Source organism: Ambystoma mexicanum, chromosome 5q (assembly GCF_040938575.1).
Source record: "Ambystoma mexicanum isolate Mex_15411 chromosome 5q, UKY_AmexF1_1, whole genome shotgun sequence".
Classification (NCBI taxonomy): domain Eukaryota; kingdom Metazoa; phylum Chordata; class Amphibia; order Caudata; family Ambystomatidae; genus Ambystoma; species Ambystoma mexicanum.
This window is the reverse complement of record NC_090933.1, coordinates 1,306,004,732-1,307,158,164: the sequence shown is the minus strand read 5'-3', so window position 1 is coordinate 1,307,158,164 and position 1,153,433 is coordinate 1,306,004,732. Positions and strand designations below refer to the sequence as shown.

The window sequence follows — 1,153,433 nt, the reverse complement described above, 5'->3', positions numbered from 1 at the left end:
CACAGGGGAGGAAGGGTGGACGCATGTGAATCTAAGCAGGTACAAGCATCAGAAATACGATTACAGTGAGTAATGCATTCCTTCTGAGGCTTGTGGAATCTGCTTATATCACAAGCTATGCATAGACAAGCGAGCAGTGTTTGGAGAAGGTGGTGGGTTGTGAGAAGGTACGGCAGCAAATAGATGTTTCAGCACCGCTTCTGCTTTACAATGTGCGTCAATGTAGTAGTGCTGAGTGAAAGTATGGATAAAGCACCATGTAGCTGCTTTCCAAATGGCATCTAGCAGGACATTTGCGATAAAGGCCCAGGTAGCTACTGTACTCCTGGTAGAGTGAGCTCTTGGTGTGAAAGGCAGAGTTTTATTTGACAGAGTAGCAGAGCTGTATGCATCTGACTATCCATCTGGAGATGGCGTTTTTTGGAAACGTGGTCTCCTTCCCTGCACGGAGCTATGGAGGCAAACAGTTGGTCTGTTTTCCTAAGCAGTCTTGTCTTGTTTACATAGTAAAAGGACCGCCCTCCTTACATCCAGTATATGGAGTTTATTCTCAGCGGAGCTTGATGAATTTTGAAAGAAAGCTGGTAGTACGATAGACTGATGGATGACAAAGAAAGGGTATTGCACTGACAACGCTTGTAGTTCACGGACTCTTCTTATGGAAGTGATAGCCACCAGAAAAGCTGTTTTGTATGCGAGGTGTTTAACGCTGCGTTTATGCATAGGCTCAAAGGGGGGTCTTATGAGCTTAGCAAGTACTACGTTTAGGTCCCACTCTGGAGGCGGGATGGAAATGAGAGGGAGTATTTGTACTCCCTCCAAGAACACCTTAATGACCGGGATTTTCCTTAGGACACCTCATTTTGAGAAGTGGTGTACGCGGATAGAGCCGCGAGGTGAACTTTGATTTAAAAACTAGCTTGAGTCTAGTAGCACGTGATGAAGAATGTGTGATGGAGTACATTCTACAGGATTTATTTATTTTTGATGCCACCATAATACAAATCTTTTCCACTTGTTAAAGTAACAATGCCTATGTTCTGGGAGGATAGCTCAGCGGCTACGTGCTCGCCTTGGAAACAAGACACAACGAAGCAACACAGGTTCGATCCCCAGGTCCGCGCTTAGAAACCTCTGGTTAATAAGCACGTTATAAATACGCAACTAAGACATATTCCTGTCACTGCACCTCGATGCCCCCGGGCTGTGTGAGCACTTTAAAAATGCAAATAAATAAATAAAATAGTGTTTGGTTTGCATGCCTCTTTGAGAATGTCCATACATATTTGAGGTAGTTTCAAATGTCCAAATTCTACAACTTCATAAGCATGTTGTAGGGGCACGAGAGTTTGATTGGATCGCACATCGCCTGTTTGCGCAGATGTGGAGACCAAGGTTGTCTCACCCACATAGGAGCAACTAGAATTAGTGATACTTGTTCCTTGTGCATTTTGTTGACGGCTTTGCTCATTAGTGGAGTTGGGGCGGAAAGTGCAGGCAAATTTCCCTGACAAGTTCATCCATAGGGCGTTTCCCTTTGAATTGGGTTGGGGGAAACCTGGATGTGAAGTTTGGGCATTGCGTGTTTTGTCTTGTGGCAAACCAGTCTAGAAGGGGGTACCCCCATAGTGCGAAGATCTTGACTACGAAGTTCCCACTCGTGCTCTTCTGGTAGATGATCTCTGCTTAGTGAGTCTGCCAGAGAATTGAGTTCCCCTGGAACATGTTGCAATGTTAGAAACATGCCCCGCTTGAGTGCCCACTTCCACATTTTTTGTGCTAACCTGGACAGACTTGGAGAGTGTGTCCCCCCCCTGCTTGTTTATGTAAAATATGGTGGCGGTGCGGTCAGTGAGCACCTGAACCGTCTAGCTCGATGTTACGCTCACCTGGTTCCCACAGGGGCGTCGACCGGAACTGCGCCGCTGTTGTTTCCACCAGCGTCACGTGTAGCGCCGAGATGACTGACTGGACTGGCCCGCTCAGCCTAGTTTGTCTGGCTCGCAAGAATATTCTTCTGCAAAGGAGAAGAGGAATTAACCACCCGTGGAATTGAGTGTCAACCCACCTTCCCCACTCACGTGGTCTTCCCACAGATCACTCTTAATGTCCCCTCCTTAGTCTCACCTGATGGTTTGGAAGGATGAGCTCTCCATCCTGCGTCGACCGAAGGGGCGCGTTGATGACCAGTTACTTCACTGGCGTAGAGGAATTGGTGAGTTCCAGTATTGACTCTAAAGTCCAATTGTTCATAAGAGTTCAAATGTCTGATCTTCACTCTGTCCGATTCCTTGCAGGTTGCCGATTAATCCACTCGAAGATTTCCAAATGGCAATTGGTAAGATTCAGGTAAGTCTATTATGGTTTTCCCCTTAGGGGCTGGGGTACGGCGATGAAGCAGAGTTGACTGTGCCAACCCGAGATGAGGTGAGACCCCCGTGTTAAATCAGGTAAGTTTTGTGGGGGGTAACTGGTATCGTCTTTGCTTTCTCCCCTTAGGGGCCGGGGTACGGCGATGAAGCAGAGCTGACTGCGGCGACCCGAGATGAGGTGAGTACCTCCCGTGGTAAATCAGGCAAGTCCTTGGGGGTAGCTTGTATAGCCTTAGAGAGTCCCCTTGCTCACCTTGCTGTCTTTGTCTCCTTAGGTTTCGGAGGGCGGCCGCGAGATGGAGAGAGCGTGATGGAATGCTGAAGTACCGCCAAGCAGGTGAGTTCAGCGCGGCGCCGTAGGAATGCGAAGCGATGCTTCAAAGACTTCTGTCTTTCAGCTCTGTGGCAAAATGGATCAGGATTCAGGAAAGGATTAAAGTTAAAACTCCTGTTCTAACCTTTATCCTTCTTGTTTCAGTAGTCCCAGGACTGAAGCGGGCGTGGCTGAAGACTGGAGCTGCTGAAAACACAGTGAGCGTTACGCTGCAGCAAGCAGAATAACGCGAAGCACGTGTGGCTGTCCGGGCGTGGTTTAAATAGCCTTGGAAGAAGATCCAGGTAAGTATTCTTCCACAGCCTCACCCAAGTAACAAAATAGTCCCTTCAGTAAAATAGTCCCTCCTAAGCCTCATTTGGCTTGAGTCTTCATGCAGCATGGTCTGCCTCAGGTGAGTATGCAGCATGGTCTGCTTCAGGTAAGTTATCAATAATGAGCCTGGCGCCATAGGCGCCAGGACTGCACCCAAAAAGCCCCTAACTGGGGCTTTTGGGCATGCTCCAAGTGGCATGATGCCTGCTTCCGGGGCTGCTGGGCCTGGTCTGGTCTTCCGGGGGCAGGCATCATGACACCCGACAGGTGCACTTGGAAAGCTTGTAGGGCTTTGAGCACTGCCGATAGTTCCAGAAGATGTATGTGGTTCTGTGATGTGATCTGCATCCACAGGCCATGCGCTGTGTGGTGAAGGTAATGAGCTCCCCACCTGTGAGCAATGCATTTGTAGTGACAACTGCTTGCACTGAAGAATCGTTAAAAGGTTTTCCCTTAAACACATTCGCCTTTGTCCACCAGCGTAGAGCTTGTACCAGGGTTAGCAAAACTACCACTAGATCATCCCACTGACCACTTACCTGAGACCACTGTTTCGCTAACCATTCTTGTGTTGGACGCATGGGCAGTCGTGCATGTGGGACCAAGTAAATACATGATGCCATCATCCCGAGCAAGCGCATTGCTTGGCGAATGGTTATTTAGAAACCGGCTAGATACTGAGGTATTTGCAGCAGTACATTTTGCACTCTTTTGTTTGATGGAAAGACTAGACTCTTCTGTTTTTATGACCGCTTCTAAGAACCGTTTGGTCTTGTTTGGAGCGAGACTTCATTGTTTCACATTGAATTCGAATCCCAATTTGAACAAGAGATTGATAATTCTCTGGGTATTTTGCTTGCAAATTTGGGGGGATTTCCCGGTTATCAGCCAGTCGTCCAGATAAGGGTACACTGGGATTGATTCCCTGTGTAGGTGCGCTGACACTACCGCTAGTACCCTGGTAAATACCCTTGGAGCGGAGGCTATGATGAAGGTCTTGAACTGGTAGTGTTGGTTCGCAATTTTGAAATGCAAGAACCTTCTGTGCGCTGGGAACATTAAAATATGAAAGGATGCACCTTTCATATCCAAGGTTGCCCTGTAGTCTCCTTGCTTCAGCAGGGGGGGAATTACCTCCTGTAGCGTGGTCATACAGAATCTTTGTGACTTGACGTAGGTGTTCGCCGGGCGCAGGTCTAGGACAGGGCACATTGTTAGGTCTTTCTGGCACAAGGAAGTATAATTGAATATCCTCGTTTACCTGGTTTGCCGGGTCGATTTCTATGGTGTCCTTTAGAAGCAGTGCCTTCACCTCTTCCAACAGGATAGATTATTCTTCCTGGGAGGTGTGCCTTTGTCTTGGCGGATTGTTGTTGGATCAGCTCTATACAATAACCGGCCCCCATGGTGGAAAGTACCCATTTGTTCAAAGCGATCCCCTCTCATGCCTGGGTAAAGTGTGAAATACAGCCTCCAACTGGAGTGACATGGGAAGGAACCTGTAGCAGGTGGTCATTGTTGGTGGTTTGAGGGGGGGTAGTCTACCCCTACTTCGAGACCTTCTTTGGCATCTTTGAAACCCATGTTGTGAGGATTGACCCAATGACAAACCCCAGGACGAGCTTTGGTCACATTGATTATAATTTGATGCCCGTTGAGAGTTTTGACCTCTAAAACAGCAAGAGTTATAACCTCGTCTTTGCATTTGTATTTATTTATTTGTATAGCACGTCTGGCCCTGGGCCAACTGAGCGCTGTTCTTACAATTTATGCAATATTACAGTTAACAGTCAAATATATATATATATATATATATATATATATATATATATATATATATATATAACAATGAAACTACAGATTAGTAATTATAACAATGAGAACTCAGAACAAACAGTGTCACAAAAAGTACAATTTACAGTCATATATACAATAGTGGGAGAGGTGTTGTGTACCTAAAGTTAATGCGTTGGCAGGTTATGATCCTGGTCCAATAACCAGGATTTGACCTTGTTGCGGAAGACCATGAAAGATGTTTCTATTCTTATGGAGATAGGAAGCGCTTTCCATTTTTTTTGCAGCCAAGACAGGGAAGTTGACCCCACCCGCCTGTTGTTTGTTAAACCGAGGTATGATGACACAATGTGATTGGGCAGATCTAGTGGGTCGCGATGTGTGGTGTGAAAGTGTCACAGAGGTATAGAGGTGCCTGCTTATGGAGGCACTTGTGCGTTAGTGAGGGATTTGAGATCTATTCTTTGCTTAATGTTCAGCCATTTTAGGTTCTGTCTGGCTGCTGTAATATGATGTTTTCTAGGGATATTGCATGCTGATGTGACTGCATTATTTTGCATAACTTGCATTTTATTGATGTGTTGGGCCGTTCCTAGGTATAGCGCATTGCAATAGTCTAGCTTGGATAATACTAAAGCTCTTGCTACTGAGATGCAGTTAGTTGCGGATAGATAAGGACGGTAGGCTGTAATCTTACATGTATAAGATGTTTCAGACGCTAAGGCATTAGTTTGTCTCATGAGAGATAATGTGGAGTCGATATAGATGCCAGGTGTTTTCACTTCATTAGCTACTTTAATGATGTTGCCGTCAATGTTGAAGGCTATGAATGACGTTCCTAACTTGTTCAATTTAGTTGTGAAGCCAAGTAGAAGTAGTTCGGCTTTTTCATCGTTTAGACAAACCATGCTTGGCCATCCATATTTGTATGGTGCTGCATATGTCATTCAAATTTTGCTATCTACAATGTAATCACCAGTAATAGGGATGAGTATCTGAGTGTCATCCACATAGTTGGCATACGTGACACCCAGATAATCGAGTATATCAAATAGAGGCTTGGTGAAAACGTTGTAGAGCGTTGTGGGACTCTGCAGGAGACTGGCGTAGGAGAGACTGATGCCGAGGTTGCAAAGACCCTCATAGATCTGTTGCCAAGGAAGGATTTAATCCAGGAGTTAGCTTGGTCCGAAAAGCGTGCGGCCGATGACAAATGTTTACAAAGAATTTCATGGATCACTAAGTCAAATGCCGCAGATAGGTCAAGTAGTAGGAGAACGGCAGATTTTCCTTTGTCTTTTAGTGCCTGGATTTGTGTATTTAAGTCAATAAGTGCAGTTTCAGTCCCATGTCTTGGTCTGAAACCTGACGGTCTTAATCCCCACAAACTATCAGTTTCCAAGTACTGATGGATCTGGAGGTATGCTGCATGATCCAATATTTTCAGCAGGAAAGGTACCGTTGTAATAGGTCTATAGTTAGACGGGTTGTTTGGGTCCAGTGTGGGTTTCAGTAATGGGAGTACCCATGCATCTTTCAGATTAGTAGGTACAGTGCCAGTGTCAAATGATGCATTAATGAAAGTGGTGATAAAGGGAGCAAGTGCAGTGGCTCCTTCCTTGATAAGCGTAGCCGGGCAGACAGCACCCTTACCGTTGGAAGGTTTAAGTATGGTCATCTCTACTTCTTTGATAGATAGTGGTTTGAAGTTGAACTGTGGCGAGTTAGAAGTTAGTGGTGGGTTCTGTGGTGTGGTATTATCGATAACAAAACATCTATCAAGAAAAATCTTAAGTAGTAAGAGTAATTTTATCTTGCTGGGTGTTCTGTATGTTAGTGCACCACAGGAGTCAGGTATGAGAGCAGGTGATTCCAATTGTTTTAGAATGTTGAACAATTCCTTGGTGCTGGAGTTAGCTTTAGCTAGTCGGTCGTTGTAGTTCTCTTTTTTAGCCTGGACAATGGCTATTTTGTAGTAAAATGAGGCTGCAGTGAAGATATCTTTATTTTGTTTTGATGGGGAATTTTTCCAAGTAGTTTCCACTGACTGTTTCTCTTTCCTAAGAGACTTTAAGTGTGGTGTATACCATTTGTTGATTTGGGCATGGGACTTAGATTTCTGATGTTTGAGCGGTGCTATTTTATGAATGAGTAGTAGTAGTAGGATGAGTTATGGGGCGTAATAAAGGTAGCAAGTTTTCTACCATAAGATTACGTTTACTTGTCATTAATGCTGGACCTTGAGTGGGTATAGATTGCAGTATAGCTTTATCTATGGTAAAAGTGATTAGATGGTGGTCAGTCCACGCGTACGGTGTATTAGCCAATACTTTGATGTTACAGTTAAGGTCCGCTAACCAGTTGAGCGTGCAGCCTTTGTTATATATCGGACTGGTAACGCGATGAGTAAACCCCAAATCGGAGATGGTGTCCTTGAAGGTAGAGGCTTTAGAATCTTTAGGGTCATCAAGGCCCAAGTTAGTCAATAATAAATGAAAGATGTCATCTCCGAAGGTCGTGGAGTTACCAGGAGGTCGGTAGATCAAGTGCATAGTAATAGTTGATGTTACAGAGGTAGATTGTTTGACTGAACTTAATTCAGTGGATGGAAGATGTTGGCTATTGATCATTCTTAGTTCTAATATTGTTTTGTAGATAAACGCGACTTCACCTCCTTTAGCAGAGTTGGCCGCTCTGTCAGAGTGTAGAATGGAGTAGTTGACAGGTAAGGCTAATGCTAGTGAGTGACCCGAGGAAGGGTTCAACCAGGTTTCAGTGATAGCAATCATATCAAGGTAATTAATGGACAAATCGTCTTTGTCCAAATGGTTTGTTGGTGAACTACCCTAATGATTTGAGGGTGGCATATTACTTTTATGAGCGTCCTCCACCGCTTTGCCAAACAAAGCATTGGGTTCAATGGGTATGTTAAGGAGGTTTGCCTGTGTTTCAAGCTTGAAGCCCGATTGTCATAGCCACGCATGGCCATTTAATCAATGTGCCTTCTGCCACGATTCTTCCTGCATTGTCCGCTGCATCCAAGTTGTTTTTGAGGATGCAGTTGGCTACTTGTTTCCCCTCTGCGATGGTGAGGGACAGCTGTGCTTTGAGGGGCTCTGGGATCGATTCGATTTGTTTGGCGATCTCATTCCACTAGTGACAGTTGTAACTGGGCAATAGCGTTGTGTGATTAGCAGTTCTAGTTTGGTAAGCTGCCGATGAGGCACCTTTCTTCCAAAGGTGTACATTTTCTTACTCTCCTCATCAGGAAGGGCTTCGGAAGAGGCCAGAGGGATTCTTGCTCTTTTTCTTGTAGTCTTCACCACTAAAGAGTCAGGTTTCAACTGCCCTCTAATGGATAAGGGTTATGTGGGGGCCGGCTGAACATCTTCTCAATGCGAGGGTTGACTGCCCAAGTTAAGTTTGGTGTGAGCAGAGAGGGTTAAATGCATCTCTGCACCGATTGCAACAGGGGGGGATACATTTAGTTGATTTTTTTTATCCCCAAGGATGTCTTCAACAAAGTCATTGTCAACCTGTTTCTTGTGCGTTTATCTTGAAGTGCTCTGCAGCCTTCAGGAGCAGGTCATTATATTGTAATTGGTCATCTACCGGTGAGTGTGTCACTGGTGGGTCTGTGATCTGGTGACTGGATGACGTAAACATCCTCATCATAATACTGGCCCACGTCCACTGTGTCCTCTTGGTCGTCTGTATAAGTGCCAGGGTCCTGGGGGTCTTGCGTCGTATAATAGTAAGTACCCTGCCCTAGGTCCCGATGTGAGGTGGAAGCCTGTGCGGCATCTAGGCTCACTCTGAGTAGTTTGTGGTGTTCCCTGAAGGTTTTGCAGGACTTCGGAGTGGTCATCAAAGAAAATAATAAAACAGGACATCTGCCTCATAACCTTATCAAATTGCTCTGTTGTCCAAGGAGCTTGGCAGAGCAGAGGGGCCAGGAGTAGGAGTAGTGCGTGCAGATGGTGGCTCTGGGGCCTGCTTTCTGTAGCTTGGGCTTTTGTCCCCTTATGGCGTCAAACACTTATGGTCTTTAGACTTACGGCCCTTTAACAGGGTATCAGGCGCATGTTTTTTGATTAACGCGCTCAATTTCGAGCTCTGTGTGCCTTTCTTGAGGCAGTTGACGCGTCTTTCAAAGATGATTGAGGGTTTAGAGTGTGTCGGAAATTGACTTTACCGTCTGTTTCAGAGGCCTGTAGTATGGTGATTGCAACGGCCCAGCGCACAGGGACCTCCCCCTCGATGCTGTGTGGGGCCTTTTGGTCGGCAGCGCGGTCGACTTTCGGCCTTGGGGAGGTGTGCTTTGTGTGGCGAGACCTGGTTGTGCCTAGTGCCGCCAGGTGTCATCCCCGCAGCAGAACTGCCGACCTTCCTGTTGGGGACTTGCAGGGGGGTATACGATGGATCCAGATTGCCCTTTGGCGTCACTGTAGATGTTGATGCTGCCATCACTGGAGGCTGTCCTCGACATCCATGGCGGCCTCGGCCTACATGGCGTGGTGGGCCCAGTGTTTGGTTTTGCAGTCCATGAGTTTTTTTAGGCCTGAACAGTTTGCATGACTTGCACTGTCCCTCGGCGTGATCCCTGGGGTGACAGATTGCACACCTGGTGTGAGTCTTTCCAAGGGAATTTTAATAAAGAAAACAGGGGGTTGGAGGGGTGAATTCCCCCCATAAAAAAAAAAAAAAACACCTTTTTTCGGTCCTTTGACTGCCGAACAAAAGGCATTCGATCCTTTTGTTTTCGAAACTTTGACCTACAAACAAACCTTCCTCTAGTTTTGTGTTCCTCCTATACCTTTGTACTGTTGTGCTTCGCTTGTTCCTTTTCTCTTTCAATTTCCTCTAAATAGTTCTTATAGGCCTTGTTCAAAACATGGTGTTTAATGCAAGCAAAACGAGACTAAATCCGGACTGTGTTTAGAGTGATCCAGTCATGCTGTATAGAGCTAGGAATGGGTCAACTGTAAATATGTATTTATCCAGGACATTAAATGCAGGCTTAGGGCCTTATCTAGTATCACTCAAAAATCAAAAGGGCGGGTTATTGACAACAAAGGCCCCATTCAGCCAGCCTTTGACCAGCATTACACAAGCTTAGCTGTCTGGTAATCCAACCCAAGAATGATTTCGTAAATGTAATGGGATCCCTCTGTTAAAAGCCCACTTTCATCCTCTTTGATCTATGCACAGTGGCTCCCAGAGAAAATAGAGCATCCTCTCTCTGAAGAAATACGCTTTCAAACAGTGCACAGAGGAATTGACAATTTAAAAAACGGGAAAAAAGGTTCCATCGACCTGTGTGCACTTTATTGCCTTCTTAAATGATCAGGTCTCAGTTGGCAAACTTGATATCAAATAGCGATATACGTTTTACATTTCGTTGGAATAATATTTAAGGGAAGTAATCTTTGAAACTGCATAGTGTTTGAACCGAAGAAAGATTAACTAAGAATTTAGGAGTGGAAACTTGAAATACATCTGAATGAGCCGATGGATTCCTTGGGAGCCAGTCCCACGCAGCTTAAAGGGTCTCTGCTGTCTTCTGACGGAGCGGCATGACATACTGTAGAAGGGATGAGGCTGTGGAGGTAAAATAGTTAAAAACAACAAATGAAGTGGAAAATGAGTGAGGGGTGTCTTCAGTTAGCCCAGGCAAGCCTTTCAAAGTCCTTTTGAGCTTACAGCAACATGGCCCTCCAACAGGCAGCATTACCACTCTATCTGGATAATATTTAATGTCTTAACCCCAAACCCTCCAAGACTGAAGAAAAATAACCCCATCCTCTTCAGAACCTGAAGCCCTAGTCTCTGGTCACTTTATCAGGGTCCATGAATACCAGCTCAAAATCTGACTCCATGTAGCAACAGAGCAGGGATCTCCTTTCGTGTGACCCCAAAGGTTACTTGCCTCCACCGTCCTCCCCCTTCCACCCTTGCTCTTGACTCTCCATCTGTCCTTGCTAACCTGCACCTCGCCATCTCTGACATCCTTGCCCCTGCCATGAGGCAGAGCTGGTACGAATCAGATCTAGCATCTCTGAAACGCAAGTGCAGGGTTGCTGAATGGAAGTGGCAGACCTTGGGCTTATCCCCTGACAAACTGGCCTGCCGCCTGCTCCAAAGGCAATATTGCCCCTGTACCAGGTTCAAGAAGCAGGCCCACATCCAAGCCCGCATCTCTGGAGCCACTAACACAGCCAAACTTTTCAAAATCTGCAAGGAACTCGCCAATCCACTTGCAGTCTCCACCTCTCTCCTTCCCAGGTTCTCTGCACTGCCTTGGCCTCTCACTTCACATCTAAAACTCAGGACCATCCTGTCCGAACGCTTCTCCACCCAAATCTCCCCTTCCTCACCTGCTCTCCTGGCCCTCCTCTCCCCCCCTCCCCCACTTGCCCATTGCACCGAATGAGGTCTCTAAAATGGTCTGCTCTATGAAGGCCTCCTCCAAACAGGTGCTCCCCTGCTCCTCCAGAACCATTGTGGACAAGATCTCTCTCACCCCGGCTCATACGGACTTCTGTAACCACTCCTTTGCCACTGGCACCTTCCTCTATCCCTCAAGAACCCTCAAGCACTCTCTTGTACTCCCTCTCTTAAGAGCAGTCTGCTGAGCCCTCCTCACCGGCTAACTATCGCCCCATCTCTGCAACAACCTTCCTGGGTAAACCCTTGGAAAAGTTGGTCCTTTCCCCAACTGACCCTCCACACTGATCTTGATGGTTGCCTTCATGACCATCAATCTGGATTCCAAGCATCCACAGGCACATAAACTGCTTTCCTGAACACTCGTGAACCCATGCTCGCAAATCTTGACTCAACTCTCGTGCTGTTCTCATTCTGCTCAATCTCCCCTCTGCCTTTGACACGTCAACCATTCCATACTCGTGAAACTACTGTGTGGCAGCCTTAGCATCACTGATCGTGCACTGGATTGGTGGACCCCTTTCCTCACTAACTGCCCTTCCCAGCTGCAACTGGGCCCTTTCTCCTCCACCACAAGCATCTCTACCTGTGGCGTCCCCAAGGGCTCTATCCTGTTGCCATGACTCTTCTATCTATCTTGCCCATCTTGCTCACCTGATCTCCTCCTCCCATTTCCTGCGTTTACCAATGACGCAGCATTCCTTCAAACTTCCTCTCTGATCCCAGACTGTCTATCTACCATTCAGGCATTGTGTGCAACGAACGATCTCAATCTTAATGCCAGTAAGACGGAGATCCTCACCGGGACACCTTTTTTCCTCCTACCCCCTGCCCGCCCTCTACCCCTCCCCCCCCCCCACCATCATGTGAGGCCAAAAACCTCAGGGTCATCTTTGACTCTGCTCTCTCCTTCACCCCTCACATCATCTTTGACTCTGCTTTTTCCTTCACCCCTCACATCATGGCCCTTAGCAAGAAGTGCCAATTCCAGCTCCACCTTCCCCCAGAAGCTCAATGCCACCAGAGATCTGGTCCTCTCCAGGCTGGAGTACTGCAACATCCTCTTTCTCAATCTCCCCCTTTACTCCCTTCGCCCCCTGCAGCTAATACAGAATAGGGCTGCAAGACATATCCTTGGCCTCAAGCCCAGGGACTGCATCTCTCCAGCCCTAAAATCTCTCCACTGGCTCCCGGTGGTTACAAGGATCAAATTCAAGAACCTCTGCATCATCCACAAGGCCTTCTGGGGCCCGAGACCATGCCATCTCCAACTTTCTGTCACTGAATACTACCCAGCTAGAGCCATACGCTCCTCTAACGCCAACTCACTGACTGTCAAATGCTTCTCCAAGCAGAGTCTGTGGGTGCGCGGGGGGGGGGGTGGGGGGGAAGGAGGGAAGAAGATGCCTCTCCTCAGCAGGTGCCCTTCCCTCTGGAACAGCATCCCTACCCCGGATATCATGAAATTCCGGAAACTGCTCAAAACTATGCTCTTCTCTATCCCTTTCCCTTCCCAGCTAATCACCCCACTGCCAATGTGACTGGTGGAGTGATCATCATAGGATCCCAGGCCCTTCTTACCAGTCGATAGTAGCAGCCCCCCGTCCCTCACTGCACTGCCCTGCCCTTGCGGGCACCTCCATGACCCACCCTCGAGAGTCCCCTGTACTGTGCACTCCTCTGCTCCCCATCCCCTGCACGTCCGAATGCCAAACGGCCTAGTAGGACCACAACTGGATTATTGTCTTTGACATTGTTATAATTTCCCCTGTTCCCTTCCCATTAGCCTTGTGGCACTTTATGCAGCAGAATTCTGTTTATTGTGCATTTCTAAGGCACTTTGAAAGTAAATAAGAAACAATCATTTGCACATCTAGGAGTATGAATGTTGGGCACATGCTCCCCTTCAGTTCTTTTGGGGTTTTCACACAATTGTGACATAACTGCCCACTCACTGCTTTGCCCACAATTCATCAGTACCTACCCCTTGATTAAAGTACCACCCACTATGGACATCCATGCACGCTCCCTGCTAACCTCATACTCATCTGGACCTTTCAAACTATGTGAATTACAGTTTGGGCTACATGAACCAACAACGCGAAGAATGGATGCATTGCAAGGAGACCATTTGTCCCTAGGCCTGGACCTCTTTGGCTGAAAATGAATATTTCTGGCGCACACTCCAGCGTTGTGTAGAAGCCATTATATAGTGACATCAGGGGTATACTATAGAGAAACGTGTGTGCGCGCGCTGCTGCGGTTACATTAATGCTCCACTCTGTAAACAGGGCCTCCAGAATAAACACTGTACGCATCATAACACCCTTCACGCAACACAAAGTCTTTATTTGGGGAGGGGCACAGGAAGGTTAGATTCCACTGTACAGTTGAGGTGGTAACAGCATTCTCGTGTCAGAGTTCCATCCCATGCCAAGCAGCGGAGGAGGAGCACTCAAACCAATTGACATGTCCTAAACTCTAGCTTGTCAGAGAAGCCATGCTCGACTTCAGTGTCTCTTCCTAGCCCAGCAGCAACCAGGGCTGAGAAGGCGCAGTGGGAATGGAGGGCCTGGGCCAAGCTGCAACGGCAGAGCCCCACAAACCTCCATAATGTCCAGATGGGTTCCAAGGCAGGCAGGGTGTGATGGCTCAGAGGATGCAAGGCATGATACTTACAAAAAGACCAGGGGAAATCATTTATTACAAAAAAGAAAAAAGGAGAACGAAATTCCCCTTCCATAATTTATAAAAACGGAACTGCGTGAACAGCCCTTCATAACACTATCAAATATATATCATTGATGAGGCTCTGAAGTCCAGTCCAGGTGGGCCGCTTCCTCTCACTGCTACAAGAGACAAGAGAAGTAAGCTGTGTTACTGATCTCAGGAACACTGAGAAGCACATTCAGAATATTAGAGAAGTTTCAGAACGACAAGCGCTGTAAAGTGCACTTTGGGCTCAGACGTACAAATTCGCATGCATCAAGTAAAGAGATGACAGATACATTTTAGATTACAGCCCTGCTGTTTGTAATGATCTTTCCCCTTCACTTAGTACATGTTTCAAGAAGCACTGTTAATGTAAGCCTCCATGCCAGCGCGGGCCCTCACCATACCAGGATGGGCTACAGCCATGATGAAGGAGAGACTACAATGAATGAACTATAGAAACGACTCATTTCTAGGACTGCTGCCAGAGAAGCCTTAGTTCCCATGCTGGTCTCTCGAAATATATTCTCCTACCATTTACATCCATTCTTCAATCTGCGGTTAGGACTCTATACAGTCTTAAACATTCCATTCATGGTTCTCCATGTCTCACGCTCCTTCATGGCTCCCCATTCACCCCGGGTTTCAACCTCCGGTCTTATCTATTGTGTTCAAGTGAATCCATGGTCTTGTGCTGCCTTATTTATCTGAACTTCCTTCTCTGTATTCACCCCTTCGGCAGCTTCACTTTTCCTCTCAATGGCGTCTCTTCGATTGCTAACCTTCTTTTCATTGCCTACTTCTTTACTTTGGAATGCTCTCCCACTGGACCTGTGTCCCTCTTCTGCACTCTCTCATTTTTGGGAAAAGAGTAACAGATGTGCTCGATTCTGCCGCTTAGGAAATGTCCAGATACCACACCAACTCCCATGTTTTTATGATCGGTTTTCCTTAATCAACTCGTACCAGATATACATTTTGTAAAGCACTTTGGAGAAATGCACTATATAAAGAAAACTGAAATAGATGGGTGGCTGTATGGAAGGTCACATCCTTGCAAATGAGGGATTTGGAACACTAAAATAGTATTGGTCAGATAAGTCACCAGTAGCATCTGTGGCAAGTTGGTGGAAATATCCATCCTCTTGTATGAGTGGGTGGAGACACAGGAGATGGGGCAGGTCCGGCTGCCACCAGATGTGTCTCCCAGAGAATGGATGGAGCAGGATTTCCTGGGTTCACCCTCCCCGCAGAGACAAGGGGCCCTATTACGAGATTGGTGGTAGTCATGGCGCTATTTGCGTCATGACTGCCTCCAATAACGGGTCCGGCACCGGTGTTGTTCAATGGGGACTTACCGGTGTAGTCCAACCCCGGCGGGACCGGTAAGTCCCCAATGAACAAACCATTCCCCATTCCCATTTAAGCCCCCATAGGGCTCAATGGGAATGGGGAGGGCGCTAATAACGGGCTCGCGACTTGCAAGCCCATTATTAGCGCCCTGGTCCCTTAGCAGGACCCGTAAGGGACGTGTGGTCGGACCACACGATCCTTACAGTCCCCGCCAAGGGACCTTGGAATAGGGCGGTAAGGGATTACCGGCACCGGTCTCCTTACCGGTCCCGGTATCCCTTACCGCCCACCTTGTAATGACCCCCAAGGTATTAGATTACTTGAAAAGAGGATACAGTACTAGAATATCCGTGTAGAGATAATGGTTATGAAACTAAACCGCACCATGGCACTTCAGCCAGCTTAAACACTGAAAGAAATGTGAACCGGGAGAGTTTGCAGAAAACCGAAAATGGTCAGAAAGTAATCCATGACAATCCCAGTCAAACACTGTAACCCCCAAACAAGGACCAAACAGCGTGGGCCGGCTGAGCCGGCAGGCCTCGCTCACTCATTTAACAACGTAGAGCAAAGGCACATCTGCCCACATTAGCAGCGGGCCCAGGCATCATAAAATAAGGAGCAAAAGGCAAGTGAGGGGGCGAAGACTGAAGAATAGGATGCGCTTTCAACCGCGCCCTAGATCTCACTATCTGAGAAAAGGAAGTTCATCCCTTTTCAGCTGTGCAAGAGTTCTAGCATCCCCTTGCCAGAAGAGGTCCAACCATGAGAGTTAGTGGTATGTTGAACAGGACACCTAGAGACAGGTTCTACCCACCGAACTTGGTACTAGATGGAAAGCCTCAGGAAGCTTGAAAAGAACCACCCATGGCAGGAGGGAGTGCGAGAGAGCGAAAGGGGGCGAGAGAGAGGGGTGAGAGAAAGAGGGGGTGAGAGAAAGAGGGGGTGAGAGACATTGAGGGAGAGAGGGGGTATAGAGAAAGGAAGAGGGGGGTGAGAGAGAGGGGGAGAGAACCCTAGAGGAAGGATATATATATATATATATATATATATATATATATATATATATATATATATATATATATATATATATATATATGAGAATGCATTACTTACCGTAAAAGCATTTCTGATGGTTGTATCTGCTTAGATTCACATGCTGTGCATAGGTCCGACATCCAGTGGTCACTGCGGAGTATTGCATTTTGTTTTTCGTAGTCGAAAAGGGGACGTCGACCAGGCGTGTCTGAAACACTATCCCTATAGTGACGTGCGTTGTACCCACAATCCCTCACGCGTCGAGGTCCCTCTGTTTGTATTTTTTCTGCCCTGAGGGAGCCTTCTAGACGCGAGTGAGTACAGAAAGAGAGAGAGATATATAAAGGAAGTCTATGTTCCTTCCATCCGAGCGGGGAGGAAGGGTGGGCGCATGTGAATCTAAGCAGATACAACCATCAGAAATGCTTTTACGGTAAGTAATGCATTCTCTTCTGATGTTTGTTAATCTGCTTAGAATCACATGCTGTGCATAGACTAGCGAGCAGTACCCGGAGTTGGCGGTGGGTTATGAGAAGGAACAGTAGAGAAAAGGTGTCGTAATACTGCCTGTCCCACCTGGGAGTCAGATCTAGAGTGTGTATCTAGACAGTAGTGTTTTGTAAAGGTGTGCACAGAACTCCAGGTAGCCGCTTTGCAGATGGACTCAAGGGGAACATTTGCAATGAATGCTATGGATGCCCCCGTGCCTCGAGTAGAGTGTGCTCTTGGCTTAAAGGGTAGTTCTCTCTTAGCAAGAGTATAGCAGAGAGTGATGCATTGAACAATCCATCTAGAAATAGTGGATTTTGAAACCGCATCTCCTTCTCTTCCTGCTGCCACCGAGACGAAGAACTGATTAGTCTTCCTCAATGGTCTGGTTCTTTCCATGTAGAACATGACCGCCCTGCGTACATCAAGTGTGTGCAGAGTCCTTTCTCCCAAATTGGAAGGATTTTGAAAGAACGTTGGTAGTTCTATAGACTGGTTTACGTGGAATTTAGAAATAAATTTCGGAGCAAACCTAGGGTGAGTGCGTAGAACCACTTTATCTTTGTGAACTGTAACAAAGGGGTCTAGAATAGAAAGAGCCTGAAGTTCACTTACTCTCCTGATGGAGGTGATAGCTATTAAAAAAGCAGTCTTAAGAGTAAGATGTTTAAGGGATGCTTTGTGCATGGGTTCGAATGGAGAGCCCATGAGTCTGGTAAGTACCACATTAAGGTCCCATCCGGGAGCAGGGTCAGCTATCGGGGGGTGTATTCTTTTTACTCCCTCCATGAATGCCTTTATAACTGGGATCCTCCACCACGACACTTTGAGTTGGGAGGTGGTGTATGCAGAAAGTGCCGCTAGGTGGACTTTAATGGAGTTAAACACTAGGCCTGAATCCAAGAGATGGGTCAGGTATAGTACCACATGTGTGGGAGAGCAGTCAATAGGGTTGATGCTTTTACTCCTGCACCAGATGACAAATCTCTTCCACTTGCTAGAATAGCAGTGGCGAGTGTTCGGTTTTCTGGCTTCCCTGAGGATGTCCATGCATCTTTGCGGGAGTTGTAGATGTCCGAACTCTATGACCTCAGGAGCCAAGCTGCTAAATTCATGTTCTGGGGGCATGGGTGCAGAGTCCTGCCCTTGTTCTGAGATAGCATGTTGTACGGGCAGGGGAGTTTTACTGGGGGAGATAGAGACATCTCCATCAAGTGAGCGAACCATGGCTGTCGGGCCCACATTGGGGCCACCAGTATCATGGTCACTTGTTCCTGGTGCATCTTGTGCACTACCTTGTTGAGAAGGGGAGTCGGGGGAAAAGCGTAAACAAATTTCCCTGACCATTGCATCGATAGACCGTTCCCCTTGGATTGGTTCTGGGGGTACCTGGAGGCGTAACTTAGGCATTGAGAGTTCTCCAGGGTTGCGAACAGGTCTATTTCTGGGAATCCCCATTGTGTGAAGACGTCGAAGACGATGTCTTCGTGCAGACGCCATTCGTACTCTTCGGGCAGGGGGAAATCTCTGCTGAGTCTGTCTGCCAGCAGATTGAGTTCCCCGGGTACATGTAGTGATAGTAGGAACATGTCCTGTTTGAGAGCCCACTTCCATATATTCTGGGCCAGTTTGGACAAGCCTGGAGAGTGGGTGCCCCCCTGCTTGTTGATGTAGTACATGGCTGTAGTGCTGTCCGTAAGGACCATTACTGTCTTGCCTTGTAGGTGTTCTTGGAAGGCTTTTAGCGCCTTGAATACCGCTAGTAGCTCCAGTAGATTGATGTGTTTGGATGCTACGTTCGGAGTCCACACTCCGTGAGCAGTCTGATGGGATAGGTGAGCACCCCATCCTGTGAGGGATGCGTCTGTGGTTAGAGTGGCTTCCGCCGCGGGTGTGGCAAAGGGTTTTCCTTTTTCCATGTTCCCCTTTGTCCACCACTGTAGCGAGAGAACCAAGGCCTGCGAGACCACCACTAGATCGTCCCATTGTCCGCTGGCCTGACACCACTGGCTGTTGAGCCACTCTTGCATTGGGCGCATGCGCAGGCGCGCGTGAGGTACCAAATAAATACACAACGCCATCATTCCTAGCAAGCGCATTGCTTTGCGTACCGTCACCTCTCGGCCGGTCACATATTGGGGGATCTGAAACAGCATGTTTTGGACCCTCTCTTTGGAGGGGAAGACGAGGCCGTCCCTTGTTTGAATTAGAGCCCCTAGGAATTGTTTGATTTGACTGGGGTCTAGACTGGACTTCTTTTCGTTGATGGAGAAGCCCAGTTGGAACAAAAGGTCTACCGTCTTTTGGGTATTGGAGAAACATGTTTCGTAGGAGTCCCCTGTTATGAGCCAGTCGTCGAGGTAAGGGTAAACTGGGATGGACAACCTGCACAGGTGGGCCGCAGCCACTGCCAGTACCTTTGTGAATACCCTTGGTGCTGAAGCTATACCGAAGGGTAGCACCTTGAACTGGTAGTGTTTGCCCTCTATCATGAACCTTAGGTATTTTCTGTGCGCTGGCAACATTGAAATATGAAAGTATGCATCTTTCATGTCCAATGTTGTCATGTAATCTCCCTGTGAAAGCAGCGGGATCACCTCCTGTAAGGTCACCATACGAAACTTTTGGGGTTTGATAAACTTGTTCGCTGGGCGCAGATATAATACAGGGCGCATGGTTAGATCCTTTTTGGGTACAAGGAAGTACACTGAATAAATACCTTCCGTTACCTGAGATAGAGGCACGACCTCTATGGCTCCTTTTTCCAGCAGTTGTTGTACTTCTTGAAGAAGGATGGCAAGATGTTCCGGCGTCAACCGCCGTCCCCTCGGGGGTCTGTAGGATGGGGAACTGTTGAATTCGATACAGTATCCGTGGGCTACGGTGGAAAGTACCCAACGGTCTGACGTTATCTCCTCCCATGCAGGAAGAAAGGATGTTATCCGGCCCCCGACCGGTGTTGCATGGGAGGGGACGCGAATCTTCGCGTCACTTGGAGTTGTTGGGGGCTTGGGAGCCTCTGGGGGTGGATCCCCGACCTCTCCCTTTGCCCCGGCGTTGGCCTCTTTGGCTGTACTGCCCACTATTGGCTTGGTAATTGGTGGCAGGGTATTGCTGATGCTGACCTTGTTGTTGTTGTCGTTGGCCACGAAAAAAGCGCTTGTTGCCATAGCCGCGTCTGGTAGTGGGCTTAGAGATCTGGTCAAGAGTCTTGATAGTGTCGAACTCTTTTTTGGCCATCTCTAGGGCTTCATCTACCGCTTTTCCGAAGAGGTTGGCGTCCTCGACAGGTTTATTTATTAAAGACGCCTGTGTCTCCGGTTTAAAGCCTGAGTTGCGCAGCCATACATGGCGCTTTAGGAGTATTCCTTGTACCAGGGAACGTCCTGCTGTTTCTGCCGCGTCCAGAGAGTTTTTTACAATGCTCTGGTTCACTTGTGTTCCTTCGCCAATAGTCGACAGTAGGCGTGTACGTAAAGGCTCCGGTGCTTCCTCTGCGTCTTTGCGCAGTTTGGCCCACTGCGCGTCTGCGTAGCTCGCAAGCAAGGAATTGTTGTTGGCAATTCTTGCTGAGAAGGCAGCCGAGGAAGTAACTCTTTTTGCAAGGGCATATAGCCTCTTGCCCTCCTTGTCAGGGGGTGCCTCACTGGTGGAAAGTGGTACCCCTGCCCTCTTTCTAGTATTAGATACAACTAGGGAGTCCGGTATGGAATGTCCCCTAATGTAGAGCGGGTCTGAGGGTGAAGGAGCGAAAAGTTTCTCAATCCGTGGATTGACCCCTCTGATCAATGCGGGAGTGGACAGCGACGGGGTGATCCTCCTTTTAACTGAGGCGAGGAGTGGAATGGTCTGGCTGACCGGGGGTTTTTCTTTAATGACTCTTTCTACAAAGTCTAATTCTGGAGAGAGTTCTCCCGTGTCCAGTTCGAAATGCGCTGCTGCTCTGCGCAACAGTGCATTGAAAGTAGTCTGATCGTCAATTGGAGACGTGTTCCTAACTGGAGAATTATCCGGAGGAGTTAGATTTAGGGCATCAGTGTCGGAACACACTGATGGTGATTGCCAGGGGTGCGAAGGTCCTTCTCCTGGGCTAATCCCGAAGCCTTCTTCTATAATGTCTGTTCTGTCTTCTAGACATTCCTCCTGGTTCTGTCCTTCGTTGTCCATGAAATCATCTTCTTCCTCGAAGTATTGTTCCTCCCCAGTGAGGTCATATACATCTTGGAAGTCTGAGGCTGTGTCCAGCAGGGGATCGACCAGCCTCGGTTTTTTGGCTCTGGGGTCGTCTTGAGGCCCTTCTCTAGTTCTTCTGAGAGTTAGAGGGGCTTGGGTACTCATAAACTTTTCCATCCTCTCCATACAGAGGTGGAGTCTTTCCATAGTTTCATGGGGTACCCCAGAGCGGTCTAGCGGGGGAAAACTCGAGTTGTCTACCTCGAAATGGCTCGACCTCTCCCAAAGCGTCGAGGAAAGTGTCCCGTCGCCCTCCTCAAAACCCTCAGGTGTGTCGGGAGACTCCCTGACTGAAGGGGGTAGTCCCTGCTTTCCTTCGGGTGTTTTCGGCGTATCCTTTGATCTATGCGTAACGCTCGACGAAATCTTCGGCGTACGCTTTTGGGCGTCGGCTACAACGATCCTGGCTAAGCTATCGGCGACATTCTTGTCGGCGGAAGCTTGAGTTTTCGACGCTATGGGTATCGAGCGCTGTACGGCGGTCTGCGCCTTCTGTTGATGCGCACCGGCCGATGGTTTGGTGGTGGCGCCCTTGTTTGCCGAAAGCCCAGTCGCAGGTCGCGGCTGCGGTTGCGAGAGGGGCTTCGAACCCGAACGGTCCGAGGAGGCCGCCGGTGGAACCTGCGTCTCCTTGGGCGCCGAAGCTCTCTTCGACTTAGACGAAGAAGAGCCATGGGTTGTGTGCTTACCTTTATGTGAATCTTTGTGTGCGTCAGTGTCGCCGGGGTGTTCATCCCCATAAGCATGGCGTGAGCCGAGCCCGTCGGGGCCGGGGACAGACGACGAAGCGCGTAAGCGCTCCTTAGAGGGGGTTTCGACTTCCGTGGCGGAGGTCGTGTCATCGCGTTCCTCGTCACTGTCGGTGGTAGCAGCGGCGGGTGAACCTTCGGCCTTCGACATCGCGTAGGCCGCCCACCTTTTAACCCTACAGTCTTTTAGAGTTTTAGGCTTCAGAAGCCGACAAGCCGCGCACCCTTCCTCTTTGTGATCGAGGGGCAAGCAGCGGTTACACCGTGAGTGCTTGTCCTTCCAAGTGAATTTGCCTTTACAAAGTGGGCAAAACCTAAATGGTGTCCTCTCCATAGCAGAGGCAATAAATCGCGATAAACACCCCCAGGGAAAGGAAGGGGAAAGGGAAAGGCATTCTCAGAAAGACCCAGAGATGTCCCACGACCCCACTCTCCCTACTGTATGTGGCCAGCGAGGCCAGGCCACGTGTTCGGCAGCGCCGAAGATTTCCTCCGCTCGACCCTCCGTCGACGATTTTGCTCGGCGGAGAACAGCTACACTGCGTCGAGGGAGTGCTGTATTAATCTTCGTAGAAGAAACGACCAAAGGTCGAGGGTTGCAATGTCTCTCGAGGAGCTCCGCGTGAAGGCGACCAGAAGCTGGGCGGAAAAAAACAATCTGAGGGACCTCGACGCGTGAGGGATTGTGGGTACAACGCACGTCACTATAGGGATAGTGTTTCAGACACGCCTGGTCGACGTCCCCTTTTCGACTACGAAAAACAAAATGCAATACTCCGCAGTGACCACTGGATGTCGGACCTATGCACAGCATGTGATTCTAAGCAGATTAACAAACATCAGAAATATATATATTTTGAGAAGCAGAAAGGAGACAAACCAGAAGGTAGAGTGGAAAATACCAAGTGTGCAGAGAGAAACCCCCCGGAGATTAAAGGAGGAGAGGAAAAAAAACACAGGAGCTATAGAAGGCGGACAACAGAGGGAAGGTCCCGCCAGTACACCTTACATTTGGTTGAGCAGTCTGGGGACGGAGGAGTACGATTATACAGCAGAGCCTCAAGGAGGTAACAGGAAGGAGATAAAGAGCAGATCTAGGTCGGGAGAATGGCAAGGGACCCGACAAGGGTAGCCCTGATAGTCCACCCCTCAGAAACCTCAGCCAACCTAAAAACTGAGCATGGACCGACAAGACTGTCCACAACGGTCTTACCACTTTCCTCTGAGGGATACACCTGAGAGTACTCAGTGACTCCCATCATCTTGAGTCATTAAGGAAAAAGGAGGACACCAAGAGGACTGGGAAGGAGGAGTGTTAAATGAGCTCAGAATGTGCAAAGACAATCATGCCCTGTGGATTGTGGGATGTGTGGACCCAGACTTTAAGACTGTTGGGTTGTAAACATACTGACTGATCAGTCACTTGTTTCAATGGAAGGAGAAGCCACCTGAACATCTGTCCGCATGTTTATCTGTTTGTTAGGTATAGATAAATCCCCTTTAAAATCTCATTCAAATGCATGTGCCTCATTGATTCCACCTCTGCTTCTTGACGGGACAGAACACATTTGAAGAAAGGCGCATTGATCATCATGAGATTCACAAAATGCCTCAGACCACAGAGCTATAAAGTGGGAAGGTTCATTGAACTGGAGTGAGAAGCGGCTAAAAAAAAAACAAAAGGCGTACAACGTGGGGTGAACTACATCAAAAACTCACCTTTGCTTTGTTCTGCACTGGAAGATATAGCTTGAATTCTGCTGGGAGTTCATCCTCAGAGTACAGGCGGTCTGAGAAGTACACCCTTCGGATGCGACAGTTGGCATGGATCTAGGAGGGTATTCCAAGGCAAAAATGTGAGCTGTGTGGCCGACAGGACTGCTCCTTCCCCACCCCACCAGGCTTGATAAGGCAGACCATGTGCTCCCAAACGATGGGTCGTACCTGTACACGCAGGGTCTCAATGTAGTTGGTGCCGTACGCCCGTCGGGTAAAGTCAGACAGGTTGAACTGGATCTGGTTCCAGCCGTCATCCAGTCTCATGGGCATAGTGCAGATGAATGGTTTCACACGAGTCGTGCTCTGGTAGTTACTTGCACGGAACCGCCGGCGCACATTCTTATCATCCAAGACCTACATTGAAGACAAAGAACAACCTAGGTCAGAGTAGAACGTTCTTGGCCAAAGAAGTCAATACGACTTAAAAAGGTTATGAAATGTGCTTTCCCATCCCAACTGTTTGGCCGTTAAAAAAAAAAGTTTGTTTTTATGGACTTATTGGATATTGGAATATTCTCTACAATTGTTCCAGCCTCTGCATAGCTTTTCCACAATTATTCTGGTTAGACATACAAGCTATGGTGCACCCAGTATGCAGTTAGTGCACGCGGTGTAAAAACGTATTGTTAACGTAGGGTAGGTACCTTGCATGGGCTACAAGCATTAGCAACTGGAGCATTGATATTCCATGGACAGTTCGGTGAGGAAATCCGCTGCTCTGTTTAGTAGGCGATAGGAAAGAGTATTCTGGCTCCCTCGTTTCCTTGGTTACAATTCAGAGGGGGCGGGGGGCTCAGGTGCCTTGCCTTTAGGGAACTGAACCCTATGCTTAGCATGTACAGTGATCAAAGTATAAAAAAGTGTTCCCGAGATAGCAGGAAAAAAGACATGCAATTGTGCATTGCAGTTTCTTTCTGTATTTTGAAAGGAAATATAGAATAAGCCGCATGAGGCCAGATTAGCTAATAGTGGTAAAAGTTGAGCAAATACACTTATAACCAGTTTCGCAGCTTAGGGAATATGGAATGGGGAAAACAGGATTTGTCACAATCCATATTATTTAAAAACGATGGCACTAGAACAGAATTATTCGGACTGATTGTGTACAATGTTTACTGCCCAACAAATAGGTTTCCTACATTTCTTTTTGGTATGCAATTTAAAAAGTCTGCTTCATTTTTGTCCTTGTAAAAACGCTAGATAGTAGAAAGGGCAAACACTGTTTTCCTTATTATACACGTAGCACAACAGGCGCCAAGTCATAGGGTCTTTTTTTTTTTTTTTAATCATACGGGACTGGTGCAGGGATTTTAACTTGCAGCGTTTCCGCTACAGCCATGCAATTCTGTACAGTGTTCTACCAGGCAGCTGCGGAACTCATGTCTTCTCTTTACGTTCAGCGTTTTCCTCTGCCGACTTGTTCTTTCCCCTGAAGTTCTCTGCACCCTGCACTTTTCCATCCCGTAATCTGCCTCCTGATACAGTTTTAGTGCCCGCTGTCTGCCTCCTGATAGTCTTAGTCCCCGCCGTCTGCCTCCTCATACAGTCTTAGTCCCCGCCATCTGCCTCCTCATACAGTCTTAGTCCCCGCCGTCTGCCTCCTCATACAGTCTTAGTCCCCGCCGTCTGCCTCCTCATACAGTCTTAGTCCCCGCCGTCTGCCTCCTCATACACAGTCTTACTCCCTGCCGTCTGCCTCCTCATACACAGTCTTACTCCCTGCCGTCTGCCTCCTCATACAGTCTTAGTCCCTGCCGTATGCCTCCTCATACAGTCTTAGTCCCCGCCGTCTGCCTCCTCATACAGTCTTAGTCCCCGCCATCTGCCTCCTCATACAGTCTTACTCCCCACCATCTGCCTCCTCATACAGTCTTACTCCCCACCATCTGCCTCCTCATACAGTCTTACTCCCCACCATCTGCCTCCTCATACAGTCTTAGTCCCCGCCATCTGCCTCCTCATATACAGTCTTAGTCCCCGCCATCTGCCTCCTCATACAGTCTTAGTCCCCGCCATCTGCCTCCTCATACAGTCTTAGTCCCCGCCATCTGCCTCCTCATACAGTCTTAGTCTCCGCCGTCTGTCTCTCATGCAGAATTCTTCCAAGAGGTGTGCTCTTGTACAGCTTCCGATTCTTGGACTCCATATTACACACTGTGCCGTGCCACATCTAAGGCATCAACAGATAGCATTGGTGTGTGTTCAAGCGTCCTATTATATCCATCATCAACAAAACAGGATTTGGCTAAGATAGTATGATGCATGTAAAATTACCCAAACCTGTAGGCTTTCTGCCAGATCATGGCTCCCACTTCTTCCAGTCCATTGCCTTCTTTAGGATTGTGGCTCCCACATCTTCTAGTGCAGGACCAAGCTCTTTGTGGGAAAGAGTCACTCGCAATCTTTGGATTTATAGTGTCCAGTGCTTCTTTCTGGTCCCGGTAGCTTTCATGCGTTTCAGTTATCTTTTTTCCACTCCTCAAAGGGCTGGACATACACACCACCGTAGGATCCCCAAGCTAACGACATGATTCTTCAGTACAAGAACTCCTTTCTATCCCATGTCTCTCTAGGACCACTTGGTCCTGCAGCACATCTTCTGACCTGGGTATTCTCCTCCTTCCCCTCCTGTTGCACCTTGGTGCGGGATCTTCCTTTTCCTCCTTAATCTCTCACCCTCTCCTCTTGATGGGAGCCGCTGGGATGGGGGTACTAGGTCCATCGTTTCCCCTCCTAATGCTACATTTCTAGCTGTATGGATGTTAGTCTCTCTGCTTTCTGCCATCACCCCTTTTTCCCTTTGTTGGGTTTCAGACCATCCCCATCTCTAGGTACTTTTTTATTTCTTCATCTATATTTTGGAAATATTTGTATTCCATTAAAGAATAAAATTAAAATCAACCCAATACACTATAATAATTTTACATTACAGTAACCCTTCAACACCACCTAAAAATTAAAAACATTCTTAATAAAGACTAAAAAAGGTACAACTCCAATGTCATGCAGTTAAATCTATGTACTTCAAATAGAATAAATGTTATGAATAATATGAAAATGTGATCAAATTAACACTTCTAAAAAAAAAATAAAAAAAAAAAATTATATATATATATATTTTGGATCACCCAGGAATACTCCATATAAAAATAAGTAGACGGTGCAGAGTGCAAATCAGGGAAGGCTAATATTTAAAGCGCTGCACAGGCTTGCCTAACATCCCATCCTTTAAACATCGGAAAAGGGCATTTACATTTAAGATTTGAGGAAGTCAGACAAATAAAAAAAAAAGTAAATTAAATAAATTATGTACCATTCACCTGCCCCAGAAATAAATATTAAAAGTGGTCCTTTATAATGCGCTTAATACCAGCACATGGTTTCTAAGTGCGGGATCGGGATTCGAACCGGTGTTGCATTCTGGTTAAGGCCCTGCCATTACCAAATAAGGTATACCACCTGAATTATTTGGAGTTTCAGAATCCCTAGGTTGCATATCTGGTGTCTCCACTTGGCTACTTGGCCCTTAGGCAAAGCACAGTGGGCTCTGACTCATTCTCACACTAAATGGTGGATTAAAATGTTCTCTTTTTTTATCACAACCATGAACAATAAACTAAGTGGGTCATGATAAGCAGCCATGAACTATTAAATATGCTACAAACAGGTGTTCTAAAAATAAAAAAGTCTCCTACACTGCATAACATCTGCATATTAGGAGGTCTTACAGATAGATCAACAGCTGAATGATGCGTTTATTGATTATAGTTCGGCATTCGACTAAGTGGATCGTCAGACTTGGAGCAAACTCTTAAATTGGGGCATTTCCATGGTAATTTTAATCAACTATATTCTGATACTAGCATACAAATTCCATTGAACAGCTTTGGAAATATGTGAAACAAATCCCGACTAATTTCAGCTTAAAGCAGGGGCGTGCATTTGCATTGAATAAGCATTACAGCCTAGATGTAAAAATGTGCATACATTAGTATCTACAAGACATCTTTCAACAGAATGTAACAAATCGCTTGAACGTTGGTACATACTATGACAAATGTATCTGGATATGATAAAAATCCACCCACTTTTGGTTGTGATGCCTCAATGGTGAACATCTTGCCCTGACTATTGTAATAAAACTTTGAAAAGTAATTGAAGAAAAGACACATTTAAAAAAGAATTTCAACCAATATAGAAGGTGATGTGCAAATTTTTAATTTGTAATCAGATATGCAATTAATTGTCGGATGACATTTTTACTACATTTGTATATCATTTTAATTGTATAAAGTTTAAGGGCCCGATTTACAAAAATGTTGGAAACATGGGAAATGTCAATTGAAGCTCTCTGGTGACTACGCCCTAGATGCAGCAAAACGTGAAGACACCTATGACATGACTGAATCTTAGAAGAGAGAAAGGTGGATGTGCCTCAGAGGAAAAACAGAGCTCCAAATCTTCGGATCATCTCATGCAAGAACTAAAGTAAAGCCCAATTACCAATCTTTTGCCATCCGGGACTGTAGCCTCTCTGGACTAGGCGAGGTAAAAATGCTTGGGATTCATCTCGACGACTCCCCCGAGGGCAGAACCCTATACCAAAATGTTTGCAAAAAAATGGGACCTACTACCCAACACTCATCCGTCCCTTCCTCACTGAAAACAACTGCTCTACTGTAGCACGATCGGTTATACTTTCCAGGATTTACTACTGCAATGCCCCAGCGCGCTGGATCTGACAAACAGCTTGCAGAGCCTACAGATTGTCCAAAATGATGCATTACGTATCATAAAAAAGGTCCCAAAAAGGAGGAATCATATGTCTACCCTCCCACATACAGGCACCAACTGCACTGGCTCCCCCTGAAAGCTCGGATACAGTTCAAGGTAGCCACCTTGGTGCACAAATGCCTCTATGGAAAAACCCTAGCGTACTTGAAATCTTTAGTAACACACTACGAACCAACTAGATCATTGTGCTCATCTAATCCGTAATTTCAGCAAAACTCTGGAATACTCTTCCAGTCACTGTACGACTTGAAAACAATTCCAGAACCTTCAAGCAAACCCTCAAGACGCTCCTCTACGAGTGATCCACGACTATCCGATGCGGGATACCCTCCTCCTGTCCCGTGTTTATGTGGGCCATTGTGTACTCGTTATAAATGTATACATAAATTTAAAAATAAACACCTACCCACTAGGTCCCACAAGGATGACTTGAGCCCTCCCCTTTACAGCAAAACACAGATTCTGATTCCACAGAAATGTCCAAGGACTGCAACGCCAGTGTACTTTTCTGAGTGTAGGATTTAGTGAGGGGGTTTGAAAGTTAGTACCATTATGCCACAGGCAAAAAGCCTTACTCTGACTTGCATACGAAAGCACAGGAGAAGTAGTAATGGAAGGAAGAACAAAGTTCTTTGCCCAAAAAGAAATCTGGCACACAACTGTAGCGTGCAGAGGGTACAGAAAGGAAGAAAAAAAAACGTTTTAGTAGTGCACAGTTATAATTACTTCAGTATAGGTTTAGAAAGAATGAAGTTCACCTCACTTCGTAGCAATGTGCCATTTGCCGGCAGTCTTTTAGCTCCAGGGGCTCTGCAGTCACTGTGCCTCCTTTACCCCAAGCAGGCACTTAATCAGCTTTAAACAGCAGAGGGAGCCTGCCCTATGGTGTCTTCTCTCACCACTACTTAATGGTTGCGGTCTTCTCTCACCACATAGGTGCCTCAGCTATGCAGCCACTGTCACATGAATTCGTGGTTCAGAGATCCCAGTAACGGGACTGGGCAAGCAAATGGATGGACTACCTTGACAAACTGTATGGTGGACTGCTGTGGGCCTCAGTTTGAAAGTCAAGGAGAGGACTGTAGGACTGAGGAGGTTTTGCAAGGTCGCAATTCAATCCGTCAGTCATCCCTCCCTCCGCCAACATCGGTCAACACTCATGTCCTGATTTTGCGAGGAAGCTTGGAATGTCAGACTAGCAACATTGTTGGAAATACGGGTATTGATACCAATTTGTAGCTCCATTCTTATACATAGTGTGATACTTTAAAAAAGTCAAAACAGTGAAATAGAGGTTTCATATTTTAATTTTTGGAAATCCTAATACTAAGAAAACTACAAAGGTTATTTTGAGGGAGATGTGGTGGTTTGGGTATTAGCCTACATATTGTAGGATTTACATTTAAAAAAAAAGAAAATTGGTGGATTGCAGAGCTCTATCCAATAGCATCCACTTCACATCGGTTGCCTTGTGCGTGTTGCCATCCTCCCACTCCTCAATTTGGTTTCGTGACTGAGAAACCTGAAGGTGTCTCATCCGTTAGTCCCCTGGAGATCTGTCATCCAGGTGGCCAGGACACGGCCATCGCTATTGGATCCGTTCCTGGGGTTGGACCAGTGCGGGAGATCCACTTGAATGAAGGGGGGGTGGAGAGGGGTCCTCGGGGAGTGAAAGTGGGACACTGACGTGTGAGAAGCGGTACCCCCTTCCTTATAATCCCTTTTCCCCCCCTCAGGCAGAGTCAGGCAACTGACAATAACCATAAACCTGACAGCCCTTTCCCTTCCCCAGAGTGATAAAAAGGAGGAGCACGAGAGCGCATTGGGCAAAGCAGACCGCACAATGTGGCAGCTATTCCAGGACTGCAGTTCGAGAGGAGGAGACAGGCGGCGAGAACCGAAAGGGGAAGGAGGGAAGTGCCCTTGCCCTTTTCGACCCAGACCCGCAAAGCCTCTGAGAAAGGAATCACAAGGCCGGGAACAGCCAGCGTGTGGTGTAACAGGTGTCACTGGTGCAAGGAAGCCTCTTACACGGATAACCAAGTAAGGGAGAGACGCTTGCTATCATGGTACCGCCCTTGACTCCAGAGACACGAAATAACAAGCGGTTCATCACAGCCGGCGAGTTGCAGGGAGAAGGGAACTGTGTTGAGCAAAAGTTGAAAATGGCAACGTAATGTGAATCAAAGAACCGAAACTTTGCGCCTTACAGAACTATTGAAACAATCTAGGGAGGCCCCGGCTGCAGAGTGGTCCGGCACCACGCGTGCGCTCATTCGAAAGACTCCGGCCGGTCCCAGTTTGGTAGAACTACCAATACCAAAAGTCCCTAGGCGAGCCGACGCAAGAGGTCAAAGTGGTCATACAAGGGTCGAGCAAAGCCCCCTTGTACAATCGAAAGCCTTTGACCCGTAGCCAAGAAGAAAGCTAAGGGAAGTAAACCCTGCATTGTGTAAAGCAAAGTGAACTGTAACTGGCAACTGTGAACCCGGCCCGAGGGATGCATACTAAACAGGGTGAAGTACGATAACCCAGTGAATATTGTGTTGACAAAAGTGAAACCGGCCAAGGGAGGTCCACAGTGAAAGATTGTTTAAAAAAGATATTGAGACTTGTGAATGCAACAAGTGAAATATTCTGAGTTCGTAGTGAAAACCCCCGAGGTGACTTCCAGACCTTTCTGGAGAACAAGCCATGATCAACCAATCGTCCACATAGGGGGTAGATGTGAATCCCCTCCTTCCTTAGACTTGCTGCCACCACTGACATAGGCTTGGTGAATACCCACGGGGCAGAGGTGAGCCCGAATGGCAGAACACTAAACTGATCATGAGAACCGCAAACCTCAAGAACTTTCTGTACTTCTCATGGATGGGAAAATGAAAGTAAGCACCCTGAAGGTCTAATGACAGCAACCAATCCTGGAATCGAAGGGCCTGAAGGGTCTGCAAAAAGTTACCATCTAGAACTTGTCCTTCCTGGAGGTACTTGTTCAAGCATCTCAAGTCCAAGATGGGTCACACTCCTCCGTCCTCCTTGGGGATAAGGAAATAAAGAGAGTACCAACCCTGGTTCCTCTCAGCTGCAGGTGCCGGCTCCATTGCACCTTTCTACAACGGGATGAGAATCTCTCGTTGGAGGAACAGCTCTGGAACCAAGGTAGATCTGGCTCTTCAGGGGCAATCTGGGGGTTTCCTTATGAACAGGAGATATTAATCGTAGGCTACAGTTTGTAGCACCCATGCATCCCAAGTTATGCTTAACCAACTCCGGAGATGTTGCAACAGTCTGCCCCTACCACAGACCTGTGGGTGAGAGTCCTTTTGCTGCTCCAGTAGCAGGACAGGGCAATTCAGCTGGTGTTGCATGGGAGTTTTAACCCCTCTGCCTCCACGAGGAGCCCTTCTCTCACCCCTCAGAGAACTGACCTCTTCCTCTTGAGATGGAGTAGAAACAAAAAGGACATCCTCTCCACCCTTTCCATCCTGGGCCAGGTTTAAAATCCCATTCCTCTTCTCCTGGATCCGGTTTAAAAACCCATCCCTCTTCTCCTGGATCAGGTTTAAAAACCCATCCCTCCTCTCCTTCCGGTATACGTTCTGCTGCCAGGGTTGCCACTCACCAAAGGGTGTGCGCATATTTCACCAAGGCATTTGTAGCATTAGCAGACTTCAGTACTATGCTGCCTGCACTAAATATTCTCTTCCCTAATGCATCAATCTTTCCATCATCCTTGTCAGTAGGAGTGGAAGGATACGCTGACGACCTAGAAGATGCAGTCACAGCCTGAACTGCTAGGCTTTCTGGTGGTTCTCAGGTGGTTTATTTAGAGAACATACATAGAATCAGCATAATAAAAAAGGACGATTTGTGACTGCCTGTAAAACAGAAAAAAAAATAATCAAAAAATACATAAAATTCTGAAAATCTCTAAAATCCCTTATCACTCATAGGATGGGTTTTCCAATTACAAGCGCTTCAAATGGAGAGTATACTCACAGCCCCAATTATTCCATATAGCCTGACAATCATAGTGCACACAAGGGGAGAGAATACTCGCAGCCCCTCACACAGGGCCCCCACTCCTCAGCAATCTCAATCACAGCAGCCACGCACGGTGGACATACCTAGCTATGGAGTACACCACCTTCCAGTCCACCGAAAAACTATTGCATCACCAGTAGTTCTTAGATGCATCTGTAATAGGACAGCTGCAATAAAACTGGACATATTAAAATCAAATGTGTTAGGCAGAAACCTGTGCAATAGAACAAGTAAACACTGACCGGGCTTGGTGTAAAAGATATATAATTATTTATTTAAAACCACATCTAGAAAAACACACAGGCACTAATAGTAAGCAATCCAAAAACACGGTCACTAAAAGATATACACTTCCTTCAAAGAATATTAGACCAGTCTTAAGTAAAGCCCCACTTATTTTCAGACAGCGGTGAGCGCTTAACGTAGATGGCACTCTAATAATTTGTTTAAAAAGAAGGGAGAGAAAAGCAGAGAATAAATTGGAACAGATCCCAACACTTTTTCACGAACACAACAAGAGAGGAAGGTAAGTAACACTGTGAGCTTAGAGTCAGTAGGCCGGATCCACTTTAAGAGGATCAAACGAATTATGTCCAAGGTCACACAGTTGCAGTGCACAAGCGTCTTGTAAAGGTTCAAAAAAGGAGTTGGACCAAAGAAAGGTACCAGTTAGAAGGTCAAGGCGGCCAGCCCAGTCCAGAAGGTTAAGGGGTTATTATTACCTTGTAGCAATCTTTAGAAAGGGAGGCCTGGCGGGCACGGTACCTTAAAGTGGTGAGAATACTCCAGCGGGGGCAGTTGTTACTGGCAGCGGATGCAAGTCGGTGCTTCGTCCGGGGGAAGAGAGGATCCCGTCGAGAAGGAAGACAGGAGTCCGTTGCACTGCCAGGGAAGAAACCAGCCGCAGAGTTTCTCAGGTGAAAGGAGCAGTCCTTTAGTTCGCGGTCCAGTGGTACTGGCTATCCGGTTGTCGGGGTGCTTGACACCGGCAATTCGACCACTTAGCCGGTCGGGGGTGTGAAGAGAAGAAGGTAAACTGGTTGTGCCCACCAGTCAGGGGAAGAAGCCTCTCCAGCCGAGAGATCTTCTCTGTCGTCGGGAAGTGGTGAGTCGGTTCCGCAGGGCTCCACCGGTGGTGTCGTCGTGGTAGGTCGGCTCAGCTTCTCCCTCGTCAGATTCTCAGGTCCTGTGGCGACATCTGAAGTTCCAGTCCCCAAAGCCCTGCTTTTATACAGCATACCCCCATTCACTCAGCCTAGCTGTCAATCAAACATGCTAAGTGGTGAGCCGGCCAATCACACAAGAGTGCGACTTGAGTTACCAAGGTAACTCAGTCCAGGGTGCCTAAACCCCCTCCCACGCCCCCTGTGGTACCCAGACAGAGTGGCACCACTTTTGGTGGCTTCTGTGGAGAAGCCCGCCAAAAAGAGGAACAAAGGGCTCGACTTGGGTTGGAGTCACAGAAGAGAACACAAACACCATTTTAGAATCGAGTCCTGGCAAAAAATACCAACCGGCGAATTAATATTAATTAAATAAACCAGCGGTATGTTCGAGGCTATGAGAATTAAATAATTAAAGTTGGTAGCCTCGAACAATGGGAAAATCCCATAGGGATATATTCGCGGTCGAATATAAAAAGTAGTATCCACTGCCACCAGCCAAACTCGATCAGGGGGGATGGAGACGTGCCCTCTCGACTAACAGACCCCAGGGCAATCGAATTGCCCCGACCAGTACATCCACAATATGATGGTTTGTACTGGTTTCTGTTCATAATTTGGGACTAGTAAAGCCAATGGTGACTTTACATGCTCTGGGAGACCGTAGTCAGTCCCAGGGTATGGAGTCTATGGTGGGGTGTCACTATGACACCCCTGTGTCACTGCATGGAGGGTGCTGTGTAACAGACATAGTATAAACACATGAGACCCTATGGAGTAAAGGACCCCTTAGCCCATAAAACACATTAACAGTCAAAGGAACACCATAAATCATGTCCAAGAGTGGGAGAAAAAAAAGAGTCTCACTCTTGGCAGGAGAAAAAAAAACAAACTCCAGAAATCCAGCAAAGCTGCTGGTGGACTCACTAGGTTAGGAAATTCAGCCTAAAGAGAGAATTCTCCCTAACAAACTGTACCAGAGATAGGTCAGCTAAATTACAAAATGGACAAACCCCAGAATTAAGGTGAGACCCAGAGCGAGTATAACTTGCAACAGGAAAAAAGCCAAGTCTAAACAGTACGAAAAGAAAGTTTGTACGGAGGATGGATCAGATCAAAAACATTTCGGCAATTACCCAGCAAATTGATGCAGCATATGTCTGTTCCATTCTTCAGTGCAATAGTTAAAGACTCCAACTTCTCTTTGGAGGCAGCCTTGGCCAGTAATTTCAGAGCATGCTGCAAGCTCCCTTGAGGGAAGACCACATTTGTCTAGCATTCAACCTCAACAACATGGATCTACACATGCCGCACCCATCTACAGTTTCCAGCCCCAATTAATTTCTGGAATTCCACTAGAGCCTCCTTCTTATAGGGCAACAGAACATGGTATGCCCACAACCGCAGCCAATATAGAGCAGGTTTTGAGGATATTTGATCGGCCACAGGCCAGACTTGCAAATCCAAAAGAAACAAGGAGGTAGGGGCATTCTTTGGTAACAATAGATTCTTAAAAAACATGTTTTCACTCAGACAGCCCCTTGGTGGCAGCATACCCCCAAACCTCTGCACTATACACTGCGGCGGCCAGGGCCTGGCTCCTGAACAGTTCTATAGCCGGGGAAATCGCCCCACTTCCCCTACTCCAAAAGAAAGAGGAAATTCCACCCCATATTTAGATAGGGTGACGCTAGCTTTCACCGATTGGTCTGTCCAATCCAATGTGGATTTGGGAGAGGGCTTACCTGCTTCAAGCCCCCCCCACCCCCACTTACTTTCCCCCAAGACCTTGACTGTCGTGGACCATCACGAGCCATAGTCTACTTAGTGGCCTATCCCCAGACACCACAGACTGACATGTACAGGTCTATAATGGACATTTCGTTACCAAAGTCAGCACACCACTTCGGTGTCAAGGACATGTCGAGTAGATTTAGAATCAGGTTAGTTTGAGGTTGAAATGTAAATCGAAATATCGCTGAGGCAATCGCTCCGAAGCACACTAGCATGCAGAAAAACAGAACTGAGCTAACTGCGAGCGCGTTTGCGTAATTTACAAGAGTCGCATCACGGCAGGGGTCTTACAGGCCGTCGAGGGCCATGGCTCAATGCAGCACGACGCTCAACCCTATGAAAAACAAAATTACGAAGCAAGCTTTAAGCAAACTTGAATCAAAGAGAACAAATACATGGGACGACACAATCCATTTGAAATGGAGTCCAGATAACCGATTAACGTGATGATTGGGCTCAAATAATGGCTCTCAACAAGCAGAGTTACAAATGTTTCCTCATCAGCTGAATCTGTCGAGTGCCTCCCATACAATTTCTTGTCACTCTGTGGTTAGCTTGGGGACCCATCAAAAAGTAAAGATTATGCTGGGAGAAGAAAAGAAAGAAGATGTAGCATGGGCAGACCAGTGCACTGAACCTCCAAATGATGCATCGACTTGAAACGCTGAGTTAGAGGGATTGGCTCAAGCTACTCAAGGAAGAGAAAGATGGGCTGTCACATTCACGAACATGGGGTGCATGACATTGGCTGCTCTGGGTAAGGTGCTTAGTGAAAGAAAAAGGTAAAAACAGGGACATGAAAAAAAACAAATCCACAGAATGCATGTTAATGGTGAATTCTGTCCAATAAAGCCAGCATGGTCTCCTCACCTGCACCTCAAAAGTGAAATACTTTTTCAGGTTCTTGATGATCATCACAAGAAAGGGAAGTTTAATGCCCAAGGTCTTCTTTGGATCGGCTGGACACGTAATATATGTGGTGCTAAAAAAAAAAACAGAACAAAGGATGCATCTTTCCTCATGAAAACTCCCAAGAAACAACTTGCCTAGTATAGTGGAGCCCTTCAACCATGCATTTGTACACCACCTTAAAACCCAGCACAACGCTTTAAAAAAAACAGACAACAAAAAATAATGGTCAACCATTCCATCTACACCTGCATATACCAGGGTGTAAAATGTGCACTCGCCACTAGACAAACATCACTTTCAGCTTCATATGCAAGCATATGTGCAGCCCCTTCAACTTTGTATAACTAGCACTGGCAAAGCCAATAGTTTTGGCGTTTAGTGCTGTTCTTTGCATTTGGCATTTACAGGCGCCAGGGTGCAAGGAGGAGAGTGCAAAGTTTTAAAGGGGGATGCGATAAGGAGCGCAGGTGTGCCAGAGAATGAGAAGGAAGGAGAATAGAGCATGGGAAAAATGAGTGAGAAAGGTTGAGAGTAAGAAGTGAAGAAATAAAGTGGGAGTCTGAGAGAAAGGAAAAGAGGATGGGTGGGCTGGGGTACAGAGAGCGGGGATGTAGACAGGGTAGAGATTGGGTATGTGGGGGTAAAGAGGGAGTGGCTAGGGCTAGAGAGTGGGGTTGGGGTGGGTGATTGGGGCAAAAAACATTAAGAACAAAGCAGCCTCGGGAAGACTTGACAAAAGTAGCCCAAAATAGCCCCATATGAAATCACTACGCAGCTGAGAAATGGAAAGCCCAGCACCAAACTTGCTTCTTACAAAGTTGCTGATTGGAGCAAATATTGTTACAGAACTTAATTGGGTAGTACGGTGGAGGAAGTTGGTAAAAAACCATTTGTGATTTGGCAGTTCATTCCCTTTGCTATGCCAACCAGATATTCTCTGTTCGGAACCCCCATTCCCTCGCCCCCTCTTCTGCAACAATCGTTTTGGCAATTGTGTGGCACAAGCACCACAAACATTTGCCAAAACCTAAACTCATGAACCATCATAAGTGCAACCACCTTCAAATGCGCACCACATTCACATACCAATGCATGTACACCACTTCCAGATTCATATAACCATGGCGAATCATCATGTATACACATCACCATGAGTTCCATGTAGCAGTCGAAAAATTATGTGGGCACAACCTGCACCTTACTATGCCCATTCCCCTCCAGGTTTCCATTTCAACCTTGTACTTTAAAGTGTCTTATTCTGGTCTATGTAAAATCTGCTCATCAAGACCCTACAATCCCACTCCTAGATAGAAGCAATTTAAGTCATTACCCTCCCTCCCCCTGCCCCCACCTCCAATCAGCAACTTACCTGACATTGGTGCCTTCTACCTCCAGCACAAGAGACTGGATATCGTTGTCTGTTATCCGTTTGATGTGGCCGTTTCTAACCTGTGGGTGAGTGCAAAGGAAAGCAGACAGAGGTCAGTCTAACAGAGATAGACCTCTACGGTCAGTGCAGACTGTCTGCACAAGCAATCACACTTTCTAATCATAAGGCTGGCACAAATCATAGTTACACCTCTTACATTTTAACTGACCAGGAAGGACAAACCTGCCCAATGCATTGCAGGACTATCCACTGAGTGGCCAGGGCGGCCAACCTACAGACCATCCGAGAGGGGGTAAGCTTATAGAACATTCAAGTGTGCAGGTGGGGAAACCAGCAGATGAGTAACGCAGAGGTCAGGTCACAATAACCTAACATCATCTAGTCCCTGAATGGTGGCAAGTAGATCTTTTGGTTGTCAATAAGCGGGGTCCATAATGCCTTGTGGATGATGCAGAGGGTCTTGAACGTGATCCTAGCAGCAACCGAGAGCCAGTGAAGAGAGAAGTGAAATACAGAGTGTCAGGGATGCGCAGATTTTAAAGTTTGACCATGTTAGTTGTCCCAGAGATGCAGGCTTGGATACGGGCCCTCTGCTTCAAGCGGATGGAGAGCCTGCATTACCTTTGGAGCAGGTGGCAGGCCAGTCTGTCAGAGGATGTGCCTGATGCCTGCCACCTCCGCTCAGCAACCCTGCACTTGCGTTTCATAGAGGCTATGCCAGAGCCATACAAGGTGTTGTGCTCGGAGGCAGGCTTCCTTCGGATCCTCATGACAGGGGCAAGGATGTCCAGGGTGTTGGTGATAGAGAGGTGAAGATCAGCAAGGGCAGAGTCAGAGAGGGAGTACATGGCAGGGGTTGGAGGGGGAATGAAAGCGGCGGCAAAAGCTGCGACCAACACTCTTCTCCATCATTCGACCGATGAAGCAGGAGACTGGCAGTTTAGGCAGAGGCTTAGCCGGGGACCTAAAAGATCCAGGCGAGAGGAAGAGCATGGACAGACCAGGAGAGGTGTAGTGAGAGGGTTGGATATCTGCTGAGATGAGAGCATCCAAGGTATGTCTGGCTGAGTGCGTTGGACCAAAAGGATGAATGGTTACTGGAACGAAAGTCGCAGAGGCTGCAGAATAGTCCAGCGGCCATGTCAGGAGAGTCAAGGTTAGGCCTCGACTTACAGAGGATCTTGTAGCTCTGAGGGAGGAGTGTGTCAAAAGCAGTGAGAGCTGGCAGTGAACCAAGTCTCAGTGAGAGCAAGAAAGTCAAGGTCAAAGTCTTCAAGAAGGAGACATATCAGAGGAATGTTAGCAGAGCGAGAGTTGAAGGTAGCTAGTTGAAACTGGTTGCCACATTTGAAGGTCTTCCATGGAAGGGTACAGGGATGTGGTACACCAGTCGGTGGTGGTGAAGGTTAAAGAGGGGTGGCAGACAGAGGAGTGGCAGGCGAGGAAGTTGGAGAGATGGAAGATGCCCATCAAGAAGGAAGAGGTTGGGCTGAGAGTCCTGGGTCCTGACAGTGCCATTCCGATAGACTTTAATGATGCACATAGAGGATGAGAAGCATGCAAAGAGTACTTCCCATCTGATGACACCATTAATGGGTCGACGGAGAGAAAGGGGAGAGGGCAGAGACTATGTGGGGAGTCCACATTTCCAGAGCGAACGTAAAAGAGAAGGTCTGCGACAGTCTGTCTGGAAGAAGCATTGAATTAGCTTTCAGTGATGAGCAGGCCTGGATTGGAGACCAGGAGATCTTTTTTGAACTTTTTCCTTCCAGGCTTCGAGAGAGGGATCTACGATAGGGGATAGAGTAGCAGTTAGAATAGATAGGGGAGATGGAGAGCACCATGGAGGGAGAGGGCACAGAGATTGAAGTGGGAGAGGGAAGAGATGGAGAAACTGCACAATGCACTCACCAGGCGGCATAGCAGAAAGACAGGCACAGATGAACCAGGTGCATGACGTCACGCAGATCGCCGCCGGCGTAATGCACTGCTCCAGCAGAAAGGAAGTAGGAAGGAAGGGTACTCAGGTGGGATGAACCTTTCTGCAGAATGCTAGGAAAAAGACGAGTGCCAGGCAGCCTAGCACGAAGACAGGTGCAAATGAATAAGGTGCACAAAGAGGTCCACTGGAGTAGTAGGAAGGCTACAGCAGTCCGCCACACGGGACATCAGGCAACCAAAACTGTTTGTCGCCTCCTACTTGCATTGTGAATCACACTCCCTCCAATGTTACTGTGGGGTCGCACTCCTTTATCAGCACTGGGCACTCTTAATGTACCGACCAAACCTGGAGATGATAGTCAAACACTGTCAGTGCACTGAGCGCATGAGGTTTCTGCAGAAGGTAGGGTAGTGGGGGGGTGCGCTGCTGGGCATTGATATGCATAGTTGTAGTTTTATTTTGGGGTTTTTTCAGATTACCCATCAGATTAATGAGATGTCTGCCAGCCAGTGCGTTATTCCGTATGTTTTAATGAATCTTGAGGTATTTGTTAATTTTGCGTCCTCTATGCTCAGCTGGGACTTGCCCTGAAGTTGCCTTCTGGCGCGGTCATGTACATGGGCAGATGCTTATGTTCCTGCGATCCAATATGTCCACCTCCACCGATGACATGTGGCTCAATCAGGTCTGCGAGGAGCCGCTTCCTTCCGCTGGAGCACTGCACGGAAGCTCTCGTCCAGTGGCACCCGCTTTGCAATCACCCCAGCGCTTAGCTAATAGTTCTGCCACGAGGAAAGAGCTGCCTGGGATGCTTTTTAGCAATCCAAAACCCCTGGGTGACCACAAGGCTGACACCTGCAGCGGCTCACGCTCTGACCAGACACAATTTGCAGCTCCACTATTGTATGGGCCCCAGGGGAAGGCGAAGTCGGGTGCAGGCTTGCTGTTTATACGCTGTTCTGTAGTACAGTCACGAGCGGCGGCACTCACTACACCATGCATGCATCCATTAACACACTGACAATGCCATCTTCCTTCAGAGTTAGCGAGATCACCCTGCGTCCTTCCCTTCCTCACCTCTGAGCCTGGAGGTCATATTTTTATGCAATGTCACTGCAACATTGTAGGAGCCCCTCAAGCGCTGTTTGTTGAATACAAACCTGAGCATTTTGTGACCTTCAGGAGCTATTCTTGAAAAGGATATTGGTGTCCGTCACAGGAGTCGTCTTAGGAAGCGACCATCTTGAGGTATCCAAGTTTCTGTATGATACGCTGCATGAACGTATCCCTGATGACTCTCGAATCCTGCGGGAGGCTGCCGCATACCAGATACCATGCCATTGCCATTGGAGCCAGATGGATGTTTGCATGGGTCACCTGATTTCAGGGTAGCTGATAAGCCTGTTTCAAAGACTTTGGAATAGTGTGTGAGAAAGGAAACAGGACAATAGTTGGCCGAGTTCCAATGCTCGGGGAGGGATTTTTGGGATGGATAGTACTGTGGTAAAATAGAGGTGTTCAAAATCAGAAGTTAAAGGGGGGGATGGGCAGGGGGGGAGGCAGGTGCGGTATCCACAGGAGAAACAATTGGTTGGTTGCCAGGATAACTGCTGAACCCATATGCATGCATTAGTATTGGCCGAACCCCAAACCCTCTCCCGTAATGATAGGCTCACAACTTGTGTCAAGTGTTGGCAATAAAAGGCCGTAGGATTTTATTGTACAGATATGAGTTATGGCAATAACAATATCACATATCATGATGGTCTCATACTTTTGAGCACCGGGTCCCGAGGTTATCCCCTCTGACCCGTGCCGCCTTCTTGTGTCCCACGACTTCTTGTGGGCACCGTACAGTGCCTTGTACTTTTTTGTTCTTCTCCCCTTTTTGTAGGGTGGGCGGGTTATGTGGTAAAGAAGCAAGAAGATTTGGAAGACACTGAGTAAACAGTGAACCTACCGTTTGCTTGGGTCCCCGTTCAGGGTCCACAGATTGTGTTTACTCTGAGCATGCTGCTCATATTTATAGGACCCAGGGAGGCACTGGGTTTTTGTTGTGTATGTGGTGGGGGGGGGGGGCTGCTGTTGTCACAGCCCCCGGCCGGATAGCCGACTGTCTGGCCCCCTGATGGGGGCAGGTCTTTTGAACCTGGGCCCTGCCTGACGGTTGTTTTCCTTATGGCGCTTAGCACCTTGCTGTTTGGATGAAGGGTATGACTTTTCGCACCTTACCCTTCCGTGGCTTTGTACTGCCGAGACGGCGTGTCTCCGTAGCTTGGGGGTGGGGGGGGAGAGGAGCAGGCACAGGGAGGTTGGGGCTGCCCCTCTCCCAGCTGCCGATGGTAACAGCAGTTACCCTGCCTCGCTTGTGGGATGCCCATGCAGCATTGCTCATAACTGCTGAACCCATATGCATGCATTAGTATTGGCCGAACCCCAAACCCTGTCCCGTAATGATAGGCTCACAACTTGTGTCAAGTGTTGGCAATAAAAGGCCCTAGGATTTTATTGTACAGATATGAGTTATGGCAATAACAATATAGCATATCATGATGGTATCATACTTTTGGGCACCGGGTCCTGAGTTTACCCCCTCTGACCCGTGCCGCCACAAACGGGCAGGTTGCCGGCTGACCGTGTTCCCCCCAAGAGTATGCCCTAGAGACAGCCCCTGTGAGCAAGTGTTGCATTGATTTCCCGAAAGAAATGCTCCATGCCCTGGTTAGACAAATGGGTGCCGTCGTGGAGAAAGAGGTCTGGGTTGCCTAGTGTAATGGCTGGATGTTTTATGAAACCCAGTCCTCTTGTCATACAGAATCTCTCTATCGTCCTGTTCAGTTTTCTTCTGGATATGTCTATAGATTTGTAGCAGTTGGCTCCTCGCCATTTCTTTCTTGGTGGCTGAGAAGTATATTTCAGTACCCCTCCAGTTGTGCGAAATGCCTGCTAGGGAGGAGCAGATTTCTTGGCATAGGATGCGTCTAGCCATGTTGACTAGGTCGTTGCCCCCTAGATGAATGATCAGGAATTCTGGGGGGTCCCTGTATGCCATCAATTCTGCTAGTGTTTCGTGGACGTCGGCCCAACGTAGGCCTCTGTATCCCCAGCATGAAGTAATGGTGTTTCTGAAAGGTGGCCCTTCTTTAGTCTCTTCTGCCCATCTGCCTGTCCTGAAAACGAAAGAGTGGCCAACTATCCATGCTGATCAGAGTGTGGTCCTCGATTCGCCTGTTTCTGTGGTGGTGGGAGGGAGGGAAAAGAAAGAACATTTTTAGGGAGGATGGCTATATCAGTTGTGGCCCGATATATCTTTTATAACAGTCTGACTTCCATCCCCCTGTTTTTTAGATGTTGCGGTGCTAAGCCTCCCTGCCATGCTGCTGTGGCGGCACCTATCCTGAAGGAATGAGTGCCGAACTGTTTGGGATCCCACCCTGCTTTGCTGATTGCTTTTATCAGCACTCCTTCAAATTGGTAGCGGCTTAGGGCCGATGCATCCTTGTGGATTAAACCCCCCCCCCCCCCCACTTTGGGTCGTTGTGCGTAATACAGGTTGGTGATGCAAACCGGACAGTTTGTTGCTTCATCGATGCAACAAATGTTGATGGTTCTTTTTGCACCCGTTTTCGACTGTTGTATTTCTATGTTAACACTCTCCTGTCTCACCCCGATTTCCATGGCACCCAGGCCGTTTGTGGCCTTAGTGCTGGAAGAGATGAGTTCTCCTACCCGGAAAGCCCCAAAGTAGGCTAGGAAAAAGGCTGTTTTAAATAACATCTCGTATGGGTGCCAACATATGGCTTCCAGCTGGCTTGCTATCTGCACCAGTTTGCTGAAATCACGGGGTCGGAGGGTGTCCACTTGGGCACCCTCTATTCTGCCCCATCCCTTCATTGCATAGATGAGGGCGTTCTGGGTGGGGTCTGAATCGCCCCGTATTTTTGTAAAATATGAAATTGCCACCAGGTGTCTTTTAGCCCAATCCCTTTTGAAACCTTGTTCCCGGGCCCATTTTAAAAATACTTCTATATCTTTAATTGTTATTAATTCTACGTGGTTTACACCTGTAGCCTTAAATACTGTTTGCAAACACTTACTGTACTGTGTTGCAGTAGTGCTTGCCACTGCCCTCTCTGCCATCTCCGTTAGGAAACCTGTGAGGTTGTTGGCACCCGTTTTAGAGGCACCTGGTTTGCGTTGGGCATCCCGGCCTGTGCTCTCTGGCGTTGGCGTTGATGCTGTTATTTTTGTCTTCCCATTATTGCCCAGCATTCTGCTGGTATTGGCGTCATCTGTTCTTGGGCGTGCGGCGCTAGCTCCCGGAATCTTGTCCACTGGAAGCGAGATAAGGCATCAGCAATATTATTATCTGCCCCTGAAATGTGCTTCACTCTGAGTACAACGTTTACTTGTAATGGCTCGTAATACTTTCAGTATTAACACGCATTTCGTAGACTGGTTTATGGAGCCCACTACGGCCATGTTATCGCACCAGATCAAACGTTCCGTATTCGCTAGTCACCTGCCCCAGATGTGTAATGTTAGCCAGATGGGAAATATTTCTAGTAGGGGCATATTTCTTGTGCACCCTGCTGTTTGCCATGAATTGGTCCAGTGTCCTGCCACCCATTCGGAGTCTAGTATGGCTCCAAACCCCTTGCTCCCAGCTGTGTCGGTGTATAGGACCCTGTTTGACCAGGTATTCAAAGGCGTTCGCCAAAGTAAAGACCCGTTGAAATCTGACAAATTTTCCCCAGGTTTCCAGGTCTCGTTTCACCTCTCTGCCTAGCCGGATATGCAAGTGTGGTTTGGTGAGTGATTTGATTTTGAACTCTAGACTTCCGGAAAATATCCTCCCTTGAGGTATTATTCTGGATGCGAAATTGAGGCTGCCTGCTAAGGATTGTATTTCCTTTACTGTCCCCTTTTCTTTCGTTATCAGGTTTTGTATTTTAGACAGGAGTTCCGATATTTTTATTTTGGGGATTCTGCAGAGCCCCTTTGCTGTGTCTATTTCGATGCCCAGGAAAATTATGTTTGTGTCTGGTTTGGTGGGTTTTTCCTCGCTAGGGGAATTCCCCACTGTGCGGCCATGTGCTCAGGTTTTGCTAAAGCCCTGCCGCATTACCCGGAGTTTGGTGGCCCTATGACCATGAAATCGTCTAGGTAATGCACTATTTTTGTCCCTGGTCTCTACTTTAGGAAAGCCCATTGGAAAAAGGAACTGAATTGCTCAAATAGCGCACAGGATACTGCGCACCCCATGGGGAGGCATCTATCTACATAGAATGTGTTGTTAAAAGTGAAAGCTAGCCACTGCTGTGACTCTGGGTGGACTGGCAAAAGTCTGAAAGCAGATTCGATGTCCAGCTTGGCCATCAAGGCGTTTCTGACTCACTCTTGTATGAGCCTTACCGCCTCTTGGAAATGCATGTGAAATACAGCGGATTCTGGTTGTGGACTGCCGTCGTTTAAAGACTGGCCTTTAGGGTTGGGGGAGGTGATGGATTAGCCTCATTTTCCCCAGGCTCTTTTATGGGGACCAGGCCTAGTGGAGATATTAAATAGTTCTTTAAAGGCATGGCGTCCCAGGGACCTGCTACCCTGCCTAGATGCAGTTCTTTCTTGATTTTGATTTCTACTATCTGGGGGTTGTCCCTGGCTGACTTTAGGTTCATCGGGATGGTATGTGACCCAGTGCCCTTAAATGGGATGGAAAAACCTTTGGTGAAACCCTGCATAGTATCCTGCTGGTTTCCTTGTCTGGGTAGTTGTTTAGGGCGTCCCTAAAGTTGCCCGGGTTGATGGGTGTTCGTTCTGGTTCTAAAATTGGGATATCATTCTTTCTTGGCTGGTAGTCTGGTGCAGTTGCTTGCTGCATGGTCGCCGTTGCAGTTTGTGCAGGCGTTTTTGTACCAGCATTCTTTGCCCCATGTACACTGGTTTTCCCCAAACTTTCTGCATGGCATGTTGGATTTGGCAGCCTGCTGTTTGTTCTGTCTGTGGGCATTATTTTTAGCCGCCCAAGGCTGGTTCCTCCGAAAGGGCTGCTCCCCTTTTTTGGATTTATCATTGTCATGGGATTTGCTTCCTTACAAATTTTTGCTATTTTTGGAAGAAGAATGCATGGCATCTTCTTCCTCGGGAGGTTCGACGTTGAGGGTGTATAAATCGTTCTGGACTTCATCCCACTCAATGGCCGGCCTTTCTGACATGCTCCTCCTAAATCTGATGTCGTATGCTAGCCATGTCTTCCCCCTCTGTGTTACTTTTACTTCCCTTCTTTTATCAACGTATGCCCAGATCTTCCTACCATCCATGGGGAATTTTTCTTCATATATTGTTGCTAAAATGGCAAAGGCCTGTAACCAGTTGTCCCAGTTTTGTTCGACCTGGGCGTTTCTGGCAATAGCTTTTTCTTCCATCTTTTTGGGATCTCTGAAAGCGTCTTTCCCTTTGCGTTGGGCTTCTATTAGGGAAAAGATTTCTATAAATTCCTTGGCCCATATGGCTTCTTTGATTGTGGTATCAATGTTCCATGCCAGGCATCATTTGTATCTATTTAATCTCTCTGTTTGGAAAGATTTCATTTGTTGGTCTAACTGTGTTACAGATTGTTACAATGTCAGTTGTATTGCTGCCGGGTGTCCCTGTCGCTTCTGTGTTGTCTGTGCTGGGGGTTGCCCATGCTTTTAGAGCACCTGCTGAATCTGTTGCTAGAGTTGTGGCGGCTGTTGTATTTATAGCTGTGGGTGCTACTGGCAACTGCTGTACTTGTTGTGGCGGGATTGCTGTAGGAAGTGTTACGGGTGGGTTGACAACAGTTATTGTAGGTTCTACTGCGATGGTAGGGTTTGAGGCCCCAGGTTCCCTTGTGGGTGGTGTCTGTTTCCCCCTTATTTCTACCATTAGTTGCTGTAATTCCGCTACATTCTCACATAGTTTTGACAATTTGTTGGTACCTTTTTTGGTGCCTTTGGATACTTTTCTCCTTTTTAATGGTGCAGAAACCTCCTCTTGGCTAGGTGGGCTGGTAATTCCTTCCCTGGGTAGGCCGTACATGTTTTCTCTAACCCATGCCCATCCGTAGTGCTCTGCCCCTTCAATGGCTGCTAACAATTGTGGTGATTTGGGCTTCTGCACCAGTGTTGAGGGTGCCCGTGTTTTCCGTTTGGGCCCCATGGTCTTCTATGCCTGTTCTAGGAAAAGGAAAGTTTTATCAAGGAGTTAAGATGTTGCCATCGGCTAGCTCTTTGAGCCTGTTCTATTTGTTCCGCGTGCTGGGTAACTGTTGGCTGGTGCCTTCTTGACAGGGTTCAAAGAAGAATTGTCTCCTAGTGTCCACTCTGTGCGGTGTTTATTTTAAAAAATGGGCAGCCCCCAGGCTTGTTTCACTGGTATTTAACTAATTGGTTTCGCTGTGAAGGCGCCCGTGCAATATTGTAGAAATTATTTTAAATCTGCAGTATTTTGGCCCGCTGAGTTTGAAATTGTGTTTGCAAGCTCTGCATGGGCGTCAAGAAAAAACGAGCTCCCGGCTCGCCGTGCTACCAAGCTGGCCATGACTCTGCCCGAGTTTAAAACTGGCTTGTGTTATCTTGCCCTGCTTGCCATATAACGCGGGGGCTCCGGTCCACTGTAACAAATTGTATCTCTTCCGGACACAAATGTCTATTTTTCCTCCCTTGTAGCCCCAGCGTGGTGGCTCACCTGTAAGTTGTTGAATTGGCCGCCGTCCACGCTGGGCTGCTCGGGCGCCTCTCTCTCCTTCGTTCGCACTGGCTTGGGATAATTCTGCAGCACGCGTCTTTGTTTTGTTTTGGACACGCTCTCCGCTCACTTTTTCCTCTATGCCGAGATGTTTAGAACGCCGTACGCGCTGGGTTCGGTTGCCTCTTCTTCCTTCGTTAAGGCTGCAATGCAGTTGCTTTGAACAGTACAATGTTCAGGAAAGAAAAAAGACGCTGCGATGTACAGCGAACTTCAAGAATTGCTAAAGACGCAAGAAGATTTGGAAGACACTGAGTAAACAGTGAACCTCCTGTTTGCTTGAGTCCACGTTCAGGGTCCACAAACAGATTGTGTTGACTGAGCATGCTGCTCATATTTTTAGGACCCAGGGAGGCCCTGGGTCTTTGTTATGTATGTGGTGGGGTCTGCTGTTGTCGCAGCCCCCGGCCGGATAGCTGACTGTCTGGCCCCCTGGTGGGGGCAGGTCTTTTGAACCTGGGCCCTGCCTGACGGTTGTTTTCCTTATGGCGCTGAGCACCTTGCTGTTTGGAGGAAGGGTGAGATGACTGTTCGCACCTTACCCTTCCGTGGCTTTGTGCTGCCGAGACGGCGTGTCTCCGTAGCGGGGGGGAAGGGGGAAGAGGAGCAGGCACAGGGAGGTTGGGGCTGCCCCACTCCCAGCTGCCAATGGTAACAGCAGTTACCCTGCCTCGCTTGTGGGATGCCCATGCAGCATTGCCCAGAATGGGTGCAATTGCTACATGGGAGGCAAAGCAGAAGGGACCAAGAGAGGACTTGGCTTTGCTCAAGGCAGTAGATGCAGCAGAGCAGAAGACAGTGAATATCAAGATCCAAGGCTGTTGCTGAGCGATGATGGGGGTCAAATTGTGAGTCCGGTAGAGGGAGCTATTTAATGTGACAGGGTCATACGACCCTGTCAAAGGGGGAGGAGATGTGAGACTTGTGACAAATTCAGGGAATTCATCACTTCTCCCCAAGGGGGAAGCTACCCCCTTTGGGACTAGGGTGGTGAGCCCGGACTAGGGTGGTGTAGGGGAGGACGGATCCAAGAGACCCTTCTCGCCTGCGTTTCTTCCCGAGGTGAGGGCTATGGCCCTTTGGGCATTCCCTCATGCCACCCGGGCCCAGGTGGTGGAGGGCTCACCCACTGGAGACATTGCCCACACGTATCAAATGTCCACATGTATTGATTACAACACAAATTTAGCTAGGCCCAAAACCATTCTTTGCCTGGTAAAGATGGTGTGAGCTCAGCGCACTGTAGCGCGGCCCCCACCCTTGGAGAACATCCCTGTTGCCGCAGCACCCTGGCAGATCCGCTGCGAGCACGTTCCCACGAACAAGACGGACATGAGCTAGCGCAATACGCAAACATTGTAACAATTCACCTCCCGCAGTGTACCATCACTATCAGCATGACCCGGCCAGCAGGCCTGAACAATGGGAAGAACAGTAAAATGGTCCTCTAATGGCAGACAGTCTTTATATATATGTATATATATATTAGTGTCAAGACCTCTTGCCTTATTTCTTTCTTCCACAAAATACAAATGCCTGTAGAATGTATTAGAATGAGAGAGTATGCTCCCATGATATAAGCTACGGCGAGCTCGCACCATTACAGGTGGATGCCAATGATAAAGGAACGCTCCAGGGATCTGTTTGTTGCGTGCATCACTGGGCAGCCTACCTCACGTGGTTTTGCGCCATAACTAAAGCTAATGCTGCTATAGTACACGAGAAAACGAATGCAACTATACTATGAACTTATGTAAAGAATGCGCGAGGGGGCACTTATCATGTGTGAATGTCTAAGCCCCTTATGTGCCACCACTGTCACGTACATTGGCGGGTCGTTTTCTATGTACTCCACTGATCTAACCACTACCTCATTTACTACGAATGTATATGCATGTAACTAAAACACTGTAGCTGCTAGAATATGATGTACAAAAATGGTGCTCGGACTGGGTATAATCGAGACACATCCAGCAAAGTTTAAATGCATGTTTTGAAGTGATTTGAATAAGTATTATAGAAAGTGTTCAAATGTTTGTGATGTCTTTACCTAAAATCGGCAACACACGAGGGAGATACCTTTGTGAATGCGTACAAGGTCTCAATGTATCCCCTTCCCTCCCTGAGAAGGCTGCCAAGACATGAGAACAGAGCCCTGCTCTGCGTTATCACGCCTCCCCCGACCCGACTGGAGCCGCTTCAAAGACTTGTAGCCCCACTGCAGCACCCAAGGCCGCGGCCAGCCACCTGCATTATTTACAGCACAGCAGTAAACCTCTGTCTAAACTCAAGCGCCCCCTCGTAAACCCCACAACCCACCGGACTGTCTCAGATTTATGGCCCTGTGCAATCAGGACACCCAACGCTTTGACAACACACAGCGAAACATCCATAACCACTTCTAACAAGACAGAAAGACCTGTACCACCCGCCCCAGTCCCCGAAGCTTAGCCCCTCGACCTATGGTCCCGGTCAACAGATCACGAGTATCCAGGCCTCGATATATTACCTCCAGACCCCTCACAAGGTGCATTCCTCCTGTGTTGCATTAACCTATTGAAAGAGTTACTAAAGAGAATAGAACTGTAAATGACTGAATGACTGCGGTGTGCATGGCCGAGGGCAAGTAAGTCAGAAAAGGCATTCATCTCTGCCACAGGCCGCCTTGGCACACCAACACCGCCCAGATGAACTCAAGCCAACCTGCCAGGCCCAGCCCAACCCACGAGGGTGACCAGTGACGTCCTCCAGCCAAGACCAACCACGCCGCGGCAGCACCTATAGTTAGTCGTCGCCACCCAATCCCAATGAACTTGTGCCCCCTATAGTATGTAGGTTTTGATGACGTTTTTTGTAAATATATACGCCTGTCTTTGCTATTGTCAGACAGAGCGCTCTCGGAGTTTGCAGAGTTCTTTGCATGCCCAATTCTGATTGATAAACTCCCATTTACGCTCACCCGCACTCTGTCTTGGCCTTATTCCCATTTCGGGAGAGTCCTTCATTGTCTCTCATTGCGGGGAGGATCGTGCTGTTTGGGGACGCTTGCTTTCAGTGGTGACCCCGATAGCGTGATTTTTATTTCTTCCTAAAGTCCTTATAACCGTCCCCGTTTGGCACGAGAATCTCCGGTCGAAAAGGGATACGCACGGTGAGCCGGCTCCGGGAGGCTGCCCGCCAATGGCGACCGGTACACTAAGAAGTGCGCACTCAATAAAGAGGGGGTACGGGATCCCGGTTGAAAAATCCCCTTTGAGTACCGCTCGCCGGAGCCGGGGCTGACTGTTGAGCTGACGGCGACACTGCCTGGACGGACCCAGTTTCGGAGAGTATCGGTTCAAGACGGGCACGTGAGTACTGAGTGCGAGCGATCTTAAGGGGAGCGGGGAGTGAAGTGTAGGACAGGGAACGAAGAGGGGGGTACGCAGGTCTACTAAAGATCATCTTAAACTTTCTTTGCATATGGCCATTAGGATTAAGAGGTGAATAAGAGATAAAAGTGACGGGAACCTAGCTCCGAAAGGGGGTGGAAGGCGGCGCCGCATAGTGCTATCTTGACTAGTACTGGGAATATATGAAGAAGTGGAGTATAAAATAAAAGTGTTCAGCAAAAGGGGACACTGAGAGTACATTAGTGACCGCTATTACTTTTTTCCTTTTCTTAAGGGTAGGGGGGGAGAATAAAGAACTGTGATTAGCACAGACTTGGGGAGACCGTAAGAGAAACAGAGTCCTATTAGAAGGAGGGGAAAACAGGTTAATATCTATATATATATCTATATATCTATATATCTATATATCTATATATCTATATATCTATATATCTATATATCTATATATATAGGCATCTAGATATTCAAATAAGGCGATTAGGGACAGCCGGCTAGGGAGGAAAGGGAGGGCAGCTTGAATGGTGAATGGTGCCAAGAGGTGTGTGCACCTCGTATGTGCTAGAAAAGATTTTGCCGTTGTGAATGTGTGAGCGATTATAAGTGCATAATAGTTAAATGGTCATGATAAGAGTGGTCGGATAAAAGTTTTTTCTCTCTTCAGATAACGCCAATATAGTGGAGTGAGTGAGTACCTTTTTGATTTCCAGTCTGATATTGTCAAACCAAAGAATGGGTGGCTCTTGTATGTGCCCCTTAAAAAGAACATAATAGAAATTGTGTACGGCCAGGTTTGTATTGTGCAGTAAGGGAGGGGGAGAGCCCAAAGGGACTCAACATTGAATGTGAAGTAAAATATAGAGAATAATATTGATACTACATTCACATTGTAGTTGCAAACACACTAGGCACATCAGCACTAGGAGGGCACAGAGATGGGGGCTGAAACACCCTTATCACATATTTGTAAGAATCTCCCGGGATACGTGGAGCGGATTAAAAAATATCACGACCAATGGGTAACCGAGCTAAAGGGGGAGGGGTTACCTCAGATTTGGCCCGAGGGAGGGTCGTTTGATAAAAGTGTCCTGGATACAGTGGCCACATGCATTTATCTAAAATACAAAGGAAAGCAGCTGCAAAATAGGAGGGAAATATTAGATCTCTGGAGGTTATTTGAAGAGATACCACCGCCTAAGACACCAGCACTAAATCCTGATCTCCCGTCCACCACAGACAATCCACTGCTAATACAAAAAGATGTCAAAGAAGGCTCAAGTGTAGCGCCACCAGTAGAAGTAATAAGTTTGTACCCGATAATAAAGAAGCCTGTGCCCGCAGAGGGGTACAGTGATCCCACTTACATACCTCCCCCGAGAGATACCACACCCCTCCGGCCCACGGCACCTCCGCCATACGAAAGCACGAGGGAGCGAGCCCAGGCAGGCGCACAAAGGGTAGATATAGAGAAACTCACAGATGATTTAGAATCAAGACTGACGATAGCAAAGGATGAGCTCTCGAGGATAAAAGACATATGCGAACGAACGGCACTAGATGCAACTAGATCAGGACGTACGTCCAGAGCGCTAGGTGAAAATAGAAAGCCCGAAGAGGGGTGGAAAAAGGGCGAGATTTTGTTCAGAATTGAGGAAGAACCAACGCGAATAATAGAAGTAGGGCCCGGAGAGGGAGATGCTGCAAGCGAAGAGAGGCGGGGGGGAATTAGAGAAGAGTTGCTGTGTGATATAAGAGACGAGGTAGAAGAAAGCGACAGGTTGAGTATGGCGATAGGAGGGGGAAGCGAGGGGGAGGAAGGTACGTGTTCACTGAGAACTCTGGATGATGAATGGACGGGGCGACTAAGGAACAGAGTGGGAAAAATGGCATCACTGGGGACATCAACGGCCCAAACGGGTCCGGACAAAACGACGAAAGGAAGGCTACAGCTCCCGTTGATACACAGGGGAGGAGGGAGGCCTAACTATATCCCATGGGCACAGATGGATAAAGCCAATTTATTAAAGCTATTGCCCCCGTTATCAGGAGGGGCAAGTAAGTGGATATATGCCTTTGAGAAACATACTGCCGGGGTACCCCTAGCCATAGGAGATGTAAAAAGTCTACTAGTATCAGCAGTAGGTGACCAGGCTGAAAGGGTATGGGTTAAGGCCGGGTTCCCGGGAGTAACGTTAGACTGTGACCGCCATGATGGGGCATCCTTTAACACGGTGCGTGCCAGGGTGTGGGATGCCTTACGCGAAACATTCCCAGACACACCGGACTTGCAGTCAGTGATGCAGTGTACAATGAATGACGGGGAAGAGGCTATGGATTATATTTTTCGGGTCCAAGAGATGTGGAGAGCAGAAACGGGCACGCCCTGGCATCAATCGACGTCTTTATTTTATTTTATTATAAAGAGAGGGCTCCCAAAGGAAGTGCAGAAGGCGCTTGACAAGATAGCAGGTATTGAAGCAAAGGGATGGCCAGAAATTCAGAGCATAATAGTACACCATTGCAAAAGAATAAAAGAGAGGGAGAAGGAGGTGGCGCAGAAAAGATTGGCAGACGAGGCGAAGTTAGTACAGTCAAAGTTAGTGAAGGTTGCAGCAGCAGTAGCCGCGCTCCCACACAGCAGAGAGGGAGATGAGGAGGAGGAGGGGCTGATAGCGCTCCAAGGAAGGGTGGCAACTAATTGGGCAGGACCAGCACAGCGGCAGTGGACTGAGCAGGAGCAAGGTGGAAGCCCGCAGTGGCAAGAGTGGACCCCTCGAGGGGGACGAGGTGGGTACAGGGGCCGGAGAGGAGGCGGACAGGGGTATGGGGGAATGGGAGGAAATGGATGGCAGGGTCCCAGGGGCCCCCAAGGGATTTGCTGGAACTGTGGACGATGGGGTCATTACTCCAGGGAGTGCAGAAGTAGACAAAACACTGGGTTCCAGGAGGGGGAGAATTATGGTCATCCGCACCCGGGAAGCCCATATGGTCTCCCAATGGGACAGCAACAACTAAGAAACCCCGGCCAGGGTACCACGGGCCAGCAACAAGGACACCAGTATAGGACACAGAACCACCCCCAAAACAATGACAGTATGCAATACACGCCAGGTAACCCTTTCGCGACAACAGCAAACGGGGCCCCCGCGCCAGCACCCTACAGCGGCATGTCGGTAGTTTCCGGAAATGTCTTTAATGAGGGAGGGGCGACGAGATAACCCGCATAGGACAGCCCACAGAGAACACTTGCGTGTCTAGTTCTATCCACCACCTACAATGCAGCAGAGGAACCATTGGTAGGGGCGCAGATAGGAGACAAGCAGTTTATATTCATGGTTGATTCGGGAGCGGAGAAATCATGTATCAGAGAGGGCCGATTCCCGTTATCTAACAGGAAGTTAGAGACGCAGGGGTTCTCTGGGGCTGTAGTTGAAGTTCCTTACACAGAAGCTTTAGATGTAACAGTGGGGGGTAAGACTGTGAAGGCACCCTTATTGTATTACGAACATTCCCCAATTAACTTGCTAGGGAGGGATCTCCTGAGTAAACTCAACATGACCATATCATTTACCGAGAGAGGGATAGTGTGTTCCACACCCGGGATATGCCCCTTACGTGCAATGGTGGTAGTACAAGCCTACACAACCACGCAGGAAATACGAGGACTGCCGCAAAATGAGGAAATGTTTATCAAAGGGCTGAAGACTCTGGCCCTCATAATTCCCGAGCTGAGAAGCATGGACTGGAGGATCCCGGCGGAGTTCCTCTTCCGCCCCATAGTATGCCCCAACACAGCACCAGGATCAGTGGTATCGTTAGACTTGCACGCTGTGCAAGTGTCAGCAAAAAGAATAGCTGTGATCGGAGTGGACGAGGAAGGGTGTGAGTGGCGCACAGTGCTATGCACAAACGCCAACATCGCCCTGCGAGAGGTGACAGATGAGGATCTTTTTTCAGACTCAGAAGGGGATGGTGAAATAGTGATGGAAATAGCGATGCCCTGTGATATTTTAATACAAGCAAGGGAGACTCCCGTCCAATTGATGACAGTGGTAGGAGCACCGCCGTCGTTTTTTGATGACGACATGTGGCTCGTACCAAACAACTTATGGACAACAGGCCCCCATGATGTGGGACTGTTGCATGGAGTACAGCCTGTGGTAATAAAGTTAAAGCAAGGAGCAATTTTACCACGAGTTAAACAGTATCCTCTGTCTCGTGAAGCTGAAGAAGGGATAAAAGAGACAATAAATGCCCTACTAGCACAAGGGATAATAGTGCCTTCAACCTCCCCATGTAACACGTGTATTTATCCGATCAAAAAAGCAAAAGGGGGGTCTTGGAGGATGATACAGGACTTACGCCCCCTCAATGATGTAATTCAGAAGGAGTTCCCTCTAGTCCCGAACCCCGCATCAATACTATGCAGCATCCCGAAAGAGGCATCACACTTCACAGTAGTGGATTTGAAAAACGCATTTTTCTCTATACCCCTGGCTGAAGAGAGTAGATACCTCACCGCCTTCACACTGGGGGGTAAAAGGTATGAGCATTGCAGATTACCACAGGGTTACTGCGAGAGTCCGAGCATCTTCAATCGCGTATTACATGAAGACTTAGGAAACCTATCAGTTGAGAGCACCATTATTCAGTACGTAGATGATTTACTAGTCTGCGCACGAAACGAAGAGACATGCAGAACAGATTCAATAACATTATTGACTTTGCTGGCCAACAAGGGGTACAAAGTGGACAAGGGAAAGCTACAATACTGTCTGACAGAGGTCCTGTACCTAGGACAGCTGATTTCAAGAGATGGGAAAAGAATAATACCAGACAGGGTAGAAGCCATAAGATCAGTACAAGAACCCACAACAGTAAAAGACATGCAGAAATTTCTGGGAATGTGCAATTACTGCCGAGCATGGATATTAGATTATGCAGCATACACCAGGCCCTTATTACAAGCACTAAAGGTGGCCCAACGGGAGAACAGGAAGGTGGAATGGACGGAAGAGATGAGTTCCTCCTTCCAAACACTAAAGGAATTGATTTCAAGCGCCCCAGTACTCGCAAACCCTGATTATGGACGCGAGTTTTACCTATTCTCACCCTGCAAGGAAACACTAATGACAGCAGTCCTGACACAAAAAACATCCTTAGGACACAAGCCATTGGCTTACTATAGTGGCACTTTAGATGCCGTGATGCAGGGCCATTTCGCGTGCGAGCAATCACTCGCTGCAGCCGCATTCGCGATTGAGAAAAGTGCCACAATAGTAATGGGCTGCCCTGTGACATTGTTTGTGGAACATTCATTATTTGCAATACTCGAGAGATCAAAAAGCACACTGACCACACAGCGGGCGACCGCCTACGAGATTATACTGTCCAGTGCCAACATCCATATAGTGAGATGCAAGACAGTGAACCCCGCCACATTCATTACAGAAGCATGCACGCTCGAAGACATGCAGAACCACGATTGCGCAACCTACACAGGAGGAAGCGGGGAGGAGACAGTGGTGTGTGAGAACGCTCTAAGCGAAGGGGAAGTGTACTTTGTGGATGGGTCCGCATCAATTGACGCGGACACGGGAGAAAAACACGTTGGCATGGCAGTGGTGAGGTTAGAAGACGGTGAGTATGAAACACTGGTACAATACCGCCTCCCATCACATTACTCCGCGCAGGCAGCAAAACTGATTGCGCTAATAGAAGCACTACATGCGGCAAAGGGTTGTGCAGTGACGATATACACAGACTCAGCTTACATGACAACGACAGTACATGGAGGCCTAGCGAGATGGGGGCGGAGGGGCTTTAGGAGGGCAGATGGAACACCTGTACAGCATACAGAATTGTTAAAAGAGCTAATTGAGGCCCTGCAAAACCCCACTGCAGTAGCAATAGTAAAGTGCCAAGCACATACGTCCAACACAGATGTTGTGTCTTTAGGGAACGCGGCAGCGGACGCTGCCGCCAAGGAGGCTTCCTATTTTCAGAAAAATGACACAGGTGAATACATGCTCAAAGACAAAACAAACGAAGAGCCCCCAGAGGGATATAATGTCATGCCCATACCACAAATAATAGAATTGCAGGAAGGAGCCAGTGCAGAAGAAAAACTATTGTGGACAAAGCGAGGGTGCAGCAAGTCAGGAACAGACCTGCTGTGGAGGCAAAATAACTCGGGGAAGGTGGTAATGCCAATTCAGCTACTAGAGATTGCATTTCAACAGCTACACTTCCCTGCACATAACACCAAACAACACATCGCAGCAGAAATACAGGAAGAATGGTTCGTGCCCTGTCTCCAGGAGCATGTGTCTCGATTGGCAATGGAATGTACAACATGCCAAATATACAATTCAGGGATGACATTACGCACTCTCCGGGGAACAATCCCTAAACCCCTTGGCCCATTCAAGGAACTACACATAGATTACGCAGACATGGGGGAAAGGTGTAATGGCGCACGGTACATGATTGTGGTCGTGTGCCCATTTTCAAGGTGGGTGGAAGCAGGACCCTGCGCGCGCCCCGATGCTAAGAGCGCCACCAAGTTCCTAGTAAGGGAAGTATTCCCGCGCTGGGGAATTTGTGACGTGATCCGCTCAGACAATGGCACTCATTTTGTGAATGAGCTTTTTAAGGAAGTGACTACATTGTTGGGAATAAAACACAAATTATGCTCAATTTATCATCCTCAAAGTAACGGCGTAGTGGAAAAGATGAACGGACTGTTGAAGGGCAGGTTATCAAAACTATGCTTTTCATTAAAAAAGAATTGGATTTACTGCCTACCGCTTGCGCTATTTGAGTTACGAAACCAGCCAAGCAAGGACCACCATTTGTCCCCGCACGAGATCGTGACTGGGAGACGGATGAACACAGCACATTCACCACTGCGCGAACACTCAGACGCTCACAGAAGTGCCGCGATATTGGGAGATGAGTTCACAGACTATTTAAAGAAACTGACAAGGGCAGCGCGCGTGATAGCAAAGCAATTGTCCCCACCCTTCACTAGAGAAGAGGGAAACGCACCAGGCGCTGACACGGAGCCAGGGCAACAACTACAGCTAATGCCAGGCGACTGGATATATGTCAGAAGTTTTGTGCGTCGGTGGAATGCACCACGATTCCATGGCCCATATAAAGTAATATTTTGCACGCCTACAGCGGTAAAGGTCAAAGGGTTGAGGTACTGGGTGCACTTGACCGATGTACGGAAGGCATATAGCAACGTACAAGAGGAGGTAGATGGGGAGGCACAGACAACAGCAAACGCTGCAACTGAGCAGAATGACTGAATATGAACTTGCGTGTATGTGCTGGTACTGAATTTTAAGAAATGCACAACTGATAAAGATGAAAAAAAAAAAAGGGGGGAAAAATTTTGTTTTAACTTTCATCTTGTTGAGTGTGAATATATATATATATATATATATATATATATATATATATATATATATATATATATATTGAATGGAATGCCAAACTATGAGCTTGTATACACCCTTGTCTGTGAATACCCCTCCCCGTATCCCCACCCGCTTCCATTCCCCGTCATATGTATATTGGCACTGATGATGCCAACAAAATGTTTACATGTATGCACTCAATGCACTTTTATATCTTAAAACAGGAGCTTCCATGGCATCTAACGGGCGGCCTGCAACGGATAGATTTACTAGAATTAGAGAATGGTTAACTGTGAAATGTATATATTTGTATGAATGTGGACTGTCTGCGTGCATTGTATTGTTTTTTACATTATTATTTGGTCTGGTTACATACTGGTTGATAGTGTTCATCTCTATCGAGATGAACGAGGGGGGAGGGAGCAACACAACTACTGGGACCAATACAACTGCAAGTGTCAATGCAACTACAAGGGAAGGTGATTTTTTGATATGGGATGAAACTAAACTTGTGTGGGGCTACTATACTATGTCATCCAGTGTTGTCATCTCACGCGATGGAGGGCCAAAGGGTGCAAAACAAAACAACACACTGTCCCCACCTGAGATGTCTAATTACAATGCTCACAGCTTAAACGATCGAAATCCCTCTGCCATATCCTGGTTGTATAATACCCCCACCAGCCAACCTGCCCCCATGGCCATAGAGAATCAAAGAATGAGAGAAACACATGAAATATTATATGATGACTGGGTGAAGGGGGGCGGGAATGAGAAAGGGGGGTCTAGTTTGTCCCTTGCCCAGGGAATCGGGAATAATATGAGAAATAAGAACAATAGACGGAAGAGGGAAGCAGGGAGGAGGAAGTATGATGAGTACTATGGGCTAGGTCTAGATAAGATGGAAGACCCACGACACCCCCACCAAACAAATAAGTGGTATGCAGACATGAGTGCCACAGCTAAACAAACAACAAACGAGAGCTGTTATGTTTGCTCCCTCATCTCTCACGCATCAGGTACACCCAAGGTACTGTTACCCAAAGAGTTGCCGATTATAGATGCCCAATGTCTCCTTCATCTCACGTTGTGCAGAATTAAGAACACCTTCCAGGCACACGAAGTGACTTTTCAAATGCTGCAGAACGAGAAAACGTGCTACCCAAAACCGTCAGGGGTTGTATGTCTGAAAGAACCATTTTTTGCAATCGAAGGGACACTCTTTTCTGATAACAAGTGGAAGAACGAAGAAGTAATGTGTAAAGCTGAAGCACTGAGGGGTGTGGCACCGGAGAAATTGCAATGGATAGAAGAAATATGCACACCCGTATGGAGAGAACACATTTCAAAACTAACCTGGGTTACGCCCATCGAAAAGCCTTTCAAGTTGCAGAGTGAAATAGACTATGAACTATGTTTCAAAGGAGAGGGGAGAACGCCCATGGGGACGAACAAAAGGTGCAACAAAACCCTCACTATCCCAGACCTAAGAAAAGGGACTGCGGCCCTTATGGACACGTATTGGGTATGTGGCAACCAGGCATACCTACACCTCCCCCCGTCGTGGAGTGGCAGCTGCTCAATGGCCACTCTGCACTCAGCTCTAATGGTGATACCAGAAAGCCACATAGATGGAAGCAAAAGAACACAGGAACGCACACAACCGAGTGTGGCCCAACCAACTGCAGAACCACAAATGTATGTCCTGTCTTCTGGAAGCAAGGAAGAGGTGCTGACCCGCAACAGACGAGCATCAAACTATATATCGAAGGCATCATCAGAACTATTGGCCCAGATCCCAGACAAATATCGGTTATTCAGCTCAGCAGAAACATTTTTTGCCTCGCTCGTATCAAGTGTCCAAGCAAGGGCTAACGCAAAATGGCTCCAGATAACCCGCTGGGAATTAATTCAGCTGGCGAACGACACTGAAGAAGGTTTTAACATAATAAAGTTTGAACTAAGAGCTCTGCGACTGATGACCATGCAAAACAGGTATGTCCTGGACCTGTTGACGGCGATGGACGGCGGTGTTTGCCGAAAAATAGGAAGTGCCTGCTGCACTTTCGTACCTTCTGAAGACGCAGAGAACGGCTCCCTGTCCCATGTGATCGAAGCAGTTCACAACCTAGGAGAAAAAATGAAGATGGAAGGCGGAGCAGAAGATAGTACATGGTTCGATACCCTCTTCTCCTGGGTCCCCTCATGGCTTGGAACAACGATGAAATTTTTGATGCCAGCTGTGGTGTTCCTCCTTTTGATTTTCTGCCTATGCCAAGTGGGTCTTCGAGTCTGTGCCAACGCAGTACCAAATGGTGCAATGATGATGGTGACAATGGGCAACTCACACGGTACAATAAAAACGATGCAAGAAGCACGAGTGCAAACAGGGGTAGACAACACACCCAGGTACCAACTGGTGCCCATGTACCACGACAAGGATATTGTAGATAAGCTTTGGCACACCACCATCAGAGCCCCGCATACTAGAATGGTACGAGGAAGTGTGGGTAGATTTGGAGGGAGATGGTGGGTGCATTTATCTTACGTGTACTCCAGATGAATACGCCAGGAGAGGTGAGAGTTTAAGGGGGGTGTGCAGAGCATGGATGCCTATCAAAGGAACTCCTGCATGGGATGAGGCGGTGATGGACGAAGCAGAATGTAGGAGAATAGAGGAGTTAAAGAATTCATTACTTAAGTAACGAAAGGGGGGAAATGTAGGGGAGGACGGATCCAAGAGACCCTTCTCGCCTGCGTTTCTTCCCCAGGTGAGGGCTATGGCCCATTGGGCGTTCCCTCATGCCACCCGGGCCCAGGTGGTGGAGGGCTCACCCACTGGAGACATTGCCCACACGTATCAAATGTCCACATGTATTGATTACAACACAAATTTAGCTAGGCCCAAAACCATTCTTTGCCTGGTAAAGATGGTGTGAGCTCAGCGCACTGTAGCGCGGCCCCCACCCTTGGAGAACATCCCTGTTGCCGCAGCACCCTGGCAGATCCGCTGCGAGCACGTTCCCACGAACAAGACGGACATGAGCTAGCGCAATACGCAAACATTGTAACAATTCACCTCCCGCAGTGTACCATCACTATCAGCATGACCCGGCCAGCAGGCCTGAACAATGGGAAGAACAGTAAAATGGTCCTCTAATGGCAGACAGTCTTTATATATATGTATATATATATTAGTGTCAAGACCTCTTGCCTTATTTCTTTCTTCCACAAAATACAAATGCCTGTAGAATGTATTAGAATGAGAGAGTATGCTCCCATGATATAAGCTACGGCGAGCTCGCACCATTACAGGTGGATGCCAATGATAAAGGAACGCTCCAGGGATCTGTTTGTTGCGTGTATCACTGGGCAGCCTACCTCACGTGGTTTTGCGCCATAACTAAAGCTAATGCTGCTAGAGTACACGAGAAAACGAATGCAACTATACTATGAACTCATGTAAAGAATGCGCGAGGGGGCACTTATCATGTGTGAATGTCTAAGCCCCTTATGTGCCACCACCGTCACGTACAGTGGCGGGTCGTTTTCTATGTACTCCACTGATCTAACCACTACCTCATTTACTACGAATGTATATGCATGTAACTAAAACACTGTAGCTGCTAGAATATGATGTACAAAAATGGTGCTCGGACTGGGTATAATCGAGACACATCCAGCAAAGTTTAAATGCATGTTTTGAAGTGATTTGAATAAGTATTATAGAAAGTGTTCAAATGTTTGTGATGTCTTTACCTAAAATCGGCAACACACGAGGGAGATACCTTTGTGAATGCGTACAAGGTCTCGATGTATCCCCTTCCCTCCCTGAGAAGGCTGCCAAGACATGAGAACAGAGCCCTGCTCTGCGTTATCACGCCTACCCCGACCCGACTGGAGCCGCTTCAAAGACTTGTAGCCCCACTGCAGCACCCAAGGCCGCTGCCAGCCACCTGCATTATTTACAGCACAGCAGTAAACCTCTGTCTAAACTCAAGCGCCCCCTCGTAAACCCCACAACCCACCGGACTGTCTCAGATTTATGGCCCTGTGCAATCAGGACACCCAACGCTTTGACAACACACAGCGAAACATCCATAACCATGTCTAACAAGACAGAAAGACCTGTACCACCCGCCCCAGTCCCCGAAGCTTAGCCCCTCGACCTATGGTCCCGGTCAACAGATCACGAGTATCCAGGCCTCGATATATTACCTCCAGACCCCTCACAAGGTGCATTCCTCCTGTGTTGCATTAACCTATTGAAAGAGTTACTAAAGAGAATAGAACTGTAAATGACTGAATGACTGCGGTGTGCATGGCCGAGGGCAAGTAAGTCAGAAAAGGCATTCATCTCTGCCACAGGCCGCCTTGGCACACCAACACCGCCCAGATGAACTCAAGCCAACCTGCCAGGCCCAGCCCAACCCACGAGGGTGACCAGTGACGTCCTCCAGCCAAGACCAACCACGCCGCAGCAGCACCTATAGTTAGTCGTCGCCACCCAATCCCAATGAACTTGTGCCCCCTATAGTATGTAGGTTTTGATGACGTTTTTTGTAAATATATACGCCTGTCTTTGCTATTGTCAGACAGAGCGCTCTCGGAGTTTGCAGAGTTCTTTGCATGCCCAATTCTGATTGATGAACTCCCATTTACGCTCACCCGCACTCTGTCTTGGCCTTATTCCCATTTCGGGAGAGTCCTTCATTGTCTCTCATTGCGGGGAGGATCGTGCTGTTTGGGGACGCTTGCTTTCAGTGGTGAGCCCACTCAGCTTAAACCCAAGGGGGCAGGGTAAGCAGGCTTTTATGTGATACTTTTTCCCGCGTGCCCTTTGCTCGATTTTAGTCTACCAAAAGGATTCAGTCAATGAGTGGGGGTGATGGGCGGGGTCCAACCCATGAAAAAGAAATGGTCAAAATCAAAAACGAGGAAAGGTGCATGAAGAAAGTGCTCACGAGAAAGTCAAAGGGGAAAAAAATGCTCATCTTCTGTCAATTTAATCATCAAAATGTGCCCTAGCAAAGACCAACTTTCACTCTCACTGCTAATCTCTCATATATATTTGAAACACTTGCCAGTGTATAGGCGCTATATAAACAATACAATAATATATATTTAAAAAAACAGTTTCATAAAATCCATGTTCTGGTTTTTAAAAAACGTGTGCACCCCACTATTTTGACAAAATTGTTAGAGAGCTACAATTATTTTCTAACAATAAATCCCACTAGGGGTGACCTCCCCTTAGGGGGCAAAGGATACCCCAGTAGGGCATGTACTACACCTAAAGCCCATTGTTTGTTGGTTATATTGGAGGCGAACTGGGGAACTAAAGAACAAGGGCCCTTTAAGTTGGTTGGTGTGCTTTCTGACATCGGCAAGCTGGAGAAAACTATTCAATCTGGATAGCAAGAACCGCTAGTCTGCGAGCTAACTCAGAGGAGAGCTCGTTCCCCTTGGAGGTGAAGTCTCGAGACCACACCATGCTGTTCACCTCGAGGGCGGACAGGGAGAGAATCCAGCAGAACCCTTCAATGGTGGACGTGACTGGGAGACCGAGGAACTCCATCCCCCCAAAGAGTCCAGAAGGGACATGACCGCTCCAGAGCCTGTCAACCAGCGCCTTACCTGAAGGACGCTGAAGTCCTGCCGAGGACATATCAGAGGAACCGGCACACACAGTGAGGTGGACAACATCTGAGAGTAGCCAAAGTAGCATGGTTCCGCACCAGCCCGAGACACAAACTATCCCAACGAACAAGGCCGCCAAACACCAGGTTCACGTCACAAAGAGGCGAGAGGGTAAGTACAGACGATACACCTTCAGGAGTGAGAAACCCACAGGTCCGAGAAAGACCAACAAAGCTAGTCACCCAAGCCGGGCGGACAACCAAAATACCCCACAAGGGGATGAAAAACCCGAAAGTCGAGGGGGTGGGGCTGGGGAGGGGCCGACAAACTGAACTGTGCAAGTTGGACTGAGAACCAATATCCAATGTAGGGAAAAGACACTTGAGGGTCCCAAGAGGGACGACAACCCAAACTGGCCAAAAATGTTCAAATACATACGGACAAGCACCAGCTATTGAAGCCTATTGCAGCAAACCAGGCAACCAAGAGCAAAGACACTTTGCAAAGCAAAAGAGTCTACTTCTGAGACAAGCAGCAGAGTTTTGGGTGGGGGCCAGAATCATGCACCACCAAGAAACGGGGAAGACTCAAATAATTTGGAATTTTTCCAGCACATCACCTGAGGGAGACACAAGAGAATTTGTTGGGGGCAGAGGGGTTGGAGTGGGGGCGATTAGAAACCAACCACCACTACCAAACTTAAAAGGGGGATCCCTTTTACACCTTCATGGTTATTCTTTTGTTGTGTGTTTTGTATTAAGTGGCAGGGACAGACTCTACGCTAGATTAGGTTCCGGTTTGGGACAGAGGATCATGCCTGAAAAGTACGATTTTGTTATTTTTGTAACTAGGGGCAAACCATCTTCTTAGACGTAGGGTTAGGATGGTCTTCATTTACTTTAAATAAAACTTAATTGGTTGAAGCCATGACCTCTTGTCCGCTTCCTCGGTCTGACTTACCAGACTCCAGCGGTGGTCTGGGGGCCCGGCCCCTGGCCTGCATGTAGCCATGCATGTATATTCGTACTGCTTTCCAGTCCAGGTCCCCTTCAGGTGGTTCCCAAGAGGCAATGATTACCAGCATGTACCAGACTGCTCAAACCCCTAAAAGGATAATGGATCCTGGGAGGCAGCATCATCCAAACTACAAGTACCACAATGCACCTGGAACGGACTGCTTACCCGAATGGGATAGGATTCCCCATTCAGAAGCTGAAATGGAGACAAAATACCCACTATAGACTGCCCAGGCGAGCAGCAGTGGCGGTGCTGGAACAAGCAGAGAACACAGCATTAGCGGTCATTGACTCACAAGAGTGAACCAGAGAACAAAGTGAACCAGAGAACAACTAACCACAGTGATCACATGGCAGGCCTGAGGGAAAAGCAGCCGGGAGGTGGGCCATTATGGAGAATTCCCAGTTCACAAAAGAGTGGAGAGGGAGTAGCTTAATAGAGATTGGTCCAGGGAAACAGCGGATTCATCCAATCGGAGTAGAGAGAAGCTTCCAGGCAGGAAGTGAAAGGCTTTCAAAAACCAGCAGAGTCAGTCTGCAATGACGGGGGTTCGGGTGAGATAGAGGAAGACCAAGATACCGGAGAGGCTGAACAATATCTTGGAGGAGACTTTTGGAAAATTTGAAAAATGAAGGGAAGGTGTTGGGACAGACCCGGGGGGGGGGTGTAGATAATTTTGAAGGAGGAGAAAGGGCTAGTGTGGGAGCATAAGATCAGGAGTGAGGTGGAAAAGATCCGGAAGGAGGTGGAGACAGGAAAGTGAGCGAGAGAAGATCAGGAAACCGAGTGTGAAGAAAGGAAACAGGCAGAAAATGAAGAAAAGGTTGGGAGGCGGTCATCCGGAGGAAGGGTGTCATGGCCATCAGACTACCCTTCTAGGTCACATAGGAAGTCTCTGAAGTTGTAGAAGCCTACAGCCTTTAGGGCGCCCTATAGCAGGGCTAGCCTAGGCAGAAAGGGGGTCATCATGCTAAAAAGAGAACCTGTATTTTCACTAGACCTATTTGAGTATGGAGACTGGGCTAGAGAGGTGGGAGGTCCCCCCCCAACCCCCTGCAAAGTATAAGGCATAAAGTACAGGGATCATCCCTAGCCTGCAAAATCCAAGTGTCCATTTAAGAAATGTATTCTGGTTGTCTAGTGACTTATTGAAAACTTCTCAGATACTACAGGACCTGGGTGGAGAGGGAGAACTAGGAGAGAGGAACTGATCTTTGGTAGGCAATTATTCCAAGGCATCCAGTTTCAACTTGGAAGTGGAGGGGTGAAGACAAGGAGTGGAGCATCGGGGAACTCAAAAGGAGAAAGGGTGAAGGAAGGGGGCAGGCGGGCTAGTTGGTTGTTTATCTCACCCCACTCTCACGGCTCTACTGCGGTACAGAGCGGGGAAAAGTAGCATCATCAGTAATGTGGGGAGCGGCTGTGGCAAGTCATGAGGGCCGAGTTATATCTCAGCGACGTCCATGACATCAGGCTTGGGGTTATGAAAGTTGAAATGGTCAGTGAGGAATAAGGTCTTGCTTCATAGAGATTGGGCATTCCAGAGCCCAAGAGGGAGAGTAGTAGATGGGGAGGGATGATAGAGAGTGGTATAATATGCTACAGTGAGAGACAGGGCCAGGGTGCCTTCGGTGGATGGTATAGCAGAGAGCTGGAATGAGCACGAGAGGGTTGTAGGTAGGGATGCGAATGTGCAAATGCAGGATAAACGTGAGGGGTGATCGGGCAGAGCATGGACTGCAAGGGTGAGATGAGTAGCAGAAGGTAGCCCGTGCAAGAGGTTCTCTGCAGGGTAGAAGCTAGTGCATTATGGGCATTATTGCAGTCATTAGATGTGCTTGTGGCCAGTCAGCTGATAGATATCCTGAACTTGTCAAATATCGGTAGACATCACATTGGTTGACTTGTGCACCTGCATGACACTCTAGCTGTTCGCCGTTGTTATTTCGATAATACCTCCTTTTAAACAGAAATGATACCCTTCTCCCCCTTCCAAAAGTCCCGAATGCTCGTAATGCAGAGGATGAGGCATGTCTGAGGCCGGTCACCAGTGCGCACAGACGGCATTATATGCACACTGATATACCAGTTGTGGTGCAGGCAAGGCCAGGCCAGGCAGCCTTTAAGATTGGACAGGGCAAATGAGTGCATGGTGGAGTGAATGGTGCTCAGGTGGATCCCGAAAACAGAAACAAGTGTGGACATGTAGGAGGGTAGGCAGCGTAGTTTAGTGGTTCTGGGAGCATTCTTAAAAACTGAAAAAGGCATGTGCTGTAGGACTGCCTTGAAGGCAGATTGCACAGCATGAGTCACAGGAGTAAATAAGCAGAATCTTTACAACAATGCCATCTAACTTTGGGGAACAAGCGACTGTGTTCTCCAATTGGTCTCGGGTAGCAAGCATTTTTCCTCGTTTTCGCCTGTGTGTCAAGCGGTTCTTCATGCGGATCCGGTCTTGGCCATCACTAAGGATGGGGAGCTATTTCCGAAGGCCAAGAGACAGACATCTAAACTTATATGGCGGCTTTTAGAGGGGCAGCTTACCAAAAAGGGTTTACAGGTCACAGACTTGTGCACAAAGTTATCTTCATGTTATCGCCTGGACATGGGCATATCGCTGTCCAGTAAGGGTAATGAGCAGCACAGTTTTGTGTGAATGGCGATGTGAAGATGTCATTTGCGACCAGTCAACATACCTGATAAAGGCCTCCTCCTGAGGTGAGGGGATTTACATGGAAGGTTCTTTTCCTGAGCCTTTGATGAAGGAGTGGAAAGTGTGTTGATTGTAATTGGAAATTTATAAAGCGCTTAATACCCAGAGGATTGCAAGCGCAGACCTGGGGATCGTACCTGTGTTGCCCCATGTACATCTTGCTTCCAAGGCGTTGCGTTGCCCCTGAGCTATTCTCACTGCCCCCGGTAAGTAAGTCTACTTGTTGTGGCTGAGAGATTTTCTTGTGATCCTCTTTTAGGACACCTAACCAACTAGCCTCTTTTCCTTCCATTCAAGTCCAATCACTGGCGTTTCAACCGGTTTAGCATGTGGGGTACCAGTTCCTTCACCCCACTGCTGCAAAACACAGTTATGCTCCATGGCGCTGAGCGTTGTGGTTACCACAGTAAAAAAGGCACTGTGGAGTTATTTCAAGTGCACCACTAAGGAGTCGGACAGAAAGATTGATGAAGGGGGGTTCCAGCTGCACCTACAAAGTCATACAGGGATACAAACGACCCTTGTGACATCCTATAATGAACAATCGGCCACCGCCTGCATTACAATCTGGCACTCAAGGAAGAGTTGCAGAATCCTAGACAAACGGGCCCACTGCTTGAAAACCCCCCGGAGAGCCCAAGTGGAAGTTGGTACTTCCAAGAGACCACGTGGTACAGTAGGCATACCAAGTCGAAATGTGGAAAGGGCCGCCCGCGCCGGCGCGCCCTGATCAGCAATGTGACTTGCAAGAAAGTAACCCCTGCTAAAGTGCCACAAGGAGCCGCCCGATTTTTCAAAAAGAAAAAAGACTGACAAACATTTGTACCAATGTTGCTATGGAGAGAGGGAGAGAGGGAGCTGTAATTGATCCTCTTCAAGGACTCCTACCCTTGTGTAAATTGACCTGGTCTTTCGCCCGCTTACGCCAACACCAACCATCTGCCGTTTTTTTTGTGGAAAATATTTTCACAAAATGGACACTGCAGGCTTTTCTGACAGTTTATTTTGCATAGACAATCATACTGTCTTTTGGTGGCGTTCCTTCATTTGAACATGCGTTAAAAGGCTTCCAACTGCAAGAGACAGTCAAAGCAGACCTGGTAGTCTCCAAGAAAGCAGTGTAGTCCTCAGCCATTTAGATCCGCTTTTGTGTACTTTGCAATAAACCAACATCCTGTATGATTATCCATGTCCAGACATGCTGCGCAACATATAAAACATGCCCTTCAGAAAACCCTCTGCGGATGGTCTGTTCTTTTAAGCGGGATCCAACACCATATAAGACCCCAATGTCTCCAAAAAGGCATTCACTAATGAAACGAATCAATTCTAGGATGCACTGTACCACCACCCGCTTACTGTGGAGATTACAGAGAAGGCCAAACAGAAACAGACTGTTACCATGCCAGCACCATGGTACCCAGGATACTCACAGCCCTGGACGTGGCAAGACTTGGTAATCTGCTTTGTGAGCATGACCGGGCATGCTCGGACCCAAGGGCTAAACCGGCAGGAGAGAGTAGGAGCTCCCTGCACAGACAGCAAGGCAAATGCTTATGCGGCTCATTGCAGCTGATCAGGGAGAGCCCACCATTGTGGACCCACCCAGAGATGCGCAGTGAGGAAAAGGCAAACCACCCAAACAGAAGTGTTTGGGCATGAGAAAAGACAAGAGCTTTCCCCTCATGGGGGCCAAGGCAGACTGAGCTTTTCTGAACCCAGCTCATGGCTGTCCTAGCAACCCGTGTAAACAAAGGCTCACGCATATAGTCCAGGCGCATTCCTAACAGGTGTGCTCCCATAGCAGGACTAAGTGTTTGTAAATTCCTTTCACATGTCCAAGGTGTCAGAGCACGGAATCCTGACTGACCTCAACAGAGTGGCACTCTGGAAACGAAGCGGCTGCCTCTAGCCCAATGGTGGATTCTGCCCATTTCAAACTTCCCTCCTGACAAAGTGTACAATGGTGTATGGCTGGGAATCACACTCGTTTACTCGATTTAAGAAAAACGTGAACAGCAAACTGAAAAGACAACAGATTTAACTTGCGCACTTAGTGGCATTACAAATTATGTAGCTATTTTTGCATGGACATATAATGAACGACGTGTGCATTTTACGGCATTGGGCTAGGTTTATTTTTGGGGTGGGATGGAGTGGGGGGGGTCGACATTATGGGCCCAATTTACAAAAGCGTCTCGATTAACATCTCCGTGGTTGCCCAAACAAACCCAGGGCACACAAGGAAGCCAAAGCAAAGGACACCGATTAACTTCTCTCCTGAATCTGGTTCCATTTCTGGCGAGCCCAGAAAGTCGGGCACGTGACTGAGCACCCATTCCCCATTCCTCAGCCAGCGCTCCTGAAGTCCCTTTACCTGAATGGAGTGGGTTGGCAAACGGTGACCACCATCACCGGTGCGGGCGTGCCGAAAAACTGCCCCCAAATCGCACTGGGTAACATGCCCGATAATGTTGGAAAATATCAAGAATAAAAAAAGAACCAACACTTGTAACAGGATTATACGCCTTTTCTTTACAGAGCACGTCGGGTGCATTACTCAAAACTCCAACCCTCCTTTACGCTATTGTGCGTGTACCAAAGAAACACCAGAAAGCGCTAGGCACCCCCATCATTTGCATACAGGATGTACTTTGCAAGATACATTGGTCATACGCTATAGCACATGGCCGAGAGAACTGGTTAGAGTTCGCAGGAATTCGAACCCCATTAGGAGAATTAAAGACGAATGCAAAAATACAAAGGATCCCACCGACTGTGCACGAGTTGCTGTACAGTTCACATGTAACCAATGAATAAAGACTGGTTTCCACCCCATTTATTGAAAAAAGGTTATCAGATAAACCTCAACAACTTCATCACCGTCTCCCTTGGAGCAAACACTGGGTGTTCCTGCCGCCTTGGTCTCGTGGACTGCTATGGAAGCACATCACAACAGAAACCAAGCATTGGCAACGCCAAGAGTGTTGGTTGACTGCAAGCATTGTATAGGCACTGGTATCCTACCCTCACACCCCTCTGCCACGCCATTCGCCCACTATTGGTGAACTAACCTCAGAAAGTGACTTAATCTCTTCAGGACTGGCCCGATGTGCCATATTATTGCTACCCTATCAGGTAATGTCAGTATTCAAAGCAGTAAGCCAAGGTATTAGCAACATTGCCTAGTATTGCCCTCAAAACCCCAGGCACTGTGCTTTTGCTGTGACCATCCGATGCCTATGTCCTGATATCACAGTCAAGGTTATTCACAGTTCGCTTAGCAGTGCTAAATTCCACTATGGCCAATTAGCCCAAAAGTGCCAGGTTCCACTAATTCCTGGCAGCAAAGTCCCACCAGGATCCATTATGCTCAGTTGGCATAAAGGTGCAAGCCTGCATTCGCCAAATGAGAGCAGCGATGCCAGCTTCCATTAGGCCCACTTATCACAGAAGCTATGGAGTTCATCTTTCCTATTCCAGGGGGATTTCTGCTCAGGATCCAAGAACCTGATATGAGGATCATATGTTCAACTTCAACACAGAACCTGCCCCAATGTCACAGCCAAGCCAAAGCTGTGCCTGGCGATCTCAAAATGCCATTCACTATTTCATAGTGAAAATCAATCTGGAGCACCATGAACTGCACTATTAAAATACAACACACATACTAGTGGGATACAAACAATGGCAATGTACGTTCTTCCAAGACCAGTCCTATATTTTAAAAAAGGTGCATAATCTGGTTTCTGTGTGCTTTTCAAGGAGACATGGTTCTCACGTTTGTTTTTCGTGATACATTTCCTCGTGTGCACCTTTCCCCGATGTTACTTTAACATCTACCCAATGGTCAATGTGTGTGGGGCTGGGGGACCTATAGGGACGGTTTGGGAGAGGTGCACCCCATTTAAAACCACTAAAGTGCTGATTCGGCAGAGCCTACAACCAAGAAAAAGATGCTACTTATCGGCTGTCCATTTTGTTATCAAGAGGTGCCCTAGAATAGACCAACTCTGCCTCCCACTGTCCATCTCTACATAAAAGTTGAAGAATAAAATTCATAATTTGGTGTTCTGGAAAATTGTCGCTTAACTTTTACACCCGACTATTCTAAAAAAAGAAAAATGGTTCAGGAAGCGATCATTCTATTATTCCATTTCCTGGGTGTGACAGAGCCCCCGGGCCGTTTGGGAACCTTAAATCATTCTCTTCCACATTGGAGTGTTATTGTGTTGGTGGAGCAGGCCTGGAAGGAACTAGATGGAAAATGGAGGGTTGACAGTCTCCATATTTTGCAACATACCAAGCACTCACTGCATTACTACAGCCTAAACCTTGCCACAATGCCCCCGTTTTACAGACATAATGCCACGTCCACCTATCGTTCCACTTATGTTATACACACCCGCAATTTCTATAACCTACACCACTCGCTCTGAAGAGCAGTACACAATTAGACGAATGATATATCTTCAGCCCTGAAGGTCTAACAGAATCTGAGCACAGCAGAATAAAGCTTCAATGCAGGCTGAAATCTTTATTCAAAGAATAGAGAGCTCTATTTGGACCAGAAATTACTTCCAACAGCACATTCACAGATGGCAGAGGCATTACTAGCAAGGGTGCCTGTACAACGAGAACAAGTCTTGAGCCGCTTTAGGCGGGGGTTATCGGCGTACATGAGCTTCGGACGGTGCAGAACAGCAACCATCACTGTGGCAATGACGCAGGAACTACAGCCATGCGAGGGTGGATGGGGCGGAATGAATGCAGCTGTGCGAGGATGAAGGAAGCCACCATCTAAGGCACGGATACGCCTAAACGTCCCGCATTGGATCATGAAGGCAGGATGTGCTTTCTGACCTGAAATGCGAAGCCCCTTTTTGTAGCATTCAGTGCGATGCAAAGATCATGAAGAATAGGTGGTCTCTGTGATGGGGGATGGGCCGAGCAGTATTGCATCGGGCTCCGATGGCCATGTAAAGCCATGCCCACAGGACGTATAGGTAGTATATTCTTAATGTAACAGATGACTGACTTTTCTATATGAGGTTCATTGTGTAAAACCCTGCGGTTTCTGGGCCGTGGGGCGGGGGGACACATTGTTGGCACAGGGATACTATGCTCGTTTCTAGATCGATTTCTGCATAGCGGTAAGGAAATAAACCTTTGTTTCTACCCTTGCTGCCTGTCATCCTAATGGATAATTGGGTGATAGCCTGCAGGATTCTGTATGTGGTGCCATCACGCCTCCTATTCACCATGCCTAGCTGAGACAGTAACGGGAGTAGAGGACCTCTTACTTTACAAACCCATGTGTGCAGAAAAAGGATAGGTCAGAGGCTTAACTGAAACCGCAGAAAGGGTTCAGAGGAGAGCTGCCCATGAAGATTGGTGTTTCTGCTTGGGTGGCGTGAAAGCAACAATGAATCATAGAGCAACATGGGTAGACAGGGGATAGAAACCAATCTTCGAAGGGGAATAGTCATACATTGTCTCGGGAGGATAGCGCAAGGGACACGTGCTCGCCTTGGAAGCAGGACAACACAGAGCAACACAGGTTCGATCCTCAGGTCCACGCGTAGAAACCTCTGGGTATTAAGCGCGGTATAAATAACCAATTACAATTAAAGATAGCACGACAAGTAAAAACGCTGGAAATCTGAGAATGATGGAGGGAACAGAAAAATAAAGTAGGAGGGAACTGAGAGTGCACAGCGGGGAAAGCAGAGAGCCAGCAGCCAAGACACCACCATATGAGAGCAAATGGCATGGAAATAGGTAGCGATATAAAAAAACTGAATAGAAATGGGGAGAAACAAATCAAGAGAGACAGAAGCACCAGATGGAGGCACAGCAGTGCATTACATGTTGATAAGCAACCAACAAGAAATATGTAGACCAAGTTGGGAGGAAAGGAAAGTTTCAAAATGGCAATGTTCCAGAGTAATAATAGAAGGGAGAGGTTCAAACAAGTCATTATTTGTAGAACTCGTGCTCCTGTTCATCTTTCTTGATGACTGTTTTGTAGGCCTTCTCAAAATCCTTGGACAAAACGATATAACGGTTCTCTCGGACAGCCAGCATGCCACCCTCCTGACAGATAGAATTGATGTCAGCACCAGAGATCTTTTTCCTCCCAACTTGTTTCTTTGTTGAGTTGTGATTAGAACGTTTGTGATATCATTTTTGACTGATACAGCCTAGTCTAATAAAATTAGTGTGGCTGTTTTTGTCTTTTTTCATGGTTTCAATAGTTGCCTATGTAGTATGTTGTTGTTATTTTTATTTTTATTTAACTCAAATCGAAGTCCACCATAAAGGCATCGGACTGCAGTGAGTGTTAAAAGTAGGAAGAGAACACATTTAAAACTGTAGAACTTACCCAGTTAGCTGAGGAAGGAATTACTGTTGAAAGAAAGTAGGGGTTAGAAGGAAAAGCAATATGACAAACTTGATTAATAACGCAAATGGAAACTTAAAACCTGGAGAACAAAGTTGTAAGATCAATTCAATTTTGCAGGAGAATATCCTACTTTGCAGATTCTTACTTTCCCTAGTTTCCTTAAAAGCAGAGACTCTTTGAAAGAACTTCTTTTTATCTGTTTTTCATCTGTTTCTCATCTGGAGCTGCTGTTTCTGTACAGTGTTCTTTGGTGAGCCAATACTTATCCAAGTTAGCAAGCAACGTTAAGATAAGGAATGCATTTATAATATTTTGTTTACCGTGCAAACCATGTGATTGCATAGATTAACAGATGAGGAACGTTTACATTCTTGTGTATGATGGAGCTTATGAATGATGCAATCTTAAAAGAAAAAAAAAAAAAGGAATATGTAGACCTTTTGGCAATAATTGAGCATACTGACAAAGGCGAAAAACGTCGACATGTTTTGGTCGACGGGACGTTGAACATAGTGAACATTTCCTATAAGAAGCATTCAGAAATCTAAGAGCTCATCAAAATAACTGGCAGAGCGCTCTAAAGGATTAAAAGACTTGAGATCAAAGGAATTTAGAAGAGACAAACATGAAACGGTGCCATAAGGTACAAAAGCGCAACATCATAAGAAGGGACTAGCAGCAGGGGAACGACAGCTCATCTACCCCAAATTGAGATGTACTATTTACTGTACTCCAGGCTTTTCCTGTTGAACATGAAAAGGAAGCAGTAGCTATGCAGCAAGATGAACCAGAAAATAATGAAAGTCATGCGTTACTCAGGGAACACAAGAATTTAGAAGACATTCAAGCTTGGATGCCGCAAGAGATGGGGTCTCAGCATGTTAATGTTTAATTTGCAATTGTGAACCAGAGCAAATCCAGACCGGCCCAAATAAGCCCCTACACCCCAGAAACCACAATACCTGATGAAACCAGAGGATGAAGCATGGATATGAACTGCAATACATTCATTAGAACAGGAAATATCGAAGCCCAGAACCAGCCCTTGAAATACCCCAATTTTACCCATTAAAATTCCAGGAGGGATGTGTATAGATTTGTTCACGATTTACAGGTAATACATGTGTGCTGTTAGCATCATTCCCAGTAGTTCCAAATCCTGCAACCATACTACCATGTATACCATTTGCTGCCATATGGTTTAAGAGGTTGATTTATGTTCAGCATTCTTTTCCGTCCCCCTAAACCCTGATAAACAACATTTGTTTGCAATTTCCTACCAAGGATGGCAAATGACATAGACCAACCTCCCACAGGGGTTCAAAGAAAGCCTAACCCTGGTTAGTCAAGCCCTGAAGAAAGATCTAGAAGAATACATTTCCTGAGGGTCTACATTAGTCAAATATGCGGACGACTTGCTAGTGACACCTCCCACATATGAAACAAGCAAGCAGGATGCACTGAACTATTAAGAGTAAGAGTATTGACCAACAAGTAAAATATGGTATAAAAATTGAAGTTAGGTAATAGTAAGGCTTGTGTTTGGGGCATGACGTATCAGCAGGAGAACAGAATATAAACACAATCAAGAGTAGAAGCCATAAAGAAAATATCAAAGCCAACAACATTCAAAGGAGGAATGGGCTAAGCAAATACTGTGAAATCGCTGCAAGGAATTACCCACCTAAATACACCAGAATTCCACCAAAAGATAGAGGGGCAGAAAATACAAAAAGAATATCCAACACATTCCCAGCCCTTTGGCTATCAGATTAAAAGAAGCCATTTACCTTGTATTGCCACGTCAAAGTGGGCTATATACAAGCCGTGCTGACTGAGAAGCATGGTAGATAAACACCGTCCAATTGCGTACTTTAGTATGGCACTAGACCCTGTAGGGGCCAGGCTACCACTTAACTATCTGTTGCAGCAGCTGCACTGGTTGTACAAAGCGCAAAAAATATAGTTTTGGGAACGCCGCTTACACTAGTGGTCCCACTAGCAGTGACTGCTCTGTTATTTAACAACAACAACAAAATAAAAATAACATTGTCCAGATCATAACAAACAGGACATAGTATTATTGAATTCTACAAACATTACCCTCATATGTTGCCCAGTGTTAAATCCTGCATCTCTATTGCGTGTCCAAGGGATAGAGAGCAACAGAGTGCAATATTTGCACAGGCTAGAGATAATGGACTCTTGATGAGTTAGAAATGGTGTGCTGTGGGTATGTATAGAATTGTGGTGGCGAGTGACTTTTCATGCCTGCCTAGTACCTTGCAACTTGAATTGTTTTTCTCTAGGGAGGAACAGCAGTACATTATAATCTTGAATGCCTGTACGAAGCAGAGAGCAGATTTACAGGAAATCTTTGTAAATGGAAGTTGCACAAGAAATTAAAAGGAGGAATTTACTGGCACATGTGGTGGGACTGCCTCAGGGTGCAGGGGTTTTGGGCTGAGGTCCTCGGTGGATCAGCGAGGCAAGGGGGGGCGCACACTTTGGATCCTCTTCTCGTACGGTTTGGGTTAGAGAGGTGCAAATATAAGTGGGGCGCGCAAACACCTTTGGTGCATTTCCTTCTACTGGCGGCGCGAGCATGACGGGCCAGATATTGGAAAACGGGGTCCCTCCCCACGGTGCAAGAGTGGTCTAACACTGCCAAAGACATAACTTATGGAAAAGATCACGGCAGCAATCCACGGAGGTGGTTCCTCGGTGGAAACGGAATGGTTACAGTTTCACAATATGTTTCGGGGAGGGGAAGGGGGGCATGTGGTTCAGAAAGAGGGACTGACCCGGCCTGATAAGATAATAAGCGCGAAAGGTGCGCCACGAACCCGGAGGGGACAATTACCTAATTGTTATAGCCCACTCGGTCAAGGATTTACATACGGTTCAAGTATCTAACTGCCAAAAGAAGAGTTCATCTGAGAAAAAAAAGGGGGGTGGAATAATGGTGTAACATGACATTTCTACTGTATTGTCGGAGGGTATTAGCCTCTTGTTGTTTAGTTCAATGGATGTTTAACCTTGTCAAACCCAATAAAAAGAAATAAAAAACAACAACAAAAAAAGGCAGAACCTAAAAGATGTTTATGCTGTTTGTACAGACCTTGAAGTGTTAGAACGCTCACAACGAGAAGCGGTGAGCACAAAAAACTTGATTGGTTGCACTTACTCGTGCATGCAACATAGCGATGGTCAAGCGAGTCAAAATAAACACCAATTCTTGCTATGCCTTTGGATAAGTATACAATTATGGTACTATAAGGAAGGAACAAGTGTATTTGACTGCTGCAGGAACCATCAAAAATGCAAATTATGAAAAATGCACTACAATCAATAAGGCTACCTAAGGAAACAGCAGTCAAAGTGTGCTGCGCACAAGCCCTTTGGGATCTTATCAGCAAAGGCAATGTGCTCGCTGATCAAACAGCAAGGAGGGCAGCCCTTTCCACCTCGAGAACTTGGCAGAGAAAATGATGCCTCAGAGGTGAGTGCAGCCAGAAAAAACACCATATAAACACTACAATTGTCAGCTTAACAAGAGCAAGCCCCAAATATAGGAAAGAATACTTGGAAAAGACAGGATGTAATCCTCAAAGCGATAGGTTGTAGCATTCACGTGATGGGTATTTAGTGGTTACCAAGCATTGCAAGTGTACTTCACACGAATGCTACATGGCCTAGTACATGTGTCGAAAGGGGGAATGATAAACAGAATGATGTTCCCCAGTTTTTTCGCAAAATGCAGAACAGTGGCATGTCTGGAGTATGTGTTGGTCAAAGTCTATTTATTCTCCTAATGTGTGGAGGTATAACCCACTACTAATGAAGATACACACGCAATACTAAAAGCTTTAATATGAGATTGCATTCCTAGCTTTGGGGTGCTAGTGAGTATCAACACTGACAGTGGGACAGAATCACAGGAAAGTTGATTTAGGAGCTATGCAGAATACTGAATATACAACAGATGCTCCACTGTCCATATCACCCACAGTCAGCATGGTTACTGTAAGCCAAAAAATGGGTCTCAAATGTAACACAGCTAAGATCTGTGCAGAAACCAGCCTGAAGTGGTCGGACAAACTACAACTAGCTCTACTAAAAGGGTGGAACGGCCAGTAGAATAACGGTATACTTGCACTTGGACACCTGCTGTCTTCACTTACCCTTGCACCTGCAGGCCGCACTTCTCGTTATTGTTTTCCTCCCATGTACAGCACTCCCCCCCCCCTTGCGTGATCGCAATGTCAATTGGCCTAGTAATATCGCCGTCTGTTCTCCCACGGTTCCGCCTCCTTTGTCTCGTCGAACCTAGAAACACTTGTGTATAGGGGTGTTATGAATGCCATATCATGCACACTGTTAGGCTTAAACCGCTGCAGGAAAATCTGCTGATGGCTGTGAATGGGGCAGTCAGCAGATGACAGTACTTGATTAATGTAAATATCTAGTGAAAACTGTTCTATCTACTAGCAGGTACAGGAAGCCCTACCCAAGGACCCAACTACCCCCTGCTGTGCTTTCCAACCAGGGAAAGGGTGTATATAAAGAAGAGGAAGGACTGCCTGACGAATCTTGGGCAGGGTCCTATGAGATTTTGCTGATGACGGGACCCACCTAGACACAAAAGGCGTACTACCGCGCAGCAGCAAACTAACACCACCCCTTATTTGCCTGTGGTTTAGAGTGAGTTCTAATACTAGTCCTACTTATCTGGGTCTCTGGGAATGAAAATAAGACGCTGGTATCAGGAGGGGGACTATAAAGATGACAAAAAGAACAGTAAATTACAACACAAATCAAGAGATGGATGTGGAAGAAACGTAAAGCCATAGTTACCTTACAGGGCGGGACATATGGTTTTCATTTGTGGGAGGGTGGTGTATATATATTGGGTTCACCATGAGTGCAAACAAGTTCCCTCTGCATATACTGCTCCACCAGAGTCGGCCCTCGAGGACTGGAAGAGAGTTGCTGCCTAAGACAGCGCCAGATTCAAAATGGGCAAAAGTCAAGCCTACTCCAAAAATAGATTTAAAAACTTCAGACTAAGACCACACAATCAAACGAAAATTGAAAAAAGTTGAAATGCCAAGAACAGCCCAGAAAACGATTCCAACAATGTACTGTTGCTGAATATGTGCATTTTCAGGACATACCGTGACAAGTGCACAGCAGGATTGTACAGTGGATGCTAACGAAACAAGAATGATTGGCAGAGAACTGGTATGGTTGAACGAGCGACTTAGAGGTTAGCTGTATTTTAGCAGGACCCTGTCTGATAGAGTAGATACAGCAGTAGCAACTGGATTTGTTTGCTTGCTCAAATTAGCAGAGCGGAAGAAAGTCAGTGTTCGAATTTCATTCTAGAGTATCATACGCAGCTATACTTTGATAGAGATTGCTTGAAAGAAAGGCTTAGAATGTCGACATGGAGTGTCATTTAAGAAAACACCAATATGTACGGCTCTACAGATTACATGAAAGCGATCGTTACGCACCCAGAAAAGCAACGTCTACAATGGAACAGGAACGGAAAATGGGACTATTCTGAAAGCCAGGTTTGGAAAGATGCATTTCGTTTGCCTATCCTAAGCTTACAAGTGACACTTCATTTTCCCCCATTGCTGAACAGGTGCAGCAATCCGACGGAGCAGCAGATGGTCATGCCATCAAGTAAAAGACAATCAAAGAAGTCTGGAAGGCTCAAATCAAGTCAGTGGCCTCTGCATGGTACATTTGTAGAGGGGGAAAAACTGAGCAGGCTAGGGACAATGTTAGGTTTCATAACCAGATCCCAGCTTACATAGATGTAGGCGAGTAAGAGAATTGAAGATAATAGAACACCTCACAGAAATCACACAAACGTTGCCTTTTCAACATCACAGATCCAGGAAAGACGATGGAGAGGGACATCACTTGCAAGGAGCAAGACTATCCATTCGAGATTCTGCATCCATCATTTGTGTTTGAAGGTGCCGATGGAAGATGTAGGACTCCCAGCACACTGTGGCCATGGAGATTAGCCTCAAGGAAGGAGTGTACTTGTTTACCACATATACGCCGTTCGAGGTATATGGGCGCCAACATATAAGCAGAATTACTGACTTTGGGCAGGTGCAAAAAAAAAAAAAAACAAGAAATCAGGTGACTTGCAAAAGGTAAGCGATAGAAGAGGAGAGTGCAGAAAACTAAAGCGGGGTACTGTACAAATATACAAAATTACATTATTATGCAGCATTGGAGAAAGTGGTGTGTTCTGGTTGGGAGGTCTTTGGCCCGTAGGCACTGTTTAAGTTGAGCTGTGAAAATGTCCACAGTACGGCTTTGATTGCGATGGGCAGTGGGTTCCAATGGAGTGGGGCGAGTAGGGAAACTGAGTGGTAGAGAGAGGAGACGGATGCAGAGAAGGAGTGGAGGGAATGGGATATTGAGTAGACCGAGATACAGTCTGCCAGATAGTGATGGGCAAGACTGTTTGTTGATAGCTTTTAGACTAGAAAACGAAACTTGAAAAGTGAGTGGTGTGGCATGGAGAGACATTAAGCATGGTGCTAGTATGTAGAAATTATTTGATATATTTGTAATTTACATGAAGTACAGGGCAAAGTCAAATGCATCTGGGCACAGAATAATCATGTGCAGAGTAGCGAGAAGAAGCATGCATTAGTGAACGAGATCTGTTTTCAGACTCTTCCTGAAGGCAAGCAGTGATTCAGCTGACTGGCTTTCACGAAGGAGCTTGTTCCACAGATGGGGACCAAAAACAGAATAGTTTGTCCCCTCTCGTCTTACAATTAGTCGTAGGAAAGGGTAACAGGTGATGATCCAGTGGTCGCAAAGACCTGGCCAGTTGATATATTTTGTACTTATAAGTATAATATAATGTGAAGGGGGGGGGCAAACCATGAACACATTTAAAGTGAGGCAAAGTACCATAACAAAAATATGTTGCCAAAGCAACCAATGTAAAGATTGTCTAAAATTGGAAAGCAGGCTGAATTTGGGTAATCGAAAAATCAAACGAATAGCAGCATTCTGAGCCATTTGGAAGCAGGTATTAGAAAATGCCTGCATACCGTGCATTAGCATATGCAAGACAAAGTAATCAAGGCACTCGCAACTATAACTTCCTGCGGCCCTCTTGGAACAGCCCAATCTCCAGCTGAGTAGAGAGGAAGCTCGATGAGTAGACATGAGCAGTAGTTTAGTATACTGAGCATGGGGGCGGAGATTGGAATTTTTGTAGACAGCAGAGTAAGAAATTGCCAATTCCTGAATGCAGAGCACATTAACACAAGTGGCAGTGGTAGTGATGAATTGTTGCAGTCAGGGGTCGCTATCAAAGACGGGAGGGAGATGGAAGAGGGCAAGGGAGCCAGGAGAAAGAGGACTTTTTTGCTAGAATAGTACAGCATGAGGCAGCTGAGTGCCATCCAGCGACGGATCGCAGTGAGACAGCTAATCTGTTCTGAGATTACTGGGGAGAAGGAGAAAAAGATTAGAACGCTGCCAGCAAAGTGGCGGTAGTGAAAGCCAAAAGGATACATAATAAAATACGTTTATCCATTGCAGAGGTATGGAAGGTGAAAAACAGGGAGGTGCAAGGAATGATCCTTTGGGGGGGAATGCCGTCAGGGAGAGGGGTGGGGTCCGAGGTTTGTATGTTCCAGGAGATTTTAAAAGGGGCGACCTTCGAGTTGAATGGCAATACAGTCTAGATCAGATTTGCAACACACACGGTCCTGGAGAGTGAGGAGGTGAGAGGAGTGGTCCACGGTGTCAAAAGCAACAGACATGTTCAAAAGGAAAACTATAAATGAGAGTGTGGAGCAGCGAGTATCAAAGATAAAGTTGGGGACATGCATGAATGCAGTCTGTGGATTGTTTACTGTGGAAGCCAGATAGAATTGGATCTCTGTGGCCATTATCCTCAAAGCGCTTACCGATTCGATTGAAGACCACCCGCTCAAGGACCTTTCAATAATCAGGCAGGATGGAAAGTGAGCAATAGGTGGCAGGGACGTTAGGGACGGCAGAGGGTTTCTTCCGATGGGGTAGGACAGGTTCAGATTTGAATGGGACCAGCAAAGAGCTCAGAGATGAGGGCAAGTTATTGGGACTAAGGCTTTGACCGTCAGAGGAGCAAATGGGTCGATTGAAATACAAGATGGGTTGGTGCTGCGGATAAGGTGTGACAATTCTGCAGGAGAGGTAGGGGAGAAGTTGTAGAGAGTTGAAGGGGTGGGGAAAGAGGAGGTGGAAGAGAGGAGAGTTGAGAGTCACACATTTTTGGGATTTTAGAGGAAAAGTAGTGAGCTGAGGAGGAGGCATTCAATATTGGTTTGAAAGGTAGGAGTAAAGCTTGAAGGGTAGATAAATGTTTGCACGGGATAACAGCAAAGGGGTGGAAACAGAGCAGAAAGGGCATTTTTGTAGCCTAGAAGAAGGGTGGGGTCTTGGATTTGCACTAGCTTTGCAGGTAATGGCGTATGTTTGTTTTGCAGATCCGGCTCTCATAGGTGATCCAGGGCAGAGGGCAAAGCACGGGTGTAAAAAGGTGTGTACAGAATAGTGTTGATCACAGGGAATTGGAAGGACATATTGAAAGTAATAAAAAGCATGGACAAAATAGGCATGAATAAGGGCTAGAGACCAGAGAGAGGTCCTTGCATCAAGGTATGGGGCATGAGAGTTCTGCTTGAATTTCCTCTTGGTCACTGGAGAGGGAAAGAGAATTAGTAGAGGGACCACGATGTTAATGCGAGCAATGAAGTGAACAGAGAAAGTTGGGGGGCAATGGAGAGGTCAGAAGGAAAGCAAAGCTGAGAGAACGACATGGTCAAAAGGGTTACCACGAGAGTGGGTAGGCAGGTCATGGAGGGTACAGAGGGCGTGGTCAAGTTCAAGGCGAGTGACTGCGGAGGACTTTAGAAGATTAAAGATCCCCAACATGCAAATGGGGATGTCCGTGAAAAGCAACTCAAGCAGAGGGCTCAGATAAGAAGCTCACTTGACCACCCCTTCCCAACAGGTCAGGGAAAATGGGAGAAGGTACCAGAGTCAGTGAGGAGAACCACTAGTGAGGCATAGTTATGAGGGGGAGATTGAGGTTTCTGTGATAACAAGTGAAAGTTGAAGGCGGTGGCAGTCGAAGTGGTGAGTGATGTAGGTAGACTTGTTGAAGTAGTATTGTGCCAGAGGCCAAGTGAAGAGTGATAGGGGGTGGGGAGGAGGGGCAGAAGTGGTGCAATCGCCAAGGGTGATTTGATGAGGGTGGAAGTCCTCGAAGAATAGGAGCATCATGCTTGAGTGGTACTGGTGCAGAGGGATAACGAGGGAGATGGGTAAAAAGAGGTAGAGGTGTGAGCACGAGAGGAACAGAGAAGTGAAATTGCAAGATGGAGGATAACAGTAGTAGGCAAGTAAAGACTGGAAGAAGGCCACATCCCAAGAGGGAGGGTAGGTGAGAGGGTGGCTGCGAAGGAGCAGGTGAAATTTCCGACTTGGGCTAGAGAGGGATATTTAACTCCCATTTGCTAACCACAAGCTTCAAAGCATTGCCATTCCCAACTTTTAGTTATTGTTCATCATGGAAGTGTTGTGAAATGGAGTAATCAATGAATTATGAGAAGAAACGTGATTAAAGCAGTTTGCCACTAAAGCTTCTTTTTGTGATGTTTTTAATTACCAGAATGTGGCATTTAGAGCACAGCCCATCGTGTAAAATGCCCATGATATTTCATGCGAACGCATTGCGGATGTACGTTATAAAATCGATAACTAGAAGATAGAGTTACAAAATTTGATAACACCACTTGTTTGCATTTTGTAACTCGTTTTCTTTTTGCTCCCTCGCCCCACGTGTAATGTATGTGGGGGGGAACACCCCTGCTACCCCCGCAGCCCATTATACCGAATTAGGGGGGGCAGGGGAAACCCCTGCTCCCCTAGTTCAGTATTTTCAACCAGACCTGCACACTATTTGTGCATTCGCTCTTTTTTATTCAATGTTTTCGTGCAATACCACGCATTACCACTTTGGAACCCATATTAACAGCGACAGGTCACACTACCCTCATTTATTTATTTATTCAGTCATTTGTATAGCGCACCAAACCCACAGGCATCTAGGCGCTTTTGCATAAGATGGTTGGTTACAGAAATTGCTTACATAGTAGGTTACATACTTTAGTTACTGTGGTTGCATCTTACATTAGATTACGTAGTTGCACATTGCATTACGTTACTATATGCTGGAGAGGTACTATATCGAGTACATACAGGTTGGGACATAGTTCTTACAGCTCGAGGATGGTCAAGGTAAGGGGTAGGTACATGGTATAGGTGAGTATGCAGCCGAGGTACTTCTATGTATCCTGGGAAGAGAGTCCGGTTTTGAGGCCTTTGTGGAAGGCCCAAAGGGAGGGGTCTGATGTCAAGGCCAGTGGGAAGGAGTTCCATTGTTTTGCCTCAATCACAGGGAAGCTGCATCCTCCAGCTTTTTGCCGTCTAAATCTTGGGATGGCCAGGTGGCAAGAGTAGGCTGATCCGGTGGGTCTATTAGACTGGGCTTTGGAGATTTGTCTGGCGAGATAGATCGGAGCACTATTGGACAGGCATTTGTGAGTTTGTGATAAAGGTTTCAAAAAGTGATGCGAACCGGAACCGGCAGCCAATGGATATTACGTCTCGCTGAGGATGTGTGTTCTTTTTTCGAATGTTAAGTGCAGCTCTTACTGCATTGTTCTGGACTATTTGAAGTGTGTTGATGTTTTCAGCGTTGGATCCTGCAAAGAGGGAGTGACAGTAATCAATCCTTGACAGAATGGCGAGGGTGATACAGTTATTGGTGGTCAAGAAGGGTCTGTCGGCATTGATAAGTTTGGCAATGTAGGCAGCTGCCGTCTCAATTGCTTTGACACGCCTTGTTAGGGAGAGCGAAGAGTCCAGGTAGACTCCTGTTTTTACCTCTTTTGCTACCTTGATAATGTTGCTGTCAATGGTGAAGGAATTGTCGGACTGAGGTAGATTTATTTAGCCTAGGTTGACTACCAATGATGAGTAGTTCAGTTTTCTCGCTATTAAGACGGAGCTTGTGTTGCGCCATCCAGGCTTGAATGGTAAGGTACATTTTGTTAAGTACGTTGGAATTGGTGTCATGGTTGCCCAATGGGTAGGAGTATTTATGCGTCATACGCATAATTGGTGTATGTGACTTCCAATTTGTCTAGGAGGTTGAATGGTGACTTGGTGAGCACATTATAGAGCGTGTTGGCAAGACACAGGAGCCTAGGGGAACTCCACAGGTGACTGAGGCTGGGGGGATTGAGGGGGCAGCCACAGAGATGGAGAAGACTGATGGTCCGGTTGGATAGGAAGGATTCGATCCATTTTATGGCGTTGGCCGAGAAGTGAGCAGCTAGGGCAAGGTATTGGCAAAGTATATTATGGTTTACTAAGTCAGAGGCTGTGGAAAGGTTAAGTAGGAGGAGAATGGCCAGATTGCCTTTGTCCTTAATCTGGTCCATTTGAATTTTGAGATCAAAGAGGGTGGTTTCTGTTCCGTGACCAGGGCCGAAGCCTGATTGGCGGAGGCCAAGGAGGTTGTGGGTTTCCAGATATTGTTTAATTTGCACATAGGCGACTCGAGTATTTTAAGGAGGGGTTACCAGACATTTGATCGAAAAAAATTGGTCGACTGGACAAATGGTCGAACCAATTTTGTCGAAAACCAAATGGTCGAATTTTTTTTTTTTTTTTATTTTTTACCCCTTTTTTTTATTTGGGGGGTCCCCACCCCACAACCACCTTTTTTTCTAAAAAAGCCTTTTTTTCCCTAATCTACAACCTTAAAAAAATATATATATATATAAATTTGACCATTTGGTTATCGACGAAATTACGTCGACCAAATGTCCTGTCGACGAATTTTTTTCGATTAAATGTCCGGACACCTTAAGGAGGAAGGGTACTGTTGTGATAGGGCGGTAGTTGGTGGGGACGTTTGGGTCCAGTGTGGGCTTCTTGAGCAGTGGGAGTACTGAAGCTTCTTTCAGGTTTTCTGGCACATTGCTGGATGAGAAGGCATTGCTGATCAGGGTTGTGATGGACGGAGAAAACTCATCAGCACAGTCTTTGATGAGAGAAGCTGTGCATATATCTCCATGACATCTTTAGGGCTACAGGCCTTTGATGATGTTGGTAGTTTTGCGATGGTAACGGGGGCGAATTTGAATCTAGGAGTGGACATTTGTGGTTTAGGGGGCAGGTCTAGGGTGAGTTTGGATTTCTTAGCGTCAACTTTATTTTAGAGTTGGGCAATTTTGCCGATGAGGGCATTTTAGATGTTCAGGCACCAGGGTTGATCTTTGATGCAGTGGTCAGGAGACGGGGCTGGTGATTCAAGCTCCTGTAGTATAGTAAAGAGCTCTCTTGTGCCCAAGTTAGCATTTTCAATTCTCACATTGTACGAGTTGCTTTTCGATTGGATGGTGGCTTGTTTGTATTCTGCGGCTAATGTATTGAAGTGCAATTTGTTTGCACGAGTAGGTGTTATTTTCCAAGTGTTCTCAGACTTTTTTTGCGGGTCGCAGATCTTTGAGGCTAGGAGGTGTACCAAGAGTTTAGGTGGGCTATAATTAGGTTTGGATTTGCGGATGCCTAGCAGAGCAACTTCGTTAATGGCTGTCCTCCAGGGTTTGGTTGTAGAGTGTTACCATGGAGGGATCAGAGCCGGTATTTAGGTGAGTATTTAGCGGTAGTAGCCTCGGGAGCATATTGTCTGGGGTGATGTTCCTAGAGTTTATCGAGAATGCTGCTGCAGTGAATTGAGGCGGGATGTTTGAGTGGACTGCATCGCTGATGGAGAATAATAGGACGTTGTGGTCTGACCACGGGCTGTTGGTTAGTATGTTGGTGTGGCAGTTGAGGTCTGCTAACCAGTCCAATATACGTCCTTTGCCATGCGTGGGGTTAGAGATTTGTAGAATGGCAACCATGCAGAAGAATCCCATGAACCATCCAGCATACAGTTAGTTAGCAATGTGCACTCACCACTAGCTAGTGAACATTGGCTCTTGGCGAGTAGGAATTGGTGTTCTGTCTGCATGTACAGAGTTGAGGTGGCAAGCGATTTTATAAAATACAAATTTAAAAAAAATGCCCAAAAAAACCAACTAAAAATAAAAACTCAGGCTGGACTAAATATCTGAAATCCAATAATGTTCCCCACTCCCCTCATTTGATATTATGGGTTCGGGGGGACAATACGTTTATTTTTTTTTTTTAAAAGGGAAAGGAGTAGGAACCACCCACAATTGGGAGATGGAATGGACATTGCAGGTAGAAGCCCAACACAGGGAGGCGAAGGCAAGTAAGTGGGGGTATTTTGAGTTAATTTTAAGGGGTAAAGCGGTGGTGAGTTGAGGGGATAAGGGGATAAGCATATTCAACATTTTCATAATACGAACATTTGAGCTTCGTTTTTTCCGCCACAGTATAATCCGCTGTGACTTTATAACGTATATCCACATTTTTTTTATGACTGGTTAGTAGCTTGCAACTTGAAATGTGCACCCTGATGTATGGGATTCATAAAGAGCAAACCTAACTGGGAAGCACAGAGCGCGACACACCCAGGGGGTTAAGAAGAGCTTGGATGGGCAGAGGGCTCCAGAGTTGCAGAAATAGTGTTGAATGGAATGATCAGTGATTGGTGAGATATTCTTTGAAGAGTAGGGTCTTCCTTCCTTTGCATCCTGAAGTATAGGATGAAGGGGGCGGAGTCTAAGCTGTGTTGGTATCTTGTTCCAGAAACAGGTTTCATAGCGGGGAAAAGGCCAGTTCCCTGCTTTTTACCTATTGCAGTTCTTGGTTTGCAGCCTCACAATGTTGTGGCTTCTGGTGGTGTAATGGACTCCGGAGATGAGATGAGTTTCTCGCCCAGGCAGAGTGGTGCTTTGGTTGCGACTGCTTTAGACAGTCTTGACCATTTTGAGTGCTTGAAGAGGTAACCAGTGCAGCTCCTTGATGGGGGTTATGTGGTTGGATTTTCTTTGTCCTATGAGGAACGATGGGCAGCTTTCAGAGGGTCCATGGTGGCAAATAGACTCCTGTGAGAAAGGTATTGCCACCTTCTAGGTGAGAGATGGCATGGGGCTTGACAACTGCTCTGAAACTTGGGACAGGGATGAAAGGCTTGACTTTACAGGAGGAGTGCAAACTGGTACCATCATGCTTTGTTCTTGTTGGTGATGTGTATTTTGAATGTTGTCACAGTCGATCATAAAGCTTAGAGATTTTGCACTGTATGGGAGTTAAGGCGTAAATCCTTCAAGTTTCATGCTAGTCAGTCAATTCTGGACTTGGGCATGCTTGGTGCAGATTTTGACTTTTGGGGGTTGAACTTCAACTAGGTGCTCGACATCCAGGCTTGGATAAGGGGTGGACGGTGCTTGAGTAGATGGATGTTGCCTACACCTTGATTTAGAGGTGTGCTGCGTTTCCCAGGCAAAGTGCTGCGGTATTATGTTCCACCAAACATGTTTCATACAACCACAGGAGGACCTGTTTGATGATCCCATGGCAACCACAGACAGCTGACCAATCTCCAGCCATAGTGACAGCTGACCAATCTCCAGCCATAGTGACTCTTATGTCATGATCATAAGACTCAAATCTTCGGGTGAGCACACAGCAGCACATCCAATGTAATGAGACGGCAGCCTAATCTATGACATAAAACCTATCAGTGTTTTGAAAGATGACTGCGCAATTAATCAAAAAGTGTGTCTACTTGCTATAATGTACGCTGTTTCTGTAAACAGACTGTTCTGTAAACTGACTGCATGTGTGAGCTGTGAGTAGATAGTTCTTTACACCTGCTGTCTGGAATAAATCCTGAGACAGAGGGAGTACTTTTTAGTTTCTCCTAAGAGTGTTAAAAGGGCGAGGGAGACATGGGCTGCCAATGTGCGGTTTTTACACAATGGCGACAGCGAAAAGGAGGATCACAGCCTCCCATGTGCCGCTCTTTCACGCAAGATTTGCTTGTTGATGTGATTTGCTAGAGTGGATCCTGCATCCATCTTGGTATACTATATACTGCCAGTTACGTCTGGGTTTCATCTTCATGTCCAAAGAGATGTAGGATCACACACACACACTCACGAACCCTGGGATCATGCATGTGTGTAATAGTAAAATAGCCCAGATATATTATGCATCACCCATCCCTGGGGTAACCGTATATTCTGACCACAGGACCCTCGCACTTAAGTTTAGTGCAAGACCTGCAATGGTGTCACTGCACCCCAACCCCCACCCCTCCCAAACCCCCATGCAAGTCTTTAGAATTAGTCATATTTTTCTATGCAACAGACATCTTCACTCTGGGTATTAAATAAAGGCCCCAATTCTGTTACAGGATATTCAACCCTATGGCTAAATGCTGTAGGGTGCCAACTGCCTTGTATCACAGTAGATTTTGCTGTTCCAGAATCGTATGTTATCCAAGATTTGCAATGTTTAACCCCCGCCGACCACAACGCCCCCCACCCACCGCACCGCCAGTTACAGAATATCTTATCCCAAGGATTTTTTCTGTTTTTAAAAAAACGTCCATTCACCTTAATGTATTTCAGTTCTCAGGAGCATCGACTAAGCTGCCTACCTCCCACCCCCCTACCCAGGTGATATATGATATGATATTGTATTTGTATAGCGCTCATACACGCGTGTTTCATCTTGTAAAGATGAAGCGTAAAAGAGCAATGAATTTCAAACAACTTAATTTCTATATGTATATTATACAGTGAAACTGTACAACATATATGGCTAGGTTGTTCGTGTGACTTGAAGATGAATTGTTACAATTTACCATTACTGAAAAGGAAAGGCCTAAATGGGTTGCTGGATCTCCTATTGAATTGGAAGGGTTTGGAAACAGTGCTGGAGTCAGAAGGCGGCTGAAGGTAAAGTGGATGCGTTTCTGCGGATTGCTGGATAGAGCCACCCAAGTAGCAGCTCAGAAGGGCGACCCCCGAGCAGGGGTGGACTGGCCCATAGGGAAATCTGGAGATTTCCTGGTGGGCCTCTTTTGTTTGGTATTTCAACATGTTCTCATAGGAAAAGCATTGGGCTTGCTGAACGTGTGTCATATGGGGCCACTTTGAAGATTATTTCCAGGGCCTCTTTTAGTTCCTAGTCCAGCCCTGTCCCCGAGTATGGCTTCTAATAAAGAAAGTCGTGGAATACCCTGTAAGAGGTTCCGCTTGGAGATCGGACTGCCCTGGATCTGTATGCAGCATGGGAGCAGTTTAATGACTTGCCGTTTAATTCCCAGATTAGGGGCTATGATTGGGACGAGCAAGGCGTTGAGTGATGGCGAGAGATGGAACAGAACGAGGCGCGGGATGCGCCACCAGTTGGAACCGCTTGAGCATTGTCGACAGTGTGTGTGGGGGTTTCAGTACCATCACACCCCGGATCTTAATGCCGGGTCTTGCGCCTCCCCACCCTCTTCTGCTTGGGCGCACGTTCTCGTGCCACCCCTCACTCTCGGCGTCACCATGTACGCTACCGTCCCTTTCCCGCTTACCACTCTCCTGCAGGTCATCATCCTGAAGTCCTGCCCCACTCTCTCGGCACTCGCCCCAGTGTCACTGTCCGCCCAGTTCCGCCACCCCAATGGATCAGTGTCATAGTAGGTTCTGCCCCGGTCTGTGGTGTCACAATACATTCTGGCCACTGCTGCCTACGTCAGCCCACCCCTAGGGCCCCGGCTGTCACAGGAGATCCTGCTCCCCCGCCCCACGTGGAGTCTGTGCCTGCTGGGGTCCCCACTATATCCTGGGATCAGTGCTCAGGTGGACTCTGCTGTTGCACCACTCTTGATGGAGGGGCACCCTGCCCTGCGCCAAGCCACATGTGCCTTCCACAACCACCGGGTGTCTTAGTGTGTACAACCTCCCCGCACCCCCCAATCCTCTGGTGACAGGCTGGATCCAGTGCCGATGTGAAAAGTGTTCTCCCTCAAATCCAGCATTGAGGCATAGCCCCCCCCTGTATATAGCCTATTCCAATCCCTAGCATCGATTTACATATATCCCTTGCCCACTCCTGATCCAATGCCCCACCTTCTCCGTGCCATTGAGGAACACCCCCCCCCGAGCCCTTGGGAGTCCCCATATTTACTATCCATTCCTATTGTGATAGTATATACACTGCACCCCTGGACTTACGCCCACCAGCTCTATTGCCAAAGTATACATTGCCCCATGCCACCTGTGCCAACTATACCGCCCCCTGGCATAGTAATTCCTTTGTACCCCCCCCCGTAAATAGTTGCGCCCCTGGTGTGTGACCCCCCCCCCATATCACAGCATATATGGCCTATTCCCGCCTCCCCATGACTGCCCAGTGTCCTATCTGCCCCAGGTTTCTGGGCCACCGCGCATTTCCTCCGCCCCCCTCCTCGCCTCCCCCGGGTGCAGGCCAGGTTCCCCCCCCCGGCCCACCTTCTTGTCCCAGATCTGCAGGGGCTTGCTTCCGATGCTGTAGAGGATGGACAGGAAGCCGCTCTGGAAGGTGTTCTTGAACATGGTGCTGGGGCGGCGGGTCCTGGGTGGCGAGGGCCGGCTCTCGGGCCTGGTGCCGCGCTGCCTCTGCCTGGGGGCTGTAGGCGGGTGTTCTGCTGCCGGCTTTCCTCTGGTCAGGCTCGGGCTCCCTCGGTCCTGCCTCCCCCAGCCAGAGCCCGGAAGTTGTTCCTGCTGCCGCGGCGCGCGCGCTGTCTCTCGGTGGCCTGCCCTCGCGCTCTGACTCTGGACTGCAGCTCGCTCTACGCCTCGCGCCGCCCAGGTTGCTATGGTTCCGGCGCGAGTCCCTGGCTGCGGCCTTGTGTTTACACACACACACGGCCTCCCGCGCGCCGTCGCCCGGGAGACGGAACGCGGAGACCGCAGGCGGAGCTTCACTGACAGGGAAGTCACGCCATAAACACAAACGAGAGACTCGCTCAAGACATTGAGGAGGGACTAGTTCTACTCTAATGGCCGATAGAAACAAACAAGGGGCCCATCAATAAAACGCAAAGGAAGGAACACTGCTTAGTGCAGTGGTATTAAGGTTGATACTAGTTCCCATCCGAAAAACGGACCATCGGTTGTTAGGGCCATTTCTCAGATGGGAAATAGCTGCTGCTTCAGTGTGAGTGAGCTAGTTCCCATTAGAGAATAGCCCTTTTTGCCCCCTAGTGGCTAAGTCCTGCATAATAATGGGAACTAGCCCACTCACACAGAGAAGGCTAGTTCCCATTAGAGAAATGGCCCTTTTTGCTCCCCTAGTGGCCAAGTTCTGTATAATAATGGGAACTAGCCCATCACACAGAGAAGGCTAGTTCCCATGAGAGAAATGGCCCTTTTGCCCCTAGTGGCCAAGTCCTGCATAATAATGGGAACTAGCCTACCCACACAGAGAAGGCTAGTTCCCATTAGAGAAATGGCCCTTTTTGCTCCCCTAGTGGCCAAGTTCTGTATAATAATGGGAACTATCCCATCACACAGAGAAGGCTAGTTCCCATTAGAGAAATGGCCCTTTTGCCCCTAGTGGCCAAGTCCTGCATAATAATGGGAACTAGCCTACTCAAAATGAGAAGGCTAGTTCCCATTAGAGAAGTGGCCCTTTTTGCTCCCCTAGTGGCCAAGTCCTGCATAATAATGCGAACTAGCCTACTCACACTGAGAAGGCTAGTTCCCATTAGAGAAATGGCCCTTTTTGCTCCCCTAGTGGCCAAGTCCTGCATAATAATGGGAACTAGCCCACTCACACAGAGAAGGCTAGTTCCCATTAGAGAAATGGCCTTTTTTGCCCCTAGTGGCCAAGTCCTGCTATTTCCCATTAGAGAAGTGGCCCTTTTTGGCCCTAGTGGCCAAGTCCTGCATAATAATGGGAACTAGCCCACTCACACAAAGAAGGCTAGTTCCCATTAGAGAAATGGCCCTTTTTGCTCCCCTAGTGGCCAAGTCCTGCATAATAATGGGAACTAGCCCACTCACACTGAAGCAGCTATTTCCCATTAGAGAAGCTATTTCCCATTAGAGAAGCGGCCCTCCGACCTGTAAAGGCAGAAAGGCCCTCTCGTCTAATGGGAACTAGCCCACTCACACTGAAGCAGCTATTTCCCATTTGAGAAACGGCCCTCCGACCTGCAGAGGCAGAAAGGTCCTCTCGTCTAATGGGAACTAGCCCACTCAGACTGAAGCAGCTATTTCCCATTAGAGAAAGGGCCCTCCGACCTGGAAAGGCAGAAAGGTCCTCTCGGCTAATGGGAACTAGCCCACTCACAATGAAGCAGCTATTTCCCATTAGAGAAACGGCCCTCCGACCTGGAAAGGCAGAAAGGTCCTGGGAACTAGCCTTCTCTGTGTGAGTGGGCTAGTTCCCATTATTATGCAGGACTTGGCCACTAGGGGAGCAAAAAGGGCCATTTCTCTAATGGGAACTAGCCTTCTCAGTGTGGGTTGATACTAGTTCCCATCCGAAAAACGGACCATCGGTTGTTAGGGCCATTTCTCAGATGGGAAATAGCTGCTGCTTCAGTGTGAGTGAGCTAGTTCCCATTAGAGAATAGCCCTTTTTGCCCCCTAGTGGCTAAGTCCTGCATAATAATGGGAACTAGCCCACTCACACAGAGAAGGCTAGTTCCCATTAGAGAAATGGCCCTTTTTGCTCCCCTAGTGGCCAAGTTCTGTATAATAATGGGAACTAGCCCATCACACAGAGAAGGCTAGTTCCCATGAGAGAAATGGCCCTTTTGCCCCTAGTGGCCAAGTCCTGCATAATAATGGGAACTAGCCTACCCACACAGAGAAGGCTAGTTCCCATTAGAGAAATGGCCCTTTTTGCTCCCCTAGTGGCCAAGTTCTGTATAATAATGGGAACTATCCCATCACACAGAGAAGGCTAGTTCCCATTAGAGAAATGGCCCTTTTGCCCCTAGTGGCCAAGTCCTGCATAATAATGGGAACTAGCCTACTCAAAATGAGAAGGCTAGTTCCCATTAGAGAAGTGGCCCTTTTTGCTCCCCTAGTGGCCAAGTCCTGCATAATAATGCGAACTAGCCTACTCACACTGAGAAGGCTAGTTCCCATTAGAGAAATGGCCCTTTTTGCTCCCCTAGTGGCCAAGTCCTGCATAATAATGGGAACTAGCCCACTCACACAGAGAAGGCTAGTTCCCATTAGAGAAATGGCCTTTTTTGCCCCTAGTGGCCAAGTCCTGCTATTTCCCATTAGAGAAGTGGCCCTTTTTGGCCCTAGTGGCCAAGTCCTGCATAATAATGGGAACTAGCCCACTCACACAAAGAAGGCTAGTTCCCATTAGAGAAATGGCCCTTTTTGCTCCCCTAGTGGCCAAGTCCTGCATAATAATGGGAACTAGCCCACTCACACTGAAGCAGCTATTTCCCATTAGAGAAGCTATTTCCCATTAGAGAAGCGGCCCTCCGACCTGTAAAGGCAGAAAGGCCCTCTCGTCTAATGGGAACTAGCCCACTCACACTGAAGCAGCTATTTCCCATTTGAGAAACGGCCCTCCGACCTGCAGAGGCAGAAAGGTCCTCTCGTCTAATGGGAACTAGCCCACTCAGACTGAAGCAGCTATTTCCCATTAGAGAAAGGGCCCTCCGACCTGGAAAGGCAGAAAGGTCCTCTCGGCTAATGGGAACTAGCCCACTCACAATGAAGCAGCTATTTCCCATTAGAGAAACGGCCCTCCGACCTGGAAAGGCAGAAAGGTCCTCTCGGCTAATGTGAACTAGCCCACTCACACTGAAGCAGCTATTTCCCATTAGAGAAACGGCCCTCCGACCTGGAAAGGCAGAAAGGTCCTCTTGGCTAATGGGAACTAGCCCACTCACACTGAAGCAGCTATTTTCCATTAGAGAAACGGCCCTCCGACCTGGAAAGGCAGAAAGGTCCTCTCGTCTAATGGGAACTAGCCCTTCACACCGAAGCAGCTATTTCCCATTAGAGAAGCGGCCCTCCGACCTGCAGAGGCAGAAAGGTCCTCTCGTCTAATGGGAACTAGCCCACTCAGACTGAAGCAGCTATTTTCCATTAGAGAAACGGCCCTCCGACCTGGAAAGGCAAAAAGGTCCTCTTGTCTAATGGGAACTAGCCCATTCACACTGAAGCAGCTATTTCCCATTAGAGAAGCGGCCCTCCGACCTGCAGAGGCAGAAAGGTCCTCTCGTCTAATGGGAACTAGCCCACTCACACTGAAGCAGCTATTTCCCATTAGAGTAACGGCCCTCCGACCTGGAAAGGCAAAAAGATCCTCTCGTCTAATGGGAACTAGCCCATTCACACTGAAGCAGCTATTTCCCATTAGAGAAGCGGCCCTCCGACCTGCAGAGGCAGAAAGGTCCTATCGTCTAATGGGAACTAGCCCACTCAGACTGAAGCAGTTATTTCCCATTAGAGAAAGGGCCCTCCGACCTGGAAAGGCAGAAAGGTCCTCTCGGCTAATGGGAACTAGCCCACTCAGACTGAAGCAGCTATTTTCCATTAGAGAAGCGGCCCTCCGACCTGCAGAGGCAGAAAGGTCCTCTCGTATAATGGGAACTAGCCCACTCAGACTGAAGCAGCTATTTCCCATTAGAGAAAGGGCCCTCCGACCTGGAAAGGCAGAAAGGTCTTCTCGGCTAATGGGAACTAGCCCACTCAGACTGAAGCAGCTATTTTCCATTAGAGAAGCGGCCCTCCGACCTGCAGAGGCAGAAAGGTCCTCTCGTCTAATGGGAACTAGCCCATTCACACTGAAGCAGCTATTTCCCATTAGGGAAGCGGCAGCTATTTCCCATTAGAGAAGCGGCCCTCCAACCTGCAGAGGCAGAAAGGTCCTCTCGTCTAATGGGAACTAGCCCACTCACACTGAAGCAGCTATTTCCCATTAGAGAAACGGCCCTCTGACCTGGAAAGGCAGAAATGTCCTCTCGTCTAATGGGAACTAGCCCATTCACACTGAAGCAGCTATTTCCCATTAGAGAAGCGGCCCTCCGACCTGCAGAGGCAGACAGGTCCTCTCGTCTAATGGGAACTAGCCCACTCAGACTGAAGCAGATATTTCCCATTAGAGAAACAGCCCTCCGACCTGGAAAGGCAGAAAGGTCCTCTCGGCTAATGGGAACTAGCCCACTCACACTGAAGCAGCTATTTCCCATTAGAGAAACGGCCCTCCGACCTGTAGAGGCAGAAAGGTACTCTCGTCTAATGGGAACTAGCCGATTCACACTGAAGCAGCTATTTCCCATTAGAGAAGCGGCCCTCCGACCTGCAGAGGCAGAAAGGTCTTCTCTTCTAATGGGAACTAGCCCACTCACACTGAAGCAGCTATTTCCCATTAGAGAAACGGCCCTCCGACCTGCAGAGGCAGAAAGGTCCTCTCGTCTAATGGGAACTAGCCCATTCACACTGAAGCAGCTATTTCCCATTAGAGAAGCGGCCCTCCGACCTGCAGAGGCAGAAAGGTCCTCTCGTCTAATGGGAACTAGCCCACTCAGACTGAAGCAGCTATTTTCCATTAGAGAAACGGCCCTCCGACCTGGAAAGGCAAAAAGGTCCTCTCGTCTAATGGGAACTAGCCCACTCACACTGAAGCAGCTATTTCCCATTAGAGAAACGGCCCTCCGACCTGGAAAGGCAGAAAGGTCCGCTCGTCTAATGGGAACTAGCCCATTCACACTGAAGCACCTATTTCCCATTAGAGAAGCGGCCCTCCGACCTGCAGAGGCAGAAAGGTCCTCTCTCATCTAATGGGAACTAGCCCATTCACACTGAAGCAGCTATTTCCCATTAGAGAAACGGCCCTCTGACCTGGAAAGGCAGACAGGTCCTCTCGTCTAATGGGAACTAGCCCACTCAGACTGAAGCAGCTATTTCCCATTAGAGAAACGGCCCTCCGACCTCGAAAGGCAGAAAGGTCCTCTCGGCTAATGGGAACTAGCCCACTCACACTGAAGCAGCTATTTCCCATTAGAGAAACGGCCCTCCGACCCGTAGAGGCAGAAATGTCCTCTTGTCTAATGGGAACTAGCTGTAATAATTAGACAAATTACAAGAAACTTGAATAACACCAAAAGGTTACCTTAGAGAACACCGTTCTCCTTCCTAAATTGCCTTCTTCAGAAAGATTCCGACAGGGGTAGAGAATGAGTGCCTCCCTGAGACCCTTCCTCCGCCCTAAATACAAGGAGTAAGGAGGGGAAGGACCCCAGGGAAACCCTCTGGGGAAGAAAACCCTGTGTCGATGGCCTCTGGATGGATGTCGTCTGTCTGGAGAGGTTCTTGGTACCCGGACTATCCGCTGAAGGGGAGCCGTCTGAATAGAGACAGAGGAAAGTGGTAAGTTTTAAGAAGGGAAACTAGAAAGCAGAATATGGGTAGAGAAAACGAGGAGTACCTGATTGGAAAGGGGATACCACTTATCGAGCTATATTGCAGATCTTCCGATAAGACACGGATAGGAGTAACCTTGAGGACGTCCCCGGAAGAGAATGATTCTCAAATCTCAATGCTGCGGATCGGACCCCGCATATCCCTGTCTCTGCAGAGGTGAGATAATATCAGGTGTCAATTCTGGGTCTATTTCTAACCCACGGGGCTACTAGGGAATGACTATCAATTATCACGTACCGCTCGCCAGGTAGAGATTCTCACTAGCGAACCGATCAGTGAGGTTCAGCTTGTAACGAGTGAGGCTGAGAGAGTCCACTCGAGTCTCCGATATCGTGCAAGAGTTGGGAAAAGGAGTCAAGTCTGAAAATAGGTGAGTGAAAAGGGTAAATTACACAGAAGGAGTGACAAACAAACTAGTATGCAATCCTAGTATCGAACTCACAAAGCGTTGTTGTAGAAGAGTAGAAACGCGTCTGCGCGTTGTCTGCAGGAACAGATGAACCGGCTCCGGAGCCGGGGGGTGGTCCTTCCACCGCACGGTCTTGGTGCAAATCTAGACCCACACCATCCGTAGCGGCGGCCATCTTGGGAGTAAAGATGGCTGCAATCCGTCTAAGAGACCATCTATGCCACAGTGACCATGGTCTCCGCAGGGGCGTGACAGTATGCCCCCTCCGAAGGGCAGGGGCCCCCGGCTTCCCCGGATGGTTACGGAAGAATCGGCGAATAAGAGCCGGTGCATGCACTGCAGAGGCAGGTTCCCAGGAACGGTCAGCAGGAGAATAACCTTGCCAGTCAAGAAAAAACTGAAGGCGACCTCGAAAGATACGAGAGTCACAAATATCCGCCACCTCATATTCAGGACCTGACGGGGTAGACACCGGAGGAGGGTGAGTATTCCTTAATCTTGAAAATCGATCACACACATCTTTCTTCAGTTGGGACACATGAAACACGGGATGAATCCGGGACCAAGAAGGGGGAAGCCTGAGTTTGAAAGCAGAGGAACCCAACTTCTGTAGGATGGGGTAAGGTCCGAAATATTTAGGAGACAGCTTGGACGGGACCAGATGCCGTGGTAAGAAACGAGAGGCCAGCCATACCAAATCACCCGCCTTCAGGGAGGGCGCTGGAGAATGGTGCCTGTCCGCAAATCGTTTGACTCTATCCTGAGCCTCAAGTAGCGAAGATTTGGCCGCCAAATGTCCTGTCTGGATAACTTGAAGTAGGTTATCCACATCTGGAAATCGTGATGAAGAAGGAAGGCCAGTAGGAAAACAGGAAGGGTGAAATCCATATGAGCAAAAAAAGGTCTGGAACCCAGAGCGGAACGACGGGAGTTATTGTAGGCAAACTCCGCCAATGGTATTAGAGAAACCCAGTTGTCCTGTGAGGCTGAGATGTAGCAGCGCAGATAGCCCTCCAATGTCTGGTTCAGTCGTTCTGTCTGGCCGTTAGTTTGAGGATGGAAGCTAGAACTCAATGCCCGGGAGATTTTTAGGCTTTTACATATCTGTTGCCAATAACGTGAAGTATATTGGGAACCACGATCGGAGATGATGGTTTCTGGAAGCCCATGGAGCGTGAAGATCCGTGAAAGGAAAATTTACGCCATCTGAGCTGCAGTGGGAATGCATGGTAGAGGAATAAAGTGTGCCATCTTCGTAAAGTAGTCGATTGTAACCATAATTACTGTACAACCATCCGAGATAGGGAGTTCGACTATGAAATCTGTCGAAATTGTCTGCCAGGGACGATCAGGAATCGGCATCACCGATAGGAGACCCACTGGGGCCGATCGAGGGGCCTTTGTTTGTAAACATATGACACATGCTTATACATAGTCTCTGATATCTCTACTCATATTTGGCCACCAAAAATGGCGTTGAATCAGTTCCTTGGTATTAGCCATACCTCGATGCCCTGCCATCGGGGAATCATGACAGAGTTGAAGGACCACTCTTCTTAATTCTTCGGAGGGAAGGAATAACTGTTTGTCTCTATAGAAGCATCCTTGAGATGAGTTAAGCATCCAGAGAGCAGCAAATCGAGGATTGGTCTGAATAAATCGAGAGGTATCCATAGCCACCAGTTGAAGAAAGGTGGTGATTTCCTGCAAAATTCTGGCTTTGGGAAACAAGGGTTCGGAACGGAAAGGAGTGGTAGAGTTGTAATCCTTTCTGGATAATGCATCTGCCTTGAGGTTGACTCTTCCCGGTATGAAGGAGAAGACGATATCATAGGGCGAAAAAAAATGGGCCCAACGAGCTTGGCGGCTATTTCGTGTTTGAGAGTATTGTAGGGCTCGAAGATTGCTGTGATCGGTCCGTACTTCAATGGCATGTTTGACCCCTAGTAGCAGATGTCGCCACTCCTCAAAGGCTCTCTTAATAGCTAATAATTCCTTTTCGAGGACTGAGTAATTGATCTCTGAAGGTGAGAGTGTTTTAGATAGATAGGCCACAGGACACTCGTCTCCTTGTTCATTCTCTTGTAGTAGAACGGCACCTACAGCATGATGCAAGGCGTCCGATTCTACAATGAACCTCTTGTTTTGGTCAGGGGTGAGGAGTATAGGTTCCTTGGTGAAGTCTTCCTTGAGACTCTCAAAGGCTATTTGAGCCCTGTCTGACCAAAGGAACTTTGCACTCTTCTTAAGGAGAGCCGTCATAGGGAGCATCTTCTCTGAATAGTGGGGAATGAAACGCCTATAAAAGTTGGCGAATCCTAAGAATCTCTGCAGATCTTTAACACCCAGTGGAACTGGCCATTCTGTTATAGCAGAGATTTTCCTGGGATCCATGGCAACTCCCTCGGCGGATAGTATATAACCCAAATAGGCCACTCTATTCTTGTGGAATTCACACTTGTCTAACTTGCAAAAAAGATGATTCTCCTCCAGTCTCTGCAATACTTCCTTCACATGCCGGATATGGTCGGACATGGATACTGAGAAGACCAGTATGTCGTCTAAATAGACAATGACGGTATGTAGAAGAATATCCGAGAATATGTGATCCATAAAACGTTGGAAAACAGCTGGTGTATTGGAAAGTCCGAATGGCATCACTTTGTATTCATAGTGGCCCAAGGGAGTACGAAAGGCGGTTTTCCATTCATCCCCTGCGCGGATTCGGATAAGATGGTAAGCTCCGCGTAGGTCTAGCTTGGTAAATGTCTTGGCACCCTTTACTGCCTCAAGAATATCCGGGATTAAGGGCATCGGGTAGCGATCCGGAGTGGTGATCTTGTTCAAACCCCGATAGTCTACACATGGTCTGAGTTCTGTCGAATTCTTTTTAGGGATAAAGAACAGTGAGGCGCCGGCAGGAGAAGTGGATTCCTGAATGAGGCCGTTATGTAAATTCTTCTGGAGATACTCCTTTAGGACTTCCCGTTCGCGCGCTGATAGTATATACATGCGCCCAAAAGGGATTGGAACACCAGGTTCTAGTTCAAGGGCGCAATCATCTCTACGTTGGGGAGGCAATTCTGCGAACTCTGAATTGGAAAATACTACTTGAAATTCTTGGTAGTCAGGAGGAATCTCCTGGATGTTATGTAACACCGAAGTAGTGCAATTCCTTTCTTGGATGGAGGGTGTAGAACAGAACCCTAACGCTCCACCAGAAAGGCAATGAGTAAGGCAATGCTCTGATCCTAGGAATATTGTGCCGGCCTTCCAATTAATGTATGGATTATGGGCTCTAAGCCACGGTAACCCCAAAATCAAGGGATAATGTGCTGTACGAATGACATCGAATACAATAGTCTCTTGATGAGATGCAATCTTCATTTGAATCGGTCTTGTTTGTTCCCTGATAGGACCGGAAACCAATGGACTTCCGTCAACAGATTCTACTGGAACAGCAATGGTCTTAAGGGAGCATGGTATATTTTTGTCATTCTTCCAATGGGTGTCTACGAAATTTCCCGCAGCTCCGCAATCAATCAATGCGGGAACCAAAATTGGCTCGGAGGTGCCCCATTCCATTGAAACCTGAATGACAATCATGGGAGGATCGGGTGTGTCTGTGACTTGAGAAGTTAAAGACTTGGTTGAGGAACCTATTATTGGCTCCCTAGCCGTGGTTCCCCATGCGGTTGGGAGAAAGCGTTTCCCTGTCGTTTGGTAGGGGTGATGGGGCAATCCTGTACTGGGTGGTCTTTGGACCCACAATACATACACAAGCCTTTAGCTCTCCGTCGATTACGTTCTTCCAAGGTGAGTACCTCTTCCTCTTGTGATTCCTATCTGCATAGGTTCATCAATTGGGGTTTTCATGGGACTAGTAGGATGCGTAGTCAATGGTCTCACAGAACGATTTCGACGTCGTTCTCTGAGCCTTTCCTGTAGACGGTAGTCCATCTGCATCACTAATGTAACCATTTCCGCTAGGTTGGGAGGTCGAGACACTCTAGACACCTCGTCTTTAAGTTCCTCATTCAATCCCCTGCGAAATAGTGTTATAGAGCATCATCAGCCCAAGAGGTTCCAGCAGCAAGCTGTTTAAAAGAGGTGATATAAGACAGTAGATCCTGTGATCCCTGTTTGAAGTCCAATAATTGCTCTTGGGAGGAAACAGTGATCTCTTGTCTACTGAACATGGACCTAATACTGTTCAGAAAGGCGGGATAGGAGTCTAGCAGAGCGTTGTTTGTCACAACCAGTGGTGTAGCCCATGCCAATGCCGGTCCAGTCAAGTTAGCTATCATGTGTCCCACCTTGTCGCGATCATTCTGAAAGAAGGCCGTTTTAAACGAAAACTGGACAGTACATGCTTCGATAAAAGCTTTAAGTTTGTGGGGATTCCCATCATATAAACCCCCTGGAATGGGACCTGGAGGTAATTCTGAACAACTAGGTACCCTTCCAACCTTTTGTCTCAAGAAGGCATTTTCCTGCTTTAATGCCTGGACTTCCGCAGTCAAAGACTGGACTGCAGAAACCAATTGCTGCTGTTGGGCTGCGTCCATGGTATCTCCTTGAACTATTTAGTTCTTTAAGGCAACCGTTCAGCACCTGGGAAGCCCCAGTAACTTCTAATTTTTGTTGGGCGTTGCTAACTGTAATAATTAGACAAATTACAAGAAACTTGAATAACACCAAAAGGTTACCTTAGAGAACACTGTTCTCCTTCCTAAGTTGCCTTCTTCAGAAAGATTCCGACAGGGGTAGAGAATGAGTGCCTCCCTGAGACCCTTCCTCCGCCCTAAATACAAGGAGTAAGGAGGGGAAGGACCCCAGGGAAACCCTCTGGGGAAGAAAACCCTGTGTCGATGGCCTCTGGATGGATGTCGTCTGTCTGGAGAGGTTCTTGGTACCCGGACTATCCGCTGAAGGGGAGCTGTCTGAATAGAGACAGAGGAAAGTGGTAAGTTTTAAGAAGGGAAACTAGAAAGCAGAATATGGGTAGAGAAAACGAGGAGTACCTGATTGGAAAGGGGATACCACTTATCGAGCTATATTGCAGATCTTCCGATAAGACACGGATAGGAGTAACCTTGAGGACGTCCCCGGAAGAGAATGATTCTCAAATCTCAATGCTGCGGATTGGACCCCGCATATCCCTGTCTCTGCAGAGGTGAGATAATATCAGGTGTCAATTCTGGGTCTATTTCTAACCCACGGGGCTACTAGGGACTGACTATCAATTATCACGTACCGCTCGCCAGGGAGAGATTCTCACTAGCGAACCGATCAGTGAGGTTCAGCTTGTAACGAGTGAGGCTGAGAGAGTCCAATCGAGTCTCCGATATCGTGCAAGAGTTGGGAGAAGGAGTCAAGTCTGAAAATAGGTGAGTGAAAAGGGTAAATTACACAGAAGGAGTGACGAACAAACTAGTATGCAATCCTAGTATCGAACTCACGAAGCGTTGTTGTAGAAGAGTAGCAACGCGTCCGCGCGTTGTCTGCAGGAACAGATGAACCGGATCCGGAGCCGGGGGGCGGTCCTTCCACCGCACGGTCTTGGTGCAAATCTAGACCCACACCATCCGTAGCGGCGGCCATCTTGGGAGTAAAGATGGCCGCAATCCGTCTAAGAGACCATCTATGCCACAGTGACCATGGTCTCCGCAGGGGCGTGACACTAGCCCATTCACACTGAAGCAGCTATTTCCCATTAGAGAAGCGGCCCTCCGACCTGCAGAGGCAGAAAGGTCTTCTCTTCTAATGGGAACTAGCCCATTCACACTGAAGCAGCTATTTCCAATTAGAGAAACGGCCCTGCAACCTGGAAAGGCAGAAAGGTCCTCTCGGCTAATGGGAACTAGCCCACTAACACTGAAGCAGCTATTTCCCATTAGAGAAACGGCCCTCCGACCTGGAAAGGCAGAAAGGTCCTCTCGGCTAATGGGAACTAGCCCACTCACACTGAAGCAACTATTTCCCATTAGAGGATCGGCCCTCCGACCTGGAAAGGCAAAAAGGTCCTCTCGTCTAATGGGAACTAGCCCATTCACACTGAAGCAGCTATTTCCCATTAGAGAAGCGGCCCTCCGACTTGCAGAGGCAGAAAGGTCCTCTCGTCTAATGGGAACTAGCCCACTCAGACTGAAGCAGCTATTTCCCATTAGAGAAAGGGCCCTCCGACCTGGAGAGGCAGAAAGGTCCTCTCGGCTAATGGGAACTAGCCCACTCACACTGAAGCAGCTACTTCCCATTAGAGAAGCGGCCCTCTGACCTGCAGAGGCAGAAAGGTCTTCTCTTCTAATTGAAACTAGCCCACTCACACTGAAGCAGCTATTTCCCATTAGAGAAACGGCCCTCCGACCTGCAGAGGCAGAAAGGTCCTCTCGTCTAATGGGAACTAGCCCACTCAGACTGAAGCAGCTATTTCCCATTAGAGAAAGGGCCCTCCGACCTGTAAAGGCAGAAAGGTCCTCTCGGCTAATGGGAACTAGCCCATTCACACTGAAGCAGCTATTTCCCATTAGAGGAACGGCCCTCTGACCTGGAAAGGCAGAAAGGTCCTCTCGGCTAATGGGAACTAGCCCACTCACACTGAAGCAGCAATTTCCCAGTAGAGAAACGGCCCTCCGACCTGGAAAGGCAGAAAGGTCCTCTTGGCTAATGGGAACTAGCCCACTCACACTGAAGCAGCTATTTTCCATTAGAGAAACGGCCCTCCGACCTGGAAAGGCAGAAAGGTCCTCTCGTCTAATGGGAACTAGCCCATTCACACTGAAGCAGCTATTTCCCATTAGAGAAGCGGCCCTCCGACCTGCAGAGGCAGAAAGGTCCTCTCGTCTAATGGGAACTAGCCCACTCAGACTGAAGCAGCTATTTCCCATTAGAGAAAGGGCCGTCCGACCTGGAAAGGCAGAAAGGTCCTCTCGTCTAATGGGAACTAGCCCATTCACACTGAAGCAGCTATTTCCCATTAGAGAAGCGGCCCTCCGACCTGCAGAGGCAGAAAGGTCCTCTCGTCTAATGGGAACTAGCCCACTCAGACTGAAGCAGCTATTTTCCATTAGAGAAACGGCCCTCCAACCTGGAAAGGCAGAAAGGTCCTCTCGTCTAATGGGAACTAGCCCATTCACACTGAAGCAGCTATTTCCCATTAGAGAAGCGGCCCTCCGACCTGCAGAGGCAGAAATGTCCTCTCGTCTAATGGGAACTAGCCCACTCACACTGAAGCAGCTATTTCCCATTAGAGTAACGGCCCTCCGACCTGGAAAGGCAAAAAGGTCCTCTCGTCTAATGGGAACTAGCCCATTCACACTGAAGCAGCTATTTCCCATTAGAGAAGCGGCCCTCCGACCTGCAGAGGCAGACAGGTCCTCTCGTCTAATGGGAACTAGCCCACTCAGACTGAAGCAGCTATTTCCCATTAGAGAAACGGCCCTCCGTCCTGGAAAGGCAGAAAGGTCCTCTTGGCTAATGGGAACTAGCCCACTCACACTGAAGCAGATATTTCCCTTTAGAGAAACGGCCCTCCGACCTATAAAGGCAGAAAGGTACTCCCGTCTAATGGGAACTAGCCCATTCACACTGAAGCAGCTATTTCCCATTAGAGACACGGCCCTCCGACCTGCAGAGGCAGAAAGGTCCTCTCGTCTAATGGGAACTAGCCCACTCACACTGAAGCAGATATTTCCCATTAGAGTAACGGCCCTCCGACCTGGAAAGGCAAAAAGGTCCTCTCGGCTAATGGGAACTAGCCCATTCACACTGAAGCAGCTATTTCCCATTAGAGAAGCGGTCCTCCGACCTGCAGAGGCAGAAAGGTCCTCTCGTCTAATGGGAACTAGCCCACTCAGACTGAAGCAGCTATTTCCCATTAGAGAAAGGCCCTCCGACCTGGAGAGGCAGAAAGGTCCTCTCGGCTAATGGGAACTAGCCCACTCACACTGAAGCAGCTATTTCCCATTAGAGAAGCGGCCCTCCGACCTGCAGAGGCAGAAAGGTCTTCTCTTCTAATTGGAACTAGCCCACTCACACTGAAGCAGCTATTTCCCATTAGAGAAACGGCCTTCTGACCTGGAAAGGCAGAAAGGTCCTCTCGTCTAATGGGAACTAGCCCACTCAGACTGAAGCAGCTATTTTCCATTAGAGAAATGGCCCTCCGACCTGGAAAGACAAAAAGTTCCTCTCGTCTAATGGGAACTAGCCCATTCACACTGAAGCAGCTATTTCCCATTAGAGAAGCGGCCCTCCGACCTGCAGAGGCAGAAAGGTCCTCTCGTCTAAGGGGAACTAGCCCACTCACACTGAAGCAGCTATTTCCCATTAGAGTAACGGCCCTCCAACCTGGAAAGGCAAAAAGGTCCTCTCGTCTAATGGGAACTAGCCCATTCACACTGAAGCAGCTATTTCCCATTAGAGAAGCGGCCCTCCGACCTGCAGAGGCAGAAAGGTCCTCTCGTCTAATGGGAACTAGCCCACTCAGACTGAAGCAGCTATTTCCCATTAGAGAAAGGGCCCTCCGACCTGCAAAGGCAGAAAGGTCCTCTCGGATAATGGGAACTAGCCCATTCACACTGAAGCAGCTATTTCCCATTAGAGAAACGGCCCTCCGACCTGGAAAGGCAGAAAGGTCCTCTCGGCTAATGGGAACTAGCCCACTCACACTGAAGCAGCTATTTCCCATTTGAGAAACGGCCCTCCGACCTGGAAAGGCAGAAAGGTCCTCTCGGCTAATGGGAACTAGCCCACTCACACTGAAGCAGCTATTTTCCATTAGAGAAACGGTCCTCCGACCTGGAAAGGCAGAAAGGTCCTCTCGTCTAATGGGAACTAGCCCATTCACACTGAAGCAGCTATTTCCCATTAGAGAAGCGGCCCTCCGCCCTGCAGAGGCAGAAAGGTCCTCTCGTCTAATGGGAACTAGCCCACTCAGACTGAAGCAGCTATTTCCCATTAGAGAAAGGGCGTCCGACCTGGAAAGGCAGAAAGGTCCTCTCGTCTAATGGGAACTAGCCCATTCACACTGAAGCAGCTATTTCCCATTAGAGAAGCGGCCCTCCGACCTGCAGAGGCAGAAAGGTCCTCTCGTCTAATGGGAACTAGCCCACTCACACTGAAGCAGCTATTTCCCATTAGAGTAACGGCCCTCCGACCTGGAAAGGCAAAAAGGTCCTCTCGTCTAATGGGAACTAGCCCATTCACACTGAAGCAGCTATTTCCCATTAGAGAAGCGGCCCTCCGACCTGCAGAGGCAGAAAGGTCCTCTCGTCTAATGGGAACTAGCCCACTCAGACTGAAGCAGTTATTTCCCATTAGAGAAAGGGCCCTCCGACCTGGAAAGGCAGAAAGGTCCTCTCGGCTAATGGGAACTAGCCCACTCAGACTGAAGCAGCTATTTTCCATTAGAGAAGCGGCCTTCCGACCTGCAGAGGCAGAAAGGTCCTCTCGTCTAATGGGAACTAGCCCACTCAGACTGAAGCAGCTATTTCCCATTAGAGAAAGGGCCCTCCGACCTGGAAAGGCAGAAAGGTCCTCTCGGCTAATGGGAACTAGCCCACTCAGACTGAAGCAGCTATTTTCCATTAGAGAAGCGGCCCTCCGACCTGCAGAGGCAGAAAGGTCCTCTCGTCTAATGGGAACTAGCCCATTCACACTGAAGCAGCTATTTCCCATTAGAGAAGCGGCCCTCCGACCTGCAGAGACAGAAAGGTCCTCTCGTCTAATGGGAACTAGCCCACTCACACTGAAGCAGCTATTTCCCATTAGAGAAACGGCCCTCTGACCTGGAAAGGCAGAAATGTCCTCTCGTCTAATGGTAACTAGCCCATTCACACTGAAGCAGCTATTTCCCATTAGAGAAGCGGCCCTCCGACCTGCAGAGGCAGACAGGTCCTCTTGTCTAATGGGAACTAGCCCACTCAGACTGAAGCAGCTATTTCCCATTAGAGAAACGGCCCTCCGACCTGGAAAGGCAGAAAGGTCCTCTTGGCTAATGGGAACTAGCCCACTCACACTGAAGCAGCTATTTCCCTTTAGAGAAACGGCCCTCCGACCTGTAAAGGCAGAAAGGTACTCCCGTCTAATGGGAACTAGCCCATTCACACTGAAGCAGCTATTTCCCATTAGAGAAGCGGCCCTCCGACCTGCAGAGGCAGAAAGGTCTTCTCTTCTAATGGGAACTAGCCCACTCACACTGAAGCAGCTATTTCCCATTAGAGAAACGGCCCTCCGACCTGCAGAGGCAGAAAGGTCCTCCCGTCTAATGGGAACTAGCCCACTCAGACTGAAGCAGCTATTTCCCATTAGAGAAAGGGCCCTCCGACCTGGAAAGGCAGAAAGGTCCTCTCGGCTAATGGGAACTAGACCACTCACAATGAAGCAGCTATTTCCCATTAGAGAAACGGCCCTCCGACCTGGAAAGGCAGAAAGGTCCTCTCGGCTAATGGGAACTAGCCCATTCACACTGAAGCAGCTATTTCCCATTAGAGAAACGGCCCTCCGACCTGGAAAGGCAGAAAGGTCCTCTCGGCTAATGGGAACTAGCCCATTCACACTGAAGCAGCTATTTCCCATTAGAGAAGCGGCCCTCCGACCTGCAGAGGCAGAAAGGTCCTCTCGTCTAATGGGAACTAGCCCACTCAGACTGAAGCAGCTATTTCCCATTAGAGAAGCGGCCCTCCGACCTGCAGAGGCAGAAAGGTCTTCTCTTCTAATTGGAACTAGCCCACTCACACTGAAGCAGCTATTTCCCATTAGAAAAACGGCCTTCTGACCTGGAAAGGCAGAAAGGTCCTCTCGTCTAATGGGAACTAGCCCACTCAGACTGAAGCAGCTATTTTCCATTAGAGAAATGGCCCTCCGACCTGGAAAGGCAAAAAGGTCCTCTCGTCTAATGGGAACTAGCCCATTCACACTGAAGCAGCTATTTCCCAGTAGAGAAGCGGCCCTCCGACCTGCAGAGGCAGAAAGGTCCTCTCGTCTAATGGGAACTAGCCCACTCACACTGAAGCAGCTATTTCCCATTAGAGTAACGGCCCTCCAACCTGGAAAGGCAAAAAGGTCCTCTCGTCTAATGGGAACTAGCCCATTCACACTGAAGCAGCTATTTCCCATTAGAGAAGCGGCCCTCCGACCTGCAGAGGCAGAAAGGTCCTCTCGTCTAATGGGAACTAGCCCACTCAGACTGAAGCAGCTATTTCCCATTAGAGGAAGGGCCCAACCACCTGGAAAGGCAGAAAGGTCCTCTCGTCTAATGGGAACTAGCCCATTCACACTGAAGCAGCTATTTCCCATTAGAGAAGCGGCCCTCCGACCTGCAGAGGCAGAAAGGTCCTCTCTTCTAATGGGAACTAGCCCACTCACACTGAAGCAGCTATTTCCCATTAGAGAAACGGCCCTCCGACCTGCAGAGGCAGAAAGGTCCTCTCGTCTAATGGGAACTAGCCCACTCAGACTGAAGCAGCTATTTCCCATTAGAGAAAGGGCCCTCCGACCTGGAAAGGCAGAAAGGTCCTCTCGGCTAATGGGAACTAGCCCACTCACAATGAAGCAGCTATTTCCCATTAGAGAAACGGCCCTCCGACCTGGAAAGGCAGAAAGGTCCTCTCGGCTAATGTGAACTAGCCCACTCACACTGAAGCAGCTATTTCCCATTAGAGAAACGGCCCTCCGACCTGGAAAGGCAGAAAGGTCCTCTTGGCTAATGGGAACTAGCCCACTCACACTGAAGCAGCTATTTTCCATTAGAGAAACGGCCCTCCGACCTGGAAAGGCAGAAAGGTCCTCTCGGCTAATGGGAACTAGCCCACTCAGACTGAAGCAGCTATTTTCCATTAGAGAAGCGGCCCTCCGACCTGCAGAGGCAGAAAGGTCCTCTCGTATAATGGGAACTAGCCCACTCAGACTGAAGCAGCTATTTTCCATTAGCGAAGCGGCCCTCCGACCTGCAGAGGCAGAAAGGTCCTCTCGTATAATGGGAACTAGCCCACTCAGACTGAAGCAGCTATTTCCCATTAGAGAAAGGGCCCTCCGACCTGGAAAGGCAGAAAGGTCTTCTCGGCTAATGGGAACTAGCCCACTCAGACTGAAGCAGCTATTTTCCATTAGAGAAGCGGCCCTCCGACCTGCAGAGGCAGAAAGGTCCTCTCGTCTAATGGGAACTAGCCCATTCACACTGAAGCAGCTATTTCCCATTAGAGAAGCGGCCCTCCAACCTGCAGAGGCAGAAAGGTCCTCTCGTCTAATGGGAACTAGCCCACTCACACTGAAGCAGCTATTTCCCATTAGAGAAACGGCCCTCTGACCTGGAAAGGCAGAAATGTCCTCTCGTCTAATGGGAACTAGCCCATTCACACTGAAGCAGCTATTTCCCATTAGAGAAGCGGCCCTCCGACCTGCAGAGGCAGACAGGTCCTCTCGTCTAATGGGAACTAGCCCACTCAGACTGAAGCAGATATTTCCCATTAGAGAAACAGCCCTCCGACCTGGAAAGGCAGAAAGGTCCTCTCGGCTAATGGGAACTAGCCCACTCACACTGAAGCAGCTATTTCCCATTAGAGAAACGGCCCTCCGACCTGTAGAGGCAGAAGGTACTCTCGTCTAATGGGAACTAGCCCATTCACTCTGAAGCAGCTATTTCCCATTAGAGAAGCGGCCCTCCGACCTGCAGAGGCAGAAAGGTCCTCTCGTCTAATGGGAACTAGCCCACTCACACTGAAGCAGCTATTTCCCATTAGAGAAACGGCCCTCCGACCTGCAGAGGCAGAAAGGTCCTCTCGTCTAATGGGAACTAGCCCATTCACACTGAAGCAGCTATTTCCCATTAGAGAAGCGGCCCTCCGACCTGCAGAGGCAGAAAGGTCTTCTCTTCTAATGGGAACTAGCCCACTCACACTGAAGCAGCTATTTCCCATTAGAGAAACGGCCCTCCGACCTGGAAAGGCAGAAAGGTCCTCTCGTCTAATGGGAACTAGCCCATTCACTCTGAAGCAGCTATTTCCCATTAGAGAAGCGGCCCTCCGACCTGCAGAGGCAGAAAGGTCCTCTCGTCTAATGGGAACTAGCCCACTCAGACTGAAGCAGCTATTTTCCATTAGAGAAATGGCCCTCCGACCTGGAAAGGCAAAAAGGTCCTCTCGTCTAATGGGAACTAGCCCATTCACACTGAAGCAGCTATTTCCCATTAGAGAAACGGCCCTCCGACCTGGAAAGGCAGAAAGGTCCTCTCATCTAATGGGAACTAGCCCATTCACACTGAAACAGCTATTTCCCATTAGAGAAACGGCCCTCCGACCTGGAAAGGCAGAAAGGTCCTCTCGTCTAATGGGAACTAGCCCATTCACACTGACGCAGCTATTTCCCATTAGAGAAGCGGCCCTCAGACCTGCAGAGGCAGAAAGGTCCTCTCGTCTAATGGGAACTAGCCCATTCACACTGAAGCAGCTATTTCCCATTAGAGAAACGGCCCTCCGACCTGGAAAGGCAGAAAGGTACTCTCGGCTAATGGGAACTAGCCCACTCACACTGAAGCAGCTATTTCCCATTAGAGAAACGGCCCTCCGACCTGGAAAGGCAGAAAGGTCCTCTCGGCTAATGGGAACTAGCCCACTCACACTGAAGCAGCTATTTTCCATTAGAGAAACGGCCCTCCGACCTGGAAAGGCAGAAAGGTCCTCTCGTCTAATGGGAACTAGCCCATTCACACTGAAGCAGCTATTTCCCATTAGAGAAGCGGCTCTCCGACCTGCAGAGGCAGAAAGGTCCTCTCGTCTAATGGGAACTAGCCCACTCAGACTGAAGCAGCTATTTCCCATTAGAGAAAGGGCGTCCGACCTGGAAAGGCAGAAAGGTCCTCTCGTCTAATGGGAACTAGCCCATTCACACTGAAGCAGCTATTTCCCATTAGAGAAGCGGCCCTCCGACCTGCAGAGGCAGAAAGGTCCTCTTGTCTAATGGGAACTAGCCCACTCAGACTGAAGCAGCTATTTAGAGAAACGGCCCTCCGACCTGGAAAGGCAGAAAGGTCCTCTCGTCTAATGGGAACTAGCCCATTCACACTGAAGCAGCTATTTCCCATTAGAGAAGCGGCCCTCCGACCTGCAGAGGCAGAAAAGTCCTCTCGTCTAATGGGAACCAGCCCACTCACACTGAAGCAGCTATTTCCCATTAGAATAACGGCCCTCCGACCTGGAAAGGCAAAAAGGTCCTCTCGTCTAATGGGAACTAGCCCATTCACACTGAAGCAGCTATTTCCCATTAGAGAAGCGGCCCTCCGACCTGCAGAGGCAGAAAGGTCCTCTCGTCTAATGGGAACTAGCCCACTCAGACTGAAGCAGTTATTTCCCATTAGAGAAAGGGCCCTCCGACCTGGAAAGGCAGAAAGGTCCTCTCGGCTAATGGGAACTAGCCCACTCAGACTGAAGCAGCTATTTTCCATTAGAGAAGCGGCCTTCCGACCTGCAGAGGCAGAAAGGTCCTCTCGTCTAATGGGAACTAGCCCACTCAGACTGAAGCAGCTATTTCCCATTAGAGAAAGGGCCCTCCGACCTGGAAAGGCAGAAAGGTCCACTCGGCTAATGGGAACTAGCCCACTCAGACTGAAGCAGCTATTTTCCATTAGAGAAGCGGCCCTCCGACCTGCAGAGGCAGAAAGGTCCTCTCGTCTAATGGGAACTAGCCCATTCACACTGAAGCAGCTATTTCCCATTAGAGAAGCGGCCCTCCGACCTGCAGAGACAGAAAGGTCCTCTCGTCTAATGGGAACTAGCCCACTCACACTGAAGCAGCTATTTCCCATTAGAGAAACAGCCCTCTGACCTGGAAAGGCAGAAATGTCCTCTCGTCTAATGGTAACTAGCCCATTCACACTGAAGCAGCTATTTCCCATTAGAGAAGCGGCCCTCCGACCTGCAGAGGCAGACAGGTCCTCTCGTCTAATGGGAACTAGCCCACTCAGACTGAAGCAGCTATTTCCCATTAGAGAAACGGCCCTCCGACCTGGAAAGGCAGAAAGGTCCTCTTGGCTAATGGGAACTAGCCCACTCACACTGAAGCAGCTATTTCCCTTTAGAGAAACGGCCCTCCGACCTGTAAAGGCAGAAAGGTACTCCCGTCTAATGGGAACTAGCCCATTCACACTGAAGCAGCTATTTCCCATTAGAGAAGCGGCCCTCCGACCTGCAGAGGCAGAAAGGTCTTCTCTTCTAATGGGAACTAGCCCACTCACACTGAAGCAGCTATTTCCCATTAGAGAAACGGCCCTCCGACCTGCAGAGGCAGAAAGGTCCTCTCGTCTAATGGGAACTAGCCCACTCACAATGAAGCAGCTATTTCCCATTAGAGAAACGGCCCTCCGACCAGGAAAGGCAGAAAGGTCCTCTCGGCTAATGGGAACTAGCCCATTCACACTGAAGCAGCTATTTCCCATTAGAGAAACGGCCCTCCGACCTGGAAAGGCAGAAAGGTCCTCTCGGCTAATGGGAACTAGCCCATTCACACTGAAGCAGCTATTTCCCATTAGAGAAGCGGCCCTCCGACCTGCAGAGGCAGAAAGGTCCTCTCGTCTAATGGGAACTAGCCCACTCAGACTGAAGCAGCTATTTCCCATTAGAGAAAGGGCCCTCCGACCTGGAAAGGCAGAAAGGTCCTCTCGTCTAAAGTGAACTAGCCCATTCACACTGAAGCAGCTATTTCCCATTAGAGAAGCGGCCCTCCGACCTGCAGAGACAGAAAGGTCCTCTCGTCTAATGGGAACTAGCCCACTCAGACTGAAGCAGCTATTTTGCATTAGAGAAACGGTCCTCCGACCTGGAAAGGCAAAAAGGTCCTCTCGTCTAATGGGAACTAGCCCATTCACACTGAAGCAGCTATTTCCCATTAGAGAAGCGGCCCTCCGACCTGCAGAGGCAGAAAGGTCCTCCCGTCTAATGGGAACTAGCCCACTCACACTGAAGCAGCTATTTCCCATTAGAGTAAAGGCCCTCTGACCTGGAAAGGCAAAAAGGTCCTCTCGTCTAATGGGAACTGGCCCATTCACACTGAAGCAGCTATTTCCCATTAGAGAAGCGGCCCTCCGACCTGCAGAGGCAGAAAGGCCCTCTCGGCTAATGGGAACTAGCCCACTCAGACTGAAGCAGCTATTTCCCATTAGAGAAAGGCCCTCTGACCTGGAGAGGCAGAAAGGTCCTCTCGGCTAATGGGAACTAGCCCACTCACACTGAAGCAGCTATTTCCCATTAGAGAAGCGGCCCTCCGACCTGCAGAGGCAGAAAGATCTTCTCTTCTAATTGGAACTAGCCCACTCACACTGAAGCAGCTATTTCCCATTAGAGAAACGGCCTTCTGACCTGGAAAGGCAGAAAGGTCCTTTCGTCTAATGGGAACTAGCCCACTCAGACTGAAGCAGCTATTTTCCATTAGAGAAATGGCCCTCCGACCTGGAAAGGCAGAAAGGTCCTCTCGTCTAATGGGAACTAGCCCATTCACACTGAAGCAGCTATTTCCCATTAGAGTAACGGCCCTCCGACCTGGAAAGGCAAAAAGGTCCTCTCGTCTAATGGGAACTAGCCCATTCACACTGAAGCAGCTATTTCCCATTAGAGAAGCGGCCCTCCGACCTGCAGAGGCAGAAAGGTCCTCTCGTCTAATGGGAACTAGCCCACTCAGACTGAAGCAGCTATTTCCCATTAGAGAAAGGGCCCTCCGACCTGGAAAGGCAGAAAGGTCCTCTCGTCTAATGGGAACTAGCCCATTCACACTAAAGCAGCTATTTCCCATTAGAGAAGCGGCCCTCCGACCTGCAGAGGCAGAAAGGTCTTCTCTTCTAATGGGAACTAGCCCACTCACACTGAAGCAGCTATTTCCCATTAGAGAAACGGCCCTCCGACCTGCAGCGCCAGAAAGGTCCTCTCGTCTAATGGGAACTAGCCCACTCAGACTGAAGCAGCTATTTCCCATTAGAGAAAGGGCCCTCCGACCTGGAAAGGCAGAAAGTTCCTCTCGGCTAATGGGAACTAGCGCACTCACAATGAAGCAGCTATTTCCCATTAGAGAAACGGCCCTCCGACCTGGAAAGGCAGAAAGGTCCTCTCGGCTAATGTGAACTAGCCCACTCACACTGAAGCAGCTATTTCCCATTAGAGAAACGGCCCTCCGACCTGGAAAGGCAGAAAGGTCCTCTCGGCTAATGGGAACTAGCCCACTCACACTGAAGCAGCTATTTTCCATTAGAGAAACGGCCCTCCGACCTGGAAAGGCAGAAAGGTCCTCTCGTCTAATGGGAACTAGCCCTTCACACTGAAGCAGCTATTTCCCATTAGAGAAGCGGCCCTCCGACCTGCAGAGGCAGAAAGGTCCTCTCGTCTAATGGGAACTAGCCCACTCAGACTGAAGCAGCTATTTTCCATTAGAGAAACGGCCCTCCGACCTGGAAAGGCAAAAAGGTCCTCTTGTCTAATGGGAACTAGCCCATTCACACTGAAGCAGCTATTTCCCATTAGAGAAGCGGCCCTCCGACCTGCAGAGGCAGAAAGGTCCTCTCGTCTAATGGGAACTAGCCCACTCACACTGAAGTAGCTATTTCCCATTAGAGTAACGGCCCTCCGACCTGGAAAGGCAAAAAGGTCCTCTCGTCTAATGGGAACTAGCCCATTCACACTGAAGCAGCTATTTCCCATTAGAGAAGCGGCCCTCCGACCTGCAGAGGCAGAAAGGTCCTCTCGTCTAATGGGAACTAGCCCACTCAGACTGAAGCAGTTATTTCCCACTCAGACTGAAGCAGTTATTTCCCATTAGAGAAAGGGCCCTCCGACCTGGAAAGGCAGAAAGGTCCTTTCGGCTAATGGGAACTAGCCCACTCAGACTGAAGCAGCTATTTTCCATTAGAGAAGCGGCCCTCCGACCTGCAGAGGCAGAAAGGTCCTCTCGTATAATGGGAACTAGCCCACTCAGACTGAAGCAGCTATTTCCCATTAGAGAAAGGGCCCTCCGACCTGGAAAGGCAGAAAGGTCTTCTCGGCTAATGGGAACTAGCCCACTCAGACTGAAGCAGCTATTTCCCATTAGAGAAGCGTCCCTCCGACCTGCAGAGGCAGAAAGGTCCTCTCGTCTAATGGGAACTAGCCCATTCACACTGAAGCAGCTATTTCCCATTAGAGAAGCGGCCCTCCAACCTGCAGAGGCAGAAAGGTCCTCTCGTCTAATGGGAACTAGCCCACTCACACTGAAGCAGCTATTTCCCATTAGAGAAACGGCCCTCTGACCTGGAAAGGCAGAAATGTCCTCCCGTCTAATGGGAACTAGCCCATTCACACTGAAGCAGCTATTTCCCATTAGAGAAGCGGCCCTCCGACCTGCAGAGGCAGACAGGTCCTCCCGTCTAATGGGAACTAGCCCACTCAGACTGAGGCAGATATTTCCCATTAGAGAAACAGCACTCCGACCTGGAAAGGCAGAAAGGTCCTCTCGTCTAATGGGAACTAGCCCATTCACACTGAAGCAGCTATTTCCCATTAGAGAAGCGGCCCTCCGACCTGCAGAGGCAGAAAGGTCCTCTCATCTAATGGGAACTAGCCCATTCACACTGAAGCAGCTATTTCCCATTAGAGAAACGGCCCTCTGACCTGGAAAGGCAGAAAGGTCCTCTCGTCTAATGGGAACTAGCCCATTCACACTGAAGCTGCTATTTCCCATTAGAGAAGCGGCCCTCCGACCTGCAGAGGCAGACAGGTCCTCTCGTCTAATGGGAACTAGCCCACTCAGACTGAAGCAGCTATTTCCCATTAGAGAAACGGCCCTCCGACCTCGAAAGGCAGAAAGGTCCTCTCGGCTAATGGGAACTAGCCCACTCACACTGAAGCAGCTATTTCCCATTAGAGAAACGGCCCTCCGACCTGTAGAGGCAGAAAGGTCCTCTTGTCTAATGGGAACTAGCTTTAATAATTAGACAAATTACAAGAAACTTGAATAACACCAAAAGGTTACCTTAGAGAACACCGTTCTCCTTCCTAAGTTGCCTTCTTCGGAAAGATTCCGACAGGGGTAGGGAATGAGTGCCTCCCTGAGACCCTTCCTCCGCCCTAAAGACAAGGAGTAAGGAGGGGAAGGACCCCAGGGAAACCCTCTGGGGAAGAAAACCCTGTGTCGATGGCCTCTGGATGGATGTCGTCTGTCTGGAGAGGTTCTTGGTACCCGGACTATCCGCTGAAGGGGAGCCGTCTGAATAGAGACAGACGAAAGTGGTAAGTTTTAAGAAGGGAAACTAGAAAGCAGAATATGGGTAGAGAAAACGAGGAGTACCTGATTGGAAAGGGGATACCACTTATCGAGCTATATTGCAGATCTTCCGATAAGACACGGATAGGAGTAACCTTGAGGACGTCCCCGGAAGAGAATGATTCTCAAATCTCAATGCTGCGGATCGGACCCCGCATATCCCTGTCTCTGCAGAGGTGAGATAATATCAGGTGTCAATTCTGGGTCTATTTCTAACCCACGGGGCTACTAGGGAATGACTATCAATTATCACGTACCGCTCGCCAGGTAGAGATTCTCACTAGCGAACCGATCAGTGAGGTTCAGCTTGTAACGAGTGAGGCTGAGAGAGTCCACTCGAGTCTCCGATATCGTGCAAGAGTTGGGAAAAGGAGTCAAGTCTGAAAATAGGTGAGTGAAAAGGGTAAATTACACAGAAGGAGTGACAAACAAACTAGTATGCACTCCTAGTATCGAACTCACAAAGCGTTGTTGTAGAAGAGTAGAAACGCGTCTGCGCGTTGTCTGCAGGAACAGATGAACCGGCTCCGGAGCCGGGGGGCGGTCCTTCCACCGCACGGTCTTGGTGCAAATCTAGACCCACACCATCCGTAGCGGCGGCCATCTTGGGAGTAAAGATGGCTGCAATCCGTCTAAGAGACCATCTATGCCACAGTGACCATGGTCTCCGCAGGGGCGTGACAGTATGCCCCCTCCGAAGGGCAGGGGCCCCCGGCTTCCCCGGATGGTTACGGAAGAATCGGCGAATAAGAGCCGGTGCATGCACTGCAGAGGCAGGTTCCCAGGAACGGTCAGCAGGAGAATAACCTTGCCAGTCAATCAAAAACTGAAGGCGACCTCGAAAGATACGAGAGTCACAAATATCCGCCACCTCATATTCAGGACCTGACGGGGTAGACACCGGAGGAGGGTGAGTATTCCTTAATCTTGAAAATCGATCACACACATCTTTCTTCAGTTGGGACACATGAAACACGGGATGAATCCGGGACCAAGAAGGGGGAAGCCTGAGTTTGAAAGCAGAGGAACCCAACTTCTGTAGGATGGGGAAAGATGCCGTGGTAAGAAACGAGAGGCCAGCCATACCAAATCACCCGCCTTCAGGGAGGGCGCTGGAGAACGGTGCCTGTCCGCAAATCGTTTGACTCTATCCTGAGCCTCAAGTAGCGAAGATTTGGCCGCCAAATGTCCTGTCTGGATAACTTGAAGTAGGTTATCCATATCTGGAAATCGTGATGAAGGAGGAAGGCCAGTAGGAAAACAGGAAGGGTGAAATCCATATGAGCAAAAAAAAGGACTGGAACCCAGAGCGGAATGACGGGAGTTATTGTAGGCAAACTCTGCCAATGGTAATAGAGAAACCCAGTTGTCCTGTGAGGCTGAGATGTAGCAGCGCAGATAGCCCTCCAATGTCTGGTTCAGTCGTTCTGTCTGGCCGTTAGTTTGAGGATGGAAGCCAGAACTCAATGCCCGGGAGATTTTGAGGCTTTTACATATCTGTTGCCAATAACGTGAAGTATATTGGGAACCACGATCGGAGATGATGGTTTCTGGAAGCCCATGAAGCGTGAAGATCTGTGAAAGGAAAATTTACGCCATCTGAGCTGCAGTGGGAATGCATGGTAGAGGAATAAAGTGTGCCATCTTCGTAAAGTAGTCGATTGTAACCATAATTACTGTACAACCATCCGAGATAGGGAGTTCGACTATGAAATCTGTCGAAATTGTCTGCCAGGGACGATCAGGAATCGGCATCACCGATAGGAGACCCACTGGGGCCGATCGAGGGGCCTTTGTTTGTAAACATATGGCACATGCTGAAACATAGTCTCTGATATCTCTACTCATCTTTGGCCACCAAAAATGGCATTGAATCAGTTCCTTGGTATTAGCCATACCTCGATGCCCTGCCATCGGGGAATCATGACAGAGTTGAAGGACCACTCTTCTTAATTCTTCGGAGGGAAGGAATAACTGTTTGTCTCTATAGAAGCATCCTTGAGATGAGTTAAGCATCCAGAGAGCAGCAAATCGAGGATTGGTCTGAATAAATCGAGAGGTATCCATAGCCACCAGTTGAAGAAAGGTGGTGATTTCCTGCAAAAATCTGGCCTTGGGAAACAAGGGTTCGGAACGGAAAGGAGTGGTAGAGTTGTAATCCTTTCTGGATAATGCATCTGCCTTGAGGTTGACTCTTCCCGGTATGAAGGAGAAGACGATATCATAGGGCGAAAAAAAATGGGCCCAACGAGCTTGGCGGCTATTTCGTGTTTGAGAGTATTGTAGGGCTCGGAGATTGCTGTGATCGGTCCGTACTTCAATGGCATGTTTGGCCCCTAGTAGCAGATGTCGCCACTCCTCAAAGGCTCTCTTAATAGCTAATAATTCCTTTTCGAGGACTGAGTAATTGATCTCTGAAGGTGAGAGTGTTTTAGATAGATAGGCCACAGGACACTCGTCTCCTTGTTCATTCTCTTGCAGTAGAACGGCACCTACAGCATGATGCAAGGCGTCCGATTCTACAATGAACCTCTTGTTTTGGTCGGGGGTGAGGAGTATAGGTTCCTTGGTGAAGTCTTCCTTGAGACTCTCAAAGGCTATTTGAGCCCTGTCTGACCAAAGGAACTTTGCACTCTTCTTAAGGAGAGCCGTCATAAGGAGCATCTTCTCTGAATAGTGGGGAATGAAACGCCTATAAAAGTTGGCGAATCCTAAGAATCTCTGCAGATCTTTAACACCCAGTGGAACTGGCCATTCTGTTATAGCAGAGATTTTCCTGGGATCCATGGCAACTCCCTCGGCGGATAGTATATAACCCAAATAGGCCACTCTATTCTTGCGGAATTCACACTTGTCTAACTTGCAAAAAAGATGATTCTCCTCCAGTCTCTGCAATACTTCCTTCACATGCCGGATATGGTCAGACATGGATACTGAGAAGACCAGTATGTCGTCTAAATAGACAATGACGGTATGTAGAAGAATATCCGAGAATATGTGATCCATAAAACGTTGGAAAACAGCTGGTGCATTGGAAAGTCCGAATGGCATCACTTTGTATTCATAGTGGCCCAAAGGAGTACGAAAGGCGGTTTTCCATTCATCCCCTGCGCGGATTCGGATAAGATGGTAAGCTCCGCGTAGGTCTAGCTTGGTAAATGTCTTGGCACCCTTTACTGCCTCAAGAATATCCGGGATTAAGGGCATCGGGTAGCGATCCGGAGTGGTGATCTTGTTCAAACCCCGATAGTCTACACATGGTCTGAGTTCTGTCAAATTCTTTTTAGGGATAAAGAACAGTGAGGCGCCGGCAGGAGAAGTGGATTCCTGAATGAGGCCGTTATGTAAATTCTTCTGGAGATACTCCTTTAGGACTTCCCGTTCGCGCGCTGATAGTATATACATGCGCCCAAAAGGGATTGGAACACCAGGTTCTAGTTCAAGGGCGCAATCATCTCTACGATGGGGAGGCAATTCTGCGAACTCTGAATTGGAAAATACTACTTGAAATTCTTGGTAGTCAGGAGGAATCTCCTGGATGTTATGTAACACCGAAGTAGTGCAATTCCTTTCTTGGATGGAGGGTGTAGAACAGAACCCTAACGCTCCACCAGAAAGGCAATGAGTAAGGCAATGCTCTGATCCTAGGAATATTGTGCCGGCCTTCCAATTAATGTATGGATTATGGGCTCTAAGCCACGGTAACCCCAAAATCAAGGGATAATGTGCTGTACGAATGACATCGAATACAATAGTCTCTTGATGAGATGCAATCTTCATTTGAATCGGTCTTGTTTGTTCCCTGATAGGACCTGAAACCAATGGACTTCCGTCAACAGATTCTACTGGAACAGCAATGGTCTTAAGGGAGCATGGTATATTCTTGTCATTCTTCCAATGGGTGTCTACGAAATTTCCCGCAGCTCCGCAATCAATCAATGCGGGAACCAAAATTGGCTCGGAGGTGCCCCATTCCATTGAAACCTGAATGACAATCATGGGAGGATCGGGTGTGTCTGTGACTTGAGAAGTTAAAGACTTGGTTGAGGAACCTATTATTGGCTCCCTAGCCGCGGTTCTCCATGCGGTTGGGAGAAAGCGTTTCCCTGTCGTTTGGTAGGGATGATGGGGCAATCCTGTACTGGGTGGTCTTTGGACCCACAATACATACACAAGCCTTTAGCTCTCCGTCGATTACGTTCTTCCAAGGTGAGTACCTCTTCCTCTTGTGTTTCCTATCTGCATAGGTTCATCAATTGGGGTTTTCATGGGACTAGTAGGATGCGTAGTCAATGGTCTCACAGAACGATTTCGACGTCGTTCTCTGAGCCTTTCCTGTAGACGGTAGTCCATCTGCATCACTAATGTAACCATTTCCGCTAGGTTGGGAGGTCGAGACACTCTAGACACCTCGTCTTTAAGTTCCTCATTCAATCCCCTGCGAAATAGTGTTATCAGAGCATCATCAGCCCAAGAGGTTCCAGCAGCAAGCTGTTTAAAAGAGGTGATATAAGACAGTAGATCCTGTGATCCCTGTTTGAAGTCCAATAATTGCTCTTGGGAGGAAACAGTGATCTCTTGTCTACTGAAGATGGACCTAAGACTGTTCAGAAAGGCGGGATAGGAGTCTAGCAGAGCGTTGTTTGTCACAACCAGTGGTGTAGCCCATGCCAATGCCGGTCCAGTCAAGTTAGCTATCATGTGTCCCACCTTGTCGCGATCATTCTGAAAGAAGGCCGTTTTAAACGAAAACTGGACAGTACATGCTTCGATAAAAGCTTTAAGTTTGTGGGATTCCCATCATATAAACCCCCTGGAATGGGACCTGGAGGTAATTCTGAACAACTAGGTACCCTTCCAACCTTTTGTCTCAAGAAGGCATTTTCCTGCTTTAATGCCTGGACTTCCGCAGTCAAAGACTGGACTGCAGAAACCAATTGCTGCTGTTGGGCTGCGTCCATGGTATCTCCTTGAACTATTTAATTCTTTAAGGCAACCGTTCAGCGCCTGGGAAGCCCCAGTAACTTCTAATTTTTGTTGGGCGTTGCTAACTGTAATAATTAGACAAATTACAAGAAACTTGAATAACACCAAAAGGTTACCTTAGAGAACACTGTTCTCCTTCCTAAGTTGCCTTCTTCAGAAAGATTCCGACAGGGGTAGAGAATGAGTGCCTCCCTGAGACCCTTCCTCCGCCCTAAATACAAGGAGTAAGGAGGGGAAGGACCCCAGGGAAACCCTCTGGGGAAGAAAACCCTGTGTCGATGGCCTCTGGATGGATGTCGTCTGTCTGGAGAGGTTCTTGGTACCCGGACTATCCGCTGAAGGGGAGCTGTCTGAATAGAGACAGAGGAAAGTGGTAAGTTTTAAGAAGGGAAACTAGAAAGCAGAATATGGGTAGAGAAAACGAGGAGTACCTGATTGGAAAGGGGATACCACTTATCGAGCTATATTGCAGATCTTCCGATAAGACACGGATAGGAGTAACCTTGAGGACGTCCCCGGAAGAGAATGATTCTCAAATCTCAATGCTGCGGATTGGACCCCGCATATCCCTGTCTCTGCAGAGGTGAGATAATATCAGGTGTCAATTCTGGGTCTATTTCTAACCCACGGGGCTACTAGGGACTGACTATCAATTATCACGTACCGCTCGCCAGGGAGAGATTCTCACTAGCGAACCGATCAGTGAGGTTCAGCTTGTAACGAGTGAGGCTGAGAGAGTCCAATCGAGTCTCCGATATCGTGCAAGAGTTGGGAGAAGGAGTCAAGTCTGAAAATAGGTGAGTGAAAAGGGTAAATTACACAGAAGGAGTGACGAACAAACTAGTATGCAATCCTAGTATCGAACTCACGAAGCGTTGTTGTAGAAGAGTAGCAACGCGTCCGCACGTTGTCTGCAGGAGCAGATGAACCGGATCCGGAGCCGGGGGGCGGTCCTTCCACCGCACGGTCTTGGTGCAAATCTAGACCCACACCATCCGTAGCGGCGGCCATCTTGGGAGTAAAGATGGCCGCAATCCGTCTAAGAGACCATCTGTGCCACAGTGACCATGGTCTCCGCAGGGGCGTGACACTAGCCCATTCACACTGAAGCAGCTATTTCCCATTAGAGAAGCGGCCCTCCGACCTGCAGAGGCAGAAAGGTCTTCTCTTCTAATGGGAACTAGCCCATTCACACTGAAGCAGCTATTTCCCATTAGAGAAACGGCCCTGCAACCTGGAAAGGCAGAAAGGTCCTCTCGGCTAATGGGAACTAGCCCACTAACACTGAAGCAGCTATTTCCCATTAGAGAAACGGCCCTCCGACCTGGAAAGGCAGAAAGGTCCTCTCGGCTAATGGGAACTAGCCCACTCACACTGAAGCAACTATTTCCCATTAGAGGATCGGCCCTCCGACCTGGAAAGGCAAAAAGGTCCTCTCGTCTAATGGGAACTAGCCCATTCACACTGAAGCAGCTATTTCCCATTAGAGAAGCGGCCCTCCGACTTGCAGAGGCAGAAAGGTCCTCTCGTCTAATGGGAACTAGCCCACTCAGACTGAAGCAGCTATTTCCCATTAGAGAAAGGGCCCTCCGACCTGGAGAGGCAGAAAGGTCCTCTCGGCTAATGGGAACTAGCCCACTCACACTGAAGCAGCTACTTCCCATTAGAGAAGCGGCCCTCTGACCTGCAGAGGCAGAAAGGTCTTCTCTTCTAATTGAAACTAGCCCACTCACACTGAAGCAGCTATTTCCCATTAGAGAAACGGCCCTCCGACCTGCAGAGGCAGAAAGGTCCTCTCGTCTAATGGGAACTAGCCCACTCAGACTGAAGCAGCTATTTCCCATTAGAGAAAGGGCCCTCCGACCTGTAAAGGCAGAAAGGTCCTCTCGGCTAATGGGAACTAGCCCATTCACACTGAAGCAGCTATTTCCCATTAGAGGAACGGCCCTCTGACCTGGAAAGGCAGAAAGGTCCTCTCGGCTAATGGGAACTAGCCCACTCACACTGAAGCAGCAATTTCCCATTAGAGAAACGGCCCTCCGACCTGGAAAGGCAGAAAGGTCCTCTTGGCTAATGGGAACTAGCCCACTCACACTGAAGCAGCTATTTTCCATTAGAGAAACGGCCCTCCGACCTGGAAAGGCAGAAAGGTCCTCTCGTCTAATGGGAACTAGCCCATTCACACTGAAGCAGCTATTTCCCATTAGAGAAGCGGCCCTCCGACCTGCAGAGGCAGAAAGGTCCTCTCGTCTAATGGGAACTAGCCCACTCAGACTGAAGCAGCTATTTCCCATTAGAGAAAGGGCCGTCCGACCTGGAAAGGCAGAAAGGTCCTCTCGTCTAATGGGAACTAGCCCATTCACACTGAAGCAGCTATTTCCCATTAGAGAAGCGGCCCTCCGACCTGCAGAGGCAGAAAGGTCCTCTCGTCTAATGGGAACTAGCCCACTCAGACTGAAGCAGCTATTTTCCATTAGAGAAACGGCCCTCCGACCTGGAAAGGCAGAAAGGTCCTCTCGTCTAATGGGAACTAGCCCATTCACACTGAAGCAGCTATTTCCCATTAGAGAAGCGGCCCTCCGACCTGCAGAGGCAGAAATGTCCTCTCGTCTAATGGGAACTAGCCCACTCACACTGAAGCAGCTATTTCCCATTAGAGTAACGGCCCTCCGACCTGGAAAGGCAAAAAGGTCCTCTCGTCTAATGGGAACTAGCCCATTCACACTGAAGCAGCTATTTCCCATTAGAGAAGCGGCCCTCCGACCTGCAGAGGCAGACAGGTCCTCTCGTCTAATGGGAACTAGCCCACTCAGACTGAAGCAGCTATTTCCCATTAGAGAAACGGCCCTCCGTCCTGGAAAGGCAGAAAGGTCCTCTTGGCTAATGGGAACTAGCCCACTCACACTGAAGCAGCTATTTCCCTTTAGAGAAACGGCCCTCCGACCTATAAAGGCAGAAAGGTACTCCCGTCTAATGGGAACTAGCCCATTCACACTGAAGCAGCTATTTCCCATTAGAGACACGGCCCTCCGACCTGCAGAGGCAGAAAGGTCCTCTCGTCTAATGGGAACTAGCCCACTCACACTGAAGCAGCTATTTCCCATTAGAGTAACGGCCCTCCGACCTGGAAAGGCAAAAAGGTCCTCTCGGCTAATGGGAACTAGCCCATTCACACTGAAGCAGCTATTTCCCATTAGAGAAGCGGTCCTCCGACCTGCAGAGGCAGAAAGGTCCTCTCGTCTAATGGGAACTAGCCCACTCAGACTGAAGCAGCTATTTCCCATTAGAGAAAGGCCCTCCGACCTGGAGAGGCAGAAAGGTCCTCTCGGCTAATGGGAACTAGCCCACTCACACTGAAGCAGCTATTTCCCATTAGAGAAGCGGCCCTCCGACCTGCACAGGCAGAAAGGTCTTCTCTTCTAATTGGAACTAGCCCACTCACACTGAAGCAGCTATTTCCCATTAGAGAAACGGCCTTCTGACCTGGAAAGGCAGAAAGGTCCTCTCGTCTAATGGGAACTAGCCCATTCACACTGAAGCAGCTATTTCCCATTAGAGAAGCGGCCCTCCGACCTGCAGAGGCAGAAAGGTCCTCTCGTCTAAGGGGAACTAGCCCACTCACACTAAAGCAGCTATTTCCCATTAGAGTAACGGCCCTCCAACCTGGAAAGGCAAAAAGGTCCTCTCGTCTAATGGGAACTAGCCCATTCACACTGAAGCAGCTATTTCCAATTAGAGAAGCGGCCCTCCGACCTGCAGAGGCAGAAAGGTCCTCTCGTCTAATGGGAACTAGCCCACTCAGACTGAAGCAGCTATTTCCCATTAGAGAAAGGGCCCTCCGACCTGTAAAGGCAGAAAGGTCCTCTCGGATAATGGGAACTAGCCCATTCACACTGAAGCAGCTATTTCCCATTAGAGAAACGGCCCTCCGACCTGGAAAGGCAGAAAGGTCCTCTCGGCTAATGGGAACTAGCCCACTCACACTGAAGCAGCTATTTCCCATTAGAGAAACGGCCCTCCGACCTGGAAAGGCAGAAAGGTCCTCTCGGCTAATGGGAACTAGCCCACTCACACTGAAGCAGCTATTTTCCATTAGAGAAACGGTCCTCCGACCTGGAAAGGCAGAAAGGTCCTCTCGTCTAATGGGAACTAGCCCATTCACACTGAAGCAGCTATTTCCCATTAGAGAAGCGGCCCTCCGCCCTGCAGAGGCAGAAAGGTCCTCTCGTCTAATGGGAACTAGCCCACTCAGACTGAAGCAGCTATTTCCCATTAGAGAAAGGGCGTCCGACCTGGAAAGGCAGAAAGGTCCTCTCGTCTAATGGGAACTAGCCCATTCACACTGAAGCAGCTATTTCCCATTAGAGAAGCGGCCCTCCGACCTGCAGAGGCACAAAGGTCCTCTCGTCTAATGGGAACTAGCCCACTCACACTGAAGCAGCTATTTCCCATTAGAGTAACGGCCCTCCGACCTGGAAAGGCAAAAAGGTCCTCTCGTCTAATGGGAACTAGCCCATTCACACTGAAGCAGCTATTTCCCATTAGAGAAGCGGCCCTCCGACCTGCAGAGGCAGAAAGGTCCTCTCGTCTAATGGGAACTAGCCCACTCAGACTGAAGCAGTTATTTCCCATTAGAGAAAGGGCCCTCCGACCTGGAAAGGCAGAAAGGTCCTCTCGGCTAATGGGAACTAGCCCACTCAGACTGAAGCAGCTATTTCCCATTAGAGAAGCGGCCCTCCGACCTGCAGAGGCAGAAAGGTCCTCTCGTCTAATGGGAACTAGCCCACTCAGACTGAAGCAGTTATTTCCCATTAGAGAAAGGGCCCTCCGACCTGGAAAGGCAGAAAGGTCCTCTCGGCTAATGGGAACTAGCCCACTCACACTGAAGCAGCTATTTCCCATTAGAGAAACGGCCCTCCGACCTGGAAAGGCAGAAAGGTCCTCTTGGCTAATGGGAACTAGCCCACTCACACTGAAGCAGCTATTTTCCATTAGAGAAACGGTCCTCCGACCTGGAAAGGCAGAAAGGTCCTCTCGTCTAATGGGAACTAGCCCACTCAGACTGAAGCAGCTATTTCCCATTAGAGAAAGGGCGTCCGACCTGGAAAGGCAGAAAGGTCCTCTCGTCTAATGGGAACTAGCCCATTCACACTGAAGCAGCTATTTCCCATTAGAGAAGCGGCCCTCCGACCTGCAGAGGCAGAAAGGTCCTCTCGTCTAATGGGAACTAGCCCACTCACACTGAAGCAGCTATTTCCCATTAGAGTAACGGCCCTCCGACCTGGAAAGGCAAAAAGGTCCTCTCGTCTAATGGGAACTAGCCCATTCACACTGAAGCAGCTATTTCCCATTAGAGAAGCGGCCCTCCGACCTGCAGAGGCAGAAAGGTCCTCTCGTCTAATGGGAACTAGCCCACTCAGACTGAAGCAGTTATTTCCCATTAGAGAAAGGGCCCTCCGACCTGGAAAGGCAGAAAGGTCCTCTCGGCTAATGGGAACTAGCCCACTCAGACTGAAGCAGCTATTTTCCATTAGAGAAGCGGCCTTCCGACCTGCAGAGGCAGAAAGGTCCTCTCGTCTAATGGGAACTAGCCCACTCAGACTGAAGCAGCTATTTCCCATTAGAGAAAGGGCCCTCCGACCTGGAAAGGCAGAAAGGTCCTCTCGGCTAATGGGAACTAGCCCACTCAGACTGAAGCAGCTATTTTCCATTAGAGAAGCGGCCCTCCGACCTGCAGAGGCAGAAAGGTCCTCTCGTCTAATGGGAACTAGCCCATTCACACTGAAGCAGCTATTTCCCATTAGAGAAGCGGCCCTCCGACCTGCAGAGACAGAAAGGTCCTCTCGTCTAATGGGAACTAGCCCACTCACACTGAAGCAGCTATTTCCCATTAGAGAAACGGCCCTCTGACCTGGAAAGGCAGAAATGTCCTCTCGTCTAATGGTAACTAGCCCATTCACACTGAAGCAGCTATTTCCCATTAGAGAAGCGGCCCTCCGACCTGCAGAGGCAGACAGGTCCTCTTGTCTAATGGGAACTAGCCCACTCAGACTGAAGCAGCTATTTCCCATTAGAGAAACGGCCCTCCGACCTGGAAAGGCAGAAAGGTCCTCTTGGCTAATGGGAACTAGCCCACTCACACTGAAGCAGCTATTTCCCTTTAGAGAAACGGCCCTCCGACCTGTAAAGGCAGAAAGGTACTCCCGTCTAATGGGAACTAGCCCATTCACACTGAAGCAGCTATTTCCCATTAGAGAAGCGGCCCTCCGACCTGCAGAGGCAGAAAGGTCTTCTCTTCTAATGGGAACTAGCCCACTCACACTGAAGCAGCTATTTCCCATTGGAGAAACGGCCCTCCGACCTGCAGAGGCAGAAAGGTCCTCCCGTCTAATGGGAACTAGCCCACTCAGACTGAAGCAGCTATTTCCCATTAGAGAAAGGGCCCTCCGACCTGGAAAGGCAGAAAGGTCCTCTCGGCTAATGGGAACTAGCCCACTCACAATGAAGCAGCTATTTCCCATTAGAGAAACGGCCCTCGAACCTGGAAAGGCAGAAAGGTCCTCTCGGCTAATGGGAACTAGCCCATTCACACTGAAGCAGCTATTTCCCATTAGAGAAACGGCCCTCCGACCTGGAAAGGCAGAAAGGTCCTCTCGGCTAATGGGAACTAGCCCATTCACACTGAAGCAGCTATTTCCCATTAGAGAAGCGGCCCTCCGACCTGCAGAGGCAGAAAGGTCCTCTCGTCTAATGGGAACTAGCCCACTCAGACTGAAGCAGCTATTTCCCATTAGAGAAGCGGCCCTCCGACCTGCAGAGGCAGAAAGGTCTTCTCTTCTAATTGGAACTAGCCCACTCACACTGAAGCAGCTATTTCCCATTAGAAAAACGGCCTTCTGACCTGGAAAGGCAGAAAGGTCCTCTCGTCTAATGGGAACTAGCCCACTCAGACTGAAGCAGCTATTTTCCATTAGAGAAATGGCCCTCCGACCTGGAAAGGCAAAAAGGTCCTCTCGTCTAATGGGAACTAGCCCATTCACACTGAAGCAGCTATTTCCCAGTAGAGAAGCGGCCCTCCGACCTGCAGAGGCAGAAAGGTCCTCTCGTCTAATGGGAACTAGCCCACTCACACTGAAGCAGCTATTTCCCATTAGAGTAACGGCCCTCCAACCTGGAAAGGCAAAAAGGTCCTCTCGTCTAATGGGAACTAGCCCATTCACACTGAAGCAGCTATTTCCCATTAGAGAAGCGGCCCTCCGACCTGCAGAGGCAGAAAGGTCCTCTCGTCTAATGGGAACTAGCCCACTCAGACTGAAGCAGCTATTTCCCATTAGAGAAAGGGCCCAACCACCTGGAAAGGCAGAAAGGTCCTCTCGTCTAATGGGAACTAGCCCATTCACACTGAAGCAGCTATTTCCCATTAGAGAAGCGGCCCTCCGACCTGCAGAGGCAGAAAGGTCCTCTCTTCTAATGGGAACTAGCCCACTCACACTGAAGCAGCTATTTCCCATTAGAGAAACGGCCCTCCGACCTGCAGAGGCAGAAAGGTCCTCTCGTCTAATGGGAACTAGCCCACTCAGACTGAAGCAGCTATTTCCCATTAGAGAAAGGGCCCTCCGACCTGGAAAGGCAGAAAGGTCCTCTCGGCTAATGGGAACTAGCCCACTCACAATGAAGCAGCTATTTCCCATTAGAGAAACGGCCCTCCGACCTGGAAAGGCAGAAAGGTCCTCTCGGCTAATGTGAACTAGCCCACTCACACTGAAGCAGCTATTTCCCATTAGAGAAACGGCCCTCCGACCTGGAAAGGCAGAAAGGTCCTCTCGGCTAATGGGAACTAGCCCACTCACACTGAAGCAGCTATTTTCCATTAGAGAAACGGCCCTCCGACCTGGAAAGGCAGAAAGGTCCTCTCGTCTAATGGGAACTAGCCCTTCACACTGAAGCAGCTATTTCCCATTAGAGAAAGGGCCCTCCGACCTGGAAACGCAGAAAGGTCCTCTCGGCTAATGGGAACTAGCCCACTCAGACTGAAGCAGCTATTTTCCATTAGAGAAGCGGCCCTCCGACCTGCAGAGGCAGAAAGGTCCTCTCGTATAATGGGAACTAGCCCACTCAGACTGAAGCAGCTATTTTCCATTAGCGAAGCGGCCCTCCGACCTGCAGAGGCAGAAAGGTCCTCTCGTATAATGGGAACTAGCCCACTCAGACTGAAGCAGCTATTTCCCATTAGAGAAAGGGCCCTCCGACCTGGAAAGGCAGAAAGGTCTTCTCGGCTAATGGGAACTAGCCCACTCAGACTGAAGCAGCTATTTTCCATTAGAGAAGCGGCCCTCCGACCTGCAGAGGCAGAAAGGTCCTCTCGTCTAATGGGAACTAGCCCATTCACACTGAAGCAGCTATTTCCCATTAGAGAAGCGGCCCTCCAACCTGCAGAGGCAGAAAGGTCCTCTCGTCTAATGGGAACTAGCCCACTCACACTGAAGCAGCTATTTCCCATTAGAGAAACGGCCCTCTGACCTGGAAAGGCAGAAATGTCCTCTCGTCTAATGGGAACTAGCCCATTCACACTGAAGCAGCTATTTCCCATTAGAGAAGCGGCCCTCCGACCTGCAGAGGCAGACAGGTCCTCTCGTCTCATGGGAACTAGCCCACTCAGACTGAAGCAGATATTTCCCATTAGAGAAACAGCCCTCCGACCTGGAAAGGCAGAAAGGTCCTCTCGGCTAATGGGAACTAGCCCACTCACACTGAAGCAGCTATTTCCCATTAGAGAAACGGCCCTCCGACCTGTAGAGGCAGAAGGTACTCTCGTCTAATGGGAACTAGCCCATTCACTCTGAAGCAGCTATTTCCCATTAGAGAAGCGGCCCTCCGACCTGCAGAGGCAGAAAGGTCCTCTCGTCTAATGGGAACTAGCCCACTCACACTGAAGCAGCTATTTCCCATTAGAGAAACGGCCCTCCGACCTGCAGAGGCAGAAAGGTCCTCTCGTCTAATGGGAACTAGCCCATTCACACTGAAGCAGCTATTTCCCATTAGAGAAGCGGCCCTCCGACCTGCAGAGGCAGAAAGGTCTTCTCTTCTAATGGGAACTAGCCCACTCACACTGAAGCAGCTATTTCCCATTAGAGAAACGGCCCTCCGACCTGGAAAGGCAGAAAGGTCCTCTCGTCTAATGGGAACTAGCCCATTCACTCTGAAGCAGCTATTTCCCATTAGAGAAGCGGCCCTCCGACCTGCAGAGGCAGAAAGGTCCTCTCGTCTAATGGGAACTAGCCCACTCAGACTGAAGCAGCTATTTTCCATTAGAGAAATGGCCCTCCGACCTGGAAAGGCAAAAAGGTCCTCTCGTCTAATGGGAACTAGCCCATTCACACTGAAGCAGCTATTTCCCATTAGAGAAACGGCCCTCCGACCTGGAAAGGCAGAAAGGTCCTCTCGTCTAATGGGAACTAGCCCATTCACACTGAAGCAGCTATTTCCCATTAGAGAAGCGGCCCTCCGACCTGCAGAGGCAGAAAGGTCCTCTCATCTAATGGGAACTAGCCCATTCACACTGAAACAGCTATTTCCCATTAGAGAAACGGCCCTCCGACCTGGAAAGGCAGAAAGGTCCTCTCGTCTAATGGGAACTAGCCCATTCACACTGACGCAGCTATTTCCCATTAGAGAAGCGGCCCTCAGACCTGCAGAGGCAGAAAGGTCCTCTCGTCTAATGGGAACTAGCCCATTCACACTGAAGCAGCTATTTCCCATTAGAGAAACGGCCCTCCGACCTGGAAAGGCAGAAAGGTACTCTCGGCTAATGGGAACTAGCCCACTCACACTGAAGCAGCTATTTCCCATTAGAGAAACGGCCCTCCGACCTGGAAAGGCAGAAAGGTCCTCTCGGCTAATGGGAGCTAGCCCACTCACACTGAAGCAGCTATTTTCCATTAGAGAAACGGCCCTCCGACCTGGAAAGGCAGAAAGGTCCTCTCGTCTAATGGGAACTAGCCCATTCACACTGAAGCAGCTATTTCCCATTAGAGAAGCGGCTCTCCGACCTGCAGAGGCAGAAAGGTCCTCTCGTCTAATGGGAACTAGCCCACTCAGACTGAAGCAGCTATTTCCCATTAGAGAAAGGGCGTCCGACCTGGAAAGGCAGAAAGGTCCTCTCGTCTAATGGGAACTAGCCCATTCACACTGAAGCAGCTATTTCCCATTAGAGAAGCGGCCCTCCGACCTGCAGAGGCAGAAAGGTCCTCTTGTCTAATGGGAACTAGCCCACTCAGACTGAAGCAGCTATTTAGAGAAACGGCCCTCCGACCTGGAAAGGCAGAAAGGTCCTCTCGTCTAATGGGAACTAGCCCATTCACACTGAAGCAGCTATTTCCCATTAGAGAAGCGGCCCTCCGACCTGCAGAGGCAGAAAGGTCCTCTCGTCTAATGGGAACCAGCCCACTCACACTGAAGCAGCTATTTCCCATTAGAATAACGGCCCTCCGACCTGGAAAGGCAAAAAGGTCCTCTCGTCTAATGGGAACTAGCCCATTCACACTGAAGCAGCTATTTCCCATTAGAGAAGCGGCCCTCCGACCTGCAGAGGCAGAAAGGTCCTCTCGTCTAATGGGAACTAGCCCACTCAGACTGAAGCAGTTATTTCCCATTAGAGAAAGGGCCCTCCGACCTGGAAAGGCAGAAAGGTCCTCTCGGCTAATGGGAACTAGCCCACTCAGACTGAAGCAGCTATTTTCCATTAGAGAAGCGGCCTTCCGACCTGCAGAGGCAGAAAGGTCCTCTCGTCTAATGGGAACTAGCCCACTCAGACTGAAGCAGCTATTTCCCATTAGAGAAAGGGCCCTCCGACCTGGAAAGGCAGAAAGGTCCACTCGGCTAATGGGAACTAGCCCACTCAGACTGAAGCAGCTATTTTCCATTAGAGAAGCGGCCCTCCGACCTGCAGAGGCAGAAAGGTCCTCTCGTCTAATGGGAACTAGCCCATTCACACTGAAGCAGCTATTTCCCATTAGAGAAGCGGCCCTCCGACCTGCAGAGACAGAAAGGTCCTCTCGTCTAATGGGAACTAGCCCACTCACACTGAAGCAGCTATTTCCCATTAGAGAAACAGCCCTCTGACCTGGAAAGGCAGAAATGTCCTCTCGTCTAATGGTAACTAGCCCATTCACACTGAAGCAGCTATTTCCCATTAGAGAAGCGGCCCTCCGACCTGCAGAGGCAGACAGGTCCTCTCGTCTAATGGGAACTAGCCCACTCAGACTGAAGCAGCTATTTCCCATTAGAGAAACGGCCCTCCGACCTGGAAAGGCAGAAAGGTCCTCTTGGCTAATGGGAACTAGCCCACTCACACTGAAGCAGCTATTTCCCTTTAGAGAAACGGCCCTCCGACCTGTAAAGGCAGAAAGGTACTCCCGTCTAATGGGAACTAGCCCATTCACACTGAAGCAGCTATTTCCCATTAGAGAAGCGGCCCTCCGACCTGCAGAGGCAGAAAGGTCTTCTCTTCTAATGGGAACTAGCCCACTCACACTGAAGCAGCTATTTCCCATTAGAGAAACGGCCCTCCGACCTGCAGAGGCAGAAAGGTCCTCTCGTCTAATGGGAACTAGCCCACTCACAATGAAGCAGCTATTTCCCATTAGAGAAACGGCCCTCCGACCTGGAAAGGCAGAAAGGTCCTCTCGGCTAATGGGAACTAGCCCATTCACACTGAAGCAGCTATTTCCCATTAGAGAAACGGCCCTCCGACCTGGAAAGGCAGAAAGGTCCTCTCGGCTAATGGGAACTAGCCCATTCACACTGAAGCAGCTATTTCCCATTAGAGAAGCGGCCCTCCGACCTGCAGAGGCAGAAAGGTCCTCTCGTCTAATGGGAACTAGCCCACTCAGACTGAAGCAGCTATTTCCCATTAGAGAAAGGGCCCTCCGACCTGGAAAGGCAGAAAGGTCCTCTCGTCTAAAGGGAACTAGCCCATTCACACTGAAGCAGCTATTTCCCATTAGAGAAGCGGCCCTCCGACCTGCAGAGACAGAAAGGTCCTCTCGTCTAATGGGAACTAGCCCACTCAGACTGAAGCAGCTATTTTGCATTAGAGAAACGGTCCTCCGACCTGGAAAGGCAAAAAGGTCCTCTCGTCTAATGGGAACTAGCCCATTCACACTGAAGCAGCTATTTCCCATTAGAGAAGCGGCCCTCCGACCTGCAGAGGCAGAAAGGTCCTCCCGTCTAATGGGAACTAGCCCACTCACACTGAAGCAGCTATTTCCCATTAGAGTAAAGGCCCTCTGACCTGGAAAGGCAAAAAGGTCCTCTCGTCTAATGGGAACTGGCCCATTCACACTGAAGCAGCTATTTCCCATTAGAGAAGCGGCCCTCCGACCTGCAGAGGCAGAAAGGCCCTCTCGGCTAATGGGAACTAGCCCACTCAGACTGAAGCAGCTATTTCCCATTAGAGAAAGGCCCTCTGACCTGGAGAGGCAGAAAGGTCCTCTCGGCTAATGGGAACTAGCCCACTCACACTGAAGCAGCTATTTCCCATTAGAGAAGCGGCCCTCCGACCTGCAGAGGCAGAAAGATCTTCTCTTCTAATTGGAACTAGCCCACTCACACTGAAGCAGCTATTTCCCATTAGAGAAACGGCCTTCTGACCTGGAAAGGCAGAAAGGTCCTTTCGTCTAATGGGAACTAGCCCACTCAGACTGAAGCAGCTATTTTCCATTAGAGAAATGGCCCTCCGACCTGGAAAGGCAGAAAGGTCCTCTCGTCTAATGGGAACTAGCCCATTCACACTGAAGCAGCTATTTCCCATTAGAGTAACGGCCCTCCGACCTGGAAAGGCAAAAAGGTCCTCTCGTCTAATGGGAACTAGCCCATTCACACTGAAGCAGCTATTTCCCATTAGAGAAGCGGCCCTCCGACCTGCAGAGGCAGAAAGGTCCTCTCGTCTAATGGGAACTAGCCCACTCAGACTGAAGCAGCTATTTCCCATTAGAGAAAGGGCCCTCCGACCTGGAAAGGCAGAAAGGTCCTCTCGTCTAATGGGAACTAGCCCATTCACACTAAAGCAGCTATTTCCCATTAGAGAAGCGGCCCTCCGACCTGCAGAGGCAGAAAGGTCTTCTCTTCTAATGGGAACTAGCCCACTCACACTGAAGCAGCTATTTCCCATTAGAGAAACGGCCCTCCGACCTGCAGCGCCAGAAAGGTCCTCTCGTCTAATGGGAACTAGCCCACTCAGACTGAAGCAGCTATTTCCCATTAGAGAAAGGGCCCTCCGACCTGGAAAGGCAGAAAGTTCCTCTCGGCTAATGGGAACTAGCCCACTCACAATGAAGCAGCTATTTCCCATTAGAGAAACGGCCCTCCGACCTGGAAAGGCAGAAAGGTCCTCTCGGCTAATGTGAACTAGCCCACTCACACTGAAGCAGCTATTTCCCATTAGAGAAACGGCCCTCCGACCTGGAAAGGCAGAAAGGTCCTCTCGGCTAATGGGAACTAGCCCACTCACACTGAAGCAGCTATTTTCCATTAGAGAAACGGCCCTCCGACCTGGAAAGGCAGAAAGGTCCTCTCGTCTAATGGGAACTAGCCCTTCACACTGAAGCAGCTATTTCCCATTAGAGAAGCGGCCCTCCGACCTGCAGAGGCAGAAAGGTCCTCTCGTCTAATGGGAACCTGCCCACTCAGACTGAAGCAGCTATTTTCCATTAGAGAAACGGCCCTCCGACCTGGAAAGGCAAAAAGGTCCTCTTGTCTAATGGGAACTAGCCCATTCACACTGAAGCAGCTATTTCCCATTAGAGAAGCGGCCCTCCGACCTGCAGAGGCAGAAAGGTCCTCTCGTCTAATGGGAACTAGCCCACTCACACTGAAGTAGCTATTTCCCATTAGAGTAACGGCCCTCCGACCTGGAAAGGCAAAAAGGTCCTCTCGTCTAATGGGAACTAGCCCATTCACACTGAAGCAGCTATTTCCCATTAGAGAAGCGGCCCTCCGACCTGCAGAGGCAGAAAGGTCCTCTCGTCTAATGGGAACTAGCCCACTCAGACTGAAGCAGTTATTTCCCACTCAGACTGAAGCAGTTATTTCCCATTAGAGAAAGGGCCCTCCGACCTGGAAAGGCAGAAAGGTCCTCTCGGCTAATGGGAACTAGCCCACTCAGACTGAAGCAGCTATTTTCCATTAGAGAAGCGGCCCTCCGACCTGCAGAGACAGAAAGGTCCTCTCGTATAATGGGAACTAGCCCACTCAGACTGAAGCAGCTATTTCCCATTAGAGAAAGGACCCTCCGACCTGGAAAGGCAGAAAGGTCCTCTCGTCTAATGGGAACTAGCCCTTCACACTGAAGCAGCTATTTCCCATTAGAGAAGCGGCCCTCCGACCTGCAGAGGCAGAAAGGTCCTCTCGTCTAATGGGAACTAGCCCACTCAGACTGAAGCAGCTATTTTCCATTAGAGAAACGGCCCTCCGACCTGGAAAGGCAAAAAGGTCCTCTTGTCTAATGGGAACTAGCCCATTCACACTGAAGCAGCTATTTCCCATTAGAGAAGAGGCCCTCCGACCTGCAGAGGCAGAAAGGTCCTCTCGTCTAATGGGAACTAGCCCACTCACACTGAAGTAGCTATTTCCCATTAGAGTAACGGCCCTCCGACCTGGAAAGGCAAAAAGGTCCTCTCGTCTAATGGGAACTAGCCCATTCACACTGAAGCAGCTATTTCCCATTAGAGAAGCGGCCCTCCGACCTGCAGAGGCAGAAAGGTCCTCTCGTCTAATGGGAACTAGCCCACTCAGACTGAAGCAGTTATTTCCCACTCAGACTGAAGCAGTTATTTCCCATTAGAGAAAGGGCCCTCCGACCTGGAAAGGCAGAAAGGTCCTCTCGGCTAATGGGAACTAGCCCACTCAGACTGAAGCAGCTATTTTCCATTAGAGAAGCGGCCCTCCGACCTGCAGAGGCAGAAAGGACCTCTCGTATAATGGGAACTAGCCCACTCAGACTGAAGCAGCTATTTCCCATTAGAGAAAGGGCCCTCCGACCTGGAAAGGCAGAAAGGTCTTCTCGGCTAATGGGAACTAGCCCACTCAGACTGAAGCAGATATTTCCCATTAGAGAAGCGTCCCTCCGACCTGCAGAGGCAGAAAGGTCCTCTCGTCTAATGGGAACTAGCCCATTCACACTGAAGCAGCTATTTCCCATTAGAGAAGCGGCCCTCCAACCTGCAGAGGCAGAAAGGTCCTCTCGTCTAATGGGAACTAGCCCATTCACACTGAAGCAGCTATTTCCCATTAGAGAAACGGCCCTCTGACCTGGAAAGGCAGAAATGTCCTCCCGTCTAATGGGAACTAGCCCATTCACACTGAAGCAGCTATTTCCCATTAGAGAAGCGGCCCTCCGACCTGCAGAGGCAGACAGGTCCTCCCGTCTAATGGGAACTAGCCCACTCAGACTGAGGCAGATATTTCCCATTAGAGAAACAGCACTCCGACCTGGAAAGGCAGAAAGGTCCTCTCGTCTAATGGGAACTAGCCCATTCACACTGAAGCAGCTATTTCCCATTAGAGAAGCGGCCCTCCGACCTGCAGAGGCAGAAAGGTCCTCTCATCTAATGGGAACTAGCCCATTCACACTGAAGCAGCTATTTCCCATTAGAGAAACGGCCCTCTGACCTGGAAAGGCAGAAAGGTCCTCTCGTCTAATGGGAACTAGCCCATTCACACTGAAGCTGCTATTTCCCATTAGAGAAGCGGCCCTCCGACCTGCAGAGGCAGACAGATCCTCTCGTCTAATGGGAACTAGCCCACTCAGACTGAAGCAGCTATTTCCCATTAGAGAAACGGCCCTCCGACCTCGAAAGGCAGAAAGGTCCTCTCGGCTAATGGGAACTAGCCCACTCACACTGAAGCAGCTATTTCCCATTAGAGAAACGGCCCTCCGACCTGTAGAGGCAGAAAGGTCCTCTTGTCTAATGGGAACTAGCTTTAATAATTAGACAAATTACAAGAAACTTGAATAACACCAAAAGGTTACCTTAGAGAACACCGTTCTCCTTCCTAAGTTGCCTTCTTCAGAAAGATTCCGACAGGGGTAGGGAATGAGTGCCTCCCTGAGACCCTTCCTCCGCCCTAAAGACAAGGAGTAAGGAGGGGAAGGACCCCAGGGAAACCCTCTGGGGAAGAAAACCCTGTGTCGATGGCCTCTGGATGGATGTCGTCTGTCTGGAGAGGTTCTTGGTACCCGGACTATCCGCTGAAGGGGAGCCGTCTGAATAGAGACAGAGGAAAGTGGTAAGTTTTAAGAAGGGAAACTAGAAAGCAGAATATGGGTAGAGAAAACGAGGAGTACCTGATTGGAAAGGGGATACCACTTATCGAGCTATATTGCAGATCTTCCGATAAGACACGGATAGGAGTAACCTTGAGGACGTCCCCGGAAGAGAATGATTCTCAAATCTCAATGCTGCGGATCGGACCCCGCATATCCCTGTCTCTGCAGAGGTGAGATAATATCAGGTGTCAATTCTGGGTCTATTTCTAACCCACGGGGCTACTAGGGAATGACTATCAATTATCACGTACCGCTCGCCAGGTAGAGATTCTCACTAGCGAACCGATCAGTGAGGTTCAGCTTGTAACGAGTGAGGCTGAGAGAGTCCACTCGAGTCTCCGATATCGTGCAAGAGTTGGGAAAAGGAGTCAAGTCTGAAAATAGGTGAGTGAAAAGGGTAAATTACACAGAAGGAGTGACAAACAAACTAGTATGCAATCCTAGTATTGAACTCACAAAGCGTTGTTGTAGAAGAGTAGAAACGCGTCTGCGCATTGTCTGCAGGAACAGATGAACCGGCTCCGGAGCCGGGGGGCGGTCCTTCCACCGCACGGTCTTGGTGCAAATCTAGACCCACACCATCCGTAGCGGCGGCCATCTTGGGAGTAAAGATGGCTGCAATCCGTCTAAGAGACCATCTATGCCACAGTGACCATGGTCTCCGCAGGGGCGTGACAGTATGCCCCCTCCGAAGGGCAGGGGCCCCCGGCTTCCCCGGATGGTTACGGAAGAATCGGCGAATAAGAGCCGGTGCATGCACTGCAGAGGCAGGTTCCCAGGAACGGTCAGCAGGAGAATAACCTTGCCAGTCAATCAAAAACTGAAGGCGACCTCGAAAGATACGAGAGTCACAAATATCCGCCACCTCATATTCAGGACCTGACGGGGTAGACACCGGAGGAGGGTGAGTATTCCTTAATCTTGAAAATCGATCACACACATCTTTCTTCAGTTGGGACACATGAAACACGGGATGAATCCGGGACCAAGAAGGGGGAAGCCTGAGTTTGAAAGCAGAGGAACCCAACTTCTGTAGGATGGGGAAAGATGCCGTGGTAAGAAACGAGAGGCCAGCCATACCAAATCACCCGCCTTCAGGGAGGGCGCTGGAGAACGGTGCCTGTCCGCAAATCGTTTGACTCTATCCTGAGCCTCAAGTAGCGAAGATTTGGCCGCCAAATGTCCTGTCTGGATAACTTGAAGTAGGTTATCCACATCTGGAAATCGTGATGAAGAAGGAAGGCCAGTAGGAAAACAGGAAGGGTGAAATCCATATGAGCAAAAAAAAGGACTGGAACCCAGAGCGGAATGACGGGAGTTATTGTAGGCAAACTCTGCCAATGGTAATAGAGAAACCCAGTTGTCCTGTGAGGCTGAGATGTAGCAGCGCAGATAGCCCTCCAATGTCTGGTTCAGTCGTTCTGTCTGGCCGTTAGTTTGAGGATGGAAGCCAGAACTCAATGCCCGGGAGATTTTGAGGCTTTTACATATCTGTTGCCAATAACGTGAAGTATATTGGGAACCACGATCGGAGATGATGGTTTCTGGAAGCCCATGGAGCGTGAAGATCTGTGAAAGGAAAATTTACGCCATCTGAGCTGCAGTGGGAATGCATGGTAGAGGAATAAAGTGTGCCATCTTCGTAAAGTAGTCGATTGTAACCATAATTACTGTACAACCATCCGAGATAGGGAGTTCGACTATGAAATCTGTCGAAATTGTCTGCCAGGGACGATCAGGAATCGGCATCACCGATAGGAGACCCACTGGGGCCGATCGAGGGGCCTTTGTTTGTAAACATATGGCACATGCTGAAACATAGTCTCTGATATCTCTACTCATCTTTGGCCACCAAAAATGGCATTGAATCAGTTCCTTGGTATTAGCCATACCTCGATGCCCTGCCATCGGGGAATCATGACAGAGTTGAAGGACCACTCTTCTTAATTCTTCGGAGGGAAGGAATAACTGTTTGTCTCTATAGAAGCATCCTTGAGATGAGTTAAGCATCCAGAGAGCAGCAAATCGAGGATTGGTCTGAATAAATCGAGAGGTATCCATAGCCACCAGTTGAAGAAAGGTGGTGATTTCCTGCAAAAATCTGGCCTTGGGAAACAAGGGTTCGGAACGGAAAGGAGTGGTAGAGTTGTAATCCTTTCTGGATAATGCATCTGCCTTGAGGTTGACTCTTCCCGGTATGAAGGAGAAGACGATATCATAGGGCGAAAAAAAATGGGCCCAACGAGCTTGGCGGCTATTTAGTGTTTGAGAGTATTGTAGGGCTCGGAGATTGCTGTGATCGGTCCGTACTTCAATGGCATGTTTGGCCCCTAGTAGCAGATGTCGCCACTCCTCAAAGGCTCTCTTAATAGCTAATAATTCCTTTTCGAGGACTGAGTAATTGATCTCTGAAGGTGAGAGTGTTTTAGATAGATAGGCCACAGGACACTCGTCTCCTTGTTCATTCTCTTGCAGTAGAACGGCACCTACAGCATGATGCAAGGCGTCCGATTCTACAATGAACCTCTTGTTTTGGTCGGGGGTGAGGAGTATAGGTTCCTTGGTGAAGTCTTCCTTGAGACTCTCAAAGGCTATTTGAGCCCTGTCTGACCAAAGGAACTTTGCACTCTTCTTAAGGAGAGCCGTCATAGGGAGCATCTTCTCTGAATAGTGGGGAATGAAACGCCTATAAAAGTTGGCGAATCCTAAGAATCTCTGCAGATCTTTAACACCCAGTGGAACTGGCCATTCTGTTATAGTAGAGATTTTCCTGGGATCCATGGCAACTCCCTCGGCGGATAGTATATAACCCAAATAGGCCACTCTATTCTTGCGGAATTCACACTTGTCTAACTTGCAAAAAAGATGATTCTCCTCCAGTCTCTGCAATACTTCCTTCACATGCCGGATATGGTCAGACATGGATACTGAGAAGACCAGTATGTCGTCTAAATAGACAATGACGGTATGTAGAAGAATATCCGAGAATATGTGATCCATAAAACGTTGGAAAACAGCTGGTGCATTGGAAAGTCCGAATGGCATCACTTTGTATTCATAGTGGCCCAAAGGAGTACGAAAGGCGGTTTTCCATTCATCCCCTGCGCGGATTCGGATAAGATGGTAAGCTCCGCGTAGGTCTAGCTTGGTAAATGTCTTGGCACCCTTTACTGCCTCAAGAATATCCGGGATTAAGGGCATCGGGTAGCGATCCGGAGTGGTGATCTTGTTCAAACCCCGATAGTCTACACATGGTCTGAGTTCTGTCAAATTCTTTTTAGGGATAAAGAACAGTGAGGCGCCGGCAGGAGAAGTGGATTCCTGAATGAGGCCGTTATGTAAATTCTTCTGGAGATACTCCTTTAGGACTTCCCGTTCGCGCGCTGATAGTATATACATGCGCCCAAAAGGGATTGGAACACCAGGTTCTAGTTCAAGGGCGCAATCATCTCTACGATAGGGAGGCAATTCTGCAAACTCTGAATTGGAAAATACTACTTGAAATTCTTGGTAGTCAGGAGGAATCTCCTGGATGTTATGTAACACCGAAGTAGTGCAATTCCTTTCTTGGATGGAGGGTGTAGAACAGAACCCTAACGCTCCACCAGAAAGGCAATGAGTAAGGCAATGCTCTGATCCTAGGAATATTGTGCCGGCCTTCCAATTAATGTATGGATTATGGGCTCTAAGCCACGGTAACCCCAAAATCAAGGGATAATGTGCTGTACGAATGACATCGAATACAATAGTCTCTTGATGAGATGCAATCTTCATTTGAATCGGTCTTGTTTGTTCCCTGATAGGACCTGAAACCAATGGACTTCCGTCAACAGATTCTACTGGAACAGCAATGGTCTTAAGGGAGCATGGTATATTCTTGTCATTCTTCCAATGGGTGTCTACGAAATTTCCTGCAGCTCCGCAATCAATCAATGCGGGAACCAAAATTGGCTCGGAGGTGCCCCATTCCATTGAAACCTGAATGACAATCATGGGAGGATCGAGTGTGTCTGTGACTTGAGAAGTTAAAGACTTGGTTGAGGAACCTATTATTGGCTCCCTAGCCGCGGTTCTCCATGCGGTTGGGAGAAAGCGTTTCCCTGTCGTTTGGTAGGGATGATGGGGCAATCCTGTACTGGGTGGTCTTTGGACCCACAATACATACACAAGCCTTTAGCTCTCCGTCGATTACGTTCTTCCAAGGTGAGTACCTCTTCCTCTTGTGTTTCCTATCTGCATAGGTTCATCAATTGGGGTTTTCATGGGACTAGTAGGATGCGTAGTCAATGGTCTCACAGAACGATTTCGACGTCGTTCTCTGAGCCTTTCCTGTAGACGGTAGTCCATCTGCATCACTAATGTAACCATTTCCGCTAGGTTGGGAGGTCGAGACACTCTAGACACCTCGTCTTTAAGTTCCTCATTCAATCCCCTGCGAAATAGTGTTATCAGAGCATCATCAGCCCAAGAGGTTCCAGCAGCAAGCTGTTTAAAAGAGGTGATATAAGACAGTAGATCCTGTGATCCCTGTTTGAAGTCCAATAATTGCTCTTGGGAGGAAACAGTGATCTCTTGTCTACTGAACATGGACCTAAGACTGTTCAGAAAGGCGGGATAGGAGTCTAGCAGAGCGTTGTTTGTCACAACCAGTGGTGTAGCCCATGCCAATGCCGGTCCAGTCAAGTTAGCTATCATGTGTCCCACCTTGTCGCGATCATTCTGAAAGAAGGCCGTTTTAAACGAAAACTGGACAGTACATGCTTCGATAAAAGCTTTAAGTTTGTGGGATTCCCATCATATAAACCCCCTGGAATGGGACCTGGAGGTAATTCTGAACAACTAGGTACCCTTCCAACCTTTTGTCTCAAGAAGGCATTTTCCTGCTTTAATGCCTGGACTTCCGCAGTCAAAGACTGGACTGCAGAAACCAATTGCTGCTGTTGGGCTGCGTCCATGGTATCTCCTTGAACTATTTAATTCTTTAAGGCAACCGTTCAGCGCCTGGGAAGCCCCAGTAACTTCTAATTTTTGTTGGGCGTTGCTAACTGTAATAATTAGACAAATTAAAAGAAACTTGAATAACACCAAAAGGTTACCTTAGAGAACACTGTTCTCCTTCCTAAGTTGCCTTCTTCAGAAAGATTCCGACAGGGGTAGAGAATGAGTGCCTCCCTGAGACCCTTCCTCCGCCCTAAATACAAGGAGTAAGGAGGGGAAGGACCCCAGGGAAACCCTCTGGGGAAGAAAACCCTGTGTCGATGGGCTCTGGATGGATGTCGTCTGTCTGGAGAGGTTCTTGGTACCCGGACTATCCTCTGAAGGGGAGCTGTCTGAATAGAGACAGAGGAAAGTGGTAAGTTTTAAGAAGGGAAACTAGAAAGCAGAATATGGGTAGAGAAAACGAGGAGTACCTGATTGGAAAGGGGATACCACTTATCGAGCAATATTGCAGATCTTCCGATAAGACACGGATAGGAGTAACCTTGAGGACGTCCCCGGAAGAGAATGATTCTCAAATCTCAATGCTGCGGATCGGACCCCGCATATCCCTGTCTCTGCAGAGGTGAGATAATATCAGGTGTCAATTCTGGGTCTATTTCTAACCCACGGGGCTACTAGGGACTGACTATCAATTATCACGTACCGCTCGCCAGGGAGAGATTCTCACTAGCGAGCCGATCAGTGAGGTTCAGCTTGTAACGAGTGAGGCTGAGAGAGTCCAATCGAGTCTCCGATATCGTGCAAGAGTTGGGAGAAGGAGTCAAGTCTGAAAATAGGTGAGTGAAAAGGGTAGATTACACAGAAGGAGTGACGAACAAACTAGTATGCAATCCTAGTATCGAACTCACAAAGCGTTGTTGTAGAAGAGTAGCAACGCGTCCGCGCGTTGTCTGCAGGAACAGATGAACCGGATCCGGAGCCGGGGGGCGGTCCTTCCACTGCACGGTCTTGGTGCAAATCTAGACCCACACCATCCGTAGCGGCGGCCATCTTGGGAGTAAAGATGGCCGCAATCCGTCTAAGAGACCATCTATGCCACAGTGACCATGGTCTCCGCAGGGGCGTGACACTAGCCCATTCACACTGAAGCAGCTATTTCCCATTAGAGAAGCGGCCCTCTGACCTGCAGAGGCAGAAAGGTCTTCTCTTCTAATGGGAACTAGCCCATTCACACTGAAGCAGCTATTTCCCATTAGAGAAACGGCCCTGCGACCTGGAAAGGCAGAAAGGTCCTCTCGGCTAATGGGAACTAGCCCACTCACACTGAAGCAGCTATTTCCCATTAGAGAAACGGCCCTCCGACCTGGAAAGGCAAAAAGGTCCTCTCGTCTAATGGGAACTAGCCCATTCACACTGAAGCAGCTATTTCCCATTAGAGAAGCGGCCCTCCGACTTGCAGAGGCAGAAAGGTCCTCTCGTCTAATGGGAACTAGCCCACTCAGACTGAAGCAGCTATTTCCCATTAGAGAAAGGGCCCTCCGACCTGGAGAGGCAGAAAGGTCCTCTCGGCTAATGGGAACTAGCCCACTCACACTGAAGCAGCTACTTCCCATTAGAGAAGCGGCCCTCCGACCTGCAGAGGCAGAAAGGTCTTCTCTTCTAATTGAAACTAGCCCACTCACACTGAAGCAGCTATTTCCCATTAGAGAAACGGCCCTCCGACCTGCAGAGGCAGAAAGGTCCTCTCCTCTAATGGGAACTAGCCCACTCACACTGAAGCAGCTATTTCCCATTAGAGTAACGGCCCTCCCACCTGGAAAGGCAGAAAGGTCCTTTCGGCTAATGGGAACTAGCCCATTCACACTGATGCAGCTATTTACCATTAGAGAAGCGGCCCTCCGACCTGCAGAGGCAGAAAGGTCTTCTCTTCTAATGGGAACTAGCCCACTCACACTGAAGCAGCTATTTCCCATTAGAGAAACGGCCCTCCGACCTGCAGAGGCAGAAAGGTCCTCTCGTCTAATGGGAACTAGCCCACTCAGACTGAAGCAGCTATTTCCCATTAGAGAAAGGGCCCTCCGACCTGTAAAGGCAGAAAGGTCCTCTCGGATAATGGGAACTAGCCCATTCACACTGAAGCAGCTATTTCCCATTAGAGAAACGGCCCTCCGACCTGGAAAGGCAGAAAGGTCCTCTCGGCTAATGGGAACTAGCCCACTCACACTGAAGCAGCTATTTCCCATTAGAGAAACGGCCCTCCGACCTGGAAAGGCAGAAAGGTCCTCTTGGCTAATGGGAACTAGCCCACTCACACTGAAGCAGCTATTTCCCTTTAGAGAAACGGCCCTCCGACCTGTAAAGGCAGAAAGGTACTCCCGTCTAATGGGAACTAGCCCATTCACACTGAAGCAGCTATTTCCCATTAGAGAAGCGGCCCTCCAACCTGCAGAGGCAGAAAGGTCTTCTCTTCTAATGGGAACTAGCCCACTCACACTGAAGCAGCTATTTCCCATTAGAGAAACGGCCCTCCGACCTGCAGAGGCAGAAAGGTCCTCTCGTCTAATGGGAACTAGCCCACTCACAATGAAGCAGCTATTTCCCATTAGAGAAACGGCCCTCCGACCTGGAAAGGCAGAAAGGTCCTCTCGGCTAATGGGAACTAGCCCATTCACACTGAAGCAGCTATTTCCCATTAGAGAAACGGCCCTCCGACCTGGAAAGGCAGAAAGGTCCTCTCGGCTAATGGGAACTAGCCCATTCACACTGAAGCAGCTATTTCCCATTAGAGAAGCGGCCCTCCGACCTGCAGAGGCAGAAAGGTCCTCTCGTCTAATGGGAACTAGCCCACTCAGACTGAAGCAGCTATTTCCCATTAGAGAAAGGGCCCTCCGACCTGGAAAGGCAGAAAGGTCCTCTCGTCTAAAAGGAACTAGCCCATTCACACTGAAGCAGCTATTTCCCATTAGAGAAGCGGCCCTCCGACCTGCAGAGACAGAAAGGTCCTCTCGTCTAATGGGAACTAGCCCACTCAGACTGAAGCAGCTATTTTGCATTAGAGAAACGGTCCTCCGACCTGGAAAGGCAAAAAGGTCCTCTCGTCTAATGGGAACTAGCCCATTCACACTGAAGCAGCTATTTCCCATTAGAGAAGCGGCCCTCCGACCTGCAGAGGCAGAAAGGTCCTCCCGTCTAATGGGAACTAGCCCACTCACACTGAAGCAGCTATTTCCCATTAGAGTAAAGGCCCTCTGACCTGGAAAGGCAAAAAGGTCCTCTCGTCTAATGGGAACTGGCCCATTCACACTGAAGCAGCTATTTCCCATTAGAGAAGCGGCCCTCCGACCTGCAGAGGCAGAAAGGCCCTCTCGGCTAATGGGAACTAGCCCACTCAGACTGAAGCAGCTATTTCCCATTAGAGAAAGGCCCTCTGACCTGGAGAGGCAGAAAGGTCCTCTCGGCTAATGGGAACTAGCCCACTCACACTGAAGCAGCTATTTCCCATTAGAGAAGCGGCCCTCCGACCTGCAGAGGCAGAAAGATCTTCTCTTCTAATTGGAACTAGCCCACTCACACTGAAGCAGCTATTTCCCATTAGAGAAACGGCCTTCTGACCTGGAAAGGCAGAAAGGTCCTTTCGTCTAATGGGAACTAGCCCACTCAGACTGAAGCAGCTATTTTCCATTAGAGAAATGGCCCTCCGACCTGGAAAGGCAGAAAGGTCCTCTCGTCTAATGGGAACTAGCCCATTCACACTGAAGCAGCTATTTCCCATTAGAGTAACGGCCCTCCGACCTGGAAAGGCAAAAAGGTCCTCTCGTCTAATGGGAACTAGCCCATTCACACTGAAGCAGCTATTTCCCATTAGAGAAGCGGCCCTCCGACCTGCAGAGGCAGAAAGGTCCTCTCGTCTAATGGGAACTAGCCCACTCAGACTGAAGCAGCTATTTCCCATTAGAGAAAGGGCCCTCCGACCTGGAAAGGCAGAAAGGTCCTCTCGTCTAATGGGAACTAGCCCATTCACACTAAAGCAGCTATTTCCCATTAGAGAAGCGGCCCTCCGACCTGCAGAGGCAGAAAGGTCTTCTCTTCTAATGGGAACTAGCCCACTCACACTGAAGCAGCTATTTCCCATTAGAGAAACGGCCCTCCGACCTGCAGCGCCAGAAAGGTCCTCTCGTCTAATGGGAACTAGCCCACTCAGACTGAAGCAGCTATTTCCCATTAGAGAAAGGGCCCTCCGACCTGGAAAGGCAGAAAGTTCCTCTCGGCTAATGGGAACTAGCCCACTCACAATGAAGCAGCTATTTCCCATTAGAGAAACGGCCCTCCGACCTGGAAAGGCAGAAAGGTCCTCTCGGCTAATGTGAACTAGCCCACTCACACTGAAGCAGCTATTTCCCATTAGAGAAACGGCCCTCCGACCTGGAAAGGCAGAAAGGTCCTCTCGGCTAATGGGAACTAGCCCACTCACACTGAAGCAGCTATTTTCCATTAGAGAAACGGCCCTCCGACCTGGAAAGGCAGAAAGGTCCTCTCGTCTAATGGGAACTAGCCCTTCACACTGAAGCAGCTATTTCCCATTAGAGAAGCGGCCCTCCGACCTGCAGAGGCAGAAAGGTCCTCTCGTCTAATGGGAACTAGCCCACTCAGACTGAAGCAGCTATTTTCCATTAGAGAAACGGCCCTCCGACCTGGAAAGGCAAAAAGGTCCTCTTGTCTAATGGGAACTAGCCCATTCACACTGAAGCAGCTATTTCCCATTAGAGAAGCGGCCCTCCGACCTGCAGAGGCAGAAAGGTCCTCTCGTCTAATGGGAACTAGCCCACTCACACTGAAGTAGCTATTTCCCATTAGAGTAACGGCCCTCCGACCTGGAAAGGCAAAAAGGTCCTCTCGTCTAATGGGAACTAGCCCATTCACACTGAAGCAGCTATTTCCCATTAGAGAAGCGGCCCTCCGACCTGCAGAGGCAGAAAGGCCCTCTCGTCTAATGGGAACTAGCCCACTCAGACTGAAGCAGTTATTTCCCATTAGAGAAAGGGCCCTCCGACCTGGAAAGGCAGAAAGGTCCTCTCGGCTAATGGGAACTAGCCCACTCAGACTGAAGCAGCTATTTTCCATTAGAGAAGCGGCCCTCCGACCTGCAGAGACAGAAAGGTCCTCTCGTATAATGGGAACTAGCCCACTCAGACTGAAGCAGCTATTTCCCATTAGAGAAAGGGCCCTCCGACCTGGAAAGGCAGAAAGGTCTTCTCGGCTAATGGGAACTAGCCCACTCAGACTGAAGCAGCTATTTCCCATTAGAGAAGCGTCCCTCCGACCTGCAGAGGCAGAAAGGTCCTCTCGTCTAATGGGAACCAGCCCATTCACACTGAAGCAGCTATTTCCCATTAGAGAAGCGGCCCTCCGACCTGCAGAGGCAGAAAGGTCCTCTCGTCTAATGGGAACTAGCCCACTCACACTGAAGCAGCTATTTCCCATTAGAGAAACGGCCCTCTGACCTGGAAAGGCAGAAATGTCCTCCCGTCTAATGGGAACTAGCCCATTCACACTGAAGCAGCTATTTCCCATTAGAGAAGCGGCCCTCCGACCTGCAGAGGCAGACAGGTCCTCCCGTCTAATGGGAACTAGCCCACTCAGACTGAGGCAGATATTTCCCATTAGAGAAACAGCACTCCGACCTGGAAAGGCAGAAAGGTCCTCTCGTCTAATGGGAACTAGCCCATTCACACTGAAGCAGCTATTTCCCATTAGAGAAGCGGCCCTCCGACCTGCAGAGGCAGAAAGGTCCTCTCATCTAATGGGAACTAGCCCATTCACACTGAAGCAGCTATTTCCCATTAGAGAAACGGCCCTCTGACCTGGAAAGGCAGAAAGGTCCTCTCGTCTAATGGGAACTAGCCCATTCACACTGAAGCTGCTATTTCCCATTAGAGAAGCGGCCCTCCGACCTGCAGAGGCAGACAGGTCCTCTCGTCTAATGGGAACTAGCCCACTCAGACTGAAGCAGCTATTTCCCATTAGAGAAACGGCCCTCCGACCTCGAAAGGCAGAAAGGTCCTCTCGGCTAATGGGAACTAGCCCACTCACACTGAAGCAGCTATTTCCCATTAGAGAAACGGCCCTCCGACCTGTAGAGGCAGAAAGGTCCTCTTGTCTAATGGGAACTAGCTTTAATAATTAGACAAATTACAAGAAACTTGAATAACACCAAAAGGTTACCTTAGAGAACACCGTTCTCCTTCCTAAGTTGCCTTCTTCAGAAAGATTCCGACAGGGGTAGGGAATGAGTGCCTCCCTGAGACCCTTCCTCCGCCCTAAAGACAAGGAGTAAGGAGGGGAAGGACCCCAGGGAAACCCTCTGGGGAAGAAAACCCTGTGTCGATGGCCTCTGGATGGATGTCGTCTGTCTGGAGAGGTTCTTGGTACCCGGACTATCCGCTGAAGGGGAGCCGTCTGAATAGAGACAGAGGAAAGTGGTAAGTTTTAAGAAGGGAAACTAGAAAGCAGAATATGGGTAGAGAAAACGAGGAGTACCTGATTGGAAAGGGGATACCACTTATCGAGCTATATTGCAGATCTTCCGATAAGACACGGATAGGAGTAACCTTGAGGACGTCCCCGGAAGAGAATGATTCTCAAATCTCAATGCTGCGGATCGGACCCCGCATATCCCCGTCTCTGCAGAGGTGAGATAATATCAGGTGTCAATTCTGGGTCTATTTCTAACCCACGGGGCTACTAGGGAATGACTATCAATTATCACGTACCGCTCGCCAGGTAGAGATTCTCACTAGCGAACCGATCAGTGAGGTTCAGCTTGTAACGAGTGAGGCTGAGAGAGTCCACTCGAGTCTCCGATATCGTGCAAGAGTTGGGAAAAGGAGTCAAGTCTGAAAATAGGTGAGTGAAAAGGGTAAATTACACAGAAGGAGTGACAAACAAACTAGTATGCAATCCTAGTATCGAACTCACAAAGCGTTGTTGTAGAAGAGTAGAAACGCGTCTGCGCGTTGTCTGCAGGAACAGATGAACCGGCTCCGGAGCCGGGGGGCGGTCCTTCCACCGCACGGTCTTGGTGCAAATCTAGACCCACACCATCCGTAGCGGCGGCCATCTTGGGAGTAAAGATGGCTGCAATCCGTCTAAGAGACCATCTATGCCACAGTGACCATGGTCTCCGCAGGGGCGTGACAGTATGCCCCCTCCGAAGGGCAGGGGCCCCCGGCTTCCCCGGATGGTTACGGAAGAATCGGCGAATAAGAGCCGGTGCATGCACTGCAGAGGCAGGTTCCCAGGAACGGTCAGCAGGAGAATAACCTTGCCAGTCAATCAAAAACTGAAGGCGACCTCGAAAGATACGAGAGTCACAAATATCCGCCACCTCATATTCAGGACCTGACGGGGTAGACACCGGAGGAGGGTGAGTATTCCTTAATCTTGAAAATCGATCACACACATCTTTCTTCAGTTGGGACACATGAAACACGGGATGAATCCGGGACCAAGAAGGGGGAAGCCTGAGTTTGAAAGCAGAGGAACCCAACTTCTGTAGGATGGGGAAAGATGCCGTGGTAAGAAACGAGAGGCCAGCCATACCAAATCACCCGCCTTCAGGGAGGGCGCTGGAGAACGGTGCCTGTCCGCAAATCGCTTGACTCTATCCTGAGCCTCAAGTAGCGAAGATTTGGCCGCCAAATGTCCTGTCTGGATAACTTGAAGTAGGTTATCCACATCTGGAAATCGTGATGAAGAAGGAAGGCCAGTAGGAAAACAGGAAGGGTGAAATCCATATGAGCAAAAAAAAGGACTGGAACCCAGAGCGGAATGACGGGAGTTATTGTAGGCAAACTCTGCCAATGGTAATAGAGAAACCCAGTTGTCCTGTGAGGCTGAGATGTAGCAGCGCAGATAGCCCTCCAATGTCTGGTTCAGTCGTTCTGTCTGGCCGTTAGTTTGAGGATGGAAGCCAGAACTCAATGCCCGGGAGATTTTGAGGCTTTTACATATCTGTTGCCAATAACGTGAAGTATATTGGGAACCACGATCGGAGATGATGGTTTCTGGAAGCCCATGGAGCGTGAAGATCTGTGAAAGGAAAATTTACGCCATCTGAGCTGCAGTGGGAATGCATGGTAGAGGAATAAAGTGTGCCATCTTCGTAAAATAGTCGATTGTAACCATAATTACTGTACAACCATCCGAGATAGGGAGTTCGACTATGAAATCTGTCGAAATTGTCTGCCAGGGACGATCAGGAATCGGCATCACCGATAGGAGACCCACTGGGGCCGATCGAGGGGCCTTTGTTTGTAAACATATGGCACATGCTGAAACATAGTCTCTGATATCTCTACTCATCTTTGGCCACCAAAAATGGCATTGAATCAGTTCCTTGGTATTAGCCATACCTCGATGCCCTGCCATCGGGGAATCATGACAGAGTTGAAGGACCACTCTTCTTAATTCTTCGGATGGAAGGAATAACTGTTTGTCTCTATAGAAGCATCCTTGAGATGAGTTAAGCATCCAGAGAGCAGCAAATCGAGGATTGGTCTGAATAAATCGAGAGGTATCCATAGCCACCAGTTGAAGAAAGGTGGTGATTTCCTGCAAAAATCTGGCCTTGGGAAACAAGGGTTCGGAACGGAAAGGAGTGGTAGAGTTGTAATCCTTTCTGGATAATGCATCTGCCTTGAGGTTGACTCTTCCCGGTATGAAGGAGAAGACGATATCATAGGGCGAAAAAAAATGGGCCCAACGAGCTTGGCGGCTATTTCGTGTTTGAGAGTATTGTAGGGCTCGGAGATTGCTGTGATCGGTCCGTACTTCAATGGCATGTTTGGCCCCTAGTAGCAGATGTCGCCACTCCTCAAAGGCTCTCTTAATAGCTAATAATTCCTTTTCGAGGACTGAGTAATTGATCTCTGAAGGTGAGAGTGTTTTAGATAGATAGGCCACAGGACACTCGTCTCCTTGTTCATTCTCTTGCAGTAGAACGGCACCTACAGCATGATGCAAGGCGTCCGATTCTACAATGAACCTCTTGTTTTGGTCGGGGGTGAGGAGTATAGGTTCCTTGGTGAAGTCTTCCTTGAGACTCTCAAAGGCTATTTGAGCCCTGTCTGACCAAAGGAACTTTGCACTCTTCTTAAGGAGAGCCGTCATAGGGAGCATCTTCTCTGAATAGTGGGGAATGAAACGCCTATAAAAGTTGGCGAATCCTAAGAATCTCTGCAGATCTTTAACACCCAGTGGAACTGGCCATTCTGTTATAGTAGAGATTTTCCTGGGATCCATGGCAACTCCCTCGGCGGATAGTATATAACCCAAATAGGCCACTCTATTCTTGCGGAATTCACACTTGTCTAACTTGCAAAAAAGATGATTCTCCTCCAGTCTCTGCAATACTTCCTTCACATGCCGGATATGGTCAGACATGGATACTGAGAAGACCAGTATGTCGTCTAAATAGACAATGACGGTATGTAGAAGAATATCCGAGAATATGTGATCCATAAAACGTTGGAAAACAGCTGGTGCATTGGAAAGTCCGAATGGCATCACTTTGTATTCATAGTGGCCCAAAGGAGTACGAAAGGCGGTTTTCCATTCATCCCCTGCGCGGATTCGGATAAGATGGTAAGCTCCGCGTAGGTCTAGCTTGGTAAATGTCTTGGCACCCTTTACTGCCTCAAGAATATCCGGGATTAAGGGCATCGGGTAGCGATCCGGAGTGGTGATCTTGTTCAAACCCCGATAGTCTACACATGGTCTGAGTTCTGTCAAATTCTTTTTAGGGATAAAGAACAGTGAGGCGCCGGCAGGAGAAGTGGATTCCTGAATGAGGCCGTTATGTAAATTCTTCTGGAGATACTCCTTTAGGACTTCCCGTTCGCGCGCTGATAGTATATACATGCGCCCAAAAGGGATTGGAACACCAGGTTCTAGTTCAAGGGCGCAATCATCTCTACGATGGGGAGGCAATTCTGCGAACTCTGAATTGGAAAATACTACTTGAAATTCTTGGTAGTCAGGCGAATCTCCTGGATGTTATGTAACACTGAAGTAGTGCAATTCCTTTCTTGGATGGAGGGTGTAGAACAGAACCCTAACGCTCCACCAGAAAGGCAATGAGTAAGGCAATGCTCTGATCCTAGGAATATTGTGCCGGCCTTCCAATTAATGTATGGATTATGGGCTCTAAGCCACGGTAACCCCAAAATCAAGGGATAATGTGCTGTACGAATGACATCGAATACAATAGTCTCTTGATGAGATGCAATCTTCATTTGAATCGGTCTTGTTTGTTCCCTGATAGGACCTGAAACCAATGGACTTCCGTCAACAGATTCTACTGGAACAGCAATGGTCTTAAGGGAGCATGGTATATTCTTGTCATTCTTCCAATGGGTGTCTACGAAATTTCCCGCAGCTCCGCAATCAATCAATGCGGGAACCAAAATTGGCTCGGAGGTGCCCCATTCCATTGAAACCTGAATGACAATCATGGGAGGATCGGGTGTGTCTGTGACTTGAGAAGTTAAAGACTTGGTTGAGGAACCTATTATTGGCTCCCTAGCCGCGGTTCTCCATGCGGTTGGGAGAAAGCGTTTCCCTGTCGTTTGGTAGGGATGATGGGGCAATCCTGTACTGGGTGGTCTTTGGACCCACAATACATACACAAGCCTTTAGCTCTCCGTCGATTACGTTCTTCCAAGGTGAGTACCTCTTCCTCTTGTGTTTCCTATCTGCATAGGTTCATCAATTGGGGTTTTCATGGGACTAGTAGGATGCGTAGTCAATGGTCTCACAGAACGATTTCGACGTCGTTCTCTGAGCCTTTCCTGTAGACGGTAGTCCATCTGCATCACTAATGTAACCATTTCCGCTAGGTTGGGAGGTCGAGACACTCTAGACACCTCGTCTTTAAGTTCCTCATTCAATCCCCTGCGAAATAGTGTTATCAGAGCATCATCAGCCCAAGAGGTTCCAGCAGCAAGCTGTTTAAAAGAGGTGATATAAGACAGTAGATCCTGTGATCCCTGTTTGAAGTCCAATAATTGCTCTTGGGAGGAAACAGTGATCTCTTGTCTACTGAACATGGACCTAAGACTGTTCAGAAAGGCGGGATAGGAGTCTAGCAGAGCGTTGTTTGTCACAACCAGTGGTGTAGCCCATGCCAATGCCGGTCCAGTCAAGTTAGCTATCATGTGTCCCACCTTGTCGCGATCATTCTGAAAGAAGGCCATTTTAAACGAAAACTGGACAGTACATGCTTCGATAAAAGCTTTAAGTTTGTGGGATTCCCATCATATAAACCCCCTGGAATGGGACCTGGAGGTAATTCTGAACAACTAGGTACCCTTCCAACCTTTTGTCTCAAGAAGGCATTTTCCTGCTTTAATGCCTGGACTTCCGCAGTCAAAGACTGGACTGCAGAAACCAATTGCTGCTGTTGGGCTGCGTCCATGGTATCTCCTTGAACTATTTAATTCTTTAAGGCAACCGTTCAGCGCCTGGGAAGCCCCAGTAACTTCTAATTTTTGTTGGGCGTTGCTAACTGTAATAATTAGACAAATTACAAGAAACTTGAATAACACCAAAAGGTTACCTTAGAGAACACTGTTCTCCTCCCTAAGTTGCCTTCTTCAGAAAGATTCCGACAGGGGTAGAGAATGAGTGCCTCCCTGAGACCCTTCCTCCGCCCTAAATACAAGGAGTAAGGAGGGGAAGGACCCCAGGGAAACCCTCTGGGGAAGAAAACCCTGTGTCGATGGCCTCTGGATGGATGTCGTCTGTCTGGAGAGGTTCTTGGTACCCGGACTATCCTCTGAAGGGGAGCTGTCTGAATAGAGACAGAGGAAAGTGGTAAGTTTTAAGAAGGGAAACTAGAAAGCAGAATATGGGTAGAGAAAACGAGGAGTACCTGATTGGAAAGGGGATACCACTTATCGAGCAATATTGCAGATCTTCCGATAAGACACGGATAGGAGTAACCTTGAGGACGTTCCCGGAAGAGAATGATTCTCAAATCTCAATGCTGCGGATCGGACCCCGCATATCCCTGTCTCTGCAGAGGTGAGATAATATCAGGTGTCAATTCTGGGTCTATTTCTAACCCACGGGGCTACTAGGGACTGACTATCAATTATCACGTACCGCTCGCCAGGGAGAGATTCTCACTAGCGAGCCGATCAGTGAGGTTCAGCTTGTAACGAGTGAGGCTGAGAGAGTCCAATCGAGTCTCCGATATCGTGCAAGAGTTGGGAGAAGGAGTCAAGTCTGAAAATAGGTGAGTGAAAAGGGTAAATTACACAGAAGGAGTGACGAACAAACTAGTATGCAATCCTAGTATCGAACTCACAAAGCGCTGTTGTAGAAGAGTAGCAACGCGTCCGCGCGTTGTCTGCAGGAACAGATGACCCGGATCCGGAGCCGGGGGGCGGTCCTTCCACTGCACGGTCTTGGTGCAAATCTAGACCCACACCATCCGAGCGGCGGCCATCTTGGGAGTAAAGATGGCCGCAATCCGTCTAAGAGACCATCTATGCCACAGTGACCATGGTCTCGGCAGGGGCGTGACACTAGCCCATTCACACTGAAGCAGCTATTTCCCATTAGAGAAGCGGCCCTCCGACCTGCAGAGGCAGAAAGGTCTTCTCTTCTAATGGGAACTAGCCCATTCACACTGAAGCAGCTATTTCCCATTAGAGAAACGGCCCTGCGACCTGGAAAGGCAGAAAGGTCCTCTCGGCTAATGGGAACTAGCCCACTCACACTGAAGCAGCTATTTCCCATTAGAGAAACGGCCCTCCGACCTGGAAAGGCAGAAAGGTCCTCTCGGCTAATGGGAACTAGCCCACTCACACTGAAGCAGCTATTTCCCATTAGAGAAACGGCCCTCCGACCTGGAAAGGCAAAAAGGCCCTCTCGTCTAATGGGAACTAGCCCATTCACACTGAAGCAGCTATTTCCCATTAGAGAAGCGGCCCTCCGACTTGCAGAGGCAGAAAGGTCCTCTCGTCTAATGGGAACTAGCCCACTCAGACTGAAGCAGCTATTTCCCATTAGAGAAAGGGCCCTCCGACCTGGAGAGGCAGAAAGGTCCTCTCGGCTAATGGGAACTAGCCCACTCACACTGAAGCAGCTACTTCCCATTAGAGAAGCGGCCCTCCGACCTGCAGAGGCAGAAAGGTCTTCTCTTCTAATTGAAACTAGCCCACTCACACTGAAGCAGCTATTTCCCATTAGAGAAACGGCCCTCCGACCTGCAGAGGCAGAAAGGTCCTCTCGTCTAATGGGAACTAGCCCACTCACACTGAAGCAGCTATTTCCCATTAGAGTAACGGCCCTCCCACCTGGAAAGGCAGAAAGGTCCTCTCGGCTAATGGGAACTAGCCCATTCACACTGATGCAGCTATTTACCATTAGAGAAGCGGCCCTCCGACCTGCAGAGGCAGAAAGGTCTTCTCTTCTAATGGGAACTAGCCCACTCACACTGAAGCAGCTATTTCCCATTAGAGAAACGGCCCTCCGACCTGCAGAGGCAGAAAGGTCCTCTCGTCTAATGGGAACTAGCCCACTCAGACTGAAGCAGCTATTTCCCATTAGAGAAAGGGCCCTCCGACCTGTAAAGGCAGAAAGGTCCTCTCGGATAATGGGAACTAGCCCATTCACACTGAAGCAGCTATTTCCCATTAGAGAAACGGCCCTCCGACCTGGAAAGGCAGAAAGGTCCTCTCGGCTAATGGGAACTAGCCCACTCACACTGAAGCAGCTATTTCCCATTAGAGAAACGGCCCTCCGACCAGGAAAGGCAGAAAGGTCCTCTCGGCTAATGGGAACTAGCCCACTCACACTGAAGCAGCTATTTTCCATTAGAGAATCGGCCCTCCGACCTGGAAAGGCAGAAAGGTCCTCTCGTCTAATGGGAACTAGCCCATTCACACTGAAGCAGCTATTTCCCATTAGAGAAGCGGCCCTCCGACCTGCAGAGGCAGAAAGGTCCTCTCGTCTAATGGGAACTAGCCCACTCAGACTGAAGCAGCTATTTCCCATTAGGGAAAGGGCGTCCGACCTGGAAAGGCAGAAAGGTCCTCTCGTCTAATGGGAACTAGCCCATTCACACTGAAGCAGCTATTTCCCATTAGAGAAGCGGCCCTCCGACCTGCAGAGGCAGAAAGGTCCTCTCGTCTAATGGGAACTAGCCCACTCAGACTGAAGCAGCTATTTTCCATTAGAGAAACGGCCCTCCGACCTGGAAAGGCAGAAAGGTCCTCTCGTCTAATGGGAACTAGCCCATTCACACTGAAGCAGCTATTTCCCATTAGAGAAGCGGCCCTCCGACCTGCAGAGGCAGAAAGGTCCTCTCGTCTAATGGGAACTAGCCCACTCACACTGAAGCAGCTATTTCCCATTAGAGTAACGGCCCTCCGACCTGGAAAGGCAGAAAGGTCCTCTCGGCTAATGGGAACTAGCCCATTCACACTGAAGCAGCTATTTCCCATTAGAGAAACGGCCCTCCGACCTGGAAAGGCAGAAAGGTCCTCCCGGCTAATGGGAACTAGCCCATTCACACTGAAGCAGCTATTTCCCATTAGAGAAGCGGCCCTCCGACCTGCAGAGGCAGAAAGGTCCTCTCGTCTAATGGGAACTAGCCCACTCAGACTGAAGCAGCTATTTCCCATTAGAGAAAGGGCCCTCCGACCTGGAAAGGCAGAAAGGTCCTCTCGTCTAATGGGAACTAGCCCATTCACACTGAAGCAGCTATTTCCCATTAGAGAAGCGGCCCTCCGACCTGCAGAGACAGAAAGGTCCTCTCGTCTAATGGGAACTAGCCCACTCAGACTGAAGCAGCTATTTTGCATTAGAGAAACGGCCCTGGGACCTGGAAAGGCAAAAAGGTCCTCTCGTCTAATGGGAACTAGCCCATTCACACTGAAGCAGCTATTTCCCATTAGAGAAGCGGCCCTCCGACCTGCAGAGGCAGAAAGGTCCTCCCGTCTAATGGGAACTAGCCCACTCACACTGAAGCAGCTATTTCCCATTAGAGTAACGGCCCTCTGACCTGGAAAGGCAAAAAGGTCCTCTCGTCTAATGGGAACTAGCCCATTCACACTGAAGCAGCTATTTCCCATTAGAGAAGCGGCCCTCCGACCTGCAGAGGCAAAAAGGTCCTCTCGTCTAATGGGAACTAGCCCACTCAGACTGAAGCAGCTATTTCCCATTAGAGAAAGGCCCTCCGACCTGGAGAGGCAGAAAGGTCCTCTCGGCTAATGGGAACTAGCCCACTCAGACTGAAGCAGCTATTTTCCATTAGAGAAATGGCCCTCTGACCTGGAAAGGCAAAAAGGTCCTCTCGTCTAATGGGAACTAGCCCATTCACACTGAAGCAGCTATTTCCCATTAGAGAAGCGGCCCTCCGACCTGCAGAGGCAGAAAGGTCCTCTCGTCTAATGGGAACTAGCCCACTCACACTGAAGCAGCTATTTCCCATTAGAGAAACGGCCTTCTGACCTGGAAAGGCAGAAAGGTCCTCTCGTCTAATGGGAACTAGCCCACTCAGACTGAAGCAGCTATTTTCCATTAGAGAAATGGCCCTCTGACCTGGAAAGGCAAAAAGGTCCTCTCGTCTAATGGGAACTAGCCCATTCACACTGAAGCAGCTATTTCCCATTAGAGAAGCGGCCCTCCGACCTGCAGAGGCAGAAAGGTCCTCTCGTCTAATGGGAACTAGCCCACTCACACTGAAGCAGCTATTTCCCATTAGAGTAACGGCCCTCCAACCTGGAAAGGCAAAAAGGTCCTCTCGTCTAATGGGAACTAGCCCATTCACACTGAAGCAGCTATTTCCCATTAGAGAAGCACCCTCCGACCTGCAGAGGCAGAAAGGTCCTCTCGTCTAATGGGAACTAGCCCACTCAGACTGAAGCAGCTATTTCCCATTAGAGAAAGGGCCCTCCGACCTGGAAAGGCAGAAAGGTCCTCTCGTCTAATGGGAACTAGCCCATTCACACTGAAGCAGCTATTTCCCATTAGAGAAGCGGCCCTCCGACCTGCAGAGGCAGAAAGGTCTTCTCTTCTAATGGGAGCTAGCCCACTCACACTGAAGCAGCTATTTCCCATTAGAGAAACGGCCCTCCGACCTGCAGAGGCAGAAAGGTCCTCTCGTCTAATGGGAACTAGCCCACTCAGACTGAAGCAGCTATTTCCCATTAGAGAAAGGGCCCTCCGACCTGGAAAGGCAGAAAGGTCCTCTCAGCTAATGGGAACTAGCCCACTCAGACTGAAGCAGCTATTTCCCATTAGAGAAAGGGCCCTCCGACCTGGAAAGGCAGAAAGGTCCTCTCGGCTAATGGGAACTAGCCCACTCACAATGAAGCAGCTATTTCCCATTAGAGAAACGGCCCTCCGACCTGGAAAGGCAGAAAGGTCCTCTCGGCTAATGGGAACTAGCCCATTCACACTGAAGCAGCTATTTTCCATTAGAGAAACGGCCCTCCGACCTGGAAAGGCAGAAAGGTCCTCTCGGCTAATGGGAACTAGCCCATTCACACTGAAGCAGCTATTTCCCATTAGAGAAGCGGCCCTCCGACCTGCAGAGGCAGAAAGGTCCTCTCGTCTAATGGGAACTAGCCCACTCAGACTGAAGCAGCTATTTCCCATTAGAGAAAGGGCCCTCCGACCTGGAAAGGCAGAAAGGTCCTCTCGTCTAATGGGAACTAGCCCATTCACACTGAAGCAGCTATTTCCCATTAGAGAAGCGGCCCTCCGACCTGCAGAGACAGAAAGGTCCTCTCGTCTAATGGGAACTAGCCCACTCAGACTGAAGCAGCTATTTTGCATTAGAGAAACGGCCCTCCGACCTGGAAAGGCAAAAAGGTCCTCTCGTCTAATGGGAACTAGCCCATTCACACTGAAGCAGCTATTTCCCATTAGAGAAGCGGCCCTCCGACCTGCAGAGGCAGAAAGGTCCTCCCGTCGAATGGAAACTAGCCCACTCACACTGAAGCAGCTATTTCCCATTAGAGTAACGGCCCTCTGACCTGGAAAGGCAAAAAGGTCCTCTCGTCTAATGGGAACTAGCCCATTCACACTGAAGCAGCTATTTCCCATTAGAGAAGCGGCCTTCCGACCTGCAGAGGCAGAAAGGTCCTCTCGTCTAATGGGAACTAGCCCACTCAGACTGAAGCAGCTATTTCCCTTTAGAGAAAGGCCCTCCGACCTGGAGAGGCAGAAAGGTCCTCTCGGCTAACGGGAACTAGCCCACTCACACTGAAGCAGCTATTTCCCATTAGAGAAGCGGCCCTCCGACCTGCAGAGGCAGAAAGGTCTTCTCTTCTAATTGGAACTAGCCCACTCACACTGAAGCAGCGATTTCCCATTAGAGAAACGGCCTTCTGACCTGGAAAGGCAGAAAGGTCCTCTCGTCTAATGGGAACTAGCCCACTCAGACTGAAGCAGCTATTTTGCATTAGAGAAATGGCCCTCCGACCTGGAAAGGCAAAAAGGTCCTCTCGTCTAATGGGAACTAGCCCATTCACACTGAAGCAGCTATTTCCCATTAGAGAAGCGCCCTCCGACCTGCAGAGGCAGAAAGGTCCTCCCGTCTAATGGGAACTAGCCCACTCACACTGAAGCAGCTATTTCCCATTAGAGTAACGGCCCTCTGACCTGGAAAGGCAAAAAGGTCCTCTCGTCTAATGGGAACTAGCCCATTAACACTGAAGCAGCTATTTCCCATTAGAGAAGCGGCCCTCCGACCTGCAGAGGCAGAAAGGTCCTCTCGTCTAATGGGAACTAGCCCACTCAGACTGAAGCAGCTATTTCCCATTAGAGAAAGGCCCTCCGACCTGGAGAGGCAGAAAGGTCCTCTCGGCTAATGGGAACTAGCCCACTCACACTGAAGCAGCTATTTCCCATTAGAGAAGCGGCCCTCCGACCTGCAGAGGCAGAAAGGTCTTCTCTTCTAATTGGAACTAGCCCACTCACACTGAAGCAGCTATTTCCCATTAGAGAAGCGGCCTTCTGACCTGGAAAGGCAGAAAGGTCCTCTCGTCTAATAGGAACTAGCCCACTCAGACTGAAGCAGCTATTTTCCATTAGAGAAATGGCCCTCCGACCTGGAAAGGCAAAAAGGTCCTCTCGTCTAATGGGAACTAGCCCATTCACACTGAAGCAGCTATTTCCCATTAGAGAAGCGGCCCTCCGACCTGCAGAGGCAGAAAGGTCCTCTCGTCTAATGGGAACTAGCCCACTCACACTGAAGCAGCTATTTCCCATTAGAGTAACGTCCCTCCGACCTGGAAAGGCAAAAAGGTCCTCTCGTCTAATGGGAACTAGCCCATTCACACTGAAGCAGCTATTTCCCATTAGAGAAGCGGCCCTCCGACCTGCAGAGGCAGAAAGGTCCTCTCGTCTAATGGGAACTAGCCTACTCAGACTGAAGCAGCTATTTCCCATTAGAGAAAGGGCCCTCCGACCTGGAAAGGCAGAAAGGTCCTCTCGTCTAATGGGAACTAGCCCATTCACACTGAAGCAGCTATTTCCCATTAGAGAAGCGGCCCTCCGACCTGCAGAGGCAGAAAGGTCCTCTCGTCTAATGGGAACTAGCCCACTCAGACTGAAGCAGCTATTTCCCATTAGAGAAAGGGCCCTCCGACCTGGAAAGGCAGAAAGGTCCTCTCGGCTAATGGGAACTAGCCCACTCACAATGAAGCAGCTATTTCCCATTAGAGAAACGGCCCTCCGACCTGGAAAGGCAGAAAGGTCCTCTCGGCTAATGGGACCTAGCCCATTCACACTGAAGCAGCTATTTCCCATTAGAGAAACGGCCCTCCGACCTGGAAAGGCAGAAAGGTCCTCTCGGCTAATGGGACCTAGCCCATTCACACTGAAGCAGCTATTTCCCATTAGAGAAACGGCCCTCCGACCTGGAAAGGCAGAAAGGTCCTCTCGGCTAATGGGAACTAGCCCATTCACACTGAAGCAGCTATTTCCCATTAGAGAAGCGGCCCTCCGACCTGCAGAGGCAGAAAGGTCCTCTCGTCTAATGGGAACTAGCCCACTCAGACTGAAGCAGCTATTTCCCATTAGAGAAAGGGCCCTCCGACCTGGAAAGGCAGAAAGGTCCTCTCGTCTAATGGGAACTAGCCCATTCACACTGAAGCAGCTATTTCCCATTAGAGAAGCGGCCCTCCGACCTGCAGAGACAGAAAGGTACTCTCGTCTAATGGGAACTAGCCCACTCAGACTGAAGCAGCTATTTTGCATTAGAGTAACGGCCCTCCGACCTGGAAAGGCAGAAAGGTCCTCTCGTCTAATGGGAACTAGCCCACCCACACTGAAGCAGCTATTTCCCATTAGAGTAACGGCCCTCTGACCTGGAAAGGCAGAAAGGTCCTCTCGTCTAATGGGAACTAGCCCACTCAGACTGAAGCAGCTATTTTGCATTAGAGTAACGGCCCTCCGACCTGGAAAGGCAGAAAGGTCCTCTCGTCTAATGGGAACTAGCCCATTCACACTGAAGCAGCTATTTCCCATTAGAGAAGCGGCCCTCCGACCTGCAGAGGCAGAAAGGTCCTCTCGTCTAATGGGAACTAGCCCACTCAGACTGAAGCAGCTATTTCCCATTAGAGAAAGGGCCCTCCGACCTGGAAAGGCAGAAAGGTCCTCTCGGCTAATGGGAACTAGCCCACTCACAATGAAGCAGCTATTTCCCATTAGAGAAACGGCCCTCCGACCTGGAAAGGCAGAAAGGTCCTCTCGGCTAATGGGACCTAGCCCATTCACACTGAAGCAGCTATTTCCCATTAGAGAAACGGCCCTCCGACCTGGAAAGGCAGAAAGGTCCTCTCGGCTAATGGGACCTAGCCCATTCACACTGAAGCAGCTATTTCCCATTAGAGAAACGGCCCTCCGACCTGGAAAGGCAGAAAGGTCCTCTCGGCTAATGGGAACTAGCCCATTCACACTGAAGCAGCTATTTCCCATTAGAGAAGCGGCCCTCCGACCTGCAGAGGCAGAAAGGTCCTCTCGTCTAATGGGAACTAGCCCACTCAGACTGAAGCAGCTATTTCCCATTAGAGAAAGGGCCCTCCGACCTGGAAAGGCAGAAAGGTCCTCTCGTCTAATGGGAACTAGCCCATTCACACTGAAGCAGCTATTTCCCATTAGAGAAGCAGCCCTCCGACCTGCAGAGACAGAAAGGTACTCTCGTCTAATGGGAACTAGCCCACTCAGACTGAAGCAGCTATTTTGCATTAGAGTAACGGCCCTCCGACCTGGAAAGGCAGAAAGGTCCTCTCGTCTAATGGGAACTAGCCCACCCACACTGAAGCAGCTATTTCCCATTAGAGTAACGGCCCTCTGACCTGGAAAGGCAAAAAGGTCCTCTCGTCTAATGGGAACTAGCCCATTCACACTGAAGCAGCTATTTCCCATTAGAGAAGCGGCCCTCCGACCTGCAGAGGCAGAAAGGTCCTCTCGTCTAATGGGAACTAGCCCACTCAGACTGAAGCAGCTATTTCCCATTAGAGAAAGGCCCTCCGACCTGGAGAGGCAGAAAGGTCCTCTCGGCTAATGGGAACTAGCCCACTCACACTAAAGCAGCTATTTCCCATTAGAGAAGCGGCCCTCCGACCTGCAGAGGCAGAAAGGTCTTCTCTTCTAATTGGAACTAGCCCACTCACACTGAAGCAGCTATTTCCCATTAGAGAAACGGCCTTCTGACCTGGAAAGGCAGAAAGGTCCTCTCGTCTAATGGGAACTAGCCCACTCAGACTGAAGCAGCTATTTTCCATTAGAGAAATGGCCCTCCGACCTGGAAAGGCAAAAAGGTCCTCTCGTCTAATGGGAACTAGCCCATTCACACTGAAGCAGCTATTTCCCATTAGAGAAGCGGCCCTCCGACCTGCAGAGGCAGAAAGGTCCTCTCGTCTAATGGGAACTAGCCCACTCACACTGTAGCAGCTATTTCTCATTAGAGTAACGGCCCTCCAACCTGGAAAGGCAAAAAGGTCCTCTCGTCTAATGGGAACTAGCCCATTCACACTGAAGCAGCTATTTCCCATTAGAGAAGCGGCCCTCCGACCTGCAGAGGCAGAAAGGTCCTCTCGTCTAATGGGAACTAGCCCACTCAGACTGAAGCAGCTATTTCCCATTAGAGAAAGGGCCCTCCGACCTGGAAAGGCAGAAAGGTCCTCTCGTCTAATGGGAACTAGCCCATTCATACTGAAGCAGCTATTTCCCATTAGAGAAGCGGCCCTCCGACCTGCAGAGGCAGAAAGGTCCTCTCGGCTAATGGGAACTAGCCCACTCAGACTGACGCAGCTATTTCCCATTAGAGAAACGGGCCTCTGACTTTTCTGCCTCTCTAGGTCAGAGGGCCGTTTCTCTAGCTACTTCAGTGTGAGTGGGCTAGTTCCAATTAGACGAGGGGACCAATTGATCTCCTGTTGATCATCAACTTGTCCCGAATGTCCTCTTTCTGATAATGTTCAAAACAACACTTTATAGCCAACCCTCACAGTGCTGTAACAAACTCCTCAATGGTCTCACAACATTTCTGTTGTCTAATGGAAAATTGATAACAAGCCAAAATGTTATTCCCCTTCACCTCGTAATGCTTGTCCATCTTGGCTATGCATACATCAAGCTGGTTGCCCATCTTGATGAATTCAGCTAGTTTTAAAAAATTGTTGTCCAGCCCGACCTCGACAAAGAAACAGTGCCTCTTTCTTTTTACTCAAATAATTAGGACCTTATACTGCTAACATATGCTTCTGGAATCTTTCTTTCGATTTAATAACCTAGGAATAACCCAGTGCCTGGTATATTTCCCATAATCTTTGAATTCATTTCTGTTGCTTCCCTATTTTTGTGCTCTTGGTATTTGTCACCTTGTTCACAGGGACAAATGTCTGTAATCTCCCTTTTAAAGTGCAATGAAAAAACACCTCTCAGAGTAACAGCCAATTGTGCTACGGCATGCTCCCTTCTTTATGTGTGCAAGTGTTTCTTTCGGTCGCTACAGTGCACGTGGGACAGGCACAGCACGGAGCGCAGTGTCCGCAGTGAAGGGCGTCAGCTTGTTACATAGCTAAGCAACAGACATGTCAACTCCTTATCATGTCTAAAATTGCCAGGTAACAACTTGCAACACCGGACAATGCGTCCTTGGATCATGTGTTCTGTCGTCTGCATGCACGGCTATGCTGCTAGGGTGCTTCCTGTGTCCTCATAGGCTCACGCACAGGTCAGATAATCCCCAATACATGCCTGGAGAGTCCCACTGAGCCGCCTTTTTGACTGTGCAACTAACCCTGTACCTGTTCAGCCAGGGCAACCACACTCAATGGCAAGTGCAGGCTCTTTGTCATTGCCGCAACTCATCACCAGTTAAGGAAGTGAACCAGAACACAGCCAGTATGTGTGACTTAATTTCTTTTAAGTTCATTTTTATGCTGTAACAACTCTCTCTGTCCTCCCCCTTACACCAACCACCATACAACTTGCCTTCTAGTGTTCTCTGTTCACATTCCACACCCATAAGATTCCGTCTGCTGACATTCCTAACACTGTAAGGAGTCCCCCTTTCTTCTAGAGGACTTTAATCCCATGGCCACTTTCCGTACTCTAATATTACTCAACTAGAGTTGTATTGCCAAGTGGGAATGCTTCAGTTAGTCCCCCTCTAGTGCTCTATATGAGCATGGGTTGATCTTCCTCGGATTGATGACGCATTGGCCCTATTGGGCATGAAGATTTGTTTGCTCTCCTGGCCAGAAAGACCATTTGTTTGTCCCGGGCTTGAAGATGCGCTGGCACTCCTGGGCTTGAAGACAAAGATAGGCCCTTCCAGGGGCCAGAAACCGGTGATGTGATGCATCGGCAGGGCCAGAAACCGAAGACAGGCCCACTCAGCTTAATAATAATAATAAGCTTGGTGTTGAGAGTTAAACCACGGTCAAGTTGGTTTACCCAGGGTACTGCACTCCTCCTCATCTTTCCAATACCCCTCTCTACTTTTGATGGGCTAGGTATTAGGTTAAGATGTACAACCAGGCACCAGCTAACATAATACTTAACGGACACAGGCTTTCGTCCACAGCATTTACCTTATTTTCAGGGTCCACCTTCTGCACTTCTTCCTTCCTCCACCTTCCTTTTCTTCCTCAGTAGCTTTCCAAAAATGTTCCTCCATCGGTGGCCCTCTTCCTACACCGATTTTGTCTGTACCTTTTAAACTGTTCTCCAAGTAATTTCTTCCTTTCTCTTGTGTCTCACCTTGCACATCTCTGCTTTTCCCCCATTGCTAGTTTTCCCCTTTTTACGCTGCTCTCCACTTTCCCTTCTTTTGTCCCATCTTCACCTTCCTCTCCCATCCACCTCAAGTCTTACTCTCCTTCAACTCCCTTCGCCTTCCATCTTCCTCTTTTACTCTGCTCTTTACTGCAACGCTTGTTTCTAAACTCCCATACTAGGTCTTCTACCAAAGCCTCACTGTATAGTCCTGCCCCTTTTTATACTGGAAAAGGAAAGGTGTTAATTAATGTGCCCAACTCCTTGTGTGTATGTGACAAAGTGATTGGCTCTTCTGAGTAACTCGCCATCTTCAGATCTAGTGATTCTTATCAGTTATAAATTGTCAGCTGCCAACTTGAAGTCAAGCAGCGCTGTCATGGTAGCTGCCTGACCCCACCATGGTGCCTCCTGCAGGCAGCTGCGCAATAACTCTGCCAACCTTGAACCTCCTCATATGCCAACTTCATTGCATACGCAAGCTCAAGTAGATCTTTTCCACAGTCCATCCTCCAGACTGTGTATTCAAATGTACTTTTAGTGGGATCAAAGACGATACCCACAAAACATTTGACCTTCTAATGCAGAGTTGTTCATTCTTCAAAACTCTACCAGGTCTTGAATTACAGACTGAAACCTGGCAAAGGATAAAGTGTATAGGGTATACGCCTTGGGAATACCTTATATACTGGCTATTATCTTTCTGAAAGTACAGGCCCCTCCAGGGTCTCGTAGCTCCATTCCCATATGTCCACCTAGAAACATGGTCACAGTTCTCTCCTTTTTTATGCTGTCACTCAGTTCATTGTTGTACTTAATATGTAATTCTTTTCATTGACAGTTTCATATTTTAAGTCGTTTATATTCCATGAAAGTATTTATATTGTTAAAGTAGGCCTTATTTTCATTTATTTTATTACTCAAGTTATCAGTTCATGGTTCTTACATATTTATCATATTCAAGATTTATTATTACCATTTAATTGGACCAAAGTGTGAAATATCTTAGCCGTTGGCATAATTATGGATCTATTTGTTTAAATTGAACCTGAAGTAGTTGCATTTTTTCCAAATGTTTTGTACCCATTTTTTTAAATATCAGATTTTGGGGTAGGTCGCTCTCACTGCACTTGAGGATGGTGGACTCACATGGGAGACAGATGCCGAAGGCCGGGGACATCACCTCCAGCCGTCCTCGAGTTTTGTCTGGGCTACATTACAGCTTTTCCCTTCGTGGAGGTTTTGGCACACTGCCGGGGCTCCCTGGTGGGGGAAAGCTGTAACATAGGCCAGTCAGAGCTCCAAGATGGTTGCAGGTAAAGTGCCCGGCCTTGGGCGGCTGTCTCCCATGTGGGTTGACCATCCCGCAGCCCAGCAGCTGTTCCAGGAAGCACCAGAAGGGTGCCACTCCCTCAGGGTAGGTGACCCTGTCAGTGCTCCCTGGGACAGCCGCTGCACTTGGAGATGGTCACTCCATATGGGAGACAGCTGCCCAAGGCCAGGAACAAACTATCCTGGCGTTCTGGCTGGCCTGTGTTACAGCTTCTCCCTCTGGGAAAGGTCGGGGAACCTGCCGGGGCTCCCTGGGAGTCCTGCTGCACTTGGGGATGGTGGACCCACATGGTAGAGTCATCCAAGGCCGGTGACATCACCGCAGACCATCCTGGAGCTCTGGGTAGGCAGCATTACAGAATTTCCCCTCAGGGAACAAATGGAGACCCTGCTGGTGCTCCTTGGGAGTGCCGTTGGACTTGGGGATGGTTAACACTTTTTCACCCAGGTAGGTACACCCACACGAGGTACTGTTTTCATCCAGGCACCTTTGGGAAGGTAGGCCATGTGTTGGCGGTATGTTTCAGTAGTTTCCAGGTTGGAAATGTCTGAAAATTGTGTTTATTTTCCCTAAATTTCAGACTTTGCCGGGCTTTTGGGTAATAAATTCTAGGGCAATTGGCACAAGTCAGACCTCTGTGGGTTCCTACGGGAGTCTGCTCTCCTGAAACGCTTGGGTTACCAGTGGTTTAGCCCTTTCCATTTGCACCCAGGTAGTTGCTCCGACACATGAGGTACAGTTTTCGTCAGGACATGTGTGGGTATGTAGGATAGTAGGACATTTGTTGTTTTCTCTTGGTTTAACATTTTCATACATTTGCTATTGCACTTTGTTACACAACCCTTTAATCTCCCAAATGTGAACTACATGTAGTTGCCGATTTAAGCACTGTATGCTTTTGTAACCTGCTCAAGTCACCTATCCTTCAAAAGGGCTGCCTGTGCTCTTTCAAAAATGGTATGCTTGCCATTCCTCACATTTATTTTCCTTATTTACACATGCTAAGCCGTCAGCATAAAATTCCTGTGTACTATGGCTCAGTTTTTGGCTTATGGTACATGCGATTTCCTAACTGGAAAAGTCAGGGGAATGTAGCGGTGCACTGCCTTACAGGTCCAACCATGTCCAGCACATACCTTTTTTAACTGTAATTTTTCAAATCTTTCCCCAAACTATGGGCATGGACTTTGGGGGGGGAGGGGTGAACCTGCATAGCTCTCACATAGCTCTCACAAAATTGATGGTAACCTTATTTTTTTGGTTTTCACTCAACCTGTTCTTGAAAGCCTGGAAAATGGCAAATTCAGCACAGCAAATCATTTGTTCCTAGCTCTTACAAGGAAACACCCACAGGCTTCTTTGAACATAATTTTATTGGCATTGTCTGAAAAAACACGAAATGTGCTCAGTTTTCGGTTATTTTCTCTCACCCCCATACAGCAAACTAGGATTCCTAGGTGGCGTTATGATCACCTACATGTGGAAAGAAAGGGGGCCAAATTTGAGGGAGATATCACATGTAAATAAAGCATTACAAGGGATTGAATGGCAACATACCGAAACCACCAAAAAAGGGCTTGGTGCTCGGGGGGGTTGGAGGCATTGGCAGTTAAGGGGTTAAAAACAAATAACACATTAGCTTAAAGAAATAGACAATTGGGAACTGAAGTGTTTTTATTATGACAAGTGCTTACACTGTAAAGCAACAAATAATACATATACAATTGTAAACCAAAGATCAAATTGGTGGAGCCATATGGAGTGAACCTGCTTAACCTGGGGGATTGGAAGGAAAAAGAAGCCGAATAGTGAAACATTTATGGAAAAACAGTTCTCATAACTGCACATGAGTCGCTGCAAGAATTGGATAAAAGAAAAAGTAAACTTTATTATTGCAAATGTTCACAATCTTTTGTCACAATATTTCCTGTAAGGGCTCAACAGATATTACGACTTCACACCTTCAGCAGGGGAACGATGATACACAGTGCCGGAGGTTTGTGACGCAATTATCGATCTATAAATTATTTGCTTTTCATAATGGTGCTGTAGTGTGAATAAGTACAGGTAAACTATAGACAACTAAAGGTCTTAGAATATTTGCAAGTAAAAAATGTCACTCGAAATATGGATTTATAGGACAGTGGGCCTCATTACAAGGTGGGCGGAATGGGTTTAACAGCGCCGGTAAACCCAATCCACCCTATTAAGAGGTTCCCTTGCGGGACCCCCCTCGGAACGTCTGGTCAGACCAGACGTCCTTTGCGGGTCCCGCAAGGGGACCATTCCCATTGAGCCCTGTGGGGGCTCAAATGGAAATGGGGATGGGGTTTTTGAATGAGGAATTACCGGATCCTCCAAGGTTGGAATGGCCTGGTAATTCCTCATTCAAGGAACCCGGACCAGAGTTTGGAGGCAGCCATGGCTCTAATAGCACCATGGCTACCTCTAAACTCGTAATGCGGCCCAGTGAGTTAAAATAACATGAAAAGCAACTCACACTGCCTAAAATTAAAAATGCGATTAGAGTGGAAGGAACTCAGAAACACTTGACACGTTTCTCAAGCGCACCTGGCACTTTTTGAATCCGTTATACTCTTGGCACTTTAGTCAGGCATTTGCAATAGTTACGATTTGCCTTGAAGTAATATGGTTCTGCTTTGACTTTATGACGCATTTGCACACAGCACTTTTATATGGATGTATAATGGATTTATATGTACAAGGCAGTTTGTCAGTATTTAATATCAGGCATTACAAGCGGAGTGGCCGAGCAGGAATGTACAAACAGAATTTAGCCTGTAGACATTCTGCCCCAGTTCCATAAAAGGCATGATGTACTAGACATTAGCCCTTGACCTGAATGGGCTTGGCCATGGGTAGCCAATGAAGATGGTGCACACATGGAGTAATGTGAGCACAACTAGGTGTGTAAGTGGCTACTCTGGCTGCAGAGGTCTGCAGGACCTGAAGGTGCCATAAGAAGTAGCCAGTTTGTGCCAGAAATGGGGCGTTGCAGTGTTCCATGGAGGAAATAACAAGTAAGGACACCACAGGGGCACGTAACTGAGAAAGGAGTAAACAAAGAACCTTACTATGGGGTTTTCAGTTGAAGATGGCCCCTTTGACATACTAGACTTAGCTTTTCTGTCTGCGGAATCTCAGATGACATATTTACCCCTAAAGATGGCCAAAAAGAGGGGGTCCAAAAGGCAGTGGAGGAAGGAGGGCCCACCACCAACACCTCATTTTTTCCCCTTGAAGCAGCCATTACACATCCATGCACCCACAGCTTCGAGACAGGACCTAAATCTGGTCGCTGTCTCGACAAGAGAGAGATCTAAACGGACCAGGATCTGTGTGATCTGTTAAGAATAACAGTGGAAGCCGTGAGAGCAGATAAGCTTGGTAAGAGGTTACATGTACATGTTAAACAAAACCTGGAAGATGGAGGAAACCTGAGGGAATCCATATCTCAAGGCAGACGGTACAGAGTGAAAAGGGGGGGGATGGAAATTGACTGTTCGGTTAGAGGAAAGCAAAGAAAACCAGGAAAGTACGGCACCAGAAAGGCCGGCCCAGACGAGCAAGGCGGCATGGTCAACGGTATCAAAGGCGGCAGATAAGTCTAGTAATAAGCACCGACGCTGCCAGAGTTGTGCATCCAAGCCGCATCATCAGCGTTGGAGACCAGCACCCCCTCTGTGCCACATCCTGGACGAAAAATGGATTGAGAAGTGTGGAAGCAAGATTACTCAAGAAAGGGAAGACGAAGGTTCAAAAAGCTTCATAAGAAGATTCCAAAAGGGCCCCCGCGACCACCCCACCGTGAGGAGCGCGCTCCTCCCCGGCCATCCGAAAAAGGAGCAATAAGCTGCGTTACAAGACCCCACGGCAGCAAAAGCAAAGGGGACGACCCGTGAAGCGAGCAGTCCCCAAGAAAACTTCAACTGCAGCGTTTGGGGGCAGAGTTAGTGGACCTGAGACCGCCAGCAGCGATGCCTGTGTGGGGACTGTCAGTCAAGCCGGAGGAGATCAGAGAACCCACGCGGGTGGTGCAGAAGACGCAGGGTGCCCATTCAGCCAAGGCAACATAGGCGAGACTGGGGAGTGTGAGCGGACCACCGCGGATCCACTGGCAATACAGCAGAGCCGGCGCAGCCCGGACACCCAGCTACAAATGAGAGGGAGCGGGTAGTATTCCCCTGAAATCCTGCGCCTGCCTCTGCCCCATACAGCAAGCCCGGCTCCACGCAGCGCAGGGCCTCCACGAACCACGCGGCACAGGGCCCCCATGAGCTGTGATGCGCCCCAGCTGGCGCAGGGTAAATAGGCATAATTAAGGGAGTTGGCAGCCATGAAGCAGGCGCACGCAAGACGCTCCTCTCCCAAACAACGGACATGGAGGTTTATGAAAGCATCTGCCCCAGCGCACCATATCCTACACTTGGAAGGAGACCCCCCCCCTATGGCAGGAGACCCGCAGCATACCCGGACCCCAGCAAAGGCCCATGCCCATACCATTCAGCAACATGAGAGGCAAACTGCAGTAATAGAAGGGTGACAGCACTAAGTCTCCTGCAGCATCCCCCCCGCTAACGGCCAGGGAAGGAACCCAGGGCGAGGGGTGGGGACGGCACGTGTCCCCAACCCTCAGCATTTGACTCTGCAGGAGAGCGCTGCTTCGCTCCACCACCCACCCTTATGAAAACTAACCCTGCCATGCAAGATTAACCGAGAAGGAACCTCCATGGGTTCAAGAGCATACTTAGAGGCTCAGGAATGGTGGGAGCACGGGGGCCCCCCGGGAAGAAATTCAAGAAGCTCCTCGGCTCCAGGCCAGTGTGACACTGCGACCATAACCACTTTCACCTTTGAGCGTATTAGCCCCACAGCCCCCAGGGGGCAACCAATCCAGGCTCTAAAGGGGAGCTAGACCCCCGCGGCGCACAGGAGGGAGAGAAAAGCATCCCCTTCCTACAGAACAACTGGCCAATACCCCGGGGTCAAGAGGAACCTCAGAGGCCTGGGAAGAAGCCCCCTACAGTAAGATGCAGGCAGGCACTCGCCATCAGCAGGCAATGTTGCGCAACAAGGCCAAGGAGGCCAAAAGGACCAAGATCTCAAGAAAACAGAAGGGACCCTCCAAAACTATGTAGAAATGAAGGGGAAGCCCCGGAGGAAGAGGATCTATGGGTGACAGAGAGGCAGCAGTTGGAGGAGCCCCCGACGCTACCACAGGGGCAAGAGGTCACGAGCAAGGTGCTGCAACAGTGCTTTAAGGCATTCAGTGACCAAATGACTGCTACCCTTCAGACACAATTAAGCCTAATACGCACAGAACTTGCACAATCCCTGCAGGAAATCAAAGGTGACAGTTGAATTGATACAAATGAAACGCAATTCAAGAACTTGCTTAAAACACCGGAAGATAGATGTATTAGCGAAGCTGCAGGCGGCAGCGACACAACCTGGAGCTCCAAGCCAAGGACTTGGAGAACCGCTCGGGAAGGTCCAACATCAGGGTGAAGGGGCTGCCAGAACGTGTGAGCGATGCCGACCTCAGGGAAACAATGCAGCATGTGTTCAAAGATTTGCTGGGCATGGCTGGGGGAGAAATTCTCAGATAGATGGTCCGCAGCGAGAAGAACCCGGGGCCAGGCCAAGAGAAGTGGTGATGGCTTTACAGCGATACGACCGAAACAAATGGATCCTCCAAGCGGCAAGGAGAGCAACCCTGATAAAAGTGAACAGCGCCGTCAGAACATTTCCAGGACCTGGCCAAATCCATACTATCAATGAGGAGGCAAATGGGCCTGGTGACCAAAGCCCTTACCAAAGCCCAGATAAGATCCAGGTGGACATTCCCCTTTGGAATGGTCTTCAAGTGGGAAGGGTGCCAACACCACATCACTACGTTGGATGAGGGACCCAAGATCCTGAATATTGAAGAAGAAGGGGATGCAGGGGGAGGACCTAATAGGAGGCCAGAACATGAAAGCCACCAAGAGAAGCCATGGGAGTGGAGAAGAGTAGAGAGGTCAGAGCCGAGACACAAACAATTGCAGGGTCCAGGGGGGGGGATAGCAACCGAAGCCTCAGGCTGAATAGGCTGTCCACTTAACAGCAACAGGGGGGTGGGGGGAAATCACGAGACAAGGGTTAAGACCCGGTGGGGTTACACAGGGAATGTCAGCCTAAGGGTCGGCTCCGGGAGACGGGGGGTTAGGGGGTGACGGATCTTGGAAACAGGGGAGAGCAGAGGAATGGCTCTCCCCGCACAGTTATTCTCTGGGATGTGAACGAGATCAAGCAACCTAGGACGACGTTACGGCTTGGGGAAGTTGAGCCGAGTCCAGCCGGAGGGGGATCGTTTCGACATGGTTACTCTCAGAACGTAACGGGGTATGGGTAGGGATCCAAATACTAAAACTCAATGTTAGAGGACTAAACACACTGACTAAAGCGACAGAAACTGGAGAACCTCCTCCAGGATACCAAGCCCGACATTGTGACGCTCCAGGGCACCGATATCCGTAGGCAAGACAGATACAGAATGAAGTTGAGGATAACCCCAGGTTCTGTAGGCCAACGACAAGAGCAAAGTTTGAGGGGTCCTCATAGCATTTAGACACCTACCTGACATCGAAATAATAGGCACAAAAGTCGACAAGGAAGGTAGATTCCTCTTCGTCCAGCTACAATGGGGGGTGGCCTCTCGCAATCACCACAGTGTACGCCCCCAACTCAGGGCAGGAAGAATACTTGCAGGGGGTTTTGGAGAAGCTAAACCAGTTAACAACGAGCCAGCTAATACTGACGGGATTTTAACTTGGCGTGGCACCCATCCACGGACAGAAGCGCAGACAGGACACCCACATCTGAAGGCCCATCTAGTAAACTACAGGCTAGCATAACAGAATAGCATTATCAGATACATGGCATGAACTAAAAGGGGACTCCAAGGGGTATACTACTCACATGTGCACCGAACATTCTCAAGAATTGATTACATATTGAGACACTGCTCTGCCAAGTACGGATCATAGAAAGGGAAACCATAGCCCTGCCCGACCACACTCCCCTTCCTGCTAGAAATCCAATGGGAGGGGGGGGGGGCTTCTGGAAGTGGCGGTTCCCCTGACATCTGCTGATGCAGTAATTTGCAACGAGATACACAAGTCCATCCGCAACTTCTTTGGGGAAAATAAGACCCCAGAGGTGCAGGAACATGTAGTATGGGACGCCTTTAAGGCAACCATGCGGGGGGTGCTCATAGCAAACCAGGCATCTCGAGCCAAACAGGAGAAGGCCCTCCAGGTGGACCTAGAACAGGGGTTAACGGAGACAGAATGGCGGGGTAATGATGGGAGGGAGTATAGGCATATCAAAGGGCAAATCAATATCCTTCTAGCTAAACAAGCAGTAAAATCGCTCCGATTCTTGAGGCAGAAGTATTACCTCCAGCAAACAAGACAGGCCGGCTCTTAGCCAGGTAGGTTAAGCAGAAGGAGGCGGCAGGTACAATACGCCACATTCAGATGGTGGAGGGACAGGAAACCACACGTACAGAAGAGATCCTTCAGGCGTTCACAGAGTTCTATACAAGCATCTACTCTGCGGAGGCACCGGAGAGTGATCTCCAAAAGGCCTTCTTAAAATCTTGCTGGCTAAAAAGATTAGAACAGAGCCAGCGTGACGCTTTAGAATGGACGATTACCTAAGACGAGGTGCGTGCAGCGATCCAATCGCTACAACCAAATAAAGCCCTAGGCCCGACGGGTACCCCGCCACATTCTATAAAGCATTCCATACCCCATTAGCCCCGTTAATGGCATCCCTGTTCAACTCCTTCTCCGATACGGGCCACATCTCCCAGTCCATGGAGGAGGCCAAGGTAATCCTCTTCCCTAAGCCAAACAAGAAACAAACCCTCTGTAGCCTACCGCCCTACTGCCCTAATAAACCTTGATGCCAAAATCTTTACAAAAAATTCTAACATCTAGAATGGATAAAGTAATCACTGACCTGATCCACCCGGATCAAGCAGGCTTTGTCAAGGGGCGACAAACGTTTGTCAACATTAGGCGAATATCCCACCTGATAGAGAAGTCAAACAGGGCAGTCCTGAGGGCAGGGAGTGTTAGCACTAGATGCAGAGAAGGCATTTGGCCGAGTCAAATGGTCATTCTTGTTTGCTACGATGATGGTTATGGGGTTTGGCCCGGGACTTGTCCACCTGGTCAAAGTCAACTATGGAGCACCACTTATCAGGCTGGCTATCAATAGGCATGTCTCCCAGGCGATAAGGATCACTAGGGTTACTAAGCAGGGCTGCCCAGGTCACCATTCCTGTATGCAAACTTTCTCGAACCCTTCCTAGCTAGAATTAGACAGGAGAGGGGAATAAAAGAGATTACATTCGGTGGGGAAGGCCATAAGGCAATGGCCTTTGCCGACGACCTCCTAGTCGTGCTAACAGACATGGACACTTCCCTCGGGAAGTTAACAGCACTCCTAGGGGAATTTGGCAGAGTGGCAGACCTGAAGACCAACAACCAAAAACAACAGTAGATTAATGAAAACATTATTGGCTAATGCTTTCACTTTGGTTCGTCTTGCGCTGGTCCACGAATGTTACCTCTAGCAGCACAATACGAATGCCCCCGGCCGTCCCTCTTAATCACGGCCCCAGATCCGAAAAACAACAAAATAGAACCAGTGTCCTATTACATTATTCCTAGCTTAAGTATTCAGGTGACCAGCCTGCTTTGAACACTGTACTTTTTTCAAAGTAAACGCTTCGGACCCCCAGGACGCTCAGGCAGGGGCTGGGACAGGCAGTGGTAGCTCGCCTCACGGCGGACCGCCAGCTCAATCCCAAAATCCAACTACAAGCTTTTTAACTGCAGCAACTTTAATAAATGCTATTGGAGCTGGAGTTACCGTGGCTGCTGGCACCAGACTTGCCCTCCAATGGGTACTCGTTAAAGGATTTAAACATTGTACTCATTCCAATTACAGTGCCTCGAAAGAGTCCTGTACTGTTATTTTTCGTCACTAACTCCCGGAGTCGGGATTGGGTCATTTCGGCGCCTGCTGCATTCCTTGATGTGGTAGCCGTTTCTCAGGCTCCCTCTCCAGAATCAAACGCCGATTCCCCATTGCCCGTGGTCACCAAAGTACCATCGAAAGTTGATCTGAATGCATCGTCACGGTCACATGGATGTGCGATCGGCCTGAGGTTATTTAGAGTCACCAAAGCGGCCGGGCGAGCCCGGATTGGTCTTGGTCTGATAAATGCATGCATCCCAGGAGGTCCGCGCTCGTCGGCATGTATTAGCTCTAGAATTACCAGTTATCCAAGTAACAGATGGCACGATCAATGGAACCATAACTGATTTAATGAGCCATTTGCAGTTTCACTGTACCAGTCGTTTGTACTTACACGTGCATGGCTTAATCTTTCAGACACGCATATGCTACTGGCAGGATCAATGAGGTAGCCGCACCTGATGGAGGGTGGCAACGGGGGGAGCCGCGTGACTGCCTCAGAGCCAACCTGCGCACCCTCTTGGGCTGTCTGCAGGACCCAAGCGCCAAAGAGCATCCCTAGACGTGTGCGTGTCGGGTGGACAGGTTGGTCACGCAGGCGCCGGCGGCCGGGCCTGCTCAGCCATGCCACAGGGTGGGTGGGAGGGAGAGGCCAGGCACAACTTGAACCGGTAGTGGGGTTTGCCAGCACGCTGCCACTGGTATGGCGACAGAGGGGGTCAGCAGCCAACGTGTGTTCCGAACTGCTGGAGAAACGTGCTTGGTGGAGGAGAGGCCGCGTCGTGGCTTGCGAGGGGAACCCGTCTGATCTGACTACGGGGGAGCTGCCGGGCTGCTTAGCCTTCACTCTAGAGCTGCCCAAACGAGGGGGCCCTCCCAGAGGGAAGCAAACCCTTGACACGGTCCCAAGGCGGGTGGAAGCAAATTGCTTGAAACAGCCGAGGATGGCCAAGCAGTCCAACCCTAGACAGACCAAGTGCACCAAATCGATCCCATGGAGTGCTCGGAAGAGCACCCCCAGCAGGCCAGTCTCTGCTGGGGCATTGCGTGGGGCACGCCCCCCGGCTGGCCCGGGTTTTCACCATAGAGCCCGGGTTGGGCAACGAGAACCAAGAGGAGCGCAGACAGGTCCCTCTCACCCAGTCTATAGTAATCCGGAGGAAGGAGACTAAGTTTCGTCATCTGTGTACCCAGAGTGACAGAGCGGGACCTCTCGGCAAAAGCCTCGGGCTCCTTAGAGACCCAACTGGAGAAACATTTTAAACTGACGCCCATCAGAACTTCCAGAGCAGCCAAGCCGCCTGGTCCTTGCAGACATTCCTCTGGCCAATAACCAGATGGCCGGGCTCGGAGAGCGGCCATCTAGTAGGTCAAAGCATTCCAATGGGCCTGGATGGGAAGGGCCTTTGCCCCCCCCACCTGACAAAGGACAGGGCACCGGCAGGTGCCCAAAGGCATGGGCAGCACCAATCGTCATCCTCGAGCTCTGGCAAGGCCACCTTAGAGTTTTTCTCCCCCCCCCCTCCACATAAGAGGTTTTTGATCCACCCTGGAGCTTATCTCTCTGGGGAGGGACAGTCGCCCCACATGTGAGACAGGTACCCAAGGCTGGGTGCTTGGGGGGGACCAGCACCCCCCCAGCCATCCTGGAGCTTTAGCAGGGCCCATTTAGAGCTTCCCCTTCCAGGGCTCCCCACAACTACCGCAAGGCTTGGGGACTCCACCCACACGCACAAGGCTGGCACCCAAGGCCAGTGGGGGCAGCAGCCCCAGCCACTGTGGAGCTCTGGCCCGGGCCGCCTTAGAGCTTCGCCCGCCACATTAGAGCTTTACCCTCCAGAGAGGGACAGGGCTCCCCACGATCACCACCAGGCTTGCGGACAGTCAACCCAGACGTGACACAGGCACCCAAGGCCAGGACACCCCCGCCGCCAGCCACCCTGGAGCTTTAGCAGGGCCCCTTTAGAGCTTTTCCCTGTGGGGAGCGATGCGACTACCACTGGGTCCGGGGGCTTTCACCCTGGAGCTCTGGCCTGAGCTGCTCTCACAACATTAGAGCCTTTCCCTCCAGGACTAACTCACAAACACTGTGGAACTCAGGGCCGGCCACTGCGAGAGCATTTACCCCCACGCGGAGGAAAGGGACCCGCTCAGGGTGCCCCTTGACACACGCACCTCGTCTTGGACCTGACCACAACTGGTTGATACTTGCCAGAGGACCGGGAGCAACCCACGAACGCCATTGAACTAAAGCCAGTAATTGCGCCACGGCCGCCCTGAAGGCCGCAAGGTGGCACTTCCATCCCAACCGTAGACAAATGCAGGAGTCAGCCGTGGCAACCACAACTCGGGCCATCTGGGCCTACTCCCCGGGCCAGATGGCCCAGCGGCCGTACCTGCCCCCACCGCCCAGGGGCACAGGCTTAAGGTACCACCCTGCGTGCTATGGGGTGGGTGCTTAAGCTGCTGCCTCTCTTCCCCGCCCTGGGTTTAAGTCACCAACTCAGCGCTCTCGGGCCGGGGAGACACTTCCACGCCGACTATTAAGCGTACAGAACCCGACCGGAGACAAATGCAGGAGTCAGCCGCAACTCGGGCATCTGGTCCACCAGCCACAACTTGGGCCACCTGGGCCTACTACCAGGCCAGGTGGTCCAGTGGCCAGCCGGGCCTGCCCAACCCCACTTTCCAGGGGCACAGGCTTTAGCTACAACCCCGCACCCTGGGGTGGCTGCACCCTCTCTTCCCCTGCCCTGTTCGGGGGCTTAAGGCACCACCTCGAAGGCCCGGGCCCAAGGCCATCTGGTCTGCCAGGCTGACCAGGAAAGGTGAGAAGAGTGCTCCCCGCCCAGCCCGCACACCCCCGCAGGTGCGCCCCTATGGTGAGTGGTATTTTCCTGTGCACCCCGCATGCCTCAGGAGGAAGGATGGAGAACCTTGGCGGTGCTGCCGCCTCGCAACAAAAGCTTGGCTCAGAGGATGACTTCCAATAGATCGCAGCGACGTAGCTGCTCTGCTACTTACGAAACCCTGAACCAGAATCAGGTTGTCGATGAATGATTTAGCACCAGATTCCCACAAACATGCGGTGCACTATGGGTGAGAGAGGTGGCCCCCATTCTGTCCACACTCAAGTCCTGAGGCAAGCGGCTCTACACACTGGCCCCAAGGCCGGCTGTCCTAAGCTAACTGATGCTCGACAGCGCTGCAGTATCACGGTCTGGGGTGGAGGGGGGATTTTGGACGCAGAGGCGTTCAGTCATAATCCCACAGATGGTAGCTTCACCCCATTGGCTCCTCAGCCAAGCATGCACACCAAATGTCTGAACCTTCGGTTCCTCTCGTACTGAACAGGATTACTATTGCAACAACACATCATCAGTAGGGTAAAACTAACCTGTCTCACAACGGTCTAAATCCACCTCACGTTCCCTATTAGTGGGTAAACAATCCGATGCTTGGTGAAATCTGTTTCACAATGATAGGAAGAGTCGACATCGAAGGATCAAAAAGCGACGTCGCTATGAAGGCTTGGCCGCCACAAGCCAGTTATTCCTGTGGTAACTTTTCTGATACCTCCTGCTTGAAACCCAAAAAGTCAGCAGGATCGTGAAGCTCTGCTTTCACGGTCTATATTCATACTGAAAAATCGAGATCAAGCTAGCTTTTGCCCGTCTGCTCCGCGGGAGGTTTCTGTCCTCCTTGAGTTCGCCTTAGGACACCTGCGTTATCCTTTGACAGGGTGTACCACCCCAGTCAAACTCCCCACCTGCCACTGTCCCCGGAGCGGGTCGTGCCCGCAGATGCCGGGTGCTTGGAGCCAGAAGCGAGAGCCCCATGGGGCTCGCCCCCCGCCTCACTGGGTAAGTGGAAAAACAATAAGAGTAGTAGTATTTCACCAGCGGCCCGAGGGCCTCCCACTTATCCTACCTCATGTCTCTTCACAGTGCCAGACTAGAGTCAAACTCAACCGGGTCTTCTTTTCCGGACGATTCTGCCAAGCTTGTTCCCTTGGCTGTGGTTTCGCTAGATAGTAGATAGGGACAGTGGGAATCTCAGAAAGATGACGAGGCATGTGGATACCTTAAAGGTCATAGTTACCCCATCCGTTTACCTACGCTTCATTGAATTTCTTCACTTTGACATTAGGAGCACTTGGCAGAAATCACATTGCGTCAACACCCTCCACAGGCCTTCGCAATGCTTTGTTTTAATTAAACAGTCAGATTCCCCTGGTCCGCACCAGTTCCAAGTCAGCTGCTAGGTGTCGCCGAGGCAGAATGCCGGCCCTGAACCCCCAGAGGAAGAACAAGATTGGCGAACACTGCAGCTGGGGTGATCCCCAGGAAGGGACCGGCTCGCATCCAGAGGCTGACTTCCCGTACCTACATTGTTCTGACATGCCAGAGGTTGTCCGCCTGGGAGACATGCTGTGGATATGGGTACGGCCTGGCGCGAGATTTACAAAATCTCACCCAGATTTTTAAGGACCAGCGGGAGCTCACCGGACGCCGCCGGAACAGCGACGCTTTGCAAAGCTCGGGCCCCTTTCTCGGGGCAAACCCATTCCAGGGTGCCCTGCCCCTCACAACGAAAAGAAAAGAACTCTCTGTGCGGCTGGGGGCGTGGCTACAGAGCCATGTAGGAGGACGTGTTTCCAAGGAGGCTCCTGATGATCCTGAAATGATCAGAGAAAATGTGACACATTGAAACCATCCTGGTCTGAATACATCGTTTGCCCGAGTTCATGAACTGACACTGCCCAACTGGAGCTGGGGATGGCGAGGATCAGCGCTGTGATGCGAGCGAAATCAGCCGGAAGAATTTTGTGGCGGTGCGATTGTGAGGAATCTAAAATGGCGATCCGCCAACAACAAAGAGATGTGGAGGACAGCTGACTCGCGAGCAGCCCGTTGTAGGAGAGAGAGCTGCGCTCAGATCGGTCTGCCAGAAGGGGCCACGAGTAGAGCAGAGCTGTGAAGACCCCCTGTGGCCACAGCGCGGGACCCGGGGGAGAAGCCCGACGTCGGAGTAAAACGGCAAACGAACAGTGCCGTGATTGAAAAGCGCATGCCCGGTGCGCGACGAAACGGGACTGGAACCCCAAGCAGTCCGCGTGTATGCATGATAGACTACAAGGCTGCTCACCCATGAATAAGTGACAGTACAATATACACTGCAATACTCGGCAGTGTATGCGCAATACATACGAGGCACCGGCGTGCCCACAAGCAGCTGTAGCGAAGTGACGGCGTGTGAGCCGTCCAAGCATTATGGGCGGTTTCGCTTGCAGCCGCAGTGGAGACTTGGTCATTAGACAGGCCTATGACAGGGCAGCTTTTCAGGTCGCACATGGTATCCACGGCTGCAGGCTCTATGTTGCGGCCATCCGGACCGAAGGTAACGCAATAACACGGATGTACAGGGCCAGCTTAGTATACGGAGTGCCACACAGGAAGACCCTGAAACGGATGCAATCAAGTTTCACTGATAATAAAGCCGAGCACAGCCTAAGGGTTGCCTGAGATCTGACGGAGGCACACAGGGGGACCCTGATTAGATGCGATAGCAGCTCCTAGCAAAACAGATGCCAGCTTAATCATATTACCCTTTGCAACGTGTATAAGTTCACGCATCCACCGGGGACAAGGGAGTTGATCTTGCAATTGCAGCGCAGGGCACGGTCATGCAGAGCGCTGACCCTGCAAACATGGAACTATTGCATGGTGGAATGTGGAACCAGTAACTAGAATGAACCGGTGGCAACCAGAGCACTACTGACTTATATTGAACTAACTATCACGTTGCCAAGCAATTCTTTGAATGGGCTGCGATGCGGAGCTTGGATAGCGCATTCAAAATGGCGCCAATGCGCGCGTGTTTATAGACGCAGGAGGCTGCCCGGTACGCTGTGCACCAAGCGGATCGATCAGAGGGAGGCGACGCTGGGAGCATCCGTCTCCTTTAACGAGGTGATGGGAGGAGAGAAAAGAGCACTGTTGCTGCTCACAGACAGCTGATAAGATGAAATGCCCATGACACAATAAACCCAGCGCCGCACCGTGAGACGAAGAGGCGCAGGCACACATCGGCAACCCAACCTGCAACAAACTCCACTAAACCATCCTGTGGAGGCTAGTAAACACAATAGCACAACGAAGAACAAGACATGCCTATGATTGATTTACGAATGCTGATCCAGCCACCCGAGCGGCACAGACAGGCTTAGACAGAAACACAGAGACTTGCAGCCGCCTGAAGTGGGAACAAAGAGACGCAGACAACGTGCCCGAGGTGGCCGCAAGAGGTAACTGCAGATGAAGGTGTACGGGGTTGCCCCATGAAAGTGGGGACCAGCAAGAGTGGCCACCTGAGCCCGCAGTGCCACACCAGCGCCAGGCAGACAGCCCGGGGAGCTAGATCGACTGGGGCAGGGTCCTTAGTCCTGTGAAGGCTGAATGAACCCACATGGGTACATGGGAGGACACAGTCCATTCTAGAAATAGGGTAGGTCGCTGGAGGACACCCCTGAAACGATCAGGCCGGGCCTAGACATTTTGGGCAACTTAGCACGTTCTAAAAGAGGACAGCACGTTTTGGGGCCGACTCACTTTACCCTGACGCAACAAGATGTCCAACAAACCCATCAGACAGAAAGGCAAGCAGCCCACACTGGACGATTTTGCCAAAACACCACCAGGTGCAGAAGGGGCCAGGAAGAAAGACAGGACCCCCGCTGAGGGCCCAGACATTATGGGCAACCAGGAGGTACTTGCGGCGATTGCGGACCTGAAAGTGGCCTTGGAGACCAAACTGGGCCTGGCAATCAGTGAATTGAAAGCTGTACTTGAGCTCAAAGTTGGAGCGGTGCAGGAGGCCGTAAATCTTCTCCGGCAAGACGTACGATTGTTGGCTGAGCGCACGGAGGACCTGGAAAAAGAGGTGGCCCCGAACACAGCATCCTGTGCTGCCCATAAATCTGAACTTCACGCCTTGGTACAACGTGTGGGCAATCTGGAGAGCAGGTCGGAAGAGGCGGAGGGACGTGCCCGAAGGAACAATATTCCCATTGTCGGAAGGAGCTGAGGGAACTAACCCTTCAAATACATTGAGTCTATGCTATTACAGGAGATAACCGGGGGAGCTCTGTCCTAGGGGTTCGCTGTAGAGAGGGCACACAGGGCCCTGATGAGGAAGCCACCGCCGGGGAACCCTACCCCCCCCCCCCAGGCCGGTGATAGCGAAGATCCTAAACTATCGGGACCGGGAAAAAAAATCCTTGAACACTTTCGGAAGGGCGGCATGATACAAAGAGGTGCTGCGAACATAACGGCATACCCGGATTATACCTTTCAAGTACAGCGCAGCCGCATGAACTTTGGGTCAGTGAAAAGAAGATTGCGGGATGCAGGCCATAGGTACATGCTGCCTTTTCCAGCTAAACTGAAGGTTTTCTACAAGAGCAGAACCTTGTTTTTTGACACCCCAGAGGACGCCATGGGATGGTTAGATGCGCAGAGCGGTCCCCAGGAACCGGACATCCAGGGAGCAGAAGGTGGAGATAAGTAACATGCGTCGGAAAAGCGCCCTAGGTGCTGCAGCTCATGACAATGGGACTTGAATATAGCATTGCATATACCGGCAGAGGAGTGTGTTCAGAGCTACAATTATAAATATGAGACAGTGGCACTGGAAACCTTGATATAGATATAGGAGCTATATGGAGCAAGACCTCACACCCCTATAGCGAATAGTTTAGTTAGGTCACTGGTAGTTCGGTGACACCCTGCTGGGTTCTGGGCTGGGGCCTTTTAGGGCAGAACCAAACGCAGGGGGGCCCGAGATCCAGGGATGGAGCTGGGCACTTGTTGGGGTTGGGGTAGACGAAGTGGGGGAGGTGGGAGGGTGAGAGGGGTGTGCAGTGGTTTGAAGTTGGGGGATGGGGAGTTGGGAAGGGGGTTGGAGGGAAGTTTGATGGGAGGGAAAGGGTATTGAGCCAAAATGTGACCCTTAAGAGGCGGGATATCATGGTGATGGCGCCAGGGTGCCTTACAGTGGTTACCTGGAATGTCAGGGGCCTCAACAGCTATCTGAAACGTAACAAGGTGATGAAGTATCTGAAAAGGATGAGGACCGACATAGCATTATTGCAAGAGACCCACCTCACTAGGGAGAAATTGGAGGTGGTTAAGAAGAAGAGGAGGGGGTGCCTGGTGGGATCCACATACTTGGCCTACGCTAGAGGAGTTATCATCTGGGTGGCGCCGCAGGTGCCATTTCAGCTGCTTCAGGTCACGGGTGACCCAGATGGCAGATTGACTGTTGTGACGGGTATATTGGAAAACCGAGAAGTGTGTATTGTAAATTTATATGCCCCTAACCAGGACACAGTGGCTTACTTTAGGACCCTGTACGGTAGAGTCGGCCCTCTGCTGGGTGGTGGGATTATTTGGGGAAGTGATTTTAACTGTGTACTTAACCCTAATGTTGACAGATCGGATAGTAAGATAGACAAACCAACCCCAGCAGCAAAGGTGCTGCAGGCCCTCCCGAGGGACTTCGACCTAGTGGATGTCTGGAGGCAGTTGCATCCAGTGGATAGACAATACTCGCACTATACAGCACCACACGCCCTTCACACAAGATTAGATTATGTGTTCGCCTCCACAGAGTTGGCAGGAGAGATGGAAGGTGCGGAATACAAAGCTAGGGTGCTTTTGGACCACTCCCCCCTGGTCCTGGAGTGGCGGCATCAACCTCCCAGGGCACGGATTCCCACTTGGAAACTCAGAGCCGAGACTCTGCAGGACCCGGGATTCAGGGAGGATTTAAGAGAGGCGATCACTGAGTACTTTGAGATAAATACTGGTAGTGTAAGCTCTATGGGAACTGTTTGGGAGGCGTTTAAGGTGGTTTTGCAGGGGGTTGCCATTTCGAAGTCTAGGGGGCTCCAGGGGGGCATAGAGCAGAGTGGAAGGGAATTGAGGAGGAGTTGGAGGGCAGGATGCGTACGGAAGGCACCGCTGATGAGGACAGAGACAGGATAAGGCAATTACAACAGGCCAGTGGGGACTGCTGGGACAGGTTATGTAAACTAAGCTATAAGAAATACGTGGAGAGACAGCACGCAGGGGGAGATAAGCCAGCAGGTTGCTGGCCTGGGTATACAAGAGTGAGACGCAGCGAACGGTGATCAGGGAAATGAAAGGCAAGGGAGGGTGGACTCAGAATACCCAGGAGGGGGTGAATGAGGAGTTCCTGAGATTCTATAAACATCTTTATGAGGACCCAGGTGGCCCTAGAAACCATGAAATTCGGGTAAGATTGGAGGACATGGGCCTACCCACCTTAGATGAGGCAGAACGCGCAGACGTAGATGCCCCTATTACGATGGAAGAACTCGAACTAGTGGTTCGCTACTTGCCCACTTGTAAGGCCCCCGGGTCCGATGGGCTTCCAAGTGAATTTTATAAAACCTATGAACAAGAGTTGCTTCCCCCGCTGATGGCCATGCTTAACTAGTCGTATGAGCAAGGCAGGCTACCAGAGACCCTGCGAGAGGCGGTGATTATCCCGCTTCTGAAGTTCTGAAGCCAGGCAAGCCTATCACTGATTGTGGGTCGTACAGGCCCTTATCGATGCTCAATCAGGTTAGTAAAATCCTCACTGCTGTACTGGCAAATAGGCTTAAGGCTGTCATTGCTAAACTGATACACGCCGACCAAACGGGCTATGTCAGGAACATAACTGATAATCTCAGAAGACTGCATCACATCCTTGACCAGACCAAAAAATGACCCAGGTGAACTGGCAATAGTTTCACTAGACGCGGTCAAGGCCTTCGAGCCAGTGAAAAGGCCGTAGTTGATCGCGACCTTTAAGGGCTATGGATTGGGACCGGGGTACCTCAGGTGGGTGACAATGTTATACAGCTCCCCGATCGCCAGGGTCAAAACGGGTGCTATCATTTCAGACAAATGGTAACTAAGCAGAGGCACTAGACAGGGCTGCCCGTGGACCCCCATGTTATACATATGGGCACTGGAGCCATTGGCCACCTGCCTGAGACAGCAATACGAGGAGATAGGTATTCGCACTGAGGATGGCATGCAAGTTGTTTCTTTATATGCGGACGACATACTGTTATATTTACGCTACCCAGAAGAGAACATGCAATATATTCTAGACATGATGGAGCAATTTGCTGTTCTCTCTGGCATAGCGGTTAACCCCAAAAAGTCTTGCGTGTTCCCTCTGGGGAGATACAAGCTTGTCTTGCCCAGGAGTCTGCCAGTGTTGCCGATTACCCTGGCACACAAAGTCGTTCCGATATCTCGGAATTGACATATACCATATGGCAGAAGAACATGCACGCAACACGGTTAAAGCAGTAGAAGGAATTAAGAACAGCATGGGATTCTGGTCCAGGTTACCCCTGGCTATGGTGGGGAGGGCTGCTCTGCTAAAAATGGTAGTTTTGCCCAGACTGTTGCATTTCTTTGTTAACATCCCGCATGGGATCCCGAGGAGCTTTTTCGCTAGCCTCCATAGCCTGTGTAGGAGCTTCATCTGGGGCAACTCCAGGAACAGGGTGGCCCTCTGGAAACTACAGAACTCGTGTGATAGGGGAGGGATCAACCTGCCAGATTTTGAGCTATACTATCTGGCAGGGCAGCTGTAGTATGTAGCAAGATGGCTGTCTGGCGAGGAGACGGCAGAAACCAGGCTGCTGTGCAGGGAACTGCTCCCCTTCTTTCACAAAGAAGTGGTGTGGCTGTCCAAGTCGAGGGTCCCGGGGATGGCGGGGCTGCTGGTACTGGGATGGGAGATATGGCACAGAACGTGGCAGATTGCGGGACACCTGGTTCCGTACTCTATGCAGGTGCCGCTTGCAGCACTATGTGGAGAGGATCCCCAGCTGATACAAGGGGTCCGCAAGTACTGGGAACCAGTGGGCCTGGCCACCCTGGGAGACATATGGCTGGAAGGGGAGGCATTAGAGTTCCCGAACCTGATCGAAGATACTGGGGTGCATAAAGGGCAGTACATAACTTACACCAGAATTGTCAAGAGAGTACGAGTGAAGTGGACAACAGAGGTGCTCACCGGACAACCGGATGCCACCATGGAGGCTATATATGATATTTCAGAGGGTCGGCATGAGATTTCCTGCATATACGAGCTGTTGGGGTCCAAGGTGGGGAAGGACTTGACCCAACAGACAACTTTGGGAGGATGAGGTGGGAGAGCCCATGTCGGATGGGCTCTGGAAAAGAGCCCAAAGATATCATAAAAAAGTGTCCCGGAACGCAAGGCTCCAGCAGATCCAACTATATGTCACACATAGAGCATAGCTCATCCCCAGTAAGATTGCTAGGTTTGGTGGCCATACGACTCAGAAATGCCCTAGGTGTGGGGTGGAGGAGGCTGGGCTACTCCACATGTTTTGGGCCTGCCCTGAGGTGGGGACACGCTTAGCAGGAATCGGTATTACACTGGAGGTGGAGTCGGCCTGGGCATGCATGCTGGGGGGATTCCCTAGGCCACGTAACTTAAGGTACATAAGCAAAATGAAAGATCTAGCATATGTCCTGGCCAAACGAAGGATAGCAATGTGCTGGAAGGCAGCCCAGAGGCCGAGGATAGAGTTGTGGTGGGCTGACCTCTTAAAATGGGCAGAGGCAGAAACGGCTGTTTGGTGGGACACGGTTTGTAGGGGAGGGGAGGAGGAGGTAGGACCCCTAATTGAATGGAGGCAGCTGGTGGCTACCATGAGTGGCCCCCCCAGTCTGATCAGAGCGATGATAAAACGGATAAAGAGACGACGATAAACCCGCCTGAAAAATCACAGGATGATGACATGGACATATTGGCTCAAGTTAGGGGGGAGGGAGTTTCATGAGACTGGACAATGCTGATTGTAAAACTCTGACGCTGAATCTGATGATGGAAGTCCCAAGAATTGTGTGTTATATAAAATAAAAATTGTTTTTTCCAAAAAAAAAAAAAAACTCTGTGCGGCTCCCGCCGGCTTCTCTGGGATCATTTGCATTGCCGCACTGGACGCCGCAAGGGCGCTCGTCCCTGCCACTCTGGATTTGGGGATCTGAACCCGACTTCCTGTCGATCGGCTGAGGGCAATGGAGGCCATAGCCCATCCCTTCCGAACGGCGCTCGCCCATCCCTTAGGACTGACTGACCCATGTTTAACTTCTGTTCACATGGAACTCTTCTCCACTTTATTCTTCAAAGTTCTTGTTTTAATATTTGCTACTACAACCAAGATCTGCACCTGCGGCGGCTCCACTCGGGCCCTCGCCCCAGGCTTCTGTGCGTACTGCAGCAGCCCTCCTACTCGCCTGACTTAGCCCCCGCGGCTCTCAACGCCGGCCTGGTATGGGCCTGATGCTCCAGGGCCATCCATTTTCAGGGCTAGTTGATTCGACAGGTGAGTTGTTACACACTCCTTAGCGGATTCCGACTACCATGGCCACCATCCTGCTGTCTGTATCAACCAACACCGTTTCTGGGGACTGATGAGCATCTGCATCATGCGCCTTAACCCCGGGTGCGGTTCATCCCGCAGCGCCTGTTCTGCTTACCAAAAGTTGCCCACTGAGCACTTTCATACAATACCCGGCTCCACGCCAGCAAGCCAGGCTTCATACCCATTTAAAGCTTGAGAGCAGGTTGAGATAATTTTGGCCCCAAGACCTCTAATCATTCGCTTTGCTAGATAAAACTGGGGTTTCCGTGCGCCAGCTATCTTGAGTGAAACTTCGGAGAGAACCAGCTACTATATCATTCGATTAGTCTTTTGCCCCTATACCCAGGTCGGATGACCGATTTACACATCAGGACCGCTACGGACCTCCACTAGGCCGAGTTCACCATCTTTTGGGTCCTATCACAAACGCTCATGCATCATCTCTGACAGAGCGGGGGAGATGGGTCGGTGGAGAGCCCACCGCGACAGGATGCCACTGCAATCGCCGGGCACCGGCCCTCAACATCATTACATCACAGGGTTTCATTCATCCCTCTGACTCGGGCAGGCATTATATTCTTAGTCAGTGTTTCCAGACAGGTCGGGTGGTTAACCGACCCCTGGCGCCCTTCGTGGGCCTCACCGCCCGGCAGCACGACATGGTTGGGGTGTATTGAGGGCAGTCCACCACAGTCACATCGGGAGCCCCGTCTCCCGTGGCCACTCTAGCAACCCCCAAGAGGGGCCAGGACAGTTGCCGGGTAAGGGCCCGGTGGTGGTCTATCTCCCTCAGCCCCGTGGACACAGCAAAACTGCTGTCAGGGGGCTGTAACACTCTGCTGGAGCAGAGAGCCACCTGCCCCCTGGGGCCTTCCCAAATGCAACCTGCTGGGGCTGGATGTGCCCGGGCCGCAGACCCGCAAGGGCCTCCACCGCCGTTCCAGGTGACCAACCTGCCTGCCGTGTTGAATCCTGTGGGTGGACTGCACAGACCCCACCAGTTTACCGCTCAACCGTTTCACACCCTCTTGAACTCTCTTCAACTTTCCCTTACGGTACTTGTTGGTCACCAGTCTCGCGCCCGTATTTAGCCTTAGACAAAGTTTACCACACGCTTTGGGCTGCATTCCCAAGTAACCTGACTCCAAGAAGACCTAATCCCGGTGTGCAACAGGCCGCTATCGGCCTAACACCATCCGCGTGGGGAGACTCGATCAGAAGGACTTGAGCCCCCTGAGTGATGCCAGGGAGTCGGTCTTCTGTACGCCACATTTCCCACGCCTGCTGCTGAATGGGGATTCGGCGCTGGGCTCTTCCCTTTTCACTGGCTGTTACTGAGGGAATCTTGGTTAGTTCCTTTTCCTCTGCTTAGTAATATGCTTAAATTCAGCAGGTCACCATGTCTGATCTGAGGCCGTGGTCGGGGAGCACAAAGCTCAGGGCAGCTGGCCTCGGGCCCGTATGGGGGGTTGCCCCAGCCCTTGGCGCAGGCGAGTGTATTCTGTTCCAATCTGTGACCGAAGCCCACATGGTCACGAGGTCCGTGCTCCATGGTCATCCTGCGCCGGCAGCCGCGGGACACCAAAGACAGCCACACACAGCACGGCCAGGTACCCCGGGGTAGGGTGAAGGTGCGCCAGGCTTTTTTAAAGCCTGCTGCCGCCGCCACCACATCTGGGGCGCGTCGGCCACCCTTCCCTCCCGAAACCAGCATGAGGTGGGGAAACTGGGGAAACCAGGACGCGTCGGCAATGAGCTTGCGCGCCAGGTCCAAGGATCCAGCGACGGTGCTGATCGGGGTCTGACCTTAGGGGGATGAATGGAATGGGGTCCCTGCGACAGCCCCAGCCACGCCCATGGGAGTGAACCCCGGGGCGATTGATGTACAAGCGACCCTCAGACAGGCGTAGTCCCGGGAAAAACCCAGGGCCACATGGTGCGTTCGAAGTGTTGATCAATGTGTCCTGCAATTCACACTAATTCTTGCAGCAAGCTGCGTTCTTCATCGATGCACGAGTCGAGTGATCCACCGCCAAGAGCCACAGGCAACTTTTTTTGTCCTAGACGTCGGCCTGACCCTGCCGGTGCAGGAGAGGTTGGGGGAGGCAGCGCTGGCTGTGGCAGGACAGCCCAGCTCCCTGTCTACCTCGGCTGAAACCATTGTGGTTTCACAAAAATAAAAAATAATAATCCAGGTGCTCAGCCTGACCGCCAGCTGCAGCAGCACAGTGCTTCCCAGGGGGGTGGAGGTAGGCCGCTCTGCCACCTGCCCACACAGCCCGATCCACTCATCCTTCCCCGACCCCTTCCACTTCCACTTCCGTTTTGGGAGGGGGGCTGGGAGATGGACAACGAGGCAGGCCAGAGACAGCACAGACAGGGGGTCTGGTGGGACCACTAGAGTCTTCAAACCCCAGCCCGGCCGCATAGGACCCAGCTCCAGGTACCTGGGCAAGAGGGAAGGTCACCCACTGTGCCAGCGGGCCTGGCCATTGCTCACACACAGATGTGGGCGGCTGGAACCTTGACGCCCACCGTCAAGTGAGCCAGCTGCACCATGGCTCATGCCTGGCTTGCCCGGGTGCCTGTCTGCCTGGGGAGGCACCCCTCGAGAGCAGTCAGGTTTCCCTCGGCTCCCGGCTGCCCCCAGTCAGGGCTTCCCTGGTGACCGGGGTGTCCCCACCAATGCCCAGCCGCTGGCAGGTCAGAGAGAGGAGTGTGCGCCCCCCGGCCAGCGCAGATGCGGGCTCAGTGAGGAGAGGGGGCTGGTTGACCACGCGCACCGGACCGCTCTGCGAGAGGTGCCCCGGGCTGTGGGTGTGCACGTCTGGGATGCAACCGAGGTCGGGCGCAAGGCACTCCCTCCCGCTGCTCAGCTGTTAATGATCCTTTATGCCCCCACCCACAAGCAGAAACCATTCACACTCAAATGCCCCATTTCTCCTTCCAAACACGTTCCAGATTCAAATGCCACCTCCCTCCTGACCTACATGCCACCATCCCTCCATCCGAACCCACAAAGACACCAACACCCGTCCCTCCATACCTACACCAAGATGCTCCACCCCTCAGAGCCACACCCATATGCTTCATCTCTACCTCCACACTCAGATGGCGCCATTCGCCCTCTCTCTATACCCACACCCGATTACCCCATCCCTTCGACACACACATGCTCCCACCACTCCAATAAACCAACCTCCTTCTCTCCAGACAAACATACCCCATCCCTCCATTCACACCCAGATGCCCCCTTCCTTCCCACCAGAGCGCTCCAGCCCTGACCCACATGCTCCACCATTCCCTGACATGCCCCCATCATATGCCCATTCCATATCAACAATGCCCCCTCCGATCCAGACTCCACAATGCACAATCCCTTCCTCAAGGCACATACCATGATGGCCCGTGCTCCCTCCACACAGAAAGATGCCCCTATCCGTCCTCCGACCAATGAGCCCATATCCTTCCCTCCAGACCCACACCAATGTGCCCCATCCCTCCCTCCAGATGCACATCAATGTGTCCTGTGGCTCCCTTCATACCCAAAGCAATGTCCCCATCCCTCCCTACAGCCCCACACCCATGTGCACCATCCCTTCCTCTCAGAACCACACCAAGATGCCCCATCCCTCCCTCTACACCAATACCATAATGCACCATCCTCCCTCCACATAGCACGATGCCCCTTGCATCAGATGCCCATGTGCCGATCCTGAATCACATGCAGATAGCCCCAGCCAACCCCCTCTAAAACCACCCATCCTAGTATGCCCCCATCCGCCCAGACCCACACCAATGTGCCCCGTCCCCTCCTTCCAGACTCACACCAATATGCGGTCATCCCTCCCCAGACCAATGTCCCCATCCCTTCCATCAAACCCACACGAATGTGCCCCCAACACCTCCCTACAGAGCCACACCAAGATGCCCAGTCCAACTTCCCAACCCACACCTAGATGACCCATGTCACCCTCCAGACCCACTGTGCCCCATCTCTCCCTCCAGAAAAACGCCCATGTGCCCCATCCACCTCCCTCCAGAGCCATACCAATGTACCCCACCACCTCCCTCCAGAAACACACCATTGTGCCCCCCCACCTCCCTCCAGAGCCACACCAATGGGACCCGACCACCTCCCTCCAGAGCCACACCAAGATGCCCGTCCCACTTCCCAACCCACACCTAGATGACCCATGCCACCGTCCAGACCCACTGTGCCCCATCTCTCCCTCCAGAAACACACCCATGTGTACCATCCCTCCACCCAGATCCACACCAATGTGCCCCCACCACCTCCCTCCAGAGCCACACCAAGATGCCCCATCCCACTTCCCAACACACACCTAGATGACCCATGCCACCCTCCAGACCCACTGTGCCCCATCTCTCCCTCCAGAAACACGCATGTGCACCATCCCTCTGTCCAGATCCACACCAATGTGCCCCCACCACCTCCCCCCAGAGCCACACCAATGTGCCCCCACCAAATCCCTTCAGAGCCACACCAAGATGCCCCATCCAACTTCGCAACCCACACCTAGATGACCCATGCCACCCTCCAGACCCGCTGTGCCCCATCTCTCCCTCCAGAAACACACCCATGTGCCCCCACCACCCCCCTCCAGAGCCACACCAAGATGCCCCGTCCAACTTCCTAACCCACACCTAGATCACCCATGCTACCCACCAGACCCACTGTTCCCCATCTCTCCCTCCAGAAACATACCCATGTGCACAATCCTTCCGCCAAGATCCACACCAATGTGCCCCACCACCTCCCTCCAGAGCCACACCAATGTGCCCCCACCACCTCTCTCCAGAGCCACACCAAAATGCCCCGTTCCGCTTCCCAGCCCACACCTAGATGACCCATGCCACCCTCCAGACACACTGTTCCCCCATCTCTCCCTCCAGAAACACACCCATGTGCACCATCCCTCCGCCAAGATCCACACCAATGTGCCCCATCACCGATCCACACCGATGTGCCCCCACCACCTCCCTCCAGAGCCACACCAAAATGCCCCGTTCCACTTCCCAACCCACACCTAGATGACCCATGCCACCCTCCAGATCCACTGTGCCCCATCTCTCCCTCCAGAAACACGCCCATGTGCCCCATCCACCTCCCTCGAGAGCCACACCAATGTGCCCCACCACCTCCCTCCAGAGCCACACCGATGTGCCCCCACCACCTCCCTCCAGAGCCACACCAAAATGCCCTGTTCCACTTCCCAACCCACACCTAGATGACCCATGCCACCCTCCAGATCCACTGTGCCCCATCTCTCCCTCCAGAAACACGCCCATGTGCCCCATCCACCTCCCTCGAGAGCCACACCAATGTGCCCCACCACCTCCCTCCAGAGCCACACCAATTGCCCCGTCCAACTTCCTAACCCACACCTAGATGACCCATGCTACCCACCAGACCCACTGTGCCCCATCTCTCCCTCCAGAAATACACCCATTTGCACCATCCCCCACCAAGATCCACACCAATGTGCCCGACCACCTCCCTCGAGAGCCACACCAATGTGCCCCCACCACCTCCCTCCAGAGCCACACCAAAATACCCCGTCACACTTCCCAACCCACACCTAGATGACCCATGCCACCGTCCAGACCCACTGTGCCCCATCTCTCCCTCCAGAAACACGCATGTGCACCATCCCTCCGCCCAGATTCACGCCAATGTGCCCCCACCACCTCCCCCCAGAGCCACACCAAGATGCCCCATCCAACTTCACAACCCACACCTAGATGACCCATGCCACCCTCCAGACCCGCTGTGCCCCATCTCTCCCTCCAGAAACACACCCATGTGCCCCCACCACCTCCCTCCAGAGCCACACCAAGATGCCCCGTCCAACTTCCTAATCCACACCTAGATGACCCATGCTACCCACCAGACCCACTGTTCCCCATCTCTCCCTCCAGAAACATACCCATGTGCACAATCCTTCCGCCAAGATCCACACCAATGTGCCCCAACACCTCCCTCCAGAGCCACACCAATGTGCCCCCACCACCTCCCCCCAGAGCCACACCAAAATGCCCCGTTCCACTTCCCAACCCACACCTAGATGACCCATGCCACCGTCCAGACCCACTGTGCCCCATCTCTCCCTTCAGAAACACACCCATGTGTACCATCCCTCCACCCAGATCCACACCAATGTGCCCCCACCAACTCCCTCCAGATCCACACCAATGTGCCCCCACCACCTCCCTCCAGAGCCACACCAAGATGCCCCATCCCACTTCCCAACCCACACCTAGATGACCCATGCCACCCTCCAGATCCACTGTGCCCCATCTCTCCCTCCAGAAACACGCCCATGTGCCCCATCCACCTCCCTCCAGAGCCACACCAATGTGCCCCACCACCTCCCTCCAGAGCCACACCAATGTGCCCCGTCCAACTTCCTAACCCACACCTAGATGACCCATGCTACCCACCAGACCCACTGTGCCCCATCTCTCCCTCCAGAAACATACCCATGTGCACCATCCCTCTGCCAAGATCCACACCAATGTGCCCGACCACCTCCCTCGAGAGCCACACCAATGTGCCCCCACCACCTCACTCCAGAGCCACACCAAAATACCCCGTCCCACTTCCCAACCCACACCTAGATGACCCATGCCACCCTCCAGACACACTGTGCCCCATCTCTCCCTCCAGAAACAAACCCATGTGCCCCACCACCTCCTTCCAGAGCCACAACAAGATGCCCCGCCCAACATCCTAACCCACACCTAGATGATCCATGCTACCCACCAGACCCACTGTGCCCCATCTCTCCCTCCAGAAACACACCCATGTGCACCATCCTTCCGCCAAGATCCACACCAATGTGCCCCACCACCTCCCTCCAGAGCCACACCAATGTGCCCCCACCACCACCCTCCAGAGCCACACCAAAATGCCCCTTCCCACTTTCCAATCCACACCTAGATGACCCATGCCACCCTCCAGACACACTGTGCCCCATCTCTCCCTCCAGAAACACGCCCATGTGCCCCATCCACCCCCCCCAGAGCCACACCAATGTGCCCCACCACCTCCCTCCAGAGCCACACCAAGATGCCCCGTCCAACTTCCTAACCCACACCTAGATGACCCATGCTACCCACCAGACCCGCTGTGCCCCATCTCTCCCTCCAGAAACACACCCATGTGCAACATCCCTCCGCCAAGATACACACCAATGTGCCCCACCACCTCCCGCCAGAGCCACACCAATGTGCCCCCACCACCTCCCTCCAGAGCCACACCAAAATGCCCAGTCCAACTTCCCAACCCATACCTAGATGACCCATGCCACCCTCCAGACACACTGTGCCCCATCTCTCCCTTCAGAAACACACCCATGTACACCATCCCTCCACCCAGATCCACAAAAATGTGCCCCCACCACCTCCCTCCAGAGCCACACCAAGATGCCCCATCCCACTTCCCAACACACACCTAGATGACCCATGCCACCCTCCAGACCCACTGTGCCCCATCTCTCCCTCCAGAAACACGCATGTGCACCATCCCTCTGCCCATATCCACGCCAATGTGCCCCCACCACCTCCCCCCAGAGCCACACCAAGATGCCCCATCCAACTTCGCAACCCACACCTAGATTACCCATGCCACCCTCCAGACCCGCTGTGCCCCATCTCTCCCTCCAGAAACATACCCATGTGCACAATCCTTCCGCCAAGATCCACACCAATGTGCCCCCACCACCTCCCCCCAGAGCCACACCAAAATGCCCCGTTCCACTTCCCAACCCACACCTAGATGACCCATGCCACCCTCCAGACCCGCTGTGCCCCATCTCTCCCTCCAGAAACACACCCATGTGTCCCCACCACCTCCCTCCAGAGCCACACCAAGATGCCCCATCCAACTTCCTAACCCACACCTAGATCACCCATGCTACCCACCAGACCCACTGTTCCCCATCTCTCCCTCCAGAAACATACCCATGTGCACAATCCTTCCACCAAGATCCACACCAATGTGCCCCACCACCTCCATCCAGAACCACACCAATGTGCCCCCACCACCTCCCTCCAGAGCCACACCAAAATGCCCCGTTCCACTTCCCAACCCACACCTAGATGACATCATGCCATCCTCCAGACACACTGTTCCCCCATCTCTCCCTCCAGAAACACACCCATGTGCACCATCCCTCCGCCAAGATCCACACCAATGTGCCCCATCACCTCCCTCCAGAGCCACACCAAAATGCCCCGTTCCACTTCCCAACCCACACCTAGATGACCCATGCCACCTTCCAGATCCACTGTGCCCCATCTCTCCCTCCAGAAACACGCCCATGTGCCCCATCCACCTCCCTCCAGAGCCACACCAATGTGCCCCACCACCTCCCTCCAGAGCCACACCAATGTGCCCCGTCCAACTTCCTAACCCACACCTAGATGATCCATGCTACCCACCAGACCCACTGTGCCCCATCTCTCCCTCAAGAAACACACCCATGTGCACCATCCCTCCGCCAAGATCCACACCAATGTGCCCGACCACGTCCCTCGAGAGCCACACCAATGTGCCCCCACTCCCTCCCTCCAGAGCCACACCAAAATACCCCGTCCCACTTCCCAACCCACACCTAGATGACCCATGCCACCGTCCAGACCCACTGTGCCCCATCTCTCCCTCCAGAAACACACCCATGTGTACCATCCCTCCACCCAGATCCACACCAATGTGCCCCCACCACCTCCCTCCAGAACCACACCAATGTGCCCCCACCACCTCCCTCCAGAGCCACACCAAGATGCCCCATCCCACTTCCCAACATACACCTAGATGACCCATGCTACCCTCCAGACCCACTGTGCCCCATCTCTCCCTCCAGAAACACGCATGTGCACCATCCCTCCGCCCAGATCCACGCCAATGTGCCCCCACCACCTCCCCCCAGAGCCACACCAAGATGCCCCATCCAACTTCGCAACCCACACCTAGATGACCCATGCCAGCCTCCAGACCCGCTGTGCCCCATCTCTCCCTCCAGAAACACACCCATGTGCCCCACCACCTCCCTCCAGAGCCACACCAAGATGCCCCGTCCAACTTCCTAACCCACACCTAGATGACCCATGCTACCCACCAGACCCACTGTTCCCCATCTCTCCCTCCAGAAACATACCCATGTGCACAATCCTTCCGCCAAGATCCACACCAATGTGCCCCAACACCTCCCTCCAGAGCCACACCAGTGTGCCCCCACCACCTCCCCCCAGAGCCACACCAAAATGCCCCGTTCCACTTCCCAACCCACACCTAGATGACCCATGCCACCGTCTAGACCCACTGTGCCCCATCTCTCCCTCCAGAAACACACCCATGTGTACCATCCCTCCACCCAGATCCACACCAATGTGCCCCCACCACCTCCCTCCAGATCCACACCAATGTGCCCCCATCACCTCCCTCCAGAGCCACACCAAGATGCCCCATCCCACTTCCCAACACACACCTTGATGACCCATGCCACCCTCCAGACCCACTGTGCCCCATCTCTCCCTCCAGAAACACGCATGTGCACCATCCCTCCGCCCAGATCCACGCCAATGTGACCCCACCACCTCCCCCCAGAGCCACACCAAGATGCCCCATCCAACTTCGCAACCCACACCTAGATGACCCATGCCACCCTCCAGACCCGTTGTGCCCCATCTCTCCCTCCAGAAACACACCCATGTGCCCCCACCACCTCCCTCCAGAGCCACACCAAGATGCCCCGTCCAACTTCCTAACCCACTCCTAGATGACCCATGCTACCCACCAGACCCACTGTTCCCCATCTCTCCCTCCAGAAACATACCCATGTGCACAATCCTTCCGCCAAGATCCACACCAATGTGCCTCACCACCTCCCTCCAGAGCCACACCAATGTGCCCCCACCACCTCCCTCCAGAGCCACACCAAAATGCCCCGTTCCACTTCCTAACCCACACCTAGATGACCCATGCCACCCTCCAGACACACTGTTCCCCCATCTCTCCCTCCAGAAACACACCCATGTGCACCAACCCTCCGCCAAGATCCACACCAATGTGCCCCATCACCTCCCTCCAGAGCCACACCAATGTGCCCCATCACCTCCCTCCAGAGCCACACCAAAATGCCCCGTTCCACTTCCCAACCCACACCTAGATGACCCATGCCACCCTCCAGATCCACTGTGCCCCAATTCTCCCTCCAGAAACACCCATGTGCCCCATCCACCTCCCTCCAGAGCCACACCAATGTGCCCCACCACCTCCCTCCAGAGCCACACCAATGTGCCCCGTCCAACTTCCTAACCCACACCTAGATGACCCATGCTACCCACCAGACCCACTGTGCCCCATCTCTCCCTCCAGAAACACACCCATGTGCACCATCCCTCCGCCAAGATCCACACCAATGTGCCCAACCACCTCCCTTGAGAGCCACACCAATGTGCCCCCACCACCTCCCTCCAGAGCCACACCAAAATACCCCGTCCCACTTCCGAACCCACACCTAGATGACCCATGCCACCCTCCAGACACACTGTGCCCCATCTCTCCCTCCAGAAACAAACCCATGTGCCCCACCACCTCCCTCCATAGCCACGCCAAGATGCCCCGCCCAACATCCTAACCCACACCTAGATGACCCATGCTACCCACCAGACCCACTGTGCCCCATCTCTCCCTCCAGAAACACACCCATGTGCACCATCCTTCCGCCAAGATCCACACCAATGTGCCCCACCACCTCCCTCCAGAGCCACACCAATGTTCCCCCACCACCTCCCTCCAGAGCCACACCAAAATGCCCAGTCCCACTACCCAATCCACACCTAGATGACCCATGCCACCCTCCAGACACACTGTGCCCCATCTCTCCCTCCAGAAACACGCCCATGTGCCCCATCCACCTCCCCAAAGAGACACACCAATGTGCCCCACCACCTCCCTCCAGAGCCACACCAAGATGCCCCGTCCAACTTCCTAACCCACACCTAGATGACCCATGCTACCCACCAGACCCGCTGTGCTCCATCTCTCCCTCCAGAAACACACCCATGTGCAACATCCCTCTGCCAAGATCCACACCAATGTGCCCCACCACCTCCCGCCAGAGCCACACCAATGTGCCCCCACCACCTCCCTCCAGAGCCACACCAAAATGCCCCGTCCCACTTCCCAACCCATACCTAGATGACCCATGCCACCCGCCAGACACACTGTGCCTCATCTCTCCATTCAGAAACACACCCATGTGCACCATCCCTCCACCCAGATCCACACCAATGTGCCCCCACCACCTCCCTCCAGATCCACACCAATGTGCCCCCACCACCTCCCTCCAGAGCCACACCAAGATGCCCCATCCCACTTCCCAACACACACCTAGATGACCCATGCCACCTCCAGACCCACTGTGCCCCATCTCTCCCTCCAGAAACACGCATGTGCACCATCCCTCTGCCCAGATCCACGCCTATGTGCCCCCACCACCTCCCCCCAGAGCCACACCAAGATGCCCCATCCAACTTCGCAACCCACACCTAGATGACCCATGCCACCCTCCAGACCCGCTGTGCCCCATCTCTCCCTCCAGAAACACACCCATGTGCTCCCACCACCTCCCTCCAGAGCCACACCAAGATGCCCCGTCCAACCTCCTAACCCACACCTAGATCACCCATGCTACCCACCAGACCCACTGTTCCCCATCTCTCCCTCCAGAAACATACCCATGTGCACAATCCTTCCGCCAAGATCCACACCAATGTGCCCCAACACCTCCCTCCAGAGCCACACCAATGTGCCCCATCACCTCCCTCCAGAGCCACACCAAAATGCCCCGTTCCAGTTCCCAATCCACACCTAGATGACCCATGCCACCCTCCAGACACACTGTGCCCCATCTCTCCCTCCAGAAACACACCCATGTCCTCCATCCCTCCCCAGACCCACACCAATGTACCCCAACCCACACCACTGTCCCTATCCCTCACCCAGACCCACACCACTATGTCCTATCCATCCCTCCAGACCCACACCAATTTGCCCCCTTTCTCCAGAGCCACGCAAAAGTGGCTCAACCCACCAGACCTACACCAGCATGCCCCTATCCAACCATTCAGACCCCAGCAAGATGCCCAATCCCTCCCTCTAGTCAAATAACATAATGCCTGATCCTTCTTCCGAATAGCAAGATGCCCCTTCCCCCTTGCAACAGATGCCTGTGTGCCATCCCGAATCACACGCAGATAGCCCCAGCCAACCCCCTCTAAAACCACGCATCCTAATAATCACACCCTCATAAAACATTAAATCACTCTATTAACCCCCGTTGATCAGTTAAACACAGCATACACTGTCTCTCTATTCCTTTTCTTAGCCCTCCATACCTTTCATGTTGAATAGCTGAGCATGATTTTTAAAGTAAATGTAATTTCCTGCTCCCTTGTCTAAATCGGGTGTCTTGCAGGAACGTTCACGGTATCCGGAAGAAAATTCCAATTTACAGCCAGCCAAAAGCACACGGGTTGCTGCTGTTCCTGCAGCCTGGCAGCCAGAGCCTTGCCGCTCAGGACTCTCCAGGGCCTCCTAGAAATGTTCCCGGTGTTGAAATGCCAACCCCAAACGCTGCTAGCCAAAGGCTGGCAGGGTCCGGTTGCACTTGCACCGGCGGCAGCCAGAGCGTTCAAAATTCCCGCTCAGCCCCAGCCCGCTTACTGAACGTGCTCCGGAACCGCTTCTCTGCTCTGGAAAGCACACGAATGACATCAGAGGTCACGTGACAACGAGGGGGCGGGCCGTTGCTATGGTCCTTTTCTCGGATGGGAACTAGTCGCTACCGTGGTATTAACATACGGTTGATACTAGTTCCCATCCGAGAAACGGACCATCGGTTGTTAGGGTCATTTCTCAGATGGGAAATAGCTGCTTCAGTGTGAGTGGACTAGTTCCCATTAGAGAAATGGCCCTTTTCTGCCCCCTAGTGGCTAAGTCCTGCATAATAATGGGAACTAGCCCACTCACACAGAGAAGGCTAGTTCCTGTTGGCGGTGTCCGGATTCCTCCGTCCGTGAGCTCCCCACCCCCGTGACACAGAGACACCTTCATCCAAGGCATCCTCACCCTCTCGGTTGTCCGGGCTGTCCACTCTCAGGTCGCCGATTCTCCTGAAGAAGGAAGCATTCCTAGTCACGGACGACGTCCCATCAGAGGCTGTCACCATAGAGCCCTTCACCGCCACGACATCTAGGGGGGCGGGTTCATACGTGAGGGATAACTTGCCTTGTGGGTGGCGATTCCTCACCAGCACCTCATCCCCCAGAGCGATGTGTGGGGGTCTCAGGCCCCTCCGGATGTTTTCCATCTGCGTCCTTGTTCGTCTGTTCTCCTCGACCTGTTCATTGTCAATGACGGCGGGGTTCCTGTCAGCCACCTCCGGTATGACGTCTCTCGGGCATCTTTGGAAGAGAGCCTCCGCCGGTGCTACACCCGTTGAGGAGTGAGGTGTGGTCCGATATCCCCGCAGGAAGACATACAGGGCCCTCTGCAAGCACTCGCCTTTTCCGTGGGCAATCCTGAAGACTTTATTAAGGGTGCGCATCATGCGCTCTGCTTCCCTGTTGGCCCGGGGCCACAGTGGGGTTACCCGCCGGTGCTGAATGCCATACTCCCTCATGAGCTCGGCAAAACTATGGTGCCCCGTTGTCGGAGCACAGCACAGAGGGCAGGCCATGGGTGGCGAAAATCTTCTCCAGCGCCACCACCACGTTCTCAAATGCGACGGACTCTATGAACTCGACCTCCGGGTATCGAGACCACTCGTCCACCACAACTAGGAAGTGAGTGCCTCTCGACGTGGACCCGGAGTCTGCGTGCACTACTTCCCATGGCCTGGTCCCTCTTGGCATCGTTTCAATGGACGGTTCCCGCTGGGCCGGTGCCGCAGCCTGGCACCATACGCAAGACGCCACAAATGCTTCCACCTTCCGCTCGGGCTCCGGGAACCACACCTTCTGGCGGAGGCGAGCTTTTGTTTTGGGCGCCCCTTGGTGGCCCTGGTGCGCCAAGGCGATGACCTGTGCAACTTTGGCCTGGGGCACCACGATCCTCTCACCCCTTAGTAGCAGCCCCGACTCCGAGAATGTCAGTTCTTCTCTCACTCTCCATAACTGCTCGAGAGCCACTCTGGCTTCACATGTCCTGCGTTCCACCGCCTCCAGCACCGTCTTCCAGGTGCCCCTCTGCATTGGTTCCCTCAGGATGGCAAAACACTTGTCGCTCTTTGATGCGAGCTCCAGCTCCTCCACCTGCATGGAGTTTGGGGTGGCCGTTTCCACGACCAGGCGGACATGTTCGTCGGCCTCTTCAGCTGACGTAGACTCCTGCAAGTCCCTTCTTGGGTGTCGAGAGAGATAGTCCGCCGCGTTGTTAGCCCCTGGACGATATGTCAATGACACTCCATACTCGAGCAGGGCGAGCATCCAGCGCTCTATTCTCACTGGTGGACGGGATGATGAGCCCGCCATGATCGGCAACAGCGGTTTGTGGTCCGTGACCACAGTCACGGGACGCCCTAGAATGTAGAGGCGAAAATGTCTGCAACCCCTCAGCACCGCCAGGGCTTCCCTTTCAATCTGGGAGTATCTTTGCTCGGTGTCGGAGAGCGCCTTGCTGGCGTATGCTATGGGTCGAATCTCCTGGTCACTCCCCACTTGTGTAAGCACTGCCCCCAGGCCATAGGGGCTGGCATCCACTACGATCTCTGTCTGCAGGCTCAGATCGAAGAACGCCATGGTGTCGTCCGCCGCCAAGGCACCTCTGATATCATCGAATGCCGCCTGCTCAAGGGGGCCCCACTGCCAGACGGTGTCCTTCTTCGTGAGAGATCTCAACAGCTCTGAACGGGACGCCAGATTCCTGATGAAACGGCCACAGTAAGTGACCATGCCCAAAAAGCTCCTCACCTCCGCAACATTTTCTGGCGGACGCGCCTCCTTTATGTCCCTCACTTTGCAGGGGTCCGGCGACACCCCATCCGCCCTAAATACGAATCCAAAAAACTCGATCGTTGTTTTCAGGAATTCGCACTTGTCCTTGTGCAGGGTGAGTCCCAGCGAGCGAAGGTGTTCCAAGGCCTTGGCCAGGCGTGCCAGATGCTCCGTCTCCGACCTGGCATGCTCCATCCAGATCAGCCAGTGCTCCTCTTATGAACACCTCCGCCGCGGAAGACACCCCAAAACTCAACCTCTTATATCGGTAAAGACCTCGATGAGTGGTAAACGTTGTGATGTAGCGGGACTCGGGGTGCAGGACCACCTGGTGATAGCCTGCTCTCAGATCCAGTTTGGAAAAGAACCTCGCCCCTTGCAGTTCCGCTATAATATCATCGATGGTAGGGGTCAAGTGCCGTTCCCTCTTTATGGCCTTATTGGGGAGTCGCATGTCCACGCAGATCCTCGAGATGAAAAGGAACTCGCCGGTGCTTCAGCGCCACTGGTTGGATCGACTCATCGATGTGGAGCTGGACCGGCTCACCCACCAACTGTCCAATGCCTTCAAACAGGGAGCTGTGTTTGGCCAGGAGTACCTGAATGTCGTCTAGGTACACTGAATATGCAAATGTTACAATTCCCAGAGCTTCGGCCGCAGCACAGCAAAGCAGTGTTGTCACTCACCGGTGTGACATAGAACCTGGCCCGGATATGTGAGTCGCCATATTGAACATCAGCCACGAACACGCCGTCCAAGGGAAGGGGCTGGTCGCCGCCGAAAACGAAAATGCGTGCTCTCAGCGCGGTCAGCGTGGGCGGGGCCTGCATGGTATCATAGTGCTGTCTGGCCATCACATTCACGGACGCCCCGGTGGCTACTAGCATTGGTATAGAGTCTCCATTGACCAGCACATTGCACCTGGGCTGTCTCTTGGAGCGGGATTTCAGCATGCTCACACTGGACACAAAGAAAACGTTTTCATCATCCTCTTCCTCCTCCTCCCCCTCCTGAGGGGCCCCTTCGTCACCCTGGTCCACTTGAGCAATGTTGGACGCCCTTTGGGGTCGGAAGAAACCGTCTCGAACAGGCCCCCTAGGCACTACCTTGGGAGCTGCAGATCGGCACATCCTGGCGAAATGGTCCGCGCCTCCGCACCTACCACACTTCACCCCAGTCGCAGGGCATTCAGCCGGGTGCGGGAGATCGTACCCACACTTTGGGCACGAGGAGGTAGTCCCAGGCGGGCACGGGCCCTGAGTGTTCATGGGGCGCCTCGCTCCACGGCCTCTTCCGACTGCGCAGACCTCCTCCACCTTGCCTGGGCGGGGCGGGCACTAGCTTCCATTCTGGTCGCCCGCAGTTCAGACACTTTGTGGCATCTTCCCAGTTCTAAGATGCGGGGAAGGGTGATACCAGGCTCGCGCAATATCTGGCGCCGCAGTTTCCCAGAGGCGCACCCCTGAATGAGTTGATTGCGAATCATGACTTCAGGGTCGTTCCACGCACATGGCACCGCCAGTCTCCGCAGCCGCCTGTAGAATACATCTAGAGTCTCGTCATCCTTCTGTCGAGCCGTCCCCATGAGAAAATGTTCATAATCTGCATTGGCCATTGGCAGAAAATGATTATGGAGTGCATCCTTGGGCACGAGGAGGTAGTCCCAGGCGGGCGCGGGCCCTGAGTGTTCATGGGGCGCCTCGCTCTACGGCCTCTTCCGACCGCGCAGACCTCCTCCACCTTGCCTGGGCGGGCACTAGCTTCCATTCTGGTCGCCCGCAGTTCAGACACTTCGTGGCATCTTCCCAGTTCTAAGATGCGGGGAAGGGTGATACCAGGCTCGCGCAATATCTGGCGCCGCAGTTTCCCAGAGGCGCACCCCTGAATGAGTTGATTGCGAATCATGACTTCAGGGTCGTTCCACGCACATGGCGCCGCCAGTCTCCGCAGCCGCCCGTAGAATACATCTAGAGTCTCGTCATCCTTCTGTCGAGCCGTCCCCATGAGAAAACGCTCATAATCTGCATTGGCCATTGGCAGAAAATGATTATGGAGTGCATCCTTTGCCGCCGCAAACGACCCATCCGCCAGCTGCAGGGACAGAAAAATCTCATGCACTGCCGGGCCAGCAGAGTACAGGAGAGTGGCCAGCTTGCTGTCGTCGCTCGTCTCCATCGTGGCCCTGAAGTACATCTCGAGTCTATCCATCCACATCTTCCACCTCTGTCCCAGGCTTGATGGAGCGCCCGAGGTATCAAACTCAGGCATTGGCTGTAGGGACCCAGGTGGTTTCAGCGGGAGGGCGGGCGGAGGCTGAGCAGCAGGAGCAGCAGCAGCAGCTTGACTCATGGTGGATAGCGCACAGGCACCCCAGATTATATGATTAATGGGGCCGCAACTCACCACCAGCAAGCAGCCTCCTGATACGGTCTAAATTCTGCCTCTCACCAGATGCGCCCCTCGTGGATGTACCGCTCCAGCCAGCAGGCAGGACAATGAAGCGTCCAAAAATTGAGCAGGGGAGAAGACCCCGAGTGCATTCAGCAGGCTTCCAATGGAGTCTCACCCATCTACTCGGTGAAAAACAGTGAAAATGTCAATGATTCATTTTAAAATTGACACATGCTGTTTCCAGTGGCTGTCCGCCGCTGGAATGCCCAAAAATTATGTCCGGATGGCTCATCGACGCTTCGTTATGAAGCCGTGAGTATCCGAGGCCTATTCATCAAAATGGCCGCCGGCCGCGTGCGTCTCTCCCCTCTCCGCGGTCAGAATTCGCTGAAGCGCTCACGTAGGATCATCTACGCTACGAGCGAATGTCTCCGCCTGTTCCAGGAAGTGATCCCGCCACTCGTCGCCACTGTTGGCGGTGTCCGGATTCCGCTGTCCGTGAGCCCCCCCAACCCCCGTGACACAGAGACACGGAGACAACGATCTTGCTAGTGTGGGCTCCCCGGTGATTGTGATGTGCACGCCCCGTTTATTTAACTGCGCACGCGACGGAGTGAACGTCACCCCGTTGCGTGCCCTTAAAGAATCAACGCCACAGTTCCCATTAGAGAAATGGCCCTTTTTGCTCCCCTACTGGCCAGGTCCTGCATAATAATGGGGACTAGCCCACTCATACCGAGAAGGCTAGTTCCCATTAGAGAAATGGCCCTTTTTGCTCCCCTAGTAGCCAAGTCCTGCATAATAATGGGAACTAGCCTACTCAAACTGAGAAGCCTAGTTCCCATCAGAGATGTTGTATCTGCCCTGCGTCCCGCAACGCGGTGACGCCGGGCGCCCGAATAAAAGTCCCGCCCCCGAGAGTAGGAGGCAGTTCCGGGGCATTCCGACCTAACAAGCGTGTGTGTGTCGTTATTTGCTACTGCCGGAGCTGTGTAGCTGAGGCCCACCTCTGCGGCCTCACACGTTCTATCCCCGGGCCTCGCAGGGCCGCGGATCGAACACAACACTGGCGATGAGGGACGAGGAAACCGATACACTGGCACAACCAGCTGATTGCCACGATAATAATTCATCAATTTTTGGAAACCGGGGGGGGGGGGGGGGGGGTGAGGGGCTACACACAAAACCCCCCCCCCGCCCAAAAAAAAATAATTTTTTTTTCTCTTTCTCCGTTTCCTTCATCACACGCTCATCTAACACGACGGAGGTGCCGGTTCCAGTTATGGCAACCTCAAGGAACTGCCACCATGAACTCCTGACACCTTGGAGTCAGTAGATACACGCACCACGACGCAGAAAGGCCACACACGCCCCTGGCACGGAGGAGTGCAGCAGACAGGCCTGGTCAGTCAGTCAGGAGACTACAGACCCCCACGGACACGCACTGAGGTGAGGCAAAGAATCCCTTCAGGGGAAAGCATAGCCCTGTCATGGCGACCGGCACATCCACCCCCAGGCCAGGCATGCCATCTAGACTTGCTGCCAACTTATCAATGTCGACACCACAAGCCCGCCCACAGGGTGGCTCTTCGGTCATGATACAGCCATTTGACCCATTTACCGACCCATCTTCAGTTGGACCCCGGTGGCAACTTTGGATCTAAAAGTTCGAAATGGCAATGGAATGTAAGGACATCACCACCGCCCAGAAAATGAGATCACATCTGGTGTTAAATGTGGGAGATGAAGTGCTTCGTATTTTCAACTCTCTAACCATCGGTGATGGCCAGGACATTTACCAGCAAGCGAGGGACGCCTTGACAGCCCATTTCCTCCCACAACTCAATCCTGATTATGAAACGTTTATATTTTGTACCACTATTCAAGCAGAGGAGGAGACTCTAGATGCATACCACACCCGACTCAGAAAAATGGCGATATCCTGCGAGTTCACGGATGTCGAGAGAGAAATTAGGAGACAACTCATCAATGGCATCCAGTCAGAGAAACTGAGGAGGATGGTACTGAGCGAAAGAGGAATCTCGCTAACACGCATCCTTGAATTGGGTCGCCAGAGAGAGCTGGCACACGCCAGAGCAGCCCACGTAGGCACGACGCTCCAAAAAATATAGCCCGCCCTCACGACGACCATGGTTGCCCAAGTCACCAATCGACAATTAACGAGGGATGAGTATGGCGCAAACTACACGAATGCCAGATGGCAGCCACGAATCCCAGGGCCCATGGAGTGTGGATGGTGTGGTGGACCACGACATGGACGGAGAAACTGCCCGGCACAAGGGACAACATGCGGCGCATGTGGCAGGAAAGACCACTATGCCAAAGTGTGCCGTCAACTTTTGTTGGGTCATCAACTGCCCAACAAACCACACCACAGAACGCCCCAAAGAAAAGTGGGGGCAAGAATAAGAAGCAGGTTAGTTGCTGACCAGCAGACAGGCAACTCCTCGACTGAGGAAGAAGGGGATGACATAACCAAAGTCCACCGGGAGCCTGCCAAGGAACAGTGGAAAAAAGGGAGAAAACTATATCTGGTGTCAGCCCTCAACCATAGCCAAGTCACGCCCAGGAAAGGACTTAGGAGGCGCAAGTGCCAGGTCACGATCCAAAACCAGCAAATTTGGATGACCATTGACATGGGGGCATCCGTGAATGGCATGCCCATGAGCACTTTTTCCAATGCTACAGCCAAAACCGAACCTGAAGGACACAGACACTCTGCTATTCGCATACGGGTGCAAGAGTCCATTACCCGTGGTTGGCAGATTCCGCACGACCATCAGCCATGGTGAAATCGTTCTACCATCCAAGATCTACGTGGTAGACGCGGGAATCGAATGTCTCCTGAGCGGCGACGTGGCGGAAGACCTGGGCCTAGTAACCTTCATCTGTGAAATAAAGGACTTACAAGAAGTTGAAAGGCTCCTAGCCAAATATCCCAACCTACAGAGAGGCATAGGATGTTTGAAAGGCAAGTCGATCAGACTCCACATCGATGAGTCAGTCCAGCCAAAAGCTGTTAGACACAGGAGGACACCATTCCACATGAGGGAACAAGTGGAACAGGAACTCAGAGCGCTGGAGAAAGCAGGAATAATAGAAAAAGTAACAGGACCAACGCCATGGATTTCCCCGATGGTCGTCACAAAGAAACCAAAACAGCCTGGCAAAGTCCGAATCTGCATAGACATGCGTCTACCAAATACTGCCATTAAGCGGGAGCGCCACATTACACCGACACTAGACGAAATTGTGGCCAACCTAACGGGTTCAAAGATCTTCTCTAAGGTCGATCTAAAAGCAGGATACCATCAGCTGAAATTGCACAGGGAATCCCGATACATAACCACTTTTTCAACCCACATTGGCCTGCGATGGTACAAGCGCCTAAATTTTGGGATTTTGTCGGCTGCTGAGGTTTTTCAACAAACGATTCAAGAGGTCATCAGGGGCATACCAGGTGTCCTGAACGTGAGTGACGACATTCTGATCCACGCCAGCGATAGAGAAGAGCATTTGAAAACGCTGCACATGCTCCTTGGCTGACTGGAAGGCACAGGCCTAACCATTCACAGGGAGAAATGTGAATTCCTCAAAACCGAAAATATCCTTTTTTGGCTACACATTCAGCAGTACCGGCATCTCACTAGACCCCCAGAAAGTCGTGGATATTCAAGCTGCAAGTCCACCCACCACACCGACCGAGGTGCGCAGTTTTCTGGGGATGACCACATACTGTGGGAGATTTATCAGGAACTTGGCCACACTGTCGGAGCCCCTTCGTGAACTTACCAAGACTAACGCAAAGTGGGAATGGGGGGCAAATGTGTCAAGAAGCTTTTGAGAACATCAAAGAGTCGCTATCAACAGATACCAAAATGGCGTACTATGACACCACTCTCCCAACAGAGTTGTATGTGGACGCCAGCCCGGTAAGTTTGGGAGCCATCCTCACACAGGTGACGAAGGAGGGTGAGCAAAGACCTATCGCATACGCGTCCAGAGCTCTCACGATGACAACGGTACTCCCACATTGAGAAGGAGGCGATAGCCGTATTGTGTGGGTGTCGCCATTTCCATCTATACCTGTATGGCAGAAGCTTCACAACTTATACAGACCATAAACCTTTGATCCCCATCTTCATGGGCACATCCTCCCACCCGCCAGCCTGAATTGCTAAATGGCTAGTACACCTCCAGCAGTACAACTTTGAACTGGCCTATCAGCCGGGAAGTGGGAAACCGGCAGACTTCCTCTCCCGGCACCCTCGGGCGGTGACTCCGCAGGAAGTACAGGTAGCCGAGGAGACAGAGGAACATATCTGACAGGAGGTGCACACCATGAGACCTACGGCCGTCAGTATCAAGGACATCGCAGAAGAAACACACAAGGACCCGTGCTGCAACCTGATTAAGGACACTATCATATTGGGTGAACGGAGAAACTTTATGAAGAACACCCACAACAGGACAACGGAAGCAAAGACATTCCTCACAGGAATGTTCACCATACGGCAGGACCTGTCAATCACAGAACAAGGATTGCTACTGAGGGGCAATCGAATTATCATCCCACCAAGCCTCCACGATAGAATAGTGGCACTAGCTCACGGGGGCCACCAGGGAATGGCACGGACAAAAGCGCGCATCCGGCATCGAGTGTGGTTCCCACAAATTGACGAGAAAGTGGAGGAGCTGGTAAACACCTGTAATCCAGTCAGCGGCGCGAGGACTCGGGAGGTGGGATGCGATAAGCATCGATTTTTGCAAATTGCGAGAAGGCCTCTACCTCCTAGTGGCCATTGATGACCACTCACGATACCCCGAAGTTGAGGGGGTAAACTCCACGGCGGCGGAAGTTGTCATCCCTGCAATGAAGAAGATGTTTGCGACACATGGACTACCCACAAGAATCAAGAGTGACAATGGCTCACACTTCCAAGGGGAGGAGTTCAAACAGTACCTGCAAGAACTGAACATACATTACCACCACATTATGCCACGGTGGCCAAAGGCGAATGGGGACGTCGAACGTTTCATGAGGACACTCAACAAAGTCCTGAGGCTATCAAGAGCAAATGCTAGCCCGTAAGCTGTATCGATTCCTGCGTAACTTCACTCCCCACAGCACGACCGGCGTACCCCCGGCTGACTTGATGTTTGGCACAGTCATAATATCATCCATACCTCACCACCCCAGCAGAAGCCCGGACATGATCGACGACAAACGAACAAATGAGAAGAGGAGAGGAGCCAATGCGCACATGAGTGCCAAGAGAAGGGCGAAACAATCCAACCACCGGGTGGGGGACCAGGTGGTCATGCCACAGAACCCAACGAAATCCAAGCTGGATTCTCGCTATGAGGCCATCCCATGGACTGTCAGCAAAAGACAAGGAACCATGATAACTGTTCAAAGAGGGGACCGACAAGTGACACGAAATGCATCATGGTTTAAGGCTGTGCCACGAAACTTATGGACTGATGGGGAATGCCCCCAAGAAGACGCTGACCACCAATCGAACAATGAAGAACAGGAACCCCCACAAGTGTAAGAGGAAGCAGACGACCGAACGTGTGAGTCGTGGAATGAATCAGAGATGGGTGAGCCGGACATGGAAGGTGAGACACCCAATGAGACTGTGGGTCCCAGTTCCAGGGGTGGGGGATATGGTTTGAGAAGTGCCAGCTCGGCTAAGAGACTATGGGCCTCATCACGACTTGGGCGGTAACGCCGGCGCTATTAGCGCCGGCGCTATCTGCCCTACCGCCGAACTCCCCGGCGCTAATAGCGCTGGATCACGAGTTCGGCGGTAATGTTAATCCCCATTCCCCATTGAGCCCATTCAGGAATGCCCTATTCCCCATTGGGCTCAATGGGGAAATTTCGCGCTAATACCGCCGGCGGATTTCCTGCCGGCGGTATGAGCGTGAATTTTCGATGGATTTCCCCCCAGCTCAGAGCTGGGGCGAAATCTGCCGAAGTCCTGATTTGGCGGACCCTTAAATCCAGCCTGGAAAGGCAAAAAGGTCCTCTCGTCTAATGGGAACTAGCCCACTCACACTGAAGCAACTATTTCCCATTAGAGAAGCGGCCCTCCGACCTGGAGAGGCAGAAAGGTCCTCTCGTCTAATGGGAACTAGCCCATTCACACTGAAGCAGCTATTTCCCATTAGAGAAGCAGCCCTCCAACCTGGAAAGGCAAAAAGGTCCCCTCGCCTAATGGGAACTAGCCCATTCACACTGAAGCAGCTATTTCCCATTAGAGAAGCAGCCCTCCGACCTGGAAAGGCAAAAAGGTCCCCTCGCCTAATGGGAACTAGCCCATTCACACTGAAGCAGCTATTTCCCATTAGAGAAATGACCCTCCGACATGCAAAGGAAAAAAGGTCCTCTCATCTAATGGGAACTAGCCCATTCACACTAAAGCAGCTATTTCCCATTAGAGAAACGGCCCTCCGACCTGGAAAGGCAAAATGGTCCTCTCGTCTAATGGGAGCTAGCCCATTCACACTGAAGCAGCTATTTCCCATTAGAGAAATGGCCCTCCGACCTGGAAAGGCAAAAAGGTCCTCTCGTCTAATGGGAACTAGCCCATTCACACTAAAGCAGCTATTTCCCATTAGAGAAACGGCCCTCCGACCTGGAAAGGCAAAAAGGTCCTCTCGTCTAATGGGAACTAGCCCATTCACACTGAAGCAGCTATTTCCCATTAGAGAAACGGCCCTCGGACCTGGAAAGGCAAAAAGGTCCTCTCGTCTAATGGGAACTAGCCCATTCACCCTGAAGCAGCTATTTCCCATTAGAGAAACGGCCCTCCGACCTGGAAAGGAAAAAAGGTCCTCTCGTATAATGGGAACTAGCCCATTCACACTAAAGCAGCTATTTCCCATTAGAGAAACGGCCCTCCGACCTGGAGAGGCAGAAAGGTCCTCTCTTCTAATGGGAACTAGCCCATTCACACTAAAGCAGCTATTTCCCATTAGAGAAACGGCCCTCCGACCTGGAAAGGCAAAAAGGTCCTCTCGTCTAATGGGAACTAGCCCATTCACACTGAAGCAGCTATTTCCCATTAGAGAAACGGCCCTCCGACCTGGAAAGGCAAAAAGGTCCTCTCGTCTAATGGGAACTAACCCTCTCACACTGAAGCAGCTATTTCCCATTAGAGAAGCGGCCCTCCGACCTGCAGAGGCAGAAAGGTCCTCTTGTTTAATGGGAACTAGCCCATTCACACTGAAGCAGCTATTTCCCATTATAGAAACAGCCCTTCAACCTGGAAAGGCAGAAAGGTCCTCCCATCTAATGGGAACTAGCCCATTCACACTGAAGCAGCTATTTGCCATTAGAGAAGCAGCCCTCCGACCTGGAAAGGCAGAAAGGTCCTCTCGTTTAATGGGAACTAGCCCGCTCACACTGAAGCAGCTATTTTCCATTCGAGAAACTGCCCTCCGACCTGGAAAGGCAAAAAGGTCCTCTCGTCTAATGGGAACTAGCCCATTCACACTGAAGCAGCTAATTCCCATTAGAGAAGTGGCCCTCCGACCTGGAAAGGCAAAAAGGTCCTTGTCTAATGGGAACTAGCCCATTCACACTGAAGCAGCTATTTCCCATTAGAGAAGCGGCCCTCCGACCTAGAGAGGCAAAAACGTCCCCTCGTATACTGGGAACAAGCCCACTCACACTGAAGCAGCTATTTCCCATTAGAGAAACAGTCCTCCGAACTGCAGAGGCAGAAAGGTCCTCTCGTCTAATAGGAACTAGCCCACTCACACTGAAGCAGCTATTTCGCATTATAGAAACGGCCCTCCAACCTGGAAAGGCAGAAAGGTCCTCTCGTCTAATGGGAACTAGCCCACTCACACTGAAGCAGCTATTTCCCATTAGAGAAATGGCCCTCTGACCTGCAGATGCAGAAAGGTCCTCTCGTCTAATGGGAACTAGCCCATTCACACTAAAGCAGCTATTTCCCATTAGAGAAGCGGCCCACCGACCTGGAAAGGCAAAAAGGTCCTCTCGTCTAATGGGAACTAGCCCACTCACACTGAAGCAACTATTTCCCATTAGAGAAGCGGCCCTCCGACCTGGAGAGGCAGAAAGGTCCTCTCATCTAATGGGAACTAGCCCATTCACACTGAAGCAGCTATTCCCCATTAGAGAAACGGCCCACCCACCTGGAAAGGCAAAAAGGTCCTCTCGTCTAATGGGAACTAGCCCATTCACATTGAAGCAGCTATTTCCCATTAGAGAAACGGCCCTCCGACCTGCAGAGGCAGAAAGGTCCTCTCGTCTAATGGGAACTAGCCCATTCACACTGAAGCAGCTATTTCCCATTATAGAAACGGCCCTCCGACCTGGAAAGGCAGAAAGGTCCTCTCATCTAATGGGAACTAGCCCATTCACACTGAAGCAGCTATTTCCCATTAGAGAAACGGCCCTCCGACCTGCAAAGGAAAAAAGGTCCTCTCGTCTAATGGGAACTAGCCCATTCACACTAAAGCAGCTATTTCCCATTAGAGAAACGGCCCTCCGACCTGGAAAGGCAAAAAGGTCCTCTCGTCTAATGGGAACTAGCCCATTCACACTGAAGCAGCTATTTCCCATTAGAGAAACGGCCCTCCGACCTGGAAAGGCAAAAAGGTCCTCTCGTCTAATGGGAACTAGCCCATTCACCCTGAAGCAGCTATTTCCCATTAGAGAAACGGCCCTCCGACCTGGAAAGGCAAAAAGGTCCTCTCGTCTAATGGGAACTAGCCCATTCACACTGAAGCAGCTATTTCCCATTATAGAAACGGCCCTCCGACCTGGAAAGGCAGAAAGGTCCTCTCGTCTAATGGGAACTAGCCCATTCACACTGAAGCAGCTATTTCCCATTAGAGAAGCGGCCCTCCGACCTGGAAAGGCAGAAAGGTCCTCTCGTCTAATGCGAACTAGCCCATTCACACTGAAGCAGCTATTTCCCATTACAGAAACGGCCCTCCGACCTGGAAAGGCAAAAAGGTCCTCTCGTCTAATGGGAACTAGCCCATTCACACTGAAGCAGCTTTTCCCATAACAGAAACGGCCCTCCGACCTGGAAAGGCAAAAAGGTCCTCTCGTCTAATGGGAACTAGTCCATTCACACTGAAGCAGCTTTTTCCCTTTAGAAACGGCCCTCCGACCTGCAGAGGCAGAAATGTCCTCTCGTCTAATGGGAACTAGCCCATTCACACTAAAGCAGCTATTTCCCATTAGAGAAACGGCCCTCCGACCTGGAAAGGCAAAATGGTCCTCTCGTCTAATGGGAACTAGCCCATTCACACTGAAGCAGCTTTTCCCATAACAGAAACGGCCCCACGACCTGGAAAGGCAAAAAGGTCCTCTCGTCTAATGGGAACTAGTCCATTCACACTGAAGCAGCTTTTTCCCTTTAGAAACGGCCCTCCGACCTGCAGAGGCAGAAATGTCCTCTCGTCTAATGGGAACTAGCCCATTCACACTAAAGCAGCTATTTCCCATTAGAGAAACGGCCCTCCGACCTGGAAAGGCAAAATGGTCCTCTTGTCTAATGGGAACTAGCCCATTCACACTGAAGCAGCTATTTCCCATTAGAGAAACGGCCCTCCGACCTGGAAAGGCAAAAAGGTCCTCTCGTCTAATGGGAACTAACCCACTCACACTGAAGCAGCTATTTCCCATTAGAGAAGCCGCCCTCCGACCTGCAGATGCAGAAAGGTCCTCTTGTTTAATGGGAACTAGCCCATTCACATTGAAGCAGCTATTTCCCATTAGAGAAACGGCCCTCCAACCTGCAGAGGCAGAAAGGTCCTCTCGTCTAATGGGAACTAGCCCATTCACACTGAAGCAGCTATTTCCCATTATAGAAACGGCCCTCCGACCTGGAAAGGCAGAAAGGTCCTCTCATCTAATGGGAACTAGCCCATTCACACTGAAGCAGCTATTTCCCATTAGAGAAAAAGCCCTCCGACCTGGAGAGGCAGAAAGGTCCTCTCGTCTAATGGGAACTAGCCCACTCACACTGAAGCAGCTATTTCCCATTAGAGAAGCGGCCCTCCGACCTGGAAAGGCAGAAAGGTCCTCTCGTTGAATGGGAACTAGCCCATTCACACTGAAGCAGCTATTTCCCATTAGAGAAACGGCCCTCCAACCATGAAAGACAAAAAGGTCCTCTCGTCTAATGGGAACTAGCCCATTCACACTGAAGCAGCTTTTTCCCCTTAGAAACGGCCCTCCGAGCTGCAGAGGCAGAAAGGTCCTCTCGTCTAATGGGAACTATCCCATTCACACTGAAACAGCTATTTCCCATTAGAGAAGCGGCCCTCCGACCTGCAAAGGAAAAAAGGTCCTCTCGTCTAATGGGAACTAGCCCATTCACACTAAAGCAGCTATTTCCCATTAGAGAAACAGCCCTCCGACCTGGAAAGGCAAAAAGGTCCTCTTGTCTAATGGGAACTAGCCCATTCACACTGAAGCAGCTATTTCCCATTAGAGAAACGACCCTCCGACCTGGAAAGGCAAAAAGGTCCTCTCATCTAATGGGAACTAACCCACTCACACTGAAGCAGCTATTTCCCATTAGAGAAGCCGTCCTCCGACCTGCAGAGGCAGAAAGGTCCTCTTGTTTAATGGGAACTAGCCCATTCACATTGAAGCAGCTATTTCCCATTAGAGAAACGGCCCTCCAACCTGCAGAGGCAGAAAGGTCCTCTCGTCTAATGGGAACTAGCCCATTCACACTGAAGCAGCTATTTCCCATTATAGAAACGGCCCTCCGACCTGGAAAGGCAGAAAGGTCCTCTCATCTAATGGGAACTAGCCCATTCACACTGAAGCAGCTATTTCCCATTAGAGAAAAAGCCCTCCGACCTGGAGAGGCAGAAAGGTCCTCTCGTCTAATGGGAACTAGCCCACTCACACTGAAGCAGCTATTTCCCATTAGAGAAGCGGCCCACCGACCTGGAAAGGCAAAAAGGTCCTCTCGTCTAATGGAAACTAGCCCACTCACACTGAAGCAGCTATTTCCCATTAGAGAAGCGGCCCTCCGACCTGGAGAGGCAGAAAGGTCCTCTCTTCTAATGGGAACTAGCCCATTCACACTAAAGCAGCTATTTCCCATTAGAGAAACGGCCCTCCGACCTGGAAAGGCAAAAAGGTCCTCTCGTCTAATGGGAACTAGCCCATTCACACTGAAGCAGCTATTTCCCATTAGAGAAACAGCCCTCCGACCTGGAAAGGCAAAAAGGTCCTCTCGTCTAATGGGAACTAACCCACTCACACTGAAGCAGCTATTTCCCATTAGAGAAGCGGCACTCCGACCTGCAGAGGCAGAAAGGTCCTCTTGTTTAATGGGAACTAGCCCATTCACATTGAAGCAGCTATTTCCCATTAGAGAAACGGCCCTCCGACCTGCAGAGGCAGAAAGGTCCTCTCGTCTAATGGGAACTAGCCCATTCACACTGAAGCAGCTATTTCCCATTATAGAAACGGCCCTCTGACCTGGAAAGGCAGAAAGGTCCTCTCGTCTAATGGGAACTAGCCCATTCACATTGAAGCAGCTATTTCCCATTAGAGAAACGGCCCTCCAACCTGCAGAGGCAGAAAGGTCCTCTCGTCTAATGGGAACTAGCCCATTCACACTGAAGCAGCTATTTCCCATTATAGAAATGGCCCTCCGACCTGGAGAGGCAGAAAGGTCCTCTCGTCTCATGGGAACTAGCCCATTCACACTGAAGCAGCTATTTCCCATTAGAGAAGCGGCCCACCGACCTGGAAAGGCAAAAAGGTCCTCTCGTCTAATGGAAACTAGCCCACTCACACTGAAGCAGCTATTTCCCATTAGAGAAGCGGCCCTTCGACCGGCAGAGGCAGAAAGGTCCTCTGTTTAATGGGAACTAGCCCATTCACACTGAAGCAGCTATTTCCCATTAGAGAAAAAGCCCTCCGACCCGGAGAGGCAGAAAGGTCCTCTCGTCTAATGGGAACTAGCCCACTCACACTAAAGCAGCTATTTCCCATTAGAGAAGCGGCCCTCCGACCTGGAGAGGCAGAAAGGTCCTCTCTTCTAATGGGAACTAGCCCATTCACACTAAAGCAGCTATTTCCCATTAGAGAAGCGGCCCACCGACCTGGAAAGGCAAAAAGGTCCTCTCGTCTAATGGAAACTAGCCCACTCACACTGAAGCAGCTATTTCCCATTAGAGAAGCGGCCCTCCGACCTGGAGAGGCAGAAAGGTCCTCTCTTCTAATGGGAACTAGCCCATTCACACTAAAGCAGCTATTTCCCATTAGAGAAACGGCCCTCCAACCTGGAAAGGCAAAAAGGTCCTCTCGTCTAATGGGAACTAGCCCATTCACACTGAAGCAGCTATTTCCCATTAGAGAAACAGCCCTCCGACCTGGAAAGGCAAAAAGGTCCTCTCGTCTAATGGGAACTAACCCACTCACACTGAAGCAGCTATTTCCCATTAGAGAAGCGGCCCTCCGACCTGCAGAGGCAGAAAGGTCCTCTTGTTTAATGGGAACTAGCCCATTCACATTGAAGCAGCTATTTCCCATTAGAGAAACGGCCCTCCGACCTGGAAAGGCAAAAAGGTCCTCTCGTCTAATGGGAACTAACCCACTCACACTGAAGCAGCTATTTCCCATTAGAGAAGCCGCCCTCCGACCTGCAGATGCAGAAAGGTCCTCTTGTTTAATGGGAACTAGCCCATTCACATTGAAGCAGCTATTTCCCATTAGAGAAACGGCCCTCCAACCTGCAGAGGCAGAAAGGTCCTCTCGTCTAATGGGAACTAGCCCATTCACACTGAAGCAGCTATTTCCCATTATAGAAACGGCCCTCCGACCTGGAAAGGCAGAAAGGTCCTCTCATCTAATGGGAACTAGCCCATTCACACTGAAGCAGCTATTTCCCATTAGAGAAAAAGCCCTCCGACCTGGAGAGGCAGAAAGGTCCTCTCGTCTAATGGGAACTAGCCCACTCACACTGAAGCAGCTATTTCCCATTAGAGAAGCGGCCCTCCGACCTGGAAAGGCAGAAAGGTCCTCTCGTTGAATGGGAACTAGCCCATTCACACTGAAGCAGCTATTTCCCATTAGAGAAACGGCCCTCCAACCATGAAAGACAAAAAGGTCCTCTCGTCTAATGGGAACTAGCCCATTCACACTGAAGCAGCTTTTTCCCCTTAGAAACGGCCCTCCGAGCTGCAGAGGCAGAAAGGTCCTCTCGTCTAATGGGAACTATCCCATTCACACTGAAACAGCTATTTCCCATTAGAGAAGCGGCCCTCCGACCTGCAAAGGAAAAAAGGTCCTCTCGTCTAATGGGAACTAGCCCATTCACACTAAAGCAGCTATTTCCCATTAGAGAAACAGCCCTCCGACCTGGAAAGGCAAAAAGGTCCTCTTGTCTAATGGGAACTAGCCCATTCACACTGAAGCAGCTATTTCCCATTAGAGAAACGACCCTCCGACCTGGAAAGGCAAAAAGGTCCTCTCATCTAATGGGAACTAACCCACTCACACTGAAGCAGCTATTTCCCATTAGAGAAGCCGTCCTCCGACCTGCAGAGGCAGAATGGTCCTCTTGTTTAATGGGAACTAGCCCATTCACATTGAAGCAGCTATTTCCCATTAGAGAAACGGCCCTCCAACCTGCAGAGGCAGAAAGGTCCTCTCGTCTAATGGGAACTAGCCCATTCACACTGAAGCAGCTATTTCCCATTATAGAAACGGCCCTCCGACCTGGAAAGGCAGAAAGGTCCTCTCATCTAATGGGAACTAGCCCATTCACACTGAAGCAGCTATTTCCCATTAGAGAAAAAGCCCTCCGACCTGGAGAGGCAGAAAGGTCCTCTCGTCTAATGGGAACTAGCCCACTCACACTGAAGCAGCTATTTCCCATTAGAGAAGCGGCCCACCGACCTGGAAAGGCAAAAAGGTCCTCTCGTCTAATGGAAACTAGCCCACTCACACTGAAGCAGCTATTTCCCATTAGAGAAGCGGCCCTCCGACCTGGAGAGGCAGAAAGGTCCTCTCTTCTAATGGGAACTAGCCCATTCACACTAAAGCAGCTATTTCCCATTAGAGAAACGGCCCTCCGACCTGGAAAGGCAAAAAGGTCCTCTCGTCTAATGGGAACTAGCCCATTCACACTGAAGCAGCTATTTCCCATTAGAGAAACAGCCCTCCGACCTGGAAAGGCAAAAAGGTCCTCTCGTCTAATGGGAACTAACCCACTCACACTGAAGCAGCTATTTCCCATTAGAGAAGCGGCACTCCGACCTGCAGAGGCAGAAAGGTCCTCTTGTTTAATGGGAACTAGCCCATTCACATTGAAGCAGCTATTTCCCATTAGAGAAACGGCCCTCCGACCTGCAGAGGCAGAAAGGTCCTCTCGTCTAATGGGAACTAGCCCATTCACACTGAAGCAGCTATTTCCCATTATAGAAACGGCCCTCCGACCTGGAAAGGCAGAAAGGTCCTCTCGTCTAATGGGAACTAGCCCATTCACATTGAAGCAGCTATTTCCCATTAGAGAAACGGCCCTCCAACCTGCAGAGGCAGAAAGGTCCTCTCGTCTAATGGGAACTAGCCCATTCACACTGAAGCAGCTATTTCCCATTATAGAAATGGCCCTCCGACCTGGAGAGGCAGAAAGGTCCTCTCGTCTCATGGGAACTAGCCCATTCACACTGAAGCAGCTATTTCCCATTAGAGAAGCGGCCCACCGACCTGGAAAGGCAAAAAGGTCCTCTCGTCTAATGGAAACTAGCCCACTCACACTGAAGCAGCTATTTCCCATTAGAGAAGCGGCCCTTCGACCGGCAGAGGCAGAAAGGTCCTCTGTTTAATGGGAACTAGCCCATTCACACTGAAGCAGCTATTTCCCATTAGAGAAAAAGCCCTCCGACCCGGAGAGGCAGAAAGGTCCTCTCGTCTAATGGGAACTAGCCCACTCACACTGAAGCAGCTATTTCCCATTAGAGAAGCGGCCCACCGACCTGGAAAGGCAAAAAGGTCCTCTCGTCTAATGGAAACTAGCCCACTCACACTGAAGCAGCTATTTCCCATTAGAGAAGCGGCCCTCCGACCTGGAGAGGCAGAAAGGTCCTCTCTTCTAATGGGAACTAGCCCATTCACACTAAAGCAGCTATTTCCCATTAGAGAAACGGCCCTCCGACCTGGAAAGGCAAAAAGGTCCTCTCGTCTAATGGGAACTAGCCCATTCACACTGAAGCAGCTATTTCCCATTAGAGAAACAGCCCTCCGACCTGGAAAGGCAAAAAGGTCCTCTCGTCTAATGGGAACTAACCCACTCACACTGAAGCAGCTATTTCCCATTAGAGAAGCGGCCCTCCGACCTGCAGAGGCAGAAAGGTCCTCTTGTTTAATGGGAACTAGCCCATTCACATTGAAGCAGCTATTTCCCATTAGAGAAACGGCCCTCCGACCTGCAGAGGCAGAAAGGTCCTCTCGTCTAATGGGAACTAGCCCATTCACACTGAAGCAGCTATTTCCCATTATAGAAACGGCCCTCCGACCTGGAAAGGCAGAAAGGTCCTCTCGTCTAATGGGAACTAGCCCATTCACATTGAAGCAGCTATTTCCCATTAGAGAAACGGCCCTCCAACCTGCAGAGGCAGAAAGGTCCTCTCGTCTAATGGGAACTAGCCCATTCACACTGAAGCAGCTATTTCCCATTATAGAAATGGCCCTCCGACCTGGAGAGGCAGAAAGGTCCTCTCGTCTCATGGGAACTAGCCCATTCACACTGAAGCAGCTATTTCCCATTAGAGAAAAAGCCCTCCGACCTGGAGAGGCAGAAAGGTCCTCTCGTCTAATGGGAACTAGCCCACTCACACTGAAGCAGCTATTTCCCATTAGAGAAGCGGCCCACCGACCTGGAAAGGCAAAAAGGTCCTCTCGTCTAATGGAAACTAGCCCACTCACACTGAAGCAGCTATTTCCCATTAGAGAAGCGGCCCTCCGACCTGGAGAGGCAGAAAGGTCCTCTCTTCTAATGGGAACTAGCCCATTCACACTAAAGCAGCTATTTCCCATTAGAGAAACGGCCCTCCGACCTGGAAAGGCAAAAAGGTCCTCTCGTCTAATGGGAACTAGCCCATTCACACTGAAGCAGCTATTTCCCATTAGAGAAACGGCCCTCCGACCTGGAAAGGCAAAAAGGTCCTCTCGTCTAATGGGAACTAACCCACTCACACTGAAGCAGCTATTTCCCATTAGAGAAGCGGCCCTCCGACCTGCAGAGGCAGAAAGGTCCTCTTGTTTAATGGGAACTAGCCCATTCACATTGAAGCAGCTATTTCCCATTAGAGAAACGGCCCTCCGACCTGCAGAGGCAGAAAGGTCCTCTCGTCTAATGGGAACTAGCCCATTCACACTGAAGCAGCTATTTCCCATTATAGAAACGGCCCTCCGACCTGGAAAGGCAGAAAGGTCCTCTCGTCTAATGGGAACTAGCCCACTCACACTGAAGCAGCTATTTCCCATTAGAGAAGCGGCCCTCCGACCTGGAGAGGCAGAAAGGTCCTCTCGTCTAATGGGAACTAGCCCATTCACACTAAAGCAGCTATTTCCCATTAGAGAAACGGCCCTCCGACCTGGAAAGGAAAAAAGGTCCTCTCGTCTAATGGGAACTAGCCCATTCACACTGAAGCAGCTATTTCCCATTAGAGAAACAGCCCTCCGACCTGGAAAGGCAAAAAGGTCCTCTCGTCTAATGGGAACTAACCCACTCACACTGAAGCAGCTATTTCCCATTAGAGAAGCGGCCCTTCGACCGGCAGAGGCAGAAAGGTCCTCTGTTTAATGGGAACTAGCCCATTCACATTGAAGCAGCTATTTCCCATTAGAGAAACGGCCCTCCGACCTGCAGAGGCAGAAAGGTCCTCTCGTCTAATGGGAACTAGCCCATTCACACTGAAGCAGCTATTTCCCATTATAGAAACCGCCCTCCGACCTGGAAAGGCAGAAAGGTCCTCTCGTCTAATGGGAACTAGCCCATTCACACTAAAGCAGCTATTTCCCATTAGAGAAACGGCCCTCCGACCTGGAAAGGCAAAAAGGTCCTCTCGTCTAATGCGAACTAACCCACTCACACTGAAGCAGCTATTTCCCATTAGAGAAGCGGCCCTCCGACCTGGAAAGGCAAAAAGGTCCTCTCGTCTAATGGGAAATAACCCACTCACACTGAAGCAGCTATTTCCCATTAGAGAAGCGGCCCTCCGACCTGCAGAGGCAGAAAGGTCCTCTTGTTTAATGGGAACTAGCCTATTCACATTGAAGCAGCTATTTCCCATTAGAGAAACGGCCCTCCGACCTGCAGAGGCAGAAAGGTCCTCTCGTCTAATGGGAACTAGCCCATTCACACTGAAGCAGCTATTTCCCATTATAGAAACGGCCCTCCGACCTGGAAAGGCAGAAAGGTCCTCTCATCTAATGGGAACTAGCCATTTCACACTGAAGCAGCTATTTCCCATTAGAGAAGCAGCCCTCCGACCTGGAAAGGCAAAAAGGTCCCCTCGTCTAATGGGAACTAGCCCATTCACACTGAAGCAGCTATTTCCCATTATAGAAACGGCCCACCGACCTGGAAAGGCAAAAAGGTCCTCTCGTCTAATGGAAACTAGCCCACTCACACTGAAGCAGCTATTTCCCATTAGAGAAGCGGCCCTCCGACCTGGAGAGGCAGAAAGGTCCTCTCTTCTAATGGGAACTAGCCCATTCACACTAAAGCAGCTATTTCCCATTAGAGAAACGGCCCTCCGACCTGGAAAGGCAAAAAGGTCCCCTCGTCTAATGGGAACTAGCCCATTCACACTGAAGCAGCTATTTCCCATTAGAGAAACAGCCCTCCGACCTGGAAAGGCAAAAAGGTCTTCTCGTCTAATGGGAACTAACCCACTCACACTGAAGCAGCTATTTCCCATTAGAGAAGTGGCCCTCCGACCTGCAGAGGCAGAAAGGTCCTCTTGTTTAATGGGAACTAGCCCATTCACATTGAAGCAGCTATTTCCCATTAGAGAAACGGCCCTCCGACCTGCAGAGGCAGAAAGGTCCTCTCGTCTAATGGGAACTAGCCCATTCACACTGAAGCAGCTATTTCCCATTATAGAAACGGCCCTCCGACCTGGAAAGGCAGAAATGTCCTCTCGTCTAATGGGAACTAGCCCACTCACACTGAAGCAGCTATTTCCCATTAGAGAAGCGGCCCTCCGACCTGGAAAGGCAAAAAGGTCCTCTCGTCTAATGGGAACTAGCCCATTCACACTGAAGCAGCTATTTCCCATTAGAGAAACGGCCCTCCGACCTGGAAAGGCAAAAAGGTCCTCTCGTCTAATGGGAACTAGCCCATTCACACTGAAGCAGCTATTTCCCATTATAGAAACGGCCCTCCGACCTGGAAAGGCAGAACGGTCCTCTCATCTAATGGGAACTAGCCCATTCACACTAAAGCAGCTATTTCCCATTAGAGAAACGGCCCTCCGACCTGGAAAGGCAAAAAGGTCCTCTCGTCTAATGGGAACTAGCCCATTCACACTGAAGCAGCTATTTTCCCATTAGAGAAACGGCCCTCCGACCTGGAAAGGCAAAAAGGTCCTCTCGTCTAACGGGAACTAGCCCATTCACACTGAAGCAGCTATTTCCCATTATAGAAACGGCCCTCCGACCTGTAAATGGAGAAAGGTCCTCTCATCTAATGGGAACTAGCCCATTCACACTGAAGCAGCTATTTCCCACTATAGAAACGGCCCTCCGACCTGGAAAGGCAGAAAGGTCCTCTCGTCTAGTGGGAACTACCCCATTCACACTGAAGCAGCTATTTCCCATTAGAGAAACGGCCCTCCGACCTGCAGAGGCCTCTCGTATAATGGGAACTATCCCATTCACACTGAAGCAGCTATTTCCCATTAGAGAAGCAGCCCTCCGACCTGCAAAGGAAAAAAGGTCCTCTCGTCTAATGGTAACTAGCCCATTCACACTAAAGCAGCTATTTCCCATTAGAGAAACGGCCCTCCGACCTGGAAAGGCAGAAAGGTCCTCTTGTTTAATGGGAACTAGCCCATTCACATTGAAGCAGCTATTTCCCATTAGAGAAACGGCCCTCCGACCTGCAGAGGGAGAAAGGTCCTCTCATCTAATGGGAACTAGCCCATTCACACTGAAGCAGCTATTTCCCATTAGAGAAGCGGCCCACCGACCTGGAAAGGCAAAAAGGTCCTCTCGTCTAATGGGAACTAGCCCATTCACACTGAAGCAGCTATTTCCCATTACAGAAACGGCCCTCCGACCTGGAAAGGCAAAAAGGTCCTCTCGTCTAATGGGAACTAGCCCATTCACACTGAAGCAGCTTTTTCCCATAACAGAAACGGCCCTCCGACCTGGAAAGGCAAAAAGGTCCTCTCGTCTAATGGGAACTAGCCCATTCACACTGAAGCAGCTTTTTCCCTTTAGAAACGGCCCTCCGACCTGCAGAGGCAGAAAGGTCCTCTCGTCTAATGGGAACTAGCCCATTCACACTAAAGCAGCTATTTCCCATTAGAGAAACGGCCCTCCGACCTGGAAAGGCAAAAAGGTCCTCTTGTCTAATGGGAACTAGCCCATTCACACTGAAGCAGCTATTTCCCATTAGAGAAACTGCCCTCCGACCTGGAAAGGCAAAAAGGTCCTCTCGTCTAATGGGAACTAACCCACTCACACTGAAGCAGCTATTTCCCATTAGAGAAGCCGCCCTCCGACCTGCAGATGCAGAAAGGTCCTCTTGTTTAATGGGAACTAGCCCATTCACATTGAAGCAGCTATTTCCCATTAGAGAAACGGCCCTCCAACCTGCAGAGGCAGAAAGGTCCTCTCGTCTAATGGGAACTAGCCCATTCACACTGAAGCAGCTATTTCCCATTATAGAAACGGCCCTCCGACCTGGAAAGGCAGAAAGGTCCTCTCATCTAATGGGAACTAGCCCATTCACACTGAAGCAGCTATTTCCCATTAGAGAAAAAGCCCTCCGACCTGGAGAGGCAGAAAGGTCCTCTCGTCTAATGGGAACTAGCCCACTCACACTGAAGCAGCTATTTCCCATTAGAGAAACGGCCCTCCGACCTGGAAAGGCAGAAAGGTCCTCTCGTCGAATGGGAACTAGCCCATTCACACTGAAGCAGCTATTTCCCATTAGAGAAACGGCCCTCCAACCTTGAAAGACAAAAAGGTCCTCTCGTCTAATGGGAACTAGCCCATTCACACTGAAGCAGCTTTTTCCCCTTAGAAACGCCCCTCCGACCTGCAGAGGCAGAAAGGTCCTCTCGTCTAATGGGAACTATCCCATTCACACTGAAACAGCTATTTCCCATTAGAGAAGCGGCCCTCCGACCTGCAAAGGAAAAAAGGTCCTCTCGTCTAATGGGAACTAGCCCATTCACACTAAAGCAGCTATTTCCCATCAGAGAAACGGCCCTCCGACCTGGAAAGGCAAAAAGGTCCTCTTGTCTAATGGGAACTAGCCCATTCACACTGAAGCAGCTATTTCCCATTAGAGAAACGACCCTCCGCCCTGGAAAGGCTCTCGTCTAATGGGAACTAGCCCATTCACACTGAAGCAGCTATTTCCCATTATAGAAACGGCCCTCCGACCTGGAAAGGCAGAAAGGTCCTCTCATCTAATGGGAACTAGCCCATTCACACTGAAGCAGCTATTTCCCATTAGAGAAAAAGCCCTCCGACCTGGAGAGGCAGAAAGGTCCTCTCGTCTAATGGGAACTAGCCCACTCACACTGAAGCAGCTATTTCCCATTAGAGAAGCGGCCCACCGACCTGGAAAGGCAAAAAGGTCCTCTCGTCTAATGGGAACTAGCCCACTCACACTGAAGCAGCTATTTCCCATTAGAGAAGCGGCCCTCCGACCTGGAGAGGCAGAAAGGTCCTCTTGTCTAATGGGAACTAGCCCATTCACACTAAAGCAGCTATTTCCCATTAGAGAAACGGCCCTCCGACCTGCAAAGGCAAAAAGGTCCTCTCGTCTAATGGGAACTAGCCCATTCACACTGAAGCAGCTATTTCCCATTAGAGAAACGGCCCTCCGACCTGGAAAGGCAAAAAGGTCCTCTCGTCTAATGGGAACTAACCCACTCACACTGAAGCAGCTATTTCCCATTAGAGAAGCGGCCCTCCGACCTGCAGAGGCAGAAAGGTCCTCTTGTTTAATGGGAACTAGCCCATTCACATTGAAGCAGCTATTTCCCATTAGAGAAACGGCCCTCCGACCTGCAGAGGCAGAAAGGTCCTCTCGTCTAATGGGAATTAGCCCATTCACACTGAAGCAGCTATTTCCCATTATAGAAACGGCCCTCCGACCTGGAAAGGCAGAAAGGTCCTCTCGTCTAATGGGAACTAGCCCACTCACACTGAAGCAGCTATTTCCCATTAGAGAAGCGGCCCTCCGACCTGGAGAGGCAGAAAGGTCCTCTCGTCTAATGGGAACTAGCCCATTCACACTAAAGCAGCTATTTCCCATTAGAGAAACGGCCCTCCGACCTGGAAAGGAAAAAAGGTCCTCTCGTCTAATGGGAACTAGCCCATTCACACTGAAGCAGCTATTTCCCATTAGAGAAACAGCCCTCCGACCTGGAAAGGCAAAAAGGTCCTCTCGTCTAATGGGAACTAACCCACTCACACTGAAGCAGCTATTTCCCATTAGAGAAGCGGCCCTCCGACCGGCAGAGGCAGAAAGGTCCTCTGTTTAATGGGAACTAGCCCATTCACATTGAAGCAGCTATTTCCCATTAGAGAAACGGCCCTCTAACCTGCAGAGACAGAAAGGTCCTCTCGTCTAATGGGAACTAGCCCATTCACACTGAAGCAGCTATTTCCCATTATAGAAACGGCCCTCCGACCTGGAAAGGCAGAAAGGTCCTCTCGTCTAATGGGAACTAGCCCATTCACACTAAAGCAGCTATTTCCCATTAGAGAAACGGCCCTCAGACCTGGAAAGGCAAAAAGGTCCTCTCGTCTAATGCGAACTAACCCACTCACACTGAAGCAGCTATTTCCCATTATAGAAACGGCCCTCCGACCTGGAAAGGCAGAAAGGTCCTCTCGTCTAATGGGAACTAGCCCACTCACACTGAAGCAGCTATTTCCCATTAGAGAAGCGGCCCTCCGACCTGGAAAGGAAAAAAGGTCCTCTTGTCTAATGGGAACTAGCCCATTCTCACTGAAGCAGCTATTTCCCATTAGAGAAGCGGCCCTCCGACCTGCAGAGGCAGAAAGGTCCTCTCGTTTAATGGGAACTAGCCCATTCACATTGAAGCAGCTATTTCCCATTAGAGAAACGGCCCTCCGACCTGCAGAGGCAGAAAGGTCCTCTCGTCTAATGGGAACTAGCCCATTCACACTGAAGCAGCTATTTCCCATTATAGAAACGGCCCTCCGACCTGGAAAGGCAGAAAGGTCCTCTCATCTAATGGGAACTAGCCCATTCACACTGAAGCAGCTATTTCCCATTAGAGAAGCAGCCCTCCGACCTGGAAAGGCAAAAAGGTCCCCTCGTCTAATGGGAACTAGCCCATTCACACTGAAGCAGCTATTTCCCATTAGAGAAATGGCCCTCCGACCTGCAAAGGAAAAAAGGTCCTCTCGTCTAATGGGAACTAGCCCATTCACACTGAAGCAGCTATTTCCCATTAGAGAAACGGTCCTCCGACCTGGAAAGGCAAAAAGGTCCTCTCGTCTAATGGGAACTAGCCCATTCACACTGAAGCAGCTATTTCCCATTAGAGAAACGGCCCTCTGACCAGGAAAGGCAGAAAGGTCCTCTCGTCTAATGGGAACTAGCCCATTAACACTAAAGCAGCTATTTCCCATTAAAGAAATGGCCCTCCGACCTGGAAAGGCAAAAAGGTCCTCTCGTCTAATGGGAACTAGCCCATTCACACTGAAGCAGCTATTTCCCATTAGAGAAACAGCCCTCCGACCGGCAGAGGCAGAAAGGTCCTCTTGTTTAATGGGAACTAGCCCATTCACATTGAAGCAGCTATTTCCCATTAGAGAAACGGCACTCCGACCTGCAGAGGCAGAAAGGTCCTCTCGTCTAATGGGAACTAGCCCATTCACACTGAAGCAGCTATTTCCCATTATAGAAACGGCCCTCCGACCTGGAAAGGCAGAAAGGTCCTCTCGTCTAATGGGAACTAGCCCATTCACACTGAAGCAGCTATTTCCCATTATAGAAACGGCCCTCCGACCTGCAGAGGCAGAAAGGTCCTCTCGTCTAATGGGAACTAGCCCATTCACACTGAAGCAACTATTTCCCATTATAGAAACGGCCCTCCGACCTGGAAAGGCAGAAAGGTCCTCTCATCTAATGGGAACTAGCCATTTCACACTGAAGCAGCTATTTCCCATTAGAGAAGCAGCCCTCCGACCTGGAAAGGCAAAAAGGTCCCCTCGTCTAATGGGAACTAGCCCATTCACACTGAAGCAGCTATTTCCCATTATAGAAACGGCCCACCGACCTGGAAAGGCAAAAAGGTCCTCTCGTCTAATGGAAACTAGCCCACTCACACTGAAGCAGCTATTTCCCATTAGAGAAGCGGCCCTCCGACCTGGAGAGGCAGAAAGGTCCTCTCTTCTAATGGGAACTAGCCCATTCACACTAAAGCAGCTATTTCCCATTAGAGAAACGGCCCTCCGACCTGGAAAGGCAAAAAGGTCCCCTCGTCTAATGGGAACTAGCCCATTCACACTGAAGCAGCTATTTCCCATTAGAGAAACAGCCCTTCGACCTGGAAAGGCAAAAAGGTCTTCTCGTCTAATGGGAACTAACCCACTCACACTGAAGCAGCTATTTCCCATTAGAGAAGTGGCCCTCCGACCTGCAGAGGCAGAAAGGTCCTCTTGTTTAATGGGAACTAGCCCATTCACATTGAAACAGCTATTTCCCATTAGAGAAACGGCCCTCCGACCTGCAGAGGCAGAAAGGTCCTCTCGTCTAATGGGAACTAGCCCATTCACACTGCAGCAGCTATTTCCCATTATAGAAACGGCCCTCCGACCTGGAAAGGCAGAAATGTCCTCTCGTCTAATGGGAACTAGCCCACTCACACTGAAGCAGCTATTTCCCATTAGAGAAGCGGCCCTCCGACCTGGAAAGGCAAAAAGGTCCTCTCGTCTAATGGGAACTAGCCCATTCACACTGAAGCAGCTATTTCCCATTAGAGAAACGGCCCTCCGACCTGGAAAGGCAAAAAGGTCCTCTCGTCTAATGGGAACTAGCCCATTCACACTGAAGCAGCTATTTCCCATTATAGAAACGGCCCTCCGACCTGGAAAGGCAGAACGGTCCTCTCATCTAATGGGAACTAGCCCATTCACACTAAAGCAGCTATTTCCCATTAGAGAAACGGCCCTCCGACCTGGAAAGGCAAAAAGGTCCTCTCGTCTAATGGGAACTAGCCCATTCACACTGAAGCAGCTATTTTCCCATTAGAGAAACGGCCCTCCGACCTGGAAAGGCAAAAAGGTCCTCTCGTCTAACGGGAACTAGCCCATTCACACTGAAGCAGCTATTTCCCATTATAGAAACGGCCCTCCGACCTGTAAATGGAGAAAGGTCCTCTCATCTAATGGGAACTAGCCCATTCACACTGAAGCAGCTATTTCCCACTATAGAAACGGCCCTCCGACCTGGAAAGGCAGAAAGGTCCTCTCGTCTAGTGGGAACTACCCCATTCACACTGAAGCAGCTATTTCCCATTAGAGAAACGGCCCTCCGACCTGCAGAGGCCTCTCGTATAATGGGAACTATCCCATTCACACTGAAGCAGCTATTTCCCATTAGAGAAGCAGCCCTCCGACCTGCAAAGGAAAAAAGGTCCTCTCGTCTAATGGTAACTAGCCCATTCACACTAAAGCAGCTATTTCCCATTAGAGAAACGGCCCTCCGACCTGGAAAGGCAGAAAGGTCCTCTTGTTTAATGGGAACTAGCCCATTCACATTGAAGCAGCTATTTCCCATTAGAGAAACGGCCCTCCGACCTGCAGAGGGAGAAAGGTCCTCTCATCTAATGGGAACTAGCCCATTTACACTGAAGCAGCTATTTCCCATTAGAGAAGCGGCCCACCGACCTGGAAAGGCAAAAAGGTCCTCTCGTCTAATGGGAACTAGCCCATTCACACTGAAGCAGCTATTTCCCATTACAGAAACGGCCCTCCGACCTGGAAAGGCAAAAAGGTCCTCTCGTCTAATGGGAACTAGCCCATTCACACTGAAGCAGCTTTTTCCCATAACAGAAACGGCCCTCCGACCTGGAAAGGCAAAAAGGTCCTCTCGTCTAATGGGAACTAGCCCATTCACACTGAAGCAGCTTTTTCCCTTTAGAAACGGCCCTCCGACCTGCAGAGGCAGAAAGGTCCTCTCGTCTAATGGGAACTAGCCCATTCACACTAAAGCAGCTATTTCCCATTAGAGAAACGGCCCTCCGACCTGGAAAGGCAAAAAGGTCCTCTTGTCTAATGGGAACTAGCCCATTCACACTGAAGCAGCTATTTCCCATTAGAGAAACTGCCCTCCGACCTGGAAAGGCAAAAAGGTCCTCTCGTCTAATGGGAACTAACCCACTCACACTGAAGCAGCTATTTCCCATTAGAGAAGCCGCCCTCCGACCTGCAGATGCAGAAAGGTCCTCTTGTTTAATGGGAACTAGCCCATTCACATTGAAGCAGCTATTTCCCATTAGAGAAACGGCCCTCCAACCTGCAGAGGCAGAAAGGTCCTCTCGTCTAATGGGAACTAGCCCATTCACACTGAAGCAGCTATTTCCCATTATAGAAACGGCCCTCCGACCTGGAAAGGCAGAAAGGTCCTCTCATCTAATGGGAACTAGCCCATTCACACTGAAGCAGCTATTTCCCATTAGAGAAAAAGCCCTCCGACCTGGAGAGGCAGAAAGGTCCTCTCGTCTAATGGGAACTAGCCCACTCACACTGAAGCAGCTATTTCCCATTAGAGAAACGGCCCTCCGACCTGGAAAGGCAGAAAGGTCCTCTCGTCGAATGGGAACTAGCCCATTCACACTGAAGCAGCTATTTCCCATTAGAGAAACGGCCCTCCAACCTTGAAAGACAAAAAGGTCCTCTCGTCTAATGGGAACTAGCCCATTCACACTGAAGCAGCTTTTTCCCCTTAGAAACGCCCCTCCGACCTGCAGAGGCAGAAAGGTCCTCTCGTCTAATGGGAACTATCCCATTCACACTGAAACAGCTATTTCCCATTAGAGAAGCGGCCCTCCGACCTGCAAAGGAAAAAAGGTCCTCTCGTCTAATGGGAACTAGCCCATTCACACTAAAGCAGCTATTTCCCATCAGAGAAACGGCCCTCCGACCTGGAAAGGCAAAAAGGTCCTCTTGTCTAATGGGAACTAGCCCATTCACACTGAAGCAGCTATTTCCCATTAGAGAAACGACCCTCCGCCCTGGAAAGGCTCTCGTCTAATGGGAACTAGCCCATTCACACTGAAGCAGCTATTTCCCATTATAGAAACGGCCCTCCGACCTGGAAAGGCAGAAAGGTCCTCTCATCTAATGGGAACTAGCCCATTCACACTGAAGCAGCTATTTCCCATTAGAGAAAAAGCCCTCCGACCTGGAGAGGCAGAAAGGTCCTCTCGTCTAATGGGAACTAGCCCACTCACACTGAAGCAGCTATTTCCCATTAGAGAAGCGGCCCACCGACCTGGAAAGGCAAAAAGGTCCTCTCGTCTAATGGGAACTAGCCCACTCACACTGAAGCAGCTATTTCCCATTAGAGAAGCGGCCCTCCGACCTGGAGAGGCAGAAAGGTCCTCTTGTCTAATGGGAACTAGCCCATTCACACTAAAGCAGCTATTTCCCATTAGAGAAACGGCCCTCCGACCTGCAAAGGCAAAAAGGTCCTCTCGTCTAATGGGAACTAGCCCATTCACACTGAAGCAGCTATTTCCCATTAGAGAAACGGCCCTCCGACCTGGAAAGGCAAAAAGGTCCTCTCGTCTAATGGGAACTAACCCACTCACACTGAAGCAGCTATTTCCCATTAGAGAAGCGGCCCTCCGACCTGCAGAGGCAGAAAGGTCCTCTTGTTTAATGGGAACTAGCCCATTCACATTGAAGCAGCTATTTCCCATTAGAGAAACGGCCCTCCGACCTGCAGAGGCAGAAAGGTCCTCTCGTCTAATGGGAATTAGCTCATTCACACTGAAGCAGCTATTTCCCATTATAGAAACGGCCCTCCGACCTGGAAAGGCAGAAAGGTCCTCTCGTCTAATGGGAACTAGCCCACTCACACTGAAGCAGCTATTTCCCATTAGAGAAGCGGCCCTCCGACCTGGAGAGGCAGAAAGGTCCTCTCGTCTAATGGGAACTAGCCCATTCACACTAAAGCAGCTATTTCCCATTAGAGAAACGGCCCTCCGACCTGGAAAGGAAAAAAGGTCCTCTCGTCTAATGGGAACTAGCCCATTCACACTGAAGCAGCTATTTCCCATTAGAGAAACAGCCCTCCGACCTGGAAAGGCAAAAAGGTCCTCTCGTCTAATGGGAACTAACCCACTCACACTGAAGCAGCTATTTCCCATTAGAGAAGCGGCCCTCCGACCGGCAGAGGCAGAAAGGTCCTCTGTTTAATGGGAACTAGCCCATTCACATTGAAGCAGCTATTTCCCATTAGAGAAACGGCCCTCTAACCTGCAGAGACAGAAAGGTCCTCTCGTCTAATGGGAACTAGCCCATTCACACTGAAGCAGCTATTTCCCATTATAGAAACGGCCCTCCGACCTGGAAAGGCAGAAAGGTCCTCTCGTCTAATGGGAACTAGCCCATTCACACTAAAGCAGCTATTTCCCATTAGAGAAACGGCCCTCAGACCTGGAAAGGCAAAAAGGTCCTCTCGTCTAATGCGAACTAACCCACTCACACTGAAGCAGCTATTTCCCATTATAGAAACGGCCCTCCGACCTGGAAAGGCAGAAAGGTCCTCTCGTCTAATGGGAACTAGCCCACTCACACTGAAGCAGCTATTTCCCATTAGAGAAGCGGCCCTCCGACCTGGAAAGGAAAAAAGGTCCTCTTGTCTAATGGGAACTAGCCCATTCTCACTGAAGCAGCTATTTCCCATTAGAGAAGCGGCCCTCCGACCTGCAGAGGCAGAAAGGTCCTCTCGTTTAATGGGAACTAGCCCATTCACATTGAAGCAGCTATTTCCCATTAGAGAAACGGCCCTCCGACCTGCAGAGGCAGAAAGGTCCTCTCGTCTAATGGGAACTAGCCCATTCACACTGAAGCAGCTATTTCCCATTATAGAAACGGCCCTCCGACCTGGAAAGGCAGAAAGGTCCTCTCATCTAATGGGAACTAGCCCATTCACACTGAAGCAGCTATTTCCCATTAGAGAAGCAGCCCTCCGACCTGGAAAGGCAAAAAGGTCCCCTCGTCTAATGGGAACTAGCCCATTCACACTGAAGCAGCTATTTCCCATTAGAGAAATGGCCCTCCGACCTGCAAAGGAAAAAAGGTCCTCTCGTCTAATGGGAACTAGCCCATTCACACTGAAGCAGCTATTTCCCATTAGAGAAACGGTCCTCCGACCTGGAAAGGCAAAAAGGTCCTCTCGTCTAATGGGAACTAGCCCATTCACACTGAAGAAGCTATTTCCCATTAGAGAAACGGCCCTCTGACCAGGAAAGGCAGAAAGGTCCTCTCGTCTAATGGGAACTAGCCCATTAACACTAAAGCAGCTATTTCCCATTAAAGAAATGGCCCTCCGACCTGGAAAGGCAAAAAGGTCCTCTCGTCTAATGGGAACTAGCCCATTCACACTGAAGCAGCTATTTCCCATTAGAGAAACAGCCCTCCGACCGGCAGAGGCAGAAAGGTCCTCTTGTTTAATGGGAACTAGCCCATTCACATTGAAGCAGCTATTTCCCATTAGAGAAACGGCACTCCGACCTGCAGAGGCAGAAAGGTCCTCTCCTCTAATGGGAACTAGCCCATTCACACTGAAGCAGCTATTTCCCATTATAGAAACGGCCCTCCGACCTGGAAAGGCAGAAAGGTCCTCTCGTCTAATGGGAACTAGCCCACTCACACTGAAGCAGCTATTTCTCATTAGAGAAGCGGCCCTCCGACCTGGAGAGGCAGAAAGGTCCTCTCGTCTAATGGGAACTAGCCCATTCACACTAAAGCAGCTATTTCCCATTAGAGAAACGGCCCTCCGACCTGGAAAGGCAAAAAGGTCCTCTCGTCTAATGGGAACTAACCCACTCACACTGAAGCAGCTATTTCCCATTAGAGAAGCCGCCCTCCGACCTGCAGAGGCAGAAAGGTCCTCTTGTTTAATGGGAACTAGCCCATTCACATTGAAGCAGCTATTTCCCATTACAGAAACGGCCCTCCAACCTGCAGAGGCAGAAAGGTCCTCTCGTCTAATGGGAACTAGCCCATTCACACTGAAGCAGCTATTTCCCATTATAGAAACGGCCCTCCGACCTGGAAAGGCAGAAAGGTCCTCTCATCTAATGGGAACTAGCCCATTCACACTGAAGCAGCTATTTCCCATTAGAGGAAAAAGCCCTCCGACCTGGAGAGGCAGAAAGGTCCTCTCGTCTAATGGGAACTAGCCCACTCACACTGAAGCAGCTATTTCCCATTAGAGAAACGGCCCTCTGACCTGGAAAGGCAGAAAGGTCCTCTCGTCGAATGGGAAATAGAACATTCACACTGAAGCAGCTATTTCCCATTAGAGAAGCAGCCCTCGGACCTGGAAAGGCAAAAAGGTCCCCTCGTCTAATGGGAACTAGCCCATTCACACTGAAGCAGCTATTTCCCATTAGAGAAACGGCCCTCCGACCTTGAAAGACAAAAAGGTCCTCTCGTCTAATGGGAACTAGCCCATTCACACTGAAGCAGCTTTTTCCCATTAGAAACGGCCCTCCGACCTGCAGAGGCAGAAAGGTCCTCTCGTCTAATGGGAACTATCCCATTCACACTGAAACAGCTATTTCCCATTAGAGAAGCGGCCCTCCGACCTGCAAAGGAAAAAAGGTCTTCTCGTCTAATGGGAACTAGCCCATTCACACTAAAGCAGCTATTTCCCATTAGAGAAGCCGTCCTCCGACCTGCAGAGGCAGAAAGGTCCTCTTGTTTAATGGGAACTAGCCCATTCACATTGAAGCAGCTATTTCCCATTAGAGAAACGGCCCTCCGACCTGGAAAGGCAAAAAGGTCCTCTCGTCTAATGGGAACTAGCCCATTCACCCTGAAGCAGCTATTTCCCATTAGAGAAACGGCCCTCCGACCTGGAAAGGCAAAAAGGTCCTCTCGTCTAATGGGAACTAGCCCATTCACACTAAAGCAGCTATTTCCCATTAGAGAAACGGCCCTCCGACCTGAAAAGGCAGAAAGGTCCTCTCGTCTAATGGGAACTAGCCCATTCACACTGAAGCAGCTATTTCCCATTACAGAAACGGCCCTCCGACCTGGAAAGGCAAAAAGGTCCTCTCGTCTAATGGGAACTAGCCCATTCAAACTGAAGCAGCTTTTTCCCATAACAGAAACGGCCCTCCGACCTGGAAAGGCAAAAAGGTCCTCTCGTCTAATGGGAACTAGCCCATTCACACTGAAGCAGCTATTTCCCATTAGAGAAGCCGTCCTCCGACCTGCAGAGGCAGAAAGGTCCTCTTGTTTAATGGGAACTAGCCCATTCACACTGAAGCAGCTATTTCCCATTATAGAAACGGCCCTCCGACCTGGAAAGGCAGAAAGGTCCTCTCATCTAATGGGAACTAGCCCATTCACACTGAAGCAGCTATTTCCCATTAGAGAAAAAGCCCTCCGACCTGGAGCGGCAGAAAGGTCCTCTCGTCTAATGGGAACTAGCCCACTCACACTGAAGTAGCTATTTCCCATTAGAGAAACAGCCCTCCGACCTGGAAAGGCAAAAAGGTCCTCTCGTCTAATGGGAACTAACACACTCACACTGAAGCAGCTATTTCCCATTAGAGAAGCGGCCCTCCGACCTGGAGAGGCAGAAAGGTCCTCTCGTCTAATGGGAACTAGCCCATTAACACTAAAGCAGCTATTTCCCATTAAAGAAACGGCCCTCCGACCTGGAAAGGCAAAAAGGTCCTCTCGTCTAATGGGAACTAGCCCATTCACACTGAAGCAGCTATTTCCCATTAGAGAAACAGCCCTCCGACCTGGAAAGGCAAAAAGGTCCTCTCGTCTAATGGGAACTAACCCACTCACACTGAAGCAGCTATTTCCCATTAGAGAAGCGGCCCTCCGACCGGCAGAGGCAGAAAGGTCCTCTTGTTTAATGGGAACTAGCCCATTCACATTGAAGCAGCTATTTCCCATTAGAGAAACGGCCCTCCGACCTGCAGAGGCAGAAAGGTCCTCTCGTCTAATGGGAACTAGCCCATTCACACTGAAGCAGCTATTTCCCATTATGGAAACAGCCCTCCGACCTGGAAAGGCAGAAAGGTCCTCTCGTCTAATGGGAACTAGCCCACTCACACTGAAGCAGCTATTTCTCATTGGAGAAGCGGCCCTCCGACCTGGAGAGGCAGAAAGGTCCTCTTGTCTAATGGGAACTAGCCCATTCACACTAAAGCAGCTATTTCCCATTAGAGAAACGGCCCTCCGACCTAGAAAGGCAAAAAGGTCCTCTCGTCTAATGCGAACTAACCCACTCACACTGAAGCAGCTATTTCCCATTAGAGAAGCGGCCCTCCGACCGGCAGAGGCAGAAAGGTCCTCTTGTTTAATGGGAACTAGCCCATTCACACTGAAGCAGCTATTTCCCATTAGAGAAACGGCCCTCCGACCTGGAAAGGCAAAAAAGTCCTCTCGTCTAAAGGGAACTAACCCACTCACACTGAAGCAGCTATTTCCCATTAGAGAAGCGGCCCTCCGACCTGCAGAGGCAGAAAGGTCCTCTTGTTTAATGGGAACTAGCCCTTTCACATTGAAGCAGCTATTTACCATTAGAGAAACGGCCCTCCGACCTGCAGAGGCAGAAAGGTCCTCTCGTCTAATGGGAACTAGCCCATTCACACTGAAGCAGCTATTTCCCATTATAGAAACGGCCCTCCGACCTGGAAAGGCAGAAAGGTCCTCTCATCTAATGGGAACTAGCCCATTCACACTGAAGCAGCTATTTCCCATTAGAGAAGCAGCCCTCCGACCTGGAAAGGCAAAAAGGTCCCCTCGTCTAATGGGAACTAGCCCATTCACACTGAAGCAGCTATTTCCCATTAGAGAAATGGCCCTCCGACCTGCAAAGGAAAAAAGGTCCTCTCGTCTAATGGGAACTAGCCCATTCACACTAAAGCAGCTATTTCCCATTAGAGAAACGGTCCTCCGACCTGGAAAGGCAAAAAGGTCCTCTCGTCTAATGGGAACTAGCCCATTCACACTGAAGCAGCTATTTCCCATTAGAGAAACGGCCCTCCGACCTGGAAAGGCAAAAAGGTCCTCTCGTCTAATGGGAACTAGCCCATTCACACTGAAGCAGCTATTTCCCATTAGAGAAACGGCCCTCCGACCTGGAAGGGCAAAAAGGTCCTCTCGTCTAATGGGAACTAGCCCATTCACACTGAAGCAGCTATTTCCCATTATAGAAACGGCCCTCCGACCTGGAAAGGCAGAACGGTCCTCTCATCTAATGGGAACTAGCCCATTCACACTAAAGCAGCTATTTCCCATTAGAGAAACGGCCCTCCGACCTGGAAAGGCAAAAAGGTCCTCTCGTCTAATGGGAACTAGCCCATTCACACTGAAGCAGCTATTTCCCATTAGAGAAACGGCCCTCCGACCTGGAAAGGCAAAAAGGTCCTCTCGTCTAATGGGAACTAGCCCATTCACACTGAAGCAGCTATTTCCCATTATAGAAACGGCCCTCCGACCTGTAAAGGCAGAACGGTCCTCTCATCTAATGGGAACTAGCCCATTCACACTGAAGCAGCTATTTCCCATTAGAGAAGCAGCCCTCCGACCTGGAAAGGCAAAAAGGTCCCCTCGTCTAATGGGAACTAGCCCATTCACACTGAAGCAGCTATTTCCCATTAGAGAAAGGCCCTCCGACCTGGAAAGGCAAAAAGGTCCTCTCGTCTAATGGGAACTAGCCCATTCACATTGAAGCAGCTATTTCCCATTAGAGAAACGGCCCTCCGACCTGGAAAGGCAAAAAGGTCCTCTCGTCTAATGGGAACTTGCCCATTCACACTGAAGCAGCTATTTCCCATTATAGAAACGGCCCTCCGACCTGGAAAGGCAGAAAGGTCCTCTCGTCTAATGGGAACTAGCCCATTCACATTGAAGCAGCTATTTCCCATTATAGAAACGGCCCTCCGACCTGGAAAGGCAGAAAGGTCCTCTCGTCTAATGGGAACTAGCCCATTCACGCTGAAGCAGCTATTTCCCATCAGAGAAACGGCCCTCCGACCTGCAGAGGCCTCTCGTCTAATGGGAACTATCCCATTCACACTGAAGCAGCTATTTCCCATTAGAGAAGCGGCCCTCCGACCTGCAAAGGAAAAAAGGTCCTCTCGTCTAATGGGAACCAGCCCATTCACACTAAAGCAGCTATTTCCCATTAGAGAAACGGCCCTCCGACCTGGAAAGGCAGAAAGGTCCTCTTGTTTAATGGGAACTAGCCCGTTCACATTGAAGCAGTTATTTCCCATTAGAGAAACGGCCCTCCGACCTGCAGAGGCAGAAAGGTCCTCTCGTCTAACGGTAACTAGCCCATTCACACTGAAGCAGCTATTTCCCATTATAGAAACGGCCCTCCGACCTGGAAAGGCAGAAAGGTCCTCTCATCTAATGGGAACTAGCCCATTCACACTGAAGCAGCTATTTCCCATTAGAGAAGCAGCCCTCCGACCTGGAAAGGCAAAAACGTCCTCTCGTCTAATGGGAACTAGCCCACTCACACTGAAGCAGCTATTTCCCATTAGAGAAATGGCCCTCCGACCTGCAGATGCAGAAAGGTCCTCTTGTCTAATGGGAACTAGCCCATTCACACTAAAGCAGCTATTTCCCATTAGAGAAGCGGCCCACCGACCTGGAAAGGCAAAAAGGTCCTCTCGTCTAATGGGAACTAGCCCACTCACACTGAAGCAGCTATTTCCCATTAGAGAAGTGGCCCTCTGACCTGGAGAGGCAGAAAGGTCCTCTTGTCTAATGGGAACTAGCCCATTCACACTGAAGCAGCTATTCCCCATTAGAGAAGCGGCCCTCTGACCTGGAAAGGCAAAAAGGTCCTCTCGTCTAATGGGAACTAACCCACTCACACTGAAGCAGCTATTTCCCATTAGAGAAGCGGCTCTCTGACCTGGAGAGGCAGAAAGGTCCTCTTGTCTAATGGGAACTAGCCCATTCACACTGAAGCAGCTATTCCCCATTAGAGAAACGGCCCACCGACCTGGAAAGGCAAAAAGGTCCTCTCGTCTAATGGGAACTAGCCCACTCACACTGAAGCAGCTATTTCCCATTAGAGAAACAGCCCTCCGACCTGCAGAGGCAGAAAGGTCCTCTCGTCTAATGGGAACTAGCCCATTCACACTGAAGCAGCTATTTCCCATTAGAGAAGCGGCCCTCTGACCTGGAAAGGCAAAAAGGTCCTCTCGTCTAATGGGAACTAGCCCATTCACACTGAAGCAGCTATTTCCCATTAGAGAAGCGGCCCTCCGACCTGGAAAGGCAAAAAACGTCCTATCGTCTAATGCGAACTAGCCCACTCACACTAAAGCAGCTATTTCCCATTAGAGAAACAGCCCTCCGACCTGCAGAGGCAGAAACGTCCTCTCGTCTAATAGGAACTAGCCCACTCACACTGAAGCAGCTATTTCCCATTAGAGAAGCAGCCCTCCGACCTGGAAAGGCAGAAATGTCCTCTTGTCTAATGGGAACTATCCCATTCACACTGAAGCAGCTATTTCCCATTAGAGAAGCGGCCCTCCGACCTGCAAAGGCAACAAGGTCCTCTCGTCTAATGGGAACTAGCCCATTCACACTGAAGCAGCTATTTCCCATTAGAGAAATGGCCCTTCGACCTGGAAAGGCAAAAAGGTCCTCTCGTCTAATGGGAACTAGCCCACTCACACTGAAGCAGCTATTTCCCGTTAGAGAAACGGCCCTCCGACCTGGAAAGGCAGAAAGGTCCTCTCGTCTAATGGGAACTGGCCCACTCACACTGAAGCAGCTATTTTCCGTTAGAGAAACGGCCCTCCGACCTGGAAAGGCAGAAAGGTCCTCTCGTCTAATGGGAACTAGCCCATTCACACTGAAGCAGCTATTTCCCATTAGAGAAGCGGCCCTCTGACCTGGAAAGGCAAAAAGGTCCTCTCGTCTAATGGGAACTACCCCATTCACACTGAAGCAGCTATTTCCCATTAGAGAAACGGCCCTCCGACCTGGAAAGGCAAAAAGGTCCTCTCGTCTAATGGGAACTAGCGCACTCACACTGAAACAGCTATTTCCCATTAGAGAAACGGCCCTCCGACCTGCCAAGGCAGAAAGGTCCTCTCGTCTAATAGGAACTAGCCCACTCACACTGAAGCAGCTATTTCCTATTAGAGGAACGGCCCTCCGACCTGGAAAGGCAGAAAGGTCCTCTCGTCTAATGGGAAATAGAACATTCACACTGAAGCAGCTATTTCCCATTAGAGAAGTAGCCCTCCGACCTGGAAAGGCAAAAAGGTCCTCTCGTCTAATGGGAACTAGCCCATTCACACTGAAGCAGCTATTTCCCATTAGAGAAGCGGCCCTCCGACCTGGAAAGGCAAAAGGTCCTCTCGTCTAATGGGAACTACCCCATTCACACTGAAGCAGCTATTTCCCATTAGAGAAACGGCCCTCCGACCTGGAAAGGCAAAAAGGTCCTCTTGTCTAATGGGAACTAGCGCACTCACACTGAAGCAGCTATTTCCCATTAGAGAAACGGCCCTCCGACCTGCCGAGGCAGAAAGGTCCTCTCGTCTAATAGGAACTAGCCCACTCACACTGAAGCAGCTATTTCCTATTAGAGAAACGGCCCTCCGACCTGGAAAGGCAGAAAGGTCCTCTCGTCTAATGGGAAATAGAACATTCACACTGAAGCAGCTATTTCCCATTAGAGAAGTAGCCCTCTGACCTTGAAAGACAAAAAGGTCCTCTCGTCTAATGGGAACTAGCCCATTCACACTGAAGCAGCTTTTTCCCATTAGAAACGGCCCTCTGACCTGCAGAGGCAGAAAGGTCCTCTCGTCTAATGGGAACTAGCCCATTCACACTAAAGCAGCTATTTCCAATTAGAGAAACGGCCCTCCGACCTGGAAAGGTAAAAAGGTCCTCTCGTCTAATGGGAACTAGCCCATTCACACTGAAGCAGCTATTTCCAATTAGAGAAACGGCCCTCCGACCTGGAAAGGCAAAAAGGTCCTCTCGTCTAATGGGAACTAGCCCATTCACACTGAAGCAGCTATTTCCCATTAGAGAAACGGCCCTCCGACCTGGAAAGGCAAAATGGTCCTCTCGTCTAATGGGAACTAACCCACTCACACTGAAGCAGCTATTTCCCAGAAGGGTCCACCTTCTGCACTTCTTCCTTCCTCCACCTTCCTTTTCTTCCTCAGTACCTCTCCCAAAATGTTCCTCCATCAGTGGCCCTCATCTTCCTACACTGCTTTTGTCTGTACCTTTTAAACTGTTCTCCAAGTAATTTCCTCCTTTCTCGTGTCTCACCTTTCATCTCTCCTTTTCCCCCTTGCTAGTTTTCCCCCTTCGCACGGCTCTTCCCTTTCCCCTCATTTGACGCATCTTCACCATCCTCTCCCATCCACCTCAGATCTTACTCTCCTTCCACCCCCTTTGCCTTCCTTCTTCCTCTTTTACTCCGCTCTTTACTGCAACACTTGTTTGCAAACTCCCATACTAGGCCTTCTACCAAAGCCTCCTTGTATAGTCCTGCCCCTTTTGATACTGGAAAAGGAAGAGTGTTAATGAATGTGCCCAAGTGCTTGTGTGTACGTGACAAAGTGATTGTCTTTCTGAGTAACTCACCATCTTCAGATCTAGCAATTTGTATCAGTTATAAATTGTCAGCTGCCAACTTGAAGTCAAGCAGCGCGGTCATGGTAGCTGCCTGACCCCCACCATGGTGCCTCCTGCAGGCAGCTGCACAATAACTCTGCCAACCTTGAACCTCATCTGCCAACTTCATTGCATACCCAAGCTCAAGTAGGTCTTTTCCACAATCCATTTTGCAGACTGTGTATTCAAATGTACTTTTAGTGGGATCAAAGACAATACCCTCAGATCTTTTGGCCTTCTAATGCAGAGGTGTTCATTCTTCAAAACTCTACTAGGTCTTGAATTACAGACAGGTACCTGGCAAAGGATAAAGTGGATAGGGTAGACGCCTTGTATGCTGGCTAGTATCTTTCTGAAGGTACAGCCCTCCTCGCCATGGTCTCGTAGCTCCATTCCTATGTGTCCACCTAGAAACATGGTCAAAGTTCTCTCCTTTTTTTTATGCCATCATTCAGCTAATTGTTGTACTCAATATGTAATTCTTTTCATTGACAGTTTCATATTTTCAGTCATATATATTCCATGAAAGTATTTATATTGTTAAAGTAGGTCTTATTTTCATGTATTATATTACTAGAGTTATCAGTTCATGGTTTAAGATTGATTATAGCCATTTAATTGGACCAAAGTGATCATAGCCGTTAGCATAATTATGGATCTATGTGTTCAAATTGAACCTGAACTAGTTGAATTTTTTCCAAATGTTTTGGACCAAAGTCTTTTTAATGTCAGATTTTGGGGTAGGTCGCCCCGCCACCATCTTACACAATCCAATATGGCCTGACCCCAACCCACCATCTACCTTCGGTGGTTTAAAAAATGTAAAGAAAATGAGGGGAAGGGGCAGGGGATTTTCAACCAGTTGGGAGGTGGCGTGGGGGACAGTCGACCAAAATCCATAAACCTATAATTATATGGTTAAATTGTGTTATGGTCACTAATAGTCTTAATAAAAATCGGTCCCTAGGAAGGGGCAAATGTGTTTTTACTGCGGTGTGAGGGTCACTAAACCACCAGGGATGGCTTGAAAGGGGGTGGTGATCAGGGCGTGATAGTTATGATTAGTTTTTGCCGGGCTGAACATAGGTAATGAATGTTTTTTGTTTTGTTTGCAGGTTTCGTTACCCAAGGAGCTCCAACGTTATGCAAGTAGTTTTTTTATTCTACGGGATTGGGCAGTCTGGGAGGTAAGTTGGTGGGCTGGGACACAAATGCAGGGTCAGGCCACAAATTCCCCCATGCCAGCAAAACATTGGTGTTTCCCTGGGAGCGGCTGTCTCCCATGTGGGTCGACTGTCTGCAAGTCCAGGCTGCACCTCTGGCTGTGCTGCGTTACAGATTTTGCCTCCGGGGAGGAATGGAGACCCTGCCAGGGCTCCCCAGAACTATAGCTGGACTTGGGGACAGTCAACCCACACGGGAGACAGCCACCCAAGGCCAGGGGCATCACCCCCACCTTCCTGGAGCTCTGGCTGCCCTGCATTACAGCTTCCCCCTCCGGGAAAGGAAAGGGACACTTCCAGGGCTCCCTGGGACAGCCGCTGTGCTCAAGGACGGTAGACCTACATGGGAAACGAATGCCTAAGGCCAGAGACAGCACCCCCAACCGTGCTGGAGCTAGCTCTGGCTGGGTTTGGTTACAGCTTCACCCTCTAGGAAGGACGTGGACCCTGCCGAGGCTCCCTGGAACCCCTGCCGGGTTTGTGGACAGTCAAACCACAGGAGGGACAGCCACCCAAAGCCAGGGACAGCACCCCTGACCATCCTGGAGCTATGGGTTGACCTGCATAATACAATTTCAAACCGTGAAGGGGACCCTGCCGGGCCCCCTTCGGCTGCCAGTGCACTTGGGGATCGTGGACTCACATGGGAGACAGATGCCGAAGGGCGGGGACATCCCCTCCAGCCATCCTGGAGTTTTGGCTGGGCTGCATTGCAGCTTTTCCCTTCATGGAGGTATTGGCACACTGCCAGGGCTCCCTGGTGGGGGAAAGCTGTAACAGAGGCCAGCCAGAGCTCCAAGATGGTTGGAGGTGATGTCCCGGCCTTGGGCGGCTGTCTCCCATGTGGGTTGAACGTCCCACAGTTCAGCAGCGGTTCCAGGAAGAGTCCCACTCCCTTAGGGTAGGGGACCCTGCCAGGGCTCCCTGGGACAGCCGCTGCACTTTGGAGATAGTCACTCCATATAGGAGACAGCTGCCCAAGGCCAGGAACATTAACCCCAACTATCCTGGAGCTCTGGCTGGCCTGTTACAGCTTCTCCCTCCAGGAAAGGTCGGGGACCCTGCCAGGGCTCCCTGGGAGTGCAGCTGCGCTTGTGGATGGTGGACCCACATGGTGGCCAATCACCCTCGACCATCCTGGAGCTCTGGCTAGGCAGCATTACAGAATTCCCCCACAGGGAACAGATGGAGACCCTTCTGGTGCTCCTTGAGACTGCCGTTGGACTTGGGGACGGTCAACACTTTCTTTTTCACCCAGGTAAGTACACCCACACATGAGGTACTGTTTTCATCCAGACACCTGTGGGAAGGTAGGCCATGTGTTGTTGGTGGTATGTTTCAGTAGTTTCCAGGTTGGAAATGTCTGAAAATTGTATTTGCCCCCCCCCCCCCTAAATTTCAGACTTTGCCAGGCTTTTGGGAAATAAACTCTAGGGCAATTTCAGACCTCTGTGGGTTCCTACGGGAGTCTGCTCTCCTGAAACACTTGGGTTACCAGTGGTTTAGCCTTTTCCATTTGCACCCAGGCAGGTGCACTCACACATTAGGTACAGTTTTCATCGGAACACATGTGGGAATGTAGGACATTTGTTGTTTCCTCTTGGTTTTCATACCATTTTCATACATTTGCTACTGCACTTTGTTACACAACCCTTTAATTTCCCAAATGTTACCTACATGTATTTGCTGATTTAAGCACTGTATGCTTCTGTAACCTGCTCAAGTCACCTACCCTTCATAAGGTCTGCCTGTGCGCTATCAAAATGGTATGCTTGCCTTTCCTCACATTTATTTTCCTTATTTACACATGCTAAGTATGTCTGTTTACGCCGTCAGCATGCAATTCCTGTGTACCATGGCTCAGTTTGTGGCTTGTAGTATTGCTTGTTTTGTGAAACAATACAAAAAATATGCAATTTCCTAACTGGAAAAGTCAGGGGAATGTAGCAGGGCATTGCTTTCCTCAATATTCACAGAAGCCATTACCTTACAGGTCCAACCATGTCCAGCACATACCTTTTTTTAAATGTTAGTTTTTAAACCTTTCCCCAAACTATGGGCATTTTCCCTACATAGATGTAGCCTGACCTGAACAAATCAACCTTTCCTAAACTTGGAATTTGGTCTACTTTTCAGAAATGTATGCCTTGGTCTTCCCTTTGAGCTTTCCTACGCTCCTCTTCCATTCCGTCCACGCATGGACTATAGGGGGGAAAAAAGGGGTAAACTCGCATAGATCTCAGATGGTAACTTTATAAAAATGTATTTTTTTTTGGTTTCCACTCAACCTGTTCTTGAAAGCCTGGAAAATGGCAAATTCAGCACAGCAAACCATTTCTTCCTAGCTCTTACAAGGAAACAACCACAGGCTTCTTTGTACATCATTTTATTGGAATTTTCTGAAAAAACACAAAATTTGCTCCCTTTTTGGTTATTTTCTCTAAACTAGGATTCCTAGGTGGCGTCTCGACCACCTACATGTGGGAAGAAAGGGGGCCAAATGTGGGTGAGATATCACATGTAAAATAAAAAGTTACAAGGAATTGAATGGCGACATACTGAAACCACCAAAAAAGGGCTTGGCATGGGGGGCCATTGGCAGTTAAGGGGTTAAAAACAAAATACATTAGCTTAAAGAAATAAATAGACAATTGGGTAATTGAAGTGTTTTTATTATGCCAAGTGCTTACACTGTAAAGCAACAAATAATACATATACATGTGTAAACCAAAGATCAAATTTGTGAGTGAACCTGCTTTACCTGGGGGATTGGAAGAAAAAGAAGCCGAACAGTGAAACATTTATGGAAAAACAGTTCTCATGACTGCACATGCAAGAATTGGATATCAGAACAAGTAAACTTTATTATTGCAAATGTTCACAATCTTTTGTCACAATACTTCCTGACAGATATCACGACTTCACACCTTCAGCAGGGGCATGCTAATACACTGTGCCAGAGGTTTGTGACACAATTATCGATCTATACATTATTTGCTTTTCCTAATGGTGCTTTAGTGTGAACAAGTACAGGTAAACTATACATAACTAAAGATCTCAGAAAGAACATTTCCAAGCTAACAATGTCACTAAAAATATGGATTTATAAGACAGTGAGTTAAAATAACATGAAAAGCAACTTGCACTGCCTAAAATTAAAAATGCGATTAGACTGGAATGAACGCAGAAACACTTGACACTTTTCTCAAGCACACCTGCCACTTTTTGAATCCGGTATACTCTTTGCACTTTAGTCTGGCATTTCCAATAGTTATGATTTGCCTTGAAGCAATATGGTTCTGCTTTGACTTTATGATGCATTTTGCACACAACACTTTTATATGGATGTATATGTACAAGGCAGTTTTTTGTCAGTATTTAACATCAGGCATTTACCAAGCGAGTGGCCGAGCAGTAATGTACAAACAGAATTTGGCCTGTAGATATTCTGCCCCCGTTCCATAAAAGACATGATGAACTAGACATTAGGCCTTGACCTGAATGGGCTTGGCCATGGGTAGCCAATGGAGATGGTGCACAAATGGAGTAATGTGAGCACAACTAGGTGTGTAAGTGACTACTCTGGCTGCAGAGTTCTGCAGGACCTGAAGGTGCCATAAGAAGGAGACAGTTTGTGCCAGAAATAGGGCGTTGCATTGGTCCATGGAGGACATAACAAGTAAGGACACCACAGGGGGCACATAACTGAGAAAGGAGTAAACAAAGAACCTTACTATGGGGTTTTCAGTTGAAGATAGCCCCTTTGACATACTGGACTTATCAGAGATTCCGCAGACAGAAAAGACAATATATTTACCCCTAAAGATGGCCAAAAAGGAGGTCCAAAAGGCATAGGAAGGAGGGCCCAACACCAACACCTCAATTGTTTCCCCTTAAACAGCTATTACACATCCATGCACCCGCAGCTTCGAGACAGGCCCTAAACCTGGTTGCTGTCTCGACAAGAGAGATCTAAATGGACCAGGATCTGTGTCATCTGTTAAGAAAAACATTGGAAGCCGTGACAGCAGATAAGCTTGGTAAGAGGTTTCACGTACATGTTAAACAAAACCTGGAAGATGGAGGAAACCTGAGGGACTCCACATCTCAAGGCAGACCGTGCAGAGTGAAAAGGGGGGATGGCGATTCCAAGATGGCCGCCGGCACTGAGTAGACATGCAGACGGCACTCCCCGGACCCCTCTGCCAAAGGTGCCCACCACCCCAGCAGTAGCCGTGGCCCGGATGGTTTGGACCTTCGAGATAGCGGTCCATGTTGTGCTGAAATTGTGAGCCCCCATTGAGCGGTCCATCGGAGGGCCGCGACGTGTTTGGCCGCTGTGGGACGTGGTCAGCCTGGACTCCTGCCGGGGCTCGAAGGCCTTCTACAGCGAGGAGGGCGGCTGTGGGGGGCCCAGATGGCGTTCGGATGCTGTGTGAATCCCTGAGCCCGGAACGAGGCAGCCGGCGGTGGCCGCTCGAAGGCGGCGTACTCGGGGAGTTGCAGCCACGAGCGGCGAGCTGCGTGGGATGGCGGTGTGAGGAGGCGAGCAACGGCAGCGGCATCAGAGGGGCTCGTGGGCGGAGCGGCCTCCCGTAAGAGCCCCACAGCGTGTCCGTAAGGAGGAGCAGAGCGGGGGAGTGGGCACGATTAGCGGGGCAAGGCTCTCCTGGGACCCCGTGGAGGTGCAGTGGCCATCAGGAGTTCCGGAGATTGTGGCAGCGGGGCTGCGCTTGCGGCCGGAGGCTATCTCAAAGGAGTTCCGGGGGCCGCCCGGTTTGAGGAACAGCCTCGGCTGCAGCCTCCTGAGGACGGCGAGCCCGCTGACCCCCCCCCCTACGTCCTGCTGGCACTGAGACACAGAGGGGGCACTTACTTGCTGGGACACTGGGAGACGCCATAAGCCAGCGGAGGTGAAGCGGCCCACCGGAGGCCTCAGAAAAGGAGTGGTGCCCAGGCTGAGTGGAGGTGAAGAAGAAGGTAGGAGGCCATTGTGGATGGGGGAGTGCCCCCATTCGCCCACCGAGCAGTGAAATCTGATTGAGCGTGGGGGGGCCTCGGTTCCACACTCCATCGCTCAGTATGCACCTGGCCTGAGGGTCCGCAAGGAGCAGGGCCACCGCAGCAACTGACCCGGGTCTGAGGGGGGCGTTGAGTATAGCCAGAGGAACGCAGCTACAACAACGCCTGTCCCGGGCTGCGGTGGAGTTGAGGCCAATCCAGTTTATTGAGTGGTGCCGGTGGTCAAGGGACGGTGCCAGGCGGATCTCCTAGGGAGACTCCTGGGGAGAAACATTAACCAGAGCCCGCTTTTCAGAGGGGGAGGACCTGCACTACAGAGCTCTTCACCCTCCTGGCCGCGGAGGGTTCACGGCGGGGCGCAGTAGGTCGGCGCCCTCAGCGGGGGCAACATCACGGCTTCTGGGAGAGGCGAAGCGGCCGGAATGACCGCGAAGAACAAGGGAAGAGGGGGCAAGGCGCCTCAGGTCCTGGGAGATCAGCATGGCACCCTGCGCGAACTGTGGCCGGCGCAAATCTCAAAGGAAGGAAGCGGATCCCCCAGGGAGATGATGGGGGAGGGCACATCTAAGGGGAATGCAGAGGACTTGGCAATAATGCATAGGCACAAATTCTTAGGGGAGTTACAAGCTTTACAAAATAATTTAGCAAAGACTTTTCAGGAACAATTCCAGTTGATGCATGCAGATCTTAATGAAGCCCTAGGAGAAATGAAACATGAACTGCGCCAACTGGGTGAGAGGACAGATGTCCTAGAGAGGGGCCTCCAGGAGGTAGACAAGGACACCACTGCCAAAAGCGAAGCAATTGAAAGGCTGGACACCGCCACCAGAAACTTGGAAATACAGGTGGAGGATTTAGAAAACCGTTCCCGCAGAATTAACATCAGAGTGAAAATGTTGCCGGAAACGGTGCAGGATACGAACTTCTCCAAGACATCTTTGCCGAGATCCTGGGCGAGAGCGAGCCTGGAAAGATCGAGCTTGATCGGGTGCATAGAACGGGGCATCTGACCAAGGGCCAATCAGCGAGGCCGAGGGATGTTTTAGAAGCATTCGCTAGGTATGCGCAGAAAGAAGCGGTTCTTAGGGCGGCAAGATCAAAGGAACCCATTATATTTGAGGGCCAACAGATCGCACTGTTTCAGGATCTGGCAAGCACTACACTCCTGAAGAGGAGGCAGATGAGCCCATTATTGAAGATACTAAACGACAGGGCAATACGATACAAATTGACTTTTCCGTTCGGTCTGCTCTTTGAATGGGACGGTGCAGAGAGGCGGATTTCATCACTACAAGAAGGAGCTAACCTGTTACGCGTGGACCTGGAGGATGTCCCTTCGAGCTCTAGGCCTAGAAATCCGACTAGCCGAGCCAGAGTAAGGTCTTGGGAGTGGTCGACTGTAGGGGACAAACGGGGAACTGCGGCGATGGGAGGGTACAGAAGTGAACAACTCTCCATGCAGATCGGACAGTGGTAGGGTGGTGGGCCTCTAAAAGGTGAATGAAAGCGAGGGTCTGCGGGCGGAGCAGCCATTTTGGGAACGGTAAGGGCGGTATGCCCGAGTTAGGAGTTGAGGGTGTGCGGGAAGGTGTTATCCTTCAGGGGGGAGTGGGAGGTGGGAGGAATAAAGGCAATAGTTGGGAGGGGAAGGGCAGCGAACAATCGACTGGGGGGAGAGGAAGTTACTGATCCTGGCGATCATACACCACTGGGGATCCGCTGAAGTGGCTAACACATAATGTAAGGGGGTTGAATACCCCTCTGAAAAGGAAAAAGCTGGAGCTGTTTACGCAGAAGGTAAGGCCGGACATCATGGGCCTACAGGAAACGCACTTGATATACAGGGACCAGCGCAGGCTACAATTACGCGGCTTTGACCGGATCCTACCTGCCTCGGGCCCTAACAAAGCAAGGGGGGTGGCCCTGGCCATCCAGAATACGGTGGACTTTAGAGTCTGCGATGTGACTAGAGATAAAGAAGGGAGGTATATAATAGCCAGGGGGAAGTACCAAGAGGCCCTATACACAATAGCAGTAGTGTACGCCCCTAACTCGGGTCAGGAGCAATTTGTGCATCGAGTCCTGAAGGTGTTGGAGGAGGAAGCGTGGGGTCAAATCATTCTGTTGGGCGATCTCAATATTGCATGGGACAGGGGTGGAAAGCGGGTAGCTGGGGGAGGAACAGTAATGTCCGCGGAGCTAAAGGATAAGATTGAAAGGGTAGGGCTGCGCGATGTTTGGAGGGAATGTAAGGGGGATGAGGAAGGCTACACTTTTCTTTCGGGGGTGCACGGCTCGCAATCCAGAATTGATTACATTTGGGTCTCAGCAGGCCTGGTAGGTAGCATTCGTGAGGTGCATACCGGGCCATTAGGAATAGCGGATCATAAAACGGTTTCCATGGTGTTGGACATAGGTCAGAGAGTGAAGGGATTGTGGGGTTGGAAATTCTCAGAGGCTATTGTGAGGGATCCGGAGGTTAGGGAGGATATTGAGGGAAAGATTAATCTATTCTTCGAGACCAATAGAAAGGAGGATACCGGGGAGGGGATAAGGTGGGACGCGTTTAAGGCTACCCTAAGGGGGGAACTGATTGCAGCGGCAGCTCACCGTGCGAAGGTATTGAAGGTATTAGAGGCCCAGTTAGCAGATGAGGTGGAGGCTGCTAGACAAGCAGCGGGTGATACCCCCTCCCGTGCAGCTATGCGGGTTTACAGGAAAGCAGTGGGTCAGCTGGAACTCTTGCGTACTAAGAAAGCTGAGGGTGCCCTGCTGGCGGTGAGGCAAAAGTATTACATGAAAGCGAATAAGCCGGATGCCCTATTGGCCCGCCTATTAAGGGGTAAGAGGGCAAGGAATGCGATCACAGCGCTGAAGGTAGAATCAGGTGCACGGGTTACTAGGCAAGAGGACTTGCAGGAGGCCATTGCAGAGTACTACGACTCCCTATATGCCTCTCAGGTCCCCCGGAGCGAAATTCAGGAAAAATGTCTACAAAAGGTGGTTCTGAGTGACGTTAGTAGGAATAAGAGGAAAGCCCTGAATCAAGAGATTTCGGAAGAGGAAGTGAGAAGGGTGATTAGGGCTCTCCCGACGCATAAAGCTCCTGGTCCAGACGGTTATACTGCCGCGTTTTATAAGTTGTTCATTACGCAGCTAGCCCCTCAGTTGACCTCCCTGTTTAACTCTTTTAGGCAAACGGGCAGGATCTCCCCCTCTATGGAGGAGTCAAAGGTCACCCTCATCCTCAAACCTAATAAAGACCCTGAGGACAGATCCTCATATCGCCCGATTGCCTTGATTAACACCGACGCAAAGATATACACCAAGATCTTAGCGATCCGTCTCAAGTCCATCCTCCTGGGTTTGATCCACCCTGATCAGGCCGGGTTCATTAGAGGCAGGCAAAAGGCAGACAACATCAGGCGTGTGGCCCACATAGTCGAAAAAGTCCAGAAGACAAACACTCCCGCGGTCTTGGTGGCATTGGATGCGGAAAAGGCTTTTGACTGCGTGGAGTGGTCTTTTTTGTTTCGAGTAATGGAGAAAATGGGCTTTGGGGAGGACTTTATGAGGATGGTCCGAGCTAACTATCAGGACCCCAGCATCAGAGTGATGGTTAATGGTAGGGCCTCAAGGCGAATAAATTTGCGGCGAGGAACTAAGCAAGGCTGTCCGCTCTCCCCTATACTCTATGCGATTTACCTAGAACCTCTCCTTCAGGCAATTAGGGAGACTGGGGGGATTCAGGGCATCCCTTTTGGGGGGGGGAGCAGCAGAAAGTCGCGGCCTTCGCGGACGATATGTTATTGATGTTGACTGCACCGAAAGAATCGCTGCGAGCGAGTGTGACCTTATTGGAGGCCTTTGGGGAGGCATCAGGTTTAAAGATTAACACCAATAAGTCAGAAGTGCTGAACCTGACGTTAAAGGCGGAGGAACGTGAGGGTTTAAAGGAGGGACTGCAGTTTATGTGGAGCCAGGGAGGGATCAGATACCTGGGGGTAAAAATCACACCGGCTTTAGCAGGGTGGTATGCGTCTAACTTCCCCCCGCTCCTCAAAACAGTTAAAAAAGACTTCCAGAAGTGGAGGGAACTCCGTGTGGGACGAATGGCAGCGGTAAAGATGGTCACGTTGCCAAGGCTGCTTTATCTTTTCCAGGCTATTCCGCTGCCTATCCCATCAACTTTCTTTAAAGAGTTAGACTCGCTCACCAAAGGGTTTATCTGGGAAGGGAAAAGGGCTAGGGTGGCCTCTAGGCTCCTGGCGGCTGCCAAGGATGAGGGGGGGCTGGGATTACCGAATTTTCGGAGATATTACGAAGCCGCGCAGCTTCGTGTCATCAGGGAATGGCTGATGGGCGATGAGGGGGTCTCAGATAAATTATGGGTGAGAATGGATAGGGCGGTAGCACATCGTAACCTAGCAGAAATTCTATGTCTACCCAAGCAGCTCAGACCCCGGCATCTTTACGAGAGTGCCATTACTAGGCTTATGGCAGATACCTGGGATAAACTGGCGGGCGTTGGGGGCATAACTACCTTTCTGTCCCCCTTTACCCCCATCTTTGGTAATGGAGACTTCACCCCGGGAATGGAGAAAGGGGCCTTTGTTCGATGGCAGGAAGGTGGGTGTGGGAAACTGGCAGACATGTTCCGGGGAGGGGAAGTGCTGTCATTTCAAGATTGTAAGAGGGAATTTGCAATTCACGAAGGCGAGAGATTGCGGTATGCACAAATTCGGCATTGGGTTATGCAACCAGGGGTCAAAAAGGCGGCCACCCGAGACCCAACGCCATTTGAGAAACTTCTCCTCACTGACGATGGTTCGAAAGGCCTAATTTCTAACATTTATAAGATTTTGTGCAGGGCTAATAATGCGGGTACCCAGTGGCCCTATATGCGGGAATGGGAACGGATATTAGGAAGGGACATTGGTAGACCGGAGTGGGAGAGTTTATGGAGGAAAATACCTAAACTGGTTAAGGCATCTCCACTGCAGGAAGCGTGGTATAAGATACTGTATAGGTGGCATTATACTCCCGCTAGGCTCCATAGGATGTATCCAGAGATTTCGGAGAAGTGTTGAAGGGGATGTGGCCTGGTGGGTACTGCAGAGCATATTTGGTGGTCATGCCCAAAGATTGCACCATTTTGGGGGGAGGTACGGAAGGCACAAGATCTGGCCTTTGGCCCGGGAGACGATAGAATGCCGTTGCACGTGCTCTTAGGTTTCCGGGCAAAGGAGGCGGCGGGTGCACCTAGAGGGAGGGAGAAAGCAAGGGTGATATTAACATTGGCGGCTATTATGCTAATAGCGCAAAGGTGGAAGAGCACTGTGGTTCCTCTCTGCCAAGATTGGCTCCGGAAGATGTGGGAAATTGTAGCTCTGGAATGGGCGACTTATGCCATGCAAAACAAACTACAGAGCTTTGCGGCAGACTGGGGCGAATTGTTGGTTTTTCTTAAGGATGACTTTAGGGTGATGTGGTGCCCGCAGCGCCTGAGACTGTTGGACCTACAATGATCGCGATATGCTTACTTAGTGGATTGGTGAACTAGACAGTTGAAGTTCGTTGCCTGGGGGGAGGGGGGAAGTGGGGGTGGGAGGGAGGGAGGGAGGGAGGAAGGGTTCTTGTGTTTGTTGTTTCACTTGTTGCAAAATTCAATAAATAAAGTTTTTAAAAAAAAATGGGGGGATGGCAATCGACTGTTCGGTTATAGAGAGAAACAAAGAAAATCAGGAAAGAACAGCACCAGAAAGGCCGGCCCAGATGACAGTGGTCAACAGTATCAAAGGCAGCAGATAAGTCAAGTAATAAGCACCGACGCTGCCCAATTCGTGCAGCCAAGCCACATCGTCAACGTTGGAGACCAGCACCCCCTGTGTGCCATGTCCTGGATGAAAAATTGATTGAGAAGTGAGGAAGAAGAAAGATTACTCAAGAAAGGGCAGACGAAGGCTTCAAGAAGCTTCATAAGAAGATTCCAAGATGGCCCCCGTGACCACTCCACCACGAGGAGCGCGCTCCTCCCCGGCCACCTTAAAAAGGAGCAATAAGCAGCGTTAAAAACAAGACCCTAGGGCAGCAAAAGCAAAGGGGATGACCTGCGAACCGAGTGGTCCCCAAGAAAACTCCAACTGGAGCTTTTGGGGGCAGAGTGAGCGGACATGAGGCCGCCAGCAGCGATGCCTGTGTGGGGACTGGCAGTCGAGCCGGAGGAGATCAGACAGAACCTACGTGGGTAGTGCAGAAGATGCAAGGTGCCCATTCAGTCACAGCAACATAGGCGAGACTGGGAGTGTGAGCGGACCACCGCAGATCCCCAGCGGCCGACCTGGTGGAGGCAAAGCTGCCGGACCAGCGCGCCCATCGGGACGCAAAGGCGCAAGCACCGCAGTGCGGAAATACAGCAGAGCCGGCGCGGCACGGACACCCAGCTACAAATGCGAGGGAGCGGTTAGTATTCCCCTGAAATCCTGTGCCTGCCTCTGCCCCATACAGCAAGCCCGGCTCCACGTGGCACAGGGCCTCCACAAGCCACGTGGCGCAGGGCCCCCCATGAGCTGTGATGCGCCCCAGCTGGCGGAGGGTAAGCAGGCATGATTAAGGGAGTTGGCAGCCATGAAGCAGGCACACGCAAGACGCTCCCCTCCCAAACAATGGACATGGAGGTTTATGAAAGCATCTGCCCCAGCGCACCATAACCTACACTTGGAAGGAACCCCCTACGGCAGGAGACCCGCAGCATACCCGGACCCAGGTAAAGGCCCAAGCCCATACCATTCAGCAACATCAGAGGCAAACTGCAGTAATATAACAGTGACAGCACTAAGTCTCCTGCAGCACCCCCCCGCTTAGGGGCAGGGAAGGAACCCGGGGGAGGGGTGGGCGGCTCATGCTCCCAACCCCCAGCATTTGACTCTGCAGGAGAGCGCTGCTTCGCTCCACTGCCCACCCTTATGCCCACTGCGACCTTGGCCACTTTCACCTTTGAGCGTACTAGCCCCACGGCCCCCAGGCGGCAACCAACCCAGGCTCTAAAGGGGAGCTAGACCCCCACTGCACACAGGAGGGAGAGAGAAGCATCCCCTTCATACGGAACAACTGGCCAATACCCCGGGGTCAAGAGGAACCTCAGAGGCCTGGGAAGAAGCCCCCTACAGTAAGGTGCAGGCAGGCACTCGCCATCACAAGGCAATGTTGCACAATGAGACCAAAGAGGCCAAAAAGGGCCCCTCAAGGGCCAAGATCTCAAGAAAACAGGAAGGGACCCTCCAACAGCTATGGAGAAATGAGGGGGAAGCCCCGGAGGAAGAGGATCCATGGGTGACAGAGAGGCAGCAGTCGGAGGAATACCCGACGCTGCCACAGGGGCAAGAGGCCACGAGCAAGGGGCTGCAACAGTGCTTTAAGGCATTCAGTGACCAAATGACTGCTACCCTTCAGACACAATTAAGCCTAATACGCACAGAACTTGCACAATCCCTGCAGGAAATCAAAGGCGACAGTTGAATTGATACAAATGAAAACGCCATTCAAGAACTCACTGAAAACACCCGGAAGATAGGTGTATTAGCGAAGCTGCAGGCGGTAGCGACACACAACCTGGAGCTCCAAGCCAAGGACATGGAGAACCACTTGCGATGGTCCAACATCAGGGTGAAGGGGCTGCCAGAAAGTGTGAGTGATGCCGACCTCAGGGAAACAATGCAGCACATGTTCAAAGATTTGCTGCACATGGCTGGGGGAGAAATTCTCATAGATAGAATTCACTGCGTGGGTCCACAGCGAGAAGAACCCGGGGCCAGGCCAAGAGAAGTGGTGATGGCTTTACAGCAATACGACCAAGCGCTGTCATAGAACTTTTCCAGGACCTAGCCAAATCCATACTAACAATGAGGAGGCAAATGGGCCCAGTGATCAAAGCACTTACCAAAGCCCAGATAAGATCCAGGTGGACATTCCCCTTTGGAATGGTCTTGAAGTGGGAAGGGCGCCAACACCACAGTACCACGTTGGATGAGGGACCCAAGTTCCTGAATATTGAAGAAGAAGAAGGGGATGCAGGGGGAGGAAATAATAGGAGGCCAGAACATGAAGGCCACCAAGAGAAGCCATGGGAGTGGAGGAGAGTAGAGAGGTCAAAGACAAGACGCAAACAATTGCGGGGCCCAGGTGGGCAGCAACCAAAGCCCCAGGCTGAATAGACACTTAACAGCAGCGGTGGGTTAAGACCCGATGGGGTTACAAGGGAAATGTCAGCCTAAGGGTCGGCTCCGGGAGACGGATGGGTGACGGATCTTGGAAACAGGGGAGAGCAGAGGAATGGCTCTCCCTGCACAGTTATTCTCCGGGATGGGAACGAGATCCGGCAACCTAGGACGACGTTACGGCCTGGGGAAGTTGAGCCGAGTCCAGCCGAGGGTGCGATGTTACAGCCTGGTGAAGCTTCGCCGAGTCCAGTCAGAGGGGGCGAGAGGGAAGGTAGGGTGGGGTGGGGGGCTTAAATCGAGGGGATTGCTTCGACATAGTTACTCTCAGGGCATAACGAGGTATGGGTAGCGGGAAAAGGGACCCAAATACTAAAGCTCAATGTTAGAGGACTAAACACACCGACTAAAGAGACGGAAACTGGAGAACCACATCCAGGATACCAAGCCCGACATTGTGACGCTCCAGGAGACCCATATCAGTAAGCAAGACAGACACAGAATGAAGTTGAGAGGGTACACCCAGGTTCTGCAGGCCAACGACAAGAGCAAAGCTTGAGGGATCCTCATAGCATTTAGACACCTACCTGACGTCGAAATATAGGCACAAACGCCAACAAGGAAGATAGATTCCTCTTCTTTCAGCTACAATGGGGGGCTTTCACAATCACCACAGTCTACGCCCCCAACTCAGGGCAGGACAGATACTTGCAGTGGGTTTTGGAGATGCAAGACCAGTTAACAACGGGCCAGCTAATACTAACAGGGGATTTTAACTTGGCGTGGCGTCCATCCACGGACAGAAGCATGGACAGGACACCCACATCTAAAGGCCCATCTAGTAAACTACAGGCTAGCATAACAGAATGGCATTAGCAGATACATGGCATGAACTAAAAGGGGACTCTAAGGGGTATACTTATTACTCACATGTGCACCGATCATTCTCAAGAATTGATTACATATGGGCAGACATCTCGTGCCAAACAGGAGAAGGCCCTCCAGGTGGACCTAGAACAGCGCTTAAAAGGGGTAATGGAGAGAATGGAGACCGATACAGGGGTAATGATCAGGAGGGAGTATAGGCATATCAAAGGGCAAATCAATATCCTTCTAGCTAAACAAGCAGTAACAAATGTCCTATTCTGTACTGTAGTCAGAAGTATTACCTCCAGGCAAACAAGACAGGCCGCCTCTTAGCCAGGTAGGTTAAGCAGGAGGTGGTGACAGGTACAATATGCCACATTCAGATGGTGGAGGGACAGGAAACCACACGAACAGAAGAGATCCTGCAGGTGTTCACAGAGTTCTATACAAGCCTCTACTCTACGGAGGCACCAGAGAGTGACCTTCAAAAGGCCTTCTTAAAATCTTGCTGGCTAAAAAGATTAGAACAGAGCCAGCGTGACGCTTTAGGAGGGACGATTACCTAAGACGAGGTGTGCGCAGCGGTCCAATCGCTACAACCAAATAAAGCCCCAGGCCCGGACGGGTACCCCGCCACATTTTATAAAGCATTCCATACCACATTAGTCGAGTTAATGACATCCCTGTTCAACTCCTTCTCCAATACAGGCCACATCTCCCAGTCCATGGAGGAGGCCAAGGCAATCATCGTCCCTAAGCCAAACACAAAACAAACCCTTTGTAGCTCCTACCGCCCTAATAAACCTCAATGCCAAAATCTTAACAAAAATTCGAAGATCTATAATGGATAAAGTAATCCCCGACCTGAACCACCCAGATCAGGCAGGCTTTGTCAAGGGGAGACAAACGTTTGACATCGTTAGGCGAATATCCCACCTGATAGAGTAGTCAAACAAGGCAGTCCTGAGGGCGGGGTTGTTAGCGCTAGAAGGCATTCGACCAAGTCAAATGGTCATTCTTGTTTACTACCATGGAGGTTATGGGGTTTGGCCCGGGCCTTCTCCACCTGGTCAAAGCCAACTTTGGAGCACCACCTATCAGGCTAGCCATCAATGGGCATGTCTCCCAGGCGATAAGGGTCACTAGGGGTACTAAGCAGGGCTGCCCATGTCACCATTCCTGTACGCAAACGTTCCCAAACCCTTCCTAGCTAGAATTAGACAGGAGAGGGAAGAATATAAGGCAATGGCCTTTGCCGACAATCTCCTGGTCGTGCTGACAGGCATGGACACTTCCCTCCAGAGGTTAACGGCACTCATAGGGGAATTTGGCAGAGTGGCAGACCTGAAGACCAAAAACCAAAAATCTGAACTAATGGTGCTTCAAGAAGGCACGCCATCAGAAACATCAGATACAGGGCAATTTGCACAAGCAGAGGGATCCCTTCTATACCTGCGGGTGATAATAACCAGTACCTTAGAGGATATGTACCAAGCAAACTATCCCCACCTGTTGGAAACTATCAAGTCCTGGCTGGGAGAGAAGAGGCTCCTTGACATATCATGTATGGGCCGCATGTCATTAAAATTATAATTTTCCGGTATCAGGTAATATTATCCCCATATATATGGTCGCCGTAAATAATATCGCCGGGAAAAGGTTGTGACGATATTGTATGGTGACCATATATATGGGGACAGGGGCAAAAAAAAAAAAAAAATATATATATATATATATAAATATATATATATATTTAAAAAAAAAAGACAAAAAAATATTGGGGGTTGCGGGGGTATCCCCCGCATATTCCATGCAATAATGTCGCCACAAAAAACGGCAATCTTTCTGCGATATTTTTGCATGGCGAGATTTTTGTGGCGACATTATTACATGGAACCAATTTTCCCTAGAGCGCTATAGTTCACTTTCAGTTCTGGCAGTCCCCCCAAAAAAAATCTTCAAAACCCTGAATAAACTAGCACGCAACTACATCTGGCAAGATAAAAGACAGAGGGTGGCCTTGAGGGTCATGATCACTCCCACGGGGGCATGGGAAATGGGAGTTCTGAACTTTCAAATGGACCACCAATGAGCAGCTCAATTGAGGGTCAATCGAAACTGGTTCAATGGGAATCCCGACAGCATCTGGTGAAGGAGGGATAGGGCAGTGGTGGGAAAGGCCCCTAGACGAGGTCCTGTGGTGTCCAAGAGCGGACAGCCCCCCCCCCCCCCAACATGTACAGAAGGCGAATTACAGCCCTGGTGGGGATACATAGGATGTGATGGTTAAAAAAGCAAAGATCATGTCCTACCCATCTCCGTTCACTCGCCTATTCCGCAACCCACAGTTTACCCCAGGGCTAGAGAAAGGAGCATATGCTAGGTGGGGAAAAGCAGGCAGTATTCGCGCAAGGGACATGATGAAAGGACAGGAGGTTAAGTCATTCCAGCTCTGCAAACCAACCATGTGTTTGCGGGAGAATAGGGATTGCTATGCTGAACTGCGGCACTGGCTCTCTTCTCGAGATATGAAACAATCCACTACCAGAGAATTCACTCCTCTAGAAAGGTACTTGCTAACACATTTTGGTGATAGACGAATGATTAGTAAAATGTACAAATTATTCACAATGCCAGAGGCACAGGTCCAGTGGCCCTATATGAAACAATGGGCAGACACGCTGCCCCTCCCGATCTCTGAAGAACAGTGGTGGGAAGTGTGGCAGCGAATCCCCAAATTGATGAGAGGGATGCAGATCAGTGAAATGTAGACCAGGATACCGGTGCAGTGGCACCTAATACCGAAGAAGCTACATAAAATATACACCTCAGTATCACATGTGTTGGCGTGGATGCAAAGAAGTAGGTGTCCTCAGAGAGTAAGACTATTAGATATACTATAGACTACGTCCCGTTATACCCTGTACATTCGCCTCAGAAGATATGCAGTGCAGTGATCTAGAGGGAGAAGGGGGCATGGGGACAGGGGAGGTCGTCGGGAAGGGGTTTGTTAATGTTAAAAACGTTAAAATGGCAATACAAATAATGTAACAAAAAACTCATACGAAATTGATGAAGCAAAATGGAATGAAAATTTGCTAGGACAAGAGGCCAGGGAGGAAGCAGTGCCGCCTGTCCTGCCCGCGGGGAGACAGCTCAGCGCCCCGTCTAGCTTTCTCACCTGACCTGGGAGTCGTCCGAGACCCTTTCAGGGGCCGGACGGAGGGGCGGGCCAGACACAGCACATGCAGGGGAGTGGGAGTCGGGGGGAATCGCTATAGTTTTCAAACCCCAGCCCGGCCGCATGGGGCTGATCTCCAGGTACCTAGGCAACGGGGAAGGTCGCCCGCTGTGCAGGTGGCCCTGGCCATTGCTCGCCCACGGACATGGGGGCCGGAACCTCAAAGCCCACATGCACCATGGCTCAGGGCTGGGGTGGCGTCCCTTGAGGACGGCCGGGCTTCCCTCTGCTCCCGGCTGCTCCCACTTGTGACTTCGCTGCCGACCGGGATGCGCTCACCAACGCCCGCCTCCTGGCGTTTCAGGATGGAGGAGCGTGCCCCTGCGGCTCAGTGGCCAGCTCAGTGAGGAGCCGCTAAGGACTGCCTCTCTCCGGTGGGGGGACGTCCCCGGCAGGCTAACCCAACCCATACGACTTTTACTTCCTCTAGATAGTCAAATTTGATAGTCTTCTCGCCGCTGCGCCTGTTGCCGACCCCGGCGGGCCGATTCAAGGACCTCACTAAACCATCCAATCGGGCAATGTGTACAAAGGGCAGGGACTTAATCAACACAAGTTTATGACCCGCACTTACTGGAAATTCCTTGTTCATGGGAAATCATTTCAATCCCCAATCCCTATCACAAACGGGATTCAGCGGGTTAGCAGCACCTGTCTGCGAAGGGTAGACAAACGATGATCGGTTCAGTGTAGCGCGCGTGCAGCACCCCCGGACATCTAAGGCCATCACAGACCTGTTATTGATCAATCTAGTGTGAAACGCCACTAGTCCCTCTAAAAAGTTTAACGCTGACCGCTGGGGGGAAGGGAGTGGGGGGTTGCATAACTAGTTAGCATGGAGGAGTCTTGTTCGTTATCGGAATTAACCAGACAAATCGCTCCACCAGCTAAGAACGGCCATGCACCACCACCCACAGAATCGAGAAAGAACTATCAATCTGTCAATCCTTTCCATGTCCGGGCCAGGTGAGGTTTCCTAGTGGTGCCCTTTCGTCAATTCCTTTAAGTTTCAGCTTTGCAACCATACTCTCCCGGAAACCAAAGAAGCTGCTCAGCGGGTCATGGGAAAAATGCAGCCAGATCGCTAGTCTGCATAGTTTATGGGCAGAGCTAAAATGGATCTTCGAACCTCAGACTTTCGTTCTTGATTAATGAAAACATTCTTGGCTAATGCTTTCGCTTTGGTTCGTCTTGCGCCGGTCCAAGAATTCCACCTGTAGTAGCACAATACGAGTGCCCCTGGCCGTCTCACGGCCCCAGTTCTGAAAACCAACAAAATAGAACCAGAGTCCTATTCCATTATTCCTAGCTGAAGTATTCAGGTGACCAGCCTGCTTTGAACACTCACATTATTTCAAAGTAAACACTTCAGAATCCCCAGGACACTCAGGCAAGAGCTTCATGGGGGCACCAAGGGGCAGGGGCTGGAACAGGCGGTAGCTCACCTCGCCGCGGACCGCCAGCTGGATCTCAAGATCCAACTATGAGTTTTTTAACTGCAGCAACTTTAATATATGCTATTGGAGCTGGAATTACCGTGGCTGCTGGCCCTCCAATGGGTACTCGTTAAAGGATTTAAAGTGTACTCATTCCAATTACAGTGCCTTGAAAGAGCCTTGTATTATTTTTCGTCACTACCACCCGGAGTCGAGAGTGGGAAATTTGCGCGCCTGCTGCCTTCCGTTTCTAAGGCTCCCTCTCCAGAATCGAACACTGATTTCCCATTACCCGTGGTCACCATGGTAGGCACAGAATTACCATTGAAAGTTGACAGGGCACACATCCGAATGCATCGTCGTCGTCATGGGGACGTGCGATCAGCCCAAGGTTATCTAGTGTCACCAAAGGGGCTGGCGAGCTGGTCTGATAAATGCACGCATCCTGGAAGGTCTGCACTCGTCGGCATGTATTAGCTTTAGAATTACCACAGTTATCCAAGTAACAGATGGGGCGATCAAAGGAACCCTAACGATTGAATGAGCCATTCGCAGTTTCACTGTACCGGCCGTGCGTACTTACACGTGCATGGCTTAATCTTTGAGACAAGCATATGCTACTGGCAGGATCAACCAGGTAGCCGCCCCTGCTGGAGAGTGGCAATGGGGGGAGCCGCACGCCCTCCTCAGAGCCGACCTTCGCACCCTCTGTGTCTATATGCAGGACCGAGCGCCAAAGAGCATCCCCCAACGAGTGCGGGTCGGTTGGACAGGTCAGTCACACGGGCGCCGGTGGCACGGCCTGCTCTGCCACGTGGTGGGTGGGAGGGACAAGGCCAGGCTCAGGCACAACTTGAAGTGGTAGGGGGTTTGGCGACAGAGGGGGTCAGCACCCCACGGAAGGTGCGTTCCGAACTTCTGGAGAAACATGCTTGGTGGAGGAGGGGCCGCGTTGTGGCTTGCAGGGGGACCCCATCCACTCTGATCTGACCAGTTGGGAGATGTCAGGCTGCTCTGACCACTGGAGAGCTGCCGGGCTGCTCGGCCTTTGCTCTGCTCAGTGGGGAGAGCCGCCCACACGCGGGACCCCTCCCCGAAGGGAGCATACCATTGCCACGGTCCCAAGGCAGGTGGAAGCGAATTGCTTGAAACAGCCGAGGCTGGCCAAGCAGTCCAACCCTAGACGGACCAAGTGCACAAAATCGATCCCATGGAGTGCTCAGAAGAGTGCCCCCAGCAGGACAGTCTCTGCTGGAGGTGCGGTAGTTTCGCCACAGACCCCGGGTCGGGCAGCGAGAACGAAGAGGAGCACAGACAGGTCCCCCTCACCCAGTCTATTAGTAATCCGGAGGAAGGTGACTAAGCTTTCTTGTAATTTGTGTACCCAGAGTCACAGAGTGGGACCTCTCGGCAAAAGCGTCCGGGGTCCTTGTAGACCCAACTGGAGAACATTTTTAAAATGACCTTCATCAGGACTTCCAGAGCAGCCCGGCCATCTTGTCCTTGCAGTCATTTCTATTGCCAACAACCAGATGGCCGGGCTAGGAGAGCGTTCATCTGGTAGGGCAATGCATTCCAATGGGCCTGGATGGGAAGGGCCTTTGGCCCCCCGCCTGACAAAGGATCGGCAGATCCCCAAGGGCCTGGGCCAGCACCAATGGTCATCCTCGAGGTCTGGCCAAGACACCTTGGTGCGCCCCCCCCTCCACATAAGAGGTTTCTCGTCCGCCTTGGAGCTTATCCCTCCGGTGAGGGACAGTCGACCCACACGTGAGACAGGTGTCCAGGGCCGGGGGGGGCAGCATTCTCCTGGAGCTCTGGCCAGGCCCCCCCCTTTGAGCTTCTCCCACCACATTAGAGCCTTTCCCTCCGGGACTAACCCAGAAACACTTTGGAACTCAAGGCCAGCAATTGTGAGTGCATTTACCCCAACATGGAGGAAAGGGACCTGCCAAAGGCACCCCGTCTTGGACTTGACCCTTGGCTGTGGTTCCTAGGTAGGGACAGTGGGAATCTAGTTCATTCATTCATGCGCGTCACTTATTAGATGACAAGGCATTTGGCTACCTTAAGAGAGTCATAGTTACTCTCGCTTTTACCTGCGCTTCATTGAATTTCTTCACTTTGACATTCAGCGCACTGGGCAGACATCACATTGCGTCAACACCCACTTCAGGCCTTTGCAATGCTTCATGGTAAATAAACAGTCGGATTCTCCTGGTCCACACCATTTCTAAGTCAGCTGCTAGGCATCAGCCTAGGCAGAATGTCAGGCCCGAACCCTGGGAGGGGAACGGAGAGAGGCGACCACTGCAGCTGTGGTGATCCACAGGCAGGGCCTGGCTCACAACCAGAGTCGGCGCCGCCCCCGGGGGGAGGGGAATGAGACTCCTCCTCCAGCCATGGCGCACGGCCTGCCCCGCTACCCAGCCCGACCGACCCATCCCTCCGAGCCAATCCTTATCCCGAAGTTACAGATCTGATTTACCAAATTCCCTTACCTACATTGTTCCAACATGCCAGAGGCTGTTCACCTTGGAGACCTGCTGCGGATATGGGTACGGCTCAGCACGAGATTTACACCATCTCCCCCGGATTTTCAAGGACCAGCGAGAGCCCACCGCACGCCGCCGGAACCGCGATGCTTTCCAAGGCTCATGCCCCCCTCTCAGGGCGAACCCATTCCAGGGTGCCCTGCCCTTCACAAAGAAAAGAGAACCCTCCTTAGCGGATTCCTACTTCCATATATCAAACAACACCTTTACTGGGGTCTGATGAGCATCGGCATCGGGCGCCTTAACTCGGCATTCAATGCCTGGCTCCACGCCAGCGAGACGGGCTTCGTAGATATTAGGTTGAAATCATTTTTGCCCCAAGAGCTCTAATCATTCCCTTTACCAGATAAAACTGTGGTTTCCGTGTGCCAGCTATCCTGAGGGTAACTCCAGAGGGAACCAGCTACTAGATGGTTCGATTAGTCTTTTGCCTCCATTCTCAGGTCAGACTACCGATTTACACATCAGGACCGCTAGGGACCTCCACCAGGCCTAGATCACCATCTTTCGGGTCCTATCACAGACGCTCATGCTCCATCTCCTTGAGAGCGGGCGAGACGGATCAGTGGTGCGCCCACCGCGACAGGATCCCACTGCAATCGGTACGCGCTGGCCATCACCTTCTTTGCACTACAGGGTTTCATTCGGCCTTTCAACTTGTGCACATGTTAAGACTCCTTAGACCCCTGGCACCCTTTGTGGGGCTCCCCACCCAACGGCACAACGTGGTTGGGGCACACTGGGGACAGTCCACCACAGTCGCATCGGGAGCCCTGTCTCCCGTCGCCACACCAGCGACACCCAAAGGGGCCAGGACAGTTGCCGGAGAAGGGCACAGCAGCGGTCAATCTCCCTCAGCCCAGCAAAACTGCTGCCAGGGGGCTGTAACTCTCTCTGCCGGAGCAGAGAGCCACCTGCCCCCTGGGGCCTTCCCAGCCCGTCGCGGTGCACCGCCACAGAGGAAATGCGCTCTGCAGGGGCCGGGTCTGCCCGGGCCACAGTCTCGCAATGGCATCCACCGTTCCAGGCAACCGACCTGCCTGCCATGTTGAATCCTGTGGGTGGACTGCATAGACCCCACCAGCTTACACCTCTATGGTTTCACAACCTCTTCAACTCTCTCTTCAAAGTTCTTATCAACTTTCCCTTACGGTACTTGTTAACCATCTATCTCGCGCACGTGTTTAGCCTTAGATGGAGTTTACCACAGGCTTTGGGATGCATTCCCAAGCAACCTGATTCCAAAAAGACCTGATCCCGGCGTGCCAAAGTCAGCTACTGGCCTAACACCGTCTGCGGGGTGAGACTCGATCAGAAGGACTTGAGTCCCCTGAGCGATGCCGGGTAGTCGATCTTCTGTACGCCACATTTCCCACACCTGCCGTTGAACGGGGATTCGGCACTGGGCTCTTCCCTTTTCACTGGCCGTTACTGAGGGAATCCTGGTTAGTTTCTTTTCCTCCGCTTAGTAATAAATTCAGCAGGTCACCACATCTGATCTGAGGCCTTAGTCGGGGGGAGCACAAAGCTCAGGGCAGCTGGCCTCAGGCCTGTACGGGGGGAGGGGGTACTCCCCAGCCCTGTGCCTCTGGTGCAGCAGAGTGTGCGCTGTCCCAACCTGCGGCCGAAGCGTACATGGTCGCAAGGCCCATGCTCCATGGCAATCCTGCTTGGGTAGTCGCTGGACACCAAAGACAGCCACACACAGCATGGCCAGTTGCAGGAGAGGCAGTCTGTGGTGAGACAGCCCAGCGCCCTGTCCAGCTCAGCCGAGACCATTGTGGTTTAACCTCGATGCCCGTTGTGTAAACCTGCTGCGCCATGGCTTAGGGCTCGCGCCAGGCGTGCTGGGCCCCTGTCTGCCTTTGAGACAAGTCAGGTTTCCCTCGGCTCCCGGCTGCCCCCATTCGGGGCTTCCCTGCTGACCGGGGTGCGCGCACCAATGCCCACCACCCACTGGCCGGTCAGAAAGTGGAGTGCATGGCCCCGGCCAGCGCAGCGGCCTGCTTGGTGACGAGAGGGCTTCCTTTCTGGTGCATGGTTGGGGACATCCCCAGCAGGTTAACCCAACCCTGCCACATGTCCCCATCCATCTGCTGGGTTGCGGTCCCCCCAATGGTGGAAGGGAATCCCCGCTCGCCGGCGCCTGGTTGCCCACGCACCCCGGACCTCTCTGCGAGAGGTGCCCCGGGCTGTGTGAGTGCACGCCTGGGATGCAACCAAGGTCGGGCCGCGGCTCTCCCTCCGGCTGCTCCGCTGTTCATGTTCCTTCATGCCCCCACTCACAAGCAGATACCCCAGCCCTACATGTCCCAGCCCTACATGTCCCAATTCACACTCAAATGCCCCATTTCTTCTTCCAAACACATTTTCAAGATTCAAATGCCACCTCCCTCCTTACCCACATGCCACCATCCCTCCCTACGAACCCACAGACACCAACATCCGTCCCTCCATACCTACACCAAGAAGCTCCATCTCTCAGAGCCACACCCATATGCTTCACCCTATATCTCCAGACTCACACTCAGATGGCACCATCCACCCTCTCTCTATACCCACACCCGATTACCCCATCCCTTCAACATACACATGCTCCCACCCCTCCCATAAACCAACATCCTTCAATCTAGACATACATACCCCATCCCTCTATTCAAACCCAGATTCCCCCCTTCCTTCCCAACAGAGTGCTCCAGCCCTCACTCAGACCTAAATGCTCCATCATTCCCTGACATGCCCCCATCATATGCCCTGTCCCGCCATTCCAGATCAACAATGCCTCAACCTCCCTCCTCACAGCAAGATGCCCCATCCCTCCCCTGACCAATGAGCACCCATCCCTCCCTCTAGACCCACACCAATGTGTCCTATGCCGCCCGTCACACCCACAACAATGTCCTCATCCCTCACGACCCACACCCATATGCCCCATCCCTCCCTCCAGACCTGCACCACTGTGTCCCTATCCCTCCCTCCAAACACGCCCCACTACGCCCCTTCCCTCCCTCCAGACTCGCACCACTACGCCCCTTCCCTCCCTCCAGACCCACGCCACTGTGTCCCCATCGTTCCCTCCAGACCCACACCACTGTACGCTACCCTCCCTCCAGACCCACACCACAGTGTCCCTATCCCACCCTCCAGACCCACACCACTGTGTCCCTACCCCACCCTCCAGACCCACACCATTGTGTCCCTACCCCTCCCTCCAGACATGCACCACTGTGTCCCTATGCCTCCCTCCAGACATACACCACTATGTCCCTATCCCTCCCTTCAGACCCACCCCTAGACCCGCACTACTGAGGCCCAACCGTCCCTGTTCCCAGACCCGCACCACTGTGTCCCAACCCTCCCTGTCCCCAGACCTGCACCACTGTGCCCCAAGCCTTCCCGGTACCCAGACCCGCACCACTGTGCCCCAACCCTCCCTCCAGACTCGCACCATTGTACCCTAACCCTCCCTCCAGACCCACACCACTGTGTCCCCATCATTCCCTCTAGACCCACACCACTGTATGCCAACCCTCCCTCTTGACCAATACCAGTGTACACCTCCATCCAGACCCACACCACTGTGTCCCTATCCCACCCTCCAGACCCACACCACTGTGTCCCTACCCCACCCTCCAGACCCGCACCACTGTGTCCCTACCCCTCCCTCCAGACACGCACCACTGTGACTCTATCCCTCCCTCCAGACATGCACCACTGTGTCCCTATCCCTCGCTCCAGACCCACACCAGTGTCCCTATGCCTCCCTCCCTCCACACCCACACCACTATGTCCCTATCCCTCCCTTCAGACTCACCCCTAGACCCGCACTACTGCGGCCCAACCGTCCCTGTTCCCAGACCCGCACCACTGTGCCCCAACCCTCCCTGACCCCAGACCTGCACCACTGTGCCCCAAGCCTTCCCGGTACCCAGGCCTGCACCACTGTGCCCCAACCCTCCCTCCAGACCCACACCATGTCTCTATCCCCCCCTCCAGACCCACCCTATGTGCCCCAAACCTGTCTCTAGACCTGCACTACTGCACTCCAACCCTCCCTGTCCCCAGACCCACACCACTGTGCCCCAAGCCTCCCTCCAGACCCACACCAGTGTCCCCAACCCTCCTTCCAGACCCACACCATGTCTCTATCCCTCCCTCCAGACCCAACCTATGTGCCCCAAACCTGTCTCTAGACTGCACTACTGCACCCCAACCCTCCCTGTCCCCAGACCCACACCACTGTGCCCCAAGCCTCCCTGTTTCCAGATCCACACCACTGTGCCCCAACCCTCCCACTCTCCAGACCCGCACCACTGTGCCCCAACACTCCCTGTCCCCAGACCCACACCACTGTGTCCCTACCCCTCCCTCCAGACCCGCATCACTGTGTACCTATCCCTCCCTCCAGACACAAACCACTGTATCCCTATCCTTCGCTCCAGACCCACACCACTGTGTCCCTATGCCTCTCTCCAGACCCACACCACTGTGTCCCCATGCCTCCCTCCAGACATGCACCACTGTGTCCCTATCCCTCGCTCCAGACCTGCACCACTGTGTCCCGATCTCTCCCTCCAGACCCACTGTGCCCCATCCCTCTCATCAAGCCCAAACCAATATGCCCCCACCATCTCCCTCCAGAGCCACACCAATATGCCATCCCAACCCATACCTAGATAACCCATGCCACCGTCCAGTCCCACTATGCCCCATCCCTCCAATCAAACCCACACAAATGTGCCCCCGCCCCCTCCCTCCAGAACCACACCAATATGCCATCCTACCCTCCCAACCCACACCTAGATGACCCATGCCATCCTCCAGACCCACTGTGCCCATCCCTCTCCCAGACCCACACCAATGTACCCCAAACCTCCCCCCAAGCCCACACCACTGTCCCTATCCCTCCGCCCAGACCCACACCACCATGTTACTATCCCTCCCTCCAGACCCACACCAATGTGCCCCATCCAACCAGACCCACACCAATGTCCCCCTCTCCATCCATTCAGATCCCACCAAGATGCCCCATCCCTCCCTCTAGACCAATATCACAATTCTCCATCCTCCCTCCACATAGCAAGATGCCCCATCCCCTTGCAACAGATGCCCATGTGCCGATCCTGAATCACAGGCAGATAGCCCCAGCCAACCCTCTACAAAACCACCCATCCTAGTATGCCCCATCCCCCACACCCACACCAATGTGCCACATCCCCTCCGTCCAGTCCAGACCCACACCAATAAGACCAATGTCCCCATCCCTCCCATCAAACCCACACCAATGTGGTCCCGCCCCCTCCCTCCAGAGCCACACCAAGATGCCCCAACCCACCCTCCCAACCCACACCTAGATGACCCATGTCACCCTCCAGACCCACTGTGCCCCATCTCTCCTTCCAGAAACACACCCATGTGCCCCATCCCTCCAAAAAACACACTGATGTGCCCCACCACTTCCCTCCAGAGCCACACCGAGATGCCCTATCCCACAATCCCAACCCACACCTAGATGTCCCATGGCCACCCTCCAGACCCACTGTGCCCCATCTCTCCCTCAGGAAACACACCCATGTGCCACATCCCTCCCCCCAGAACCACACCAATGTGCCTCACCCCTCCCATCAAACCCACACCAATGTGCCCCGCCTGATATCAAACCACACCAATGTGCCACCAGACCAACACCAATGTGCCCCTATGCATTGCAGAACCCACCAAGATGCCACCATCCCGCCCTCCAGACCCACACCTAGATGAGCCATCCCTCCCCCAATCCCACAATGTGCCCCCATCACCTCCCTCCAAAGCCACACCAAGATGCCCCGTCCCACCCCACACCTAGATGACCCATGCCACCCTCCAGACCCACTGTGCCCCATCTCTCCCTCCGGAAACACACCCATGTGCCCCATCTCTCCCCTAGACCCACACTAATGTGGTCCCACCCTCTCCCTCCAGAGCCACACCAAGATGCCCCATCCCACCCCCCAACCCACACCTAGATGACCCATGCCACCCTCCAGATCCACTGTGCCCCATCTCTCCCTCCGGCAACACACCCATGTGCCCCATCCCTCCCCTAGACCCACACCAATGTGGTCCCACACCCTCCCTCCAGAGCCACACCAAGATGCCCCATCCCACCCCCCAACCCACACCTAGATGACCCATGCCACCCTCCAGATCCACTGTGCCCCATCTCTCCCTCCGGAAACACACCCATGTGCCACATCCCTCCCCCTAAGCCCACACCAATGTGCCCCACCCTTCTCATCAAACACACACCAATGTGCCCCCACCCCCTCCCTCCAGAGCCACACCAAGATGCCCCATCCCACCCTTCCAACCCTCACCTAGATGACCCATGCCACATCCAGACCTACTGTGCCCCATCTCTCCCTTCTGAAACCCGCCCATGTGCCCCATCCCTCACCCCAGACCCACACCAATGTGCCCCATCCCCCCATCAAACCCACACAAATGTGCCCCCACCAACTCCCTCCAGAGCCACACAAATATGCCCCATCCTACCCTCCGAACCCAAACCTAGATGACCAATGACACCCCCCAGACACACTGAGCCCCATCTCTCCCTCCAGACCAACACCCATGTCCCCCATCCCTCCCCCAGACCCACACCAATGTACCCCAAACCCACACTACTGTCCCTATGCCTCCACTCAGACCAACACCATGTTCATAATCCCTCCCTCCAGCCCTACACCAATGTGCCCCTTCAGACAGATACACAACAATGTGCGGCTTACTGCCAGACCCACACCAGCGTGCCCCTATCCATCCATTGAGACCCCACCAAGATGCCCCATCCCTCCCTCTATACCAATACCATAATGCCCCATCCTCCCTACACATAGCAAGATGCCCCCTCCCCTTGCAACAGATGCCTATGTGCCGATACTGAATCACATGCAGATAGCCCCAGCCAATCCTCTCTAAAACCACCCATCCTAGTATGCCTCAGACCCAGACCAATGTGCCCCATCCTCTCCTTCCACACGCACACAAATATGCAGCCATCCCTCCCCAGACCCATGTCCCCATCCCTCCCATCAAACCCAATCCAATGTGCCCAGCCCCTACATCAAACCCACACCAATGTGCCACAAGACCAACACCAATGTGCCCCTATGCATTGCAGACCCCACCAAGATGCCAACATCCCTCCATTCACACAGCAAGATGCCCCCATCCTGCCCTCCAGACCTACACCTAGATGAACCACCCCCAGTCCCACAATGTGCCCCCATCCAAAGCCACACCAAGATGCCCCGTCCAACCCACACCTAGATGACCCATGCCACCCTCGAGACCCACTGTGCCCCATCTCTCCCTCGGAAACATACCCACTGTGCCCCATCTCTCCCTCGGAAACATACCCATGTGCCCCATCCCTACCCCCCAGACCCACACCAATGTGCCCCATCCCTCCCATCAAACCCACACCAATGTGCCCCTACCCCCTCCCTCCAGAGCCACACCAAGATGCCCCATCAAACACCTAGATGATCCATGCCACTCTCCAGACCCACTGTGCCCCATCTCTCCCTCTGGAAACACACCCAGGTGGCCAGTTCCTACCCCCAGACCCACACCAATGTGCTCCATCCCTCCCATCAAACCCATACCAATGTGCCCCCACCCCCTCCCTCTAGAGCCACATGAAGATGTCCCATGCCACCCTCCCAACCCACACCTAGATGACCCATGCCACCCTCCAGATCCACTATGCCCCCCTCCGGAAACACACCCATGTGCCCCATCCCCACCCCCAGACCCACACCAATGTGCTCCATCCCTCCCATCAAACCCATACCAATGTGCCCCCACCCCCTGCCTCCAGAGCCACACCAAGATGCCCCATGCCACCCTCCCAACCCACACCTAGATGACCCATGCCACCCTCCAGACCCACTGAGCCCCATCTCTCCCTCCGGAAAAACACCTATGTGGCACATCCCTCCCCCTAAACCCACACCAATGTGCTCCATCCCTCCCATCAAACCCATACCAATGTGCCCCCACCCCCTGCCTCCAGAGCCACACCAAGATGCCCCATGCCACCCTCCCAACCCACACCTAGATGACCCATGCCACCCTCCAGACCAACTAAGCCCCATCTCTCCCTCCGGAAACACACCTATGTACCACATCCCTCCCCCTAAACCGACACCAATGTGCCACATCCCACCCATCAAACCCACATGAATGTGCCCCCACCACCTCACTCCAGAGCCACACCAAGATGCCCCATCTTACCCTCCCAACCCACACCTAGATGGCCCATACCACCCTCCAGACCCACACCCATGTCCCCCCCATCCCTCCCCAGACCCACACCAATGTACCTCAACCCTCCCTGCAAACCCATACCACTGTCCCTATCCATCCTCCAGATCCACACCACTATGTTCCTATCCCTCACTCCAGACACACACCAATGTGCCCGCTTCCTCCAGAACCACACCAATGTGCCCCATCCCACTAGACCTACACCAGCGTGCCCTAACCAACCATTCAGGCCCCACCAAGATGCCCCATCCCTCCCTTTAGTCTAGACCAATACCATAATGGCCCATCCTCCCTCCATAGCAAGATGCCCCTTCCACTTGCAACAGATGCTCAGCCGCAGTCGACCCCTCTAAAACCACCCACCCTAAACACACCCTCATGAAAGATTAAATTACTCTATTAGTCCCCTTTGATCAGTTAAACACCACCATCCTCTGTCTCCCTGTTCCTTTTCTTAGCCCTCCAGATCTTTCATGATGAATAGCTGAACGTGATTTTTAAAATAAATGTAATTTCCCGCTCCCCTATGGAAATCTGGTGGTTTGCAGGAACGTTCACGGTATCTCGGAAGAAAATGCTAATTGTATTCGCAGCCAGCCAAGAGCACACGGATTGCAGCTGCTCCTGCAGCATGAACCTTGCCCAGACAAGACGAAGTCCGACGCTCCAGGATCTCATAAAAACGTTCCTGGTATTCAAAATAAAATGCCCACTACAAGCCAAAGGAATTCAGTGCACTTGCACCGGCAGCCGCAGCCTGAATGCACCGGCAGCCGCAGCCTTCCCACTTCCCGAATCCTGCTGCATCCCGAACAAGAAAGTGCCCCGGAACCGCTTCATTGCTCCGACAGAAATCACAAGGATGACATCACAGACCACGTGATGAAGAGTGGGCGGGCCGTTGCTATGGTCCTTTTCTCGGATGGGAACTAGTCGCTACCATTAACATACATGCCAACCCTTCCGATTTAGGCGGGAGCCTTCCGACTTTTCAGTGAAAAATATAGCTATTTTTCATGTTCTCACGCCAATAATCATTCTAGCCCCAATGTATTACTATGGGGAAATTTACATCTTACGATTTCCATGACGAAATCTCCCTCCCAGGTGCTTCAGCATGTTGGCATGTATGTATTAAAAACCTTTTTGCGATGAGACCGCCCCCACACCCCCTTGAGATATTGTTTCGGCCACCCCCCCAGATGCCATATCTGCTTATATTTTCTATTAAACCCAAGCTACTCCTCACAGATGAGGCCCAACAAGGCCGAAACATGTTTGGGGATGCTTGTGGTCTCGTGCAGAAGGTATGTGACCTAGCAGTTCGGGCTGGACTACCCCTTTTGGGTTGGGGCCAAGCCTAATTTGCATATTGTCTTTCCTCTTCTGTAATGGCTTGGCAGGCGAAGAACGATGTTCTGGAGGGTTGCCCAGAGCAATGCCAGAGGTTAAGATTAATTCTAAACCTTCCCGCCATCACCTCTCGTTTGGAAAGCGTGTGTTTCAGGTAACCAACTGTGTTTGTTTTCTGCTATTTCTGCCAGCGCCATCTTTGACTATTGTACCTCATTTACCTACTGCTCTGTTGGTATTCCTCTCTACTGGATTTTGGGACATTCATTGAACTACAACACTCAATGAACTTATTTTCAAAGTGCATATTGACGCTCTCCTGATCCTGCACCAACCCGGCTGTAGCGCGACCCTCGTGCTGCCCGGATTTACTTCCCTGTACTAACTTACCTGTTTATTATTTTTCCCTGTCGTTTTCTCCCATCATGGAAATCGTTAACCCTTGAGAGTCCCACAATTCAGGTCTGTTGTTTTGGCTAAAAACTCTCTACAGGAAGAATCCATTAGATTAATTTACTCATTTGGGTAGACTTGGTAGAGGCTCTCCCAGGGGTTATTCACCCAAGAACAGGTCATTGGGCTGTGTTCGTACTGGTAGAGAGATTCCCAGACCCCCCTTTGTTTTGCATAAATTAACTTTGGGTCTCACCCTAAGTTAGTAGGGCGATCCAGACGTGGACCCCTTGCTCACTGTTCTTAGAGAGGCACAGTTTCACCTCACTGATGATGCCCAACAAGGCTGAAACACGTGTATGGGGGTTACTGTTGGTACTCTTGTTCAGAAGAGAATTGCCTAGCATTTCGGCGCTGGACTGCCCCTGGGCAGGACAAAGGCTGATATGCGGGGAAATGTCTTCTCTGTGAAAGGGACAGTGTGCTAAAGACTTGGTAGAGTCTCTCCCAGGGGTTATTCACCCAAGGTCATTGGGCTGTGTTCGTGCTGGTAGAGAGATTCCCAGACCACCCTTTGTTAAGTCCTAAGCCCACGTATTCTGGTGGGGAACAGCACAGCCGCTACAGCCAAAAGGACAGTCCCACTGTGACCCAACTCAGGGAGATCGCAGAGTACCCGCTGCGATCCATATGGTACTGAGACCCGCCACAGGGCGCAGCCGTCTCAGCTTTCGGGCAGCACTAGCGCATGCCCTCATTGACATCCAGTATGAATCATTCAGAGTCACCCAGGTGAAGGACTACACACCTGAGCAAGATGTGGGAGAGACAAGGAGAGCCAAAGAAAGGGCAGACCGCAAAGGAAAGGCCAAGGATCCACAACTCCTGATCAAGGAAACTGCCATAGAACACCAAAGACAATACAAAAAGAGGGATTCACAAGACGTGCAGATCCCCTCCTAGTGACAGTGGACGAAGGACAGGTGATAACTACGATGGGGGACCACAGTGAGATGCTGCCGAATGCCTCCCTCTTCTGCGAGTTATACCTGAAGGAACCAGAACCAAAGGTAGCCGAGGTAGATGAGACAGAGGGAACAGAGGACGAAGAGGCAAACAAAACACTGCAATGAGAAAATGCGGGCGAGATCCGCGAGTCACCTGGCAGTCCTCGGCGGGCCACACAGAAACCCCAGCGCCTAATCGAACAGATGTGACCAGGAACTCCTGTGCTAAGTAAAGGGGAGGTGTTACCAGGCAGAACAAGAGGGGCCCTTTAAGACAGAAGGACCCAGGACAGTGGGAGAGAACGGGAGGAAGGGGAGGGACAGCGGGAAGAAAGATCAGTTTTATGATGGAGTGAATAAAGGGAAGGTCGATTGGGAATACTGCTCCCGTGTTGTCTGTCTGGGCCACATACAGAGGCCCAGTTCAAAAGGGGGTACCAGTAAAGTACCTTCAGCACATGTTATACTGGCAGGGGACTTAAATGCCTCGTGCACAGAAGTTAGCACTGATGAAGAAATCTGGTAGGTAACATCTGGGGTGTAAAGCTCAAGCGGTGAGGAAATGGTGTGTGGCTTTAGCTTTGTTAGGACTACAGATGCTTAATGGGAAGGTGAAAAAGGGATTTCCCGCAGCAATCGACATGGCATCGTGGTTCTAGCAAATCCATTCTAGATTACATTTTTGCATACAATCTGTTAAGGATTTCAATCAGGCGACACACACTTTAGTCTCGGCCCAGTATGCAGCGCGCGATTGAAATGCTTATGTTAGATTAGATTCAATATTGAGATGATACACCACTCATATCACACCCCCTTTTCAAATACATGGTCACAATGGACCATGAACCAGGCTGGTTGATCAAATTTATTTATTTGAAAATTAAAAGAAATCATACACATTTTAATATGGGGCAGCAATCACCAATGAGGTGATAAGAACAATATGAATGTAAGCAATGCACTTAGTTTAACCTTCTATTTACATAACTACAAAACACAAGGGAATAGGAGCACTTTTTGATTTTAGGTAAGATAGCACTGGAGTTAGAATTTCCCCCTGCAATGTTCCCTCAACCCACAAATAATCAATTTTAAGTGGATAAACAGAATCAGCAAGTATTCAGGAATGACAGACAAGAAAAAGAATTTAAATCAGACCTTCCCTCCCCAAACAAGAGAGAAAAACAGATTTCAAACCCTGGCAATGCTAAACTGACACTCGGAAATGGATGAATAAATGAATGAATGGGTATACCTCTTGAAACAAAAACAATTCTTTACTGGAGCAACACTGGAAAGATACTAGCAATCACAAGCAATGGATCGAGCAAAAACATACAATTCGAACATGAATGGAAGATTTAAAACAGTTTATAATGAAAAAGACACATGGGAAATTTTGCAAAATATTTTGAATCCCGTCTGGAATTAACCAAATGGTTTTGAAGTGCAGTAGTTTAGTTGGGGTGTAGTTATGGATCTTAGGTACAATATGAAAGTGAAATGAGGTCTCCAGCTGTTAAATTGAGTGAGTTATGCAAGATCTAGTGAGGTGAATTTTTGAGAAAATGAAAGCGCGAAAAAGGCAAAGAAATCAGTTTTGGCAAGGAACAGTTTGACTCTACACTCGGGCATTCAGGCTGGACTACCAGATTGAGACACAGTAAGCTCCGGGGTTGACTCGCAATTCAACCCTAGAACCTCCGTGCCCACCCTGGCAGAACCGGTCCTATCACTCGAGAGAGAACTAGCGGCCTAGGATTTCACAAGACAAAATTATTAAAGAAATTTGCGCTAGCACAAGGAATGAAAGGCAGGGTTTCGAGAATGATTTTGACAATATTACAATGATCAGGATAACGATAGGAGGACTTAGAGAGTGGAACTAAGGACAAGGCAAGGCAAGTTAGGCTATGGTTTTCTATGGTTCCTATTAATACTCACAGTCCACTTTTAGTTTGGATTTTGGACAGTCAGCGCTCTGGATCACCACATGTATCTGGTCTAACACAGGACAGCCGGACAAAATCAGCGGGACAGGGTCAGCTGGGCAGGGACTGGACACCAAAGGATAGTTCTTCTGGACTGCCAATTCTGGTTACTGGATAAGATAGGGCATCAGGAGAGCAGGATAGCAGCATCATGCAGTGAGTGGCAGGCAAGGTTAGTTCAGGATGCTTCCCACAACATCACAGCGGTTCACTTGGTTATGAGGATTATTTTAGAATTGAGGCCTAACTGAAGCAAGATCAGCAAGGGAATCTACTAAAGGGTATATGATAACATTGAAATTCATTAAAAAGGCCATGAACAAATAACACTATTTGGATTTCTCTTTTCATTTATTGTCAACAAATCAGAGTGCTGAGGGCGCAATTAGACAGGTTTCGTCTTTTCTTTTGAAAAAGACTATCTATAGGATTGGCCTTGTGGTTGGGATCTGGAGTCTAAATGAATAAATGTAAGATGAAGACAGGAAAAGGACAAGACGCCGGCCAGGGAATCAGTAATCGGTCAGGAATCAGTGTGTGTCCAGGGTCTTGTCAGGGACCCTTATTTATAATGCAAAATGACATCATCAAGGTATATGACAGGGGCAGGCTTTAATACACACGCCCCTAACAATAGGATTGGGCAAGAGTAGTAATCTCTGCCTAGCTCTTCGCCGTTTGGATCTCAGAAAAATGATGTCATGTTTATGGGGTGATTTTTACAGTGTCCAGAAACCTCCCAGAGTTACTGGAACTAAAATCTAATTTTGCCACACACACATTTACACAATTGTAATTTAGGGAATCAGATACACAGGTTACATATTTTTTTCCTCACATTTCAATCCAAACCCCCAGTCCGTAAGGCTTTGTTACGCTCCTCTGACAGTTTTTCGCGCTTTTCCATGGGATTCATATTACTCAAAATTCTGATTGTCATGAGGAATGTATGTACAAAAATGTAGGTCTGCAATATTGATACTTTTCTTGTAATTCAACATATATCACTGTTTCTGTCCAGAGTGTGTCAATACATTCTACCACGTTTCAGAATACAGCCCACACTTTCACTTTTACACTGTAAAAATTCAAAATTTTTACCAATTTTGGCAACTGAGATATGTCTTTTTAAAGTTCTTTATAAAATAATCTTTAGAACAAATGGGAGTCACTGTTTGTAATTTGTTTTTCTTTCCAGCTGACACCACTGGCATCTCCTTTCAAGCAGGATGTGGGTTTCCTCAGCCTGATAGAAGTTATATGGGGCCTCATTACGACTCAGGCGGTAAGGGGTTTACGCCGGCGTAAACAGCGCCGACCCTTACCGCCTGAGTACGAGGTCCCTTAGCGCCATGGCGGATTTAACACCTGCTTTTAGCAGGTGTTAAAATCCATGGCGCTAAGGGACCATGGATTTAATTACGCCACCGTTAACGCCTTCCCCACTCCCATTATGCCCTATGGGGCAAAAATGGGAATGGGGAAGGGTAAATGGGGATTGGGGACTTACCGCCCCGCCAACCTCGGAATGGGGCGGTAAGTCCGCCAACCACCATGGCGTAAATGTAGTTTACGCCATGGTGGTAAAGTCACGGCCCAGGCGGTAACTTACCGCCTGGGTCGTAATGAGGCCCATGGTCTCTCACACCTTTGGCTTCCTTCCCTGGGAGCTCCATTGTTTGGGTCCCAGCAGAGACAAAAGTCTGTTCAACCCCATAATTATCAGGGGGTTGCCAGTATCTGCTGAGGGTTTTTATGATAGCCCCCATCTCCGTGGGGGAAGTTTCAGGGCAGGCAACTTGAATAACTGTTTTTTCTTGGTAGCTTGCAAACTCAGCCTATGTGTTTTAATCTTTATTTTCTCATTCTGAGTCGAATTAAAACCTGTGGAATAAAAATAACCCATGTGTGTATTTATCACTAGCCACAGACCTCTTCAACATTGCTAGGTAATGGCAGGCTTTCCTTTAACAGTTTACCTTTTAAATGGGCATTTTCCTCCTTCAGTTTTGCAAAAGCCAATTTTACACGTGTTGAAAACTGCTAGAATTTCTTTCATTAAATTCGGTTTGGCAGCCCCATCTGCCTTTGCAATACTGCCTTGCAGCCAAAGTCATTTTCCTGGAAACATAAGTTTTATCTGAACACTGATACATGAAACTGACCTGGCTCCGATAGTTGAAGTTCTTTTGAAGACAGCTGGTGTTTGATACATTGTGGAGAAAAACATGCGCTTTCCTGTGCGAGTAAAATAAAGATCCTTTTTGATTTCTTTCCAACCTAAGATGACTGGGCCTGTCATTCAGGAACTAGGCCTAGTTTTGCTAATGCACAATGACTTCTCCTGGGCATGGCAGGACCTTTTTAATTACAGCAGTTTCACAGTAAATGGATGGATTTAGGCTCAAAACAGCATTTTTAAAGGGTGAAAAAAAGGTTTCATTCTGAAAAGGAATTTTGGGGTTTTCAGCATGGCAATGCTGCCTATTTTACTTAATTCAATGTTAAATGTTGCAGAGCACACTGGCACATTCCTGCAGGGTGTACTCTGTTCCACCCTGCCTGAAATGTGTGTGGCAGGGTGATGCAGCCATTTTTTTTGATGGTTGTTGTAAAAACGCAATTTTGAGATCCTGGCATGCACAGGAGCCAGCACAGCCATTTTGCTGTTTCTTGCACAAATGCAGCAAAGTGATGGGGTAAAGCACAGCTGAGTGGGTCAATATATCCCACAAGTCACCTATTTAACTGCAGATCACTAAAAACATGTGGAGTGATCATTGAATGGTGCGTGCAGATTTCGAAAAGTTCTTCTGTTATATAAGTCAGGGAACCCTGACAAACCTGAGAGTAAACACCACTAACAATAGTATACACTGGTCACCCATAGATATTAGGTACTTAAAAAGAAGTCTTCTCGAGACTGTTAAAAGGCTGACAATTGTATGGAAACTGTCTACTTTCAATGTGGATAATATTGACAAATCACTGGAAAATCTAGTAGGTAATGTGCAGAGGAATAAGGGAAGTCAACCCAGGAGGGGGTGTAAAAGAATCAATATGCCTGGCGAAAAAGAAAAAGGAAATGCGAAGGGCAATAAGGTAAATTCAGTCCTCTAACTACCATTGTGAAAGGAAATTGCTTCAGTGTAAACAGGTAAAACAGGCACATAAGAATAAACTAAAAAGAAAAGACTACAGAGTAAAGCTGGCGCAGGGGAACGCTGAGGTAATGCTCCATATATTAATTAAAAGAGATACAGTAGCCTTTTGGGAAGTAGTTGTTGCCCAGGAAGGCACTTCGCCCACTAACGCAGTGCTCAAGTACTCTTGTGTAGAACAATTCGAAGAACTCTATGCCCCAGGGTGTGAAGTCATCCAGTGGCCGAAGCCGTAACAGATAAGCCTGATGGAGAACTTAGAATTGTTGTAGAAAATGAGTTGGTTGATGAATTAACTATGTGCTTCTGTTCGGTAGTATAATAGCGGGCAAGTGTTTTCCAGAATCCTGGCAGACAGCTTTTGTTGAGCCCATTTTTAAAAGGGGCGTGAAAACAAATCCTAAGAACTATCGTCCTATCACCTTGATTGATGTGGACAGCAAAGCCTTCGTGTCCCTTCTATCGCAGCATCTTGAGGATTAGGAATATTCCTCTGGTAGGATGAACAGGCTACAAACAGGCTTCCGTAAGTGCCACTCGACAAACATTCATGGGCTGGTGGCGATAGTTATTAAAGAGCAAGCATGGGAAAATCAGACGCGTTGCACCCATGCTGCCTCAATCGACCTTTCATCAGCCATTGGCAGGGTCGTTTGAGGGGTCAGAAATGAGAGGCAGACACAAAGTTGTAATGTTTTCAACATCAGACACTTTTATTGAAACAAAAGGGGTTAGATGAAGGCCAATGTTGGGGAGGATCTAGCGCCTTGGCTAGCGGCTTCCTGCACCCCCCCCCCCCAAGCACTTTACAATTAGGCAAGACTTCTCTAAGCATTATAGTATTGAGAAAGCTTTTTTCATGCAAAAATAATCACACACAGGCGTGGCCAGCCACTAAATGAAAATAGTATTAAATACAAGGTGCAAATAATTATTTAGCTGAATATATTTGTTAAACTGTTTAAGTGTAGTTAGCTTATCTCAAAGCACTGTAAACAGCAGAATCCTCTGTGCCAAAAAGAATGTAGCCTGTGCTAAAAATAGACTACAGTCATTGCGTGGGGCCAGGCTAGCTCTGAAAGAGCACACGAGGTAACGCAGCAGCTGTTCCCCATCCATCAAAAGCCCATGTATTCTAAATGGGGAATGTACAGATTCAATGCACGACATACAGAATTTTGAAATCAGGTTTAAAAGAGATTGTAGGACCACATAAAAATCTGAGTAAGATGAGTGGAGTATGAATGAAAATTAGATAGATTTTTAGTTTTTCCTGGAGGCTAGGCCTCAAGGGTTGTAAAAATCTGCAGGGCTGCCTAGGTGAGGTATTAATATTTTAAGTAGCATGGCTGCCAGAAATTGCTGATGATGAAGAAAGGAAGACTTTGCAGAATACCTTTTAAGGAAGAACAGTTTTGGATGAGCCATGCGAGTATCCAGTAACCAAGGTGAACAGTATATAAAGGCTTCTGCTTGCCATTAGCCTGCAGGAGCCAGCCACAGAAGACAGAATGCTGGTCCGAAGGGCGGAGTCCTCTGCTCTTCCCCTCAATCCTAATTTTTGTACAGATTAAACTTTGTTATCCTTGCAAGATAGACTCATGTCTTTAATTCTCTAGAGAGGTGCATTCATTCTGGTGTGAGCGTGATCAGGAGTACCCCAATATATGTAAGGAGTGCTCCTGTAAATTGGGGTTCACTTTCAAAGGTGACGGCCCGACGTGATACTTAGTTTCTTGCCCCCGTACTTTGCGAAGCCCCAGGCAGGTCAGCCACGCCCATCTATAGTGATCAGGCTCTTAAATCAAAAAACCCATGTATCCTGAGCGACTTTAGTAGAAGCCATTTTAAAATAAATCCTTTCTACTCACTGGAGCAGGGCATGGCTCCAGGCAGGCTAGCATGCGGACTTCCTAACGGAGGAAAAACTCAAGTGAACAACGCCCATGTGAGTATACTCTTGCAAGTGATAACAAAATGGGAACAGGTATGTATGATATGGTGATGTGAACAAAATGTTTGGTGATGTGAAAGATATTATGGTGATGTGGATTTTGTACGATGTCAATGGAATAGATGGAATAGGACTTGGTGATGGATTATGGCATAGGATGTTTGGTGATGTAGTATGAAATAGGACTTTTGGTGATAAGGAATAAGATAGGATAGATTGGATTGGATTTCAGGTGGTAAATGAGTAGATTGGAAAAAAGGTAGGTTATGTATTGAAATTGTCACGTATTTGTTTTTCTACTTTTTATAATGGAAAGGGAGCTTCAGCATATAAAAGACTGAGATGAAAGGGATCCTCAGCCTATAAGGACTGGGAGGTAAGGGATCCTCAGCCATAACAGGATTAGAAGGTATGATATGATATGATATGGCATTTATAACGCACCTATACACAAGTGTTTCAAGGCGCGACGAGGCAAGGGGGGTGGGGGATACAAAGGGAGGACAGACAACGATCCTATTAGGCCAGGTGTCATTTAGATCGCGCAAGGGGGCGTGGTTTGGTGCTCATGGAGTGAGGAGGCTGGAATCCCGAGCTCCGGCCGAGCCCGTAATCCGATCCTGACTAGCGAGTCCATCCACCAGCAAAACCGAATGCAAGCGGACTCACTTGAAGCTGGGACGATTCCCCTTCTTTCCCAGCCAAGCCCGACGAAAATCGGACGGCGGGGACGGAGTGGGAGCTCTGGCCCGGCATCCCCCCCGCCCCCGAGTGCGACGCGCAAGATGGCGGCCGCGGCGCACTGACGCTGCGGACCTGAGCGGCGAAGGCGGAGCGCCATCGGCGGCCGCTCCCTCTCCTGCCGCCTGGAGGAGTACGGCGGACCGGAGGGAGCGAGACCCGGCGAGACCCGGCGCGGAACTTCTGGACCCCCGGGCGCCGACTGAGGACCGCGGCGCTGGGCGCTGCGGACCGTGCGAACCAGCGGCCCAGCGCCCTGTAACCCGGCCCATCCGGGCCGCGTAACAACCCGTGGAGCCCCCAGCGTAGGACGGATAAAGAGGCGGCCAAGACCTGGGGCCGGCGCTGGTGAGTCGCGTCCCTGGGCCTACCTGGGTTGCTGCCTCCCCCGCCCTGGGGCTAGCACACTGAGGCCGCGGATGACGCCCTCCGCCACCAGCCTCCACCACTAACGGGGGCGACCCCGAGAGTCCTGCCTACCCGGACACACTGCGATACCGCCCCTGGCGAGACCCGGCACGGAACCTCTGGAGCTCCCGGCGCCGACTGAGGACCGCGGCGCTGGGCGCTGCGGACAGCGCGAACCAGCGGCCCAGCGCCCTACAACCTGGCCCATCCGGGCCGCGCAACAGCCCGTGGAGCCCCCAGCGGAGGACAGATGAAGAGGCGGCCAAGACTTGGGGCCAGCGCTGGTTCCCGTAGGCGGTGAGTCGCGTCCCTGGGCCTACCTGGGTTGCTGTCTCCCCCGCCCTGGGGCTAGCACACTGAGGCCGCGGATAACGCCCTCCACCACTAGCCTCCACAACTAACGGGGGTGACCCCGAGAGCCTTGCCTACCCGGACACACTGCGACGCCTCCCCCAGCCCGTCATCCTTGCGGAGAGCAGGCCCCCGGGGCCAACATCACGCCCAACACACCCAGGCAGGGCACGGCCTTGCACCTGGCGCCGCTGACTTCAAGACATCAGGGACCCTGGGGCAGTACGAATCCCCCAGATCTAGAGGAGCACACCGCAGACACTCCTTACCACGACAACTAGGAACACCGCAGGTGGGGCCACCGGCGAAACGGACTGGCGGGGCTCACGCAGCAACCCAGCCAGAAGAGGCGTATCAGCCGATCGAACAACGCCACAATGTCCACCCTGAGGAGCAAGCCCAAGGCGGCCACAATGGACCCCTTCCTCACAACCAAGGTCCACCCATCCGCCCAATCCACCCCAAAGGGGACGGCGCCGCAGGACACTCAGGGGGAGAGCCCCGCAAACAGCCAAGTACTTGAGGCAATAGCGGCCCTAAAGGAATTCATAGACACCAAGATAGGGGAGGTAAAGGCCGATATTCAGCTCATCCGTCAAGATGCTCGCAACCTGACAGAACGTGTCACTAACATCGAATCCGCCCAGAAAGACACCATGGAGGATACGAAAGATCTTAAAGCCGAGGTGGCAGATCTCAGGAGGAGGGTGGACATACTAGAGGCTAGGTCGGAGGAGGCGGAGGGACGAGCCAGGCGAAATAACATCAGGATCCTTGGCATCCCTGAGGGAACAGAGACTCCCGACCCAACCGCATATGTAGAATCCCTAATTCAGCAGGAGATCGGGGCCGAGAAGTTGTCACAGGGTTTCGCTATAGAGAGAGCCCATAGATCACTCCAGAAGAAGCCTCCCCCAGGCTCGTATCCCCGACCCATCATAGCGAAGGTTCTCAACTTCCGAGACAGGGAAGTGATCCTGAGATTCTCCAGGGAGGGCGGAGAGATCAACAGAAACAACTCCAAAATCACCATCTACCCGGACTATACACAGTCGGTGCAGAGGGCAAGGAACTCTTTTGTCCCAATCAAGGCCAGACTGAGGCAACTAAACCTGAAATACATGCTGCTGTATCCATCCAGACTAAAGGTTATCTACAAAGGGAGAGCGATTTTTCTTGAAACCCCGGACGCGGCCACCATGTGGATGGAACACAACAATCTGGCTGAGGCCCCTGAAGAGCCTATCCCTGACAACAGCGTCTCAGCCCGCAAAGCACGATAACCTGGAGCCAGCGCCTTTTCTCCTGATCCGCGCACAGAACTTCAATCTAGCACAATACAACGAGCATGCTGGACCTCAGCATGACATGAGAGTGCAACATGATTACGGGGCCGGCCGGGCCTCCCACACATGGACACGCAACGACAACCCCCGAAAGATCAGTGCTGGCCTGTTGCCAGCACGACCCTGCTCGCGCCGGAAACCCAGATGGGACCAGATTGCGCGACAGCACCTGAGCACTGCACCTCACCGGCAGGAGCTGGGTGCACCAGTTATAGTTATTTTGTATGTGTTACTGTTGAGACCGCCCCGCTACCCGAAACAACCCAAGTAACGAATGAGTACCTGACACTGAGAGAAGCACTCGGCCGATCCGCAGACACGAGATCGAGCGCAGGAGAGGCAAGGGACCGCCCAGGACAGAAACTGTACTCCAACAATGGCATCACCACTTAACATAATCACATGGAACGTCAGGGGGATGGGATCCTATGTAAGGAGAAATCGCGTCCACTCTTACCTGAGGCGCGAGAAGGTATCGATTGCATTGCTCCAAGAGACACACCTCCTGGCGGAAGCCACACACAAACTAGCAGACCACTGGGGAGGGCAGGGCAGCGGCGCATCCTACTCCAAATATGCACGGGGGGTATACACATGGATAAGCCCACACACACCATTCCACCAAATGGGAACAGAAGCAGATAAGGACGGAAGATATGTAGTGGTGTGGGGCATGTTGGAGAACACACGGATATGTATAGTAAACTCATACTTCCCCCAGCACGGGGTCCCTTCCCACCTGAAACAATTATGCACCAGAATAGTGCACCACAGAGAAGACGCCTTCCTGTGGGGAGGCGACTTCAACTGTGTCATGAATGAAGAGATGGACAGGTCCAGGACGTCACAAACCACTAACAACTCTGTCTCAAGGGCACTTCGCAACGCAGTGGAAAACCTGGACCTGGTCGACATCTGGAGAGATCTTCATCCAGCCGATAGGTCCTACTCATTCTTCTCATCCCCGCATGGCCTCCACACCAGGATAGATTACTTCTTCATCAACGGCGAACTTACCCCACAGGTGCACTCTGTGGACTACCTGGGCAGGTCGATCTCGGACCACCTTCCCCTGTTTATGTAACTACGCTTGCAGGGCCCCAGGCCCCCCATACCGATGTGGCGTATGCCCACTGAGACCCTGACGGATCCTTCCTTCAAGGACACCCTAGGAGAAAAACTGGAAGAATACGTAAGAATCAACACTGGGTCAGTTGAGAAATGGAGCACGCTCTGGGAGGCAATGAAGGTAGTAACCAGAGGCGAGGTGATAGCAGAGGCAGGCGGAATCAGGAGGCAACTGAAGAGGGAACTTGAGGCCAAGGAAGAGGAGATCAGGCGACTGGAAAACAGCCCGACCCCACCCATCGAGAGGGAACCCAAGCTGGCAGAAATCAGGAACAAATGCCGACTCGCCTGGGACAGGCTGTCCAAATTCGACTTCTCAACACGCACAGCTAAGGCACACAAGGAGGCGGACAAACCGGGCAGGATACTGGCCTGGTTGTGCAGGAAAGAGCAACCAAGACAAGCCCTCCAGGAAATCAAAGACGAACACGGAGTAACCCAGAGGACACAGCAGGCAATTAACGATGTCTTCTCAAACTTCTATGCTAAGCTCTATGCCCACGATGAACTGGTCCCAATAGAAGACATCCGAGACACCCTGGATGAAGTGGGTCTCCCCAAACTGAGCTCGGAGCAGCGAGAGATGCTGGGAGAAGCCATCACGAAGGAGGACATCTCGGAAGCAATCAGGTCCCTCTCTACATGCAAGACCCCCGGAACCGACGGCCTCACACCAGAATTCTATAAAGCCTACGAGGAGATCTTAGCCCCGGTTCTACATGGAGTATATGTAGAGGCATATGAGACCGGCATACTACCTGGCAGCATGAGAGAGACACTCATAATACCTATGCTTAAACCTGACAAGCCCATTGATGAGTGCGACTCGTACCGTCCCCTGGCAATGCTGAATTACGACAGCAAAATCCTTACAACCATACTGGCTAAGAGGCTGTCCAGGGTGATCGGGTCTATAATACACGAGGACCAAAACGGCTTTGTCCCGGGGTGCAACACCACAGCCAATCTGAGGAGGCTCCAGCATGTCATAGCACAATCCGCAGGGAGCAACGAAGACCTGGCTGTGCTCTCACTGGACGCCATAAAGGCGTTCGACTCAATATTCTGGGAATGGCTGATCGAGACTCTGAGGAAGTTCGGACTGGGCGAGCGCTTTATACGATGGATTAAGGTGCTCTACAACGCCCCAGTGACGAGGGTGAAGACAGGGGGCGTGGTGTCTGGATCCTGGGACATCCAAAGGGGAACAAGGCAAGGATGCCCACTGTCACCAATGCTGTATGTCCTTGGCCTGGAACCGGTAGCGATCTACTTCAGGAAGCAGCTCTTCGACGCAGGGATCAGAACGGGTGAGACTGATAACATCATCTCGCTGTATGCAGACGACGTCCTCCTCTATCTGCGCAACCCCCGAATGAACGCACCCACAGCGCTGGACATCCTCGACAACTTCGCAACATACTCCGGGATAAGGTTCAGCAGGCGGAAATCATGCTCCTTCCCCCTGGCCGGGCTTCAGGGGAAGGAAACAGAAGAGCTACCGGACATAGGGATCCAATGGCAGACGGCAGCATTCCGCCATCTCGGACTCACCATCATGCACACGCCTGCCTCCACACACGAAAGCAACACGGAAGCAGCAATGCGAGGGGTACGCAAATCCACCAAATTCTGGTCCCGACTCCCACTCTCCGTGATGGGCAGAGCGGCCATCGTGAAGATGATAATATTGCCGAGATTCCTGTACTACTTCACCAACATAACGCACTATATACCCCCCCCCCTTCTTCAGAAAATTGGAATCTCTCATCAGGGACTTCCTGTGGGGCCCGGCCAGACACAGGCTTTCGCTGCACACCCTCACTCTCCCACACAAAGAGGGCGGAATCCAGTTGCCTGAATTCCAAAAATACTACCTCGCAGCGCAACTGACACACGTTGTTAAGTGGCTGTCCGACGAACCAACAGCTGAGACAGGCCTCCTTCGCCAGCTGATAGCCCCAATGCACCCCAAAGAAGTAGTATGGAACTCAAAGGTTGGGCCTCCCGACCCACCCATGCTGGTGAGGCTGGGGAGACAAGTCTGGAACACGGCACGCACGTCGCTCGACCTGGGCCAACCATACATGCCTGAAATCCCCATGCTCGCTAACGTCTGTAAGACACCCACCGATTTACCAGCAATGCGGAAATGGGAGAACTCTGGCTTATACACATGGGGGGACATGTATGAGGATGGAAGCTTCAGAGAATTTGACTCACTACAGATGAAAGAAGGGCTTGCTGCTGGACAATTTCTATGGTACCAAAGGGTGAAACAGGTCGCTAGGGAGACATGGAGTACATGGCCAGAGGAACCGGAAACCCACCCCCTAGTGCAAGAGATGCACAACTTAAGCGACGGCTGGAAACCCACGGCGAGGCTGTATGCCCAACTGAATGACAGGCGCAACCCGAGGAGCGCAATCCTGAAGGAAAGGTGGGAGGCGGACCTGGGGACAGACATCACGGAGAGCGAGTGGGACAGGGCCCTGATACACCCGAAGGAAGTGTCCCGCAACGCCAGGTTCAGGCTCATCCAGCTGAACGTCCTATATAGGACCTACATGACCCCACAGAGGGTATCCACATTCAGTAGGAAAACCCCACCAGTGTGCCCATGGTGCACCAGCGAGCATGCAGACCTAATCCACATGTTCTGGACCTGTCCCAAAACCAAGAAACTCTGGTCCGCTGTCAAGAGGACCTGCAGGGGAGCCGGATTGGAAGGGTACGAGTGGACGCCCAAGGAGTGCCTCCTAGGCACATATCCCAGACTGAGCAAAATCAAGCACACGGTGAAACTAATGGACATGGCGTGCATTCTAACAAAAAGAACGATAGCAATGGCCTGGAAATCCCCAGGAGGCCCCAGATACGAACCATGGTGCAGGGAAATGGAGAGATGGACCAGCGCTGAGACCAAAGCCTGGGAGGAGGGGAACAACCGGGGAGGCGAAGACGTGAGCGCAACACTGGAGTCCTTGAAGACCCTCCTGAAGGACATGATCTACCTGACGGATTTTAAGCCCCCTTGAGTGCATCCTCAGCCACGAACTGTCGCCCTGATGCAAACTTAATAGTCACATCCACAACAACCCTAACCCTGGGACTTTAGGAGACAACCGGATGGCGCCTGGAGCGAGGCCCGAAGCGGGGCCGGCAGGTACCCACGCAGTGGAGGGAGGCGGGACGGTCAATGTTATGGTTCATTGTTTCTTTCTGGTTTCTTCTCTTTCTTTCCTCCCTTTTTTCCCTTTTCTCTTTTTTTTCTTTCTTCCTTTCTTTTGTTGCTGTTATGTAATGTTTATCGGGCGAACTCGCGACAAGCCGGATGTTGTTGTGCATCCATGTTTAACTGCTCTTTGTCAATATAAATGCCAATAAAAACATTTAAAAATAAATAAATAGATCGCGCAAGTGCATGGGAGGGGGGGGGGAAAAGTGCATGGGAAGGGGGGAAAAGGAAAAGTGCGGAGGGGAGGGGAGAGGGGAAAGTGCAGTACATGGGAAGTGGAATAAGACACATAAAACAGCCAGCTAGTGGCCTGTGCAAGGAAGTGCAGATGTAAGTGCTGGTAGGGGGACTGAAGGGATACAGAAAAACAGTCCCCAAGTGCAGGGGTTGCCAGGGAGGCAGTGCAGGTGGGTAATTGACAGGGCCTGGGCCAGAGATCAGAAGGTTGGCCAGGTAACCAGTGCAATTTCAGTCAGGAATTCAGCAAGGGAGGGGAGGAGAGAAAGCAGAAACAAAGAGGAAGGTTTTGACCGGAGATGGTTCTCCTCGAGTTTCAGGGAGGCAGGAAGGCTGTTCCAGAGAGAGGCCCCTGCCGAAGAGAATGATCTGCCACCAACTCGTTGCTTGGAGAAGCGACTGACCCTAAGGGAGTTGGAGGCAGATGAATGAAGAGCTTGAGAGGGAAGATATTTAAGAAGAGAGAGTTGAAGGTAGTGCGGCCCCAGAAGGCCTTGTGTACAATGCAGAGGGATTTGAACTTAATCCTCACAGCCACTGGGAGCCAGTGCAGAGATTTCAATCCTGGAGAGATATGATCCCTGGGCTTGAGGCCAATGACAAGTCTCGCAGTCCTGTTCTGGATAAGTTGCAGAGGGTCGGAGAGTGGAGGCAGGCAGATTTAGATAGAGGCTGTTACAGTAGTCAAGCTTGGAGAGGACCAGGGCTCTGGAGACGGTGAGCTTCTGGGGGGAAGGAGAGGAAAGGAAGAATACCTCTAAGGAGGTGCAGCTGGTAGTGTGACTTCTTAGAGACATCAGAGATTTGAGGGGAGAAGGAGAGTGCAGAGTCGAAGATGACCCCAAGGTTTTTAGATTTGCAGGTGGGAATGGGAGGAGGGCCAAGAGAGGCCGGCCAGAGAGCTGCAGGGAAGGAGGGAGTGGGTGTTCCGATGAGTAGAATCTCAGTCTTACTGGCATTAAGGCAGAGGTCGTTGGAGGCACACCATTCCTGGATGGCAGACAGACAGTCAGAGATGAGGGAAGGAGAGGAGGAGGCCGAGGGTAGCCTGAAAATGAGCTGGGTATCATCCTCATAGCACTGAAAGTTGGGACAGAGAGCGGCGATGCGGTGGGAAAGGAGTGCCAGGTATTGGTTGAACAGCCAGGGAGAGAGGTTAGACCGCTGGGGGACACCACAGGTATTGAAAAAGATGTCGGAGAGGAAGGACCCTCGTTGGACCTGGGAGGGTCGGTCAGAGAGGAAAGAAGTCAGCCACTCCAGAGCCTGACCAGTGATACCCAGGTTATCACTGAGATGGTTGAGCAGGATGGCATGGTTGACAGTGTCAAAGGCAGAAGAGAGATCAAGTAAGATAAGAATGCAAGGGGTGTTAGAGTCGAGGTTGGTGAGAAGGTCTTCACGGATGTTCAGGAGAGCAGTTTCCGTGCTTCTGGCAGCTCTGAAGCCAGACAGATGGTCATGAAGACAACCAACAGATTCAGTGTGGAGATTGAGCTGACAGATGGCCAGTTTCTCCAGGAGCTTTCCCAGGAAGGGAGTGATGGAGATTGGGCGATAGATAGGTAGTACCACACATTATTCTTTTGTAACAATAGAAGCAATAAGTGGTATTACAAAAGTGGCTCGGTATAAGGAATGGGCCTGGATTTTAGTCAATTATTTTTTGTATATTTTCTCCTGCTGTCTTTTGTGGTAAAAAAGGAAGGAAGGTGGCTGAGTCGCGGTGTGTGTGTGTGTATGTGTGAAATCAAAAGTGGGAGAAAGTGTAAAGGGGTTGGTGAAAAAAGTGGGTTGATCCGTATTTTTGAAGCTCGTGCAGCATAGTAGAAGCGCCTAAGTGAAACATTGATATGATATGGCATTTATAACACGCCTATACACAAGTGTTTCAAGGCGTGACGAGGCGGGCGGGAACAAGGGGAGACAGACAATAATCCTACTAGGCCAGGTGTCATTCAGATCGCGCAAGTGCAAGGGTAGAGGGGAAGGGAAAAGTGCAAGGGGGAAGGGAGACGGGAAAGTGCAGTACAGGGTTAGTAGAACAACAAGATAAATACTAAGGGCCAGCTGGTGGTAAGTGCAAGGTAAGTGCAGACAAGTGCAGGGAAGGGGGGCTGTAGGGATACAGAGACAGTCCCTCAGTGTAGGGGTTTGCCAGGGAGGCAGTGCAGGGGAGAGTGGCTGGGTCAAGGACCGAGATCGGTGAGTGGCCAAGTTGCAGATTCAGTGCAGTTTCAGTAATATTAGCAGGGGAGAGGGGGAGAGAAAGCGGAGGCAAAGAGGAAGGTTTTGAGGTGCTTCCGGAACCGGAGATGATTCTCCTCAAGTTTCAGGGAGGCCGGAAGGCTGTTCCAGAGGGAGGCCCCTGCTGCGGAGAGAGATCTACCCCCAACTCGTTGCTTGGAGAAGCGGCTGACCCTGAGGGAGTTGGAGGAGGATGAACGAAGAGCTCGAGAAGGAAGATATTTAGGAAGAGAGAGTTGAAGGTATTTTGGCCCAAGGCCCCAGAAGGCCTTGTGGACAATGCAGAGGGTTTTGAACTTAATCCTTGCAGCCACTGGGAGCCAGTGTAGCGATTGCAGTCCTGGAGAGATATGGTCCCTGGGCTTGAGGCCAAGGACAAGTCTCGCAGTCCTGTTCTGGATGAGTTGCAAAGGGCGGAGAGTAGAGGCAGGCAGATTTAGATAGAGGCTGTTACAGTAGTCCAGCTTCGAGAGAACCAGGGCTATAGAGACAGTGAGCTTCTGGGGGAAGGAGAGGAAAGGAAGAATACTTCTGAGGAGGTGCATCTGGTAGTGTGACTTCTCTAGAGCATTAGGGACGCATGCAACATTATGGAGGAAGAAACTCCAATAAAAAACATGCATAGGGTCCTGCCACTGTATTGTGACAGGATAGATAAATATCACAAACAATGGGTAATGGAAACAAAGGAGGGGGGGTGGCTCCTGCTCCTGGCCAGAGCAGGGCTCCCATAACAGAAACATGCTAGAAATAATGTCCAATATGAAGGGAACACGTCCAAAAAAAGAGAAGAGATTATAGATATCTGGCAATTAGTTGAGGACATGAAAGATCAGGAAGGTGAAAAAGAGGTAAGGGGATATAACCCATAACGTCTAAACCTGCACTAGGGTATAAAAACCCAGTCTATAAGCTTCCAGTGATAGAGTGTCAACAGGATTATCAGGATTAGCAACTAGCGGGGACTCAACAGCTTTTGCACCTCCATATAACCCATCCACAAGCGCTAATATGCCCGTAGCATTAGTGTACCCAGAGGGTCCACAAGTAGACATTGACAATGAGCTAAGAGCATTGCAGGAAAGGTTGGTCAGGTTACAAGTGCCTGAAGAAGTATCACCAGAAAGAAGGGTACCGGTACAGAAAATAGGGGATTGGAAGTCAGGAGATTTTGTTTGGATTCAACCCTGGGGCAATAAGAAATGTTTGTGTTGAAAAAATGGATGGGCAGAGGGTATGGACGGTCCTGGGACAAGAAGTAGAACAAACAAAGGAAAACGGTGGGGAAGATCAAGGTGGTAGATATAATGAAGAGGCAGGGCAAGAAGGAGATCAAGGAAAGGAGGTGGTGAGAAACACCGTCCCTGCCACAAGAGGCAGTGGGGAGGGACAGACCAAGAAAGACCAGATTTAATCATGGTAGTACAAGATCAGAAGAATACTAAAGGGGTAGAAAACGAAACAGATATGCAGATGCCTCTAACACACAAAGAAGTCGGGATAACACAGTATGTGCCATGGCCTCAAAAGGACAGAAATAATTTGACTAAAGCTCTCCCCCAGCTTATAGCAGGAGCTAGTAAATGGATCTATGAATTTGAAAAACAAACGGCAGCGGTAGCCTTAGCAGTAGGAGACTTTAGGAGTTTACTGGTCGCCATAGGACCAGGCTAGGGACATATGGGCAAGGGGTGGGGTACATCTTGCAGATAATGAACATGATGGAGTAGCCTTTGATGAGGTAAGGGCAAGGGTATGGGCTGCTCTACGAAGGATGTACCCAGATACCCCTGACTTACATTCTTTAACTCAGTGCACAATGGGTGATGATGAGGACCCAGTTAGGTTTATTCTTAAATTACAGGAAATGTTGAGACGGTACCATTTTTCAATTCTATTGTAAAGAGGGGACTACCAAAAGAGGTCCAGAAGGCACTAGATAACATTGTGGGAATGGAAGCCAAAGGGTGGGCAGAGATAATAGTCCACAATTGTAAGAGAATCAAGGAGCAGGACAGGGAGACAGTCCCGAAGCGGCAAATGGACGAAGCAAAACTAGTGGAAAAGAAACAAAATAAGGTTGTCGTTCAAGCACCAGTGAAGGCACCGGCTCAGGGGGAAGGACAGGACATACACAACAAATTGGGAATGCCACAACTACGGCACTATAGGGTTAAGGAGGACAGGGACTATGGGGTGGGTGTGGGACAGTATCCCAACCCACAGTGGCAGTATGAAGGAGCATCAAAGGGAAAAGGAAGATTTCGATGAGCTAGAGCAAGGGGCTTTGGGATGATAGGGTCTTGGGGAGCAGGATTGGGAACATCACAGTGCAGGTATTGCGGGGAATTGGGGCATTTCGCAAGGGACTGCAGGAACAGGCCTGGGATGAGATTTAATTATGGGCCATCACCTTCAGGGCAGGGATTCCAAGGGCCTCGAGGAAAGGACTGACAGGCAAGGCAACATGGGCAACAACTGCAGCAGGTTGAGGGAACACAGTTTAACAGAATGGCAGGAGGAACAGGCGCCCCATTCTAAGGAGTTACAATGGCAGGGGGCAGCCCTTTTTCATTCCCCAGGAAAAATACATATTCTAATTAGGACAATCCTATTGATAACGGCACACCCTGAAGAGGAGCCCTTGGTGTAGGAGGAAATAGGAAACAGGCAATTTATATTTATGGTAGAATCAGGTAACTAAATCATGCATCATGGAGGAGAACTTTCCATTATGAGGTAAAACTCTTTACATGCAGTGATTCTCTGGGGCTATTTTCTATGGTTCCATACACTGAGGAGCTGTATATAAAAGTGGGAGGGAAGGTAGTACGAGCCCCCTTGTTATATTCAGAGAGTTCCCCTGTGAACTTGGTGGGTAGGGATCTGCTCAGTACAATAAATATAACTGTATTATTCACAGATCAAGGGGTAGTGTGTTCCACTCAAGGGATGTGTGCAACTCAAGCAATGGTAATAATCAATGCAATAGCAAGGGAGTCAGAAGTACATGGGGTTCCTGTGGTCCCAGATATATTTATTTTATGGTATTAAGGTATTAGTAAATCCAGTGCCTCAAATTGTGACAAAGTGTTGGCAAGTACCTACAGATTTTATTTTCTGACCCATGGTGCCACCTGAGATGGTGGCAGGGACAATATTGTCATTAGATCTATAAGGGCTAGTAGTATCAGACAAAAGAGCAGTCCTAATTGGAACAGACCAGGACAGGTGCGAGTGGTGCACAATATTATGTACAGACCCGACAGTACAATAAAAGGAAATGACGGATAAGGAGTTATTTGAGGACAGTGAGAAAAGTGGGGAGATTATTTTGGGAATCTGCATCCCCTGTGATATCATGGTGCAGTATAGGGAGGTACAGGGCGGCCCTCCAGCCTCTTTTCCTTTGCATCTGGGGAGCAGGTGTAAGTGGATCTAGGTCACCTGGCCAAAGCCCCGCCCACCTTCTTAGCCCTGCCTCTTCCTTCCTGCTCTTAACTCCTGATCAAGGGTGTCTCTTGCCCGGGCGTCTAAAGAGAAGGGCAGTCAAAGAAAAGGGCTATTCCTGTTCAGACCAGGACCATCCAGGGTCCGACCCCCTGCTAAGACATCAGGTAAGCATGCACCAACATGTGTTTACACCCTCTGTACCCACAGGACATTCCCGCCCTCTCTGGTCCCCCTGTGTTGTTCCCTTGTGCCCCCCCTTCCGTCTTGCGGCCAATGCTGGATTTTACTTTTATGGACTTCACTGATTCACGGTGCGTCACCCTTTCTCAACTCTCATGCTGGACTTCCTTTGCATCTTGTACTCATGGTGGCCCTGAATCATGCTGTTCCCATCTTCATCTTGTATCCTGGCTTGCAACATTATGTGTTACTACTGACTTCTGCAATTGTATTTGCTCTCCCCTCTTGCTTCTCCACTCTTTTTTGACTGCTTACTCTCTGTCCTCCCCTCCCCTCCCCTCTCCCTTTTCCTATCTCCTCCCCTTACTTTCTTCTATGCTCTTACTCTATCAGAATTGTCTCTGGACCTAGTATGATAGCAACCTCATCTGTCGCTCCCCCATCCCTTTACTGCCCCCCCCCTCCCTCCCTCCAGCACTATCTGAAACGTTGTCAGGCCTAGTACGATAGTCGCTTGTTTTGTTCCTCCCCTCCCTTTCTGCACCCCTCTCCCTCACCTTTTGTTTTCCTCCGGCTCTACCAGAAATGTCGTCAGGCCTAGTACGGTAGTCGCCTGTCTGTTTCCATTTCCTTCCCACTCTCCCTCTTCCTTCCTTATCTATGTCTTAGCTCTTGCACTATCTGAAATGTCGCAGGGTCGAGTACGATAGTTAATTTCACATCCTTACTGTTCATGGCCTGTAAGAATGTTGTATTTTCCCTTGTTCCCCTCCCTTGCCTTGAAGCGCTTTTAAACACATTGTGTATAGGTGCTATATAAATAAACTATCATATCATACAGTGCCCCCTGATGGCAGTGTTGACCCAGTCGTTTTCATTTTTTAAGGAGGACGTGCAATATGTGCCAGCACACTTATGGGTTGTTAATCCACATGATGTTGGGTTACTGAGAGATGTGACCCCAGTACAGATTACATTGAAGTCAGATGCCTAGCACAACCATCCAGTATGCGTATGATCTGCTGTTATGTAGTGAAAATGAACACCAGTGCAGGAGGGATTCTGTTGCATTATTGCAATTGCTGGCTCACAAAGGGTACAAGGCAGATACAAAGAAGCTACAATACTGCCAACAGGAGGGACTATACTTGGGAGAACCTATTTTTTGCGACAGGGAAAAATGTTTACCAGATAGGGTGGCAGCAGTACGCCCCACCCCTAGGCTCATTACTGTGAAGGAAAGATAGCAGTTTTCTGGGCTTATGTAATTATTGTAGGGCATGGATCCTAGACTATGCATTCTACACAAGGCCAATGTTACAAACTGTTCAGGGAAGGACAGAGTACTTAAAAGTACATTTGAATGGACTGACAAAATGACTAGACAATTTGAGGACTTAAGCTATTTGCAGGGCCCCAGTTTTAGCAGAGTTTTATTTATTTTATGCATTGACATAAGCAGACATATTATATGTTGATGAGTCATAAATAAATGACATGGGGACAGGACGGAAGCACACAGGGGCGGTAGTGGCGTGGGGTAAGGGGGGGGAAATAGTGACCACTCCTGTAGAAAGTGAGACCATAATTCCATGCACAGCATTACCTATAGTACAACTTGACCAATATTATCTGAGGAACTGATCAGCCCCAGGTTTAAAGGTCCATATGAGGTGGTGGTGTGCACTCCTCTCGCCGTCCATATGAAGGAGTTATATATTGGGTGCATCTCTTGGATTTCCGAAGAGCACCTGAGACAAAGCAAAGTCTAGTAAGGGCATAGCCAAAGAAGAGAGACACGCCTGATTTTTCTTTTTTTCTTTCTTTTTTCATTTTAATTGTTTTTTCTTTTTTTATCTATTGTCAATTTCTTTTTTTAACGTCTAGAACCCGGTCGGTACAGGTGGAGAAAGGGTCTCTCTTTCTTTCTTTTTCTCTGTCTCTCTTTCTTTCTTTTTCTCTTTCTTGATAACCTTTTTATTCTCCTCTCCAGGAATAAGCAAAGATGGCTGACCGACCTCTCGGTTATGTCGGGATAATGATAATAAAGATATTTAGTCTAGAAATGTAGTAGTATTATGATGTTTTGTATGACACTGGTTGTGGTTGTTCGGGTGGATGAAGGTATGTTTGTTATATGGGGTGGCCATATAAAAGGGGGGGGGATTGGACAGTTGGAAAAAAATGCTAATATGTCTATAAAAAAGGAAATACAAAATGCCTCACTTTTTACCGGCCACCCCTACAAGTTTTCTTAGATGAATGAAACGGGAAGTATGAATAATGTATGATTTATATAAGGAGTTGGGCTTTGATACTATTTTTGACATCCAGCATTTAGAAACATTAAATAGCTGGTACTCTGGTATTCGCACTACAGAAAGGAAAGTAATCAGTGAAAGCTGTTACGTGTGTGCACTTATCCCGCACCCATTAGGGGCTCCTAGGGTTTTAGTTCCACATCCAGTCCCAATTACAGAGGCATACTGCCTGGTACATCTTGCACTATATGGGATAAAGGGCATATTCCAGGCACATAGTGTGCAGTTGAGGAGCATTGATCTAGACCCAGCGTTATGCAATGGCAAAGCAAAATACCGCTAGTGTCTACAAGGACCATATTTCTCCTTGGGAGGTTACTCAAATGACAATGACAAATGGCGGGGCACCACAGTGATGTGCCTGGCAGATGGGCTGATCGAGTACAGTGGAGAAGCAATACCCCAAATAGAGACTATGGGCCTCATTACAACCCTTCCGGTCCGGAAAGAACGGTGGCGGTAAAAACACTGCCACCGTTCTATCCGGACCGGCTGATTCAGAGTCCTGCCGGCGGAAGGTGTCACTCCCGCCAGGTCTGACCTGGCGGGTGTAACACCACCCGCCTGCAGGCGCAAATGGAAACACCGGCTCAGTCATAGACGGAACCAGTGTTTCCATTGTCCCCATCCTATTGGACTCAATGGGAATGTGAACTTACTGAATTCCGCCTCCGGAATTCCCGGGTCACCGGTGTCGTAATGCCCCAGTGATTCCGGGAATCACAGAGGCGGAATGGTAATACGGTTTTTCCGGCACGGTTACCACCAGACTCGTAATGATGCCCAATGTGTGCACAAACATGGTCCCAACAGATCACAAGGCTGACACAGATTGCAACAATGAAGAAGCCAGTGCAAATACATTGGGCCAACAAATTTGAACTTTGTTTTAGCTATGAAGGAACAGTTCCTGGTGGTGCAAACACAGTACAAACACACTCTTGTGATCCAAAGGTACGGCAGCAGTGATGGATTACTACTGGGTTTGTGGCCAACAAGCCTACCTGCACCTCCTACCATCTTGGAGGGCCAAGTGTTCACTGGCCACCCTGCACTCAGTGCTTCTAGTAATCCTGGAAGAACACCTGAAGGGAGAAGAAAGGCCTGTCTAGGTGCCAACAGCCACTCTAGCACCTAGAAGAAGAAGAAGCTTGCAGATCATACAAGAATTTGGTATGCTGCCAGAAAAAGGATGATTTCAACGGCGGGGCAGAAAAAAGAGATAAAACTGTCTCAAAAGACTGTTCCGCACTGCTCAGAGGAATACCCAACGAGAATCAGCTTTTTAGCTCAGCAGAGACTTTCTTTTTCATCTTTTTTGGCTCCTGGGGTACAAGCAGCTGCTGCACTTTTCTACCCCCGGAGGATACTGAGAATGGGTCACTATCGCACATCATCAAGGTGGTGCACAATCTAGTTGTTCAAATGAAGAAATAAGGTGGAGTTCTGAACACAGATTGGCTATCGCTTGCCTTTGATTGGGACTCGTCATGGCTGGGGGCATGTTAGAGTGGATGCTTGTCTGCCCTGGCTTACTGTGCATTATTATAAGGTTGTCAATTACTAGGATGTTTATTACTATGCTGTTCATGGTTGCCATCTTTGTTATTATGGTTACTGTCGTCATGTATTTACATCATAGGGTTCAGATGTGGAATGTATAATTTAGAACTGCAGAGATTCCACTGTTGGTAGTAGGTGGCTGCTTCCCTGGCCGGGGGTTGTATGCCTTTCTCTTAATAAACCAAACCTGTTTTGTTAGCCTGTCTCCTGTCTGGTTTGTGCCCATTTAACATTGGCAACAAGGATCTGGGCCAGCTGGTGAGACGACCCCCGGCGGCCCTGTTAAGGGTTGATGTGGAGTGGATCTGTCTCTGATGGAAGGGACTGGAGCCCTACAGCCTGGACTGGACGCTATGCAAGGATCTATCTGACTGCGTGGAGAGAGCAGGACAGGAGCCCTTGAGCACTGGAATTACTCCGTTTTCAACAAAGACCTGTCTGTGACACCCTGGACGCAGGACCGCTCTCAAACTGAGACTGCTGTCATGCAGCAGATTGGGTGAGGTGATCAGTGAGTACACTCGCCTTGAGTTGGTTTCGTGTGAGGAAATCTACCTTTTGGGGAACTGGCTTAGCACCATGGTGCAATTTGAGTATGGTGATTACTTTTGACTTTGGCGGCATTCGGTTGCCAAAGCAACCTGTGGGCTCGTGAACAGGCGAGGCCTTACAGTCCGGAGAGCTACTGCATCGCCTGATTGATGACACAAAGTTCACTGTGACGCGTGTGTGGCGGAGATATCCATGTTACCTTGATGACCCAGCATGCTTCAGAGGAAAGTACCCAACGACATGGCTGGACTTTAGAGGACGTGGCCATTTTGCATTTCATTTCCGTTTTTCTTCCGAATCAGCACCCGATCGCGCATTTTCATACTGGATTATGATGGTATTTTACAGATTTTGCAGGATTTGATACAATCTACAGCAGTACATAGGGTGAGTGGATAATCTCACGGGGTGCACGCTGTTCCTTCGATACTTTGGATTTTCACATGTGCATGATTTAGTGTTTATTGCCAAATTAACTTTGTGGTGATGATTACAAACATGGCAAATGCGCCTGCCCCTGTATTCTTCCTTCCCAATCCAGGGGAACCCAGATTACGATGGATAGACTGGAGCGAGGGGTTTAATATGTATGCCTTGTCCATGTTTGGGGCAAACTATTCGAATGAGCGCAAAGAGGCCCTGCTTTTCCATTGCTTCGGTCCTGCTGGGCAAGAGGTACTGAGGAAGTTGCCAGAGCTGGCAGATTTGGTGGATGCAGGTCCTTACAAAAGGACCTTAGCCAAATTAGACAATCCCTATCTGGTTGAGGAAAACATTGGGCCTCATTAGGAGTCAGCCGGTCCGGAAAGAACGGTGGTGGTAAAACCGCCACCACCGTTCTTTCCGGACCGGCTGATTCCGAGTCCTGCAGGCGGGAGGTGTCACTCCTGCCAGGTCTGACCTGGCGGGTTTAACACCACCCACCTGCAGGCGGAAATGGAAACACTGGCTCCCTCATAGACGGAACCAGTGTTTCCATTGTCTCCATCACCATGGAGTCCCATGGGACTCTGTGGGAATGGGGACTTACACAATTCTGCCTCCAGAATTCCCAGGTCACCAGGGTCGTAATGCCCGGGTAATTCCGGGAATCACAGAGGTGGAATGGTAATACGAGTCCGGCGGTAACCTGCCGGTATTTCCGGCTCGGGTTACCGCCAAACTCGTAATGAGGCCCATTATCTTGGAAAGGTACAAGTTTGCCACTAGAGAACAGAAGAGTGAAGAAAGCATTGAGGAGTTCATCACGGCGCTCAGGGGTTTGGCAGTGAAGTGCAGATTTAATCACTGCCAGGATGAACACTTGAGTGACTAGTTGATGATCAAGTGTTCCGATAACATTAAAAGGGAGTTGTGGAAAGGACAAAATCCCTCTTTGGAGATGGCCATAGAAATAGCGAAGACAGTAGAACACACTGAGAAATGCATTAAGATACTTCAGGTGGAAAGGAGCTCCGACTCGCTGCCTGATAAGTCAAACTCTGAAGAGGTTATGGTGCAAAAGGTCTCCAAGGCTTCCCAAAATGCAACTTGCAAGTGGAGCTGTGCGGCGGCCAGTCACTATGGCCACGAGGCCTGAGGATCGCCAAGAGAGCAAATCCTATAGTGGCAGAGTCTGGGGGCGGCAAGGGGCGCCTTCGAAGGACTTGAGTGGATTTATCAGAGAGGCTGTGCCCTCCAGAGAATTTAGGGCTTCAACAGGGAGGAGATGTTATAGGTGTGAGATCATGTCACATCTTGCGTTTGGCAAAGAATATCTGGCAATCCACATAGTGTGTCGTGAGTGTGGTAGGAAAGGGCATCTTGCCCGTTGCTGTAAGAATTTTAGCTTTGGTCCTGGTCAAGAGCATGAGGTCAGAGGAGTCGATGCTGATGTTGATGCTTATTGTGAAGCTGGTAGGGCGGTTGTCTATTCGGTGAATGCTGTTGCGGGAAGGGTAAGGAAGAAATAATCCTATTCCATTGTACTGATTCGTGGGGTACCTGTCTCTATGCTCGTTGACAGTGGCGCAGACTACACCTTGATCAGTGTTCAGGTGTGGAAAGAGAAATGTAATTGTTGCACGCTTTGGAAGGATGGTGTGAGAGCAAATGCATATGGGGATGTGCCTATAGACATAATAGGAAGTTTTGAAGGAGAGCTACAATTTAAGGAAAGGAAGTCCATGGGCACCATTTATGTTGTGAACAAAGGTGGAGAACTGCTTTCGTGGAGTGACCAAACAGAGTTAAAAATTAGACTTGATGCGAGTCACCCAGAACAAGTGTTATCGGTGAAGAGTGTGAGCATGGGTCAGGATGAAGTTGATACCAGGAATGGTGGTGTAGAACACGAGACCAATGAGCTAGGATGTTTGAGGGAGTTTGTGCACAAAATCAGACTAAAGGGGGGTGCTGTGCCCAGCGTAGCAAAATTACACACCATACCTTTGTCTTTATGAAACGAGGTTGAAACTGAACTGGAGAGAATGGAAAAGGATGGGGTTATTGAGAGGGTAGAGGCATCCGAATGGGTCAGCCCCATAGTGGTGGTTAGTAAGCCCAATGGGTCGATAAGATTGTGTATTGATCACAGGCATTTGAATAGCATGGTAGTGGCTGACAAATTTCCCTTGCTGAGAATAGATGATTTGTTGGTGGCGGTGTCTGGTGGAAAGGTATTTCTGATCCTTGATCTCAAATCGGCATACCATCAGGTGGAATTACATGAGGAATCCAGGGACCTCACGACTTTCATTACCCCAGTGGGACTGTTCAGATGCATACGCATGCCATTCGGCTGAGTGTCTGCGGCACGTGTGTTCCAAAGCATTATGTACAAATTGCTTGGAAGTGATAGTGCGGTCATGTGCGACCAAGATGAATTGCTTGTGTGTGGAAGTAATGAGGAAGAGCATGATGAACGACTTAAAAGGGTGATGATGATTTTGAGGGAAGCAGGACTAACCATATCTATGGAAAAATGCACATTTAAGGCCAACAGTGTGGTATTTTTAGGCCATTAAATTTCCGTGGAGGGTGTGAAACCCAAGGAAGATGTCATTGAGGCAATAACAAATATGATAGCGCCTAGTTGCATGGGTGATGTGCTTTTCTTTCTGGGTTTAGTGGAATTTTACAGAAAGTTCATTAAGAGACTTTCAGACAAAAAAAGAAACTTGAGAATTCTCACCCGCAAAGGTGTGGCCTTTAAGTGGGATGATAACTGCAAGAGAGAATTTGAGGAAATTAAGAAGGCCATAGTAAATGCGCCCATATTGAATATTTTTGAGGAGAATAAACATTGATGCCAGTGATTATGGAATTGGGGCGGTATTGATGCAAGAGGATCAAGTTGGTCTGCATACTGTGGCGTTTGCATCCAGAGCTCTGAAAGGTCCGGAAAGCAGATATTCTGTTTAAAAGGAGGCCGTAGCTTGCATGTGGGTGCTTTAAGAGATACCTGTGGGGAAGAGAATCACCATTTGTACGACCCCAAACTCTTAGTTGGTATCATCACTGGTGGTAGTTTAGAAGAAGTTTGTGGGTGAGTGCATTGCAGGGTCTACAGTTTTCTATGATGCATGTAAGTGGTGAGAGTAATGTAGTGGCTGATGTGTTGTCCAGATCGATGGAACCGGAGGGACAAGATTCGGCACAACTGATGCAGGATCCGGATGAGGCGAGTGAGATATTTCAAGTTCGCACCACTCTGAAGAAAAATGAGTGGGATGTGGCGCGTTTAGAAGATGTGGTATATCAGAGTCTTGGCAATGGTCATTAAAGGTAACATCAGAAGATGTGATGGAACCATGGAAGGTTTTGGTAGAGTTAAGGACGAATTGTGGGTTCAGAGGAATTATTTCCATAGGGGACACCAATTGGTGGTGCCATGCAACATGAGGACGTTAGTTGTGGAGTTGGCTCATGTGGGACACTTAGGTGTAGCTAGGACAACGGGGCTAGTGAGAGCTGAGCTTTGGTGGCCTGGCATGGATAAGGATATTGAGGAGCAAGTGAAAGTGTGTAGAAGGCGATAAGGGTCTCAGGGTGAAGAAGGTGCCCAGGGTGGTGAGGAAATGCCCCAAGGTGCTCTGAGATGAGGTTGCGTTATATCTTCTGGGCACGTTTAACATCGGAGGAGGAAGAGATCATTATTTGTCGATAGTGATTGATCTACTATCGAAATGGCCTGAAGTTTGTGTGCTTAAGGACATTTCAAGTGGCGGCATTATCAGGTTTTTGGAGCAATTGTTTTGGAGGAAGGGGTTTCCAAAAAGAAATTCTATCTGATAATGGCTCTCAATTAGTCTCTAAGGAATTCAGGAATTTTTTGTGTAAGTATGGTGTGGAGCAAGTCACCACCTCGCTATATCATCCCCAGACCAATGGGTGTGTGGAGAGATTCAACAGGGCCATCATGGAGGCAATCTGAATCGCTGTCCCAACTGGGGGTGACTGGATTAGACCGGTGATGGAAACAACTTTCCAGTACAGGTTGGCACCGCACAGTGTCACAGGTGTGTCACCATTTGAGGTCTTGCGTGGGAGGAGACCTAATTCGCATTTATGTCCAGGGTGGATGGATTGTTAGGCAGAAACCTGTGCAGTTCCCTCTGGGACCACTGCAAAAGATTTAAGACTACAGGTGGTTGGCAGTAAACCCAATTGGTAGCAGTCTGTACCACCCAGATTTACCTGGTAGCTGTGGCTGAGCAGTCAGACTTCTCTCAAGAAGAGTTAGGCAGTATACAGAGTTTTCACAATAGGTCAAAAGAACACAGTAGAACAAGCAAACACTGACCAGAGCTTGGTGTAAAAGAGATATCATTATTTATTTAAAAACACATCTAGTAAAATACACTGGCACTAATATCAAGCAGTTCAAAAACACGGTCACTAAAAGATATACACTCCCTTCAACGATTAGTTAGACAAGTCTTAAGTAAAGCAACACTTATTTTCAGACAGCGGTGAGCACTTAACAAAGATGGCACTCTAATCAATCGGTTTAAAAGAGAGAGAAAGGCAGAGCAAAGATAGAAACAGATCCCAACACTTTCGGAAGAACACAGTAGGAGAAGAAGGCAGGTTAAAACCGTAAAGTCAAAGTTAACAAGGCCAGACCCACTTTAAGAGGCTCTGGTCAAAATGTGTCCAAGGTCACATGGTTCAAAGTGCCCAAAAGTCTCACAATAAGTTCAGAAAGAGTTGGACCAAAAAGAAAGGGACCAGTTAGATGGTCAAGGCGGCCAGCCCAGTCCAGAAGGTTAAGGGATTATTGTTACCTTGTAGCAATCTTTAGAAAGGGAGGCCTGGCGGACACGGTACCTTAAAATTGTGAGAACGCTCCAGCGGGGGCAGTTGTTCCTGGCAGCGGGTGCAAGTCGGTGCTTCGTCCGGAGGAAGAGAGGATCTCGCCGGGGAGGGAAGCAGGAGTCCGTTGCACTGCCAGGGAAGAAACCAGCCGCGGAGTTCTCAATTAAAAGGAGCAGTCCTTTTAGTCGCGGTCCAGTGGTAAGTGGCTATCCGGTTGCCGGGGTGCTTGGCACGGGCAATTCGACCACAAGACGTCCTGGGATGTGAAAAAGGAAGGTAAACTGGTTGTGCCCACAAGTCAGGGAAAGAAGACTCTCCAGCCGGGAGATCTCCTCTGTCGTTGGGAAGTGGTGAGTCGGTTCAGCAGGGCTCCACCAGTGGTGTCGACGTAGCAGGCCGGCTCAGCTTCTCCCTCGTCGGATTTTCAGGTCATGTGGCGACTTCTGAAGTTCCAGTCCCAAAAGCCCTGCCTTAATGCAGCACACCCCCATTCACTCAGCCTAGCTGTCAATCAAACATGCTAAGTGGTGAGCCGGCCGGCTCACCACTTGGGCCAATCACAAGAGAGTGCGACTTGAGCTACCAAGGTAACTCAGTCCAGGGTGCCTAAACCCCCTCCTACACCCTCTGTGGTACCCAGACAGAGTGGCACCACTTTTGGAGGCTTCTGTGGAGAAGCCCGCCCGCCAAAAAGTGGAACAAAGGGCTCGACCTTTGCTTTGGAGTTACAGAGGCGAACACAAATGCCATTTTAAAACCGAGTTCTGGCAGAAAATACCAACCGGTGAATTAATATTAAATAAATAAACCGGCGGTATGTTAGAGGCTATGTTAAAAAGTATTAGCCTCGAACAATGGTAAAATCCCATAGAGATATATTCGCGGTAGAATATAAAAAGTAGTATCCACTGCCACCAGCCAAAACTCGACGAGGGGGGACGGGACATTGCCCCCTCGAATAACAGACCCAGGGGCAATCGAATTGCCCCTACCAGTACGTGCACAATATGATGGTTTGTCCTGGTTCTGTTAGTAATTTGGGACTAGTAAAGCCAATGGTGACTTTACATGCCCTGGGAGACCGTAGTCAGTCCCAGGGTATGGAGTCTATGGTGGGGGGTCACTATGACACCCCGGTGTTACTGCACGGAGGGTGCTGTGTAACACACATACAAAAACATATGAGACCCTATGGAGTAAAAGACCTCATAGCCCATGAAACACATTAACATTCAAAGGAACACCATAAATCATGTCCAAGAGTGGGAAAAAAAAAAAAAGAGTCTCACTCTTGGCAGGAGAAAAAAACAAACTCCAGAAATCCAGCAAAGCTGCTGGGGGACTCACTAGGTTAGGAAATGCAGCCTAAACAGAGAATTCTCCCTAACATGGATAACTCGAAGTATGTTGGTGTGGACCTGGAAAATTTGAAAGAGAAGATATCTTCGTCTGGTGTCAAGGCTACATCGCGCTATGACCAGAAGAATTATTGCAGGGAATTCACTGTGAAAGAGAGGGAGTGGATAAAGGTGAAACTGCCCACCAGGGTGCGAAAAGGTTCCTCTATTTATTCGGAGCCTAAAGAAGTTGTAAAAGATTTGGGCTCTTCTGTGATGGTTAGGGGTGGAGGAGTTTGGAACAAAGAGAGGGTGGCTGTACTTGGTATGAATGGTAGAAGGGGTGAGGTTGGCTGTTTGAATGTTAAGGAAGGGGGTGTTAGAGTGGATGCTTGTATGCCCTGGCTTACTGTGTATTATTATAAGGTTGTCAATGACTATGATGTTTATTACCGTGCTGTTCATTGTTGCCAGCTTTGTTATTATGGTTACTGTTATTTATTTACATCATAGGGTTCAGATATGGAATGTATAATTTAGAACTGCAGAGATTCCACTGTTGGTAGTTGGTGGCTGCTTCCCTGGCTGGGGGTCGTATGCCCTTCTCTTAATAAACTGAACCTGTTTTGTTAGCCTGTCTCCTGTCTGGTTCATGCCCATTTAACAGGGCAGCAGTAAAAATACTAGTGCCCGTTATCGTATTCTTCTTGGTCCTCTTCTGCACGTGCCAATTGGGTCTCTGATGGTGTGTTCATATAATCCCTAATAGTGCAAAGATGATGGTATCAATTGGGGGATATAATAAACAGCGAAACTCAAAGTAATATTTCTGGGGTTGTAGATATGTGGGGTGGGGATGAGTTTGTCACTGTAGAAGTAACGAAAGGGGGAAATGTTGGGGAGGAGGTAGCGCCTTCCTGCACCCCCAAGCGCTTTACAATTAGGCAAGACTTCTCTAAGCACTATAGCACTGAGAAAGCTTTTTTCATGCAAACATAATCACACAGAGGCGTGGCCAGCCACTAAATGAAAATAGTATTAAATATAAGGTGCAAATAATTATTTAGCTGAATATATTTGTAAAACTGTTAAAGTGTAGTTAGCTTATCTCAAAGCATGGTAAACAGCAGAATCCTCTGTACCAAAAAGAATGCAGCCTGTGCTAAAAATAGACTACAGGCATTGGTGTGGCCAGGCTAGCTGTGGCAGAGCACATGAGGTAACTCAGCAGATGTCCCCCGTCCATCAAAAGCCCATGTATTCTAAACGGGTAGTGTACAGATTCAATGCACGACATACAGAATTATGAAATCAGGTTTAAAAGAGATTGTAGGACCACATAAAAATATGAGTAATAAGAGGGGAGTATGAATGAAAAAGAGTTTTAAAAAATGTTTAGTTTTTCCTGGAGGGTAGGCCTAAAGGGTTGTAAAAATCTTCAGGGCTCCCTAGGTAAAGTATTAATATGTTAAGTAGCAAGGCTGCCAGAAATTGCTGATGATGAAGAAAGGAAGACTTTGTAGAATCCCTTTTAAGGAAGAACAGTCTTGGATGAGCCAAGCGAGTATCCAGTAACCAAGTTGAACAGTATATAAAGGTGCCAGATTTTCATTAGTCTGCAGGAGCCATCCACGGAAGACAGAATGCTGGTCAGGGTGCAGTGTTCTCTGCTCTTCCCCCAATCCTCATTTTTGTACAGATTAGAGTTTGTTATCCTTGCAAGATAGACTCATGGCCTTAATTCTCTAGAGGGGTGCATTCATTCTGGTGTGAGCGTGATCAGGATTACCACAACATATTTAAGGTGTGCTGCTGTGAATTGCGGTTCACTTTCACCTTCTGTCCCTATCCAAAAGAGTTTTTCCCTATCTAGGAAACTAAAACTAAATACAGTCTGTGACTCGTCAGAATTTTACCCGGCATCCTTGTGTCCAAAAGGTTTCTCATCCTCACACTATAGATGAACAATTAAAGGTGTGTGGTAAATGTTTCTGTTTGGACTGAGTATAATGTGCAAAAATCAAATATAAAAATTCAACAAATAGTCTCTGCATCCAGGGTCGGATTTCCGTCCCCTGCATTATTTCGAGTAGGATGGTGAGACGGTCTCTCTGAATCAATGAACCTTAAGAATAGATGAAAAGTCTTTTCCTTGATGTGTCTTTTTTCAGGATGGCAAAAAGATGTCTCAGTGAGTTTTTAAGAACAGATGAATTGTCTCTTTCTTAATCAGTCTTTCTTCAGGATGGCAAAAGGATATCTCACTGAGCTTGTGTAAAGCAGACCCAGGTACGGTGACACTTGGTGAGGGGAACCCGCGGGGAAGTGCCGTATTGACCAGGGGAAGCGCTGCGGTGACCATGATGAGGACCTGTGTGCCGACCTTTTCCGAGACGCACCCCAGACATATCAAGCATGCAGTTTGGCCGAAGCCATACTCACCACTAATAATAATAATAATAATTTGTATTTTTATATAGCGCTACGAACCCTCAGGCATCTGAGCACTGCTTGTTACCCACGGTGTGTGGTGCTCATTTATCGACCTCGGAAGGATGAAAGGCTGAGTTTGGCCCTGCCGGGATTCGAACCGGCGTGGGCAGGCTCTGTACGGATGTCAGAGCGAGCGCTCTACTCGCTGTGCTATCTGACCGACGGAGGGCCAGCCGGCCACACAGAGATTCCAATACCCAGACGTTTCAAACGCCCACGTAACGGTACGTCGACAGTCAGGAAGGCGGGTCCGGACCTCGACCGTGTCAAAAACCTGCAGAGGTCCAGTGCTGCGGATACGCCGCAGGGACAAGAAGGCACCATGCCAGGAGGAAGTGGCCGGCCAGCAGAGCATCCCCTTATCCCACACAGACCAGGGAAGAAAATCGGGAAACCATGACAATGGAGCGAAACGCCTACCATGACTACCGGAAGCCGAAAGGGAAACAGCCGGCAGCCTTTAAGGGAGGCGGTGCTAATACGCACAAGCCTATAGAAACAATGATAGAAATGAGCCCTTCTGATTGGTGGGGCACTAAGCCGGGGGCGGAACATAAAGGTCTGCGAATTTACCAGGTTTGTTGTTCGTTCTTTCACAGAACATTGGCGAGGAAAGAAAAGGAAGAAGCGAATGGTGGGCTTATCCAGCCAGTAGGTGATAGTCGAGGAGGCTTTCTCCGGCATATCCCAGGAGGATATGACAGTGAGGAAACTGCCCTGGGACGTTATAACTATCCAAGGCATACTTTGAATTAATAAAAGCTATCATTTCAGCATCAACCCACGGCTCCAGTGTTTCACTCTGTCACAAGTGGCGACGAAGGTGGGATAATTGACAACGCAATGGAAAACCTGATCAAGACTTTACCAGAGGGACAGCAGCAGCTGCAACAACTCGTACAGCTGCAAACCCAGCAAACTGTGGCAGACAGACAAGCCTTCCAGCAGGCCATCCAACTACAAAGTGCACTGCAAACAACGGCCCAAGACAAACATCATGAGTACTTTATACGCCTCACAGATATTGTTGCCAGTTCACGGAACCAGCCCTAGGTGCCATCGGCTCTGTTGCAGAAATACAAGGAGGGCGAAGACCCAGTGTTTTTTTTACCATCTTTGAAAGGATTGCAAGAAATGCTCAGTGGCCTCCTGAACGTTGGGGACAATACGTGGCACCCCTACTATCCGGGGTCATGCAAGGGGCCTACCAGGCTTTGAACCCAAATGGAAGCACACCTTACGGAGAGATAAAGGCAGCAGTGCTTGACCGATTGGGTTTGGATGAGGAGGCTTACCGAATACAACTACGTGAAACCAAGCTAAAGGAGGTAGAGAGTCCCTGACAGTTGTATTACCGTATCAAGAACCTGGTAGAAAAGTGGCTGCAAGCACCCACCCCTACCAACCAAGAACTACTAAACAAGGTCATGTTAAAACAATTTGTCGAGGCACTACCTGGGCCAATTTATTTTATTTATTTATTTATATTTATATAGCGCGCAAGCAGCCCAAGGGCATTGAGGCGCTGTTACTTGCAAAAAACTTAGTTACACAGGTACAGGCATAGTGGCGGTCGTTGATACATTGTGAATCCTACAGAACATCATACTGTTGTTACAGCCATTGCACTTGGTCATTGTGTTACAACTTATGCATTGGGTCATGTGGTGAGTATTCATGCTAGTGTGCGAGGCCTTATGTGAAGAGGATAGTTTTCATAGCTTTGCAGAAGGTGGTGAGGGAGGCCTCACCTCGGATCGTGGGGGGTAGGGCATTCCAGTGAATGTGTGCGAGATAGGGGAAACTGGATCCGCCCGCTCTGGCTTTTTTTACAAGTGGCACAGAGAGCAAGGTGGGTGCTGCAACACCACCGGCACACCCTGGCAGAAGCGGTAGACATTGCTTCTGCGTATCAGAAGGCTGGAATCAATAGGATACCCACACCCAGAGCTACTGGAAGGGTGTCTTTTACCAGTGAGAACTATATACCCGAAATGGAGACATCCAGAAGAATTACCAAGAAGTCTAGACGAGAAGAAACCCGGGGCTGACGAGAAATAAGCTAGTGCGGGATACAGACAACCCCAATGTTTCGAGTGCAGTGAGTGGGGCCACATTGCGAGGTACTGCCCTAGGAGGTAGCCCCCAGAGCCCATGGAGATCAGATACATGAAGTCCTACCCCAAGGAACGTATCCCAAGCCCATATAGCATGGATATCAGAGTTGACGGAAGACCAGCACGGGCACTACTCGACAGCGGGAGTAAGCAGACCGCCATCTCACCAACCATGAGTACATCTCCTAACCTGCCTAATGTAGTGGTACCGATCAGATGTATGCATGGGGATGAAAGAAATTCAGGTTGAAATAGATAAGGACGTGACTTCCTTAAGGGCTGCCGTCTTATCCGCTCTACCCGCCCCGGTAATTATAGGTACGGATCTTCTCCACTTTGAACAGGTAATGGAAAGGAACTCAAGACACGAGGTGCCACCCAGTAAGACTCATACCCAAAAGCCTCAAAGAACCCATCAGAAAAACCAAAAAAGGAATAGACTATCCTGCTGTCAAGCAAGCTATATGACTCGGCCAATTGATTGGAAGACTGAGGACCATGAAGATTCCATAAGGGGGGAATCCTTAACAGACCCTACACTATGACTAGCCCGAGATAGAGCTAGCAAGGTTGAAACCCAGATCTATCAAGGGGACCAGGGTTCCTGTTTCAAGGGGAGTTGCTATATGATATATTTTATTTATATCGTGCTCATACACAGGTATTTGAGCGCGACAAGGCCAGGGAGCAGAACAGGGGAGAATGAAACAACGATCTTACTAGGCCCAGTGACATTGAGAACGTGCAAGTGCATGGGAGAGGGGGGAGGGGAAAAGTGCATGGAGGGAAGGGAGAAGGTGGAATGTGCAGAGCAAAGGAGAAACAGGATAAATAATAATAAAAATAAATAAATAATAAAATCAGCACAAAGTGGTAGTGCAGCCAAGTGGCAAGTGCTAGGTTTGAGGCAGCAGATCAGGTGGGTCTGATAAGTGCAGGAGGGAAAAAAGGGGGGGCTGTATGGGTACAGACACAAACCCAGTGCAAGGGGTGGCCCGGATATAGAAGATACAAAGCTGAAGACAACACAACTAAGGACCAATTAGTGCCACCCAAAACCCAGAGACCGATTGTGATACAAGTGGCTCACAACCACCCTTGCGGAAGACATATGGCCTCCCTAAAAACACAACAGAACATCCTAAAGAGGTTCTCCTGGCCTGGAGTTTATGGGGAAATGGCCCGGATCTGCAAACAATGCCCTACGTGTCAGCTGACTAGTGGAACCATCCCGGCCAAGGCCACGCTCCAACACATGCCTCTAATATCCATACCATTCCAGAGGATAGGCATGGATATAGTAGGTCCTATGAAGCCGTCCTCTAGAGGTTACAAATACCTACTACTAATCATAGACTATGCCACACGATACCCAGAGGCATTCCCTCTGAGGGGAATCTTAGCCTGACAGCTTTGTGACCAGCTGATACCCTACTTTGCACGCGTAAGTTTCCCTTCTGAGGTCATCACTGATCAAAGCACTAACTATGTCCACGGTGTTACGTCAAGTATGTGAACGCCTACAGATCAAACAGCTAAGAACCTTGGTTTATCACCCTCAAACAGACAGACTCGTCGAAAGGTACAATAAAACAATCAAGAAGATGATAAAAAGGGTTACAGGGCTGAAGGGAAAGGACTGGGACCGAGTTGTACCTTTAGTACTGATGGTTTTGAGGGATAACCCCCAGTCCTCTACGGGCTTTTCCCCCTTTGAACTACTGTTTGGCAGACAACCACTTACCATCCTAGATCTAGTGAAAGAAGAATGGGAAGCGACAGAGGAAGTATCCTTGACAGAGTACACAGAACAATTCAAGGAACACCTAACAACCCTTTGCTCTATGGCCGAGGATAATCTTGGACAAGCCCAGTTAGTCCAAGAAAGAAACTACAATAAAGGAAGCTGTATGAGGACCTTTAAATCAGGTGACCAGATACTGGTACTCCTCCCTACAAGTCATAACAAATTGTTGGCCCAGTGGAGGGGTCCTTATGAGGTCAAGGACGCTGTGGGACCAGTAACATATAGAGTCTACCAGCACGACCGAACACCAACGGACAAGGTTCATCACATAAACTTGTTGAAAAAGTGGACAAAACCACTACCGGTGGCATTGATGGAGACATGGGAAACAGAAGATACTGAACATTCTACACCAAAAACCCATGATCGCCTAGAGGACGTTCAGTGGGGAACAGCCTTATCAGCCAACATGAAATCCGAATTAATGACCAAGCTGTCCACCCATGCAGATGCCTTCTCCTCTCTACCAGGAAGAACCAGCCTGGTGGAACATAGCACTGAAACAGTACCAGGACAAACCTTAAGGCTCAGGCCTTGCAGGATTCGATAAGCCAGACGACAAATAACCAAAAGCGAAGTGGAAGACATGTTGCGCATGGATATCATTGAACCCTCGACAAGCGCCAGATCTTCCCCAATAGTTCTTGTCCCAAAACCGGACGGATCCATCTGTTTCTGCATGGACTACTGTCAATTAAATTTGATATCAAAGTATGAATCATATCCCATGCCAAGGATGGACAAATTGCTAGAAGGACTCGGATCCGCACACTTCCTTAGCACGTTAGACCTAACCAAGGGGTATTGGCAGATCCCCTCAAGAAGCCAGGACTGGAAGAAGAGCACCTTTGCCACACCTCAAGGGCTATACCACAGTTCAAGGTTTTACCATTTGGTTTACAAGGGGAACCCATCAAGTTCCAGAAGTTGATGGATGTGGTGTTGCAACCTCACAGTCAGTATGCTGCAGCATATCTAGACGACATTGTGGTCTACAGCAAGACTTGGAACGATCACCTACAAAACTTAGAATCAGTAGTAGCAGCACTACACCAAGCTGATCTGCACATAAATCCCAAGAAGATAGTGATGGGAACCCACAAGACCAAACATTTGGGGCACCTGGTGGGGGGTTGCTCCGAACACAACTCTCCAAAGTCGAGGCTATCAACAAAATCCCGATGCCCACCACTAGGAAACAGATCAGGGTGTTTTGGGGATTCATCGGTTACTATCGGAGGTTTATGCCAGACTTCTCCACCATTGCAGCACCCCCGACATACGCACTAAAGAACGATGGAGCCTCCAACCTAGATAACAATGAGAAAGTGCTGGAAGCAATAGAAGTGCTGAAAACCAGAATCACGCGGACCCCGCCCTGAGATGCCCGGACTTCCAGAAACACTTCTACTTACAAACAGATGCCTCAGACCAGGGGTTAGGAGCTGTCCTCTCCCAGGAACAAGACGGTGGCCTTCAACCAGTTTGTTTTATAAGCAGGAAACTGATTCCACACGAGTCCTCATATTCTACTATTGAGAAGGAATGCTTAGCCATCAAGTGGGCGGTGGATACCCTAAAATACTATCTGCTGGGTCGCTGCTTTACTTTGTACACAGACCATGCCTCATTACAGTGGCTCGCCAAGCATAAGGACACCAACCAACGAGTGCTTCGATGGTTCCTATCCCTGCAACCTTTTGACTTCCTTGCATTGCACCGGCCTGCTGGGTTCCAGTTGTTGGCTGATTATCTCTTCAGATGTTCACCCTTGCCCGAGCGGCCTGGGACTGTGGTGGGGATGTGTAAAGCAGACCCAGGTATGGTGGCATTAGGTGAGAGGAACCCGCAGGGAAGCGCTGCAGTGACCATGATGAGGACCTGCGTGCCAACCTTTTCTCAGATGCACCCCAGACATATCAAGCATGCAATTTGGCCAAAGCCATACACAGAGGTTCCAACACCCAGGCATTCTAAACGGCCACGGAAGGGTATGCCGACAGTCAAGAAGATGGGTCCGGACCTCGACTGTGCCGAAAACCCGCAAAGGTCCAGTGCTGCGTATACGCCACGGGGACAAGAAGGCGCCATGCCAGGAGGAAGAGGCCGGCCAGCAGAGCATCCCCTTATCCCACACAGACCAGGGAAGAGAAGCGGGAACCCATGACAGTGGAGCGAAACGCCTACCATGACTACCAGAAGCAGAAGGGGAATCAGGCGACAGACATTAAGGGAGGTGGTGCTAATACGCACAAGCCTATAGAAACAATGATAGTCATGAGCCCTTTTGATTGGTGGGGAACTAAGCCGGGGGCGTAACATAAAAGCCTGTGAACTTAGCAGGCAGAGAAAGAGAAGCAAGAAGCGAATGATGGGCCTATCCGGCCAGTAAGGATTAGGAGGCTTTCTCCAACATATCCCAGGAGGATTTGACAGTGAGGAAACTGTCCTGGGATGCTATAACTATCTAAGGCATACTTTGAATTAATAAAAGCTATCATTTCAGCATCAACTCTGTCACAGCTTGTATGAAATGTCTCTTTCTTAATGACTCTGTCTTCAGGATGGCAAAAGGATACTTGTATAAGTTCAGTCTCTTTAATTTACTTGCTCGGTATTCAAAAGTTTCATGTGTTTGTTCATATGCCTGTCCACACGACCGGAGCCCCTAGCACCTTTGGCAAGACTCACAGGTTTTTATTGCCGTCTCTGGACTGTGGTACGCTGATGCAGCGAAGCAGCAACTTATGAAGGGCTTCCCCGGCCTCACTGAACCTTGTTCAATTCCAGTCTGCTCCACGTTTGTGCGTCGGTGAAAGTGAGGAGATGTCACCAGACTACGCTTACACAGGCGTTTCCATTGCTGTTGCACTCCAAACGGTCTCTTTGAAGTGTCGGCAGCACCTCTCCTCGTCTCACGTCTCTCCAGGTAGGTGGGCTTCCGAGTGGATGTTTGGTAGCGACTGCTTTGCCTGCACAACTCACCTCTTCATGTCTGCTTTTGCTGCCTACGTCTCTTCCCGCTCTGCTCGCTCTGCAGCCAGCTTCTCCCTTTCTCACCTGCAGGTTTAAATGTACGGCACAGATGAGTTCCTTCACAACAACTAGTCCGCACATTTGGATCAAGGTTGCCTTCATTTCTCATTAACTCTTTCTTCATCTTCCTCGTCTCAGTACTTGAGGCTTCATGGGACTTGAAGTCCCTAGTGGTTTTAGGTTCTTTATGATTGTATTGTTTCAAACAATTAAGACCATTAGAAGTAGGGGATATAAAGTGTGTTTCATGTACATATAACTGGAAGTACTTGGAGTCTTAACCAGGTTCTTAGGGCGCTTTGGTTCAAGATAATTTCGGATTTGATTCAAACAGGACAGCTGCAGAGCTCTGGACAATATAGAATAACCCTGTCTATATCCGTATGAACAAGTACACAGAATGCAGTGCCAATGTGCTTGTATCTAATCTTCAAAAGAAAACGTTGGTCAAAAAGTATTGTAGATATTTATTGTATCTTAAGTGCAACAAAAGGTAATTGTCAGCCTTTACCAACTCTTGCCTACCCACCAAAGCCAACACGTGTTTCTACCATTCTGGTCTTTATCAAGGCAAACATGTGACAATATCTCAAAGTTCCTGATAGTAACCTACATACTAAATCTCAAAAACATAAATCATCAACACCTGGCTGACTTTGCCAGTTGTCCAAAATCCATAACATAATTTAGGGCCACAGACATGTAATGCAGAGAGTAACAAAATCATTATAACATGTTGTTCGATCACACCATTAATTACATTTCATGACACTAGAGTTAAAATAAGAACTATAGACGTAATCATAATCGTCAAATAGACAAAGGAAGAGAAAAGAAAAAAGAAAAGGGTAAGGAAATAAAAAGGAGTGAACTATTAGTCATCAGGATGTAGCAGTTTGGCAATTTGATTTAACACTGTATCATGCGTCATCACACTATCAAAATGCCCATCATCATTTCTTAGGTTACATAGTTTCATTCTAGCCTATATTGTTAACAATATAAAATCTCCTTTCAACCTTCAATTTCAACCTTGAGCCCCATCATTGGTAGACAGTCGCATTACATGACATAATCCTTGTATCACAAAATATAAACCCTGTTCTACTAATGTGCCTTAGGTTTGGACATCTAACCTATCCCTAGCGGGTGCTTACTGTTCAATACTTAATCTTAATTATTTCAAAACGTAGTCATCTACATTCATACTAATTAATGTTCTAGCAGAGACCCATTCTCCGATAGATCTCGTTTTAAGAACATCTTAATGTGCAAGTGAAGCATCGTCCTCACTGTGCGGATTGCACACCGATTGAGCATTAGCCTTATTCATTTGATCCCAGTTGATTACCAACAGTCACAGTCAGCTGTACCTTATCAGTCTAGCATGCATGTCTTTAATTAACTCAACTATGGATTCATTGGATCCGATGCTTGTATGGTATACTCCAAAAGCAAATCTGATGTTCACATCATATTGGATATTCACGTATAACAGTGCCGAGGAACCAGTTACATTAAGACTATGCACTGTAAGCTCTCGCTGCAAATTGTTTACATATCTAATCAGTATTGTGTGCTTACCCTCTGATTCAGTTAAATCTGCTGATAAATAGCATAATTTCATGTGTTGGTTCAATCTTCAAGTTCTCATCTAGAATAAGTTGACCTGGTGATTAATAATTGTGTGTCCATAACCACAGATAGTATAACATGTTTCACCTAATTCAATATTACGTAGTTCCCCGTTGTTCTTATCTCAGTCATACTGGTAACATCTAAAGGGTCTTTTCTCATTCCAAGCACCATGCTTTAGTCCGGCGTCTGTGAATAATTCTCGCGGGCGTCATTTTGGCATTTTATGTAACTAGTGGGATCCCGGGTCACATGAGTCTCTACTAGTGACTCATGTGATCGCTGTACAATTTTAAAGGCACATCACGTTAATGTCCTGCATCACACTCCACATCATTACACGCAATTTTAAGGCGACAGCATGCTATTGACCCCACTATATTATATACCTTTACTCATGTAAAAGCATTTTGACAGCAAGTCATAAGAGACGGCTCCTACACAGCAGGAGGTAAAGAGACAGTGCTCGCGTTAATTTAGCACCTATACTCTGATGCCGTAAGTTTTAGATAACACATGATCCAAATTATACATCTAACCACCACATATTGTGACTCGATTTGGCTCATGTTAGAGCATTTTAAAGGCTAATCATGAGAGACGGCCCCATAACAGCGCAAATTAGAGAGTCACTGCTCGCGTCCCTTTGATACCCAAGTCATACATTGGACTAGTCATAAGCATCCAGTTTCTCAATGGTCTAAATCATATAGATTTCATCACTCCCATAAAGGGAATTATTCTCCAATATCCCACTTAATTGTGGGTTTTAATGCGAATCATGCATGCATTGATTGCATACATTGATTGATGTCCCCACACTAAGGCACATATAAGTAGAGCTAATTTATATAAAAATGAGCGCATTATGTAACTGCAGATGCATATGAGAAAAGGGTTACCCAATCCGTTCATGGTAATCGTCATATATATTTGCAAATTCTTCATTCAAAATGGTCTCTTATTTTGACACTCATACTACAAATCTATGTTATTTAGATAACAGAGTATGACATGTCATTTCTCCTTTTACTCTTGAAATAGTTTATCCAGAGATTACTGCTGCACATCTTATATTGGGCTGGTTCTATGGACAAATGGCAGTGAGAGGCTATGCAGTCTTATTATTGCAACACTGATAAGATTCTCCAAGATTAACATACTTCATGTCAGATGCCACTGCAATACGTAATCACTAGAACCAAACATGTAACCTCAGTATATTTCAAAACAGTTTTCCTAATGGCAGTAACCAGGTCTTTAACTGATGTACAGGAACACATGCATCTCATGTTCTTGTGCAGCGTGATTTACATATTGTCTTAGATTCCAGCTGTCTTCGATGTTGTTCCATGTTGCCACCTCTTTTGGTATTTGAAATTTTCTGAATCCCAGTAAATTTGATATCCGCCTTGTCATCCAAATGTTCTGCTAGCGGCAGTTTGGAATCTTGACTCCCCAGGCTGGACAAATGCTCTCTAATTCAAATGCGAAGTTCACGGATGGTGCTACAAACATACTTTTTTACAAATGCATTGAATCGCGTAAACTGTATATTTAGTTCTGCATGGCATGTAAACGTTGTAACATTGCTTGATGCATATCGACAAACAATACATACTCCACATTTATGAAACCAGTTTGGCATGCATCTTAGCCAATCACTGCCACTCTCCATTCCCACAATTGCTTTCAGGAATGAAGGACATTGTCTATTCTTTTTTTTTGTTATCAAAGATTTTATTGGTTTTCAAGGTTAAACATCATTACAAACATCTCTCAACATTACAGGGAGGGGCATGGGAGGGGGGGGAGGAGGAGGAAGGGGGAAGGAAGAGGGGGGAGAGAAGAGAAGGGGGGGGGAAGTGCCAGGGCAGGAGTGTGGCGGGGAGGGGAAGTTTTACATAGGATGATTTCATGGCACAGGGCGATCTTAACAGAGTTAGTATTTCCCTTTCAATGGGTCTCACACAGTTACAGTGGATACAGGGTCGGCCTTGGCCTTCAGCTGTCGTCCTCCCATCTTCTCCATATTTTCCCTGCTTTTTGGGGGCACCTTCTTGCTTTGTACACCCGGTGCTCCATTACCGCACATATGTCCACGTCCGTGACCCACTGGTCATAGCTGGGTGTGCGCTCCGAACCCCACAGTTGTGCAATGTTCCGCCTAAGGACTGCGAATGCGGTGGACCACAGCAGTTTCTCATAGCGAGATAAGTCAGTTTCCCCGGAGACCCCCAGAAGCAATTGTTTCGGGCACCTCTGTATCATCTTTCCCAGAACGTTAGACAGTTTATCGCAGCATTTCTGCCAGAGCAACTGAATATTGCTACACTCCCACAGAATATGAAAAAAGGTACCTTCCTCTCGCTTGCAGCGTAGGCACTTTGTATCCACGGCCCTGCCCCATCGGAAGAGTGCCACTCTCGGGTAGTAGGTGCGTTGCAGGATCTTCAGCTGGACGAGTCGGAGTCTCGAAGAGATGGTGGTTTCACGCGGGTACATCAGGGCCTCCGTCCAGTCTTCCGGAAGGAGGGGACCCACATCTCGCTCCCATTTTGTTTTCAGGTCGGATAGCTCTGATGTTGCGAAGGAGGTTATTACAGTGTACATGGTGGAGGTGACCTTCCGCTCTACCCGCTCCAGAACTATGTTTCGTTCAAGCGGGGTGCTTTCGGGCAGATCTTGTATGGTCCGTTGGTGGGCTGTCCAGGCATGATTTAGCTGCATGTGGTGGAACCTTTCCGTGTCCGGCAGGGAAAACCTTTCTTGCATCATTTCGAACGTTGCCAGGTTGTCTTCCCGTACCATATCTCCAATGGTGGAGATTCCACGCTGGGTCCATTCGGGCCATTTCGGCAGTCCGTACTTCGGGGAGGTTGCAATTGTTCCACAACGGCTGGGCCAGTGTTTTTCCGCCCCAGCCCAAGAATCGAAGCGCTTCCTTCCAAATTCTCGTTATGTGGGATGCCATGTCAGATTTCGGAGGGCGGTCCAAGTCTCTGTAGAGGTGCTCTATTGGCTTGATTGTAGTGCTGCAATGGAAGCCCTTGATAAGCGGGAGACTCCTGTCACCGTGAAGCATGTCGTTTACTACCTCCATCTAACTGGCCCATTAGTATGATTGCATCCTGAGCAGCCCGATTCCCCCCCCCCTCCCAAACAGACCTCTGAAGGGTCGCAAGAGCAATTCTCGGGTGACCACCTTTCCAGAGCAGTTTCCGGAGGGTGCATTCCATTTTGTGGAAGTCCCGGTGGTCGATATGCAATGGCGCATTTTGCAGGATGTATAGAAATTTCGGGAGGGCGATCATTTTAAATAATGCTGCCCTACCCACCAGTGTCAGCGGCAAGGAGATCTAGTGGCGAGTGTCGTCTGCAAATTTTGCCATCAAGGGGGACAGGTTCAGGGCAGTATATTCAGTAAGGTGCATTGTAATGTGTATCCCCAAGTATTTGAATTGTTCCTTCTCGATTTGGTAGGGGCCGGTCGCCAGACATGACGATGGAGTGTTCCCTATAGGAAAAAGGATGGACTTGGACCAGTTCACGCGCAGTCCACAGAATGCCTCATATTGGCCCAGCAGCTGCACGTCTCTGGGGCAGGAGGTATTTGGGTCCTTCAGGTAGATGAGTAGGTCATCTGCGTAAAGGGATATTCTGTCTTCCCAGGTACTGGACCATCGGAAACCCTCCCATGTTGGGTCGTTTCGTAACAGGATCGCCAGGGGTTCGATCGCAAAAGCAAAGATCATGGCGGGTAGTGGGCAGCCCTGCCTTGTACCCCTTCTCAGATCGAAGAGTTCTGATCGCCAACCGTTGACCCTGGTCCTAGCAACCGGGGCTTCGTATAGTAGCTTCACCCAACACATGAAGTTCTCTCCAAAGCCCATGCGGCGCATAACAGTCCAGACAGCCTCCCATCTCACTGAATCGAAGGCTTTTTCAAAGTCAATTGCCAACAGGGCCAGTGGTCCCTGTATGATAGTCTGCGGAGGTTCATGTGAGTTGATCTCTGTGGCATGAAACCGCACTGGTCCGGGTGGAGCAAGGAGGGAATTACCTCTTGTAGACGGTCCGCTAGAAGCTTTGCCAGTATTTTAGTTTCAGAGTTGATGAGTGAGATGGGCCTGTACGAGCTACATCTGTCTGGGGGCTTGTCCGGCTTAGGGATCACTACAATTGTTGCTTCTCAGAGATCTGGGGGGAGAATGCCCTTTTCGCGAGCATGGAGGTACATTTGCAGGAGCTGGGGGGCTATCACGTTAGTGACCACCCTTCGCCATAGCTCTACCGGGAAGCCGTTTGGACCAGGAGTCTTACCGGTCTGGAACCAGAAATGGCGGCTAGGATCTCATCTTCCGTGATCTCCTGCTCCAGTTGGTGCCTTTGCGCCTCATTCAGGGTAGGGGTTTCAATTCGATCCATGATCGTGGCGCCCATCGGGGTTGTGGATTCACTCTATAGCTCTGCGTAGTATTCCGCAAAGCCCTGGGTTATTTCCTGGTCCGTCACCCTTGCGTTCGAACCGTCCTCTTCAAGTCTCCGGACATGGCTATGTCCCTGCTCCTTCCTTTCCAGCCATGCCAGCATCTTACCTGCCTTGTCACCGGTTTCATAGACCCATGCTCTCATTGCAGTGTGCGCTTGGCGCGCATTGTCCATCGCTATGCTTTGTAGTCTTTTTTGTGCAAGTAGCAACGTCCGGTTAGAGGCCGGTGTATTTTCGTCTACATGCCTCTCCTCTGCCTGTTTGACTTGGAGCTCTGCTTCAAGGATCTTACGCATGTGCAGCCTCTTTTTGGCCGCCGTCCAGGATATTAGTACGCCCTTCAGCACTGTTTTATAGGCTTCCCATAGCATTTCAGGGTTTGTTGCAGTCTGTGTGTTTAACTCAAAGTATGAGGTGGTGGTCTCCTGTAGTTTATCTATCAGCTCCGGTTCTCCCAGATAGTAACTGTTCAGGCGCCAACAAGGCGTTGGGACCCTCCGGGACGTTGTAAGTAGCATTTCTAGCGGAGAGTGATCAGAGATGCCTCTAGGTAGTATGTTTATTTCCTGTGCCCTGTGTAGGTCAGTTGCGGGATTGAAGAAGTAGTCCAGTCTAGAGAGCGAGGCATGGGCCCCTGAGTGGAAAGAGTACGCTTAAGCATCTGGGTGCAGTTGCCTCCACACATCGCACAGGCCGAGTGCGTTGGCGAACGTAGCAAGCCTAGTGGGGACTTTGGTGTTCCTATTTCGTATATGGGATCTATCCAGAGTGACATTCATGACTTCATTGAAGTCACCGCCAAGTATCAAGCAGTCAGAGGTGTCATTAGCAATTAACAGGGTAATATCAGTGTGCAGTGATTCTAGAAGGGTCGGTGGTGCATAGATGGCTATCAGTGCAATGGACTGCTCCCATAGATCGCCCGTCACATATATGTATCTACCTCCTGTATCATGGGTCACTGTGTAGAGGTGGAGGGGCAAGTTTTTATGTATCAGGATCGTAACGACTCTTGAGCCCATCGTAAAGCCTGAGTGAAATATCAGCTTATAATTTTTACGCTTAAATAGGGTGCATTCTGTGCCTGCAAGATGTGTCTCGGACAGGAACACTATGTCAGCCCCCCGTCTGTTGAAAAATTGGCGCACCAGGCGGTGCTTAATTGCATTGCCTAGGCCATTGACGTTCCACGACATGAGCCTCAGTGTTCTGAGAGTGTCGACCTTATTACGATACTCTGCCATGTGAGTGTGTGTCGGTGGCTGCCCTGCTTGTCGCCGGCAGCGTTATGCGCCTGTTGGAAACATGCCAGTGGTGTACTGGCGACCTTCCTGGCCATGTTCCTCCATTAGCTTGATAGGTCCCTGATGAAGCTGTGCCTAACAAACCCAAAACACCCCACCCCATACTCCTCCCAACTAGAAGCATCGGTCGCCCAAACAGAAACTCTATGGACAAAGGATTGTTGAGGGGGTTATCACCCCCCTAGGTCTTCCGGTGGGTCCTGCGGTGGTGGTCGGTGGGGTTCTCGCCGCTGGTCTGGCGGAGGTCTTCAGTTTCTCCCGCGGGGGGCGGATCAGTCTCCTATGTTTTGCAGAGAGCCATTGTTCTAGAAAGAGTTCCATGTAGGGGCCCTCTGCCTTTTCGGGTATAACCAGGATGCATACATTATTGCGCCTGGACCTGCCCTCTCCCTCTTCAATTCTGTCTTCCAGCACCTTCAGTTTGGAAATTGTGTTATGAAGTTGTTGTTGCACGGTGTTTATTCTTTCCTCCGTATTAGAAATGCGCTGCTTGGCTTCCCCGGTGCGTGCCGACAGTTTTTGGAGGTCGTGCCTGAGGAGGGAGATATCCATGCTAATTCCGTCCATTTTCTGCTCAATGGACGTGCGGGAGTCGGTAATGGCGGCCATGATGTCTGAGCGATATTCCTTGGTCCGTCTCTATGTCGTCTGAGAGTTCAGTGGGTTGGGGAGGAGGAATGGTGTATTGGTCCATTTTGCTTTGGGCGTGAAGCTTCCTCGGTCTATCTTTTCCCATAGCGCCCGGTCCACCGTGTACGCTATGTGGGCCGATGTGGTCAGCCTCGCCTGAGCACCACGCTGCCAGGTGTGCCCCTTGTCTCTTACCTTGTCGGCAGATCGCACCTTATGTAGCTGCTGTGCTCCGGGGATATGTCCACCCTCCAGGGCCGACGGAACCGCCGCCCGGCAGTAGCGTGCCTCCTGGGGCAAGGCGTGCTCTTCGCTCACACACCGGCTCACGGGTCCACGTGTATGATACTGGGGTCGCCTCAATGCTCGGAGGGCAGGGCTCACCGGGGTGTACGGTCCTCTCTCCCCTTGCAGGCCTTCTTGACTTCCCGGCCAGTGATGGTGCTCCGGCCAGTACCCTGAGGGGGCGGGAGCCGGCGCGGGAGGCCTAGGCTCCACTCTTCAGCAGGCTCTCTCGTCTGTGCTGTCTTGCAGGGAGCGTGTCCGCCGATCGGGCCCTCCCCAGGTCCGCACCTTTCTCCCGCTGTGATCGATCAGTCCATTGCAGTTCGGCCACCGTCTCAGCGCGGCCCAGCTGGGTGTGAACAGGATGTTCAGCTGTGTGCGCCCACAGCCATTTTGAAGGCAGCCGGCTGCTGTCGCTAGAAAACTTCACACGGTTGTCTCCGGGGAGTCCGACCGTGGTTCTCTTCGATCCTCGCTCCAGGAATGCCCAAGGGTGTTCGCTATCATATTGGAGTATTTCCAGCTCTTTTTACCCCTGGAAACAGGCTTTTTTATATCAGGATGTTAGTGCGGCTGCGGGAGCCGAGCAGATGCACGTCTACTCCATCCCGCGGTTAGCCACCCCCCCCCCCACCCCAAGGACCGACATTGTCTATTCTTGATGGTTATTGAACGTGACGTGTATACATGAATCTCGGTTTCTCCCCAATGTATTTACTTAAATCCTGATCCAACAATAATAAATGGCAATTCTTTAATACCATCTGGTACATACGATCACTTTCATGTGAGTACCTGGTTACAAACGTCACTCGGGCCTTGCGTACACAAACTCTCGAGTACCCCCTAGCCTCAAAACCGCTGCTTAGCAGATTACAAGAAAGGGCGCAATGTATGTTGAGAGAAGATATGATAAAACCCAACGATAATAAAACACAGAAGCCTGATCGCTAGGCGCATGGTTCCCCAGGACAAAATATTGCCAAAGACACTAAACTAAGTGGTATACACAGTGCCGCCGATGCCCAATCAGTATCATACACCCGGTATTAAACATAGTAAAATACAAGAAAACATCTCTGGCAGATAGAGCACCATAAAGACAATTATTCACCCCGTGACCCAATTAAAAGATGCACCTACGTTGGCAGCGAGTATCGAGAAAACAGTTGCTAACTAGAATATTCTATGTTGGGGAAGCTGTCTGGGACAAATGGGGCCCTGGTATGGGAAATTAGATGGGAGTATATTTTTTTTTGTGGAAACTGGGGTTTGGTCTCTCTATTCACAGTAACAGTAAATAAAATAATAATTGGACTGTATAGGACGGTTGCAACATTGGAGGCCACCTTAAGAGGTGCCATCAAATAGCAGAACAGTATTCTTACAATTGTTAGTATGAGGTGTGCCAACCAACCATATTGTTTGATACTGATGTTATTGTAAGGCTGACTGTATTCGTGGGGTTGGAACTGGGTGGGGTTATAGCTAATAGCCCAGCCAATGGTACACTCCAATGTATAGGAATCTGTAGGGGTTTCGATTAATGAAGCCAATTATGTTAGAAAATGTCACATGTATTATTTTTTGTAACTATACAAATGTTGTGGTTTCATACCTCATAAACCGCAGCCCAACGTGGGCTAGTTGAGTTTTTTCTATTTTGGTCGACTCCCGGCCAACACTTTATTTAAAATGAATAAAGTTTTTTCTTGCACTAGCTTATTTTTTTAATGGACTGGTTTTGCATTCATTAATACATGCACCCCAGATAAACACTGGGGTGCGAATGGCTTTTGCCCCAGCGACGGCGGGTGGACTCAGTCCTCACTGAGGCCCTTGCTTCGCTCAGGCTAACCTAGGCTCGAAATGGTGAGCCATTAGAGGCCATGTCCGCCCACCGATGCAGGTTTGAAAGCCATATCATCATCAAGATATGCCATGCCGAAATCATGTAACCTATTCACGTCAATGTTTATCAACCTTTTGAAATCAGCAGGTGCATTCGTTAAGCCAAAGGAAACAGCATTGCCCGTAAATGGTGAAAATGCAGTCTTCTCCATAGCATTTTCTGTCAGCGATATTTGCCAATACTCTGTAGTAAAGTCAAAGGTGATGAGATACTTTGCAGCACCCGGTTTGCCCACTAACTGATCAGTTTATGAATGGGATGAGCAGCTGTCTTGGTGAGAACATTAAGAGCTCTATAGTCCATACAGAGTCTCCAATCTGTGGGGCCTGCCTTTCAAACCAATACTACTGTACTGGTCCGTGGGTTGTTAGGAGGCATCTATCGCCCCTAGATCCAACATTGTGTTCACCTCAGATTTTGTGTGAAATCTCACTTTGTCTGACATTCTGTAACTCCTACCTTTGGTAGGCACACTATCTGCAGTACCAATGTCATGTTGACACAATGGGTCAACCCTGGAATTGGTGAAAACATGGGGGCAAATTGCCTAAGCAAAGTCTGAACCTCACCTTGTTGTTGGATATGAAGGGCCAACCTCTTTCTAAGTTCCTAGCACCCTAGCACATAGTCCACCGTATTTGTTTATAGGAGGAGTGGGAGACTCCCATCCTTCCTTTACTATGGCTAAGGGTCCCCTGACAGGGTAACCAAACAGAAGTTCAAAGGGTTTAAAATAACCACCTTCTTAAGGTACCTCTCTGTAGGGAAAGAGTAAGCATGGTAGCAAAAGGTCCCAATTCCTTCTCTGGTGCTTCTCTAGCTTTTGGGAGTTTTGTTAAATCTCTCTACTAGACCACTAGTTTGAGGATAGTAGGAGGATGAAAAGCCACACTCCTTCCACATGACCTGCATATAATTAGACAAATTTGGTGCCTCTATCGGACAACTTCCTTAGGGAAGCCAATGCTCTAGCAACTGATTTGGCAAACACTGTTTTAAGTGGGATGGCGTCAGGATATCTGGTGGCATGATCAACAAAACCAGGATAAACGTGCTGCCAGAGGATGTAGGAGGATCAAGGGGTGCAACAATGTCAATCCCTGCCCTCTCAAAATGATATACTCACTACAGAACGTGGTACCAATAAAGTATGAATCTTTTTTCCCCTTCTGCCAGATAACTGACAAGTTGTGCAACCCTGCAGTGACCTATCTGGAACCCATCTTAGGCCAGTATAAATGCATGTGTAACCTCCCCTTACTCTTCTTGACACCAAGATGACCTTCAAGGAAAAATGTGTAGTTCTGGTTGATCATGGGTATTGAACACTTCAGATAACCCTTCTTCCTCGTCTGGTCGGTTACCTCAATCTCAGCTGAAGATAGGGGAGAAACCGTTCCCCCTTTTTTCTAGAAACATTTGACTCCTCAGCCTTGAGTTTCCCCTTGGGCTTAGGCTTCCACTTATGCATAGCTAAGGTAGCCTTGGCCGTCTGAGACCTTCTACATGGTCATTCTGCTGTATACTCACATACATTGAGATTATTTCCCAGCAGAACTCTACCTGGAACTTGCCTCTGAACATTTACAGTAATCCTAACCACTCCTCCATTTATAGCTAGTGATCGGTATTATGTAGAAGCTAAGAGGGGTACTATTAGCCACGTTGGTGGGCCTCAGAGGAGCTCTGGCCAGAGCCTCAGAGTTTACCGCTGTGGAATCCACTACAGTCATGCTGGCCTCAGTGTCCTTAATAGCAGGTATCTACACCATCTACCAGCACACTATCCTTTAAAATAAGACTTGGTATTTTCAGGGATGGAAGCATATTTTTCAGCAACTCTAGGTTATCAAGATCCCAGGGACACTAGAAGTATATCTGATCCAATGCCACGGGTCAACGCATCAGAAGAGAAGGATGATCTAGATTATCGCTCCCTCTTCACAAGGGTATGCCAGATTCACAGAATAGACCCCCAAGGTCTTACCCTTACATGTGGGGTCCCCCTTCATGTGGTCCCTTGCTCTATGGGTTATACAAGATCCTGATGACCTTTGTATGTAGGAAGGCATACTGGGGCCAGAGTCTTGCTTGGGATTTTAAGTCCCACTTCCCTTTACATTCTGATCATGTGACAAATTACCCTAATGAAACCTTTAATGGGCCATATGGGATGCATGTTTTTAAGCCCATCCTTTTTCTCTTTCTGCTCTTACTAGAATCACTCTTGTTCTTATTGAACACTCAACACTCTATGGGACACACAGAAAAGCAGCAATGGTCATTGTCTTTGGATCTTACTCCTCAGAATCTACCAAACGCAATTTCTGTTCAGATGGAAAAAGTGCAAACGTGTGTTCAAGCATAACAAGTTAATCATGCCTTCAAAAGTGGTTACTTTATGACTTTCAACCCAGCCACTCAAGTTCGTCAAAAAATCATTCATATAAGTTACCCAAGTATTCTCTTTTCTTGTGGTCTCTAAACCTCTAAGTATTGGGCAGGACGATTACCAAATCCTAAGAGCAGAGCCTGCTTTCTTTTTCAAAATTGTCTCCCTCAGGCTTTGACAACTACATAATAGCACTGAAACCATCCGGGGGAAGTCTGCAGAGCACCAAAGCAAACTTGTCAGACTAATTCACCTCTTTTACCTCACAAGCATACTCAAATGCAGTTAACCAGTCAATAATGTAATTTTCCTCATCATAAACATTCAACAGATCCTCAGGCAATCTTAGATGGGGACTCAGGAGGAGCCTGAGACCCATTAAACTAGCAAACTCCAGCTGGAATGCTCTGTGCTTCTCTTTCTCAACCTTATCTGACTGCATCTTTTCTATGTTGTATTTGATCTCCATTTACCTGACCCTCACCTCCTCCTTTCTCACATCAAAAGTTACTTCAGCTTCAGATGTGGTAGAGGATTGACAAGACCTGCCCACCCCAGCATCTTCAACACCACTCGCAACAGGTAAATCATTGTTACCAGCTTCCTCTGGACTAGCTCAGCTTTTATACCAGAAATGGGTAAACTCTTCCCTGCACACATTTATTTTAGATATTCAACTTTGTGCATTGCAAGAGTAACACTAGCGTATGTCTCCATACTGTAATATAAGTTATGTAATTTGTACAGGCCTAAAACATTTAAAACTTATTTTTTTAATTCTTTTTATTGGCATTTAACAAAAACAAAAAAAATAAAAGACTCCTCGCCCCCCAGTCCCATCCCATTTCATAGAGTCTGTACGTGGTGGCCCAGGGAATTGACATCCGTTGCATCTGTGGGTTAGTCGTTTATAGCAGGGGTTTGTGGCCTTTCCGGGCCTTGGTTCTAAGTACTTGTGCCTTATTTATTTATTTATTTTTTATATTTGTATAGCACACATACAGCCCAAAGTCTTAGTTACATAAAGGTTACATACATGTCATGGAAGCAGATTTCAAGTAATCAGGTAACGGAGCGTGGGGAATGGGGTTAGGGTACATTGAGAATTTGTTATAGAATCATTCAAATATAAATTCAGTTTAGGACACGTTGAAGCATTCCAGGTGAGAGTAGGGTATAAGCTAGGTTTAGTTGAAGAGCATGGTTTTCATCGCTTTTCGGAATGCTAGCTGAGAGACGTCTGCTTGTAGGAGTGGTGGTAGGGAATTCCAGTGTAGTGCTGCTAGGTATGGGAAAATGGCCCCACCTGCTCTGGCTCTCTTGACTCTGGGGGTCGTAAGCAAGTTGGTGTATGGGGTTCTGGTTGGTCTGGTGGATCTAGTGAGGTGAATCCTATCAGAGAGATAGGGTGGAGCAGTGAGATGGATGCCCTTGTGGGTGATGGCAAGTGCTTTAAATACGACTCTTTCTCTTACTGGGAGCCAGTGTGCCTGTTTTCTGGCTTCAGTGATATTCTCTTTCTTGGGTATTCCAGTGGCTGCTCTGAGAGCGCTGTTTGGTATTGTTTGAAGTTTAGATATGTTCTTGGAGGAGGTGCCCAGGAACAGAGCATTACAGTAGTCAAGTCTTGACCCGGTTATGGCTCTGGCAATTGTGATGCAATTATCCTTCGATAGAAAGGGTCTGGCTGCTATGAGCAGTTTGGCATGATAGGTTGCTGTTGAGGCGATGGCATTCACTTGTCTGGTCATTGTTAGATTTGAGTCTAGATAGAAATCTAGTGTCTTTACTGAGTTTGCGACTGGGATTTTAATTCTGTCAATTGTATAGTGACTGAATTGGGAGTCAATGTTCGTGAGTGTCTCTTTAGAGCCGACTATGAGAAGTTCAGTTTTGTCTGAGTTGAGGCATAGGCCATTGGCTGCCATACATGCTTGAATTGCGTTATAGATGTAGTTAAGAGTTTTTGAATCGGTGTCATAGTCTCCTGTTAGAGTTAGAGTGAGGAGGATCTGGGTATCATCAGCATAGTTCGTGTACGAGATACCCAGGGAGTTGAGGATGAGGAACAGGGGTCGAGTGAAAATGTTGTAGATGGTGGGCGAGATGCATGAGCCTTGCGGAACACTGCATAAGATAGGAGTGGGCGAGCCTGAGGCAAGGTCTGAGAAAACTTGCACTGTCCTCCCTTGTAGGAAGGAGGCGATCCATGCAGTGGCATTAGGAGAGAGGTTGGCTACGGTGGAGAGGTGGTGGCATAGAACTTGGTGGTCGATGAGATCGAAGGCCGCCGATAGATCTAAGAGGAGGAGGAGGAGAGCAGGCTTCCCCTTGTCTCTTGCATCGTCCATTTGTTTTTTTAGGTCAAGTAAGGCTGACTCAGTCCTGTGACCTTGGCGGAAGCCCGATTCCCGCAGTACAAGTTTTTCCTCAATGAATTGTTGTACCTGTAGGTATGCAGCTTTGTCCAGTATTTTAAGAAAGAAAGGGACTGTGGTAATAGGTCGGTAGTTGTTGGGTAAGCAGGGGTTGAGGGAGGGTTTCTTTATGGGAGGGTAGACCCAGGCTTCCTTTAGGCATGAGGGGACTTTGCTGGTGGCAAAGGAGGCGTTGACAAAGGCTGTGAGGAAGGGGGTGAGATGGCTGGTGCTTTCCTTAATGAGTGTGACTGGGCATATGTCTCCTTTGCAATTGGATGGTTTGATGGTTTTCATGATGGTGATTAGATCAGATTCTTTGATTTCCTTGAAGGAGAAGGAGTCTGATGCTGTTTGGGGGGGGGGGGGGGGTGGCTTTGCAACGATGGATGTCAGGATGTTGAGTGTTTATCTGGTTGTTTGAATTTTAGCTTGGAGGGTGTTAAGCTTGCCCTTCATAGCCGATTGGATATCATCACACCAGGTTTTAGCCTTGGTGAAATTCTGTGGTGTTGGTGTAGGGGTCTCTAGGTCTCTGAACATACATAGAGAGGATTTCTTTAGATTGTGATTCTTGGATTCTGGCTTCAAAGGAGATGGCTTTAGCCCCGATTATAGCTTTTTTATACTATTTTGTTTTCGATTTAAAATTCAGTTTTGCTTCATCTGTGCGTGTAGTTTGCTGTTTGCTAAAGGGTCCGTGCAGCCCGCTTCTCAGAGCGGAGTAAGAGGAGGTCTGGGGTAAACCATGCGTTGGTGTGGCTGCTGAGTTTGGCCTTGCATGGTTTAAGTGGTGCAATGGCTTTGACAGCTGCCTTAATGGCTTTATTGTAGGATCTGGCTAGGACCTCGGGATCAGCTGAGAAAGGGGGTCTGAATGCCGGTCGGGCTAGGAATGGGATAAGGTTGTCCTTGGTGAGCTGCCTAGAGCTTCTGGTGAGTGCTTTGGGCAGAGGTGGCTCATGTGTTTTGTTGTTCCTGGTAGTGGGGATGTTGAAGTGAATGGCATGGTGGTCTGACCATGGAATGGGGATGTTGGCAGTGATGGAGAGAGGACAGTTATGCTGAGCTATCCAATCTAGAGATCGACCTTGTATGTGCGTGGGTGTGGTAATGGTGTTCGTAAACCCGAGGGTTTTGAATGCTGTGTTGAGTGTTTTAGCTGCATGATCGTTGTCGTCATTGAGTCCTAGTTTGAGGTCACCTAGTAGTATAGCTTTGGTAGGGTGTTTCAGGTTATCGGAGAGAAGGTCAGTGAGGGCGGTTTGGAAATCTCCTAAGGGACCAGGCGGTCGGTAGACGAGATGCAGTGTGATGGTGCAGTGGTCTGATAGTTTAATTTTAGTGAGCAGGCAGTCACTGGTTTCAATATTACCTTGGTTTATTTTCCTGATTGCAAGGGAGCTTTTTTGCTATAATGGCTACTCCACCTCCTAGATTAGTGCAGTCCTGTCTGATGATGGTGTATCCTGGTGGTAGGGCTAGAGTGCAGGGCCTGAGGCTTCATGAAACCATGATTTGGTTATCATGAGGATGTCAAGGTCTTGGGTGGATATGAGGTCGTAGATGTCTAGGGCATGGGCGTTAATAGAGCGTGCATTGATCAGTGAGCATTTAAGGTGTGTGCTGTTGGGTGGATTCTTGGTTTTGGAGATGGCAGAGGGGACATGTGCGGCCTCAATAACATTGAAGTCATGGCGTTTGCTGGCTGCAGTACATACCACTTTGATGGGTGGGGGCATGGTATGCTTGACACAAGGAGTGTAGACAGAATGAGCAACGTTAATAGTATCATGGGGATGGCTAGGTTTTCTAGCGGTGATACAGATATCAACAGTAGGTTTGCTGGCAGTGGTACAGATATCAACAGAAGGGTAAAATGTGGCAGTATCAGTGGTGCATATACTAATATTGGGTGGCATTACGGAATGAACAAGATCAGTCGAATCATGGGGTTGACTTATTTTTGTGGGAGCGACTTCTGAGGTAGTGCTCAGCACATGGGGCAGGAGGAATGGGGCTCTAGTAGCAGCGTGACCGTTGCTGGTAGCGGGGTGGAGGGGAAGAGTGTGCATAGTATGTGGCATGGGTCTCCTTGTATGTTTTTGGCTGATAGTTTATGCTTGATATTTTGTTGGAGTGGTGGGTGGTCCTGGCGCCAACATGTCCGTTGCGGTATGCTATAGAGGCGGGGATGCTAGGTTGCAGTATGGAGTAACAGCGCGATAGTAGGCGCTTGTGTCTGGTGTTCAGAGATGGCTGGTATACGCGTGGGCGCTTACCTTGGTATTGATGCGTAGGATCAGCACCGGGTAGTAGGCTGGGGCTCGACATTTTGTTGGCACAGTGTGGTAGTCTTGCGTACTGGAGCGAACGCCTTGATTTGGTTAAGTTTCCGGAGAGAAGTAGGGTCATAGATTGTCACCTGTGTCCGACTGGCCTACTTGCTCGAGCTCTCATCTGTAAATGGATGAGTATTGTTCCACGCTTTAAGTATCTTGGTGTTCGCTGATTGGTGATTGTGTTTCACCCTCCTCATTCCCATATTGCCTGATCAAGTAGTGTGTGTACGCGTCCCACATTTGTCTGTCCCCCAAGCGAGTGCCCTGCATGTTGCCCCATCTAGTCTCCATATCGTTGCAATACAGAATGTCTGAGGACCATTGGGCAACCTTCGGATATAGCTTCCCTCCCACACCATTGCCACTCTCCGTTCAGCCAAAAGAAGGAGGAGATCCACCAATTTCCTCACCCCTTTGGGTATCATTTTGGTATAGCCTAGCAGGGCCATCATCGGGTCAGGCACCAGGGCTTGTCCGGCGATGTCCCCGATTACCTCAAAAATCGGTCCCCAGAATAGAATTGTGGATAGTATTTCTGTAGTTGGACAGGAGTGTAGTAATACTGATGTAGAAATTTAAAGTGAATGAGCTTATATCTGGTGCAAACCGCCCCTTTCCTGGTCATTGCACAGCCGTATCCCCACTCTGCCTCTGATATTTCCCTGTCTCGTGCTCTGTCCCAGGCCCCTCGTGGTGAGGCAGTGGCTGTGACCTGCTGGTTAAGGCTGCAGTATACAGCCCGGACGTCACTCTGCGCCGCAGGTGCCCCTGCATCACTTTATCCAGTGTGTTATTGATCTGGGGCTGCTCGGGGAAGGACGGAAACAGCTGCTGCAAGGTCACAGGGAGCCTGAAGTACAGGAACACATCTAATGGCGATATTGCTCCCTTCTCCCTTAGTTTTTCTAACATTATGAAAGTCACCTGGAGGAACAGATGTCCAAAGTTTGTCACCCTGAGTCTTTTCATTAGGGACACAAATTTTGGTTTGCGTGACAAGGGAATATCCGGAATGTAAATCCACTGGAGTTCGGGTGTGTTAAGTAGGGCTCCTTTGGCTTTCCATTCAATGTGGGACCATGCCTTGCATGTCAGCTCCACCATGTTATCCGTTTTGTATGTCCGCTTCGGGGCAGTGAGTATGACCGAACTTAGCATTGCGGCGGCCGCAATCGCCCTTTCAACCTCTACGTGTTGCCAGTTGTCCCGTACAATATAGAAGAAAGCCGGCTTGAGCTGCGTTATAATAAGATTCAAAATAAAGCAGTGCTAGTCCCCCCTCCCTTGCAGGCACTACCAGCCTGTCCCAGGACACCCTTGCTTGCTTGCCTGCCCATATGAACGGTGTTACTGCGGATCTCAGCTTGCAGAAGTATCCCCGGGGCACCAACGTGGGCAAGTTCAGAAATATGTAGAGGAATCTAGGGAGCAAGGTCATTTTGACCACCGATATTCTGCTGTAGAGATTAAGTGGGAGAATGTTCCATCTGGCCATCGCCGCCTTAGCAGCTTCCAGTACTCGTAGGTAGTTCCTGCGATATACCTCCCCCCGTCTCTGGCTATCGTTATCCCCAGGTAGCGTGTTTGGAGCATATCCCATGGCAACCCCCAGCTGTCCTGGAACCGCTCTACTGACTCCGTCATGGGAAATAGAATTGACTTACTAGTGTTCACTTTTAACCCTAATAAGGCCCTGAATTATTGAACTTCTAGCATAATCGGGTGCAGGTTGGCACTGGGGTTGTTTATAAATAATACCATGTCAACAGCATATAGCAATACCACTACCTTGTGGGTGTGTAGTTGAACCACTCTATGTATATGCAACTCCTGTATCCGTTCCGCCAGTGGGTCCATCGCCACGGCGAATAATAGCGGGGCCAATGGGTAGCCTTGGCGTGTCCTCCGCTCTAACTTTATAAGCCCCGTCACCTGCCTGTTTATTCTAACCTTTGCTGTAGGGTCCGTGTATAGCAGGCATATTAGGGATATGAACAGCTCCCCCAGGCCCATGCAGCGTAGGATCGTGAACAGGAATGGCCATTCGACCGAGTCGAAGGCCTTGGTGGCGTCGATTAAAGGCACCACCACTGCGTCCTCCCGAGGTAGCACTTCCACGAGACCAAACATCCTCTGAAGCCCATAGGACGTGGAGCGACCCGGGATAAAGCCCGCCTGGTCCGCTCTGACCCTGGTCGTCATCAGTGGCAATAGCTGTTAGCCAGAATTTTGGCTAAAATGTTAATGTCGATGTTGATAAACGATATCAGGCGGTAGGATGAGCAACTATTGCTCGACTTGTAGGGCTTCAGCAGCAGCACCACCACCACCACCACCACCACCACAGCCTCACTGAGGGAGCCTGGCAGCCATCCCACGCTCACTGCCTGTTGATACACCTGCAGTAGGTAGGGGGGCCAGCTTATCAGCGTAATGTTCATGAAACTCGGCAGTAAGCCCATCTGGCCAGGGGGATTTACTGGTTGGACGGCTCCGATAGCCCTGAGGAACTCCTCCAGGGCCAGTGGTCGGTTCAGCCATCCCTCTGCTCCTCCGTGCACCAGTATAGTCCAACCTGATCTAAGTACAAGTTCATTTCCGCCTGTGAGGCCTGTGTCTGGGTTGAGTACAGTTGTGTGTAGAATTTATGAAATTTGTGCATTATTTTCAGGTCCTTAAACTGATCTGCCCCATCCTCATCGGCTATCGCTGTTATCCTGCCCTCGTTGCTGCTCATCCTGGTAGCTTGGGCTAGCGAGCGACCCGGGGCTTGTCCCTCTCTGTACAGTCGGGGTGCCACCCTGTCCCACAGGTATTTGATCTCCCTCTGCGCCAGATCGTGGAATTCCTGATGTTTCTGTAATGTCTGCTTTTTGGGCAGGTGTCGGGTTGGTGTGCTATAAGAGGTGGATAGCTGCTTCTTTAGCAGCCAGTTCTCTCCTAATCTGTTTTACAATCCCTAGCTCTCTAGCAATGCATTCACCACGGATTACGCGCTTGAATCCCTCTCGCAGGGTCCCCACAGAGTCGACCGAGCTGTTAATTTCAAAGTACGATTCTATGGCTGCCGTCAATCCGTCTCTGAAAACCACATCCGCAAGTCCTTTGCTCTTGAACCTCCAGGGTGGTCTTGCCTCTCCTCGACCCACGAGGCTGATGGACAGAAAGACCGGGCATGGTCCGACAGTGTGCGGCCCAATATGTCCACTCTGATCGTCCGGCCAGAGACAGTTTGGGACGTCAGAAAGAAGTCCAGTCTGGATGCGGAGTTGTAGGGGTTCCGGATTCCTTATCCTCCAATCTCCAGACTACCAACATGCCCTGGAGTCTGCTCGATCCCCTGCTATGAGGGCGTTGGGGCCCCCTGGAGCGGTCCCGGGTCGAGCACTGCATTAAAGTCTCCAGCCCATATCAATTACCCTTCGGGTATGACTCCCAGTTGCCTCCCGATCCAGTCTAGGGACTCCGTTGTGTCCTGGTTGGGGCCGTAGTAGTTGACCAAGGTGTATGGTTTCCCCTGAATGATCCCCTGTACTATCAGTGCTCTGCCTTCCTGGTCTCTCCATGGTTTGCCTAAACACGGAACTGGGAAAATGAGGAGTACGAGGAGTAATACCTATGACAGCCCCAGCCCTTCCCGAATTTAGATTCTGCTCCCCCCGCCAGGTGGGTCTCTTGCAAGAAGGCCACCCCCACCTGGTGGCGTTGCATATATTGCAGAACTTTCTGGCATTTGGGGGGGGAATTAAGGCCCCTCACGTTCCACGTAAGAAAGTTAAGTGTGGCCATTAGAGAATAGTGCAGTATGTCCAACCCTGGGTTGTATATCTTCTTGTTGTGCTATTGCTGCAATAACACTTCGATTATGAGCTGACCTCTGCCTTCCAACCCCGCTACGTACTCTGAATGTGTCTGTGGCCCCTTCTCCTGTACGTCTTCCCTCCCCTACCGGCAACCCCAACCCACCAGTGTTAGTCCCCTCCCGGGACCCCTCCCCCTCTTTCCTCGCATCACCTGGTGATCCTCCCATCCCCTCACCCCCTGTTGAATACCCCAACTCTTCAGCTCTTAATCAACCCCAAACTCAGTGAACTTGTACTTCCGCTCAGGGGATAGTGAAGAGGCCAAGCATCCTCTGCACCTTCTATGGGCTCATGACGTTCTCGGTTCTTGATTCAGAATATAGTCATTCTGCTGCAATGGCTTTAGCTCCCTCAGTGGTCTATCGGTCGTTCCCCCGTGCACTGGGGATTCTCGGCAGTGTGTCTAGGAAGGAGACAGCTTCCTCCGTTGTCTGGAAGAAGAGAGCTTTCCCCTTGTGTGCGACACGTAGTTTCGCTGGGAAAATCATAGCATATGTGATTCCTCTGTCTCGTAGCCGCTTTTTGACTTCGATGAAGGTTCTTCTGGACGCTTGTACTTTGTCCGAGAAGTCAGGAAAAAACCTGATTGTATCACCTTTGTACGTGACCGTGCCTTTCTTCCTGGCTTTGCAGAGTGCCGTGTCTATGTCCCGAAAGTTCAATAGGCGAGCAATCAGTGGGCGAGGTGGTGCTCCTGGGACCGGTTTCTTGCCACCTGGTATTCTGTGTTCTCTTTCAACCATGCATATTGGGGAGAACCCCTCGGGACCCAGTGCCTCCTGTAGTATTCCCTCCACCAGGGCCTCCATATTCCTCTGGTCTGCCAACTCTGAGAGGCTAACAATCCTGATATTGTTTCCGTCTCGACCTGGATTCCAGGTCCACCTGCTTCTCCGTTAGTTCTCTCAGCGCTCTCTTCACACCCGACATCTCTCTGGAGGTGGAGGCCGACTCGTCTTCAACCCTCGAGACTCTCCCTTCTGCCTCATCTAATCGCTCGCTGTGATTATCCAAGCGGACCTGCATGTGGTCCACTTTGCAGGTGAGAGAGTCTAGCTTCCCATCCAGAGACTGGATACTGTTCTGTAATTGTGTGAACATCTCCTTGAGGTCTTGGAAAGATACCGTCGGGTCTTGGGCCATGGTGGTAGGATGTGTTTCAGATGTTTCTTCCATGCTCCTGACGGGTCTGTGCTGTGGGGCCGCGTCAAACTGCAGCTTTGTCTGCTGTTTGCCACCCTTACCGGATTTGGACATTACTCTTGATCTAAGTCGAGAGTGAGCGTGTGGCCCTGTGGTGGCTAGCGTTCAATATCGGTCGGGAATTTGAGTGGGTTTCCTATGTGTCCTGGGAGAAGGCTAATAGAGGTTTCAGTGTTAACCATTGCCGGGTCCTCCAGTTGGCACTCCCCTGCGTGGCACGGACCAACGTTGGTGGGCTGTTCCCGTGTGTTGATCATATCGTTGTGGTCCTTGCTCAGTTTGTTTGTGAGCCGCGGGGTGTGGACCGATCGAGCCGGTAGCTGTGATGCCCGCCTGAGCAGGCGCGGTGGATGGGCCCAAAGCGCCTCTGTTTTCCCCAGTGATCCTTGTCTGTGTTCTTAGCAGGGGTGCACCCTGGGTGAACCCTTCCATGGTTTTGTGTGTCCTTGGGCAGCCCTGCACCACTGCAGTATTGTGTGCACGCCCTGCCTTCTCGGGATTCTGCAGCGCTGTGGGGTTCTTGCTGGTTTGCACCACGAGGCTCGATGCTGATGGCGAGGCCTCACGTAAAGGCAGTGCCCGCGGGAGTGTGCCCAGGCCCACCAGTTCAGGTTGGGTCCATGACCAAGTCTCTGGTGTGTCCCCCTCTCCCACGTGGCAGAGTCTCAGGAGGTCTGTCCACCCCTCCGGCTACCGGGCCTCTCAGGCGTAGTTGGGCTACCCGCCCCTCTCCCGCTGCTTGGTCACTGTGATATTTCAAAATCATTACATGTACTCAGACTCAAATACAGGTAAACAAAACTCCTACCTCTCTCTTCTTTGGGATCGATGGTTCTGTAACCTTCTGGAGTAGTGGGAAAATACCTAGAAACCCCTCCACCATCTGACTTCGGAGAGTCAGACAGTGGTAGAGCCTCCAGGGAAAAACCCCTTACGTGGAAAAAACCCTGTGAAGGGCTGCTAGAGAGCGTAGTTTCCTGAAGACTGCTCCCTGAAGGCGTTTCTGGTGTAGAATAATCAGCTCCTTCGGTTGAACTTCCCAATCTCCTCCAAGCTCTATAAGTGCTAGGCGCAAGTAGACACAGAGGAATTAATGACACGAAGGATAGAAGTTACAGACCCAAAGAGAGGATAAAAGGCTTACCCTAGGAACACCTAAATCAGGCCCGGAAGACCGGAGGGTTAAGTTCCTGGATGGCAGTTTTTGAGAACACAGGGGGAATAGTTGCAAAGCCTAACAAAGTGTAAAGAAAATTTAGACTTAGTCTTTCCCCTCCCAATCCTGATCTTGTTAACTGCTTACCTCCTGAAGGAGAGACTGACCCCCTGCTAGTACTGGGAAGAAGTAGGCAGCGTAATGGCCCGTGTAAAGAGATGAAGGAATCCTAAAGAAAGGAGATTGTGATGAATGGAAAAATCCTGGGTAAAGCAAAGGAAATGCCACTGAAGGAAATCTGACTTCTATATCAAAGATCGTACCAAGACTTGCGTCCTAGAATCCTTGGAAGAAGGATCCTCTTGTAAAGACAGGGACTGCTCGGATTCCACGGAAAGCAGAGAAGAAGGCGGAGGATCTAAGCCGCGATCGGATGATTGCCTAAAGCGAACGGTAAGGGAGTTTCAATAATAAGTAGAAGAAGAGAAACAGACACAGGATAACCACTTAGCTGTACGAGGAAAGAAGTGGAAAGGCTGCAGGTAAGAGTGCGTACTTACGTCTGCGAAGCGCGGCTGGACTCTGGAAAGAGTAGCAACGCGCCGATGTGCAGGTGCTGGATATGGAAGTACTGCTCGCCAGTCTGGGGGCGTGGCTACAGCCTCTTCCTCATGTGGCCCATCGGCTATACCGTACCTTGCCGCAATGGGATTCTCCATGTTGGATGAGTAAAATGGATGCCGTACATCTCGTCCATTGTCCCAAGGTTTGTGTATTCCACGAACCATCACACTAACCTGGTTTGCTGTTAACTTGTATGTCAGTCGTCCTCAAGCCCCTCGCCGCCTTGAAGTGCTTTTCTTCCGGGTTTCCTTCGTCCACCCTACCCGCTTGATAGTGCGCGGGTCGTCAAGGGATCCAGTGCATAGTGCTCAAGTGGCAGCAGCGTTGGTGATGCCCTCCACGGGCCGGTGTTTTCTGGCATGTTCACAGGTCCTGTTAGCCTCAAGGGTGTTCTGATCGTTTCCCAAGGTCTGCTCCTCGCCCCCTTGATGCCGGCCCTGGGGGGTCAGGGACTACGTGGAGTATGTTTCTGCTGCCGTCCTTAGTTGGGGTCGTTAGGAGCAGGCCTCACCTCCTCCCCCACAGCCCGCGTTGCCTCCCCCTCGATGTTGCTTGCCGGGCTATGGGCCAGGTTTGAGCGGGTGCAGTGGGCCAACCCGTGGTGGGTTACCGTGGATATCACTGCCTCCGCTGCTGGGGAAGCTCCCTCACCATTCCTCTCGCTCAGTTGGACCCCCGCTCGCCCCACAGCATATGGGTGTCCCGTTAGAGTGACTCGCTCCGCCCGTTCCGTGGAGTAAGTTCAGGCGGGTGACGGCGCACCACGGCTGTCCACGCTTTTCCTCCACGTGTCTCTTCTCCGGTGGTTGGTGGTCCGGTGCCTGCTGACAGCCCCCGGTGACACTCTAGAGGGCCCTTCCAGATTGCTGCTCCTTCGGTGGGGGCATTAATGCTCACCGTAGATGGTATGTGCACAGAGGGCAGAGGTTCCGTATAAACTCTCCGAGCGGGCAAGCCATAAACCGCTGCCACGAGTCCCGGTGTTCGCTGTTCCTTCAGGGTAGCCAGGGAAGGCGACGGCCAGGTTTGTTCTCCGTTGGGCAGGTTCTGGCTTGGTGTCCAGCCGGATTGGCACCTCCCCCTTGCTCTGATTCGTAGGAGTTTCTGCCGCGCTCTGCGCCACTGTCAATATTTAGGTCTCCACAGTCCGATTCTCTTCGGGAAACACACTGTTAGATGACACGAATGTCCCCTCTGCAGTGCAGCTACTTTCTTAGGGAGGTTATATCGGGAACGTCATCGGATTTCGGGCCGGATATTTGGGTGCAGAGGAGCCTCACGGACCTGCGTCCATCTTGGTCAGACTCACTAGCGCCCACCTCCAAACATTTAAAACTTACACTTAGAGTTCTGTACCAAGCTTTACAAATAAAAAATAAAATAAAATCATTCCAGCAAATCTACACTGAGGGCCAAAGACCTTATCCCAGCAATTTAAGATGGATTTCCAAAATGAGCCCTGCAGGGAGGAGTTTGGGAGGCCACCTTATTATGGTTAACAGGGAAGACACTGGGAGGTTACCCATACCCAAAAATGTTGCTGCTTTTGCTTTGACTGTTTAAATAAACTGCCCTCTGCGGAACTGGGGAAATTAACTATTGGGAGATAGTGACCTTCTGAGCCTTTATGGTCTTGTTTGGTAGTAGAAAGTTCTTGTTTCAAAGATTGTGGTACTAAGGTTCACAGTACATCTGCATTTCACCTTCAAGTTCCTCCACCGAGTCTTTGACACTGGGGCAGTGGGACTACACCAGCTTCCATGGTATTAAGATGGTATCAGGTAATAATACCAGCACATATATGGTCGCCGTAAATAATATCGCCGGGAAAATGTAGTGGCGATATTATTTGGGTGACCATATATATGGCGACAGGGGCAAAAAAAAAAATAAACATTAAAAAAAAAAAAATTGAGGGTTGCGGGGGTGTCCCCCGCATGTTCCATGCAATAATGTCGCCACAAAAAACGACCATTTTTCGGCGATATTTTTGCATGGCGATATTTTTGTGGCGACATTATTACATGGAACCGTTAAGATGGATTTTTCAAAATGAGCCCCGGGCCAAAGATTTTGGGAGGCCAAATTTATGGTGAACAGGGAAGACAAACCCAATCAAGCTAAGACAAGTAGGTAGCAGAGCTGCAAGGCTTGGTCTGCGGATGGGTCTGAGTGACCAAAGAGCCGCCTAAATAATTCCAGTTAAACAGTCAAGTGTCAAAATATACACTAGTTTATAAGGCCATTAAAATACACACTAGCCAAGTAAAACATGTATCCAAATGTCACACCAACACTATAAAACAGATATATACATACACCCTTCTGAAAAATAGAACATTTGATTCAATGACCCGTGAAAAAAGGCAAGTACTCGGATGCCTTAAAAATGATATGATAAGTCATTTATAACTCACCTGTACACAAGTACCTTGTGCACACCAGAAGAAGTGTGAGCCATTGAAGGAGCTGGAGCTCCCTATAGCATTGCAGGAGCAGTGTTTCAACAGATGTGCCACACACCCGCTGCAAGGTAAGCCTGAGGGCTTTATTGTAGACGCAGCAGGAATCTGCTGCGACGGCTGTCTATAGCGCGGAAGACGGCGACTACATCAAGCACAAGGCCACATAATCAGATTTCATGCAGGCTACAACGCTGAAATTCATCTGATTTTCCTTACTGCACACTTGAGTGCACAGCACCTCCATAGCGATCCACAAGGCTGACCACTTCCCAAGATGGCCGCCCCACTCACCGAAGTGAGTGCTTCAGCCTAATTTCCTCATCCCCTCTGAGATCGGATTGGCCATTTATGATTTATCTGCACCAATCATGCGCCGACAGGCGTGCGCCAGCCCACAGCACGAAGGCACTAGCACAAAGGCTGGTACCTGTCCCGAGCCTCTCCAGAGAGTTTCTAGAGGCCAAGGCCGGAACCCCTGCTCATCTGTTTACACATCCTTCCTCAGGCTCACCTCCAAGTCCATGTGCATAGCCCGGAGATATGTGACAATACCCATTTTTCAGATGAACCTGTAAGCCCTGTATATATGCACTTTAGCTCCTCTTTATAATCACCGCCATACATTTTCACCCATCCAAAGACTTACAAAGCACTGCAAAGTGACGCATATCGTGTCATCTACTGCTCAAACTGTGCACAGCTTTTTATTTCCCCTCCATAATGACTATATGTTAACAAATTAGAGTTCTGCCACATACCGAATCACACAGCTAGCAGTCCCTACTACAATCATCTACCTCATGTGCTCCCTACTCTATGATTCTGCATTGTTTAAAGCTGTATGCTTTACCTAAAATACTACTTTGTGCTCGCTCTGGAGTACTCTGTATTCAAAATGTCATGCCATTCTGTCTCTTTGGTAGCATATCGCATCTAGCCTGTCTCAACATAGTGTTTGCCCAGGAGCATTTTGCTTTCAAAATGTCATGCCATTCTGTGTCTTTGGTAGCATATCGCTTCTAGCCTGTCTCAACGGTCCCATTCCTACTCAAACTTATAGATAAAATAGCCTACACACAAATACAAGTCCATCTTGAACAGAACCATCTACTCGGAACCAGACAATTGGATTTCAGGCCCAATCATAGTACGGAAACTGCCCTCTTGGATCTCAAAATCCAAATGGACACTATCAGAGATTCAGGGAAACTTTGCATCCTCATGCTATTAGACCTATTCGCCGCATTTGACCTCGTGGACCATGACAAACTGTGCAACTCGTTAGCCAAGGATTTCCATTTCTCTAACGATGCCACTATGTGGGTGAAATACTGTCTTGCCGAACGCACTTCTAGCGTTGCCATAGGTAAAGAAGCTGCCGATCCCATCCCAGTCCCCATTGGAGTACCACAAGGATCACATCTCTCTCCCACTCTTTATAACGCCTACACCAAACTCCTCTTCCTGGCACTAGACGATATAGGTGTCATCTACACTAACTTCACGGATGACACCCAGATCCTCATACCCATCTCAGGAAACTATGACCAAGACACGACGACCATTAATAAAATGTACACCATTATTCAAAACTGGATGGCGCTAAATAGGCTTTGCCTCAACAATGAGAAGACGGAAATTCTCATTGGTGGCTCCTCTTCCAAATTAGCTGCCCTCCACCCAGACTACTCTTCGATCAATATCAATTGCACTCCTATTCCAGTACTTAAGCAAGTAAAAACATTAGGGTTATACCTATACTCCAACCTCACCATGTCCAAAGATATTAGTACACTCTCATCCACCTCAGCGTACACTTCTAAACTCATAGCATCAAGTAGACAATTTCTGACTTCGACCAATTGTCTCACACTGGCCAGGGCCTTAGTACTGTCTAAGTTAGATTACTGTAATGTCTTATTGCTAGGGACTGCGAACACCAATATCAGCCAAACTGCAATTGATTCAAAACAGGGCCTTAAGAGCAGCACTAGGGATAACAAAGTTTGAACATATTACCAAGATAAGGAAGGAAGCCCACTGGCTACCTATCAAAGCCAGAATTATCTTTAAAACTCTGCATCGCACACAAATGTCTTGCTAAAAAGGCCGATGTACCTCAACAATGACTTTCAGAAAAAAGAATCCACCAGAACTCTAAAATCTAACGACAACTTACTCTTAGTGACTCCCCGATATAAAAACACCAGAGCGGGAGAAAGTAGCTTCCAGGTCTTAGCACCCAATCATTGGAACTCCCTCCCTATCATTATAAAAAAAGAGACCTCATTCCCCGGCTTTAAAAAACTGCTAAAAACCTGGTTATTCAACCAATAGTAGAACAAAGCACATCTGATCCAACTGTAATAATGTTTTGAGTGAACTGTATATTAGTTATCTTGCTGTAATAACTTTATGCACAACTGCACAATTGTATGATCAATTTCTTTCTAAGCTGTCTGTAACCACGCCGTGATACTCCAAGGTCTGGGCGTGTAACAAATGAAATAAATAAATAAAGTGTTTCTAGAAAAGACTTCAGGATAATTATATAATAGCTTCTCTAGGTCTTATAAAGTCCAAACCTAACATGGCTTGTGGCACTGACGAAAGTCAGAAAAGAGTGGTTTAGGGACAGGACTTCACGCCAATGTAACCCTAAGGATACACATGGTAGGGTGGGAGGGGGACAGAAACATGCATGTAAATCTATTCCCCCCCCGACTCAGTTTTCTGCAGAGACCACTGTTGGTGTTCCAGAATCCATTGGGGACACAAACTTGTGTGCTTAGTCCCACCGATGAAGGCCGATGGGTCACGGGTGCAGATGTCACTTTCGGATGCAGAAATTAGGTTCGGTCAGCAGCGATGCTTAGGAATCGCTACCAGACAGCTTCCAGTAGAACACCCAAAGAAGGAAAGATGAATACTTCTGTGGGGAAGACCACCACATGACAACTCCAGGGATAGGAGTGTTGCAATGTGAGTCCCAGTCAGGCGGCAACAGGCGATCGTCAATGGATGAAAAAAAGCAGGCCCAGCCCATCTTACATTCATGTAAGAAGAAGGCTGAAAATGCAGGAAGAGGTGTCTCGTTACTCATGTTGAAGATCCTCCAAGGATACACTCGGAAGTGCGACAGCTGCAGCAAGGTGCCCAGGAGAGAGCTGGTCTGTCCACTAGTTAGTTCAGAGGCACTTCCGAAGGCTGAGAAGACGTGGGTGTTCCAGCAAGGCTGAGACGGGTTCTTTCCACAGGTCCAGGGGTTGAATCACCAACAAGGATCTACTTGAGATCAGGACAGAGAAGCAAGGCCTTCCCTAGGACAGCACAAAACTGATGCTAGTCAGCTTCAGGTGTTGTCAGTGGGCTGCACTTTCGTGGAGGTCTTGGCACCAACAAGAATGTGCCGAATAATTGCAGGAGCCCTCCTTTAATCCAACATCTGGGCTGGGAGCATGCCCAAGACCAGCAATGGTGCAGATCTGCACCATTCAAACAGACAGTGGTTCCCCAATCATGGATAGTCACTGGCCACAACTTCTGCCCAGCAAAAGGCATTCAGCTACATGGGTTGTGGATGGGACTAGTCAGTCCCAGACCCCTTTAAACATACACAAACCGCCCCTTAGCCCACGAAAGCCACAGATTTCCCTGATAAAGGGCATTCCATGTAAGGCATTTCCTGACCAGAGAAGGCATGAAGAAGGCCAATGTAAGGCCAAAGAATAGGTGATTTTAGGGCACGAGCAACCTTTAATAGCCATTTGTGGTAAATGCAAAAGTGAATAAGTAAAACGTTTAAAAACTGGTAAAAATATCACTGCTGCCACCAGCTCGCCTTAGGCACATTGTAAAACAAATCAAAAAGACATTATATAAAAAGTTATACAAATGATCCTGAATGCACTTCACTGTAAGGTGATGTGTGCAATTGTAACAATACAAGAAATTCAGTGTCTCTCAGTACTGAGTGCTCCATAAAAACGAACACAAAGGCAAGTGAAGTAGAGCATAAGGCAACTTCCAAAAATTGAGAACAGGGTCCAAAACAAAGCAAAAAGAAAGGGTATCACATAGAAGCCTATGGGAAGAAAGCAGCAAAAAGGACATCTTTCCCAACACATGGCAAAGTCAAAAGGATAAGCGATGGGCTGGATCTAAGGTGCTGGCCATTATCGTCTGACATGATACACACATGAAGTTGTTGTGATACGGATACCTATTACAAAGTCAATCTTGGCCTGTTCATGGAAACAGTTTACACTCTGGGCAAAACAAAGGGCCTTTCATCCAAGACGCCACAACTTGAAAAGCCTTAAACTGTATAATCAACACATACCATTGTCGTGTCTTCTGTTCTCTGCATTGGTCCTGCATGAATGCTTCCTTGGGCGATTGCCTGATGGAATGTTATGCCTATGGAATGTTGTTGTGTGAGTGCCCCTGTAAGCTCCATGAATGTCAGTTGGAGTAAAGCAGCCTGTGAGAGAGGAGGCAGATGGATGTCTCCTGTGTACCTTCCGACTTACTTACCCTTGGATTTACCTGATGTATATGCTCTGTCACTGGAACTTAGTAAAGCAGTTCACTGCCCTTACCTGAGTATCAGACTTTCATTTCACCCCGCAACACTGGCGACGAGCTGGCTTGAGGGAAGAGCCAGGAACCTACAGCTGTCCAGAGTGAGCAACACCTAGAAGCAAGGAAGGAAGATGTTGAGACTATAGGAGGGGACATCCACCGGCCCCGCTCCCCAAAGGTGAGCTGCACCCTGTCCCATAGCCCAACAGCCGCTGCATGGCAGGAAGGGGGCAGCTGGGGATGGAAATTGACTTAAATAGCAGTTGGAGCACCAGTGGGGCCACCTTACAGTTTTGGCAGTTGGAGCATCATTGGCGCCACCCATCAGCATTTTGGCCACTGACACAGTAGTAAATATATAATTAAAGGAGTTGGAACTGTTGCAAGCGCGGCCACCTTAAGAGTATGGCCACTGGAGAAATATATACCAATGGGGACACCTTGCGTCTTATGGCCATTGAACAGCACTTAGTGGGACCACCTTGAATCATTGGCCATTGAAATAGCACTGAGCATCAGCGGGCCACCGCAAGAAATTTGGCCACTGAAGCCACTGAACTATAAGTTGAAGTGTTTCTTGGGCAGTCCCAGTGGGGCCATCCATTATTATTATGGACAGGCACAGTGTGGGCATTGAACGGAGGCGTTCATGTGGAGCTTGGGAGCTGAAGGTTGAGCATTAGGCCGGTGCACACTACCCTAAACCCTGTACTGAAACTGGCAGGTTGCAGTGAGGGGAGGCACAATGATGACTTTGTGAGCAAACGCAACGGGCGCACTACATAGTACCTGCAAGAAGGAGTTGGCAGGTTGACGTGAGGGATCGTGCAATAATTACTTCATAGACTTACCGTGCAACATTCTGGCCCTCGGAACGCTTTCTGAAGCACGCAATAGGGTGCACCATATTTACAGAGCGGGAGCTCTTTACTCAACGATGTCAGAGTTGTAGTGACGCCGTCGGCCTCACTGCTGATTGGAGGAGGACTTGGAGATATTGCAGATGTTGTGGTTCTACCCTTGAGGATCCCAAGAGCATATCTCAGTTTTGGAAGAACTTGATCTTGCATGCACTAACGCTTTCTTCCACAGGACCAACGTTTACTTCATGGCCTTTTTTTCACAAAATGTTTAGAGTTTCAGTATTTTGTATGCAATTTACCATCACACTAATTTTTCAATGTGACCTGTTAGTGTTGGAATTTTCAAATAAAAAAGCACTTGTGTCCCTCTGTTGTATCCAATGAGCTTTGGTAACGGATGTTAAATAACTTTCCTTGTTACAGAGTTGTCCCATAATATTTTCTAAACTTTTCTGTGACTGGATCAGATGGTGGAAAAACATCTTTGGGGGACGTCTACTTAAGGTGGCATTGTGGGGCGCATGCTCATCAAAGGCATCTAGTTACACATATGTCAAGAGCAAGTCGTGCTAGACCTGTGATTAGGAATGGGAGAAGGATATCCTGGAATCCATCTCAAGGCCCAAGGGAGCATCTTTATGGCTTCTAGACAGATTTTGGGGGGGACAATGCTCGTAAAGTCTACAAGTCCTAGTGATGGAACACAATGGAACTACAGATTGACAGCCCTCTTCTGAGAGTAGAACGATCGGCTTGCATATGCATGTTACTCTGGTTGGACATTTCCTACAGGGCAGTACCGGAACACTGAATCTCGCCCTGAAGGGCAGGTTCTGGTACAATACTAATGGGGTGGGGCATTAAAAGAGCAAATCTCTTTGGAGTCATGTGACTGATTCTGTAAATTAGGAATACCCCTAGGCTGTTTATGCTTGAAAGTACTGTGAGGTGGACTGGTTCGTTTTTCAGATAACATTCGAAAGGTTAGTCACACGGGTGATCAAGTGTGATGCAGTTGAATAAGAACTGTGTCGCAGAACAGCACCTGGGCAAAGCTAAGTGCACAGACGACAATTTTAACTAAACTCTGAATTACAGACTACAAAAACCTGTGGCTTAAATGTTATAAAAAAAGCATGTTAATAACCTCATGTGTAAAGTGTCTTAACCAAAGCATGTATTTGTCAATAGTGTGCAGGAATAAACATTGTTAATAGCATGAGATCTAATATAATGATACAGGACAGTGAGTGAATGTGAGTTAGCCAACCAACATGTGAACATTGGTACTATTACTGGCAAAACATTTGCTTGTATGGTGATGGACTCAAGAATTGCCTTATCATAATACCCTTTCATCCCCCATCATCCCTCCCAACTACCCATATTTACTTCAACCCTCTTTCTAGCGTTCCTAGCTGCCCATACCCATCCAACCAACGTACCAAAAACCTCTTTCTCCACCTGGACATTCATTGATCTGTGTCATCACTAGTACAGATGCCTTAAACCTTAGAGAGGATGTTGCGTTCGTCCGGATGACAGCTTAAAAACCATTTTCCCAGCACCAACATCAGATAAGACACTTAAACAGAGCCACGTAAGAAAATTAATAACCTGAACAAAGATTGCCAAGCTTAGGACCATCCGACTTCTGGCAGAACTTCCTGGATATGGTGGGCACCAAACAGGCACTTAGTGTCCCTGCAATTGAAGGTTAACTAGAGACAGGATCTCCTGAATGCTTTCCTGACCAGGTTCCCTGCAGCAAACAGGAAGCAGCCTGACACCCAGGTGTCCGTGGAGGGACATATAAAATACATTTTATTATTCATTTGAATTTCTACATTGTAGCTGCATTACCAAACACCATCATCAGGAAAAGAACGAAGATAAATCTTTTATTCCGGCACAGACAGCAGAAAACTGTTTATTTTTGAGTTTTGTCTGTATCCATATAGAGTATATATAGATATATATATTTACTATATGGGAAACAAAGGAAATGAATCTCGGGTTTTCGCTCAATGTTTTTCTTGTTCATCTTTCATCCTCAACAAAAACAAAAGTGAGTTCCCAGTGAGGGCGTGGTCTTGGTCCTTGGGCCGCGCGCCAAGAAGGTAATCTGTGGGATTAGTGGCAGCATCAGTCCTTGGGGGAGCCGTGAGAGGAGAGTCAGTCACTGTTGGAGGTTAGAGATGGATGTTCCTGGTCAGGGCTGCCCCCCTGCTGCTGCTGCCACTGGTGTACCCAAGGAGTTCGGCGAAGAGATGACCGGAGATCCAGCTATGCCGCTGATGGGCTGCGAAGCTGCCATGGAGGCAATGCCTGTGGGAAGCGGAGAAGGCAATTTAAGAACAGCAGCATCGCAGGGTCTCAGTTACAATGAATAAAGCAAATCTATGTCAAAGCATGAGAATTATACTGGCACTGGGAACAGTCAATGCTATTCTTCAGAGTTGCAGTTCAGACACTTGGTGATTTAGAAACCGTTATAAGAAGCTGCACTAGAGTTATACATCATTCATTCCAGAGTCATCCGAAAGTGAAGGTATTGACCTTTGCCCAAGGCCCCATCATCTTCCACTTTTGCATCAACCCTCGTCCGCACTTGCTCTCATATATAGAGACAGCCTGGCGCTTCCATCATGTGGCTAGCAAGGTCCATGCAGCCCTTGTTCTGAATGTGAATAGCTTTCCTCAGCAGCAAGAGCGATGGTTCACTCTATAAAAGTAGAACTCAATCAATGGCTTTGCCAACCTGCATTCGGATGCTCGCACCTTCCATGTGCATGATGTTGTGCCAGTCCACCCACTGCATATTCATGACCGCCTTCCTTTCCCTCACTTCCACTGCTTTCTTTTCCAGGTCTGCGGAGTCCAATCAATCCATAGCCACCTTTTCTCTTTATACATGGCCGTCTTCCTCACGCATCCATAGCTTTATCTCTGATCCCATCATTCCCGGGTCCTCGGATCAGTCCCCACCACCTTCATGATCCTCTTCCCAATATTCATAGCCTTCATCCCCCATGTTCTTGGCCTCTTCCTTAATGGCCATTGCCTCCACCAACCTTTCTTCATGTCAACCTTCTCTACTTCATATCGTCAGCCACATGATCGTTTCTCCCATCACTATCCCCTCCATGCTGATCGTCCCTAAACCCCCCATCAACCACCCCAACCATATACATGCTTCCCCTCCATCCTCCCTCTAGTCCTCTCACAGGTCCATAGCGTTCACCACCTTTCATTGCTGTGGTGTCTACTGCTGGCCTGTCTTAATCCCCCTCTCTTCTGAGTGCCTGTTGTTGCATCCCATCATCTTGAGCAGGGCCACCTTCCTTCACATTACCAAAACAGCTTATATATCTGGGGCAACCTTCAGTGTGCGTCCTAGGGACACCCTCTCTGTCCTGCGATGCCAGTCTGTGCGTCTGTCTTTCTCCCCCATCCCGCATGGCAGGGCTACCTACTCTGCCCCATACTCTGTGTCCAGGGTAGGCCTTCTTTGATGCAGGTGCTTGGTCTATATTCTTTCCCCTACCCACATATAGTGTGCAAGGGCACCTAATCTCTACCTCACTCACTCCCTGACCCACTCATGTCTAAGGCTTCTGTCTCCCCCTATGTTCAGAGCACCATCCACCCCATGTTCAGGAATGCCTTAAACACATCCCACCTTCTTTGCGCTCCGATGTCCAGGAATACCAACACCTTGCATTCCTCCCCAGGGCAGCCGTTTCCTCTTCCTTGACTAGGGTCTTCATCACTATTTCCATGGCCAACTCACCCATGTAGTGGCCATGCTCCCTAGTGACCCTGCCGTTGTGGCTTGTAGCCATAGGCTTGTTTAAGGTGCTTATTGGTTTGTTCCAATATTGGTCTGTGTTACTCACTCATTCTTTTAGTCTGATCATGGGACCTCTTTTTTTTTACCTCTTTTTTGTATTTCTTTGTGGAATCATGCTTTCCTCAAATGTCTTTTTTTTTTTAAACTACATTTTATTTGCATTTGTAAAGAGAACAAGAAATTTTAAGAAAGCAAAGATTACAGGTGTAAACCACCATACTGTCAAATGTCTAGCCCCCCCCAATCCAACTCTTCCCCCCCGCTCCTGCCCCTACACTACTCCCTTCCCTTCACCCTCCTCCCTCAACCCCCCTTCTCAACCCAAACCCGTTCAGAGGTGCAGTTCTCCCTCATCAATGTCTCTGAGGCTTTTTTCCTCATTATGTCTGTCTTTTACCCTCCAGTGCCTCACCCCTCTCCCTTCCGATTCAAGTTCCGCTTATTTGCTTATTTGATCCCTGTGGTTTCTTTCATCCAATGCCCATTTGAGCAACAGAGAGCACCACTCTACTTGAAACCCATCCATTTGATCAATCACTGCTGCTGCCAGCCTTTCCATTATCATGATGTTATGTACTTTTCCCTCCCAAACCTCTTTCGAGGGGAGAATTTCATTTTTCCAACACTGGGCTTTGGTCTCCATGCCCTTAACATTGCCTCCCACATCTTATGGAGTCTGTATTCTTCTCTGTCTTTTTCCGGGACCCCTTATAGAGACTGCAGCAGGTCCAGGCCCAACCCTATTCCCGTGATCTCTTCCATCCAGCTCAGGACCAAACACTTGCACCTTGGGATACCGCCACCACATGTGGGCCAGAGACCCCCGACTTCCACAACCCTTGGGGCACATGGGGAGGCTCCCACAAATATTCCGGACAATCTCAGGGGATCTCTATGCCATTCCATTAACATTTTTAAGTTGTGTTCTATCGTGGAGGTGAACAATCCGCCCTGGTAAGCAATTTTGTATATATGTGTCCAGTCCGCCTCGAAAATCTCCGCCCCCACTAAATCCATCCAGTATCTTTGGAATGTTTGTCTCCCCTGTAGACACGTTTCATTCATTGCTTTGTACAACTTGGACAATATACCCTTTCTTGTTGTGGACAAGTCAATGACTTTTTCCACTGCCGTTAACTCTCTTGCCACCAACCCACCCCACTTTGGGTCCCTCAATTTACTCTTGATGCAGATATTCAAATACTGAGATCGAGTCCCCTCCCAGTACCCCCCTTTCCGTTCCCAACTCCACAAAGACTCCCTCTTTAAACAATTGTCCCACTCGATCAAGGTACGCATTTGACCACATCTGCGATCTGGCTTGTCCCTGGTGTCCTAAGTCAAATGGGGGCACCCAAATACAGGACATAGGGGAGGGCCATGTTGTGTACCCATGCATGACCTTGGACTCACGTCAGACTGTCCAATAAACCCCAAGCGTGGGGTGGGACCTTAGCCATTCTGGGATGGACCTGGTAGGAGACCAGAAGTAGTCCCTCACCTTCAGTGGATGTGCCGCCAGGTCCTCCAAGTAGGTCCAATAGGTCCTCAGGTCGTCCCTCATGTGTTCAAGTATCACCCTAAGTTGAGCAGCCTTATATAGGTGGATGACCGGGAACCCAACACCCCCCCTTATCCCTCGGGAGCGTCAGGAGGGTTGCCATTTTTACCCATGGCGTCTTATTTTTCCTAATGAATCTACGGAGCTCTCCTGTAACTTCCAGGAAGAACTTCTCCGGGAGCTGCCTCGGGATGGCTGCAAACAGGTATAGCAGTCTGGGAAGCATGTTCACTTTTAATGAGGTCATGCTACCGTACCAGGTCAACATCAGTGGGTCCCATCTCTTTACATCAGCCGTCAGTTGGGTTTGGAAGGTATCATAGTTGGCCGCAAACCTCTCCTCCAGGTCCCTTGTGACTTGAATTCCCAGGTACTGGATGCTCTTTTGTTTACCCTCATGCCTTGGTATCTCTTTTCCGAGTATAGGAGGGGGCTCTGCTCTAGTATCACATTATTCCTGATTTCCCTACATTGATTTTAAGCCTGAGAGGCGGCCGTATTCCATTATCTGGGTCAGGAGTGCTGTGAGGGAATCTTGAACGTTAGTGAGGTAAGCCAATATGTCATCCGCAAAGAACGCGAGTTTCCACTCAATTCCCCTCCGCACACCACTATGCCCTTGATTTGGTAATTTGCCCGAATCGCAATTGCCAGAGGTTCCATATCTAGGGTGTATAATAATGGGGAGAGGGGGCATCCCTGTCTTGTAGCTTGTACATTAACGCAGACCTTTCCCCTGGGCCTGTTGTAAACCTCTGCCACCCATCTCAGGAACTTTGTTACCAGCCCCATCCTCGTCAGGACCTTCATCATGAAGGGCCATTCGACCCTGTTGAAGGCCTTCTCTGAATCTAGCGAGACCAGACAAGCTTCTTGCCCGTTCATTTGTGCCCCGTGGATCAGGTTCATGGTCTTCCGAATGTTGTCGGATCCTTGTCTTCACCTGATGAAGCACACCTGGTCTCCATGTATTAGAAGCGGTAATCCCACCTTCCAATATCGTTCCCAAGACTTTCGCCAAATCTTTCCATCCCAATTTAGGAGGGAAATAGGTTGATAGGAGGAGCACCTGGTGGGATCCTTTCCCTCCTTAGGGATCGCTGCAATCGTTGCTAACAGCATTGTGGGGGGGAAGGGCTTCCCCTCTCATGCATGCACTAAACACCTTCACCAGACATGGGGCTAGTAATGATCTGAATAATTTATAAAATGTCATCGAAAAGCTGTCCTCCCAGGCGCCTACTCTGACTTCATCCCCTTGATGGCCTACAGGACCTCCTCTACCGTTATATGGCTCTCTAGGCTCTCCACGATTTCTTTCTCAAGAATTCATCTATCTGTGCCTCTTCCCCCTTGCCCTATAGGGTATAGAGGGTACTATAGTACTTTGCAAATTCACTCCTGATGCTTTTAGTGTCATAGACAGCCATTCCCTCTGTCTGAATATCCCCTATGGTCCTCTGCTTTTTCTCCTCCCTCATTCTCCAGGCTAGGATCTTATCCGCCCTATCCCCTTTCTCATGATATTTCTTTTTCAGAAACCAGAGGTTTTTTTCCCCTGTTCTGGGTCAGGATGGCCTTTAATTGTGTTTTATAGTGTCATAGTTCCTTCGCTTCTGTGGGTGATATATACCTTCCCTGGGTACTCCCCGGCTGTATCTGCTCTATTTTCTGATGGAGCTCGCTCCCCTTCTCCACAACGTCTTTTTCTTTTCTTAGAACCTATCCCTATCTGTTGTTGCCTTGAAGCCTTCCCAGACTGATTGAATCCCCACCTCTCCAGTATCATTGAAGAGGTAATAAGAAGTAATTGCATCTCCAACTCCCCCCGGGGCCCGATGACCTCCCCATTTCCATTGAGACTCTCACCATATTGTGGTCAGACCACGGGATTGGGGCGACCTGGGATTCCAAGACCTGTGCCTTTAAGGTCGAATCTACCCGGGAGCAGGTCTATACACGAGAAGGAGTCATGAACCGCTGAGTAAAAGGTGTACGCCTATCCCCCCTCCAGCGATAGCAGAAGGGAGTCACACAAGCCCAACACATCGTTTACCTGTTTGAAGCAGTCTGAGTCACCCATATTTGCCCTGGTTATCGGTCACTCTCCCATTCTCTTACGGTCCCTTAAAGGGTCTAACACCATATTAAAGTCTCCCCCCGACCACCAGTTGCCGTTCTACAAATTCAATTTTATCCCTGACTTTCTCCCAGAATTCACATTGTCCCACATTTGGAGCATACACAGAACCCAACGTAAGCCTGGTACCATACAACTAACCTTTACCTCCCATTTCGATCGGTTAATACAGATTCTACTAAGAAGCCCAGTCGGGATGAGACCAGAATTGCAACCCCACACCTCTTCTTGACATCAGAGGCCATAATCACCTCCCCCAACCCCCGGGAGCCTAATCTAAGTTCACCACCCTTCCTGAAGGAACAACCAGTCCAGTCAGGCCCTCTTAAACTCACGGAGTACCAGTGATCGTTTGTTTGGCGAGTTAAGGCCCCAGACATTGAGGGAGCCAATGATCATTTCACCCACGGCAGACATCAACCCATTTCCGAGGCTTCACATTACCACCCCATCCTCCGCGACAGTTCCATAGTTGGGCTCTTGCTAACTGGGCCCCTGCATTGTACCAACCTTTGAGAACAGACACCCCTAGAACGTTACCAACAACAGTCCCACTTAACACCCCACCCGCTCCCCCCCCACAGCATCCAACCCCGTCCAGATACATCACCTCAGGCGGGATTAGATCACCAGAGGTCCTCCTAAACCCTGGACCAGTTTAACTAAGTTATTTTTCTTTGCCCCATATTTCAACACTTAGCAAAAACAAACCAAACTGTCCCCTCCCAAACCCCTCGTCGGACATACAAAAATTCTTATCCAGGCCACAAGCCCTGTTCATCCAGTTCATGTTGGACCAGCGAGGGGGAATTGTGTTTCATGAATTTCCTCAACCCTGGGACTTTGCACCTGTTGGGACCCTTTATGAGCCATTGCCTATCTTTGAGGCTCTTCTCATCTCCTTCCACCATTGGTGCCCCCCTCCCACCAGCTCTCCCGTGACCCTTTTATGTCGTCCTCTGTTACCAGTTTGTAGTTATAGCTGTCAACTTCAAAGGATATGGAAAAGAGGAAACCCCATCAGTATCTCACCCCCTTCTTGCTAAGCCATTTCATTAGGGGGCAGTATAGGCGCTTCTTTGTTAGCGTGAGGACAGGTTCTGATAGATCGCTATTTTCACATTTCCCTGGGCCACTGATCCCTACCCCTTTGCCTCTTCCAAGATCTTTTGCCTATCCAGATAGTTGTGGAAGCGGGCAAGCAGTGAGCGTGGACCCCTATCGGCTGTCCCGGCTCTGTGCACCCTTTTAGGTTCACCTGTCATAAAGCCCAAGCATCAGCAAGGGCAAACTGCGGCAAGCACTGTAATGGGGACTTACTCATTCAGCAGATGCCACCTTTGTTTCTCCTGTAAGTACATAAGTTGGGGAAGGATGGCATCTGCTGGGAAGAAACTTGCAGTCAGGCTAAAAAGAGGATGAAACTGCAAGTCTCAGCAGCATCAGCGCTTCCCACGTGGGACGAATAGGCACACATAGCCTATAAACTTGCTGGGCAACGCCCCGACCAACGCCCAAGTGTGTGCACATGCGCGAACACGGAACGCTTGTTCGGGCTCAGACCTTCCTCCGGGCGAACGCATCCTTGGGAGCTCTGGTTTGGCTGATACCACTGCGGGGCCAATCCTCACCAGAAAACAGATCCTTCAGGCCCCGCAGCCTTAAAGCTAAGTTCTTTATTCTATTTTGACCACCAAACGAGCAAAACATGCTCCTATACTAACAGCATGATCGCAGCATGGGGATAAGGCACAAGAGGGCACCCAGTCTCAGAAGCGCACCGGAGCATTAATCCACACGGGGAAAGCCCAGCTAATACCGCATGAAAGCAGGAAACTCACTGCATGCAATGAATTGGACTATAATGCCTGTGGCTTTTTAAATAACCTGCGCTATGCTGTAAACGCACATTAGCTATTTCTCCTCCTGACAGATGCGGCTCGCAGGCTTCAGGAGACAGGGACAGAGTACCCAAAGCTAAGTGCTGATTTGTTTTCTTTCATTTTGGGAAAAAGCATGCATGTACAAACTACGTTAAGGGGTGGACCAGTAGTGTTCTGTTGAGCGGTAAATGTTTATGCTATATAGATGGAGACCCAGCTCCTGTTTATTGTACTCACATGGCACTGTGGTAAGGTGCCCATTTGGTGCTCGTTCTGGTTCCAGTGTCAGAGGGCCGAGTGGCTACTGTTCTGTTTAACCACACACCCGGGAAATAACTCAGTGCAAAATGATTGAGTGGTCAAACCTCCCAGGTGTGGTGATGATTTAGTGCACTGATTCTATAAATGCTCAACTGTACGCCTTGGGGAGAACTCAGTGCTGATCCAACTGAGTGGTAAGCCCTAGGGTGGTTTCTGGGTGTGTATGTGCGCATGTATGAATGTGAAGGTGCAACAAGGAGCGCCAGCACAACGCCAGCAAGAGCCAAGGAACAGGGTTACCCCAACTTCCCCTGCCTATCCATAACCTCTCCCTAACCCTCTTTCCAGTGTTCCTCCAACCCTCTACCCATCCAATCCTTGGACCCTTCCCCGTGGTGCTTGCGGAGGTCTGAGTGCATAGAGCTCCAGACACCAAAACCATCAAGGAGAGGTAGGAGTTTGTGCTGCTTCTGCGCTGGACCGAAATCTGCCACAACATCACCCATGTTCTCGCCTCTGAACAATACCTTCAACGTCTCATGGATAGTCCTCCTAAGGTCTCTTTCCGATTCCCCCTCCTTCTCTGGGATGCCAAAAAATCTCAGGTGATTTCTCCTCTCACAGTTTTTCAAATCGTCCATTTTCAGGGCCACCTCCCCCACCCTTCTCTCCAACTCTGCCAACCTCATATCGATTTGAGTCTCCTTTGTCTCAAGGGAGGTCTGGTTGTTCTCGACTGCCTGAAGTCTCTCGTCCATTCTGTCAATTCTGACATTTATTCTATCCACTTTTCCTCCAATATCTGCCCTCATCCCCCTGATCTCCTCCAGGAGAGAGGCGATATCTTTCCTGGTGGACATGGTGTCTCCCCAACCGCTGACATGTTGTAGTACGCTGTGTTACACTCTGACTTTGGCCTCTGGATTTCAAATTGTCCCAGTTTCGCAGTCCATGGGTGGGTGAGGTCCTCTATTCTGGCTTCTGGATTCACCCCAACCGGGATCTCTGGAGGCCCTCCATGGTGCAGATGAGGTTCGCCTTCGTACCCAGGGCCCTACTTCATACTGCACCCTTGGGTACTCTCTGTGCCCCTTATGCCTCCTCCAAGCCTTCTCCTTTGTATGGGTGGGTCCTGTGAACTCGGACCTCCTTGCACCTGTGGTGTCTGGGAGCTCTTCCCCTGGGACCACCAAGGGTGGCCTGTTTTCTTCTGTGAACTTCAGGTCCTTCGTTTGTTTTCTTCCTCTTCCCCCAAGGTCCATCACCACGCTCTCTCTCCTCCTCAGGGCCCTCTGCCAGGCGGGCACCCGCCCTGGGTTCTACTCCGGGGGCCCACACTTAGTCACTTCCTTTGCAGTTGTCTCGTGTCCGAGACCAAGATTTTTAAATGGCAGAGGCGCTGTGGGGTGGGCACACACCCCTCCTCTCCTTCAGGGTGTTTGGATCGCTTTCAACTACTTCCCAGCCCTCGAGAGACCCCCTTCCCGGGCCCCATCTGTCAGGTCTACCGCTGGCCTCAGTGTATGCCCCTTCGTGCTTGGTGCGCACTCCACGGGTGTGTGCCCATTCCCCGACTCCACTCCCCCTCCCGGGTCTCTGGTGTCATCTTCTTGGCGGGCACGCACCACAGGTATTGACATGGGGGCCCTCACCTTATCTCCGTCCATTGCGGTTTGGTTGGGGCGCCATAGGGCGGGGGCCAAGTCCCTCACTGGGGGCTCCCCTGTGCGTGGTGTCCTCTCTCCTGTTCCACTCCCTTTCTAGGATCTCTGTTGCTGGCTGGATCCTCCTCCAGGCGGTCACACACCCCAGGCTCTTACCTGGGGCCCACACCTTCTCAGGGTCCCTCGCGGTTGACTAGTGCACCGTAGTGCAGGGAGTCAAGTCTCTCACTGTGGGCTCCCCCACTCATTGTGTCCTCTCCCCTGCTCCACTCCCCTTCTGGGCTCTCTGCTGCTGGGGGTATGAGGGGTATCCTGCTCCAGGTGGGCACACGCCCCAGGCTATTACCAGGGGGCCCACATTCTCTCAAGGTTCCACACGGTTGGCTGGTGCACCGTGGGGTCGAGTTACTCACTAATGTCTCCCCGTTGTTTCACAGACCTCTTGCCAGGGCCCTCTACTGGCAAGATATCCACCATTTTGGGCTCCCTGCACCACCAGTGCGTCCGTCTCCTTTCTCGGTTTCCTCCCACCTTCCGAAAGGAGCCGCTGCGGGGCGAGGGTGGGGAATGTATGCGTCGGCCGCAGCAGGCACTCAGGCCTGGTTCCAGGAGACTCCTCACCTATGGTCTGTAAGCATGGGCCAAATCCATGGAGGTTCTTGCCAGTGGGATCACTTTCGTTTTCCCGCGAGTGTACTCCGCACCACCATCTCGGGCACCCGGTGTCCGTTTTACACTGTTTCTGGACCGGAGTGTAGCCCAAAGTACCCGGGCTACCTGGTCTTTGTCTTTACTCTCCAGGGGTGTTGGGATCAAAAATGGGACCCAGTCCATATTTTGGCCCTTGTGGTCCGGAGAAGTGCAATCAGGCTGCGTACATAAACGCGTCTCCTGGTGGCCTCTCTTTTGCTCCAATTTTAAATGCATCTACAATTTACCAAAGCAGTATACAGCACCTTCTGTGCAGTGTTGCTGGAGGCTCCTAGCGCTTCTCTGTGATTGTTGTTTTTTTTTTAAAACAATTTTATTTTAATTCGGTTGCACAATTGGAGACAACGCATAAGTACCACACATACAAAACATCATAACCTAGAAGCTGTTCATGGTTGAGTGGTCCCTTTCCGGCCCCCTCTCTCCCCTCTTTCTCATCTCCTTCCCCCACTCCATCAGTTCGCGCATTCCTCTGGCCCAGCAGTTCGAGGTCATTCATTTCTAGTCCGGCATTGTCCAGTAGGGCCAATCGGGTGGATCGGGGTTTGTGGGTCTGTGCTGCATAATTCCGGTTGTACTCTATAATCGGGGGCCCAAATGTCTGTAAACCTATGCAGAAGGCCTGCAATGGCTGCCATGACCTTCTCTGCCACTAAAATGTCCCAGAGTTTGGTCCACCACAGAGTTATTAAGGGGCCCCCAGAGGTTTTCCAGGTGCAGGTGTAAGTAGATTGGCGGTTTCCCCCCTTGATTGTTTTTACTTTACTTGGAAACTCTCAAAGTTACCAGGGCAGGGGGATACTTTTTTATCCTACCTGTGTTTCATTTTACGAGATCAGCAAACCCCACATTATGTGGAGTGCTCAGGGGATCCAATATACCCCCTTTCTCGACTCTCTAGTAACCTTTCTATTAATGTGACAGGTTTATTTGGTTAGTCTGGTGACAGTGTACCTTTTACACAACTTTTTGTGAACTTTCATCACAGGCTGTCTTCGCACCTGCGGTATCCACGTGGTTCTTGCACATGCAGTAGTGCGTTGCTGCAGCTCCGACTCCTCTTGGAGCCTCTCTGCACTTCCCGGCACCAGTGGCAGGTGAAACCCCCCCCCCCCCCCCCCCCGACACGCTTCTGTGTTTGTTTTGTTGTATTTTCGTTTTTTTCCTCCCATTGCATCCTCGTGTTTATTTTGTTGTATTGCATCCATGTTTGTTTCGTTGTTCTTTTTCCTCCCAATACATCCTCGTCCTCCATTCCCCAGCCCCTGTTCCCCTTATACAGTACGCTGAAACCTAGGTGTGTTTTCTCCGGTATTTATAAAGAACAAGTTACTTACCAAACTTGTAACGTTCTTTCGACAGGATGTTCCTCCAATATATTCCTCATCTATGAGATGTAATGTCTACAGCTGTGTTGCTTCGGAAATATTTTCGGCAGAGGGTGCCCTTGCGTCGATGGCGTCGGGCCGATGTTCCTCGAATGGCCTCCGACAAGGGTGAAGTCATCGGATGTTATAAGCAGTACGCACGGTGCTCGTAGCCTTAGTTCATGTATTCCCCCCTCACAATGTGTGGTAGTCCAGAACACCGCAGCAACTGCACTTAGCCTTGCGGGACGTATGCTGTAATGGCATGGAAAATTCTTGAGGGGTAGGCTGGGAGGGCGATGAGAAATACGAGGAACATCTAATCAAAAGAACGTTACCAGTTTGGTAAGTAACTTGTTCTTCGAATGGATTGTGTCCGCCAACATATTCCTCATATATGACAGACTCCCAAAGCAGTAAAAATGATTGGAGGAGTGAAAATAATTTAGACATACCCAATTTAAATGGCAGAGTATAGCACTGCCTTACCAAAGGCAACATCCTGAGCATGGGAAGTACAAGTAAACCACAAGAACTCCACTGAGACGCTCCAAAATTAATAATTTTTTTTGTCAGTCAAATCCGGTAAATTGTTTTCATTGACAGGAATTTTTACATCACATCATACATTGATTTATCTCTCCATCTTTAAACAAAAAGGTGTTAGCAATTAATTTGCATTGCCATTTTGTACCATAACATTTCATTCCAATACTGTTGTGCCCTTCCTTATACCATAATTTAGCATTTCAATACTGTTGTGCCCCTCTATGCGTTTCCCCATCATGTCAGATGGTTCTTCAGGGGGGGATTTTGTTGCTATTAAGTATTGTTGAGCTGGTCAATGTTAGCAGAAGTCTTATTGTATTTGATTTCTCAATTCTGTGTTTAGGAAACAGGAAGATGTATATTAATTAGTTGCATATCCCTTATGTGTTTTGTACATTGGTATCTCTATTATACTCACTCCATAATACTTACATGAGTATTGTTAAATACACATGCTGATTTCCTTGTCATCTATGTCCCTTTGTTTGTGCAGATTACTTTTGGCTGGCTTATTGGCACAATTAGTTGGCTTTGTGGGACTGATCCCTTTTCTACACACATTATGTCCTCTTTTTTACAATATATGTTTGTTCAATTATGTGATCTGCAACATAATTATTTACAATAGGTCAGGTACCATGGGTGATGCCTCTACAAGTTAAATCACTCTTGTTAGATTATCAATCTAGTTCATGCCCGTTGGCTTACTTTTGTTTGTTGAAATCGCGGCATGTTCGTTCTTCGGTCGCTTTGAGATGCGGATTCGGATACGATTGTCCGATCCGCCTTCCAAAAAGGCTGATGTTTATTTTGCGTCATGGCGTTGTCACGTGACATGGCGTTGTCACGTCCTTGACACAATCACGTGTCCCGATCGCCATTTTGGATCAGGATACAGTCGTGAATGCTGCCAAAGGTTTGCACCATGTTAGAATGTCCTGCTTTGAATTACGGAAGAATTCTGAAGAAATAAAGGGTGTTAGCATGACAATAGGGATCTTTAATGTATAGTGCTATATGTTTTGGTAGCATATAATGGTGTGGTGCCAGGTGAGAGCGCATAGGTAAAGCTTTCCACTCTGTCCCACAATTTATATGGTCATTTCTACTGTATGTCTATATTATTTATTTGTTGTTGTTACGTCTCAATTCAATATGATAATCTACAATTAGAGTAGGGACTAAAATTTGATATAACATTTTCACATCTGTCTTATTATTTCTTATTATTTCTTGATAATGGCATTGTAATATTCCATATTTCTCAATGTACCCAATTCATGACATCACTCTTGCCTCTATTATTATGTAGGTAATTGTTAAAGAAAATGTCCCATTTCTGTATCAGAGTTGAGGCCATTGTTGCAGCAGTCCAGAATACATATCCACATCGCTTCTCTTTGTTGGAGCCTTTTTTCTATGCTGCTTCCTCTTTGTGGGTTTTTGACTATTTCTAGACCATAGTATTTGATGCCATTGGTGTTGACATGTGAATGTTCCAGTTCAAAATGTTTACCCAAAGGGTGTCTGACGTCTGTTTTTCATGGATCTTAGATGTTCTGAGAAGCTAATTTTCAGGGGTCCATGCTGCCTACATACAGATTTTTGCATATGCATGTCATGACCCTCATCCCAGATCCCCACTGGCAAGTCTATTTGCCAGATGGAATCAGGACTCGGATCCCAAATAAGACCTGGCATCCACTTCCCAGGCCCTCTAGGGAGCAGTCCTGGCGCCTTTGGCGCCAGGCTCATGCATCGTGAAAGACATATGTCCAGGAACTACTTTTTAGGCACTCAGCCAACATGGAGGCATCCACATAGCTTGGTTCTAGGAACCAAGCTATGCGGTATAGTGTTTTGGGTGTGGTGGCCTCGGGACTACTTTACCTGGACTACTTTGTGGGGCTATTTAAACCACACCCGGACAAGACCACACGCTTTGCATTACTTTGCAGTCTGCAACGGGACGCTCACCGTGTTCAGCTACCTTTCGAGCCTGGGAGAACCAGCCCCTGCAGAAAGACAAAAGAACATCGTTAGCAGTAGCATCTTACCTGCATTCTCCATCTTCATTCGCTAACATCGTTAGCAGTAGCATTTTACCTGCATTCTCCACCTTCATTTGCTCTCAGCTCCTGAACAGCTCCGTTGGATCAGCGCGCCTCCCGTACCGAAGGACCTGAAAGAAGCGAAAAGACAACATTAAAGGAGGCATTAAAGACATAGCAAGGTACGAACTTTTCGAAAGGGTTACCTGGCTGGTCGCCTTCCGATCGGCATCGCTTTGAGAATCCACACTCGTTGAGAGCATGTCGCGACCTACAAAAAAGAAGGAAAAAACAGGTCAGTGAATAAAGACATTGCGGCGCAGCGCAAATCGCTTATTTACCGCATCGTAGCGCTCATTGGGCATCATCATTACCGGCGAGTTCCAATTTAGCCAGTTCGCCCCACGGACGCTCTGCACACCTAAGGGAGCAGAAATAGACATTACCACACAGAAAAAGGCATGCAGGAATAACAACCCAAAATAGCAATAAGACCTACCTGAAAGACATTAAGCGGGTTGCTGTCAGTGAAGTAACTAGACCGCACTCGTCCACGAAAGACAACGCCCCCCCCAAGAAAGCAGGACAGAGAGCTCGCCCACTTCTACAACAAGGTGAGGAGAGGGCCCAGAGGGACTCCGATCACGCGGGAGGTGGGGGGAATACTACCTTGGTCAACCCGCCCTAAACACAGCCCTCCTGTAATTCCAGGCAGAACTTACACCGCGGACCACACCTGGGGACCATAGAGAAGGATACCAGCAACCAACTGGCTGGGTGGCATCCCCGTGGATTTCAGGTGAGCTTAACAATGCATACTATCACGTATGCTACATAGCTTGAGTTACAATTCATAAATTCCATTATTTTATGCTGTTTGCCATTTGGTAAGGCGATTTCCTTTATTTCATTTTCAGCATAAATGCAATAGTTGCATTTTCCACATTTGTAGTAACCCATGAGTTTTTCTTTAGTCCATAATTTGCTTATACCTTGAGTCATTTTTTCCTCACACAAAATGTGATGGACAGAATATTTGTTTGAAGTTTTTTTTTTTTGTGATATGTGTTATTCGGATGTTCTTCAATATACTTGGTTAAATCACTTTCCAATCTTAGCATGTACCAGTGTTTCTGTAGGGTTTCTCTTAGAACCATATTGTCTGTACTGTAGGTTGTAACAAATCTTATCGTGTCTTTTGACTGCCTGGAATTTGGATTTGTTTTGTAACAATTCACTCCATTTTAGTGACTGTGTTTTGATGTATGCTTTTCTGAGTTCTTCCTTTGCATAGCCTCTTGTTTGGAATTTCGTCATTGCTGTGTCCATGTGTTTCTTCATTTCATTTTCTTGTGTGCAATTGCTTTTTATTCTTTAGAATTCTCCGTAGGGTATATTTCTGATGATATGGTGTGGATGCTTACTGTTGGCATGTAAAATGCTATTGCCTTAAGTTGGTTTGATGTATAATGTAGATTGTACTTTATTGTTCTCAATGTAGAGTTCCAAATCTAGGCAATTGATCCGGTTTGTGCTTTCTTCCATGGTTGGTTTTAAATTGTAGTCATTTGTGTGGAGATACTTGTGATATTCTAGTAGTGACAACTTATTTCCATTCCAGATGACTAGAATGTCATCTATGTATCTGCCCCAAAATACAATGTTATTGTCATGAGCAAATGCTTTATGTTTCCACGCATGCTGCAGTTCAAAGCCGCCCATATATAGATTTGCATATGAGGGCGCAAATTTAGCCCCCCATTGCTGTTCCTTGGCATTGTTTGCAAATTGTGTTAAACAGAAATATATTATTGTTGAGTATAAAGTTCAACATTTCTAAGATCATGTTATTTTGGTCCAAAAAAGAAATTGATCTTGCCTTGAGAAAGTAGTTAGTCGTGTCCATTCCTTTGAGATTTAATATGCTTGTGTAGAGGGCAGTAACATCAAAAGTTACCAACCTAAAATTTGCTTCCCATTCAATGTGTTCCAACTGTTGTATAATGTGTTTTGTATCTTGAACATATGATGCCAAGCTGGATGCCAGAGGTTGTAGAAACCGTTCTATATATGCTGATATGGGTTCACTGGCTGAGCCAAACCCATTGATGATTGGTCTGCTGGACGGTATTGTTGTGCAGTTTTTATGTATTTTTGGTAAAAAATAGATAGTGGCTAGTACCAGATTTTTAACCTTTATGTAGTTGTATTCATCTTCTGTAAGTAGGCCATTTTCATACCCATCAGTGCTCATGATGTTCCATTCTTCCATTATGGATGTCCGGGGATTCTCCTTTACTTTTTCGTAGCATGTCTGGTCATTTAAATGGCTTTCTGCCATTGTTATGTAGTCCGTGGTATTCAACAGGACTATCTTACCTCCCTTGTCCTCCTCCAACTGTTATTTCGTCATTTCTGCTAAGATCAAAAATCACCTTTCTTTCTTGCTCACTGAGGTTGTGTTTGTTCCTTTTTTTGGACTTATTCTGTATATGGTTTCTTCTTAGTTTAGTTTATTATTTATATAGCGCGCCATACTATGAGGCATCCGGGCGCAAACAGACAAGGATATGCTCAAGTTAGTTACATGTACATGATAAGTAGGAAATAAAAAAAAAATACAGACATCAACAGTATTACAATAGGCAGGTATGTACAAGGAAATATGGACATCAACTATGTTACAGTAGGCAAGTAAGTACAAGGAGAGGTCAGGAACAAAGGGAAACAGGTGCCTGTTTCCTGCATAGTTATGGGGCAGTAATATACAATTATGTACAATGTGACATATCTGGACACCAATGTCAGAGTGATGTGCTGCACATGGAACTTCGATCGCATAGTAAGTGAGCTCCAGGAGCAGAGAGTAGCAGTCAGAGGCGGAGCAATTAAAGGGTAGTGCAGGTTACAGTAGAGTAGTTAGATGTCATTGGCTCTCAGCCACCTGGTTAGGTTCTGTCTTAAGTAAGTCTTGTTGAACAGCTAGTACAAAGATGTCTATGGCATTTTCCATTGTAGTTTGTGGTGTGAAAGTTGATTTTGATTTCAATTTTGATGATTCTGCGAGTCCCGTGTCTAGCATTTCTCCAAAATTAAGAAGATTGGCCGTATGTTCTGTATCTTGTACTGTTAGTTCTGATGCTGGAGATTGTGTTGATGATTTATTCAATTTCGTTGATGTCGCAATTTTTAAAAAAAGTTTGAAAAGATCAAGGTTCATTTGAAAGAAGTCTGATAGATTGTTGGGGCTGAAGAAAATACCTTTATTTAGTGCTGATATCAGATCCCTTGGCAAATTTGAATTTGTGAGGTTTAGAACTAGGTTCTCTTCTGGTGGGATTTATTTGATCTTGTTTGCATCCCTTTTTGTTTTTCTCCTGTTGGATCTATTTTTGCTCCTCCTTCCCCTCTTTGTTGGCCACCATTTGTGTTTCCATATTTTTGTTGTTGGTTTCTCAATTGCTGTGTGCCTTGAGATAGGAGGATAGGATCTCGCTTGCCTGTGTTTTTGGTATTCACTAAATACAACCATGTCCTTGTGGAACAAAGTAAAGGGTGGTTTAGAAGAAAGTGCCTGCAACACACTCACTCTTCTAGCAGATGTAACTGCAACTAAGAACACAGTTTTAAATGTCAACAACCTTAATGGGCAAGAGTGCAAAGGTTCAAACGGAGCACCCATCAGAAATTTCAAAACCAAATTAAGGTCCCAGACAGGTACATGAAACGGCAACGGCGGGAACACATTTGTGAGCCCTTTCAAAAATGGAGTGATCTGTGGAATTTAAAATAAGAGCATTCCTCTGAAGAGCGCTTAAAATAGACAGCTCTGCCAAATAACCTTTAATGGTGCCCACCTGAAGACCTCTGGGGGCCAAGGAAAGAAGAAAGAGAGCCTCTGGAATCTAGCACTGAAAAGGATCCACATTCTTTCCTCTGCACCACTTGCAAAACTTATGCCAACGGCAACGGTACAAGGACTTTGTTGCCCGTCGCCTAGCCGAAAGCAACACCTTCATCACGTCATCCGGAAGGTCAAAATCCCTATAGCACAACCTCTCAGAAACCATGCGTGAAGGTTGAGTCTCTTGATCTTTGGATGGAGACCCTCCACCTTCCTCTCGCGAGAGAAGATCCTCTCTTATGAGCATACACATTGGAGGACAGATGGACATGTCTAGAAGGTGCAGGTACCACGCTCTCCTGGCCCAATCGGGAGCAATGAGGATCATGCGGGTCTCAAACCGTCTCAAGCTCCTGAGAACTTGAGGGATGACGGGATTGGAGGAAACGCGTACAGTAGTGGGAAGAGCCACTCCATGATGAACATGTCTCCTATAGCTCCTCTTGGAGGAAATTCTCTGGAGTAGTACCTTTCGCACTTCCGTTTGGCACCGGTTGCAAACAGGTCCACCTGCGGGGTGCCCCAAAGGGAAAAGATCTCCTGAAAGACTCCCTGAGCTAGCTCCCAGTCATGGGAGACCGTGCTCTGTATGCTCAGAGCGTCCGCCGCCATGTTCTCTGCAGAGAGGGACATTCCCTCTTGTATCTTCCAGAACCAGAGCTGCATTGCCTCCCTGCATAGAGGTAGCAACCCTACACCTCCTCTCTTGTTGAGGTAATGCATTGCCACTGTGTTGTCCGTCATTATCAGGAAAGCCTTCAGCACCAGTCTGATGGCCCTCAGCTCCAAAAGACTGATGTGAAGTCTGGACTCCGAAGGAGACCAATGACCGCTGATGGACAGATCGTCGGCAAGCGCTCCCCACCCTGTCAGGGAAGTGTCCGTCACTACCGTGACATCCGGCTATGGCTGCCAAAAAGACTCCCCTTTCATGAGGTTTTTCTAGACCGAGAGCAGAACATGAAGGAGATCCGACATCCTGCCCGAGAACTGGGACCATTGAGTCCATAGAGCCCACTGAAGGGACCTCATTCTCAAGCAAGCCTCTGGCACCAGAAGCATGCAGGATGCCCTGAGGCCGAGAAACCTTAAGAATTCGAAAGCCAGCAGACTCTGGGCATGTTGAAATTTTGTGACCATCTGAAGAATGTGATGAGCCCTCACCTTGTTTTGGAGCACATCCCCAAGGACATGTCCAAAACTGCTCCTATGTAGTGGAGCTGTGGGAAGGTGGAAAAAATGGCAGGGTAGAGGGGCACTAGCTCATAAGATGTGTATCAGATTTTTGACAGGTATGTGTATGTATGTGTCTAGCGAATATAAGTTGAATGAATGTGTACATAGACATCGGGTGCAAAGGGACGGAAATTTGTCTCAAGGCCTCTTTTCAAATAATTATGTGAAATCGAGCAATAAAGATGCTACAGTCTTTTCAGTTTCAATTAATGATTATTTACAAACTCTAGTGAAGGGAAGCAAATATTCAAAAAGAAATTACAATTTTCACAGAAAAAGGATTCCATTCAAGGGGCCTGATGAGGAGGCTGGACATTTTGGTATGCCGTATGGGACGCCTGGTGTTCTGGAATGTCTCATTTCCGAGGAAAGTCAGATGGAGGATCTGCATAAGTCCTTGCATTATGCCAGTGACCTAGACACATCTCCTGAGATGGACTTTGGTAAGCCCGAGCCTGGTGATCATGCTGAATCTTCTTATCAGAGACTGATGCTGAAGGCTGTGGAGTACTTGGGTTGGTCCAGGCCGCCGGTGGCTATGATCAGGATGACCTTACGGACATCTTGGATCAGGGTCCATCCACTGTTGCCATTTCATGTGGCTTTGCAAAAGAGGGTGGCTGCTACCTGGAATTCCCCAAAATCTATTCCGGCAGTTAACAAGTATTTGTCAAAGAAATACCGCCCATCCAGTAGTGACCCAGGCTACCTGTCCACACACCCCACTCCCGAGAGTTTGGTGGTTCAGGCGGCTACGGCCACCTCGAAGCAGGCGGCGTACCCCACCATCCTTCCTGAAAGGGACGATAAACCCATGGATGGACGGGTTCGCAAGGTCTTTTCTGCTGGAGTATAGCGCTGAATCTAGAAGTAACACATAGAGAATATATTTTAGGGGTGATATGTCACTCTATAATAATAGCTGAATAGTTAATCCATAAATGTAAAAGGGCTAACCTTGTGTCATTTGTTAGGTATGTAGCAGCTGTATTAAATCTTCGTACAGCAGTCTAGACGTTAAGGGTGAGAGCTACTCCGTGATCTGAGACATCTGTAGGTGTGTCGGGTCCACGGCGGTCTGTGTGTTATATCTACCAGGACGAGAGGGTCCTCCCGTTAGTCATGTGTGGGACCGGTCCAAAGACAAAAAACGTTGTCCACGCCTGCCGGAGATATAATCAATTACTTTCAATAGTGGTCCAGTAATACGGTATTATGCATGCTGTTAGTGGCGTACGGAGGGAACCGTAGTGTCTCACATGGTAAAGGTACTTGAGTTGCATAGCAAAACCATGCCGTTAAAAGTTAAGCCTGAATGGATTCTAGGAGCGCTCATATCAATATCCATTAAGTGTAGTGCACCAAGCTGTAGTGTATGCCATGGTGTGAATATTAGATACAAATAGTCTGCAGTCACATGCAAGTCTAACAGCTGGGACCGCAGTAACTTCCATAATGTCTGGGAGTTGATGTCAGTGTTCGTGATATATATATAAAATTAAACGACAGATCATGTCAAGATACTGATATATATATATATATATATATATATATATATATATAGGAACCTGTAATACCCAAATGATAAGGCCTGTGGCAGAATGTCAAGGATTTGTCTCACGGCCTACATGAAAACAGCGACGCTCCCCGCCGTTCGTCCGTCTCCTCGCTAAGTGGAGCGCGACTGATTCAGTAGTGATCTGGTTGCCGGGCGACGGGAGCGCAAGCGCGTCACGTCGCTCGGGAGCCTCCTTAGTGCGAGTGTTTGGTGCGTTGCCTTCGCAACGCGTTCAGATGCCGATCCAGGATTAACGCTGTCCAAGATTATGCTGCAACCTGTGGTATAAATGCTCGGGTCTATATGTAATCGTACTCGGTATCAAATGTTGTGCAGTAGCTGAGTGTTTAATTCGTCAGAATCTGCCTAGGGTAATACAGTTACCCGTAGCGTCAATGCTTTGGTCTAGGAGCTATTGCACTTGGAGTCCTTAGTGGTGCATTGTGGAGGAGTTGACGTGTAACATTCTTTATTTGGGGTTGCTGATTGCAGGTGGGGGGGCACACTGCCGAAACTAGTCGACCCGTGTGTAACGCTCACCCGGTTCCCACGGGGGCGCTGGTCTAGTCTGGATTGCTGTGGCCTCTTCTAGCGTGATGCGCAGGACCCGGAACACTGATTGGACAGGACCTCCAAATCGTGCTTGCCTGGCCCGTAGGAATATCCTTCTGCAGATGAGAAAGGGGATTAACAGTCTGCAGAATAGTGTGCTAGCTCCCCCCTTCCCCCTTTGTTCCTCTCTAACTTCCTCCAAACCCCGGTTTAAGCTCACCTTATGGTTTGGAAGGATGAACTCTCCATCCTGCTTCTGGTGCAGGGGCGCGTGTTCGTCCAGTTACTTCACTGGTTTTCAGAATGGCGCTGGCAAAATCCACTTGACTTTCCTGAGCGATGCGCCGTAAGTATGAAAGTTCAAGTGAGGCCCCTTTTGTCTTTCTAACCTGTGATCTGTCCTTTATTTCAGGTGCAGAATGAAGGCAATGCGTCGAGGGGTTAAACTGCAGAGGTGAGTAGTGATGAGGGCGATCCCTCTAAATGTCCTTATCATTCCCCAGAAATGTCTCTTGTCCTTTCCCCATAGGGGCCGGGGTACGGTACCTGCCAACGGGGCGGCGCCGACCCGAAATGTGGAAGAAAAGCCGGTAAGTATTATGGCTGTTAATCAGGCTTTCCCTTCTGTGTTCATTCTGCTCACCTTTTGTTTCTTCCTCTCTCCCCTAGGTGCAGAGATGTGGCGTCCGATGCGGACAGCCGCGATGGAGCCGGGAGATCTTCAGGGATGCTGGCGAGAAGATTCCGGATGCAGGTAAGAAGTTTGAAATAGTCCTCGGTTTTCACCTTTCTCTTCTCTTCCTTCCTTCCTTGCAGGTCTTCCAGGTTCGAGGCGGGCGTGGCTGGAGTCCAGGAGCAGGAGCAGAAACGGTGAGCGTTAAGCTGCAGGAAGCAGAACAACGCGAAGCATGAGCTGCTGTCTGGGCGTGGCTTAAATAGCCTCCAAAGAAGTCCCAGGTATGTATCCTTCTCCAACTAGGTATGTATCCTTCCCTGGCCACGCCCGAGTGAAAAAATAGTCCCTACGAAAAAATAGTCCCATTCAGGTCTCAGGGAGGCCTGAAGCGTGCAGCATGGTCTGCATCAGGTAAGTGCACAAAACACCTCCCTTTATGAGCCTGGCACCTATGGCACCAGGACTGATGTCCAACATGAGCCTGGCGCCAAAGGCGCCAGGACTGAGTCCAAAGAGCCCCTATAAGGGGCCGCTGGGCTTTTACCTGAGGGCATGATGCCTGCTTCCGGGGGTGCTGGGCCTGGCCTGGTGCTCCGGGGATAGGCATCATGACAGCACTCCCCAGCCCCCCCCCCCCCAAAGCCCCTCCCAAGGTCGTTCCTTCTGGAGGTTTCGGTTTGTTTGGGAAATTCCGATGGAACCTCTTTACCAGCCGAGCTGCATGTACGTGATCACTGGGTTCCCAAGACCTTTCCTGAGGCCCGTACCCTTTCAAATCAATTAGATAGAAAAGTTTTGATTTTGAGATCTTAGAATCCAAAATATTCTTCACCTCGAATTCAGGCTCCCCATCTATCTGAATCGGTTCTGGTGGCTTTGTTAATCTGGTTCCTGGGTGCACTGGTTTCAAAAGTGACACGTGAAAAACGGGGTGAATCCGCATGTTAGCTGGTAGATCGAGCTTGACTGCCACTGGGTTGATTATAGCTTTGATCGAGTAAGGGCCTAAATACCTTGGATTAAAAGTTCGAGGCCCCTTGAGTGATAGGTGTTTGGTAGCCAACCATACTTGATCCCCTATTTGGTATGGAGCCGCCTCTCTTCGATGCAGATCCGCATTCTTTTTGTATTTCCCTTTCGCATGTTGCAAATGTGCAGTTGCATCCTTGAAGGCTTGAGTAATCGTAGAATGCAAATGGTCCACTGCGGGCATTTCAAGGCTCAAAGGTGAGTCCAATCTGAAGTACGAGGGTGGTGTCCATATAGGGTATAAAAGGGGCTCTGACCAGTTCCAGTGTGTATCGAGTTATTGTATGCATATTCTGCCCCCCATAAAATGTCCTTCCAATTACCCTCTGATTGGTGCAACATACATCGTAGATCTTGTTCAAGGGTCTGGTTCGTTCTCTCCGTCTGACCATCGGTCTGTGGGTGGTGGCTGGTCGAGAGTCTTACGTCGATTTGTGCCAGTTGACAACACTTTTTCCAAAAATGAGAAATAAACTGGCTTCCCCGATCAGAGACTAGTATGGACGGGAATCCATGCAAACGGATATTTTCGAGGAATTCTTTGGCAAGAACAAAGGCTGAAGGTAATCCTTTCAACTGAATAAAGTGGGCCATTTTGGAAAATAAATCCACCACGACCAGAATAGTATTGTAACCATTACAAGAGGGCAGGTCCGTGATAAAATCTAGTGACAGGGTGTGCCAAGGTGCTGGTGGAATGTCTGAGGGCAGAAGAAGACCGACGGGTCTTGTCTTTTGACCTTTGTTTTGGGCACAAACTCCACAGGACATCATGAAAGATTTAATATCCTTTCGCCAGGAAGGCCACCAGAATTGTCGTTTAACCTTTTCCTCTGTTTTGGCAATGCCAGGATATCCTTCCATCAGGGTATCATGATGACGGGAAATAACCAGTTCTTGCAATTCCTTTTCTGGCAAAAATAAGCGTCCTTGGAAGTAAGGTAAGCCATCCTTGACTGAAAAGTTAGACCCCCTTTTGATCCAATCCTGCAAGGCTGAAGAGTCCAGGAATTGTTTCACTCGTGCTTGAATGTCTTCAAGGGTTTGTAAAGTGGTTATCCCCAAAATTCTTTGTTCGGGAATTATCGGCACAGGTTCTGAGTTTGTGTCTATTTCTTCCATTCCAATTCGGGATAGAGCGTCCGCCTTACCATCCTTATAGCCGGGGCGGTAGGTGATTACAAAATCGAACTCAGCAAAGAACAAAGCCCAATCGGAGCTGTCGAGACGATTGAGCCTGGGCAGTTTTTAAATATTGTAAATTTCGGTGATCAGTGATCATGGTGATGGTATGCCGGGCGCCGAGGAGATAATGCCGCCAAGCCTTGAAGGCGGACTTAATGGCTAATAGTTCCTCATCAGTGATCGCATAATTTATCTCCGGCGGCGAGAACTCTCTGGACCAAAATGCTACGTGGTGCAGTTGGTTGGTTTCAGGGTCTCTCTGAGACAGGACAGCTCCCATGGCTAAGCTGGACGCGTCGGTTTCGACTATATATGGGAGATCGGGACGCGGGTGCTTCAAAATAGGTGCGGACGTGAACTTAGCTTTCAACTCCTGAAAGGCCTGTTTGGCTTCCTCGGTCCATTCAAAACGTTTATTTTTTCGCAAGAGTGCAGTGATGGGTTGCACCACACGTGAAAACTCTGGGATAAACCTGCGATAAAAGTTGGCAAAACCAAGCATGCTTTGGACACCTTTCACCGAACTAGGCGATGGCCATTTGAGGATGGCATCCACTTTCCGTGAATCCATTCGGACCCCTTTAGGTGTCAGGATGAATCCGAGAAACTCAACCTCGGTGGTATGGAACACACATTTTTCCAGCTTGGCAAACAGTTTGTGCTGGCGCAGTTTCTCAGGACGGCCCCAACATGCTTTCTGTGATCAGATTCCGAAGGGGAGTACACAAGAATGTCATCGATATACACGACAAACACAGACATCGATGAGTTCCCGAAGGACATCGTTCATGAAGAATTGGAAGGCTGCAGGCGCGTTGCACAACCCGAAAGGCATCACCTGGTATTCGAATAGTCCATATTTTGTACGGAAGGCCGTTTTCCATTCGTCGCCTTCTTTTACTCGTACCAGATGATAAGCCCCCAGAGATCTGACTTGGTGTATACGCAAGCGTCCTTCACCTGGTCAAGGAGTTCAGGGATCAGAGGCAGAGGGTAACGATTTTTAACAGTTATCTGGTTCAATGCGCGGTAATCGATACAAGTTCTAAGGTCGCCTTCTTTTTTAGGCACGAAGAACAAAGCTGAGGATGCCGGGGACTTTGACGGGCGAATGAAACCATTGGCGAGGTATTGATCTAAATATTGTCTCAAATGCAGATTCTCTGGTTCAGTAAGGGCGTAAATCCTGCTACAAGGGGGTTGTGCACCGGGCACCAGATCGATTTGGCAATCGTACGGTCTGTGGGGAGGTAACGTGTTGGCCTGTTCCTTTTGGAAGACGTCCTGAAAGTCTTGGTACTCTGGAGGTAGTTGCACGGGGACAGAGGTTACTGATGCTAGATTAATCTTTGGATTTTCTGGGTAGCAGGTTTGTGCACAATCCGGGAAGGTTATTCTCTTCGCTCGCCAATCAATTCGAGGATTATGTGTCTCTAACCAACGGATTCCGAGAATAAGCTGAAACTGTGGAGCCTTGATTACATCAAACACAACTGCCTCCCGATGGCCATCCGGACCTACAAGTGTCACCTCAGCTGTGGAATGTGTTACCGGTCCAGAGGCAATTTCGGTTCCATCTACTGTGGTGATGACATCTTTGTTGGTTTTAGGACGCAGAGGGAGTTTTATCCTAGAGACCAATTCTCGATCCACATAGTTTCCTATAGCCCGCTATCGATGTATGCCTTTATAGCATGCAACCGTTTAGGCTGTTCCGGATCTACGAGGACCATTGGCACAATGAAATGCGAGGTCTGAGAGTTAGTTTTCAAGCTCGGCAAGCGGACCCCACGCCTGCTGGGCGTGGTCGTTTCCCGATACATAGTTTCCATGGATTTTATCAGCGGCTCCTACCACCTTCTTGGGCGGCTTAACCGGGCAATCTCGTAGAAAGTGTCCAGAGGACCCACAATAAAGGCATAATTGCATCTGTCGTCTTCTTTCCCGTTCTTTTTGAGTTAGGGGTCCTTTAACACCTCCGATTTGCATAGGCTCCGAGGCATCAGCCCCCTTGGGGTTAGCGTGGGTCTTGGCCAACACCCGGGTTTCAAACTTGGACCGATCTGCTTTTCTGTTTTGCAGCCTGTGATCCAATTGGACCACTAAGTCTATATATTCAGTGCATTCTTGGGGCGGATTTACAACTTGTGCCAGGACATCTTTAAGTTCTCCACGTAGACCTCGATAGAATAACGTGATTCTTTTATCCTCTGGCCAACCAGTTTCCACAATTAGTCTATTGAAGGTTGCAATGTAAGATAGAAGGTCTTGATTGCCCTGTCGCAGAGATAGAAGTTTGTCATCCAGAGCCTGTCCCTGGGAGTGTTGAGCAAATAACCTTTCCATGCTTGTTTGAAATCCTTGAAAATCACAAAGAATCGGGTCATCTTGAGTTACCAGTGGGACTGACCAATCGGCAGCACAGCCGCTGAGATATGACAACACAAAGGCTACCTTGGTCTAATCATTAGGGAAGGCCCCAGGTCTGCATAGGAAGTGCAAACGACACTGATTCATGAATACGGCGAATCGTTTGGGGTCCCCAGCAAAGCGTTCAGGTGGGGCCTGTTTCCAGGTAGATTAATCTGCACCAGGTTACTGGAAACCACAGGAGCGGGGTTCCCCCCGGAACCGGGTAAAGGAGTTTGTCCAGCTTGACCTTGCAAAAGCTGTCTAGCCAGGTCATCAGCTCTATCCTTTATTACAATCACTTCCCTCCTGAGGGCACTAGTCTCTTGATGAGCGGTGTGTACTTCGGCCCGTAATTCCCCCAGTAATTGGGCCAACTGGTCAGTTTCTGAAGTTTCCATAGCGCCTGGGTGGGAATTTGTAGGAAGGCTTCGCGTTCTGTAACGCTCACCTGATTCCCACGGGGGCGCTGGTCTAGTCTGGATTGTTGTGGCCTCTTCTAGCGTGATGCGCAGGACCCGGAACACCGATTGGACAGGACCTCCAAATCGTGCTTGCCTGGCCCGTAGGAATATCCTTCTGCAGATGAGAAAGGGGATTAACAGTCTGCAGAATAGTGTGCTAGCTCCCCCCTTCCCCCTTTGTTCCTCTCTAACTTCCTCCAAACCCAGGTTTAAGCTCACCTTATGGTTTGGAAGGATGAACTCTCCATCCTGCTTCTGGTGCAGGGGCGCGTGTTCGTCCAGTTACTTCACTGGTTTTCAGAATGGCGCTGGCAAAATCCACTTGACTTTCCTGAGCGATGCGCCGTAAGTATGAAAGTTCAAAGTTCAAGTGAGGCCCCCTTTATGTTGTCTTTCTAACCTGTGATCTGTCCTTTATTTCAGGTGCAGAATGAAGGCGATGCGTCGAGGGGTTAAACTGCTGAGGTGAGTAGTGATGAGGGCGATCCCTCTAAATGTCCTTACCATTCCCCAGAAATGTCTCTTGTCCTTTTCCCATAGGGGCCGGGGTACGGTACCTGCCAACGGGGCGGCGCCGACCGGAAATGTGGAAGAAAAGCCGGTAAGTATTATGGCTGTTAATCAGGCTTTCCTTCTGTGTTCCTTCTGCTCACCTTTTGTTTCTTCCTCTCTCCCCTAGGTGCAGAGATGTGGCGTCCGATGCTTACAGCCGCGATTGAGCCGGGAGATCTTCAGGGATGCTGGCGAGAAGATTCCGGATGCAGGTAAGAAGTTTGAAATAGTCCTTGGTTTTCACCTTTCTCTTCTCTTCCTTCCTTGCAGGTCTTCCAGGTTCGAGGCGGGCGTGGCTGGAGTCCAGGAGCAGGAGCAGACACGGTGAGCGTTAAGCTGCAGGAAGCAGAACAACGCGAAGCATGAGCTGCTGTCTGGGCGTGGCTTAAATAGCCTCCAAAGAAGTCCCAGGTATGTATCCTTCCCCAACTAGGTATGTATCCTTCCCTGGCCACGCCCGAGTGAAAAAATAGTCCCTTTCAGGTCTCAGTGAGGCCTGAAGCGTGCAGCATGGTCTGCATCAGGTAAGTGCACAAAACACCTCCCTTTATGAGCCTGGCGCCTATGGCACCAGGACTGATGTCCAACATGAGCCTGGCGCCAAAGGCGCCAGGACTGAGTCCAAAGAGCCCCTATAAGGGGCCGCTGGGCTTTTACCCGAGGGCATGATGCCTGCTTCCGGGGGTGCTGGGCCTGGCCTGGTGCTCCGGGGGTAGGCATCAAGACACCGTGCCCCTCCAGCTGTCCAGATTTAAACTTCACATTATATATCGTGAAAAAAAGTGCTTCACATTAGAATTCTTAATATTCACAAGAGCAGTGGGTGCCCAAAAGGGTAATTAACTCACGGAAAGCAATAAATATCTGCAACGTTACAATCTGATACCCCATATCTAACAGCATATAAACACCCTCATCATTGGTATTCCACATTTAAAATCTGATACCACATACCTTACAACATTTTGACGCCCAAATGGTTAGTATTACATTCAAAATATTTATATTGATAGGTACTGCTCCACGCAAAGGGGGATACACCATCATGCTACATTATTACTAACAGTTTGTTGCAATCTAGTACTTCATTCCCCTTCATGACTAACGGGAGGACCCTCCCGCCCTGGTAGACCTCACACGCAGACCGCTGTGGACCCGACTGTTAGGGAGAATTCTCTGTAAAGGCTAATTTTCCAAACCTAGTGAGTCCCCCAGCAACTTTGCTGGATTTTTAGGGTTTTTTATTTTTCCTGCTAAGAGTGAGACTCTTTTCCTCCCACTCTTAGACATGATTTGAGGTGTTCCTTTGACTTTGTATGTGTTCTATGGGCTATGGGGTCCTTTTCCCCATAGGGTTTCATGTGTTTTTGATATGTGGGTTACACAGCACCCTCCGTGCAGTAACCCAGGGGTGTCGTAGCGACCCCCAAACATAGACTCCATACCCTGGGACTGACTACTATCTCCCAGGGCATGTAAAGTCACCATTGGCTTTACTAGTCTCAAATTGTGAACAGAACCAGTACAAACCATCCTACTGTGGACGTACTGGTCGGGGCAATTCGATTGCCCCGGGGTCTGTTGTTCGAGGGGGCACTGTCCTGTCCCCCCTGACCGAGTTTTGGCTGGTGGCAGTGGATACTACTTTTTATATTCGACCGCAAATATATTCCTATGGGATTTTCCCATTGTTCGAGGCTACCACTTTTTAATATAGCCTCGAACAACTGCCGGTTTATTGAATTAATATAAATTCACTGGTTGGTATTTTTTGCCGAAACCTGGTTCCAAAATGGCGTTTGTGTTCGCTTCTGTGACTCCAACCCAAGTCGAGCCCTTTGTTCCACTTTTTGGCGGGCTTCTCCACAGAAGCCTCCAAAAGTGGTGCCACTCTGTCTGGGTACCACAAGGGGTGTGGGAGGGGGTTTAGGCACCCTGGACTGAGTTGCCTCGGCAACTCAAGTCGCACTCTTGTGTGATTGGCCCAAGTGGTGAGCCGCCCGGCTCACCACTTAGCATGTTTGAGTGACAGCTAGGCTGAATGAATGGGGGTTTTCTGCATAAAAGCAGGGCTTTGGGGACTGGAACTTCAGAAGTCGCCACAGGACCTAAAGAATCCGAGGAGGGAGAAGCCGAACCGACCTGCAACGACAACACCACCGGTGGAGCCCTGCTGAACCGTCTCACCACTTTTCCCGACGACAGAGGATATCTCCAGCCCGGAGCGTCTTCTTCCTTTGACTGGTGGGGATAACCAGTTTGCCCGTCATTTCGCCTTCCTGGACCATCTCGTGGCCGCCTTGCCCATGCCAAGCACCCCGGCAACCGGAATACCACGGTTTACCACTACCGCGAAGAAAAGGGTGGTACCTTGTAACTGGGAAACTCCGCGGCTGGTTTCTTCCCTGGCAGCGCAACGACCTCCAGCTTTCCTCCACGTCGAGACCTCCTCTTCCTCTGGACGAAACACCGACTTGCACCCGCTGCCAGGAACAACTGCCCCCGCTGGAGCGTTCTTCCCACTTTCAGGTACTGTGTCCCGCCTGGCTTCCCTTGCGACAGATCGTTCGGGGTGACAGTAAATCCTCGACTTTCTAACCTGGGTTAGCCTGGGACCTGTTAACTACCTTTTCCTGACTTGATCTCAATCTTTTTGTGAACTATTTACAAAGACTCTTTGGGCATAAACCCACTGTGTGATCCTGGACACATTTTGCTTGCTCTCTCTAAGAGTGGGCCTGGCATTTGAACTTCCTTGCTCTCCAGTTGACTTTGCCTAACCTGCCTCAATGTGGTTCTTTGAAAAGTATTGAAATTTTTGTGCTTTCATAACTCTGCCTTTTCCCTCCCTTTTTAATAACTTATTAGAGTGCCATCTTATGTTAAGCGCTCACCTCTGTCTGAAAATAAGTGGTGTTTCTCATTAAGACTTGTCTAATAAGTAATTAGGGTTGTATATATATATAATAGTGACTGTGTGTTGAATTTATTTACCTCTCTTTGTGCTAGTGTAATTTACAAGTGTGTCTTTAAATAAATAATGATATACTTTTACACCAAAGCCCTGGTCAGTGTTTGCTTGTGCTACTGTATTTCTGTACCTATTGTGTATACTCTATATACTGCCTAACTCATCAGAGCAGGTGTGAGCAGCCGCGCCCAGTCTGCAGGTTTAATCCCTGCCTGGCCCCTGTGGGCCTCCAGTGAGTGTTTTTCTGGGTGCTTAATTTTATTAATGGGCCCGCGCTGCGAGCGCTGTTCTCCCTCCTCCCCCCTCCCCTTGCAGCCACTTCCTGGTCCTCCCTCCCTCCCGCCCACACCCCCCCCTGCTCCCCCTCCTATTGGGTGCCTTCTGGTTTTAATCTGACCCCTTTGGGCAGCCCACTGCCCGGCAGCCCCTCGGCTAAGGGCGGCTCCCTCCTGTGCGGCTCCCTGTGTGTCTGCAGGTGTCCGCAGGGACACCAGGCTCCATTTCGCCGCTCCATCTGTGAACTCCACCTGCTCCCCCGGCCCACCCCACCCTTACCTGTTCACCTCCTCGCAGGGTGTCTACCACAAAATCAGAACACAGAAGTGTAAACTAGGCCCCCCCCCGCAGGATTTTCAAACTTAGGTGGCCTCTCCACTGTGTACCTGATACGCATTACTGTGTTCTGATTTTGTGGTAAACTAGGGTTTTTTCTCCCCCCGCAGGATTTTCAAACTTAGGTGGCCTCTCCACTGTGTACCTGATATGTATTACTGTGTTCTGATTGCGTGGTAAAGTAGGGCTGCCGCTCTCTTCCTGTCCGCTTGCACTTGTCCTGTCTCCCCCCCCCCCCCCCACTCCCTTCTATTCCATGGTGCTCTCTATCTCACCGATCTTTTCTAACTGCTTCTCCATTGACTATCCTGCTCTCCTCACTAAATCTGGTAGGAAAAAGTTTAAAAAGGACATCCTGGTCTCCAACCCAGGCCTCCCTATCGCTGACACCTACGCTAGTTCCTCCCCCAAGGAAACTCTCACTGACCTCCTCTTTTTCGTGCCTTCACCTGACCTATGGACCCTTCATATGGTCTCTGTGCTCTCTCCTTTCTCCTCTTCTCCCATTAATGGTGGTACCCGTTGGGATGTCCTCTTGGCCTCCTTCCACTCCGCTAAGGCCATCATTAATGTCTACGCTAATGGGACCGTCTTGGTCCAAGGCCCTCAGGCCAACCTTCAACTCTTCGATAGATGCTTCCCGCGCCTCATCAACTTCCTTTCCTCTCCTGCTGTGCCCCCTCCTCTGTCCTCGACTACCTTGCCTCTACCCCCCACCCCCCAACCCCTCCCTTGCTCGTTCTTCACCTCCGCAGGGCGTACCTCTGATCTGTACCCCTCCCCGGAAGAAGTCCTTCAAAGATGGCAACCTTCTCCACATTGTCACTCTTAACTCTCGCTCTGCGAGAACATTCCTCTGATATCTGCCGCCTTCTTGAGGAACTTGACCTTGACGTACTCGGTCTCACTGAGACATGGTTCACGGCCAGCTCTGTCACCAGCTTTGACACACTACTACCTGACGGTTACAAGATCCTCTCTGTGCCCAGGCCCAACCGTGCTGGGGGGGCGGGGGTTTGGCCCTCATCTTCCCTGACTGGATTCCTGCCACTGTTACTCCCACGCAGACCTACTCCTCTTTTGAATGTCTTGTCTGCCGACTCTCTCTCTCTCCTAGCCATTCCCTTACCGTGGCTACGATCTATAGGCCACTTGGTCAAATTTCCTCCTTCCTCTCCGAGTGGGCGGACCTCTCCTCCTCACTCCTGTCCTCAACCACTCAACTCCTCTTTCTTGGTGACTTCAACATCCACCTGGATACCTCCTGTCCCCACTCTGGACTCTTTCGAGACCTCTGCAACTCGCTCTCACTCTCTATTCTCCCGTCTGGGCCGACTCATTCTGCAGGGCACACTCTTGATGCCCTGATCTCCTCTGACCTTCCCCTCTCTGACCCCCTCTCCACTCCTCCCTCCTGGAGTGATCACTTTCTCCTCTCCTCCCACCTCACCCTCCCTACCAGACAGGCAAAGCCACCCCCATCACTGCCACCTTCCTTCTCGGTCATCAGACCCATGAAGCACGTGTCAGTTGAGGCTTTCGCTGCCACCTTCTCGCCCCCTCCTCCCCCTTCGGCTGACTCCCACCCTGACACAGCCCTCTCCACTCTCCACTCTGCTATATCTGATACTCTTGATATCCTTGCCCCTGTCATGAGTATCCGCCTGAAGCCCAAAGCCAAATGTAACTCCTGGTATGACTCGGATCTCGTCACCCTCAAACGCAAGTGCAGGGTGGCAGAAAGGAAATGGCGTGCTTCATGTTCATCCTCTGACAAACTGGCCTGTCGCCTGCTCCAAAGGCAATACCAGCTCTCCGTTCTCACCAAGAAGAGAGCCCTTATCCAAGCCCGCATCTCTGCGGCATCTAACAATTCGGCCGAACTCTTTAAAATCTGCAAGGAGCTGGCCAACCCTGCTGCAGTCTCTACCTCTCCTGTCCCCTCCCAGGCCCTCTGCACGGCACTGGCCTCTCAATTTCAAAAACTCAGGACATCCTGTCCTCACTCTCCTCCTATCACCTCGCCCCCTCTATTCTCTGCCCTTCCTCTGGCCCTTCTGCAGCCACCCCTCGTCTCTCTCCTTCTCTGCCTTTCCCCTTTTTTCTGCTGACGAGGTTTCAAGACAAGTCCGATCTATGAAAGTCCCGTCAAAACAGGTCCACCCCTGTTCCTCCAAGACTATCAAGGACCACATAGACTCCCTGGCTCCTGCCCTTGTTGACTTCTGCAATCACTCCTTTGCCTCTGGAGTCTTCCCATCCCCTCTCAAGCACTCCCTTGTGCACCCCCTTCTTAAGAAACCCTCTTCCGACCCTTCCTGCCTGGCTAACTATCCCCCAATCTCTATCAACCCCTTCCTGGGCAAGCTCCTGGAGAAACTGGCCATCTCCCAGCTCAATCTCCATGCTGAATCTGTTGGTAGTCTTCATGACCATCAGTCTGGCTTCAGAGCTGCCAGAAGCACGGAAACTGCTCTCCTGAACATCCGTGAGGACCTGCTCTCGAACCTTGACTCTAACATTCCATGTGTTCTCATTTTGCTTGATCTCTCTTCTGCCTTTGATACTGTCAACCATACCATCCTGCTCAACCGTCTCCGTGATAACCTGGGTATCACTGGTCAGGCTCTGGCGTGGCTGACCTCTTTCCTCTCCAATTGACCATCCCAGGTCCAACTGGGGTCTTTCCTCTGACATCTTATTCTCTACCTGTGGTTTCCCCCAGGGATCTAACCTCTCTCCCTGGCTGTTCAACCAGTATCTGGCACTTCTCACCCACCGCATCGCTGCTCTCTGCCACAACTTTTAGTGCTATGCGGATGATACCCAGCTCATTTTCAGGCTACCCTCGACCTCCTCTTCTCCTTCCCTCATCTCCGACTGTCTTTCTGCTATCCAGGAATGGTGTGCCGCCAACGACCTCTGCCTTAATGCCAGTAAGACTGAGATTCTACTCATCGGCACACCCACTCCCTCCTTCCCTGCAGCTCTCTGGCCAGCCTCTCTTGGCCCTCTTCCTGCTCCTACCTGCAAGGCAAAAAACCATGGGGTCATCTTCGACTCCACACTCTCCTTCTCTACTCACATATCCGACGTGTCTAAGTCGTCACACTACCAGCTACACCTCTTCAGAGGTATCCTTCCTTTCCTCTCCTTCCCCCAGAAGCTCACTGTCTCTAGAGCCCTGGTTCTCTCGAAGCTGAACTACTGTAACAGCCTCTATCTAAATCTCCCCGCCTCTACTCTCCGCCCTTTGCAACTCATCCAGAACAGGACTGCGAGACTTGTCCTTGGCCTCAAGCCCAGGGACCATATCTCTCCAGGACTGAAATCACTGCACTGGCTCCCAGTGACTGCGAGGATCAAGTTCAAAACCCTCTGCATTGTCCACAAGGCTGTCTGGGGCCTTGGGCCAAAATACCTTCAACTCTCTCTTCCTAAATATCTTCCTACTCGAGCTCTTTGCTCATCCGCCTCCAACTCCCTCAGGGTCAGCCGCTTCTCCAAACGAGTTGGGGGCAGATCTCTCTCCGCTGCAGGGGCCTCCCTCTGGAACAGCCTTCCTGCCTCCCTGAAACTTGAGGAGAACCATCTCCGGTTCCGGAAGCACCTCAAAACCTTCCTCTTTGCCTCCGCTTTCTCTCCCCCTCTCCCCTGCTAATACTACTGAAACTGCTATGAATCTGCAACTGGGCCACTCACCGTTCTCTGTCCTTGGCCCAGCCACTCTACCCTGCACTGCCTCCATGGCAACCCCTGCACTACAGGACTGTGTCTGTATCCCTACAGCCCCCCTTCCCAGCACTTGTCTGCACTTACTTCGCACTTGCCACCAGCTGGCCCTTGTTATTTATCCTGTTTGCTGTATGCTATTAACCCTGTACTGCACTTTCCCCTCTCCCTTTCCCCCTTGCACTTTTCCCTTTCCCTCTACCCTTTGCACTTGCGCGATCTGAATGACACCTGGCCTAGTAGGATCGTTGTCTGTCTCCCCTTGTTCCCCCCGCCTCGTTGCGCCTTGAAACACATGTGTATAGGCGCGTTACAAAAATCATATCATGAGGGAGGTCTGATTGCTCAGCCACAGCTACCAGGTAAATCTGGGTGGTACAGACTGCTACAAATTGGGTTTACTGCCAAACACCTGTAGTCCTAAATCTTTTGCAGTGGTCTGTAAGGGAACTGCACAGGTTTCTGCCTAACACCGACACACCTACAGATGTCTCAGATCACTGAGCAGCTCCCACCCTTAACTTCTAGACTGCTATATGAAGATTTAATACAGCAACCTTGTGTCCTAACAAGAGGCTGCAAAGTGCAGCAGAATCCTTCTCATCCTTAGTTTTGTGTGCAGCACAGCTAATAGGACCGCCGCCAGTAGACCCAGGAGATGTTGGTACCACCATGCCGAGGTCACCTCTTTGCTGAGGAAGTGGGCGTTGGCCCTCTTGATGGCTGAGATTTTGTCCTCCGACGGGAAAACCCTCTCGGAGCACGTGTCCCAAATGAGTCCCAGGAATGTCAGAGTCTGCATAGGCTGCAGTTGTGACTTCTTGAGGTTGAGCGAGAAGCCCAGGTCGTGCAATTTATTCATAAGGGCATGGGAAGAGTGGCAAACCGCTTCCGGAGATGTAGCCCTGATGAGCCAGTCGTCGAGGTATGGGTAGATGTGGAGGCCCTGCGCTCTGAGGAGGGCCGCTACTGTGTTCATGAGTCTGGTAAAGACCTTGGGGCCGAGTTGAGGCCAAATGGAAGGACTTTGAGTTGGAAATGACACCCCATGATCCTAAAACGCAGGAAAGAACGATGTTACGCTCACCTGGCTCCCACAGGGGCATCGATCGGACCAGGACTGCTGTGGTCTCCTCCAACGTGAAGCGTAGTGCAGAGATGACAGACTGGACTGGCCTGCCTAATCTCGTCTGCTTGACCCGTAGAAGTATTCTCCTGCAAGTGGAGAAAGGGATTTAGCCACCCGTGGATTCTAGTAATGGCACCCCACTGTTCTCCCCACTAATCACCTCCGATATACCCTTTCAGTAATCTCACCTTTTGAATGATGAGCTCTCAATCCTGGTGGAATGCAGGGGCGCGTAGATACCAGTTATTTCATTGGTTCGAAGGCGTTGGAAGAGTTCCGGATGAATATTGATTCCGAGGTTCCTGGCGAGAACCCGTAAGTATAAAGTCCAAAAAGTTCAATATGTCCGATGTTCACTCTTGTCCCATTCCCTTCTTGTGTTGCAGCTGGGTCCAAGAGAAGATTGTCTTGTGGCAGCTGATGGCGTTCAGGTAAGAGTCTGTATTACCCAACACTGTCCGGTAAAAGATGCGTGTATTTAACTTGTTGTTTTCTCTCTCCTTACAGGTGCGGCGTAAGAAGTTGAAGATCCCAGTTAAAGAATAATGCCTCCGGTGGTAAATCAGGTAAGTCTATGGTGGTAAAAAAGAGATTGTATTTGTTGGCTCTCTCGGCTCACCTTATATTTCTTTTGTCCCATAGATGCTGGAGTTCGGCGAAGAAAATGATGGAGGCAGCGCCAAATGGAAAAATGCTGTGAGGACTGGCGAGTATGGCGCGGCACTGCAGCTGGCAATGCGACACGTGCAGAAATAATGTCCTTTCCAAGTTCGAAGACGTGATGGATCCGGAATTAGTTAAGGAATTAAAATAATGTCCGTGTTCTAACCTTTCCTTCTTCTTTCCTCTTTTTCTAGGAGCTCTGGATTCCAGGCGGGCGTGGCAGAAGACTGGATGCTGACTGCAGGCACAGTGAGCGTTACGCTGCTGGATGCAGAATAACGCGAAGCATGTGCTGCCGTTCGGGCGTGATTTAAATAGCCTTCAAAGTAGTCCCAGGTAAGAAGTTCCCCCAGAACCACACCCGAGTAAAAAAATAGTCCCTGAAGTAAAGTAGTCCCATTCAGGCCTCACGTTGGCTTGACTTCATTGCAGCATGGTCTGCATGAGGTAAGTAATGTACGTGAGCCTGGCACGTATGGCGCCAGGATTGATTTACTCTATGAGCCTGGCGCCAATGGCGCCAGGACTGTACCCAGACAGCCCCTAGCCGGGGCTGCTGGCCTTTTAGTAAGCACCTGGATGCTTGCTCCCGGGGCTGATGGGCTTGGTCCGGATGCCCGGGGGTAGGCATCTTGACAGCACCCCCCCCTCTCTGCCCCCCACCCACAAAGGCCCCTCCTAAAGGTGTTCTTCCCCATGGTCCTGGTTTGTCTGGGAAGTTCTGATGGAATCTTTTCACCAACCGAGGTGCATGAACGTGGTCACTAGGCTCCCATGACCTTTGCCGCCAGTACTGATTTCCTCTATGAGCCTGGCGCCACCAACCGAGGTGCATGAACGTGGTCACTAGGCTCCCATGACCTTTGGCGTCAGTACTGATTTCCTCTATGAGCCTGGCGCCAATGGCGCCAGGAATGTACCCAGACAGCCCCTAGCCGGGGCTGCTGGGCTTTTAGTAAGCACCTGGATGCCTGCTCCCGGGGCTGATGGGCTTGGTCCGGATGGCCGGGGTAAGCATCATGACAACGATGGGGCTGCCAAATCGGGACGTGTAGGTACGTGTCCTTCAGGTCCAGGGAACACATCTAGTCTCCCCTGTCCAATGTCTCCGCTATAAAAGCTGGCGTAACCATCTTGAATTTTTGCAGGGGCAGGGAGAGGTTGCGTGTGGAAAGGTCCAGCACAACTCTTCTTCTGAATGGCGAAAATCCTGGAATAGCCAAAGCCTCGTTGGGAGGCTGGGACTTCCTCCACTGCCTGGTCCTCTACGAGCGACCGGATCTCAACCAAAAGAGTTGCTTTCCCAACCTGTGGGAGTGGAGGGGAGGAGGGAGGAGAGGCTGGGATAGGGATAAGAAGGCACCCAGTGGATATTACAGAGAGGATCCAGGGTTCTGCGAAATTCTGGCGCCACCGGTGACACGTGGACCCGAAGGGGCGTGTCATGCCTTCTCTCCCTCAGAGGCGGACGCTGAGGAGGGGGGACTGAAAAAAGCCTGTACTCTCCCACCCGTCCCCCTTTTTGTTGTTTGCGCCGGTTGCGAGTGGTCCAGCTGTCTGGATCTGCGTTCCTGGAAGCCGCGGAACCCTCCATATGTATGACCCTTTTCCGAGCGTTACTGAGGTTGGGTGTACGATTTGGGCGTGGTCTTTGTAAGAACGGATAAAGACTTCGCCGTTTGTGAGCTGTTCTTATTGTCCAGCTCTTCATACGTAGAGGAGTGGAAGAGGTCACCCCCCCTCGAACGGTAGATCTAGAATGCGCTCCTGGACATCAGGGTTGAATTTCGTTGCCCGGAGCCAGGCTGTTCTCCTCATGTCTGTGGCAATGCAGATGGCATGGCCTGAGGTATCGATATGAGCCACTGTGGATTCCATGAGGTCATGTGCCACGAGCTTGACTTCCGCTAGCCCCGCCTTAAAGCGTGATTGGCACTGGGTGGGGTGTTTCCGGAGGAAGTCTGCAATTTCCTGCTATAACCGTTTGTTGGCGGCAGCCAGCATGGCATCTGCTTTGGCCTGCCGCAGGTACAAGGAGGCGTTGGAGTAGATCATCTTGCCGTACGCCTCCAAAATCTTCTCCTCCTTGCCTAGCAGTGCCGCAGAGGAGGAGGCTGAGGAGGACTGAGGCTTGGAGTATAGTGATGCCGCAGCGATCACCAAGGAGTGTGGCTGAGAATGGGTAGAGAGCAAGAGTGTATCCCCTCCATCTGCCTGTACTTGGAGTCCAGGCGTCGATTGACCGGCTGGACTGGGTGGGGCTTGAGCCAACCCTTCTTGGCCAGGGAGACAACATCGGTTTGCAGTGGAACCCTGTGTTGGCAGAGGGGCGTTTCGTGAGGACTTCGGCCAGAACCCCCTCGGGTTGGGGGAAGCCCAGGTATACCACCAGGCCAGCAAGATGGAAGGCTCTGCTGAGGATGGCGTGTCCGGATCCTCCTCCGTATCCTGCGGATCTGGAGGATCTTGTGGAGCAGGAGGAGTAAATGGTGCTGGAGGATGGGGTACAGGGACCGTAGCCGGAGGCGGCGGAGGTTGCAGAGTTGGCTGTGGAGCCGGAGGAGTCAGCTGCATTGGGTCTCGGGGCGTCTGTGGTGCCGTTAGCATGACGGGGAGGACTTCCCTGACTGCCTCCTTGATGATAACCCCCATCTGAGGAGACCTCATGAGGCCGAGGAATTTCTCAAAGAGCACCTCCTCACTGGCCAAAGATGTGGCAGGGGGCACCGACGGGGTAGCGGGGGATTGCTGGAGCCACTGCGTACCCTGTTCATATGGACGCAAAGGAAAGTTGCCCTGAGCAAATGAAGGGTAGACTTGTAGGCGACGTACCTGGTTGTGGCCAGCCCCACCTTGACACTCGTTCGGACGGGTGCCCCTTTCTGGCACGGTGGCCATTTTGTCAAGCTGCCTGCCATATGCCTACAACGTGTTGCTCAGCCCGCTGGGCCCGGCCTCGTCCAAGACTCTTGCGTGCAGATCACGAGGCCCGGTAGGTGTAAGACCCTCGACCCGGGGGTCTGTGGAGCTGCGTTTAGATGCCCCCTTGGACATATTGCCAGTATTAGGGCATAGCCCCTCGGGACGTATTGCTGGTGTTGGGGTAAAAGGGTATAGCCCCACGGGTGTAGACCCGGTACAAGAACCTTCCGGTCCCTCGACACCACGCCCGGGAGGATCCGAGGACCCTCATCCCAAAGGCCGGTAGCTGTAGCAGCCTCGGGGAACGTGCCGGTAGAAGGACCTGGCCGGTCCCTCCCGCACGGGAGAGTCCCTGGGAAGGAGTCTCCCTTGTGGGCTGTGCTGGAAAATATTGGCCCTACATTGGGCCTGGTTCGATGTTTCACAAAGTTCTTGAGATCCTCTGCAGGTGACCTCTGGAAGAGCTCCCTCCACCTGGCTAGTCTGTTCTTCAGCGCCTTCGAGGACAGCGAGTCACACGCTGAACATAATTGCCAACCGTGGTCTGAGCCAAGGCAACGTAGGCAGAGGGCGTGGGGGTCTGAAGTTGGGAAGAGCCCGTTGCAGGATGGACACCTGCTGAAGCCTGTAGAAGTCGACATGCGTGACGCCTGAGGACCGAGTACCTGAATGATAGATAAGACAAAAAAGACAAAGAGAAGAAGTATTCGCACGTGGAATTACATTGCCGAAGCCAAACCCAGTAGCGCTGGTGAATTCGGCCCATTCCCGTCGAAAAGGGGACAGAGGTGTGGCGCTGTAGGGCAGAGTCAGGGCAGCGCATGCTCCCTGGGTCGCGCCCCCACACGCTTCTTGATTTAAAAGGGAAGAAGGTTTTTTTCTGGTGAAAAAGGTTCCGTCACCCGTCCCTTGGAAGGGACACCCATACAGTATGGAGGAGAGGGGCGGGACGTAAGAGTAAAGGTATTTAAACCTTATGAGAAATCTAAAGGATTTCTCTGCGACACTGCACTGAAGGTGCTGTGTGTAACCATACAAAAAGTAGATGCCTATGGACGTAATCCAAATGAGGTTAAAACACATGAGGGAGTGAGAAAAAGGGCTCACTCACTCCAGGGTTAAAATTAAAAAGTCCTAAAGTCCAGCAAAAGAGCTGGGGGTCTCTAAGGTGGGAGGAATTAAGGACTAAAATGAAAATTTTCCCTAACAGGGGGTTGAGGGGAATACCGTGTCTCACCATTGGGAGTCCCAACCCCACTCCCTGAGGACCCCTCACCCAGGTGATCCTCCCGCACTGGTCAACCCCCAGGGTCTGAATCCAATGGCGATGGCCGTGTCCTGGCCGCATGAGTAAGAGATCCCTGGGGACTAGACAGTGAGACACCCTCTGGTTTCTCACATCATCGAACAGCATGTCGGACACTTTTGTTTGCAAATCCGTGCAGAGGTCGGTGTCCTTGAGCCAACCATGGCGGCGGACGGCCACACCATTGCCCTTCTGGCGAAAGCCAGAATCAGCGATGTCTAGGATGACGGTGATGTCGTGGTCGGAGGCCACCTCCCTCTCCTAGAATGAAGCCAGGGCTTCAGCTTTCTTATTCTCCGGCAGGGAGTCAAAGATGGGCCCCAACTTGTACCATAACTCCTTGTCATACCTCGAGAGAATGGAAAGGGCGTTGGCGGTCTTGATCATCGATGCAGCTATTGTGAGGATGCACTTCCCTGTTGCATCCAGCTTTTTACCCTCTTGGTCCGGAAGAACCATAGACTAGGAAGACTGGTTGGAGGACCTCTTCTTAGCAGCAGCCGAGACCAGAGTCTGGGGAGGGCTGGGACCTGCCTCACTTAGGGGCCGAGCCCAGAACCCAGTACTTCTTTGCCAAGTGGTCCCTTTTTAACAGGAGTGGTATTAGGGGTCTTCATGACTGCCAGGCCATCCTCCCAAATGTCATCCAACAGTGGAACTGAAACAATGGTCTCCTCAGAGGACTCCCATCGTTCGAAAAGGTCATCTTCCTTTTTCTTTTCCTCCGGTACTAGTTTGTACAGCCCTAGATGATATTGAGTGGACTGACACAATCTCATCCGGAGGAGAGGCCCTGGAGGGCACATCTATGTCAGGGTGTTTCTCCATCCGCAGGAACGTAATCCTCAAACTCATCCGTGCCTTGCGTACCGGTTGTGTCAGTATCTGTCTGAACTGCTGCCTCCAACACAGGGGGCAGTGCCACCAGCAATGGCCGAGGAGGTAACAGGGGCCTTATGAGACGGCAGCCGAGCTTGAGAAGGACTCAGAGGATCCTTGTTGGAACAGAAATGGACGCAGTGGGTAGTCGAGAGGTGAATGGCTAAAAGGCTGAGAAGGCTGGTGAGATGCTGCCCCTTGTCGAGGTATTGGCACAGTGGGGCCAGGCTCTCCTTGACCCTCCCTCCTGGTTAGAGTAAAAACCCTCTGGCCGGTCCTCCTCCTCTGAACTGGTGTAGTATGCTGGGGACCTCCTGGGGGATCTCAGAGGTGCCAGGGTGAAGAGTAGTGCATCCCTGTGTCTAGGTAGGAAATCCTGAGCTGGAGGCATGCCCCTCGCCAAATCTTAAGGAAAGAGGCGATGACTGAAGCCTACGGGGCAGGAAAAGATGCAGACGTTGACGGGACTGTCGTCGGAACCACTGATGGAAGTCTAGGCGGTAAGCATACTGTGATGAATCCTATGGAGTCATCACTGACCCTCCCCATTCCCCCTCAGGCTACAGTCTTCTCCCATGTGGCCAAGGAAAGGCAGCTGCTACCTGATCCTGACCCTGGGGGTGGTTTCCTGGGAGTGGATTACATGGGACGAGATGGCTGTCAGGGAAGAGTGATGACTCCAACAGGAGGGATGCAGTATTCTTCCCTTTCCTGTGGAGAAAACCAAATTACAAAGTCCCTGATGGCATGTTGTCATTATTCTGAATCCTTCAGTAGTAAAAACTGAAAACCCCTCTTGTTAAGCTTCCAAAACAGAACTCTATTTACTACACATAGCACCTCTAAAAACACATTTAACATCTAATGGTTATGATGATTGCCCAACAATGTAACTTAAAACTGTCTAAAGTTCCTTTGGACTCCAAGTCCCAGAAAACCTCAAGTACTGTGACAAAAAGAGAAGTAAGGAGTCAATGTGGAATGAAAGGAATACCAAGTAAAATGTGCAGTCTAGTTGTCAGGTTCACAATCAGCTGCGCGGGGCATTTAAACTTGAAAATCACCTATAAGTAAGGAGCAAAGGAGAGGAGAGCAGCAGAAAGAAGGGAGCGGGAAGCAAACACAGGCAGAAGCAGATTCACAGAGAGGAGCCGTGAAGGAAGAAGAGGACGCTTAAGGCAACCTCCTGAAGGCATAGAATGCCGGAGGAGAGGAACTCTGGTAAAGTTATAGCGAATGCCCTGGAGGGACTGCTAGAAGACATTTGCCGCAGGACCAGAGGAGACGCGGTCCTGTGGAGTGGCAATGGTTCCATTGGTGAAAGAGTGAAAAGCCGACATGGGAAACAAAAGAGACTCTGCCTAACAAGGGAAGCCTAACCAACAAAAACTCTTTTCCACAGCTGCATGTTACACCGGTGAGTCAACCCAGCAGAGTTTGGGGTGGGGCGGGGGCGGGACGAGCCTACAAGTTAATGGACACTTGGGAATTATTTTGAACATCGACCAAGTAGAATTGAAAGACAGAAAAGTGGTACAAATCTCAATATATGAGATGTCAATTTGGGGAAACCTGCACCAAGCATTGCCAAAAGACACTAAGAAAGAGGTTGACAGACAGAACTTGAACAGACTCCCATATGTGGGATCTCAATAAGGGGGAAGCTGGAGCAAGCAATACCTGGAGTCAACAAGGTCGAAACAGTAAAATGTGCAACTGTGTTATACTCTAAGAGAAAAGGGAACAGCGTAGAGAAGACCTGGTGAAAGATACACAACAGGCAGAGAGCCCTTTTTGGACAGATACCCGACAGGAAAGTACACCACGAGATCTGCGAGAACCATCAGGGGGCAATTCCTGCCAGGAGAGTATATCAGGATATCTAGAGATTCAGTTGAGAAATTCCTGGCAGGAGAATATACAATCATAATCTTGAGCAGTTGAATGAAGGAAACTCTATAATTTGAAGCAATTGTTGAAGTTAAACATGTTCCCATCTTATAAAGTAGAAAATACTTTATTTTGCTATACACAAAACAGTGTTGTGAAAAGACATTTGCTTTGCCACCCTGAGAAAAGTATTTTGTAAAACACATTTTCATTGACTAACAGAACATTGTTGGAACAGAAAATGTTCAACAGTTCTCCAAAACTAGTTCAGGTTAAGGGAATCAATCCTTTGACACAAGGAGTGCATTGTTGGAATTACACATTTGTATTTGTACACATTTCTGTTGAGTTGGAAACAGATATTTAGGTTGCACCTTTTGATTGTGTGTTAGTGTGAGGGTAAAATAGATTTTGACCACAAGGTCAGCTTGCTCTAGTTTTAGTTTCATAGGCAGGGGCCCTCATTAGAATAGGGACAGATAGGACTTCACCCAAACCTCTTTAGTTCAATAAAAATGGTTAATGTGGAAAACATTACAACTTTGTGCCCGCCTCTCATTTCTGACCCCTCCCAATACTCTGGGTCTGGTAACCATCGTAGTGGTAATGGTCGTGGATGAGCCCCTTGTGTGATGGAAGCCATCGATGTAAGACTAGTCTTTGTAGACGGGTTGACTATGAGGTACTAGATGGGGCGGTCAGAGACAGTCCTGATGGATGAGGTCGACAACGACAGTCGATGGTGGAGCCGGTGACAGGTCCTTGGATGACTTGACCTTTGACAAGGTCTTGTTTGGCAGCTGGCATCAGCGATTTTCTCCCAGACGGAAGTGGCCTGCCTGCCTGTAGGCTAACCGTCGACGAAGCTGCTGATGGGGACCTACCTCTCTCCCATTTGGATTGGACAGCCCCGAAAGCATCCTCAAAGGATTTAGACCTCTTCTTGTCAGAGGGAGCATGCTCTTTGGCCCTGCCAGCCCTGGAAGAGGCATGACTACGCCCTGAGGCCTCATCAGAGGACTTCCCTTCTTCGATTCACGCCACTAACCTCCTATGGCAGTCCTTCGGTGTCTTGGAGGAAAAGGATTGGTAAATCGGTCATTCGTCTGCATCGTGGGGTTTAGGGAGTAGATGCACACGAGGTGCTGATCCTCGAAGGTATTCTTCAGGCAGCAGTTCTCAAAGGACCTGAAAGGGCTTTTTTTTGTGGCATCCGCAATGGTGTCGAAGGAAAGGTCCAAGACTGGAGATCCGATGATGGATTAAGGATTTCCTCCGGCAACTGGGTCCCCGCTGCTGGTAGTCACAATGTGACTGATGAATCGACATTAATTCTGGCAAAAATAAGCAAAATGTTGTTGGATTTCGAGGAGCGAAACAGGAGGACTCCCAATAGAAGAAACGTGCAGCAACAATCTGAAGATGGCCACCAGGAGTGGAGTTTAGGAAGCAGAGTGCCACTGGCTGGGGCAGTATGACCCAAAGTGACACTGATAGGATATAGAAGCGACAGGCAGTTTTTTTGCTTAAAGCTAAACTACTTTAAATTTACAGAGGATACCTAGCCTGACGACGTGGAATATTCATGAGCATGTCAATCCATGCAAGACCCCATGCTGGATAAAAAGAAAAAAACAGTAAGCAATCGTTCAGTTCACAATCCCCAAACATGGAACCATGGCAATTAATTTCTTGAGAGGTTGAATTTTCCTTAATAAACTTTAAAGAAATGTGTTGTGTTGCGATTCCTGTTATAAAACGAGAACACTTGGAGCGTCAGTAAATAATCTTGATTTCAGTACCTCCACACGACTACCTCCCAAATTCTCCACTGTGTTCTCATTCCACGTTCTGCTCTCACATTCAACCCATGCAAAGACATACCTATCAAAATGCAGCCTGCCATAGCTTTTATTTAATATTTGTGAGTGGCAGGATCTGGGAGGAGATAATGGTTCAACAGTGCAATTTTATAATTTTTAAGATTACTTGAAAGTTGCCCGATGGCACAAGGTTCTTTACATAAATGAAAGTCAAGACTTGGATAACGTAACGCCATGCTCTTACCTGCCATCAGACTGGATGAGCTCACAGGGGTGCTACCGCCTGTAGTACATCCCATTCGAGTAACCTCCTTCACTATGGGATCTGTGAGGAAAAGAAAAGAGGTCTCTTAAATGGACATTTCTGATCACCTTTTCAGGAATGAGCTGTCCAGTATGCTTGCACCTACAGCCCATATTCTCAACTACGATTGCTCAGACCCTAGTCCCCAAATGATCACTGTATGTGCGGTTGTCCAATTGCCTAGAATTCAACTGAACAGGTATGCCCGCTATTGCTTCTCAGGAGGCCAGTATGAAGTAAGAGCACAGCGATGCCAGCATTGCCATCCTAATCACACCCAGAGTCATAGTCCTGTCAAGCTGTACAGTGGCAAGAGCATCCTGTAATCCATACCTCCCAACACCCAGTTACTAATTCATCAGCTGTGTTAATAACACCTGGTCACTCTCCTCTACATCACGTCAACAGCAGGGTTAGGGCATCATTCACTTTTTACAACTTTCGCTCCATTAACCTTCATGGGACCCAAAACAGATTGGTTATGGATTTGGAATTTGGCTATTTTTGGGGGAGGGAGAAGGGTACCCATTGCCTTGGGGTGCATAGGGCTGGCCAGTTTAAGGAGAGCCTCTCCCATTTCTTTTAACATTTGTTTTATTGTAGCACATCCCACCTGGAGTAGAGTGCTGGAAGGAAACTGTCCATTTTCCTTTTAAGTATCTTTCGTTACCCTTTCTGATGCAGAGATAAGGCTGGTGGCAATAACCCCATTTTGAATTTATTTTATGGCCCACTACATACACCAGCGATTCTTTTGTGATAATGCCTTTTTGAGTACCATATACTCATTATGGCTGGTTCTTTGAACAGAAGTCCTGTTAGCGCAATCTTGCTTTTTGACATTCCTCCTGCGCTTTCATGTCAGAAAAGGCAAGATTTGGTCATTTCGCAGAGTGATGATGCCTGCATCTAAACTTGCTGGTTCTGGTCTTGGGGCTATCTGGACACTATTCACATTCCATACAGGGGATGCAAGTCGCTTAGCAGATGTGGAGTGGCTGGCTTTCCTTGACTGGACAGCCTCTGCCTGTTTGAATGGGGCAGGTCCTCAAAATTGGAGGGCTAGGGTCTCTCCCCGTCTGGGTTTGGGATATAAGGAAACTGTCTATAGCCTCTCTGGACCTCGCTCACAGGAACTAAGAGTCCGAAGATTGAAAACACCATGCAGGGACACTAGCAGACTGCAACTGTGAACAAACATTGCCAAAGCCATCCACTGGGGAACCTCTGAACCACCTTCCAGCAACAATGGGAGAACCACACCAGGTGCTTTCCTCACTTTGACTGGTGGGCTCAACCATTCTTAAGTTCTGCACAGCTGTCCTGCTCTTTTTGGACTTCAAGCGTTGCTCGGACTCTGTAGAAGGGATACCTCGGTCAGTCAGACAGCTGCTTGCCTGGAGGCTTAACACTGTAGAGCCATCCATCATGGGACGCAAAACTGGTCACCTGATGCATTCCACCAGGAAGAGGGCCTGCCGGACCTGGTGTGGTGTCACCAAACCAACTTACCTCACTTGAAGTGTTCTGGGGCAGGGAGGTGTTTCCTCCAACGTCACGGGAGCCCAAGAAGCCCCCCCTCACAAGCCTGATCCAGCTGGTGGGTCTCTGGCACTTGGTACCATTAAGCATAATATGGCAGAATCACTGCTACCTGGACCCAAACCAGACAACAAACTGCCCACTGCATCTGCAATGACTGGACCTCCTGCAACTGGATCAAATGCATGAGCAGGTGTCCAAAAATGGCCCGAGTGTTAGGATAACTCCTCTAAAGTCCAACTAAGGTCTACATAAAACCATACAACTAAGGCAATACAGAATCTCCAACTCTTGGTAGAAGTCTGTACCCCCACCGTGACTGGGGTAGCATGGGCAGAGTAGCCAGGATTATCTTTGGAGGGAGAGAGGGCTGTATGTCATTACAAAGAAATTGTAGCATACATATGGTTCAAAGAAACACTGATACACTAGGTATTGTAAAGATATTGGTTTATTTTATATACAGTAAGCCAAGATAAATCTTGGGGAAGTAAGTACTATTCACGTAAGTTATAAACACATGTATAAAAACAAACAATACCTATGGGTGTACAAACCAAGGTATAAATGATATGTTACTCACCGTTTTGACTCCTCCATACTGGATAGGCGTCCCTTCCTAGGAACGGGAGACAGAACCTTTTTCACCAGAAAAAATCTTCTTCCCCTTTAAATTTAGAGGCGTGCAGGGGTGCGGTCCTGGGAGCATGCGCTACCCTGACTCCGTCCACCGGCGCCACACCTCAGTCCCCATTGACGTGTCGACAATATATAACATTGCCTAATGATACCTGTGTTATTAGGGGGAGGATGGTGGAACGTATGGAGTAAATGGGACTAAGGACTAAGAGTACGTTAGTCACTACAGTGAGTAACATAATTACTCTTACGTCCCGTCCCCTTTTGTCCAAACTGCATGGGTGATGACAACTGAATGTAGCCCCAGGGTGGAGAGGAGACCCTCCTTAAGCAAATAAGTTCCTTAGAACCGCCTGTCCGAAGGTCGCGTCTGACTTGAAGCCGGCTCGACATCCAGACAGTGCAAAACTCTGAGCCTCGTCCTTGGGGTCAGCGAAGAACATAGGTAAGACTATTTCCTCGTTTAGATGGAAAGGGGAGGGAACCTTAGGTAATAACGCAGAGTGAGTCCGCAGGACCACCATATACCGGTGGAAAGTGGTATAGGGTTCTGAGGCCACCATGGCCTGGATCTTGCCGACCCTGCGAGCAGAGCTGAGTCCCACTAACAGAGCTGTCTTAATGGTGACCCGCTTGGTGTCCGCAGATGCCATTGGCTCGAAGGGTTTGTGTGCCAAGTTGCCCAACACCATATTGAGGTCCCACACAGGGTGTGGCCTCTTGATGGGCCAGTGGAGCCTGGACAAGCCCGCCAGATGTTTCGAGGTGGAGGATGAGAAGATTTCCTCCTCTGAATTACTCTAGGCCCCTATGGCTGCCAGATAGGTGTGACATGTGTCCACCTGTACGCCTGAGTGCATGAGGTGCACCGAGAAGGAAAGTAAGTCGTCCAGTGTGCACGTAACAGGGTCGATCTCCTTAGAGTCTGCCCAATGACAGAACCTAGTCCATTTACTCTTGTATTGGCTCCTGGTAGCCTTGCTCCTGGTGCCCTGAATGATCTCTAAGTTAGCCTGAGAGAGGCTCGGGTGCCTGAGGGTGACCTGAGGAACCACGCTGCAAGGGCTAACTTCTGTGGTGCAGGGTGGATGACCGTGCCCCCCTGCTGGGACAAGAGATGGGCTGGACCCAGCAGAAGGTGAATAGGTGGTCTGTCCATGAGGCTGAGCAGTTTGGAGAACCACGGCCTCACCGGCCACTTCAGAGCTATCAGAAGTATGCTGAGGTGACAAGATGCCTTTATCTTGCGGATTACCCTGTGGACTAGGGGTGTGGGAGGAAAGGCATAGACTGTCAAGCCTTCCAACCGAATCTGTAATGCGTCGCCCAGGGAGCCAGGGCCCTGTCCCTGCCAAGACGCAAACTGATGGCACTTCCTGTTTTTCCAGGAGGCAAACAGATCCACTTGAGGGTGCCCTCATCTGCTGAAGACCTCCAGCAGCACCTGGTTGTTCAATTGTTATTCGTAACTGTCCGCTTCCAGTCTGCTGAGCCTGTCCGCTTCCAAGTTGCCCCTCCCCCAGGAGGTGGACAGCCGTGAGGTAGAGGTTGTTTGCACAGCGCAGGGGACCAATGAGCGGAAGGAAAGCTCTAAGAACTAGCCAGATGGCCCTGAGTTCCAGCCAGTTGATGTGCGATTCCTGCCGGGTCCAAACACGATGGACGCTGTAGCTGTCCAGAGTGGCTCCCCAACCTTCAAGGGCGGAGTCCATAGTTATGGTGACCTGCAGAAGCGGCTGCCGGAGGGGCTTGCCCATCCGCAGGTTGCAGTCCCTGAACCACCATGTGAGGTCCGAGTGGAGAGAAGTTGGTATGCGGATTAGCTCCTTTTGGGAGCCCTTCACCTGATTCCATGAGGCTGCAAAGTGCAGCTGTAACCTCCTCATCTTGAGACTCGGGTGTGGCATGGGCAGGAGGACTGCTGCCATGAGACCCAGTAAGTGTTGGTACCACCAGGCCGAGGTCACTGCTCTGGTAAGGAAGTGCGTAGAGGCCCTCTTGATGGCCGTAATCTTGTCCTCTGAGGGAAAGACCCTCTCGGAGCTTGTACCCCAGGCGAGGCCCAGGAAGGTGAGGCTCTGCATGGGCTGCAGTTGAGACTTCTTGAGGTTGATAGTAAACCCCAGTACGTGGAGAGTGTTCCTAAGTGCACAGGAGGTGTGGGTAACCCCTTCCAGAGATCTCGCCCTGATAAGCCAGTCATCCAGGTACGGGTAGACATGGTGGCCCTGGGCCCTTAGAAGGGCTGCCACCGCATTCATGAGTCTGGTAAATACCACGGGGGCTGAGTTGAGGCCAAAGTGTAGAACCTTGTATTGAAAATGGCAGCCAATCGCAGGAAGTCGTGATGTGGTTACCAAATCGGGACATGTAGATAGGTGTCCTTCAGATCCAGGGAGCACATCCAATCTCCCTTGTCTAGTGTCTCGGCTAGGAGTGCTTGCGTAACCATCTTTAATTTCTTAAGAGGGAGGGAGAGGTTGAGGGTGGATAGGCCCAACAACTCTCAGGAGTGGAGGGGGGGAGGAGGAGGAGGAGAAGGGACCGGTAGGCGGTACACTGAGGACACTACAGAGAGGAACCAGGGGTCCGCAAAGTTCTGGTGCCAAAATTGCATGTGGAAGGCAAGCCTTCCCCCCACCGGAGACACGTGGACCCCAGAAGGGATGCGTCATGCTTTCTTTACTTCTGAGGCTGCTGCTGAGGAAGGGGACTGAAAGAAGTCCTTGCCCCTCCCCCCCCCTTTTAGTTGTTTGCGCCGGTGCTGCCTGGGCGAGCAGTCAGGTTGCCTCGTCCTCTGTTCCTGGAAGCCTCGGAATCCGCCGAACGACTGCCCCCTGTCAGGCCGTTGCTGCAACTGGGTGTACACCTTTGGTGTGGCCTTCGGATAAAGACTTTGCTGTTTGCGATCTGTTCTTTTTATCCAATTCCTCGTTGGTGGTAGAGTGAAAGAGGTCGGTACCCTCGAACGGAAGGTCGAATATGCGTTCCTGGACATTGGGGTTAAATTTAGTAGGTCCAATCTGCGTTCCTGAAAATTGGGGTTAAATTTAGTAGCCCGAAGCCAGACCACCCTTCTCATGTCTGTGGCGATGCAGATGGCCAGGCCAGAGGTATCGATGTGGGCCATAGTGGACTCCATGATGTCCTGCGATACCAGCTTGGCTTCTCCTAGACCAGCTTTGAAGCGTGCATGGCTCTGCGTCGGAAACTCCGGAAGGAAGTCTGCTATTTCCCGACAAAGCCTCTGGTTAGCGGCTGCCATCATGGCATCCGCGTTGGATTGACGCAGGTGCAGTGAGGCGTTGGAGTACAGCTTATTCCCGTACGCCTCCAAGATCTTCTCCTTGCCTAGAAGCGCCAAGGACGAGGTGGCCGAGGATGACTGGGGCTTAGGATAAAGTGACGATCTACTGAAAACCAGAAAGCGAAGGTCCCCCCCACTCTGCAGACATGGTGAAGAGACTTACTGGATGTTCAGGACTGCGAAAAGAACTACATCAGGGGAGTGGGTGCTACCTGCAGACCAAAAGACATTTGGGGCCCCGGAGTGATAATGTTAAGTACGAGTAAAAGTCTTTACAACGTTGTGTACCCAGAATATGTGGTTCGAATTTAGCAAAAATGTGTTGGTTGTAATATATTTGTCAGCAACATTTTTTTTTTTTTTTTAAAAAGAGTAAAGTGACGCAGCAATCAAAGAGTGCGGTTGAGGGTGTGCAGACAGCAAGAGTGCACCCCCCCCCCATCTGTCTATACTTGGCATCGGTGCAACGGTTGACAGGTTGGGCCGAGTGTGGCTTGAGCCACCCCTTCTTGGCCAAGGCAACAACGTCCTCCTGCATCGGGATACCCGATTCGGTAGGGGGTCATAGGGTGAGGACCTCTGCCAAGACCCCTTCCTCGGGCTGCTCGACCTCTGGTTCAGGAAGTCCCAGATATTCAGCCAAACCTGCAAGACGGTCGTGGAAGGCCTTCGCTGACGACAGCATGTCCGGGTTCCTCGTCCTCGGCTGTGTCCAACTGAGTGTCCGGCTGGTCCGGAACGTGTGGACGAGTGCTGGGTGTCATGGCCTGTGGTGTGGAGACTAGAGCCAGAGACTGCAGAGGAACTGCCTGAACTGTGGGAGGCAGGGGAGCCAGAATCGAAGGTGCCAGCAGGGGCAGCAGGGGCTGCGCTGGGGCCTGTGGCACCGGAGCCATAGGAGGAATGACCACGGGCACTGGTGGAGTGACCGGAGGGAGAAAGTCCCTGACTGCATCCCGCAGAATGGCCCCCATCTGGGGGGTTCGCATCAACACCAGGAACCTTTTGAAGAACCCGTCTTCGGAGGAAGAAGAGGTGGTAGGTGATATTGACGGAGTGGCTGGGGGCTGCTGGGGCCGGAGCACACTCGGCCTAGGTCGCAGAGGAAACCTGCCTGCGCTGATGATGGATAAACTTTAGACCACGTACGTGGTTGACAACAGTCCCACCTTGTAACTCGTTCACCTGCCTGCTCTGTTCCTAGGAGTGGCATCGGATGAGCAGCCATGTTGTCTGGCATGGTGGCCATTTGGTTGAGCTGCCGGCCACGTGCCAAAGGAGTGGTGCATGGCTCCCTGGGCCTGGCCTCCTAAAACTCTTAGTGGTGGAGCATGAGGCCTACCCTGCACCTCAGGTCTAGGCCTGGAAGCCGTATTGCACTCAGAATTGTCACTGGTAGTGCTGCGTGCAGGCGCCCCCTCGGACATTGAGCCGGTACTAGGGCGTTGCCCCTCGGGTGTACACCTGGTAAAAGTACCTTGCCGTCCCTCAGCACTGATTCCGGAAGGATCGGACGACCCCTCGGCGGTGAGGCCTGTAGCTGGACTAGCCTCAGTACGTGTGCTGGTACTAGAACTCGAGAGGTTCCTCCCACTCAGGCGTTTCCTCGGGAAGGAGTTGCCCTTACGGGGTGCGATGGAAAATAGTGGCCCTCCCTTGGGCCTCGATCTCTGTCGAAGTTCTTCAAGTCCTCTGGAGGCAACCTTTCGAAGAGCTCCCTCCACCTAGCTAGCCTGTTCTTCACTGCGCTTGGAGTCAATGGTCAGGGCCAAGGCAGCAGAGGCAAAGAGCGTGGGGGTCGGATGTAGGGAAGAGCCCCTCGCAGGCTGGACACCTGCTGAAGCCCGCTGAAGTCAACATGCGCCGGGGAGGAGCGTGATGCCAGAGAACCGAGTACCTGAATGACAAAAAGAAGACAAAAAGACAGAAGAAGAATCCAGGGAAGAGCGTGTGGTATTACATGGCCAAAGCCAAACCCAGGAGCGCTTGTGAAATCAGCCCGTTACCGTAGATGCAGAAAAAGGGGACTGAGGTGTGGCACCGGTGGCCAGAGTCAGGGTACTAGATGCTCCCGGAGCCACACCCCTGCGTGCCTCTAAATTTAAAGGGGAAGAAGGTTTTGTTTGGTGAAAAAGATTGCGTCTCCCGTCTCTAGGAAAGGACGCCCATGCATTATGGAGGAAAGTAGACGGGACGTAAGAGTACCTTATTCAGAGGAGCATTAAGCAAGTCAAGGGCAGTCAAATCTAAGGTTATACATTCAGGATAGCAATATGCTATTCTTGAGGAATTTACTTTGCGATTAAAATAAGTAATTCAAGGGTAACAGACCATCTATTGGTCAGTTCAAACAGTGTTATTCAATTACAGAAATCACTTAATAAACCAACCCTGTTACAAGTAAATCTTGCAACATGTGTAACTGACTACGTATGCCACCGGGTGATTCTACCTGTCCAGTAATAACACCACATTTGCTGTCTACTATGCTATTTCGCAAAAAAAAAAAAAGTGTTGGTTGTCTATTATCCTAGCCTGCTAACAATTCTGGGCAGTATCTAGCCTTTACCTGGTATTATCCACCCTGGCTTAGTCCACCTGCTGCTCAGGTAGGTGCCTATAGCCACTCGGCTCTTGAACGTGATCGCCAGGTAGTCCAATACTACTCCTACCTGATCGCCATCCCACTCGTCTATCCATCTATCCTCAAGACGGTTGTGCTCCCATTGCACAATTGCTACTACTCACTATACTATTTGTACAACCCCTTGCGCTAAAACATGGAAACGCACCACCCTTCCACGCCCCCTTGACTCAATTCCTCCTACTCCTTTCCTGCCAGCCCTCCGCATGAATGAACCTTATGCTAGTCCACTGAAATCTCTAAACACCACCACATTCAAGCCCACACCAATAGCTCAAACATGCTCCTTCACGCCACCCGTGCATTTAAGAAACCTTAGACTAGGCTCTCGCTCCTCCAAAGCTCCCACCACATATCACAAACACTCTGCCATAACCCACCCCACACTAGCACACACAATCACTCATATTACTAACTCCCAGGAACCGATCACCATGCATCCCACTAACATTGCCAAACCGACCCTAGCATAAATAAGACCACACAAATCCAACTTGAACTCATTAATGCTAGATCAATGCAAGCCCACGCATTAGAAATCCACAACCTAATATCTGACCTGGAGTTAGAAGCTCTAGCCATCACAGAAACTTGGCTACACGAAGCCTCCGGACCAGCCATATGCCAGTCCCTACCCCCTGGGTACATCATTCTCTGTCAGGATAGACCCACACACAAAGGTGGAGGGGTTTCCCTTATATTCAAAGAAACACTTAAGGCGAGACAACTTAAATCTGCCACCTCAGAATTTTGACGCCCTCTCAGTAAAGATCTCCCTCTCGCCCAATGAAACTATGATAATGCACCTTATCTACCGTCCTCCAGGCCCTATCCTGGATTTCCAAGCCAACCTTCTACACTTCATAGGTAATGACCTTAAACCTAACACCAGAACCATACTCCTAGGAGATTTCAATCTCGGCTTCAAGGATGCAAAAGACAAACACAGCAATGCCTTTGCTAAAGCTCTCCTAGACCTCGATTTCATCCAAAAAGTCAACTCTGCCACTCACAGCAAAGGACGCATACTATATTGGTTAGCCGAACACAATTGCGGTGTAGACATCAGCTCCAATACCCGCATCCTTGGACGGTCCACCATCTCATCCATTTCTACATCCCAACCAGTACGGCATCCCTACAAACCGTCCCAGGCCAGCGGCCTTAGCTAGGTCAAAAAAACTGCTCACTAAGGAAAGAATCCTCCCTCTCCTAGAAATGTCAGCATTAGCACTACCACTCTCGAGCAATCCTACGGAATTGGTTGATCTCTACAATACCACTATCAAAGCAGTGATTGACACAATCGCCCCACTAGAGGGAAAAAAAAAAAAAAGAATCTTTCACGTTAACTTGTGATACAATCAAGAGCTACTTGATCTAAAAGTACTCAAAAGACTCGCCCTCAACAAATGGCAACCCTGCCCCTCTGCCGCCACTCGTGTCTACCTATCTATCGTTAAAGCAATACAAAAATGCCATTGCCACAGCTAAAGCCACTGCCTACAACACCAGAATCAACAATGCTGAATCCCATTCTAAAGAATTATTCGCCATCTTTAATGAGCTGGTCGTACCTCCCAAGTCCAAACATCAAACTGTTAAGGACGAGAAATGGTGTAATGACATCCAGAAGGCCACGTGGATAAAATTGACTTACTCCAAAAAAGAATCACAGCCAACTTTAACAACCTACCAAAGGTTACCCATATAACACACTCTGCATCAAATTATAAGCACTCCCATCCCTCCTGACAGCAATTCGCCACCGCCATTTTCCTTCAGAAATGTAACCACTCCTTAAGTCCTACTCATCATGAAACAAATAAAACCTTCACTATGCAAAGGTGACATCTGTCCAGCAAACATAATTAAAGACTGTTCTGAAGCACTAGCACCCTTCATTACAACTTTGCTCGACTTAAAAAACCAACTCCTAAGTAATATGGACAAAGGCAAATCTGCAATCCTCCTACTTCTCGATCTGTCGGCAGCGTTCGACCTGGTGGACCACAAAGTCCTAAAGACACACCTCACAGACACAGCCCATTTCTCCACTGAGGCCACCACCTGGATCACATCCTTTCTGAAGGGCAGAGCCATGAGGGTTTTTTCAGACCAAGCATCAGCCACTCCATCCCCCATCAGTTGTGGAGTACCGGAAGGCTCCTGTACCTCTCCCACGTTATACAATCCATTTACTCTACCACTCTTTAACGACTTAGAAGAATGTGGCATAACCTTCACCAATTATGCCGATGATACACAAATTCTTCTCCCTTTATCTGGTGATTATTAGCAAGACTTAAAAACCCTACAAGACACATATGCTATCATCCAGGCCTGGATGGCAGCCAATGGCCTATGTCTCAATGGGGACAAGACAGAGATACTACTGGTTGGCCCCAAAGATACCCTCGGAAAACTAGACAGCAAATACTGCAATTTCAAAATAGAGAACTCTGTAATCATAGTCTCCTCCTTCTGTAAAACCCCTGGGAGCATACCTAGACTCAACCCTGTCCCTGGACAGACAAGTAAGTTATATCTCCTCAGCAGCAGCACTCACAACTAAAATTATCAATGCGGTTAGACCCCACCTCTCCACTGAAAACTGCCTAAACATTGCCAGGGCCACAATAGGTGCAAAACTGGACTATTGCAACGTCCTCCTTCAGGGCACCTCTGCCAAAAACATCAACAGATTACAAATTACACAGACCAACGCACTGAGAACAGCTCTCAGTATTCCCAGGAGGGAGCACATCTCCCAAGCAAGACAAAAAAACCACTGGCTCCTGGTCAGAGAGCGCATCCTGTTCAAGATCACCCATAGATGCCTATCCCAATCTGCTCCCACCTACCTATCAGAACGAATACACCAAGTGCAGACACTCAGACCTAAACAGGCCATGTACACACATCAACTCTCAATTCCTACCTTCAACAGAACCAAAGCCGGCGGGTCGAGTTATGAAGTACCAGCACCAACATATTGGAACTCACTGCCACCTAAACTGAGATTGGAAACTTCCCTCATGGCCTATAGCAAGGCACTGAAAACCACTTTATTCAAGTAAACGTGCACTAGCCCCACTGTTGCCCTGTAACCTTGGAATACGGTCAAGGTCTAATCAATCTTGTACTGTATCCTCAATATTATACCTATGTCAAGTGAACTGTCTGTACCAGCGCAGTGATGCCTGAGGGCAGTTGTGTGCTTTAAAAATGCAAATAAATAAATGAAATACCTTTCTTCTTTCCTGAATGGATACAGTTACACCACCAGTAGTACATTGAAGAACACAGTTCAGAGCTATTTAAGTAACTCATGCTTTCTGGAGGGGCCTTATGCTACTCAATGATAAATATGACCACTCAATAACTACTTTAGAATGAAATAAAGCAATTCAGGGAAAGCAAAACTCAATTACAGTTTAAGAAATACACAATGTTTCAAGGTAAGTAATCAACCTATTGGTAAATAACTATCCGCTACCTAATAGATAGTTATACTCTGTATATCTTTCAGAAGTGTATAATACAGTTTAAGGGAAGTAAGAACTTTAGGACTAGTTTAGAAATGCTCTTAAGCAGTTCAAGGAACGCATTACCCAATAATACACTTATGAATGGCAAAACTATTCAAGGTAGGTAAAGACGCATATACTTTTAAGATGGGCTACAAGCAACTCAAAGACAGGTATTAACTCCAGAGTGTTTTAGAGATGCACTAAAGCAGATCAGGGAAAGTCAGTTACACACATTTAGAAGAGCACACAGCCAATCAAGGTTGGTAAATCCTATTGGAAGGTCTTTACACACAGTTACTTTAGAAATGATAAAACGCTACCAACTCTATTACATTTTAGAAGTGTGAACCATAATTCAAAGCTAGGAAAATAACGTCTTATACTTTTAAAGGAGCAACAAGCAACTTAAAGCCAAGTATTTATTTTTAGACACGTTGGAACCTATTCTGTTGCAGGGATGCAGTTACAACACTAATTCATTTACAAGTAAGTACTTTTACACTTGCTATAATTTCAAGACGGAAGCCTCATCTTTTAAAGTCCTTCCCTACTCTATAGCATGAGTTTTCTCAGAGACAGAAGGGACCTTAGTGGTCTAGGAGCCAGCTGTAGGCAGCTCAGGATGGGATAGGTCCAGACGCAGGAAAGTCACAATGCCAGAGGATCTCTCTTTACGCAAGTATGTATTAGCTTCAGAGTTAGTTCAAAGTGTTCAGGGACTTCACAGAAGGCTCCCTATAGGTGTTCCAGCATTAGTGCTTGGCGAATGGTATGGGCAAACTCCCAACCACACAAATCACCCGCTCAGCCTCACAGGATGCACACAAGACCTAAGGGATTGCCCAAGGAGAAAAGAAGAGCTTCTGGGTGGATGCCTTTAGGATGCAGCAGAAAAGGATCAGGTCCTTGGGTTCTTGGTCTGGAGACTGAAGAAAAACTGGCAGCAGCAGTCAACATGAGAGGCTTCCAACAAAGGATTATTCAAGGCTTCTAGCGGCACGCGGATTTGGCACCCTTTTATAGGAGTCAGATGAACAACGAGTATCGTTCTCTTCACTCTCTCAGTCCAGCACTCTGGTGAGGGAACTTCAAAGATTCGAATCATGTCTTTGGACTTCCAGCAGGAGTCCAAAGTTTCAGATGAAATCGGGGAAGACAATGAACCGCACTCCGTCTCAAGGTCCCGAGGTATTGGTGTTTTGCAGCCCAGCAAGGTCAAAGCGCGTTGAGGGGGTGGTTGATTCTGCAGTTCTTCTCAGGACTAGCGGATCCCACCAGCCTCTGGGTAGGAGTCGTTGCATTCGGGACTCGCTTGGAAGGAAGGGTTACATCAGGCTCTGGTTACACAGCAGGCTCTCCGGTTGCTGGAAATGGTTACAGCCATCGTTTCTTCCTCTTCGGATTTGGTTCCAGTGGTTGACTTGTCAGCAGCTTCCAGGTTTGGAGTATTTATCAGGAACTACAGCACAACTTCTGCAAACTCTCCCTGTAGTTTACAGAAATGGGCGGTCTGGCTGTCCAATCAGGACAGCCAGCCCCTCCAGTGGGAGCTGGCTCCTTTCAGGCAAGGTAAAAGATAAAGGGCTGTAGAGTTGTGGACTCCTCCCTCGGTTCCTGCTTTCTAGACAGTCTGCAAACTCTGCAGGGAATACAAAGGATTCCCGCCAAAGACAAAACTACAACCAAGGTCGTTCCCGCCTAGAATAAATGAGAAATTAAATGGTTAAAAAAAACGGAGCCCACCATTCTACCAAAACGGAGGCCCTCCTGTGCATTACCACAACTGATTTGTCAGCCTGCGAGTAATCATGACTAAAAGTCATAAAAGTGTTTCACTGCCACCAGCCATTCAAGTGCACTTGCAATTATAACAACATTTCTACCAGGTATGTAAGAAAGGGGATGCATTGTATCCCCCATTACTTCACATAAGGAGGGGTGTGCTGTCTCACTAAAATAAATGTAAAGGTGATGGGAATCCCCCTTTACTTCTTGGGTACAGTAGTTCACCCAAGATGAGGTAAATTACAAAGGAATGCCCAAAAAGGCAAACCCGCCTAAGCCCAAAGGTTATAGGGAACTAACCATCCAAATACACACTATGGAGAGACATAAAAAGGTCACCCATACAAAGAGTAAAAGACTAGCTGATAGAGGAAAAAGATTCCAACTGACCTAGGGACAAGGAAAATAATTACCTAGTCCAAGAAAAAGGTTCTGGGTTGACTGACACTGGTCAGGAAGATTATTCACATTTATGAAAATCTTACCTAAGAACTGTTAATGGGAGGGAGAGGGGGCAGGGAAGGTCAATGAATTCTGGAATCCTGTCGCTTTGGTAGTGATAAAACCATGAAGGAGAAATCGTTTCGACATTTGGTGTCCCAATGTCCAGTTTGACAAGGGTAGCAGTCGGTCTTTTTTTTTAAATACTTGAGCTGAAGACATCCAAATGGTATTGATGAGGAAGATAACAAGAATGGCTTACTTTAGAGTCCAGAGCACCTACAAAGACGAGTTACTTCTTATAATGTAACCCTTCGAGAGAAGAATCAGAGCAGAGCACAACATTAAAAGGTATCACGTTTGGGGGGGTGGGAACAACAGTCTCTCTACACAAACAATGTGCTCCTCTTTCTCAGAGATCCAGTAGAGTCAATGCAGGCGGTGCAGAGAGAAATATTGGAATTTTCTTAAGGCTCTTGGTTTAATGTAAACTCTTCACTACTGGGCCTGGATATGCTAGATCCAATCTGCAACATCTCTGAGGCAATGGCCTTCAGATGGGTGATAACGTTGAGGTATGCAGGGGTGAATCTCACTAGGAACGTTCCAAACCTCTATAAAGCCAATTCCCCATCCCTACTTATAATAATGAGTTTTTTATATAGCGCTTTAATCTAAAGTGCTTTTCATAGGACATACTTTACATACATTACTATTATTACCCAACCGAAATTGGTACTCTAATTATCGACCTCGAAAGGATGAACGGCTGAGTTGGCCCCGACAGGATTTGAACATGCGTCCTGCAGATAAAACACAGATCACTGCAACGAGCGGTTAACCCTCTACGGCATCTTGCTTCCTTTAGAGCGTAACTTACAAAATGGAGTAAAGTCTCGGTATCATGGTTAGCGAGGATATTATAAAAATAAAGTTTAACTGGGCAATGTTAAATTCAATTTTCACTTAACGTAAGTAAGAGAAATGTGTCTACATATATACAGTAGGACATTTGCAGGGTAACTCAATTCAATTGGTAAACCTTAAGTTGGAATGCAGGTATGTGAAAGAGTTTCTTTAGGTTAGCTACAGTATTCATCAACCAACAATCATGAAATGATAACACTGGTAAGTAAAATAACGTGTTACTGTGCAAGAGCACCTGGGGCGTTCCAAGTGCTGGATGGGATTCCCACAATACATGATCTGTGACCCAAATAACTGGTCAGACGCAAAGAATATGGCAAAATACGACTTTATTATCAGTTCAACAAAGTAGGGCAACCTAGCGAACAAAACAAATTGCAGCTCACACACTCTCACTGCATTTTGGTTACACGAAAGGCGTTATTCCTCAATATACGTCAGCTATGACGTCATCCTACGTGGCTAACAGTAAAAACCTATTGGACGGAGGGATTGGTGAAGGGAAACTTCTACATATAGTCTATATAGGGGTTAGTATCATTGTCACCCTTATCTGGTAGGCACACCTCGAACTAAGTAAAATACAGATAACCGCAGTGGGTAGGCCCATGCAACAATGTATGGTCTGCCATTACATAGGCCCTCATCATTGGTTGGCACCTCTTTACCAACCTTGGACTTTTGGCTCGTTAGCAGCACGCAAGCAAGGAAACCCGGGTGCGTGGAAACGTCAGACAACTACCTTTCTTAGCTAATTATCCAAACATCCCCCCCCCCCTCACCGAGCAGAAAACAGTGAGAGAACAAGGCTATACAGTTGGCAGAATCGTGTGCGGACCTGTGGCTGAGTCTCTCCTACTTGTCTATACAGGAGGCAGTGCTTAACTCCTAAACTCGCCTCACCCATCGCAGAGTGTTAGCAGAGTTGCAGCAGTACTTGGGGAGCTGATGGAGGCCATGCCCGAGGTCAGCTGCCACCGGAGAGCAATACGTCAAGCCTGACAGATGGCGGAGTCCAGGGACTCTTCAATCTCCTCTGCAGGGCGGGCGGCAGCTGTTGGAAACTGGTGTTCAGGATTTCCAAGGTAATCACTTTGCAGTGCCTAGTGAAGCACTCGTTCACTCTTTGACTTTGATTTACATATCTACACCTTGTGCAAAATTGCTCCCCCAAACTTCATTGCTTGTTCTAACCATCAATTAGTTCCTTCACTAAACCAATCCGCCCATGCAGACGGAAGGGCTGTACCGGAGTGTTTGGGAGAGTTCTCAGAAATGTACTAATTCCCTCTACCTTAGAGACCTCCAGTAACTTTACTGGATATTGAGAACTTGATTTTTGTAACCTGAAGAGCGCGAGACCCTTTTTTCCCCACTCTCTCGTGTATTTTAATGTGATCTTGAACACTGTTTCTTTTGGTTGTGGAGTCTGACAAACTCCATAGGCATCATCTTTTACATTGTGTCACACAGCACCTTCAGTGCAGTGGCACAGGGAAGTCTGATTGATTGTAACTTTCTAGACCCAGCACACACTATCTTACAAAAGGGTGCTAGAGGGGTTACTTCGTATCCCCTTTATCTAGCTTCTCAAGTAACATTTTTATGTTACCCTTTCCTCGATGAATGGCTGGTGGCAGTGGTTTACTTTTTACTGCCATCATGGGATTTTACCGCGGGCTGCAATCGCAGCCACGGTAAAGCACCCATGGGTGCCATTTTGACAAAAATGGTACAGTCTTCTTTTTTTGCCATTTCTTTGGGGAAAGGTCCTTCTTGAGATTTACTCTGCGCACCAAACCAGGTTTGGTCCCTTTGTTCATTTTGCCTTTGTCGAGATTCACGAGTGAAGCCCGCCTCTAGCTCCAGGGTGTCTGGCGGGGGCAGGAAGCAAGGGAGGTGCCCGGAACTCCCTGTGCTTAGTCTCCTAGGACACAGGAATGCACTCTTAGGCGATTGGCCGGCTGGCTGTCCGGCAAGGACAGCCACCCTGCTGGATGACTGACAGCCAGGCTGGAAAGAATGGGAGCAAGCTGCATAAAAGGCGAGGCTTTTTGGCTTGGAAGGCAGAGTCGACCACTGGACGAAGGAATCCGAAGAAGAACTTGAAGAGGATGCCTGCTGCAACTCCAGGACTGTTGGTTTGCCCGGTGAAGCCTTGCTGCTGTGCTGAACCCCTGCAAGGACGACTTCCCCCTTTGAGTTGGTGGGACCAATCAACCTCAAAGTAAGCCACTGGATATCCTCTCTGAGCTGGTTGAATTTCCACTGCAGTCGCTGCTGCATCCAAATAGCCAGGGAGAGGAACACCAGTTTGTGTGCATTGCTTTTAAGCTGGCCAAGAGTTCCCGGGAGATCCTCCAGACTCCCAGGAAGCAGGACTGACCGAGCCTGAGTCCCCTCAACAGAGTGCGTGACCCCAGATGCAAGAAAAGCCCACCTCGACAGCCAGGAACCACAGTGGTGCTATTGGTAGACGCGAGGAGCTGAAACACCTAAGTGCCACTTGTTTGAAGATTGTCGGTTGCGAGAGGTGACTGTCCCATTGCAGTGCAGGAGTCCCCAGACGACATCCTTCTTGTCCCCACGACTGAGGCCCAGGAACAGCAGGATTTGCAGAGCTGCACAGGAACAGAAGTCCTCTGCTGCACTTTTTCTTCAACATAAAGGTACTGTACAGTCTAAGAGAACGTACCTCTTGTTGTGTAGCCACTTGTCCTCGTTGGAGACTTGCTTGGTTGCATCTGTAGAGTTGCTATCAACTTCTTTACCTCAGAAGCCTAATCAGCTTGTGGCCCTACTTTGATTTCTTCTATTCTACCAAGACTTTTAAAACATTGTGAAAGACGTTCTACTTACCTGCAAGAAGTGCTTCAGTCCACCTTGACTTTTGCTAACTTAAATATTGGCTGGCCTGGCTCCCTGAATGACTTTTCTCTCCTCTGTTTAAGTGTTTCTTGCCTTACTTCCAGGAAAGGGTTAACTGACTTTACATTGGGGTGTTATTGAAAGTACTTACAGGCGTGAGAATCAATGTGTGAATAATTGTTCTATCCTGATCCCTCTTTTCTTTGACACTCTCCTAAGAAAGCCTAAACACAAACAGTGATTATATTAATGTCTACAGCACCCTAGCAATTGAAGTCACCTGAGGATGTAGGTAGTGTCTGTGAGCCATCCCAAATGGGTATTTGCTGATTTAGAAAACTAAGAGTGTGTATTATTTTTTAAGTGTATCTGTGTTTTGCTTAACATTGCTCCCTTCTGAAGAAGGCTTACTATAACTTACTGGTAAATAAATTAATAATTGTTTAACCAAGAAACCTTATGTGTAAGAGTTTATTCGGACACTTGTCACTGTGAATCTCTGCGTAACTTCCCTACAGCTCACATGGACCCATTTTGAGATAAGCCTGGCTACTCGACCACACTACCAACCTGTGTAGTATAGACTTATACAAAAGGTTGGGTTCCTAATGCCAGGAGGTCAGGGTTTTCGTAGTGCACCCAAAGGGTACTGCATACAAACTTGCCTAACACAGGTCATCCCTTAAATGATCAGGCCTTGGACTATGTAACTGACCATGTAACTCCCACACAGACCTTTGATGCTGTGGACCCCGTCCTTCCCAAGAACGCTGCCCCAACGGAAAACACTCCTTCACTGCTGGGACATCCTTGTGAGAATAGAGTGGCGCTGATATTCAAAAGAAGAAGTAAATCGGTGGTAGACGCGGCAAAGTTAAAATGCCACTTTAAGTGACTGGAGCCTCTGGGTGCCGTAATTGCCGTCACAAAGCCACCTAAGGCTGAGGGCTTCCTCCCTGTTGGGAGGGAGCCCAAGGCGATCACAGGGGTTAATGGACCCATTGAAAAGGATGAAAAATCAAATGTTCCCAACAATGGATGGGGCTATTTTACCGACGCCAACCTGCTGGAAAACACAGACCCATGCACAGCTCAATCTCCTCCTCTTGCCCCCCAACGTATCGTGCCCTCTAGGGATCCTCAGTTAGCTGAGGAGGCATACATGGTACAGCCTACGATTGGTGTGCAAATCTGTACAGCGGATAGTGGGAGGCTGGAGGGGTCTGCCCAAGTTAACGAGCTATTGTCTGCAACATACATTGAGGGGGACCTACCACTCGCAGAGTATCAACTGCTAAGTTTAGGCAGTACATGTCTGACAGTCTTGGTCCACCAAACAGAAGGAGAAAGCCTTCATAAGAACTTGACTGGCTGCAAGGTTAACAAAAGATATTGCAAACTTGACCTTACGTTTGAGCTTGGAAGGTGGCAGTTGTGGTGAAAAGCGCGGAAGCCCCGAAAGCAGTGACAAAAAAGTTGCAGCAAAAAAGCTCAGAAGCAAGGCGTACTCTGAGGAAGAGCACATCTTGGCCTCAGTGGCTAACTCCTCCTGTTGCGATTCCCGAAAGGCAAATTAGCTGCAGTCTGGTAGGCATGGTGATACAGGAACTGATGACCGAATTAGAACATAGCTGAGCAGGAATGAGGGTTTGAGTGATGAGTCCTAACTTGATTCTTCTTGGGACTCACTGTACCATCTGGAAGGCAGAGAATCTCAACCCCGAAAAGTGAAACAAAAGCAAAACAAAATCAAACTCAAGCAGTCATGGATGAGAGAACCTGGGGCGCTGGGATGGCTGTTAGCATCAAGCTTGCTATTTTTTTGAAGCTATATGAAAATCTTAGCGATAATTACAACGATCAAACTACCTTGATTGCAGTGATGCATATTAGACAAATGCATGTAGAATCATTCATAGAGGCAATCGAGGAAAAAAGGGCAAAGGAAAAAGAAATGGAGGGTGTGATTTTAAAATCCCCCAGATTTCACGCAAGATGCCAGGACTGACAAAAGAATGCTCCTTGAAGGAATAAGGGAGATTGTGATGCAGATCAAAGCCCAGGATCCCAGAGTGAGAAAAAAATCTATTGATGTCCAAAGACAAGCAGTCCTGGCTCCAAAGTCCAATAAGATTGTGGCCAGTACCTATCATAAGCCTCACGTGATCTGCCTAGACGGATCACCGATTGCTTTACTGATGGAAAACTGGGACCTGGCCAAAAGTGACCAAAGGGCTGAAACATCCCAGGGCTTAATAGCGGCTCTGATTAAATGCCATAGATCCATAGACGTGGAGTTGGCTCAGATGTTGGATCACAATGAGTTTACAATTTGTCCTGAGTCTGTAACTACAATCTAAGATGACGGCAACCAATAAGAGGGAGAAACCGCAAACAATTTTTAAATGTTCAATCAAAATAAAAAGAAGAAAAATATGTTGACCGAAATAAACAAACATGAGAAATGTAGGAAATCCAAAAATATGCCAAAAATGGGGTAAGCTTGTGCGTCTACGAGCTTTCTAAGAATTCTCAAAATTTTTCTCTTGGGCACACTGCCAGCTCCAGTTAACAAACAAACTTGTCTGTATTAAGAAACAGCATTTGAATGAAAATGCCATCAATAACATCAGAAATACGTCCTTGAGATTGGAAGATCCAGTTGACTTGGAAAGCTCCGAGGACCCACTGATGCAACTCTCCACTTATGAGGAGAGAGAACCGGAGGCAGAGAATCTATCAGTAAATATATCCAAAAAAACTGAATTCTCAGGAAGTGGAAAGCCAGATAGATTACACTGAAGAAAAGAATTGTAACACCACTTCTTTTTTGACTCTGGCTGAGAGACCTGCTAGAGTCGCAGGACTGCAGGCCGAACACCCAAAGCCCAATAATGTCATGGAAAAAATGATTAATACATCTAGACTAGATCGATCTCTAGGCCTGCCATCCAAGCAGCCCATGGGGGGCGTTTAGTCTCAAAGCTCTAGACAGTCCCCAAGAACACATCTCGAACAGGACCAGTAAACAGATGAGAACAAATCACACCTAACTGTAATTTTAGAGCGAGCACTAAGGGCTGATGACGGATTAATATTAAAATCGCTCAAATATTCTTTGCTTATTCCACCATGTAACCAGATTGCGGGTGATTGATTCCAAAGACATCACAATTGTTGACTTCCTAAATGTAAGAGAAAGACCGTGTATGGACTCCGCGTCTCTGATCACCCTCTTCTTGGATACCAGGGATGAGCTCAGATCCTTGGGTTTCGACCTAAAGGAGAGTGAGAAGCATGTGAGAAAAACAGCTGCGAAGGGGGTCTCTAACAAATACTTATAATGGAGGTGCCCTGAAGGAAAAGGAAGGTCCTCGCCGGGGTGGATCCCAAATACGCCCTCATGGGATAAGCTTCCCTGCTGAATGGCTTAATAAAAGTCACCATAAGCGGGGCAAACGCCTAGAACGAAAATAAGAGTGGTTTTCCAAGAACAGTCGGAGGAACCATCCTTGGGGAAGGTAACATCTTTGGAGTGGCTGGCAAAGGCTTTGTCCCCTTGGGCAAGGAATAGAGCAGGATTGATTTTTGCTCCTGGAACACCAGGGGTTTGCTAATCTTTTTCATAGCATGTACCCGTTGGTTGCTGGGTTGGATACGATATGCCTGCAAGAAACATGGCTATTGGAGACCCCACTTCTGGGTGGTTTTTCTTTGTACCTAACTTGACTATAATGAGAAATGAACTAAACTTGCAGGTGATACAAGTCATTAACCCTAACCCCTACATTCAGATCTTGATTATAAACTGATGTAGCTCCCCACAGTGGCAAGAGCGGTCTGGTTCTTTTCAATTTATATTGGAAACCCGATTCTTGGGATTCAAGCTGCTTTGTGGACACTGTGATGTCATGGATTGACAGTTTGTACCTCATTGCGGAACCTCTACTAGTAATATGTGATGATCTTAATATAGATTGCTTAAAGTTGTGGCAGGGGAATGGAAAGGGTCTGGTGGAAGGTAATGGGGCTAAGAGAGGTAGCGCCCAAGATTGGTTAGAGGCAATCGAGTGCAGGGGTATTCACATGCTAAACGGTCAGGTGCAGGGTGACATCCCGGGTGCTATGACTTGGCGCAACAGGAAATTATGCACAACGCTGGATTACTTTTCTGTTTCTGCCAATGTGCGCCGAGGGCCATATCCCCGCATGTATCTCATCCTGTACACAGTGACCTTGACCCGATTGTACTGTCTTGGTTTGCCAAGGGGGTGAACAAGGATAATTTGTGGAGCCACGGTTTTGAGGTGGCAGGTGGGAGAAATAGATTGCGTATTAGATCCCTGGAGGTGCCCCAAATGACTGAAGATCTCCCCCTTTGGCAATCATGAGTATGACAGTGTTTTGGCAATCTATTGAGAATTTCACAATAAGGGAATCGGACCGCATTTCAAACCTAAACACATCTATTATAAGGAGGTCTAAATTCAGAAAAGGCTCCTACAAAATCTTTAAAATTTGGGGGAACTTCCATTGGTCATTATAGGCGAATCGATTAGGAAAAGGAAACCATCATATAAGAACTGGATAATAAAAATGTATCAGATGGATGCTGAAGTTATGCTATAAGCCCTTAATCTGTTAAACCAGAGGGGGACTACCAACTGCCCCCTACATTTGAATACCATACCAGAAGACTGCTGTGTGTCCTACTTTGGGAGCCTGTTTGCCTCAGATGACGAATTGGGGATTGACAGCATAAATGAATGAAGGCTACAGTGGGACATCCACCTAGATGGGGATGAAGTCACATCATTGATAAGGAGGGTCAGCAGGTCGCGGCCCCCTGGGCTGGACGGCCCGACTAATTAAATGTTAAAGGCGGCTTCGCAGGCCTGGGCTGGCTTCTGTACGACTATTTCAGAGGATTATGTAGAGGGGGATAGTCCGGCTTCATGGAAGTCAACAGTGGTGGTCCCAATATTTAAGAAGGGCGATAGGTCTGATCCAAAGAACTATCAGCCTCTTGCCCTCCTAGAGGACCTGGGTAAAATATTTGCAGCACTTCTACGGAAAAGGCTGAATGATTGGGTGGTTGAATCGAAATCCTTTGACTGTCATCAATCGGGCTTCGTCAAAGGAGTGGGATGCAATCTAATCCACTGCTGATTAGCCTTTTGGAGATAAGAACTTTAAGGGGCGATGGCAAATTATACTGGCGTGTATTGTCATGGAGCATGCTTTTGACAGCATACATCGGGAGGCTCTGTGGAACAAACTAACTGCACAAAGTTGTGCTGTGGACCTGCTTCAGGCAATCAGGGACCTGTACACAGGAACTTCGATGCAGATAAGGCTTGACCGAATGGGCCATGTAGCGAGAATTAATCATACTTCTAAGGGCTTAAACCAGGGATACCCCCAGGCCCCAGCACTATTTAATATGTTTGTCACAGATCTAAAGGGTGTTCTGGACCCTCCATTGGCTAATCCTCTAAAAACAATGGTACCTCTCTAGGGTGGCTCTTATATGCCGACGACTTGGTCATTCTAGACCAAACACTGATCGGCCTACAACGAAAATTTTATATTTTGCAGGCGTATGTAAATCAAAACGGTTTCAAGATCAATGCTGCAAAAACAGAAATATTGATGTTGGAGAATTTAAGGGGCAGAAAAACAAAAGCTCCCAGTTGGGTTCTAAATGTGAATAGTTTCTGGCCTGTCTCCGCTATAAAATATTTTGGCGCGATTATAATGATGTGTTATTTATATAGCGTTTTAATCCAAAGCGCTTTACAGAGCACATATTTACATACAATATAAGCGTCAGTGCCTGTGACCCACCATGGATGAATTGCCAGAGGGGAAAAATAAAACACTTGACAGCCCAGGGAATTCTGATTGGGAGAAAGGTAAGTTCTTGCTTCTCCCGGTCCTTAACTTCTATCATTTGAAGTTGGTCCCAGCCCTTACATATGCCGGAGGCCTGCCTCAGTCGCCTTGGAAACTACTTGAGGGGTGGTTTTGGAGGAGGGGTTTGTGCCTTCCAAACGCTTTTCCAATGGCAATTCGAAGATATGAGGTCGGCCTGCTTTCTTTATATGTGAGGGTTGTGTGGAACTCTGACACTTTTCAGGAAGTTGAATCTGCTCAATTGCCCTCCTCAATATAGGGTAATCAGGGTAAAAAAGGTCGGAATGTACGACTGGCCTCTTAATAAGTGGCTGGCGCGGTGCAACAATATACTCTCAAGCCCGGGTGATCTACTGACACGCTCTGAAAAAATCCCTTATATGTAAAAAAAGATCTTATGGGCTGATGACTGGAGGGAAACCGAGCTGAAAAGATCTAGCTCCAACCTATTCACGCTCTCAAAGAACATCTTTACCTTACCCAATGTAAGCCCACAATAATATCTCAGAAGGTTCCCAAGTGCTAGGTATAGAGATCTATTCCTCAGATTTCAATTCACTATTTTGCACACAAAGTTTACCCTTCTCAGATATGGAAGGGAAGTCGCACGCCTGATATTGCTCTGTCTGAATTTGAGAACTCTGTATAAAGACATGAGTGAGAGATTTGGAATAGATGCAGAGGCAAGATGGGAAGCCTTGTATGAGGGGGGGGGGGTGTTAGATTGATTTATGTACTTGTAAAATGTTTAGAAATTACTTTTAAGAAATTCAAGGAGCTGGAAGGTGGTAAATGAATTGGCAATTAATGTACAGCTCCTGAATGATTGGAAAAGGCAGAGCACTTTAAGCCAATTTTCTGTCTTTTGGTCTATTGTTTCTTTTTAGCCCCATCCCCTTGGTTGATTTGGTTTTTATTTGATATTTTTCTCGGTTGACTGTAATAGGTTGGTAAAAGTTTGAAATAAACCAATTGCCAATAAACAAATAAATAGCCAATGAGATGTTAACTACCACAAGCATCCCAAATGGATGGGGAACAAAACAACTTTGCAGAAGACTTCCACAGTAGGCAGAAACAATTAAAACACTTCCCCCCCACCCCTTTATAAAAAAAATGATAGAACACGTAGCGTGTCAGACAGAAAATGGTCACCTCAGGACATAACCAAGTGTCTACTCATTAAAATAGACGCGCACCAACTGTCATCCCTTTCCGAGGAGGATGGATGGGAGGGGAGATGAGGAATCTGTGGGAGAAGAATCCATAGAAAGAACATTACGGTAAGTAATTTCTCCTTCAACGGACTACCTTTCTCCCATAGATTCCTCATCTGATAGACTCCCAAAGCAGTACAAAATGGAGGTGGGCAGAACGCTCACAGTAGCAGATTTTGAAGAACCGCCCTGCCAAAACGCACTTCACCCCAGGGGCAACATCCAGATTGTAATATCAGGTAAACGTATGAAAAGAGGAGCACGTTGCCGCACCACAAATATTCTTAACTGGGACCACCCTTTGTAAGGCTGTAGCTGTGGAGACCCCTCTGTCAGAATGCGCCCTGATGCCTGGAGGCAGTTCCCTGCCACCAGATTGATAACATTCCACAATGCACAATATAATCCAGCTAGATAGCATCTGCTTTGGCACGGCCATACCTTTAAAGGCTAGAGTACGCCACAAATAGCTAATCAGATTTACAGAATTTTTACGTCCTTGAGACGTAGAAACTCAAAGCCCACTTGGGGTCCAATCGATGGAAACGCTCTTCATCCTTGGAAGGGTGCAGCGGCGGGTAAAAGACCGGTAGGTCTATGGCTTGAGAGAGGTGAAACTCAGATACCAGCTTTGACAAAAAAAATCAGGCCTTTAAGTGAAACAAATACAAAATAATAAAAAACAATAGCAAAAACGGCCGTCTACAACACAGGGCCTGCAATTCTTCAAGGAGAGTAGCCGCAGAGAACAGGTGTGCATTGGCTCAAGAAAGTCACAACCAGATTTAAATCCCAATCGGGAGCAACAAATGGAGTAGGCGGAAATTTACTCACAAGGCCCTTTCAAGAAATGGGCCATAACCAGGATCGTAAACTATGAACCTTGATCCAGGGACCTCTTGAACACTGACAAGGCTGCCAAATATCCTTGGCCTGCTGAGGCCGGTGACAGAAGGAACGACATCACTGTAGTAGTGGGGCAAGAATGGGGTCAATCTCGTGTTCTAGCATTCCCTGCACAACGCCTCAAATCCTCTCCACCTCCATGCATACAGGTATCTCGTAGTTGGCCTGCGTGCAGCTAGCAACACCTTGAGTATCTCCTCAGAGAGGTCCCAGTCATATCTGATCCTCTCAAGAGCAACACATGTAGGTTGAGGGATTCCGGGTTCGTGTGAAGCACCCAACCTTCCGACTGGGTTACGAGATCCGGGAAATGAGGCAAACGTAGAGGTGGGCAGATGGCTAGATCTAGAAGGTCCGGGTACCATGTCCTCCTCGCCCAGTCCGGGGCAATCAAGATCATATTTGCACGAAACCTTTTCAACCTCCTGAGAACCCAAGGGATGACTGGGATCGGAGGGAAGGCGTAGTGGAGAGGGAAGGTCCAATCCACCAGGAAAGCATCCCCTAGTGCGCCTTTTGCTGGGAATTCCCACGAGAAAAACTCTGCACTTCCTATTGGGCTCTGTGGCAAATCGGTCCACTGCTGGGGTACCCCAGAGAGAGAAGACCTCCTCTAGGACTTCCAGGCACAATTCCCACTCATATGAAACTGTGCTCTGCCTACTCCGAGCATCCGCCAATCCATTTTCTGTCCTCGGCAGATGAACTGAAGAGACTGAGATCTGGTTCTCCAGCAAAACCAGAACCACAGCTGCATCGCTTCTCTGCAGAGGGGGAGGGAGCGCACGCCACCTTGCTTGTTCTGGTAGTGCATGGCCACCATATTGTCCGTCAGAATCAGGGCATGCTTCCCCTTCAGAGACAGGGCAAAAGCCCTCTGGGCCAACATGATAGCTCGAAACTCCAGCCTGTTGATGTGCCATGGTTTCCATTGCTGACCATAGGCCGCTCACCTGCAGATCCTTGCAGTGAGCACCCTAACCCTTCAGAGACGTATCCGTGACCACTTCGGCCTGGGGACACGGAGGCCAGAAGGGTTCCTCGTCATGAGATTGCTTCTGTTGGCCCACCAATCAAGACTGGCCACTGGCCTGGACACCCTGAGACGATCTGTGAGGGTGCTAATGTACTGGGACCACTGGCCCTGTAGGAGCCATTGAAGGGATCTCATGTGCAGCCTGGCCTCTGGCAATAGAAAAATACAGGAGGCCATGAGGCCTAAGAGGCGGAGGAAGGAAGCTGCTGGTGGTGGTGTGGTTTTGGAGCAGATTCACCATCTCCACGATGCTGTTGACTCTCTCCTCGGGAGGGAAGGCCTGCCCCATCCGGGTGTCTAGGACTGCCCCGATGAACAACAGACTTCTTCAAGTTTAGGGAGAAGCCCAGCTTGTGGAGTAGCGGGCAGGTGTCCTCTAGGTGGGACGTAACCGGCTCTGCTGACTTCCTTCGGATCAACCAGTTGCCCAGATACAAGAATACATGAACTCTGTATCTCTTCTAGGAGAGCCGCAATCATTGCCATTAGCTTGGTGAAGACCCTCGGAGCGGAGGTCACCCCTAAGGGGAGTGTTAGGGAGAATTCTCATTTTATGGCTAATTTCCCTCACCTAGTGAGTCCCCCTGCAGCTTTGCTGGATTTCTGGAGTTTATTTTTTTACTTGGTATGAGTGTGAGCTTTTCCCCCACTCTCACCCATGTTTTGCCATGTGTCCTTTACCTGTTTTTGTGATTGTGGACTCTGGAGAACACCACTTCAGTAGTACCCTTATTTTGGGTGTTACACAGCACCTTCAGTGCAGTGACACAGGGTTGTCTTTTAGACTTCCCACCGATTCCATTTCTGAGGCTGACTACTGTCCCCCAGAAAAGGGTAAAGTTGCAATTAACTTTACTTAGTCATTTAACCACAGATCCAGTACACTCCATCTTACATGGAGTACTGGAAAGGGTTACTCCGTATCCCTTTTTATCTGTACCTCCTAGAGCATTGTTTCGCTCTTTCAACATTTAGACTGGTGGCAGTGGTATCTACCCTAACTTTTCTACCGCGATTATTTTATATAAACGTGGTATTGCTATAGGCTATTATATTAGCCTCAAACTTAAACCCCGCTTGACCAAATACTTTTTCTTTTGGCTCTGGTCGGGTTCATTGGCCATTTCTTTTTGTTAAAACTCCTTCTTGTGTTTTACCTTCTTTGTTCACCGTGTTTTGGCAGGCTTCTGCTAAGAAGCACTCCTCCAGGCGTCTGGGTGTCTAGGTGGGCTGAATGTGAGGGAGGGGTGTAGTCACCCCCTGCACAGGGTTCCTAGGAAACCCAAGTCGCACTTTGCCATGATTGGCTGAGGTGGTTGTCCGGGCTGGAATCCCCCTGCTGCGTGATTGACAGCCAGGCTGTGTGAATGGGGGATTTTCGCATAAAAGGCAAGTCTCTTCGGCTAGAAGGCAGAATCGCCACTGGAACTACAAGGAACCGAAGAGAAGCTGAGAAAAAGACAGCTGCTGCAACTACCCTGTCCCGGTGAAGCCCTGATGCAGTCCTGAGCTATCTACCCTTTGACGACCAGAGAAGATCCAGTCCAGAGTCTTCTTCCCTTGAGCCTGGTGGGGATAACCAGCTCATCTTCCACAGCCAGAGGATCCTCTTCTTGGTCGAAATCGCTGCACCCTGCTGTAGTGGGCCGGATAGCCATCTGAAGAGCCTCTCCAGTTTTAAAGGAGCGCACCTTTTATTCACCGTCGCTGCTGCCGGCTTCATCCCTGTGTGGTGCAGACCCCTCCAGATGTCCTCCTTCGCACCGAAGCTCCAGGAACCGTAGGTCTGCAGGAAACCAACAGGAACAACTGCTGTGGCACCAGCTTCTTCATTGAATAAGGTACTGTGTTCTGCTTGAGGAATCAGTGTGAATCCCTTTTCTTTGCCTCCAAGGCTTGCCCTTGTTTTTCCTCCTTCTTATAACTTTTGCTTCCTCTGTTGACAATATCTAAGCACTCCTGGCAAAGTTGAATCTTGCACTGTCCAAACAGTGTTCTCCGATTCTGTCTGCCTTGACAAAAGTATTGCCTATGATTTTTGCCTCCAACTCTCTCTGGTTAACTCAGGTGCTAAGTGTGTTTTTGCCCCGATAACATTTCTTGCCGCAGATACGCGTATCTTTAGTAAGACCGATCTGTCATTACTGTGAAAAAGTGATCGCATATGTATTCCCGGTAACGTCTTTTGTTCCACAACACCGGTCCGTTAAAACATAGGATACTTAGCTTGAGTTACACTCTACCAAGTGAATTGGTTGGTTGTAGTGTAGTGTATTTTCTGTGTGGTTTTGAATTTATAGAAGTGTTGCGTTTTATAACAAATGGTTTAAAAATAAATTTTTCACCTGAAACCTTAAGTCAGTGTTTGCTTGAGTCACAATAATTGTGGTCCCTTTGTGTAATCTGTTACTGCTCATATACTCTTGAGATAAGCCTGGCTGCTCCGCTACTGCTACCACTTTAACATGGTAGTCAAGGCTTGTACCAAAGGTAAAACTTTTTTTGTATTGCCACCTGTGGTCTTAATTGTGTGTAGTGGTCCTTAGGGGCACTGCACAGGATTCTGCCTAACAGGGAGCACTTGAACTGATCGTGTTTGTCCCCTGTGAGGAACCTTAGGAACTTCCAATGCTTGTGATGTATCGACATATGGAAATATGCATCCTGTATGTCTATTGACACCAGCAAGCCCTGCAATTCGAGAGCATGGAGAATTTCTCTCAATGTCACAATCTTAAATTGGTCTTTCCTCAGGAGCTTGTTCAAGGCCCTGAGGTCCAAAATGAGACGGATACCTCTTCCCTTCTTGGGTACCAGGAAATACCAGGAATCCCAGCCCAATCCTCTCTGCTCAGGAGGAACCTCTACCACAGCACTCTTCAACAGGGCTTGCAGTTCTTCCTTGAGCTCCTGTCCCGGTTGGCTTGGAGGTTCTGGGGGTCTGTCTGGTGGTTTCCTTAAGAAGAACAGACATAATAGCCCCACTGTATGAGCTCCAGCGTCCAGGTGTTGGAGGTAACCTCCCACAACTGGGGCCCATGCTCGGACAGCCATCCACCAACCGGTAAATTGTGAGGGGGAAAATAAAAGCGGCTTAGAAGGCGTAGCCATCCCTGCCGCTGCCTGCTGGCCTCTGGAAGCCCACCTGCCCCTTCCAGAGCATGAGAAACGCTTCTACCCTTTCCAGGCCTGCGGGAGCTGTTCCTTCCTGCCGTAAGGCACATAACGCCTGTAGCCTCTACCTCTACCTCTAGAGGCGAAGCTGAAGACAGGTTTGGCCTGCTGCACAGCTAGGCCCAGTGATTGTGAGGCGATCTTTGACTCCTTAAACTTTTATAGGGAGTCGTCAGCCTTTTGACCAAAACGAAATTCGACCTCAAAGGGCATGTCCAGTAACCTGTTCTGGATGTTTGGCGAAAAGCCTGAAGATCGAAGGTAGGCCTGTCTCCTCAGCACCACAGCCAATCCCACGGAGCGGGCCACGCAGGCGGCCACGTCAAGGCCCATTTGCAGCGATTGCTTGGCCACCTCCTTCCCATCTTCCACCTGCTGCACAAAGACGTCACGCAGCTCCCCTTCGAGAATGTATTTGGTTGCGTGTTCTACTGCATTCCAGAGGTCGAAAGAATATTTTGCGAACCCAGGAACCATGTTAGTGACCTTGAAAGCCAGGCTGCCAGATGTGAAAATGTTCTTTGCCATCGCATCTATCCTCTTACCTTCACCGTCAGGAGGTAGATTGAAGTAGAGGATGGCACCCTGGTGGAAACAGTGGCTGCCTGCACAACAAGACCTTCTGGAGAAGGGTGCGAAGACAAAAATGACAGGACTCCTATTGCTGGTCTGTATTTCCCGGGCATCGTGGAACTGACCGGAGGGGCAGAGCAGGGATGCTTCCACAAGGAGGCTTCTGGATCGGCGATTGCCGGGTTTAGTGGCATATGTCTCTCTACAGACGGAGAAAATCCAAGAAGCAGAATAGAACTGGAAACCCTAGCACACGTACAATTATATTAATAAAAAATGTTCACAAGAACAGACAGAGATTTGCAGAAGCCGCAATTGTGAAGAGATATAGATAAGAAATGGGTGAATGTATCCACATAACAACCAATTAGTCCGGACCCTCAAAACATGGAAACATAAGCCTTTGAAGAAGAGCAGTGCTCGAAACACGTGTCGGCTGGTTTCAAACCAACTTACCTTGTGCAAACAGGCATTAAAGCAACCCTTTACGGACTGTGGCGCAGTGTGATTGTATCTTTGTACTAGAACTCTCTACAGATGGACCCTCGTCCAGAATGTCTGTTAGTTCATAATCCTGGACTGGTAAATCTGTAACATTCAGTCCTAAAGTGTCGACCACCCTATCCATCAGTGATCAAAATTGGGCGTGGGTGCAGGGCTGGGTTCGCTGTAGTTCCAAATCTGGTGCTGTGTCTATCCCGCTGGCATCATGAAGCCCTTGAGCTTACGCAAGGCGATCTGATTGGTCATCAAAATAGTCAGCGCCACCCGTTCCTACAAACATGGTGATCAACATCGCCTCAATTTATCTCTAACATCAGTGCTGAAGATAGCCGCCATGGAACCGAATAAATCAGTACGGGAGAGAAGGGCAAACTATCAGTCAGAGCTGAAGGTTCATCTCTCAATGTCGACGGAATAGCTGTTGGCGTCAAACGGGGCTTGGGTACCAATTGAGCACCAGAGACGCCCAAACCTTGAGGTTCTGAAGAAGGCCCCGGTATCGAAGGCTTGAGTGTCTTTTGGCAGCAAGCCCGAAGGCTTCCCGGGCTTCAGCGAAGGGGCTTGCGTGGGGTCGGGAGTACCGAGCGCTGCTGCTGACATCGGGGTCTGCTGCTTGGGGGAGCAGCCGCTCCTGCAGCTGCATGTTTCTTGAACATTGCCAGCATTTGAGTTTTGAACTCTTCCCACTCTTGTCGAGTGGTCGGGCCAGACAACCTCTTACCTTTCTCGGACAAAGAGTCGGAATCACGTTGATGCCGATGGCACAGATTTTTCGTGAGACCGCGACGAGGAGGAAGAAAGGCTCTGCTTCTTCGTTTTACGACGATGCCTCACTGTCTTTTTCGGGGGTAGGCCCCTCAGTCCAGGTCTCCGAGTACCAGGTTGACAGTGCAGGAGACTGACAGCGGTTGGCCCAATGTGAGTTTGGCTGTCTGCTCACGCACTGATTTCAGGTTCATCTTTGTGCAGAACATGCACCCCTCGATGTCATGACTTGGGCCGAGGTACCACACACAGATGTCGTGTGGGTAGGTCATCGACATCTTAGAGTTGCAGCCAGTGCAGCATTTAAAACCCAAAACCTGCATAACGGACATCTCCTGGTCGATGTAAAAGTCAAACTGACACAAATATCGGACGTAAATTTGTTGAGAAAGAGGCAAAGACACGCACTATGTTCCTCAGAGCAGCGTGTCGAGCGTGCAGAAAAAAGGAACAGAGGTATGGGGTCTAGTGACGTGGTATATATACAACGCTCAAAAGTGCAGAGCCAAGAATAGAGCAAGACGGATCAACGGCCGAGTCAAGATCCACTACACCCCCTGTCGAAGAATTTTCCGAGCAGTAGAGCTGGATGAAGATATCTATCAGATGAGGAATCTGCAGGAGAGGGAAATCCTTTGAAGAGGTTCTACAACAGACACCTAAAGCTCTGGGTTAATGAGAAGCAAATCTGGAGTAATTTTATCCAGACCACAAAGTTTTACACTTGTTCTTTAGTAGCTGTTAAAATGTCATTAATCATAAAAAGAATTGGTGTTTCAAAACTATTCTCTTGTGTCGCACAACATGGTAAATTATATGATTGACCCATCCCTTCTTCTGGATGTTGGTTAGCAGAGCACTGGGATTATTTATCTCATTCCCTGGAGCTGATCTGCAAGAAATTGTTACCAATATCTACTGCTGCCTTGAGAAGTGCCCAGTTTTTTGTTAATGCTTCCCTTTATTTAACATGGATAAGAGCTTTGCGGTCCATATTTGCTGTAGAGATACTATCCAGAGCATTTTTAGGATGGTCTTTTTAAATAGCCAAAATAATGTTTTTGCCTGCCTGCTGTTAGGGGAGTTTTCCTAAAGTCTGCTTGAGGCAAGACTACATAAAAGTCTTGGCATACAGGTCCCCAACTCTTAGTAGAAGTTTGTACTACCCAAAGGATCTTGGTAGAATGGCAGAGCAGCTAGGTTTATCGTAGGAAGAAGAAGTGAGCAGTAGGTAAGTACACTGAACTCAGTAAATACAATAGTCCAAAGAAACACTTACACTTTAAATGTTATATTAAACATATACATTTATTATTTACAGAAATAAGGTAGATAAATACTTAATTCACTAATCAACACATAGGAATTCTTAATACTTTTCAAAGGCTATTGCTTCAATGGCAGTTGCTCGCAGTTACAATTGTTACAGCGTTTGACACTAATGACAGTTCTACCGTTTTATCGGTACTACTGCATTACTTTACAAATATACGGTAATTGTATTTAGTAGGCAAAACAACATAAGATAAAGTTGCTTAAGGAAGGAAAAGGGTTGGTTAATCATACAGGAGCAGAAAGTAGAGACACTTTTTAGACTAATGCTTTTAAAGTAGTAACCCTAACTATACGAAAAAGTCAGTGTAGGAGTGGATCCAAAGTCTTAAGAAGTTGCAGAATAAGCAAACTTCTCCTGGATACTTTCAGTCTCTAGGATATTATTACTTGAAGATAATGCAACGAGGGGAGCCCTGTAAAAGAACTCCCTAAAGGGACACAGGTAGAGCTTGGGTCAGAGGTAGAGTGGACACCCTGGATACCTCTTCACGCACTCCAGTCTTGCTGGAGCTACTTCTCGATGTAAGTTAAGTTATACCTTTCACCCCACAGTACCTTAGGTTAGAAGAAATAAACAAAGCTGGATTCTCCTCTGTGCAGCAGTGACAGACCCTGTCTCCTGATTCCTTGGTCTGGTGAAAGGAAGGACTCTGAATGGGATGTCTCAGCAGGCGTCTCGAGAGAGGACCCTTGGCACCAACGGTACTCGCCTGGTCGATGATCTTCACTTCGAAAGTCCTGCACTCCGTTGAGGGGATGTAGCTGAGTCGGATCGTGTCTTTGCAGGTCCCACTGGAGCTCACCCAAGTTCTGAGTGGATTCGACCTTGCAAAAACGTTGCACTGTAAATGGGTCAGAAATCCCCTGGTACTCGCGGTCTGCAGCTCTGGGGCAGTACAGCACCTTGGGAGATGGCTCAATTTGTAGTTCGTCTGAGGGCTGGCTGGTCCCACCAGCCAAAGGGAAGGAGTCATTCACATCGGAACTCCTCCGTCTAGTAGAAAACTGGGTCAGGACAGCCGTGGCCTCTTCACAGTGATTGTAATGGTTTGCAGGCGTCTCTGGTTGGCTTCAGTTTCGGTTACTTCTGTTCCAGTGGTTGACTAGCCTTTCACCTCAGGAACCTCACCTTTTATTCAGTTTTTCCACACACTCTTCTGCAAACTCTCAGTAGTTTACAGAAAAGGGCGGGTGGCTGTTCAAATAGGACAGCCAGCCCGCCAGTGGGTACTGGTTCCATTCAGGTACACTGGCAGACAAAGGGCAGGGGAGTGAAAAACTCCTCCCCCACTTCCAGCCTGCCCAGACATACTGGAGTCTAGGCGGGGACACCAGAGGGTTCCCGCCAAAGGCAAAACACGCACACAGACCTCCCCCTCCTCCAGAATGGTAGAAGGGCTAACAAAGAACAAACACGAATGACAAAAAAAGAAAGGAGCCATCATGTTAGTACATAAGTGCTCCTATTGTGCATAACCGAGATTGTGAATACAGTCTGCAGTAAAAGAAATAGCACTATAGTTGGTAGAACATGTCCACTGCCACCGGTCATTACTATGGGGTTGTCTATGTCACTAAAAAGACAAAGGAGCAGCGAGAAGGGGGATACTAGATATCCCCTTAGCACCCCACATACGGTGGTGTGTGCTAATCTCTCATAGGATACAGTTTAGGAAGGATATACAGTATCCCTCTATGCTTAAGAACTGTAGTTACTTGAGGATAATGAAAGAATCTCAAAGGAGAACCCAAAGCGTTCCCAGCAACACTGCACATAAGGTGCTGTGTGCTGCAAAAGTTAAACACAGATGCCTTAAGAGAGATATGGAGGAACGTAGACGCCATAGTAAAGATAAAACACAGGGAACAGAGTTCCAAAAGTCAGAACAAATAAGAATGAATGAGGGGAAAACGGCTCCCCTCATTCCGGATAGAAAGGAAAAGGTCCAGAAGTCCAGCAAAATGTGTTGGTGGTCTCACTAGGAGAGGGGATGAAGCATAAAAATGATAAATCTCAGTAACACCTGCATTCTGAATCAAATCATGAGGGGCTTTTGGAACTCAGATTTCATGTTGCCCTTTGGGAGGGACACAGATGAACAGTTTTCAGGGATATAAACAACGACCACGAGTCACAACAGATGCAAACAGCACCACTGACACATCTCATAAAACGCAACACAGACAAAACAGCACCTCTTGCAGAAGATAGAAACAGCTCCTGTGGTCCAGCTTACAGCGTGAATCTAGTATACATACAAAACACTGACGGCCTCACCATCTGTGCTGTGTGTGTATACTAGAACCCCACAGCGTGGATTACAGGTTATAAACACCGCCTTCGGTCCAGCTTGCAGTGTGGATCGCAGATACAAACACCACAAATGGTCCGCTCACAGCGCAGGTCACCAATATAAACAGCACCATAGACGCATCGTAGAATGAATGTACCATAAACAGCACCGTGGGTCCAGTTTACAACACGGATGTAACACCTACATAGCACACATGGTGCAATCACAGAGTGAATTACAGCTATACACAGCACACATGATCCAGCTGACAATGAACAAACACCCTTTGTCAGGTTTACCGTGTGTATCGTGGACATACACAGCACCCTTGCTTGGTACACCTTACAGCGAGGATCACAGATTTAGCACAGCTGCCACAGGTGAGGTATAGGGTGGTGGTGGATGGACTAGGGTCCCTCTTCCCAAGGCTCATTCGCAAATACAAAGTCATGTACATGAGAAGGAACGGGGAGGCAGCGGGCACATTAAAGCTGCACAGGGAGACAGCGGGCACATTAAAGCTGCACACGGGATGCAATGCACTGCACAGCCACATATGCCCGCACAGAACGGTGGTGCCACTTACCAAGCAGCTGAAGCCCCTCCAAAGCATGGCGGTGAGAGGTGGCGGGGTCCCTTGCAGCGAGTGCCAGTGTCACCGAGTCCTCCGCGACCCCTCCCGCATCATGCGAGGCGTGGCCACCAGCTGCGCCGTGGTGCCGGACCTCTCCCTCACGCTGCCAGGGGCCATGGCTCTCCCTGGGTTGTGACTTGTGCCGTTTTATATTTTCAGCATTTTTTGTTGAAAAATGCCGAAAATATAAAACGGCACATGGAGATTCTACGGGCAGCAGCGGCACGCCTGCTTGGGCCTTGAGGTCCACGGCCCAAGGCCCTTGGACCACAGACCGGGGGTAAAGAAAGGCCCCAGGCAGCCCTGCCTTGGTGGTAGTGGGCCCGGGCCCGCTACCACCAAGGCCCCAGGGAGTGAGACAGACACTAGGCCCCACGGCAGTCAGCAACACTGAAAGACATGTAGGCCGGGCCTTCTAGGCCCTGGCCTACACATCGTTCAGTGCTGGCTGGAGCCGTGGACCACGTGTGTTACACACTTCCCCGGGCCCAAACAGAAACAAGTTGCAACATCGGTATTACCGGCGCCGGCAAGCAAGCACCTGGACCAGGCCGTCTCTGCTGTGCTGGTGGTGGTGGTCTGGAAAGGGCAGGGCAGCAAGCTCGCGTCCATGTCGTCCGTCCGTCTCAAAGAAAGTATCAGCCTCAGGCCAGGGGGAGAAAGTGTGAAGGGTGGCGCAGGCGCACACCCTGCACCAGTGATCTGCATAGATACAGTATTGTCATTGGCTGGCAAACAGCCAATAACATTACTGTATCCATGCAGGGGAGGGAATCGAGGGAGGGAATTTAATTTCTTTAGTGCGCTGTTTGCGCACATTTTATACTGGCGGGACCACCCCTGAAGCGGCCCGCCAGCCTGCTATTTGAGGGGCTTACGTAGAGTAAAACGGGACGCGCCCCGCTGTGAAAGCCGGGCCCGTCCCTAGTTATACACATACACTGTATTTTTGCCTTGCCATAGCGCCCCGGCGCTGTTGGCAAAGGAAATGCATCTTCTAGAAGCTAAAAGAGATTCAATCAGAGAACTTCTCTGATTGAATCTCTTTTAGCTTCTCCTCTTTTTTCGGGGGGGGGGAGGTGGAGCCTGGCCACCCTGTGATAGCTGATAGCAGCCACCACTGACTTTACTTCTCAGCCTAAGCTAAAAAATGAGCATTTATTAGACCCAAGTTTGAGAAGCCCTTGCAGATCCATTAGGATGACGTTTCAGTTTTGAACAACCTCATAAGAACCTTCAGTCAATCTCCCCTCAGCTCAGCTGCTAATAGTACCCGGAGCTCAGCTGTACTGTGGTCCCCTCAGCTGTACTGTGTAAACACCCACTATCCTCAACTAATTTTGACAACCACACACAATGTACTCAAACCTCAGATGAGCCAATTTAACAGCACTTAGAAGTCACCTTTCCCTCAGGTAGACTGTGCCAAGATCACCACGGCTCCTTTTTCCACAGTGCTTTTTCTGTGTATTCAACAGACAGAGCCACTCGTCCATGAACTCTTTAGTGCATTCAAATCCACTATCCTCATGGCCCGATTGTACAATAGGCTGCTCCAGACACAAAGTCATTCACAAGCTGGGGGATGGTGTTTGGGCGAGACATCTCAGTGCAAGCATAGAAACTGTGAAATGGCACAGGATAGGGGAGGTGACATTTCTGGGTTTAGTTTGAACAAACAGATTCAAGGGCAGCTCAACCTTTCTGGCATAGGTGGCAGCAGGGACATCATGGCATGCCGGGTATAGAGTATTATCATGAATGTACTACTTGTACTACTTACAAAAGTAAGGATGATCCATCGCTTCGCGGGCAGTGAGCCGTGCTTGGTGATCGTAGCGGAGTAATTTGTCAAGGAAGTCTAGTGCCTCTGTGCTCACCAGGTGCTGGTTTTCGCTGTGGACAAAGCGCTCCCACCTCTTCCGAGAATGTCTGAAAATCAAAAGACATGAACCATGTAAGCATATGGCTGGCTTATGCTGGGACGAGATCACTATGATTTAATGTAACGATGAGCTACACAGAACACAAACATTGGCAACACCGACTGTTGGCTATTGTGTAGAAATGGAATAGGCATTTGCCAGACACTGCCGCAATGGTACTACCTGTCCATAAGATGGCAACAGCTGGAAACCAGTGTGATTAATGGGCATACAATAGGAGTTTCTGCCTAAAACCCATACACTAGCAAAAAGGACTTCAGTGCAAGGAACAGATGCAAGGGCACATACTGCATAGCAATAAAGTGGCAAAAGGCACACTTGGTTCAGACATTATTGAAAGAGTAGCAAAGTTACAGCTTTAAGCCATTAACTTAAGGCGCTCTACAAATATAAGATAAGGAACAAGTTACTTACCTGTAACTGTTGTTCTCCAGCATGGGTCTGGCATGGATTCACATGCTCATGAATATTCCCCGTCGTCAGGCTGGGAATACTCAGTAAAGAAAAATCAGTATCAGTTTCGTTTCTGATCTGTCTTTCGTAGTAGTAACCAATCACTGATCTCTGCGTCATACTGACCACAGCCAATGACTGCCCTCTCCCTAAGCCTCGCCTCTGGCAGCCATCTTCAAATTTGGTAGCACGTGAAGTGGCAGTATGACCAAGTGAAGAGCCGCAGAGGGGTAGGCGGGAGGGTTCACATGTGAATCCATGCCAGACCCATGCTGGAGAACAACAGTTACAGGTAAGTAACTTGTTCCTTCTCCAGCTTGGGGTCTGGCATGGATTCACATGCTCATGAATAAAAGAATACATAGCAGTACACACATGCACAACCGCGGGAGGTGGCAAAGGCTCAACATTAAGCATTATATCCAAAACTCAATATTAAGCAATTCTTACCTCCTCACCAGGCTCAGCTTAGGCGAACAGGTTGCGCAGCACTGCTTGGCCGACCCTGGACTCCTCCCTGGAATCCCGATCGACGCAGTACAATTTCGTGAAGGTGTGCGTCGACCTTCACGTAGCAGCCCTGCAGATGTCCAGCAAGGGCACACCAGATAGGAACGCCGTGGTAGCTGCGATCGCTCTGGTGGAATGGGCTCTCGGACGGCCAGGCAGCGGTCGGTTTGCCAACCGATGACAGTACATGATACAGCCGGAGGGCCATCTGGAAATGGAGGCCTTTGAGAGAGCCTTCCCCTGATTGACAGGTCCAAAGTTCACAAAAAGTTGTGACGTCTTCCGAAAACACTTTGTGCGGTCCACATAGAACTTCAGCGCTCTAGCCACATCCAGCGAGTGCAAAGTCCTTTCAGCCGGCGACGGGAAGAAAACAGGCAACACCAAGGGTTCGTTGAGGTGGAAGTCCGACGGGACTTTGGGCATGAAGGAGGGGTGCGTCCTGAGCACTACCCTCGTGTCGTGAAAAGTCAAGTACGGGGGCTTGCAGGAAAGGGCCTGGATCTCTCCCACCCGTCGTGCGGAGGTGATGGCCACAAGAAACGCTGTTTTCCCATCAAGAACTTCAACGGAGCGAGTGCAGAGGCTCGAACGGAGGTCCCATGAGCTTGGTCAGCACCACGTTGAGCTCCCACGCCGGGGCCGGAGCCTTCACCGGCGGGAACGATCTGAACAGTCCCTTCATGAATTCTTTCACCAGACGATGAGACCACAAAGACGTCCGCCCCGTGGTTATGGTGTATCAGGAGATCGCAGCAAGATGAATCTTGATGGACGCGTGCGCCAGTCCAGCCTTGGCCAGCGTCAGTAGGTACAGCAGTACTTGGGGAGCCGTAATCCGTAGAGGGTTAATCTTCTGTGCGTGGCACTAGACAGAGAACCTCTTCCATTTGTGTCCATAGCATTTAAGAGGTGAGGACGCCCTGGCCTTTGCAAGAACCTCTCTGCAGTCGGCCGGTATGTCGTAGCCTCCAAACTCCAACGCTGCAGGAGCCAGGCCTGCAAGTTCAGCGACTTCGGGTCGTGATGGAGGATGGCGCCTCCTTCCCTGTAGAGAAGATCCGCGTCCACTGGCAGCTTGATTGACGGGGACACTGACAAGTCCAGAAGGTCCGGGAACCATATCTGCCTCGGCAACGCAGGTGCGACGAGGATCATCCTGCACCGCAACCTCTTGAGCTGGTTGATGAGCCGGATCAGCAACGGCAATGGAGGGAACGCGTATAGAAACAGGCCCTCCCAGGGGAACAAGAAAGCATCGCCCATGCTCCTCGGCTGGGGAAACCTGCTGGCGAACCTCTGGCACTTGGAGTTCGTCGCTGTCGCGAACAGATCGATCTGGGGTGTGCCCCACCGTCGGAAGAGGCGGTCCACTAGATCCTGTCGTAGTTCCCACTCGTGGCACGAGCGCAGCTCTCTGCTGAGCGAGTCGGCAATGGTGTTTTTTATTCCTGCCAGATGAAACGGCACCAGAAACATCCCTTGGGCGACGGCCCAATGCCACAGATCCTGCGCCTCCTTGGACAGGGCTGGGGATCTGGTACCGCCCTGCATCCTGATGTAGAACATGATGGTGGTGTTGTCGGTGAAGATCCTCACCACCTTGTCCTTGAGGGACGGAAGAAAGGACCGGAGGGCCCAAAACACTGCACGGAGCTCCAGGACGTTGATATGGAGGGACTTCTCCGTCGGAAGCCAAAGGTCTCTCGCGTGCAGATTTTCGGTGTGCGCTCCCCACCCTTCCAGGGAGGCATCCATTGTCACTATCTCCTGGTGGCCGGGGGTCTGGAAGTCCATGCCCGCCGTCAGATGCGCGCGGGTGCCCCACCACCGGATCGCTCGTCGGAAACTCTCGTCGAGTGTGATCCTCTCCTCGAAGCTGCCGGTCGTCTGGATCCAGCGCGCGTCCAGGAACTCCTGCAACGGGCGCATCCGGAGCCTGCACAGGCGGATGAGATAAATGCAAGAAGACATCATTCCGAGGAGGGACTTGATGGACCTCACCCTGGCCGCGTCCGCAACCAGCATCCGCTGCACCTTGCCCAAGATGGCCCTCGTCCTTTCCTCCGACGGAGAGGCCAGAAGCGACACTGTGTCGAGCTTCGCTCCCAGAAACAGTGCGTCTTGCGCGGGCACCAGGTGGGACTTGGCGTAGTTTATGGAGAATCCCAGGTCCGTGAGTAGTTGGATGGTCCTTGCCGTGTGCTCCACGGCGAGCTCCTTTGTCTTCGCTCGGATGAGCCAGTCGTCCAGGTAGGGGTAGACGTGGATCCCCTCTAGGCGCAGCCGTGCCGCCACCGGTGCGAGGCACTTGGTGAACACCCTGGGTGCCGATCTCAATCCGAAGGGAAGGGCTCTGAACTGGTAGTGACGCCCTTGGACCACGAATCTGAGAAACTTTCGGTGTCCCTTTAGGATGGGGATATGGAAGTAGGCATCCTCCAAATCCAACGACGACAGGAAATCGCCCTCCTCCAGTTGACCCAGGACGTGTTGGAGGGTGACCATCCTGAACTTCTGTGCCTTGATGAATTTGTTCAGTCGTCGTAGGTCCAGGATGGGACGCCATCCTCCCGTCTTCTTCTTCACGAGGAAGTAATCTTGAGTAAACTCAGGAGCCCCGAAGCCTCTTTGGGATGAGCTCAATGGCGCCCTTCCTGAGCATCGCCCTTACCTCCAAGAGAAGTTGAGGGACGTGATGTTCCTTCCTGGCCACAGGGGGGACGCGCGGGCCCCTCTTTAGAAACTAGAGCGCGTGACCCTGAGCCAGGGCGTCCAGCACCTAACGGTCGGTGGAGATGGACTCCCACACGCTGACGAAGCTCGCCAGCCGGCCTCCCACCGGGGTGCTTCGGTGGGGGCCCGACCCCACGGCCGGTTCAGTCCTGCTTCGACGAGGCTTTGCCGCCTTGTCCTCCTTGGCGACGACGGCGGGGTCCGCCCGACTTGCCTCGTCCCCTGTAGGCTTCCTGTGACGACGAACGGGCTGCTTGACGATAAGTGGAAAATCCGCCGCTGGAACCTTTGGAGGCACCCTGTTTGCCTCCGCCGCTCTGAAAGGGCGGCCGTCGTTGCTGGAGAACACCAAGAGCCCGGGCCGTCTCCGTGTCTGCATTGATGGCTTGTAGGGAATCGTCCACTGTTTTCCCAAACAGGTTGCTCCCGTCGAACGGCATGTCCAAGACTCTGGTCTGCACGTCCTGACGGAAGTCAGTAGCCTTGAGCCATCCACGCCGCCTAAGGCACACGCCGTTGCCCAACTGGCGAAATCCAGTGTCCGCGATGTTCGTCGCTATCGTAATGGCGTGGTCCGACGCCACTTCTCCTTCCTGCAAGATCTCTAGGGCCTCCGCCCTCTTGTCGTCTGGTAGTAAGTCCAGCAGGGGGGCGAGTTTGTACCACAACTCCCTGTCGTAGCGGGCTACGATAGCCAAGGCGTTGGCAGCCTTAATCGTTGTCGCTGCCGATGAGATGACTGCGTCCCATCGTGTCCAATTTCTTTCCCTCGCCGTCCGGCGGGGAGGTTGACGTAGAGGCCGCGCCCCCCCCCCCGCTTTCTTCCTGGCCGTTGCAGAGACGACCGAGTCCAGGGTCGGCTGTGCCCGAAGGCACAAGGGGGCAGCGTCCGGGACCCGGTACTTCTTCTCGTACCGATCCCTTCTAGCCGGCGTTGTGGATGGGTTCTTGAGGAGGGCGAGACCCTCATCCCAGATATTGTCCAGTAGAGGTACAGCAAGGACCGTCTTCCTCTTGGTCTCACGCTGTTGATAAAGGAAACCTTCCTTCTTCTCTTCCGGGCAGAGCTTGAAAAGCTCGGATGCCCTGGCGATCATGGCGTAAAACGATCCAATCTCGTCGGGCGGGGAAGCCCGGGTGGGAGGTGACGACGGGAGATCCTCGTCGTAAACCTCGTCGTCAGTACCCGTCGCGGCCGTGTCAGTCCCCATATCATCCCCACGTGTCATGGACGGGGAGGAGGGCTGAGCAGGGCGCGAAGGTTGAAAAGGAGGTGGAGGATGAATCCTTCTTCTCTTAGGAGGACGACTCCCAGAAGGGCCTGGCTCCGGGTCCCCCGTCGGGAGCGGTTCCTCCGTTGGTGGTAACGGCAGTCTCGTCCTTATCGCCGAGCATAAGGACTGTATAGCCAACAAAATGGCCGCCGAGTTGTCTTGCGGCACTGGTTGAGGGGGTTCCGACGGGCGATCAGGAGCCCCGTCGGCACCCTCGACGTTCTCGTCGTCTCCCATGTCGGGGTCCCTCCCGACAGGATGGTCTTCTTCCACGCCAGCGCCGTGGCCTAAGACTTCGATCAGCTCCTCCTCAGAGGTTGAGGCCGAATCCACGACGACCTCCTGCCCCCCCTTTTTCTTCTCCGTCGGAGGTTTCACGGGGGTCCTGTCGATGGGCATGAAAGAGGACTCCCTCCGCGGTGGCAGGGAGATTCTGGGCCCCGAGGTCGCCACCACTGGTGTAGCCTCCACAGGCTGAGCCAGGGCCGCCGCGACTGTCTCGATAGAGGCCTTGGCCGGATGGATCAAGGCTTTCACCACCTTAGGTGCGCTCACCGCCTTCTCCTTGGGGGGAGGGTCACCACCTCGCTCCCCCTCCCCTGGGGCCTTCGAGCATGACCGGGGTCTGTCCAGGAGCTTCGCCGGGTGCTCGGCCTTCCCCTTACCCGAGCCAGAGCGTTGGCTCGTGGTTGATGACGCCGGGGAGGATGCGCCCTGCCTGGTGCCCGTAGAGCCCGACCGTTCGGCGCTCCCGGTGCCAGCGGAGTCGCGGTGCTTGGCCTTCTGTTGGACCCCCGTCGCCGGGGCACCTTCAAAGGTCTTAGAAGACCGCTCGGACTTCTTCTTCTCGCCTGACGGGCTCTTTCCTTCCAGCCAGTTGGCGAGACGCTGATGGCGGTCCTTCATGGTCCGCTCCGACATATTGCCGCAAAACGCACAGTCCTTCTCCACGTGCGTCTTGTCTTCATGCAGGCAGTAAAGGGAAAGGGAGTGTTCGTCCTCCTTAAAGACATTCTGAAGCGGGCATCCAAGGCAGACCCTGAACAGCTTTCCGGGCGTCGAGCTTCCCTTCTCCTGGGCCATGCTCGAGAAGGGCCTGAGAAACTCTTGGAGTCCTCCAAAAGCGTGGCTCGATGAAATCTTCACCCTTGAGGGGCGTAGAAGAATCCGACACGGGTCCCCGTTGATCGGATAAAGAAACGGTGGAGCTTGAGGCTCTTTTGACCGGAAAAGAGAACATTTTCCTAAGAAAAAGCGCGAAAATAGCACTAACGCTCCAGAGCAATAGCACAAGGATCCCAACACTTGAACGTGCAGTAAAAATCTGAAGATGGCTGCCAGAGGCGGGGCTTAGGGAGAGGGCAGTCATTGGCTGTGGTCAGTATGACGCAGAGATCATTGATTGGTTACTACTACGAAAGACAGATCAGAAACAAAACTGATACTGATTTTTCTTTACCGAGGATTCCCAGCCTGACGACGGGGAATATTCATGAGCATGTGAATCCATGCCAGACCCCATGCTGGAGAACACAACTTTACCTCTCAGAAGATGGATTTGAGATAGCACCGACAAATCTTGTAGAGCACAAAGGGTGATGCTACTGCTTGATAGATCTAGCTCAAAGAGTTCCGAGGAGGATGTGTTTTCGGTAGGGAGAGGTAGGTAGTGAGTGGGATTGGCCATAGGGTTTAACATGGGTATTCGCAGTAAATGTGTGAGTAAATAACCAAACACCCACAAGAGATGTGTCCCTCTGCACAGCCCACCCCTATATGTACTCCAATGCAAGAGTTTGTTTATGGTGGCACCCAAGTGCGAACTAATAGCTACAACTAAAAAGAAAAGGCATGCCTGTCTCAAACTCCTGCAGAGCAACTACTACAATACACACTTGCGGGAGTGAGCCACACTGGCAAGAGAAGGAAAAGCTGTGAAAACATGTAAAAGTATGGAATCAACAGGTGTTTTCCTGGCCTCTAACCCCCTTAGCACCCAGGATACTTCATGCTTTATAGTAGACAATTTGCAGCAGGAAAGCAAGAGTGGAGGGAGGGAGCGCAGCGATTGGAAACGTGAAGGTACGTATTCATCGTACCAAGTGTATACGCCTGTGAGGAAAGATTTCTCTTTTATTTTAATTTTGTATTATTGTGCAATTAGTTTAATTCATTAAAACTTTAAGCACATTTCATATCAAAATACATCTCCAAATGATCAACGTACACATCTCTCTTAAAACATATTACAAATCAACATACATGTCCAAATTATCAAAGTACATGTCATTCTAACATTTCCTTTGCAATTAAAATTTCATTTTGTTGCATCACAATTTACACAATTAAAACCTTCTCCAACGTATAAAAAAATCAATCTAGGTATTATATATCTCAGGTATACTAATTAAAGATTAATTCCCTTTTTTCTGTATCTCCTTCCATATATCATAAACCTCTGTGCTTGCTACCACTGATGTAGCCCTGTGTAAGAATGACCAAAATTGATCACCAGCAGTATTCTCTAGTTTACCCAAGAATTTACCGTATCCTTTGCGTACCTTTTCGTCAAAGCTTTACATTGTGACAGGATATGGTGACTAGTCTCTACTTTGTTACAGCATCTACATAATCGTTCTGCATAGGGAATGCCCAACATGCTCCTGTAAATTCCCTTGTGTGCAGGATGTTCATGCACAGGTGCAATACAAAGCGCTTAAGCTCCAAACTGGTTATCTTTGTCAAATAGGGTGATGGTATGTCTCTTTTCCATCCCTGTCTGACTAAATCCTGATATTGCGTCTTTGTGTGCAAAATGTCCACATTGTTAGCCATGTCCCATTCCTTTGCTTTTTTTTTTTTTAATTTAGCTCTCAGCATTCAGATCCTGTAGTAATGTTTCTAGTTCGAGGTTCAACTGAATTATAAAACATTCTGCAGATTCTTTGAGAGATGTCAAAAAACTGTTTTTGCAGTGGTTGTCTAAGGTTTTCCCAGCAACCTACACAAGTAATTTGAATCGTCATTACTGCGTTTAAATTTTAAGTATAACAATTTTCTTTGTACTCTCCAAGTGGTTCATAATGCCATCACCCCGTACTGAGGATGTAACGCTTCCACAGGTACAGACTTAGTAACATTTATTATAGATCGCAACAGTTTACCTTCTAATTGCTCCAGACAATTTATCTGGTCGAAATCCAGTACCGACAATCCGTACATTATTGTGGGAATTATGCTAACTCTGTACATTTCTAATATACCCTCCATATTGTTTCACCCACAGTGGTTTACATAAAGCTTTATAGCAAGCCACTTCTTCCAAACTTTCTCACTCACTTTTTCATAATACATTTTTTTTTCCAGAGGTATTTGCAGTTGTGCAGAATCCCAAGTAATTGTACTCCAATACGTTTGCTTAAGGAGAATCGCTTATATGCCAGATAAAACATTTCTTATTACCGATGTTCTTTTTACTTAAACACAGTTGTTTTGTTTTTTCTATGTTAATCACCATTGCGTTCTCTGTAGCATATTGTGCCAACGCATTTAATGATCTGTAACCCAATCTGGGTGCGATCAAATATTCTAATGTTGTCCGCGTAGGCCAACATTGGAATCTCTACTCCTTTTGCTATAGGTGAGACATTTCTTACTTCCCTTTTAGCAACTTTTCCTCCATATTCTATGGACCTCGAAACCTTTTGTTTTTACATCATGTCCTGACTTTCTGCAGTGAAATGAAGCCCTCAGCTTCACACCACTGGGCTTTTGCTCATTGCTATGGGGAAGCCCACTAGTCCCTTCAGACTGTTAGTACTGCTGGGAAACTATGCTTCTCTGAGACTTAACTTTGTTGCCTGTTTGGGTACCTTCTTAACATTGCACAATTCATCTTCCATTGCAGTGCACTGGGGTTTCTTTTGTATGACCCTAGACTACACTCAAAGGGAGATTTCTTTGGTTATCTAAGATGTGCCAAACTGGTGGCAGCAGTTACTTTTTCGTACATTTTACTGTATTTTTCTTTAGCCTTACCGAGTTTGGCTATTAACACTGTCTACTGTCCCAGAATGGGCATACGACAAGGTTTTTCGTTTGTTCCTTGGCCATCTTGTCTTTTTGCCTTCTTCCTGCATTTATAGGTTGCGAAAATCCTTTTGTGTTCATGCATTGCCCAAGAAAAGCAGTGCTTTTTGCGGGCTAGTGCCTGCCTTGTGTGGTGGCTCCCAGGAAATGGGCTAGAACTGTCTGGTCCCAATCCATATACTGGTGCCTGAATGTCTAGTGTGCAGGCATGAGTCAGACCTAAAGTAGTCCCTGATTGGACCACTGCTGGTGTGCATGTGTGGGGCAAATTTTGCCATTGGAGGGCTGACTCTGATTACTCACCAGACTTTGGGATAAGATGAGGAGCCCTGCAGCCATTCCTGCAGATCTGAAGAGGAGCCAAGTATCCCGAGTAGCCGTGCAGAAGGAAGAAAGATATGTGGAAGCATCCCGAAGAGGCCTGGCGACCAACTCTTGCTGCAGTCCCGATTAAGCCCTACCTGGCTACTAATCTAAGAAGACCCTCATCGGTGCTTCAACCCTCTGGACCAGTGGGAACAAGTGGTCCCAGCGTCTTCTGGTGACCCACCAAGTTGGAGCCTTCGGAAGCACCCCTGGGCTATCTAGCAGACTGACCAGCTACAGATTGTGCTACCTTAGTAGAAGCACCATTGTTTCGCTTTTCGGCCCAGAATTCAAGGGGTCTTCAGCTTGTCCAACAAGTAGCCCTCCTGCAAAATGTCAGCATCCCATCAACCACGGGTCCCGAGATAGGAGGGTTTCTTCGACCGTGACATCTGTGGCTCCCGCTGTCGCCGTGCATCAGTGACTGCACTGAACCGGCTTCCCTGCATCTTATCAAGTGCCTAGAGGCCGGCATGGGTGTGTGCTACATGCATCCACAAGAACAGGTTGCACAAGCTCCTGGACCCGACCAGAACTCTTCTTGCACCCAGAGCTCCTGGGCTTCTTCGACTGTAAAAAACAGCAGGGAAACAGACCTCTGGTGACCCTCTATCGACCTGCCAACACTGGAAAAAAAATCAGAGTACGGGGGTAATTTACAGTGGTAATCAACTGCTTCCCCTATCTCTACGCTTTTAAAAGTTTGAGAAACGTTTAAATAGTTTGACAACTATTTGGCTTTGGCAAAACTTGCTGCAGAAAGCCCTCCAAAAACTTGGAAGTCTTACTCACCAGTATATATCATCTTCTGACTTTTGGACTCCTCTTCACATCCCCAGGGTGCAGCCACATTTAACTTAGGGTCGGACTTCATAAATTAGGGTTGCAATTCCTGTGGACAGTTGGTGCCATCACAAATTATTTCAGGTACCCGGAGGGTGGTGGGGGGTAATTTGATTATTCTGCACCAACTACAGTGACTGTAATATATGTTTTATAGTGTTTAGTACTGTGTGATATTACTGATTAATCATTTTTTATAGTGTGTTTCTGGCCCTATAATGAATATTGTTTTTTTTATACTTACTAAGTGTAATCCTTGGTGTTTCAGTGTGGACCTCTGACCACACTCACATCTCCTGAGACCCAGCCTTGTCCACTCTCCATGCTACCTTGATTGGCGTGGTTAAACTCCCAGAGGCATTCCCCGTTTTCTACAAGGGTGGGCTCCTAAACATCTGTCCACCAGGCCAGAGTTTAGAAATCCATTCTAACAGCTACCTTCCATTTCCATAGTTTGGGCACATGAACTAAGCAGACGAGTAAGCCGGGTGCTGCTAGAATAGGCCATACGCTGGAAGCATACGGACATATCTCTCCAATAGGCACATGTCTTTGAGCAGGCAAGCAAAATCATTTAGAGCATAACCTGCACCCTTAATCCACAGTTTGTGAAGTATTGCTCACTGGATAAACTTGAATAGCATGGGGTCAAGGCACCAGTCACGTTGCTACCACAAGCTGTAAAGTGGCAGTGGGTTAATTATTAGCACAATCTGTTTGGGATATGCCTTGCAATCCAGCCTGACGACAGACACTTTGCACGCAGAACTGTTTTCGGCGGCTGTGTATTTTGTGCGCGCGACAGCCGATTTCGCGCTCCATTTGCCATTTCGCCTGCCGGCATGCTTCGCACATCTTCGGCGTATTTCACAAGCGTGCCACACGGAAACATGTCAATCGGGAACAGTGTTCAGGGAGTGGTTATCCACAGTGAGTGATCTACCATGTCTATTTATTCATGCTATGAGAGTCCATGGGCTTAGTAAAACTATTCAACTGAGGCAGTACAAGACTCCACTCTTAGTATAAGGCTGTCACTCCTAGTCTAAGGCTGTGCCACCTGCATTCATGGTAGAGTAGACAGAGCAGCCAGGCTCATCTTAGTAGGGGAGAGGGCTGTAGAATCAGTACACAGAAATTGTATTACACATATGGTCCAAAGAAACACTGAAACACTATCTATTGTAAAAATAAATGGTTTAATTAAGTAAAAGTAGGCCCAGACAAATCTTGGGCGAAATAAGTACCATCACTGATCATATAAATACATTAGAAAAACACATCACTATGCAATAAAATACACAGACCAAAGCATGGCTCTTATTCAGAAAACTAACAGTATTTCTAGGGAAGTCAGTCCTTATCAAACACATTCAGTATAGAGCACACCTATTCATGGAGAGTAAAACCATTAGTTACTTCCCGATTACTTTCAGTAATTCAAGGGTAGTAGACTCTAGCAGTTGCACTGTGGCACTCAGTCAAGGAACCACTTAGTAAACCAACCTGCACAGTATATACCTTTAACTACATTCAGGATAACAGCTATACCAGGTGAGTAAGACCTTTTGGTGTAATATTCAATTACAAGGGTTTTTCTGCTTAGTGGAACACAGACTAAGGCAATCAAGACCTTATTACACTATTTTAGGATGGCTCAAGGCAGACCAAGGTTAGCAACACCTCAGAACGCTTTTTAAGAACGGCACACAGCTATTCTAGGCAGGTAAAACAAAAGGAGGTAATGTACTGTCAGTGGAACACAGACTAAGGTAAGCAATAACTAACTTATTTTAGAATGGCACACAACTAAAAAGGTAAATAAAACATATATACTTTTTACAGGAGCTATCAGCAACTGAAAGGCATGTATAAACCTAAGACTGTTTTAGCATCTGTATAAAACAGACTAGGGAAAGCAAAACCCAATTGGTGAACTAACACACTAATATTCTGAAGGAAATAGTTAAGTGAAGCCAACAGCATTACTTTTGGGAAGAGGCACAACCAACTCACGGGTGATTAAAATAACTTTTGATCTACTTTGTTAGAATGGCAAAGCAGTTTCTAAGGAAAGTAAGACTTTCAGTACACTTATTAAGACTGGCACACAGCTATTCAAAGTAGGTAACACCTAGGGCAGACCTATTCTGAACAGGCTATACAGCAAGTTATGGGAAGCAAGACCCAGTTGGGAAACTGATACACCTATTCTCAGAGAAATAGTTAGTGAAACCAACAGCATTACTTTTGGGAAAGAGGCATAACCAATTCACAGGTGAGTAAAATAACCTTGCATATACTTTTCAGAATGGCACAACACACATTCAAGGTAAGTAAGAACTTTTGTAACTGGTCATTCTCACAAGTAGTAACTTTTAAACACCCGTTATACTTTTCATGGCAGAACCCCTTTCTTATGCATTCCTTCCCTAGTCTATGGCATGAGTTCACTCAGAGGCAGAAGAGGGACCCTAGTGGTCTAGGAGCCAGCGGTAGGCAGGGTGAGACAGTGTCCAGTTGCAGAAAAAGTTCAGAGTTCCTGAGGAAGTCTCTTCAAACAAGTAAGTATTTCACTTTAAAGTTAGTTAGGATCCAGGAACTTAAGAGAAGGCAACCTAGAAGGATTCCAGCAGTGGGCCTGGGTGAACTGGATGAGTGGCCTCCCAATCACAACAAACACCCCAAAGCTACACAGGAATCACAAAGGCTTAAGGTAAATAATATACCCTAGGCAACACAGTACCTCAGCACAGAAGAAGAGTTGCAGCAGGAAGACGTCAGGATCTGCAGCCAAAAACACGGTAACTGGATTCCTTGTCGTGGACACCGAAGACAGGACCCTGGAAGGACTTTTGAAGCAAGGATCAATGGGGAAGTCTCCGGGCAAGAGTTTTTTTTGCGGCTGGATGTGGTTCTGTGCTTTGGGCACCCTTTTCATGAGCCAGAAGAAGACTGAATATCGTTGGTCGGATTCCCGTCACTTGGAAGGTTCAGCACTCTGTTGAGGGGACTTTTAGGGCTCAAATTGTGTCCATGCAGTTCCAGCTGGATGCCACCAAAGCTTCTTCGCTATTTGGAAGACTGTCCACCACACACTGGCTGGAGGACCCAGGGTACTGAGGTACTTCAGCCCAACAAGGTCTCAGTGTGGCGTGGGATGGCTAAAAATGCAGGTCTTCATGAGTCCAGTGGATCTCACCAGGCTCTGGGCGGGTCCTCGTTTTAGGAGTTCCCAGGTCGCTTGGAAGGAAGGGCTACAGCAGGCTCCGGTTACACAGCAGGCTCTCCGGTTGCTGGAAATCGTCTCAGCCGCGTTTCCTTCATCATCCTCTTTGGTTTTTGTTCCAGTGGTCGACATGTCTTCAGCTTCCAGGTTCAGAGTTTTCATCAGGAACTACAGCACAACTTCTGCATTCTCTCCCTGCATTTTACAGCAAGGGGCGGTCTGGCTGTCCAATAAGGATAACCAGCCCCCCACTGGTAGTTGGTTACTTTCAGACAAGGTGGAAGACCCAGGGCTGTGGAGTTTTGGACTCCTCCCCCGCTTCCTGCCTTTCCAGACACACTGGAGCCTGGGCAGGGAATCTAAAGGATTCCCGCCGAAGACAAAACCTCTGCGGAGGTCGTTCCTGCCTAGGATGGCAGGGGAAGACCTCAGAAACAGCAAGCACAAAAGAAATGGCGAATAAAAAGAAGGAGCCTTCTGTACATTACTGAGGCTGAATGAACAGGATACCTACATTTCACCGAATCCAATTTCACTGAATGAGAATTTTTTTTTTTTTTTTAATTCTAAGGATGGTTAAGTGGGTACATTTTGAAACACAGATGGGGTGTGGGGTAAGGGGATAGGATAAGGTGGGGGAGCTGGGGGGTCTCCCCCCGCATAATAAAAAGAAAATGGAAGACTTTCTTTTGGAGATATCCCCTTTAGGTGAAGTAAATTTGGTGAAATCACATATATCCAAATTTACAGCTTGCGAGTAATGAAGACTAAAAAGGCATGAAAGTAGTTACACTGCCACCAGCCATTCAATGAAACTTGCAATTGTAACAAAACGTTACCTGGTAAGTCAGAAAGGGGATGCATTGTATCCCCTCAACACTCCACATACGGTGGGGTGGGCTGGCTCACTCTGTAGTTCACCCAAGTACATGAAAGAGAAATTAACAGTGGAGCCCAAAGGGGCAACCCAGGCTAAGCCCAAAAGTGCTAGGGAACTACAACTTCAACCATAAGAAGAATAAAAGTCTAGGGGAGAGGGGAAACCGATTCCCCTTCACCTAGGGACAAGGTAAAATTGTTACCTAGTCAAAACAAAAGGTTCTGGGGTTGACAGGTCAGGATGATTTATCATAGATATGAAAATCTTACCCAACAAGGCACTACTACTAAGAGGTTTCACAGTGCTCGTCCCAACAGCAGCCAACAGAACCATAGCCACAACTATGAATATAGAACAGGAAGGTTTTCAATTACCTACAAAATACCATAAGATTGACAATTTCTCAGAGGTCTAATGGGAGACGATTCCACAACTTGGCAGTCAGCACAGCGGTTTAGAAGGATGTATAAACCTACGATTACAATAAGAAGAGCATTGTGGTCTGGCAGAAGACAGCCACCTATATCGTTGCTTAATATAAAGTGGAGAGGATCCATAAAGAGCTTTATGGGCTAAGGAGAGCAAGTTAAGAGACATTCTACTTCCAACTGGCAACCAATGAAGTTTCTGAAGAACAGTAAGCCGATCTGGCCCCGTTCATAACAATCCTGGCCATGGAATTCTGCAGAACCTGAAACATATGAATAGAGGACACAGGATACCCTGCATATGGAGAGTTGCAGTAGTTCTATCTGGAGTCGCTAAAGCTCCGGCCAAGATAGAACAATGATGTACCGAGAGGAGAGGCAGCATCAAGAAGTAGGTAGAATGTTTCAGACTAAGATGAGGTTCTATGGAGATAGTTAAATCAAAAGTAATTCCTAAGGATTAGACCCTGGTTTGTATTTTGATATGTTCCCCTAGTACAAAATCAAGATAGATAGGTTAGCAATAACCTAGAGAGTGCTGTAGCAGAGGACCCCAACAGAATTTCAGTCTTACGCTGATTTAGCCAACAACAGTTTTGTGCCATCTAAGGTTTGGTACATTTAGAAATGGACTGAACACGCATGCAGTTGGTTGCGGATCCTGATGCAAGCAGCGTGTCATCTGCCTTGTTCTGGAACACAGCCCCCAGGTACGCCAAAAGAGCATGCAAGAGATACATATTTTGAATAGAATCAGGGAAATATATGATCCTTGAGGGTCCCAAATTCTACTGGTTCTGAGCTCCTGTAGAAGGACCACCTAGAAGGCAGAAGTGTGATGAGTTAAGAATGACTGAAGCCACTTCACTGCGAAATCTGATACCCAGCAACCTCCCGAAAGTGCTGACAGTGTTCAGTGATCAATTGTATCTAATGCCGCAGAGAGGTTGTGTAGCATCAGGAATCCCATGAGACCATGATCCATTATTTGCAAAAGGGAATACATGATATCGAAGGGCGATTTCAGTGCCCCTGCTTGGGTGAAAGCCAGATTGATGATCCCCCAAAAAGTGGAATGATTCCAGATGAGTTTGAAGTTGAGGTGAAGCAGAACTATCTAATACCTTAAGCAAAAGTGGCGAGTTTGTGATTGGGCGGTACGTGGCACACTCTTGATTAGACATGGAAGGCAAGGTAGGTATGACCCATGCATGATTAATCTTAGTTGGTACGGAACCCTAATTAAACGATGGAGACAATACGGCAGAGTAAAGGACTAAGGGACGCTGAGCAGTCCTTGATAGTTGAGGTTGGCCAGAGGTCATCGGGACAAGTTGTAGGTTTAAGTAATGTAAGGATGTTCTCAATATTTGGCTCAGATGGGAGTGAAAATTGAAAGGAGGCAGGCCATTAATTCTTTCATCTTCTGCAGTATGAGTGGAAATATCTAATTGATTCAAAGGCTCTTACATAGTACTAGTGCTATGTGAGCAAAGTTTGATAAGATCTCTAATCTTCAAAATATTGTCTTAGAAAAATGTCTGAATTTCATCAGGCCAGGATGGAGAATTAGTTATCGGTAATGCAGTAGTCCCAGCGTTTTTCAGATTATTGAAGAGTGCATTATGACAATTAGCTGCAGATTCACTAGAATGGTCCTAAAAATATTTTTTTAGCCCCAATGATGGCCGATTTGCATGCAATTCTAGCTTGTTTGAGGTTCTGATTCTTAAGCCAGTTAGAGTCTCTTCTCCATCTGTGTTCAAAGCATCTGAAAGCCTATTTTAAATCTAGCAGTTCGGGACAGAACCATTTCATACTGAAATATTTGGCCTTGATCAGTTTAGTCTTTAAAGGAACAATGTAATCCATGATTTCTGTAAACGTGGAATTAAAATGGTCCACAATGTTATCAGTACTAGAATGATTATCCAAATTACTTGATATGGCGCAAAAAAGCTAGATCAAGTGAGTAGGTGTTGAGCTTGCTCCTATCACAATATGTTATGGCCACCCGCTGGGCACCGGTGTCCTCATTTACTGATATTTGCGGAAGAATAGGAGCATGGTCGGTACAATATAAGGGAATTAGAGAAGCACCAAATGTCCTAGTGCTCCAGGAGATTCTTCAATATAAAGTGCAGCCTCGATGTAGAAGAGGGACGCATACAGAAATAAATAGTTTTGTAAGGGTTCTGTATAACTATACTGCCCGAGGATCCTTATCATTAAATTCAAAATTGAGGGCCCCTACTGTAAGCAATGAAGAGTTTATTTTAATTAAAGACAAGATTATCTTCAAGAAAGATTGGAGAAAGGAAGAGCTGCAAGATGGCAGACAATAAGTAACTATCATATATGGTCCTTCATGGACTCAAGTTGAACATCAACACAAGTATTTCACAGCCCAGGCGCTCTAGGCATGGAACGGGGGTCAACTTAAAAATAACAGCCACTCCTCTGCTTTTCCCTAAATTCCTGTAAGAAGCTAGAATAGAATAGTCACCCGGCAGAACAGTTGTGATAGCAGGATTTCGGAAGTCTATTAAGCCACGTTTCAGATAGCTAAAATATGCTTTACGATGGAATAAAATAATGTACTTTAGAGGCATGACGAGGACTAGAACAAGCATTTCCATAGTGCCCATTGTGTAGCAGCTGCGGCCTGGCGGGGGACGTTTACCTCAAGTCCACTTTGAGGTAAGACTCTATAAAAGTATCCCTTAGTATACAGGTCCCCAACTCTTAGTAGAAGTCCGTACTACCCAAAGGATCTTGGTAGAATGGCAGAGAAGCCAGGCTTATTCTTTTTTTATTATTGGTATAGTTCACCAAGGATCCTTTCAATAATGTACTTACAAAACATACTTTCCCAATCCATTGCACCTAAGAACATGTATAACAGAAAAATCACATTTATAAATACATCAAAAATCCTAACATTAAAATACTCAATTGTAAGTACATCAGAGGTCCTTACAAGGTTAAAATACTAAAAAATCATGACACTAATGTCCCTTATTCTATTCTCTTATTTCTTCATTACCTCAAAACTCCATTAAAAAGATTTTTCCATAAAAATAACTTGCCAAATAACACCTGCATATAAAAGCTTATAATCTTCTGTCAAATGTGAAAAAAATAATCACGTTGGGGAACAAGCATTTAACATTCCAACAGTAAATGTTAAATAGTTTCCACTAAACCGCCCTTTTAACAAAACCTAAATTTGCTCAGTTTGCACTCTACACCTTCCCTTGCTCCTAAAATTGAATGTGTCGGGAAAATATTCATAAGGCGGCACAGACATTGCCTGCACCAAAACTCCCCCTGACACTTGTATAGATATTGAGGCATTATACCATACGATCTTAGGTCCACTAATAAGCCAGAGAAGAGGAGATATCCTCGACTAGTTCAATTGTGTTCATCCAGTCTCTTTCCCACAATCTAAATTCACCTTACAAGGTTGGGTAAGTAGAAAGTCAATAGTTACATCATTAGCACACAGGCGAGCCAAATAATGTTCATGCCACTTAACAAACGGTATGGACAATTTGTTTAGCATTGCGTGTCTTAGTAACCGCCAAATTGAGGAAACTTCGGCAGATAGAATTTTTCTCAAGACTTTTGGTTTTTTGTTTCCAAGGCGGTTAACCCCAGCTCGTATCTTATAGCTGGGATAGGCACGCCTTGTGGCAGCTTCAAAATCCTCCTCCAAAAAAGTCCCTCTGATTTTATCCAATGGCCAGTTAAGCCAAAAGGGTAGTCTCTGCCCCGTAGGTCGTTACTGGTAGACTTTCTTGCAGTAGAACTCCCTAACTGGAGCCAATGAAAAATACCCACATTTCGTATTAATATACCCCGCTTGCGCGGCTAGAACCATCATCCTTTGCTTCTTAAAAGAAAAAAGGTAATCCATATTTCTTTCTTAAACTAAGAAAATCCCAAATCCATACGTGTCCACCTGGTTGAAAACATTATTGCCCAACACCCAGCTGAATTTCTCAGTCACCTGACACTTATCTGGTCGAAATGAGAGCCTCTCAGATTTTACTACGCTAACATGGAGATTATTCAGCTTTGTTTATCTCTCTAGGGCAGTCAGTTGGCGCTGCAGCCCAATGGGGGTGTGGTACATAAATACCATATCATCCGAATATAATAAATAATTCACATGTGTAAGATCAACCTTTAGTGGAAAACAACAGGTGGCAGAAAAGGCATCCCCAGTATCTGAGATAAAAAGGCTAAAAGGCAGAGGGGCCATCAGACATCCTTGTTTCAAACCTCTTCCTGTTTTAACCAGGGCCGACAACCACCCCTTTCTGTCTAACCTTACCCGTAAGTAAGTGTTGGAATGCAGACCTACACATAATAAAGGCAGAATTTTAGGTTGGGCGTCAGAACTCAACTGTAATGCTACAACACATCTATAATTCCTCCACTCTGGACAGACCACTACCTCCTGTCCTTTACTTTTGCAGTTCAAATTCTCATTCCTAAAAATAACACAGTAGCTCCACATACCCTTACTAGGAACAAAAAGAACATTGCAGCGGACAAATTCATACCACTTATAATACCCATCCTTAACTCATTGCCTGATACTAAGGACCCCGCTACGCTAGTAGACAAATACAATAATACCATGACTAAAGCCTTAGACATGATCACCCCACTAAAAATGAGGAAAAGTAAACCTAGAGCTCACTTGAACTCTTGGTTCACTGCGCACCCCAAAACCTTGACAGCCGAAAAAAGAAAATGTGAAGCTATCTGGAGACACCTACTCAATGATGAAAACAAAACTAACCTTACCAATATCTCGGCCTTATAGAAGAAAGAAAAAAATACATACCAAACAGGAAACGTACAATAGGATTCTTTCGGCTGTCTTCGATTTGGTGGATCACAAAATACTTTGCAATCAACTCGACTCAGCCGCCCACTTCGCACAGGATGCCATAGTTTGGATCCAATCCTTCCTGAGCAACAGGACCATGAGAGTCTTCTTGCCATCTGCGGTGGCAGACCTCATTCCCATTACATGTGGTGTGCCGCAGGGTTCCTGCGTCTCACCTACATTGTACAACATATTTACTAAGCCCCTATTCGATGGTCTGGACCTTCTGGGTGTCACCTACATTATGCAGATGATACCCAGATCCTCATACCGCTTACTGGGGATTATGACAAGGATGTGGCCTTAGTAAATAAAATCTATCTCAACATCCAGGCATGGATGGCCCCCCACGGTCTATGCCTGAATGATGACAAAACCGAGCTCCTCATTCTAGGGACTACATTTAACCTCAACAAACACGGCCCTAAATATACCTCCTTTAACATCGACAGCAACCTTATTAATGGTGCAAAAGAGGTAAAAACCCTAGGTTTCTACTTTGATTCCACCCTCAATTTTGTTACACAGGTCAATGCCATGGTCGAGGCCTCTGCATACACCTGCAAGCTGTTCAGAGCTGGTAAACCCTTTCTATCCAAGGATAGCTGTACCATACTGGCCCGAGCACGCGCTAGCAAGCATATTATTAATAAGATACAAATTCTCCAGAATAATGCTTTCAGAACGGCAAGGAGACAGAACAAATGGTTGTCCATCAGCGATAAAATCTGGCTCAAGACTGTGTTGCTGACCCATAAATGCCTCAACAATGCAGCCCGTCGCTACCTTGTGGAAAGAATCAAAACGACTAGCCGACCCACCAGGATTTCTAATTCAGATTACCTAATCGTACCTAGATTTAAATTGACAAAAGCCGGAGGGAGTAGCTTCCGAGTCAAACCAGCCCAGCTATGGAACTCCTTCCTCCCTGATGGCGAATCAAACCTTTCTTAAATTCAGATATAATACGACTAATTGGCTCAGGGATAACGAACACTAACTAACCTTAGTGCCTGTCCCTCCCCTGCATGCATCATACTATCACCCACTGTTCTGACTGTATAAAGCCACTGCACATTTTTTAATATGCTGTATATTAACACTGTAAATTATGTAATTACTTTCTTGTATGTATAGATCTGACTTACAGATCCCTAATTTGTATTCTACTTGAGAACTGCTGTACACCTCTTTTTTCACTCTGTAACTTGTGTAACCTTAAGCTGAAAGTATTCATGCATCCTCCTGTATTCTGCGCCCTGATACCCCTGGGTCTGGTGCGCATTACAAATTAATAAACAAACCTGCAGGGATTGCCAAAAACGTTGTAGGACAAACCCATCTGTCTAACTTGGCTCAGAATTTATTCCTATGGAAAGTGTCAAACGCCATGGTGAGGTCAATGAAGGCAACATTAAGAGCCTTCACACGCACCATGGCCTCTTTTTTAAGAAGCCCAAGAATTAAACCATTGACCTCAGTACCAACACCTCTACAGAACCCAGTCTGGAAGACGTCTAACCTATTACTTTTCTTTTCCCAACTCCTTAGCTCCCATAACACCAACCCAGCAAATATCTTAGACAGAATATCTAAAAGCGATATAGGTCTATAACTGTGAGGTGACAAATGGGAGTATTTCATATATAAATTGGCACCACAATGGACGTTAGCCAGGATGCTGGGAATTCTCTCTCCCTGATCACTCCTTTAAAAATCTAGTGTAAAATCTGCACCCAAATCAGAGGATTGCTTTTAAAAACAAGGTGGCCAGACCATCCTGTTCCCTTGAATTTGTGCTTTTGTGCTTTTTACAATCAAATCCCAAAGATCGTCCATTTCCCAGTCAAACAACCAAACATCATCCCCAAATCCGACCAACACAAAAATCCTTGGAGTTTTTACAGGACAAAGTCAACATTTCACACATGTCCGCTAGCAGTAGGTGGTATTTATAATCACGTAACCAGTTTTTATAAGAATTCTTTACCCAATGTTTTTGTAGTGCATCGTCTGGGGGCAGTGATTTGAGCATTTTACGCAAGTCTCCTTTCCAGAGAATGATCACCCAGTCATATTTATGGGCATGAATAACTCTTGGTTTCTTCTCATTGGGCATTTTCTCGTACATTTTAGTCCCAAACCAGATACAGACTACATTTAAATTTTTCATAAGAATGTAGCAGGTTGCCCTGGCACCCACCAATAACGTTACCAGAAAAAGTAATCAAAAAGTAACGCATGAACTGTGCTAATAGTAGCATAGTTTAATATAGGCCATAAAACAGCTGGGAAAGCAGGATTCATACAGAATGGCAGAACAACACTGCACAACTGGCGCTGCCAAAGAAATGCCCACAATAATATGTCTTTTATACACCAAAATCAATTATCATAAAACAAAAATGCAACAGTAGAAACGTCCTCGGAGTGAACCAGATTGGCTAAATTGCGTCACTTTTAGCTTGCGACTTAGCAACTGTATGTTGAACTTCTAAGAATGAGGGGCGCCATGAGAACTATCACGTGAAGATGTATCAATGGTTATTGGAGTTATAGATCACTTTGTGATTACAGTCATCTTAATATATATGAGAGAATTGTTGCCAACGGCAGACATGTTTGGAGCGAATGTCATATTAACTGGTACTTTCATTATGTGAACATGTATTAATGGATATTGAAGTTATACATCTCTTTGTTACAAAGGTCATCTTAATGTGCATCAGAGAATAGCTGTTAACGGCAGACATGCTGGGAGCAAATGGCACATTAACTGATATTTTGGGAGACATTTCAACAGACACTCGCAGTTAGACCAAGGAGTGTAACCCCTTCAAAAATGGCGCTCAAGTTGGATGCAACATGAATAGAAAGTGTCGAGTGGTTGCTATGCAACACACCAACAGCACTGTGAATGCCACGGTGAACAGAGCAGAATTTTCTCTAGGATATCTACAGAGCGCCCCAACAGGTGAAACAGATTGTCTTCTTGAACGTTGAGTGATTACGTACTCCATACACAGGGTCTTGAGTCCAACTGGAGTAGCCGCTACAGAACAGTTCCGAGAAATGTGGCGCTGACTAGACGCCACACTGCCTCATTACTTCTTCAGCTGAAGCAGTTTACTACACTTGGACCACACTCAGGTAGGCATCACTTTACAATCTCACAACAGCGATGTATGCAGCCTCTCTTAATATACTCACGGGCAATATATTTTCATATCTATTGATGCTTAGGATAACTGAAATCGGCTCCATCCTACGAACTATGGAGACTACATATATTCCTCCTCCATGACCACAATAGATTACACAGCAGCATCGGGATGGGAGTTACCTTTAATGACACCTGTCTTGCAGTTACCTTTTGGAATTAAGATGGCGTACAGGGGGACCCAGTGCTGTTTTTAGCGCTTGGTCTCTCTGTACGCCACCACAATATTGAGCACAGCACTAAAGCTATGTTTACACATGTTTTACAGCATCCATTACGAGTCTGTCCAATAGAGGCTTTCCTTTGTGGACCCAGGACCATTCTGAAGGTTAGTAGTGGTGAGCGCACATTACTAATTAGTATTCTTTTCAGTGAGGTAGAATGTAGACTAATTTGGAATATTTATCATATCTTTTTACAGAATACCAGACCCTATCAAACCCCATACACAAACCTGAAGAGGGTCGAGAAGCCCCCGAAACACGTAGTTAAGGATAGGCTACAATATCCACAAGCAGTCACATGTGAATTGTGACAGTCACCTATCAAGTTATTGGGACATTTTCCATATAAAAATTGGAAGAATTATGGTTTATGAAAGAAATGTTTTTGTTGTAAGTAACATATACGTATTTGAATTGAGTTTTCTTGAAAAGAAATGGTGTTATTTTGTTACGTGCTTTTGAAGAATAGGTTTTCATCACTATTGAAAAAAATATATCGATGCAAAATAAGGAAATGATTGGTACTTTATTTCTTACTTAAGTGAATACTAAAGTTTGAATTAATCTAATTCAAAACGTTTGCAAAAAATGAGATTTTTTTGCTTATTGCTGTGCCCCAGTTTGTTCCCCGTTTTTTTTCCATACGTTGAACCTCTCAGTTGCATTTCTAGTCTGGTAAAGGTAGCACTTTACTAACAGGGGGAGCACCTTTAATTTAATAGTAAGTGACTTACAATTGCATTAATACGTAGAATAGTTTGACCATAATCAGAGTGCACTTCCACAACCAGCTCTCCCTTAAGTTGCGTCACTCGTCTATAGAGGAACATACATTAATCATCTCTTATTGGATCCCATAGAATTCACACCACAACACCTTATGTGCCAAGATATTGAATTATTGAGCTGACCAGTAATACTTTACTCGACTGATACCGGTCAGCTCATCGGTTTCTTGTGAGACCAGAGATACTTTAATAATCTGATACTGGCCGGCTCTTCCGAATCACATGTGACTGCATACATCAAGACACCACAAACCTCTGACTTGTGCAAATATTACTATTTCAATCACAGGCATAACTTATCAGAGGGGCATTTAGAAACTACGAAGGGGACTTTTGAAACCGTCAAGAGGACTTTTCAAACTGCCAGCTATTCTGCTTGGTAAATCAACTAACGGGTTTTTTCACAGATGGTGCATGCTTGTTCCCCAGCTGAGGCACCCAACGAGTTTAGCCTCCTAACCTTGAATATATTAGAGACAGTGCATGCCTTTCCGCACTGCCCTGAAAACGTACCCTTTGGCAGCGTTGTGTCAGCTCTTGCAGCCACTGCGCACAATGAAAATTACAAAAAGCCATGCTAACTTTATAGCTTATAAACGAAAAAAACTTAGGAGCAAAAAGCTATTTGTTATGTTTCCTAAAACCCACACACTTACCTGTTTGCTATGTTATTTATCTGGGAGTACGAACTCCACTCTGCTAATACATAATCTATTTTTATAACCTCTACCTAAATAATCATTTAAAGGCATTTTCGATTCTCACATGTTGTGCGTTATGGATGGTGAACGGCTGTGATATGGGGCCCTAGGGATTGTTGGTTGTTATCCTCGCAACTGGTACATTCGAGCCTTATTACCGCACTGAACTTCTACCCATACAACATTCCCCCCTTTTATTGATTCATCAATAACTACACTATCATCACTTTTTAGTCCCAGCTCTTCAACCCTGTTTTTGCACATCCACACCCCTGTGATGTTATTCATGCCCCTCCATCCTCCTCCCAAGAGTCCAGCCCCTTAGTTATTAGAAAACAACCTTTCCCATTCCCAGGGCAGGCAACCCAAAATTCTTAGTTTTCTATATATGCAGGAAGGTTTGTTACCCACTCATCAGTATCATACATTTTAGGCCCTTTGGCATTACACTCTATTTTTTCACTTTCCCCCATCAACACTAGGGGCATCATAAATCATCATTTCTTTTTAGTTGTGTATATTCTAAAAATAATCTTGCCGACAGAGAAGCTGATGAGCAAGAAGACCAACAAGGGGACTGTCACTTTAAAAAGTCCTGTAAGACATTCATGTGCCCATGCAAAGAATGAGTTAATCCAATTGTTCGCCTGAACTCCATTTACTTCTGTCGTCATCGTCTCATGAAGTGTCTGTATCTCGCGTATGGGCTCTCCGAGTGTTCCATTGGTGGCTTCCCCATTAGGCACTAGGGTACAGCAGCTGCTTCCTATCTTGGCACAGACCCCACCATCCATGGCAGTGAGGAGGTCCAAGATATATCTATTTTGGGGGGCCACTATGCGTAGTGACCTCAACTCTTCCTTCACAGCGTTGAGTCCTTTAGCAGTGAAATTAGCTAATCAGAGCAGCTCAAACCTGGTCAACTGCAGCCACTTTGCATTAGCTGCAGTTTGTACACCTGGAAGCAGCAAGGATGTGAAGAAGGTAGCAGCACTAACAAACAAACGGTATTCCTCTGGGATTGCTGCCAGACTTTTAGCACTCTTATCTGAAAAATAGAACCTTCTTCTGTATAATGAGCCCAGTGATCTCAGAGGCTCCTGCTCATTGCTTTGCACTGTTCCCTTCCTTTTCAGTGATGTTGCATGCTCTTCCAGAATGCGCCCCATATTACCTCAAGGCAACACTAAAACTGGGCTGTGCTGAGCGGCAAGCGAACACACTCCGCTCCAATTTGGAGGAAGCTGGGCTTAGGCCTTCGACCTGCGCACCCACCAGGTGTCCATCAGTACTGCAGTCCGCTGTGTCAGCGCTGCACTGCTCATCTTTTCACACCGATCGTTGACCCCCCCCCCCCAAATAAAGGGTACCAATGGACCTGAAACAGAGAGGGAACAATGTAAGTGCCCTTATATGTACTGGCTGATGAGACTCACTAATCCAGGTTAAAGCATGTACATATTGTCCCCAGGTTGCCCGACAGCTGTAATTGACCTTGGATACACATTTTTTTCGAATCCTACTAATCCTTCAGCTTGACACTGCATCATGCTCCCTCCCATTTTTCACCGTACCATACTGCTGCGTTAATCTTCATTAAGGGTCTTGCGTGGCACCACGAAATGCTCTGACCTTTGTGATCTGTGCAATATAATCTATTTTTGTCCACTATTGTTTGTTCCCACTTTTAATGCCTTCCGTATTATATTCTACTATTTTCAGTTTTGACTCTTCTCTTTATGCCATTATGTCTAATTGAATAGAATTGTCTGAACACACTTCTTCCCCTTCATCCACCTATTGGACAGTAACACTTTCCCTTGGAATAATCCTTGTGTCTCGTAGAGGGGAAGGTGCATTAAGCATCCTTCTTCATAGGATACTGCTCTTGGTATAAATAGCTTGGGAGCCCCTATTACATGTGGGATTAGTGATCAAAAACATGCGTTTGCCCTCCCACGTCTAACCTGTAACATTCCATCGTACCACATGTTCCCATTGGATCTAGCCGCCACGTTCCTGGTGTCATGATGAAGCTCTTGTTCACTTAATATGACTCTTTCTTCTCTTTGTACTAATGTCATAAAACACAAAAAACATAATGCCTATAAATATGAATAAAACTAAAAACATGCAAGCTAATATTATTGTACTCGTTGGGGCAGAACACTGTCATTCTTATTGCAAAGACATTATGTGCCATTTCAAACTCACTTCTTTTTGTTAGTTTACAATAAAAAAACAAAATGCTGAACAAATAGTCACTGAAAATTCAGAGATACTCCCCTTCAGGTTTTGTCATCCCTTTTTCTCCAGGGGTGTTGGTGCTATTGTCATTGCGAATGTCCATTATATGGATCCATCCTTTTCGACCCTGTTGGTGTGGCATATGTACAATATGAGGCCCATCTACCTCTCCTCTCTCCACTTCCTCACATGGTTCTTTACTAGAATCTTGTTGCCTGGGTTGCGGAAAGTATGTCTGGTTCGCCTGTTCCCTCACTTGTCTCTGTGTTTAAATATGTAGCGAAGGGCATGGGTAAGTTCAGATAAGTACATTTTGTAATCTTCCCCCAGAATGATTATAGAAGAATCAGTGTCAGAAATAGTACGTGCAGGAGATAAAAGGAGCATGCATTCTCCTACAAGTAACTATTACATGAGGTGTCAAATTATGATTTCCTCCTGGTGTATTGCGTAAAGTGAAAAGAGCAACAGGCAAAAGCAGAAAAGCCATGACTTGCCAAGCATTGCAGAAAGCTTAGCGATGTGAGATTTTAAAAGCCTGTTCATCCTTTCTACTACACCATTGGCTTATAGGTGGTAAACTGTGCATAGTTTATGCTTGATCCCTAGGAGCGTCATTAACTCCTTAATCAAGTCATTTACAAAATGCTGCCCGTTATCTGAGCAAATTATATCTGGGATTCCCCATCTTGGGAATACTTCCCCTATTAAAAATGTGGCCACTGAGCATGCATCATTACGGGCACCATTACAGGCACAGGGACCAGCCTCAAGCCAACAGGAAAATGGACAAACCACTACTAGCATGTACTGATAAGGCGTACATTTGTCTTGCATGTCAACATAGTCGACATTCAAGTCCCGGATGATCTCGACTGTCGCAACATAGCGTACACCAACTATGCTGACGACACGCAAGTACTACTCCCACTAACTGGGACCTATGAAGAAGATGCAGCCGCCCTAACCAAAATCTACACAGCCATCCAGACCTGGATGGCTGCCAATGGCCTCTGCCTAAACAGGGACAAAACAGAGATCCTCCTAGTAGGTACCAAGGAAACTCCCACCGCAATATAAAACCTTCAACATTGACAACTCCACCATCACAGTCTCTATGACTGTCAAAACAGGTGTCTACCTAGACGCCTCACTATCCATGTCCCGCCAAGTCAACGCCATAGCCTCCTCTGCCGCACAAACCACCAAGGTGATCAACGCAGTCAAGCCCTTTCTCTCCACTAAAAACTGCCTATCCATCGCCAGAGCCACAGTAGGGACCAAATTGGATAACTGCAAAGCACTATTCCTAGGCACCTTTGCAAAAAATCTAAAAAAACCTCCAAGTTACGCAAAATAATGCACTCCGGGCAGCGTTGACCATCCCCAAAAGGGAACATATCTCCCAAGCTAGGAAAGAAGCCCATTGGCTACCAGTAAAGGAACATATACTCTTTAAATCTGTGGCCATCACACATAGGTGCCTCTCCTCAGATGCCCCACCCTACCTTTCTGAAAGAATCACCCTCAATTCCTCCAATAGACCTACCAGATCCTACCTCTCCAATCAGATCTATGTACCCACTTTCAAAAGAACCAAAGCGGGAGGGTTCAGTTTCCAACACCCCGCACCTAAAAATTGGAAGGCCTTGCCACCCACACTAAGGAATGAAAAATCATACACCACCTTCCGCAAAACCCTAAAAATCCTACTGATCTGTTAAATCTACACAACTAGCCTGCATAGTCATGCTATTGCACTGTAACCATAGCAAAAGCATAATACGTGCTTCTTTTTGTGCCGTCAGTTGATTTCTGTCTTTGCTACTGTATTCAATACTGTATATACTACTTTATTTGGTTCCATGTAATAATGTCGCCACAAAAATCTCACCATACAAAAATATCGCCGAAAAACGGCCGTTTTTTGTGGCGACATTATTGCATGGAACATGTGGCGGACACCCCCGCAACCCCCAATTTTCTTTTTTTTTTTAAATTTTTGTTTTTGCCCCTGTCCCCATATATATGGTCACCCATATATCGCCACAACCTTTTCCCGGCGATATTATTTACGGTGACCATATATATGGGGATAATATTACCAGATACCCTGTATTTGACCCTATTCATACTACCTATGTAAGTCAAGCACGCTGTAACAGCGCCACGATGCCCCAGGGCCGCTTGTGCGCTTTATAAATGTAAATAAATAAATAAATGATCCTTTCACAACTTTTAAGGTATATCCTGTAATTAATTTTTGACAAATCAAGCAATTATTTACAAATTCAGATGCATACTCATTCAAGTTTGGCACAAACTTATCCCGGCTGCCCCATGGCTCCTTCGATACGTGGGCAGGATAATGGAGCTGATCCAGGGCCAGACACAAAGCTTCTTGGACATCACTATTTTGCCAGTGCTTTTTTGTCGCCAAAGCAAATATGTTGCAAACAGATGGCACTCCCTCTTCTTCCACAGTTGGTTTTCGTTCTCTGGAGCTTCTCATTGCAGTTGAATTATTTGTACTATTGGGGTTGCATTAAAGCCATCTGGTAGTTGCTCTTTGCCTTTTTCTGCATGTACATAAGTGACAGTATAGCACAACCGTCTCCGTGATAACCTGGGTATCACCAATCAGGCCCTAGCTTGGCTGACTTCTTTCCTCTCTGATCGACACTCCCAGGTCCAACTTGGGTCCTTCCTGTCTGCTATCTCTACCTGTGGTGTTCCCCAGGGGTCCAACCTCTCTCCCCGGTTGTTCAACCAATACGTGGCACTTCCTGCCCACCGCATTGTCGCTCTCTGCCCCAACTTTCAGTGTTTTGCGGAGGACACTCAGCTCATTTTCAGGGCCCCCTTCAGCCACCTCTTCTCCTCTTATCTCTGTCTGTCTGCCATCCAGGAGTGGTGTGCCGACAATGATCTCTGCCTTAATGCCAGTAAGACTGAGATTCTCCTCATCGGCACATCCGCTCCCTCCTTTCCTGTCTCTCTGTGGCCGGCCTCTCTTCCTGCTCCCACCTTTGAGGCTAAAAACATTGGGGAAATCTTCGACTCCACACTCTCCTTCTCTCCTCACATCTCCAACTTCTCTAAAAAGTCACATTACCAGCTGCACCTCCTCACAGGTATTCTTCCTTTCCTCTCCTTCCCACAGAAGCTCACTGTCTCCAGATCTCTGGTTCTCTCTAGGCTGGACTACTGCCACAGCCTCTTTCTAAATCTGCCTGCCTCTTCTCTCCGCCCTTTGCAACTCATCCAAAACAGAACTGCGAGTCTTGTCCTTGGCCTCAAGCCCAGGGATCGTATCTCTCCAGGACTGAAATCTCTGCACTGGCTCCCAGTGGCTGCGAGGATTAAGTTAACAACCCTCTGCATTATCCACAAGGCCTTCTGGGGTCTGGCGCCTCAATACCTTCAACTCTGTTTCCCTAAATATCTTCCTTCTCGAGCTCTTTGCTCATCCACCTCCAACTCCCTCAGGGTCAGTCGCTTCTCCAAGCAACAAGTTGGTGGCAGACCGCTTTCTTCGGCTGGGGCCTCCCTCTGGAACAGCCACCCTGCCTCTCTGAAAATTGAGGAGAACTACCTCTGGTTCCGGAAGCACCTCAAGACCTTCCTCTTTGCCTCTGCTTTCTCTCCTCCTCTCCCCTGCTGAACTCCTGGCTGAAACTGAAACTGCACTGGTCACCTGGCTTCCTTCTGTTCTCGGGCCAAGGTCCCCTCCACCAAGTTGCACACCTGCACTGCCCCACTGGCAACCCTTGCACTTGGGGCTGTTTCTGTATCCCTACTGCCCCCTACCAGCACTTGACACCTGATGTTTGCACTTACCCTTGCACCTGCCACCAGCTGGCTGCACTTCTCATTATTGTTCTTATTTATTGTTTTTATTTATTTACTGTTATCCTATGTACTGCACTTCCTCTCCTCCCTCCCCTCGCACTTTTCTCCTTCCCCCGTCCCCTGCACTTGCGCAATGTCACTTGGCCTAGTAAGATCGTTGTCTCTGTCTTCCCTCTGTTCCCCTCACTTGCCTTATCGCGCCTTGAAATAATGGTGTATAGGCGCATTATATATGCCAAATCCTATCATGTCATGTCATGCAATCCCTCTGGCAGATATGCAGCATCGTTCCCTCCTTTGTTTGCTCAGTCGTTGCCCAATGAGACACAATCTTGCCCTCCTGTGTGTGTTCTGAACTTTATTACTGCTACTTCTAATGGTACCGTTAACATTTCTACCAATTTACTCAGAAGTACAGCATGTTGTACTGGTGAACCGTAACTCAATTTGTATCCCATTCTCTCCTACCTAGCCAATCCCGAGTGTACTGTGGCTGCTACACAGGCAGTATCTGTGTAACTGTTCACTGCATGTCCTTCTGACATGTTTAATGCTCCAATTAATGCTACTAATTCTGCTGATTGTGCCGATTGTGCTGAGTAGTGTGCTGGAAGTCTCCTCTGGCTGGCCACTATTTGTATTTTGTTTATTTATATAGCGTGCCGGGCCCTAGGGCAACTGGGCGCATATCTTAAGGAGGCAAGGTCTTGAGTCTTAATAAGGTCTGCAATGTCCAGTGCATGAGCAGGAAGGGACCTAGCATTGATTAGAGCACCCTTAATCGTCATATCTTTAGGAGTGTGAGGTAGGATGTTAGTATTGGGATTGGGACAGGATGTGGAGGGCTCAGGGTGGCAATGACTTGGAGCAGATAATTTAGTCAAGGTTCAAGGCTTCTGCGTTCGGCTGGTAGCACATGGAGTTCTAGAACCCAGTCTGTAGTTTCTTAGGTGCAAAGCACAGGGTTGATTAGGTATAGGTTTCTTGGCGATGTGTTCTAGCCATAATGCGGGTGAATTTAAATAGGGATTAGTGGGTGAATCGCTAGGTAGTGTGTCACTTAACTGGGGCCATCCCAGAGTAGCTTTGGAGGGAAGTAGCTGTTGTAGTGGCTGATTCAGAGAGAGACTATGTAAAATGCAACTAAATTGTGTTAGCCTAGCACATTAAAGGGGCACCTCAGTGTGTGTGGGTATCCCTCTCATTGTGCTGTGTGCAAAGTATGCTTGTATTAGTACAGCCACCTAGGCAGGATACATTCTCAGTGCAGAGCACACCATCCCTTTCTCTGAAAATGAAATTGTGGCATTCAATTTACTCAATACATCTCTTCTGAGGATGTTTATAGGTGTGTCTTTTGAAAACAATAATGGTGCGACAATGTGCTGTGTTCCAATTGTCAATGGTAAAGAGGTACAGTCTGAATAGTCCCTGAACAGCCTTGTAAGTCTAATTTTTCATTTGATTTTGGGAAACTCCTTTCTTTGGTAAATGATCTGGTTGCACCAGTGTCTACTGGAAAGGAGAACTACTTCTGCCCTATTTGAACTGCCATCTCCAGTTCCTCCTCGGGGGTCTTCAGTTACTGTCAGAACTGGACAAACTCGGACTTCCTGTGGTCAACCCTATTGGGAGAACATATTGGATGAATTTGCCAATGGGCTTCCTCCCGCCATGGTTACCCCCATGTACAGAGGTACAGTGTTTTGTCCCAATATGAACGCTTTCCTGAGTGTGTGCCTGTATGGGTGCTTGTAGTATGTTAACGGTCCTCTGTGTTCCTGCTGTCCCACCCCTTGTGTGGGTACCTGTCCTTGTATACCACCGTTTGGGCTTGCTGTGGTTGTACCTGAACCTGTTGCAATTGTGGTGGCTGAGGCATTATCATCTGCAATTGCTGAGGTTGATAACCTGCTTGGTGAATTGTTGCTGTGATTGCATCGCTCCCTGAATGCATTGCTGCTGCTGTTGTTGGACAGCTGCTGCTGCACAAATGGGCAAAATGCCATAGTTACCACAGACCAAATACTGCCCTCCGAATCAACCATATATCCATATACTCTACCCCTGGATGAATACCCCCGTCCTCCCTGATATGATCCCATATTCATGAATATGGGATCCTGCTGCTGCAATTTCAACCTGCTGTGTTCCTCACTGCAGAGTATATGCTGTGTGTACCCAGTTTGCTGGGGTATTGTCGCTTGTGGGATGTTTTCACCCACGCATCCAAGCCCTACAACATCGCTGGCAGCAGAAACATTAGAGTGGCCACCGGAAATCATGCTGCTCGCCAGAAATCATCCAAAAATGCACAGTAAAAATCTGAAAGATAGGCTGCCATCTACGTTTGCCATGTCAGTGAGCACAGGAGATCACTGCCTAAAACCACCATGGGGATACCCACACAGTAGCCTGAAACCACTTGGAAAAAGCAATGTTGATTGCAAAGGAATACAGATCTGTTCAAAAATCCGTTTTATTTGGTGTCAAAAATTGCTAAAATCATGGCTCACAGAACCACCAAAAAGATCCAACCTTTTTGGGGGGTGTTCCACATTACTCTACTGCAAGAATCCACATCAGTACAATATTAGCACGAATCCTATGCCATCAAAGTAAAATCCCCTTTTAAAAAATAAACAGCTGTCAAAAATGGGTGAAGTACCGTTGCTCGCCTCCGACAGGCGCTGGCGATCTAAATTCTGACAGTAGAGCTGTATTTCAGAAGCTAAATATGCCAAGCAAGAGAATTCCATCAAAATGCCATATAGAGTGCCACCCAGTGATTTCATGTTGAAAAAGACTTTGTTTAAGGAGATATTGGTTATTTTAAAGTTTACAATGTTATATTTTGTTTTTTTTATATAAGGAACTAAGTTGCAAGTGACTAGAAGGCAGCCTGATGCAGTTCAGACTTCAAAAGGTTTGCTTTCCCATGAGAACCATTCACACCTCAGGCCTATACACCAGAAGGCAGGATATCACACGGTCCTGTTGATTAAGAGGGAGGAGATTTTCCCTGCAGCCTGGAGGAAGGAACAATGAGAGCTTTGGGACTGAATAGAATATGCTGATTTTGGGTGTGCCCGAACAACACTGCTCTGGGAGAAACAAGACATGTGACCTCTGAGGCAGCCAAGCTTCTGGGGGCGGAGACAAACCGCTGTGTGTATTCAATTGAGAGCAAATATATGTTTTATAAAATTGCAATTTACAAAGTGTTCCAAGCTGACAGAAATGTACAACTAGGAGATTCTTAATATGAAAAATGCACTCACAGTTTGAGACTAAGCTGAAATCCGTACGATGTTCTGAGACCAAACCCTGTAATCATTAATATTGTAGCTGCTATGTTTATGCTAGATACATAATAATTTACAGTAATATGCTCAGAGAGGGTGTGTAGGTCTGTGTAAAATTGGGTGCAAGTCCAATATTGCGAAACCAACCAAAATCGCGAATCAGTTGTCATTTTTGAATTAAAGCTCTTAGGAAAATCAGGGTTGGAACAGAATGTACCTTAATTAATTTGTGATGTACACATGTATTCTCAACAACTTGTGTATCTGGGAAACATGTTTTGTTATGAAAAATTGATTTCTAAGTAAAAGCAAAGGGGAGTTTCTTCACTAGATTGTAAAATGGCAGCATCACTCTGACTCATTCCGACTCACTACTCCTTTCTCCAGTCAGGGCACAGAGAATCCTCTAACCTATCAAATCCTTAGTGGGTTGGGCATAGAAAGTCAGCCTCCACACCCACTTAGAAAATACATAAAAAGAGACTGCTGAGACCCAGATAGGAACACTCACTTTCCACTTCAACCGATTTCTTGCGCAGCACTCTGCCGGACCGGATCCTGACAATATCCAGAAGAACTTAGAATCCAGATAGATCCAGAACAAAGCTTTAGAACCCAAACTCTAGAACCTTGGAGAAGCAGAGGCCTAATCCACAAGCTGAACTCTTCCCAGTAGGCTTCAGAATCTAGCAACCTGATTCTAACCCCTAAACTTCAAGAGGCTCTCACCTTCAACAGCCGGGCCCTGCTGTTTGATTCTAGCCAATAACCCTGTGCTAGAACCAGGATTCCAGACCCAGAAAGCAGAGCAGTATCCAGAACCCGCCAGATCCAGTTCAAGAGGCCGACCAGACCAGACCGCTGTGCAGTGCTGATAGCAGACCAGAGGCCATGCTGTGAGCAGAACCAGTGCCAGAGACCGTCCGGTGGCGAGTGAAGTCCAAACCTGACCAGATCGGTGACAAGGTCCATTTTCATTTCATTCAAAAACTAGGAGTGAGTATCTATTCTAGAACTGTGCATAGTCATCTCTTAGTCTAAAGTAATCTTATCCCATCCATTTCAACCTATTCAGAACTGCATTTAGAATTTTGTGTCCATCCTGCAATTTCAAATCTGTAAAAGCGCCATCTGTCTGAAAATCTACCTCCACAAAAACGTCCGTATCTTTTGAATCCTACGTCCTAGAAGCGAAGAAATGTACCTGTCATTTTAAAGCTAAGATCCTAAGCTTTCCAACAAACCCAAAGCGACATTCCAATTCCTTATAGTTTTCCCGTAATCACGATTTATGCACGCGGAAAAAGTGCCATGAATTGCAAATTAGCGCCATTTCATTTTCTGTCAAAATAGTTGTCTTTTGCTTGCAACTGCTGACTTTAGTTTTCAATCTGATAATCATTCATGAATCATTGCTAGTGTTGACCTGTATCAATCTAAAGTAACAATCAACTACCCTGAATCTCCTTTAGTGAATTAAAATCATTTTTAGCATATTTTTCACTTCATTGCAATCACATCTAAAAGGACTTTGCCTGCTTTAAATTATACCTGTTCTCTCTAAGCGTGCTGAGGGGAACTGGAATTGAACTGTATTATTAATTGTATTCTTGAAACCTGTGTGTCCTCATTTCCATCTCTTCCTATTGCATAAGGGGGGAGTGAGTTGTCACAAGGGAAAAAGTGATCATATTATCTCTTGTTGAAATCATACCAAGTTTATTTCTGTGTTGCATTCTGTCCCACCTTGCATTTCCTTGAAACCATATAAAGTATTCTCTGCTAACTTATCCTTTCTATACCAACTCCTCATTGATTAAAGAGAGTGTGCTATTGTAATATTACCCATTGTTGACCACTATTATATTCATAAGTGTGCTATCAGATATTATTTTGTATATATATATATATATATATATATATATATATATATATAGTTTAATTTTATTTCCAATAAACCTTTTAATTTGCAAAACAAACCTACTTCTTGGCTCAGTGAGGTCAGGGGGATTTAAGAACTTTAACATAAAAATATATATAAATAAGGGCTTCCATTGGGCATCCCAGACTAGGCATAGGCATTGACTTAGTTGGAGTGCTGGATTGAAGTCACTTACACGATACTGGAAGTGCCCCTCACTGTGCGGGTGGTATGGCAACGGGCCCTGTGAGTACTGCTGCTTCTGTGTTAATACGTGCTAATTATTTATGTACTCATTTATTTTCTGTTTTGGCTGCGTTTCTTCCTGTTTTCGTTTGCAATAGTGTACTATTGTTGCTTGTATGTTAGGCCACCATTTTGTCTCTATCCCCACTACTTTTACCTGTGAGGTCTGTACCTCAGAAGGAAGCCCCTTTAATAAAATGTGGTAAAACAAGGATATTCTCTCATCCCAGGAACATTTATTCTCTTTGTTAGGGAGAATTTTCATTTCTGTGCTAATTCCCTTTTACCTTAGAGACCCCCAGCTCTGTTGCTTGACTTTAGGACTTTTAATTTTTATCCTGGATTGAGACCATTTGCTCATTCTCTCATTTATTTTTTATCTGATTTGGACTCTGTTTCTCTTTTGGTTTTGGAGTCTGACAAACTCCATAGGCATCACATTTTGTATTGTGACACAGCATCTTCAGTGCAGTGTCACAGAGAAGTACTTTGGATTTCTCTTAAGGTTTAAATACCTTATCTTGGGTGAACTACTGTTCCCAGGAGTAGTAAAGTGAAATTGACTTTACTTATCAGTTTTTCCTATGTAGGTCCAGTATAACCCATCTTATATGTAAGTAGTGGGGGGTTACTTACAACCCCTTTTCCTGCATTCTCATGTAACATGTTTATGTTACCCTCACTACATTTAATGGCTGGTGGCAGTGGTTTAATTTTTCTACCATTGTGTGTTTTAACCGCAAGCTGAACCCTCAGCTGCAGTACAGCACCCATGGGTGCCCATTTGTAAAAATGGCCCCTGTCTTATTTTTTCGCCATTTCTTGCTTGTGAGTTCTTTTTTGGGTTGTACTCTGTGCGGAAAACCAGGTTTGGTCCCTTTGTTTACTTTGTCTTTGGCCGGGTACACAGCGTGTCTGGCAGTGCAGGAAGCGAGAGAGGTTCCCGAAACTCCCTGTGCTTAGTCTCCTTGGTTACATGAATGCACCCAAAGATGATTGGCTGGCTGTCCTTGGAGGACAATCGTCCTGCCGTGCGAGTGACAGCTAGGCTGCGAATGAATGGGAGAAACCTGCATAAAAGGTGAGGTCTCTTGTAGAGAAGGCAGAGTCGACCACTGGACGAAGGAACCGAAGAAAGAAACTAGAAGAGAAGCTTGCTACACCCTCTGGACCGTTGGTTTGCCCAGTGAAACCCTGCTGCAGTGCAGAAGCTCCAAATTTCGTATCGATTAGAAAAGCCCTGAACGGACAACTTCTTCCCTTGGGTTGGTGGGACCAAATGACTCCAAGACAAACTTTACTGGAGCCCCTCTCCCAGATGGCTGTACTTCCTTGCTGCTTCTGGAACTGAGTGCCAGGGGTCAGGAACACCAGGAACGGGTGCATCGTCTTGAAGCCGGACCAGACCTTCAGGAAGCGTGAAGTAGGACGACGCAAGCCTGAGCCACCTCAAGAGAGTGCTGGACCCCAGAAGCAAGGGAAGCCCATCTAGTGTCCAAGACCCGCAGTGGTGCTATTGACCGGTAGCTGAAGCCGCTGATCTGAAGTAAACCCATTGCCGCCGATGACCTTCGAACTGCAGTGTAGGAGTCCTCTAGACGTCCTCCCTCTTGTCCCCACGACTGAAGCCCAGGAACCCAGGATCTGCAGGACTGCAACCAGAACAGAAGCCATCTGGATCCTTTTCTTCAGACATAACGTACTGTGTCAACTAAGGGGTACTTACCTCTTGTTATCTGTAGTTTGCTTGTTCTCACTGGAGACTTGCAGTAGCTATTTTTCTGCAGAGTTGCTTGCAGCTTTGCTTTCACAAGCCTGTGGCCCAGCTGTAATACTGTAATACTGCTGTGATTCTTTTCTACAAACTCTCTGCATAACACTGTACAAAACCTTTGTGCTCTCTTCCAGAAGTGCCTCAGCTCACTAGACATTTTCAATTGACATTGGCTGTCCTGGTTTCCTGCAGACTCTTCTGACCCTCTGACTTTGTGTTTATCTGTCTCTCATAGGTGGTAAAGAAGTTACTGGGAAAGGGTTTACCTATACCTCATTGGGGGATAGTAAAGTACTCACCTGTGCAGAGAACTTGTAAACCTTTGTTTCCTTTCCTAACCTTTTCCTTTTTCCATAACCTCAGTACTGCCTTAAGTGTTAAAAAGTTATATATCAATGTCCACAGTGTCCTAGTAATTGAAGTCACCTCAGGGCGTAGTAAGTGTGTGTGTGTGTGTGTGACATCCAAAAAGGGTATCTACTTACTTAACTTAAAGCTGAGGAAGTGTATTTTGAAGCATACTTTATTGTTGCATATTGCCCTTTCTAAAGGAGGCTAATTTTAAACCTGACTGTTAAATTAAGAATTAATTATATCACTAGGAAACCTTGAGTAAAAGATTATTTGAATACTTATCATTGTGAATCTCCATGTTACATCTCTACAGCTCACATTTACCGCTCTTGAGATAAGTCTGGCTGCCAAGTCACTCTACCAACTTGTGTAGTACAGACCTATACCAATAGTTGGGTTTTCTATTGCCAAGAGGACAAGACTGGTCCCACAAGGTTACTACATACAATCTTGCCTAACACACTTTTATCCACATCTCCTGTATACTCCGTGTGTATTCCGCGGAATCCTCATCAGGCTTCATCTTACGAGTCAAGGTGTCTGGATACAGCTCTCTCAAAGCCTTCCAAGTGTGTGAACGATAATTATTGAATGGTACCCCATCATGTATGCTAGTACTTCATTTTAATTAGTTGCATCCTGCCCGATGCCAAATGTTGTCACTTTGTTCCCTACTAATACTGCTAGTAGGTTTTTTATGTCTCTTATGGCCAAGGGAATCCCTGCTGTTTCGTTTTCAAACATGTAGATCCATTTACTAGTGACGGGAGAATCGAAATCCAATTGTCCCTATTCATTGTCTGCCATGGTACGTACTGTACTTCTCCCTTAGCTTTATGTAATAATGGTAGCTGAGTAAGTGTTCTCTTCCTCATTGCGTCTTCTTGCTACTGATAGTCGCGTCTGCCTGCTTCAAAGCCTGTTCGTCCATTTCCCTCTCTCATCCTCTCCTTCCTCCTCGTCTCCGTCCTCCCCTTCTTGCAGGAGTTACCAAGTATGTCTCATCTCCACTCTCGATGCACCCGCTGTCAATACTGTCTTTTGCCCAATATGGTGGTTCCCTTTCTCCCAGAGTATCCTCTAGCTTCTTTCGTCTTCCTTCATTCCCCCTGTGATCTATTTTTATTTTTACACGTCCTTCAGTCCACCCCTTTTCACCCTTCTTCTCTTTCCCTATTTGTGCAATTTCTTTTTTCACCACCCTTTCTGCTTTCTTAAATAAATTGTCTCTCCACTGCTGTGTGTTTTCTTTTATCTCTGCTAAGTATGTTTGGTCCCCTTTTTCCTGTTTGCCCTTTTTCGGTTGAGTGTCATCCTCTTCTCCTGTTGTCTTTGCCTTGTCCTCATTTAATGATGTGTGTCTATGGTTTGTATATCCCACAGCTGGCTTCAGCATTGGTATAATGCATATCGAGGGGGCATGCGCCAACTCCTGCCTTTTCTCCCTCTCCCTTCTTTTCTTCCTTTGTTTTCTCTTCATAGAGTTTCGATAATCCGTAATAGCATTTCCGATGATTTTATCTGCTTAGATTCACATGCTGTGCATATAGTCCGACATATAGTGGTAATCGCGGAGCGTTGCATCTTTCTTTCGAAGATCGAAAGGGGACATCGACATGGGCATGCCTGTAACACTATCCCTAACGTGACGTGTAATGTACCCATAATCCCTCACACATCAAGGTCCCTCCGATTGTGTTTTTTCTGCCGTGAAAAAGCCTATGACCATTGTGAGTGAGTACAGAGAGAGAAGGTGTAAGATGTCTATGTTCCTTCTACTCCATGAGGGGAGGAAGGGTGGGCACATGTGAATCAAAGCAGATACAATCATCAGAAATGCTATTACGATAAGTAATGCATGTCTACTGATGCTTGTTAATCTGCTTAGAATGACATGCTGCGCATAGACTAGCGAGTAGTATCTAGAGATGGTGGTGGGATGTGTGAAGGAACAGTAGCAAAGAGATGTCTTAGCACCGCTTGTCCCACCTCAGAAATTACCTAGAGTGTGTATCTAGGCAGTAGTGTTATGTAAAGGTGTGTACAGAACTTCAGGTTGCTGCTTTACAAATGGACTCAGGAGGAACATTTGCAATGAATGCTATGCAAGCCCCCGTGTTCAGATAGAGTGCACTCTAGGCTTGAAAGGCAGATCTCTCTTGGCAAGAGTGTAGCAGTGTGATGCAGTTCACAATCCACTTTGAAATTGCTGATTTAGAGACAGGGTCTCCTTTACCAGCTGCCACGGAAATGAAAAAACTGGTTGGTTTTTCTTAGTGGTCTTGTTCTTTCCAGATAATAGATCACAGCCCTCCTCACATCAAGTGTGTGGAGGCTTCTTTCTGCCACGTTAGTGGGGTTCTGGAAAAACGTGGGTAGTTCTATTGATTGGTTCACAAGGAACTTTGAAATAAATGTAGGCGCAAATCGTGGGTGAGTGCACAGGACCACCTTGTCCTTGTGAATCGTGACAAATGGGTCTTGAACTGAAAGGGCCTGCAGTTCACTAACTCTCCTTATTGATGTGACTGCCACCAGGAAGGTGGTCTTGTGAGTGGTTTAAGGCTAGCCTTATGCATAGGTTCAAAGGGAGGACCCATTAGTCTAGTCAGTACAACGTTCAGGTCCCATGCGGGAGCTGGGTTGGAGATCGGGTGGTGAAGTATTTTAACCCCCTCCATAAAAGCCTTGATTACTGGAATTTTGCACCACAAAACCTTTTTCTGGGATGCGGTGTAACCTGAAAGTGCAGCTAAGTGGACTTTTAAGGAATTGAAAACCAGGCCTGAGTCGAATAGGTGAGTCAGGTACAGGACAATATGCATTGGTGAGCAGTCAATAGGATTGATACTCTTGGCACTGCACCAGAAGACAAAGCGTTTCCATTTGCTGGAGTAGCAATGCCTGGTGTTAGGTTTTCGTACTTCTCCAAGTATGTCCATACATCTTTGAGGGAGTTGGAGGTGTCCGAACTCTATGACCTCAGGAGCCAGGCTTCTTCGCAGGGGAGAATGACATTGCCATAAGACGAGAGAACCAAGGTTGGCGGGCCCACATCAGGGTCACCAGAATCATTGCGACTAGTTCCTCGTGCATCTTATGCACCATCTTGTTGAGCAGAGGAGTCGGGGGGTTGGGGGGGAAGCGTAGACAAATTTCCCTGACCAGGTTATCCAGAGACCGTTCCCCTTGGAACGGTTATGCAGGTACTTGGAGGCGTAATCTGGGCATTGTGGGTTCTACAGAGTCCCAAACAAGTCGATCTCTGCGAACCCCCAGTCTGCAAAGACGTGAACAATGTCTTTGTGCAATTGCCACTCGTACTCTATGGGTAGTGGGAAGGCTCTGCTGAGCATGTCAGCCAGAAGATTGAGTACCCCTGAACCATGTTGTGACAGTAGGAATATCTTGTGTTTGAGAGCCCATTTCCGTATGTTCTGAGACAGTTTGGATAGCCCAGGAGAGTGAGTGCCCCCTTGCTTGTTCAGGTAATACATGGCTGTGGTACTGCCCGTGACAACCAGGACTGTCTTTCCCTAGAGGTCTGTTAGAAAGGCCTTCAAGGCTTTGAACACTGCTAGCAGTTCCAACAGGTTTATGTGGTTGGAAGCTACTGCTGGGGACCAAACGATGTGCACGGTCTGATGAAGGAGGTGAGCCCCCCATCCCATCCCATCAGAGATGCGTCTCTGGTGAGAGTGGGTTCTAGTGTGGGGTGTTGAAGGTTGTCCCCTGCAAGAGGTTTTCCCTTGACCACCACTGCAGAGAGAGTACAAGTGCTACCGGGACAACCACTAGATCATCCCATTTTCCGCTGGCCTGACACTATTGACGCGCGAGCCACTCGCAGGAGGCCATCATCCCTAACAGTCACATGGCTTTGCGTATGGTCACCTCGCGATTGGCTACACAGTGAGGGATCTGGAACAGCATGTTTTGGACCCTCTTGATGGAGGGAAAGACGAACCCATCTTTGGTCCGTATCAGAGCCCCCAGAAATTGCTCGACTTGGCTGGGGTCTAGGCCAGACTTTTTCTCTTTGAACGAGAATCCCAGACTGAAGAGGAGATCTAATGTCTTTTGGGTATTTGGTAGGTATGTTCCGTACGAATCCTCTATTATTAGCAAGTTGACGAGGTAAGGATAGTCTGGAATGGACTGCCTGCGCAGGTGAGCAGCTACTACCGCCAGTACCTTCATAAACACCCTTGGGGCTGACGCAGTGCCGAAGGGAAGGACCTTGAACTGATAGTGCTTGTCCTCGATCATGAACCTTAGGTACTTTCTGTGCGCTGGCAGCATTAAACTATGAAAGTTTGCATTTTTCATGTCCAATGTTGCCATGTAATCCCCCTGTTGTAGCAGTGGGATGCTGAACTTTTGCAGCTTGACAAATTTGTTTGCTGGGCGCGAATCTAACACAGGGCGCATGGTGAGATCCTTTTTGGGTAGAAGGAAGTACACTGAATAAATGCCCTTGTTTACCTGATGAACGGGGGCGACTTCTATGGCGCACTTTTCCTGAAGGATCTGCACCTCTTCCAGCAGAATCTGCAGATGTACTGGCGATAGGCATCTGTTTCTTGGTGGATGGAATCGGGGCTGACTGTGGAAGGCGATACAATAACCATGGGTGACTGTCTTGAGCACACACTGGTCTGAAGTGATCCCCTTCCATGCGTGAAGAAAATATGTTAAACGTCCCCCAACCCGGAAGGCATGGGAGCGGACCTGGACTGGCAAGTCATTTCGAAGCGGAGGCCAGGGAGCCTCTTGGGGTGGAGTTTCTGCCTCTACCCTTGCCTCTTCGTTGTCCCCTCTGCTGGTATTGGATGTTGCAAGCTGAGCCTTGTCCGGAGGACCATGGGGTACCCCCTGCGCCATACTTGCTGTGTGGAGATCGGGAAAAAGACTGGCCCTGAAAAGAAACTGAGTAAGACCCTCCCCGTTGCTGAAAATGTCTAGCTGTGATTTGGTTAAGAGACTTAAGAGTCGCATGCTGTTTTTTTCACCGTCTCAAAGGCTTCGTCCACAGCCTTGCCAAACAAATTAGTTTCTTCCACAGGTTTGTTTAATAAGGAAGCCTGAGTCTCTGGCTTAAACCCAGAGTTCTTTAGCCAGGTGCGCCTTTTGTTAATGTTAAAGGATATTTGTACCGCGCACTATCACCACCGGAGTGGTCCCCTGGCGCTCTGGCGGATCTCTAACAAAGGGGGGTAGGTTAAGGTATGTTAGTAGGACAAAGTTTGGAAAAGAGCAAGGGAGCTGTGAAGTACTGTTGGCAGTCTCAGTTCGGTTAACGCCGTTCGCTGAGCAGATTGGTGTGCTATTCGGTTCTGAATCCGTTGTGTGCTGCTGTTTGGGGGTCTGTGTGGTGTGGTTGTTATTGCGGTGTGGTGAATGCCTGCGGGTTGCTGAGGCTTTAAGAGGTGTGGTTTGTGTTTGGTTAGAGTGTGAGAGTTGTGTGATGACAGGAGAGGTTTTAGTAGTTTTTGGGGTTGGTTAGTATCCTTGTTAGGCAAGATGCATATTCCTATTGCGTTTCCTTCGTGATTTCCATAAGGTTGTTTCCTTTCGGTGGTTAAGTTTCAGCGCGATAAGGCTGTCTCATCTCTTTGCCAATATGCTAAGGTAGCTACTTTCGTGTTTCCATCTTTGTATTCGGCTAGCCCTTTTATCCCAGTTTTGTCTTTGCTGTAACCTCGGTTTTGGATTTGCAAGCTACGCCCGTGCCCTACGTCCTATCCGATTGGGCAAGGATGTCAGTGGTGTTGGTCATGTGTTTTAAATGTCTGTCCTCATGGGATTGTCGCTTGTGTTCTATTCCACCTATTGTCGTTTTGAGAAGAGTACCCTGGGGCAGAGTATGCCCTGCCGTCTCAGCTGCATCGAACATATTTTTTAGGATGTTGTGGGTCACCTGTTTTCCCTTCCTGAGGCAGGTTCCACTGCACATCACTATAATTTGCAAAAAGAGCAGTATTATTCGCAATTGTTGCCCAATATGCCGCCGAAGTGGTGATACGTTTGCCAAGGGCGTACAGTTTTTTTGAAGTCTTTGTCGGGGGTACCTCTGCAGTAGACCGTGGCCCCCCCTGCACTCTTCCTGGTGGTGGTAACAACTAGTGAGTCTGGAGCGGCATGCCCTCGGATGTACAAATGGTCAGACAGAGAGGAGTGAAACAATTGCTCAACCCGAGGGTTGACAGCCCTTGTAAGGGAAGGGGACAGCAAAGAAGGTGCAAGGTGCTTTTTGATGGAATTTAGCAGGGGGATTGCTGGACTTGTTGGGGGGGGGCGGAGGGGGCGGGGTGGGGGATGCTTTCCTTCAGAATGTCCTCCTCAAAATCAGTGTCTTGAACAGCTTCCTGCGTGGCAATTTGGAAGTGGTCTGCAGCCCTTTTCAGGATTTCATTAAAAGCCATCTGATCGTCAATGGGCGAGGAGGGAGGATCCAGACAAATGACGTCTGGGTCAGGAGTTGGAGTGGGGGAAAGCCATGGTGCTTCCTCTGCAGGCTGATCCTGACCCCAATCAGGGCACTGGTCAGTTGTGCCCTGCCCACACAGGTTGTCCTCGTAACCATAGGGATTCTCGTATGTCTCTTCTGGTTCAGAAGAGACATACGAGGTACAATAGGGCAGGAAATCTACAAATTGTGACAGTTTGTCCATGTAGTTTTCAAACCTCACTCTGGTCCACAGGGATGAACCAGAGGGGTCTGGAGGTGGGAAAGGCTCTCCAAGAGGAAAAGGGTCCCTAGGAGGAAGGGACTATCGGGTAAAGCCATAGAGAGGGGCTGGGACACTTCAGAATACTCCTCTCGACGAGAGGGGGTGCTTTTCGGTCAGTTCACCGCCGAAACAATAGCTCGAAGACGCTCGCATAGCTGCGGTGGTTGAGAGAGAGAGGGATTTTGACGTGCCTGTAAGCGTCATCGTGGTCTACGGCTCCGCTGAAACCTTTGGGTGATTTGCTCTTAGATGACAGGTCAGTGCTCACATGTTTTTTTTTAGAAGAGACACCCTTATGGGTGGAATGCCCGGCTGCATGCCGAGACAATGGATGCTGGGAGGGCGGCCGATCGTGAGGATCGGTAGGTACCGCCAAAGTTTATTGGGCCCATTGGTGTCTGATGCTTCTTCAACGCATCCGTCAAAGGAGTTCGCTGAGTTGTACATTTATCCTTAGGTGGTGCAAGTGTGCTCATGTCGCCGGGGTGTGATCTCCCCATAGCAGAAATGGCGTCCTGTCTGTCGGTCCGGGAACGAGCATCAGAGCCATGGCTGCCGCTAGAGTCCTCTTCACTCGAGGCAATGGCCCCGATGGGGGAACCACTTTCGGCCTGCATCGCGTAGGCCGCCCACCTTTTCGTCTGCCTATCCTTTAACATCTTAGGACAAAAAGGTTTTCAGGACTTACAGGATGGCTCGTCGTGGTCACGAGGTAAGCACCTACTGCACTTATGATGGGTGTCCTTCCAAGGGTATTTTCTGTTACAAGACGGACAAAACTTAAATGGAGTCCTCTCCATAGCAGAGGTAAAGGGTGGCAGCCAGACCAGAAAGGGAGAGGGGGAAAAAGAAATGCATTCTCAGAGAATCAAACTCCGGGGCCCACTCTCCCTACCGGATAGGCCTGGCCGGAGGACCGATGCACCTGTCGCTGAAAGTTGTGGACGTCTTTGGCGTAGTGGTCCACGAAGTGGTCATCGAAGATGAAAGTCAAAGACTAGACGACCATCAGTTGTGAGACAAAGAAGTGTCTAAATTTGCAATATCTCTCTTTCGGGCTCTGCATAAGGCGACCAACTAGTTGGGCAGAAAAAAAACTATCTGAGGGACCTCGACACGTGAGGGATTTTGGGTACACTACACATCACATTAGGGATAGTGTTACAGGCACGCCCATGTCGACGTCCCCTTTCGATCCTCAAAAAAAAGATGCAATACTCAGCGATTACCACTAGATGTCGGACTATATGCACAGCATGCGATTCTAAGCAGTTTAACAAGCATCAGAAGCATACATACTCTCTATTATGTCCTGTTTAAAAGTTCCTTCTACTGCTCAGTCTTTCTAACATTAACCCACGGTATCGCTGGCCCATTGAAAACTATACTGAATAATCTTTTTGAAATACTTGGGAAATTTTACACACATGATGAAGGGGCAAGTGAACCCAAACGGATTTTCCCCTCTCCCTTTTCCTCAACTTTTTTTTCTATAACTCACCAAATTTCTCAAAATACACTCTCTTCTATAACAATCACATGCACTCTATTCTTTGCGTTTCTCACTCCGCCTGGCGTTCTACCCAGGCCCGACCCTTTCATTCTTTTGACATGCACGTACACTGGCTCACACAATTTATACACCAGCCCTCTCTTCGGACTCACAGTTTGATTTGTTAGTAAAAAGATGGCCTTCTCCTCAGGCCCAACTCCTTTAAGAATAATTACCCTAGGTTAGCAAGTTAGTGCAACGGAACTCCTCCCATCACAAAACACTGTCCTAACTCGTACTATAATGTCTGCTGCTATTTACAAGTTCATTTGGCCCAGATGCCTCAGCACCTATCACAGCCACAAAAACATATTTAACATGCACTAATGCACATACATTCCCAGGAGCTCCTTTTTTGCCCACAATACCTTATATCAAAAGGAATGACACAAATATACCAATTGCCTACACTATGCACAACTCCCGTCTGATGAGGTCTGCTACTTACTACGCAACCCTCTGTCCTAACACGGATATGCCACTGCCCACTCAATACCCATCGGCTTCAGTAGGTCCTAATATCTATGACTACTACGGCCAATCGCCCTTCTCACATAAGGAAGCGTCCTATACACCATAAAAAGAAATCCCTCCCACATTCGCGTTCATGCACAAGTATACTTACGTATCTACTTTGGAGATTCTCTATCCATCTCAACCTTGGATTCTCTGGTCGACAAACACCGTCCCACACCTCTCCGGGAGCATGGCTGGAATTCCCTTGTTTGGTTGAAAAAGCTGATAGTTCCCCGTACAAGCCACCAAAGAATGCAGCGGGTTGCCCTGGTACTCACCAAATACTTTACCAAAAAAAGTTATCAAAACGTAACGCATACACCGTGCAAGAAGTAGCGTAGTTTAATATAGGCCTTAAAACAGCTGCGAAAGCAGTATTCATACAAAATGGCGGTAGCAACACTGCATGAATGGCGCTGTCAAAGAAACACCTACAATAGTAAGTATTTTATACACCAAAATAAATTATCATAAAACAAAAATGCAACATTAGAACCGTCCTTTGAGTGAACCAGTTTGGCTGAGTTGCTTCACTCGCCTATAGAGGAACATACATTAATAATCTCCAATTGGACCCTGTAGAATTCACACCACTACCCACAACACCCTATCTGACGTCACAGTTCAACCCGCAATTCTCATTTGGCTATTGCCAAAATATTTGAATCATTGAGCTGACCAGTGATACTTTAATTGGCTGATACCGGTCAGCTCCTCCATTTCTCGTGAGACCGGACCAGTGATACTTTAATTATTCCGATACTGGCCGGCTCTTCCGATTCACATGCGACTGCATGCACCATGACATTTTGATTTGTGCAAATATTAATATTTGAATGTTGCTCTTCGAGAAAATGCTGGCCTCTTCGCAGGCATAACTTATCAGAAGGGACTTTTGAAACCGCCAGCCATCCTTCTTGGTAAATCAACGAATGGGTTTTTTTCAGAGATGGTGCATGTCTGTTCCCCAGATGAGGCACCCAGTGAGTTTAGATTCCTAACCTTGAATGTATCAGAGACAGTGCATGTCTTTCCGCACCGACCTGGAAACTTACCCTTTGGCAGCGCTGTGCCAGCTGTTACAGCCACTGGGCACGATAAAAAATACAAAAAGCCTTGCTAACTTAATAGCCTACAAACGAAAAAACCTTTCAAGCAAGTAGCTCTTTGTTATGTTTCCTAAATGAACACTATTACCTGTTTTCTACTCTGCTATTTCACCATCTACCTTTATAACCTCTACCTAAATAATCTTAAAGCATTCTCGATTCTCACATGTTGTGAGTTATGGATGGTGAATGGCTGTGATTTGGGGCCCTAGGAATGCTTGGTTGTTATTCTTGCCTTATTAACACGCTGAACTTGTACCTTTACAACAAGTAAGTGGCACATAGTATCTGTACCCCTTAACCCAACAATCTACATTTTTCAAACATTCACATACCCAGGTAGCCCAAGGTGTACCATTAGTCTTTTTGAGGGTCCTAAACCTCTTAAGGTACTGGGAAGGAGTTTTCCCAAACCTGGCTATTCACTGATTCATAATCCTTTCTCTCACTGTTACCCAATTCCATCACATCATCACAGCCATTCAGGGGGAGCCTAGCCATGAGCCATGGAATTACATAATTCCCACTGATTCCTTGAAGACCATAGGTGTATTCAAACATACCCAGCCAATCCAACACATCAAGTTTAGGTTCATACATTCTCACTACTTCTGTGGGCAGGCGAGGCCTCTTGGGACTAGCAGACCTAGAGGGCCCTGAAAGGGAAGCAGAATCGAGGGACATCTTTCTCATATCCATTTCATGTTGCATAACACATCATTATCATTATCTCTTTTTCTCTTAGATTCACCTCTTGATGTTTGGCTTCAGCTTGGACATTTAGTTTCTTGAATTCCAACTCTAATCTTGGTCGCTCAAGAGAAATATATTCTGGGCTTAGATTTAGACCTTGTGGGTTCCCAATGGGAAGAGACTAAGGTACAAGGGCAGGCTGTGGCAGAGGGGATCTCCCTTCTGGAGGTGCCTCTAACTCCTCTGGCTCTTCTTCCAGATTGGAGCTCGACTCTAAACTAGCATCCTCATCATCTTCCACATTACTTGGGTGTGTAGGTTTTACAGGCCTACTACCCAAACTTTGGTGATTTAACAACCTTACAATCAATTTACATTTAAGACTCCTGGTTTTGTACATATCTTTCAGTTGTTCTATTGTTAGGACAATCAGGGCTGCCTCATTAAAGTTATCCATATTTGGCATTTTACAATTGCTTCACTTTCTGGTGGAGCTTAGCCTTGTGGCTGGTTTAAATGGGCACAAGTACAGCAAATAGTCAATGTAACCACTCTAGGCCAACCCCACCGCTGCAACCAGTGTTAGGTAAGAATTGATGCAGTAACACTGTAAGAGACAACACAACACTTCTCTGCTTGGTATTAGGTAACCTACCTTTTGGCATAGGTCTGTACTACACAAGTTGGTAGTGTGACTGAGCAGCTAGGCCTATATCAAGAGGGGTAAATGTGAGCTGTAGCAATGAAATTCGCAAATACAAGTAGCCAAGTAACACTTACACTCAAGGTTTCAGTTATAAAAAGTTTTTATTTAACAATTCTTACCCAACAATAGCCTGAGACTAAGTGCATACGGTGGCGTTGCGGCAGGCTTTGCCTGTCGTGGATATCAACAGTTTTTATTATAGCGTTAAATAACACTTTTGGTGGGCAGCAGTGCCACTAAAGGCCCTGAAGCACGAGCATGGTAGGTCCAATCGCAGCATTCCAGCCCTGTGTGGCAATCAAAGCAATATTTATCGCTATTAGCACGTGGAACCACATCTGTGGTGCAGATATTTCTTGTTTTAAAGGGAACCAGACTTTGTACAATTCATGCTTTCCTTATAAAGAAATTATACATATCCGCAATGGAAAAGAACCATTTCCAGGAACTGAAGGCGAGCCGGGAGGTGCACAGGTGAGTAGGCAGAGGAGGGGCTCAAGGTGTGGCACTTCAGTGGAGATTCAGCTTGGGGCACCACTTCCAGTGACCTTTTGAAGGTTGGTTAAAGACGCAGGAAGCCGGCATGAAAGGCAGGTGGCTACTTGCAGATTCCAGATTGGCCAGCTCTCTCCCGCCGGTGCTAATATATAATGCAATCAATAGTAGAGAAAAGCAAGCTCTGGAGGACAACTACATTGTATGGTATTGCAGTAGATCTGTAGCTGGACAGACTGGATGAAAGTATTGATCACTACTTTGCGTAAATATTTAGTCGGGCTTGTGTATTCATTATTAAGAGAAAATAAATTAAGAGACTAACCAGAGTGGATGGGGTAGCAGGCAGAGAATTGGGAAAACTAGATGGAATATTGTAGTTTGCAGCCATCGCATTTTCAGGGTTGATGGTATAAAGCAACAGAGTGATAAGATAGATATGTAGGTTATTTATAACACGCTTAATACCCAGAGATTTCTAAGCGCGGACCCAAGGATCAAACCAGTGTTGCTCCATGCCGTCTTGCTTCTAAGGCGAGCACGTTGCCCCTGAGCTATCCTCCTGAGCTCCTCGAAGGACAAGGAGTTTGGGGATCAGAGTTCACTCGTCAATACGATGCATCTTCACAACAAAATTAAATGTAGTTGACACTGACCTAAACATGGAATGGAGACCATGCAGTGTTTTACAGTAGCAATACTGTAATTATGCATTATGTAAAAAAAACATACTTTTTGGGAATTGTAGGACGCACATATGCAGTTAACATATACTGGTCTTTGCCAAAAAGGATATAGTTAGCTTAGTAAAAGTATCATCCCGATTACTTGTGGTTTGCAATTTATTTAAAAAAGAAAACTTGTCTTGCCTAGCATGCTCACACAGCCATTTGGCACTTTTAAGATTGGAGGAGAATAGTACTGCTGCACTCTCTCCATTAACCCTTTTCAGACTTCCAGGGAACAGAGAAAAAGAGGGTGGAGAGAGCACTGAGGTCAAGAGAGGAATGCACAACGAGTTGTCCTTTCACTGAACAGGGTAATTTAAATAGCAGGTTGTGCTATACAAGTGTGAATTGAAGTGACAAACCTACAGAATTGCATAGCAAGATAAATGTATCAATGTACTGATGGGATACTCGCTCTGATGTTCATGTACATGTTTACTCCTCGGTATTGATTTAACGCAGTACTTTAGGGAATAGGGAGTGGTATCCTCTCACCTCGGATTCCTATCTGGGGCCGTGGGTGGACTTGCTGTTGGATGATGGGGTGTGGATCGGCACTGCAGCACATTCCAGGTGCATTCTGGTCATGGTGGTCTGATGTGTTGTGTTTGCAGTGATGTGGGTCCATCCCCAAGGGTGGGTGCAGGTGTGGCGGCTGTGTGCATGCGTCCTTGGATGCCCCGCTAATGGTGCAGGTGCTGTCAGTGTACTTCCTATTGCCATGCAATGCTTCCTGTGGCGATTCACGCCCCCACCCAGTTTTAATTCTTCTCAAACATGCATTTTTATCAGTGTTTCTACTCATTCATTATCCAGGTCCGTTGTCCCCTGTGCCTCTCCATGTAGGCCGGCAGTGTGCCGTTGCGTAGCACCATGGAGTCGTGGGTGGATCCAGGGTAGCGGGCACAGCAGTGGCTCATGTTAAGGTCAGGCCGACAGGTCATCTGCACATTCAAAGAATAGCAGTGCTTGCGGTTCCGAAAGACTGCCTCATGGGCTAGGTGCGCAACCATTAAAATATGGGTGCAGTCGATGGCTGCAATGACATTGGGCACTTGTGTAATGGCATAGAACTGTGCCTTGAGGTCATTCGCCTGGGCCTGGGTGGCGGGCAGTGCCATGTGCAGGTTCACATGGCGCAGCAGGGCATCCAGCACCTGGCCCAGGACTGCACCGAATGTCGATTGGGCCATGGTATGCATAATGGCCACAGAGTGCTGGAAGGTGCCCGTCCCCAGGAACTGCAGGACTGCCACCAGCTTGACTAGTGGGGGCACTGCTGTGCTGATGGCAATCCTGCTACTAATGTCATTTTGTAACATGGCCAGAAGCTCTGTGATGGTCACCCGATCCAGTTGGCACTCAGTTACTATCTGGAAGTCACTGAGGGCCCAGGGTGATAGCCTGACCCTGGGGATGGGTGTACGCCTTGCTGGGGCTGGTCTCCTTCTCCTCCTCATCCTCATTCTGCCCCTCCCCCTTCCTGCGCTCCCTGTGCACTTGCCCTGGTTGTCCAGCATCTGTAGCTCCAGGTGCAGCATGTGGAACTGCATGTTAAAGCTCCCAGCAGAGAATGGCAACAAGGTGTTGAAGTGTGCTTGGGGCTGGGAGTGTCTTTTCTAGCCCTCTGGTGTGCATTATATGCACCTGTATCTTTATTCCTAGCACCTGGGTTCATTTACCTCCAGCTGGAGGCAAATCCAGCTGTATTATCGCTGGTTTTTGGGCGGTAATACTGCTGGAAATGGGGTTGTGATAGGTCTGTGATAATGCACTGTATTGTCAGCGGTGTTAACGCCGACTGTAATAACGTCAGCTGTGCTACCGCTGGCTGTATTAACGCCAGTCCCTTTTTGGTCCGGTGCTAATTTTGCAGGGTCTGGACGGAGCGGTATTCCTGGCAGTAATACCGTTACTGCTGGATTTAAGGGGGATTAGTAAGGGAGTTTACTAAGTACAACATTCAAGTCCAATCCGGGGGTTGGAACTGAAAATGGGTGTTGTAATCTTGTAACCCCTACCAGGAAGGCTTTAATTATAGGAACTTTCTACCAAGATACTTTACTCTGAGAGGTGGTGTATGCCGATAGTGCTGCTAAATGAACTCCAAGGAAGGTAAAGAACTATGTGAGAAGGTGAGCAGTCAATAGGATTGATCCTGCGTGTTTTGCACCAAATGACAAAGTGTTTCCACTTGATTCGCACTTTGGAAGATGATGCTCACAGGTGGTGGAGGTACCCCGGGTATTGGGATTCTGCAGTCTTGGAGAGTCGCAGCAAATCGAAGGTTGCCCCCAAAATAAAGTTGTCCTGAGCCTAGTTGGTACCACCAGCCTAAGGGAGGAAGTCGTACTTTACGGGTCTTCCCTGTCCATTTGAAAACGGTATCAGCACAGCTGCAGGGCTTCACAGGACACTTTGTGGTCCACGAGTGTGCTGCTGGCACCTTCCCTAGTCTTCTGCTTCGGAGGATATCCTCTTGTGGTCGAGACTGCTCTTAGTCCCAACAAAAACCTCACTTTTTATGCAAGTTCCTATTTATTCACAGCCCTAGGCTGTCAATCACACTGCCGGGTGGCTGTCCTCCAGGATAGCCAGCCGGCTAATTGGAATTGGTTTCACTCAGGCACACCTAGAGACAAAGGACGGTAGTTACTTGAGGATACAGAAAAAGAATCATAAAAGGAGGACCCTAAGGGACCCAGCAACACTGCCCTTAATGAGCTGCGTTCTGCCATATATACAGATGCCTTTAAGAGGTATGGAGGCCCTAAGCTCCACCCATTCGTCGTTTCTTTTGATGGTCTGCATACCGCCCAACAAAACACAAAGCAGCTACTCCCAACAATCTTCATCACCAACGATCTTCATCACCTTGGTTTTCTGCCACAGTGTTCCGCCACTTCACAATCAACCCCCTATCAATCCAGCTTTCAAAGGGCCTTTAATCGAGGTAGAGGTTGTAGTACGGGCGCATTCGCCAAGGGCTCCGCTGCCCCAAAACAATGACATGCCCATTCAAGTTCCCTCCGGATGTCTCCCCAGTAGTGGAGCACATCTCCCAATTTGTTAAGGAGAATTTGCATTGTGACACACAGCACCTTTTGTGCAGTGCCACTGATAAGGCCCTTGGACTTCTCTTAATCTTTAACTACATTTTCTTGGGTGAACTACTGTTCCCGGGAATAGCAAGATGGCCCCCATCTTACTTATCTTTACTTTGCGGGTCCAGCACACACCACCCTATGTGGAGTACTGGGGGGTTACATAGTAACTCCTTTAACCCATTCCTCATGCTACATTTTGCTACACTAACTCATTTGAAATGCTGGTGGCAGTGGTTTCTTTTTTACTACCTGGTGATGTATCTGCATGCTGATACCTCAGCTGTAGTGCTGCACCCAAGGGTGACCATTTTCCCAAAATGGCCTGTCTCCTTTTTACGCCATTTCTTGTTAGGTAGTTTCTTCTAGGCTTTTTCTCTGCTGTTAGTATCAGGTTGGAGTCCTTTGTGTGTTTTGCCTTTGCCGGGCTTCAACCCTGAAGCTCGTCCAGGCTCCAGTGTTTCTGGAAAGGCACGAAGTGATGGATGGTCCTGAAACATCCCTGTTCTAGTATCTCTCCAAAAACATTATAGTCTGAAAGATTGGCATACACCACGTTATGTGGAGTGCCAAGGGGATCCCTACAATCCCCCCTCTCTCTGCTCTTGTGACATTTATGTCAAATAGACAGTCTCCTAGTTATGGCTGATGGTATTGGACATGTCCTACCAACTTTTGTGTGGTTTTTACCATAGCCTCGGTAGTGCACAATAAGGGCACCTGAGTACCAACTCAGGAGCCCCCTTCTTTTTTCGCCATTACTAGCATGGTTGTTCTTTGTCAGCTCTTCTTCTACCGCAATGGGGGGAGTAGGCCTCTGTGTGTGTTTCGCCTTTGGCGGGAACCCTAGGATGTCCCCGCCTAGGCTCCAAAGAGACTGGCAGGCAGGAAGTTGGGGAGGAGTCTTCCACCCCTGTCCTTTGGCTGCTAGAAAGCCTGAATAGGTCCAGCTCCCACAGGGGGTCTGGCTGTCTTGATTGGCTAGCCAAATACACCTTTCTTTAAAATGCTGAGAGAGATTGCAGAGGAGTGTGTGCTGCAACTGTCTAAAAGGTGAGGCTTCTGGAGTGTAAAGCAAGTCGACCACAGGAAACAGAAGTAACCGAAAAGGAAGACAACCAGAGACGCCTTCAGACCCTTTGCAAGACAGAGAAGCGACCACTGCTGCTCTGACCCCGTTTTCTATGTGACAGAGGAGCTCCGAAGGGGACGACTCCTTTCCTTTGGCTGGTGGGAACAACAACGGTCCCAAGACAGACTTTGAAACAGGCCATCTCCTGAGGTCTTAGGAGCTTCGAGAGCTGCGGAACCCCAATACCAGGAGCCCTGATGCCCATTTCGAGTGCCACGTCGTGGAAAGGCCGAATCCATTCAAATCTTTGCTGAAACCGTAAGGACACTCCAGAGATCTGATCCAACTGGCCCAGACGCCCTCACCAGATTGTGGGACTGCAGGAAACGACAAAGATTGACCGGGCGATAGGTGTCCTTTGTTGGTGCGTGTAAGAATTGATGCAGTCACACTGTGCGAGACTATAAAACACTTATCTGCTTTGAATTAGGTAACCCACCTTATGGTAAAAGTCGGTACTACACAAGTTGGTAGTGCGACTGAACAGCCAGGCCTATCCCAAGAGGGGTAAATGTGAGCTGTAGAGCTGTACAGATGAAATCCGTAAATACAAGTAGCCAAGTAACAGTTTATAGTTATTTATTTAACAGATATTTTCAAATAGGAATTCTTTAAAAAGGCAATTCGTATAACAATGTAAATACACTTTAAAATTACTTTTCAGAATCAGAACAAGTCAGTGGATAATCTTTGGATATGCTTCTTACACAATTCCTACCCCCTGAGGTGACTTCACTCACAAGGACAGTAACGGAATTTATAGATCACACTAGTTATACTTTGCAGATTGTGAGGTTGCAAAAAGGAAAGGTTTTAAGGAAGGAAAAGGTTAAAAAGGTTCTCAGTATATGTGAGGATACTTGAATCTTCCAATGAAATCTAGACAAGCCTTTCACAGCAGTAACAGTCTAAAACAAGTTACCACCTTTGAGGGACAAACAATATCAAAGGGTGTCCAGTCAACTCGTCGAAAAAAAACTGGTTGACTGCAATTTGGTCGACGCAATTTGGTCGAAAACCAAATGGTCGATTTTTTTTTTATTTATATATTTATTTTTCGGGTTTTCGTTTAGTTAAAAAAGGGGTGTTTAGAGAAAAAAAGGGGGTTGGGGGGACCCCCCCCCCCAAAAAAAGGGTTAAAATAAAAAAAAAAAAATCGACCATTTGGTTTTCGACCACATTGGTTCGACCATTTGTCTGGTCGACCAATTTTTTTCGACCAAATGTCTGGCAACCTATCAAAGTCAATGGGCTAGAAGAGTCTGCAGGGAGCCAGGACAGCCACAATCAATTGGAGCACAGCCTATGAAGCTGAGGCACTTCTTAGATACAAGTCTTGCAAAGTTAGAGAGTTGGTAGAAGTTTTTAGAAAAATCACTTGTAGGGTCACTAGCTGTTAAGCCTGTGAGAATCAACTTTAAAAGTACTTGGGAGGTCGTCGGCAGCTACGGGCTTCTTTTAGTTTCAGCTCTTCGGTTTTGGTTCCAGTGGTCTACTATCTCTTCCAGGTTCTGACTTTTATGCAGGGAACCAGCCAATCAAACAGCCTTGCAACATTCAAAACTTGCGGGGTTGGCAATCCTTTCAGGACAGCCAGCCTTCCAGTTTAAACTGGAATCTCGCACTCAGGCTGGAAGACAAAGGGCTTGGCTCCTCCCTCACTTTCTGCCTTCACAGACACTCTGGAGCCTGAGCATGGAGTACACAGGACTCCCACCAAAGATAAAACTCATCACACAAAGGAATGTCCTGCCCTGGAGGTCAGAGGAAGGAACAAGAAAGGACAAGGAACAATAAAATGGCAAAAACAAAATACAGTGACAATTTTGGTAAAATGAGCACCCATGGGGGCCTTTACCGCGGCTGTGCAAACAGCCCACGGTAAAGGTACACCGAATTAATAAAAAGGTATCACTGGCACCATCCATTGAAGATAAGCTTGTACCTGTAACAGAATTGTTACAGTTTTAGTGTGAAAGGGGATACATTTTTATCTCCCCAGCACTCCACATAAGGTGGAGTGCTGGTTTCACCAAATAACATGTAAACAAGATCCAAAAATCCTTTCTACCCTTGGGAACTCTACTTCTCACAAGGCTAGCCAGATAAAGTTAAAAGGGGAGTCCTTAGGGCAACCCAGTAACAATAGGCACTTCTTGGGCAAAAAGTTGTCAAAGAGGATCATTTTTAAAAGACACTATGGAGAGTCTTAAAGAAAACACCCATAAAACGAGTAAAAGATTCTGTGAGTGTAACAAAGGTGGCCACTCACAAAGGTACAAGGAAAAATAATCCACCAGTAAAATCAAAAGGTTCTGGGGTTGACACAGGTCAGGAAGATGTATCATTACTGGGAAATTCTCATCTAACAAGCAGCAAAAGTTAGTTCTGGCTTGACTAACTTTAGCCGGACCTGCTCCCCCACCCCGTCCACAGAGGGAAGTTGACTCTTCTCATGCTAACCAGGCCAAGCAGTTAAGTCCAGCGTGGTATACTCTGCCTAATACTACAGGTTGGTTTTTCTAAACCCTTGCCAGAAGATACTTGAAAAATCCCCCTAACAGAAAAGACAATGCAAAGGGGCTGACCAGAAGATTTGAACTGTGACTCCTCTAAGGGATAGGCGTCTCATGCAGATAGTATTCGGTAGACATATTTGGTAAGGGTCAACAAATTGTCCATGGTCTATGACTTTGAAGACATGTTGGTCATGACCAGTATCCCCATGCTGTAGTAGCTTAGTAAATGGAACTATTGATGGGGTGCTTGCTGCTGAGGTTTTGGCTACTGAGACTTCGCTCATGGACAGTCTTCTTCTGTTGATACGTCCCGCTATAGGACGGTTCCTAGTCAACGAATACGTACCTGCTGGCAATTGGAACACAACCTGTAGATGGTGTTTTTCATCACTAGCTTGCCCTTACCTGCTGATTAACGAGGGTCTGTTTCTGGGCGGGACCATCAACTGCTTGCGGCCAATTGTTTCTTTGCCACAGACGAATAAGAGTCGATGGGATGTGCCCAGGAGCAGAAGACTCTAGAGGTGTTTTTACCACCATGTGTTTTTTTTTGTTTTATCTGTCCTGTTAGTCAAAAGGTTCTCCACTGGTCATGACCTGTGGGTGGAGTAGCTGGTGAATCAGAGGCAGATGAACAGATGGGAAAAGGTGGCAAAAGAGGGCCTTTGTATTTCATAACATCCACATATTCAAGAAAAAGCACAGTATAAAGGGGACAGCAGTGTAGGATTCGGTCGAAGGGGATGGAACAAACATGAATGGTCAGATGGTATTGCTAAATTGCAAGGTTGAAGTCCTGGTTCCATTTCAGAATGTAAGAGTCATGCAGGGCAGTGACGGAAACCCTATACTCGAAACAGAGTAATGCAGACGCCATACAGAATGTTAAGCCAGCTGCGAGTGAATGGGCTATGCCTTTTGCACCTCATCAGTAGGGCCCCATACTCTTCATTCTATCTGCTGCACTGGCCATATCATCATTCTTCAGATCGGGTACCTGCAGGCTCCCCATTTCTACTGCATAATAGCGAATTTTGAGTTGGGTCTTATGATTGCAGTATACTCGGATAACGATCAAGTGCAAAACGCAAACAACCTTGGATGCAGTGCAGATCAATCATGACCTAAACCAACCAGGTCTCATAGGAGCTTGGGGAAACCCACATATGGTACAATCGCTGTGCCTGCCAAGGAGGACCTGGTCATAAATTAGACTAATGCCAGCCCACCCGTTACCACTATTCTGGGGCTGGCAAACCTTTTGAGCACAACTATCTTGTTGAGTTGCAATACCAATGTGTTTCCACAGTACATTTGGTGATGCTTCTTCCTATGGCGAAATCTGTTTTAACATGCAGCACTACTGACCTGCCCAAAATGTCATTAAATCGTGGATCTAGTTCAATGTTATATTTGTCGATGTAGTCGTACAAGTCTTCTGTTCCCAGGACCTTGGCAATTCGTACAAGCTGCATTGATGAGAAAAAAAGACAGTGACAAATATTACACAAGTAAATACATCTTAAAAGAAGCCCCTGTGGCATGTGGAGAATAAAGGCACAATAGGGTGAGAGTGTATCTTGTGTACTGGCAGCAGCAAATGGATCAGGCATGTCCAATATACCCTCAAATTCTAGAAATGACCAGAGTAATCTCACACAGTACATGTTACTTAACTGTAAACAGTTGTACTCCAGCGTAGGCATCTTTCATAATATCCCCGTCAGGTAAGTAAATCAATGTTTTTCTTTTTTTAAAACCCCATTTAGAAAACACAGTGTAAACCACCCCAAAGGTCATTGGCTCTCTAGGCCATTTACATCCTTTTGGGCCATTTGACCCATACCACCTTCTACCACCTCTGTGGCCATCCTTGGATTCAGGCGCCGGAGAGTGTTGTAATGAAATAGCAAACCTGGGGGGAAGGGGACAGTGCAGAAAGTAAACTAATGAATGCGATCCGTGCTCGTGAGTTATACCTACAGGTAAATAACTTATTTTCTGGCCCGGGATTTTGAGAAGATTCACACGCACATTGCACTGTATATTAACAGGCTGTCTTATCCTATCATGGAAGGGTTATACCAAGGCTGCTAATGTATACGACAGACTGTGACAAGGCAATGGTGCCTGTAAAATGTATACCTGTTCTAAATGAATTGTCAAAAATGTGGATATCACAGACGAAACCCTTCTTTACTGCACGCAAACTTTGTGGCAGATGCCAACATTAAAATATCCGCTTGGCGATTCCCTGCTGGTTCAGCGTTATTGCTACCGATTGCAGTGGCCATTTTGGCATTGGTGTAATAGAAATTGCTTTATTAAACCTCCTGCCTCTTCTATTACCACCACCCGGAAAGTGTCCAGTTTATCGATCTGAAATTAAAGGACACCCTTGGGTTTAAACAATGGGTGTGTTGCTTTTAGTGGAAGAGCAGAGAAGGTTAACGTACTTGGCAAGACCCACACGTTGGGGGGAGATTGTCAACAACTCTCTAATGAGGGGTGCAAAAGCATCTATCTTAACTGCAACATAGGGTTCTAACCACACAATACAAAAACACTATGGCGTGAGGGGTAGCAATGGCAGCGCAGTCTTGGTTTCACTTAGGCGAAGGCAGAAGGCTAATAGGCATGTACAGGTAGTCCCAACAGATAGTCCAAGAAAATACACTGTGCGGTATACTAAGCAACAGATGCATTATACAAATATATAATAAGGAATCATAAGTGCACATTAAGAGGTCAAGTACAAAAACACTAATGAAAGACTTATGCCTGAAAGCATGTGGCGGGGGAGAAAAGGGATTCCTAAACGGAGGTAAGCACATACACATATAGTCACATTTCTGGATATCACCATGCTATTATGGGATACGTGCACCTAAAAGTGGAACATTTTAGTCACACAATCAGTACAGACAGGGAGTGAAAGAAGTTAGGTAAGATTTTCATAATCATAATAAATCTTCCTGACCTGTGTCAAGCCCAGAACTTTCTGCTTGGTCTGGGTCATTATTTTACCTTGTCCCTGGGTGAAGAGGAATCTTTTTGCCCTCTCACCTAGTCTTACTCTTTTTATGGGTGACCTTTTCCATAGTGTATGATTGGTGTTTCCTATAACTTTGGGCCGACTGTAATATACCATGGCAGCACACAGCATTTTAAATGCAGTGGCTTCCTTTTAATTCTGTTATTTCTTGGGTGAACTGAGGTTCTGAAGAAGTAAAGTGGGATTCATGTCCCCTATTTTTAAAGTGAGCCAGAACACACTACCTTATGGGAAGTGCTGGGGGCTACAATGTATCCCCTTTCTTACTTACCTACAATGTCAAGTTTACTTGAATGGCTGGTGGCAGTGGTTTTACCTTAGTGACTATTGTGTCTTATTACTCACAGGCTGTTAGTCAGCCTCGGTAATGCATAGAAGGGCCACACTACTGCTAGAAGAAGACGACGACCAGACACCTGCAGACCCTTTGCAACACTGTGAAGCTACCACTACTATCCCGACACCGTTTTCTATGCGACAGGGGAGCTCCTAAGAGGACGACTCCTTCCCTTTGGCTGGTGGGATCAACCAGCCCTGAGGTGAACTACAATCTGAGCCATCTCCTGAGGTCCTGTGCCTCTCCAGAGCGGCAGACCGCAAATACCAGGAGACCTTCACGGACAAGAGGTTGTATCTTGCTTCCACTTGCACCAAGGTTATGCTGAAGGAAGGCCCCTGGCACTAGTTCAGTTGGACACTTGGTTGTCTGCCATAACAAGTTGGCCGGATGAAGGTCCCCGCACCCAGTCTCATGAGTTATTCCCAGTTCCTTCAAAGAGTGGTTTAGATCTGCCATATAATCCAGATATGTATCGCTAAGGTCCTTTCCCCCCCATTCAGAACAGGGTCTAATCTCATTCGACAGGTGTCTGTTGCAGCCACAAGTTCAGAACTCAATGTAGCGAAAAAACCTAAAGACTTTTTACAGGAGCTATAACCAACTTAAAGGCAAGTGTAAACCTAAGGCTGCTTTTGTGTCTGTCTAAAACAGACCGGGGAGAGCAAAACCCAATGTTACTCTTTATGAATGACTCAAGGTTATTCTAGGTAGGTAAAACCTAATGCAGACTCATTCTGGACAGGCTAACGGCAAATCAGGGGAAGCAAGACCCAGTTGGGGGATGCTCAAACCTTAATCCTAACAGGAATAGTGAAGTGAAACCAACAGCATTACTCTTGGGAAGAGGCACAACCAAATCACAGGTGAGTAATATACCCTTACATCTACTTTCTGTACGAATGACGAAACAATTTCTAAGGAAAAAAAGCGGTTACATATACTTTTGTGAATGGCAAAACATTTCTAAGGTAAGTAATGACTTGTGTAACTGTTCACTCTCAGTTACAGTTACCAACCAACTTCTTTTGCAACACTTATTCTCTTTTCTAGGCAAAAGGCCCAATCCTTCGAAGTCTTTCCCTTATTCTTGGAGCATGAGTGTTCTCAGTGGCAGAAGGGGGGGGTAGGAGAGTCACAAGGGTATAGGGTATTAGGCAAGATTGTATGCAGTAACCCTGTGGGAGACTACACCAGGCTTGTCCTCTTGGTATTGGTTAACCCACCTTTTGGTATAGGACTGTACTACACAAGTTGGTAGAGTGACTGAGCAGCCAGACCTATCTCAAGAGGGGTACATGTGAGCTGTAGAGATGTAACACTGAGATTCACAATTACAAGTATCCAAATAACACTTACACTCAAGGTTTTCTATTAAAATAATGATTTATTTATTTAACGGTCAGTTTTAAATAAGCCTTCTTTAAAAAGGGCAATGTGCAACAATCGAAATACACTTCACACAACTTCCTCAGATTTCAGATAAGCAAGTAGATACCCTTTTGGGATGCCTCAACACACTTCCTACACCATAAGATAACCTCAATTACTAGGACAATGTTTTCCATTGATAGATCACTGTTGGTACTTAATGCAATTCTGAGGTTGTGGAAAAGGAACAGATTGGGGAAGGAAAAAGGTTAACAGGTTCTCAGAGCATGTGAATACTTTTCAATCTCCCAATGAAGTCTAGATTAGATCTTTCCCAGCAATACAAGTTAAACCTATGCACCACCTATGACAGTTAGAATCAAAGTCAATGGGTCAGAAGAGCCTGCAGGGAGCCAGGACAGCCAAAGTCAATTTGAGCAATGCCTGTGGAGCTGAGGCACTTCTTTAGATAGCACAAAACTCTTGCACCAAGTTTTAGAGAGTTTGTAGAAAAAGAATCACTGTTGGGCCACAAGCTGTTAGGCTTGTGAAGGGCAGAGCTGGAATCAACTCTGCAAAAAGAAGATGCTGCAAGTCTCTAGTGAGAACAAGCGAACTACTGTTACGCCTCGGCAGGTACGGAGGAGGATTATAGCATGCGTCACATTGCAAATCCATTCTACGCCCACTGGCAACTGCCCTGGAAAATAGTGGCCTCGGCTCACTCCGCGGCGCCCAGCGGCAAGTTGAACTACGACTCCCAGCCTCCCGCTCTCAGCAGATGGGCGATGATGCGTGAACCTCGGTTTCGTCCGGTTCCGCCTTTCCCCTTCCCGATTTAAACCGCACAACCGGGAAAGACGCTGCTTCTGATTAAAGTTGCATCCCGGTGTTTAGAAGTTCCGTCTTCGATCCTACTATTCTTACCTGTGTACCAGACCTGTTTTCTCCTTCACGGACTGCCTCTGCCTGCCGCTTTTGGAAAACTATTCTTACCTGTGTACCAGACCTGTTTTCTCCTTCACGGACTGCCTCTGCCTGCCGCTTTTGGAAAACCACTTATCTGTGTACCAGACCTATTTACTCCATCACGGACTGCCTTTGCCTGCCACCGAAACCATCACCTACAATTCTCCAATTCCATTTGTGCCTCTTATGGTTGTTGTTCCCATCATCTCCACAAACAGACTTCCGTTGGACATCCTCCAGTAGTGCACAGGGACGCCTTGCAGAGAGTGCACCCACTCGACTCTAGCGCGGCCCTCGTTCCGCCCGGGTTTAGTTCCCTAACTAACCTACCCATTTCTTATTTTGCACTTCCGTTTTTGAACTCCTTTGGGATAACTCAGATTCAACAACACAGCCGTGGTAAGGGTTCTCTAATTTATGATTCCATACCTCGTAGCTAAGCGACCACTATCATTAGTATAGGTGACATTCTCCTTTCTTACTTATAGGTGGTTCCGGTTGCCTTAAACAAGGGGAGGGCATAGCTCAGGTACTACTAGAAAGAAGTATCAAGGGAAAGGATTCTTCTTACAGTTCCAATTGCTCACCTCTTGTTTTTTCCTTTACAGCTGGGTTCTTGGCGGCGTGTCCTCCCCGCCCTTTTGAGCGATCAGTCCATCTGCCTGGTCCTACCCAGCAGAGGGTCATATCGTTAAAAAGGTCTTGTGCCCTCACAGAGAGGAGGCTAGGTTGGAGGCCCCGACCTAGCTCTTCAATCAATAGTGCAGTCCTGTGTCTTCCGGCCACCGATTGGTTTACTTCCCGTCCGGTGAGTAACAAAATCAGAAGCCATGGAAGAAGCGGATCCGTTGGCCACTCTAGTTCATTTGGTATCCGAACTACGGGCAGACATGTCTGCCGCACATGATGCCTTACACCAACGGATTGACAACATAAGGCCCTTTCCTGCACCCCAGACACTGGGAATTGATCCGTCTGGTGCTACTGCTTCAGGTTCAGGAACGCATTCAGCCTCCGCCTCTGGGTTTACCTCGGGCCCTGTTCTGATGGCCACCCAATTCCCGTTGGCTCCTCCGGAACGCTTTACGGGTGACCCAAAGCAGTACCGGACATTTATCAATCAATGCAAATTGCATTTTCTTTGCCGCCCCTCGGCCTTTCCCAATTCCACCACAAAGGCGGCCTTTATCCTTTCGCACCTCGGAGGGACGGCGGCAGCTTGGGCTAATCCCTTGCTTGAATCCAATAGCTATGTTTTGTATGACTGTGATGCTCTTATTACAGCCATGAATAGGGTATTCGATACCCGGTACAAGTCTCAAGCCACGGATCTAGAATTCTTGAATTTACGCCAGGGTACGTCTTCCCTGTTTACATACCTCACTAGGTTCAATCAGCTGGCAGCCGAGACGGATTGGCCGGAAGAAAAGAAATCTGCGGTATTTTACAAAGGATTGTCTGAGGAGTTAAAAGACATCCTTGCTACTGTGCCGGTGATTCCTACTACATTTGGGGAGTTACTTGATTTAGTACTACAAATAGATGCTAGAAGATCTGAACGGAAGGGAGAACGGAAAAATACGACTCCAGTTCCCCTTCCCCTTGATTCTGTTAACCCTCCTTCCTCTGCTTCTTCTGAGCCTATGCAGATTGGGGCGGTACGTGGTCCGTTGTCTCCTGCACAACGTGAACACCGTCGATCCAACAATTTATGCATGTACTGTGGTTCGTCGGAGCACCACCTCAAGGATTGTCCAAAGAGACCCGTTAAGAAGGCGGGAAACGCCAGAACCCGGCGATAGCAGGAGTCCCTATGCCGGGGGTATTATCTTTGGACTCAAATATGGCAGTTACCGTACCTGTCAGTCTGCCAGTGGTATTTACCACTTCGACTGACTGTTCTTTCTCTTCTCAGGCTATAATTGATTCCGGTGCTACTGGGAATTATATGGATTATGATTATGCCCTGAGCAATAACGTTCCTGTGGTTTCTAAACCACAACCTGAAGCCGTACATGCGGTAGACGGCTCTTCTCTGGTCTCGGGTCTGGTTACTCAAAGTACGTCCCTCGTCCGTATGCAGACGAACGATGGACATACCGAAACACTCACATTCAACCTAATTAAGGCCCCCCAGCTTCGTGTAATTTTGGGCATTCCGTGGTTACAACATCACAATCCTGACATTGACTGGGCCAGGAAGGTGGTACAGTTTCCTTCCTCTGTCTGTAACGAAAGCTGTTTTCAGACTAGTAGCATTTCCGGCACTTCCTGTCAAGCCCTGGTGGCCTCGATGGCCTTGATTGGTGCCATTACTAATGCCCTTGAACCTAGCATCCCTGTGGAATACGCTTCTTTTCGGGACGTCTTCGATAAAGGTGGAGCAGAACAGTTGCCCCCACATAGGCCGTATGATTGTCCTATCGACCTGGTACCGGGGGCTAAAATACCTGCCGGCAGGGTTTATTCGCTCACACTGCCAGAAGACAAAGTGCTAAAGGAGTATATTGACAAGGCATTGGATACGGGGTTCATCAGACCATCGAGATCACCGGCAGCGTCTCCACTGTTTTTTGTTCCTAAAAAAAGAGGGTGACCTTCGCCCTTGTATTGATTATAGGGCATTAAACGCCATCACAGTCAAGAACCAGTACCCTCTTCCCCTGATCTCAGTACTCTTGGATCAGCTGGGTTCCTCCGTGATCTTTACCAAACTTGATCTGCGGGGTGCTTACAACCTAGTCCGCATAAGAGAAGGGGACGAGTGGAAAACCGCCTTCAAGACCCGCTATGGGTTATTCGAATACCTAGTGATGCCCTTCGGGTTGTGTAACGCCCCGGCCACCTTTCAAGCCTTCATGAATGATGTATTTCACGATTGTCTGGACCGGTTTGTTGTGGTCTATCTAGACGATATACTGATTTACTCCTCATCCAAGATTGAACACACTCGACATGTGAGATTCGTCTTACAAAGGCTGAGAGAGAACCATCTCTTCATCAAAGCCGAGAAGTGTATCTTCAATTCATCGGAGGTTGAGTTTCTAGGTTATGACCTTACCAACCGGGGTATCCGGATGAGCCAGTCTAAGGTCAAGGCCGTTTTGGAATGGCCTGTCCCTACTACAACCAAAGCCCTACAGTCATTCCTGGGGTTCTCGAACTTTTACAGGCGCTTTATCTTTTAATTTTCTACCATCTCAGCTCCTTTGACGGCTTTAACTAGCTCAAAAAAGCCATACCGATGGACACCAGAAGCGCAATCTGCCTTCGAGGCCTTAAAAGCGGCTTTTTCTTCAGCGCCAGTGCTGCAACATCCCGATCTGCTCCTGCCATTTTTTGTGGAAGCTGATGCCTCTGGGATGGCCATCGGGGCTATTCTGTCGCAACCCTGTCAGGATTCGGGTGAGATCCATCCGGTGGCGTTCTTTTCGAGGAAACTGACACCATACGAACGCAACTATCCTATCACGGAAAGAGAATTGCTGGCAGTCAAGGACGCTTTCGCCGAATGGCGACATCATCTATTGGGGGCCCGTCATCCGGTTACTGTCTTCTCGGACCACCGGAGTCTATTGGCATTCAAATCAATGAAGTGTCTCACTGCCCGACAGGCCCGTTGGCACCTCTTCTTTTCCCAGTTCAATTTCACCATCACATATAGGCCAGCCCGTCTCAACGTTTGTGCCGACGCCTTGTCTCGCCTGCCCTCTCACTCGGAGCAAAGCAAACCCGAATGCCCTCTTCTGCTGCCTTCTAGGGTCGTATGTGCATGTACTCCACGTCCTTTGCTCCGTTCTTTAATCGCGGACTGGGTGAATACACATAAAGAAGAATGTGTAGTCCTAAACCTTGATGTTGTACGAGGACTTCCTTATATTCAGGGCCGCCTGTTTGTGCCCCCGGGGAAAGCACGTCTCAAAGCCCTTGCTTTATCCCATGAGTCCTTGATAGCGGCTCATCCAGGCCAAAAGAAGACCCTGGACTTGCTTCGGCGTTGGGCCTGGTGGCCGTCTATGTCACAGGACGTGGTTCGCTATCTGGCCTCCTGTTCTGTGTGTGCTCAATGTAAGGTCTCCCGGTCTAAACCTATGGGTTTGCTACAGTCACTCCCGGTTCCTCACAAACCATGGTACATGGTCTCTATGCATTTCATCGTGGACCTGCCACCTGTGGACGGTTTTGATACCATCTGGGTGGTAATTGATTATTTCACAAAAATGGCACTCTTCGTTCCTTGTGTGGGTTTGCCCTCTGCTCCGACTTTGGCCTCATTGTTCCTTAGGAACGTATTTCGTTTCTTTGGTCTGCCCTCTATTGTGGTTTCGGATCGCGGACCGCAGTTTACATCACGTTTCTGGAGGGCTCTGACGGCATCCCTGGGCGTTGATGACAGGTTCAGCTCGGCCTTCCATCCACAAACTGATGGGCAGACTGAACGGCTCAACGCCACTCTCGAGCAATACCTGCGCTGCCTCACACTTCGTTTCCAGTCGTCTTGGTTGGCGTTGTTACCACCTGCTGAATTCGCCTATAACAATTCTCTGCATGCCGCTTCTGGTGTATCACCCTTTTTTGCACTATATGGACACCATCCACGGTCCTTGCCCCTGGAACCTGATCTTCCAATTGACAATCCAGCGGCTCATGCGTGTGTTCGGGACCTCAAGTCCATTCATGAGGTCGTTCGTCAACACCTGCTGCATGCTCAGGCCAAAGCTAAGAAATTCGCTGACAAGCATCGGGCACCGGCACCCGACTACCGTGTAGGTATGAAGGTTTGGCTGTCATCACGCAACCTGAGAATGCCTGGAAAACGGTTCTCTTACCCAAGTTCGTAGGACCTTTTCCTGTCACTAAGGTTTTGAATCCAGTTGCTGTACGTCTTTCATTGCCCTCGTCCTGGAAACAGCATCCTGTGTTTCATGTCAGGTTGCTGAAGCCTTGTCCGGCCAACATGCGATTACCAATACGCCCGGCCCCGGTGCGGGTGGATGGTAATGATGAGTACGAGGTGGCCGATATCCTGGATTTCCGACTTCGGAGGGGTCGTCCTTTTTACCTGGTGACTGGAAAGGTTTTGGCCCCGAGGATAGATCTTGGGAGCCTTTATCTAATATACATGCTCCGGCCCTGCTTAGCCGCTTTCATGCCCGTAGGGGGGTGGTGCCGTCTTTGGGGGTGGATGCTGTTACGCCTCGGCAGGTACGGAGGAGGATTATAGCCCTTCGAAAGGGCATGCGTCACATTGCAAATCCATTCTACGCCCACTGGCAACTGCCCTGGAAAATAGTGGCCTCGGCTCACTCCGCGGCGCCCAGCGGCAAGTTGAACTACGACTCCCAGCCTCCCGCCTCCCGCTCTCAGCAGATGGGCGATGATGCGTGAACCTCGGTTTCGTCCGGTTCCGCCTTTCCCCTTCCCGATTTAAACCGCACAACCGGGAAAGACGCTGCTTCTGATTAAAGTTGCATCCCGGTGTTTAGAAGTTCCGTCTTCGATCCTACTATTCTTACCTGTGTACCAGACCTGTTTTCTCCTTCACGGACTGCCTCTGCCTGCCGCTTTTGGAAAACTATTCTTACCTGTGTACCAGACCTGTTTTCTCCTTCACGGACTGCCTCTGCCTGCCGCTTTTGGAAAACCATTTATCTGTGTACCATACCTATTTACTCCATCACGGACTGCCTTTGCCTGCCACAGAAACCATCACCTACAATTCTCCAATTCCATTTGTGCCTCTTATGGTTGTTGTTCCCATCATCTCCACAAACAGACTTCCGTTGGACATCCTCCAGTAGTGCACAGGGATGCCTTGCAGAGAGTGCACCCACTCGACTCTAGCGCGGCCCTCGTTCCGCCCGGGTTTAGTTCCCTAACTAACCTACCCATTTCTTATTTTGCACTTCCGTTTTTGAACTCCTTTGGGATAACTCAGACTCAACAACACAGCCGTGGTAAGGGTTCTCTAATTTATGATTCCATACCTCGTAGCTAAGCGACCACTATCATTAGTATAGGTGACATTCTCCTTTCTTACTTATAGGTGGTTCCGGTTGCCTTAAACAAGGGGAGGGCATAGCTCAGGTACTACTAGAAAGAAGTATCAAGGGAAAGGATTCTTCTTACAGTTCCAATTGCTCACCTCTTGTTTTTTCCTTTACAGCTGGGTTCTTGGCGGCGTGTCCTCCCCGCCCTTTTGAGCGATCAGTCCATCTGCCTGGTCCTACACAGCAGAGGGTCATATCGTTAAAAAGGTCTTGTGCCCTCACAGAGAGGAGGCTAGGTTGGAGGCCCCGATCTAGCTCTTCAATCAATAGTGCAGTCCTATGTCTTCCGGCCACCGATTGGTTTACTTCCCGTCCGGTGAGTAACAGCTACAGACAAAAGAGCTAAGTACCCCTTAGTCAAGACAGTACCTTAGGTTTGAAGATGATGATCCAGCTGGCTTCTGTTCTGGTTGCAGTGTTGCAGATCCTGGGTTCCTGGGCCTCAGTCGTGGGGACACGAGGAGGATGTCTGGAGGACTCCTGCACTGCGGTTTGAAGGTCGGCAGTGGCTACGGGCTCTTTTCAGATCAGCGGCTCTTCGCCGATTCAGGTACCAGCAAATAGCACCACCTTGGTTCTTGGACACTTGATGGGCTTCCTTTGCTTCTGGAGTCCAGCACTCTGGTGAGGCGACGCAAGCTTGGGTTGTCCTGCTTCGGGATTGTCCTCAGGATCTTCCTGGAGCTCTGGAATGGCATAAAGATGATGCACTCGACTACAGATTTTTCAATCCCTGGCACTCGGTTCCAGCAGCAGCAAAGAAGTACAGCTATTTGGGGAAGGTCCTCCAACAAAGTTAGTCTTGGGGGTTATTTGGTCCCACCAACCCAAGGGAAGAAGTTGTCCGTTCCGGGGCTTCTCTAGTCGATTCAGAGTGGGAGCTTCAGCATTGCAGCAGGGCTTTACCGGGCAGTTCAACGGTTCAAGAGGGTGCAGCAAGCTTCTCTTCCAGTTTCCTTCGTGGGATGTTTCGTCCAGTGATCGACTATCTTTGGTTCCAGAAGCTTCGCATTTTATGCAGGTTTCTCCCATTCATGCAAAGCCTAGCTGTCACACAGCAGGACAGCCAGCCAGCCAGCCAATCACCACTGGGTGCATTCAGGCAACCAAGGAAACTAAGGACGGGGAGCTTCGGCACCTCCCTCGCTTCCTGCCTGTTAGGGAGAATTCCTAGAAATGTGCTAATTCCCTTCTACCTTAGAGACTGCCAGCTCTTTTGCTGGACTTTAACTCTTTTCATTTTTATCCTGGAGAGTGGGAGACTTTTTTCCCACTCTCTCGTGTACTTTTCTTTGATTTAAACACTGTTTCTTTTGGTTTTGGAGTCTGACAAACTCCATAGGCATCATCTTTTTACGTTGTGACACAGAGCACCTTCAGTGCAGTGGCATAAGGAAGTCCTCTAGATTTCCCAAAGGTTTAAATACCTTCTCTTCGATAAACTACTGTTTCCAAGAGAAGTAAAGTGAAATTGACTTTACTTACCTTTTACAATTTTGTAGACCCAGCACACACTATTTTCCATAGAGTGCTGGAGGAGTTACTTAGAATCCCCTCTGTCTACTTTCTCATGTAACATTTTTATGTTACCCTTTCTACAATTAATGGCTGGTGGCAGTGGTTTACTTTTCCCAACGATTGTGTGTTTTTACCGCAGACGGACTCCTCAGCTGCAGTATTGCACCCATAGGTGCCCAATTTGTCTAAATGGCCCGGTCTTTTTTTTTCCCCCGCCATTTCTTGTTGTAAAGGTCCTTCTTGAGATTTACTCTGCACGCCAAACCAGATTTGGTCTCTTTCTTCGTTTTGTCTTTGGCGGGGTTCACTGCTGAAGCTGCCTCTGGTTCCAGCGTGTCTGGCAGGGCAGAAAGCAAGGGAGGTGCCCGAAAATACCTGTGCCTAGTCTCCTTGGTTACAGGTATGCACCCAAAGGCGATTGGCCGGCTGGCTGTCCTGCCAGGACAGCCACCCTGCTGTGTGAGTGACAGATGGGCAGCAAATGAATGGGAACGACTTGCATAAAAGGTGAGGTCTTTTGCAAGGAAGGCTGAGTCGACCACTGGGCTAAGGAATCCGAAGAAGAACTTGGAAGAGAAGCTTGCTGCAACTCCTGGACCGTTGGTTTGCCCGGTGAAGCCCTGCTGTAGTGCTGAAGCTCCAAATTCGCTTTGACTAGAGAAGTCCTGCAAAGGACGACTTCTCCCCTTGAGTTGGTGGGGCGAATCGACCCCAAGATGAACTTGACTGGAAATCCTCTCTCTGCTGGTTGTTCGTCCATTGCTGTTGCAGGAACCGAGTGCCAGGGGACAGAACACCAGAATCGAGTGCATCATTTATAAGCCAGACCCGAGCTCCAGGAAGAACCTCCGGACTTCCTCGAAGCAGGGCTGACCAAGCCTGAGCCATCTCAACAGAGTGCCGGTCCCTAGAAGCAAAGAAAGTCCACAAGTTGTCCAAGAACCTCAGTGGTGCTATTCGTGAGAAGCCGAGACTGCAAAGTGCTGCTGATCTGAACTTTGCCCACTGCTGCTGCCGACCTTCGAATCGTAGTGCAGGAGTACCCAGGCGTCCTAAACCCTTGTCCCCACGACTGAGGCACAGGAACAACAGGCTCTGCCATACTACCACAGGAACAGAACCCAGCTGGAACCATTTGTTCAGATCTAAGGTACTGTGAACTAAGGGGTACTTACCTCTTGTTGTGTAGCTTGCTTGCTCTCAGCTGAGACTTGCATTTGCTGCCTTTTGCATAGTTGCTTGCAGAATTGCCCTTCACAAACTTCCCAGCTTGTAGCCCAACAGCGATTTCTTCTTCAACAAAACTAACACTGTGCAAGACTTTTACTTACCGTCAAGACGTGTCTAAACTCCCCTAGACTTTGCTCAAGTGACATTGGCTATCCTGGCTCTCTGAAGACTCTTCTAACCTCTGACTTTGTGTTGAACTATCCCTCCAAAAATGCTTAGATACTTAGATACTTGTATAGCTGGGAAAGGGTTAATCTACATTGCATTGGGGGGTTCAAAAATGCTTATCAGTTTGAGAAACTTGTTAACTATGGTTTCCTTCCCTAACCTTTTCCCTTTTGACACATCTTCAGTATTATCATTTAAGTGTGAAAAGTGATATATAAGTGTCCAGAGTGCCCTAGCAATTGAAGTTACCACCTCAGGGTGTAGGACAATCTGTGTGCCATCCCAAAAGGGTATCTACTTACTTTATTGAACTGAAGGGGTGTATTTTGAAGTATATTTTTATTGTTGCCAGTTGCTCCCTTCTAAAGAAGGCTTATTTTAAAATTGACTGTTAAATTAATAAATAACTATTTAATCAAGAAGCCTTGAGTGCAAGTGTTATTTGAATATTTGTCAATGTGAAACTCTATGTTGCAACCCTATAGCTCACATTGACCCCTCTTGAGATAAGCCTAGCTGTTCAGTCTCACTACCAACTTGTGTAGTACAGGCCTATACCAAAGGTTGGGTTCTCTATTGCCAAGAGGACAAGGTTGGTGTAGTCTCCCACAGGGTTACTACATACAATCTTGCTTAACACAGCCCTACCAGACACACTGGAGCCGGAGGCGGGTTTCAGCACTGAAGCCTGCCAAAGGCAAAACGAACAAAAGGTTTAAAACTGGTTTGGCGTGCAGAATAAACCAAGAAAGGCCTCACAAGCAAGAAATGGCAAATAAATACCAGAATTGACAAAATGGGCACCCATGGGTGCAATACTGCAGCTGAGGATTCAGCCTGCGGTAAAAACACAAAATGGTAGGAAAATTAAACCACTGCCACCAGCCATTAAATGTAGTGAGGGTAACATAAGACAATGCATTACTTACCGTAAAAGCATTTCTGATGGTTGTATCTGCTTAGATTCACATGCTGTGCATAGTCCGACATCCAGTGGTCACTGCGGAGTATTGCATTTTGTTTTTCGTAGTCGAAAAGGGGACGTCGACAAGGCGTGTCTGTAACACTATCCCTATAGTGACATGCAGTGTACCCACAATCCCTCACGTGTCGAGGTCCCTCTGTTTGTATTTTTTCTGCCCTGAGGGAGCCTTCTATACGTGAGTGAGTACAGAAAAGAGAGAGAGATGTAGAAAGATGTCTATGTTCCTTCCATCCGAGCGGGGAGGAAAGGTGGGCGCATGTGAATCTAAGCAGATACAACCACCAGAAATGCTTTTACGGTAAGTAATGCATTGTCTTCTGATGTTTGTTAATCTGCTTAGAATCACATGCTGTGCATAGACTAGCGAGCAGTACCCGGAGTTGGAGGTGGGTTGTGAGAAGGAACAGTAGAGTAAAGATGTCTTAATACTGCTTGTCCCACTTGGGAATCAGACCTAGAGTGAGCATCTAGACAGTAGTGTTTTGTAAAGGTGTGTACAGAACTCCAGGTTGCTGCTTTGCAAATGGACTCAAGGGGAACATTTGCAATGAATGCTATGGATGCCCCAGTGCCTCGAGTAGAGTGTGCTCTTGGCTTGAAGGGTAGTTCTCTCTTAGCAAGAGTGTAACAGAGAGTGATGCACTGAACAATCCATCTAGATATAGTGGACTTTGAGACTGCATCTCCTTCTCTTCCTGCTGCCACCGAGACAAAGAACTGATTAGTCTTTCTCAGTGGTCTAGTTCTTTCCATATAAAACATGACAGCTCCGCGCACATCAAGTGTATGCAGGCTTTTCTTCCCAAATTTGAAGGGTTTTGAAAGAATGTTGGTAGTTCTATTGACTGGTTGACATGGAATTTCGATATGAATTTTGGTGCAAACCTTGGGTGTGTGCGTAGAACCACCTCATCTTTGTGAACTGTTACAAAGGGGTCTAGAACAGAAAGAGCCTGTAGTTCACTTACTCTCCTAATGGAGGTGATAGCTATTAGGAAAGCAGTCTTAAGAGTGAGGTCCTTAAGAGTTGCCTTGTGCATGGGTTCAAAGGGTGAGCCCATGAGCCTGGTAAGTACCACATTAAGGTCCCAGCCGGAAGCTGGGTTTGCTATCGGAGGGTGTATTCTCTTTACCCCCTCCATGAAGGCTTTGATATCTGTGACTTTCCACCATGACACCTTAAGTTGAGAGGTGGTGTATGCAGAAAGTGCCGCTAGATGGACTTTAATAGAATTGAACACTAGACCCGAGTCCAGTAAATGGGTGAGGTAAAGGACAATTTGTGTGGGAGAGCAGTGAACTGGGTTGATGCTCTTACCTCTACACCAGATGACTAATCTCTTCCACTTGCTAGAATAGCAGTGGAGAGTGTTGGGTTTTCTTGCTTCTCTGAGAATGTCCATGCATCTCTGTGGGAGCTGTAAATGGCCAAATTCTATGACCTCAGGAGCCAGGCTGCTAAGTTCATGTTCTGTGGGCATGGGTGTAGTGTCTTGCCCTTGTCCTGTGACAGCATTTTGTACGGGCAGGGCAGTTTTACCGGTGGGGACAGGGACATCTCCATCATGTGCGCAAACCATGGTTGGCAGGCCCACATCGGGGCTATCAGTATCATGGTGACTGGTTCCTGGTGCATCTTGTGCACTATCTTGTTCAGCAGAGGAGTCGGGGGGGAAAAGTGTAAACAAATTTCCCTGACCATGGTATCCAGAGACCGTTCCCCTTGGAGCGGTTCTGTGGGTATCTGGAGGCGTAATCTAGGCATTGTGAAATCTCCAGAGTTGCGAACAGGTCTATTTCTGGGAAGCCCCATTGTGTGAAGACGATGTCTTTGTGTAACCGCCATTCGTACTCTGAGGGCAGAGGGAAGTCTCTGCCGAGTTCGTCTGCTAGCAGATTGAGTTCCCCTGGTACATGTTGTGACAATAGGAACATGTGTCTGGGAGCCCACTTCCAGATGTTCTGGGACAGCTTGGACAGTCCTGGAGAGTGAGTGCCCCCTTTCTTGTTGAGGTAGTACATGGCTGTGGTGCTGTCCGTGAGGACCATCACTGTTTTCCCTTGTAGGTGTGTCTGGAAGGCTTTCAGTGCTTTGAACACTGCTAGTAATTCCAACAGGTTTATGTGTTTGGACGCTAAACTTGGAGACCAAACTCTGTGTGCAGTCTGATGGGATAGGTGAGCTCCCCATCCTGTGAGGGATGCGTCTGTGTTTAGAGTGGCTTCCACTGCGGGGGTGGCGAATGGTTTCCCTATTACCAGGTTTTCCTTCGACCACCACCGTAGCGAGAGAACCAAGGCCTGCGAGACCACCACTAGATCGTCCCATTGTCCGCTGGCCTGACACCACTGGCTGTTGAGCCACACTTGCATTGGGCGCATGCGCAGGCACGCGCGAGGTACCAAATAAATACATGACGCCATCATTCCTAGCAAGCGCATTGCTTTGCGTACCGTCACCTCTTGACCGGCCACATATTGAGGGATCTGAAAGAGCATATTTTGGACCCTCTCGTTGGAGGGGAAGACAAGGCCGTCCTTTGTTCGAATTAGAGCCCCTAGGAAATATTTGATTTGGCTGGGGTCTAAGCTGGACTTCTTCTCGTTGATGGAGAAGCCCAGTTGGAACAAAAGGTCTACTGTCTTCTGGGTGTTTGAGAAGCATGTCTCGTAGGACTCCCCTGTTATGAGCCAATCGTCGAGGTAAGGGTATACCGGCATGGACAACCTGCGCAGGTGGGCCGCCGCCACTGCCAGTACCTTCGTGAATACCCAAGGTGCAGACGCTATGCCGAAGGGTAGCACTCTGAACTGGTAGTGTTTGCCCTCTATCATGAACCTGAGGTATTTTCTGTGAGCTGGACACATCAAAATATGAACGTATGCATCTTTCATGTCTAGTGTTGTCATGTAGTCCCCCTGAGATAGCAGGGGAATTACCTCCTGTAATGTTACCATACAAAATTTTTGTGGTTTTACAAATTTGTTCGCTGGGTGCAGATCTAGTACAGGGCGCATGGTTAAGCCCTTTTTGGGTACAAGGAAGTACACTGAATAAATACCTTCCATTACCTGAGATAGGGGCACGACCTCTATTGCTCCTTTCTGTAGCAGCTGTTCTACTTCTTGCAGGAGGATGACAAGGTGTTCTGGTGACAGGCGTCGTCCCCTTGGAGGTCTGTAGGTGGTGGGGGACCGATTGAACTCTATACAGAACCCGTTGGCTACGGTTGACAATACCCACCGGTCTGATGTTATTCCGTCCCATGCTGATAGGAACAGTGTTATCCGGCCCCCAACCGGAGACGCATGGGAGGGGACCCGAACCTTCGGGTCATTTGGTGTTACTTGCCGGGGTGCCTTTGGGGCTGGAGCCCCAGCCTCTGCCCTTGCCACGGCGTTGTCCTCTTTGGTTATACTGGTTACTGGTACCCTGATTAGAGGGCCAATTGCCCGCAGTGGCTTATAGCTTTTGGTGCTGCTGCTGTTGGCCACGAAAAAAGCGCTTGTTCCCAAATCCCCGCCTGTTTGGAGGCTTTGAGATTTGGTCTAAGGTCTTTATGGTGTCGAATTCTTTCTTCGCATTTTCCAGTGCGTCGTCCACTGCCCTTCCAAAGAGATTTGACTCTTCTATTGGCTTATTAATGAGTGACGCCTGCGTTTCTGCCTTGAAACCGGATTAGCGAAGCCAGACGTGACGCTTCAGCAGAATTCCCTGCACCAAAGAATGGCCAGCACTTTCTGCCGCATCAAGAGTGTTCTTAATGATGCTCTGGTTGACCAGAGCTCCTTCTGTAACTGTAGCCAATGAGCGAGCTCTTAGAGGTTCAGGGGCTTCTTCGATGTCATGCTTAAGCTTTCCCCATTGAGCATCAGCATAGCTTGCCAACAATGTATTATTATTGGCAATCCTAATTGAAAACGCTGCCGAAGCGGAAATTCTTTTTCCCAAGGCATAAAGCTTTTTCCCTTCTTTATCTGGGGGTGCCTCGCTGGTTGACAGTGGAACCCCACCCCTCTTCCTTGTGTTAGTCACCACTAAGGAGTCCGGGACTGAGTGACCCCCGATATATAATGAGTCTGACTGAGGGTGAGAACAATTTCTCGATTCTTGGATTGACCCCTCTTACCAGCGCAGGGGTGGACAGCGATGGGGCGAGTCGTCTCTTAACCGAGGCAAGGATAGGAATAGTTTGACTAGTGGGAGGGTTTTCTTTAATAATCCTTTCGACGAAATCAGTATCTGGGGTGACCTCCCCAGTTTCAACTTCAAAATGCGCTGCTGCCTTCCTCAGTAGCGCATTGAAGGTGGGCTGATCGTCTACTGGAGATGGGTTCCTGACCGGTGTGGTCTGAGAAGAAATGTCTATAATGTCGGGGTCTGTAGACCCTGATGGTGACTGCCACGGCTGTGAGCCACCTTCACATGGGTCCTCCTCGTAGCCCTCCTCACCTATGTTAGTGTCATCATGAAAACCTTCTTTCTCTTGTTGGTCTTCATTATTCACAAACTTATCCTCTTCCTGGAAGTGAGAGTCCTCTTCAGTGAGGTCGTAAGAGTTCATGTCTTCCTGTAGGGGGTTAAAGAGTTTCGGGTATTTAGCCCATGGGCCCTCCTGGAGTACCTCCCTTGGCCTCTTGGGTGTCGTATTTTCTGGGATGGCCATGAACCTGTCTAGCTTGTCCATACATGACTGGAACCTCTCTACAGTCCAGTAAGGTAGGCCAGAGCGGTCTGGGAGTGAAAAGGGAGTTTCCTCTCCCTGCAGTTGCTTAGTTCTGTCCCATTGCGTCGAAGATAGAGTCCCTTTGCCTTCTGAGAAACCTTCGCGCTGGCTAGGGTCTTTCGTCGACGGGAGCTGTCACAGCCTACCCTCCGGCATCCTCAGCGTTTCTTTGGCCTTGTGAGCGGTTCTCAACGTGTCACCCGCCGTCCGTCTCTGGCCGTCTTTAGAAGCTATACGCGCAAGGCTTTCGGCGATCAGCTTCTCCGGCGAGGGGTCGCTTGCCGTCGCGCTAGGCAGGGCCGAGTCTTTACTGGCAACGTATGCACTCTTGTGATGCGTGTCGCCTGCGGATTTGGGGTTAGCACCCTTATTTACAGAAAGCCCAGTCGCCGGTCGCGGAAGCAGTGCGGGGAGGGCTTGCGACCCTTACGGTCAGCGGAAGCCGCTGGTAGACCCCGACGCCTCCGTTGCCCCTATGGCTGCCTTTGACGAATGCGGGCCGTGGGGTATGTGCTTATGTGTTTTTCTGTGTTCGTCCTTGTCGCCGGGGTGTTCATCCCCATAAGCGGGGCGTGAGCCGGGCTTGTCGGGGCCGGGACGGACAACGAGGAGAGGGAACGCTCCTTCGAGAGGTCTACAACCTCCGTTGCGGAGGCCGTGTAATCACTGTCCTCATCACATTTGGCGGCAGCTGGTGAGGAGTCAGACCTAGACATCGCATAGGCTTCCCACCTTTTGACCCTGCGGTCCTTTAAAGTTTTGGGTTTAAGTAACTTACAGGCTGCACAGCCGTCCTCTTTGTGATCGAGGGGCAAGCAACGGTTACACTGTTTATGCTTGTCCTTCCAGGTAAACTTGCCCTTGCAACGCAGGCAAAACCTAAAAGGGCATCCTCTCCATAGCTGAGGGCATGAAATGTGATTACGACCTCGAAAGAGAGGGAGGGGAAAGAGAAAGGCATTCTCAGAGTGAAAACAAAGAAATGACCAACAACCACACTCTCCCTACTGTGTTAGGCTGGCGAGGCCAGGCCACGTGTTCGGCAGTGCTGAAGGATCTCCTCCGCTCGTCCCTCCGTCGAAGATCTTGCTCGGCGGAGAACAGCTTGGCAGCTACGTCGAGGGAGGGATCTATGTGATAGTTAATAATAATAAACGCCCAAGGGTCGAGGAAATGATTTCGCAATGTCTCTCGAGGAGCTCAGCATAAAGCCGACCAATAACTGGGCGGAAAAAAACAATCTGAGGGACCTCGACGCGTGAGGGATTGTGGGTACACTGCACGTCACTATAGGGATAGTGTTACAGACACGCCTTGTCGACGTCCCCTTTTCGACTACGAAAAACAAAATGCAATACTCCGCAGTGACCACTGGATGTCGGACTATGCACAGCATGTGATTCTAAGCAGATTAACAAAAATCAGAAAAAATGTTACATGACCAAGTAGGAAAATGGGCTTCTAAGTAACCCCCCCCCCCCTCCAGTACTTCCACAATCATCAGGCCACTACTCAAAGATACAGCGGGAAATGTAGAGGGCCTCTTCAACTACACACCTATCTCCAACATCCCGTATACAGCCAAGCTGCTCGAAACATACATATACAAAACGACCCAAGAGTTTATAGAAGAGCACGGCCTACTAGACCAGGCACAAGTTGGCTTCAGACCACTGAGAGGAACGGAATCAGCTCTACTCTCAATATGGGACGATCTAAAAACCAACACAGACTCGGACAACAGCACTGCCTTGATACTCCTAGACCTATCGGCAGCATTTGACACAGTCAACCATGACACCCTCATAACGAGATTGGAAGCACTTGGAATAACAGACACTGCCCTACTATGGATCAAAACTTTCCTAACAAACAGAACGGAAACTGTATGGACGAAACCCTTCAAATCCAGCCCAAGAGCTTCCACCTGGGGAGTACCACAAGGATCATCCTTCTCCCCGCTACTATTCAACATTTAACTGTATCTACTGATCAGAATCATCAAAAGCCACGGCCTCACCTGCTACAACTACGCTGACGATACACAAATAATCTTCAAAATACAAGACAACCCGGAAAGAAACTCAACGCTAGAAAACTGCCTCCGCAATGTATTCTTCTGGATGAACTCCAATTCCCTCAAAATCAACCCAGGCAAAACTGAAATAATGATTCTCACAAAAAATGGGAGGAGAAAACCAATTCATCCCTTGGCCAAGGGAACGCAGGACTACCCCAGCACCCTCTGCTATTGTAAAAAACATGGGGGTTCTGATGGACAATCTCACGCTAGAGCCACAAGTAAACACTCTCCTCAAGAAATGCTTCTTCCTCTTGCGAGCGGCAAAGAGACTCTTACTGTTCCTATCGTTCGCCAACAAAACGACCACCATCATCGCCCTCGTCATGTCCAAAGTAGACTACGCCAATAGCCTATACCTAGGCATGCCTGAATGACTCCTAAAAAAACTACAACCCATTCAAAACACGGCAGCCAGACTACTTCTGAAACTAACCCGAAGAGAACACACCGCAACAGCGCTGAAAACACTACACTGGCTACCAATAAAACAACAAATAAAATTCAAAACAATGTGCATTACGCACAAAGCAGTACACAACGAAGGCGCTGAGTTCCTAAGAGACAAACTGCGCATACATCGACCAACAAGAACGCTCAGATCGAGCCTGGACATCCGCCTGGAACCGAAGCCCTACAACAAAGAAAACTTGGAGGATCCTGCTTCTCGCACCAAGCCCCGAAAACCTGGAACGACCTTCCAAAGTACATACGTAACACTAGAAACCACCTATTGTTCAGGAAAATACTCAAAACCTGGCTCTTCATGTCATAACTAGAAAGACTGGCCACAGGGGCACCGACATACCAAAAAACACCAACGAACGTAGAGACCGCGATACGCACCGATCAATCAATGGGAAAAGCTGAGGTAAATATCCCACGGCATACTAAAGGACCAAACGGGAGACAGTCGCAATGCGACCAAAGACAGGAAACATAGCAAACTAAGACATAAAAACTAGAACAAATCATCAAGAGGACATGGACCTCACTATGACCTTCCCCATCAGCCCTTAGAACCAATCATAGAGAGGGAAAGGAAGCACTGCATCACAGGCCCAAGGAAATGGGTGAGAAACAGAATGTTTCATCACTACACACGGCCCACCAATACAAAGCAGGAAGCACAATGCCCCACCACACAAACTACAACTAAACAGTCTCAAGGATGTTCACCCCACGGAAATCAAAGAATCAGTCACGACAGAAGGATACGAACATCTGAATACACACGCTCACCAAGACGGATCCACTAGGACAACACTTCAACATGACCGCAACCCTAAACCACTCAAAGCCTTAACCGACCAGGGTCACACTAGATCACCCAAGAATAGATATCACCCACCCAGTCCCACACCTGAAGATTAGGTTCAGACGCACCCACCAATCCATACTATACTCAATAGGATACAGTTGGACCAGCGCAACACCATCAAGTCGAGTCGGCCACCAGGAACCAGCAACATCCGAACCCACAGGTATACAACTAACGGAATCGCAAGCACCTGAACCTGGATACAGACCCCACTAACCCAACCCTCAATCTTCTGCTTACTTAAACCCACACAAAACCACACAACCATCTGTCTCACAGCAATCCGCACGCACTTTACCACACTGCATCAACAACACATAAACGTCACCCACAGCAGTCGAGGCCTTCATCCGATCCAATACTAGCACCAAAGCCCAGCATTCGGTGTCAACCGAGCTGAAGCTGCCAACAGCATACCACATCTCCTACTCTCCTTCTCCCCTCCCCCCGACTAACCCTACCCCCACCCTTCCTGTTTACAGATCCGCCAGTGCGCCTGAGGACCAATTCCGTTGGTGGCGGTGCGCTATACAAGTACCGATAACATAACATAACACATAAGATGGGGTGTACTAGACCTACATAGGAAAAAGGTAAATAAAGTCAATTTCGCATTACTACTCTTGGGAACAGTAGTTGGCCCAAGAGAAGGTATTTAAACCTTAAGAGAAATCCAAAGGACTTCTCTGTGACAATGCAGTGAATGAGCTGTGTGTCACAATACAAAAGGTAGATGCCTATGGAGTTTGTCATACTCCAAAAACAACAGAAACACAGAGTCCAAATCAGATCAAAAATACATGAGAGTGAGAAAAAAGGTCTCACTCACTCTAGGATAGAAATCAAAAGTCCTAAAGTCCAGCAAAAGAGCTGGGGGTCGCCAAGGTTGAAGGGAATTAGCACATAAATTAGCATTCTCCCTAACATAGGGTCCAACAGGCAGGTCAGGATAGGTTCTTAAGTAGCAAAAGTCAGAGTTCCTAAGGAACACTGTTAAAACAAACAAGTACTTTACTTTAGACTTAGTTGAGGGTGCAGGGGCTTCACAGAAGACACCCTAGGAGGATTCCAGCAGGGACCAGGGTGCACTGGACGAGAGGACTCCCAATGACAGAAAACACCCCAAAACTACACAGGAATCACAAGAGACTTAAGGTATGTGAATACCCAAGTCAGCACAGTACCTCAGCACAGAAGAAGCAGCAGGAGGACTTCAGGATCTGCAGTCAAAAACCTGGTTGTTGAATTCCTTCATCAAGAAGACAGAATACAGGACACTGGAATTATCAAGGGTAAGGCTCTAGGCAAGGTTTTCCTCATGGCTCGATGCGGCTTTGTGGATTGGATGCCTTTTTCAGGAGCACAGAAGACAGAATATCGGCGGTCGGATTCTCGTTGGTTGCAAGGTCCAGGTGAGGGGAGTTTTCAGACTGGAATCGTACCTCTGGATTGCCAGCAGGATGCCCACGAAGTTTCAGCAAGATTCGTAATTCGGAACGCCGTACACCGCACAATGGCTCGAGGTCCCAGGGTATTGCGGTATCGCAGCCCCGCAAGGCCGCCACACGGCGTGGAATGGCTCCAAATGAAAATCTTCTTGAGTCTAGTGGGTCTCACCAGGATCTAGGTCGGGGTTGTCGATTTTAGTGTCCTCTGGTCGATTGAAAGGAACGGCTACAGCAGGCTCCGGTTACACAGCAGGCTCTCCGTTCCCTGGAAATTGTTTCAGCCGCAAATTCTAAATCTTCCTCTTCGGTTTTGGTTCCAGTGGTAGACTACCTCTTCAGCTTCCAGGTTCTGACTTTTATGCAGGCACCCAGCCAATCAAACAGCCTCACAACATTCAAACTTGAGGGGTTGGCAATCGTTTCAGGACAGCCAGCTTCCCAGTTTGAACTGGAATTTCGCACCCAGGCTGGAAGTCAAAGGGCAACAGAGTTTTGGACGCCTCCCTCGCTTCATGCCTTCAAACACTCTGGAGCCTGGGCAGGGTGCCCACAGGAAGCCGCCAAAGATAAAAATCACGCAAAGAAATGTTTTGCCCTGGAGGTCAGGTGAAGGAACAGGAATGACCACCCCTGGGTGCCTTTACCAGGGCTGTGCAAACAACCTGCGTTAAAGGAATTAATAAAAAGGTTCACTGCCACAAGCCATTAAAGGTATGTTTGTCCTTGTAACATAAATGTTACATTTAAAACGAGAAAGATGATACTCAGTATCTCCCCACCACTTCACATAAAATGGAGGGTGTTGGTCTCACTTAATAAAATGTAAAAAGGATCCCAAGATCCTTTCTACTCTTAGGAACGGTAGTTCTCACAAGGCTAGCCAGAGAAAGTTAAAAAGGGGAGCTTCTAGGGCAACCCAGCAACAATAGGCACTTAATGATAAAATGTAGTCAAAGAGGATTCCCACTCAGAGTGTGTTAGGTAGGAATTGGTGCCGTCGCACTGGGTGAGACTACAAAATACTTATTTGCTTGGTATAGGTCTGTACTACACAGGTTGGTAGTGGGACTGAGCACAGCCAGCCAGGCCTATCTCAATAGGGGTAAATGTGAGCTGTGGAGCTGTACAGATGAAATCAGTTAATTCAAGTAACCCTTATACTCAGGGTTTCAGTTATAAACATCAGTTATAATAAAGCATTCTTTAAAAAGGCAAGTGTTTGTAACAATTCAAGTAGACTTTGAAATTACTTTTCAACATCAATAAAGCTGCTGAATACGCTTTGGAGATGCCAATACATTTCTCCTACACTCTGAAGTGACTCCAATTACAAGGATAGTATTGCATTAATATTAACACCAATATACTTTTTAGATTCTGAGTTTCAGGAAGGAAGGGTTAAGGAAAAATAGAAAGGTTAGAACAGTTTCTTATAATGTGAGGACAAATGAATCCTACAATGAAATCTAGGTAAGCCTTTCCCAGCAGTAACAGTATACAACAAGCTACAACCTATGGAGCGACAAGCAATGCCAAAGACAATGGATTCGGAAGAGTGCCTTTAGGGGGCCAGGACAGCCAAAGTCTTTTGGGCAATGTCTGTAGTTATGATGCACTTCTTGAATAAAGTCTTTCACAAAGTCAGATTGTGCACACAAAAATCACTGAAGACACAGAAGCTGTTCGGCTGTGCAAAGGGGAGTTGAAATCACCTGCGAAAGTTAAGCAGGTGCAAGTCTCAAGTGAGACAGCAAGACTTAAGGCAAGAAGGTAAGAACACCCAAGCCCAAATAAGTACCTTTGGTTAGAAGAAAGATGGTCCAGCTGGATTCTGTCTTGCTACAGCCAAGCAGACCTTGGTTCCTGAGCCTCAGTTGTGGGGACAAGAGGGAGGACGTATGGAGGGCACCTGCCGCAGTACGTCGGCAGCTACAGACTCTCTTTGATTTAGAGGCACCTTGCGGTTTCATCTCTTCGCAAACAGCACTGATGCAGATCGAATATCTCCAGTTGGACTTTACTTACTCCCTTGGTCCTGGACTCTGGTGAGGGGACTGTATCAGGATTTCCTGCCTCTGGAGTGTCCTTCGGAGGCTCCTGGAGCTTTTGGGCAGATTTGTTCCACGGCAGAAGTTGCACTCTGTTATGGACACTCGACCCCTGGCATTGGGCTTCTGAAGCAACAGAGAGGCACAGCAAGTCGGGGAGTTTGTCTCAGGGTTAGTTGGTCCCACTAACCCAAGTGAAGAAGTCGTCCAGTCCGGAGCTTCTCTGCCTCTAGTGGTCGACTCTGCCTCGAATCCCAAAACCCTCACCTTTTAAGCAGGTTTTCCCATTCATGCACAGCCTAGGCTGTCAATCACACAGCTGGCCAATCAGGACCGGATTCGTTCAGGTACACCTAGAGACAAAGGACAGGGGAGTTTTGGGACTCTCCATCACATCCTGTCCTTCCAGACACACTAGAGCCAGTGGCAGGCTTCAGGGCTAAAGCCTGCACAAAGTGCTCAAATCTGTCTCAACGCACAGAATAAAAGCAGAGAAAGACCTCACAAACAGAAAATGGCAAAAAAAAGAAGACCGGGGCCATTTTGACAAAATGGTCACCTCTGGGTGCGGCCTGTTGTAAAAAAGTAGACTGGTAGTAAAAATGAAACCACTGCCACCAGCCATTTAAAGTAGTGAGGGTAACAAAAATGTTACATGAGAAAGTAGGATAAGGGGCTACTAGGTAACCCCCCCCCCTATATTCAAACCCTAAGAAATCCAAAGGATTTCGCAGTGACACTGCACTGAAGGTGCTGTGCGTCACTATACAAAATAGAAGATGCCTATGGAGACTCCAAAAACAGAAAACATCAAATCCAAATCAGGGGAAAACAAATGAGAGTGGGGAAAAAGCTCCCACTCACAAGCTAAAATTAAAAAGTCATAAATCCAGCAAAAGAGCTGGGGATCTCTAAGGTGGGAGGAATTCAGCACAGAAATAACAATTCTCCCCAACACAGAGGTATAAGGAAAAATAATCCACCAGTAAGTGCAAAACGTTCTGGGGTTGACACAGGTCAGGAAGATTCATCATTGCTAGAAAAATCTTACCCAACAGGGAAAAGTCAAGGTTATCGTATTATCGGTAATTGCGCACTCGTGCTATTTTCACCAGGTCTTACGGTAATGCATTTACTCTGCAAACCCATATAGAAAAGTCACTTAACGGGGGGAAAATAAGTGGTTGGTGCAACGCAAGCTTAATTCAAGGTTATAGAGATGGTTTCTTCGCTAAAGGCCGTTTGGAGACGGCTTGCAGTATCGACAAACAGCGAATGATGAAGAGTTCCTGAGGATTTCTTCCAGGGTCTAGAGTTATTGAAACAGCAAGTTAACAACTAACACAGGAGACCTAAAAATGGACTTGAGAAGGGGACACAAGCAGCAGCTTTGGTAAGAGGTAGGAGGGGGTTGCCCTGGACACCTTTAGGCACACGCCAACGCTCTGGAGCGACTTTTTGGAATCAAATAAGCAATACCTTTTTCCCACACAGTGCCTTGAGTTTGAAGAAATTGTTTGTGTTGGCTCCTCCGCGATGTGGCAGCTCTGGAACCGACCTCCGGATTCCTTGGTCTGGTGACGAAAGGCAGGACAATAGATGGTGTCTTCCAGCAGCAGTCTCGAGGTAGGACCTGTGGCATGACTTTTAGCAACTTCTTGGTTCACTCTGCAGTTTTGGCGCCTTTTCAGCAGCACCAACAAAGGACAAAGATCGCCTGGTTAATCTTCTTTGATTCCTGCAGTCACACACTCTGGTGAGGGTGGTCTGGGCAAGTTGGATCGGATCTCTGGAGTGTTCTTACGGGCTCAGCATAGATTTGGGCAGATTCAGCCTTTCCACAGCGATGCACTCAAAATGGGCAGCAGGTCTCCTGGTATTGGGGGTTCCACAGCTCTGGAAACTCCTAGGACTTCGGGAGAGTACTTGTTTCAAAATTTGTCTTGGGACTGGTTATTCCCACCAGCCAAAGGGAAGGAGGAGTCCTCTTTGGAGCTCCTCTGTCGCATGGAAAACGGGGTCAGGACAGCAGTGGTCGCTTCACGGTCTTGCAAAGGGTCTGCAGGCGTCTCTGGCCGTCTTCTTCTTCGTTACTTCTGTTGCCAGTGGTAAACTTGCTTTACACTCCAGAAGCCTCACCTTTTATACAGTTCCAGCACACACTCCTCTGCAATCTCTCAGCATTTTACAGAGCGGGGCATTTGGCTGTCCAATCCGGAAAGCTGTTAAGGAGAATTCTCAGAAATGTGCTAATTCCCTCCTCTTTAGAGACCCCCAGCAACTTTGCTGGATTTTGAGGGCTTGATTTTTTTAACCTGGAGAGAGTGAGACCCTTTTTCTCACTGTCATGTATTTTAATGTGATTTTGAACACTATGTTTCTTTTGGTTGTGGAGTCTGACAAACTCCATAGGCATGATCTTTTACATTGTGTCACACAGCACCTTCAGTGCAGTGGCACAGGGAAGTCTTTCAGATTTCCCAAAGTTTTAAATACCTTCTCTGGGATAAACTACTGTTTCCCAGAGCAGTAAAGTGAAATTGACTTTACTTACATTTGTAACTTTCTAGAGCCAGCACACATTATCTTACAATAGTATCCCCTTTGTCTAGCTTCTCATGTAACATTTTTATGTTACCCTTTCCTCACTGACTAGCGGCAGTGGTTTAGTTTTAACTACCTTCGTGTGCATTTACTGCGGGCTGTGTTTGCAGCTGCAGTAAAGCACCCAAGGGTGCCATTTTTGTCAAAATGGCCCTGGTCGTCTTTTTCGCCATTTCTTTGTGGAAAGGTCCATCTTGAGATTTACTCCGCGTGACAAACCAGGTTTGGTGCCATTGTTCGCTTTACCTTTGGCGGGATTCACGAGAGAAGCCCACCTCTGGCTCCAGGTTGTCTGTGGTGGGCAAGAAGTGAGTGAGGTGCCTGAAACTCCCTGTGCTTAGTCTCATAGGAGACCCAAATGCACTCTGTGATGATTGGCCGGCTGACTGTCCGTTAAGGACAGCAACCTTGCTGGGTGACTGACAGCTAGGCTGGAATTAATGGGAGAGAACTGAACAAAAGGCAAGGCTTTTGGCTTTGAAGGCAGAGTCGATCATTAGATGAAGGAACCGAAGAAGAACTTGAAGAGGACGCCTGCTGCAACCGTTGGACCGTTGGTGGCCTGGTGAAACCCTGCTGCTGTGCTGAAACTCCAAATTCTTATCGACAGAGAAGCCCCTGCAAGGACGATTTCTCCCCTTGAGTTGGTTGGACCAAACAACTCCAAAATAAGCCACCTGGTCATTCTCTCAGAGCTGGCTGCATTTCCACAGAGTTGCTGCTGGAAACCGAAACGCCAGGGAGAGGAACACCAGATTGTGTGCGTTGTTTTTAAGTTGGCCAAGAGCTCCAGTAAGATCCTCCGGACTCCCAGGAAGCAGGACTGACTGAGCTTGAGACTCCTCAACAGAGTTCGGGACCCCAGTCGCAAAGAAAGTCCATCTCGACAGCCAGAAACCGCAGTGTTGCTATTTGCGGTAGTCCCAAGGAGCTGAAACACTGAAGTGGCACTTGTTTGAAAGATTGCCGATTGCGAGCGCATGACCATCTCATTGCAGAGCAGGAGTCCCCAGAAGTCCTCCCACTTGTCCCCACAACTGAGGTCCAGGAACAGTGAGATCTGCAGAGCTGCACAGGAACAGAGGTAATCTGCTGCACTCTTTCTTTAATACAAAGGTACTGTAAAGTCGGAGAGAACTTACCTCTCATTGTAGAGTTGCTTGCATCGTCTACTACTCACAAGTCTAATCAGCTGGTGGCCCTACATTTGATTCTTCTTTTTTTCAAAGACTTCTAAAACATTGTGCAAGTACTTTTCTACTTACCTACCAGAGGTGCTTAATCCTATTTAAAACCTTTGCCCATTGATTTTGGCCTAGCCCGTTATACTGAATCTTCTTAGGGGATCTAAAAGTATTTGCCTGCTTAAGAATATTTGTGGTCTCTTGTTTGTTCCAATAACCTTTTCCTTTTACCAAGTCCCCAGCACCCTAGCTATTGAAGTCACCTGATGGTGTAGGTTGTGTCCGTGGGCCATCCCAAAAGGTACTTTACTTATTTAGAAACTAAGAGTGTATAGTATTTGTTAGGGAGAATTCTCATTCTATGGCTAATTTCCCTTACCTAGTGAGTCTCCCAGCAGCTTTGCTGGATTTGAGGGGTTTATTGTATTCTCCGGCTAAGAGTGAGACCCTTTTTCCCCACTCTTAGACAGATTGCTAGTGTGTGTGTTTAGGCCATCTTGTGTGCTTATGGTCTATGGGTTTTTTTTCACCCTCATAGGATTCATCTTTTTACCTGTGGTACACAGCACCCTCCGTGCCATACCACAGGGGTGTCGTAGCGACCCCCAAACAGACTCCATACCCTGGGACTGACTACTGTCTCCCAGGGCATGTAAAGTCCCCACTGACTTTACTAGTCAATCCTTATGAACAAAACCAGTACAACCCATCTTAATATTGAAGCACTGGAAAGGGTTAATATATTTTCCCTAGTGTTCATTTTCGAGGGGGTACCGTAAAGTTCCTCTCTCAAAAGTTTCTGTCTGGTGGCAGTGGTTTCTACTATAAATATTTGAGTGCAAATACTTTCCTATGGGATTTTCCCATTGTTCGAGGCTACCACTTTTACTGACAGCCTCCAACATACCGCCGGTTTATTTTTATACTAACTTTACTCCATTAGGTTTTTATTGCCAGAACTTTGATTTAATTTCTTTCTTGTGTCTTTCTCTATAGTCCTAACCCAGGTCGGGGATCCTTTGTTTGTCCTTTTGGCGGGCTTCTGAACAGAAGCCCTCCTCTCGGCGCCACTGAGTCTGGGGTAGACAGGATTTGTGGAAGGGGGAATAGGCACCCTGGACAGAGTTGCCTATGCAACCCAAGTCGCACTCTGCCCTGATAGGTCGGGGGGTTCTCCCGCCGGAAGAGCCACCCCACTGTGTAAGTGACAGCTAGGCTGTAAGAATTGGGGTCTTGCTGCAAAAAAGCAGGGTCCCGAGGACTGCAGGACAAGACGTCACCACTGGAACTAAGAAGTCGAAGAGGAGAGAAGCCAAAGACATCTGCAACAACTGAACCACCGGTGAAGCCCTGCTGCAGCGTCTCACCACTTTTCTCCAAACGACGAGAGAAGGTCTTCATCTGAAAGAGCCTTCTTCCCTTGAGCTGGTGGGGCCAACCAGTTTGACAATCGCCTACCAGGACCTGCCTTGGTCGAATCGCCAGTGCCCTGCATTCGGAGACCGGATAGCCAGGCGCCCGTCCACCACGACTGCAATTTAAAAGAGCATCCTTTTTTTATCCGTTTCGGCATCACCGCGGCTGACTTCTTCCCTGGGCAGTGCAGTAACTCGAACCTTCCTCCACGATGAGAGCCTCACTTCCTCAGCTGGACAACACAAACTGCAGGAACTGGCAGGAACAACTGCCACCGCAGGAGCCGCTTCCACTTTTTCAGATACATTGTTCCGCCAGGCCTCCGTTCCGCGGGGTACTGCTAAAGGTGTTTGAAATCCTTTACCTACCTCCTGGGTTGGCCGCCCCTATCGACTAATATTATCTTTTACCTTCTGCACCCTCCTTTTGAATCGTTAAACCACAGACTTGACTGCAGCTACTAGAACACTGATCCTGGGCACATTGCTCTGTACCACTAACTCTGGCACAGGCCTATTGACTTTGGCTAAATCTGTTACAGCTGCCTTCACTAGATTGCTTTTTACCCTCAACTGTGTTTGTGCACCAAGAACTCTTATAACCACTCTTCCTTCTCTCTTAAGTATTGCTGAAGTGCCATTTTGCTCGGTTTTCACCTATGTATGACTATTGCTAAAGTGTTACCTTGCCTAACTTGTTCACAATCCACTTGGGAAGTGTTGCTAGAGTGTTTAAGAGGTTAACTCTGTATAACTTGTCCTTTCCCTCCATTCTGAGAAATTACTAGAGTGCCATTTTTGCTTAGTTGACCCTGTGCCATTTTGCTCAGTTTTCACTCTTGTTCAAACTTGTCTATAATTTAAATAGGGAGTTGTGTATACTTTTCTTGACTATTTTAACTTGTTTTAATAATTGTGAATGATGTGTTGAACTAGGAGTGCGTAAAATAAATATATACATTATTTTTAATACAAAGCTTTGGTCAGTGTTTCCTTGTGCCATAGTATTGTAGTCCTATTGTGTAAACCCTGAATACTGCTCATCTCCCTCCTGAGATAAGGGACTGCTTAGCCACAGCTACCAACTAAATCTTTGTGGCACAGACTGATACCAAAGGGGATTTATTGCATATACCTGTAGTCTTAATCTTCTGTAGTGCTCCCTGAGGGAACTACACAGGATTCTGCCTAACAGAATTGAAGTGTATTTGTGTGTTGCTTTTTATATTGCTCCCTTCTGAAGAAGGCTTATTCTAACTGACTGATAAATACATTAATAATGTTTCATTCAAGAAACCTTGTGTGTAAGTGTTTATTTGAATACTTGTCACTGTGAATCTCTGTGCAACTCCCCTACAGCTCACATTGAGCCCTCTTGAGATAAAACGGGCTGCTCAACACAATACCAAACTGTGTAGTACAAGCTTATACCAAATGATGGGTTCCCTATGACTTATAGTCAGAGTTGTTGTAGTGCACCCTAAGGGTACTGCTTACAATCTTTGCCTAACAACAGCCAGACCCCCTGTGGGAGCTTATCCTATTCAGGCACCCTGGCAGACAAAGGAGAGGAGGGTTGAAGACTCCTCCCCCACTTCCTGCCTGCCCAGACACCCTGGAGCCTAGGCGGTGATACCTACTGCTTCTCGCCAAAGGCAAAATACACACACAGACCTCCCCCTCCCAGAAAGATAGAAGAAGGGCTAACAAAGAACAACCACCGTAGTAATGGTGAAAAAAGAGGGGATGCTCCATGTTTGTACTCGGGTGTCCCTATTGTGCACTACCAAGGCTATGGACATAGCCTGCAGTATAAAGAAATACACAATAGTTGGTAGAGCACGTCCACTGCCACCAGCCATAACCAGGAGATTATCTATGTGACAAACGTCATAGGAGCAGAGAGAAGGGGGATACTAAGAATCCCTTTGGCACTGCACTGAAAGTGGTGCGTGCCAATCTCTCAGATTTTACAGTTTTGAGAGAGAATACCATCCTTCAGAACAGTAGCTTACTTAAGGATATAGGAAAAGAATCTTAGAGGACGCTAGGGTTCCCCCCAGCAACACTGCCCATAAGGAGCTGTGTGCTGCAGCAGAAAACACAGATGCCTTCAAGAGCTACGGAGCAGACAGACTTCGTAGTACAGGTAGATTTACAAAGAATAAGGCATAATTGCATGTAGTGCCTTCTGGGACCACCACATACAATTAGGACTACAGGTGTAAGCCAAACCAACCTTTGGTATAAGTCTGTACTACACAGTTTGTGGTAGCGAACTGAGCAGCCAGGCTTATCTCAAGAGTGAATGTGAGCAGTACAAGAGGTTACACAAAGGTCTTACAATCACAGTGGTTCAAGTAGACACTTACACTCAAGGTTTCTTGGTAAAACACTTATTAATTTATTACACAATCATTTAGACAACATTCACTAGAAGGAGGCAACTTAATAATATATACAAACACACTTCAGTACTGAACCAATGAGTTTCTGAACAAATTAGGCTCCCCTGAAATAGGAGAAAAATAGAATTTCAGTTACTTTCAATGGGAGTAAAAGGCACAAGTTTAGCAGAATAGTTCATAAATACTTTCTTAGGCAGTGCAAATGGTTTCAGTTCACAAGAGGACTCGATTCAGTTCAATAGGCCTAGGCCAAAGTCAATGGACTAGTGTCTTGGATAGGTAAGAGCAGTTCTTGTAGTAAACGTAAAGTCTTTGCAAAAGTTCTCAGAAGTAGTTTATCTGAAAATGAATCAGATGTTGCGTCACAAGAAGATTAGGCCTGCAAGTTGGGAAAGTTTCACGAACTTTCACCGCGAGAGGTAAGTTCACTCAATCGGGTTGGCACAGTACCTTAGTATGAAGAACCAAATGCAGCTGAAGACGTTCGTTCCGGGCAGTTCCTGCAGATCTCGCTGTTCCTGAGCCCCAGTCATGGGGACAAGAGGGAGGACGTTGGGGGCCTCCTGCACTGCACAGGATTGTCGGAAAACGCTGACAAGATAGAGTCACTTCAGTTCCAGTAGCTGTAATTCAAGCACACAAGCTGGTGTCCCTCTCCCTGGTAATCCTAACCAGCCTTGAGAATGGTATCCAGGTGTCTTACGAGTTGATTGGTCCCACAAACTCCAAGGAAGAAGTCGTCCTGGAAGGGGCTTCTCTGGCGAGATGAACGTGGCAATTCAGACTTGCTGCAGGGCTTCACCGGGCAAACCAGCGGTCCAGGAGTTGCAGCAGCCGTCCTCTTCCAGCTCATCTTCGGTTCTTTCATTCCAGTGGTCTCCTCTGCTTTCCCGTCTAGGAGACTCGTTTTTTAAACAGTTTTCTCCCTTTCATTCCAGCCTAGCTGTCACTCACCCAGCAGGGGGGCTGTCCTTGCCAGACAGTCAGCCAGCCAATCACGCCAGAGTGTATTTGGGTCTCCTAGGAGACTAAGCACAAGGAATTTCAGGCACCTCCCTCACTTCCTGCCCACCCCAGACACTTGGACGCCAGAGGCACATGAACAAAGGGACCAAACCTGGTTTGGCACGCAGAGACAAACTCTGGAAGGACCTTTCCAAAAAGAAACGGCGAAAAAAGAAGACCGGGACCAGTTTAAACAAATATGCTTTAGGTGCCATTTTGAGAAACATGGCTCTTGTGATTTTCAGCTACCGGTGTTCGCGGTCAGGAAAAATCATGGTAGTTCATTGTAATACCACTGCCACCAGGCTTTTCAATAGGAAAGGGTAGCATTTGACAGCTACATGAGTATTTAGACACAGAGGATACTATGTAACCCCTCCAGCACTCCATTGTAGGATGGTGTGTGCTGGGTCGAGGAATTTGGAAAGACTAGTAAAGTCAATTTCACTTTACATTCTCTGGGAAACAGTAGTTCATCCCAGAGAAGGTATTTAAGCCTTTGGGAAGTCAAAAAGACATCCCTGTGTCACTGCACTGAGGGTGCTGTGTAACACACATGAAAAGATGATGCTTATGGAGTCATCTAAAACTCTATAATCAAAGAACACAAGTGTAAAACACACATCAAAATACACGAAAGAGTGGGAAAAAAGGCTCATACTCTTTCCAGGTGAAAAAAATGCAGTCCTCAAAATCCAGCAAAGTTGCTGGGGGTCTCGAAGGTGAGGGGAATTGGCACATTTTTGAGAATTCTCCCTAAAAAAGACACAGCCTATAAGAATGAATGAGTGGAAAAAGGCCCCACTCATTCAGGATTGAAAGAAAAAGGTCCAGAAGTCCAGCAAAACTGCTGGGGGTCTCACTAGAGGGGATGAAGCATAATAATGATATATCTCCCTAACATTATCGCTACAACTCACCCCCTACTCCGATTCTTCATAGGACTTGGCAGGTCGGTTGAAGAGCACCCAAGGTCACTTTTCCCACTGACAGCCTCAGCTCTTGATCACCAGGCTTTGCAGGTTCGAGCACATCTCTGGTTGCCGACTAATGCTGGTGCAGTTGGAAAATGCAGCAGAACTCTATGCAGGGCCCCTTTCAGGACAGGACTGGACGAAGGTATGCAGTTTCAGGTGACAGTCACTGATGCACAGTGACGTCAAGGGATCCACTTGCCGCGTTCAGAATTTGCCTCCTATCTCGGGTCCCCTTGATGCTAGGACCACGAAGTTTCGCAGTGGTAAGTTTTATGGCAAATCTGAAGATCCCCCATGTTTCAGGCCTCAACTCAGAAAGGCGACGTCTGCTGCACAGTAGCCCAAACTCAGATCTATTCAGACACTGGGTGGGTCCAGGGGCACGTCCGAAGGCTCTTCTTCGTAGGACTCTGAGCTGATGTTGAGAATGGATGCTCCCCTCCACCCCCAGGGTGCAGCTCCTTCTCAGGACTGCTGGAGATCTTCCAAATGATAGGGTTCTTCCAGGGCAGCAGGAGAAGGTGGTCACCAGACCTTGCAAGTCTTGTAGCTAAATAGGATTCTGGGCTCCTTTAGTTTCTTCCAGGATCTCTCTAGAGTAGGTGCAGAGGTCCTCTTCTTATCCTAAAAGCCAGGTAAGAGCTGAAAACCCACTAGCCAATGACAGATCTGGCCCACACATACACCCAGCAGTGGTCCAATCAGGACCACTGGCGGCAAAACTCATCCATAACACTCAGACACACTGGCACCAGTTTGTGGATTGGGACCAGACCGTCCCAGCCCACTTCCTGGCAGCAAACACGCGTAGCCCTCCAGTAGCCCGCCAAAGGCCTCCGTTTTACTTGGCTCTGGACGTTCATATAAGGATTTTCCTGTTCTCACAGACCAGGAAGAAGGCTAAAAGACAAGATGGCCAAAGGAGAAGCAAAAGAACTTATGGCATGGCATGTTTGACCACTAGTCACAGTTAGCCAAACGCGGTAAACGCGATAAGGCTAAAATGAAATGCACCACAAAGTAGTAAAAAGTCACTGCTGTCACCAGCTTGTCCATTTAGCACACCTAGAGTAACCAAAAATCCTCTGAGTGTGAGTTTAGGGCAAAACAAAAAGTATACCTCATTGTATGGCATTGTAAGATGCATTGTACAATGATAAAAGTTACCACGTAAAAAGTTACTAAACGTAGTGATAAGACTAAGGGAAACGATGTTTCCCAGTACTGACGCTTGAAGGACATTTCACGGCAAAAAGAGCAGGTCAGATACAAAAATAAAAGCAAAATGTTTGGTGGTCCATAGAAATGGAAGGAAAGGTGCTGTAAAGAGAAACCTTTCCTAACACCTTCCCCATCAAGACATGAGTGTTCTCAGAGGTAGAAGGGACAATGGTGGTACAGTGGCCACCTGTAGGCAGAACAGGAGTAGGCAAAAGTCGAGAGTTTCAGAGGATTTCTTAGTTAACAAGTAAGCACAATACTTTACAGTTCGTAAAAGGGTTCAGGGATTTCGTAGAAGGCTCCCTGAATGCACCCCAGCATTAGGCCTGGGCGAACATGTATGGGGAACTCCCAAACATACAAATTACCACCCTAGCCACAGAGGAGCAGCAGAAGGACTGTGGTTAAGTATTACCACGAGTCTCACGGTACCTCAACAGTGAAGATGATGATGCAGACAACGCCCTCAGGATACAGAGGATACAGGACCCGGTCACTGGTCTTCAGATGAAAGAAGGATACTGGAAGGGATTTTGCAGCAGTAGAGTAGAAAGGCCCCCAGCAAAGGATTCTTCGTTGCTTCTCACGGCTCTGATTTTGGCGCCTTATTGTCACGCCACTTACCTGGAGACCGGGGTCCTCTGCTCCTACTTGCTCTCCTCTCTTGGCGGATCTACCCGCGCTTCGCCTGCGGGGATCCGCCATGGGGAGAGCTTCTGGGGTTCCCGTCGGGAGTTCTCTGCGCATGAACGGGAGACCACGGTCTCGATTCCGCGCATGCGCAGTTGATTGGGCTCTCTCCACGGCGAGTACTCGCGTTCCGAGACTCGCTTTGGATGTGCCGGCACCCAGTAATGAGGCTGCTTGCGTTTCAAGCCTCTCTCGGGTGCCGGCCATCCTATAAAGCGAGCCTCGATCAGGGGCAAGTCGCGTCTCAACGCGGTTTGCCCTGATCGTGTTTTCGCTCGTTTTGCTACCTACCAGTTCCGGCCTTGCTCTGTCTCCAGCTTCTGTCTGAACCCTTCCCTGGGTTCCTGCCCCTGCAGCTTTTCTGGTCCTTCTCCCTTTGGGGTCTTGGGGATCCTTTTGGGTTCCTGAGTTCTTCCCTGGGGTACTGTTTCGTTTTCCCTGGGTTCCCCTTCTCAGTCCTTTCCAGTCCTGTGCCTGGGTTGGTTTCCCAGTCCTGTTCCTGGGTTGGTTTCCCAGTCCTGTTCCTGGGTTGGTTTCCCAGTCCTGTTCCTGGGTTGGTTTCCCAGTCCTGTTCCTGGCTTTCAAGTCCTGTTCCTGGCTTGGATTTCGAGTCCTGTTCCTGGGTTGGTTTCCCAGTCCTGTTCCTGGGTTGGTTTCCCAGTCCTGTTCCTGGGTTGGTTTCCCAGTCCTGTTCCTGGGTTGGTTTCCCAGTCCTGTTCTTGGGTCTGGTTCCCACACTCTGCCTGAGCCATCGCCTGTTTCCTTTGGGGCATTGAGTCTCCCAGCTGCTTCCAGTCGGATCTACCACCTGCCTGCCATCCTTGTTCCTCCAGTGGTTGCGGTTGTTCGGCTCTACCACCAACTTCGGACTTCACAGTCTTTGGACATTCGACATCTGCCTCTCCTGTCAGTGCTTGCACTGTCCTGACGCCACGCAAATCCGGAGAGTGCGTCCCGTGGCGTTGGGAGTCGGTCCATCTTCCACCTTGTTAAAACCTTGGGTGGCAGAGAGGCCGGTTCCTCGCGTCATACGCTCATCGTCAGTCTGGCTGCCACGTCAAGATCTTCTTCCAAGTCTTCAGGTGCGCTTCACTCACGTGATACCCAGCTTAACACTTATCTAGGACACCAGATGAAGAATGGTTGCCGTCCCATCGATGCACCTCGCTTTTTCAGTAGCGCACTCGGGTGAAGGGACTCCAAGGAGTGAAATCTTGCCCCTGGAGGTCCAGAAGGAGTCCGCCAAAGTTTCAGGAAGATTCGTTCTTTGGAAGACAATGCACATCACTCAGGCTCGAGGTCCAAGGGTATTCGCAGGTTGCAGCCCAAGAAGGTCACAGCTCATTGTGGAATGGCTTGCAAGGCAGGTCGTTTCAAGACCGATTGGTCACACCAGTCTAAGGGAAGGAGACAACCTCTTCGGAGCCCTTCCGTCGCTGGAAGTAGCTACAGGCAACTTTTCTTCCTCATCAGATTCCGTTCCAGTGGTCGACTTGTATTCAGCCACAGGATCCATGCCCTTATACATGAACCCCAGCCAATCTGCACTCCTGCAACATTCAAACTTTGGGGAGGTGGCTGTCCTTTGAGGACAGCCATCCTCCCCGTTGGGACTGGTTCCAGCAGGCATGCCAGAAGACCTTCATACTTGTCACGCCTCAGGGGACCTGGCGGCTTTGGAAGAGGTGGAAGCTGCGCCCGCCATAGCGGGTTCCATCATGTTTTTTAGGAAGCGCGCGGTGCAGGTCTAGCTGTCGTTGCGACGTCCCTGACACCGGTATTTAATCTTTTCACTTCCGGGGTCAGGTGCGTTGCAACGTACAGTGTTTTTCGCCCTGTTTCCAGCGCTGCTGTTCGTGGATTTTCCTTTTTTCTCCTAGTCCTTCTTATCCTTTTCGCCCTGTGGTTTCCCTTTCCTTGCTCTCCGTACCTTGTGCCAGTATTCTCCTCGCCTTCTTGACTCCTCCTCCCTTGTCTGTTCCGTTCCCATCTCTTATCCTTCCTCCCTCCCGTCTTGTGCTTTTCTCTCTGTACTTACTCTGTTGATTTCTGCTTCCTTCCTGTTCTGTGCTTACCTTTTGGTCCTCTCCTTAGTGGCCTCCTCTGTTCCTATTCTGATTTCATTTTCTGTGTACCAACCATTGCTTGTCTTGTGGATTGCCTCGCCCATCCCTACTGTTTATTCTGAATCGGAACTACTTCCTGTTGATTTCCCGGTGTACCGACCATAGCCTGTTTTTGTGGATTGCCTCGCCAAGTCCTCTACTGTCTATCTGTCCTGGAACTTTTCCCATTATCTGGTCTCATACCCGATCCTTGTTGGAACCTCTTCTATTTCTGGACCGTGTTCACCAGATCCCCTCCCTCTGCTGCTGCCTCCGGAGTGTGTATACCACAACCTCTCTGCATTTGAAGATCCAAATCTTCCGGGGTTTTTTGTGCCACTGGCTTTTTCCCCATTGACCAGCGACCGAGGAGGGTTGCCACAGATCACCATAAGGGTGGCACCGTGGCATCCTACCTTGGTCGTCCCTATCTTAAAAAAAAGGGGGTGAAGACTCGAACAAAGGACAATCCTAAGCTGACTCAACGCCAGAGACTTCAAGGTGAGGAGGAAGGGGAGGAAAGGGAGTCTGGAGCATCTCAGGAGGAAGAGAAGATTACAGACCATCTTGACAATACTCCTCCCTCAGTTCCGGTCTTCACAGATAATCTGGAGCCTCGGTGGGCTTCACTAAGTATTCCTGCCGGAGACAAAGGTCAAACCAAGACCCACCACCCTCCCAACTCCCCCCTCCCCGACTCCCCCACCGCATCCCCCACACAGCACGGCAGAAGGACCAAGAAAGGACAAGCACACAAGAAATGGCACAAAAAAATACAGTCAACTTTGTGGGTCAATGACCCTTCTGTGCATTACCGCGGCTGTGAACACAGTCTGCGAGTAAAAAAAATCACACAAAAGTCGGTAAAACACGTCCACTGCCACCAGCCATTCAGGTATGCATCTCACTAACATACATGTTAACCCCTCAGCACTCCACATAAGGTTGGGTGTGCTGATCTCACAATATAAAATGTATAAAGGATCAAAAGTATCCCTCTACCCTTGGGAACATGTGTTCTTATAAGGGGAATAAAGGCCTAACAGAAATGTTAAAGCAGCAGTGAGAAAGGGGATACAGAGTAACCCCTCAGCAAAGAAAAGGTAAGCATAATAAAAAGTATCCTCCCATCCTTGGGAACATTAGAAAATAAAAACATAAAAAGAGAATGCCAAGGGCCTCCCCGACAGCCCTACACAGAAAGTGCTGCGTGCTGCAACAATGAAATGTAGATGCCCGAGAAGGTTAGAGGAAAGCATGACTCAAAAAACTAGGCATGGAGGGACACAAAAATAACCCACATAGTTGGAGTACAAGAAGGGGCGAGTGGAGAAAAAGGTTTCTACTCACTGAAAAAAGCAAGACCGAGATTCCAACAATATGAAAGACCAAACTCTCTAAAGTGGTAGGTATGACAGAGCACTCAGGGAGGAGGTTGGCTGATAGTAACAGCTATTCCTACAGTTACACTAGTGAATACACCATTCTGGTATACTGAAAAATACACACTATTAAAAAAGGACACAGACAATACACAAGGTGAAACAAGTGGGTTAAATATAAGACACTTTGTATGTATAAAAACAGTAAAGGCCACAGACAGAGCCTATCCCTATCCTAAGCTAAATGCACACCCACTACCTGTGGATAGGCACAATACATATAATACTAAGGAGTGGGGAGAAAAAGCGAACACTAAACAACTCTAAAACAAATGTACTAATTCATGTTCAGGACACAAAATGCAACACGTGATTAGTGACAATCATACCAGCTCAGGGGCCATAGAGAAGTCTACACAGTGCCAGTGTTGCTCAGGAACGGTGTAAAAACATGTTACGTACATATTAGTTACAGGGTCCGGTCACCCAGAGATTTGAACTCCAGACCAACTACGACCCAAAAGAATCAAATCGGCCTTCCCAGGAGGGTGAAGAACCACCAGCCAGGAGTGAAGGCAATGATGAAGATGGCACAAAGAAAGCATATGAAACCAGCTGAGCAGATACAGAGGGTAAAACTGAGCTGCCAGCCAGCAGAAAATGGATTCCCGACAGGGGCAACAACAGTGGAGGCAAAAAAGATTGCTCAAATGAAAAGTAGAGGCTGGGGGCAGAGCTGCCCCACCAATCTTCTGGACAATGGAGGCTTCAACCAGGAAGACAAGATGGCGGAAAATCATCCCAAAACCAGTCCTAGCACAGGACACCCAGATCCATCCACTGAGGGTGACCAGTGAGGACGAAGGAGAGTCCAGCAGAAAATGTGGTACAGGATGTTGGGTACGATTTTCCTAGTAATGATACATCTTCCTGACCTGGGTCTACCCCAGAACATTTTGCTTTACTAGTGGGATATTTTTCCTTAATGCCTCAGTGAGCGGGAACCTTTTTCCACACTCACAGAATGTTTTACTCTTTTTATGGGTGTTATTTATTTATTTATTTTTTTTAAATATTTTTATTATTTTCACATATTTAACCGGTTACATGTAATCAACAGTTCCCCCCGAACGCCTCCCTCCCACCCCCATCCGGAAGAGCTTCAGAGTTCTATTGTTCTCGGGGTCGATTATGAGGCAAATATGTCCGTAATTCTGATGTTATGTGGGCACCATTGCTCCATATATTCTGATTGTAGGTACTCTACTATTCCCCCTCATTCCTTCATGAAGGAGTCTTGTGTTCCTTGAAGCCTATGAGTGATTTTTTCCATGGTCATTTGCGACCAGAACTTTTGTAGCCATGTGTATATCAGCGGTGGATCTCGTTTCTTCCAGTTCTGCGCTATTGTGGCCCAAGCTGCTATAACCAGGCCCATGAAACGTCTCCATTGCGCCCTGGTGTATTTTTTGTGAAGCTGCCCTTTCAGTCCACAGAGCCACACTCTCCTCTAGTTGGTCCACCTCTGGGAATATCTTTTTCATTTCCGAGATCACTTCGGTCCAGAAGCCTTTGACTCCTCGGCAGTCCCACCAGATGTGTCTCCATGTGCCTGAGTCTGTGCAGCCTCTCCAGCAGCTGTTTGGCATTTGTGGATACATGTTGTTGAGCCTCTCTGCTGTGCAGTGCCACTGTGTGATTATCTTAATCCACATTTCCCTGGTCTGGGCTGCTCGCGTTAGTTTGGGGATGTCCACCCATAGTGACTGCCACTGTCGGGTCGGGATGTCTTCTCCCAGTGTTCGTTCCCACTTTTTCATGTATGCCCATTTTAGTTCCTCTTCCTAAGTTTTTTGAAGTTGTATAGGGCAGAGACTAGCTTCTTGTCCACTGAGTTGGTAAGAAGGAATTTTTCAAAGGTGGTCAGTTCCCTTGTCGCCGTCTGGGTTATCTCAGGTGTTCTTAACCAGTGTCTGAGCTGTTCATATTTGTACCTGTCTGCGTTTGTGAGATTCCATAGTGTCTTGCAGTCAGCGAATGATCTTACTTCATTGTCCAGGAACATTTCCCCTATTTTCCTGCAGCCTGCCTCCTCCAATTTCTCAAAGGCACTGTGGTCTAGTCCCGGTGAAAATTGTGGGTTTCTACATATAGGGGTAAACGGGGCTGTTGCCGTGGTGAAGTTTCCTTTCCGCGTCTGCTCATCCCATGCGTTCAGTGTGGCTTTCATGATCTCGCTGATACGCAAGTTTGGGTGTCTATGATGCTTAGGTTTCCATAAGAGATCCTCCAGAGGTGTTCTTGCGACCGCCCTATCCTGAGTCACCCAGATTGTACGCTGGTTGTCCCCTAGCCATTCTTTCAAGATCCATAATTGCGCCGCTTGGTAGTAGTTCCTAAAATGCGGGAGTGCTAGTCCCCCCCTCTCTGATGTGGGATGTGAGGACTGTTCTTGCAACTCTTGGGGGTTTCCCATTCCAAATGAACGAAGAGATTGGCTTTGTCAGTGTTTTGAAGAAAGAGTTTGGGATTGTTATCGGGAGGGCCTGAAAGTAGTACAATAGTTTAGGAAGGGTGTTCATTTTCAACGATTGAATTCTTCCCCACCAAGAGATGTTTAGCGGGGACCACCTTTCTAGGTCTCTTTTTGATTTAGCTAGTAGTGGAGGGTAATTTCTTTTGTAAAGGGCGTCTATTTTATGCGTAAGTGTTATACCCAGGTATTTAATACCTTCCTCCGCTATTTGTAGGCCTGAGAGCCCTACTTCCCTGTCCAATGTTTCTCTACTTCCAGCTAAATGTAGGATTTCCGATTTTTTCTTGTTCATTTTTAGACCCGAGATGTCCCCAAAAGATTCTAGCAGCTGTATGGCGCAGGGCAGGGTGGGTGTTGGGTCCTCAAGTGCTAAAAGCATATCATCTGCGTAGGCTATCACCTTGTGTTGTCTGCCTGCCATTTCTATCCCCTTAATTTGGTTGGTTTCCCTTATTTTAATTAATAGCAGTTCCAGATAAAGTGCATAGAGGGGGGAGAGCGGGCAGCCCTGTTTCGTTCCCCTAGTGATCTTTACCCTCTCCGTGATTTCCCCATTTATTGCTATCCTTATCGAAGGGGAGGTATAGTTGGCTTTGACCATGTCAACATATAGTTTCCCAAATCCCATGTGTTCCAGGGTTTTAAAGAGTATGGATCATTCTACCCTGTCAAAAGCCTTTTCGGCATCCAGTGATTGCAGCACTGCTGGGGTATGTGAAAAGTTAATTTTTTCAATCAAATGTATTATCCTCCTTCGATTGTCATGGGTCTGCCTCCCCGGGATAAAGCCTGACTGATCCGGGTTTATTAGGGAGGGGAGCAGCGGGGAGAGTCTAGCCGCCAGGATTTTAGTATAGATCTTTGAATCTAGATTTATCAGAGCAATGGGTCTGTATGAGCCTGGGAGGGAGGGGTCCTTCCCTTGTTTGTGAAATACTAATACCTTGGCCTCGTTCATGGATGGGGTTACGTTCCCACGGTCTTTAAAGGGGTTTAGCAGTCTGGTAAGAATTGGGGTTAAAATGTCATCGTATTTTTTGTAAAATGAGGCTGTAAAGCCGTCGGGGCCAGGTGCTTTGTTAAGCGGGAGATCTTTCATAGCCTTCTTTACTTCGCTTTCCATTATCTGGGCTTCTAATGACGTTTTGGCTTCTTCTGAAATTTTTGGGATGGGGATTGACTCTAGGAATCTTTCCTGGTTTGCCTCATCTGGGTGCTCTGTTGCGTATAGTTTGATAGAATACCCTAAATGACTCTCCAATATCTTTGGTGCGTGTTAGCATATCTCCTTGTGCGTTTTTAATTTTCCGGATGGTCATAGTCTTTTGCTTCGCGGAGAGTTGTTTTGCTAGATATTGATCTGCCTTGTTGGCTTTGATGTAGTATCTCTGCTTGAGATAGAGGAGGGATCTCTCTGCCTTTTTGTTACAAAGGAGTTCAAGTTGCCCTTGCATGTGCTTCAATGCCCTTTTTAGGGTTCTAGTGGGTGTAGGGGATGTCACCAGTTCATCACGGATTTCCGTTAGTTTCTTTTCCAGTTCTCGTTCCCATTGCCGTCTTTGTTTGTCACTTGTTGCTTTCAGGGCAATCATGTGGCCCCCCGATTACTGCCTTGAACGCTTCCCACACTGTGCCCAAGGGAACGTCTCCTGTGTCGTTGTGATCGAAGAATTCCGTGATTTTATCTCTTATGGTCTCTCCCATTACCGGGTCAGATAGTAGCTCCTGCGGGAGCCTCCAACGCCAAAGGCCACCCTCTTTCCCTGGGGTCGTTAGTTCCAGCCAAAGTGGTGCGTGGTCTGGCAGTGATATGGGGCCAAGCTCTATCCTGTGGACATTACCCAGAATCCCCGCCGAGACCCAGAAATAGTCTATCCTCGACATTGTGTTGTGCACGTGCGAGTAATAAGTGTACCCCTTGTTTTGGCCTTTGTGTTCCCTCCATGCATCACAGAGTGCCATACCTTCCATCCTTTTTTGAGGCGTTCAGATGGGGCGCCCTGGTGGTGGGATCCCCCCGCACTCCTGTCTATCTCAGGGCACCAAGCCATATTAAAATCACCCCCTATTATTAGTTCGCCTTTCGCATACCCCTCCAACCTCCCCATTGTATCCCGTAGGAAGCCATCTTGGCCAGTGTTCAGTGCATAAATGGTTGCCAAGGTTAACTTGGTATTATGTAATTTAATATTGGCAAATGCGTATCTTCCTTCCTTGTCCATCTGCTTGTCAATCAGGATTGCTTCCATTCCCCCCTTTGTTGCTATCATAACCCCTGCCCGTTTCTCTATTGCGTTTGATTGTGCAATTACATTGTACCCTCTTAGACGTATTTTCCCCCTGTCCTGTGCTCTGATGTGAGTTTCCTGAAGCAGGAGCACGTCTGCCTTTTCCTTCCATAGCATATTCTCAACTTTCTTCCTTTTCACAGGGGAGTTCAGGCCCCTAACATTCAGTTAAGATTCTTATCTTCCCCATTTCAGCCGTCACCTGTGTGCTACTCTATGTGCCTGGGCGTAGAGGCCCCCATACTCTTCCGGATAGTCCCTTCCTCCCCAACCCCCCTCCAAAACACCCCAACTGTCCCCCAACTATTAACCATATTCCAACTTTGTTCCCGAGGAGGGCCTGGGTACCTATGGTAGCTCTGGCGTTCCGCCTATCGCTCCCAGCCCTCAGTTGGCTCGAGGATAATTTTGCGGGGGGTCCTAAGCCCTGCACCTTCCTCAGGCCTTGATGCGAGTCGCTCCTGATCCGCACCGGCCTACTAGGTCCAATGATTGCGATTCCCTTCATTGGGTACCGCTCCGCATACCTTTGATGAAAAGTGGAGCCCCTTCCAAATATTTCCGGGTTGGAGCCTCTATTCTAATGTGGTTGGTTTGTGGTTTCCTCTCCCATTCCGTTTCTTTTTTTGTCGGACCATTTCCCACCCCCTTGGTTTCTTTTGTTGATCCCCTTTTGTTTTTTCGACCCCCGTCGATGTCTCCTCTGTCTGGATGTCCATCATGTGTAGCCCCTCTTCCCAGGTAGTCACCCTCCTCTGCCTTCCTTTCCCGTCGAACAGCAGACCGAAGGGGAATGTCCACTTGTATTTTATTTCTTTCGCGACCAGTTCCCTTATCAGTGGGGCCATTTCTCTTCTTTTTTGGAGTGTTACAGCGGACAAGTCCTGATGAAGCTGGACGTCCACCCCATTCATCCTGATTTGATCTTGCTGCCTCGCTCTCCGTAGGATGAGTTCTCTTTGCGGGTACGAGGTGATAGCCGCCAGCACATCTCTGGGTCTTTCCCCTGGTGCCCCTGTGCGTTTAGGGCCCACTCTGGTCTATCCCAATGTCTTCCGATTCTTGTGTTTGAATAATGTCTATAAAGACTTCCTGCACCGCTCTCTTAAGGTCCTTGTCCATGACAGATTCTGGCATATTTTTAATGCGAATGTTCGATCTGCGGGACCTATTTTCTAGGTCCTCACATTGGATTTCCAGGTAATGGGTTAAACGCACCAAGTGTTCTTGTGTTTCGCTATATTGTAGGGCCTCGTCTTCTACATTTTGCACTATTTTTTCCAGGGTGCATGTCCTTTCTTCCAGGTTGGCGACATCGTGTTTTACCTCCTGGATTGCCTGTTTCATGTTGTTTTTGATTGCAGCGAATTGGTCCTGAACTGTCGACATGAGCTTGTCCTGTAGGTCTATGAACCAGGAGTGCATATCATCTTTAGACGGGGGTTGGGAGCCGGAGGTGGAATGACTGGGGTCTGTTGTATGTATTATAGAGTCTTCCTGTGATCTCCCTCTGGTTGTCACTGGGGTGTCCGCTGCCCACATCTGTAATAAGCTGGAGTCTTGTTTGGCAGACTGTAGGTGCTGCTGGGCCCCCCCACCCTTCTCTTCCGCTTTGGACATTGGTCCCTCTATATTGGTATGCCTCCTTTTCCGCAGAGACTTCCACGTTCCTATGGCGTGTCTCCGCTGCGCTCCCCACAATGGTGCCTCCGGAGTTCTCCTTCAGTGTGTTGATGAGAACCTCCAAGTTGGGATTTGCAGGGGAGGGGGGGGGTCTCAGTTTCCCGTTTATTTCTTTCCCCTTGGGCTGGGCCCCCATAGTGGGTGTCTCTCAGGTGTTCACGGCTGGAGGGGTGAGACTGTCTTTTACCCCCTCACCGTTGCTCGACGTATGGCAGTGTGCCGGATGTTAGTGGGGGTGGGGTCCTCCTTCGTTGGGGCTGATGTTGCCCAGATTTATTTGGAGCCCAGCTTCTTTTTGCTGTTTATACAAGGCTAATGGATGATTTCCCCCCCCCCCCAGCCTATGGATCACTCGGTTCCTCCACTGTCCCACTGGGGCCGCGGGGGGGAGGGGGGTGATGGGGGGGGGGCGAGGGAGCCTCTCACCTGTGTGTCTCTGCCGGACCAGCGGCTGTCGCCACAGCATGTGATCGGGTCCTTCGCTGGGTCTCCGGCTTCTCCCCCACTTCCTCCGCGCGGTCTTTAGGCACTGGTCCATTCTGTGGAACTGCCTGCGTCTTTTTCGCCCTGCAGGGCTCTGCTGCGCTGGGATCCCCGTCTTGATTCTCCCGCCACCTCCGCTCTCTCTCTTCCCGGAGCAAGCTCAGTTGATCCTCGCGGGGGGTGCGGGGGAAGCGTTGATGTCGGTGTACGGGAGCTGCACCAATCCTGCTCGTGATAGCCCGAGCCCTCCGCCGCCTCTGCCCCTGTAGGGTGCCGGCTGGGATGCTCCGCCCTGTCAGCTCAGCCCCGAAGCGCGGCAGCCCTGGAGACTGGGCCGCGTTGGGAGAGTCGTAGTCGCGGTGGGGGAGGGGCGCTATGCTCCCGCTGCGACACAGTGGGTCTGATCTCGGGGAATTGTTTCCCGGGCACGTCCGACGTCTCTGGTGTCCCTGGGGATGTACGGTTGCTCGGTAGCAGAGCGGGAACCCTCAGGATCCATGCTTTGTATGGTGCTACTGACAGGCCCGGCAGGAGCGAAACTCACAGACGTCTCCCTGCACCGGCGGCCATCTTGGAAGTCCCATGGGTGTCATTTTTAAGACTCTCCATAGTGTCTTTTAAAAGTAATCCTCTCTGACAAACTTTTGGCAATAAGTGCCTATTGTCACTGGGTTGCCCTAGGGGCTTCCCTTTTAACTTTCTCTGGCTTTCTCTCGTGGCCGTAGCTCAAATGTCCCACAGCGTCCCGCACCCACTTAAGGGACAGGCTCATTCCTATTATTTTTATTTATAGGACATTCGAACACAAGGAACATATTGGTTGTTTGAACATTGGGAATGCATCGTTCAAAAGCAGGATAACGATGGGATACGTTTGTAGCATCCCATTGTGCAAGTGAAGATAACTTTCCTATTATGTACATAGTACTTGAGAATATTTCACATGGTCAAGGTGGAAGTTTATTAGTGTATAAAACGGGTTATTCCCGTTTTCTGTGTCTTGCAGGACCAGTTTGAAGACATATCTGGGTACCAGCGAGGGATTGATTTATTGCACCTTCTACATCTCTAAAGTTTATACACGGAGGTGAGTGAGGTGCATGCGACTATGTTGAGAGTTTGCTTTTTGACACTATGAAAGTGTTTATAAAAAGGAAATGAGGATGACAACGGACCATGACAGGTTTTAATAAAAAAAAAAATGTACATTTTTTTTTATAGATGGTGTGGCTCACTCAAGTCTTTGTAAGACAAGACTTAACAAGATCCTTGCTTCACGTCATGATGAAGGTCTGAAAAATAGGAGGGTAAGAATGGTAGTGCCCAGTGTCAAGACCGAAACACCTGTCGACCAAGAAAATTGTTTGTAATTGTAACAAACGGAAAATGACACCTGTACTAAAAATAGGGTCTAAAAGTACTTGTCTGAAATACGGTGTAACATAATTTTTCGATTACACATAAAAGTGGAGAGCTGTTGCTGATGTGAGATGCTTGTGAATGAATGATGGAGATCATTCTAGTATGAGCTGAAATTTGTATTAACTTGATTTTACGGTATTTGTACGTATTGGATATTTGTAATGTTTGTAATGTTTGTAATATATATTTTTGTAATGATGAAATAAAATTATACTGAAAATAGATTGAACTAGAGAATCTTGTCATCTAGCTACTGGTCCATCCTACTATATTTTGTTGTTGATCCTAAGAGGCACACCCCTGTTCACCCTTTGTGGGCTTTCCCCAAGTCCTGTCACAGTGACTTTAGTAAAAAGAAAAACACTCTGTGATTAAGATTCCTCTTGCATTCCTTTTTTCATGATCCCAAGGAGTGGGTGTGGGGAGAAGATAAGCAGGGGCAGGCGATCAGTACCACCATTCCCCATTGTTACAGATTCCTAGAGGACAGTGGGCCATGACCTGACAGTTTTGATTCGTTTTTTGATGCACTCAGATGACAAAACCGAAACATAATAAGGGTAGGGAGAGGACGTTTGCCAATGCGCAAACAGATGAGCTGGACAGGCTTTCAGGCATCCATCTTAGCTGGGTACAAATGATCTTGCTGCAGACGAGTGCCTCAAACTGTTGTATGCATTTTAAGTATTTTTGTGGACCTCAAACCTACCTAGACAGCAATGAAGCAAATACAAGCAGGCGGTGAGACAGATTAAAAGAAGGAAAAGGAGAGTAGGGCAGCAAGAGGCCTGTCAGGGTGTTAGGGAGAATTTTCATTTCTGTGCCAAATCCCTTCAACCTTAGCGACCCCCAGGGCTTTTGCTGTACTTAGGACTTTTTAATTTTAACCCCGGAGTGAGCGAGACCTTTCCCCCACTCTCTCATGTGTTTTGACCGGATTTGGATTATGTGTTTTGCAGTCTGACAAACTCCATAGGCATATACTTTTTGTATGGGGACTTCAGTGCAGTGTCAGAGAGAAATCCTTTAGCTTTCTCATAAGGTTTAACTATCTTTTCTTGTGTGAACTACAGTTCTCAAGACTACTAAAGTAAAATTGACTTTACTTACCTTTTCTCTTTGTAGGTCCAGCACACACCATTTTATGTGGAGTCGAGTGCTGGGGGGTTACCTAGTAGCCAATTACCCTACATTCTCATGTAAAAAAAAGTATGTTACCCTCACTACTTTAAATGGCTGCCGGCAGTGGTTTAATTCTCCTACCATTGTGCTTTTCTACCGAAGGCGGAATCCTTAGCTGCAGTATAGCACCCATGGGCGACCATTTTGTCAAAATGGCCCTGGTCTTCTTTTTCTGCCATTTTCTGTTTGTGAGGTCTTTCTTAGGTTTTAGATCTTTGTTCGATTTGCCTTTGTCAGGCTTCAGCCCTAAAGCCCGTCTCGGACTCCAGTGTGTCTGGAAAGGCAGGATGTGGGGGAGGTTCCCGAAACTTTGCTGTCCTTAGACTCTAGGAATACCTGAATGCAACCAGTCTTGATTGGCTGGCTGGCTGTCCTCTCAGGACAGCCACCCTGCTGTGTGATAGACAGCCTAGGCTGTGCATGAATGGGTGAAACCTGCTTAAAAGGCGAGGGTTTTGGGATTAGAGGCAGAGTCTTCCACTGGGAGAAATATCCGATGAAGAAACCGTAAACTAAGCTTGCTGCATCCTCCTGGACCTTTGGATTGCCCGGTGAAGCCCTGCTGCTGTGATTACCTCCTTTTTCGATTGGACAGAGAAGCTCCGGAAGGGACGACCTCTTCCCTTGGGTTAGTGGGACCAACTAACCCACAGACAAACTCCACTGGACCATCCTCCCTGACTGGCTGTACTTCTTTGCAGCTGCAAGAATAGAGTGCCAGGGGTCGAGAAATCCATAGTCCAGTGCAACGTCTGAAATCCGGCCAGAAGCTCCAAGATTCTCCTAAGGACCCTCCAGAAGCTGGACAACCAGAGCTCGAGTACCCTCAACAGAGCGCAGGACCCAAGGAGTGAAGGAAGCCCAACTGGTAACTGAGATCTGCGACGGTGCTGTTTACTAAGCGCTGAAACCACGAAGTGCTGCTGTACCGAAAAGAGCCTGTAGCTGTCAACGACATCCCATGTACTGCCGCAAGAGCCCTCCAGACGTCCTCCCTCTTATCTCCAAGACTGAGGTTCAGGAACACGGGGTCTGCACCGCTGTAGCAGGACAGAAGCCAGCTGGACCACTTCTTCAAACCAGAGGTACTGTTTAGGCGTGGGGTACTTACCTCACTGTCTGTTAGCAGTGCTTTTCTCAGTTGGGAATTACAGTGGCTTACGTTTAGAGTTGTTTCCAACTCACTTTCCACAGGCTTAACAGCTTGTGACCCAACAAGTGATGTTCTAACCAGCTCTCTGCCTTTGTGCAAGACTTTGATTCTAAGAAGTGCCTCAGTTCCATAGATTGTTTCAAATTGATTGTGGCTGTCCTGGCTCCCTGCAGACTCTTCTAGCCCATTGAATTTGATAGTGTTTGTCCCTCATAGGTGGTAACTTGTTTTAGACTGTTATTGCTGGGAAAAGCTTGTCTAGATGTAATTGGAAGATTTAAGTGTCCTCATTTATATTGAGAACCTGTTTAACCTTTTTCCTTCCCTAAACCTTTCCTTTCTGCAACCTCAGAATCTGCAAAGTATATCTATTGTAATATATCTATGCCAGTACTGTCCTTGTGATTGAAGTCACCTCAGGGTGTAGGAATTGTGTAAGAAGCATATCCAAAGATTATCCACTGACTTGTTTTGATTCTGAAAAGTATTTTTAAAGTAGAGTTACACTATTACAAGAATTACATTTTTAAAGAACGCTTATTTAAAACTGGACGTTAAATAAATAACTATTTATGACAGAAACCTTGAGTTTAAGTGTAAGTTAGCTACTTGTATTTACAGATTTAATTACTACAGCTCCACAGCTCACATGTACCCCTCTTGCGATAGGCCTGGCTGCATTGTGTAGTCTCACACAGTGTGACTGCATCAATTCTTACATAACACAGGGAGTGATTAAATAGCATCCTACATGATGTTTTTTGGTAGGGTAGCGTTTCCATATCCTTCCTATATGCAGGAGAGAGGGAGCAAGCCTGACTGAAGGTGGTTATTACTTGGAGTCTTGGTGCAGTCTCCTTATTGCCCTTTTTAGTTTCCAGCCTGGTGATGACATTGCAGTGGTATCCCGAGGTGATGTGTGTGTCAATCGGGCAATTAGGGTGCCTTCATTATGGCCTTCTAGGTGATGCAGGCAGATTTGAACCCCAATGAAAACGCAAGCAAACATGGAGGTGTAGCCAAGGCAGTTGTTTGAGGGTAGGGTAAGGTGGTCCAAAATCTTGTTCTGTGATGAGGAGGCTGCAGTGTACTGGGTCAGCTTGTTTGGATATCAGGTAGGAGACTGGGGCACCAGCAAGGAGGGTGTTGCCACAGTTTAGGTAGAGGGGACTGGAGCCTGGACAACGCTTCTGGGGATGAGGCACTGGTACTGTCGCTTTCACAGATTCTGCGGTGAAGTGACAGCTGGTACCAGCATATCAGCATTGTGCTACCGACGCAAGCCTAGAAGGAGAGGTTGCATAGTCGATAGTGAATTTCAGAGATTTTGCGACAAGAATGCTGAAGATGCAGGCTTTGGTGCTGCTAGTGTTTTTGAAGGTTGGCTCAATACAGCTTTCTTTACCTAGCACTCTTTAGGATCCTGAGTGATGCCTCTCACATAACTCAGACTCTTCAGCTGCAAATAATTAGAATATGTTCTTTACCCAGTTTGCTGCCACAAGGAGAGAAATATTCCAAGCATTTCTGCTGCTTGTGGCAGCACCCTGCAGTCAGGTAGGAACTGTAACCTTTTAAAAAAGCAGTAGACTAAACTTCTACTCCGTGAAAGAAGCCAGATACCATGCAAGCTCTGTTTTGCTTGATGCAGGAGTTTAACTGTGCACATTTCCAGCTGCCCAAGATGAGGTTTGGATAAAGGAAACATCTCACAAAGGGCCTCCTGCGTCGCCATGCAGTATTTGCCAACTCCGAATAGACCATTTCCATTATGGAGCCTCAGAATTGGCCACTCTGAAGACCAAGTCACAAAGCTTTCAAGGGTCTCAGATCAGACTGTTACACTAGAATTTCAAAATGGCAATCCCATGAGCCCAGTATCTTTACCTACACAGATTTATCTCACGGTTTAAGCAGATAATGAAAACACGTCAGGCATTGTCACACCGCCAGTCAGAAAAGACTGAAACCACCCTGCGGGAGAGAGAGGGGGCTGGGGGGCGTGACTAAATTAAATGCATCGACTGAGGGGCAACAAAGCATGTCCTAGACACACGAAGGGTTTCACATGCAAAAGGTCCTAGGGTCTTTTTTTAACCGTCATTTGCAGCAATCTCAGGCACGCACCCAGTAATCTGCTGCACACTCCGCTGTTTAGATACAATTTTCATTTAGAAAAGGTGACAACATATAGCAGCATTTATAAGGAGGTCCCATGGCAAAGACAGGCAGGCAGGTCAACAGAATAACTAATCCCAAAGAGAAAGTATTGTGTGAGCAAAAGTGAACCACACCTGGAGATTTACGTGTAGCCAATTGCCTTGGTCTTACCTGGTCGTAGTTATCGTGCCCGTGGAAGAAAGGCTCTTTCCGGAAGATCATACTCGCCAACATGCAGCCTAAACTCCACATATCTAAACTGTAGTCATACATCTGCAACAAGAGAAAGAGCAGTGTCATGAAGGGGCTGGGTTGTTTTCTGCACAATGGATTCTGAATCACTGGTCAAACGTACGAGCAATGTCCCCTCAAGCGTGTGAGAAGGGGTATTCACAGTGTCTTATACATTCATCTATTAGTGCATTTAACGCAGCCCGGGCAATTATCTTTGAACACCAGACGAGGAGAATCTGCTTCATGTGGGTTCATCACTAATCAAATTTCTACTACATATCAGCAGAGGAAGGGGTACATAGGTAAGTGACCTAGCAGAGTGACAATCCTCATGAGAACAGGATACTCCGTCTCATACCGTTTGAGTGTTGTGCAGAAAGGAATGCCTAGTAGGTTATACTTTGGCATAGCTTCGAGGGTGCTGTGCAGGACCAGCTCAGTCAAGAACACAACATATTTAGGTTTTAACGTAACAAAACAAGCGCTGTGCACGGCATAACTGAAAAAGAAAAAAACTCCTGCGACTGCAGGTGCATTGCTACATACCTGGTAATCTACCAGCAGTTCAGGACCTTTGAAGTATCTTGATGCTACTCGAACGTTGTACTCCTGCCCAGGATGATAGAACTCTGCCAAGCCCCAGTCTATGAGACGAAGCTGCAAGATAAATATTACATTTGATGACAAGAAGGCAAGCAAATGACCTTAACTGCTAAACAAGGCAAATCTACACTGATCTTCCACTCCACAAATCCCACCCTGAAACCTCCAAGTGCATTACAGGAGGAGAATGGACACACCATTGTATAACAATGCTTGAAAAGTACAGAACACATGTAATCAACCAGATCAAATCAGTACGAAAATGTGCAGGTGTGCGATTCAAAGTGCAAGTACAAATACATTAAGAAACCTAAGAAAAGATGGACATTTTATTGTATGTCCTCATTGTGAAGGTCTTAAACATTCAAAAAACCTTTAGCATGGTTTATTTGCTCACAAACCAATTGTAGCCTTTCTTCACGTGCTAATAGAAATGTTAATAGCAGATATTCAATTTCATGAAATACTGACAAATATACATTTCTCCTAGTATGGTCTACACAGTAAAACAGGTAGCGAACCCTTCAATATTTTCACATATTACAACATGTTATTACATTTTAACCAAGTATAATATTCACATGTGAAAAAGTTACATTTAGTTTCAGTACCTAATGAGACCACTGTGAGCCGCAATGCCCTCCGCTAAGAATTCCCATTATACATCATGCTTATGTAGTGCAGGCGACTAAGTTATCAACGTGCTTTCCTGGCAACTAACTAAAAAACTGTGAGGAAGAGGAAACTGAAGCGTCTTAAAGAAGTTCAGGACGTCAACAGAGGAGAGCATAGATAATCTATTGAACAGTAGAAAGGTCTTCCATTTGTCTGAGCTCTTCTGGGAGACCGCAACTGACTTACTTAATGATCCAAAGCACCTATGGTGGGGGAGGAAGAGAACAGACCAGACACATTGGTAGGACTTTTTTATAAAGTCCAACTAAGGACTTACTAAAACCATTCAACTGGGACATTACAAGACTCCACTCTTAGAATAAGACTGTCCCACCTGAGTATAGGGTAGCGTAGAGAGAGCAGCCAAACATATTTTAGGAGGGAGAGAGGGCTGTAAAATATGTAAAATAACTTGTAATATACACAAGGTCCAAAGAAACACTGACACACTATGTCTTGTAAAAAATAAATGATTTAAATACAAGTAGGCTCAGATAAATCTTGGGGGGAATAAGTACTATCACAGATCATATAAACACAATGCTATGCTTGCAGGTACACAGACCAAAGCATATAACCTTATTTCGAACACCTAACGGGAGTTCTAGGGAAGTCAAAACCAATAGTTACTTTCGGATTTCTTACAGTTATACAGGGTAGTAAACCCCAACAGTTCTACCGTGAGACTACGCAAGAAATCACATAGTAAGTCAACTGGACAATATACCTTTCGGAATAGTGGAACACTTATTCTAGGAACAGTAAAAACCTGTAACTCTGATTCAGGATAACAGTTATTTTAGGGGAGTTGGACTATGGGGTGTAATATTCAATTACAGTTGCTTTTCAGTTCATAGACTAAGGGAAGCAATAACTAACTTGTTTTAGGGTGGCACACAGCTAACACAAAGTACATACAACCTATACACTTTTCAAAAGGCGCTATCAGCAACTTAGAGGCAAGTATAACCTATGGTAGACTTGTTCTGGACAGGCTAACAGCAAGTCACGGGAAGCAAGACCCAACTGGGGACACTCACACATTTATATCCTAACAGGAATAGTCAAGTGGAAGAAACAGCATTACCTCTGGGTATAGGGGGACCCAATTCACAGGTGAGTAAATTAGCCTATTATCTAATTACTTTTAGAATGAGATAAGGAAAGTAAGACTGACTATACCCATTCAGAATTCCAGGTAGGTAAAACCTATATATATATACTTTTCAGAAATGGCAAAATCTATCTAAGGTAAGTAATAACTTTACATATACTTTTACAAGTGGCAGAACACTTTCAAGATAAGTTAGACTGTTTGTAACTGTTCACTCTCAGAGTGTCAGTTACAAACCAGCTTCTTTTACAAGTTACTAAACTTTTCAAAACGTGTTTTACTTTTCAAGGGATAGTCCTTAAAGTATCCAACCCTTCACAAATCTAGGACATGAGGCAGAAGAGGGACCCTAGTGGTCTAAGAGCCAGTTGATAGCAGGGTGAGATAAGGCTCAGTTGCTGGCAAAGTCAGAGTTGCTGAGAAAGACTGTTCAAACATCTCACTTTAAAGTTAGTTGAGGGTCCAGGGACCTCAGAGAAGACACCCAAGGAGGATTCCAGCAGGGGCCTGGGTGAACTGAACAAGAGAACTCACAATCGCAGAAAACAACCCAAGGATGCACAGGAATCACACAGGCTCGGGTAAGTGAATACCCTAGCCAACACAGTACCTTATCATGGAAGAAGGGCTCCAGCAAGAAGACTTCAGGATATGAAGCCAAAACCCATTAATTGAATTCCTTTATCATGAAGATTTGAAGAGAAGACTCTGGAAGGACTTTTGCAGCAGGGATCACGGGGAAGGCTCTAAACAAGATGTTCTTCACATGATTCACTCAGCACAGAAGGGGAGGCCACAGGAGGGACTTCAGGATCTGCAGCCAAAATCCCAGGCACAGAATTCCTTGTCACGAAGACAGAAGATAGGACCCTGGATGGATTCTTTTAGCAGGGATCAATAGCGAAGGCTCTACGAAAGAGTTTCTTCGCAGCTGGATGCGACTCTGCGGTTTTGGCACCCTTTTCAGGAGCCAGAAGGAGCAAGATCGCTGGTCAGATTTTCTCCACTTACTCGGTCCAGCACTCGGATGAGGTGACTACAGGGAGCCAAATCATGCCTCTGGAGGTCCAGCAGGATGCCACCAATGTTTTGGACAAAATCGGACTTCGGTATACCATGCACCACATGATGGCTTGAGGTCCCAGGTTATTGGAGTACCACAGCCCAGCAAGGTCTTCTTGAGTCCAGTTGGTCTCACCAGGCTCTGAGTCGTCATTTTCGGAGTCCCCCAGGTCGATCGGAGTCCCCAGGTCGATTGGAAGGAAGGGTAACAGCAGGCACTGGAAATCATCTCAGCCGCGTTTTCTTCATCATCCTCTTCGGTTTCAGTTCCAGTGGTCGACTTACCCTTCAACTTCCAGGATCGGAGTCTTTATTGGGAACTACAGCACAACTTCTGCATTCTCTCCCTGCATTTTACAACCAGGGGCGGTCTGGTTGTCCACTCAGGACAGCCAGCCCCACAAAACCCCCCCGCCCCGCCCTCCCTCCCCCCCCACTGGGAGTTGTACCCTTTAAGGCAAGGTGGAAGACAAAGGGCTGCAGAGTTTTGGTAAAATGAGCACCCATGGGTGCCTTTACCGGGTCTGTGGAAACAGCCCGCAGTAAAGGTGCACTGAATTAGTTAAAAGGTTCACTGCCACCAGGCATTAAAGGTAAGCTTGTCCCTGTAACATAAATGTTACATTTAAAAGGAGAAAGGGGATACATTGCATCTCCCCAGCACTCCACATAAGCTTGGGTGTGCCGGTTACACCTAATAAAATGTAAAAGGGATCCAAAGACCTTTTCTACCCATGGGAACTGTAGTTCTCACAAGGTTAGCCAGAGAAAGTTAAAAGGGGAGCACAAAGGGCAATCCAGCAACAATAGGCAGTATGTGCCAAAAGTTGTCAAAGAGGATAACTTGACAAAGACACAATGGAGAGTGTAAATAATGACACTCATAAAAAAAAGAGTAAAGACTGTGTGGAAAAAGGTTCTTGCTCACTGAGGCATAAGGACAAATAATCCACCAGTAAAGCAAAAATGCTCTGGGGTTGACAGAGGTCAGGAATATTTATATTTATCATTGCTATGAAAATCTTACCTAACAGCGTGAAGTCAATCCTACATTTCACAGGTAACCAGTGGTGACACTTGAGAAATGTGCGCTCGCTTAGCTAGGGGTGCGCACACACATATTCTGGCCGACACATTCAAGATAGATTGAAGACACTGTAGAGATTGCCAGGAAATGTCCAGGTATAGAGAATTAGAATATTCTAGCTTAGCTTCAATAATGGAAGGAACTATGACTGCACAGCAGTGTTTAGATAGGAGTACACTTTGTACTATTCCAACCAAAGGCCTGGCTCCCCTTTTAAGGAGCCCAGCTACCAAGTATAATCCAAATAAAACCCATATAGCCCCAGGGGTAGCTAGTTCCATTAAAAATCATCAGGCAAACAATGTGAACTCATCTATCCCCACCCCACCCCACCGGCAATTCCTAATGGGGTGGGTAGAATGGACATGGTCATCCAGGCTTTCCCTTAAGCCTCTGCAAATAAAGGGAAAATGTCACCTGCCACCATGTTGGCACCCCCTCCCTGGGAGGAGGGGGCTGTTACATCCACCTTCCCTCCTTCTCTTCCTGCGTCCGTCTCTTCTGAGGCTGCTGAGATGAACTTTACTCCCGAGCCTTGGAGTATTTGCAAAGACACTCTTATAAAGGAATTAAACAACTGACACCTCAGAGGACTTTGACGCATGGCTAGTGTCTTTAGACATCTCTGCAGAGCAATATCACGCTTTTTTCTTCGAGGAAAAACGCGCCAGCAACCAACGTCTTACCTGTGAGTCTGCCTCTCATTGTGAACCAACATGTGCTAAGCACATAGCTCGTCCATCTCCACAAAAGTGTCCTTGCCCTCTTACCCTCGCCAGTTGAAACTTATTGCCATTCTAACCCTGTGTCCCTGCAAGATATTCCTTTCATGTGCCAGACCGCTGACCATGCTATGAAGCCCACCCAACAGACCCCTGACCCCTGCTGCAGCATATCGTGCCTAATACTAACAAATGCCACATACCTGAGATTCTTGTGAGACTAACCCCACAGTTCAATGAGAGTATTATGGTGGTCAAGACCCTTAAACCGGTGTCCTGTATAACCCAAAGGTTATAGATGATATAGATACCTGTGTGATTTGTATAGTGACATGATAAACTACTGAGGGTCTTTTTGATCAACCATTATTTAGTGCATGCATTATTTAGAATGTATTCATTAGCTTAGATAGATAGTGACCACTGTGTTTCACAATGACCTGACCTTCACCCCTCCGGAGCACAGAACCAACCCGGAGGAAGAGATGATGCCCACACCTAAGACACCACCCTGGCTGACCAATCCGGGTCCAACGTAGCATCATATGTTAGATATGTCAATGTGCTTATATAATGTGTTGTAACCTTGATGTGGTCAGAGCGTTCTCAGAGATCTAGATAAACTTTTCCTTGAACTCTCGCAGCCTGCTCTTTTGTGCCTTATTTCCTGTCCAGGGAGTGTCGGTTTTATTCATTCCACACGTGTAAGTCAGGGAGGGCACAAACATTTGGTGACCCCCCTGCGACGTGATCGGAGAGGTGCCTCGAGGCCGGCGCCGTGCGGCGAGATCCGGGTCACCCCCCAGCAAAACCATCGCCTCCGAGGCCGACCAGCCTGTGCGCACTACGAAGAAGGGTCAAGGGTTCCCGGTTGACGAATACCCGACTGAAAAGCTGCTCGCCGAGGCGGGCCATGGCTTGGTTGGGGTGCGGACCTAACTGGGGTCGGACTGCGAGCGGCGACCCTCGAGTCACCCGACTGAACACGTGAGTGTGGGTTGCGAACGTTACCAAGGAAAGGTAAGGGGGAAATAGGAGGGAACAGGTGGTAATGGGTTATAGGGAAGAGTAGGGCCTGTGTGAGTGATGAGGCTTTTCTGATCTGTCCTTTATATGGCCATTAGGTTTTTGTGAGAAGTAAAGAGAAGAAGAGAAGAGGTATCCTAGCCCGAACAGGGTAGAAGGCGGAGCCGTGCAGCATTGTCTCGTCTAGTGCAGAATAGATAAGTGAAGATACAGAGAAAATAGTAGGAGTCTCGTATATTGAGTAGACTCGGAGTAGTTATTTAGAACATTCTTTTTCTGGGTATGAAAGAATTCTTGGAAAAGAGTAAGAGGGTATAAGAGGTGGGGAGTGAATGAGAAGAGTAGGCGAAACGGGGAAGGGGTGATAACGAGGACAAAACGGGAAGTAAAAGCGCGTAGGTAGTGCATGTGCATGATATGTGTTATATGTCTTTTGTGTTCTGTCCATTTTTGTACAGGATATCCAAGTACTGTGATTGATTGTGGGTACAGTGGCAAAATATGCAAAAATTAACTGTTGAATTTGAACATGCAACAATCATAAGGTTAACATTGAAAATTGATTTATATATATATATGGGATACATTACTCACTGTAATCGTATTTCTGATGCTTGTATCTGCTTAGATTCACATGCTGTGCATAGGCCGACATCTAGTGGAAGCTGCGGAGTATTACAGTTTGTTTTTCGAAACTCGAAAATGGGCGTCGACACAGGCGTGCCAGTAATACTATCCCTAGTGTGACGTCCACTGTACCCAAGATCCCTCACGCGTCTAGGATCCTCAGATTGTATTTTTTCTGACATGAGGAAGCATGAGGAGTAGCGTGAGTACAGATAATCCAAGCAGATAGACAGAAAGGTAAGACTACAAGCAATCATGCGCCTTCTCTCGGAGGGGAGGAAGGGTGGGTCGCATGTGAATCTAAGCAGATACAAGCATCAGAAATACGATTACGGTGAGTAATGTATCCCTTCTGAGGCTTGTGGAATCTGCTTAGATCACATGCTGTGCATAGATTAGCGAGCAGTACCAGAAGAAGGAGGTGGGATGTGAGAAGGGTCATGAGCAAACAGGTGTCTTAGAACCGCTTGTCCCACTTGTGTATCTGTCTTGGAATGAGTGTCAATGCAGTAATGCTGAGTAAAAGTGTGAATAGAGCTCCAAGTAGCTGCTTTGCAAATGGTGTCGAGGGGAACATTTGCAATGAAAGCCAGAGTGGCCCCAATGCCTCTAGTAGAGTGGGCCCTTGGCGTAAAAGGCAGAGTTTTTTCAGAAAGAGAGTAACACAGCTGTATACAGTTGATAATCCACTTCGAGATAGCGCCTTTAGAGACGCGATCTCCCTCTCTGCCTGTAGCTACGGAGACAAACAGTTGATCTGTTTTCCTTAGCGGTCTGGTTTTATTTACATAGTAGAGGACCGCCCTACGCACATCTAGGGTGTGTAGTTTCACCTCAGCCGAGCTTTGCGGGTTCTGGAAGAAAGCCGGAAGCTCGATGGACTGGTTTACATGGAACTTTGATATAAATTTAGGTGAGAACCTAGGGTGTGTGCGTAAAACCAGTTTGTCTTTGTGGATAGTAAAGAAAGGATCCTGCACTGACAGAGCCTGAATTTCACTGACCCTTCTTATAGAGGTAATGGCTACTAAGAAGGCCGTTTTATAAGTCAGGTGTTTGAGACTACTTTTATGCATGGGTTCGAAAGGGGGGCCCATGAGCTTAGCTAGCATCACATTAAGGTCCCATCCTGGCGGTGGGTTCGAAATAGGAGGGTGAAGTCTCTTTACTCCTTCCATGAAGGCTTTAACTACTGGTACTTTCCACCACGACACCTTGTTATGGGATGTGGTGTAAGCCGAGAGGGCTGCCAGGTGTACTTTCAGAGAGTTAAAAACCAATCCTGCATCCAGCAGGTGGAGCATGTATGTCACAACGTTGGAAGGAGTGCAATCAACAGGGTTGATTTGTTTATTCTGGCACCAAATAACGAATCTCTTCCACTTGTCAAAGTAACAGTGCCTTGTGTTTGGTTTCCTGGATTCTCTTAGGATGTTCATACACCTCTGTGGTAAATTGAGATGTCCAAACTCTATGACCTCAGGAGCCATGCTGCCAGGTTCATTGAGTTGGGTTGCTGGTGCACTGTTTGACCTTGTTGCTGGGACAGTAGGTTGTACCAGGCTGGAAGTTTGATGGGCTCGCACACCGCCATCCTGCGTAGGTGTGGAAACCATGGTTGTCTCGCCCACATGGGAGCAACTAGGATGAGCGTCATCGATTCCTTGTTCATCTTGTACACCACCTTCCTGATGAGAGGAGTTGGTGGAAAAGCGTACGCAAACATCCCTGACCAGTTCATCCACAGGGCGTTCCCTTGGGAGTCTGGCTGGGGGAACCTGGATGCAAATCCTGGGCATTGTTCGTTTTCGCTTGTGGCGAATAAGTCTATAGTGGGGAAACCCCACTGAGAGAAGAGATCTTCTACGATCTCTCTGTGAAGGACCCATTCGTGTTCTTCTGGGAGGGAGTCTCTGCTTAGAGCATCCGCTAGGGAATTGAGCTCCCCTCGAACATGTTGCGATGACAGGAAGATGTTCCGTCTGAGTGCCCATATCCAGATTTTCTGGGCAAGCTTGGACAGATTTGGTGAACGAGTCCCTCCTTGCTTGTTCAGATAGAACATGGCTGTCGTGCTGTCCGTCCAGATCTGCACCGACAAGTTTAGTAGATGGGGCTCGAACGCCCGAAGCGCTCGGAATACTGCCAGAAGCTCTAGGAGGTTGATGTGGTTCTTGGCTACTGAGTGAGACCAGAGACCCTGAGCTATGTGATGGAGATGGTGAGCTCCCCACCCAGTCAGGCATGCATCTGTAGTCACCACTGCCTGTACTTCGGGATCGTAAAAGGGTTTTCCCCTTGCGAGATTCTCTCTTGTCCACCAGTGTAGGCTCTGTACAAGTGTTGGCGAAACGACCACTAGACCGTCCCACTGACCACTTGCCTGAGACCACTGTTTCGCCAACCATTCCTGCATGGGACGCATGCGCAGTCGCGCGTGGGGGACCAGGTAAATGCATGACGCCATCATGCCCAGTAACCGCATTGCTTTGCGTACCGTTATTCGTTGACCGGACTGATAATGTGGAATTTGCAGTAGTATATTACGAATTCTCTCTTCCGAAGGAAAGGTCAACCCTTTCTGAGTATCTAGAATTGCTCCTAGGAACTGTTTTGAGGTGCTTGGCACCAGGCTTGACTTCTTCTCGTTGATTGAGAAGCCTAATTCGTGGAGGAGGTCGATAGTCCTTTGAATGTTTGTCCTGCAAATTCCTGGGGTTTCCCCCGTTATGAGCCAGTCGTCCAGATAAGGGTACACTGGGATTGCCTCCCTGCGTAGGTGTGCCGCTGCCACCGCCAGTACCTTGGTGAATACCCTTGGTGCTGAAGCTATCCCGAAGGGCAGTACCTTGAATTGGTAGTGGCGACTGTCCACCTTGAAGCGCAAGTACTTTCTGTGCGCCGGGAGCATGGAAATATGAAAATAAGCATCTTTCATATCCAAGGTTGCCATGTAATCCCCCTTTTTTAGGAGGGGGATTACCTCTTGTAGCGTGGTCATACGGAATTTTTGGGGCTTGACATACCTGTTGGCAGGCCGTAGGTCCAATACTGGGCGCATTGTCAAATCTTTCTTTGGCACAAGGAAGTAAGTTGAATAGATACCCTTGTTTACCTGGTGTCCTGGGACAAGTTCTATCGCGTCCTTTTCTAGCAGAATGGCGATCTCCTCGAGAAGGATCTTCTGATGTTCTAAGGAGTGTACTTTTTGTCGTGGAGGATGGTTCCGGGGACGCTGCAGTAATTCTATACAATATCCTGTGGACACTGTTGACAGCACCCATCTGTCTGAGGTGATCCCTTCCCAAGCCTGGGTGAAGTTGGAAATGCGTCCCCCTACTGGGGTTGCGTGAGAAGGGACCCTGAACTGAGCGTCACTGCTTTGGTGGAGGCGTGCCACCTCCCTTGTTGGGGCTGCCTCTGCCTCTCCCACGACCTCTTTTGTTACCCCTGCCGTAACTTTGGGTAGACTGCTGGGTGTTGTTCCACTGTGTACCCTGTCCCTGGGCATAGTTGCCTCTTTGTGAATTTTGGCCGCGTGGGCGACGAAAATTACTGTTCCCCCTCTGGTTAGGGGGTTTGTTGGTTAGTTGGCCAAGGGATTTCAGTGTTTCGTATTCGTCCTTGGCGTTTTTCAGTGCGTCTTCGACCGCTTTCCCAAACAATAGATCGGGTTCCACCGGCTTGTCTATTAATGAAGCCTGAGTTTCTGTTTTGAACCCCGACTGCCGTAACCACGCATGTCTTTTGATAACAGTACCTTCTGCTATCAATCTCCCTGCGTTGTCCGCGGCGTCGAAAGTTGCTTTCAATATGCAACCAGATACGGCTCTCCCTTCTGCCGAGATCCGAGCCAATTGGCCCTTTAACGGTTCAGGAGCAGAGGCTATGAGTGCCGCGACCTCTTCCCATTGATGGCAGTTGTAGCTGGCCAACAGCGTGGTGGAGTTAGCAATCCTTGCTTGGTAGGCGGACGTTGAGGCTACCTTCCTGCCAAACCCGTAAAGTTTCTTGCTCTCCTTGTCGGGAGGAGCTTCTGACGAAGATAAGGGTGTTCCAGCCCTCTTCCGAGTGTTGGTAACAACTAGGGAGTCTGGTTTAAGATGTCCTCTTATATAGAGAGGGTCAGACTGGGCTGCCCGGAAAAGTTTTTCGACCCTGGGGTTGACTGCTCTGGTGAGGTTTGGGTTCACCAGGGACGGATCTATTCTTCGTTGGATGGATTTAAGGATAGGGATGGTCTGAGCGACCGGCCTCCTCTCTCCCACCAACTCTTCTGCGAAGTCCCTTTCCTCCTGTACACCGTGGGTGTCGATGTGAAAATGTTCTGCCGCGCGAGCGAGAACCTCATTAAGGAGGGGCTGGTTATCGACTGGCGAGTCGGTAACTGGGGCTTCGTTCTCTACCGGGGAATCTACTCTGTAAATTTCCTGCTCATCTTCTCCCTCCTCCTGGTCCTCATCATCCGCATAGTATTCCGTCCCGGTTTGTTCCTCCATAATTTCAAACTCCTGGTCCCCCTCAGGGAAAGGCTCTCCTTGGTACCTGGGGTGTGGAGTAGAGTATGGAGTAGAGTAAGGCTGTACCTCGAAGGGTTCAGGTCTTTCGAACCGGGCCCTTTTACTTAGGGGGATAGGATCAGTGGAACCTGAGTGTGTGGCCCCCTGAGGGTCATACGAGAGGAAATGCTCTGGATTCTTGTCGTAAAAATCAGCCAAGGAAGACATCCTTGACATAACCCTGTCTATGTCTTCGCTGGACCATTCTTTGGAACAGGGGATGACTTTAGTAGGCAATTTAGGGGACTTATCAAGGGTACCCTTGCTGGATGTTGATCTCTCAGTAGACTTGTATTTGTCTGTCTGCTTAGGGGGGGGAAGGATGGTCTTACAGGAGTGGAAGAATGTGCTTTCCGCTGTTTCCCCCCTCCCCGTGCGTGGAAAAATGTTTTCCCTGTCCCTTGGAGGCCCCGGAGACTTTCGACGCCTGGCGTCGAGGATCGGGAGAGGTATCTGTGTCTTTCGAGCGTGGGGCCTCGCTGGTGTTAACTGCGGGCTCCGTCTCTTGGAGCGCGGCCTGGGGGTGGAAGTCGTCTTCGTCCTCCGACGATCGAACTTCCATTAGTCTAGGGAGCGAGGCACTCTTGGCAAGAGTGGATGATTGCCTTGCGTCATGAGGCGATCTCGATCGAGAGCGCCCAGAGGACACCGAGTCGGACCGTTCTATCTGTGCCTCCTTCCGAGAAGTCGACGTCGTCGAGGTTCGGTTGGACTTAGTGTGCTTAGTGTGTGTAGGGTGTGTAGCGCTTACGTCGCCGGGGGTCTTCCCCATAGCCACCCTGCCGGACGACCTTCCGAGGTCGGGGACCTGCGCTCGGCTGTCTTTCGACGCCGTAATGCCCTCGCCGTCCGAAAGTACGGCGTCGCTGCCATCGCTGAAGGCGCCCTCCGCTGCCATGGCCGCCTGCCTGGCGTGGTGGGCCCAACGCTTTGTCGAACGGTCCTTAAGTGTCTTAGGTTTAAACCTACTACACGCTCTGCAGTTCGCTTCGGGGTGGTCCCTCGGCAAGCAGAGATTGCACGTGGCGTGCCTGTCGACCCAAGGGTATTTGCGGTTGCACTTGGGGCAGAATTGGAAAGGGGTACCCTCCATACGCACCTTGAGGCAGCGGGCTGATAAGTGTAGGAAATATATAAGTGTATCTATATACCAAGAGTGAAGAGTATGTACCACCCCCCACTCTCCCTACTTGCAGGGCCGAGGCCAGCGGCCTACTAGGCCCGGGCCGAGGCCAGCGGCCTTCCGAGGCCCAGATCTGTCGTGCAGCAGCCGACGGTCGATGTCTTGTCCAGCCGTCGTCGAGTGTCGAGGGTCGACGTTGGGGTGGGGAAGGATGTCAATAAAGAATTATAAATTTCAATTATTAGCAAAAGTATGGCTAAGGCCAGGGGACTCCGCAAGATGCTTCCGACCAGTATGGCGGAAAAAAACAATCTGAGGATCCTAGACGCGTGAGGGATCTTGGGTACAGTGGACGTCACACTAGGGATAGTATTACTGGCACGCCTGTGTCGACGCCCATTTTCGAGTTTCGAAAAACAAACTGTAATACTCCGCAGCTTCCACTAGATGTCGGCCTATGCACATCATGTGATCTAAGCAGATTCCACAAGCCTCAGAAATATTGATACATATATGTGCATACAAACTACAAGTACTTGAGAAGATTCGTGGTATATTGTCCAGCTAGAAGGAAAGAAAGGCAAGTGGAGAAGTGATTAGAGGGAAAGAGAGACTGAAGGGCAAGTACAGACAAAGAGGAAAATATGGTCATGGGGGGAATAACACCACTAGCTCATATTTGTCAGCACCTTCCGTTATACAGTGAGAAGATACAAAAATACCACGATCAGTGGTCGACAGAGATAAAAGGAGACAGTGTGATGCAATTTGGCCAGAAGGAGGGTCATTTGATAAAAGGGTGTTAGATTTAGTGTCCACACACTTGTTGGCAAGGTATAAGGGGAAACAGTTACAGAATAGAAGAGAAGTACTAGACCTGTGGCGAATGTTTGAAGAAGTTACACCTGCAGCAGAGGTAGGTAAAGAAAGAACGAATGAACGAAAACCAGAAAACGCAGGAAGAGGTAAGCAGAACGCCAAAGGGCGAGTGCACAACCACTACAGCTGAGGGCGATACAACGAAAATATATCCCTTAATGTCAAGGCCAGCAGTAGGATAGAGCGAGCCCCTGTACTCACCAGCATGTCCCACCCCCACACCCTCAACCGGAGCAGTCGCTACGGCACCGCTGCCCTATGATAAAGGAGGTTTGTATGGTCCGTGAATTTGGCACACTTAACCGGAGAATTAGCACATGCACAGATGGAAATAACGCGGCTAAGAGCATTGCGCGATAGAGGCCAAATGCTGCCTGGGGGAGGAGAGGTGCCACCGTTATCCATGGCAGACCTCACGCCATCATTAAGGACAGCAGGGGCAGTGGCGCCAGCACTCTCAGAGCCAGCGCAATCAATATTGCTGAAGAGTAAGCATATCAATATCATCACAAGGAACACGCATACCACAAGGGCAAGAGAAAGAGTGGCAGTCAGGGGAGTTCCTGTTTCATCTAAATGACAAACCCGTGAGGATTATACGCCCACCCACCCCAGAAAGTGAGAAAGGGGAAGGACGTGAAGAAAACAATGAGCAAGAATCAGAAATAGAAGAGGTATGGAGTGACTTAGACTAATATGAAGAGGCAGCTGCCGAGGCCGGGTCCCCACTGCCAAACCACCGTTACCCAGATACACCATCGCCACCACTATGGCAGGGTATATTAAGACATAGAGGAGGGAATATGATGGTAAGTGAAATAAAGAAAGGTTCGGTAAGTAAGGTAGGAAAGAAACACAAGTTACAAATGCCATTGATACATAAAGGAGCAGGTAGGCCACACTACATTCCATGGGCTCAAATGGATAAAAACAACCTGCTGAAGGTCCTCCCCCCCACTATCGGGAGGGGCTGGGAAATGGATACACGCCTTTGAGAAAAACACAGCAGGAGTGCCACTAGCAATAGGGGATGTGAAAAGTTTATTAGTGTCAGCAATTGGTAACCAAGCAGATACAGTGTGGGAAAAGGCTGGATTCCCCGGAGTAACAATGAGTTGTGACCGCCACGATGGGTCGGCGTTCAACAACGTTCGAGCACAAGTGTGGGATGCATTGCGGCGCACGTTTACAGATATTCCAGATTTATATTTACTGATGCAGTGTACAATGGAGGAGAACGAGGATCCTACGCAATTCATACTGCGGATGCAGGATTTGTGGAGAAGCGAAACTGGCACGGCGTGGAACCAGTCCACCGCCTTGTTCTATTTTATCATCAAAAAGGGGCTCCGGAAGGAGGTACAGAAGGCTTTGGATAAAATAGCTGGGATAGAAGCCAAGGGTTGGCCTGAAATACAGAGTATGATTGTGCACCACTGGATCAAAGAGCGGGAAAAGGAGATAGCACAAAAAAGGCTGGCAGACGAGGTGAAGATGGTACAGAACAAATTAGTGAAGGTCGCCGCCATCAACACCAGCGAAGCCAAAGATAGGGAAAACGAAGGGGGATGAAGGAGCGGGAAACAGACCAGTAACAAGAGCGGCACTGAGGGCAACAGGAGGACAAGGACCGTGGAACGGAGAAGAGCAATATGGCGGACAACAGTGGCAAGAAAGACCAGCAACAGGAAGAGGTGGTTACCGTGGCTAGAGAGGGGGATTTGGAGGTATGGGGAATAGAGGATTTGGTGGTCAAGGAATGAGAGGCGGTCCACAAGGGTCATGCTGGAATTGTGGGAGGTGGGGACACTATTAGAGAGATTGTAGAATGTGGCCTTCAGAGTATTTCCAGGGGCAAGAGGCCATAGAGAACGAACAAAGCTGTGGGTGCCCACACCCAGGTAGCCCCTATGGACTACCGATGGGAGGAGGGAGACAGCAGGACCAGTACTATAACGAACCTCAAATGCAGCAAGGACAGCAACCACCGCCACAACCTATAGCAAGACAAAATGCAGTACGAAACGCAAACAATAATTGTTTTGCAACAGTTGCAAACGGTGCGCCCGCACCATCCCGTGGCATGACAGTGGTTGGAGACAATGTCTTTTCAGTACCAGGACAAGAAAGACGTTCAGATTAGGACAGCCCACAGGGAACACTTGCATGTCCAGTCCTATCCACCACCCTACGTGCAGAAGAGGAACCACTAGTGGGGGCAGAGATAGGAAACACGCAGTTCATCTTCATGGTAGACTCAGGAGCAGAGAAGTCATGTCTTATGGAAGGGCGGTTTCCGCTCTCAGGCAGGAATTTGGAAACGCAGGGGTTCTCTGGGGCTATTTTAAAAGTTCCTTCCACTAAAGACCTTGATAGAACGGTGGGGGGGAAAAACCGTGCGCGCACCTTTACTGTACCACGAAGACACGCCAATAAATTTGCTCGGGAGAGATTTGCTAAGTAAATTAAATATGACCATCTTGTTTACAGAACGAGGAATAGTATGTTCAACCCCAGGAGTGTGCCCAGTATGAGCCATGATGATCAGCACAGTGATGAATCAAGTTGTGGTGCGAGGAATACCCATTGATATAGGCATGTTTATTTATGGCATTAAGGTATTAGCACGAGTGGTACCAGAGATAATGAGAAAAGAATGGCGAACACCATCAGATTTCATATTCTGCCCAATTGTACACACAGATGCCATGCCAGGCACGATCATGTCCGTAGACATCGAGGCAGTTCAGGTATCCAGCAAATGTATTGTGGTCATAGGACTGGACGCGCATGGGTGCGAGTGGAGAACTGTGTTATGTATAGACCCAAACGCAATGCTAAGAGACATAACAGACAAGGAATTATTCACTGATAGTGAAGATGATGGAGAAATAATAATGGAAATAAGTATACCATTTGATATTATGATCCAGTACAGAGAGGTACACAACCCACTCATGGCTAGCGTTAATGCCCCACCGACTATATTTGAGGAAGACATGGCAAAGGTAGCACCTGAAATTTGGACCACGGGGTCCCACGATGTAGGGTTACTACATGAGGTGACACCAATAAAAATAAAACTCAAGCCAGGTGCAATACCGCTGAGGGCAAAACAATATCCCATATCAAGAGAAGCAGAGGAGGGAATCAGGGAAACCATAAATGCACTCCTAAAACAAGGCATCATAGTGCCATCAAACTCCCCGTGTAATACAGCAATTTTCCCGGTCAAAAAAGCAAAAGGAGGGGCGTGGAGGATGATCCAAGATCTCCGCCCACTCAATGACGTAATTCAAAAAGAGTTTCCATTAGTGCTTAACCCGGCATCAATATTGTGCAGCATACCGAAAGAATCAACATGTTTTACTGTAATTGATTTGAAGAATGCCTTCTTCTCCATACCACTCGACCCAGGATCCCAATGCCTGACAGCGTTCACATTAGGGAACAACAGGTATGAACATCACAGACTCCCACAAGGGTATTGCGAGAGCCCCAGCCTTTTTAACAGGGTACTATGTGGAGACATTGGAAATATAGATGTAGAGAGCACTATTATTCAATACATTAACGTTTTACTCGTCTGCAGACATACAGAAGAAAAGTGCAGAGAAGACTCGATAGCACTACTGAATGTGCTAGCTACCAAGGGGTACAAGGTGGACAAAGGAAAATTGCAATACTGCCTCGCCGAGGTTGTATACCTCGGACAGGTAATATCAAAAGATGGGAAGCGGATACTCCCAGACAGAGCAGCTGCAATACGCAACATAATAATCCCAAAAACTGTGAAAGACATGCAAAAGTTTCTTGGCATTTGTAACTATTGCCGAGCCTGGATCTTTGATTACGCGGCATACACACGTCCCTTACTACAAGCGTTAAAAGAAGCACAGAAAAACAGAGCCGCAATAAAATGGACACAAGAAATGATGACAATATTTTAAATTAAAAGACCTCATTGCTGATGCCCCAGTTCTCGCGAACCCAGATTATGAAAGGGAATTTTTCTTGTTTTCACACTGTAATGGAACACTGATGACGGCAGTACTGACACAAAAAAACATCTCTAGGTCACAAACCATTGGCTTATTACAGTGGGACACTAGATCCAATAATGCAAGGCCATTTCACGTGCGAAAAGGCTCTCGCAGCTGCGCCTTCGCGATTGAAAAGAGCGCTATCATTGTCATGGGATGTTCAGTAACGCTATATGCAGAGCATTCCCTATTCGCCATTCTTGAGCGATCAAAATCAACACTAACAACACAGAGAGCAACAGCATATGAAATAATAATTTCGAGCCCCAACGTACACGTTGTCAGGTGCAAAACAGTAAACCCAGCAACATTCATCACAGAGCCATGCACGACAGAGGACATACAGGAACACGATTGTGTCACATATGAGGGGGAAGGTGATGACATCCCAAAAGCAAGTGAAAATGCCCTAAAGGAGGGAGAAATATATTTTATAGATGGGTCAGCATCAATAAACACCGAAACGGGGGAAAAACACGTAAGGATGGCGGTAGTGTGCATGGAGGAAGATGACTATGAGACGATTGTGCAAAAGTGCCTCCCATCCCATTACTCTACACAGGCAGCCAAACTAACTGCGCTGATCGAAGCAATGCACACAGCTAAGGGATGTGCAGTGACAATATACCCAGACTCAGCATATGCAACTACCACAGTCCACTCAGGGTTGTCACGGTGGCGTAGACGGGGATTCAGGAGGGCAGACGGTTCTCCAGTACAGCATGCAAAATTGTTGAATGAGTTAATAGATGCATTAGCAGTACCATCGGTAGTGGCAGTGGTGAAATGCCAAGCCCATACCAACAACACAGATGCAATCTCAATGGGAGACGCGGCAGCCGACGCAGCGGCGAAGGATGCCTTGTATTTCAATGTAACACCAACACTCAAATGCGTTGTAAAGGCAACCATTACAGAACCACTAGAAGAGGCCTACAGTAACACACCAATAGCGCAGATAATAGAGTTACAAAGAAGAGCACCACAGGAGGAACAAGAATTGTGGAACAAACGGGGATGTAAACAATCAGCCACAGACCTCATTTGGAGGCAGGAGACAACAGGAAAGGTAGTAATGCCTGTAGAACTACTAGAAATAGCGTTTCAACAACTACATTTCCCCGGCAACGTAGCAAAACAACACATTGCTGCAGACATCCAGGAACATTGGTGTGTCCCCAATCTACAGGAGCATGTGTCAAAATTCATTATAGAATGCACAACATGCCAAACATATAATTCAGGGATGACATTGAGAACACTGCGCGGTACCCTGCCCCGACCAACAGGACCATTTCGAGAAAGCTCCATATAGACTATGCTGCTATGGGAGAGCGGTGTAATGGAGCTAGATATTTGATTGTGGTGGTATGCCCCTTTTCAAGATGGGTGGAAACGAGCCCATGTCCCCACCCAGACGCAAAGTGTGCAGCAAAGTTCCTTGTTCGGGAAGTGGTTTCCCGATGGGAATATGCGATGTGATAAGATCAGACAACGGTACGCACTTCGTGAATGACCTCTTTAAGGAAGTAACGTCGCTCTTGGAGATAAAACCCAAGCTATGCTCAATTTATCATCCGATGGCGAATGGGATGGTGGAAAAGATCAACGGATTGCTGAAGAGTAAGCTATCCAAGTTGTGTAATACAATGAAGAAGAACTGGGTGTATTGCTTGCCTCTAGCACTGTTCCAACTCAGGACGCAACCATGTAAAGACCACCATCTGAGCCCCCACAAAATTGTAACAGGGAGGCGAATACACACGCCAGTATCCCCGATTAGAAGAGCATCGGATGCGCACAGGGCTGCCACAGTGCTGGGGGAAGAGTTCAAGGAATACCTAACCCAGTTGACACACGCAGTATGCAGCATAGCGCGATAAATAGCCTTTTACTGAAAATGGGGCAACTGATACCACCACACCAGCCACAGACAGCCTAAGCGGGCCACTGATGCCAGGAGCACAAGTGTACGTCCGCAGCTTTGTAAGGAGGTGGAATTCACCTAGGTTTCATGGCCCTTATGAGGTCATCTATAGTACACCCACTGCAGTGAAGGTGAAGGGATTGAAGTATTGGGTGCACTTATCAGATGTGAGGAGGGCACACGATAGTACAATCCCCCAAGATGAGGAAGATGGTGCCACTGGTACCACAAATGAGGTTGAAAAGGGATAACAAAATTGTCGGTAAACAGAACCTGCAGAGATAAAAGTCATGATATGCATCTTGTTCTGCATGACTCATCGTCTATCTTCCACTTTTCCATTCTTTCTTTTCTTGATTTTTTGATAACCTTCCTCTCTCTCGCGCTCTCTCTCTCTACCTCCTCTCGATTATTGTTTCACGCTTTTCTTCATCACTCTTTCACTCCCCTCCTCTCCATAGTAAAAGTAGATGTGTAATGTAGAGAATGAGCAAACATGAAGAAAAATGATGATTAAATATGAAGTTGAAACAGAAATGTAAATACATGTATATATTGTAGTGACTTAACGAATTTATATCGCCCCTCCAGGTGACAAATGGCCCAACGAACCACAATCGCAGAGAACAGATTAATGCTAGATAGTGATAGGGATGCCATTAGGGCTAATAGGTTCAGTAATGTTGAATGTGTTTTAAAATGTGCTGCAGTTTTGTTCTCAGTAATATTGATCTTTATGGCTTGGTATTATACCCTTCTATCTTTGGTTAATGACATGCACAAGGTGGGGAGCGGGGCCAACTTGATACGAGAAGGGTCGCACTTGATATGGACTGGGGTAAAGACAATGTGGAGAGAAACATATGACATTAATGCCAATGGTACAATTGTAATGCAACCTTCAGAACACGCCACCGCAGGCCCAACAAGTGTCTCCTTGCTACTTCCTAATATAAATATGAGTAATGATTATGAACTCAATGAATACGATGGAACAAGTTACTTACCTGTAACTGTTGTTCTCCAGCATGGGTCTGGCATGGATTCACATGCTCATGAATATTCCCCGTCGTCAGGCTGGGAATCCTCGGTAAAGAAAAAACCAGTATCAGTTTCGTTTCTGATCTGTCTTTCGTAGTAGTAACCAATCACTGGTCTCTGCGTCATACTGACCACAGCCAATGACTGCCCTCTAGCTAAGCACCGCCTCTGGCAGCCATCTTCAGATTTGGAAGCACGTGAAGTGGCAGTATGACCAAGTGAAGAGCCGCAGAGGGGTAGGCGGGAGGGTTCGCATGTGAATCCATGCCAGACGCATGCTGGAGAACAACAGTTACAGGTAAGTAACTTGTTCCTTCTCCAGCATGGGGTCTGGCATGGATTCACATGCTCATGAATAAAGTATACATAGCAGTACATACATGCACAACCACGGGAGGTGGCAAAGGCTCAACATTAAGCATTACATCAAACTCAACATTAAGCATCTTACCTCCTCACCAGGCTCACCTCAGGCGAACAGGTTGCGCAGCACTGCTTGGCCGACCCTGGACTCCTCCCTGGAATCCCGATCGACGCAGTAGAATTTCGTGAAGGTGTGCGTCGACCTCCATGTAGCAGCCCTACATATGTCCAGCAGGGGCACACCAGAAAGGAACGCCGTGGTAGCTGCGATCGCTCTGGTGGAATGGGCTCTCGGACGGCCAGGCAGCGGTCGGTTTGCCAACCGATGACAGTACATGATACAGCCGGAGAGCCATCTGGAAATGGAAGCCTTCGAGAGAGCCTTCCCCTGATTGACAGGTCCAAAGTTCACAAAGAGTTGTGACGTCTTCCGAAAACACTTTGTGCGGTCCACGTAGAACTTCAGCGCTCTAGCCACATCCAGCGAGTGCAAAGTCCTCTCAGCCGGCGACGAAGGCGACGGGAAGAACACAGGCAACACCAAGGGCTCGTTGAGATGGAAGTCCGACGGTACCTTGGGCATGAAGGAGGGGTGCGTAATGAGCACTACCCTCGTGTCGTGAAAAGTCAAGTACGGGGCCTTGCAGGAAAGGGCCTGGATCTCTCCCACCCGTCGTGCGGAGGTGATGGCCACAAGAAACACTGTTTTCCACGACAGAAACTTCAACGGGGCCGAGTGCAGAGGCTCGAACGGAGGTCCCATGAGCTTGGTCAGCACCACGTTGAGCTCCCACGCTGGGGCCGGAGCCTTCACCGGCGGGAACGATCTGAACAGTCCCTTCATGAACTCTTTCACCAGACGATGAGACCACAAGGACGTCCGCCCCGTGGTTCTGGTGTATCGGGAGATCGCAGCAAGATGAATCTTGATGGACGCGTGTGCCAGTCCAGCTTTGGCCAGCGTCAGCAGGTACGGCAGTACCTGGGGAGCCGTAATCCGTAGAGGGTTAATCTTCTGTGCGTGGCACCACCAGACAGAGAACCTCTTCCATTTGTGTCCGTAGCATTTAAGAGTCGAGGACGCCCTGGCCTTTGCAAGAACCTCTCTGCAGTCGGCCGGTATGTCGTATCCTCCAAACTCTAGCGCTGCAGGAGCCAGGCCTGCAAGTTCAGCGATTTCGGGTCGTGGTGGAGGATGGCGCCTCCTTCCCTGGAGAGTAGATCCGCGTCCACCGGCAGCTTGATTGGCGGGGACGCTGACAAGTCCAGAAGGTCCGGGAACCATATCTGCCTCGGCCACGCAGGTGCGACGAGGATCATCCTGCACCGTGACCTCTTGAGCTGGTTGACGAGCCGGATTAGCAGTGGCAAAGGAGGGAACGCGTAGAGGAACAGGCCCTCCCAGGGGAACGAGAAAGCATCGCCCATGCTCCTCGCCTGGGGAAACCTGCTGGCGAACCTCTGGCACTTGGAGTTCGTCGCCGTCGCGAACAGGTCGATCTGGGGTGTGCCCCACCGTCGGAAGAGGCGATCCACTAGATCCTGCCGTAGTTCCCACTCGTGGCACGAGCGCAGCTCCCTGCTGAGTGAGTCGGCGATGGTGTTTTTTATCCCTGCCAGATGAAACAGCACCAGAAACATCCTTTGGGCGACGGCCCAATGCCACAGGTCCTGCGCCTCCTTGGACAGTGCTGGGGACCTGGTTCCGCCCTGTTTCCTGATGTAAAACATGGTGGTGGTGTTGTCGGTGAAGATCCTCACCACCTTGCCCTTGAGGGACGGAAGGAAGGACCTGAGGGCCCAGAACACTGCACGGAGCTCCAGGACGTTGATATGGAGGGACTTCTCCGTCGGGAGCCAAAGGCCTCTCGCGTGCAGATTTTCGGTGTGCGCTCCCCACCCTTCCAGGGAGGCATCCGTGGTCACTGTCTCCTGGTGGTCTGGGGTCTGGAAGTCCATGCCCGCCGTCAGATGCGCGCGGGTGCCCCACCACCGGACCGCTCGGCGGAAACTCTCGTCGAGTGTGATCCTCTCCTCGAAGCCGCCCGTCGTTTGGATCCAGCGCGCGTCCAGGAACTCCTGTAACGGGCGCATCCGGAGCCTGCACATGGGAATGAGGTAGATGCAAGAAGACATCATTCCGAGGAGGGACTTGATGGACCTCACCGTGGCCGCGTCGGAAACCAACATCTGCTGTACCTTGCCCAGGATGGACCTGGTCCTTTCCTCCGACGGGGAGGCCAGAAGGGACACTGTGTCGAGCTTCGCTCCCAGAAACAGTGCGTTTTGCGCGGGTACCAGGTGGGACTTGGCGTAGTTCACAGAGAATCCCAGGTCCGTGAGAAGTTGGACGGTCCTTGCCGTGTGCTCCACGGCGAGCTCCCTCGTCTTGGCTCGGATGAGCCAGTCGTCCAGGTAGGGGTAGACGTGGATCCCCTCGCGGCGCAGCTGCGCCGCCACCGGTGCAAGGCACTTGGTAAATACCCTGGGTGCCGACCGTAGTCCGAAGGGGAGGGCTTTGAACTGGTAGTGACGCCCTTGGACCACAAACCTGAGGAATTTTCGGTGCCCCTTTAGGATGGGAATATGGAAGTAGGCATCCTCCAAATCCAACGACGACAGGAAGTCTCCTTCCTCCAGCTGACCCAGGACGTGCTGGAGGGTGACCATCCGGAACTTCTGCGCCTTGATGAACTTGTTCAGATGTCGCAGGCCTAGGATGGGGCGCCATCCTCCCGTCTTCTTCACGAGGAAGTATCCCGAGTAAACTCCGGAGCCCCGAAGCCTCTTTGGGACGAGTTCGATGGCGCCCTTCCTGAGCAACGCCTTTACTTCCAGGAGAAGCTGAGGGACGTGAAGCTCTTTCCTGGCCACGGGGGGGGGGACGCGCGGGCACCTTCTTTGAAACTCGAGCGCGTGGCCCCGGGCTAAGGCGTCCAGCACCCAACGGTCGGTGGAGATGGACTCCCACACGCTGACGAAGCTCGCCAGCCGGCCTCCCACCGAGGGCCGGTTCAATCCTGTTTCGACGAGGCTTTGCCGCCTTGACCTCCTTGGCGACGACGGCGGGGTCTGCCAGACTTGCCTCGTCCTCTGTAGGCCTCCTGAGACGACGAGCGGGCCGCTTGACGGTAGGTAGAGAAACCGCCGCCGGAACCTTTGGAGGCGCCCTTGCCTCCGCTGCTCCGAAAGGGCGTCCGTCGTTGCTGTAGAACCCCAAGGGCCCGGGCCGTCTCAGTTTCCGCTTTAATGGCCTGAAGGGAATCGTCCACTGTTTTCCCAAACAGGTCGTTCCCATCGAACGGCATGTCCAGGACTCTGGTCTGTACGTCTTGACGGAAGTCCGTAGCCTTGAGCCATCCACGCTGCCTAAGGCACATGCCGTTGCCCAACTGGCGAAACCCAGTGTCGGCGATGTCCGTCGCAATAGTGATGGCGTGGTCCGATGCCACCTCACCTTCCTGCAGGATCTCCAGGGCATCCGCCCTCTTGTCGTCCGGTAGGAAGTCCAGCAGGGGAGCCAGTTTGTACCATAGTTCCCTGTCGTAGCGGGCCACGATAGCCAAGGCGTTGGCCGCTTTAATCGTCGTCGCTGCAGACGAGATGACCCTGCGTCCCATAGCGTCCAATTTCTTTCCCTCGCCATCCGGTGGAAGTCGATGTGGAGGCCGCACCCCCCCCCCCGCTTTCTTCCTGGCCGCCGCGGAGACGACGGAGTCGGGGTAGGCTGCGCCCGGAGGCACAAGGGGGGCCGCGTCCGGGACCCGGTACTTCTTCTCGTACCGGTCTCTTCTAGCTGGCGTCGTGGAAGGGTTCTTGAGGAGGGCGAGGCCCTCATCCCAAATGTCGTCCAGTAGAGGCACCGCGAGGACCGTCTTCCTCTTGGCCTCGCGCCGTTGATAAAGGAATCCTTCCTTTTTCTTCTCCTCAGGGCAGAGTTGGAAAAGCTTGGATGCCCTGGCGATCATGGAGTGGAACGATCCAATCTCGTCGGGCGGAGAAGCCCTGGTGGGAGGTGACGACGGTAGATCCTCGTCGTATACCTCGTCATCCGTACCCGTCGCTGCTGTGTCAGTCCCCGTATCATCCCCTCGGGTGGACGGGGAGGAGGGCTGGACGGGTCGCGACGGCTGAAAAGGAGGTGGAGGGTGAATCCTTCTTTTCTTGGGCGGGGGAACACCAGAAGGTCCCGGTTCAGGATCCCCCGACAGGAGAGGTTCCTCCATCGGCAACGGTAGTCTCGTCCTTATCTCTGAGCATAAGGACTGTATAGCCAACAAAATGGCCGCCGAGTTGTCTTGCGGCACTGGCAGAGGGGAATCCGACGGGCGATCAGGGGCCCAGTCAGCACCCTCGACGATGTCGTCGTCACCTGCGACGGGATCCATCCCGACGGGCCGGTCTTCATCCACGCCAAGGCCGTGGCTTAAGACCTCGATCAGCTCTTCCTCCGAGGTTGAAGCCGAATCTACGACGACGCCCTGCCCCCCCTTTTTCTTCCCCGCCGGGGATTTCACGGGGGTCCTATCGATGGGCACAAAAGAGGACTCCCTCTGAGGTGGCATGGAGACTCTGAGCCCGAGGTCGCCACCACTGGTGTAGCCTCCACAGGCTGAGCCAGGGCCGCCGCGACAGTATCGATAGAGGGCTTGGCCGGATGGATTAAGGCCTTCACCACCTTAGGTGCGCTCACCGCCTTATCCTTGTGGGGGGGGACACTGCCTCGCTCCCCCTCCGATGGGGCCTTCGAGCTCGACCGGGGCCTCTCCAGGAGCTTCGCCGGGTGCTCGCCCTTCCTCTTACCCGACCCAGAGCGTTGGCTCGTGTATGAAGGTGCCGGGGAGGGTGCGCCCTGCCTGGCGCCCGTAGAGCCCGACCGTTCGGCGCTCCCGGTGCCAGCGGACTCGCGGTGCTTGGCCTTGTGTTGGACCCCCGTCGCCGGGGCGTCCTCAAAGGTCTTAGAAGACCGCTCGGATTTCTTCCTCTTCTTCTAGCCTGACGGGCTCTTACCTTCCAGCCAGTTGGCGAGGCGTTGGTGGCGGTCCTTCATGGTCCGCTCCGACATATTGCCGCAAAACGCACAGTCCTTCTCCACGTGCGTCTTGTCCTCATGTAAGCAGTAGAGACAAAAGGAGTGTTCGTCCTCCTTAAAGACGTTCTGCAGCTGGCATCCAGGGCAGACCCTGAACAGCTTTCCGGGCGTCGAGCTTCCCTTCTCCTGGGCCATGTCCGGGCCTGAGAAGCTTCTGGAGTCCTCCAAAATGTAGCTCGACGAAATCTTCACCCTTGAGGGGCGCAGACGAATCCGACACGGGTCCCCGTTGATCGGATGGAGAGTCGGTGGAGCTTGAGGCTCTTTTGACCGGAAAAAACGAAGTTTTTGAGAAAAAACGTGAAAAAATAGCACTAACGCTCGAGAGCAATAGCACGAGGATCCCAACACATGAACGTGCGGTAAAAATCTGAAGATGGCTGCCAGAGGCGGTGCTTAGGTAGAGGGCAGTCATTGGCTGTGGTCAGTATGACGCAGAGACCAGTGATTGGTTACTACTACGAAAGACAGATCAGAAACGAAACTGATACTGGTTTTTTCTTTACCGAGGATTCCCAGCCTGACGACGGGGAATATTCATGAGCATGTGAATCCATGCCAGACCCCATGCTGGAGAAGGCGATTATTACTGGCCAAACGACATAACTAACACTAGTACACGTTCACAGACAACCATACACCCTACCTCACACGACACTGCTGCTACTGATAAAGATACACATGTCATATTGAATAACAATGATACAACCTGGGCTAGAATGTTTCCAATACATTACAAAAAGGTGAAAAACAATAACAAGTAAGGGAGAAGGAGGAGAAAAAGGGGGGCGGAAGGCAAAAAATACAACATTTATCATGACTTAGGGTTAGACGAAATAGAAGACTCTGATCAATCAAATAAATGGTATTCGGACATGAGTGCCACGGCGAAGCAAGCAACAAATGAAAGCTGCTACGTCTGTTCACTCATTCCGCATGCATTAGGAACACAGAAAATGTTAATACCGCAGAAAGTGCCCTTGTCGGAGGCCCAATGTTTGATTCATCTGGTTTTGTGTAGGATAAAAAGCACGTTCCAAGCACACACCGTCACAATGGAGAAGCTGGAAAATGAGAAAACGTGCTCTTATTCTTCTGTGTGTGCCAACTGGGACTGCGATGATGATCGTAACAATGGGCCGACCGACAACAGTAGCTACCATGATAGAAGCACAAATACAAACAGGGGAGCACACTACACCGCAGTACAGCATGACAGCTATTTACAGGCAATATGGGGACAGGGTTGATCATTTACACCACACAACAATAAAGGAACCAACGGAGCTGCAATGGTACAGGGAAGTATGGGTGGACTTAAATGGAGAGATTTACTTAATGTGTACACCTGTCATGATCTCTGCTTCCAAAAGATCAGGACTTGCCCGACTCCCTTGGAAGCAGACCCATAACCCCGGTTCCGAGTGCCAGCCAGTCCCAATTGGGACCTTTTGGACCCTGTCCTGGCGCCAGTGGCACCAGGCTCATAAAGATGCCCAGTCCCAGCGCTGGAAGCGCCGGGCTCATAATGCTTGGGTGGACTTACCTGCAGCAGACCATGCTGCTTACTTACCTGCCAGTTGAACCCCTGATCCTCTTCTGTTTGGGACTACTTTTCCTGGTGGGTGGGGCAGGAGCCACTCCCTAGGTTCAGAACACTGGAACTCTTCTGGAAAGCAGGAACTCTTTTCTTACCTAGGCGTGGCTGTGGAAGGAGACACCTAAGCACTACAGGAGGCTATTTAACCCACACCCGATGGATGAATCTTGCTTTGCGTTATTCTGCATTCTCTGCAGCAGAACGCTCATCGTGTCTTCTGCTTCTGATCCTGGGCCTAAGGGAACAAAGGCTTACCATCCTGGAATCCAGTCTTCAGCAGCACCTGTAAAGACAAAGAAAGAACAGGTTAGCACTACGGTCTTCAGTGGCAGCGCATCTCTTACCTGGTCTATCGGCTGTCACCAACGCCTCGCGCTGCATTCCGGCATCTGGAAGACAAAGGCTTACCTACTCTTCGCATGCTCCGGAGGTCTTCGCACTGCATTCCGGCATCTGAAAGACAAAAGCTTACCAGCTCTTCGCACGCTCCGGAGGCCTTCGACGCTGCATCCCGCATCTGAAAGACAAAAGAAGGTGCGTTTAAAGACATTGGGCAACTTTATTACTCACGTGCCATTACTCCTTCCCATGCCGAATCCAGTGGGTATTCCAGCACCCTTCAGCTTCTCTAAAGCTCCGAACTTGTACCTGCAAGATTAAAGGGACAGTTAGTGCGCATCGTGAAGCAGGCTACAAGCGCTTACTTACGTGCTTCCAGGCGCTTCTATTCCTCACGCGGGTTCGATCCTCAACTCTCATCAGCCCGCCATCCGCCATCGCCGGAACCCTGCAAAACAAGAGATATCATTACAAAAGACTTTTAAGACATTTGAAGTGCCCAGAACTTACCGTTCGTGCAGTTAACGACGGACAGCAGTCCTCTGAGGTAAAGAGGCCTGCACCCTTATCCAGTGGAGAAACTGGTTACGGCACCCTGCCCCGAGGCAGATGGAGAGCCCGGCGTTCACTTACCTTACTTAGGTGAGGGTGTTAACCTTTGGGGTTCTACAGGAGAAGAGAAAGGGAAGAGGAGAGAGGCACCCAATAACCCCAGTTCATTAATCCCATATTTTCTATCTGCAGACATCTTACTCTTCGAGTCAGACATACAGTGCACAGAGGTCCAGCCCAAAGAGCCAACCGTGTGTTACACATCACCTTTGAAGATACAGCATTCACCCAGTCAAGACCGGCGCCTCTGCGGGAATCAGGTGAGCGTTACAACACCAGACGAATATGCCAGAAGAGGAAATAGCTGAAGAAGTGTATGCAGAGTGTGGATGCCAATAAAAGGCACCCCCGCGTGGGACGAGGCTGCGGCGGAGGCCGAGTACTACCGAAGGGAGAATGAAAAGAATAAAAAATAAAAATAGTTGTTACTTTAGATGTAACGAAGGGGGGAATGTGTGGGAGCGAGGGGCCAATAGGCCCCACTCTGCCGTCACTTCTCAGTACAAAATTCGGACCAAGTGCCTCCAGTAGTGGGTACGCCCATCGCCCATATGCAATTTTAACTTTGGGTTACATTCGCGTAGATGGGACCACTGAGCAGGACACAGGGCATCCATTTTTGTACACCCTTTCACCTCCTTCTTGGTGACCAGGCTTACTGCGATAGTACAAAATGCCTCTCTCTCTTTCCCCGCCGCAGCAGCTCGGAGCACATGGCCCCCACCCTTGTTCCCACTCTGACTGGAAAACTCTGCAGCTCCATTCTCACGCTGAAGCCGGAGATGCTTGCAACAAATAATAAATGTAACGCATCTCTTTTCCTCTGAGATCACTGTCTTGCATGTGACCCAACATGAGCTAAGCAAATAGCTCGTCCATCTCCACAAAAGTGTCCTTGCCCTCTTACCCTCGCCAGTTGAAACGTATTGCCATTCTAACCCTGTGTCCCTGCAAGATATTCCTTTCATGTGCCAGACCGTTGACCATGCTATGAAGCCCACCCAACAGACTTCCAACTAACATTAGACCCCTGCTGCAGTATATCGTGCCTAATACTAACAAATGCCACATACCTGAGATTCTTGTGAGACTAACCCCACAGTTCAATGAGAGTATTATGGTGGTCAAGACCCTTAAACCTGTGACCTGTATAACCCAAATGTTATAGATGATATCGATACCCATGTGATTTGTATAGTGACATGATAAACTACTGAGGGTCTTTTTGATCAACCATTAATTAGTGCATGCATTATTTAGAATGTATTCATCAGCTTAGATAGATAGTGACCACCGTGTTTCACAACGACCTGACCTTCACCCCTGCGGAGCACAGATGTCCGACGTCAACCCTCCCGCCAACCAAGCAACCAACCAACCCAGAGGAAGAGATGATGCCCACACCTAAGACACCACCCTGGCTGACCAATCCGGGTCCAACATAGCTTCATATGTTAGATATGTCAATGTGCTTATATAATGTGTTGTAACCTTGATGTGGTCAGAGCGTTCTCAGAGATCTAGATAAACTTTTCCTTGAACTCTCGCAGCCTGCTCTTTTGTGCCTTATTCCCTGTCCAGGGAGTGTCGGTTTTATTCATTTCACACGTGTAAATCAGGGAGGGCACAAACAAATAGACCTGGCTAATTGGTGCACCCAAGGGAACAGAGACTGTATTCTGGTGGGGTGTGGGGTGTGGAACCTGCACCCTTCTCAGGTACTTGAGACTGTGTAAATATTTACCCATGGGCTCAACGAGCCTTGGTCTTATAGTTTGATCTCATTCTTCTTAATTGTAATTTGATGAGTCTTGCAGTCTGACCCTTTTTCATATGATGTTCTAAATTGTTTGTTTGTATTGTTTGTGTGGTCTTCTCGTAGCACTTTGAGGCCTTTGGGCATAATGCACTTTACAAGAACTATAAATAAATGCATAAATAAATCCATGTTGTTTTAACCTCTTTAGTGCCAAGGACGAGCTATCTCGTCCTTGATATTCCGTTTGCAGTGCCAGATAGCCCGTCCTTTTTGGCACTTCGTTTTGTGCAATCCCTGCAAAGCAGGGATCGCACAAAACTGAAATCCAACCCCCAGGCTGCGTAATGCGCGCCGACGTGAAACTGCCATTTCGGCTGCCGCAGTGAAAATAAAAGGTGAATTTCCACCTTTCTCTCCCTCGATCTGCAGCATTATTGTGCCGTACAGATCGAGGTAGGTGTCGTTGGAAAGGGAAGACTCTCCCCTTTCCAATGACACCTTTTTTGAAGCATTGCGGATCAGGTGCAGAGCGCTCGATCCGCACCCAGCAATGCCACTAGATCACCGGCGATCTCTTTGTGATGTGGGGGTGAGAGATGGCTGCTTACTATGTAAGTATCCCTCTTCCCCCCAGCCCCCAAAGCATGGGCCACATTTATTGGCAACCCTGGGGGGGAGATGGGTGATCATCTGCCCCCAGGGAAGATGGAAAAAATAATAAATAAATGGAGAATTGGGTAGGACTGAGGGGCTACTAGCCACCAGGATTTTTTTGCACAATGAAAGGGGGTGGCCCTCTCCTCCCCACCCTAGGTGGATAGGGGGGCGCCTCATGTAGTCCACCCTGGGGACAGATTTCTGCCCCCAGGGAGGGCTACATGAGATGCCCCCCATCCATTTAGGGTGGGAGGGAGAGGCCCACCAAAAATGTTGGTGCAGGCTACCCCAAGCATGGGGCACACGTATTGCCCCTCCTGGAGGCAGATGGGCACCCACCTGTCCCCAGGAGTGAAAGGAAAAAAAAGAAAAAAGAATTTTGGTTAGGGTGGTGGTGACCGGGGGGGGGGGGGGGGGGGGGCACTAGACCACTAGGATTTTTCTGTATTGAACGGGGGCTTGCCCTCCCCCCCACCCAATATGGAGGGGGGCATCTCATGCAGCCCTCCCTGGGGCAGATTTCTGCCTCCTATGTGGCCCCAGGGTACATGAGATGCCGCCCCATCCATTTGGGGTGGGGGGAGAGGGCCACCAGAAATCTTGGTACATGCCCCCCCAAGCATGGTGTAGTACGTGTTTGCCCCCCCCCCCCCCCCCCCTTGGGGCAGTAATGTGCCCACCTGCCTCAAGGGAAGAGGCAAAAAGAAAATTGAAAATAAAATGGGGTTTTGATGGGGGCTGGGGAGCACCCTAAACCACCAGCGACTTATAACATCTGAGGGACCTCGACGCGTGAGGGATTGTGGGTACAACGCACGTCACTATAGGGATAGTGTACAGACACGCCTTGTCGACGTCCCCTTTTCGACTACGAAAAACAAAATGCAATACTCCGCAGTGACCACTGGATGTCGGACCTATGCACAGCATGTGATTCTAAGCAGATTAACAAACATCAGAAATGTATTTATCTGATCATTTCTGGCAATACTGCTTGAACTCTTGTTCCAAAGCTTTTCTTATAGCCCTTTATTGGGTATGGGGGTATGGTCCATAGCCATTGTAATCTTGGAGTTCAAAGTGTTAACTCTATAAACAACCAGGCTAACTGTTCGACCTAAACTGAAATACATGCAGTGTTCGGTATGAATTGAATTGTTAATTGAAGATCATGTATGATTGAATGATTGATGAAATAATGGACTATTGTATTTATTCTTTTTTTTTATAACTTTATTTAAGAAGTATATAAGAAACAATACAACTGAACAACTTCATAAATATCAGTGAGAACAAGTGAAGAAAAAAAACAGTCCATCGAAATTGTAAAGTACACACTACATAGACAGTAATTCAAAAAATGTAAAGAAATCAAAAATCATCCCCACCCACCTACCCCACAACAAGACAAAACCACACAGAACAAGACCCCAAAACTAAAAACCACACATAACAAACACCCCCCTCCCCCCACACACCCCCCTCCTATTCCAAAATCCAGTAACAGGAAAATCATGGCCTACACCTTATCCAAATAAATCACAAAATGACCCCCATCTTTCCTCTTATTCAACTTCCCTATGAAGACAAATAGTCTGAGTCTTCTCATTCCAAGAGAGCGTCCGCATATCAGCCACCCAATTCTCCCAATTCGGCTTCTTCCAAGACTTCCACACCTTCATAATTTGCTTCATCGCCACCAACAATGCCCTATAAATCCAATCCGAACAATCCCACAACTCCACACTCCAACCATCAACCGAAAGGAAAAATCGCTGAAAGAAAAGTACGAGGCAACAACATACCAGTTACCAAATCAATGCACTCTATAACCTCTCTCCAAAAGTAAACCACCCTACTACACTCCCAGAGCATATGTAAATAAGTCCCACTCAAGCTTCCACACCCCAACACAGGTCCACATCAGCCAAGCCCCTCCCTTTCATCCTCACCGGTGTCCAGTAAATACGACCCAAGAGACGCTGATGAACATACCTCAGATTTAAGTCAACCTTGGCCCTCACCGAAACCCTCAGCAGTTGTCCCACAGATTCTCAGAAAGGTCTATTCCCAATTCGTACACCAACTTCAACCGCAACTGGTCCCAGGAGCTCCTCATACAGTCCTGCAAAGGCATCAGCTGAACATATGAAGAAACCGTCTTAGGAGAAATAGCAAAGATCTCACAAACACAAGGACTACCACTCAAAGGGTCACTCAACATGTGCATCCTTTCCACCAGTAACTGTTTCAGAATCCCATATCTACCCATTTCCCTGGCATGTAACTCATAACAATCAACCAGTTCTCCAAATGGAACCATCCTCCCCTTCCTTCCATACATTCCTGATCTTCAGAATGCCCCTCTTAGCCCAACCCCTCCAATCAAGCGTCTTATTGTTAATCATTAGACCCGGATTCTGCCAGAGAGAGGCCGTATCATACAAGTAGAAGGATTGCCCACACCCCAGAATCCAGGCCACTAAAGCCGACTTTGAAACCACTAAAGCTTCTAATTTAGCACCAGAATTTGCCAATCTCCCATAAGAATACAAACAATCCAAGGAAAAAGGATACAGCAGTTCTCGCTCCATAACAAGCCATTAAGGATCCGATACCCGCCTCTCCTTAAAGAAATAACAAGCCTTCTTCAATAAAAACCCCGACAATAATTCTCCAATACTGGATAACCAAATCCCCCATCTTTGACACTACGTACCATAATATATCTCGGAATTTTCGGCTTGTTATCCTTCCCACAAAGGAAGTCCATAAAAATCCTATCAACATTCCGGAGCATTCTTTTAGTAAATTTAAGAGGAAGTGATTGAATAAAATATAGGACCTTTGGCAACAGCATCATTTTAATAGCATTGACTCTCGTCCAAATATACAGAGTCAACCTTTCCCGTCTCCGTGTATCCCTCAACAAAATTGCCTTCAACTTATCTACATTATATTCCACTGTCCTCTTAATATCACGCACAAGGTAGACACCCAAATATTTCACAGATACATTAGCCCACTGACAAGTCCAATCTAATAGTCCCCTGTTCAACTGATTCATCCTAAGCGGAAAAAGTACAGTTTTACCCCAGTTAACCTTATAGCCAGACAGTTCCCCCACCTCCTGCAACATATTTCTCAATAAGGGCCCGCCCACCTCTGGGTTCCTCAAGATTACTGTCAAGTCATCAGCATATGCCAAGACCTTCACCTCTTCATTCATTAGCTTCCAACCACAGATGAACAACGGTTCCAGAACCAAATTAAACAAAAGAGGTGAGAGGGGACATCCCTGCCTAGTACCCCTGTACAACCTAAATGTCCGGGGAAAAACATCATTAACCCAAATTTTAGCGGGGATATTATACTGCAATGCACCAATAGCATTCAAGAACTGAGGACCAAAACCCATCCGAAGCAGCGTAAAATTCAAGAACGACCAATTCACACAAACGCTTTCTCGGCATCCAAAAGAAATAAAAAATAAATCCTCCTCCATAGCGCGGGACAACCCCATTATGTTCAACAATGTTCTGATATTATCATAGCCATATATATCAGCCATTAACCCCACCTGTGAGCCATCTATTAAGCCACCCAGAAACCTTTGAAATCTAGTAGCCATAACCTTTGCAAATATTTATACATTCACATTAAGCAAGGAAATGGGACGATAATTTGCACATCTCAACAAATCCTTACCTTGTTTTGGAATAAGAGTAATAATCGCCTCTTGCGTCGTCGAGCATAATACTCCATCCGAAAGAAACATATTAAATAAAACACATAACCTGGGTACCAAAACTGAACCAAACATTCTATAGAACTCCACAGGTAACCCATCTGCACCAGGAGATTTACCCATATTAAGTTGGTAAAGAGCATCCACAATCTCAGTTTCCACAATGCAAGCATCTAGCGCCTCTCTGCCTTCCTCAGACAGAGAAGGAAGATCTATTTTGTCAAAAAATTCCACCAGTTTGCCATCCTCAGGTTGTGATGCTTCCGCATAAAGAGATGCATAATATGATCTAAAACATTCACAAATATCAATACTCCTAACCTTCACATCCCCAACTGTATCCTCAATCTTCTGCACAAACGATCTATCCGATAAACTTTTCAATTTCCTGGCAAGTAATCGCCCTCCCTTATCCCCCTCCTCCCAATATCTCTGCCTCATGAAATATAGACCCTTCTCAGCTTGATCCTCCATCATTTTCTTTAATTTGCTCCTGACCTCCTCCATCTTTAGTCTGTCCTCCCCCTTACCAGACAGAGCATACTCCTACTGTAGTGCCTTAAGTTCCAATTCCAACCCTTTAATACTCAATTCCCCTTCCCTCCTTACCCTAGCCGTCCACTTCATCAATTCCCCTCTTATAGTTGCCTTAAACGCATCCCACACTATCATAAGGTCCGCTGAACCCACATTTTCTTCGGAAAAATGAGCAATAGAAGCATTAATAGCATCACAGACTTTCTCCTCTTGCAATATGAAAGTCTTAAGTCTCCATTTAACACCTGTGGGTCTATGCATGAATCGATCCATGTTCAATTTTACCAACGAATGATCAGAAAGACACCGCTCCCTATTTTCCACCTTATTGACAACATCAATTAACCTATCCGAAATCAATAAATAATGAAGCCTAGAGTAAGAATTTATTCTAATTACCTGCACTAAATCATATGATTTCATGTGGAATATTTTATGAAGCATGAAATGTTTGTAGTATGTTTTATTTATGTTTTTTTCTTGTTGAATGACTATAGTTGTATAAGTTCTGTGAACTAAAATTCACTAAATAAATAAACAAAAACTTATATAATGAAATGGGGGTGGCCCTCTCCCACCCCAAATGGATGGGGGCCTCTCATGTAGCCCTCCCTGGGGCCACATAGGGGCATCATTCTGCCCCCAGGGAGGGGCAAGTGTGTTTTTACTGGGGGGGGGGGGGTGAGGGTTAGTAGATCACCAGGGATGGCTTGAAAGGGGGGCTGTGATCGGAGAGTAGTAGTTATGATTTGTTTTTGCTGCAGTGACCATAGGTAACAAATGTTTTTTGTTTTGTTTACAGCTTTTTCTACGCAAGAAGCTGCAATGTTATGGGAGTACTGTTTTTTTTATTATTCTATGGTTAGGTCCCATTGTCAGTGGGGTGGGTGGGACTGTCGCTGGATTGCTGGTGGTGGTGTGGGTGGGAGTGGGTGGGAGTGGGGTGCCTGGGGAGGTATTTTGGTGGGCTGGGACACAATTGCAGGATCAGGCCACAAGTTGCCCCCCATGCCAGCATAACATTGGTGTTTCCCTGGGAGTGGCTGTCTCCCATGTGGTTGGACTGTCCCCAAGCCCAGCAGCGGTTCGAGAGAGCACCGGCAGGGTCACCAACCTTTCCCCGAGGGAAATTCTGTAACGCAGCAGAGCCAGAGTTTTAGGATTTGTCGGGGGTAATGTCCCTGGGCTTGGGCGGCTGTCTCCCATGTGGGTTGACCATCCCCAATCCCAGCGACAGTTCCAGGGAGCCCCGGCAGGGTCCCTGTCCTTTTCCAGAGGGAAAAGCTGTAATGCAGGCCAGCCAGAACTCCAGGATGGTCGGAGGGGAGGCCTCCGGCCTTGGGGACGGTCGACCCACATGGGAGACAAGGCGCCCAAGTCCAGTGGCGGTTGCGTGGAGCCCCGGCAGGTTCCCCTTCCCTCCCCTGATGGAAATTCTGTAACGCAGCCCAGCCAGTGCTTCAGGATGGTCAGGGGTGATGTCCCTGGTCTTGGGTGGCTGTCCCCCATGTGGTTTCACTGTCCCCAACCCAGCAGCTGGTCCAGGGAGCCCTGGCAGGATCCCAGACTTTTCCTGGAGGGAGAAGCTGTAACGCAGGCCAGCCAGAGCTCCAGGAAAGTCGGGCGTAATGTCCCAGTCCTTGGCCACCCGTCTCATATGTGGGTCTTTGCCGGGGCTTGTGGGTAATACATTCTGGGGCGATTCTCGCAAGTCTGACCTCTGTGGATTCCCACGGGTGTCTTCTTTTAGGAAATGCATGGGGTTCCCTGTTTTTCTTGGTGGCTGCGACACCCCAGGCCCAAATCTGTAGGTTGGCTCCCCAAACCCTTTGGGGGATAGCAGTGGTTTAGCCTTTTCCCTTTGCGCCCAGGTAGCTGTACCCACACATGTGAGGTACTGTTTTAGTCGGGATACCTGTGGGAACGCGGAGAGGTAGGACATGTGGTGTTGGCGGCGTGTTTCGGTGGGTGGGCAGAGGCACAATGTATGAACATTTTGTTTTTTCGCAACATTTCAGAATTGGCCGGGGCTTGTGGGTAATACATTCTGGGGCGATTTGCGCAAGTCAGACCTCTGTGGATTCCCACGGGTGTCTTTTCAGAAATGCATGGGGTTCCCCGTTTTCCTTGGTGGCTGTGACACACGAGGCCCAAACCTGTAGGTTGTCACAAGAGAAAAATTCCTCACAATCTCCTCTGCCAAAAGACGGTATCAGGTAATAATATCCCCATATACATGGTCGCCGTAAATATCATCGCCGGGAAAATGATGTGGCGATATTATTTGGGTCACCATATATATATGGGGAAAGGGGGCAAAAAAAAAAAAAAGAAAAAAAAAGAAAAAAAAAGTTTGGGGGTTGCAGGGGTGTCCCCCGAATGTTCCATGCAATAATGTCACCACAAAAAACGACCATTTTTCGGCAATATTTTTGCATGGCGAGATTTTTGTGGCGACATTATTACATGGAACCCAAAAGACTTGGGGTTACCAGTGGTTTAGCCTTTTCCCTTTGCGCCCAGATGGTGCACCCACACATGCGAGGTACTGTTTTCATCGGGAAACCTGTGGGAAAGCGGGGAGCTATGACATTTGTTGTGTTTGCGTGTTTTTCATAACGTTTCGACCAATTTGCTGCTGCACTTTGTCACACAACCCTTTAATTTCCCAAATGTGACCTACATTTACTTGCTGCTTTAGGCACTATACACTTTTGTAACCTTCACAGGTCAACTACCGTTCAAAAGGTCTGCCTGTGCTCTTTCAATAAATGTATGCTTGCCCTTCCTCACCACATTCGTTTTCCTTATTTACACATGCCAAGAACGTGTGCTTAGGCCGTAAGAATACAAATCATTTGTACTATGGCTCCGTTTTTGGCTTGTGGTATTGCTGATTTTGTGAAACATTACGAAAAATGTGTAATTTCCTAACTGGAAGAGTCAGAGGAATGTAGCGGAGCATTGTTTTTCTCAAAATTCACAAAGCCATTGCCTTACCGGGCCAACCATGTCCACCGCATACCTTTTTTCCTGTCATTTTCCCAATTTTCCCCAAACTATGGAGTTTTTCCCTAAATAGTTGTTGCCTGACCTGTGCAAATCACCCCTTCCTAAACTTTGAATTGTGCCTATTTTTCAGAACTGTATCCCTTTCTGTCTTCCCAATCAGCTTTCCTACCCTTCTCTTCCATTCCGTCCACGTATGTCCTAATGAAAAAAAAGGCCAAAATCCCCTATCTCTCACAAAACGGCTGGTAGCCATATCAAAATAAGTTTTTTTTGGTTTCCACTCAACCTGTTCCTGAAAGCCTGGAAATTCAGCACAGCAAACCATTTGTTTCAAAGGCTTACATGGAAATAACCACAGGCTTCTTTGTACATCATTTTATTTCCATTTTCTGGAGAAAAAAAAAAAGAAATTCTCCCTTTTTGGTTATTTTCTCTCACCCCCCCTCCAGCAAAACAGGATTCCCTGGTGGCATTATGACCCCCTACATGTTGGGGAAAAAGGGGCCAAATTTGACAGATATCTCATGTAACAAAAGGACAAGGGATTGAAAGGCGACATACCCAAATCACCAAAAAAGGCCTTGACACTGGGGGGAAATCCATGGCAGTTAAGGGGTTAACAGAAGCATGTAATCATTTGCAGAGCTGACGATTTGGGTGTTTATGTGTAAGGTGGATTCAAAGACCATGCCTTGGGATCTTGCTGTTGAACTGGTCATGTTGAGTCCCAAGAAGGAAATGTGGGAATAAGCCTTCATTTTGGAATGGGCACATGGAGAGGGAACACTAAGGATTAGAAGTTTAACTTAATTGCCTGGGTTTTCCTCATCCTTCCGAATTATGGTGTAGTGCCTGGCTAGCAGGAGGTTATTACACTGATCTTCCTTGAGTCTGAAGACAATCTGCATATACTCAGCATAGATTAGAACTGTGGCTCCAAAGCGTAAGAGAATGTAGCGCGGAGGCTTTCAGATAAATATTAAAGAGGAGAGTGGGAGAAACCACAATCCATTACTATCATTCCAATCTATAATCCAGCTACTTTTCTGACACCTTTACCACATCAACAAGCCTGTGGACCAATCTTGAAGGTTTAGTTGTCTCATAACATATGGAATCCAACTCTACGATGGTTTCCTTGGAACATATGGTAGGGCACGCTCACACCAAGCAGAAGCTAGATCGATAGTTGCCTAGCAGTCAATTCTCATCAATGACTCAAGCTCTGCAGAAGCCATTTTGTCTGGAATTCTCAACAAAAAGTGCACAATAACAGGTTGATAGTTGGTGCAATCTGTGGGATCCAGATAAGGCGTTTTTAAAAGTGGGGTGACCAAGGCCTGCTTCAGATTGTCTGGAACACATGAGTCTCCAAAAGACATTTATTACACATGACGGGCATGGATCTTTCTGACAGGTTGTTGGGTTAAGGCCAAAAATACTAGAATTTACATGTGAGACACAAACAGCTTCAAAGAAAAAGCACAAGTTTGCTGTACATTTAGGAAGGAGACACCTAAACTCCATCTTAGCGAGTGTTATTCCAACAGAGCGTTATACACAGTGTTGATTTAAGAAACCAATCCTGATCCTAATCAGCTTGATCTCATTTCCTGCAAATATAAGTCCTTAGTGGCTTTAAAGCCTCCTTTGCATGGGTAGCATGCTTCAGCACCAGCCACAGCAATCCAGTACTGTTAAGATACGGACTTCGACAAGGCCCTTCTGAAACGTGGAATTTCTTCTTCTGAAGGAACTGCTCTGCTAGCATGTTTGGGATCAAAGTCATGTTGTATGATCCAATTATGGATCTACTTCAACTCACCGATGGTCAGACATTATCCTTTAGAATCTTCTGATCTAATTACCACTACAGATAAGGAGCGTACCGAGCATGTTTAATCTAAAAACAGGTCAACATTACCAGAAAAAAGGTTCTATGTAATGTAATTTGTCATTTGTATACCACCTTTTCCCCATTAGTATGGTCTTAAAGCGCTGTAGAGGTATGCCCTCGGCGGCATCCAAGGTGTGGGAGATTTGTCAGAGGAGTTTAGAATGCATGTGCATTTTAGCTAATACAAAGCTTGGTAGGGGTGGCGAAGACCCGGCTAGCGACCCATGTCGAGCTGGCTTGTGGATGGGTGCTGTGAGGTTGTTGGAAGAGTAAGCGAATGCAGGAGACTGATATGTTCAGCTGGACCGAATCTTTGACGTGGGACATAGTTGCATTGTAATGGCAGAGGTGTTGCGTGATGTATATTCAAATAGTGTATGATTGTTAGGGAGAATTTCCATTTCTGTGCCAATTCCCTTTAACCTTAGAGAACCCCAGCTCTTTTGCTGGACTCAGGGCTTTTTAAATTTTACTCCTGAAGTGGGTGGGGCCTTTTTCTCACTCAATCCTGCTTTTTCCTGACTATAATTTTCTATGTTCCTTACTGTTGTATGGAGTCTGGTAAACTCCATAGGCATCTGCTTCTGCATCGTGACTCACAGCACATTTTGTGCAGTGCCACTGAGCTTGGACTTCACTTTTTCACTGTTAAACTACATTTTCTTGGGTGAATTACTGTTCCCAAGAATAGTAAGATGATCCCTGTCTTACTTACCTTCACTATGTGGATCCAGCACACACCACCCTATGTGGAGTCCTGGGGGGGGGGGGAGTAGCTAGTTATGTTATGTTATTTGCACTTGTAGTGCGCCAGAGGCCGCAGGCATCAGGGCACAAAAAGAAAAAGAGCATATGAAAGGTGTCAAAGACTAAATGCACAGGTGAGGGAGATTATCCTAGTAATTCCTTTAATAACCCAAATCCTCATGTAACATTTTATTACACTAACTTACTTGAATGGCTGGTGGCAGTGGTTTCTTTTTTACTACCATGTTACATGTATTTGCAGGCTGATACCTCAGCTGCAGTGCTGCACACAGCAGTGACCATTTTCCCCAAAAAGAACTAGTCTTCTATTTTCATCATTTCTTGTCAGTTCGTTTCTTCCAGCCTTTTACTCTGTTATTTGCATCAGGTTTGAGTCCTTTATGTAGTTTGCCTTTGGCAGGCTGCAGCACTGATGCCCGCCCAGGGTCCAGTGTGTCTGGAAAATCAGGAAGGGTCCCGAAACTCCCCTGTCCTTTGTCTCTAGGTGTGTCTGAGTGAAACCAGTTTCAATTGGACGGCTGGCTGTCCTTCCCCCGTTTTCCAATCGTCAGGGAAGACTCGTAAAGGAAGACTTCCTCCCTTAGGCTGGTAAGACCAACTAGCCTCGACACAAACTATTTTGGTGCAACCCCTGACTTGCTGTGACTTTACAAGGCTGCAGAAGCCCAATACCCAGGGTACCTCGACCACCTATGAGTGTATAGTCTTCTGAAGTCCGAATTTGGACAGATCTTTGTGGGCATCCAGAGAACCCTACAGAAGCAATAAATCTGCATCCAGTTCCCCTCACCAGGACCAAGGAAAATCTAAATCAGAGCTTTTCGTTCTTCGTTGGCGCTTCGGTAAAGGTGCTGAAACCACAAAGAGCCGCTGAAACGACGGAAATCCATTGCTGCTGAGTCCCTCTCTGAGTGCTGCCGCAGTAGCCCACCAGACCTCCTCCATTTCGTCACCACGACCAAGGACCAGGAACAAGGGTCTACTACATTGCTTTGTGAAGGCAACCAGCTGGACCTCTTTCTTCATTACTGCCAAACGCTGTAACAAATGTAACCGCGAGCAACTACAAACTAAGCAGTGGCCTTTGAAAAGTATTCTAAAGTATTCCTATGTGTTTTGGTTCTATGTGCGAAGTATTTAAAGGTGATTCTTGTGTAAATATAAATACATATACATTTTAATATACATTTATGTGCAAGTGTTTCTTTGAAATTGCAGTGCTTACTAGGTTCAGTGTACTTACCTCGGGGTTGGGGGGATAGCTCAGGGACAACGCGCTCGCCTTGGAAGCAAGACGAAGAGCAACACAGGTTTGATCCCTGCGTCCGCGCTTAGAAACCTCTGAGTATTAAGCGCATTATAAATACCCCAATTGCAATTACCTTGAGCTCACATCTTCCTCTTAAGATAAGCCTGACTGCTCTGCCACACTACCAGGTTTCCAGCAGTAGTACAGACTGACACCAAGAGTTGCCCATCTACAAACCACTGGGATAGTTTACTGAAATCTTGCCTTCAATTAGGAATTTAGGTAAACTCCCCTAACAGCAGCCCATAAAGGTTACAGCTCATCGTGGGATGGCTCGAAATGCAGGTCTCAAGACTGATTGGTCCCACCAAGCATAGTCTTGTTTTTCAGAGTTCTCCTGACGTGTGGAAGAAGGGGTCGGGCAGCAGCGATTACTCAGAGGGCATCTCCGGTCATCTGGAAGTGGATGCGGACATCACTCTTCTTCCTCATCGGGTCTTCTGTTCTAGGGCTCAGCTTATCTTCAGCCTCAGGATCCATGCCTTTTATGCAACAACTCAGCCAATCAGCACCCATGCACCATTCAAACGGGGTGGTGGTTGTCCGCCCAGTTGGAACTTGTTCCAGGCAGGCACACCAGAAGACAAATATAACAGCAGAGTTTCTGAGTCCTCCCCAGTTTCATGTCCTCACAGACACACTGGAGCCTTGATGGGCATCACAAAGGATTCCCACCAAAAGTCAAACCAGGAACCTCCCCACCTATCACGGCAGAAGAAGGGACAAGCAAAAAAAAGAAATAGCAAAAAAAAGAACAGTGTCACCATTTTGGGTCAATGGTGACCCTTCTGTGCACTACCGCAGCTGTGTGTACAACCTGTGAGTAATTATTGCACAAAAGTAGGTAGGATAAAACCACTGCCACTGGCCATTCAGGTTAGCTTGTCACTGTAACCAAAAAGTTATAGAAGCAGTGAGAAAGGGTATACTATGTAGCCTCTCAGCACTCCACATAATGTGGGGTGTGCTGATCTCCCAAATAGGAAAAGATAGGAAGGAAACAAATATCCTCCTATAACAGAAAATAAAAAGGGAAGCCCAAAGTGCTCCCCAGCAACACTGCACAGAGGGAGGTGTGCTGAAAAAGTCAAAAGACAGATGCCATAACACCTGAGGGAAAGTATAACTCCAATAAAAATACATAAAAAGAAATACAAAGTATCCCAAAAGAATGAGTTGGTGTGGAAAAAGGTTCCCACTAACTCAGGGGAACAGACAAAAAAATCCAGTAGTCCAGCAAAAAGGGCTGGGGGAATCGCATGTGGAGGAGATTGTGCATAAAATATGAAAGTCTGTCTAACATCTACATCCCAACTGCTGGGGGGCTACCCTGTTGGGAGGTAATTTCATCAACGTTCTCCTCTGTTATTTTGGTAGCAGGGCATTAACCTAATGATGAGACATCTGGTTTTCTCTTATGCTTCTTTTCATGTTCATTCATCACCACGTCTACATGAATGCATGTGTTCCTCCTGCTGGCCCTCTTCTTCAACTCTCTTATAGGTCCCACCCATGTTCCAGTGCTGTTTTGGAATGCGTAACACTTTGCAGTCTCTTTGAAGCATAGCTATAGAGTCACGACCGGATGGTTTCTTTCCCCACTCCTCCTGACCTGCATCTCCACATGGACTCTGTGGGATTTCAGACCTCGTCTTCCGTCTTGTTGTCTTAGCCTCCTTGCCCTTCTTCTCTTTTTTATGATGCAAATAGGGACGTGCTCCCTCGCCAGATACCTTGACCGGATTGGGATCCAGGTCCAGGGAACCGCCGAGGAGCAAGCCTCTTTCAAGGAAAAAGCTTTCGGCGGAAAAAAACCTGGATAGACCGATCTCAGTCCACCTGTTTCCGTTGGGTGCTCTTGGATTAGTACTGAGAAGCAGATAGGTTCTCCTTGAGAACAATAAGTGCGTAGGCAAAAGTTTGTAGGAATCAGCACTGATCAAGAGGAGGAGTCAAGTAGTTGGGGATGAAGAACGGAGCCGCCGGAGCAAAACCAATACTGTAGAAAATATTGCCACAAGGCTACTTACAAGAAAAAAGGTAAGCAAGTAAACAAAACAGGAGCGACAGGATAGAAAGAAAAAAGGCTGAATCACGTAAAGTAAGAACAGAAGGAGGAGTCAAGACTCTGCCTAGAGTACAAGTAACAACCGGAAAACAGGTAAGAAAGATAAATAGAGAAACGTAAGGAACGGATCCCCAAATTAGCACAGAAAAGTCTAACAAAGATGTTATAGGAATAAGAAGTAGCGTCAAAAAATGAACGAAACCCAAAGAATGAGTAACAGGCAGAAGGCTGAAATGGAACGGAAGAAGAAATGCCCTGCAGAGATGCTGGGGATTTATAGTCAGAATGCAAAGTAACAAAACCTGTGACAAAGCAAGAGAAAGATACCTGGAAAGTTACCTTAAAACAGAAGCAGATCCCGAGTGTGACGGAAGACAGAAAAGCAACTGCAGAACGTCAAAAGACGGCTGCGAGAGGAAAAATAGTAAGCGAGTCACTGGAAAAAAAAACCAGGCTAGCAGCGTATGGATTCAGAGACGCTACAACGCACCGGCTAACAAGAGGAATGGACGTAAATAATCTAAGTCCGCTGCCATCTTGGAAATTGCATAGACTGTCACAGTGGAACGTAGGCAACCATGTTAGGTGCATTTCCACTTATTCCAGTACTTCCAAGTCTGATGCATGACAGTATGCCACTGTCGGTGCCTACTTCTACCCGGTTTCCCCAGATTTAGTCTGTGAAACCTTTGAATTAATCTGGGTGCATGTACATGCGATCTGGGTTCCCAAGTCCTCTCTGACCTGGGATAGCCCTTCCAATGAACCAGGTATTTTAAGATTTCATGTCTGTAGTGGGAGTCCACCAACCTAGAAACCTCATACTCTTCTGGTTCTGTAGGTGTGGGAGTCTTAATCTTTTTAAGAGCCCTCTTAAAGGGATCCTCCTTGTATGCCTTCAGCAGTAATGAATGAAACACAGGGTGGAATTGTTTTAAACTGACCGGCAATTTAAGTTTAAAGGCAACTGGATTGATTGATCTTAGAAAGCACTTAATACGGCCCAATGTAGCGGGGGGAAAACTTGCCGAAGTGCACCCATCTCGGCAAATACTTGGTTGCCAACCACACTCGCATTACAGGACCCCATTGTGGGTTGTCACCTCGTTTGCGATCAGCAACCCTTTTATAGGATCTTCGGCTATCCTCCAGTGACAGCAAAGCTTCCTTGTGGATCCTGTCTAGGTCTGACAACAAGCCGTCTACCGCTGGTGCCCTTGAAGAAAACACGCTCATAACAGGAATATGATGTGGATGGTAGCCATACGTACATCTGAAAGGGCTCATGCGAATGGCTGTATGGTACGTATTGTTGTAGGCAAATTTTGCCATTGGAATGTAAATTGCCCAGTAGTCTTGCTCCTTGTTGCAAAAACATCAAAGGTACTGTACTGTTCTAAACTTGCATTCAGCCTCTCCGTCTGTCCATTTGATTGCGGGCGATAACCTGAAGAGAGTGCCCTTTGAATACCCAATCTTTCACAGAGAGAGGCCCAAAACCTGGACGTGAATTGTGAACCTCTGTCTGAGATCATTGTCTGTGGAATATCATGCAGTCTTACAATATCTCGAAGAAATATGGCTGCGGTCTCCGAAGCAGTGGGTACGCCAGGTAAAACTGAAAAGTGAGCCAATTTAGTTTATGAGTCAATAGTCACCAGTATGGCCGTCTTCCCATGAGAAGGAGGCAAATCTACCACAAATTCCATGGACAGATTCTCCCATGGTCGAGAGGGTAATTCTGCCTGCTGAAGAAGACCTAAATGTCTTTGTCGGGACACCTTACAGGAGGCCCAGACTGGGCATGAGGCTACGCAGGATACCACATCCTGTCGCAGAGTCGGCCACCAAACGTTTTGGGTGATTAATTCGTACGTCGCCTTCTGACCCTTGTGTCCTGTCAATGGAGTATCATGACAAGACTGAAGAGCCTGTCTTTGGAGCATACCAGTGGGGGAAAACAGCGGTACCATGGAACCATATTCTGTTGTTCTTCTGTAGATGATATGACTTCAATTCCTTTGGAGTATAGTTCCTCAAATCACCTTGAATGACTCGAAGGAACGTATTAACCTCCACCAGAAACTTGTGTTCCGGAAGGATTCTTTCCGTACCTGATATCCCCTGGTCTTCCTTCGGCCAGCTTCTGGACAGAGCATCGGCTACACTGTTTTGTCTGCCAGGGATATAGGTAATAGTTAAATCAAAGTTGGAAAATAGTAGGCCCATCGTGCGTGTCTGGTGTTCTTACACTCCATCTGTTGCAACACCTTAAGATTATGGTGATCAGTCCGTATCAAAGGGATGAGCGGCACCTTGCAATAGATGACGCCATTCCTCACAAGCTATTCCGATAGCCAATAGGTCACATTCCAGGGCAGAGTAGTTCTTTTCACTGGTAGGTAAAGTGAGTGAAAAGTAGGCAATAGGGTGCTCCTGACCCCTATGATCTTCTTGAATCAAAACAGCACCCAAGGCCCCTCCTGAGGCCTCTGTCTCCAACACAAAAGGCTTAGACTGATCCGGCTGCTTAAGTACATGTGCTGTGGTGAATGATTCCTTGAGACTTAAGAATGCTTTGTGAGTGTCCGTTGTCCACTCAAAAGAAACTCCCTTTTTAAGTAAAGAAGATATGGGTAAGACCTTATCTGCGAAATGTGGAATGAAACGGCGATACAAATTCGCTAAACCCAGTGAACGTTGCACCTCCTTAACTGAAGACGGCTCAGCCCATCGAGTGATCGCCTTAACCTTGTCTGGCCCATCTGCACTCCATTGGCAGACAATATGAACCCGAGGTATGGCACTTCGGGCGCCTCAAATATACACTTTTCTGGCTTGGCATACAACTGATTTTTCTTCAGTCTGTTAAGTACCTCTATGACATAGAAACGGTGCTCTTCGAGATTGTTGGAAAATATTAGTATATCGTCCAGATATACCACCACGGAGACATACAACATGTCTGCAAATACCTTATTGGTAAACCTCTGGAATACAGCTGGGGCTTTCACCAACCCAAAAGGCATGACACAATATTCATACAGTCCCAACGGTGATCTGAACGCTGTCTTCCATTCATCCCCACTCTTTATTCTCAAAAGATGATCTGCACCTCTTAAGTCTAATTTTGTGAACAACTGAATCACAAACTGCTTCGAGGACCTCTCGAATAAGAGGCATTGGGTACCTGTCCCGGATTGTAAAACTGTTGAGACCTCGGTAATAAATACAGAGGCAAAGTTCATTTGAATTGTTCTTAGAGATGAAAAAGAGATGTCGCCATTGTATGGCTCCAGAGACCACCTATTGGCATGCTCTACAGAGATGGGGGCCGGTTGCCTTGGAGCCTTTGTGGCTCCATGTTTTGGGGGCAGGACCTGGCTCTTTGGGGGTCTGACTGTGCTCCGTCCCCTGCTGATTAAACCTCGTACACCTAACCAGCTGCCTCTGGGTGTACCCATATGAGTCGTGCGCTTTATTTGGAAATTTAAGGAGGGTCTTGGGTTTTAATTTGTTACACAAAGCAACATTTTCCTCCTTTTGGTTTCTAGGTAGACACTTCCAGCAAACTTCTTTCATTGAGTATCGACCCAAGGACAGCGCTTGTTGCATTATGGGCTAAACTTAAACAGAGTGTGGTCCCCATGCATGTCGTCCACAACAGAGGATCGAGCGAGAACGATTATAACGATTTTTGTAACCTGTCACAAATGATACTGTGCTCAGCGCCATATAATAAGGTGATTTCACTCAACACCCATTATCGACCAATGCAAGAGTTCGTTGGTGCACATTTCTAATGCAGACGTCGACCGTGCCGCTTTGGAGTCACATTGCTTCACTTTCCGCTCCACTCCAGTTACTAACAATGGAGGGCAATAAAATAAAAAAAACACACGCAATCCAAGGGTTTAGGTGTCAAGGGGCACTATAGATACCAGCACACTTACAGTAACAATACTACACAAGGAATGGCCCAGCAGACGCCTACTTTTCAGACTCAAGAAAAAAGAATACTCCGGGCCTACCAATTGAGTATGTATAGCAGGCGAATACATACACTAACACCACAAGCCCGCAGTATGACTGTGTAATGACTAGTGTACCTCAAACTGTAACTTGATGTATTGCAGGTACTTTTCTAGTTTATATACCCAGTAAGTCACCACATGTGTAGTAGAAACTCCGTCAAAATCAACTCTGGCCTTGTCACAATGAGCCAGTGAGTGGTAGATGTCGAGTCTGAGGCAGCTCATTTGCTACACATTTGTAAATACCTTTTTAACACAATCAGGCAGTTATATTATACAGTAAAAGGGCAAACTTGTGAACCAAGATGCAATCAAATTAGGATTATATAGTGACAGTTTATGGGAAATAGCGAAGAATACATAAAAGAACACAATAACCTACAGGTAAACATGAGTGACACGAATGCACCAATAGTGGATTCATAGATATTTCAATGTTAAAACATTTTCAGGACTCCACTAGAGCAGCAGACCACACAAATATTGAAGAATAGATTTTTACCCTTAACATATGGCCCAATGTCACAATGCCCATGTCACACAAACAGAGGCAGAAGCTTTTCTAAGACAAACCAGGCCATAGTCCACTGTCGCAGTACTCTAGTCACTCCAGCGGAGAAGCATGGTGAGCCATGACCAAAACCACAAGATCCTGTTACAGTGAGATAGGCTCATGACCCACAGTTAACATAACAATGGCACTCCAAAACAGTGGCATGAGCACAATGAACAAGCAGGATAGATGCACAACAATCTACAGTCACAATGACATGTAGTGTGGTCTTCTCAAGCCAACATAATTGTGACAGCCCTGCCACGAATGCCTTATGGTCCTACCATAATATAAACCTTTACCCTGAGTGAGACCCATCCCCAAAATCAAGGTCCTTAGTTTACTAGATGGTGAAGGGAGGCCTCAGTACACAGCTTAATGACATGGCAATGATGTACCTTGTACACTCTCCTTGCTGTGAATCATCAGCATGCACCTTTCATTCACTCCTACTCTTGATTATTAGCAGCACGCTCTCATTGTTAACCGTTCTAGGTCACTCCTTACCAGGGATACTCAGAACCTTACTCTCCATATAGCAATGCTCTTAGCAGTAATATGGACAAGCAACTGACATCTCCAAATCAGAATACGGACATAAAAATTGAACCCACTAAAAGGATTAATGATGGAGAGATGTTTTGGTGGAATACGGGATAATAATGACATTGCACATTTCCCCAGTGATCAGTGTGGAATGCCTGGGGAGCGAAGTGCAACATTCCTGTGACTTGCTGGTAAGGAGCGCCCTCTGGAACAAGCTGTTCCCTGTGCTCTGCACAGAAGAAAACTACAGTTTGCAAGCGTTCCCCATTAGTAGCCCGGTCACTCTCGAAACACTACAAATGTAGTCCAGAAGGTTTATAGTGATAATTTCGAAAACAATGTCGAAAGTCATTATTTCGAAAAAAAATGTTGAAAAAAAAATGTCGAATTTTTTTTAATTTTTTTTTTGTTTTACCCCCTTTTTTTTTTACTCCCGGACACCAAAATAAATATATAATTTAAAAAAACGTAATTCAACATTTTTTTTCGTCTTTTTTTTCTCCGACATTTTTGTCATTCGACATTATTTTTTCGAAATTATGACTGACCACCATCCAGAATAGTCTGAATGCAGACACTCCTCATTTCCACCCTTCTTACCCCCTGTTGCTGATTCCACCCCAATTGCTGCACTGATTCCACCATTTACTAGTGACCTAGACGTCTGTGCAACATTCCCTAAACATCCATAAATTACAAGCCACCCCCCCAAAGCTCAGCAGGTGGCTACTATACCTTTCTGTGCTCATGGTCGATCATTACATTGTGTGGTTTCACATCTCTGTGCATGATGCCCATACTGTGGCAGTAATCAAGTGCCTGTGAAAAGTAGAAAAGGGGGGTCAGTTCAGTATATACAAGAGAACTTTGTGCAACATGCAGACACCTATGCTTTTTGCAGTTTCTGAGAGACAAGTGTAGTATGTAGTCAAAGGTTAACATACAAACGGGTGTTAAGAGCTAACGAAGCTGGAGTAATGTGTGTAATTACAAAATCTTGCTTGCCACACGTAGTTTAACAGTCTTAATGGACCCCTCACTCAATCTCAGGTAGTTTAGAGTAACTGATAGCCAAACCTGTGTAATAAGGAACAAGTTACTTACCAGAAACGTGTTCTCCAGCATGGGTCTGGCATGGATTCACATGCTCATGAATATTCCCCGTTGTCAGGCCGGGAATCCTCAGTAAAAGAAAAAACAGTTTTACTTTTGTTTATAAACTGTTTCTCCTATAAACCAATCACTGAGCTCTGGGTCATAGTGCCCCTGCCAATGACTGCCCTCTATCTAAGCCTCTCCTCTGGCAGCCATCTTCAAATTTGGTAGCACGTAAAGTGGCAGTATGACCAAGAAGAGCCGCAGAGGGGCAGGAGCGAGGGTTCGCATGTGAATCCATGCCAGCCCCATGCTGGAGAACAGTTACAGGTAAGTAACTTGTTCCTTCTCCAGTATGGGGTCTGGCATGGATTCACATGCTCATGAATAAAGAATACATAGCAGTACATACATACACAACCACGGGAGGTAGCAAGGCTCCACAGAAGCAATTACTCTTACCTCCTCACCAGGCACACCTTCAAGCGAACAGGTTGCGCAGCACTGCTTGGCCGACTCTTGACTCCTCCCTGGAATCCCTGTCGATGCAGTAGAATTTCATGAAGGTGTGTGTAGACCTCCACGTAGCCGCCATGCAGATGTCCAGCAGGGGCACACCAGATAGGAACGCCGTCATAGCCGCAATTGCTCTGGTAGAGTCGGCTCTTGGACGGCCAGGCAGTGCTCGGTTTGCCAACCGATGACAATCAGTGATGCAGCCAGAGAGCCACCTGGAGATGGAAGCCTTGGACAAGACCTTCCCATGGTTCACAGGACTAAAGTTCACAAAAGCTGAGAAGTCTTCTGGAAACTCTTCGTGTGGGCCACATAAAATGTCAGCGCTCGAGCCACATCCAGCGAGTGCAAAGTCCATTCAACCGGTGACGAATGCGTCGGAAATAACACAGGCAACACCAAAGTCTTGTTGAAATGAAAATCCGACAGAACCTTGGGCATAAAGGAGGGGTGCGTCCGTAGCACCACCCTCGTCTTGTGGAAAGTCAAGTAACGCTGCTTGCAGGACAGGGCCTGGAGTTCACCTACTCTCCTGGCAGAGGTGATGGCCATGAGGAAAGCAGTCTACCAAGACCGGAACCTGAGCGGGGCTTGATGCATCAGCTCGAAAGGGGCTCCCATGAGCCTAATCAGCATCACGTTGAGTTCCCATGCTGGGGCAGGTGCCTTCACTGGCGGGAACGAACGGAACAGTCCTTTGATGAACTAATTCACTAGACAGTGAGACCAAAGAGAAGACGGTCCCGGAGACCTGGTGTAGTGGGAGATAGCTGCCAGATGCACCTTGATGGAGGCGTGCGCCAGTCTCGCCTTAGCCAACGATAAGTACGGAAGGACCTGGGGGGCCCTGACCCTTAGAGGGTAATCTTCTGCGACCAGCACCAAGTCGCACCAAGTTGCGAAGCACTTCCATTTGTGTCCATAGCACTTCAGTGTCGACGGCACCCAGGCCTTGGTGAGGACCTCCCTGCAGTCTGCACGCAACTCGTAACCACAGAACTCTAATGCTGCACGAGCCAGGCCTTCAGGTTCAGCTATCCTGGGTCATGGTGCAGGATTGCGCCTCCTTCCCTGGCGAGAAGATCCGCGACCACAGGTAGCTTAACTGGAGGGGACACGTACAGAAACAGGCCGTCCAAAGGGAAGGAAAATGCGCTCCCCAGCTGGGGAAACCTGCTGATGAGCCTCCGGCACTTAGTGTTTGTCGCAAACAGATCGATCTGGGGATTGCCCCATCGTCGAAACAGTAAGTCCACCTGATCCTGCCGAAGCTCCCACTCATGGCAAGAGCGCAGCTCCCTGCCGACCATGCCGAGGGAGTCAGCAACAGTGTTTTTGATTCCCGCCAGGAGGAAAGGAATGAGGAACATCCCCTGGGCAACGGCCCAGTGCCACAACTCCTGCACCTCTCTGGAGAGCACTGGGGATCTGGTGCCCCGTGCTTCCGGATTTGAATTCTCAAAAGGGTGTTAATTCCCTCCACCTTAGAGACCCCCAACAACCTTTCTGGATTTTGAGGACTTGATTTTTTTGCATGGAGAGAGGGAGACCCTTATTCCCACTCTCTCATGTATTTTAAATGTGATTTTATACACTGTGTTTCTTTAGGTTTTGGAGTCTAACCAACATCATCTTTTACAACTGTGTCACAAAGTACCTTCAGTGCAGTGCCACCGGGAAGTCTTCCAGATTTCACAAGGTTTAAATACCTTCTCTGGGATCAACTAATGTTTCCCAGAATAGTAAAGGAACACAACGTCTGACCTTACCTCACCTGCATCTGTCTTAGTACCTATTGTATATATATGAGACCTCACTGCCTTTGCTATATTTATGTGATTCACACTTATTCATGCTACTTACTGTATACATCTATTCGCCTTGCCTGTTCATGCATACAGCATTGTAACCCCAGTTGTACTTATTTCTGTCCACTGTGTAACCTAAGCTTAACAACCTTCTTTATGCTTTTGCGCCCGAATACCTCTGGGTCTGGTGCGCAATACAAAAAATAAAACAAACAAACAAAGTGAAATTGACTTTACTTAGCATTGTAACTTTCTAGACCCAGCACACACCATCTTACCATGGAGTGCTGGAGGGGTTACTTAGTATCCCCTTTTTCTGGCTCGTTATGCATCATATTATATGTTACCCTTTCCTCAATTGACTGGCTGGTGGCAGTGGTTTCGTTTTGAACTACCTTGGTTTGCATTTTCCGCGACCGTTCGCGTCTCCGGTAAAGTAACCGCGGGAGCCATCTTTTTAAAAATGGCATACAGCCATCTTTACTAAAATGGTGCCTGCGCTTCTTTTTTCGCCAGGTCTTTGTGGGAAGGTCCTTCGAGAAAGGTTCTCTGCATGCCAAACCAGGTTTGGTCTCTTTGTTAATTTCCCCTTTGGCAGGGTTTCTGAGAGAAACTCGCCTCTGGCGCCCGAGTGTCTGAGGTAGGCAGGAAGTGAGGGAGGTGCCCGACACTCCCTGTGCTTAGTCTCCTGGGAGACCCAAATGCACTCTGTGTTGATTGGCTGGCTGACTGTCCGGCAAGGACAGCCACCCTGCTGGGTGAGTAACAGCTACGCTGGAATGAATGGGAGAGAACTGAATAAAAGGCAAGTCTTTTGGCTTGGAAGGCAGAGTCGACCACTGGATGAAGGAACCGAAGAAGAGCTTGAAGAGGACGCCTGCTGCAACTCCTGGACCGTTGGTTTGCCCGATGAAGCCCTGCTGCAGTGACTACTTGCCAAGTTTGCATCGACAGAGAAGCCACTGCAAGGACGACTTCTCCCTTTGAGTTGGTGGGACCAATCAACTCCAAAGTAAGCCACCCGGACACCCATCTCAGAGCTGGTTGAATTTCTTCGGAGTTGCTGCAGGAAACTGTATAGCCAGGGAGAGGGACACCAGATTGTGTGCATTACTTTTAAGCTGACCTAAAGCTTTTGGAAGATTCTCCGGACTCCCACGAAGCAGAACTGACCAAGCCTGAGCCCCCTCAGCAGAGTGCGGGCCCCAGAAGCAAGGAAAGTCCACCTTGACAGCCAGGAACTGTGCTTATTGCTATTTGCGGTACCGCAAGGAGCTGAAACGCGAAACAGCCACTGAAAGTGAAGTTTGCCGGTTGCCAGTTTTGACAGTGCAGTGCAGGTGTACCCCGATGTCCTCGCTCTTGTCCCCACGACTGAGGCCCAGGAACAGTGAGATCTGCAGAACTGCACAGGAACAGAAGTCATCAGCTGCATCTTTTCCTTCCTTGCCAAGGTACTGTAACATAAGTCTAAGAGAACGTATCTCTTACTGTAGAAGTGCTTGGAACTTCAACAACTCACAAGTCTAATCAGTTTATGGCCGTACATTTGATTCTTCTTTTCATCAAAGACTCCTAAGAACCTGTGCAAAGACTTTTCCATTTACTTACCTGAAGTGCTGCATCCTATACAAAGACTTTTGAAATATTGACTTTGGTTTAGCCAATTGAATTGAATTACTCCTCTAAGTGCTATCTGAAAGTATTTGCCCTACTTATGAATATTTGTAATTTCGTTTTCTAATAACCTTTGCCTGTTACCAACTATTTAAGAGTGTTCTGAATGCCAACAGTAAGATATTAATGTCCCCAGCACCCTTGGCATTGAAGTCACTTGTCGGTGTAGGTTGTGTCTGTGGGCCATCCCAAAAGGGTCTTGTCTGATTCAGAAACTCAGAGTGTACAGTATTGAAGTGTATTTGTATGTTACTAGTATATTGCTCCCTTTTAAAGAAGGCTTTATAACTGACTCATAAATTAATAATTGTTTATGCAAGAAACCTTGAGTGTAAGAGTTTATTTGAATACCTGTAACTTTGAATCTTTGTGTAACTCCACTACAGCTCACATTTCCCCTCTTGAGATAAGCCTGTCTGCTCAACATGCTACCAAAACTGTGTAGTACAAGCTTATACCAACGGTTGGGTTGCCTATACCTCTAGTCATTATTGTTTGTAGTGTTCCCAGAGGGTACAGCATTAAAACTTTGCCAAACAGATGTCCAGAGAAGCACCGTCTCCTGGTATGGAGGGTTCGGGATATCCGTGCCTCCGGCGAAGTTGGAGCGCACGCCCCACCACCTTATCGCTTGACGGAACTCCTCCTCGTCGAGCACGATCCTGTTTTGTCCAGGAACTCTTGGAGCGGACGCATCTGCAACCCGCATAGTCGGTTCAGGTAGATGCTGGACATCATGCTGAGCAGCTACTTGATGGTCCTCTCCGTGGCGCTCTTCAGTGCCAACAGCCGTTGCACTTTGCCTAAAATGGCTGCTATCCTCTCCTCCGACAGTGCTGCCAGACAGGACACTGTTGAGCCTGGACCCCAGGAACAGCGCGTTCTGCGATGGAGTCAGCAGGATTTTGCATAGTTCTCTGAGAACCCCAGATCCGTCAGCAGCCGGGCGGTCCTGTCCATGTGATCGACAGTGATGCCCTTCGACTTGGCGTGGAGGAGCCAGTCGTCAAGGCAAGAGTACACATGAATTCCCAGTAGTCGCAGATGGGCTGTCACCGGAGCCAGGCACTTCTTAAAGACTCTTGTCACCAACTTCAGTCCGAAGGAGAAAGCTTTGAACTGGTAGTCCTTCCCTTGTATGCCGAAGCGCAGGAATTTGCGATGTTTTATGTGAATGGGGACATGTAAGTACGCGTCCTCCATATCCATCGACGACAGAAAGTCTCCCTCCTCCAGTTGGCCGAGCATGTGCTGCAACGTGACCATCCTGAATTTCTGGGACTTGGATGAACTTGTTGAGTCGTCGTAGATCGGGAATGGGCTTCCAGCCCAGTCTTCATTCTTACTAGAAAGTATCTTGAGTAAACTCCGGATCCCCAGAGTCACTTTGGAACCAGCTCCATCACCCCTTTTCTTAACATGGCCCGAAACTCCAGCAGCAGCTGAGGGAGGCGTTGTTACTGCCGGGCCACTAATGGTATTCAAGAACACCTTCGCTGAAACTTTAAAGTGTGTTCGTGGGCGAGGGCGTCCGGCACATATTGATCGGTGGAGACGTTTTCCCACACGCTGATGAAGTTAGCCAGCCGGCCTCCAACTGGGATTCAGCGGTGGGGGCCTGACGTCTTGGTTCAATCCTTCTTGGAGGGCGCCATGCCGCCCTGGGAGCCTTGACGGCGACGACGGCCACCTCCGAAGGCCTTGGAATGCCCCTGTAGGCTTCCTGGGTTGTGGAATGGGAGGATTGGCTGTAAGAGGACGATCCACCACCAAAACTCTTCAAAGACCTCCACGAACTACCTCCTGAGGGACGAAAGGACGGACAGTACTGTTCCAAGTTGCCCAGTGATTTTTTGACTGCCTTGCCGAAAAGATTGTCCCCGTCGAACTGCATGTCCAGGACCCTCGTCTGGACATCCTGCCTGAAGTTGGTGGCCTTCAGCCAGCCAAGACGACAGAGGCAAATCCTGTTTCCCATCTGGCGGAACCCTGTGTTCACAAAGTCCAGGGCCACGGTCATGGCGTGGTCTGACGCCACCTCACCTTCCAGAAGGATCTCCATTGCCTCTACCCGCTTGTCCTCGGGGAGGAAATCCTGGATGAGAGCCATCTTGTTCCATAGCTCCCGGTCGTACCTGGCCAAGATCACTAAGGCGTTGGCCGCCTTCACCGTTGTCGCTGCCGATTAGATGACGTTCAGTCCCACGGCGTCCAACTTCTTCTCCTCGCCGTCCGGGGAAACAGAGGTTGAAGACGACGGATTGGACAACTTCTTCCTTGCTGCAGCCAAGACCACTGAGTCCGGCGTCGGTTGCGACGGCAGACATTTGGGCATAGACTCTGGCACCCAATAATTATTCTCCAGCCGATCCCTCTTTGTCGGTGCTGAGGAGGGGATCTTCAGAAGTGCCAGCCCCTCATCCCAGATGTCATCCAGGAGTGTACCGACAGAATGGTCTTCCTTTTTGGCTCCTGGAGTTGGCACAGGAAGCCTTCCTTTTTCTTCTCTTCCAGAGTGAGCTGAAAAAGTTCCGACGCATAGGCGATCATGGAGTGGAAGGATTCCACTTCGTCCGTCGGAGAAGTCCTTGGTAGCTGAGAGAGTCCACCGTCGTCTGTTTCCGTCATAGCCGTGTCTGTCCCCGTGTCCCTAGGTGGGGAGGGCAGTGACGGTTGGATCATAGGCGTAGGGTCCGTCGTCCTTTTCTTCAGCGGTTGTGGCCCCAGTGTTATCGCTGGTGGAGTCACTGATGGTGCCATCGGCATCCTCTTCTGAATCTCTGACACCAGTGTTTGGAGGGTTGAAGGAATATCCTGCGACAGGTCCCTGGGAGGTGCCCTGGGGATAGGGTCACTGGGCACAGTTCCCGTGTAGTCGCCCCCTACCTCTTCATCATCGCTGTCACCTTCAGCGGGCGATCTCTCAATGTTCTCATCACCATCATCATCATCATCATTATCATTATCATCATCACCGATCTCCTCCGGGATGGTAAGGACGGAAACAATGGGCCTCATTATAACCATGGCCGTAGCCGTGCCTGTAAAACCGACATGGCTGCTGCTGGAGTTGCATTTTTTTCCGCCACCCATCAATGAGGAATTACCAGGTAATTCCGACTTTGCTGGAACCGGTAATTCCTTCATTGTGGGATTCCGGTGCCCGAATGTCCCCATTCCCTTTGAGCCCCATAGGGCTCAAAGGGAATGAGGATGGGGATGCCGGATGCACCGTCACGGCCAACGATGGTGCCGGTGCATCCGACATGCTGTGCTCGCGGGTGCCGCTCTGCTCGCCTGGACACACCTGGCGGGCTGACCGGTGCCCGCAAGCACAGCTCGTAGTATGGCAGTCTGGGAACTACGGTACCGGCATGCTTACCGGTACCGTAGTTCCCAGACCACAATGCTAATAATGAGGCCCAATGTCTTCCTCATCGGACGAAGAAATATCGGTGCCCTGAAGCTCTTCCATGCCCCCCCTTTCTTCTGGTCCTGATGGGTCGGCTTTGGGTCTGAGGTCCGACATCCTCTTCTCTGTAGTCTTCTCCACCCGCTTGGCCGAAGTCTCCCACCAGGGAGGAAAAGTCACCCTGGCTGCCACTGGGGCACCCTGGACCGGGTCGGCCCCCTTCGCCTTCGAGAGGGTGCATTAACCATCTCGATGGAAGAGGATGTCTTGGCCTGGAACACCTGGGCCTTAAACTGGAATTACGGATATCTTGTCCTGCTTCGCCTTCTACGGTTTCTCTCGCAGCTTCCACGGGGTAGCTAACTTTCTCTTCGACGGAGAGCTGGAGCGATGGCTGGAGATGATGCTGATGGAGACTGTTAGGCAAGATTGCATTCAGTACCCTGTGGGAGACTGCACCAGACTTGTCCTCTTGGCAATAGTTAACCCAACCTTTGGTATAAGCATGTACTACACAAGTGGGTCGAGTGACTGAGCAGCCAGGCTCATCTCAAGGCGGGTCAATGTGAGCTGTAAGGTTGTGACAGAGTTTCACAATGACAGTTATTCAAATAAACACTTACACACAAGATTTCTTGATTAAACAATTATTAATGTATTTAACAGTCAGTTGAATAAGCCTTCTTTAGAAGGTAGCAATCATATAACACAAAATATACTTCAATAAATACACACTCTCAGTTTCACTAAATCAGTTGATACCCATTGGGGATGGCACACAGACAATTCCTACAACCTCAGGTGACTTAAATAACTAGGACAGTGAACATAGATTTATCACTGGCACATTTAGAGCAATACTGAGCGGGAGATCAAAGGACAAGATTTAGAGGGAGAAAATGGTTACCAAATATTCTTAAGCAGGCAAGTACTTTTTGAACCCTCCAATGCAAAGTAATTTAACCCTTTCCTGGGGGAAAGGTAAAGCACAAAGTCAGAGGTAAGAAGAGTCTTTCAGGGAGCCAGGATAGCCAATGTAAGTTGAGCAAAAGTCTAGGTGAGCTGAAGCACTTCTTGTAGGTAGTTAAAAAGTCTTGCACAATGCTTGAGAAATCTTTGTAGAAAATGAAATCACTGTAGGGTCACAAGATGGGAGGCTTGTCAGAGGCAAAGCTCAAGCAACTTTGCAAGGGCAACCAAGACAACTCTCAGCTGAGCGCTAGCAAGGCTACACCACAAGAGGCAAGTCCCCTTAGTTTTACAGTACCTTTGGTTGGAAGAAAACTGGATTCAGCTGACTTCTGTTCCTGTGTAGGTCACAGATCCTGTGTTCCTGGGCCTCAGTCGTAGGGACAAACTTCAGATCGTTGGCACATCGTGGTTTCAGCGGCTCTCACAAACAGCACCACTGCTGTTCTCGGATACCTTCATGGATTTTCTTCGCATCGGGGTTCCAGCACTCTGTTGAGGTGGCTCAGGCTTGGTCAATCCTGCTTCATGGGAGTCCGGAGGATCTTCCTGGTGCTTGGGTCCGACTTAAAAACGATGCACTCCATCTGGTGTTCCTCTCCTTGGCAATCAGTTCCAGCAGCAGCAATGGAAGTGCAGCCTGCTACGTGAGGATGTCCAGATGAGTTCACTTTGGGGTTGATTGAACCCACCAACCCAAGGGGAGAAGTGGTCCGTTGCAGGGCTTCTCTAGCCGAGGCAAATTCGGAGCTTTAGCAATGCAGCAGTGCTTCACCGGGCAAACCAATGCTTCAGGAGTTGCAGCAAGCTCCTCCTCCAAGTTCCTCTTCGGATACCTTCGTCCAGTGGTCAACTCTGCTTTCCAAGCAAAAAGCCTTGCCTTTTATGCAGGTTTCTCCCATTCATTCGCAGCCTAGCTGTCACTCACAAGGACAGCCAGCCGGCCAATCACCTTTGGGTGCATTCCTGTAACCAAGTGGATTAAGCACAGAGAGTTTCGGGCACCTCCCTCACTTCCTGCCCCTGCCAGACACGCTGGAGCCAGAGGCGGGTTTCACCAATGAATCGCACCAAAGACAAAACGGGACCAAACTTGGTTTTGTGCACAGAATAAATCTCAAGAAGGACCTTACCAACAAGAAACGGCGAAAAAGAAGACCTGGGCCATTTTGACAAAATGGGCACCCATGGGTGTCTTACTGCAGCTGCAATTGCAGCCTTCGGTAAAAACACACAATGGTAGGAAAAAGTAAACCACTGCCACAAGCCATTAATTGTAGAAAAGGTTAACAAAAATGTTACATGAGAAACTAGACAAAGGGAATACTAAGTTACCCCTCCAGCGCCCTATTGTAAGATAACTACAAAGTTACAAAATATAAGTAAAGTCAATTTCACTTCACTGCTCTTGGAAACAGTAGTTTCACCAAGAGAAGATATTTAAACCTTTGGGAAATCGATATTTAAACCTTTGGGAAATCTAAGAGACTTTGCTGTGTCACTGCACTGAAGGTGCTGTGTGTCATAATGTAAAGATGATGCCTAAGGTGTTTGTCATACTCCAAAGTCAAAAGAAACACAGAAACCAAAACACAGAAAAATACCAGAGAGTGGGGAAAAAGGTCTCGCTCTCTCTGGATTAGAAATTAAAAGTCCAGCAAAAAGAGCTGGGGGTCTCTATGGTACAAGGGAATTAGCACATTACTAAGAATTCTCCCTAACAGAGACGGTGAACGATCCTGACCGTTGCGAGACCAGCTTGCGCAGCAACGCCGGCAGAAGCAGACTCGCAGTGCTTGGCCTTGTCTAGGGCCCCCCATGGATGGAGCTCCCTCAAAAGACTTAGAAGTACGCTCTGGCTGGCTGGATCCGGAAGAGGCATGCCCCTGTGGACCACACAGGGTAGAGGCCTTGGCCTTGAGGCACGTCGCCAGCCGGACATGCGGAACCTTCATCATGCGCTTGGATAAACCACAGCAGATCTCACAATCTTCTTCCTTGTGCGTCGGGTGTAGACAATGCAGGCACTGGGAATGCTTGTCTGTGAAAACATTCTGCAAAACGCAGCTGGTGCACAGCTTGAAGAGGGACGCTCCGTCCTTCTCCCCTGACATGATCCGGCGCGGTATAGGCCTGATGGGCTTCTGGAAACTTCCAAGAAGAAACAATCGAAGATTTTTGCCCTTGAGTGGCAATTAAGGATGCTGAAAAATGGGTCCACGTTAATCAGAGGGTGAAAAGATGCAACATACAGGCTCGATTGATCGAAAACAGTTTTCTTACCAAAAAAGCGTGAAAAACACAGAAGCTCGAAGAGAAAAACGCGAGGACTCCCAACACTTGAACGTGCTGTAAAAATCTGAAGATGGCTGCAAGAGGAGGGGCTTAGGGAGAGGGCATTTATTGGCTGTGGCAGTATGACCCAGAGCTCAGTGATTGGTTTATAGAAGAAAGACAGTTTATAAACAAAAGTTAAACTTTTTTCTTTATCGAGGATTCCCGGTCTGACGACGGGGAATATTCATGAGCATGTAATCCATGCCAGACCCATGCTGGAGGACATTAGGCAGTATTTCAGTGGGGACACAAACATACCCTGCGTATGAATGGACCAAGCAAGATGTTTGGCAGAAGCCTGACAGGGGAAATTGGTGGGGTGGTAAGCAGTGGTTTTGGAGAGGTCAAAGTCAGGGCCTCTGACCAAAAGGAGGCACCAGCAGTAGAAAGCCATAGCATGGGGCACCTGTTTGGGGGACAGAGCGGGCATGGGCACCGTAGCTCAGTTGGAGCAATGGACCAATAAATCAGTGGGCCAAAATGGAAGGTTGCCTTCACAGGGACCCCAAAGTGCAACAGAATAGCAGGCACGTCTGCATAAATTATGACCTTTTAAATGAAAGAGTGCAGCCATGACCAAAAGTCTAGAAAGGATCACCTCAAAGGTTCAGTGTTTTGCCTGCATAGTGACCCTGTGTCCGATTAACGCAGATGGCATCTTGTTAGGAATGATTGCTCTTGTAGGCAACTCCATATTTTTATGGACCCCTGCACTTTTTGCTTTTATTTTTGAAACTGTCCGGACCTTTTACATGGAATGAAGCCTTCACTTCATTGGCCTTTTGCACATTTTGTTATGGAGAAACTGATCAGTCCTTCAGACTATCAGTACTGGGAAACTGTTTCCCTTTGTCTTTTTACCTTTTACCTTTATTTGTAACTTTTTAACAGTGTACACAGCATCTTACAATGCAGTACAGTGGGGACACTTTTGTATCCCCCTAGTGCTTTACACTTGGGATTTTTGGTTACTTTTCTATGTGCCTAAAGACAAGATGGTGGCAGCAATTATTTGTGTGTTATTTATAGTATGTACATCCGCGTTTACCTTGTATGGCTCCTGAATGTGTTCTTTGGCCATATTGTTCTTTGGCCTTCTTCCTTCCTTGCTGGGTCAAGAAATTCCTTAATCGGCATGCAGTTGCCCAGGAAAGCTGCTGCTTTTGTGGTCCAGTGAAGCCTTTTTGCGTGTGTCCAGGAAGGGAATGGGACTGTTTGGTCCCATTCCACATCCATGGTGCCTGAAAGTCTAGGTGCGTGGCATGAGTGAAACCCACAGTGGTCCCTGGTTGGACCACTGCGGGCTGTTTGAATGGTGAAAATGCTTACCATTGGTGAGCTTAGACTTGCTTCCAGGCAGAATCTTGGATAAGAAGAGGACTTCTGCAGCTATTTCTTCAGATCAGAGTTGGAGCCAAGTATACTGTGTAAAAGAGCAGCTGAGTGAAGATCCATGGACGACTCCAGAAGAGGACCAGCATCCCTTCGTGCATTTGTCCCGGTGAAGCCCTAATGGACTACCTGATCTGCGAAGGCCCTAAGCGGTGCGTCAACCCTTGGAAAGGTGGGACCAACCAGTCTCAACACGTTCAAGGATCTAGCCACCAAGAGCCTTCGGAAGTGTCCTTGGACCACACGGTGGACTGAACAGCTCTTCATTGGGCTACCTTGCTAGAACCGTTGCTGTTCTGCGTTTGTCACCAGTTTGTGGTGCAAGTAGTCATCCTGTCGAGTTTCAGCTTACCAGCGTCAAGGAATCCTGCTCTGGAAGGTCGTCTTCAACTGTGACTGTTAGGACGCCTGCTGTCATCTGTGTGCGGTGGCCGTTGCTGGAACTTGCCTTCCCCAGTCTGGTGAAGTGTGCCTTCTGCATTTCTTCATCGTCAAGTTGCACTCTGCTCCTGGAACCGACTGGAAGAATCCTTGCACCCACAGTTGCTGGGCATCTCTCACTGAAACCCCATGTCCAGCAACCCCCAGTCGGCCCACCTAGTCATCTCAGAAAATTGGAAACAGGGGGGGGGGGGTCGGGACGGAGGGTGATAAGCAAATACATAGCATTTGTCGCCCCCCTGTTCTCCTAGAATAAACCTTAGAGTAAACGTTGGTGACAGTATGGGATACATTACTCACCGTAATCGCATTTCTGATGCTTGTATCTGCTTAGATTCACATGCTTTGCATAGGCTGACATCTAGTGGAAGCTGCAGAGTATTGCACAAAGTTTTCGAAGTTCAAAAAGGAATGTCGACAGGGTGTGTCTATTATTGAATACCTAGTGTGACATCCACTGTACCCATTATCCCTCACGTGTCGAAGTCCCTCAGATTATTTGTTTCTGACAAGAGGGAGTAAAAGGTGTAAGTGTGGAGTGTAGGTAGAGACCATGTGGTGTGAAAGATCTATGTTTTTCCTAGGAACCTTCAACTCCGAGAAGGGAGGAAGGGTTGGCGCATGTGAATCTAAGCATTACGGTAAGTATTATATCCCTTCTGAGGCTTGTGGATCTGCTTAGAATCACATGCTCTGCATAGATTAGCGAGCAGTATCTGGAGAAGGCGGTGGGAGGTTAGAAGGTACTGCGGCAAAGATGTTTTAGGCACGCTTGTCCCATCTGTAAATCTGCTTTAGAGTGTGTGTCAATGCAATAATGCTGTGTGAGCGTATGGCTGGAACTCCATGGAGCAGCCATGCAGATTGTGTTTAGAGGGAAGTTTACAATGAAGGTTAATATAGCTTGTGCCCTTGGGGTGTAGGGTAGAACTTTCTTGGACAGGGAATAGCAGAGCTGTATGCATTTGACTATCCATCTGGAGATGGAGGTATGGCGACAAATAGTTCTTAGATAAAGGCTTTCTTAGATAAAGGCGACAAAAAGTTGAGAAGAGCTTCTGAAGTCTTTGTCCTTCCTAGATAAAACTTGAGCCCTCTTCCAACGTCTAGATCGTGAAGGACGCTCTCTGCGTTTGACCCCTGGGCCGGACAAAAGACTGGCAAGGGAATATACTGGTTAATGTGAAATTCAGACACAATTTTCAGAAGAAAAGACAGATGTGTGTGGAGCACCACCCTATATTTATGAAAAGCCAAAAAAGGATGCTCGATAGTAAGCCTGTAACTAGCTTATTCTTATGGATGATGCAATAGCCACCAGAAAAGTTAATTTCCAAGAGAGAAACTTAAGCTCTATAGTTTCCAGGGGCTCAAAAGATTTGTGACAGAGCGTCGAAGACTACAGAGATCCCATTTAGGGTGAGGTGACTTGACGGGAGGAAAAAGATGAAGAAGCCCAGCAAAGAACAAGTTACTTTCTTACCTGGTAACGTTCTTTCGATGGGATGGTCCGACGACGTATTCCATATCTATGACAGGTAATGTCCACAGCTGTGCTGCTTCGGAAAATCTGTGGCGTCTGCGTCCTGCGTCGATGACGTTGATGCGCCGTCCCCGAGGACCTCCTCTGACGGCCGACGTCACCCGATGTGATAAGTAGGACACACTACGCCCATAGCCTCAGTTATAGTTTTTTCCCCAGAACGTGTGCCACCAGTGTTCTGCCAATCAGACACACAAGGCCTTGCGGAACGCAAGCTGCAATCGCAAAAGAAATTCTGCAGCGGGTAAGGCAGGGAGGGAACGATTTGGAATATGTCGTCGGACCATCCCATCGAAAGAACGTTACCAGGTAAGAAAGTAACTTGTTCTTCGAGGGGATTGGGTCCTCCGACGTATTCCATATCCATGACAGACTCCCAAAGCAGTACCAAGCAAGGAGGTGGGAAAGAATTTAGAATACCAATTTAGCATGCCCAATCAAATTGCAGAATAGAGAACTGCCTTGCCAAAGGCCAGATCTTGCCCTCTGATGGAATCGAGGGAGTAGTGACGTACAAAAGTATGTACTGAAGCCCAGGTGGCTGCATCACAGATGTGACGAATAGGAACTCCCCTCTGCAGGGCAGTAGACGCAGCCACTCCCCTGGTAGAATGGGCCCGCAAGCCAGCCGGAGGGTCCTTACCCGCCAAGCGGTAACACTCGGAGATAGCTAAAATAATCCAACGAGACAAAGTCCGTTTCGTCACAGCTTGTCCCAAACGCTTTCCAGCGTAACCAATGAAAAGTTGATCGTCCACTCTGACCCGGGACATGCGCGAAATATAAAAGCTCAATGCTTTCCTAGGATCAAGCCTATGGAGCCTCTCCTCTTCCTTACCAGGATGTGGAGGATAGAACGCTGGAGGAACAACCTTCTGGCTCAAATGAAATTCCGAAACCACCTTCGGAAGAAAATAAGGACGAACGCTAAGGACAACCCTGTCCTTCTGAAACACAGTGAAGGGTGGCTTAACTGAAAGTGCCTCTAACTCACTCACTCTGCGAGCGGAAGTAATCGCAACCAAAAACACAGTTTTCAGAGTCAACAGCCTCAAAGGGCAAGAATGTAAAGGCTCAAACGGAGCACCCATAAGAAACTTAAGAACAAGGTTCAAATCCCAACCTGGCACCAAAAAAGGTGACGGAGGGAACACATTAGTGAGCCCTTTCAAAAACTGCGAAATTAAAGGAATCTTAAAATAGGAACACTTCAGACGAGCGCTTAAATATGGACAGCGCCGCCAGGTAACCTTTAATGGTCCCCACTTGCAAGCCCCTGTGGGCCAAAGAAAGCAAAAAAGACAGAACCATGGGAATGTCACATTCAAAAGGATCCACATTCTGAACTCTGCACCAGTCGCAGAACTTTCTCCAACGGCAACGGTACAGAGACTCGGCCCGCCTGGCCGAGAGCAACACCTCCATCACGTCTTCAGGGAGGTCCCAATCCTTATACCTCAACCTTTCAGAAGCCAAGCGTGAAGATGGAGGGATCTGACCTCTGGATGGAGAACCTGACCCGTGAGAGCAGATCGTCTTGGTAGGGAAGACGACGTGGCGGGCAGATGGACAAGTCTAGAAGGTCCGGGTACCACGTCCTCCAGGCCCACGCCGGAGCAATGAGGATCATCCGGGGACAGAACCTCCGTAACCTCCGCAGCACTTGCGGGATGACGGGGACTGGAGGAAACGCGTACAGCAGTGGGAATGACCACTCCACCGCGAACACGTCTCCTAAGGCTCCTTTTGAAGGAAATTCCCACGAGCAAAACCTTTCGCACTTCCGGTGACAATGGAGGCGAAGAGATCCACTTGAGGGGTCCCCCAAAGAGCGAAGATCTCCAGGAGAATCTCCTGAGCCAGCTCCCACTCGTGAGAGATCGAGCTCTGCCTGCTCAGAGCGTCCGCCGTCTCGTTGTCGTCTCCGGCCAGATGAACAGCCGAGATCGACACTTCCGGCTGGATGGCCCAAAATTCGAGCTGCATCGCCTCCCTGCACAGCGGAAGTGACCCTGCCCCCCCCCCTTTTTGTTGAGGTAGTGCATGGCCACCGTGTTGTCTGTTAGAATCAGGACACTCTTTCCGCGCACAGTCGGCAGAAAAGCCTTCAGGGCTAGCCTGACGGCCCTCAGCTCCAACAGATTGATATGGAGTCTGGACTCCGACGGAGACCAACGACCGCTGACTGTCAACTCGTTGGCATGAGCTCCCCATCCTGTAAGGGATGCGTCCGTCACGATCGTCACCTCCCCCCAGGGCAGCCAAAATGGGGCCCCCTTCATCAGATTGCCCTCGACGGCCCACCACAGAAGGTCCCGGGCCACCGAGGGCGGCACCTGAACAGGGTCCGACAGCCTGCCGGAGGACTGAGACCACTGGAGCTTGAGTGCCCACTGCAAAGATCTCATCCGCAGACGAGCCTCTGGCACCAGAAGAATGCAGAAAGCCATGAGGCCGAGCAGTCTCAAGAGCTCAGACGCTGGGAGATCCTGGTCAAACTGAAACTTGTGCACCATCTGCTGAATGTGAAGAGCCCTCACCTGAGGAGGAAAACACTGCCCCAGGGACGTGTCGAGCACTGCTCCGATGTACTGGAGCCGCTGCGTTGGTGTCAAATGGGACTTCTGTAAATTGAGGGAGAAGCCCAGCCTGTGAAGGGAGTGGCAGGTGACGGACAGATGATCTAGGACTTGTTCGGGAGAGCTCCCCCTGATCAACCAATCGCCCAGGTAGGGGTAGAGGTGGATCCCCCCTTTCCTGAGATGCGCTGCCACCACCACCATGAGCTTGGTGAAAACCCTCGGGGCGGATGTCAATCCGAACGGCAGGATCCGAAACTGAAAGTGCGAGTCGCCAACCGCGAACCTCAGGGACTTCTTGTGCTTGTGATGGATCGGCACATGGAAGTAGGCATCCTTGAGGTCGAGAGACACCAACCAGTCCTGAAGTTGAAGGGCCTGGAGAACTTGAGAAAGAGTCACCATCTTGAACTTGTCCACCCTGAGGAGTTTGTTCAAACCGCGCAAGTCCTTGATGTGTCTCAATCCCCCGTCTTTCTTTGAAATAAAAAAATAAGGGGAATACCATCCCTTGTTCCTCTCCGCTACAGGCACCAGTTCTATGGCGCCTTTCTCCAGCAGGGCTTGAATTTCCTGCGCAAGAAGCAGATCCGACACTTCAAAGAGAGGTTCCCTGGTTGATTGTCGTGAGGCCTCTGCCGAAAAGGAAGACAGTAGCCGTGGGTTATGATCTCCAGAACCCACACATCCGAAGTAATGGCTTGCCACTCTACAAGATGCTGCGCCAGCCTTCCGCCAGCCTTCCCCCAACCGGCGAACCATGGGACCTGGGCCTCATGACTGAGTGGTAGCGGCTGCGGCATTGCCTGAGGGTAAAGAGGCAACTGCCCGAGCGGCCTTGGCACCTCGAGTACCTTTAGTTCCACCTCTGGCACTCTTACGATGGCCTCTTTGACTGCTAGCTCCCCTCGCTTTACTGAAGGACGAGTAATAGCGAAAGGAACCTCCTCTCCATTGCTGTCCCATAGGACGAAAAGGCAGAGGTTGGCGAACTGCAGCGCCCAACGACTTCGCTGCAGCTTTGGAGGTCTGCAACCTCTCAAGGCTCTCCTCAGCCTTGCTGCCAAAAAGATGTTCACCGTCAAAGGGCATGTTGAGGAGCCGGGACTGCACATCAGGAGCGAACCCAGACTTCCGCAACCACGCAAACCTGCGCGCATTACGGTGCTCGCCGCCATGGACCGGCTGCACAATCCGCCAAGTCCAAACCCAACTGAACAGCCTCACACACAGCATCCTTGCAATCCTGAACCATAGCAAGGAAACCATCCCGTTCGTCCCCTTCGGGAATATGTTCAGCCGCTAATGCAACACAGTTCCACAGAGTGTGTGTGAAACGAGACAAGGCACATATGGAGTTGGCCGCCTGAAGCGCCATACCCCCTGAAGAAAACCCTTTCTTCGCCCAGCCGTCAAAACGTTTGTCGTCCCTATCTGGAGGGATGGTAGGATACGACGCCTGCTTTGCCGGGGCCGTAGCCGCCTGCACCACCAAACTCTCCGGAGTGGGGTGCCTAGACAAGTAGCAGGGGTCGCTACTGGCTGGACGGTATTTTCGCGACAAAGACTTGCCCACTGCCGGGAGGCCACCCTTCTCTGCAGGGCCATATGAAAAGGCAAAACCGAGTCAGTGGGGGGGACTGAGATCAAGGATGTCCGTGAGATCATCCTGAACGAACTCCCCTGGGGGAGCTGACCAACCCAAGTACTCGGTGACCCGAGACATAAGGCGCCGATATGAAGATCGGCATTAGAGCCAGGCTCCGGCCTACAAAACTCCACCTCCGGAGAGGTGTCCAGTCCACTGGCATCATGCGGCGACTGCCGCAGATCATCAAACTGGCTCTGGCCCGAGATAAAGTCATCTGGAACCGGAACCAAGCCCCCATCAGAGCCTTCATCACCCTCTGAAATGTACTCGAGGCGGGGAGAGGAAGACCTCTGTGGACCAAAGCAGTGCCTGACCTTAGCCATAGCCTTTCTAGGGGCAAGCCCCGTGCCACAGGGCCCCTCCAACACCACCGCCTCGAAAGGCGTTGAGGGCGCCGAACGAGTCTGCGTCGACAGAAAAGGCGTCGAACTAATCGGCGGCAACGTCAGCTGCAGCGGCGCCAACATCGGCGGCGTCGACACGGGCCTTGAAGTCGGAGCTCCGAGCGTGTCTCTCGACGACTTAGGCGGCGACGACCCCCTCGGAGGCGGAGCCTCGAGAGAAATCATCTATGACCTCGGCGCCACAGGCGTCGACGTCTTCTTCGAAGACAGCACAGGATCACGCGGTCTCGAGCGCGTCAAGGACCGGGACCTGGAACGGGCATGGCGAGAACGGGTACCCTTGTCCGAGCGGGACCTCTCCCGCAAGCCGTGCCGACCACCCGAGCCCAAAGGCATACGGGCAGTGTCTCTCAACCGGTGCCGACCGACACCACTCGGAGGCGCGGCCGGACCGGTGCCCTGCGATTCAAGAATCGCTAGCATCTGCTTCCCGAAGGAAGCCCATTCCTCCGGTGTCGCTTGCATGGAGGGATAAGCGACCCGCCGACGGGAGGAGTCCTCGGAAGAGGACGGGGAAGACGACCTATGCCGGCGCTTCCGGGAATGCCTCGAAGAGGAGTGTCGAGACCGACTCCTGGAAGGAGACCCACTGGACTTCTGACGATGACGCGGAGAGTCACCCCTCAAGTCATCCGTCGAAAGCCCCGCAGACCTCGACTTCCGGGGCTTAGACACCCGGCCTACCGACAGCTTCTTCTTGTGTTCCCGCAAGGCCTTTGCCTTGAGCGACTGGCAGTCGACAGTCGTCCATATCGTGGGCCTCCCCGAGGCACCAGAGGCAGGCGTCGTGCAAGTCCGTGACCGACATCTTGGACCCACTGTCCCCGCAGTTCTTGAAGCCCGGACGCGGCGTTGAAGATGAGAAAGACATCTCCACGAACAGGTCTTCACAACAAACCGAACAGGTTCAACAAACCGAGAATTGAAAACAGCAAACTCCAACGAGTCGAGGCGTACCGAGATTCACGAAGCGAACACGTTCGCGGAAAAAACGGAACTGAGGCTATGGGCGTCTTGCGTCCTATTTATCACATCGGGTGACGTAGGCTGTCGGAGGAGGTCCTCGGGGACGGCGCATCGACGCAGGACGCAGACGCCAAAGATTTTCCGAAGCAGCACAGCTGTGGACATTACCTGTCATAGATATGGAATACGTCGGAGGACCCAATCCCCTCGAAATACTGTTTTATGAACGGATTTGTGAGCGTGAAAGAACAGATATCCGTGCCGAGATAAGCACCAATGGCGGACAAGTTCTAAATGACAAAATGTGAATGCAGGTGCCTGCAAGGTCCGAAATGAATGACAGTGCACAATCAATAGAGGCTTGTCATGGATCAAGCTGCTGGTCAAGGCACCAGTGAGAGAAACAGAGCCACTTGCTTTTGCATTGATCTTGCGTTGAAGGTTTGCCGCCTGGATGATAAACCCATTATCCTCTGAAAGATGGTACTGTGCTAGAGACTTAAACTCAGGAACCTTGCGGCTAAACTGAAGGATTCTGGGGAGGGATGCCACACCCATTGCCTGCTCTGGTGTAAAAGATCGGGGATCTATGGCAACCTAATCGGAGGGTGCAAAGACAGATGCTGCAGCTCTGAGAACCAGAATCTGGCTGGCCACCAAGGAGCTATGAAGATCAGATTGCAAGTGCGCATGCTCCTGAGCTTTAACAGTGCCCAATGGATCAAAGGAAGAAGGGAAAACACAAACGCTGACGTGTTGTTGTAAAGGCTGGTAGGGGGTGTCTGTACTTCCGCTCTCTATATGGTAGAGGAGAGGCACAGCGGACCCCAGGCAAGATTCTCTATAAGGTAGCAGTGGACGAGCAATCAAGGCCTAGCTTCTCAGGAGGTGATGCAGGCTGGTTCTTAAGTACAGTGTAGTCCCCGAACCCCCACAAAGGAATGTCCACACATTGTATTACTGAAAACACAGTCTTTATATAATTAATATTAAAAGGTATGTACACGATCACAATAACGCACTTTGTACTCGGAAGTCAATAATGATAAATATATACAATTCTAAAGTGGTACCACTAATGTTATCGAATCTCATTAAAGAGCATCAACTGTACGGTTAAAATGTCACACAGATTAATAACGAGGAAACCAGCAATAGAGATAGGCAGGAACATAAGATGGTTGAAACAATAGGCAGAATGCTGACCCCTACCGCTAGGCACAGCTCTGTGTGGAGATCCCCCCCCCCCACACCTGGGCAACCTGTAAATAAAGATATATAGCACAAGCCCAGTCCATATGTTCAATAGTCTCACTTCTTCCTATTAAGGTTTTACCCCTCCCAATGTACCTGGTGGAGTAGAGTTCTCCGACGATGCGTCGACCGATCCTTATTGAGTGCCTCCCTTTCAGGCGGGAGCCACGGATCGTCGAGAGGTGTCGGGGAACTTGGCGTTCGGTGTCGGGGAATCGACGGCCCTTCTTGAGTGCCCTCCCTTTAAGGCAGGAGTCAAGGGTCGTCGAACGTCCGACGGTGAACAGGGTGAACTACGGCAGGGAAGTGGCAGCTTTGTTCCTAGCAGCGCTCGTCGACGACAGAGCGTTGGCGTCCTGCAAGGAAGAGGTGTGCGGGGCACCTCGGAGGCGATAGTTCTGGACCGCAAAGAGATGATGAAGAACTGTGGCCCAGCAAGGGCGTCGAGTCGTCAGCGTCTCTGTGGTCTTTAGGTGGCGGGAAACCCACCGGTGGATTCTCCTCGGCGCGTCGACGGTCAGGCCTTCTCCAGCGGGAGACAAGCGGGTGACGATGCAGACGAGAGCGTCCGATGATCAATGGAAGTTTTTAGGCAAACGGGAGCACGGCGGCTCCGGTCGGCGACGGCGGTCGTTGACAGTGGCGGACAACAGTCCGAGTGTTTCTCCTTGGAGTTCCGCAGCAGTCCACGTATCAGGTCGGCAGCCTGTCGAAGGTCTGTCTACCAGGGAGCGCTGGCAAAGATCAGCTGTGCACGATGGTCCCTCGTAGCTCGGGAAGAGGGCGCCTTACCAGGTCCTCTCTCTGGGTCAGTCCTTGGAGGCACAGCAGCTATCAGATTGTGAAGGAGAGCAACAGCAATTCTTCTCGTCCAGCAGGGCTTCAAGGTCAAGCGTCAGTTAATCCAGTTACTCGTCGTAGTGGACTTCAGCTTCTGAACACGATTCCTAGCAGTGAGAGGTCCCCAGATATACTGTTGATCTCCCATTCATTCCGCTGGGTCAGACTCAAGCATCCAATCACGACTACGGGCATTCAGGCAGGCAGACAATCAGGCACACGAGGTATTCAGGCCATTCACTTCTCTCCAGACACTCGCAACAAGTTATGTGTATTGGGACAAGTACCGAGCCATTCAACACTCCAAGCTGCATTCATACTGGTTTCGGGCAGGGTCGTCTCATTCATTGTGTCAACCACCAGATACTAGACACCCACAACACAGAATGCATATTCGTCATACACTCTATTCACCCAGGTCCCGCCCACAGGAGGTACCCACAACATATATCAATGGGAAGGCTCCAGCTAGTCTGGCCAGGCCTTCACAACACCACCATATATGGCATTTTCACCCAACAGCCAGTCAGGGGGAAGGGACAGAGCCAGGGTTTCCCAGGACTTTGGGAAAACAAGGTAATGGGTAATAGAAAGCAAGAGGCCACCGGGGCCATCTTGTTTTGCATCAGGAATCAACGGATCCCAATGGCAGGGCCGGGGTATCCCAAAATGGAGGATACTCCGCGCACCTGTCAAATTCAGCATGGAGCTGCCACCAGCCCATACCCTGCTCTGCGGACCACCCACAGATGCCCAAAAACATACACCAGGGGCACAGGGTTGTACCCCTACCCATGGGTGCCATAAGGGTATCCATGGGTCCGTTCACCAAACCAAAAGAGCTGCACCGCCAGGAGTCCCACATGGACTCCTGCGTGGTAAACACGACAGAACACACGATAAAAAGCAGTAAAGGACAAGGATACGGAGACCCTGTCCCTCCGATGCATTTCCAGCATCACAGTCGCCCCCCCCAACCTGAGGTGGAGGGTGCCTAATCTCCCACGGGATAGACACCCTCATCCAGCCGGTCAACATACCTTCTGGAAAGGCCATCTGCATTATCGTGACTCTTCCCTGGTCTGTGCTCTATGGTGAAGTCTAGCCCTTGCAGACTAATTGACCACCTGAGCAGTTTCGGGTTTTCACCCTTCATCTGCATAAGCCACTTCAGGGGCTTATGATCTGTTTGGACCTTGAAGGTAGACCCCGTTAGGTAGGGCCTAAAACGCCTAAGGCTCCAAACTATACTAAAACATTCCTTTTCAACAGTAGCCCACCTAAGTTCTCTACCCTTGAGTTGTCTACTGATGAATATGATAGGATGTTCTCTCCCTTTGTCATCTAACTGGGACAAGACAGCTCCAATTCCAGTGTCGCAGGCATTCGTCTGGACGATAAAGGGTCGGCTGTAGTCAGGCGCACACAACACGGGTGCCTGACACAGACTTTCTTTCAAGCCATCAAAGGCCCTCTGACAGTCTTCAGTCCAATTGACCTTCCTAGGCTGCTTGGGTGAAGTCAGAGCTGTCAGTGGTGCAGCTATGGTTCCATAGTCCGCCATGAAATTGCGATAATACCCGGTGAGGCCCAAAAAGGCTCTCACCTGGGTTTGAGTAGTGGGAGTCTCCCAGTCCTGTACATCCTGTACCTTACTGGGGAGAGGCTGGATTTGACCCCCTCCTACCTCATGACCAAGATACGCGACTTTCCCCTGACCTATCTGGCACTTGGTGGCCTTGATTGTGAGGTTAGCCCTCTTTAAGGCCTGCAACACCCTACCCAGATGTGTCAAGTGCTCTTCCCAAGTGGAACTGTAGACGACAATGTCGTCTAGATAAGCCATACAAAAGGCTTCCAGCCCACTGAGAGCATGATTGACCAATCTCTGGAAGGTGGCAGGGGCATTCTTCAACCCAAAAGGCATGACCCTAAACTGGTAGAGTCCCTCTGGTGTTGAGAACGCTGTCTTTTCCTTGGCATGGTCCGTCAGAGCTATTTGCAAATAGCCTGAGGTGAGGTCAAAGGTGCTCACAAATTTGGCAGCACCTATGGTGTCCACGAACTCATCAGCCCTGGGCAATGGGTGCGCGTCAGTTTTGGTGACGGCATTGACTCCTCGGTAGTCCACACAGAACCTCCAATCCTTGGTACCTGCCTGGGAACTTGCCTTGGGGACAAGGACCACGGGACTGGACCAGGGACTGGTTGAGGGTTCAATAACACCCAGATCCAACATCTTGGCGACCTCAGCCTGGATGTGGTTCTTAACCGTATCTGACATTCGGTAGCTCCTGCTCTTGACAGGCACGCTATCACCAGTGTCAATCTCGTGCTTACACCACGGTGTAAGGCCTGGCGTCAGCGAAAACAGAGAGGCATACTGCTGGAGCAAAGCCCTGCAGGCCCTCTGCTGCTCGGTTGTCAAATCTGGAGAGCTGCACTCCCTCCACTGAGCCATCCTGGGGGTTGCTATGCAGCAAATCAGGAAGGGGCTCACTCTCATCCTCTTCTTGCTCTGAAGCTAGCAAGAGACATGAGACTTCTGTTCGCCGGTGGAAAGGCTTGAGCCTATTGACATGGAATACCAGAGGGGCTACTCCTGGGACACCCATGTCAACCAGATAGTTGAATTCGCACACCTTGGAGATTATCCGGAAGGGTCCAGTCCATTTATCTGCCAATCCCCGAGGCTTGGTAGGCTCCATCACGAGGACCTCCTGTCCCGGAGTCCAATCCACTTGTGACGCTTTAAGGTCATACCAGTATTTGTTCAATTCTTGGCTGGCCTTGAGATTCGCCGTTGCTTGACCCATCATCTGTGTCATCCTCCGTCTGAGGCCTAACACATAGTACCCCACTTGCTTGGCGGGACCGGGAGGGGTGGCTTCCAAACCTTCTCTGTTCAAGGTGAGGGGCTCCCCTCACGGGATGTCCAAAGAGTAACTCAAAGGGGCTGAAACCAACGCCTTCTTGAAGTACCTCTCTGTAAGCAAACAGCAGGCATGGCAGGAGGAGATCCCATTTCCTCCTTAGGGGCTCTTCCAAAGCACCTAGCATGCCCTTGAGAGTTTTATTAAATCTCTCAACCAGACCGTTGGTCTGAGGGTGGTAAGAAGTGGAGAACTTGTAGGTTACCCCGCACTCTTTCCACATGGTTTTCATGTAACTAGACATGAAGTTGGATCCTCGGTCAGAGACAACCTCCTTGGGGAATCCAACATGGTTGAAAATGCCCAGGAGAGCCCGGGCAACCACCTAGGCCGTAACAGTCCGAAGGGGTATAGCCTCAGGGTACCTGGTGGCATGATCTACCAAAACCAGGGGATGAACCGATGTCCACCTGACGTGGGAGGGTCAAGGGGACCGACAATGTTGATGCCCAACCTCTCAAACGGTGTGCCAACCACTGGCAATGGTTGCAGTGGGGCAATGACACTGCCTCCAGTCTTGCCAGACAACTGACAAGTTGGGCAGGTCCTGCAGTGGGACTCCACTTCTACTTCCATCCGAGGCCAGTAGAAATGGGCAGAGAGCCTCTACTTGGTCTTCTTGGTACCAAGATGACCAGCCAAGGGCACCTCATGCGCCAACTGCAGTAGGAAGGGCCTGTAAACCTGGGGTACCACCAACCTCTTGAGGGCACCAGGTTCAGGCTTAGTGGGCTCACTAACAAGGAGCTCACCCTCCCAATAGATCCGGAAAGTCCTAGGCACTTCTCCTTGTGCCTGGGACAGAGCCCGTTTCCTCAGACCCTCGTGAGAGGGACACACTCTCCGTCCTTTACAGAAGTCTGCACGGGAGGGTCCCCCTTCAGCTAACAAGCATTGAAGATCGGGATGATCCTCCGGGTTGAGAACCTCTCCCACAGGAGAGTCTTCTGGCTCTTCTCCCACAGGAATTGAGACGGGGTTTACCACTGGACCCAGCCCGTCCGGAGCATGGATGCCAATGGGTGCTGTAGGAACAGCAGGAAGAGACGGAGCTCCCTCCACAGAGGTGGCCTTCTTGCTCTTCCTTCGTCGTGCCTTAGGCCGCGCCTTCGGCTTGGGTACCTGACTCAAAGCCAGACACGGTGTCACCTGTGACCTAGTGACCGCAGCAGCAGTCATGGGAAGACCATCCGCGATCAATCCCAACTCGACTAGATTGTTACCTAACAGAATGTTAGCAGGGACATTGTCCTGAACCAGGACAAGAAGCTTTGCTGTCTTGTCTCCAATTACGAGTGTGACTCGGGCTACAGGCGATAATTTGGGAGGCCCACTAGCTAACCTGGTGGTTCTCAGAGGAGCATCTACATAGTCCTCTGGCTTGAGCAGGGTCCTGTACACCACGGTCATGCTTGCCCCAGTGTCTCTCAAACCAGTAGAAGGCTGGCCATTCAGGAGGACACTTCTCAAAAATCTGCAGGTGTTCTGTGGGATAGTCGCCAGTACTTCCGCGTACTGGTCCCAGGCCCCAAGGGACACTAAGGAAATCTCTACGGGAGCACCAAAAGTGATTCCTGTAGAGGAGGGGAGGACAGTGGCCTCCACCTCAGACATGGGGTAAGGGTAGGTCAGGTTGACAGCCTGTACTCCGAGTGCCTTAACTTTACACTTGAAGGCACGCCTTTTGTGATGCAGAGCCCCACAGTCCCAACACGTGCCGGGAGTGCGGGGTACGGTACTGGAACCACCGGGAGCCTGCTTTGCAGTAGGTGGACCACTACTCTTATTCCCACCCACGGATGACTTATCCCCACTATATTTTTGGGTCTTAGGAGAGGAGGATTTAGGTTTATTCGACTGACTGCTTTTGGGATTCCTCAGCTTTCTGAGAGGCCCCCCTCTTCTTTGTCCTTGTCCTTCCCACTGGAGTCCTTAGGGGACACCGGGTGGGAGACCCACTTGTCAGCCAACCTAGCCAGCTTAAATGGATCCAAAATGTTCTGGTCAGCAATATACTGACGCCGCTCAGGTGAACAGGCTTCAGAAAAATGCTCAAAAAACAACAGGTGGGACAATTCAACAAACGTTTTCACCTTGTAACCATCAATCCACCCCATCATATTCATGTGTGCAGCACTCACCCAGTCAACCCAAGACACATTCTCTCTTTTCTTAAAATCCCTGAACCTTTTAAGGTATTGGGTAGGTGTCTTGCCAAACTTGGCAATCAAAGCAGATTTCATACACTCATACTGACCCCGTTCTCCCACACTCAGCTTCAGAATATAGTCATATCCAGTTTGAGGCACTCTGCTTAGCAAACACGTATCCCAATCTCTTGTCAACATCATGAATTGCACAAGCCATTTCAAACGCTTCAATCCATTGGAGGATATCAGAACCCTCCGAAAACACACCAACCAAATCCTTCATGAATTTAGTTGCTGGGGACCTGACACTCTCACTGGGTTTTGCTGAAGTCTCCACTCGAGCTTTCTCTAGCTGGATTCTCTGACATTCAGTGTCCTGGTCTTTGAGTTCAAGATCCCTATTCTTGAGTTCAACTTGTTGAGCGAACTCCTCCTTAAATTTAGCATCTTTTTCCAACTTGCGATATTCAAAGGCCAATTTCATCCTTAATAACTCAAGTTCCAAGGAATTGCTGGGGTTCAGAACTGAGACAGCAGGAATGGCGGCATTCCCAGAAACAGATTCAGTAGAAACCCCAGGGGCAGAGTCCTCATTGGTTGCATTCCCCCCATCATCAAGAGTTTCACCATCGATCTGGTAGTCCACCAGGGCAGCTATCAGCTGAGCCCTAGACTTATCCACAAAGTCTAACTCCCTGGCTTCACAAGCACTCTGGAGAGCCTCTAAGCTCATCCGAGTGAATTTACCATTCGCAATAGACTCCATTGCTTGTAATGCAGTTATTTTGTACACACCCAAACCTTAATCTAATAAAGTGCAGATATTTTGTAAGTGGCACGGTTATACACTGATTCTTAAAACCATAAGCATCCCTCCGCTCCCCCAGTGTAAAGACTGGTAGGGGGTGTCTGTACTTCCGCTCTCTATATGGTAGAGGAGAGGCACAGCGGACCCCAGCCAAGATTCTCTATAAGGTAGCAATGGACGAGCAATGAAGGCCTAGCTTCTCAGGAGGTGATGCAGGCTGGTTCTTAAGTACAGTGTAGTCCCCGAACCCCCGCAAAGGAATGTCCACACACTGTATTACTGAAAACACAGTCTTTATATAATTAATATTCAAAGGAATGTACACGATCACAATAACGCACTTTGTACTCGGAAGTCAATAATGATAAATACATACAATTCTAAAGTGGTACCACTAATGTTATCGAATCTCATTAAAGTGCATCAACTGTATGGTTAAAATGTCACACAGATTAATAACGAGGAAACCAGCAATAGAGATAGGCAGGAATGGTTGAAACAATAGGCAGAATGCTGACCCCTACCGCTAGGCACAGCTCTGTGTGGAGATCCCCCCCCCCCCCCCACCTGGGCAACCTGTAAATAAAGATATATAGCACAAGCCCAGTCCATATGTTCAATAGTCTAACTTCTGCTTATTATGGTTTTACCCCCCAATGTACCTGGTGGAGTAGAGTTCTCTGATGATGCGTCGACCGATCCTTCTTGAGTGCCTCCCTTTCAGGCGGGAGCCACGGATCGTCGAGAGGTGTCGGGGAACTTGGCGTTCGGTGTCAGGGAATCGAACGTCCAACGGTCAACAGGGTGAACTACGGCAGGGAAGTGGCAGCTTCGTTCCTAGCGGTGCTCGTCGCAAGGAAGAGGCGTGCGGGGCACCTCGGAGGCGATAGTTCTGGACCGCAAAGAGATGATGAAGAACTGTGGCCCAGCAAGGGTGTCGAGTCGTCCGCGTCTCTGTGGTCTTTAGGTGGCAGGAAACCCACCGGTGGATTCTCCTCGGCGCGTCGACGGTCAGGCCTTCTCCAGCGGGTGACGATGCAGACGAGAGCGTCCGATGATCAATGGAAGTTCTTAGGCAAACGGGAGCTCGGCGGCTCCGGTCAGCGACGGCGGTCGTCGACAGTGGCGGACAACAGTCCGAGTGCTCCTCCTTGGAGTTCCGCAGCAGTCCCCGTATCAGGTCGGCAGCCTGTCGAAGGTCTGTCTACCAGGGAGCGTTGGCAAACATCAGCTGTGCACGATGGTCCCTCGTAGCTCGGGAAGAGGGCGCCTTACCAGGTCCTCTCTGGGTCAGTCCTTGGAGGCACAGCAGCTTTCAGATTGTGAAGGAGAGCAACAGCAATTCTTCTCGTCCAGCAGGGCTTCAAGGTCAAGCGTCCGTTAATCCAGTTACTCGTCGTAGTGGACTTCAGCTTCTGAACACGATTCCTAGCAGTGAGAGGTCCCCAGATATACTGTTTATCTCCCATTCATTCCGCTGGGTCAGACTCAAGCATCCAATCACGACTATGGGCATTCATGCAGGCAGGCAGCCAATCAGGCACACGAGGTATTCAGGCCACTCACTTCTCTCCAGACACTCACAACAAGTTATGTGTATTGGGACAAGTACCAAGCCATTCAACACTCCAAGCTGCATTCCTACCGGTTTCGGCCAGGGTTTTCTCAGTCATTGTGTCAACCACCAGATACTAGACACCCACAAAACAGAATGCATATTCGTCATACACTCTATTCACCCAGGTCCCACCCACAGGAGGTACCCACAACATATATCACCGGGAAGGCTCCAGCTAGTCTGGCCGGGCCTTCACAACACCACCATATATGGCATTTCAACCCAACAGCCAGTCAGGGGGAAGGGACAGAGCCAGGGTTTCCCAGGACTTTGGGAAAACAAGGTAATGGGTAATAGAAAGCAAGAGGCCACCGGGGCCATCTTGTTTTGCATCAGGAATCAACAGATCCCAATGGCAGGGCCGGGGTATCCCAAAATGGAGGATACTCCGCGCACCTGTCAAATTCAGCATGGAGCTGCCACCAGCCCATACCCTGCTCTGCGGGCCACCCACAGATGCCCAAAAACACACTAGGGGCACAGGGTTGTACCCCTACCCATGGGTGCCATAAGGGCATCCCATGGGTCCGTTCACCAAACCAAAAGAGAGCTGCACCGCCAGGAGTCCCACATGAACTCCTGCGTGGAAAACACGACAGAACACACGATAAAAAGCAGTAAAGGACAAGGATACGGAGGCCCTGTCCCTCCGATGCATTTCCAGCATCATAGTTGTCCCATGAAATCTCCAGAGCATCCCCCAGGGAACCTGGGCCTTGCCACTCCCTGGAGGCATACCGTGAAAACTCCTTATTGGAGGTTGTTGCAAACAAATCCACAGTTGGAGTACCCTACTGTGCAAAAAGCTGTACAAGAGCCTTTTTGTTCATTGCCCACACATGGTTTGCTACAGACCAGCAGCTGAGAGAGTCTGCCGCAATATTCTCCTGGCCCATAATATGTATCCCTTGGAGCCAGAGATCGTTCTTCAGAGCCCATTCCCAAATTTGAATGGCTAGGTCTACCAGCTGCTGATCTGGTCTCTGGTCCTGGTCTCTACCTGCTTGTTCACGTTCACGTAAAGCATTGCCACTGAATTGTCTGTTCGAATCCGAACTACCTTGCCCAAGATGGACGGCCGAAAGGCTCTCAATGCTAGAAAATGGCCAAGAGCTTGAGGTGATTGATATGGGGCTCCCTGTCCTGGGAGGAACATAAAACGAAAACCTCTAGGTGGTTCAGTGTTGCACCACAGCCCAGAAGGGAGGAGTGTGTTACTATAGTGACCTCCAGAGCCGGTTCCTCAAAAAGAGGTTCCCACTGCAAGATGGTGAGGTTTGACCACCACCGGAAGTCAGCAGTCATTAGACAGTACTGGGATAAAATGAGAGTCTGGATCTGAAGCCTGAGACCAGTTCTGTCTGAGCGACAATTGCAAAACCGTCATAGATTTTCGTCAGTTCACCGACAGCCCCAGCCGGAACAAGAGTGAAGAAGCAACTGAAGATGGTTTACCGTTGTCCGAGGACAGTGACTCTGAAGTAGCCAGTCATCCAAATATGGTTAGACCTGTACTTTTTTGGAGCCGGGGAATGCTGCAGTAAATTTTTAAATTTATTTAACATTTATAAAGCGCTCACACAGCCCACAGGCATCGAGGCGCTGTTACAGGAATTGTTTGTTTTTCTTAGTTGCGTAATTGTGTTTTTTTGTTGTCTTAGTTACGAATTTATAACGCGCTTAAACACCCAGAGGTTTCTAAGCGCGGACCCGGGGATCGAACCTGTTGTTGCTTCGTGTCATCTTGCTTCCAAGATGCGCACGCTGCCGCTGAGCTATCCTCCCGGGACCACCATCATTTTCGTAAACACCCGAGGAGCTGAGGCAGGACTCGATACGGAAAATGCTCCGCCCCTACTGAGAAACAGAGAAATTTGCGTTGTTGTTTGAAATTCGACAGATCTAGGAAAGTGCGCAGGCCAGCCTGGTTGGGTTTGGGCACTGAAAAGACGGGAATAAAACCCTCTGCCTACTTCCGTCAGAGGAACACGTTGCACCGCCCTGAAGTCAAGCAGCTTTTGCATCTCTGCATGGAATGAGGGGACCCTGGCAGTGTAAAAGGAGGATGAAAAGGAAGGGCAGCTGGAAGAGGAAGCCGGAAGCCCAAACGGGCAACTGGCAAACCTCACCAGTCGTCGGTAATGGTCTTCCACCGCCTCCAGGTGAGAAGAAATTCGCCCTCCTCCCCCCACCGAAGTATCACGGGACCGAAAAAGACATAACTTGGCCGATTTATCGGCAGCAAGGGTGCCAGAACCAGAAGAGGAGCCTGTGGACCGGGAGAAAAACCAGCCACCCTGTCTCTGCTGCTTGACACGAGGACCACTAGAAGAGCGGTCAGGCTTGTGTGCTATACGGTCCTGAAATCCTCTGAAGCCTGAAAAGGATCTTGATCAGGAGACTGTTTTCTGGGGGTAGGAAGACCTGGAGGAAGTAGGCTTTGCCAAAACCGACAATGACTTGGCTGTCAATGTACTAGCCTTTGTTTTGGCCAGTTCCACATCAGTGGAGGAATGGAACAGTCCTTACCATTGAAACCTGATAGTGTGAAGCCACGCTTTTCGGGAGACATCGATTCCAATCATGAGGCCACGAACTCAAGTATCGACATGATGTGCCGCTCCTCCAATAAATCCTGAGCCAAAACCCTGGCATCAGACAGACCATTTCTGAAGACCTCCAGCTTATCTCTGAAGCAAAGCGGTTGCCACCACCATAGAAGAAGGGAACGGGCATGACCACAAATCTCTTTCAGACAGTTGGAGCTTGTAACAAGCCTTCATTTTCCTTTTAATGTGGTGGCCAGTATGGGTTTTTCCCCCACACCTTGTGGGCCTCTGCCATAAGGTACCTTTGTAGAAACAGTTGTGAGTACTCCTGCTACTTTAAAATCAGGGCCCCGACAAACCCATCTCCTGTAAAGCCGGGGGTTCTGGTACTGGAATATCCAGAAAAACCATTAAATCTAGTACCCTGTCATGGAACGCACTGACAAAGGAGGGCATGTCGTCACTGTCCGCACCAATCCCTGCCTCGTCCTTTTTGGCGGGAACATCAGGCTGTGCTGAGGAGCCAGACTCATGCTGGAGAACAACAGTTACAGGTAAGTAACTTGTTCCTTCTCCAGCATGGGGTCTGGCATGGATTCACATGCTCATGAATAAAGAATACATAGCAGTACACACATGCACAACCACGGGAGGTGGCAAGGCTCAATATTACGCATTTCAACAACTCAACATTAAGCATCTCTTACCTCCTCACCAGGCTCACCTTCAAGCGAACAGGTTGTGCAGCACTGCTTGGCCAACTCTTGACTCCTCCCTGGAATCCCAGTCGACACAGTAGCATCTCGTGAAGGTGTGCGTCGACCTCCACGTAGCAGCCCTGCAGATGTCCAGCAGGGGCACACCAGACAGGAACGCTGTAGTTGCAGCGATCGCTCTGGTCGAATAGGCTCTCGGACGGCCCGGCAACGGTCGATTTGCCAACCAATGACAACGGGTGATGCAGCGAGAGAGCCACCTGGAAATGGAAGCCTTGTAGAGGGCCTTCCCTTGGTTCACAGGGCCAAAGTTCACAAACAGCTGTGATGTCTTTGGAAACCTCTTCGTGCAGTCTACGTAGAACTCCACCTCTCAAGCCACATTCAGCGAGTGCAAAGTCCTCTCAACCGGCGACAGGTAACCAGTACGACGGCACCTTGGGCATGAATGAGGGGTGCGTCCTCAGCACAAGCCTCGTTTAGTGGAATGTCAAGTACGGAGGCTTACAGGAGAGGGCCTGGATCTCTCCCACTCATCGTGCGGAGGTGATGGCCACAAGAAATGCTGTCTTCCACGATAGGAGCTTCAGTGGCGCTGAATGCAGAGGCTTGAACAGAGGACCCATGAGCCTAGTCAGCACCACATTGAGCTCCCACGCCGAGAATGGAGCCTTCACCGGGGGGAACTAGCGGAAAAGTCCTTTCATGAACTCCTTAACCAGGCGATACAATCACAGCATTGACCGCCCCAGAGCTTTGGTGTAGCGGGAGATAGCTGCCAGGTGAATCTTGATAGAAGCGTGTGCCAGCCCCGCCTTGGCCAGCAACAGCAAGTATGGCAGCACTTGAGCGGCCGTAATCCGTAGAGGGTTTATCTTCTGTGCACGGCACCAGACGGTGAACCTCTTCCATTTATGTCCGTAGCACCTAAGAGTTGAAGAAGCCCTGGCCTTGGCAAGTACCTCCTTGCAGTCTGCCGGGATCTCGTATCCTCCAAACTCTAGTGCTGCAGGAGCTAGGCCTGCAGGTTCAGTGACCCCGGGTCGTGGTGCAGAATCGCTCCTCCTTCCCTAGCGAGAAGATCTGCGTCCGCCGGAAGCTTGATTGGAGGGGACGCTGACATGTCCAGAAGGTCCGGGTACCATATCTGCCTCTGCCATGCCGGTGCAACGAGGATCATCCTGCACCGGGACCGTCTGAGTTGACTGATGAGTCGCAGAAGTAACGGCAACAGTGGGAACGCATAAAGGAACAGGCTGTCCCAGGGGAAGGCAAATGCATCCCCCATGCTCCCCGGCTAGGGAAACTGGCGAACCTCCGGCACTTGGTGTTCGTCGCTGTTGCAAACAGATCGATCTGGGGATTGCTCGATCGTCGAAACAATAGGTCCACCTGATCCTGTCGAAGCTCCCACTCGTGGCAAGAGCGCAGCTCCCTGCTGAGTGAGTCGGCAACAGTGTTCTTAAGTCCTGCCAGATGAAAGGGTACCAGGAACATCCCTTGGGCGACGGCCCAGTGCCATAGATCCTACGCTTCCTTGAAGAGAGCTGGGGATCTGGTGCCCCCCTGCTTCCGAATGTAGAACCTTGTGGTGTTGTTGTCGGTGAAGACCTGCCCCACCTTGCCCTTGAGGGACGGAAGGAAGGACCGAAGGGCCCAAAACACGGCCCAGAGCTCCAGGACATTGATGTGCAACGACTTTTCCTCCGGGAGCCAAAGGCCTCTTGCGTGGAGATTTCTGGTGTGTGCGCCGTATCCCTCCAGGGAGGCATCTATTGTCACTGTCTCCTGATGCGCATGGGCGCCCACCACCGGATCGCTCGACGGAACATCTTGTTGAGGGTGATCTTGGCGTCGAGGAACTTCTGCAGCGGCCACATCTGCAACCTGCACAGCCGAACGAGGTAGATGCATGATGACATTATGCCGAGCAGGGACTTGATGGACCACATCCTGGCAACTTCCATGGCAAACAGCTGTTGTACCTTGCCCAGGATGGCCTTTATCTTCTCCTCCGATAGTGAAGGCAGTCGCGCCACCATGTTGAGCCTGGCTCCCAGGAACCGAGCGTCCTGCGATGGACTTCACATAGTTTATCGAGAACCCCAGTTCCGTGAACAGGCGGACGGTCCTGTGTGTTCGACGGCAAGTTCCCTTGACTTCGCTCGGATGAGCCAATCGTCCAGATAGTGGTAGATGTGGACCAGGTGCAGCCGCGCCGCCACCGGTGCCAGGCACTTGGTGAAGACCCTTGGCGCCGACTTCAACCCGAAAGGAAGGGCCTTGAATTGTTAGTGCTGCCCTTGGACCACGAAGTGCAGAAACTTTCGATGCCCCTTGTGTATGGGGATGTGGAAGTAAGCATCCTCCAAGTCCAGCAACGACAGGAAGTCTCCTTCCTCCAGCTGTCCCAGCGCGTGTTGAAGGGTGACCATCCGGAACTTCTTTATCTGTGACTTGATGTATCTGTTGAGGCGGCGGCGATCTAGAATGGGTCGCCAACCGCCAGTCTTCTTTCGGATGAGGAAATACCGCAAGTATACTCCAGAGCCCCAGAGCCTCTTCGGGACGAGTTCTATCGTGCCCTTTTTCAGCATCGCTCGTACCTCCAGAAGTAGTTGTGGAACGTGGTTTTCTTTCATGATCACAGGAGGAAAACGGGAACACTTCCTTTGAAACTCCAGGGTGTGTCCGTAGGCCAGGGCATCCAGCACCCAACGGTCTGTTAGCCAGTCGGCCTCCCACCGGGGTGCTCGTGTGTGGGCCCGACGTCACGGCCGCTTCAGTCTTGCTTCGCTGAGGTTGTACCACCTTGGGCACCTTGGCGACGGCGATGACTATTTCCTCCGGCCTTGCTGCGTCCTCTGTAGGCCTCCTGGGTCGAAGAACGGGCCGCTTAACGGTACGAGGAAAAGCTGCAGCCAAACCCTTTGGAGTCGCCCTGTGACTTGCCTCCGGAGGCGCAAAAGGACGGCCGTCGTTGTTGGAGCGTGCCCAAGGCACGTGCTGTCTTGGAGTCTGCCTTGATGGCCTGCAGTGACTCATCCACCGTGTTGCCAAACAAGTTGTCCCTGTCGAAGGGCATGTCCAATATCCTCGCCTGGGCGTCATGACGGAAGTTGGTGGCCTTGAGCCAACCACGCCGGCGAAGGCAAATGCTGTTGCCCTGGCGGAAACCAGTGTCAGCGATTTCCGTGGCCACCGTGATGGCATTGTCCGAAGCCACCTCGCCTTCTTAAGATTTCAAGGGCCTCCACCCTCTTGTCGTCTGGGAGGAAATCCAGGAGAGGGGCGATTTTAAAGCACAGCTCCCTATCGTAACGGGCCACGATGGCGAAAGCATTGGCCGCCTTAATGGTCATCGCAGCTGACGAGATGACCGGTCGTCCCATGGCGTCAAGCCTCCTTCCCTCGCCGTCTGGTGGGGAAGTGGAAGTTAAAGTCGCTGACCCCGCAGATTTTTTCCTGGCCGCCGCCGAGACCACCGAGTCCGGGGACGGCTGCTCTCTGGGGCACTTTGGTGCCGTGTCTGGAACCCAGTATTTCTTCTCGTACTGGTCTCTCTTCGCCAGCGACGGTCGAGGATGGGTTCTTCAGGAGGGACAGCCCTTAGTCCCAAATGTCGTCCAACAGTGGGATAGAGAGGGCGGTCTTCCTCTCGGCCTCTCGTCGCTGATAAAAGAAACCCTCCTTTTCCTCTGGGTTGAGCTGAAACAGCTCCGAAGCCCTAGAGATCATGGCGTGGAGGATCCGATCTCAGCGGGGGGAGAAGCCCTGGGTACCGGCGACGAAAGATCCGTTCCGTTGTCGTTGCAGTCGTCTGTACCCGTCGTCGCCGTATCCGCCTCCATCTCGTGCCTCGGTGGAGAGGGATGGAGGGGAGGGATGGTATAGTGGAGGAGGATGGACTCGTCTCCTCTTAATTGGTGGATCCTCCGACGGTCCAGTCACCGGGTCGCCCGTCGGCGTGAGCAGCCTTGTCCGTATCTCCGTGCACAGGATATGCAGAGCTTGTAGGATGTCCTCCGATCGGTCTGTCGTGGTGGAGGCGGTTGCGAATTGAGTATTGGCCGTTCCTCCTCACCTTGCTGTTCCTCGTCGGTTCCCTCATCGCTCTCCCCATCTGCATCATCAGGGTCCTTCCCGTAGGGCCCGGCCTCGACGCTCTTCTTCTCAGGCACTGCCAGGCCTGAAAGTTCCTCCTCGGAAAAGTTCTGAGTCTAGCTGGACCACTGTGCCCCCTCCCCATTCTCAGCCAGGGGCGACGGTCTCGGGGAAAGGGCTGGCATCTTCACGGGAGTCTTCTCAATGGGCACGAATGACAATTCCCTCCGGGCGGGCAGGGAAACTCTCGTCTTGGTGGATGTCTCCTGGGGACCCGCATCTGCAGCCTTCGCCAGGGACACTACCACTCCCTCAACAGATGTTTTCGCCTGGTGAACCTGGGCCTTCACGACCTTGGGCAAGTCTGAGGCCTTCACCGTGAGGGGAGGGTCAGCGCCTCGCTCCACCATGGCTTTCTCCGTCAGAGTCGATTGGGCCTTCTCCCGAAGCTTACCCGGGTGCTCAGACTTCCTTTTTTTCGCCGAACCGTAGCGCTGGCTTGTGATTGACCCGTCTGTGAAGCTGCCCCCAGCCTGGCTGCCGCGGAGCCCGTACCAACGGTGCACCCGGTGCTCGCGGATTCGCGGTGCTCTGCCTTCTGTTGGGCCCCCCGTCGCCAGAGCGCCCTCAAAGGTCTTAGAAGACCGCTCAGATTTCCTCTTTGGAGAGGTATGCTGCTGGGGCTCACCTGCCGCCGGGTTCTTTGTCTCCAGCCACTCAGCGAGCAGCTTGCGACGGTCTTTCATGGTGCGAGTGGACATGTCCTTGCAGAACTCACAGGTTTCCTCCACGTGCGATTTGTCTGAGTGTAGGCAGTAAAGGCACCAGGAGTGCCCATCCTCCAGGAAACCGTTTTGTAGTCCACATCCTGGGCAGATCCTGAACAGTGGCGTTGAATCTCCCTTATTTTCGGCCATGTCCACGCGTGGTAGGCCTCAAGAATCTTCTGGAATCCTCCAAGAAGTGAAGTTCGATGAAAAATTGCCTTTGAGGGGCGTAGAAGCTTCTGAAATTGGCCCCTGTTAATCGGAAGATGAATCGGTGGCGCTTGAGGCTCAATTGACCAAAGAAAATGGAGAATACTCTCTGAAAAAACGCAATACGAAGTAAAAGCTCGAGAGCTATAGCACGAGGACTCCCAACACTTGAACGTGCAGTAAAAATCAGAAGATGGCTGCCAGAGGAGGGGCTTAGGTAGAGGGCAGTCATTGCTTGGGGGCAGTATGAGCCAGAGACCAGTGATTGGCTATTAGTAGAAAGACAGTTCAGAAACTAGATTGATTCTTTCTTTACGGAGGATTCCCAGCCTGACGATGGGGAATATTCATGAGCATGTGAATCCATGCCAGACCCCATGCTTGAGAACCCTTGATTCCAGAGACTGTCAAGCAGAGCAGGCGTTGGCGGCGTCCAAGCCGGGCCAAAAGAAAGCCCTTCTGTCTGCGTGCCTGAGAAGCCACACGATTCTCTCTTTACTGCACGTTTCCTTCCGTTTCTATGGACCCCTACACTTTTTGCATCTGACCTGCTCTTTTCAAAGAGCAGTGAAGCCTTAAGCTTCACTACACTGACTTTCTGCTAATCTGTCATGGGGAAATCGACATGTCCTTCAGGCGGTCAGTACTGGGAAACATTGTTTCCCTTAGTCTTGTTCCTTGTTACTACTTTTAGTAACTTATCACTTGTGGTAACTTTTAACATTGTACAAAGCATCTTATAATGCAGTACAAAGGGGTACACTTTTTGTTTTGCCCTAAACTAACACACTGAGGACTTTTTGGTTACTCTAGGTGTACTAAAAGGACAAGCTGTGGCAGCAGTTACTTTTTCCCATTTTCGGGTGTAATTCGTTTTAGCCTTACAGCGTTTGACTACTGTGGCTAATGAGCAGATTTTTTGCTCATCCTATGGCCATCTTGTCTTTTACCCTTCTTTTCGGCCTGAGAGGCCAGGAAAATCCTTATACGGACTTCCAGTGCCTGGGAAAGCAGAGGCTTTTGGTGGTTTTACTGGAGGGCTACATGCGTTTGCTGCCACGAAGTGGGCTGGGACTGTCTGGTCCCAATCCACACACTGATGACAGTATGTCTGAGTGGTATGCATGAGTATTCCCACCAGTTGTCCTGATTGGACCACTGCTGGGGTGTGTGTAGGGGGGGCATATCTGTCATTGGCTAGTGGGTCCTGCTGCTCTTACCTGGCTTCTAGGATAACAGGCCCCCCACAACCACTCTAGAGAGATCCTGGAAGAAACCGATGGAGCCAAGGTTCCTGTGCAGCTACAAGACTTGCCAGGAGACCGTGGACTTGTCGGAAGAAGGCTTGGCAACTAATTTCTGCTGCTGCCCGGATAGAGCCATGTGCTGTGGAAGATCTCCAGCAGTCCTGCGAAGGAGCTGCAACCCTTGGAGTAGAGGGAACATCCATTCTTGACGTCAGTGGAGCTGTGCCTCTCTAAGAATAGTGAGTAAGGGGTCCACTATTCTTAGAGAGGCACAGGATGAGGTCCAACCAGACCGAAACACGTGTCTGGGGTTGATGTTGGTACTCTTGTTCAGAGGAGAATTGCCTAGAATTGCCTAGCATTTCAGTGCTGGACTGCCCCGGGGCAGGACAAAGACTGATCTGTTTTAGAAAGATAGTAAGCTAAAGACTCTGGGTAAGTCTCTTGTAACCGGGACTAATGTCCGGCCGAGGGACGCCCAGGACCCCCTTGATTTTTGCATAAGTGTATTCCCTAACTGCTTGACTCTGTGCAATCATTGTGGACGCTTTACAAGCTTGCCACCTCTTGAGACTTAGCCTAGACCACTCGCCTTGCTACCTTGAACTGGTTTGGCTACAGCTCCCACAGTTGTCCCCATCACAATCTATTGTTTGCCTTCTATACATCTGTCCCCCAGACCAGAGTATAGAAAATCAGTCCTAACACACCCCAGGAACAGATCCAAAGCGGTCTGTACATGGAAAAGGACCATAATTGGTGAACCGAAGAAAGGCTGTGGTATGGTAGAAAGGAAACCAGGAGAATCCCCTTTTGTCCCTGATACCACTGAGACACAGCGAAGCGGGTCGGAAACAGCAAGAAAGAGAAACCAGAAAACCATCCCGACTGATTACGGGAAAGAAGAAAGGCTGATCCGGTGACGCAGACACCTGCCACTACAGGTAAAGGGGAGAATGGGAGAATGGGAGACTGGGGAGCGAGGCGTAGAGAATCACTCAGGGACCCAGCAACTCATCCCAGTGAGTGGCAAATATATTGGAAGAGTGAAGATCACTCCTCAGGGAACTGCATACTCGCCCGAGTCAGAGACTTTATCTACATTTCTCAGTGTGAAGAGAAAGTCTGACGAGTGTAGAGAACAAGTCTGCAAGGGCCTGGGATGATCCCTTGAAGGAACTGAAAGAGCTACTAAAAGGAATAGCCAGAGACTATTTGAAGATATATTTTATTAAAAGGAACTGTGCTGAAAAGCATCCCAGGAGAAGGGAGTCCTGGTATTTTGTTGTTTTTGTCTTAGTTGTAGGGCTAGAGTAGCTTAGCTTTTTGGACAGAGAACCGACTGTTTATTTTACGACGTATGACTAACACCCTAGTTTAGCTACGTTAGGTAGTGACACCCTTAACATAAGGAAAGTTAGGAATATTCTTATTTACATAAAATCATTGTGAATATGGCACACAATTGCCCGTCTCCTCCTTCTAACCCATCACATTACTCATATTAGTCAGTACCAATGATGACTCATGAACTAAGTCCTGTTGCATGAATTGCCCACTAAGCCAGGAATGCATTAGACTGAACTCCTATTAAGATGCCAGGAGCTATGGTTTGGCAGGCATCTGCATGGTCAAAGGTAATCAATGGAAATTCAGTGACTTGAAGGTGAGTGCAAGCCTGCTTTGCTAGATTACTTCGTACACACGCCGACAATTCAAATACACCAGCAAATCCTGTTATCTTGCTACAAGATAGACATCACAAAGAAGTGTGTTAGTAAGTCATATTGACTTAGCATGTTTGCTCTCCCACCTCGGGGATGGAAAACCACAATTATGGGGGCAACAATTCAAATTGCATCTAATAGTCAGCCAGAAAAGGGTCACTTGCCACCTCAATTGTATACATACCCACAGCACACCATTTCTTACTTGCCAAGAGTCAAATTACACTAGCCAACGGTGAGTGTAAATTTTGCACCCCAATTATATCATAGAAACCCATGATTTCCAAGGGCAGGGCCATCAAGAGATGTACTGTTCATGTAGAAGGTATCCCGGCAGATGATGGGGTGTTGGTCTCCTGGCTGGGGGTTCTGCCCCCTGCCCCCCCCAGAGCCAATTTGAGCAGAAGACAATAAAGATACCTACTTGTCCCTATGAAGGATGTTGCTATGGTCCTTTGACTTTGGGCCCTACTCTAAAGGGGAATCCTATCCTAATAAACATCTGATAGGGCATTTTCAAAGCCCTATGGGGATCCATAAAGTATGTTACATCGAAGACTTAACGTCCAGGAAATGAGCTAGTCAACAGAGGGGCTATTTCTTTTAATTTTTTTTTAAAACTTTATTTTGGTTTTAACATGAGCAAACAGTAACGACCTGTGTTAGCAGGTCCAATCAACAACAAAGGGAAAACAGTACGTTCATAGCACCTACAATGCACATTCAAAGTCTATGAGACGATATTCCATCATCGTGAATGTTCATTAAGGCAGCACGCTCCGTCGAGGGTCTGAGGGGATAGCGGGGGACGGACATACAGCAGTGTTGTGGTTCCCGGGTGAGGATTGAGAGATAGTGACGTTAGAAGTGTAAAGTAAATAGCTAATGTAGGGCGCCCAGATATCAGGAGGGCGTGCATGCAGGGGAAGGGTCTGTAAGAACTCTGTGTCCATGTCTTGACAGTAAAGAATGTCTTTTTTCCATGCCGCTAGGGAAGGAAGTGGGCCGCGTCCCCAAGTCAAGGCTATTCTTCTGCGGGCAAGCACCAGGAGCAAAGAGGCAAGCTTCCTCACTGGGGCTTGTAGATGTTTTGTCATGCTCAGGAGGGCGGTGGTCGGGACTGGGGCCAGCACCTCACCGACAATGTCACTTGTGTGCTGTAAAACTGAGGACCAAAAACGGGCTACACCCGGGCAGTGCCAAGCGAGGTGAACAAAGTCTGCGGCCGGGGTGCCACATCTCTCGCAATGATCGGGGGCTTTGGGGTGATGGCGCCGTTTCTTTTGGGGGGTATAGTATGTTTGGTGGACGAAGTGGAAGTGGATCTGCTTATAACAAGTATTTAGAGCTACTTTTTGGGTTTGTTGAAGGATATAGGTCCATTCGTCGTCGGGTATTGTGGCATGGAGGGCCCCCTCCCAACGCCGTTTCGCCCTTGCGGCGGTCGTGGTTGTGTCGACGAGCAGTGATCTATAGATCGTAGAGACCAAACGCCCCTCGCCTCTTGCCCGTATCACATTGCGTAGGAGGGCCCATGTCGGCGGTTGTTTGGGGAATGTTGGGAGGAGGGCCTGCAAGATATGCCGCAGCCTGAAATAAAGAAAGATATCGAGCAAGGTGTCGCAACCCCTCTCCCTGATCATTTGTGGGGTTATGAACATATCCTCTGGAAAGAGGTCCCCAAATGTCTGGATGCTGGCCTTGTCCAGCCAGATCAAAAAGACTTTTTCGTTGGTCAGGGGAATGCCGGGGATAAACTTGATGGGTAGTAACGGAGAGTATCTTGTCTGTAATTCAAATTTGCGGGCAATTTTTTTCCAGATGGCATATGAGGACAGGACTGGGCTTAGCGTCTTGTACGGGACCGGTCGATCACTGAAGATGACTGCTGTCAAGAGGTCAGGGGACGCCAGGGCGCGTTCAACTTGGACGTGTGGGCGGACATAATCGGTGGCATACCAATGGCTCAGGAATGGGGCCTGAGCGGCCCAATAGTACTTTTCTATGTCGGGAAGTGCAAGGCCGCCTTGAGCCACCAGTAGTGTCAGCGTCGTGTAAGCGACTCTTGCTGGTTTGTCCGCCCATATTAGTTCCGAGATGAGGCTTCTGATTTTCTGTAGAAATGTGCGGGGGAGTATTAGGGGTATATTAGTGAACAAGTAGAGAAGTCTGGGGAGAATCATCATCTTGGTCAGTGAAACCCTCCTTGGTCAGTGTCAGGGGAAGTGACTTCCATCTCTGGATGCGCTCACGGAGGGATTGGAATACCTGGCCGTAGTTGTATTTAAAGATCTCGTCGTGATTAAGCGACATAAGGATGCCAAGGTAGCGAACCTTGGTGCTTTCCCACTTAAATCCGTGGTCGTCACGAAACCTAGGGGTGGTTATTGTCAGCGGAAAAATTACCGATTTCGAAGGATTTATTTTGAGACCAGAGATGCCACTAAATCGGATCACCTCACGCATAATTGGATTCAGATTCGTTTGGGGATCTCTGATGAAGAGCATCACGTCGTCAGCATAGAGGGAGACGATCAGTTTGTGCGGCCCCAGGGTGATGCCACTATTCATACGGTGTGTTCTTAGCCTAGAGGCAAGTGGTTCCATAACTAAGGCAAAAATAAGGGCCGATAGGGGGCATCCCTGCCTAGTGCCGCGTTCCAACCTGACTCCGGGAGACCTTGCAGTGCCGAGGGTGATGTAGGAGCGGGGCTCATTATATAGTAGTGAGACCATCTTGATAAAAGTTTTCCCCAGACCCATCTGTGTGAGAGTTGCAAAGAGGTAAGGCCATTCGACGGAGTCGAATGCCTTCTCAGCGTCTAACAGTACCGCAATGGCCTGTTGTGAAGGGTCGAGTGCGGCAATGACGCCAAACAGTCGTCGAATACCGTACGTCGTGCTGCGGCCAGGAATAAAACCGGCCTGGTCACCCAGGACCAGTGCGGGCATGAGAGGAAGGAGACGGTTTGCGAGAATCTTGGCTAGAATCTTGTTATCGAGGTTAATCAGCGAGATCGGCCTGTAGGAGGCGCAATCATTCTGTGGTTTGCCTGGTTTATGGATAAGAATTACATTGGCTTCACGGAGGGTGGGAGGAAGGATCCCCCGCTCTATGGCCTCTTCGTATTCTTGGAGGAGTAATGGGGCCAGTGCGGGTGCGTGGGCCTTATAAAATTCGCCTGTCAGGCCATCAGGACCGGGTGCCTTGGTGTTTGGGAGAGATTTTATTGTCTCGATGATTTCCTCTTGTGTGATGGGTGCGTTCAGTGGTTCGCGCAAATCTTGGATTACCCAGTACAATTCGGTATCGTTAAGGTAGTTCTGAAGCTCTTCAGGGTTACTAGTGATACGGGAGCTGTACAGGTCTTGGTAGAATTTGGGGAATGTGCGTACAATCCCTTCTTCGGTATATGTCAGATTTCCCTGTGTGTCGCGGATGTATTCCACCCGGGGGGGAGTTTGATCTAGCCTCAAAAGGCGGGCTAGGAGCGCCCCGGGTTTCTGCCCCTCCCCATACTGCCTAATCATGTGTTTGCGGCTCAAAAATTTCAGCTCACGTTCGGCTGTCTCTTGAAATTTGGATAATTCTATCTTTAGATTGGCCTGGGTCTGCGCGTCTGGGGATGCGGTTTGTGTATGTTCTAGGTCTTTCAGGCGATGTTCACTTTCCGTTAGTTCACGTCTAATCAGTTTTAGGACGCCATTTTCCTTGGCCATGCACACGCCTCTCACATAGCATTTCAGTGTTTCCCATAGCGTGCTGGCTGAATCGACCGAGCCCTGATTTATCTCAAGGAAGGTGGAGATGTCTTGGCGTAGCTCATCAGCGAAGGCAGGATCTGAGAGCGAACCAGACTTGAATCTCCAGTTCACGGGAGTTCTTGGGAACGCAGATAGCTGAAAGTCGAGTGTAACCATGGAGTGGTCTGAGAGGGTACGTGGCATGATTTGGCAGGAACCCCATGTGTATGGACTGTTTGCTGACACCAGTAAGTAGTCGATGCGGGAGCTGGTATTGTGGACTGCTGAGTGAAAGGTATAGTCGTGGGAATTTGGATGGGTGTGTCTCCAGATATCGGATAGTTCAAAGGTCTGGCAGATCTCTGAGACCTGCCGACTGGCCTTGGAGGTTTTGCTGTTGGAGCCGTGTGATTTGTCGATTTGGGGGTCGAGCGGGGTGTTGAGATCTGCACCCCAGATGATCGTCGCAGGGGTGTATGCACCTAGGTTTGACATGACCCAATTGAAGTTATTCGGACCATCGACATTGGGGGCGTAAGTGTTCACCAAAACTATTTCCCGCCCAGCAAGCAGGCCTCTTACCAACAGGCACCTGCCCTCTTCGTCCTTCTTGAAGCTGATCAGGCTGAAGCTTGCTTTCTTGTCAATCAGTATTGCCACTCCTCTTGCGTATGAGGAGTATGAAGAAAAGTATCTATGACAGCCCCATGAGCGGGCCCAGAGATGCTCTGCTGACGATGTCAGGTGGGTTTCTTGTAGTATCGCAATAGTAACCGAGTGTCGTCGCAGGTATTGCAGAACTTTCCTGACTTTGGAGGGATGGTTTCCACCTCGGATATTCCAGGTGGCAATTTTAAGTGACCCCAGATTGCAGCGATAGAGAGGAGGGGGATGGCGCCGCCTCAACCCCGTGGATCCCACAGAGCTCAAAGACGCCGGCGGGCGCGTTATGTGTTACAGGTTCTGGAATAAGGATCTGTGATTGTAGTGTGCTTGAACGTGGTTGGCGGGGCGTGGACAACTTGATAACACTTGGATCCCTCCCTTGCGCAGGCAACCCCCAACAGGCCCGCTGAATACCCACCCACTTCTGCCTGGGCAACTCCCAACTGGCCCAAATTGAACAGTTCCCAATAAACAAAACAGTCAGCATTGCTGTGCTAGGGGCGCTAGTGGCCCTCCAAGTGGAGGCTAGCTCCCAACCTCAGAGTGTATTTGTTCCGTAGCAGAGATGTTGTTTTCTTGTGTCAGCGAGATATCTCCTGTTTTTGCCAGTGGCAGGATGGGACCTTTATGGCGGATCCCTTCTTGGTCTGTTTCCTCGTTGGGGGTTCGGTACATTCGGGGCGGGTCTGCAGCCGTTGCGGTCTAGGTATACATTTGTCTCCTCCGGCGTGTCGAAAAACTGCGTTTTGCCTTTGTATTGAATCCGAAGTTTTGCCGGGAAAAGCATAGAGTACTGAATTTGATTTTCCAGTAATCGCCGTTTTACTGCTGTGAATGAGCGCCTCTGTGCCTGAACAGCCTGAGAAAAGTCTGGGAAGAACTGGATCTTATCTCCGTCATACTGAAGATCACCCCTGTCTCTGGCGGCTCTCAGAATGGCGTCACGGTCTCTGTAATTAAGCAATTTTGCTATTATGGGTCTGGGATTTGATCCCGGCACCGGTCGTGTGTTGGGGACTCTAAGAGCTCTCTCGACCACAAAAAGCTTGGATAGGATCTCTGTCCCGAATAGTTCTGTGCAGATCTTCTCCACGTATTCCTCCATTTTTTGGACAGGTTGGTGTTCTCTAACACCCACGATGCGCACATTGTTCCGGCGTGAGCGGCCTTCGAGATCTTCATTCTTGGCGCTTACCGCCTTCACCTGCGCTTCTAGTAGGGATACTCTGGTGGTTAGGGCCGTCGAGCCATCGTCGAGGTCAGAGACCCTCTGCTCAACGGTATCTAGTCTATCAGCGTGTTTGTCCAGCCGATGTTGGAGTTGGTCGACTTTGGAAGAGAGGGAATCCAATTTGCTGCCCAGACCTCCGATACCTGCTTTGAGATCTAGCAGGATTTCCCTGATCTCGTGCTCCCGTGACTCCTCGGCTTCATGGGGCAGTTCTTGATCGGGCAACTGCGGACTGCTGCTTGGGATTGCCTTGGAGGAGGAGCCGCCTACGAAATTTAGCTTGCGCTGTGATCTGTCGTTTTTCCCCATCTTTGTGCTGGACACGGGTGGCGGGGCACCAGGGACGCAGCCCGCGACGTCCCCACAAAGGGTAATTGGGGGGTCCGGGGTAATTCAGTAGCCGGACGGCCGGGGGGGTCGTCGGCAGACGCTGCAGTTCCCAGATCTCGGGTTTATTATCGGCTCAGTGCCAGTGCCGTGACCGCCGCGGGTGGAGAGGAGTCGCGTGTCGCGGTCGCAGGGGAAGAGCCAGGACGACGCGACTCCAGTACTTTCCTCAGCAGGCCCTAGGTAGTGTTCCAGACTGGGCAGGCCTGCGCTCAGGTTCCGGGGTCGTGGTCACATCAAAGGCTGATCTGGTGTCCGCACAATAAGTGCTTTGAGGGGGGGGGGATCTTCGCTGATTTGGGGATAACCGGTTGTTCCTGGCCTTCCCTTCGAGCAGTCGGAGTCGCTCGTGCATGCAGGATGAGGCTCTCTCGCGTGGTCTCCCGGTGAGTGCAGTCCCTCCGCCCGTGTCCGCAAGCCGCGACCCCAGGGCCGCCTCAGCGCCGGGATGCAGGGGTCTCCGCCGCGCGCCCAGTCAAGCGCCGATTCTCGCAGGATTTTCAAGACCGCGGGGCCTGCAGGGACTCGAGGGCCACCGGCCCGTATCACGGGGTCTATGGAGCCGCCAGGCCCGCCTCGAGGAGGAGACGCAGGGCGCGCATACCTGAATCCTCGCCGCTCGGCCTCTATGACTTCGGCGTTGTCTCTCTCGGCGCCAGCGTGACCCACCCGGGCCACGGATCGTGTGGCAACTGTCGTAGCCGTGGGTTTCAGGAGCACTGGAGGCGTCGCAGCGAGGCGATCCCTCGATTAACACAGCGCGGCATGGAAACAACCAACAAAGGCGCAGGTCTCGATGCGCGTCGGGGTGGTCGGCTCCGCCTTCCGTGCGATCGTCTCCCACGGCCCCGGCGGGCCGCGTCCTCCAGACGGATGAGGAGCGGGAGGGGGGGCGGCGGGCCTCTCCGCACCCCGCACGCCGACGAGATCGTGATGGGCAAGTGGAATGCCCGCAGGAACCCGTGGGGAAGCGTATCAGCTGTCAATGGCTGGTGATCTCGCACCGTGAAAATGCCGCCGAACGCAGGATTGTTCAGGATTTTTAGGGAGCTCTATGGAGCTCACAGGGAAGCCGCCATCTTGGGAGGCTCTCTAGCGCCCTCTCACAGAGGGGCTATTTCTGAGCATTTGCTTGACAGGCTGGTCGCTGTTTTCTGGAGAGCTAGTCTTGCTACAATATTCAGTAACATTACCATTAGGGATGTTCATGGAAAGGTAGTCCATGTACGAACGTGATGGGGTGCATAGACGACAATTCTAATCTTGTATCTGTAGAATATTCGCACTTGCTAATCAACAATATCCTTGGCAGCAGATTGGATACGGCAAATGAGGATCTTCCGAAGCCCAATAGGGTATCGCCCAAGGAAAGTACATTTATTCAGAAAACATTATTATTTATTACTACTCGCCACATGCCCATGGCTCCATTAACATACACTAAAAACACAACAATACAAAACATATTAAAACAACAGTGCATGCCAATGATAGAATATATATCAGCAAACATAAGGCACGTGAGACAAAAAAAACAAAAAAAGACACACATTTGAGTACTATATTACAGCATTCCTTATTCTAATTATTTCTTTAAAATTGTCCTTGATAAAAATTAGATGCAAATAAAAAATGTACTTCATTATTATACATAAAAAGCTCCATAGCCCCCGCACATATCCTGATGTTATTTCTGATCAAATTAGGCCATACTCCTGTTTCCTTAAGTTAGTTAAAAACTTACAAATTGTAAATAAAATGCATTACATTTTCAACACATTCAAAACCACAAAGACAGGTCTACCCCATACCCAACCTTGGCACCCTAACCACGAGGACAGGTCTTCCTCATACCCAACCAGGTCTTCGCCCATACCCATTCATGGCATCCTAACCACGAGGACAGGTCTTCCCCATACCCAACCATGGCACCCTAACCACGAGGACCCAAACATGGTACCCCAACCACAAGGACAGGTCTTCCTCAGACCCAACCATGGCACCCTAACCACGAGGACAGGTCTTCCCCAGACCCAAACATGGTACCCTAACCACAAGGACATGTCTTTCCCAGACCCAACCATGGTACCCTAACCACAAGGACAGGTCTTCCCCAGACCAAATCATGGTACCCGAACCACAAGGACAGGTCTTCCCCATACCCAACCATGGCACCCTAACCATGAGGACAGGTCTTCCCCATACCCAAACATGGTACCCTAACCACGAGGCCAGGTCTTCCCCAGACCCATTCATGGCATCCTAACCATGAGGACAGGTCTTCCCCATACCCAACCATGGCACCCTAACCACGGGGACAGGTCTTCCCCCATACCCAAACATGGTACCCTAACCACGAGGACAGGTCTTCCCCATACCAAACCATGGTACCCTAACCACGAGGACAGGTCTTCCCCATACCCAACCATGGCACCCTAACCACGAGGACCCAAACATGGTACCCCAACCACAAGGACAGGTCTTCCTCAGACCCAACCATGGCACCCTAACCACAAGGACAGGTCTTCCCCAGACCCAACCATGGTACCCTAACCACAAGGACATGTCTTCCCCAGACCCAACCATGGTACCCTAACCACGAGGCCAGGTCTTCCCCAGGCTCATTCATGGCACCTTAGCTCTAAGTTATAAAATGTTTAATGGGTCATTAACAGATATCTGCAGCACTCGAGCAATTTACATTTTTCTCATCGTCATAAACTTGATTTCGGCTACGCAGCCATAAAGGTTTAAAAAACACATCATCCAGCAATATACAAATACAAAACATCACATATTGTTTTTCACATAAGATGCAGGTCAATAGGGCAGAATTAAGTTGGAAATCAGTCAGATGTCACTTAGTAATGCATAGATACCCAAAATCATGCTAGTGGCCTGTGATAAAACAGTGGTAACTAATCAATGAGATTGAATCACAAGTCATGGGGAATGTACAATGGATTCTCAGCTAGGGATCTGTTCAAGGGGTGCTACCGCATGGAAAGTGGCTGGGAAGTATTATGAATTTTGATGAGAGGCAAAATGTAATATGCCCTCTACTAGATAGTGATCAATGAAATCATTTCTGATTGAATCAGGCACGCTGGATCCCTGACGGCTCGGCCTGATACAACAGGTAATATGCTCCCGCTTGACCAATGAATAACCCCTTACCACCCGGAACCAGTGCAAGCACTCATTTAAGAGGGCATTTCTAGGCTCATGATGGTTTGAAGCAAGCTTGGTGACCTTATGGAGGTAGAGTGACTTCTCAACCCGTGATGCCATCTGCCTGCCTACTGCCACAGGCAGATTGTCTTTCAGAGAGATGGCCCAGCCAAGATGTTTCTCTTCCCAGAATATTAGTTGCCCTGGGGACCCTGGCCACATTTGGGTCTGGGTGAAACGGCAGGGGGGCTGTGGGCGCTGAGAGAGACTGCTAATATACCCTCTGCGTGTTTGTTTGTTATGATCCAACTCGGGCGGTACCTCCACTCCCACTGGGCTTGTCAAAAGGTAGGTGTTTATTTTGGGATTGATCGAAAGCCCTCTGTCTCTGCGGTTGATGACAGTGTCATCGGAACTTAAGACGGACACGTGCGGGCGGGGCCATCCTCCACTATGGGCACTAAGACCCCTCTTTTTGCTCCAGGCTAGTCGGGGGCTCCTCCGTACTCACTCCACTGCCCACCATTTCAATCAAGCAGAGAACCAATTACTTAATTTAGAGAACTTCAGCCAGAACACTGCTACCACTTGCAACCGGTTATCGGAAGGCCCCTCTGGCCCCGTGCCCCTAATTCCCACAGATCCCACAGTATCTTTATGCACCACACCTGCCCAAATGTTTCGTTAACCTCCACTGAGGCTTTAGATCTCCCCTGCGACCATGCAGTGAAGTTGGAATGCTTAGCATGGGAAGAACGAAGAGAGTCCACAGGGAGAAGCTCCTTAAGCGTTATGATTTCCCCCGGTGCAACTGTCAAAGTTTGGGGGACCAAGTCATGGCTATGGAGATGGGAGTTAGGATGATCAGGGAACTGACGAGGTAAGATCATTATACAATTGGAGGAGTCAGGCATCCCACAATCAAGTCTGAGCTTGGATGCTATGGCACCCCCCGTAGGCGTCCTGGGGTCCATAGATGTTGGCAGGTATTGTTATCGACACAAGGCCCACAAATTCCGCTTGATCCATCCGCGGACATTCATCATTTTCATTTGAGCCAGGTTGTGCAGCAACAGCGCTATTTTGGACAGCTGTACTTCTGTACTACCCCCACCCCCTACATGGATTTAGACTAATTGGGAGGAAGAATGAGGGGCCACAGTAATCCAAAATAACTGTTTATTCCAGTTATTAAAGAATGTGCTTCATGAGGGGGCTGTATGACAATAGTTATTCTTTGCTCTTCAACATGTGCTTTTGGCGGTGGAACTAGCTCTAGAGCTGGGATTCTCCGTTTGACTGTTTTGATTTTCCATCTGAATATGGGCGCGAACACGGGATCCAGGCTAGCAGGAGAGCATGTACATTGTGTTTGTCAGAGATTGACGTGTCCATTTTAAGTTCACCGAGTGCACCTTTTATACACGCAGTCCTGGGAAATCGCAGACTGCAGGCCCCTCTCAATCATCACAATTCGTATCCCATCAAGTGTTACGCAAGATTGTATGCAGTACCCTTTTGGTGCACTACAACAACCCTGACCTCCTAGCAATAGTAACCCAACCTTTGGTATAACGTGATTGATCAGCCATGCATATCTCGAGGGGTCAATGTGAGCTGTAGGGGAGTTGCACAGAGATTCAGTGACAAGTATTCAAATAAACACTTAGACAAGGTTTCTTGAATAAACAATTAATGTATTCATCAGTCAATTAGAATAAGCCTTCTTCAGAAGGGAGCAATATAAAAGCAACACACAAATACACTACAAAACTACACACTCTTAGTTTCTAAATCAGTAAAGACCCCTTTGGAATGGCCCGCAGTCACAACCTACACTCTCAGGTGACTTTAATAGCTAGGGTGTTGGGGACATTAATATCTTACTGTTGGCATTTAGAATACTCTTAGAACTTGGTCAAAGGAAAAGGTAATTAGGACAAACAAGAGATCACAAATGTTCTTAAGGCGGAAAATACTTTTGGATCCCCTAAGCAGTGTCATTCAGTATAACAGGTTAAGCCAAAGTCAATGGGAAAAAGTCTTATATGGGTTGAAGCACTTCTGGTAGGTAAGTAGAAAAAGTCTTGCATAATGTTTTAGAAGTCTTTGAAGAAAAGAAGAATCAATGTACGGCCACAAGCTGTTTAGGCTTGCGAGTAGTAGAAGATGTAAGCAACTCTACAATGAGAAGTAAGTTCCCTCAGACTTTACAGTACCTTTGTATTGAAAAAAATTCCTGTGCAGCTCTGCAGATCTCACTGTTCCTGGGCCTTAGTCGCGGGGACAAAAGGGAGGACTTCTGGGGACTCCTGCACTGCAATGGGACGGCCACCGCTCGCAACTGCCAATCTTTCCAACAAGTGGCACTTCAGTGTTTCAGCTCCTTGCGACGACCGCAAATAGCAACACTGCGGTTTCTGGCTGTCGAGGTGGACTTTCCTTGCTTCTGGGGTACCGCACTCTGTTGAGGGGGCTCAGGCTCAATCAGTCCTGCTTCCTGGGAGTCCAGAGGATCTTTCTGGAGCTCTTGGACAACTTAAAAGAAACGCACACATTCTGGTGTTCCTCTCCCTGGCATTTCGGTTAGAAGCAGCAACTCTGTGGAAATGCAACCAGCTTCGAGAGAATGTCCAGGTGGGTTACTTTGGAGTTGATTGGTCCCACCGACTCAAAGGGAGAAGTCGTCCTTGCAGGGCCTTCGCTGTCGATAAGAATTTGGAGTTTCAGCACAGCAGCAGGGCTTCACCAGGCAAACCAACTGTCCAGGAGTTGCAGTAGGCATCTCTTCAATTTCTTCTTCGGTTCCTTCATCCAGTGGTCGACTCTGCCTTCCAAGCCAAAAGCCTCTCCTTTTATTCAGTTCTCTCCCATTCATTCCAGCCTAGCTGTCAGTCACCCAACAGGGTGGCTGTCCTTGCCGGACAGTCAGCCGGCCAATCACTACAGAGTGCATTTGGGTCTCCTAGGAACTAAGCACAGGGAGTTTCGGGCACCTCCCTCACTTCCTGCCCACCCCAGACACCCTGGAGCTGCCAGACACAAAGCGGACAAAGGTACCAAACCTGGTTTGGCACGCAGAGTAAATCTCAAGAAGGACCTTTCCACAAAGAAATGGCGAAAAAAAGAACACCATGGCCCTTTTGACAAATATGGCACCCTTGGATGCTTTACTGCAGCAGCGAACGCAGCACGCGGTAAATGCACACCACAGTAGTTAAAAGTAAACCACTGCTACCAGCCATTCAGTGAGGAAAGGGTAACAAAAATGTTACATGAGAAGCTAGACACAGGGGATACTAAATAACCCTTCCAGTACCTTATTGTAAAACAGTGTGTGCTGGGTCTAGAAAGTTACAAATGTAAGTAAGACATTCATTCCTCACCGTAATAGCATTTCTGATGATTCTATTTGCTTAAATGCACATGCTGTGCATATAGTCCGACATCCAGTGGTAACCACAGAGTATTGCATCTTGTCTTTCGAGGATCTAAAGGGGACTTCGACATGGGCGTGTCTGTAACACTATCCCTAACGTGACGTGTAGTGTACCCAAATTCCCTCACGCGTAGAGGTCCCTCTGATTGTGTTTTTTCTGCCATGAGGGAGCCTAATGACTATCATGAGTGAGTACATAAAAGAGAGAAAGTGGTAAGACGTCCATGTTCCTTCCGCCCAAGCGGGGAGGAAGGGTGGGCACATGTGAATCTAAGCAGATACAATCCTCAGAAATGCTATTACAGGGAGTAATGCATGTCTTCTGATGCTTGTTAATCTGCGTAGAATCGTATGCTGTGCATAGAGTAGCGAGCAGTACCCGGAGTTGGAGGTGGGTTATGAGAAGGAACAGTAGTGAAAAGATGTCTCAGTACTGCTTGTCCCACCTGAGAATCAGACCTTGAAGGAGTGTCTAGGCAATAGTGTTTTGTAAAGGTGTGTACAGAACTCCAGGTTGCCGCTTTGCAAATGGACTCTAGGGGAAAATTTGCAATGATGCTATGGAAGCCCCAGTGCCTTGAGTAGAATGTGCTCTAGGCTTGAAGGACTGTCTCTCTTAGCAAGAGAGAAACAGAGTGTGATGCATTTGACAATCCACCTTGAGATAGCCGATTTAGAGACAGGAACCCCCTCTCCACCAGTTGCCACTGAAACGAAAAATGTATTCGTATTTCTCAGTGGTTTAGTTCTTTCCAGGTAAAACACGACTGCTCTGCGTACATCTAATGTGTGTAGGCTCCTTTCGGCCACATTAGTGGGATTCTGGAAGAAAGTAGTCAGCTCTACTGATTGATTCACATGGAGCTTGGAAATACATTTTAGGCGCAAATCGAGGGTGAGTGCACAGAACCACTTTATCTCTATGGACTGTAACGAAAGGGTCTAAAACTGAAAGGGCCTGTAGTTCAGTAACTCTTCTTATAGAAGTAATGGCCACGAGGAAGGCTCTCTTATATGTAAGATCCTTGAGACTTGCTTTATGCATAGGCTCAAAGGGGGAACCCATAAATCTAGTCAATACCACATTTAGGTCCCATCCGGGAGCTGGGTTAGAAATGGGGGGGTGAATTCTTTTACCACTTCCATGAAAGCTTTAATAACCGTTACTTTCCACCACAACACCTTCCGTTGTGCAATGGTGTAGGCTGAGAAGGCAGCTAGATGAACTTTCCAGTAAGTGAGTCAGGTACAACACAATATGTGTAGGAGAGCAGTCAATTGGATTGATGCCCTTGGAGTTGGACCAGATAACAAAGCATTTCCATTGACTGGAGTAGCAATATCGGGTGTTGGGTTTCCTCGCCAGTATGTCCATGCACCTCTGAGGGAGTTGTAGGTGCCTGAACTCTATGACCTCAGGAGCCAGGCCACTAAATTCAGGGTTTGCGGGCATGGGTAAAGTGTTTCTCCCTTGTCCTGAGATAACATCTTGTACGGACAAGGCAGTTTCATTGGAGGAGATAGGGACATCATCAGATGAGAGAACCAGGGTTGGCGGGCCCACATGGGGGCCACCAATATCATGGTGACTGGTTCCTGGTGCATCTTGTGCACAATCTTGTTGAGAAGGGGAGTCGAGGGAAAAGCGTAAACAAATCTCCCAGACCAGGTTATCCAGAGACCGTTCCCCTTGGATCAGTTCTGGGGTATCTGGAGGCGTAATCTGGCATTGAGCGTTCTTCAGAGTTGCAAACAAGTCGGTCTCTGGGAGGCCCTGTAGTGCGAAAAGGTTGGAAACGATGTCTTCGTGTAGTCGCCATTCGTACTCTACTGGCAGTGGGAAGTTTCTGCTTAGCACTTCCACCAGAAGATTGAGCTCCCCTGGAACATGTTGGGAGAACAGGAACATCCTGTATTTGAGAGCCAATTTCCAAATGTTCTGGGACAGCTTGGATAGCCCTGGGTAGTGTGTGCCTCCTTGCTTGTTCAGGTAGTACATGGCTGTGGTGCTGTCTGTCAGGATCAGGACTTCCCTTGTAACTGTGTCAGAAAGGCTTTCAGTGCTTTGAATACAGCTAATAGCTCCAACACATTTATGTGGTTGAATGCTACTTCTGGGGACCACACACCATGATGATGAAGCAGGTGAGCCCCCCACCATGTGAGGGATGCGTCTGTCGTGAAAGTGGCTTCTACTGCAGGGGTGGTGAAGGATTTCCCCTTCAAGAGGTTTTCCCTCGACCACCACTGCAGAGAATGAATGAGGGCTGGCGAGACAACTACCAGATCTTCCCATTGTCCGCTGGCCTGACATCACTGGTTGTTGAGCCACTCTTGCATGGCGCATGCGCAGACGCGCATGAGGAACTAAGTAAATGCAGGACACCATCATTCCCAACAGTCGCATTGCTTTGCGTACCGTCACCTCTCGTCCGGCTAAATACGGAGGGATCTGAAACAGCATGTTTTGAACCCTCTCATTGGAGGGGAAGACGAGGCTGTCTTCTGTCCGAATTAGAGCCCCTAGAAACTATTTGACTTGACTGGGTTCTAAGCTAGATTTCTTCTCGTTGATGGAGAATCCTAGGCTGAATAAGAGGTCTATCGTCTTTTGCGTCTTCAACAGGCATGTTCCGTAGGACTCACCTGTTACGAGACAGTCGTCGAGTTAAGGGTAAAGCTGGATGGATTCTCTGTGCAGGTGCGCTGCTGCCACTGCCAGTACCTTCGTAAACACCCGTGGCGCCGAGGCAATGCCGAAGGGGAGTACTTTGAACTGATAGTGCTGGTCTTCTATTGTGACCCTCGGGTATTTTCTGTGCGCCGGCAACATTGAAATATGAAAGTATGCATCTTTCATGTCTAATGTTGCCATGTAATCCCCTGTTTCAGCAGAGGGATTACTTCCTGCAACGTAAACATATGAACTTTTTTGGGGTTTGACACATTTTTTCGCTGGGCGCAAGTCTAGCACAGGGCGCATGGCGAGATCCTTTTTGGGTACAAGGAAGTACAGTGAATAAATACCCTTGTTTATCTGTAGAAGAGGGACGGCTTCTATGGCACCCTTTTCCTGCAGTATCTCAACCTCTTAAAGCAGGATGCGTAGGTGTTCCGGCATCAGGCATCTTGATTTCGGCGGTCTGAATTGAGGTGGTCGGCAAAATTCTGTGCAGTTCCCGTGGGTGACAGTTCTGAGTACCCACTGGTCTGTCGTTATCCCCTCCCATGCTTGAAGAAAGATGTTAAATGTCCCCCGACCGGGCTGGCATGGGAGGGGACTCGGATCCGAGGGTCATTTCTGACCTGTGGCTGGAGAGCCTCTGGGAGTGGAGCCCGGCCTCTACCCTTTCCACACCGCTGTGCTCTAGGTGGATAGTTGGTGGTGGCGTTAGATCCTTGACCAGAATAGTTGTTTCCAGAACCATACTGGTTCTGAGGTGAAAGGACCAACGAGAGCCGCTTCCTCTCTATTGTGAAGGCTTCTGGGTAATCTGTTTTAAGGACTTGAGAGTCTCATGTTCTTTCTTGGCTGTTGCGAGTGCTTCGTCCACAGCCTTGCTGAACAAGTTGGTTTCTTCAACTAGTTTATTAGGGCTGCCTGGGTTTCAGGTTTAAAACCAGAGTTCCGTAACCAGACATGCCGCTTCAGTAAGGTACCCTGGGCCAGGGTTCTACCCGCCGTCTCAGCGGTGTCTAAAGTGTTCTTAAGAACATTATGATTCACTTGCTTGCCTTCTGCGACAATTGCGAGTAACTTAGCCCGCATTGGTCCACGTACCTCCTGAAGGCCTTCTTGCAGCAGGTTCCACTGGACCTAGCTAGCCATAGCTAGCTAGCCATAGCCATGGCTAGCCAACAGAGTGGTTTTATTGGCTTTTCGGGTGGAGAATGCAGCAGCAGTCGTAACCCTCTTCCACAGAGCATACAACCTCTTGGATTCTTTATCAGGCAGTGCTTCACCTGTAGACAGGGTTACACCTGCCCTTTTTCTAGTGGTAGTAACTACTAGTGAATCCAGAGTGCCATAGCCCTTGATGCAAGTTGGGTCGGTAGGAGAAGGGCGAAACAACTTCTCTACCCTGGGATTAACTGCTCTGGTATGAGCTGGTGTCAACAATGAAGGCGCTTGTCTCCGCTTGATAGAATTCAGCAAAGGAATGGCCTAGCTGGCAGGAGGCTTTTCCTTCAATATATCTTCTACAAAATCTGAATCCGGAAAAGTATCCTGTGTGGCAATCTGAAAAGGCTCAGCCGCCCTTTTTTAAGATGGCGTTAAACGCCATCTGATCGTCCACAGATGAGGCTTGACGGACTGGAGGGGGGGGGGATGGGGGCAATCCATACCCAGGGTGTCGGGGTACAGGGTAGGTGGAGGGGATGCCCAAAGTTGACAATCAACCTGATGGCTGGCTTCCCAATTCTTGACTTCATTATCTGTAAGGTCATAAGTATATTCATCATGAGGATCGTCAAAGGTTTTCTGAAACTTGGCCATAGGAGTAAAAGGAAGGTCCTCACGAGGCCTTTAGGGAGCAAACCTGTCAGAAAAAGGGACACATTTCTCTAGTCTGTCCATACACCCCTCAAACCTCTCCCTGGTCCATGAAGATGAACCAGAGGAGTCCAGGGGAGGTAAGGGGTCATTTCGATGCATTTCTTCTGTAGAACGTCGAGATTTGGCTCCTAAAGTATTGGATAGAGGCACAGGGCTCTCAGAATAGTCCTTGCAAGGTTCAGGGCATTGTGACGTGTCTCTGCGCGTCTCTAGGCCGTTCCTTCTGTTTCGACGTCTCCTTGGTGTGGAGGGTGGGCTGGTGGTAGATTTCGGCGCCACTGAGGCTTTAAGCGGTGTCAGCGCTTTCTCCTGCAGCGTCTCGATGGCTGTGTGTGTTTTGGTGCTAGCGCTCTTTACTTTGGATTGCCCAGTTGCATGCTGCTGCTGAGTTGCGGGGAAGGCTGCCGATCATAAAGATCAGTGGATCCCGTTGAAGTATCCGATGGATCGTCAGCGCTTTGGAACGCTTCGACTGTGCCGCCGAAGCAGAACCTTGGGTTGTGTGTTTAGTGTGGGAACTTTGTGCTTCCCTGTCACTGTGTTTCTTCCCCATAGCATGACTCGCGTCGATCGGGGTTGGGGACGTATGCTGCAGATCGAAAACTAGCTGCCGTTAGGTCAATGGCCCTCAAAACGGAGCATTGGTCATCGCTACTCCCATCGTCACAATCAGCGGCTGTGGCGGCGGGGGAATTACTTTCAGCCTGCGACACACCGTACGCCGCCCACCGCTTCAGACGGCACTCCTTAATAGTCTTTGGACGCAGGAGTTTACAGGCCGCCTTGTTGTGGTGGAGGGGCAGACAGTAATTGTACCTACAGTGCACGTCTTTCAACGGATATTTGGCCTTACACGAAGGACAAAATCTAAATGGAGTCTTGTCCATAGCGCGAGATATATATAGCGATGACAAAACTCAGGGAACAAAGAGAGGGAAAGAGGAAATGCATACTTGAAAAGAATATGAACACCCTGACCCCACTCTCGCTACTGTACTGGCCGGCCAGAGGGCCCGGCCACGTAGCCGGCAACGCCGGCCGGATCAACAGGCGGCGAGATTCTGCAGCAGTCTTGGGCAGGGCAGATTCAACCGTCAAAGTGCCTTAATGGGAATAAACGACCAAAGGTCGATAAATACAACAATAACGCAATCTCTTATGAAGAGCTCCACATTAGGGCGAACAGATAACTAGGCGGAAAAAAACAATCTGAGGGACCTCAACACGTGAGGGATTTTGGGTACACTACACGTCACGTTCGGGATGGCACGCCCATGTCGACGTCCCCTTTCGATCCTCGAAAGACAAGATGCGGTTACCACTGAATGTCAGATTATATGCAGAGCATGTGATTCTAAGCAGATTAACAAGCATCAGAAAGTCAATTTCACTTTACTGCTCTTGGAAACAGTAGTTTATCCCAGAGAAGGTATTTAAACAATTGAGAAATCTGAAAGACTTCCTTGTGTCACTGCACTGAAGGTGCTGTGTGACACAATGTAAAAGATGCCGCCTATGGACTCCACATCCAAAAGAAATACAGAGTTAAAAAATCACATTAAAATTCATGGGAGAGTGGGAAAAAGGTCCTCAAAATCCAGAAAAGTTGCTGGGAGTCTCTAAGGTGGCGGGAATTAGCACATTTCTGAGAATTCTCCCTAACACCAAGGAGCTCCATTGGTAGATTATGAAAATTGACCGTATCAGCAGGGCCAGGAGCGGGCCCCCCCCGGCGCGAACACCCACAGGTGCAAACAGCAGCACCTTTTCCCCCACAGGCATCACCTTTGCGGGGGGGGGGGGTGCATCAATTTTTGGCCCCAAGGGGGCAGGGCCTCAGCAGTCTAACAGCAGCAAGGGAGGAAAGACTATCTGACGGGTGCAAACACCTGTACCCTTTCCCCCATGGGGAACTCTCCCAAGTCCATTTCAATGGCATATACTGCCATTAACCTGTGGTATAGGAAGGAGCAAAACAGCATTGAGCACTATAAACCTGTCTCTTCGTTCACAAACACTCAAAAACAAAGCATAAATGATGCAATATAAACATGTTTATATATTGTGCTGCGGGTCGGATTCCTACCTCTTAAGCAAACTATGAGGTGTTCTTATGCTAAGTAATGATAATCCTTTTCTAACCCACCCAGAACGTTAAATGGGAATCCAGAAAGGTAAGTCTTCTAAGGACCTGTTAACTAATAGTCAATATGGGAATTATCAAAAGTGAGCGCCTATTGCAAACCTCTAGAATACACTTGAATGATAGAGGACACTTCCACTGTCTCAAGAGGGCACCCCCGCAGACAAGGGCACCATGATAACCTTAGAGAGGAAGCCGCGAGTCTCGCTGGAGATCATGGGCAAGGACTCTTGCGTTTGACTTGCACATTAGGAATAGCCGTTTATGGAGAAAACAGATTCATGAAAATCTTTCTAAGTCATGCACACCTTGCAGAAATCAAGCAGTATAGGCATCAAAGCAGACCACAATGCACAAGATCTTAAAAAGCTTCATGACTTGAAGAGATTCATTATAAATCACTTGCTGGATTTCAAGACTTTGCTTAGAACAAAAAAAAAAAAAAGAAGCTCTGAAAGGTCTCTGATTCCTTTGTGCTCGATATAGGGTTTTCATGTGCTTCCGGTGACCAACCTGAAATACTCCAGCTTCACAGAGCAGAGGAACGGTGTATGTGCAGTAAAGGACGCATCACGTTTCTCATCGTTATATGGCTTAGATAGACATTTGATGGCACACAAGCTGCTTTGTACGAGTAGAGAAAAAATAGACACTTCCATTCAGAGGGAATGGGAGATCATTCGTCAAGTTTATTTACTGTGCAGTGTCACTCGTCTCTCAAGGAAGCATCAATAACATAAGTACATGTGAGCCTGGAGCTTCTCTAAATGGGAGTTGGCTGCTTAGAGGTGATGAAAGTTAAAGCCTGGGGGCAGCGTTCATCCAAGCTTGAAGAACAGGTGTATCCGGCCAGAAAGAGCAGCCTTTGCCCACAGGTGGGCAAAAAGGTCTCTCTCGGAAACCACCAAACAATGACATGGCAACCCTCTGCAGAACTGGCGCCTCACCCACAGAGGGCCATGGAAGAAATAAAAAAGATCCTGTGTCTCCAAGTAACAGACAAACAATTCCTGGCAGCGCTCCCTTGGCGACAGAGGGACAGGCTTATTTATTCAGTGCTGCCTATCCATTGCGAGGTCACTGAACCAACATTCATAGGTTCCAATATAGTGAAGTGCAGCATACAGAAAGAAGCAGATCCCTCACCCCCTGCCCTTCACAGCTTTTACAGGAAGTCTAAAACCTACAGAATACCCAGGAGTCACTCAGTGCTACACACCCCTGTGTAAGGGATATCAAAGCTACTGTAACTTCCCCATCCACTGACCTCTCTTAACCCCCCCAAATTGCTTCCACAATCCTCCATTGCTTCCTAGCTAGGTTCTTGCTCGCTGTATACACCTAAATACAAAATACTGCAAAAAACACTCAACTCTAGCCACAGGATGGAGAGGTAGGCAAGCCACTCGACATGCCGTTGTGGTGCAGATGTAGAAGGCTATTTCCCCCAATTCAAGGTCAGGCAGAGAAGGAATTGAATCACCCGTCACTCTTGAGTTCATGCAGTGGTGGATCAGATGAAGAAGACTCACGAGGACGAGACAGTGAGCCAGTTACGTCACTGTCCCAAAGTTCAGCGCATGCACCAGTGATCTAGGCAAACTGAATGTGACCACGATGGGGGAAATTCGCCAGTTAATATATGTAGTCTGTGGCCAAGCCAGTATTGTCCCCAGACAGAGTGCTGAGAATGAGTCTAGCCTGTACTCATTCTGCAGTTTAGCAGGCATGCATGTGTGTGCTCCAGGTGAAGTAGACTGTTTTCAACTAAGGAGGATACCACTCACTGTACTCACTTAATGACTTCGGGGCATGGGCTAATGGTCCAGGTGAAGCAGGATCTTCCCCAGCTAAGGATGCGATGAAGATGTCAAGCCACTGGTCACTGAATTCTGCAATTCTGGGGGTAAGCGGTAGTGGTCCAGGTGAAGAGGGCTCTATCCCCAGCAAAGGTGGAAGCAGAGAGGTCAAGCAACTGGTCACTGAACTCTGCAGCTCTTGGGGTAAGCGTTTGTAGTCCAGGTGAAGTGGGCTCTACCCCAGCTAAGGAATAAGTGGAGCGGTCAAGTCACCGTCACTGAACTCTGCAGCTCTGGGAATAAGCAGTAGTGGTCCAGGTGAAGCGGGCTCTATCCCCAGCGAGGATGAGGCAGAGAGGTCAAGCCAGTGGTCACTGAATTCAGCAACTCTGGGCATAAGCAGTAGTGGACCAGATAAAGCGGGCTCTATCCCCAGTGAAGGATGAGGTGGAGAGGTCAAGCCACTGGTCACTGAATTCAGCAGCTCTGGGCATAAGCAGTAGTGGTCCAGGTGAAGCACGCTCTATCCCCAGCGAAGGATGAGGCGGAGAGGTCAAGCCACTGGTCACTGAATTCTGCAGTTCTGGGGGAAAGTGGTAGTGGTCCAGGTGAAGCGGGCTCTATCCCCAGCGAAGGATGAGGCGCAGATGTCAAGCCACTGGTCACTGAATTCAGCAGCTCTGGGCATAAGCAGTAGTGGGTCCAGGTGAAGCACGCTCTATCCCCAGCGACGGATGAGGCGGAGAGGTCAAGCCACTGGTCACTGAATTCTGCAGTACTGGGGGAAAGTGGTAGTGGTCCAGGTGAAGCGGGCTCTATCCCCAGCGAAGGATGAGGCGCAGATGTCAAGCCACTGGTCACTGAATTCAGCAGCTCTAGGCATAAGCAGTAGTGGTCCAGGTGAGGTGGGCTCCATCCCCAGCGAAGGATTAGGTGAAGAGCTCAAGCCATTGGTCATTGAACTCTGCAGTTCTGGGGGTGCGCGGTAGTGGTCCAGGTGAAGCTGGCTCTATCCCCAGTGAAGGATGCGGTGGAGTGGTCAAGCCAATGTCGCTGAACTCTGCAGTTCTGGGCATAAGCAGTATCCAGGTGAAGCAGGCTCTACCCCAGCTAAGGGTGGGGTGGAGAGGTCAAGCCAATGTCGCTGAACTCTGCAGTTCTGGGCATAAGCTGTAGTGGTCCAGGTGAAGCAGGCTCTACCCCAGCTAAGGAAAAGGTGGAGTGGTCAAGCCAATGTCGCTGAACTATGCAGTTCTGGGCATAAGCAGTAGTGGTCCAGGTGAAGCAGGCTCTACCCCAGCTAAGGGTGAAGTGGAGAGGTCAAGGCACTGGTCACTGAACTCTGCAGTTCTGGGCATAAGCAGTAGTCGTCCAGGTGAAGCAGGCTGTATCCTAAGTGAAGGATGAGGTGGAGAGGCCAAGCCACTGGTCACTGAACTCTGCAGTTCTGGGAATAAGCAGTAGTGGTCCAGGTGAAGCGGGCTCTACCCCAGCTAAGGGTGAGGTGGAGAGGCCAAGCCACTGGTCACTGAACTCTGCAGTTCTGGACATAAGCAGTAGTGGTCCAGGTGAAGCAGGCTGTATCCTAAGCGAAGGATGAGGTGGAGAGTGTTAGGGAGAATTCTCATTTCTGTGCTAATTCCCTTCATCCTTCGAGACCCCCAGCTCTTTTGCTGGACTTTAGGACTTTTTTAATTTTAACCCTGAAGTGAGTGAGACCCTTTTCTCACTCTACCATGTGTGTTGATCTAATTTGGATTATATGTTTCATCTGTTTTTGCAGTCTAACAAACTCCATAGACATGTACTTTTTGTATGATCTTCAATGCATGGTCAATGATAAATCCTTTAGATTTCTCATAAGGTTTAAATACCTTTGCTTGTGTGAACTACTGTTCCCCAAGAATAGTAAAGTGAAATTGACTTTACTTACCTTTTCTCTTTGTGGGTCCAGCACACACCATCTTATGTGGAGTGCTGGGGGGGTTTAGTAGCACCTTATCCTACATTCTCATGTAACATTTTTGTTATCCTCACTACTTTAAATGTACTACCATTATGTTTCCTACCGCAGGCTGAATCCTTAGCTGCAGTATCGCACCCATGGGTGACCATTTTGTCAAAATGACCCTGGTCTTTCTTTGACAATTTTCTGTTTGTGAGGCCTTTCTTGGGTTTTCCTCTGTGCATCGAGGCCAATCTGAGCCTTTTGTTCGTTTTGTCTTTGGTGGGCTTCAGCTCTGAAGCCTGCCTCTGGCTCCAGTGTTTCTGGAAAGGCAGGATGTGAGGGAGGTTCCCGAAACTCCCCTGTCCTTTGTCTCTAGGAATGCCTGAATGCAACCCGTCCTGATTGGCTGGCTGGCTGTCCTTGTCCTGTGTGATTGACAGCCAAGGCTGTGCATGAATGGGAGAGACCTGCTTAAAAGGGGAGGGTTTTGGGACTACAGGCAGAGTCAACACTGGGAGAAAAATCCAACGAAGAAACCGTGAACGAAGCTTGCTGCATCCTCCTGGACCTTTGAATTGCCCGGTGAAGCACACTGCTGTGCTGAAACTCCTTTTTCAATTGGACGGAGAAGCTCCGGAAGGGACGACTTCTTCCCTTGGGTTAGTGGGACCAACTAACCCCGAGACGAACTCCACTGGATCATCTTCCCCGACTGGTTGTACTTCTTCGCTGCTGCAGGAACCGAGTGCCAGGAGTCAAGAAAGCTGTAGTCTAGTGCAACGTCTGAAATCCATCCAAAAGCTCCAGGAGTCTCCTAAGGACCCTCCAGAAGCAGGACGACCAGAGCTTGAGTCCCCTCACCAGAGTGCAGGACCCAAGGAGTGAAGGAAGCGGTATACGAGATCCACGACGGTGCCGTTTACTATGCGCTGAAACCGCTGGGCCGAAAAGAGCCCTTAGCTGCCAACGACCTCCCAAGTACTGCCGCAAGAGCCCTCCAGACGTCCTCCCTCTTGTCCCTACGACTGAGGCTCAGGAACACGGTGTCTGCACCGCTGTAGCAGGACAGAAGCCAGCTGGACCACTTCTTCAAACCAGAGGTACTGTTTAGGCGTGGGGTACTTACCTCACTGTCTGTTAGCTGTGCTTTTCTCAGTTGGGAATTACAGTGGCTTACTTTTAGAGTTGATTCCAACTCTCTTTCCACAGGCTTAACAGCTTGTGACCCAACAAGTGATTTTCTAACAAACTCTAACTTTGGGCAAGACTTTGATTCTAAGAAGCGCCTCAGCTCCTGTCATGCCTCCAGACTCACCCGATCACGATCGCATGGTATGCAGGCGGCAGAGAGAAAGATGGACCCCTCCCGCGATCACCTCTGTTCGACCTTTAGGGGGACGCTGCGCTCCGAGGCATCCCTGGCGTCGCTTTCCACGCCTGCATTGGGGATTGCCTTGGAGACTGCAGGCGCGGAGGGGAGCACCACTCCATGCTGTGGTCCTCCGCTCGACACGGATTGTCACGAAGAAGGGGTCACGTGACACAGCCTCTAGGAAACAGGCACCAGATGAACCAGTGGGTCACGTGACCAAGTGAATGATCACGTGAACAGGAAATCGTCCACGATTGGCCAACGAACCAGGAAGACTGCAATAAAAGGGTTCGTCTCGGGGTTCTCAGCTGATCTCAGCGTTTAGCGATTTTCTGCATTTCTGAACTTCACGGTTATCGAATTCTTGGATTTTGGACTTCGTTTTCTCATTCTGGATTGCCCTCAATTTTGACTCTTGGATTCTTACTGACCTGTATACCTGGATTACCTGAACTTTGGACTGATTATTGGATTGTTTATGGATTGACTTTTGGATTTGGCACTTGGTAAACCTTCAGCTACCTTTTGTCTGAACTCTTGGAACTCTGTCAAGTACTGCTTACCTTCAATCATACCCTCTCCTCTCCCTTCAGATCCCGTGGTCCCATCCTCTCCACCACCCATCTGACCCCTGGGGGGGGGGGGGTATACAGCTAGGTTCAAGGCACTCATCATTCACCTCAAGCGTAGGTCTTTCTTATTATTATCTGGTTATGCTTGTTGTGAATACCGTGTAGCCACTAGCTAACCTGGTATTTTCTTTGCAGCCACCCGGGACCTGGTGTTTCCAGTTTACCCCCCCACCTGTGGCTCCAATAACCCGTCAGCGAGTATTTTTACCCCTCTCTGACTGGTGCTTGGGGACGGAGGTATACCAATCCACGTGGACCTCAGGATTTGACAGACAGAAGCCTTTTACCACTGGATTATACCTCCGCCGGGGACCCGGTGGCTGCCCTTGTACAAGCAATCACTGTCTTAAGGGCTGATATGACAGCCGCTAATACGGCTATTCATCAGCGGTTAGATGCCTTAAAAAGTGAAAGACACGCACTTTCCTGAATCAGTGTAAATTACATTTTATATGTCGGCCACAGGCCTTCCCTGATTTGACTACTAAGGCGGCCTTCACTTTATCTCATTTAAGCGGCATTGCCGCTACGTGGGCGAATCCCCTGTTGGAGAATAATAGCCCCGTTTTGTACGATTTTGATAGGCTGGTGGCAGAAATTACTAAGGTTTTTCACACACGACATAAAGCACAAACACGGGACCTAGAATTTCTAGATTTGACCCAAGGAAAAACCACCTTAATATAATACATAACCCGCTTCAACCAATTGTCTGTCGAAACTGCCTGGCCAGAAGAAAAAAAGGCAGTTGTATTCTATAAAGGTCTCAGTGAACGTATGAAGGACGCTCTGTCCGTTATACCTACATTACCTACCCAATACCCTGAATTGGTTGACTTGGCCCTACAAGTTGATGCCCGGTTCAATGAGAGGAACACTGAAACCAAGAGAACAAATCTGGTATTTTCCCCAAGCTCGACCTCTACAGAACAAACTAGCGAACCCATGCAAATCGGGGGAATACGCAGTCCCATATCGCCCTTAGAGAGAGAACGACGCAGAAAGGCTAATGCTTGTTTTTACTGCGGAGTGTCAGGTCATTTCGTCAAGGAATGCCCCTGAAGGCCCAAACAAAGAGCAACAGGTTTTCCGAAGGCTCGTCCTTAGATAAGGGGGCGCAGACGAGCCTACCAGTACAACCGTACGTACCCCCTTCATTGCCGGATTAAACCCGGCCCTTGTTCCTTCCGGCACTTTTGTTTTCCTCTGACAACGTCAAACACCAGGTACACCATTACAGAATAAAAAACACTCAGAACCTGTACAAGCGGTAGATGGTTCTCCGTTTATTTCGGGCCCTATCAGACAACAGACGGCCCCAGTAACTCTCATAGTGCAGGACACACCAGGAAATCCTTAGTTTTGACTTGATAACTACTCCTCAATACGGTATTATCCTTGGTATCCCCTGGTTACGCACACATGATCCGCTCATTAACTGGTCCTTGGGCTCTATATCTTTCAAATCTTTGTTCTGTCAGGAATATTGTTTGTTATCCCCAGAAAAGGTAACAACACCGGCACAAGCGCTTGGGGCATTAGCTCATTTGTCGATACAAGAACCACAAATGGAGGTTGACACCCCTAGGCATGTGGTCGATCTGGTCTCGGCCCCGATACCCTCGCAATATCATGACTTTCTGGAAGTGTTTGATAAAAAATCCTCTGAACACTTACCCCCGCATCGTCCCTTTGATTGTCCAATAGATCTGGAACCAGGGGCTCTCGTGCCCCACAGGCGCATCTACTCCCTTTCAGCATCTGAAGATCTGATTCTTAAAGAGTACATACAACATTCTTTATGTTTAGGCCACATCAGACCCTCACAGTCTCCTGCAGCCAGTCCTATTTTCTTTGTACCCAAGAGGAAAGGCGACCTTCGCTCTTGTATTGACTATCGTTGTTTGAACAACATCACGATCAAGAATAGATACCCCATAACGCTTATCACCCCGCTGTTAGATCGTCTCACACATGCCACTATCTTTACCAAGCTCGATCTACGAGGGGCGTATAATCTCATACGGATCCGAAAAGGGGATGAATGGAAGACAACTTTTTGTACCAAATACGGCCTCTTTGAATATACCGTCATGTCCTTTGGGCTATGTAACGCACCCGCGACCTTTCAAAGGTTTATGAATGAAATTTTCCACGATATCATAGATAACTATGTGGTGGTATATTTGGATGATATTTTGGTATTCTCTCAATCACACCAAGAACATGTCACTCATGTACGAGTAGTCCTGAGTCGGCTGCGCACTCACTCCCTTTACACTAAACCAGAAAAATGCCTATTTCACGCCAAGGAAGTAGACTTCCTAGGTTTTCACATCACACCTGGCGGCCTGGCTATGAATTCAACCAAGATCCGTGTAGTCGCAGACTGGCCCATTTACACAAACTGTCAAGGAAGTGCAGTCATTCCTTGGCTTCGCCAACTTCTACAGGCGATTTATTGCAGGGTTTTCGACCTTTCCTGCCCCACTAACTCAACTCACTAACCCCGTACCCTGTTTGTTTGGGCCTCTTCTCAACAAAATGCTTTCTCAGCTCTCAAGACGCCCTTCACCACAGCCCCTATTTTACAGCATCCTAATCCAGATCTCCCTTTTATTCTTGAAGCTGATGCCTCTTCCTATGCTTTGGGAGCTGTCTTATCTCAATCATGCCCATCCCCAGGTCTCCTACATCTGGTTGCCTTTCATTCCTGAAAATTCACATAGGCTGAAATCCATTACACAGTCACAGAGAAAGAACTTCTCTCCATTAAAGATGCCTTCCAAGTCTGGCGCCACCACCTGCTTGGGGCAAAACATCAGGTCACGGTTTATACTGACCACCGCAATCTCCAGGATTTGGCCACATTCAAGTGCACTAATAGCCGCCAAGTCCGCTGGCATTTATTCTTTGCAGCACATGACTTTGTCATTAAGCACCGACCGGGCATAGCACATGGCAAAGCTGACGCTCTGTTAGGCAGAAACCTGTGCAGTTGCCTTAGGGAACACTGCAAAAGATTTAGGACTACAGGTGTTAGCAGTAAACCCACTTGGTAGCAGTCTGTACCACCCAGATTTACCTGGTAGCTGTGGCTGAGCAGTCAGACTTCCCTCAAGAAGAGTCAGGCAGTATGCAAAGTATACACAATAGGCACTCAGACACAATAATACAAGCAAACACTGACCAGATCTTTGGTATCAAAGTATATAATTATTTATTTAAAAACACACTGTTTGAAACACTCCAGCACTCTTATTGTAAAATACTCTAAACACAGTTACTATTATAATATATACACCCCTTATTCCTTATCAGATGAGTCTTAGTAAAACACCACTTATTTTCATACAGAGCTGAGCGCTTACCTAGATGGCACTCCAATAAGTTTGTGAAAAAGGGAGGGAAAAAGACAGAATATGGAAAGATACACCACTCTAAGATTTAGGAACACTGTTCCCAAGGCAGAAGAGCAAAAGTCACTGGTGAGCCAAAGTCCAAAGGCTGGGCCCACTCTTAGAGAGAGCAGAGCACAAATGCGCCCAAGATCACACAGTTACACTAGGCTTAGAAAGTCTTGCAGAGAGTTCAGAAAGAGTTTAGAGAGGCTCAGAACAGTTTAGCCAGGGTGTCCCAGACTAAACCAGGTTCGAAAGCCGGGGGCTAAATCTACCCCGTACAGTCGGTGGCAAGGGAAGCCAGGCGGGACACGGTACCTTAAGTGGGAAGGATCCTCCAGCGGTGGCAGTTGTTCCTGGCAGTGGGTGCAAGTCGCCTCGTCGTCCAGGGTAAGAGAAGATCTCAACTTGGAGGAAAGATGAAGGTCGTTGCACTGCCAGGGAAGAAACCAGCCGCGGAGTTTTCCGGTTAAAGGTAGTACCCTTTAATTCGCGGTCGTGGTAAAACGTGGTATCCCGGTTGCCGGGGTGCTTGGCACAGGCAAGGCGGCCACGAGATACGTCGGGAAGGCGAAAAGATGGTGAAACTGGTTATCCCCACCAGTCAAAGGAAGAAGCCTCTCGGGCGGGAGATCTCCTCTGTCGTTGGGAAAAGTGGTGAGACGGTCCAGCAGGGCTCCACCGATGGTGTCGTGGCAGGTCGGCTCAGCTTCTCCCATGTCGGATTCTTAGGTCCTGTGGCGACTTCTGAAGTTCCAGTCCCCAAACCCCAGCTTTTATGCAGAAAACCCCCATTCACTCAGCCTAGCTGTCACTCAAACATGCCAAGTGGTGAGCCGGCCGGTTCACCACTTGGGCCAATCAGGACGGAGTGCGACTTGAGTTGCCTAGGCAACTCAGTCCAGGGTGCCTAAATCCTCCTTCACCCCTCCTAAGTACCCCAGACAGAGTGGCACCACTTTGGAGGACTTCTGTGGAGAAGCCTGCCAAAAAGTGGAACAAAGGGCTCGACTTGGGTTGGAGTCACAGAAGAGAACACAAACGCCATTTTAGAACCGAGTTTTGGCAAAAAATACCAACCGGAGAATTAATATTAATTAAATAAACCGGCACTATGTTCGAGGCTATCGTAATTAAATAAATAAAGATAGTAGCCTCGAACAATGGGAAAATCCCATAGAGAATTATTCGCGGTTGAATATAAAAAGTAGTATCCACTGCCACCAGCCAAAACTCGATCAGGGGGGACGGAGATGTGCCCCCTCGACTAAAAGACCCCGGGGCAATTGAATTGCCCCAGCCAGTACGTCCACAATATGATGGTTTGTACTGGTTCTGTTCAGAATTTAAGACTAGTAAAGTCAATGGTGACTTTACATTCCCTGGGAGACAGTAGTCAGTCCCAGGGTATGGAGTCTATACTGGGGGGTCACTATGCCACCCATGTGTTACTGCACTGAGGGTGCTGTGTAACACACATCACAAAAACACATGAAGCTCTATGGGGTAAAATACCCCATAGCCCATTAAACACATCTAGATCCAAAGAAACACACTCAAATCATGCCCAAGAGTGAGGGTAAAAGAGTCTCATTCTTGGCAGGAGAAAAAAATAAACCCCAAAAATCCAGCAAAGCTGCTGGGGGAACTCACTAGGTTAGGAAATTCAGCCTAAACAGAGAATTCTCCCTAACACGCTCTCTCCCGCATCCCTGGGGGCGTTTCTTTGCCTGTCTTTCCGGAGACACATCTGGACAGCAAACACATCATATGTCTCTGTACACCAACAAAAGAGTTACTAACCTTAGTTCAACAATGGGTCAAGTTACTTCCAGAACAACTACGGGAGTGGGAGATAGAAATGTATGAAGGCCTACCATATATACAGGGGAGATTAAACTTACCAACGCCAGACACTTGCTCCATCGCATTAGAATGGTCATCCCGGCCAGAAGCGCACACTGGCCTTGCTCCAACGTTGGTGTTGGTGGCCTTCCATGAACAGGGATACGGTGGCGTATGTTTCTTCTTGTTCGGTGTGTGCTCAATGCAAAAACAGAAAGGGTCGTCCTCTAGGCCTACTACAACCATTGCCTCTCCCAGTTAAACCATGGCATACTGTTACGATGGATTTCGTCACTAATTTACCTAAAGTTAATGGGTTTGATACTATTTGGGTAGTGATCAATTCCTTCACGAAGATGGCCCGATTCATTCCCTGCACCGGTATACCTACAGCACCTGCCCTGGCTGACCTCTTCTTCCGCCATGTCTTTTGTCTTTTTGGGTTACCCGCTATCATCATTTCTGATAGGGGCTCCCAGTTTACTTCCCGTTTTTGTTAATCCCTTACGAGACAACTAGGTATAGACACACGTTTCTCGTCCTCCTACCATCCCGAAACTGACAGGCAGACAGAACGTGTCAATCAAACCATGGAGCAATATCTCCGCTGTCTCTTTTTACAACATCAACAATCCTGGCACAAACTCTTGCATTTAGCTGAATTTGCGTAAAATAACGCACCCCACTCATCCACAGGCTACTCACCTTTCCATTCCTTGTACGGGCAACGCCCTTGTATACTTCCTATTCCAGATGTACCTCCTCTACTCTCTCCTTCTGTTTCTTCATGTGTACAGAATCTTAAAGACATCCATGACCAGGTTACATTACATCTTCGGAAATCACAGGCTTCTGTGTCAGGCTGCTGATAGGAAACGAACAACAGCCCCCACTAATGCAGTTGGGGACCGGGTATGGCTTTCCACAAGACATCTACCTATACCCGGTTGTCGTGAGCTGCTTCCTCGCTTTGTGGGGCCGTATCGTATTACCAAAATCATCAACCCAGTAGCCTACAGAGTTTCCCTGCCAACTACTTGGCGTATACACCCTGTGTTCCACACTTCCCTTCTCAAACCGTGTCCACTCTCCACTCGTATCATCCTTACCCCTTCCCCTGTAATGAAAGTTACCTCTGAGGAATACGAGGTCAATGACATTCTTGTATCCCGACTCACGAAGAGCTGTCTCTACTACCTAGTGGACTGGTTGGGCGACGGCCCGGAGGAAAGGTCTTGGGAGCCTGCTGATCAGGTACACGCCACGCTCCTGGTCGCCCGGTTTCATAGGAACAATCCCCATAGCCCACGAGGACGTGTGCCCTTGAGGGGGGGGCTCTGTCATGCCTTCAGACTCACCCGATCACAATTGCGTGGTATGCAGGCGGCGGAGAGAAATGTGGACCCCTCCCGCGATCACCTCCGTTCGACCTTTAGGGAGACACTGCGCTCCGAGGCATCCCTGGTGTCACTTTCCACGTCTGCATTGGGGATTGCCATGGAGACTGCAGGCGCAGAGGGGAGCGCCACTCCATGCTGCGGTCCTCCGCTCAACACGGATTGTCACGAAGAAGGGGTCACGTGAAACGGCCTCCAGGAAACAGGCACCAGATGAACCAGTGGGTCACGTGACCAAGTGAATGATCACGTGACCAGGAAATCATCCACGATTGGCCAACGAACCAGGAAGACTGCAATAAAAGGGGCTTGGCCTTTGCACACATTGCTCCTCAGCCGATCTCTCGGCGTTTAGCGATTTTCTGCATTTCTGAACTTCATGGTTATCGAATTCTTGGATTTTGGACTTCGTTTTCTCTTCTGGATTGCCCTCAATTTTGACGCTTGGATTCTTACTGACCTGTATACCTGGATTACCTGAACTTTGGACTGATTCTTGGATTGTTTATGGATTGACCTTTGGATTTGGCACTTGGTAAACCTTCAGCTACCTTTTGTCTGAACTCTTGGAACTCTGTCAAGTACTGTTTATTTCCAATCAGACCCTCTCCTCTCCCTTCAGATCCCGTGGTCCCATCCTCTCCTCTGCACCACCCATCTGACCCCTGGGGGGGAGGGGGAATACAGCTAGGTTCAAGGCACTCATCATTCACCTCAAGGGTAGGTCTTTCTTATTATTATCCGTTTATGCTTGTTGTGAATACCGTGTAGCCACTAGCTAACCTGGTATTTTCTTTGCAGCCACCCGGGACCTGGTGTTTCCTGTTTACCCCCCCACCTGTGGCTCCAATAACCGGTCAGCAAGTATTTTTACCCCTCTCTGACTGGTGCTTGGGGACGGAGGTATACTAATCCACGTGGACCTCAGGATTTGACAGCTCCATAGACTGTTTCAAATTGACTTTGGCCGTCCTTGCTCCCTGCAGACACTTCTAGCCCATTGACTTTGATATTGTTTGTCCCTCTTAGGTGGTAACTTGTTTTAGACTGTTATTGCTGGGAAAGGCTAATCTAGATTTCATTGGAAGATTTAAGTGTCCTCATATATACTGAGAACCCGTTTAACTTTTTTCCTCCCCTAAACCTTCTCCTTTCTGCAACCTCAGAATTTGCTATGTAATTGCCATTACTGTCCTTGGGATTTAAGTCACCTCAGGGTGTAGGAATTGGGTAAGAAGCATAGCCAACGATTATTTACTAACTTGTTTTGATTCTGAAAAGTAATTTTTTTTGGACAAAATATTTTTATTGAAATATCGTGTATTCATGAATTCATCTAGCAATTGAATATAAAAGCGCGTTAAAAAAACAGTTCTAAATGATCGACCCATCGATATTCCATTTTCAACATTATAAAAGTCATCAAACCGTATAATTCACCAACAACTGGTGTCTTGTGAAAGGATTCGTCTATATCTAAACATTGGTAGGCAAAAGAGCAAGGATCATAACAAAAAAAAAAAAAAAAGGAAATTCACCCCCCGGTCCATAATGTCCATACACAGAGTGCATAGAATTCAGTTCCATAATTCCATTAGCTCCCTCCCCCACCACAAATCAGGTAGCCATCTGAATGATGCCCGATGTCCGTATTGGAACTCCATTAAGGCTTCAGAAGATATTTGATCAGTCTGGGTTGAAAAAACATATGCTCTCTCTCGGCAGCATATTCCAGAAAAGGTCCCCAAATTCTTGAGAACTTAGCATTCTTGCCTTCCAGATCTTAACCCACCAATTTGCTATATAAGGGCCCTCAATGTCTTTCCAAAATCTGGCACGGGTGAGGCGAGCTGCCATAAGCAATTGGGTTATCAGATCCGCTCTGGGGCCTGACGGCGGGTACGAACCATCATCCGGAGTATCTCCCAATATCAATATCAACAGGTCCATGGGGAGGAGAGTACCAGTGATGTCTTTGATCTTGGATCTAACCTCCAGCCAAAAGGACTGGATAATTGGGCAGTACCGCCATAAATGGCCCAAGTCCCCTCGCGCCCCACATCCGTGCCAGCAGTTTTCAGGATAATCGGTATTAATCGCATGTAATTTCTGCGGGGAAAAGTACCAGCGAAAGCATATTTTAAGTGCACACTCCCTGACAGTTGTACATCTAGAGACCCTGTGAGCCCTACTCCATATTCGTTGCCAAGACTCCTGAGCAATTTCCATTCCCAGGTCCCTTTCCCAGGCCAACATATAAGGCAGTTTCTCATCCCCTGGAACGTCTTCTTCCAATAGGCGAAAGCATGCAGCCACTCTACGGGTGAGATGACCCTCCCTCATCAGCAGCTCTAATCCCGTGGGGGATCTATTGGCTCCGGGTTGGTTATCCAGTGGCGAAGCTGGATGTATCTATGCCTTTCTGTCTCTGGAAGATTAAATTTCACTTTACACTGCTCGAAGGTTAGGGTGGAGTGGGGAGTCGTCCTCAAAGATCTCCCAATCTCAAGGGTTTCTCTTTCAACCATAGGAGGAAAGAGTTTGGTTGAAGCCCAGGGGTAAAGGCCGGATTTTGCATTACAGGAGATAGTGGACCTAGATCAGGCGTTAACCCTTTTTGGGCACAGGATCTATCCCATGCGCAGAGAGTGGTTTTTGTGGAGGGGAGCAGGGATGCTCTGTGGATACGCGCTGCTCGAGGGATAAAGGCTAGATGATTCAGGAGTATCTCAGTACAATGTTGTTCGATATCTTGCCATCTAGGGGGTTATTTCGGGTAAGACCACCTCAGCATGGCAGCCAACTGGGAGGCACGGTAGTATCGAACAATCGAAGGGAGACCCAGCCCACCCATCAGTCTGCCGCGAGTCAAGAGCTTGCGCTGGATACAGGGAGTTTTATGCTTCCAGGTAAAGCGACAAATTTCCCTCTGCAGCCACAAAAGGTCTCGGTCAGGAATCACCACAGGAAGCGCCTGGAATGCATATAGAAGCCTGGGGAGTAAAACCATTTTAATAGCACTTATTCGCCCCAGCCAGGATATTTCCTGAAGTGACCATCTCCCTAAAGATTCTTTGGTTTCTTTGAAAATTGTGGGGACATTGGCCTTTAGCAATCCCAGAAATGTCGGGGTGAGTTGTATTCCGAGATACCTAATGGAGGCATTCGTCCATTTAAGAGAATAGGCATTTTGCAGATATCTCAGGGTCTCCGAAGTTTCAGTCAGATTCAAACCTATTGATTTGGCCATATTTATTGTGAATCCTGAAATGTTCCCGAATTGGGTAAGGGGGTCCATGAGGGGTGGGAGAGAGGTTCGGGCTTCTTTCAAAAAGCAGAGGATGCCATCCGCGTATAACGCGACTTTGTGACAGTGATTCCCAACAGTAAAGCCCTTGATCTTTGGGTGAAGTCAGATATGTTGAGCCAGGGGTTCGATAGCTAGGGCGAACACCAACAGGGATAGGGGGCACCCCTGCCTAGTCCCTTTACCTAGTGGAATTTGGGCTGACCAATGTAAGTTCATTCGAATTTGGGTTGTAGGAATTTGAAAATTTGAGAGGATTAGCTTAGAGAATTTCTGGCCAAACCCAAAGGCCTTCAGCACTAAGTGCAAGTAGTCCCAAGCCATACCATCAAATGCCCTATGGGCGTCAAGGGACAGAAGAGAAAAAGGGCCTGGGATAGTGGAGGCAAGTGAAACCAGATCTATCGCCCTACGGATATTGAGTGTGCTGAGCGCCGAAGAATAAAACCGGTCTGGTCCTTATCTATAATAGTTGTGTGAATCTCCCCTAAACGCTGGGCTATGATTTTGCTAAATAGTTTCACATCTGTATTAAGCAACGCTATAGGGCGGTATGAGGTACACTCTGTTGGTTCTTTTCCGGGTTTTAAGATTAGAGTAGTACAAGAGGCTGCCATGGATCTAGTAACCGAACCAGTTTCCCACAAATGATTAAATAGTTCTGTGAGGCGAGGTGTAAGCTTGGGGGAGAAGAGTCTATAGAATTTATTGGTAAATCCATCTGGGCCCGCAGCTTTACCCAAGGGAAGAGCCTTGATAGCAAATTCAACTTCTTGTGTGGTTATCAGGGCTTCTAATGAGTCTCGCAAAGCATGGGGAAGCAGTGGGAGATTTGCTTTAGTCAAGAAGTCTTTAGAAAGCTGTGGATTCCCTAGGTGGGGGGCTGGCCTGTTCGGTAAAGAATTTCTCAATGATCTGGAGTTTACCCTCCTCCGTATAGATACACTGCCCAAACTCATCCCTCAAAGCATCTATTCTATTTTGTCTATTCTGCTTTTTCAATTTGACAGCAAGGAGTTTGTTCGCCTTGTTCCCCTTCGAGTAAAAATATTATTTGGTGAGCATCATCGAGTAAGCCACCCTACCCATGTGATGCGCCTCCAACGCCTTCTTCGCTACTCGCATGTCTCTCAGGGAGCGTCGGGAACCTTTTGTTTTGTGCATCTCTTCAAGTCTGTGAGCCTCTTCTTCTAGCTGCGTTTGCAGGGCCCTCCTAGCCTTCCCCCTCTGTACTGCCTGTTCAATGAAATGCCCCCCGATGACCACCTTGGCTGCATCCCAGAAAGTGCCCAGAGTCACGTCTCCCGTATTATTCTCCCTGAAATAAGATTCCAAGGTGTCTCTTATGTGTGAGCGGACTAATGGATCTTCTAGTAAGTAGTAATTCAGCCTCCAGGGGGGCCTTTGAGGCGGTGCTGCATATAATGGTGAGAACATGAGCTTCACGGGTGCATGATCAGAGAGAGCCTCCGGCAGGATCTCCACTGTCTCCACCAACGGTGCTAGCGAATCAGAAAGAAGAAACATATCTAACCTAGAGAAACCCCGTATACCGCCGAGAAGTAAGTGTAGTCACGCTCATTTTGATGACAATAACGCCAGATCTCAATAAGAGTGATCCCGCAGTAGTGTAGTAAGGGCCCGAAAGTTATTCTTATCTGTCGACGAGGAGGGCAATGTTTTGTCTACCAGAGGATTGATAACAGCATTAAAATCTCCCCCAAGGAGGATTTCCCCATCTGCATGGTCAAACAGTGCTTTAGATAATTTTGCAAAAAATAGATTTTGTTTAACGTTGGGACATATATTGAAACCAATGTGACTTTGCGCCCATCCAATAGGGCCACACCTAGTCTGAATCTCCCCTCCTCGTCTCGGACCACCTCAAGACCCTTGAATCTGGTACCTTTGCGAACCGGGATAGCGACACCTCGTTTTTTAAGCCCACTGGAAGCAAAGAATGTTGTAGGGTAGAGTTTATTATTAAGAAGTGGTTCGTCCACAGGACATAAGTGGGCCTCTTGCAAAAATAGCAGCGTTGCCTGTAAAGTAGCCAATCTATGAAATAGCGCTTTGCGCTTAAGGGGAGAATTTAAACCTTGAACGTTCAGTGTGACACATAACATGCGGTGGCGCCATCCTCGGTTCGGCCTGGTCCTCCCTCCCAGTGTCCGAGCAATCAGTTGCAGCCATTACATTTCCTTGTGATGATAGCTTGGGGAGATTAAACATCTTTTCAGTACCCCTAGCAGTGTAGTGCAGGGCATATGAGGCATGTGACAGGTAAGGTCATGGAATAAATCTGTCAGGACCGTGACGGAAAAGAAAATGGATGAACAAACAGTAAAGAAAATCAACATAAATACGTAAATATACCAAATTAAAATAAGTAGCAACCATAAGAGTCTGATCATGTTTAAGACTCCATTGAATTTTTTCCTAATAGTAAGCATTTCGGATGCAATCTGTGCAGGCGCCCGAAACTGCGATATAAACTGAGTTTGAACCACCCATTCCACCCGCTATTAAACACCCGGCACTCTAAAAAGCCAACATAGCCAGAACGGCAGGCGGGGAAGTGCAAACACGTCAAACTTGTAGGGCAACATGCCAATCAGAGCTCTCAAATATGTCTAACCCCAAAACGAGTCCCTCGAAGGAGGAGTCCAGGGCTGGGAATGAAAGGAGAAACGAAGGGTAAAATCCTCTCTGTTCGCCAGGGCCGAGAGCTTACTTCAGCAGAGATTCTGAGTCAACCATTCGCCAAGTTATCCCATTCAGGCTCCCCAGAGATCTCAGCCGAGATCCGCTCCTCTACACTCTTCATGTCTCCCTTGTCCTGCTGAGAAGCTTATGTTAGGTGGCGCCGACCACAGGGGTTCCCTCGTCTATCTCTCGGCGGGGAGGTTGAAGTTACCTCAGTCAAGGCCTGAGAGCAAGAGACTGTGGGATCTAGCCCGGTCGGTTCCGCCATTAAGGCATTGGCTTCCTCCTCCAATGAGATCATATAATGTTGATTCTGAAAGTCAAAAAGCAATTTACAGGGATATCCCCAGTGGTAACGGATCTGTTTAGATCTCAGCCAGGCCGTTACATTGCTTAGCCGTCTTCTATTGGCAAGCGTGTATGGAGAGAGGTCCTGGAAGAGCCGGAGCATCGCGCCCCGGAATTGTATTGTTGGTGAGCCTCTGGCAGCCGTCATGATCTTTTCCTTCTGCTGAAAAAAATGCACACGAGTAAGGACATCCGGGAGAAGGTTTCTTTTAAGTTGAGAAGAGGAGTAGACACGGTGAGTCCTGTCCAGCGGGAGTTCCTCGGATGAGGGAATGTCCAGGATGGATCTAAACGGCGCCTCCACGTATTCAGGCAGCTCCTGATCTGGCACATGTCACGGAACCCCCCTGACCTATTTTCAAGGTCCGCTTGTTTAGCCCACATCTCCTCTAGATGGTCTTCGATAGACCTCACTTTCTCGGTCAGCACCTCAACGTCGTGTGCATGCTCGCAAGTCACATTTTCCAGTTTGTTAACCCTAGTTTCCAAGCCTGTAAGATGTGTTGTCAGGTCTGCTAGCGAACGGGCCAAAGAGTCTTTGGAGGATTTCATTTCGACTTGATCTCTAGCTTGAAAGATTTAAACATTGCCTCAAAGTCGTCCCTGGAGAGAGCCATATTCAACTCTTGACCCAAACGTGGAGGTGGGTGTATTTCCGCCGTAATGGTGTGCAAAGCGGGCGAGAGTGTCGTCTGAGGTGCCAGGAAGGCTTGAATACCCTGTGTTTTCTGCTTAGCAGCCGATTTAGGCATCGCCAGGGCGTGTACCGGTTGGGAGATCTCGCAATCTCAGTGACAGAGAGCCAACCACCTCAAGGGGAGGGCGCGATCCGTCGGGAAATGTGGAGGGAGCCTCCGTTTGAGGTGCAGCATGGGGTAGAGTAATAGATAGTCTCAGGCCGACTTTCCCCCTTTAGGTTGTGCACAGTACTGAAGCAGTATCGCCCCAATTGCTCTCACATTCTTTTCCCCCTCCAACCGAACCACTCTCCCACTCCTCTCCAAAGCAGAAGGGCCCTCACTTCAGATGTTATAGCATTCCAACCCGCAGGCAGTCCTTTTATTTCTCCTTAGACCTTGCCGGTAGCCAAGTGGCCCCAGTGGCCAAGGCCCCCACAACAACTCATGCCCGTAATCAGGATAAGCCAGAGGGAGCCTCTAATCTAGCTGCACCATCATAGCCTGCTGCCACTGCATAAAGAAGCGCCGCGGGCGTGGGAGGCGCTCTCCAGACCGAACACACCAACACGCCGGCCCGCGGGAGTGCGATCTTCACCACTCCACTCCAACGTTCAGTGCCAGAGGTCCCCCAGAAACACGGAACCGCCAGCCAGGGACCGAGGGCTCCAGCAGCAGAATGGCATGCCCCGAGGGCAAACAGCACGCCCGGGGCCCCCGCAGGACTCCCAGTCTCCGTACTCCGGGTTTTCCCTCTCAGGGCGGGAGGAGCTCTGCGCGCGCGGCCAGCCCCAGCGAGGTACGGCAAGCCCGCAGGGAGCTCTAGATTGTCCGTCCCCCATCCTCCACGCAAACGAGAGGGACCGTCGGGCCGGGGGCAACGCCAGCCCACTCAGGCACTCCTCGGCGAAGGCAAGACCTCCATCCAGCAACCGACGAAACAGGCAATGTTGTCTTCGTTTGCCGCCATTTTCACCTCCCGCCGCCAGGACAGCCTCGGAGTAAGATATCAGCTCCACCAGATAATAGCCGTTGTTGTTCTTCCTTTCACAGGTACCGCGGCATGTCAAGATTACACACAGCAAAGATCGGGCGAAAACTCCACTGTTAAGGCATATATAAAAAAATTCGGGCGCCCGCTCACGGAGCTCACAGCAGGCACGTCTGCATGGTGTGCCGCTCAGCCACACCCTCCCTGAAAAGTAATAAAGTATATTTACATTGTTACATGAATTGCCTTTTTAAAGAACGCTTATTTAAAAATTGTTGTCAATTAAATTACTATATGTAACAGAAACCTCGAGTGTAAGTGTTACTTGGCTACTTGTATTTACGGATTTCATTTGTACAGCTCTACAGCTCACATTTACCCTACTGGAGATAGGCCTGGGTGCTCAGTCACACTAGCAACTTGTGCAGTACAGACCTATACCAAAAGGTGGGCCATCTAATACCAAGCAGATAAGTGTTGTGTAATCTCACCCAGTATGACTACATAAATTCTTACCTAACAGCAAGCTGAGATAGATACCTCCTAGGGGTGAAAACGAAGGGGACTCTGGGAGCTGTAATCATTCGTCTGAATACAACTTGGAAGGGAACAGAGGCTGAGGAATACCGCGTCAATAACATTGACAAGTGGACACTAGTAGGCACCAGCATCAGACAGGAAGATACTTTAGGTAAATACACACTCTGGGGATTACAAGTAGGATCTCATCCCGAAGGCCTACATCATACACATGTCCTGTGCAATGCAGCCAGGGGAAAGAGGGAGTATGAACAGACATTGCTCGCCTCCAGCTGACCAATGTCACTGAGGCAGCACTGGGCGATGTAATCAAGGTCGGCAAACCAGTCCCACAGCTGTTTATGGGAGCTGGGGAAGTTGACCTGATTCAGAATGTGACACAGACAGACAGACAGACAGACAGACAGACAGACAGACAGACAGACAAAAGTTCTGGTGTGCCGGGAAGTAACTAGGTCTGATTAACGGCAGGCTAATAAAGAACAGGAGGTCAGCACAAATGCTTTTACTAATTGCAAACTGTCTGCTGGAGGAGTGGGAAGCAATGCAGCGCCACATGGGGAGGCGATGAGCTAAGAGAGAGCAGATCTGTTTGCTCCAATCATTTTTGACTAATGCATGTCCAGCTATAAGAGAATGATGTATCTTAACGAGTAGACTTCATGGGAATTGCAAAAGACGTAAAACTTGGAGTGCAACAGTTTCTAACATCGTAACCATTGTATCAGTAGCATAAAAATGATGCCCACCGGGTGCCAGTTTGTCAGTTATCATTAACCAGTTCTGGTCCACTGTTCTATTTGATTTGTGCTAGACCCGCTGTAATAAACCGCGTTACTTAATTTAATGTATTGGTCATTTGTTAGGCGCTTATACAATTAGCAAAACATCAAAGCACCCACAGGGCAACAGGGTGGGGACAGGGGAAGGTAGACAATAAATTACAACAAAGATAAATAATTTAATTAATAGTACAAACAAATCATGAGAAACAGGGAGGTGAGACAAACCTACTCTGTCTTGTGAGTGTTCAGAACGTGCAAGTGCAGAAGCAGGGGGTGTAAGGGATAGGTGCTGTGATGCTCGGGGTGAAGTGCTAAGAAGTGAAGAACGTAAGTGCAACCTCCCGTGGGGAGGGTGAGCCTAGTAAAAGCAGTAGACAGCAGCTGGGATGAGAGATGTGGGGTGTCAGGACTCCGATGATACATGAGGGCCCTGCACACAGTCACGCTGATGTATGATTACCAGGGAAGAGAGGGGGAGAAGGAAGAGGTAAAGAGCAAGGTCTTGAGGCTTTTCCGGAACTTAAGGAGGTCCTGCTCACGACACAAAGGGAGAGGGAGGCTATTCCACAAGAGGGAGCCAGCCGATGAGTGATCGCCCACCAGCACTCTGTTTAGAAAAGCGCTTCACACACAGGGAGTTGGTGCCAGAGGAACTCAGGAGTCTAGAAGGGGACTATTTGGTAAGGAATCGTTGAAGGTAGAGTGGTCCTCGGCCCCAGGTAGCCCTGTTGATGATACAGAGGGATTTGAATTTAATCGGTGCTGAGACCGGGAGCCAGTGCAAGTGTTAGTCAAGATTGTATGCAATACCCTGTGGGAGACTGCACCAGCCTTGTCCTCTTGGCAATAGTTAACCCAACCTTTGGTATATATCTGTACTACACAAGTTGGTAGAGTGACTGAGCAGCCAGGCTCATCTCAAGAGGGGTCAATGTGAGCTGTAGGGTTGTAACAGAGTTTCACAGTGACAGGTATCCAAATAAACACTTACACTCAAGGTTTCTTGATTAAACTATTATTTATTTAACAGTCCGTTGAATAAGCCTTCTTTAGAAGGGAGCAAAACAAGCAACACAAATATACTTCAAAAATACACACTCTCAGTTTCAATAAATCAGTAGATGCCCTTTTGGGATGGCACACAGACACTTCCTACACCTTCAGGTGACTTTAGTAACTAGGCCACTGTGGACATTAATATATCACTGGCACATTTAGAGCAATACTGAGTTCTGTGTCAAAAGGAAAAGGTTAGGGGAGAAAATAGTGGTTAACAGGTTTCTCAAACTGGTAAGTACTTTTGAACCCCCTCCCACCTCCCCCACTCAATGCAATGTAGATTAACCCTTTCCCGGCTATACAAGTAAACATATTCACAAGCAGATCAGGAACAGGTTGTTCACCCTGGCAGAAAACACTGAACACTTGTACAGTAGGGAAGAACTACCACCCTTAATCGATAATTCCTTCATGCATCTTAGCGGTGGAAAACGTTGTAGCAGACAACCTAAACAGGGTCTTCTCCTCCTTCATGGAATATCCCCGACACAGAGTTGATTCTGAAAAGTTTTTGCCAGGTTTGGGACCCTAAAATAAACCTGTTTGCATCATGCACTAGTTACATCCTCCACTATCACTTTATGTCATGGAACACCCTTCTTGGAAGGAGAACACCCTCTCCTTCTTAGGGCAGCCCTTGCTACTGTTTTTCTTTCCCTCTTCACCCGCATTGCTACCAAAGGACCTCAGGGAAGTAGAGAGAGAAGGAGAGGCTAATTCTAATTGTTCCTAGCTGGAATAAAAAAGCGTGGTTTGCTCTTATGCTCTACATGCTGTGCTTTCCTGCCATAACCCTCTTAATATGCATAACCCCCCTCCAGTGGCTGGACTTCACCCTCAGTCTTCCATTCAGTTCCTCTTGACTATACATGGAGTTTGAAAGAGGATTACAAGAACTAGCTTTTAGTCATTTATGTTCCCCACTTGAAAAATGAAACACTTTGCAAATACTTTTTCAGGGTAGCATTTACTAATGGATTCCTATGGAATCCGCCTGGTCTTACCCACGTACAAAAGGGAGGAGTATTCCCTAGGAATTCATACATTTGTTGTACACCTGTATGAAAATCTCACGCATGCATACAACTAAACGCACTGACAAGACAGAGGAGGAAAGCACAGTAGCAATTTTATCTCTGTTCTGTGCCCCTCCACATCGTTACTGCTTGGAAGGAGTAAATCAACACCACGATTTAACAATCCACCCCATTTATGAGAGTGACTCTAACGTTAAAAAGAGATTTTTAAGTGTCAAAATGGAAGATTAACAAAACGAAATGGAAGATTAACAAAACGAGGGAAAGGCTCCTTTCTAACAATACATCATGCCTCAGTGTGAGTCCAAATCCCTACCTTAGACATCAAATGTCTGGAATTCCCATTTCCAGTGGATTTCCATTACCTAACTCACAATCTCAGTGTGTTTCGTATTCTCCTTTGGCACACCTGGCATAGATGTAGTTTTCCTCTAGCCTTGAGCCGCCTTCCTGGGCTGCGATTCCACCTGGCCTTTGTGGCTACACTTGACTATTACCAGAATGAATTTCTCCCTGCGGCACAGGGGCTACCCAGACCGAGTTTATTCTCATGAAACAGTCCCCCAACTGGGCTTCCACCCACAACAGGCTCTGATCTGCTTCTAGCTCCACCTCCAGCAGACTAGCAAAACTTCTCTGTTTTGTAGATTTGAATGTCATTTTAATTCCTTCAAGTCTCCTTTTGCCTTGAACTTACTTGTTATCTATAGCCCCTAAACCTATTGCATCTTTCTGTAATGTTCTAGTTGCACATCTCTCCTGCTTACCCCCTCCTTCCCATACCATCATGCTTGTTGATTGCAATCTTCATTGTACAGCTACTCATAATTCTCGTCTTCAGTCTCCTCCGTTTCAGTTGCCCACACACCTTTCTCACCAATCTGGTTCTTCCTTGAATCTCATCTTTTCCTCTATCCTCACTTACTCTACTATTACTGCTATTCCTCTTCCTTCGTCCGACCATTTCCTACTCTCTTTCTCACTCTCATTTCCAAAATCTATATCTCTTTCTTCTTCCCCTCCATTGGTTTCTCGTCACGATCTCAAGAACTTCAATCCAATGTTGATCTCCTCCCTCAGTTCTGGTTGTTCTTCACTCACCCTGTTCTCAGCCCTCTCCACTAAGTGCGTTACGGACACTCTTTTCTCTGGTCTTCAATCTACATTGGATCTCCTTTACCCCTGCCATCCCTTTTATCCTTTTTTTGGCCCTTTTTCATTTGCCTCCCTTTCTACCCTCACTGACACCAATATTTCTTTCTCGTTCGTTCTAATTCTACTACTGTCCCTCAATACCCAGTCCCATGTTCTCTTATTCATCAAGTCTTTCTGCTCCTTATCCCTTTTCTTACCTCCCTATTTAACAATTATCTCTTGTCTGCCACCTTTCCTACTTCTTTTAAACATGCTACAGGTAGAACCTACACACGATACAGCTCTGTTACACCACTGGTATGGGTTGGGGTATAGGGCACTGACTGATCTATTCCCCGAAGGGAAGTTCATCACACCCTAGACTTGGCGTGTCGGGCACTCAGGATCAGGATTGTAAACACTACAATACTATAGGATGCGTGCTGCAATCCGATCCGATCTTTGTGGCCATGTTTCCCAAATGAACCGTTGCACCCCCCCCCCCACCGACACCTAGGAACTACAATACATTGCCAATTCATATGCAGCTCACGGGATAGTCTCCTCCCTGTAGAAGATGTTGCTGGGGGAAAATCCCAGACACTGCTGCCAGGGTGCAAGCTGCTTGGGCGAGCGATTTAGACCTAGACCTCTCAGACGCCCAATGGAAAGCTATGTGCTCCCACACATGTAAAGTCTCCCTCAATTTTAGATTTTGCTGCATACAGTACAAACTTCTGAACAGGCTGTATTAGAACCCCCATCGGTTTAATCAGTTTGCCCGACAATCTCTTCACACTTGCCCAAGGTGCCACGCCGAGGAGCCCGACCACATGTGCATGTTTTGGGCATGTATCAGGCTCCAAAATGTCTGGAATGAGGTCTTACAGGCACTGACAGAAATCATTGGTTCTACCATTGAACCAGATCCCCACAGGCCATCCCCACCCCACCTGGTCCCCCTGTGATGTTCTGTGTGCATTCCCACTTCGCACACACAGGTATAGCATGTTTTGCTTGATTCTTCTATCATGCTCCTCCTCAGACCCCTCCAGCCTACTTCCGCAGGAGTCTGTCCTGATACATTCTGGTTTCACCATCACCGTCTTGTGGCCAATGCTAGATTTGACTTTTATAGACTTCATTGATTCACGGTGCATCACCCTTTCTCAACTCCCATGCTGAACTTCCTTTGCATCTTGTACTCATGGTGGCCCGGATTCATGCTGTTCCCATCTTCATCTTGTATCCTGGCTTTCCACATTATGTGTTACTACTGACTTCTGCAATTGTATTCACTCTCCCCTCTTGCTTGTCCACTCTTTTTGACTGCTTACTCTCTGTTCTCTTCTCCTCTCCCTTTTCCTATCGCCTCCCCTCCTCCCCTTACTTTCTTCAATGCACTTAACTCTATCAGAATTGTCCCTGGACCTAGTATGATGGCAACCTCGTCTGTCTCCATCCCCACCCCTTACTTGTCCCCCCAAAATCCCCACAGCACTATCTTAAATGTTGTCAGGCCTAGTATGATAGTTGTTTGTTTTGTTCCTCCCCTCCCTTTCTGCACGCCTCCCTCGCCTTTTGCTTTTCTCAGGCTCTACCAGAAATGTCGTCAGGCCTAGTGTGGTAGTCGCCTGTCTGTCTCCATTTCCTTCCCACTCTCCCTTCCTTATCTATGTCTTAGCTCTTGCACTATCTGAAATGTCGTCAGGCCGAGAACGATATTTAATTTCACATCCTTACTGTTCATGACCTGAAAGAATGTCACTGTATTTTCCCTTGTTCTCTCTCTTGCCTTGCCTTAAAGTGCTTCGAAACACATTGTGTATAGGCGCTATATAAATAAACGATCATATCATATCAATAATGTATGACTTTTTGGAGGGACAGATCAAAACACAAAGTCAGAGGTTAGAAGAGTCTTCAGCAATGCAGCCGGGCGTTCACCGGGCAAACCGACGGTCCAGGAGTTGCAGCAATGTCTCTTCGAAGTTCTTCCTCGGATTCCTTCGTCCAGTGGTCAACTCTGTTTCTCCCATTCATTCGCCGCCTAGGCGTTACTCACAGCAGGGTGGCTGTCCTCCAAGGACAGACAGACAGCCAAACACCTTTGGGTGCATTCCTATAACCAAGGAGACTAAGCACAGGGAATTTCGGGAACCTCCCTTACTTCCTGCCCTGCCAGACACGCTGGAGCCAGAGGCAGGCTTCAGCAGTGAACCCCGCCAAAGACAAAACGAACGAAGGGACCAAACCTGGTTTGGCACGCAAAGTAAATCTCAAGAAGGACCTTTACAACAAGAAATGGTGAAAAAAGAAGACCGGCCCATTTTGACAAAATGGGCATCCATGGGTGCAATACTTCAGCCGAGTATTCAGCATGCGATAAAAACACACCATGGTAGGAAAAAGTACACCACTGCCACCAGCCATTCATTTTAGAAAGGGTAACATAAAACTGGTACATGAGAAAGTAGACACAGGGGATACTAAGTAACCCCTCCAGCACTCTATGGAAGATAGTGTGTGCTGAGTCTACAAAGTTACAAAAAGGTAAGTAAAGTCAATTTCACTTCACTGCTCTCGGAAACAGTAGTTTATCAAAGAGAAGGTATTTAAACCTTTGGAAAACATAAAAAGACTTCCCTGTGCCACTGCACTGAATGTGCTGTGTGTCACAATGTAAAAAGATGATGACTCCAAAACCAAAGGACATAGTGTTCAAATAAAAGAAAAATAGGTGAGAATGGGAAAAAGGTCTCACTCTCTCCAGGATAAAAATGAAAAGTCCATATTTCCAGCAAAATGCCTGGGGGTCTCCAAGATAGAAGGGAATTAGCACATTTCTGAGAATTCTCCCTAACAGCAGGCTTTGTAGATCAGGAGAGATGCGGTCTCTGAGCTTGAGGCCAAGAATAAGTCTTGCTGCCCTATTCTGGGTTAGCTGGAGGGGTTGCAGGGTGGATGAAGGAAGATTAAGGAAGAGGCTATTGCAATAGTCTAGCCTAGAGAGGACCAGAGCACAGCCAACATTGAGCCTCTGGGGGTAGATGAGGAAGTGTAGAGTTCCTTTGAGAAGGAAGAGCTGAAAGTGGGACTTCTTGACAATGTCCTGAACATGAGGGATGAAGGAAAGGGAGGAGTCGAAGAGGACTCCAAGATTCCTGGCTTCAAAGGAGGGGGCAGGAGGAGCCCCTCCTGCCTGGTGTGTGCTCCTTTTTGGACTATTTGTGGTAATTATTTATTACGAGCCTTTGGAGGACCTCCGATAAAGTAGTCAGAGAATGTAAGTCTTGGATCTACTGGAAAATTATGTGTATTTAAAAATGGAACCATTTCTGTCCAGTGTGCAGCTCAACTCCATGATGCAAGTATGTTGTACCCTTGGGGCCTGAAGACACCACACAAGGGTTGCGGGTGTAATGCTCTAACAAGTGAGCCAACAGTCCCAAAAAATGTACCCTTCTACATGGAGCCATTATGGATGAGTGCCTATCATGGACTGGTAAAAGGAAGGGCCTGGCAACGCCATGCCTGAAAGCATCATGGCTCCAAATATGCACAAATTATTGACCATGGCAAGCTGAAGGGCTTATTCGGCCTTGCCAGGATTCAAATCTGTGTCCTGTCGGCTGAGATGAGTGCACAACTCTTAGCTATCCTGCCAGCTCCTTGCTTGGCTAATGCCTTAGCGGCCAGGGGTCTGCAACCTGTGGCTCTCCAGATGTTTCGGACTACAACTCCCATGATCTCCTGACATTGACTATGCTGTACAGGCCGGATGGGAATGGTAGTCCAAACACATCTGGGAGCCAAAGGTTGCAGACCCCTGCCTGACTAGGTGTCCTCACGTAACATAGCATGACAGTTTGACTTTTGCAAAGTCATGGCAATGTGACAGACAACCACAGCGTCTCAATGTCCTGGCCTGTCAGTGTCACAGCTCATGACCTTGTGTCATGGACCCTTAAGATCATGGATTCTCAAAGTGGAGTATCCTCTGATGTTGAGAAGCTTCTCCATGTCAAGGATGTGCCAGAGTTTAAGACACTCCACGTTTAGGCTTAGACAACACTGCAAGGTGGCAGCTCAAACAGCAATCTGGATAGATGAGTGGGCACTGCTTGGTATTTGGTATCTTGTTAATTGATCTTCTTATTATTGTTTCTTTTATATAGATTGTGCGTGGGGTGCTGCCCACTATCAAGTGCCACCGTGCCGGGCACTATAAGTTTATGCAAACGAAAAAGACAAAGGCTTATTAGCCTTCGATGTGGGCCGCACACCTTATTGCCCACGAGGGGTTAAGTTAGCTTCAATTAAAGCTCACATTTGTTCAATACTCAATGTTTTTAAGGTCACAAGGATTTGATCGTTCAGTCTCGTATTAGTCAAGAAATTCTTTAATTCCATAGGTTGGTTTCAAATTAGTAGCGAATCCTAAAATAGGCCTGTGCATTTTTGGACCTTCGATCCTTCGTCAAGGCCTCGTACCCTCGCTTGTCACAAATCATCCTTGTGTTCCACAATAGAGAGATCAATCAACGCAACCATTTTGTCAAAATTAATCATAGCATTATGTTATGCCATTGACACATATAGCGACATACAATTGTTGTTCACAAATACATTTGCATAATAAATTGACAGTGCGCCCAACAAGTAGCACAAGATTCACATACACATGTAACATAAGTGACCAGAGATAACAGAGAGAACAGTGAATGTTGCGCTTTACATCAATATACATGGTTGCATGCACAAACATTGCGTTAGACTTACATGTCGTCACGGCTTAACTGTCGTGTGTATTTCTAAGTGTGATTCAAATTATCAGTGATTTTCATAGTATTACTAATGTGTTATCTGTACAGGTGCAAGGACTAAAATTTCTTTTCGTGCTTATCGGCTTTGTGTCACGATCACCCGTACCAAAGAGGTATGTTAATGTTATGAACAATTCTACCCTGCTTACAGTGAGAGACGTGATGCCGTTTAGCCCAGTATAGATTGTAGATGTAACCACTTATGAGCCCATTGTGCATATTTTGCGTATGTTGCAGGTGAGTCTGCAATCCGGTGTAGTTGTACACTAGCCAGTACTCGAATAGTAGAGGTTATCAGCCGTGCGCTGCTTCACGCTACCCTATCTAGGAAATAGCATAAGTTTGGGTTTACATGTATCAAAGGATAAATGGCTGCATACTTTTATTGTTGCGGCGGTAGTTACTTACCGTTGTTATCCCTCCGATCGGCATGTGGGCAAGGCAGGAGCGACAGAAGCCGAAGCTGTCGTGCCCGTCTCTGATTGCACAACTTTGTTGTCATGGTGACGGCAACAACGCCTTGCCTGACAACATGGCCGTACTGCAGTGACAGCAGCGGCCATCTTGTCCTAGTATATTCCATCTTTATATTTTATAGATGTTTTCACCAGTAAGGGGCATTAAAAAATATTCAATCCTCTAAAGGCTAATTCTACTAAAATGCCAGACACAATCAAATGACAGTGCGTATGGCTAACGCTCGTATCTTTATCATCATGTGGTTGTGTAAACGTGACTTCTTCCCAGTTTAACTCTGCATCCTGTATACGTTGTTAGTGTTGCCTACTTGTGCTTATACTGTTATTTGTGTGTCTGATGCTGTGTTTAAACCCCCCCCTGTTTACAATGGACATCCTGAGTGTCCCCTTGATAACGTGTAATGGGGAAAAATAAAATCTAATACAGTAAGCAATAAATAAGGATAGTAGTGACAAGTACATAACATTTAGCATTGATTCCGCGCTTCCATGAGAGATATATATTTTTCTAGATGCAATCTTCATATTGTCTTCATCTTTTCGGATTGTTCAATTAGTTATGAAAACGCAAATTATCCTGTGGAGTTAATGAAGTTCTCCAGCATTGGATCTTTCATAGATTCAGATGCTTGAATATTCCCCGTCGTCAGACTGGGAATCCTCGGTGATAAAAAATAATTATTAAAATGTTTTAATATACATCCATCCATAGAGAAGGCATGTAAATACCCCATTGTGGCCTATGAGCCATTCTATTGTGTAGTCCCTCAACCTCACTTTGGTCCTTTATGGCCCCAACCAATGAGCTGACAGGGTTTAGCCTCTGCCCCAGTCAGCCATCTTCAGATTTTTCACTGCAGTCTAAACAGACAGAGGGAATATTCCAGCTCTCTGAGCTTTTGAATATTTTTCTCCTTTTCTGTGTAGTATATATTCTTTAAATATATTCTACTGTTTTCCCCTGCTTAGGGGCTATCTATATCTCCTCAGCATGGCTGAACTTCAGGCTGGCAAGAAGCCTTCCCTGTTCAGGGACTGCACGAGGTGCAGGAAAAAACTGGTCTACATGAAGGATCCACATGACCACTGCATCTACTGCCTTTAACCTCATGATATCAATAAATGTGACATTTGCAGGTCTTTCTCCACCAAAACCCTGCAAGACAGACACAGGAGACTTCTGTTACATCTAGAAGCCAAAGGTCTGTCCTCTGACGAGGAATCTGTCAAAACAGCTCCTATACTGTCTACCAAACAATCTGAGAGACAAACTTCTAAGAGAAGGGCCTCTTCAGTGGAAAGGAGTTCCTCTCCCACTCTAAAGAGTAAGAGAAAGTTGGAAACCACTTCTTCCATGCCTCCCTTGGGCTCTGGAGGCCACAAGATACAACATCCTAAAGAAAAAAACACCTCCAAAAGGTAAGGAGGTGTTTTCAAAAAACCAGGAGGGGTGGGGAGGGGGGTAGTCATCCAAGGAGAAGCTGTCTACGAGCAGCAGTAAAGATAGAGACCCGCCGACGACCATGCCGTCGACAAAACCCTCATCGATGACAACACTCGAAGCCTCAACGTCTACGAGGTCAACTTCTACAAAACAGTTGTCGACGAAGGAAGCTCATCACTCGTCAACGAAGCTCTCGTCCACCAACCTCTCGTCGACGGATAAGGGTCATCAAACATCTTCAAAGTCTTTGTCCACAAAACTACCGTCGACGAAGCAGTCGTCCACAAAGCCACTGTCGACGAAAGTACTGTCGACGACACCGCAAATGTCTACGGAAGAAAAAGGCCCAAAACGCCCCTCGCGGACGTCACGGATAAACCATCCAATATGAGCAGACTCCCCAAGTCTATGGGAGCAACACCTCCGGTTTCAGAGGCTCCTGAAGCACTTGGAGCACAATGATCTCCTTTAAAAGAGATGACAGAACTCCCTGACATTCTTCAGGAGGAGTTCTCAGACACGGAATTTCAACCTTTTCTCACCCCCAAGGAAAACAGTCCTCCCTGGCAGCCGTCTACAGACCTCGTTGCCGATCCTTATGATCCTGTGCTCATGGAATCGATGTGAAGGATCATCAAGGAATTCAACAGACGTCAAGAAGAAAAGAATGGGTGATCTGTGCCCAAGGAGTTGAGAACCCCCCAGAGGGACAACTCACCTCGACATAGTATACCAAGACACTCCCCTTCCAGGAGTAGACCACAGAAAAGAGAACGATCACCTGAGCCTCCACGTAGATCCAGAAGCAGAACACTAAGTGCTTCACCGACAAGGGTCCCGTCTTCAGCATCGTCACATAGACCTCGATCTCTGGTTTGAGATCCAACTATGGTGCCATCATCTGTGTCAGTCTCGGATTGGCAACAGGACCCATTCAGGGATTTCTCAGACCCTGAAAAAGGGGAGATCACACAGGAGCCTGATGCTCCCAGCGAATGGGACGATTATATCGTTGAGAAGCCCAGAAAGAAACTTTCCAGGTGATTCTTCACCACCGGACAATTTAGTGTCGTTTCATACTATTATCGGGAAAACTGCGGACTTGTTCAAATTACAAGTTGCATTGGAAGAGAAGAAGTCAGTGCTTTACGAGCACAGGGACAAACGCATAAGACCGGTTACCACCATTCCTCTTCTCGGCACCATATGGGAGTCTGGGTCGAAGATACTGGCCACACCATTATCAACGCTGGCGCTGGTTTCAAGACCTGAAAAGAAATACAAGGCACCAGACTCAGCACCGCTTTGTCTAAGGGGTCATACTAAGCCAAACTCTGTTATCACTGTAGCGGCCAGAAAAAAGTTAGCCAACCCCTCATCACCGCTGTCAGCACTGCCATACAAGGAAGGTTGTAACTTAGAAGCCATGGGTAGAAAAGTGTCTTCCTCAGCATCTCTCACTATTAGAGCAGGTAACGTGCTGGCCACGACTGCTAGGTTTGACCGAGAGCTTTGGCTTTGCATATCCAAGCTGACCAAACATCTACCTGCGGATCTCCAGGAAGAAGCCAAGTCTATCATTGCAGACAGAGAAGCTACTTCTGATCACATGATCAATGCTGCAGTTAATGTGGCTGAGTCAAGATTCAGGCAGATGCCTCACGGCACTGTACTAAAGAGACATGCCTGGATCAAAGCCATGAATTTCAGACCTGAGGTGCAAGCACAAATACTGGACACGCCCTTTGATGGGCAAGAGTTATTTGGTAAGAAAGTCGATGCCCACCTAAAAGGAATAAAAACGGACACGGACACAGCTCGAGCCATCAGTTCCTTAAAGGATAAATATAGAGACCATAGGTCTTTTTGCCTTTTTCGGGGCGCAATGTCAAAAGACAGAGGATATAATCGATCTTTCTATGGTCAAATGACGCAAGGAAACACATTTCAGGGCAACAGATACCAATCCTCCAACAAGTACTCCCAAAGAGGAAGACGCGGCTCTACCCAAGGTAAAGCCCAGAACTAACAAAATTGACAGGTCGGTTCTTCCCCCTCAATGTCACACACCTGTGGGGGGAAGAGTAAGCCATTTTTTTCAACGCTGGTAATCAATAACATCGGACAAGTGGGTGTTACAGGTGGTCCGCAAGGGTCACACCATAGAATTCCTAGACCAACCTCCATCCCTTGCTCCCACCCCTCGCAAAGTGCATATGCTAAAGCAAGTCAGGTCTGAAGTTCAAAAATAACTGCACAAGGCAGCAATAGAACCAGTTCCTTACCCTCAGAAGGGAAAAGGTTTCTACTCTCGCTTCTTTCTAATCAAGAAGAAAAACGGCTAGTGGAGACCCATATTAGATTTGAGAGCGCTCAACAAATACATCAAACGCATCAAATTCAAGGTGGTTTGCCTTCAGAGCGTCCTACCGTGGCTAAACAGAAACTACTTCCTAGCCACTCTGGACTTGGAGGACGCATACTTCCACATTCCAGTTCATCCTGCCCACAGACAGTTCCTCAGGTTTGCTGTAGGAGACATGCATTTCCAATTCCGGGTGGTACCGTTCGGGCTAAAGTCAGCACCGAGAGTTTATCAAATGTCTGGCGCCCGTTGCAGCAAAACTCAGAAGGATGGGAACGGAAGTCTTTCCATATTTGGACGACTGGTTGATAAGGGCAAATTCCTCCAATCACGCTCGATTGGCAGTGTCGAAGACTATAAAACTCCTAAAAGGGTTAGGTTTTTCGATAAACAACAAAAAAATCCTGCCCAGTACCCAGCAAGACAGTTCTCTTCCTGGGGGGCGAGTTCAACACCAGCATTCCCAGGGTAAGACCATCAGCGGACAGAGTAACAGCTATCATCCGCTCCACCTCATGGTTCCTAGAAAAAGGGACAACCACAGTATGCTCTTTCAAATCCCTTCTGGACATGATGTCCTCATGTATATTTCTCATGGACCACCAATGGAAGCAAGCTATAGGTTCATGGGAGGATGTAGTCCAGATATCAACGACAATACACAAGGCACTTCGGTGTTGGAATACTCAGCGGAACCTGCTACAAGGAATGCCATTCCAGACACCAACATCTACTCTTCTCTTCTCTTCTCTCAAGGACAGATGCGTCCCTTTCTGGCTGGGGAGCTCACCTGGGAGACCTCCAAACAAAAAGGGACTTGGTCAGACCAGGAGTCACAGCTCCACATCAATGTCTTAGAGCTCAGGGCGATACAGTGGGCTCTGAAAGCCTTCCTTCCAGTAGTAACTGGACAAGTACTGACTATCCAGACAGACAATACAACCTCCATGCACTACACAAACAAGCAAGGGGGTACGAAATCAGAGGTCTTGTCACAAGAAGCTCAACTACTATGGGCATGGGCCTTGCACCACAGAGTCCAAATCAGGGCGGAACATCTCCAGGGAGTGGACAATGTCCTAGCGGACAAACTGAGCAGGGAGTACACGTCATCCCACGAATGGGAGCTAGACGAGAAGGAAGTCCAGCGGATTTTCTCCATATGGGGTCATCCACAGATCAACCTCTTTGCCACCAGAAACAACATAAAATGGCAAGAATTTGCCTCAAGTTTCCCAGAACAGCAATCAGCAGGCGATGCGTTCTCGGTGGACTGGACAGGGAAATTCCTGTATGCCTTTCCCCCATTACACTCCTAGCGAGAATTCTACGCAGAATGAAGGAACAGAATTGCTCTATGATCCTAATAGCGCCGGATTGGGTGCGACAGATTTGGTACCCGACTCTACAGCACCTATCCCGATGGTCTCCAATTCACCTCAAAGCGCATCAATACCTATTGACACAACAGAACCACAAAGTCCTTCACCACGACCCAACGAGCCTCTCCCTCAAGGCTTGGTTCCTGAGCAGCGTAGAATTATGAATCTGAATCTCCCGGCAGACTGCTGGGACATAATCAGGGCCTCTAAAGCCCCCTCGACGAGAATCACCTACGTCCGGAAATGGACTAGTTTCTCTAAGTGGTGCGAGACGTCTACAATTAACCCGCTTACAGCTGGGTAGAACAGATACTACCTTACTTATTGCATTTGGCTAAGGCGGGACTCTCACTGTCCTCTATCAAAGTTCACCTATCGGCCATATCAGCATACACAATGACTCCAGAAACAGTCATTATTCTCTCTCTTCTAGCTGTCAAAGTCTTCCTGAAGGGGTTGATGCGTACTTCACCTCCTATGCTCTCACCAGTCCCTACCTGGAGTCTAAACACAGTGTTAACGACTCTCATGGAACTCCCTTTCAAGCCCATTCATAGATGTAACATGAAATTCCTATCTTGGAAAACAGCCTTTTTGATAGCCATTACATCGGCCAGGAGGATCAGTGAATTGCAAGCTTTGTCTTCAGAACCTTCTTTTACTTTGTTTCAGAAGGACCGCGTCATTTTGAGAATACACCCTAAATTCCTTCCCAAGGTCTTATCGGAAATTACACTCACAGAGCGCATTGTCCTGCCATCTTTCTTCCAGAATCATACCTCTGAAGCAGAAAAAGCATTGCATTCTCTAGATGTGGCTAGAGTTTTGAGATTCTACTTACAGAGACCTAAGGAGATCCGCTCCTCAAACAGACTGTTCATTGCCTTTTCTGGTCGCACAAAAGGACAGCATATCTCCAAACAAGGTCTGGCACGATGGGTCTCTCTTTGCATCACCCACTGTCATCAAGCGAAGGGCGACCCCCTCACCAAGTCGCTTTCGGCAAACTCCACCAGAGGGAAGCGGCATCAGTAGCGTTCCACGCAGGGGTAGCCTTGAAGGACATATGCAGAGCCGCTACCTGGAGCACTCTGCACACATTCGCTAAACACTACTGCCTGGCAGAAGATACCAACAAAGAATCTGCAGTTGGATAGGCAGTGCTTCGCACCTCTTTGCATAAAGTAGGACCAGTCTCCTTTCCCGCCTTTCCCAGAGTATGTAACCGGCGTGTTGCTGTATGGTAAAGGTTTGTCAGAAATATTTTTTTCTGCAAGATGGTGGCATGTTTTAACTGCTTGGTATTCTATTCAAGCATCTGAATCTATGAAAGATCCAATGCTGGAGAAGTCTTAGTTACTTACCTGTAACTGCATTTCTCCAGCATTGGTATCTTTCATTGATTCACATGCGCCCGCCCGCTTCCTCTAGAGGCTGCTCCTAAGCACAGCACCCATCATACTGTAGTTCCTACGGTTTAAAATCTGAAGATGGCTGACTGGAATGGAGCTTAAACCCTGTCACCTCATTGGTTGGGGCCGTAAAGGCCCAAAGTGAGGTGGAGGGACTACACAATAGAATGGCTCATGGGCCACAAAGGGGTATTTACATGCATTCTCTATGGGATAATGGATGTATATTAAAAAATGTAATAATTATTTTTTATCACGGAGGATTCCCAGTCGGACGACGGAGAATATTCAAGCATGTGAATCTATGAAAACTACCAATGCTGGAGAAATAGTTACAGGTAAGTAACTAAGACTTATGCCACTCTGTGGCAGTTCCCAGTGATAGCCGTCTTTGTTGTAACTGATCTTTTATTACAAAAAATAGTTGCGGTCCCACTCCTTATTCATACCATTTGGTACCATTGTGTTCAACCGATCTATCCAAAAGGCTTCACGTTGTTGTCTCTTCTTCTTAATATTTAGTGTTGGCCTCATTTTTCGATAACTTCCAGTACCTGAAATTTAAGCTGTGCTATGTTGTGGTTTTGTTCAGTAAACTGTCTTGCTACTGATGGTGCTACATTTTTGTTTCGAAAACAGGATTTGTGTTCACTTATTTAAATTCGAATTTTCCTTCCAGTCTCTCCCACGTAATAAATGCTGCATGGGCATTTGTTGCAATATACTGTATTCTTAGTGTTGCAGGTGGCGAAGTTTCAGAGTTTCATTTTCTCCCCTATCCGAGGATGTGAACTGTATTCCCTTTTATTATGTTGTGGAAATTCCCACAATTCAAACACAGGAAAGTTCCTTGTCCGTTGCTATTGGTGGGGTTATGCTTGACCTCTCTTGTGCTGCCCTCTCATCTATCCAGATAAAGTCCCTAGCACTTCCACGCAATTTCTGAATGGAGGCACGCCAACATGTTATACGAAGAGATAGCGAACCTCAACCAACTTCGAGCTACAACACTCGGTTTCACTACCGATGAAGCAAACGAGATCCTGGGCTTGATCAAAGAAACATCCTTGATTACCCAAACATTGATTCTCAAAAAAGGATCAAACTATTTGAATACACAATCCTGAAATCAATCAATAGAAAACTAGACTCGTTTACTCTAGACAGATATTACAAAAAACAAAGGATACCACGTGTACTCTAAATCCCACTGAGACCAACGCTATGTAAGGAAAATAAAGAATTGTAAGGAAGTGGGAGCAAATATTAAACGAGTGTTCACTTGGTTTGATATTGTTAATGAGCAAAGAACTTTCTGCGAACTTGACAGCTCTGGCAAAGGAGATTGATGACATAACAGTCGAGATCACAGCATTGACGGATGCCGAAACCTTCGCAGATATTCTAGCAGATATTAATAAACATTTAGAGGGGTACACAGCAGATCTAGAATCAAGAAAATTTCGCAAAGTTTCAACGTGATATATATGATTATTTGAACGAGGTATATACGTGGCCAGACAAGTACAGCCCACATGACCTAGCAATCCATCTTCAGATAATAGCAGTTCTGACAATGATTTAAATAGAGCGGAGACAACTACTAAGACTTTAGAACAAGAAGCAGGACCGTCGGGTAAAGGGACTGCACTTGGCAACACTGACAGAGCTGGCAATACCAAAGGTTTTATTTTTAGGAGGAAGACCAAAGGGAAAAGAAGCAGGAGGGGAAGAGGAAAAAGTCAGGGATTAACAACCAGGTTCCGGTCACATCGGACCTAGTAGTCAACCTCTCTAATCGGAATCTAACTGCACAAGAAAATCGAACTTTACAAAAAGGATTTAAATTTGTAACAACATAGAGCACCAGCCTGTTCAATACCAAAGTCGAACTGCACAAACTAGTACGTAAGCTGAAACTCAAGGTCTTTTTTGCAGAACTTCCAACTCAATATAGATGAGACAACACATCCGCTGAGTTTGTTGATTTAAGATCAAAGAGTACGTTTTTTGCTCCAATTAACGTACATCAACAAAGTATATTTTGGTACACCAAAGAACAGCAATTTGAGCCATGTGAACTATTAATCATAAAAATATATATGATACATGCTATATTACTCACTGTAATCGTATTTCTGATGCTTAAATCTGCTTAGATTCACATGCTGTGCATAGGCCGACATCTAGTGGAAGCTGCAGAGTATTACCCATGATCCCTCACACGTTTAGGACCCTCAGATTGTGTTTTTTCTGACATGAGGTAGCATGAGGAGTAGCGCGAGTACAGATAATCCAAGCAGATAGATAGATAAGACTACAAGCATCCATGCGCCTTCTCTCAGAGGGGAGGAAGGGTGGGTCGCATGTGAATCTAAGCAGATACAAGCATCAGAAATACGATTACGGTGAGTAATGCATCCCTTCTGAGGCTTGTGGAATCTGCTTAGATCACATGCTGTACCTAGATTAGCGAGCAGTGTTAGAAGAAGGAGGTGGGATGTGAGAAGGGTCATGAGCAAATAAATGTCTTAGAACCGCTTGTCCCACTTGAGTATGAGTCTTGGAATGGGTGTCAATGCAGTAGTGCTGAGTAAAGGTGTGAATAGAGCTCCAAGTAGCTGCTTTGCAAATGGTGCCAAGGGGTACATTTGCAATGAAAGCCAGAGTGGCCCCAATGCCTCTTGTAGAGTGGGCACTTGGCACGAAAGGCAACGTTTTTTCAGAAAGGGAGTAACACAGCTGGATACAGTTAACAATCCACTTAGAGATGGCACCTTTAGAGAAGCGATCTCCCTCTTTGCCTGTAGCTACGGAGACAAACAGTTGGTCTGTTTTCCTTAGCAGTCTGGTCTTGTTTACATAGTATAGGACAGCCCTACGCAATTTAGGGTGTGTAGTTTCACCTCAGCCGAGCTTTGTGGGTCTTGGAAGAAAGCCGGAAGCTCGATGGACTGGTTCACGTGGAATTTAGAAATAAATTTAGGTGAGAACCTAGGGTGTGTACGTAAAACCAGTTTCTCTTTATGAACTGTAAAGAAAGGATCCTGCACTGACAAAGCCTGAATTTCACTGACCCTTCTTATAGATGTAATTGCTACTAAGAAGGCCATTTTATAAATCAGATGTTTGAGACTGCTTTTACGCGTGGGCTCGAATGGGGGGCCCATGAGTTTAGATAGCACCACATTAGGGTCCCATCCTGGTGGTGGGTTTGAATTTGGAGGGTGAAGTCTCTTTACTCCTTCCATGAAGGCTTTAACCACTGGTACTTTCCACCACAACACCTTGTTATGGGAGGTGGTGTATGCTGACAGAGCTGCCAGGTGTACCTTCAGTGAATTAAAAAACAACCCTGCGTCCAGCAGTTGGAGCATGTATGTGACAATTGTGGAAGGAGTGCAATCAACTGGGTTGATTTGCTTATTCGGGCATCAGATAAGATATTTTCCATTTGTCAAAGTAGCAGCGCCTCGTGTTTGGCTTCCTAGATTCCCTTATGATGTCCATACATCTCTGCGGTAAATTGAGATGTCCAAACTCTATGACCTCAGGATCCATGCTGCCAGGTTTATGGAGTTGGGTTGAGGATGCACCTTCGGACCTTGGTGCTGGACAGTAAGTTGTGCCAGCCCGGGAGTTTGATGGGTTCGCATACCGCTAGTCTGCGTAAGTGTGTGAACCACGGTTGTCTCACCCACATGGGAGCAACAAGGACGAGCGTCATTGATTCTCCGTTCATCTGGTTGACCACCTTCCTGATGAGGTGTTGGTAGAAAAGCATACGCAAACGTCCCTGACCAGTTCATCCACAGGGCGTTCCCCTGGGAGTCTGGTTCAGGGAACCTGGATGCAAATCCTGGGCATTGTCTGTTTTCGCTTGTGGCGAATAGGTCTATAGTGGGGAAACCCCACTGAGAGAAGAGATCTTCTACGATTTCTCTGTGTAGACACCATTCGTGTTCCTCTGGGAGGGGGGTCTCTGCTAAAATCGTCCGCCAGAGAATTGAAATCCCCTGGAACACGTTGAGATGACAGGAATATGTTCCGTCTGAGTGCCCATATCCAAATTTTCTGGGCAAGGTTGGACAGATTTGGCGAACAAGTCCCTCCTTGTTTGTTCAGGGAAAACATGGCTGTTGTGCTGTCTGTCCGGATCTGCACTGAGAGATTCAACAGGTAGGGCTCGAACGCTTGAAGCGCTCTGAATACTGCCAAAAGCTCTAAGAGATTGATATGATTCTTGGCTACTGAGTGAGACCAGAGACCCTGACCTGTGTGGTGGAGATGGTGTGCTCCCCACCCTGACAGGCATGTGTCCGTCGTGACTACAGCCTGTATCTCGAGATCGTAAAAGGGTTTCCCCTTGGACAGATTTTCTCTTGTCCACCAGTGAAGGCTTTGTACAAGTGTTGGCTAAATGACTACTAGATCGTCCCACTGACCACTTGCCTGAGACCACTATTTCGCCAACCATTCCTGCATGGGACGCATGCCCAGGCGCGCGTGGGGGACCAGGTAAATACATGACGCCATCATGCCCAGCAAATGCATAGCTTTGTGTACCGTTATCTGGCGAACGGCCTGATATTGCGGAATTTGCAGCAGTATATTCTGAATTCTTACCTCTGATGGAAAGGCCAACCTCTCTTGTGTGTTTAGGACAGCTCCTAGGAACTGTTTGGAGGTGCATGGCACCAGACTTGACCTTTTCTCGTCTATGGAGAAACCTAATTCGAAGAGGTCGATCGTTCTTAGAATGTTTGTTCTGCAAATTACTGGGGTCTCCCCCGTGATGAGCCAGTCGTCCAGGTAAGGTTACACTGGGATTGCCTTCCTGCATAGGTGTGCCGCCGCCACCGTCAGTACCTTGGTGAACACCCTTGGAGCCAAGGCTATTCCGAAGGGCAGTACCTTGAACTGGTAGTGCTGACTGTCCACCTTGAAGCGCAAGCATCTTCTGTGCGCTGGGAACATGGAAATATGGAAATAGGCATCTTTCATGTTCAATGTTGCCATGTAATCCCCCTTTTTGAGGAGGGGGATTACCTCTTGGAGTAGTCATGCAGAATTTTTGGGGCTTGACATACTTGTTTGCAGGCCGTAAGTCCAATACTGGGCGCATTGTCAAATCTTTTTTTGGCACAAGGAAGTATGTTGAATAAATACCCTTGTTTACCTGGTGTCCCGGGAGGAGTTCTATCGCGTCCTTTGCTAGAAGATTGGTGATTTCTTCGAGGAGGATCTTCTGGTGGTCTAATGAGTGTACTTTTTGTCGTGGAGGGTGGTTTCGGGGACGCTCTAACAGTTCTATGCAGTATCCTGCGGACACTGCGGACAGCACCCATCTGTCTGATGTGATCCCTTCCCAAGCTTGGGTGAAGTTGGAAATGCGTCCCCCTACTGGGGATTCGTGAGAAGGGACCCTGAACGGAACGTCACTGTTTTGGGGGACGACCTCTCTTGTTACCCCTCCCATAACCCTGGGTAGACTGCTGGTGGTTGTTCCATGGTGTACCCTGCCCCTGGGAATAATTGGAGCCTCTCTGGGATTTTTGGCCGCGTGGGCGACGAAAATTGCCAATCCCCCTTTGATTTGGGGGTTTGTTGGTTAATTGGCCTAGGGATTTAAGAGTCTCGTACTCATCCTTGGCATTTTTTAGCGCATCCTCTACCGCCTTGCCAAACAGTAGATCGGGCTCCACCGGTTTGTCTATTAAAGATGCTTGGGTCTCGGGTTTGAACCCCGATTGCCTTAACCAAGCATGTCTTTTGATAACAGTGCTCTCTGCTATCAATCTGCAGGCGTTGTCCACGGCATAAAAGGTTGCTTTTAAGATGCAACCGGACACGGCTCTTCCCTCTGACGCAACTCTTGCCAACTGGCTTTTTAAGGGTTCTGGGGCGGAGTCGATGAGTGCCGCGACTTCTTCCCACTGGTGGCAGTTGTAACTCGCCAGTAAGGTGGTGGAGTTGGCAATCCTTGCCTGGTAGGCGGAAGTGGAGGCTACTTTCCTACCCAAACCATAAATCTTTTTGCTCTCCTTGTCGGGAGGAGCTTCAGGAGATGCTAGGGGCGTTCCCGCCCTCTTTCGGTGTTTGTCACTACCAGGGAGTCCAGTTTCAGATGCCCCCTTATGTACAGTGGGTCAGATTGGGGTGCCCTGAATAGTTTCTCGATCCTGGGGTTTACCGCCCTGGTGAGGTTAGGATTTACAAGGGAAGGGTCTATTCTCCTTTGTATAGATTTGAGGATAGGGATGGCCCGGGCAACAGGTCTCCTTTCTCCCACTAATTCCTCGGCAAAGTCCCTCTCTTCCTGTGCTCCCTGGGTGTCAATGTGGAAGTGTTCTGCCACCCTGGACAGAACTTCATTCAGGAGAGGTTGGTTGTCGATAGGGGAGTCGGTAACCGGGGCTTCTTTGTCTACTGGAGAGTCTACCCTGTAGGTTTCTGGGTCGTCCTCGTCCTCCTCTTGGTCCTCGCCATCCCCATAGTAGCCCGTCCCAGTTTGGTCTCCCAACGTGCCCAAATCTGGATCCTCAATAAAAGGTGGATCCTCATTATATTGAGAGTAGGGCTGTATACAGAAAGGGTCCGAAGACCGCGTTGGTGTTTCAACCCGGGACTTCTTACTTGGGGGTATCGGGTCCCTAGAGCCTGCGGGTGATGCCCCATCAGGGGTATATGAGAGGAAGTGCTCAGGATTCTTGGCATAGAAGTGGGCAAATGAAGACATCCTAGACATAACTCTGTCTATGTCGTCACTAGACCATTCATTCAAGCTGGGAATGACTCTTTCCTGGAAGAGTTTCCCTGTTCTATCCTGACTGGACCTATGGGTTTGTGCAGGGGTCTTTAACATGACAGACTGAGACTTGTCTGTCTGTTTCTGTGGAGCAGAAGACTGTGACCTGTCTGACTGCTTCTGGGGTGTGGAAGAAGGTAGAGAATGCTTGTCGTTTTCCCCCCTCCCCGTGGGTGGAAGAGTGTTTTCCCTGTTTTTTCGCCCCTTCAGAGCTTTTCGAAGTCTGGCGTCGAGGTTCGGGGGTAGTGTCCCTATCTCTCAAGTGTGGAGGTTGGGACTCGGGAACCGCCGTTAAGCGGTCTTCTGACGCCGACTCCTGGAATGCGGCCTGGGGATAGAGGTCGGCTTTGCCTTCCGACGATCGAACCTCCGTTACCTTAGGGAGCGAGGCACTTTTGGCAACAGTGGATGGCTGCCTGGAGTCATGCGGCGATCTAGATCGAGAACGCCCAAAGGACACCGATTCGGTGGACCGTTCTCTATGTGCCTCTTTCCGAGAACTCGACGTGCGCGTCGAGTCTCGGTGGGACTTCGCGTGTTTAGTGGTAGTGCTGTGGGTAGCGCTTGTGTCGCCAGGGATTTTCCCCATGGCCGCCCTGCCAGACGACCTTGCGAGGTCGGGGACTTGCGCTTGGCTGTCTCTCGACGCCATGTTGCCCTCGCCATCCGAAAGCACGGCGTCGCTGCCATCGCTGAAGGCGCCCTCCGCTGCCATGGCATCTTGACGCCTGGCGTGGTGGGCCCAACGCTTGATCGAACGGTCCTTTAGTGTTTTCGGTTTAAACCTACTACACGCTCTGCAGTTCGCCTCGGGGTGGTCCCTGGGCAAGCAGAGGTTGCACGTGGCGTGTACTTGCGGTTGCGCTTGGGGTAAAATTGGAAAGGGGTACCCTCCATACGCACCTTGTGGCAGCAGGCTAGTGTGTGTAGATATATATATATATAGAATGTAGAGATGTGTGCCACCCCCCACTCTCCCTACTTGTAGGGCCGAGGCCAGAGGCCTTCCGAGGCCCAAGTCCGTCGTGCAGCCGTCGACGGGTGATTTCTCTCTCCGGTGTCGAAGTCGGTGTTTCGACGTTGGGGTGAAGAAATGGTGCAATATTAAGATTTTTCATAAGAATTATGGCTAAGGCCAGGGAACTCCGCAGGATGCTTCCGACCAGTATGGCGGAAAAAAACAATCTGAGGGTCCTAGACACGTGATGGATCATGGGTACAGTGGACGTCACACTAGGGATAGTATTACTGGCACGCCCTGTGTCGACGCCCATTTTTAAGTTTCGAAAAACAAACTGTAATACTCCGCAGCCTCCACTAGATGTCGGCCTATGCACAGCATGTGATCTAAGCAGATTCCACAAGCCTCAGAAATATATATATAAAAATATATAAAAGCATTTCTGATGGTTGTATCTGCTTAGATTCACATGCTGTGCATAGGTCCGACATCCAGTGGTCACTGCGGAGTATTGCATTTTGTTTTTCGTAGTCGAAAAGGGGACGTCGACAAGGCGTGTCTGTAACACTATCCCTATAGTGACGTGCGGTGTACCCACAATGCCTCACGCGTCGAGGTCCCTCTGTTTGTATTTTTTCTGCCCTGAGGGAGCCTTCTAGACGTGAGTGAGTGCAGAAAAGAGAGATATAAAAGGATGTCTATGTTCCTTCCATCCGAGCGGGGAGGAAGGGTGGGCGCATGTGAATCTAAGCGGATACAACCATCAGAAATGCTTTTACGGTAAGTAATGCATGCTCTTCTGATGTTTGTTAATCTGCTTAGAATCACATGTTGTGCATAGACTAGCGAGCAGTACCCAGAGTTGGAGGTGGGTTGTGAGAAGGAACAGTAGAGAAAAGGTGTCTTAATACTGCTTGTCCCACCTGGGAATCAGCTCTAGAGTGGGCATCTAGACAGTAATGTTTTGTAAAGGTGTGTACAGAACTCCAGGTTGCCGCGTTGCAGATGGACTCAAGGGGAACATTTGCAATGAATGCTATGGATGCCCCAGTGCCACGAGTAGAGTGTGCTCTTGGCTTGAAGGGTAGCAAGAGTATAACAGAGAGTGATGCATTGAACAATCCATCTAGATATAGTGGACTTTGATACTGCATTCTCCTTCTCTTTCTGCTGCCACCGAGAACTGATTAGTCTTTCTCAGTGGTCTAGTTCTTTCCATATAAAACATGACAGCTCTGCGCACCTCAAGTGTATGCAGGCTCTTTTCTCCTAGATTTGAAGGATTTTGAAAGAACGTTGGTAGTTCTATTGACTGGTTGACATGGAATTTCGAGATGAAATGGTTGTGTGGGTGTGTGCGTAGAACCACCTTATCTCTGTGAACCGTTACAAAGGGGTCTAGAACAGAAAGAGCCTGTAGTTCACTTACTCTCCTAATAGAGGTGATAGCTATTAGAAAAGCAGTATTAAGAGTGAGGTCTTTAAGAGTTGCCTTGTGCATGGGTTCAAAGGGTGAACCCATGAGCCTGGCGAGTACCACATTTAGGTCTCAGTCGGGAGCTGGGTTTGCTATTGGAGGGTGTATCCTTTTTACCCCTTCCATGAAGGCTTTGATAACTGGGGCTTTCCACCATGACATTTTGAGTTGGGAAGTGGTGTATGCAGAAAGTGCCGCCAAGTGGACTTCAATAGAATTGAATACTAGACCAGAGTCTAGCAAATGGGTCAGGTACAGAACAATTTGTGTGGGAGAGCAGTCAACGGGGTTGATGCTTCTTCCTCTACACCAGATTACAAATCTCTTCCATTTGCTAGAATAACAGTGACGAGTGTTCGGTTTTATAGCTTCCCTGTGGATGTCCATGCACCTTTGTGGAAGTTGTAAATGTCCAAATTCTATGACCTCAGGAGCCAGGCTGCTAAGTTCAAGGTTTGAGGGCATGGATGCAGTGTCCTGCCCTTGTCCTGTGACAGCATGTTGTACGGGCATGGCAGTTTCACTGGTGGAGACAGTGACGAGCGAACCATGGTTGCCAGGCCCACATAGGTGTCTTGTTGGCTTGTTCCCGGTGCATCTTGTGCACAATCTTGTTGAGAAGGGTAGTCGGGGGGGGGGGGGGAAAGCGTAAACAAATTTCCCTGACCATGGAATCGATAGACCGTTCCCCTTGGACTGGTTCTGAGGGTACCTGGAGGCGTAATCTTGGCATTGTGAGTTCTCCAGGGTTGCGAACAGGTCTATTTCTGGGAAACCCCACTGTGTGAAGATGTCGAAGACGATGTCTTCGTGTAACCGCCATTCATACTCTGCGGGCGGGGGGAAATCTGAGGGGGGCAGCGGAGTTCGTCTGCTAGCAGATTGAGTTCCCCTGGTACATGTTGTGACAGTAGGAACATGTGTCTGAGAGCCCACTTCCAGATGTTCTGGGACAGCTTGGACAGTCCTGGAGAGTGGGTTCCCCCTTGCTTGTTGATGTAGTACATGGCTGTGGTGCTGTCCGTGAGGACCATCACGTCTTTCCTTGTAGGTGTTCCTGGAAGGCTTTCAGTGCCTTGAACACCGCCAGTAACTCCAGTAGATTTATGTGCTTGGATGCTACGCTCGGAGTCCACACTCCGTGATTAGTCTGATGGGATAGGTGAGCCCCCCCATCCTGTGAGGGATGCGTCTGTGGTTAGAGTGGCTTCCACTGCGGGTGTGGCAAAAGGTTTCCCTATTAGCAGGTTTTCCTTTGTCCACCACTGTAGCGAGAGAACAAAGGCCTGCGAGACCACCACTAGATCGTCCCATTGTCCGCTGGCCTGACACCACTGGCTGTTGAGCCACTCTTGCATTGGGCAGGCGCGCGTGAGGTACCAAATAAATACATGACGCCATCATTCCTAGCAAGCGTATTGCTTTGCGTACCGTCACCTCTCGACCTGCCACATATTGGGGGATCTGAAACAGCATGTTTTGGACCCTCTCGTTGGAGGGGAAGACCAGGCCGTCCTTTGTTCGAATTAGAGCCCCTAGGAATTGTTTGACTTGGCTGGGGTCTAGGCTGGACTTCTTCTCGTTGATGGAGAAGCCCAGTTGAAACAAAAGGTCTACAGTCTTTTGGGTATTTGAGAAGCATGTTTCGTAAGAATCCCTTGTTATGAGCCAATCGTCGAGGTAAGGGTATACTGGGATGGACAACTTGCGCAGGTGGGCCGCTGCCACTGCCAGTACTTTCGTGAATACCCTCGGTGCTGATGCTATCCCGAACGGTAGCACTCTGAACTGGTAGTATTTGCCCTCTATCATGAGCCTGAGCTATTTTCTGTGCACTGGCAACATTAAAATATGAAAGTATGCATCTTTCATGTCCAGTGTTGTCATGTAATCCTCTTGTGATAGCAAGGGGATTACTTCCTGTAAGGTTACCATGCAAAACTTTTGGGGTTTGACAAATTTGTTCGCTGGGCGCAGATCTAGGTCCTTTTTGGGTACAAGGAAGTACACTGAATAAATACCTTCCGTTACCAGAGATAGAGGCACGACCTCTATAGCTCCTTTTTCCAGTAGCTGTTCCACTTCCTGTAGAAGGATGGTGAGGTGTTCTGGTGTCATGCGTCGTCCCCGTGGGGGTTTGGTCGTTGGGGACCTGTTGAATTCTATACAGTAGCCACGGGCTATGGTTGATAGTACCCAATGGTCTGATGTTATTCCCTCCCATGCTGGAAGAAACAAAGTTAACCGGCCCCCGACCGGCGATGCATGGGAGGGGACCCGAATCTTCGGGTCATTTGCTGTTATTGGCCTGGGAGCCTCTAGGGGTAGAGGCCCGACCTTTCCCCTTGCCACAGCGTTGGCCTCTCTGATTGTACTGGCCACTATTACCCTGGTTAGCGGACCAGTTGTTGCCAGAGTATTGTTGTTGTTGATTCTGCTGCTGGCGTTGGCCACGAAAAAAGCGCTTATTGCCATAGCCGCGTCTGTCAAGGGGCCTAGAAATCTGGTCAAGGGTCTTGATAGTGTCAAACTCCTTTTTAGCATTTTCTAGGGCCTCATCAACTGCCTTACCAAAGAGATTGGTATCCTCTATAGGTTTGTTGATCAGGGAAGCCTGTGTTTCAGGTTTAAACCCTGAATTGCGCAGCCAGACATGGCATTTGAGGAGTATCCCTTGGACTAGGGAACGCCCAGCAGTCTCTGCAGCATCTAAAGTGTTTTTAACAATGCTTTGGTTCACTAGTGTCCCTTCTGTGATTGTGGCCAGAAGGTGTGTACGCAGGGGTTCTGGTGCCCCTTCAGCGTTGCTACGTAGCTTGCTCCACTGTGCATCTGCGTAGCTTGCTAGTAAAGAGTTATTAGCGATCCTTGCTGAGAAAGCGGCGGAAGCTGCGATTCTTTTCCCCAGGGCATACAGCTTTTTCCCCTCCTTGTCTGGAGGCGCCTCGCTGGTGGACAGTGGCATCCATGCCCTCTTCCTTGTATTAGTTACTACAAGGGAGTCTGGTATGGAGTGGCCCCTGACGTACAAAGGGTCAGAAGGAGATGGACTGAAGAGTTTTTCTATTCAAGGGTTGACCCCTCTGACCAACGCAGGAGTGGATAGAGAAGGGGCGATTCTTCTTTTTACTGAAGCAAGGAGTGGAATGGTTTGACTGACAGGGGGTTTCTCCTTAATTACTTTTTCCACAAAGTCAATGTCAGGAGAGGTCTCCCCTGTGTCTAATTCGAAATGCGCTGCTGCTTTGCGCAACAGTGCATTAAACGTAGGCTGGTCATCTATAGGAGATGTGTTCCTAATAGGCGAGTCTTTGGGAGGAGATAGGGTTATGGCATCAGGGCCAGAGTACGCTGATGGGGAATGCCAGGGGTGTGAGGTAACTACCTCTAGTTCTTCTCTGAAGCCCCCTGCACCTGTATCTGGCGCTTCTTGAAAACCCTCCTCCTCTGGGTTTCGTTCTTCCTCTACACCCAAAAATTCATCCTCTTCCTGAAAATGTTGTTCCTCTTCAGTGAGGTCATACACATCTAATTCCTCATGTGAAGGGTTAAACAGCCTAGGAAATTTGACCCTGGGGTCCTCCTGGGTTCCTTCTCTTGGTCTTTTGGGTGTTGGTAGGTTTTGGTTGTCCATAAACCTTTCCATTTTCTCCATACAGAAATGGAGTCTCTCCAGAGTTTCATGGGGAACCCCTGAGTAGTCTGGGGGGGGGATGGGGGGGGGTGTCTTGAATTGGTGTTGTATGCCTGGAAACGCTTTGACCACTCCCACAATGTCGAAGAAAGGTTTCCGTCGCCGTCTGAAAAGCCTTCCGGTAGGCCAGGAGTCCCTCTAGATGAAGGGGGCAGTTCCTGGCTCCCCTTCGGCTTTTTCGGCGTGTCTTTAGCCCTTTGCGCGGTATTCGACGTGTCTTTCGTCGTCCGCTTACGGGTATCGGCGTTACGTGTTGTACTGCGATGGGCGCTCTTACATGGAGCGTTACGTCGGATGGTTTTGGGGTAGCGCCTTTATCTGTGGAAAGCCCAGTCGCTGGTCGCGGCTGCGTTTGCGAGTGGGGCTTTAGACTCTTACAGTCTGAGGTAGACGCCAGGGTGCCCTGCGTCTCCGTCGGCGCTGATGGATTCTTCGTCTTCGACGAAGAGCCGTGGGTTGTGTGCTTATGGGAGTGAGTCTTTTGTGCGTCCTTGTCGCCGGGGTGTTCATCCCCATAAGCAGGGCGTGAGCCGAGCCCGCCGGGGACGGACGCCGAGGAGCGTGAGCGCTCCCTTGAGAGGTTTAAGACTTCCGCAATGGAGGTCGTGTTATCACCTTCCTCGTCACTTTCCGCGACGGCGGCGGGTGAGGAATCTGACTTCGACATGGCGTAGGCCGCCCACCTCTTGACTCTACGTTCTTTTAGAGTTTTGGGTTTTAAAAGTTGACAAGCCGCGCAGCCGTCTTCTTTATGATCGAGGGGCAAGTAACGATTACAGCGTTTATGCTTGTCCTTCCAGGTGTACTTGCCCTTGCAGCGCGGGCAAAACCTAAAGGGTGTCCTCTACATAGCTGAGGCAATAATTTGTGGTGATAACAACCCTGAGGGAAAGGGAAGGGAAAAGGAAAAGCATTCTCAAAGAGAAACAAGATAGTTCCACCCCCACTCTCCCTACTGTATGTTGGCCGGCGAGGCCAGGCCACGTGTTCGGCAGCGCCAAAGGATCTCCTCCGTCTCGTCTCCTCCGTCGAAGATCTTGTTCGGCGGAAAAAAAACAGCTTTGCAGCTATGTCGAGGGGAGGGATCTATGTGTTAATGTAATAAGTCAGGACCAAGGTCCAGGAAATATGTTTTGCAATGTCTCTCGAGGAGCTCCGCGTAAAAACGACCAAAAGCTGGGCGGAAAAAACCAATCTGAGGGACCTCGACGCGTGAGGGATTGTGGGTACACCGCACGTCACTATAGGGATAGTGTTAGACACGCCTTGTCCACGTCCCCTTTTCGACTACGATAAACAAAATGCAATACTCCGCAGTGACCACTGGATGTCGGACCTATGCACAGCATGCGATTCTAAGCAGATTAACAAACATCAGAAATATACACACAGACGACAGCCTCACGATCAGACCGGCGGATAAAGGAGGAGCCCTTGTTTTGCTCAAAATAGAGGATTATAGATTATAGAAAAGAGTGTAGGCGACAACTAGATGAGCGCACAGTATACGCCAAGATTGATCACGACCCTACCAAAAATATTACCACCAATCTGGAGGAGGCACTCACAAAAGCTGACAAAATGGATTTTACAACACAGAAAACAAAAGCATATTTGCAAATTAAACAACCACAGATTCCCCATTTCTACCTTCTTCCGAACACACACAAAAGCCTGGTCAACCCACCTGGAAGACCAATTGTAGCAGCTACAGGAGGTATAATGCAACCGTTAGGAATATACATTGATAATTTTTTGCAAACGATTTTCCAAAAAACATCCACTTACGTCAAAGACAGTACCAATTTCTTGAACTTACTTGAACACATGACTTTGACCAATGAAGATATCCTCCTCCCCATCGATGTCAGTAGTATCTATACGAAGATACCACATGATTTGGGACAGGAGGCCAGGAGGCCGTGGAATGGCTTTTACTCCCAGAAGGGGCCATCGGAGTAGCAAAGGAGTTCATAATGACACTACTAACATGTATTTGTATCTGTTACCTCTTACTTCCAATACAGCCAAGAATACCATTTACACATTTCTGGAACTGCTTTGGGGGGCTTCCATGGCCCCATCGTCAGTGATGCAGAGGAGTGTAATATCAAATTGGACAAACTAAAGAAGAAACTACAAGAAAGAGTGTATCCGGATAAGGATTTACAGGAAGCAACCGAAAAGGTTAGCACACAGTCACGTGAAAACCTTCTACAGAAAAAAACTAAACCAGCGGCACCTACGGTAGTGTACGTTTCCCGTGTCTCAACCCAGAGCGCTCAGATTAGAAAATGTATTACGAAACATTGGAGAATCTTGACCAATGACAACCGAACAAAGGAACTATTTGCACCACAATCAGTCTTTCTTTACAAAAGAAGCAGCAACCTAAGCAATCTATTGGTCAGCATAAGAGAAGCTAAGCATAAAACCACCAAGACTAACAGACAAGTAACTTTCCCGTGTTTGAATTGTGGGAATTGCCACAACATAATAAAAGGGAATACAGTTTCACATCCCCGGACAGGGGAGAAAATAAAACTCAGAAACGTCGCCACCTGCTACACTGAGAATAAAGTTTATTGCATCAAATGCCCATGCAGCATTTATCACGTGGGAGAGACTGGAAGGAAAATTAGAATTGACATTTTTTAAAAACATTTTTTTGTTTTTTGTGCATGTCACAAAAAGACTTATTACACATGTTTCTTACATAAAATTCGTATTACTAAGATAGTATATAAACCAAAACAAATAAAGACAATACATTTCCATAACACAAAACACACACATCTAGGATTAATTTGTCTCTAACAGATGAACACATTATCTAGAACACAAATAGGAGCAAATAGGAACAAAACATTCACTAGATTAATTAATTCCCTCAACACATGAGCTCAGCCATATACAAATCGAAACCTCACATTTTTAGCAACCATAAAGAAATGTTTATAAAATGTAATTCATTTAAAAATTTTAACAAAGCAATTGGGATTTCTTTGCCAGAGGATATCCTATGCCAAAAGGCATGGGTGAGATGCCAAGATGGATCATGGACAAAGTGAGCAAAGTATTTTACTCGCTGCACGAAGGTGGCAGAAGAAAATATAGGTAAATGGTATGAATCTTGTATGAAACCTTTGCCACAAAGGGTGCATTCGGAAGCTGGCGGATCCAGTTTTTGCCAAATGCACTCCATTTCATTAGTCTTTAGCAGGTTGAGTCGAAAGCGCAACAGTTACGCACGCCATGAAGGATTAGGAAAGCGCCTAATATATGGCTGAACATACCGACTAGATTTTTCACACGAGTATAGCTTTTAGTGTGTTTCAGACTGCTAATCGAAGCTCTGGTCTGGATCCAGTCAGCGCATATCAAAGCACGCTTGACCTTATCTGTATTTGTGTTCAATATATCACTATTACAATCACAATTCCGAAGAATTGATTCAGCATTAGCGTTGTCAAATAGAAATTCTTATGTGTAGAGAGATCAGTATTGAGGTCTACATATAATGACTGATCTTGAGGTGTGAGGATAAGTCGATAGAGAGCAAGAATCTTCCACTGATAGAATGACTAAGGAATGAAGGCCAAACTCATGTTTTGCAATAGGGAGAGATGATGGCAAAGATGAGCAGTTCTTCCATACACGACCTTCAAGCCGGTCTCAATTGATTTTATTGGCACTCGGATGACATTCCATGCCGTATAGAATCGAAGGGAGAATCTTACCCTTATAAAATCGGATAAGGGGCATGAGACAAAATCTACAAAATGAAGTAAGTAGTTTTTCCATTTGACCTGTAAATTGGAGTGCCTTGCCCTCAGGCTCCTTAGTAAGGCCCATAACTGCATGGTTCGTGCGGATGTTGAATCCTAAGCATTTGATGTTCTTCTCTATAGGAATTGTTTGGGCATTCAGTGACCAATGTAACTTGGGTGTTCTTTTTTGGGTTTTGTTAAACATGATTATGGCAGATATGTCCGGGTTGACCACTAGCTCGTTTTTTGTTACATAAACCTCTAAGGCATTAAGAAGATGTTGCAGCCCTCCTGGGGTATTATCAATTAATGCTATATCATCGGCATATGCCAAGAAATGGATTTTACATTTGCCGATGATAGGGGATACAATGATGACATTTTTGAGAAAAGGGGCATAGAGTTCGAATGAACTAACACAAATTCTGTATTCAAAACAAAAATGCGGTATTATCAGTAGCAAGACATTTTACTGAACAAAACCACAACGTAGCACAGCTTAAATTTCAGGTACTGGAGTTTTTTGAAAAACGAGGACACCACAAAGATATTAAGAAGAATAGACAAAAACGTGAAACCTTTTGGATAGATCGGTTGAACACAATGGTACCAAATTGTATGAATGAAAAGTGGGACCTCAACCGTTTTTTGTAATAAAAGACCAGTTACAACAAAGACAGCTATCATGAGCTGGGAACTGCCACAAGGCGGGCTAACTTCATTAACTACACGGGAGACTTTGCGTTTTCAGAACTATTTGACTAATCAGAAATGATGAAGACGATGTGAAGACTGCATCTACAAAAATACATATCTCTCATGGAAGAGCGGAATCAATGCTAAATGGTATGTACTTGTCACTAATCTCTTTATTCACTGCTTACTGTATTGTGTTTTATCATACTGTGGGTTTCCAGAACCATTTGCCACATACTGAAAAGATGAAGACAACACGAAGACTGTGGTTAAAAATGCATATATCTCAAGGGAGCGCAGTATCCCTGCGAAATGTTATGTACTTGCCACTGATATCCTTATTTATTGCTTACTGTATTGGATTTTATTTTACTGCATCACATGTTATCAAGGGGACACTCAGGATGTCCATTGGAAACGGGGGGGTTGAAACACAGCATCAGACATACACAACAATATAAGCACAAGTAGGCAACACTAACAACATATACGGAATGCAGAGTTAAACTGGGGAGAAGTAGGTCATGTTTACACAACCACATGATGATAAAGGCACAAGCGTTAGCCACCGCACTATCATTTGATTGCGCCTGGTGTTCACTAATGAACGTTTTAGTCGAATTAGCCTTTAGAGGATTGAATATTTTTTAATGCCCCTTACTGGTGGCAACTGCTATAGAATATAAAGATTCAATGTAATAGGTCAAGATGGCTGCCACTATCACTGCAGTATGGCCATCCTGTCAGGCAAGGCGGTGTTGCCGTCATCACGACAACAGAGTTGTGAAATCAGAGACGGGCACGACAGTTCGGCTTCTGTTGCTGCTGCCTTGCCCACACACAGATCAGAGAGATAACAACGGTAAGTAACTACCGCCGCAACAATACAAGTATGCAGCCTTTTATCCTAAAATACATGTAAACCCAAACTTATGCTATTTCCCAGATCGGGTAGCGCAAAGCAGCACATAGCTGATTACCTCTTCTATTCAAGTTCAGGTTAGTGTACAACTACACCGGAGTACAACGGGTTGCATACTCACCTGCAACATATGCAAAATGTGCACAATGTGCTCATAAGTGGTTGCATCTACAATCTATACTGGGCTAAATGCATCACGTCTCTCACTGCAAGTAGGGTAGAATTGTTCGTAACATTAACATACATACATACATACCTCTTTGGAATGGGTGATCGTGACAATGCCGATAAGGACGAAAATAAATTCTAGTCTTTTCATGTGTACAGATACAACACATTAGTAATACTATGATTGCACTGATAATTTGAATCATACTAAGAAACACACACAACAGTTAAGCCGTGACGACATGCAAGTCTAACACAATGTTTATGCATGCAACCATGTATATTGATGTAAAGCGAACGTTCACTATTCTCTCTGTTATCTCTTATCATTTATGTTACATCTGTAAGTGTGTCTTGTGCTACTTGGTGGGCGCCCCGTCAATTTATTATGCAAATTTATTTGTGAACAACAATTATATATCACTATATATGTCAATGGCATAATGTAATGCTACGATTAATTTTGACAAAATGATTGCGTTATTTGATCTCTCTATTGTGGAACACAAGGATTATTTGTGACAAGCGAGGGTATGAGGCCCTGACGAAGGAACGAAGGTCCGAAAATGCATAGGCCTATTCTCAGATTTGATACTAATTTGAAACCAACCTATGGAATTAAAGAATTTTTTCATTAATACGAGACTGAACAATCAAATCTTTGTGACCTTAAAAACTTTACAAATTTGAGTTTTAATTGAAGCTAACTAACCCCTCGTGGGCAATAGGACGTGCAGCCCACACCGAAGGCTAATAAGCCTTTGTCTTTTTCTTTAGCTCAAACAGCAATGACACTCTTGAAGTCATGAGGAAGTCTTCCTCACTCCCTCAAACAATGCCAGAGTGTTGCAACAAGTTACAGAAGGCGCCACGGTAGGTGTAGTAAGGTCAGATTCATGTGTAGTTGTACTTACATGAGGTAGAGGGGTGTTATGGAAAGACTGTTAGCTGGTTTATTAAACAGGTCCCTAAAATGTTGCATATTTTATACACTAAAGCACTTTATCTTACCTAGGTTTGGTGCTGTATTACGCATTAGCAATCTCTGACCCCTAAAAAGGGAATAATAGATAAGTAAATCATGGATTAAAGAATCTCGGTATATTAGAGGTTTGTGTTTCCGGCACAATATCTACCTACCGTTCTGCAAGCCACAATGCATTTTCACTTATTGTTTTTACCGTGGTTAGTATGAGAAATTCTATATTAAAAGCTGAAAGAAATCTTGCTCCAATTTAAATACATTTTAAGTTGCTGTGAAATTGTGCTTACAGGAGAACAATTTCAATGCAATTGTATTGCTTTTCTTGGTGATTTTTAGTAAAATGAAGAATGTTTTTATATTTTATGGAAATGCTAATTTTCTTGACATAAATACAGGTATGTAAATAGGTCCACTACAAGTATAGTTAGCTTAGAGGTGGCAACCTCCAGTGTTATATTCATGAATGGCCTTGCTCATCCATTTTCAGGGTGTATATCAAGCCAACGGTGGACTGTAGCCCCTTCTGTGCGCCTCAGCCTCTGCGGTTGGGAAATACGACACAGATCATTAATGAGAAGCTGCATTGTGGGGTACTGTAATGCCAGGAGGTGGGCATCTGTACTTCTGCCCACTATATGGTTGGGGCAGAGGCACAGAGCCCCAGAGCCAAAGTTCTCTAATGGTGGAATGGACGAGTAGCCGAGGTTTAGACTCAAGGGAGGCGATGCAGGCTGGTTCTTAGGTACAGTGAATCCCCAAGCACCCCTCAATGGAATGTCCACACACTGTTCGGTGCTACTTTAGATCTTTTTATTAACTAATAGATTTAAACAAGTCAGGTTCAGAGGAATATTTACAAAAAAATAACACTTTGTACTTCGGCAACTCAATAATGGTAAATATACACACATCTATGGGGTACCACAGTATACTTAGATTCAGTTAAAATGTGCCAACTGCTGACAGGTATTAAAAAGCATAGTAATTACTAAGCAGTGTGTAACTTCATAGATATTAATGTAGAAAGGTAGTAATATGAGAACATTGGCAGAATGCTTTCCTCGGAATATAAATGCACTACTGCGCAAGGATCTCCCCACATGGTCAACATTTAAGAAAAAGTTAAGGTGTCCTTTATCTTGTCTATTACAGCCCAGTCCATAAATGTTCAATAAAGCTATACTTTTCTTTCCAGAGATTCCACTACCCCCAAAGTAACAGATGCCACAAGAGAACAGGATCCAAGACTAATCTGGGACCCCTGGAGGGTTCCTGAGGCTTGAAGATGCTCTTCCTCGTCACAGTACCTTGGAAGGCCAAATTTCTTGGTTTTACTCAACGAGACCCCCCCCCTTGGGTGGACCTCCACCCTTGTAAGAAGGAGTTGCTGGGATGTCATGTCGCGAAGAAGTGAACAAGCAGTGTTGGAAATGCAGCAAGGCAGGACCTTTGAAGGTGGTCTCCGATGTTGGCTTTCTACGCCGGCTGTGGATGTCCACGAAGGTGAAACTTGCTGTGGACCTCGACAACGACTTGGCTGAAGATGAAAAGACCATTGGTAGCCGGAGATGACTGTTGGAACTGATGGTGCAGCGACAGAAGTAGGTGTTTGGTTTTGGGATTTGACAGTCCATCGCCTTTCGGTTCTTCGGTGGTGCAGCCGTAGCACAGACCTCAGGATGGCTTCTGGCAACCTGAACGCGACCACTGGACTGGACTGTGGACCTCACCAAGTCTGGACCCTCAAGACGTCTTCTTGGAATTTTGGTGGTGGGAAACCTATCGGCAGACACTCTTCTGCAGACAAAGACCCTGGACTTTCTCCGGAGTGGAAAAGTGGATAGATGTCGTGGCAGCAGTGCCCTTTGAAGGATTTGTCTGTGATTTGGAACTTTTGCAGCTGCGGGCGTCAGGCAGCACGATGCCAGGGTACCCCCTTCTTCCAGGTGATACAAAGCAGCTTGGTCCCCAGCGGTCACAAACAACTGTCCGGACTCTGGGCGACACAGATGGGCTTCTTCGGCTCAAGATGACCCAGCACTCTCCTTATTGACATACAAAGTTCCATTTGCTGGATGGCAGACACACAGGACTGGCTTTCAGGACACTTCGGGTGAAGAACAGCAGTTGTATGATGGTCCCTCGTAGCTAAGGGAAGAGATTGGTTCTCTAGGTCCTCTCTCGATTCCGTCCTTGGATCAGCTCAGCAGTCTTCGGATTTGAAGACAAGTTGCAGCCGCAGACTCCTTCCTTCAACTGGACCCAAGATACAAGCTTCAGTGGACTTCAGCTTCAGAACAAAGTGGTGAGTGAGGGGTCCTTAGTCATACACAAATGTCCCCCATTCGCTCCGGCTGAGCCAGGCCCAGATAGCCAATCACACAAAGTGCATTCATCCAGGCAGGCAACCAATCAGGCTCACGTGCATGCAAGCCATTCACCCAAAACCAGAAGGTGGATTGGAGTAAGCAACTAGCCTTTCAGAACACCACACTGCATTCACTGCAGTTTCAGTCAGGGCTGTCCCAGGCATTGTGTCACACAACCAAACCAGACACTTGCTTCCCAAAATGTGAGTCCCTACTCCATTCATACAGGACCCACCCCCAAGGGTGTACCCACAAAACACAGTCCCAGGGAAGGCTCCAGTCAGTCTGGCAGGAGGCAGCCCCAGAGCCATATATGGTCTGTCAACCCAACAGCCAGTCAGGAAGAAGCGAAAAGAGTCAGCGATTCCCAGGACTTTGAGAAACAAGGGGTAAAGACAAAAAGAAATAAGGCTCTACAGTGATATCATCTTGACTTTGTGTTGGAATACAATCAGAGCCTCTGTCAAGTCAGCTTGTAGCTGCCACCAGCCCATACACTACTCGTGGACAACACACACATGCCCATAAACATAGACTTGGGGTTCAAGGGTGTACCTCTACCCATGGATGCCATATGGGTATCCCAGGGGTACAGTTCACCAAAAGGTAACTATTAAGAGCTGCACTGCCAGTAACACACAAGAAACACCAAAAGAGAAGTGGCAGGACAAGGATAAGGAGCCCCTGTCCTTCCCAACACATTTCAGGCATTACAAGTACAAAGGATTGACTCCAACATAGGCATTGTTACTCATATTAATATTCCTAACTAACACTAACTCCCACTCCAACGCTATCCTGGGCCGCGGCTCACGGTACTTTGTCGATGGGATCATTTATCCTCATGTTTGGACTTATTGTAACCAGAACTATACCCTCTTATCAGCCGTGCCTAATCGTACTTCAAACTGACACTCTGCGGCCTTAGGAAATGGTCTTCCAAAGTGTCCAGAGGAGAATACCAAAAAGGCACATTAACATTGCTGGTAATGTGTTTTCCATGCACAAGTATGGTTTATCATTTCAAAAAGGACTATACCATCAAGAGTGCGGGTGGAGTTCATTTCTCTTAAGTCGAGTAAATGGACTAAATTACTTGACCGGCAGGTCTGCCAATAGGCCTGCTGTTTCACTTCTAGGGGTGCACTTGGACCTATTCGGGTAGAGCAGGTACTGGCTGTCGGCCCTGTGGGGCCCCATTCCCTGTGATGTTCTAAGCTCTTTATTAGCTCCTTTTTAGACCTATGTAGGCCTGGTAGCCATATGTTACGTGCCCTAGAGTGAACTACAATCAATGGGCTTGCCCTTTTTCTGTTTTGCTTTGTTGGTATATGTTATGGTAAAGTACTTTTTTTACATTTTTTTTAACTTCAATGCACATTAATGTACAGATATTTTTACAGTATAGTACGGGTGGTGTACTTTGCTGTGTATGTGTCTGATTAATGGTACTTTGGTAGCTGACCAGCCATTCATAAGAGTATAACCCGACTGCCCTATTACGCTATCCAGTGAGATTCCTATGATCTACCACTCTAGGTTTCATCACAGTCCTCACCACCTAACACTGCGTGTTAACCTTTGCTGCTTTCTTGCACCTTGTACCATTCACACAGGCACCTTGCATACAAAACCTTGTCAACATGACTTTCATTCAATCAGCAGTGTGCTGGATGCTCAGTGTATAACAAATTGCTTCCTCTACCGTGGGGTTTTTCAGGTCGTAGGTTTGCTTGAATCTTGACTTTGCAAATGCATTTAAACAGCTTATTTATTTATACATTTATAACAAGCGCCCTAAACCGTGAGGCATCTGGGCGCTGGTTACAGAAAAAGAACAAAGAAGGGTGGCGGGAGAGGGAAAGGGGGAGGGGGAAGATAGGATTATCTGAAGAGAAAAGTCTTTAGATGTTTCCTGAAGACGCAGTATGAAGGTTCATTTTGCAGGTATGGAGCGAGTTCATTCCAGAATGCCGGCGCACAGGCTGTGAAGCTTGCCCCACCCCGTGCTCTTTTCCTGTTGAATCTTGGTATGGTAAGCCGATGTTTGTAGGCTGATCTGATAGGCCTGGTAGAGGAATGATTTTTAATTGTCTCAGTGAGGTATTGTGGCGCCTCGTTGGTGATACATTTGTAGGTGATTGAGAGTGTCTTGAACTTTATTCTGTCTTTTACAGGAAGCCAGTGGACGGCTTTCCTAGCCTCAGAAATATGGTTGTGTCTGCCTATGTCGAGAGCTGCTCGGAGAGCATTGTTTTGAATTATTTGTATTTTGTGCAGGTTTTTTTTCAGAGGTTCCACAAAGTAGGGAGTTACAGTAGTCCATTTCTGAGCCTATTAAGTCCTAGCAATTTCCAGACGGTTCTGGGAGGAGAGTAAGGGTTTGCACGCATTGATGAGTTTGATGGCATACCCCGATGCAGAGGCAATGTGGTTGACCTGGTGGGTCATGGTGAGGGCGGAGTCTAAGAGGACCTAGAGTTTTTACAGAGGGAGCTACTGAGATCTTGTCAACGTCAATGGTAAAGGATTTGTAGGAGTCAGTGGGATGGTAGGCCAGTAATGAGGGGCTCGGTTTTCTCGTCGTTGAGGCAGAAGCTATGTTCAGCCAACCAGGATTGGATGGTTTCATAGATAATGTTGATGCAATGTGATTCCTCACCAAAGACGACAAGCGCCCTTCACATTTGCAAGATTTAGCTAACAGCCCCAAGCCAATTAAAAAGCGGATTACATGCATACATCTGCCTGCACATGAATGAAAAAGGGGAACTTTTCCAAGACAGCATTGGTGCCATAGCAACTATTCGAATGGATTATATCCTCCCACATATTCCTCATCTTTGAGATTTGTATCTCGCCAGATTTGCTGCTTCTGGAAAAAAATTATTGGTAGAAGGCACTGTGCACAATGTCGTGGTGTCGATGTCCCTCGAGGGCCACTGTGGAGGGTCGACGTCATCAATAGTATAAATAGCTTATGCAACGTCCGTTGCTTTCAGTTCTGTTTTTCCGAAAGCTTTCGCTTTGAGCACCAATGGTGCGCTTCGCTTTTCTGTGGAAAAATATCGTCATGTTACGACTGCAGGGCTAAAATGTCCATAACTGACCCTCACTGTGTCTGCCTTTGGTGTCTAGGCTCCGGGAACCGTACCGAAGACTGCGGATCCTGTCAGTCCATGATGGAAAAAGCTCTCCAGGAACGCAGGGGTAAGCTGGCGGTGGGGAAGGAAACTTCGAAGTCTTCTTCGAAGAGGGAAAAGAAATCCGGGAGTCTAGAGACACTCGGCATAAACGGCTGAAGTGGTCTCAGTCGGGAAGCCGATCGATGTAGTAATCGTTTTCTTCTTTGAAGAAGGCAACGGAGAGCCACCGTAGGTCTCCCTCTTCTTCCTCAGACTCCTCGACGGAGGTTATCAGGTGCCCGACTAGGTAGATTCCCCTAGTAAATGGCACGCTTTCAGAGTGGAGATGATGCAGATCTTTGCGAATGCGGCCTCAACCCCCTCAAAAGAGTCACGCAAGAGCCATGCTTCGGTCGCTCCTTCAGATGACGTAGGGAAGTCAAAAGCTACCTCAGCAAAAACGAGTAAGCCGGCTCTTCGTCGAGAAACTCGACCCGACGGAAAGGCGTTGATGGTATAGACTCGACAATCGAGTCCATCCCCGATACGGTCTAAAAAGTCTAAATCGGCGAAGCCTTCAACGATTGTGTCAACGCCATCAGCGCTGACTACTTTGACGCCAAAGTCGAGGGCGATTCCTGACAAATCGACCCCTTTATCGAAGCCATCTTCGACATTGTTGATGGAATCTTCAATTGCATTGAGGCCTGTATCGGTTCAGGAAAAAATCTTTAAACCTGTACCAAAAAAATATTTTTTCATGTCAATGTCCTCCATATATGAAGAGGAAAGTGTCTCTGATGAGAGACTACATTTTCTAGGGGTGCAGTTTGGCACAAAAAAATTTACCTGAATTGCTCATTGATCTCAATCAAGGATGAAAGACCTCTGACTCCCTGCAGTCCACTAGTGGACTTGATACTTCTCCTGAATTGGAGTTTGGCAGCCCTGACCCGTCAGAGCATGCTGGCTCAGGTTACAGAAATTTGATGAACAGACTCACAGAGTATATGGGGTGGAGTAGGGCTTCCCCGGCATATGAGCAGGATGACATGACGGACATCCTAGATCAGGGACCTCAGAATGACCCAATCGTACCCTTCCACAAAGCCCTTCAGAGGAAGGTTGTGGCCAATTGGGAAACTCCAGAATTTGGGCCTGGTGTTAAAAGGAACTTCTCTAGACCCTCGAGAAGTGATCCAGACTATCTCACAAAACATCCTACCCCGGAGAGTCTAGTAGTACAGGTTGCTACTTCAACCAAACAGTCTGCCTATACCTCTATTGCCCCGGAGAAAGACGATAAGAAAGTTGATGCATGGGCTCGCAAGGTCAGGCAGTATAGCCCTGATGTCTACTACTAGCATGTACATTAGCTAGATTTTCTTACACCCTGTGGGAGTGTGTCGCCATAGCGGCTGATCACATTCCGGAAGGCAGAGCAAGGGACGGCTTCTTCAATTTAGTTAAAGATGGTAAGGAGGCAATGAAAGAATGTCTCCAATCAGGATTGGATACTTCTGACAGCATCAGCAGATCCATGTCTGCAAGCACCGTACTGCCCAGGTTTGCATGGTTGAGAAAGTGGGGGTCTTGTTCGGCAGCAAGGCGGATGAGAATCTGGAGAAGCTGCAGACCTCCAAGGCGGCGGCGGCCAAGTCCCTTAGCGCCTCCATTCGACAACCTCAACACCCCTACTCAAGCTCATCTTCCTGGAGGAATCGTTCTTTTCGCTTCTATTCCTCAGTTGGTAGAGGTAGAGGACAGGTCAGACAAAGGAGGCAAAGAAGGTTCCCTCATGGGGAATGCGGAAGGGGTGCTAAATCAGCCCCAGCAGCGGCATCTTTACCATCAGCCGCTGATGCAGCTGCCTCTAAGCCACTCTGTGGCCTTGACCCACAAGACCCCGGTGGAAGGCAGAATCTCCTAGCATCTGAAAGAATGGCAGGGCATTACTTCAGATGCTTGGGCACTGCAAATAGTAGCCCAGGGTTACTGCCTTCCTTTTCAAAAAAAGGCCTCAGGATTATCCACCGGGATACAACTCAGTCGAAATTCCAGATCCGCTACTTGCGCAGGAAATATTAACCCTGCTAGAGAAAGGTGCAATAGAACATGTACCTGTGGCAGAGAGGAATAAGGGTTGGTATTCCCCCTACTTTCTCATTCCCAAAAACGACAGAGGATTGAGACCCATCTTGGATTTAAGAAACTTTAACAAGTTTCTCAGGAAGGACAAGTTCAAGATGGTTACGCTTTCTCAGATACTTCAGGCTCTCCAACTCCAAGACTGGATGGTATCATTGGACCTTTAGGATGCTTACTTTCATGTGCCAATCCATCGCAAGCACAGAATGTACCTGAGGTTGGCGGTTCTCACTAACAGTTTCAAGTTCTGCCATTCGGGCTGACTTCCGCCCCAAAGGTTTTCCACAAGCTGATGGCGGTAGTGGCAGCAAGTCTCAGGAGAGGGGGGAATTCACGTTTACCCCTACCTGGACGACTGGTTGATCAGGGCTCGTTCACCTGAGCAAACCCAGGAACATCTCAGTATCACCTGCCACTCCCTACACATATTGAGCTTCTCCCTCAATTACAAGAAGTCCCATATGATACCATTCCAAAGACTCCAGCTCATTGGAGCGATCTTGGATACTTCCTCAGGGAAAGCCTCGCCTCCTGAGGTGAGAGCTCAACATATTCAGCAGATGGTAGTAAAATTCCAGAATGCCCAACATCTTCCCGCCTTTGATTTATTTTTTGAGGTTGCTCGGTCTCATGGCTTCCTGCATTTTCCTGGTGCCAGAGGCCCGATTGAGAATGAGATCCTTTCAATGGGCTCTCAGAACTCAGTGGTCCCAATTTTCAGGGAATATGGCCAATCAACTGCAAGTTCCGAGCAGAGTTGCTCAAGGCCCGATTTGGTGTGCTTGCGAGGACAACGTTCTCAAGGGAGAATCTTTTTGGCAACCATGGCCGGAGATGACGGTAGTGACGGACGCTTCACTGACGGGGTGGGGAGCCCACACCAACAAACTGACAATCAGCGGTCGTTGGTCTTCATCGGAGTCCAAACTAAACATCAACCTTTTGGAGCTGAGGGCAATCAGACTAGCGCTGAAGGCCTTCCTGCTCTCTCTACGTGGAAAGAATGTCCTGATAATGACGGACAACACAGTGGCCATGTACTACCTCAACAAGTGAGTAGACGTAGGGTCACGACCACTGTGCAGAGAGGCAATGCAGCTCTGGCACTGGGCAATACAAGAAGGAATCTCTCTGTCAGCAGTTCCCCTAGCCAGAGAGCAGAATACGGCGGCGGACGCTCTGAGCAGGCACAGCACTGTCTCTCATGAGTGCAAACTAGCTCAGGAAGTCCTTCTAGAGATCTTCACCCTTTGGAGAACCCCCTCAAGTGGACTTGTTCGTGACCAGTGCCAATCAGAAGTGCAACCAGTACTGTTGAAGGGAATTTCCTCCAAGAGGAGCTCTAGGGGTTGCGTTCATAGGGGACTGGGAATTTCCACTCCTGTACGCATTTCCTCCAGTCCCTGCGATTCCTCCCGTAATCAGGAGGTTGAGAAAGTTCTGGAAATCCATGACCCTAATTGCCCCTGATTGAGCCAAGAGGACGTGGAACCCGGACCTTCTGGACATGTCCATCTGCCCTCCAATACATCTTCCACAAAGAGAGGATCTTCTCTCGCAAGAGAGAGGTCGGTTTCTCCATCTGGAAGTCAGAACACTCAGCCTTCACGCATGGTTTCTGAGAGGCTGAGATACAAGGATTGGGACCTTCCAGGCGACGTAATGGAGATTTTGCTTTCGCCCAGAAGGCCAGCAACCAAATCCTTGTACCGGTGTCGTTGGAATAAGTTCAATAACTGTTGCAAGGACAGGAATGTTGATCCTTTTCAATGTGTCACTCCTATAGTGCTTTTTTCCTGTTGCATCTGGCTAATCTGGGGCTCCAGATTGGAACCATAAAAAAAGATACCTGGTGGCGCTATCCATTTTTAAGCGCACCTCTGAAGAGGTCTCCTATTTCAAGATACCCTTAATTGTTCAATTTCTGAAGGGACTCACTAATGTGTATTCTCCAATCCCATTTAATGTCGCTGCTTGGGATTTAAACCTTGTGTTAAAGTTTCTAACTTGTTCCCCTTTTGAGCCTTTACATTCCTGCCCGTTAACACTGAAACCGGCACTACTTGTGTCATTAACATCAGCCCTCAGGGTAAGCGAGTTGCAGGCCCTTTCATGCAAGCCTCCTCATACAACATTTCTAAGAATAAAGGGTAAAACCATCATTCCTGTAGAAAGTAGTATCTGACTTCCATCTGTCGCAAAAAATAACACTTCCATCTTTCTATCCTCCCCCTCATTTAGGTAAGGAGGAGGAAAGGCTGCATAGGGTGGATCCAAAAAGAGCTTTAAGCTTTTATATTGTGAGAATGGCAGAATTTCTCCATGATGATCAACTATTTGTGGGATACACCGGCCCTAAATTGGGGCTTGCAGTAGCTAAAAAACCATATCCCGGTGGATTACACTGGCTGTTGGCGAATGCTACAGGTTAGTGGACAAAAACCCACTGGAAGGGCTTCAAGCTCATTGCACGAGGGGCATAGCAACTTCTGCGGCTCTTCAAAGGGGAGACCCGCTAATTAATATCTGCTCTGCGGCGACCTGGTGGTCAGTTCACACATTTGTTAGGCATTATTGCTTAGACACTTCTTCCAATCAAGGAGGTATTTTTGCTAAGGCAGTCCTTCATTCAATTTGTGACTAAATTAAATAGTACTCCGTCCTCCAAATTGTCACTGCTTTGGGAGTTTATCAAAGATGAGGAATACGTGGGAGGACACAATCCATTCGAAGAACAAGTTACTTAGCCCTGGTAACGTTCTTTCAGCTGGATGTTCCTACCACTTATTCCTCATCACCCCTCCTAGCCTACTCCACCGTACGATTTACGTGAATTACACTCTGCGTTACCGGAGAGCTTGCGGTCTGGAGACGCCTGGTTAGTTCCTCGATTTATGGAATGATAAAACAGAACTGAAGCCAATGGGCGCTGCACAAGCTATTTATACTGCTGATGACGTTGACGCTCCACGGCGACCCTCGAGGGACATCAACACCAACGGCATCGTGCACATCGCCCTCTGCCGCAAATTATTTTTCCAAAGCAGCAAAGCTGGCGAGATACGAATATCAAAGATGAAGAATACTTGGGAGGAACATCCAGTCGAAAGAAGGTTACTAGTGGTAAGTAACTTGTTCATCTGTTCACACTAGTTTCACCTAGGATAACCACTGCTCTCTTTCCCTCTTAGATGTGATAATGGTACAGAAATACTCCCCCCTCTATCCTAATATTACTGTGCTTTGACAAAAGCAGCCTGCGGGAATACATCTTGGAATTTAGAACCCGATCCGGAGAGTAACTTTAAAGAAAAGAAAAAATTCAAATGCATTTCGCTAAAATATCAATTTAATGCAAACTGCGAGTAAAATAAAAATCTTATCTGGAACCCTGGGCAGTAGCAGACTATTTGCTAAGATGCACAGCTAAAATACAAACCTTTTGTGGACCCTTGCAGTGCAAAGAATACGGTTTGCTCGAATGCACTACACGGTATCCATTAAGTGAGCAGCACGCTGCTTGTGCCAGAGCGACGGTGGGCACCAATCAAGGACCACCTGCATGGAGGGGCAAGCTGTCACTTCTGCGTGAGGCTTGGTTGTGGCTTGGCCATCTTGCCCACCTTGCGCCTGCGAGGCCCGGATGGGCTACAACTCACTGCAGTGCCATTTCACTGCACTTTCTGGTGGCATTTCTTATTGAGGACAAGTCACCCATACCCGCCTAACCAGCCCATCCCAACCCACCGCCCTAAAATCTATAAAAACTACAGACATGCCCTGCAACCTCCCACACCCCAAAATTATGCTGGAAAAATACATTAAAACGGCCGTTCACCAGATGCGGTGCAATAAGGTGGCGAGTCGGGCAGGTAAGTGCGCAGCACACATGCAACATCGACTTCTCTTGGAGTGGCCGTCCCAAGCACCTCCCCACAAAGGTTAGGGTATGTTCAAGATCAGTGCTTCTGGTGGCTGTGCAGTGATGCCATCACTTCACAGAGCATCCTGTAGTGAAAACAGTGGCTATCCTAAAAAAGGCAGTTGTGCTGGCATGGAGTGTCTGCTGCACCACAGCCCCCGCCCCCTTTCCCTATTATAGTACCCCTACTCACACGGGCGATGAGTGGACAGAAAGGCACGCCTCCACTCTACCGCGCAGCAGGTCACAGTCTTCCTCACACCAGGCACAGTCAGATGAACGGGTAAGCTACTGGTTCGCGGTTTCAGGCACCTAGCTCCAGCACCCACCCCTTGGCCCCCCTAAGAAATTGCCCCTTCTTTCAAAAGGACGCACAATATCGAGCTGGAACCGGTCACACCAATGTCTAGCTGGGCAGGCAAGATCAGAAAATGCTCCTTCCTTAAATAAGAGTGGGTTTGTAACAATGGATATATCTGCGAGTGGTTTGAGTGGAAATGTGCGTTCATGTGTGGCAGGTTAAAGGGAGTAGAGAAAGAGAAAGAGAGACATGTTTTCAGGTATATGTGTGCGTAGGTGTGTAAAGGCTTCTTACAAAGCTTTGTATTCGTTGGTGCAGATGTGTATAAGACTTTGAGCAGGGGATCTTGTGCTTTTGTGTCGCAGACAGGTGTTGCCCGTTTTGCTCGATTCTTCTACCCTGCACCCTCCTCACCTCCCTCACGCCTACTTCTGTAGGAATCTGTCCCGATACATTCTGGTTTCACTGTCACCGTCTTGTGGCCAATGCTGGATTTGCCTTTTTGGACTTCATTGATTCACGGTGCATCACCCTTTCTCAACTCCCATGCTGGACTTCCTTTGCATCTTGTACTCATGGTGGGCCCTGAATCATGCAGTTCCCATCTTCATCTTGTTTCCTGGCTTGCAACATGACGTGTTACTACTGACTTCTGCAATTGTATCTTCTCTCCCCTGTTTTTGACTGCTTACTCTCGGTTCTCTCCTCCTCTCCCTTTCTCCCTTTTCCCATCTCCTCCCCTCCTCCCCTTACTTTCTTCTATGCACTTACTCTATCAGAAGTGTCCTTGGACCTAGTATGATAGCAACCTCGTCTGTCGCCTCCCACCGCCCCTTACTGGGTTTTTTTCCTCCCCCCTCCAGCACTATCTGAAATGTCGTCAGGCCTAGTACTATAGTTGCTTTTTTGTTCCTCCCCTCCCTTTCTGCACCCCTCCCCCTCACCTTTTGTTTTTCTCTGGCTCTACCAGAAATGTCGTCAGGCCTAGTACGGTAGTCGCCTACCTGTTTCCATTTCCTTCCCACTCTCTCCCTCCCTTCCTTACTATGTCTTAGCTCTTGCACTATCTGAAATGTCGTCAGGCCGAGTACGATAGTTAATTTCACATCCTTGCTGTTCATGGCCGGTAAGAATGTCATTGTATTTTCCGTTGTTCCCTCCCTTGCCTTGAAGCGCCTTGAAACACATTGCGTATAGGCGCTATATAAATAAACTATCATATCATATGGAAGGGTGCGTGAGAATGAGTACAGAAGCAATGCGCATGTGTTGTACATATGATTGTGTATCAGAGGAGGAGTAATTCGTATAGGCAAAGGTGGGCACCTTTGCAAGACTGCGGTGCAGCTTCTGAGAGATGGGTGGCTGGAGCAGCAGTGTGTGCATGCCCGTGTAGGACTACGCGTGAGAGGGGGGCATGAAGTGGCTTCTCCTCATTTCTGGCGAGGCCTGTGCCCAGTGCGCGTGTGAAAGGGAGATGCCAGGATCTAGCCCCAGGAAATAGCAGCGCAAGCACGTGGCGCGGTGAGTGCCTCACATAACACATTACTGCTGCACTTACCTTCAAAATCTCATACATGTAGAAGCGGATGTCAAAATCTGATAACGTCTGGTACAGTTGCTGCAAGAGAAGATGGAGAGAAAGTGTTAGCAAGGGGGGAGTGAGTGCAGAACCCTAAACTGAGGCCTGCTGCCTGCAGTGCTCCTCCTACCTTTAAGGACTTGCTCGCTCTCGCCACCGCCCCTTTCCATGCACCAGGGTCCAGTGCTGTGCCCGAGCGAAGGGGGCACACCTAGGCTGGGGGTCCCTGGGACAGGGCAGGGTAGGGAGGAACGGACCTGTGCCTTGCATCGTGCAACTGAGTAGAATGTGACAACAGATAACAGCACCCCAAGCCAAGAACTGCAGAAGGCACTGCTGGTTACACACTACCCTGAAGAAACATGCATGCACCCTTCTGGATAGCAAGGCTCGAGTCTTGCCCAACTATCCAAGTGTATAGAGTCCCTCCAATGCACTCGTGTCAGCCTGTCCCTGAGCGGGGCTACTCGAGAAGCTTCCCACAAGGCGCAAGAGTAAGGGCTGGAATTAAATGCCAGGAATAACCAACAAAAGGGGCATGATCCTCGGCCAGGCTAGAATCAGCATGTCATCTCCTTAACATGTTGCTTCTCCTTCCTCCCGGCTACATAGAAGGCTTTCCTCTGTTACCTGCGACAATGCTGGCTGGGTTACAGGTCTGAGCTCGGCCTAGAAGCGGGGTAAGACTACAGGCATAGAAGGGGCATATACCTTGAGAAAGCAAAGGCCTCGCAGAGGCCGAATGTCAATATAAACACAGAACACGGGCACTTGAGAGGTGTGATGCCTCAGCAACTGCAGCAAGGAAATCCCCTGGCTTCAGTTCTCTGCTGTTCCCAGTGCACAGCTCCACTTCTGCCAGCTAGCGGGTCACACACAGGGGCCACATCAACTTCTATGCCGTGCTCATGCTTACTGCCACTCCATCTCATCCATCAACAACCTTGCACAAAATTTCATAATTACAATTTAATACCTGCAGCCCATTGTTTCCATGCATAATCACCATATATAAATAATAAAATCTTCTTGCCTAGAAAAAAAGACTGCGCACTCTTCCCTAAATGGCACAATAATAGATATACAACTATAAGAATTTTAGCAGACTCAAAAAGCTTGCTATTGCTATAATCCAGGACGTACAAGAGCTGCCTAAAATCCATTGCCATTTACATCAATAAAATCCAATCTATAAAACATGTTAGACACAGTTCTATCAACTTTGGGCAATCCACAATTACATGTTGAAGCTTCGATTGGAAAAGCCTTTGTGAGTAAGAGGTCAGAACCTAACCGTGGGAGACATATTGTGAAAGCTGGAAGTTGTGAACTGATAAATCCTGAAGGATTGTGAGGACAGTGAACCTTTAAAGGAAATTTTTTCTGAACAATTTTAAGGCATCCTACGAACAAGAGACTTGGTACGAATAAGAGACTTTTTTTGTGGAAGGCCCTGGCCCGGGTCTTGAGCTGCATCCTCGAGCCTTACAGCCAGAGTGCGTTCCAAAGACTAGAGAGTGCCATCTTGTCCCATGCTAAAAACATGGGGAAGGGAGTTAGTTTGCTCAGCCACCTTAACATATTCTTAACATATGATTTTGAACACTGTTTTTCTTTTATATACACATTTCCCATGCACACAGTTATTGTAGTACTATAAGGGCAGGCAATAGGTTTCATTAGTTCAGGCCATTTTATATTGACTGACACAACTAGGACTGTTGTTTATTAGTTGATGGTAGAGCGTGCTCCCATCCTTTGAGTTAGGACCAGATAGGAGTTTTTCTAACCCTTGTTGTTCAATAAACATGCTTGAACATTGCATCGTTTGGTTCTGTTTTCACTTGTGATACCATGCCTCCCTTACATATCCCTAATGTGACGTGTACTGTACCCATGATCCTTCACGCGTAGAGGTCCTCGAATTGTTATTTTTCAGACCTGAGGTTGCATGAAGTGTATAGAGAAATACGAATGTGAAGAATTGTGCTGAAACCCCTCACATAAAACAGGTTGTCCACTCACAACGAGGAGAGGATGGGTGGGATCTAAGCAGATGAAAGCATCAGAAAGACGATCACAGGTATGAACCGTTGTCTTCTGGGGCTTGTGGATCTGCTTAGAATCACATGCTTTGCATAGACTAGCCCGAAGCACCAAATGAAGGCAGTGGGTTGATAGAAGGAACAGACAAATGTTTCAACTATGCCTGTCGCACCTGTGAGTAATTTCTGGCTTGAATGTCAACACAATAATGTGTGAAAGTGTACACTGAACTCCATTTGGCCTCCAGTGGCACGTTTGCAATGAATGCCAATGTAGCCCCTGTACTACCTGTGGAGGGTGCTTTAGGTGTAAATGGCAGTATTTTGTTTGACAAAGTGCAAGACTGCCATATGGATCATACAATCCATCTAGCAATGGTAGACTTTTAGGCAGGATCCCCCTCTCTACCTGCTGCTAGAGACACAAAGGACAAGTCTGTTTTTCTGAGTGGTTTTGTTTAGGTAGTAAATGACGGCACTAGTTCTGTGGATTCTGAAAGAAAGCTGGCAGTTCAATGGATTGGTTGACATGGAATTTAGGAATGTACTTTGGTGAGAAGTGTGGGTGCGTTCTTAAGACCACCTTGATATGAAGTATTGTGACAAAAGGTTCAGTCACCGACAACACCTGCAGCTCACTTACCCTCCTAATAGATGTAATGGCTATAAGCAAAGCAGCTTTGTGAGATGCTTGATGCTTTCTTTATGCAATGGCTCAAAAGATGGGCCCATAAGTTTAAGACCATATTTAAATCCCAACCTGGGGTGGGTTTGCAATCGGATGGTAAAGCTTTTTTGCTCCCTCCATGAAGGCTTTCACGACTCTCCACCATGAAAGTTTTCTCTGCAATGTTGTATATGCAGATAGTGTGGCTAAATGTACTTTTAATGAATTAAAAACCAGACCCAGGTCTAACAAGTGTAGTATATGCGATGGTGAGGAATCAATTGGGTTGACATTTAATTTTTGACATCATACTATAAATCTTTTCCATTTATTAAAGTAGCCGTGTCTTAGTGTTAGGCTGAAGCGTTTCTATTAATATTTCCATGCATCTGGTAGGCAAATTAAGGTGGCGCCAAATAATGACTTCAGGAGTCAAGCTGGTTGTCTGAGGTTGAGGATGCAGTATTAACCCCCAATTCTGTGACATGCTTTAAAGCCATGTTGTTTCACTGCTGGGCAAACTGATAATTTGAGGAGGTGGGAGTACCACGTCTGACGTGCCTACATTTGAGCTATTAGAATAGTTTTCAAGGATTACACTGTTCAAAAGCGGGGTCAGAGGAAAAGCGGATGCAAATATCCCTGACCAACTGATCCACAGTGCGTTCCCCCCTTGGATTCTTTCTATGGGAACCTGGAGGTGTAATTTAGGCATTTTGCATTTTCTTTTGTAGCAAATAGATCTATGTCTCGTTGTCCTCAGGGTGTACAAATGTGGCTTATAATGTCCGAATGTAACCCCCACTCGTGTGCGGAGGGCTGATTTGTGTTTCTGCTTCATGTGTCTGTTAGGCATTTGTGCTCCCCTGGAGCATGCTGGGATTGGAGATGTATTCCTCTTTGAAGGCTCCATTTCCAGGTCTTCTGTGCTAGTGTGGACAGAATGAGGGAGTGGGTCCCGTCCTGTTTGATGATGTAAAGCATGGCTGCTGTGCTGTCTGGTATCATCAGTACATTCTTCTTGGGTGATGTCGCAAAGTATGCATCGCTTTGTAAACTGCTAGCAATTCCAGAACATCGATAAATAAATAAATACATTGTGTGTCTTGGAAAGGGTGTGTGTGTGTGTCCACATACATTCTCTGGGCCATTTGATGGAGAAAATGGGCTCCCCAACCTGAGAGTGATGTGTCTTTTGCGATTGTGAGGTGTGTTGGCGGGTTAACAAAAAGTTGACCTTGTAACTGTTACGCAAGATTGTATGCAATAACCCTATTTGAGACTGCACCAGCCTGGTCTTCTTGGCAATAGGAACCCAACCTTTGGTATAAGTCTGTACTACACAAGTTTGTAGAGTGACGTAGCAGCCAGGCTTATCTCAAAAGGTGTCAACGCGAACTGTAGGGTTGCAACTTAAAGTTTCAGTGACAATTATCCAAATAACACTTCTACTCAAGGTTTCTTGATTAAACAATTATTTATTAATGTAACAGTCAGTTTTAAAATAAGCCTTCTTTAAAAGGGAGCAAATACGTAACACTTAAATATACTTCAAAATAGAGTTTCAATAAATCAGTAGATACCCTGTGGGGATGGCACACAGACACTACCTACACCCTCAGGTTACTTCAATAGTAAGGACACTGTGGACATTGAAATATCACATTTAAAGCAATACTGAGTTTGATGTCAAAAAGGAAAAGAGGTTAGGGAAGGAAACCATGGTTAACAAGTTTCTAAAACAGGTAAGCACTTTAGAACCCCCCCCCAACGCAATGTAGGTTAACCCTTCCCCAGCTATACAAGTAAGGTATGTATGACTTTTTGGAGGGATAGTTAAAACACAAAGTCAGAGGTTAGAGGTTAGAAGAGTCTTCAGGGAGCCAGGGCAGCCAATGTCAAGTGAGCAAAGTCTAGGGGAGCCGAGGCACTTCTTGAAGGTAAGTAAAAAGTATTGCACAATGTTATAGAGAGTTTCGTTGAAAAATAAATCACTGTGGGGCCACAAGCTGGGAGGCTAGTGGAGGGCAAAGCTGCAAGCATCTCTGTAAAAGGCAGCAAATGCAAGTCTCAACTGAGAGCAAGCAAGCTACACAAAAAGAGGTCAGTACCCCTTATTTCACAGTACCTTAGGTCTGAAAAAATTGGTTCCAGCAGGCTTCTGTTCCCGTTGTAGTATGGCAGGTTCTGTTGTTCCTGGGCCTCAGTCGTGGGGGCAGGAGGAAGGACGTCTGGGGACTGCTGCACTACGATTCAAAGGTCGGCGACAGGAATGGGCAAAGTTCAGATCGGCGGCACTTCGCGGTTTCAGCTTCTCGCGAATAGCACCACCGCAGTTCTTGGATAGCTTTTGGGCTTTCCTTGCTTATGGGGTCCAGCACTCTGTTGAGGTGGCTCTTGGAGCTCAGGTCAGACTTAAAAACGATGCACTCGATTCTGGTGTTCCCGTGTCCTTGCACTCGGTACCTGCAGCAGCAATGGAAGTACAGCCAGCAGAGAGGATTTCCAGTCAGGTTCGTCTTGGGGTTGATTGGTCCCACCCACCCAAGGGGAGAAGTTGTGCTTTGCAGGGCTTTTCTAGTCGAGGCAAATTCTGAGCTTCAGCACAGCAGCAGGGCTTCACCGGGCAACCAACGGTCCAGGAGTTGCAGCAAGCTTCTCTTCCAAGTTCTTCTTCGGATTCCTTCATCCAGTGGTTGACTCTGCCTTCCTTGCAAAATACCTCACCTTTTATGCAAGTCTCTACCATTAATTTGCAGGCTTACGGTCACTCACACAGCAGGGTGGCTGACAGTAATTACATACTGTTAATGGTCTAGCAATACATGCAATTTCACCTCTGTTGTTACTAACCCACACAACTTACATAATTGATTGCTTTTTCTTTGTGCAAAAACAATGGTTCAGCCTCTGTTGGCTTTTTTAACACAATTCTTTGTTATGATGAAACTTTCTTTTACTTCGACAAATGTCTTTGTTTAGCCATGTGATCTATAGGTTAGTATATAAATTAACCTAACCTTCTGTAGCCGGTCTGCACCTCCTGTGCGTCTATGAGACGGGTAGCCTTTTGACTCTGCACTTTGCTTTTCCTGTCCTCCAAGGACAGCCAGCCGGCCAATCACCTTTGGGTGCATTCCTGTAACCAAGTACAGGGAGTTTCGGCAACCTCCCTCACTTCCTGCCCTGCCAGACACACTGGAGCCAGAGGCGGGCTTTGTGCCTTTCGCAACTGCAGGCTTTGTTCCCCAAGTCCTACAAAATTACCTGTTTGTTATCATACGTGCTGGTTTATGGGTGGAGAATAGATTGAGCAACTCCATTGTACATAAGGATGAGCCAGGCCTGGGAGGGGCAGAGCAGAATGCAGCCCTCCTATGCACGGTTCTGTTTTTCCATTACAGCCCTTTCTCTCTACTGTTGGTCTTCTGTGTGTGATTTGTGTCCAAGTGCCGAGTGTCTGCTCTGCCTACGTGGCGTGGGGGAGCTAGATGAGCACTGGTATCGTGGGGAGCAGGACGAGCCTGTAACAGCATGTGGCACTATGAAGATGCATAATGCCATCATGCTGAGTAAACGCATTACCTTCCTGGCTTATCTGCCGACCAGCCGTATAACAATGGATCTGTTTTACTAGGTGTTGGAGACTCTCGTTGGAGGCAAACATTAAGGTGTCTTTAGTATGAATGAATGCTCCTAGGAACAGTGTTTGCTGGCTGGGGATTAGGCTGGAATTCTTGTTGTGGTTAGAAAAGCCCAGCTGATGCAGAAGATTTATTGCATTATGCGCATTTTTCAGACATATTTCTGGTGTTTATCCTGTTATTAGCTGGCCGTCTAGATAAGGGTGCACTGGAATACTTTCTCTGCGTAGGTGTGCCACCACCACCGTTAGTACTGGTGTGAATACACGAGGGGCTGATGCGATCCGGAAGGGAAGCACCTTGAATTGGTAATGCGTCTGACCTACTTTGAACCTTAATGCGCCGGCAGTATCGAAATATGAAAGTATGCATCTTTCATATCCAATGTTGCCATAAAGTGTCCCCTTTGGAGCTGTCGGGTAACTTCCTGCAACGTTGTGATTCTGAATTTCTGTGGGTTTGACATACGCGTTTGTGGTCTTAGGTCTAGCACTCGGCTGGTTTTGTCTTTATTTGGAACAAGGAAGTAAACAGAATAAATACCCTTGTTTACCTCTGAAGGTGGGACAAGTTTTATGGCTAACTTCTGCAGTAGTGTCTCTACTTCGGCTTCCAAAATCTGTTGATGTTCAGATGGTATTCTCCTGTGTCTTGGTGGAAGATCGCACGGCTCTTGAAAATCCACACCATACCTGTGTTTTACTGTTGACAACACCTGCTTGTCTGAAGCGATTTCCCCCCCTCCCCTGTGATGAATTGACATCTGGCAAGGGTGTGAAAGCCCTGCTTTTTAGACCTTTTTACTGAATAATAAAAATGATACGGGTGAATCCATCTCTGAAAGGGAAATCAGATTCCCCTTTGGTAAGCTCAATGCCATCCGCAGTCGTGTGCCCTGCGGCATCAGTATCCGGATTCACAACACCTGCTTTACCAGTGGCACAGAGCATGTTCCTGTGGGGGGGTCCTCTTGACAGCTGCAGTAACTCCCAAGTCTCTGCAACGCAGGGGCTGCATTTAAAATATGAACCCCCGTTACAAAAACGACATAACCCTGAAGATGTTGTCCCGGTGGCACATAAACTGTAAATATTAGCCTTATACGAGTTAGGGTAGGGTGGCCTGGATCTTCCAGAGTTATCCCAGCCACATTAAATTAATTTCTCATATGTGACAGCCCTGGGGCCCAGTTCAGCTGTAGAAGGAGTATGTGTATTCCCTCCCAGACAAGGCCCACCCCTGTCCCCTGACAGGTAAGCTTTGGGGGATTGCTTCACTTTGTTCCTTTGTAAAGGGCAGGTAACACCCTTTCCCCAGGACAGCCACTCCACAGGACACTGGCCTGGGAACAGAAACCAAGAGCCAGGCACATTCACAGAGAGCCAGGCCTTACACCAGGGGGGCTGCATTTCACAAGGCCTTTGATCATATTGAGAGGGAAAGGGGCAGAGTTAGGGTGAGCCAGAGAAGTGTTTGCACAGTTTCTGGAGGGTTTTACCATTTTGATTCTCTATGCCTCTCTTTCCCTTTTCTGTCCCTTGCACCACCTCTGGAGCAAAGCACTTTGAGTGGGACATTTTAAGGGCAAAGTCAACTCATTTCAAGAGCAGGGATTGGACCCTTAAAGCAGGCTATCTTTAGTCGAATCACCTGGGGACTTTTGCCTATAAAAGAAGGGGTCTCGCAACACTTCTTTGAATCATCTGGACTGATCTTGAACCATTATGAAGATGTTGTTGCATCCTGCTGAGAGAGCAATCCTTTCTAAAGTCCTTCCAAAGGCAGAAGCAAGATCTGTTCCCTAACAATCTCCAGGGACCACTGGAGGTGAACACTGCTGCTGGACCAGAAGTCTGCCCTGTGCCTAGGATCTCACGGTGCTGCAGGTCCAATGAAGGTATGTGCCAGCCTCCCTGTGTTTGTGAGCCCGAGAACGGACTGACATTGGCACATGAAACCCTGGAGTTGAACTCTCAGCACTTGGAAGCCAGAGGAAGCCGAGTTCCCTGTTGAAGATAATCCGCTCCGAATTGTGATTCAAGTGTACCTGGTTGCAGAGTGATCATGCAGAACCAGTCGATGCTGCCCTTTGGCGTCCACTGTTCTTCGCTGTTCGACCTTATTCGTCGCTGCACTGCACCAGAAAAAGTGCATTGCTGCCTCGGCCCCAAATACGAAGTACCCCTGCCTTGCCCGAGTCGCCATCTGGAACGCCAGCTTCTTCATCAGCCCTCCTGTAAGATGACCGACCAGATGCTGGTGTTACCGGAACCACCACCCCTGTGCCTTGGCATCGAACCGACTCGTCTGCACTTCGTGGTACAAGCCTGATCGCTGAACCAGACCTGGTAACTGCCCAATCCGCACAGCGAGAGCAGATGCTTCGAGCTGCCCTTCCATTCGACCGGCCATGATGCCAGCTTGCCGATGGACTCTCACAACTGCTGCAACTGTGACCTGTGCAGACACTGCTTTCAAAGCCCAGAAACCTGGTTTGACACAGTTGAACCCTCAAGACATTCTCAGAAGGTATTTGGACTGATAACTGCCGCCCCCTCCTGGTCCATCTTTGGGCCCTAGAGACTGTCTTGATAATTTTTTTATCCCTTCTGGCAAGTTGAATAAATATCCTTTTGAACATTGCAGTCTTTTGGATGCCTTTCCTTCCCTTGTTTCATCATCTAGAGTGCTGCATCTATTCTATCTGTGCAGATTGTGTGTTTCTTCTGCAAGGGTGGATTTTTATGGCGTAGTTTTATTATTTATAGCGAGCGCAGACCCGAGGGTATCAGGGTGCAAAAAAAAGGCAGGAGCATTCTCAGCTTGGTTACAGTGCTATATATCTATATCTATATATCTATATATCTATATATATATCTATATATATCTATATATATATATACACACACACACACAATAGGAAGGTACAAAGGTACATGGGTATGTGCAAGAGTAGACAAAAATGGAAAATAATATACAGGTGGAGATAATATACAACATTTGAGACATGCTATGATGTACAAAGCAATGGCTGACTATGTACAATGTGGGTTGGTCATGGGGGTACGTTGGTGGATCATTATAGGTTAGTGGTAATTTTCTTTAAACCAATTAATGATGTTCTGTAGGAAGTGAGGGTAGGTTTGGCTTGTTCTTAGGGCGGGCGGTAGGGAATTCCACAGCTGGGCTGCTTTGACTGGGAAGCTGCACCCTCCTGTTTTGGCTCATTTAAATCTGGGTATTGTTAAAAGATTTGAGTTGGCCAGTCTTGAGGCGCGGTTAGAGGATTGTCTTGTGAATCTTTCTGTGAGGTAACGCGGGGCAGTGTGATTGAGGCATTTATTTGTAAGTGAGGATGTCTTCAGACGGATTTGTCATTAGTTGTGAGCCAATTGTTCAGTCTCCTTGTCTCAGAGATATGAACTTTTTTTTAGAAATACCCAATGCTGCTCTGAGGGCATTATTTTGTAATATCTGGATTTTGTTAATGATTTGTTTGTTGGCACCCAGATATAGGGCATTACAGCAGTCCCATCTTGAAAGGATTAAGGCTCTGGCCAATGTAATACAGCTAGGTGTTGAGAGGGAGGGTTTGGCCGCTCTGATAAGCTTACATGTGTAGGCCGTGGCAGAGGCCAAGGAGTTTAGAGAGGGAGAGGGTGGCGTCTAGATAGAGGCCAAGTGTTTTAACTTCTTTGGTAACTTTGATTATGTTGCTATCGATATCAAAACTAGAGTATTTGTGACTGAGTTTATTGATGTTGATGGCGGTGCCAAGGATGATGAGCTCTGTTTTGTCATTATTCAGGCATAGACCATGGGTGGCCATCCATGCCTGGATGAGTAGGTACACTGTTACGCTCACCTGGCTCCTACAGAGGCGTCGATCGGAACTGGACAGCTGCGGTCTCCACCAATGTGACGCATAGGGCCGAGATGATGGACTGGACTGGCTTCATTTGCTTGGCCCGTAGGAATATTCTTCTGCAAATGGAGAAAGGGAATTAACCACCCGTGGAGTTGAGCGTAAATCCCCCCACCCCTGCTGTTCTCGCCACAGATCACCTCTGATGTCCCCTCTCATAGTCTCACCTGATGGTTTGAAAAGATGAGCTCTCCATCCTGCATTGAGCGCAGGGGCGCGTTGATAACCAGTTGCTTCACTGGCTCGAAGGAATTGGTGAGTTCCAGAACAATATTGACTCAGAGATTCCCGTCAAGACGCCGTAAGTATAAATTTCGTAAGAGTTCAAATGCCTGACTTTCACTCTTGTCCGATTCCTTGCAGGTTGCAGCTTGACACTAATGAGTTCCTCGTGGCAACCGGTAGTATTCTGGTAAGGATTTGTATTTTGCAACACAGTTCGATAAAATAATGTCAATATGTAACCTGTTGCTTTCTCCCTTATTCAGGTGCTGAGAGAAAGTATGAAGTCTCCGGGAATAATACCTCCGGCGGTAAAATCAGGTAAGTCTGTTGTGGTGAAGAGGTTTCCCCTTGTTAGTCCCTTTGTTTCACCTTGCTGTCCTTTTGTTTCCCCGTAGGGGCCGGGGTTCGGCGAAGATGCAGTGGAAGATGCGCCGACCCGTGAAGAGGAATAGTACCCCCGGTGGTAAAATCAGGTAAGTCTATGGGGAGGGGTAACTCATATTCCTCTGTGTATTCCCTTGGCTCACCTTGCTGTTCCTTAGGTGCCGGAGTGTGGCGGGAACATGTGGGAGAATGCGGTGGAATGTGAAGATGCTGCGAAGGCGGGTGAGTTCAGCGCGGCATTGCAGCAGGCGAGGCGACGCGCATAAAATAACTTCTTTCTTCCAGCTGGAAGGCGCGATGGATCGGGAATTCAGGTAAGGATTAAAGGTATGGCTCTTGTTCCAACCTTTTCTCCTTCTTTCTCCCTTTTTCTAGGAGCTCCAAACTCGAGGCGGGCGTGGCAGAAGGCTGGATGCAGACTTGCAGGCACGGTGAGCGTTACGCTGCTGGATGCAGAATAACGCGAAGCGTGTGCTGCTCTTTGGGGCATGGTTTAAATAGCCTCCAAAGTAGTCCCAGGTAAGTATTCCTCCCCAGCCCCGCCCGAGTAAAAAAATAGTCCCTAAGTAAAGTAGTCCCTTCCAAGCCTCTTTTGGCTTGGAGCTCTTGCAGCATGGTCTGCATCAGGTAAATTTGCAGCATGGTCTGCATCAGATAAATTTTAATCTATGAGCCTGGCGCCTATGGCGCCAGGACTGACTCTCCATATGAGACTGGACCCAAACAGCCCCTAGCAGGGGTTGTTGGGCTTGCTTAGGATAACTGGATGCCTGCTTCCGGGGTTGCTGGACGTGGTCTGGGTCCCCGGGGGTAGGCATCATGACATACACGCCATTAACCAAGGCCAAATCCTTATAATCTCCCGTCAACGGTAAGAGGATCTGAGTATCATCTGCATAGTTAGTGTAGGTGATACCAAGACCATCGAGATCATCAAAAAGGGGCTTGGTGAATATGTTGTACATAGTGGGTGACACACATGAACCCTGAGGCACTCGGCAAGTGATGGGAATGGGGTCAGCGGATGCTGTCGGTGAAAAGACCCACATGGTCCTGTCTTTTAAGAAGGATTGTACCCATTTGGTAGCATCCTGTGAGAAATGCGCGGCCGAGTCCAAATGATTGCAGAGAACATTGTGATCGATAAGGTCGAAGGTGGCCGACAGATCAAGCAGGAACAGTAAGTCTGTTTAGCCGTTGTCACTGAGTGCATCGATCTACGCCTTAAGATCGATCAATGCTGTTTCAGTCCCATGTTGTGGTCTGAATCCTGCCTGGCGGACTCCTAATAAGTGGTGGTGTTTGAGATATTTTTGAATTTGGAGGTATGCTACCCTATCCAAAATTTTGAGCAGGAAAGGGACGGTGGTGATGGGTCTATAGTTGGTGGGTATGGAGGGGTCTAAGGATTGTTTTGTGAGTAGGGGGGAGTAACCAGGATTCTTTGAGGTTGTTAGGGATGGTACCGGTGGGAAATGATGCGTTGATAAGTTTGGAGATGAAGGGAGATAGATCTCTAGCTGCATCTTTAATAATTTGGGCTGGACAAGGGTCTCCTTGACAGTTAGATGGCTTGAGAGAGAGGATGATTTTCTCAAACTCTAGGGTGGAGACTTTGGTGAAGTTGAAGCGATCGATAGGTTTCTGAGTGGAAGTGGGTATGCTATGTTGTTGGACTAGGTTCTTTTTGGCGATTTTGTCTTGTAGGCTTATTACTTTATTGGAGAGTGCTTCTTGAATGCTGTTACACCAGTTTTTGTCCTTAACACAGGTGTCTGTGTCGTGTGTTGGAGATTCAAGCTTTTTGAGTATTATGAATAATTCTTTTATGCTCGAGTTGGCTTGCAGGATTCTTTTGTCATAGGTGCTGTGTTTGGATATAAGAATTTCCTTCTTGTAGAGTGCGGATATATTGGATAGTTTAGTCCTATTATCACGTGTTGGTGATTGTCTCCAAGTGGCTTTGCTTTTTCTTTTTTCTAATCTTAATAGTTTGAGGTGTGGGGGGAACCAGTTGTTGAGATGTTTTTTAGGTTTGCACTTTCTAGGTTTTAGTGGGCAATAGTGTCAAGGGCTTAGGTCATTATTTTATTATATTCCTCAACTAAGGTGGAAGGGTTGGTAGAGTCTGGAAGATAGTTGAGCATTGGTAGTATAAGGGGTGTTAATTTCTCAGCTGTGATGTTTTTTATTCCTGGTGGGAATAGAGGGAGCCAATGGGTTATTTTTGGGGGATAGCGTTATGGCTTCTAGTGAAAGGGCTATAAGATGGTCAGTCCAGGATTGCGGGTTGACAGCTGTGATGGTGGCTGTGCAATTGTGGTCAGCAACCCAATCAAGGGTTCTCCCTTTGTTGCGAGTACAGGGGGCAGGGTGGGGGGGGGGTTGGGAGTTATTTTTTGGCTGAAACCTAGCAGTGAGGGAGCCAGCGATAAGTTCTGCTGGCTGGTCTTTAGGGTCGATAAAACCTAAGTTGAAATCGCCTAGTAAAAAGACTTGTGAGGAGTTCCTTAAGTTGTCTGATATGATAGTAGTTAAGTTGTTTTCGAATGAGCCGATGGGGGCCGGGGGCCTGTAACAGTAGGTGGATAGTGAGGGTGTTGGAGCCGGTGATGTGTAGTTTGGCGGTCAAAGATTCACATGATTCAACATTGGACGCAGGTGCTAGTCTTATAGCAAGGTTGGTTTTAGCTATTATGGCTAAACCGCCACCTCTGGCCGTTGTTCTGTCAGCTCCGATTATTGTATAGTTCTCAGGGACTGCCAACATAATGGCTGGGCCGGCTGCCATGTGGAGCCAGGACTCAGTGATGGCTAGGAAGTCATATTCCTCAGGTTGTCGGATATCAGCTATTTCTGTGGCGTGTGTCACCAGAGAGCGGGCATTGATTAAGGCACCTTTAAGGTGTGAAGCCATCTTATTTATCGGTTGTAATGGTGGGCCAGAGTGGTAATTTTACTTTCGAGAGATGCGTTGGGTGGTGGGTTCTGTGGGAGGCTGATGGGAGTTCCTAATATTAGTATTGGTTATGGACCTGGAGAGAGGTTCAAATAGTTTAGGTAGTCTGGATCGGAGTCTTTGATTTCTGGTTATGGTGCTGCACGGGGTGTCCATGTTGCGTTGTCTAGTTAGCCAATATTGTACTTTGTGTGCCCAATTAAAGTACATATATTTTATAGAACCTTGATTGGACATTCCATTATTTTGGACTATTATACTTCACTTTTTGGGTGGCTACTGAACCACATTCGCGCCCCTCTTAAGAGTATAGCCTTCCCGCGGCCCAAGTTGCCACAAAAGGCGCAAGAATTTTTGTTAGGGAGAATTGTCTGTGCTAATATCCTTTTAACCTAAGAGACCCCCTGCACTTTTTGCTGGACTCTGGACTTTTTGGATTTATTCTTCTAAGTGAGTGGAACTTTGTCCGACTCACTCATTCTTTTGCTCTGACTGGGAATCTTATTTTGCTGCTTTTGTGCAGTAGGCTTTCCTCCATGTATTTCAATAAAGGCATCTATGACAGACTTCTGTGACACACAGCACCCTCTGTGCAGTGTCACTGAGGAGTCCCTTGGACTTCCCTCCATTATATTTTTATTCTCTTGTGTGAACTACAGTTCCCAAGAGTAGTGATGTGACTTTGATCTTACTTACCTTTTGTGGGACCAGCACACACTACCTTATGTCGGGAATTGTAACTCACAGCTCTTTTAACTTTGTTATAGTAACTATCAAACCTAAATGGCTGGCGGTAGTGGAAACATTTTCTAGCTTTGTGTGCAGGTTACCTGCAGGCTGATTTCTCAGCTGCACTGCAGCACCCATGGATGGCAATTTTCTCAAAATAACCTGTCTTCTTTTTTTGCCATTTTTCGTTTGTACGTTTCTGGACTCTTCTTCTATCATTCCAGGTGGGGTTGGGTCCTTTGTGAGTTATGCCTTTGGTGGGCTTCTTGTGTGAAGTTCCGCCCAGGCTCCAGTGTGTCTGGAAGGCCAGGAAGCGAGGGAGGGTCCCAAAACTTCACTGTCCTTTGTCTGATTGTCTGCCTGGCTGAAACCAGTTTAAACTGAGCAGCTGACTGTACTGCAGGACAGCAAACCCCCAGGTAAATGACAATTACACATGAGTGAATAAATGGGTTCTGGCATATAATGTGGACCACAGGCAGGGTCGACCACTGGAACGGTAAATTTGAAGCAGAAGACAGGAGCAGCATCGTACTGGTGAAGGCCTGCAGCAGCCCTGACCCAGTTTTCATCTCGACAGGGAAGCTTCGGAAAGTACGACTTCCTCCCTTGGGCTGGTGGTACCTACTAGCCTCAAGACCTTCTTCAATTTGGGCCATCCCCTGACGTCCTGTGACTTTCCTGGGCTGCAGAACAGCAATAATCAGAGTACCTGGACCATTAACGAATGCATCGTCTTGCAATCAACAAACCTCTCTGAAAGTTCGCAGGCATCCTTGTGGACCACCAGGAGTAGGAATTCTTCACCAAACATCCCCTCACCAGAGTTCAGGACTAAGAAACTGAAGAGTATCCAACCGACGATATCTGTTACTTCTTGGCACTACGAGAAAGGTGCCAAAAACACGAACAGCCGCTGTAGTGAACTGAATCCTTCGCTGGTGACCCCTTTTGTCGAGTGCTGCTGCAGAAGCCCACAGAAGGTCCCCCCTTTCGTCACCACGACCAAGGAGCAGGAATCAGGGTCTTCATCGCTGCATCAGGAAGGCAACCAGCTACATTTACAACTTCACTCTTCAGGTACTTTTGTTTTTCTACACACGTCCAAATGGGTATCTTTGGCACATGCGATTTGACATTATTTATATTTGGATTATCTTTTGGTGCGGAGACGGCTGGCGTGGACGTACCCTTGTGAATATGCGTGGAGTGTGAGGCACTCTGAGCAGAGGTCCTTTGTTTCACCAACCCGGTAGGTGCTAGGATACCTGCTCCACCAAGGATTTAGGCGCTTTCGACAAATGTGTTGAAAATGTACTCGGGGCGAAATGTGTTTTTCGCGAGAAACGTGCTTTGATTTGCTCGGCGTCCCTTCGCAATGTGCCAAAACAGTCCCTTACACGGCTTTAGTGTATAGCCTGCTCGCCAAGTGAAGTCTCCATTGCAGCACGTGACGCCTGTCATTCAGAGCTGGAGACCTGACCTCTGGAATCTTCAGTTTGCCGATCTGAAATCTCTTTGGCTTCTGACTCCAAGCCGGTACTGGCCTACTCTGGCTCCGATTCCTCCGCACCAGTGGGGTATCCATTGATGCCTCAAGCTTGCATTAAGGACGCCCAGGGACTGCTGATCTTTTGGCACCTTCGGCTTGAAGAGATTACACGACTGGCATTTATCTTCTCGGTGGTGTCTAGGAAGACAATTACACACCTTGTGTGTATCTTTCACCGGAAACTTGTTACACGTGAGACAGAATTCAAATGGAGTATTTTCCATGTCAGAAGCTGGAGGAGAGCGAGATAAAAATTCTTAATGGGGCAATGTATGGAGACATTCTCCTCTAACTAGAAGTATAATTGTCTTTCCCCACTCTGTAGGCCGAAGCCTGGACCTGAAGACCGAACGCAGATCTCCCAAGCCAATGTGCGCCACGTACGATTGTTCTTGCGGTCGTCATGGTCTGTGGAGTTGTATCGTCAATGATCGTCGAGTATACGGTAAAGTATGAGTATCGAGCAAGAGTACTATTTTAACTCGCCACAAAGCACGACCAACCCGATGGCGGAACAATCTGAGGAACTGGACGCGTGAAAGATCGTACAGTGCACGTCATAGGAGGGATAGTATTATGGAAACGCCCATCGACTCTTTTTGAAATTGAAAACATATCATGTAATACTTCGCACCAACCCCTAAATGTCAGCCTATGCAAGGCATGCGATTCCAAGCAGATCCAAAAGCCTCAGAAATATATATGTTGTATGATCTACAAGAGTCAACCAAACCTTCGAAGTAACCACATAGCTAACATTGTGGGGGATGATACCACAGGCCGTCTGAGGCAAGGGTCGAAAGAATGTGCAGTCAATGGCTTGTTCTAAAGAACTCTTGCTTGGTCATCTGTCTGGCTTAGTTTTCAACTACCTTCTTACACTTTTCCTGTTCTCTACTCACTTAGAAGGCCTCACTCATCCATTCGTGCTCCGTTCCTGCCTCTTTTATAAGATTGTGCTCTGCTCATTGTTAAGACGGAACTTCTGAACTCTGACCTGGTGGGCAGAGGTTCAGAAGGCCAGCCTAGTTTCTTGGAACAGGGTAAACTTCTGGACAAGCCAGACCAAATCAAGGTTGCTATGGAAGGCGGTTAAGACTAAGTCTCAGGAGGAGCGAGGGTGAATGAAAGACCTCAATGAGCGCACAGAGTAAAGGACACTTTGAAATCACTCCCAGACAGGTGTATATATCAGAAATATAAACACATTTATTACAAGGTTTTTGTAACTCAACACAAGGAAAAGTATCACAGCAATCTTACAAAACCAACACAACGCAATCAATACAAGATATATACAAGACCATTGGGGGCTAAAAGGTTAAAAGGCACACAATAGTCACAACCTAGAGGGGAAGGAACATAGGCAGTGCAGAAAGTCTTTAGTCCCCTTCAACATCAAACACACACCTAACTAAGAGGCAGTCCAAACCCTAAGAAGAGAAGAGCCTTTTGCTCAATAGTACATATAGTGCAGGCGCACGCGGTTGTCCAATGGACAAAACGGGGTCTCTAGCAGCTCAGGAAGGTGGGTGAGGTGATGATGAATAGATTCCCACTATTAGAGAAGGGCCTCCATTTGAAGGCAGGGGTGATTCCAAGCTAAGGGAATAGTTCGCAATAGCAGTGGAAAGGAGAGGGACCACCAGGGGCCACTCGTGCGTAATAATGGATGAAGTCGCTAGGAGCCACCGGTTAAGGTTAGGGTTACTCACCGTCCCAAGGCACACTCCAGACCAAACTATGCCAGTTGAGTCCACTTTGGTTGCGGGTTCTACTGCGGCAATATGACGGCTCTGCAGCTTTCAGTTCCGAAGATACAGTGAGGATTCCCAAATGGGACATTGGCGATTTCTCCGCTCCTGGGAGGATGGATCAGGCCAGTTTCACTGCAGCAGGCTTGGGGAGCAAGAGGGTCACAAATGCAGGGCACCTGCAAAGATCATTGCCGCGGCTGGGCAACACGGTAACCGCGTTTATTCCGGTCCAGGCACACTCGTCTCACTTCAGACCTGGGAATGCCAAGTGTTTGAAATTTGGTGTGAGAGTGCCGGGGACACAGAGCTAGCATTATACGAAGTTTCGAGGGCCTCCTCGAAACGACGGCGGAGACAGAGCAAAGGTCCAGCGTAAGCTGGTCAGCCCACTGGTTGGCCCACGGACACCTCCGAGAAGGCTTACTTGCAGGTTTTGTTGAAGGTGCCGAGAATAGTTGGTCCCACTATTCTAATGGGTGGAAGCGTATTCACAGACATTTTAGGACGACCAGATGCATAGGGGTCCCACGGCCAAAACGTCCAGCGGCTCACCAGCGGTTCCTTGACTCAGCTTCTTAGTTTCAGGATACTTGGATCCTACCCTTCGTTCAGGGAGAACTCCAGAGATCGACATGGTATGGGTGTTTTCAGCCTCCTCTTTTCCAAAGTTCGTTTCGTGCCAAAACAGAGAGGACCCAATGGGAGATCTGCTCACAAAAACACACTCCATACGTGGACCAATCACGGAACACGGTGGTCCCAAGCATTCACAGCACTCCAGACTCTCTGGCACCCAGGATGAGTATTGGGGACAGACAACCCAGCCCACATCCTGGAGACACACACACAAGGCATGCAAAAGCCTGCAAAAGCTTTGGGAATTCGCGGGAAACTGCATGAACAAATAAGGACTGACCCGGCCGGCTCGACCTGGGGAAGGCAAAGGGGCAAGATGGCCGAAGGACAGGACAAAGAAATTCGTGGCACAGCCATTTTGGGGCCAGGCCACCTATTCATGCTAAACGCGGTTAACGCGGATTAAATGGCAGGAAAGGGTTAAAATTATATGAAACGTTAAGCTGCCACCAGCCCTGTACATGGCACATCTGCAAATCTGTACTATAAGGTACATTGTGCACTTGTTACATGTTGCAGAAAAGTTGCAACATTGGAAAAGGACTAAGGGAAACTAAGTCTCCCAGCACTGACTGTCTTAAGGGCATGTCAGTTTCCCCATTAAAGTGAGCAAAAGCCCATGAGTGCAGCAGAAGGTTGTGCTCCCCTGGCAAAGTCAGACTAAGCTGTTTAAACAGCTGCAAAAAGTTTGGGGGTACACAACTCGAGGGAGAACTATGTCTAAAATTAAATCTTTCCTAACATTCATCAGTCCGGAATTTTGTTTCCCATCACTTAGTTCTTACTGGTTGCTCATTGCCTTCATGCCTCAGTTCAATAGTGGTGTTAGGGAGGTTTACACAAGTTGTGGTCTAAGACAGAACTTTGAAAGCCCACCTTAGGTGACAGGTTTACACCTCTTAGTTTAGGCCTGTACTACCCAAAGGTTTGGTATCTGTTAAGAAAGATTTATCTTTACTGCACCTTTCCTTCCATTTCTATGGACCCCAAACTTTTTGCTTTTATTTTTGTATCTGACCTGCTCTTTTGACAATGCAGTGAAGCCTTAAAGCTTCACTACACTGACTTTTTGCTCATCTGTCATGTGGAAACCGACAGGCCGTCAGTACTGGGAAATATTGTTTCCCTTAGTCTTATTACTCGGTTTACTGCTTTTAGTAACTTGTTATCACTGGTGGTAACTCATCATTTTACAAAGCATCTTACTATGCAGTACAATGAGGAACACTTTTCGTTTTTCCCTAGACTGACACTCAGAAGATTTTTGGTTATGCTAGGTGTGCTAAATGGACAAGCTGGTGGCAGCAGTTGCTTTTCCCCCCCATTTTGTAGTGCTTTGCGTTATATCCTTACCGCGTTTGGCTACTAACTGGCTACTGGTCAAACATGGCTATGCCCTGAGGTTTTTCGCTTGTCCTTTGGCCATCTTGTGTGTTACCCTTGTTTCTGGCCAGAAAGGCCAGGAAAATCCTTATGGACTTCCAGTGCCCGGGAAAACGGAGGCTTTTGGCAGGCTACTGGAGGGCTACATGCGTTTGCTGCCAGGTAGTGGGCTGGGATTGTCTGGTCCCAATCCACAACCTGGAGCCAGTGTGTCTGGGTGGAAGGAATGAGTTTTGCCGCCACTGGTCCTGATTGGACTACTCCTGGGGGGTGTGTGTGTGTGTGGGGAAGATCTGTCATTGGCTAGTGGGGGCGGCTGCTCTAAACTGGCTTTTCTGATAGTTAGAGGGCCCCTGCACCCACTCTGGAGAGATCCTGGAAAAAACCAAAGCAGCCAAGACTCCTGTCCAGCTACAAGACTTGCGGGGAGAGCGGAGACCCGTCGGAACAAGGCCTGGTGAACTTCTGCTGCTGCCCTGGTAGGACCCTGTCCTGTGGAAGATCTCCAGCAGTCCTGCGAAGGATCTGCGACCCTTGGAGTGGAGGGAATATTGATTCTTGGCATGAACTGTGAGTCCTACCAAGAAGAGCCTTCGGAGGTGCCCCAGGACCACCCTTTGGCTGACCAGCTCGGAGTTTGGGCTAAAGCACTGCCGAAGTCACCATTCCGAGCTGGGGCCTGGAACTTGGAGGATCAAGAATTACCACTCATGAAATTTCTTGTTGCTAGTAGTAATGGGACCCGAGATAGGAACTAAAGTCTGACCGCAGCAAGTGAATCCCTTTGCATCACCATGCTGCGGTGACCGATGCCCGAAACTGCTTATTGTGTTCATTCCCATCCCGAGAGGGGCCCTATAAGGTAAGATTTGGTGCAGTCACACTGTGTGAGACTGCACAAGACCTATCTGCTTGCTATTAGGTAACCCACTGTTTGGTATAGGTCTGTACACAAGTTGGTAGTGTGACTGAGCAGCCAGGCCTATCTCAAGAGGGGTAAATGTGAGCTGCACAAATGAAATCAGTCAATAAAAGTAACCAAATAACACTTACACTCAAGGCTTTCAGCTATAAATTATTAATTAACATCAGTTTTAAATAAGCTTTCTTTAAAAAGGCAATTGAATACACAGATTCAAGCACACTTTGGAATTACTTTTCAGTATCAATAAAGCTGGTGAACACTCTGGATATGCTCAATACATTTCTCCTACACCCTGAAGTGACTTCAATTACAATTATAGTATTTGCATTAATATATCACACCATTATACTTTGTAGACAGAAAGGAAGGGTTAAGGAAAGTAAAAAGGTTAGAACAGTTTTAGAATGTGGGGACAATTATAATCCTTCAATGAAGACTAGGTAAGCCTTTCCCAGCAGTAAAAGTGTTCAACAATTCACTACCTATGAGGGAGAAGCATTGCCAAAGTCAATGGATTAAGAAGAGTGCCTTTAGGGAGCCATGACAGCCAAAGTCATTTGGACAAAGTCTATAGTTCTGATGCACTTCTTGGATAAAAGTCTTGCACATAGTCAGGTAGTTCAGAAAATCACTGTAGACAAACAAGCTGTTAAGCCTGTGCAAGGGGAGTTGTCATCAACTCAAAGTTAAGCAAGTGCCAGCCTCAAATGAGACAGCACGACTTAAGGCAAGAAGGTATGAACACCCAAGCCCAAACAGTACCTCTGGTTAGAAGAAAGGTGGTCCAGATGGATTCAGTCTTGCTGCAGCCAAGCAGACACTGGTTTCTGAGCTCGGTCATTGGGACAAGAGGGAGGACATTTGGAGGGCTCCTGCGGCAGTACTCGGGAAGGTCGTCAGCAGCTACGGGCTCTCTTCGATTCAGCGGCACTTTGCGGTTTCAGCGCTTCGCAAACAGCACTGATGCACAACAAATCTCAGGTTCGACTTTCCTTGCACCCTTGGTCCTGGACTCGGGATTGGGATTTCCTGCTTCTGGAGTTTCCTCAGGAGGCTCCTGGAGCGTTTAGCCCGATTCCTTCCGCGGCAGAAGTTGCACTCCGTTATGGACACTAGACTCCTGGCATTGGGCTTCTGCAGCAACAGAGACACACAGCAAGTCAGGGATTGCGACAAAGTATAATTTATCTTGGGGTTAGTTGGTCCCACTAACCCAAGGGGAGAAGTTGTTCCGTCCGGAGCTTCTCTGTCGAAATGAAAAAAACGGGCAATTCAAGGTCCAGGAGGAAGGAGGTCTTCACGGTTTCTTCGTTGGATGTTTCTTCCAGTGGTCAACTGCCTTTAGTCCCAAAACCCTCGCCTTTTAAGCAAATTTTCCCATTCAAGCACAGCCTAGGCTGTGAATCATACAGCAGGGTGGCTGTCCTTTCAGGACAGCTAGTCGGCCAATCAGGACTGGTTTCATTCAGGCACTCCTAGAGACAAAGGACAGTGGAGTTTTGGGAACCTCCCTCACATCCTGTCCATCCAGACATACTGGAGCCAGAGGCAGGCATCAGAGCTGAATCCCGCCAAAGCAAAAACAAACAAATGGCACAAATCTGTCTTAATGCACAGACATCACAACCAGAAAATGGCGAAAAAAGAAGACGGAGGCCATTTTGACAAAATAATCACCCAAGCACAATGGTAGGAAAAAGTAAACCACTGCCACCAGCCATTTTACGTAGTGAGGTTAACAAAAATGTTACATGAAAAAGTAGGATTAAGTGGCTACTAGGTAATCCCCCAGCACTCCACATAAGATGGTGTGTGCTGGATCTACAAAGAGAAAAGGTAAGTAAAGTCAATTTCACTTTACTACTCTTGGGAACTGTGGTTCACCCAAGAAAAAAGGTATTTAAAACTTAAGAGAAATCTAAAGGATTTCTCAGTGCCACTGCACTGAAGGTGCGGTGTGTCGCCATACAAAAAGCAGATGCCTATGGAGTTTGTCAGACTCCAAAAACAGTGAAAACACAAAAGACACATGGGAGAATGAGAAAAAGGTCCCAAGTACAGCAATGGAGCTTGGGGTCTCTAGGATTGATGGGAATTACCACAGAAATGAGTCCTGCTGTTTTTTTTCAACTGAGAGACCTTGCACCAGCAATAATCCACGACCGGAGAGCTGCTCGAATCTGCAACCCCTGGGAAGGCTGAGGGTGACGGCGGGGAAAAGCGACTTTGGACCTTCTTCTCATGAAGAATCGGAGTACAAGGGATGAGTTATAGCAATACTTACCTGCCCCTTAAACTCACTTTAAAAAGTTTGGTTACCTTTTAGAATTTTTGTCTTGCTTTGGCTTTGCCATTGCTTGTTCGCACAAGCACTCCGAAAGTAGTGAACACGTTTGTTAGCTAGTTTAACTCATCCCCTGACTCATTAGATCCCAGAGACACTACCTTCATTTGCTCCAGCTTCACAAAATTGTTGGGAACTTTGCTGAACCTTTGGGCACAAGGCCCCATACATTTTAGGGATGGACTTCTGAAGTTAGGATTTATTCTCTGTTGATTTGTAGTGCAAATACTAATCTGTACCTTCCCCTTCAGGGGTCTGATATGTCCAATATGTATTTTGCCCTATACTAATAATTGTATAAATGTATCTAATTCTTAGTATTGAGTGATAATATTACCTGCCTGTAGTCATTGTTCACTGTGTGTTTTGGCCATAAGTAATGAAGAGTATTTTTATAGCCGAATGTCTAAGTGTAATCTGGGATTTCCATTGTGTGTACTCATTGTGGACCCTTTACAAACTCACCAACTCTTGAGACTTAGCCTAGACCACTCGCCTAGCTACCTTAAACTGGTTTGGCTACAGCTCCCCAGAGTTGTCCCCATCACAATATAGGTTGGCCTTCTATACATCTGTCCACCAGGCCATAGTATAGAAATTAGTCCTAACAGTAGCAATGGCTGAGCAGCTAGGCTTAGTCTCGATCATACCTTTAGTTCAAGGAAACACTGACACACTAGTCGTTATATAAAAATAGTGATTTATATTACATAAACTAAGGTTGTAAAAGTAAGCTAAGTACTATTCACACATTAATATCACAGTAGAATAAAAGGTAGCACACTTTAAAGCAACACAAAGTGAAAACTATTGATACTTAATAGCAAACATTAGATCAACTCTTGCAACTTCAGTTAATCCCTGCTTAACCAATCTTTAAAAGTCCATCCCTATACTAGGCGAGTCTCACAGAGTCAAGGAAGGCAATGGGCCGAGGAGGAAAGAAGCAGGTGAGTAGCAGACAGAGCAGCGTCTATGAAGGTTTCTTCGGGTCTTGCAGGTAAGTAACAGTTAATCAATTTAGTCTCCAATGGGCGGTTGACCCCAATAGGACTTTGGGTGCCCTGGAGGGGGGGTGCAAGTAACAGCTTAACTGCAGCCCTCCAAGAACACACCACCACCACTGCGAGACCAAGGTAAGTACCTAGGCTTGGGATAGTACCTTGGCAATGAAGAACTTAATGCAGCAGGTTGGTCCCCAAGGGGAGGCGACAGTTGTCCCTGGTTTGGATTTTTGGGCCTGGCCGGCTGAAGTAGGAACTTTGGAGGGAACAGACAGATGCACTCGAGCAGTGGGATGCCCAGCAGGGGATCATCGTGTCAGTGGTGCGTTGGAGCCCTTCACAGGCTTGGGGTCAGCGACTTGTCAGCCAGCAGACTTCTCTTGGGTTTTGGATCCACGACTCAGCTGAGGGGACATCTAAGAGCAGAAAAGAGTCACTGTAGGCCCAGGAGGATGCCGACAAGGTTCCAGCCGAAACCACGCTTGACAAGACTTTGCACCACAAAATGCCAAAGGTCCCAGGGTATTTTGAGTTTGCAGCCCGGGAAGGTTGCAGCTCTTTGTGGAGGCTCTCACAATGAAGGTCGTCTTGAGACTGGTTATGCCCACCGTCCATGGGAGAAAGAAGCCATCTCGGTCGCTCGGAATTCGGGGTCATGTCTTCAGCGGTCATTCAGTGGCTCTGGCAATCGCTTGGAAGTTGCTGGCACATGCTTCTATGAATTGCTCTTTGGATCTTCAGTCCAGTGGTCGACTCAGGTTCTGTTTCAGGACCCTCACCTTTTATGCAAAAAAAACAGTCTGGGCCCACCAATCACAGACAAGCCTCTCATGCAAATCTAGGGGGTGGCTGTCCAACGGGACAGCCAGCCTCCAAGTTCAAATTGGTTCCAGGCAGGCACACTGCAGGACAAAAACATGGTGACTCAAGAGAGCCTTGGCATGTTTTCCAAGGGAAGCCCTCCAAAGACAAAAGACCCATCAAGACTTACCACACCCAGGCAGGTAGAAGAAGGCTCAAGTAACAACAAGCCATCATGAACAGGGCTTAACGTACAGCCACCATTTTCGGCAAATGGTGACCCTGAAGTCCTCTGTCGCAGCTGCAAAGGCAACCTGCGTCTAAAGTCCACAAACAGTTGTGTAAACAGGTACACTGCCACCAATCAGTAAGATGAACTTGTAACAGCAACGAAAGGTTACTGGAACATTGAGGAAAGGGGGACTAGGTTTCCCCTCAGCACTCCACATAAGGTGTGGTGTGCTGATCTCACAAAATAAAATACAGGAGAGACAGAAGGGTGTCCCCCTTGCACTGGAAACATGTGTTACTACAAGTAAAGTAAAAAGGAAAGCTCAAGGCGCTCCCAGCAACAGTGCACAGAAAGTGCTTTGTGCTGCAATAGTAAAAGGTAGATCCCAGATAACAGAGGAAAGCATAACGTCATACTCAAAAGAGGTACAAAAAGGTTCTCCAGGTTAGGGTAAAGGAATGAGTGGGTGTGGAAAAAGGGTCCCACTCACTCAGGAGAATTAGTCCAACAAAAATGCTGGGGGTCACTCAAGTGTTTTTCTTTCTCTCTCGACCCCTTCGCTTCCCCCAACCCCCCCGGGAGAGTGCTATGGTAAAACAGCAGGGATTGATTAGTACCCTGCAGTATCAGTTACCAATCCATCCATGCCACATTTACCAGGAGGTCCCAGCAAGAGCAGTTACAGAGCCTTGAACTGTGGTCTTTTTGGGTCAATTTTGCATATTCATTAGTTCCCATGCACCAGGTGAGTCCATCCCTGAAAATGATGAAGTTGAGCCGACATTTATTTGTGCTGCTCTGGAGAAGAGTGCTTTCAACTCTAATCAGAAGAAACACGCCAAGGAAGAGCATCATACAGATGTGAATAGTTTATACTGTTAGATAACAGAGCTCACAGAATGCAAAGGTGTTGGCAAGGTTTCCAGCATATAATCACCTAAAAAAAGCTGCGCATAAAAAAAACCAGTATGCCTGACAATTCTTAGGGAAAACAAAAGGGTGAAACTACAGAAAGGGGGAAAAAGCGGCCCAAATCAAGTAATCTTTATCCCGAACAAGCAGCAGACAGACCAAGATGGGGAGGCTGGTGGCTATTTCAGAGACATGGATGTGGTGGCTGTAAAGATGGAGCAGACACTAAATCCTTCACAATCCCTTGGTTTTCGGGGTCTACCTTGCATAAGTGGAGAGTAGGAAGGTTTTTATTGTTGATTCAACACAATTAAGGGTTGATGCAAGAATTACATTCTTGTAAGAATTGAATACATTTGCTAAGACAAGTTAATTCAATAATCGATAATTCAGAATGCTCCAGCAGGTCACAGGACCATGTACGCAAAGTGCACTTTCCAACAGCTCCTAGCCAAGTCTATCTGTTGAAGGACACATTCTAAGGCACAGGTCTGTAATCTTTGGCTATGCAGATGTTTTGGACGAGCCAGCATAGTCAATGGTGAGGGATCATGGCAGTCATAGTCCAAAACATCTGGAGAGCAGCAGGTTGCAGACTCCTATGGTATGCGAGGGAGAGGGTGCATAGGGCCACATAAAATGATGCAGGTGACCCAATAGAGATGGCAAAGACCGAACCCAACACTCGGAGAGCAGAATGAACTTCAAAAAGGAAGGAGGAGCACTCACCTAAAATATGATTAGAATCGTCAACTCTAGAATTACAAATCTGGAAGCCAACGCTGCCCCAAATCAGAGAGGCACAAGCACAAAGATTGACCGATCACCCTGTCAAAAGCTCACCTTCTGGGTCATCATTCAGCCATGATTGGAGCTACTCACCAGAACATCAATTATAATTTCGAACCACAGAATGGTTTAGAGATTGGTTGTAATTTTGGAGCATTCTGATCCAAATTTAACTTAATTGACCTTTATGGCAATGCATAATTGCAGTGGGAATAGAGGTAAGCCAAGCATTGTAAACGGTAACCAAAACAAGCAGTTCCTGCTCCCCGGATAGCAACAGCGAGAAGTAATCATGCCAAGTGTACCCTTCACATTTACCCAAAGAGAGAGAGAGAGAAAGAGAGAGAGAAAGAGAGAGAGAAGAGAGAGAGAGAGAGAGAGAGAGAGAGAGAGAGAGAGAGAGAGAGAGAGAGAGAGAGAGAGAGAGAGAGAGAGAGAGAGAGAGAGAGAGAGAGAGAGAGAGAGAGAGAGAGAGAGAGAGAGAGAGAGAGAGACACACACACACACACTTGGGCAGACAGGCGTCAGGAAGGTGGCAAATAAGGAAGGGAGCAATTAGGAGAATTCAAGTAGGATCAAGAGAATGGGACAAGGGAAAAAAGAGGGAAAAGGATAGAGGTCAAGGGACAGTGGGGAGTGGACACGATGGCAAACAAACAGGACCATGAGAAAGGATAGAGCTACAGAAAGAGGGGGTGAAACGCAAAGCGTGTGAAAGAAATTATAGTGAAAGAATGACAGGGAGGATGAGAGAATAGTGAGGCTGGTTGGGAGAGAGGCGTAAAAAGAAAGAAGACCACAGAGCAAAGAAAAGTATGAGAATGAAGGTGGTTTGTAAGAGCAAGGGGGAGGAGTGGCGATACACATCTCCGGCCCATAGGCCACAGAAGGGAGAAAGATACTTGGGAGTGCATAGGGACAGGTCGAGAGAGAAATAGAATTTGTGAATGCAGGGTTCAAAATTGCTGGGAGCTACCTAGCTCCTGGATAAGACCAAGGAGAGCTGGTCACCTTCACACCAACTGTTACTAAGAGCTACATTTAGCTGCCCAAGCTAAACTGTGCCATGCAAGTATACCCATCTGACATGAACGCTGTGTCGGGGAATTTGCATAAACGTTGCAATTATAAACCTCTAGAAAACATGTAAAGCATAAATTGCCATGTGTACTGGACACAGTTATAATAGCAACTAATTTACATTACAGAAAAAGAAGCAGCAGTAGAGATACACATGTTGCAGCTTTAAAGAGACAGTAACAGATGAATTCAGTGTGCAGTGGCCGAGTTTTGAATGGACAATAATGGGAGGTAGCAGCAGGAAGGAGGAACTGACAGAAAATAAAGAAAAGGGAAAACAATGTAAAGAGAAGCTACAAAGTGAAGAATGTGACAAGCGACGGTTCAAAAGAAACGGCAATAAAGAACAAGACATTGCAACACAAATTCCAAATAGGGGGTTCATGGAATATGCCTTTTTGGGTGCACAGCAGTTTGACAAAAAGAGAATGGGTACACTCTTAATGGGGCTGGAATTGAGTAGCTCCTCGGTCATGATGAGTGTTAGGGGAGATTTCTTTCTTGTGTGAAATCTCCACTCCGAGTCCCCCCCAGCACCGTTTTGCTGGACACCTGGATTGTTTTGCCAATTCTCCTTCGATTGAGCATGCACACGGTGCCGGACCAGTCTGTGAAAGGTATCATATATCTTGGCTTCAAAGTTCAATGACTCATCTGCAGTTCAACTTTACTTGCGTTGGTTTTCACATGCATTTCATACAATGTTCGTTCCAGCGCTCGCCATACAATGTTGCTGCTTGCAACCTTGGCTTCAACACAGACTGGTCTTGTATCGGTCTCCCCAACTCACTGGCTGTGTTGATTTCACTGACGTTGCAATCTTGTTGGAGTCAAGGACTGTACCACGGCAGCTGGTAATTCTCCCTGCCTTGATTATCGACACGGGAGGGCCCCGGGTACCTCCGACACACAATGCATGATTCCTCACCCGGTTTTCCTGGTCTTACGCTTTCTATTTGAGGTTTTGTGAAAGTAATGCTTCATTGTCGAAAAGGTCAAGCGAACTTACCGCCTAGTGATCCCCTTCGGTTTCACAGTCTTCCTCCTCGTGTTAAACTGCCATGTTGAAACATCAGTTTCCTCGTGTGCTTTGCCTCACTCAGAGTGTGCTCTCGTGCTTCGCCTTTTATCCGTGGGGGAAGTGTAATGGAAGTCAGGTGTGCGTGATGGTCAGTAATTGCCTGACCCTGCCTGACCATTGTAGTGGGACACGTCAGGTATACGGCTACGGTGTTGGTCCCTTTTCTCTCATAGTGCTCTGTCTGTGAGAAAGTGTTTGTGTTGTGAAGGGGGGTGGGGGGGAGGGAGTTCCAAAATATTCTACTGGGTAGGATGGGGCAAAGATGTTACAGGAAAGGGGATATCGCGTCTCACCATCTGTTGTCCTATTCCCCGAAAACCCCTCACCCAGGTGATCCTCCCGCACTGGTCCAACCTCAGAAACTGAATCCAAAAGCATTGGCTGCATCCTGGCCACCTGGATGACAGACCCCCGGAGACTAGTGGGTGAGACACCTTCTAGTTTCTCAAACACCAAACTCTCAGGAGTGGAGTGTCTGGTTAGAAAAGAAGGGTCTCTCTATGCAACTCTTTTTTCTTGGTAAACGCCAGTGTTGTATCTGGTTTTAGTCTGCAAAACCCTAGTCCTTAAGGCAGTGTAAAAAGGTAAAACTAGCTTTCCTCATCCCAGGCACTCAGTGACTTATCCCATCACTGACCTGTATGAAGGGGCAGAATGACCTGAAACAACAGGAGTGGCAAAATCCATCTCGGGCCAGGTGTCCAAGCCACTAGCCTCTTTTAGGGTGTCAACTAGATACTTCAGAAATCAATTCTTCCGGTACATTAGGAGTACCGTATTCATAGCCAAAGGGGACATCCTATTCTTCCTCCTCTTCAAAAATGGACCCCAGGGTCCAAAAGAGGTCAGTTATTGGTAGAGGCTTGTGTTCACCAGCGGCTTTGAACTCCTTGAAGGTGCTGACTGTGTTAATGGCGTTGACTGCTTAACAGGCTTTGATGGAAGGTTCGAAGGCCCAGGTACAAGCTCCCTCAAGGAGTCCAGGAGGAAGGTTTTGGCTTATGCTTATGTCGAGATGAAGCCTCCTATGACACGTCAAGGAGACTTACCTCCCGGGCTCATTGGCGCACGAGAAGTGTTCTCAACAGGCGCCTGTAGTGCGTGTGCGCAAAATGAGCCAAACAACATGGCGCCAGTGCGTGGCCATGTTGGACATTCACTTCCATCACTGCAATGAAGCCCTATGTTTTTGTGGGCTCAGTAAGTAAACGTGAATTTTGAAAACAGTTGCAAGGTCAGGCTGATCTCAGATGAGCATTTGTCAATCCTTTCAAAAACTGTATAACCAGTGGAATCGTCAAGAAAGATACCTCTTCAAAAGAGCGCTTAAAAATAGATAGTGCTGCCAGATACTCAGTTAACCTGGAGCCCCAGATTAGCCAGGTGTAACAAGAATGATAACACCATAGGTGTACTGCATGTAAAAGGGACCACATCATTATCCATGCACCAACTACAGAAGTTGTTCCAACAGCAGCGGTACAAGGATTTTGTTGCTGGCCTTCTGGCCGAAAGCAAATCTCCATTACGTCGTCCGGAAGGTCCCAATCCTTATATCTCAACCTCTTACAGAAACCAAGCGTGAAGGTTGAGTGTCTTGACCTCTGGATGGAGAACCCGACTCTGTTCTCACGTGAGAAAGTCCTCTCTTTGTAGCAGACGTATTGGGTGGCAGATGGACAGGTCCAGAAGGTCTGTGTACCACATCCTGCTGGCCCAATAGGGAGCAAATAGGATCATGGACTTGCCAAACTTTCTCAAACCCCCCCCACCCCCTGATTACTGGAGGAATGACGGGGACTGGAGGAAGTGCGTACAGGAGTGGAAGCTCCCAGTCCACTAAAACACATCCCCTAGACCTCCTCTTGGGGTAGATCCCCTTCGAGCAGTACAGCTCACACTTCCAGTTGACATCAGTCACAAACAGATGCACTTGAGGGGTTCCCCAAAGGGCAACGATCTCTTGAAGGACTTCCTGAGCTAGTTCCCACTCGTGGGAAACTGCTCTGCCTGCTCACAGCATCCGACGCTGTGTTCTCCTCTCTGGCTAGGGGGACTGCTGACAGGGAGATTCCTTCTTGAATTGCCCAGAACCAGAGCTGCATTGCCCCTCTGCACAGTGGTAGTGACGCTACACCACCTCTCTTTTTGAGGTAGTTTATGGCCACTGTGTTGTCCGTCATTATCAGGAAATTCGTTCCTCATACAAAGGGCAGGAAGGCCTTCAGCGCTAATCTGATTGCCCTCAGCTCCAAAAGGTTGATGTGCAATTTGGACTCCGATGGAGACCAGCGACCACTGATTGTGAGAACGTTGGCGTGGTTGAGGCGTCCGTCACTACAATTATCTCTGGCCATGGTTACCAAAAGGGTTCTCCCTTCAGAATGTTTTCCTGTCAGGCCCACCACTGAAGGTCTTGTGCGACTCTACTTGGAACCTGAAGAAGGTCTGACAACCTGCCTGGGAATCAGGACCACTGAGTCCCGAGAGTCCATTGGAGGGATCTCATTCTCAGGCGAGCCTCTGGCACCAGAAAAAAATGCAGGAAGCCATGAGGCCGAGCAACCTCAAAATAATCGAAGGTCGGAAGATACTAGACACTCTGGAATTTGGTGACCATCTGCAGAATGTCTTGAGCCCTCACCTCAGATGGTAAGGCTTTGCCCAAGGATGTGTCTCGGACTGCTCCGATGAATTAGAGCCTTTGAGGTGGCATCATGCGGGACTTCTTGAAGTTGAGGTTGAAGCCCATTCTGTAGAGAGAGTGACGGGTGGAGCTGCGATGATCCAGGGCTTGTTTGGGGGAACGTGCCCTGATCAGAAAATCATACAAGTAAGGGTAGACGTGAATCCCCCCCCCTCATGAGACTCGCTGCCAGCACTGTCATCAACTTGTTGAAACCCTTGGGCGGAAGTCAGTCCAAATGGCAGAACTTGATACTGATAATGAGAATGAGAACCACCAACGGCGAACCTCAGGTACTTTCTGTGCTTGTGATGTATTGGCACATAAAGGTAAGCATCCTGAAGGTCGAATGATACCATCCAGTCCTGGAGCTGGAGGGCCTGAAGGATTTGAGAAAGGGTTACCATCTTGAACTTGTCCTTCCTGAGGAACCTGCTTAAGTCTCTTAAGTCCAAGGTGGTTCTTAATCCTTCGTCCTACTTGGGGATTACGAAGTATGGGGAGTACCAACCCTTGTTCCTCTCTGCTACAGATACTGGTTTTATAGCACCTTTCTATAGCAGGGTCAAGATTTCCTGAATAAGGAGCGGATCTGGAATTTTGAAAGAGCTGTCAACCAGTGGATGCCGGAGGCCTTTTTTAGAAAGGGAAGGAGGTAACCCTGGGCAACTGTTGCATGCATCTGAACTAAAACCCTGGCATTCTTTCAGATGCTGTGAGAGTCTGCCTCCCACCGGGGTTTTGTGGACTAAGGCCTCAGAGGTTTTGAGGCGGCTGATGCAGCAACTGATGGTAAAGTAGCCGTTGCCTAGCCGGTCTTTGTACCTCTTCCCTTGTCCACCATGGGGAAATCTTCTCTAACCTATTTGATTCGACAGTCCTCTCCCTCTTCCAACTAGGAGTAATAGAGAAAGGAGCTGTTCCTCCAAGTTGTACCAGTGGGGAGATTTTGTGGTTGTCGTGCAGCAGCAAGGGATTTGGTTACTGCTTTGGAGGTCTGCAGCTTCTCCGGGCTCTCGTCAGCCTTGCTGCCAAATAAATGTGTGCCGCCAAAGGGCAGGTTAAGAGGTTACCAGACTTTCTCAACCAGGCAAATCTGCGCATTACAGTACTAGCCGCCATAGCTCTGCTGATACTGTCAGCAGAGTCGAGACCGGTCTGGAGGGATTCGCACATTGCATCTTTCCCATCCTTGACAATGTTTGGAAATATGTCTCTTTCCCCCCCTTCTGGGATATGTTCAGCCGCCATCGCTATGCAATCCCTAAGGGTGAAAGTGAATCTAGCTAGTGTGCATGTGGCATTTACTGATTAAGGCAGAGAAACCCTTTTTAGCCAAAGCGGCATAATGCTTTTCATCTCCTTATGGAGGAATAATTGGGTATGCATTTAGAAGTGGGAGACAGAACTAGCAAACTTTCAGGAGTTAGATGCCTTGTCAGATAACAGTGGTCACTGCTCAACGCTCTGTATTTGCTTGTCAATTTTGTATACACTGCCGGAATTAATTTGGGCGTCTCCCAGTTGGCATTCGCTCGCCTTTGTAGGGCTACATGAGAAAGAAGAATAGGGTCCTCCTGGGGTCCCTTATCTAGAATATCCACGAGGTCGCCCTGATTAAAGACAGATGCAGGCCTACTCAAAAACAGATATTCTACAACCCTGGACATCAGTTGTCTGTGGGATCCATCAGCATGGTCTGGTGGATCTGGTCTCCCACACTCAATTTCTTGGGAAGTGTCCAACCCACTGCAGTTTGTAGGGTTTAAGATTTTGTTTTCTTGATTCCTCAGAAATCAGGGCTTCGGGGACCCCTGGTGTCCCATACTGTACCCCAAACGGACGTGAATCATCTGAAGGTGGCTCAACATACTCCTAAATTGAGGTAAGTGACTCAAAAAAGTATTTCCTATGTAGTGGGGTGTACGTTATTTCTACAACCGTCAAAGGTTTTGTAATGTTTATCGATAAAGGCGTCGAAGTCTTCAACGCCATCTAGAGCTTCGACGCCTGAGTTGTCATGGACTTTTTGGACACTGATGTGGAGTCTTCAGCTCTGATGACCATTTTCGGAGTTTTTTCTCTACTCGAGGGAACCTCCCAGGGCTCCCGAGGCGTTTTCTCCTGGACACCTGGGTGCACAGGTTTGCCCTTTTCCTTTTTCTTGTCATGGTGTCGACATGGGCATGGCTCTTATCTTTCTTCAAGGGGGTTGAGGTTGCATTTTCAAATACTTTGAGCATTTTAAGTCTGAATCTCTCCCATTCAGCTGGTAAGGCAGATTTGGTCGGGCAAGTGACCCGTTCCGGGGAGGAACTTGAGGACAAAGAGTGCGATCTGTGGTGCCTTTTCTTTGAACGTCGTGAGGATGATGAGCGGTGTGAACCACTGTGTGATCGGGACCTTTTAGCTTTCTTCCAACGAGGAAAGACATCTCTCGATTCGTCGGAAGATTGCTTTTTCGACAGAGTCGTCGAAGGGCATTTAGTTTAGGAGACATACCTGCAGCTAACGTTTCTATACGCTCTTTCAAGGCTTTCGCTGTCATCGATAGGTACGTCTCACCCTCCGATGTTACATGAGTAGATGCTAGGCCCCCTGCTAGCATTTTTTTTCAGTCAAAGCTAAAACTGGATATGGAGATATCAAAATGGGGAATACGTGGGAGGACACAATCCATACGAAGAGGACATCAACCAGAGCAGTAGAATAGTCCTAGGGAAAGACCAAGTGCACTAGACATGCTTGCAAAACGAGGATCGGGGAAACAGAAGAACAGCAATCACAGCGAATGCTATCTCGGAACGTGCCTGAAGGTTTGCAGTACTATCTAATAGATATTGTAAGAGACCAATAAAGGGAAAACAGTCAAAACAATAGTAGGAAGTAAAAGATTAAAGAAGCAAAATAGAATAGAGAGGAGGGGGCATGAAGGTGTCTGATTGACAGCTTAAGAGTAGAGGGCAGAGGGGTACACTTAGAAGAGAAGTGAAAGGAACATAGACATCTCCCAGCATCATCACAAACCTTTGTAAACCTGGCATTGGCTTTGGCTCTAAAGAAACACACAGGGGAACCGCAGCATGTGTGCTCACTAGGGCAGCCCTACTTCAGGAGAGAGGTGTTAGTTGAAGTGTGCCTGTATACATCACATGCCACCCACATATTTCAGTCATAGCCAACCTGCCATAACATAATAAACCAGCAGCCCCAACCCAGCCTCCTGCTATAATAAGAAAAGCATGCAGGCTTCATCCATGCACCTAAACTCACATTGAGAAATGAACACAAATCACCCAAACACTGATGCAGAGTAAGATGAACTATTAACGAACATCAAAACAAGTTACTGTGTAAATGCCAAGCAGCACGACTGTCCTTAATCCTGTTGGTGCAACAATGGAGAGGAAAGATCCTTGGATGGAGTTAATCAATGCCCATGACTCAAGTGTTTTACTTGATACGCTTCACATTGGCAGACCCTCTACCACTCAGTTCCAGCCAGTAGCAGGATGTAGCTGCAGTCCTTGCACACCTAGTAATGACAAGGGCTGCAGAAACCTAGAGCTGAAGTCAAACAATATCTGGAGGCCTAAAAGAGACTAAATATACCAATGACAAGTGTTGGGGAGAATTCTAATTTCTGTGCTAATTCCCTTCGACCTTGGAGACCCCAAGCTCTTTTGCTGGGCTTTAGGACCTTTGATTTTTATCCTGGAGTGAGAGACCTTTTTCTCACTCTGTCATGTATTTTTGACTTGGACTGTGTGTTTCCTTGTTTTTGGAGTCTAACAAACTCCAGAGGCATCATCTTTTGTATTGTGGCACACATCACCCTCAGTGCAGTGTCACAAAGATGTCCTTCGGATTTCTCATAAGGTTTAAATACCTTCTCTTGGGTGAACTACTGCTCCCAAGAATAGTAAAGTGAAATTGACTTAACTCACCTGTTTTTCCTAAGTAGGTCTAGTACACCCCAGCTTATGTGGAGGTACTGGGGGATTACTTAGTAGCCACTTTTCCTACTTGCTCATGTAAAACATTTTATGTTACCCTCACTACATTTAATGTCTGGTGGCAGTGGTTTAATTTTCCTACCAGTGTGCATTTTTAGTGTAGGCTGAATCCTCAGCTGCAGTATTGCATCCATGGGTGCCCATTTTGTCAAAATAGCCCCGGTCTTCTTTTTTCGCCATATCTTACTTGTGAGGTCTTTCGTAGGTTTTAACCCTATTGTTCGTTTCGTCTTTGGCAGGCTTCAATGCTGAAAGCCGCCTCTGGCTCCAGTGTGTGTCTGGCAGGGCAGGAAGCAACAGAGGTGCCCGGAACTCCCTCCCCTTAGTCTCCTTGTTTACCTGAATGCACCCAGTGCTGACTGGCTGGCTGTTCTTGGAGGATAGCCACCCTGCTGTGAGCGACAGCTAGGCTGTGCATGAATGGGAGAAACCTGCATAAAAGGTGAGGTCTCTTGAACAGAAGGCAAAATCAACCACTGGAAGAAACATCAGATGAAAGGAACTGGAAGAGAAGCCTGCTGTACCCGCCTGGACCGTTAAACTGCCCGGTAAAGCCCTGCTGCAGTGTTGAAGCACCAATTTCGTATCGACTAGAGAAGCCCGGAACGGACTACTTCTGCCCTTGGGTTGGTGGGACCAACTGACACCAAGACAAACTCTGCTGGAAAGCCTCTCCCTGCTTGCTGTACTTCTTTGCTGTGGCAGGAACCGAGTGCCAGGGGTCAGGAAAACCAGAATCGAGTGCATCGTTTTTAAGCCAGACCCGAGCTCCAGGAACATCTGGAGGACCCTCCCAAAGCAGGATGATGCAAGCCTGAGCCACCTCAACAGAGTACTGCACCCCAGAAGCAAGGGGAGCCCATCAAGTGTCCAAGAACCGCGGTGGTGCTGTAGACCGGTAGCTGAAACCTCAAAGTGCTGCTGAATTGGAAAGAGCCTGTAGCCGCCGACCTTTGAAATGCAGTGCAAGAGTCCTCCAGACATCCTCACCCTTGTCCCCACGACTGAGGCGCAGGAACCCAGGACCTGTAGGACTACAACCTGAACAGAAGCCAGCTGGATCCTCTTCTTACAATCTAAGGTACTGTCTTGACTAAATGGGTACTTACCTTTTTGGTCTGTAACTTGTTTGGTCTCACTGGAGACTTACAGTAGCTGCTTTTTGTGCAGAGTTGCTTGCAGCTTTGCCCTTCACAAGCCTTACACCATGTGGACCAATAGTGCTTCTTTTCTACAAACTCATTGTGTAAGACTTTTGTGCTATCTGAAGAAGTGTCTCAGCTCCCTAGACATTGTGAAAAGTGACTTTGGCTGTCCTGGCTCCCTTCAGACTCTTCTGACCCATTGACTTTGGTTTTAACTGTTCCTCATAGCTGGTGCATATGTTTAACGTGTTGTTCGGGAGAATTCTCATTTTATGGCTAATTTCCCTCACCTAGTGAGTCCCCCTGCAGCTTTGCTGGACTTCTGGAGTTATTTTTGTCCACTTGGTAAGAGTATGAACTTTTCCCCCACTTTTACCCATGTTTTGCCATGTGTATTTCATCTGTTTTTGTGATTGTGGACTCTGGAGTACACCACTTCAGTAGCCCCCTTCTTTTGTGTGTTACACAGCACCTTCAGTGCAGTGACACAGGGTTGTCTTTTAGACTTCCCACCGTCTCCATTTCTGAGGCTGACTATTGTCCCCCAGAAAAGGGCAAAGTTGCCATTAACTTTACTGAGTCATTTAACCACAGATCCAGTACACCCCATCTTCCATGGAGTACTGGAAATGGTTAATCCTTAGCCCTTTTTATCTGTACTTCCTAGAGCATTGTTTCGCTCTTAACATTTAGACTTGGCTGGTGGAAGGGGTATGTACCCTAACTTTTCTACCGCGATTATACTATATAAACGTGGTACTGTTTTACACTATTATATTAGCCTCAAGTATAAACCCGCTTGACCAAATGTTCATTCTTTTGGCCCCAGTTGGGTTTATTCACCATTTCTTTTTGTTAAAGTCCTTCTTGTGTTTTACTTTGCGTGGCAAACCAGGTTTGCCTTCTTTGCTCACAGTCTTTTGGCGGGCTTCTGCCAAGAAGACCTCCTCCAGGCACCTGGGTGTCTAGGTGGGCTGAATGTGAGGGAGGGGTGTAGTCACCCCCTGCACAGGGTATCCTAGGAAACCCAAGTCGCACTTTGCCATGATTGGCTGAGGTGGTTGTCCGGCCTGGACAACCCCCCTGCTGCGTGATTGACAGCCAGGCTGTGTGGATGGGGGATTTTCGCATAAAAGGCAGGTCTCTTGGGCTAGAAGTCAGAGTCGCCACTGGAACTACAAGGAACCGAAGAGAAGCGGAGAAGAAGACGGCTGCTGCAACTACCCCGTCCCGGCAAAGCCCTGCAGTCCTGAGCTATCTACCCTTCGACGGCCAGAGAAGATCCAGTCCGGAGTCTTCTTCCCTTGAGCTTGGTGGGGATAACCAGCTCATCTTCCACAGCCAGAGGATCCTCTTCTTGGTCAAAATCGCTGCACACTGCTGTAGTGATCCGGATAGCCATCCGAAGAGCCTTTCCTGTTTTCAAGGAGTGCACCTTTTATTCAGCTGCCGGCTTCATCCATGTATGGTGCAGACCCCTCCAGACGTCCCCCTTCACACCAAAGCTCCAGGAACCGTGGGTCTGCAGGAAACTACCAGGAACAACTGCCGTGGCACCAGCTTCTTCATTGAATAAAGGTACTGTGTTCTGCTTGAGGAATTAGGGTGAATCACTTTTCTTCGCCTCCAAGTGTTACGCTCACCTGGTTCCACGGGGGCGCCACCCAGCAGTTGGGGTTCAGATGTCCCTCCTTGTGATGCCCGGAAGCGACCAGCGGAAGAGTTCTGCCTTGTTTTAGATGTTGGCGGGTTCTCCGTCCTGCTGTCTTGGCAGGGGCGCGTTGTGCTTGGTGGGTAATGGCGATCGAGTTGCTTCACTGATGCCGGCCTGTCACGAGTCTTTCACGTAGGTCTTATTGCTGTGAATATTGCTGTTCTTGCATGCCTTTTAAACAATGTCTTTTTCTTCCTAGGTACGCGGAAGTCCAATATGTGGCAAGGCGGAATCTGTGTTTCGCCGGCAAGTATGGGCGTTTTTGGAGCGCCTTGATGCAGTGAGTAGGCGCTATGCGCTGCACTTAAGATGCCTTGCCTTTGCTAACCGGTTATCTTTTCCTCTCCACAGGTCGCGGTACTCGGCCGGAGTATGGAATTTCCGTAGTGATGCTGATTGAGGAGCAGCTGGCGAGGTAAGCCTTTCGGCACAGTTCGTTAATTGTACAATGTCTAATGCCTTGTTTCTTCTCTTTTACAGGTCCGTCGATCCGAATGAGTGCTGGTTCCAGGATGATGGTCGGGAGAGCTGCGGACAGCTGGCGATGAAGTTCAGGTAAGCTGCTGCCTTTTCTCACGATGTCTTCTCCTTTCCTTTGCAGGTGCTGTTCTTCCGAGGTTCGTGGCGGAAGCTGAACACGGTGAGCGTTACGTTGCAGAAATGCAAACTAACACGAAGCGTGTCAGTCTATTTGGGTGTGGTTTAAATAGCTTCAAGAAAGAAGTCCAGGTAAAATAGTCCCCATGGTACCACACTCAAAAACACTACACTGCAAGCCTGGTTTCAAGGAGCCAGGTTATGAGGAAGCCTCCACATGAATGGCATTAATGAAAAGTAGTTCCCAAGCACAAGTCCATATTCAAACATGAGCCTGGCGCCAAAGGCACCAGGACTGGCCCCAAGAAGGCCTAGGCTGCAATTTCGTGGGTTTAGTGAGGACTGGAATCAAGACTCTCCCTGACCCACAGGTTGGCCAAGGGGTCTTCAGAGTGTGGGTCGTGACACCAATGCTTGCCCTGGTCTTCCCTCCTTCTTATAACTTTTGCTTCCTCTGTTGACAATATCTAAGTACTCCTGGCAACATTGAATCTTGAACGGTCTGACTGTGTGATCCTCGACAACAGGAACCCGGTTCCACTTGACACTGGCTCCGGCCTAATGACTCTTGAATTCCGGTCAACTAGTGTTCTCTGATTCTGTCTGCCTTGACAAAAGTATTGCCTATGATTTTTGCCCCCAACTCTCTCTGGTTAACTCAGGTGCTAAGTGTGTTTTGCCCCGGTAACATTTCTTGCCGCAGATACGAGTTTCTTTAGTAAGACCGAACCATCATTACTGTCAAAAAGTGATCGCAAGTATATTCCTGGTAACGTCTTTTGTTTCGCAACACCGGTCCATTAAAACACAGGGTACTTACCTTGAGTTAGAGTGTACCAAAGTGAATTGGTTGGTTGTAGTGTATTTTACGTGTGATTTTGAATTAATAGAAGTGTTGTGTTGATAACAAATGGTTTAAAAATAAATGTACTTCTATTTTTTACTTGAAACCTTGAGTCCGTGAATTGGTTGGTTGTAGTGTATTTTACGTGTGATTTTGAATTAATAGAAGTGTTGTGTTGATAACAAATGGTTTAAAAATAAATGTACTTCTATTTTTTACTTGAAACCTTGAGTCCGTGTTTGCTTGAGTCACAGTAATTGTGGTCCCTTTGTGTAATCTCCGCTACTGCTCATATACTCTTGAGAGAAGCCTGGCTGCTCTGCTACTGCTACCACTTTAACTTAGTAGTACAGGCTTGTACCAAAGGTGAACTTGTATTTCTACCTGTAGTCTTAATTGTGTGTAGTGGTCCCTAAGGGCACTGCACAGGATTCTGCCTAACACTTGTATTGCTGCGAAAGGCCTAAACCTAGACTTCATTGGTAAGACTGGAACGTATTCACATATCTGAGAACCTGTTAACCTTTTTTCTTCCCTAACCTTTTCCTTTCCCACAACCCCAGTAATGCATTAAGTGTAAGAAGGGATCAATATCAATGTCCACAGTGTCCTAGTTATTGAAGTCACCTCAGGGTGTAGGATGTGTGTGTGTGGATCCCAAAAGGGTATCTACTTGCTTACCTTAAAACTGAGGAAGTGTTGTGAAGTGTATTTTTATTGTTGCGTATTCCCCTTTCTAAAGGCGCTTATTTAAAACTGACCATTACATAAATAATTATTTTACTAGAAAATCTTAAGTAGAAGTGTTATTTGAATACTTGTAATTGTGACTCTTAGTGTTACATCTCTACAGCCCACATTTACCCTTCTTGAGATAAGTCCAATCACCTGGATCTACCTCCATAGCATTGGCCGAACACATCCATACTTCTACCAAGCAAAACACAGCAAGACCAGAAATACAACGAAACGGCAAAGTGGTATAATCTACAAGATGAAGAGATATTTGCCGACAGCCTTTGATCACACCACATCTTCTGTGAAGGCAGTGGGGTGTGGGCCACCCATCACAGCTATGTGCGATCAGCAAACTATCTAGCACTCTAGGTTTATCACCTTCAAACAAGTGCCCTCCCTCCTGCAAGGGAATCCCTCCCCCACTTGCCATGCATTTAATATTCTGTGTGACATGGGGTAACATTATTCAAGAGTTGCTGAAAAACTAAGGCAGCGAATCATGGGAAAGGCCATTAATTGTTCAACTCAGCTCTTCATCATAGACTGTGCCCTCCACCTCCTCAACCTATAAGAGCTACGTATTCGTATTGCGGGTCATTAACATAAAATGGCCCTTTACGCAAACAACCTTCTGTTTGATATGCATCACCCCAAGTGACCTTACCTCATTGTGGCTTTCCTGCTGGACTCTTTCCACCAGGTTTCTGGCTCCATGATCAATTATACTAAATCCACAATTCTTAGTGAAGCTTGAAGTGGAACAAGACCTCCGAAATAGGTTTTAATTATATTGGCCCGGGGTGTCCCCCAAATACATAGGGGTTCATATCACACTGTCTATCTCAACCTTACTCCAAGAACATCCCCAATCTGATTTCGTCAGCTAAATCTGATTTACTTCGATGGGCGCAATCAGACATGTTGCGGCTTGGACGAGCGGCTGCTCGAGATGGTGCTGTTACCAAGCCTGTACTCCATGAATTGCAATCTACTATCCAAGTTTATTTGGGTGAAAAAGTTCCAGAGGGTCCCTCTGCGTACACCAACGACTGCTAAAGATAAAGGTGGTCTAGGGGTCCCACACATAGAAAGCTATATGTATGCAGCTCAGTTGGTGTGCTAACCCTTCTCTACCTTGGAGAGGCACAGCTATTTTTGCTGGACTTTAGGACTTTCTTTCTTACTTGGAGAGAGGGAGACGTTTTTTCCCACTCTCTCATGTAATTTTCAGTGATTTAGACTCTGATTCTTTTGACTTTGGAGTCTGATAAACTCCAAAGGCATCATCTTTTTACAGTGTGATACACAGCACCTTCAGTGCAGTGGCACAGGGAAGTCTTTTAAATTTCCCAAAGGTTTAAATACCTTCTGTTGGTGAAACTACTGTTTCCAAGAGCAGTGAAGTGAAATTGACTTTACTTGCATTTTGTAACTGTCTAGACCCAGCACACACTATCTTACCATAGGGGGCTGGAGGGGTTACTTCGTATCCCCTTTGTCTAGTTTCTCATGTAACATTTTAATGTTACCCTTTCTACAATTAATGGCTGGTGACAGTGGTTTACTTTTTACTACCATTGTGTATTTTTACAACGGGCTGCAATTGCAGCTGCATTAAGACACCAATGGGGGCCCATTTTGTCAAAATGGCCCGGTCTACTTTTTTCTTGTTGGAAAGGTCCTTCTAAAGATTTACTCGGCGCGCCAAATCCTGTTCGGTCCCTTTATTCGTTTGGTTCTTGGCGGGATTCACGAGTGAAGCCCACCTCTGGCTCCAGTATGTCTGGCAGGGTCAGGAAGTGAGGGAGGTGCCCAAAACTCCCTGTGCTTAATCTCCTTGGTTACAGGAATGCACCCACAGGTGATTGGCTGGCTGGCTGTCCCCTGGAGGAGAGTCACCCTGTAGTGCGATTGTCAGCTAGGCTGCAATGAATGAATGGGAGAAACCTGCATAAAGGCGCCGATTTTTGGCTTGGAAGGCAGAGTCGACCACTGAACGAAGGAATCCGAAGTAGGAAGAGATGTCTTCTGCACCTCCTGGACTGTTGGTTTGCCTGGTGAAGCCCTGCTGCTGCTGCTGTGCTGAAGCTCCGAATTAGTTTCAACTAGAGAAGACCTGCGAGGACAACTTCTCCCCTTGGGTTGGTGGGACCAATCAACCCCAAAGTGAACTTGTTCTGACATCCTCTCGGAGCTGGCTGTACTTCCACTGCTGCTGCTGGAACCAAAGTGCCAGGGAGAGGAACACCAAATAGAGTGGATTGCTTTTAAGTCGGACTTGAGCGCCAGGAAGATCCTTCGGACTTTCCTGAAGCGGGACTGACCAAACATGAGCCACCAGAACAGAGTGCTGGACCCCAGATGCGAGGAAAGTCTGAAGTGGTATCCGAGAACCGCAGTGTTGCTATTTGCTGTCAGAAGCGAGGAGCTGAAACCGCAAAGTGCCGCTGAATTGAAGTTTGCCCATTGCTGCCGCCGACCTTCCCATTGCAGTGCAGGGGTCCCAAGACGTCCTCCCTCTTGTCCCCACGAATGAGGCCCAGGAACACCAGGATCTTCGAGCTGTACAGGAACAGAAGCCAGCTGGAACCATTTCTTCTAACTAAAGGTACTGTAAAGTTAAGAGGACATACCTCTTGTGGTGTAGCCTTACTTGTTCTCAGTTGAGATTTGTCTTGGTTAACTTTGCAGAGATGCTTGCAACTTTGCCCCTCACAAGCCTGCCAGCATGTGGCCCATCAAATGATTTTATTGTTAGAAACTTTTCTACAAACATTATGCAAGGCTTTTACTTACCTGCAAAGAAGATCTTCAGCTCCCCTAGACTTTGCTCTACTAACATTGGCTGTCCTGGCTCCCTGAGAGACTCTTCTTACCTCTGACCTTGTCTTTTTACCTTTCCCCTAGGAAAGGGTTAATTTACTTTGCATTGGAGGAAAAGTACTTATCAGTATATGAATTATTTTTTAACCTTTGTTTTAATCCCCAATCTAACATTTGCACCAAACTCAGTATTGCTGTAAATGTACCAGAGATAAATCAATGTCCAGAGTGTCCTAGCTATTTAAGTCACCTGCGGTTGTAGGGAGTGTATGTGTTTTACCCCCATGGGTAAAATCTGATTTACAGAAACAAAGTGTGTTTTGAAGTGTATTATAATTGTTACATGTTTTGCTCCCTTCTGAAGAAGGCTTATATAACAGACTGTTAAATCAATTTATAGTTTAATCAAGAAACCTTGAGTGTAAGAGTTTATTTGAATAATTGTCACTGTGAATCTCTGTGTAATCACTCTCCTGCTCACAATGACCCCTCTTGAGATAAGCCTGGCTGCTCAGCCACACTACCAACCCGTGTAGTACTGACTTATACCAAAGGTTGGGTTCCTATTGCCAGGAGGTGAAGGTTGCTGTAGTCTCCCACAGGGCACTGCACACAATCTTGCCTAACAGTTGACTCCCTTCCTGGACAGCACGACTGTGGCCGATAACCCTAAGCATTGGTTGCATATGGAGCAGGATAGGATTCCAGTCCTTCTGCATGGCTGGTGCTGAAGGTCCCCAAGGTTCGGAGACTAGAGACCAGGCACTTACCGATGACCCGAGTTCTGTTGAGCTACTGGGACAAGACTGCCCGGATAAATATTCCAGAACTACGTTCCCTTCCCGTCCCTCCCGAATCTGTAATACGCATGAGTTTCCGCCAGGTTGCCAGCGCGGTAGGTTTGAAGGGGGTCTAGAACGACTGGGACAACTATTTGAGTCCGAGCAGCCACTGAGCAGCCACTGACTTTTCATAAAAAATGCAAGCAGGTCTTCATGGGGCGCAAGGTTGACAGATACCCTTACATTCACCTCCGTCACTCGGTATCCGCCACATGCGTGCATCGGCATGCTAAGCGAGCTACGACTCTGTTTGAGGACCTCTTTATTGGGGATCCCCCTTGCTGGAAGATCTCAGCACTATACAGTGTTCTTAACACTTGACGTTTTAAGCCCCCACATCCTTATATGGCAAAATGGAAAGAAGACCTGAATACCTCTATAGGGGCTCTCACATGGTATACTGTGTGGACTCGGGCTGGTAAATCATCTAGATGTACGTCACCGCAGGAGAACAGTTATACATTATTATTCTGGTAGTTTCTTACCCCTGTGCGGCTTCACAAGATGAACCTTGCTGTATCCAACCGATGTTGGATATGTGCACTGTAAGGAATTTAAGGTGGCAAGTGTGAAGACAGACACAGTGTAAGGGTGTTTATTGAACTTCAATGGGTTGAACGCCTATCTAACCCTAAATCTATGGATGGGAGGAAGCTACGAACATCAAATAATAACAAAGCATTCTTAGTGGAGTCTCTGTCAAAATGAGAGAGCCTACACTACAAAACCTATTGCCAATCCTTACATTAATAACAAATGGATGTGGGAAAATGGTGTATGCAAAAGAAACAGTGTCCATGAAATAATATGTCAGAATGACCAAGTTCTGAAGCTCCCTTCCCCATGTTTTCAGCATGGGACAAGGTTGCACACTAGGGCAGTAGATCACACTCTGTCATCTTCGGCACAAGGGTGCAGCTTAGTACCCAGGTCAGGGCTTTACACAACCAAGTCTCTTCCAACAATAAAGTCTCTTGGTCATAAGAGCCTGGTGTATGTACACAGAACAAAGTCTGTTTGTTTCTTGGATCTTTAAAGTTCTCACAGATTGGGATTCACAGTTTATGTTGGGCCTCCCTCAGTCGGGCTCAGAACCCCTTAAACACAAAGTCCACAATTGGTCTCCCTTTACCAGGCTCAGAAAACGCGTCTCCCTCGATCGGGCTCAGACCCCTTTTGGTTTCAATTCAACAAAAACAAGCCAGGAATGTTCCCTTCCCCATTCTGATCTCCCTTCAAGTCTCCCTTTGCCGGTCTCCGACCTCTTTTTGGATGTTGAAGACTATCGAATGTGCGTTGGATTTCTACAAAGACTTTCGCAGAACCACTTCGACTTTCTGACAGTTCAACTCTCGCTTTCCCCTTTCTCTGGGAGTTTAATCTCTTTTCTTCACTTCCCAGTTCAATTAGTTCCCTTTCATTCGCGCCCATTTGGTATACATGTCAACTTCACTCTGTCTTACCCAGATGCTTTCTGGTATTTTGATTCCTTTTCAACAACTTGTATAGGCTTCGCTCTCTCTGGCGCAAGCCTCATTCATTTAACACTTTGTTTCACTTTCTCCATATAAGCCGGATTCTGGGTAACTCACCGGCTGTATTTATCTTTGGTTGTCCGTCCTCCCCAGCTCTGCTGTTCACTCATGAGGGGAAAAGCAGGCATCTGTGCGGCACTTCCAAGGAAGGACTTCCTCCACTCGGCGGGTCTCGCCTCTTGAAAACCGTGTGGCCTCTTGGAAATTTAATTCCCTTTGCTTGGCTCTCTCTCTGGCTCTTATTAGCTTTTGCTCAGTCTCTGGGTAAAAATTTCTTCAGCCTGGTTTGCTTCAGCACAGGGGAAGCAGTCCTCTCTTGTGCCTGTATTGCCAAGAGCAACCGCCTTCTCTTCCCTGGTAGGCTCCTTTAAACACCTGTGAAAGTTTAATGTGTTGCAGGTGTGTGGTTAAGGTTGGGCCTGCCTGTCCTTGTCTGTCCTCGTTAACAGGACAGACTGTTGTCCAGATGGAAGAGTCTGCCTTCTGTGTCTTAGTGTGTGTTTTGTCAGTACTCTTCATCCTCTCAGTCCTTCTCTTCCTCGCCTCAGTTGTTTGTGTAGAAAAGGAAGCGGGGGAGTTGACCAGTCAATGTAACCTATAAAATAGGATGGGATAGAAGTGTTGGCAAGGGGGGGGGAATACCGTACTGCGTCTCACCATTGGGTATCTTAAGCCCACCCACTGAAGACCCCTCACTCCATTGATCCTCCCGCACTGGTCCACCCCAAGGGACTGGTTCCAAAGGCGATGGCCGTGCCCTGGCCACCTGAGTGACAAATCCCCGGGGACTGGCTTGTGAGACACCCTTTGATTTCTCACAGCACGGGCCCCGGGAACTCTCTTCCACATATGGTGGTCCTGCACGCTAGGAAGGTAACAGTGGCTCAGATTAAGCAGATATCTGGTATAGAACTCCCGCTGGAGCCCCTGTTACTACTATTAGGAGATGAAGACTTAGAAGGACACAATAAGCTGTCTGCTAGATTGGGCCGTTTGCTCACACACTTTTTAGTTGCGGCCTGGGTGGTAGTGGCATGCAATTGGAAGTCCCCCACTGCACCAGATATCAGGGAATGGTGGGTTAAAATATAGTTTGTTGTAGCTATGTGCAAGATTGAAACCAATCTTAAAAGGGAAAATGTCTAGGTTCCTGATGGAATGGAACCCGTTAATTTGTGGCCCAAAATGACAATCTTGGCCTGCATTATAAGCCCCAGGACATGAGGTCCTTTACGCTATTGTAGCTTCCGAATCCTGATTTATGTTGTCCAGAAGCTGTTTTTATATACTTTTCCCGTTTGATGTTATGTCTTATCCCGTGCAGTAACAGGTCTATTATACTTTTACGATGATCAATGAGAATGCAATATCTAGTTTCCGGTTTGTTAACAAATGTTGCTGGTTTGGTTCTCATTTCTCATTGCTGTCCTCTTCCCTTTTGTTATCTTCTTAAATGTTTTTCAATAAAACTTGAATGCAAAAAAAAGCTACAGATTCCTTTTTCATAGCATTTCTGAATTCTTCCTCATACAGTGGGTGCCTAAAAGGATTGGTGTGGTTTTTAGTTTGCTTACAGTAAGGTTTGAGACATGTGAAATGGACGTGGTCCTGTTAAGGCACCAGACCAACAGATTTTAGAGGGATTTTTGTGGAAACAAAGTGTCTAGAGAGGTACAGCAATTTAAGCTCGAAAAACACCACCAAAATGATTTAGCAGATGGGGCAAAAGGCGGAGCAGAAGATTACACTTTGCTTATTTCTCAGTTTTTCATTTTCATTCTACCTAAATGTAGATATTACAATGTCTAATGATGCAACATTATGAGGCCTTGATGAAGCTCATAACAGTGGAATTTGTTTTATATATTTATACCACCCAGTGAAACCTGTTGTTAGACAAGAATGTATGTAGTAACTCTGTGGGAGACTGCACCAGCCTGGTCCTCTTGGCAATAGGTAACCCAACCTTTCATATCTGCCTGTAATACACAAGTTGGTAGTGAGACTGAGCAGCCAGGCTTATCTCAAGAGGAGTCAATGTGAGCTATACGGTTGCAACTTAGAGGTTCACAGTGACATGTATTCAAATAACACTTATACTCAAGGTTTCATGATTAAAATAATTATTTATTAATTTAATAGTCTGTTTTAAAATAAGCCTTCTTTACAAGGGAGCAATATGCAACACGTAAATACACTTCAAAATACACTCCTTCAGTTCAGTAGATACCCTTTTGGGATGGCACACAGATATTCCTACGCCCTGAGGTGACTTCAATAGTTGGGACACTGTGGACATTAATATATCACTTTTCACACTCGAATGGTAATCCTGGAGTTGTGGCAAAAAGGAAAAGGTTAGGGAAGGAAACAATGGTTAACACGTTTCTCAAACAGGTAAGCACTTTAGAATCCCCCAATGCATTGTAGGTTACCCCTTTCCCAGCTATACAAGTAAGGTATGTATGACTTTTTGGAGGGACAGTTAAACACAAAGTCAGAGGTTAAGAAGAGTTTTCAGGGAGCCAAGACAGCCAATGTCAATTTAGCAAAGTCTAGGGGAGGCCAATGTCAATTGAGCAAAGTCTAGGGAAGCTGAGGCACTTCTTGAAGATTAGCACAAAAGTCTTGCACAATGTTAAAGAGAGTTTTGTTGTAAATGAAATCACTGTTGGGCCACAAGCTGGGAGGCTTGTGAAAGGCAAAGCTGCAAGCAACTCTGCAAAGGGCAGCCAATGCAAGTCTCCAATGAGAACAAGCAAGTTACACACAACAAGCGGTAAGTATCCCTTAGTTCACAGTACCTTGATCTGAAGAAAAGGTTCTAGCTGACTTCTGTTCCTGTTGTAGTCCTGCAGATCCTGTTGTTCCTGGGACTCAGTCGTGGGGACAAGAGGGAGGACATCTGGGGACTCCTGCAATACGGATTGAAGGTCGGCAGCAGCAATGGGCACAATTCAGATCAGCAGCACTTTGCGGTTTCAGCTACTTACAAATAGCACCACCACGGTTCTTGGACACCTTGTGGACTTTCGTTGCTTCTGGGGTCCAGCACTCTGTTAAGGTGGCTCAGGCTTGGTCAGTCCTATTTCGAGGGAGTACGGAGGATCTTCCTGGAGCTCAGGTCCGGCTTAAAGGCGATGCACTCGATTCTGGTGTTCCTGCCCCCGGCACTCGGTTCCTGTAGCAGCAATGAAGTACAGCCAGCAGAGAGGGGTTCCAGTCGAGTTCGCCTTGGGGCTGATTGGTCCTACCAACCCAAGGGGAGAAGTCGTCCTGGCAGGGCTTCTCTAGTCGATTAGAAACTTAAGAGTTTCAAGCAATGCAGCAGGGCTTCAACAAGCAAACCAACGGTCCAGGAGGTTATAGCAAGCTTCTTCTTTGGTTCCTTCGCCGGGTGGTCGACTCTGCTTTCCTTGCAAAAGACCTTGCCTTTTATACAAGTTTCTACCATTCATTTGCAGCCTAGCTGTCACTCACATAGCAGGGTGGCTGTCCTCCAAGGACAGCCCACCAGCCAATCACCTTTGGGCGCATTCCTGTAACCAAGGAGACCAGGTACAGGGAGATTTGGGAACCTCCCTCGCTTCCTGCCCTGCCAGACACACTGGAGCCAGAGGCGGGCTTCATCAGTGAATCTCGCCAAAGACCAAACGAACAAAGGGAGCAAACCAGATTTGGAGAGCAGAGTAAATCTCAAGAAGGACCTTTCCAACAAGAACTGGCGAAAAAAGAAGACCAGGGCCATTTTGACAAAATTGGCACCAATGGGTGCTATGGTGCAGCTGCAAACTCAGCCCGCAGTATAAACACACAATGGTAGGAACATATAAACCACTGCCACCAGCCATTAATTGTAAAAAGGGTAACATAAAAATGTTACATGAGAAGGTAGACAAAGGGGATACTAAGTAACCCCTCCAGCACTCTATATAAGATAGTGTGTGCCGGGTCTAAAAAGAGAAAAGGGTAAGTAAAGTCAATGTCACTTTACTACTTTTGGAAACAGTAGTTATCCAAGATAAGGTATTTAAATCTTAGTAGAAAAACCCAAAGGATTTCTCTGTGACACTGCACTGATGGTGCTGTGTGTCACAATGTAAAAAGATGATGCCTATGGAGTTTGTCAGACTCCATAATCAAAAGAAACACAGGGTTCAAATCAAATAAAAATACGAGAGAGTGGGAAAAAGGTCTCTCTCCCTCTCCAGGATAAAAATGAAAAGTCCTAAAGTCCAGCAAAAGAGCGGGAGGTCTCTAAGGTAGAAGGAAATTAACACATTTGAGGATTCTCCCTAACACCCTTGTTGGACGCTTTACCGAATAATGTTGTAACCAAGCCTCCAGTTAAGTGTTGCACCAGGCCTTTTTACACATTCAGATCTTGTAAATACGATACCTTTTATCTTTCAATGCGTACCATGTACGCACTACTTGAGAGCAGAGGGCAGTGCATTTGACAGGAACAAGAACACATCATGATTCTTATCGGCATATAAGAAATCATGTATGAAAACGCGTGCTTGAAATTGTAGGCCACGTAGCCTGTCCGAAAGAAAGCATTTGTTATCTCGCTGTGAGCTCTTTAACATCTGCTGTGCTTTGTGTCTGCTGATACCCATTGGAGAGGAGAGGAACATTCACATTTATGTCTCGATCATTTTAGGGTCTATCAGTAGAAAGTTGGTAAACCTAGTTAGAATTGGGAAGAGTTCCTTTTTGCACCTTTCCCGCCATAGAGACCCCCATTCTTTTTTCTAGTTTTGAACCCAGTCCTGACTTTTTCAATGCTTTACTTCCCTTGCCTAGTTTGCTCATTGTTATGGGGAAACCGACAAGATCCTAAGATTGTTAGTACTAAGAGACAATGGGCCTCATTAAGGGTCTGGCGGTAACTCTGCCGCTGCTACCGGTGGGTTGCCGCCGGACCCGTAACATTTTACCAGCACCTCACTTCCCGGTGCCACCAGCTCATCACGAGTCCGGCGGCACGGGAAGTCAGTCGCAGGCAAAATGTAAGTCACTATTCCCATAGAGTCTTATGGGAGTGGGGACACTGAAGCGCCAGCAGCGTTAGCAACGGGGCTGGTGCTTCCGTGAACAGTCTGCCTACCGTGGCTGCGGCGCCAGGCAAGGTCAGACATGTCGGGCACAGCGGCCACGGAAGCAGACTCTGAGGTTGCTGATCCAGAAACAAGGGTGCCAGTGAGTTTACTGGCACCCTTGTTCCCGGACCAGCAAACACGTAATGAAGCACAATGTTTCTTCATGAATTTCTTGCATTGTTTCAATTGCACAACTCATCTTCCAGTGAAGTGGTTAGGATAGTTTGTATCCTAACTTTTTATAGAATGGCTTTTTGGTTACTTTTAATATATGCCTACGACAAGCTGGTGGCAGCTGTGATATTGTTACGAGTTTTTGTGATATACTCATGCACATTTGCATTTACCTCAAATGGCTACTAAAGGAGGGCTAGGATCCTAACATGGCCATGCCACAAGGTTTCTCTTTCGGTTTTTTTGGCCATATTGTTGCTAGGCATTTCCTGACCTGAGAAGGCAGGAAGGAGGACAGATAAGGAAGTTCAATTCCCAGGGAAAGCCGCTGCTTACGCAGGCAAAGGGACTTGGGTTTGTGCGAGCCAGAGAAGGGGACTGGGACAGTTTAGTCCCAAACCACATCTCTGGTGCCCGAATGTCTGTAGCAGGGTGTCAAGAAAGATTTCTCTTTTGGGCAACTTTTCCTCCATATTCTATGGACCCCCAAACGTTCCCTGACTTTTTACAGGGAAGTGAAGTCTTCAGCTACTCTCCTTCTGCTCATTTGTCATGGGGAAATTAACAAAGTTAACGTAGGAGTATAACAAAGTTACTCACCATAGGGACTACCTTACTCCTAGTCCATAGTCCCCTTTCCTCCATACATTTGGGACATTGCGTCCTGTAGGACAGGACCGCAGCACTTTTTGTAAAAAAGCATCAAATTGATAATGTGTCCTCTTTTTATGCGGGGTAACGCACGTGGCCATAACCCCACCCTCCTTAGCTCCGCCCGCGCATCGCCATTCAGTCCTTTTCTATCGCCAGGTCTGAGACCATTTAAGGAATAATAAAGGATACTTATTAGAGGGGATGGCGGGCGGGCATATGGACGAAAGGGGACTATGAACTAGGTGTAAGGTAGTCACTACGGTGAGTAACTTTGTTATACTCCTACGTTCCGTCCCCTTTCCTCTATACTTTTGGGAGATTACCAAGTACACCTCACAGCAAATACGGGTGGATGGAACCTCCTTACTGAAAAGGGTTTTAAGAACAGCCCGGCCGAATTGAGTTTCGGCTCTGGAGCCCAGGTCTAAGCAGTAAGCAGTAATGCTCACCAAAAGCGGGTGGGAAAGCCCACGTAGCTGCTTTGGCAACGGTTCGATTTGCTTACAGAGCGACCAATAGATAAGAGGCAATGAGGGGAAAGCATAAGCTTTTTTATGTTGACCCACAAGTTGCAAAGAGGACCACCTCTAGCGTGCCCCATTTCTGGAAAAGTTGGATATGATATTGCTGTTCATCTCACTTGTAACCGATGCGACTGAATTAATCTGCGGTCACATTGAGGTGACCCGGGATGTGTGGAGCCTGGAGCCAAACAATATACTGGATGGTCCAGCCCAAATTTGTATGACAAAATCCACAAGGAAGGGAGAGTCGGTGTCGCCCTGCTTGTTGATGTAAAACATCGATCTAAGGGAGGTATTCAAAATGGCCGCCAAGGCCCGCAGAGGTTGGGCCGCCATTATCACACACCAGGGGGAACTGCGTCACAGGAGGAAGTGAAGCAATAGTCTACTCAGGGAAGTCAGGGGCCTTGCGTGCAATCCTAGCTTTGAAACAAGGAACCTTGCCAGAGCCGGTACTAGCAGATCAAGGATGTTTACCCGGTATGTCAGGGGCTTCCCCAGAATTAGCCTCTAGTGGAGGATCCTCGGCAGAGCTGGTATTGGAAGGTCTGTGGTACGTGACTGCCTTCTTTTGCCCCCTCAACAGAACTAGTATCACCACGGCCGGGCATGCGGAAAGGCTTAACGATATTCCTTACAGCCAGGACCCTCGACGAGGGACACTCAATTCTGTTGGTGACTGATTTAGCCCTACGCAGGGGAACCTCAGGTTTAACCCTGATCGTATAGCCACCTCGAGAGGGGCCTCGAGCCAAAACTCAGTACAGGTAGGTCCAGATGGAGAAGCCTCAGGGCGAACCCTGGTATCAAAAGCCACAGCAGAACTGGGGTCAGCCTTAGCCCCCAACGGGGAACCTTGGAAGAAGATCCGGTATTGGGAGACCGCTGCAGGGCCCGTCAGAGGAGTTTCCCGGAGCGTCTCGCTGAGCCGAGACCAAAAGGAGTACCCCGAAACTGAAGTGTTCTGCTCTCACGGAGAACCGCAGATATTTCATATGCGGGCTCCAGTCAGAATGTCATTTACGCATCCTGGAAGACCACCACACTGAGCCAATCGCCCTTCCGAAGAAAGGACTTTATTTGGCAGGGTGTGATCAACTTGAATTTCTCTTGGAAAGATCGAAGATAGTGCGCAGGCCAGCCTGGTTGAACACTGTGAGAGGACAGCAGTACTAGCCCCTCCCTTGCTCCATGAGGGGAACAGGGTCCCCCGCTCTGAGGTATAGAAGTTTCTGTACCTCTCCTCTGGGGGAGGCCATCCCGATCTGTCGGAAGAGAGGTTTGAAGGGTGGGGTAGGAGGAAAGGGCAAGCGAAAACCCGCCTAAACGATAGACAAACTCCACCAGTCGTGGGCGATGGATTTCCACACCTCCAGATGAGAGGAGATTCGTCCCCCCACCAAAGTGTAGTGTGACCGACAAAAAATATCATTTGGTGATTTGTCGGCAGGGAGATTACCTGTCCCTGTAGAGGATGATGGCCGAGAGGAGTTTCAGATAGGCGCGCATGGCGACCCTGAAAACCCCCTGATCCCAGAGAAGGACCAAGCCTGGGACCCTGACCTCTGTGTACAAGGGGCCTTAGCTGAAGCTGTCGCCAGGACTGACAAACGGGTCTTTGTTGTCCACACAACGTGGAAAACTGCTCAGCCCCAAAAGGAACACTGCCAGCCGCAGTCTTCATGAAAGTTGGTGTAAGGGAGGTATCCGAAATGGCTGCCGTGGGCCAAGGAGGTTGGGCCGTCATTTAATCAACACCCGAAGAGAACTGCGTCATAGGAGAAAATGAGGCAACTGTCTCCTCAGGGGAGTCAGGGGATTTAAGAAACAAGGATTCTCGGCCGTGCCGGTGCTGGCAGAACCAGGATGTTTAGTGGACATCCTAAGAAATGACCCAGAATTAGCCTCCAATCGAGGAACCTCGGCAGAGCCGGTATGGAAGGCCTGTTGCTGATCACCTTCTTTGCTCCCTTGACAGAATCGGTACAACCACAACCCCGAACGCGGGATGGTTGAGGAATATACCCTACCGACAGGACCCTAAGAGGATCCTGCGACTCTGTTGTACTGCATTTATAGGAACCTTGGGTTTTAACCTGGGACATATAGGTCCCTCAAGAGGGGCCTTGGTTTGACAAACACCAGAAACGGAGACCCGCATCAGTGTGGAAAGCTCCAGAAATGGAGACCTCAGGGCAAACCCTGGTATCCAGAGCCACAGACGAACTGAGCTGCACCTTAGCACCCAAATGGTGAACCTCGGAACCAGGTCCGGTTTTAGCAGGTCCTCTGAGGGACCCTCAGAGAACACTCTGGTACGCCTATTAGGCCCTTGAGGCACCTCAGGGGAATCCCTGGTAACAGAGCTACACATGCCCCTCCCTGTCATACAATGCTCTCACCGAGCGGGGCTGCTCATCACCGTCCTCATCCGCTAAAGGCTCATCCCAACGAGGCGGGAACAGAAGACTCGTCCACCACGCCTACCGCCTCAGGTTTTAAAGAAATACCGAATCGGAGAAGCCGGGGCCGGGGTGGAACAGGAGTGAAAAAGACTGCTTAAAATACGTCCTCAAAGGGTCAGAGTTTATGAGCATCTGAAACTGCCCAAAAACTCATCCTCAACCAAGAGCTTAGGTGTTGAAGAGGAAGAAACCACTCGTAAGGGACCTACCGCCCGAACACAATGAGGATGGTTGCCAGGAGGGTCCACCACCTGCCGGGTCCACATAGTTCAGTGGAGCAAAGCAGGAGGGACTGAAACAGTATGAGGCTGCAGAGCCCACGTACGCCAGTCAAAGAAGGGTGAAACGGGTTACTATTGCCGAAAGGAATGCTCCCAGCACCAGACGTTGCGAAGTAGGTGTAGCGGAGGTATCCAAAATGGCTGCCGTAGGCCACGCAGGTTGGGCCGCCATTTTGTCGCCACCTGAAGAGAACTGCGTTACATGCGTAGCTGAGGCAATTGCCTCCTCAGGTGAGTCAGGGGACTTAATTAACACTTTAGCCTTACAAGGATCCTTGGGAGAGCTGGTACTGGGTGGTCTCGGATGTTTAGTCGACATCTTCGAACCAGTTTCAAAATTAGCCTCCAACGGAGGAACCTCAGACAAGCCGGTACCAGAGGGAATGTGGTCCGTGACCCTCCTCTTTGCCCCCTTGACAGAACTGGTACCACCACGACCCTGAGCGTGGGACGGATGAGGACAATACCTCACTGGCAAGACCCTCAGAGAAGGGCTCCCAGATCTGTCCGAGGAACCTCAGGTTTCAACCTGGTACGTAAAGCTCCCTTAAACGGGACCTCGAGTTGGAACTAGGTACAGACTTTAGCCTTCACAAGAAGAACCTCAGGTTTAAACCTGGTTACAGCGGGGAAAGCTCCAGAAACTGAGACCTCAGGGTGAACCCTGGTATCCCAGCACCCAGCCGAACTGGGCTCAACTTTAGCACCGTGATGGTGAACCCCGGAATAATGTCCGGTACCGGCAAGTCCGTCAGAACCCTCAGAGGAATCGCCGGTATGCCCGTTAGGCCCTTTGGTCATCTCAGGGGAAACCCTGGTGACCAGAGCTACAAGGATGGTCCTTAAAGTACCCCCTTAAGGTGTTAGAGTGCGCAAGTCTCTGAAACTTCCCGACAAAGCCATCCTCTGACGAAGAGGCTGCCAGGAAGTGAGACCGAATGTGGTAGTGGCATCCGAGCATGCCACTCATAGGAAGGGCAGAACGGATTCACACTGTCGCGTGGAAAAGGTTGTCCACCGAAAGAAGATTCCCTGCACCCACCGTCGATAGCGTGGGTGTGAAGGAAGAATCCAAAATGGCCACCGTAGACCATGCGGGAAGGCCCACCATTTTGCGAACATCTGTCGAGAACTGAGTCACATGTGTGGATGAGGCAGTTGACTCCACAGATTGGTCAGGGGCTGGACTGAAATTTTAGCCTCGACACAAGGATCCTCGGCAGAGCCGGTACTATGGTGCCTTGGATGTTTACTGGACATCCTTGTCCCTTGAATTAGCCTCCAAAAGGAGGAACCTCTACAATGCCGGTAACAGAGGAGTTACGGTCAACAACCTCTCCCTGTGCCCCCTCAACAGAACGGGTGACTCTACGAGTGCAGGAAAGTTGAGGAATCCACCTCACAGATAAGACCTTAACGGGGCTCTCAGTTCTGTTGTTACACACGTGAGCCCCGTTAAGAGGAACCTCCGAACAGAGTCCAGTCTTAATAGCTCCCCCGAGAGGGGCCTCGAACCGTGGTTCGGTACAGAATGCCTCAACAGAAGCCTCAGGGCGCACCCCGGTATCTGTGTGGGATGCTCCTAACAAGGAGACTTCCGAGTGAACTCCAGTACCCAAAGCCTCAGCACGACTATACTGGCTATTAGCACCCGATAGGTGAACCTCAGATCGTGATCCGGTATGGGCAGGCCCCTCGTGGAAACCCTCAGAGAAAACACTGGTAAACCCATTAGGCCTGCGAAGCACCTCAGCGAAAACCCTGGTAGCAGAGCTTTTGAAGCCCCTCCCGGACCTGGAGGACCCCGGGAAGGAGTCCCCCGGCCGGGGTGCCCTGAAGAGTAAGGAACTTACTGGGCGTCTCTTCTTTCCACCGATGAAGAGTTGGAAATGCGATGGAGGAACCTTCTGGAAGATCTCCTCCCAACCACGAAGAAGACTCTGAAGTGCCTGGACCAAAAGGGAGTCGCAGAAGAAACACGAGTCCCAACGGTGATCCGGTCCCAGACACTCCAAGCAGAGAGAATGGGGATCCGCCCTAGCGAAGCGATGTTCGCAAGAGGAACAAGTGGCAAATCCCAAACGATCCGACATAGACGGAGAACTACACGACCGCAGAACCGGAGCAGGAGAGAAGGAGCATCACTGGGAAGAGAAAGGTCTTCCCAGTGATGCTAGGGCGTCCAGCCTCGACCGTGTGGAGAAAAGGACTGAAGGACGATGCGCGGGAGGAGCCAAGGAGGGCGGGGTTATGGCCGCATGCGGTATCCCGCGTAAAAAGAGAAGGACACATTTTCAATTTGATGCTTTTTTACAAAACGTGCTCCGGTCCTGTCCCACAGGACGGAATGTCCCAAAAGTATGGAGGAAAGGGGACGGGACGTAGGAGTATGATCAGTCCTTTCCCTTTTGTCTTTCTACTTTTTTAACAGTGCACACAGCCTCTTACAATGCAGTGCAGTGGGAATACTTTTGTATCACCCTAGTTTTTTTTACACTGGGGATTTTTGGTTACTTGTATATGTGCCTAAAGACAAGCTGGTGGAAGCAGATACATTTTTACAGCATTTCAGTGTGCGCGTTCGCATTTACCGTGTCTGGTCACTAAACTTTGCTAGTGCCCTAAAATGTCCAACCACAAGATGTTTAGCTTGTCCTTTAGCCATAGTCTTTCTTGGCCTTCTTCCTGCTTTCTCAGGACAGGAAATCCTATATACACCAATGCATTTAACCGGAAAAGCTGCTATTTTTACGGGCTAGTGCTGGCCATGTGTGTGTGGACCAATTAAGTGGCTGGGACGGTCTGGTTCCACTCCACATCTGTGGTGCCAGAGAGTGGCGTACTCACAGTGGTCCCTTATTGGACCACTGCTAGCTGATTGAATGGTGCAGATAATTACCATTGGTGTGCTTGGACTTGCTTCCAGCCAGGATTTTGGATAAGAAGAGGACTCCTGCAGCCATTTCTTCAGCTCAGCATTGGAGCCAAGTATCCTGTGTACGAAGAGCAGATGAAGATCCGCAAGAGGCCTGGCATTCCTTTCTGTGTTTGGCCCAGGCAAGCCTTGCTGGACTACCTGATCTGCGAAGGCCCTCTGCAGTACTTCAACCACTGGAGTGGTGGGACCAAACAGTCTCTAGCTTTCTTGAGATCCAGCCACCCCGAGCCCTCAGAATTGCTACTGGACCACACAGTGGACCGACCAGCTCTTCAGTGGACTACCTCGTCAGAAGGGTTGCCGTTCTGTGTTTTTGACCAGAACTCCAGTGGTCACCAGCTGGTGCTACAAGTTACCTTCCTGCTACGTTTCAGCTTCCCCGGTTTCAAGGGATCCTGTCCTGGAAGGTCTTCAACCGCGACTGGAGATGCCTGCCGTCGCCCGTGTGAAGAGGCCTGCATTGGTGCGTGCTGCATTTCTACATCAAAAAGGGTTGCACTCGGCTCCTGGACCTGACCGAATCACTACTGCATTCACAGCTTCTGGGCACCTTCAACTGGATCCATGGATCCAATGGCGGGAAAACCTACCTCCAGCAACTCCAAGTCGACCTAACTAGTCACTTGGGGGAATCGTAGTTAGGGGGGCGAGTACTCTAGGTGGGTGATTACTCGCAATACAATCAGCCGCCCCCTTCTCCCATATAATAAACATTAGAAAACATTTTGGTTTATTCCATTCCATTGCCCTCTCCTAGATGAAGGTTTGTGGGCACAAGGCCCCATTCAACAAAGCTATTGGACTTATAAAGTTAGGGCATTATTCTTGTGAACTGGTTTTGCTTACTGCATCACTACTTCCCTTCCCTTTCAGGTGTATAAGTTATAGTATGCACGTCTACAAACCAAAGGTGACTTTACATATGTTTGATAATTGATTGTTGTCTGATAATGCTACTTCCTGGTTTCATTTTTCTAGTGTGTTTGGCCCTATAATAGAGTATTTTTGTATTTACCCATCTAATTGGAATTATTGTCTGCTTCACTGTGTGGACCCATTGTGGACCCCTGACCACACTCGCTCACTCCTGAGACTAAGTCTTGCTCACTCTCAATGCTTACCTGGATTGGGTTTGGCTGACCTGTCAGAGTTCCCCTGTTCAGATTTTAGATCACCATCTCAACACTGGGCATATGTGGTGACCATTGGCCATCTATGAATGGACAGACACTGGCTGTTTGAATGGTGGAGATCCTGACCAGTGGTGGGCTAGCTCCCAGCCTGAATCTTGGCTAAAAGTATGGCTCCTGCAACTGTTCATCAGATCACTACTGGAGCCAAGGCTTCAACGAAGGAGAGAAGCCAGCAGACAACCCGAGGACAGTCCCTGCAGCCGACCAGCCTAGACTCCAGTGTTGCCCCGGTAAAGCCCTGCTCCTCTGTCCTGATCTCAAGAAGGCCTTTGTTGGTCCCCTGGGAACAACAAGTCTCGACCCCTGCTCGAGGATCCGTACTTGCTCAGCCTTCGGAAGTGTCCCTGGACCATCTGGTGGACTGACCAGCTCTCTCCTGGGCTATCTTGTTGTGGCCGTCACCATTCTGAGAAGAGCATTAAAACTTTGCAGTTCTTCAGCATGCACCACAAATCTCCTGCTCCCTTCCTTTCAGCCGCCTCACTCCAAGGCACGCTGTGTTGGGCCTACCCTGCGTTGACCACTAGATGATCGCCGTCTGACTGTGGTGACGTTTTTACGATCTGGTCTACGTGTCCCTGATGTGTGCCGTGGCTGCTTGTCCCACTGACATTTTCACCCATCTTTGTTTGGGTCCTCAACTGTTAGCGGTCTGGAACAGATCCTGAAGCTCTGCGACCAACCAAAACTAAATCCATGAAACAAAGTACTCTTCTGTCTCGATCACCCTGGCAAAAGGAACAAAGACAGAAGAACAAGCCTGTAAAATAAAAGCTGCAACCTCTACAAGTGGCATCCAGAGAACTCTGAGCTGTGGGGTGTGGGGATAAATCAACATACCTGTTGCATGGTGTGTTAGCAACATTAATAGACACTAAAAATGTAGGGGGGATTCAAATACAGCTTAAGGTTGAGGGCATAATGGTAGCTTGCCGACCAGCCCCTTTTTTCGCCATATTTCCCATAGCATACCCAGAACCGAATGTTCCCTCACTGATCTAGGGACCCACAAACATTCTCAGCACTCGAGGGAATAACCTTGATTTCTCAGAGTACCAAATGCCAATAATAATGTAGCAGTTTCATGAGTGGCTCCATTGAGTGATTGTTTAGGCTTAGTGATCTAGACCATGACATCATCAGACACATATGCTGTATTCCCCTCCCCCAAATCTCCCACTTGAATACCCTTGATGTTATGGTTTTGTGGGATGCTCTGTTCCAATGGCTCTAGAACAAGGGCAAACAGAAGGGTAGAAAGGGGACACGCCAGTCTAGTGTCCTTTGCAATACTACTCAATGTGAAGAGACCACATGGACCCTAATCACTGCAGAGGGGAGAAAAGCTCTCCAAGCCATCTCATCCAGTGTCGTCCAAAACGGTAAGCGTTCAGGACATCAAAGAAAATGTTCAGCTGGCTCGGTCAAAAGCCTTTTCATGATCTAATGAAAGCAAGACAAGGTCAGCTGAAATATTCTTGGTGTATTGAATGCAATGTCTTCCTGATGCTATTCAACCGTTCAATGGCTTGTACGAACACCACTTAATGAAGCTGGGTAGTAGTCATGTCTAGAGGCCAACACTCAGCCCGGCGACTCCAGCAGCTCATCACCGCCATTACCACGGCTGCTAGACGAAACCTCAAAATTACTAAAACTCAGCCCCACTTCACCCACCAGTCAGCTAAAGCACTAATCACTACTCTTGAACTTTGTAAACTAGATTACTGCTTGAGCTTACACTTTGGCAATCCCATTTATTCTCTCACCAAACAAAGTTCTCAGTTCTGCTACTGAAACCGTAAGCAACCTACCATACTCCTCCCCTAAACTCCACGCACTGCCAACGTGTCGGCTGGCTCTCCAAGCAGTCACTTTCATTTCAAATTCCTACTTCCGGTCTTCCAATCCATCTATGGATCATTGACCTTGCCGACTGCATATCCCTGTACTCCCCAACTCGCATTCCAAGGTCATCCCCACTACTTAATCCCTCAAACTTTGCTCCCCCTACCTGGTCTTTGTATAGCTGGCACCCCTCCCCCTCCTTGCCTCCCTCCACTGGAATACAACTCCCCTCCCCCGATATAAAAGCAATCCCAGGCACTGATCAGTTTAAAAACAGCCTTAAGCTCCATCTATTAGCCACGGAGGGGCCTTCTCGAGCCTCCTGACCCTAGCCCCTGCCCCACTACCCTCACCTACCAGCTCTAGTGTAAATATGAGAGCTGGCATATTAATGTTCATCATTGATAAAGCCCACTCCGCACGCTCCCTCTTGCCCTCACTATCGACCGACCCAAATCACAGGCCCCGGCTTTTAGGAAAATGTATACATCATCTTGCCCTACCGCCGATAGCGCCGGATCATGAGTTTGGCAGTAATGTTAATCCCCATTCCCCATTGAGCCCATTTGGGAATGCCCCTTTCCCCATTGGGCTCAATGGGGAATTTTCGCGCTCTTACCACCGGTGGATTTCCTGATTTGGCGGACCCTTAAATCCGGCGGTAATAGCGCTACCGCCGGATTTAAGGGTTACCGCCAAAGTCGTGATCAGGCCCATTGTGTCTTATTTTGTATAACAGCTGAGGATGTTAAGATGAATTGGACTGTGCTATACACAAGGTGAACAATCCACAAATACTGAATGAAAATAGGGACTACCATAAAGTGAGCGGAGCGCTAGAAGCACACTGGTAAAAGCAATAACAATGACTGAAATGAACCTCTTACCTTGAAGTCTGTGTTGTTTACATGTTCGAAGACTAACGCCGGCGTCCTTGACTATTGAGTGACCCATTTGCAAGAAACAAGGAGAGAGGAGAAGTGGATTTAGTGCTGTGAACAAATAACAGGAGGATGGAATTCAATCCATCTGCAAAGACATGCTCCAGGATTGGCTGGCGTTTCCATGTCATGCAAGCAACAGCCTCCCACTTCTGCCACAAATGCATCTTCAACACACTCTGGCTTAATCACAATGGTTTTACAACAGAGAGAAATCCGCTATACCACCTTGAACTAGCTCACTCACCACTAGGCACTTGAGTCAAATAATTTTCTGATCCACATGCTATGATATGATATTTTATTTATATCGCGCTCGTACACAAGTGTTTCAGAGCGCGACCAGGCAAAGGGAGGGGAAACAAGGGAGCACAAAACAACGATCTTACTAGCCCCAGTGACCTTTAAGAACGCGCAAGTGCATGGAAGAGGGGAAAAGGGGGAAAGTGCATGGAAGGGGGAAGTGAAGTGGAAAGTGCGGGACAGAGGAGATAAAAGAATAAATAATAAGTAAAATAAATAAATAAATAAATGGTGATTGACAGTGGTAGTGCGCCCAGCACGTGGCAAGTGCTAGATATGTCAGATAGGGTATAATTGATAAGTACAGGAGATAGTGGGAGGGGGACTGTATGTGTACAGATACAGACCCCAGTGCAAAGGGTGGCCCGGAAACAGTGCAGGAGGGTGGCAGGGTGAGCAGTTACCTGGGACCGAATGAACGGAGGGTGGCCAGGTGCACGGTGCCGAGAGAGAAACAGGTCAGCAGGGGAGAAGAGGGGAAAAGGCAGAAGCGAAGAGGAAGGTCTTGAGATGTTTCCAGAACCGGAGATGGTTCTCATCAAGTTTCAGGATGGTCGGTAGGTTGTTCCAAAGGGAGGCCCCAGCAGAGGACAGTGATCTACCCCCAGCCCGTTTCTTTGAAAAACGAGAGACCCTGAGGGAATTAGAAGTAGAGGAGCGAAGGGCTCGAGAGGGGAGGTATTTTGGACCCAGGCCCCAGAAAGGGAATCTCAGTCAATAAGCACCCTCAATGCAATAGAAGATTTTTCCTTAAGATTTCCCTGTCCCTATGACATTACTTGATGAGTTCCAGGATAACACTACACTACGTTGCAGAGGGCTGGGTAGGTTTAACATTCACTTTCTTCTGCCATACCAAAATCCTCTCATTGCTTGATAAAAACCTTCTTAAGAGTCTTCCTGCCTTTATGTCGACTACACTCAGATCTTCCTCCTTGATAGGCAGGATTGTATGCAGTACCCTTTGGGTGCACTACAACAACCCTGACCGCCTGGCAATAGGAACCCAACCTTTGGAATACGTCTGTAATACACAGGTTGGTAGCATGTTGAGCAGCCAGGCTTATCTCAAGAGGGGTCAATGTGAGCTGTAGGGGAGTAACACAGAGATTCACAGTGACAAGTATTCAAATAAACACTTACACACAAGGTTTCCTGAATAAACAATTATTAATTTATAAGCCTTCTTCAGAAGGGAGTAATATAAAAGCAACACACAAATACACTCCAAAAGTACACACTCTTAGTTTCTAAATCAGTAAAGACCCTTTTGGGATGGCCGACAGTCAAAATCTACACCCTCAAGTGACTTCAATAGTTAGGGTGCTGGGGACATTAATAGAATACTCTTAGAACTTGGTCAAAGGAAAAGGTTATTAGAACAAACAAGAGACCACAAATATTCTTAAGCAGGCAAATACTTTTGGATCCCCTAAGCAGAGTTACTCAGTATAACAGGTTAAGCCAAAGTCAATGGGCAAAAGTCTTATATGAGCTGAAGCACTTCTGGTAGGTAAGTAAAAAAAGTCTTTGCACAATGTTTTAGAGGTCTTTGAAGAAATGAATAATCAATGTAGGGCCACAAGCTGTTTATGCTTGTGAGTAGTAGAAGATGCAAGCAACTCTACAGTAAGAGGGACGTTCTCTCAGACTTTACAGTACATTTGGATTGAAGAAAAAGTGCAGCAGATGACTCCTGTTCCTGTGCAGCTCTGCAGATCTCACTGTTCCTGGGCCTCAGTCATGGGGACAAGAGGGATGACTTCTGGGGACTCCTGCACTGCAATGGGACAGTCACCGCTCCCAACCTGCAATCTTCAAACAAGTGGCACTTCGGTGTTTCAGCTCCTCGCGACTACTGTAAATCGCAACACAGCGGTTTCTGGCTGTAGAGATGGACTTTCCTTGCGTCTGCGGTCCCGCACTCTGTTGAGGGGGCTTTAGGCTTGGTCAGTCCTGCTTCCTGGGAGTTCAGAGGATGTTCCTGGAGCTCTTGGCCTACTTAAAAGCAACACATACAATCTGGTGCTCCTATCTCTAGCATTTCAGTTTCCAGCAGCAACACTGTGGAAATGCAACCAGCTCCGAGAGAATGTCCAGGTGGCTTACTTTGGAGTTGACTGGTCCCACCAACTCAAAAAGGCAAAGTCGTCTTTGCAGGGGCTTCTCTGTCGATACAAATTTGGAGTTTCAGTACAGCAGCAGAGCTTCACCGGGCAAACCAACGGACCAACGGTCCAGGAGTTGCAACAGGCGTCCTCTTCAAGTTCTTCTACGGTTCCTTCATCCAGGTGTCGACTCTGGCTTCCAAGCCAAAAGCCTGGCCTTTTATTCAGGTTTCTCCCATTCATTCCAGCCACTCATGCAGCAGGGTAGCTGTCCTTGCTGGACAGTCATCCAGCCAATCACCACAGAGTGCATTTGGGTCTCCTACGAGACTAAGCACAGGGAGTTTCGGGCACACAGTTCCCGCCCCCACAAGACACCCAGGAGCCAAAAGTGGGCTTCACTCGGGAATCCCGCCAAAGGAAAAACGAACAAAGGGACCAAACCTGGTTTGGCGCACAGAGTAAATCTCAAGAAGGACCTTTCCACAAAGAAATGGCAAAAAAAAAGAAGACCGGGGCCATTTTGACAAAAATGGAACCCTTGCGTGCTTTACTGCAGCTGCGAACGCAGGCCGAAATAAATGCACACCACAGTAGTTAAAAGTAAACCACTGCCGCCAGCCACTCATCTAGGAAAGGGTAACATAGAAATGTTGCATGAAAAGCTAGACAAAGGGGATTCTAAGTAACCCCTCCAGCACCCTATCGTAGGATAGTGTGTGCTGGGCCTAGGAAGTTACAAATGTAAGTAAAGTCCATTTCACTTTACTGCTCTGGGAAACAGTAGTTTATCCCAGAGAAGGTATTTAAATTAAACCTTTGGGAAATCTGAAAGACTTCCCTGTGCCACTGCACTGAAGGTGCTGTGTGACACAATGTAAACGATGATGCCTATGGAGTTTGTCAGACTCAACAACCAAAAGAAACAGAGTTCAAAAATCACATTAAAATACATGAGAGAGTGGGACAAAAGGGTCTCATTCTCTCCAGGTTAGAAAATCAAGTCCTCAAAATCCAGCAAAGTTTCTGGGGGTCTCTAAGGTGGAGGGAATTAGCACATTTCTGAGAATTCTCCCCAACACTCCTCACATGCCACTCGTTCCTGGGGACACCCGTTCATCTTCCACTCCATTACTCGGTCCTTAATCCTCCCTTGCCTCTAGTGTTTTCTTTCCCTCCCTCCCTCCCTGTTCTGACCACTTATGTTTAAGTTTATTGAATTTATATAGCGCTTTAAGCCAAAGCGTTTTATAATATAACAACAGGTACAAAAGTGAGAGAAGCATATTTACAAACATGAACAGGTCATTAGAACAATAAGTAGAACTATTTACAAGAGGGGGTGGGGATAGGGTAGAGGAGGGGGTAGGTGAAGGGAGTTACGGTGTAGGATTTGAGGTGGGGGGACGGAGAGGGGAGGGGAAGGGAAGGGGGAGTTATCTGGTGTCCTCATTTCCTTTAAGTAGTATTTGTTACTAATTTAAGGTCAGAGGGGAAGGAGAGAGGACGGGGCAAAGGAGGAGGGGCAAGGGTAGGAGAGATGGGGTAGGGAAGGGAAGTCAGGGGGGAGTGTAGAAGATGAGCTTTCAGGGAGTGGCGGAAGGATGAGTAGGTAGGGGTGGAGTGGATGGAGAGCGGGAGGGAGTTCCAGTGTAGGGGGGCCAATAGTTGGAAGGAGCGGAAGTGTGAGGAGGCACATGTGGCTGGGGATACAGTGAGGAGGTAGAGGTTTGCTGAGCGGAGAGAGCAGGAGGGGGAGTAAAATGAGAGGAGGGAGGAAAGGTTAGGGGGCGCCAGGTCATGGAGAGATTTGTAGACAAGACAGCGGAATTGAAATTTCAGTTGTGAGAGAAAGTAAAGCCAGTCAAGTTGAGAGAAAGAGGAAGAAATAGAGAGTCTCGAGGGCCGAGGAGGCATAGAGTACAGATTGAGTGGTAGATGGATTTTAGGGGAGTTAAGCGAGAGACAGGGCGTCCAAAGAGGAGAGAGGAGCAGTCGAAGAGATGGGAGAAAATGAGGGACGAGATTAGGAGATTGGAAGCATGGAATGCGAGAGGTGCGGCTCTTGCGGATGTTATAGAGGTAGTACCGACAGGTTAGAGAGATGTGGTTGGAGAAGGAGAGAGAGGAGTCGAGGTGGAGGCCAAGATTGCGGGCATGGGAAGATATGAGGAGGTTGGAAGGTGGAAAGTGGATGAAGGGAGGGGGAGAAGGGGAGGGTATTAGGAGGGAAGAAAAGCACCTCAGTGTTGAGGGAAAGAAAGTGGGATGACATCCAATCTTTTATGGCCGTGAGGCAGGAAGAAAGTGAGGTGGAGGTCAGATGTGAAGGAAGAGAAGGAAAGAAAGAGTTGGGTGTCATCAGCATAAAAGTGGTGGGAAATGCCGAAAGAAGAAATGACTGGGGAGAGAAGGGAGGTATAGAGAGAAAAGAAAGGGTCCCAGCACGGAACCCCGAGGGACGCCATAGTTCAGGGGGAGGCTGGAGGAGGAGCAGCCGCCCCAGGAGACAGTGAAGGATCGATTGGAGAGGTAAGAGGTGAGCCAGGAGAGAACAGTCTTTGAAGCCGAAGGAGGACAGAGTGCTAAGAAGTAAGGGGTGATCTACGGTATCAAAAGCTGCAGAAAGATCAAGCAGCATGAGGATTGAAGATTGCTTAGCATAGCGAGCAGTGAGGAGAGAGTTGAGGACATAGGTGAGGGCTGTCTCAGTGGAGTGTTTAGGGTGGAAACCAGATTGAGAGGCGGGGAGGAGGAAGTGGGATGAGACAAAAGCAGAAAGTTGAGAGTAGCAAGGCGCTCGAGGAGCTTAGAAATAAAGGGGAGAAGGGAGATTGGGTGGAAGTTGGAGGCAAGAAGAGGGTTAGCAGAAGGTTTCTTCAGGATAGGGATTATGGTAGCATGTTTGAAAGCTGAAGGAAAGGTGGCGGAGGAGAGACAGATGTTGAAGAAGGTGGTTAGGTAGAGAATAAGGAGGGGGTACATTTTGGGGATGAGGGGGGTGGGGATGGGGTCAGAGGGGGCAGCAGTAGGATGAGTTTTGGACAGGAGGTGGGAGACACATGCAGGGGTGATAGGAGAAAAGGTGGACAAGTTGGCAGAGCTGGGAGAGGGGGAGAAGGAAGAAGAGGAGAGGATGTTCTGGCGAAGAGAGAGGATTTTGGATGAGAAGTTGGCAAAGTCAGAGGGAGAGAGGGAAAGTTCATGGAAGGGTCAGAAGTGGGAGGGGAGAGAAGCCGAGAGAGGGCCTGGAAGATACGGCGAGGATGAGAGGCTTGTGAGTGGAGGAGGCTAGAGTAATAGGAGTGTTTGGCAGCTGAGAGGCAAGAGTCGTAGAGAGAGTGATATGGGAAACAAGAGGATTGATTAGTCCGAGAAGGGGATTTGCCTTTTCACCTTCTCCATAAATGGTACTTTTCCGATTTGTCAGCCCTTCTCTCCCATCATACTTTCCTTCATTCCCCTTTACTTCTCGCAACAGCCAGAACTTCTCTTTTCAATTCACCTCCATCTGCGTCTGGCAATCCCACTATTTGGCCAGCCCCACAGTGACTAATGTGATGTTCATGACAACCAAAAGAATATGCCAAGAAATGTCTCTGAAATTCACTATATGTACATTTTGGATATCCTAAATAACTTCCTAAGCTTTACCATCCGGTGGGAGGACAAGCCAAGGCTGACTTGATTTTGGGTGCTCACATTCATGTGGATGTGTGGTCAGGGAATGCCTGGGATGCACAGGTAATGCGGCCATGTACCGATTACCTTTATGCAGGACAGGAATACATTTATCCCAATGGGTCATGTGTGTATCGCAGTCCTGTCCCTAGAGGAGTCTGGGCATGTTACTGTGATTTGGGCAGGCAAACCTTTTGGAGAAGGCAGGCAAACCTATTAGAGAGGGTAGGCACATGGCCAGAAATGCTTGCTGTGGCACAAGAGCACTCGGAGAAATGCTGATAATTTTGTAATAATACGCACATCAGAACTTAACCTCCACCCCAAAGGCGGACTAAACGTCCACCTTGGACTGTGGCGGGTTTTGCAGCAGAGGATAGTGTTAAACCGATCATACACAAGGGTAATAAGAATTGGTTCCTAGATAGTAAACCCGTTAGGTGCTGTGGGGTAAAGGGATCTCTTTCACCCAGTGCAGAGATCCAACTCGGTTAAAGGGCCCATTAAAGGGCTTAAAAATAAAATATCTAAGTCCCTGGCTTCCAATGGCAGTTACTTAACAACAACCTACAACCAATCTAAAGCCATGGATTAGAAATAGAAGGGGCAGCACAGGTCTGTATGCACTATGCCAAGCTTCAGTATCACAAACTCAGTGTCACCACTACATGGATAGTTGAAAGGCCATCAGACAAAAGTACATCATGCTATCTCAACGTTGTAATAATAAAAAGAAAAACATGCTTGAAAAATGGGTAGAACTGGCTTATTTTTAAAATCCCAAAATATTAAAAGTCAAGAGTAGAGTTTGGAAAAATTGGCAAAGGACATTGTAAGCCCAAAGGCAGATCTAGTGTTTCATGGTGAAGACATCTGAAAGAGGTTTGCTTCTTCACATCAAAGCAGTTCAGCCTTGTGGTGCACTTCTACCACCAAAATATTTAAACAAGCATAAAAATTCGAATTTGGAAAAAAGTGGGGAAGTGCCAATTTTCCAGCTAGAGGCAGATTTGCTCTGCTATTGCAAACGTATTAAGTGAGCTGTTTACTTCCTCTTGCCCCGGCAGCCCAGCCTTGCGATTCAGCTAGGCATTCCACTGCTACCCCTTTTGGCTCATCAGGAGCGTAACCTCCATCTGCATTCCTCAGTGGTCGGATCCCTGACTCTCTGGTCCAGTTTATGTACATAGTCTGAAGCCAATTCGATCTAAACCACTGCTATTCCCATGTCAGCTAATCCCAACATGTGGGTTTCAGTGTCATACGGGCTTGTTTTGCTCCTGGATGCAAACGTCCATCGTGTTTAATCTGTATCCTCCCCTGATCTCCTCTCTGGGCCGGGACATGTTTTTAAAAGACTTTGCATGGATTTGTAAAAAGATCTACTCTTACAAGGCAACCAAAGGCCAATCTAACAGTGTCCTCCAACAATAAAATCTCATACAGCCCACAAGGAAGTAAACAGAAACAAATTGCTACGCAAGTTTAACATGAAGACGCAAATGTTAATGTCCAGGTGGCATGTAGCAGGCTATTTGCCTCGAAACACTGGTCTATGGGCGTGTTACAAATGGACAATAAATAAATAAAATAGGATAACTTTATCTTTCTGAAAATTGATTTCACCTAAATGACATTGCAAAATATGGAAAACTTTTTTGGTTTTGCTTGCACTTTTCTTTGCTCCAGTAATTCCTGTCTTCACATATATGGCTTCACAATGGATCATTGTGGACGCAAGTCCGTCTGTGTATACGTTTTTTTTTATTATATGATAATTTTAGGCCATTTTGGATGACAGGTGTTTCGGCATTACACTTTGCCTTTCTCAAATCCGGGTATTTCTGTGAAAATAAATAATAAAATAATAATAATAGAAAAATAATAAATAAAAAGTCATAACATAGATATTTGCTAATTTTTTCCCTTGTTCAAAAGTGTGAAAAAGTGAATACATGCCTCCCAGGAATTCTTAAAAGTAACCTTATACCAATTTGTGCAGCATAATCCTACAGAGAAAGCATGCGTTAGGATGGGGTCCATGTAGTCATCCTGGCTGTAAAATGCCCCTTCATACTGTTGCAGTAACCCGTGAGATTATTTGGTGATGAGAAGGTGAAAGGTAAATTGACATACACATACATTTCTTTTTGGCAATTTCAGCCCCATGTGTCATTCTAATGTCTCTATCTTTTTGTCCATATACAGAAATATAAGGGAAGCCTGGTACCATGTCTATGGTCCTCCAGGCGATTATACAGTGAAAAAGGAGAGGGGTGGACCAACTAGACCAAAGATGACAGATTACTATGTCTTAACTCATAATAACATCATATTTATTGTACAAATATACAAAACACAAAAAAACAGCTGCATAGAAATTAATAAGTTAGGCTCAGTGTACAAAAAACATCCCTCCAAAATCTATTCATTCATAACTCACACAGGCAATCATCATACTTGCATATGTTGGGACAATAAGGTAACGTGTTATTAACATCACCAATATAAATCAAACAAATGTCACTTTAACACTCTAATATTCTATGATGTGAACCTCTGCGCATATTCAGGGGTAAGGAAACCTATCGTAGACATATGTTTCAGTTGAGTTCTCAAACACGGGTAAGGTCCCCTTGCCCGATTATTTTGTTCAACCTTCCTCAGGATGGAGTGCAATCGCCAGTTTCGCGTTGCCTCTTTATAGCAATACAAGGTAGTGGGTGTGTAAGAAGAGAGCCTCAATTCTAGGGAACAGAAGATAAAGAGGACTACATTAGTCTCATAAACACCCATATTGTCTTCTTTGCCTGCGCATAACCTCTTAATGATATAAATTACAACTGTATTGATCAGCTGCATTGGGCCGACTCACCACCTCTGGGCTACCAGGCGCCGGTGGATCGGTAATTGGAGTAAATCCTGGCGTGTGCGCTCCAATAATGGGGCTCCACGTCACTTTAATGTCTCTCCTGCAGTATGGGGACAAGAACCTAAGTTAGGGGCCCTGTGCTTTCAACGTTTAGTTTTTAAGTTTTTAGTAAGCCAAGGCACCTGATACTCACTATTGGCTTGTGTGTTTCTATGTGGACTCATGTCCAGCTCTGCGTAGTATATGGCAGAGTATGTGGTGTGTGCCAGGTCAAAAATGGAAAATATCCATGTGTTTTTAATTCGTAATCAATCCGCCTGCAGAGGAAGACACAAATCATAGAGAAGAAGGCTGTCATCTTTTTTGTAGCGTGACATAAATTAAACTTAATAATGACTAGATAGAAATATTAGCTTACTCCGAATAGCCGCTAACTGGCTCGATGGTCGCTGCTAGAATGAATAGATTGTGGAGGGATGCTTTTTGTACACTGAGCCTACCTTATTAATTTCTATGCAACAGTTTTTCTTTTTTGTATTTGTACAATAAATATGATGTTATTATGAGTTAAGAAATAGCAATCTGTCATCTTTGGTCTAGTTGGTCCACTCCTCTATCTTCTTGTCTCCTACTTCATCCTGGTAAGAATTTAAAGTTTGCTCCCACTCATTCACTTTCACAGAAAAAATCCTAACTTTTTTCATCGTGTATTATTTTTTAATTGCATGTGCGTGAAACATTTAGTTGCAATTAATTGGCTTTATTACCCTAAAGTATCACGGCCCTGATTAGTCCCAGTTTAGGGTGGGCTTGTGAGGACCCTAGGGCTTACATGAAAACAGTTTTGAATAAAAGTATGTTAATGTTAATATAATAGTAAATATCTGATGTTTTTCAGAGGCCTTATGTATTTTAATGCATTGGTATTTTAAACTTACTATTGGCCACGTTTGTCAATGCGCTGTCGCATATTTTGCTTGCATTTTCTGGTCGTTAAAGTTCAAATTCAAAATTCTTGGTTTGCACCTCATTTTACTTATAATGTTTCTCTAATTTAAAACTTGGAAAAAGTATTCAGTTGGCATTTTTTGTGTTACTGATTTTTGGAATGTGTCTAATTTAAGCATGTGAATTCCTTGATTCTAGATGGTTTTGGGTTTCCCAATTTGTACCACTAAGCATTCTGGTAGTGGTAGTTCTTCTCTACCGTTACATATTCATATATTAATAAATTAAAACCTAGATTACCATTCTCAATGTTAACACGAGTGGATTTCGTGATTAAAGGTAAGTTGCAGAATTTAACCACTAGCATTCTGGTAATTGTGGTTTTTATCTAACCTTTTAATTTTATTTAAAAAAGATGTAGTTTTTCATCGTCTGTGATTAACCCTTGGAAATGCCAGCCTTCTATCAGGTGTTTCAAATCTTGTACAATCAGTTTTTTTGGGTTAGACAGTATTTTCTCATAGCAATTAGGGGTGGCTAAATGAATATTTGCCATTTCAATATTGTCAGATCTGTTGAGTACGATGATGTCCCCCCCCTTTGTCTGCTTCTCTGATAACTAGGTCTTTATTTTTCTTTAGGTTTTGGAGTGCTGTTCTCTCTTGTGGTGTGAGGTTATAAATGTGGCTTCTGTTTAGTTTATTTTTGTCCGTTAGTTGATTCAAATCATGAGTCACTGCCTTATAGAATGCATCCAGCAGATTGTCCGGTGATAGTTGTGGTAGAAATCTTGATTTTGGTTTCAATTCTTTTGATGTGATGCTGACTGGGTGTATTTGTAATTCCTGTATGGTCTGATGTATCGGGTACTCTTCATATGCTTGTATTGTTCTCAGTAGATGTATGTTTCCTAATTCCTCAATGATGATGTCACTGACAGTGACCGGCTTGGTTGTGCTTTTGTGTTTCTCAACTTGGGTAGCAAAGAATTTTTTCAATTTTAATTTTTTAACAAATTTGAAGAGATCTATATGTACCTCAATTGGTTCAAACATTGTTGTAGGAGCAAAAGACAGGCCTCTGTTGAGCAAACCGATTTATTCCTTTGTTAGAGTTTAGTCTGATAGGTTCATTACTAGGTTATTTATTTTGATTTTTTTCGCTGCTTCTCGTGCTCCTGCTCTTGTCAAGTGTCAGTATTCGGCTAGAGCGTCTGGATTTCCTGAGTCTTCCTGACCCCGTCCTTCCTCTGCTCCGACTGTAGGTTGAATACTTTTTCCAAGTTTTAAATTGGAGAAACATAAGTAAAACAAGGTGCAAGCCAAGAATTTTGAATTTGAACTTTAACAGAATGCCCGACGTACCACCAATTGAAAATGCGAACAAAATATGAAGCAGCACAGTGACAAACGTGGCCAATAGCACGTTTAAAATACCAATGCATTAAAATACATAAGGCCTCTGAAAAATATCAGATATTTACTATTGTATTAACACTAACAACATACTTTTATTGAAAATTAATTTGGGTTCAAACACCCTATAGCAATATGTACAGGACTAATTTAGCCCAAATTATGGCCGCCATCTGAAATCCGATGGAAATGAAGGTAGGGCTACTGTTTCTCACAGGCAGTGCCACATCTAGTCCTTTTTCTATCATCCAAGCCGTGTTCTAACTGACTCGACGCTTGGAGCACAAATTGGACTGTTTTCAGGTAAGCCCTAGGGTCATCTCACAAGCCCATCCTAAACTGGGACCAATCAGTGCAAGTGCCGCTCATTTGAGAACATGTTTTTAAATGAGTTTTTGTCAGCATGCTTTTTAGAACCTTAACACGACGCAACTAAGACGAGAGTTATTAAAGTGTCATGAATATTATTATGCGGATATCTGATAGTCAAACCCATTTTTAGAGGGACTGAAGTTGTATTAAGATTATTTACTCTGAAATTCGAAAAAAAACAAAGGAGGAACTTGCAAATGAATGAACCCGCACTGCACTGCATAAAACCAGGAATAAAGCATCAAACTAGGGTCATCCTAAATTTGTTTACCTTTCCTATCAGATGAGATTTGACACAATAACTACCTTGGACTGCAATGAAGAAGAATATCGGGACCGCGATACTTTAGGGTAAGAAAGCCAATTAATTGCAACTAAATGTTTCACTCACATGCAATTAAAAAATAACACACAATGAAAACAGTTAGGATTTTTTTCTGTGAAGGTGAATGAGTGGGAGAAAACTTTAGGTAAATACTTACCAGGATGAAGTAGGAGACAAGAAGATGGAGACATTAGAACGACAAATGGGGCTGAAATTGCCAAAAAGAAATGTATGTGTATGTCAATTTACCTTTCACGTTCTCATCGCCAAATAATCTCACGGCTTACTGCAACAGTATGAAGGGGCATTTTACAGCCAGGATGAATACATGGACCCCATCCTAACGCATGCTTTCTCTGTAGGATTATGCTGCACAAATTGGTATAAGGTTACATTTAAGAAGTCCTGGGAGGCACAGGAATTTCTGTATGTTTTTTACCTTATGTATTCACTTTTTCACACGGGAAAAAATCTGCAAATTGCAAGTTGTTATGACTTCTATTTTGTATTATTATTATTTTCTGTCACAGAAGTGCCCGGACTTGAGAAAGGCAAAGTGCAATACTGAAACACCTGTCATCCAAAAGGGCCTAAAACGATCCAATAATAATAAAAGAAACGTATACACAGACGGACCTGAATTCTCTCATTTATCCATTGGGAATAGCACAAGCCATATATGTGAAGAAAGGAATTACTGGCGCAAAGAAAAGTGCAAGCAAAACCAAAAAAGTGTTATATCTTTACTAACGGAGTGGAGGAGCTCATGGTCTGCGTGTTTGAGCAAAATTATCGGTCGCGAGAGTACAATCCTAACAATCACCCAAAAATACCTCAAATTGAACCACTGCAAAATATAGTTTACACGTACATTGTCCAAATAATAATTTACAAAAAGGCCCAAAAAGCTGAATTATATTACCAAATGATTTATAAAATGATTCTTTTAATTTAGCAAGAACTACCACGCAACCAAAAACCTACCAGGCACATACAAATCGAGCATACTCACGCTGTGAAAATGACAGCTGTGTGTGAAATTGAGAAACAATCCAGCACTATACAGAAATAGCTTGTGTCTAGTTGGTGACAACCAGGCCTAGTTTCATTTTTATTCTGTGAACATTCTGGTTTAACAAAAAGGTCAAATGCAGATAGTACAGTTAAGCGCTCATTTTCTGATGGCGATTAGCAGCAGAGTATTGTGAAAAAAGATTCCATATTAAAATTAACCCATGCGTCAATACTAAGGTTTTTATGTCTATCTTTTGTCGAAGACCAGTATTTGAACAAATGTTTGTGCTTAAATAGCATGCCTTGGTTTGTAACCAACATAGGTGTACATGCGATTTTCCAAAACCTTGGCACTATGCAAAAGGAACACTTCCATACCACTACATGGATGCTGAAAGTGGTGGGGATGGGCTGCAGTCCACAGGAATCCTGCACGGTCCTCACATTCATTAAGCGCATTTGCAGCAAATGATTGAAGTGAGTTGCAAAGTAGGCCTTCATAAACTGAAGATATAAGTGCATGTAGGGAGCTACTAGTGTTGAACAGGATGTGACGGGACTAGAAAAATATAACTATTCATGTCATTTCAGTTATTCAGTAAAACCATGCACCATTTATAGATCTAGCATTTTCAGATTAAGTCGGTCAATATACTTTAATTCGACATAAAACCTTCAAGTCAACACATACAATAAAAACAAAAGAATAAAAAAATATTATACAATTGTTAAAACTGATAACATGAGATTTTCAATACTCGTGGTTAAAAGTTAACAACACAAAGTTTCTCCAGTCTCAATCGTTAAGCACCTCTCAACTCTAAGAAGTGGCCCATTTGATATTAAAGTGATCTAGAGAAAGGTCTGCCAGATATGAAGAATGAGGATTGTGCAATAAAAGTATGTGTTGAATGGGGGTGCAATCCCTATTTTTATGCTTGCAGTTCAGAGATCATGTCAAATGTGTACATTGATAAGTGTTTATACTCCTAAAAAAGGATTGGAAGGTTTATCAGGAAGACTAACAAAATTTATTTGAATACAAAAGTATGATTAAAATCTAACAACAAAAGGGTGTCAAGCATGTGTGTTGGAGTTTCCACGTGGCTGCAGCAAGAATATGGGGGGCCAGGTTGACCTAAGATATTGCTTCTGGTCATTCCAAGGTTTAAGAACATGTGATCTGCAGATTAGCCATTCACCCAGGCACTCCTCTTGTGTTCTTTACCGTCCAATCATTGCCACCCTGCCACCCTTCTTCCCTTTACACTTTCATTCGTGGCTGCTACCATCTTCATTTTCTCATGCCACTTTCTCTCCAGTCTCTGCCGAGCATCACAGACTCACCACAGGGTCCTTTACAATGTCGAGCAGGGAGATGATATTCGGGCCCCCACGCATGTTCTCAAGGATTTTGATTTCCCGCTTAATTTTCTTCTTTTTCACAGGCTGCAGGGCATGCAAGGGAAACATACATGCATTTGAGAAATATACACAGTCATTAAGCAATATTTTTTCAGAATACATTGAACTGCAAACGTTTTCTCATGGAGGACAGAATCAGAAGAGGCAGCTGTGGGTAGCATGCCAGGAGACACTGTGGCCCCCACAAAGTGACTGCCCAGATAGGAGCAGCTCACGGGGCAGCTCCTAGGGCTTCATGTCCAGCTTTCCTCGCTGCAGTTTCTATGTCTGCGTCACCTCTAGAACATGTGTTCAACCAAGGGCCCCATATCTTCATGCGATTTACATGTAGCAGCTACAGCGATGCTACAAGGAAGGCCACACTGTCTTACTGGAGTGCAATATCACAGCTCAAATCTACTAAAAGTGACTAATGCTTATTTTCTTGGTTAATTGTATTGCAAGTATTTACATTGCTTGCAATACAGCGGATCCAGCGGATTTAGGGTGTTGAGCAGATTTAGGGTGTTGAGCCGATGTAGGGTGCGGAGCCGGTGTAGAATGCGGAGCGGGTGTAGAATGAGAGGGCTCGATCGCAAGCACCTAAGATAAACCACCATATCACATCTACACGCTTAACTCTTTTCTTTACACCACCACTCAACTAGAACACAGCGATACTATGACACCATTCGGTATAGCTGTTCTCATACCATCATTTTGCCTCATACTCCCCATCACCCTAACTAAACACTGCTGGTTACACACCCTCCAACCTAGGCGTTCTCCTCAGGCGTAACGCAGCAAGAATTGGTCTGCATAACAACCTGCCAGAACGAACACATTCTCTTGATCTCTCAACCACCACACCTACTGCTAAGAAGCAGCTATCACACGAATGCCATACCAGCTGCACACATATCCGATGCTCACACGCACCTTTTGACTCCCTCTATTTCTCTCTACTGACTTGAACTTGGGTTCCCGAGGGCGTTCAACCTACCAGCGCCTTGAGACCATACCAATGGTACATGAGACACTATATAAATGCAAAGTAACATAGCATAACACCTGGTACCCAACGACAGCTGAGCGTGGTACACAGCACAAGGTAAGGAGTTAATACGAGAGCTGTCCATGCTTGCTTGGAAACAAAAATAAAGTGGTTCAAGTAGATGGCTACGAGGAGGTGATTTGCAAGTCCAGCATGCAGGTAGTTGAATAAGGGATGAGCAGAGGCTTCAATTTGTTTCCTGAATATTTGTAGCGATAACGAGTTCTAGGTGGAATGACTGGATGATGTAGGTGGGTAGCCTGCAAAGGCCTAGTTCTTAGTAGCGGTTTTGGAACTCTAGACAAATTGCACTGTAGGCAGTGGGAGGTGCCCTTAGCTAGTCGGTTTGGCTAGGAGGATAGTCTACATTAAAAGAGGCCTCATCTAAGGTGTTTAAGGAGATTCAATGTCCAAGCCCAGCAAATAATAACCTTGCAACAAAATGCTCTCAGCCACCATCTGATATCCACGAATATCTGCAGTCTATTCAGACCGATGGGATCATTGCACCGCCAGCCGGATTGTGGATTCTATGAAGCAGGAGGGTCTTGTGTTCTCACTCAGACAAGGACATATGTAAAACGTCTCACTATTCCTTAGAACAATATTAACCCCGAGAAACAAACCCAAAGAATTGTACAAAGGAGACACATGCAGTTAGAGGGTTAAGAAAAGAATTACATTTTTTTTTTCCCGACACTCACCTTAAGAATTTTCACAACTACTTTCTCATTGTTGGTGATGTTAATGGCTTCAAAGACTTCACTGTACTTGCCACGTCCTAATTTTCTGACGAGTTGATAATCATCTTGATTGCTGTGGGTCAGAGTAAGGTCAACAGAATAAAAGCAGGCATTCCATACCACAAGCATTAGAAAAATGAATCCCCTCCCACAGTTAGGACAATCAGTGTGATCGGTTACATAGTTGGTGTAAGGAGATCAGGTTCACAAAGCTACATCTTATCCCAAATATAAACATTTGCCAAACTGGTCAGCAATAATCTGGATGCAAGAAACAGCACACACCACTTTGGAGCAGTCACTGAGCGGAGACACATTACCAAAATGCCTCACTATGACCCTACGGAAAATGTTGTTTTGCCCAATTCTTATCCATTGATTGGCCTAAATTATGTTTTACTGCCCGATACACAATATCCTGTTTCTAATGTGCTCCTCCTGGAGATTGTGCCTTTTGATTTATCACCCGTCCCCAAAGTCTCATATTTACAAAATAATTATGTTGCCTGTATTAAGCCGCTTGGAAGTCACCACGCCCCTTGCCAAGCCTGTGAGCTATGACCCACCGCACGCCCCCTCCTCTCTATCCATTCTGCCTGTATCTACCCATCTCCTTGCACCCCTACACTATTTCTACCTGCCTTATTCTATCAGACCACAAATGGACTGCATTAGAAGCCTTTCCTACTGCCTAACCACCCCACTATGGCTGTAGGAAAGACCCGCCTCTCGCAACATCCCATCTCTAGGTACATTCACCTCTATCATGCCGCTTGCTCCCGACTCACTCCCAGAGCCGGACTTACTCCCAAGCCTCCCTGGACAACAAATCGCCTATACTAGGTGTATCCCACTTACATAGACTGCACTCCAGAACGCTCACTAGCTCCTACCACCCCCTCCTAGCAGTAGCTAGACAAGCTCGCTTGGCTCCCGTACGCACACCCGCCTCCCCCACCCCTGACCTAACACCACAGCCTGCCCCCATCTACACCAGCTCACGACCCCCCCCAAACACACCGATTTCCTTAAATGTGCTCATAAGCACCAGATCCATAGGCGTCAACGTCATCGAAATCTGTGACCTCATCCTAGCCACTACTGCATCATGGCTACATAACGCCTCTGGCCCTCCATCACTGGCCATTCCACCCGATTATATCATCCTGTTAGGCAAGATTGTATGCAGTACCCTTTGGGTGCACTCCAATAACCTTGACCTCCTGGCAATAGGGACCCAACCTTTGGTATAAATCTTAACTACACAGGTTGTTAGTGTGGTCGAGCAGTCAGGCTTATCTCAAGAGGGGTCAATGTGAGCAGTAAGGTTGTGACACAGAGATTCAAAATACAGTTATCCAAATAAACATGTATATGCAAGGTTTCTTGATAAAACAATTATTAATTTATTTCACAGTCCGTTATACAAGCCTTCTTCAGAAAGGGAGCAAAACATATAACACTTAAATATACTTCAAAACACACTCTTAGTTTCTCTAATTCAGATGATACCCCATTGGGGATGGCACACAGACACTTCCTACACCCTCAGGTGACTTATATAGCTAGGACACTGTGGACATTGATTTATCACTGCTACATTTAGAGCAATACTGAATTTGGTGAGAAAGATGGAGTAGAGGAATAAAACAAAAGGTTAACAAATAATTCATAAACTGGTAAGCACTTTTAAAGACCTTCCAACGTAGAGTAAATTAACCCTTTCCTGGGGGAAAGGCCAAAGCACAAAGTCAGAGGCAAAGAGGAGTCTCTAAGGTAGCCAGGACAGCCAATGTTGCGACAGCCAATGTTAACTGCACAATGTCAAGGGGAGCCGGAGATCTTCTTTTGCAGGTAGGTAAAAAGTCTTTCACAATGTTTGTAGAAAGGTTTGCAGAAAATAGAACACTAGAAGGGCCACAAGCTGAGAGGCTTGCGAGGGGCAAAGCTTTAGCAACTCTGCAAGGTAACCAAAACAGGTCTCAATTTAGAGCAAGTAAGGCTACACAACAAGAGGTAAGTTCCCTTAGACTGTACAGTACCTCTTATTAGAAGAAATGGTTCCAGCTGGCTTCTGTTCCTGTGCAGGTCTGCAGATCCTGTTGTTCCTGAGCCTCAGTCGTGGGGACAAGAGGCAAGACATCTGGGGACTCCTGCTCTGCAATGGGAAGGTCAGAGGCAGCAATGGGCAAACTTCAATTCAGCGGTTCTTCAGTGTTTCAGCTCCTCGCGTCTGACAGCAAATAGCAACAATGCGGTTCTCGGATACCACTTCAGACTTTCCTTGCTCCTGGGGTCCAGCACTCTGTTGAGGTGGCTCAGGCTTGGTCAGTCCTGCAACAGTGAAGTCCGGAGGATCGTCCTAGCACTCAGGTCAGACTTCAAAGCAACGCAGATAATCTGGTGTTCTCTCCCTGGCTCTTCGGTTCCAGCAGCAGCAGTGCAACCAGCTTCGAGAGGATGTCCAGGCAGGCTTACTTTGGAGTTGATTGGTCCCACCAACTCAAAGGGAGAAGTCGTCCTTGCAGGGCTTCTCTAGTCAAAGCAAATTCAGAGCTTCAGCACAGCAGCAGGCATCTCTTCCAAGTTCTTCTTCGGATTCCTTCGTCCAGTGGTTGACTCTGCCTTCCAAGTCGAAAAGCCTCGTCTTTTATGCAGGTTTGTCCTTGCTGGACAGCCATCTAGCCAATCACCTTTGGGTGCATTCCTCTAACCAAGGGGATTAAGCAAAGGGAGTTTCGGGAACCTCCCTCACTTCCTGCCTCTGCCAGACATACTATAGCCAGAGGTGGGCTTCACTCGTGAATCCTGCCAAAGACAAAACAAAGGGACCAAACCTGGTTTGGTGCGCAGAGTAAATCTCAAGAAGGGCCTTTTCAACAGAAGAAAGCGAAAAAAGAAGACCAATGCCTTTTTGATGAAATGTACCCTATGGTAAGATAGTGTGGGCTGGGTCTAGAAAGTTACAAAAATGTAAGTAAAGTCAATTTTACTTCACTGCTCTTGGAAACGGTAGTTTTACCAAGAGAAGGTATTTAAACCTTTGGGAAATCTAAGAGACTTCCCTGTGCCACTGCACTGAAGGTGCTCTGTGACAATGCAAAGATGATGCCTATGGAGTTTGTCAGGCTCCAAAGTCAAAAGAAGCACAGAGAATAAATCACATTAAAATTACATGAGAGATAAACAGTCCTAAAGTCCAGCAAAAAGAGATGGGGGTCTCTAAGGTAGAAGGGAATTAACACATTTCTGAGAATTCTCCCTAACACATCCCCAGATGCAATTGCCTGAATGTAATAGGAGATGGAGTATCTCTCATAGCTAAATCCTCCCTACTGATCAGACAGTACACCCTACCCTCTACCCCAAGGTATGAAATGTTGCTCTTGAACTCACCAAAGACCCTCAACCTTCAACCTCCTTCTCATCTACAGACAACAAAATAGAACCAGCTGACCTGACCTCGACATACCCCTACTCATCACACCCCTCATGAAACCCTCCACCAAGTGCATTATCGTGGGAGACCGCAATCTGGGCTATAATGCCACCGACACCAAATCTTTAGTGCTTTCCACTGCCCTCTGCGATATGAACTTCTCCCAAAACTCCCCCCCCCCCCACACGCTAAAGGTCGGATCATTGATTGGATCCTTACGACCAATGTCACCATTACCATTCAGACATCTACCCAGTTTGCCGGTCCGACCACTCCCTCATCCACTTCAAGCCATCCTTGTCTAAACCATGCATAATACCAGAGGTGTCATGTAGCCCTATTCAAGTCAGCAACACTCGCAACTTGAAACAGGAGGACCTAATGCCCTTGTGCTTAGTCTCGCTAAGCTCCTCTCACCCGGCTCAGAACATAAGAGCACACAAACTTGCTAATCTCAATCACACAAGCCTACTTGAAGGCCCTTGATCAGCTCGCCCCGATCAAATCCAACATTCCTAAACCTAACAATACCTGGTTTACAGATGATCTAGTACGCCTTCGCAGAGATAAGAGATCTCTAGAACACAGATGCAAGAAACAGTCCACTGCTAAGAACTGCTCGGCACTCACCACTCTCGCCCTTACATATAAGAAAGTGGTTATCACCTATAAAGCCAACAGTCTCAATGACAGAATCTCTAATGCCACCTGCAGCAGCAGAGAACATTCCACTATACTTAGAGAGCTAGAGACCCAATCCCCACCCCCCCAATCGCTGCCACGATTCAAGATGCCCTCTCCACTAAAATAGATTGCTTCCCTCCAAGATTAACGTCCTCGCCAGCAAGTCACCCTCATCTGAGCTTGCTGCCTACACCAGCAAGTCTCAGGCCCTCCATCAACCCCACATTCACTCTAGTTAAAAAAGAGCAAGTTTTCAACGCCATTCAAACACTGAAACCACCCAATTGCAAAGGCGGCCCCTGCCTTGCCGACATGGTTAGGCTCTGTGCATCTACGCTAGCACCCACCATCACTGATTTTGCCAACGCTTTGTTCACTGCTAGCAAGGTGCCCACCAACATCAAATCTACCTGGATAGTACCCTTGCTTAAAAAAATAAAATAAAAAAAGGCCACCATTGATACTGCTATCCCCACTAATTACAGACCTATCACAACAGTCCCTTTCCTGTTTAAAAACCCAGACCGCCCTAGACCGCCCTGCCGATAGCCAAGGCCAACTTTTCCTTGAGCAAAACCACCTTCTTGGTAATAGGCAATACGGATTCGCCCCAAGCACAGCACGGAAACAGCATTTCTGGATCTAAAAATCCAATGGACTCCATCCGTGACTCTGGTAATCTAGCAATACTCTTGCTATCAGACTTCTTTGCTGCATTCGACTTAGTCGATCATGACACACTATGTCTCCACCTTAGTCAACATTTCCACTTCTCTCCCGAAGCCTGTGCCTGGATCAAATCCTGAGTGATCGTACCACTCAAGTATTCATCTGGGAATCTGCAGCTGACCCCATCCCTGCTCCCCGGAGTAAACCGCAAGGATCATCCCTCTCTCCAACGCTCTATAACACACACACAAAATCCCTTTTTGATTTGCTCAACACTAACGTCGCCGGCAACGCCTGAATTATCATTCCAATCATAGGTAACCACATACGAGATACTGCCACTATCAATGCGGCTACAACACGATCCACAATTGGATGGCCACTCACAATTTATGACTAAATGATGAATAAACTGAGCTCCCCATCATCGGCTCAAACACCTTGACTCCATCTTCTCCATCTGTATCGATGGGTCCAACATCCCCAAACATATAAAAACACTGGGAGTCCTCTTCGAAGCCGATCTAGCTATGACAAGACAGACCAACACCCTAGTTTCCTCAATGGCATACATTGCAAGACATCTCACTCAGTAGGCAATCCCTCTCTCCTAGCAACTGCCTCACTTTGGCCTGTGCTTTGATCATATCCAAACTAGATTACCGTATTGTACTAATTCATGGGCACAACCTCCTTCAACTTGTCCGAACTCCAACTACTTCAAAATAAGGCACTTTGTGCAGCCCTTGGATTAAAACGCGCTGACCACATCTCAGCCATAATACGAGAAGCCCACTGGCTCCCCATCAAAGCATGTGTTGTCTTCAAGTCACGGGCTATTGCACACCGTTGCATCAACCAAGAAGCCCCCCTCTTACCTAAACAGCTGCATCACCAAATCTGTCCCAGTACGTTCACACAGATCAGGTGCCGGCAGGTTTCTGACCGCCACCCGTTTTAAGAGCAAAAGATCTGGCGGCGTACGTTTCTCTCTGGAACTCCCTACCTGCACACATCCGTAATGAGCACTTGCTCCTTACTTTCAAGAAACTTGTCAAAATCTGGCTGTTTGACAAATACGAGTATTCCATGCCTTTGTTCTTTTCCCATCTATGTATTCAACCTGCTCTTGGGCATTACAAAAATGTCAAAAATAAATAAATAAAAAATAAAATGCTTGCATCTCCCTAAATGCATACAAGTACTTTTACAAAACAAACAAAAAAACCTTGACAGCTGGCATAGGGAGCATATTCCAAACTTCTTAACATACAGAATCCCTTCCTCATGGCAGCAACTGGACCTCCAACCTGCCAGTATTTTATTGTCATTTTTACTTTTCTGGACCTAATCTGCACCACTGACCAAACCTGCTAAAATGATCATTTTCTTCAAGCCTTGTGTACTTATTACTTATTTTTTAAGAAGGAAATAGTGACCCCTAGTGATATTTGAGAGGAAAGAAAATGAACAAACAAAAATATTATACAAATAAAACTCATATTAAAAAGTTATACATATTACCAATATGTTTGATAGTTGTAGATCAGGAGCGCCCCCACGCTTTATGTATGCTTTTTCATGCGGCTGAGGAGAGCTTCGGTGTGGCAGGGGTAGGGCAGGCAGCAAACTCTGGCTCCTTTTTTTGCACTCTAACACCACACTTTCAATTGCACAGTGCTTTTGGGTTGCTAACAGGGCGCATGCACAGCGCGTGCCATCTACTTTCCTCCAGCTCAAGTCCTTTCTTTGTTTTAATGAGGAAGGGGCGAGGCAGAAGTAGCTAAATCCACACAGAGTGCATGACACAGTTTTTACAGAACTGGTAAATCCTCCTGACCTGGGTCAACCCCAGAACTTTGCTTTACTAGTGGAATATTTTTCCTTAATACCTGAGTGAGTGGGAACCTTTTTCCACACTCGCATAATCTTTAACTCTTTTTATGGGTGTCATTTTTTAGACTCTCCATAGTATCCTTTTAAAGTTATACTCTTTAACAACTTATTGGCAATAAGTGCCTGTTGTTGCTGGGTTGCACTAGGGGCTCCCCATTTAACTTTCTTGTGCTAACCTTGAGTGAACTACAGTTCCCAAGGGTAGAAAGGATCTTTGGATCCTTTTTACATTTTGTTAAGTGAAACCAGCACACCCCACCTTATGTGGAGTGCTGGGGAGATACAATGTATCCCCTTTCACACTAAAACTGTAACAATTCTGTTACAGGGACAAGCTTACCTTCAATGGCTGGTGGCAGTGATACCTTGTATTAATTTGGTGCACCTTTACCACGGGGCTGTGTTCACAGCTGCAGCAAAGGCACCTAAGGGTGTTCATTTTACCAAAATGGCAGTTGTGTATCTTTTTTCGACATTGTAGTGTTTCCTGTCGTTTCTTCTTTCTTACCCTGACATCCAGGGTGGGAAATTCCTTTGTGTGATTTTTGTCTTTGGCAGGAGTCCCCTGGACTCCCCGCCAAGGCTCCAGTCTGTCTGTGAGAGCAGGAAGTGAGGGAGGAGTCCAAAACTCCCCAACCCTTTCTTACGCCTTGCTTGAATGGGGACAAATCCCAGTAGGGGGGCTGGCTGTCCTGATTGGACAACCAGACCGCCCCTTCTTGTAAAATGCAGGGAGAGAATGCAGAGGTTATGTTGTAATTCCTGATAAATACTGCGAACCTGGGAGCTGAAGAAAAGTCGACCACTGGAACCGAAACCGAAGAGGAAGATGAAGGAAACGCGGCTGAAACGATTTCCAGCGACCCGAGAGCCTGCTGTGTAACTCGAGCCTGCTGTAGCCCTTCCGTTCAATCGACCTGGGGACTCCGAAAATGACAACCCCGACCCACAGCCTGGTGGGACCCACTAGACTCAAGAAGACCTGCATTTTGAGCCATCACACGCGTTGCTGCGACCTTGTGTTGTTGCAATACCCCAATACCTTGGGACCTCAAGCCATCGTGCGGTGCACTGCCTTCTGAATTCCGAATCTCGCTGAAACTTCGTGGGCATTCTGGTGGATCTCCAGAGACACAAATCGAGTCCAGAAAGTCCCTGCAACAGAGTGCTGGACTTTTAAAATGACAAGAATCCAACCACGATTTTCTTTCTTCTGTGCTCCTTGAAAAGGCGCCAAATCCGCAGAACCGCATTCAGCCGCGAGGGAAACCTTGCCTAGAGCCTTCTTCATCGATCCCTGCTGCAAAGTCCCTTCTGAGGTCTTGTTTTCAGTCACCATGACAAGGAATCCACTGACCGGGTATTTGGCTGTAGACCCTGAAGTTCTCCTGCTACAAAATCTTCTTCAATGCTGAGGTACTGTGTTGGCTTGGGTATGTACTTACCTTAAGCCCGTTAGGATTTCTGTGTAGTTGCAGGTTGTTTTCTGTGATGGGGAGGCCTCTCATCCAGTGCACCCAGTCCCACTGCTACAATCCTGCTATGGTGTCTTCTGCGAAGCCCCTGAACTCTCTTTTAACTCTAAAGTGAAGTACTCACCCGTTTGCCCAGTTCTCCTAAAGAACTCTTTTGCTACTAAATAACCTATTCTGACACTTCCTGTTGGTCACTAGTCCTAGTGACCCCCCTTCTGCCACTGAGAGCAGTTATGCTCCAAGAATAAGGGAAAGACTTTCAAGGGATTGGGACTTCTGTCTAGAAAAGAAAATACGTGTTTAAAAGTAAGAGTTGGTTGGTAACTGTAACTCCAAGAGTGAACAGTTACAAAAGTTCTTACTGATTTTGAATGTGTGTTGCACTATTCTTAAAAGTATGCTTAACATATTTTCTTCCTTAGCAACTGTTTTTCCAGCCTAATAGAAAGTAAATGTGAAGGTATTTTACTCTCCTGTGATTAGGTTGTGGCTCTTCCCAAAAGTAAAGTGTTGGTTTCACCAGATTAGTCCTTTGAGGATAATTGTACGAGTGTCCCCCAACTGGGTCTTGCTTCACCCGACTGCCTGCTAGCCTGTCCAGAATAAGTCTGTATTAGGTTGTTGCCTACCAAGAATAACTTTGAGTCATTCAGTAAAGTGTAACATTGGGTTTTCCTTTCCACTTCATTGTGAGGTTAAAATAATGTGTGGGGTTTACTTACCTGTGTTAGCTGTGTGCCATCCAAAAATAAGTTACAAGAGTTACTGCTTATCTCTATGTACTGCACCTAGAATAGGTGTTCCACTATTCACCAAAAGTATATTGTCCAGTTGACTGATTAAGTGATTTGTATGGAGAATCATCACACAACTGGAAGGGTCTACTGCCCTTGCATTACTGAATGCAATTGTAAAAATTAACCATTGGTTTTTACTCCCCAAGAATAGGTTTCACCTATACTTAATGTGTATGAAAAAGTTTTGACTTTCCTAGAACTACTGTTAGGTATTTCAAATAAGGTCTATACTTGGGTCTGTGTACTTTCAAGTATAGTGTTGTGTTTTTATACTGTGATTTCATATAATGGTTTAGTGCTTACTTACCCCTAGATTTATCTGGGCCTACTAGTATTTAAATAAATCCTTTATTTTTACATACAAAGTGTTTCAGTATTTCTTTGGACCATTTGTATTACAATTTCATTTGTACCAATTCTACAGCCCTCTCTTCCTCCTAAGATAAGCCTGGCTGCTCCGACTATGCTACCATATACTCAGGTGGTACAGCCTTATACTAAGAGTGGAGTCTTGTACTGCCTCAGTTGAATGGTTTTACTAAGCCCTTAGTTGGACTTCAGAAAAATTGCCCTAACACACACTAATTCCTACGCATAGACAAGTTACTTCTTAGCAAGAAAGGTAGGGCACACCAAGAGTGAGCAAGTGACGTGGGTAAGCGGAGGGTGGGGAAGGTTACTGAGCAGTGTGGGGAGCAAGCATGCCAGTCTGTGTGCTTCAATGCCTGCCAACCGTTTCATTTTTACAATATTTTATCTGATCTGGCCTATTATTTATTTTTAGATCTGCAATTTAAGGGGTTACTGCAAGTCAGTAAGTGGGGGGAGAATTTGAAGAGAGCCGACGCCTTTTTGAACTGGCTCTGATAAACATCAGAGGTGAAAAGGGGAGAATTGTTATATACACTACTGATAATCTCTGGTCTGGTGGACAGATGTGTAGGAGGCCAAACTAGTTCTAGTGAACAGGGGAACTCGGGGAGCTTAGCCAAACCAATTAAGGTAGCATGGAGAGTGGTGAAGGTTGAGTCTCAAGAGAGGAGAGTGTGGTCAGGGTTCCTCAGTGAGCCCACACAGTGAGCAATCAAGGGACAGTTATAAAGATAATATATTTATTGGCCAAGAAACGCACTATGAAAAATGACTAATAACAGGTAGCAATATCACACGACACTAATAGTAAATACATCTAATCACAGTAAGTCAGTGTCAACCAATCAATTCACCCACCACAATACCTGAAAGGGAAGGGAAGCAATTAGTATTTGCACTGACAGTCCACAGGAATAACAATCCTCACTTAGAAAGTCCAATCCTAAGTTGTATGGGGCACTGTGCCCAAAAGTTCAAAGTTAGTCCTCCAAGAGTTTTAGGAACTGGAAAGAAATGAGGACGAGGGTCTGTGGATGTCAAGAAGGGTCCAAAAGTCAGAAAACAACATACACTGGTGAGGAAGACTGCTCCTAGCTTTTGGAGGCCTTTCGGCGACAAATACATGCCAAAGCCCAACAGTTGTTAACTATTTAAAAGTTAGCAAACTTTTAAAGGGTAGGGATCGGGGTGCAGGTAAGTACCACTGTAACTTAACCCCTGTACTCCGATCTTTCCCGAGACTTGGCAGGTCATTGGAGGGCCGTCTGAGGTGTGTTTACCCGCCGTTGGTTCCAGTCGAAGAAGCCCAGGAGCTGCAGGTGCAAGAAGTGTTCCGGTCAGGTCTAGGAGCTGGTGCAACCTGTTCCTGTGGATGATTGCAGCACACACTGATGCAGGTCTTCTCTAGGCACTCGACCAGATGCAGGATAGCCAGATTCTGCAGCGGTCACTGATGCAGTGTGAGAAACCCGAGGGTATTGTCCCAACAAGACCTCAATAATCCCTTATTCTGGTGGCCAGGACACAGCCATGGCTGTTGAATCCAGTTCCTGGGGAGGATCACCTGGGAGTGGAACCCAGGGTTATACTGGGGGAATACCCAGGGTGAGATGCGGTAGTCGCCCAAGGAGAAAGAAGAGGGGGGGACAAACTCCCTGAGGTTTTCTTTGGTTATTCCATTTCTACCTCCCTTCCACCCACAGAAGCTCCCTTAGTAAATTCCAATCACCTCCACACCTCTGGTAAAGAAACTAGTAGTCCAGACCCCATGGCATCTCAAAATCCCCGTTCCTACCTGTATACTCCCGGTCATTCTGTTTCACGCCATTGTAGTCCATATTTTCAGCGCTTCCCATTTTCAGAGAAGAAACACTGCAATTCCCACAATCCCCAAGGTTCTGTCTTCCATCCCGGTCATTCTTGTCCATTTCACAAACTTTACCCATTCCGTTCTTTTCAGTCTACCAATCAAACCCCTTCTTACAATAGCAAAGTTTACCCATCCTGTCCCATAGGACATTCCGACATGAATACTGTTTTATGGACTTGTAATAAAATCAGTTTACCGAACATGTCCTGACACGAAGGTCAGGCAAAGTCAGGCAATTAATTCTAATAACACACACCTGACGGCGCTTCCTTTTCCCCATAAGGATAAAGGGTGGAGCAAGAAAGCACAGTACGATCAAGGCGAGAAAGACGGACACGAAAGACGGCACAACGAGACGGCTAAAACAAGGCGGCAGTTCAGACGAAGGAGAAAGGCGGTGGGAAGCGAGAAGGAGGCGAGGGCAGAAAGAACCTTGCCATTTTCAACCCAGACCCATAGAAGCTTTGTCGAAGGGAATCAAGACCAAAGACAATAGCCCCAGTGTCATGCTGCAGGTGTCAACGGTACGCAGGGCCAACGTATGTTGATACAGCAGAGTTGAAGAAGCTTCCGCGCCCATAGTATCGGCCTTGACTCCACGGAAGCTAAAGCCCAGCTAAAGCCCAGCATTTAAGTACCACTGGTGAGTCGAGGGGAGAATCGATAAGAGCCTGGGCTGTGCTGAGTGAGAATCGCAAAGTGGCAAGTTTGAACAAAACTAATGAACTATAAGTGAACTGCAAAAAGTGTGAAGCGGAAACAGCGGCAGAGGAAGAGAGGCTAGGGAATACCCCACACGTAAAGGGGAGGCCTTCTTGGGGCCAGAGCCATGGAAAACTTTGCCCAGAGTTTTGTGGGAGAGTTTTAGCGAGGGAGGCACGTTTCAGCTGGTTTTTCGATGCCTCCATAACGTGTGAGGTTTTAGGGGTGGCACCCTGTGAGGCCAAAGCCTTTGGGCCTTAGACGGGCCTATGGGTGCCGATACCTTTGATGAATCTGTCAAGGAAGGCCAAGGGGTTGTGCTTTTGGTCTTATGTGTAGAGTGTGCCTTTGTCGCTTTGGTGTGAACTCCCCATCGCACTGTCGGCAGCATGCTTATCGGGACCATGGAGGGGCATGCAGGAGTCTATAGACTCCACAGATGGGTCTATGGGCTCCAAATTGGAGCCGCAGCTGCATATTGACTCCTCGCCCAAAGCGCCAGCAGGAACGAGACTCTCGGCCTGCATGGTGTGGTCGGCCACCGCTTGGTATGCCTTAAGGGTCTTTAAGACGAAAGAACATACAGGACTTGCAATGCCGTTTGTCGTGGTCACAAGGGAGGCACCGGTTACACTCCATGAGTGTCCTTCCACAGAAATTTGCTGTTACACGATGGGCAAATATTAAAGGGAGATCGCTCCATAATGGAGGGAAAAAGCAGCCAGAGGAAGAGGAGGGGGCTATCAATCCATCTTGTACATGAGCATTTAATCTAATCTAACCGGACCTTTATTTTGGTTCCTCCATGGAAGGCCTCCAGCATGTTTACCAGGGGAAGGGGACAGCCGTTGGCACTGAATTCTTTCCACAAAAGTGTGCGGTGTACATGATCGAATGCCTTGCTTATATCAAGAAAAGCCACATAAGCTGAACGGCCTTGTCTCTTGACCCGTTTTACCAATATGGACAGTACAAAACTATTTCATGCTATTCCCACTCCCTTCTTGTACCAGACTGGAATGTGTTGCCCACAATTGGAGCTCCTCATAATAGTCTTGCAAAATTCCTATTTGAGGCATCCAACAGGGAGATAGGCCTACTGCAAAGGTGATGATCTATCCCCTCGGTTGAAAATCTATATAATTATTGCATTACACCAGGAGGCTGGAATCTCCCCATTGTGTAAAATGCCATCAAATAAACCAGCAAGAAGGTGTGAGCAAAGTGGGACGGTGTTAGATTGGAAAGGCCATCTGGGCCCGGGGAGTTGGAGTTTTTGCTTGTCCTGATTTATGCAGCTATATCCTCTGTTTCCCAGGATAGCGCACGCATCCAGTTTTTGGCAGGCATAATCCTTTAAAGCTTTCAAGCCCCTTTTTACATAAAGAGCAGAAAAAATGTTCAGCCAAATCTCTTCTGTTATAGATGGAGATTGTAGTTATTTATCCAACCACTTTGGTTGCATTTGTTGCCAGAAGGAATTCCCATCATTACTTAAAATGCATCTGGGTGGAAGAGGTTCAAAAGGGTTATCCTTTTCCTCAAACCCAGGCCTCCCTATCGCCGATACCTACAGCAGCACTTCCTCCAGACAGACCCTCACCGACATACTCTTTGTCGTTCCCTCTGGAGGCCTATGGACCACTCCATATCGTCGGAGCGCTCTCCTTTTTCTGTTTCACCCAGTAATGGTGGCACCCGGTGGGAGGCTCTCCTGGCCCCCCCTTCCACACCTCCAAGAACATCATAAATGTTTATCTAAATGGCACCGTCTTGGTCCAAGGCCCTCGGGCCAAAGTTTTCCTTTTTGATAGATGCTTCCTGTTACGCAGAATCCTGTGCAGTGCCCTTAGGGACCACTACACACAATTAAGACTACAGGTGGCAATACAAGTTTTACCTTTGGTACAAGCCTGTACTACTATGTTAAAGTGATAGCAGTAGCGGAGCAGCCAGGCTTATCTCAAGAGTATAGGAGCAATAGCAGAGATTACACAAAGGGACCACAATTACTGTGGCTCAAGCAAACACTGACTCAAGGTTTCAGGTAAAAAAATATAAGTACATTTATTTTTAAACCATTTGTTATAAACACAACACTTCTATTAATTCGAAAACCACACATAAAATATACTACAACTAACCAATTCACTTTGTACGGTATACTTCAAGGTAAGTACCCTGTGTTTTAGCGGACCGGTGTTATGGAACAAAAGACGTTACCGGGAATACACTTGCGATAACTTTTTGACAGTAATGACAGTTCGGTCTTACTAAAGAAACGCGTATCTGCGTCAAGAAATGTTACCGGGGCAAAAACACACTTAGCACCCGAGATACCCAGAGAGAGTTGGGGGCAAAAATCATAGGCAATACTTTTGTCAAGGCAGACAGAATCAGAGAACACTCTTAGACAGAAATTCAAAAGTCAATAGGCTGGAGCCAGTGTCAAGTGGAACCGGGTTCCTGTTGTCGAGGATCACACAGTCGGATAGTTCACGATTCGGCAGAGCAAGGAGTACTTCGATATTGTCAACAGAGGAAGCAAAAGTTATAAGAAGGAGGGAAGACAAGGGCAAGCCTCGGAGACGAAGAAAAAGGGATTCACCCAAATTCCTCGAGCAGAACAAAGTACCTTATTCAAGGGAGAAGCTGGTGCCACAGCAGTTGTTCCTGGTAGTTTCCTGCAGACCCTCGGTTCCTGTAGCTTTGATCCAAAGGAGGACGTCTGAATGGGTCTGCACCACACAGGACTGAAGCCGGCAGCAGCAATGGTGAATAAAATGTGCGCTCCTTAAAAACAGGAGAGGCTCTTCAGATGGCTATCCACTACAGCAGTGTGCAGAGACTTCAACCACAAAGAGGATCCTCTAGCTGTAGAAGATGAGCTGGTTATCCCCACCAAGCTCAAGGGAAGAAGACTCCGGACTGGATCTTCTCTGGTCTTCGAAAGGTAGATGGCTCAGGACTGCAGCATGGCTTCACCGGGACGGGATAGTTGCAGCATTCGACTTCTTCTCCGCTTCTCTTCGGTTCCTTGTAGTTACAGTGGTGACTTCTAGACCAAGAGACCTGCCTTTTATGCGAAAATCCCCCATTCAGACAGCCTGGCTGTCAATCACGCAGCAGGGGGGGGGGGGGGGGTTGTCCGGCCTGGACAAATACCTCAGCCAATCATAGCAAAGTGCGACTTGGGTTTCCTAGGATACCCTGTGCAGGGTGCGACTACACCCCCTCCCTCACATTCAGCCCACCTAGACATCCAGGCGCCTAAACAAGGGCTTCTGGGCAGAATCCCGCCAAAAGGTAGCGAACAAAGAAGGCAAACCTGGTTTGCCGCGCAAAGTAAAACACAAGAAGGACTTTAACAAAAAGAAATAGCGAATAAACCCAACCAAAGCCAAAAGAAAAAGCATTTAGTTAAGCAGGTGTAAGTTCGAGGCTAATAGAATAGCCTGAAACAATACCACGTTTATATAGTATAACCGCGGTAGAAAAGTTAGGGTATATACACCACTGCCACCAGCCAAGTCTAAATTTTAAAAGAGCGAAACAATGCTAAATTTTAAAAGAGCGAAACAATGCTCTAGGAGGTACAGATAAAAAGGGATACGGAGTAACCCTTTCCAGTACTCCATGTAAGATGGGGTGTACCGGATCTGTGGTTAAATGACTAAGTAAAGTTAATGGCAACTTTACCCTTTTCTGGCGGACAGAAGTCAGCCTCAAAAATGGAGTCGGTGGGAAGTCTAAAAGACAACCCTGTGTCACTGCACTGAAGGTGCTGTGTAACACACAAAAGGAGAGGGCTACTGAAGTGGTGTACTCCAGAGTCCACAATCACAAAAAAAGATGAAATACACATGGCGAAACACAGGTAAGAGTGGAAAGAAAGGGGTACGCTCTTACCAAGTGAAAAAATAAACTCCAGAGATTCAGCAAAGCTGCTGAGGGACTCACTAGGTAAGTAATCGAATGAGAATTTTCCCTAACACTTCCCAAGCCTCATCAACTTCCTTTCTTCTCCTGCTGTCACTTCTTTCCTTCCCTGGCTCCTCTGCCTCTTCCATCCTCCATCACCTCTTCGATACCCTCTACTGCTTTTATGGCTGCCTTTTTGCCTCCCTCTTCCTCTTGAAGCATTCGTCAGTTGAGGCTTTCGCCGCCACTTTCTCTCCTCCCTCTACACCTTTGGCTGACTCATACCCTGACACAACCCTTTATAACCTTCACTGCTCTATCTCGGACACTCTTGATGTACTTGCCCAGTCATGAGGATCCGCCTGAAGCCCAAATCTAAGTGCAACTCTTGGTACGACTTAGACCTCGTCACCCGTAAAACTCAAGTGTAGGGTGGCTGAGAGGAAGTGGAGGGCAACAGGTACACCCTCTGACAAACTGGCCTGCTGCCTTCTCCAAAGACAATACAGACGCTCTGTCCTTGCTAAGAAGAGAGCGCACATCCAAGCCAGTGTCACTGCGGCATTCAACAACTTGGCCGAACTTAAAATCTGTAAGGAGCTGGCCAATCCAGCTGCAGTCTCTATTTCTCCTGTCCCATCCCTGGCCCTCTGCATGGCCCTGGCTTCTCATTTTATCACTAAAACTAGGGACATCCTGTCCACCCTCTCCTCCTCCCCATCCTTCTACTCTCCTGGCCTTCCTAAGGCCACCTCTCCTCCTCTTTGTTCACCCTCAACAACGTTTCTAGACAAGTATGAAAGTCATCAAAACCGGTGCTTCCCTGGTCTTCCAAAACCATCAAGAGCCACATTGACACCATCGCCCCAGCCTTGCCGACTCTTTCGCCACTGGAAGCTTCCCCTCCGCTCTGAAGTACTCCCTTGTGCACCCCCTTCTTAAGAAACCTTCTGCTGATCCCTCCTTTCCGGCCAATATCGCCCGATTTCCTTTACTCCTTTCCTGGGCAGACTCCTTGAGAAGCTGGCCGTTTCCCAGCTTAACCTTCACACTGAATCTGTTGGTTGTCTCCATGACCATCAGTCTGGCTTCAGAGTGGCCAGAAGCATGGAAACTGCTCTCCTGAACATCCGTGAAGACCTTCTCTGAAACCTCGAGTGTAACCTTTCGTCTGTCCTCATTCTCCTCTATCTTTCCTCTGCTTTCGATACGGTCAACCATGCCATCCTGCTCAATTGGCTCTGTGATAACCTGGGTATCACTGATCAGGCCCTGGCCTGGCTGACCTCCTTTCTCACTGATCAACCCTCCCAGGACCAACTGGGGTCCGTCATCCATCTCTCTCTCTACCTGTGGTGTTCCCAGTGTTCTAATCTTTCTCCTAGGCTGTTCAACCAATACCTGGCACCTCTTGCCCACCACATAGCCGCCCTCAGTTCCAAATTCCAGGGTTTTGCGGATGACACTCCGCTCTCTTTCAGGCTCCCCTCAGCCACCTCTACTCCTCTCATTCCGGACTGTCTTTCTGCAATTCAGAGTGGTGTGCCGCTAATGATCTCTGCCTTAATGCCAGTAAGACTGAGATCCTCCTTATCAGCACACCAGCTCCCTTCTTTCCTTTCACTCTCTAGCCACCCACCCTGGGCCCTTCTACCTGTGAGGCTAAGAACTTCAGGGTCATCTTCAACTCCACACTCCCCTTCTATCCTCATATCTTTAACGTCTCTAAGAAGTGAAACTACCAGCTGCACCTCCTCAGAAGTATTGTTCCCTTCCTCACTTTCCCCCAAAAGCTCACTGTCTCCAGAGCTCTGGTTCCTTCTATGCTGGACTACTACAACAGCATCTTTCTAAATTTTCCTGCCTCTACTCTCCGTCCTCTAAAACCCATCCAGAACAGGACTGCAAGACTTGTCCTTGGCCTCAAGCCCTTGGACCGTATCTCTCCAGCTCTGAAATCCCTTCACTGGCTCCTAGTGGCGGCAAGGATCAGGTTTAAGACCCTTTGCATTGTCCACAAGGCTTTTTGGGGTCTGGGACCACACTACCTCAACTCTTACAAATTATCTGCCTTCTCAAGCTCTCCGCACCTCCAACTCTCTGAGGGTCAATCACTTTGTCAAGCAAATATTTGGGGGCAGATCTCTTTATTCGGCTGGGACCTTCCTCTGGAACAGCCTCCCTGCCTCTCTGAAACATAAGCTGAACTATCTCCGTTTCTGGAAGCAACTCAAGACCTTTCTCTTTGCTTCTGCCTGCTCTCTTCCTCTCCCTTGCTGATCACTTGCCTGTTCCATGCACTGGTCACCTGGTAACTCTCTGAATTCGGGCACAGGTCCCTGCCAGTCCAGATGCAATCCTGCACTGCCTCTTGGCTCCTCTGCACTTGTGGTCTGTATCTCTGACCCCCTACAGTCCCCTCCCTGGCACTGATTTGCCACCTGCTGCCTGCACTTGAGTACCCACACTTGCCACCCATTGGCTGCACTCTTGTTTTTCTCCTTTGTCCCGCACATCTCCATCCTCTCCCTACCTCAGCACATCCCCTTCCTTGCATGAATGTCACAAGGCCTAGTAAGATTGTTGTTTTGTCCTCCTTTGTTTTTTTTGTCTTGTCGTGCCTAGAAACACTTGTGTACAGGCGTATTATAAATGCCATACCATATCATATCCCAACATTTTTTCAAAGACATTTAATGCCATTACAAACCTATGGCCCTTAAGCAATTTTTTTTTGTTAATAACACTATTTATTAGATTTTATACAAACAAAAACCATAAAACATACAGATACGTAGTTCATTATGATTCAATATGATTGAAGGCAGTAGGGTCAGATGACACGTTAAGCAAAACAACAGTCTGAGGAACATACTTAGCGATTCCAGGGTTACACAGTATCCAGGAAGGGGGTGGGAGGTAGGGAGGAGGGTAGGGAAGAGAAAGGGAGGGGGATAGTGGGAGAGAAGGGAGGTAGGACTGCATTTCAGTCATCTGTCCACTTCCCCCATATTCTCTGAAACTTCCTGGGGCTGCCTCTCGCAATATAAATACGTCGTTCAAGGATTGCACACCTATTCACTTCGTGGGACCAGCGATTTAAACAAAGTGCCTCTGTCGAACCCCAGGTTGAAGCCATCAACCTTTTTGCTACCCCAAACACAACAGCCAGGAACGCTTTCTCGTATTTAGTGAAGCTCCCCTCACCCCACCCCACATTCCCAACAGTATCATCTTTGGGTCCAGTGACACAGATGACCCCCCCATCATTGTTGAAACGCTATTGATGCATTTCGCCCAGAAAGTCTCCAGTACATCGCATTCCCAGATAGTATGAAAAAAGGTGCCCCTCTCGCGTTTGCTTCGAAGACAAGTCTCATCTTCTATTCCACCCAATTTGGCTAGCGTTGTACGGGCATAATCGGCTCAGTGCAGTATTCAGAGTTGTATCAACCTCAATTTTGCATCAATGCCAATTTCACGGGGGAACATCAATGCTTCCACCCATGCTTCTATCCTGCCAGGTCTTTTTTACAGTTTTCTTTCAACCTTGCAAGTTCTTTGGTGCCAAAAGAGTTAAGTGCCTGGTACAGTGCGGAGATGACCTTGGAGGGAATACGGGCTGGAAGGACGTTGGTTTCCAGAGGGGAGCAAGAGGGCACATCTGCTAGATTTGGAAACTGGGTTTTCATGGCATGAGCTAGTTGTGCATGTCAAAAGCTGTCAATGGGTTGTAGAGCAAATCTTTATTTCAGGGTGTCAAATTCCAATAGGTGCCCTTCATGAACAATATGAGCTAGTGTACATATCCCTCAGTTTTTCCCAGGACCCAAAACATCCCATCTTTTGTATTTCGGGAAGGTAAGCATTGTGCCAAAGGGGTTGAGCTAGTGTTGGCCTCCCCGCCCAGCCAATAGGTCTGTGTGCCTCCCTCCAGGTACAGCAAACATGGCGGGACATTCTAGTCATTCTCAAATCCTTTTTCCTATCCTTGTATAGAGCCTGAAGGGGAGAGATAGGGTGAATAGCAGCTAGTTCTATACAAACGTGTAGGAGTGTGGCGTCGCCATGTAGCCAATCATTCACCACTCCAATTTGTGTAGGAAGGTAATATGCGTGAATACATGGTAGTCCTATGCCACCATCCCATATCGAGCATTGCAGTGTTATCAGAGCAATTCTTGACCGTTTCCCTCGCCAAAGCAACTCCCGGAGGTGACCATCAATCATTGCGAAAGTTCCGAGGGGGATGGGGAGCGGAGCATTCTGTAACACTTAAAGAAGTCTTGGAAGTGTCATCATTTTGACTAATGCAGCCCGACCAATCAGCAAGAGCGGTAGGGTCCTCCAATGAGAGATGTCCCTGTAAAATCTGCCTCGCACTGGCTGAAGATTTAGCCGGAGATAGTCATCTAGCGCCGGGTTTATACGAATGCCAAGGTACGTAAAACCCAAAACAGAAACAGGGTATGAGCAAGGTTCGGGGATTTGCGGCATCACCGTCTTGAACCAGGAAGCACATGGTCTTTTGAACGTTCACTATAAGGCCCACAAAGTTCTGGTGGTCTGAGGGTCTGAGACACAATCCGACAGGAGATCTCGGGGTTGCCAAGATATACCAGGAGGTCATCTGCATACAGAGACAGCCTGTCTTCTCCTCCTTTCGGCCCGGCGAATCCAGTCCAATTTCTATCGGTTCTGAGTTTCATCACTAGAGACTGAATGGCGAGGAGAAATAGCAGGGGGGGGGGGGGAATAAGGAGCAGCCCTGCCTGGTCCCATGCCGCAAGGGAAATGTCCTTGATAATCTACCATTCATGCTCACTGCCGCCTCAGGGAAAGCATAAAGGAGTTTGGTCCATGAAATAAAACAATGCCCAAAATTCATACGGCTCATGATTTCCCACAAGGTGTCCCATCCCATCGAATCGAATGCTTTTTCGAAATCCACCGCCAGGAAGGCTAGCAGATCCGATATCTCTGGAGCAGGCTCTATAGCTAGTTGAAGTTTGCGTATATTTGTGTGGATTTGTTGGGCATGAATCTGCATTGGTCTGGGTGGATGAGTGCCTCAATCACCCAGACCAGTCGATTGGCAAGGATTCTTGCGAGGATCTTCGCTTCCCCGTTTATCAACAAATAGGTCTATAAAATGCGTAGTATTCTGGGGGTTTCTCTGGATTAGGAAACACCACAATACACGTGCTTCTAAGATCTAGGGGGATCCCTATTTTGTTGCTACGGAGAAACATGCGATGCATGTGTCCAGTCAGGGCGCCACCGAGACGTTTCCGCGTCTCTACTGGGAAGCCGTTGGGTCCCGGAGTCTTCCCGGATTGGAGCTGTGCGAAGGCAATTTGGACCTCATTCTCTGAGAGTCAAGTTGTTGTGCCTGTTCAATCGAGAGTCGCAGGATGACAATCTCATCAAGAAACGTAGAATTGCAGGGTACAGGACCCTCTCTCGATTGGGAGTAAAGTTTTTCATAGTATTTAGCGAAAGTCTCTGCAATTTTGGAGTCTCACGTCACCAGTTCCCCCATCTGCCGATCGTATCGCTCGTACCCGTCCCCTACTGTGTTCTCGTCCTTCTAACCATGATATAGTCTTCCCCGCCTTATCCCCTTTTTCATAGATCTAGCATCTGGTCGACCAGTGGCCGGTCTGAACTGTATCTAAAGTGATATTTCATAGGATTTCTTGGACAGTTTCCAGGGCTTCTTGCGAGGTCTTGTTTTTAAGAGCTAGGAGTTGTTCTTCCCACTCCGACATCAATTTATCTGCGTCTACGATCTCCCGATGATGGCGTTTACGGTGGGCCAAAACCAGGGAAATGGCCTCTCCCCGGAGCACTGTTTTATATGCCTCCCATATTGTGATTGGGCAGTCAACAGATCCCTCGTTTAGTTCGAAGTACTCGTTGGTCTTACCCGCAAGCCCCTCCACTATCTCGGGCAAACCCAAATAGTACGCATTCAGCCACCAGTCGTCGATGTATGCCCTTAGGGAAATTAAAAAAGTCAACCGATATAAGTCTGTGGGACATGTTACGGGGGATAAAGGCATAGTCAATTCGAGATAGTGACTTATGTGCAGTGCAATAAAATGAGAACCCAGTGTCGGTGGTGTGCAGTGCCCTCCAGGTATTCAAGAGTCCCGTTGCTCAGTGAAAGTGCATAACGCCGTCGAAGTTCCCAGAACCCGGTTCCCCTTATATAATCCGTCTCTGGCCACCTCCATGACCTCATTGAAGTCTCCTGGGATCAAGACCCATGCATCTGCCCGCTCCTCGAGTAGTATCAACCGTAGCTCCCCCAAGAGTTCCTTTGTGAACGTGGGAGGGGCGTATACTGCGACAAAGCCCCATCTTTCCCCTCAAATATCCCCAAGTGCCAGCACAAACCGCCTGCAAGGATCGGACTGTACTTTTGTGACCTGGAAGGGAACCCGTTTATGGATAAGTATCGTCGTGCCCCTAGCACCACTTGAAAACCCTGCCTGGTATGTTTGCAAGTAGTTTGATCTCCTAAAGAGCTCGCAGTTTGTAACACTCATTTCCTTTTAATGCCGGAACCAAGTCCATTAACATTCCATGACAAAAAGGACAGGTGGCCTACATGTGCATTGTCAGCGTGTTCTATGAATCCCAATATCGAGAAGGAGCCTCAGGTGCCTCCTGTGGCATTGCATCCCTGTATTTTCCCCTGTTCGATTCCCCTGCTGCTGTGTAACCACAGAACCTAGACTCAAACCTCTTGGGTATACCAACAAACTGTGCCCCATGAACACCCCCCCACCCTGTAATCTCCTGACCCCACCCACCCCCCCGCCCCCCAACTAGAAGCACCTGTCGCCCAAACACAAAAAACCATGAACTCAAACCATTTCGGGGAATTCCCCGGGAGCTAAACCGTCGTTTCTTGTCCCTGCCAGGGGGCTGCCCATCCTGCAGTTACATCTAGCAGCTGCGTCTTGGGTTGCATCTTTTCTTAAACATGGAGAGTGGAGAGAAAAGGAAAAAGCCGGAGGGGGTTTCCTTCCCTGTTGCAAGTAAGAGTTTTTGGGTGTCTCATTGCCAGGCGCAAGTCCTCAAGTCTCTCCCATTTTCACAGGCGGGTTGACCTCCATGGTTCCTTTGCGTGGGGTGGAGGTTAGCGAAGCTGCAGATTATCGCGGCCCCTTTCTCCCCACGGCACACGATCTCCGAAGCGCGGAGAGAATAAGACCTGCATTTCAAGCCATTCCCAGGCCTCTCGCGGATTGTAGAATACATGGACTACATTATTGTGGTGTATTTTGAGGGTGGCCGGGATAAATGGTGCATATTTAATGTTCAGAGACACAAGTTTCTTTTTAACAGAATCATAGGACTGCCGGGATTTCGGGACTTCTTTCGTGTAGTCGGGAAAGAACCCGATGCGGTTGCCATTATATGTGATCGGGCCGGTGGCCCGTGCCATGTGAAGAAGAGTGTCTCGGTCCCTATAGTTCATTAATTTGGCAATCACCATGCGTGGTTGGGCTCCGTGTACCGGTTTACCAGCTGGGACCCTGTGTGCCCTCTCAATGGAGAAAAAGTGGAAAGCTTTTTGGGGGCCCATGAGGTCCGTGAGCCAGCCTTCTAAGAACAATTCCATGGATGGTCCTTCCTCTTTCTCTGGGAGCCCCAGAACGAGCAGGTTATTACGGCAGGATCTGCCTTCACTGTCTTCTGCTCTTGCTTCCAGGGTAGTAAGTTTCTTCTCCATGTACTCCAGGCTTGTTTTGAGTTTCTTAACTGCATCCTCAGCATCTGAAACCCGCTGTTCAGCTTCCACAACTCGGGACGTCAAGTTGCACAGATCCTGTTGCAAGGAGACTTCAGAGGTAAGGCCATCGAATTTCATCTCTATCGATGTCCGGGAGCCCCCAATGGCAGCCACAATTTCTTTAAGTGATAGAGCCTGGTTTGTCTCAGGGACTGCGCCATCAATACCTTCCTTGTCCACAACATTGAGAGGTTTAGCCGAGGTATTCATAGTGTATTTGTCTATTTTATTCTGTGTTGTAGAGTTGCATGATTTATGTTTCCTCATTTGTATCAGATCAGTAGGCCAGCCTGGGGATTGTCGTCTTCTTATCTCTAGGGCAATCTCCATCATCTTGTGCCGCGCCTGTGAGAGGATGGAGCGAGTATGGAGCTGGTATGATCTGTTCCGGTAAGCAGTTCCACAGGGCGCGCCAGCAATGAATGCAGGGGTACACACTGTCTTCCTATCCTGGCCCCGACGGGATCTTAGAATGTCCAGCCGGTCTTCCGGGCTTGCAAGCTCCCCCTACAAACACAGTGGTGCCTTGTTTAAAGTCTGTCAAACAGCTGGAGACACCCCTCTCCCCCGAGTGGGGCAATATTTGGTGCACTAGGTCACAGTGTCTTCCTATGCAGTGGCCCTCTCCATTTCCATTATAATGGACCCCGGTAGCTCCTGTATTGCTGTCACCAATGTGGATTAATGGAGAGCTTACTTGTGGCAGGGAGCCACAACACCTGTCGGGGGGGGGAGGGGGGTCTGTCTCCTCGCATGACGGCCGTAACCTTGTCACTGCTCGTCCCTCACGGAGCAACCCTCAGTGGTCTCCTCTCTGTGTCTGGCCTGGCGCTCCTATTGAGGACCTGCCATGTTGGGTCCTGAGATTTTCGTGTCCGGCGTCTGCTTGCGAGTGCACTTTGGTGGGGTGGCCCAGGAGTCTAACCATGGCGGTTCCAAGAGCTGCGCAGACCACACTCTTCACCTGGCCTCCACCGCGGCTGTTCGCTGTGGCCATAGATGGGAGTCAGCCACCGACCCAGAGGCCACAGCAGCAGGAACATCTCTGCAAGGGTCTGGGGCTCTCCAAGTGTCTTCTTGTGCGTCCACCGTCTGTTGGAGGGGTGGGGGGGGGGGTCAGGCGCACACCACTCCGACCCTGAGGTGCTCTTCCAGGCCGGGGCAGGCCACAGTCCGCACCCCACCACTGGCGCAGCCTCCCGCAGGAGCGTCTCCCTGCCCGTTGTCTCCCGCATTTACTTCGCAGGGGATCGCTGCAGACACACGCGCTGGCGGACTGTCTCAAAACCTCCGATTTTCGTCGGGATTTCTACAGGATGATGCCGGAGCGTTACCCTCTCCACATTTGCAAGTTTCTTAACTGAATAATAACGAAAAAGCAGGATATTTCTGCAGGTTATAAGCAGCCCCGGCGGAGCAGCAGAGTCTCACTTCTTCATCCATCGGCTGCTCAACAGCGCCTCACCAATTTTTTTCTTTGTTTTTCACGGCCGCAATCCCTCTCGTACCTTTACCCTCTGAATCCACTTTATATCAACAGAAAGCTGTTTTTTCTGGGAACTAACTTCTTTGTCAAAAACATGCTTAGTTCCCAACTGTTTAAAATGTCTGACTAGAACAAAGGCGGGCATCAAGTCACCAAACACAGAACAAATACAAGGCACAAAACCCTGTGGGGAGCATACTCCACTATCACTTCTACTTGCAAGATTACTGACCTGCTGGTTAAACGGTGCTGACATTTATCGCAACCCTTGTGGTTTTGTGAATTGATCTGAACGATCAGCGGCGTTCACCAACAGGAAACTTGTTTAAAAGCGGGAGCTTACAGATCAGTATATTATGGTCACTTAGTTCAGTCATCCTTACTTCCAAGCTCCCATTCGACTGTGAGAGCTCGGAAGACAAACATGTAATCAATGGTAGGTTTTCCTGTGTTGTGCCATGTAAACCCCGGCGGGACGTCTCCAAACATGTTACCGTTAAGCGGTTTCAAGCCCCATGCCTCTGTCCCATTTTATACTCTAGGGGTGTTCACTCTATCTAGGGCAGAATACCAACTATTTTCTAAGCATTCCACATTAGAATCAACCCGTATTATCACCTGTGCACCCTCCTCTGGGATTCCCCCCCCCACCAAAAAAAAAACCAAAAAAAGTCAAAAAAAAAAAAAGAGGCCTGCAAAGTATTCTGTACTGATGTATTCCGGATTCAGGTACACATTTATCGGCACACATTTCTGTGTTGAACCAGAGTTCTGCAACTTCCACTCCAGAAGGATCACTAGCATATCCCACCTCTGTGACTCGATCTTCCGCATAGTAATACCCGTGCTACGTCCGATAGCTGTCAATAAACCCCCGTTGCATGACCTGTATGAACTTCACCTCATAACATTCCATAATAAAGGGTCCAACAATAACATCTCTTGCAGGCACATTATGTCAAATGACTCAAATATACCCCAACTTCCTACAATACTTATAAACCCTCTTGCGTTCCATGACATAATCACTGTGTCCTTCTCTCAAGGCTCCATATAACTACATTTAGCACCCTCGTATTGACAATATCCCCTGAGGGCCCACTCATGGTTAGACCTATCCAGCTCTCTTGGGGATATCCTCTTACTCGCCCTATTCTAGTCAGTTTCATGCCTACATCTCCGTTATCAAAAGCCCTTAGGGAGCCTAGGGCTCTGGTGCGGTTATAGGGGCCTCCTTCCAGATCTTCAAAATCCAGAGCTAGGAGGGCTTCAAATTCTCCCAATATAGCATTCTTAACAATTTGTGAGTGTAAATGAATCCTCACCACGTTCGGGCAGTCATCATACACAAATTCCACTGCTTTTCTGTCTGCTGAAGTGACCAATCTAAGACTTGGAATCTTGGATAGCAGAGAGAATAGAATTTCTATTTAAAGGACTTTGATTGGAACTTTCAAATAAACGATTCAAATAAAGGCAGATATCCACCACATTAGTGCCAGTAACTAGGTTAGAGTAACCCCTTATTTCCTCCAATCTCTTTTTTATCACCTTTAGAGCTGTATGTAATTCACCTCACGAGGCCCCATTTCTTCAATCAGTCTTGGTACAGGCAGAGCATTATGTGTTAGGCCCTCGGGGAGCTTTATGTACTGTGGTTCTCCAGGCCCCATTTCATCAATCAGTCTTGGCACCGGTGGAGCATTATGAGTCAGGCCTTCGGGACGTTTGATGTACTTTGAATCCGCAGGTCCCATTTCTTCAATCAGACTTGGTACAGGCGGAGCATTATGGGTCAGGCCTACGGGAAGTTGTATGTACTGTGGTTCCCCAGGCCCCATTTCTTCAAACAGTCTTGGTACAGGCGGAACATTTTGTGTTACACCCTTCACCACTGATTTAACCCTCAGAAGTGCTTTTGATCCAAGCACATTTATAAACAAAGGGGAGATGTTTTGGGGAGGAGGGGTGATTTGGGTTGGAGCCCGACTTCCCACAGGGCCATTTAAAAGTCGCTCTCACATATCCCCCCACATGCAAGATTTTCCAAGTCTTAAAGATGTTGTACACCGTACCTTGGGTTGGCCATCTCTCACAACTTTATCTTGTAATTCTTTTTCCATTAGTTAGTCTTCAACAGGATAGACAAAATGTTGCTTAAATCAAAAGCCAATCCCTCCTCCTCCAAGATCTTATTTTTATTCACCCTTATTCGAGTTTTAGGTAACCCGTTTTGGAATGCTGACCCCTTAACCTGCTGGAGCCTCCTAGTTACCATATCATTCACCTTCTTAATTGTGTCCCTCTTAGGGGTTTCACCTATATTTTGTACAGCTTGGACAGTATCCAACATATGCTGTAAATTGTTCAGAAATGTCTGCAAACCTCTATTTCTATTACAATGTTTGGATTTCTTACCCCCACACTATTTCCATCCCCTGGCCTGGGTGGTGCGACTTCAATAGGACTACTTCTTAGAATATTGATACCAGCCCTAGACTGGACACAGACAGCAAGGGTGTTTCTCCGTACCCTATGCTTTGCACCCTCGTTCTCAACACACCCACCCCAACCTTTGCCCTGAAGTGAGTTACTTCTCGCCAGTAATTGCAAATACGCCAGATTTTCCACCGTTTTGTTCTGGGGTCTCTGACTTAAAATTGTAGCTATTATAAAGCCCTCCAAAAAGTTCTCCTTCCCACTGAGATCCTTCAAAATTGACCTGACCTCCCGCAATTCAAAGTTGAGTAATTCATAGCCCCTGTCCATTGCGTCCATCAGCCGTGACAACTCTGTGAAGGACAGTTCATCCACAAGAGTCATGTCCTGCCCTGTTCAGGGTTGAATAGGAACTTGCCAGGGGATGTCAGCGGTGGGATTATCCATCAAGTCGACTGGCTCCTTGCTGACTGAATTTTCCACAGGGAATGGTTCCTGAGTAATCTCAGGGTAGGTCGTTTTATCAACACTGCCAATGTTAAAAGCCCTTGGGCAATCATGAATACCACTCGGGTACTGGTCAGGTTAGTGTTGCATAATCTCTGTCAGGGCCCCAATGCGGGCTGACGATTCTGGAATCACCCACTGACTAGATTTGAAGTCAAGGGAGAGCCTCACTCGTTTCCCCAGCTTGTGGGAAATAACTGGGGCCAACGTAGAAACGTAGAAACATCAGTCCAATTCATGCCTTATTTCAGGCGAGACCATTGTTGAACAGTCTCCTTGATTCGTGTCAAAACCTGGTCTAGATTACCAGCACAAATAGTGTGGAACTAAGTCAGTACGGATAGATTCACTTGCCCCTTCGACTTGCAGTGCCCTTGCAGATTTAAGATTTATACAAAGCAGGCTCAGATTTACTACACGCCTTCACCAGCATGCCCCCTCCCTCTATCAAGTTCTCATCAGGTAGCAGAGTCTTCACCTCCCCCTGCAAGCCTTTATGAATCGGTACCAATGGTGCCTTTGAAGAGGAATCTCCCAACATCTTTGTTAAATTAGAAACGGGTAGGGGGGTGTTGGAATCCAGTCCCTTACTTCTCAGTGTGGCCACCATACGAACTTCCCCTTCCTTATCGCCCCCAAGCTCCCGCTTAGAGGCAATCCTTGGTACCACAGTCGAAGCCACAGACAATTAACCCCCAAAGTTAAGAGTTTACTTTAGGTCAACTTTATCTCACTAAATACTCTCCCTCTAGACCACTTCGCTCCTCTGGCACCTACTCTGTGTTTAAAGCGTTTTGCTCAACAGAGAGTAGGGGGTCGCTCACTTCCTCTGCGGGCTCCCTCCTTTGGAATAGCCTCCCCTTCCCGCTGCGCCTTGAGCAGGATCTTCTCAAATTCTGGAAGCTCCTTAAGACTTTCCTCTTTTCCTCCTCCTTACCTCCTCTGCTAATCCACAGTTGCTGAATTGGTGTCCTTGGCCGTTATGCATCTTTAGGGCTTTGACCTCCCACACCAATTCTTACCAGCTACTGTCTTTCCACAGCACTTTGCATCTGCACACCCTGCGCTCTGGAGACTCGCATTTACAACTTCCTTACACAGCCCAGGCCGTGTAGCACTCTACTTTCCTAGCACTTCATCCACGGCTCACCCACGAGCTAGGACGCCTCAGCACTTACCCCTCTTTGCCTCTTCCTTTCTGCATTTGCACATTCTGAATACTCACAAGGCATAGTAGGTTTGTCCCCCTCCCTATTCCCCCTCTGCGCTTAAACGTTGTAATATTGTAATTAATTTCCCACTCTCCACCCCTCCCTGCCCTGTGGGATCATTAAAATGGTATATTCTTATTGTATAAGCGCCTAACAAGCAAACAATAAATAAAGGGTTTTGTTAGGGAGAATTCTCATTTCAGTGTTTAATTCTTTCCTCCTTAGAGACCTCCAGCTCTTTTGCTGGATGTTGGGACTTTTCAATTTTAACCTTGGAGTCAGTGAGCCCTTTTTCTCACTCACTCATGTGTTATCTGATTTGGACTTTTTTGTTTTTGGAGTCTGACAAACCTGGTATGCAGTGTTTATACCGAAAATGTTATATTGAAGCACACATACATTAAGTACTTTAAAATGAAAACCTGTATACCGAATGTATTTTTGGGTGGGGTAAAGGGTTACATTTGTTTGGGAATGTTTGGGGGTGTTTTTATGGGCAGAAAACAAGGGTTTGGGGGGATCCCCCCCCCACAAAAATGTTAGTTATACAATACTCAATATATGCGTGTTTCAATAAAAAAAATATTTCGGTATAAAGATGTGTAATCGCATCACCTTTTGCATTGTGACACACAGCACCTTCAGTGCAGTGTCACAGAGAAGTCCTTTGGTTTCTCTTAAGGTTTAAATACCTTTGTTGTGTTGCTTCTTCCTAGGGCAGTGAAGTTTCCTGCCTGAGATGTATTGTAAGTAGCTTTATGCAACCTATAGTATCCTTTATGATGTAATAGAATGTTCTTCTCAGTTTCTTGTTTCTGTTTGAGTATTTGTCAGTTGGTGGAGAGAGCTGAAGGAAAGGGAGCCCATTAGCGTGGGGGTCTTCTTTCTCCTTACGAATCTAAATAAATACTTATATGAAACTTACCTGCCTCTGCCGCAAGTTCATAACAATGGCGACGAGGATGGGATGTGAAGCCATGGCAGGCAGATGAAAGGAAGGCCCCCTGCTGCGACTTATAGCCGCTCCGCCGAGCCCCTGCGTTGAGCGCGGCCCTGTGAACCTGCTCCCTGCGTCCCTCTGCCTGTCCCAACCGTGAGGTACACTCCGCCTTGCTGGCGTCGAGTGTCCTGTGGTGGAGACCTCGCTGATCCCTGCGTGTGCCTCCGGAGAGGAACGCTTGTCAGCACCGCCGCAGCGGGAAGGACAGGCCCGCCCCGCCTGCTGGCTGCTCCGCCAACCCCGCGCTGAGGGGCCTACCGCGGGGAGATGAAGGTCCCTGCACCCGGCGAGCGCCGCCGTCCCCGTGAGAGAAGTTGATCCCGGCCCCGGGAGAACAATACCGGGAGGGCCGCTCCGCTTTGCCCCAGCGTCGAGCGGCCCCCGTGCAGGACCCGATGAATGCCGTCATATCTCCAACACCGCAGCAGTAAGTGCATTTCATTTGTTTAATACCGCTACTCGGGAGCGGGAGGTTGTTACGGCCTTTCCTCCCCCTCTCGCGCCCAACACCCACCCTGCTGCCAGGCCCCAAGGATCCGAACGGAGGAGGCGGAGAGTGAAATTGATGAGAGCAGCGCCCAGAGCTGCATTACCGTATTCCACGTAACTGCAGGAGAAGTGGGTTTAGTGCTGGGGAGATTACCGACTGTCACATAATAGGGGAGCAAGCTAAAATCAGTGGAAGGATCAGCAATCCATAGAAGACCGTCTTGGTACATCACCACTAGTGCAGGAAGAGTGGTGCATGTCCTACGTGCTGCATACCTGTGTGGGTTGACACAAGGATATTCCGTGAGAGACATCAGAGGTGCTGGTAAAGGGACCCTTTTACTTTTAGGGGGAAATAAACAAAGTCAAGACTGATCTCGCCTAGCATATAATATGGCAGCTTTACCTGGGATATCAGGTCCCCCCATATTTATGCCTACCCCAGGCGCGGAGAAGATTGTCTGGCCCCAATGGCGAAAGGGTTTTATGCATTATATGAAGGCAGCGGGGGGAACGGCATATTCCAGTGAAAGGAAGTTAGCGCTATTGCTTCACTTTTTGGGTTACGAATGCCAAAGGATTTTTGAGACCCTCCCTCAGCTAGCAAGTGATGGAAGTGGGGATGAATTAAATGAGTAAGAGTCAGCTTTAGTGAAGCTTGATAAACATTTCAACCCAAAAAGAAGCACAATTTTTGGAACGTTACAATTTCCGAATGCGCACACAAGCCCATGGTGAGTCCGTTGAGGATTATGTGACGGCGTTGCAACACCTAGCCCTTACATGCAAGTTTCAAGGAAATTTCGACGAACATATTTGTGATCAGTTCATGACTCAATGTCGGTCGAATAAGATAAGGGAGGAACTGTGGCTTAAAGATGAGCCGAACTTAGACGAGGTACTGGACTTGGCCAAACGCGTAGAACATTCCCTGGCATGTGTGGCCAAACTCTCCAAAACTGAAGGAGGGGAGTCCAAAGAAAGTAAGCCGGAGGTGTTGACGGTGGGTGAAGGAAAGAACAAAAAGAGAGGAAGAAACAGACAGTCGAGGAGGAGCAATCCAGAAGAAAAGAGGAATCAAGATTCGATGCAGAGGTATGAGAAGAGGAAAGGAAGGACGAAAGACTATGTTATCGATCTGCCAGTGCAACACACTTTGCATCCTCCGCTGTGTGCCCAGGGCGAAAGAGTATATGCACCAAATGCAAAAGAAGAGGACATTTTGCGTCATGCTGCAAGAACTACCAATTTGGACAGTCAGCCCAAAGGAAAGTGCTATATGTAGACGAGGAAGAAGATGGGAGGTCATCAGAAGATGAAGATGTGATGCCGTCACAAAATGTTATCGTTAATACTATTAATGTAGTTACCAATGGTGGGGATCCAGGGGACTGAACATCCTTATGCTGTGTTAACGGTAAACGGGTGTAAAGTATCCATGATGGCGGACTCAGGATCGCAAATAACCCTAGTGTCCAGGAGTGCATTTGAGTGTGAAATTAATGGGGTAGTGTCTGCGTTGTCAGAGCCCGACATTAGTCCTGGAGGGTATAACCAAGATCGCATTGAGTTGTTGTGTTATGTGTGGGTGGAGAGAGCAAAAGAATTTAGGGATCAGACTCGATCCAAATCACCCAGAGCAGGTATTGCAGGTATCCGAAGTACCCTCAACTCATGGCAGGTATATGTCAGAGTACGGGAAAGTATTTGATTAGTCGTTGGGTAAAGTGAGAGGGTTTCAGCACCAGATAATGTTAAAAAGGGGCAGTATACTCACCGTGGCGAAACTCAGGCCCGTGCCTTTTGCTTTGAGGGACAGTGTAAAGAAAGAGTTGCAGAAGTTATTGGAAGCAGGAGTGATTGAAAGAGCTGGGGGGGTTGAGTGGGTCTCTCCAGTGGTGATTGTAAAGAAATGTTCAGGAGATTTAAGACTATGTGTTGACATGCGCGAGTTAAATAAATGTGTGTTGGTGGACAGGCACCCATTGCCCAACATGGGAGAGTTGTTGTCCATGGTGGGTGGAGGAAGGTATTTCTCAAAACTGGACATGACATTAGCCTATCATCAGGTTGAATTGGAGGAGACTTGTAGGAAAGTTACGGCATTTGTGACACATGAAGGAGTATTTCAGTTTAGGAGAATGCCGTTTGGGCTGGCGTCTGCCTCGTCCGTATTTCAGAAAATCATGGATCGTCTGTTGAGGGGTGTGAAAGGGGTGTTCTGTTTTCAAGATGATGTGTTGGTAAGTGGAGTGACACTGGAAGAGCATGACAAGAACCTACGCAGAGTTTTGAAGATATATGAGGAGAGAGGTATCACGTTAAAGGGTGAGAAATGTAAGTTTGCGGTATCAAAAGTGGACTATCTGGGTCATGAAGTGTCAGGGGATGGAATTAAGCCTAAGGAAGACATGGTAAAGACCATTGAGAAACCAAAAAGCAAGAGTGAGCTGCGCTCATTTTTGGGAATGATGGAATTATATCATAAATTTGTGATAAACTATGCTGACAAGGTGCAGGAAATGAGAAAAATCCTAAGGAAAGGTGCTGATTTTGTATGGAATAGTCAGTGTGATATGGAATTTAATAGAATAAAGGAAGAAATAAATATGGCTCGCCCATTAGGGTGTTATGACACAAGAAAGCCAACCATTATCACAGTGGATGCTAGTGAGAGTGGGCTGGGAGCTGTGTTATCCCAGAAGCAGGTTCTGAAGAGGTGATAGCCCATGCTTCAAGGGGTCTCAAGGGAGCGGAGTTAAGATACTCAGTATTAGAAAAAGAGGCCCTGGCGTGTTTTTGGGCTGTGGAACGTTTCAGAAACTTTGTGTGGGGTATAGAATTTGTGATACGCATGGATCACAAACCCTTGAAAACTATTTTTGAAAATAAGGGCCTTGACAAAGTTTCACGTAGGGTAGCTGGTTGGGGCACCAGGATGCAGACACACTGCTTTAGGATGGAAGTCATACCTGGAAGCGAAAATGTTTTGGCCGACAGTCTATCAAGGATAAGGGTGGCAGATCCTGAAGTTGTGGAAAGCGAAGAAATGGAATTAGTGTTTGTCAACACCGATGGTATTGTGTCCAAACAGGAGTGGTTGGATGAGATGGAAAGAGATGATACCATAATGCGGATAATTCCCTATGTTGCGCCGGCAGCATGGCCAACTAAATTTAAGTTGACGGAGGGCATGAAGCCATATTGGGAAGTGAAGGATGAGTTATCTGTAAATGATAATATTTTGTTCAGATGGGGAAGGGCGGTAGTCCCGATTGGATTGAGAAAGAAAGTGATTGACCTCGCACATAGTGGTCATATTGGAGTTACCAAAACCAAAGGGGTACTGAGAGAAGATTACTGGTGGCCGGGTTTTGATAGAGAGGTAGAGAATTGTCTGGCGAATTGTCTGTTTTGTGATAAGAGTGGTAAAGGAGTGGTAGCCAGAAAGCAACCTTTGGTGGACGTTGGTCTCCCGTCCAGGGTATGGAGTGATATTGCCATGGACATACTAGGTCCTGTGGATCTAGGTTATGGTTGAGGTAAATTCATTGTGTTGGTTGTAGACCTCTTTTCCAGATGGGTGGATTTTAAAATTGCAAGGGACATTACTGGTGAAAATATGATAAGGTTCTACAGGAGATTTTTGCAAATGAAGGTTTACCAGAAACTGTATTGACGGACAGTGGTCCGCAGTTTATTGGGGAGAACTACTACTTGAGGAAATGTGGGGTTGGTCATAAAAAGACTTCATTGTACCATCCAGAGTCAAATGGGGTAGTTGAAAGAATGAATAGGTGTGTGATGGAGAGTGTACGTATGGGAGAGGTGTATGGTTTGGACAAGTTAGCTATGATACAGAACAGAATGTGGGCCTTGAGGATGGCGCCACATTCTACAACCGGTCTATGCCCATTTGAGCTCATGAGGGGAAGAAAACCATATTCTATGGCTTGTCCATCATGGCTTGGTAGGTGTAGGGAGTCCGATCTGGTTGTGGATGAAGTGAGAAAGTCATTGGTGAAGAAAAAGTCAGAATGGGTCACACGTGAAAACTTGAGGAGAAGAAAAAAAGAATTACGCGTAGAGTGTGGTGATTGGATCAGAATAAAGAAAGCAGTTGTAAAAAGGAAAGGAGATCCGCTTTATTCGGACCCTGTCAGAGTTGTGGCGGTCATGAAGGGGGCAGTACGCATGTCCGGAGGGCAAGTGTGGAATAAAAATAGAATTGCCACTGTGAGGAGAGGGCATGTGTAAGTTTATATGAGACTGTTTCCGGGAGTTAGAATGCGAGATTGATAACTGTGATCCTTTCAGTGTGAAATTGTTAAATCGATTTAATAAATTATGATCCGTTTATTGCGACATAATTTAGGTGGTTTTAACGAAAAATTGCATGAAATGATAAATTGAGTTTAAAAAAAAAAAAGGGGGAAGATGTGTTGTGTTGCTTCTTCCTAGGGCAGTGAAGTTTACTGACTGAGATGTATTGTAAGTAGCTTTATGCAGCATATAGTATCCTTTATGATGTAATAGAATGTTCTTCTCAGTTTCTTGTTTCTGTTCGAGTATTTGTCAGTTGGTGGAGAGAGCTGAAGGAAAGGGAGCCCATTAGCGTGGGGGTCTTTCTCCTTACGAATCTAAATAAATACTTATATGAAACTTACCTGCCTCTGCCGCATCTTCATAACAACCTTCTCTTGGATAAACTACTGTTTCCAGGAGCAGTAAAGTGAAATTGACTTTACTTACCTTTTGTTACTTTGTAGATCCAGCACAAACCATCTTATGCGGAGTGCTGGAGGGGTTACTTAGTATCCCTTCCATCTACTTTCTCATGTAACTTTTTTTGTTACCCTTTCTACAGTAGTTTCTGGCAGTAGTTTATTTTTCCTACTATTGTGCATTTTTACCGCAGGTTGAACCCTCAGCTGCAGTATTGCACCCATGGGTGTCCATTTTGTCAAAATGGCCCCGGTTGTAACGCTCACCTGATTCTCGCAGAGGCGCCGGTCTTGACTGGGCGACTACCGTATCTTCAAAGGTGATGTGTAGCACCCGGTTGGCTCTTTGGGCTGGACCTCTGTGCACTGTATGCCTGACGTGTAGAATAAGATGTCTGCAGATAGAAAATATGGGGTTAATGAACTGGGGTTATTGGGGTGTCCCTATCTCTTTCCTCTTCTCCTCTCCTGTAGACCCCCAAAGGTTAACGCTCTCACCTTAGGTAAGTGAATGCCGAGCTCTCCATCTGCCTCGGGGCAGGGTGCTGTAACCAGTTTCTTCACTGGATAGGTAGCGCAGGCCTCTTGACTTCAGAGGACTGCTGTCCGTCGTTTACTGCACGAACGGTAAGTTTCCGAGTCATTCAAATGTCTTTAAAGTCTTTAGTAATGATGTCTCTTGTTTTCCAGGGTTCCGGCGATGGCGGATGACGGGCTGAAGTGAGTTGAAGATGGAGCCCGTGTGATGAATAGAAGCGCCTGGAAGCACGTAAGTAAGCGCTTGTTGCCTGCTTCACGATGCGCTCTAACTGTCTTTTTATTTTGCAGGTACGAGTTCGGAGCGGCTGCAGGGTGCCGAAATACCCACTGGATTAGATGTGGAAAGGAGTAATGGCACGTGAGTATTAAAGTTCCCCAATGTCTATAAACGCACCTTGTTTTGTCTTTCAGATGCGGGATGCAGCGCCGAAGGCCTCCGGAGCGTGCGAAGAGATGGTAAGCTTTTGTCTTTCAGATGCCGGAATGCAGTGTGAAGACCTCCGGAGCGCACGAAGAGTTGGTAAGCCTTTGCCTTCCTTTGCCTTTCAGATGCCGGAATGCTAACCTGTTCTTTCTTGTCTTTATAGGTGTTGCTGAAGACTGGATTCAGGATGGTAAGCCTTTTTCCTTAGGCCCAGGACCGGATGCAGAAGACACGATGAGCGTTCTGCTGCAGAGGTTGCAGAATAACGCAAAGCAAGATTCATCCACCGGGTGTGGTTTAAATAGCCTCCTGTAGTGCTTAGGTGTCTCCTTCCACAGCCACGCCTAGGTAAGAAAAGAGTTCCTGGTAAGAAAAGAGTTCCTGCCTTCCAGAAGAGTTCCAGTGTTCTGAATCTAGGGAGTGGCTCCAGCCCCACCCAACAGGAAAAGTAGTTCCAAACAGAAGAGGATCAGAGGCTCAACTGGCAGGCAAGTAAGCAGCATGGTCTGCTGCAGGTAAGTCCACCCAAGCATTATGAGCCCGGCGCTTCCAGCGCTGGGACTGGGCATATTTATGAGCCTGGTGCCACCGGCGCCAGGACTGGGTCCAAAAGGTCCCAATTGGGACTGGTTGGCACTCGGAACCCGGGTTATGGATCTGCTTCCAAGGGAGTTGGGAAAACCCTGACCTTTTGGAAGCAGAGATCATGACACCGGTCTTCTTTTTTCACCATTTCTTGTTGGAAAGGTCCTTCTTGAGATTTACTCTGCACGCAAAACCAGGTTTGGTCCCGTTGTTCTCTTTTTCTTTGGCGGGATTCACGAGTGAAGCCGGCCTCTGTCTATAGCTTGTCTGGCAGGGCAGAAATCAAGGGAGATCCCCAAAACTCCCTGTGCTTAGTCTAGTTACAGGAATGCACCCAAAGGTTATTGTCTGGCTGTATGTCCTTTGAGGACAGCCACCCTGCTGTGTGAGTGACAGCTAGGCTGTGAATGAATGGGAGAAACTTGCATAAAAGGCAACGTCTTTGGCAAGGAAGGCAGAGTCGACCACTGGACGAAGGAACCGAAGAAGAAACTGGAAGAAGCTTGCTGCACCCTCCTGGACCGTTGGTTTGCCCGGTGAAGCCCTGCTGTAGTGCTGAAGCTCTGAATTTCTTATCGACTACAGAAGCCCAAAAAGGACGGCTTCTCCCTTTGGGTTGGTGGGACCAATCAATCCCAAAACAAACTTGCCTGGAACCCCTCTCCCTGCTGGCTGTACTTATTCACGGATGCTGGAACCGAGTGCCAGGGGACAGAAACTCCAGAATCGAGTGCATCGTTTAAGCCCGGGCCCGAGATCCAGAAAGATCCTCCAAACTCCCTCGAAGCAGACTTCCCAAGCCTGAGCCACCTCAGAGTGCTGGTCCTCAGAAGCGAAGGGAGCCCACAAGGTGTCCAAGAACCGCAGTGGTGCTATTTACTTGTACTGAAACCACGAAGTGCCGCTGATCTGAAGTGTGCCCATTTGCTGCCGCCGAACTTTGAACTGTAGTGCACAAGTCCCCAGACATCTTCCCTCTTGTCCCCACGATTGAGGACCTGGAACAACAGGAACAGAAGCCAGCTGTACCTTTTTCTTCAGACTCAAGGTACTGGGACACTAGGGGTACTTAATGCTTGTTGTGTATAGCTTGCTTGCTCTCAGTTGAGACTTACATTTGCTGCCTTTTGCAGAGTTGCTTGCATCTTCTACTATTCACAGGCCTAACAGCTTGTGATCCTACATTACATTTGATTCTACTTTTGCTAAAAAGATTTCTAAAACATTGTGCAAGACTTTTACTTACCTGCAAGAAGTGCTTCAGTTCTGTTCACCTTGGCTTTTGCTAACTTAACATTGGCTGGCCTGGCTCCCTGAATGCTCTTCTCTCTTCTGCTTATGTTAAATGATAAAGGTATTTGTACCGCGCACCGTCACCAACGGAATTGGTCCCCAGGCGCTCTGGCGGATCTGTAAACGATAAGGTGGGATGGGTTAGTAAGGTGAAGAGGGAGTAGGATAGTGAGAGGAGTGGTGTTCTGTTGGCAGCTTCAACTCGGTATACACCGGGTGCTGAGCTTTGGTGCGGGTATTGGATCGGTGTCAGTCCGCGTGTGATGTTGCTCCGGCTTATGTGTTGTTGCAGTGTTGTGAAGTGTGTGCGGCTTGGGGTGCGAGAGATGGTTGTGTGAGTTTTTGAGCGAGTATGCAGAGTTTGAGGTTATATTGGTTAGTGGGTTACCTGACCTTTAGCATGCTGACATTCAGAGTTTTGTCTAAGTGTGGCACTTGTTGGCCTTCACAATCCTATCTGGAAGCGGTGCAGGCCAATGTTCGGAATTCTATCTAGGTGTGGGCATGCTAACATTCAGAATCTTATCTAGATGCGGTGCAGGCTGGTGTTCACAGTTCTAAGTGTGGCACATGCTAACATTCAAGTTTCATCTAGGCTCGGGCATGCTATCCTTCAATCAAAATTCTATCTAGATGCGACGCAGGCTAATGTTCACAATTCCATCTAGATGCGACGCAGGCTAACGTTCACAATTCCATCTAGATGCGACGCAGGCTAATGTTCACAATTCCATCCAGATGCGACGCAGGCTAATGTTCACAATTCCATCTAGATGCGACGCAGGCTAATGTTCACAATTCCATCTAGATGCGACGCAGGCTAATGTTCACAATTCCATCTAAGTGTGGACATGCTAATATTATGGCACTTTATGGTATTAGGAGGTAAGATAGAGTGGCAGTGGTTTTCTGGAGTAGAGTAATTGCTCTACTCCCCACCCATGCCACACTCATAGTTTTTGTTGGTGTCCGTTAGCTGCTGGCTTCCTTGGCGTCCCCTGCGGACACCTGCAGACACATCTTGGAGCCGCCAATGTCGGAGCCGCCCTTGGCCTTGGGGCCCTTAGCCACAGGGGCTGCCGGGCAGAGGGCTGCCCTGGAAAGGTTCATGATGTGGCCAGGAGACCAATCAGGGTGTCGGGGGGAGGGTTGGGAGGCGGGATTGGGCTAGGGCAGGAGGGGGGATGGAGGAAGGGGACTGGAGGAGCGAGCGCGCTGGAATGCTATTTCAAAACACTTTTACGGTGTTTGAAATGGTAGTAGGGGCATCTGGGGGCAAACTCACCGTGGCCAGCCTCATGTAGGGTGATGGTGGTGGCACCATACAGGCAGCCAATCACGGGAGGTGGAGGGCCGGGAGGGGGGATTTAGCACAGGAGGAAGCTGGGGCTGCAAGCCAGCACGCGGGAGCATGGGGACACCTAAAAACAAGGCCCAAGATGTTAGAGTGGCCGGGGGCTTCAGGGCACTCACCTGCTCACCGGGGGATGCCAGATGTTAAATGGCCTTATGTGGTTTGCCTTCCTTCCAGGAAGGGGTTAACTAGTTTTTACCTGGTTGAGAATAATTGCGTGAACACTTGTCTTATTCTAAAACCTCTTTTCTTTGTCACGCCTCTCAATTATATTCTAATTGCATCAGTGATATATTAATATCCACAACATCCTAGCTATTGAAGTCACCTGAGGGTGTAGGTAGCGTCTGTGAGCCATCCCAAATGGGTATTTGTTTATTTAGAAAACAAAGAGTGTATTTTTGAAGTGTATTTGTGTGTTGCTTTATATTGCTCCATTCTGAAGAAAGCTTATTAAAACTGACTGTTAAATTAATAATTGTTTAATCAATAAACCTTGTGTGTAAGAGTTTCTTTGAATACTCGTCACTGTGAATCTTTGTGTAACTCCCTTACAGCTCACATTGAGCCCTCATGAGTAAGCCTGGCTGCTCAACATGCTACCAACCTATGTAGTACAGACGTATACCCAAGGTTGTGTTCATGCCACAAGGTCAGGGTTGTTGTAGTGCACCCAAACGCTACTGTAAAGAAATCTTGCCTAACAATCACTTTGATGCTTAATGCAATACTGGAGTTATGGAAAAAGGGAAAGGTTAGGGAAGGAAACAAGACCCTAAAAGAGCAACAGAGACAACATCTCACCGGAGATCAAGCAAGGTGGCACAACAAGAGGTAAGCTCTCTTAGACTGTACAGAACCTTTAGGTTGAAGAAAAGTGCAGCAGATGGCTTCTGTTCCTGTGCAGCTCTGCAGATCCTGGTGTTCCTGTGCCTTGGTCGTGGGGACAAGAGGGAGGACTTCTGGGGACTCCTGCACTGCAATGGGATGGTCACCGACCGCAAACGGCAATCTTCAAACAAGCGGCACTTCGGTGTTTCAGCTCTTTGCGTCTACTGCAAACAGCAACAGTGCGGTTCCTGGCTGTCAAGATGGGCTTTCCTTGCATCTGGGGTACAGCATTTTGTTGAGGTGGCTCAGGCTCGGTCAGTCCTGCTTCCTGGGAGTCTGGAGAATCTTCCTGGAGCTCTTTGCCAGCTTAAAAACAACGCACACAATCTGGTGTTGCTCTCCCTGGCTATTCGGTTCCAGCAGCGACTGCAGTGGAAATTCAACCAGCTACGAGAGGATGTCCAGGTGGCTTACTTTGGAGTGGATTGGTCCCACCAACTCAAAGGGAGAAGTCATCCTTGCAGTCTTCTCTGTCGATATTGATTGGAGCTACAGCACAGCAACAGGGCTTCACCGGGCAAACCAACGGCCCAAGAGTTGCCCAGGAGTTGCTGCAGCCATCTCTTCCAAGTTCTTCTTCGGATTCCTTCGTCCAGTGGTCGACTCTGCCTTCCAAGACAAAAAGGCTCGCCTTGTATGCAGGTTTCTACCATTCTTTCCAGCCTAGGTGTCTCTCACCGAGCAGGGTGGCTGTTCTTGCCGGACAGCCAGCCGGCCAATCACCTAAGATTGAATTCAGGGCACCTCCCTCACTTCCTGCCTCTGTCAGACACCCTGGAACCAGAGGCCTTCACTTGTGAATCCCGCCAAAGACAAAACAAACAAAGGGGCCAAACCTGTTTGGCGCGCAGAGTAAATCTCAAGAAGGACCTTTCCACAAAGAAAACCGTGACATTTTGACAAAAATGGCACCATTCGGTGCTTTGCCGTGGCCGGTCCGGATAGCCACCTGCTGAGCCTCTCCTGTTTTTAAGGAGCACATCTTTGCGTTGTCGCTGCTGCCGGCTTGATCCCTGTGTGGTGCAGACCCCCTTCAGACATCCTCCTTCACAACGAAGCTCCAGGAATCGTGGATCCGCGGGAAACCAACAGGAACAACTGCCAGGGCACCAGCTGCATCGTTGGAATAAGGTATTGTGTTCTACTCGAGGAAACTGGGTGAATCCCTTTTCTTCATCCTCCAGGCTCGTCCTTGTCTTCCCTCCTTCTTATAACTTTTGCTTCTGAACATTGACAATATCCAAGTACTTTTTGGCTACACTAAATCGTGAACTGTCTAATGGTGTGATCTTCGGCACAGGTCTCCGGTGTCCCCTAAACCTGTCTCTGACCCTTGAACTCCTGTCTGAGCGTTTCTCAATACTGTCTGCCTAACCTAAATATTGCCCATGATTTTTGCCTCCAACTCCCTCTGGGTATCTCAGGTGCTAAGTGTGTTTTTGCCCCGGGAGCATTTCATGTCACGGATACACGTTTATTTAATAGACCGAACTGTCAAAAAGTGATCGCAACCATATCCACGGTATCGTGTTTTGTTCATAACACCGGTTCATTCAAACACAGGGTACTTACCTTGAGACTTACTGTACAAAGTGAATTGGTTAGTTGTAGTATATTTAAAGTGTGGTTTTGTTTAAATTTTAATAGAGGTGTTGCGTTTATAACTGATGGTTTAAAAAATAAATGTACTTATATTTTTTACCTGAAACCTTGAGTCAGTGTTTGCTTGAGTCAAAGTAATTGTGGTCCCTTTGTGTAATCTCTGCTACTGCTCATATACTCTTGAGATAAGCCTGGCTGCTCTGCTACTGCTACCACTATAACTTAGTAGTACGGGCTTGTACCAATGGTAAAACTTGTATTGCCACCTGTGGTATCAGGTGTAGAGGTCCCTAAGGGCACTGCACAGGATTCTGCCTAACAAAGCACACCACAGTAGTTAAAAGTAAACCACTGCCACCAGTCATTCATCGAGGAAAGGTGTAACATAAAATTATTGCATGAGAAGCTAGACAAAGGGGATACTAAGTAACCTCTCCAGCAGCCTATTTAAGCAATATAACCAGAACATCGGGGGCATTACGCTTTGCTCGGGGCCTTACCTATGGGCCCCGGGGCATTACCAGAGTCGGTAATGCCCCCGGCGCGAGGGTTATATTGCTATTAGTACCCCGGCCCACAAAAATTGCGTGACCGGGGCACAAAGCTTTTTTTGTCCCAAAACGCTGCATCGTTTTGGGAGAAAAAAAAAATAAAAAAATAAAAATGGCCGCCGCCATGGAAAGGGAAAACGGAGTCCAGTGGGGCAGTTTTTTTGATGGCCTCAAGGATAGTATGACTATACAGTATCACCATGTCTTTGGAGATGAGTTGGGTGGGTGGTTAATGGTAGTGGTGAGTTAAGTGAGAGTATGTTGTCGGGGGTAATGTTGCGGGGAGTCCTGGTGAGAGTGGACTGGGTTTCTAGTGTGTGGCTGGTTTCCAGTTTGATGTGTAACCTGCTGCTCTTTTTCACCACTTAGCAAGCCCTGCCCACCTGGTGCCTTCCTGCTTGCTGCTCTTTTTCGCTACTTAAGGAGACCTCCAGCCTCTTTTCCTTTGCAGATGGGGAGCAGGTGCAAGTGCATCTAGGTCACCTGCCCTAAGCCCCGCCCACCTTAGCCCTGCCTCTTCCTTCCTGCTCTTAACTATTAGATCATGGGCATCTCTCGCCCGGGTGGCCTAAGCGAAGGGCAGATGAAGAAAAGGGCAATTCCTGTTTGGACCAGGAGGATACAGGGCCTCAACCCCCTGCTCAGACAGCAGGTAAGCATGCACCAACATGTGTTACTCCCTCTGTTGCCATAGGCCATCCCCACCCCCTCTGCCCCCCCGATGTTCCCTTGTGCCCCCACCATTCTCACGCACAGGTTTTGCTCGATTCTTCTACCCTGCTCCCCCTCACATCCTTCAATCCTACTTCTGCAGGAGTCTGTCCTGATAAATTCTAGTTACACCATCACCGTGTGGCCAATGCTCCTCTTGCTTCTTCACTCTTTTGACTGCTAACTCTCAGTTCTCTCCTCCTTTCCCTTCTCCCTTTCCCCATCTCCTCCCCTTACTTCTTCTATGCACTTACTCTATCAGAATTGTCCATGGGCCTAGTATGATAGCAACCTCGTCGGTCTCCTCCCCCTCCCCTTACCTGTTTCCTCCTCCCTCTCCAGCACTATCTGAAATGTGTATTTAAAAACATTAGGAACGGAGCTCATAACAAGAAATATACTTCCAACCCAAAGAAATAGGAGTTGTTTCAGACTATCCTTGGTCCAACACTCCAAACACAAATTTTGCTTTTAACAAAAATCTTTTGTGAAGTGAATTCACGAGTTTTGCCTCTCGACTTATAAAATCTCTTTGCCAGCTGAGAGGCATTAGATCAACACCTCTATTTTAATTGGTTGCATTCCAAAAAACGAAATAAAATTTGATGTTTATTTGGGAAACAATACACAAAAAACCCATAAATGTATGAGTGACAACCTGAAGTCAGAGGACGGCGACATGCCTTAGAAGGGGAACATGGAAACGTTAGAACCCACGTGGTGGGGGACAGACATAAGCACTAAAAATAACATGTTAAACATAAACTGACAATAGCTGCTTAAACGCTTCTCCTCCCCCCCATTCTCTCCCCCCCCCCCCCCCCCGAGAACCAATTCAGACATGGACTTATAACCCACAACCTGAGGAAGAAATCGTTCACACCAACAGAAACATAATCGCGGGTACAACCCACCGACCTGGTGAAGATAAAACCATTCAGACTAACAGAAATATAATCGCGGCTACGGCCCGTCCACCTTGTGATGATAAAGTCATTCAGGCGGACCGAGACATGATCGAAGCTGCAGACAGACCACGAGTAAAACGTGGAAACACCCAGCAGATAGACTTCGCCCAGCGATGTAAAGAATGTGCAGGCGTTATATGGGCAGGACGCCGCAGCACGGTTGCATCGGGAGGAAAGGAGAAAACACCTTATGAATTGCCGTTCGAATGGCTAATGACAAAATGCAAAAATAATACTCCTGACCGGAGTAGAAAGGGTATTAAAGTCTTACCGAAATTGACGGGCGCTGAAGGCAGGAGAGCCAGGCTTCACCTAGCAACCGACGTGTGGAGTCCATCATGGCGACCTGCTTCTCGGAAGGAGGCGGGGCTGGGGGGGGGGGGGGTTTCAAGCCTAAACTGGGTGGAGGGTGCCGATTGGTCCAGGGGTGTTCAGCCCCTATATAAAAGTCAGACAGAGGAGGGACGGTTGTTGAATTCTCCTCTCTCTTGCAGAACCGACTGGGAAGCGAAGAGACAGCAGCCCCATACCGTTGAGCCTGCGAGGATTAACCCCAGGTTTCTACCTTACCCTCCAAAGAAACCAACAAATACTACAAGGGTGGATTTAAAGAAGAATGAACAGAGATCCTGTTTGGATAAATCATTTTTTTGTTGTGGTTTTAAAAAAAAATCTTTTTATTGATTTTTGAGAGTAACAGTAAACTTTTCAAAGCAAACCATGAAGAACTCACATGTCCCCCCGCCTCTCCCTCCCCCCCCTCCCCTCTCCCTTGTAAACCCCTAAGATTCGGGACGACTTGAATACAGGTACCGACTAATCATACTTTGTATGGGACTACAGTATCAAAATAAGTTCAGGATACAAATGTTATGAGGGCACCATTGAAGCATGTAATCACTCTGCAGATATTGGAGAACCTGACCCCAGTCTGATTGAAAGTCATCTGTGGCCCCCTGCAACTTACATATCATCCACTCCATAGATACGAAGTGCCAAACCTTTCTTAGCCACAGGAGCTGCGTTGGGGGTGCCTGTTGCTTCCAATTTTGGGCTATCGTTAACCAAGCAGCCACCACCAAGACCATTATTACTTTGCGTTGGCGTTTAGTAAATGTCCTCTGCTTTGGGTCCCACATGCCCGCCAACCATATTCTGTCCCAAAGATTCTCAGCCCCCTGGACCATCTTCCCTATTTGGGCCTTGTTCTCGTTACAGAAGGGTGTAAGGTGTGGGCATGTCTTCCAGATGGGTTTCCAGTCTCCTTCCTGATGGCATCCCCGCCAACAGGGTCCGTCCATATTGGGATACATTACTTTGTCTCTGCGGGGTGAGGTGCCATTGTACTAGCACGTTTTGCCACATTTCACATAGGTGGATGGATCTAGTCAATGTAGTGACGTTTCGCCACACCTCCTTCCAATGCGCACACAGTATTTCCGTCCCCAGCGTCGCCTCCCATTTCTGCATGTAATGCCATCGTACCTCTTCCCCCTGTGAATTCAATGAGCGTACAAATTGGATATTAGTTTCCGCGTACCAGGATCTGTTATTACAAACGTTTCAAATTTTGTGAGGTCTCTCGTTCCAGCCTCCTTGTTGATAGGGGTGGATAGCCAGTGGCTCAGCTGGGCATATCGGTATCTCTCCGTTCCAGATATTCCCAGATCCTGTACACAGTCCTCGAAAGACCTAAGGGATCAGGCTTTATACATATTTCCCATCCTGGTGCAGCCCGCCTGGTTCCAAGAGTTGAAGGCATTCGGATCCATCCCTGGTGGGAAGTCAGGGTTGTGAAATAGCAGAGTGAACAGGGACGGGTATGTTGTTAAGTTCCCTCTCTTGACTGCCGAGTCCCATGCATTGAGAGGGGTGCTCATTATTTCGCTGATCCTGTTATTCACGTGTCTGTACTTTTTATGGAACCATAGGAGATTCGAAAGTGGGACCCCCGCCACCGCTATGTCCTGGGTTGCCCGTTTGGGTTGTGGGAGGTCAGCCACCCACTCCCTAATTACCCGCAGCTGTGCTGCCTCATAGTGCCTCCTGAAGTGGGGAAATGCCCGGCCCCCTTCCTGTACTGCAGCTGTCATTGTGGTCATCATTTGTTTTTTTTCTCATATTATTTTTCTTTTGGTCAATAAAGACTACTCTTTTTGTTGAACCTACTGCTGCGTTGTCCGAGACGTCCATTACAGTGTGGAATCTTGAAGGATGAAATAAACAGGAACCCAACACCATGGATCAATTCCAACAAAGAAGCAATATTTGAATAGAATTGACTCAAATCAAATTGTGATACGAGTGATGTTGGCCTACCACAAACCTCAAGAACTTCCTGTGCTTTTGATGAATAGGGAACATGGAAGTAAGCATCTTGGAGGTCCAGTGCAGATCGAGGGCTTGCAGGATCGGAGCTCATGAAACCATCTTGAACTTGTCCTTGCACAGGAACAAGTTCAGCAGGTGCAGATTCAGAACGGGACGCAAGCCTCCATCCTTCTTCGGCACCAGAAGTAGTATCCCATTCCACGTTCCGAGTGCGGTATCAGTTCAATCACGCTCTTAGACAGAAGCAGACTGACCTCCTCCAGGAGGATGGGATCTGGGGAGGGACAGTAACAGTATGAGGGACATGGTCTAGAGGGTGCTGGAGGAAAGGGAGGCAATAACCCTCTTGGTTGACCTGTAAGGCCCAAGTGGCGGACATGGTCCTTGACCATTCCTGGCTGAACAGGGAAAGCCCCCCACTGGTGTGAAGTGGCACAGTCTGTCACTTGGGTTTTACACCTCGAGGACGGCAGCTGCGGCTGCGCCTCCTCTCTAGGCACCTCAACCTCTTAGGAAGCATCTGCCCTGCATTATTCCTTGGGCAGAATGACTAAGACCTCTTGGGACATAGGCGGTGGAGGTACAAAAATCCCAGCCTCGAGGTGCCGACTGTGCGGAGGGCTGTTGCACGGCAAGCTTTAAAGGACTTAGCTGTTGCCTTAGATAACTGGACCTTCTGGAGGGCATCATCAGCCTTAGCTACGAAGAGGTTTTGGCCATCGAAAGGCATGTCCAACACCTTGGCCTGATCATCAACCACAAACCCAGACGTCCTCAGCCAAGAGCGGCATCTAATCACAACGCTTGTGGCCATGGATCTGTCCACACAGTCCGCAGCATCCAGCCCTCATTGCAACATTTGGTGTGCTGCCTCCTTCCCACCAGTGACCAAGGACAGGAAACCATCCCTCATTTCTCCTTCCAGAACGTGTTCAGCCGCATTGGCCACAGCTGTCCAAAGGCTGAAGGAGAATTTCACCATGGCACAAGAGGCACCAGTGCAAGACGCAAAAACCTTCTTACCCCATGTGGCAAACCTCTTACTTTCCCTTCCCAGGTTGAAATCTTCAGGCTAGCAGTCGCAGCCTGAACCACCAAACTCTCTGGTGAAGCATGGGAGGAGAGAAAAGCGGTGTCCGATGGGGCTTCTTTGCCAGTTCTCTGTCCACCGCCAGAACCGAGGCAGGTTTCTCCTACACCTCCAGTACAATGGACTCCACTGACACATTGAAAGGCTGGAGCGTCACCTTCTTGGGAGCATTGTTGAAGAGGTCGCATAGCTCATACTGAATCTTTGACCTACATGGAGCTAAATGCCTGTGAGTACTTGCTACCTTAGCCATCAAACAATGGAAGGCGGGTTGAGGCTTTCCTGGAATGGGAGATGGCAAAATGTCCCATCTCCGAGGAGATATAAAGGCCACTGGTGTCCTTGGCCAGACCCAGCAAAACCTCACCTTCCCCGTATAACAACTCCGGGAAGTCCCTCACCTCCGTAGAACCCAAAGGTTCTGGTCCAAAAGGAACCTGATCGCTCTCCTCGTCACAGTTGTCGTAAATTTTAAACATGAAGGCATCCAAAGGGAGTGGGGCATATTCCCATGGAGTTATACTATCATCGACACCAATCTGTGCTGTGGGACCTCAGTCGTCTTCTGGTGCAGGCCAGAGCCCAAAGACGTTTTGGAGTGGTCCCCAGCGGGTGCGCTGCCGATCGCAACAGACAAAGTGGGGCCAGTCTGCGCTGCAGCCAAATCTGACAGCACAGATGCTTACGCAACAGCCGCCAAAGGCAGAGCTGTCTGCACTTTGGCGAAGATGTCCAACATCTTCAGGCGAAAGTTCTCCAACCCAGAGGAATGGGAGGATTCGGTTGAAAAAGGTACTTGCTCCGACCGTTAAGGGGAGCCCCTGGAGAAATGGCTTTTCTTTTTTCGAAGAGGAAGAGGAATATCGGTGCGAAGACTCACTCAGGGTCCAGGCCTCTTCAAATGATGCTGCTTCTTGTCCTTTGCCTTGCGCGCAGCCACTTTCTTCAGAGCGTTGGTCGGCGCCATGTGACCTCGAACAAGACCGTGAAGCCTCACCCGGTTATGCTCACCTGGTATCCACAAAGACGCCACCCAGCCGGGTTACTCGCCAATATGCTTCTCAGCTTTGCCCAGATGTGGTCTGCGGGGAAGGTTCTGCCTGAAAATACAGGAGGACTGTGTTCAAGACTGACCAACCGGGGTAAGTGTCCTCCCTCAAGCCCCGTATGATTTTCAGCCCCTCTGGGCCCTCTCCTCACCTGGTGGTAGAATTAGGCGTGCTCCCTGTCCTGCCTTCTTTGCAGGGGCGCGTTGTCTTTCATGGGCGTGTGCGGTCCAGTTATTTCTCTGACGCCGGCCCGTTTGATATTGTTCAGGTAGGTCTTATTGCCGTTCTTTAGTTTTGTTGCTATCCTGCATGCCTTTCTTTGTTAAGAATGTCTCTTTTTCCTCCCTTAGGGATGCGGAGCTTCAGCGCGGCGAACTGGCTTGGTTGAGCCCCGCTGGTAAATGTTGGCGCCTTGAGAGCGCTAAGATGCGGTAAGCGCCATGCGCAGCGCTGCAAAGTCTTGCCTTTGCTAACCTGTGTTTTCCTTCCTTGTAGGTCACGGTGTTCTTCAGCGCGAGTAGAATGTCCGGAATGGTGCCAGCCGTGAGGCGACCAGCCAGGTAAGCCTTTTGAGCAGTTCGTAATTTACCAAGGTCTCTACTGCTTTCTTTAATGTTGCCTCTATCTTCCTCTTTCAGGTTGTACTGTCCGGGAGGCTTGCTGATTCAAGGAAGCTGTTCTCAGAAGCTGCGAGTGGTTAAAGATGAAGACTGCAGGTAAGATGCTGTTGCTAATGATGTTCCTTTTGTCTCATTGCAGGTTCTGCTTCTCCGAGGTTCGAGGGAATAGCTGGACACTGTGAGGTCAAGCTGCAAGCTGCAAAGTAACGCAAAGCGTGTTGTCTTGCTCGGGTGTGGTTTAAATAGCCCCAACAAAATAGTCCAGGAAAGGTAGTCCCTGGGCTACCACACCCAAAACACTAGACCGCATAGCTTGGTTCTTGGGAACCAAGCTATGTGGATGCCTCCATGTTGGATGACAACACAATAAATAGTTCCCAAGCACATGTTTCTCATGGTGTATGAGCCTGTGGCCCCAAGAGGGTTTTGAAAAAGGATGCCTGGCTCTAGAGGCCCAAGTCCTGACTCCACATGGCCAATGGGTTTGCCAGAGGGGGATTTGGGCGAGGGTCGCGACAGCACTCCCCCCCTCCCCCCTCCCTAAGGCCCTTCCCAGGGTGTTCCTTCTGTCTGGCCCAGGTTTGGTTGGGAAGTTCCGATTGAATTTCCTGATTAGACGTGGTGCGTGGATATTCTCACTGGGTTCCCAGGATCTATCTTGTGGTCCAAATCCTTTCCAATCGACGAGATAATATAGTTTGGTCCTAGAATATTTAGAATCCAAGATATCTTTGACTTCGAATTCTGGTACTCCGTCAACAAATATGGGCTTAGGTGGTGTCCCAATTCGTGTTCTGGGTTGCATTGGTTTCAGGAGAGACACATGAAATACCGGGTGGATTTGTAGATTAGGTGGTAAATCTAGTTTCACGGCTACTGGGTTGATAATTGCCTTAATGGTATATGGTCCTAAGAATCTGGGATGAAAGGTCCGGGTTCCATTGATGGGTACGAATTTAGCGGCTAACCAAACTTTGTCACCTACTTGATAATCAGGGTGCCTTTTTCCGGCATTGGTCGGCGAACCGATTTTGTTTTTCTTTGGCATGAATAACGTGTTCCTTTGCCCTTTTGAAAGCTTGGGTAATGGTTGTGTGTAGAGTCTTTACTGCTGGCATGTCCAAGCTGGCTGGAAGGCCTAGTTCAGAGGTACTTGGATGTCTGCCATAAAGGGTATAGAAGGGCGTTTGTCCCATGCTTGAATGCAAATAATTGTTATATGCATATTCGGCTATCCATAGTAGGTCTTTTCAATTCCTTTGTTTGTGGTGCAGCATGCACCGTAAATATTGCTTGAGTGTCTGATTGGTTCTCTCGGCTTGAGCGTCCGTTTGAGGATGATGACTGGTAGATAGCCGAACGTCAATCTGCACCATTGCAAAACATTTTTTCCAGAAGTTGGAAACAAAATGGCTGCCTCGATCAGAGGCCAGAACCGAAGGGAAGCCATGTAGCTTAACCACGTCCTTCAGGAACTCGCTAAAGTGGCTGCGTCTGGGAGGCCTTTGAGAGGAATAAACTGGGCCATCTTCGAGAATAAGTCCACAATTACAAGGATGGTGTTGAACCCTTGGCTTGGAGGTAGATCAGTGATGAAGTCAAGGGAAAGAGTGTGCCATGGAACTGGAGGAATGTTTTGTGCGCAGACACTGCAGCACTGAATATACTGAATGATGGCCTTACGCCAGGTAGGCCACCAAACGTTCTCCTTCACCTTAGCCAGGGTTTTGGTGATCCCAGGATGCCCTTCGATCAGTGAATCGTGATAGTTTAAAATAATATGCTGTTGTAGTTCCTTCTTGGGTACATATAGGCGATCCCTAAAAAAGGGTAGATGGTCCTTGATGGTATATTTTTCTCCTTGAGATTGCCATGCGAGGATTCATTGCATCAGGATTCATTGTCTTTTAGATTTCTTTTCGTAGTTCTGCTTGTGTTAAGGCTGTTGTGATTCCCAAGAGTTTGTCTTCAGGTATAATTGGTACTGGGTCTGGAGTTGTACATACCATTTCATCTATGCCCATGCGAGATAAGGCATCCGCCTTTCCGTTTCTGGCTACTGTTTGAAATGTGATTACATAATCATATTTGGTGAAGAAAAGGGCCCACCGTAATTGGCGCGAGGACTGGGCCTTGGGCTGTTTTGAGATATTTCAGGTTTTGGTGGTCTGTGATAACTGTAATGGTGTGTCTGGCCCCCAGAAGGTAGTGCCTCCAGGCTTTAAAGGCGGATTGGAGTTCCTTGTCCGTGATGGCATAATTCATCGCTGGAGGTGAGAACTTTTTCGACCAAAATGCCACAGGATGCAGCTGGACGGTTTCCGGGTCTCTCTGTGAAAGGACAGCCCCCATTGCGAGACTGGACGCATCAGTTTCAACGACATAAGGGAGGTCTGGATGAGGATGTTGCAGGATTGGATGGGAGGTAAACCTTTGTTTAAGTTCCTGAAAGGCTTCTTCTTCTTCTTCTTCTTCTTCTTCTTCTTCTTCGGTCCAAGCAAACTTTATTGTTTTTTCGTAATAGTACTGTGATTGGGTGCACAACCTGAGAGAAGTCTGGGTTGAAACGGCGGTAGAAGTTTGCAAAGCCCAGCATGCTTTGTACCCCTTTCAGAGACATCGGTGAAGGCCATTTCAGAATGGTGTAACGCTCACCTGATTCCCGCAGAGGCACCGGTCTTGACTGGGTGAATGCCGTATCTTCAAAGGTGATGTGTAACACACGGTTGGCTCTTTGGGCTGGACCTCTGTGCACTGTATGTCTGACTCGAAGAGTAAGATGTCTGCAGATAGAAAATATGGGATTAATGGACTGGGGTTATTGGGTGCCTCTCTCCTCTTCCCTTTCTCTTCTCCTGTAGAACCCCAAAGGTTAACGCCCTCACCTTAGGTAAGTGAACGCCGAGCTCTCCATCTGCCTCGGGGCAGGGTGCCGTAACCAGTTTCTTCACTGGATAAGGGTGCAGGCCTCTTGACCTCAGAGGACTGCTGTCCGTCGTTAACTGCACGAACGGTAAGTTCTGGGCACTTCAAATGTCTTAAAAGTCTTTTGTAATGATATCTCTTGTTTTGCAGGGTTCCGGCGATGGCGGGCTGATGAGAGTTGAGGATCGAACCCGCGTGAGGAATAGAAGCGCCTGGAAGCACGTAAGTAAGCGCTTGTAGCCTGCTTCACGATGCGCACTGACCGTCCCTTTTATCTTGCAGGTACAAGTCCGGAGCTTTAGAGAAGCTGAAGGGTGCTGGAATACCCACTGGATTCGGCGTGGGAAGGAGTAATGGCACGTGAGTAATAGAGTTGCCCAATGTCTTTAAACGCACCTTCTTTTGTCTTTCAGATGCGGGATGCAGCGCCGAAGGCCTCCGGAGCGTGCGAAGAGCTGGTAAGCTTTTGTCTTTCAGATGCCGGAATGCAATGCGAAGACCTCCGGAGCATGCGAAGAGTAGGTAAGCCTTTGTCTTTCAGGTGCCGGAATGCAGCGCGAGGCGTTGGTGACAGCCGATGGACCAGGTAAGAGATGCGCTGCCACTGAAGACCGTAGTGCTAACCTGTTCTTTCTTTGTCTTTACAGGTGCTGCTGAAGACTGGATTCCAGGATGGTAAGCCTTTGTTCCCTTAGGCCCAGGATCAGAAGCAGAAGACACAATGAGCATTCTGCTGCAGAGAAAGCAGAATAACGCAAAGCAAGATTCATCCATCGGGTGTGGTTTAAATAGCCTCCTGTAGTGCTTAGGTGTCTCCTTCCACAGCCACGCCTAGGTAAGAAAAGAGTTCCTGCTTTCCAGAAGAGTTGCAGTGTTCTGAACCTAGAGAGTGGCTCCTGCCCCACCCAACAGGAAAAGTAGTCCCAAACAGAAGAGGATCAGGGGTTCAACTGGCAGGTAAGTAAGCAGCATGGTCTGCTGCAGGTAAGTCCACCCAAGCATTATGAGCCCAGCGCTTCCAGCGCTGGGACTGGGCATCTTTATGAGCTTGGTGCCACTGGCGCCAGGACAGGGTCCAAAAGGTCCCAATTGGGACTGGCTGGCACTCGGAACCGGGGTTATGGGTCTGCTTCCAAGGGAGTCGGGCAAGTCCTGATCTTTTGGAAGCAGAGATCATGACAGCAACCCCCCTCAAGGCCCCTCCCAAACCGGGCTTCTCCGGGGGTTTGGGCTTGTTAGGAAATGTTCGATGAAATCTTTTGATTAGACGAGGCGCGTGGACATATTCTGCAGGTTCCCAGGATCTTTCTTGGGGACCGTAGCCTTTCCAGTCAATCAGGTAAAATAGTTTAGATTTGGAGATCTTGGAATCCAGGATGCTTTTGACTTCAAACTCGAGTTCTCCATCAACTAGAAGAGGTTTTGGAGATGTAGTTAGTCGGGTTTGAGGTTGCACGGGTTTTAATAGAGAGACGCGGAAGACCGGATGTATCTTCATGTGAGGGGGCAAGTCCAACTTGACCGCTACTGGATTTACTATGGAAGTGATGGAATAGGGACCAAGGTATCTTGGGTTGAATGTGCGTGGTCCTTTTAGAGGTAGATATTTGGTGGATAACCAGACTTGATCTCCTACTTGATATTGGGGGCTTCCTTCCGATGTTGGTCTGCTCCTTTCTTGTATTGTTCTTTAGCCCTTTGAAGGTGAGAAACGGCTTCCTTAAAGGCTTGGGTGATTGTAGAATGCAGGTGGTCTACTGCTGGTGTTCCAAGATCTTGGAGTGGATCCAACTCCGAGGTTCGAGGGTGACTACCGTATAAAAGAAAAAACGGGGTCTTCCCAGTTCCCGAGTGGACAGAGTTATTGTAGGCATATTCGGCTATCCAAAGGATATCTTTCCAAGTTTTTTCAGTTTGTTGTAGCATGCAGCGTAAATACTGTTCCAGAGTTTGATTGGTCCTCTCGGTTTGTCCGTCGGTTTGAGGGTGGTGGCTGGTCGAAAGTCTCACATCAATTTGAGCCGACCGACAGCAACTTCGCCAAAAATGAGAAATAAATTGACTACCTCGATCCGAAATTAGAACTGAAGGAAAACCGTGCAGTCGGACGATGTTTTCGAGAAATTCTCGGGCCAGAGTTGCCGCTGTTGGTAAGCCTTTGAGTGGAATGAAATGCGCCATCTTGGAGAATAGGTCCACGATTACTAGGATCGTTTTGTATCCGGAGCATGGAGGTAGATCGGTGATGAAGTCCATAGAAAGCGTATGCCAAGGGCGAGGCGGGATGTCAATAGGGCGTAAGAGGCCGGCTGGTTTTTCCTTTTGACTCTTGTTTTGGGCGCATACTCCACAGGACATTATAAAGTCTCTGATATCTTTTTTCCAAGACGGCCACCAGAAGTAGCGCTTGATCTTTTCCGAGGTCTTGGTCATACCGGGATGTCCTTCCATTAAAGAATCGTGATAACAAGAGATTACTTTTTTCTGTAAATCTGTGCTGGGCAGGTATAACCGTTCTTGGAAATATAATAGGTTGTCCTTCACCGTAAAGTCCTTTCCCTGCAGATGCCAATTCTGTATGTCTGCTGGAGTTACCAGTAGCCTGGCTTTATCCTGAACTTCCTCAATGGATTGTGTGGCGATTACACCTAGAATTCTTTGTTCGGGAATGATAGGTACAGGTTTAGGATTGATCAAATGTTCTTCCACTCCCATCCGAGAAAGGGCATCAGCTTTACCGTTTTTTGTACCAGGTCGATAGGTAATTATGAAGTCAAACTCGGCAAAGAATAGTGCCCAACGGAGTTGCCTAGAGGATTGAGCTTTTCGGTTTTCAAATATTGCAGGTTTCGGTGATCTGTAATCACAGTAACGGTGTGTCGGGCCCCCAGAAGATAATGCCGCCAAGCCTTAAAGGCGGACTTGATAGCTAGAAGTTCCTTATCAGTAATAGTGTAATTGATTTCAGGAGGCGAGAATTTGCGGGACCAAAATGCCACGGGATGCAACTGATTGGTTACTGGGTCCTTTTGTGATAGAACTGCCCCCATGGCAAGGCTCGAAGCATCAGTTTCAACGATGTAGGGGAGTTCTGGGCGAGGATGATTTAAGATCGGTGCAGAGATAAATCTAGTCTTCAAATTCTGGAAAGCTTGTTCCGCCTCGGTAGACCATTCAAAAAGTTTGTTTTTCTTTAACAAGGCAGTGATGGGCTGGACTATTCGAGAGAATTCGGGGATAAACCTGCGGTAAAAGTTAGCGAAGCCCAACATGCTTTGAACACCTTTTACGGAGAATTGCATCAACCTTCTTTGAATCCATACGCACTCCGCTAGGTGATAATATGAATCTCAAGAATTCAACTTCAGTCACGTTGAAAACACATTTTTCCAACTTAGAGAAAAGTTTGTGTTGACGCAATCTCTCGAGGACCATTTTCACGTGTTTCCGATGTTCAGTTTCCGATGAAGAATAAACGAGGATGTCGTCAATGTAAACAACAACACACACATCTATGAGCTCTCTGAGGACATCGTTCATAAAATATTGAAAGGCGGCCGGGGCATTGCAAAGTCCGAAGGGCATGACCTGATATTCAAATAGCCCATACTGGGTGCGGAAGGCCGTCTTCCATTCATCGCCCTCTTTTACTCGTACCAAGTGGTAGGCTCCTCTAAGATCCAGCTTTGTATATATGCATGCTTTTCTGACTTGGTCCAGGAGTTCAGGGATCAAAGGTAACGGATATCTATTCTTAACGGTGATCTGGTTCAGGGCGCGATAATCTATACAAGTTCTAAGGTCCCCTTCTTTTTTTGGAACAAAGAACAAAGCTGAGGAAGCAGGGGACTTGGAAGGACGAATAAACCCATTCGCTAGGTATTGATCCAGGTATTGTCGGAGGTGAAGATTCTCAGGCTCGGTGAGGGCATAAATTCTACTACAAGGAGGAGTAGATCCAGGTATCAGGTCTATCTGGCAGTCATAAGACCTATGAGGAGGTAGAGAGTTAGCCTGATCCTTCCGGAAAACATCTTGGAATTCTAGGTATTCAGGAGGTAACTGGGGAGCCTCCGAGGAAATTGCTGCCAGTGCAACACCAGGTTGAGGGTGACAAGTAGAGACACATTCTGGAAACTGAACCGTTCTTGCTCGCCAATCGATCTGAGGATTGTGCTTCTCTAACCAAGGAATTCCTAGAATAATCTGGAACTGAGGGGCCTTGATCACATCGAACACAATCTTCTCATGGTGTCCATCTTGACTTACTAGCGTCACTTCTTGGGTGGTATGCGTTACTGGTCCGGAGGCTATCTCCGTACCATCCACCGTAGTAATGACGTCCTTTACAGCCTTTGGACAAAGAGTCAGATTCATCCTCAAAACCATTTCATGATCCACATAATTGCCGATGGCACCGCTGTCGACGTAAGCTTCAATCGCATGTAATCGATCCGGAAGTTCAGGGCTAATAAGGACCATAGGTATCACGAAATGCGAGGTCACAGAACTGGTTTTAACGCTCGGCAAGAGGACCTCTATTCTTGTCGGGCGAGGTCGTTTCCCTGCTCAGAGTTTGTGACCCTGGTAACTGCAGTTCCTACTGCCTTTTTGGCTGGTTTCACCGGACAGTCTCGAAGAAAGTGCCCCGAGTTTCCGCAATAGAGGCATAATTGCAGCCGTTTTCTCCTTTCCCGCTCCTTTTGTGTTAGTGGTCCTTTCAGGCCCCCTATTTGCATGGGTTCCCCGGAGTCTACTCCTTTGGTAGGAGTTGGTGGTTTGGAAAATACTCGAGCAAACTTGGAACGATCGGCCTTCCTGTTCTGCAGTCTGTGGTCAATTTGAACGACTAAGTCAATATAGTCCGAACAGTCTTGCGGGGGATTCACTACTTGGGCTAACACATCTTTGAGCTCTCCACGTAGACCTCTATAAAACAGCGTAATCCTTTTGTCCTCAGGCCATCGAGTTTCCACTATCAGTGTGTTGAAAGACGCAATATAAGCCAAAAGGTCTTGATTACCCTGTCGCAATGAAAGGAGCTCATTGTCCAAGGCCTGCCCCTGTGAATGTCTTGCAAACAGTTTTTCCATACTGAGCTGAAAAGCTTGAAAATCATGGAGAACCGGATCATCTTGATTAACTAGAGGGATCGACCAGTCTGCCGCATTGCCACTAAGGTACGAAAGCACGAAAGCTACCTTAGCTTGATCAGTTGGAAAGGCTGCTGGCCGGCATAAGAAGTGCAACCGGCACTGATTAATAAATACAGCAAACCTCTTTGGGTCACCAGAAAATCGTTCGGGCGGAGCCAGAGGTACATTCCCAGGTAGGTTGATCTGCACTGGGTTCGTAGAGGATGTTGAAGGAAGATTTGCCCCTGATGCGGGTAACGGAGTTTGTCCGGCTTGTGACTGTAGCAATTGTCTAGCGAGATCGTCTGTTCGCTCCTTGGAAATAATCAGTTCCCTTCTTAGAGCATTCGTTTCCTGACGGGCTGCATGCACTTCTGCTCTTAGTTCCCCAAGTAACTGGGCTAGCTGGTCGGTATCCGAGGTTTCCATAGCGCCTGGGTGGGAGTTTTGCGGTAGGCTTTGCGTTCTGTAACGCTCACCTGATTCCCCCAGAGGCGCCGGTCTTGACTGGGTGAATGCCGTATCTTCAAAGGTGATGTGTAACACACGGTTGGCTCTTTGGGCTGGACCTCTGTGCACTGTATGTCTGACTCGAAGAGTAAGATGTCTGCAGATAGAAAATATGGGATTAATGGACTGGGGTGATTGGGTGCCTCTCTCCTCTTCCCTTTCTCTTCTCCTGTAGAACCCCAAAGGTTAACGCCCTCACCTTAGGTAAGTGAACGCCGAGCTCTCCATCTGCCTCGGGGCAGGGTGCCGTAACCAGTTTCTTCACTGGATAAGGGTGCAGGCCTCTTAACCTCAGAGGACTGCTGTCCGTCGTTAACTGCACGAACGGTAAGTTCTGGGCACTTCAAATGTCAAAAGTCTTTTGTAATGATATCTCTTGTTTTGCAGGGTTCCGGCGATGGCGGATGGCGGGCTGATGAGAGTTGAGGATCGAACCCGCGTGAGGAATAGAAGCGCCTGGAAGCACGTAAGTAAGCGCTTGTAGCCTGCTTCACGATGCGCACTGACTGTCCCTTTTATCTTGCAGGTACAAGTTCAGAGCTTTAGAGAAGCTGAAGGGTGCTGGAATACCCACTGGATTCGGCGTGGGAAGGAGTAATGGCACGTGAGTAATAGAGTTGCCCAATGTCTTTAAACGCACCTTCTTTTGTCTTTCAGATGCGGGATGCAGCGCCGAAGGCCTCCGGAGCGTGCGAAGAGCTGGTAAGCTTTTGTCTTTCAGATGCCGGAATGCAGTGCGAAGACCTCCGGAGCATGCGAAGAGTAGGTAAGCCTTTGTCTTTCAGATGCCGGAATGCAGCGCGAGGCGTTGGTGACAGCCGATGGACCAGGTAAGAGATGCGCTGCCACTGACGACCGTAGTGCTAACCTGTTCTTTCTTTGTCTTTACAGGTGCTGCTGAAAACTGGATTCCAGGATGGTAAGCCTTTGTTCCCTTAGGCCCAGGATCAGAAGCAGAAGACACGATGAGCGTTCTGCTGCAGAGAAAGCAGAATAACGCAAAGCAAGATTCATCCATCGGGTGTGGTTTAAATAGCCTCCTGTAGTTCTTAGGTGTCTCCTTCCACAGCCACGCCTAGGTAAGAAAAGAGTTCCTGCTTTCCAGAAGAGTTCCAGTGTTCTGAACCTAGGGAGTGGCTCCTGCCCCACCCAACAGGAAAAGTAGTCCCAAACAGAAGAGGATCAGGGGTTCAACTGGCAGGTAAGTAAGCAGCATGGTCTGCTGCAGGTAAGTCCACCCAAGCATTATGAGCCCGGCGCTTCCAGCGCTGGGACTGGGCATCTTTATGAGCCTGGTGCCACTGGCGCCAGGACAGGGTCCAAAAGGTCCCAATTGGGACTGGCTGGCACTCGGAACCGGGGTTATGGGTCTGCTTCCAAGGGAGTCGGGCAAGTCCTGATCTTTTGGAAGCAGAGATCAGGACAAATGGCATCTACCTTGTGCACGTCCATTCTGATGCCTCCTCGAGTAAGGATAAAACCAAGAAACTCTACTTCGGGGACGTGAAAAAAGCATTTTTCAAGCTTTGCAAACAAGCGGTGTTGACGGAGCTTGGTGAGGACTGAACGAACGTGCTTGACATGGTCTTGTTTCGAGGCCGAGTATACTAGGATGTCATCTATGTACACTAAGGCGCACACATCAATTAACTCCCGTAAGACGTCATTCATGAAATATTGGAATGCCGCAGGAGTGTTGCTTAACCCGAAGGGCAAGACTTGATATTCAAACAAGCCGTACTTAGTATGGAAGGCGGTTTTCCATTCATCTCCTTTTCTGACTCGGACCAGGTGGTACGCTCCTAGAAGGTCCAATAATGGTATAAATCTAGGCATCCTTAACTTGGTCTAGCATCTCAGGGATAAGTGGCAAGGGGTAGAGGTTCTTCACGGTGATCTGGTTCAATGCGCGGTAGTCAATACAGGTTCTCAAGTCTCCTTCCTTTTTCAATACAAAGAACAAAGGACTGGCTGCGGGGGACTTCGAAGGACGGATAAATCTGTTTGCAAGGTATTGGTCTAAATAGGATTTCAAATGAAGGTTTTCCGGTTCTGTGAGAGCGTAGATCCTGCCGCAAGGGATTTATGCACCCGAAACAAGGTAGATCCGACAGTCATAGGGAATGTGCGGCGGCAATGTATTAGCTTGATCCTTTCGAAAAACATCTTGGAAATCATGGTATTCACTTGGCAAGGTATTAGTTGCTCCCAGGGTTGATCCTGTCACTCCGGGAGTCATGGGGATACAGACATCGGGTTTCTCCTCTTGGTAATAGCAGACAGGGGAGCAGTCACTAGGGAAGGTTAATTTTCATGCCCACCAGTCTATTAAAGGGTTGTGAGCAACCAACCATGGCATCCCTAGTATTAGCCTGAATTGAGGTTGAGATCAAATGAAATAGACTCCCGATGTCCGTCCTGGCACAGCAAGGTTACCCTGGCTTGGCACTGGGTTACTGGTCCAGAAGTGTTTTCTGTCCCATCCACAGTGGTTACCTTGTCCATAGTCGGCTTAGAACATAAAGGAAGCCCCATCTCTGCTGCCAGTTCTTGATCAATATAATTTCCAACTGCTCCGCTGTTGATGTATGCTTCAACAGCATGCATTCTTGACGACTGTTGGTGATTAATTAAGATCATTGGTATTACAAAGTTCGAGGTCAGCAACTCTTCTCACTCGACACACTGACCTCTACGTTTGTCGAGCTTGGTAGTTTTCCGATTCCTTAGCTTCATCCTTCTCTGTGGCCCCAACTATTCTTCTTGGGGTTTTTACTGGACAGTCCTTTAGGAAATGTCCTGGTTTCCCACAATACAAACAAAGTTGTTGTTGTCTTCTTTTGTCCCGCTCTTGTTTTGTTAATGGAGGCCGTATCCCTGCAATCTGCATGGGTTCTACAGCATTTTTAGGTACACAGGGTGTGTTTTCCCTTGGTCGAACATACACGGTCCGAGGGTCCGTCTTAGACTGGTCTGCTTTTCGGTCCTGCAACCGGTGTTCTAACTGCACAACCAGATTTATGAATTCGGCACAGTCTCTGGGTGGATCAACCACCTGGACTATGACGTCCTTTAATTCGCCTCGTAAGCCTCGATGGAATAACGTGGTTCTTTTGTTTTCTGGCCACCTAGCTTCGGCAACCAGTCTGTTGAAGGTAGCAATGTACGTTAACAAGTCCCGATTTCCCCTGTCGGAGGGACAAGAGTTCATTGTCTACTGCTTGTTCCTGGGTATGGCGAGCAAAAAGTATTTCCATTTCTCTCTGGAACCCCCCCAAAGTCATGAAATAGAGGATCATCATGGGTTACCAACGGCACTGACCAATCTGCTGCGCTACCACTCAGGTATGATAAGACAAAAGCTACCCGAGCTTGGTCGTTTGGAAATGCTCCAGGCCTACAAAGAAAATGAAGGCGACACTGATTGATGAATGCCGCATACTTCCGTGGGTCACCTGAGAACCTTTCTGGTGATGCCAAGGGAACTGTTCCAGGGTGGATGATATGGCGGGGTTTTGCGTTATTGGATTGCTTCCTGGTAGAGGTATCTGTCCTGCCTGTGATTGCAAGTATTGCCTGCTAATCTCTTCAGTGCGTTCTTTGGTCACTATTAGGTCTCTCCGGAGGGCATTAGTCTCTTGTCGGGCAGAATGAACCTCAGCACGAAGCTCTCCTAGTAATTGGACCAATTAGTCCATTTTTGATGTCTCCATGGCGCCCAGGTGGATTTGTTATGGTAGGGCTTGCGTTCTGTTACGCTCACCTGGTATCCACAGGGACGCCACCCAGCCGGGTTACTCGCTGGTATGCTTCTCAGCTTTTCCCAGATGTGGTCTGCGGGGAAGGTTCTGCCTGAAAATACAGGAGGACTGTGTTCAAGACTGACCGACCGGGGTAAGTATCCTCCATCCACCCCCGTATGATTACAGCCCCTCTGGGCCCTCTCCTCACCTGGTGGTAGAATTAGGCGTGCTCTCCGTCCTGCCTTCTTTGCAGGGGCGCGTTGTCTTTCATGGGCGTATGCGGTCCAGTTACTTCACTGACGCCGGCCCGTTTGAAATTGTTCAGGTAGGTCTTATTGCTGTTCTTTAGTTTTGTTCCTATCCTGCAGGCCTTTGCTTAGAATGTCTCTTTTTCCTCCCTTAGGAATGCAGAGCAGTAAGAGCGCTGATCGGTAAGTAAACGCTATGCGCAGCGCTGCGAAGTCTTGACTTTGCTAACCTGTGTTTTCCTTCCTTGTAGGTCGCGGTGTTCTTCAGCGCCAGTAGAATGTCCGGAATGGTGCCAGCCATGAGGTGACCAGCCAGGTAAGCCTTTTGAGCAGTTTGTAATTTACCAATGTCTCTACTGCTTTCTTTAATGTTGCCTCTATCTTCCTCTTTCAAGTCGTTCTGTCCGGGAGGCTTGCTGATTCAAGGAAGCTGTTCTCAGAAGCTGCGAGTGGTTAAAGATGAAGACTGCAGGAAAGATGCTGCTGCTAATGATGTTCCTTTTGTCTCCTTGCAGGTTCTGCTTCTCCGAGGTTTGAGGGAATAGCTGGACACGGTGAGTGTCACGTTGCAAGCTGCAAAGTAACGCGAAGCGTGTTGTCTTGGTCTGGTGTGCTTTAAATAGCCCCAACAAAATAGTCCAGGAAAAGTAGTCCTTAGGCTACCAGACCCAAAACACTAGGCCGCATAGCTTGGTTCTTGGGAACCAAGCTATGTGGATGTCTCCATGTTGGCTGGCAACACAATAAGTAGTTCCCAAGCACATGTTTCTCATGGTGTATGAGCCTGGCGCCACAGGCGCCAGGCGTGGCCCCAAGAGGGTTTTGAAAAAGGATGCCTGGCTCTAGAGGCCCGAGTCCTGACTCCACCTGTCCAATAGGTTTGCCAGAGGGGGTTTTGGGCGAGGGTCGTGACACACCCTTCACCTTGTGGACAAATGTGAAGTGTTTCACCGCCCTTCCCCAGAGGGCCTTGGGGGCATGGACTAGCACGATCCGCAATCCTGGGCGTCATGGTCCACGCCTAAACAATATAGACAAATCTGGTGCAGATCCAAGACCGATATCGGATAGCTGCAGTCCATGCACGGCTTGAAGCCTGAGGACTTTGACAGAGTAGGTATGGCATAGAGAAAAAAGTAAGCTCGACGAGCGTGTTCCGAATTAGCGAACAAAGTGAGCTGTAAAAAGAAACTGAGCTCACAGTGCGCCTCAATATATACTAGCCCCGACATCATGTCCGGCACGGGTGAGTGTTGGTGTCGGGCAGAGCCGTCACAGAGCAGCGCTGCGCCCCCTGGTGGTGGAAAAGTTTCCAAAGAAAAGCTGTGCTGAGATGGTGATGAGATTAATGAGGAATCCATGGAAGGAACCAATCTATTTGAAAATAATACCCCAGCTGCACCGAAACACAAAACGAAAATTGCCTTCAATCTATATACAAGAACACATACATGACATTCATTTTCCAAAAACGTGGAGATCCCCCCTATTCATGCATCAAACTGCAGTGGCTGCATATGCAAATACCCACCTCCAGCCATTCCATATCCAAGAAAATAGATTCATTGGATCCGTATCAGGTACCAAATAATTAACAACTCCAGCTGATTCGAGCATCCAACATTTCTTCAACAAAGGAACTCCCATTGACAGCTCCTGCATTCGCAGCTGGTGATGATACTTGGGCCTTTGATATGTTATAGTGCCCCACCCAAGATAGCACAAGGTTATTTAGTACTATGCAAGTCTTATTCACGGTGCACAAGGATCTGCCACACTCTTGATTCTTACTAACAAGGGTGTAGGGCTTCGACCTTTAGCATCAAGGTTGCTGGACTCCCAATTCTTATTGACTTGGTCCTCCTGTTTTTGGAACCATAAAAGCCCCAAATGTTCCACAGGGCCTCAATAACCATATTCAAGGTTCCCAACATTTTGCTTCACGCGAGCCTTGGTATCAACCTTAGAAATTAATTTATCAAGTGAAGGTCTGAGTCTTTAGATGCCTCGACTTCAAACTTCGTTATCATGTTCTTATTTCCGAATAACACCCAAGCTTGGCTCGACTCCCAAAAGTGCCATACACTGGACTTACCCCCATTCCACCACGTGCGATTCGTAGTCCCAGTACTCTCTAGGCCTCTGTGTGTTGACATCAGAATAGACTCTCGCTCGGCTTGGCACGGGTCCCGACATGGTGCAAAAAAGAGATGTTCAACTCGGCCGCCCCTGAAACAGAAACAAGGTAAGTACAAGTTAATGGGAAGCCTTCCAATGTACAGGTAGCTCATCAAAGAACCACAAGTGTAAGATAGTGCAAACACTACATTTTCATTCAACACAGAAATGGATGTTGGTCTGGATGGTGTCTTCAAAATACACACTAACATTAATTGAACTAAAACAAAAGCCCAACCGTATGACACATTTCTTATGTCCACAGGATAGTAATGCTGATTAAGCCAATCACTAATTTCAAAGTTTCAAGTCCAGCAGAGAAGCAGGTGCCTCAGCATTTGATAGACATTACCTAAAGGGATTTACCGTGTTAACGTAACCGGAGTATTGCATAACCGGAAGGAGCGACGAGGAGAGTACGTTAGCATCACATACAGAAACATTTACTCTAAAAAGGTATAGGTACATTTTTTGTAAAGCAGACAACACATTTGACTTTTAATACTCTTGTGGCACTACAGTGTCATGCCTACATCCCATGTGAGGCGCACACAGCCTGGACCATGCCAGATTCCATTTCAAGAGATGCACATCACGTTCCTCCCCATACAGAGAGGCGCATGTCTCTCGATCACGAGCAGCACATACCCCATTCAACATTACGGAAGGAGGGCGAGGGGGAAAGAGAGCCAGGCTATTCTCCAGCACTGGAGAGGCTCGTCACCTTACCCATTACAGGACGCACAGTCAATTCTCCAGAAAAGTTGTAAAGAGACTATAAGGAGACTCTGTGCAGAATGGCTGTTGCCAATGAACATCTAACACCCACACAAAGCCCAATTCTCATCATTAGGCACAGTAGAACAACATGTAAACATTGAAATATAGAATGAGGAACGCAATGCTTCCATATGGAGGGTGCAATTTCTGCAATATGGGACCAGCAGATGTGAAACTGAGCTGCCGTTCACAGCAATGCAAGATAAAGGGCATTTGGTAAGCGCAACCTAGCATACACTTGTAGAATTTATTGGGCAATAAAAAAAACTCAGTTTGGCCAAATTGCTCCAAGGCGTTCAGGCCAACGTCCTTGATACTCACAAGATATGGGTGGGTGGCTCTCAGTGTGGTGTACACAAATATCCCAAGTCACGTGAGCGAGAGGAGCCTGCCTCACGTGACAAGGGAACAGTAAGTGATAAGAGGGGGGATGCCCGGAAGGGGGTGGGGCCTCACTGAGACACAGTCAGTGGCTGGACGTGTCTTCCTTTCGCCACGCTCCGTGTGCGGATAAGTGTGTGTGTTGTCGCCCGCCCGACCTCCGTATAGAGAGCAGGATATCAGCCATTATATTATCAGACTGGTGATGAGGCGTGAAATTGAGCCACGTGTGCCGCGCCACCTACGGTTCGCACTCCCACTGCTGGCCAAAACGGGACATGTGCACTACCAGGAAAGGCGCGAAAACCAACTGAACAGCCCAGAGTGAGGCTGAGTAGCGCTGGTCAACTCTCCTACAAGGTGAGAGTGTGGGGGAGAGGTGTATACCCCGGCAACCAAGAGAAATTGTGAACTAAGCAGGCAGCAGCAGAAATACACATGCTGCAAACAAGCCAGGCAAGCCCACGTGCACATATACTTGCAGACCACATGGCAAGCCCCCATAGCAGCCCTACAAGAGAAGGCAACAGCAGCTGAACCCCCAGATACTACTATATGAGAACAGAAGGCCCAGATAACACACAGATAACATTTATGAGGCCTTTTGACCAGTATGCTACAGAAGCAGCCCTCAGGTGGGGAATATGGATACAACAATTTGAGCGGAACATGCAAGCCAGGGACATAACAGAGGGGAAGAAACAGCGCACGCTACTACCATTAAACATCGGCGTTCTAGCATTAAAACTGTTCAGCACCCTACGTAACAGAGAGGTGATAGACATCTACAATGCTGCAAAATCAGTGTTGAACAACAAGTTTAAACCTGAACTGAACCCCGATTACAAAGGTTTTAAATTCTGCATGAGCAGACAAAGGGCCAAGGAAACCATTGATGATGTCCGCACACGACTCAGGGAAATGGCACTGTCCACATGCAAATCATCAACAGATTATCATCCGATAAGCTGCGCAGCGCAGTGTTGTGAGAGAAGAACATTCCCTTGGGCCGGATCCTACCCATGGGCAGACTACGGGAATGCACAGACGACCAAGTAGCCGCCATGGAGGCCATCATGCAATGATTACCCCTTGACAATATCCAGAAGGAGGAAGAGATCGCAGCATTCAGGGGAAGGCCAGAACATGGACGACCCAACAACGCCACACCATGGCAACCACCGAAGCGGCGAGGTTTCTGCAAATAGTGTGGGGGACCCTGGCACAGAGGTGAAGCGTGCCCAGCCCTAGGGGTTACCTGCTGGAAATGCAAGAGGCTAAACCACCTTGCAGCCCTGCCTCAACCCGCCTCCCCCGAGTGTAGAACAACCATAAACCTCAAGCCACAGGCAGAAAGGTAGAGGCAAAGCCAGAGCCGTCGCCGCAGCACAGAGATCACCTAGCAGCAGCGACACAGATGCCTCCTTAGAGGAAGAGGCATCCCCAGGGAGGCGCCGCAGTCATTAGAAAAAGAACAGTGAACGGGTACACATGATATCCGCCATTAAACCCACAAAGAACCACCACAAAGGGAAGAAGTCCAGGCGACCTGCCTGCACCATCCTATCTTATTGGACACCTACCAATGTCGTTATAGACACCGTAGTGACGGTGAAAGTCATGCCCCTGCTCAAATTTAAAAAGATCAAACCAAGACCACAACTCAAAGACAAGCTAGTGCAACTCTTTGCATATGGATGCAAAAAGCTGCTACCAGTAGCAGGGTCATTCCGCTCCAACCTATCACACAATGGAACAACATGTCGAGCCAGTATACATGTGGTTGACGCAGGCCTGGAAACACTGCACCGCTGAGAAGCTGAGGCTTGTGAAATTTGCATCAGCGTCACCTGAAATCGGGAACCTCCTCACGAAGCACAATAAAGTGTTCCAAAGCATAAGATGCCTCAAAGGAAGGATGATCAAACTGCATATTGACCCAACAATCGAGCCCAAAGCAGTAAGGCACCGAGTTCCTTTTCACATGCGCGAGGCAGTGGAGAAAGAACTATAAAAACAGAAAGAACAAGGAATCGTCGAGAAGACATTAGGTCCAACACCGTGGGACCACACCATGGTCGTTGCCCAGAAACCACAGCAACCAAGCGCAGTAGGAATCTCTACTGACATGCGGCTGCCCAATGCAGCCATAGGTCCGTCATGTGACTCTCAACTAGACTTACGCTCCGGCTATCACCAAATAAGCCTGGTTCGAGAGTCACGCCATATAACAACATTCTCATCTCACTGGGGCCTCAGGAGGTACAAGGAGATTAAACTTTGGAATATCCTCGGCCGCAGAGGTATTTCAGAATGAAATTCAGAAAGCGCTGAAAGGCCTGGCAGGTACCACCAACATCAGTGACGATATCCTCGTCTACGAAACAACTGTGGAAGAGCATCACGAACGGCTAACCGCCATCCTGTAATGCCTGGAAGAGTCCGGCCTCACCTTGCATGCAGAGAAGTGTGAGTTTGGCAGGAGCGAACTAAACTTCCTCGGCTACATGTTCAATGCAGAAAGTGCGTCACCCGATCCTGCCAAGACATTAAGGAAACCAAGGCCCCCACGTCAGCGTCAACAGTCCGGAACTTCATGGGAATGGCTACCTACTGCACCAGGTTTATCCCCTTGCTAGCAACCATCTCAGCACCACTGAGAAGGCTGATCCAAAAGGAAACACAGTGAGAATGGTCCGAACACCACCAACATGCCTTCCAGCAAATCAACGACCATGAGAAGGGCATCTCTCAGCACTTACCCAGTTTCTGACTGACTGGGCGTACTTGACTACCCCTCTCCCCCCTGCAGTTTACTTGTCCTCCCCCACACCCTGCCACCCCTCGCCTCTCCTGTACCGTCTGTGCACTTGCACGATCTGAATGCACCATGCCTTGAAGATCGTCGATTTATCTTCCCTGTGTCCCATCCTTGCATGGTGATGCCTCAATGCACTTGGAAAAACTGCAGAATCATCATCAGACCCATTTGCTGTGATCTACAGGGTTAATTGTTGTTAAGACGGATTTCTGAACTCTGTCCTGGTGGCGCAGAAGTTCAGAAGGCCAACCTAATTACTTGGAATAGGGTAACCTCTGGACGAGCCAGACCAATCAAGGTAGCGATCGCGGCGGTCAAGACTAGGTCTCAAGAGGGGTGAGGGTGACTGAAAGCCCGCAATGAGCACACAAAGCAAGATCACTTACAAACTACTCCAAACAGTTGTTATATCAAAAATATATACACATTTATTTTAAGGCCTTTAAAACAATGACCGCAGCGAGAAAATCACAGTATCACAATATTAAACCAACACATACCATATCAACACAATATATATACAAATATGACAGTCGCAAGCGTTATATGCACGAAATGTGTAGTCCACCTGCAAGGGAAGGAAAACAGGCAGTGCGATACAATGCTTTAGACTCAGTTCGCCTTCAGAGGCACCTAACTAGATGGAAGTCCGAGCCCTGCGAAGAGTGGAGCCTTGTGCTCAAAAGTACCTGCACACGCTGGTGCCAACGGGAAAAAGGAGAATCTCTTCTAAGGAAATCAGGCAGTTCAGTTCAGTGCACAAATGAAGGAGAACAAGTTCCGCGACTCAAGCGCAGCCTCCACAGTGGGCAGAAGCAGAGCGCGAGTACGGCAAAAGGGTGCTGTTTTACACAGCGGGGAAAAGCAATGGGCTCCTGCAGGAGGGCGACCAGATCCTAGCTAAACTACTCACCGGTCCCCGATGCAAGCAGACCCAGGCTTCTCCGCGTCAGTTTCAGCAGCTGGCAGGTTCAGAAGAGCAGGGAACGCCTTGTCGTCGTGTTGAGTAAAAAGACGTCCCAATCGAAGAAACCTGCACAGTTTTGTCACCACAACAGGGCAACAGAGCTGCCGTGTGTATCTGAGCCAAATGTACACTACTCACTTCAGACTTGGGAACGCCAAGTGTACGAAGCGTGTGAGAGTGACAAGGACTCGAAATACTACACAACGTGACGGCGGTTACAGAGCAAGACTCCCGTGTAAGCTGGTCAGTCAACTGGATGGCCCAGAGACGCTTCCGAAGGCTTACTGGCAGGAGATGATGAAGATGCCGAGAATAGCTGTTCCCGCTATTCCAAGGGACGAAGCACCAGTACAGGCCTTCTGGTTCGATCAAAGGTGAAAAGGGTTTCACAAGGCGACAGCAGTGCAGAGGAGGAGTCCTTCAGCAGGTCACCAGCGATTCCTCGGTCCAGCCTCTTGGTTGCAGGATACTTGGCTCCTGTATTCCTTCGTTCGTGAGAACTCAGGAGATCGACCTGGTAGTGGCGTTTCCAGCCCCCTCTTATCCATGGTTCCCTTCGCGCCAAAACGGAGGGGACCCAATGGGAGATCCGCTCATCAACACTCACACCATTCGTGGACCAATCACGGACCACGGTGGTCCCAGGCATTCACACCACCCTAGACTCTCTGGCACCCAGGATGTGTATTGGGACCAGACATCCCAGCCCACATCCTGGAGGCACACAAAAGACATGTAGAAGCCCGCAAAAGCATCTGTGTTTCGCGGGAAAGTACATGCCCAAATAAGGAAGGCCCCGGGTCGGCTCGACCTGGGGAAGGTGAAGGGAGCAAGACAGTCAGCGGACAGGACAAAGGAGCCTCGTGGTCTGGCCATTTTGGGAGCCAGGCCACCATTTTGGGTTAAGCGCAGAAAACGCGCTTAGAACGCCAAAAGGAGCTAAAAATACAAAGAAACGATCGCTGCCACCATTCCCGTCCCTGAATTACTTGCACCGATCAAATACCATCCTAAACGAGTATCTAGGGCCTGTAGAAGGCTAGAGACCCAAGAGAGCTGTAACTTAGCTTACAGTGCCCTCTTGTGTCATGTTGCACTAAAGCCACAACATGATAAAAGAAACTACGGGAAACAGCGTTCCCCGGTACTGACTGTCTTAAGGGCATGTCAGTTTCCCCGTAAGAAAGGAGCGAAAGCCCAGAGGAGTGCGGCAGAAGGCTGCACTTCTCTGGCAAAGTCAAGAACAAGGTGAAAAACAACAGCAAAAAGTTTAGGGGTTGCCACATGGAAGGAAAATTACCTACAATTACGAAATCTTTCCTAACACTCGCCCCTCCCAGACTATGGACAGGGGGAACTAATCCACCCCTGGATGAGTCTCTTGTTCAGGTCGGTTAAACATTCTGGACAACCCATCAGCATTGCTATGTTGGACACCTGGCCTATGCTCAATAGTGAAGTCGAAGCCTTGTAGACTTATGGACCACCTAAGCAACTTTGGATTCTCCCCCTTCATGTTCATTAGCCACTTTAACGGCTTATGGTCAGTTTGCACAGTGAAGTGGGTCCCATAGAGGTAGGGCCTCAGCTTCCTTAGGGCCCACACAACAGAGAAACATTCTTTCTCTACAGTGGACCATCTGAGCTCTCTGTCCTTAAGCTGGCGACTAATAAAACCGATAGGGTGTTCCTTAGCCTTCTCATCTACTTGTGATAGTACAGCTCCTATCCCAGTGTCAGAGGCGTCCGTCTGCACGATCCTAAGAAGGCTCTCACTTGGGTTTGCGTATTGGGGGTAGGCCAGTCTTGTACTGCTTGTACTTTACTGGGTAGAGGCTGCATCCTCCCTCCACCTACTTCATGTCCAAGGTAAACCACTGAGCCTTGTCCAATCTGGCATTTACTAGCCTTTATGGTCAGGTGTGCTTTCTGAAGAGCCTGGAGCACAATCCCGAGGTGTTTCACATGGTCTTCCCAGGTGGCACTGAAAACTGCTATATCGTCCAGATATGCAAGACAGAATTTGTCCAACCCATTCAACACATGATTCACAAGCCTCTGGAAAGTGGCAGGGGCATTCTTCAACCCGAACGGCATTACCCGGAATTGGTAAAGGCCGTCTGGAGTAGAAAATGCTGTCTTCTCCTTGGCATGTTCTGCTAAAGCTATTTGCCAATAGCCAGCAGTGAGGTCAAACGTGCTGAGGTACTTGGAGGCACCCAAAGTATCCACCAGCTCATCTGTTCGAGGCAAGGGGTGTGCATCTGTCTTGGTGACAGCATTCAGAGCCCTGTAATCCACGCAGAACCTCAATTCAGAAGTGCCTGCCTTTGGAACCAAAACCACAGGGCTGGACCAAGGACTACTAGAGGGTTCAATCACCCCAAGGTCTAACATCTTGTTGACCTCGGTCTTAATATAAGACCGTACTTTGTCTGACATCCTGTATCCCCTACTTTTGGTAGGTACACTGTCTCCTGTGTCAATGTTATGTTTGCACCAAGGTGTCAAACCAGGCGACTGTGAAAACAGGGGGGAAAACTGCCTAAGCAAACTTTTCACCTCAGCCTGCTGATCAGAAGTCAGGTGAGGGGCCACTCGGACACCCTCAAAGGAGCTATCTGAAGGACCGCTTTGGAACAGGTCGGGGAGAGGTTCAGACTCCTCTTCCTCAACGTCTGAAGCCAGTAGCAGTGCTGCGATTTCGACTCTTGGGACGAAAGCCTTCAGCCTATTCACGTGAAACACTTTTGGAGCCTGTCCAGGCCTTCCAAGGTCCACTAAATAGTTAACCTCACCCAGGGGTTCCACCACTGTGTACGGGCCTGACCATTTGTCCTGTAAAGCTCGAGGCCTTATGGGATTCATGATCAGGACTTGCTGACCAGGTGTAAAGTTGATGAGGGAAGCTTTCTGGTCATACCAATGTTTCACCAGCGCTTGCCCTGCCTTCAATTTATCACTAGCCAAGCCCATCAGAAGCACCATCCGTTTTCTGAGCCCTAGCACATAATCAACTAAGTTGGTAGTAACAGGGGGAGTGGGCATCTCCCATCCCTCTTTGACGATGGCTAAGGGTCCCCGTACGGGATGACCGAACAGAAGTTCGAAGGGGCTGAAGCCAACACCCTCCTGTGGTACCTCTCGGTAGGCAAACAGTAAGCATGGTAAAAGAAGATCCCATTTTCTTCTCTGAGGTTCCTCCAGAGCCCCAATCATGCTCTTTAACGTTCTGTTGAAACGTTCCACCAGACCATTGGTCTGGGGGTGGTATGCAGAAGAGAACTTGTAGGTGACCCCACATTCTTTCCACATAGCCTGCATATACTTTGACATAAAGTTGCTGCCACGATCCGACACAACTTCTTTAGGGAAGCCAACCCTAGTAAATATGCCGAGTAAAGCTTTTGCAACTGACTTGGCAGTTACAGTTTTCAATGGGATGCCCTCAGGATATCTGGTTGCATGGTCGACCAGCACCAGGATAAACCTATTGCCCGAGGATGTTTGCGGGTCAAGGGGACCAACGATGTCGATCCCTACCCTTTCAAATAGTACCCCCACAACTGGGAGCGGTACCAACGGAGCTTGGATTGTCGCGCCAACCTTACCAGACAACTGGCATGAGGTACAACTCCTGCAGTGACTTTCTACTTGCACCCCCATCTTGGGCCAGTAGAAGTGCATGGATAACCTTTGCTTGGTCCTCTTCATACCAAGGTGACCAGCAAGGGGAACTTCATGCGCCAACTGCAGGAGGAAGGGCCTAACAGCAAGGGGAACCACCAACTTCCTATGGTCTCCTTCTGTAGACTCTGTGGGCTCACTATACAGGAGTCCACCTTCCCAATAAATCCTATGCGTCCCAGGAGGTTCACCCTCAAGCTGGGAGCAGCCCTGTCTCCTTAGGCCTTCCAGAGATGGGCACTCACGTTGGCCTTTACTGAATTCGTCCCTATCAGGACCTCCTTCAACTAACAAGTCTTTTAGTTCAGGATGATAGTTGGGGTCGAATACTTCAGGCATCGCCACCTCCTCGTCAGGCCCGGGCGATTGACCAACTTCCTCCACCGCAGTGGTAGGCGAGCTCGGGGGAATATTCTCTTTCCCTCGTCGTGACTTGTCGACTCCTTTCGCCTTGGGTTTCCCCTTCGGCTGGGGCGGCGTATTGGACTTGGCCAATGCTGCCCGTGCTTGAGACCGTGTGCAGGGTCTTTCGGCAGTGTCTCCTACGAGCCCTAAAGCTCTGAGATCATTACCTAACAAGACCTTTCCCGGGACGTTTCTCTGAATGCTCACTGGAATCCTGACTGCTGTACCATTTAAAGTAAGATTTACAGGTATTACGGGAAACATACGGAGGAGGCCGTCAGCCAACTTAGTGGGCATCAGAGTAGCTCTGGCAACTTCCTCTGAGTCTACCAAGGTAGAATCCACTACAGTGCGACTGCACCCACTATCCCTAAGAGCTGGAGTATCTACTCCATTGATCAGCACACTGTCTTTAAAGTAGTGCTTGGTATTATCAGGAATCCTAGCATAAGCCTCTGCGACTTTAGGCTCCCAGGAACCCAGGGACACTAAAACTACCTCAGCCTCTATCCCGCTGGGAAATGAGTCTGAGGAGAAGGATGCTCCTGTAATCTCTTCTTCCTCGTAGGAGGAGAAGGCCAGATTAGGGGAGTGGAACCCAAAGGTCTAACCTTACAACGGGGATCCCCTTTCACGTGGCCAGTTGCTCCACAAGCAAAACAAGATCCATTGGGTCTGTTTACATAGGGAGGCTTATTGTAACCAGAGTTTTGTTTCGGAGGCTGACCTCCAATACCCTGTGAGTTCTCGTGTCCTACCCTTATTTTTCTTTTTGTGGCCCTTATGGGAAGAAGATTTAGCAGATTCTCCACCCTCCATATCTTTGGACTTTTTCCCTTCCTCCTGCTTACCAGGATGAGTTTTGTCCTTATGGGACACTCGATGTGACACCCATAAGTCTGCTGCAATGGCCAGCTTCTTAGGATCTATCTCCTTCGAATCGGCCAAATGCTGCTTAAGCTCCGGGGAAGAAGAAGCAAAAATGTGTTCCAGCATGACAAGATTTATCATGCCTTCGAAGGTAGAAACCTTATACCCTTCGACCCAGCCAGTTAAGTTTTTCAAAGATTCAGTGACATAAGATACCCAAGTACCACCTTCCTTTTTCTTATACTCTCTGAAACGTTTCAAATATTGGGCCGGAGTCTTCCCAAACTTTAAAATGAGAGTTTGCTTTAACATTGCGAAATCAGCTCGCTCAGCCTTCGACATTTCCATAATGGCACTACAGCCAGAATGGGGCAGTCTGCTGAGTAACCATGCAATCTTATCAGCATTGTCAACTTGTTGAACTTCGCATGCATACTCAAACGCATTCAGCCAGTCCATAATGTCATTCCTTTCCTCATACACACTGAGCAGATCTTTCGGAAACCGTGGATGAGAGGAGGCCCCAGACCCATGTCCAGGACCCTTCGACCCATTTGCAACCTGAAGCTTGGCCAGTTCCAACTGGTGATCCCTGTCTTTTTGTTTTTCTGCCTGTTCGATTTTTAGTTTGGCTATGCTGAATTCAAGCTCCTGCTGCCTAAACCGCAGCTCTTGCTTCTTGAATTCAAGCATAGCCTCCCCATCAGCACTGGCAGAGGAAACATTAGACATCTCGTCCTCCCAGTCCTCGTGGTCGCGATGGATCAGTGCAGTGGCAGAACCGTCGGTTCTACCAGTGAGAGCAGCCCCACCACCTTCCGCACTGTCCTCAGAAGTTATAGCGTCAAGCTGCGCTTCTTGCCACGCCACGATTCTTTGGATCATTTCCAATTTCGTGCCTTGAGAGGAAACACCTCTCTCCGCACACATCTTCTTCAATGTTTCTGATTTGGAAGCATTTAAAGTTAACAAGGTATTTGTTTCCATACTGTTAGATAGGACTATGGCCTTTTTAAAGTTATACTACAACAATTCACTACGTGTCCTGGTTGGAATAACCTGAAATGCCTTAGTTCGTGCGCAACACTGGATACCTTCAGTCGTATCCCACCGCTGTACACCAATTTGTTAAGACGGATTTCTGAACTCTGTCCTGGTGGCGCAGAAGTTCAGAAGGCCAACCTAATTACTTCTAACAGGGTAACCTCTGGACGAGCCAGACCAATCAAGGTAGCGATCGCGGCGGTCAAGACTAGGTCTCAAGAGGGGTGAGGGTGACTGAAAGCCCGCAATGAGCACACAAAGCAAGATCACTTACAAACTACTCCAAACAGTTGTTATATCAAAAATATATACACATTTATTTTAAGGCCTTTAAAACAATGACCGCAGCGAGAAAATCACAGTATCACAATATTAAACCAACACATACCATATCAACACAATACATATACAAATACGACAGTCGCAAGAGTTATATGCACGAAATGTGTAGTCCACCAGCAAGGGAAGGAAAACAGGCAATGCGATACAATGCTTTAGACTCAGTTCGCCTTCAGAGGCACCTAACTAGATGGAAGTCCGAGCCCTGCGAAGAGTGGAGCCTTGTGCTCAAAAGTACCTGCACACGCTGGTGCCAACGGGCAAAAGGAGAGTCTCTTCTAAGGAAATCAGGCAGTTCAGTTCAGTGCACAAATGAAGGAGAACAAGTTCCGTGACTCAAGCGCAGCCTCCACAGTGGGCAGAAGCAGAGCGCGAGTACGGCAAAAGGGTGCTGTTTTACACAGCGGGGAAAAGCAATGGGCTCCTGCAGGAGGGCGACCAGATCCTAGCTAAACTAATTACCGGTCCCCGATGCAAGCAGACCCAGGCTTCTCCGCGTCAGTTTCAGCAGCTGGCAGGTTCCGAAGAGCAGGGAACGCCTCGTCGTCGTGTTGAGTAAAAAGACGTCCCAATCGAAGAAACCTGCACAGTTTTGTCACCACAGCAGGGCAACGGAGCGGCCGTGTGTATCTGAGCCAAATGTACACTACTCACTTCAGACTTGGGAACGCCAAGTGTACGAAGCGTGTGAGAGTGACAAGGACTCAAAATACTACACAACCTGGCGGCGGTTACAGAGCAAGACTCCTGTGTAAGCTGGTCAGTCAACTGGATGGCCCAGAGACGCTTCCGAAGGCTTACTGGCAGGAGATGATGAAGATGCCGAGAATAGCTGTTCCCGCTATTCCAAGGGACGAAGCACCAGTACAGGCCTTCTGGTTCGATCAAAGGTGAAAAGGGTTTCACAAGGCGACAGCAGTGCAGAGGAGGAGTCCTTCAGCGGGTCACCAGCGATTCCTCGGTCCAGCCTCTTGGTTGCAGGATACTTGGCTCCTGTATTCCTTCGTTCGTGAGAACTCAGGAGATCGACCTGGTAGTGGCGTTTCCAGCCCCCTCTTATCCACGGTTCCCTTCGCGCCAAAACGGAGGGGACCCAATGGGAGATCCGCTCATCAACACTCACACCATTCGTGGACCAATCACGGACCACGGTAGTCCCAGGCATTCACACCACCCTAGACTCTCTGGCACCCAGGATGTGCTTTGGGACCAGACATCCCAGCCCACATCCTGGAGGCACACAAAAGACATGTAGAAGCCCGCAAAAGCATCTGTGTTTCGCGGGAAAGTACATGCCCAAATAAGGAAGTCCCCGGGTCGGCTCGACCTGGGGAAGGTGAAGGGAGCAAGACAGTCAGCGGACAGGACAAAGGATCCTCGTGGTCTGGCCATTTTGGGAGCCAGGCCACCATTTTGGGTTAAGCGCAGAAAACGCGCTTAGAACGCCAAAAGGAGCTCAAAATACAAAGAAACGATCGCTGCCACCATTCCCGTCCCTGAATTACTTGCACCGATCAAATACCATCCTAAACGAGTATCTAGGGCCTGTAGAAGGCTAGAGACCCAAGAGAGCTGTAACTTAGCTTACAGTGCCCTCTTGTGTCATGTTGCACTAAAGCCGCAACATGATAAAAGAAACTACGGGAAACAGCGTTCCCCGGTACTGACTGTCTTAAGGGCATGTCAGTTTCCCCGTAAGAAAGGAGCGAAAGCCCAGAGGAGTGCGGCAGAAGGCTGCACTTCTCTGGCAAAGTCAAGAACAAGGTGAAAAACAGCAAAAAGTTTAGGGGTTGCCACATGGAAGGAAAATTACCTACAATTACGAAATCTTTCCTAACAATTGTATTATATGCACTTACTCTGCCTGTGCAGACTTGTATCGTTCAGAAATTCCAGGGCTCTGAAATGACTGTTCTTCCTCCTTGTTCCCTCCCTCCTTTAGCGCTTTGAAACACTTGCCTTTTATATAGGTGCTTTACAAATAAACATTACCATACCATACCATGCCAAGGACTCCAGTAGGACATGGGGCAGTGCTGACTCAAATCGACCAGGAAAGCACTGTGTACCAAGTCACTTTTGCCAGCCGAACCCTTTCCAAAACGAAACAGAACTGCACCCACAAAGAAAAAGAAGCCTTTGCAATACTGTGGGGATGACGACATTTCCAAGTCTACCTCCTGGCACAACCGGCAAAGGTTTTCATAGATCACAAGCCCCATATACCCATTTTTAAAGGCTCGGCTCCTTACCCCACTGCACTCTTGGAGAAGTGAATGCTGCAGCTGCAACCATTCAGTATCGAGGTATCGTACAGAGCCGGTGCAGACAACCAAGCGGATTACCTATCTCGCCACCCCTGCCACCAAGAGAAAGAACATGCCATCCAAACAGAAGAACATGTGCGTCAGGTGACAGATTGCGCAAGTAACAAGGGGGGTCCTGGGAGACTCTCTGCCAGAAATGAGTCCTGGTTACAAGAGCCTTACCCAGAGTCTTTAGCTCACTATCTTTCACAGAGGAGAAATATCCTAAACATATCAGTCTTTGTCCTGCCCTGGGGCAGTCCAGCACCGAAATGCTAGGCAATTCTCCTCTGAATAAGATTACCAACAGCAACCCCAGACATGTGTTTCGGTCTGGTTGAACCTCATCTGTAGGGTGTAGCTGTGCCTCTCTAAGAATAGTGAGCAAGGGGTCACGTCTGGATTCCCCTAGTAACTTATGGCGAGACCTAAAGTTACTTGAAATTTGCAGACAACAAGGGGGGTCCTGGGAGACTCTCTGCCAGACATGAGTCCTGGTTACAAGAGCCTTACCCAGAGTCTTTAGCTCACTATCTTTCACAGAGGAGAAATATCCTGAACATATCAGATTGCGCAAGACCAAGGACGATGACACTACAAGAAATAGAGTAAGAAACAGTGACAGATGCTTGCCTACAATGCACGAAACACACCATTCAGTAGGGTGACTGGAGGAACTTCCCATCTGCGGTAGCACAGCGCACCACAGTGGCACAAGAGAAGTTACATGCGCTATTTGGAATCCGACATGAGCTCACAATATCTGACGAAGAAGTCATTTTAAAAAGGACACCACCGGAGGTGCTAGAGGAGAGAGAGCGCGAAGATTAGCGCACAAGGGCCACCAAAGTATTGTGAAAACCTAAACATACCCGAAGTCCAGAGTGTGGTTGCTGAAAATACAAAACAGAGTAACAGAGCTGTTAGAAACCGGTGCGGCGTGCCAGTCCGCGAGAAGACAAACGAAGCCCAAGCCAACCAGAAGTCGAGCATATCAAATTCACTGATGCACCATCAGTAATAACGGCGCTAGAAAAAGTGTTTGCCATGTGGCATACCGCGAAAAGTGATGAAGAGTGACAATGTGTCCCCATTTACCAGCCGCAAACTGAAACAATTCCTGAACAGCCTCAAAATCAAACACCGTAGGATAACCCCATGCTGGCCGCAGGAGAACGGAGACGCAGAAAGGTTCATGGGGTCCCTCAACAAGACAATAGGGCAGAACTACCACTGCACCCAAGCTGGATAGTCGCAGAACCCGACACCCCAATCACTGAAGAAAGTTGAGAACGTAACGACAAAGACAGCCAAGTCCGCCGGGCGCAGCACAGAGAACTACATGCAGGAGACACAGTGTTGGTGAAGAATCGAGCGCCTCAAAAGAAGATGACGCTGTCCTATAAATCATGTCCCTGGACATTAAAATTCCAACCACAGCATGGTAAACGCTGCCAGAGGACAGGAAGTGATAACACAGAACAGATCACACTTCCACAAGGTGCCCCCAATGCTATGGAAAGAACAGCCCACCCAAGAAGGCGAGGGAAGGCATCCACCCGAGTCGCCCGGTGGACACCCAGGAACTAGCAACACCACATCCCTCCAAGAGGAGACACCCAAGTCACCAAGCCCCAGTAACGATCAGAATCTAAGCCAAAGTGGCACATACCTCCAGGAAATGCTGCCCGCCCTCCGTGTTTGCAGCAGGAGGTCACCCTGGTCTAGAAGGAGGACTTTAGAGACCACCCTGGGGTCATCTGATGATTATCGTACTACACTAGAAGTCATTCCCACATCATCAGACGTCATCACACTGTTAAATTCATCAGCAAATATCTCAGAATGGTGGGTGATTATTTGGGGATGAGCTTAGGACGACTTAATGAATATGCTACCATCACCCCTATTTTAGAACTCTTTGTCCGCAAGGATGTCAGAACGAATAAAAAGAAAGACAATGCAACCAAACCAAGAAAAAGACAAAATGGATCGCGTGCCTTTTTGAGAAACATTAACATGCCCAAACCTTTGAACAAAAAAAACCCAGGATAATAAAGACAAAGCGCCCGCTCAAAAAACTGTATGCGCTCCAGAACTCCATAATACAAGAACATTGCCCCTGCCGGTGGCGTCACAGAATCAACTGAATGACGAAGAGCTACAGCTACAGATGCTGCTAAACCTGACACAGCACACTGATGAAAATAGAGAAATCTCTGAAGAAGCACAAATACAGATGAGCGACAGCTCACTCATAATAATTGATCAATATGAAGAAACAAGCTCGACGGAGACATCACGGACAGCCCTCTCATGCGTAGAAATATTGGAAACCACTCTGGATACAGAGACCAATGGGCAGATTAGAAGTTTGAACCCTCAAACTGTAATAATCTACCGAGAACCAGGCACAGTTCGACTTCTCAATCTATAAGATCACATTCGGGTGGACACCCACCGAACAATGCCCCAACTCTACCTATTTTCATCAACCCACGCAGATCAATAAGAACCCATGATGTGAATCTTATAAGAACCGTTTCCAGCTCTGACGAACTAATACTCAACAGAACAAATGTTCTGCAGCTTTTTAAAGCAATACCAAACTTAAAAATACTCACTATGACGGACATTCAGACAGTAGAATGTATTGATGACTTAAAACTGGACAGAGTGCGAATAAGTCCCACATCTCAAGCCGCCAAAAAGCTAATTACAGATAATAAGAACCAACTCTACTTGCTGGGATTCGAGATACAAAGAACTGAACATATGAATGACAAAGATGCAGAACAAAAAAGTGGTCAGACTCACATTCTAGAAAACTCCCATCATTCGCAAAAGGCTATGCATGACAATCCCCGACAGAGGAACATAAACCACAACGGAACCAACAGAGACAATGAAATAAACAGACAAGAAGATCTAAACACACACAGGCAACATACAGAATGGTCACAATCCAAGCACCATGAGAGAGGAAACAAAGAGCTATAACCACTATTGATGAAGTGAACTTTAAATCTCCCTATGCTCATGTGACAATACCCACCTATTCCCCAAATCAAAGTCAAGACCTCGCCAAATTTGAAATCATATGCCTACAAGAATCTTGGATTTTCAACCAACCAACATGTGATGGCTACACCACGCTGATGAATCCAGCCATAAAAAAAGCCAAGGGTCACCCCTCAGCGGGCCTATTGTCTTTAATCAAAGCAGGATCAAATCTTGAAATTGTGGAATCAATCAACATTCGTTCTTGGATACACCTAACTATACTTCGACAACTAAGGCCACCAAAGCAAAGAACAATGGAGAAAGAGCTACCGCAAACTACAGAGATACTTGGAATAATAAACAATTACTGGAATCTGGCGGAAATCTCTGATGAAATATTCATACATCATGTAGGCTCAGCAATCGATGATACGTCCTCAAAATACACATACATAAATTTCATAGTATGTGGAGACCTAAATATTCACTTGTTCGACAGGACAGCAGCTGTACTTGAAACCCATATGCTATCTCCTCGTACACTGCGATGCAACAAAGAAGTGGCGTCCAGAGCCTTGACTAGAGTGAACATCAGAGATAGACCATCTTCAGCAATAATCGATTAGATCCATCTCTCAACAGAAATCGATGCAAAAATCATCAAGACTTAAATATCAAATCCATAAATAGTGACCATGTTATGATGACCATTTCCTGGCCAATGACAATTGGACAGAATGATAAAATCACGATACCAGACCTCACAATTAATCCCGGATTCAACAGGCTCAGAATAACCCAAGGAGAATTTGAAAAACTCCCTGGGAAATTTGAGAGACAAAATCTTACTGATCTCGACAGATTGAATTACTCTTGGCGCCTCTGTCCTTTCAGACACCCAACAAAACAGTCGAAAAACAGCATTCAAATTCATCTTCATGCCTACAATCCACAAATAGTTGAAAAAAAGAAAGACCTACGGAGGACAATAAAACTGTTAAAACAGATGGCTCCGGTAAATTTTGAAAAGATCAGACAAGCCAAACAACATAGAAATTGGATAAGGAGGACTAGATCAATGCAAAGCCAATTTGATGCAGAAGCAATGCTATTAACATTAAATAACAATACACGAGATAAGTGGGGGCTCCTAAATCCTCCTGCCACAAGGCTCCAGAGGATGATTACAGATGTACCAGAGACGAGCTGGACGACTCATTTTACGGAACTATACAAAGACCAGCCGAACAATGAGAAGCGAACAGAAGAAAGTCAAAATAATCGCTGGACGTTTACTTGGGACAAACATGACATCGAAAGAGCAATCGTTAAATTGAATCCCCCCAGAGCCCCCGGACCCGACAGTCTTTCCAACGAGATAGTCAAATCCAACCTTGGGATCTGGGCAGACATTTGTGGTAAAATCTTCTCACTGATTGACAAGACTAACACCATTCCGTGCTCTTGGCAACTAGCTGTCATGCGGCCGATTTTCAAGCAGGGTGAATCGCAAGATCCTCAGAACTACAGGCAACTAGCTCTCCTAGACCCTCTAGGAAAGATTTTCGCCACACTTCTTGAAAAACTCAACTGGGCGAAAAAGGAAAATATATTTGCCATCAGACAAACAGGCTTTGTACAACATCTGGGAACAAACATCAATCTACTTCTGCTCAATATTGCAAAACAAGAAGCAATAAGGACTCAAATCACAGATCCTTTGCGCGATTCGTCGATCTGCAATTAGCATTTGACCTAGTAAATAGAAACTTACTATGGAACAAACTGCAACTGTGGGACTGCCCGAATTACATATTACAACCCATAAAGCAGCTATATTTGAACACGACAATCAGAATTAGAATGTCCAAAGCTGGCTTATTTACAGATCACATCTCAAGATGGAATGGATTGAAACAAGGCTGCCTCCTCGTAGCAAGCCTTTTTAACGTATTCACTGCAGACTTTGAATGGAACGTCTATACTCCGCAGACGAACCATCCAAAGCTAAATGCAACAACACTAACATGCATAATGTACGCAGATGACATTGTCCTATTCTCACAAAATTCCAGAGGGCTTCAAATAGCGTTGCATAAACGTGAAGCATATATGGAAACAAACGAGCTCAAAATAAACACACAAAAAATTCATGACACACACACAATGTCACGTAAAAACAAATTCCAAAGCTTTGTTCTTACATAATCAAAACCTTTTATAGGTCAAATCCATCAAATATTTAGGTATCTGGCTGAACCAATCCCCAGTAGAAAAAGACTGGGGCGAGCACCTCAAATCCAAGGCGCTTTCACTAGCCCGGCAAGGAAGCATGCTGCACCAAAAGATTTTCAGCATGGCCCCTCATTACATTTTACAGACAAAAGGTGGCAGCCATTCTAAAATATGGAGGCGAACCACGATTAACATCGATCCGAGAATCTGGCAACAACTAGAGGGGATCTTTTGGAGAAAGGTTCTTGCCCTACCCTCCTCACTTCTGATGCTGCGGATCAGGTTCGAACTGGCCATACAGTCGCTCGAGTCAATAATCACGTGGAAAAGGTTAGATCTACACAGAAAAATAATTTCGGAAGCCCACATCCCAGCACTTCAAATTTTCAAGCATAAGCCTATCACCATACACACAGCAACTCTGACGGCATGGCAAAGCCATAGGGAAAGCTTAGGAACATCAGCTGAGATCCCGAAAGAAATGCTATTACAATGCCCGGAAAAGGAAAAATATATATATTTTTTTTAATGACTGGTTCAATACGATCGAGCAGAAAAGGCAATACCAGCTAAACCTACATTGTAAACTGGATAATAGACCCTTCAACTGCTTACCGACTTACCTTATATATCTTTCCTGCCCATCATGTAAGAAACACTTATGAGACTACGCCTGAACCTCCTCCCTACATGAGAAATTATGACAGCAAGAAAAATCCTCCCAAAGGAGATGGGAAATTGCCGGTTCTGCAGACAAAAGAATGAACTGGAAACAATACAGCATATCATAATGACCTGCCCTGCATTAACAGAAAAAAGGAACCAATTCAGGGACATGTATTTCAAAGCCTCAACACACCTAGACATGGAGGACAGATGGGCTAAATTCCTTCTGGGAGATAATAAAAGACATTTTTACTGTAGTTACATTTTGGAACAATATTACAAAGGAACAAGAATCGTGATATTTTATTCTCTTCTGTGTGGAATGTCAGCTAAAGAAAGAACATAAACCTCAAGCACAATACATGTAAGAAAAATGTTTTAAAAAAATAAACAAAATCTTGCCTCGTATGATGAAGTTTTATACATAAAATTCTTCTAAATCAGAGATTACAAAAATAGAAAATAAACTTTTCCTGCAAAAAGTTCATCACCTCTACACAAACACTTTGTAACAAAATCACCAACCACCTGAGAGCAAAAATAGACAATACAGGAGACCATCAACCTAGCTGGGGCAAATACAACCACTGGACCACAGAGGAAACACAGATTAAAGCAAAATTCATCTGCCTAGAGCCAAATACAGAGGAAACTTCACCACACTGATCAAGGACACCAACCTTGCAGAATGTCCAAAGGACACCCGCCCCCCCAGACGTCTTCAAAGGAATCCTCAACCACATAACCGCAGCAACACGCTTCCGGAACCTAATGAATCTATCACTCAAAAGAGAAATAGTACCGTCCTCCTTCAAATCAGCATACATCAAACCACTGGAGAAAAAAAAAAGGTCAGAAAGCGCAGACGACCCAAGCAACTACAGATCGATAGCCAACCTGCTCTACCCAGCGAAGATCCTGGAGAACCACCTCTATAAAATCCATCTTAAACCCATCCAAACAACACAAATGCGTGACCAATCACAAGTTGGCTTCAGACCGATGAGAGGAACAGAATCAGCACTTCTATCGATATGGGACGACCTGAAAATAAACAATCGGCCCTCCTTCTATTGGACATTTCAGCGGCTTTTGACACAATCAGCCACACAACACTAATAAAAAGATTGATGGAGTGTGGCATGCAGGAATCCGCATTACCTTATTCCTAGCAAACCGAACCGAAAGAACCTACCTACTACCGTTCACTTCAAACACCAGAAATATATCCTGTGGAGTCCAACATGGTTCCAGCCTCTCCCCTCTACTTTTTTTTGTGCAAATTCCATTCTTTATTGATGCCCAAACTGCACGAGATTCACACAAATGTTGGTAGCAAAAAGTAGGAAAGAAAAAAATGAATTCAGCATGTTCTCATCAGACCTGGAGTGTCTGGGGTCTACGCCACACCCGGAAGTCGTAGGGGCATGTCAAGATTTCCATGTCAAGGTTGTGCGCTGCTGAGACGCGATTCAAGGGGAGAATGGGTTGAGTATAAGGTACGTGCAGGATCATCTTTGTGCAGCTGGGGAAATGAAAACCACAGGGCTTTGGCTGGACACCCTGGGTGTTGTTGTTCAGGTGTACTGCTGATCGATGGGTCACCGCCAGCCTCAGTAGCCGAATTCTTAGCAGCCTGTGCCAAGTTGGTAGACTGCTGCCGCCTGCGCTGGAAATATGGTCTGTTTTGCTGTAGGTCAGGGCGGGCAGCTCTTTCTGGCGCCACTTTGATCTCTCCGTCCCCTCCTTCTGTTGTAGGCTGCTGAGGGGGACGTGAGCGGAATGGCCTGCGGAATCTTGGGCGGAAACAACGTGGCTGGGGCCTCTCCCAACCAGGTTCTGCTGGTTGTTGATCTGGAACCGGCTGAATGGCATCTTTAGGCTCCTCCGTCTCAGTACCCTTATCTGGAGGCCTGATCACAGTGCTGATCACAGTGCTTGCCGCTATGGCTCTACAGATACTATCACCAGTGTCCAAATACGACTGAATAAACTCGCACATGGCCTCTTTAAAATGGCCAAGAAGCCGTCTCTTTCCTCCCCTTTGGGAATATTTCCAGCCGCCATGGATATACAGTCCCATACGGTGTAGGTGAATTTTGCAAGGGCACATGAAGAGTTGGCTGATTTGAGAGCCATGCTCCCAGCAGAAAAGACTTTCCTTGACCAGGTGTTTATATGTTCATTATCCAGATCTGGTGGGATGGTCATATAGGCAGCTTGTTTAGGGGTTGTGGTTGCTGCTTGCACCACCAAACTTTCTGGGGTAAGATGTTTTGACAGGTAATTGGGGTCACTACTTGACTACCTATATTTGTCCAATTTGTATCGACTGCCGGACTCTATTCCGGTGCTTCCCAATTTGTACCTAATCTTCTGTAGAGCAACATGAAAGGGTAGTATAGGATCCCTTTGAGAACCTTTGTCCAGGATATCCTTGAGGTCATCCTGTTCAAATGGGAGGGCAGGCCTGCTCCAGCCTAGATAATCAACTACCTTGGCCGCCCACCGCAAAGCACCAGCTAAGCACTGTTTGCTGCCTACTGACTACTGCCAACCAGCTCTTTGACTATTGGGAATTGCTGCTGCCGACGCCGCCTTGCAGCCCTTACTTGCAGGAGCAGCCTTGGTGCTCCTCCATCGATTTCTTTTGCGGAGGACGTCTTAGTCAGTGACACAGACTTGCCTGACTCTGAGGAGGTGATTGTGTGCCCCCTGTGTTTCCACTAAAGCCCACTGAGGTTGTGCCATTGGGGTTGTGTAGTGTGTGGTGACTGTAAACCAGCTGGGCACTTCATGTGTCTAACACTCCTTCTCCATTTTATTTTTTCGAAGGGGTTTCCTGTTAGAGGAGGCCCCGCCCCCCCTGCCGAGTGACACCTCCCACTCTCGTTCAAGTAGCCACAGCCCGGCACACCCGCACCGCGCACTGCGAAGCACCAGCTAAGCACCGTTTGTGGTGCGCGGGGCGGGCCGTTGGGCTCCACAGTCTTAACCCACCTGGTCTGCAAGCATCAAGGTTGGAAAGCCCATGGGTGATTCGGGCCCTCATGCTATGCCCGAGTTAGCATATTATCACACTTGATTATTAGCAGCTGTGGGCTTTGAATGCTAACAACATATTGTTATCGAGTGCTCTATACTGAAGTGTGCATTGACGACCCTGGATACGGGTCTTTGTCTGATTGGGGCTCGGTCACTAGGACTGAGCGATAGGACAGGAAAACTGTTGGATTTAGGGTGTTGGCAAACATAGGAAATTGTATCTGGGGGCGACGGGTGACTTGTGCTGTGCGCCGGATGTAACGCACTAGCATCCCCTTATTGCCTCCGGGGACTGCGGGCGTGACACCTTTGATCCTTGAGTGCTAGGGGCTCACTGGTGTTTCACGGTGTACTGGTTCCTATTCTCAAAAAAGACAGCATTTTGTGAGGACACGTGCGTTGTTCTTGGGATAGTTAAAACTGAGAAAACGTTCTTTCAACTGTAAAAAACTCTCTGATGGTGTCTTGTTCTGTTATGATGTCTGGTATGGGTAGCTGCTAACACTGTTTAGTTCAAACAACAATTCTGCTTACTGTGGAGTCCTAAGCTATTTTTCCCCCTCTCCTTTTCTTTGTATTTTTTCTCTTATGTTCTGTTTTGATTTTCATTTTCTTTGTGACTTTTATATATAGGACTTTAGTACTGCGCAGGCGAGAGGGGTTGGTAGTCCCGTTTTCAGTAGTAGCACCAGGTCTCAGTTGAAATCAGCTTGCTGCCCCGGCATTAAACCCCGCACCGGTACACTCCTTACAGTTTGTGTTGGTCGGTGCCCGCTCCAAGTGCAGATTATGAGCCGCGCCTTGAGAAGCGGTTCTAAGTCTGCTACTTCTTCAAAAGCTTCTGGCAAGTCAGGGGGGGTCCAAACCGTCTATCATTACCTCTCCTCCTTTACCTTCCCACAAAAAGTCGTTACTATCAATGCCTACCTTGTTTGTGGAAGCTTCCGGTTCGGCTCAAGAAGGTGCCCTCGATGCCACCAAAACAGAGGACCTCGTCGTGTGTTTGGAGCCTCTGTCAACAGTCTCCCCCTCGGTTGCGAAGCTCCCTACCTTTTCTGTCCAAGAAGCTAATGAAAACGATGGGCTAGACTGGAAGGATTTATTTTTTCGGAAGAGCAATCAAAAGCATTTTACTTTGCACAATTTGAAAAAATGCTGGCAAATGCTGTAGCTCTACCAACATCTGCTTCTATGTTGCCTCTTTCATGGTCGCAAGGCTCACAGACAGAAAATGGGCACTCAAACGCCTACCTGCCACAAAGATCGTACTCGCAGGTGTTACAAGGGGAATATAACGCTGCGGTGAACCATGCCAACGCCGAGGACATAGATCTGCTGGAAGTTGCTAAACTCCATCATGGTCGTCTCCTTCAGGTTGAAAACATACTGTTTAAGTTGGCTGCAAAGTCGCAACCCCCGCAAGACCCCGACCACTCAGGTGGATGAATGGAGCCCATTACAAGGGCCGTACACACACCCGACAGCCCCTCTGCACTGACAGATATCATTGACAGCCATACCTGCTTAGATTCTGTCGTTCCGTTGCAGCCATGTGAGCTAGACGGAAGGCACTTCACGTCTCGCAAGGCGAAGAAGTCCTTCCTGAGAGCTCAAAAACGCCTAAACCTTTCGAAGGCTTCCCAGAAGCAAGTGGCAAAAAAGCGAATAGGGTCCTGGGCCCACAGCATAATATAGATGTCACACTGTTCCCCTTATTCTGTCCCCATTTCACAAGCATCTAGGTCAGACAATACTGACACCCTACCTAGGACAGGCAACATTCACAATGCACCAGTTACCCCAGCAAGGTTTCCATTCCCTGTCACTCACAGTGGATGAGTGTCACGTGAGCGGGTTTACCCCAAGGGCCACATATGCAGACTCAAGGGTTCCCCGTTCCTTCACTGACGTCTGCCATGGCGTCAGCAGGAGGGAGCTTGCAGGTGCCGGCTACAGGATGCTGCGCGCAGAAAGTCATTTCCGCGATCATGGATACCATTGAGATCAAAACAACGCTCGCGTGTCGCATCTGCAGGTCACGTGACGCGTTCATCCGTCTCACTCGCGGATCAGGTGACGCGGAAGCCTCCACTACTTAAGCGCTGAACTTCCGCACGTCCGCGCTTCACAGCTGTTCTTTGGAGGACTCTGTACGGCGTTTGGATACTTTGTTTTTCACGGCTCTTGATTCTTGGACTGTTTTTGGATTTGCTTTGCTCACGTCTTTTGGCTCTGTTTGCTGGATCATCTTGAACTGTGAACGCTTTTTGGACTGTCTTGGATTACCCTGAATTGGACTTGCCATTTTTTCCTCTTCACTGCATTACGTTATCAAGTACTTTGGATTTTGGTCCTTTCGTTTCATTAAGTTACAGGAGGGCATGTTGGGTTTTAACCCAGCTTACTGTTCTTCTCCCTATTGTCATCGGGAAAACCAACTCACGTGCCTCCCCACAGAATTATTAACCATCATAGGATTCTGGGTTTCCTCACCCATCAGCTTAGGTAAGCCCTGCTCTTTATTCTGCTTGTTTGCTTGTACTGTGCTCATTTGATTGCTAATAAAGGTTTTATTTTACAGCTGCCTTGGGTTTCAACATTTCGGTGGTTCCGGGCTTCAAGAACTACCCACCTGTGGCCTCAATGATCGCATAGGGAGTAATCTTGTATTCTCTCTGTGTGGTACTTGGGGACGGAGGTTTTAATACTCTTCACTACAATCAAGCAACCTGACAATAGAAGCCATTCCAGCACCGAGCTCCAGCATAGGGAATAGCCAAGATGACCTGGCCCTGGATCTTCGTGACTTGAACGAGGAAAGTAAAAAACACCTTCAGATTAAAGCCCTACAAGGTGGCAACGTGCAGGTGTCTGCTACCTGTTCCCCCAGGGTTGCATCTGCCAAATCTCAACCCCAACTGCATTGCTTTTTTCCTAACATTGAAAGCGGCTACGCAAGCCATTGTTGAAATAAAAACTCCAACTAATGCAAAATTGGCCAATGAGATCACGACTTTGCCACCAAAACCTGAGGGCCAGGCAATGGAACCAGCAGGACAGGAATCTTGTCACTCAGTGGAATGACGTGAAGGATGCTATTGTTCCCACTTCAGAGGATGTGCAAGCACTCGTGGTACCGCCTTGTATTGTTTCCTGTGATGAAGATTCGGCACGAAGACCCTTCTGGGGGAGCCAACCGTTGACACGTCTTTTTCGGAAACCCCCAAGGAGATGAAAACTAATACTTGGATGGATCAGTAACCCAGACATAAATGGCCCTGCCAGGATCAACAGGTCTTTTTTGATGAATTCATTTTTTCAGATTCCATCACTAAGAAACCTATCACCAAAGGACCTGCATTGGGTAAATCTTGCCAACCGTAACAATCACAGAGTGCTGTGTAGAGTCCAATCACAGATAATAACCAAACTGATTTTGGACTTCACGGACGATTTCGAATTACTGGGCCTTACTCCTTGCCTCTTTGGGGATATGGAGCGCGCCTGGGCTTTTCTAGGCTTTGTTATGCCAGTTCAAACTGTTCGAGTAGAAGGCTTGGCAGCGGCTCCTTTTGGGTCCTATGCTAATCAACTAACCCTGCAACTTGCCTCACTCACACAGGCACTAAGTGGCCCGTCATGGCTCGAGCCCCTGATTAAGGTGGCAACAGCCATGAAACCTCCAACGTTGGAATCATAACTCGACAGGATTGCTATTGCATCCTGGAACTGCTGTGGTATGAGTGATCTTAAGGCATGGCATAGGCGGCTCAACATACACCAGAGACCCAACATTTTACTGTTGCAGGAAACAATGGCGTTGGAGGCTCTCGTGTTTGATGGGTACACATGCCACAGCACCCCCGCACAACCTTTTTGTTTGGGACGTTCTTCTGGTGGCAATGCAATACTCATCAATAACGCCCTGAAGGTAGGCTCACGCACTTTGGAAAAAACTGAGTTATGTATATTGGTGGAGTTGTCTTTCACCAATTGTAAAATTCAGTCTTTACTTTTGCTCTCTATTTATTGGAAACTGAGTGCTGTTTCACTGGATATGGCCCTAGAGGATTTGAATCAAATATTGGGCCTTGCGGCTCTTCTTCGTCCCAACCATGAAATTATAGAATTGGGGGTGACCTGAATTCATACTTGGAATTGGAAGGCACCATCCGACCTTCCGATTGTTCCTCCCCATATGCATCCCAAGCCTTTCGAAGAGGTAATCGATGGGTGAGTTTTTCCGAAGCATGGGGCATCTATCCCATCCAATTTGCCACCCACACCACTAAAATCTCTTGGAAGCGTGGGACCTTATCTTCTCTCATCGATTACATGTTTGCATCAGTGTTATGTTCTGGTCTGCTCGACCACATCACAGTGTTGTGTGTGGGGTTGAGTGACCATCAAATGCTGATCACTCACCTACATCTGAGGTTTGATGCATATGAAATCGTGGATTCTGCCGTCATGGTGGAAAGCGACAGGTTTATTTTGTCTGTTAGATGGCGTCCTAGTACCTGTCACAAAATGGTGTTTCGTGTAAATCGGGATCTCTGGGTCACGATGAGCACCAGGCATTGCGAAACATGGAAAAAATCCACGATTTAAATCTGAAGATGATTCGCACACATCTGGTGAGCCTATCCAAGGAATGCCTCGAAAATAGCCTCCAAAAAACCGCACACCCATATGAGGCAGAGATTGCCAAACTAAAACTCCAAAAAAATGCTGAGCTTCGATAATTTAGGAGATATCCTTTTTTCGCCGGTAAACTTGAAAAAAGAAAAAAACTTCATAGTTGCCCGCTTCAGGTCAAAGCTAAAGCTGTTGCGCTATGCCGCTTATAATCGTGCCAACCAACAGATGATTGATCTGCTCTGTAAGAAAAACATGAGGGATCAATGGGCTATTCTACGAAACCCCTTGGGTAAGGTGGGCAAGCGTATGGTGGCCACCATTTCTGGCCCTGAATGGAACATATTTTTCCTTCAAAAATACAAGCTGCCAGACCCACATAAAAGTTCCGAGTCAATTAATTTACAGCTGAGGTTTCCCCCTGTATGTCCATGGGAACTCAAGGACATTGCTTGGGCAATTTCTCAACTGAAATTTTCAAAAGCGGCTGGGCCTGAAGGGCTGCCGCCCTGCGTATTTAAGGATGACCCCCAGTTTTGGGCTAGTTATTTGCTTTCATGCTATCAGCTAATATACCAAACTGGGACAATTCCTCCCTCCTGGCTTAAGGCAATTGTCATCCCAATTCACAAAAAGGGTGTTTTAAACAACCCGCTAAACTGCAGGCCAATAGCCTTAATTGACACTTCAGGAAAAATCTTTGCACGGCTGGTCTTGTGTGAATTGGAGTCGTAAGTGAATGCCCATGGTATTCTTTCAAAAGCCCAGGTTGGTTTCCGCAGAGCTATGGGCACACACCTTAATGCATTAATTCTTGCCCACTTATTGTCATCATCATGTGCTCAGCCAAATGGTACGATCTACATGGCATTTTTAGATCTATCAGCAGCATTTGACAGCGTATTACGCAACCGACTCTGGCAGAAGATGTTGTCCTATGGTATCCCTTCAGAGCTGGTGGCGTTAATAGCAGCTCTCCATCAAAACACTTCGTATAGGGTGCGCATCAACTCAGAGGGCTTGTTATCTGACAGCATCCCGACGAAAATTGGCGTGAAGCAAGGTTGCAATTTGGCCGCAGTACTTTTTAATTTATACCTGGCTGATATCGTCCAAATATGGAAGGGAACAAACACCTTCCCGGTATCTTTGGGCAAGCTGCGTCTCCATTGGTTAGCATTTGCCGACGACGTCATCCTATTCGACAAAGTACCCTTCGGGCTTCAAAACAAACTAAATATTTTCCATGAGTATTGCACCCATAACAACTTCACCATCAATTCCGATAAATCTCACATAATAGCTTTCTCTTCCAAGAAGAAAAATTTGAGATTTAAGTATGTGGTAAACTCACACCCATCATGATGAGGGGAGAGATTACGTACTTGGGGTACCATATTTCGAATGGTGTGTGTCGGCAAGTGGCGACTAGTGTTGGAATTTAAGCTTAACCAGCTGGCTGCCCAGATGAGGATCATCTTTTCTAGGTATTGTAGATACTCGCTATTTCCCTTGCTTCATTACTACACCATGAAAGTAGAACCCATCTTACTTTACACTGGATGCTTGTTTGGTAAATCTGGGGCCTTTATTAAATCTCCTCCAGGGCAAGCTTTGTAAAAGGGTCTTAGGCCTTCCCGGTTATTTGCCCAACCCAATTCTTCTGCACGAACTGGGACTTTATCCCTTGGCAGACAAATATGACTGGCGTAGGTTAAACTCACTTAGCAAAATGATCTTGCCTCCAGTCAATTCTCTGTACGAAGACTTTAATCTAATGCTAATTGCGGACCATCCTGCCTCCATGGTTGAATTTAAATCACATATGTCGGTGATATTGAGATCCTTAAATTCTCCGCGGAAAGTTAAAGCAAGATTTTTTAGAAATGCATGGGCCTGTAACGCTGACTTAATCTCAGGCTACTCCTCATTTCGCACCTATGCTAAATTTAGGCAGGCCGTTTTGCCCCGCCTACCATACCTAGTGTGTTTTCCCGACCACCACGCTAGGAGGACATACATGAGATTCAGCCTCGATCTTATTCACACGGGATCTCGTATTGGTAACTGGATAAGTTATAAGGAGATGGGGCAGTGGAACTGCTGTCAGTTTTGTTCTACGGTGGGGGAATGTGAAACCTTGGAACACTTGCTTATGTATTGTACCCACTTTGACCAGCAAAGGTCCTGCTGTTTGGGAGCTTTTTGTGTCTCAAATTCTAGTATTGAGCGTCAGTTGGTCTGGTCGCGCTGTATGTGGGGCCAAGTCTAACTCTATCATGCTAGCAATAGTGAGACTTGTGAAGCTGATTGAGAAAAATCTGTGGCGATTAAACAAATTGATGGATACTACAAAGGTCATAGATGCCTCACTGGTTCATAAATAGCATCTACACCAACAACTGTATTATACCTGGCATTAAGGAGGTCTATTATCTAAAAGGGGCGGCAACTGTTCTGTTTGGTTTATATTGACGCATATGAAGGTCCTTTGAAAGTTAGATGGGCATCCACCTAATTTGATGAGCTAAACTACTCTATTGGTAGTGAGTATTTGTAAGTGGAGCAGAACTTCAATTAGTATGAGATTTGTGTTTTTGTATTATGTGTTTGATGAATTTTAATCTGTTGATTCATATGTTTTGATATACAAACAAATGTATTTTTTGTGTTGTAAACAATATATTGTGATTTGGTATGAAATGTTATTTTACTGATAAATTTTGTAAAGGTGTAAATTAATTTTTGCTACCAAAAACAAATTTAAAAAAAAAAAACCTTGGTAATTAATTGTCTGTAAGAGGCCTCTGCGTGCTCATCTGGTTCTGGCTTGCCAAAATCCAGCTCTAGTAAAGTGTTCACTCCACTGGCCGCCTGTACATTTTCACGCAGGTCCTGTAACCTAGATTCTTCTGATATGAAGCCATCAGAGATATTTGTAGTGTCGTACTGCAATCCAAAAGGTGAATCATTGTCATCAGATGGGTCATGGTCCTCATAAATGGAAGCGAGTGACTTAAAGAAATCCTTCCTAGGAAAAGGAGTGAACGTTTTCTGAATTACAGGCAAAAGCATTGATGGCTTCGATGGCTTTGAACCAGATGCCGTCGTCAATGTCTTCGATTAAGTGGTCTTGGACGTCGATAGCACCGGTGGCGTAGACTGCGCGCTCGCGTTGTTGACATCGACTTGTCCGTGACTGACTTTGAGGTCTCAAATGATTCATTTTTTTTTCAAAATTGTGTTTGTTTTCACATGCAAACATACATTCGACAATTTTCAACCCCCCCCCCACCCAACTCTTCCCCCTTCCCGCCCCCTGGGGCATTATCGTCTGTCTGTTGGGGAACCATTTATCCACTGAAAATATCTGTTATTTTGAATCACCTGTGCCTTGGATTGAGTGGGTCACTTTTTCCATTGCCATTTGAGCCCATACCTTCTGGAGCCATGTGTATGTCAGTGGGGTTTATCTCTTTTTCCAATTTTGGCCAACTGTTGTCCATGCCACTATGAGCAGGCCTACGAAGCTTCTCCATTGTGGCTTTTTGTATTTCTTGGCTGTTTTGTCCCTCATTCCGCATAGCCATATCCTTTTCCCCCAGTTGCCCCAATTCCGCAAAAATTTTCCCCATCTCCACCTTTACCTCCTCCCAAAATGGTTTGATCCCCTTGCAATCCCACCAAGTATGTCTCCATGTTCCCACCTCTTCGCACCCTCTCCAGCATCGATTTGATGTTTGGGAGAACATTGTATGCAGCCTTTCTGGGGAATAGTGCCATTTGGTTACTATTTTGATCCACATTTCCCGGGTTTGTGCTGAGTGGGTCATTTTGGGAATCTGTGTCCACAAGTCCAACCACTGTTTTTTTGTTGGCTCCTCCCCCACGGTTTTCCCCCCATTTAATCATATATGTCCATTTTATTTCTTCGTCATGGGAATTTATGAAGGAGTATAGTGTTGAGACCCATTTCTTCGCCCCCGAGTTGGAGGTGGCATACGTCTCGAACGGTGTGAGGTTTCTCGTAGCTGCTCTAGCTATTTTCAGGGACTTCAGCCAATGTCCGAGTTTGTCATATTTATATTTGTCTCCTGCTGTGAGGCGTAGAAGGGACTTGCAAGCCTCAAATGATCTGATTTCTTTGTCCGTGAACATTTCCACTATTTTCGTGTATCCCGCCTCCTCCCATTTCTCAAACGCCCCTCGCTCCATTCCTGGTGGGAATTGGGGGTTCCGGCAGATGGGTGTAAAAGGGCTTACCGCCGCGATCATTATACCCTTACGTTTTTGCTTGTCCCATGCCTCCAGTGTGGTCTTCAAAATTTCACTTATGCTAAGGTTGGGATGTCCGTGTTGTTTCGGTTTCCAGAGCAGTTCCACCAGGGGGGTTCTAACAACTGCCCTGTCTTGTTTTGCCCATATTGGCTGCGGGTCTTCCCCCATCCATTCCCGAAGCACCCTTAGTTGAGCCGCATGATAGTATTTTTGAAAGTGGGGAAGGGCCATTACCCCCCTCATGGTTGGTGCTGGGAGGATCACCCTGGCAACCCTCAGGGTTTTTCTTTTCCATATGAAGGATGATACCGCCTTGGATAATGCTTTAAAATGGATCCGGGGACCCCCACAGGGAGCGCCTAAAAGTAGTACAGTAACTTCGGGAGGATGGTCATCTTGACCGATTGTATTCTGCCCCACCAAGATATCAGCAATGGATTCCATCTTTCCAAGTCTCTACTTATGTGTTTAGGAGCTGGGGGTAATTCTTTTCATAGAGCTGCCCTACCTTGTGTGTCAGCGTTATTCCCAGGTACCTAATCCCATTTTCTGTTATCTTAAGGTCGAGTAATGCTGCTTCCCTTTCTACTGCATCTCGATCTCCCACCAGTATCAGAATTTCAGATTTTCTCCTATTGATTTTAAGTCCGGAGATAGCCCAGTACATTTCCAGTTCCACGACAATTGCCGCCAGTGTTCTCCCCGGGTCTACAAGGGCTATTAACATGTCGTCCGCGTAGGCAATTACCTTGTGCTGCATTCCCCCCCCATTTCGATCCCCTTAATATGGATGGACTCCCTTATTTTCATTAGGAGAGGTTCGAGGAAAATAGCACATAGAAGCGGAGATAGCGGGCATCCCTGCTTAGTTCCCCTTGAGATAACTACCCTTTCTGTGGCTCCTCCATTGATGGCTATTCTGCTTGTCCGAGAGTTGGCCCTGATCATTGCTATATATTGCTCCCCGAATCCCATGCGTTTTAAGATTTTAAATAGCATTGACCACTCTACCCGGTCAAATGCTTTCTCAGCATCTACCGATAGCAGTATCGCCGGAGTTTGCGTGATACCCGTTTTTTTCCACTAGGTGTGTGAGCCGTCCAATATTGTTGTGTTTGTCTACCCGGAATAAAGCCCAATTGATCAAGGTTTATCAGGTTGGGGGGAAGCACAGCTAGTCTTGCTGCCGGGACCTTTGTGTAAATCTTTGCGTCTATGTTTATCAGGGATATTGGCCGATAAGACGCGGGGGATGTTGGGTCTTTCCCTACTTTTTGGAAGACTAGCACCTTCGCCTCGTTCATTGTTGGGGTCACGTTGCCGCTCTTTGAAGGAGTTTAAGAGCCTAGTTAGAAAGGGGATTAGTATGTCTGCATACTTTTTATAGAAGGGGGCCGTGAAGCCGTTGGAGCCAGGTGCTTTATTTAGCAGGAGATCTAATATTGCCTTTTTTACTTCCTCTTCCCTTATCGGGCTCTCCAGGGCTAATCTATCCTCTTCCGATATTTGTGGGATGGGTAAGGTCTGTAGGTAGGTGTTCTGTGCGTCCCCATCCGGGAAGTCCGTGGAACATAGTTTCTGGTAAAATTCCCTGAATGCCTCCCCCACGTCTTGTGTGCGCGTCAGTAACTCACTCTTCGCGTTTTAGATGTTTTTGATCGTCATCTCCTTTTGTTTTGCCCGGAGATGTCTGGCTAACAATCCATCTGCTTAATTTGCCTTAATATAATATCTTTGTTTGAGGTATAGCAGTGTTCTCTCTGCACCTTTGGTGCCCAGCATTTCTAATTGACCCTGTGTATGTCTTAACGATTTCTTTAATGCCTTTGTGGGTTGGATCAAGATTTTCTCTTGGATGTCTACTATTGTGGTTTCCAGCTCCCTCTCTCAATTGTGCCTCTATTTCACCTTCGAGACATTCAATGCTATCAGCTTCCCTCGGATTACCACTTTAAACGCCTCCCATACCGTCCACAGAGAGACATCCCCCGTGTCGTTGTGCTCAAAATATTCTACCATCTTCCGAATTGACTCTCCTATTACTGGGTCTTGGATTAAGTCCTGGGGTAACCTCCACAGCCCACTTGACTTCCCGGGTAGATTCATCTCTAGCCACAGGGGAGCATGATCCGACAAAGATATTGACCCCTTGTCCAGCCCCTGAATCTTTCCCATTAGTCCCACTGATGCCAAGAAGTAATCTATACTCGACCTGGAATTATGAACATGCAAGAAGCATGTATAATCCCTCTGATCCCCCTTAAGTTCCCTCCACACATCACTTAGGGCCATTTGTTTCATCTGTTGCTTGAGGCGTTTCGAGGGTGCCCCTTGGCCATGGAGACCCCCCAAGCTTCGGTCTAGTTGTGGGTGCCATGCCACATTGAGATCACCCCCTAGGATCATCTCTCCCCTTGCAAAGTCTTTTGAGTTTCCCTAGCGTATCCCTTAGAAAGCCATCTTGTCCTACACTGGGAGCGTATATTGATGCCAGGGTAATGCGGTGTCCCTCTATCACCGCATTGGCAAATGCGTATCTCCCATCTTTATCTGTGTTTTTGTCTACAAGTCTGGCATCTCCCCCCTCTTTTATCGCTATCAGCAATCCGGCTTTTTTTTCGGTTGTGTTCGCCTGCGCCCATATCCTGCATCTCCTTCTGCTTGTCCCGGGCTCGAGATATGCGTTTCTTGAAGTAGTAATACGTCCGCTTTTTCCCTCTTAAGCAGCTTCTCGAGTTTTACCCTTTTCGTTGGATAGTTCAGGCCCCTGAGATTATATGTTAGGATGCAGATTTTCCCCAAGGTATCATGTCCAGGTCTATTGCCCTAGGTTCCCCCTCCTTACTGCATTAGCCTTCTTCCACGCCCCTCCCCTTCCCTTCCCCTGAACATTCCACCCAACAAATAACAATGAACCAAACAACTCCCCCCCCCCACCACCCCACCTCCCCCGAGTAGGGAGAGAGTTCTTAATGATGTTAGGGTGTTGCGCCTATTGCCATCCTGCGGCCCTCCTTCCCTGTGTTCTTCTTTCTTTGTTTGACCGTCTCCTATCCTCTTCGGCCTTCTCAGTTGATCTCCCCTTGTTTTCGGATCCCCTTCCTCCTCTTCTTCTGCCTGGAGTCCCATTATGCTGAGGCTTCTTCCCACGTGGTCGCTCTTCTCTGTTTTCCCTCCCATTTGAATAACAGCCCAAAGGGGAAGGTCCATTTATAGCGGATTTGTCTCGCCACTAGTGCTTTAACCAGGGGGGCCATCGCTCTTCTCTTTTGCAGTGTCACCAGGGCTAAATCTTGATAGAATTGTATGGCCTGCCCATTCATTCTTATGTGGTCCATTTCTCTTGCCCTCCTTAAGATTTGCTCTTTTTGCGGGTATGAGAGGGCTACCAGGCGTCCCGCGGTGTTTCCCCTGGCGCTCCAGATCTCTTCGGGCCCACCCTGTGCACTCTGTCCACCCCAATTTCTTCCGTCTCTTGAGCCGCCAGGACATCTCTAAACACCTCTTTCACCGCCGTCTTTAGGTCCTTGTCTAGAATGGACTCTGCCATATTTTTTATGCGTATGTTGGACCTTCTAGAGTGATTCTCAAGGTCCTCGCATTGGATTTCTAGATTGTGGGTGAGTCTCACAAGGCGTTCTTGTGCTTCGCTGACCTGTTGTGTTTCCTCTTCGATGCCTTGGACAGATCTTTCAAGTATATCCGTTCTCTCCTCTAATTTGGCCACAACAACTTTCAGGTCCTGGCCCACCTGCTTCATGTCATTCTTCATCGTTGCAAATTGTTCCTGTACTGTTGACATGAACTTTTCTTGTAGTTCCATAAACCATGTTTGCATGTCGTCTTTTGAGGGGAGCTGTTGGTGATGTGTAGGGGTGCCACCTTCGCCTTGAGGGTCCTCCTGACCCTTTCCTCTAGTTTGTATTGTGGTGTCTGCAGACCACATCTGTACGATATTGGCGTCCTGCTTTGTGTTCTGAGGGGCCTGTTGTGCTGTGCTCCCTTTTCCCTTAGCCTTTGACATGGTAGCTTTGGTCGTCCGGGAGTGCCCCTGGGCACTCCTGAGATATTCGCCGTATATATGCTCTCCCGTTTGCCACACCGTCGCTATGCTCTCTTTGAACCGCGGGGGTGGTGGGATTGTCTAGAATTAGTCTGTGGATTAAATGTTCAGGTCGGTATGTCCCCTCTGCTGTGACCCACCTCCTTCTGTCTTTTGTTTGTGGATCTACTCTGGGTCTCCTTTTCTCACTTCCCCCTTCTTTTACTCCCAGAGGCGCTCTCCCCTCTTGTTATCCTTTTCTCCTTCCCCATCCCTCTGTATGTGGCTCTGCCGGAGGAGAAGCCTTGCTCATCTGTCCTTATCAGCAGATCCTGCTTAGGACGGGGAATATGTGGCTTGCCAGGGGTATCCGCTCGCCCCCTGTGGTCTGGTGGCCGAAGGAGCTCTCCTTCGGTGTCCCCTTCTGTTCCACAGGCTTCTCTCTTCTCTGCCTGTGGCTTGTTCCTGCCTGTCCGCCGTTCCTCCTCCTCTGCATCTCCTTGGGAGAAGGGCCTGTGTCTCTCTGCTCCGCAGTCTGGTGGCTTTGCGTAGGCTGGGGGCTCCATACCCCCACCTCCGTTCTTGCGGCTGTGTTACCCTTCTGCTGCCCCACTCAGTGCTGCCTGCTAGATGGGGCCTCTAATGCCAGCACTTCCACCTAGTTTTCGCTCTCTCCTCTGGTGGTGTGTGGGGTGGGTGGGGAGGCCCCTCGCTGGCTGTTGGCGCCCCACCTCACTGCCTGTGTCCAGCGATGGTTTCCTCCTCCGGTGCTTCTCCTGCTGTCCACGGTGGGGAAGAAGCTGCCTCACGCTCACCGCTGTATTTGCTTCCTCGGGACTGAGTCCGTCTGCCTGTTTCAACGGGGGGCTAGCCGACTCCATGTGTCCTGCCTCCCGGCTTCCGTTTTCCTTGCGGGCCGCTTCTCGCCAGTGTCCCCTGTCTCTGCCGGCCAGCGGTCTTCTGATTCCCTCCCGATGGGGAAGGGGCTGTCTCGCTCCACTGTGTCTCTTCAAGGCGCCGTCCGTGGGTCAAAAATCCTGTTTTGGCCACGCCGGGGGTCACGGAGATGTGGGGGGTGCTCCGAACTCTAGTTTAGCTGCATTTTCTGTGCATATGCAGGCGGCCTGGGCGGAGAGCGTTTTTTATATGCATCTCATCGCCCCGGCAGCCATCTTGGAATCCCTCTACTTTTCAACAGCTACATGTGCCCACTGATAACAATAATTAGATCCTACGGACTTACCACCTACAACTACACCGACGACATAACTGATTGTGAAAAAAAACAGAACACAGGAACAAAATAACAACCTCAACAACTGCCTCACAGACATATACAACTGGATGACAACAAACAACCTCAAACTGAATCTGGCAAAAACGGAAATAATGCTCTCACCCGCAGGGTTCGACGGAAAGAAAAAAGAAAGCCGAAGCTCTTTGGAAAAACTCACCTTCTCTAGTTAATAGAAAAAAACCTTACCACAGCTTCCCTGACCTACAAAGAGGCCATCCTAGCTGCTAAAAAGGAAGTGTACAACAAAAGGATTGCACACGCCCAATCAAATACCAAGGAACTTTTCAAGATCCTCAAGAACTGGAGTCTCCAGTTGCCCGACTTGACACGTGCACCCCTGACAGTGAGTGGTGTTCCAATATTCAAAAGGCTCTATTAGACAAAATTGCATTGCTCCAAGCCAAAATTAATACCAAAAAAAAGCCACCTTTCTGATGCAACGGGTACTTACAATATCCCTTCACCTAATCACTTCTTCAAACCTTTTAGCTTCACCTCCCTTACCATCAAGGAAGTCGAAAATATTATCATGAAGCATAAGCCCTCCAACTGCCAAGGGGATGCCTGCCCTGCACCAGTCATAAAAGAAGCAGCACACGACCAAGCCCCATTCATTACCTCTTTCATCAATGCCTCCTTCGAATCGGGCACTGTACCTGATAACCTCAAGGATGCATGGGTCATCCCCTTAATCAAAAAACTTAATCTCGATCCCAGCAACCCGTCCAACTACAGGCCCATCACCACGGTGCCATACCTACTCAAAATCCTGGATCGAGCGGCTTATCTGAAAATCCAGGACTACCTTGAAACCAACAATCTACTAGGGCTTAGACAATCCGGCTTCCGTCCCAGACACGGCACAGAGACAGCCTTAATTGATCTGAAAACTCAAATCGAGGTTCTGAAAGACAAGGGCAAACATGCACTCCTGCTCCTCCTTGATCTTTCAGAAGCCTTCGATTTGGTTGATCACCAGATACTCTGCCATCATCTCAAGATTGCAGCTCACTTTTCGGTTGCAGCCACCTCCTGGATCAGCTCTTTCCTGGCAAATAGAACCACAAGGGTCTTCTCCTCCTTAGCCGCTGCTGGCCCAGCTCACGTCCCATGTGGAGTCCCACAAGGATCTGTGTATCCCCCACTCTCTACAATGTGTTCACTAAACCGCTCTTTGATATACTTGACTATCTGGGTGTCTCCTACACTAACTATGTGGATGACACCCAGATACTCATCCCTATCACAGGCGACTATGTAACAGATGCTAAAGCACTCAATGCAGTCTACACTGTCATCCAGGCCTGGATGGCACATCATGGGCTCTGCCTTAATGATGACACAGAGTTACTCATCCTAGGCTCCAATGTCACTAAAACACTTGGAATATACTTAAACTCCACGCGGTCCCTCAATTTTTCAAACCAATGCAGTAGTCTCAGCGTCATCTTATACTTGCAAACTGATCACAGCATGCCACCCCTTCCTCACATCGGACAACTGCCTGATATTTGCCAGGACCCTCATCTTGTCCAAAATAAACTACTGCAACGCTCTCTACCTAGAGACCAGCCAAAGAAACTTTGACAAACTCCAGATCACCCAGAACAATGCTATAAGGGCTGCCCTCAACGTCCCCAGGAGTTCTCACATCTCCAACACTAGACGCAACCTGCACTGGCTAGTCGTCACTCATCACATCTCTCTCAAAGCACTCGTCCTAACCCACAAGGATCAGAACAACGCAGCCCCTGCATACTTATCCACACGCTTTACTCAACAAACAGCAATCAGACCCTTGAGGTCTGCTCAGACTCACACACTGACCATTCCTAGCTTCAAACTGAAGACCGCCGGAGGCTCGAGCTTCGCAGTCCTTGCGGCTAAACTCTGGAACACCCTACCCAAGGCTCTCCGAAATGTTCCATACAGCCACTCTTTCAAATCGAAAACCAAATTGTGGCTACACGATCTGGATGCCATGGCCACCTCGTTATAAGCCTTTACAGTTCTCAATCCTGTTATCTGCGAACCGGCTATGTACCGTTCACAGTCGGTTCACTATGTATATTTTTGACTGCTTGGATTTTGTTCTTACTATGCTATGCTCTTATTCGCTGGTTTATTCGTGCAAAATGTAAAATTGTAAAATAGATCTGTGTTGTAACCTGTAACCGCCTTGCAAAACATGCGCCCAAATGCCCCAGGGCAAGATGTGCACTACAAATAAATAAAATACAAATACAAACATCATGCCACAGCAAAGAATGGCTAGACTGGGTGCCCCAAAATGCCACAGCAGACACATGAAAGCACATATCATCCTTTCTAAAAAAAAAAAATGATTTTATTACTGGCATCTAAAAAAGTGCATTGTGATTTGGATTCTAAGATGGCCGCCGAGGGGAGAGCAGTGCGATCGCGGGGCACCCCCCCCACAGCCAAAGACAATAAAGATAGATTAAAAGAGCCTTCCTTGTGTGAGGATTCATCAATGTAGGCTACGGTGGTGGAGTGCAACAGCCCAGCTCGCTGAGGGACTTCGGCAGGGGCGGGTGTGCGGCCTTCATCTCCGCAGTTTCTGAGGCGCGGGGGAACTACGCCCGCGGCCAGTGCAGGTCAAGCTGAGAGACACGCTCGCAGACTGCGAGCAAGAAGAACCACTCAGGGAGACCCAGGGCGGCCGAGGATCCAACGCAGCTGTGAGGCAGTGTGGCGGAAAGCAGCTTCTGTCGGACGGCGGAGGAGCCCGTCAGGAAGGAGCTGCCTGCCATATTGGAGGCCCACGGGGACTGGGTTCGTGGAGCAGGGGCTCCCCTGCTGGCGAGCACAAGTGGGAAGATCGAGGCGGAACCAAGCCGCCCCGCGCTGGCAAAGCGGCATCTCTTCAGAGAGATCAGGAGGATCTGGAGGGGACATATCCATAGCCCACTGCTTAGAGCTGTGCAGCGGAGAAGAGCACCTGGAGCGGCCAAGAGGCCCGGGAGGGGCCGCACAGCGAAGAGGGAGGAAGGCGGCAACCCTGTGGGGCTCGACTCTCCCTTATTCCCCCCTTGGGGCAGAACCATCACAGGTCAGCATGTGCCCTGGCTCAAAGAAAGGGTGCAAGCAGGCAGAGGCTGGCCAGTGCAGGCAGTGATCACCAGCTTTGAGCAGAGTGACAATGAGGAGTGGGGGAGCGCAGCAGGAGGGACCCTGCCCAAGCGTTGAAGCCAGCACTTTGCAGAGAAGACCAGGGGAGGTCCTGTGGTGTTATAGCCGGGATGGCTGGAGGCCCATTTGAGGTAAATTTAGGATTTTGGAACTGCATATAATGCCTCAGCCAGCACACCCCCCATCCAGAAGCACAGCAAGGGAGACAAGGGAGCAAGAGGTGCACCACACATAGAAGACAGTGACCGGTGGGGCCCTGGCCTCCCCGGGCCATTCCTGAGGCCGAATAAAGGGCTAAAGAGTCCATCTACATCTGTGGTGGGCAAGGAAGAATAAGGGAGAGGCCATTTGGTTGTGCTCAGGGCAGAGTGATCCTGGCACCAAGGCCAGGAGGAGGGTCATTTGAAACCCGAGGAGGACAAACAGTGGCTCAACTGTGCACAGTTAGAGGGGAGTTCCAACCCCCCCACACAGCGGCAGAGGGAGGACGTTCCTACCAGGGGTGTCATTTGGGGGTCACAGTTGCAACCCCAGAGGTCTCCCTGACTACCCCAGAAAAAATAAAATGTAAAACTCACAGGCTGTGGCCAGCGCCATGTGGCTCTTTATTTGTGGAGTGCTAGCTTTCTTGTTCAGGCCTCTAAAAAACAGGGGGTTCTGAACGTGTAACACTTTGAGCAGTGACCCTATATAAGAAAGAATAAGAATAACAAATACTTTGTCTTTCTGGAATTCTATACAATAATTGCTAGACTCATTAAAAGTTTATTTCAGGTACACTTAAGGGGGTTAGTCACTGATTTAGTCTGTTCTTAAACACCTCAGCCTTTCATCTTTCTGAGGTCAATTAATGAGTGCCAGCAAAGGTTGGGTGATAATGTATGTATATTTGTTCTATATGAAGCGCTTAAGTGTAAATGCTATATAATAACACATCATTATCATATGGCTTGGATGTCTGCTTGCATTCACAGTAGTCTGGTAATATGGGCCTATATACACTGATATTAACGATACACATGTTGATCCATTCTAGTATGAAATGTATATCACATTATAGTGATATTGTAACTATATTTTTCGTAGTGTACTTTGGAACAATGCTATGTGATGCCACTTCCCGTTTTGTCAAGGGGTGTGTGTCAAATTACATCACTTCCGGTGATGTAATCAAAGGCCTGTGATGTCACATCTGCTACCCCTGGCATTTTGGTGAAATGACGTCCCTGGTTCCTACGCCCTGGAAAAATGTCCAAAAGAGGTCCAAAGGATGCAAAACAATATCAGAGAGAAGAGGAGGGGGGATGCCCCACCGCCCCAGCAGATCCGCCTACGCACCATGTCCAAAAACAAGGGTAAGGACATGCAAGCTGCCCCCAAGTCTGTGAAGAAACCACAAGAGGGCAATTTGAAGAGACTCTGGCGCATAGAGAGCGAAGTACCAGCTGGGGGAGATCAAAGGCCCAGGGCAGGAGAGGATTTGGGGGGTGCTGGCTACCCACACCACGGCAATCGCACCCCACACCCAGGGAAATGTTGCCCTCCAAGGATAGGGGAAATTGCGCCCCCTGGGGCAATTGCACCCAGGGCAGCCGCCCGCTTCACTCGGGTCAAGATACGGACATGATTATTATATATGTAGTCACTTACACCAGAGCAGGGTCTATGTAGTAGCTGCACACTAGCAGTTACTGCCTGTAGGAGCATTAGCCGGCGCAGGTATTATTGCAGGGTCTGTGTAGTAGCTGCACAGCAGTTACTGCTTCTGCGAGCATTACCCAGCGCAGGTATTAATATACATGCAGTCACTTACACCAGAGCAGGGTCTCTGTAGTAGCGGCACAGCAGTTACTGCATCTGTGATCATTAGCCGGCACAGGTATTATTATATATGTAGCCACTTACACCAGCGAATGGTCTGTACAGTAGCTGCAAAGCAGTTACTGCATCTGATAGCATTACCTGGCGCATGTTTCATTATATATGTAGTAGGGTCTGTGTAGCAACTTCACACTGGCAGTTGCTGCGTCTGAGAAAATTAGCCAGTGCAGGTATAAATATATATGTAGTCGCTTACACCAGCGCAGGATCTTTGCAGCAGCTGCACACTGGTAGTTACTGCGTCTGCAAGCATTAGCCGGCACAGGTATTATTATGTATGTATTCACTTACACCAGAGCAGGGTCTCTGCTGTAGCTGCACACTAGAAGTTACTGCGCCTGCGAGCATTACCCGGCGCACGTTTTATTATATATGTAGTCACTTACACCAGAGCAAGGTCTGTGTAGTAGCTGCACAGCAGTTACTGCGTCTGTGGGCATTAGCCTGCGCAGGTATTATATATATATATATAACACCAGCGCAGGGTCTGTGCAGTATCTACACAGCAGTTACTGCCTCTGCAAGCATTAGCCGGCACAGGTATTATTATATATGAAGTCACTTGCACCAGTGCAGGGTCTGTGAAGCAGCTGCACACTAGCAGTTACTGCCTCTGCAAGCATTTGCCGTTGCAGGTATTATTGCAGGGCTTCTGCAGCAGCTGCACACTAGCAGTTACTGCCTCTGCGAGCATTAGCCGGCACAGGTATTATTGCAGGGGCTCTGCAGCAGCTACACTCTAGCAGTTACTGCCTCTGCAAGCATTAGCCGGTGCAGGTATTATTGCAGGGGCTCTGCAGCAGCTACACACTAGCAGTTACTGCCTCTGCAAGCATTAGCCGGCACAGGTATTATTATATATGAAGTCACTTGCACCAGTGCAGGGTCTGTGAAGCAGCTGCACACTAGCAGTTACTGCCTCTGCGAGCATCCCAGAGCCTGAACTGTTCCCTAAATGAGCTTCGCAGCCGCTACTGTGTGTAGGATACCAGCAACAGCAGGCTGCCCTGCGCAAGTCCAACCACAGACCTTTAGAAAATCACGTACTTGCAATGTGTAATTGCACCATGTGATGAGTCACTCGTGAGCGCAATACAAGGAATTACAGCTTCAAGGCGCATTTCCAGCGGTTGCAAAAGGGGCTCCTCTTACCAATATAACAAAGGGATGAGAACGTCTAAGGCTCATAGAACTGCATGTAAAACTCCCTGCAAGAGCTGCAGGCACTCACCTGATGTTGCCCCGGATCAGGACATGAGCGCTTCCTAAAGGGTAGAGTCTAGTTCCCACCCGAGAAACGGACCATAGGAACGCTCCGCCTCCACTTCATCACGTGGGCTGCTCGGCATCACGTGGCCTGGGAGGCAGAGGAGGCTAAAGGGAGGCCGTATAGTGCTTTCATTATCCATCAGACAAATAAAGTCCCTTTGAGACCCGACAGCATTGTCGGCTCTTTTAAAAGTTTGCCGACACTTTCTGAAATGCCTTTACAACGCCGTGACGTATTTCTGTTAAGTCGTCGTGACGTTTCACGTAGTAGGGCGTCTATACGTGCATAGGAAGAGAATCACGGAGGAAGGACTGAAGGAGCCCTACGTGCTGGTTATGGGCAGAGGTTTATTGTGTATTCATGAGGCGCTTCTACCTCTCGTGAGAGCTTCGAAGCGCCTGGTATATTTAGGTGCCGGTGGATTTGTTTTTCTTATTTTGATTGCGGCAACAGCGGCTGTTTGTGTGTCTTCTTGGCTGGTATTATCCCCATCCTGGCTCCCGCCCCAAACAAGGGATTTGTGGTCGTGTCTTCCACAGTTCCACGCCGAGGGCATTTCGGGGCAGATGTTTTTTTTTTCAAATTCCGCTGCCAACAGCAAAGCAAGTCGGATTATAGGCCATCTTTCCTCATCCTGATCCGTGCAGGACGGCTTTCACTGGTAAAGCAGCGCTGAGCTCCCCCCGTTGGAAATGAAGCCCCGTGTCGTCCCATTTTTACCACAGCCACGTGCAGGCTTGTTTTTCTGCACTGCTGCGCAGGCCCACGTGTGCTAGGATGCCGGAGCGGGGGAGGAGTGCGGCAGCAGGCTGCGGCTCTGGATCAGGGGCAGCAGCAGCAGGGCTGAAGTTCCCATGGCATGATTCTGTAACTGTACTGCCTTTATGAGGTGAGCGGTTCTGATTTGAACATTGCAGGGAGATGTGCCTAACTACCGCTCAGAGTCCCCTGAGTCTGTACCACAAGATGTCTTTCTTGATTAACCCGCCCCCACCCCTCCCAGGACATTTCTTCCGCTGTCTGTTTGTATAGAACAGAGTTCCTTCATTTCCCTGCATTGTCTCACTGGGTAGGTGCCTGCATGGTCATGTACACAATGCTAGTATACAGAGAAAATGCAGACTCCTATGTAGTCTTGCCAGCAAGATTGAGTATTTCTCCTTAAAATAGCCACACAGTGTGATCCAGGACGGCAAGAAAAGAGAAAATACTTTTTTTGGCCTCACTTAACTGTGCATGGCGAGCCACTGTCCCCCCCCCCCTCTACTGCTGCCCCCCCCCCCATGCACATGCCCAGTCAGTGTGACGTGGCCATGAAACGGGGAAATAAACACAGCCTGGACGTGAGCTTTCCTGCATTGGGATCTCTAGTCCACGCTGCGTTGTTGCTTGCTGCTGGTGCAGCCGGCGTCATCTTGCCCAGTAAGGGAGGCTGCTTATTGGCTCAGCCCTCCACACCACAGTTGGAGGGGGTGCCAGGAAGCAAGCGTTCAGGCCTCTGCTTCCCTCTCCCCCTTTGCACCCTTGAAGACGAACGCACGGGGAAAGGCGGCGAGCAGGCGGGACCGGATCACTGCAATGCTGGTCCCTCTGTGCCCCCACCTTGGTGGCCATGGGGGAGAGGAGAGGAGGCGAGCGTGGGCAGAAGCACGCATTGTCAGTTTTGTATGATGTCTGGCTCCCCCACAGCAATCGGCCTGATATCGTAAAATCGTACAACACCAGCTCCCCTGCCTTGTCCACCCCTCTGGTTCCTGGGATGGCTCTAGCTGGGTCTGCCTGGTCATCTCGGGATCCTTCCTGCCTCGGCCATGTCTAGGCTTTACCAAGCCCCCAGCTTCGCAGAGGGGAGCTGGGGACTCAGTGACCCAATCTTCCTCGTGCTCCTTTCCCCAGCAGTCTCTCGTGCATTTCCTGGTCCTGTTTACTCATTCTGTTTGTTTTCTTCTGTCCTGAACGGGACACCACGGATATCAATGGGCCATGAACATCACTTTGGTTGGGTTTGGTTTGTCTGACAGGGTGCCAGTGGAGGGTGCAGAGAGCGGGGAAGACGTGGTCTGTGTCCCACAGCGAGGAGGAGTTTGGCAGCAGTGTTGTGGGCTCTTTGGAGTTTAAGTTGGTATCCCGGTGCTCCCGTATAAGGAGTTGGCATAGTCCAGTCTCGACATAACAGCGGCAAGTTTGTTGGGGTAGGCGAGGTAAGAACAAATGCGTTTAAGGAGTTTGAACAGAATTTTGAAACATTATGTATCTGACGGGAGAGGGTTAGGCCTGAGTCCATAGTGCAGCCTAGCTTTTTGACTATATAGGAAGGAGGGGGGGTGGACTGAGGGAGGGGGCCATGGGAGCGGTTGGGGGAGAAAGGGCACGTTTTTATCAGGGCTCAAGAGGAGGTGGCTGCTGTTAAGGTGGATTTCTGAACTCTGTCCTGGTGGGCAGAGGTTCAGAAGGCCAGCCTAGTTTCTTGGAACAGAGTAACCTTCTGGACAAGCCAGACCAATCAAGGTAGCATTGGCGGCGGTCAAGACTAGGTCTCAGGAGGGGTGAGGGTGACCTGAAGGACCTCAATGAGCACACTGAGTAAAGGACACTCATAAATCACTCCCAGTTAGGTCTATATATATTAAAAATACAAATACATTTATTCAAGGCCTTTGAGTTTCAACACAGTAGTTATTAACAGTAACACTTTTGGACCAACACAATCCTATTAAAATACATATATTTAAATCAAGGGGCCTAAAGGGTTAATGCACGAAATGGGTCCACAACCTAGAAAAGGGAAGGAAGCAGGTAGTGCGAAGAGTCTTTAGGCAGTTCGGCATGTGATCACAAGCCTAACTGAAAGACAGTCCAGTCCCTAAGAAGAGGGGAGCCTATATGCACTTGTAATGGGATAAACAGGGTCTCGCGTAGGCTCTGTAGCAGCTCAGGAAGGTGGGTGAGGTGATGCAGAATCGGTTCCCACCTTTATTGCAGGGTCTCCCTGTGATGGTAGAGCAGGTTCCAGGAGTAGGGAATCGTTTGCTATCTCAAGCTAGCAGTGGAAAGGAGAGGGGCCCTCGGGGGGCCACTCGTGTGTAAAAAATGGATGCATGTGCTAGGGGCCACCGGTAAGGGTTGCAATTACTCACCGACCCCTGGCGCACTCTGCCAAACTTCAGCAGTCGAGTCCAATTCGGTTGCAGGGTCAAACGCGGCAATCTTGCGGCTCTGCGCGTTTCAGCATCAAAGTAACAGTGTTGATTCCCAGACGGGACAGTGGCGATTTCTCCACTCCTGGTGGATGGATCGGGCCAGTTTCACTAAAGCAGGCTTCAGGGCACAGAGGGGCACTGCTCGTCAACACGGCTGGGCGACACAGTAACCGTGTGTACTCTGGTTTTGGCACTCTTTATTCCATACCTGGGAATGCCAAGAGTACGAAATTTGGTGTGAGAGTGCTGTGAACAGATCTTGCGATGTACCAAGTTTCAAGGGCCTCCTCGAAATGGCGGCGGTATCAGAGTAAAGGTCCAGCACAAGCTGGTCAGCCCACTGGTTGGCCCAGGGTCACTTCCGAGAAGACTTACTTGCAGGGTTTGATGAAGATGCTGAGAATAGTTAGTCCCACTATTCCAATGGGTTGAAGCGCCTTCGAAGATCAGATCAGAGGGGTCCAGCGGGACGACAGCGGGCCCATGGTGCCAAACCTTCCAGCGGGTCACCAGCGGTTCCTCAACTCGACTTCTTAGTTTCCGGATACTTTGATCCTATCCTTCATTCAGTGAGAACTCCAGAGTTCGACATTTTATGGGTGTTTGGAGCCTTCTCTTATCCAGAATCTCCTTTGCGCCAAAACGAAAAGGACCCAATGGGAGATCTGCTCACATCCAGGCACACCATACGTGGACCAATCATGGACCACAGTGGTCCCAGACATTCACAGCATACCAAACTCTTTGGCACCCATGATGGTTATTGGAACTAGACAGTCCAACCCACATCCTGGAAGCACACACACAAGGCATGCAGAAGCCAATTCGCCAAAGAAGCCAAATCTGCTCACATCCAGGCACACCATACGTGGACCAATCATGGACCACAGTGGTCCCAGACATTCACAGCATACCAAACTCTTTGGCACCCATGATGGTTATTGGAACTAGACAGTCCAACCCACATCCTGGAAGCACACACACAAGGCATGCAGAAGCCAATTCGCGGGAAAATACAGACCCAAATAAGGACTGACCGTGGTCGGCTCTGGCCAAAGGGGCAAGATGGCCAAAGGACAGGACAAAGAAGCTCGTGGCATGGTTTGTGCCAAACGCGGTTTACCTGGCAGGAAAAGGTAAAAGGGTTAAAAATACATGAAAAGATAAGCATCCACCAGCCTGTCCAAGACACATCTGCACTTCTCCTAAAAAATCCTTCGAGAGTATCTAGGGCCTTTAGAAATGACAGGAAGACCCAAGTGCACTATACTGGAAGGTACATTGGGCCTCATTACAAGTTTGTTGGTAGCCTTGCTGGTAAAACGGGGCTGGCTGTCGCCAAACTTGCAATTTTTTCCAGCACCTGTGAATGGGTCATTCCAGCCCCGCCGGACCCGGAAATTGGCCATTCGCGGGCGCCGGGAAAAAACCATTTGAGCCCCTTAGAGAATATTTCTTTCAAAAGAGAGGCGGGTCAGGGGTCGAGGGCAGACCTGAAGGGTCTGCTGCCAGATAGTAGGTCAAGGAACAAGTCTCTGGAGATGGGTTTGGAAGAGTTTAAGGTTGGTAAAGTGGGTGTCAGGGCAATGGGATCAAGAGGGGTCAGTGTAGGGTAGGGTTTGAGGGTTGCCATCCTGTCAAGTGCAGTGTTGTAGATGGTTAAGGGTCTACCACAGGACAGTGTTGCTGGGGCACAGAGTAGCAGGGCTTCCGCTAGGTCGGGGGTATACCTTGACTTTGTTCCTGCATTTGTAATCAAACGTGGGGCTGTAGGAGGCAATAGATGCTAGAGGCAAGATGGATGTTGATGTGTTCAGATGGGTTGAGTAGTGGGGGGTGAGTGTTTGAGGAGATGGGTGTTTGGCACGCCAGAGTGCTCCTCTGATCTTCGAGTTGGAGTGAGAGTGATGGGGGGTGGGCAGGTTGGGTCCGGTGTATCGTTTTTCGGGGGCAGGGATTGTTGGTTGTGACCATATGTGGGATTTAGGGGGGTGAAAAATCATGGAATTGGGTGCTATTGCGCGGGCACCGGTTATGTGCCGAAATGGGTGAGTTAGGGGGGGAGGGTATGGTGCAGAGAGGATGGGAATGAGAAGGGGTGGTCTTTGTTGATGTGAGATCTCCATCCCGGGGGGAGGTCAAGGACAGCAGCTAGAATTTGATGTGCCTATAACAGTAGATGCAGTGACTATAGATCTAATACCAGCGTCTAGATTTTTAGACACCAGGACAGAGGGATAGGACCAAACAAGGGGGGTAACGGGAGTTTTCTGACCTGGGTGTTAAAGCTGTTAATTGCTTTGCTATTTGAAAGTGGGAGGTCCCTTTATTCCCTTAAAGCAGTGGTCTTCAAGCCTTTTTATGCTGAGCCCCACCTGAGTAAAATATAGTTTATATTTTCTATTAAAAACAGTCACCATAATCCTTCAAGCCCCCACCACTGGGCATCCTTCAGGCCCCCCAGTTTGAAAGCCACTACAACTCCTTCCCAGTTCCACACAATGACTGTTCTCCAAGTAGGGGATACATGCTCCTACTGGCTGCCCCTCTCTAGCTTTAAAGCTGGTGCTGCTCCAATGCCCCCACAATGTTCCACACAAATAGGCCCATGCTTTCCTCAGATAGGTGCCCGACCCTCTAAGTAATAAGTTATCTACATGTATCAGGCCTTGACGCATGCGTGAGAAAACATGCCTCAGCAAAATGTACCCATGTTTTGGTTTACTTTTTAGCAGGATTTTTCCACTGCTATGAGCGCTGCACTAGTTCAGCTGTAGTGCATATTATGGCACAGTAACTATGCTTCTGGGAGCCAGGGGAGACTTCTGATCCTTCTGGAGGATAGTGCCTGGCTCATATTAGCAAAGGCTTTCCTGCTAAGGTGTAATATTTTTGTTCCCCCAGTAAAGATCACTTTGGTCATGGGTTCTGTCCCTGCATACCCTTCTATTTCTGGTCCCTATCATTTTCTGTACATGTTGCTGTCTGTAAGATGGGATTCTCTATGTGTCGCAACCCTCGCCCAAAACCCCTTCTGGCAAACCCATTGGCCAGGTGGAGTCAGGACTCGGGCCTCTAGAGCCAGGCATCCTTTTCCAAAGCCCTCTTGGGGCCACTCCTGGCGCCCATGGCGCCAGGCTCATACACCATGAGAAACGTGCTTGGGAACTACTTATTGAGTTGCCAACCAACATGGAGGCATCCACATAGCTTGGTTCCCAGGAACCAAGCTATGCAGTCTAGTGTTTTGGGTGTGGTAGCCTAGGGACTACTTTACCTGGACTATTTTGTTGGGGCTCTTTAAACCACACCCGAGCAAGACAACTCGCTTCGTGCAGCTATTCCCTCAAACCTCGGAGAAGCAGAACCTGCAAGGAGACAAAAGGAACATCATTAGCAGCAGCATCTTACCTGCAGTCTTCATCTTTAACCACTCGCAGCTTCTGAGAACAGCTTCCTTGAATCAGCACGCCTCCCGGACAGAACGACCTGAAAGAGGAAGATAGAGGCAACATTAAAGAAAGCAGTAGAGGCATTTGCAAATTACTAACTGCTCAAAAGACTTACCTGGCTGGTCGCCTCACGGCTGGCACCATTCCGGACATTCTACTCGCGCTGAAGAACACTGCGACCTACAAGGAAGGAAAACACAGGTTAGCAAAGGCAAGACTTTGCAGCGCTGCGCATAGCGCTTACTTACCGCATCATAGCGCTCTTAATGCGCCATCATTTACCAGCGGGGCTTAACCAGGCCAGTTCGCTGCGCTGAAACTCTGCATACCTAAGGAAGGAAAAAGAGACTTTCTAAATAAAGAAAGGCATGCAGGATAGCAACAAAACTAAAGAACAGCAATAAGACCTTCCTGAACAATATCAAACGGACCGGCGTCAGTAAAGTAATTGGACCGCACACGCCCAAGAAAGACAACGCGCCACTGCAAAGAAGGCAGGATGGAGAGCACACCTCTACCACCAGGTGAGAAGAGGGCCCAGAGGGGCTGATATCATACGGGGGTGGAGGGAGGATACTTACCCCGGTCGGTCAGTCCTGAACACAGTCCTCCTGTATTTTCAGGCAGAACTTTCCCCGCAGACCACATCTGGGCAGAGCTGAGAAGCATACCAGCGAGTATGTGGCGGCTATGTGGCGTCCCTGTGGATACAAGTGACCGTAACAGAACGCAAAGCCTACCATAACAAATCCACCTGGGCGCCATGGAGACATCAGAAATGGACCAATTGGCCCAATTACTAGGAGAGCTTCGTGCAGAGGTTCATTCTGCCCGACAAGAGACTAATGCCCTCCGGAGAGACATAATTGTGACCAAAGAACGCACTGAAGAGATTAGCAGGCAATACTTGCAATCACAGGCAGGACAGACGCCACTACCTGGAAGCAATCCAACAATGCAAAACCCTGCCATATCATCCACTCCGGTGCAGATCACGTTACCTGGAACAGTTCCTTGGCACCACCAGAAAGGTTCTCCAGGCCTGGAGCATTTCCAAACGACCAAGCTCGGGTAGCTTTTGTCTTATCATACCTGATTGGTAGCGCAGCAGATTGATCGGTGCCGTTGGTATCCCATGACGATCCTCTATTAAAAGACTTTGGGGGGGTTCCAGAGAGAAATGGAAAAACATTTTGCTCGCCATACCCAGGAACAAGCAGTAGACAATGAACTCTTGTCCCTCCGACAGGGGAATCAGGACTTGTTAACGTACATTGCTAACCTTCAACAGACTGGTTGCCGAAGCTATGTGGCCAGAAAACAAAAGAACCACGTTATTCCATTGAGGCTTACGAGGCGAATTAAAGGACGTCTTAGCCCAGGTGGTTGATCCACCCAGAGACTGTGCCAAATTCATAAATCTGGTTGTGCAGTTAGACCACTGGTTGCATGCCGTTCAAGCATGCATCGATAGCGGAGCAGTTGGAAATTATATTGATCAAGAACTGGCAGCAGAGATGGGGCTTCCTTTGTGTTCTAAACCAACTATGGACAAGGTAACCACCGTGGATGGGACAGAAATCGCTTACGGACCAGTAACCCAGTGCACAGCCAGGGTAACCTTGCTATGCCAGGATGGACATCGGGAGTCTATTTCATTTGATCTCATCAGGGCACCTCAGTTCAGGCTAATACTAGGGATGCCATGGTTGGTTTCTCACAACCCTTTGATAGACTGGCGGGCACGAAAATTAACCTTCCCTAGTGACTGCTCCCCTGCCTGCTATTACCAAGAGGAGAAACCCGACGTCTGTATCCCCATGACTCCCGGAGCGACAGGATCAACCCTGGGAGCAACTAATACCTTGCCAAGTGAATACCATGATTTCCAGGATGTTTTCCGAGGATCAAGCCAATAAGTTGCTGCCGCACAGGCCCTATGACTGTCAGATCGACCTTGTTCCTGGAGCACAAATCCCTTGCGGCAGGATCTACGCTCTCACAGAACCAAAAAACCTTCATTTGAAATCCTATTTAGACCAGTACCTTGCAAACGGATTTATCCGTCCTTCGAATTCCCCTGCAGCCAGTCCTTTGTTCTTTGTACCGAAAAAGGAAGGAGACTTGAGAACCTGTATTGACTATCGCGCATTGAACCAGATCACTGTGAAGAACCGCTACCCCTGGCCACTTATCCCTAAGATGCTAGACCAAGTTAAAGATTCCCAGAGTTTACCAAATTGGACCTTCGAGGAGTGTACCACCTGGTCCGAGTCAGAAAAGGATATGAATGGAAAACCACCTTCCGTACTAAGTACGGCTTGTTAGAATATCAAGTCATGCCCTTCGGGATATGCAACGTTCCTGCGGCATTCCAATATTTCATGAATGACGTCTTAAGGGAGTTCATTGATGTGTGCGCCTTAGTGTACATAGATGACATCCTAGTATTCTCTGTCTCGAAACAAGATCATGTCAGGCAGTCCTCACCAAGCTCCGTCAACACCGCTTGTTTGCAAAGCTTGACAAATGCTTTTTTTCACGTCACCGAAGTAGAGTTTCTTGGTTTTATCCTTACTCCAGGAGGCATCAGAATGGACGTGCACAAGGTAGATGCCATTCTGAAATGGCCTTCACCGACGTCTCTGAAGGAGATATAAAGCATGCTGGGCTCTGCAAACTTCTACCGCCGTTTCATCCCAGACTTCTCTCAGGTTGTGCACCCAATCACAGTACTATTACGAAAAAACAATGAAAAGTTTGCTTGGACCGAAGAAGCAGAAGCAGCCTATCGGGAACTTAAACGAAGATTTATCTCCGCTCCAATCCTGCGACATCCTCGTCCAGACCTCCCTTATGTTGTTGAAACTGATGTGTCCTGTCTTGCAATGGGGCTGTCCTTTCACAGAGAGAACCGGAAACCGGCCAACTACATCCTGTGGCCTTTTGGTTGAAAAAGTTCTCACCTCCAGAGATTAATTATGCCATCACGGACAAGGAACTCCTGGCTATCCAATCTGCCTTTTAAAGCCTGGAGGCACTACCTTCTGGGGGCCAGACACACACACCATTACAGTCCTCACAGACCACCGAAACCTGCAATATCTCAAAACAGCGAAGGCCCAGTCCTCGCGTCAATTACGGTGGGCCCTTTTCTTCAATGAATATGATTATGTAATCACATTTCGACCAGGAGTCAGGAACGGAAAGGTGGATGCCTTATCTCGCATGGGCATAGATGAAATGGTATATACAACTCCAGACCCAGTACCAATTATACCAGAAGACAAACTCTTGGGTATCGCAACAGCCTTAACACAAGCAGAACTACGAAAAGAAATCCAACAGACAATGAATCCTGATGCCTTCCTTGCATGGCAATCTCAAGGAGAACAATATACCACCAAGGACCATCTACCCTTTTTTAGGGATCGCCTATATGTACCCAAGAAGGAATTACAACAGCATATTATTTCAAACTATCACGATTCACTGATCGAAGGGCATCCTGGGATCGCCAAAACCCTAGCTAAAGTGAAAAAGACCTTTTGGTGGCCTACCTGGCGTAAGGACATCATTCAGTATATTCAGTCCTGCGGTGTCTGCGCACAAAATAAATCACAGAAACAAAAATCTGGCCTCCTACAGCCATTAGACGTTCCTCCAGTTCCATGGCACACTCTTTCCCTTGACTTCATCACTGATCTACCTCCAATCCAAGCGTTCAACACCATCCTTGTAGTTGTGGACTCGAAGATGGCCCTTTTTATTCCTCTCAAAGGCCTCCCAGACGCAGCCACTTTAGCCAAAGTGTTCCTGGAGGGCGTGGTTAAGCTACATGGCCTCCCTTTGAACCAATGCCTAAGGCTAGCCTTAAAGCACTCCCTTGCAAGACCGCCTTCCTAGTGGCAGTCACTTCGATAAGAAGAGTCAGTGAATTGCAGGCCCTTTCAGTTCAAGACCCATTTGTCACAATTCTCAAAGATAAGGTGGTTTGCGCACTCGCCCTAGGTTTGCGCCTAAATTCGTTTCAAACTTCTATGTGAACCAATCAATAGAACTACCCACCTTCTTCCAGAACCCCCCCTAACGTGGCAGAAAGAAGCCTAGACACACTTGATGTGCGCAGGGCAGTCATATATTATCTGGAAAGAACAAGACCACTAAAAAAGACAGAACAGTTTTTCGTTTCAGTGGCGGCTGGTGGAGAAGGAGACCCTGTCTCTAAGTCAGCCATCTCAAAGCCTAGAGCACACTCTACTCGGGTCACTGGGGCTTCCATAACATCCATTGCAAATGTCCCTCCAAATCTATTTGCAAAGCAGGGGCCTGGAATTCTATACACACCTTTACAAAACACTACTGCCTAGATACTCTATGCCAGATTATCAGGTGGGACAAGCAGTACTAAGACATCTCTTTACTACTGTTCCTTCTCTCACCCCACCTCCAACTCTGGGTACTGCTTGCTAGTCTATGCACCGCATGTGACTAAGCAGATTCACAAGCATCAGGTAACATGCATTATTCACCGTAATAGCATTTCTGATGATTGTACATGCGCCCACCTTTCCTCCCCTCATGGAGTACAAGGAACATAGAGATCTTAAACCGTCTCTCTTCTGTACTCACCCTGACTATAAGGCTCCATCACGGCAGACAAAACACAATCGGAGAGACCTCGATGCGTGCAGAATTTTGGTTACACTACACTTCACGTTAGGGATAGTGTTACAAGCACGCCCATGACGATGTCCCGGTTCGATCTTCACAAGACAAGGTGCAATACTCTGCAATTACCACTAGATGTTGGACTATATGCACAGCATGTGAATCTAAGCAGATACAATCATCAGAAATGCTATTACGGTGAGTCATGCATGTCATACTAAATCGGCGAACCTTAGTTAATATTTGAGTGCCTCAGCAAAGATGGAAAGTACCGGCTGCAAATTCCCTTGCGGTTTTCCAGTACACTATCCATAAGTCTAACTAGACTCGCCCTATAGTAATACACTCGTTTTACAAGGAATCAAAACCCTTTTCCTAAATCGTTGGGTAGCAACATGAAATAACTCCTCCTGAAGTTGTCTGCAATAATCGTTCATAATTTCAAACCCATCCTGAATTTGTCATGGGGTCATCCTGGAGTAATCCCCCCCCACCCCCCAACCCATCCTGAATTTGTCATGGGGTCATCCTGCAGTAATACAAGATCATCACTGGAAATAATCAGAACTCATCCTGGAGTAGTTTCTGTGATAACGCTAGTCATCTCATTTAAATATTTGACCTAAACACATACTTCAGGATGGTTTCAGATGATCTTCCTGAACTAGCCTTGGATGATTCTAGGATGGAGTCACCGGATAACTTCAGAATGATTCCAGGAAGATCTTCCTTTTTGACTTGGGCGGGCCTTACATTATCACACACAGCTACTGTTTTGAGGATGCAGTAGTCCAAGGAGAAGTCTGGTTTGCAGGTTGTGATTCCTACATTTGATGCAGGGAGTGCGCAAATAAAGCCCTTGTGCAATGAAGGACTGTTCGCTCTGGATTAAAAATCTGGGGTTTCACATAGAAATATTGTCACTGGCCCTCCAGAATAACTCAAGTCGCCAGTGCATGCTTCTACAAACTCTGAAAAAGCTCTTCCTTTTTCTACAAAGTAACATCAAACTAGCAATAAAAGGCACCATCAAGTCTAGATTAGACTACATAACTCCTTTTGAGTCTACCTGCATTAATCATCAGACTTCTGAACATGTTGAACCCCTTCTGCCGCCTACCCCCACCATCAGATGTCTGCATTTGCTACCAGTCCATCAGCAGACTATTTGTAAGATACTTTCCATCACAGAGAGGGCCTTCCTTTATTAGTGAAAAGATAGACAACTATATCCCTAGCCATCCACTTCGTTTCATGGAAGGCCTTCTTTTTCACATTACTAGAGTCTGCTAGAAGAAATGGGTAGTGTTGGCGACCCCCATGTTACCCTAATATATTAAATACCTTTTTTTTCGGACTAGTAGCTACATTCAGGCCTACCATTAGGTATATAGTGCTAAGAGGCCTACAGTTAAATCAAAACCAGTCTAATGAGTCCAGCGGCAGAAACAAGGTCAGAAGACTCACAAGATAGATATCAGTTATGGATTCAGGCCACTGGTGCTCCATTGATGATAAAGGACTACACAACTGAAGGCAGAAATGTACCTTGATCAAGAACGGGTGCAGGTGTCTCCGTCAAGAGGTATCATGATGGGGCAAGAGAGTTTGAGCAGCAGCAACATGCCCCTCAGTTCCAGCAAAACAGCAGGCAATCCACAGAGGCAGCTCAATGAATGACATGCAGGGCTGCAGCGGGAGATCCTGCTGTTCATGTCGAGCAGATCTTCCTCTAAGCCAGCACGTGAGCCACAGAGACGAGGCAGGGGCCTATCTGTGCCTTTCCCGCTGCAACAAGTGACTGCATTAATCATACCTGCAGCATCACAAGCACTCCATTAAATTGGGTGAGTGCCCCTGCCTAAAATGCACTGCTCGCTAACAGGCTCACATCTATTGGCCAGGTCCAAAGATGCCCTGCGCTGCACTTGCGCAGTGCAGGAAGCCCCAGGGCCCCAACCACCAGCAACAACCCAGAGCTGGATCTCCTTTCCAAAATGGCTGCAGTCATTTCTCCTAGGTAGCCTTACCCAGATGCAAAACCAATCTGATCCTCTGATTGGCTCACCACAGAAGACGAAGCCCGCAGACTTTCCCCTAGCCGGCAGGCAAGTCACACAGACAAGACAGGAGCCTAGCTGTGCCTTTTCCACTTCAACGACGGACTGCATTCGTCAAACCTGCAGCATCACAAGCACTCTATTAAATTGGCTCTATTGCCCAGGTCCCATGATGCCAACCAGCTCTGCACTTGCACAGCCTCAGGGCACCAACCACAAGCAACAAAACAGCCTGGAGCTCCTATCCAAAATGGCAGCCGCCATTTCTCCTAGGCAGCCTTGCCGAGATGCAAAACCAATCTGCTCCTCCGAATGGCTCATCACCGAAGATCAAGCCCCCAGTCCTTCTCCAAGCCAGTGTAACGTCAATCTATCAGAAAATGCTATCCCTGCTGACTGAGCATGCGTAGTGTCTCTGCGCATGCTCACTCATTAGTTAACTGGATAACATTTTTGACGTAGAGGATGTAGCCTCTTGATCTGTGTTGCCAGGTGTACTTTGTTAAGTTCACCGCCACAGTTACCGTCAGACTCGCCACCACAGTGTTGAAATAAAGAAACTGAACAATTAGCCACTTCGAAGTTAACTCCTATTTCAATCATGTTAAAAAAAAAAAATAATAATTAGAACATGATTGAAATCGGAGTTAATGTCGGCTTGGCTTAATGTTGGCTTCTTCACGTCTGGGCCGCCTGCTATATTTCGTCAAAGCCCAGGCCTCGTGCTCCGCTGCTTAAGCTGCCTCTTTCCAAGGATTTAGCACAGCACTGTACCCTGGCCTTCCAGTAACCAGAAGCTTGTGCCGTGGTGGGCAGAATTTATAAGCAAGTACAGCAATGTAGCCTGTATGTGGTGTGCGTCATGCAACTTAGGTCTGCTAAAAGCTGCGAGCGAGCGAATAGCCATTTGAGCGGCTGTGCCCATTTCCCCCTATCTAAATGTCACATCTTTTCTGCACGCGCTCAGTGGCAAATGTTTTCTCTCTACACCCACACTCTGGGGGTGAGGCAAAAGCGTTTTCCAATTCTGGCGAATAAAGTTCTCATCCGAGTTAGAAATTGCACAATTTGCATTTGGAGAAAGACTGAAAGGACATTTTTTGCACATGCACAATTTTCTTGGCATGTTATGCTGTGTTACTGTTTTAAGTTTTCATTTTCTACTGCGCCATTTATAAATGCAGTGATCTGCCAGCACTCCGAAAAGAATGGCGCACTGTGGCCCTGGCATGGGATTGCAGACCGCAATCTGCACTGGGAAGGGAAAGGAGCAGCAGAGGTGAGGGATCGTGAAGAGGTCAGGGGTAAACACACAAGTAGGCTTAATAAAGAGTGAGTGGGATTGAAAGGTAGGATGGGGCTTGTGATGGGATGCACGCATATAGTGGCAATGGAGATGGTTTGACGCCAATCGCTGACAAGAAAAAGGGCAAATAACTGATAGTCTTTAGAGCAGGAGAACTACATTTGAGAGTGGTTTTCAATACAGATAGCAGCAGTGAAAAGCATTCTGAAGTAAGTAAAAAAGAGAATGTCTTGATATGTAGGTGAATCCTTTATTTGTGCACCAGCAGAGTCACAGCTCCTTCCTCCAACTCCCTTCTCAACCGTCCCTCCCAGAACCTCCCTAATGGAACCCTCCCCATTTTCAAGGTTCTAAACACACACAACACATCCCTCTCCCCACAAAAGAAATTCAAACACAACTAAAAAAATATGCAATACTAATCCACAGAATAGAGTTCCACATACAGACGGGGAACATAAACTTGACTTGAGTGAATGTGAAACATTGTGTAAACCAACAACATGAATAATTTGCTGTACAATCTATACTTCTTGAAATCTATGGGTCCACGCAGGAAGTAAGCATACAACTCTACACAGAAAAATTCTATGCAACCGAATTGATAAACAGAAATGAAATAAACCTAAAATAGTCTCTGGTCCAAACACTTGCTCAATACGCTACATTTCATTCCATAACATAGTCTCTGGTCCACGTAGGTGCTCTGCGCATTCTGGGACCCATGTCACTCACATCAACATTTCCTTCCCTCTCTCTTACGTTTCTACTAACAGGCACACTATCAAACCTTCTATCTCTCTCCACATTTTCTCCAAACACATCCAAATCTTCCATCCATACATCCATCTTCTTCCCTTTTGACCCATCCCACCATCTGTTTCTCATTCCATCTCCATTTAATCCATATTCCAAACTAAACCGTCTTCAACTGCCAAACACCTCTCTTATCTTTATGGGATCAGAAAATGCAGAGCCCCCTTTCCCAGGAGAAAGCCCCTTTTTTATTTTCACATAGTCTCCTGGTTTAAACCTGCCACCATTATAACTCCTTTTATTGGAATCTTGTAATATCTTCTTATCATTTGCAAATCTTCTCATATTGACCCATTCAGGAGTTAAACTAGTGTTGGGTTCTCTGCCCCTCGTCATTGCAAACAGTGACTTACTTGAATCGCTGCACACTGATGCTCTCACACACCATAGTTTCTCTTCAGTTGCTTCTCTTACATCCTTATTGTTTCTCGCTGCTTGCTCCACTGCTTCTACCATCACCCTATTGCATCTTTCCACTCTCCCATTCGTTTGGGAATGATAAAGTAACACTCAATACCAACTTTCTGTGCATATCTTTGCATTTCCATGCTCTTGAACTGTAACCCATTGTCACTCACTGTTTTCCTCGGATAACCTTCCCTTTTGAAAACTTCATCTAGAAATGTATCTATGTCGGTAGTGTCAACTTTCTTGACACATTTGGCCTCAATCCACCCTGAACAATGATTTATCATCACTACAGGAAATCTCATTTCACTTCCAAGTCTACGATATGGTCCTACAATATCTATCCCCAACTGTTCCCAAACTACATCAGGTTTGGTCACCTCCACACTTTCTACTTTATGAATTTTACAGCTCTTACCTGAATTCTGGCACATCCAACAATTTCTTACAAACCTTTCCACCATTAGATCCATGCCTGGCCACCAGTACTTTGCCCTTAAATTGTGTTTGGTTATAGTAGACCCTGGATGCCCCTCATGGGCCTTTTCAATCAAATTGTTCCTCAATTCTTCTGTTTGCACCAATTTGTCACCTCTTATTATAACTGTACCCTCCAAAGAACATTCCTCCCTTATTTCCCAAAATGATCTACATCCCTCATCCAATTCACCCCAACTCTAACCGTGAATTCCTTTACCTTGTTAAGTACTTTATTTTCCTGTAAACTCCTGAACCACACACTCTTAGACAAAACATCTTGAACAGCTGCAACCACTTCTTCCTCTTCTTTAATTTCTACATTCAGGCAACCGTGAAAGGAAATCTGCAACTCTATTTTTTTACACCTGGAACACAACTCAGTGTGAAATCATAACCTTGTAATCTTATACTAAGTCTCGCTAACCTTGGCGTTGCTTTACACAAACCCTTCACAGTTAACAATCCTACCAATGGTTTGTGATCTGTACACAAAATAAACTTGCTTTCCCACACGTATTTGCGAAAATAATTTATTTCCCCATTCACACGCTAACAGTTGTCTCTCGATTAGTGATATCTCCCTTCTACCTCCGTCACTGCTCTGGAAGCATAACAGATTACCTTCTCTTCTTTACCTTCCACCTGGGTCAACACTGCTCCCAAACCTCCACTACTTGTGTCAACAACAAATCCACCGAGATTGATAGCGTTACAAATGCTTTCTTTAATCTCTCTGAAAGCCACCACACACCTTTCATTCCACTCAAAACTTTGGTCCTTTCTTAACAACTTCCGTGTAGGTTCCATGATGCACGCAAAGTCATGTACAAACCTGCTATAATACTCACAGAGCCCTAAAAAGGACATCACGCCATTCTGGTCCAATGGGCTAGGGGCTTTTTTTTATGGCATTCACTTTATCTACTTATGGTCGATACCCCTTCCCACTAACAATGTGACCTAAATACTCCACTCTCTCTGAATTTACACTTGCTTTTCTCTACTTTAAGACCCTTCTTGGCTAATGTTTCTAGCACCAAATTCAATCTTTCATCATATTCTTTAACTCCCTTAGCCGAACACAATTATATCGTCCTGATATACTAATGTCCCCTTGAGATCTTTCAACACCTGGGTCACTTCTGAAATACAGCTGCTGCTGAAGCAAGCCCAAATGGCATCCTCTTATATCTAAACGTTCTGAAAGGAGTTATGAAAGCTGTAAAATCCTTAGAATCTTCTGTCAACTTGATTTGATGGTACACATTAGATAAATCCAATGTAGTAAACATATCTGCTCCTTCTGTGCAGTTCAACATTCCAGCTATACCCAGAATTGGAGAGCTATCCACCTGAATGTTCTTGTTTAGATCTCTCGTATCCACAGAAACTTGAATTTTGCCCTTCTTCTTCACCGCTACCACAATAGGGCTCATCCATAATGATGACTACTTTCTCGATCACATCTTCTCTTTCCAACTCGGCTCCCAATTTATCCATCAACGCAAATGGAACAGGTCTCGCTTTCTTGTCCTATTCCACATCTGAAACATCTATCCCTATCATAGCCATCTTGTCTCCTGTTTGTGTTTTTCATGTCGAACCTTTGTTTCCCTCCAGAATTGTTGTTTTCTCGGTTCTTATACCTGGAATCAAACTCGTTCTCCCGATCATCCTTTTCATTCCTTGGTTCCTTTTTCTTTTGAACTACTGCTACCCGTGGCTGGTCACTTGTGTTTGGCACCATTTCTTCCTTATTATCGTCTTGACTGTTTAGCTTATTTCTTCTTGCTTTTATTTCATTTGAACATCTCTGAGTGTGTTCAACTCTCTTAACCAGTGCTAGTGCTTGTTGTAATGATGAATCTCCTATTATCCACAGTCTGTCCTGAATCGTAAAATCCTTGGTGTGTATTATTATTTGGTCTCTTATCAACTCTTCTGTCGTTATACCAGCACCAAACCTACAGGTCAATGCTAATTTCGTTAATGCCGAGACATATTCCTCGACTGTTTATTCGTCTCGTTGTATCCTGGTATAAAAATGAAATCTGTTTATGGCTTGTGATGAATTGCGCTCTGGGGTTATGAAAGGATGAGTCAAGAAGGGGAGGACAGAGCTTGTAGCTACCTGGGAGACACTTCCTGCTTATGGTGTCATCTACACTCAGGTACTTTATTCTAACCAGAGTGAGCCATCCTTTGTTTCTCTTCTCTTGTTGCTAGAAGACAACCCAGGAGAACAAGGAAGAAAGTGGCCGTTACGAGTGGGCATATTAAAAACTGCTCCACCGTAACGTAGAAGGATAAGTTAATTAAAGAGTTGCACCATTGCGCTGAAGTTGCTTTTGTCAAAGAAGTTCTCTTAATGAGGGAGAAGTGTATGTGATCCGAAAGGCAGACTTGAAGTCGGAGGGCACGGGAGCAGTGAGCTGTGACACGGGACCGTGGAGCTATTCGGAAAGAGTGAGGGCCCAGCTGTTCACCCGGAGGCGGAGCTGGAGAAGTCTGCGAAAGCTGAGAGAGAGATGCAATCTGAAGGCTTTCCGGAAGGTGAGGGCTTGTCAACCCGTGACAAATCGGATACGCTGACAGCGAGCCTCAACTGGGCTGCCGTTACGCTGATGAAATGAAGGAGTAGAAAGGGGAGGAACCATTCGCAACAGAGCCGTGGGGGATCAGCAGAGAAGCGGTTTTTCACCAGAGGGGAAGAGAGATTCCTAAATTAGATCAATCACATCTCAGTACGTTAATTAAACTCATCTGAGTTTCTGAACATTAAATAAGGAATGGACATTAATACACTCATACAGAGACTGTACCACGGGGGCGGGGGGCGGTTTGGGGGGTAGAAGAATGTTTCCTAAGAAAGCTCAATTAACAGTATGGAAATTACTGTGAACCCAGAACTGAAGACATTTCACGAGGCAAGAGTCAAGTACTGCGAGAATGAGAAATTAACTGGCACAGTATAAAAGAAGAGCGGGAGGATAACCCTGAGACAGAACTTGATACCCCTAAGAATTGTTGGCTACTATACTTGAACTGCGAGATGTGGATATAAAGAGGAATCCGCCTACACATTTATTCTCCTAAAGAGACCTGGTGGAAGCCAAGGTTCAGATGAATAAGGAACTGTAGGAGTAATGAAGTAGCTGCAGATCTTGAAGAAGCCTTCACCTCGAGTATCCTTTGAGTTCAAAGTTTCTTTTTAGTTTGAAATAAAGTTGTGTTCAATCAAAGTCATGTTGCTGTGCGTGTGTCTTCTTATTCCCACAAGGTGACATTTGGTGGCAGCGTTGGGATAAGAGTGAACACCATGGAGGAGTTAATTAAAACACTAAGTGAAGGTCAACACCTTTTACACCAAGCGTTACAGCTACAAAGCCAGCAGGCTCAGGCAGACCGTAAAGATTTTCAACAGGCTCTGCAAGTTCAACAAGCACAATTGATAGAGACTACAAACATAAGAAATCACCCTCAGGTTCCGACATCTGTTCTACAGAAATATACCTCAGGCGAAGACCCTGCTCACTTCTTTGTAAATTTTGAGCGTGTTGCCAGGAACGCTCAATGGGCTCCAGAAAGATGGTCGCACTACATAGCAGCACTCATGATGGGGGAGATGCAGAGCGCCTATCAAGCCGCTAATCCCACAGGCGAGACGGCTTACGCTGATATGAAGAGGGTGGTCCTCGAGAGATTGGGCCACGACGAAGAAGCCTATAGGGTCAAGTTCAGAGAAATCAAACTACACCCCGATGAAACTCCACGTCAACTTTACTATCGTGTGAAGGAAATTTTTGATAGGTGGCTTCAAACAGTTACAGCCACTCCTCAGGAGATAGCAGAGAAAATTATACTTGAACAATTCTTAGAGTCCCTTCCCTTACCCGTCCCAACGTTGAGTTAGACAACATCACCAACCCACATTGATGGAAGCAGCCAATATAGCTGCAGCATATCAGAAAGCGGGACAAAGTTGTTTGTTAAGATATACGGCTATTTCAAGAAGCAGGGCCATTCCAACCTCTACCACAGGAAGACATGTGAGCAACCAGAGATGACCGAACTCTATGCTAAGGAAATCCAAATGGGAAAATACCAGGGCACGACCCAGTAGTGAAGGCCCTGCCAGCGTTAACACCTACAATATCTACGAGAGGTCCACAATGTTTTGAGTGTGGTGAGTGGGGGCACCTAGCAAGGTTGTGTCCTAAGAAGGGCAAGCCTGAACCCATGGACGTGGGAACATTTGAAGTATCAAGAGAAGGGAGTAACCACGAATATGACCAGATGGTGAAATCACCGTACCTTTTATACCTGTGAAGCGGAGGTCGACGGCAAACCCACCAGAGACATGATCGACTCGGAAGTCTCCAACTGGCTGTAACAACAGATCTGGTAGGTGGAATAGTTGACCACAACAACGACATACCCATTAGGTGTGTACATGGGGATGTAAAAAGCTACCTGACCAGAGATTCAGATAAAAGTAGCTGGGAATCAAATCGGGATAAGAGCAGCAGTGATACCAGTATTACCTGAACCATTGTTAGTGGGTTCCGATGTCCCTAATTTTTCAGATCTTTTAAAAAGTGTGGAGAAGAGCTGGTTAGTAAGTGCCCCATTTCATGACCAGATAATAAGGAGCCCACCTAGCAAGGAACAAAAGAGCAGAGCAAATAAGAGGAAAATAAAACAGGAATGGGGAGAATGAAATGTCCTACCTATAGCCGTTGACTGGAAGCTCGATGAGGGTGGAGATAGTTTTAGAATGGCTCAGGAGCTGAATCCTCTCCTTCAAAATGCTAGAATGGCTGCTAAAGGGAATTCAAGCCAGGATGGAACCCATTTCATTCAAGAAAAGGGATTGTACTATCGAATCACAAAAGGGTCCGGAGATGATCTGATCCGCCAGTTATTGATACCCAGTAAATACTACAAAGCTGGATTAGAAGTAGCCCATCTACAGCTAGGAGAAGGACATTTAGGGACCGAAAAACCAACAGGGAAAATTTTGCCCAGAATCTATTGGCCTGGAGTGTATGTACAGGTGGCCAGATTTTGCAAGGCATGCGAAAAATGTCAAAAGAAAAATAGGGCAAATGTCTCAAAGGCACCTTTGCAGTGAATGCCGTTAATCCTAGAGCCGTGTAATCGGATTGGAATAGACATTGTGGGACCCTTGGACCCCTCCAGCCGAGGTCATAAGTATATTCTGGTAATAGTGGACTATGCCACTTAATATCCAGAGGCGTTCCCTTTGAGGACAACTAATTCCAAACAAATTTGTGATGCATTGATCCCTTTTATGAGTCGTGTGGGCATCCCTAAAGAAATTGTAACAGATCATGGAACTAATTTCATGTCCAACATTATGAAGCAAGTTTGTGACACCTTGAAAATTAACCATTTGAAGACAGCAGTTTATCATCCCCAGACTGATGGTCTTGTAGAAAGATATAACCAGACCATAAAACAAATGCTAAGGAAAACCACTTCGCCGGATGAAAGAAATTGGGTGCTGCCTTGGATATTATTAACTTTACGTAATACTCCTCAATCATCAACTGACTTTTCTCCTTTGAACTCCTCTTTGGCAGACCGGTCCAGACATAACTGGATGTGCTGAAAGAAGGATGGGAGGAGCAACCTTCCCAGGAGATTTCTCTGACGGAGTATGCACATCAGTTGAGGGAGAGAGTTGAGAGATTGCAGTCAATCGCTACCGATAATCTTGTGTCAAGCTCAAATGAGACAGGAGCAATATTATAACCAGAACAGTCGATTGCGAAGTTTCCAGGTCGGAGAACAGGTGTTAGTTCTGTTATCATCATCAGAAAATAAGATGTTGGCCACCTGCAGAGGTCCATATACAGTAGAGGAAGTGCTGGGCCCGGTTACCTATAGAATTCTTCAACCAGAGAAAAAGGTTCCTTCACAGACATATCATGTGAATCTGCTAAAGAAATGGGTGAAACCTGTTGAAACAATAGCTATGATTAATACTAATGAAATCCAAGCTGAGCTTTTTCCTCAGTCTAAAAAGAGTTGTGGGAAGGAAGTCCTAAATATAAATCCAGGTTTTTCTCCTTCAAAAAGGCTTCAGCTGAATAACTTGGTAGACAAGTTCGAAAAGTTGTTCTCCATTCCAGGAAGGACCATGTTAGGCAGAATCCTGTGCTGTTCCCTTAGGGAGCACTACACAAGATTAGGACCACAGGTGAGAGCAATAAATCCCCTTTGGTATCAGTCTGTACCACAAAGATTTAGTTGGTAGCTGTGGCTGAGCAGTCAGACTTCTCTCGAGGGAGATGAGCAGTATTCAGGGTTTACACAATAGGCCTTCAGTACTATGGCACAAGGAAACACTGACCAAAGCTTTGTAGTAAAAAGTAGTTCTATTTATTTTACAGACTTCTAGATAAAACACATGTATCACAGTCATCAAGCAAGTTAAATTAAGTCATAGGAAAAATATACACACTCCCAAGTTAAATTGTAGACCAAGTGAACCAGAGTGAAAACTGAGCAAAAAGGCACAGTGACAACTACACACAAGGGATCCTCTAACAATTCCTCACAAAGGAGGGAAAGCACAAGTTAAGTAGAAATAGGTTCTTACACACCCTAGCAACACTTCCCATAAGTTTGCGGACCAGTTTAAGCAAGACAGTGCATCACTATAGGCAATACTTAAATGAAAACCAAGCAAAATGGCATTTCACAAGGTTTAAAAATGGGAAGGAAAGGGTAGTTAAAAGAAATGGATGCACCACACAGTTCTAGCTGAGAATCAATCTAAAGAAGGCAGATCAAATGTGACCAGAGTCAGTAGGCCTGTGCCAAAGTCAGTTGGTACAGGGTAAAGGGCCCAGGAGCAAAATGTTCTTGTAGCTGCAGTCAAGTCTTTGGTTAACAAAGTGGAAAAGGTGGATGCAGAAGTGGAAAGACAATGTTAAGAGAGAGGGGCGACCAGGTAGGTAAAGGATTTAAAACACCTTTAGTGCGACCGCGAAGAAAGGGCGGCCTGGCGGAACAATGAATCTTAAAAATGAAGAAGTGGCTCCTGCGGTGGCGGTTGTTCCTGGTAGCTCTTGCAGTTTGGGTGATCCAGCAGAGGAAGAGAGACTCTCGTCGTGGAGGAAAGTTCGAGTTACTGCACTACCCAGGGATGAAACAAGCCGCGGTGCTGCCCACTGAATAAAAGGTATGCTCCTTTAAATCGCGGTCCAGGTGGACTGTTGCCTGGCTATCCGGCCTCTGAATACAGGGTACTGGAGATTCGACCAAGGCAGGTCCGGGAAGACGATTGGCAAACTGGTTGGCCCCACCAGCTCAAGGGAAGAAGGCTCTTGCAGGTGAAGATCTTCTCTCGTCGTGTGGAGGAAAGTGGTGAGACACTGCAGCAGGACTTCACCGGTGGTTCAGTCGTTGCAGATGTCTTTGGCTTCTCTCCTCTTCGGCTTCTTGGTTCCAGTGGCGCCATCTTGCTCTTCCAGTCCTCAGGACCCTGCTTTTATTCAAATAGATCCCCATTCACATATCCTAGGTGTCACTCACACAGTGGAGTGGTCATCTTGGCGGGAGACCCTCCAGCCTATCAGGATAGAGTGCAACATGGGTTGCTGAGGCAACCCTGTCCAGGGGTCCTACTCCCCCTCCCACACAATGGACCCACCCCAGACTCAGTGGCACCGAAAGGAGGGCTTCTCGGCAGAAGCCCGCCAAAAGGATGAACAAAGGATCCCCAACCTGGGTTAGGAGTTTAGAGGAAGACACAAGAAAGAAGTTATTTAATAGTTCTGGCAATAAAAACCTACCGGAGTAAAGTTAATATTAAAATACACCGGCGGTATGTTAGAGGCTGTCAGAAAAAGTGGTCACCTCGAACAATGGGAAAATCTCATAGGGAAATATTTGCGGTCGAATATTTATGGTAGTAACCACTGCCTCCAGCCAGAAACTTTTGAGAGCAGGACTGTACGGTACCCTCTTGAAAATGACCATAGGGGAAAAACTATTAACCCCTTCCAGTACCTCCATAGTAAGTTGGGTTGTCCTGGTTTAGTTCATAGGATTTGACTAGTAAAGTCAATGGGGACTTTAAATCCCCGGGGGAGACAGTAGTAAGTACCAGGGTATGGAGTCTATGTTTGGGGGTCGCTACGACACACCTGTGTCACTGCACTGAGGCTGCTGTGTAACACATGTGAATGAAGATGGTTCCTATGGGGGTGAGAAAGATCCCATAGGCATTAAACACAAAAATATCCTAGAACGCACATAGCAAAAATGCCTAAGAGTGGGAAAAAGAGTCTCACTCTTAGCAGGTAAAAGGAAACAATTAGCGATAGAAGGAGAATTCTCCCTAACACTCGTCCCCCCCCACCCCCCAGACTCAGGGACAGGAGGATCTAATCCACTACAGGATGAGTCTCTTACCTCTAGTCGGTTATAAACATCCTAGAGAGACCATCCGCATTTTGGTGGTGACATCCTGACCTGTGCTCAATGATAAAATCAAACCCTTGGAGGCAGATTGAGCATTTTAGCAGTTTTGGGTTTTCCCCTTTCATTTGCATCAACCATCTCAAGGGTTGGTGGTCTGTTTGAATGATGAAAGTAGATTCATACAAGTATGGTCTAAAACTTCTTCAAAGCCCACACAATGGCAAAACATTCTCTTTCAATAGTTGCCCACCTTGTCTCATGTTCCCTCAGTTTCCTACTGATGAAGCAAATGGGGTGCTCCCTACCGTTCTCATCCAGTTGACTGAGTACTGCACCTATACCTATATTGGAAGCATCTGTTTGTACAATGAAGGGTTGGTGGTAGTTAGGAGCTCGGGGAACTGGAGCTTGACAAAGGGCTTTCTTCAGGCTTTCAAAGGCCTGATTGCACTCCTCATTCCATTTGATCTTTTTAGGGAACTTAGGAGAAGAGATTACATTCAGTGGAGAAGCTATGGATCCATAGTTCTCAATGAAATTCCTGTAGTACCCAATGAGGAATAGGAAGGCTCTCATCTGGGTTTAAGTAGAAGGGGTTGTCCTATTTTGCACAGCTTCAATCTTGCTGAGCAAAGGCCTTATTGCACCACCTCCTACCTCATGCCCAAGGTAGACCACTTTACTTTGACCAATTTGGCATTTACTTGCCTTTATGGTCAGATGGACCTGTTCAAGAGCCTGTGAAACATATCCTAGGTGGTCAACAAGTTCTCTCCAAGTAGGGCTGAACACTGCAATGTCATCCAAGCATGCCATGCAGAAGTCCTCCATCCCATTCAGAACCTGATTAACCATCCTTTGGAATGTAGCAGGTGCATTCATTAATCCAAAAGGCATAACCTTAAACTGGTATAAGCCAACAGGGGTGGAGAATGCAGTTTTCTCTTTGGCATGGTCAGTCAGGGCTATTTGCCAATAACCTGACGTGAGATCAAATGTGCTGAGGAACTTGGCTGAATCAAGTCTATCCACCAGCTCACCCGTCCTTGGCAAAGGATGGGCATCAGTCTTAGTGACTGCATTTAGAGCTCTATAGTCCACACAGAATCCCAACTCCTTGGTTCCTGCTTTTGGTACTAAAACAACTGGACTAGACCATGGACTAGTAGAGTGCTCTATGACCCCGAGATCAAGCATCTTGTTAACCACTCCTTTGATGTGGGTTCTTACATTTTCTGACATCCTGTAGCCCCTGCCCTTGACAGGTAAACAGTCACCAGTTTGTATATCATGCTGGCCCCAAGGGGTCAAGCCTGGTGTTAGAGAAAACAGGGAGGCAAATTGATTCAACAAAACTTTGCACTCCTCCTGTTGCTCAGGTGTCAGATTAGAAGAGAGATTAACTCCTATTTTATCATCTAAAGGCTTGCCTCTGAGGAGGTCAGGCAGAGATTCACTCTCCTCCGCCTCTTGAGCTGAAGCTAGAAGCAGAGCTCCCAGTTCTGGTCTCGAGGCATAACCTTTTAGACTGTTGATGTGAAAGACTCTAGGAGCCTCATTAGGATTGCCTAAGTCCACCAGATAGTTCACCTCTCCAAGTTTTCCCACAACCATGAAGGGTCCCATCCATTTGTCCTGTAGGTCCCTCTGCCTTGTTGGGACCATAACAAGAACTAGCTGGTCTTGAGCGAACTCAACCATGTTGGCCTTCTGGTCAGGCCAATGCTTGACCAGAGCCTGACCTGCTTTCAAGTTATCACTTGCCTTAGCCATCATGTGTGACATTCTCCTCCGGAGTCCTATCACATAGTCAGTGACTCTGACTGGCGTGGGGGAAGGAGCACTCTCCAACCCCCTCCTTGATCAGGGCCAATGGACCTCTGACCGGATGGCCATAGAGAAGTTCAAAGGGACTGTAACTCACTCCCTACAGAGGGACTTCTCTACATGCAAAGAGAAGGCATGGCAGTAGAAGATCCCACTTTTTCTTAAGAGGGTCCTCTAAAGCTCCTATCATGCTCTTCATGGTTCTGTTAAATCCTTCTACCAATCCATTTGTCTGAGGGTGGTATGCTGTTGAGAACTTGTAGGTAACTCCACAGTTTTTCCACATGGCCTTCATGTAGTGGGACATAAAGTTTGACCCCCTGTCGGATATTACCTCCTTAGTAAACCCAACCCTGGTAAAAATACCAAGTAGGGCCTTAGCCACAGCCGGAGCTGTAACAGTCCTCATAGGAATTGCTTCAGGGAACCTAGTAGCATGGTCTACTACAACAAGTATAAACCTGTTGCCTGAAGAAGTTGGAGGATCAAGGGGACCAACAATGTCGATTCCTACCCTCTCAAATGGTACTCCCACCACAGGGAAAGGCACTAGGGGTGCCACGTTCTTGGAGCCACTTTTACCAGAGGTTTGGCAAGTGTGGCAACTCTTGCAATACTTATCTACCTCAGCCCCCATTTTAGGCCAATAAAAGTAGAGAGAGAGAGCCTTTCCTTGGTCTTCTTGAAGCTCAAGTGACCAGCCAAAGTGTTAGGAAAGGAAGAAGGCGATGGATATGGCAGGGGAAATGTGCACAAAATACACAGTAAACAACCTTGAATATAACAACGTGCATTCAATACCCAAGACTCGTGTATACCACTATATGAAAAGGAATGTAGGGTAAGCACTTAGAACCTCCTTATGACTGAAAGGAAAGTCGGCAACTCCTTACCCACTATGCTATTACAGATACTGACAGCGCTAAGCCCACGTAGAGGGCAAGCAGGGACAGAATCTGTAAGCTGACACTCTAGACGGTACTGAATAAAGAATTTGGAAACAGTACTCACAAGGACCGGAATGACCACATGAATGCCAGTACTCACGAAGACCGGAAAGACCACTTGGATGTCCGTATTCACGAGGACCGGAAAGACCACTCAAAAAGTCAGTACTAACCCACAACCCTGTAAATCAAACAAGAACCCAGAAGGCAGTAAAGGCAAAGAGTGAGGATGACTAAATACCTAAACCCAAGTCAAGAGGCAAGAAGGAATAGTACAGTGTGGAAAACAAAAGATAATCACACAGGAGCTAGTTACAACAGCTTCCCACACCTAATAATAAAATAGGAAATAAATGTAAAAGTGTAAAGGAAAACATGGCATGGATCCCAATAGAAGGCAAGGATCAGGAGCAGTGAAAACGATATCAAAAGGGAAACTTTCCCACCCATCCAAGGTGAGAAGGCAGGAAACTAAACCTGTAAAGGAAAGATTAATGCAACAAGTCTTTCAGTAGCAAAGGACAATTTCTAGGAAACAGTGAACACAGGCAATTGGGCTACAGCAAAAGGAAAGCTCAGAGAAAGGCTGCCTGCAGACAGAGAAAGGGAGAAAGGGATTTCCAAAAGGCAGAAATCAATTAGGCATACAAGAATTCCAGGACAAGGAACAAGAAACACTAACTAGAAACTGGGCACAAAAACTAGGAACCAGGAACAAGGGACCAGTCACGACAGGAACGCTGCAACAATGACCAGCGCTGGACTGAAGCAAACTGAGGCTTTTAAAGCTGCTTAACGAGCACACCCCTCAGGCGTGTCGCCTGCTGCACCTGCAGCCACAGGTGTTGCCTATCCTCCACCCAGCCTTGTCCTGCAAGGGAGGAGGTGAGGCAGTGAGCCAGGCATTCTGGGAAGCATAGTCATTTGATTAAAGTAGCAGTAGCATGCTGGCTGCCAAAAACCTGGAATGGATCCGGAAGGGAAGTAATTCGGGAAATAAGGTTTTAGCGCTCCCAATTCATCAGGACACTGTAGCATAAGGTTCGGAGGAAATGTCCAGTAGGGAAGAAACCCCAAAACATGCCCCCAAGTGGCGGGAACGGGAGCGAAGGGAGCGAGCCGTGACACTATACCCCCTCCCACGGCCGACTCCAGGCGGCCGTTACTCGCACAAAACATCTTCTTTCCATGACAGGAGCGCTTTGTCTTCTGAAGTGGCACTGACGGAAACGATGACCCACGGGCAGAAGCAGAAGGACTGGAATGAATAGAATCAGGCCGCAGTCTATAAGAGCCATAGGCGGGTTTTCGGTGAGGAAGAGACTCATGGGTCGAAGAAAGGCATGAAGGACTTGCAGGACCCGAAGCAGAGTTGGAAGGTCCAGGAAGCTTAGTCACTGGAAGAGGATATGCATACATCTTTGAGGAGAGAGGCAGGCTGGTGCTACATGCCTTAGACAACGGTAGAAGTTCTGTTAGCCTCACTGCCGAGAGTGGACACACAGGAGGTGAGGAAACAGCAGGTTTCAGGAAATGTTTATGTTCGGAAGAGGAAGGTGGCGGCTGAGGTAGAGGTTCGGATACTCTGTCATCCATCTGGGTAAAGGTTTGTGGTTGAAAGTGACAAAGATTCGCCTGCATAAGTTCCATGCCTTGGAGGTCTGGAGATCCAATGGGTTGTACGAGGCTGGCACTTCCGTTGACAGTCATGTAGCCAGTCAAGTAGCCACCTTGTTGCACGTGGGATACAACCGCAGGAACGTTTGGCATACTGATAGGAGTGTTAGACACAGTACTCGGAACATCAGGCACACTAGCAGTGGGAGCAAAAACAGGCACATCTTGAACTGCAGCAGACATTCCCCTCCTTTGGCTACTAGCACCCAACTGGCGCTGCAGCTGGAAGGCCGTGCCCGTCCCTTCCCTCAGGCTCATGTGGGATCCGGCAACAAAAGGGTTGTCAAGCGGTTGATCCAAACCAGAGTCCAAACGCGGACCGTCCAGCCCTCTATCCAGGTTGGCTACTCGTTCGGTGACTGGGCCGTGGCGGATGGCATCCGTTTCTCTCTCGTAATACTCCAGGCAAGTCCAGCGGCCTCGCATGTAAGGCCCTCCCGAGTCATGAGCCGGCTTGATGTTTTTGAAGAGAGAGCTGGCAGAAGTCTCAGGCTCAGATGTTGCATATTCGGGAGGCGCTGATGCTACAGTCAAGTAGTTGGGAGAATTGTTTTGTGTACAAGGCAGACATTCTGGTGATCCCCCTGAAGCATAAGAAGGGCAAGATGGACGTTCATCAGTAAATGGTTGGGATTCAGGAGGAATCTCTGGAGCAGAAGGATATGCAGCAGGATCTGACAGTGTAGGCAGGTACCCCTCCGATATTGGCAGCGAGGCTGAGCAGGATACAGGTCTCTCATGAACTGAAGCCAAACTAGCAGTAGGCTCTGGGACCGAAGACATGCACTTAGAATGTACTACCGGAGGCTCCATGGCTGAAGGATAATCTGCTGGATGAGTCACTGTAGCCGAAGACAGACATGCCAGAGGAAATTCTGAGGCTGAGGGCATGCAAGCTGGAGCCGTCTTGTTAGCTGAAGAAAAACTTGTCAAGGTCTTTGGCTCTGACTGCGTACATGGTGAAGGCTCTTGGGTGACTGGCAGACATAGCACTTTTTTATTGATCGAAGATACGTGTGCCAACGATGACTGCAGAGCTGTGGACAGGATTATTGAAGAGTCAATGGTAGTAGGAGGACAGTCTGAAGTCCCAGAAGTCGACAGACACACTTGTGGTTCAGGAATGGAAAGCCCCTTTAAGGCAGTTGACCCCTTGGCACCAGTAACCAAAGTCTGAGCTGTACCCCTGCCGTCCCTCTCCTTAGTGGATGACACAGAGTCTCTTCCTTTGTAGAAGTCAAAATCAACCAGAGGAATCACCATAGTAAAGTCTCTGTTAATCAGGATTTCGTCAATTGACCATTCCTCTGTCTTAGCTTCTGAAAGTGGCTGATTAACAATCAACAGTTCAGGGATCGCCTGCCGGGTTTTTGGTTCAGTAATCTGTGGAATGAGTCCATCAAAACATGAATTCTGCACTGTCTTTGACTGCTCGTAGTGACCGAAATTGGCAGAAGGAAGAGCGAACACAGAGGTAGCATCGTTTTCCACATCAGCTTGAATGTCTACTTCAGTCTCAGCAGCTAGATCAAGGGCAGAACCTAGGCCTACATTTGTGACTGATTCTGTGTATGCCACCATTGTGGATTGTGTTTGGAAATCAGAAGCATGTATGTGTTCAAGCTCAGAGTTATGACAAACTGCTACACAGGAAGCCTCAGGTAAAGGAGTGGCTTGTGAATCTTCAGCTAACAGCAATTCCTGACAAACGGTAGGACAGTTGTCAGAACCTGTGCCCAGAATAAGCGCTGTGCTTGAAAAAAGACTTTCACTCCCAATAGATCTTACATATTGACAAGTATCATGATTTACAAAAGTCTCCGCACTCAGGGACTGAACAGTATTCACTTCATCAACGGATAAAGTTGGAGGTGTATTCAGAAAAGACTGTAACATCTTATTCTCCTCTTTTAAGGAAATGTGTTCTTGTTTTAACTCCTCAAATTCTGCTTTTAGCATGTCCCGCATTAACTGTACATCCCTATCAGTAGGCACAGGGGAAGGCATGGTGGCATCAGGGCTGGATCCTGCCCTAGCCATCTGGAAGTGCACTGATTGCATATTGTCATCTACTGCTTGCAGGTCTTGTGATCTATACTCTCTCTTACCGACGTGGTTTGTGTTTCTTTTAAGCAGACTATTGGCATCAGACCCCTTGGCATTAGAGACCACAGTAAGAACCTGTGCAGAGGAGTAAGCTGTAGACTGAGGGCAGAAAACAGAAGATATGCAAGGAACCCCTCCATCCTTCATGCTTGAATCATGAAACTGTTCAATCTGAGGTAAAGCACAACCGGAGTCATAGGGTTCAATAACAGAGGTACTTGTGTGTATAAATTCTAGCAGTGTGTTGTTTTCCACTGCTAAGGCTTGTGCGGACATAGACTCTGGATCAAAATTAAAGACAGAGCTAGGATCAGGCAATGTAGGATGGGCCACCCAGTGGGTAAAATACTTTGCACGTAAATACCCATTCGTGTCAAGGAGTTCATTTAAGTCAGGAGTAGAGATTCGATTTTCACGGGTAATTGTAAGGGAAGCTTTCTGTATAAGCTTGTTAGAGGCCTTGCTGCCTTTCCTTCGTAATCTGGCCATGTTCAAACGGGAACAACGGCTGGTCATTCTGTTAGGAAAGGAAGAAGGCGATGGATATGGCAGGGGAAATGTGCACAAAATACACAGTAAACAACCTTGAATATAACAACGTGCATTCAATACCCAAGACTCGTGTATACCACTATATGAAAAGGAATGTAGGGTAAGCACTTAGAACCTCCTTATGACTGAAAGGAAAGTCGGCAACTCCTTACCCACTATGCTATTACAGATACTGACAGCGCTAAGCCCACGTAGAGGGCAAGCAGGGACAGAATCTGTAAGCTGACACTCTAGACGGTACTGAATAAAGAATTTGGAAACAGTACTCACAAGGACCGGAATGACCACATGAATGCCAGTACTCACGAAGACCGGAAAGACCACTTGGATGTCCGTATTCACGAGGACCGGAAAGACCACTCAAAAAGTCAGTACTAACCCACAACCCTGTAAATCAAACAAGAACCCAGAAGGCAGTAAAGGCAAAGAGTGAGGATGACTAAATACCTAAACCCAAGTCAAGAGGCAAGAAGGAATAGTACAGTGTGGAAAACAAAAGATAATCACACAGGAGCTAGTTACAACAGCTTCCCACACCTAATAATAAAATAGGAAATAAATGTAAAAGTGTAAAGGAAAACATGGCATGGATCCCAATAGAAGGCAAGGATCAGGAGCAGTGAAAACGATATCAAAAGGGAAACTTTCCCACCCATCCAAGGTGAGAAGGCAGGAAACTAAACCTGTAAAGGAAAGATTAATGCAACAAGTCTTTCAGTAGCAAAGGACAATTTCTAGGAAACAGTGAACACAGGCAATTGGGCTACAGCAAAAGGAAAGCTCAGAGAAAGGCTGCCTGCAGACAGAGAAAGGGAGAAAGGGATTTCCAAAAGGCAGAAATAAATTAGGCATACAAGAATTCCAGGACAAGGAACAAGAAACACTAACTAGAAACTGGGCACAAAAACTAGGAACCAGGAACAAGGGACCAGTCACGAAAGGAACGCTGCAACAATGACCAGCGCTGGACTGAAGCAAACTGAGGCTTTTAAAGCTGCTTAACGAGCACACCCCTCAGGCGTGTCGCCTGCTGCACCTGCAGCCACAGGTGTTGCCTATCCTCCACCCAGCCTTGTCCTGCAAGGGAGGAGGTGAGGCAGTGAGCCAGGCATTCTGGGAAGCATAGTCATTTGATTAAAGTAGCAGTAGCATGCTGGCTGCCAAAAACCTGGAATGGATCCGGAAGGGAAGTAATTCGGGAAATAAGGTTTTAGCGCTCCCAATTCATCAGGACACTGTAGCATAAGGTTCGGAGGAAATGTCCAGTAGGGAAGAAACCCCAAAACATGCCCCCAAGTGGCGGGAACGGGAGCGAAGGGAGCGAGCCGTGACACAAAGGTATCTCATGGGCTAGTTGCAAGAATTGGAGTCGGTTTGCTTGAGGCACTACAAGTCTTTTGTAATCCCCAGGGAGTGACTCTGTTGGTTCACCATGGAAGAGGCCATCTTCCCAGTGTAACCTATACTTCCCAGGCTCTTGCTCTTCAAGCTGAGAAGCTGCCTGGTGGCGAACATTCAGAGTTGGACATTCTCTTTGTCCCTTACTGAAGTCTGCCCTTCGGGGTCCACCTTCTGCCAGTAAAGATTGCAGCTCAGGATGGTCCACAGGGTCAAGATCTCCAATGGGTTCCTGGTCTCCTACTAGATCTGAATCCTCAGGCTCTAGTTCAACCACACAGGGTTGTACCTTACTCTCAGCCTCAGCTGGAGGAGGCATCACAGGTGTGATTTTGGACAACCTAGGAGATTTCCTTTTTGGTAGCACTGGAGTGCTTTCTGCTGGTTTCTTCTTTGAAGTCTTGGGTTTCCTCTTTGCTTCTGGTTGCTTGGAAATAGCAGTTAGTAACTCCAGTGGAGTAGGAGTGATTTCTTTTTCTATCATCTCCTCAGGAGAGCCCCTCAAGGTCCTCTCCCTTGCGGGTCTGGTAAGCTCCTGTAATCTCTTACTAGGCGGTCTGGGGGTAGTTGACACTACTCCCAGGTCTTTCAGATCATTGCCCAACAGCACCCTTCCTGGTACTTCAGATTGTAGACTCACAGGTATCCTGACAGTTATTTCATTGCACTGGATGAGAGCTGGTAATTGGTGAAGCATCTGCACAGGCCCTCCAGCTAATTTGGTGAGGCGGTTGGGTGCCTTAGCAACATCCTCCACCTTGAAAAAAGATTTGTCCACCACAGTTATGCTGGCCCCAGTGTCTCTAATGGCAGGGGTCTCCTGACCATTGACTAGGACACTGTCTTTATAATACTCTTCAGTATTAGGAGGGATAGAATTATACACCTCTAAATTATGTTGTTCCCACAACCCTAGAGATACTAAAGATACACTAGCTGAGACTCCAATGGGATCTTCAGCTAGCAGTTGGAAGTTTCCACTGGCCATATGTACGTCCTCCTCTGGAGCGAAGGCTAAGGAGACAGTGTGGACCCCTGAAGGTTTACCCTTACATCTGGGATCCCCTTTCATATGATCAGTAGAACCACAAATATAACATTTTCCAAATGTCTTTATGAATGGTGGCTTGTTCTGACCCCCTTCTGGTCTGGGACCAGAAGGTGCACTAGCCTGATTAGGTCTCCCTTGTGGCTTACCCTTAGAATTTTGTTTGGGGCCCTCTTTGCAAGTGGAATTATTTGAATTCTCTTTGTTGTCTTTCTTTGGCTGCGTTCCCTCAACCTTTTTCTGAGTTACCCCTGAATCTTTGTGAGTAGCCCTGTTGGCAACCCACAAGTCAGCAGCCTTAGCTAGCTTCTTAGAATCCAGTTCTTTTGAATCAGCCAAGTTCTGTCTGAGCTCAGGAGAGCAGGCATCATAGAAAGACTCCTTCATAATAAGATGTCTCATTCCTTCATAAGTGTTAACTCTATAACCCTTAATCCAACCCTCTAAGTTCTTGAAACACTCATTCACCCAAGTAGCCCAAGGGGTACTATCGTGCTTTTTGATGGTCCTAAACCTCTTAAGGTACTGGGAAGGAGTCTTCCCAAATCTAGCTATCAAAGCTAGCTTTACACATTCATAATCCATCCTATCCACCTCCCCCAACTCCATGACCACATCAGATGCAACAGGGGGGAGCCTAGAGAATAGCCAGGGGATCAGCTGATTCCCTGTGATATCCTGGAGCCCATGATTATATTCAAACATAGCCAGCCAATCTAATACATCCAACTTAGGTTCATACATACCCACAATCTCTTTAGGCGTCCAGGGTCTTTTTGGACTGGAAGATCTAGAGGATTTGGGCAGAGGAGCATTTTCCAAAGACAATTTCTTCATCTCAAGCTCATGGCGGAGCTCCATTTCTTTCAGCCTTAGTTCTTGATGTCTCTGTTCAGTTTGGGCACTAATTCTTTTGAATTCAAGTTCAAGTCTCATTATTTCTAGTGAAATAAATTCAAGACTTAATTTGGGACCTGGTAATGGTCCAGTAGCCATAGGTTGAGGCCTTTGAGCAGGTAAAGGGCCAGAGGGGGTGACATTGTTATCCTCCTCTTCCTCATCTGTTTCAACCATAACATCTTCAACATTATTTTCCTCAAGATTTGCTACATTTGCTGAAGTAGTGGGCACTACAGCACCACTAATGAGTCTTTGTTTCTCTAACAGTCTATCAATCATTTCTAATTTCTTGACAGGAAGACCTTTCTGTCTACACAGATCCCTTAAATAATCAGCAGTATTAGTAAGGAGGGTCTCCTGGCTGTAACTTTCCATAATTTTGACTTTTGTTTAAAATAAACTTGCTGTGATAGTTAGCCTTGTGGTTATTTGAACCAAAGCACTAGCAGAACTCTAAAATGTAAATCCAATACTTTGATCCTCACCGCTATAGACCAGTGTTAGGCAGAAGCCTGTGCAGTTCCCTTATGGAGCGTTACACAAGATTAGGACCACAGGTGAGAGCAATAAATACCCTTTGGTATCAGTCTGTACCACAAAGATTTAGTTGGTAGCTAGCTGTGGCTGAGCAGTCAGACTTATCTCAAGAGGGAGATGAGCAGTATTCAGGGTTTACACAAAAGGCCTTCAGCACAAGGAAAGACTGACCAAAGCTTTGTAGTAAAAAGTAGTTATATTTATTTTAAACACTTCTAGATAAAACACATGTATCACAGTCATCAAGCAAGTTAAATTAAGTCAAAGGAAAAATATACAACCTCCCTATATAAATTGTAGACCAAGTGAACCAGAGAAAAAACTGAGCAAAACGACACAGTGACAACTACACACGAGGGATCCTCTAACAATTCCTCACAAGGGAGGGAAAGCACAAGTTAGGTAGAAATAGGTTCTTACACACCCTAGCAACACTTCCCATAAGTTTGTGGATCCGTTTAAGCAAGACAGTGCATCAGTATAGGCAATACTTAAATGAAAACTGAGCAAAATGGCATTTCACAAGGTTTAAAAATGGGAAGGAAAGGGTAGTTAAAAGAAATAGGTGCACCACACAGTTCTAGCTGAGAATCAATCTAAAGAAGGCAGATCTAACAAATGTGACCAGAGTCAGTAGGCCTGTGCCAAAGTCAGTTGGTACAGGGCAAGGGCCCAGGAGAAAAATGTTCTTGTAGCTGCAGTCAAGTCTTTGGTTAACGAAGTGGAAAAGGTGGATGCAGAAGTGGAAAGACAATGTTAAGAGGGGCGTCCGACCCAACAGGTAGGTAAAGGATTTAAAACACCTTTAGTGCTACCGCGAAGAAAGGGCGGCCTGGCGGAACAATGTACCTTAAAAATGAAGAAGTGGCTCCTGCGGTGGCGGTTGTTCCTGGTAGTTCCTGCAGTTCGGGTGATCCAGCAGAGGAAGAGAGGCTCTCGTCGTGGAGGAAGGTTCGAGTTACTGCACTACCCAGGGATGAAACCAGCCACGGTGCTGCCCGACGAATAAATGTACGCTACCAAAAATTGCGGTCCGGGAGGACTGGTGTCTGGCTATCCTGCCTCCAAGTACAGGCTACGGGAGATTCGATCAAGGCAGGACCAGGAAGGCGATTAGCAAACTGGTTGGCCCCACCAGCTCAAGGGAAGAAGGCTCTTGCAGGTGAAGATCTTCTCTCGTCGTTTGGAGAAAAGTGGTGAGACGCTGCAGCAGGGCTTCACCGGTGGTTCAGTCGTTGCAGATGTCTTTGGCTTCTCTCCTCTTCGGCTTCTTAGTTCCAGTGGTGACGTCTTGCTCTTCCAGTCCTCAGGACCCTGCTTTTATGCAAAGAGATCCCCATTCATACAGCTTAGCTGTCACTCACACAGTGGAGTGGTCATCTTGGCGGGAGACCTTACAGCCTATCAGGATAGAGTGTGACATGGGATGCTGAGGCAATCCTCTCCAGGGGTCCTACTCCCCCTCCCACACAATAAACCCACCCCAGACTCAGTGGCGCTGAAAGGAGGGCTTCGCGGCAGAAGCCTGCCAAAAGGATGAACAAATGATCCCTGACCTGGGTTAGGAGTTTAGAGGAAGACACAAGAAAGAAGTTATTAAAAGTTCCGTCAATAAAAACCTACCGCAGTAAAGTTAATATTAAAATACACCGGCGGTATGTGAGAGGCTGTCAGAAAAAGTGGTCCCCTTGAACAATGGGAATATCCCATAGGGAAATATTCACGGTCGAAAAGTTATGGTAGTAACCACTGCCACCAGCCAGAAACTTTTGAGAGCGGGACTGTACAGTACCCTATTGAAAATTAACATAGGGGAAAAACTATGAACCCCTTCCAGTACCTCCATAGTAAGATGGGTTGTACTGGTTTAGTTCATAGCATTTGACTAGTTAAGTCAATGGGGACTTTACATGCCCGGGGAAACAGTAGTCAGTCCCAGGGTGTGGAGTCTATGTTTGGGGGTCGCTACGACACCCCTGTGTCACTGCACTGAGGGTGCTGTGTAACACATGTGTATAAAGATGGTTCCTATGGGGTTGAGAAAGATCCCATAGTCATTAAAGACAAAAATAGCCTAGAACACACAGCATGCCTAAGAGTGGGAACAAGAGTCTCACTCTAGCAGGTAAAAGGAAACAAACCCTTCAAATTGAGCAAATCTGCTGGATTACTCTATAGGTAAGGGACAGTAGCCATAGAAGGAGAATTCTCCCAAACAGACCACCCTAACTTTCCACCGTATAACGACACCACCAGGCGTAAACGTTAGATTACGCCCTTAAAGAATTCCCGAAACCAGGATTCAAGCCATCAATCAAGAGGTTAAGGAAATGCTTGATCTGGGTGTAATAGAACCATCCCATAATGACTGGTGTTCCCCAGTGGTACTAGTTCCGAAACCTAATGGAACCACCTGCTTCTGTATGGACTTCAGAAGGTTGAAAGAGGTCTCCAAGTTTGATGCCTATCCTATTAGAAGGATAGCGGACCTATTGAATAATCTAGGAAAAGCAAAATTCTTGACTACTATAGACTGAACCAAAGGATATTGGCAGATTCCTCTACAACCAGTGGATAAAGAGAAAACCGCATTTGCTACGCCGATGGGGTTGTACCAATTTACTGTCCTACCCTTTGGCCTACATGGAGCTCCAGAGACCTTTCAGAGACTGATGAATCATCTAAACAAAGGTCATGAGAAATATATGGGGGCTTATTTGGACGACATCATTGTATTTAGTTAGTCCATCTAACTCATCTAACTCACTTGGAAGCTGTTTTCAAAACACTACAACAAGCAGGGCTTCACATTAATCCGAAGAAAAAACGTTTTTGGCATATGCGCATACAAAATACCTCAGATATTTTGTTGGACAAGGAGAAATAAGACCACAAGAGGAGAAGTTGTCAGCAATTCGAAAGTTACAATTTCCAAGAACTGCTAGACAAGTCAGAGCCTTCCTAGGCTTTATAGGTTACTATCGTAGATTCATTCCCCATTTTTCGACACTGGCCACCCATTAACAGAACTCTTGAAGAAGTCTGCTCCATCGATGAGAGAATGGCAAAATGAAATAACTGAGAAAGCTTTCAACTCCCTGAAAGATGCTCTGACTCAAAAAGCAGTCTTACAATGTCCTTATTATGAAGCTCCTTTTTTCCTTCAGTCAGATGCGTCGGGAACAGGACTAGAGGCAGTCTTCTTTCAAAAGGGGAAAAAGAAAGACCTATAATGTTTATAAGCAGAAAGCTGCTTCCTCGTGAACAGAAATATGCCACGATTGGAAAGGAATGCCTGGCAGTCAAGTGGGCTATCCAGTCACTGAAATATTACTTGTTGGGGAGACATTTTACCCTTCGACTGATCATGCCCCCTTAGTATGGTTGGCACGTAACAAAGACACTAACCCCCGGATATTGAGGTGGTTCCTTTCTCTCCTGCCCTTCTCCTTCCAAACAATTCATCAACCGGGCAGATTGATGTCTCAGGCAGATTTTTTATCACATGCTTATGCCCTTCCCGAGCGTAAGAGCCTAGTAGGCGAGGTATGTGATGAATTGCGCTCTGGGGTTATGAAAGGATGAGTCAAGAAGGGGAGGGCGGAACTTGTAGCTACCTGGGAGACACTTCCTGCTTATGGTGTCATCTACACTCAGGTACTTTATTCTAACCAGAGTGAGCCATCCTTTGTTTCTCTTCTCTTGTTGCTAGGAGACAACCCAGGAGAACGAGGAAGAAAGTGGCCGTTACGAGTGGGCATATTAAAAACTGCTCCACCGTAATGTAGAAGGATAAGTTAATTAAAGAGTTGTGCCGTTGCGCTGAAGTTGCTTTTGTCTAAGAAGTTCTCTTAATGAGGGAGAAGTGTCCGTGATCCGAAAGGCAGATGTGAAGTCAGAGGACACGGGAGCAGCGAGCTGTGACACGGGACCGCAGAGCTGTTCGGAAAGAGCGAGGGCCCAGCTGTTCACCCGGAGGCAGAGCTGGAGAAGTCTGCGAAAGCTGAGAGAGAGAGAGACGCAATCGGAAGGCTTTCTGGAAGGTGAGGGGCTTGTCAGCCGTGACAAATCGGATACGCTGACAGCGAGCCTCAACTGAGCTGCCGTTACGCTGAGGAAATGAAGGAGTAGAAAGGGGAGGGACCATTCGCAACAGAGCCGTGGGGGATCAGCAGAGAAGCGGTTTTTCACCAGAGGGGAAGAGAGATTCCTAAATTAGATCAATCACATCTCAGTACGCTAATTAAACTCATCTGAGTTTCTGAACATTAAATAAGGAATGGACATTTATACACTCATACAGAGACTGTACCACGGGGAGGGGTGGGGGGTAGAAGAATGTTTCCTAAGAAAGCTCAATTAACAGTATGGAAATTACTGTGAACCCAGAACTGAAGACATTTCTCGAGGCAAGGGTCAAGTACTGGGAGAATGAGAAATTAACTGCCACAGTATAAAAGAAGAGAGGGAGGCCAACCCTGAGACAGAACCCGATACCCCTAAGAATAGTTGGCTACTATACTTGAACTGCAAGATGTGGATATAAAGAGGAATCCGCCTACACATTTATTCTCCTAAAGAGACCTGGTGGAAGCCAAGGTTCAGATGAATAATGAACTGTAGGAGTAATGAAGTAGCTGCAGATCTTGAAGAAACCTTCACCTCGAGTATCCTTTGAGTTAAAAGTTTCTTTTTATTTTGAAATAAAGTGGTGTTGAATCAAAGTCCTGTTGCTGTGCGTGTGTCCTTTTATTGAGATAATTGTTAATCACCATGCACACCTGTTTCACATTTGTATTTTTAAATATAGAAAAATACAATTCTGAGTAATTAGTTTGAAAGTAGTATACTATTTGAGGTGCAGGGGAGAAGTGCTCAGCCTTGGTATGTAGGCTGGGAAATATACATAGGGAAAATGGTTTTCTGATTGAGGAAACCCGCGTCCCCTGCACACTATCAACAAGGACCGTGGCCCGTATATTATTTTTTAGGGTACAAGTAGTAACCTTATTTATTTTCACAATAATTAGTTGTCAATTTCAGTTATTTTGTTTGCTTTGCTATGACCGTAAAATATTCTGGAGTCTGACAATTAATACTTGACAATTCATCTGTTTATCGAAAAGACAGTAATTTATTCAAATTTTTTTAACAAAATGAATTCAAAATCTGGCCCAACGCGTTTCGAGTATCTATTTTCACTCTTCATCAGGGGCAATGTGTTCTGTGTTCTGTAATTTTTTTTTAATATGGGATAAACATTGGCTAAGAGGCACAATGTGGTGGCTGGGCGGCCCTACTTACGTGGAAAAAGGATTTGCAGAATTCCCAGGTGTGGCAGGAGACACTCGATCCGCTTCCGATTGAGAAACGAAAGCGGATCGAGTATTTATGGTCGCGGGTGACGTCACCCGCGCATGCGCGTGATGACGTCACATCACGGCCATAGATAATGTTTAACGTTGTGAATGTGTGGAAGGTCGCGGGTGATGATGTCACATCACGGCCATTTTGTATGTTTATCTACATTCACGTATTTCAAAGAATGAAAATAGGGTATCTGGGCATTATTCATGACTCGCGACCATAGGGCGAAGGAGTCTAACCGGATAGTAAATGCCAATTTAAGTTGGCTGTGTATCAACAGTATGGATGTTTGGCCATTTTACATGTAAATGAAAATGATTAATGTCTGACCTGATGATGTGGGCTAATGCAGATTAGCTGTATGTGTCAGATCTAACTGTATACTGAGCCATGAAATGAGAAAAAGCTGATAAAAACGAATAAATGGTTTAGCTAAAAAGAAGATAAAGGAAACAGGAAAGAAAAATTACTATGGGAATCACAATTGAGAAAATCTAAGGCTGTTTGTCAAAAAACCAAAAGAGGCTCTCAAAAAGTAGCTAAAAGGTAGTTAAGGTAAATAAAAAGAAATATTTCTAAGGGAAACACAGTTATAATGATATAAGGCTGTTTGTCATAAAACCGCAAGAGGCTCCCATGCATTAAAAACAATAGCATTAAGACAATAGCATAGGCTGTGCATACAGTAAAATTTATAACTTTTGTCTAACCCATTAAGGGGTGTACATTCTTATCGCCTAGTCATGAGATTGTTTGATTTCTTGTGTATCTCTTGTAAATCAAATATCAAGGATATTAATGTGGGGTTTTACTCTTGTCTGGTCAAAAAACAAATAGTTTAGTCATAAATCTGATTTGAAGTAAAACATAGGATAGTCACTAAAGAGGGGATCACTTGTCTATGCTTAGAGACATGTCTACAGAAATGGGCCTACTCCTCATTTAGCCACAGGGGGAACATAGCATCTAATTTTTGGATCCAATAAAGTTCTCTTTGTGCTAAATGTTTTTGAAGATCACCTCCTCTTTGTAGTGGATGGACTACTTCCAAGACTACCATTCTCATTTATGAGATATTGGGGGTAATTCATAGAATTTAGCGCACAAGTGGCGCACGCGGCTGGCGCACAGTGTGCGCGTGCGAATCCCTGCGCTAGCCGTGTGCGCTAAAATCCATTTCCGCGCACAGCGTTTTCATGGATTTTAGCTACCAAAACCAGCCGTGGCGCACAGTGGCGCAACGACCCTGCAGCAGCGCCAGTTACGTCCCCAAGAACGCCCCTCACGCAGGGAAAAGCCATCAAAATCCCCAATCCAGCGCAAAGGGCTGCGCTAACCCTGTACCAGCACGGCAAGCGGGGTACGTGTATTACTGGGGTTCGCAGGAAGTTTCACACGCGATTTCAGCAGGGTACATGTATTTTGGGGGTGCGCGGGAAGTTTCACACGCGATAGGCCCTGTGCGAGTGGGATACGTGTATTTCGGGGGTGCGCGGGATGTTTCACACACGATTTCAGCAGGGTACGTGTATTTCGGGGGTGCGTGGGAAGTTTCACACGTGATTTCAGCAGGGTACGTGTATTTCAGGGGTGTGCAGGAAGTTTTACACGCGATCGGCCTGGGTACGTGTATTTCAGGGGTGCGTGGGAAGTTTCACACGCGATTGGCCTGGGTACGTGTATTTCAGGGGTGCGCGGGAAGTTTCACATGCGATTTCAGCTGGGTATGTGTATTTCAGGGGTGCGCGGGAAGTTTTACATGCGATTTCAGCAGGGTACGTGTATTTCAGGGGTCCGCGGGAAGTTTTACACGCGATTGGCCTGGGTCGTGTATTTCAGGGGTGCGCCGGAAGTTTCACACACGATTTCAGCAGGGTACGTGTATTTCAGGGGTGCGCGGGAAGTTTAACACCCGATTGGCCTGGGTACGTGTATTTCAGGGGTGCGCGGTAAGTTTCACACGCGATTTCAGCAGGGTACGTGTATTTCAGGGGTCTGCGGGAAGTTTTACACGCGATTTCAGCAGGGTACGTGTATTTCAGGGGTCCGTGGGAAGTTTTACACGCGATTGGCCTGGGTACGTGTATTTCAGGGGTGCGCGGGAAGTTTCACATGCGATTTCAGTTGGGTACGTGTATTTCAGGGGTGCGCGGGAAGTTTTACATGCGATTTCAGCAGGGTACGTGTATTTCAGGGGTCCGCGGGAAGTTTTACACGCGATTGGCCTGGGTACGTGTATTTCAGGGGTGCGCCGGAAGTTTCACACACGATTTCAGCAGGGTACGTGTATTTCAGGGGTGCGCGGGAAGTTTTACACCCGATTGGCCTGGGTACGTGTATTTCAGGGGTGCGTGGTAAGTTTCACACGCGATTTCAGCAGGGTACGTGTATTTCAGGGGTCTGCGGGAAGTTTTACACGCGATTTCAGCAGGGTACGTGTATTTCAGGGGTCCGTGGGAAGTTTTACACGCGATTGGCCTGGGTACGTGTATTTCAGGGGTGCACGGGAAGTTTCACACGCGATTTTGCTGTCAGAGCGGGAATGCTATTTCGGGGGTGTGCGGGGAGTCCTACACGTGAATTGGCAGTGTGGGTCCTCCCAGGTGTCCCCTCTACCCCCTCAACGGCCCCTGCAGGCAGCCCACACCACAGGGGACTACCCTGTGCCCCATGTCATGTCCCCCTGCACCCCCACCCCCCAGCATTGACAGGCACCTGCCAGTAGGCCCCGACACATGTCCCCCAGCACCCCCACCCCCCAGTAGTGAGGGGCACCTGCCAGCAGGCCCCCACTCATGTCCCCCTGCACCCCCACCCCCTCAGCATTGACAGGCACCTGCCAGCAGGCTCGACACATGTCCCCCAGTGCCCCCACCCCCCCATCATTGACAGGCACCTGCCAGCAGGCCCCCACACATATCCCCCTGCCCCCCCACTCACCCATCATATTCAGGCATCTGCCAGCAGGCTCCGACACATGTCCCCCAGCCCCCCCCACCCTCCCATCATTGACAGGCACCTGCCAGCAGGCCCTGACACATGTCCCCCAGCACCCCCACCCCCCAGCAGTGAGGGGCACCTGCTAGCAGGCCCCGACACATGTGCCCCCACACCCCCACCCCCCATCATTGACAGGCACCTGCCAGCAGGCCCCGACACATGTCCCCCAGCACCCCCACCCCCCCATAATTGACAGGCACCTGCCAGCAGGCCCCGACACATGTCCCCCAGCACTCCCAGCCCCCATCAGTGAGGGACACGTGCCAGCAGGCCCCGACACATGTCCCCCAGCCAACACGTCATCACAATCTAGATCCCTGGCTCTTATGGCCACCCAAATCCCACCCCACGGCACCCCATTCCAAACACCCAGCCAAGCTTTACATCCACTCCAAATTGAAAACCCCATTACATGATAGATCATAAATAAGCAGTATGCGCATGAGTACAAGTCTGTCAGACCCAAACAATGGCAACACATGACTGAGAAAACCCACATTGTGACATGCATGAAACCAATGAGAGAAGACCACACATTGAAGTAAGAAACCAAAATGTATTAAAGTCAAAATGAAGGGAATGAAATCAAAACACACAATAATGCCAATAATAATCAAAATGCAGCATGTCCCAAAAAATGATAAATAAAATGAGAATCCAAATTAATCCAAATGAAAATGTGTCCAAAGTCACCGTCCAACAAAGCAAATCCAAAGGGAAAGAAAAGCGTAATATCCATTGCTCCATGGTGAAGAAAAAAAAAAGATGAAGGAGAAAAATCCACTGTAAAACTATGTACAAATAGCAAATCCAGGGTCCATGAGCCCAACGCCATAAATGAATAAATGAAACCTACAATGAAACCTACCTAATTACTAACTATATACAAAAATGTGGGGCATAGTCCATGCACCCAAATGAAAGAAAAAAGAAATGAAACTTAACACTAATGAACTATATACAATGACGGCGGGCAAGTCCAACGGCTCACTTGTTGATGTCATGGGCCAGGGCATCATCGAACTCCTGTTCAATGTCTTGGAGGCGGGCCTGTTCTCTGGCCCCACGGTCTCGCAGGGATAACGCCATGTCCACCTCCAACTCGCTGCGAATTCCCTTGAGGCACTCAGCCCGCCTCAGCGCCCTGCACATGGAGTTCTCCGCCCTGACCATTGTGAGCCGTGCCTCCTCCGCCCGCCGCCGCTCCGCTCCTATCTGCTGGCCCAACCGCTGCCACACGGAAGACACTCCCATTCCAGGGTCCTCCTGCCCTCCGGCCGATGCCTGCCCCTCTGATGTAGATGGCCCCGAGCCATGATGCCTCCCACGTTGAGCCTGCCGCTGCCTCCGACGCAACTGCCTCTGCCAGCACAACGGCATCCAGGCTGATGGAATCCACCGACGCAGTTGTGCACGTGCCCTGCCCGATGATACCGGCACATCCTCCATCTGCTGGGGTCCAGTTGCTGTGGTGTCCACCCCTGCTGGACCTCCGACTCCCGACTGTGGCAGGGATGGGATCCCCACCGAGCTGGCTGCGTTGGTCAGGGCAGGTCCACAGGGGGCCCTGGTGGCATCTGGGCCGGAAGACGGCATGGAGAACGACTGGCGCATAGTCTCCACAGAGGAGGAGAGGGCCGCCAGAGTGGCCGACACATGTACAAAACCCCCGACCATGGACACTCCCAACTGGGCCACGTTGGCACACTGCTCTTCGTGATGACGTGCGTGCTCCCCCCGGGAAGCACACACGTCATCACGAATGTCATGCATGCGCAACGCGACATCAATCAGGACCTTCTCCATATGGCCAGGGGTCCCCTCGTCCGCAGGTAGAGGAGTGTCAGACGACATGGACATCCCCCCTACCTGCGGACGGGCCTGGGATGGGGCATCCCTGCTGGTGCATGGTGGTGCAGTCACAGTGTCAGGGACAGTGACATGCACAGGCCCCTCCACGGCGACATGTGCTGCCTCCTGCCCCTGCCCCTGGACTGCACCACTTGCACCAGTGGTACCACCCCCACCAGGCCCCATGTGCGGCTCAGTAGCGGCCTCCACCTCCTCTGTGAGAACCACCAACCTGGATGGCTCCACACCGTCTTCCGCCGTTGCAAGCCCCTGTGGGGGCTCACCTACCCCTTCCGCTGCAGCCGTAGTGGCAGACGCAGCATCAGTCCCCTCACTCCCGGACAATGGTAAATTCTGGGAGGGTGACTGGGCCTTGCGTCGCCGGCCGGTGGGGGCATCCCCGCCGCTTTGCTCCACAGCACCGTCTCCACCCTCTTCATCACTTACCGCTGTGTAGAGGGAGACATAGAACACAAGCATCAGGGTACTGTACAATGGTCCCCTGGACAGGAAGCAATAGCAGATGAGTGGCACTGTCAAACATCACTTCCATCATGTCCCTCCACAACACATGGGTCAGTGCAGGCAAAACACATGCAGTAACAGGCATGGCGCATGCGATGAACAACAGCATACATGTCCAAGGGACTCTTGAAACATACAATGCTGGTTTGAAACTCACATGCATCATGGGTCATGCCTATCACATGCACACACTTCACCGTAGTTTCATCCATCTGGCCTCGTACACCCCAGACACAGTGGATACAAGGATGAGGAGGCTACTTCAATGAATCTGAACATTGTCATAGACATGTGTCATGCATCCATGGCATTTACAAGTCACAGACACGCAAGTCAGACACACAGACATGGACACCATACATATCCATGACCGCAGCACCCATCCCTCACACCCCATCCATGTCCAATAACAGAGACAGCAATGCATTAATGTGTGCATTCCACATGCTGCTCCGCATGTTGCATTGTAACACATGCACCTACCATGTGGTTCACACATTACTGGTCTCGCATGCATGACCATGATGTCCCTGCACACACACATACGTACATGGCCTATGTCACACATACAGGCAAGTATCAGACAACCAGCACCCTGCAACATGCCCTGTCTCACACAGCAATGCTTGGCCACTTACCGCTCAACTCCAGACGGATCTGCCTCTGAAGGTTCTGGGCGTGGAGCGCTGGGCCTACGCATTCCAGGACCCTCATCTGGATGGTACTCATGCTGCCCCGGCCCCCCTCCACGAGGCGCCGGGCCTTTATCAGGGTCCTGGACCTCAAGTCCTCCCAGCGCTTCTTGACTTGCTTGATGTTGCGGGTTGCCACCACTTCCGCGTTGATGGCAACCACAAAGTCGTCCCAGATCCTATCCCGTCCTTCCTTGTTGGCGCGTGATGTTCCGAAGAGGGCATCATAATGCCCCAGGACATGCTCCACCAGGACACCAACCTCCTTCTGACTGAAGCTGGTGGCCCTCTGCCCCTCTGGCTGGGGGTCGCCAGTGGTCTCAGATGGTGTTTGCCCCGACATGGCGACCCTCGAGGCAGGCGTGGGTGGGCAACTGGGACCTGGGGCTGGGCTGTGGAGCGATGGTATCCCAGTCGGGAGTCTTCTGTTCCAGCAGGGGTGGACACAGCAACTGGACCCCTGCAGATGGCTGATGTGCATGCACCAAATAGCAGGGCACGTGGGCAGCAGGCAGCAGCAGATGGCAGGTGGGAGCGTGCTCGGGGCTCTGGGGGGCAGGAAAATGGCCTTCAGGGCAGGAGCGTGGTCTTCTGTGTGTTTTCGCATGGCCGGCTTGATACGGAGTGATTTGGCACGTGAAAAAATTGCACGTCAGTGTGTAATTCGAGGAAAGGCCCTTAGTGTTTAAGCGCGTCAGCACACGTACGCGATTTCATTGGACCAAAGGCCCTTAGCGCGTAAGCGCGTCTGTGAGGTATCGTGCACGGGCGTTGCCCATTCGCGTGTAAAACTTCCCACGAACCCCATGAATACACGTACCCCACTCACACAGGGCCCTTTTCTTTTGCATGTGAAACTTCACGCAAACTCCAGGAATACACGTACCCTGCTGAAATCGCGTGTGCAACTTCCCGCGCACCCCTGAAATACATGTACCCAGGCCAATCGTGTGTGAAACTTCCCGCGCACCCCTGAAATACACATACCCTGCTGAAATTGCGTGTAAAATTTCCCGCGCACCCCTGAAATACACGTACCCTGCTGAAATCGCGTGTAAAACTTCCCGCGCACCCCTGAAATACACGTACCCTGCTGAAATCGCATGTAAAACTTCCCGCGCACCCCTGAAATACACGTACCCCACTCGGGCCTATCGCGTGTGAATCTTCACGCGAACCCCAGGAATACACGTACCCCACTCAGTATATGCGTGCTTTTTATTTGTGCACACTTTTGTAATGTGCAGGGATGCTACCGCCTGCCTTCATGTGGCGGACGTGTTAAGGCATGTGCGTGTCTTTACCCGTGCGCGGGTTTGCCCTATTCGATTCCATGAATACGTGTGGTTCGCGTGTGTGTGGGCGTTCCGTGTACTTCCCAGCAGTACTTCCCCCGTTACGCCTTCTTTTTCACGCGTTATTCCCCATTCCGCGTGTTACGCCCCCTGTTCCGCCTACTTTTGTTGTGTGCGCTGCGCTATTTGCGCTTTCGCTGTGCGCTTAGCGCACGCTGTTTGAAGACGTGTGTGCCAGCATGCGCCATGCACGGATTTGGCGCACAACCAGTGGGAAAGTAGCGCAGCGCCTTCCTTGAATCGCACGCGTGCGCTTGCTTTTTCACGCTTGCGCCTCCTTGCGCCTGTTTGCACTGGGATTTTGGGCGCACGTTTGTTCCATGAATCGGCGCCATTGTGTTTTTGGTCTCGGTAATGTCTGTAGACAGGAGACTTCACGTTCTTTGGTCTTATGTTCGACTTATGTTCCGTTCACCTTTCTTTCACTTTCCGATTGGTTTTTCCACCGTAGTCCATTCCACAGGGACAGCGGATCGCATAAACCACATTTTTTGTATCGCATGTTGCATAATCTCTCAAAGTTATTTTTTTGCCTGTGTTTGGATGTCTAACATGGCCTCCTTTTATGATATTATTGCAATGTTGGCAATGTAGACAGGCAAATGTTCCTGTTTTCTGTCTAGTGAGAGTGGTCTGTGTTGTTCTTTTTGGTTTTTCTGCTCTGATAAGTTGATCTCTGATGTTTCTACCCCGTTTGTATGCCATCATGGGGGGGATCTGGAGACAAAGTGAAATTCTGGAGACGCTATATAGATGACATCTTTGGGATCTGGTATGGCACTATAATATCACTTCCATTTCCAGATGGCTCTCCGGCTGCATCATGCACTGTCACCGGTTGGCAAACCGACCGCTGCCCGGCCGTCCGAGAGCCCATTCGACCAGAGCGATCGCAGCTACCACGGCGTTCCTGTCTGGTGTGCCCCTGCTAGACATCTGCAGGGCTGCGACGTGGAGGTCGACGCACACCTTCACAAGATTCTGCTGCGTCGATTGGGACTCCAGGGAGGAGTCCAGGGTCGGCCAAGCAGTGCTGCGCAACCTGTTCGCCTAAGGTGAGCCTGGTGACGAGGTAAGAGATGCTTAATGTTGAGTTTTGGATATAATGCTTAATGTTGAGCCTGTTGCCACCTTCCGTGGTTGTGCATGTGTGTACTGCTATGTATTCTCTTATTCATGAGCATGTGAATCCATGCCAGACCCCATGCTGGAGAAGGAACAAGTTACTTACGTTACTCTTCACTTGGTCATACTGCCACTTTACATGCTACCAAATCTGAGGATGGCTGCCAGAGGCGGGGCTTAGGGAGAGGGCAGTCATTGGCTGGGGGCAGTATGACCCAGAGACCAGTGATTGGTTACTACTAAGAAAGACAGATCAGAAACGAAACTGATACTGATTTTTTTCTATACCAAGGATTCCCGGCCTGACGACGGGGAATATTCATGAGCATGTGAATTCATGCCAGACCCATGCTGGAGAACAACAGTTACAGGTAAGTGTACTTTATGAGAGCCTCTTTTGGTTTTTTGACAAACAGCCTTAGATTTTCTCAATTGTGATTCCCATAGTAATTTTTCTTTCCTGTTTCCTTTATCTTCTTTTTAGCTAAACCATTTATTCGTTTTTATCAGCTTTTTCTCATTTCATGGCTCAGTATACAGTTAGATCTGACACATACAGCTAATCTGCATTAGCCCACATCATCAGGTCAGACATTAATCATTTTCATTTACATGTAAAATGGCCAAACATCCATACTGTTGATACACAGCCAACTTAAATTGGCATTTACTATCCGGTTAGACTCCTTCGCCCTATGGTCGCGAGTCATGAATAATGCCCAGATACCCTATTTTCATTCTTTGACATACGTGAATGTAGATAAACATACAAAATGGCCACGATGTGACGTCATCACGCGCATGAGCGGGTGACGTCACCCGCGACCATAAATACTCGATCCGCTTTCGTTTCTCAATCGGAAGCAGATCGAGTGTCTCCTGTCACACCTGGGAATTCTGCAAGTCCTTTTTCCACGTAAGTAGGGCCGCCCAGCCACCACATTGTGCCTCTTAGCCAATGTTTATCCCATATTCAAAAATGTTTTCTTTTTCTTTTTTAAACTACCAGAAAGGGACATTCTATTCACAGAGATGCAGTAGATGCCTGCCTGTGGAGCCAAACATTACTTTTTCAAGTATGTTCCATACCATCTACCATTCCATTCAATGCTTGCATTAGTCATTTTTATTGCACCACCCTAATTCTAGTATTTATCACAGGTTATTAAGAATTAGAATTCTCCACATCTCTGGCACCCATGTTTGAAGTGAACCTTCCAATCTATGGAAACTTTTTCTACAGCTTTAAGTAAGTGCTTTTTCAATTGCTCATATAACAGATACTACTGAGTCCAGTAGATTTTTCCGCAATAACTAATACAGGCTAAGATTCCAGCCATTTTCCAAAATGTCGCCACCAATAGGAACCTTTGGAGCTTTGTAAACCTGTTATATCCACTATGAGATCTGTTTGTCTTTTTTTTTACCTTTATAGGCTCCTAGCATTAGCCAACTTCTTTCAAGCAATGAAACTGATTCTGAGTTCAAAGAATGTATTAATGATGTATATAGAAACATCTATATGTGCTTCTTACTTGTCATTGAAGAACTTTGTTTTACCTTACATGCACATATGAATATCAATATAAATATCAAATGATTCATTTAATTTATTTTTTCTCCAGTGTTTAAAAGTTTATACTAAGAATACAGAACACATTTCCCCTGATGAAGAGTGAATATAGATACTCGAAACGCGTTGGGCCAGATCATATTTTGAATGCATTTTGTTAAAACATTTTGAATAAATTACTGTCTTTTCGATAAACAGATGAATTGTCAAGTATTAATTGTGAGACTCCAGAATATTTGGCGGTCATAGCAAAGCAAACAAAATTACTGAAATAGACAACTAATTATTGGTAAAATGAATAAGGTTACTACTTGTACCCTAAAATATAATATACGGGCCACGGCCCTTGTTGATAGTGTGCAGGGGACGCGGGTTTCCTCAACCAGGAAACCATTTTCCCTACGTGTGTCCTTTTATTCCCACAAGGTGACATGGCTACATTAGTTTTGCCGGTGCAAAATAGTTATCAAGCTGCCTTATAACATGTTCATGTACATCCATGTCCTCGGCATCTAAATCTGTTATAACTGGTCATTCTCTGTGTTTGGTGTCCTTCTGCACCTAAAGCATGTGGCAGTAGTAGTTTCTTTTTTTCTGCAGATAAACAATCATGTTCGACAGTCATTGTATAGTTCCGCCAATATTCTTGCCATTCCGGCCATGGTACAGTCGACTAACTCTCTGTGGACAGTTATTCCTTGCATTGCCATAGTGCTTCTCTGTATGTGCTCCTTGAATGTAGGCTCAAAACAAATACGCAAAAAATGTGTTTGTTTTTTTTTAATACTGGTACAAGGTAGAGCAATCTGACTGTTTACAATCTGCATTTTTTGCCTGTTTCCAAGATGGCAGTTGCACAAGTTGACGCTATAAAGCCCTTTCCTCTAAGCGTTGATGCCTTCACTGGCATCTCCCTGTGTGTGCACACGGGTATTCTTCATAAAAAACAAATTTCCAGGGCGCCACAACCAAGCCACTGTCGAAGCGCTATCGTTTCGTGGCTGCACTTATCTCAGTAACTCAAATGAGGTGCGAATATGCGATGCCCTTATTACGACCCGCAGTTCGGGAACGCTACTGCAGGCACCCGTGGGTCAGCCCTGCTGGCGCTCCTCGTCGCCAAATTGAATTAAAAAGGAGAATTTCTTGATATGTTGGTAAATCCTTTATTTGCGCACCGGCGGAATCACGGCTCCTTCCTCCAAATCCCAGCTCTCTTCTCACCCGTCCCTCCCAGAACCTCCCTTATGGAACCCTCCCCACGTTCGAGGTTCTAAACACACACACAACACATTCATTACGTCATTGTATCACAGTCTTGAGATGTGCTCTAGCCTCTGTTTGCCTGAGAGGTGTTGCTGTAACTTTCCAGAACCCAGAAAGCAATGCTTTGATGCTAGAGGAAAGGGGGGTATGGAGTGAATGTTGCCCAGACTGACTTAACTGCTGCATGGCCACTTGCTGAGATCTGGGTGTTTATTGTAGAGAAATCCTCTATCTCACCTTTATGGTGCCAAACCCTGCTGCTAAGCATATCATTTCTTAATGAAACTTAGCATCAGGGGTCAGCACTGCAGCTATGAAGTGAAGACGCACAACAATATTGCCACAGGGAAAAGGAAAGTTCCCTTTTAAGCCAAGGAGGCTAACGGAAGGGAGTGGGGGGTACAGCTTTACATAGGCATACGAGGGCTGTAGCTACATTATGAAAGAACCTAGGCATATGACGCTTTCACCGGCATGTGAACCAATACCAGGCACATGATGGCAAAGCCTGGGCGTGTGACGCTGTAGCATGGCAATATTACCTGGACATTTAATGGGAACATCTGACTATACAAGAGCCATAAAATAGATATAACTCTTTGTGTAATGGCTGTGGCTGCTGTAAGATATTACTACTTGGTACAAAAAGGCAATATCTGTCACAGTAGGCTGTCCATGCGAACAAATCTACATACTGCATATTATAAAAACAGAACTATTACATTTGACAATTCTTATTCTGCTGGTTGTGTATGATTTGGTCTTCTCGTATGTGCTTTTGTTCATATGTTATTTTTCCTGGAGGCCTAATTTTCCTTCTTGCTCAGTACATTGACAGGCCAACTCTAGCACAAACCAGATGACTGAGTCCTGTTGCCAGTACTGCCATAGCACGCTAGTTCACTTGGGGAGTACAAGTGGAGGCTTGGTAAACATTCTGCATGGCTATTATTTCTTTATTTTGACAAAATGTATCCTCAGTAAGCACCTGGGTACTTTATGATTACATCAAAATGTAAGGAGTGATGGCCTAGAGGAACAACTCATGAGGGAGCCATTGACCAGAGGGGTGAAGGACCATATTAACCAAGGACCAGAGGAGAGCGATCAATCAGGTTGCCCAACACCAAAAGGGCAACTGACCAGAGGAGTCAAGGACCAGAGCGGCAACAGAAAATAAGAGCAACTCACAAGGGCATTGCTGCCAAGTGGGGGGGAGGGGGGGCCTATGTCACGCGTGACGCCATGAGCCAGTCCTGCCTTTATTTTCTCTTTGCATGGCGGCCCTTGTAGGCCCACATTTGTAATGGGAAGAACAAAAATACCAGCCCTAGCAATTAACAGGAACTGGCTGTGCTGGCTCAGTGTCACGAAGGACATGGGGATACCTGGTAGGTATGCAAGGGGGCCAAGGACCAGAGGATAGCGACGAATCAAGGACCAGCTGGATAATGGACCAGAGAAGCAAAGGATCCAAAAAGCCAATCATGTGCTTTTATGTCACGCGCAGACAAGAAATTATAGTAGACACTAATTGATAGAAAAATAAAATCCAATTTTAATAAATGCTTTTTGTTGTGACATGTTATATTTGTGTTCTCTCTATGTATATTTGTATTTCTGTTATTTTGGCCTTGTTTTGAAGGGGCATTTAGTTTTATTTTTTCATTTTGCCCTGGCAACACTGCACATATTGCATTATACCGCAGACAAGGTATGCATGTTTTCTCATGCTGTCTGCATGTTGCTGCGAGCTCTGTGCTTGTTGAAGTCCAAAGAGCAATAGACATAGGGCGAAGCTTGCGCCTCCCTGAGTGAACGCAAAAGCCACGGCCCGTGTTATTTAGTGGTCGATATAGGAGGGCAGTAACCAATCGGAGCAAGCGCTTTGACCACACCGCGGGGCTGCCCCCGCCATATAGACACACTGTAAGCCCTGGTTCTCCCTTTGTGGACATACTCGGGACAGACCAGCCAGCTGGAGTCCCAGGGAGCTGGGGCAAAGCGGTCACAATCAGTGTAAACAAAGCGCTGCCTGCTTTTTCCATGGTGGTGAAAGCCAATCCTGGGTGGGATAAGCTAGCGCTGAACTGCGCATGTTCATGCCCCCTCAGGCTCCCGTTTATTTAAAACAGTGGGACAGTTTTTAAACGATAAGGGGCACAAGCGCGCTATCCCTGAAACGTAAGCATTGGCAAACACGGAAGTCCCTCGCCACGCACGAAGGAGGCTGCACAGTGACTTGCACGTGTAAGTCTCAGCAGCCCACATCTCCAGTGTGGGCACCGTGTGACGGAAAGAGTGCACGTTTTGTGATCACCTCCCTGGCATGAACGTAGACTGCTGAAATAAAGTACATTTCTTCCAAATAGTCAGACTTATTTTTGCTGCTAACACGTACACAAAATAAGGTCAACGCACCAACTCGAAGCCCATCATGTTACGTGTGTTGGCACAAGTGGGTTGTTAGTGATACATCATTGCTTTAACCCAACACAGCATGTCAAGTCATAAATGTCATGATGTCTATTTTGTCACAATGTCAATCTACAGCTATGTAAGTGAATAGTCCAAATCAATGCCACAGATGTCTGTAACGACGCCATGATACCTCAGGGTCTGTGCGTGTAACAAATGCAATAAACAAATAAATAAAACACCACAACATTAAACCACACCACGAAACAGCACAGCATTACAAAGCTCACTCATATTATATGAAACAGATTGGCAGAACACGGCACAGGCTTGTATCGTCCACTGTTAACAATACATATACATCGGGTTACAATCACATCCTCTACTACTTCACTATCTCTCTGACTATTTGGACCTTCCTTTTCCCAATCTCCCAGGTCGGTCTCCCGCAGCCCTCTGCATTAGTCTTTTCCCCGCCTACTTGCCCTTTCTCTCCCTATCCCACAGAGTCTTGCTCCTCCTAGCCTTCTGGGTCAATTTACTGCCAACTTCCTTGGCCTTTTTCCCCCCAGCTGTTTGGGACTTGCACCTCTCAGCATACTGGGGCTCTTAACTCCCGCTACGTCCTTTCACAGCCTCCCGAGCCTCGTCTGCAGCCTCCTATCTCTTCCTTTACCCAGCCTTCTGGGTCTGTCTCCCAGCCTCCTGTCTCCTGCTCTCGCCTTGTTCCGGAGTCAAAGTTGTGTCCATCTAAAACCTATACCCTGATCATTTGTTTATATTACCAAGAACAAATCCAGGCTAAGTAAGGTCTACAAATTCCCAACTGTGCCCCATTTCATTGAGAAGTATTTTTCTCCATGTCAGAGGGACTGCCTGAATACTATGGCAAACCTCAGGAACATTTTGGCACATGCCCACATCACTCTTTTTCTTTGGTTGATCTTGAATTCCATTCCATGACCTCAATCTATGCCTTTTTAATACAGAGTTTTCTAGTTGGAGGACATGCACTCGCCACTATGCCAAGATTGACCAATGGTACGACGTCCTTTCATCGCCATGCTTTATAATGCCTGCCTTTTAAATGTGGAAATAATAACAAACAGTTCATTGAATTTTTTAGGGGGGTGGGAAAGGGCAGATAAAGGGCCTGGGGGGCGGGAATAGTAAAACATTGGTGCAAGAGGAAGGTTGTGGGGGGAAACCCCACCCCACAAAAAAACTAATTTGATTAACTTTTTCGTTATTTTTAACACGTTTAAAAGACAGGCGTTAGAAAGCCTGACCATGAAAGAACATAGAACCTGACCAATATGCATGGTGATGAAACCAATGGAGTCATCACAGGTTCCCCAACGGTGACCTCCTCCCATGTGGCCGGTGGACGGCAGCCGCTACCTGACCCTGGGGCGGCTATATGAGGGAGGATCACATGGGACGAGACAACAACTGGGGTGATGTCATGGCTTCATTGAGTGAGACGCAGTAAGACCCCTCTTCCCTGAGGAAGACTAATACCCAAATCATTTTCCCATGAGGAAGACCCTCTAATGCCCAAAGCCTTAGTCGCATATTGTCAGGTATTGGTTCCCCCCTGTAGAGGGAGAAAAGAAAACTCTTCTCAATATTCCTTCCACTATTCCTCAAACCCCCACCTATGAGCTAAACACACAAAGCCCCTTCTGAGGTACCTTTATGTAAAATCACTAAGAAGAACTGTTTAAAGACCATGTGCCCAATGACACCAATGGATTCCCAACTCCCAGATTCACCCAAGTACTGAGAAGAGGAGGATGAGGAGTTTGTACAAGGTATCAAGAATTTGAAGCACAACATGCAGTCTAGTTGTTTTTCAAATTTACTGGTGCGCGGGACAGAGCTAGAAGACCCATGCCCCTCGGTTGCGCAACCTGTAACGGGTGGACATTTCGGTCTGACAACTGCGCACAGACCAGGGGGAGCCTGAAAGTGGTACATGGAGGTGTGGAAGGAAACCCCAGAAGTGTTCATGAATAACTACAAAAGCTACACCTAAGAATTGAGACTTTGGTAAGGGAACCCTAAGTCTAAAAGGTACTGTAGACATTAAGGGAAAATACAAAGTGCTGCTTTCTGAGTTCAGGCAAGAGAAGCTTAAGAAAGTAGCTGGAAATGTGTTTTTTGGGCATCTGAGGAAACCAAACGGGAAGATTGTGAAGCTGAGCATAACAAGAACTGTGAGCTGTTAAGGTACAGTGTCATTTACTTGAACTGAATCCTGAAACCTTGTGGAACTTTACTCGAGTGTCTGGAACTTGGGGAAGTGAGTTGTGGGAGAAGCTTCTGAAAGACGCTGTCATATGATTTTGGAACACTTATTTAGTTTGAACTTTCCAGCACATTGTTAGTATTAGAAGTAAGGGCAGGTATAGGTTGTGACACAGACAGCATTTTACCTTGGACTTTTAGACACAGACTGGCCTTAGATACATCATCTGACGGAAGTCCCCTCTTCGAGTTAGTGCAAGTTGTGCGTTACTCCCATCCTGAAGTTTTAAATAAAGGTTTTCCAACTGCATCTCTTGCGTCTTTGACGAACTGTTGAAGCCATGCCTGTCTCACACCACCCACCCACCTGTTTCTCATTCGCAGAGAAAGGACATTTTGCCTGCATTTGTCACAAATACCAACCACAGGAACCCGTGGAGTGGAGGAAATGGGAAGCGAATTAACTAGAACCCTCAGAGGACACCCTCTGTGTCATACTGGCTCCTGCTGGGCTCAAGACCCGATTACAATCAAGAGGCCATAAACATAACCTGTGTACATGGCGATGCAGAGGTATATTGTTGTATTATTGTATTGTCCAGCTTTCCCTCCCTAAATACCTCCCTGCCAGAGTCCTTTGGTGGCCTGTGACGTCTCTACATCCAGCTTTCCCTCCCTAAATACCCCCTCGTCAGTCTCCTTCGGTCTCCCTTTCAACTAATCCAGAATAGGACTGCAAGAAGTATCCTTGGCCTCAAGCCCAGGGAATGCATCTCTCCAACCCTAAAATCTCCTCACTGGCTCCCGGTGACTGCAAGGATCAAATTCAAGACCCTTGCATCTTTCACAAGGCTGCCTTGGGCCTGGAACCTCTCTACATCCAGCTTTCCCTCCCTAAACACCTCCCTGCAAGAGTCCTTTGCTCCTTTGGCTCCAATTCTCTGCAGGTCAAACGTTTCTCCAAGCAGAGAGTGGGAGGTAGATCCCTCTCCTCAGCTGGTTCCTCCCTCTGGAACGGCCTCCCTACCCCACTCAGGCTTGAGCCGGATCTTCTTAAGTTCCAGAAATCTTTCAAGACTTTCCTTTTTTCCTCTTCCTTCCCTCTCCTTCTCCCATGCTAACATTCCCCCTGCTGCTGCGACTGGGGCCTGGTCCCTTCAGAATCACACAGTGGCCAGTCCACCCCTACCAGTCCCCCAGCATCCCTGCCAGTACTTTCCCTCAGCCTCCCTTCCCCGGACTAGCCCTAACATGGTCCACCCTCCCCTCCTCCGCACTTAACCCTCCCCTCCCTTTTCCCTGCCACTTGTCTTCTTGGCCGACCCAGCACTTGCCTCCTTGGCCTCCCCAGCACTTGCCCGCCCCTTTGAGCACTTCACTCCTGTACTTCTCCCTCTATCCTCCTGCATGCACGGTAGGATTGTCACAAGGCCAATATTACTGTTTTTTGTTGTTATACTTTCTTTCCTATGTTCCCCTTCCCCAATTTGTCTTGTGGCGCATGTAAACACTTGTGTATAGGCTGCATTCAAATGTCCAATAAAATAAAAATGTTAGTCATTTATATAGCGATATTCCCCCATTTGTATGGGCTCAATGCACTTTGTAGTTGGAACACCCTCAGGGACCGAAGTCCAGGCATGGGAAAGTTCTAAGAGTTTACTTTAAGATAAGTGTGTGCATTGTGTCAGGATTAGGATTTAGGAGGGCTGGCTAGGCTCCAGTAAACCACCCAGAGGTCAGGTATGTTGGTGGGTGATGCTGGTGGTTAAGACAGAGTGCTGGTGCAGGAGACTGAATGTGTGCCCAGCTAGACCGAATTTGTCATAGGTTGTTGCTGTATACTAATGGCAGACGTGTTGAGGCACATTAGGTGTTTCAGTGCGGACATCTATGCGAGCAGCTCGACCGAATTTGACATAGCCGTAGCTGCATTCTAGTGCATGGATGGGGAGCCGTGCCTGTGGCATGTGTCTACAGATGTGGTGTGATTTATAAATACCCTAAACTCGGACTGAGTTTATCTTTGATGTCCCTTTCCTATGTCTCCCAAGGCGATAGGCTGGTCATTCGAGTAAATCTTCTGGTGGGGTTAGCATACTGCCATAGGGAAGGACCTGGCTGGTGTTGCTCTTTGAGTGCAATAGACAAATAAATTAAATAGGCATTGCCACCTATGGCCTATTACCAATGTTATTGTTTCCCGTCACCAAAAGAAACAACCATTTAAGTGTGTCATGTTTCTTGCCCCCACACCCCGGGGCATTTTAGTGCATTGTCATTCCTACCCCCAAAAGCCATTTACCCAAAGTTGAACTAGAGCATTTCCTTCCTCCCTCCATTGAAAGTTATGGGTTGAGCACTCTCAGTGCTTGGGTAAGACCCTTGATAATTAGGTAGGGTTGTCTAACAGAGTGTGTGACATTACCTGTCCCCAATTCGAACTCGGTGTGCTACAGTTGCCACCGCTAGTGGTCTGTCTAACCGTGGATTCGCGGAGACAGAGATATCTCACGTCTCCTTCTCCACTGAGACGTGGCTGCCGAGTGAGACCCGGGCTGCAAGGGACGCATCATAGGTGGGAGCAAAACCATGCTGTCTCTGTAGTGGCTCTGTCTAATCGAGCATCTATCCGAATACTTTTCAGTGGCCCATGTTCAAGTTACCATCAGATTTTCAGGTGTTTTTCGGTTACCACTTTGCACCAGTTATAAAGTTAATGGACCTGGCGGGGGGTGGGAAGGGGATGGATGGTTGTTGGGATTGATATATGATCGTCTGTGGGAATGGGAATGGGTGAGTTTATCAAGGTGTGTTGCTAAAAATGCTGCCGGCATAGAATCCACTCACAGGCTCCAAATATTGTACTCGCAGCTGGAACAGAGAACAAAGGAGAAAAGAACCTCAGAACTGTGGGAAACAGGGTGCTGGAGCACCTCAGGGAAACAGACCCCAAGAACTGTGAGATTAGGCTCACAATGTATTGTATCCTTTGCCGGGGGACACCTGGCCCTGAACCTGCAGACCATTGTGCTTACTGTGATGACATGTACATTGTACTTTTGAATTTCACATTATCATTATGTATGTGCCGTGAAACATCATTTGATGTATATGTGCATTATAAATACCCAGAAGATTATTGATAAATATGTTCATGCTGTCATACTTTAAATTCTGTTGGCTATTTTATGCATCCCACTCCATGTTCAGCCTTAAGTTTTTCATCTCTTGACACTTAGAAGTCATCCTCATTGGAGCATTCGCCGTTGTCTTGTGTGGTTGACCTGCATTTCACACCAACCTGCTTATGAGTGCCATTATTTCAGAGTTGTCAACAAAAAAAATGTCTTGCCTACTTTTGCAATTTATTTTCTGTTAATACATCTTTCATTTTATAGAGTAAAATAACCAGCGTAAAACTTGATTGCATCTCTACTACTTTGCTTCTTTGTGTTAACATTGATCAAATCAGCGTAACTTCTCCGGCTACAAATGGTCTTCAACCATATAGAATGTGGGCCAATAAAGCAAATGGGGGCTTGTACATCTATGCTTGTTGACAGGAGAAGCAGAGTGGGAAGGAGCATCACATACTGTTCGGTAGGAACTATCTCGCTGTGCCTTGCAACTTCAGCCTGGAGAACTCCTTAGATATAATTAATAAGCTATACAGTATATATGTTTTGAATCCGTTATATTACACTCAATATTTTTGATTTGGGTGTGTGTCTAGGTAAACAACCCGACACTCTTGGGCACCTATTCCACTCATAACCCAAACAGAAAGCTCCCCTAATTAGCTAAAAGTCACCAAAGAGCTATAAACCCTACCAGAGGGTTTAACTAGCCAACTATGATTCAATGAAGGCCACTTGCCTCAGGAACTAATACAGTTGTGTCCTGCTGGGAGCAGTTAAAGATTGTCAGGTAAGGGAGGAGTGCGTCAGTCGGAAAGGGTCTTGAGTACAGAGGCAGTTGGGCACATACAATGTGGCCTTGAGGGATGCAAGGATGGCAGTGAAAATTGTCCAGATAGCTGTGGTTTTGCGGGATGGGATGTGTAGTGTGCTGTCCGTTGTAGCGTTGGTTTCAGCACGAGTGCAATTCTTTCAGTGAGGGGAGGCGGGGCAGGACTTCTTGTCAAGGGTGTGACACTGGGATGGGAGGGAAAAAACACTTCTCACCAGGTGTGTGATACTAAGCAGCACTTTATGCACTGAGGTCCCATCCAGTCCCCAGGTGGTGTTTGAGCACGAGTGTAGAGAACCCACAACCGGCCCTGTTTAGGAAATATGTAACCCGTACCCTGCTTCAGGTACTGCCAGTGCTTTAAGTGGAGTAAGAAATTGAGGGGGGGGCCCTCACTTAAGGGCGTGGCTTGCATGATGGGCATGGCCTAAAACCTGATGGGCGTGGCCTAAAGACGAACATGTAAAAAATTGTCTGGCCGACATAACTAAGTGCATATCGCAACACAGTCTGCTTGCTACATTCCTTAAAGTGTAACAAATAAAAGCTCAAGGTAATTATTTATTGGACCCTTAACAAAAGGGTAGGTGTTGAGGTACATTAGCAGGTTCATTAGCATCTTACTACATAGGTCGGGCAAGACAACCCTGCAAGGTCACTACTCCCAAAAAAGCCATCTCCTCTGTCGGGCTGTGAAGGGAGGCCCAGGCAAGAACCGCCTTTCAAGCGTTAAAGAACAGTCCAACGAGTCAAACTGTCCTTCATTGTAGGGACTTCTCTGAGACATTTTTCTCTTTACATACTTAAGCTTCAGGTGCCGGACTAGGTGCTGTATTGTTCCAGGGAGAGGAGGAGGAAGGACCTGTGTTGTTCATTAGTCGTAAGTTTCTCCCTCAGGAGACCAGATATGCCACCATTGAGAAGGAGTGTCTTGCAGTTAAATGGGCAATAGTCTTTACATTAGTACTTGTTAGGACATCACTTCACGCTCCTCACTAATCACGCTCTATTGGTTTGCTTGGCCAAACCACAAGGGCACCAATCGTTGGGTTGTACAATGGTTCCTGTCCTTACAGCCTTTTTAATTCACTCCTGAACACATTCTTGGTAGTTGTCTTGGCTCAGGCTGATTATATGTCTCTTTCCTTTTCTCTGCCCGAACATCAGAGCTTGGTGAGGGCGGGTATGTGACACATCTAACCAGGACTCCAACCCTCCCGGGAACCCTGAATGGGACCCCGAAGAGGAAGCCAACACTCCTCCCCGGGAACCGAATCTTGATAACCGCAGTACTTGGGGAAGACTGAAAATACATGTACCCCAGAGAGAAGAGGAACTTGGGGGAAGTAGGATTACCCCAAAGTTCATAAGAGTGGATGAACGGTGTGAAAGTCATGGCAGGGGGGTATACCAGACATTGTGATTGCGAGTTAGGGACCCCACCCAGAAAATATGTCATTTATAACGTGCCTGTATACAAGTGTGTCTAGGCACGACAAGACAAGGGAGGGAAGACAGAGGGAGGACAAACAAACGATTTTACTAGGCCTTGTGACTTTCATATCGTGCAAAAACGATAATGCAAATGTGGGAGGGAGAAGGAGAAGGTGTCAGGGAGAGGGACGGGGGAAGTGCAACCAGGGCAGCGCAGCTCTGGGGGAGTGCAAGGTGGCAGGGGACTGTATGGTTACAATTATATCCCCAAAGTGCATGATAGTCCTGGAGGCTGTTCAGGGCGGCTGGTCTTGTAGGAGCCTGGTCCCCAGTGAGACTCGGGGCGTAGCCAGGCCACCAGTCAGTGCAGCAGACAAGTAGGTCAGCAGGGGAGAAAGAGAAAGCAGAGGCGAAAAGGAAGTTCTTGAGCTGCTTCCGGAACTTCAGGTGGTCTGGCTCAATCTTGAGAGGGGCAGGTAGGCCATTCCGGAGGGAGGCCCCTGCAGAGGAAAGAGATCTACCCCCCACTCTGCCTGGAGAAGCGTCAGACCCTCAGAGAGTTAGAGATGGTTGAACGAAGGGCTTGAGAATTAACGTGTTTTGGAAAAGAGAGTTGGATGTAGTACGGGCCCTGGCCCCAGAAAGCCTTGTGGACGATGCAGAGGGTCTTGAACTTGATCCTTGGAGCCAGTGGAGTGATTTCAGGGCTGGAGAGATACAGTCCCTGGGCTTGAGGCCAAGGACAAGTCTTGCAGTCCTGTTCTGGATTAGTTGCAGAGGGTGCAGAGTAGAGGAAGGTAGATTGAGAAAGAGGCTGTTACAGTAGTCCAGCATAGAGAGAACCAGGGCTCTGGAGACAGTGAGCTTCTGGGGGAAAGTGAGAAAATGAAGAATACCTCTGAGGAGGTGCAGCTGGTAGTGGGCCTTCCTAGCAAGGTCTGTATTATGATGAGAGAGTGGAGTTGAAGATGACACCAAGGTGTTTTACCTCACAGGACGCCGAAGGAAGAGGGCGGACAGAGTGCAAGAGGGAAAGCAGGGGTCCCAATGAGAAGGATCTCAGTCTTACTGGCATTAAGGCAGAGATTGTTGGAGGTGCACCAATCCTGAATCGCGGATAGACAGTCAGGAATGAGCCAGAGAGTAGAGGAGGCTGAGGTGAACCTGAAAGAGCTGGGTGTAGTCTGCATAACACTGGAAGTTAGAGGAGAACGTAGAGAGAAGGTGGGCCAAACAGACATTGAAGAGCCAGGGTGAGAGGTTAGAGCCCTAGGGAACAGACATGTGGAGAGAGAGGTGGTAAAGAGAAAGGACCCAAGTTGGACCTGGGAGGGTCGGTCCAGGAGGAAGGGTCCATTGATCAGGATGGCGTGATTGACCATGTCAAAAGCAGATGAAAGCTCAAGGAGGATAAGGACAGAAGGATTGAATCGAGATTAGTGAGCAGATCTTCACAGTTGTTCAGGAGAGCAGTTTCCATGCCTCTGGCTGCTCTGAAGCCAGACTGATGGTCATGGAGGCAAGCTACAGATTCAGTGTGGAGGGTAAACTGGGAGATGGCCAGTTTTTCCAGGAGTTTGCCCAGAAAAGGATTGATAGAAATCAGCCGATAGTTTGCCGGTCATGTAGGATCGTCAGAAGGCTTGTTTAAGAGGAGGTGCACAAGGGAGTGCTTGAGGAGGGAGAGGAAAGTTCCAGTGGCAAAAGAGTGACTGCAGAAATCTGCCAAGACTGAAGCTAGGGTGTCAATGTGGTCCTTGATGGTTCTGGAGGAGCATGGGAGCACTTGTTTGGACAACACTTTCATAGATGGGACTTGTCTAGAAGCCTCATCTGGTGTTGTCTTAGAGAGAGGAGAAAAAAGTAGGAGAGGGAGAAGCAGCCAGAGGGGGCTGAGAGAGGTAGAGGAAGAGGAGGGGGAGATAGGACGGGATGTCCTGAGTTTCAGTGGTGAAGTGAGAAGCCAGAGCTGTACAGGGGGCCTGGGAGGGAACAGGAGAGGCAGAGACTGCAGAAGGATTGGCCAGCTCCTTGTAGATTTTAGAGTGTTCGGCCGTGTTGTTAGGGGCCACAGAGATGCAGGCTTGGATGTGGGCTCCTTTCTTGGACAGGACAGAGTCTGTAATGCCTTTGCAGCAGGCAGCAGGCCAGTTTGTCTGAGGATGTGCCTGATGCCCTCCACTTCCTCTCAGCCACCCTGCACTTGCATTTCAGGGCGGCATGGTCAGAGTCATACCAAGAGTTGCTCTTGGAGGTAGGCTTCAGACGGATTCTTGTGACAGGGGCAAGGACATCCAGAGTGTTGGAGATGGAAAGATGCAGGTTAGAGAGGGCTGTATCAGAGTGTGAGTCAGCTGCAGGCATAGGAGGAGCAGAGAAAGTAGCGGGAAAGGCAGCCACTGACACACGCTTCATGGGCTGAATGACCAAGAAGGTAGGTGGCAGTGCCCGGTTGGACTTAGCCTGGGGGATAGAGAGTGTCAGGTGAGAGGAGAGCAGATAGTGGTCAGTCCAAGAGAGAGGAGTGGTGAGAGGGGGATGTCCGACGACATGAGAACATCCCAGATATGCCCGGCAGTGTGTCGTACCAGAGGGTAGAATGGAAAGAGAAAGTGTAATAGAGGTTGCGGAAGAATGAGAGATTAGAAACATCCAGGTGGATGTTGAGGTCTCTGAGGAGAAGTTGAGAGTTAGAGGCAAGGAGAGAAGAGGAGAGGTCAGCCCACTCGGAGAGGAAAAGAAAGATCTGGCCAGGTGGCCTATAGATGGTGGCCTCAGTTAGAGAGGCCAGGAGAGATAGCAAGCCTGCAGACCAAGCATTCAAAGGAGGGGTAAGCCTGCGTAGAAATGACAGAAGCAGGGACCCACTCCAGAAAGATCAGAGCTACTCCACCTCTAGGACAGTTGGTTCTGGGTTCAGAGAAGATCTTGTAGCCGGGCTGGCTCTGAACCATGTCTCTGTGAGAGCGCGGACATCCAGGTCAAGTTCTTCGAGGAGGTGGCAGATGTTAGAGGAGAGTTTGGCAACAGAGTCGAGAGTTGCGACATGGAGCAGGTTGCCACATTTGAGGGAGTGCGGTTCGGGGGTACAGGCATGAGTTACACTATGTGAATGTGGTAGAGGGGCTGAGAGTGGGCAGAGGTGGTTGAAAGAGGTGGCAAAGTAGCCAAAGAGAAGGAAGAGGGTGCCCGAGAGGCGGCGGAAAGAGGTGGTGGAGGAGCCAGAAAGGTGCTGGTAGGAGTAGCAGGAGAAGGAAGGAAGTTGATAAGACGCGGGAGACACCTATCGAAAAGGAGGCGATTGGGCAGAGGGCCCTGGAAGAAGACAATGCCATTCAGATAGACATTAATGATGGTCTTGGAGGAGTGGAAGAGGACCAGGAGGAACTCCCACAGAGTGCCACCATTAATGGGAGAGGAGGAAAAAGTAGAGAGAACAGAGACCTTATGAGGGTCCATAGGTCTGGAGAGGGAACGACAAAGAGGATGTTGGTAAAAGTCTGCCTGGACTGGAGGAAGCACTGATGTCGGTATCAGTGATAGGGAGGCCTGGAGACAAGGATGTCCCTCTTGAACATCTTCCTTCCTCACTCAGTGAGAGGGATATGATAGAAGATAGAGTAGCAGTTGGAGAAGATGGGGGACATGGAGACCCACATTGAGTGTACAAGGAGGAAGCAGGAGGAGGGAGTGAAAGAGATGAAAAGATGACCAGTGCCGCACAATGCAGGATGCTTAGGGGGGGGGGGTTACAGAGATGGCAATACACAGAAGGGGCAGATAGGTACACACAACAGCACAGCTGGTACACCCAGCGGAGTGGGGTCCTAGAGAAGTGGGCAAAAGCCTAGTGGGACATAGTTCACAGTGGCAACAGATTCACAATGGGGATGGGACCTTGTAGTTGGAGTCAGCCTAGTGGGCACGCACGATTGTATTTTTTTTTATTTTATTTTTTTATTTTATTCAACAGGTCATTTTGTTTACAAATCGAAAACCTTTAACCCTTTCCCACAGTTTACATATAATCTCATCTCTAATCATAGTTGGTGTCCAAGTTCAATCTGTACCTTGCCATGTTGCCAAGTTCTAATCAATGGTACTTTTTGCCCAGGCAACAAATATTCTCAACTACTTTATCTTAGAGAATGTTAATCTAGTTGCCCAGACAGTATCTCTTCCTAATTCCTTCCAATTCCGGTACCTCTAGTTTGTGATTACCAGCTTAACTAGGGCTATGTTGATGTTGATATTTCCTCCCTCGATCATTAATCTCCAGCAATCATCCATACTTCTAGTTGGGTAATTTCTCACAATGTGCCCTAAACAGTGCTCACGTTCGTTCCTTAGGCCCGGACAACTTAGGGCTAGATGTTTTAAGGATTCTATCTCGCCAGGGAGCTCACACAGTCTACACCCTGTATCTCTACTCTTCTTCTTTTGAGTATTTCTCCGGTCGGCAAAAGATTAAGTCGGTATCTCATGAGGAGTGACCTGAAATACCAATTTGGAAACAATGTCGGGTATCCTGGCAACTGGTTCAGCTTCCGAGGCTGTGACCAGAAGTCCTTGTAGTTCTTGTATTTCCCATTATGCTCTTGGGTTTTTATCTAGTCCATGGTGTACAACTTTTTTTAGTTTTTTCTAGGTTTTTTAGTAAATCATCCTCTGTTTCGTTCAAGTTTATTAGCATTGCTTGACAGGTTCTTTGCCATTCAACTAGGACGACGTCTGTTTGTTCTTTCAAAGCTTTTTTCAGCACACTGTAGCCCCCAGTTGCATTCTCCTCCAAGCATTTGCGATAAAATTATATTTTTTTCCAGTCGACTATGGCTTTTGGCGAGGTTAAGGCCAGCTCTCTCCTTAATAGTTGTATTGGTACAGACCCTCCAGAGTCGGCCATACTCTTACTGGGAAGGACGTTGATGTTTCTGCTGCGTAGGACAATATGGGCACTACTTTCATTCTGTAAAAGTTTACCAGAGGAATTATAGTAAACCCACAGTATCTCTTCAATAGGATTTTCCCCTGCGCAGCTAAATTGATTACTTTCCGTCTTAACCCATCAATTCTTGGGGCTTCACTTTTGGTGTTATTGATGCAAACTACCAGGTATATAAACGAGTTTACTTCCTAGATTTTCTTTCCTTTTAGTGTCCATTCAGTCTTCCTATTTTTACATTTCTTCCCTCCCTGGGTAAACCTCATTATCCTTGATTATTCTGGATTATCAGATCATTAGCATCCACATATGACTCTAAAGTTGTAAGCTGTCGTTGCAGACCTATCGGAGTCTGATCTATCAGAACAATGTCATCTGCGTATAACAGTCTCCCTATTGATGACCCTGCAACCTTTGGTGGAAAGTAGCGTGTGAAATCAAAGGCCTCTCGAATGTCTGATGTAAACAGGTTGTAGAGTTCCGGCACTAGTGGACAACCTTGTTTCAGACCCGTTTTGATGGTAATTTGGTCTGACAGTGTCCCTGTTTTATCCAGCCTTACTCTGATACTTGTATCCAGGTAAAGATCTTTGATATTCTCCACGAGGACTTGAGGACACTCCCATGTCTCAAGTTTATCCCACAATTTCGCTCTTCTGATTGTATCGAAACCCTTTGACAGGTCAATGAAGGCGATGTAAATTTTCTGGTCTTTATTTCTGGCAGATCTGGCTTTCAACGGTTGATCAAAAAAATGTTTAGGGCGGTTCCTCTGCCCCTGACAAAACCAGAATGCCAGGGGTCTCTCTGACCGTTCCGTTGGCTCAATACTGTTAAGGCCTTCAATAGTGTGGACGCAAATACCTTTCCTGCGACGTCCAAGAGGGCAATTGGTCTGTAGTTGTCCGGAGATGTTCTAAGCCCTTTTTTGTAAATGGGGACAACCACCACCGCCTTCCACGACTCTGGGATTTTTTCGGTACGTAGCACGTATTTGAATAATTGATGCAGAAACCATGCCCATTCGGATGTGTTGCTTTTTAGTATGGCGTTCGTCAGCCCGTCCGGTCCTGGCGCTCTTGAGTTTTTTAGGTTCTTCAGTATGGTTTCAATTGCGTCCGTGCCAATGTCTAGTTCGTCCACCCTCGTGCTTGCCACCGGCTTACGTTTTAATGGAGTCAGATCATCCTCTTGCTGCTGTGTATAGAACTCAAACCAGGCGGTTGCGCTTATTGGATTCGACAACGCTACGTCTTGTCGTATGTCTGTTTCATTTATAATTTTCCAGATTTCCAACGTATTTGTTTATCTAATTTTGTCCAACATCCTCTCTGCGTCTTGGTTTCGCATGGTTTTCTTATGTAGGTATAGCCAATTATGGTATCTCTATTTCAGCTTGTGAATCTCCTTGCTCTTATCCGGGGACCAGTTTTTGTTTAAACGGCTAATGTTCTTCTTCAGATTGTTTTTCTTTTTCCATACCAGTCTATCATACAAATGGCAATGGGTCTTGGTCAGTTGGTTTTTGCCAGTTTTCCTTTCTGATCTGTAGCCTTTCAAGAGCGGTGTGTAGTCTATCCTTTGCCCTTTTTTGTTTGGATTCCAGAGCCGCAATCAGACCTTTTAATTTGAGGGTTAGCCCTTTGATGTTGTCTGATCATATGTTACGTTTTAGTCCTCTTCCTGAGGTCAATATGTTGTGGTTATAAGTGATGGTTTTATTGTTACTGATATTCCTACAAGTGAGTTTCATCAAGTTATGGTCGCTGGCAGAGGTTGTTATCACCTCCAGCCTTAAGATGTTTGCCGACAAATTACTTGATGTACAAATGTAGTACAGTATTTCCTTTGATTTTGCCCCCTTCCATGTTACTTGGGCCGGAACATCTCCTTGAACCATCACGTTTAATATCATACAATCTCTTGATTGTATCATTTCTCTCCACCTTATTCCTCGTTTTTCTTTTGGTGTTACTACTACCAGATCTATGGCCTGATTTCCTTTGTCCATACAAGTGCAATTTAAGTCGCCCACCATTATACAAAGAGGGTCCGTCCACTTTTCTCGCTGTTCATCCAGTAAGTCTGCTATTTGTTCCGGAAAGGTATTATTAGAATGACTTATAGGATTCCAGTACAAATTCAGCAGGATCAAGACTCTGGGTTTACCATCTAGCACTTTGTCCATTTGTATATCCACCATCTGAACAAAAGGGGAGGGGTTTCTGGTCTCCACCACCCTCCAATTTAGGTCATTCATTTTTGATTGCAACCAAAAGCCCTAACATGGGGCGACCTCTTATTCCTTTTGTTGCTGGATTAAGTACCACCAGGTAACCTTCCAACATTGGTGATTGTTGCAACCATGTCTCTTGTAGACAAAGGACTTTCAAATTCTCCTTTTGTAATTCTTCTGTGGGAAAAAGGTGGCTAAAACCTCTTGTGTTCCAACTTCCGATGCACCATAAGCCAGCACTTTCGTTCTCTGTATGGTATTGAGTGTCCACTTTGTCAGAAATTAAGTCCTTTAACCATTTCCATCTTGCTGCTTCATTTTCACCATTGCCACTAGTTTTTCCAAAATTCATGTTCCGGTTACCATCTTTGTGGCTTTCTCTTAGTGACGGCCTATGGCTCTTCAAATATTGAGGCTCTTTGCCTTGCTTGTTGTTTGACCTGGGCGAGTATTTTTTTTGTTCTTTTGTTCTTTTAGTGTCTCAATCCTTTCTTGTAGATCAAAGCCCATTGGTGTTAGCTGATGAGCTTCTTCCAAAAGCAATTGTCTGACCAGATTTGACACTGTGTGTAGGATCACTTTGTCTGTACAAAATTCATTAACAAATTCTACAATGGCAAAGTCATTGGTGGTAATTAACCTTAATGCGGGAATATGATGTAGAAGACGTATTACATTCGCCCTGTTTAGGATCAATCCATCGTCAAAGTGTAGTATGCGCTCCAAAGTAAGACCGGGTTGCCTAGTGGCCCGGTTATTATCTGGATTTATGGTTTCCGCGAGATTTACATCCATCGCTTTCCCCTTCTCTTGTATTGCCAGTTTATTACTACGGGTTGGTATTGAAGAGACCAACCACTTTCTTGATGTCCTGTCCCTCAAGAGCGAATTTTCCACCCCTGTCTCCGATGCTCTTTCCCTGGATAATTCTTTATTGATGTGTCCCCCGCTTTTTTCCGGGTACCGGTAGCTTTAACCCGTTCCATAGATTGTGAATGGCTTTGAGTTCTTCCGCCCTCCCTGCTTTCTTGAGTACAGTCAGATGTTTCATCGTTTGATATGGACCCGTCACTCTCAGTGTTTGCAGAGCTCTCCGTGCTGTCACGTTCTTCATTGGTTGTGTTCTTATGCTTCTGCTCTCTCACCCAAGGCCTCTCCTCGTATTCTGATATTGTATATGTCGAGAGGTCCATTAAATCCGGTTTTGAGCACTCATCATCCCCAAACTCTGGAGTAACATTTTCCTTGATGCTCTGTTCCAACCTAACCTTTTTCTTTGGGTTAGTTACTTGATCCATTATGCTCGGCTGCTCTTTTGGTAAGGACAGGTTTTTTTTATAAATGCCCAACTTTTATTGGAGTTTACTTTCTTTGATAGTAGTTGGTTTTTCTGTTTTTTTGCGGGGGTAGGGATATTCAGTTCATCAGATTTATTACTATCTGTTCCTCCCGCTTTCTTCGATTTTACAACACCTTCTTGTTTTGTGTTCCCTGTGTTTGGGATTCTTTTTTTGAAGAACTCACATACTCCTGTGTTGTGATTTACTTTCAAATTGCTGTTGTTAGCGTTTAGGGTTTCTTTTTTAGCCACGTCTTCCGGGGTCTTAATTGCCTGCTCCTTGTCTTTGTTAACTACTTGCTGTTTTTTTGCTGTGTTGACAAGTACAAGCAGTTATGTTTTGGAGTCGGTCCCCACCTGGTTCCGCTCTGAAGCGTTTGTGTTCCGTTGAGGCAATTGAGTCCCAATGTTGTGTCTGTGACACCTCCACTGGGGGTCCCTTTATGGTACCGTCCTCTTGGTTTGTGCATTTTTCTCCGACCAACCCTACCCTGCCAGATTTCTCCGTACTTGCAGAGTTTTGACTCGTGGACACAGATCTCAATCTGGGGTTAGTTTCTTGGGTTCTTTCTCGTGCTCTCAGCCGTCCCTCCCGATTACTCTCCGGTCTTATCATTTTGGGACCCTCTGACTCTATTCTTGGGGTCTCTGTTGATGTTAGGCTTCCCAAGGTATTTTCTCCACTTGTTGCGTCTTTTCCCACTTGGGTTTTTCTTCTTGCTTCTTTCTCTTTCAGTATAGGTTCAATTATATCGTGCAAGAGTTGGGAAACGCCTGCGCTGGTGTTATCCAGGTTGCTTTGTATTACTGTTATGAACCCTTCCACAAATATAGTTTTAGAATGGACCATTGCAAGCAGGGTTGAGTGGTCTTTCAGGGTTCCTGAAATCTCCTCATATAGTTTCATGAAGTGTGCCAAAATAGATGTCATTGTCGCTACTAGCAGAAAGTTTTCCTCCTCCAACCGTGTTACTTGCTTGAGGGGCTCATTCTCAGATGTCCTCCACGTGGAGGCCTTTTGTTCCTCCTGACAATGCAGGTCCTTATGATAGCCACTCCTTATCTCTGTTGTCAGAGTAGCCTGTTCTATATTCTGACGAACGCCATACTAAAAAGCAACACATCTGAATGGGCATGGTTTCTGCATCAATTATTCAAATACATGCTACCTACCGAAAAAATCCTGGAGTCTTGGAAGGCAGCAGAGGAACCGCCCTAAACATTTTGTTGATCAACCTGTTGAAAGCCAGATCTGCCAGAAATGAAGACCAGAAAATTTACATCACCTTCATTGACCTGTCAAAGGCTTTCGATACAATCAGAAGAGCGAAATTGTGGTGTGGGATAAACTCGAGATATGGGAGTGTCCTCAAGTCCTTGTGGAGAATATCAAAGATCTTTACCTGGATACAAGTATCAGAGTAAGGATGGATAAAACAGGGACACTGTCAGACCAAATTACCATCAAAACGGGTCTGAAACAAGGTTGTCCACTAGTGCCGGAACTCTACAACCTGTTTACATCAGACATTGGAGAGGCCTTTGATTTCACACGCTGCATTCCACCAAAGGTTGCAGGGTCATCAATAGGGAGACTGTTATAAGCAGATTGTATTTTGTATTTGTATTTTATTGTTTATATAGCGCTTTACTCCAAAGCACTTTAGAGCATAACAATCAGAAAACATCAAACATGGAAAATAGAAGCAATAAAATATACATGAATCAAACCAGGAAAACAGCATGTGGAACAATTTGCATTTGGGAAGGAAGAGAAGAGAAGAGGAGAGGTATGGGAAGGGGAAAAGGGAAAGTGAAAAGGGAGTAGAGAGTGCAAAGGAGGGTGGAGATCATTGGGGAGACAGGGAGAGATAAGGAACAGGAAGATGGAGTGGGGAGGAGAAAGAAGAGGAGGAAGAGGAGTGAAGTCAGGGAGGTGGTGAAGAAGGAGTGATTTTAATGAGGAACGGAAGGAGGAATAGGTGGACATGGAACGGATAGAGAAAGGAAGGGAGTTCCAATGTAGGGGCAAAGAGCTGGAAGGAGCAGAAATGAGAAGAGGCACAAGGAGGTGGTGGAACAGAGAGCAAAAAGAGATCAGCAGAGCATAGGGAGCGAGAGGGGGCACAGAAGGAGAGAAGAGAGGAGAGGTAAGGAGGGGCAAGGTCATGAAGAGATTTAAAAACGAATGGACTGAGTATCGACCAAGACTGGGACCTAGAGAGGGAGAATAGGTCTGGGAATTAACCAGAACACGGTACAGCACAACATGGAGATGCACAGATGAAAAACACACCTATGTTCAACTTTACCCGAGAGCACGAGTACAGCACAAAATGGGGGTGCACAGTTATGTGGTAATTACATGGAGAGGTATTGCAAATTAAAGATGAACAATGGAGCAAACCCTAATGCAGGATGGGGAATTTACCAGTGGGTCTTGCGAACCGCTGCTGCCGGAATAATGGAAAACAGCTAAGATGCAGATGGCCAGGGCCTCATGGTCCTCCACGTCCGGACAGGGCCAGCCAAGGAGGGAAAAGGCCATTGGAAATAAGCCCTTTGAGGGGGCAGACATTTTCCTGCAGGCTCGAGAAGTGCCAAGAGAAATGATTCAAGAGCCAGGCAATCAGGGCGGCAGGCTCAGGTCGTGTGGGCTGATGAAATCAGCTGGTGGAGGGCCCGCGTGAGGCGGCCATTATGGAGAAAAAAAAGAGCGTATAAAGTCCTGGCATGAGAGTGTACAAGAAAGTGGAATCTTGGAGAAATTAACACCCCCATTACATTAAAAAAAAATGTATTCAATGCAATTCTTTCGATGCATTCTTTTCAATGGAATGGTCTGTCGATGGTAAGAATTCGATGGAATTACTATAAACCATTCTGACATGCCACCTTGAGGCCGCCAGTCAGACGGCAGCTTAAACCACAATGTCTGCAGATCAAAGACCTCCAATACTGCAGCCACAGGGTTGCTACTATCAATCCCCAACTCTCCCGCCTGCATCCACTCACAGCAACCCTAACCAAGACACATACTGCCACTCTGATACTCACCTGCAGCACACGCACCTCTGCCTAGGTGCCATGAGAACAGCCAGGCTTCGCATTAGAACATCACTTCACGATCCTTCTCAAGAGCTTTTAACTCACACTATCGTGGGAATAGAAAGATCCTTTCGCCTCGCACCCTGCCCCCCTTCCAGCACGATCCTAACAACAACCTCTCACTTCCCCCCAATACCCTACAGAACAAACAGCCACAGGATCACATCCGGTCACTCAATGGTGCCCTGATTAACGCTGCTCCATCTGTGCTCATGCTACTAATATTCATGACCTCATAGAGGAGCACCACCTTGACTTCTTGGCCGTAATGGAATCCTGGCTATACAATGCAGCAGGTCCGTCCCTCGCACTTGCATTGCCTCCCAACTTCTCCCTCTTCAGAGCGGACAGATTAGATAAAACAGGAAGCAGCGTCACCCTCATCAGCAAAACGTCCCTAGTCTTTAGGGAGATACCTAACCCCCCCCCCCCAACCAGGCTATAAACTTCTCCTAGCCAAGCTCCTCCTCAACCCACAAACCACCATCAACATCCTCACTATCTACCACCAACCCAATCACCTTAAATGCCCAGAACTCGACATTCTCATCCTCATCTCCCCCCTCATCAAGCCAGCTACCAAATTCCTAGTACTATGGGATTTCAACCTTGGCTTCAATGATGCCACAGACTCTAATGCCAAAGACCTGACCAAGTCACTCACCGAGTTAAATTTCACCCAGTTTATGTTTAAGAATTGGTGACCAGGCAGGCGCTCTGTTGCCAGTCAAGTTTTCCTGCATTAGCTTCTCCTCCAAACGCATGTTTTCATAACTCCATCAATCTTCAGGGAGGCTGTCTTTCTTTGCTTTTTAGGCGTGTCTTCATTTCCTTTTCAGGTGTGGCAAGTTAATTGACTCTAAGGATTCTGGTACATGTATTTTTCGCACTTAATTTTTCTTGCAGGTGCCTGGAAACAACTCCCTCCATAGCACAAATCTTCCTCTTGATGGGGGCAGGAGGAAAGCCATGGCTAACGCTGAAAGTCCATAGTCTCCGTCAGCCGACGACTTCACTCTCAAGTATGGGTAACTCGTGACGTAGTCCACCTTGTGGGAGTCAGTCTGCAAGATGACCCTAGCTATCTTACTGCCTGATACTACCATCATTTTGGTCTTGCTCATATTAATGACTAGGTCATTCTGGTTTGCATACTTGATCAGTACCTTAAATGTATTTTTACGATCTTTATTGTACTGTCAAGTATGACAAGATCGTCGCCATACAATAAACTAGCAATAGGTCGAGAGCCAATCTTAACAGGACATCCATCCCTGGCTAAAAGCCTTAAGGGCAAATCAGCCAGATAGAGGCAAAATAATAGAGGGGCCAAGACACAGCCTTGTCTAACCCCCCTATTTACCTTCACTGGAGTCCTCATTGATCCTAGGTTGTTCAACCGCACTTGTACGCTGTTACCAGAGTGGAGATGGGTTAAAATCAGCAATATCCATTTGGGACAGACCCATGTGCGCAACTTTTGCCATAGATGGGCCCGATTCACTGTGTGTAATGCTGCACTGAAATCCACACAAATCAGATATAAAACAAGGTACCCCTTTTTACCGGCATTCACTAACCAGTGTGTCCGGGAACCTGATGTGTGTGGTCGCAGAACCAGGGCAGACACCACTTTAGGTGAAATCCAGTATCTTGTTTTCATTTGCCCAGTGCTGCAGGGCATGTAGTACAAATGTAGAGAACAATTTGCCTGCAACGTCTAACAGAGCTAATAATCTATAATTCTCTGGGCTTTCTCTGTCACACCTTTTTGTATATTGGCAGGAGGATAGCCCTGAGGCATGTTTCAGGGACTACTTTTTCATTACAAATCTTTTCAAACAATATTTTCAGCACAAGTGCCCACGCACCGGGGCCAGCTTTTAATACAGCATTTGACAGGCATTTAGGTCCCGGTGCTTGTGAACCCTTCAATTTTGTAATGGTAGCATATATGTCGTCAACACTTGGGGCTAAGAACCATCTCCCCGCCTGCCTTTGTTCCAAGTTTTCCTCTACATTGGTCACAAAATTAGATGTAATGTACTCTTGCCATTTACACTCAGGAATTGGATTTATCATGGTACCCTGAGTATCCCCCTTGGCCTTGGACAGCATTTGCCCTATGCGTCCAACTTCTCCACTACAAAGCACGGAAAACATCAGTTGCCGCTGGCCATTCAGGGCCGAGAACCTTCTTCTTCTCAACCAACTCTAATACTCTCTTTTTATTCCTTTTATTTTAGCCTCCATGATCAAGGTAGGGTAAGCCTCCCCTCTGACATTTCTCATCTGCCGACGCATCAGCCGCTTGGCATTGCATGTTTCTATGTCAAAGGTCTTTGAAGGTTTACCTTCGTGGATGGCCAACTGGCTTTGTCTGACCAGCCCTGTTTCACCGGCTAGTTGTTCAGAACATTTACCAATGTAGAACGCACTCTGTCCATCCCACGTTGCCACGTCATATTCAATAAGTTGGTTATTGAATCTGGATGCCTTACAAATGTTTTTAGGTGACCAACTTATCCTATTGCCCCCATGGTTAACATCTAGGTCACACACGCGCCCAGACCTTTGGGTTTTATTTGTGTATGAATGGTGAATATGAGCATGTGGTGGTTGCTAAAGTCCATACCTCTAGAGACTAGCGGCTCCACTCTTTCAGAGCAGGCATTGGTGCCGAAAAAATAAACTAATGTGGAAGATTTCTTTCCCATAGACCACGTACACTGTCCCAGGTAGTTACCCGTGGTACCACCATTGAACATCAACAAATCCCACTCCCTGAGCATGTCAATCCATGCCTTCCCTTTTTAATCCCCTCTGGTATTTTTCATAATACTCACAGGTTTAATGCACCTATATTTGGGGCTTCTTTCCTTATCTCTACACCCTGCATTTAAATCCTTGCCTAACAAAATGAATTCCCGGTACCCAACCACTACCTAGAAGGAGCATATTTGGTCAATGGTCTCAAGGATCTCGTCCAAGATTACAATATCGGGCGGTACGTAGATATTAATTAACAATACTGCCATTTGTTCATCCACCCCATTCACCACTACCTCCATGGCCAATATATTCTCAGTACACCTAATCAATTTCACACTGGTCAAAGGAACATTTTGCTTGACTCCCACGATCAGGCCACCAGGAATGAAGATTGCACGCGTAAAGAGTACGGAAGAAAAATGCAAGCCGTTTATAATTGTACAGATGCATTAATGCAAGTAGACTAAGTATTCATGAATGCTGCCTATACGTAGTGAAAAGAAAGCAGGCGGTGCTGCCAATGTGTGTGTGTGTGTGTGTATATATATAAATATATATATATATATATATATATATATATATAATATCTGGATGTTCCACATCGTATTTTAGCAAACTGGGATCCTATGAGCTGAAGGGCTGAAAGTGTGGCGCAGTAGAATAAGAAAGGCTGGTGATGGAGGAAGAATCGAGAAGGCTTGTTTGGCCCAGTGTCAAGGGTTGAGGCAGCCCAGAATTTGGTTATCTTTCATGGAAAGATACAATGAACGTGAGTGGCAAGGTGAGCTCCTGTTAAGGTGCTATGGAAAGACAAAATGTGGCAAGTTTTATTCATTTTAATAGTATTAAATACGAAGAAGGAGCTCAAAACACGGTCTACAGTCGAATGGCCTAGATGGAAATAGACTTGGGCATGCTACGCTGATACTTGAAGATAAGGGTATGCTCACACTCACTTCCTGTCATGCATGCTGGACATATTACCTCTGGACCTGGAACGACATCTTCACGCAGAACGAGTTATGCTCATAGAACTGCTGGACCGTTCTATTCTAAATGGAGATTGTTTGATGCACTGCCGGGAAAACAACGTCTGCATTATTCACGTCGTTAAATTCACGTGATTCAGGTTAGTCACGTGTGTTATGGCAGTACGTTCATAAGCAGCGTGGATACGTCGCTCACGGCTTCTGATTGAACCAATATGGCGTTTGGTAGCTGAAACTCTTGATCTGCGTCCTCACATTCTCTTCAGTTACTTCCTTGGCTTCTTCAGCGTGTTTTTCTTCCACACGCGAATTCCTGGAGCTGCTGTCTGGAAGTCACAGGTTGGCCGCACTGTCTGCGTGCTCTTAAGTCGTGTGTATTCTGACACGCGGGTTCCTGATTTCTTCGCATGCTGCTTTCCTGACTACGTGAAGTTGGTCGCGTGTAAATCCCACGCGGACACTGTTTCCAAGCAAGGCTGTCCTGGGCTGAGTGTACTTTGTTCGCAGGTAATACACACGCAAACTCTGGAACTCTTCAGGTACGGCTGCTCTGACTGCGTGCACTTTTGTTTGCGTATCGCACGCGGTCTACTCTTTACACGCTGTGGTCCTAGTTGCGTGTCCTTGTGTTGCGTGTGAATCCTCACACTTGCAAGAGCAGCTGTCCCGGCTGCGTGAACTCTATGCGTGTTAACCTGCACGCTGGCCTTTTCCTCACGCTTGCAAGAGCGGCTGACCCGGCTGCGTGAACTCTGTTGCGTGCAAACCTGCACGCGGACATTTGAACTTTGTTGAAACGTGTAAAGCCACACGCATACTGTTCTTTGCTTTGGAGTGAATCCCTGGCACTTGTGATGAGATAACAGGTGGACTCATTTCATCATATTTCTGTTTCTACGTGGGAAAGTAAGTATTTCTTTTGAAGGTGATTGTGCACAACACTTTGGACGCTATCCTGTGGTGCACCAACCCGGTATCTAGCGTGAGCCTCGTGCCGTTCGGGATAAGTCTCCCTTACTAACCTACCCCTCCTTTTCGTTGTGTCAACTCCTGGAATTCTTCAGAGACTTTGGTGGAGACTTCAGTTCTAAGCCCACAGGTCAGTGTTGTTAATTAGGGATATTGCTGTTCTATAGTTAGTTGATTTGGGAGAGTTTCTCATGATACTTTATTTATCCTAGGCTGACTTCCTATAAAGCTCCCACGCCCTTTCCAGTGATCCCTCTCTCTGCCTGTTTCATCGGTCAGAGAGTGGTATCATTTGGAAGGTCTAATTTGACTTCACTACTATCAAGTCATGTGAATAAGGATCTGGAAGAGCCCTACCAATTGTATCCTTTTTGGTTACCGTATCCTTTCAGAAGATACCTTGGTGATTTATGACAGAATCAGAAGCCATGGAGGGTACGGATCCTTTAACTGTCTTGACTCAGTTAATCACCGATTTGAGAAACAAAATGATTACGGCACAGGACATATTACGGCATCGCATGGATGTTATGCAAGACGCCATTCATGCCAGTCCTCAGGGAGCACAGGCTCCAGTGGCCACTGCATCTGGATCTGGGACATCGGCACCACCACAAGAGACCCTTAAAGTAGTTATGCCAACACAGTTTCCTTTGGCTCCCCCGGAAAGGTTCACAGGTGATCCTAAAACCTATAGAACCTTTGTCAATCAGTGCCGACTCCATTTCATGTGCAGGCCTAACTCGTTTCCCGTTTTAACTACAAAAGCAGCATTCATGCTTTCTCATTTGGGGGGTACAGCTGCTGCTTGGGCTAATCCTTTATTGGAATCAAACAGTCCCTTGCTGTACGATTGCGATGATCTTCTGGCTGCTATGAGTAAGGTCTTTGATATGCATTACGCCACTCGAGCCACAGATCTGGAGTTGCTAAGACTACAACAAGGTAGTCAGACTCTGTTGGCTTACATAGCCAGATCCAATCAATTAACAGCCGTAACCCAATGGCCTGAAGACAAGAAAACGGCTGTTTTCTACAAGGGTCTTTCAGAAGAGATAAAAGACGCCTTGTCTACGGTCCCTGTGGTTCCTACAGGGTTCACAGAATTTCTCGATTTGATTCTACAAATCGATGCTCGAAGAAATGCTCGCAAAGGAGAGAGAAAACCTTTTTTGCAAACACCGGTTCGTCCGGAGGCACCGGTAACTTCCTCAAATGACCCTGAACCAATGCAGATTGGTGCCGTGAGAGGCCGGTTATCTAATGCAGAGAGAGAGAACCGAAGAAAAAACAATTTATGCATGTATTGCGGTTCATCTGAGCATTTACTGGCGGCATGTCCCAAGAAACTAGTTAAGCGTTCGGGAAACGCCAAAACTCGACAGTAGCAGGAGTCCCTGTGTCGAGTGCTACATCGGACTTTCATACCATTCCAGCGTAGGCACCTATAGTTGTTGAGGTGAAGTTACGTTTTGCTGACCAAGAATTAGTTTCCAGGGCTATGGTTGATTCCGGAGCCACAAAAAATTACATTGATATCACGTATGCTAAGAAATGTTCTATACCCCTTGTAAACAAGAACAAACCAGAAACAGTTAACACTGTAGATGGGTCAGTCTTGATTTCAGGTATGGTAACCCAAGAGACTGTACCTATTCGGATGACTTTATCAAATGGTCATTCAGAGGAAATGATTTTTGATGTCATTACGGCTCCTCAGTACAAACTATTGCTTGGTCTTGCCTGGTTGACTCTTCATAATCCAACCATTGACTGGGTTACGGGATTGATCCAATATCCTTCCGTTTATTGCAATGAACACTGCTTTGCCAGTCAGGAGGTGTCAACCAAATCACATATTTTGGCCTCTATGGAGGGAGGTTCCACTATCAGTGTGGTACATCAGATCGGTACACATATACCATGTGAATATACAGAATATGCTGATGTTTTTGACAAAGGCCAGGCAGAACAGCTGCCTCCACATTAACAGTATGATTTTCCGATTGAACTAATTCCTGGGGCTAAAATCCCTACTGGTCGTGTCTACTCTTTAACTCCCAAAGAAGATTTTGTCCTGAAAGAATACATCGATAAAGCTCTTGAAATGGGATTCATATGGCCATCCCAATCGCCTGCTGCCTCCCCATTATTCTTTGTTCCAAAGAAAGTGGGAGATCTAAGGCCCTGTATTGATTACAGAGCTCTTAATGACATCACCATAAAGAACCAGTACCCTTTACCATTGATAAATGTTTTGTTAGATCAGCTAGGTACTTCCATGTACTTTTCTAAATTGGACTTACGAGGAGCATACAATCTGGTTCGCATTCGTGAGGGCGACTAATGGAAGACCGCTTTCAAGAAGCGGTACGGCCTTTATGAATATCTGGTGATGCCCTTTGGCCTTTGTAACGCTCCCGCCACATTTCAGTTCTTCATGAACGACATCTTCAGAGACATGATGGACCAATTTGTGGTGATCTACTTGGATGACATATTGATATATTCATCATCTTTCCCAGAACATGTTAAACATGTGTCTGCTGTCCTACAAAGGCTCAGAGAGAACAAACTCTTTGTTAAAGCTGAGAAATGTGTCTTTCTTACACAAGAAGTTGAATTCCTGGGTTACGACATAACCAATCATGGTGTTTCGAATGAGCCGTTCCAAAGTGAAGGCCATATTGAATTGGCCCATTCCACATAATGTCAAGTCACTACAGTCATTCCTAGGTTTTGCGAACTTTTATTGCAGATTTATTTGTTCCTTCTCCAAAACAGTGGCCCCATTGACAGCTTTAACTAGTTCCAAAGTATCATTCTGTTGGAACCAGAACGCCCAAGCCTCTTTTGAGATGTTAAAGGAAGCATATACGACTGCACCTGTACTTCAACATCCTGATCCTGACTGTCAGTTTATCGTTGAAGCGGATGCTTCCAGTGTCGCTATAGGAGCTGTACTATCGCAAGTTTGTGCAGAAACCAAGGAGGAGCATCCAGTTGCTTTCTTCTCTCGTTAGCTAACTTCATACGAACAGAACTATACTGTTACTGAGCGGGAATTTCTTGCGATCAAGGATGTTTTCCGAGAATGGCGACATCATCTTCTTGGGGCCAAACATCAGGTGTTGGTGTACTCTGATTATCGGAATCTTCAGGCATTCAAAACTATGAAATGTCTTGCGGCTCGACAGGCCAGATGGCATGTGTTTTTTGCTCAATATAATTTCCAGATTACTTATCGCCCTGCCAGACAACATGTCAAATCGGATGCTTTATCCCGCATCGGTGAGGATTTGAAGGAAGAACCACCGGTGCAAATTACATTGTTGGCAGACCATGTGATATGTAGTTGTTCTGCACAACCTTCCCTAAAATGTGAATTACAGGAATGGGTGAAACAAAATCCCCGATTGGTTCAGGAACTGAATCTAGACATACACAACGGTTTGCCTTTCACACAAGGGGTGCTTTATCTACCAACAGTTACCACTCGGAACAAGGCTCTCAGTTGGGGACACGATTCCTTGATGGCAGCCCATCCTGGACAGAAGAAGACCCTAGAGCTGCTCAAAAGATGGTGTTGGTGGCCTTCCATAACACGAGATGTTATAGATTATGTTTCAACATGTTCGATATGCATCCAATGCAAGAACACTCCTGGCAAACCAGTGGGTTTAATCCAATCCTTACCCATTCCTCACAAACCATGGGAGATGATATCGATGGATTTTGTGGTAGAACTCCCAAGAAATAATGGTTACAATACCATATGGGTGGTGGTGGACTACTTTACGAAATTGGCTCTTTTTGTTCCCTGTATTGGGTTACCAACAGCTGCTGTCCTAGCTGACCTATTCATCCGGCATATATTCCGGTTTTTTGGTCTACCTTCAGTGATAATTACCGACAAGGGCTCTCAATTTCCGTCACGTTTTTGGAGAGCACTAACCTCGGCATTACTAATTGATGACAGGATGTCTAATGCTTATCACCCCCAAACGGACGGACAGACTGAGAGGGTCAATAGCACTATGGAACAATACCTGCGGTGTTTGTGTCTGCAGTTCCAGTCAGACTGGGTCAATGTCCTGCCGGCAGCGGAATTTGCCTACAATAATTCCTACCATAGTGCCAAAGGTACTTTACCTTTCTATGCTCTGTATGGACAACACCCCAGATCCATTCCTTTGGATTCCGGTTTGTCTATGGATACTCCTGCAGCAGTTCGTAATGTCAGAGATCTAAAGAGTCTACAGACGAAGGTGAAACAGCAATTGGAGCAGGCTAAAAAACGAGATAAGACCTATGCTGATGCTCATTGAGTCCCTGTACCAGTTTACAAAGCAGGCATGAAAGTATGGCTGTCTACTAAGAACTTGAGGATACCTGGTAAAAAGAAACTGTTGCCTAAGTACATTGGGCCATATGAAGTGATCAACGTGATTAACCCGGCTGCTGTTTGTCTGGCATTGCCAAAACGATGGCGAGTGCATCCAGTATTTCACGTGTCACTCATCAAGCCATGCTCCGATGCTACTAGATTGCCTATACGGCCTGTTGCTGTTTCTGTGAAAGGTTCGGACGAATTCGAGGTACAAGAAATATTGGATATGAGACTACGTTCTGGTAGGCCGTATTATCTGGTGGACTGGAAAGGCTATGGTCCCGAAGATAGGTCCTGGTAACCGCTTTCCAATATCCATGCTCCCGTTTTATTAAGAAAATTCCATTTGGAAAGGGGAGAGGCTGCTCCTTTGGGGGGTGGCACTGTCATGCATGCTGGACATATTACCTCTGGACCTGGAACGACATCTTCACGCAAAACGAGTTATGCTCATAGAACTGCTAGACCGTTCTATTCTAAATGGAGATTGTTTGATGCACTGCCAGGAAAACGACGTCTGCATTATTCACGTCATTAAATTCACGTGATTCAGGTTAGTCACGTGTGTTATGGCAGTACGTTCATAAGCAGCGTGGATACGTAGCTCGCAGCTTCTGATTGAACCAATATGGCGTTTGGTAGCTGAAACTCTTGATCTGCGTCCTCGCATTCTCTTCAGTTACTTCCTTGGCTTCTTCGGCGTGTTTTTCTTCCACACGCGAATTCCTGGAGCTGCTGTCTGGAAGTCACAGGTTGGCCGCACTGTCTGCGTGCTCTTCAGTTGTGTGTATTCTGACATGCGGGTTCCTGATTTCTTCGCATGCTGCTTTCCTGACTGCGTGAAGTTGGTCGTGTGTAAATCCCAAGCGGACGCTGTTTCCAAGCGCGGCTGTCCTGTGCTGCGTGTACTTTGTTCGTGGGTAATACACAAGCGGACTCTGGAACTCTTCAGGTACGGCTGTTCTGACTGCGTGCACTTCTGTTTGCGTTTCGTACGCAGTCTACTCTTTACACGCTGCGGTCCTAGTTGCGTGTCCTTGTGTTGCGTGTGAATCCTCACACTTGCAAGAGCGGCTGTCCCAGCTGCGTGAACTCTGTCGCGTGTTAACCTGCACACAGGCTTTTTCCTCACGCTTGCAAGAGCGGCTGTCCCGGCTGCGTGAACTCTGTCGCGTGTAAACCTGCACGCAGACTTTTGAACTTTGTTGAAACGTGTAATTCCACACACATACTGTTCTTTGCTTTGGAGTGAATCCCTGGCACCTGTGATGAGATAACAGGTGGACTCATTTCATCATATTTCTGTTTCTACGTGGGAAAGGAAGTATTCCTTTTGAAGGTGATTGTGCACAGTACTTGGATGCTATCCTGTGGTGCACTAACCCGGTATCTAGCGTGAGCCTCGTGCCGTTCGGGATAAGTTTCCCTTACTAACCTTCCCCTCCTTTTCGTTGTGTCAACTCCTGGAATTCTTCAGAGACTTTGGTGGAGACTTCAGTTCTAAGCCCACAGGTCAGTGTTGTTAATTAGTGATATTGCTGTTCTATAGTTAGTTGATTTGGGAGAGTTTCTCATGATACTTTATTTACCCTAGGCTGACTTCCTATAAAGCTCCCACGCCCTTTCCAGTGATCCCTCTTTCTGCCTGTTTCATCGGTCAGAGAGTGGTATCATTTGGAAGGTCTAATTTGACTTCACTACTATCAAGTCGTGTGAATAAGGATCCGGAAGAGCCCTACGAATTGTATCCTTTTTGGTTACCGGATCCTTTCAGAAGATACCTTGGTGATTTATGACACTTCCATTCCCAGGAGCAGTGATACTTACAAGGCCGAGTTCAAAGACTATTCTCATGGCAGACAGCTTGAGTGATGATGGATGATGGGCTAATTGGGTGGGAATGCATGGTCAAGTCCAACACTCCTGTACCTGGGGTACCAGCTTGCGGGATGCAAGCGAGTGGAATATTCCAGAAGGGTACAAGCGTGCTAGCCAATTATAGAGGGCCATGTATCAAAGAGCTCTATAGTTTGAGAACCAGTGAAATGTCATGTATTTTGTGACACTGACAATGACTTGCCCTAGGGGTGGGCTTAGTTGTCCACTTGACAGTAGAGACCCAATCACAATCCCATATCCCATAGAAAGTATTAAGGAGAAGAATGGCAGAGAGAGACTGATCGACAGCCAGCGCTAGGTCCAAAGACAATAAGTTGTTGATAGGCTGCAGGTAAAAGCAAGGTGTGGGTTGCCTGCCAAGTTCCCCACATTCAAAAGTACTAGTCACAAAAAAAATTTTTTTTCATTTAACACTGCGCACTTAGACAACAAATTCACTGCAATATTTTCACAATTGAATTGAGTACAGGGCAGCCTGACACGTGTTTCGAGCTGTAAGGCTCTTCTTCTGAGGCTTTGAATTCCTTGTTGATTGTGCGTAATGCAATTAGTTAGTGTAAATTGTGCCGTTCTTACTATTCATGACAGTGGGCTCCACTATATTTGTCGCTATTGCGAGATTAGGTCCCTCTAACAAATTTGGGATAGTGCAGCGTTTCCGCATAGAAAGTATACCTAGATGTTTCCCGTTATCCTAACACAATCCCATTTAGGTTTTCTTATTTTGCCACGTAGCATGATGTCAGTGATGATGAGTTTTCACTATATAATCATGTTCTTTTTATGTAAATCACTGAGAGATATGCTGTAAGACGTCAGTTGTACTCCCTGTTTTAGATAATTGTTATAAAAAACAGCGAACTATTTGCCAACTTCCTGAGTCGGCCTTATCATTGATGTTTGAGTAATTTATGCATCCCTCATCTATCCCATAGAGCACTACCTCATCTTAAAGAACCTACTGGTTCACGTGGTAGCAGAGGGAAGATTGTTATATAAGACCAATCGATTAGTAAGTTGCATGATTTCCAGATAATCGGACACCCTGTGCCATCTAGCTGGAAGCTCGCAAAGTTTCCTGTGGAGAGCGCCGACATAGAATTCTTGCAAGAAAAATCGAGACGGTGGGACGGGTCAGTCTTTGACGAAATTCCTCCTGGTTTCCACAGGCGCTGAGCGGATGGAAGGCAAAAGTGGTCGATTGGAGGAGGGGAGTCAATACCAAAGGCCTAGAGCTGAAGAGCGAATGGTGTGTAGACTAAGGGGAATGGCAAAATGTGGGGATGGGATTGTGGGAACATAGAAAGGTAATGGGGGATTGTCTAGTATATGACGAGGAGCATCGGAAATATAAAACGAAGAGCGTTTTGAAGAACCCAGTTCCCTAGCTCAAAGAGTTTTAGAAGGAGTCATTTCAAAATCCAAGTGGGTAAATTAGGCTCACACAGGCATGTCTATGATAGGGAATGCCTCAAACTCCAATTGAGGTATTTTAGGGGCTAAGAGAAAAGGAGTACCATGGTGACTATGCGAAAAGTCGACTAGTCTGTCTGTTTGTCTATTTTGTGTATTGAAAAAGAGAAAGTGTTGAAGAGTGACAAAGATAGGCTGTGTTAAGTAGAGACAAAAAGTATTATCTATATTGGGTCATTGTCAGCGCTGACCGCAGGGAAGATTGAGATAATTGAGAAATAGAGGTTTTGAGCAGCGAGGGCAGAAGCACGCTCAGATTTGTTATTTTTCTGAAACATATTTTGTGTAACCACTGGTAAGTATTGACTGTCAATTGAGACTTGTCACAATGTGAGAAGTTACTCCACGGATGCACATGTGTAAGACACTGCCAAAATATAAGACCAAGATCAAACAGTACAGTGCAGAATGGAAAAAGGGCACAGCAGATAAAATGTTCATGCTGTGGCCACAAGGGGGATCACTGACAAACGCAGTATTTCAACACATGACCACATACTTGCATGCTGCATACACGGGAAAGAAATTGGAGAAGAGGCTAGCTATTTTAGAGCTCTAGACAATGTACCAGGAAGAGCGGGAGGATCTTCCGCCTGAGGAATAGATGATTAACCAAAGCAAGAAGGAAGGTGTCTAGCCTTCTGTTCCCCTTACCTCACCGGAAATAAGTGGCGATAGTACAGAAGATGTAGGACTGTATCCGTTAACGGAACTGAAAGCGGCGACAGGGTATAGTAACCCGACATATGAACCGCCTGCTTATGGCAGTGACGATAGTCGAGAAGAGACCAGAATAAAGGAAGAGGTCTTTAAAGTCTTACAGAACAAGGAGGAGAAAAGTGAACAATAAAATGTGACCATAGACATAGAACGAGAGATTAAGAGATGGAAAGGGGAAAAGGACAAAGCTGATGAGGTAACACTCATACAGAACGAATGGATGGGTGGACAGATATTGCTCAGGTTTGATGGGAAAAGTATTGAGGAAGTTAGGCAAAAGGAAGATCAAGATAAACAGGATCGAAAAGATAGGGAACAAGAAAAAAGTTTGAAGGGAGATCAAAGCAAAGAAAGAGCAGACAGAGGCGAGAACAGATGTATCAGGAGGAACAACAAAGAAAGGAAGAAAGGGCAGAGGAGCAATGAAAGTATAACAGAGAGAGCAATCGAAGAATGGGATAAGCAGGAAAGGAAGAGAGAAGAGGAGGAAGCGCAGAAATGAATAGATAAAATGATGAAGAGACGAAGGGAAGTAGAAGACCGAAGGGCGAACAAAGGGAGGAGAAAAGACAAGAAAAGGAAAGAGTTAGATGAGAAGCGAAAAAGCGAACAGAGTTAGACAAAGAAAGAATGAAAAAGGAGACAAAGGAAACACGATATTGAGCACATTGAGAAAGATTTAATGGAACCAAATGCAGTATTACAATGGGGCACTATAGAGGAGTTTGCTCCATTAGAGGAGGCAGTGCCAGGGCCATATAGGGCAGTTCTAGAAGAGAATTCTGACATAGGGAGCATCAGAGCTAGGATTGATAAAGCCTATCAAGACTTAAGGGAAAGTAGTCGATTGGAAAGCTGAGGGAAGGGAAGTCAATCTTTGGTCCTCCACCCACGAAGTGAAGGGAAAGACCTATTTAATCTTGAACACAGAGTCTTGTCCTTGGACAGGCTGACTTTAAACAAGGGTACGAAAGCCATACTAGCTGGGTGTCATGATTCCTGCCCCTCATGTCCCCAGGCCTCCAAGATGTCAGGCTGGAGCCAGGCCACGATCACCTACATGGCCCTCAAGGGCCTCTCCATCCCTCCAAAGACCCACTTGGAGTCAGACATGGCGCTTGTGGCACCAGACTCACTCACTCCCATAGGATAACATTGGGGATTGGACTTGTAGTGCATTGATGGGGACAAGATGGATGCCCCCACATATTTTGGTTCCCAGAACTGCATGTGCCGTCTAGTCTTTTGGGTGTGGTCAAGCCCAGAGACACCTGGGATACCCAGAGACTATTTAAGCCACGCCCAGGCTGAGAAACATGCTTTGTGTTTTCTGCACCTGCAGCGTGACACTCCCCGTTTCGGATAGGTCTCCAGTAGGCCTGCATCTGGTGTCCAGTCAATTGGTCGAAAAAAAACTGGTCGACTGCAATTTGGTCGACGCAATTTGGTCAAAAACCAAATGTCGAATTTTTTTTTTTATTTATATATTTATTTTTCGGGTTTTCGTTTAGTAAAAAAAGGGGTTTTTAGAGAAAAAAAGGGGGTTGGGGGGGGGACCCCCCAAAAAAATTAAAAAAAAGGGTTAAAATAAAAAAAAAAAAAAATTTGACCATTTGGTTTTCGACCAAATTGGTTCGACCATTTGTCTGGTCGACCAATTTTTTTCGACCAAATGTCTGGCAACCCTGCATCTTTCTTCTGCGCTCAGCTCCTGCAAGAACAAGAACACCATTAGGAACAGCCTTACCTTGCGGCGTTTCTGCGCATCATTCATCGCTTCTTCTGTTCTCTGGGCATCTTCGACGGTGTCATTCCCATCCCGGCACGCTGATTCCTAAGGAAAAGGGAAAAGAACAGAAAAAAGGCATTAGTAAGCATTTAGCAAATCTTTGCTTAATTTTAAAGACTGTACGAGCTTCAAATGCTTAACTGAATCCCAGCCGCTCTGGGGAAACTCTGTCTCCGGAACTTCTCATCCATCTGCAAGAGGGAAAAGACACTCCAGATTAGCGTGGAAACATCTAGAGGCGCCGCATACCACACTTACTCACCGCATTTCTTCTTCATAACCGGCATCCACGCTGAAAACGTCGTGGCACATAAAAGACACAGAAAAAGAACTCAGTTCAATACAAATACAAAAGGGTTGAATAGCACATTGCGCTCTCACTCACCTTCAGCGCTACTCATCTCAGCAGCACGTCGCCATCCCCGGACGCCGGCCATCATCTAAGGAAGGAAAGGAACGAAGTTAGAGAACTGTTCAAAAGACTCATTATACTTACCTGTCGGACTCTTGCCAGTGAAGTAACTAGGCAGCGACGAGCCCGCATCAATCAATGCGCCTCTGTGCTGAAAGCAGGACGGAGAGCACACTTTCCAAGAAAACAGGGTGAGCTGTGGATCAAAGGGAATGGTTGGACCCCACGGAAGAAGGGGTTCAAGCACACAGAGACAATAGGGAGTTAAACTCTACCAATTCTGTGTTTCAGGCCCAGTCTCCAGTCGAGCAGACTCCAGGGAAGGGTTCGAGGTTGTAAGAAGTCAGAACAGGCTGAGAGACGTCCCCGTGGATACCAGGTGAGCGCTACACTGGGGGCTAGTATGTCCCCACTATGGATAGGTAGACAATGGGGGCTGATTGCGGATTTGGGTTCACGCAGTTCCCTCTATTAGAGAAAGGAGTGGCTAGACCACAGTATATCCCATGGCCCCAGGCGGATAAGGATAATTTAAGATGTAAACTCCCCAGTTTAACGGCGGGCGCGGGAAAATGGATTTATGAGTTAGAGAAAATGACAGGGGGAAATACTCTAGCAATAGGGGCATTAAGTGTCTCCTAGAAGCCATTCTTGGGGAAAGGGCTGATGACATTTAAACACGAGCAGGCTACTCAAGTGTCACAGCACAGGACACACCGCACAATGGAGCGCCATTCAATAATTGCAGAACAGAAGTCTGGAGAGCTCTCAGGGTACAGTATCCTGACACATCAGATATAGGTGCAATTATGGCACGTAAGATGCAAGAAGGCGAGGATCCACTTGCTTACATTCAAAGCATTCAGGAGAGGTGGACCCTTGAAATGAAGGAGCCATTTGAGAAGACAGTGGCAGTATTTTACCACATTTGATGTCATTGATTGCCAGAGCAAGCACAGAGACAGCTCAAGAAATTAGTGGGAATGGAAGAAAGACCTTGTGCAGAGATACAGCTGACCATAGTGCATCACTATCAGCTATTGTAAGAGAAAAATAGAAAGAAGGAAGAGGTTAGAAAACTTGAGGGAGCCAAGTTAGTTTAAAATAAATTGTCAAAATATGCCGTAGAAGGGGCAGCATTGGGCTGGGAATGCAGCAGCAAGCACTGGGTGCATCGCAGGTGAATAATCAACGCCAGATGTAACAAGGAGGGAATGGGTTTATGCCATGAGGCAAAGGAATGGGCTATAGAGGAACAGGGGGGTTTCAAAACAATCAATGTAGCTTTCAAAATATGCAGAATGATAATCAGAATATGCAAGGAGGATTCAATCAAGGAGGACAAATTAGAAGAGCTCCACTTATATATTGGACATGTGGAATGACAGGGCACATTGCGCGCATGTGTGGGAGCCAAGGGTATGTACAGAATGGGCAATTTCTAAGAGGGGGGACAGCTTATCCTCCAGCATATAGCCCGCAGGCTAGGAATGGCGTTGCCCAAGATCAGATGGTGAATCAATCACAAGCACCACAAATGCAGCAGGCACAGCAGCCACAGCAAGCACCATTGACTCCACCGCAAGGACAGTCACAGCATGCACCCATGCAGATACAGCAGAATGGAAACACACAACAGTTATTGACACCTAAACTAGGGGGTGTCACTGTGGTGGGAGGAAGTCCTTTCACAGGTACAGGGATGAGCATATATCCACAAAAGGACAGGTTACAGGACGATTTGATGTGTTCAGCACTATCGGTATCACCAGACCCTCAAGAGGAACCATGGGTTGATGTATTGATAGGAGGCAAATCTTTTTCTTTTTTAGTAGACACTGGGGCTACGTGTTCATGTATACGAGAGGGAAAATATCCAATGTTGGGAAATACCATGAATGCGCAAGGATTCACTGGAGCTACAAGTAGAGTTCCTTTTACTGATGAATTACCAGTCTCTATAGGAGAGTGTGACATGTCTGTTCCATTGTTGTATTCATGACAGACACCAGTTAATATTCTGGGGCATGATTTAATAACAAAGTTTACCATGACAATGGGGGTCACGGGTATCATTTTTTTTTCCGATGCCCGTGAATGGGCAATTACCGGGTCATTTCGGCCCGTTGGACCCGGTAATTGCCCATTCACGGGCACCAGAAAAAAATGCTCCCATTCCCTTTGAGCCCAATAGGGCTCAACGGGAATGGGGAGGTTGGATGCACTGGCACCATTAAAAATGGTGCCGGTGCCTCCGACATGCTCTGCTCGTGGGTGCCGGTACACCCGCCAGGTCCGATCTGGCGGGCGGGAAGGCACCTGCGAGCAGAACTCGTAGTTTGCCGGTCCGGTAACAATGGTACCGGCAAGTTTACCGGTACCATTGTTACTGGACCGTCAAACTTATAATGAGGCCCAATTTCTTTCACTGATGAAGGCATAGTGTTTTCTACTCCAGGGATACATTATTTGAACGTGGGCAAATTTATATTGCCATTTACAGGGCACATGGCCCTACGAAGGGTACCGATGGAACCTGAAGTTTTTCTTTATGGGATACGCATTCTGTTAACATGGCTTCCTGGCTTAGTAGGAAAGACTATGAGAATACCTGATGAGTTCTTGTTCAGGCCACGCATGCCTATGCACGAAGAGAGGGGACAGACTATTCCCTTAGGTTTGGTTGCAGCCATAGTACGAGGGGAAATGGCCATGCTTGAAGGAAACGATGACAAGGCCAGGCCATGGAGAACAGTGATTGCTATTGGGGAAGGGTATAGATTGACTGACGTCACTGATCATGATATGTTTAGAGATAACCCAGCAGATGATGAAGTGAAATTTGAGATGAATATTTCATATTGGATCAGAATAGAGAAAAGAGAGGTCCCACAAAGAATGATGATAGTACGTCAGCGTCCAGTATTATTTGATGAAGGCTTAGAAAAAGTGCCAATCTCTTTATGGATCACAGGTCTCTATCGCGTAGCTCTACTGAAGGGGGTAGGGGAGGTTAGGATTAAACTGAAGCCAAGAACAATTTTACGTCGAGCAAGACAGTACCCCATGTCTCGAGAGGCAGTTGAGGGTATTTTTAAGACTATCTCAACACTAATCGAACAGGGTATCTTGTTGACGTCAGAGTCACTGTGCAATACCGCAATGTACCCTGTGAAAAATTTGAAGGAGGGAGACTGATTCAGGACATGAGACCAATTAACCAGATTGTAGAGGCAGAGTTTCCTTTAGTTCTGAATCCAGCAACACTACTATATAGTATCCCCGTAGAGGCATGATATTTCACGGTGATTGACTTGAAAAATGCATTTTTCTCAATCCCATTGCATAAGGACTCCCAAGGCTTGACGTCATTTACGTTTAGTCAAACCAAGCTGAAGAGCACTTGTTTGCCCCAAGGGTATTGTGAGTCTCCATCAATCTTTAATAGGGTTCTGCATATGGACCTAGGCAATATTGATTTGAGAAGGAAAAGTGTTGTGCTGCAATACATAGATGATATTTCGGTTTGTAGTACTACAGAAGATGATTGTAGACAAGACTCAATTCAGTTGATGATTATCATAGCAGACAAGGGGTAAAAAATAGACAAGGAGAAGTTACAGTATTGTCAAGAAGAGGTGTTGTGCGTAGGCCAGTTGATCTCACATGAGGGAAAAAAGGTCACACCTGAAAGAGGTGAGGCAATTATGAAAAAAGCAAAACTACATACGATAAAGCAAATGCAGCAGTTTTTGGGATTATGTAACTACGTTAGAGCATGTGTGTTTGATTTATTTATTTTTATTTATGTATTACATTTGTTATACGCCCAGACCCTCAGGTCTCACGGCGTAGAAACAGACATGATTATAGCCTCTACACAAGACCCCTTTTGCAGGTTCTCAAGAAAGCACAAGTGAACAAGGATAAAATAGAATGGACTGAGGAAATGGAGGAAGGGTTTGAAGAATTAAAGAAAGCAATTTGTACAGCTCCAGTTTTAGGAATTCCTAATTAGTCTGAGGAGTTTTTCTTATTCACGCCCACAAATGGGACAGTCATGACAGCAGTGCTTACACAGAGGACTACACTAGGGTATAAACCTCTGGAATATTAAAGTGGGATTTTAGATCCAGTTATGAGAGGACACTTTCCCTGCGAACTATCGCTAGCAGCAGCCACGTTCGCCATTGAAAAGTCTACCAGCATTGTGATGGGGTGTTCTATGACATTGTTTGTTGAACATGCTTTGTTTTCTATTTTGAAAAAGCCTAAGCGTACATTGACATCTCAGAGAGCATCTGCATATGAAGTAATTAAATATCGAATCCTGCGATTAAGATAGTCAGATGTAAAATAGTGAACCCTGCCACATTTGTAGCCGAGCCCATGGCAAAGGGTGAGCATGTGCATGATTGCCCGAGCTATGAGGAGTTTTATGATATCCCACGTGCAAAGGAAAACACGTTGTCTCGAGGGGAGATTCTCTTTATTGACGGGTCATCAAAAATTATCAAATTAATGAAGAAAGGCGTTTTGGTTCAGCTGTAGTAAGAGATAGAGAGAACAGAGAATTTGAGATTGTGGCAAGCATACGGGCTGCCATCTCATTTTTCGGCACAAGCAGAAGAATTGGCAGCACTTATTATCACGCTTGAGAAATTTGAAGGGGACGAAGTGGCGGTGTACAGTGACTCCGCTTATGTGACGTCAACTGTGCACGCAGGGCTAGCACGTTGGAAAAGGAGGGGCTACCTCCGAGCGGACGGCACTCCAGTGCAGCATGCAGCATTATTGGACAGGCTTATTAAGGCACTACAGCTCCCAGCAGCCATTGCAATAGTTAAATGTGCAGAACATACTAAGAGAACTGACTTCATTTCACGAGGAAACAAAGCCGTGGATGAAGAGGCCAAAAGGGTTGCAGATTTTTCAGATATATCGCGTTTTGATACCGCTAGTATAGGAAAGGGGGTGACTATGGCTATGATAATGCAAGAAGGGTTTAATCATTTACCAAAAACACATCGACCTCATTACAAGTTTGCCGGTACAGTAACAACGGTACAGGTAAGCTTGCAGGTATCGTTGTTACCATACCAGCAAACTACGAGTTCTGCTCACGGGTGCCTTTTTGCCCGCCAGGTCTGACCTGGCGGTCCCGCGAGCAAACCATGCCGGATGCACCCGCACCATTCTGAATGGTGTCGGTGCATCCGGCCTCCCCATTCCCATTGAGCCTTATGGGGTTTGAATGGGAATGGGGAGCTTTTTTTGCCGGCACCCGGGAATGGGCAATTACCGGGTCCGGCAGGGCCGTAATGACCTAGTAATTGCCCATTCCGATACGCCGGCAAAAGAACGACTCCAGCGGAAGTCATAATGAGGCCCAGTTGATGGAAATTCAAGGCAGTGCACTGCAGGAAGAGTAAGAATTATGGAAACTAAGGGGGTGCGCCTTATCCCCCTCCGAAGCATTATGGCAACAAGATAGCACTGATAAGATGGTGATGCCAGTAGCATCATTAAGGGTAGCTCTTGAACAGCTGCACTACACTGCACATATAACTAGGGAAAGCCTTGCAGCAACTATTGCGGAGGACTGGTTCGTACTGAACCTGTTAGAACACGTTGAATTGTATGTCAAAAGTATACTGCTGGGCACACACTAGGAACAATCAGAGGAGTAATTCCTCGACTGAATGGTCCTTTTCAGTATTCACATACTAACTCTGTTGATATGCTACAAGTATGCAGTGGATATAGGTATATGATAGTGGTGGTGTGTCCCTTTTTGAGATAGATGAAAGCAGGTTCATCTACACACCCTGTTGCCACTTGTGCAGCTAAGCTTTTAGTACGAGAAGTCTTTCCAAGATGGGGAGTGTGTGGGGTGCTGAGATCTGACAATGGCCCCCATTTTGTTAATGAATTATTTGAGCAGATTAGTCTATTATTGAGCATAAAGCATTCAGTTTTCTTCTGCTTATCACCTGCAAGCGAACGGAATATGTGAGAGACTCAACGGTCTTCTTAAGCAGAGAATTACTAAACTTAAATTGTCATTGAAGAATGGATGGCTCTATTGCCTACCCTTAGCATTATATGCATTAAGGAATCAGCCTGGGTTGGACCACCACCTCACACTCCATGAGCTAGTGACAGGGAGGCGAATGAGAATGCCCTTGTCTCCTTCATTGAGGAGAAGAAGTGATGCCCAGAAGACTGCAGAAATGTTAGGAAATTAATTATGTGATTACTTGACATGTATGACCGCTAGTATCTCTGTCATTTCAGATCAACTCAAGCCTAAAGGGGGTAGGTCTCAGGACACAGATAAAGATCATTCAGCAACCAGGCGTCAAGAACTACTTCCTGTACCTAGATTGTTTGTGGGAGATTCAGTCCTAATGCATAACTTCACAAGGAAGTGAACAAGCCCCGTTTCGGTGGTCCCTATATTGTTCAAAACATTACTCCTGCAGCAGTAAAAGTCCAAGAGCGACACACATGGATACACTTGGGCGATGTTAAACCTTACACTAGTGAGACGATGACACCACCCCGTTGATTTGGATGCAAGACAAGAAGTTCAGCATGTGCAGACTGAATCGATGACGAGGAAGAAGGACGCTAAGGTTGATGATTAAATAAATACAAGTGTGCATTTCGGCTGTGACTCACATCGGACATTCTTTATCAATATTATAGCAGGAGTGCAAACTCAGTTCTAGAGTCACAGGAATCTTTTGAATTGAACTGCAAAATATGCCAAATCTAGAGTTTGAGTTTGACGACTGGAAAAGAGAGCAGTTTCCAGACTCGTTCCTCAATGAGTTTTTATTTAGATGGCCAAATGGTTCTATCTAATGTCAGTGCCCATAGATTCCTTCACATTGTTTTCATTGATATTTTATGAGCTCATCCTTAAATTGTTGGGTGCAGTACTAACTTACCTGTGTTTCTGCACGATCCTAAAATTGGCCTTTCAATCAGGAGGCTGCTCAGAACAATAATTGAACAGATTCTGCAGTTACCTGACCATCTAACAGAGTTGCCTGATTAAAAAGGTTTTTTCCTTCCTTAAAGCAGTACACAGACATAACGATGAGGAATACTGATAGTGACACAGTTTTGGTAAGTAAACAAACTCAACAACGTGTGGAGAATCGTATATGGAGGGATTGATGTACTGGTGTATAATATATGCATGCACAGCATTTATCATTGTTTACCTGGGTCTTTTTGTACACACTATTTACTTTATTGGTCCAAAGAAGGCAGCAGTCCCCTTGATTCTCCCCCACTCCAGTGATCCTTGCAGAAATGTCTGTTACAGAGAGACCAAGGCCATTTGTGATTATCCCTACACCACTGACACGTTTAAAGTCGCCCGTTTCTCTGACAAGTGTTCCTATGATTCCCCCTGTGGGAAGGATGATTACTGATATACTTTTCAAGCATTTTGCAAGTACTCACTACATGAAAGGGAGACATAGGAGAAGCATACGGGAAGATGCTTATGAGTTAAATAATTATCTAGACAACACAGCCCATTTGGGGAATAACATGTGCTATCAGCACATGAAGGAGGTGGGAGAAAGGACCTCCAAGGAGGGTTGCTATGTTTGTGCTCTGCTACCTTATGCTTTGGGGAATTCTAAGATATGCATAGCTATGAAAGTAGCAGTCCAGAAAGCTCACTGCCTGATGCGCCTTGCACTCTGCCATACAAGAGGTCCATTCCAGGGTCGAACAGCATCCTTGGTATGGGTGACCGAACGGACAGCTCCAAAAGATGATTATGTGCAAGATTCAAAGACAAGAGTGAGAGCACACACCAGAGATCAAGTGATAAACCTGGAATGCGGGGAGCAGGAATCAAATGGGAAATAAACAAAAAGTTCAATTGTCAAGGAAAAAATGATGAAGAAATACGAAGATGCAAGGAGAGAGGTCAGCAGCAAATCAAGGGAACGGTACTTTCTCCAGGTGGATGGGAGGAAGGCGTGGTCATATGTAGGGCATTAGCACTTACAAGATATTATGAGAAATATATAAATGCTGCAGACAATGAAAGCAAGCAGCATTGGCCAAAGATTGCAAAATTACTGACATGGGTTGATGATAAAGGAGGACCATTGCAGATAGTGCCTCTAGCCAGTGCAGAACTGTGTTTCCCAAATAATGGCATAAGGAAAGTCAGAATGAATTAACAGTGATGGAGTTTTCGATGTACCAGGCATGAATGATGGGACAGTAGTGATAATGGACCACTACTGGTCCTGCAGATCCAGAGCTTACATGATGTTGCCCAAGGACTGGGGACGACTGTGTTCTATACTGATCGTTCATGTTCCAGCATTGATGATTCCAAAGAGTGACCTGAACATTGGAGAGTTTCCGAAGGCTGATGTTCATATGAGGAAGAGGATATCACTTGACTTTCTCAATCGAACAAAAAGGGAGAATTATTTCTCTGCCAAATCAATAGAAGCCTTTAATTCTATTCCGTATGAACACAGGTTGTTCAGTCAGACTTCGGCAATATTCACGACTATTTTCATGCCAGGGATCCAGACGATGGCAAATGCTAAATGGTTAGAAATAACCAGATGGGAGCTCCTGCAGAAAATCAACACTAACATAAGGGATTCAATGCTATCAAGGAACAGCTGAGAGCCATAAGACAAATGACACTCCAGAATAGATATGTCCTAGACACGATCACATCGATGGATGGAGGTGTTTGTGGCAAAATCAGGGAATCAGGGAATCATGTTGCACATTCATACCTTCTCATGATGATGAGAATGGGACCTTGACAGAGGCCATAATGTTGCTGACGAACTTACACGTCAAGATGTAAGATGAAGTAGAAGATATTGCAGTTGACAGCTGGTTTACATCACTTTTCTCATGGGTTCCACAATGGATGGTGATGATCATGTTTGGATTCTGTGTGACCAGGATAATAATCACACAGTGCAGAAAGACAGCAAAGAAAGCAGTAGGAATGAAGATTATGATCAATATTGAGTCTAAGGAAGAAATCAGAAAATGTGTAAAGTCCAGCATCCATGCAACAGAGGGAACACAGTACCTGTATCCGAGAGATCACAAGAAGGATTTGGGAAGACGGATCTACTGCAGTTTGAATGGACAATGTAGCCATATGACCTAGAGTGTTGATGACCATGTAAAATCAGCAGGATTATTGATAGGTGTGGTGAAGATATGGACTCCAAAGAAATGCTTCTTCAAGAAAGGATGTCTAGATGTGAAGGCAGATGAGGGAGTGGTTGATGAATCAACCAGAGAGGGGAGTGTAGCCGAGGAGCCAAAAGCTTCTACCGGTTGTGCCGCCCCTATCTTACCTATATGCCGGGAACCAGAAAAGGTGACAAGCACAACACCTGTAATGATGCCCATAACACGGCAAGCTTTTGTGATGAGAAAACCATTCTTTATGCATCCACGAAGAGCTGACAGTCTCTTGTGAAGGATCCACAAAGAGCATGCAAAAACGGATGAAAGAGGAGACTGGTGGCGTCACATGAAGCAAGGTGGCACACCAAGAAGAGATGACATGAGAGAAGGTGAACAGACCATATCGAATCTGATGATGAAGTAAAGAATCAAGTGACCCCTTACGTGCGGAATGAAGATTGCACGTGTAAAGAGCACGGAAGAAAAATGCAAGCCGTTTATAATTGTACAGATGCAGCAACGCAAGTAGACTAAGTATTCATGAAGGCTGGTTACACGTAGTGAATCAACTGCAGGCAATACAGCCAATGTATATATATATATATATATATATATATATATATATATATATATATATATATATATATATATATATATGTATAGAATCTGGATGTTCCACATCGTATTTTAGCAAACAGGGATCCTATGAGCTGAAGGGCTGAAAGTGTGGCGCAGTAGAATAACAAAGGCTGGTGATGGAGGAAGAATTGAAAAGGCTTGTCTGGCCCAGTGTTAAGGGTTGAGGCAGCCAAAAATCTGTTCATCTATCATGGAAAGATACAATGAACGTGAGAGGCAAGGCAAGCTCCTGTTAAGGTGCTATGGAAAGACAATGGGTGCCAAGTTCTAGTCATTTGAATATATGATATGATAGTTTATTTCTATTGTGCTCGTACACAAATGTTTCAGAGCGCGGCAAGGGAGGGGAACAGGGGAGAACACAACAATGATCTTACTAGGCCCAGTGACACTGAGAATGCGCAAGTGCATGCGAAAAGGAAAGGGGGAAAGTGCATGGAAGGGGGAGAGTGGAAAGTGTGGAGCAGAGGAGAACAGATAAATAATAATACATACAAATAAATAGATAATGGAGGCAATAAACAATGGTAGTGCAGCCAGTAAGTGGCAAGTGCTGTGTTTACGGCAGCAGAACTGAGTAAGTCTGATAAGTGCAGAAAAAGAAGAAAAAGGGGGAGGGGGACTGTATGGGTACATATACAGTCCCCAGTGCATGGGCTGGCTAGGAGGCAGTATAGGAGGGTGGCAGGGTGAGCACGTATCTGGGCCCAGGGGCCAGAGGGTGGCCAGGTGCACACTGCCAATAGAGAGCAGATCACCAGTGGAGAGGGGGAGCAAAAGCAGAAGCAAAGAGGAAGGTCTTGAGGTGCTTCCCGAACCGGAGATGGTTCTCCTCAAGTTTTAGAGTGGCAGGGAGGCTGTTCCAGAGGGAGGCCCCAGCCGAATACAGCGATCTACCCCCAGCTCGTTTCTTTGCAAAAACGACTGACCCTGAGGGAGTTAGAGGTAGAGGAGCAAAGAGCTCGAGAGGGGAGGTATTTGCGGAGGGAAAGCTGAAGGTATTTTGGACCCAGGCCCCAGAAAGCCTTGTGGACAATGCAGGGGGTTTTGAATTTAATCCTTGCATCCACTGGGAGCCAATGGAGAGATTTTGTAGCTGGAGAGATACGATCCCAGGGCTTGAGGCCAAGGACAACTCTCGCAGTCCTGTTCTGGATTAATTGCAGAGGGTGGAGAGTAGAGGCAGGTAGATTTAGAAAGAAACTGTTACAAATAGTTCAACCTAGAGAGAACCAGCGCTTGGAAGACAGTGAGCTTCTGGGGGAAGGAGAGGAAAGGCAGAGTACCTCTGAGGAGGTGAAGGAGGAAGGTTGACTTTTTAGAGACCTCTGAGATGTGGGTGGAGAAGGAAAGTGTAGAGTCAAAGATGACCACAAGGTTCTTAGCCTTGCCGGTGGGGGTAGGAGGAGGGCCAAGAGAGGCTGGAGAGAGAGAGAGAGAGAGAGAGAGGAAAGGATGTTGAAGGCATGCAGATGAGGAGGATCTCTGTCTTGCTGGCATTCAAAGATCATTGGTGGCACACCAATCTTGAATGGCAGTTAGGCAATCAGAGATGAGAGAGGGAGAGGAGGTGGCCGAGGGCAGCCTGAAAATGAGTTGAGTGTCGTCAGCGTCGCACTGGAAATTTGAGCAGAAAATGGCAATGCAGTGGGCAAGAGTTGCCAGGTATTGGTTGAAAAGCCAGGGCGAGAGGTTAGACCCCTGGGGAACACCACATGTAGAGAGGAAGATAGATGATAGGAAAGACCCCAGTTGGACCTGGCAGGGTCGATCGGAGAGGAAGGAGGTCAGCCAGGCCAGAGCCTGATCAGTGATACACGGTTGAGCAGGATGGTATGGTTGACCGTGTCGAAGGCAGAAGAGAGATTGAGTAGGATGAGGACAGAGGGAATGTTAGAGTCAAGGTTGGAGAGCAGATCTTCACAGATGTTCAGGAGAGCAGATTCCATGCTTCTGGCCACTCTGAAGCCAGACTAGTGATCATGAAGACAGCCAACAGAATCAGAATGAAGGTTAAGCTGAGAGATGGCCAGCTTTTCTAGGAGTTTGCCCAGAAAGGGAGTGATGGAGATTGGAGGATAGTTGCCGGCAGGAAGGATTAGCTGTGGGTTTCTTGAGAAGAGGATGCACAAGGGAGTGCTTCAGAGGGGAGGGGAAGGATCCTGAGGCAAAGGAATGGTTGCAAAAATCTGCAAGGGCTGGAGCGAGGGTGTCAATGTGATCCTTGATGGTTTTAGAGGAACAGGGATGAACCTGTTTTGACAAAGCTTTCATAGATCGGACTTGTCTAGCGACCTCATCAGGGGCGAAAAGTATTAAATACGAAGAAGGAGCTAAAAACACGGTCTCCAGTCACATGGCCTAGATGGAAATAGACTTGGGCATACTATGCTGAGACTTGAAGATAAGGGTATGCTCACACTCCCTTCCATTCACAGGAGCAGTGATACTTACAAGGCTGAGTTCAAAGACTATTCTCATGGCAGACAGCTTGTGTGATGATGGATTTATTTATTTTTTATTTATTTGAATTTGTAAAGCGCACTACAGCCCAAGGGCATCAAGGCGCTGTTGCAAGAAAGTGTGTAAGTTACTGGTGGGAGGCTTAGCTCATGGTTACAGACAGCGAAAGCCTAACAGGGTGCAGTGACGCAGGTACATAGGTGATTATGATAACATAAATAACACATTAGCAGTGTGGGTTACAAAGCATGGGTGAAGGTAGCGTACAGTGTTGAAAGGCAACAGAGCCAGTTGGGGTAAATCATACAAATAAGAGTGTTTTGACAGCTTTCCTAAAGGCTGTGTGCGAGTCAATGCTTATCAGGTGCGCTAGAAGGGAGTGCCAATTGGTCGCGGCAATGACAGGGAAGCTGGATCCTCCTGCGCGAGTCCTCTAGGTCTTGGGAATGGTGATAAGGTTTGCGTATGCGGTTGTTGTGTTGTTGTAGGTCGGTCTGTGGAAGGTTTGGCAATTCTCTGAGAAAGGTAAAGGGGGGTGGTGTTATGGAGACATTTGTGGGTGAGGGCGAGGGTTTTGAAAATTATATGTTCCTTGATGGGGAGCCAATGGACCACTTTCCTGGTTGCTGAGATGTGGTCCCTTTTGGAAATGCCAGTGGCTGCCCTAAGTGCATTGTTTTGGATAGTCTGTAGTTTTCTCATGTTTTTTGCAGAAGTGCTTGCCAGGAGGGCATTGCAGTAATCAAGCCGAGACCCGATTATTGCTCTGGCTATGGTGAGGCAGTACTGTTCTGTCAGAAAAGGTCTAGCTGCAGTGAGAAGCTGTCTGATGATTGAGAGGTTAGAGTCTAGGTAGACCCCCAAGGTTTTTACCGCCTGTGAGACAGGGATTGAGGTGTTATCGATGGAGAAAGATCTGTATTTTTCATCGAGTTTCTTTAGGGTTCTTGGTGAGCCAATAAGTAGAAGTTTGTTTTTTCACCGTTACGGCACAACCAGTTTTCTGCCATCCATGTTTGAATAATGGGGTAAATGGAATTTAGAGTTTACCTGTCAGTCTCATAGTCACCAGTTAGGGGGATGAGGACCGGCATGTCATCAGCATAATTTGTATATGTGATGCCTAGTGCATCCAGGAAGGTGAACAGAGGGTGGTGTGTGCACCACTTTGTATTGTAAATAACTGTGTTCTTTATGCCTTTTATGCCTTGTTGTTAATATCTCTGGCTCTGTACCACTGCATTGCCGTAAATTCTACTGTAGCTGCACCGTAATGGCCCATTAATGCATGTCTTATTAAGCTGTCTGTAACCTCGCTGTGATACCTAAGGGTCTGAGCGGTTGCCAGTCATTTGGTCGAAATCAATTGGTCGACTGGACAACTGGTCGAATCAATTTGGTCGAAAACCAAATGGTCGAATTTTTTTTTTTTTTTACCCTTTTTTTTTTTTTTTTGGGGGGGTCCCCCCCCAACCCCCTTTTTTTTCTTTCTTTTTTTTTTTTTACCACGAAAACCCACAAAACACATATATAAATAAAAAAAAAAAAATTCGACCATTTGGTTTTCGACCAAAGGACGTCGACCAAATTGCAGTCGACCAGTTTGTAGTCGACCAAATGACTGGACACCGTCTGAGCGCGTAAAAAAATGCAATAAAATAAATAAATAAAATAAGAGGCCTCATGAACAAGTTATAGCGGGTGGGTAAAATGCAAGAGCCTTGTGGGACTCCACGTTTGATCAGATTAGGGCTGGCACAAGCTTACTCAGAGAAAACCTTCATAACTCTTTCTTGGAGAAAGGAAGTGATCCAGGCTGTGGCGGTAGGTGAAAAATTGGCAGCGGAGGAGAGGTGGTGGCATAGGGTATCATGGTCCACCAAGTCGAAGGCTGCTGATAAGTCGAGGAGCAGAAGTAGGGCGGGTTTGCCTGCATCCCTAAAATCATCAATCTGGTTTTTGAGGTCAGATAATGCAGTTTTGGTCCCATGGCTGGGACGGAAGCCAGACTGCCGAAGACCAAGAAGGTTATTCGCGTCTAGGATTTTGTGGACCTGCAGGTAAGCTGCTTTGTTGAGGATTTTCAATAGAAAAGGGACCGTGGTGATGGGTCTGTAATTCCCTGGGACGGTTGGGTCGGGCGCTGTTTTTTCAGAAGTGGTCGTACCCAGGCTTCTTTGAGGCAGCCTGACTTGAAAGAGGTGTTGTTAAAGGCCGTGATTAACGGTGCAAGGGTGGAGGCACTTTCTTTGATGAGCTGGGCCGGACAGGCATCTCCTTTACAGATGGAGGATTTTATCGGTTTAAGGAGGGCTATGAATTCCTGTTCATCCATTTCCTGGAAGGAAAAGGAGGGAGCGTCAGAGGAAGTATTACAGTGGAGGTTAGGTATTTGTTGTTTTAGGGCATGTTGGTGTTCGATGATTTTGTTTTGAAGGATGATCAGCTTGTCCAGCATGGCATCCTGGATACTGTTACACCAGTCCTCGTTTTAGTGAGGGTTGGCAGGGTGGGAGCTGGTGTTTCCAGCTCTCTGAAAATGGTGAAGATCTCTTTAGGGCCTGAATTAGCATTTGCTATCCTAGTGTTGAACGAGTTGGATTTAGCTTTAATAATGTCAGCTTTGTATTCTTTTGAGATGGTCTGGAATGCTGATTTGGCGGAGTCACTCGGCTTGGATAACCAGGTTGAGTGTGCTGGATGATGGGCTAATTGGGTGGGGAGGCATAGTCAAGTCCAACCCTCCAGCATCTGGGGTACCAGCTTGCGGGCTTCCAGCGAGTGGAATATTCCAGAAGGGTACAATCGTGCCAACCAATTATAGAGGGCCACGTAGACCCAATGAAAAGTGTATATTGTGACACTGACGATGACTTGCACTAGGGGTGGGTTTAGTTGTCCACCTGACAGTAGAGACCCAATGACAATCCCATACCCCATAGAAAGTATACCTAGATGTTTCCCGTTATCCTATCACAATCACGTTTAGGTTTTCTTATTTTGCCACGTAGCATGACGTCAGTGATGACGAGTTTTCACTATATAATCATGCTTTTTATGTAAATCACTGAGAGATATGCTGTGAGACGTCCGTTGATGTTCATTGAACGCCCCGTTTTAGATAATTGTTATTAAAACAGCTGACTATTTGAGTCGGTCTTATCATTGATGTTTGAGTAGCTTCTGCATCCCCATCTATGCCATAGAGCACTACCTCGTCTTAAAGGGCCTACAGGTTCACAGGTATACATTTACAAACTATTAGCATATCAGACCTATTGGTACGGTTGCCGGTAAATGTCAGAGGACCCCTACTCAAGGTAAAGGTTTTTAGTTCATTCGCTGAAGTGGTAGGTGCAGGTTGCAAACCCAAAAGGGGCCGTGTTAACACTGTGTCCAAACAGGCAGCATTTGACCCCAATAGATCGTTTTCCGCAAGCAGCAAAGTCAATGCCCCCCTCACCCGGCCTATGGTAGCCACATAATTTCCCTAGTCTTGCCGTTTAGCTTGCGGGTCATCGGCTTAAAGCCAACTGGATAGTGTACCAGGAGACTTCGGCCCACCCACCCGTCTCTTGGTGGAATTCAGCCTGTTTTTCTTTTTGTGTGTTTGCTCAGGCATAATGGACGTGGCATTGAATGGCTCGGCTGGTTGCGTGTGTGCCTTAGTGGGGATTTTTCTATTTGATGTTTGTCTCTGCATTCTGGCCTATTCTTCCAAGCGTCTTTCCTTGCAGGATTTATACATAGAAGGGTCATCTTCAGCTTCGGCTTCATCTTGCATGAGTTGTACCGTAGGTATTATAATAAAATCTTGTTCAGCACTTTCATGTACCAGATCAGTTGTTACTGCTGGTACAGTGCATTCCATACCTTTGTTGCACTTCCCCTTACTTTGGGTTCGATTGTTCACGTCCCGTATTATAGCACCCTACTTTTTCACCTCCTGCAATATAACTCTGCACGGTTTCAGCAAAATCTTGACTGCCAAATGTAACACACCCTCAGCTGTATTGATGTTATTATTAAGATCTGGCGTGTTACTGCAGCCCGTCCCATTTATTGAACTCTCCACATCGTCCACTGTCTCCCTCGTAGTTCCTGGGAAAAGATTAGGCGACATAGACAGCCGCTCCGTGTTTACTTGTTCAACCTGGAAATTTGTTGGAGTACCCTCAGTTATCGCTTCAGCCGAAGAAGCAGGACTTTGTAAGATGAGTGCAGACTCTGTGGGTTTTTTGCGTGTAGTATCGCTTTGGTCACTCCGTTTACACCAGCGTTAATTTCCTGAACTTCTGCTGTAGGACCTTGCATTACACACCTGGCCACAGTAGCAGTCAATATGTAACACAGTGCCAATAACAAGTTATTGTCTATGTCTCCATAGTCTCTGTTTGTGAAATCCAATGGCACAGTGCTATTGCTAGCAACCTCCTTCAGCTACACTGATTTGGCCTGAGTGCCTGCCGACTGGTAGTAAGTAGTGATTTTGCCCATGCTTACCATGCTGCTTTGAACATTTCTGTTGCCTGCAGCCGCAGAGCAGGTCAGAGGGGGCCAACACACAAGCCTTATCGGCACCATTTAGTTCCTTTTCACCTCTCCTTAGTGGTAATTTCAAGTAAGGCTTACCATTTCTAGATTTCTGAATCCGGGTTTTGTAGATGGTTTGCCAGGCATTGTTTATGGTCGTACCCTTTGGATTTGTGCAGACCTTATATTGTTTCCCGAACAATCAGGTAACAGGCAGCCAAAGCACCCACAAGCATACTCACCTAGCACCTTTGTGGGATTCTATGGGGCCGTTCAGAGCCTCCTGGCCACAGCCCACAATCCACAGTCCCCAGGAACACAGTAACACACTCCCAATTCACTCTGCTTTCACTCTGTGAGGGGTTGGGAGTTTTAACCGCTTCACAGCCTCCGATCTCCTACATAGCTTCAGATCAAAGGAAAATGCAATGCTGCTGTACGAGACAGAGCCCAACTTTCTGAAGCTGTGCCCTGAAGGAGTACAACTGCCTCAGGGGCCTGTAACCTGCAGCGCTCCAAACGATCTGCCACTATTGACCGTGTTGACCAGGGCTGATGAGAGTAGTAGTCCAAAACATCTGGAGAGACGTCACCACTACTCGCCAGCAACTCAAACCCTTTATTTGCAGAGGTGATAATTGTCCTGCCCACATTGTCAAACTCTGCGCAGCTACACTGGCCACAGCCTAAGCCGACTTTGTTAATGCCTCGGTTGCCTCCAACAGCGTACTGACCTTACTCAAAACAGCATGGGTCTCACCCCTTATTAAAAAAACCTACCCTCGATCCTACTCTCCACATTATTGGACCATCACCACAGTTCCCTTCCTTCTCAAATTCCCAAATCCAAAATTACCTTGCACACCACCAGCTTTTAGGCACCAGACAATCCGGATTGAGACCAAAACACAGCACTGAAACTGCACTGTTGGATCTTAAAATCCAACTCGATCGCATCTGCGATTCGGACAACATAGCCTTACTACTCCTCCTTGATCTGTCTGCAGCATTTGACCTCGCAGGCCTCCTGACTAACTTCCACTTCTCCCATCAGGTGGTTCGTTGGATGAACTCATTTCTGACTGAGCGCACGTCTAAAGTTTTCATAGGTGACCACTCTGCAGACCCCATCCCTGTTCCATGCAGCGGCGTCCCTCAAGGCTCTTGCATCTCCCCTGCTCTTTACAATACCTATACCAAACCACTTTGATGTTTTAGGGATCCCTTATACAAACTTTGCCGACAACACGCAAGTTCTTATACCAGTCTCAGGAAATTACACCCAGGACGTCAAAGTGATTAACCAGACCTACAGAGTCATACAAAACTGGATGGCTACCCACAACCTCAGTCTCAATGACGAGAAAACCAAGCTTCTCATTGTGGGCTCCCCTCACCGACTAACCAACCTGCATCCATCTTATTCCACCTTCCCCATCGATGGAACCACCATCCAAGTCTCCAGGCACGTAAAGACAGTGGGTGTGTTTCTTGACGCTGATCTCAACATGTCCCGACATATCAATGCGTTAGCTTCCTCCACAGCCTACACTGCCAAGTTAATCTCTCTGACATTAACTTCTGGGAAATACAGGGTCACCAAACATCGTTACAATGTAAATATGTATTCACATTGGCAGAGGTCGAGAGCTTGACTTTCACAATACATAAAAAATCTCAGGTAAGATCTCACTGGACTCAAAGTGGTTGGAGAGAAAATGTCCAGTGGCATACAACTACTCCATAAATCTCTCAAAAATAATTTCACGAGAGTTCCCCTAGAACGGGACATAATCAATAGGAAAATCACGTGTATGGAGCACGTGTATGCTCACAGGAGCAGATTTGTATGAAAACAACCACAGGCAGGACCAGAGAAGGCCTCAATGAAATGTTTGAGAGGTCGGTTTATGAACCAGGAACCCCAGCAGAAAATCCAGCACAGCGGAAGCAGCCCCAAAAGAAACCAATTGCGAATAGTCTGGAACCCACGGGACACAGGGCGAGTATTGAGAATATCTCACCACCCCTGGACCCAGAGGTAAGTGCTCAGTGCTGGTTAGCTGAAAGGCAGTCCCACGGATGCACAACAACTCAGTAAGATGCAGTTTGCATGATATCACCTGGCAGAGAATCTAAGCTCATGCTTCAGTGTAAGGTAATAGCAGACGGGGCTTCATGAGTCTTAAAAGACTAAGACCAGACAACATATCCTAACTGTGCCAGAACAGACAGGTTCATGTGGCTCGAAGGACAAGAGGAGGTACCCCAGCAGCAGACTATGGTCCCACAAAGAGGACTACAGTGGCAACGACTAAGGGGGACCTTGAAGAGCAGATTAGGCAGGGTGTAGGGGTCTCAACACACTTCCAGGCAACAGCAGCAACGAGCACCAAGGCGGACACCCTGAGCAGTGAACAGCGCAATTGGGGTGGTAAAATGTCCTGTGAACAGTCCCAGTATGGAGGGCCTGACCCAGTACACATGTGTAGCCAGCTGGGTGACAAAGGCAGCTCAGAACAGATCAGATCACCAGAAGCCAAAATCCCAAACCAGAGATCAGTCACTGGGGACAATACATGGGTGGACATACATAGATTAGGGACAACCAACGTTAGACATGTTTAAGTGCAGGTAGGCGGTATGGCCAGCTATGTTAGGGATGTGGCCATGAACAACATAGGAGCATTGTGGGATGCTAATTTAGAAATGAGGTCCATTAAGAGTGCCTTCATATTGCAGCAAACCCAGGGGAGGTTTCCATTCATCCCGTAGTAGCTGGTGGTCCCGATGCGTGGGATTAGTGTTCATGAAATTTCAGAAATCTGTTAAAACACCCCTGATGTTCAGATTCTGTGGTATATGGCAAGCTACAGTCGGTCAGTCCAGAGATGCTCATTTGAATGCAGCTTTGCCCCGTCCACTTCTTCTGGCAGGCTACCCTCCGGTGGGCTTTTTCTGCTCCATACCAAAATGCTTCTGAGGCGAACGGCATATGGTTTTCGTGTTTTTACAACTTTATTTAATTTATTTTTAAATGTTTTTATTGGCATTTGTAATCATACACATAGCAGTAGAGCACGGAGTGTGCTTTATATTATCAATCATGTGTCGTGTCTGCCAAAAGGACAACAGATAACAACAAACTAACAAAAATAACAATAATAACAACTTTGACTGTCCACTCCCATGGTATCGTAATGTGGTCCTTATTCTGCGTGTTGGCTCGGAACCGGGGCCACCCCTCTTTGTGGCCGTTTCGGGACACAGCGCTTGGAACGTACTCGGGCTCATTGATCTGATCGTACCGATTTACCTGGGATTTGTGTCCTGTTGGGCTGCTCAGGGGGGTTTGAAGTCTGTCGAGAAGATCATGTCTCTCATGAGGGCTTTCCAGGACTCTAGTGTTGTGCTCCCATCGTCCCCGCCTCTATTGTTTCCCTCCTCCCAAGCCCTGGTTTCGGCCGTGGTCCATCTTTCCATTTCCCTGATCCAGGGTCCATATCTGGGGCCTGCGGGCGACTTCCAGGCCATCGCTATTGTTCTTTTCACAGGAATGGATGCCATGTCCATAAGCTTCACTAGGTGCTTGATTTTACTAAGTCTCGGATGGGTGCCCAGGAGACACTCCTTAGTTGTCCATTCATACCTTTCCAGTCCAGCTCTCCTGCAGGTTTGCTCGGCAGCAAGCCAGAGCTTCTGGGATCTGGGGCAAGCCCAGAACATGTGGATCAAGTCAGCTTGTTCGGAGGAGCACCATGGGCATGTCGAAAGGATTTTGTCGAAGGTGGCTATCCTGTGCGGGGTCATGTAGGTCCTATAGAGGACGTTCAGCTGGATCATCCTGAACCCGGCGTTCCGTGACACCTCCTTCGGGTATAGCAGGGCTCTTGCCCATTCTTCCTCCGTGATTTCTGCCCCAATGTCAGTCTCCCACTTCTCTTTCAGGCGCGCTCCTCTGGGGTTAACTCGGTCGTTTATCTGGGCGTACAGCCTCGATGTCGGCTTCTAGCCGTCGCTCAAATTATACATCTCCTGTACAAGGGGGTGGGTCTCTGGCTCCTCAGGCCATGTGTTCCATTTGGTCTTGGCTACGTGTCTCACCCTCTGGTAAAATAGGAATTGGCCCGAAGAGAGTCCGTCCTTTAGTTGCAGCGAATCAAAGTCCCTAAAAGCTCCTTCGTCGAACATATCTCCCCATGTATAGAGGCCACCAGTCTCCCAGTTCCTCATTACTGGGAGGTCGATGGGGGTCCTGCATACATCTGTCAGCATGGGGATTTCAGGCATGTACGGGTGATGGAGGCCTAGCAGTGTTCTGACCCTGTTCCAGACCCGCCTCCCCAGGTTTACTATCATGGGTGGGTCAGGGGGGGCCCACCTGCGAGCCCCATATTATCTCCTTAGGGTGCGTAGGCCCGGTCAGTTGGCAAAGGAGGCCAGTCTCAGCAGAGGGTTCATCCGAGAGCCACTTTGTGACATGTGTTAGTTGTGATGCGAGATAGTATCTCTGGAAGTCGGGTAGTTGGATGTCGCCCTCGGTGTGGGGGAGCGTGAGGATGTTCAGGGCAAGCCTATGTCTGGACTGACCCCAAAGAAAGTCCCTGACCAGAGATTCCAGTTTCCTGAAGAAGGGCGGGGGGATATAGTGTGTGATGTTGGTGAAGTAGTAGAGGAATCCTGGGAGTATACTCATTTTGGAGATTGCAGCTCTACCCATCATTGAGCGGGGGAGCTTTGACCAAAATTTAATGGACCTTCGAACCCCGCACATTGCTGCTTCGGTGTTGCGCTCATGGGTGGAGGCTGGCGTGTGCATGATGGTTAGACCTAGGTAGCAGAAGGCCTCCGGCTGCCACTGGATCCCTATTTCGGGTAGTTCCTCTATGTCTCTTCCTCTGAGTCCCGCAAGGGGGAAGGAGCATGATTTCTGTCTACTAAATGTTATCCCTGAGTATTTGGCAAAATTATCGAGGACATCCAATGCTGTAGGTGCGGTTTCTCGGGGGTTCCTGAGGTATAGAAGGACATCGTCGGCATATAGGGAGATGATGTTATATGTTCCACCAATGCTGATGCCGGAGTCGAACAATTGCTTCCTGAAATAAATTGCCACTGGTTCCAGGCCCAGGATGTACAACATCGGCGATAGTGGGCACCCTTGCCTGGTTCCTCTTTGGATGGGCTATGCTCCTGATACCACACCACCAGTCTTCACCCGGGCCACCGGGTTGTTGTAGAGCACCTCGACCCACCGGATGAAGTGTTCCCCTAGACCAAACTCTCTCAGGGTCAAGATCAGCCACTCCCAAAATATCGAGTCAAAATCTTTTATGGCGTCAAGTGAGAGTACCGCTAGGTCCTCCTTGCTCTCCTCTGTTTGTGCCATAACATGTTGGAGCCTCCTCAGATTGGCGGTAGTGTTGCGTCCTGGGACGAAGCCGTTCTGATCTTCATGTATTAGGGACCCTATCACCCTTGAGAGCCTCTTGTCTAATATAGTCGTGAGGATTTTGCCATCGTAATTCAGCATCGCCAAGGGGCGATACGAGTCGCACTCATCAGGTGGTTTGCTTGGTTTGAGCATTGGTATTATGAGAGTCTCTCTCATGCTACTCGGCAAGGTTCCAGTTTCATATGCCTCCAAATAAACTTCATGTAATATCGGGGTTAGGATCTCCTCGTAAGCCTTATAGAATTCTGGGGTGAGGCCGTCCGTCCCGGGTGTCTTGCTAGTGGAGAGGGACCTGATCGCTTCCGATATGTCTTCTAGTGTGATGTCCTCCTCCAGCCCAGCTCGATGTTCTTGACTCAGCTTGGGTAGTCCGATCTCATCCAGGGTGTCTCTAATGTCTTCTTCAGGGATTCGCTCGTTGTGGGTGTAGAGCCTAGCGTAAAAGCTTGAAAAGACTTTGTTTATTGCTTGTTGTGTCCTTTGTGTTGTGCCTCCCTCATCTTTGATCTCCTTAAGGGCCTGCCTCGGATTCTCCCTCTTACATAACCAAGCAAGTATCCTGCCTGGCTTGTGTGCTTCTTTGTGTGCCCCCAGGGTCCGTGTGGAGAAGTCGAACTTGGACAGCCTCTCCCAGGCTATCCTGCATTCCTTCCTGATGTCCTTCAGTTTGGCCTCCCTGGCAGCGGTCGGAGGCGAAGCATCTTCCAGTTGCCTGATCTCATCCTCCTTGTCCTCCAGCTCCTTCCTCAGTTGCCTCCTGGTCCCACCGGCTTCAGCTATTATCTCACCCCTCGTTACCACCTCCATGGCTTCCCAGAATGTGCTCCACTTCTGGACCGATCCCTTGTTGATCTCTACGTACTCATCTAGTTTCTCTCTTAGGGTTTCCTTGAATGCAGGGTCCGTTAAGGTTTCAGTTGGCATACGCCACATCGGGATAGGGGGCCACGGGCCTCTTAGGTGGAGCTGTATCAGGAGAGCAGAGTGATCCGAAATCGATCTTCCCAGGTAGTTTGCTGACTCAACCAGCGGTATCAATGCGTTGTCAACGAAAAGATGGTCTATCCTGGTGTGTAAACCATGGGGGGCTGAGTAGAATGAGTAAGCCCTGTCGATGGGATGCAGATCTCGCCAGACGTCAACTAGGTGCAAGTCCGCGACCACATTGCGGAGGGCACGGGAAGCAGGGCCATTGGGGATGCGCGGCGTTAAAGATCTGTCTGTGTCTTCGTTCATCACGCAGTTGAAGTCTCCCCCCCACAAGAAGGCGTCCTCCCTGTGGTGTGCTATTTTGGCGCATATCTGCTTGAGGTGGGAGGGTATGCCATGTTGTGGGAAGTATGAGTTGACTATGCATAGTCGGGAATTTTCCAGCATGCCCCAAACTATCACGTACCTGCCTTCTTCATCCGTCTCCATCCCCATCTGGTGAAAGGGTGTGTCAGGACTCACCCACGTGTATACGCCGCGTGCGTACTTCGAGTAAGAGGAGCCACTGCCCTGGCCACCCCAATAGTCCGCCAGTTTGTTCGTGGTGTCGGATGTGAGGTGCGTTTCCTGCAGGAGGGCAAACGATACCTTCTTCCTTTTCAAGTAGGAGTGTATTCGATTTCTCCGCAGGTAGGATCCCATCCCTCTGACGTTCCATGTGATTATTCTGAAGCCTGCTGCCATTGCTTGACTTTGATCATGGATATGGGAGGCTCCCCGCCCATTTCCTGGGTTGGGCATCCACTGCTAGGTGTCATGCTTCGATTTGCTTGCATGGGGTGATGGGCTTCAGTTTCCGGCCTTTGATCCTCCGTGAATTGGAGGACAGTCTTCATGAGGAGTGCAGTCATAACAAAAACTGAACGAAAATAACCATAACTGGTGCACCCAGCTACTGCCATGGGGGGGCAGTGCTCGGGGGCTCTCATGCTGTCTGTCCCAATCCGGGTTTCTGGCACGAGTAGGTTCGTGCCGGCAGCTAGCCAGGACTGGTCTTCCGTGGGTGCGTGCTGTGTGCTTATGAGCGGGAGGCCGGGTGGGGCCCGTAGTCACTTGATGTTCTCAATGTAGTTTCCATGATGGTGATGTACTCTCTTGTGATGGTGTACAGTGCTGGTTCAAGGGTGGTGGTGTCCAGGTGTCGGTCCGTCACCCCTTGTGCATTCGGTTCAGTTCTCATGGGTGGGTTCAGGGGGGACATCAGCAGGGTTATTGTGTTCTAGCCACATGGTGGCTGCGGCTGGAGTTTCCAAAAATATCGCTCGCCCCTTGTGGGTCACTTTTAGTCTGGAGGGATACAGCAGCATGTATTTTAGATTTAGTTTTCTCAATTTAGCTTTGATTGGGACAAAAGCGTTCCATGCTCTCTGCACTGACTGCGTGTAATCAGGGTAGATGGTGACTTTTGAATTGTCCCGCTCTATCTCTCCGCCCTCTCTCGAGAACTTTAGGATCACTTTGCGGTCCCGGAAATTGAGGACCTTCGCTATGATGGGGCGAGGAGAGGAACCCGGAGGGGGTTTCTTCTGGAGCGATCTGTGAGCCCTTTCTATGGAGAAGCCCTGGGAGATTTTTTCCGCCCCAATTTCCTGCTGTATTACGGATTCTATGTAGGCCGTCGGGTCTGTGGTTTCGGCTCCCTCAGGAATACCCAGTATCCTAATGTTGTTGCGCTTAGCGCGGCCCTCTGCTTCCTCTGATCTTGCCTCCAAGTAGCTCACCTTTCTCCGAAGGTCCGCCACCTCTGCCTTGAGGTCTTGTGTGTCCTTGGCGATGTCCTTCTGGATGGTTTCTATGTTGGAAACACGTTCCGTCAGATTGCGGGCATCTTGTCTTATGAGTTGGATGTCAGCCTTCACCTCGCCAATTTTCGTGTCAATAAACGTTCTTAGGGCAGCAATCGCCTCGAGTACCTGGTTGTCCTTGTCGCATTCCCCTGGGCTGGTCTGCGCAGCTGTGCTTTTAGGCGTGGACTGGGCGCTCGGGTGGGTTTTTGGGGTGACAAAAGGATCCATAGTGGCATTCTTGGCCTTGCCCCTTGAGGTAGACATTGCAGGATCTCTGGTCCCCTTTGTTTGTTGTAAGTGTCTGGTCGGCCTCATTCAGGGTGTGTGGTCGTATGGCTCTCCCCAGCCCGCTCTCCGTTTGGCCCACGGGGGCACCGTGTTGGGGGGGGACGCCTCAGCAGATTAATTCGCCTGTCGGGTCGACCCTGCTTTCTTTGTTCAGGAGGCGAGGGCCAACTTGCGGGGGGCGGGCAAGCCCTAGTTATGTTCGTCGAGATGAAGTGTCGGGCTGAGCTGGGGGTGTCTTTGGTGTCTCCGGTGCTGGTTCCGGAGCGCGGCCCCCTGCGTGTTGTTGCGGTGGGCCTCGAGTGCCAGGGGGCCCGATATCACAGTCCAGGGGGAGCCGCGGGGCTCCCACAGCCTCCCCCCGCATTTAATTCGGAGGGGCGCCGCCAAGAGCGGCGCGGGTCCCAGCGGGCAGACCCCGGACTCGGCGACAGTAGCTCTGTGTGCCGTCCGCCGTGAGCGCTCGGGACGCAAGGTAGGGAGTCTCGCCGGGAGAGTCCTGGGCCTCTCAGTGATGTTCTGCCGGGCAGCGCTGCACGGTTCAGCTGGTCCCGCTGCTTAGTTGGTTTCCCTCGATCAGCAGTGAGCGTGAATGCCTGGCTGGTCCCGGGGAGTGAAGTTTCGCTGGCCCTCCTGCGGGGTTCAGGCTCTCCCGGGCATCGAAGCCGCCATTTTGTGTGCGCCACTCGGAGAGGGGGGGGGCTGGTCCAAAGCGCCGTATCGGGCTCCCGAGCTCCGATTTTCATCAAGAGCAGCTGCGGAGCACGGGTCCTCGCCTCAACTTCGGTTGGGTTGTCGGATGGACAGCACAGCGGGCTTGAAACACCGAATTCAGGATCAGACTACGGGGCTTGGCCGGAGCTCGAGAGTTCCGCGTCCTCACTCCATGAGCACCAGGCCACGCCCCCTTACAACTTTATTTAATAATCGCATACAGACATATAAAAGGAATTAAATGCTAATCTTATATTGCGGGTTCCCATGCATCATTTTGAGTCATAAACCAACCAACCATAACCGAAGATAGCATGCAAACTTTCTAGACATCAAGCATCTAAAATAAGAACCCAGCAAATAAGAGATAAGAGATAATGTTAAGCAGACTTGCCATCAGCAAGTTAACCACTGGGGCCTATGCAGATATCATTAACAAGATGTATCCCAATTGGTAATGAATGACAGTGCACTGACTTGCGTTTGGAGATCCATAAAGGTTTCCAATGAAAAGCCTATATGGTCTCCACTTATCTTTGCTTTGCATGAGGCCAGGAGAAGAGCACAGAAGGATTCTTTCAATGTATCACAAGTGGTCACTTCTCGAAACCAGGATTCAAAAATGGGGACCAGGCCTTGCAACCACTCAGTTGCTATTCTTCTTTTGGTTAGGACTACTCTCAAATTTACCAAATGGCGGGAGCCCGCATATAACAGAATACCAACTAGAGGAGGTCGACATTTCGGTGCTCAACATTTCCCCCAAGAATTGAAAAACCTGGTACCCGGTAAGAGAATAGTGCTCCCTAAGACCAAGAATGCAGGAGTTGGTATGTGAATGAAACTTCTTTAGCCCTTCCACATGCATATCACCATTGTTAAATCTGATAGAGAGAATAAAAGGTCCTCCTACCATGAAACCCTAGCATTACAGGAGATGACCCTACCCCTGTATAAATTGGACAGCAGATGGCACTTACCTCGCTTTGCAATACAGGACGCCAAAGAACCTAAACTGATCAGGCTAGAAAATGATGAGGACCACTGGGGTGTACTTTCGCCTCTCGTGCACTTTCTCATCTTGGCGGCACGTGCTTGTAGGGCCAGGTACTGGAAGAGGAAGACCCTCCCTACAGTAAAAGAGTGGTCGAACGCGGCGAAGGATATCTATCTATCTAATGGAGAGGATCACTGCGGCAGTCAATGGGGGGAGTGCAGCTGTAGAAATGGAATGGGTACAGTTTCGCAACACATTTGGGTAGGGGGAGAAGGAGTAGGCGGCCAGGGACGAGAGATCCGGCCGGGCCTCAACAGATGTCAACAAAGAGGAAATGAGCCATGAGTCATTAAAGGAGGTGTATGGAGCGCCTCACACTCGCTCGGAAAAGGGTTGAAATGGGTGCAGACAGCTCACAATCTATACAGCCAGGGGAATAGGCTACTCGACGGGGGAAGCGGGGGTATAACAGTGAAACAAGTCAAGATAAGATATGTGGTTATTAGAGGGCTCTTCCCTCTTGTTGTTTTGTTTACCCTATGACTATGCGCCTCATTACATGGGTGGCGGTAAGGGTTTACTGGTACTGGTAAGGGTACCAGTGCCGGTAAACCGTTACCGCCTTACTACGAGGTCCCTTTGTGGGACCCTACCTTAACGGCTGGTTTTACCAGCCGGTGAGAACGGGACTCGCAAAGGGACCTTGGAGGTAATTACCGCCTTCCCCATTCCTATTGAGCCCTATGGGGGCAACAATGGGAATGGGGAAGTGCCATGGTGAATGGGGAATTACCGCCCCCACACACCTTGGAATAGGGAGGTAATTCCGCCATTCACCACTGGCGGACTCGGTAAAATACCGGTGGCAACCATGGCGCTAATAGCGCCATACTTACCACCATCCGTGTAATGAGGCCCTATGTTTTAAAATCACTAAACTTCAATTTACAAAAAGAAAAGTGGTAGTTGATCAAGGAAGCCGGACCATAGGGTGCTAAGAGTGTTGAGGCTCTAAAAATATCCAAAAAGGCACCACCACCTCTATTACTAAAGTCTTGCAAAGTATGAAAGGAGCCAATCACAAACAGGTTCCCAATTGTATGGCTTCCAACTATGGAAATAACCACTCTGAAAAAGACCTCATGGGTGTGGAAGACAAATGCAGTTACATGTAAATAATTCCCTAAAGAACATAGATGGGAAATATAACTGAATTTAAATGAAAACTAGAAGAAGAGCATACTGAGGCGAGAACTAGGCCTTTATTTTCAGCACCCAGGACTAGATTAGAGAACCTCCATTTTGAATGATATGCTTGCAGACAGTAAGGAGAAACTAAACTCAACACACCAAAGACACGCACACACTGTTTTTTTGCTGCCGTAACACGTTTATTAACAACCTTACTTACATCACCAGCAGTATATTTCAAGAATTCATAACCGAAGCGGCTTCAACGGAATGACAAGAAACAGAGTCTTAATTATGGATACACATCTGTGTTGTTCTCTCTTGAAGGCAGTGGGCGTGACCTTGGAGACCAGGCTTACCAGACCCATCACAGAAGTCCATTGCACTCATTGGAAGGCGTGAAATTATCGAAGTCACAGAATCTTCCATTCCTTACGTTGAAGTCAATGTGCTCAAACCTACATTTAAGCAATAAACCCCAAGGTGGGCAGGCATTATTGGTCAGGTAATAGCCCAGGGCCCGGGCACCGTTATCTCACCGGTAATTCACACCTACCAAGGTGGTTATAGCCATTAGCTCCCCGGTATACTTGAGAAAAGGTGTGTTGCCTTTTCTCTACTTAAAAAGAAATGGCTGCCATGAAGGTAATTACATGTAGTTCCTTCATTTCCATGATGTCCATTGTAACGGATGAGGCGGCCACAGAAAAGTGGGGCCTGGGTTGGGATGGTGTGGGGGAGGTGGAAGTGAGTGGAGCGGGAGGGGGGGGAACAAAGGCTTTCGACCTGTGAAGGAAAATGATTGCCTCCCACTTCTGAAGAAACTCAGAACACTGGCAATACCATAAAGTAAAGCCCCCTTCCCAGGTACAAGCAACTGATAGGGGCCATGAAGTTCCTAAAGCTTTCAACTCCTAACTCCCTACTCAACATCCCTACCTGCCAGTGGGGCCACCCTTTACTCAAAATCTAAACAAACTGCCATTCCGGAGGGTGCTGTGGAGCAGCCGACTAAGATGGCTCTCAAGCTCTGTGTAGTTGACCGTAGTGGCGGATCGAGTTCTGTTTCCGATCCGTACCCTTCTGATCGAGCTTCTCCTGACTGGAGCGAGTCTCGGTGGTGGGTGGCTGCAGAGATCCTCTATATAGCCGGCGTAGGCCTGCCAGGGGGAGTGCGGGTGTGAACCTGGGCCTCCGTTGGAGAGGCAGGCTCCCTCCCTGTGCTGGAGCTGTGATTCGTCGCAGAGGGTGTGAGCAGTGTGGCCCCCTGCACCAATGTGCTTCCTCATTCTGACCGGTGGTGCCGGCCACCAAGCGACATTAAGAAAGGGAGCTGGAGCTCCAGAGATTTCGCCAGCGCTGGAATCCTAGGCTGCGTAGGTGACGCTACTGGGCCTGGTGTTCTGGCAGGGACCTGCCCCCCAGATGGAGGCATGCTTGAAGGCCGTAGTGAGGTGAGATGTTGTGGTGTGCCAATATACCCGTCCCGGAACTCTGCGAAGAGACGGTTACCCCCTAGACCCTCCGGGCGGGATTGAAGCCCAATAGCCGGCAATTCTTATCATCTACTGCTTCAGTCGGATTTGTCTTATGTATACTCACAGCACCTTTATGCAATTGACGGCTACACTGCAACAAAGTTCCTCCTACAGCGGTCAATTTGTTTCTTGGTTTTTGGGGCACTGGCCAGAGCAGGAACAGTGGCGGCCCCTGCCCATTGCGCTTGGTTTTTAAACTATCAAGTAGGAGACCTCCTACCCTGATTGGTTCATCTGCTCCTTGGCATGCTGGCTGTGTTGCCTTGGTGTCATAGCTAGCTTTTGTCCCCTGGCAGTGTTGGCGACTCGCCACCTGGGTACTATTGACCTGCAGTCACATTGGTTTGTTTCGTGGGGACTGGCTAAATCACGCTGTGGTGGCAACGCTATCTTAGGCCACAGCCGACATTGTCGGGGAACGAGTGTTGACTTGTTATTGACAGCGCACCGTTGGTCGACACTGGTAATCTACTATACTTGTGTGCCTCGAATCCAGCTCTGGCCCCATATCTCCTCCTGTGCAGCCCCATCACAGCTCGGCATGATGAGAGGGGCTGGAGCGGGAAAGAAATCTGGAGTGATGGACAAGTTCAGCAAAGCAGCCCCCCGTCGGGAGACAGGAACGCTGCCTCATCTTCTGGCTGTACAGAATTGTACTACCAATGCACCACCCACTGACCTTCAGGCAATGGACAAAGGGTTTGCGACTGTCTATGTAAAACTAGATGATATCACCGAAAATGTCACTTCCATACGTGCACAACTGGCAAAGGAGGTAGTGCGGATAAATAAAGCTGAGAAAAGGATTCGGCGCAACAGAAGATAACATGCATGAGCTCCAAGTGGCATGACTAACCTCATGCACAAATGCGACGACCTGGAATCTCGGACAAGACGGAACAATATTCGCATTTTTGGGGTCCCGGAGGATACCCTGAGAGGTAGCATGGAAAAAGCAGTTGAGTGCTTACTTAAGGAGCTCCTCGATGACCGAAAACTGTAACCTTTTTTTGCAGTGGAAAGGGCCCACCTTGCATTGACCCAGAGACTGAAACCTGGCGAATTCCCTCGGCCCATTATCACAAAGATTTTAATCTACCCTGACAGAGATCACCTGCTCAGGCTTGCCAGAAACAAGGAGGAACTGCATTTAGGCTCCCATATGATTAGGACTTTTCCAGACTTTTCGATAGCCAGCAAGATCGCTGCCAATTCTCCGGGGTCAAGAAGATGCCACAGGAGCGTAACATCCAATATGCAATGTTGTTTCCGGCGCACCTCTGCTTTCGACTCCAGGGAAAGCTTTATTTTTTCACAGTACCTGAGGAGGTGGTGAAAAGTATTGAGGCCAAGAGCTGATTGGCAGCCCAAGTAATGAAGCTTTAGGGGATCGACTGCCGAGTTGACTATCTTTTCCCTACATTTATTTATTTATGTTTATAAAGCGCTTGTCACTGGCCCGGAAGCATAATAGCGCTAACAGGACATACAACATATAATCATAACATTTAAAAACAGGGACTATGCCTAGGATAGGGCCGACAGCCCACAGGCCAAGCCTGGATGGGGCGCTGTAGTTAGACTAGGGTTCATCCAAACAGCTTGGTTTTCAGATCCTTCTTAAAAGTAGGGAAATATTGGCACAACCTCAAATCGAGAGGCAGCATATCCCAGCTCTTAGGGGCCGCATAGCCAAACGACCCCTACCAATTTCGTTTATATCTGCTACTGGCTCCATAAGATGCATGTGAACATAGTACTCTCTTGAAAGCTCACCGTCACTATGCTATATATCATGGTTCTGTGGTCATTGGAAGTGGATGCCTCAGCAGCAACAGTAAACCCCATAGCAGGCGCTTGGTATTTGTTGGTGTTAATGTTTACCATGTTTGTTGGGAGGGACAGACCCAGAGTGGGAGGGGGTGGGTTACAGTACATTGCAGGTTGGGGGGGGGTTGCAGTGAGGGTGGGTAAAGTGGGTTTAGAGTGGGCAGAAGGGAGGGACTATGGCCCACGCTCGGAAGTGGAGTGGAGTGGGTGGTACGGAGAGGACTGGTGAAAAAATACAAAAATGTCTTGGCAGGCGGGCACGTGAAAGTGGACGACATGAAGGGTAAAGTGTTGAGGGCAGAGTTGTGGGGAAAGGAATGTACCAATGTAGGAGTGCGGTAACATAATGCGGATTAAGATGTTAAGTTGTTATGTTGGAATATCAAGGGGCTGGGGAACTTCACCAAATCAAGGCAAATTATGGCATACGTAAATAGACATGAAAGCAAATGTTCTGCTCCTTCAGGAAAAACACGCTATGGCACGTACCTGTCAAGGAATAGCATTCTCCTGGGGTAGGAATAGATACTTCACCTCCTATTCAACTCAGTCACGGGGAGTGGGGACTCTTATCCATAAATCGTTGAAATGTATTGAGAAAAAGGTGCATGTTGACACATAGGGGAGATATGTGATTGTATTTGGTATTATTGAGGAAATTGAGCTTTTACCTATGAGCAAATATGGTCCGAATATAGACTTCCTGGAATATTTCGACATGATAGCCGAGGTACTGTCCACATATATCGGGGTTCCTATCCTCTGGGGAGGTGACATGAATGTAATATTGGACCCAGGCTTAGACAGAACGGGCACTGCCGCTAGACCTCAGTCTAGAGCCTCACGCTGTCTGTCAGCACATATGGACTATCTGGCTTTAAGGGACGTGTGGCGTTTACTACACCCGCACTTCCGGGAATACACATTCTATTCTTCGGTACATGATATGGCCTCACGCATTGACATATTTTTTTATATCTAACTTTCTCATGGGCAAGGTTCTGAGTGCTGACATTCTTCCCTGTACATTATCTGATCACTACCCCATCATACTGTGCCTGGCGTGGTCAAGCCCTCTGCCCGGGGCAGTTCATTGAAGTTTGAGTCAGAAGCATTGGGAGACATCGGGCCTCATTACACGGATGGCGGTAACCATGGCGCTAGTAGTGCCATGGTTGCCGCCGGAGTCCGGCATGGTGAATGGCGGAATTAGCGCCCCATTCCAAGGTTGGCGGGGGCGGTAATTCCCCATTCACCATGGCTCTTCCCCATTCGAGCCCCATAGGGCTCAATGGGAATGGGGAAGGAGCAAATAACGGTACCGCAATTAGCGGTACCGTTATTTGCTCTGATGTCCCTCAGCGGGTCCCGTCCTTAACGTGTGGTCTGACCACACGTTAAGGACGGGACCCGCTGAGGGACCTTGTAGTAGTGCGGTAAGGGATTATCGGCACCGGTGCCCTTACCGGTGCCGGTAATCCCTTACCGCCATCCGTGTAATGAGGCCCATCATCTATAAAGGTGACATTAAGTCGGACATTGAGACCTTCTTTTCCTGCAACAATGCAAAGGATATTTCAGTGGGCATCAGATGGCAGGCTTTTATTAAAGTCTATATTAGAGGTATGGCGATCTTTAGAGAAGCCAGAGTTCTTAAAATGATAAGAAGAGACTTACAACAGTGTGAGACTAGACTCAAGGCCTTAGAGACGGAATATGCCTGCACGCCAGGCCCCAAGATTATATCGCAAACACCTACCAAGCTGGAATAATTTAGGGCCCATGCTAAATGGGGTCAGATATTTTACACAGCCGATTTCAGCCAAGAAATACAGAGAGGGGGAGAGAGCTGGATGGACATTTTCCACAGTAGTGAAGACTGAACGTGGGCAAACTCAAATTTACTGCGTCCTGGACGCACAAGGGATACCCAAATGGGCATATCAAGATATTCTTGAGGTTTTTCCGCGACTTATACGTATCATTATATACAGCGGGACGACAATATGGTGAACAGGCTATACACTCCTTACTTGAGGGGTGCCATTGTCCCGCCTGGATGCACAAGCTAAGGATGGTATAAATACTCCACTTACAGTTAAGGAACTGTTGGTCGTAATCAGAGACCTCCCCAGAGGGAAAGCCCCTGGCTCATATGGGCTGACAGCCGAATTCTACCAGGAATATGGGTCTGTTTTGGCCCTGCATCTGCTTCAGGTCTGGGAGGAACCACTAAACAATTCTCTCTTGCCGGGTACCCTACGGGAAGCCATTATAACTGTACTACTTAAGCCCAGAAAACCCAGCAATGAGTTTGGGTCTCATTGATTAACGTGGACACCAAAATGTACGCCATAGCGCTAGTGAATCGCCTGCTCCCACTAATACTTTATATGATCCATTTTGATCAGGCTGGGTGCATCCCAGGCAGGTCCACATCTCTTAACATCAGACGACTTTAATGTCATGGCCAGGCTGAATCCGGAATCTGAGGCAGTGACAATAGACACGCATAAGGCGTTTGACATGGTTTCATGGGAATACTTACTAGTGATGCTGGACAAGATGGGCCTGGGCTCTGAAATGTTTTGTTACATTACACTTTTATATACTCATCTGCTAGGCAGGGTTCATGTCAACTCCTGTGTTTTGGACCAATTTGTGCTGGAAAGGGGCACCCGGCAGGGCTGTCCCCTCTCTCCTACTTTGTTCACACTAGCTATCGAATCAATGGCGTACCTGATTCGTGACTGTCATAGACACCACGATATACGTCTTAGGGCCCTCCCCAGAGATAATTTCACTATACGCTGACAATGTTCTGCTCTGTGTCAGAAACCTACAGACGAATGTAGATACGATTATCTGAGATACCACGCAAATGGGTGAATACTCGGGCTTCATGATAAATTATACAAAATAGTAAATGTTACCTCTGACGAAGTGCACAAAGGAACCTAGAGATGAATATCCCCTCCGTTGGGCCTCAGATAGTATCATCAAACACCTAGGGGTGATGGTGTCTAGAGAGAAGGCGTCTATTTTGTGAGATGACTACACCATACAAGAACGCTGCGTAGAGTGTAGACTGGCTAGATGTAAATCGCTTCCTATAACAGTGGCGGGTAGACTGGCCCTAATAAAGATGGTGCTGTTACCCAAACTTCTAAACACTTTCGTTAATATCCCTTTGTGGCCTGGCAAGCACTTTTTCACCAAACTACATGGCTCATTTGCACAATTTCTGTGGCATGCGGGTGAAGTGCGTAAAAAGTTGTGAGATATGACACTCACATATGATAAGAGGGGATCAATGTGTCGCACCGTGAAATATATTGGCGAGTTGCTCAAGCCCAGTTTGCTACTTTTTGGTATGCTGGGGACCCGCATCCACCCCATGTCAAACTGGAGGAATTAGCTGCTGGGGAAACTGATAGTAGGACGCTGATTTTAGATCAGAAATATAAAGATGATTGCCCATATGACCTGGTGATGGCCACGGTTACAGCCTGGCATACTATTTATACCAGAACTGGGGCGGAGCGACCGTATTACTGATGGCTTCCGCTGTGGAAGTTCCCGAGGCTGGGGCCCACGTGGGATGCGGCACTGGCAGCGCATTGTGAGGGATTGGGCTACCGAGCACTGGCCGATCGGTTTCCAGATGGGAAGTTTATTACTCCACGGACATGGCGACAGGGGCATGGGAATAAAGCAGTGGAAGCGATGCAATGTTATAGGATCCGTGCTGCAGTCTCTGCTTGGTGGCAGGACTACCCTACTGAACCTCCTGAAAATACAGAACTGGTGTATATAGCAAACTCCAGGAATTCACCCTACATTGTATCAAATTATTTTAGGCCCCTCGGCTAGACAGAAATGGGCCGATAATCTAGGTGTTGCACTGTCAGACGATCAATGGAAGAATTTGTGTTTGTATACTAAAAATGTATTGTTAAACTCAAGGTTTAAAATTGTGCAATTTAAGCTGTTAAACAGATTGTATTAGACGCCTGAGAAACTTGGTAAAATGTATCATAGGGAGACTGCTGTATGCCCGAGATGCTATGCATCTGCGTCCGATTGACTGGATTCTGGGGTGCTGTTCTAAAAGCTTTGGGGTGGTAGGATTTCAGATTCAACAGTCCCCGCTTGGCGTGCCGTTTGGGCTGTGGGTTGGATTCCCGGGTGGGCGCCTCGAGGCATTTGTGAATAGGGGATGCATGATAGTCAGAAGAGGTATTTTATTTATTTATTTATTAGATATGCGTATAGCCATTTGGCTTTGTATAACACAATGCATACAACATTAACATACAAATTTGCTTATCCATGTGTTAAAAAAGGTCCATACCATAAAAAAATACATTATCCAATACATTTAAAAATTTCTACAATTTTAAAATAGAACATTACTATAAAATATATCAAATTAATCTCATTCCCTCTCATAAAATGCATCCACAACTCATTGTTATTATGCACATCAATAGAGTTGTCATATGATTTAAAATACTTCGATCTCAAATTCACTAAGCTCTCACAGTTCATTATTACGTGATGGAGGGATTCAATAACATTATTTCCGCTCAGCCGACAGTTCCTCTGTGCTTGAGCTAGTCTTAGTCTATTACCTCCCATCTCCAATACTTCAGATGCATTAGATTTAAGCAGCAAATAAGTGCGGAATGTTCTGGTGCTTGGGCAGGCCTTTATGTACATTGGGGCATCGTTCTCATTAGTCTCTCTTGGCAGTAATCACCACTGTGTGCCAATGAGGCCAAGCTCACCAATGATTGCTCAAAACTGCGTACACACATATTCTTTTTTACCCATGTTTTCAGTTGTGGTATGGTCCAAGTCGAATCCCTTCCCTGCCCCATGTTGGTATGCAAGCTTTTCATGGGGCCCATTATTCCTAGAGGCACAAGTCCATCAAGACCCAGGAGTGCTTTCACATACGGGACATTTATTGTGTCGATTTCCAATTCACATAGCTTTTCATATGACATGACACATTGACTCATGTATGACACCATATCCCCGTGATATTATACTCCAGGTACAAATATTCCACACTCACACTTTGTGGCAATCAAAATAACGTTCTTAATATTTTAGCTTCTAGCTTCACAAGGCGAGTTACAAATTTGTGGCCCCAGATTTCGACTGCATACATAAGTACCGATAAAGAGGGTAATTCATAGAATTTCGCAGAAAAGTGTCGCAAACGGCTGGCGCAGAGTGTCAGCGTGCGATTGTCTGCGCCAGGCACGTGCGCCAAAACCGATTTCCGCGTACAGCGTATTCATGGATTTTAGGCTCCCAAACCAGCCGTGGCGCAGAGAATCGCAGCGACCCTGCAGCAGCACCAGTAACGCCCCCAAGAACGCCCTCACGCAAGGAAAAGCCATCAAAATCGCTAAATCATCGCAAAGGGCTGCGCTAACCCTGGACCAGTTCACCGGGCTGGCAAACAGCAAACGCGAAGCGGGGAACGTGTATTTCAGGGGTGCGCGGGAAGTTCCACACGCGTTTGGCCCCGTGCAAGCAGGGTACGTGTATTCCATGGGTGCGCGGGAAGTTCCACACGCGATTTCAGCAGGGTACGTGTATTCCAGGGGTGCGCGGGAAGTTCCACACGCGATTTCAGCAGGGTACGTGTATTTCAGGGGTGCGCGGGAAGTTCCACACGCAATTTCAGCAGGGTACGTGTATTCCAGGGGTGCGCGGGAAGTTCCACACGCGATTACAGCAGGGTACGTGTATTTCAGGGGTGCGGGGGAAGTTCCACACGCGATTGGCCCAGTGCGAGCAGGGTACGTGTATTCCATGGGTGCGCGGGAAGTACCACACGCGATTTCAGCAGGGTACGTGTATTCCAGGGGTGCGCGGGAAGTTCCACAAGCGATTCCAGCAGGGTACGTCTATTTCAGGGGTGCGCGGGAAGTTCCACACGCGATTGGCCCAGTGCAAGCAGGGTACGTGTATTCCATGGGTGCGCGGGAAGTTCCACACGCGATTTCAGCAGGGTACGTGTATTCCAGGGGTGCGCGGGAAGTTCCACACGCGATTTCAGCAGGGTATGTGTATTTCAGGGGTGCGCGGGAAGTTCCACACGCGATTGGCCCAGTGCGAGCAGGGTACGTGTATTCCATGGGTGCGCGGGAAGTTCCACACGCAATTTCAGCAGGGTACGTGTATTTCAGGGGTGCGCGGGAAGTTCCACACGCGATTTCAGCAGGGTACGTGTATTTCAGGGGTTCTGGGGAGTACTACACGTGAATTGGCCGTGTGGGTCCTCCCAGGTGTACGCTCCACAACCTCCACGGCCCCTGCAGGCAGCCCACACCACGGGGGACTACCCTGCACCCCTGCTCATGTCCCGCAGGGAGCCCATCCACCATGGGCATGCCCCCCAGCCAACCCACATGTCACCTTGCACTACTGCTCAACAATGCATGTCTCCCACCACCCCCACCCCACAGCAGTGCAGGGGCAGCCTCCACCAGGCCCCCCCACTCATGTCTCCCCCCACCCCCACCACCCAGCCACCAGGGGCACCCTCCACCAGGCCCCCACTCATGTCTCCCATCACCCCACCACCCAGCCACCAGGGGAACCCTCCACCAGGCCCCCACCCATGTCTCCCACCACCCCCACCCCCCAGCAGTGCAGGGGCACCCTCCACCAGGCCCCCACTCATGTCTCCCACCACCCTCACCCCCCAGCAGTGCAGGGGCAGCCTCCACCAGGCCCACACTCATGTCTCCCACCACCCCAACCACCCAGCCACCAGGGGCAGCCTCCACCAGGCCCCCACTCATGTCTCCCACCACCCCCACCCCCCAGCCACCAGGGGCAGCCTCCCTCCACCAGGCCCCCACCCATGTCTCCCACCACTCCCACCCCCCAGCAGTGCAGGGGCACCCTCCACCAGGCCCCCACTCATGTCTCCCACCACCCCCACCCCCCAGCAGGGCAGGGGCACCCTCCACCAGGCCCCCACTCATGTCTCCCACCACCCCCAACCCCCAGCAGTGCAGGGGCACCCTCCACCAGGCCCCCACTCATGTCTCCCACCACCCCCACCCCCCAGCAGTGCAGGGGCACCCTCCACCAGGCCCCCACTCATGTCTCCCACCACCCCCACCCCCCAGCAGTGCAGGGGCACACTTCACCAGGCCCCCACTCATATCTCCCACCACCCCCAGCCCCCAGCAGTGCAGGGGCAGCCTCCACCAGGCCCCCACCCATGTCTCCCACCACCCCCACCACCCAGCCACCAGGGGCACCCTCCACCAGGCCCCCACTCATGTCTCCCACCACCCCCACCACCCAGCCACCAGGGGCAGCCTCCACCAGGCCCCCACCCATGTCTCCCACCACCCCCACCCCCCAGCAGTGCAGGGGCACCCTCCACCTGGCCCCCACTCATGTCTCCCACCACCCCCACCCCCCAGCAGTGCAGGGGCACCCTCCACCAGGCCCACACTCATGTCTCCCACCACCCCCACCACCCAGCCACCAGGGGCAGCCTCCACCAGGCCCCCACTCATGTCTCCCACCACCCCCACCCCCCAGCCACCAGGGGCAGCCTCCACCAGGCCCCCACTCATGTCTCCCACCACCCCCACCCCCCAGCAGTGCAGGGGCACCCGCCACCAGGCCCCCACTCATGTCTCCCACCACCCCCACCCCCCAGCAGTGCAGGGGCAGCCTCCACCAGGCCCACACTCATGTCTCCCACCACCCCCACCACCCAGCCACCAGGGGCAGCCTCCACCAGGCCCCCACTCATGCCTCCCACCACCCCCACCCCCCAGCCACGAGGGGCAGCCTCCACCAGGCCCCCACTCATGTCTCCCACCACCCCCACCCCCCAGCCACCAGGGGCACCCTCCACCAGGCCCCCACTCATGTCTCCCACCACCCCCACCCCCCAGCCACCAGGGGCAGCCTCCACCAGGCCCCCACTCATGTCTCCCACCACCCCCACCACCCAGCCACCAGGGGCACCCTCCACCAGGCCCCCACCCATGTCTCCCACCACCCCCACCCCCCAGCAGTGCAGGGACACCCTCCACCAGGCCCCCACTCATGTCTCCCACCACCCCCTCCCCCCAGCAGTGCAGGGGCACCCTCCACCAGGCCCCCACTCATGTCTCCCACCACCCCCACCCCCCAGCAGTGCAGGGGCACCCTCCACCAGGCCCCCACTCATGTCTCCCACCACCCCCACCCCCCAGCAGTGCAGGGGCACCCTCCACCAGGCCCCCACTCATGTCTCCCACCACCCCCACCAACCAGCCACCAGGGGCACTCTCCACCAGGCCCCCACTCATGTCTCCCACCACCCCCACCACCCAGCCACCAGGGGCAGCCTCCACCAGGCCCCCACCCATGCCTCCCACCACCCCCACCCCCAGCAGTGCAGGGGCACCCTCCACCAGGCCCCCACCCATGTCTCCCACCACCCCCAAACCCCAGCAGTGCAGGGGCACCCTCCACCAGGCCCCCACTCATGTCTCCCACCACCCCACCCCCCAGCAGTGCAGGGGCACCCTCCACCAGGCCCCCACTCATGTCTCCCACCACCCCACCCCCCAGCCACCAGGGGCAGCCTCCACCAGGCCCCCACTCATGTCTCCCACCACCCCCACCCTCCAACCACCAGGGGCAGCCTCCACCAGGCCCCCACCCATGTCTCCCACCACCCCCACCCCCCAGCAGTGCAGGGGCACCCTCCACCAGGCCCCCACTCATGTCTCCCACCACCCCCACCCCCCAGCAGTGCAGGGGCACCCTCCACCAGGCCCCCACTCATGTCTCCCACCACCCCCACCCCCCAGCAGTGCAGGGGCACCCTCCACCAGGCCCCCACTCATGTCTCCCACCACCCCCACCCCCCAGCAGTGCAGGGGCACCCTCCACCAGGCCCCCACTCATGTCTCCCACCACCCCCACCACCCAGCCACCAGGGGCACCCTCCACCAGGCCCCCACTCATGTCTCCCACCACCCCCACCACCCAGCCACCAGGGGCAGCCTCCACCAGGCCCCCACCCATGTCTCCCACCACCCCCACCCCCCAGCAGTGCAGGGGCAGCCTCCACCAGGTCCTCACAATCCCCAATCATGTGCGTTATGGTCAGCCTCCACAGCCAAAAAGCCCTACCAAGTAACCCATTCACCCACATGGAAATGGAAATCACATGTTACACCCCCAATGTTCATAAAGCTAATGAACCCATGTCCGTCACACACAATGATTGCAATTGAATGGGAAAACACCCAACATGACATGCATGAAACCAATGAGATGATACCACACAGTGAAGTATGAAAACAAAATTGTATTAAAAAAAATAAGAATGCAAAAGAAGTGAAACAAACTACAATGGCAATGAAAAAAAGATAAGCTGCATGTCCGTTTAAAAAAATAAAAATACCAAATCCGAATCCAAAAAAATGCTGTCCAAAGTCAAATGAAAAATAAAATCAATCCAATGAAGAACTATGTACAATACTTCCAAGGGTCCATGAGCCCAACTGAACAAAGGAAACCTACAGAAAACCCTAACTAAAATGCAACTATATACAAAAAGTGGAGCAGTGTCCGTCGACTCCAAATCATAAGAACAAACAAAGGAAACCTAAAACTAAAGAACTATATACAAAGGCGGCGGGCAAGTCCAGCGGCTCACTCCGTGGTGTTCCGGGCCAGGGCATCATCGAACTCCTGTTCGATGTCCCGGAGGCGGTCCTGTTCCATGGCCCAGAGGGTCCGCAGGGACGACGCCGTGTCCTCCTCCAACCCCCTGCGGATTGCCTCGAGGCACTCGGGCTGCCTCAGGGCCCTCCGCATGGAGTTCTCCGCCCTGACCATTGTGAGCCGCGCCTCTTCCGCCCGCCGCCGCTCCGCATCTATGGCGTGGCCCAACCGCTGCCACACGGAAGACACTCTCTGTCCTGGGTCCTCCTGCCCTCCGGCCGATGCCTGCCCCTCCGATGTCGAAGGCCCCGAGCCTTCATGGCTCCCACCATGTTGCTGCTGCTGCTCTGCCTCTGCCCGTGCACTGCCTCCTGCTGCCTGCACATCCTCCGCCGGCTGGGGTGCAGTCGTAGATGTGGCCACCCCTGCTGGACGTCCGACTCCCGACTGTGGCAGGGATGCCTCCTCCACCAGCCTGGCCGCACCGTCAGAGGCAGCTCCACAGGGCACCCAGGTGACTGATGGGTGGGAAGATGGCACAGAGGACGACTGGCGCGTAGGGGGTCCAGTTGAGGAGGGGGTCGGAGCAAGCCCCATCAGACGGAGGAATCCGGCCTGGGTGACCTGTCCCAGCAGGCTGACATGGTCAACGAGCCATTCGAGATGATGTGCAGTCTCTCCATGAAAAGACTGCAGGTCACCTCGCATGGCCCGTTGACGCAACGCCACACCAGCCAGGACAGGCTCAACCCGGACCTGGATAGCCATGTCCGCAGGCAGAGGAAGGCCAGTTGACGTCAGCTCATCCCCTGCCTGAAAACGGGTCTGGACGTAGGCATCCCTGCTGGTGCAAGATGATGCAGGGACAGGATCGGGGACAGGATTGCACACAGGCACCTCCGCGGCGGCCTGTGCTGCCTCCTGTCCCTGGTCCTGCACTGCACCACTAGCACCAGTGGGATCCCCACCTCCAGACCCCGTCTCTGGTGCTTGCACGGCCTCCTCCTCCACCAAACCCCCCACCAACCTGGATGACTCCGTGCCATCTTCCCCTGTTGGGCCCTGTGGGGTCCCAGCTGCCCCTTCTGCTGCCGAGGAGTCCAACTCCAACCTCCGCCTCTTGGACCTCCCCCCAGCAGCTGCGGCCTGGGACGCGGCACCGGACTCCTCACTCCCCGATGAGATGACAACACGGGAGGGGAGCCGGGCCTTGCGTCTCCGGCTGGCGGTGGGATCCCCGCTGCTGTGCTCCACAGCACCTTCTCCGCCCTCTTCATCAGTTGACGCTGCAGACAGGGAGAAACAAAACACAGGCATCAGGGCACTGTACAATGGACACATACACACATGACAGTTGCACATGAGTGGCATTGGCAAACCTCAGACATGTCATCACAATCCCCAACACACATGTCATTACAACTTGCACACATGAGCCATACCACAGCCATATCGCAACTGCCACCACCATCCCTAGACATACAACAGCATGAGCAGCCAAAGGTGAGCCCGACATCACATGCAACACAGGAAGTGCACCACACATGTACACACACCACCACACTTGCATGCATGTGTACACCTCTGCCAAGTGTCGCACTGTTCAGACGGGCATCCATGTCACATCTGCCAATCAGGCTTCCACATACCGCTGTCACATGCATCCATGTTGCATCACTGTTGCACCCTTGTCAAATACACACACATGCACATGTACACAGTGCTGATACATGCAGCCAAAAACAACATACATGCGTGACATCACGGACATGTCTACTTACATACACATTCATCCAAACATGTGTGCCCACACAACTGCATTTGGCATGCAAGCCTACACACACAAGCACCATCCATGTCTCACACATTACAGCCCTCGCATGTGTCAGCCCCACGGCCCTGTACACCCCCAGCCATACTCGACCCCATACAGATGTGCAACCTGCACACTACCGAATAATCACCACACGCACTGCTCACAATCAGGATGCATGTACACTCACCGCTCGACTCCAGACGGGTCTGCTTCTCTAGGACCTGGACGTGGAGCGCTGGGGATATGCGTTCCAGGACCCTCATCTGTTCTTCCGACAAGTGGCCCCGGCGCCCCTTGGCCTCCGCTGCCTTCAAGAGGCGCCGGGCCTTGTTCAGGGTCCTGGACCTGAAGTCCTCCCAGCGCTTCCTGACATGTTGTAAGTCGCGGACTGCCACCCCCTCCGCGTTGATGGCAGTCACGATGTCAGTCCAGATCGGAGTCCGTCCTTCCTTGTCGGCGCGGGAACATCCGAAGAGGGCATCATACTGCCCCAGGACTTGCTCCACCAGGACACCAACTTCGGTGGCACTGAAGCTGGTGCCCCTCTGCCTCTCTGGCCGGGGTTGTCAGTGGTCACAGATGGTGTTTGCCCCGACATGACAACCCCAGAGGCAGGAGTGGGTGGGCAACTGGGTCCTGGGGCTGGGCTGTGGAGCGATGGAATCCCAGTCGGGAGTCTTCGGTTCCAGCAGGGGTGGTCACAGCAACAGCACCCCTGGCTGATGTGCAGGCAGCAAATGGCAGTGCACGTGGGCAGCAGGCAGTCAGGCAGCAGCAGATGACAGGTGGGAGCGTGCTCGGGGCTCTGGGGGGCAGTAGTTCGGCCTTCTGGGCAGGAGCGTGGTCTTCCGTGTGCATATGCGTGGCCAGCTTGATACGGAGTGATTTGGCACGTGAAAAATCTGCACGTCAGCGTGTAATTCGAGGAAAGGCCCTTAGCGCGTAAGCGCGTCTGCACGCATACGCATTTTCATTGGACAGAAGGCCCCTCAAGCGCAAGCGCCCCTGTGACGTGACGCGTACAGACGTGCATGCGCATTTCAGCGCGCGTGAAAAAAATGCACGTCTGCGTGTAATACGAGGAAAGGGCCATGCGCGTATGCACGGCAGCACGCATATGCGATGTCATTGGACCAATGGCCCTTAGCGCGTAAAGGCGTCACCAGCGTATGAGCGTCTATGAAGTCACGTGCACGTAGAATTGGGCACACGTTTGAAAATGTTGCGTGTTAAAAAAATGAAAGACACGTCCGAGTGTCAAAGCGTGTAATTGGAGGGAATGGGCCTAGCGCGTACACGCGGCAGTGACAAAGCATGTAATTGGTGGAAATGGCCCTAGCGCATACACGCCGCATAAGTGACGCTGGACGTGTGGGCCTGTATAAATGGTACGTGTAGAACACCATTTCCTTGTACGTGCTTTTTGTGGAGAGCGAGTGGGTGAATTCTGTACTTCTTGTCGTTTCACACGCGATTTACTTCACGGCGTTTCAAGTTCGTATTCCCTGTTACCTCTGACAGCTTTTTCTCTTTTTTCTCTTTTACTGGTTTACCTGGGCCTGTTCCCTCAAACAGTGTTCCCTTCTACTGTTGTCCTGTCTCCTCAGACAGCGTACAAATCTTCTTTTGGCGGGGGTGTTGCCAACCAAACGCGCTCCTTTTTCACGCTCTTTTACCTGGCAGACGGTGAGTCACGCACGTATCTAACATCTGTGCTTGCCCCGTGTGTCGCCTACCCCTTCAGAGGTCATTCTAGGCTGCGTGTGACACGCATACGTTCATTCTTGTGTTACTGGGTGCCACAGCGTAGTGCAGGTTTTTCTTTCTGCACACGTGATCTAGGAGGGGTTGCGTGCACGTCATCTCCCTTTTTTGGGGCTCCTGTGCGTAGCGTGACCCGTCATCTTTCCCCAGGGGTTACATTCAGCCTTGCTAGAGCACTAGGGTACAATTACCATCTGGTACCCAACCCCTTTGACCCCCAATTGCCCAGGACAATAGTTTACAGCCACTCCCATACGCACATTAACATCAGTGCCATGGCTGGGAGGCGAGGATTCCGTAAGGGTGGCAAAGGTGGATGAGCCACAAGTGGTGGCCGTGGTGGATCCTGTAGGGGACGTGGTCGTTACTTGCAGGGTGAGCGTGTCCCCCCATGTGTGGAGGACCAGTCAAGGGCACCCATAATCCCCCCCCCCTCCCGTTGAGGCTGATGTGGCTGACACCATCCATGCTCAGCCCTTGTTGGACCAGCCCATTGTGGCACCAGACCTGGCTGACTCCATGGCTGACTTCCAGGTCAGCAGGCCTATGACACGTGCGCTGGTGCACGTTGATGTCATCATGCCACGTGCATCTGGGGCAGCAAGGTCATCTGCTGCCCCAAGTAGGCAGGGCGGAGAGGCTGCAGGGGCAGCTGCGGCTCCATCCACCCCAGCTCTCACACACCCAGCCAGGACAGTGTCGGTCCTAGTCCATCCTGCTGACATTCCCCCTGACACCATTACACTTGAGCCAATGCCTGCACCAACTCCCATGCTGAGTGTGCAATCCCACACTCCTGATACAGAGTCCACCAGGGCTCCTGCCCCTAGTGTCCAGAGCGGCGCAGGACACTCAGGATCACCACCACCTTCCAAGCGGAAGAGGAAGAGTGCTCGTCCGGCACAGGCTGATGCCCCAGACACGGCTACACAGTCCGGCCCGTCGAGGAAGCCCAGCTTCACGGATGACGAACTGAATGCACTTGTCGAGTATGTGTCCGCACATGATAACGAGATGGTCATTGTTGCAGGATCCAAGACCACACCTGCACAACGCCAGGCACACTGGCAGACCGTTGCGGACATCGTAAGTGCCCTTGGAATCGTGAGGCGCACAGCCAATGATTGCTATAAGCGCTGGAATGACCTAAAGCGCAGGGCAAAGAGTAAGCTGGCCTCAAGTCATGCCGCAACTCTAGTGACTGGAGGTGGGTCTCCAGTAGTAGACATGGAACTCACTCCACATGAGTCAGTCGCTGGGACCTACATCACGGAGGAACAGATCCAAGGCGTGGGAGATCTGCCTGATTACGAGGCATTGTCCGGTGAGTGCACATGCATGTGTGTGTCATCAATGTGCATGGTGTGTGTGTGAGGGCTTCTGTTTGTGTGCCAGGTGAGAGTGTGTGCGCCTGAGTCGTATGAGTCAGCCATGTGCTTCATGCAATACATCCTGCGCAGCTGCATTTGGCCATAGCAGTATCCCTTCTGCCAACAGTAGACATCTAGCCCAACTGCACGCCAGTTGCCCTTGAAGTGTCACCTTGCCACAACATTGTTGCTTATTTTTCACTGTTCATTCAGTCAGATTGTTTGCATTCCACCACTTTTACTAGGCATTTCGCATTCCTCTAGTCACATGTCTGACATGGCTATGGTAAAGTGGAGTGACTTTTTTACCTGGATATCATTTGTTCACACATGTCCCTGTGCAATTGGACCATTTTGGACTGGCAGCTCCAGGTGAAAAATCTGACCTGTTTGAATTAGAAAAGCTATTACATGCGGGAACTGGACTGAATGAATAGGTGCTGCCCTCCTCTCCATCTTCACTCAATAGCAATGGTACATGCCATCTGTGTGATGGCATGTGTGTTTCACCTGGCAATCACAGGCCAATGTGTGATGCCACTGCCAGGCAGCATGCAGAAAATGTGTTCATCTTCCATCTTGGTGTCATCAATGTGTGCCATTTGCCTCCCCTTCATACGCAGTGAGGGTGCATGCATGCGAGGGTTTTAGTCATGTGGGACATGTGTCAATCAAGTACTGGTTCTCTTGCTTCTCAGCCCTCATTGTGTGCCATGGTGCTAATGCCTGTTTCCATTTCTTTGTTTTTATGTCTTTGCAGGGGAAGACGCACCTGATACTGCTGGGGTTGTGGAGATGGTGCAGACCCAGGAGGGGTCCGAGGGACGACCAACCACCAGTGAGGGACGTGGTGTGGTGGTGGGTGAGAACCCACAAGTGCTGCAGGTCGTGCTCTCAAGGGGTGTCTCTGGCTGCACCTCCCCCGAGCTGTACTCAGGTGTTGATTCGGATGATGAGACCTACGTGCCGTCGCAGGTGAGTGTTCTAGGGAGGGATTCTGTTCTGTCCCACCCACCTGCACCAGGGTCAGAACCCTCAATGGGGATGTCAGTGTTGGCAGCTACGCCTTTGGTGGTTACGGATGCAGGGTCACACTCCGCGACATCTGATCCTGTTCCTGGGCCAGCAGATCAGAGGGGGAATGCAGTCCTGCAGCCTCAGGCAGTGCCGGCACAGCAAGGCGCAGTTCGCCTTGCCCCAGACAGGTGTGGTGCCCGCCGACGTGGTGGCCGTACGCCACCTGGAAATACCGCATGGGAGCAATCCATTTACGGTATGGCAACCCAACAGGCAGCATCATCCGAGATGATGGCTCAGGCCATGGATAGGGTGGCCACTTCCATTGTCCCCCCTGAAAGGCTGATGGAGCGACTACAGCAGACAACCGACTCCATCTGCCAGTCACACAGGGAGGACATGTTGGCGTCCAACAGGGACAGGCGGGCGGCACTGGCGACTCTGCAGGAGGCCATCTCCATAGAGTCCCAGGGCCACAGGGAAGCCCTGAGGCAGGAGCGCCTTCACCTCAGGACGACTCTTGTTGAGCTTGAGGCTTCAACACACCAAAGGACAGAACAGCAGCTGGAGCGTCTCACCCGTACGCTCTCAGCTGAGATGCAGGCAACGAGGGCGGAGGTCCGGGCATCCCGTGAGTTGTTGCATGGGGACCTCCGCACACTCATCCTCCAGAACGAGACCTACCACACCCGCATGCTTGCAGCCATGGAGGAGCAGACTAGGGCCTTGCGTGGGCTGCCTCCCATAGTGCAACCACCTCCGGATGCAGCTGCACAGGGTGATAATAGCGACAGCAGTGATACTCCCACAATAGGGTAGCCGTGTGGGCCATGAGCCCATGGAGGTGTTATTTTTTCCCAGGATCCACACAGGTGGGTTTTGGTGTGCACCCTGTCCTCGGACCTCCTGGGTGGCCTCCCCAACCCCCCCTGGGCCCATCAATGGCCATTTTTGATTTTTTTTTATTTTTATTTTTATTTTTCCCAATTTTTTTGGGACAATTTGTTGCCTTCCGTGGTTCCTGTGGGCATACGCTGCATTGTGGCTGGGCACATGCAGGCTTGTCATGTATTTGGTTCAGATGCTTGGGTTTGAGTCACACACACCCCTCCTGCTTCCCGTTTCCATGGGCTTGCAAAGGGTGTGCCCAAGTGACATTGACGTACATGGTGACATTGGACTCCCACTACATGTGTGGGTAGTCTAGTCAATACTGTGTATACATTCCTAGTGCATATTGCAGTTGTGTTGTACACTGCATGTTGCATTGATGTGTAACTCATCATCTGTGTCTACCTCCCAATTTGCAGGTCCCTTCCTCATGTCTACACAAGGCCCTCTAGCTTGGAGATGGGGTCCATGTTGGCAGCAGTGCACCTACAACTCTACATGGCGCCAACACTGCACAGTTGGTAGTGGTGGGAGTGCAGGCATTTCCAGGTGGTGAGACTACTAATTTATTACATTTGTGATGTCATGTTAATGGTAGTACCTGCTCAAGTTTGTTGTTTGTCCTGCATTACTGTGAGCATTTCAAGTGTTGCAAGTTTCAATTAGGGACACTGCACATTGTGACACTAGTGTCATGTTGTGGGGATTACTTTGTTTACCTGCAAATAGCATGACATGGCACGGTGTGTCGTGTGGCGGTGCTGGGGATGGGTTGGCTGACATGGCACTGTCCTCTTGTTGCATTTTTCAAGTGGGTATTCATTTTAGCTGCTTGAATGTGTTTCTTCACAAAACTGCATTGGTGGTGTCTGTGTGGGTAGGAATGCACACATTGTAACACTGCCAGGTGAACAATCTCAGGCTGATATGGTTTTCACGGTTGATTCTCCAGACATTCAGGATCAGTGTCAGGTTGAGTCATCATTGATTGTCAGATGGAATGTGCCAGGGCAGCGTGCACTCCACAGGGGTGTGATTTCTATGTGAAGTAATTAGCCACTAGCTGTGTACGGGCTGCCTCCCCCCGTGCCCTTTCCCCTCCCATGCGCAGCGGCTGTGCATGTGGTTGGGGATGTGGGGCCACCACCATGTCCACGGCCAGGCCCCGGCGTGTTGCAACGTTGTGCAGGACACATGCTGCCACTATGATCCTGCACACTACTGGGGGAGCGTACAACAGCTGCCTGCCAGAACGGTCAAGGGAGCGAAAGCGTGACTTTAGCACTCCGAATGTGCGCTCCACTATGCCCCGGGTTGTAATGTGGGCTGTGTTATATCTTACCTGGGGTGGCGTGGTGGGGTTCCGAATTGGCGTCATCATGTGGGGGCTGAGAGGGTAGGCACTGTCCCCTGTGGAGGTGGTGATTGGTATCATTGGTGGGGTTGTGACCTTGCTCAGTATCTGACATGCATGCATGTGCAGTGGCATTCATACTCACCAAGCAGCCATGTATCGCCATGCCGCCCAGCTTCTAGGTCCCGGCTTAGGGTGGACATTCGGTAAATGAAGCTGTCGTGGGTGGAGCCGGGATAGTTGGCATATACTGAGGTGATGATTCCCTTGGCATTACATACTACCTGCACGTTGATGGAATGCCAGTGCTTGCGGTTCCTATAGATGTGCTCTGATGCCCTGGGGGGACGTAGAGCCACATGGGTGCAGTCGATGGCACCTAGCAATTTGGGGAATCGTGCCACACCGTAAAAATCCAGGGCGGCAGCATGCCTTTCTGCAGGTGTTCTGGGCAGGTATATGTGCCTGCGGACTGATGGGCGTGCAGTGATGATGTTCAAGACCTGGTGTAGGCAGCGTGACTGGGTGGCCTGTGATACCCCACCCACTATGGCACTTGTCCGCTGAAATGATCCAGTGGCTAAGAAGTGCAGTACATTGAGGACCTTCTCCAGGGGGCTGAGTGCTTGGGAGCACAGGGTGGGTGATGTGAGGTCATCCTCCCACTCACTCACCAGGTCCAGTATTATGTGTGGTGGAAACCTGTACCTCCCATACACCTGGTCATCAGGCATCCCGAAAAGGCTGGTTCTGGGTGTGAATATTCTGGCCCTGACTATCCTCCTCCTCCTCCTTTGGTAGCCCACGCCCACTGCTGCTAGGAACGGTATGTTCATCCTGGGTCTGAGCTTGTTATTTTGTTAGCGCGCAAATTTATGCGTTGCGCGTGTTGTAGGCGAGCGTGTGACCCGCGCACCCCTGAAATCCAGTACCCAGTCCAATAGCGTGTGGAAATTCCCGCGCACCCCGGGATACAGGTGCGCTGACGTACTTGCGTGTGTATGTGCCCGGGCACCCCTGATATACACGTACATAGGCCAATCGCGTGTATGCGCACTTTTGTCCAATTACACGCGATGACACTCTGACGTGCTGTCCAATTACACGCGATGACACTCTGACGTGCAGTCTTTCCACGTGTGCTCTGTCATCACGTGCTGTGTGGGAAACACCCGTGCGGGTCACGTCACAGACGCGATTACGCGCTGAGGGCCTTTGGTCCAATAGAATCGCGTATGCGTGCTGACGCGCTTACGCGCTAAGGGCCTTTCCTCGAATTTCACGCTGACATGCAGGATTTTCACGTGCCAAATCACTCCGTATCAAGCTGGCCACGCGAAAACACACGGAAGACCACGCTCCTGCCCAGAAGGCCGAATTACTGCCCCCCAGTTCCCCGAGCAGCCTCCCACGTGCCATCGGCTGCTGCCTGTCTGCCTGCCTGCTGCCACCGTGCCCTGCCATTTGGTGCCTGCACATCAGCCATCTGCAGGGGTCCAGTTGCTGTGTCCACCCCTGCTGTAACTGAAGACTCCCGACTGGGATTACATTGCTCCACAGCCCAGCCCCAGGACCCAGTTGCCCACCCACACCTGCCTCTGGGGTTGCCATGTCGGGCACTTCCACATCTGGCACCAGTGGCAACCCCAGGCCAGAGGGGCAGAGGGGCACCAGCTTCACTGCCACCGAAGTTGGTGTCCTGGTGGAGCATGTCCTGGGGCAGTATGATGCCCTCTTTGGATCGTCCCGCGCCAGCAAGGAAGGACGGGAGAGGATCTGGGCCGACTGTGTGGTTGCCATCAACGCGGAGGGGGTGGCAACCCACGACGTCCAGAAGATCAAGAAGCGCTGGGAGGACTTGAGGTCCAGGACCCTCGTGAAGGCCCGGCGCCTCGTGGAGGGGGGCCGGGGCCGCATGAGTTCCATCCAGATGAGGGTCCTGGAACGCGTACGCCCAGCGCTCCACGCCCAGATCCTTGAGAGGGAGACCCGTCTGGAGTTGAGCGGTAAGTGTCCAAGCATTGCTGTGTGAGACAGGGCATGTTGCGGTGTGCTGGTTGTCTGATACTTGCCTGTATGTGTGACATAGGCCATGTATGCATGTATGTGTGCAGGGACATCATGGTAATGCATGTGCGACCAGTGATGTGTGAACCACATGGTTGTTGCATGTGTTTAAATGCCACATGGGGAGCCCTATGCAGATTTTAGACATGAGAGCATGTCTGTTCCTGGACATGGGTGGGGGTGAGGGATGGGTGCTGATGGCAGGTACATATATGGTAGCCATGTCTGTGTGCCTGACCTGCGTGTCTGTGTCTTGTGCATGCCATGGATGCATGACACATGTGTGTGACAATGCACATATTCAGTGATGCAGCCTAGTTACCCTTGTATCCGCTGTGTTTGGGGTGTATGGGGCCAGATGGAGGTGACTGAGGTGAAGTGTGTGCATGTGATAGGCATGACCCATGATGCATGTGAGTTCCATATCATTGTATGTTTCAAGAGTCCATTGGACATGTATGGAAATGTCCATGGCATGCACCATGCCTGTTACTGTGTGTGTTTTGCCTGGACTGACCCATGTGTTGTGGAGGGACATGATGGAAGTGTACTTTGACAGTGGTACTCATCTGCTATTGCTTCCTGTCTAGGGGACCATTGTACAGTACCCTGATGCTTGTGTTCTTTGTCTCCCGTTACGCAGCGGCTAGTGAAGAAGAGGGCGGAGACGGCGCTGTGGAGCAAGGCGGCGGGGATGCCCCCACGGCTGCAGCGGAAGGGGTGGGTGAGCCCCCACAGGGGCCTGCTACGGTGGAAGACGGTGAGGAGCCATCCAGGTTGGTGGTTTCCACAGAGGAGGAGGAGGCCGCCACAGGGGCACACATGGGGCCTGGTGGGGGCATCCCTGCTGGTGCAAGTGGTGCAGTCCAGGGCCAGGGGCAGGAGGCAGCACAGGTCACCGTGGAGGGGCCTGTGCATGTCGCTGTCCCTGACCCTGTGAGTGCACCACCATGCACCAGCAGGGTTGCCCCGTCCCAGGCCCGTCCGCAGGTAGAGGGGATGTCCATGTCACCTGACTCCCCTCCACCTGCGGACGAGGGGACCCGTGTCCGTATGGAGAAGGTCCTGATTGGGGTTGCGATGCGCGCGGGGGCAATTCGTGATGACGTGCGTGCTTCCCGGGAGGAGCACGCACATCATCACGAAGAGCACCGTGCCGACGTGGCCCAATTGGGATCTTCCATGTTCGGGGGTTTCCTGCATGTGTCGGCCAATCTGGCGGCCCTCTCCTCCTCTGTGGAGGCTATACGCCAGTCGTTCTCCTTGCCGTCTTCCGGCCCAGATGCCACCAGGGCCCCCTGTGGACCTGCCCTGACCTATGCAGCCAGCTCGGTGGGGATCCCATCCCTGCCACAGTCGGGAGTCGGAGGTCAAGCAGGCATGGACACCACAGCAACTGTACCCCAGCAGATGGAGGATGTGCCGGCATCATCAGGCAGGGCACGTGCACGACGGCGTCGGTGGATTCCATCAGCCTGGATGGCGTCGTGCTGGCAGAGGCAGTTGCGTCGGAGGCAGCAGCAGAGTCAACGTGGGAGGCATCATGGCTCGGGGCCTTCAACATCGGAGGGGAAGGCATCGGCCGGAGGGCAGGAGGACCCAGGACAGGAAGTGTCTTCCGTGTGGCTGCGGTTGGGCCAGCAGATAGGTGCGGAGCGGCGGCGGGCGGAAGAGGAGCGGCTCACGATGGTCAGGGCGGAGAACTCCATGCGGAGGGCCCTGAGGCGGGCCGAGTGCCTCGAGGCAATCCGCAGGGGGTTGGAGGAGCAGATGGCGTCGTCCCTGCGGACCCTCGGGCCATGGAACAGGACCGCCTCCGGGACATAGACGAGGAGTTTGATGATGCCCTGGCCCGGAACACTACGGAGTGAGCCGCTGGACTTGCCCGCCGCCTTTGTATATAGTTCTTTAGTTTTAGGTTTCCTTTGTTTATTCTTATGATTTGGAGTCGACGGACACAGCTCCACTTTTTGTATATAGTTGCTTTTTTGTTAGGGTTTTTAGTAGGTTTCCTTTGTTCAGTTGGGCTCATGGACCCTTGGATATTGTGTACATAGTTCTTCATTGGATTGTTTTATTTTTTAATTTTATTTTTTCTTCTCCATGGAGCAATGGTGTTTGGATTTTATTTTTTTTCTGTCGGATTGATTTAATTTTTAATGTGACTTTGAAGTACATTTGTTTTGGATTTTGTGTTTTTCATTTTTTGGGACGGACATGCACCTTTTCTTTTTTTCATTGGCATTGTAGTTTGTTTCATTTCATTTGCATTCATATTTTTTAAATACATTTTTGTTTTCATACTTCACTGTGTGGTATCATCTCATTGGTTTCATGCATGTCATGTTGGGTGTTTTCAAATTCATTTGCAACCATTGTGTGTGACAGACATGGGTTCATTTGATTTATGTACGTTGGGGGTGTAACATGTAATTTTCATTTCCATGTGGGTGAATGGGTTACTTGGTAGGGCCTTTTGGCTGTGGAGGCTGACCATTACGCACATGGTTGGTGATTGTGAGGACCTGGGTGCAGGGGGACATGAGTGGGGGCCTGGTGGAGGCTTCCCCTGGTGGCGGGGGGGTGGGGGTGATATGGGCCATGAGTGGGGGCCTGGTGGAGGGTGCCCCTGGATGCTGGGGGGTGGGGGTGCAGGGGGACATGAGTGGGGGCCTGGTGGAGTGTGCCCCTGGTGGCGGGGGGGTGGGGGTGATAGGGGCCATGAGTGGGGGCCTGGTGGAGGGTGCCCCTGGATGCTGGGGGGTGGGGGTGGTGGGAGACATGAGTGGGTGCCTGGTGGAGGGTGCCCCTGCACTGCTGGGGGGTGGGGGTGGTGGGAAACATGAGTGGGGGCCTGGTGGAGGCTGCCCCTGGTGGCTGGGGGGTGGGGGTGGTGGGAGACATGAGTGGGGGCCTGGTGGAGGGTGCCCCTGCACTGCTGGGGGGTGGGGGTGGTGGGAGACATGAGTGGGGGCCTGGTGGAGGGTGCCCCTGCACTGCTGGGGGGTGGGGGTGGTGGGAGACATGAGTGTGGGCCTGGTGGAGGGTGCCCCTGCACTGCTGGGGGGTGGGGGTGGTAGGAGACATGAGTGGGGGCCTGGTGGGGGCTGCCAATGGTGGCTGGGGGGTGGGGGTGGGTGGGAGACATGCGTGGGGGCCTGGTGGGGGCTGCCCATGGTGGCTGGGGGGTGGGGGTGGGTGGGAGACATGAGTGGGGGCCTGGTGGGGGCTGCCCATGGTGGCTGGGGGGTGGGGGTGGGTGGGAGACATGAGTGGGGGCCTGGTGGAGGCTGCCCCTGGTGGCTGGGGGGTGGGGGTGGTGGGAGGCATGAGTGGGGGCCTGGTGGAGAGTGCCCCTGCACTGCTGGGGGGTGGGGGTGGTGGGAGACATGAGTGGGGGCCTGGTGGAGGGTGCACCTGCACTGCTGGGGGGTGGGGGTGGTGGGAGTCATGAGTGTGGGCCTGGTGGAGGGTGCCCCTGCACTGCTGGGGGGTGGGGGCGGTGGGAGACATGAGTGGGGGCCTGGTGGGGGCTGCCCATGGTGGCTGGGGGGTGGGGCTGGCTGGGAGACATGAGTGGGGGCCTGGTGGGGGCTGCCCATGGTGGCTGGGGGGTGGGGGTGGTGTAACGCTCACCTGATTCTCGCAGAGGCGCCGGTCTTGACGGGGCGACTACCGTATCTTCCAAGGTGTTTTGTAGCACCCGGTTGGCTCTTGGGCTGGACCTCTGTGCACTGTATGCCTGACTTCAAGAGTAAGATGTCTGCAGATAGAAAATATGGGATTAATGAACTGGGGTGATTGGGGTGTCCCTATCTCTTTCCTTTTTGCTCTCCTGTCGACCCCCAAAGGTTAACGCTCTCACCTTAGGTAAGTGAATGCCGAGCTCTCCATCTGCCTCGGGGCAGGGTGCTGTAACCAGTTTCTTCACTGGATCGGTAGCGCAGGCCTCTTGACTTCAGAGGACTGCTGTCCGTCGTTTACTGCACGAACGGTAAATTTCGAGTAATTCTATTGTCTTTAAAGTCTTTAGTAATGATGTCTCTTGTTTTGCAGGTTCCGGCGATGGCGGATGACGGGCTGAAGTGAGTTGAAGATGGAGTCCGTGTGATGAATAGAAGCGCCTGGAAGCACGTAAGTAAGCGCTTGTTGCCTGCTTCACGATGCGCTTTAACTGTCTTTTATTTTGCAGGTACAAGTTCGGAGCGGCTGCAGGGTGCCGGAATACCCACTGGGTTAGGTGTGGAAAGGAGTAATGGCACGTGAGTATTAAAGTTCCCCAATGTCTTTAAACGCACCTTGTTTTGTCTTTCAGATGCGGGATGCAGCGCCGAAGGCCTCCGGAGCGTGCAAAGAGTTGGTAAGCTTTTGTCTTTCAGATGCCGGACTGCAGTTTGAAGACCTCCGGAGCGCACGAAGAGTAGGTAAGCCTTTGTCTTTCAGATGCGGGATGCAGCGCGAGGCGTTGGTGGCAGCCGATGGACCAGGTAAGTGAAGAGCTGTCACTGAAGACCGTAATGCTAACCTGTTCTTTCTTGTCTTTATAGGTGTTGCTGAAGACTGGATTCAGAATGGTAAGCCTTTTTCCTTAGGCCCAGGATCAGATGTAGAAGACACGATGAGCGTTCTGCTGCTGAGAATGCAGAATAACGCAAAGCAAGATTCATCCACCGGGTGTGGTTTAAATAGCCTCCTGTAGTGCTTCGGTATCTCCTTCCACAGCCACCCCTTGGTAAGAAAAGAGTTCCTGCCTTCCAGAAGAGTTCCAGTGTTCTGAATCTAGGGAGTGGCTCCTGCCCCACCCAACAGGAAAAGTAGTTCCACACAGAAGAGGATCAGAGACTCAACTGGCAGGCAAGTAAGCAGCATGGTCTGCTGCAGGTAAGTCCACCCAAGCATTATGAGCCCGGCGTTTCCAGCGCTGGGACTGGGCATATTTATGAGCCTGGTGCCACTGGCGCCAGGACTGGGTCCAAAAGGTCCCAATTGGGACTGGTTGGCCCTCGGAACCTGGGTTATGGATCTGCTTCCAAGGGAGTTGGGAAAACCCTGACCTTTTGGAAGCAGAGATCATGACAGTACCCCCCCTCAAGGCCCCTCCCAAACCGGGCTTCTCCGGGGGTTTTGGCTTGTCAGGAAATATTCGGTGAAATCTTTTGATTAGGCGAGGAGCGTGGACATATTCAGCAGGTTCCCAGGATCTCTCTTGGGGGCCGTAGCCTTTCCAGTCAATTAGGTAAAATAGTTTAGATTTGGAGATCTTGGAGTCCAGAATGCTTTTGACTTCAAACTCGAGTTCTCCATCAACTAGGATGGGTTTTGGAGATTTAGTTAGTCGGGTTTGAGGTTGCACGGGTTTTAATAGAGAGATGTGGAAGACCGGATGTATCTTCATGTGCGGGGGCAAGTCCAACTTGACCGCTACTGGGTTTATTATGGTAGTGATGGAATAGGGACAAAGGTATCTTGGGTTGAATGTGCGTGGCCCTTTTAGAGGTAGATATTTGGTGGATAACCAGACTTGGTCCCCTACTTGATATTGAGGGGCTTCCTTCCGATGTTGATCTGCTCCTTTCTTGTATTGTTCTTTAGCCCTTTGAAGGTGAGAAACAGCTTCCTTAAAGGCTTGGGTGATTGTTGCATGCAGGTAGTCTACTGCTGGTGTTTCAAGATCTTGGAGGGGATCCAACTCCGAGGTTCGAGGGTGACTGCCGTACAAAAGAAAAAACGGTGTTTTCCCAGTTCCCGAATGGACAGAGTTATTGTAGGCATATTCGGCTATCCAAAGGATGTCTTTCCAAGTTTTTTCAGTTTGTTGCAGCATGCAGCGTAAATACTGTTCCAGAGTTTGATTGGTCCTCTCGGTTTGTCCGTCGGTCTGAGGGTGGTGACTGGTCGATAGTCTCACATCAATTTGAGCCGACCGACAGCAACTTCGCCAAAAATGAGAAATAAATTGACTACCTCGATCCGAAATTAGAACCGAAGGAAAACCGTGTAGTCGGACAATGTTTTCGAGAAATTCTCGGGCCAGAGTTGCTGCTGTTGGCAAGCCTTTGAGCGGAATGAAATGCGCCATCTTGGAGAATAAGTCCACGATTACTAGAATCGTATTGTATCCGGAGCATGGAGGTAGATCGGTGATGAAGTCCATAGAAAGCGTATGCCAAGGGCGAGGTGGGATGTCAATAGGGCGTAAGAGGCCTGCTGGTCTTTCCTTTTGACTCTTGTTTTGGGCGCATACTCCACAGGACATTATAAAGTCTCTGATATCTTTTTTCCAAGACGGCCACCAGAAGTAGCGCTTGATCTTTTCTGATGTCTTGGCCATACCGGGATGACCTTCCATTAAAGAATCGTGATAACAGGAGATTACTTTTTTCTGTAAATCTGTGCTGGGTAGGTATAATCGTTCTTGGAAATACAATAAGTTGTCCTTTACTGCAAAGTCCTTTCCCTGCAGATGCCAATTCTGTATATCTGCTGGAGTTACAAGTTGCCTGGCTTTATCCTTAACTTCCTCTATGGATTCTGTGGCGATTACACCCAGAATTCTTTGTTCGGGAATGATTGGTACAGGTTTAGGGTTGATCAAGTGTTCTTCCACTCCCATCCGAGAAAGGGCATCAGCTTTACCGTTCTTTGTACCAGGTCGATAGGTAATTATGAAGTCAAACTCGGCAAAGAATAATGCCCAACGGAGTTGTCTAGAGGATTGGGCTTTTGCGGTTTTCAAATATTGCAGGTTTCGGTGCTCCGTAATCACAGTAACGGTGTGTCGGGCCCCCAGCAGATAATGCCGCCAAGCCTTAAAGGCAGACTTGATAGCCAGAAGTTCCTTGTCAGTAATCGTGTAATTGATTTCAGGAGGCGAGAATTTGCGGGACCAAAATGCCACGGGATGCAACTGATTGGTTACCGGGTCCTTCTGTGATAGAACTGCCCCCATGACAAGGCTTGAAGCATCAGTTTCCACGATGTAGGGGAGTTCGGGGCGAGGGTGTTTTAAGATTGGTGCAGAGATAAATTTAGTCTTCAAATCCTGGAAAGCTTGTTCCGCCTCGGTAGACCATTCAAAACGTTTGTTTTTCTTTAACAAGGCAGTGATGGGCTGGACTATTCGAGAGAATTCGGGGATAAACCTGCGGTAAAAGTTAGCGAAGCCTAACATGCTTTGCACTCCTTTTACGGAGGATGGTGATGGCCATTTGAGAACTGCATCGACCTTCTTTGAATCCATACGTACTCCGCCAGGTGATAATATGAATCCCAAGAATTCAACTTCAGTCACGTTGAAAACACATTTTTCCAACTTAGCGAAAAGTTTGTGTTGACGCAATCTTTCGAGGACCATTTTCACGTGTTTTCGATGTTCAGATTCCGATGAAGAATAAACGAGGATGTCGTCAATGTAAACAACAACACACACATCTATGAGCTCTCTGAGGACATCGTTCATAAAATATTGAAAGGCGGCCGGGGCATTGCAAAGTCCGAAGGGCATGACCTGATATTCAAATAGCCCATACTTGGTGCGGAAGGCAGTCTTCCATTCATCGCCCTCTTTTACTCGTACCAAGTGGTAAGCTCCTCTAAGATCCAGCTTTGTATATATGCATGCTTTTCTGACTTGGTCCAGGAGTTCAGGGATCAAAGGTAACGGATATCTATTCTTAACGGTGATCTGGTTCAGGGAGCGATAATCGATACAAGTTCTAAGGTCTCCTTCCTTTTTTGGAACGAAGAACAAAGCTGAAGAAGCAGGGGACTTGGAAGGACGAATAAACCCATTTGCCAGGTATTGATCCAGGTATTGTCGAAGGTGAAGGTTCTCAGGCTCGGTGAGGGCATAAATTCTACTAGGAGGAGTAGATCCAGGTATCAGGTCTATCTGGCAGTCATAAGACCTATGAGGAGGTAGAGTGTTAGCCTGATCCTTCCGGAAGACATCTTGGTATTCAAGGTATTCGGGAGGTAACTGGGGAGTCTCTGAAGAAATTGCTGCCAGTGCAACACCAGGTGGAGGGTGACAAGTAGAGACACATTCTGGAAACTGGACCGTTCTTGCTCGCCAATCGATCAGAGGATTGTGTTTCTCTAACCAAGGTATTCCTAGAATAATCTGAAACTGAGGGGCCTTGATCACATCGAACACGATCTTCTCATGGTGTCCATCTTGACTTACTAGCGTCACCTCTTGAGTGGTATGCGTTACAGGCCCGGAGGCTATCTCCGTACCATCCACTGTAGTAATGACGTCCTTTACAGCCTTGGGACAAAGAGTTAGATTCATCCTCAAAACCATTTCATGATCCACATAATTGCCGATGGCACCGCTATCGATGTAAGCTTCAATTGCATGTAATCGATCCGGGTTATCAGGGCTAATGAGGACCATAGGTATCACGAAATGCGAGGTCACGGAACTGGTTTTCACGCTTGGCAAGAGGACCTCTATTCTTGTCGGGCGAGGTCGTTTCCCTGCTCAGAGTTTGTAACTTTGGTAACTGCAGCTCCTACTGCCTTCTTGGCAGGTTTCACCGGACAGTCTCGAAGAAAGTGCCCTGAGTTTCCGCAATATAGGCATAATTGCAACTGTTTTCTCCTTTCCCGCTCCTTTTGTGTTAGAGGACCTTTCAGACCCCCTATTTGCATGGGTTCCCCGGAGTCTACTCCTTTGGAAGGAGTTGGCGGTTTGGAAAATACTCGAGCATCAAACTTGGAACGGTCGGCCTTCCTGTTCTGCAGTCTATGATCTATTTGAACGACCAAGTCTATATAATCCGAACAGTCTTGTGGGGGATTCACTACTTGGGCTAAAACGTCTTTGAGCTCTCCACGTAGACCTCTATAAAACAGCGTAATCCTTTTGTCCTCAGGCCATTGAGTTTCCACTATTAGTCTATTGAAAGATGCAATATAAGCCAAAAGGTCTTGATTACCCTGTCGCAACGAAAGAAGCTCATTGTCCAAGGCCTGCCCCTGTGAGTGTCTTGCGAACAGTTTTTCCATACTAAGCTGAAAGGCTTGAAAATCATGGAGAACCGGATCATCTTGATTAACTAGAGGGATCGACCAGTCTGCCGCATTGCCACTAAGGTACGAAAGTACAAAAGCTACTTTAGCTTGATCAGTTGGAAAGGCTGCTGGCCGGCATAAGAAGTGCAACCGGCACTGATTGATAAATACTGCAAACCTCTTTGGGTCACCAGAAAATCGTTCGGGCGGAGCCAGAGGTACATTCCCAGGTAGGTTGATCTGCACTGGATTCATAGAGGATGTTGAAGGAAGATTTGCCCCTGATGCGGGTAACGGGGTTTGTCCGGCTTGTGACTGTAGCAATTGTCTAGCAAGACCGTCTGTCCTCTCCTTGGAAATAATTAGTTCCCTTCTTAGAGCATTCGTTTCCTGACAAGCTGCATGCACTTCCGCCCTTAGTTCCCCAAGTAACCGGGCTAGGTGGTCAGTATCCGAGGTTTCCATAGCGCCTGGGCGAGAGTTTTGCGGTAGGCTTTGCGTTCTGTAACGCTCACCTGATTCTCGCAGAGGCGCCGGTCTTGACGGGGCGACTACTGTATCTTCCAAGGTGATGTGTAGCACCCGGTTGGCTCTTGGGCTGGACCTCTGTGCACTGTATGCCTGACTTCAAGAGTAAGATGTCTGCAGATAGAAAATATGGGATTAATGAACTGGGGTGATTGGGGTGTCCCTATCTCTTTCCTTTTTGCTCTCCTGTCGACCCCCAAAGGTTAACGCTCTCACCTTAGGTAAGTGAATGCCGAGCTCTCCATCTGCCTCGGGGCAGGGTGCTCTAACCAGTTTCTTCACTGGATCGGTAGCGCAGGCCTCTTGACTTCAGAGGACTGCTGTCCGTCGTTTACTGCACGAACGGTAAGTTTCGAGTAATTCTATTGTCTTTAAAGTCTTTAGTAATGATGTCTCTTGTTTTGCAGGTTCCGGCGATGGCGGATGACGGGCTGAAGTGAGTTGAAGATGGAGTCCGTGTGATGAATAGAAGCGCCTGGAAGCACGTAAGTAAGCGCTTGTTGCCTGCTTCACGATGCGCTTTAACTGTCTTTTATTTTGCAGGTACAAGTTCGGAGCGGCTGCAGGGTGCCGGAATACCCACTGGGTTAGGTGTGGAAAGGAGTAATGGCACGTGAGTATTAAAGTTCCCCAATGTCTTTAAACGCACCTTGTTTTGTCTTTCAGATGCGGGATGCAGCGCCGAAGGCCTCCGGAGCGTGCGAAGAGTTGGTAAGCTTTTGTCTTTCAGATGCCGGACTGCAGTGTGAAGACCTCCGGAGCGCACGAAGAGTAGGTAAGCCTTTGTCTTTCAGATGCGGGATGCAGCGCGAGGCGTTGGTGGCAGCCGATGGACCAGGTAAGTGAAGAGCTGTCACTGAAGACCGTAATGCTAACCTGTTCTTTCTTGTCTTTATAGGTGTTGCTGAAGACTGGATTCAGAATGGTAAGCCTTTTTCCTTAGGCCCAGGATCAGATGCAGAAGACACGATGAGCGTTCTGCTGCTGAGAATGCAGAATAACGCAAAGCAAGATTCATCCACCGGGTGTGGTTTAAATAGCCTCCTGTAGTGCTTCGGTGTCTCCTTCCACAGCCACGCCTTGGTAAGAAAAGAGTTCCTGCCTTCCAGAAGAGTTCCAGTGTTCTGAATCTAGGGAGTGGCTCCTGCCCCACCCAACAGGCAAACAGAAGAGGATCAGAGACTCAACTGGCAGGCAAGTAAGCAGCATGGTCTGCTGCAGGTAAGTCCACCCAAGCATTATGAGCCCGGCGCTTCCAGCGCTGGGACTGGGCATATTTATGAGCCTGGTGCCACTGGCGCCAGGACTGGGTCCAAAAGGTCCCAATTGGGACTGGTTGGCCCTCGGAACCTGGGTTATGGATCTGCTTCCAAGGGAGTTCGGAAAACCCTGACCTTTTGGAAGCAGAGATCATGACAGGTGGTGGGAGACATGAGTGGGGGCCTGGTGGAGGCTGCCCCTGGTGGCGGGGGGGCGGGAGGGTGGGGGTGATAGGGGCCATGAGTGGGGGCCTGGTGGAGGGTGCCCCTGGATGCTGGGGGGTGGGGGTGCAGGGGGACATGAGTGGGGGCCTGGTGGAGGGTGCCCCTGGTGGCTGGGGGGTGGGGGTGGTGGGAGACATGAGTGGGGGCCTGGTGGAGGGTGCCCCTGCAGTGCTGGGGGGTGGGGGTGGTGGGAGACATGAGTGGGGGCCTGGTGGAGGGTGCCCCTGCACTGCTGGGGGGTGGGGGTGGTGGGAGACATGAGTGGGTGCCTGGTGGAGACTGCCCCTGGTGGCGGGGGGTGGGGGTGATAGGGGCCATGAGTGGGGGCCTGGTGGAGGGTGCCCCTGGATGCTGGGGGGTGGGGGTGCAGGGGGACATGAGTGGGGGCCTGGTGGAGGGTGCCCATGGTGGCTGGGGGGTGGGGGTGCAGGGGGACATGAGTGGGGGCCTGGTGGGCGCTGCCCATGGTGGCTGGGGGGTGGGGGTGGTGGGAGACATGAGTGGGGGCCTGGTGGAGGGTGCCCCTGCACTGCTGGGGGGTGGGGGTGGTGGGAGACATGGGTGGCTGGGTGGTGGGGGTGGTGGGAGACATGAGTGGGGGCCTGGTGGAGGCTGCCCCTGGTGGCTGGGGGGTGGGGGTGGTGGGAGACATGAGTGGGGGCCTGGTGGAGGCTGCCCCTGCACTGCTGGGGGGTGGGGGTGGTGGGAGACATGAGTGGGGGCCTGGTGGAGGGTGCCCCTGCAGTGCTGGGGGGTGGGGGTCGTGGGAGACATGAGTGGGGGCCTGGTGGAGGGTGCCCCTGGATTCCGGGGGTGGGGGTGGTGGGAGACATGAGTGGGCGCCTGGTGGAGGGTGCCCCTGCACTGCTGGGGGGTGGGGGTGGTGGGAGACATGAGTGGGTGCCTGGTGGAGGCTGCCCCTGGTGGCGGGGGGTGGGGGTGATAGGGGCCATGAGTGGGGGCCTGGTGGAGGGTGCCCCTGGATGCTGGGGGGTGGGGGTGCAGGGGGACATGAGTGGGGGCCTGGTAGAGGGTGCCCCTGGATGCTGGGGGGTGGGGGTGCAGGGAGACATGAGTGGGGGCCTGGTGGAGGGTGCCCCTGGTCGCTGGGGGGTGGTGGGAGACATGAGTGGGGGCCTGGTGGAGGGTGCCCCTGCAGTGCTGGGGGGTGGGGGTGGTGGGAGACATGAGTGGACGCCTGGTGGAGGGTGCCCCTGCACTGCTGGGGGGTGGGGGTGGTGGGAGACATGAGTGGGTGCCTGGTGGAGGCTGCCCCTGGTGGCGGGGGGGTGGGGGTGATAGGGGCCATGAGTGGGGGCCTGGTGGAGGGTGCCCCTGGATGCTGGGGGGTGGGGGTGCAGGGGGACATGAGTGGGGGCCTGGTGGAGGGTGCCGCTGGATGCTGGGGGGTGGGGGTGCTGGGTGACATGAGCAGGTGTGCAGGGTAGTCCCCTGTGGTGTGTGCTGCCTGCAGGGGCCGTGGAGGGTGTACAGGGAATACCTGGGAGCACACAGCCAAATCGCGTGTGGGACTTCCCGCGCACCCCTGAAATCCACGTACACGGCCAAATCGCGTGTGGAACTTCCCGCGCACCCCTGAAATCCACGTACCCTGACAAATCGCGTGTGGAACTTCCTGCGCACCCCTGAAATCCACGTACCCGGCCAAATCGCGTGTGGTACTTCCCGCGCACCCCTGAAATCCACGTACACGGCCAAATCGCGTGTGGAACTTCCCGCGCACCCCTGAAATCCACGTACACGGCCAAATCGCGTGTGGAACTTCCCGCGCACCCCTGAAATCCACGTACCCTGACAAATCGCGTGTGGAACTTCCCGCGCACCCCTGAAATCCACGTACCTGGCCAAATCGCGTGTGGTACTTCCCGCGCACCCCTGAAATCCACGTACACGGCCAAATCGCGTGTGGAACTTCCCGCGCACCACTGAAATCCACGTACCCTGACAAATCGCGTGTGGAACTTCCCGCACACCCCTGAAATCCACGTACCCGGCCAAATCGCGTGTGGAACTTCCCGCGCACCCCTGGAATCCACGTACACGGCCAAATCGCGTGTGGAACTTCCCGCGCACCCCTGTAATCCACGTACCCTGACAAATCGCGTGTGGAACTTCCCGCAAACCCCTGGAATTCACATGCCCTGCCAATTCGCGTGTGAGACTTCCCGCACACCCCGGTATACACGCACACGTATTTTTTGTCAGTGGGTGTCCGTGTTTGTGGGTACCCCTTTGCAGGTCATTTGTCCTGGAGGGCCACAGTATGGGACATTCATCATGGCAGTATATAGGTGCTATTTGTTGGCGCACCTTTTGGCGCACATTTCTTCCAGGTGCAGAGACGCTACCGCCTGCTTTCTTGTGGCGGTCGTGTTTGTGCCTGTGCGCTGGTTTGAGCGTGCGCTTTTTTGCCCTATTCTATTCCATGAATACGTGTTGTAGGCGAGCGTGTGGGCGTTCCGCGCACTTGTACCCTGTACTTCCCCCGTGACGCCCACATTTTGGCAAGTTGTTCCCCATTCCGAGTGTTACGCCCGTGTTCCGCCTACTTTTGTAGCGTGCGCCGCGCTATGTGCGATTTTCGCTGTGGCCTGTGCGATTTTCGCTGTGACCTGGCGCACGCAGTTAGATGGCCTGTGCGCCAACGTGCGCCGCGCACTTTATTATCGCACATCCGATGGTTTTCTCGCGCACGGCCTTCCATGAATCGATGTGCGCTGCTTTTCGTGCGATTTTCGCACTTGCACTGCGATTTTCGCTATTCCACTGCGATTCGCACGTTTTTGGCCACTTGCGCCACGCTAATTATTCCATGAATCGGCCTGCAAGTTTTTGCCATATATATGGTGATTACTGCAGAAACAGAGTATCCATTATTTCTCCCAATAAAGATGCTCAATGTGTTAGTGAGGACCAGAAACCTAATTTTCAGAGCTTGCCATTGTTGCTCCCAGGTTAACTTTTCATCAATAATGATGCCAAGATACTTGTATACGGATACCTGTTCATTCTTTTTGTCGTCCAAGTTCCATTTATATGTTCTCGGGTGCCGTTTGCAGGAGAAGACCATTATTTTACTTTTTTCCACGTTAATTGTTAGTCCATTCTCCCCAGAATAACCCACTAGTGAATTAGGCATGCACTGCAGACCTGCCGGTGTATAGTCAAGCAGCAGCAGGTCATCGGCGTATGCCAACCACCCAATGAGTACATTGTTTACTTTCACAGGATTGACTTAGGGGATAGAGAATGCAGCCTTCATGTCGGCCAAATACAAGTTGAAAAGAATAGCGGCAATCATGCACCCTTGTTTGACCCCACATCTAGTTTGCATAAAATCAGAGAGTCTACCTGTTGCATTTAGTCTGATTCTTACTGTTGTGTCAGTATGTAATAGCATCAACATGTGCAGTAGGCCCAATGGAATGCCCCAAGAATACAGTTTGTTACATAGTCTATTGCGCATTACTGTATCAAAGGCAGCCGAAAAATCGATATACGCGCAATAGACATCCAAATTCCTTTTGTGCCATGCATGTTCTACTCCCGTTGTTAATATCACCAGATTGTGGATGGTACTTGATTTATCCCTGAAACCAATTTGATTCTTTGGAAGGATATTATTTTCCGCAATCCATGTATTGAGTTCTTTTAACAATACTCTAGTAAAGATCTTAGATGGGATGTCGAGCATAGCTAGTAATCTAAAATTTGATGGTTTGTCCCACGCCCCCTTCTTATGGACAGTGAGAATGTTACTTGTTTTCCATGAGGGGGGGATCACCCCAGTTGTACCAATTTGTTTGAATAAAAGGAGTAGAGCTGCGCCCCATAATTCTGGTTGTTTTTTAAGGACTAGATTACATATCCATCAGGGCCTGCTGCACGTGAGTTTTTTAGACTTTCAATTATCACAATAATGTCTAAAACTGTAGCCTTACAATCCCAGATCACATTAGGAATCGGATGGAGATGCACAGGCGACACAACTCTTCTCAAGGTTTCTTTGATGTAAAGTCCCCACATTTCATCTGTAATGCAAGACAGTTAGTTCACGTTTTCTATTTTTGCTCAGCGATTGCCATAGCCCCTGATTATTGTTTAGTAGTGCTACTCTTGCAATGTTTTGCCACAATTTGATCTCGTTGTCGCTCTTATGTTTTTTTAACCATCGTTTATAATTTTGTTTTAAGGTTTTAATTGTGAATGCGACTTCAAATTCGGACAGTTGTAGGTCATTTGGCCGTAACAAACTTTTTATAGTTGCACGTAGGATCTTTTTTGCTTCATTTATTTTTTTGTCATTCCCCGCACGTACTGGCAAAACAATGTTCGAGCGTTCACCTGCTGTTTTATATGTTCTCACTTCTACCACTGTGGTTTGAATCTTACGCATTCGTTCAGAGTAGATAGGGAGCAGCGAGATGTTGCTATTGATTCGCGACTGGCCTTCCCGTATGAATTCTGGTAGTAGACACGTCACTACTTGAGATGCTTTTTCAATATTGTTTTGATGCCAAAGGATACAGTTTTTTCCCTCACTTACGTGAACCCTTCTATTGGCATCATACACAGAGGCTACTTCTGTTAGCATTGGATTCTCAAAGAGGAGACATAGCGGCAAATGGTCACTCTCCTCTCTAGCGACAATTCACATGTCCCTTATGTGTCCTAGGGCCATGCAATTTACATAGATGTAATCTAGTGTTGCTGCCAGCTTTCCCTCAATTCTGGTAAAGGCATAATCTGCACCACTAGATGTGTGGCCATTAAATTTGACTCATTTGTATGATTGTAATAGCTTATGCCACCGAATACCTTGTCTGTTAGGAGTTTTCTTACTTGGGTCAGATCAGCATGAATTACCTAGATTCTCATCATTGGTGTCCAGATCACCAATTTTGGCGTTCATGTCGCCCATTAACCATAACGCTGGTAGTAGGCCATTAGCGCCAAGTCAACACAGAGCATATTTTCTTTGGTCATTACCATATTTGGAGGATCATAGATATTAATGACTATAATTATTATATTGGAACAGGAAAGTTGTGATACCAGCACATTCTGCGTGGACATTGCTAATTTTACAATCTTCGGGAAACAGATACTAAAAGCCCTCCTTTCGGTCTACCAAAGGGGCCTTTGGTGGCAATTTGGTGTACAGTGCTTCTGTCATCTAGCTGCACTTCAGCGGTTAGCCACGTTTCTTGAAGCGCTACCACACTGAAAATGGACATGTATGCCCTGTAGTGTTCCATGAATATAATAGGCATAGTGAGTTTGGTCATTGTCGCGTGTCTGTGAAGTGTTTTTTGAAGGTCAGGGGTAACCATTGCCAATAACCTTCTGGGATGGTATGTTTGTTACACATTCCTTTATTTGACTCATTAGGAGGTACATCATTTCTACCACACCGTTCCTCAACATTGGGAGGGTTAAATCGGGACCTTGGACACTCCTTATTTATGTTTTTACTAGCGGGAGACTTATTCGGAGAAGGCATGCGGCCACGATGCATAATCTGACCCTCATTTAACGCTTCATTGCGTTGTTTGGTTAGGGGTATCTCAACTCTTTGAATCGAGTAGCCCAATCGCAATAAGTCATTCTCATACCCCATGATGTAGGCCAATGTTGACTCAGCTTCAAAACACACATTGGCAATGTAGCGGATCATGATTTCAAGCTGATCTACTAATCTTATGTCATTTGTTGTGATGACTCTCAATGGCACGATGGATTGAAAAATGCATAGGACAGCCGCCCTATTTAGCAGAGCAGTAGGCATTTCCTGATGGACCTGGGTGATTTGTAATGCTAGCATCTTCTGATTCTGATTAGATTTTGCATGGACACTATTGCTCGGGACTTCAGTAGCAAGGGAACCCGTTACCCATGCCTCTGGGAGTGTCGTTTGCACCTTTGCGGCGGACCCATTCATTATTTGTGGATTCCTTACTACAGTTTCTAGCAAATTCACAATAATGTTCTCCTTCACTACTGATGGGATAGTGACCTCAATATTCCATCCGATATCATTGCTACTGCAGGGTTAGGCTTTTGTGGGACGACATTTTGGGTATGATTTGGCCCCTGGGCTGGAGTTGCAATTACCTCTTGGGTGCCTTTTGGATTTTTCTGTTTCTTACTCTTCACTAATCTTTTTTTGTACATGAGCGCATGATATATGGACTGACCTCTCTTTTTCCCAGCTTTCGCCCAGCTTTGCTCAAGAGGCCCATTTGATATATCACTGCCCTTATCAGCTGCTACTACTTTTTCCTTATCAATTCGTGCTGATTTTTCCTTATTTTGACACCCTTCACACCTATTCTTCCTCATATTTGTGTGGATCAATAACGATTGAACCTCAATCTTAGTGTCCAAGTGGTTATATTTAGCCAGTAGCATAGATAGGAGGTTTTCTAGTGCATAGAACATATCATCTGAATTCATGCTGACATCCATTTCATCTGCACCATTTGACTCTCCCAATGCGGTATTTGCATTCGGGGCGAAGGCTGTGGCCTTCCCTATGTCGGGCCACACCCTGGACCTGAAGCTAAATATCGAGGGTATTATTGGGTCATATGTTATTGGACCAAGTACCTTTGTTCCATTACTACTAGATATTACCTCAGTCTCAACTTGTTCTGCTTTAAGGTCGCGCGTTGGAGAGAGTAATGGTGTCATTGTGTACTAAGACATCAATCTGTACTTTTGAATTACCATATTCATTCGAACCTGCACATTGGACGTTGCATTTTTCTACGATGTTAGCATTCGCTCTTGGGAGAAATGCTGGTGCAAGGGGGTTAGGTACAACAACTGCTGGGCTCGATTGGTGGGTTCCAATAACCATCTCCCTCATGGTATTTACTTCAACACTGCCACCTAATTTTGGTTGAGCTTTACTGCACAATACATCTGATAGTAGTTTACTGCTTAAGCATCTCACTTCAGATGCCAGCTCACATGCCAGATCCTCAGCAGCTTCGAGTTGGGTTATTCCAGTAGCAGTGATACATTCTTGAGGCACAATTGGTAATTTGTTGAAACATTCAGTGATCACATTACCTTGTATTGCAGTTTTTTTTGGGTCTAGAGATGATTTTCGGGATGCATATGCGTCTTTTTCGCAAGGTTTTATGCATCACAATTTCCCTTTGGTAATCATCCATGTCTGCCATGTTCTTCAAAGGTGAGTACATGGGGTATACCTGGCACTTGCCAATACAGGGATCAGCCAAGGAAGTGCTTAAAGGGAAGGTTTCAGGGAATGAGGATTATGGCTCTTTAAACACGCTAGGCCACGCTCAGGATACGCGAGGGATAGTTTTTTATAATGGGCGTTTAGCCACAAAAATGCTTGGCAACCGACAACTCCAAAATAAGTATACCATCTACAAGTTATAGCATTTACTAGAGATCGCCATAGTATATACTAGACCAAGACCCATGAAGGTTTTTAGACACTTACATGTATTGACTATCCCCAGTCTAAGCTCAGAGTCAGTCCTACTTATTTCATATACAAATATGATTCTTCTTTGCATGCTTCGCAGAGGCCATTTATGGCAGCACCCCCATAAAACATCAAGCACACTTCTGATCAGATCTTGGACCAGACACTGCGCACCACACGCTGCGCACCGCGAAAAGCAAACAGTACTTTTGCGTACTTCGCCGTGCGCAGGCAGGGTGCGCTGGGAACAAAGTAAATAAAGGTTGGTTCTGGGCTCAAGGGGGCGGGTCAGCGCTCACATGACCACGGGATCAGAAACCTAGAAGCAAGACAAAAAAAGGACTTGTATTGACAGACGGCAACAGATATTCTCCACAATCCACGGGAAGTTAGGCTCCACAATTCAAACACGAGGTCTCCATCAGCTGCGACGCAGCGCTCCCCCAGTTTTATCCAACGGAAGTCAAAATGTAATCACCTTTAAAGAGGTAGACACCGCACGGTGTCACAGTCAGGCTGTTCCTCCGGTTTTAAGTCTCACTGCGGTCCGTGTGATTCAGACAGCCTCTCTTGCCTCTCTTGCCAGCAAACAGTACTTTTGCGTATTTTGCAAAAGTGGACGGACAAGAACCCACCTACGGCCAAGATATGGCAGGTTGATCTTACATGGCCTCAAACTGTGAGGAACCCTATGCCCTGTACATCCAGGCCCAAGGATATATGGGCTGAATTTGGATCTCATCTCTCCAGCCGGACCTCAGGCTGAATGCCCCAGTCATAGAGAAGCGATGTGCTAAAGGACATTCTGTTACAAGCAGATTCTATTGCCCCAACTGATATACAACTGAATGCTAAATAGAACAACTTCAAGATGGCAACTCTGCCGCCACAGTGGTATCTATGGCGACAGCAACTCCAGACAGAAGTATCTCCTGCTTCTCCACCAGCCAAAGAGGACACGCTTCAGAAGAGCAGTCTAAAAAACAAAATGTGCAAAGTAGGGCCTCACATTAAAGGCATAACATGTATGATTCCATCTTCGTCAAGTGTCTTTGGAAAAACTGTGGAATTTGGCATATTTCACAAAATCTGTTTCCGGATTAGCGGATGGTAGAGAAGTTGCTCTGGACCAGCTGGAGTCACCTGCCAGCCACATAGACACTCCTTCGAGAGTTGTGGGTTCGCCTGGGTCACCAAACATGGCTCAAACCCACAAAACTGCTGCTTGACGCACAAGATAAAGCGCTTGATGTGTCATTCAATTGCAATTAGCTGTTGCACAGTACAACAGATGATGAATTGAGAAAGTCAAACTAGGACTTGACCTGCAAAAAGGGTCCCTTGCAGTTATGACCAAATGGTGGGAGTCCTTGCTCCATGCAGACTTCCAGGCTTCGAAGCCAGGCGTCAGGACTGAAAGGAACACAAAGCATACTACTAGCTACTGGAGAGTAGGAAATGGTGTCTTGTGTGCATATCGAGACGTTGCAAAGGGGCGACTGGCTCGTTCCTGGGGCTAGTGGATTGTAACTTGAAACATACTCATGAAAAAGGTGAGCACTAAGGGCTTTTATCATAATTCATCTACACAACCCAAACCCAACAGGTCCCTACCGTTGATACTATCTAATTTCAGTCTAGTAAGGGGTGGGGGAGAATCATCTTTCTTCGGTATACACCAAATTGTTCGTTTACAATTGTTCGAATGAACAATTGACCGATTTTAAAGGGTCACAACTGACCTTTTCACAATTGACTGCATATATATATATTTCATAGGTTTTTAGTAGCACAACTTAACCATAACGTCCCTTTAACAAAGTATTTCACTGAATTTCATAGGTTTTTAGTAGCGCAACTTAACCATAACATCCCTTTAACAAAGTTTTTTCACTGAATTTCATAGGTTTTTAGTAGCACAACTTAACCATAACGTCCCTTTAACAAAGTTTTTTCACTGAATTTCATAGGTTTTTAGTAGCACAACTTAACCATAATGTCCCTTTAACAAAGTCTTTTAACTGAATTTCATAGGTTTCTAGTAGCAAAGCTTAACAATAGTAACTTTGACTTTATGTACATGTATATGGAACATACTGAACGACTTCTACTGAATGTAATGTCCGCGAACATTTTTGATGTCCGCGGACATATTCGGACAACAGTACCACTACCTAAAAAGTCTGGGGGGGGGAGCATGTTTCATTATTATATTACAACATGATAACATTTAAAAAATTCACAAAGTAGTACACACACATATTATATGTAGTAATACATAAGAAATGTAACCCATACATGTACCACACTAACCATTCATTTAAATACAATATATTCTAAAATGGAATATACCAAGAGAAGATAAATAGGCTTCCAACATAATTACCTGACAGACACTCCACAACTAAGACCAAGACCAGACCTACAGACTACTCAGAACATATCTTACCTGAAATAGTAAGTGTACATCATTTTACTCATATCTTTATAAACTTTCTGTATTAGATTAAAAAAAAATATTATATATATTTTTTTTCTCACAGAAATGTCTAGTACTCTCGAATGGCTAGTGGAGCACTTCACACATGACGAAATGTCAGAAAATAGTGAAGCTAATGGTACACACTTTACAATGTAAACCATTTAAGTGTTAATATTTTATATATATTTAACATATATATTTCTTTTTGTACATGTACTCCAGTTACTAAACCAAACAGTAAGTATATTATACACTCTATGCCATGGCCACAACCATCGCAGCATATCACAGCCATAATATCTTATAACTTTGTTCCTTATAAATTTGTTTTTGACCCAAAGTTATAAGCAACTATAAGTGTGATATGCCCTGGCCACAACCACCGCAGCATATCACATCCATAGAGTCAAACATTTCAACTATGGTCTATGGAAATGTTTAATGTCCGCGGACATTATGAGTGTTAGAACACTTTCAACTTGCCAGCGAACAATACGGACAGCGTTTTCAGGACACCCCCTACGAACATTTCAGAACAACGCGATAGTTCTTTGAACACTTTCAACTTGACAACGAACAATACGGACAGTGTCCTGAGAACACCCCATTTCGTTTATTTGCGCACATTTCAGGACACCATGAGTGTTCTAAGAATACATTCAACTTGCCATCGAACAATACGAGCAGCATCTTCAGGACACCCCCTACGAACATTTCAGAACAACGCGAGAGTTCTTAGAACACATTCAACTTGACAAAGAGCAATACGGACAGCGTCCTCAGGACACCCCCATTTTGTTTATTTGCGAACATTTCAGGACAACGCGAGTGTTCTTAGAACACATTCAACTTGCCAGCGAACAATACAGACTACGCCTTCAGGACACCCCCTACGAACATTCCAGGACACCGCGAGTGGTCTTAGAAACGTCTTCAGAACACCCCCATTTTGTTTATTTGCGAACATTTCAGGACACCGCAAGTGTTCTTAGAACACATTCAACTTGACAGAGAACAATACAGACAGCGTCCTCAGGACACCCCCATTTTGTTTATTTGCGAACATGTCAGGACACCGCAAGTGTTCTTAGAAGCGTCTTCAGAAAATCACCATCTTGTTTATTTGCGAACATTTCAGGACACCGCGAGTGTTCTTAGAACACATTCAACTTGACAGAGAACAATACGGACAGCGTCCTCAGGACACCCCCATTTTGTTTATTTGCGAACATTTCAGGACACCGCGAGAGTTCTTAGAACACATTCAACTTGCCAGCCACAACCCCCATTCATATTTGCGAACATTTCAGGACACAGCGAGTGTTCGACAACGTCTTCAGAACACCCCCATTTTGTGTATTTGCGAACATTTCAGGACACCGCGAGTGTTCTTAGAACACATTCAACTTGACAGAGAACAATACGGACAGCGTCCTCAGGACACCCCCTACGAACATTCCCCAGACACCGCGAGTGTTCTTAGAAATGTCTTCAGAACACCCTCATTTTGTTTATTTGCGAACATTTCAGGACACCGCGAGTGTTCTTAGAACACATTCAACTTGCCAGCCACAACCCCCATTCATATTTGCCAACATTTCAGGACACAGCGAGTGTTCGACAACGTCTTCAGAACACCCCCATTTTGTGTATTTGCCAACATTTCAGGACACGGCGAGTGTTCTTAGAACACATTCAACTTGACAGAGAACAATACGGACAGCGTCCTCAGGACACCCCCTACGAACATTCCCCGGACACCGCGAGTGTTCTTAGAAGCGTCTTCAGAACACCACCATCTTGTTTATTTGCGAACATTTCAGGACACCGCGACTTTTCTTAGAACACATTCAACTTGACAGAGAACAATACGGACAGCGTCCTAAGGACACCCCCATTTTGTTTATTTGCGAACATTTCAGGACACCGCGAGTGTTCTTAGAACACATTCAACTTGCCAGCCACAACCCCCATTCATATTTGCGATCATTTCAGGACACAGCGAGTGTTCGACAACGTCTTCAGAACACCCCTATTTTGTGTATTTGCGAACATTTCAGGACACCGCGAGTGTTCTTAGAACACATTCAACTTGACAGAAAACAATATGGACAGCGTCCTCAGGACACCCCCTACGAACATTCCCCGGACACTGCGAGTGTTCTTAGAAACGTCTTCAGAACACCCCCATTTTGTTTATTTGCGAACATTTCAGGACACCGCGAGTGTTCTTAGAACACATTCAACTTGCCAACCACAACCCCCATTCATATTTGCGAACATTTCAGGACACAGCAAGTGTTCTTAGAACACATTACACTTGACAGAGAACAATACGGACAGCGTCCTCAGGACACCCCCTACGAACATTCCCCGGACAGCGCGAGTGTTCTTAGAAGCGTCTTCAGAACACCACCATCTTGTTTATTTGCGAACATTTCAGGACACAGCGAGTGTTCGACAACGTCTTCAGAACACCCCCAGTTTGTGTATTTGCGAACATTTCAGGACACCGCAAGTGTTCTTAGAACACATTCAGTTTGACAGAGAACAAAACGGACAGCGTCCTCAGGACACCCCCTACGAACATTCCCCGGAGACCGCAAGTGTTCTTAGAACACATTCAACTTGCCAGCGAACAATACAGACTATGCCTCAGGACACCCCCTACGAACATTCCAGGACACCGCGAGTGGTCTTAGAAACGTCTTCAGAACACCCCCAGTTTGTGTATTTGCGAACATTTCAGAACACCGCGAGTGTTCTTAGAACACATTCAATTTGACAGAGAACAAAACGGACAGCGTCCTCAGGACACCCCCTACGAACATTCCCCGGACACCGTGAGTGTTCTTAGAAGCGTCTTCAGAACACCACCATCTTGTTTATTTGCAAACATTTCAGGACACCGCGAGTGTTCTTAGAACACATTCAACTTGACAGAGAACAATACGGACAGCGTCCTCAGGACACCCCCATTTTGTTTATTTGCGAACATGTCAGGACACCGCAAGTGTCCTTAGAAGCGTCTTCAGAACACCACTATCTTGTTTATTTGCGAACATTTCAGGACACCGCGAGTGTTCTTAGAACACATTCAACTTGACAGAGAACAATACGGACAGCGTCCTCAGGACACCCCCTACGAACTTTCCCCGGACACCGCGAGTGTTCTTAGAAGCGTCTTCAGAACACCACCATCTTGTTTATTTGCGAACATTTCAGGACACCGCGAGTGTTCTTAGAACACATTCAACTTCACAGAGAACAATACGGACAGCGTCCTCAGGACACCCCCATTTTGTTTATTTGCGAACATTTCAGGACACCGCAAGTGTTCTTAGAACACATTCAACTTGCCAGCCACAACCCCCATTCATATTTGCGAACATTTCAGGACACAGCAAGTGTTCAACAACGTCTTCAGAACACCCCCATTTTGTGTATTTGCCAACATTTCAGGACACAGCGAGTGTTCTTAGAACACATTCAACTTGATAGAGAACAATACGGACAGCGTCCTCGGACACCCCCTACGAACATTCCCCAGACACCGCGAGTGTTCTTAGAAACGTCTTCAGAACACCCCCATTTTGTTTATTTGCGAACATTTCAGGCCACCGCGAGTGTTCTTAGAACACATTCAACTTGCCAGCCACAACCCCCATTCATATTTGCGAACATTTCAGGACACAGCAAGTGTTCAACAACGTCTTCAGAACACCCCCATTTTGTGTATTTGCCAACATTTCAGGACACAGCGAGTGTTCTTAGAACACATTCAACTTGACAGAGAACAATACGGACAGCGTCCTCAGGACACCCCCTACAAACATTCCCCGGACACCACCAGTGTTCTTAGAAGCGTCTTCAGAACACCACCATCTTGTTTATTTGCGAACATTTCAGGACACCGCGAGTGTTCTTAGAACACATTCAACTTGCCAGCCACAACCCCCCATTCATATTTGTGAACATTTCAGGACACAGCGAGTGTTCGACAACGTCTTCAGAACACCCCCATTTTGTGTATTTGCGAACATTTCAGGACACCGCGAGTGTTCTTAGAACACATTCAACTTGCCAGCGAACAATACAGAATACGCCTTCAGGACACCCCCTACGAACATTCCAGGACACCGCGAGTGGTCTTAGAAACGTCTTCAGAACACCCCCATTTTGTTTATTTGCGAACATTTCAGGACACCGCGAGTGTTCTTAGAACACATTCAACTTGACAGAGACCAATACGGACAGCGTCCTCAGGACACCCCCATTTTGTTTATTTGCGAACATTTCAGGACACCGCGAGTGTTCTTAGAACACATTCAACTTGACAACGAACAATACGGACAGCGTCCTCAGGACACCGCCTACCAACATTCCCCGGACACCGCAAGTGTTCTTAGAACACATTCAACTTGCCAGCGAACAATACAGACTATGCCTTCAGGACACCCCCTACGAACATTCCAGGACACCGCAAGTGGTCTTAGAAACGTCTTGAGAACACCCCCAGCTTGTGTATTTGCGAACATTTCAGGACACCGCGAGTGTTCTTAGAACACATTCAATTTGACAGAGAACAAAACGGACAGCGTCCTCAGGACACCCCCTACGAACATTCCCCGGACACCGCGAGTGTTCTTAGAAACGTCTTCAGAACACCCCCATTTTGTTTATTTGCGAACATTTCAGGACACAGCAAGTGTTCTTAGAACACATTCAACTTGCCAGCCACAACTCCCATTCATATTTGCGAACATTTCAGGATACAGCAAGTGTTCAACAACGTCTTCAGAACAGCCCCATTTTGTGTATTTGCCAACATTTCAGGACACAGCGAGTGTTCTTAGAACACATTCAACTTGACAGAGAACAATACGGACAGCGTCCTCAGGACACCCCCTACGAACATTCCCCGGACACCACCAGTGTTCTTAGAAGCGTCTTCAGAACACCACCATCTTGTTTATTTGCGAACATTTCAGGACACCGCCAGTGTTCTTAGAACACATTCAACTTGCCAGCCACAACCCCCCATTCATATTTGTGAACATTTCAGGACACAGCGAGTGTTCTTAGAACACATTCAACTTGCCAGTCACAACCCCCCATTCATATTTGTGAACATTTCAGGACACAGCGAGTGTTCGACAACGTCTTCAGAACACCCCCATTTTGTGTATTTGCGAACATTTCAGGACACCGCGAGTGTTCTTAGAACACATTCAACTTGACAACGAACAATACGGACAGCGTCCTCCGGACACCGCGAGTGTTCTTAGAACACATTCAACTTGCCAGCGAACAATACAGACTACGCCTTCAGGACACCCCCTATGAACATTCCAGGACACCGCGAGTGGTCTTAGAAACGTCTTCAGAACACCCCCATTTTGTTTATTTGAGAACATTTCAGGACACCGCAAGTGTTCTTAGAACACATTCAACTTGACAGAGAACAATACGGACAGCGTCCTCAGGACACCCCCATTTTGTTTATTTGCGAACATTTCAGGACACCGCAAGTGTTCTTAGAACACATTCAACTTGACAATGAACAATACGGACAGCGTCCTCCGGACACCCCCTACGAACATTCCCCGGACACCGCGAGTGTTCTTAGAACACATTCAACTTGCCAGCGAACAATACAGACTATGCCTTCAGGACACCCCCTACGAACATTCCAGGACACCGCGAGTGGTCTTAGAAACGTCTTCAGAACACCCCCAGTTTGTGTATTTGCGAACATTTCAGGACACCGCGAGTGTTCTTAGAACACATTCAATTTGACAGAGAACAAAACGGACAGCGTCCTCAGGACACCCCCTACGAACATTCCCTGGACACCGCGAGTGTTCTTAGAAGCGTCTTCAGAACACCACCATCTTGTTTATTTGCGATCATTTCAGGACACCGCGAGTGTTCTTAGAACACATTCAACTTGACAGAGAACAATACGGACAGCGTCCTCAGGACACCCCCATTTTGTTTATTTGTGAACATTTCAGGACACCGCGAGTGTTCTTAGAACACATTCAACTTGCCAGCCACAACCCCCATTCATATTTGCGAACATTTCAGGACACAACGAGTGTTCGACAACGTCTTCAGAACACCCCTATTTTGTGTATTTACGAACATTTCAGGACACCCCGAGTGTTCTTAGAACACATTCAACTTGACAGAGAACAATACGGACAGCGTCCTCAGGACACCCCCATTTTGTTTATTTGCGAACATGTCAGGACACCGCAAGTGTTCTTAGATGCGTCTTCAGAACACCACCATCTTGTTTATTTGCGAACATTTCAGGACACCGCGAGTGTTCTAAGAACACATTCGACTTGACAGAGAACAATACGGACAGCGTCCTCAGGACACCCCCATTTTGTTTATTTGCGAACATTTCACGATACCGCAAGAGTTCTTAGAACACATTCAACTTGCCAGCCACAACCCCCATTCATATTTGCGAACATTTCAGGACACAGTGAGTGTTCGACAACGTCTTCAGAACACCCCCATTTTGTGTATATGCGAACATTTCAGGACACCGCAAGTGTTCTTACAACACATTCAACTTGACAGAGAACAATACGGACAGCGTCCTCAGGACACCCCCTACGAACATTCCCTAGACACCGCGAGTGTTCTTAGAACACATTCAACTTGCCAGCGAACAATACAGACTATGCCTTCAGGACACCCCCTACGAACATTCCAGGACAACGCGAGTGGTCTTAGAACACATTCAACTTGACAGAGAACAATACGGACAGCGTCCTCAGGACACCCCCTACGAACTTTCCCCGGACACCGCGAGTGTTCTTAGAAGCGTCTTCAGAACACCACCATCTTGTTTATTTGCAAACATTTCAGGACACCGCGAGTGTTCTTAGAACACATTCAACTTGACAGAGAACAATAGGGACAGCGTCCTCAGGACACCCCCATTTTGTTTATTTGCGAACATGTCAGGACACCGCAAGTGTCCTTAGAAGCGTCTTCAGAACACCACTATCTTGTTTATTTGCGAACATTTCAGGACACCGCGAGTGTTCTTAGAACACATTCAACTTGACAGAGAACAATACGGACAGCGTCCTCAGGACACCCCCTACGAACTTTCCCAGGACACCGCGAGTGTTCTTAGAAGCGTCTTCAGAACACCACCATCTTGTTTATTTGCGAACATTTCAGGACACCGCGAGTGTTCTTAGAACACATTCAACTTCACAGAGAACAATACGGACAGCGTCCTCAGGACACCCCCATTTTGTTTATTTGCGAACATTTCAGGACACCCCAAGTGTTCTTAGAACACATTCAACTTGCCAGCCACAACCCCCATTCATATTTGCGAACATTTCAGGACACAGCGAGTGTTCGACAACGTCTTCAGAACACCCCTATTTTGTGTATTTGCGAACATTTCAGGACACCGCGAGTGTTCTTAGAACACATTCAACTTGACAGAGAACAATACGGACAGCGTCCTCAGGACACCCCCTACGAACATTGCCCGGACACCGCGAGTGTTCTTAGAAACGTCTTCAGAACACCCCCATTTTGTTTATTTGCAAACATTTCAGGACACCGCGAGTGTTCTTAGAACACATTCAACTTGCCAGCCACAACCCCCATTCATATTTGCGAACATTTCAGGACACAGCAAGTGTTCAACAACGTCTTCAGAACACCCCCATTTTGTGTATTTGCCAACATTTCAGGACACGCAAGTGTTCTTAGAACACATTCAACTTGACAGAGAACAATACGGACAGCGTCCTCAGGACACCCCCTACGAACATTCCCCGGACACCGCGAGTGTTCTTAGAAGCGTCTTCAGACCACCACCATCTTGTTTATTTGCGAACATTTCAGGACACCGCGAGTGTTCTTAGAACACATTCAACTTGACAGAGAACAATACGGACAGCGTCCTCAGGACACCCCCATTTTGTTTATTTGCGAACATTTCAGGACACCGCGAGTGTTCTTAGAACACATTCAACTTGCCAGCCACAACCCCTCATTCATATTTGCGAACATTTCAGGACACAGCGAGTGTTCTTAGAACACATTCAACTTGCCAGCCACAACCCCCCATTCATATTTGTGAACATTTCAGGACACAGCGAGTGTTCTTAGAACACATTCAACTTGCCAGCCACAACCCCCCATTCATATTTGTGAACATTTCAGGACACAGCGAGTGTTCGACAATGTCTTCAGAACACCCCCATTTTGTGTATTTGCGAACATTTCAGGACACCGCGAGTGTTCTTAGAACACATTCAACTTGTCAGCGAACAATACAGACTACGCCTTCAGGACACCCCCTACGAACATTCCAGGACACCGCGAGTGGTCTTAGAAACGTCTTCAGAACACCCCCATTTTGTTTATTTGCAAACATTTCAGGACACCGCGAGTGTTCTTAGAACACATTCAACTTGACAGAGAACAATACGGACAGCGTCCTCAGGACACCCCCATTTTGTTTATTTGCGAACATTTCAGGACACGGCGAGTGTTCTTAGAACACATTCAACTTGACAACGAACAGTACGGACAGCGTCCTCAGGACACCCCCTACGAACATTCCCCGGACACCGCGAGTGTTCTTAGAAGCGTCTTCAGAACACCCCCATTTTGTGTATTTGCGAACATTTCAGGACACCGCGAGTGTTCTTAGAACACATTCAACTTGCCAGCGAACAATACAGACTATGCCTTCAGGACACCCCCTACGAACATTCCAGGACACCGCGAGTGGTCTTAGAAACGTCTTCAGAACACCCCCAGTTTGTGTATTTGCGAACATTTCAGGACACCGCGAGTGTTCTTAGAACACATTCAATTTGACAGAGAACAAAACGGACAGCGTCCTCAGGACACCCCCTACGAACATTCCCCGGACACCGTGAGTGTTCTTAGAAGCGTCTTCAGAACACCACCATCTTGTTTATTTGCGAACATTTCAGGACACCGCAAGTGTTCTTAGAACACATTCAACTTGCCAGCCACAACCCCCATTCATATTTGCGAACATTTCAGGACACAGTGAGTGTTCGACAACGTCTTCAGAACACCCCTATTTTGTGTATTTGCGAACATTTCAGGACACCGCGAGTGTTCTTAGAACACATTCAACTTGACAGAGAACAATACGGACAGCGTCCTCAGGACACCCCCATTTTGTTTATTTGCGAACATGTCAGGACACCGCAAGTGTTCTTAGAAGCGTCTTCAGAACACCCCCATCTTGTTTATTTGCGAACATTTCAGGACACCGCGAGTGTTCTTAGAACACATTCAACTTGACAGCCACAACCCCCCATTCATATTTGTGAACATTTCAGGACACAGCGAGTGTTCTTAGAACACATTCAACTTGCCAGCCACAACCCCCCATTCATATTTGTGAACATTTCAGGACACAACGAGTGTTCGACAATGTCTTCAGAACACACCCATTTTGCGTATTTGCGAACATTTCAGGACACCGCGAGTGTTCTTAGAACACATTCAACTTGTCAGCGAACAATACAGACTAGGCCTTCAGGACACCCCCTACGAACATTCCAGGACACCGCGAGTGGTCTTAGAAACGTCTTCAGAACACCCCCATTTTGTTTATTTGCAAACATTTCAGGACACCGCGAGTGTTCTTAGAACACATTCAACTTGACAGAGAACAATACGGACAGCGTCATCAGGACACCCCCATTTTGTTTATTTTCGAACATTTCAGGACACGGCGAGTGTTCTTAGAACACATTCAACTTGACAACGAACAATACGGACAGCGTCCTCAGGACACCCCCTACGAACATTCCCCGGACACCTCGTGTGTTCTTAGAAGCGTCTTCAGAACACCCCCATTTTGTGTATTTGCGAACATTTCAGGACACCGCGAGTGTTCTTAGAACACATTCAACTTGCCAGCGAACAATACAGACTACGCCTTCAGGACACCCCCTACGAACATTCCAGGACACCGCGAGTGGTCTTAGAAACGTCTTCAGAACACCCCCATTTTGTGTATTTGCAAACATTTCAGGACACCGCGAGTGTTCTTAGAACACATTCAACTTGACAGAGAACAATACGGACAGCGTCCGCAGGACACCCCCTAAGAACATTCCCCAGACACCGCGAGTGTTCTTAGAAGCGTCTTCAGAACACCACCATCTTGTTTATTTGCGAACATTTCAGGACACCGCGAGTGTTCTTAGAACACATTCAACTTGACAGAGAACAATACAGACAGCGTCCTCAGGACACCCCCATTTTTCTTTATTTGCGAACATTTCAGGACACCGCGAGTGTTCTTAGAACACATTCAACTTGCCAGCCACAACCCCTCATTCATATTTGCGAACATTTCAGGACACAGCGAGTGTTCGTAGAACACATTCAACTTGCCAGCCACAACCCCCCATTCATATTTGTGAACATTTCAGGACACAGCGAGTGTTCTTAGAACACATTCAACTTGCCAGCCACAACCCCCCATTCATATTTGTGAACATTTCAGGACACAGCAAGTGTTCGACAATGTCTTTCAAACACCCACATTTTGTGTATTTGCGAACATTTCAGGACACCGCGAGTGTTCTTAGAACACATTCAACTTGTCAGCGAACAATACAGACTACGCCTTCAGGACACCCCCTACGAACATTCCAGGACACCGCGAGTGGTCTTAGAAACGTCTTCAGAAAACCCCCATTTTGTTTATTTGCAAACATTTCAGGACACCGCGAGTGCTTAGAACACATTCAACTTGACAGAGAACAATACGGACAGCGTCCTCAGGACACCCCCATTTTGTTTATTTGCGAACATTTCAGGACACGGCGAGTGTTCTTAGAACACATTCAACTTGACAACGAACAATACGGACAGCGTCCTCAGGACACCCCCTACGAACATTCCCCGGACACCGTGAGTGTTCTTAGAAGCGTCTTCAGAACACCCCCATCTTGTTTATTTGCGAACATTTCAGGACACCGCAAGTGTTCTTAGAACACATTCAACTTGCCAGCCACAACCCCCATTCATATTTGCGAACATTTCAGGACACAGTGAGTGTTCGACAACGTCTTCAGAACACCCCTATTTTGTGTATTTGCGAACATTTCAGGACACCGCGAGTGTTCTTAGAACACATTCAACTTGACAGAGAACAATACGGACAGCGTCCTCAGGACACCCCCATTTTGTTTATTTGCGAACATGTCAGGACACCGCAAGTGTTCTTAGAAGCGTCTTCAGAACACCCCCATCTTGTTTATTTGCGAACATTTCAGGACACCGCCAGTGTTCTTAGAACACATTCAACTTGACAGCCACAACCCCTTATTCATATTTGTGAACATTTCAGGACACAGCGAGTGTTCTTAGAACACATTCAACTTGCCAGCCACAACCCCCCATTCATATTTGTGAACATTTCAGGACACAACGAGTGTTCGACAATGTCTTCAGAACACCCCCATTTTGCGTATTTGCGAACATTTCAGGACACCGCGAGTGTTCTTAGAACACATTCAACTTGTCAGCGAACAATACAGACTACGCCTTCAGGACACCCCCTACGAACATTCCAGGACACCGCGAGTGGTCTTAGAAACGTCTTCAGAACACCCCCATTTTGTTTATTTGCAAACATTTCAGGACACCGCGAGTGTTCTTAGAACACATTCAACTTGACAGAGAACAATACGGACAGCGTCATCAGGACACCCCCATTTTTTTTATTTTCGAACATTTCAGGACACGGCGAGTGTTCTTAGAACACATTCAACTTGACAACGAACAATACGGACAGCGTCCTCAGGACACCCCCTACGAACATTCCCCGGACACCTCGAGTGTTCTTAGAAGCATCTTCAGAACACCCCCATTTTGTGTATTTGCGAACATTTCAGGACACCGCGAGTGTTCTTAGAACACATTCAACTTGCCAGCGAACAATACAGACTACGCCTTCAGCACACCCCCTACGAACATTCCAGGACACCGCGAGTGGTCTTAGAAACGTCTTCAGAACACCCCCATTTTGTGTATTTGCAAACATTTCAGGACACCGCGAGTGTTCTTAGAACACATTCAACTTGACAGAGAACAATACGGACAGCGTCCGCAGGACACCCCCTACGAACATTCCCCAGACACCGCGAGTGTTCTTAGAAGAGTCTTCAGAACACCACCATCTTGTTTATTTACGAACATTTCAGGGCACCGCGAGTGTTCTTAGAACACATTCAACTTGACAGAGAACAATACGGACAGCGTCCTCAGGACACCCCCATTTTGTTTATTTGCGAACATTTCAGGACACCGCGAGTGTTCTTAGAACACATTCAACTTGCCAGCCACAACCCCCCATTCATATTTGTGAACATTTCAGGACACAGCGAGTGTTCTTAGAACACATTCAACTTGCCAGCCACAACCCCCCATTCATATTTGTGAACATTTCAGGACACAGCGAGTGTTCGACAATGTCTTTCAAACACCCAAATTTTGTGTATTTGCGAACATTTAAGGACACCGCGAGTGTTCTTAGAACACATTCAACTTGTCAGCGAACAATACAGACTACGCCTTCAGGACACCCCCTACGAACATTCCAGGACACCGCGAGTGGTCTTAGAAACGTCTTCAGAACACCCCCATTTTGTTTATTTGCAAACATTTCAGGACACCGCGAGTGTTCTTAGAACACATTCAACTTGACAGAGAACAATACGGACAGCGTCCTCAGGACACCCCCATTTTGTTTATTTGCGAACATTTCAGGACACGGCGAGTGTTCTTAGAACACATTCAACTTGACAACGAACAATACGGACAGCGTCCTCAGGACACCCCCTACGAACATTCCCCGGACACCGCGAATGTTCTTAGAAGCGTCTTCAGAACACCCCCATTTTGTGTATTTGCGAACATTTCAGGACACCGCGAGTGTTCTTAGAACACATTCAACTTGCCAGCCACAACCCCCATTCATATGTGCGAACATTTCAGGACACAGCGAGTGTTCGACAACGTCTTCAGAACACCCCTATTTTGTGTATTTGCGAACATTTCAGGACACCGCGAGTGTTCTTAGAACACATTCAACTTGACAGAGAACAATACGGACAGCGTCCTCAGGACACCCCCCACGAACATTCCCTGGACACCGCGAGTGTTCTTAGAAAAGTCTTCAGAACACCCCCATTTCGTTTATTTGCGAACGTTTCAGGACACCGCGAGTGTTCTTAGAACACATTCAACTTGACAGAGAACAATACGGACAGCGTTCTCAGGACACCCCCTACGAACATTCCCCAGACACCGCAAGTGTTCTTAGAAGCGTCTTCAGAACAGCACCATCTTGTTTATTTGCGAACATTTCAGGACACCGCGAGTGTTCTTAGAACACATTCAACTTGACAGAGAACAATACGGACAGCGTCCTCAGGACACCCCCATTTTGTTTATTTGCTAACATTTCAGGATACCGTGAGTGTTCTTAGAACACATTCAACTTGCCAGCCACAACCCCCATTCATATTTGCGAACATTTCAGGACACAGCGAGTGTTCGACAATGTCTTCAGAACACCCCTATTTTGTGTATTTGCGAACATTTCAGGACACCGCGAGTGTTCTTAGAACACATTCAATTTGACAGAGATCAATACGGACAGCGTCCTCAGGACACCCCCTACGAACATTCCCCGGACACCGCAAGTGTTCTTAGAAACGTCTTCAGAACACCCCCATTTTGTTTATTTGCGAACATTTCAGGACACCGCAAGTGTTCTTAGAACACATTCAACTTGCCAGCCACAACCCCCATTCATATTTGCGAACATTTCAGGACACAGCGAGTGTTCAACACCGTCTTCAGAACACCCCCATTTTGTGTATTTGCCAACATTTCAGGACACGGCGGGTGTTCTTAGAACACATTCAACTTGACACAGAACAATACGGACAGCGTCCTCAGGACACCCCCTACGAACATTCCCCGGACACCGCGAGTGTTCTTAGAAGCGTCTTCAGAACACCACCATCTTGTTTATTTGCGAACATTTCAGGACACCGCAAGTGTTCTTAGAACACATTCAACTTCACAGAGAACAATACGGACAGCGTCCTCAGGACACCCCCATTTTGTTTATTTGCGAACATTTCAGGACACCGCAAGTGTTCTTAGAACACATTCAACTTGCCAGCCACAACCCCCATTCATATTTGCGAACATTTCAGGACACAGCAAGTGTTCAACAACGTCTTCAGAACACCCCCATTTTGTGTATTTGCCAACATTTCAGGACACAGCGAGTGTTCTTAGAACACATTCAACTTGATAGAGAACAATACGGACAGCGTCCTCGGACACCCCCTACGAACATTCCCCAGACACCGCGAGTGTTCTTAGAAACGTCTTCAGAACACCCCCATTTTGTTTATTTGCGAACATTTCAGGCCACCGCGAGTGTTCTTAGAACACATTCAACTTGCCAGCCACAACCCCCATTCATATTTGCGAACATTTCAGGACACAGCAAGTGTTCAACAACGTCTTCAGAACACCCCCATTTTGTGTATTTGCCAACATTTCAGGACACAGCGAGTGTTCTTAGAACACATTCAACTTGACAGAGAACAATACGGACAGCGTCCTCAGGACACCCCCTACAAACATTCCCCGGACACCACCAGTGTTCTTAGAAGCGTCTTCAGAACACCACCATCTTGTTTATTTGCGAACATTTCAGGACACCGCGAGTGTTCTTAGAACACATTCAACTTGCCAGCCACAACCCCCCATTCATATTTGTGAACATTTCAGGACACAGCGAGTGTTCGACAACGTCTTCAGAACACCCCCATTTTGTGTATTTGCGAACATTTCAGGACACCGCGAGTGTTCTTAGAACACATTCAACTTGCCAGCGAACAATACAGAATACGCCTTCAGGACACCCCCTACGAACATTCCAGGACACCGCGAGTGGTCTTAGAAACGTCTTCAGAACACCCCCATTTTGTTTATTTGCGAACATTTCAGGACACCGCGAGTGTTCTTAGAACACATTCAACTTGACAGAGACCAATACGGACAGCGTCCTCAGGACACCCCCATTTTGTTTATTTGCGAACATTTCAGGACACCGCGAGTGTTCTTAGAACACATTCAACTTGACAACGAACAATACGGACAGCGTCCTCAGGACACCGCCTACCAACATTCCCCGGACACCGCAAGTGTTCTTAGAACACATTCAACTTGCCAGCGAACAATACAGACTATGCCTTCAGGACACCCCCTACGAACATTCCAGGACACCGCAAGTGGTCTTAGAAACGTCTTGAGAACACCCCCAGCTTGTGTATTTGCGAACATTTCAGGACACCGCGAGTGTTCTTAGAACACATTCAATTTGACAGAGAACAAAACGGACAGCGTCCTCAGGACACCCCCTACGAACATTCCCCGGACACCGCGAGTGTTCTTAGAAACGTCTTCAGAACACCCCCATTTTGTTTATTTGCGAACATTTCAGGACACAGCAAGTGTTCTTAGAACACATTCAACTTGCCAGCCACAACTCCCATTCATATTTGCGAACATTTCAGGATACAGCAAGTGTTCAACAACGTCTTCAGAACAGCCCCATTTTGTGTATTTGCCAACATTTCAGGACACAGCGAGTGTTCTTAGAACACATTCAACTTGACAGAGAACAATACGGACAGCGTCCTCAGGACACCCCCTACGAACATTCCCCGGACACCACCAGTGTTCTTAGAAGCGTCTTCAGAACACCACCATCTTGTTTATTTGCGAACATTTCAGGACACCGCCAGTGTTCTTAGAACACATTCAACTTGCCAGCCACAACCCCCCATTCATATTTGTGAACATTTCAGGACACAGCGAGTGTTCTTAGAACACATTCAACTTGCCAGTCACAACCCCCCATTCATATTTGTGAACATTTCAGGACACAGCGAGTGTTCGACAACGTCTTCAGAACACCCCCATTTTGTGTATTTGCGAACATTTCAGGACACCGCGAGTGTTCTTAGAACACATTCAACTTGACAACGAACAATACGGACAGCGTCCTCCGGACACCGCGAGTGTTCTTAGAACACATTCAACTTGCCAGCGAACAATACAGACTACGCCTTCAGGACACCCCCTATGAACATTCCAGGACACCGCGAGTGGTCTTAGAAACGTCTTCAGAACACCCCCATTTTGTTTATTTGAGAACATTTCAGGACACCGCAAGTGTTCTTAGAACACATTCAACTTGACAGAGAACAATACGGACAGCGTCCTCAGGACACCCCCATTTTGTTTATTTGCGAACATTTCAGGACACCGCAAGTGTTCTTAGAACACATTCAACTTGACAATGAACAATACGGACAGCGTCCTCCGGACACCCCCTACGAACATTCCCCGGACACCGCGAGTGTTCTTAGAACACATTCAACTTGCCAGCGAACAATACAGACTATGCCTTCAGGACACCCCCTACGAACATTCCAGGACACCGCGAGTGGTCTTAGAAACGTCTTCAGAACACCCCCAGTTTGTGTATTTGCGAACATTTCAGGACACCGCGAGTGTTCTTAGAACACATTCAATTTGACAGAGAACAAAACGGACAGCGTCCTCAGGACACCCCCTACGAACATTCCCTGGACACCGCGAGTGTTCTTAGAAGCGTCTTCAGAACACCACCATCTTGTTTATTTGCGATCATTTCAGGACACCGCGAGTGTTCTTAGAACACATTCAACTTGACATAGAACAATACGGACAGCGTCCTCAGGACACCCCCATTTTGTTTATTTGTGAACATTTCAGGACACCGCGAGTGTTCTTAGAACACATTCAACTTGCCAGCCACAACCCCCATTCATATTTGCGAACATTTCAGGACACAACGAGTGTTCGACAACGTCTTCAGAACACCCCTATTTTGTGTATTTACGAACATTTCAGGACACCCCGAGTGTTCTTAGAACACATTCAACTTGACAGAGAACAATACGGACAGCGTCCTCAGGACACCCCCATTTTGTTTATTTGCGAACATGTCAGGACACCGCAAGTGTTCTTAGATGCGTCTTCAGAACACCACCATCTTGTTTATTTGCGAACATTTCAGGACACCGCGAGTGTTCTAAGAACACATTCGACTTGACAGAGAACAATACGGACAGCGTCCTCAGGACACCCCCATTTTGTTTATTTGCGAACATTTCAGGATACCGCAAGAGTTCTTAGAACACATTCAACTTGCCAGCCACAACCCCCATTCATATTTGCGAACATTTCAGGACACAGTGAGTGTTCGACAACGTCTTCAGAACACCCCCATTTTGTGTATATGCGAACATTTCAGGACACCGCAAGTGTTCTTACAACACATTCAACTTGACAGAGAACAATACGGACAGCGTCCTCAGGACACCCCCTACGAACATTCCCTAGACACCGCGAGTGTTCTTAGAACACATTCAACTTGCCAGCGAACAATACAGACTATGCCTTCAGGACACCCCCTACGAACATTCCAGGACAACGCGAGTGGTCTTAGAACACATTCAACTTGACAGAGAACAATACGGACAGCGTCCTCAGGACACCCCCTACGAACTTTCCCCGGACACCGCGAGTGTTCTTAGAAGCGTCTTCAGAACACCACCATCTTGTTTATTTGCAAACATTTCAGGACACCGCGAGTGTTCTTAGAACACATTCAACTTGACAGAGAACAATACGGACAGCGTCCTCAGGACACCCCCATTTTGTTTATTTGCGAACATGTCAGGACACCGCAAGTGTCCTTAGAAGCGTCTTCAGAACACCACTATCTTGTTTATTTGCGAACATTTCAGGACACCGCGAGTGTTCTTAGAACACATTCAACTTGACAGAGAACAATACGGACAGCGTCCTCAGGACACCCCCTACGAACTTTCCCCGGACACCGCGAGTGTTCTTAGAAGCGTCTTCAGAACACCACCATCTTGTTTATTTGCGAACATTTCAGGACACCGCGAGTGTTCTTAGAACACATTCAACTTCACAGAGAACAATACGGACAGCGTCCTCAGGACACCCCCATTTTGTTTATTTGCGAACATTTCAGGACACCCCAAGTGTTCTTAGAACACATTCAACTTGCCAGCCACAACCCCCATTCATATTTGCGAACATTTCAGGACACAGCGAGTGTTCGACAACGTCTTCAGAACACCCCTATTTTGTGTATTTGCGAACATTTCAGGACACCGCGAGTGTTCTTAGAACACATTCAACTTGACAGAGAACAATACGGACAGCGTCCTCAGGACACCCCCTACGAACATTGCCCGGACACCGCGAGTGTTCTTAGAAACGTCTTCAGAACACCCCCATTTTGTTTATTTGCAAACATTTCAGGACACCGCGAGTGTTCTTAGAACACATTCAACTTGCCAGCCACAACCCCCATTCATATTTGCGAACATTTCAGGACACAGCAAGTGTTCAACAACGTCTTCAGAACACCCCCATTTTGTGTATTTGCCAACATTTCAGGACACGCAAGTGTTCTTAGAACGCATTCAACTTGACAGAGAACAATACGGACAGCGTCCTCAGGACACCCCCTACGAACATTCCCCGGACACCGCGAGTGTTCTTAGAAGCGTCTTCAGACCACCACCATCTTGTTTATTTGCGAACATTTCAGGACACCGCGAGTGTTCTTAGAACACATTCAACTTGACAGAGAACAATACGGACAGCGTCCTCAGGACACCCCCATTTTGTTTATTTGCGAACATTTCAGGACACCGCGAGTGTTCTTAGAACACATTCAACTTGCCAGCCACAACCCCTCATTCATATTTGCGAACATTTCAGGACACAGCGAGTGTTCTTAGAACACATTCAACTTGCCAGCCACAACCCCCCATTCATATTTGTGAACATTTCAGGACACAGCGAGTGTTCTTAGAACACATTCAACTTGCCAGCCACAACCCCCCATTCATATTTGTGAACATTTCAGGACACAGCGAGTGTTCGACAATGTCTTCAGAACACCCCCATTTTGTGTATTTGCGAACATTTCAGGACACCGCGAGTGTTCTTAGAACACATTCAACTTGTCAGCGAACAATACAGACTACGCCTTCAGGACACCCCCTACGAACATTCCAGGACACCGCGAGTGGTCTTAGAAACGTCTTCAGAACACCCCCATTTTGTTTATTTGCAAACATTTCAGGACACCGCGAGTGTTCTTAGAACACATTCAACTTGACAGAGAACAATACGGACAGCGTCCTCAGGACACCCCCATTTTGTTTATTTGCGAACATTTCAGGACACGGCGAGTGTTCTTAGAACACATTCAACTTGACAACGAACAGTACGGACAGCGTCCTCAGGACACCCCCTACGAACATTCCCCGGACACCGCGAGTGTTCTTAGAAGCGTCTTCAGAACACCCCCATTTTGTGTATTTGCGAACATTTCAGGACACCGCGAGTGTTCTTAGAACACATTCAACTTGCCAGCGAACAATACAGACTATGCCTTCAGGACACCCCCTACGAACATTCCAGGACACCGCGAGTGGTCTTAGAAACGTCTTCAGAACACCCCCAGTTTGTGTATTTGCGAACATTTCAGGACACCGCGAGTGTTCTTAGAACACATTCAATTTGACAGAGAACAAAACGGACAGCGTCCTCAGGACACCCCCTACGAACATTCCCCGGACACCGTGAGTGTTCTTAGAAGCGTCTTCAGAACACCACCATCTTGTTTATTTGCGAACATTTCAGGACACCGCAAGTGTTCTTAGAACACATTCAACTTGCCAGCCACAACCCCCATTCATATTTGCGAACATTTCAGGACACAGTGAGTGTTCGACAACGTCTTCAGAACACCCCTATTTTGTGTATTTGCGAACATTTCAGGACACCGCGAGTGTTCTTAGAACACATTCAACTTGACAGAGAACAATACGGACAGCGTCCTCAGGACACCCCCATTTTGTTTATTTGCGAACATGTCAGGACACCGCAAGTGTTCTTAGAAGCGTCTTCAGAACACCCCCATCTTGTTTATTTGCGAACATTTCAGGACACCGCGAGTGTTCTTAGAACACATTCAACTTGACAGCCACAACCCCCATTCATATTTGTGAACATTTCAGGACACAGCGAGTGTTCTTAGAACACATTCAACTTGCCAGCCACAACCCCCCATTCATATTTGTGAACATTTCAGGACACAACGAGTGTTCGACAATGTCTTCAGAACACACCCATTTTGCGTATTTGCGAACATTTCAGGACACCGCGAGTGTTCTTAGAACACATTCAACTTGTCAGCGAACAATACAGACTAGGCCTTCAGGACACCCCCTACGAACATTCCAGGACACCGCGAGTGGTCTTAGAAACGTCTTCAGAACACCCCCATTTTGTTTATTTGCAAACATTTCAGGACACCGCGAGTGTTCTTAGAACACATTCAACTTGACAGAGAACAATACGGACAGCGTCATCAGGACACCCCCATTTTGTTTATTTTCGAACATTTCAGGACACGGCGAGTGTTCTTAGAACACATTCAACTTGACAACGAACAATACGGACAGCGTCCTCAGGACACCCCCTACGAACATTCCCCGGACACCTCGTGTGTTCTTAGAAGCGTCTTCAGAACACCCCCATTTTGTGTATTTGCGAACATTTCAGGACACCGCGAGTGTTCTTAGAACACATTCAACTTGCCAGCGAACAATACAGACTACGCCTTCAGGACACCCCCTACGAACATTCCAGGACACCGCGAGTGGTCTTAGAAACGTCTTCAGAACACCCCCATTTTGTGTATTTGCAAACATTTCAGGACACCGCGAGTGTTCTTAGAACACATTCAACTTGACAGAGAACAATACGGACAGCGTCCGCAGGACACCCCCTAAGAACATTCCCCAGACACCGCGAGTGTTCTTAGAAGCGTCTTCAGAACACCACCATCTTGTTTATTTGCGAACATTTCAGGACACCGCGAGTGTTCTTAGAACACATTCAACTTGACAGAGAACAATACAGACAGCGTCCTCAGGACACCCCCATTTTTCTTTATTTGCGAACATTTCAGGACACCGCGAGTGTTCTTAGAACATATTCAACTTGCCAGCCACAACCCCTCATTCATATTTGCGAACATTTCAGGACACAGCGAGTGTTCGTAGAACACATTCAACTTGCCAGCCACAACCCCCCATTCATATTTGTGAACATTTCAGGACACAGCGAGTGTTCTTAGAACACATTCAACTTGCCAGCCACAACCCCCCATTCATATTTGTGAACATTTCAGGACACAGCAAGTGTTCGACAATGTCTTTCAAACACCCACATTTTGTGTATTTGCGAACATTTCAGGACACCGCGAGTGTTCTTAGAACACATTCAACTTGTCAGCGAACAATACAGACTACGCCTTCAGGACACCCCCTACGAACATTCCAGGACACCGCAAGTGGTCTTAGAAACGTCTTCAGAAAACCCCCATTTTGTTTATTTGCAAACATTTCAGGACACCGCGAGTGCTTAGAACACATTCAACTTGACAGAGAACAATACGGACAGCGTCCTCAGGACACCCCCATTTTGTTTATTTGCGAACATTTCAGGACACGGCGAGTGTTCTTAGAACACATTCAACTTGACAACGAACAATACGGACAGCGTCCTCAGGACACCCCCTACGAACATTCCCCGGACACCGTGAGTGTTCTTAGAAGCGTCTTCAGAACACCCCCATCTTGTTTATTTGCGAACATTTCAGGACACCGCAAGTGTTCTTAGAACACATTCAACTTGCCAGCCACAACCCCCATTCATATTTGCGAACATTTCAGGACACAGTGAGTGTTCGACAACGTCTTCAGAACACCCCTATTTTGTGTATTTGCGAACATTTCAGGACACCGCGAGTGTTCTTAGAACACATTCAACTTGACAGAGAACAATACGGACAGCGTCCTCAGGACACCCCCATTTTGTTTATTTGCGAACATGTCAGGACACCGCAAGTGTTCTTAGAAGCGTCTTCAGAACACCCCCATCTTGTTTATTTGCGAACATTTCAGGACACCGCCAGTGTTCTTAGAACACATTCAACTTGACAGCCACAACCCCTTATTCATATTTGTGAACATTTCAGGACACAGCGAGTGTTCTTAGAACACATTCAACTTGCCAGCCACAACCCCCCATTCATATTTGTGAACATTTCAGGACACAACGAGTGTTCGACAATGTCTTCAGAACACCCCCATTTTGCGTATTTGCGAACATTTCAGGACACCGCGAGTGTTCTTAGAACACATTCAACTTGTCAGCGAACAATACAGACTACGCCTTCAGGACACCCCCTACGAACATTCCAGGACACCGCGAGTGGTCTTAGAAACGTCTTCAGAACACCCCCATTTTGTTTATTTGCAAACATTTCAGGACACCGCGAGTGTTCTTAGAACACATTCAACTTGACAGAGAACAATACGGACAGCGTCATCAGGACACCCCCATTTTGTTTATTTTCGAACATTTCAGGACACGGCGAGTGTTCTTAGAACACATTCAACTTGACAACGAACAATACGGACAGCGTCCTCAGGACACCCCCTACGAACATTCCCCGGACACCTCGAGTGTTCTTAGAAGCATCTTCAGAACACCCCCATTTTGTGTATTTGCGAACATTTCAGGACACCGCGAGTGTTCTTAGAACACATTCAACTTGCCAGCGAACAATACAGACTACGCCTTCAGCACACCCCCTACGAACATTCCAGGACACCGCGAGTGGTCTTAGAAACGTCTTCAGAACACCCCCATTTTGTGTATTTGCAAACATTTCAGGACACCGCGAGTGTTCTTAGAACACATTCAACTTGACAGAGAACAATACGGACAGCGTCCGCAGGACACCCCCTACGAACATTCCCCAGACACCGCGAGTGTTCTTAGAAGAGTCTTCAGAACACCACCATCTTGTTTATTTACGAACATTTCAGGGCACCGCGAGTGTTCTTAGAACACATTCAACTTGACAGAGAACAATACGGACAGCGTCCTCAGGACACCCCCATTTTGTTTATTTGCGAACATTTCAGGACACCGCGAGTGTTCTTAGAACACATTCAACTTGCCAGCCACAACCCCCCATTCATATTTGTGAACATTTCAGGACACAGCGAGTGTTCTTAGAACACATTCAACTTGCCAGCCACAACCCCCCATTCATATTTGTGAACATTTCAGGACACAGCGAGTGTTCGACAATGTCTTTCAAACACCCACATTTTGTGTATTTGCGAACATTTAAGGACACCGCGAGTGTTCTTAGAACACATTCAACTTGTCAGCGAACAATACAGACTACGCCTTCAGGACACCCCCTACGAACATTCCAGGACACCGCGAGTGGTCTTAGAAACGTCTTCAGAACACCCCCATTTTGTGTATTTGCAAACATTTCAGGACACCGCGAGTGTTCTTAGAACACATTCAACTTGACAGAGAACAATACGGACAGCGTCCTCAGGACACCCCCATTTTGTTTATTTGCGAACATTTCAGGACACGGCGAGTGTTCTTAGAACACATTCAACTTGACAACGAACAATACGGACAGCGTCCTCAGGACACCCCCTACGAACATTCCCCGGACACCGCGAATGTTCTTAGAAGCGTCTTCAGAACACCCCCATTTTGTGTATTTGCGAACATTTCAGGACACCGCGAGTGTTCTTAGAACACATTCAACTTGCCAGCCACAACCCCCATTCATATGTGCGAACATTTCAGGACACAGCGAGTGTTCGACAACGTCTTCAGAACACCCCTATTTTGTGTATTTGCGAACATTTCAGGACACCGCGAGTGTTCTTAGAACACATTCAACTTGACAGAGAACAATACGGACAGTGTCCTCAGGACACCCCCCACGAACATTCCCTGGACACCGCGAGTGTTCTTAGAAAAGTCTTCAGAACACCCCCATTTCGTTTATTTGCGAACGTTTCAGGACACCGCGAGTGTTCTTAGAACACATTCAACTTGACAGAGAACAATACGGACAGTGTTCTCAGGACACCCCCTACGAACATTCCCCAGACACCGCAAGTGTTCTTAGAAGCGTCTTCAGAACAGCACCATCTTGTTTATTTGCGAACATTTCAGGACACCGCGAGTGTTCTTAGAACACATTCAACTTGACAGAGAACAATACGGACAGCGTCCTCAGGACACCCCCATTTTGTTTATTTGCTAACATTTCAGGACACCGTGAGTGTTCTTAGAACACATTCAACTTGCCAGCCACAACCCCCATTCATATTTGCGAACATTTCAGGACACAGCGAGTGTTCGACAATGTCTTCAGAACACCCCTATTTTGTGTATTTGCGAACATTTCAGGACACCGCGAGTGTTCTTAGAACACATTCAATTTGACAGAGATCAATACGGACAGCGTCCTCAGGACACCCCCTACGAACATTCCCCGGACACCGCAAGTGTTCTTAGAAACGTCTTCAGAACACCCCCATTTTGTTTATTTGCGAACATTTCAGGACACCGCAAGTGTTCTTAGAACACATTCAACTTGCCAGCCACAACCCCCATTCATATTTGCGAACATTTCAGGACACAGCGAGTGTTCAACACCGTCTTCAGAACACCCCCATTTTGTGTATTTGCCAACATTTCAGGACACGGCGGGTGTTCTTAGAACACATTCAACTTGACACAGAACAATACGGACAGCGTCCTCAGGACACCCCCTACGAACATTCCCCGGACACCGCGAGTGTTCTTAGAAGCGTCTTCAGAACACCACCATCTTGTTTATTTGCGAACATTTCAGGACACCGCAAGTGTTCTTAGAACACATTCAACTTGACAGAGAACAATACGGACAGCGTCCTCAGAACACCCCCATTTTGTTTATTTGCGAACATTTCAGGACACCGCGAGTGTTCTTAGAACACATTCAACTTGCCAGCCACAACCCCCATTCATATTTGCGAACATTTTAGGACACAGCGAGTGTTCGACAACGTCTTCAGAACACCCCTATTTTGTGTATTTGCGAACATTTCAGGACACCGCGAGTGTTCTTAGAACACATTCAACTTGACAGAGAACAATACGGACAGCGTCCTCAGGACACCCCCTATGAACATTCCCCGGACACCGCGAGTGTTCTTAGAAATGTCTTCAGAACACCCCCATTTTGTTTATTTGCGAACATTTCAGGACACCGCGAGTGTTCTTAGAACACATTCAACTTGCCAGCCACAACCCCCATTCATATTTGCGAACATTTCAGGACACAGCAAGTGTTCAACAACGTCTTCAGAACACCCCCATTTTGTGTATTTGCTAACATTTCAGGACACGGCGAGTGTTCTTAGAACACATTCAACTTGACAGAGGACAATACGGACAGCGTCCTCAGGACACCCCCTACGAACATTCCCCGGACACCGCGAGTGTTCTTAGAAGCGTCTTCAGAACACCACCATCTTGTTTATTTGCGAACATTTCAGGACACCGCGAGTGTTCTTAGAACACATTCAACTTGACAGAGAACAATACAGACAGCGTCCTCAGGACACCCCCATTTTGTTTATTTGCGAACATTTCAGGACACCGCAAGTGTTCTTAGAACACATTCAACTTGCCAGCCACAACCCCCATTCATATTTGCGAACATTTCAGGACACAACGAGTGTTCGACAACGTCTTCAGAACACCCCCATTTTGTGTATTTGCGAACATTTCAGGACAACGCGAGTGTTCTTAGAACAGTTTCAGTTTGCTTGCGAACAAAACGGACACATATTTAGTCCTCAGAACACCCACCATTCAGTTTATTTAGAACATTTCAGAACACCTGTGATGTCCGCAGACAAATCGAACACAAAAAGAACGTCTAACACATAAAAAAACACAACTTTCATCCTATCTCATACACTCCCACCCTCCCCAAACACTCCTACACACCAACACACTCTACTAAATACAAATTTTGAACAAAATTTCACCGCGCTGTCCGCGGACGACCGCGAATCCAAGATGGCGGGCGCTACCGAACACAGATATCACTAATTTATTTTGACCTACTTTTTGGTCATTTTAAAAAAAACTACTGGACGGATTTTCACCAAATTTGCAAAAGCACGCTTTCGGGACCAAGCCGCTGCTCCTGGTCCAAATTTGGTGAAAATCCGTCCAGCGGTTTGGGCTGTAGACGCGAGCAAAATTTTGTTCCCATTCAGTCTATGGGAAAAAAAAAGTTTTGGCACCCCCCTATAACTTTGCCCCCCCTGGACGAATCCTCACCAAACTATATATATATATAATGGGTTTTGGGGGTTTGGATTGGGTGGGGGTTGCGGGCGGTTTACCCCGCATATATGTTACAATTGACCTTCACAATTCGGTCAATTGTGAAAAGGTCAATTGTAATTCGAACAGTTGTAATACAAACAATTCGTATACAACCCTTTCTTCTACCTCCCTTGCAGAAAATAGTCAATGTATAGACTCTTTTTATTGCCAGAATGGGCTTCCGTTTACCCTTAACCGACACTCCCACCTTCAACTGCCCCGGTCTTCCCCGCCCTCATTCCAGTGTGTCTCTTCCAACCTGAAAGAAAGCATACAGATAGAAACTGCTTGGCATGGGCATCACAGAGCCCATTCCTTTGAAAAGGACCCAGAGTTTCACTTCAGGTTCCTCGCAGTGGAAAAGAAAAACATCGAACATACCCTCTTTTAAAGCTCTGCCTTCTAGATTAAAACCTAAGACCAGCGCTTCCGATGGGGGGACTAGCAATGTGCAATCTTATGTACAAGAAGCAGATCATTACACCATGGTTATAGGTCTCTATTTAACATACCCCCTAATATCCCAAACGCTACACTTCCCCCTAACTTAACAACCATACATAACAGGAATTAAATATATACACATAACTACATATATCGTCTCTTCCTGTGAATGGTGAGCAGGCAGGGCTGATTTCAGGCTGGTTGAGGGTCTGGCTGTGTGTTGGTTGTAGGCTGGGGCCTGTCCGCTGTTGACCAATGGGGCTTGGCCCCTCTTTTCCTCAGGGTGGCCCCGTCCACCACATGGAGCTACCCACGCTGATCGTATTTTTTTTCTTCTTCTGGGCACCCCCCTGCGTGAATGTGGGCTTGCCCGTCGTCATCACCACTCCCGCGTCTGTTTATTAAGAGCTGCGGGGCCCACCTGCACTCACAGCTGCATCTACGGTATCCATTATAATCTTTGGAGCAGCCCCGTTAGTGCGGGGACTGCACCAGTCACTGCGCCGCCATTTTATCTTCAGGTGGTGTCCCCATTGGGGACGCCGGCATGCTCACTGCTGTGCACCTGTGGCCTTGTTGGGCTTCTAGCCCAAGCACTCTACAGTGTGTCGCGGGACGCGGGGAGCGCAGTCCTTCACCAGTGCTGCTCAACGGAGCTGCCCGGGACTTCCTCCTACTCAGAGATAGAGCAGACTTCGCCCTCCTCACTTTCCAGGCTGTGCCTGGCATACGCAGCCTGGGAGGACTTTTTTGAAGGACCTGCGTCGCTGGCCACAAGGTGGGCCATCAGGGGCCTGGCTGGGTAGGCTGGTCTGGGCCAAACCACACGCGACCCGGGCTGTTCCTTATTGGCCCAGGCAGCACCTGCCATGCTGCCTGGGTCATGAATACCACTGGGACCGTCCGGTCTGGCCCCTGGACGGGCCGACAGGTGCCTCAGCCCCAGGGCGGTTGACCTTCCCCTAGCATTAGCAGCTCTGCCCCCTGGGTGCATGGGGGTGGTGGGCCTGCGGGTCCACCGTCTGGTGCCATTTTCAGGATTTAAGCCCTGGGAGGGAGGTTAGTGGGCGGTCGCTCAAGTCTTTTTCTTTCTGTCTCAAATGTCCTTTTCCAACGCCCCTTTTTTTAATATCCTTCTTGGATTCTTTTCTCTCCCCACCCAGCCCATTCTTGAGCAGGGGAGTTCTATTCTATTGTTCCTTTCTTCTTTTTTCTTTTTAAAATTCCTACCAGCCCCATAGTGGGCTGGATGGTATAGTCCAGACTCTCACACATAAATAAAACACACTAGACATTGAATAAAATTCCTTTATTACTGTGGTGTCTGCGTCTTTATATTTAGGGTCACTTAGGGGAAAAGTATGTAGCCTCTACTGGCCAGGCCCCATGGGTCCACAGGCTACATGTGACCCCCTGTTATTTTTCTTTTCTTTCCCAACAATTTCTTTGGTTTTCACTGAGATTTGCGAATTTGTGAGCAGTTTCTTTCAGAGAATCACCGTATCACCACATTGCATGTTTCAGTGGTCTTCAGCTGGAAACCACCACTATGAATACAGAGTGCACCCTTTTGCGTCAAGTATAGGCCCCAACGTACTAAACGTCCCACGTTTGAATATCCCCTGTGCTGGTCTCACAATGGAATCAGATAGCTAGGGGTCCAGGACTAGACCTACCTTGCTAGTGGATTATTATCTCACTGCAGAAAAATATGTTGAGACTAAAATAGCACGATAGTGACCTCTTCCGATGGATATAGCGGGCAGATTATCACTTGTAAAGTTGATCCTTGTCCCGAAGCTCTTATATATCTTCACAAATGTCCCTGTCTGGCCTGGTAAACAATACTTTGAAAAGCTACACGCCACCTTCACACAATTCCTCTGGCATGCCGGAGCAGTACATAAAAAGTGGGCATATATGAACCTGCCCTATGAGAAGGGTGGCTTTACTGCCCCCAATCTCCATCTATATTGAATAGCAGCGCAGGCCCAATATGCCTCGCACTGGTATGCTACCTCTGGGCAACCTCCTCATGTTCTACTGGAGCAATTAGCTGCCAGTGACATAAACCTCAGAACGCAGATTCTGAATCGGGTCTACAAAGACGACTCCCCATTGGACCCCACAGCCACCACACTGCTGGCATGGGGCCGAATGCTACAGCCACTAACTGACTCGGGCCCCTATTATAAGTGGCTCCCGATCTGGGGATTCCCTGGCCTCAAACCCACACATGATGCAGCATTGACACAACACTGACAAGGACTGGGATACGAGGCACTCACCAACTTGTTCCCGGAGGGGAGGTTCATCACACCCCAAACATGGCGTGCCGGACACACAGGATTGGCACTGGAAATGCTACAATATTATAGACTCTGTGCTTCCTTCCGCGCTATGTGGCCCTGTTGTCCAGATGAGGCCCCTGATACCTCAGAAACACACTACATTGTCAACTCCAATGGAGCTCATGGGATAGTCTCCTCCTTATACAAGATACTGCTGGAGAAACTCCCAGACCAATCAACCAAAATACGTGATACATGGGCAGAAGAACTTGACCTCGTAAACACGGATTACGTGTTGAGAAGTATGTGCTCCCATACACGCATGGTCTCCCTCAATTTTCAGTTCCTTTCATGCAATACAAACTCTTGAATAGATTATACTACACCCCTCACAAGCTCAACAGGTTCTCCAGCCACCCGACTCACAATTGCCCGAGGTGCTACAATACAGAGGCCGACCATCTACATATGTTTTTAACCTGTAACAAACTCCAAGATTTTTGGAATAGTACTCTACAAGCACTCTCTGAGATTGTAGGTACCACTTTAGGCCCGAACCCACTCGGGATCCTGTTTGGGATATGGGGAGATATCGGGAATAGGAAAATGTTAACTTTTTTGAATGTGAGTTGTATGGTAGCCAAAAAATGTATTCTCCAACACTGGAAACAACCCTCTTCTCCGACGTTCGCAATTTGGCTTAATGCGCTTATCTGGACTCAAAAATGCGAAGAGGAATACACAAATTCACTGCCCCCATGCTCTCGCCCAAAAAATGTATGGACTGAATTCCACACTTACCTGTCCAACCACTCTGATAACGGTCCACGATCATCTGAACTGAGCCCATCTTGACAGTTACCTAAGCTCAACTATATGTAATTAAATGATAACACTGTATAGCTATGACACTCCCCGCAATTACTGATCGAGTATGTATAACTTGTCTGTATCTCTGGAATGTAAGTGATATCAAACATATATACTGTTTGCTGTTGCCAATAAATACAAGTTTTAGAAAGTTAGACCCTAACGTGTTAACGCAAGTGATGACTGCTGTTGCCATCTTCCTTTACGGACTGTCTGATTAGGGCTCCAAGCTTCCAGCAAGTAACACACGCCCTTCAGATGTTGATGAGACCTGGATTCTTCTTCTGGGTTTCAGTCAAGCAGACCATATCTCCCGCTTTCCCAAAACAGAGGATTCAATGGAATACCAGCTTGTGAAAAGCTTGAACTTGATGACGAACAAACTGAAAGCAGGATTCCAGAGGGTCGGCTAACAAAGCAGCCGCCTAGGGCTGAAGCTCCGGCTCTCCCCACCTACAGATATATCAAGGGTAAAGAGCACTACTAGTAGTAAGAAAATGGTTGATACTGCAGAAAGTCCCACCCCAAAGAAACCTGAACAGGTCTAATCCACGCCCGGGATAGAATAGGTACCCGCTTAGAAAGATATCTACACCCTTCTTTTGAAGGTAGTGCAAGATCGGGAGGGGTGGGTGTGAAGTCCACTCTGACCGAATTACATGTCAAGGTAAATCATCTAGATAATAGAATGAATAATGTTGGGAAGGAGACCGGAGGGCTGGCGTCTGAAATATAAGGCTGTTTCAGGGCATACAAATAGGTGAATTATCTAGAGTAATGGCCAGAAATACCAAGCTGGAGTTGAAAAGTAATAAACAGTGTAGTTAAGGTGTGCCAGGGAATGGAAGCGCTTGAGCAAGTAAATCACATGAGCACTGCTTGGTATTGTAACACAACTAGCTGCTGCACTATGGTGAAACAAGTAGGCACCTCAAAACCTACTACACATGAAAGAAAAAACAGTAATTGTTTCACCAAATAAATGCGCTGCTAGCACCACAAAATAGATAGCTTGCGATGAGAAATTAAGTTTAGTAAATGAAGCAAAACCCTAATGAGAGTCACTAATAACATTCACAACGTTATCTTTCATAATTTAATCATGTCCATATTCAAGAGTCAGAGTTATATGCCAACACGTGTTTCGACCTCCACAGGTCTTTTTCAAGGCAAAGCTCTGCTCACAAAAAATATAATGAACGAACAAGTTAATACATTAATTGGACACAATCCACATTCCAGAAACCAAAACAAGGACAAGGCAGGATATTACAGAACAAGGAAAACAAAATAACAAGAAAAGGTACATTTAAATGAAAACAAAAGCAAAAAAACAAATGTATACAAGAAAAAAAAAACATAAAATATACATTACCAAGACCATATTGATGTGTAAGATAAACAGGAACATGTCACCACCGGTACACAAAGAATAAGAGAAAGTAACAAATGAAGACTTATACACCAAAAGAAATTTCAAACAAAAATGGCATGAAAGTCAGTCTAAATACTACACAAAATGTCAAATAGAATATAATCTAACCAATATAAATCACATGTGTCATCAACAAAAGCCCAGTGACAAACACTGCCATGCCCGCCACCGCGCCTGCAAATGAAAAGAGAAAGGCACACTGTATAGAATGTGAATAAAGCCTGGTTAATACTCGTGTCATCCACCTGATTTCGGTGTCACTTCCATCATAATGACATGCATTAACCCAATCTTATTTCAAAAAATATTTGTTTAATGACCCAAATTGCAATGCTGGCCAAATAGTATTCACATAAGTCACCATCAAAAGCCCAGTGACAAACAAAGCCATGCCTGCTTCTGCACCCACAGATGAGTAGAGACAAGCACACTATATGAAATGTGAGTGGAAGCCTGGTTGATTACTCTGACATGCAGTGTCCCAATATATTTCAAAAAGGGGTTAATTACCCAAGATGCAATTCTAGCCAAAAAATGTATTCATTTGAATAAGGGACTCGGACCTGACCGCACTCGTGAGTCAGACGACCTAAATAAAATGAAAAGTGATATATCACAAAAACGATTTCTGAAACCAATTAGCTATTATCAAACAGATCCCATAAGGTAATAGTACATACCGCGAAAGAATATAATTAACTAGTGAGGAAATGAAAATTCGTCGTGCAGCCACTTGTACATGAATAGCATTATTTCGGACACTTCCAGCCTCTGAATGGCATTGCCTGTTAAAGCAAAGCAGAGTCTGTGTTAAAGTTCCCCAGACTTCAAATTTACACGTTCAAAACTAAAAAGGTGCGGTAATAAACAAATGTACCTAAGTAGTTTGCCGTCTGTTTCTGACAAGTTCGTGTCTCATAGTAATCTGGCCGGCGTTCGTCCCGGTATTCATGTTGCTAGTAGAAGGAACCTAGCGGTCACATGACGAATCCCTAGATCGGTTGCATGATTAGATGGATCACTAGATCCGTAAAGAACAATTAGATTAATGTGAAATGGTTAATATTAACAGACTAGAAATTGTCTATAACTATCAGCCATGGGATTAAGAAAAAATAATAAAAAATAAGAAGTTCGTGTCTCATGGTAATCTGGCAGGCGTTCGTCCCGGTATTCATGTTGCTAGTAGAAGGAACCTAGCGGTCACATGACGAATCCCTAGATCGGTTGCATGATTAGATGGATCACTAGATCCGTAAAGAACAATTCGATTAATGTGAAATGTTTAATATTAACAGACTAGAAATTGTCTATAACTATCAGCCACGGGATTAAGAAAAAATAATAAAAAATAAGAAGTTCGTGTCTCATGGTAATCTGGCCGGCGTTCGTCCCGGTATTCATGTTGCTAGTAGAAGGAACCTAGCGGTCACATGACGAATCCCTAGATCGGTCGCATGATTAGATGGATCACTAGATCCGTAAAGAACAATTAGATTAATGTGAAATGGTTAATATTAACAGACTAGAAATTGTCTATAACTATCAGCCATGGGATTAAGAAAAAATAATAAAAAATAAGAAGTTCGTGTCTCATGGTAATCTGGCAGGCGTTCGTCCCGGTATTCATGTTGCTAGTAGAAGGAACCTAGCGGTCACATGACGAATCCCTAGATCGGTTGCATGATTAGATGGATCACTAGATCCGTAAAGAACAATTCGATTAATGTGAAATGTTTAATATTAACAGACTAGAAATTGTCTATAACTATCAGCCACGGGATTAAGAAAAAATAATAAAAAATAAGAAGTTCGTGTCTCATGGTAATCTGGCCGGCGTTCGTCCCGGTATTCATGTTGCTAGTAGAAGGAACCTAGCGGTCACATGACGAATCCCTAGATCGGTCGCATGATTAGATGGATCACTAGATCCGTAAAGAACAATTAGATTAATGTGAAATGGTTAATATTAACAGACTAGAAATTGTCTATAACTATCAGCCACGGGATTAAGAAAAAATAATAAAAAATAACAAGTTCGTGTCTCATGGTAATCTGGCCGGCGTTCGTCCCGGTATTCATGTTGCTAGTAGAGGGAACCTAGCGGTCACATGACGAATCACTAGATCGGTCACATGATTAGATGGATCACTAGATCCGTAAAGAACAATTAGATTAATGTGAAATGGTTAATATTAACAGACTAGAAATTGTCTAAAACTTTCAGCCACGGGATTAAGAAAAATATATATGGATTGCATGATGTTGCACAGAAGAAGAGGGGGGGAAAGGACGGGGGTCCAATCCTATAAAACGCTGCCGATCACATTATCCAATGTCATTCTCTCATTCCTTAAAACCATACTCGAATATTGACGAATGGTTGTGTGTTATATAAATAAAGGCTAATACAAATTGCAGTAAGTGGGTCCTTAAGTAAAATTGTGAGAACAAATCCCACAAAAGAGAGCCCGTAGAACTAATGTAAACGTGTAAAGCACACAAAATCAAAACTGAATTTAAATATGATGGAAGTGCGGGATACTAATAAAATATAATAATGTACTACTATATCAGGAGTTGAAAAGTAGACGCTAAAACGTAGGTAAGGTGGGGCGGGAAGAAAAAGGCCAGTTGGAAAGGCATTATTTAACTCAGTGTTCAGGTCCATAACTACCGGTAGGCCTCATGGGCTAGGCCTATAAAGCTTAAAGATTGGGGAGGGTGGCATTATTGAGTGTACCAATTATTGGTTCTCTGCCGCACAGTCAGGAATGACTCTAGTACAATAAATTGGGTGTGTTTTATTCTCTCATCGTCCTCTCTTGCCTCTTTGCGGAAAACACCTGCTTCAGATTGTATTTTCAAATTATAAACATGAATGGGGCAGGTTGCGCAGAAGGAAATACACAGATTACCTAATGGAATGTTGATGTCATCAACAGGTCTGTTAAGAGAAGAAGAAAGAATAGCTACACTTGGGGGAAAATGTGAGTTGATGTGACACTACTGCAATAAACTTGCTTGACAGAAGTGGAGTCACACAAACTGTAGTGGCTGAGTGGGCCAGGCATATGCAGCCTCATATAACTCAAAATCAAGAGGGGTGGCTATTTTAAAACGGCAGAATCTGCCGGTGACGGTGAGGTCACATAGGAAGACAAAGGAAAGGGGGATTGTTTCAGTGTTGATGAAAACCCAGGAGGTAGTGACAATATGTAATACATGCGCCTCCATGACTGGGACTAGATCATTATAATGAATGATGTTGTCTTAGGAGGAGACTTTAATGAGGTGCTGGACCCATTATTGGACAGAGATAGTAGGATTGCAAAGGGGGGAAATATGAGTGGGAAACTGAGCCTCCAAGGCCTTTACTAGATGAATGTAACTTGTTTTATGGGTGGAGATTGGAACACCCGACTGATGGCGACTATAGTTTCCATTCCAGAGAACATGACTTATACTCACAAACTGATTTCATGTGATTGGCTGGAAGGGCTACACAGAAGTGTCCGAAGAGCCAGATCAGTAGCATACACATTTCTGATCATGTCCAAATCCAGATGGAAAAATGTCTAAATTATACAAATAATAGCATCTTGCGCGTAAAAAATGAATAATGCAGGGACGGCGCAACGAATCACGCAAGAAGCAGAATGTTTCACGGAAACTAACAGGAACCACAAAGGTGAGCATTGAACACTCTGGGAAGCCTTTAAATGTAGCAAGCGTGGTCTAGTGATGGGTCTTTCTAATAAAAGACAAAAGTACAAAGAAGTGGAGAGGGGGTCTCTGGGCCTCACAATAGAGGAACTAGAGAAAGATCTAATGAGATGTCCCAACAAGGATAAAAAGAGAACTCCGGTGAAATATAACGATGAATTGAACAAATCGCCACCTGAAAAGGCGGAGAATGCACTATTAAAATGTGCTACACATACTTTGAAGGGTGGCAGTATAACAGTCTACGTGCTGACAGGCTAAGATTGATGGATAAGGACAGAGTGGTATGTGCCATGGAGAAGAGGTCTAGGAGCCTGGCATGCAACCTGGATGTGATCAATCAGGAGCTCTGGGCATTTTCTGAAGCCCTAAACATTTCAGAGAGGAAAAAGCCAATATCTGGGACTTGCCGGACCTGGTAACATTACCCACGTTGGCAGAGGCTGAAAAGGCTAAGCTTGATGAGGATCTCCCAATGGAAGAAATCAGCCTACAAGCTGAACACCAGGACATGACCAGGATCGGAAGGATTGCCAGCAGAACTTTAAAGGATAGTCCCGAAAGCGTATTTAACCTCCTGGCCAATATGTACACATTCTCCTGAATGACTGTCTACTCCTGGCATCGGTACGGCACACCATCATATCAGTCTTGCAGCAGAAGGACAAGATCCCTAGAGCATCAAGAGGATATTGGCCTATTAGCCTAATTAACTCAGACTGCAAGAAACTGGCGAAGACAATGGCAAAACACTTGGAGAAATGTTTACAAAGGCGAGGGAACCAGAATAAGATGGGTTGCGTGAAAGGAAGACATGCAGTAGCGAACATGAGGAGACTGATTCTGATGCTACTGGAAGGCTGAAAGATGGACACTGGAGAAGCAGCCCTATCATTAGCTGCGGAGAAAACCTTTGACTGCATTGACCAGAGATTCCTTTTCCGGACGCATCAGGAGATGGGTTTCGGCACTGGCTTTTACAGGGTGGCTCCAACTGTTCTATTCGTAAATTACGGCTTCTCTAGTGACCAGGGGTAATTGTTCAGAAATCATCAACCTGGAACAGGGAAGCAGGCAGGGAAGTCCATCCCCATTATTATTGATCTTGCTGGCAGGTGAACCTCTAGGAATCTCAATAAGAAGTGATTCAAGAATTAAAGGGGTTACGTTTGGAGGAGTAAGAACCATGATGGCTCTATGCAGACGATCTGCTGTTAGTTATGCAAGAGCTGATCAGTTCTCTCCTAGCTCGGAATGAACAGATTGGTTGCTTCAGGAACATCTCACGATACAAGGTGAATTGGTTAAAGTCTGCGGCAATGGCGGCTTTGTTGGCTTGCAGGAGGGTGGATTTTGATGGATTTGGCTAAACCAATTACACAATCCAAATGATGAGATAGAACATGAAGATGGCAGTTACACGATTGAAGCTAGACTTAGAAAGAATAACTGATGAATTCATAAGTATTGGGCAAGGTCAATGCTCTGAAGACAGCTGCACCACATCTTGGGCGTAATCCTCCTCTCGCCTAATAAGGACACACTGGACGGCAAAGATAAGACGATTGAGGAATTCGTATGGGAACCCCAAGATGAAATTGTGGAAGCTGCAGTTACCGTGGGATAAAGGAAGGATGAATGTGCCTAGCTGTGCCGCCTACCATCTAGCATTTGCAGAACAACATATACAACCGTTTCTGTGGAATTCACTTGACAAAATGGCCAGTGCCGAGGCGAATATACATGTTTGTTTTGAACCCAGACCTTCCCCTCCGACAGAATTCTTAAGATACTCTTGAAAAATTCGAAATGACTAGACAAGGAACCATTATGTTCTAGGAACAGATCCATTTGGCTTAACTCAGGAAGTAAAACAAATAAGAGAGAGCCTGTCAGGTATTGAGAAGGGGTGAAATGGATGGGAATCTAGTAGGTAATGGAGCCTGGATTCGGTATGGGACACTTAAAATAGACATAAAACTGACCCTGGCGGAAGACCCTGGTGCTATTAGCACCATGGTCCATGCCGGTAAGTTACCGACTCGGCCATGGAGAAAGGGGGAATTACCATCCCATTACAAGGTTGGTGGGGCGGTAATTCCCCCTTCCTCCATGGCCCTTGCCCATTCCCATTTTTGCCCCATAAGGCTCAATGGGAATGGGGAAGGCGCTAAGTATGGTGCCGCAAATTGCGGCACTGTAATTAGCACCAAGGTCTCTTTGCGGGTCCCTACTTTAACGCATGGTCTACATCAGCCGTTAAAGTCGGGTCCCGCAAAGGGACTTCGTAATTAGGCGCTAATAGGTCAACGGCACCGCAGCCTTTTACGGCGCCATTAACCCATTAGCGCCTGGGTCGTAATGAGGCCCAATGACTGTACATATAGTAAAAACCATGTTTTAAAAGAGGCCATTGGAACCACGAAGCCAATTGCAAATACAGATGTGGGGTACACTATATTACAATGGGACAGAAAGGTAATGTGGCTTCTGCAGACTGTAATCTATTGTTGGGGGCCAGGCGAGGGAATACTACAGTATTGGAGGATGTGGATGCAAAATCCTCGAACAGACGCGATGGAGGGAAAATGGGAGTCTATATGTAGGAACATACTGGGATGACAAACTGTGGATGATGATGGGCGCTGGGGGGCTTCACTGGCCCATGCATGTAGCGATTGCATAAAGAACTGGTTTCATGGTCAGATTAGAAAAAGTCTTCTTTATACATTAAAACTTGTTGTTTTATTATTGCTTATGCAACTCCATACGATAAAAAATGAAAGAACATAGTGATGTATAACATCAGTCATAACCCATTGGTAAGTGAAAACAGCCGACGTGCGTTTCGACCTAAGTCTTTTTCAGGGCAAGATCGGTAGTAGGATGAGCTCTGAATAGGGCTAGAGGCTGGTCCTCCCGGGACCGGGCGCCAGTTGGGCTGGGTAGCCTGATCTGAAGCGTATCCAGCTAGGAAGTGCCTGTGTCCTGACGAGCGGATTCTCGTGAGTGCAGGGAACATACCTTAGATGTCTTTAATCAGAGTGTGCTGAGGCATAAGAGATTACATAGGTGTGGAACGAGGGCTTACGGAGCATCCTGTGGATGCAGGCACAGGGAAGGCACCTTGAACAATATGATATGGAATTGTGGTAGAGTGAGTACCGACTGGGGCGATTTGACTGATGGATTGAAGGGCTAGATATAGAATATGACTTTGAAATCTTTATTCTAGGATGGGATGTTCTACTGGAAGTCCCGGACTCATACACAGAACAACTGGCTATTTAGGGAAGCCTAAACAACTAAAAACCTGATTCTGAGAGACTAGAGGTCTATCTGGACCAGTGTGGATTCAGGAGTTCTATACGCTTTCGGATAGAATGAGTCTTACTGAGACAGCAGGAGAAAGCTAAACTGTAAGAGGATATTTGGGGCAGGTTCTTGGAATTGGCTATGATGTAATATTTGATGCTTCTAATGTAATTAATAAAATACTTGGTGGGAGGGATTTTGGAGGGGATCGAGAAGGGGTTGGGTTCTGTTTCAATGTATCTTTGTAAGGAAGTCAAGGAAGTGTGTTTTTTCACGTTGGAAGCGGCCAGTTCTCAGCTCTGTATACAGATTGTGCGCTTCGAACGTGGTGCGGCTTGACGTGCTCGTTCGTTTCGGTGAGAATCGTGAGGTCCTTTCCTCTACTGCGTGGTGCGTGGCGAGAGAGTGTAGAGGAACTACGAGCAGCGTCGGAGGGATGCAGGAAGCGAAGCGAGTCAGCGCCTGCGTTTGATCTCGACCCGCCGCTCCTGCTACCTGCTCGCCACCGACACTGCCCGCGCTGCTGCCAGCTCCCCGCTACCACCGCAACCTCCTGACTGTCCCTCCCAGTAACGGGACTCCATTCTTTGCATGGAGGTAAAGTGCGGTAAAGAGTGGTAAAGTGCAGCCGTACGAAGATTGGTGCCCCCCTGACCTTGCCTTGCTTGATTTTGCCTGATATATAAATCAGTGGGGAGTCTGAATGCTGGCACTGAGCGTGGAGGGTTAAAATTGCTGGTGTGAAGATACTGGCTGGGGCTACTTATCCTCAAACTACAGTTTAATGTGGGGCATTATCAGTTACTCATAATAAGTCTTACATCACGACTGCTGTGGTGGGTCTATTCTGGTTGTGCTGCCATTACATAATATACGTACAAGCTAGGGGAGACTGCGGGGGAATACATTTTCCTTTGATCCCACTAGCTAACTCTAGAGCCCACTCTCTTTGAGTTATTATGCCGCCAAAAGTGAGCAGTGCTAAAACGTCTTACAATTTGAGGAAAGGTAAGACAAATAATTTAATAATTTTCCTGGAGGGGACAGTTTGAACTCCCCAGCCAAGACTAGAGGCACTATCCTGGCATTATTTGAATAAATCCCACAAGTACGTCCCACAGATCATACGGAGGAGACACACCCTATAATCCACAATGGTAGCCGTCCCCTGGATCTGACAAATTTTGATGACATAGATAATAATTCATTACTCGATTTGTGTCTGTCCATACAGAAATCAATGGCCCCCCCTGCAAACTCTGAGGTGCTGGGAAACCCCAAGAAGGTGCCCACGCCGAGGGCTGCAAGTATGACAATTGAGGCTCAGGTATAGCAACCAGAAAATACCGCCCTGGGGTCTCTCTGCTCGGGCCGTTTGTCGGAATCACCTAATCTTTTGATTGATATAGATCAGCCTGGGAAACACGATGCTGATCGATTTAATGAATTATCACTGCTGAACTCTGCCGCGATTGCCGATAAGCAGGCGTCCTTAACTTCCTTGCAATTTGCGTTAAAAATCCTCCTAAAACTATGTGGGAAAATACATGTAAATACAGTCTTGCAGCTAAATTTACCTGGTTGAGGGCCATCCCACGGAGCGGAGTCTGAAGGAATTAAGGAGCCTGATATATTGATAATTCCAACTAATACAGAGGGGGGAGAGCCCCCTCTAAAAGAAGATCTTATTCATTTGACCAAAAAACAGCGCAGAATGGCTAAGAGAGCGGCTTTAAGAAACATTCCAGTGGAGGTTGCCTCTCCACTTCCCAATACAGCGAATCCCCAGCAGAAATCTAAAAAAGCAAAAAAAATGGCTCTGAAAAGAAAGAAACACCGAGGTAAGGGCCCGGGAACACTCACGAGCTGGATATTGCCGGAGAAGTCCAAAGAAATATCAGCAGTGAGCAATGATAGTCAAGACTCTATTCTTATAGACAGTCCTATCGCTATGGACAACCAATTTTCCACCCCGCAAAGGAATAGTCTAAACATTACCTATGAAAGTATGAACTCGGAGAAGGCATGTCCAATCCCAGCCAGAGATGAAATTAAAGATGAAAATAGGATTTGCATCGTGAAGAACTTGAATCAAAAATGTGGAGGCAAGTGGTTACCACGAGAGGCTATGCTTGAAAAACTTCACTTAATACCTCAATTAAGAGTTATTAGGTCAGAGGACTTCTCATTTGTAGAACCACTGTGTAGCACCAATCCGAATGGAACGGCACTGCATTGTACGGTGTTGGCTTCCGCACAGCTGATTCGTAAATATAGAGGCAAACTGGCGCAGGTGGGGTTGGGGGTGGATGTTAATCCTAACGATGAAGACCCGTTGATTAAGGATAAATCTAAGTCTACTAAAATTAATGACAAAATCAAACCCCCCCTAATTACCGGTAAGCAAGTACAAATGAGTGACATTCAGAATACACTTTTAAGTGGTTAGCAGAGGCTCTGCCCATGGCTATAAACAAACCATGAACTTGCTCATTGCTGTCCTGGAACACGAGGGGTTTTAAACATTTTATTGCAACTAATGGGTCACTACCTTTTATTATGAACCATTATTTTTTTATGTTACAAGAAACCTGGCTGATTGCTCTGATTGTGATAGATGGCTTTAAACTATACCACACTCCTGCTAAAAAAGGGCAAATGGGAAGACCATTTGGGGGACTGATGACTGCGGTGGCCAAGTTTATAACATCAAGAGAAATACCCACCAAACTAGAGGATAACATTAATGCGGTGGAGGTGGTCACATTAATTAAGGACCACTGGGCTAAGTTATTGCTGATTAACCTTTATAACCCCAATGATGCATCTGTGAGTGACCAAATTCAAGATAGGTTGCATGATTTGCTGAGTTATTGGAAGCGTGAATGTAAAAGCAATCTCATTGTCGTTGCAGGTGATTTTAATTGTCTTATCAAGGGAGAAGGAGGTACGACCAATAATAAATTACTATACCCGTACCCTCTTATGCAACATAACAAGAGTGATGAGGAAGGAAAGAAATGGTTATGTTTCATGAAGAGTTGGGATTTGGAATGTCTAAATGGAAGAACTATGAGCGACCGTCCAGGTCACTTCACATGGGGAGCGGGTGTGGCACATCGTACCCTGGACTACTGTTTTACTAGTGCAGAGGTGGCATCCCTGGTTAATGATATGAGAGTGGTTGAGAATGATTGGAGTGATCAGAATGGTCTCAGTTTAACCCTGAATAGTTATATCAAATCACCCCCTAAAATGATGACGGGAAGCCTTTCTGTCAATCACTCAATTTCTCGACTAATTTGGTCAGAGAAAAATATTTCTAGAGCTTGCCGGGATTGTGGTGATTGGGATAATAATCATTATAATAGGTTTGTTAAATTATCTATGGAGGACTTGGAAGGGTGGGTCTATAACTTCACTGGTAAATATAAAACCAAACAATCATTATTGGTTATTAGAGAACAGGGCTCGACTGAGACCTATGATAAGACAATAAGAGATGCTAAACGCATACTTAGAAGGGAGATACGTAAAATCAGAGCTACCACAAAATCCATTATTACTATTCATGCTAGGATTAAAGAGATAAAAAACAGGTATAGATCATGGCTGAAACAACGGAAAAGGGCGAAAAAAATGCCATGTTGGCAAAAGACTGTGAGGATTATTTGCTCAAGAAATTCCCATAATATTTGGGCACTTCTGGGGGATGCGAGGAGTAGCAGGGAAACTCTGCAAATAAACCCGATTGATGCAGAGGAATGGGTGAATTTCCTTGAGAAACGTAATGAGACTAGGGTTGCTCATTCCGAAACAACCAGAATACCTATACAAGCTCCGATGCCACTGCAGGTGAATTTGGAAGAGCTCATAGATAAGATCTCTAAACTCAAAGCCTCAAGGGCTCCTGGCCCAAACGGGCTTTCTAATCTGCTTATGAAGAAAAACCCAGTGTTCTGGGCTAACCTCTTAAAAATACTCTTTGAAAAAGTGCTTCAAGAGGTGAGAATACCGGAGACTTGGCAAAAAGCAATTCTAGTACCCGTATTTAAAAAAGGAAATAGATCCGATCCTGGAAACTACCGTCTGGTCTCGATGCTAGACTGTTCAGGTAAATTATTTGCATCTTTACTATTACAGAGATTGCAGACTTTGGCAGAAAATTCAGGTATCCTGGACCGCTTTCAGAGCGGATTTAGAACGGGATATTCGACTACGCACAATTTATTAATTATGAATAGTCTAAGAGATAAAGCCCTGTCAGCTAATAACCCTCCCTTGTATGCCTTATATATTGATTTTAAGGCAGCTTTCGACACAGTTAATAGAGAAAAATTGTGGATGAAGCTGAGGGGAATGGCATGCCCTGAAGGATTGTTCCATTACCTACAACTCCTGCACCAGAATACTTCTGTTCAGCTGAGGCTTGATGGAGGTGGATCAATCACCAGGGTGATTAAACAAATCAGAGGGGTGAAGCAGGGATGCGTAACTGCACCCACACTGTATAATTTGTTTGTCTCTGATATCCCTGAATATTTACGCACGGTGCGTAACTGTCCCCCGAAAGTTGGTAGCCAACATTGTTTAGTTATGGCCTACGCGGACGATGTGGTTATCTTTGACCACACGTTCAGTGGAATCCTCCGCTCGGTTGAGAGGCTATAGGAATATGCAAAGTGAATGAACTCACTATTAACCACACGAAAACAGAATTGATACTGTATAGTCATGGTAAGGTGAGCCGCCCGAGAATGACGCTGAGAGGAATGGAAATTCAATACACACAGTGCTACAAATACCTGGGAGTGGAATTTGATTCTAGTGGGAATTTTCAATCTTGTGTGCAAAACCGTAAAATAAAAGCGGCCCAACTAACCGTACTAACTGTAAGTTCTCTCGCAATCAGAGTGGTTTTTCTATCTGGGTGGCTCGCCAACTCTACATCCAAAGTTGGGTCCCTATGGTGATATATGGACTGGAAGCCCTGGTCGATCTTAACCTTGATTGGCTCCAAATACTGGAGGGTAAATTCTGGCGCAAGCTTTTAGGTTTACCACAGGGAATACCGATGGCGATACTGAGATCAGAATTAGGCCTACTCTCGTTAAAAGCATTGGTCTTAAAGAAAAGAGCTGACCTTTTCATTAAGATGCATATGAACAGTACCAATCAACTCTTGATGACGATGAAAGAGGACATAACTGGGAATAAACAGGTTAAACTTGTGAGAGAAATGACCACTCTATTTGAAATGATCGAGTGGACACCCAACTGGGGGGATAACTTTGAATACTTGAAAGCCCAAATGGGGGAAAGATTAAACATTTGGGACTGGCAAAACAACTTTAAACATCTGGAAAGCCTACACAGCTATGGGTTTATATCCCATTTACTTTACACCTATAGAAGGGCGCAAAGATATCTGAACTTATACCCTTCGGATAATTTAAGACGCTTTATACTACTCTTGCGTATTAATCACCTACCTGTCTTAACTGTGATAGGACCTGAACAGGCCATTCCCAAACAAGAGCCATTCTGTAGGATGTGTAAGAATGAAATCTCACCCGAAACAGCGAGATACGTCGTTATGCAATGCCCCAGACTGAGTCTAACTTATATAAAAAACTACAGCAGTTATGTCCATAAATTAGATCACATCAAGTCGAAAGATTTTTGGTATATGTGTGTTAATACTTTGAATGCAAGTTTACACCTGGCTCTATATAGAGTATGGCATATGGTTAAAGGAAAACTTGAAGAATAGTTACTCCCCTACTCAAAGTCCGCTTAAGAATTATAGCTGATTGGTGATTGATGCTTAGTATCCGTCGCTTATAGGGACGGAGACTTTATGGCTCTGGGGGCTATCCAGTATACAAGAACAATTAAGGGAGAGACTGATTACTGATTAGTGATCAATGGATTATGGATGGATTGATAAATTACATTCTCCTTGCACGGTTAAAAACATTTTCTTTTCTACTTATGGATTTTATTCAACACAGGTTTATGTGAAATTGAAGGTAGTGAACTCTTTTACATTGTATCTAATAGTATGAAATTTGAACTGAGTTATTTGATGAAGTTATATAAAAGAATAGATGAAGATGAAATGTGTGTAACTTGATAAATGTATATGATGAAGATATTTATTTTTATTTACTGTATTATGTAATTTGATAACAATTTTATGAAATCATGTGTAAAGTTTTTGTTTAAAAAAACTGTCACATTAAAAATAAAATAAAATAAGTATCTTTTTATATTCATTGAGGGGGGTGTTCTGCAAATGAATAAAAAAAAAACAAGTGGAAAGCATTTTCCACAGAAAATAAGATATTTAATACCAGAATGTGGTGGGTTTATTTATTTACATTTATATAGCGCACAAACAGCCCGGGGGCATCGAGGTGCTGTTACAAGATGATGTCTTGGTTACAGTTTTGGTTACAATATACTTATTGGCTCTAGGTTACATTAGCCCAATCTAACAAGTATAGGTTGTGTTTCTTAGGTAGGAGGCTGGGTTACATTGGCCCCTAACTAAGTTTATCTGAAAATGAGTGACTAGAGACATGTATATTCCTTACAAGTAGTTCTTTGTCAGTAGTCTACCTGTGTTAGTCATAAGCAGATTATGGTGGCTGTGTGTGGACTTGTAAGGCATGTGTTTTAGCCGAACAGTCTGGTTTTGGTTGCTTTGCGGAAGGTGAGATGAGAGGGTTCAGCTCTGAGGGCCCGTGGCAGGGAGTTCCAGTGCTTGGCAGCAATGAACGGGAAGCTTGCACCCCCTCCTCTGGCACGTTTGCTTTGGGAACGGGCAGTAGGTTGGTATAAGGTGTTCTTGTAGGTCTAGATGGGTAGTGTAAGATGACTCTGTGGGAAAGCTATGGGGCGCTTTGTGGTGTATGCATTTGTGCTTGATTGCTAGCGGTTTCAAGAGGATGCGCTGATGCACATCACAGCAGCCAGTCCGCTTGTTGCCTTGCTGATGTGATGTGTTCCCTTTTGGGTATGCCCAAAGCAGCGCACAGGGCGCCGTTTTGTGTAGTATGGCGTTTGTCCACGTTTTAGCCGATGTTCCTGAGAATAGTGCATTACAGTATTCCCGCCTAGAGGCCAGTAAGGCTCTGGCAATGACTAGGCAATTTTGGGTGGCGAGGAAAGGCCTTGTGGCGTTGAGGTGTTTGGAGTAGTATTCTGCCGATGTGGCGATTGCGCTAACTTGTCTGGCCATTGTTAGGTTGGCATCTAAATAGACTCCTATGGTTTTGACTGATTGGGAGACGGGAATGATGGTGTTGCCTATGGTGAAGGATATGTACTGGTCGGCAAGTTTAATGCAAGAGTCAGTTGAGGCTTGCAGTAGTAGTTCAGTCTTATGCCCATTGAGGCAGATCCAGTTTTCAGCCACCCATGTGTGGATGGTGTTGTAAATGGAATTCATGGTTTTGGAATCAACCTCATAGATACCGGACAAGGGAATGAGGACTTGAGTATCGTCAGCGTAGTTAGTGTACATAATGCTGAGCAAGTCAAGTAGGTTGAAGAGGGAGATGGTAAATATGTTGTTAAGAGTGGGGGAGAGGCAGGAGCCCTGTGGGACTCCATATTGGATGGTGGCTGGGGTTGCGGCTGCTTGGTCAGAGAAAAAGCACATACCTCTTCCTTGGAGGAAGGATGTGATCCAAGTGATTGCCTTTGTTGAGAATAAGGCTGAGGTGGAGAGGTGTTGACACAGAAATGTGTGTGATCCACCAGGTCACACGATGCCGAGAGGTCCAGGAGGAGGTGTAGGGCAGGTTTGCCTGTGTCTCTGATATCGTCAATTTGGTTTTTAAGGTCGAGTAGGTCCGTCAGATTGTCAAGAGCCCAGGATTTTGTTTGCCTCAAGGAATTGCTGGACTTACAGGAAGGCTGCTTTGCCAATGATTATAAGTAAGAAGGGGACTGTGGTTATGGGTCTATAGTTATTGGGATTAGATGAGTCAAGAGAAGGTATTTTTTTGTAGCAGTGGGCAAACCCATGCTTCTTTGAGAGAGGGGGGAACTACACCTGATGCAAAGGAGGCGTTGATAAAGGCTGTGATGAATGGGACAAGCAGGTCTGAACAGTCCTTAATAAGGGAGGCTGGGCAGATACCCCCTTTGCACATGGATGGTTTGATATTCGTGATTGCGGCGACCTCAGTCTCATTAACCTCTCTGAATGAGAAGCGTGTTGTGATGGAGTTCTCGTCGGTGTGGGTAGTTGGTTGGGCCGTAATGAAGGGGAGTGGGTGAAGTTGATTAGCTGTGATTTTGTTCTGAGCGTGTCAAGCTTGTGGATCATCGCTGTTTGGATGTCCTCACACCAGGCTTAATTTTTCTGGATGGCTTGGGGGGATAAGGGGGCAGGAGTTTCTAGCTCTCTGAAGATGGTGAATAACTCCTTACCGTTAGATTTAGCATTGGTGATTCTTGTATTAAAAGAGTTGGCCTTGGCGCGAATGATGGCCTTTTTGTATTCGTTGGGTAGTTTGTTGAACTCCAGGTTATCTGAGGCAAGTTGGTTGGATTGCCACTTTGATAGGGCTGTGTGTTTTTTGGTGTGCAGATCCAAGAGTTCAGGAGTGAACCAAGTGTTGGAGTGCTTGGTGCGCTGGGCTTTGCGGGGAGTTAGGGGGGCGATGGCTTCAATTGCATTTGAGAGTATGGAGTTGAGGGAGGTGGCAAGTTGATTGGGTCTTTGGAAAAGGGGGCTAATTGTGCAGGGACCCTGAGGTAGGGGGTTAGCGGTGGTGGAGGGTAGAGGTGTGACAATGGGTTTTAGGAGCTCAGGTGAGGCGAGGGTGACGAGGATCAGGTGGTGGTCTGTCCAAGGGAGGGGAGAGTTGGCTGCGACAACCGGTGGGCAGTTCTGGTGTGATAGCAGTCGATGGTCCAGCCTTTACTGTGTGTGGCTCTGGTTAGGGCGTATGAGAAGCTTAGTGTCTCCAGTGCTTTGGCTAGGGCTTTGGCTGGGGCATCATTCGGATCGTGTAGTCCTAAGTTAAGGTCGCCTGCCAGAATGACCTTGGAGGAGGTCTTGACGTTGTCTGATGGAACGTGCGTGATAGTGGAGTGGAAATCAGTCATAGCACCAGGGCGGCGGTAGACAATGTGCAATGTGATCGTGCAGTTCTGTGATGTTGTAATTTTGAGAGATAAGAGGTCCCAGTTGCTTGTGTTAAATTGTTCCATTTTTCTAATGGATATGGTGTCTTTGGCTATGAGGGCTACCGGGCCACCTTTGGAAAGTGGGCGATCTTGACGGTAGTGTAGCCCGTGGGGAGAGCAATAATAGTGGCAGGGCCAGCGGCTTCATGCAGCCATGTTTCTGTAACAGCACATAAGTCAAGGTTATGGGTGATGATCATGTTGTGTACGTCTGCAGCATGGGCTAGGAGGGAGCGGATGTTAATGAGGGCCCAATTGAGGGAGGCGAGAGTGGGAGGAGAAGGATTGGCTAGACTGATGTTAGTGAATTGACCAGAGCCTAATGGGGATATGTTGGGTGTGGTAGTCATGGTGATGTTATCCTTGCCTGTGGTCGTAGCTGTGCTAGTGGGCAAACTCGCAGCAATTTGTGTCAAGGGGCAAGGGGGCATTGGAGCGCTGTCATTAACAGCTGCATTAGTGCAGTGTTTGAGGGGCATGGCATGCTCAGTGTTATGTCGGGTGTGTGCTGAGTCACTTGGGGCAATGTTAATGTATGGGTCCAGAGTTTTAGTATGACCTAAAGTTGTGGTGGTGGGGCATGGTTGGAAAGTGGTAAGCTTTTTCTGCACGTATGAGGTGGGTGCATTTTGTTATTTAGAGGATGGATGGGTGGGATGGGAGTGTGATCTGGGAACCTGTGTACTGTGATAGATGTTGGCGGACTGTGTGGATGTATAGAGTACCACTACTTTGTAGTCCATGGCTCTAGAACAGAGACTGTGGTTACGGTTGTGGGTGCTCATGGGCATGGAGCTGTTGGGAGGTCTCTTGGTAGGTACTCAGAGATGCCTAAAACGGTGACGGAGTGGGGCACTGCCTGAGGGAAACTTCAGGGGGTTCATAGTAGCATAAATAGGGGCACAGAATGGGTCACGCTAGCAGGAGGTGCACAAAGTAAGGCAACAGCGGGGTAAACACTGGTACTCTAGCAAGAGGTGCAAAAATACAATAAAGCAGCATCTGGGTACACACTGGTAAGCTAGTAAGGCAACAGCGGGGTAAACACGGGTACGCTAGCAAGAGGTGCACAAATACAATAAAGCAGCATCTGTGTACACACTGGTAAGCTAGTAAGGCAACAGCGGGGTAAACACTGGTACGCTAGCAAGAGGTGCAAAAATACAACAAAGCAGCATCTGTGTACACACTGGTAAGTAGTAAGGCAACAGCGGGGTAAACACTGGTACGCTTGCAAGAGGTGCAAAAATACAACAAAGCGGCATCTGGGTACACACTGGTAAGATAGTAAGGCAACAGCGGGGTTAACACTGGTACGCTAGCAAGAGGTGCAAAAATACAATAAAGCAGCATCTGGGTACACACTGGTAAGCTAGTAAGGCAACAGCGGGGTAAACACTGGTACGCTAGCAAGAGGTGCAAAAATACAATAAAGCAGCATCTGGGTACACACTGGTAAGCTGGTAAGGCAACAGCGGGGTAAACACTGGTAAGCTAGTAAGGCAACAGCGGGGTAAACACTGGTACTCTAGCAAGAGGTGCAAAAAGACAATAAAGCAGCATCTGGGTACACACTGGTAAGCTAGTAAGGCAACAGCGGGGTAAACACTGGTACGCTAGCAAGAGGTGGAAAAATACAATAAAGCAGCAGCTGGGTACACACTGGTAAGCTGGTAAGGCAACAGCGGGGTAAACACTGGTACGCTAGCAAGAGGTGCAAAAATACAATAAAGCAGCATCTGGGTACACACTGGTAAGCTGGTAAGGCAACAGCGGGGTAAACACTGGTACGCTAGCAAGAGGTGCAAAAATACAACAAAGCAGCATCTGGGTACACACTGGTAAGCTGGTAAGGCAACAGCGGGGTAAACACTGGTACGCTAGCAAGAGGTGCACAAATACAATAAAGCAGCATCTGTGTACACACTGGTAAGCTAGTAAGGCAACAGCGGGGTAAACACTGGTACGCTAGCAAGAGGTGGAAAAATACAACAAAGCAGCATCTGGGTACACACTGGTAAGCTGGTAAGGCAACAGCGGGGTAAACACTGGTACGCTAGCAAGAGGTGCAGAAATACAACAAAGCGGCATCTGGGTACACACTGGTAAGCTAGTAAGGCAACAGCGGGGTAAACACTGGTACGCTAGCAAGAGGTGCAAAAATACAATAAAGCGGCATCTGGGTACACACTGATAAACTAGTAAGGCAACAGCGGGGTAAACACTGGTACGCTAGCAAGAGGTGCAAAAATACAACAAAGCAGCATCTGGGTACACACTGGTAAGCTGGTAAGGCAACAGCGGGGTAAACACTGGTACTCTAGCAAGAGGTGCAAAAATACAATAAAGCAGCATCTGGGTAAACACTGGTAAGCTAGTAAGGCAACAGCGGGGTAAACACTGGTACGCTAGCAAGAGGTGCAAAAATACAACAAAGCAGCATCTGGGTACACACTGGTAAGCTAGTAAGGCAACAGCGGGGTAAACACTGGTACTCTAGCAAGAGGTGCAAAAATACAACAAAGCAACATCTGGGTACACACTGGTAAGCTAGTAAGGCAACAGCGGGGTAAACACTGGCACGCTAGCAAGAGGTGCAAAAATACAATATAGCAGCATCTGGGTACACACTGGTAAGCTGGTAAGGCAACAGCAGGGTAAACACTGGTACGCTAGCAAGAGGTGCAAAAATACAATATAGCAGCATCTGGGTACACACTGGTAAGCTGGTAAGGCAACAGCAGGGTAAACATTGGTACGCTAGCAAGAGGTGCAAAAATACAATAAAGCAGCATCTGGGTAAACACTGGTAAGCTAGTAAGGCAACAGCGGGGTAAACACTGGTACGCTAGCAAGAGGTGCAAAAATACAATAAAGCAGCATCTGGGTACACACTGGTAAGCTGGTAAGGCAACAGCGGGGTAAACACTGGTACTCTAGCAAGAGGTGCAAAAATACAATAAAGCAGCATCTGGGTACACACTGGTAAGCTGGTAAGGCAACAGCGGAGTAAACACTGGTACGCTAGCAAGAGGTGCAAAAATACAATAAAGCAGCATCTGGGTACACACTGGTAAGCTGGTAAGGCAACAGCGGGGTAAACACTGGTACGCTAGCAAGAGGTGGAAAAATACAACAAAGCAGCATCTGGGTACACGCTGGTAAACTGGTAAGGCAACAGCGGGGTTAACACTGGTACGCTAGCAAGAGGTGGAAAAATACAACAAAGCAGCATCTGGGTACACACTGGTAAGCTGGTAAGGCAACAGCGGGGTAAACACTGGTACGCTAGCAAGAGGTGCAAAAATACAACAAAGCAGCATCTGGGTACACACTGGTAAGCTGGTAAGGCAACAGCGGGGTAAACACTGGTACGCTAGCAAGAGGTGCAAAAATACAACAAAGCAGCATCTGGGTACACACTGGTAAGCTGGTAAGGCAACATCGGGGTAAACACTGGTACGCTAGAAAGAGGTGCAAAAATACAACAAAGCAGCATCTGGGTAAACACTGGTAAGCTGGTAAGGCAACAGCGGGGTAAACACTGGTACGCTAGCAAGAGGTGCAAAAATACAATATAGCAGCATCTGGGTACACACTGGTAAGCTGGTAAGGCAACAGCGGGGTTAACACTGGTACGCTAGCAAGAGGTGCAAAAATACAATATAGCAGCATCTGGGTACACACTGGTAAGCTGGTAAGGCAACAGCGGGGTAAACACTGGTACGCTAGCAAGAGGTGCAAAAATACAACAAAGCAGCATCTGGGTACACACTGGTAAGATAGTAAGGCAACAGCGGGGTAAACACTGGTACGCTAGCAAGAGGTGCAAAAATACAACAAAGCAGCATCTGGGTACACACTGGTAAGCTGGTAAGGCAACAGCGGGGTAAACACTGGTACGCTAGCAAGAGGTGCAAAAATACAATAAAGCAGCATCTGGGTACACACTGGTAAGCTGGTAAGGCAACAGCGGGGTAAACACTGGTACTCTAGCAAGAGGTGCAAAAATACAATAAAGCAGCATCTGGGTACACACTGGTAAGCTGGTAAGGCAACAGCGGGGTAAACACTGGTACGCTAGCAAGAGGTGGAAAAATACAACAAAGCAGCATCTGGGTACACACTGGTAAGCTGGTAAGGCAACAGCGGGGTTAACACTGGTACGCTAGCAAGAGGTGGAAAAATACAACAGAGCAGCATCTGGGTACACACTGGTAAGCTGGTAAGGCAACAGCGGGGTAAACACTGGTACGCTAGCAAGAGGTGCAAAAATACAACAAAGCAGCATCTGGGTACACACTGGTAAGCTGGTAAGGCAACAGCGGGGTAAACACTGGTACGCTAGCAAGAGGTGGAAAAATACAACAAAGCAGCATCTGGGTACACACTGGTAAGCTGGTAAGGCAACATCGGGGTAAACACTGGTACGCTAGCAAGAGGTGGAAAAATACAACAAAGCAGCATCTGGGTACACACTGGTAAGCTGGTAAGGCAACAGCGGGGTAAACACTGGTACGCTAGCAAGAGGTGGAAAAATACAACAAAGCAGCATCTGGGTACACACTGGTAAGCTAGTAAGGCAACAGCGGGGTAAACACTGGTACGCTAGCAGGAGGTGCAAAAAGACAATAAAGCAGCATCTGGGTACACACTGGTAAGCTGGTAAGGCAACAGCGGGGTAAACATTGGTACGCTAGCAAGAGGTGCAAAAATACAATAAAGCAGCAGCTGGGTACACACTGGTAAGCTAGTAAGGCAACAGCGGAGTAAACACTGGTACTCTAGCAAGAGGTGCAAAAATACAACAAAGCAGCATCTGGGTACACACTGGTAAGCTAGTAAGGCAACAGCGGGGTAAACACTGGTACGCTAGCAAGAGGTGCAAAAATACAACAAAGCAGCATCTGGGTACACACTGGTAAGCTAGTAAGGCAACAGCGGGGTAAACACTGGTACTCTAGCAAGAGGTGCAAAAATACAATAAAGCGGCATCTGGGTACACACTGGTAAGCTGGTAAGGCAACAGCGGGGTAAACACTGGTACGGTAGCAAGAGGTGCAAAAATACAACAAAGCAGCATCTGGGTACACACTGGTAAGCTAGTAAGGCAACAGCGGGGTAAACACTGGTACGCTAGCAAGAGGTGCAAAAATACAACAAAGCAGCATCTGGGTACACACTGGTAAGCTGGTAAGGCAACAGCGGGGTAAACACTGGTACGCTAGCAAGAGGTGCAAAAATACAACAAAGCAGCATCTGGGTACACACTGGTAAGCTAGTAAGGCAACAGCGGGGTAAACAATGGTACGCTAGCAAGAGGTGCAAAAATACAACAAAGCAGCATCTGGGTACACACTGGTAAGCTGGTAAGGCAACATCGGGGTAAACACTGGTACGCTAGCAAGAGGTGCAAAAATACAACAAAGCAGCATCTGGGTACACACTGGTAAGCTGGTAAGGCAACAGCAGGGTACACACTGGTAAGCTGGTAAGGCAACAGCGGGGTAAACACTGGTACGCTAGCAAGAGGTGCAAAAATACAATAAAGCAGCAGCTGGGTACACACTGGTAAGCTAGTAAGGCAACAGCGGGGTAAACACTGGTACGCTAGCAAGAGGTGCAAAAATACAATAAAGCAGCATCTGGGTACACACTGGTAAGCTAGTAAGGCAACAGCGGGGTTAACACTGGTACGCTAGCAAGAGGTGCAAAAATACAATATAGCAGCATCTGGGTACACACTGGTAAGCTGGTAAGGCAACAGCGGGGTAAACACTGGTACGCTAGCAAGAGGTGCAAAAATACAATAAAGCAGCATCTGGGTACACACTGGTAAGATAGTAAGGCAACAGCGGGGTAAACACTGGTGCGCTAGCAAGAGGTGCAAAAATACAATAAAGCAGCATCTGGGTAAACACTGGTAAGCTAGTAAGGCAACAGCGGGGTAAACACTGGTACGCTAGCAAGAGGTGCAAAAATACAATAAAGCAGCATCTGGGTACACACTGGTAAGCTGGTAAGGCAACAGCGGGGTAAACACTGGTACGCTAGCAAGAGGTGCAAAAATACAACAAAGCAGCATCTGGGTACACACTGGTAAGCTGGTAAGGCAACAGCGGGGTAAACACTGGTACGCTAGCAAGAGGTGCAAAAATACAACAAAGCAGCATCTGGGTACACACTGGTAAGCTGGTAAGGCAACATCGGGGTAAACACTGGTACGCTAGCAAGAGGTGCAAAAATACAACAAAGCAGCATCTGGGTAAACACTGGTAAGCTGGTAAGGCAACAGCGGGGTAAACACTGGTACGCTAGCAAGAGGTGCAAAAATACAATATAGCAGCATCTGGGTACACACTGGTAAGCTAGTAAGGCAACAGCGGGGTTAACACTGTTACGCTAGCAAGAGGTGCAAAAATACAATATAGCAGCATCTGGGTACACACTGGTAAGCTGGTAAGGCAACAGCGGGGTAAACACTGGTACGCTAGCAAGAGGTGCAAAAATACAACAAAGCAGCATCTGGGTACACACTGGTAAGATAGTAAGGCAACAGCGGGGTAAACACTGGTACGCTAGCAAGAGGTGCAAAAATACAATAAAGCAGCATCTGGGTAAACACTGGTAAGCTAGTAAGGCAACAGCGGGGTAAACACTGGTACTCTAGCAAGAGGTGCAAAAATACAATAAAGCGGCATCTGGGTACACACTGGTAAGCTAGTAAGGCAACAGCGGGGTAAACACTGGTACGCTAGCAAGAGGTGCAAAAATACAACAAAGCAGCATCTGGGTACACACTGGTAAGCTGGTAAGGCAACAGCGGGGTAAACACTGGTACGCTAGCAAGAGGTGCAAAAATACAATAAAGCAGCATCTGGGTACACACTGTTAAGCTAGTAAGGCAACAGCGGGGTAAACAATGGTACGCTAGCAAGAGGTGCAAAAATACAACAAAGCAGCATCTGGGTACACACTGGTAAGCTGGTAAGGCAACATCGGGGTAAACACTGGTACGCTAGCAGGAGGTGCAAAAATACAATAAAGCAGCAGCTGGGTACACACTGGTAAGCTGGTAAGGCAACAGCAGGGTACACACTGGTAAGCTGGTAAGGCAACAGCGGGGTAAACACTGGTACGCTAGCAGGAGGTGCAAAAATACAATAAAGCAGCAGCTGGGTACACACTGGTAAGCTAGTAAGGCAACAGCGGGGTAAACACTGGTACTCTAGCAAGAGGTGCAAAAATACAATAAAGCGGCATCTGGGTACACACTGGTAAGCTAGTAAGGCAACAGCGGGGTAAACACTGGTACGCTAGCAAGAGGTGCAGAAATACAATAAAGCAGCATCTGGGTACACACTGGTAAGCTAGTAAGGCAACAGCGGGGTAAACACTGGTACGCTAGCAAGAGGTGCAAAAATACAATAAAGCAGCATCTGGGTACACACTGGTAAGCTAGTAAGGCAACAGCGGGGTAAACACTGGTACGCTAGCAGGAGGTGCAAAAATACAATAAAGCAGCATCTGGGTACACACTGGTAAGCTAGTAAGGCAACAGCGGGGTAAACACTGGTACTCTAGCAAGAGGTGCAAAAATACAATAAAGCGGCATCTGGGTACACACTGGTAAGCTAGTAAGGCAACAGCGGGGTAAACACTGGTACGCTAGCAAGAGGTGCAAAAATACAATATAGCAGCATCTGGGTACACACTGGTAAGCTAGTAAGGCAACAGCGGGGTAAACACTGGTACGCTAGCAAGAGGTGCAAACATACAATAAAGCAGCATCTGGGTACACACTGGTAAGCTAGTAAGGCAACAGCGGGGTAAACACTGGTACGCTAGCAAGAGGTGCAAAAATACAATAAAGCAGCATCTGGGTACACACTGGTAAGCTAGTAAGGCAACAGCGGGGTAAACACTGGTACGCTAGCAAGAGGTGGAAAAATACAACAAAGCAGCATCTGGGTACACACTGGTAAGATAGTAAGGCAACAGCGGGGTAAACACTGGTACTCTAGCAAGAGGTGCAAAAATACAATAAAGCAGCATCTGGGTACACACTGGTAAGCCGGTAAGGCAACAGCGGAGTAAACACTGGTACGCTAGCAAGAGGTGCAAAAATAAAATAAAGCAGCATCTGGGTAAACACTGGTAAGCTAGTAAGGCAACAGCGGGGTAAACACTGGTACGCTAGCAAGAGGTGGAAAAATACAACAAAGCAGCATCTGGGTACCCACTGGTAAGCTGGTAAGGCAACAGCGGGGTAAACACTGGTACGCTAGCAAGAGGTGCAAAAATACAACAAAGCAGCATCTGGGTACACACTGGTAAGCTGGTAAGGCAACATCGGGGTAAACACTGGTACGCTAGCAAGAGGTGGAAAAATACAACAAAGCAGCATCTGGGTACACACTGGTAAGCTGGTAAGGCAACAGCGGGGTAAACACTGGTACGCTAGCAAGAGGTGCAGAAATACAATAAAGCAGCATCTGGGTACACACTGGTAAGCTAGTAAGGCAAAAGCGGGGTAAACACTGGTACGCTAGCAAGAGGTGCAAAAATACAACAAAGCAGCATCTGGGTACACACTGGTAAGCTAGTAAGGCAACAGCGGGGTAAACACTGGTACGCTAGCAAGAGGTGCAAAAATACAACAAAGCAGCATCTGGGTTCACACTGGTAAGCTAGTAAGGCAACAGCGGGGTAAACATTGGTACGCTAGCAGGAGGTGCAAAAATACAATAAAGCGGCATCTGGGTACACACTGGTAAGCTAGTAAGGCAACAGCGGGGTAAACACTGGTACGCTAGCAAGAGGTGCAAAAATACAATAAAGCGGCATCTGGGTACACACTGGTAAGCTAGTAAGGCAACAGCGGGGTAAACACTGGTACGCTAGCAAGAGGTGCAGAAATACAATAAAGCAGCATCTGGGTACACACTGGTAAGCTAGTAAGGCAACAGCGGGGTAAACACTGGTACGCTAGCAAGAGGTGCAAAAATACATTAAAGCAGTAGCTGGGTACTCACTGGTAAGCTAGTAAGGCAACAGCGGGGTAAACACTGGTACTCTAGCAAGAGGTGCAAAAATACAATAAAGCGGCATCTGGGTACACACTGGTAAGCTGGTAAGGCAACAGCGGGGTAAACACTGGTACGCTAGCAAGAGGTGCAAAAATACAACAAAGCAGCATCTGGGTACACACTGGTAAGCTGGTAAGGCAACAGCGGGGTAAACAATGGTACGCTAGCAAGAGGTGCAAAAATACAATAAAGCAGCATCTGGGTACACACTGGTAAGCTAGTAAGGCAACAGCGGGGTAAACACTGGTACGATAGCAAGAGGTGCAAAAATACAATATAGCAGCATCTGGGTACACACTGGTAAACTGGTAAGGCAACAGCGGGGTAAACACTGGTACGCTAGCAGGAGGTGCAAAAAGACAATAAAGCAGCATCTGGGTACACACTGGTAAGCTGGTAAGGCAACAGCGGGGTTAACACTGGTACGCTAGCAAGAGGTGCAAACATACAATAAAGCAGCATCTGGGTACACACTGGTAAGCTGGTAAGGCAACAGCGGAGTAAACACTGGTACGCTAGCAAGAGGTGCAGAAATACAATAAAGCGGCATCTGGGTACACACTGGTAAGCTAGCAAGGCAACAGCGGGGTAAACACTGGTACTCTAGCAAGAGGTGCAAAAATACAATAAAGCGGCATCTGGGTACACACTGGTAAGCTAGTAAGGCAACAGCGGAGTAAACACTGGTACTCTAGCAAGAGGTGCAAAAATACAACAAAGCAGCATCTGGGTATACACTGGTAAGCTGGTAAGGCAACAGCGGGGTAAACACTGGTACTCTAGCAAGAGGTGCAAAAATACAACAAAGCAGCATCTGGGTATACACTGGTAAGCTGGTAAGGCAACAGCGGGGTAAACACTGGTACGCTAGCAAGAGGTGCAAAAATACAATAAAGCAGCATCTGGGTACACACTGGTAAGCTGGTAAGGCAACAGCGGGGTAAACACTGGTACGCTAGCAAGAGGTGCAGAAATACAATAAAGCGGCATCTGGGTACACACTGGTAAGCTAGTAAGGCAACAGCGGGGTAAACACTGGTACGCTAGCAAGAGGTGCAAAAATACAATATAGCAGCATCTGGGTACACACTGGTAAGCTGGTAAGGCAACATCGGGGTAAACACTGGTACGCTAGCAAGAGGTGGAAAAATACAATAAAGCAGCATCTGGGTACACACTGGTAAGCTGGTAAGGCAACATCGGGGTAAACACTGGTACGCTAGCAAGAGGTGCAGAAATACAATAAAGCGGCATCTGGGTACACACTGGTAAGCTAGTAAGGCAACAGCGGGGTAAACACTGGTACGCTAGCAAGAGGTGCAGAAATACAATAAAGCGGCATCTGGGTACACACTGGTAAGCTAGTAAGGCAACAGCGGGGTAAACACTGGTACGCTAGCAAGAGGTGCAGAAATACAATAAAGCAGCATCTGGGCACACACTGGTAAGCTAGTAAGGCAACAGTAGGGTATACACACTGGTAAGCTAGTAAGGCAACAGCGGGGTAAACACTGGTACTCTAGCAAGAGGTGCAGAAATACAATAAAGCGGCATCTGGGTACACACTGGTAAGCTAGTAAGGCAACAGCGGGGTAAACACTGGTACGCTAGCAAGAGGTGCAGAAATACAATAAAGCGGCATCTGGGTACACACTGGTAAGCTAGTAAGGCAACAGCGGGATAAACACTGGTACGCTAGCAAGAGGTGCAAAAATACAACAAAGCAGCATCTGGGTACACACTGGTAAGCTGGTAAGGCAACAGCGGGGTAAACACTGGTACGCTAGCAAGAGGTGCAAAAATACAATAAAGCAGCATCTGGAACACACTGGTAAACTAGTAAGGCAACAGCGGGGTAAACACTGGTACGCTAGCAGGAGGTGCAAAAATACAATAAAGCAGCATCTGGGTACACACTGGTAAGCTGGTAAGGCAACAGCGGGGTAAACACTGGTACGCTAGCAAGAGGTGCAAAAATACAATATAGCAGCATCTGGGTACACACTGGTAAGCTAGTAAGGCAACAGCGGGGTAAACACTGGTACGCTAGCAAGAGGTGCAAACATACAATAAAGCAGCATCTGGGTACACACTGGTAAGCTAGTAAGGCAACAGCGGGGTAAACACTGGTACGCTAGCAAGAGGTGCTAATAAGGCAACAGAGGGGTAAACACTGGTACGCTAGCAAGAGGTGGAAAAATACAACAAAGCAGCATCTGGGTACACACTGGTAAGCTGGTAAGGCAACAGCGGGGTAAACACTGGTACGCTAGCAAGAGGTGCAAAAATACAATAAAGCAGCATCTGGGTACACACTGGTAAGCTAGTAAGGCAACAGCGGGGTAAACACTGGTACGCTAGCAAGAGGTGCAAAAATACAATAAAGCAGCATCTGGGTACACACTGGTAAGCTGGTAAGGCAACAGCGGGGTAAACATTGGTACGCTAGCAGGAGGTGCAAAAATACAACAAAGCAGCATCTGTGTACACACTGGTAAACTAGTAAGGCAACAGCTTTATATGTTCTCCTGCATCCATGCAGCTTTATCACGTCGAACATCTGGACAAATTTGCACCTCGGGATCCTCTGCAATGTTCCAACAGATGCATTCCTTGACAGAAGAGGAGGATGGGCCACACTGGGTCTCTGCAGGGCCCATCATCCATGGGGCCTCAAAGATGGAACGGTCCCAATCCCCTCTGCTGCATGCATCACACACTCCATCCCTGTTACCAAGGAAACGTGTGTGTCCAGCAGATCCACCCTAGCATTTTCAACGTACGACTGTCTAGGCCCAGTCCCCCCTTTACCGGGAAATCATCCCATAGGTATGGACTAGGGGTTCGTAGCCACTAAGTAGAGGAATGTGCACTCTATCAAACATCAGTTTGTCAAGTTTGCGTTTAAAACTTGATTTACAAATAATTTAATGTTTTTAAGCAAGGAAGTTCATCAAAATAATTCTAACTCAGTTTTCAATAAAAAAACTAAAACTGGTTAACAGAATACACATTCAAACAAGTGATTTTAATTCAGGCCAGAACTGCCTTCAGCGTTGCATTTTTTTGGTGCATTACGACGGCAACTGAATTGCTTCGGCATAGCAACCAAAACATTTGAAACATTGGCCAGGTACGCAATGGAAAAAGGTCTGACAGTCAACCTGGGGAAAACAACGGTGATGACCATTTCTGCCAAAGGGATAAAGCATGTTAGCTTTGTGACCAGCTTGGGGGTTATTGATTACGTGGATAGTTATCCATATTTGGGTCTCGAAGTTAGTGCTAATAGGGATTATAGTGGAATTAAAGAGGCAAAGAGTATTAAGGCACATTGTCTGACTGCCCTAGTGGGAACATTCTCTACTAGGACCGCAAGTTACACTTTGGACGAGATTATAACCTTATCGAGACAATGCTTTTACCCAACAGTCCTTTACGGACTGGAGGCCCTATGTACGGATGACTATCAGTGGCTGGATCGCTTAGAGAGCTACTTTTGGCAGCGTATGCTAAAGTCGAGCCACTCTACTTCCATAGAGTACTTGCGATTGGAATTGGGATTGGTTTCTTTGAAGGACCAACTGATGATACGCCAAGGTCATTTGCACATAAATGTCAACTCCAACCTGCAATGTCAGTTGCTCGCCAAGCTGCGTGAGAAGGGGGGGCCGTTTCTCTGCCAAAATAAAACAGTTTATGGTCACTTAATGACCAGAATATATGGGCAGATAGGTTGGAGCACTGACCTTGACAGAGGGACTAGGGTTTCTGCCCTAAACCAATTGTATAAAAACAAAGTAAGGAAATGGGACTGGGTCAATAATTACACACGTGAAGCAGGAGACCAAGTGGAATACTAGGTCACACAGCCGCTCTCTATAGAACCCAGTCTGGCTATATGGTTAGTTAAGATTACTAAGAGTTCAATTTTCAAGTAAAAAAGAGATGTCTTTGGTTGAAAAACGACAAAAACATTGAGGTTCGGTTGTTTTTTCAAAACAATTTTATCAAAAAATAATAGTCTCAAGAATGAGAAGTCACTAACATTCTCTTAGTGAGGAAGAATTTGCCACAATTGATTTATCAATCAGACCAAAATTGCCAATGCATTTCGGAAATAGATTTCCTTCGTCAGGGCCAGTCTAAAGATAATACATACAAGTTCACAAAATGGAGAAAAAACAGTTCGGGTTCGTATAAAGCAACATATGAGTGTCATACATTATTGTAACAAAATTAGGAACATAACATTCAGTTGTAGTTTCAGAAGTGGATGGATAAGGTGAGAGCATGGAAGAAAAGTAAAAAATAATAACCATCATAAGACATCAATAATTACACACACCTAGAGACACTCAAGAATTCCAAATATGTATCTAATATTGTACACTCCTATCTGCAGGCACAACGCTATTTGAGGCAATGTCCCTGCCCGGCAATGCAAGCATTCCGCCTGAAACTACAATTCTTTTGGGAACTAGAACTAAGATCCCCGAAGCGGAAAGGACATGTGGGATATGTAATGTAACTGGGGAACTAGACGCCCCTAGACATGTCCTTACCCAATGTAAAAAGCTAGGTACTGGCTATATGACATTATCGGGGGGGGTTGGTTCATGGTGATGAATCAATAAAACAACAGGACCTCTGGAATTATGGCATGAACTCTGAATCAGAAAGAGTTAGTGTTGCACAGTTTCGCGTTTGGGGTATGGTGGAGTAGGGCTTGGCAGAGGTTAACATAGTAGTTGTATTTTTATTGTTTCATATGGCGCCTTAATCCAAGTTGCTTTACAGTTAACAAGTAACACATAAAACATGGAACAGTAGAAGCAAAACAGTAAATATGAATCTATTTAGAACAATTAACAAGTAAGAAGGGAGAGGAGAGCAGGGGGGTAGTGAAGGATCGAGAGGGAGAGAGTAATGAGTGAAGTGAGCAACAAAAGAGAGGAGATCATAGGAGAGACGGGGACAGATAAAGATAAGGAGAACAGAGCGAGGACAATAGAAGGAGGGAGGGGCTAGAGAGAGGGGGGAGGTATCAGGGTGGGGAGTGAAGAAGAAGTTCTTTCAGTGAGGAGCGGAAAGAGGAATAGGTGGGGGAGGAGCGGATAGAGAGAAGTAGGGAGTTCCAGTGTAAGGGGTCAAGAAGCTGAAAGGAGCAGAAACGAGAAGAGGCACAAGAGAGTGGGGGAACAGAAAGTAAGAAGAGATCAGCAGAACGAAGGGAGCGAGAGGGGGTATAGAATGAGAGGAGAGAAGAGAGGGATGGAGGAGCAAGGTCATGAAGAGATTTAAAGACAAGACAAAGGAAGTGAAATTTAAGCTGGGAGTGGAAAGGAAGCCACCCTAGGTAAGAAAGTGAGTTGGAAATACAGTCATGAGAAGAGAATAGACAGAGAGTACATATGGCAGAGTGATAAAGGGATTTTAGGGGAGCAAGATGGGAAGCGGGAAGACCGAAGAAGAGAGAAGAACAATGAGAGAAGATGAGGGAGGAAATTAAGCGTTTGGTATCATGGAAGGTGAGAGAGGGACGGGCTTCACGGATATTAAGGAGATGATAGCGACATGCCCGAGCAGTGAGGGAGATATGATGAGAGAAGGAGAGGGAAGAGTCAAAGTGTATGCCTAGATTACCAGCACGGTTGGAGATTGGAAGATTAGAAGGGGGGAAATGGATGAATGGAGGGGGAGATGGAGAGGGTAGGGAGTTGGAAGGAAAGAACAGGACTTCAGTCTTGTCAGTGTTAAGAGAGAGATATGAGATGACATCCAGTCTTTAAAGGCCAGACCACTAACGACAAGGCTGCTTACATATTTTAACTGTTTATTTATTGCAAGAGGTCTAGGACTCATGGCTTTACTGTGTTATGTAGGTAGAAGACTTGTACTAATTACTGTGTAAGGTATCCGGGTGATATTATACAGTGGTTGAGGAGCAGTAGATGGAACTATTTTTTGCCTAGGGATGTAATGTACTTTGCGCTCAATGCACATTGCCGCTCAATTTGGTATGAAATTTAGTATATTTAGTATATTTTAGTCTTGCATTGTGTCGTTGTAAGAAAATTGTAATTTTAATTGTATTATAGAATTTTACATCATAACATCATATATTGTATACTACATTTTTATATTCCATTTTATAAGCCATTTCCATGCTAAATATCATGGCAAATTATATGTTCGTACAAACTGAAAGATGTTGATTGACAAATTGAAAGTATATCATGTATTTTAAATTGTGTTGTGTGTAAAGGTTCTTTGAACCACATATAAATAAATAAGACCATTTTCTAGAACATCTTTCTCAAGAAATATCTTGCATGAAAGAATCAATTTCAGATATAGAACCTTATCAGAAGGACGACTACTAACTGCATTGCACTTCAAATGAGATTGTTGTGCAAATGTATAAATCAACCAAGTCCTTTTCTCAAGTGGCGAAAGCTCCAATAATCATTGCAATAATCCCTTGGAATTACAATATTAAAAACTCACTTTTGGAATGGGTATTTTTCATCACAGGATTGGATATTCATGTTTCTTACGACCTCAAAGGTAATTACAGATGCACCGAAGGGTAACATTTAAATTAGACTGAAACAAACCAGCACATTTGGTACTTCATACATGAGAAGCGAGAATGTATGTGTGAACCATTCGCAGGGAGGCGAGATCACGGATAGATTTGATGTTGTCAAAGGAGTAAGGCAAGGTTGCCCTCTAGCACCCTTCCTGTTCTGCATTTATATAGAGGAAGTAGTCAAACATCAAACATCGATTGGCCGAAGGAATGGACCCACCGAAGCTAGGAAATGTGTGATACCCAGGTCTGTTCTTTGCAGACGACGCAGTAATCATGTCGACTTCACCTGAGGGATTATAACAGTCACTGCTAGCATTTCTAAATAAATGTGACAATTTAAAATTGTACCTGAACACTGAGAAAACAAAAACAATGGTTCTCGGGCCCAGATTTGGTAAAACAACAAATTTGGGGGTCGATGCAGGGGGGTAGCCACTAGATAAAGTAAGCTACTATGACTACCTGGGCATACAGTTAAGTGAAAGTGGCAATTGGACAAATCAAATTGCGAGAGCCACCGTTATGCTGGAAAAATACAGTGGGGGCTCCCGTGGTTTCTTTAACAATCATGGTCGGGGTGCAGTTTCTCCGGCCCTGCACCTGTACAAGAGGCAGGTCACGGCCGCCACACTTTATGGAGCAGAATTGTGGGGATTTGTAGACTTAAAATCGTTGAAAATAGTAGAAAATAAGTTTCTGAAGAGATTACTCTTCCTCTCCTAATCGAGGCCCAATGTGTTGTTGCACCTTGAACTGGATCTTTGCCCAATTGATGCTGTAAAATCAATTCTATATTGGCAGCGGCTCTGGTGGACACCAAAACTTGACTCATGTAGAGCAGATATGACCCACTTGATGAACCAGGAGGGAGCCATGACATTGCCATGGCTGGAACATGTCAGAAAAAGACTTTTCAACCTAAATGAGCACAGAGCATGGACCCAACCACAGTTGATAAACGAATGAAAGTGCGAATGTATAAAGGCTAAAATGCATGACGAATTATACAAAGGGCGTATGGTCACAGCATGTAGCAATCTAAAGTCGGCACCAGAGTATATATTAGATAAGGCAAACTTTGGCTTTGAAAAACACACGGACTGGATTACACCACTGTATGCCCAAGCACTCTTTATTAACTTCAGACTGGGTTCCCTGATGGTAGCTAAATGTACTGCCTCGTGTGTAAAGTAAACGAGAAAACAGTTGTACATTTTATGTTTTTTTGCCCTGCCACCCATGAATTAAGAAAACCATATTTAAAGTCCTTGATAATACGAGCTGAGGTCCGCACAGTTAACGAAGCCGTAGCACTATGCAAATCGACCAATGACCCAGGGAGGGTCTACAAAGTATCTAAATTCATACACAGGTCTTGGCTGATGAGAAAAAGCAGAGAGATATTATCTTGAGGGTCAATTGTGAAACTTGACTAGATCCGGGCAGCTGTGAGCATTTAACATGCTCTCTACTCTAGGCCATTCTGATCTCTGGAGTGTAATTGGAAAGAAGCAGCTATAAATGAAAATGTTGGGGTCCAATGAAACAAAGTATGACGATATGGGCAGTGAGCTGAGGTTCTGGGCTATAGCAGGCTCCAACTAGTTGCATGGGAGGCTGCGAGCCTTAAAACCTTACGATTTGTTATCATATCTTCTGCACCCAAAAATAAAACTTAGTCGCAAGATTTATTGACTTTTTAATATCTGGATGAATCGAATGCCACTTCTCCCTGTTGACTAGATATACAATACAAGGGACACTCAGGGGCCTAAGGAAACAAGGAATGATGTCACAGATATCATAAGAATAAATAATGAGCTGTTGCCATTGTTATAGATGACGAATAAGCACTTGTTTGGGAGGCTGCGAGTTTCAAAGTTTATTATAAGTCATTGGAATCTCTCCACCTAAAATACAGTGCTATCAGATTTGATCAATTTTACATCTCTATAAATGATTGTTTTTATAACTTCGATGTATTAAATGTCAGGCTATTTCGATGTATGAACTTGTACCAAATGGATTTTTGTGCAATAATGAAATGTGAGGATGTTCTCTTATGGATCAATAACCGAACAAAAGATGTTAAAAGCACTCGCAGTTCATATGTGTGAGCAAGCAGCTGGCAATACAATGAAAACAAAGCCATTGGGATCACTTCCGCCAAGTAATTCACGTGCTGCCGCTTACATCAACCCCAAACAGAAATCCCAGGTAAAAGCTCGGCAATGACCTTCGCACTACATGCTTTTGTGTAGTGGAAATAGCAGCATCAGGGTTTAAACTGAAAGCAAAACGTCAGAGTATTTGTTAACTGTGTGTCCAATGAAATGGATTACAAGGCGCCTGTGGCGTTGCCCGATGACGGGCGAACGCGGCGGCGTGACACGTCACGCCGCCGCGTGCTGTTTAAATAAAGGGGGCGTTCCCGGCCGCGGCAGAGCGACCGGGAAGCCCGAACTAGCAACACCGTGTCTCCGTGTGCTATGTGTGGCGGGGCTTGCGGGACCGCATCGGGGGCGCGGATAGAGCCCCCCAACAGTGGCGACGAGGTGTAGAGGAGACCCGGGCCCGGCGGTGAATGACTTCACAATATTTTTCTTACCGGAGCGGATCGAAGATTCGCTCCGATCAAGGCCGGGTCGCGAGGACGCACACGTGGCCGGCGGCCATTTTGTCTCGAGGCCATAAATCTTTCTCAGGCTCCGGTTTGGAGCAGAAACGTTTTATGAGCCTAATTTTTGGACACATTAAGAGCGGGTAGCTCAATCTGCACGCCCATATCCTTGTTATGGATTTTTGAGTTTTTCTGGGACTCATACGTCGTGTGGAAGCTCGGAGAAGGATTGGTATGACTGGGCTTGCCTGAAACCAGTCCATGCTCCAGGCTTAATTTTTGGAACTTCCTAAATTGGGATGGACAGTCAATAGTGGTTGCATGTCAGCTTCTTCATCACCTTCATCATCAGTGTGCGGTGCATCTCTTTCTTCATCTCCTTCATCATCAGGTACACCTGGCGTGGTGGGTCTTGCCGGATTTACCCCATGGGGACTGGTGGTGTGCTGGGGTGACCAGATTGAGGCTGCTGCACGAACGCCTGAATGGTCGTGGGTTTGAGTTGCGGCCCCCAACGCAGTAGGTGGGGGTGCCTGTGCGCTCAAGTCCATGGACGGATCTGACGGTTCAGACGACGACACTTCATCAACGTCGCAACCCCAGGATCGTGGCCAGGGGGCTGCCCCGCGGACCGCCCAACAGCCGGCTGCTGCACCCCCAGGGACTCAGGCTCCTCCAGGTCTGCTGCTGGGCCAACCTGCACCCCCCATCATGGCTCAACAACCAGTGCCCACCGCTCACGCAGCTCTGCAGCCCATTCCAGAGTTTGACGCGTCAGGTCCACCCTCAAGCATGGGGCCTCGATGGAGGAGATGGGTGAGTCGTCTTGATATGTACTTCAGGGCGGCACACGTGACGGATGATGACAGCAGAATCGCCACTATGCTGTATTCGGCTGGATCCGCAGTCCAAGACATTTTTGAGTCCCTTACGCCTGCCAACAACACGTATGATGCGGCCAAGGCGGCACTCCTTACTCATTTTCTCCCTCTTGCGAACGCGGACTATGAGAGGTTTGTCATGCTCTCGGCCAAGCAAAAGGAGGAGGAGACGCTGGACACTTTCTATGGTCGCCTACGCCGTCTTTCTCTGGGATGTGCATGGGGGGATGCGGACGACATGATCCGCACCATGCTCATTCAAGCATGTTCGTCGGGGAAACTCAGGAGACAAGTCCTCAGGGAGCCTGGCATCACGCTGCCACGCATATTGGAGCTAGGCCGGTGCCATGAGGTAGCTGAAGCACGGGCTGTCAAGATGGAGTCTGGGGGCCTCATTCCGAGTACGGCGCTAACCAATGGCGCTATTAACGCCTTGGTTGACGCCGTACCCGGACCGGCAGCGCCTTGGTGGTTGGCGGAATTACCGCCCCATTCCAAGGTTGGCGGGGCGGTAATTCCCCAATCCCCATTTACCCTTCCCCATTCCCATTCTTGCCCCATAGGGCATAATGGGAGTGGGGAAGGCGTCAATTACGCCACCGTAAATTACGGTGGCGTAATTAACATCAAGGTCCCTTAGCGCCATGGTATTTAACGCCTGCTAAAAGCAGGTGTTAAAAGCACCATGGCGCTAAGGGAACTCGGAGTATGGCGGTAAGGGATTACCGCCACCGCTCTCGTTAGCGGTGGCCGCTATCCCTTACCGCCATACTCGGAATGAGGCCCTGGGTCTCGTTCAGTGAGGTCGGAGGAGGTGTGCGTCGTGTGGCGAGGTGGCCGAGGAGCGAGGCGTCCGGGCGGAGGGCCCCGAGACAGGGCAGGAAGAGCCGGTGAGTCATGCCAAAAGTGCGGCTATGACCTCCCTCACGCAGCGGAGTGCCCGGCGGCTGGAAAGGTCTGTGGGAGGTGTGGACTGGCAGATCACTTCTCGAGGGTGTGCCGTGCAGCCCTGCCCGTGATGGTACCGAGAGGTCAGGCTCGGATATGGGCCCCTCGCCAATACCAGCAGCCCAGCGTAGCCCAGGTGGAACAGGGTGAGGGTGATCCTCAGGCGGAGGTGGCTGATGAAGAGGACGAGGAAAACATATTTTTTGTCTCGAGTGTGGAGATGCTCAAAGGGAAGAGCAGAAGGCAGCCACGGTGTATCGTTGAGATCAACAACGCCCCGGTCCCAGTCCTGGTGGACACAGGTGCCTCTGTTAATGTGATGGCCAGGGAACATTATGACTCTCTTAGACCCCCCCCAAGGTTGGTAACGCCGAGAGCCCGTATATTTGCGTTCGGTGGTCAAGATCCCATACCACTGGATGGGGCGTTTGTAGCGAAGGTGGAGCATGATGGGTCGCACATCAAGGCTCGATTTTACGTAACCCCAGTCAGTAGCAATACCCTGCTCAGTTGTGCGGCTGCGGAAGCTTTGGGGATCGTAAGATTTGCATACGCCGTGCACCGAGAGGACATAAATGACCTCCTTGAACGTTACGCTAAACTCTTCAAGAGTAAGATGACCGGAGAACCGATCCGACTGCATATTGATGAGTCCGTGCAACCTGTTGCGCTGAAACACCGCAGAGTGCCCTTCCATCTAAGAGAACTGGTGGACAAAGAACTGGACAATTTGGTGCACCTCGATATCATCGAGAAAGTGGAGGGCCCGACACCCTGGGTGTCCCCGATTGTGGTTGCCAGAAAACCTAAGCAACCTGACTCAGTACGCATCTGTGTGGACATGAGGCTCCCCAATAAAGCCATCCGGAGGGAGCGGCACCTCACACCGACCATCGATGACATTATTGCTGAGGTCCAAGGGGCTCGTGTGTTCTCCAAGCTGGACCTCCGAGCTGGCTATCATCAGGTCGTACTCCACCCTGAGTCCCGGTACATTACAACCTTCACTACTCATCGGGGGTTGTATCGGTACAAGCGGCTGAGCTTTGGAGTGTCGTCGGCCGCCGAGGTATTCCAGAATATCATCAGGGGCGCCCTGGCAGATCTGGAAGGCGTCCTTAATATCAGCGATGATATTCTGGTGTTTGCCAAGACCGAGGTGGACCATATGCAGAGACTGGGAAAGACTCTAGACCGCCTTCTGTCGCTGGGCCTCACCCTTCACAGGGAGAAATGTGAGTTCCTGCGCTCGTCTATCGAGTTCGTTGGGTTCATTTTTAAGGAGGGCGGGGTGTCGCCAGATCCGAAGAAGGTCCAAGACATTAAGGCGGCGAAAGCACCTGAGTCGGTAACGGAGGTGAGGAGTTTCCTAGGGATGGTCACGTACTGTGGGCGTTTCATCCAGAATCTGGCCGCAAGGTCGGAACCTCTTCGGGCGCTCACCAAGAAGGATACGCTGTGGCACTGGGGCCCCCTGGAACAAGCTGCCTTCGAAGACATCAAAGGTGCTCTCACCATGGAGGACACTATGGCATTCTTCGACCCAGCGCTGGAGTCGGAAATTGTGGTCGATGCGAGCCCTTTCGGGCTGGGTGCTGTGTTGACCCAAATAGACATCACTGGGACTATTCGACCGGTGGCGTATGCCAGCAAGGCTCTCACAGACACGGAACAGAGATACTCCCAAATTGAACGGGAGGCTTTGGCGGTGTTATGGGGCTGCCGCCACTTCCGGCTCTACGTATTGGGGCACCCGGTGACCGTGGTCACAGACCATAAACCACTGATTCCAATACTGGCAGGGTCCTCATCTAAACCCCCGGCAAGAATCGAGAGATGGATGCTTGCCCTACTTGAATACTCCGTCACCCTTGTCTACAGACCAGGAGCCAACAATGCGGCGGACTACTTATCCCGCCATCCTGGAGCGAGTGGGGGAGAGGGGTATGATACCTGTGAAGAGGAAGCGGACAGTCATATACGCATGGTTGTGGAGGCGGCAACACCAAATGCGATGTCCATAGAGGACCTGGAGGTGGCAGCAGCAGGAGATGAGTGTTTTCAGATATTGAAACAATCGATGCACAACGGATCCTGGAAGTCCATTCTGGAGGCAGTGGCCGGACGCACACCAGAAGCTAGAGCATCGCTGGAACAGTTGTGGAAGGTCAAGGAAGAGTTATCATTCTCTAACTCCGGGCTGCTGCTCCGGGGGGACCGCATTGTTGTTCCACAATCAAAGGTCCTCGAGGTGATCAGTCTCGCCCACCACGGACATCAAGGGGCCGCCAAGACCAAGGCGCGACTCCGCTCGAAGGTTTGGTTTCCCGAGCTGGAGAGAAAGGTCGACGAGTTCGTGGCAGCATGTGTGTGGTGTCAAGCGGCCTCCCCTCTCCAACGGGAGCCTGCCATTGAGGCCATGCCTAGGGGCACGAGGCCTTGGGAGATCGTTCATGCGGACTTTGGCTCGACGTCAGTGGGGACCCATTTCCTGGTGATAATAGATGAATACTCCAGATATCCAGAGGTTGAGTTTGTGGAGTCCGTGGCATTCGAGCATGTGGTGATCGCTGTTGAGAAGATCTTTGCGGCCCATGGTTTTCCACACACACTCTGTTCCGACAATGGTTCGCCGTTTCAAAGCGAGAGATTCTCTGAGCTGATGGAGAGCTGTGGAGTACATCATAGGAAGGTGTCCCCACTGTGGCCCCGGGCAAATGGAGATGCCGAGAGACTGATGCGGACATTGAACAAAACATTCCGAATTGCTCAGGGACAAGGCCAATCCCTACAACGGGCCCTTTATCAATTTCTCCGTGTGTACCGTACCACTCCACATGCCGCCACCGGAGTGGCCCCGGCGGAGGTGCTGTTCCGGAGATGCCCCCGAGGACTGCTGCCGGAAGCGGGGGACAGGGAACCAGGGGTCATTGATGATCAGCGAGTTGAGGTTGAGAGACGGCTTCGGATTGAGCAGGAAAATCTTCGACGGGGCCTTCAACCTCAGAGGCTCGAACCAGGGGATGAGGTTCTAATCCGGAATAGACATCCCCAGGGCAAACTCTCACTACCCTACGAACCCGAACCATTGGACGTTGTGGCGGTGAAAGGTTCTATGGTCACGGCCTCTGATGGCAGGTCGGCCGTCACCCGGAACGTCAGCTTCTTCAAGAAGTTGGGGGATTCGCGAACTGAAACCCCCCCTGAACCTGATCCTCCCTACACATCGTTCAACGACAGCTTCCAGGATGAGGTGCCGGAGTCTCCCCTCCGAGGTGAAGCAACCGAGGGACATCGATTGCCGGAGGTAGGCCGGAGGTACCCCCAGCGATCTGGGCGTGGGAAGCCCGCCTACCTCAGTGACTATGTTGTTGGACAGATGGCCAGTGAGTTTGGGGATCCTAATGGGGGTGGCTGCAATTAAAGGGGTTCTGCTCTTCTGGGTGTGCAGTGAAGTTTTCATAAGTGTGGTTATTGGGTTAATAAAGTTGAAAGGTTTGTGTTGTTTGTTGATCCTCCCGGAAAAGGAGGAGTGTGGCGTTGCCCGATGACGGGCGAACGCGGCGGCGTGACACGTCACGCCGCCGCGTGCTGTTTAAATAAAGGGGGCGTTCCCGGCCGCGGCAGAGCGACCGGGAAGCCCGAACTAGCAACACCGTGTCTCCGTGTGCTATGTGTGGCGGGGCTTGCGGGACCGCATCGGGGGCGCGGATAGAGCCCCCCAACAGCGCCCACCGGAATTGTGCGGTTGAGTCGGTGGAAAAGGAGCTTTGAGTAAAAGAAACGGGGAAGATTTTTGTGTGTGAGAAAACTTGCATTACCTCCACGTCCACTCTTCCTCGTCCCAGTACTTGCCTCATGAGGCCCCTGCCTCAGACACAGGACCTTCTTCTATTTCTTAAAATCCCTAAATCCGGTGGAGGGTCTGTCCCTTTTGTGAGGTTTCGGTATAGGCAGACCCCAGGTATGGGGTTGCCTTTGGTGTCTGCTATCCGGGATGGATTGCATTGCCCTGCTTTGCAACAGTACTCTGCCCATTGGGAGGGGGCATCTTTAATGCTATCAGGACATGTTGGTGAGGCTCTCGCCAGCCTGGTGGCTCCTCTATGTCGGCTGAGGGGGCCATGGCCTTGGGGGTTGGTGTATCTGCCCGGAGACATGTGCATCTGCTGGACTACCGGGCTGTCCTGTATCGTATCCCCCTTTTGATGGGTCTGATCTTTTTGTGGGCTGACAAGCATGCTGTTATATTGCGGCGCAGGCCTGCTTCAACGTCCTGGGATTTTCCTCTGGTGCAAGTACAGTGACTGGCAGTTTTTCCCTGGCTCTTCGTCTCTATCTTCTCGGAGGTCGGGCCTGAGGCGGGCAGATCTGTCTGTTTTTTTCCAGTATGGGACCAGTGGAGTTCAGCTTCCAGGGTGCTGGGCTCCCTCCAGAGGGGTTATCAAGTGCCGTTCCTGTCTCCTCCTGTCCATGTTTGTATGGTTAGGACTTTGGTACCCAGCTCACGGACCAAGCAGTAGGCCATGGGATCCGTTCTCTCTGAATTGTTGTTCTGGGTTACCATCATGTCCGTTCCTCTCCCTGTTCGAGGTCAGGTTTTCTACTCGCGGGTGTTCCTGGTCCCTATGCCTTCTAGGAAGTGTCACCTGCTCATGGGTCTTGAGGTCCTGCACTACTTCGTCCGGATGGAACGCTTCAACATGGAGGCTGTGCGGAATGTTCTCCGGATGCTGTGCAGGGGGGGATTGGATGAGATCATGGCGTGTTCGGTTCTGAGTGCTCCCATCCGGGGTGCGATCGGCTCCCGGAGTGTTCTCCATGCTGTGGGCTCCCCTGGTGGTGCATTTGCATCTGCAGGGAGTGCCAATTTTTCCCTACCTGGATGTTTGATTGGTCGAGGAGTCCTGTTGGCAGGCTGTCCTGCCTCATCTCCCTTTAATCTGCCAGGAATTGCTGGACTGGGGTTTGCTTGTGAACTGGCGGAAGTCTCAGCTAGAGCCTTCTCAGGATCTAGTTTTCACTGGGGCACTGTTTTGCTCCGGGACGGAGAGGGTGTTCCTGTCCTTAGAGAGGTTCCGTCGCTTGCTGGCTGTTCTGGGCAGGGTTCTCAGAAGGCAGTATGTCTTGGCTCGCCTGTTGCTGAAGTTACGGGGCACATGGCATCTTGCCTGTTTTCTAGTTCCTTGGGCCTGTCTTCAGTTACGTCCCTTGGTGTCATATCTTCTCTCTCACTGGCTCCCGACGTCTCAGCTTTCGAGGCTTTGATATCAGTGTCCCCAGCGCTGCGGGTCTCCCTGCTGTGGTGGCTGGGGGTTCCAAATCTACAGGCTGGGGTGTCCCTGGTCCTTCCTCCTGTGGCCACTCTTACTACCGACGCCAGCGGAATGGGTGGGGGTCTACATTGGGGTCCCCTCAGCTCAAGGGTTGTGGGATCTGGGGGAGAGCCGTCGATCATCCAATGGCGAGAGTTGTGTGCCATTCTCCGAGCTCTGGTGTACTTCGAGGGGTTTCTGGAAGGTCAGGCGGTTTTGGTCTGAACGGACAATACAACAGCCTTGGCATATGTCAACCGCCAAGGGGGTTCGGGCCGCTCCTTGAATGCTCTGGCAGCTCAGATAGCACCTGGGGGGAATAGCATCTGGTGTCTCTGGTGGCCTCACATATCAGGGGGGTGTACAATGTTCGAGCAGATCTTCTCAGCTACCGGTTTCCCACCTCTGCGGAACTGGTCCTGTCGGCCCAGGTCTTTGCGGAGATCTGTGTCAGATTTGGGACCCCTGTTCTAGACCTGTTTGTATCCCCGCCCTCAGCAAACTTTCCCCTCTTCTGCTCTCGGTTCCAGGCCAAGTAGGTTTGGGGGGTGAACGCCCTCTCTGTACAATGGCCTTGGGGTCTCCTTTATGCCTTTCTACCTATTCCCCTTCTGCCCGGGTGGTGCAGCGTATCAATGTGTCAGTGTGACTGTGTTATTGTTAGCTCCATTCTGGCCCCGCCGGAGTTGGTTCACCTCTCTGTTGGAGCTTCAGTCCCAGGAACCTTGGCTGGTTCCGAAGTGGCCGTGTCCCCTTCAAGGGGATCTGCAGTTGGAAGTCCGCCGGATGCAATGGGCAGTGTGGCTATTGCACGGTCCAGGCTGATATCTCAGGGGTTCTCAGGTCCTGTAGTTGAGTCCATAATGAATGCTCTTAGACCCTCCATTCTGAAGGTGTACAGCAGGCATTGGGGCCATTTCCGAGACTGGTGTGGGCGGTCTGGGATCCCTCCCCTGCGTTCTGGCCCCCCTGCTATCCTTCAATTCCTCCAGGCGGGGTTTTGACAAGGGCCTGGAGGTTTCCATGCTTCGCTCTCAGTGGGCCTCCATTAAATTCCATTTGGGGGACTCTGATGGCCACTTGGATGGGGAGGTGTTGGTGGGGAAGTTGCTCAGGGGTTTTTCTTCTTCCCGTCCTTGTACCTATAAGGGGCTTCCTCCTTGGGATCTCCCTCTTGTCTTAAAGTTTCTTCAAGGGCCTCCCTTTGAGCCCATCTCCGAGATTGATATCAAACATCTTACACTGAAGACTGCCTTTCTGATTGCCATAACTTCTGCCCGTAAGCTTGGGGAGATTGGGGCTCTGTTATGTCACCCTCCTTTCCTGAGGGTGCTGCCGAACTCGGTGGTGCTGAGGTGTGATCCGAAGTTTCTCCCTAAAGTTGTTTCTCGGTTTCACACCTCTCAGGATCTGGTTCTCCCTGCCTTCTTTCAAGATCCGCAAACGCCTGAGGAGGGGGCTTGGCATAACATTGATGTCCGGCGGGCAGTGTTGGCAGTATTTGGCTAGGATTGCTCTTCTCCGCCAATCTGATAGTCTTCTGATTACTTTTGGCCCGGCTGGGGCTGGGCGTAAGGCATCTATGGTTTCCATTTGCCGGTGTTTCTGTGTTGTGGTCTCCATGGCCTATATGGCTTCTGGCCTGCCTGTGCCTGCACACATTCAGGGGGGGTCCACCAGGGGTTTGGGGGCTTCCTGGACCGATGCAAGGAGGGTTTCTCTGCTCGAGATTTGTAGGGCTGTCGCCTGGGCTGGTCTAATCACTTTCATCAACCATTATGGGTTTAGTTTCTCCCACTCTGGGGTTGGTTCCTGCGGGTTGGAGTTTTGTCTGTGGGGATATGAATTAAAAGTTATTGTGGGTGTGTGTTTTGCAGCACTGTTTTTGGCTCTGTGTCTCATTGGGACCTTTTCCCCGTTGCCGCTTTGATACCTAATGAGGTAAGTACTGGGACGCGGAAGAGTGGACATGGAGTTAATGCTCTGATTGCTTACAGGTAATCTTCATTACTCATAGTCCTACTCTTCCTCGTCATTGTAGTGACGATCCTCCTCACCCTCC

The 1,153,433-nt window shown here is 48.3% G+C and overlaps 2 protein-coding genes and 1 non-coding gene across 3 annotated transcripts; all 3 read right to left on the bottom strand.

Annotated features, from left to right (window-relative positions):
• Nucleotides 1-13,590: 13,590 nt before the first annotated feature.
• On the bottom strand, nucleotides 13,591-92,044 carry LOC138498062 (cilia- and flagella-associated protein 20). Its single transcript, XM_069621908.1, has 6 exons — nucleotides 91,554-92,044; nucleotides 37,692-37,771; nucleotides 36,281-36,392; nucleotides 23,781-23,969; nucleotides 23,556-23,666; nucleotides 13,591-14,111 (listed from the first exon to the last, which is right to left on the bottom strand). Exons 1-6 carry the CDS (start codon nucleotides 91,635-91,637, stop codon nucleotides 14,106-14,108), a joined length of 582 nt encoding a protein of 193 aa, XP_069478009.1. The 5' UTR covers nucleotides 91,638-92,044; the 3' UTR covers nucleotides 13,591-14,105.
• Nucleotides 92,045-191,493: 99,449 nt separating this feature from the next.
• On the bottom strand, nucleotides 191,494-191,644 carry LOC138499382 (5.8S ribosomal RNA). The gene has a single exon (XR_011279389.1). It is a non-coding gene; the product is annotated as a 5.8S ribosomal RNA (ribosomal RNA).
• Nucleotides 191,645-352,712: 161,068 nt separating this feature from the next.
• Nucleotides 352,713-915,884, bottom strand: LOC138498061 (casein kinase II subunit alpha-like). The gene is made up of 13 exons (XM_069621907.1): nucleotides 915,740-915,884; nucleotides 872,588-872,721; nucleotides 808,396-808,507; nucleotides 806,581-806,682; nucleotides 792,142-792,192; nucleotides 730,038-730,097; nucleotides 599,928-600,011; nucleotides 550,357-550,467; nucleotides 549,748-549,849; nucleotides 495,740-495,840; nucleotides 436,575-436,723; nucleotides 398,692-398,772; nucleotides 352,713-353,243 (listed from the first exon to the last, which is right to left on the bottom strand). The coding sequence occupies exons 2-13, from the start codon at nucleotides 872,686-872,688 to the stop codon at nucleotides 353,128-353,130; spliced, it is 1,170 nt and encodes a 389-aa protein (XP_069478008.1). The 5' UTR covers nucleotides 872,689-872,721; nucleotides 915,740-915,884; the 3' UTR covers nucleotides 352,713-353,127.
• Between the last annotated feature and the right edge of the window lie 237,549 nt (nucleotides 915,885-1,153,433).

Coding starts and splice junctions, on each gene's coding strand:
- LOC138498061 (XM_069621907.1), bottom strand. CDS start 872,688: ATGTCGGGACCCGTGCCAAGCCGAGCGAGAGTCTATTCTGATGTCAAC. Junction 550,468..599,927: donor TCGACCATGAGCACAGAAAG/GTATAGTAGCCA, acceptor TTTATCTTGCAG/CTTCGTCTCATAGACTGGGG. Junction 495,841..549,747: donor GGCACGATAACTACGACCAG/GTAAGACCAAGG, acceptor TCATCAATGCAG/CTTGTACGAATTGCCAAGGT.
- LOC138498062 (XM_069621908.1), bottom strand. CDS start 91,637: ATGTTCAAGAACACCTTCCAGAGCGGCTTCCTGTCCATCCTCTACAGC. Junction 36,393..37,691: donor GTAGAAGGCACCAATGTCAG/GTAAGTTGCTGA, acceptor TTTTTTTTTTAG/CACCACATATATTACGTGTC. Junction 23,970..36,280: donor ATTTCACTTTTGAGGTGCAG/GTGAGGAGACCA, acceptor TCTTCAATGTAG/GTCTTGGATGATAAGAATGT.